This window comes from Desmodus rotundus, chromosome 8 (genome assembly GCF_022682495.2).
Source record: "Desmodus rotundus isolate HL8 chromosome 8, HLdesRot8A.1, whole genome shotgun sequence".
Lineage (NCBI taxonomy): Eukaryota > Metazoa > Chordata > Mammalia > Chiroptera > Phyllostomidae > Desmodus > Desmodus rotundus.
In genome coordinates, this window is record NC_071394.1 from 91975275 (window position 1) to 93128707 (window position 1153433).

The 1153433-nt window shown below is 38.0% G+C and overlaps 1 protein-coding gene and 1 non-coding gene across 3 annotated transcripts; both read left to right on the forward strand.

The window, feature by feature from the left end:
- The first annotated feature begins 49723 nt into the window (after positions 1-49723).
- On the forward strand, positions 49724-888696 carry GRM7 (glutamate metabotropic receptor 7). 2 transcript variants are annotated; one of them, XM_071222185.1, is made up of 11 exons: positions 49724-50520; positions 315715-315931; positions 461440-461581; positions 471700-471854; positions 570148-570288; positions 596350-596550; positions 604218-604357; positions 712530-713465; positions 829115-829361; positions 835028-835119; positions 887508-888696. In XM_071222185.1, the coding sequence occupies exons 1-10, from the start codon at positions 50002-50004 to the stop codon at positions 835096-835098; spliced, it is 2769 nt and encodes a 922-aa protein (XP_071078286.1). In that variant the 5' UTR covers positions 49724-50001; the 3' UTR covers positions 835099-835119; positions 887508-888696. The 2 variants fall into 2 exon arrangements, with proteins under 2 accessions (XP_071078286.1, XP_024412344.1); XM_024556576.3 differs by lacking the exon at positions 835028-835119.
- LOC112301316 (U1 spliceosomal RNA) lies at positions 379839-380001 on the forward strand. Its single transcript, XR_002974466.2, has one exon. It is a non-coding gene; the product is annotated as a U1 spliceosomal RNA (small nuclear RNA).
- Positions 888697-1153433: the final 264737 nt, after the last annotated feature.

A 1153433-nucleotide genomic window follows, 5' to 3' on the forward strand; every position in this document is an offset into this window, starting at 1 on the left:
GAACCTGCATGGATTTTTTAAAATCTAGCTTCAGGATTCAAAACACGTTAGTTTCAAGCCCATGCATTTTCATGGGACAAGAATATAGACCTTCATTTCTCTATAGGGGAAGTCTCAACTTACATGAGAAAGCCTGTGGGTATGACCATACCAAAAAATACAATATGCCAAAAATGCCACATCATCTCTGTCCACTGGAATGTCTAGCACAGTGTCTGAGATAACATTGGTGCTTAATAAATATATGCCATTGAATGAATGAATTCAATGAATAAAAATAAATGAATATTCCTGGCTGGGTGGCTCAGTTGGGCAGAGTGTCATCCCTTGCACAAAAAAAGGTCACCAAGGGAGGCAACAGATCAATGTTTCTCTCTCTCTCTCCCCTCCCTCCTTCTCCCCATCCCTCTCCCTCTCCCTCTTTGTTTCCTCTCTCTCCAAAATCAGTTAAGAAAAACATATCCTTGGGTGTGGATTAAAAAAAATAGAAAAAAAAGAAAGAATAAATCAGTATTATTGCTCTAGTATCTGCCCCTTTCCAACTGACACTAATTTTTGGTATCAAACTTGGCTCCTGGCTTGAAATTCACTTTTTAATCTGGGCATTTACTTTTGTATGTCTACACTTGATTTTGAAGTCTTAAACTCCTTTGGGAAATAAGGAAATGATTACAAAGAAAGATTGGTAGTGCCTTTGAAGAGTAGTAATTTGAATAAATGAGGTAGAATTTGAATGTAAAGATTTATCAAGTCATCAAAGACTGCTATACAAGGAGAAGAGAGTTCTATAACAGGAAAATAATCGATGATGACCCAATGTGGTTGCTGTGAAGGACACAATATGATGACAGTCAGTTGGGCAGCTTCTAGAGCAACAGCAGCCAAAAGAAGTATCAGCAGAACTATGTTTAATTAATGATCAGTAGCAGAAGAGGGTGCTCTAAAAAGATTAGAGATAGCAATAGAGACTGTGCCTCCTGGGAAATATTGGATGACTGAAGTGCTTCTGTGTGTGATGTGATTAACATAATCAACAAGAATGTTGAACATCGAATTATGAATTTAAAAGATTTAGTATCCCTATCTGAAGCTGTAGCAAACATCAAACAGTAATTTCTGATTAATCTTGGAGTGTGACTAAGACCACCAATATAGTGGCTATTTTTAGAAGTCGTAGTGTCTTATTCTTTGTAACAATCTGATACTATTATTATCCATCAAGATTTTAGTTCTATGCCCTTAATATAAAACAAGGTCACAGCTGAAAATTGCATCTTGAACTGTGTGACTTAGGATAAGTTACAGTTTTTAAATTTCTCCTTTTAATTTTTTTACACTTTTGCTTTTTTATTTTTGGGGTTTTTAGGTATATTTTATTGAATATACTATCAGAGTTGTCCCATTTTTTTCACCTCTTAATTCCTCTCCACTCTGCACCTCCTTCCCTCCAGCATTCTCCCCCTTAGTTTATGTCCATGGGTCATACATATAAGTTATTTGGCTTCTCCATTCCATATACTATTCTTAATTTCCCCCTGTCTAATTTGTACCTACCAATTATGCTTCTTATTCCCTATATCATTTCACCATTCTTCCCCCTCCTCCTCCCTGCTTATAACACTCCATGTGATCTCCATTTCTGTGATTCTGTTCCTGCACTAGTTGTTTGCTTAGCTTGTTTTTGTTCTTGTTTCTTATGTAGAGTTGTTGACAGTTGTGAGTTTGTTGTCATTTTACTGTTCAAAGATTTTATCTTCTTCTTTTTCTTAGATAAGTCCCTTTAACATTTTGTATAAGGGCTTGGTTTGGATGAACACCTTTAATTTGACCTTATCTGGGAAGCACTTTATCTGCCCTCCCATTGTAAACGACAGCTTTGCTGGATACAGTAATCTTGGATGTAGGTCCTTGCTTTTCATGACTTTGAGTATATTTTCAGTCCCTTCTTATTTGCAGGTTTCTTTTGAAAAATCAGCTGATAGTCTTATGGGCACTTCTGTGTAGGTAATGCTCTTCTCTAGTTGCTTTTAAGATTCTCTCCTTATCTTTAATCTTTGTCAATTTAAGTTATGATGTGTCTTGACGTGTTCCTTTTTGGGTCCAACTTCTTTGGTACTCCCTGAGTCCCTGGACTTGTATGTCTACTTCCTTTGCCAGTTTGGGGAAGTTTTATTTCATTATTTTTTCAAATAAGTTTTCAATTTGTTGCTCTTTCTCTTCTCCTGGCACCTCTATAATTCGGATGTTGGAATGCTTAAAGTTGTCCCAGAGTTTCTTAAGCTTCTCCTCATTTTTTTGAATTCTTGTAACTTCAATCTGTTCTGGTTGAATGCCTATTTCTTCCTTCTGCTCCAAATCATTGATTTGAGTCCTGGTTTCCTTCCCTTCACTGTTGGTTCCCTGTGTATTTTTCTTTATTTCTCTTTGTATAGCTTTCACTTCTTCCTTTATTTTGTGTCCGTACTCAATCAATTCTGTGAGCATCCTGATAACCAGTGTTTTAAACTCTGTGTCTGATAAGTTATCTATCTCCTTGTTACTTAGTTCTTTTTCTGGAGTTTTGATATGTTCTTTAATTTAGGCCATATTTCTTTCTCTTGGTGCACCTGTTACATTGTAAGGGATAGAGTGTTAGATATTTGCCAGAGCAGGGCAACACATTTGGTTGTGTTGTGGTGCTGTGTGGTGGGGAGGGGTCAGAGAGGGAAGAGTGCTACTTGTTCTGCTCTAGCCTCACTTTCAGTCAGTCCCCCCATTTCCTGCAAGTGAATTGTGCCCTTGTAGGTGCTGCCCTGGTGCTAATTCTTGGGTGGGTGGGCTTGTATATATTCTAGGACTCACCTGTGAGACTGGCAGTTTCTCTCACTGCTGCAACCCCTCAGGTTTTTATAGCCTGAAGTTTTGAGGTTATCTCTTCCTGGCGCTGGAACCCTGGTTTGCACTGTCTGTCTCACTCCCCAGGGCTCCTCCCAGTTTATCTGCATGCGAATGTGGGATCACCCAGTCCGCTAGCTACTGCCTCACCCAGCTGGTCCACCAGCTTCCACCTTGCCTCCATACTCTCTGCCCTGACTGCCCATCTACTCCTGCTCCCAGTCTGGATGAATGTTCCTTCTTTAACTCCTTGGTTGTCGAACTTCCATACACTTCAATTTTCTGGCAGTTCTGGTTGTTCTATGTTTTTAAATTGATTGTTATCCTTCTTTTGGTTGTGCAAGGAAGCAAAGCATATCTATCAATGTCTCCATCTTCACCAGAATTCTAAATTTCTCCTTTTTATTGTCTTATTTTTATTTTTAATGAAAATAGGAAGAGTTTATATAACCTTGTTATTAAGTTGAAAATTCTCAAACTTCAGCATAGAAAAAAATAGAATGCTGTTGATCATGTCATTCTTGATTATTTCACCAACATCAAGTGTTGTTTGGATTCTTCCAGCATGGTTAATATTTTCCCAATGTTGGTTGAAGTTAAGGGAATAAAGAATCTGCAATCTAAGGAATACAGATTCTTCATTCCCTTTTTATCATTCTTTTCTAAATTTTTGTTATAGGAGAAGAGTCACATACACAAAGATTTAGCTTCTGAGTGTCACAAACTATTAAGAAAGCAGTATCCTTTCCATATCCTCTTACTGAACCAATCCGCTTACTGTCATGGTGAGAATGACTGGCAATTACCTTGTTAGTTTTCCCCCTATTTTATTGTGCTAAAATAAATACACAGTGTAGCTGAATGGGTTTGACAGAACACAAACTTTAAGTATGTGATGAAATTTATACTTATTAACCTATTAATAATTTAGGATGTGAACACCATAATTTTATTGCTGGTTTTAAGAAATACTTAAAATATTTTGGATTTAGTGTCAAATTTGCTATGAGAATCTGTAATATTAATAATTTAATATTATTAATACTAATCATGTAATATTATTGATATTAATAATAATATTTTAATATTATTAAAATGTAATATTTTGTAAATTCAAGTGCTAAATATTCAAAGACATTATTTAAAACTTTTCTTATGTACTTTAAATGATGCTCAAATTGATATTGCTTGCTAAGTAGAAAGTGAATTTATTTTTTGTATATAAATAAATGGAAATTTAAAAGTAAGTATATATTTTCATTGGCATAATTCAGTCTCTCAGATTAATGTATCTGAAGCACCCTGACATTAGCTGAGTAGTGAAGATTCCAGATATGTTAAACCCTTATCAAACATCAAAAACACTGCATATCAATACCCTGGCTATCTCTTCAAAGGGGCACCAAACCTCACCACTTAGTTTGTGAAGGTGATCACATAAAAGGAAGAAAAATAGTTCAGATGGGGCTGTGGCTACAATAAAATACTGATCCACAAACATAAAGTAATTTCTCTTCTTTATTCTCACTAACTCCCCACTTTCCATCACCACTTTTGATTATAGTCTTAATTATCACCTATAATTAGTTTTTTATTTGTGCATTAATATGCTTAACTTCTGTCTCCCTCACCAGTATGGGGGCTCCTTGATGAAAACTGTAGAATACCTGAGTTTCCCTGTGCATACCTGTGTCCTACATTGAACATACTTGGTGCTCAATTTAGGACACAGCATACAGTAAGCAATTCGGTTAGTTTTTATTAAAGGGTGAAGGTTGCCATTTGGGGAAAGAGATTTCTCATTTAGTAATAATGTGAGCAGCACCAGGATCAGACCCATGTGTAGATTTCAAGGCCTTCATTCACATCAAATACATATGAAGTCACCAGCACTGCCTCTTCTCTGGCAACAGTCATGAGTTTAATTCAGGCTCTGGTTTCTTCTTTACTGTTTCTTGTTACATGTCCCATAGAGATGTTACTCCTTTAAATAACCTTCATGTCAGTAGGTAACTTTCATGCTATCAAGTCCTTAATAGAGTCTTGAGGCCTATGGTGGGAAGGTATAGCTAAAATCTAACAATAATAATAATAGTAATAAATAAAATCTAATAAGCTATCTCATCTTTCAAGTAGTGGCATGAACCTCCAGAGTAAAAAGTAAGCATTTGACTGGACCAGGTTGTTAGTATAAAAAAAAAAAACCCAAAATAACTTTTTCTGTTTACTTTATTTTTCTCTTTTTAGAGACTTCTAAGGTAAGATTAGATATACCATTAATTGATGGTGAGTTTCTTTTTTGTCCCCATGTATTTATTACAGCATCTTGTCGTGCACTTTGTTCATGGAAGGCCTTCAGCAACTTTTTTTAGACATAGGTGGGGGGAGAAAAAGAATAATGGAGTTTGAAGTTTCCACTCTCCATCCTTGAATATTTAATGAGGACAGTAGCACTTTTAAGCTGTGATGATCTTGGTTGAGTAGGTTGAACTTTCAAAATCATAGTTTCTTCATTTATGAAATAAAATTGTTGTGTTTGATAAAATGATTCAATCTTTATGAAGTTTTTGGAACAGTGCCAGCATAATGTATGAGTATATATACACACCCTCCTACAAGTAATAAATGGTTATTTACTAACAAATGCAAAATAAAGTTTAACCCTCTAAAATAATCTCCTAAACTTTCACAAACTGCCAAAGCCAATATAACTTCAGTATAAAAAGACAGAGAAGCTCTGGTTGAATCAAGTCACAGAAGATTTGCCAACGATGTGAAGAGAAGGGTCAGAACCCCTTGTTTCCTATAACATAGTCTTACTTATCCTGAACAGCATTATGGGAAGAGACCAGCATACTTGGTAGCTTTCAGGACTTTTTTAAAGGGTGCTTTAAAAATGTCTTTTTTTCCCCCCAGTATCCATAACAGGAGAGAAGGTGAGACTTCACAAGCTTAGCAGCGGAAATAGATCAGAACCATTTTTTTTCTAAATAAAGACCTTATTTTCATGGTGCCTGCTTTCTTTGACCTAAATTGCAATAAGTCAGTGTGTGTGAAATTACCTTTTCTAGGACAAGAGATCATATCAAAAAAGGGGGAATAAATGGCAAGACAAAGAGAAAAGAATATACAATATAGGCAAGAGTTCAGGCCGTGTGACAGAGCCTGGGACAAATAAGTAACTAAGTAGTTATAACGAAGAGGACTCAGAGAGGCAACGACTAATGAGAAGACTAGCAATTATCTCCAATGGGCAGCCATGATTAGGGGGTGAGGATTTCTTAAGAACTAACATAAAATGGTGTTGAGGCCAAACAATGGCATTTAATTGAGTTCTCTATTTCTGGGACTTAGTTTATTAAACTTTTTTATCACTTTCAACTTCATGGTGATGGCTTAGCAGATTTATTTCTGTAATTAAATGGATTGTTATTTACCAGCAGAAATAAAGCTGGCATAAAAAGATACATGTTCAGTAACATAGTTCAAACTCTATGAATTATTACTAAGGGGTGATGAATGGGATAATTATTTCTTTCCATAACAGGTTAGTGAATTGTGTCTCAGGTCTGAAAGAACACTGGAAGCATATCAGAAAAGACTGGTTACCAGCTGTTTGTGACAATTGGTGACCATCCATGTTTTTTTTTTCTTTCTCCCCTTTTCTGGTTTCAGAATAAGTCATAAAAATATAATCTTTTCATAGTGCTATGGTCAGCACTTGAACAATGTGAGCTACAGTCATAATATTATCATGACACGTGTTATACTGCGGGTTGGGTTTTGTAAACAATGATTCGATGTGTGGGAGCCTTCTACTTGGTGTTGGGGTTCCACATGGCAGGGGTGGTGTATGAACAGACAGGTTTTGAATGAGTCGGCCTGATACAGGCTTGGCATTTTTACATGGTTGAGGAAATTTATGAAAGATAATAGTAACTTGATAACTCTTAAGGACCTTGGAGCATTATTACATCTAAAAGGATCTCTAACTGGGCTGGAAAATATTATAAAAGGGTAATTCTGTCTTCATGACAGGGAAACGAGATTAAAACAGTAGTGCAGGGCACAGCATCTACCATAAATCTCTGCTGAGCTTTTACGACCCAGGCTACACCTTTAGAGTATAGATGTTTAAATGATGCGGCTCACAAAATCTACCCAAATCAATCAAAGTTAGTTTAAGGATGAAGGATAAAAGAACATTCAATTATCAGTGTGAAAAGGTTAATAAGCCTCTGGCAAATTGTGTTTAGAGTCAGATCAAATATCTCCCTTTTTTGTAAGAGCCATAAACTAGCAGGAGTAAACCTTTTGAGCTTTACATACATAGAAGAGTGAAAATAAGAACAGAACTTTTGGTAAGACAATCATTTTGCTAATGTAATTCCCATATCAGTCAGGATGGGTACAGTCATGGTGGGTAAACAAGCATCCCACAAATCTCAGTAGCTCAGAACAACACAGGTCTTTGTAGGGCTCATATGTCTATATTGGGTTAGCAGGAGTGTGCTTCTCATTTTCTTCCCTCAGGGGCAAAGGTTAATGAACCCTCCACTATTTGGAATATCATTTGTCACCTTAGGTAATGCAGGGAAAGGTAAAAAATTGTGTGCCTGTTCATAAAGACCCCTACTCACATATTATAGGCCTAAGCAAGTCACCCACAGGCTCAGCTTCAAGTGTAAACTAACCATAGGCCCAGAATAAAGAAAATAGGAAATATTTGGTAAAGAGTCATAGTGAGTACCACTGGGGAAGACCCGTCTTTCCTCGATTAACCATTTTCCTCTGGAAATATATATTTTAATATACTCAATTCCCCTATTTTCTCCTTTGCTATTTAAAATTATCCTAGCAAACATCCCTGGATTGGATGAAGGCTATAGTTTCAGAAATACTGAGCTTTGGTGTTAGATCTTAGAGAATATTTTACCCATTCTCTCACTTTACAGATAAAATTTGTGAAGAAAATGTGACCTAGATATGTGAAATTACTTATCTAATTGCACAAACTGAGTTGATGTTGAAGGTGAGTTTTGATTCTCAGTTGGCATCTTTTCTGTTACATTGCCCAATATTCTTTGGGATACTAGAGTAGTCACTGAAGTTGTTGAAGAATTCCAATTGCGATTTCAGTAATATTCTACACAGAAAGTAAAGCATTTTTATTTTTGTTTTTGATAATGCATTGCACACGTCTACATGAGAGCAGTTACGAACCCTCTTTGCTGTAAGTTCATGAGAATGTCACATTTGGGTTTTATTAACTATTGGATTCCTGGTACGTAGAACAGTACCTGACACACAGAAGGAGTCTAATTAATATTATCAATCGTTTGTTTTGTTAATGTCCATTTATCCCACTCTTTAGTGAGTTTGAAGTAAGAATTGTTTTTATTTATTTGTATAGTATCATTACTAAACATTATATCTAAGCAATAGCAAGTAGTTAAATTTTGTGATAAGTTAATAAATAAAAGGAATAGTAAGATATCATTGATATCATGAAGGCCACAGGGCAAATCTAAAGTAGTGGAAAGGCTGAACTAAAATATATTTTATAAATAAATCTTATTTTATTTAAGTTCATATATGATAACAAAGCTAATGCTACCACACAAAGGCTTCTATTTCTTAAAATTTGTAGATTATACGCAGAAATTTGTCTGCTCATTTGTGAAATGAAGTTCTTGTAGATTATCCAATAAATCTCCTTTAAAAATTATTATCCTTAGCTCCTATCACAAATAATTGCCATCAGTCCATTTTAGATATTTTTAAACAATTTGGAATGCTTAACCAGATTGACCATTGACTAGTAAATATATAGATGGGCCTGATTTGAATTTATTGTAGTTATCATATTAACATCTGCCTTTAGCAGCTGATTCACAAATTCTTAAGTATAGTATTCTTAAATAATTACTACAATTTTCTTTTCAGTTTTTTATTTTCAAAAAGTATAAACTGCTTATCCCTTCTCCAGCAATAATTCAGATTTCAAATCAAATAGCTCAAGTGTCCAGTCAACACATAAACAAAAGATTAAAATATAAGTGCAAATCTTAAAGCAAACAGTCCCTTCCAAGGATCCTTCCACATTCCCCACATCATTTTATTTAGAATTTCTTTTAACACCCAGCAGATTTTATGTAAAAACTCTGTGTTCTCTGCCCAGCCTTGTCTCTTTAGGGATATGTCGGTTTAGTATTATGATGTACTGGAATTTGTGTGTGTGTGTGTTAGGGTGAAGGGGGATAGGCAGTGAGGGTGATTTAGTACTCTTTATTTCCCAGTTGCAGGAAGTTAAAAATCAAAGGCACTGATGTAAAAGGCACCTGAGCTTGACTTCCTTGGGACTGCCTGGAGCAAACAGCACTGTGAGCACTGTGTGCATCTGTAACCAGAATGTGACAAGTTCCTGCCTCACCACTGTCAGAGAAGCAAACCTCAGCATTTTGACATACTAGAAATAACCAACTCTATATTAAAGAGAAATGGATATTTTTACTATTTCCTGAAGACCAATAAAAGACATTTGAGTTCTCTATTGAGTTCTCTATTTCACACGGCCAAACGTTACAAAAGCACCCAAATTTTCTTCTAATTTCCTCCCTCTTACCTCACCTCTACACAAACCGCCCTTCCTCTTTCCTTTGTCTGCAGCCTTTGCAGTCAGCCAGGCTGCTTTCAGCTTTCTTAAACCTCCCATCTCTCTTATGCTCCCCACCATCCCCCCCACACAGAGCCTGTTCTTACCTCACACAAAGTCTCTCTCCTGGTACCTTTAGTAAGGATTCCCATCTTCACTCCATTCAGAAATATACAAGATATGTCCTTTTAGAAAGCAACAAAAATTGTCTATAGCAAAAAATATTTTCCCCTCATTGTTCATACAGGAACTGATACTCTGTTCTGTGTCAAACTTTGTCCCACACTTGAATTAACGTATTCGTTCATTTAGTCAACAAATATTTACTGAGTGACTGCAAGGGCCAGGCATTTTTCAAAGAATGGGCTCAATATTTAATAATGATTCTCAAATTTATCATTTGTTTAACGAAAAAACACTGATTTCACTTGTAGTAAATATTTACTGTGGCAATGATCATGGAGCATTACCATGGGTGGTGCTGGGAGGAGGAAGGGATGTTTATGACACTAAGAAAAGGCAGCCAGCTCTCCCAGACCTGTGCAATTGATAGGACGAACTTTGCATAATAAAAATAAAGCCTAAATGCCCATGTTTGCCTCTGGATACATATTTTTGGCCTGAGAGTAAGATTTAAGAGTTTCAGGAGCATGAAAGTGCAAGTGAATGAAAGTATCAGACTAAATGGAAATAACAGGAGGTAAAAGTTGGAATGGACCTTGAAATTATAAGGCCCAGAGTCCTGTTTATGTTTGAGAGAACTGAAGAGGACACAGAGAGAAGACATACTGATAAGACAAGTCACTGGCAAGGATAGTCTACATCCTAGAAGTCCGGGGAAGCTCCTAACAGTCCCTTAACAAATTGTGTTCCACTTTAATTAACCAGAAGAGGTTTCTGTGGTGTGGGCTTCAGAACCCTGGATGCATGGTATACTGGGAAGAGCATAAACTTTGATGTCAAAAAGTCATCTCGCCCTCCTGAATCTCAATCTTTTAAGCTATGGAAATTTGGATAATAAGAATTATCTCAAAAAAAAGAATTATCTCACAACATAACAGTGAGAGATAAGTGGTGTGGTAAATTGTGAGGTTTAAAGTGCCCTATCTCATAACAGGAATACAGCAGTGTACAGTCCCTATAACCCAAGGATTTCTTGAAAAAAATCAAAATAAGTGATTCTTTACAAAGTTTCAGAGAAAATAAAAATTAAACACTGACTTTATTTTGTTAGCAATGGATTACCAATCTCTTTCTTTCTGACAAAATCTGCTTTCAGAAGCTCTACCTTGGGCATTATCTTTTATCTCCAAGTAATTTCCTCTAGTCCTACAAGGTCATTTCTTAATCAATAGAATCCTAGGGTAGAAGTCAGCATTTAAGGAGTGTTTACTGAACATGACCTCTGTTACCAGAAAGTTTACATGTTTATTTCAATTAGTCCCTAAACCTGGTATAAACTTTCTTAAAGCCTCTGCTTAATAAAAATGAGAATCAAAGAGGTAAAAATGTTCTGCTGAAGTTTGTATTTGTGATAAACAAGGGTGACTGAAGCCATGTATTTTGATTTCAAATCCAGAACACTTTTTACAATAATGAAACAGATGTTTTCACCCAATCTCTTTCCAATGTGTAATAGGAGAAGATATCTATCAGCCTTGTCAAATTACTGAGAAGTTGAAAACAAGAAGTGGGTGTTACTTTATTCATCTTTGAAATATGGTATACATTTATCAGTTTGTTGTTCCTGTTTAGTAGTGAAGTAAAGTCAGTATAAGCCAAAAGGGGAATAATATTCCCTATTCATTTCAATCAAGACTAACCTAAATAGAAGTATTTAAAAAACTACAACATATACAAAAATAAACTCAAGATGGATAAAAGACTTAAATGTAAGTCAGGACACCATAAAAGTCCTAGAGGAGAACATAGACAGGAAAATCTCAGATATTCCACGCAGCAATATTTTCACCGATATGTCCCCTAGAGCAAGAAACATAAAGGATAGAATAAACAAATGGGACTTCATCAAGTTAAAAAATGTCTGTGTAGCTAAACAAAACAGCAGCAAAATTAAAAGAAAACCAAACATATGGAAAACATATTTGCAAATGATACCTCAGACAAGAGTTTAATCTCCAAAATATGTAAAGAAGTCCCATGACTCCACTCCAGGAGACAAACAATCCAATTAAAAAATGGGCAAAGGCCCCAGACAGACAATTCTCCAAGGAGGACATACAGAGGGTCCAGAGACATATAAAACAATGCTCAGCATCACTCGCCATCAGAGAGATGCAACTTAAAACCACAATGAGATACCACTTCACACTGGTGAGAATGGCCATCATAAACAAATCAACAAACAACAAGTACTGGTGTGGTTGTGGAGAAAAGGGAACCCTAATACACTGTTGGTGGGAATGCAGACTGGTGAGGCCACTGTGGAAAACAATATGGAATTTCCTCAGAAAACTAAAGATGGAACTGCCTCTTGACCCAGCAATTCCACTGCTGAGATTATACCCTAAGGACCCTGAAACAACCAATTCAAAAGAACCTATGCACCCCAATATTCATAGCAGCACAATTTACAATAACCAAGTGCTGGAAGCAAACTAAGTGCCCATCAGCAAATGAGTGGATCAAAAAACTGTGGTACATTTACACAATGGAATAGTACACAGCAGAAAGAAAGAAGGAGTTCCCACCCTTCACAGCAGCATGGATGGATCTGGAGAGCATTATGCTAAGTGAAATAAGCCAGGCAGTGAAAGAAAAGTTCCATATGACCTCACCTATAAGTAGAACCTAATCAAGAAAACAAATAACTAAGCAAAATATAACCAGAGACACTGAAATAAAGAACAAACTGACAGTAACCAGAGGGGAGTGTGGAGGGTGATAACAGGAAGGGAAAGGGGAAGAGTCATCAAGGAACATGTTTAAAGGACACATGGACAAGTCCCAAGGGTGGTAGGATTGGGGATGTATGGGGTTTGGGATAGTTGGAGGGGGTTAAATGGAGACACCTGTACTTGAACAACAATAAATAAATAATCCCCAGAAATAAAAAAAATAATAAAAAGCATCATTTCCCTCTTTTGCTATAACTTCTTGCCTTTATAGACACTCTGGTAAGCTCATATAAACACCATTTTACTTCTAACAATTTACAGATGAGTTTCCTCATATGTAAAATGAGGATAATGTCAGCACAGACCTCATAGGGCTTTTGTAAGAATTAAATATTATAATACAAACATTTCTAAATAGTGCAAAATATTTATAAGTCACACAGTGCTCAGGTCATGTTAACTTACTTTTCTAAAAAGAAAACATTGCCTGATTTCAACAAATATACGTGTGTGTATACACACCCACACAAACAGGTTCCCTTCACTATTTGAAAGATTCCTATGGAACCTTTTATAAGCCTAGAGTGTAAAGCAGAGAAGCATTGACCTTAGGACACATATTGCTAATGGATGTACAAAATAAATCATGATAAAGCACAGATGCTCCTAGACAAAGTTCAAAGTTCTGGCAGTTTAATGCTGAGATACCAGTGTTGTTCTCAGGGAAGGAGCTTGGTGGGGCTATGCTAGGTGTTCAGGGTGCTTGCTGCCTGTCCAAGGGCTCCCAGCAAAACAAATGCAAAGGGCGAACTTTGATTTTGCCTTTTCTTCCTAAAAGCAAAAATCTTTGATTTCTGTCAGCAGAAACAGGTGTTAATGTAGGTGTTCTGTAAAAGCGAGTAGTATAAAGTGAAATTTTGAAAAGTGAGGGCCACCTGTAATATAAATATATCGTATTATATATATTGAACTTTAATATATAATTTTATATAATTATATATAATTAAATATATTTATACATTTGGCATAGATAGATAGAATCTTACAAAGCAAAACCCCTCTGTGTATTTACCTCTGTGGGGCTTTTATGACATTCTTCTAGGGTCCACAATACATCTACTTCTCTGATTCATAAACTATGACTTTCCTAGTAGAGCCATTTGTCTCTCAGAGCATAGTCTGTAGTCTATCACCATAAAAAATAATTGGATCTTGTTAAATAAGCAGATTTCTAGTCCCCAAACAAACCTACCAAATTGCAATCCCTAGGGATTAGGACTTGCCAATTTGCATTTTTCATAAGAACTCAGTGAAATCTAAAGATTTTTTTTCCTTCTCCTGGCTCTGTCAGTTGCCTTGGGCAAGTTCATGTAAACTTTCTGTGTCTTGTGAGTTGATAGGGAATAAAACCCTTTGGTCTTGGAGATGGAGACCCACAATCTGTAATTGAATCTGCCAATTTCTCATTGCGTGCCTTTGAGAAGAGCACTTGGAGCCTTTTTTATAACACAGAAAATGGAAGTATCAATGCCAGTTCAGCTGAATGCATGGTTATCATGAAGACAAAATTAGATTAACAGAGGTAAAATTTTGAAACTCTAAGGGCTTTAGAGATTAAAGCATTTTATTTTCTGTAAAACAGAAGATAAGGATTTCACAGGTGTGATATGAGAGCACATTTTAAGATTATTTAGGAAGTATTTTGAAATTTTTTTCAAAGGTAGGTGTTTCTAACAGGAAAATGTATCTTGGATGAATTACTTATAATCCTTATATGTTTTATTGTTTTACAGTGTTTAGTGGCAAAAATTTATTAAGTGGCTCATAATTTTCAAATGGTATTTTGGCATAATTGCCTGTTAATGGCACTGCACTTTTTATGTAGATTGAAATAAAGACCAACCTACTATTATAATTAAGAGTAGCCTGTTCAGATTAAATTATAAATCTTATTTGCACATTAGCTAACCCTTTCCTGCCTGAGCTTGGCACAGGGCTGGAGGGTTGTGGGTTAATTTACCAGAATGAGATCCAACCTAGCTACTAATTCTAATGTTATGTAGAATGAAAAAGAATTTTTCCTTCCACTATTCTTGTGATTAAGTCAGATTAGGTACCTATTCCTCTGAATCTATTATTCATACCAGGAACTTGACTCTTGATTCACAAAAGTCTTTTATCTCATAGTTACAGTTTTTAGCAAATAATCACAAAAATGCACTGGGAAGCTCAAAAAAAATTGGAGTTGATGTTCCAGCTACCTAGATAGTATCAGCTGGGCCACTAATTCCTTATTTTTTGCCTATGCAAATGGTTAAGGCTCTCAGGACAAAAAGGAAATTCAGGTTGAGAAAATATCAGGTCATCTCTCAAAATGTATCTGAGACACTACCTGTGGCTGGGGAACCAAATGGCATTAGGGCATGAAAGTTAATAGCACCACATCTGTCAGTTACTTTGTGCTCAAAAAACAATTATTATTTTTCCCTGAATTCACTTTCTTCCCACTTCCCACCCTGTTCCTTCTTTCTTTCCATTACCTGTTTATATTTCACTTCCTCTTTTCCATTCTCTATGGTTTCCACCTTAGAAGACACATTCTTAAACATATTCTCAATACAAGCATGCATTCCCTTGGTTGCAAAGATATAATGACTTTAATTCATCATAAAGTATAAATGACTACTAGCAAATCCTTTGTAGAGGAAAGAATTTTCAGGATATTTAGTAGGTTAAGGGGCATTACAATCTAGTTGGAAAAGCAACTACAGATGAATCAAAATATTCTAGTGTAGTCACCTTTCTTGCAAGCAGAGAATATTCTTGAAGATTATGTATAAGTGATTATGAGGTCTCTAACTCAATATACTTGGATTTATACTTTTTAATTCAAATCATCATTACCTTTGGATCACCCCAGGCAGAAGTTTCAATCATATTGTCCAAGTTAATTATCTCACAATAAAACTGAAGATGGCTGAACATTTCTGGTGAATAGGGAATTTTCCAGTTTCTAATGGAAAACCAGCCACAGAGAGTTGGATACTCCATTCCACAAATGAGAAGGAATGCACTAATTTCTGAGCTCACCCCAGGATACATGATAGAACCATGAACCAAAGATCAGAGTTTTGCTCGAGTCAGTTACCAGACGTCACTCAATTCTCAGTGTCATATAGCTATGACACCTGGATCTCTGCCCATCCTGGTTCCAGCCAAAAGATAATTGCTTGTATTCAAGTCTAGGCATGCAGTGCACATTGGCCTCCTGGTGGGAATCGTAGAGAGAGAGAGTGTGTTAAGACTTCCAAACTTTGATTCTAATGTAGCTTCTCTTTTTTTCTTTTCTTTCCTTTTCTTTTTCTTCTATTTTTTCTTTTCATTTCTTCTTTTTCTTTTTTTGTAGTTCTTGACAACGATAATCACTTGTACCCTGCAATTTTTGGAATAATGAGAATTCATGACGTAATTTATTTGAAGCCTTCTGTGGGGACACCTATAGACTATGGCACCGACGAAAACAACACAGGCAGAGGACAGGTATACTTTCTGGGTGCCGTGTACTGTTTGCTCTGTTTGCATTTATTTACTGCTATTGCCCACTTCAAATATATATTCTTTATTGTACATCTGCAATTAAATCGCTGAAGCTCACCCCAACTAAGAATTTGACAACATTTATCTTATGTTGGAAAGTAGCTTGTGCAAAGCACTTGAAGGGAAAGGGATGAGAGAATGTCTCTAAAAACTAACTGTCTCCGTTAGTAGAAGTTACAGCCACCTCATTAATCTTTTAGTAATCTGACCTATCAAAATGAATAATAAGTAATCTAATGAAACATAGTTACTAACTTCTATGTTACTAAGTGTAAATATAATTAATGAATACAAAGGACTTTCAAACTCATTATATAGGGTGGGGCAAAAGTAGGTTTACAGTTATGTAAATATGTGAAACAGTTTATTCTTGTATTATTATATTAATTATTGTATTATTTTCCAAATGAACAATTGTAAACCTACTTTTGCTGCATCCTGTATTTTACAATTATTTATACTGGTAATAAAATAAAGATAAAAGCCTTGGATGATTGAACTTTTATTAACTATAAGATTTTATAGTGTTTGCAGTTATTGCATTTTGCTTTGTTTTATTTTTCACAAAAACCAGGTTGAAACCTCTACTTTATTTTGTTAAATGCCTGATTTTACAAAAGAGTCTATGAACTGATCATGATTTGGCCCCCACCAAATTTTATATATTCCTCCAAAATGAATTCCACTTAAAAGCTTGACTAACACCATTTTTTCTAAGGGTTCTTGGAAAAAATTAAATTAGTAGTCTTTAGAAAAGTGAGATTTGGAAAAATGAAAAAATAGTAAAATTCATTAATAGACTATAAAATAGGTTTGTCAGTTTACCTCAAAGATGGAGAAAGATTGGACCATGGACTCAGAATTTATACCAGAAGAGAAAGACAAATACAGAAACAGTCATTACAAATACAGGACTAAACATAGTTGTTAGAACCCATGGCCTGGGATGATTTTGAACCCCAATTAGGAGAATAGCAGAGTAGATCTGGAGGTAGGCCTTTCTTCTTTCCTTCCTTCCTTCTTGCCTTCCTGCCCTCCTGCCTTCCTTTTTCTTTTTTCTATTTCTTTTCCTCCTTTTTCTTCCTTCAAGCAAGTAATTAGTCCCTTATCACTTTCAGGTCTCACCTGATATGTCAGTTATTTGGAGATGCTTTCCCTGCTCTGCCCACCTCATTTAAAATAAGTATTCCTATCTCATCCCCAAATATTATCTGCCCCAGTATCTTATTTTCACCTAAGATCTATTAGAATGAGAAATTATTTTCTTTTATTATTCACTTCTTTTTGTCTCTCTCATCTGTTAGAATGTAAGCTGTCTAAGAACCAGAATGGTTTTCATTTTATTCAAGGATGAATTGCCATTAAATAACAGAAATTGAATATATAACTTCTGGGGGGGGAAATAAATGATTAGATTTAACAACTATAATGAGAACTAAATCAATATAGCATTCTATACTTCTGTGCTATCCTAGTGACCTCAGGGAAGATCATTACTACCTGGGAAATGTAGTATTAGTGAAAAAGTAAGCCTTTATTTCTATATTACATCAATGAATAAAGTGCATTTGGGAATAAAATCAAACTTAAACCAGAGAATGTTGTACCTATTGTTATCTAGGAAAATGGATGAGAATGATTAAACAAGTCCAAAAACAATTCCTTCAAGCAAAATTAACATGGTTGTAGGGACTTTACTTCCTTTGGATGTTTCTGGACTTAATCAGAAATTCTCACTTATGCCTAAGAATGTATAATGGACTCAGGCTTCCATATCTCCTAGAAAATAGCCAAGCACTATTAAGATGAAGGTGATGAGGAGAGATCATAGCCAAGATACTCTGAAATAAGAGCATATCCCTAGTTTCTGAATTTGTTTCAAATTCACTGGTACATTTCTCTAACAGTATTATATGTGAGATTTTATGGAGGAAAACAATGGGTTACTTAAGAATAAAAGAAAGCCAAGCTGGAAACTTCAACATGGAAGATTCTACTTCTCTGACACTACAATAAAATCTTGTTTTTGCTTTCAGTTAATAGATAATCAAGATGTAAATAATTTTAGGAAAAACATTATTTCTGTACTATGATGATAGAGCTGTTTATTGACTAAATATTTGGTTCTTCAATGTACGTTAGTGCTCACAGGAAGACAGAGTATGATTCACTAGGACCAATGTTATAGATTTCATCAAACACAGAACTTTTTATCCCTGGCCGGGTAGCTCAGTTGGTTAGAGTGTCATCCTGATTCATACAAGGTTTAGGTTTGATACTCCATCAGGGCACATATAAGAAGCAACCAGTGAATGCATAAACAAGTGGAATATCAGATTGATGTCTCTCCTCGCTCCAACCTCAATAAAAATAAAAACAGAACTTTTCAATAACATGTCTTCCTATAAATTGGTGTTAATATTATTAAATGTTTTGGCCTGATTCATCAACTAAGAGCTTTGAAAAAACAAGAAAATGAGACCAAAATTAACCTCATGGATAAAACTCCACAACTGTAGTGCTGCCATATGTTTTTAGGGTATTGATATTTACATACATCAGAATAATTAACACTGGGACATGAATTCTTTGACTGTCTAAAAACATTTTGAGGGTGTATAATAGAGAGTTTCTGTTTTTCAAAACTGCTCATGAATCATTTTAATAAGTAAAACAAAATACAAGAGCTACACATTTTCATTCATTGCCACTTTCATAGAATAAATGATACAAATATTCTTTCTGTGCAAAGAGATCAACATGGTTTTCCTCCCAGACACTTTTATTTCCTACTCTAATTTTTTGTATACTGTATCTATGTTTGAGAATGTTTATGTGTATTTATAAAAAAATGTATACACTTTCACTCAAATGTGGAAAGAATAAAATACAACCTCCTTCTTTCTCCATATGTGAATTTCTGTAACTCATTATGAGTTCAATATTAAATCAAGCCAGTCATAGTTCATACTTAATGTCAAGATTGTTAATCCTATCTCAAAGGGTGTTCCATCTTTCCCCTTTCAAATATTGTTTTACTCCAGGTGCACATAGATACCTACCTATGTCCATAGATTTAGGGAAGGGGCATGCTCTTCTCTTTCTGGCTTCAAATAAATTCTGGATGGGCCCTAACTTGTCTTAACTAGACTGAGTCACTGTTTCACATGTTGCTCTATTTGTTGCTGGCTGAAGTGTCTTAAGGCTGGTATAACTCATGGTCTGTTCTCTTTCTTCGGTAACTTGGTTCCATTGTGGTTCTCACTGATGCTTCAGACCCTTAAATCTCAGAAATGCCTGTTCCCCAGGCTCTGGCTTATTCATGTCAAGGCATCCAACTAGATGCTACTATTCTCTCACATTGGTGGTCCCAGCCTCATAGCTAGCTTGGCTCAGTCCTCAGCTCTTCCACTGGAAGCATACTAGGATGTCTAGATTGCTCTTCCATCCTGTGCAGACCTGACACTACCTCATGTCTACTCTCGTCTCAGAATCCCAAACCACTCTGCTCAGCTACAAGTGATCACTAGCAAATCCTTTTCAGAGGGGAGAACTTTTCATGGTGTTTTTAGCAAGTGAAGAGTCATCACTGCAGGACTTACAAAGCAGATTTCTAAAGCAAAAGAATTTTTTAGGTCCCTCTCTTGCAAGAAGAAAAAAATTTAAAGGTTATCTTTAAGTGACAGTGAGGCTGCTAAGTAAAATATACCTAATTAATATATATTTTTAATTCTACACTTGCTTCTACCTTGTTAGGTACAAAATTCATTGGAACTTTGAAATTTTTTTTTAATTTGGCATTATTTTTTCTTTTTCCCTTTTATTCTTATTGTTGTTAATCTATTACAGTTGTCTCATTTTTCCCTTCCTCATCCCAGTCCACCCCCTACTTCCACAGTCAGTCCCCACACCGTTGTCCATGTTGAGGGGTCATTCATACATGTACTTTGACTGAACCCTCCCCCTTCTTTCCATAGTCAGGCTATGAAAATGAGTTTTCTCCGCAGGAAAAAAATAAGTCAACATTGAGACCTGAGGCTGAGCAGTGACTATGTTTTTCTGGGCTGTCCTTGCCCTATTTTCACTTGAAGTAATAAAGTTCATCACCAAGACTTTGTAGTAAATGGATACAAAGAAAGAAACTGACTTACCAGTAGGAAGATGTACCAGGAAAGTGTTTTAAAAATAGGCTACTGGTATTATATATGATGCTTAGTTTGGATAGAGTAGAAGTCTTTCATTTACCATGACTGCTCTGATCGGTCAATTAATGACAAAAATAATTTCTAAAAAAAAAACCATTTTAAATGTTTAATATAGATGTATTATTTTAACTGTCACATATTTTCCAATATTTTGAAGTAGGGCTATATTTTATTGTTTTTTGTCTCTTGTTTTGTATTGTTTTTTAGCATGAATTTGCTGATTGAAGGGCTGTGGTCCTTATGTTGTATATATTATATCATTAGTTTATTGGCTTTTATTTCCAGGTTGTCTTTTTAAAGTGAAATGAAAATCCAAATATATTTGCAAAACAATCCAAGACTAGAATTCTCAGAGTTTACATTCCCCATTCGATCTTTATTTGTATTTTTCTGTACATAATTCAAGACTCTTTATTGCAACTTGGTTAAATAGTTTTGAAAACATTAAATATAGTTTTAAAAGAACTGCTCTCATTTCATGCTCATATTCCATCAGGTGGTATAAATGATGAAAGAAGTATTAAAAAGTATACATGAAAAAGTAGATTTTGGAAAAAGACACAAATTATTCTTACTAAGCATATAGTTTATCTAGTGGAAGCAGAACTGGATAATATTAGACCATAATTTAGTAGCCTTGAGCAGTCCATGGGTGATATACACAGGTTAAGAGTTTTGCAAAGGAAATTGAAATTCTCAGTTAATCCAAAAGCTTAGTTAAGTGGAAACCAGTTAAAAGGGCTTCTACCACATTTATATACCATTTTTGTACAGAAATACCACTCATGTATATATTATTTCTTTTTCCTTGTTTTTTTTTTTTAGTTGAATTCAATAGACTCTGGAACCCCTTCTGGTAGACATGTACTCAGCATGGCCTTGGGAATACCAAGGTGAGCAAGGACTGGATCCTGAATGCAATGAGGGTCTAAAAGGAGATAGTAAACACTCATCCATACTTTACATATTAAATCCCATGAAGTAGAAAACTTAAAAATAAATGGCTTCACCTATTAGAAATGGGCCCACACATTATTTATTTTTATGTCAGTTTTTTCCAATGCTTTATGTAATATTCTACTGCATAATTTAGAGCAAGTTATGCTAAGTGAAATAAGCCAGGCAATGAAAGACAAAAAACATATGATCTCACCTATAACTGGAACCTAATTAACAAAACAAAAAAAAATGAGCAAAAAAGAGCCAGAGACATGGAAATAAAGAACAAACTGACAGTGACCAGAGGGGAGGGGGAGAGGGGAAATGGGGGAAAGAAGGGGAACTTGTACAAAGGACCCATGCACAAGGACAGTGGGGTGGGGATTGTCTTTGGGAGCAGGGGTTAGATGGGGCAGGGAAGAGCAATACGGGGTGGGGGGGATGGGGACAACTGTAACTGAACAAGAATAAAATAAATTTTAAAAAAACAACTAGATGAAAGTGTATGACCTCATCACTACTTGTCAGTCAACATCAGTTATTACTTTTTAATGTTCTTCACTCCAGTGTGAGGAGGGTGAAATTTAAATCTTTCAAAATTTCCTGAGATTTCTGACATATAGATGTAGTTCTGCAACACTGTGAGCAGGATGGAACCCAATGCTTCGGCAGATGCAGTTTGTTCATGAATGACTATGTGCTATATGCCCCATTCATAACCTCTGTTAACTCTGATAATGAGTAGATATCACTATTTGGCATTCCAGCATTGATAATTGATTTTAGGCCAGTATTACTTTCTCTCTCATTCCCCTTCATCTTTTCAAAATTTATGACAAACACAAAATGAAATAATTATTTAATGGTTAACATAGTAGTACCATTAAAAAAAGAGACAGCTTTCTAATTCTTTTTAACTAGGATCAATTTTATTATCACTTTCAAAATTATAAAAATATTTCAGCATTAAACATTTCCGTTGTGTTTCCCGTACAATGAATCTAGAAGTTTTTCAAGTCACTTTCCGAACTCCTTTTAGTTTCAATTACGATTTGATTAAACATTTTTTAAATTCACACATAAGAGAATATAAGACTTTAAATGGAAATGCAAATCACATTTTGTAGAATTATCTTTCTGCTTATACCTAGTAATTTTTATTAATTTTAATAAAATTTCTAGCCTGGTGCCAACCTGGTGCCAAACATATGTTTGGAACTCAGAAAAGTTTATTAAATTAATGCATTTGAGGTGAAATAACTTTAGTTAAGACTTCTCTGTTTTAAGTGTTTTTTTTAGAAGATGTCTTCTATTTTTAAGGGGAGATAATAGAGAATTTTAGAAACAGAAAAATAGTGCTACTAGGAACCACAGCAATTATTTAGTCCATCTTCTCCAATTCTCAGATGAAAATTACAGCCAAAAGAATTATGTGATTTAACCAATGGAAAGTTAAACCAACTTAAAACTTTTAGATATATTACTAAGACTTGTAGTTTATTTGGTTCAAATGAATGATGTAATCAGTGTGGGCAAGTATGTGTAATGATGAAAGCACTCTAATAAGTGCTGAGCTTTAAAATTAGTTTTTTAAAGGAATGAACCACAAAATTCCTACCCACAAAAATTTGTAAACTCTAGTCTGGGAACAACTGAGATTTGAGTCTCAGGCTCAGGACTGGAGTCTGGGCTGGAGACATTTATTTCAGAGTCATTAGTATTCCATTGTTAGAAACTGAAGACATAGTAAATTTTAGATCCCACAAGAAAAGGAAATAAAAAAAGATAATAGAAATAAGGATGGAGTCCTGGTGGAGACCTATTTATTAGTGATATAGAGAGTCGGAGGGGAAAAGGCACATAGGAAGAGAATCAGAAAATAATAGTTCATTGAAAATCAAGGTACACAGAGAATCACGTAGTGAGTGACAGTTGGTTTCACAGTCAATGCAGAAAACCCAATTACGATGAAGACATGAAAGACACTCTTAAAATCAGAAATTCAGTAACATTGCAGATTCGGGCAAAAGTGTGTTGCTACTAAGAGAATAGCATATTGAGGACAATAGTGTAGATGGCAAATATTGTGAAAAGAAGAAAAGACAGTGAAGGAGGACACAGATCAAAGACAAGCATTTTCCAGAACGTGTTATGCTAACTTCACAGTTTTTCATAACTATTACTTGAAAAATATAAAAGAGAAGGTTGGGACAGACTTCAGTTGTGCAATACCTTGGGGAAACAATTTAAAAAGTTAATTTTGCTACAGGACCTCTCAGAAAATTCATTTGCCAAAGGGGAATGGAGAATATCCACAAGGCAGTGTACTTGGTCATCTACTTCCTAAAAAAAATTTAAAGAATACATTTTGGGGTTGATTTTCTTCATTAGTCACTTGGGACATTTTGTTTTGGAATAAAAAGAAAAGTACAAGATATTTAAGACTAACAGAAATAAAAAGAGTAAGAATTAAAACAAAATTTCCCCCCATATTTATTGAGATATAATTGACATGTAACATTGTATAAACTTAAGGTGTATAATGCCCTCATTTGATACATTTATATATTGCAAAATGATTACCACCATAGGGTTAGCTAACATCATTACATCACATAACTACCATTTTTGGGGGGTGGGTGGTACGAACACTTAATATCTACTTTCTTAGCAACTTTGAAATATATTAAACAATTTTATTGACAATAATGACCATGTGTATGTTAGATTCCCATAACTTATTCACCTTAAAACTGGAAGTTTGTTACCATCATCTCCGTATTTCCCCCAGCCCCCTGCCCCTGGTAAACACCATTCTAGTCTCTGTTTCTGTGAATTCAGCTTTTTTTAGATTCCATATATAAGTGAGATCATATGGCATTTGTCTTTCTCTGTCTGACTCATTTCTCTTAGCATAATGTCAAGGTCCGTCCATATGGTCGACTGAGAGAAACTTTGTTTGTGTTGAGGCATGAATTCCTTCTACCCCAAGGTAAGCTTTATCAGGTTTGAAGTCTAAACATATTGAAACTTCAATAAGTTTAAAGTTCCAATGTACTTTAATAGCAATAAAGCACTTTTGAAGTCAAGCATACACTCAAATAATGACAGAGCCACACCACAGAATCTGTTCATTCTCTTCACAAAGACTGCAAGGAAAGATGCAAGGAAGGGAAAAGCTAACAAAAATCTTAAATCAAATAGAATTGGTAAGGCTGACTAAAGAGAAGAGAAAGCATGAGGCAAAGAAACTTAATAAGTATTTTTTAAACCTCAGGTTTATCAAGATATAATGGACATATAATTTGTGTAATTTTAAGGTGTGCACACATGGATTTGATACTTTTTTTAATCCTCACTCGAGGATATGTTTTCATTGATTTTGGGAGGGTGGGGGGGGGCAGAGAGAGAGAGAAACATCAGTTGGTTGCCTCGCGTACACATCTTGACTGGGGATTGAACCCACAACATTTTGGTGTACAGGATGATGCTCCAACTAAATGAGCACCCAGGCAGGGCAATGCATTCATATATTGTGAATTGATTAGCTAACGCCTGAATTGTGTCACAAAATTTCCATTTCTATTTATGGTGAGAACATTTAAGATGTAGACTCTTAGCAACTTTCAACAATATAACACAGTATTATTAACTATAATCACTATGCTGTACATTAGACCCCAGAAATTATTCATCGGATAACTAAAAGTTTGTACTCTTTGACTAACATGTCTCCTCTCCTCCCATCCCCTGGTAATCACTGCTTTGCTCTCTGTTTCTACAAGTTTCCTTTTTAGAGATTCTACATACAAGTGACATCATACAGTATCTGTCTTTCTGTGCCTGGCTTATTTAATTTAACATAAGGTTCATCCACGTAGTCACAAATGGTAGGACGTCCTTCTTTCCTGTGTCTGAATCTTATGTACAGGGTCCGGCAGAAGTATGGCCTGCTTGAGTGTGGTTGGTAGGGTAATAATATCGGTGTGATAATTTATAGTTTTAATTTGAACATTTCACCTAAAATATCATATGGTGTGAGTGGATACTATATTTTTATGTTACAGAATTATATGCTTATGATTTTGTAATAAAAAGGGGAATTATTTGTGCCAGATCCTCTGTGTATGTATGTGTGTGTGTGTGTGTACATATATAAAACCTGTATATATTCCCTCACCCCTTCATTTTCTTTATTGATTTATCCGTTGAGAAACATTTAGGTTGTTTTCATATCTTGGCTGTCATGAGTAATGCTTCAATACATCAGTGTTTCCTTTCCTTTAGATAAATACCCAATAGTAGGATTGCTGGTTCATATAGTGATTCTATTTTTCATTTTTCTGAGGAACATTCATACCATAATCCACAGCGGCTGCACCAGTCTGCAGTCCCACCAACAGTGCGCAAGTGTTTCCTATTTTCCACATCTTCTCCAACACTTGTTATCTCTTATCTTTTTAATGATAGTCACCCTAACAAGTGTGATGTGATACCTCATGGTTTTGATTTGCATTTCCCTGATGATTAGTGATGTCGAGAATCTTTTCATGTATCCGTTGGACATTTTGATGTCTTCTTCGGAATAATTTAAAATTGAAATCCTATTAAGTACTTTTTCTGACCACAATAGTGTAAAACTAGTAATAAATTACAAGAAGAAAACAGGAAAATTCATGATTATGTGGAATTAAATAACATGCTACTGAACTATCAATGGGTCAAAGAAAAAATCCAAAGAAATTTAAAAATATCTTGAGACAAATGAAATGAAAATAGAACATACCAAGACTTATGGCTTGCTGCCAAAGCAGCTCTGGGTGAGGTTTATGGTGAAAATTACCTGTAGTATTAAGAAAATAAAAGATTTCAAATAAACAACCTAACTTTATACCTCAACTAATTATCAAAAAAAGAACAAACTATGCTCAAAGTTAGTATAAAGCAAGAAATAAAGATTGGAGAGAGAATAACTGAAGTAGCAACTAAAAGGCCAATTAAAGTATCAGTAACACTAACAGCTTTTTTTGAAAAGATAAACAAAATAGACAAACCTTTAGTTAGACTTATCAAGAAAAAAGAGAGGTGATTCAAATAAAATTATAAATTAAGAGGAGACATTATAACTGATGCCACACAGGCAAAGAAACATGAGAAACAACTAGACATCAAACGAGTGGACAAACTAGAAGAGATGGATACATTTTTAGTAAGTACTTTTGTTAGTCTTATATTAGTGCTCATTTTCTAGGTTTCCAAAATCTTATTAACAAATTTTGGTGTAAGAACTCTTAGAAGAGTGCATGGTTAATAATGATTTTTTTCATTAAATGTTAATAAAATTTTTTTTTTACTTCAGAAGGAATTTTGTAGGGAGTCATCTTCCTTTTCTGAAATATAGTTTGCTTTGCGGTTTTGCATTTTAGAAATGTCTCTTTTAGGCCAGCCTTGAATAAGCCATCTTCTCACATAATCTGACAGAAACAAAATGCTACCCTCGCTGAAAATGTCACCTATGCTAGATTGGCATTATTCTTGAGATGATAAGTATTAGAATAATCCCCAAAGAGCTTTCTGTGTTTATCTCTGAAATGTTACTACATGATGGTATCTAAAAGGATAGATTTGATTATTTTGTTAGGTCAAGCTTTAATCCTTGATAGAGAGGAAAATATTTTGAAAATGGGGCAGAGTACAGACAAATTTTGCTTTACTCATTAAACATTGGAACTGGAAAGGAAAATGGAGTACACTGAATTCAGTGAAATGAATGTAAAAGAATCCCAGTTCCAGAATCACTTTGGTGGGAGGAGTGAGCTAAATAAGTTGAGTTCCTGGTTCCTCAATTTTTATCCTTTATAGCATTTCTTCAGGGGTCTTTTTATATTGTGGTCATCTTTATTAAGTTAAAAATATTTTAAAACCATGATTAAGTCTAAAATTTCATAATGAAAAGGTACAAAATTACTTTATAAGGGACAAAATGATTTCCCCAAGTCATAACTGTAGTAAAAGACATAATTGAAACTAGAACTATGGCTTCTTGAGTTTTAGTGCATAGCGATTTTATTTCACTTTCCTGTTCTATTAAAGATCGGAGCATCCAATTGGAATGCCATAATAGGACACAATGGCTTAAAATTTGAGAGAATGAAAGAATACTATTACAAAGAGGATTGAACTCCTCAATGATTATCCTTGCTTCATGAATTTCACCTTCATATAATTCCTTTTTCCCACCTTTTTGAGTGTACATGGATATTGGAAGTAATAAAGAATTAAAATAAAATTTTGTCCAAAATGCATGAGATTATTAATCTACTTCAGGGTTCTCAACCTCAGCATTATTGGAATTGGAGGCTCCATCATACTTTCCTGTTTGCTCCCCTGTGTATTACAGGATGGATAGCAGTGTCCCCGGCCTCCACCCACCACATACCAGGAGAGATGCCTGTCATGATAATCAAAAAAGTTTCCAGACAAGGCCAAATACCCCCTGAGGGTCAATGTCATCCCTGTGTGAGAACAACTCAGCAAGATAATGTAAAATCTAGATGCAAATCGAGAGACTTAACTGAAGATACCTTACCATGTTAGTTATTGCATATGGGCATCTTTTCAGTGAGATATTTTAGAAATCTTTAAGGAAAAAGACTGGGACTGTGAAAAGTGAGGCAGGTGTGGGACTCAATGCTTAGACTGAAGAGGTGAAGTGTGCTGCATTGAGGGGACTATATGCTTGGTGGACGCGGTGTGGTGAGTCAATAAAAATACTTAATATTGTTTTATAGAGCTCAGTTCTTGCTAACTTCTTCATGTGGCCTCACAAATAATGGGAACCAAAGAGTTAAATATTTGTCTTTGATGTCTGGGCAAGGCACTCAAACTCTAGCATGGAGCATGGTTGTGGGGACTGGATTCTTTAATGCTTGCTAATTTGGTGCCTGGCTGTGTTTTGCAAAGGAAAATGGAAAAAGTCATGAAGAACGGGCTGTCTTGAGGAGTGGGTTACAGCATTCTATGCCAACTTCCGCCTTAAACCTATTCCTTTACTACCCAAACCAAGAAGATCTATAAATCAGCTTCCCACCATTAAAATAAAAGAGAGTTCTTTGTTGGTTTACTTCTTGGCTGTTTTTATTCTGTATTTAGTGACCAACTGCTATTTCCAGAGTGGAATTGCTCTCTCAGCCACAGTGGTGGATCACTTGTCCATGCAAAGCATGGCTCAGTTTTGCCCAATTAGATTACTTTTATGGTATTTTTATATTTATTTTATATTCATTGGCATAAAAATCTCTTACTTTTGGATTTTGACACTTAATGATTCCGTAATGTGGCTTGACTGTGATTGTCCTCCCTGCTAATACAAAGAGCCTGGCCACAACAGGAGAAAACAAAGCCAGCAAGCAATGCAACACAAAGGCAAATAGACCCTGAAAGACAAAAAGCCCAAGACGTCTTTAAGTATCTCGACCAAGTCATATCTGAAGCTAGTTTTTACCTCTTGGACATCCAGCAACAAGAGTCAACAAAATTACTTTTTTTTCTTCGTACAGTCTGTGTTAGGTCTTCATCATTTACAAATGAAAATGGTCTGCTGAGTATAGTGAATATTCTCACTTAGCAAATGTTGGCAAGGAATTGCAAATGCAAAAACAGCAAGGTGACAGCTTATAGAGATGAAAGACCAACAGTATAACAGCGAGGGGTAGAAAATCTCATGAACCTTAATGCAGGAATAATGAACAGATAAGGAGTGAGTGTGTAAGTTATCTTGCAAGCCTGTTTCTCAAGGACAAGAAAGGCATTGAAGAAAAATGACCTCATAACAGATTGAAATAGAGACGATAATGGAGGAGGAAAATGTCCATAATCAAACTAGAGACATTGTCCTTCTATTCACTTACTGTTTGCAAATTCTGATGATGGAGGACCAATAGTTCAACTCACCTGTGTAAGAACTATATAATTTACTTATTCAACCAACATTTGCATATAATCAACCGAGAGGGAGGATTCTAACTTGATAAAGACCAACTCTCCGGACTTTAGTCTTTTTTTACTTCTCTTTATTTTTTAAAATTTTATTGTTGTTCACCTACAGTTGTCTCTGTTTTTCCCCCCTTGCTCTCCCCTGCCCTGCCCACCTGCCCTCCCCCACTTTCAATCCTTGCCCCCCCACCCCATAGTCCTTTTTTCGTAAAATATACATGTTCTTTGACTTGACCCTTCCTCTCATTCCCCATTACCCCCCTCCTTCTCCCTTCTGGTCACTGTCAATTTGTTCTTTATTTCCATGTCCCTGGTTCTATTTTGCTCACTTGTTTGTTCTGTTAAGTTCCATTTATACGTGAGATCATATGGCATTTCTCTTTTACTGCCTGACTTGTTTCACGTAGCATAATGCTCTCCAGTTCCATCCATACTGTCTCAAAGGGTAGGAGTTCTTTCTTTCTACTGCATGGCATTCCATTGTGTAAATGTACTGCTGGGTTTTTTTTTTTTTTTGTCTTTTTTTTTGTTATTCAAGTACAGTTGTCTCCATTTTCCCCACATCACTCACCCCAACCCCAGCCATCCCCACTCCCACTCTCGATCCTACCCCCTTTTGGCTTTGTCCACGTGGACTTTAGTCTTTTTTTTTTTTTAATTATCTTATTGTCGTTCAATTACAGTTGTCTGTGTTTTCTCCCCACCCCTCTCCCTCCACCCCAGCCAAACCCACCTCCCTCCCTTGCTTCCACCCTCTCCACCTTGGTTTTGTCAATGTGTCCTTTATAATTGTTCCTGAAAACACTTCCCCCATTATCCCCTCCCACCTCCCCTCTGGTTACTCTCAATGTCTCTGCTTATATTGCTTGCTTTTTTCTTTTGTTATTTAGGTTCCATTAAAGGTGAGGTCATATGGTATTTGGACTTTAGTCATGATAAGAGATTTTGGTCTAGGGAGGAAAGAAACAGTTCAAGAAATCTGCACACTATGATAGCTATTACAGTATAGGTAGGTACCGAATGCAAATGGGACATTTATTACTTGTGGTTTCAGATATGACAGATAAAAACCATTCAAATTAGTTTAAGTAGGGAAATAAAAACTTGCATGGGGGATGCTTTCAGGCACAGCTAGACTCAGCAGATCAAATCATAGCACCAGAACTCTGTCTTTCTCTCAGCCTCTTGGTTTCGTTTGTCTCAGTGGACTGTATCTATATATAGGGAATGTCTTCCACAGTGTGGCAAAGGCAGCCATTGACAGCTCTGGGTTAAGATCCTTAGAAGTTGAGTCCAGTGTCATCTTCCCCAAATGACACTGGCTGACTCTACTTTAGTCATAGGCTCATTTCTGGACCAATCTCTGTATCTAAGAGGATATGCTTAAGCCTTTTCCATCTTCCACTCCTGTGGCTGGATGCTGGGGCCATGAGACTAACCACCCACTAAGATAAAGAAGAGTGATAGAATTATCTAAAGGACATGAAGTTATGTAGTCAATAGCACTTATTATTTTAATATTCAAGTTAGTCTTCATCATCATTATTGTACATGTTCTTCAGTCTCCTAACACATCCTAGGTGGGACCTAGAAGTAGTTAGGTGACATCTGAGCTAACTTTTAAAGAGTAAGTATTCATATGATCACCACTTGGTTAGGATAAAAATCAAGAGGACAAATTAGTGTAGAGGATTCAGTGTAATTATATAGATATGCTTTATGAAAATTCACTAATGTCTATATGTGCACAAATATGATCTATTATTTATTAAGTATTAATTATGTGCCAGATATTTACTAAGAAATCTCTTTACTTGATCATCTCATTTAATTCTCCCAATTTTTATAAGGTAAATATTACTCCTTCTCAAATTGCAAATAATGCTCAGCAAGGTAAAATAATATAACCAACAAGCAAGTGGCAGAGATTGAATTGAAACACAGGAAGTGTGAAAGAAGAACTTGAATATTTAATATGGCTTTGTATTTAAGGTGACCATATATTTCAGTATATGTCTCTTGTCCTGATATGATTATTAATAACATCCCCTTCTACTCCCAAAAATGGCCAGATTTAGACAGTGAACTATATAATCATCATAACACTGCCTCCTTCATGGACGTATATGAATGCCCATATATTTTATATACATGTCTTGTATTGAAAATTATTTTTAAAAACATTTAAAAAATTTTATATGAGGAACTCCAGATTTGCAGAGAAGTTGAAAAGATAGTAGAGTTCTGATATATCCCCACCTCTGTTTCCTCTATTATTAGCATTTTATATTAATTTTTCACAATTAATGATCAAATTGATATATTACCATTAACTAAAGCCCATACTTTATATATATTTTGTTAGTTTTTGCCTAATGTCCTTTTTCTGTTATAGGAGCCCATTCAGGACACTACATTACATTTAGTTGCCATGTCTCCTTAGGTTCCTCTTAACTGTGACAGTTCCTCAGTCTCTCCCTGTTTTTGATGACATTGACACTTTTGAGGAATACTGGTCAGATATTTGTAGACTGTTTCTCAACTGGTATTTCTCTGCTGTTTTTCTCACAATTAGAATTGGATTATAGGTTTTGGGGAGGAAAACAACAGTTAGGTGACAATTTTATTACATCACATCAAGGGTATATACTACTAACATGGCTAACCACAGTTGATAATAACCTTGATCACCAGGTAGAGGTAGTTTTTGACATGTTTCTCCACTGTAAAGTTACTCTTTAAGAATGGCTATTAGCCTTTTCACAGCACGTTTATATGAGGAAAATCCACACATGTTAAGTGTATGAATCTGTTAGTTTGTACAGATATAATTACCCATGTAACCATTATCCAAATCAAGATGTAGAACATTTCCATTGACCTTCTGAAGTTGTTTTAACTTCTCCTAATTAAATATTTTGATTTTAAAGAATGTTTTTGGTAATAATTGAATCAGAAGTGACCCAACTCTAGCAGACATATCACACAATTTTGAGATGCTCTGGAAATAAATACCCATGTTGTTAACTATGCTTGATTCTACCAGGTTGCCTTTTATAGATTGGCTCTCTATCCATAGATATACATCTTCCTGGAATGGAGTAACTAGGAAATACAGACTTACCATTCCTTGGACTTAAAATCTTGTCCTGTAAAAACATAAGGATGAACCTTTGTCATAGTAGAAACATGGGGATGAACAGATCTTCTAAAAAAAAAGAGAAAATGTACTTTAAAAAATCACAAGGAGCCAAAAGCTTTGTTTATAACTTCTGAGTGTGTGACAGGATGTGAAGAAACCTGGCATGATTTTGACACATGTGGTATAGAGAAGAATATTTTGGATAAAATCATGGGACATCACCTTCTGAAGTGCAGGAATGTAAAGCAAGAAAATCAAGTGGTATTTAATATTCCAAGGTTTCTAAGAAAAGAGTGGACCTGAAGTAGGAGTGAGACAGGTATGATCTTAACATTCTAAGTAAGACTGTGTATCAGTGTTGGAGAGGTTTCTAAAGTGCTTACATCAATGCGTTTTTTAAAGTATTAGCCATAACATTAATCACTGTTAGATTTATTAGAAAAGTAATGTTTTATATGAAACAACACAACTATAAGTGTAAAAGTTTATGAGGAGTCACTACGAAAGTTTACATTTTAACAATAATTATAAAAATCATAGCATGTAATTAGAACTGAAACAAATGTTAAAACTCAGGGAGTAAAAAATAAAAATCTTTTCAGTTTACAAATGATACAAATGGGTCAGAGAACAGTTGAATAATTTGCCAAGACCCTGATATTTTTTAACCTTTTATATCAACCTGATTGAGATACAATTTAAATAAACAAAAATACACACATAAGAAGTGTATATAGATTGATGTGTTTATAAATACATAAACTAAGCATAAAACTTTATTATATAAAAACACCACAGTCAAGTGATAGAACATTTTCGTCACCCTGGAAAGGTTCCTTATACACTTATTCACTCAATCCGTTCACTATACCTAAACTCAGGCTGATCTGCTATTACTCGACATTAATTTTGACTTTCTAGAATTTCATTTACAAATGTCATAACACACACTGTTTTAGGTCTTTCTTATTTTACTTGGTGTAACATTTTTGAAATTCATCTGTGTTGTATGTATCAGTAGTTTGTGTCTTATAGCTGAATTAATTATACCATAATGTATTTATCCTTTTGATGGGAATTTGGGTTATTTTCATTTTATAGTTATTTTGAATAACACCACCATAAACATGTACACAGAAATCTCTGCGGATGTACATTTTTATTTCATTGAATAGAAATGGAAATACTGGTTTGGATGTTAAGTGTATGTTTAACTTTATAAGAGACCGAGAGTTTTCTAAAGTGGTCGTACCATCATGCATTCAGACTAGCAGTGTATAAAAGTACTATTTCTTTACATCCTTGCCAACACTTCAACTGGTCAGTTGTTTTAATTTTAGCCATTCTAATAGCTAATGGAATCTTATTGTGGCTTTAACTTGCTTATCCATGATAACTAATAATGTTGAGCATCTTTCCATGTTCCTACTGTCTTCTGTGTATCTTCTTTGTTGAACATATATATTCCTTATTCTGTGTATGTATTATATAATTTGCTTTATATACAACTCCTTTATCAAATATATAGTTGTATAATTTTATTTATTTATGCTATCTTCTATTTTCTTAATCTGTGTAAAATTGATATTTTCTATAAAAATTCTTAATTAAAGTCACCAGGGAAGCCATATGGATCTGAAATTTTCTTTGTGGGAAGAATTTTTTAATATATTATTTTATCTTATTTAAATATCTTTATTTAGATATATTTTTCTTATGAAATCCACTAATTTCAAGTGTACAATTTAATTATTTTTAGCAATTTTATCAAGTTGTATAATTATCAACATAAATCAGTTTTAAAGCATTTTTATTGCCCTAATAAGATATTTTAGGTCCATTTCCAGTTAATTCCAATTTCTGAGCCCATGAGTCCTCTATTCATGTTCCTCGGCTTAACTCTTCCTTTCCCTCCCCCTATTATCCCTCTCCCCACTCCCCTCTGGTCACTGTCAGTTTGTTCTTTATTTCCATGTCTGTCATTCTATTTTGCTCATTTGTTTTGTTGATTAGGTTCCACTTATAGATGAGATCATATGGTATTTGTCTTTCACTGACTGGCTTATTTCACTTGGCATAATACAGTCCAGTTCCATCCATGCTCTCTCAAAGGGTAGAAATTCCTTCTTTATTTCTGCTGCATAGTATTGCATCGTGTAAATGTAGCACAGTTTTGTTTTTTTTTTTATTGTTATGCAATTACAGTTGTATGCCTTTTCTCCCCATCCCTCTACCCCACCCCAGGTGAACCCACCTCCCTCCCCCCTCTCCACCCTCCCCCTTGGTTTTGTCCATGTGTCCTTTATAGTAGTTCCTGTAATACCCTCTTCCCACTATCCCCGCCCCCACCCCCCACCCCCGCCCTGGCTATTGTTAGATTGTTCTTAACTTCAATGTCTCTGGTTATATTTTGTTTGCTTTTTTCTTCTATTGCTTATGTTCCAGTTAAAGGTGAGATCATATGGTACTTGTCCCTCACTTCCTGGCTTATTTCACTTAGCATAATGCTCTCCAGTTTCATCCATGCTGTTGCAAAGGGTATAAGCTCCTTCTTTCTCTCTGCTGCGTAGAATTCCATTGTGTAAATATACCATAGTTTTTGGATCCACTCGTTTGCTGATGGGCACTTCGGTTGCTTCCAGTACTTGGCTATTGTAAATTGTGCTGCTATGAACATTGGGGTGCACAGATTCTTTTGGATTGGTGTTTCAGTGTTCTTAGGGTATAATCCCAGCAGCGGAATTACTGGGTCAAAGGGCAGTTCCATTTTTAGTTTTCTGAGGAAATTCCATATTGTTTTCCACAGTGGCCTCACCAGTCTGCATTCCCACCAACAGTGCACAAGGGTTCCCTTTTCTCCGCATTTTAACCCACTCATTTACTGATGGGCACTTAGGCTGTTTCTAGAACTTGACTATTGTAAATAATGCCTCCATGAACATTTGGGTGCATTTATTTAAAGGTTGTTTTGAATTGGTGATTCATGACTTTTAGGGTATACTCTCAACAGTGGCATTGCTGCATAGAAAGGCAGTTCCATCTTCAGTTTTTTGAGGAAATTCCATACTGTTCTCCACAGTGGCTGCACTAGTCTGCATTCCCACTAACAGTGCACTAGGGCTCCCTTATCTCCACATCCTTGCCAGCATTTGTTGTTTGTTGATTTGTTGATGATGGCTATTCTCATCGGTGTGAGGTGGTATCTCATTATGGCTTTGATTTTCATTTCTCTGATAGCTAGTGATGTTGAACATCCTTTCATATGTCTCTGGGATGTCTATATGTCATCCTTGGAGAAGTGTCAGTTCAGGTCATTGGTCACTTTTTTAATTGATTGTTTGTCTTCCTGGTGTGGAGTCCTGTGAGTTCTTTACACATTTAGGAGGTCAAACCTTTGTCTGAGGTATCATTGGCAAATATGTTTTCCAATAAGACTGGATACCTTTTCATTTTGATGATGTTTTCTTTAGCTGTGCAGAGGCTTTTTAATTTGATGTAGTCCCATTTGTTTATTTTTTCTTTTATCTCCCTTGCCCTATGTGATACATCGGCAAAAATATTGCTGTGTAGGATATCTGAAATTTTACTGCCTATGTTTTCCTCTAGGACTTTTATGGTCTCATGACTTATATTTAAGTGTTTCAATCATTTTGAGTTTTTTCTGTTTTATGGTATAAGTTGGTGGTCTAGTTTCATTTTTGTGCACGTACCTGTCAAGATCTCCCAACATCATTTATTGAAGAGGCTATTTTTACTCCATTTTATGCTTCTGCCCACTTTGTCAAATATTAATTGACCATAGAGACATGGGTTTATTTCTGAGCTCTCTATTTTTTTCCATTGATATATGTATCTGATCTTGCACCAGTACCATACTGTTTTGATTATAGTGGCCTTGTAGTGTAGTTTGATATCAGGTATTGTGATCCCTCCTATTTTTCTTCTTCTTTCTTAAGATTGCTGAGCCTATTCAGGGACACTTTTTATTTCATATAAATTTTTGAAATGTTTGTTCTAGATCTGTGAAATATGCCCGTGGTATTTAATAGAGATTGTGTTAAATCTATAGATTGCTTTGGGTAGTATAAATATTTTAATGATGTTACTCCTTCCAATCCATGAACCCTGTATATGCTTCCATTTATTTATATCTTCCTTAATTTCTTTCTTTAGTGTTCTGTAGTTCTCCAAGTATAGGTATTTTATCTCCTTTTTTTATGTTTGTTCCTAAGTATTTTATTTTTTCCTGTTACTATAGTAAATGGGATTTTCCCCCTAGTTTCTGTTTCTTGATATTTTTGTTGGTGTATAAAAATACCATTGATTTCCGAATATTGATTTTGTATCCCACTATTTTACCAAATTAACTTATTAAGTCAAGTTGTTTTTTGGCGGAAACTATTGGATTTTCCATGTACGCTATCACATCATCTGCAAATAATGAGAGTTTTAATTCCTTCTTACCAATTTGGATGCCTTTGATTTCTTTTTTCTTGTCTGATCACTGTGGTTAGGAGTTCAATACTATGTTGAATAAAAGGTGAAGTGGACACCTTTGTCTTGTTCCTAATCTTAAAGGGAAAGCTTTTAGTTTTTACCCATTGAGTATGATGTTGGCTGTAGGTTTCTCATATATGGCCTTTATATGTTGAAGTATGCTCCCTCTAATCCCACTTTACTGAGTGTTTTTTATCATAAATGCATACTGTACTTTATCAAATGCTTTTTCAGCATCTATTGATATGATCATGTGATTTTTGGCTTTCATTTTGTTTATGTGATATATTATGTTTATTGATTTGCAAATATTGTACCATCCTTGCATCCCTGGGATGAATCCCACTTGATCATGGTGTATAATCTTTTTAATGTATTGCTGGATGAGGTTTGCCAATATTTTGTTGAGGATTTTAGCATCTATGTTCATCAGAGATATTGGTCTGTAGTTTTCTTTCCTTGTTCTGTCTTTATTTGGTTTTGGAATTAGAATAATACTGGCCTCATGAAAAAGCTTGGGAGTCTTCCTCCTTCTTGAATTTTTGGAATATTTTGAGAAGGATGGAAGTTGTTCTTATGTAAATGTTTGGCAAAATTCACCTGTGTTGCCACCTCATCCAGGGCCTCTGTGTGTTGGGAATTTTTTGATTACTGCTTCAAATTAACTAGTTATTATTAGTCTATTCTGGACTGCTGCTTCTTCTTGACTCAGTTTTGGAAGCTTGTATGTTTCTAGAAATTTTTCCATTGCACAGAGGTTTTCAAATTTCTTGGCATATAGTTATTTGTAGTAATTTCTTACAATCCATTGTATTTCTCTGGTATTGGTTGTTACTTCTCTTCTTTTGTTTCTGATTTTATTTATTTGGGTCCTCTCCTTTTCTTAATGAGTCTGGATAAAGGTTTGTCAAATTTGTTTATCCTTTCAAAGGTTAAACTCCTGGATTTATTGATCCTTTAAATTGTTCTTTTAGTCTCTTTGTCATTTAATTCTGCCCTGATCTTGATGATTTAATTTCTTGTACTTGCTCTGGGCATTTTTTTGTTGTTGGTATTCCTCTAGTTCTTGTAAATGTAGCATTAGGTTGTTCATTTGAATTTTTTCTATCTTCTCTAGGTAGATCTGTATTGCTATGAATATCCCTCTCAGGACTGCCTTCGCTGTGGCCCATACGTTTAGGGTTGTTGCATGTTAATTTCATTTATTTCCAGAAACTTTTTGATTTCTTCCTTGATCTCATTGTTAACTGATTCATTATTTAATAGCTTGTTATTCATTCTCCATGTATTTTAATGTTTTTGAATTTTTTTCCTTGAGGTTTGTTCCTAGTTTCAAGCCTTTGTGATCTGAGAAGATGCTTGATATGATTTTTGATTTTCTTGAATTTGTTGAAGCTTGTTTTGTGTCCTACCATATATTCTATCTTTGAAAATGTTCCATGTGCATTTGAAAAGAATGTGTCTTTGCCTCTTTGGGGTGAAAGTATATATATTTATTCAGTCCATTTGATCTAGAGTGTTGTTCAACACCAAAATATCCTTGTTGATTGTTTACTTGGAAGATCTATCCATTATTGACAGTGGGGTGTTGAAATTCCCTAAGATGAGTGCATTGCTCTCAATATCTTTCTTGAAGTCCTGATATATTTTCCTGATATATTTAGGTGCTCCTATGTTGGTTGTATATGTGTTTACAAGAGTTATATCTTGTTGATGGATTGCTCCCTTAAGTATAATGTATTGTCTTTCTTTGTCTTTTTTTCAGGGCCTTTGTTTTGAAATCTGTTTTGTTTTATATATGTTTGCTACCCTAGCTTTTTTTTTCCATGTCCTTTTGCATGGAGAATTTTTTCATTCCCTTCAGTTTTAGTCTGTGCAGATATTTTGTTCTGAGGTGCGTGTCTTGTAGACAACATGTATGCAGGTAATGTTTTATTCATTCAGCTATCCTATGTATTTTGATTGGAGCATTTAATCCATTTACATTTAAGGTTATTATTGATAGGTACTTATTCACTGCCATTTTTCCCTTTGTACCTGTGTTCCTCTCTTTCTTCCATCATCTCTTAAAGCAGTCCCTTTAGCATATCTTGCAATGCTGGTTTGAAGGAGATATATTCTTTTGGCCTTTTTGTTGTTGTTGTTGTCTGGAAAACTCCTTTTTGCACATTCCATTTTAAATGAGAGCCTTGGTAGAGAGAGTAGTCTTGGTTGTAGAACTTTGCTTTTCATTACTTGGAATATTTCTTGCCATTCTCTTTTGGCTTGTAGTGCTTCCATCGAGAAATCAGCTGCTAGCCTTATCGGGGCTCCCTTGTATGTTACTTCTTGTTTCGTCCTTGTTGCCTTTAAGATTCCCTCTTTGTCTGTACATGTTGTCATTTTTATAATAATTTGTCTTGGAGTGGGCCTCTTTGGGTTGATTGGGACCCTCTGTGCTTCCTGGCCTGTGTGACATTTTCCCTCAATTAGTTAGGAAATTTTTCTGTCATTACTTTTTCAAACAGGTTTTCTATCCCTTGCTCTTTTTCTTCTATTTCTGGTATCTCTCTGATATGAATATTATTACATTTCATGTTGTCCAGAAGCTCTTTTAAGCCCTCTTCATTCTTTTTGAGTTTTTTTTTCATTTTGTTGCTCTATCTTGGAGTTTTTTTCTACCCTGTCCTCCAGCTTACTGATACAATCCTTTGCTTAATCTAGTCTGCTTTTAATTACTTCTAACATATTCTTAATTTCATGCATTGTACTCTTCATTTCCTCCTTGCTCTAGTTGGTATTTTCTATGTCCCTTTTCATGCTGGTGTAGATCCTAGTAAGTTCCTTGTAGCTTCCCTGGAGTTCTTTGTAGTGCTCACTGAGCTCTTTGAGCATCCTTATAACCATTATTTTGAACTCAGTGTTTGATAGTTTGCTTGCCTCAGTTTCATTTAGCACTATTTCTGGGGATTCCTCCTTTCCTTTCAATTTGGGGGTGTTTCTTTGTCTCACTAACTTAGGTTACTCTTCTTGTTTTTTTTCTATTTATTAGATTGACCAGCTTTGAAAAGGTTCTTCATGGTGTGACCTTCTTTACTAGGAGTCCTGTGGGACTCAGTGGTACAGTCTCCTTGACCTCCTGAGCTAGATGCTCTTGGGGTACCTTTATGCCCTTTGTTTGGGCTCTTGGTTGTAATTGAGTTGTGGGTTTTTTGGTCATTCTTTGGTGTATCCTTCCTTCTGGCTAGCTGACTGAGAGTCACACCATCTTTATGTCTTATATGCTGTTGTTCAGGGGCTTCCAGAACAAAACTTAACAACTGAGGAAAGAAACCCACACCTGCAAAAATAACCCCCACCCACAACCATACTATCAACAGCAAATGAGCAAATATTAATGTAGGTGTGAAGAAATTGAGACTATTGCAAGAAAAGAAAAAACAATATTAGATGAATAACTGAAAGAGAAATGATTTTGAGAGGGTCAAGGGAGGAGAAATAATAAGAGTAGGGAATAGAAATAAGGTGAAGAAAAATAGAAAATAAAATTTACATGTATAAATATAAAAGGGAGAAAAGAAGGAAGAATTGAGCAATAAAAGGGAAGAGTATAATATTAGGTTTAAACAAAAAGTTGAAAAAATATAGTGAAAAAAATAGGAACCAAACTGGAGGAAAAGATCCACCACAGCAATATCAACAACACATGAGCAACAATTAATGTAGGCAGAATGGGAATAAGAAGGAAAAAAGAAAGAAAGAAAAACTTATTAAATGCCTAGAGGAAAGAGAAGTGATTTTGAAAAGATAGAGGGAGAAGGAATACTAAGAGTGAGGAATGAAAACAAGGCTAAGGCTGGGAAAAATTAACATTTAAAGCAAATGAACAAAAAAGACCATGAAGGAAGAGGGCAAAATGGAGTAGGAGAGGGGAATGTTAAAATTTTGAAATATAAAAATATTGAATATCTATAAATAAAATGGAAGAAATGCAACAATAACTACTATATTAACAACCGAAGAGCAAAGATTGATAAAGGTTTTGAGAAAATAAGGTTATTTTAAGAATGGGAGAAAGAATGTGAGATGGCTAATGGCAAGGAAAGTGGCTTTGAGAGGCTGGAGGGGGTAGAAATAATGAGTGCAGAATAGAAACAAGTCATAGCAAGAGAGAAAATAAAATTTAAAACAAAAACAAGAAGAAAAAGGAAGAAAGCATACTTGAAAGAGTGGAGATGCAAAATATGTGATTTGAAATAAACTAAAATATAAAAACTAGTGAAATAATAGGCACAAACTTGAAGGAAAAGAAATGAATGTTAAAAAGCTATGCAGGAGAGGAAATAACACAAATCATGAAGAAGACTGTAGTGGAGTTTGTCTCAGTAGAATCCATTGTTTACCACTATCTTCTCTTTCTGGATATGCCCCTGATGATGTCAGATGGTGTCCTAGTCTGGCCCTAAGCAGCCTGTTCAAGATTACAAGTGATCTACAGTGTGTGGTTATCTGCTTCAGATTCGGCTAGTCCCTGCTGTTCTGCCCTGCCTGCTTTCCATCAGCCTTGGGCCCAGGAGTGATTCTTTTAGTGACCCAAGAAAACTGCCTGTCCCTTCTCCACCTGCTTCCAGAGGGAGTCCCTAGTGCAATAAGGAGGATGGGAATCCTATTTCACCCCCAGGGGACACTGTTCAGTCTTCAGAGAAGATGGTGGGAGTGTTTCCCTGCCCCCTTGCCACATGCCTTGGTCTGTCCCAGATTCTTTTCAATTATGAATGGTTTCTGGTGGATTAGCTGTCCTTCCTCTATGAGGGGCCAATTTGTGTAAAAGGGGAAGTGCTCTCCTGCTTGGCACAGACAGCAGCTCTGTCTAGGCACCCAGGCGGAGTGGGGCCCTGAACATGCCTTGTTGTGCCTGTCTCTAATCCCTCAGCCCTGATCCTGAGGAACATTGTTGCTGGTGGTGTCTGGTAAAGGGCCTTTTCAGAGCTTTTTCTTTCCCCTGTGGAAATGCACCCAGCAAGGGGCTCCTGAGCCTGGCCTTACTGATGTGCAGAGCCTGTAATCCCTCAGGTGGGTCTTGCACTCACCCATCTGTGAGGGGACCTGCCTGGCTGCAGCCAATCTCAGGCATTCAGCTCCTGCCCGTCCAGTTCCCAGCCTGCTGCTCTCTCACTGGAGACTCAGCCCAAATTCTCCACTCTGTATGGTTCCCTGCTCACCAGCCATGCTGGGTTGGGTCCCACTGTCCCTCCAGTGTGACTCTATCCCTCTGAATTCTTTGTTTGTATGGGCGCTGTGCATGGGTGCACACATATACTAACATTGGGTCCCTGCCAAGACTCCAGTCTTGCCTCAGCTCTTTTTTTAAAAGAGTTTCTGTGTAGCCCCCATACTGCAGCACTAGCCCTGGGGTACATGTTCTCCATGTGCTCCCCATCCCCCCAAATCACTGTCTCTATCAGTCAAGGCTGGCCACAGCCTGTCAGAGCCTCTGGAAGTTTTAGATAGAATTTCTCTCTGGAGCTCTCTGGGATGGCTCTGGGATTGCACTGGGATGGGTCTAACATCAATAGTGTAACGCGGGGCAGTTGTGGGGTTCACTTGCATCACTCACTGCTACCTCCAGTGGCTCTCAGTCTTGGTCATGCCCACTCCTGTCTCTCTCTCCTCCTGGGGCTCACAGCTCCTGAGCCGCTCTGCAGGTGCCCAGAATCTGCACAGCCAGAAGTGGTGGGCTGTGCTGCAGCAACAGCAGTTGCTCTGTTAGGAGAACCTGGCCCTCAACTGCCAAATGCCCTGCAAACAATATTAATAAGGTGTGGATATTGGTCTAAAACACATATTTAGACAGAATTATCTAATATTTTGAACATTTTAACAATAAATGTATAACATCTCTTGACTATGTTAAAGGACGATATCTCATTTGGATGGCCATGTTAGATATTGTGAAAATGTAGCTATTATAAAATATAAAATAACACAACTAATAATTACCAAATCAAATTATACCTTAGTAGACTGGGCTAAAGAGTGCACTGATGTCATAATCAAAGGGATACTTGAGAATCAGGAGGGAAGATACACTTTTGGCTCACTCCAAATGAGGTGTTGAACTTGAACTAGATTCAGGTGTTGTACTTGGCAGTTTCAGGGTTTAGGGGTAGGGAGCCATTTGGTCAGGAGTGACAGCTCAGTAACAGCAACGGAACTTGACACAGGGTACAGTCCTGGCAAAGACAAGGCAGCGTGTTTAGGACTGTAAGGTAGAGTAAAGGTATCCATAGCCACATGAAGACCTGGATGGCTAATTGAGAACAGGCACACCCTACCTCTAGTATGTACTGTGCACATGACTGTAATTAGGGAGGAAAGCAGGAACTGGATAAATGAGTACCTGTTGTTCACTGGATATCCCCTGGACATGCTTCACCTAGAAGGAGTAATCATGGAAACACTCTGCTATTAAGATCAGTGTCTAATACACAAGCAATAGAATATAGTACTTAAAAGCATGGTCACTGAACATAGACACAGGTGTAAACCCTGTCTCTGCACCCATGGGGTAAGTGGTGGAGTGGTTGAAATATATACACTTTGGAGATAGACTTCCTGGCTCAAATTTGAGTTCTGGTGCCTCCTAGCTTTATTTCCTTGGCAAGTCTCTTTAAAAACTCTGTGCCTCAATTGCTTCATCTGAAAAATAGAGGTGATGATAATAATTCCTAACTTATATGTTTTGGGGATTAAATAAATTCTCACTTTATTATGAGGATTTTAAAAATCAACATGTGCCAATCACTAGAGCAGTACATGAAACATAGTAAGTGCCAGACATGTTAGCTATTATAATTATTTCTTGTGTAAAATCAGGATAAGAACAATACTGGTCTCTCTTTTATAGGTTTGATGCAGAGATTAAATAAATTACTGCCTATAAACTGCCATTCTAGTGCCTAATAGACAGTAGGTGCTGAATGAAAAAGAATAAACTTCACACATTGGTGATGGTTATTAATTCAAGAAATCCATGAGGTTCAACCAGCAGGTTCAAATGCCTCCATTGCCCACAGAGAAGCAGGTGTCAGGAATACAATGGTGTGATTCTTCCTAATCACAAAACAAACTCCACTGCTTTAGAATCACTACTCACTTTAGATAGGTAAAATATTACACCTCACATATTTTCTATGTGTTATATACATATATATGCTGCATTTCTTATCATAAATGAACATAATCTACTAATTTCTTTCTTTCACACCCCAATTTCTTTCTAGACCCAGGAACAGGCTTACCGCCTGGGGAGTACACCTGGTCAAAGCCTGGTGTGAGCACCAGCCCATACCTCATTTAGGGAACCAGACCAAACAGCATGAGCTGTGCTATGCAGACTCGGTGCTGTGGCCAAGCACCTGCTTTCCATTTGGTTCCAGACAGACCAGGACCCAAGGCTTTCAGAAGCAGCCCAGAGTGGCAGGCTCCCAGGGCGCCTGGCATGGAGGCTCCCTGCCCCACCCAGCAAGGCTCCCTTAAAAACAGTTGTTTTTAAGACAATTTTAAAATGTATTAGTTATAGTCAAGACTTCTTAATTTTTAATTTTATCTCCCACTCAACTAGTCTTCTGAAGTCAATGTCATTTGATATCATATGCTGAAGGTTTGGAATTACATCAAGAGCTAACTCTAAGACTATTACACTCCACGTCATAGAGTTCTGAACTTCTATAGTTCATTTTCATGAATCCAGGAATCATTAGCTATTTTTCTTTTAATTGTGTGTTTATCTTTAGCAGTAACTATCTAAATTAGTGTCCTCAGTTTTGAAAGGCCCTACTCAAAAGAACTACTAGTTTAACCTAAGAATGGAATACATCTGGGCATCAAAATGTAATGTTCAAAGGCAACACAGCTTTAGGCGTTGCTGGATCCAGGGTGTGAGATGACCACATCAGTGCTCTACTTTTTCTTTGTCTTTGATCTGCTTCCATGTGGGTTGATTTTATTTTCATACAGGTTTATTCATGTGGTGGGAAAGAGCCATTCAAGAGAAATAGTTCTGCCTTCTTTAAGCATCCATACATCAGCTTTCAGGTTCTTTACCAATCCTTACCTTCTTTATCAATAATTCAGCCTCAGCTGGGGAAGGAAGGGATCAGTTCTGCCAATGCTTGATGTGTACCTACAACTGAGTTTGTGTATGTGAGGCATTAATATTGACACTCCATCTCCACTCATGGACACTGAGAGGTGTTCTTTCCCATAGGAATGGCTGATGATGTTACCAAAGGAATAGCAGGAACATTTCATCCCCTATCAACTTAGGGGCTGTACAGAATTAGAGTTTGTTTGTTTGTTTGTTTAACAAGATGGAACCAGGAAAAAGATGCCGGGTACGTGACACAAGATGCCTACTACAAATAAATATGTTAGGGAAACATAACAGATGAACTGGAAATCTTTTCTCTTTCTGTCTCTACAAGAAAATGTAACCTCCACTCAGTAGTACAAGTCAAATGTAAGATTGTGTGTGTGGTGGAGGGGGTCTGTGGATGAAGACCTTCATGAAGGATGGAGAATACCCCGAGTATATTAGCAACAGGGATAGCAGTAGTTAAGGAGGACAATGTTGTAAATTACAAATTAGATTTAAATAGAGAGGGAATTGGCAATAGAGACATTTTCTGTAGAAGATGATGGGCAGGGGAGAACAACAAAGAAAATAAATAAAACTTAGATGATTAAGAAAACACAGTACTAAGAACATAAATTAGGACTGAGCCTTTAACTTTAGTTACACATTTTCATTAATTCCTGATGATAGAACACTGACCACACAGAACCAAACATGTGAACACATTTTACAATGTATCATCTTTGTGACTAAAACTAGATTCTTCTCCAATTGAATATAACACTAGAACAAAGGCTGGCCCAGTTTCAGATTAACCATTCTTACACAAATATTTTCCATTCATATAATCTCAAAAAATACATACTGTGTCACCTATTAGTTCCAGATCATTTGCATCATTTCCCCAGTTATCTGGTAACAGATGACTCTTTCCTTTGGTTCAGGTGGTGCTCATGCCTGGTGTCTGGCCCTCCTCAGCCAGTGTATGGCAGTGGCCCCAGTTAAATGATCCAGGAATCAACACTTGACTCAGGAAGAACCAATTAAAACCTTGTTTTAGCTTTGGTCAAGAGATTTATGCGATTTTATGCAATTTTTGTAAAACAAAAGTATTAGTAATTGTACTAGCCATCCTTTATGTTCTAGAAACTGTATACTGTGACTAAGAGTACAGCAAATTATCCGCCATTGTTTCTGCTCTGCCACTTTATAGTTTAGTTACTGTTGAATGAAGGCAGTGGGGAATGGCAAAACCAGTTCTGATTCATTGAACACATGAGTGCTTCTTATGTATAAAACACTATCCTAAACATTGTCTGGAGAAAAGATAAATAATACGTAGCCCTTACCCTCAAGGATCTTACAACCTGGCAGGGGAAATAAGACATGCACACAGATGACTGCAATGAAAAGAAGATGACAATTGCTGCCAGATGTTTGGGGAGAACGAGCAGAGCAAAGAGAGAACGCAGAATAAGGCAACATTCAATAGTCAGCCAAGATATAGTTATTGAGCAATCACAAGATATAAAATAAAAATGGAAGAGGTGAACATGGATGCAGACACCAGTAGGTAAAAAAACAAGTGACATTATTTGCTACCCAGATCTCTAATTTTCTAATTTTGCTACCCATATCTCAAATTCCTAAATACAGTGAATTTGAAACTTAATAGGGATATAGTCTCTGATGAAAACAGCCTGAAGTAGTGATGCCTAAAAACTAGGTTCATAGTATTTGTGTTCCCAAGTATTCCTTTCTATTGCTTTGTTTGTTTCCTTTTATCTTTCCAAATTAGCTGATGCTACCTTAAGCAGTTATCTATTTCAGCTGTCCCACTCTTTTTGATTTGGTGTATTGGAACAGGTGAATTAAAGAGGGTCAGTTTGTCTTCAAGCAAGAGAAAGAAAATACTATATAATTGGAAAAAACTCACAGGCAATCTTTCAGGCAAGGCTGAATCCAGGAGTTCACATCTTTTAATTAGGTCCCTACTTATCTCTACCCCCATTCCTCTTTCTCTCTTCCTTTTCCCTCTCTTACATCTCTTATAATGGGATTCAAATATCTCCCTGTTGATGTGGAAGCTCCTGGCACAGCTACAGGCTTATTATCCTCACAGCTCCAGGACTGGCAGGAAGGAGCAGGGCCATCATCGCATAAGGCTGTGCAAGGTGTGCACTCATGCAGCAGGACATCACATCTAAAAGTGGTTGACAATCACATTGTATACACAGGTGGATTAGTGTATCAAATACAGCACTGCTCTTTTTTTCTTTTTTTGCAGATGGCAGTAATATGTTGTTATAACATTTTCCAAAAGATATAAAAGATAGGGGGCTTCCATTTACCCCCCAAATCAAGCACAGATTATCTATTGGATAGGGGTAATTCTGTGTTAATTCCCTTAACACAGAATTACCTCAGCAAAATCCAGGGATTAGTCCTGGATGGTTCTCATTGAGTTCCATTCTCATCCTTTATCTCATACTCACTATAGCTAGAAGAATCCTGTGTGCTGACTAGCCAAGGCTGGGTTATGGGGAATAGTGAATATTTTTCTCAAACCTTAAGTATTGAAACCTGAGAAAAGGGCATATCCAAAAAGAAATTGATGGACTCAACTATTTTTAGAAGAAAGAGGAATAGATGGTAGGCAAGAAAAAAAGTCCTTTATACCAGGATATGTTTTAAATATTCTTTGGCTATCAAAAAACTAGTCTCCTACATGTAAAGCAGCAGAGTATATTGGCCTGAAAAAAGGCACCATGGCCAAAGGCACATAGTCTACAAGGGGTACCAAAAAACCCTCAGAATTACCATCTGGAGAGTGGCCTCCTTGTAGTACAGGCTTCCCTGACTAGGTGAGTATTCTAGGAACCCATCTGTATCAGTGTGCCAGTTGGCATTGTTGTGAGAGGCAGTGTTTGGCTTCTGTGAATTTTTCTGAAGACTCAACGCCTTTGCCCATTTCATGATGGGTGATTTACAAGCACACCTGCCCACGCTGCACTGAGTGTTCAGCAGTTTTTGGCTAAAAATCACATGATCCCCTTGCTCCACCCTCTCTATTCACCAGATCTCTCCCTGAGTGATATTTTTTTGTTTGTTTCTCTGCATTAAAAAGGTCTTCAAAGGGAAACATTTTACTGATGTGGAAGGGGCAAAACAAAAAATGGCAGAACCACTAAAAGGCATCAAAAATCGACAAGTTCAAAAACTGTTTTGAGCAGTGGGAAAAAAATCTTGATAGGTGTATTTCATCAAATGGAGAGTATTTAAAAGGTGATTAAAGTTTAAACATGTAAAAATAAATATACAATTTTTTTGTAAACAAATTCCAGGTTTTTTGCTCCCCCCTTGTATTTTTAACAGAGAGTTTGGGAGTTAAAAGATAACTTGAAGAGCATCCAATTCAATTTCATCATTTTAAAGATGGGGAAACTAAAACCCAGGCAGGGGAACAAAAATGCCAAAAGGAACACAGGTAGTTGGTGGCAAAGACAACCAACTATCTGTCTACTGACTTTTTTTGGGTTGTGTGTGTGTAGAAGGTCATCTTTATTTAGTATATTAACATCAAAAACAGTAACAACAAAAAGTGTAGTCTTGTTTCTGGTGTTCTCTCACCCTCAAATCTCTGCAATAGAGTTTTGCTGCACTCCAACAGAAATCCCCATGAAGAGCTGAGTTAACCTTCCTAATTCCACTCTGGTCCCTGGGGGACAGAGACATCACCTTTCTTTATATAGGAACTAGGGCCACTTGTTGCTTTAATGGGCCAAGTTTGGAAGGGTGCATTGAACAGGGACACCTTTGAAACACAGCTTCTTAATTGCAGTGCACCCTGCTCTGGCGTCCTGATTTTGCCCCCACATATCCAGCCAGAGAAAGAGAGAAAGGCACACAGAATCATTGAGATTTCTGTCTGCTCCTCGTTCTTCCTCCTACTAGCACCTCTTTTCTGCTGTTTCCTGCCCTCGAAAATCTGTCACCAGCCCAGAAGCATCTCTGGAAACGGGTAGGAGGGAGCCTTACACCTGTCAGCGCCAGAGAAGAAAGTGCGCTCTGCAGAGTTCTCATTCGCTCCATCTCTTGAGATGAAATGAAGAAAAGGGGCAAGTGCGAGGCTTCCACCACAGAGTTAGTGGCCACTTCGGTTAGTTTATCCGGCTCTGGCCCCAGTAAACCCTGAGGACCAAGAATGTAGTAGTTCCATCCCTAACGTTTCCTGTCGGCGTGTTCTCCTACAGGCTGGCCCAGTTCCTTGGCCTGAGTAAAGGTTCTGTAAGTCATGAATCAGGGTCCTGCGGGTATGTACGTTTTTTCTTGAGGGAAACTGGCACAGATGGATCAGCAATACAGAGGGTCTTTCCCTTGCCCTCCATCACTGGTTTCTCCAGCTTTCGACTCCCCGGTGTTCTCCCGGAGCTGACAGCCGGGCTTCGGACCTCAGGGTTGGGAGCTGTCAGCACCAGACATCCCGGCCCGTCTCAGGGCTGACGCCACTCGTGTGTGTGGGTGCAGGCGGGCGATCAAGAGGAGTCTACAGAGAGATGGGGGCAAGAGCTCATCCCTCGCCAGCAACCAGCAATCCCTAGATTCCCTGGGGACCTAGAAACTCCCAATCGCAGGCACTCCTCCACCCCCCCCGCCCCCCCCGCCACGGTGCCCCCCTTACTCAGCACGCAGCCCCTCCCTGCGTGATGATGCAAACCAGTGGGGAGGGCGGGCGCTGGAAGGGTGGGGAGAGACCGAGAACTAGCGAGGGAGGGAGAGAGTGGGAGGAGGAGGAGAGGGAGCCGAACGACCATTTAAAGCGATAGCAATCCGTGCCCTCTCCCTAGTGCTGGGCTGTTGAAGAGCGCGAGCAGCTAGTCGGAGAGCGCCAGCGTGGAGCGCCAGCCGGCAAACCGAGAGCGCACGGCGCCCCTAGCTGGCTGGTGCCGCGGGACCCCCGCACTCTCCCGCCGCCCCTCCCCGGCGGTCCTCACCCTCGGTGCCAGCAGGAACCCCTGGGATTCCCTGCAGAAGCTTACCCCAAGGGGCCTGGACCCCGGTGATCCCACCACGGTCCCTTCAAGTGCCGCCGCCGCCAACGCCACCGCAGCAGCCTGAGCAGCATGGTCCAGCTGGGGAAGCTGCTCCGCGTCCTGACTTTGATGAAGTTCCCCTGCTGCGTGCTGGAGGTGCTCCTGTGCGCGCTGGCGGCGGCGGCGCGCGGCCAGGAGATGTACGCCCCGCACTCTATCCGGATTGAGGGGGACGTCACCCTCGGGGGGCTGTTCCCAGTGCACGCCAAGGGTCCCAGCGGAGTCCCTTGCGGCGACATCAAGAGGGAGAACGGGATCCACAGGCTGGAAGCGATGCTCTACGCCCTGGACCAGATCAACAGCGATCCCAACCTGCTGCCCAACGTGACGCTGGGAGCGCGGATCCTGGACACTTGTTCCAGGGACACTTATGCGCTCGAACAGTCGCTCACTTTCGTCCAGGCGCTTATCCAGAAGGACACCTCCGACGTGCGCTGCACCAACGGCGAGCCTCCGGTTTTCGTCAAGCCGGAGAAAGTAGTTGGAGTGATTGGGGCTTCGGGGAGTTCGGTCTCCATCATGGTAGCCAACATCCTGAGGCTTTTCCAGGTAGGGGGGCGCTTCCTCAGGGGCAGAGTGCGCCTTATTCCCACGCTCTTTATTCTAAAAAGCTGGTTTTGACTCCAGGGGTGCAGGGTCAGGTCAGCCTTCGCGCATTTCCACCCTGGAGATCCTGCCGAATCCCTTCCATCCCACCCAAGGAGGTACCTTCCCTGCTTGGTTCTTTTCCCTTCCATCTCTCCCCTGTCCGCGCTTCACTCCACCCGGCTTGACATCCTGGATTTATGGCCCCATTTACAAGAAGCAGTCTGCGAAAAACAAGGCGATGATTTAAATGGGTTTGCATTAGAGTGAAATATGGTCCGAAAACAGGCTTGTAAAAGTGCCGGGCTCCCGTGAGAGCTGGTTAGGCGCAAGGACTATGAAAGATGAGAAGACGCCTCGAACCTGGGCATTTCTCAACTCCCCAGCTTCCCGGCCCCAAGCCGCCCGGCAAGCCGCAGCTACCTTGGAAAATTTGGAGAAGAGCTTAGGGAGGCACTACTTAAACCGAAGGCTAGGTCTTCACCTACATGTGAATGATAATTGCCCACCTCTCTTGGGTTGGATTTCCCCCGACCTGTAGCCTGTCTCCACGAGGGCACGAGGGAAGGCATGGGGACGTTCCCCAAGTGGGGAGATGCCACCTGCAGACGTGACCCCCCCGGTGATTTGCTGTAAGCAAATGTTTGCACGGTCCAAATGACATTTGCAGTCCCTGCTACTGGCAGGAGCTGGGCGATGAGCTTTCTAGTCCTGCCACTTCAGAGCCAGAGATGAGCTCATGCTAACTGCGAAACAAAATCGCTTTCGCTGCCTCCTCCCTCCGCCCGTTCTTTCCCAAGACCTCCCTCACGCAGTCCCCCCACCCTAATCTTCTTCTCCTAGGACGATTCCCGGAGCCGGATGAGGAGGCTCCTGGAGAAAGGCAGTGAGTGGGGTGCGCAGAGCAAGGCCGGGTGTCCCTCGGCTCCGGGCGCCCGAGGGCCACCGCGAAATTGGAGGAAGGCGGATGGGGCAGCTGAGCGGTGGGTTCTACCGCAGTGCTCCCCAGCCGGCCGCTCCTGCAGCCTCTGCCCGGTGGCTCCTGTGTTGCCTTGGGTATAAATGGATGGCTTTTGGGTTAAGAAATTGAGTTTCAGGGTCTGCGTAATTGTGGGTTCCCTTCTCCTTGTTTCTCCATGTTCCTTCATATATACCTTTCTCTCCTCTTTCTCCCTGCTTTGTTTTTTCTCTATTTTTCCCCTCCCTTTCAACATCTGCTTCTCTTCTCCCTCTCAACCCCCACCTACAAGTTTTGTGTTCATCTATGTCTTGAGATGATCCCTTCCTAATGCACAGCTCTCTCCCTGCTTGGTAGTACCCAGACCCAATTAATCCCTTTCCCCAGATGTTCTGGCTGACTCCGGTGCCCTTATGCTCCGGTATTAAAGAATTGGCTTTCTCTCAAGTGCTTCCCCTAAGGGTGTCAGGTTTCTGGAGGGGACTCTTTGTAAGAGTCAAGCTGTCACCACATCAGCTCCCAGAAGAGTGAAGTTTGTTTTTGGGCCAGAGGGAGGGGTGCCTTCCAAGGCTGCAGCCTGGTGTGGCCTCTGGATGTCTGAGCCTCCCTAACACCTCCTGAGCATGCCATTTTGGAGATCACTAGATGTTTGCAAACCCAAAAGTGCTTTGGACCCAGTCAGCCTTCACTCTGACTTGACACTTTCAGGAAGAGCTTGAGTTGTCGAAAGCAAAACTCAGAAATGCTTCCATTAATCCCTGAATTTAAAGCTAGATAACTTGAGGGGGCAGTGCTGAGGGTGAGGATAAGGTCAGAAATCACCTGAGAATCCCTGGGGCAATTCACAGGTTTTTCCTAAACCCTGGGGGTTGAAGGTATGTTTTGTGTTTAGCATTTTTAGATTATTTTGCTGCCTGTTTCTGTCTTTGCTCAGACATGGCAGTACTGCAGATGAGGCTGTCAGAAAAAAGAGTGAAATGTTAAAGTCAGGAGAGAGATTGCAGACTAGGTTGAAGGACTGTGCTGAAAAAGATTCCAGGGCGGGGGGCGGGAAGCTGATTCCTCTTCTGGTGTGTGAATTTGAGGCACTTGTGAGGAAAGAAAGAGCTTGCCTTACACTTAGTTCCCAATTCCCTGGGCTGGAAAGGAAAGGAACCGAATGTTAGCGTTAGCAGTGTGGGTTGGGAGCAAAGCCATTCAGAGAAAACTGTCATTTTCCTCTAATTTGCAAATTGCAGATATTCATGTTGGATTGAACAGCTGAGGGGAAAAGGAGCCTCCAGTTTTCACCTGCGTTTGTTGAGAAGAGGCTGGTAGTGGGAGGAATGCACCAACTTGTAGACCATGCTGCAAGCTGGGTATAACCATTGGTGTGAGCATTGGTTAATGATTGCCCATGGTGGAATATATAGCGGCCTTTTATGCATGTGATCTTAGAGGCTCCTGGCATGCAATCAAATCCCCAGGTTCCCAGACTGTGTAAGGCTGCAAAATGAATAGGGAGAATAGAGGCATACAGACCATTGTTCGAAGGCACAATCAATTTAGGGAGAGGAAAAGAACAGTAGGTGAATCTTCTCTGGGATTGCTAGGTTCAGCTCAATTAAGATTGTCCTATAAAAAAGAAACTCCTCTAAACGATTGAATTTTTAGGTCTCCAGAGTTTCAAGTTCTCTTTTCCCCAGTCCCTGTGGGTTGGTGTGGGGACAATGCCAAACCTATAATTTGAGACAAAAATTTATGGTGAGATAAGCTTCTAGGCTTGAGGAAGGAATGCCTTAGTGACTTAGATGGGGGCTGCTAAGCACTGGGGGGCAGGAGGGAGTAATGAGATAGTAATAGATACAACCAATGCTGCTGCTGCCAGCAAAGCCTAGTATGAAGTTCTTCGCTGACATTTTAGGACCTAGGCAAGAATGTGTACTCAAATGTGATAGTGTCTGTGACTTCAAATTCTCACTTGCCTGCTGGTGTTCCAGACCAAAGATATAAGCTGGGCAAGCCCTTTTTTTTCTCTCTCTCTCTCTCTCTCCTCTTTCTGCACACTGAATTGGTTAGTAAGTGACATGTCAGAGGACAGGAATCATATTCAGTGAGTCTTTCAAATCCAGGAATTTAAGGCTAATGAAATTAGTGTGTGGCCAGGGTTCTGCCAACTATAATTAAGTCACCATACCTGCCCTGCAATGCATTTTCAGCCTCCAAGAACCATCGGGGAGGAATTGCTGGAGAATTGTTTCTGAACCTATATAAAATAATACTCTCTAATGCTAAGAAAGATTAAGTGTAGATTAATATTGATTATAAGAAACATTAAAAAAAATAATTACAGAGTGGGGATGGCTAAAAGTGGAGAGCTTATGTAATATTGTGCCCAGAGGCTAAATCCCCTGACCACTGTTTTATGGGCTATAAGTAAGATATATTATTGTCGAAAGTAATGGGAATGTTTTTATTCAAGGCTTCTCTGTTCTTCACTTGAGCAAATGCTACATCCTGACTCTGAATGAACAGTGTTTCAGTGTAGTGTCATACTCTGAGCTGTAGACTTGGAATTGAACGGCACCTGCTTCAGTTTTGTTCCATCACAAGCAACTAGATGGAAAAACTGGTCCACTTGACCCTTGTTGGAGCATATTGCAAATCTAAACCCATGGACCTTAAACCATAAATGAAATACATTTGTAAATTTGTAAGTGTTTTCTTCTGTCCACTGAAGCTTGAATATTTTCTCAAGCTTTTGGGACATTTTATATATAAGTGCCCAGTGTTCTTTCTTTTTTTCTTATCTATCTATCTAGTTATCTATCTCCCTATCTATCTCACACAATTGGATAGAACTGGGTGCCTGGTATGGTGTGGTATTACTATCATGTTTTTTTTTTAAAGCAACTCTAACTTACTCTTTCTAAAATTTCATAAATATAGATGTCAGTGCCATTTAGAATAGTCTCTATAACAATCTCTGCCTCCACATTTACTGTGTTTCAGGAAATTTACCTAACAGATGGTGAGTGGGCAATTTTTAAAGGGACATTTTTAAAAAGAGCAGAGAGGGAAGGAAAAGATATAAGCACTTACTATATTTGCAGATACCCCCATGTGTATTTTATGTGTATATACTCATACAATCGGGATGTCTTTGGACATTTTTTCTTCAAGAATCATTGAAATACTGGATGCCTCTAATTCAACTTTAAAAACATTAGTGTTTAACAAATCATAAGCACTCTATTTATATATATATAAGTTTTGTCATGGATTTAAGAGGCTGTAGCCAGATTACACAAAATATGCTCTAGTCTCAGTCCTGCCGTTAATTAACTTTGTTACCCTAATAAGTCACTTAATTTTTATAGGCCTTATTTTCCTTATCTGATTTTTTCTTTAAAAAATGTAGTTTCTCGGAGTCTCTGATGTCTTTGTGTTACAGTTTAGGTTGGATAAAACCTGCTCTTGTCATATCCCAAATGTTGTATTTCCAGCTCCCACTTTGAACATTTGAGTGAGTTTGAGGGAACATTTTAAGGACATGTTTTCACATAACCATCTTAGTGAATGATTTCCCATATTTAGACTTTTCCCTCATTTGTCTGTCAGTGTGCTCATTAGTGATATATATGAAGGCTAGTGATGAGGACAGTGACTGCCTAGGTCAACTTACTGCATGGTTATGACATGGGGCGGGGAGTGAGAATGACAGAGTAGCAGATACAGCTTACTTTATTTAGTGTCCTATACCCTTTTATCCTGCAAAAGCAGCAGGCGTTTCTTTTGGAAAACACAGGGCCTCCCCCCTGGCGCCAGGTATGATTGGTTCAACTGTAGGCATCTGGCCTTGGCTTGGTCTATCAGAATCCTCCCCCAAACTTTTCTGTCAAAGAGAAATGGAGAAACTGTCTCTTCTCTCTGGAATTTCTAAGCTGTGGAGATATGACTTCAGAACTCCCAGTGGTCATCCAACACAAGAAGAGACTCTATGGGGAAAAAAGTCGTGCTGTGGTAAGAAGGGCTGAGTGGTGGAGAGAGCCAGAGCTCTATTGGTATTCTGGAACTCCTAAATCCAAAGGACTCTAACTGCATCCCTGAACTTCCAATTGCTAGTACTTACTTTTGTTTTGTTTTGTTTTGTTTTCTTAAAATTTTCTTTCAGCCATATTGAAAACAATTAAAAGTGTCATAGCTACAACAGCCTATTTCCTACGTTTATGTAAGGCCCACTGACTGGAATTCAAGTGAATAATAACATCTGATATCTTCTTTACTTTAAATATAACTCTTCTAGCCCAGGTTTGGGATATTGAAAACTATGCATCCTTTCCCTACTTTTCCCAACATTTACTGTTTTAGCTCTAAGCATTTCACATTTTTCCCATCTTGATGCAGTTGAGAGAGACAGCAAACACTTTCTGATGTAAACTCTAGCCTCTAAGTCTTCTGTTTGGAAGCTTTAGAATCATTCTTGGTTTCTTTCATTAAAGCAAATCTTGTGTTGATATCCCCAGGGCACGGAAGCATTTTCATGGCATAATGGAGTACAAAGTGCATTAAACTCCTGGGTCAGTCTACAGTAAGCATCAAGCCTGACTCTACTTCTCATGCTGTGTTACTTTAAAAGGCAAGAAAGAACAGTTGTAAACACATTTTCCTAACAACTAAAATGCACATATGTTTATTATTTAAAAGGACATTTATGCAACATATAGTCAGACTAATTAATTCATGGACTTGGTCAATTAGCACAGTAAATATATGTTTTATGCACTTAATAAAAACACAAAAGTATAAAATCTTTTTATAGGTAAATATTTATCTGAGAAGAGTACTGTGCCAGCACATGTTTGGCCAGTAACCTCCTTTCAATTATATCTAATACTAAATGTTTTTTGGATAGAGATTGTAAGATCAAAAATAAAATATATGAGATTACAATGACACAGGACACATACCTTATTTTAGGAGGTCAGAAGTGCTAATTTCTTTTTAAGAATAGTAGTGACCATAATAATAATCTGAATCCTCACTATGTGATGCACTATAAATATTTCATTTCATTTAGTCTTTACGATAGTCCTGCAAAGGGCATATTTTTATCCCTGTTGTACAGCTGAAGCAAGTGATTCTCATAATCCAAAATCGCAGAGCAGGCCTCAAAGTCTAGATTCAAACTTAGATTTGTTTGACAATATCCAGGTTGTTAACCACTAAGTATACTGCTCAGTTGTTGTACAAGTGTAGAAATGCTTAAAATGATTATAGATTTGTCTACCCTGGAATTATAGTGGCTTGAAGACATCAAAGAGGCTGATTGCTTAACCACATCTGTTTACAGAAAGATACAATATTTTCAGTCCTAAAACAAGATTAAATCTGTGGATCCATAGAAACTTGAGCATACAAATCCTCAGCTCCAAATAAAAGATGCTTGTTCTTCATCATTCAACAGGTATCCCTGTATGCAGGCAATAAATATATAGTAGACTTTTCGTTCAAATAAATGAGAAAAGACATCTCTCTTTATCTTGATTCAATGTCCATTTTTATGGATTGTGATGGCTCTTCCTAAACTTTATTTCATTCACTCCACTTTTTCTACAGATCTCAAGTGGGAAATTCCATCATTTAGATATATGTGTGAAGTGAGAGGACTGTATTAATACAATTGCTGAAAGTCAAGTTGATAGAGCACATGAAATGCATCCTAATAAATGCAACATTAATGTTTGTGTGGGCTGTAGAGTGAGGAGTAGGAGAATTTTAAGTTTAATGGGTTATTTTTCCTGTTGCTATAACATTGCTGCGGTGTAATAGTTTTATAACTGATCATTTACAGAATTCTCCATCTCCATTGTGTGGCTGCTGGCTTTTTCTCTTGGTCTTGATAGGAGATAGCAAGAAAGCCACATCGAAGAGCTCAGCCTGCTTTTCTGCATTATTGTTTAGATGTAAATATTTAAATTTATTAAAGTACTATTTAAACCTTTTTATCGTGTTTTAAAGTAGATTATGTTCTGAAGGTATTGGCATAGGAAGACATAATGTAGGATGTTTTCTAGTAGAAAACACACTTTTATCAAAGGACTTATCAAAATTTTTATGTATGGCTTAAGAGTAAAATTCTGGAGTTAGACCTGAATTTAAATTTATACTTAACTGCTTATTACATGTATGACTATGATCAAACAGGTACCACACCTCTCTCATTAATTTCCTTATCTTTGAAGTGGAGATAATAAAAATGTACTTTTCCTGATTGAATATTTGTAAGGATTGCATGAAACATCCATGGAAACATTCTGGCACCAAGTTTAGCATGTGATAACTGTTCAGTTCATTTAAAAGTTGTTATTTTATTATTATTATTATGCTATCATTAAATGTCACTATTGCTAAATTTGCTGTAAAATTACCATTATAATTTATGCTGGATTCTACTTTTCTGTGTATTATTTATTTATTTATTTACCTTTAATGATACTACTCAGTGGAATGAGAGTTCCCATGGCATTGCTCAAATCAATCATGAAGTTCATGAACCTAAGACAGAGAGGAGGCTGAGAACAGTGGGCCTTGAAGTTGGCCAGCCCCAAGTCTGAATTCCATTGTGACCCTTTTCTAGCTATAGAACCTTAACGAAGTTACTTAAACTTTTTTGACTTTACTACTAGTTTTCTTATCTATATTTTTCCAGAAATGTTTTTTAAATACACCCATATGCACTGTTCTACATACTAGTACCTATCAGTAAATGAAATAGACAAATCTCTTTCTTTCTTTCTTTCTTTCTTTCTTTCTTTCTTTCTTTCTTTCTTTCTTTCTTTCTTTCTTTCTTCTCTCTCTCCCTTCCTTCCTTCCTTCTTTCCTTCTCTCTCTCTGTCTCTGTCTCCCTCTTTCTTCTTTCACTTCCTCCCTCTCTCCTTTCAGGTACACTGTCATGTGGGAACAGATGAGAGTTATAAATAAATCCGATGGTACATTAGAAGTTGATGAGTGCTGCGGGATAAGGAAAGGAATCTGGAGCACTGAAGAGTATTGGGTTGTGAGTGCTGGAGGGGTATACAGGTAGGTTCTAATTTTAAATTGGGTATTCAGGATAAATTTCATAAGGTGACATTTGAGCAAAGACTTGAAATGAGGAAGTTGTCCAAGGGATTTGGGGGAGGCCACATGCTGAGAGCAGAAGCTGCCAGTGTCAAAACTCTAAGGCAAAAATATGCTTGGCAGGTTAGAGGAATATCAGGAAGGTCACAATGTCTGAGTTAGTCAGTGGGGAGGATGGGGCAGCAGGAGGGCTTGAGGGCAGAGGTGTGATGGGGTAGATTGGGTATGACCTTGGAGGCCATCACAAGCATTTTGTCTTTTACCCTAAATATAAGCAACCAGTGGTAGGATTTTAGCACAGGGGCTCCACAATTTGTCTCTCGTTTTAAAATAATAAAACTATCTGTGGTATTGAGGATAGGGAGAAAGAGTGGAATCAGAATCTGAAGAGGAGATTACTGATGTCTACAAGACAGATGTTGGTGGCTTGAGCCAGGATGTTAGCAGCAGATGTTCCAAGAAGTGGCAAATTTGGAAGGTTTTGACAGCATTTCTTAGGAATCGAACATGAGATGTGAACGGAAGAAAGGGAAGGAGGGCAAATACAAGATTTGAGGACTGAGCCACTGGAAAGTTGAAGTTACTATCACCTTAAATGGAAAAAGCTTAGGAAGAAACACATTTAGGAGACTAAAGATTCGTTTTGGCAACATACAATTTGAGATGTTTTCTTGAGATCCAAGTAGAGATGTTGAATATTCAGTTGTATGTGCCAGTCTGCAGTTCTGAAGAAAGGTCTAGACTAAAGATACATTTTAATAAAATAAAGACATTAAGAACGATTACATGGAAGTGTAAGTATAAAGATTAAATGAAGTAATATGATTAGCACTGTGTTCTCAAAAATATTAATAACAGTTAGCTAAAAATAATGATCTGAAATGGAAAAAATCCTGTACAATTGACCCTTGAACAATATGTAGTTTAGGGGCACCGACCCTCTTGCACAGTCCAAAATCCACATATAACTTCTGACTCCTCAAAAACTCAGTGGTCCCTTGGTGCTGCGGGAGATTTGTTCCAGGACCCTCACAAATACCAAAATCCACAGATGATCAAGTCCTTTATATAAAATGGTGTAGAAAAATGAATACAGTTGGCCCTTCACCTTTGTGAAGTTTCAATCGCGGATCAAAAATACTGTTTTTGATCCACAGTTGGTTGAATCTGCAGATGTAAAAGCCCTAGATACAAACGATTGACTGTATATTTATTGAAAAACATCTGCATATAAGTGGAAACATGCAGCTTAAACCTGAGTTAATCAAGGGTCAACTCTAGTTTGTATTCACATTAAAACTGAGCAAAATGGTGTCACATTATTTTAATAGTCTTTGTGACCCATTTTAGTCAAGACATCATAACTGCAAACATTTAGAGTGAACATTCCAGTCTCCTCCCTTTCACTCTGATATTGCAGCCATAACCACATTTTGTAAGGTTTAAGTTAGTTGTGGTAATGTACCTCTTTAATTAGAAGCAATTGTGGATGATCTAGTTCAGTGCAATTATACACACACACACACATGCACACGCACACACACACCCCATCAAACTCAGTGGAGAATTTGCGTCACTGATATACATTAAAGTTTAAGCAGTTGTCCCAGTATTCAAGGAAAAGTAATGTGCTTGTCTTATAATATCTGTATGGGTGACTACTTTGAATCATTTTACCAGGGATTTCACATCTTTCATTCACTTTGCAATTGAAAACATGATGGGAAAAATTTTATCTCCTTGGTTTTGAGCTCCATTTAGGTATTTGCAAATCCTTAAACAGCCTTTGTAGTTAAACCAAAATTCTGTTCCTTATTCATTTGGCTACCAGATATTGGTCTAAACATGTACTTATACTAAAAAAAAATGCATGACCACATTGTCTCTGCACATCTATAATTTTATTTTAACACTATAATTATGTAAACTTCATTTTAATTGTAATTATAACAAATTTTATTTCAATGCACATCTATTTCTAGTGTTTGGGGGAAGCAGCATGTAGTAAATTTTATCAAAATATAGCATCTGAAGAACAGAACAGAGGCTAATTGTGTAATTTTGTATTCATTATAATTAAGTTCAGTAGAGTTGGCATAATAGAATTAAGATGAAAAAAGTACAAACATTAAGGCACCATGGCTCCCTCTCTTAACACACCCTTTTCTCATCAGCACAGACTTAGCATCTTTCTGTATAAAAATGAAGAAAAGAGGAGGCCAGAGGATGAATCACAGGCATGAGAAGAGTGGGACTATTAAAAATGACATGAAAATGATATATTGCTTTTGGATTTGGTAGGTGGGGAGGGAATCTAATAGTGTGAACACATTTCCTGAAATACGTAAGCCCAGTGTCAAATATGCTGTCTCACTTTCCTCATAAGCAGGGACATACTTACAATCTTTGCTTCCTGTTTCTTAATAATTGGTTGAGAAAGTTATCACAAGAATTGTATCTTTTTAAAAGATTTTATTTATTTATTTATTTTTAGAGAGAGGGGAAGGAAGGGAGAAAGAGAGGGACAGAAACATCAATGCGTGGTTGCTTATTGAGGCGCTCCCTACTGGGGACCTGGCCCAGAACCCAGGCATGTGCCCCAACTGGGAATCAAACCAGTGACCCTTTGGTTCACAGGCCAACACACAATCTACTGAGCCACACCAGCCAGGGCAAGAGTTGTATCTTAACAAGCAAAGAACATTGTGTTGAAATGATTGGCACTCCCTAAGCTGTCACTCTCCAGGCTTGCTCTCTCTTTGTCCTGGACTTATTTAAGTTTGGAGTGCAGGAGTGGGTTATGGGGAAAGATGATTGGAATTTCTCTATCTTCAGGAGGCAGTATAGTGTAATGGTTAAGACTGTAGGTGCTGGGCATAGTTTAAATCCCTGCTTTCCACTTGCTAACCACATAAGCTTAGGCAATTTATCTCATTACCTGGGCCTCAGTATTCCCTTCAGTAAAATGATCATAATGATATTCCATCCTCATAGGACAATTTTCAAGGTTAAATGAAGTTACTGTTGCCATGCACTTAATACAATGCTTAGAACACTGTGTGATCTATTACAGTGTCATTGTTACTATTATTATCATCGTCATCACTATCATCACGCCAGGTATTACTGCTATCTTCCTTATGCCTTATTCCATTGTTCTCCAACTCCCATCCCTGTCATGTTTCTGTACAAGGGTGGAGTCATGACAGTATTTGCTTCTACTGGTATCTGACCCCCAGTCATCAAGGTGGCTTTACTAGGACACACCATTTATTGCTGCCCATTGAAACAATTCCTGTTTTGAGAAGCGAAGTTGGATGTTGAGGCCAACCAGGGTCAAAGACAGAGAATTTTCTCTTCTTCACCCATGGAGCCAAGTGAAATATTCAAGCTTCAGAAGGAGAATCAGGCAAAGGGAAAAATGTTTAATTGTATACTTTCATGATTAAGAACAAGTAAGACAGACTGAATTTGAACTCACTGCCTCCACACACTGAAGGTGTAATCTTAGATCTTAGGTGTAATGCTGATTGTAAACTCTCTGAGCCTCACTGTACATCTGAAAGGAAGAAATTATATTAGGATCTACTGTAGCATTGTTGTGAGTAATAAATGAGTAAATTCTTTTACAGCATTCATTACATTGTTTGGCATATAGTAAGCACTTAATACATTTTAGCTTCCATGACTACCACTATTACTAATATTATTAAGTAGTTGAGCAAATCTGTGGCCCTTCCTTTTCTCAGATGGCACATAATCATTTGTACAGCCAGCTTACATTTATCAAACATTGCTTATACGTAAAGTGTCCTGAACCCAGAGGTTCTTCAACTGTAGCACCAGCCAGAGCCAGGTTTGGGGGCTAAGATTTCATACTGCCACTGCCACCATCAACATTGCCATCATTGTCACACCACACTGAGTACGTTCTGTGTGCCAGGTACCAAACTTAGCCCTGTTCGTGTTTATATCCCATTGTTTTCACATTCAGGTAAGAAACACTTATCATCGTCGTCTTACAGATAAATATACTGAAGTGTTGAAAAGATAAACAACTTGAAACATAGCAAGAGATGAAGCCAGGCTTCCAAACCCCTACTTCTTTGACCTCAAGAGTTCTTAAGTGGGGGTGGGCAAAAGTAGGTTACAGTGGTGAGTACATGCAAGAGTTTATCCTTGTATTATTATTTATTAATTATTTTCCATATGAACGACTATAAATTTACCTTTTCCATGCCCCAAACTATTATGCCACACCCTGGTAAGGAAATCTCCCAGCCACTCCAAAAAGAGTGGAGAAGATTCTCTATTCTCATTTCCCTCTAATCCCCACGTTATCCTTGCCTGTTACAGGAAGGGAGAGAAGGCGACCTTTTCAAAAACTGAAGGGATCTATTCCCTTCAGCCTTTCCAGAAACAGTTAACTAATATTTTATTTTCTTAAAAATCTCCACATATTCCTTTTGGTACCTACCTTGGCCTTTTAGTATTCTTATGTTCTGTCCATGACTCATCCACTCTATTTAATGTTAATTTATTTGAGGTCAAGTATAGGGTCTTACTCATCCTGCAGGACAATTATCTCCCGCAGCATGTAACTCTATGCATTTCTTCTGGCAGGCCTTCTGCAGTTACTCATTTGAGTTTTGTTGAATCGTGCTAAAAAACAATACATTAAAAGTTATACAGAAAAAGCTTTCTTCTAAGGAAGACTTTTTAAATAAATTACTAGCAGGTTATTTTTATGGGAGTATTATAGAGGTTCTAGATCTTCAGGTAATTTTTTTTTTAGGTTATGTACTTCATTACCTTATTTTAACATATACTAATAAAACTGAGTTTTTGTTTTCTGTCAAACTTAGAGAGCTTCATTAACATTTAACTTAGGCTGTTGATTTTATGTGTTAGTGACTTTTCTTTTTTTAATTTAATTTAATTTTTTTATTGTTGTTCAAGTACAATTGTCTCTATTTCCCCCCAGCACTTCCCCCTGCCCCACCCATCCCCACCTCCCAACCTCGATCTTACCTCCCTTTGGCTTTGTCCATGGGTACTTCATACATGTTCCTTAACAACCTTTCCCTTCTTCTCTTCATATTAACCCCTCTCCATTCCCTTCTGGTCACTGTCTGTTTGTTCTTTATTTCAATATCTCTGGTTATATTTTGCTTGCTTGTTTGTATTGTTGATTAGGTTCTACTTATAGATGAGATCATATGGTATTTGTCTTTTATCACATTTGTCTTTTATCTTTATTTCAATTAACATAATGCTCTCCAGATCCATCCACACTGTCATGAATAATAGGAGCTCCTTCTTTCTGCTGCATAGTATTACATTGTGTAACTGTACCATAGTTTTTTGATCCACTATTTTCCTGATGGGCACTTAGGCTGTTTCCAATACTTGGCTATTGTAAATTGTGCTGCTATGAACATTGGGGTGCATAGGTTCTTTTGAATTGGCATTTCAGGATTCTTAGGGTATTATCCCAACAGTGGAATAGCTGGGTCAAAAGGCAGTTCCATTTTCAGTTTTCTAAGTAAATTCCATTCTGTTTTCCACAGTGGTTGCAGCTGTCTGCATTCCTACCAACAGAGTACTAGTGTTCCCTTTTCTACACAATTTTGCCAGCTCTTCTTTGTTGATTTGTTTATGATGGCCATTCTGACTGGTGTGCAGTCGCATCTGACTGTGGTTTTAATTTGCATCTCCCCAATAGCTAGTGATACTGAGCATCCTTTTATATGTCTCTGGGACCTCTGTTTGTCCTCCTTGGAGAAGTGTTTGTTGAGGTCTTTTGCCCATTTTTTTAATTGGATCATTTGTCTTCCAGGAGTGGAGTCATGTGAGTTCTTTATATGTTTTGGAAATCAAACCCTTGTCTGAGGTATAATCTGCAAATATATTTTTCTATACGGTTGGTTCTCTTTTCATTTGCTGCTGTTTTCTATAGCCATGTAGAAACTTTTTATTTTGATGAAGTCCTATTTGTTTTTTTCTTTCTTTTATGTCCCTTGCTCTAGGGGACATATTGATGAAAATATTGCTGCATGGAATATCTAAGATTTTCCTGCCTATGTTCTACTCTAGGACTTTTATGGTGTTGTGACTTATATTTAAGTGTTTTATTCACCTTGAATTTATTTTTGTGTATGGTATAAGTTGGTGGTTGAGTTTCTTTTTTTTTTTTTTTTTTGCATGTAGCTGTCTAGCTCTCCCCACACCATTTGTTGAAGAGGCTATTTTTACCCTATTTTATGCTTCTGCCCCCTTTGTCGAATATTAATTGACTATAGAGACTTGGGTTTATTTCTGGGTTCTCTATTCTCTTCCATTGGTCTATGTGTCTATTCTTTTGCCAGTACCAGACTCTTTTGATTACCGGGGTCTTGTAATATAGTTTGATGTCAAGTATTGTGATCCCTCCTACTTTGTTCTTCTTTCTCACAATTGCTGTGGCTATTCAGGGTAATTTATGGTTCCAATAAATTTTTGAAATATTTTTTCTGTATCTGTGAAATATGTCTCTGGTATTTTAATAGAGATTGTATTGAATCCATAAATCGCTTTGGGAAGTATGGACATTTTGATGATGCTAATTCTTCCAATCCATGAACATGGTATATGCTTCCATTTGTTTGTGTCTTCCTTAATTTCTTTATTCTGTGTGGTGTAGTTTTCTGAGTACAGTTCTTTTACCTCCTTGGTTAGGTTTATTCCTATGTACTTTATTTTTCTTGTTGCTATATCAAATGCGATTTTTTTTCCTGACTCCTGTTTCTGATATTTCATTGTTGGTGTACAAAATGCCTTTGATTTCTAAATATTGACTTTGTATCATGCTGCTTTGCCAAATTCACTTATTAGGTTAAGCAGTTTTTTGGTGGAGTCTATAGGGTTTTCTATGTACACTGTCATGTATGTCATCTGCAAACAATGGCAGTTTTGCTCCCTTCTTTCCAATTTGAATGCCTTTTATTTCTTTTTCTTGTCTGATTGCTGTGGCTGGGACTTCCAAAACTATGCTGAATAGAAGTGGTGAAAGCAGACAAGTGTGTTTCCTGAACTTGCATGGTTTTTCCCCTCTCCAGGTTCAGAAAGTTTTCCATCATTATTTTTTTCTAACAGGTTTTCTATCCCTTGCTCTTCTTCTTCTCTTTCTGTTATGCCTATTATACAGATATTATTTTGTTTCATATTGTCCTGCAGTTCCTTTAACCCCTTTCATTCTTTTTGAGTCTTTTTTCTTTTTCTTGCTCTTTCTGGGAGTTTTTTTCTACCTTGTCTTTCAGCTCACTGATTCAATCCTCTGCTTCATCTAGCCTGTTTTTGTTTCCTTCTACTGTGTTCTTCAATGCAGAAATCATATCCTTCACTTCCTCTTGGAATTGTTGTTAGTTTCTGTCCTATTTTCATCCTGATATAGTTTGCAGTAAGTTCTGTGTAGTTTCCCTGTACTTTTTGGTAATTCTTACTGAGCTCATTCCATCAAAATCAATGTTAAAAAGTTATTCAGGAAAGAAAATATCACAAATTATGGAGAAGACCACAGTTAATTTCATCTCAGTAGCCCCTATTATTTATCTCTGTTTATTTTTCTGGATCCACCCCTGGTGATGTCAGATGTTGATCCCATCTGACCTTAGGCAGCCTATTCTGAGGCTGCCAGGGACCTACTGTCTGTGGCTGTCTCCTTCAGTTGTTAATCTAGTCACACTGTACTTGGCAGTAAGGCTTAAGCACCATAGAACAGGACAGAACCCCTCCTGTGGTTGGGCTCTTGTTTCCCCTAAGGCTGCTGCCACTCAGAGAGGAGTGGTCTGCATGAACAGGATGGCTGCTGCCATATGGGGGTTGACTCTGCACCAGTATCCTGGCAGCTACTCCCTCAAATCTCTCCCCAAAGCCTCTGTCCCCAGTCTCTCCTCAAGCATCTGCAGTCCACTGTGCTCCCCCTTTGCCAGGGATCTATTGTCTGTGGCTGACTCCTTCTGTTGTTAATCTGTTCACTCTGCACTCAGCAATCAGGCTTAAGAACCACAGAGTGGGGGCAGTGCCCCTCCTGGTGTCGGAGCTATTGCTTCTTCTCAGGCTGCTGCCACTTGTATGGAGGATGACTCAGCACTGGTATCCTGGTGGGTGACTTTTCCATTTACAAGGATAGCAATATCATTTGATCTTCTCAGGGGTGGGCTGGGTGAGAAAGTGCATCTTAGAGCCATAAATTGGTTTCTAGAGTACTAGCGTGAAGAACTTGAGTTTTTTAATATTTCTGCAAAAGTAATCAATTGTTTTATTAGTGTAATACATTCATTCAAGAGGTATAAATATATTTTCAAAGTGTTCTAATTTGTTCATATTCTTCATTTTTGTCTTACTTGGGAAGAGAATAGGTTGAATGGAAGAAAGTCATTATGACCACTGGGACCACTAGGATGAGAGAGTCAGTTCCCTGAATTTGGTTTTCATCTATTTGCTATTAATATTAATTAGTTAATATTGAGTGCTTGCTTACCAGGTGCAAGATACTTTTCTGACCATTGCAAATAGATTGTATCATTTAATCCTTAGATAGTCATATGTTAAATATGTATTATTATGATCCCCTATAGTCCACGTAAGGAACAGAGCCTCAAAAGTGACTATTTGTTCATTAAAATATGGTAGAAGTGAAACTTGGACTCAGGTCTCCCTGACTCCCAAATCATTGATTTTCCTACTAAATTAAAGTTGTATAACTCTATGAGACTGGACTAGATCATCTCTACAATTTCCTAAGCTGTAACTTTGTACAATTGTTTGATTTGAAGCTTGCAGGGGTGTGGGGTTAGGGAAGAATTCCAGCCTATTGAATGGCATTTTTCTCAGATAAGTATGAGGTCTGCTTTATGACACCAATTCATTCATTCATGCATTCATTTGACATATATTGAATGTTTACTGTGTGCAAGGGTACATCATAGTAGATCTAGTGTCCCTTCCATTGGCTTTCCCACAGCAGTCAGAGAAGCCTTGGACTAGCTTGCCTGAAATGGGGGAGGGGGTTGGTGCAGACTGCCTAGCTAACCCCACACCAACTAAAGCAAGACATCCTCACATTAGTCCAGAGGCATCTTGATGCCATGGTACAGCAGCACACTTTGATCTTACAATTTTTGCCTGGAATTAATGGGAGAAAGCCTGTGGGTTTTGATACGGAAAGTGGGTGCAATCATGGACTTGGTGGTACTACATATATATGGACATCATGTATATGGAGCTGCCTGCCATCCCAAACTACTACTGCTTTTTACAAACTAAACAACTACCGTATTTTTCAGACTATAAGATGAATGTTTTTCTCCAAATTTGGGAGGAAATGGGGGTGAGTCTTATAGTTCGAATGTAGTTTACCTGGCTTGCTGGGGAGGGGGGGAGGGGTGGTGGAGTGGGGTCACAGGAGGCAGCAGCAGGACCACATTTTTTGCTTCAAATTTTTTTTTCCTATTTTCCTTTAAAACCTAGGCACGTCTTATGGTCCAGTGTGTCATATAGTCTGAAAAACATGGTACCTTTTCATCTCTCCTATGGATCAGCTCTTGACAAAGGTTCTAGAGCCTAGCGTCACCCCTAAGGATGTCACTAGCTAAACAAATGGTTTTTTGAGTAATGCTCATTAAATGACCCATAAGGTAGACTGACATTCTACTGCTGAGAGTAGCAAATGGTGTTCCTTTACAATTCATTGGAAAAATATTGGCCACTGGATATGCTTTCCTTAACTTTAAATTTTATATATATATAAAATAAACAATTGTTATATATATAATTATATATGTATAAATTTTATATATACATAAAATGAACAATTGTTATACATAAATATTTTCCCTGATTTAAAAACAATTTTAAATTGAGGACATATTTACATATATAAATTTTGATTTTTGCTGGCAAGTGAATGAAATTATGAGAGCACACATCCATACACACTTACACAAGAAAATAACCAATCAGATTTAATTCAATAACTTGCTTTTTTGTAGATTTCTGTTTGTGATTTTATACCTGCAGGTATATTTGCTAAAGAAAATATTTCTTTCACTTTACATAAAATTGAATTCATTTAAAACCCATATAGCATGTTCCAAACACCTTAGTACAGTTTTAACCTTTAATAGCATCAGAAGTATGGAAATGCAAAAATACCAAAACATCATTTGAAAGTTTAATTATTTAAATTTCACTTACAGTCATTTACTTTTGTGAAATTTTGAAAAATAAACATTTACCTGGATTTATCTGTTTCTGTCTGTGTGGTAGATTTCAAGCACTAACTGAAACACAAAAAGTTAAAAATTAAAAAGGTACTATTCATAATGATCAAAGATAAAAAAATGGCAAAGAAATTCAAATAATTAAACTTTCAAAGGGTGCTCTTTGCAAGTGTGTAGTATTTCTTCTTTGAAGGAGTTTATCCTGAATGTCTACTAAGACTTTTGGGACTTCTGTTTAATGAGTAACTACTGTGTGTCTGAGATTGCACTATACACTATGGATTCAATAATAATAATAATAATAATAATAATAATAATAATAATACAGACAACAACATATATTCACAGACATTCCTTTCAAGGAAGTAAATTCCAGTGGGAAAAAGACCAGTGAATCACACATTAAAAATGTTAAGGATTCCCAAACACTAGTGTGCCGAAGGATCATGGCAGGCATGCTAACCTGACAGAGTCCTGGACCCTTCTTCAGTTGGACAGGTTTAAGGTCCTAGATACTTTATTTTTGGTGAATATCTCCAGGAGAACCTAGGATGGCTGGATGTTCTCAGTTGTCCTCAGCATTCAGTGTGCATCAGATTTGCCTGAGAGCCTTGCTAAAGCACACATTCCTGGGCTTCTCACCCAGAATTTCTGGATCAGTAGGCTTCCATTTTTCACTATTCTCCACGTGTTGCTGACAGTGCTGGCCCAGGGACCACACTTTGAGAATTATTTGTTTGTGGAAAACACCTTCTGAAACTGTACGGTATGGGATCGTGCACATCATGAATGAGATGGGCATTGAGAACCACTGGAAGGCAAAGGGGCAGTGCTCTAAATTGGCCACAGGGAATAATAGTAGCTAAAATTGATTGACCCCAGAGAGATTACAAGAACTTTAGCTCATTTAATCCTTTTCATAAGGTATGCAGGTGCTACTAAGTGTCTCTGTTTTGCATGGGAGGCCAGAGAAAGTATTAATTTGGCTAAGTTCTAAATTGCTGTGTCACAGATTGAGAATTCAAATGTAGGAAGTCTGATCTAGAGCCCACATTGTTAATCATTCTCTTATAGAGAAGAGTGAAGGGAGCCTCTGAGTGTAGATAGAAGGATGAGTGGACACAAAACATCACAAAACATTACTCTTTTTTTTTTTTTTTTTTTTTTTAGATGGGCTGACTATCAGGGCTTTCAGAGGAACCTGCCCTCCCCATACATCTACCCTAAACAAGTCTGATTATCCAGAGAACCTGAGGCTAGAATTCTCCATCTGTTAATGATGAGTTTGGCTGCTGAACTAAGAGACAGTGAATAAGAGACTTTCCTCATTTTTCACATGTAACAGCGTTTGGAGATGGTCACTCTCATGTTAATTCAGGTGCTGAAGAATGTCAACAACAGATAGGTTCCCTCTAGCTTCCAGTTCCTACATCTCCAGCATGACTCTGTGATACCCTCAGTGGCAAGATGACCAATGAATTTTTCAGTGTTCTAATGATTCAGGCAAGAAGAAAGGAAGGAAGGAAGAGAGGGAGGGAGGAAGGGAGGAAGGAAAAGTGAAGGAAGGAAGGGAGGAAGTCAGAGATCAATTCATTTGCTACATCATCAGCAGATTTCAACATAGATCTCATCAGCTAGGGATTTAAACTGGCCACTTCAGCCTTAAAGATAACGATAATCTCCTAAACCAGGGCTCTGATAGTAAGGCAAAAGGAGAGAGTACTTATTGACTAGGCAGCTAACAGTGTCTGACAGATTTCCTTCCCACTATTCCACATACCCCCAAACTCTATTATATTTCATGTATTTTACTTTAAAGAATGGTGAGGAAACATTACGTATCTGTAAATAGCCTCTTAGAAAGGGTACAATTATATAATTATACTACCCCTTAGAGAGCTTCTTTCTTCTAAAAACTCTTTGAAAACTGTTCAAGGTTAAGGACATTTGATCTTAATTTAGTAACTTACTGTTGATTATCCTAGAATGACATCCTCTCTCTGCAGATATTCTGTCAGGCTTTAGAAAATTCTGAAACAAGTGGACAGAGTTTTATGATACATATATAAGCAATGTGAATCTGTTTGAAATAAAATCCATTTAGAGACCAAAAGGCATTTCATGTCTTTGCTGTTTTTTCCTTCTGTCTACATTTTCCCATTTTTTTTCCAGAATGTCTTTGAACAAATCTGTAAGATATCACCCATCCATTTCCCCTGTCTGAATTCTTTAATACTAAACTATCTTCAGCATGCCATCCCTCACTCCTCTTTGTCAAAAGCATTTCTCTGGGCTCTCACCCTTTCTCCTCTCGTATTTAGACTTATATTTCAAACTGAAGCAACAGTCTGCTACGACTTCTCCATAAATTGAAGTGCCTGATTTTGTGAGAAAAAAAAATAGACTTTACTGATTAACTTTAAAGATAAGCAATATGTGGGATGTTTCTGAGAATTAAAAAATATAAGATAAATATGAAAGCACTGGAAGAAACTTAGAATTGACCACATTCAAATACTTTATTTTACAGATAAGACAACTGTGGTCTACAGGAAGAAAATCCATCAGTTAAACCCTAAGAGATAAACCTTAAATCTCTGTAGTGTGACAAACTGGAAGTTCATTTCTTATTCACTCAGTAGTCCAAGATAGGCTTTGGTGGTTTGGGGGTCAGTTTTCTGTTCAGGTGTTTCAGGAACCCAACTTCCTTTATCATGTGGCTTCTATATTTGGCTCAAAAAGTAAAAGAGAGAAAGTTTCAAGCTCAAATACTAACTTATTATCCTTCAAATATAAACTATTCATCTCATTTGTGGCCACATTCCTCAGGGCAAAAACTAGTAATGAAGTCACACTAGATAGGTGAAATTGGAGGTGGAGCGTGTTGTCTCTGGCTTGGGTCTAGTGATGCCTCTACAATCTGGAGGAGCTAATTAAAGTCTTTTGTCAACAACTGGTCATTTCTGCCACAATGAGTGATTAACCTAAGGCAATGGAGTGTGTGTGTATGAGAGAGGAGAGAAAGAGAGAATATATATAAACAAATATATGTAAAGATATACTTTAGTATATATATTAAACAAAAATATATGTGCATGTGTGTGTATATATGTATATACACACATACACACACACACAGCCTGGGGCAAAAGTAGGTTTATAGTTGTGTGAATGAAAATAATACAATAATTGATAAAAAACAATAATACAAGAATAAAGTTTCTGAATATTTACTGCTGTAAACCTACTTTTGCCCTACACTGTACACACACAAATATACATACACACATATACATATAGGTATAATCTATATGCATTGGTATAGGCTTACTTTTGGGGGCTCCTATCTTGTAAAAAGAGTATAGATCAAATTTCCTTGTGTTTCTTTTTTCTAGTTCAAGATCACTACTATCTATTTCCCTTCATTTTGCTACCTCACCCCCACCTCAGTGTCAGATGTAAACTGGGCAAGAATATATTGCAAAACCTCCAAATCTTTGAAAGGTAATACAATACTGAAATATTAACAATATTACCCTGTGCAACTTTTACCAATTTCAGATGATGAATTTGTAGGAAGTAAATTTAGATTGATACAAAAAAGTTGATTTTTCTTTTATACAAATACTTTGAGCCATGATGCAAAATAAATGGAAAATTAGAGAAGTCTATATCTTCTTACTGAAATTAAAATATTTTACCTGTGAAAATAATACAGAGTCATTGCAGAAACTCCAAAAACTGAGAGGATGTAACGAAAACAAGTAAAAATAATTCAAAATCTCATTTTTGAGATATCTGTAATATTTTTGAGAATTTATTGAGGCTTTTTTGTGAGGGAGGTGCATATTATATAAACACAGTGCAAGCATCGAATATCTTTAATCAGATCAAACTATAAAATTATTCATAACATTTTTATTTGGCAATATATTATGAGCATGATTCCATATCACCTAATAATCTTTATGCTCATTTTAATGGTTGAACATCACCTCATTATTTATTGAACTAGTCTTCTGCTGCCCTCCCTTCTTGCCACTAGCCTATAAGGCCAGTTATGCCAGTTATTGGAGTGGGGGCCAGCCTCTGTCTTCTCCAAAACAGCTAAGACTTTAAACTCTTAGGGTATGTTGATCCAAGCAGCCTAGCTAGTATGGGTTGTCAGGTAGGGTGAGTAGATTAAGAGGTTCAAGAGTTTATCCTTGAATCTGGAAATTCACAGAGTAATGTGTCAAGTAATTTGATCAACACATAGTCTAGAGACTTGGAGCACACCACATAGTCCTTAAAGGCCGTGTGAGACAAAAGGACAATGCAGATTACACCGATGGCAGTATCAGTGACGTGACATTTAAAGCGCCGATGTGTTTTTGCACTGTGCCATCTGTTGGCGAAATGGGCAAAGCCACTGGAAGATTTATCGGGTACAATGAATGAATCTGAACTCACATTTTGAAAAACTGAAATTGTGTCCATTTGTCAAGAATTGTGGTTACTTGTTCTGCTCTGTTCCCCCAGGTAGAACATTGTGGGCAGTAGGATGTTACCCTAGTTCACCCCTGGAGCTGTCCAAAAATTGAAGCTGCCTCATCAGCTAGTTAGCTTCTTGTCACTGAGAGTTTTGTATGATCAGCAAGTTAAGGAAACTATTTATAATTTTATAAGTATTGGATTCACTAGAGCATCCAAGTTTTTCTAAAGAAATTCTAAAAATATATTAGGATAGTTTTGCATATTTTTATTTGATTAGTCACAATTTTCTGGTTATGACATTTATCACCATTTTGACCATGAACATGTCCTTTTATGTGACTAATCACTGTGCTGTACACTTGAAACTAATACAATACTGAATGCCGACGATCATTGAAAATACATTTTAAAAATTTTCAAAATAAAAGTTTTAAATAAAAAAGAAAGTGACTATAATTTGTGACTAAGCAATCTCACTTTTTGATAAGTCCCTAAGAGAAACTCTTGCATATGTATAACAAGAAACACACAGATATTCAATATGTTGATTTTCAGGGAAAAATTGTATATAACCTAAAATTTACCGATGAAAGGGCTAAGTACCAAAACCCCCACAAAACATATCCGTACTGTCTCATAGCCTAGCTCTGTGGTCTTGGGCAAGTCCCTAACCTGCTTGGACACAATTTTCTTTCATATAAAATATAAACAATGTTATGTGCTTTGAAGGACTTCAGAAATATGACTGATAATGTTTATAAAGTGGCTAGTAACTATCCTGGCCCATAATAGTTACTCAGTTAATTGTAGATGTTGTTAATTTGATTTTTAATTTTGTTGACAAACATTGTTTATTCTGTATTGGGAACTCTAAAATTTATTCTGAGAGTGGAGAACTTTGGTGTCTCAGAAAGCTGTTTGGACTCCCCTGGTGTTCTATGTATACCTCACCTCTATTCCCAGGTCATTTATATTAATGGAATAAATGATGCTTGATATGAGCACTCCACGGTGATGAGAAACTCGGTGAAGTTTCAATATACACCTGGAAACATAAATGGATTTTCATGCCCAGTGCAAATGTGGGGAAAGCATTATTCCTTCCTTATGCAGGAGATGGTGTGAAGAACAACCAGCTTGACCAGACTCTGGGCTGGAAGATGAGAGACCTCATTCCCTGCTGCGTTTACCACACAACTGCCCACAGGGGCTTTTAGTTCTGTAGCAGGAATTTCCACCTTATACCCTTGTAGTTAAAAGTAAAGTATACCCCATAACTAACATCTAGTAAGTGTTATAATTGTAGACACCATAAATATGATTTATTTAATGTTTCCTTTGTTTTAAGCATTTTACATTGATAACATTGAAGATTATAGTAATAACTACACTATATTTGAATAATATAGTAATAACTATATTATAATTATTAAAATTACAACTTCTTGAGCTCAGAACCCTGGGTTTGAATCTCACCTCCATTGTCATTTTCTTTGTCAGTTTTGTTGAGGTATAATTAACAAATAAAATAGTAAGATATTTAAATTGTGCATTGTGGTGATTTGTTACATGTATACATTGTGAAAAAGTTGTCCTCATTGAGTTAACACATCCAACACCTCACAAATAGCTCCCACCTTTTCTGTGAGAACACTTAAGTTCTGCTGTCTTAGCAAATTTCTGTTATACAATCCAGCATCATCAGCTAGAGTCACCATGTCATACAACAGATGCTCAGACCATATTCATCTTATAGCTGAACGTCTGTACCCTTTTACCAACCTCTCCCTATTTCCCCCACCTCCCAGCCCCTAGTGATGAACACTTTTCTACTCTGTTTCTACAAGTTTGACTTTTTTTTCTTTTTTTAGATTTTAGGTATAAATGATACCATGCTGTATTAATCTTTATCTGTTTGGTTTATTTCACTTAGCATAATTCCCTCCAGTTTCACCTATATTGTCACAAATGACAGGATCTCATTTTTTAAAGGCTGATTAATACCCATTACCTCTTAACTGACTGATTTTTGGTACATTGTTCATACTTTTTAAGCCTTCGGACTTTTTTGTTTGTTTGTTTCTAAAATAAATTCTAACATTATTTTCTGATATGTGGAATGTTTGTTGAATAACAAATGCTTAGTTGATATAATAAATGTAACACTTAGCACTGTGTTAATATTTACTATTACTCTCCCTATTAACTTTTATAATAAATTATGTAATAAGTAACAATAATAATAGTTTTATAAAATGCTTGTGATGTACCAAGCACTTTTCATATATTATGTCAACTGACTCTGTACCACAAGTTATTATATGGGTGGAATCCTTCACATTTTTTTCTGCAGAGGAAACTGAAACTTGGCAAGACTGAGTAGCTTGCTTAAGACCTCAACACAGGTCTGAATCACTCTACACATGTTCTCTTATCTACTTAATGTCTATAATTCCACGTCTGACTGTTTGTTATTGTTGTTTTTAACTCCCAATAATCTGATCTGAAATTCCTTTCTTTATTTGGGAAACTTTATGCTTTGTGAGTCTTGGTGAGAAACAGAGCCTTCTTCCCAATATACAAGCTGAAAATAGCAGATACACTGTTTACTCTTTTTTTTAGTCTTCCTTATAACTGGAAGACAGGTGACCTAGCGTTTGCCGATCACACCCATGTCCTAGATTTTGAATTAGTAACACATAAGGTGAAGGAGCAAGTTCAGCAGTGCTTGGGTCAGCCTCCTGTATTCTGTTCCTGCTGGGTCAGCAAGGCAAACCAGGGCGTGGCATCACTTTGGCATGATTCTATAATTTTAATAGGATGGCCTTGACTTCTGATAGTTCAGTCTACTTCTAGTTACTGAGACCTAACAATAACCTTTACAAAATTTCTTTCTGCTTGAGTCAGCCATCTCTGGTTCCTGTTGCTTGCAAATAAGAGATTTTCTGATGTATGATGGTGACCTGTTTATCCAGGTAGATATCACATATTCCTGTCGGGAGCAGAAGGCAGGAACGTTCCCTGAGCATCTATCTGAACATAGGGGAAAAGACCTAAGAAAGAAGAATTTAAGCCAGTTCTGTTTATGTTATAATTTTATCTTCAGCTGCCTCTGTTTCACAGACCACATGTTAAGCATCATGCCCCTTCCCCCATTACAAACAAGTGAGGCAAACCCAGACTGTCACCGGGAGGCCCATTGAACTGTTCCATGGACAATCTAAAAGGTGAAAGACTTCTTTCAATGTCTTTGTCACTTGACACTATATTGTTCCTCTCTTTGGAAAGCAGCCTCCTGCATGTGTGACAAGAATATGCTTAAGCAAGGCAGAAATGGACAGAGATGAAAGGCACCAGAATTACCTGCAGAAGAAAAAAAGCATTATCTGTTAGCGGATGGTGTTAGGACCCCAGGTACAATGTGAGTCCATGAAAGGAAAGGTGTTTTATGGCCCAGGGAATGTTAAACTTCCATGTGGTAATATATCCTTGATCTATCACAATGAAGACGATGATGATAGAATCAGTAACATTTATCAACATTGCCTGGTTGAAAGGCGCATCATCCTAATGACATTTTATCCCCATTACAACCCTGTGAAGTAATAGATGTTATTATTCTATTGTCTTCAAGGTTAAAAATATTAGGAATTTACCCAAGATCACAATTGGATGGTAGAATGAGCTCAGCCTGTGATCTCAGCAATTATGATGCTCGCTGCGTATCTGTTTAAATGTTGCCAAAATGATGAAATGTGCACCTACTTCTAAGTGATTCTGACTCAGACACTGTGGAGTTAAGTGCGAAGCACTTGAACTAAAATGTCTTTATAGACAATAGATAACATAAGGGAGATTGTTTAAAGGCCATTTGCATATCGCACTACACTGTCATGTCTGTGATTGGTTTAGCTTTTGAGTAACTCACTGACACAAGTCTTAATCCAATCTCTAATCTCATTCATCTCGTATAATAGTTGACTTATTGAGGAAATTATCTTTATTCTTTTCCACAAACACAACTGAACATTCAAAACATACTCACCATGTTGTGAATATATTTCTTGTTTATTCATGGGCTGAGTAAGAGTGAGATAGAAAAAAGACATAAATAAATCTCTCAATGTATAAAATCTGGTCTTCATTCTTTATATTTTTAATATGTTGTTAATAATACCTCTTAGCATTTAGTAACATTTACTAATTTGTATTTTTTTGGTATAGCAATTTCATTCACACAGTATTTAATTTTCTTCTTTTTTATTAAAATATGGTTAATATACAGTATTATATTTGATTCAGGTATACAACATAGTTATTCGACATTTATATATCTTATACAGTGACCACCATGGTAAGCCTAGTACCCATCTGACACCATACAAGTTATTATTGACTATGTTCCCTGTGCTTTACTTTACATCCCTGTGACTAATTGATTCTATAAGTGAAAATTTGCACCTCTTATTCTGCTTTACCTTTTTGCCCTTTTTCCCACTTTCTTTTACATGTAGTTTATTATTTATATTATATTTTAATAACACTGATAATTATAGACTAATAACAAACTCATCAGACTCTGCACTTTCATTCCAAAATCATGAAAATAAAATGGAAAATAATGTAGTGAGTAGAAGATCTACATACGTTTTTTGTTGGTGGGATGAAAGGCTAACTTTAATATTCCCTTTAAATTGTTTATTCCACATTTAGTGAATGTGAGCAACTTCCATTTGGATAAATAGCAGTCTTGAGGGCAAACCTAAGGACTGGAAAGGAAAGGAAAGTGAAAATTTTGTTATGGTAAAATCAGATGCACTTTTAAGTAAAAAAAAATCTCTTTTAAATTTTAATGGTGAAAATCTTTCTACTTATATATATGGCTTCCCACAAAATTCTGGGAAACTTTATCAGTAGAGAATGGTGCCCAGTATACCTTTTTACTTCACTCTGTTGTATTTATTTCTTGCTATATTGACATTAAAATCCATAGTGGAATCACATAGTTAGCAGTCTAGGAAATTTTTATGACATTTGATCTAAATCTCCAAAGTAAATTTTAGATGGAGATGCTATCAAAGGCACATGAGGGAAAAAATCTAGAAATATTTTTATGTTTTCAAATATAAAATATAGTAATATAACAAATATAAACAAATATAAAAAATATAGTAATATAACAAAAGCAAATCTTATTTCTAGGTAATAAAATATCACCTCTTAGGTGATGTTGTATTATGTCAAAAAATAAATGTATATATCTCTTAACCCTACCCTAAAAATGTGAAGGAGTAGGGACAAATGAACTAAATTAATTGTTTTGGATTCAAGTTGTAGTTTTTAGTAGCCACATTCTCAATGAGTTTTCCAAGCAAATGTAGTTCATTAACCATTACCTCTAAGTATGCTTTTGTGTATGTTTACTAAAACACAATTATCAAATATATATCATTTAAAAATGATTTATATAAATATACCATTTATATTATTATTCTCCCTAATAAGCCAAAATATGTTATACACTATGTTTGTATTCCATGGCTTAAAAAGGGAATATATGTTAACACTCATTCAAACATTTATCAGGAGTCTACTAAGTGTCAGGCACTCCACTAGGCAGTAGAGAAGTATTGCATTAGAGATGGAAAATGTCCTTTATCTTCCAGAACTGATAGTACTATAAGAGACTACTGGGTCAAACCAAGTCAGTTTCTTTGCAAGAAAGCTTAAGAGTCTTGTGAAGTAAGTGTCTAGTTAAGAGCAGGTCCTAAATTTGTTTGAAATGAATTCTTCCTTTTATGAACTCTCTCATATGATTTGTGGTCCATTGAATACACTTTGAGAGACACTAGCATTCTATAATTGTTAAATAATTATCTTCTACTAAGCAACCATATACTGAATCTACGGCATTATTCTGGATTTTTTGGAGGATGCAATGATGTACATGACCACTGCAATAATAGGAGGTCCAGCTTAACGAGAAAGAGAAGAGACAGCTGTTATAACTTAATGCAAATGCATTTATATGCAAAATACAATTTTTATAGCACACAATATCTTCTGAAGAAGATAAAGTAGTTTTCAATGTGGGGCTTTGCAGGAGGATTCACAGAGAAGGTAGAATGTGAGCTAGGAAGAATTTCAGCAGGTTTATTTGGTTCTCACTGTAAGATAAAATCAGACAGTTTCTCCAGTCTTCTGACCTTGATGGAACAGCATTTTATCTGGAGGGAACAGTATGATCAAACACGCAGTGGTGGAGATTGCCAGAGTATAGTATTTCAGTACATGGAAAGTATTAAAACATCTGCTTTTTTTCTAGGAAGGCAGATCTCAAGTGAAAGACAAGTATAATGGAAGTCAATGCTCTTTGTTTTGAACTTTGCTTTGAGTCTATAACATGCAACAATGTTTGACACGGTCATTATCCAAGAGGGTTCTTAGTAACAGGAGTAGAAAAGAAAGGCCTCTCTTCCTGTGTTCACCTTTGCTCATGAGCCAGAGGAGGTGCCAACATTATCGACCTTGTTACAGGTATCTACAAGGGGGATGTCAAGACTCATTCTATGAAAGGTAACTATGATTCCAAAGAAGGACTCTAAAGATGTGCTACAAATTTTGTATATCTTATACAACTGGTACAACCAAGATGTCACCTCAGTGGTCGTCCTCCTTAGAAAGGCTGGTATGCTTTTTCTGGTATGTGGCAGACCTTTAGAGATAAAACAGGGGTAAAGGTGAAGAATAGTCATAAAATTCTAGCTCCTTAAACAGGGTGTAACACACAACCCAACTGGTTTTCAATAATATTAACAACCATACTCATAATAAACCATTAGAATGACTGCTCTTGTTTGTCAATAAAACATTCCAAAAATATGTTACCATATTTATTTTTTCTTCAGCTTTACACTTAAGTTTTATTGTTATTTTCATTTTACAGGTTGGAATGTGAGGCTCAGAGATCCTAAGTCATTAGGTCAAGTTCGTACAGCTAGTAAGAGAGAAATTCTGTCAGATCCTACAGACCACAATCTAAGTTTTTTAAAATATAACTCAGAACATTTTAGTGAAGTGATGAACTAATCCTCGTAGTCAGACTGACCACATCATTATATTAGGCTCAGCAAAGTGGGAAAATAGCATGATAATAGTTGGATAGTGAATAGTATAATAGAAACTTGCTTTGAATTTTCTAAATGATGTTTAGCTGATGGTTTCATGATTACAGCCATTGAATAGAAATGGGCATATTTTGGTGATTGAAATAAAGTCTCACATTGAGTGAAATACATATTTATTGTTAGACCAATATGACATGAGTAGCAAATGACATTGAGACGCCATCTAGAAGTGCTCCTGTGTAGTTCATCATGTCAGCTCAGCCAATAATTTAAAAATGTTCAGGGTTGATAATCTATGCAGCCATAAAGAATATTTCTAATCAATGTAAATAATATTTTTTCTATGCTAATCCCAAAGTTAAATTATAACACACAGCATAAGATTAATGAGCCTTTTTTCATTGTCATTTTGTTATATGACTTAGTTTGGAAGCTGTTCAGAAGGGTGTAAATTGAAGCTATGCTGAGAAATTGGAATGAGATTGGCCTTTGGTAAAATATTCCCACCCCTGACCCCTACTTCTAGCTTCTTGGGAAAGAAAGGACAATTTTTCCTAGAAAATGTTACATGTTTATAATCTCACTCATATAATGCATATGAGGGACTATTGTGTCTTCTAAGAAAAACCTATCTTGGCATATAAAATAATTTTTAGCCACTGTTTAATAAAATGAACACTGATTCTGAGGTTAAGTCCTTTATTATTTGACCCCTGGATCACTTTGGTGAATATATTTTGCTTGAGACTAAGTTTGACCTGAATATGCTGTCTATAAGGCAGTGTGTCTAGCTGGTGTGCATAAGCTAAATGCAGACTTTCTGAGGTCAGGTACTGTGTCTGCGTCATTAGTGTCATCCTGGTGCTAAGCTCTGTGTCCATCATTTAACAGGTACTCAGTAAGCACTGTATGAATAATGTGTGTGTGTGTGGTAAGCAAAGGTTAGCATCTCGATTTAGAGAGGCAGAATACCCGCACTTGTATTTTGGGAATATTCAATGCCAGAATCTTGCTACATCAATCTTCAGTTCCTTTGCAAGTGTCTCAAAAACACATTTCCTGCCCTTAGAAAACCCATTTCCTTATGTGTTTCTTATAGAGTAAAACTTGTTCTTTAAATATTTAGTCCCATTATTGCCTCTTTGAGATAGAATTTATTACCTCCCTAGAAAGAGAATTTCTTTCTTTGTCAAATGTGTTCCACTGGTGTGGTATATATATATACTGGTTTGCCAAAAAGTCTATTTAGGGTTTTTTCCCCAGGTATTGTTTTTTTATTTTATTATTTATTTATTTATTTATTTATTTGTTGTTGTTCAAATACAGTTGTCTCCATTTTCCCCCCGACCACTACCCCTCACTCCAGCCATCTCCACTTCCCACCCTTGGTCCTACCCCGCTTTGGCTTTGTCCATGTGTCCTTTATACATGTTCCTGAAATCTGTACCCCTTTCCCCGCCATTGTCCCCTCCCACCTCCTCTCAGGATACTGTCGTTTAGTTTTTTCCATAAAATAAAGGATGCATTTTTCATTTTCACCAATAACCTTATTGATTTGGATATTTTAGGTTTGTTGGCTATCTTCCATGTGGTATAATGTTGATTGTTCTCAATTAATGTCTTGATTTGCTCACTATCAACCTCAAGTGACCTACCCAACCATGAAGCAACATCCAGTGAGAACTCTCCAGCACAAAGCTTTTGACACGTTCGATCAGTCACAGAACCTTCTCCATACACTACAAAAATTATTTTTTTGCCTTTCAGTTGTGTTTTGACCTTTCTTGAAATAATAAAGCATAATATGCTGAAAATGTGTATTTTCTTCCATCTTCAATATTAAAATGTCTACACAAAAATTTACCAATTTTGATTTTTTTTAAATGCACACTGATATGACAGCTGTCACAATACAATCAAACAAAATTGTTTTGAATGAAGTTAAAGATAACTAAGTGATACTAGAGACATCTTACAGAAAAAAAAAAAAAACCCTGAACTTTTTGGCCAGCCATATATCTATGCTCTATTGAAACAGTTAATAGATGTTATATTGCATTATAATTGTTTGTTTACTTAAGGTTTGCTTGATCATAATGAATTCCTCAGCCTGGTGCAGTTATTTTTTTTTATTTTTCAATTAGAGTCAATATTCAGTATTATTTCATATTAGTTTCAGGTGTACAGCATGGGGATCAGACAATTACATAATTTACAATGTGATCCCCCCCAATAATTGAAGTACCCACATGGCCTTGATGCATTTCTTATTGAAATTTATCACCAGAAAATTATTCTAACACCTAAACAATACACGGGCAATAATATTTCCTTGACCTTCTGACTTGTAGCTGGGAATTCAGCTGGAAACAAGCCCTGAAATGTTTGTACTGCATGCTGTTGAACAGCTTCTCAAGTCATTGTATATGGAAAGCATTATTGCCTGAACTAGTGACTCTCAAAGTGTGGTATCCAGACCAGCACATCAGCTTCTCCTGGGAATTTGTTAGAAGTCAAATTCTTGGGTCCCACTCAAGACGTATAGAGTCAGTCTCTCTGGGTGTGGGCTCAGTACCTCTATTTTAACAAACCCTCTATGTGATGCTGGTGCATGCTCGAGTTTGAGAACCACTGGCTTGGGCCTAGAACTTCAGGTGTAGGCTTGTGACAGATCTGAATCCTGAGCTTCAGTTAGCCACTGTGGTGACCATGAGCAAGTTACTTCTGGTAACTTCTAACCATCTTTGCACCTGGGTTAGCTATTAGTGATTTAATTAAATTAGTCTAATGCATGCAATGCACTCAAGAGAGTGAGCAAAACATTGTGTGTGTTCAATATATTCTAGCTATTATCATTATCATCAATCAGAGTTTATTGACTCATTCTGAAGATACTCTTCTAATAAGTATAATGTAGTCTGTAAAATCAACAGTTAAAAGAGCACAGTAAGAAGTTTATCAGACAGGGTCTCAGCAGGAAATCAGGGTGCACCAAAAAGGATGATTTGAGCAGCATGCAGAGAGGCAAGAGATGATGTAGCAGCCTGGGTTCAGTGAAAGATTGGCTACTTTATCATCTAGGCTTAGGAGGGGAAGGAGAAGGAAGGCATTGCCGGGGAGAGTGAGCCTCCCCACAGATGCTGTGACCACCCTCATAGAAGCTGTACATTAGTTGAGGGATGAAACTTACCCTCACTAATTTGGCAGAGTGGGACCCAGAAGAATTGACATCCTGACTTCAATCCCCTCCTTCATTCCCTACAATCTTGTGTTGCTGCTCTTCATTGGTGAACCCAAATAGAAGCCAGAGCAAGGACACATATTAAGGAAGTCCATGCAAGCCAGCCGTAACACAGAGTTGGATGAGAAAAGTGATCCAGAAGGGCAAATAGGATATAGTTTCCACAGGTGGTGAGCAAGGTGTAAAATCTCTTGCAATGCTATCATAATTATCATTGGAGAAGCAAGGAGGAACAAATGGTTATTTCTGACTAGTAGCAGGCTTCAGGACAGAAGTGGAATTTAAATGGAATTTTAAAGGAAGAGTTGGATATTTTTTATTTTTCAAGTACAGTTTACATTCACTATTATTCTGTGTTAGTTTTGGGTGTATAGCATAGTGATTAGGCAACTATGTACTTGGCAGCATTGTTTCCCTGACATTTCAAGTACCTGAAGATTTGGATTTTAATGGAGAGTATGGAATGGGAATTGGTGAAGAACCAAGGGAAATGGAGAGATTCATGGAGAGCAGAGAAAAAAAAGCAATGAAATAAAGACAAGAAAACACAATGCGTATGATAGAAATAGCAAGTATTCTGTGAATGACTGGAGTAGAGAATGGATAGGTGAAAGCTGGAAGTTAAGATGAAGTCAATACTTGCATAACATTAAAGTTTCCTTTTTTAACCTCAATTTCCACCTCCTAAGTCCTTCACTGAGAATAGGGGAGTAAGGGTGAACTCTACTGGGGTGGGGAGAAGGGCAGAATAAGGAAAAAAGAGAAGAAGAGTAGAAACTTTAGCATACTTTGGTGAAGCTGGGTAAATGATGGGTGATGTTATCACAACCAAGCATGGGCAGTGATTGTGGTGAATACAAGCTCAGTTCTTGACTGTATGACTGCAGTCAAGGTACTTAACCCCTCTAGGGTGCAGGTTGCTGATCCATGAAGTGGGGATAAAATGTTGCTTCCTCAAGGGTTGCTATGAGTATATAATGAAAAATGGAAGTAAGAATTGAGTCCAGTAATGAGTTCTTAATACACATAAACTAATGTGATGATGGTGATAAGAATAATAGTTACCACCTCTGGAACACTTATGTGCCTGATAGATACTGTGCTGGTTGTTTTACATATCTTTTCTCAATTAGATTTTTTTTCTCTCTTAGCTTTCTTTCTATAGGCAAGAGACAGTTAATAGCTTAGCTGTGAGGGAATGTAAGAGGAAAAATATACTAGAAAGTTAATTCTTAATAAACCTGTCAGCCTTCTGACAGGGGGCATGTAAATGTCTAACAAAGACCTGTCCTTACAGTACTCAATTGGACAACTTTCAATCAAGTATTAACTTAATGAATAGGTGCAAACAAGTTTGGGCTTTCGAGAGGGTATGTGGTAATATTAGCATTGTTGTGATGTCTTTTGAAAGTTAGTCTCTAGAGGTAAAAAAGAATACCAAGAAAGGGTAAGAATCTCTCCTGGAAAGCTATTGAGAAAGCCAAGTTGCTAAGACTCCAAAAGGGGAAATCGATAAGCATCCAGGTTACTCATAGGTCTTCTAAGAATAAGTCCATGAGAAATATTTGTAAGATCGAATGCAAGCGTAAGGAAAATGCTGGTTTTATTAATGACCATTGATTTTAAACAAATGGACTAGTGATAAAAATAATGACAATTTGATGAATTTTTGAAAGTCTCCTTGACCAAACTGAGACTAAAGAGTGTAAACAATAAGATGCTCATACTTTTACTTAATTCACTGTGAATTTGAGCAAAGAGAGCACCTGAAATGTTATGGGGCTAAATTTTATCCGGGGTCACACAGTTATGGTGCCCAGGGGACATGAGCCTGTTCCTAAAGTTCTCTGGTCAGTATTCTTTCACCAGTCAAATATTTGCTCATTGAAAATAGTGTGAACTTATTTCCAGGGAAAATGCCCAAGAACAAAATAATTTGGGCAGTAAAGAATACAGATGTAACAGCTAACTTAAGCACCCAAAAATGGAGGTAAAAAGTTAAGCAATTATTGGTTAAAAGAATGCATAAATTCAACTGGAAAGGGGATATGGTCAGAGATAGCAGTTTGAGAATAGTGAGTCACCAAAAGTAAAAGTTTAAATTACAAGCATTTTGGGAGCCTTCAAGAGAGTTTTTATAGATTGAACAATAGCTATAAGTTAAGAATAAAATACAAGGCTAACATGTGGACTGTAGCTTAGAAAGAAAGCATTGCAGCAAAGCCTCATCAGTCTAAACTTACATCTCTGTGTATTTGAATGTATTGGAGAGCACTAAAGCAGCCGTTTAAAAAGCACAGGACTTAATTCAATCAGCCAGTGAATAATATGAGGTATTTTTGCATTTATATTAATTTATGCTTATAAATACCACTTTAACAGCAACAAAATCCATAATTTTGATACTAGTATAAAGAACGGAAAGATAATTTTGCCTTGAGAAGGAGGGTCAAGATGAGGGTGTAGAAATTTAGAGAAATAGCATTTTGGAAAATTATATTAATATTTATTAGCTGCTACAGTTTTGAAATGTGACAATTTAAAGAGAAGTAGAATATTAATTTTAAAAAAATTTATTTATTGATTTCAGAGAGAGAAAAGAAGGGAGAAAGAGACAGAGAGAGAGAGAGGTATTTTTTATTCCACTTATTTATTCATTCATTGGTTGTTTCTTATATGTGCAATCTTGGTATATCGGGATAATGCTCTAACCAACTGAGCTACTTGGTCAGGGCTAGACTATTGATTTTTGAAAGGCAGTGGGTTGGTTTAAAAAGAAGAGAACCTTGTAGAGAACTAAAATTTTCAAGGATATATTTCAATGTTGTTTCAAAACATAAACACATTTCCCATAAAAATGCAGTGAAGTTAAAGGAATAGTGCAGATGGAAGCTTTTTGGCCCAAAGGAATTCCATCAGGGGAAGGTATTATTGTTTAACACATCACGACCCAGACCTGTGAGTGCCAGAACAGTGGCTATTTTTACACAATCCAGTGTAACATTCACAGTATTTCTGACCTTAGCACTAGGCAGATATTCTGTCTGTATCTTTGTGATTGTCTTCTCTATTGGAACTGGATAATCCTTTCTCTCCTAAGTAGTTTTTATTCAATAAAACCAAAGTTAATTCTCTGTACTGAGCTTTCCCAATTCTTAGAGGTCTAAAATTAATGATACAAAGCATACTATATTTGTACTTACGTATATAATTAAACATGAGTTGCATGACAGATGTCAAAATTAATTGTCACCTAAAATTTTTCTTTTGAACTTATACATATTATATAACAAAATACACCTAAGAGCTAAAACTATAAATAAGCATGAGATTCAATTGTTTGAAGATAATTTTCTTCCTATCACTTTAACAATAAACAGTTAGTAGGATAATTTTTTAACTGTTTTTGTTGTTTTATTTTAATTTGTGATATTTATAAGTCCTTTTGGAAAGCCAAGGATTTTCTGAAGCAAAATTAATGGGTTTTTAAATTTATATTTACTTGTATTTTTGTTTATTTTAATTTTTTTCTTTCAGTTTTGATCTTATCATCTCCATTAACTTTTCCATTTAGAATTAATTTCTTTTCTCAGGATTACAGTCTCATTGAAACCCTCATTTTTAATTTATTTTTCCTCTTTATTGACTTTATTGGGGTGACATTGGTTAATAAAATTATATAGGTTTCAATTGTACAATTCTATAATACATCATCTGTATATTGTATTGTGTGTTCAACCCCAAGTCAAATCTCCTTCCATCACCATTTATCACCTCTTTGTCTTCTTCTTTCTCCCCTCCCTTTCCCTGTGGTAATCACCATGTGGTTGTCTGTGTTTATGAGATTTTCTTTTCTTAATCCCTTTACTTTTCATTCAGCACCACAAACTCCCTTCACTCTCACAACCATCAGCCTGTTTTCTATGTATGAGTCTGTTTCTAATTTTTATTAGTTTATTTTGCTCACTGGATTCAACATACGAATGAAATCACATAGCACTTGTCTTTCTCTGGGTAGCTTATTTCACTTAGCATAATATTCTCCATGTCCATCTATTTTGTTGCAAAGGGCAAGATTTCCTTCTTTTCTATGGTCTAGTTACTAGACTCTAGTAGAATTCCATTGTGCAAATGTGCCACAGCTTTTTTTAATCCACTCATCTACCGAAGGGCACATGGGCTGCTTCCAAATCTTGGCTATTGTAAATAATGTTGCAATGAACGTAGAGGTGCATATATTCTTCTGAGTTAGTGTTTTGAGTTTCTTTGGATATATTTTCAGAAGTGAAACCACTGAGTCATAAGGCAGTTTCATTTTTAATTTTTTGAGGTAACACCATAATGTTTTCCACAGTGGCTGCACCAATCCGCATTCCCACCAACAGTGCACAAGGGTTCCCTTTTCTCCACATCCTCACCAACACTTGTTTGTTGCTTCATTGATAATAGCCATTCTGACAGGTATGAGGTAATATCTCATTGCGGTTTTAATTTGCATTTCTCTGATTAGTGACATTGAGCATCCTTTCATATGTCTATTGGCCATCTGTATGTCCTCTTTGGAGAAGTCTCTATTCAGATCCTTTGCCCATTTTTAATTGGATTGTTCATTTTATTTGGTGTTGAGTTATACATGTTCTTTATAAATTTTGGATATTAACCCCTTATCAGATGTATCATTGGTGAATATGTTCTCCCATTCAGTGGCTTGTCTTTTCATTTTGTTGATGGTTTCCTTTGCTGTATAAAACCTTTTTAGGTTTATGTAGTTCCATTTGTTTATTTTTTTCTTTTGTTTTCCTTGCCCAAGGCAATATATCAAAAAGTATTGCCACAAGAAATGTCCAAGATTATATTGCCTATGTTTTCTTCTAGGATTTTTATGGTTTTGAGTCTTACATTTAAGTCTTTAATCCATTTTGATTTATCCTCATATGCAGTATAAGAAGGTGATCTAATTTTATATTTTTGCAAGTACCTGTCCAATTTTCCCAACATCATTTATTAAATGTTTTGCAAAAATAGTGTTGACTACAAATCACGTCCTATGTCTTAATTTATTTTTCCTACAGAATTATAGTTTGAAAATTATCAGTGTTGCTCCATATAAATTAATTTATTGCTTCTAGCCACTATCTAATACTTCACCATATTTTAATAGCATGTTTTGCTTATCTATTACCTTGGTGATGAATACTCAGGTTGTTTTTAACACTGTATGTTCACCATAAAGCATTAAACAACTCTTTTTACATTTCCCCTTAAGGAATAGTGCAGAGTTTCTCTAGGGTTTACACTGAGAAATGAAATGACCAAGGTAGAATTTGTATAGATTTATTCTCTCACAGATTACTCTGCAGAATAGCTGCAGCATTTACCTTTCGCTTTCTCTCACAACACCTTTGAAGAGAAATTTAACTTTTATCTTTTACCATGTCCTTTACCACCATATAATGCATTTTAACTTTTGGTAGTCTGGCACATGTTGGTCTGTTTAATATGTGATATTTGTTTTAATTCTGCATTTTTCTGATTCTAGCAAGGTTGATTCTTTATATTCTTTTTTGCTATTCATAGTTCATGTTCTGTGGATTGCCTATTTATAAACTTTGCCCATTATTTTATTGTATCCAATGATTTTATTTAGGTTTGTAGTTATTTTGTATTCAGATATGAATTCATTATTGATTTTTAGATATTGCACATATCTTCTACCCATCACCTGTTTTTAACACTGACTTTGGTGTCCTTTAATTTGCTTGTTTTACTTTATACAATATACACTTCTGACTTTTTAAAATAAATCTATTTCTTTCTTTACCCTGAAATCACAAATATATTCTCTTAGTTCTTTTAAAATAATTTTTGGATTGTTTTTAAATTTATTTTTTAGTTACAGTTGACAAACAGTATTATATTAGTTTCAGTTGTAAAACATAATTAGACATTTATATATCTTATGAAGTGATCACCCCAATAAGTCTTGTACCCACCTGACACTACACATAGTTATTATGATATTGACTGTATTCCCAGTGCTGTACTTCACATCCATGTGACTAACTTTATAACTGCTAACTTTTACTTCCCATTTAGTTCTTAAACCTATTGCATTTGCGTTTTATACGTAGGGTGGGATTATACAATATGATGGTTCATAGAATGATCTCTGAGGACAGACTGTGTGGGTTTAAGTTACACTCTGCTACATCCTCTTAGGCTAGTCACTCTATCTCTCATACCTCTGTTTTCTCGCCTGTAAAGTGAGGACAATCGTTTAGGCCTCATGGGGTGTTCTTATGAAGAGTAAGTGAGCTCTATAGTGTTGCACACAATACAGGAGTGGGCACAATAAGTTAATAATGACAATAAATAGCACAATAATTAATACATAAATAACAACAGAAGAATAAACTCTGTGTTTCATGTATTCACAACTATAAACCTACTTTTGCCCACCCCTTTAGTGATATCATTGGGATCAAGTCTTATATAACTTCATATAGTGAGCTTGTTCCCCCCAAACCTGTAATTTAACTTTCTCTACAAGATTCCAATGCTGTTTCTTTCACATGATAACCTCCCATCTATATTTGACTCTGTGTCTATGCAGCCTGCCTGTTTGGGTGTGTTCTCTTGTTTGCCATTTCTTCCAACAGCATCTACTCTTTTTAGCTATCATGACTTCCCTATGTATCTCAGTATCTGGTAGAACAAATTCTCCATCTTGGTCTTATTTTCCAAAACTGTCTTAGCTGTATGGAGAAATAAATTCTTCCATATAAATTTTAGATTAACTTTTTCATGCTGTCACTCAAGAAAAGACTTGGAGTTTTATTGGAATTGCACTTAATTTATGATTAATATAAAAAATTGACATTATAATAGTGTTATATCATTTTATCCATAACTGTGACATATATTTCTTTTATTCATGTATTCTCTGATAGGGAGTTAAAGTTTTCACTATGAAGTTTTTTGCATTATTTATTAGATAAATCCCTGTATGCTATAGTCTTTGTTGCTATGCAAATATATCTTGTATTTTATCTTGTTATTGATGCAATTGGGGAATACAATTGATTTTAGTATATTGATCTATTTTTTATCCACTATGTTGAGCTCTTAGATTTAATAGCTTATTGGTTTTCCTGGCTTTCCAAAATAGATAAATGATGAAAGCATTATATAAATATGATATTATAATCTCTATTTTTCTAAACTGTCTCTCTTTCTATCTCAATACACATCTTTTTTATTTTGGGCAGTTTTAATAGATGATGTTAAGTGAAAGCAATAATATTGGAAATCTTTATCTTGAATCTTTTTAAAAGACAAATGCTAATATTTTTATTATATTATTATTTTTTTATTGTTGTTCAAGTACAGTTGCCTCCATTTTCACCCCACCATGACTCCCCACCCCTCTCATCACCACCTCCCACCCTCAAACCTACCCCCTTAGGCTTTGTCCATGTGTCTTTTATACATGTTCCTTGATGGTCCTTCCCCTATTATCCCTCTTCCCTCACCTCTCTGGTAACTACCAGTTTGTTCTATATTTCAATGTCTCTGGTTGTATTTTGCTTGCTTGCTTGTTTTGTTGATTAGGTTCCACATATAGGTGAGATCATATGGTATTTGTGTTTCACCACCTGACTTATTTCACTCAGCATAATGCTCTCCAGTTCCATCCATGCTGTCACCAAGGGTAGGAGCTCCTTCTTTCTGCTGCATAGAATATTATTTTTAATTAAGTTTATTGGGGTGACATTGGTTAATAAAATTATATAGGTTTCAATGGTACAATCCTATGATACATTGTCTATAGACTGCATTGTGTGCCCACCACCCAAAGTCAAGTCTTTTGTCCCCCCTTTATCCTTTACCACTCCCTACCCCCATTGCTCTGGTATCCACTATACTATTGTCTGTGTCTATGAGATTTGTTTGTTTGTTTTTCTTGTTCATTTTTTGCTTTAAGTTTTATATACCATATATGAGTGGAATCATATGGTTCTTAACTTTTTCTGATTTATTTTGCTTAGAATGATATTCTCAAGATCCATCCATGTTGTTGCAAATGGAAGTGTTTCATCTTTTCTTATAGCTGAGTAGTATTCCATGGTATATATGTACTACATCTTCTTTATCCAGTTTTCAATCGAAGTACACTTCAATTGTTTTCATCTCTTGGTCATTGTGAATAGTGATGAAATTAACACAGGGGTGTGTATATATTTGCAAATAAATGTTTTCAAAGTTTTGGATAGATACCCAGAAGATGGGTTGCTGGGCCATATGATAACTCTATTCTCAATCTTCTGAGGAATCCCCATATTGTCTTTGTAGTGACTGTACCAGTTCACATTCCCACCAGCAGTGGATGAGAGTTCTTTTCTCTCCACAACCTCTTCGATACTTGGTATTACTTGTCTTGTTGATCATAGCCATTCTAATAGGTGTGAGGTGGTATCGCATTGTAATTTTTTTGAAAGTTTTTTTTTATTGTTTTTGCTACTACAGTTGTTCCAATTTTTCCCACTTTGCCCCCTCCCCCCAACCTACCTCCCATTCCCATAGTCCATATAGTCAATCCCCACACTATTGTTCATGTCCATGGGTCATTCATAGATGTTCTTGTCTAATGCCTTCACTTTCTTTCAACCAGACTTCCCTTCCCCCTCCCCTTCTACAGCTGTCAGTCTGTTCTGTGTTTCTGTGCCTCTGAATATATTTTGCTTGCTCATTTATTTTGTTCATTATATCCCATTATAAGTGAGATCATATGGTATTTGTCTTTCATTGACTGGCTTATTTGCACTTAGTATAATAGTCTCCAGTTCCATCCATGCTGTCACCAAAAGTAAGAATTCCTTCTTTTTTACCTCTGCATAGTATTTCATTGTGTATATGTACCATAGATATTTTATCCACTCATCTACTGATGGGCATTTAGGCTGTTTCCAAATTTTGGCTGTTGTAAATAACAGTGCTTTGAACATTGGGATACACATATTCTTTTAAATTAGTGTTTTTAGATTCTTTGCATATATTTCCAGAAGGGTCAAAAGACATTTCCATCTTTAATTTTTTTGAGGAAACTCCATACTATTTTCCAGAGTGGTTGCACCAGTCTGCATTCCCACCAACAGTACGCTAGGATTCCCTTTTCTCCACATCCTCACTAGCACTTGTTTTTTGTTGATTTATTAATGATAGTCATTTTGGAGGTGTGAGGTAATATCTCATTGTGGCTTTAATTTTCATTTCTCTGATGGCTAGTGATGTTGAACATTTTTTCATATATCTATGGGCCATCTATATGTCTTCCTCAGAGAAGAGTCTATTCAGATCCTTTGCCCACTTTTAATTTGAATTGTTTGTCTTACTGCTGTTGAGTCATTTGAGTTCTTTATATATTCTAGAGATTAAACCCTTGTCAGATGTATCATTGGCAAATATGTTCTTTGCATTTTCCTAATAGCTGGTGAGTGAGCATCTTTTCATATATCTGTTGGCCATTTGTATGTCTTCTTGGGAAAAGTATCTGTTCAGGTCTTCTTCTCATTAAAAGTGAACTGTTTTTTGCTTGATGTTGAGTTGTATGAGTTCTTTATATTTTTTGGATATTAACCCCTTGTCAGAGCTGTTTATATATTTTTTAAAAAAATATTTAGAATGATTATTTTCATTAATACATGCATGAGTCATTTATTTTTGGTATATAGACTTTATCAAGGAAAGATAATTTTTATTTGGGTCTAATTTCACAAAATTTTACCCACCCAATATGTTTTGAAATTCATCGGATGCTTTTTGTCCTATAGATTTAATAAAATGATTATATTATTTGCTTTTTAAAATTTAACTAATATAGTGATTCACATTGATTGATTTTCTGATATTGAACCAACCTTGCATTCTTTGGAATAAACCCACTTGACCATATTGTTTCATTATATAAGTTAGCTTTTGCTGCATCACAATCCACCTGAAAACTTAGTGGCTTAAATAGCATTCACTTGGCAATTTAAAACTAGATTCATCTGGGCAGTGTTTTTTTTTTTTTTCTGGTTTCACCTGAGCTCATTTCATACAGCATCAGTGAATCGAGGAATCAGCCAGGTGAGAGCTGGTCAGAGGAAGCCACACTCACATGTTTTGTGGTTGGCTTGGGCAATGAGAGCATCTGTCTATCTGTCTATTTGTGTTCAGAGCCTAGTAGCCTAATCCATGGCAACTGATAGGTCACACTTCTTTGCTATTATTTCATTGTCTAGAGAAAATTATGCACCAAAGCCCAGGGTTTCTTTTTTATACACTTTAGAACTGTGTGAAAAAATATAGTCAGGTGTTGGGCTTCTATTTGATAAGGGAGATTTGACTGTATTTTTTTTATATTGTTCCTATTCAGTATGACACTTTTCTTCCTCCTCCAAGCCCATCATTCTAGCTTAGGATATTTAAATGAATTGAAGGAATATAAATGAGTATTAGATTTTTTAATCACATAGTCTTGGACAAGTGATCCCCACCATGCACTGAGGATGTTCAGAATGCTTTGCTCTCAAAATGGGCTGCAAATCCATATGTACACCAAGCATTTTCAAGGGATATAATATACATTGCATCTCAATTGTTCCTTACCAACATGTTTTCTATGGTTTTAGAAAATATTGTACAAGAAACTAAAATTCATTGAAAAGTATCTCTAGAGTTAAAAATGTTTTTTCTGAGTATACATTAGATTTTTTTACCTTGATGGATTTTTAAAATATAATCAATATCTCCTTAAAGTGGACTAAAGATATGTACAATTCTTTTGCTGGGTTATTTTTTATTTCTCAGTTAAAATAATAGTAAATGCTTAAAAATAAAAATACAAAGAAAGAAGGAGGAACTTTGTTACTCCACCTCCCACCCTCACAGGGAAAACTATAAATTTAAGGTATCAGTTTAAAAATATTTACAAGATAAAAATGACTCTAAAAAATCCTTGGAGACATTTGACCACTGAAGGATTATGTTGAAGAATGTAAGTAACAGTTTGATCTTAAATCCAAAATATATTGACAAAAAGTAGAAATAGTGCTCTAACTACATGGTCACAAGCAGAATAACTATATTTAGAATTAGAGAAAAATTTAGAATCATTGGATCCAGTTTTACATTTTTCATATGAGGAACCTGAGAATTCACAAATCATAGAAAGATCTCTCATTACTTCCAAGTAATTTCGGAATGCTATCTTCTTCTAGTTTGACCATGAAAAGAATGGATTTTGAGAGAGTAATAAATTCCTTTAGAGGAGGAATAAGAATAAGGTCACTTGTATTCTAAGGAATCATGGAGAAATGATTATTCTTTTTATAATTTCCTGATGGATAGAGGTCTTCTAAGATTAAGTATTATTAAAGTAGAAAAATAGAAGACATTATCTAGAGAAATCACATCAATCTACTTCCAGTTAATTCTTTCTGGGTAAATAAGATCTTTAACTTCATTTGTATTATGTAGTATTTGAAATTATGAATTTGTTTCATATTCTCAGGTCAGTTTATTTTAGCCATGTGGTTTTGTTCTCTGTTTATTCCTCCCTCTTTTCCTTTCTTCTTCTCTTCCTCCATTTACTCCCTTTCTATTAGTGAATTGGAAAGAAAATTTTCTTACATATACTCAACTTTGCAACAGCAAAACCCCAAAGTATAACATATTTTCTAAAATGGTAACAATTGAGAAAATATTGTAGCAGCAGAATCTAAGCCTTTTTGGTCCTTTCAGTCTTAAAGTAGATTTGGAAAGTTCTCTTTTCTAATTCAGGGATGATAGTTAAGCCTTTTTTTTTAAGAAAAACAATTAGCTTAAATAATTCTTTTATAAAATTATCTTCACTTTTGGAAATTAGTAATGATGAAAAGAATATGATGTGCTTAGGTAATGTCTTCTTTTTTTTTTTTTTAGAAGAAAATGCACTTCAGCTTACAGACCTAACCTATTTAGTTCTCCAACACCTGAGAGTGAACAAAGGGATTGATTGTTTTTTCCCTCATTTCACAGATGAGAAAACTGAGGTTCAAAGAGGTTAAATGATTTGGCCAAGGTCATTCTTTGAGATGGTGCCAGAGCCAGGAATAGCACCCCTATTCCCTTGTCCTCTCTAATGTGATTCCATTCACTGGCCCACTATGACTGCAAAAATGCACTGTACCTGTCTTTACAAAATCCCTGAAATGCCATTTTATTATGATATTAAGATAGTGACAAAACAAACACAAAAAAGGCTGTATGAAAGGAATATCCTTTTTTGTTGACTCTGTCCCATAAAATTTCACAGGCACACCATAGGAGAAACACGAACCATTCATTAAGATCCTACTCTCATTAGTTCTGGCTAGAACTAGATTTTGCAGAAATTAAAGATATGTCTTATGGCCTGACTGCTAAAATGAGTGCCTCAAGAGTCAGAGATGCATTGCTGCTCAGTTAAGTCAAGAATACCCTTTACTAATTGTTTCTCCTCAATTTCTTAGAGAATTTAAATTTATGATCAGCATCATATATTACACCTCAGTACTATTCATCATCCAGCTTGCGCATATTTGCAGGAAAGAAAATTTCCCAAGTCATTAAAGCCTGCCTTGATTCAAAATCTTATGACCATAAGTGGCAGTGCAGTAGGTAGCATACTAGGTGCATTAAATAATCTCTGTTATGGACCTACAAAAACATGACCTTCAACTTACCAAGCTGTTTCTTTATGAAATGAAAATCAAACTGAGAGGTTAGGGAAAAGTTTTGAAAGTATCTGGCTCTTTCAGTCATGTACTGAGGTCCTTAGCATTTCTAGCTGCTGTGTGTACCCTTTGATTGGTAGTTACTTATTAATGATAATAAAACTGTCCAACTTTTCCAAGATACTTTTCTTTGTGTTTTCTATCCCTCAAATGTGTGTAATAAAGCAAACCAAACATTTGCTGCATTACCTTGTTCAATTACTCTTCAAGGATAAGTGTCTTCCTCTGTGAACTCCTTCAGGAAGGACCTGGGGTCTTATTTTTCACTGCCTCAGGCAGAAAGCACAGCCCTTGCCCAGATTAATTATTCAAAAATGTCAGTTAGATGGGTGGATGGGTTCTCTGTGTCTTGCAACCCACAGATAACTAAATTAATATTGTGATTTTTACTGTATATAGCCAGGACATGATTTAGGTCAGGGGAATAAATGTCTAGCGCATGTGCCACCACCTGTCCCTCTCATGTTCATTACAGTACTTGATAATCTATCATGACATTCTCTCTCTTTGGGGGTAGACAAGACTTTAAGATCCTTGTGTATCATGTAAATTATGCTTTACTGTTTGATTTGAGTTGGAACACAAGAATACTTTTATTTTCCATCTATGTATTGACACCAGGAAAACCAGCTAAATTTTATGTAAAAATATAGACATGTAAAATAAAAAAATTAGTTTTCAAGAAGTGACCTAGTACATCCTGACTGGTGTGGCTCAGTGGGTTGGACATCATCCCACAAACTGAAAGGTCACTGGTTTGATTGCCCATAAGGTGTTTTGATCAATGTTTTTCTCCCTCAGTTTCTCCTTCCCTTCCCCTCTCTAAAAATAAATAAATAAAATCTTTAAAGAAAAACATAAAGAAGTGACCTAGTACAGATTTCAGATAAAAAATATGTTGAATTGTTTATAGATATTGGATTCATCCACTCAACTTGCTCCTTCAAAAGTCATATCAATTTTTATTTTAAACCAATATATGAACCCAATATATAGCAAAACAAATTGAAACTTGCAAAACAGAGCCCTTCTATGTAGGACCTCTTCATGGACAGATATCTACATAGGGTAGTGACTTCCGACCTTTCTCATCTCATGACACATATAAACTAGATACTAAAATTCTATGGCACACCGAAATATATATATATATTTTGCCGATTTGGCAAAAAAAAGATATAGTTTTGATTCATTCACACTGATGGCTATTGTGTTGGCTGTTGTCATTTTTTTTAATTTAACAATCTAAGGGAAAAGAGTCCAGTGCCCCTGACAAAATAGTCAGATATTGTATGTTTTAAAAATTCTTGTGACACACCAATGTGCCTGCCGCAGCACACCAGTTGAAAATTGCTGATACAGAGTGATAATGTCAGCTTCCTTATTGGTAAATCAGGCTACAGGAAGAGACAGAGTATCTATAATGGATAATTTTAGGTGGCATAGTCATCAAGAAGTAGTAGGTGAAAATTTATTTCTAGTAGGTAGAGTGAATGGACAATGAGAAAAGCAGAGGGTTGGTGTTGAGTAGACTCATCAATAGTCCATGGTTATTACTAGTGTACTAGTTCACCAATGAATTTGTCAGGATGATCAATGCTAGATACTATAACAAACACTCCTTAAATTCAAGTGCCTTAATGAAACAAATATTTATTTCTCATGTTAGAGACCAATGTGGATCGGGTAATTGTTTCCTAGCATATTGTTTTTAAGTAGTGAGTTGAAAACCTGACTCTTCTGTCTTGTGTGTTGTCTTAAATATATAACCTCCGAAATAATAGCAGAAAGGAACACAGATAGCATAAGGTCTCCTGGCCAGACCTAGAGGTGGTGGACTTGTATACTTTTAGCCAGAATTCAAACCCTACCTAGTTACAAAGGAGCCTGGAAAAAGATGATTGTTCTGTGTGCCCGGGAAGAGAAAATGAAATGTATCTCTGTCTCAGTCACGGTTGAACACAGATCATCTGTGTCAGAGAGCAACATTTGCAGATGATGATGCATGAAGATTAAAGAAGATTGTTTTTTTTTTTTAATCAGGGAGAAGCACTTTGCCATCTGAGTTCTGAATGGTATTAGATTAAACCATCCATTGAAAACTACCAATCTAGTGTGTGTGCTAGATAGCAGGAATTACAGTCTTATTGTTGCGAGCGTGTTTCACCATATATTCTTTCCTATACGCCAGTCTTCAGTTCCCTCTCAGGTCATCTGACCAGGGCTTAAGAACTGAAAACGCTGGGCCACCTATACGACCACCAGTCTTATAGGTGACACCAGCACTGAGAAATAACAGGGAGCCACCACAGGTGACTATGCTATTCGCTTAGCCTTTATTAATGCAGATTCAATTTAAATTCATACTAACCTAATAATTATAACCTAATAACAGTAATGATTACTAAGAAACAATCAGTAATAACATTACACAAGAGACTTGGGAGATAACCAACCCAAGTCCCAAAAGTGCAGATTAGGTCTGGGTCTGGGAGGCAATGGGGGCTGGATAGTCAGCTTTTTGCAAGGCAGAGTCGGAGGGGTGGAGTCACGGTGGAGCTCTTTCTTTCCCAAGGCTGAATGTTCAGGACAGAGGGTCTTAAAGTGACTTGCTTTCAAGATGTGTTGCCTATATTCTGAAGTTCTTTGCTTTTATGCTTCTTTTGGTTGCAAAGTCATGTTAGTTTTGCACAATTTCCTGTAAACATGTTTTTCTTAATTTGGATAAGCACATGTTATTTTCCTTAGTCCTGAGAGGCACATGTGTGTACATCAGCTTTGATAGGCACATATTTACATCAGTTCTAATAGACACATATTGTTTTGTGCGACCTCCATAGACCCACGTGGTTCATGTCGCTCTACTGTGCATGCTCTGAAAGGGTGTGTTACCCGCCAGACAAGCACATGTTGCCTGCCGTGCTATACTGTACCTGCTAAGAGGTTGTATTATTCTAAGTCATCACTGTACTGTGCATGCTCCAAACATGGCTTCAGGTCCTGCTCTCTATATTTATTAAGTAAACAAATTAATATTTACATCTGCACAGCACTTTGCTCCTAACTGCAACCTACCACTATTTCCATCCTGGTCCCCAGATGATTTCTAGTATGAGTCAGGGTCTGAGCAGTTCACTTGCTGTGGACACTAACCCCTTTGTAGCCAGCTTGTGGGAGCCTCTAACCATCTTAACCAAATACAAAGGAAAGAGGGAAAATTTACTGTTCTGCTTATCAGAAAGTCCCTCCTCAAATTTGGCAATTTTTGGCCACATTCTAATAATTTCTTCTTTCTTCACATTTCTTGACCTACTGAATGTTATCATCAAATTCTCCCTCAAATCATGTTTTCTTCAGCCTTTTTCCTGAAAGGATAATTTTTCAGTTTAGTTTTTGAAACATCTTGTTAAAAGCAAAATTTTACTGAGTAGATTCAAGATCTAGTTGGCTTTATCAAGTGATCCATGATTTGGGCAGCAACCCAGCCAACAAATAGAAAGGTGCTCTGAGAGGTTGTGCAAAATGGAAGGTTTTTATAGAAAGAAAGGGTGTGGCAAGGGAGTTATTAGCAGCAAACAAACAAACAAAAAACCCAGTACATCATTTTGGGATGAAAAGATGCAGATTACCTCTTCTTTCTATGGGGGATGGAAGGGACCTAAGTGACAGATTACCTCATTGATGTTGACCAGAAAAAATCTACTTGTTGATAAAGATTACATTTCTGGTGAAGCTTAAAATTGCAATTAGGTCAGGTGTTAAGTCTAGGGTTGCTATCATGGGCTTTAGTACAAATGACACCATTTGGGGACTGTGGTTTTCTCCATAACAATCTAATGAGGTCACATATTCAAAAATGATATCATATAAAAAAGATAAATAGTGTAAATTCCTTGTGAGATTTATGTCCTCTCATCTACTAATTTCAGGGCCCTTACCCATCTTTCTTACCTCTTATTAATTTTTAGGGGTCCATTAGAAGTTTTTTGTGGACTTGGGAAAATGCACATAAGTATGTTTTAGAGGTCATTGTATCATGAATTCAAAGAAATAGGAAACTGGAAAAATTATTAAAAGGTCCTAGGCACCCCAAATTCCAATGGGGGACGATGGTGGCTTCCTCACATCACCAAGCGATGCTTCAGTGCCAGCTTAGTGTCCTAGATTTCAAGTTAATTGTAACACTATCTCACCTGGAGATAGCATCAGATTCTACAGGTTGAGGGTTCAGTCCCAAAAGACTACCCGCCCTGCAGGTGCCAGTGGCCAACTCCAGGTTTTCACCTGTGCTTCTGATCCGTGGGCAATAGGTCAGAATGTCTAACGACCTTCTCCTTGGGTTTAATTCATTTGCTAGAGTGGCTTACAGAACTCACAAAAACATTTTGCTTACTCGATTAGCCAGTTTATTATAAAGGGATGTAACTCAGGGACAGTCAAATATGGAAGATCTGCATAGGGAAAGATATGAGGAAAGAGCATGGAGCTTCCATGCCCTCTATGAGTGTGCCAACTCCCCAAATCTCCATGTGTTCACCAACCTGGAAGATCCCTGAACTGTGTCCTTTTGGGGGTTTGTGGGGGCTTTCTTATATAGGTATAGTTGATTCAATTATCAGCAGGTGGCCATTGGACACAATCTTCAGCTCCTCTTCCCGCCCCTGAGGTCAGGGGTGTGTGACAGAGAGTTCCAGCTCTCTTATCAGTTAGCTCCACTGACAACCAGCCCCTTTCCTTACAGTGGGGCCCAAAGGTATTCTTATTAACATAACAAAAATATCGTTATTGCAGCCATTACTTAGGAAATTTCAAGGGTTTCAGGAGCTTTGTGTCAGAAACAGGACAAAGTATAAACATATATTTCTTACTACAAATCACAATATCACAGTTACCTAATGTTTGTACTATCCCAAACAGGTTGCAGGTATCAGGGATAATAACCTAATATCCAATCTTTGCTAATTATTTTTTAAATCAGATTAAAGAAGAGATATTTTATCGCTAATAAGGACTTCTCCTACTCCTTATTTATTTTTAAGTTTTTAGTTTAGTTTTGAAAATTTTCTTGTTTCCAAAGGTTAGAACTAAACTTTCCAAGGTGAAATTTGTTTTTACTTTTTAAGGGAGATTATTTTAGATTTAGTGAAATGACAATGGTGCAAGGAACATGTGACAGTCATGATATAACCTCTTTCTTTTTTTAAAGCATATTTTATTTATTATGTTATTATGTTGTCCCAATTTTTTTCTCCCCTTTACACCCCTCCTCTCTGCACCAACCCTCCGCCCCACTCTCCAACATTCCCTCTCCCCCAGTCCATAACATGGGTTGTACATACATGTTCTTTGGCTTCTCCATTTCCTATACTATTCTTAACCTCCCACTGTCTGTTTTGTACCTACCATTTATGCTTCTTATTCCCTGTACCTTCTCCTCTATTCTCCCCCTGCCCCTCCCCACTGATAACCCTCCATGTGATCTCCATTTCTGTGATCCTGTTCCTGCTCTAGTTGTTTGCTTAGTTTTTGTTTTTGTGTTTTAGGTTTCATTGTTGATAGTTGGGAGTTTGTTGTCATTTTGCTGTTCATAGTTTTGACCTTCTATTTCTTAGACAAGTCCTTTTAACATTTCATATAATAAGGACTTGGTGATGATGATGAACTTGACCTTATCTGGGAAGCACTTTATCTGCCCTTCTGTTTTAAATGATAGCTTTGCTGGATAGAGAAATCTTAGATGCAGGTCCTTGCCATTCATGATTTTAATACTTATTTCCAGCCCCTTCTTACCTATAAGGTTTCTTTTGAAAAATCAGCTGATGGTCTTAGGGGAACTCCTTTGTAGGTAACTGTCTCCTTTTCTCTTGCTGCTTTTAAGATTCTCTCCTTATCTTTAATCTTGGGTAACTCAATTGTGATGTGCCTTGGTGTGCTCCTCCTTGGGTGCAATTTCTTTGGGACTATCTGGGCTTCCTGAACTTCCTAGAAGTCTATTTCCTTTGTCAGATAGGGAAAGTTTTCCTTCATTATTTGTTCAAATAAGTTTTCAAGTTTTTGTTCTTCCTCTTCTCCTTCTGGCACCTTTATGATTTGGATGTTGGAGCACTTTAAGTTTTTCCAGAGGTTCCTCAGCATCTCCTCATTTTTTTTAACTATTATTTCTTCATTCCTTTTTGTTTGAATGTTTATTTCCTCCTTTTGTTCCAAATAATTCATTTGAGTCCTGGTTTCCTTCGCTTCACTGTTGGTTCCCTGTATATTTTCCTTTATTTCACTTTGTGTAGCTTTCATTTTTTCCTTCATTTTGTGACCAAGCTCAAACAATTCTGTGAGCATCCTGATTACCAGTGTTTTGAATTATGCATCTAATAGGTTGTCTATCTCCTCATTGCTTAGTTCTTTTTCTGGAGTTTTGGTCTGTTCTTTCATTTGGGCCATATTTGTTTGACTCCAGGCACTTTTAACATTGTAATGGGTGGGGTCGTAGGTATTAGCCAGGGTAGGGCACCCTTCTTTGCTGCATTGTGGTGCTGTATGTGGGGGAGGGGTCAGAGAGGGAACAATCCCACTTGCTCTGCTCTCTTCCCATTTTCTGTCACTTCCCTCCTTTCCCACAAATGGATTGTGCCCTTTCAGGTGTTGATTCCCAGGTGGGTGTACATTTTAGGATGCTGTGTGTCTCTCCAAAGAATTCTCCTTGAGGCTGGGAGTTTCTCCTGCTGCTACAACCTCCACAAATTTTTTTAGAACCTGGAGCTTTGAGTCTTTAGTTTCCTGTGCTGAAACCCTGGATTTTGGGGTCTCACTCCCCAGCTTCTCTACATGCGAACGTGGGATCACCTTCGGGGTCCGCCATCATGCTTTCCCTCGTGTCCTCTCCATGCCGGCTGCCCACATCTGCTCCTCCTATCATCTGGATGCATTTTTCTTCAACTCCTTGATTGTTGGACTTCAATGCAAATGCTTTTCCGGCAGTTCTGGCTGTTCTTTGTTTTTAAATTGGTTGTTATCTTTTTTTTGGTGATGTGAGGAAGCGAAGCATTGCTGCCTATGCCTCCATTTTGGTCAGAACTCTCCAATATAACCTTTTTCAAATGATGACCATTATCTCAGTTAATTTAAATTCAGCAACAACTATATGCAAAATATAAACCTGATCATTATGGCAATTTTTCAGGTTGGTGGCATGAGATCATTAAATAAGATCTCAGATTTAAGGAAGATTTTTTTCCCTAAATATGTCCCAAAGACTGATTGTATGATCCTTCTAATTAGTAAACAGCCATCTAATTGGGTGCCTAATTAGGGTGTCTTCACCCTAAATTAAACATTTTGAATGTCACCTGTGCTTCCATGGGAACTTACTTGATGTTAAGTGAAAGAAAAATGAAAGGTTTTTTTGGCCTAAAATAAACTTGAGAAATGCCCTGTTCAATAAAATTAAACATGTTTCTTGACTGGAGGACTTTTGAGTTGTGGGATGAGTTGTAATGTGCCCTGTGAATTTACAGGTTAATTTGGTGTGAAGAGTTTTTAAACTTCATTTGGCTACACATGAAGGGTTTTAAAACTTTGTTTGGCTACACAACCCTTTGCTGATGGAAATTTTAAAGGATCCTTATTTCAGGAACACTGGGAAATGCCATTCTAATATCAGTTATGCCTATTGATATCAGCATTTGAAATGAGGCCCACAGATAAGCTTATCTAATTTTCAATATGGAAATCTACTTTGCAATTCCCAATATGTAAATGAACCTATATCCATGCTATAGGTTCATTTAGCTGTGGGGGAGTATTTAGCTGATTCTATAGTTGGAATGCTCTTCGGTTAGAAAGTTTTAACTTCTTAAGTGCATTTTACTATTAGAAAATTTTAACTTAAAAAATTTGTCTATTTGACCTCTGATTTATGAATTAAGACATATCCTACACAAGTAACAGAATATTTTCAGTGGTGTTTTATACCTGAAAACAAAAACAAACACAGTTAAAATTCATAAACAGTAACCACTTATGTTGATTATATCTCACCTTGGGCTCACCATAGCCTTATATAAGGGAACCACAATCATATACTTCAATCCCTATTCATCACAATCTGCTTAGGGCTATACCAAAACTGGAAAAATTAGTGACCAGAATTTAATTAGAAATCATTTTAATTTAAAATTTATATTGAAATATGTTGTCATTAAATAAATAAAACTAGTGAATTTTCTCTTACATATAGTAAAATTTAGATTGAATTGCAACTATGCATAATTGCTAGAATGAAAAAAAGAATTATATGTTGCTTCGAGTCATTATTCCAACAAAATTGGATTATAGAATTATATCCTGCCCCTCACTGTATGTTCAATGTTAGCAGCTCTATCAAGCAGGATTATTCTGGTAAAAATTCATTCAAGGAATTTATCATTTTTCCTAAGGCTTTTTCTTAATTACTTGATATCCAAACAAGTTTATTTTGCAATCCTTATTGTGTCCCTTTCATTCTTTGAATTGCTAACTATATATTTTTGCCAGATCCTCATTTACCAATGACTTTGTATGTTTATCCTAGCAGATTAGTGATATCATTTATAGTGGCTTCATGGTGCTCCATCTGCATGATTTAGCATTTCACTTTGCAGTTCATTTGAATTATATTTCTATTATGTGTATAATAGTAATGTATATTTATACACATATGTAAAAATAGTATATATGGTATTATGTTTAAATCACACTTACAGGGAATGGATTCTACGGGCAACTCAAAATCAAAGGACGTAGATGACTATGCTTGGTTATCAAGAAACACCTGTTAATGTGAAAATAAGTATAATGAACTCCCCAAATCTTCTCTTCTCTGTTCTTACTTTCCTCCAGTTCTTCATTCTGGAGTTTTTAATTCTCTTTCAGGCCTTCCATCGCCTCCTCACTTCTAGGTCCAATTTTGATGAACCTTTTGTTTTCATCTTTTATTTGTGAAGTGCTGGTCCTAGTCAAGCCGGAATCTTGTTCCATTCAGATTAGGTTTAGGGTTTCAATAGTTTTAATAGTAAGGGTAAGTATGGGTTATCCTAAACCCCTACAGTCTTCCACCCAACACTTCTTCTGAGTAGCTTCCTACAATAGAAAGACACGCAGATGGAAAGATTGAATCTGTAACTATGACTAGAAATTTACTTCTCAAACTTGACTTTCTGGGCATGCCATCTTAATCAAAAGTAGCCTGTCAGATAAAATCTCAATTCTCTAGCCTGGGATTCAAGGTAATGCGTATTCTAATCCTCCCCCCTACTAATTCACTCCTAGCCCTCCTCCTCACTTCTTTTACACACGCAATATCTGTTCATCTGACTGCATTCAGTGATCTGGAGTACAAGTCCTTTTGTTTTTCTTGTATTTCAGTGTATACCTGTTTCCTTTGCCTAGAAAGTCGCTTTATATTTTTCACAGTCCTAATTCCTACTTGGCCTTCAAGAAAATCTTACCCTTACCAGGATCAATAAGTCGATCAATCAATAAACCATAAATACATTCATATGTTCATTCAATTAAGTTTTTCTCATCAGTCCAAATAGTCATTTTTTATTAATAATAGCTATTTGCTTTCATATAAATGTGTTTAACTCATTTATTTGATTGAGTACTACCTAAACTGATAGCATAATATTCCTCATTGTAATGCTTATTTTTACATGTTTAATGTTTCTATGACATTATTAGCTGGCAGTATCAGCTCCTTGAAGCCATAAAGTATATATTATTGATTTTTCCAATCCCTTAATGCTCTGGCTTGTTTTACACTTAGTGGGTGTTCAATAAATTTGACTTTGAAATTTTATAAAATGAAGGAAACTTCCCCCAATCCTACCCATCTCTGTTCAAGACAAATGAAAGTCCTCTCTTTTTTTGCCTAACATTATTCTTTTATGGCAGATGGTCAGACATGTTTTACAGAAATGTAAGAAAAAAATCTGCATGTTTTAAGACCTAAGTCTTATGCAGTACTTTTTCCTCATCATGAGTGTATTCTTAAACATATACAATGGAGAACTGTATTTTTATAATTTTATGATGAATCATATGTAAAATAATCATTGATATTTTAAAATACTCTTCACAGTGCAATTTTTTCAAAGTTTTATTTCTATTTTTATGAATATGACAATTATTTCACAATTAAGAGAAGTCAAAATATGACAGTTGATTTTTTTTTTTTGTTATTCTGTTTGTTTGTTTTATGCCATATTGTATTTTGGAGACATTGGGGATCCTTTACTTATATTCTATAGCAATATATATGCATAATGTTTTTAAAATCTCATGTATAAATATTAAATTTTACTATTACTTGGATGCCAGATATTAACAAATGTGATTCATTGAAATATTTCTAATTTCTTGATTTTAAAATAGGAAGCGCTTTCTCAAATGTTCGTCTTCTTACAGAGTCATCACGTTTCTATCTTTAACAAAAGTCACTTAGTTCTATGCATGCCAATGAAGTTGAATGTTCAATTCACAAGTTCATGCTAATACGTTTGCTGCTAAAGTTGGAATTTTTTTCTGTGTATCCATTGATATTTCACTGTTAATCACAGTGGTATAGATGCTTGGGTGAGTGTGCCCAAAAGACATCTAAATTCATGGAAGTGAATGTGGAAATGGGATGATAGAATGAAATAACACAACTAATAGGCTTGATGCTTCTATTTCATTCTTTACTTAAACATACTAAATGTAGGGTTTTCTTTTTTTTTACATAAGTCTTGGTTCTATATATGTAATTCATCCAGAAGCCGATTTATTTCTAAAGTATTCTATTTTTCAACCCAACTTATCAACTTCATCCTATACAAATAATGGCAAAGTCAGAGCTTGATTAGTTTTTTTGTTTCAGTCAGCAGGGTAGACAGCAAATAGGAACCCAGTTTGAGTAGAGTTTCCAATGTAGATCCAGGGTAAATTTTTAACATGGTGCTCTCATTGTTTATTTTACGATCAAAACAAATTTATTGATCATTTACTTATGTGTTCTTATGAAGTTCTGTATTCCTTTATTTAGCACATTTTCTGTATAATTCCCATGTACCAAATACTGAAGCTACAGTGATGAGTTGTAGATTTTACATTTCAGAAAGCACACAGGACTAAAAGTACCAGTAGGAAGAAGGACTTCTTCCAGTTAAATAATCATGGAAATATATGTGAAATGAATAATGACTGATGATGTTAAGAGAGCAAGTAAAAGGAGATCCAGTATTTTCAGAAGGTCCTAGAAACACCTCCCTATGGCAGTGCCATTTGAGCTGAGTTCAGAGGGATGCATTACCTAAACAATGGCAGTGATGGGTAGAGTTTGAGAAATGAGCAATATAGGATCATGAAACTTTACTAATTCAGAACCTACTATGTGCCTATACTGAGATGTAAGAAAAAAAGAACAATAGCCAGAGGGGACTGGAGAGGGGATAGTGGGGAAAGGGGTTTACAGGAGCTACTATAAAGGACACATGGAGAAAATCAAGGGGGAGGGTGGAGGCGGGGGAGGGAGATAGGTTTGGCTGGGGTAGGGTGGAGGGATGGGGAGAAAATTCAGATAACTGTAATTGAATAACAATAAAAATTTTTAAAAAAGAAAAAAAAAATAAAAAAGAACAATTCCAAAAAACTGAAGTGGCATCTGGGTGGAGACAGGGATGTTGCAAAATGAGGCTGATTTACGGTAACCACTGTAAGTAACCCTTACAATTTTTCCTGATTCAGGCATAGTTGTCTCCTTTTGATTGGGAAGGGTGGTTGCAGAGACTAATAGTGACTCTCATGCAGAGGAATTTCCATGATGCCAGTCACTAGTTGTGTGACCTCAGGCAGGTTGCGTAACCACTTTATGCCTCAGTTTTCTCACCTGTCAAAGGGTAGGGTTTTTAGTACCTTATAGGGTGTGATGAGGATTTGATAAGAGTTTAGAACTATGTTTGGCAAACAATCTCTACATAAATATTAACTATTGTAGTTATGTAGTATTTGTTGCTATAGTTTACTAAATTAGAAGTTGAAGAAAATAAATGTAATTCAACAATGGTAAATGTTGAAATCATCTTTATTCAAAGTAAATTGCAAATGACAAGTAAAAAGTCTCCAGGCCAAAATTCAGATAGACAGGAATTTGCTTGAAAGAAGAAAAACTGATGATAGAAACTGCTTAAAATATATACATTAGAAAATGACACCTTGGAAAACTAGAAATCAATTACATTTTGCTAATTGCTATTTTTTGGAAAGGGAAGATGGATGTTTGCAATAAACTTAAATGGAAGATTTAAAAAAAATATTCCCTGGGAATGGAGAACCACAAACAAATGCTCATGATTTCGTGTCTTGGGCTAAAGCCTTTCTCAAATGTCCTTGGAAGTTCCCAAAGACAATCTGTCCTTAGAAAAGTGTTTCTCCTGTGCGTAAATAATGTTCTTGACTAGAAATGAAATGCAGTAATATATTACACTGCAACTGAACTGATAGCAAGACTGGCAGCAGAAGTTCAGGAAAAAAAAAGTGACGTGGTAATCTACAGTTTGAGGCTCCCTATCTCAACTTCCTCAACTTCCTAAGGGATGTCCTTTGTCTTAAATCAAAATAGTCCAGAGAAGAAATTTCCTTAGTCTTTACTTAACCATAAAAGGGATTTATTTAGATTTATTATTTATCATGAATCTTTTGCCTTCAACTTTTTATGGTTTTGCCCCACAATTGATAAGCTGAGGTTCCTTTTCAAGGGGTCCTATAGCAATGACATTAGAAAAATTTCCTTGCTTTTGAAGAAAGCTTCATACTTTCCAAGGTGCTTTATATATGTATCTCTATGCGGCACGTAGAGCAAGACCTGTGTTTTACAATGGAGGAAATGGAGGTTGTAAAGGAAAGCTGCTTGTTCAAGGTAATTTAGTTAGACAAGGATAACATCACATGAATACTCAAAGTTCAGCAGGGTAAGCTTAAGGTTTCAGTCCATCTGTACACAAGTATTTTTTTTTTGCATACATTTTTCATTTATGCAAAATGAAGTGCATTAGGTATCTAGCACCTCCCTCATGCTACTTATTCTATTGAGGTACCTTGATGAAGATGACTCAAACTATTCTGATGGCTGATCACATGGGCTTTCGAATTTGAATTCCAGCTCCATCCCTTACTTGAAAGAAGTTTCTTAGCCTCCTGGAGCCAGTTTCCCTGAATCTCGGAGCCTGTTTCTGCTTTCATTAAATGGCAATTGAAAAATTATTTTTATTATCACCCAAGGACATTTTTCATTGCTTTTTAGAGAGAGAAGAAGGGGTGGGTAAGAAAGAAATACAGAGAGAAAGAGAAAGAGGGAGGGAGGGAGGGAGAGAGAGAGAGAGGCACCTTCTGTGTGAGAGAGAAACATTGATTGATTTCCTTCTCATACACACCCAGACCCTGACTGGGAATTGAATCCCTGACCTTTTGGTCTACGGGATGATGATCCAACCAACTGAGCCATACCAGTCAGGGCTAAATGGCAATTTTAATGGTATTGTATATGTTCATTCATTCACTCAGTGAAGCACCTGCCAAATACTCTGCTAAGAATGGTTAGACTTTTCTAGGAGGCTAGAAGGCATCTTACAGTGGATGTCAGAGGATAGTTTAGAGTTAAGATATGAATTAACCTTAGGAGAAGATGAAGGCTCAGATGACAGCTAATAGAGAAAGGAATCTCATACAGGCCATAGAGGTAGGACTGGAGACATATGTTGTGACTTTGGACCAACACATCACACTTCCAGTATCAGTTTCCACATATTGAAGAGGGGAATAATTGTCAAACAAATCTCAGAGTTCATTGGTGAAGATTAAATGAGGATTATATAAGCATGGAAAGTAACAGGAATTTGATAACTTATTTATATGAGTGCGTGTATAAATAAAGTCACTCTCCATGATCCCTATCTATGCCAAGTGATCACAGCACTCTTTAATTTCCTAGCTGTGCCTGGACATGGTCTGCTAATTTTATTCAGCCATCGTATCAGGCAGCCTTTACCATATCAATCAAAGAAACTCTTGCCCCTCTGCTGTCACATAATTTAATTTTAGTTCTTTAGGTATGTGGGTATAAATAGAAGGGAACAAATATATTGCAGATTTTTAACTCAGAAATGTAGAAAAACATTTTTCCTCTGCACCCAGGCAAAGAGATTCTGAAGAAAACATCTTACAAATTTAATTTCACATATAAGATAGTGGGAGTCTCTCTACTTGATTTAGATGTATGCTAACTCTCAACTTTAGGAGGATTATGCAGATAAAGGTAATTTTTAGAAGATTCCAAATTATTTAATTCTTGATATTATATTAGTCATAATAAGAAATTAGGATTTTATGAAAACATCCTCCATCTTTTTCTTGCACCTTAACTTGTTCAGAGAGGACTTGTGCCTGCTTCACCTTGAGTTTGTCAACTAGTTGAGTTGCTAAAATCAGAGGTGAAGCTTAGTTTCTGCTGAATTAGTTTACCCAAAAAAAAACTGTGATTATTCAGCAAATGTCTACCATGACTTTTAAAAATGCAGACAATTGTTCTTGAACAACAAAAAATAGATTAAATTTTTTTAATTTTAAAACGTTTTTTTTAATAAACTTTCATTTTATTGTTGTTCAAGTAGTTTTAAAAAAACCCAAAATACATGATCTTGTTTGCTCACAGTGCTAGGAATTTTTACACATATACATGTTTACTTATTTAGAGCAGTTGTAGGTTCACAGTAAAATTGAGCAGAAGGTATAGAGATTTTCCATACTCCCCCTATGCTCTGTCTGTCCCCTCCCTTTGACACACACACACACACACACACACACACACACACACAGTCTCTTCCACTATCAATATCTCTCACCAGAGTGGTACATTTGTTACAAATGATAAACCTATGCTGTTACATCATTACCACCCAGATTTCATAATTAACCTCAGGGTACACTTGGTGTTGGCTTAGACACATTTATAATGACATGTATTCAACATTATTATACAGACTAGTTTCAACGCCCTAAGTATCTTCTATGTTTTGTCTATTTATCCTTTCCTCCCCACTAAACTCTGATAACCACTGATCTTCACACTGTCATATAGTTGGAGTCATACCGTTTGTAACCTTTACAAATTGGCTTCACTCACTTACTAATATGCAGTTAAGTTCCCTCCATGCCTTTTCATATCATACACTTTTACAGAAGGGGGTATACACATGGGTAAGAGTCAGACAAAACTTAGTTCTATTCATCAGCTATACCAATTAATATGCAATATATAGCCACTAAAAGGTATAGAACATGACATACATGCAAAGCATAGTTTCCTTGTTTGTTTTATTTTAAATACATGCATACTATTCATTATTTAGAGAAGATACTTGAAATTGCTAAACTATAATTAGTGACACAGGAATAATGAAATTTTATCAATCCTCAAATCAAAATAAAAATAGAGATGGATGACTTTCCTCAAAAATTTGTAGGATGTTTCTGTAGACCAAATTGAACTAGTTTGCTGTGGCCTCTCATGAGTTGCCAGCCTTAATGGCCACTTAACCTTCGATTACTGTAATACCCTTGATTCCCATCACTTGGAGCTGGGCCACCTTCTTCCTTCGATCCCCCACCCTGGTTGAGTAGCCTTTCATGTGCTGTTCATACATGAAAGCCCTATTCCTGAAAAGTGTCTTCTGTGTGAGTTTCTTATATTCATATATAATTTTATTTTGTTTGATTGGACCTAGACATGGACTTAAGAATCATGGATTTTCAAGAATATCATCAGCATGAGTCTAGCCGATAGGAAGAACATGACCTAAAGATACTTAGCTTATGGAAGCTTTAGAAAAACCTAAAGTAGTAAACAGTTTTTAAACAGCAGCTTATAACTTCCGGGAACTGGCTGACATTCTTATGTGAACCAGCATGAATATTCCTTTCAAAGACACCCATCACCATGACTTAGGGGAGTCTTCCTTCAGCAAGTGCCTTGGCCTATGCTACATGCTTACTTTGGCTTATCTGTGTCTCAATTCTAGCCCCCAGGAGGAAAAAAGGCTGCCAAGAGGCAGCTTGTTTGTTTTGGGAGCCAGCCCAACATGAAAAGTTTGCAGGTAAAATCAGAAAGGGAGGCTGCAGGAGGAGAGGTGGGGGAAGATGACAGCTAATGATTCAGAAAGCAATTTTCATGAGAGCCTTCTGTTTAACAGGAGGTAGCATGTGCCTGGGTGATGGTTTACCATCCACCACCAAGCTGGCATCTACACCCTAAGTGCTCATTCAGTCAATACCTGAGTCCTGAGGGAATGCCCAGCACACAGCTTCTGCTTACCTGAGTTAACACAGCCTGTCATCTAGAATTTCAAAGAGCTTTGCATTTATGAGAACACAGGGATTTATTTCATTCTGAGGTTCAGGACAACCAGTCCCACACAAACTGATTTAACAATGAATGTTGAAGTACAGATTCAAGGCCATCTAGCTAATATCCATCGACAACTTACTGTGTACCAGGCTCTGCACTGTGTGCTTTTCACATTAGATCTTATTTAATAACAGACGTCTGAGGTGGGTGTTTTAAGATTTCTGTCAAGGGCTCTGCACACAAGGAAAAATAGCCAGGAAAGGCCAAAGTATTATTCATTAATAGTGAACTAGCCCCTGCTACCTCATTTTGGAATTCTGAGACCCTTCTCTATCCCTCTCTCTTACCTCCAAATCACAGATGACTAGATCACAGGACAAACTTAAGCTAACATGCTTTATTCTCTAAGTCAAGGCTGAGATACTGGAACAGACTGTGTGACATGTGTTGTCACTTTCCAGTGCAATAACCACACTCATTGCTCAGTAGATGTTCTGGTTATTGTCCAATAACATTAGCAATCCCTATTCCAGGGATGGTGAGAAGGGGTGGGGGAGACACCTGATCTCTTATTCCCTCCCAAACATGTGAAGGCTGAAGCATGTTCAAAGGAGAAGCATTTTTTTTTCTAATATGTTTGATTCCCTGTTCTGTAGCTGCGCAAAGGGAACATTGGAGAGGCTGAGTAACTTGTCCATGTGACCAAGCCCATGCTTTTAACATTTCTATTGAACTTATTTCTCCTTACCAGCCAATTTGCCTTTTATACTGATGTCCTGAGAAACAGACCACAGTTCAGGATAGAACTGAGCAACCATAAATAAGCTTGAAGTGCACTTAATTTCCATTAACAAAGATCATCATTTGTTTCTGTTAAGTGAGGTCTTCCATTTTTTAGTGACCATAATTAACTAGTCATGTGCTTCAGTTGATTAAATAGACACAGAATATCCATGTATAATATCCCATATAAGACTCCTACATTTCTTTAAGCCCTATGTGTTCTTCTAGAGTTTAGATTCTAAATCAAATAGGTTTCTTTTTTTGTGAAGAAAATGAATACAGGATCTCACCTGAAAATTTATCAACATTTTCTTTTAACTATAAGCAATGGCTATTGTTGGGTTGTTAGTCATGGTAGACGAAGCCATATCCTTCAGAAAATAACAAAATTTAGGAACTCTAGATTGCATGTGGCTCACAACTGTAAGAAGAGACTAGGGGAAGAGTAACATGCTATAAAGTATGTCACAAGTCAATACTGAAATAGAGCTTAACACATACTTCATCTGGACAGAAGCTCAAAACATAAATGCCAGTTATTTAATATTCTGTTCAAAGATGATAGAAACGCTGTTGAAGTAGGGTGTTCTGATTGCCATCGGAATGGTTGGGTTTCAGACAGCAGTGCATTAGTTGTGCCCAAATGGGTAGAGAATGCTGAGTAGTTAAGTGAAGAGGAAATAAGAGACCTGAATTCTAATCTTGTCTTGGCCAGTGAAAGAGACAGTGTTTACTTCAGGCCCATCTCACAAACATTTACTGCCTTTGTTTTCTTGCCTGTAAATGAGGGAGTGACTATAGTTCTTTAATAACCTGGGATGATCTTTAATTCCATGATTCTAGAAGCATTTTGATTTAACACAGTTTGAGAATTTATGCCTAAACTCAAGCAAGAATAAAAATGTTACTTTATTTTTAAACCGACCTTGACATAGCTTTAACAGAGCAAATGAAATCTTCTGAAAATTGTTCAAAGAATCACCAATTCATCATTCATCTCCACTATTGGCTTTTATTGTCAGTTTAATTTTTTTTTTTTACTAGATCCATGATAGTTTTAGTTTTTTCCTCTGCACCTGGACTAGTAGACCGGGTGGTTGGAGAAACACATCAACACTGATTTTAGACGCTCTGTTATCAAAGCCAGCTGTGTGATCTTTGCTCTGTCTATGCATTATTTATTTAATTTGATGTGTTTTTCCCTTGATTCATAGAATCTCCTTTTGTCATGATGTTTCTTCCTATTCATGGGACTGTAAATACAGATGACTAAACCTCTCTAATGGCTGAACACATATCAGGTCTTTTGTATGAAGGACGCTAGTAGCTATGTTCCTGGTCATAGGTCTACTACATACCCATTAGTTTGCTTTTTTTCCTGCTCATCCTTGACAGTAGTGTCTGTGGAGTAAATGAAATAATGACACCTAATAATTATTTAAATGGGAGTCAGAAACCTTGACCTTTTCCTAACTTAAATTTTGCCAGCTTCACAGCAATGTGCACCTCTCTTCTTTGCTCTGAATGTCAATTCACTTTCCATATGGGAATAATTATGCCTACCATGCAATGTGGGAAATATGAAAGAAATCTGCCCATCTACCACAAGGCTGGGGAAAACAGCTGGGTTTATTTTCGCCATGTTTGGAGGCACATGTTTGCAGGGGTCTGTCTGAACTTGTTGACTACATGGAGTACAGTGGGGCACAGAAGGCACCTTGGAGAGGTGGACAAACATCTCCCAGATAATCAACAACTGAAATAAAGTGAGAAGCATTTTGACATCTCATCAAGAGTGGTGTGATTATGATATTAATGGTTCTTAACCTTGGCTATCGATTAAAATCTCCTGGGGCACTTTTAGATGTCTTAATGCCCAGGCTATAATCTACATCAATTAAATATGAATTTCTGAGGAGTTGGTCTGAGGCCTTGGTATATTTTAAGGTTTTCAGAATGCGATGGCTAATATTGTGTCATCCAGTCAGTCAATTTTCTGGCTGCCCAGAAAATTGACTAAATGTTATTTCTGGGGAGGTCTGTGAGAGTGTTTCCAGATTAGATCAGAATTTGATTCAGAAGGTAAGGTAAAGCCCAATGAGGCCCAATGTAGATGGGCCTCATCCAATCTACCGAGGGCCTGAATAGAATAAAAAGGCAGAAGGGAGAATTCACTCTCTAGGCCTGACTGCTTGAGCTGGAACATTGGTATTCCCCTGTCCTCAGACTAGACTTATACCATCAGCCCTCCAGTTTTCAGAAATACACCACTAGCTTTTCTGGGTCTCCAGCTTACATTTAATATGTGTATATATTAAATATTTAATATATATATATATTTAATATTAATTACATATATTAGATCAATTACATATATTACTTTATGAATACATATGTGTGTATATATGCTATTATTTCTCTTTCTCTGGAAAACTCTAATGTGGAAGGTTATTCCAGTACACAGTGAAGATAAAGAACTACTATATGTTTTAAAATACTGTGGCCAATGTATCACAAAAGTGGGTGATCTGACAGGGCAATTCTGCTTCTTCCATGGACAATTCTGTGAGGATGAATAGCAATGTGGATTTTTTTCCTTTTTAAATGGTAGCCAATCATATACATGAAACCACTTTGGGAGTTGGCAAGTCACTAATTAAAATAACTTATAGTATGTTAGCATTAAAACTACATCTCCAACATACTAATTAGTAGGAGGGATTCTAGGCCTGCGATATGGAAAATTCCATACTTGCGTCATTTAAAAAGATATAGGGGAGGCCACAAAATTATTGAAGTTTTTGGACAACCCTTATAACCCTTTTGGGAGTCACAATATTGGCATTCATTGACCTGTCGTTCTTGTTTTGTAATATAGAGACCCAGAGTTATATAGGAAATTGATGCCTAAATCTTCTTAACTAAAAGTGGAAAGGGCAAATATCTGTCACTAAAGAAGGAAATAGAGGTGTAAGTGGGGAAGACAGAGTAAAGAAAGAGAAAAGCAAAAGTCATCTATTTAGAGAAGACTTACTCTGAGGCCAAGCCCTGGACATATAATCATCTGCATTTCCTATTTCAAGATACATTGCAGGCTCTATTTTATGTAAGTATTTAATGATTTGTCTTCCATGAATTTAAGTTCTGTTAAAGAGATTCACTTCTGCTATTCTGTTCCATGGGATCCCAGGCACTTTACACAGTTCCACAGTAAGTATTTGTTGAATCAGTGAATCAATGAATTAATGAATATGACCTCACACATAGTATCTTCCTCAAATCAATTACCTGTTATATGTCATAATCTAGAATGTTATATTGTTATATTATTAAGTCTCAAAGGGAAATATGACCTTGATTTTAGAAGTTGAGTTTATGTCTTCTATGAAATCACTCAAAATAAAAATTTACTCTATTAAACTAGGTTATACTCATTTAGCCTTATTTTGAGATCTTCTAAAGAGTTGAATGCTCTAGTTGGTGAGTGAAGTCATCCTAGATATGCATATATGTAACTTTTATAGCTCTTCCTTCTGTCTGCCTCACTGAAGCATCCTACCCATTGGTCTTAGTTTGACCTGCTGGAACTACAGAGAAACAATGTCAGTTTCAAATGCACCTGTTGTACTCTGTTATCACACCCCTGAAATTCCTTAACATAAGACAAACATTCAGTGTTTTTTTGTCTATTAATTTTGTGAAAGTATGTACAGGTCCTTCACCATCATGTTTACCAACATTTGCATTTATTTTTGTTTTCTAAAATTACTCCAAAAAAAAGGTAGTGTTACGAACTGGCTCTAGTGCTTCTAACATGGTCCATCCGAGACAAAGTAAGGCAACACACACACACACACACTGAAAACTACACTTTTATTAAGTGTTGTTCTTATATCACAATACCTACATATGCTTATTTCAAAAATAAAAATATAGAATTGTATAAAATATGTAATATTTAACATAAGAGTATAGATGTAGAATACATAAAAAAAACACCCAGGTCATTCAAAATGTTACATTACACACAAAAAAAAAACCCCTATCAGCTTCTTTCAGATCCATTCACCTCTTTTTCTCTTCCTGTTTTTTGTGTGTTCATTTTTGTGACCAACACACAAACACACGTGCCTAATACATTTTACCTAAATAAAAATACAGTGTTTTAAACCTGTTTTTAAAACTGAATATAAATTCAGGACATTATTAAATGGCTATAAATTTACTTCTGCATCAAAATTTGTAAATTCTTGGCTGATGGGTGAATTCAGCACACAGAGATTTTATTTTCCCTCAGAATTCGAAAAGTCTAGACATTTTGCAGCTTCTCGTGAACACCCTGCTTATATGGGTCTGCAGCCTTATGTGGATTGGATGAAGTGGGATTTCACATGCTTCCTTCACACGGGGCAGGTCCTCTCCAATGGACTTAGTCATCAGCATAGCCTGCTTCTCACAGAGTCTGTAAGAACAGCCCCTCTAGGGCTGAGTTTGCATTCCTCGAACATCACCATATTAATAGCTGCAGAACCATATGCAGTGGAAGTACCAAAATTCATCCCAGAAATCCACTTTTGGAAGACTTAATGTCAGTTCCATGTTCCTCCTGTTTTAAATGTTATTGCAGCAAATTTCTTTTGTACATTGTATTCACCCAGTTGCTTGATCATCTTATGATAAACTCCCACATTAGGGTTGGAATTGTTGAGCCAAATCAGACTTAGAGGTTTTAGAATGTGTTTTAGTCTTGTAAACATCACAAGGCCCACAACAACAGCCTATAAATTTCACAGTGTTAAGCAAAACCTTTACCACTATATTTGCAAAATCAGATTAAAAAATAGTATTGTTCAAAAATATATAGTAGCTAAATTAATAATTTATTGTAGAAAATGGTAAAATACACAGAAATGTAAAAGAAAAAATAAACATACATGTACTTCCAGAATTTTGAAATAATTATCTTTTGCATTTTTACATTTTTCCACTTATTTATACATATGCATTTTTATATATGTATATATTTACATATACCAATGTTCTGAGCACACATTATTTAATAGTGTTAAGATGTACTGTTTATATAACTTTTTTCTCTTACATTTTCAGCTAACATATTATGACTATTTCCCATATGACCTAACACATTTTATTTGGTTAATTTACAAGTTGCTACATATTTTGACTTGTGGGGTCACTTATTTAAATAATCTATTGTTGGACACTTAACTTGTTTTGAAGTTTTTCTTTTTACCAGTAATTCTCCAATTAATATAATTTACATAGATTTCTGTGACTTCTTGGGGTTATACACTTAGAATAAATCTCTGTGTGTAAAATTACTAGGTCAAAAATCCAACTTGTGCTCATACACAAAATTTTTTAAATCTAAATTCAGACCTCATATTCACAGTTATTTCAATTAATTAACTTTATTTGTTTTGTTCTTGTGTTTTACCCTGTTGATAAGACAGATCTTTTATTTTAATTTAATATATTTTTCATTGATCTTCTTGCCTCACCTCTCTGCTTCTTCTAAACACTTTGGATAATTTTGGCATTAACTGGTCATTTTGCCAAAAAGTCCATTCAAATTTCCTCATCTGGTTACATAATCCTGCCCCCCTCCTCAGGTACAAAAACATGCAATTTTAATGGTTAACATTTGTTAATATAGGGAATAAAGCCACAATGTTCCTATCACAACTTTCTATTTGGGACTGGTTTCACAGGAATATCGTAATTTCCTTTCACAGTCAAATTGCATTGATATTCCATCTATGCATCATGGAATATGAGGAAGCAAAATCTGGAAAGTACTTGAATATAAACATAATTATGTTTTAATAAATGATAAACATGAGGTGTATCCAGAAGGTATCCAACCATGTAATATGAAAAATACAGACATTTATTGAAGAAGATACATTACACAAGAAACTGTACATAGGACAATGACACCTCAGTCCCCTTCAGAGTAGGCACCTTGGGACCTCACACAGTTCTCCCAAATGCCATCAGCTCCCCTGTCTAATTTTCCTGAATCTCAAATATAGTTTGAAATATCTTCCCTTTCAAAGGTGATTTTAGTTTTGGGAAAATCCACACTTTCCAGGGCACCAAACTGGGCTGTGGGGGGGCTGAGTCACCTGGATGATTTGATGTTTCGCCAAAAAACCTCTGCCTGAGACGTGATGCATGAGTGGGCATGTTGTCACAATGAAGCTGCCAATCACCAGTTGCCCATATCTGCAGCCTTCTGAATCATCTGAAGGAATATTCAGATGGAGGAATATTCAAGCTTAATGAAAAATTTGATGCAGATTCATTGCTCTACTTGCTCAGTCATTTTCGAATGTAATGGCCACACAGTACACATGCTCACTCAACAACATCTATCACCCCCACTGGGTAGTACAGTGAAGTTGTCATCGTTCACACATGCACATCCCAGTCCACTCTCCTTGGCTGCCAGGTTACACTGATGTCATACAAACCATTCTCATTACATTGACAATGGCTGGATTTTTCTGGACAGACCTTGTATTATAAATTATTAAGTATAATTAATGGTGGTTGAGCAGATTCTTTTTTGCCATTCCAACTGTGATATACCTTTGAAAATGAAGCCTTGTAATTAATAATATTTAGATGGGGGGCATGAGTTTTTCCTCACTTTTTTCATCAGAGCCCAGATATTGCCAGGCAAACAACTTGATGGAATCAATGGAAGCATAGTTAAGCAGGTGATATTCTCCTCTTGCCCTCCCATTTATCACTAAATGGCTTTTCCAGGGATTGCAGTTACTGAAAGGTTGTAATTTGTAGCCTTCTGCCATATTTGCGATTCAAAAATCACCTTTTAAATGGAGCGCGCTGTGCTAATAAGTGGTGGGTTTACGAGCACTTGTTTGTCATTCACAATGAGTGGGTTGCCCCGTATTTGAACTCGCACACGACATGCCGGTTACAGTATTTTAAAGCGATTTTTTCTATCTGCCTTTCCTTTTAAAGGCTTTATTTAGGGGCTTAGTTAATATCTTGCAGCACTTGGCCTCTGCTAGGAAATGAAAGAGCCTCACAGGACACCCACAGTTTGCTCAGAAAGCTGAGAAAACATTGGAAAGAGATGGTGATAGCTGCCGCGCTGTCAATCTGTTCTATCTGGTGTGATATTGTCATTTTACCACATGCTGAGTTGCCAATAAAAATCATAGTCAAAGCATTCCAGGTACTTTAGGGAGGTGTGGGAATGGGGTCATTTCAATTATGTAAAGAAGGTGCATCTGTTTGGTGAGAGGGCCCATACCCATCTTGAACAATGCACAGAGCTCTCATTTTCCTTCTTTGTCCTCGCTACTAATCTGTTTAGGTCTCCATGCCTTCCTGACTACCTCCCCCATCTTACCAGCTGCTCATCTCTGTGCTTGCTTTGGAATATCTCCTGGAGACAGCACTGAGAGCACAGGGTCTGATCTCAGCAAAAATCAATCACTTCTTTTCTGAGCCACACAAAATAAAAGGAGAGTCAGGAAATGAATGAAAGGGTGTTTGAGTCGAAATTGAATAATGATACTGTGGTACCTGGGTTAGAAAGATGATACAGCAGATTTCTTGCCATATTATCACCTGGCAGGTGTGTGTATGTATGTGTTTCCAGTGAAAGGAGAATGGATATCATCCATAATTGTGAGAGAAAACTAGGAAAGAATATGGATGAAGCATTTGGCTGCATTAAGGTGAATCAAATAGAAAATGGGCCCTATACCTGGCCTGTTTACAAAGAGAGACTTGTTAAAATGAGCATCTATAAGAAGATAAAAATTGATTAACATCAGGAGTAGCCATAGGAAAGGTAGAAGGTACTGATCATGTGCTTTGCCCAGGTGCTGTAAGAGTGACTTGAGGTGTGATGCAGAGTATAGAGGTCCTAGATCTTTCTAGCATCAGATGGGAACCACTCTCTCCCCAAGAGATAACCCACTCTCTCCTTTTCTGAAACACAGGCGTCTGCAAAGGTTGTATTTGGAGAGATCATGTAATTTTCCTTAACCCACATCTGGCTGTGGAATGAAATAAAACCAATGCACAGACAAACAAAGGGTAGTAAAATACGAGGTCTGGAGTGAGAGAGAACTGCATTAAAATCCCAACCCCATCGCTCATTTAGTTATGTAAATTGAACAAGTTCCTTAAATCCTTTGAACTGCAGTTGTCTTGTCTACAAGGTGGAAATAGGGTCAGTCCATGCTGGGTTATTGTGTGCATTATACATAATACCTGTAAAAGGCCACAGTGCTGACAAAAAATAGACAATGTGGTGACCATGGCTATAACTTAGGAACTACACTCTATCCAATACAGGCAGTCCTAAAGGGAAATGATACATAATAAAAACTTATTCAGAAGAACTTCTAAGTAAGCAAAGTTCAACTGATTGTGTAACAGCATCCTGTGGCTAGGTCTCAATACATCAATTCATAGCAACAAGATTCACAACATGTACTGTAGACAGCATATTTCCAATTAATGTCATCGTAAGAACTAAACCTTTGTAGTTCTTTGGTTTCTAAGTGTTTGATTTTTCAACCTTAATAATGCATTAGAGTACTTCTGAGTTTAGCTCTTACTAAATTATAAATGCTATCGTTTTATACCTAAGATGCATGCTTTGCTCAATGAAGGTAGAGAAAAAATAAATATTTTAGACTGGCTGACTTTGGCTTGCAGGTGTTCTGGTTTTAGTACACAGACAAGGGGATCGAGTCAGCAAAATTGACAGCTTGGTCATTTCTAATTGTACTAGGATTAGATCGAGATAGTAATTTCCAACTGCATATTCCCTTGTAGGTGGTCTTGTTTGCTTAGGTATAAGGATATGTCTTTCTCCATATTTTTGACAGCTCTGCTGTCTCGAATAAAAACCATGAAGTATTTCAAGGGCATTCTGTGCATCCTTCTTGGTCATCTCTCACTCTTAGGTCTAGTCTCAAATGCTAGCTGCCATCAGATACTTGAAGACCCATATTTTTCTATCATCATTACCTTCATCGCCACCATCATTATAATTACTCCTACCAATTTCAACACCTATACTGACCGAGGCTTTACATCCATTTACATTGTTTACAGCTTTATATAAAAGGTCTGTACAGGAAGTATCCAGCCATTTACTATGAAAAAATAGAGGCATTTATTGAACAAGATACTAGAAAAAATGCTAGAAACATTGTATTACATCTGTCAACCAACGAAGAACATTGAGGTGTACTCATTAATTGTTTGGCCTGGAGGGGCATACCTGTGATGGACAACACCTTCCCAATCAAAAAACACAGTTAACATGGTCTTGATCAACTGGGCCTTTGTTTCTGAATCATAGCCATACACCGATGATTCATCTCCAATTATGACCTTCTTGAGGAAACCTGGTTCACTGGTGGTGGCTTGAATCAAGTCACTAGCAATTACAGTATGCGGTTCCTTCTGCTCTCATAGCAGAAGCTATGGAACGAATTTGCCATGACATGTTTCATGCCAAGGTCCTACATCAAAATCTCAGACACAGTAGTTTTTGGAATCCCCAGATCAGCTTCTAGTTCTCACACTGTCAGTTGCTGATCTTTGTTGATTGCAGCCCCTACACGTTCAACATTCTCAGCTGTTCTGCTTGTTGCAGGCCTTCCAGAACGTTGATCACTTTCAACAGATTCTCGACCACCTTCGGAGCATTTGTGACACACTTTTATTTGTGCTGCACTCTTTGCATCATCTCTGAAATCCTGAATCATCTGAATAGTTTTTACAAATGAATGTTCAAGCTTACACAAAATTTGATGCAGATTCATAGTTGTACTTGCTCAGCCATTTTGAATGTAACAACCACACAGTACAGATGCTTACTCAACGGTGTCTACCATCCCCACTGAGTAGTACAATGAAGTTATCATTGTTCACACATGTGCATTTGAGTCCACTATCCTTGGTTGCCAGTTTACATTGATGTAGTGCAAACTGTTCTCATTATGTTAAAAATGGCTGGACTTTTTCTGGACAGACCTTGTATATAGGCTGTATTTGCTAGCTGTGGTCTATTCAAACAGATAGCAAACCCTTTGCTTACCTACTCATTAGGTAAAAATGATATTAACCACTGTAGTCAAAAAGAGTAAAACAGTATCATCTTGAATGCCCATTTTGAATGACTGGCTTCCAGAAGCATTGAGGCAAGAAAAGTTTCCAGGCTCTGTCTAGCCCTGGTGCAGAATGCCGTGATTGATTAGCAACGTTTGCCCTGGGCAAAAGAAGAAAGTACAGTAATAGGAAGAGTGACATGCGGGCCTGAAAGGATGGTGATTCTTAGCTCCCTTGTTTTCTTTGCTCTTTATAACCTTTTTGGAGACAGGAATAATGTTTATACCTTCCATCATGTTGCTGTGCAGTTCATTTCCAGACCATTTATTTATTCCCTCAACCCTCCTCTTACTCCTGCTGAGTCCTCCCTGTCTCAGAAACTTCATGCAGTCTACTGCCTGGATGCTCTGCTGAGCACCCCTTAGCCCAGAGCGGGTCTCTGCAGGGAAGCCTTCCCTGTTTATCCCAAGAAACTCCCCTGTGGTTATTGCATGTGGCAATATCCTCCTGTTTCGGGCTATAAAAGTCATATAAATTTGTAATTATGTGTTGGGATATTTACTTCTGTATTTATTGTCTCCTTCCCTGAACTCTAAACTCTATGAGCTTAGCTCTCTTTTTGACCAGCCATCTTGTACCCAGCACACACATCTTGGAGAGAGTAGACGTTTAATATATATTTGTTGAAACACTGAATGCACTAAATTTTAGAGATTCAAACTTAATAAAACAGGGATCCTGGCTTCAGAGATTTCATATTCTAGTGAAGGAGAAAGTTGATTAAGTAAATAATTATGGTGCGATGTGGTAAAAGAAATATACCTGTGAAAGAATAACTGTTGCTTGGGTTCAGGGACAGGTGTTGGGCAAACTCCTAAAAGTAATGTTAGGATTGGGTTTTGAAGAATAAGGAGTAAAAATGGACCTCAATAAAGTTGCCACTTAAAAATTAAACACTGCATCTTGTGCTTTTTGAATGATATGTTCTACCATTAAAGTTTTTTTTTTTTTACAAATCAAATGCCACATATATTAACACGTACCTGTGGTATTGCCCTAAAAGCATTTTGAAAGAAATATGATGAGTATCTTGCCCATGGAAGGCACGCAATTAGGCTTTTCCCTTAAGGATATTCTTAGTGTTAACCCTTTAGCCTGCTTTTACTTGATGTATCCACTTATTGTTCTGATCCAGGGGCCTTGATGGAAGGTCTTAGTCCATTTGCCAAAGGGCCGGTGGGGACTACGTGAGCATGAGTCTTCTGAAATTTTAAGCAGCAAATGGCTCAAGCATCTCCTACAGTTAGGGAGTATGTGATTATAATGAAATAATTTAAAGGAGTGAAATCACATATGTCTTTTTAGATTTAAATGCATGACTTGGGAATAATAAAGGAAAAGTCATTACTAGTACAGCAAGGGATAATTAAAATAAAAGATGTTTTAGGTATGCGACTAACTTTCTTATGGCTTCAATGATAAATTGTTAGGTATTGTATTGATTGTAGCAGGAAGTAACATATCCCTTTGCAGGTGAAGCCTTTTCAGAATAAGCTGAAGTTTTGGGCTTATTTTTTAATAAGGTACAGAGGAAGGAAGGGAGGGATAAATTAAGAAAGCATGGAGCAAAACATTCCCTTAAATCACATTTAAAATAAGATGGAGTTTAGCAAAATATAGGAAGGAAAACTGAAAGGCAAGAGTAATTTTTTAGAAAAGCTTTTATAATTATATTACAGCACTTGAGAGAGCTTCAGTGCTTTGTGTATAGGCCTCTAAACTCTCCCCAAAACATGTTCATGCAACTTGACTGAATCATTAGCAAAGAAGTGTTTTCTTGTTGGGTTGGAAAGGCAGGGTCACATCCCCTGGGTCACCACCCCATTGCAGTTCTCTATGAACCTGGATGTCATGTACAGATAGGTGCAGAAATAGGGTTTAAATCAAATGGATGCTGCTTTCTCTAAGACAAAAGGTATCCAATCAATTTTACATTAAAGTGGAAGAATTTATGCAAATTCAGTGCCTTCTTCAGCCCCTATTTTTTTCTTTTGCACCTAATTTTATTCTTTTAAATTATTTTATTGGTCAATTGTAGTTGTCTGCATTTCCTCCCCATCCCAACTCCCCACCCCATCCAAACCCACCTCCTTCCCTTGTTTCCACTCTCCCCTTGGTTTTGTCCATGTGTCCTTTATAGTAGTTCCTGAAAACCCTTCCCCCCATTGTTCCTTCCCACTTCCCCTCTGGTTACTTTCAGATTATTCTTAATTTCAATGTCTCTGGTTATATTTTGCTTGCTTTTTCTTTTGTTGATTATGTTCCAGTTAAAGGTGAGATCGTATGGTATTTGTCCCTCACCGCCTGACTTATTTCACTTAGCATAATGCTCTACTATTTCATTTGGAGTGCAGGAAGCCATTGATGCAGAATGCATCTTGCAACTTGCTTTAGATTAAATGAAAACAGGTTGAAGGCGAAACAAAGTAACTGCTGGCTTTGGCTTGCAAAATCAAATCAAACCAGAGTGTTGGTCTAGAGCTGTGGTCATGGATAAGAGTACTTTAAAAAAAAAGAAGAAGAAGCAGCCCAGGATTACAATTTGATGAGCTCCAACAATTAATTGCTGAAACTTATGGTTGGAGAAATAGCAGGAAAACTGGGAAAATGTGGTGTGAAAGATACTAAGAAGAAAGTGTGTTTCTTAAGAAGGAAATTGTCAGCAATATCACACATCTATGTGGTCAAGAAGATGAGGTAAAATGCCTTTTGGATTTGGGGAGTCATTGAGCCCCTTAGTTGTAATAGTTTCGATTCACCAGCCAGAAAAGTGAGTTTGGGAAGTAAGTGAATAAAGTCAATAAATAGAGAGAAAGAATGTTCTCTGTATTAGTTAGGACTCTTGATTTTGTGTTTGATCAAAAGAGAAGTTTAAATATAAGTATAATGAGGATGTCTCACAAACCCAAGGGCATAGATGTAGCCACGTCTCAGCAACTTACAGGCTCCAGGGATGGGAGCATTCTTGGAGGCCAAGAAATCCTCTCTCCATTTCCTTAGTTCCTCTCTGCATGTCTACTTCATCCCTGCACTCAATCTCTTTGCCTCACAAGACAGAAAGTAAAAACTGCCATCACTTACAACTGTATATTTCCTTTCAAAAGGAACAACGAGACTGGTATGGAACCAACCAGCTCTACTTCCACATATCCCAGGGCTCATTATCATTGGGTCAGCTGGGTCAAGCCAAATCATCTGCAACTAGAGGCATGACAAAGACATGCTGTGCCCACCAAACCATATGGATAGAGGAGGGAGGGGCAATTCCAGGAAAGGGCTACTGGGCAGACATGCCTGTATTTGCCTACCAGCATCTCACGATGAAGAGCTTTTTAAAATTTGGTTCAAAGGACCATTGCATTAGAATCACTCGGCATGCTTTCTAAAAGTGACAGATACAGGAGTCTTATTCCAGATCTACTCCACCAGAAACTCTTCAAATGAAACCTTAGGGTCTTTCCCTCTAAAAAGTTCCTCGATGGCCATAATTCACACTAACGCTTAGGAACCACTGCTCCAGGAGGGAAATCTTGTGTTTAGTGCTTACGTACCACCTTTGGATGTCGCATCCATTCTTAGAACTTCCGCCTCTGCCACATCTGTTTCAAATCCATGGCAGTAATCTGGAATTTAGACTCTGAATTACCTGTTCTCTCATATGTGGAAAAATTCTGGCCTGAAACTATAAGGGATGTGGAAGAGACATTCCAAAAATGTTCACAGGCAAATTTTCATAATGAATACAGTTTTTCCCCCTTGGATTGCCCATAGGTGAATGTGATATTAAGCACAGAGTGTTCATCTTTTGTATATTTTTCTATACCATATATAATATTTATAGATAGATTTGCTATTGAAAAATTGGCAGTGCTATTGGCAGGTTTCTTTTCTCTGTTCTTATTCATGTACTAGGCCTTTCAAGTGCCCATCCCCATCTCTTACACATGTTCTCACCCAACCCCTTAAAATACATCATATAAAAAAATGCTCACCTTTTCTCCCCACCTTCTACTTGAAATATAGCTAAAAGAATAGTGTCCATTAATTTAGCCCATTGGTTTGTGGCAGTTTCTTTCACACTCCCTTCACTGACTTAGAGCATCATTCCTTAAAACATTTACCCATCACTTTCTTGCTCCTGGGGACATTTAAATTGAAAAGGGTCAAGGGGCTGATCACCTCTCTTCAGGGTTCAGTGCACATCAGTTTTAAAGTTCTGAGAAACTCATTAATATATAAGCCTGTTTCCCTTTTAAATCATTTCCAAAACGTATTTCACCTGTATCCTTCTCCCCTAGAAGCACTTACTAATACCCCTAAAACACACATGAAACATAGCTGGTTTGGAGAACTGGAACTTGATCTGCATTATTCCTCTAGTTAGAGAGAGTGTTTTAAGTGATAGAATGGAAGAGAACTTGAGAAATACATCAATGATCCTTTTGTCTTGATTCCACAAAATGATGAGACTGATTACTCCCTTAAATGAGAAGCATCCACATTGCTCTTGTGCTTACACTTTATACTGTGTGTAATTAAACATAAAGTAAAAGCTATTGAATGAATATTAAGTTTTGGGGTAGCTGAGTTGTTAGTTTTCTTTTAACAAAGGAAATCTATTTATTTACATTCATACTGTAGAAATATGGCAATTCTCCAAGAAGAGTGTAAAATTAATCTATAATGTTCCCACCCAAAGAGCTCTAATATTAGAATTTTAATATATATTCTCTGTGCCAGTTTTTTTTTTTAATTTATTGCCTGTCACCTCTAAATTCACCCATTTTTAGCTGCTCTGTGAAAATATGTGTGGGACCTTTAAGTAGTTGTTCCCTTGGCTGCCAGTGTGATATCAGGCTTTACTAACAGGGGGCGCTGGAAGGATGTTACAGAGAAAAGGTGTGGTTTCTGGGTGCTGGTGGGCTTGCTTGGAAGCTCCTGTTGGCTTCTCTGGTGACTTTCCCAGTACCCAGCTCAGCAGTGCTGGCACTTTCTCCAGCACCCAGCTCCTGAAGCTCTGAGGGCTTCTTGGTGTCCTCTCTGTAGTGCCGACAACTTCTCCGAAGATGTCTTCAGCAGTACACAGCAGACAAAAGCTTCCCCTGTCACCTCCTATCAAAAAGTTTTATAGTAGAGTACCCCAGGTGAGAAACATCTCATAAACAGCTTTCCCTGGAACACCAGAAGGTATATTTCCAGCATGTTACAGAGGGCATATTTCCAGAAAGTCTCATCACGAGGAAGCACAGCAACATCTGTAACCATCCAGTAAGCTGTGTTCTCTCCAAACAGGGCTGAGCCTCAGTCCTTTGGGGTCAGAGGAAGACTTCTTTCTCATCTGGAGGGTTAGTAGCCATTCCTTATACCTGCTATCTCTGTATTTTTTAAAGTTCACTTTATTCGTCACTAGCCATTCTTTCATTAATTGAATCCCCTGTCATAATTAATTTTTTATTAACATTTCAATGCTAAAATTACTGTGTTCTTTCTTTCCTGGTTGGAGCCAGAATAATAACTGATAAGTTACTGAATATAATTTTGGTGGGTGTATTATTACTTCAATTTTAAAAAGAATCCCAAGGCCCTCTTCACAACATTCTGTGAGTTTCTACATCATTGCTTTAATGGTTGCACAGTAGCCCACATCATAGACACTTCATTTTTTTCTCTTCCATTTCCTATTATATGTACCGTTTTCATTTTCCAAAATTCTAAACAATGCTCTGGTGAACATCCTTTGCTCATAGTCATAATGATTTCCTTACAATGAATTCTTAGTCATTTGGATGTTTTAGTCAAGAGGCAAATGATGAACACACTAGGTCACAGGTGGCAAACATAAGGCCTGAGGGTTGAATCCGGCCCTCCACCTTGTTTTGTCTGGCCCGGCACCTTGTTTCTACCCAGGAGCAGTGCCAAGCTTCTTGCCCCTAGTTAAGGAGTAGTTACATTTATACAGTCCTAAAATTACATTCGGCCCTTTGAAGGCAACCACAAGGCTGATGTGGCCCTTGGCGAAAATGAGTTTGACACCCCTGCACTAGGTAAAATGGGGTATATATTTTCAGGGGAATAGTGGACATACTACTTAGTAGTATAATGAAACATCAAAAAAAAAAGTGAGGAAGTCATGCTTTTCATTGTCTTCTGCGAAACTTTCACAAAAGGAATCCGAAAAATCTCTCCTGTAACACTAGAACTGAAACTAGGTTTGAGATTGAGCCATTAAATATGTTATTATAAATCACTTCTAGCTGTTTCTCTGATTAAATGTTTTCCTTGTGTTTTGCAATTGTGGAATCCACCTCATCAAAAGAATGGTAAATAGGAAAGAAGTAAATGACTCAGAAATTTTGGTTGTTCTTTTGAGAAAGCAAAATGTTAACCTGAACTTCTTAAACAAATTGAGCTTGGCTGATTTCCTCAGCTTGCAGAGAAAGAACCCCTGTGGCTTCAGCTGGAAATCGTGAACCACTGGATCAATTGTTGTTTCCTTGAGATTACTACACCCCAGGAAAAAACAATCTGAGATACTGTGGTAAATGTACCTGAACTGCTGAAGCTCTTTCAGATTAATTCAAACCAACAAAGGAATAATCCTGGTTGGCAACCATTGAAAATTCCCTCCCAGCAGGAAGTACGTGGGGGCAATCCCTTCTAGAACCACACATGTTCCTGAAAGTGCTCCATCTGAATTCAGTGTTGTTTCCAATTTGCTCGTAGATGTTTCCCAAAAGAGCTGGTAGAAATATTAGCACTTAGCGAGCCATTTGGTGGTTTGTAAGAGAGGCTGTGATAATCTCAGAACAAGGAGATAAAACATATATTACGTATCATCACAATATAATTATAAAAATAGGCATGTGGCATCATTGCTGTAGTGGGTACTGTCATCAACAACACAATCACTGTCACTTACTGAGCACCTACTGTATAGATAGACATTATGCTTCTCGTTCATGAATTAGTTAATACTCACAAAGCTCTTAAGAATTAAGTACCAATAATATCCCCATTTTATAGATAAAGACACTGAGGAAGAGGAAAAGCTAAGGGTTTGCCTATGATCACACAGTTATCCATCTGCTCAGCCAAATTAGACTGTCTGACGCCAAAATCAGCTGAGTGCAGTGGCCTAAACACTATGCTTCACTGCTTCCCACATATTTAGGAGACAAAAGGAACTAAATAGTCCACCTTAAAGGGAATCTTCCTTCAGATTTAGGCAAGTCCTTTCATCTTTGATTTCAATTGAAACTCTGAGACACTTAATGTATCATCTAGTATTTGTCAAATTAAATGACTGCATTTCCCCCCTTAATTCACCATTTTGAATTGAATTCCTTGGATTTATTGTGTTTTATAATGCTATGTGATTTAGCATAGCTATTATCAACCTTTTTCCCCACCTGATATCACCACATATAAAAATAAAAGTCACATACATGGCATTTTCTTATGTGCTTATCCAAAATTAATATGTGAATCTTCATAAGTAAGAGGCTGTAGTTTTGCACAATTTCTTCCAGGCCAGCCGTCACTCCAAACCTTTGTCTCCCGTTTTTCCTAGAGTCTGCAATTAAGAACCTACAGTCTAGAGAAACTGAGAGAGAGATGTTGGCTTGACAAATATATCTGAGCCCCTATAACATGCGAAGAGCTAGATCACTGTAGGAGGCTTGTAGGGGATTTAAAAGTAAGAGGGCTTAGGAGAGATAGGCATTGACACCACTGACAAAAAGCACGCTAATCGCTAAGCAGTCCAAGAGAGGAAGGAGGTGGGGAGAGGAACAACACAGCAGGGAGTGCTGAGTGTGGCCCATTCTCAAGTTGCTTAGCTGCAACTCTGCTGTTTAACTGTGGGCCACTTCTGGGAAATTCTGTACCTTTTGCTCAGTGTTAAGAAAAAATTCTAGCACAGCGATGAAGGGGACAGGAGCTAACAGGAGATAAAGTATATAGCAAATCATAAAGTTGTGTCTAATAAACAGGAAAGGTCATCCAACCTCCCAATCCCAAAATCTATTGACATCATCTAATAGTACAGAATTTTTACCATGACTCTTGCTGTTTATTTATTAGTAGGCAGCATGACATAAAAATAAAAATAACTCAGGGTATAAACTAAACTCCCCCACACTATGTTTGAATTTATGACTAAAATAACTACTGGTAGGATTCTATACATTTTAACAATTAGTTCCTGCAACAAGTTGAGCAGAATTACAAAATCATATGATGCTCAAGGGAATTCAATGAATACTTAATGTACGCCTTCATTCTAGAGATGAGGAAACTTCATCTCAAAAAAAAAGTAATTTGATTTATAACAAAAATCTGTAAAGGAGCCGTAACCAGAAATATCCACTTGTCATACCTCTTAATTTTGTGATTAATCTACTTCACCATCAATCAATAAATATGATCTTTCAAATACAGAATATTTTGGCTTAGCTTCACAGGCTAGAATTTTTTTAAAAGGTGACAAAGGAACAAAGAGAAGCAAAAATTAAGTAAATCTAGGATTTTTTTTGCAATAGATCGATGCCACATTTAAATGGGAAGCACATTTATTCCATACTTATAAATCTTTAGATTTTGCATGTATCATGAAAAATATGTTTTACAAAAGTGAGTTGTAAGAAATTAATTTCTATTCTGTGTCAAAAAGCTGTATGGTAGGCAATTAATGCATAAAAAAATACCAGCATTTTCTACCTTAAGGGCTTCATTGCCAGATGAAGTTACAGATCTCAAATACAATCATTACCCTGACATTGATTTTTTGTTTGTGTGGTCTAGGGAATATATAATCTTAAATTGAATATTTACCTAATCAACAATCAAAAGGTATCTTCTGATTTCTGCCACCTTTAATCTAGAACAAAGTATCTAGCTATGAATATTAATACGTTGCTTATATACTAGGGTACTACTGCTTACTGTTTTCACTTCATAGCACACTTGTAAAATATTTACATGCCACACTAGGATAAACTGGAGGAGATCTAAATGGAGCTCGGTAAAAATTATATATCCATCTTTATATTGAAGAGTGATAATGAAAATAAAATAAACAAGTGTAAGATAAATAAAATAAAACAAGCAACTATAATAAAAACTTAAAGCATTTGAGAAGATATTAAATGCTTAATTTCCATACAATTCTCAAATAATGTTTTTCGTGTTTTTAAAAGATACATTTGTGCTTGCTTCCAGAAATATAGAGTTTCCAATTAGATCTTATACTAAGTGGTGACTATAATTCTAATCAAGATATTTTAATATTATCTTCCAATTTGTGGTAGTCACATTTGACAGGAAATGTTTAATCATTTTTACAACCATTCAAAAATTTACAAGTCAATTTTTTTTAAAGAATCTAGTTTCTTCTTTTTGAGTAACTGGTGAAAGTGGACCTCCTTGTCTTGTTCCTGGCTTAAGGGAAATGCTTTTAGTGGTTGCCCATTACGTGTGATGTTATACTATGGTGAGTTATGTTCCCTCTATTCCCACTTTGCTGAGAGTTTTTATCATAAATGGGTGCTGGATTTTATCAAATGCTTTTTCTGTATATATTGATATGATCATGTCTTTTCTAAAAATTTTATTTATTTATTTGAGAGAGAGAAAGAGAGAGAGGTTTGTTGTTTTACTTATTTATGCATTCATTGATTGATGCCCTGACCAAGGATCAAACCCACAACCTAGGTATATTGGGACAATGCTCTAACTAACTGAGCTACCTAGCCAGAGATGATCATATAATTTTATCCTTTATTTTGTTCATGTGTCATATTACATTAATTGATTTGCAGATATTGTATCAATCTTGCATCCCAGGAATAAATCCCACTTGATCGTGGTATGTGATATTTTTAATATATTCCTGAATTCATTTGCTAATATTTTGTTGAGAATCTTTACATCTATGTTCATCAGGGGTATTGGCCTATAATTTTCTTTCTTTGTAGTGTCTATCTGACTTTGGATTTAGGATAATGCTGGCCTGGTAAAATGAGCCTGGGAGTCATCGCTTTGGGTATAATTTTCTCTCTTTTTTTCTAGTCTCTTAATGTGAAAACTGAGATAATTAATTTGAGATCTTTCTTCTTTTTCCAATATAGGTATTTATTGCTATAAATTTCCTCCTAAGTACTGCTTTAGTGGCATTTCTCAAATACTGATGGTTTTGTTTTCATTGAAATTTAGTTCAAAATACTTTTTAATTTCCCTTTTGATTTCTTCTTTTGCTTATCAGTTATTTAAAAGTATGTTAAAGTTTACAAATATTTGCAGAACTTTTTAGAGACTTTCTGTTATTGATTTCTCACTTGTAGAACTTGAATCATTTTAAATTTCTTGAGACTTGTTTTTGTGGCCCTGAATATGGTCTATATTGATAAATGGGGTGTGTGTGTATGTGTGTATTATCCCCTAGTGTTGGGTGAAGAGTTATTTAGGTCTTGTTAGTTGATAATGTAAAAATCTAATAAATTCTTACTGATTTTTCTATCTACTTACTCTTTTGACTATTTTGCTTCATGCCTTTTTTGGCTCTGTGGTTTTGTTTTGTTTATTTTTTGCATAAATATTTAGGACTATTATGTCTTCTTGATAAATTGATCCCTTTATCATTATGAAATGATCTTTTTTATTCTTGGTAAATTTCTGTGCTCTGAAATCCACTATGACTGGAAAACCCTCAGCTTTCTTTATTAATGAGTATTGATATCATTAGGTTTAAAACCTTGCCAAGAGTTTTCTATTGCTCCAATCTGCTTTTTATCTTAGATATCAAATATTCTTAAGCTTTGTCCTGGGATGAAGTTATGTTACATGAAAGAGTTTCATTCTTTCTAGTCTTGCTTTCAAAGTTCATAGGAAAGACCAGAGTCACTCTTAGTGTAGAGCTAAGTATCTCACACAAATGAAGCAAGTCCCTCTGAGTTATTTACCCAATATCCCATGAATTATGTGGTTTTCTAGTCTGGGCAGTGAGAATTGGCACCATTCTACTCTGAGTGCACCAGACTCTGTTACTATTAGTTTTTGGACTGCTCTTTTCCTGCTGCTTTCTAATAATTTCTTCACAGGTCTGGTTCAATCAGCACTGTGCTGAGCACTCAAGGAGGCCCTTTTCCAGAGCTCTGGAGTTGTGTGTAGCTCTCTCCTTTCTGGTTTTCGGTCCTATCAACTCCAGCAGCCTTATCTCTCCAGGCTCTCAGCTCAGTTTCTTCAACTCAAGGAGACTGCCAAGCATCCCCTTGTTTTCCCTCCAAGCTCTTGGTCTGAAAATTCTATCAACTCAGTAAGCTGGGGCATCACAGTTCTCACCACATTTGGCGTCTGTCTCTTAGGAATCACTGACCTTCATTGCCTGATACCCATTTTCTTGAAAATTTGCTTCATATGTTTTACCCATCTTTCTTTCTTTGTTACTGTTTTGTTTCTCTCTCTCTCTCTCTCTCTCTCTGAATGTATTGGATAGGGGGTAAACCCAGTCCTCATCACATATAACAGTACTCCATTGTTGTTAGAACTGGGAGTATACGAACTTACAGAATTGAATTAATGCTACAATATGACCTTCCTTCCTCTACTGCTCCATTACCAACATTCTCATGGCCAAAATGAAGTTTCACAGTTCCCTGTGGGTTTCCTCAATGTAGTCACGTTGCAAAATTCCCATGACAGCGGGTAATAGACTGCACAATACACCATCTGTTCTTAATGAAACAAAGATTCACATTTCTACACTATTTTAGTGAGTGTAATAAGAGCTGGTGTAACAACAAATCTTTATTTGTTAGTGATTTAACGTAAAAAACAAAACAAAGGTTTATTTCTTGTTCACATAGTAATCCAACATGGTGTTTCTGATTTGCTGATGACTTTTCTCCCTGCAATAAGTTAGGAACCTGGGTGCTTCTATGCCCTGACTCTGCCATTTCCTGGGGCCTCAAAGTCTTTACAATATAGCAGGAAATCAGAGGAGAAGAGGGTATAGAAGGCTCTGTTCTCAAATCACCTCAACCTGGAAGTGCCATTCATTGACCTCAGCTCATCTTTCGTTAACAAAATCTAGATGCAGGAGGGCTAAAACATGCAGCCCTGGCAAGCCAGCATCTAGCAACAACTTTACATAATGGAAGACAAGCAGGCTGTCTGCTACACTGCTCACCACCTCATGACAAACATGAGGAACTTTGTGACATTTAGCCCCCTTCTAAGGTATTTGCTTCATTTTTTTCATCTCTCCAGCTCTGATATGGGCAGCAGACTAAATATCTATCCCATGTGTCATCAGCTTATGCTGTCAAGAGGGCCTGCTTCTTTTGTATAACAAGCACAGCACACTGGGCTACTTTTTATACCACATTTCCCACATTTGGACCAAAAGCATACCTTACACATCACCAGGTTACTGCTGAATACTCTCAGAACGATAGTGTTCGCATGAAAGGAAGAGATGATTAGCTTCCAAGATGTTTGTGGACCAGAATTGCTCTGATCCTTACTCCTAACCTATTAACCTACTCCTAACCAAGCAGATGCACCTGCTAGAGTTCTGCAGGCTTTGTGGACACTTAATGTACATGAAGAAATTGTAGACCAAATAGGCTGATTGTGAGGGCTAAATGAGGTATTGTATTTAATGTAAGTGCTAAGCCTGCTGTCAGGCAATATAAAAAGCAACCCATAATTGAGACTCTTGTGATTATTAATTAAAGATAGGATAATAAGCAGAAATTGAAGTGTGCTTCTTGTGGAGGGTGATGATATAATGAAAAATTTAAACCTGCATTATTTTCTGTAACTAACTTGTAATAAAATATGTGCTTGCTGTCTGATTCCTAAAGAGAATGGATTTTTCTCCTTACCTTATCACATAGATATCACCTGAATAAGGTCTGAATGCTTATAACTAGATTTGCTTTTAAGGTTTCTCCAACCTGTAAGAGGCAGCAATGTTTACTAATACGGACTTTGGGCTCTAAACTCAGAGTTCACATTCTAGCTCCTTTGCTTACCACCTGTGTGACATTGAGTACCCTACTTCCAATGTGTGAATTTTAGCCGGGGACGTTTCTTCACCATTGATATTCCTTCACAGGGACATTATGATCGAATAACATCATAAATATGAAACATTTAGCAGAAGAAATGACATGTAGTAAGTGCCTAATGCATGTTATTATAATCGACATGATTATAAAGGAGAAGCAGTATAATATAATAAACAGAATATCAATATTGAAGTCAAAGGACAAACTTATATCCATGGTCTTTTTTTTCTTTTAATCTTGCTTTGCCTCAGTCTTCTCATCTAGAAAATGGATCCCATAAAATTCTCTTCACAGGGTTGATACAGTGATCATAAAGTATATGAACTTACAAAGAACCTTGTCTAGAACTTGTAAAATTGCCTAGAACATATTATTTCCTTTCATTGATAATATCTGTGGCTCTAGGCTATTGATCTTCCTCTTAATACTAATTAGGCCTTCTACTTGGCCCATTGTAATTAACAATAAAAACTTCAAGCAATTTAAAATAATGGTACTATGTATATTATTATTTCAGAATAAAATTACATCCTTTTCCTTCAAGATATGGCCATTGGGATTATGGAGGAAGACCATCACTCGATTTTTACAGTGACATTTCTGAAACACATTGTATGATATATATGGGTTGCTCTCATCACAAAGCAGGAAAATCAGTATCTATGATTTTACCAGCCCTAACCCAGGTTAATTTTAAAGGCTAATTCCATCTGGAAATTTAATACCCCATTAGAGGATCTCTCACTACAAACATTTAGAAAAGCATAAAAATAGATTCAGAAACAAATCCAACTAGCCTATGTCATTGAACACAGTATTCCCAGGCAGGCCAAGTCTGAGGTCCACAGTCAGCAAGGGCTCTAATGTGTAAATAATATCTGCCATGAATACTGGTGGAAGGAGGTAGGAGTGTGCTCTGTTAACCCTCCTTCTGTTCTGAGATGATTTCTAATTCAGATTAGGTCATTGCATCACTACAGAGAAGCCCTGCTACCCTCAGATATTTTTCTCTGAGACTTTGAACAAACTCAAACACTGTAAGATTCTTTTTTCAACAAGGAGGAAACCTGAGGGCTTTCTCTAGCATCTCTCTCATCCTCTTTCTCCCATTTTCCTCTGTGGATGTTCTCTCTCACATCACTTCCCCAAATTCTAAGAATCCTTTACGGATAACCTCAAAGCCAGTCTCTTCTATGTAGTTACCTGTTCAGTACTGCTCATATAGATCACTCTTCTCTCCGAACCCCTTGAAACAATGTTCATATCTTTCAGTTAAGTGTTAAATCACAGACTTTCTTTCATATTATTTAAGTATGTTACTACGTTTTGTTCAAGTAGCATAGGGGGTGGGGAATGCTATTTGAAGGGAGAGGCTAATTCTCGAAAGCAGGCATTGATTATATCTTAAATTACAACTGGCAACCCTGTGGTACTGAACACATTGGCTAAATAAATATAAACTCAATTAAAATGACTTGCAACGATGGCTTTATAAAAATGCTGTCGAGTGATATTGTTCCCATCAAACAAAGTATCTAAAAATAGCTAGATGATTATTTGAACTTACGCTTACTTGTATAGATATAGTGCAAGGGTTTACCCACTAGAATTTTATTTTTCATGGTTGGGCATTCTAGATGCCTTAAGTGACCTGTGACCATCTTATTAATATCAACTTTGGACCTTGGTATTACTTTTTGGGACTGCCACCATGTGCAATTCTAAACTTTTTCATGAAGTCTCACTCTTGCTTTTGTTTCACAAGTTGTTTCCATTTAGTGAAAATTAATCTCTCAGCTGCAGGAATATTTCTCCTGATTCAGACCTTTCCCTCTCAGTTAAGACAGTGAGCTCAGGATGCAGCTGGTTGTTGTGGAAGCCCACTGTGCTATTTGATATCACTTTATCCCCAAATGGCTGTTGCTTGAGGGATGCATCTAATAGAGGCACAAGAGCCCCCCTCTCTGCTGCATCTCCTTCACCAGATGTGAAATGCAAGCATTGTTCTTTGGAATCCCATAGGCAGAACATCTCACACAAGATATTGTTAAATTGTATTATACCTCTGTGTAGATTTCTTTTTTCACTGGTTTCTGTGTATGTCTTAAGTGAAAGCATTGCTTCACTTAGCATAATACTCTCTAGGCCCACCCATGCTGTCACAAAGGATAAGATTTCCTTCTTTTTATGGCCAAGTAGTATTCCACTGTGTAAATGTACCACAGCTTTTTTATCCCCTCCCTTACTAATGGGCACTTGGGCTGCTTCCAGAGAGAAACAAGGATGGGAAGAAGTAGGAAAGGGTAAAGAGGGAATAAATGGTGATGAAAGGAGACTTAGTGTAGTGAACACAAAATACAATATACAGATGAGGTATTATACAATTATAACCCTGAAACCTATATAATTGCATTAACCAATGTCACCCCAATAAATTCAGTAAAAATAAATAAATAAATAAATAAATAAGTAGGTTAAAACATTGTTTCCAGCCTATACCATACTCACCCTTATTCACCCTCCCATCTCCCACTTGCATACCAGAGCCCAGTAAATGGACCCATTTCCTCACATTCACCATTATCTTGTTTTCAGAGGATCTGATTTGACAGCACAAGAGATTTATTTCTAGATATTTACCAGCACAAGTGAGGCTATCAATGCTTTATCCATTCATTCAATAGGTTAGGCATTGAGGAAACAGTAAACAAAAGGGGTATAGTCTCTCTCTGATGTAAAGTGTTTTGATGGGACATAAAAAAGGAAGAGCTCATCTTGTTTGAAAGCAGTTGATCAAGGGAGAACAGGTGGCCTTTTTATATAACTGTTTTGAGGTATAATTTTTATATAATACATTGTACATATTTAAAGTATATTAAATTATATGAGCTTTGATATATGTATATACCCATGAAACCATCATCAGAATCAAAATACCAAATATGTTAGTTATCACCTGTAATGTTTCTCATGCTCCTTTGCAATCCCTCCTATGCCTTACTATATATTAGTTTACATTTTGTGGAATTTTATTAAAATGGCAGCATTCTAATAAATGCTGCCATTTTTTTTCTGGTCTGACTTATTTTACTCCACATACTAATTTTGAGATCTATCCATGTTACTGCATGCCAAAAGTCTATTCCATGTATTTGTTTTCTTATTTACTTCTTGCTGCATAGTATTCCACTATAAGAGTTTATCTGTCATGTGCTCATGAGCTAGTCTTGTCTGTTATCCATACAGCTGCTAGGAATGCTTGCCTGTAAGTCTTTGTGTGGACATTGCACTTTCATTTCCTTTGGAATTTCCTAGGAGTGGAGTTTCTGGGACATAATATCAGGTCTTTTGATGGATGCAGGAAAAGAGCACAAGAAGTCAGAGTATGAATAGATATAATCTTTGAAGAAGGAGAGTTGGGACACCTGTTGATCTCTCCCAATTGGCTATCTAGTTCAACGTTACCTCATATGGCAAGTTTTAGTCTTCATTTTTGATCTTCATTTTCTTTTTTAGATTTTTATTTATGATAAGAAAGAGAGAGGCATCAATATTTGTTGTTCCACTTATTTATGCATTTATTGGTTGATTCTTGTATGTCCCATGACTGGGGATTGAACCCACAACTTTGTTGTATTGGGACAATGCTCTAACCAACTGTGCTACCCAGCCAGGGCAGATCTTCAGTTTCATATATTCCTTAGTTCAGTGAATAACATCATCACTTTCATAGGTGCTAAAACTTAAAGCTGGCCTTGACACCTACCCCCTTTCACGCTCTTTAATTTTCAAAGTTTCCCCTAATGAAAATCTCCACCATTCACATTGCAGTGCCCAAGTATAGGCCACTGTGGTCCTTTCCCTGGACCACTGATCCCCCATCCCTTAATTTGCTCTCCTCATCCATTGTCTGCAGTTAAGACAAAATGGCCTTCAAATATGTAAACCTGAGTATGGTATTTTATTCTACAGATTAAACCTTTTCATGTACCCCCATAACAGTGGAATAAAGCCTAAAATCTGTACCTGGGTTTTATACAGTCTGCATAGCCATATCTCTGTTTAATGCACACTCTAGCATTATGACTCCATATTATTTTATCCTCCTATTCCCTTTTATGTTTCACTTCCAGTAAGCTTTTTTATTCATGTAATCAAATTTTCCAAGTTATTTCTCACCTCTTGACTTTTATAATCTCAGTATCCCTGTCTCTCTCCATTTATTTGTCAACTCTTATGCATCCAACTTAAAAACTATTTTCCCTGAAAATTATCACATTTAGGTAAAGTAACTATTTCAGCCTGACTCCTATACCAATCATAAGCTATTACCATATCCAAAATTTTGACCAGTCTCTCTAACTACAGGTAGGGCCTAACTTATTTACCATTGCATCCCTAATACTTGGCATAGTAGCCTATCTTGAACATATTAAGTCCTTGAACACATTTGGTCATTGAATGAACAGCTGTGCCTATAACCTAGACCATATACAACAGATACCTGACAAATTTCAGAAGAGAAGCTGAGATAAATTAAATTCAAGAAAGGTTTCCCAATAACCAGCATGGATGTCACCAATTTCATACACTGAAATCCATGACTTTGCTTATAAGAGTGCCCCTCTGGCTCTCATTTAAAGATCACTTTATACTTTATACAGTTCTAGTAAATTCAGGTGCCATGTCTTTATAGCAGAATACATAGGAAGCAGAAAAATCTAGTGGTTGAAGAGCAAAATCTATACATGCCACAGCAAAAGAGTGAAGATATTAGAACACATGAAATTATAATTCATAATCTCAGTAGTCGAGGGCAGTTTTGACCCGGGTCAAATAACCTGATAGTATCATTTGATTAGAGACACATTTTGATGTTAGAAATTAAATGTTGACCTGTTGATGCACTAATATTGATAGGTGCCCTTGATTATGTTCTTTCTACATGCTCAAGTTGAAGCTAAGCTCTCTTTATGCAATATTTCATTGAAGTCTAGTAATCACCCTATAAAATAGATACTGATATATTTTACAGAGCAGATAAAGAAAACTAAGACAAGTTACATACTGCGGCCTTGGTTACATAGCTTTTGACTCTAGCATGTTTAGTCCAAATATTCAAGAAAAGATTAAATCGCAATTTTACCCTGTTAAAAAAAAAAGCAAATTTTAAAAGAATTCAATCAAAACTAGATATTTTTATTTAAATTTTGGATTCTCTAGGGAGATGTCGAGTTGTCTACAATAGTACTTAAGGTAGAAACATTTATTTCCCAATCATGCCTAATAGATGGTGTTTTTCTGTAAATGCTTTTCAATGATTACATTACACTTCATGATTATCTGTGAGACGATGAAAAGATTCTAGCAATCAGTGTTTCCAGATAAGTGGCAAGAGCATGCCATTAATACTAGACAATCCATTACTCCATATGGACTCATTAAAGGCTAGTTATCATCTCTAATTGCAAAGAATGTATATCCTCAAATGAGTCCATAGTCTTTTCTAATAGGAAGTACTAAGATTATAAATAGAATCTATCACCAGACTCATTTAGAATACACTTATCTTTATGACTATATGTATTGTGGATCATCAGCCCATGATCATACAAAATCCATCACTGCTCATCTTCCTTATGTAAAATGTGGTGTGTCTACTGGGAGATTATTTTTTTTTTATACTTGTGAGGGATATACTCCTACATTCCTAGACACATCTTGTTTGAGGTAATTAATTCTAACATTGCACTAGTCAAACATATGCTCCCCCGCTTTCTTTTAAGGAGTACTTAGCTCCAGGCAATGACTCAAGGTCAGCCTGCCCCCAATCCATTCCTCCTCTCTCCCCCACCTCTTTCTGTTGGCTCATTCCCAACCTCCTCTCTTTTTGATGTCTTTCCTTCTCTTGGATTTAAGAAAAACCTAAAAAGTCTCTGTGGTCCATGTCTAGACTTCCCCATCCCTAGCTATGACCTCACCTTTATGGAAGCTCACCAAGCATGGAGATAACCAACACTCTCCACCAATGCAAATCAGCATCTCTCTACATCTCATCTGTTCTTACCCTGATTCATCTTCCTCCAAGAGACCAGCAGGCTTAACTTCATCATGCCTTTACTCCTCCATTTTACTCTGTAACTACCAAAATCCAAGCATTCCAGGACCTTTAAATATCCAGATTTTATCTCCATATTCTTTGCATCTCTTAAACTGACATATCTCCCATCTCTTTTCAGTCCCTCATTCCCTAAATACTTTCTCCCTATCCTCTGGAATATACAGTCAGTCCTTACCCAAATTCCCATCTTTGGTATCTTCTTTTAATGTTTCCTTCATCTTCCAGTTTAAATAAAAAACTGACTTCTTCTGATGACACAGCTCTCCTTACAGTCCCCTAAGAGAAGAACTCTTTTTCTTCCTCCACACTACTTGTCATAGGGCTTAGAGACTTGATTGGCATTTTCTTTCCCCCTCATTGCTGTTTCTAAGACACTTCTCCTAATTCAAAACACTCAGCTTGTTGGAAGCACATGCCAACAAACTGTACTATCCAGGTTTTCATAATCATCTATTGAATTTCATTCCTTTCTCCTCATTTCCTGGATATTTCTGCTTGCAGCTTTCTGTCTGTCACTACTCTTGTTACTATTTTTGGGATTTCAAAATTCACATTGGATCCCTTCCTCCAAAACCCAGTCTGTCAGTGCCTTGGCCTCTGTACATTTGGTGATCTTCTCTTCCGCCCTACTTCAGCCTCTCATATCTTTGGACATATCCTAGAATTCATCATCATCAATAGGTGCCACATCCCAGACCTCAGTTGCTAGCATCTCAAATTCTCACAGTCACCTCTTATCTTTTCATATCACACAAATATTTTCACTCTTGTGATTTGCTGACCCTTCAGTCCTATAATAACCCCTATTCAAGTCAACTCCTCTTTACCAGTTTAATTGCTACAATCCTTGTCATAGTCATTTCCTTGCTCATACCTTCAAATCCTTTGTCCCTTTTCATCTGTTCCACTTTCCTTGCAACCCTAATTTAACTCTTTGCCTATTAAAACCCTGAAGCTAAGCATTAGAATGTGGCTTGTGAAAAATGCATGAGTGTTCCTACTGGTCTCACACTAGTGCCTCAATGGACCTCCATGCTAACAATGAGGGCGAAAATAAAATTAAAATCTCTAGTAATGATGATATATATTTATACCTATTCGGTCTACATGTTTAATTTAAGTAGAAAGAGGTTAAATATGGCAAGCTCATGTTTAGCATAAGTAATCTGACTAGGTTCAAAGAAGTGATAGGATCAAAACTAGCGTTTAAAGCCAGAACTAACTGCAATTCTTGTTCCTAATCACTGAGCCACACTGCAGCATGCACGACATTCCCAAAATAGTGTGTGTGTGTGTGGGGGGGGGGAGTTTGGCTTTCATCAAGACTAACAAACCAATAAAAAATAGAGTGAAGAAGATTTCTTCCTTTAACAAATGTAATCATTTTACTTTTAAAATCGAAGCTGCTTACTTGTCTCCAGCCATTATCAATCATGAAGTGATTGTGAGGAAGTATGCTTCAAGGTTAAATGCAGGGGAGACTGCCTTCATCCCTGGAAAACTGCCAGAGGACCCATGTTCACTTCATTTTTCTACTGTGTGTAATTGCAGCTTTTATAAATGAGATTAAAAACGCCTTCGCTTGTCTCTTGGAGCCCTTATTTTCTTTTGGGGACGTTTTTTAGGTGACCAGTGTTCTGCAAAGTGGGTGTAGCTGCTGCTTCAGCGTAAACATGAAGCTCTGCAATTTTGCCAGGAGAAATGCAAATTATTTGCCAAGATAGGGCCATATAGAAAACTCAGAAGTTGAAGGCACTTAAGAACTTTCATTGACTGATATTCCTGCTTTCTTGAGCTCAACAACCTCAAATACCTACTTGATAATTGAAAACAGCATCTGTCTAATAGCACTGCCAGAATCCAGATGTTTCTGGAGCTATATCATGACAAAGATGTATGGGTAGACTACTGCATAAAAAATATATCCATGTAGAATAAAAGTGGTATTCCTAAGGCTAAATTTCACCCACAGGTATTTTAGCATTTCTGAAATAAAGGTGTATCTTAATAATTGATGCAGGTCATAGTGTAATTGGTAGTGGATTTTTTTCCTTTCTTTTATGAAAGAATGGTGTGATTTACGTGGATGACATTCTAATTTGGATGAAACAAACACTAATATTAAGGATATTATCAGTATGAACAAGAAAATATAAGCTTATTTTTTCATTTCCACTGTGCACATCAGATTTTGCTAAGCTGAAATTCTATTGGAGTTTTCTCTACAAACATTTTTTGACACTTATGTGCCTTCATCTTACCACTTAATTTCTGTATAAGACCATTTACATTTGCTGCCTTCATGTTCTCAGCACTGACTCAGAGTCTCACCTCCACCTCCTTATGCAATGCTTAACTGAAGCTGGTCTTTTCAAGATCATGTTTAGATTCTTTTGAATTTTTAAAATCATTAATTAATTATTTAATTTATTTTTTAATATTCATAGGAGGATATGTTATTGACTTTAGGAAGAGAAGAAGGGAGGGAGGGAGAGAAGTAGGGAAAGAGAGAGAGAGAGCAACAAAGAGAGAGAGAGAAAGAAAGGGAGAGAGAGATTGATTTGAGAGAGAAACATCAATCAGCTAATCCTGCACATGCCCCAACTGGTGATTGAACCCACAACCTATGTACATACCTTGACCAGGGATTGAACCCACACACTTTTTTTGGTGTATGGGATGATGCTCCAACCAACTGAGCCACCCTGCTAGTGCAAGTATAGACACACTCTCTCTCTCTCTCTCCCTCTCTCTCTCTCTCTCTCTATATATATATATATTAAGTTTTAAGGTATAATTTACATATAATATATATTAGTTTTAAGTATACAACATAATGATTTGATATTTGTATATATTATGAAATGTAGAAGAAATAGTCTCTTATTCACCAAACTTAAAAGCCCCTGGATAGCTTTTGACACTACTAAGCATTTACTTCCTCTCCAAACTTTCTCTTGGCTCCCGTGGTGACTTATCTTATTTCTCTACCATATCTGGTCCCTTCTGCACTGACTCCACTGCTTCCACACACCTCCCTAATATGCTCAGGTCTTAAAATTCAGTCTTCAACTCCTCCGTTCCCTATAAAATCAACAAATTACCCCTCTTCCCTGTAGTCTGTGTGTAAATAATCCTTACTAAGGGTTTATATCTATCACTTCCCTCTCTTGGTTTCTGGTCTCTGTCTGAAGACCATTTTTAGCTGTTGTTTTTTGCCCCCCACTTCCACATCAGTTGACAATCAGACTCATTATGCTTCTTTTATATTAGCTTCCCTCTGGACTGCTTGATTCTGACAGAAACGCCATCATTATTCTCCCTGCGCCATAGCTATGTTCAATACCTCAGTGTCAATTTTGATCGCCTCCTTTTCTTCTTCTTTGACGTTATGTCAGATTTTTCACTGAGTGCCATAGGATGCTTTCTTTCAAATGTCTCTGTGATCTGGCCTTTACTTTCTACTTTAATTGTCACTACCATGACCCAGATCTGTACTTCTGACCAATTCACCATCAGGGAAATTTGAGTCCCACAGAAATAGCACAATGCTCTTCATCATTAACCTTTGCTGGCCAGGCCATGTACCCCTTGAGTCCAGGACCCAAGCTCTGTGTCTGGCATATAGCAGTTACTCCATACAGTTTGTCTAATTGAACTGAATTGTGTTTGACAAACCACAAAAAGGAAGGATACCTGGAAGACAGGAAGAGGGATGATGGTGTTGCTCTCAGATACCAGGAAGTCTGGAGGGACGGATCGGATTGAAGTATGGAGAAAGAACCATATTGAGTTTGGTTTTGGGTGCAGATAAAGTCTTCAGTTAGAGAAGGATTGGACCCTAAACTCTGCATGAATTTGACCCCCTTCCCTTGCTGTCTCAACTCTGCTAAAGCAACTTCCTTTTTAATTTTCTAGATGCCAAACATGATCATTTAAAAATCTCAATGTCTTTCTGTTTCAAGCCTTATCTAACTTATAGTCAGTCAACTTATAGTCAACTGGTTTTTAGTGAACTTTAAACAACTTTTAGGACAAACTTATGAAAACAAACTCTATATTTGTAGTCAAAGATGTGAGGTTTCCCTGTCAATCACAAGCTAGATTTTTAACGTTATTTCAGCTGAACCTCATTTAATTTTTTCAGTTTTATTGAGATTAAATAGACAGAAACAATTATATATATTTAATGTGTACAACATGATATTTTGATATATGTATATAAATTATTACTACAATCAAACTAATTAACATATCCATTACTTCACAGTTACCTTTGTTTTTTCAGTAGTGAGAAGAATGCTTAGGATCCGTCAGCAAATTTCAAGTATACGGTATTCTATTGTTAGCTATAGTCACCACTCTGTACATTAGGTCTCCAGAACTTACTCATCTTGTAATGAAAGTTCGTACCCTGTGACCAACATCTTCTTATTTCCTCCACCCCTCACTCAGCGCCTGGAAACCACTGTTTTATTTTCTCTTTTTATGAATTTGACTATTTTAGATTATAGATATAAGTGAGATCATGCAATATTTGTCTTTCTATGTCTGGATTATTTTGTTTAGCATTGTATCATCCAGGTTCATCTATGTTATTGCAAATGGCATGATTTCTTCCTTTCTTAAGGCTAATACTTCACTGTCATACCACTTTCTCTCAACCTCATTTACTTTACCTTTAAAATTGGAATAATATAACTTATGATACCTACTTTGTAAGGTTGCTATAAAGGTGTCAGTTAATACATATAAAAGCATTAATCTGATTTCTAATTTTACTTTTTCTAATTCGGAACCCTGTCCTTTGAGAACTGTGAAGCAGAGAGAGTTTATTGTTCCTTTTTCACATGTTATTTAAGACCCACATGAAATCACATGATGTTGATATATTTTCTTTAAACACAATTCCTCCCAACAATTGTAAATTTCTCCCCACCTCTATTCTCCAAAGCTATTTCCAGTGTCCCTTCACCCTATCCTCATAAATAATCCAATTCAATTAAGAACTAACTCTTATCTAGGTGGCATTGAATAAAGTGTATTGATAAATTAATTCATATTAAATGTCAGTGGATGACTATGAATAAGATCTGCCAAGAGATATATTCCCATAAACATTTTTTGTTTAAAAGCACAATATTAAACAGTATGGTTGATAAGTTATATACAATATAAATGTCAAACATGGGGGCATTTCTAATTGTTGCATAATATTGCATTAAATGGAATTAATTTTACTTTATAAAACTCAGGAGTCAAAAAAAGGAGACTGATTTAATGAATTCCTTATAATGGAATTCTGTGTAGTCATTAGAAATTATGACATAAAACTGCTGACTTGGAAAGATGTTTGTGAATATTATTCAATTCATTACAATATTATAAAATTGTATAATATGGTCTTTCTGTTGCCTTTATTTGTTTGTTTACCTAAAATTAATGATAAGCATGTTAATAATTGTTATTTAAAGTAATCAAATTATTCAGTTATTATTTTTCTTCTCTAGATTTTAAGATTTTCATGTAATACTCAAAGTCATATTATTGAATTAAGTTAAATGCTGTGTGCTGTCAAAAAGGAATGCTTTGCTACTGAGGAGAAGAATGTCATACATGAAGATGGGAGGGCATAAGAAATATTTGAAGGGAGAGATTTTTCATGCTATAACATATTCCAATGATATATTCATTTACTCAGCTGGTGTTCATTAAGCATCTGCTATATCCTGGGCCCTGTTCTAAGAACTAGGGAAATAAATGAAGCAAATGGACCCTATTTCTACTTTTCTGTACCCCATTGATTAATGGAGGTGATCAATATAAATCAAATTATTATTTACGGTACAAGCACAAACTGTAAGAGCTGTAAGGAAAATGTAGGAGAGCTTCTATTTATATCTGTGAAAGATGGGGTGGAGATATGCATGTTTACAGAAGGCTTCATTGACAAAGTGACATTTGGGCTGAGATCAAAGGGATGCAAGTAGGTGTTGGCTGGTGGAGAGAGAGAAGAAGGATGTTCCCCACAGTTGGTTCTCATGTCCAAAGAGAGAGGGTGGGAGGGAACATGCCACTTGCCACTTGAAAGGAACTGATTGAAAGCCAATGTGGCTGCAGCACAGAGAGGTTGAAGCTGCTTGAGAAGAATCTTGATTCTCTTTGGTGACTTTGGCACCTTCTTGCTGTTAAGTTTATTAGCAGGACCTTAACTTTCACTTCCTATCTCCATATGACAGCTTAAGTAGGTGCTATAAAGAGATTCCTTAACTTAAAATTTTAGCCTTCTCTTAATCCTCCTCAACCCAACTCCTGCCTATGGACCACTTTTCATTGCTTTCCAGGGGAAAAGTGAGCACTGTTCTGCTTGCACCAGTTGAAGGGTCTGTTGATAATGAGAAGGAGAAGGAAGTTAAGCAACTTTTCGGCACATTCACAAACAGGTCACACTTGAGTTGAGAAACACGGTTCATGCAGAACAGAAATAGTGCTTTGCTTATCCACATTTCCATACCCTATCATTTGCACCAAGATGATCTGAAAGGTTTTCAAAGCTAGGAGAATTATTTTGTAGGAACGTTTTAGAGAGAATGTAAATATCATTGGTGGTTGTACTAAATGCCCCTTAGATTCCCCCCAAAACCAGGTTCCTGTGATGTTAAAAAGAATTTACTGTGATTCTACAAATACTAGCTAGATTCAGGGAATTGTTTGTACTTCTAGAATTTATTTTATGTATTTTAGTGGCATCATTTTAATCTCTTTCTCTATCGGACCACATAATTAGAGTAGGCAGGAGGTGGAAGAATTGTGACAATATAATTTTCCTTCATAATTGGTTCTTCTCTTTTGCAGATCAAAATAGAATAACCTTAAATAGGAGAAGGATGTAAGTAACTATGCACAGTTGGACTAGCAACACAGAGACCTTCTCAGTTGTGGGTTTTCTGGGGGCTCCAGCTATAAAGAGAAGTATTTTTTGCAGTTTGCAATTCTTTCAGTGAATATATATTTTTACAGAACAGAGCCATATTTTACCAATTGGTGAACTTTCTAAAGGTTGTGTATTAACTTTGATTCAGTAAAGAGTTTGTTTAATCATTTTCCTATCTTCTTGTATTCATCCCACATGAAAATTGAAAACTTTTCAAAATTGAAACTGCTCTGACTAATGTGGCTCAGTTGGTTGGGCATCATTCTGCAGAGCAAAAGGTCTCTGGTTTGATTTCCAGTCAGGGCACATAACTGGGTTACAGAGTCGGTCCCCAACAGGGGTGTGTGCAAGAGGCAACTGATTGATGTCTCTCTCTCACATTGATGTTCCTCTCCCTCTCTTTTTCCTTCCCTTCCCCTTTCTCTAAAAATAAATAAATAAAATCTTCAAAAAAAATTAAACCCCTGTTTAAATTCAATATATGTGATAAATCAGTGTATCAGTTAGAGGGTTGCAAATGTTGCCATAGTTAGAAGCATGTCAAAGAGAAGAGGGACTTTCTTAAAGTCAGATGTGGAAACTACAGCAGTAACTGATCTATAAAGCAAGAGAGTTTCCGTAATTGCTAATAACAAAATAAACGGAGCCCAGATGCAGTGAGAGCAAGAGTTTTAGAGAAGAGATCTGGGGGCATAAATTTTGACCTTGCCACTTATAATTTATCTGACACTTGGCCATGAGGCTTAACCTCTTTCCTCTTCAGGTGTCTCACCAATAAATAAGGAATGATGACAATGGCTTAAAAATGGTGGTGAAGGTTAGAATTGATTAGGTAATATTGGGTACGCGGGTGTGTTGTAGCACACTGACTAGGGGCTGTTTCTTGGCTCTCAGCCAAGATTAGTAACCTTTATGAGCATTGCTTAGGATTGCTTGACCTTAATATGCTTCCCTTGATTTTCTGTTATTAAGTGACTCTGTTGTTATACATAAATGTCCTCTGTCTTTACGTACCAAAGTTGAAATGAGTTATGTAACCACACATTATAAGTCATCCTTTTTTTTTTTTTTTTTTAGTCTACGGAGAGGGATACAATTTTGAGGGGGTATTTTATCCACTTAACCAATTAGGATGGAAAAGTTTAGATACTGATATATGACAAATATAAAATAAAAACTCTTTTTCCTATGTAAAATATGGAATATTAGTGCATTACCTCAGTGCCAGGCTTGGGGGCAAGCAGACATGAGTTAAGATCTTCATTCTGCCAGTTTTTACAGTGGCTCCCAAACCTGGCTGAACATTAGAATTTCCTGTTCGTGTCTCACCCCAAGCTGATTACTCAATATCTGAGTGGAAAAGGGGATGGTAAGAAGATCAGCACATCAATATTTGTTAAAAACAAACAAACAAACAAACAAACAGAAACAAACTCATGGCAGCCAAGTTGAGAATTTAATAGCTATTTGAGACAGGATCATTTATTTTATGGTTTCTGAAACTTATTGTACAGTATTAATTTCCTAGGGTTGCTACAGCAAAACACTACAAACTGGGTGACCTAGAACAAAAGAAATGTATTGTCTTATGTTCTGGAGTCTAGAAATCTGAACTCGAGTTGGCAGGCAAGGTTCTACTTCTCTTGGTGGGGAAGGATGACTCCCAGGCTTAGCTTCCATAACCTGTGGCATTCCTTAGTTTTTAGAGGACTGTCATCTTCTCCTGTGTCTCTTCAATGATCTGCCCTCTGTATATGTCTGCTTTTTATTTTATTTTATATATATTTTATTTTTAAATATATTTTATTGATTATGCTATTACTGTTGTCCCATTTACCCCCCTGTCACTCCCCTCCATCCTGCACACCCCCTCCTACCCACACTACCCCTCTTTAGTTCATGTCCATGGGTCATACATATAAGTTCCTTGGCTTCTACATTTCCTATACTATTCTTACCCTCCTCCTGTCTATTTTTCTACCTACCATTTATGCTATTTATTCTCTGTACCTTTCCCTCTCTCTCCCCCTCCCATTCCCCTATTGATAACTCTCCATGTGATCTCCATTTCTGTGGTTCTGTTCCTGTTCTAGTTGTTGGCTTAGTTTGCTTTTGTTTTTGTTTTGTAGGTTCAGTTGGTGATAGTTGTCAGTTTGTTGTCATTTTACTGTTCATAGTTTTGATCATCATTTTTTTCTTAGATAGGTCCCTTTAACATTTCATATAATAATGGCTTGGTGATGATGAACTCCTTTAACTTGACCTTATCTGGGAAGCACTTTATCTGCCTTTCCATTCTAAATTAAAGCTTTGCTGGATAGAGCAATCTTGGATGTAGGTCCTTGCCTTGCATGACTTGGAGGAGTACTTGCCAGCCCCTTCTTGCCTGTAAGGTCTCTTTTGAGAAATCAGCTGACAGTCTTATGGGAACTCCTTTGTAGGTAACTGTATCCTCAATTTTTTGCTCTTCCTCTTCTCCTTCTGGTACCCCTATGATTTGGATGTTGGAACATTTAAAGATGTCCTGGAGGTTCCTAAACCTCTCCTCATTTTTTTGAACTCTTGTTTCTTCATTCTTTTCTGGTTGGATGTTTCTTTCTTCCTTCTGGTCCACACTGTTGATTTGAGTTCCAGTTTCCTTCCCATCACTATTGGTTCCCTGTACATTTTCCTTTGTTCCTCTTAGCATAGCCTTCATTTTTTTTTCACCTAATTTGTGACCAAATTTAACCAATTCTGTGAGCATCCTAATTACCAGTGTTTTGAATTGTGCATCTGATAGGTTGGCTATCTCTTCATCACTTAGTTGTATTTTTTCTGGGGCTTTAATCTGTTCTTTTATTTGGGCCATTTTTTTTTTTGTCTTGGTGCACCTGTTACATAAAGGGGTGTTCACTGGGGCCAGGTAACGCTGGTTGCTGAACTGTGACACTGCATGTGGGGGAAGGGTCTGATAGGGAGCAATGGCACTTGCTCTGCTGTCTGCCAGTTTTCAGTCACTTCCTCCACTACCCACAATCAAATTGGGCTGTTCTGATGCTGATTCCCATGTGGGTGGGTTTGTGTACATTCAAGGACCCTGTGGGTCTCTCCAAGGAACTCTCCTGTAAGTCTGGGAGTTTCTCCTGCTGCCTCCTCAACCCCCACAGGTGTTTTCAATCAGTGGTTTAAGGCTTTATTTCCCCGAGCTGGAACTCAGGGTTGCACAGTCTGTGGCCAGGTCTACCAGCTGCTGCCTCTCTGCCAGCTGCAGCTTTGCCCACCCTGTTCCACAATCCATCACCTCGCTGGGTCTGCCAGCCACTGCCTTACTATGTGTCCTCTCTGCCCATCTGCCCATCTCCGCCCCTCCTACCAGTCTGGCTGAATGTTTCTTCTTTATCTCCTTGGTTGTCAGACTTCCATACAGTTGGATTTTCTGTCAGTTCTGGTTGTTTTTTGTTTTTAAATTGTTGTGGCCCTTCTTTTGGTTGTGCAAGGAGGCACAGTGTGTCTACCTATGCCTCCATCTTGGCTGGAAGTCTGCTTTTATTTTTTTGTTTTTGCTTTTTATTTCTGGTGAGCCAAAATTTTAAAGTTTAAAGCACAACCTTTTTGTTATGGTTGTTTTTGTTTATGAATTTCTAAAATTTGTGGTTTAAAGGTTGATCCCATCAGGGCAGGGTAGGTAGTAAGCCATTATAATGCCATAAGAATTGTATTACCCTGCCTGACTAAAGTAGGTTATTATATATAAATTTTCCCCTTGGCAATTCAGAGAAATATTTGTATGTATATAATCTGGTGTTCACCTCAAAAAATAGCTATGGGAGGTAGTCACCATTGCCTCCTTTATATAAATGGAGATACTAATTACTCAGAGAGGTTTATTAAACTTCCTGAGGTCACACAGCTAGTGAATGGTTAGTGAGTTATGAATATAGATTTGAACCCAAGATGTCTAACTCTGTATCAGTATTCTGCCCACTGTGGTTCATTTCATATTTATGGAATTTTAAAGAGCAGTGGGAATGTCATAGATTGAGAGAAAGACTTGTATTTTTTACTAGCACAGTAAGCCATGAATGAATAAATGGATAGGTTGGAAAAAATCAAATGAATCAGTTCATGAGCGTTGATGGGAAATCTGTGTAACATCACCATGGTTTCACCCTGACCACTCCTTCTCTTGGAGAGTTGACAGTTCAACCCATACTGAGCTCTTCCAATATAGAGGTAGTGGTTGTTGGTTGGGGGTCAGCATAGGTCTGCATCCCCAGATTTGTCACACTGTGTTTTCTAGGACATGAGGGAGTTATCCAACAAAGCAAGGTCTGGCTATGATGGGAACTGTCAACTCTAATTTTCTCAATGCCACCTTCAGAGCTTGTAGAGCAGAAATGCAGGTGTTCTTTCCTAAGAGGTAGAAGCAGTTATGTCCTGCACGAGATGTGAAGGAGCACAGTAGACACTGCCCAGCCCCCTATTCACCTTCCCCAACACTGGGAAGAAAGCTAGGCTAGAAGGTACCTCTTTTTGCATAATTGCAATTCTAGATATATCTTCTAAGAGAGAAACTGTCTCTGTTCTACCATTTCCAGCCAACAATGGGTCAGGACAACTTCCATCTTAGAACTCCCCTCCGACCCCCATTCCAACTAGCTCAAGACTTTCCCTTCTGATCTACAGGTTAGAACTAATGTCCAAATGTCTGCAGTATATTTAGGGGCTCTTAATCCATCAGACCAGAGAAAGTGAGGCCTCCTAGCACATCACTATGTTTAAACCTACTATTTTTCCTCCAAAATTAATTGCTTGGGTTTAAAACAAACATCAAAAATAATCATAAAATAATTTGTTAATTGGTCTTTTTTTTAATATATTTATTGATTATGCTATTACAGTTGTCCCATTTCCCCCCCACTCCACTCCATCCTGCCCACCCCCCTCCCTCCCACATTTCCCCCCTATAGTTCATGTCCATAGGTCATACTTATAAGTTCTTTGGCTTCTACATTTCTTACACTATTTTTACCCTCCCCCTGTCAATTTTCCACCTATCATCTATGCTACTTATTCTCTGTACCTTTCCCCCTCTCTCCCCCTCCCACTCCCTTAATGACAACCCTCATGTTCTAGTTGTTTGCCTAGTTTGCTCTCGTTTTTGTTTTATGTGTGGCCGTTAATAACTGTGAGTTTGCTGTCATTTTTACTGTTCCTATTTTTGATCTTCTTTTTCTTAGGTAACTCCCTTTAACATTTCATATAATAAGGGCTTGGTGATGATGAGCTTCTTTAACTTGACCTTATCTGAGAAGCACTTTATCTTCCCTTCCATTCTAAGTGATAGCTTTGCTGGATACAGTCATCTTGGATGTAGGTCCTTGCGTTTAATCTTGGGTAATGTAATTATGATGTGCCTTGGTGTGTTCCTCCTTGGATCCAGCTTCTTTGGGACTCTCTGAGCTTCCTGGACTTCCCGGAAGTCTATTTCCTTTGCCAGATTAGGGAAGTTCTCCTTCATTATTTGTTCAAATAAGTTTTCAATTTTTTGTTCTTCCTCTTCTCCTTCTGGCACCCCTATAATTCGGATGTGGGAACGTTTCAAGGCGTCCGGGAGGTTCCTAAGCCTCTCCTCATTTTTCCAAGTTCTTGTTTCTTCATTCTTTTCTGGTTGGATGTTTGTTTCTTCCTTCTGGTCCACACCATTGATTTGAGTCCCAGTTTCCTTCTCATCACTGTTGGTTCCCTGTACATTTTCCTTTGTTTCTCTTAGCATAGGCTTCATTTTTTCATCTGTTTTTCGAATAGATTCAACCAAGTCTGTGAGCATATTGATAACCAGTGCTTTGAACTGTGCATCCGATAGGTTGGCTATCTCTTCCTCGCTTAGTTGTATTTTTTCTGGAGCTTTGAAGTGTTCTGTCATTTGGGCCATTTTTGTGTGTGTGTGTGTGTCTTGGCGCTTCTGTTACTTTAAGGGGCGGAGCCTTAGGTGTTCACCAGGGCGGGGTAACGCTGGTCGCTGAGCTGTGACGCTGTACGAGGGGGAGGGGCCGAGTGGGAGCAATGACGCCCGCCTCACTCTCCTCCGGATTTCAATCCTTCACTCCGATACCCACAATCAAACTGGGCCACTCTGGTGCTGGTTCCCGAGTAAGTGGGCCTGTGCACACTCTAGGCCCCTGTGGGTCTCTCCAACAACCTCTTCCGTGAGGCTGGGAGTCTCTCCTGCTGCCGCCCCAACCCCCAGGGGCACTTTCAATCAGAGGTTTGAGGCTTTATTTCCCGGAGCTGGAGCCCTGGGTTGCACGGTCTGCTTCGTTGCCCGCCGTTTGTCAGGTTTATCTGTGGGTGAATGTGGTGCCGCGGGGTGCTACCCGCTGCTCTGCCTGCCCCACTCTCCGCCACTCTGAGTCCGGCCCTCTGGGTTTATCTGCGCAGATGTGGGGCCACAGGGTCTGCCAGTGCTCGGACTGCCTGCGCCATTTGTCCCACACTCCGCCAGTCTCAGTCCCGCCACAGCCACGCGAGTCCTCTCCACCCCGGTGCCCGTCTCCGCCCCTCCTACCAGTCTGGATGAATGGTTATTTTCTATTTTCTTGGTGTTGGTCCCCCTTGCTGTTCGATTCTCTTGTCAGTTCTGGTTGTGTGAGGAGGCGCAGTGTGTCTACCTACGCCGCCATCTTGGTTCTCCCTGTTAATTGGTCTTAATCTGTATACATATTTTAAAAACATTGGCTTAAAAATGTGTGTATCAACAAAAGAAAATTTAAAAATATTGTTGATATTTTCACTTTTTATTATTTTGAAACAATTAAAAACTTAGAGGTTTATAGAAAGAACTTTTCTTCCTGACTCATTTCAAATGAATTTGCCTCCCTGGTGCTTATCAACCTTGAATATTTTAGTGCACATTTTTTACAAACAAGGACATTTCTTCTATAGAACCTCAATACAACCATCAAAATCAAGAGACTGACATTGTAACAATACTGCTAGCTAATCCTCAAGGCCAATTCAATTTCACCAATTGTTCCAAAGGCATCTTTTATAGGAAAAAATATCTACTTCAGGATCATGTATTGCAAAATGTCTGACGTGGATACACATTAGGCAGATGAATACCAGCTTCCATACATGTTTGGATATATGCATATTTAGTCTTAAATGCTGCTTGTTTTCTTGCTGCACATTTCAATTTATGCATTTATTTAATCACTTTATTGAGACAGAGATAATGTACCTGAAGAAACCCTTTAAAGCCAAGAGCAGATAAAAGTCACACTGAATAAAATAAAGGTCAAGACACCTACATAATTTCTTACAGAGTTCATCACAGGTGTTTTCTAAAACTAAATGTAAAACTTAGAAATAAATATGATTTTAAAGCATAATTTTTATTGCATTTTGTTTGGTGTGAAAATAATAATAATAGCAAGTAATGTTTATTGAGCATTTAACTAAGAATGAATTATCTAATTTAATCCTCACACAGTCTAAGAAGTAGGCATTATTATTGTTATTGTCTCTATTTGACAGTTGGGATTTCTGATCGTCTATCTGTCATCCTCTCCAGCTACACTTGTAAGAGGGAGATTTGTAGCATCAGCACAAACTTCTGAGGATGTATGAGTTGTATTAAATGATGTTTTCTCACCTCACTGACATCAGAACATGCAGTGCCATTTTATTTTGAAATGTGTTTGGCATCCCAGGGAAGGATGGCACTCAATCATAAAAGATTCCTATGATATTTGTCTGATTTAGATTTTGAATATCCAGGTCCTTCCTCAAACTTCTGTAGTCCTGGGGTTTTCTATATTGAGAAAGTTCTGATTTTTTCTTGTCCCAAAGTCTTCTGAGAGAAAGCAAAAGATAAACGTGTGGAGGAAAAATAAAAGGTCCTATGGTAGGATGGGTCAGAAATATATGATATGACCCATCTGGGAGGTCCTTCACTTGCTTCACTTGCTTTCAGTCCAGTGCCATCCCAAGAGTGCCCTGGGTATCAGCTAGTTGTGTGTGCTGGTGTGGATTCTCTGGCAGGTGGATGCTGAGATGAAGATAGTAGTACAAATGGTCTACTGTACAGGAACCTGTGAAAGGAAAGGAAGCATGACTGGGCAGGGGGAGTCATTGGACCTTGGCTTAGATCAGAGAACATCTCCTCCAGGCCAATGGGCAGCTCTGGAGCAAAGGTGAGTACCCAGAAGCACTTTGTGTCTAGCAGAAATTGTTAGGCCCTTGTGCTACCACCTTGCTTGGTCATTGGCCCTCCAAAAACTTTGACCTCATCTCAAAAGCTGAGAGGATCTTGATGAAGCCAACAGCAAGGTTGTTAGCAAGTTGCATTATTCCCAGATGGGTAGTAAGTTATTTCAATAGGGGGAAATCTCAAAGGCAAGTTTCTGTGTCTGCCAAGTGCCAAGATATTATGGGACATTTCAGGAGGAACTAGCACCTCAATGTTCATAGCAGCACAATTTACAATAGCCAAGTGTTAGAAGCAACCTAAATGCCCATCAGTAAATGAGTGGGTCAAAAACCAAGGTACAGTTACACAATGGAATACTATGCAGCAGAAAGACATATGGAACTCCTACTACCCTTTGTGACAACATCGATGGATCTGGAGAACATTATGCTAAGTAAAATAAGCCAGGCAGTGACAGAAAAATACTATATGATCTCACTTATAAGTAGAACCTAATCAACAAAATAAACAAGCAAGCAAAATATATCCAGAGATATTGAAATAAAGAACAAACTGAAAGTAACCACAAGGGTGGGGGAGGGGGTAATAGGGGAAAGAAGGGGAAGGGTCATCAAGGAACATGTATAAGGGACACATGGATAAAACCAAAGGGGGGTAGGAATAAGGGTGAGAAGTGGTGGTAAGTGGGGTGGGGGGGAAATGGAGATAACTGTACTTGAAAAACAATGAAAGAGAGAGAGAGAGAGAGGAGAAAGAAAGAAAGAAAGAAGAAAGGAAGGAAGAAAGAAAGAAAGAAAGAAAGAAAGAAAGAAAGAAAGAAAGAAAGAAAGAAAGAAAAGAGAAAAAGAAAGAAAGAGAAAAAGAAAGAAAAAAGAAGGAAGGAAGGATGGAAGGAAGGAAGAAAGGCAAAGAAAAAGAATAAGAATACAATGTGGGTGTCAGTTTTTGTTTCTCTATATACTGGCTATGGCATGTTGAGCCTTACTTTCCTCTGATACAAAATAAGAACATAATGTATACCAACCATAGAGAGGGGTGGGAAGACAAAAATGAGATAAAACGTATGCAGTGCTATTGTGTGATATACAAATGCTTTGAATTTTTATTGTGGTTTTATTATTATTCCTGTTTCTTTCTAAATAGCACTCTTTCATAAACTGAATAACTCTTAATTGTGCTTACTATGTAGTGTGCTTCTTTTAGCATCGAGATTATAGCAATGAAATAGACAAAATCTGTCTATTCAAAGCTTGCATGCCAACAGGAAAAATAGACACTAAAAAATAAACATATGATATATCAGGTGGTGATAAAGGCTTGGAAGGAAATAAAGCAAGGTATAAAAGGAAGCATAACGGTTTCATATTACACAAAGTGTCAGGACAGATCTCAGTGATTCAGTGAAATCCGAGCCAAATAGAAAGTACAAGTGCATCATTAGACTATTTGGGAAAGAAACCATGAGGCAGAAAGAATAGCAAGTGCAAAGGCCCTGAGGTGGGAAGATGCCCAGAATGTTCTGGAAACAAGGCATCAAATGTGGTTGAAATGAGTGGGCAAAGAGAATATAAAAGGAGATAAAGTCAGAGAGATAGCTCCTATGGTGAGTTGGCAGCCATTATAAAGTCTTTTGTATTGATTGATGAGAGGCAAAGCTATTGGAGGAAATGAAGCAGAGTTGGGAGTGATCCAATAGGCTGATGTGTTAAAAGTAGGCTGCATGAGAGGGAAAGTGCTAAACAGGGAGACCAGTTACATGGGCCTATAAAAATCCAGGACAGCGATGATCATAGCTCAGACCAAGGCACAAATTGTAACTTGGATGTGATTGGTTTTCGGACATGTGTTTAATATAAAGTCAACAGTGTTTACTGAGGGAGAGGATGTGAACTGTGTAAGTAAAAGAAGAACACGGATGACTTCCTGAAAAAGAAGAATAGCCATTTTCAGAGATGGGAGAAGATGATATGAATAACATGTTTGGGGGTGGGGACATTGAGAGTAGTCTCTGGAGAAAGATCAGGAGCTTAGTCTGGGACAGAATTTTAGATGTCCTATTAGTCATTCTAGTGGAAATGTTGAATAAACAATTTAGTGATAGAGTTCTGGAAATCCAACTGAGAATATCAGTTGGGAACCACCAGTTTACAGGTGGTATTTAATACTTGAAAACCGCAGTTGTTGAGATTATCAAGGGAGTGAGTCTGTGTTGAAGATGAAAATATCTAAGATGAAGATAAGCCCTGGGCATAAATATTTAGCAGTCTGTCAGATGCGGGGAAATCAGTAAAGGTACTGAAAAGGAGCCTCTTGTGAAGCAGAAAGAGAGCATAGAGAAAGTGAACGAGTGAGAGAGGGATTTCAAGGATGAGGAGTGATCGACTGTGGTAATTGCTGCAGCCACATTAAATAAGATGAGGACTGAGCCCGGGCCCATCAGAGGTATCACAGTGAAGTTATTTTGTGACCATGACCAGGTTTTGGGAGGAGTGGAAGGAAGACAAGGTAGAAAACTGATTGAACTGTGTTTTCTTGGAGAAAGAGGCAGAGAAGAATTAGGGATCATGTTGAGAAGTCATTTGAAGAGTTTTGCTGGAAAAGAGGAAGAGGGACTGAGGTAATGGCAGAGGAACAGGAGGAGTTCTGATCATGTTTTTGGGACATATTGTGAAATATTAGAGCATGATATGGTTGATACAGTAGAGGAGATATCATGATGCAGGGACAAATGGAGACAGTTTTAACAGAGGAATTATTGAACAATCTAGGGTGTCAGGATTTAATGCACAAAGACAGGTCGACATTAGGAGTACACCTGCTGGCACACAGTTTGAGGGTGTAAATGCATGTAGACGAGTAACTGCAATGGGAAAAGGTGTGGAGAATACCTTATTTCTTCTGTTTACTGGGTAAAAAGTCATGAGCAGAGAATGTAGCGGTAGAACAAGTACTTGAGATTTGAAAAGAGAAAGAACAAAATTTACCAGAAGGTCTCAAATCCTAATCTGCAAGATCTCAAGGAAACAGCTCTGATTGTAGTTCCAAGACTTTAGTAAGAGATTTTCAAGGAGACTGATGTGAATTTCAGCTTGAGTTCCAATTCTCTCATTTTGTAGCTGTGTAAGATTTGGAAAATCAATTACCTGTTTGTTTAGGCCTCTGTGTCCTTGTCTATAACTTGTAGGAATTAGACAAAATCTGGCCTTTCACATTTCTTTGACCACACACTCTTGATAAGACATTTTATAACGTAACTCACTTAAGACTTACTGATGCACACACACGTGTACTTGCAAAACCAAAGTTTAAAAAGCAATGTTTAGCCTTCCTATACTGTATATGATGCGCTCTGAGGCTTTCCATTCTGTGCTAATCTACTTTGTCCTAACATATTTTAGTTTAGTTGTTTGTTTGTTGTTAAGCATGGCTAATCTGGCTGTGAACTGGGTTTCACAGCCCACTAGGGGGTCATGAGCCACAGTTTGAAAAGCAGTTTTAAAGACACTCCTTAAGTGTCTTTTGGTCTCTAATGATGAGATTCTGTGCACTGTTAGAGTATGAGGAATAAAAAATCTTTATCACAGCAAGCCTATTAAGAATATGTGATCAGAAACTGAAACTAGGCCATCAACGGATTTTGTTGTTTTAAAAAATGTTACCAAGGTTTTAAGAAGGTGGTAATTAAATTCAAATTAGAAAAAAAATTGACATGCCTATCCTTAGTCCCTCCTTGAGTTCTCCAGTCTGTTTTCTCTCCCTATACTTGACTCACTTTATTCACTGAGGCCACTACTCCCAACACCCAGGCATATAAGTTTGCAGCCATGCCATAGTCTAAGACCAATACCAACTGAGGCACTTCCTTAACTAAATTTTAATAAGGAAATGTTTATTAAGCAATAAAACTATGTTCAGCATAGTGCTAGAAGTTGTATAGAAAAAAATAAATTTTAAGTGAATTCCTTCTGGACATTACAATCTACTTAAAATATTTAAATAAAAGCATAGACTTCTCATAGATAAACAAGAAATCAGGCACCTGGTTGAAAGTCAGATGCCAGAAAAAAAGTACTGACTACAAATGGGGAAGCCACATATCTCACTTTCTGGGGACAGCCTCAGTTCGCACCTATTGCTGAAGTATAATTGTTAGTAATACCTCCCATTCACCTTTAAAAGTCCTGGTTTGAACAACAATTTATATAATCGTTCTATCTATATATTAATATTTTTATTTATTTTGGGTTGTTTGTTGGGGACAGCCACTCTGAAATCAACTGTTGTGAGTTCAGTCCCTCTGTTGGGCAGTTGGGCAAAGGAGCTTGCTTCATGCTCAGCATGAAGTCTTCATCTATGTTCCAACTTCTAAAATGCTGGGGTTCTAAGTTTATTAACTTACCAACATTCTCATCCTCATATCCCAGAGTTTACTTTTCCTCTTACAAGTGTGCTCAAACAAAACCTACTATCCCCAGTACATTATACATGGGAGAGAGAAATTATAATACTATTTACAAGGATGGTAATAATAGCAGGAATAAAGTCTTGTAGGGGGCGTCACCTCAGGCTCTCAGGGTCAGTCCTCTTACCTCTTACTTGTCTCTTTCAAAAGTGGATAATCCAGCCCCTAGAATGCAGCCTGAGATAATCTGACCCCTAGATTGCCATGCAGAGGCTGGGGCTATGCCATGGAGTGACTATGAATCAATGTATAGTCACTGACTGGGCTATTGCTACTCGGAATGATTCCTGGCCATTTATTCATTGATCTATCCAGTGTTGGCAAACTGGGCAGGAGTGGTGAAACCAACTGGTGGCCGAACAGGAGGCTACAGGGAAGGTCAGCAGTTGGTTGCCATTTGCTGCACTAGCTACATCACAAGTAAGCAAGGGAGATTAGAAGTTACCTAAATTTAGTCAACAAAGGGTTCTTGAGTCTGTGATTTATCTGTATTCTTTATTTTGTGCCGAGATACTTCTCTTATACCTACACTGGTGTTACTAAGGTGGTGTGTGTTTATGTGTGTGTGTTTTATATGAGATGAATGATGAAAATATGTATTTAAGATCACCTTATTCTATTGTACATTACTTTAAGCTCCTAATCGTTTCTTCTCCTTAATGTCAGGAGTTACAGAAAGATGAAGCATCTGAATTTAGATTCAGCAATATCAATTTACCATGAAGTGGAGGGAACCAACCCAATCCACACACAAAAGTAAAAACAAATAAGAGAACCAACAAACTAAATACAAAAAAAGATTTTAAAAACAATCTAACATTTATTCTTTATATTGTGGATGAATACCTTGGTAGATTTTATTTGAGTGAGCCAAGGTATAGACTGACAGAGGAGATATTAACTGGACCAAAATATATGGGCATTGCCAAGTGCAGAGTGCACAACTTGGATGAGTCAAAGAATAATAAATTCTTGAAAAACTATCTTTTAAAATAGTCCTACATGCTACTATTTTTGTCAATGACTGAGTGATTCCAAAGATATAATACTTCTTGTAAAATGTAAACTAGGAAAATAAAGTTCTCTCTTATTCTATGTTCATAAACTTAATAAGCTTTATTTTAAAAGCCCCAGGTGAGCAAGATGGGTGGGTTGGATGGTAGCTGCTAGAAGGATATATCAATGTCCTTACTCCCAGAACCTGTGAATGTAAGCTTATTTGAAAAAAGAATCTTTACAGACATAATTAAGAATCTCAAAATGAAATCAGCCTATATTATCTGGGTGGGATCTAAATCCAGAGATGAGGGAAGACATAACAGAAAAGCAGAGGGAGAATTGACACAGACAACAGAGGAAGCACACAGAGAAGAGAATACCAGGTGAATACAGATGCTGAGATGGAGTGATGAAGCCACTAGCTAAGGATCTCCTGTAACCACTGAAATTGGAAGAATCAAGGAAGGATTCTCCCTTACAGGCTTTGACGAAAATGTGGCCCTGCCAACTAACTCCTTGATTTTGGACTTCTGATCTTCAGAACTGTGATTGAATGCATTTCTATTGTCTTAAGCTATTGGATTTTGTTTTTGTTTTTGTTTTTGTTTTCATTTGAATTTGGAAACTAGTATAGCAAGAGCAATGTGAATTATTGTTTTAGTACTTTTCTCTCCCCTTTGATCCAACAATTAAATTGCTATTGGGCACTGAGCTTCATTGTTTTCCAGAATAATTTTCTACAAGCAAAATTGAAATGTTATTTTGCCAGATGAATGCTGGGTTAGGTGAAACTTCAGGATGAGCATGTTTCACTTGCTGCTTTCCTTGGTGGGGGTGTGTGAGGGAGAGAATAACTTATCTACATTATTTCCATTAAAGGAGAATACAGTAGCATGGCAGAAGATAGAAAGACCTCTTAGAACACTTTTTCTTATTTAAAATAATGGGAAAGTCTGTGTTAACAGGTGGACATTTATTAACCCAGAGTTCATGTGTCTACTGTGCATTTGTTTAGCATTACTCTTTTTAAGGTGGGAAGACAAACTTTTAGACACTTCCAGAACTATCATTGATCCTTATTAATGGCTTAAAATAAAGGAGACCTAGAGAAAATAGTTCACACAACTGTTTTTTACTCTACCCAAGTTCTTATAGTTAAAAATTTCTGGGGGATTGTAGCCTCTCAGGCAAGTAGTAAGGAGATAAACACATTATTTCAATGTACCTACTGCATTCTTGAAAAGCAGCTAATTGATTAGCAAGGATCAGTGCTAAAATATCTCCCAGTAAAATCAACCACAAGACTAATCATTTTGCTTAAGATTTTCTAGTGGGAAGTTTCCTGTGTTCTATTAATCTAATAATAAGAAAACTTACCTAAACATTAGCAGGGCAGCTGAACATGCCAGTAGTCATGATCTCAAGTCACAGCATGTTCAGTAAGACATTCGGGAGAAGGAGAACCACCTGAACTGCCTAAGAGTCAATGTTTTCCTGCTGATGGGTAGAGGAGCACATCTGGTATCTCTGATGTTCACTATGAGCCTCAGAAACTTAAAGAGAAACATGTCAATGAATATATGCTTTGCAAACATTCTGATTCAACAACCATATTTCCAGGCCTAATGGTATTCATGGTGATGCATGCAGATTTATCTATGAGGATTTTAATGTCAGCTGATACCTATTAATAGCTGAAAAGTCATAGTCAATAATATTGTAATATTATTTCATGCTGCAATGTCCTTGTTGATATTTTGTTTGGAAGATCTATCCATTTTTGATAGTGGGGTATTAAAATCTCCTAGTATAAGTATGTTGCTGTCTATATCTTTCTTGAAGTCCTCCAAGATTTTCCTTATATGTTTGGGTGCTCCTATATTGGGTGCATATATGTTTATAATGTTTATGTCTTCTTGATGGATTCTTCCCGTGAGTATTATGAAGTGTCTTTCTGGGTTTCTTTTTATGGCCTTTGTTTTGAAGTCTATTTTGCCAGATGTAAGTATTGCTACTCCAGCTTTTTTTTTCCTGTCCATTTGCTTGGAATATTTTTTTTCCAACCTTTCACTTTCAGTCTGTGTAGGTCTTTTGTTTTGAGGTGGGTCTCTTGTAGGCAGCATATGTATGGGTCATGTGTTCTTATCCATTGAGCCACCCCATGTCTTTTGATTGGAGCACTTAATACATTTACATTTAAGGTTATTATTGATAGATACTTATTCATTGCCATTTTACTCCCTTTGTACCTTTGTTCCTTTCTCTATCACTGTTTTTCTTCCTCTTCTTAAAGCAGTCTCTTTAGCATCTCTTGCTGATTTGGTGGAGGTGTATTCTTTTAGCCTTGTTTTGTCTGGGAAGCTCCTTATTTGGCCTCCCATTTTAACTGAGAGCCTTGCTGGGTAGAATAGTCTTGGTTACAAGCCTTTGCTTTTTATTCCTTGGAACATTTCTTGACATTCTCTTCTGTCTTGGAGTGTTTCTCTTGAGAAGTCAGCTGCTAGCCTTAATGGGGCTCCCTTGTATGTTACTTCCTGTTTCTCCCTTGCTGCCTTTAAGATTCTCTCTTTGTCTTTAAATTTTGCCATTGTAATTATGATGTGTCTTGCAGTGGGCCCCTTTGGGTTCCTCTTGATTAGGACCCTTTCTGCTTCCTGGACTTGTGTGGCTTTTTCTTCCACCAAATTAGGGAAGTTTTCCATCATTACTTTTTCAAACAGGTTTTCTACCCCTTGTTCCTCTTCTCCTTCTGGTATCCCTATTATACAGATATTGTTACGTATCATGTAGTCCTGCAGTTCTCTTAACCCCTCTTTTTTCTTTCTGAGTCTTTTTTCTTTTTTTCTACCTTGTCCTCCAGCTTGCTGATTCAATCCGCTGCTTCATCTAGCCTGTTTTTGATTCCCTCTACTGTGTTCTTCAATTCAGAAATTGTATTCTTCATTTCCTCTTGGTCCTTGTTGATTGTTTCTATGTCCTTTTTTATACTGATATAGTTTGCAGTAAGTTCCTCATCGTTTCCCTGTAGTTTTTGGTAATTCACACTGAGCTCATTGAGCTTCCTTATAACCATTGTTTTGTACTCAACATCTGATAGTTGACTTGCCTCTATTTCATTTAGCACTCTTTCTGAGGATTCCTCCTTTCCTTTTGATTGGGGGTTGTTTCTTTGTCTTCCCATTATTTGTGGGACTCTTCTTGTTTGTTTCTGCTTCTCAAATTGATCTGCTTTGACTCCCTGACTTTGTGGTGTGAACTTTTGTGGCAGGAGTCCTGTAAGATTCAGTGGTGCAGTTTCCTTGATAACCTGAACTTGATGTTCTTCAGATGCCCTTTATATATTTTATGCTGGTTCTCTGGATATAATTGGGTTTTGATTATTGTTGGATAATTCTTTGGTGGGTCCCTCCCTCTAACTGGTTAACTGAGTGTCACTTCACCCACCACATCTTGTATGCCACTGTGCAGGTGCTGCCAGAACAAAACTATAAGGCCCAGGAAACAAACCCACACCCACAAATATAACTCCCCCCACAATCCACTATCAATAGCAAATGAACCAGTATTAATAAGGGTTTAATGAGATTAAGGCTCTTATAAGAAGGGAGAGTGGATATGAGATGACCTACTGAAGGAAAAATGATTTTGACAGTGTAGAAGGAGGACCACTAATAAGAGTTGGGAGTTGGAGCAACGGAAAGAGAGAAGGTAAAATTTACCTCAAGAATATAAAAGGGAATGAAGAATGTTGAATGGAGTATAATAAGGGACACTTATAATATTAGGTTTAAACATTAATTAAGATAATATACAATAAAATAAAGTGAGTAGAGAGAAAGAAAAAGGAAGGAAAACTAGTAAATAGTTAACAAAAATATAGGAGCCAAATTGGAGAAAATGATCCACCACAGTCCTATCAACAACAAATGAGCTAAAATTAATATAGATGGTATGGGAGTAAGAGGGAAAAAAGAAACAAAGAAAAGTCTAAGAGATGTTTAGAGGAATGGGAAGTGATTTTGAAATGATAGAGGGAGAAGGATACTAAGAGTGAGGAACAAAAACCAGGATAAGAGAGGGAAAAATTAAAATTTGGGATGTAAGGGAAAATAAAAAAGGGAAAAAAAAGGAGAATAAAGAAAAATAAAAGGTCAGGATGAAAGAGAAATAGAAGAAAGACAAAAATAAAAAAAGACAGGTGAAGATGGCAAAACTAAAATTTGAAACAAAAAAACAGTAGGAGAGGGGACCAGTAAAATTTGATATCTGAAATACAGAATTAGTGAAGCTCTAGAGATAAAACTGAAAAAGAAACCCCAAAAAACAATGCAACAATACCTACCCTACCCACAACCAACTAGCAGAGATTGTTAAAGGTGGAGAGAGAATGTGGGTATTTGAACAGCTGGGCAAAAGAATCTGAAATGAATGATGACAAGAAAGTTGGTTTGTGTCTGGACAGGGGAGAGATAGTGAGAGTACAGAATGGAAACAAGTTGTAGCTAGAGAGAAAACAAAATTTGAAATGAAAATAATGTGAGGAAAGAGGAAGGTAAAATGGGCTAAGAGGAGGGTGGGGCAAAATATGTGAATTGAAATACACTATAGTATAAAATCTAGTGACTTAATATGTACAAACTTGCTGGACAAGAAATGAATGTTAAACAACTATGCAGGAAAGAAAATATCACAAATTATGGAGAGACCACAGTGGCTTTCATCTTGGTAGCCTCTTGTATTTACCCTGTTTTTTTCTTTCTGGATCTGCCTCTGGTGCTGTCAGATGTTGACCAATTTGACCTTAGGCAGCCTGTTGGATACTTCCAGTGGTCTACTGTCCCTGGCTGTCTCCTTCAATTGTTTATACGGTAACTCTGCACTCAGCAGTCTGGTTTAAGCACTGTAGGGCGGGGCGGAATTACTCCTGGAATGGGGGCTATTGTTTCCCCTCAGGCTGCTGCCTCTCAGAGGGGAGTGGTCTGCCTGAGCACAATTGTTGCTGCTGTTTGGGGGATGACTTGGCATCAGGACCCTGGCATCTATATTCTCTCAATTCTCTCCCCCAAGCTTCAGTCCTTTGTCTCTCCTCAGGTATCACCAGTCCACTCTGCCTTCACCTTTGCCAGAGCCCAGGGTAAGTGGCAGCAAATGAAAATTTGTGTGTTGGCCCTTTAAACAGTTCTTGTGTCTCCAGCCGTCTGTCTCTGCAACCCTGCCACTTTCTGCTGCTGGTTGTTATCTGTGTACTTTCTGGGCTCTGGTGCTCTAGGCTGGGAATCCTAGCTTAGGGTTTAGACCCCATTCTTCTTAGGGGTATCCAACAAGCCACTAAGTTATCCCAAGAGCACTGCCACCTGTGGGCACCCAACCAGCCTTCTCAAGTCTCTACCACACTCCTTACCAGATAGGTTGGGCCGAAGCTGGGTCTTCTGTCTGTCCAAAGTTATACCCATTTCATAATGATGGGTATTCATGTGCTGAAACCATTTGTATTTATCTTCAGTGTGGAAAAGCAGTCCATTTCAGTTCCCTACCTTTCAACTTCAAACTTCAAACAGATCACAGTGGCTACAGCCATGGTGTTGGCAAGGTTCATACCTCCTTGTGTTTCTATCATTCATGACATTTTCAGTGTATTGTTTCAAATCACTTTCATAAGCATTATGCTGTTTTATCCCCACGGTGTACTGTAGGTATGCCTTATGAATCCTATGTTATAGATGAAGAAACAGGCTCAGAGGGCTTGAATGACTTGCCCAAAGTCATATGACTAATTATGAGATAGACCCCAGATGTGACTCTAATTTCCAACTAAACTCCTTTTATCTTTCCACTATTCCACAGCTGCTGGTGCTTAGGTAGAAAGAAAGGGATGCAGAAACTGGCAAAAGCAAGAGCAGGTTATTAATGCTGGGAAAGGAGTAAATTATAAAGACACGTATAGTGCCTTAAAATTTTTAAAAAATAATGTCTAAGAAGACCCTGCCCAACAATGTTATTAAGACTCAATCACCTGTCTGGAAGCTTTTAAAACTCTCAGTAGTTTCCACTATATACATTAATTTAGTTCCTGAAATGTATTCCTAACTTATTATGATCACCTTCTTGAGGTTCATACCTGGCTTCTACACTATACCATGACTTGTTATTTCATGATGTTGGAATTAATCATGATGATTTTCTAAGCCCTCTTTGCCTCTTTCCTTATGAACAGACCATCTGGAATACACTGTTGCCATTTTCCTTTTGGCTAACTTCAATTTGTTCATTAGATGCCATTCTTCTAGAAAACCTGTTTAGGTTTACCCATGTATGAGTATAGGGGCCCCTCTTGAGTCCCATGGTCAGTCATTCCTTGCATAGTTCCACCTTGGCATTCATCAGCCCCCTATCATTCACTTTTTGTTCTCTCCCAGGAGGGAGTGAGCTGCTCCATTGGAGGTACTATGCCCTTCTTCTCTATACCTTCAATTCTTAGTGTGCTTCCTGTTACTTAGTAGATTACTCCTAAGTAAATGAACAAATGAAGGAATGAATAAATGATCTTTTTTTCTAAAATTTGATCCTGGCCTCAATTACTCAGTTAATTCTTATCCAATTCAACTATAATTTTGTCTGCTGCCCTTTTCTCTTAAACCTTTCTTTTCTCATTTGTCTCTACTCCCCACCACCATTTTTTTCTTTCTTTCCTTTCAGTTCCCTTCCTTCTTATCTTCCTTCTTATTTTCCTTTCTTCCTTCTTTTCGTCTAGCCTTCCATTCTACCTTATTTGCAAGTGTTTCTTGAACAATTTTTATGTGGCAGGGACAGATCCAGTTTCAAGAGAAAGATGGTGAAAAATGCAGACAATCCCCCTGCATTTAAGGCACTAACATTCTAGTGGTGGGGGGAGACAGCCAACACACAAGTAGTAAAGAAAGATCATTTTAGAACTTGTTAGTGCTACAAAAAAGAAAAATGCAAATTTGTGGCAGTAGCTGGCTCTACTTAGACAAAGTGGTCAGGGAAGACTTCTCTAGGGAAGAGCCCTCTGAGTTGAGAATTGAGTGATGAGAGGAAACAGTATTGCCTGGAACAGGAAAGCGCAAGAGGCTCTGAGCCAGGAGTGAGTTTGAGGAGTTCAAGGAATAGAAAGGAAGGGAACAGAAGTACATTGAGGGAAGTTCAAGAGCTCTTCCAGTCTAGACTGTGCTAATTACTCATAGACCACTATTTTCTAAATGCAATGGAAAGCCAGTAGAAAGATTTTGACAAGAAAGTGACATAATCAGTTTCCCGTATCTAAATATCACAGTGGCTACTATATGAACAATGGAGTATTGGGGCCTCATACTGGGAGGTTTCTGGAAGCAGAGAGACCAGAGGCAGCTATGGACACGGTGCAGGGGAGACCTGACAGTGGTCTAGGCCAGGTAATGGTGGAGCTGGAGATCATCTCTTTTGTTCTGTTGCACTCATTCCAGAAGAGCAATGTTCCTTAAAGGAGAAATTCAGGCACATAGAGCTAGACGCCACCCCCACCCCCCATATGAATTGTTCCTGAGAATCAATCTGGTGCTCAGAGAAGCTGCATCAACTCCAGCTTTCACAGGTCATCATGGACACTCTCTGAGGAATCACCAGCTGAACATCTTGAGTCACCATTAGGAGTTCCAGCAGGTACCAGATGGACCCAGTGCTCTCTCTGAATGCTGTTCAGTCACTAAGGGAATTATCTTTTCTTGAAGCACTGTATTTCTTTTCCTACTGACTAAATCTCATACTGGCTGGTTTCAATGTTACTCTTCTAGTTATTAAATACAAAAGCTTAGAGAATCAATACTTTGTAACTCTAGCTCAGGGATATACCATGAAATATACTTAATATTTTCTAATTTTTTCATACCAGAACTTCATGATATTCCATATCATTATGTCCCATTTCACATGGAAGCACTAGAGATTGAGTGAAAATCCAATTTTCATTTGCAAATCTTCCAAACAGCATGTACTCATACTGTGCCAAATTTTTCATTTGGACTGTAAGTTCCAAATCATTTATATTTTCTATTTTTGAATTTCAAACCATCATGAAAGTTGGCTATGTCTCCATTCTATACACACCAAAGGTAGGATTGTCCTTAGGCTATGTAAACAAGTGTCCCTAAGGAAATGTTTTCAAAAGGCTCACATTGATTCTTGAGATATTAGTAAGTATTATTGCCAGAAAATTTTATTTCCTATCATTTTTTAAAATAAGTTAAAGGAAATCATTTTTCTTTAGGGTGGAATTTCTTAAATCCTTTAAAATGCAAATGTTCAATGAGGCTCTCTAAGTGGGCAGGGGTGGGTAGACTGTACCACATTTCTGAAAGCAAATTGACAAGAGACCCCTTTTATGCAAAGCTTCTAGAAGCAGTGGTCTGTGGAATACACATCAAGAGAGATCATTTGAATATATTTCCATGTTCAAATAGCAGTTTGGAAGGTTATTCTTTGGTCCAAAAGAAATAATATGCTTTTATCTTTTTATATACTTTATATAATTCACCACATTAGTGAATGCTATTAGCACTACAAAGATTAAGGTTGACTAGTAAACCCATAAAATCTGGAACTTTTTAAAGACTTCTTTCAGCTTATAAATGAGAAAACTCAAAGCCATTAGGGTTAAATGAATCGCCTAATGTAACAGAGATGATAGGGGAGAGATCCAGAATTCTACTTCTTATTCCATGTTTTCAGTGCTGTGTTCATGGCTACCAGAGAGGGCTAGGGAACCCACTCGCACCTCAGACTTCCTTCATTATCCTACATCTCCTCTTCCTTTTGTCAATTCTCACTCTGGATCATACAACTGTGAACAACGATAATGACAATTGTTGTACATGAGACATCTGAATCCAGGACCAAACAGTGTTATAAGAGAAACTGAACGAACCTAAGAAGCCAAAATTGAATGTGTTAAAGAAAAGTTCCAGCTTTGGGGTTCAAAAGTTGATAGCTCATATGACTTCAGAAGTGTTGTTGATTAGAAGGATGCAATGGTCTTAATTGATCATGTACTCAATATGAATTACAAGCATAACATAGCTGTGAGAAGAGCTAAAGTCACCTTGGGATCCATGAACAGTAATATGGTTTCCACAATGAAAGAGGGAGACTCAGACTTGTTAATGCTTTCTGGACCATTGGCTAAACATTCAGAAATGTGGACAGCAGTTTCTCCCGTTCACCTTAAGAGCTTCCCTCCCTAATTTGTTCGGATTCTGTAACTTCTAAGAGCATGTGATCAATTGAGCACATGATGCTGGCTAAGTCCTCGTTTCCTTTCTGAATTCCCGATAGTCATCCATTCTTAAAAGACTAACGATGCTGCTTATTTTTCACTCCAATTGGGGCTTCCTGTGGACTTCCTGGATGTTATATATAGGCAGCCCTTTATGACTCCCCCTTTTTATCTTGAATTCCATAAAAACTGAGAGCAGGTAGTGGAATTCTGAATCTGATAGTTACTGTGCTAAAATCTCTGAAAGATGTTGGTTGTCTAGACATATGTTTCAGTCTATTGCTTCCTTAATATTTAAAATTTCTATAAGAAGAAAATAAAAACTTTTAAAGCAAGCAGAAAAAAATCTAATGGCACAACTTCATTGACTCTTTGAGTGAGTTCAGAATGTACGGGTATCTTTTTTACTTCTGAAGGCACTTTCTGGATTGGAAGATTATAATTAGGAATTATATGTAAATAAAAAGAAATATTTTTTTGTTTATTTTTTCTTCCTTAGTGAAACACCAGCCACTCAAGGCATCTAAAATCTACTACAATCATCCCCTCTTTCAAATTTACTACTGGGGAACATAGAAAAGTAAATAAATATTTGGTTTTCATGATTTTGCCACCCCCCAAAAAAAAACTGGAAGAGGTTTAACAGATAGGAAACAGAAAGGTGGAGAGAAGGTACAATCACAGAAAGAAGTGGGAAGACAGAAGTAGTGGAAAGCTAGAGGTATAATAATTTCAAAAGTGGGCATTTATCAAAGAAAATTGCATTTAATATTCCTCCCCTGCCCTATGTGTTGTGCTGCATGCTCTTTGGCATGATTTACTGCTATTCAATAAACTTAATTCAACAAGTATTTATAACTCTCTAAGTATGCTAGAGCACATATTGATTATCTGGAGTCTGCAAAGATAAATATTTAAACTGAGACCTCTTATAGTCAGTAGAAGAGATGATGAGCGCATAAAAGTAACTGAAATGCAATGCAAAATTGGACATAGGTTACACAAACAGGAACAAATTGCCTTTGAGAACTCACTTCTTCCTATCAGTAGAGGTATAAGGGTATCAGTAAGGGAACAGAATCCAATTCAGATGATTCAAAAACTTTAATTAAGCCCTGGCAGGGTGGCTCAGTTAGTTGGAGCATCGTCCAATGTCACAGGTTTGATCAGTAGTTGGGGCATATACAGGAAGCAACCAAACAATAGTCCCTCTCTCACATCAATATTTCTCTCCCTTCCTCTCTCTCTAAAATCAATAAACATATCCTTGGATGAGGATTTAAAAAAATCTTTAACAAAGGAACTACTTATGGAGGTATGGATAGGGTCCAGGTAACAAGGGATGTTGAGGTTGCAGAGGCTGGCAGTCACAGGAAACTGATACCACTGTTAGCCCTATAGGGGCCAGAAGAAGAATTAGTTTACTGAAGCCCTGTAAGGGTGTGGATGCATGGAGCAGACTGTCCACAGGAGCTGTAGTCACTGAGAAAGGCAACCACTGCCAAAAACAATGGTTCCAAACAAGGAGAGATGGAGGAATAAATACTTTCAATTTTCCCTCTTCCCATCCTCTTATCTCTTCCTGCTGCATCCCATTGGCCAAACCAGCCTCAAAGTTAATTGATATGGGAAACTGGATAATACAGTCAATGGGGTGAGCCTCCTGGTAAACAGGTCAGAGGAGGGAAAAATAGAAGACAGGTCTGAGGATGAGGAAACAAATAGAGACCCCTTGTTAGAAGTATCAAAAGAGGGCAGGTCACATATGATACAAGGCTTGGTGCCTAAAGGACATGGTTAATATAAAGGGAGGGCATTCTTGGGGGTGTGAAAATATTCAGAAGAAGTAAGGAAGTGGAAAGGGGGTGTGAAAATATTCAGAAGTAAGGGAGTGGAAAATCAAGATGATAACTTAGATTGGCTGAGCTACGGGTAGTGCTGGGTTAGTGGTCCTGAGAGGAAGACAGAAGAAAGCCATGGATGCTTAGCTGGTGGTCTGTACTGTGGTCTGTTGTCACATGGTTTTGATTTAAAAAGAATAACATGTTGGAACAATTCATCTAGTGTCATAAAGGATAGCTAGGAAATGGTAGAGACTCCACCCAGAGAAACCAGTTGGGAAGACATTGAGTTCGAGGTAAGAAATTGTCGTGGTCTGAAAAGGATGTTGACAGTGGGATGAAACAGGATGTACGGTTCTAGAGGCTACGCAGTTTAACAATGGGACAGAGAAGGAAGGAGGTGTAAGAGGAAAGGTTTTGAACATGGGTAGTCTGTGTTATACCATAGCACAAGTAAGGCAGTTGGCAAGAAGTAGAACTGAGGGAGGAAGAACACTTCCTTGCAGTTACTTGGGCTGGGTGGAGGTAAGCACTTGGAATAGATTGAGGGCTGAATTTGTAGATTTGGGAGTCAACTACATGGAGATGGCAGCTGCCTAAGAGTGAATAGGGTTACCAGAAATAGAAAATAATAATAGGTTTATTAGTGGAAATTTGGTGAATAACATTTTAGCATATGTGATTATATAGAGTTTAACACAAGATGTAGAAAGGGATATTTTGAGGTAGGGGAAGAAGGGGGAAAATACTGAACTGTTAGAGCCCATGAAAAGAGCTAAGGTAAAATGTTTCATTTTTAAGGTAATATGTTTCTAAAGAGAAACAGGGCTGAGAAAAACTGTTGGATTGGGGAATTATGTCAGTTACTCTTCTATAAACTTTGATGGTCAAGGAGCAGTGTGAGTGGAGACCACATGCAGGGAGGGTGGGAGGAATGTGGTTTATTTCTCTGACAGAGAACACCTGAGCATGTTTGCATAGAAAGTGCAAGTAGTTCTCTTTTTGTATTTTCTGACTGGCTTTGTATAAATGAAACACTATTTGTTGTCCTTGTGAAAAATTAGTAACAATATATGCTAAGAGTGTACAGGATAGAGACACTACTTTCTTTTTTAAAATTATTTATTCTACTATAGCTGTCCCATTTTTTTCCCTTTTGCCCTCTTCCACTCACACAGTCAATCCCCTCCTTTTTGTCCATGTCCATGGGTCATTCACACATATTCTTTGACTAATCCCTTCCTCTTCCTTCCAACACTCCCCTCCCACCACCACCGCCCCAGCTATCAGTCTGTTCCATGTTTCCATTTCTCTGGTTCTATTTTTCTTGTTAGTTTGCTCATTATATTAGTTGTAAGTGAGGCCATACGATATTTGTCTTTCACTGACTGGCTTATTTCACTTAGAATAATAGTTCCAGTTCCACCCATGCTGTTGCAGAAGGTTCCTTCTTTCTGTCTGCTGAGTAGTATACCATTGTGTAAATGAGCACAGAGGCACTCCTTTCTAAAAGTGACCCAGTGAGTTATTAAATTACCATAATATCCCAATACTTAAAGCAGAAAGATAAAGCTCTTTTTTTTGTTTCTGTTAAAAATTTTAAAAAGAACATTTTAAAGAATAGTAGTGGAACATTTATCTGGGATATGTTAATTCTTTCTTTTTTTGAAGTTCTTATTTTTGTTTTTAAAGAAAACTTACTACTTGCTAGTATGACTTTTACTTTTTGGATCTTGGCCAGTGATAGTAACAAAAAATATTTCTGCTATCTTTTTTTATATTCATATTTCCTGATCATATGGTATTTTCTTACAACTAATTTTTAATGTTTTTCTGAAGTCTTCCATGGAGAAATTGTGTTTGGATGGCTGGATCAAATTGGGTTTTGTATTTCTATGTTTAGAAGGAGATCACATTTAAGGATGTGCTCTTCCTATTTCTGGTTCTCTCCCTTAACCCTGAAAAGCACATAGGTTACAATCCCCCCCATCTTGACCTTAGTCAAAGTCACATGACTTGCTTTGGCTAGTAAAAAGTAAGTTGCAGTGATGCATTTAAGAGTTGGGGTATAGTTCTCCAAGCTCTCTTTTCCTCCTTTGGTAAATCCATGTTGGCATGGTAAAAAGATAAAAATTCATTCATCCTGGAATCCTGCATGACTCCAGAGAGCATAGTCTCTCTCAGTCAGCCTATGCTGTTCATGAGATTAGTGGAAATAAAATCTGTTGCTATAAACAAACATCACCAAATGTTTTTTGCAAAAGTGAGGATAGTAAATATTTTAGGCCTTGCAGGTCACATGATTTCTATCACAACTACGCAACTCTGCCATTGCAATGCAAAAACAGTCATGGACAATAAGTAAATAAGTGAGCAAGGCTGTGTTCCAATGGACTTTTATTTATAAGAGCAGGTAGCAGTGAGATTCAGTGCACAGGTCATGCTTTATGGACACCTGTTTTAAGCCACTGAGTTGCTGAGGTCATTAAGGCAGCATAACCAAGCCTGTGTCATCTCATGTAACTACTACTACACTTGACAAGGGAGACTTGAGAGCTGCAGAGATTCAGTGGCAGTGTATGCTTCTCTGTGAGAATGTTTGTTAAAATTGGATTTTACCATGTAAAATCAACTCACGTTCAGACCATTATCTGACCTGATTGCGTCATGTCAGGAATCAGAGAAATAAGGACATAAAATCTACTTAGAACAAATATTTAATAAAAAGTGGGTTAAACATTGAGAAATTTTTCTCAAAATAGAAAACACACTCCCCCAAAGAAAGTGTCTTTGAGAAGCTATAGTGATGCCCAGAGAAATAGTACCCAAAGAAGTTATATCTAGGCAAGTGTTCACAGGGAAAGATTTTCTGACTTCTTCTATATCACCTAAACCCTAATGCAAATGAAAATTAAATTATAATTGTCAAGGTTTAGAAAGAGCAAAATAAGCTTCTAGGATAGGAGTAATTTTCTTTTTTTTTTTTTTTTGAGGTCAGTGCCAGTTGCATGGATGTGTTCATTTTGCAAAAATGCATCCAGCTGTACTCCAGCATGCATCCTTTCTTGCATGTATGTTATACTTCAACAAACGGTTCTTAAAACTAATTATTCAGCCCTAGCCAGGTAACTCAGTTAGTTAGAGAATTGTCCTGATACACCAAGGTTGCACATTTGGTCCCCAGTTAGGGCACATACAAGAAGCAACCAGTGAATGCATAAATAATTGGAACAACAAATCGATATTTCTCTCTATATTTCTTTTTCTTTCTCTCTCTCCCCTCTCCCTTCCTCTTTCTCTCTCTCTCTCTAAAAAAGTGTCAATACATAAAAAAAAATGAAACCTAACTCAAAGAACTAAAGTGAGGAAAATAATTTCTGAAATTTTAAATAATAAATGCATAATTTGGTTTCAAGGGTGATTTGTAAAATGATTATGTTGGTAAACTACAGCTTTCTATAAAATAGTCAATAGCCCTCTGAACAATGCTATATTTATTAGTTGGCTCCTGAACTCCCTTATTTTCTTAAAAAATAATTTTAAAATTATTTTAAAAATTAATTATTTTCTTTGTACATCTCACTTTGGTGATAAAATGCACTGATCTCCCTCCTCCCATTAGCAGGGAGGACCATCTCAGCCAAATTTTTTGTACAGTCTTCACATTTTCTGTCACAAAGTCAGAGGGTATCTTCTTTCTCTTCAGCCTTTATTCCTTATCTTCCGTCTGTCATTCCTGTGGCTGATTTTCTGCCTGAGCAAAGGATTCCTTATGGGATATGACAGGGCCGTATTCACCAGGCTCAAATCCCTGGCAAAAAACCTGGGGAAGAGGAACACATAGAGACAGTCTGGAAGGAATGCTATCTGCCTGACTCCTTGTTCTACAAACAGTCTGAATCCAGATGAAGTGCTTCAGAAGGGGAAACGATCAGGTACCTTCAACATAGGAAGAAATTATGACTGAAAAGCAAAACCAGATATGTTAATAATTTTAGAGTCTTGTTTTTAATTATTATTTTTTGTGTAGTATATGTGACAGTAAAATTGAGTATGAATATGCTAAATTCATTATTCCACAGCTCTTTTCTTGTTTTCCTTTTTTCATTTTAAAATTCAAGCTAGTAATATTAGCTATATTAGATAATTATTATTTTCTTGGTCACGTGCCATGACTGAGGTTGCTTTCCAGACAGATAATTTATTTTATCTCCTTTCAATAGAAAATTTGGCTTAATATCTTAATCTCTTAAGTGAATATGAGTACTTTATTTGAAATAAAAGGTATATTAATTTTGTTTTCAAATTAAACTTCAGAACATAATGTGTACTTTCAGTAATAAACTGCACTGGATTCATTACATACTATATGGGTAGTCGATTGGCTTACATAATATTTTTCAAATTTGTTCTGCCCATGTTAAAATTTTTACAACAATTTTTTCATGAACACAAATGCAGCTGCAACAGTTCTACAGGATTTGACATTTTATAAAACACATTCTGAGATTTCCAAGTGTAATAAGAAAAGCATAGACTAGAAGTAGAATCCCTTAGAGCTAAATTTAATTTCCATGTCTACCACTTGTTTGCTCCATGATTTGGAGCAACTTCATTTCTATGACCTTCAGTTTCTTTATCTGCATTAGGAATATAAATTCCTACCTCACATAGCATTGTCTGAATTAAATGGGGCGGTAGGCCATCAATAAATGTTCATGTCTTTTGTATCTCATGTAAGTTGCACAACAGTCCTGTTGGAAGGTGATTGTTTCAATCAACTGCTTTAATGAATGATCCTCAAATTGTACTGGACTGAAGCTATAGGCATATGCCAGGTATATCAGCTGTGGTGGGCCGATGGATGTATTCCTTCGTCTCTTTCTGAGACTCAAGCTCAAGGGCTGCCTGTTAGTTGGGACAGCCATTTGGGACTTTTCTGCTGTGGAGTGAGGAAAACAAAAGACAAGGCCAAACACCTGCTTGAACGGGGCCTATGGCAATCCTGCTCCCATTTCCTTGGCCACAACAGGTCACATGGTAGAGCCTGACAGTGATGCAGGGATGTATACTCTGACAGGAGTCCTGAAAGATGTACTTTAATATGTCAGTGGAGAAGAAAAAGGGAAACAGTGATTGGAAATAATGTAATATCCCTCAATGGTGTTACCAATTGAGAGACATTCAGTGTAGTAGTAATGGCCTTTTCAGAAGGCCCGAAAGTCAGATGATGGTGGTGACTAAAAACTAGCCTTCCAACATAATCTAAAATAAAGTATAACAATAACAATAATAATAAACAACTATTGGGGGACTTATTTTCATGCAAAACTTTATGCAGGTTATTTTCGTGTGCGTGTGATAATGGTATAGTTGGGCACACATGTTAACTTTATGTATATGTACTTTATAGATAAACTAGTCAATTATGAACTTGTTTGTAGATCTGTCAAGATCAAATGAAAAACATCTATTTGTGAACTGGGAAATAGACTCTTCCCACATGTAAAAAATAGCTTGTTTCAGAGTTTAAATACATAATAAGATTAACTTTCAAATTGAGTCGGTAAAAGAGTAAGTTACAGATAAATTGAGTTACTAGAGTGGTTTTACTTTATAAGCTGAATTAAGGGCTTTGAAATTAATTTTTGAACAAAACATGCTCAATGTAAGTTTTGTTTATTAATTTGGCTTTGGACTATTCTTTTGAATGAAAAACAGTTATTTTAAAACTTTATTTTTCACATTTATGGCTCCGCATCCAACTTTTCCCTGCAATAAACATGAGTTATCCACCACTTGTGGGTTGAAGCCCCATCTGCTCTTTGACACATGTGGTATGGACTCTGTGCAATATGCACTAAGTCCTTCATACCAACTACTTCTTTAGATATTTAATTTATTTTAATCTTTAATTATATAACTTTGATTCATGGTGGAGATAAGTTATGGTTAATCAATATTTTATTTCAATTAATGGGAATCATTTTGGGTAATTTGAGAGACTTCCTCATATATCCGTTTTATTTATTTTTAAATCAGAAGTATGAAAAGACAAATAATTCTATTTGAAAATTGAATCATTGAGAGTTATGAATGGAGGCTGTTATCTTGAGGGTATAGTGGTTAAGAGCATGGGTCCTGAACCAGGCAGACCTGCCTCATTTCTAATTTCACTCCACAGCTCTTCAGACTTGTGTTTGAGGAAGTTTGCATTGTCTTTATTTGACTCAGTTTCCTCACCTGAAAAATAAGATAATGAGAGGGCTGCTCTGGTAATTAAATTATAATTAATGTGGCTAGCAAATAGCATTACTCATTAAAGCATGGTTTTAAGTTATATACTATTTAACAGGTAACATGATATTCAAACATACAGATTACTGACAAAAATTACTAATATACACATGCAATATGCTTAAATATATTTTGAATACACATAAATGAAAGGATATTATTGAAAATCTACTTTACCCCGAGCACTCTGCTAGCCACTAGGGATATAGAGATATGCAAAACCAGGAATGGTCTCTTGCCTAATGAGAGAGATGTTAAGAAAGACCATTGCAGCCCTGGACAGTGTGGCTCAGTTGGCTGGGACATCATCCTGTAACTGAAAATTGGCTCATTCAGTTCCCTGGCAGGGCACATGCCTAGGTGCATATTTGATCCCCAGTCAGGGCACATACAAGAAGCAACTGACCGATGTTTCTCTCTCACATTGATGCTTCTCTCTCTGTCTCTGTCTCCTTTTCCCTCTCTCTTGAATGAAAATGAAAAAAAAAAAACTTTACAGAGGAAAAGGAAGGAAGGAAGGAAGGAAGGGAGGAAGACCATTGCAATACAATGATTTAATATTTTGGGGTGGTCCTAAGAGGATCATACTATACAAAACTCTGAGGCATTCCTGGGAAACTACTATGACTTTTGCTCACTGGAAGACTGATATGTAGAAATGAGTCACTGAGTTATGTGAATGAGTCTAGGTCTATATCAAGTACATGCTTCAATTCTGTTTTATTTTGCAGTGTTAGCTAAGTGCTGGGTAATTGCTACTCCAGTAATAATTAACACAATGTAGTGCTATAATAGTGATATATACAATGGTACATGTAACAATTTCCCCCTTAAATGTAGCAGCTTAAAGAGACAATAAACATTTGTAACTATAATTATTATTATTATTATCATCATCAGTATTTCATACAGTTTCTGTGGGTCAGGAATAATCAGAGCTGCTTAATTGGCTCAGATTCTCTTACAAAGTTTTAGTCAAGATGCCATCTAGAACTGAAATATTAAATTGGCTAAAACTTAAAGAAAATCTGCTTGTAATTATTAATTAGAAACTTGAACATTTCTTTGAGGACAAAATAATTTTTAAAAACTAAATTTATGCTTATAATGGTTACATGAATCTTATGAGCAATACCTTTATATAATGACCTCTTCAAATTTTGATAAGCATCTTTAATAAGATACTTTCACATAAGTAGATAATAAAAAATTAATATCATTTTTAAACCCATTTAAAATTATATCAAATTATGTTTAAAGATTATAATAGCTCTTCCTTTTCATTTTATTGTGATAATGTGAATAGATTTAAAATTTAATCAAATTTTTTTCCATGTCAAGTGCTTCAAAATAATGATGAAACTCCAATTTACAAAATGCACTGCATTGTTGGATTAAGATTCCTACGAGGAGCTTGGATTTCTGTTTTAAAAAAATCAGACAACTGTCTCTAAAAAACACATCAGATGGTAGACAAATCAATACACACGAAACTTAGATTTCAGGCTGCTGTCTGTGTTGCCACCCCTTGCACAATTCCTTCTGCAGGTTGTACTTTGGGTCTTTTCCAGGCTTTGTGAGAAGCTTGATGGTGCAGTTTGTCCACATGGGTGGCCTGCATTCTGCAGGCAGCCAGTTTTGGAGATAGATGTGAGGTGGTAGGTAGTTCCTGTCCTTGGCCTATTCAACTCATCATTGTGGAGCAGCAGATGCTGAATATGATTTATTTCCACTGCCTAAAGATCATGGGCTTCAGGATTCTACTCAGTAGTTCCTCTCAGGGCTACCCTCTCAGGGATGGAGGTGACCATCCCAGTGGCTCTATCCAGCTAAGCATTGGTTGGCTCCACTTCTACTCTAAGTGCATGGGATCCCTATCACTTGCCAAATGTTACTCATTCATAACACATAACATACTTTAAGACTTTGTACATGAATTTCATCCTGTAATCCAAACCTGGCATCTTCAAAGATCAGAAATTGTATCAAACTTTAAATAACACTTAAAAGTTAGCATTTTATGAATAAATGTATTTAGTAGTAATATATGCTAATTCAGGTTTTTGCATATATATATTAAAATGTGCTTCATGAGAACATTTACACAGTAGATTTCTAATTTGGCTGATTGTGAAACTCACCCAGGAAAGTTTGTTTTGATTTAAAGATACTGGTGGTTAGGCATTATTAGTTATAATTCTTGCAATAGCAGGTATCAATGATTCAATTTAAATTTAAAGACCGGGAGTATTTCAGATAGAGGACAATCTAGGAGCAGGAAAAGTGACGCTAGGATGTATGCTGGTAATCTGCATTTCTCTCTGCTGATTCTGTTTGTAGGCACTGACAGGCTTCCTGTCTGCACACTATACTTCACAGGTTCAGGGTGCTTCTCTTCTAACAGCTCCAACAGTCTCAGAACCCAGTCATTTCTCCATTGCTGAGCCAGGCAGCATGGTGCATGGAGAGGAATGCTTTGGCCACATCTGTATCATGTGCCTACTCATGTAATCAAGGGTATACAGCCAATTCCATTCAAACAACATTGCTGAGATAGCAAAGAGGCATGATTCCTTAAAAAAAAAAAATGAGATACTTAATCAGAAGAGAAAATAGACACTTGGCAATCCTCCCACTCTCCCCACATCCAAATGCATTATATCTGCTAACCCGAATTTCAAAAGAGTAGAGCTTTGGATCTTTATTTTGAGAGACTTCCCCAGGAATGTAAGAACCACTTGGCCTACAGTGTATCATAACATTTATCATTTATAGACAGGATAAGAGATAGAAAATTAATGGCATTATTAATTCTTACTGAAACTCAGTAGGTATCCTGAGCTTCAAAGTCACCAATTAGATCAACAGAAAGTACGCGAAGAGTGTGTCTGTATTTACCACAAACTAGTCTAAGAAATCCACAGTGTCACTCAGTATAAATGTCTTCGGGGTAAATTCCTGTTAAATCATTTCTTGATGAGTTAATGTGCTTCTTTCTGTCTGATCATAGAAATTTCTTGTCTAATTATCTTTGCCTTTTTACTAATACAAGGAAACACAAAGAAAAGTTATTATTTGCCATAGTAATGATAGTAATATTTGTGATTATTATATCTCTTTATCCTTCCTCACGACTTTGTTATTCACTGTCTAATTTTATTGTACAATAATAATGTGAGTCGCATTAAATCCTATTGGGACAAGGAATTGGAAAATTTTTATTAAACTAATTTTCATGATTAAAAATATTTTATAAAAATATAGCCATATATATATACCTATATATGCATATATAGACAAAGGGACACTGATTTTAGATTACAAACATGAAGTATTTCTAATGAATGAAACACTTATTGAGCACCTACTATGTGTTTGGATCTGAAGGAAATATAAAGAAAAAAGAGGTGACTCTCCATCTGAAGGGCTGACAAATAATACTGATAATTAAGGCATATATATCAATAAATAACTTCAAACAATACAGGATATCTTGAGGGGTATAAGAGGGTCTGTTTAATATGAATAATAATAAACCTTGACAGACAACTTGATGGAGCTAATTTGACTATTACTTCTGGATAGATTGAATATACTGGTCAGAAGTATTTCTACTTGGGTCTACAGCTTAAATTGAATTTCTCAAATGATTAGTGACTATGGCTAATGAAGAGAAAGCTCAGGATTGGGGAAGGTGACTTTCTTGGACTTATAGTCCTGTCTTTTAACAGCTGCTGTGTGTCTCTCATCAGATTTTCTTCCCCTTTGAGCTTCTGTTTCTCCATCAGTCAAATGGAAATGATGGCACCTAACCTATAGGGTGGCTGCAAAGATTAAGTTGTACAGTTTCTGTAAAGTAGCAGAAGCATTAATACAAATATTAGTTGTCAATATTGTCATTGGCCTTAGAGATTTTCTATGTAATCTTATCTCTTCTGTAGCAGGTATTCTCTCTCCAAAATAGAGAAAATAATTGTTATTTTGCTAACTCAGAGATTTAGAGAAGCCTATTAATAAATATTCAATATTTCTCAATATTTGGCAAAGTTCAAGGTCTCTAGGCACAAATTATCTGGTGCCAGGAAGTACCTTCATGGCCTAAAATAGAAAGTTCTGAGTTACCAACTTTTGTTTGAGTTGTCTTTGTCCTAGATAATTGGGCTTATATTTTCCTCCTATTAGAAATTTTGATATTATTAGTGAAAGAATTTTAAATTATCTGATGCCCCACCCAAAATTCAAGTTTATCCATAGGTTGTTCCTTTCTTGAGGCAGAAAACACTAACTACAACTGAAACTGCACATAGGTTTGATGATTTCAGTATTGGGAAATAAGCCATTCACCCATGAACTGACTGTGGACACCAAGGATATCTGGTGCTTGGTCCAACTCTCTCTGTAGAACTATGAATAGAAGAAATGTTCATTACACTCCCTCTCCTTCTGTGCTGCATTGAAATTAAGGTAAAGTGCAATACTTTCAAAGTGAAACGTTTTAACATCTAACAAGGAAATGAAAGATGGTACAGACTTGCTACGTGTAACAAGATGGCACTGTTCATTTGGGTGATGTCTGTAAATAACAATGAGAATGCAAATTTTTAAAATAAGTATACTATCTATCTATAGTTATCTTTGGCCTTTTGATTAGGGTCACTTACAATAAATGTGTTCTTGTCTTGTGACAATGTACCTCTCTGATCCAGAAGTAGTTATAGAGCTAATTGGCTCTGAAGCATCTATAGAATTTGTCTTTCCAAATGTCTGTTGCCTTTATCAAGAATGGCCTACTTATCTTGTTTGGAATTCAAGCTCACCCTTTGTTTAGGACATGGTGTTTAATGAAATCACTTGGTATTCAAACCAAACACTCATAACTGATGGGGACTGAGATGGCAAGGGCACAGCATCCTAGGAGGCCTTTAGACACTTACCACACCAATTTGCCAAATGTGTTCTCATTTAATTAAGAAAACTCTCTTCAACCAGAAGAAAGTTGCTGAATGAGAAACTCAATTGTTTGGAAATTTGCATCCTTAAAACAGAAAGAAACAGAAACAAAATTAAAATACCATCTTGTTAAAGGAAAATGGTTTGCAAAGAAAGAAAATAAAACTACTGGATGATGATCTTGTGTTTCCTTTAAATCCAAGATTGTATCTACAATATAAAATGAAGTACTCAGTTGTTTTGACCTTATTTTAGGGCTAGAAGTGGCCTTCAGAGCTTGAGTAGGCTTACTGTCTGAATCCTCCCTCCTTTCCTCCCTTCCTTCTTTCCTTCCTTCCTTTCTTCCCTCCTTTGAATTAGCTTGGAACCACTGAATAAGATTGAAATTCTTTCCATGCAACATATTAATAGCATGAATTTAAATAAAACATCTCCCTTCTCTCAAACTTAAGTTTTTTTACCTGAAAAGTACAGGTGATGATAATGACAATCTCAGAAAATTTATGTGAGAATTAGATAAAATAACGAATGTGAAAGGACCTTCTCCAAAATTGTGAGTACTACTAGGATCTAGTGACTTCTTTAAAGAAGTAATGTCAATACTCATTAATTTTTCTGTCATGAAGGCCTTTTTTTTTAATCTCAAGACAAATAGATTCTTCTTTATTTAGTTAGCCCAGTTTCCTACCATTCTGTCCTGAGAAATAAAACTGCTAATGCCTAAACTCCTCATCATTCTTTCCTCAGTTTTACTAAGGTTTATCATGCCATGGTGATAATAATATCTGTATCGCTATACTTTCTCCATTTCGATAATGTGTTGAGTATTTACTGTTTGTTCAGCATTAAACTACATAATATAATAAATTCCTCCAATGACTATGGCACAATAACTAATACTAAACCCATTTTACAAATAAGGAAATGGGAATAGAAGAACTTGTCCCAGGTCATACAGTGGGTAGGTGGCTGAGCTGGGTCTATACCCAGTTCTGTTTGCCTGATCCTGTGTACATTGCCTACCTTCAAGTGTTACAAATGGTTCTCCTCTTTTGGACAATGTATATGTAGTCTTTTTGATGGGCTTTGGGAATCTGAGAAATCTCTGGAATTTAATACAACAAGTAGTAGGTTAGTAGTTTACAGATTTTTAAATCAGCCTCTAAAATGCTAGGACCCAAAAAGATATTCTAAATTACATCTAGCAATTTTAATCTTTATCAAAGGGAACTCCTTCCAGAGACTCAGCATTAAAAACAATTGGCTTCTCAGTTATACCTGCAAACCCAGACTTACAGCACGGGGTGAAGACTGGCAGGGAAGAAAAATATTTTTCAGGGCTCATTTTCAAAGTCCCTTTCTTTGCAGGTAACTTAATGGTCAAGATTATGGATAGCACAATGGAAATGCCAGACAATGCAAAAAACAAAACAAAACAAAATAAAAACAGAAAACAAACAAACAAAAAACAAAAATTATTTTTCCCCCTTGTGACACTGAATAGTCAGGAAAATCATTGAGAAGCAGAATCAGGAGGAAAAGATCTTCCAGGTCCCTGAAATCATCTGGTTGATACCTAGTTTAAGAGAAACAGTCCAGGAAATATAGGCAAAGACTCTGCAGTCAGTGTCAGAATAATTAGATTTGCCCTCCTGGTTAACTCTACAGTTTGTGAAGGTTAACTTCCCATAGCCTTGGTTCTGCTATCTGACAAATATGTTGAGGGAGAGGGGGTAATAACCATAACTAATTTTTAGGATTGTTATGTGAATTATATGGGATGATCAATATACATGCCTAGAATGGCACCCGGCACATATAATGTTATCAATAATATTATTATTAATGTGGATATAATTGAAACTCTGTAAATAAAAGAACTGTCCATAAATATAAGAAAATAACCTGTGTCACCATTAGTTAATTGGTAAATATCTAGTTTAATGTTCTTAGTGCCAAATTTTCTTTTTAAAAGCATTTTAAATGAGCATTTTATATTTTTTGGTGGCATATGATTACCGTGATATACATGATATATATACACATATATTCCAAACCAGGAGAAATGCACGCAAAGACTAACAAAAGCCATTTCGCCTGGTGTAATGCAAAGGACAGTCCGAGTAAGTGTCTCCTAGCCTTCATTTATGCAGCTGTCACTCGGCGGCAATGGTGGGAGCAGGGCAACTCTGTTACATCCAAAATGGAATCCATTTAACACCACCAAGAACTTATTCCAATATTGACTAATAATTGAAAGTAAAGCTAGAAACAGAAAAAAAAGACAATTACCTATACTGAGAGCCATGTGTGTGATAATGGGAGTCTCTTTTCTTCAGTCGTGAAAGATTAAAAGGAGATATTAAAATGTTAAGTGAATTTGTAATAGAAACAGTGGGAAAAAGTTTTATTTTATATTTGAGCTTTAGGAAATAGCAAATCAGCCATTTGGGTGTACATGAATTATTTTTTTCTGTCCTTTGTCTTGCAAATGAAGCTTCCTAAAAGAGAGCTTTCCTCTAAAATAAAGCTTTTGAATTAACCTCAAAAAGAGGTTAAGCTGCTGAATCAGATTAACCCTGCTTCTGAGTTCAGTTTCTTGAGCTGCATTTTCTTTCCCAGCCGCTAGTGTACTGTAGTGCTCCCTTGGTTTTTAAGTTGGTGCAGCAGAAAATCTGGTTTTCCTACAGGCCAGTGCACTGGGTGCCCAGGAAAATAAAGTACAGGAGTGAAGATGGTCCCGCAAAGATAACAGAAAGCACTTAGGGCCATGGTCAACTTGTGGCAGTGTGGCCTCTCGAAAGGAGAGGTCTCTCAGCCCTCAGCTCCAATTTGTTGTTGCCTGATGCTTGGATTTTAAAACTTGGAGTTTTATGTGAAACCTCCTGATTTAAAATCTGTTCACTATTATTGCAATTCCACATAACAGCAGAATACAGCCCATCTCCATCACCCAGCTTCATGCTCCTTTATGATCCTTCTCCTTCCTCAGCCTTATTCTGAAGCAAACTCTCAATATATTATTTCATCTGTAATAATTTTAGTAGATATTTCTAAATGCCACTCTAAGAGGAACGTAATCCCTAATCATTATCAGATATATAGTCAGTGTTCAAATTTTCCTAAGATTTTCATAATTTTTCTCAATAATCTAAATACATATCTATTTTCCCCTGTCTTTAAAGGGTTTGAACTGAGAGCCAAATAAAAGAAGTACCTTGCAATTGGTTGCTATGTCTTAAAAGTCTCTTATTTTTTAATCTATTACTATTTTCTTCTTTTTTATTTATTTCTTTTTCTTGGAGTTAACTTATGGAAGAAACTGCATATTTGTCCTGTATATTTTCCCATAATTTGGATTTTGTAATTTGTCATATTGTCTACCCATTTTTTTCACTTTTGTATTTTCAGTACATTGATAATTACACATAAAGTTTTAATCAAATTCTGGTATTTTTGTTTTGTGTATTTTCCAAGATTATACATATAAGTATTGTGATTTTGGATGTCCATCTTTTAGTAATATTACATTCTTTGATAATCATTACTTAAATCTATTAATTTAGTAGAGGATATAAAGACAACAAAAACTCTGGGAACCATCATTACCAGCTTAGGACTCTGTCTTTGACTTCCCTGCTTGCCTTGAACTTCGGAACAGCGTAAGCATAGTTTGGCTCAGTACGATTACATCAGAAAAATAGAATTAAAACAGTTGACATAAGCTAAGATTTTCCTTTATTTACTATGTTCTGCCTTTAGTCTTATATTAGATATTTATTGAATATTTACCCCTCTTAAGGTTTGCCTTGACTGTGAGCTCCTTAAGGAGAAAGACTGTATCACATTGAACCCTTGCACCCCCAACATTTAGAAGGGCCCCCTGACACACAGTATGTTCTTGATAAATATTTGAGGGATAGATGGATGGATGTGAGAGTAAATGACAGATTTAATGAATAAATGGACTAACAAATGCTATGCCAAGTATTACTGTCAAAGTAAGAAACATCTAAACCTGTAGAGAATATTTATAAGTTTATTTGAGTCAAACTGAGGACATATGCCAGGCGGTAAGATCTCAAATGCTCCAGAGGATACAGTTTTGCAGGATTTTTAGTGCATTTGAGATTAAGGAGGGGACCTAAGGAAGATTACAGGGACCTGAGAAAAAGTAAGGCAGGAATTAGATTGCAGAATAGGTAATAAGATTATGAGTTTTCTTGAAGTTGGTTATGGTTTATTTCAAAGCTGTGTTAACCTAGATGCACAGAAACAATGGACAGGACTTGCTTAAGGCAAAGATAAACCTTTTACTAAAAAGTTATGTCCCTGGGGCATGGAAACCCACAGTGACCTGCCCAGTTAAGAATTTATGGCCAGATCACCCTGTGAGGTTACTTTCCATAGAACCACCCCACCCCACCCCACTTTTTTGTCCACACTATGCTTTCAGCCTATTAGAGAATACAGATGAGTAAATCATGTGTTAGTTATCTCATTGCACAGCAAATTAACACAGAAATTTAGCAGCTTAAAACAACAAAACTATGTAATCTCATAGTTTCTATGGGAAAGGAATTCAGTAGAACTTTAACTGGGTGGTTCCTGCTTAGGGTCCCTCAGGAGCTGGGGACATGTTTTCCTCAAATACAAGTTTATATCTACAATTCCAATGTTGGTGCCTCATGTAGCTGTTTGTAGGAAGCCTCAGTTCCCAGCCAGCTTTTGGGAGGAGACTTCAGTTCCTTGACACATGGATGTCTCCATAAAGCTGCTTGAGTGTTCTCCAAGCAAGGCAGCCAACTTCTCCCAGAGTGAGTGATCTGAGAGAGCAAGAAGGAAGCCACAGTGATTTTATGACTTAGTCTCAGATATTACTCACTGTCACTTCTGCCTTATTTTAATCATTACAAATGAGTTGCTAATTCCAGCTCACACTTAATGATTAGGCTACACCTTTTGAAGAAAGTGTCAAAGAATTTTTGAATATATTTTAAATCACCATAAGTAATAATAAACATAAAGGACAACAAAGGCTCTAGTAAAGAGATATCCAAAGAGATCTTAAAGTGAATGGAATGCCACTGTAGAAGATAAGCAGTGAAAATTGGGTTAAAATCCAGGTATGCAAACTTAGGCAAATTTTTTTCCTACTTTGGATTACACTTTTGACAGTTGAAATGTATGGAATTGAAATAGACTATAACAATAATAATAAAATAAAGTAACTTTTGTAGGGTACATATTAGAGCACTGACATTCTGAGTGCAATGCATAAAGTTCCTCTCCGTCCCCACGGTAGCTACTACTGTTTTGTTTTAGAGATGAGGAGCCCAGGAATGGGAAGATTAAGGGAGTTGTCCCAGGTCATTCATTGGTAGAGACAGGACTCAGATTCTGGCAGTTTTCATTGCAGCTCATATTCTGGGCTTTAAACCTTGCCCCTCAATTTGTTGAGTGTGGTTTAGGAGCATGAGCATCACCTGGGGGCTTGTTGAAAAAGCTGAATTTCGGGCCACATTCTGGACCTACTGAAGCAGAATCTGCATTTTTCACAAGAGGTCCAGCTGATTCACATACACATTAAAATTCGAGAAGCAATTTCTAAAGAACTATGCTATTGATATCTCTAAGGAAACTTCCCATAATAAAACTAATTCTAAATTCTGAATATCTAATAACCATGTGAAAGATATGTACATAAAAGAAAATGAAACTTTTGACTTATTACTAGTGAAATTGTTGGTGTTTTAACACCTACCCTTTCCTGACAATTTTCAACAAAATCAAGAAGAATCATTCAAAAGTTATAAAGAGGGACCAATTGGATATGGTACTTTTAGTAATTCTAATAATAAATAACTAAGATAGGAGTTTGGGAAAGTTCTCTCCACACCCAGGAGAAAATGAAACTTATTGAGTTCTCTGAGTACCAACTTTGCTAACCAATAATGAACACAGAATCATACAGGAACTCTGTGGAAGGTAACAACACTCCCACAGTCTGTCATTAAGTCACATTTCCCCTCATCTAAGTAGATAAGACAAGCTATTCAGACAGGCTTTGCTGGTAATTCTCCACACACTACACATTGCAATCACCTGGGAAGTTCCCAAAATATACTGATGCCTGGGCCTATCCCCCAGAGATCCTGACTTACTTGGACTTCTGCGAGGCTTTGTTCTCACAATTTTTTAAAAAGCTGCTCACATAGGTCTAATTTGCAACCAGAATTGAGAAACGTTGCCTTGAAGTATGACTGTGAGCTATGATCTGACTTGGTATTTCCTAATTACTCAGTTTATGCTACATTTGGCAAAAACTTTCCAGGCCAGAAGTTTTTTCAAAAGAAAGGGTTTTGAGCCACATGATACCTTAAAAAAAAAAAAAAAAAAAAAAAAAAAAAAAAAAAAAAAACAAGACCAGGTCCTGGGCCATGCAATCCAAACCACCAGTAGCAGGGCTAGTTAGGGAAGAAAAACATGTTCAATGACTTGGGGCTGATGGGGCTCTTCTATACAATGGGTTTAGGAAGAAAAGATGTAAGTTGTTTTGAAAGAATTTACATTTGATATAGATAAAGGGGGCAGCAGAAGGTAAAGTGGGGTTAGTTCTGGGCTGGATGCATGTTCCATAAGGAAGAAATACTTTCTGCTTTTGTATTGGTTGTGGGCAACAATCTGGAAAGTTCCTGTGTAAGCAAGATGAAGCAGTCTGGTGGTATGCTATTCTCTCTAGGCAATCTCAGAAATAACCACCTGGAAGTTAATTCAAAGTTGGAATATAAGCAGTCTTTTGTTGGTTTTTGCCTATGGGCTCTGTTAACTGATTAGGCTCTCTCATTTTCTTCCCACCCTCCAGCCTTTTGCAATTTAATTTAGGACATCTCAGAATTTTTCTCTTGTCAGCTATTTGAATGAGTATAAGAGGAGATAAAATGAAAAGTTATAATATTACCTCTTATCTGCTGTCCTAGTATATAACCCAGTTGGGTCCTTTGATTCCAAGAATTCTAATCACAAACGAGTTAGATAAAGTGGAGTGGGCGATTTTCTGAAAGGATGTGGGCTAGTTCACCAAGTTGATGACAGTGCTGTCCAACTTCAATGAGATCCACTTATGTAGTTGTAAATTTCTTGTAGCTATGTTTTAAAAAAGTAAAAACAAATAGGTAAGATTTGAGTATTAACAATATATTTTATTTAAGTGATGAAAGAAAAAAAAGCTTTCTTAATCTACTCTATTCTCAGTACTTCTGATACAGATGTGTGAATTTTTTTCCCCCCCGCATCAAGCAATTCTCCAACACATTAACTACCTGGAGTAAGCACAGACCCCATGGGGTTCAGTCCCTCAAGACTGCCTCCCACCTATGTACTAAGACACCAACTGCATGTCCACATTGAGTCCACATTGTTGCATGGGCTTCTGACTGGCCACCTATAAATTGGATGTTCCTAAACTCTCTCAAGTTTGATAACTTGCTAAAATATCTCACAGAATTCAGGAAAATGGTTTACTAACTGCATTATCAGTTTATTATAAAATAATACAATTCAGGAACAGCCAGATGGAAGAGATGTATAGGGCAATGTATTAGGGAAAAAGGTGGAGCCTCCTGGGTATGTCACTTTCCCAGGACCTCCATGTGTTCAGCAACCTAGAAGCTTTCCACATACTATAGTTCAGGGATTTTCACAGAGGCTGAATTACATAGGCTTGATTGATTAAATTGTTAACCATTGTTGAATCAACTAAATCTCAGCCCCTCACTCCTCCCAGGAGGTTGGGCCAGGGAGGCAGAAGTTTCCAACCCTTGAATTAGTTGTTGATTTCTCTGGCAATTGAGTCACCTCACTAGTGTAAACTCAGGTTTAGCAGACAGGGCTTGTTATGAATAACAAAAGACACACCTTTCACCTTCATCATTCTTATTACTTAGGAAATTCCAAGGGCTTTAGGAACTCTGTTCCAGGAATGGGGATGAACACCAAATATGTATTTCTTATTATAAATCACAATATCATAGCCATATGTATTAAAACTATTATTTCTACATGTAATCAATATAATAAATTAAGAGTTTATTTTTTTCATACAAAATCTTTGAAATCAGGTGTATATTTTATATTTACAGTGTAACTAAATTCAGACCAGTCACATTTCATGCCGGTTTATTTGGGAAGTGAATCCAAAGAGTTGGAATGAGGAAAAGGGTAGAATTATAAGAAGGGGGCGAGAATGTGTTACCAAGTTGGCCACCTCTACAGGTGTCTGCTGTTTGACCCCATAGAATCTTCTGAGGAGTCTTATTACATATTTCTAAGAACTATTCACCTGAGGATGAAAGGAGAGTTGTATCCATCACTCTTTAGACAAGGGTGGCCCCACCACACTAACTGCTCTGTTCTTCTGGGTTTTCCATACCTATGGGTCAAGTAGACTCCAACTGGGGTCTCTTGCAACAGTATCTTGGGTATGTACCATATCCCCTGGATGGGAAGTGAAAGGGGATATGGTGCACACCCAATGTGGTACTATGAGGGGCCATCTGAAGGAAGGTAGAGCCAAGAGAAAATACTTACTGCAGAAGTGGTTGGAGTAGAGGTGGGGCTGAAATGCGCTGAGTAGCACCAATAATGTTCTATATACTAGATAATGCCAATCACCTGGGAAGTTAAAAGTGTTACTTAAAATATAGCATTTGTGAATTTAAAATTGTGGTAATGTATTGCATAACTTGTCACAACTTCTAATATATATTACAGTGTATTGTGATATTTTCAAGAGTGAATTACAATATACAGCATTGAAAATTTTCATTTGTCCGTGAAACTTTTTGGTGAGGTGTATTTTGTAAGACTAGTGTATCATGTATCACATTTTACAGAAAATTGCTGTACATCATTGCTATTCAAAGTGTGTTCCATGGATCAGAAGCCTTGGATTTACTTCTGAAAAGTGAATTATAACCTGGATATTCAATCAAATATATCATTTAGAATAGTGTTTCTCAAATTATCAGACATTGGACTTAATTGTTCAAATGCAGATTCCTGGGGCCCCATCCCATACCTACCAAAATAGTAATTTCTGAGGAAATGCAGGAAGCTGAATTTTAAATAAGCTACCAACAAAATTAATAAATCCATTAAAGGTTGAAAATCACATTTCAAAGGGATGTGACTGTGTGATCTATTATATAGGCTGAATACAACACTATAAACATCATTCCAATGATCTTGTATGTAAATATGGATTTTTAGTTTATTCCTGCTTCTTTTATGCATTCATTTACTTATCTAATCTTTTTTGAATGTCAACTATGTGCAGGACTCTGTCTACTATGTGGAAAATTCAAGATAAGATACTACTATCTCCTGTCTAAAAATGCTTAGATTATCATTCAGCTTGATGAAAGTCATGTTATATCACGTAAAATAGGTTCTCAGAGCCAAGAAGAGGACATCCCAGCTATGACTGTGGATGGGACCCTTTGGAGACCAGATCTGTTTTTAAAATGACATATAAAAAATAGTTAGATTAGGTCACCTTAAATAAACTCTGCTAGATGATGTGTTTTCTCATTTTTTTAATGATTCATTGATAATATGAACATGAAAATAATAACCAAGTCATTATTTTCAAGCTATTAAATATATGCATTTTCTCTCCCTTCCCAAATATGTGGTCCTTAAGTTAATGAATTCTCTATTTTCCTTATATATTCTTAGTGGCATTTAGGCAATGTATGGAATTGCCCACATTGTCCAGCTGACTCAAGGAACGTTTCTGTGGTATGCAGTAGAGTAATTTCATCTTAAGGAGAAGCCATAGTTTGACCTGATTTTTCCCCCTTGGGGTGGGGATAAGTGTAGCCTGCTCATAATTGCCCACCTAGTACATCAAAAAGAAACTTAAGTGAATGAACTTTAAATTATCTTAGACTTTGAGTGATTGAAGTATGTTCCTTACCAAGTAAAGGTCATTTAGGTGGTAATTAATTGCTAGAGAATCAAGAAGCTGAACAACTAGAAATACTGTGGGGCATCATTACTGAGTCTCAGTTCCACACAGGTCCCTTGGGAGGAAGAACATTCCTGATGAATGAATTAAAGAGGTGAACCCTGTCTAGGAAATATTAGAGCACAACTTGTCTTAAAAGGTATTAAGACAAAGTATGTCCTAGTTGCTTAAGTTTTATTTATTTATTTATTTATTTATTTGGTTATTAACATGGTAGACAGATATTTATGGAATGACTACAATTTGTATACAGTTTTCTGTAGTATTTAGCACTGCTTGGCACTTAGTGTGACCTCAATACTATCCAATGCATTATAACACTGAGGAGTTTTCATACAGAAATAAATTATAAACAATGCTAACTATCTAGTTAACTAAATTTAATGCAATCTAAAAGAAAACTAAAACTAAAATACAAAAACATGTACTATATGGTGATGTCATTGACCTCTTTCCCAGCTCTAATAGCTTTATATGACGAGTTCTATAGCAGACAAGACTGACTTATTCAGTAGGTATAAGTGCCATGCTCAGAGTCCACATACTTTTAGGGGCCCATCCAATGTTTTAGTTTCTTTTAAAATCAGAAGAAAGAAACTAAACTTTTAGGTTAAGGCAAATACTTAAACATATAATATTAATGTGTTAATCTTTATCCCAATGCAAGAGGAAGTGGTGTTTGACATGGACCTTCAAGAACAAATTGAAGATTGCTGGGCACAGAGCATTAACTAGTGGGTAGGAAGACATTCCAAGCAGAGAGGACAGTGGTAATAGAAACCCAGAATGTGACAACACATGATGTGTTCACAAGATAACAGTCCAATGTGGCTACAGGACTGGAGTGTGTTGGGTGGCAGGACAAGAGTCGAGTCTAGATAGGGGACTAAATGTTAGACATCCTTCACTCTGACTTTAAATGAGAATTTGTTGAAAATCTCTCTTCAGAAGTACCTTTGCCCCAGGAAACTCACCACACAAAACTGACATTACGATTTAGTTGTCCCTGGGTAGAAGTAGGAATGTGTTAATATTCCATGGCTGCTGTAACTAACTACCACAAAATTATTGGCTTAGAACAACATAAAGCTATTGTCTTATGGTCTGGATCTCACAAGTTGAATGAATCCACTGGGCTAAATTAAGATGATGGCAGAGCTGTGTTATTTCCTGAGACTCCAGAGAAGAATTATTTTCTTGCCTTTTCCAACTTGTAGAGGCTGCCCTCATTCCTTGGATCATGGTCCCCCTTTTATCTTCAAAGCCAGCAATGACTGGTCCAGAATTTTCCACATTGTATCACATTAATACTTTCTCTTCTGCCTTCCTTTTCCACTTATGAAGGTCCTTGTGATTACATCAGATCCATACAGATTGCCCAAGATAATCTCCCATCTCAATGTCAGCTGATTCGCAACCTTAATTCCACCTGCAATCTCAATCCCCTCCCCTCCATGCAATAGACATATCCATGGGTTCTAGGGATAAGGGTGTAGGTACATTTGGGGAGGGATATTATTTTTCCTACTACGAGGAGATAGTAAAATAGAGACTTTAGGCTCACAACACATTCCCACCTTATGAAGAATTTAAACCATAGTTTATTTTAGGATTTAATATATAGAAGGGATGGGAGACTGTAGAATTTCTTGTTAATAACAGAACTGGGGTAGATCTTGAGAAGTGTCTTAAAAACACGATGTTCCAGGACCTCCACAACTCTTCTCAACCATCTCTCTAAAGGTTGGGATACAAAGTCCCTGAGCCACATCCATGGACACAAGTACAGGTTTTAAAGACATAATTATTGGTAAAGTCTTCTGCCCTCTCTCCCTCTTCTCTCTTCCCTGGTTTTTCTGTTTATGGCCTTTTTACATGTCTGTTTTGCTCTGCTTACATTTTTTTATTCTTGTTTATTCTATTACAGTTGTCTCAATTTCCCCCCCTTTGCCCTCCTCCACTCAGCCTACCCCTACTCCCACAGTCAATCCCCATACCATTCTCCATGTCCATGGTCATTTATACATGTTTTTTCACTAATCCTTTGCTCATATTTTTTTAACCTTGGTATTTGAGTTCTGGCTAAGAAAGAATTCAGAGCCAAGACTGAAATACAAGAAAAAGTTTATTTAGAAAGTCACAGAGGTAGAAGATGTGAACTGTGAAGAAGCGAGCCAGCTGGGCTGCGTGGGCTCAGGAAGCAAGTTACAGAGGCAAAGTAAGGGCCCTTGGAGCTTATGAGAAAGAAAACAAAGATATATGCACCTGGGAAAAAGAGAGGGGAAATGCTCCGGAGTACTTCAGAGAAAGCACAAGCAGGGGAAAGAAGGGTGTGGGGAAAGTGGGAAAGGCATGGGTGTGCGAGGGAGGAAGAGGAGGAGAGAGAGAAAATCTGAGAGAAAGCTGCCTTGCTCTGCCTCATCTTATTCTAACATTGACCTCCTGCACTGTTTTAGTAGACTCATTACCCAAAGATCTAGTTAGAGGAGATTAGAAAGTGACCATGACTGAGAGAATGTCATTTTAAACATCTTCATTTAAATGGCAAATCCCATTCTTCACAGGAAACAACCATTTAGTTGCAAGTGGTAGGAGTATCCAGCATCAGAATTAATGCATCAATGTATTTATATCTCTTATATCTCATGACACCTACCTTATAAAGCCTTACATGGCTAAGAGAATGTAGCTAGGTAACTACCTGTGACTATTTATCATCTTCCCACTGCCTGACAATGACTAAATTGCAGCTTCTCAGGAATGATCACTGACTTTATACCCCAAGCAAAGGAGGTGGAGGCAGAGGGAATGGATTGTGGCAGAGTCCCATCAGTCATATCAGAGGGCATATGGGACCTGACATAACTCAGTGATTGGGGGAACATGACTCATGCAGCCTCACTGTCTAAAACAAGATGGGTTGCACTCTAGACAGTAGCTGAGGTCATTACCTATTAAGGCCATCTTCAAGTTGCCAGGTACCTGTGGCCAGTAGGAGCAGGTATGATGACTCAATACCTGACACATCTCTGCTGTTTAGAAGAAATACTATGCAATGAATAGCTTTAGTATTCACAAAGGAAGGTGACTGAATCCTGAATAGCATGCCTATTTTAGGTCCCCATCACTTACTCGTGCTGCCGATAAATGCTACTGGGACAAGAGGATTCATGGCATTGAAAGTTCAAGGGCTTTTCTAATCCTGGGAGTTTGCTGTGTTTTTGAAAAGGGGATTAAAATTGTCTCTAAGAAAGTACTTTGGTTCTTTATTACTATGGCACCTATGTAAAATAGAAACATCCTCCTGGCACACAGGAGAGAGGGGGAAATATTCATTTATGAAAACGCATGCCCAGAAATTATACCCATTAAGAATAATCACTGATGGATCTGGAGAGCATTATGCTAAGTGAAACAAGCCAGGAAGTGAAAGAAAAATACCATATGATCTCACCTATAAGTGGAACCTAATCAGCAAAACAAACAAGTAAGCAAAATGTAACCAGAGACATTGAAGTAAAGAACAAAATGACAGTGACCAGAAGGGAGCTGGGAGGGGATAACAGGGGAAAAGGGGAAGGGTCATCAAGGAACATGTATAAAGGACACGTGGACAATGCCAAAGTGGGGTAGGATCGAGGGTGGGACGTGGGCATGGCTCTGGGGTTGGGGGAGTTGTGGGGGAGAAAAGGAGACAACTGTACTTGAACAACAATAAAAAAAGAGAAAAATAAGAATAATCATGGATGATAACAACTCAATTTTTCTCCAATAAGTTCTCTCTTGCCCTTTTTTCAGCTAAGTTAGATACCTAATGCAACAATTTCTAATGAAGCAAAATTGTTGAGTCACGACTCCCCCAACTATATCTTACCAGAAAATATGGGATTTGATTGCAGCATTTGTGGATTGGATTCTAAAGCTGAGCAAATTAATGTATTTGGTGTCAGTCTACCTTTCCAGTTTGATTTATTTCTGCTCCATTATCAAACTCCTGGTGCTGGCAAGTTGACTCATCTTCCCCTAACACCTCATGAGATATCAAAACTCACTGCATTAACTCATATCATGCCTTCTCTTTAAAACACCCTCCTCATTATGTTTTTTCCTCTCCTTAGAACACAAAGCCTTGGAAATCAGCACAAATCTCTCCTCTTCCATGAAGCCATTCCAGACCCCATCATCTATCTCTGTGAGCTCTTACTCAGCAGAAATCTGGACACTTTACATTCAGTCTCTCTTTTCCCGGGTACCCATCCACACACCCTGTGAATATCTGGGACTACAAACTGTTGGCCCACAGTATTAACCTCTCCCACAAACATTCTGAGACATCCACTAAGTATTTAGAATAAGGATAACTTAAAAACCTGGATATTTGGACCCTTGAAAAATTATAACAACTGGCAACATTAGACCTACATTTAAAGTGGCAACAATTGACTATAACTGAGCAGCAGACATCCTTTGTTCATAGAAATAGATTCTTTAGGTTGCTAAAAAACCACACCATCTCACTTTAGTGATATTCAACAAGCTTTACTCATATATGTTCCTTTGTTATTATCTCTCCAAGGAGTCTGCTATAGCCCACAAACTGGCCTTTATCCTTCTGCTTTCTTTAAAAAAAATTATTTTGCCTTCCTACTGTTTATTTCCCACATAGAAGCTGGGGTCATCTTTTTAAAAGGAAGAAAAAAGAATGACAAAATTAAGTTGTTATCACTCTATTAATTAACACCTCCCGTGATTTTCCATTGAATTTAGAGCAGTTGCATATTCCTATGACAGCCTCCCTCCCTGAGACCCTTCTTCCCGTTGCTCACAATGTGCCAGTCACATTGTGCCTCCTTTCCCTTGAACATGCCACGTTGTCCACCTCTTACACATTTCCTTTTCTTCCAATTCTTTCTCTTTCTGTTTTAATTGAGATACAATTTACATAAGCCCTGAATAAGTTTAAGGAGTACAGAAAAAATATCTTGACTTACAAATACTGTGAAATTATCACCACAATGTTAGTTAACATCTATCATTTCATATATAAAAAAATAGAAAATATATTTTTTCTTGTGATGAAAACTTTTAGAATCTACTCTTTTAGTAACTTTTAAATATACTATACAGCAGTGTTAATGATACCAATCATATCTTACATTATATCCCTATTACTTACTTATCTCGTAACTGGATGTTTGTTCCTTTTGACCACCTTCCTCTAAACGTCCCCTCCCCACCTTCTGCCTCTGCTCTGGTAACCAGGAATCCGACCTCTTTTTCTATGGTTTTTTTTGTTTGTTTGTTTGATTTTACATTCTTCATATAAATGAGATCATGTGGTGTTTGTCTGTCCCCGCCTTACTACTTTCACTTAATAAAATACCCTCAAGGTCCACCCATGTTGTTGCAAATGGCAGGATTTTTATGGCTAAATAGTACTCATATATATAACCTCCCCACATCTTCTTTATTTATTCACCTCTTGATGAACATTTAGGTTGTGTCCATGTTTTGACCATTGTAAACGATGCTGCGATGAAGGTGGGGGTGTGATGTCTCTTTGAATAGTGATTTCATTTCCTTTGGATAAATACCCAGAAGTGGATCATATTTCTGGATCATATAGTTGCTCTACTTTTAATTTTTTGAGGAACCTGTGTACTTATTTTCTCAGTGGCTGTACCAGTTTACACTCCCACAGACAGTACACAAGGATTCCCCTTTGTCCACAATCTCCACTACATTTGTCATCTCTTGTCTTTTTATGATAACCATTCTAACAGGCATATGGTGATATCTCATTGTGGTTTCCATTTGCATTGCTGCAATGATTAGTGATGTGGCTTTTCTTCCAAATCTTCCCTGGACTTGTTCATCATTCAGGTCTTAGGATGGACTTGACCATTCTCATGCTTCCTCCCAAATTGTATTTACCCCATTATCCTGGCTTATTTTCTTCTTAACTTATGCTCTTCTATTTGCTTATCTAACACATTCCTGCTTGTATATTTGCATGTTTATTTCCCTATTTCCCTCTAATCAAATGTAAACTCCAGAGGGCAAAAACCTCATCTGTCTTTTTTACAACTGTTTCCTTAGTGCCTAGCACAGAGCAAAGCAAACGTAAGTGAAGAACAATTATAAAGTCAGCTTTGTAAATATGCCTGCCTGTCTCACTCCTGGCTTATAATGTCATATTATAGATATTTTTTGCTTTTTCTGCCCAGTGTATGAGCATCTTGTAAGTGAACACCTATCCACTAATTTTTTTGAAAACACAAAAAGTACAAAGCAGTTAGTTCTTTATATTTACTTAGTAGACATTTGACAATATGTTTATAGATTGAGTCAAAAGTGGATTTAAAAGGTCAGCATGAGGAAATGTGTTAATTATATTAGTTTTAAATCTTTCAGATAATAACAACTTCTGCTCATGAATAGTAAATAAATTTAGGCTTCTGATTCTGGCCAAGATGAATTAACAGCTACCAGACTCATCCTCTTGCCTAAAACAACCATTAAAGAGTGACAGAAAAAATTTAAATAATTATTTTTAAATCAATGAAAATCAGACAACTAAGGACAGAGATTCTTGATGGATGGGAAACAAACAAGGTATGATTGTGTCATCTCACTGCACAAATAAATGCATGAAAAAATGCTCAAACAATTAGTCATTAGGGAAATGTAAATTGAAACTACCATGAAATGCTACTATTACAATCTATTAGAATGATTTAAATGAAAAAAAAATTGATCATACCAAGTGTTGGCATTGATTCAGAGAAACAGGGAGTACTAGTCAGAATGTGTAATAACAGAACCACTTTAGAAAATGCTTTGGAAGATTTTTAATAAGTTAGATGTTCATGAGCAATTGGAACCTTCTACATTGCTGCTGGGTATATAACGTGGTACAACCTCTGTGGAAAGCCATTTGGTGGTTCCCCCACAAAAAACTGAACATAGAATTACCATATGATTCATCCATTCTACTTCTGGGTGTATACCCCAAGAATTGAAAGCTTGAACTCAAACAGGCCTTTGTACGTCGCTGTTGATAGCAGTACTCTTCACGGTAGCCAAAAGTGGAAACAACTCCAATGCTCATCAACAAATGAACGAATAAACAAAATGTGGCTTATGAAATTCTGACACATGCCACGACATGGATAAAAACCTTAAAGCATTATGTTCAGTGAAATAAACCAGACACAAAGGGGAAAATATTGTGTGATTCTATTTACGCGACATACCGGAAGTAGTCAAATTCATAGAGAAAGTAGAGTAGTAGTTGCCAGAGGCTTGGGGGAGGAGGAAATGGAAATACTTTTTAATGGACACAGAAGTTTATTTTGAGGAGATGAAAAAAGTCTGGAGACAGATCGTGGTGATGGTTGCAGAACAAGAGTGTGCTTAATGCTACCGAACTGGGTACACTTAGAAATGGTTAAAATGGCCAATTTTTTGTTGTGTATATTTTACCACAATAAAAGTTAGACATTCACTTACAATCTGATCTAGTCACCTTTCTCCTAGGTTTTTACTGAAGAGATAAAAAAAGCATACATCTATACAAAGACTTGTACACTAATGTTCATTGCAGTCTTGCTTGTAATAGATAAGTACTGGGACAATTCGAATAACCATCAATAGGTAAGTGGATAAACAAACTGTGATATATGTGTACATATACATATATATGAGTGAACTATTAAGGCACAGCTCAGTACTGATGAATATTAAAATAATTATGCGAGTGAAAAAAGTCAGAAAACTTAGAAAACACAATCTAATCTATACGAGAGAAAGCAGATCAATTATGGCCTGCAGATTTGTGGGGGTGGGGGAGGTGGGGTGATAGCAAGATAGACTAGGTGGAGGGATTCTGAAGCACCACCAGGAAACTTTTGGAGATGATGGATATCTTCATTATCTTGATTGTTGTGATTTTCTAATAGATATACTAATGTCAAAACTCATCCAACTGAACAGTTTAAGTATGTCTAGTTTGTTGTATAGCAAAATAAGGGGTGTTAAATAGTAAGTCTAACACAATAGTAATTCAACAATATCTGTGCTTATGAAGGCTGACCTTCTTGATCCAAAAGCCATTGTTATTTATGAAGGGCACAAGCCGAGACCTGACTCATAGTAATCTGATCAAACGGATCCTCGAAATCATTGACTTTAAGAGATGGAGTGTATTTAGTGTCCATGCATCTTAATGAAAATTAATGATGATGATTTGAAATTTAATGCATTCCTTGCAGTGTCATTGAAATTTAATGGAAAATGATATAGTATAATTTGAAATCAATTTAAATTATACAAATGAATAATTAATATGTCTTTCATAAAATTGTCTAGCATCTATTATTTAGAAGCAAAGGATTCAGAATCAGGTTTACCAAAAACTGTAGCTTCTGGAAGTATAATATCAAAGCATCCTTTCCTCTCAGTGCTCTATGGACAATTCTTGAAACAGAATGAGGATGAGATTCTATGTTATGTTTATTGAAAAAAATATGCTTGTCATAAAAATGACCTTATTTTGTATGACTGTAGCATAAGGCATAGCTATGAAACATTCACATTATTCCTTTGGTAAGAAAAAAAAACTGAAAAATATACCATTGTCCTCTTTTTATAGATTTAAAAATTTCAATATTTGCCCATTAAACTAAGCATTAAAAAATTAATTACTTCATCCAAGGTCTCTTTCCTCATTTTGTTTTACACTCTGACATGTTTACTCTCTTTAGCTTCCTTCAAAAGGATGCTAAGTTCCTTCCCACCTAATATTCTCTTGACATAGTTTGGATGTTACTTTCATGTCTTCAGAGTGACCTTCCTTAAATTGCATTGAAATCTGCACCCTCTTTTAGAATGTTGCTCCAAGTGTTTTTCCTTTATTTATTGCTAATATTGTGTGTTAATTATGCATTGATGTTTTTATAATTAAAAATTTATTTTATTTTTAAAAAATTATTTTATTGTTGTTCAAGTACAGTTGTCAGCATATACCCCCCACCACTACCCCCCACTCCAGCCATCCCTCCCTCCCTCCCCTGCTTCCACCCTCCTTGGTTTTGTCCATGTGTCCTTTATAGTTGTTCCTGAAACCCTTCCCCTGTTACCCCCATTATCCCCTCCCACCTCCCCTTTGGTTACTGTCAGATTGTTCTTAATTTCAATGTCTCTGGTTATATTTTGCTTGCTTATTTGTTTTGTTGATTAGGTTCCATTTAAAGGTTAGATCATACGGTATTTTTCCCACACTGCCTGACTTATTTCACTTAGCATAATGCTGTAAGACTTTAATTATTTAATTTCTGCCTCCTCAGTAAACTGTATGTTTTGTTTCCATTTTGTGTACAGATTTATCCCTAGTACATAGCACGATGCTTAGTAAAAACACACAACTAGTAAATATGTTGAAAATAAAACAATCAAGCTGAGACATAGAGGAGGCAGTGACTTGGCCAAGGAGACTCATCTTAAGAATACTAACACATTACTTTGACCTATGCCCTCTCCATTAACCTACCTAGTCTCCAACATTGATCAGGTATTGAGAAAAATGCTAATCAATGCATCTATGTCTAAGGGAAGGATTTGCAGATGAATATTACATTTGAAGGGCCTTATATTCTAAAATATGTAAGAGACATCTCACATAGATGTCAGTACTATGGGTGTTAATTGGTAAGCCAGTTTGTGGGACAATATGTTCTATACTTTAAATGATTATTTTGCTGTCTAAAGTGTATGTAGGCTTTCTTCTGGAGAGAAATGTAGAATCAATACTTCATCCCAAAACTCATGACTGATTAAGAGCTGTGGGAAAATGTGGCTTTCAGCCCAAATTGTGCTTATGTGCTCTGGAACTTATCCTGTGAGTTATTTGGATAAATATGAGTAGTAAAGCTAGACAACTCTATAATACTTCAATTTCATCAGGTATGAGGACTAAAGGAGTAAGAACATAGTAAGTGCTCAATAAAATGCTAATTATTATTATTACTGTCAAATTTCTCAGGAGAAAGTCAGTCAGAAAGACATTGTGTTCATACCAGGGCATCATTTATAGGTGGTGTGATTTGAGCCCTTTACCCAATATTCATGTGTGATTTGATTCTGTATACCTTGTTCCCCAATAAACTGAAGAGCTGTACAAGATATGTGAACTGGTGAAAGGTAGGCTAAGGGAAAGATTTTCCTCTGGGTAAAATTGTATCTGTTGCCTTGAATAATCTCATCCCATCACTGCTCATTTGTTTTCACATTGGGCTCATTACCCAAATCACTTGGGGAACATTTCAGGGAAAAAAAGATCCTCTGACCCCATCTCCAAAAGTTTAATAGGTCTTTGGTGGGGATGAGAAATCTGTGTTTATGAAAAGTTATCCCAGATGATTCTGGTAATCAACCAAATTTGGGAAGAACAAGTAAACCACTGAAATATTTGGCCAATATTATAATATTCAAAAAGGAACCACCTCCAAGCATCTACTGGGCAAATAACTCTCACCAACAGAAGCATCACTACTTGATTAAAGATACTCCAGAATGAAGCATAAAAATAAAGATAAAACTTGAATGTTATGACATGCCTCCAGACTTTTGTGGTCATGTAATTTGAGAACTGTAAGTCTATCACAAATTATGCTCTTTTCTGAGTTTCAGCAAGTATAAACATAGGAACCAGGAATAGATTTGATAAAGTACAATAAAAGGTCAAATGATCGGTGTACAGTAACCAGAACCCAAAGCAGTTAGGGGGTGACTGGCCAAGTCCTCTTCAGCTGGACACAGTTGAAGTCTGCGTGAATTCCTTACCCTCTCTTTGCTCAGGAGGGAAATTGTTGTGATGGTGGGTGGAGGACAGTGTGATAGTGTGAAGGGAGATCTCAAACTTTCAGAATGTATCCAACCTTGGAGAAAAGAAATGGAGGCAGAGGATACAGGCTGGATGAGTCACACTTGTACAGAAAACATGGCTTCAAGGGGGTTTGTCTTTGCTGGATTCTTGGTGAGGCCTGTGGCTATGAGGTTGGCTAGAACTAGAAGAGAAGGTAGAGGGATAAATCTTAGCACTGCCTGCCTCTGAGGGGCCATGGGTTTATCCTGAGGCAGGAGGGAGGGGGGATACTTGTTGATGAAATATTCCTCTTAGATATCAGAGATCTGTAGGACCTAAGATGCTTAAAATGGGTTAAAAAAATGGAAGCAGAAAAACCAAGTTAGGGTCTCTTGCTGCTCTCAGTTAGTAGAGGGGGCATTTCATGTACTTATTAACTCAGAAAAAAACCCTACTGGAATAAAATATAGTTATATGAAAGGTAAGGAAAGTATAAAAAGTAGAGAGAAATATGTTGATAGAATAGAAAGTACTGTGTTAAGGATTGTACAAACAACTGCATAAGAAGGCTGCTACCTGCAAGAAACAACCTGAATGCCATTTTTTAAATTTTACATATAATTTAAAAGAAGATCCACATATAATTTAAAAGTAGGCTAAAACAATAACTTGCCTTTTTCATGAGCCTATAGACATGTGAAAGTGAGGAAGTGTCGAGGAAGTGAGGACATTCCATAGACATGTTTCAGACCAACATTCTTTGTCCCCTTGCCTTGGAAATATTCATGGGTTCTTTTAGCCCATCTAAGAAACAAAGGTAGCTTAAGCTTGCATTAGTGTTTGTTTGTTAACCCTTTATTGAGCATATACTGTGTGCCTGGCTCTGTTGCTAAAGTTATGATTTTGTAGGGAAGGAAAATATTTGTTCCCTCTATTTTTCTGAGTTTTTAGCTGAAATCCCTGTAATAAAAGATTGGTCAACAAGGAAAAAAATGCAGAAGTTTGATAACCTGCACACCTTATGTGTGCATGGATAATACCCAAGAAAAGGGAGTAACTGTCACAGATGTGACTTGTATGGAATTCAGGGTGAAATGCCATTTTAATAGGAAAAGAGGAGGATGGGTGTCGGCCCCTTAAGGGACACTACGTAATTTTCAGAAAAAGTGAATGAACCATTAGAAGAATGGATGGGCACATAGTTTGTGACAAAGTTGTGTGGTTACGGTGTCCATACATCCAGTCTCCTGTCCTGCAATGATGACACTCCTTCTCTCCAAAGATGGAGAGAATATTTATGACAACTGAGCTCCTTTTGGAGGATTTATCTTTAAGTAGACAAGGGGGATTCAAAGAAAGCCTTTCCTGGAATTTGCTGTTTTTCAAGTGACTACATCTCAAACTGTTCAATATACCAAAATGCCATATTTTAAGGTGGTGAGTCCTGAACTCCTACAGTCATTTTTTCGGTGGCATGTTTTGCTACCCTTCCACTTGCATCATTTTGTTTGTTCTTGACAACACATGATAGTGTTTTTATTACTCCATTTTACAGATGAGGAGACAGAGACTGAGAGAGATGAATTCACTTGTCCAAGGTCAGGGAACCAGAGAAGGACAGAACCAGGCTATAAATCTAGGTCTGTCCAACTCCAAACCAATTGTTCATCTAGCTCATGCTATAGAGGTTATTGTGTTATGATTTATAGGTTGTGTAACAAATATTACTGAAATGGGGAAATAAAGAAGAGGCTGAAAACACTTGAGGCCATTGACTGGGAATAGCATTGAGAAGAAAAGGAAAGAGTAAGAAATGTACTACTGATGGTGGCATTAAAATGCAATTTTCAAGGCTAATTTCATTTATGGGAGTGAACTTATGTTACTTGCTTTGTGGGGTGAGAATGTACCTGGCGTTCTTTGATCATGGTCTGAAAGAAAATTTGGAAAATGGGAAGAGCTCTGGAAGTGATAATCTTTAGAATAGCATCCAGACAACCAAAATTAGAGATAATTATGTAATCTCTACTTTATACATCTAATTCATTAAACATATCATTTGGGAGAGGTGAGAAAATGGAGTATAATCCACTTAGAGTTCAATGAAGAGCTAATTGAACTATAAAATAGAAATTTATTTGAGTGGTTTTTTTTCTAGAAAATCTTATATATTTTAATTTCACTGAATGTCTAAAAAGGTTCTTTATTTAATAATATCTTTATTAAGGATATTAGATCAAACTTCATATTCTTTGTTAGTGCCCCACAATTTTGCAGTTTAAATCACTGTTCTAAAGACTTTGGAATATCTTTATTGCCTTTTAGAACACTAATAATAGCAGATATAAAATCAGTCAGAAGTTTTAATAAAATTCAGGCAAATCATGGACTGTCTGTGTTTCAAATTCCTTCATCTGCAAAATGGGTCTAACCACAGTGGTTCTGGAAATTTAAGGAACGAGGACAGAGCGTGACAGAACAAGTGGCCTGTCTTGAGTCTTAAATTTCTCTATTTATGAAATAGTCTGAGCATCATGTCCCCTGAATTGTCTGAAATACAAACGGCATGCCAGTGTGGATAATCACTAGATGCATGTCTTAGGGTGCTGTGATATTTATTGACGTTCCTACTGATGCTTCTTCAAGTACCTAGGAATACCTCTAGCCTTGGGTGAATTCCTAGAAATACCTAAATATCTATAAGTGCTTGTCCCAGACAAAAAAGAAAGATATCAATGTTTTACATGGTAGTTTACTAGCTGACTCAATTCATGGCTGCTAATGGGCCTTCTCCCACTACCTTAATTTAGAACCAAGTTATGGTTCCCAGGTTGGAAGAAACATACTCTATACACAGCAAAGTTGGAAAGCATCAGGGTACCAGACTGTATGGGTTTAGAACCTGGTTTTGTCACTTAATAGAAAAATTTAAAAGAGCAAATTTTTGAGCAAACTGCTCATTTCTCAGCTTTCTCATCTCAAAAATAGGACTAACAATACTGTATCCTGGGCTTGTTTTAAAGATTAAGTGAGTTGAAAGGACATAAAGGGTTTAGAACAATGTCTGACAGGAAATACTAGATAATTACTAGCTATTACTCTTCTCACCTGAATCAGAACTGAGATGCCTTTCTACAGAGACATAAAATATTTTTCCAAACCTCTTGCAGATCTGAAAAGAACTTTAAACATACTATGTCTGATTGAAAAAATGAACAACAAGCATGTGATGTATTTGAAATTGTGCCAAATGCCTGTAGGAACAAGAAAAATGTATTTGGCACAAATATTTTCTTTTCCCCCAGAACTGGAACCCATTACTGCAGCAGCAGCAACACGTCTGACTACACTGAGTTCATAAAATGCGGAGAAGAGTAGTCATAGAAACCACCAAGGGGAAATTATACTCTAAGCAGGTTTTCAAGTCTCTAGTTATTAAATAATAAACTGAGACCTAATAAACATGCAAATGTATTCTAAACATAAAGTACTCAAGCTCTACTATAGTAATTTAACTGAAGTCTAATTGCTTTCCATATTAAAGAGATAGTCACTATTTTTTTTTTCAGGTTGCCACTCTTTTTTTCCCTCCAATGAATTACAAAAAATGGTATTTCAGTCAATAAGAAGTTACTAAACTAATATAAGTTTTCTTTTTGCATATAGAAATCCCTCTGTTCACTAATGATGGGTTGATCCATTGCTCTGTTTGGTAGCCTTACAATGTGTTGAGGATATTTATTTAGTTATTTAAATCTTAAACTCTCCTGGACCATATTTAGGAAAGATCTTTGCTTGATCATCCTCCATTCAATGGCCAATGAACAAGGGAGGCTCCAATGTCTGCATTAACATACAGCCTTATAGGTCTGTCTTCTTAAGAATCTGGATCTTCTCTCTACCTCCAGATCCTTGTTATCCTGGAAACTATTGACAGATTTACCCAATCCTCTTTTCCTTTTCTTTTGGCATTGAATGTAGACAGATTCTATCAACAGAAGAGAGGAAGCAAAACCAAAACTCATTGATTTAGCTGCTGCCTAAGAAATTGGGACAACTGTAATAGAATAACCATAAGAAATGATTAAAAAAAGAAAATCCTTAGCTCTGAGGGTCATGGATAGAAAGTGGGGAGCTTTATACAGTGAGTGAGCTAGGGAAATATTCACATGGTTACAAGACCTTGGATACCCTTCCCCAAATGCCACCTGCCTATAAGATTAACTACTATTAGTGACAACGACTTGGTAATGATTATCTCTGTCTAGAGTTTGCCATGCAATGACAAATTTGTTATAAGCACATTACTCCATATAATTTTCTCATCAGTGAAAAGACATGATGCAATTATTATTATTTTATTGATGAGGGAGCTGAGACTCTGCGAGTTTTAATAACTTGCTCAGTGGGATTATAGACCGATCATACAGTGATTAATTAATACCCACATGCTTTTTAAAATACCAACACCCATGATCTTAACTTTTATGCAAGTGGTACTAAAAATGGGTTCCCCAGAAGCCTGACATCTCTTTGGATTTAGAAATGCAATATTTCCGGCTCCATCGCAGATATACTGAATTAGAATCTCTGGGGTGGGGCCCAGCTATCTGTGTTCAACACATTGTCCAGGTAATCCTGATGCAGGATGAAGTGTGAGACCATTACTTTATGCTACACTGCCTCATGTAAAAAAAAAATAATTTTTTCTCTTAGTTCAATTATCAAAAAAATGGCTTCATAAACCCAACTAAATTTGCTGAGTTTCTTATAAGCCTATGATTGTGAAATTTTCATGGTTCTTTGACATAAGAATAAGTTGTAAAAAAAAAAAAAAACGCTTGGGAAAAACTGAAGACTTCCAAATACCTGTTATGCTATAGCATCATATGTATGACAATAACCATATGAAAAGGCAGAGACAGGGAGAAAATTGGCTTAGTCTTAAATGAAAAGGTTTTTTTGTTTGTTTGTTTTGTGACAGGTATTATACGGATTAAGAAATTCCATTCATGTCTTCATTTCTCTAATGAAGTGTACTGAAGTAAAAAGTAACCTTCCTTATCCTAAGAATTTGTGACAGCTTATTCGCTTTCAAGGGATTAGAGCAATGCATATGCTAATTACTTATAGTGGCATTATTTTGCTTGCATAGATGACAATACAGCAAATTCATGTACATGTATAACACTGGATGTGCCACAAAAGGAGAAAGCCAAAGACACATCATTTCTACCTAGCAAGTGTCAATCAATACAAAGTTAAAATTCAGTTTACAAGAAATGTCATTCTTGCAATATTCTGGCAGAGTAACCGAGAAAAACACTGAGAATTCCTAGATAAAGTAGGCTCTGTTCCACTGACTATGGATTTGATCTGTTGTTACTAATCTGTCTTTCATAGCTAAGTGGCTCTTGTGAATATGCAAACTGATTATTTCCTATTTTTTTCAAAGTTTTGAAATGTTTATGAGGAGAAAAGCATATCCACATTTTCTGGTCCCATCCATGGCATTTTCAAAATTATGATTTCTCTAAGGTTAGGAATGCCAGTCTTTTTCATTCACTGTATACCCTGTACTAGGCTCATAGTGATAGCTTAAAAAATATGTATTGGATGTGTGTGTGTGAAGTGTCCCTCATTAGTGGTATCATTCCATAGCCCACTGTCCTTGTGATGTTTTCGTGGGGCCAGTACACACTTTCCAAGGACACATTTCAAGAATGCCAGTTTAGAACACATATTTCCTTGAAGTTCAAGGTTAGTGCAGCATCTAATTTGAGCTTTGGGAGAAAGCTAAAAAATGTTCTGATTCTAGCCTTCCTATAACAATGCTGTGCGCACATGGCTCAACGCTTCTAACAGAAACCTCACTGTTCCATGGTGCCGTGTGTTTCATGATTTGATCTTCTTTCCTGCCTCCCTGAAATCTTAAACTTAACGCTTAGTTCTGTTTTCTGGGTGCCCAGTATGGCCCTAGTCCCTCCTGTTTAAAGGACTGTCTGGGGACAAGCAGCATGGGTGTCACTAAGAGGCTGTTGGAAATGCAAATTCTCAGGAATGTTCCAAATCCTTGACTCAGAATCATCATTTTAAAATCTTCAAATTTATGATATATTCTCTTCTGTTATCACTACTTTTAATTCTGTATTTTTCATCTTGGACATTATAATTTTCACTTCTGAAAGTTCTAGCTGCATCTTTTTGTCAATCTTCCAAGTCTGTACTAAACATGTAGAAATTTTGTTCTAGGTTCTTGAAGCTTCTTTTGAGTATTCCATCTGACACCCATGAATTGTCAGGTTTTCCAATTTGGTTATAGAGATAGGAACTAACTCTACCCCTGTGAGTCTTGCTATTATTTTCTCAAACACTTTCAAGTCGTTTTATTTTATTTATTTAATTTTGGGCCTCAAGAACTGACTTCACACTCCTGAGCTGAGAAGTCCTCAGCTATCTCTGCACTTGGGGGGAAACTGTGAAAATCTCAGAGTCCTCTCTCTGGCTTCCTGTTTCCTCCTTCCTCTGTCCTGGGAACTCCAGGCACCTTGGTCCCCCTGGACTCCTCACTTCCTGTGGTCTTCCAGACTCTGTCTGCATTTCCCCTCCATGCCACAGCTTGGAAACTCTTTCCATACAGTAAGCTGGGGCAATCACAGGACTTACCTTACTCATTTTCTCTTTTAACAGTCACTGCTCTATTGCCTGATATCCAAAGTCTTGAAAAAAGTTCTTTCAGGTATTTTTTCCAGCTTTGAATTGTTTCAGGTGAAAGCACAACAGCATAATCTAGGGTCTGTTTCTCCACGTTGGCCAGAAGCAGAATTAACATCCTGAGCTATTGCTTTGGTGTTCTCCTGTCATGATCTGTAGGCACTTATGCATCCATTTTCTTGTTAATGAAAGAATTCTAAAGCCACAATGCCTCTTTCAGTAGTCCTACAGTTGTTGTTTTTTTCAGAATCCAAGTATGAATGTCTGCATTTTACATGTTGATTCGTTGTCATCTCATTTAGCCCATCATTCAAAACAGTCAGTGTCTTTTGGATAAACATGCCATCATCTTATTTTAGAAATTACTTCCAATTCCATAATGGCTGAAAATATGATAAGTAGCCAATTCATATCATCATCTGAGTCACTGATAAAAATATTCAGCAGAGGGGTGCAGGAGATATTCCTCTGAGTTCTTCTTCCAGATTAACTTTGCGTATAGTCCTTTAACCAAATCACCAATCTATCTACTATATGACTATTCAATTTTTGTTTGTTTATACAGATATCTTGATTTATACCAGAAGCCTTAATAATATTGAGTTTTTAATGCATAAAAGTATGGATTGAATGAAGTTGCTAATGGTAACTATCTTCTGGCAGTGAGATAAGAGGTGACATTTCTTTTTATGTACATTTTCATATTTTATATATATATATATATATATGTATCTCTCTCTATATATATATCATTACTTAAGTTGCACTTACCAACACTGCACAATTTCAATGGTAAATTCTCCAAAAGTCCCAGGGTAGACCTTATCTGATAAAGGTCATCCATACTCATAAAGATTCAGATTTCTTCACATATCTTCATTGAACTTCATTAATATTTATTTTGCCCAGTCTAATTTTCAGGTCAATTATTATTATCATTACTATTATTATAATTATTTCTTGACAAAACATTCTGAGGTAAAATCAGTTGGGGCATTTTGTTTTCATTCTGTTGATATTTATTGTCGCGGCATTGTCACATGGGCCTATTTTTATCTCTTTCTTGTTTTTAGCACAGAACCTCAACTACATACAAATAGGGGAAGTTTCCTAAAAGCTATTCCTGATGTGATTGGTATTACCAAAGCTGCGTGCTAGTGTGGGAAAAGGTGATATGATTTTGATGTGTAGCCTCCCCTTGTTCACGGCTGTGAAACGCTGTAAGGTTGAATTTCACAAGTTATGTTAGGGCTGTTAATGCCAGCTGTAATGAGTTGCACAGAATCTCCATGGTGTAACATCAAAGCATATACAATGGAATCAGACGCTTGGCAGACCGCCTTCTGAGTAAAGTTCTTTCTGCTTTGTGATAATGGCATCTTATAGGACCTCTTGCTGAATCCTCTGCATTTACATTGAACACGAGGGGCATCAAATTTAAAGATTCTACCTTACCTGGAAGAGAGGCCAGGACTCCCTAGAAAGAGGAATCGCATCTAGCCAGATGTGACCACAGGAAAGGAGCGTTGTTGTTTTTTTTTAATGTCATTACTGTTTGCACGTGGTCTGGCATACAGCCGAGAGTCTCTAACGTGCTTACATTCTTTGGTTATGGATGTCTCCATCTGTGTTCATCTCTTCACTCCCTTCTGGCAGCAAACAGCATTAAGTCAGCATTACTCTGATGTAGGTGGGCCCTGACCTAATGAACTTACCTCTCATTTGTCTGTGTCTTTTCCCAAGTTGGGTGTTGGACAAAGTAGTGTTTTCCCTCCCACTCAGAATTTTCCGTAGGCTGATGTGAGCCAGGAATGCTGATTCCACCACATCATGGAAATAACATAACAACACACACACACACACCCCTGCATCCTTGCACATTGCTGCTAGAAAGCTGACAAACCTTTGCTTATGGTTTTTGATCACTTTGTTCATAGTTTTGTAAATTGGATTTTTCAGAGGAAAGATGGCTCACGAGAAACACATTCTGTCTTCTGACCCATGAGTCTGTTTAGATGTTTCTCAGGATAGAGAGGTCAGGGTAACTCAGGTGAACATACCCAAGTGTTTTGTGGAAAAACTCTGAAAAAACTTGGTAAATTCCTTGTCTCTCTTCTTGTTTTCTGCTGCCCAAGAGTGACAGCACTTCAGGAGCTGTTGTTCTGTTAGGATATGGGAGTGTGTGTTCTTTGCACTGTTTGTGGACATTTCTAAACAGAACTCTATGGGGTATTTAAAGTTGCAAGTGGGAGCAGTTGGAAGATTTAGGGAGTTTCATGAGCTGGAGCTGGACTGATTCCCAAGAACTCACCTGTCACAGTGTTTACGGTTGCCCTGCAAATAGCAACTGTTTCTTCAACATGGGAACCCACACAAGGCTGATAGCACTTTGCTGTTGGGGGTTGATATGGGAAGAAGATGAACTTTTTTGTTTGGAATTTGCTTTTCCTTACTTTTTTCAGAATCTAGCAACAACCATATTAGTTGCATTTGGTAATTTGCAATTTTGTCACTTCTAGGCTCTTTACACAAGGGAGTCCCTTTTGAGAGGCATATACAGTTTATGTGGGTAACTGGCTGTCTTTTCTGAGAGGTTTATTCTGGAAAGCAAAGTGAGATAAGTGAGTGAGACTAGAAGCCACAAGATGATAGAAATGGAGAACGGGTACTTTTATGAGGATCTTGTTTGATTGATAAAACTCTAGTTTCTGGAAAGAAGATTCTGATGGGAAAGTCTTTGAATCAGTCATTGCCATTTTTGAATCAGTATTGCATTTTTGCTATTAACTCTATTCTGAATTAATTCCAGGGAGAAAATAGTTATAGGGGCAATGAAGTGGTTCTTGTCAAGAATGAGGAAGGTAGGATAGTATATGAATAAAGAATGAATGAAGGAGAAGAAAATAAACTTGGAAAGAGGAATGGAATTGTTTATTAAATTAGTCTGAACTATTCGGGAATGTGTAGGGATAACATTAAGAAGGTTTCTTATCCCAAATGTATAGTTGTAGTTGCTATGTAACATACCAGGGGTGGACAAAATTTGATCTATGAATCAAATCTGGACTACCACCTGTTTTTGTAAATAAAGTTTTATTTGAAAATAATTCATTTATGTATTTTTTGTGTCTGCTTTTGCTCTCTAACAGAAGAATTGTGAAGTTGTGACATAGATATTGTATGACCCGAAAAGCTAAAATATATTGACTATCTGGCCTTTCAGAGAAAAAAAGTTCGTCAATATCTTCTGTCCACAGTAAACATATAAGGACTGGAGAATTGTTATTCAGATCTGATGCGAATGCTTTGAGCTCCCCTGGCACCGAGAAATGCATGCCTGACTTTAAAACTAAGCTTAGCTGTTAATTGGAGTTACTCAGTCCAACCCACACCTCCGCTGTCAGTAGGGAACCAAGAGCAAGAAAGGTGAAGTGACTTAATCAAGGCCAAATCACACAGCAAATAAGTGACAAAGTCAGAGTAAAACTCAGATAGTCCTCTCCAATTTCAGCCAATACTGGTTCTAGAAGTTGATAAAGAAGGTTGACATTATGAATGGGTAAATTGGTCTCTTCTCTTTACTATTTGACATGAATCCCTTACAGGGGGGAAGTTGCTGCATAATAGAATGTTATGTTCAGATCTCCCAGATTCTACCCAAATGCAGTTTAATTAGTAATAACAGAAAGATCTTACTATAATGTGGACTCATGTTTTAAAAAGATTATTTATTTACTTTTAGAGACAAGGGGAGGGATGGAGACAGGGAGAGAAACATTGAAGTGAGAGAGAAATATTGATCAGCTACCTCTTGTATGTACACTGACAGGGGACCAGACCCGCAACTCAGACATGTGCCCTGAGTGGAACTAGCGACCTTTTGCTTTGCAGGACAATGCCCAACCAACTGAGCCACACCAGTCAGGGCTAGATTCATTTTTTACTGAAGATCATTGTAGGAACTTTTGGGTCAGCATTATCATAAGCTTGAGTGATCTTTCAAAGAGTATCTTTGTTAATTCCAATGATGATTTTGCTCTGAAAAAATCTTTTTTTGAAAATATTTATGAGACCACAATTTTCCAATTCTACCAATGTAATTCAGACCCATGGTCTTTAATTATACTTTTTTTTTAAGCTGTACTTTCTTGATGATAAGTATTGGCAATGTGAAGATTTTGGTGTTAAATAACTTTCTCTGACATGAGCATAATTATATAATAATACTTATTCTGAGTTCAACGTTGCCATGAAATATAACACTACCGAATTTGTACATTGAGTTCTTAGAATATTAAAGTCCTCCACAAAAGTTTGATTTCCTATATTTTAATTATCTTTGACTTACACTGTCAAGCATAAGAGATAAGCAAAGTAACAGATTCATTTCAAAGTTTTCTCTCTCCCGATCCATACGTAACTGAATTATTGCCTATTAATATGTCAGAGCACGTAACGCAGAGTTGAGTTAGCATCTGACATGAGAGAACTGAACATATTTTTCATTATTGTCTGTTGTGATTTTGCCTACACTGAGTGTTACACATAAAATCAGTACTTTGTCATTAAAATAAGAGTCTCAGGTATTCACATGAAATAATAGTTAATTGAAATTTATGCTAAATTGATGTTTGATATTTTGTTTTGCTGACCAAAGAAGATATAGGTTACTGTGTTTCAGGAAATAAAGAAAAAGAAGCATCGTGGTATACTAACTTAATTAGAGGTAAATGAGAATTATAGTGTTAGAAAGACAAGCTTTACTTCCCCCATGTTTTACATAATTTTCTTTTTCCTGAAGGGTTCTATCCCTTAGTTAGATAAGGAATGAATTTTTAGAAGTTCAATAAGTAAATTGTCATAGTGTTAGTATTCAGGGATTAAATAAATATTAAAACCTTGAAATGAAGTGTCACCTTCATTCATGTCCACTCATTCTTCTCACACTGTTAGTGAAACAGATATTTATTGAGAGTTCAGGAGGACCGTAGCTCTGTTAGGCCCTTGAAATAAACGGTGAGCCAACACACATTCCTGTGGTTCTTATGTAACGTGCAGTATCCCTGACGTGGGAGGCAGTGTTAATAGACTAATTCCACAAAAACAAGCACAGAATTACACCCGAAGAAATGTATTATGGAGAAAAGGATCAGGGTTCTATGGCAAATTGCCCAAAGGGAACCTGTCATAAACTGGGGACTCAGGATCCCTTCCTGTTTTCAGAGTTTACTTGAGCTGAGAGCTCAGTGATAAATAAGTAGTTAATTAACTGTGGGTGGAAGAGGGTGAGAAAAAGTGGCCCACGCTAAATGAGATTTTTGTCACAGAGGTGGAGGGACCACAGCTTGTTAAAAAATGAAGAACACCAACCTAGGTCAGTAGAAGAGGAAGTTGGTGGGGAAAGTAAAGGCCAGACCATTCTGAAGAGTTTTGTCTGTACTCCAGGAGCACAGCCACTGAAGAGTTTAATTAGGAAAATAATACATGATAATCACAAAATAATTATAGCTAAGAAGATGAGAGGCAAATTAAATCATAACCTATACAAATGTAGGGTTCTGGGGGAGCCACAAAAGTTTGTTCCAGTTGAGAGCAAAGCTCATCTGAGCTCTGCCTCCTGTTTTCTCCCGCCCCTTCCGCAGCGGGCAAGCTAGTAAAGCTCACCTGAGCTCCACCTGAGCTCAGTCATGCCTTCTTTTGCCCACCCCCCATCCACAGCAAGTGAGTGAGGGAAGCTCACCTGAGGTCTGCCTCCTGTGTCCCTGCCCTCTGTCTTCCAGGAAACCAGTCCCTGATGCCAAAAATGTTGGGACCACTGACCTAGAGGGTATTGTGCTGAGTGAAATAAGTCAGAGAAAAACAAATTTCATATGAATTCATTTATATGTGAAATCTAAAAAACAAACAAGCAGAACAGAAACACACTCATAGACACAGAGAACATTTTAAAGGTTGCCAGATGGGCAGAGAGCTGGGAGGATGAGTGAACAAAGGGGAAGGATTAAGAAGTACAAACTGGTAATTACAGAATAGTCATGGGGATGTAAAGTCCAGCACAGGAAGTACATTCAATAATACTGTAATAGCCATGTATGATGTCCGATGGGTGCTAGGGTTATCAGGGTGATCACTCTGAAACTATGTTAATGCATAACCACTGGGTTGTATACCTGAACCTAATATAATATTATACAGCAACTGTAACTAAAAATAATTTTTAAAAGATCCTGTAAACTTTACAATAATATTCCACCTCTTTTTATACTTGATCTTCACAGCAGACATGTAAGATTGATTAGTTAATTGAAAATAATGGTTGCCCTGAACTTGAGGTTAGTTCATATCCAATGAGAAGAGTAGAAATTCCTGCTCAGCTGGGTGGGATAGTGGAGGTTCAATGTGGAAGGGCAAATGATAGTGAAGGTCAGTGCAATGGCAATCTATGAGGACCTTTGCTTCTATCTTTCAGTAACTTGGGTAGCCTTTCTCTGGTCTAAACAAATACTACCCTGAGAATATTTAAGCATTTGAGTCTTTGATGAGTTTTTCCTTTTAACTGAAACTACTACTGAAGGAAATCCTTTGGAAAATTTGATCCCATCCCAAAAGTGTTCAAAGAAATTAGGTAACCACAAAGCTTTCTCCTTTTCTCCCACCTCCCCATACCCATAACTTAAAAGATTAGTTTCAGTTTTTTAGAGATTAAAATGAACAATTTAAAATTCCTAACAATTTAAGATGCAAGAACTTTTTTTAAGCTTTTATTTATTTTTAGAGAGAGGGAAAATGAAGGAGAAAGAAAAGGAGAGGAATATTGATATGAGAGAGAAAAACATCCAATTGCCTCTTGTTTGTACCCCAGCTGGGGACAAAACACAGAACCCAGGCATATGCCCCGGAAATCGAACTGGCAATCTTTTGTCTTGTGGAACACTGTCCAACCAACTGAGTCACACTGGTCAGGGCTCAAGAACATTTCTTGTATTCTATAATAGTTCCTATTGATTTTAGCCAGAATGATATGTTTATTTTTATTTTCATGTATTACTGATTAATTTTAGGGAGAAAAAGGGAGCGAGAGAGAAAGAGAGAGATATCAATTTGTTGTTCCACTTACTTATGCATTCACTGGCTGAGTCATGTATGTGCTCCGACCAGGGATCAAACCCACAACCTTGGTGTATCAGGACAATGCTCCAAGAAGCTGAGCTACTTGGCCAAGGCCCAGGACAGAATTTTTAGAAGGATTCAGCATAGGTAATGAAAACAGGAAGAGAGCCTGACCTACCAGATCAATATATAATCTCTATCTACATCAATGGGGAACTTTACGTAATAATCTAAAAGTGAAATAAATATAACCTAATTTACTTGCTTAGCTGTGAAAGTGATTATGTGAATTAATTTTTAATTCTTTGTGCCAGAGAGCAAGATGATGCCACCCCATCCCCTTCTCAGAAGCGCAGCCAGATCCTTACCCTCATAAATTAATGAGTCACGGCTTTAGGAATTCTTTTGTTTTTTACTAATACTTTGTTACAAATTACAAAGAAGTACCATGATATTGGACTAAATATGTATGTTGCTTCGTTTTTAATCTGGAAACTTCATTACTTAAGTGATAACTATCCTGGTCAAAACTACTTAACCATTTTGCTCTGCTTAACAATAGTACCCCCCCCCCCCAAAGGTTTGTTGTAATAATTTATTCATTAGACTTTTTGAGAATTGAACAAATCTAAGCATTTTATTTTATCTTTTTAATTATTTAATTGTTGTTCAGTTACAGTTGTCTGTATTTCCCCCCCTCACCACTCCCCTCCTCCCCAGCCAAACCCCCCTCCCTCCCTTGCTTCCACCTGCCCCCTTGGTTTTGTCCATGTGTCCTTTATAGTTGTTCCTGAAAACCCTTCTCCCCACTATCCCTTCCCCCCTCCCCTCTGGTTACTGTCAGATTGTTCTTAATTTCAATGTCTCTGGTTATATTTTGTTTGCTTTTTTCTTTCGTTGATTAGGTTCCAGTTAAAGGTGAGATCATATGGTATTTGTCCCTCATCACCTGACTCCTACCCTTTGTGACAGCATGGATGGAACTAGAGAGCATTATACTAAGTGAAATAAGTGAAATCTAAGCATTAAAAAAATGAACTTTTAGACATTTATTTTTGTTCTATTTTTATTAGTTGAGCTGAAATATAATTTACATACAAAATTCACCAACTTAAGTTTTAAAAATCCAAATCACCACCACAATGATAATATAGAACTTTTCCATCACTTTCCAAATTTCTTTGCATTTTACTTCCTTTGAATTCAGTCTCCCCCGCTCTTTTCACAGACTGTACCAACAGCTGATCTGCTTTCTATTGCTACCATTTTGCCTCCTCTATATGAAATCAAATAACACATAATCTTTGTGTCTGGCTTCTTTGGATGCTTTGGATATTCATCCATTTAGTTTAATGCTTTGGATATTTATCCATGATATTGCACGTAACAGAAGATTGTTTCTTTGCATTGCTGAAAATTATTACATTTTTCAATACACCAGTTTGTGTATTTCCTAGTTGATGGGCATTTGGGTTCTTTCTAGTTTGGGGCCATTAAGAATAAAGTTGTTATTAATCCTTTTGAGCAAGTATTTCAGTAGACATATGTCTTAAATTCTCTTGGGTCAATACCTAGTATTGGATTGCTGGGTTTTATGGTTAGTATTTGTTTAACTTTATAAGAAACTGCTAAACTATTTTCTAAAGTGGCTGTATCATTTTGTATTTCAACCAACATTATTGTGTAAGAATACCAATTGCTCCATATCCTCAATGACACTTGCTTTTTCTGTTTAATTTTAGTCATTCTAGTTGGTGTGTATTTCTATTTTATTGTGTTTTTAGTTTTTATTTTCCTAAGTTCTAATGATGTTAAAAATCTTTTCATGTGCTTATTTGCCATTCATATACCTTTTTACTGTCTCCATATTTTGACCTTTTCCAGAGTGTCCTACACTTTGAATTATGCACTGTGTAGTCTTTTCAGATTGGCTTCTTTAACTTAGTAATATGCATTTAAGTTACCTTCATATTTTATCATGGCCTGATAGCTAATTTGTTTTTAACCTTGAATAATATTCTATTGTCTGGATGTATCAAAATTTACTTATCCACCTACTGAAAGACATATTGGTCGTTTCAAAATTTTGGCAGTTATGAATACAGCTGCTATAAACATCCTGTACAGGTTTCTGTGTGGATACAAAGTTCCAAACGCTGTGGGTAAACACCAAGGAATGCGATTATTGGTTCACATGGTAACCAATGCGTTACCATGTTTATGCGTGTTTGTGTAAGAAACTGCCAAGCTGCCCGCCAAGGTGCCCCTACTCTCTTGCATCTCCACTAGCAATGAAGGAGCGCTCCCACTGCTCCTCATCCTCACCAGCACTTGATGTCAGTGTTTCAGATTCTGGCCACACACTGAGAGTTGTGTAGTCATATCTCATTCTTGTTTTAATTTGCATTCCCCGGATGACGTATGATTTAGAACATGTTTTTATGTGCTTATTTGCCGTCTTCTTTGGGACAGTGTCTGTTAAGATCTTTGGTCCATTTTTTAGCTGGTTTATTTTCTTTTTCTTTTAATTTCAGTTTTACTTAGGCATAATTGGCAAATAAGATTATAAGACATTTACAGTGTAAATCGTGGTGATTTGATATATGTATACATTGTGAAAGGATTCCCCCAACTAATTAATTAACACCTCCATCATCTCTCATATTTATATATTTATCTTTTTTGGTGAGAACATTTAAGTTTTACTCTTTCAGCAAATTTCAATGACAAAATACAATGTTGTCTATAGTCACCATGTTATACACAGGATCCTCAGATCTTCTCATCTCATAGCTGGAAGTCTTTACCACTTCACCAAACTCTCCCTGTTTCATCTGCCCCCAGCCCCTGCCAGCCACTTGTCTACTCCATGGCTCTATAAGTTTGACATTTCTTTTTTCAGATTCAACATTTTAGTGACACCATGAATGGTACCGTCCAGTGTTTCTGTCTTTCTCCTTCTAGCTCCATCCACTTAGCATAATGCTTTCGAGGCCCATCCGCACGCAGTAAGTGGCAGGATTTCCTCCCCTGATAGATAACTAGTATTCCAGTGTGTGTGTGCTGTGTGTTTGTGTGTGTTTCCATCTCACATCTTTACCCTTCATCCATTGGTGGACATTGAGGTTGTTTTCATATCGTGGCTTTTGTAAATGATGTTGCAGTGAACACGGGAATGCAGATATCTCTTCAATATCCTGTTTTCAGTTCCTTTGGATATGTTCCCATAACTCGGATTGCTGGATCACATGGTATTTTTAGTTTTAGTTTTATGAGGAACCTTCATATTGTTTTCTATGGTTGCTTCATCAATTTACATTCCCACCAAAAAACTATACAATCCAAATGAAAAATGGGCAGAATAGACAGTTTTCCAAAGAAGACATCCAAGCCAATGAGCATCTGAATAGGTATTCAGCACCACTAATTATCAGGGAAATGCAAATTAAGACCACAATGAGGAAAGGGAGGAAAGGGAACCCTGGTGAAAGTTCGGTGACTTGTAGCAGGTAAAAGGAACTGCTATAAATAGGCCAGCAGTGATGGGGTGGTGAGGTTGGGGGCAGGGGGAAGAGTCTATAGTCCTATGATTAGATCTCGTTCTCTTAGTGAGCCTATGCTTCTGGGCTGTGAACTTCATAAGACATTCTTGGGGTTTTTTCTTTGCCCTTAAGTGGGACAGGATCATACGGTGGGCTGGATTTGGTTCTCTTCCCCCAGGTGAGTTGGGTTCTGATAATACCTCAGCAGGTTAGGATCTGGTTAATTAGTTTCCCCTGAGTGCAGGCCTCATTAAGGACAACAGAGTGCTCTGGTGTATTGCAGAATGGTTCATTTTCCCCTCTTCCTACCAGAATAATATACCAAGGGATTTTTCTCTGATATTTACTGTGGAATCCTGGTGAAGCCCAGACGGTAGATCTCAAATATTATGGGCTCTCCCCAACCCCCATCGCTGGGTCCCCGAGAGTTTTTAACTCTCAGCGGTGTTTACAGTAATCCTCCAGCAATTTGCCACTCGCAGTTTCGGCTTTCCTGCCCTGGCGAGTGGCTCCCAGGGTGGTTTCCTCCCATGAGTCTCTGCTCTGGTAAGTCATGACTACCCGTATTTGCCTGTCTGTCTCTCTGCACTCTCTGGCAGTGGGTTTGCCTGTGCCCTTCCCTCCCTTATGGAACCAAGAAGAGTGTGGGTTTTTCAGTCTGTTCAGATTTTTACTTACTGTGATGGAGTGGTGACTTCCAAGTTCCTTACATGTGACACCAGATCTTCGATGAGGGTAGGTTTACTTTCTTTTTTAGTTTTAGGGATATTCAGGTTGTCTATTTTTTCTTGAGTGCATTGTGCTATTTTGGATTCTTTAAGAAATTTGTCCATTTTGTTTGAGTTTTCTGAGCTATTGGCATAAAGTTGTTCATAGTTTTTCTAACAGTTATTTTATTGAGATGTATTCATAAACCATAAAATTCACTCTTTTAAAGTTTATAATTCAGTGGGTTTTTTTTGTATGTTTCATTACTCTTTTAATGTCTGTTGAATCCGTACTGACATCCTCTGTTTTATTCCTAATATTGGCTAGGGGGTTATATATTTTATTGATATTCTGAAGAACAGAAGCATTTTTGTTTCATTAATGTTCTCCATTTAAATTCATTGATTTCTGCTCTTATTATTTTACTCTTACTTTTTTTTTTGAGGGAGAGAGGGTTAATTTTGTTTTTAGTTTCTTCAGGTGGAAACTTAGATGCTATAATTAATATGTTTCTTCTTTTCTAACATAGGTGTTTAATGCTAGAAATTTTCCCTCTAAGCTTTAATTTATTTGCATTCACACCACAATAAATTAAAACTGTTTTCACTTTTATTTAGTTTAAGGAATTTTATTTTATTGAAAGATTTCATTTATTTATTTTTAGAGACGAGAACAGAGGGAGAAAGCGAGGGAGAGAAACACTGATGTGTGATACATCGATCAGTTGCCCCCCATATACCCCTAACTGGGGACCTGGCTTGCAACCCAGGCATGTGTCCTGACTGGGAATCAAACCAGTGACCCTTCGGTTCAGTGTGGCACTCAATTCACTGAGCCACACCAGCCAGGGCTACTTTAAGGAATTTTAAAATCCTCCTTTTGATATCATGACTGGCCTCAGTATCTTTTTAGAAGTGTGCTGTTTAATTTCCAAGTACTTGGGTATTTTCAGTTATCTCTTGTTTTTTGTTGTTATTGATGCCATTGTTCAAATTTAATTCTTATACAGTCAGGGTACATACTTTGCATGGCTTCAGTCTTTTCAAATATACTAAGACATCATTTTGCATTAAACACCCAATTACCTTTTGAAGAAGTTTAAACAATGAAAACAAGCCTTTTATATTTCCTCTCACATTTTCCATTTCTAGTGCTCTTTATTCCTCATTTCCATTTGGCATCATTTTCCTTTTGTCTGGAGGACTGACTCTAACAGTGATTGAAGTTCAGGCCTGGGGAATGCAATCTCTCAAATTTACTGTGTCTTTGTTTCACCATTAATTTTTTTTATTGTTGTTCATTTACAGTTGTCTCAATTTCACCCCCGTTGCTCTCACCTGCTCTTCCCACCCTCTACTACCTCAGTTAGTCCCCACCCTGTTGTCCATGTCCATGGGTCACCATTAATTTTAAAAAATACTTTTGCTGGGTGTCAAATCTTTCATTCCTCTACCACTGCTTATGTCTTTGAAAGATTTCACTCAGTAACTGTCTGGTTTGCAATGTTTCTGAAGAGAAGTCTACTGTCATTCTTATTTTTATTTTTCTGTATGTAATGTATTTTTCATTCCTTATTGCTGCTTTAAAAGTTTTTCTCTTTATCAATAGTTTTCATGACTTTGCTGATAATATGCCTTTTTTCTTTTTGTTTATTCTGCTTGCATTCGTTGACTTTCTTGGATCTCTATTTTATAGTTTATATAAAACTTAAAAGTTATTTGATCTTTAAAATTTTTTTTCTGGGAACCCCCTCTCATCCCTGCTTATGAGTGTCCAGTTAGCAGCACGCTAGACTGCTTGATGTTTTCCCACTGCTCACCGATACCCTGTTCACTTTTTTCAAACACTTTTTTTCTCTGTTTAATTTTGGATAGTTTCTATTCCTATGTGCTCACTTTTAGAAACCTTTTCATATGCTTTAATTCCATCCAGTGTACTTTTCATTTTCGATGTTCTATTTTTTAATCTATAGAAGTTCTAGCCAGGTGTATTTCATTTTATTCCATTTAAAAAATATATGGGCATGCTTTCTTCTGTGTTTTTGAATGTATAGAGACTATAATAGATATTTCCTTGCCTTTATAACAGCTCCTCCCTGTCACTAGATCCATCATTTCTGAATATTTATATTGATTTTTTTCTTTTAATTTTGCATAAACTCTCCTTGCTTTAAAAAAATTTTTTTTCAATTTTGTTTGGATGCTGGACATGGTGTATTTTACATTGTTAGTTCCTGAATTTGTTGTATTCTTTTCATTAGTGGAGGATTCTGGTGTACAGGTAAGTTACTTGAAAGAAGTTTCATTATTTTGAGGTTTGATTTTAAGCTTTATTAAGTCAGGTTCTGTGTATCCTTTAATCTAGGGCTAATTTAACAACTCCAATAAAGCAAATCTTTTCTGTGGATGCTACTTGATGCCCTGTGCAAGTGGGAACACAAATTATCTACAGTCCTAGTATAAGTTTTGGACAGTTTCCCATCTGCTTCCTTCCTGTGGTACTTCCCACAGCTTTGCTTGTTTCCACATATACATGCACAGATCATTATTTGGCCAAAAACTCAAAGGAACTCCTTTGTAGTTTTAACTTCTTTTTGTGCATCTTCCTCTTTGTGCAAACTCCTCTCTTTTATGTCCTCAAATTTCTAGCCATCTTAGACTCCCTGAAGCTCAAACTCTGACTCTTCAACCCGGGAAGCTCTATGCAGGTTTCTCCTCTCCAGGCTAGGTCCTAGAATCTTTTCTCTTGGAATCGTAGAGCTCTTTTAATTTGTTTTCCATCTCTCTGGGATATTGTCCTCTTCCTGCCTGGTGTTAAATATTTGAAAACATATATATACACATGTACATATCCATATCCATACATATATGCTATATAAATACATGCAGATATTCATATATATTCATATGGGTTATATAAATTATATATCTTAGTTTTTCTGTTGTTTAAGATGGCTATATGAAGTATAACTGTGGTCTCTGTTATATGCTCATGTTTCCAAAGTAGAAGTTCCTTTATTGGTTTTGTTATACATCTTTTCTTTTGCCTTTTCCTGCTTTTTCGTGTGTGTGTGTGTGTGTGTGTTTGTGTGGTTTGCTTGGACCAAATACAAATCTTCTATAGTTTTTGAGTGACATTTTAACTCATTCTCTAAGGTTCTAGTATACCAAACAATAAGTTGGCATTTTCTTTCTTTCTTTTTCTCTCAGAACTGTTTGTAATACCAATAACTAGGTTGCCAAACAAGCTGGGTGCATCTTTATTTAAATAGATTTTTGTATAGGTGGAGGTGGAGGGCCATTTTGTTGAATTTATGCTAAAGGTTATCTGTTTTATGCATTAAAATTAGGATATTTATTTATTTATTTATTTATATTCTGCATTTACACACATGGCCCTCTCACTGGTAATCAGGAGAATCATTAGACTTTATTAGGTAAAGCTTCATGGCTACTCATCTTGGAATACATATGTGCAGTTGGTCAAGGGAAAAGCAGCTCAGGAGTCGATCAGCTTTGGAAGCTATTCAGGAAGATGATTGCTTATTTCTTTGAAATCTATTTACCACCCTAACCCAATCAATATGGAGTCTCCAGAGAAAAGTATGTGTGCCTCACTTTACCTGTATTTGTAAGGTATACCATCCAGATTTGCTTAAAATCTTACACCTGTTTTCAAGTAATGGATTAAAAAGATAAAAATCTTATGCTCCTCCTAAAATTAGTATAATGTTTCATCATATAATTAGCTTGAATTTTAATTATATTACATTAATATTACAATTTAGTACCTGATTTTACTGTAGACCTCATAGATATCATTATTAGATATAAGGTTTTGAAAATGTCATTTTCTTTTTCTATCTGATTTAGTCTTTTAAATCATTCTGCTATACAATTAATCATTAATTTGGACTTTGTAGGGGAAGTCTGTACAAATGCAGTGGAATTAATAAAAATATTAAAGGAAATTCAATTATATTCAAGAGCATTTGGTGTGAAAAGCTAGGCTGACAATGTAAGTATTGTCTGTGATAGATCCCTAGGAAACTTGTTTCAGTTACTAGATTGGAATGATTTTAAATTAACATATGGGTTGTTTCTATGCAAATAAAGGTTTCTCAAGCACTCCAGGGGATGTTTGTAAAGTTAATTTAATTACAATAGTTGTGAGTATTACCTCAAATCTGCTTACTCCTGTATTTATACATATGTTTTATTTTATAGATGAACCTTTATTTAAAGCAACTTATTCTAAATTATTATAGTTCAAAGTAATGCAGGGGTTATTTATCTCTAGGTGATAGAGATATGGGTGATATAAATTTTCTTCTTTAGATGTCATTTTACTATTTTTCTACATTTAATAACCTTTCCCTGAACAATTAATTCTCATCCATGTTGCATATAAAAATGCCCAAGAGCTTCCTTTCCAACAAATGAAACTCTTTTTTAATAATTGAATTGTGGTAAGTCATTTCATTTTGCAAAGAAAAACTAATGTGATATTTGTAGAAAATGTATGACCTACAGCTTATCTGATTTAGAATGCTGAAGTGTTTGAGTTAGATGAACTTATCTCTAAAATCTTTTCCAATTTGAATTTCCTAGCTGGAGGAATTGAGGCTCAACAATATTTTAGGATGAACAGCATAGTTTGTAGTTTAATACTTCACGATGTCATTATTTAGCACTATTTATTTGTCATTAGCATTAATGACAAATTAACGCTAATTTGTCATTTAGCACTAGCATTATTTGTCATTATTGCCATGTGTTAGGATGACCTCCAAACCCACTGCATGCTCTATCTCTATTGCTTATTTCTTATGAGTTGTTTGACTTGCTCAGGCAAATGAAAGATGGTGTGGCCATAGATTCATGAAGTATCTAAATAGGATGTTTTGTGTAATATGTGACATTCAGTTCCTAGACATTCTGTTACCAAATAAAAGAGGGGTTCCACTTCCCACTGCAACCCACAGGCAGATTCAAGAGGCAGAGGTTGGAGGGGAAGGAAAGAGGTCTTTATTAAGAGGTTGTGCAATTTGGGAGGGTGGAAACTTCTGGGCTCCAGGCTCAATTCTTCTGGAAAACCCAGAGATCCCAGCTGACCCCAGAGCCAGAAACAATGCCCAGGATTCCTGTCCCATTCTTATCTGTCCTTTGGAGCTCAAGGCTGCTAAGCAGATGGCTCTCTGGTGTCAGGCTCCCATCTGGGGTCTGCTTGTGACCCAGCACTGCCAGTCACCACTGCTGCTTCCTGTGTCAGGAGCCAGAGGCTGCTGCCAACTGCTGTGGCTGGCTGTGTGGGGACTCCATTGTGCTAGCTATGTGGCTTCCAGGGCCTACCAATCCCACAAAGCACTGGCCAGCAAGTCCATGTCATGGGTCCCACGGAAAAGAGGCAAGAGACGTTCCTGCTTTCCCTTGGTTTAAATCTCTTGGCCCAAACTTCCGCATGCTCTGGGAGTATCCAGCCCCACCTGCTCCAGCCGATCCTATATTTTTCCCAGGCTAGAGTGACAAGACAGCACCTTCCCCTGCTGCTGTGTTGACCTTTATGGTACACCTGCCTGTGTCCCCTAGTGCCACTTGCACCCAAAGACTAGAAGGGGGTAGGAGGACTTTTCATCAGTCATTCTCAATAGCCTCACTCATACTCCACGCGAGGCCTCCTGTGTGTCTTTGCCTGGGGTTAGCGAAATCTGTGGTCATGAGCCACCCTAGCTTGTTTACCCAGGCAGCTCGGCTTCATGCCTGCTGCCTCAAGCATTTCCTGCAGCCCCTCCCTCAGGGCACCATGCCAGTGTCAATCCTATTAATATTTGGTCAGTTCCCCCTCTGTGAACTAATTAAATTTCCTGGGGATATTGTGATAGCTTCATTTGAATTAGATTGAATTACTCAGACCTCAACTTCTAAGAGTATAAATACATGAAGCATTCTACCTTTTGTAGATTCAGATGGTCTTTTGTTGAAATCTGGAAGCTGAAATTTTTGGCCTTTGTGAAGTAATTGATCATCCCAAATTTTATTTCTTTAGGCTAAATTTTTATATTTACAGATTTATGTTCTATGCATTTTACAACTAGAAGTGTTCGATACAAACATTATACTAAAGCCTCTTCTATGATAATTGGTTATTTTAGAATATCACATTGATTAATATTTAATGTTTAGGTTTGGAAAGAGTTGGCTTAATTTTGTTCCACTGATTTTTTTATTTTTCATATTTTTATGCTTCTAGATGCTGATGGCACTGAAGTTTTTATTGTTGTCAATGTCATTTATTTGGTTTGAGTTTATATTTATTTATTTTTTAAATTACTTTATTGTTGTTCAATTACAGTTGTCTGCATTTTCTCCCCACCCTGCCCCCACCCCAGCCAAACCCATCTCCCTCCCTTGGTTCCACCTTCCCCCTTGATTTTGTCCATGTGTCCTTTATAGTAGTTCCTGAAAACCCCTCTCCCCACTGTCCCCTTCCCCTTCCCCTCTGGCTATTTTTAGATTGTTCTTAATTTCAATGTCTCTGGCTATATTTTGTTTGCTTTTTTCTTTTGTTTATTATGTTCCAGTTAAAGGTGAGATCAAATGGTATTTGTCCCTCACTGCCTGGCTTATTTCACTTAGCATAATGCTCTCCAGTTCCATCCATGCCATTGCAAAGGACATAAGCTCCTTCTTTCTGCTGTGTAGAATTCCACTGCGTAAATGTACCATAGTTTTTTGATCCACTCATTTGCTGATGAGCACTTAGGTTGCTTCTAGCACTTGGCTATTGTAAATTGTGCTGCTATGAACATTGGGGTGCTTAGGTTCTTTTGGACTGGTGTTTCAGGGATCTTAGGGTATAATCCCAGCAGCGGAATTGCTGGGTCAAAAGGCAGTTCCATTTTTAGTTTTCTGAGGAAATTCCATACTGTTTTCCACAGTGGCTGCACCGGTCTGCACTCCAACCAACAGTGTACTAGGGTTCCCTTTTCTCCACATCCTCTCCAACACTTGTTTGTTGATTTGTTTAGGATGGCCATTCTGACCAGTGTGAGATGGTATCTCATTGTGTTTTTAATTTGCATCTCTCTGATGGCTAGTGATGCTGAGCATCTTTTCATATGTCTCTGGGCCCTCTGCATGTCCTCCTTGGAGAAGTGTCTGTTCAAGTCCTTTGCCCATTTTTTAATTGGGTTTTTTGTCTTCCTGGAGTGGAGTTGTGTGAGTTCTTTATATGTTTTGGAGATCAAACCCTTGTCTGACGTATTATTGGCAAATATGTTTTCCCATATAGTTGGTTCTCTTTTCATTTTAATGCTGTTTTCTTCAGCTGTGCAGAGGCTTTTTAATTTGATGAGGTCCCATTTGTTTATTCTTTCCTTTATGTCCCTTGCTTTAGGGGACATATCCATGAAGATGTTGCTGCATGGAATGTCTGAAATTTTCCTGCTGATGTTTTCCTCTAGGACTTTTATGGTGTCATGACTTATATTTAAGTCTTTTATCCACCTTGAATTTATTTTTGTGTATGGTATAAGTTGGTGATCAAGTTTCATTTTTTTTTGCACGTAGCTGTCCAGATCTCTTAACACCATTTGTTGAAGAGGATATTTTTGCTCCATTTTATGCTCCTGCCTCCTTTGTCAAGTATTAATTGACTGTAGAGACTTGGGTTTTTTTCTGGGCTCTCTGTTGTTTTCCATTGGTCTATGTGCCTGTTTTTATGCCAGTACCAGGCTGTTTTGGTTACAGTGGCCTTGTAATACAGTTGATATCAGGTATTGTATCTTTATTTATTGATGCTTGGTAATACATATTTTAAATAGGACAAAATGAATCTTTCTGGACCGACAGACTGAGGCTTATTTTTTGAATATTTCAAAGCAAAAGTTTTCACATCAATGAACCACTTCTAAAGAGCCAATATATATTATCACATTTTACACTCTCCCTCCTTTTTTTTCATTTCCCACCATTGTTTAATTTATAGATGATTATAACTGGAAAGGTCTTTAGGAAAATTTATATTCAATATTTTTACTATAAGATAAGAAAAGGGATATCTCCAAAGATTAAGAGATTTGTCTGTATTTGTTCTGTTAATCACTAGTACTAAATCTTCTCCAGAAGATTACTAGAGTTCTTGAAATGTAACTTAAATTTGCCTAAAATACTTTCTGTTTCATTCATACAGGGGGTAGAGTAGACAAGTATTTGGAGAAATTCAGCCTCAGTTTCCTCCCTGTATCCTGCAATGATTTGTGGGGAGGAGGGGGAGAAGGAAGGGAAGCTTAAGAAGGTGGATCTAAGTTCCTTAGGGTTTTTTTCCTCTTGAACTATATTTCTACCTTCCCTTTCTTTGTTGACTGGGGTGCAGAGGAATCTGTGACTGTAAGAGTCACCAGTCTACAAAATAGAAAGAATTATTTTGGAGATGAGAGCTGCCCATGAATCAGGACCATCCTTAATGAGTGGTTACAAGAGTGATAAATAAGCCTTTGTATGTTAAGCCACTCCAATTTTGGTGTTTATTTGATACAGCCACTAATATTACATTGACTCAAATTGCTTTTTGGATTAATCATGTCAAGTAAAAATGATATGCTTATTTCTTTTACTCCCTAGATATGTTTCCCTGTATTTATAAGTGAAGAAATAGACTTATTTTTATTGTGAAAAGTAGGAAAGAAAATATATTATGGGAAATGATAAAGGCAGTGTCTTTGAAGCATATGTTTATATTTATAAGGCATATCATTGTTTATCTCTCAAGCAATTTTCCCATTTCACATGAGATGTATCATCCCCTTTCACAGTGCCTACTGTCATCCTGGGTGACTGATTTATAGAACACATTGGCATTGAATTTGTTAGCTTTCTCCCAAGCTATTTCTTTGAGTGCAGTATAATGCCCTTTAAGATTTATTTAGAATTCACTGTTGTGTTAGTACACGCATCTTGTGATGTGCTTTCATAAAAATATTAAGATTTATATATGGAGCAGATTTCTGAAAAATCACATCCCTCATGTTAGGATTTGGGGTATATAAGATAAATCTCATAAGGATCAAGCTGTGCATGAAAATTCAACATAATATGGATGCATTACTCTTATATTGGTTGAATTGTTCTTAGATACTTGCAGCATGACTGATGTTTATGAGACATGACTATAATATTACTAACAGTAATAATAATAGCCAGCATTTTTGAGCCATGACCATGTTAGATATTTTTCAAGTTCATATTAACTCATTCAATCCTCATAGATGATTTTTGGGGTAGGTTACTATCATCACCTTCATTTACACATGAGTAAAAGAGGGACAGAGAGTAACTTGCCTAAGTTTCCACAGGTAGGTTTAAATCTGATATTAAACCTTGGAGTTGATCATTATAGCCACTACAGTAAAATACCTTCCAATTAAGATCAGGGGACTGTGATAGAAAAGAATAAAATGTTATGTCTTGCCTTTCCTTTGTTGGAAAGACTAGACATGCACATGAAATAGATACCTCAACAAAGAGAATGATAAAGCATGGATTTAATAAGAAAGGGTGGCATTTGATCTGTGTGCTAGATGGTGTAAGCAAGGCCTGTCAGGAAAAGAGAAGAACAGAAGCTACTGTATTGAGCACTTTGCATAAATATCCTCAGTACTCCTCTCCCCCAAACAAAAACACCCAGCAAAATAGTATTTATCATTGAGTTTCAAAGCAAGGCAGCTGAAACTCAGGGAAGTTAAGTAACTTTCCTGTTAAACTAAGAGTAAGTGCAAGAGCTGGGATTTTAACTCAGCCTTTATAAATACAAAGCAGCAGATTTCCCCCATTGTTATCTATTCAGCATGCTAAAAATTTCTTCCAGGAGGGAGAATGGTAGAGGAACACTTACAGAAATTAATGTGGTAAGAATCAAGCACCTTGAATTGTTTAGAAAACAAGGATCTTGGAAGATGAGGGAGGAAAGGCATGAGAATCAGGACGTGGGTAGTTAATGGACGGGAGAAAACACTATATTGAGAAGTTTACATCAGTTCAATGGACATGAAGGACATACTATGCCACTTTAGGCAGAGAGTAGGGTGAATATCGAATTTAGAGCACTCATCTGCAAATGAAGAAAGAAATGACAAGTCAAGAAAAAAAAGGTGAGTTTCATTTAGGGGAAGGGTCAAGTCAAGGAACATGTATAAAGGACCCATGGACAAAGATAATGGGGGGGTAGGATTGAATGTGGGAAGTGAGGGGGCAAGGGAGACTAATGGGAGAAAAATGGGGACAACTGTAATTGAACAACAATAAAAAAGAGGAGAGAATTAAAACAAATTAAGAAATATAATACCTACTATACATACAACATTAAGCTAAGTTTTAGAATATGCACAAAGAAATATAAGATGTGGTTTCTGTAATGCAGTGCCTTTTATTGCACCAATCAATCCAGAGTGTTTGCATTTTGCAGAAATGTGACCCACATAATGGGTCAATCCATGGGATAATTAGATAATGATGATGAGCAATAGAGAATTCCAAGTAAAAAGTTGACTTCTGGCATACTTGTCTAATACTGTCTTCTCACATTAAATTCAATTAAATTGCTAATTTATGTAAAAACTGTGACAGTCTGTATCTATATTAGATGACTGCCATCAACAAACTTACAAATTTGGGTAATTTCACAAAGTATTTTTTTTATCTGTGCTTCTTCCTAGAGGAGTAGCTCCTTGAGAGGAATAGCTTATGCACAACATTTTCCCTAGAAGAACAATAGAGAAACTTATAATTGAAACAACTAATGATGGTCCAAGGGAACATCTGATTCCTACTGGTATTTTGGGGAGCCATGACAGATGCCAGAAAGGCACACTGAGACAGTGCACTTAGAAGCATTTGTTTCCCGTCGCTCTAGTAGCACATGCAAAATGTTAGCTCAGCTGACTGCCATTTTGTCCCCCGTGGCCTGTCTTAAACTTAGTCCCTGACACATCACTATAGGTCTTTCGGGACAGCCCTGTCCAGTCAAGATTAATTGTTCTAGAGAGTGACTCATCACTAACCCAAGGGCAATTAAGACCTAATTAAAGCTTGATATACAAGGTTCACTGAATCACAGACCATCTTAATTTATTAGATCCATTCATATTGATTATGTTTTCTTTTGTCAAGAATTTGAACCCAGAGACTGTTGTTCCATGTTGGTGAATATTTAGTTGGTGGCCTTGTTGGACCGCAAGCCTAATGAGTAAGCAGGTGAAACTGATGGTTAAAGAAAGGATGGGCTGGACATGAAGAAAGAGCAGAAACTAAACACTAGTTATACCTCAGAGGGAGTAGACTCCTCAGTTACCAACAGATCCTAATTTCTGTGCACAAAGTTGATTCTCCATGGATTCAGTAAGACTTCATATACCTTAAAATAATTCATTTTTTTGTGAAATACTTTTGATAGATTTATGATCCTTGTAACCAAAAGTGTCTTGGGTAAAACACATAAACTGAAAAACGACCGACACTGGTTGGTGAGGTGAAACTCCCTGCTGGGACAGCCCCCAAATTGTTCTCTATTCACTTAAGCACTAGATTACTCGCAAAGTAACACAAGATCAAATAAAAAAATTATATTTTACTTCCTCTATCTGAGTCTGCAATTTTTGAATAAGATCCTAAGTAATATTCAATGGGAGCTCTACATACTAGTTAAGACAATACAAGTTGCTAGAATAGATGAATCTGGAAGTCTCTATGACTTAACACAAGGAAAGTTCATTTCTAATTCATGTGGAGTAAAATGTGGTGGATGTGTACTGTTAATCACCATACTGTGGTGTTTTTTCTTAAAATTTCATTTATTTATTTTTAGACAGAGGGGCAGGAAGGGAGGAAGAGAAAGGGACAAACATTAATGTGTGGTTGCTTTTTACACGCCCCTTTAATCCTCTTTTCACTCAGCCTCCTAACCCCACACCCTTCTAGCAGCTGTCAGTTGGTTTTCTGTATTATGAGTCTGTTTCTATCTTGTTTATTTTGTTCATTAGATTCCACATATAAGTGAAATAATATAGATTTGTCTTTCTCAGACTGGCTTATTTCACATAACATAATACCTTCTAGATCCACTCATGTTGTCATGAAAGGTAAGATTTCCTTCTTTTGTACAGCCATGGAGTAGTCCATTGTGTAAACTTACTACAGCTTTTTTATCTACTCATCTACTAATGGGCACGCGGGCTGCTTCCAAATCTTGGCTATTGTAAATAATGCCGCAATGAACATAGGGGTGTATATTTTCTTTCAGATCAGTGTTTTGGGTTCCTTTGAATATATTCCCAGAAGTGGAAACTCTGGATCATGTAGTAGTTTCATTTTTAATTTCTTGAGGTAACTCCATACTGCTTTCCACAGTGGCTGCCTCAATCTGCATTTCTACTAACACTGCATGAGAGTTTGCTTTTCTCCACATCCTTGCCAACACTCATTGTTTGTTGATTTACTGATGACAGGCATTCTGACTGGTGTGAGTTGATATCGTGGTTATAATTTGCATTTCTCTGATGATTAGTGAAGTTGAGCATCTTTTCATATGTTTGTTGGCCATCTGTATGTCCTCTTTGGGAAAGTGTCTATCCATGTCCTTGGCCTATTTTAATTGGATTATTTTTTGTTTGTTTTTTGGTATTGAGTTTTATAAGTTCACTATAAATTTTGGATACTAACCCCTTATCAGATGTATCATTGGCAAATATGTTCTACCATTCAGTGAGTTGTCTTTTCATCTTGTTGATGGTTTCCTTTGCTTCAAAAACTTTTTAGTTTTGATGTAGTCCCATTTGTTTCTTTTGTTTCCCTTGCCTGAGGAGATATTGCAGAAAAAATATTGCTATGAGAAATGTCCAAGATTTTACTGCCTATGTTTTTGTCTTGGATTTTTATGATTTTAAGTTTTACATTTAAGTCTTTAATCCATTTTGAGGTTGTTCTTGTGTATGGTGCAAGAAGGTGGTCTAATTTCATTTTTTTGCAAGTATCTGTTTAATTTTCCCAACATGTTATAGACTATCTTTACTCCATTGTAGGTTTTTGCCTTCTTTGTCGATGTATTTATTTCCAGGCTCTCTATTGAATTCCATTGATCTATATGTATGTTTTTATATACCAGTGCCATGCTGTTTTGATTACTATGGACTTGTAGTATATCTTGATACTGGGGAGTGTGATTTCTCCAACTTTATTCTACTTTCTCAAGATTGCTGTGGATATTGGGGGCTTTTGTGGTTTCTATCAATTTTTGAAATATTTCTTCTAGTTCTGTGAAATACACCATTGGTATCTTGATAGGAATTGTGTTGAATCTATAGATTGCTTTGGGTGATATGGAAGTTTTAATAATGTTAATTCTTCCTATCTATGAACATGGTATATGCTTCCATTTATTTTTATCTTCTTCATATTATTCTTCAGTGTCTTATAATTTTTTGAGTACAGGTCTTTTACATTCCTGGTTAAATATATACCAAGGTTGTATTTTTTGTTTTGTTTTGTTTTGTTTTTGCAAATGTAAATGGGATTGTTTTCTTAGTTTTTCTTTCTGATAGTTCACTATGGGTATATAAAAATACAACTGATTTCTGGATTTTATTTTGTATCCTGCTACTTACTGAACTCATTTATCAGTTCTAGTAGTTTTTGGTAGAATCTTTAGGGTTCTCTATATATCATGTATCATGATATATATAGTATCATGTCATCTGCAAATAATGAAAGCTTTACTTTTTCCTTTCCAATTTGGATGCCTTTTGTTTCTTTGTCTGTGTATGCGATTGCTGTGGCTAGGAGGACTCCCAGCACTATATTGAATAAGAGTGGTGAAAGTGGACATCCCTGTCTTATTCCTGATATTAAGGGGAACATTTGTAGTTTTTGCCCATCGAGTATGATGTTGGCTATGGATTTGTCATATAAAGCCTATATTACATTGGGGTTTGTTTCCTATATTCACACTTTTCTGACAGTTTTTATCATAAATGAGTGATGGATTTTATCAAATGCTTTTTTTTTGCATCTGTTGATATGATCATGTGGTTTTCATTCTTCTTTTTTTTATGTGGTGTATCACATTTTTTTTAATTTGCAGATACTGTATCAACCTTGTATGTCCAGAATAAATCTCATTTGATCATGGCATATGATCTTTTTAATGTATTGCTGTATTCTGTTTGTTAATATTTTGTTGAGGACTTTTGCAAGTATGTTCATTTTTCATTGGGAATATTGGCCTAAAATTTTATTTTGTTATCTGATTTTGGAATTATGATAATGCTGACCTCTTAAAATGAGCTTGGAATCTTCCCTCCTCTTGATTTTTTTTGAATAGTGTAAGCAGGACAGGTATTAGTTCTTTTTTGAATGTTAGGTAAAATTCTCCTATGTAGCTATCCAGGCCAGGGCTTTTGTTTGTTGAGAGTCTTTTGATTACTGTTTCAATATCATTAGTTGTAATTGTTCTATTCAGATATTCTCATACTTCCTTATTAAATTTTGGAAGATTGTATGTTTCTAGGAATTTATCCATTTTGGACAGATTGTCAAATTTGTTGGCATATAATTGTTCATAATTATTTCTTATGATCACTTGTATTTTTGTGGAGTCAGTTGTTATTTCTCCTCTTTCAGTTTTCATCCTATTTACTTGGGTCCTCTCTCTTTTTTCTCGATTAGTTTAGTTAAAGTTTTTTCAATCTTGTTTATCTTTTCAAAGAACCAGCTTTTGGTTTCACTGATCTTTTCTATTGTTTTTAAACTCTCATTTATTTCTGCACTCATCTTTATTATTTCCTTCTTCTACTCACTTTGGGCTATGTGTGTTGTTATTTTTACTTGTCCCTTTAAGTATAAAATTAGATTATTTATTTGAGATTTTTTTGTTTGTTTCTTGAGGTAGGTCTGTAATGCTATGAATTTTCCTCTCAGGACTATTTTTGCTGGGTCCCATAGATTTGGGTGTTCTCATTTTCATTTGTTTCAAGGTACCTTTTGATTTCTTTCTTGTAGATTAAAAAAATAGTTTATAAAGATATTGCATCTATGATGCTGAAACAAGAAGTCTTTATGATAAAGAGAGTGGGGGATTGTACATTTTTGTTTTTAAAGTACATAAAAGTAACTATTGATAACATAAATATGACATGTATATCTTTCTAGGTCACCAGTTTTCCAAAGGAAACAATGGTAGCTGCATAGGACTATAGTTTATTCTGGTAAAAGGCTTGCTTCTACAATGTGTATTAACTTATATATGTTACTTGTACATAGGTTAATGGTGTCAGCATAATATAGATGTCACATTGACTTATACATATTTTTCCAGGCCATTAAATATGTATACTATCAAGTAATAGTAGTTAAACAGAAATTACACTAACACAGTTGATTGCAGCATGTTGTGGAGCAATATTCTACTATCCAAGATATCTGTGCACTTCACATTCTTCTCTGAGGACCCATTTTCATCATATACTCTCTCAGCAGTGTTTTGTGCAGCATTGCTTATTGTGGTTTATTTATATTGGAAATGTATTGTGCCTTTTTTAGAAAACTAAGATAGTATTTTTAATAGGATTATTTTTGCTAGTGAGTGATGTACAGGTTTGTGATTGTATAGGTTTTGAATGCCTTTAGCCCTTTTTTTCTCATAAACACTATTTTTGTTATGAATGTTGCAGAATGTGAAGCATTGTGTATGTTCCATTACAGAACACATACCTCTCTTTTCAGTTGCTAGTGTCAAAAACCCAGTCCAAACCACCTGAAAAAATAAAAATACATGAAATCATATGACTGGAATGCTTAAGGGTTTTGCTGGCTCCATGTAGCCATGATTTTTTTTTTTTTTAAAGGTTTTAGGTGTCTCTTTTTCTTCATTTCTTAGCTTGACTTTTTTCAGTAGACTTAAGTTTGAATTCAGGCTTTCTCTTTAAGGCAAATCAATAGGAATTTCAGACTAAGGCTTGTTCTCATGGTGTCATGATATATATCAGTCTGGATTACTTTGCAGGAAAAAAATGGCACTAACAAGGGCTGATTAAAGAGACTTAAATATGGAGGTTATTTGCACATTTCAGGTGGGTTAAGAGACAGCTGCAAAGGATGATGAGGAACACAGCTCCCATGGGGGAGAATGTTTGCCCTCCAAGACTGAAGGAATGTGTGAAAGGAAAGGTCAACAGAACCAGTGAGTACTGTAATTATAAGAGACCCACTGAACTGCATCTGGGGCCTTCAGGAGAAAGACACAACCCCTGCCAAACTGCAATCCAGAGGGAGAGAACTGTGAGAACAGACATTCCAACCTCTCTTCCTTCTTCTCTCTAATCTTCTAGCACTTCCCATGAGTCACACCTACCTAAGTATAAGGGAATTCAGTTGGAGAGGTCACAGAAGTCAGCTTTCAAGGGTACAGAAGAAGGTGGTAATTAAGTATTAAGGGGGAAATGGAGGAAATCCAGCATGCCCTTTTTAGCCCCTTGAGTAAGAAAAAAAAATGTTTTTTCTTCCAGTAGCCACATATAATTTTTAGGGAAAGTTCTCATTGTCTGTACTTGGACCATACGTCCACACATGGTGGCCAGGGGAACTTAGTGTTCTGGTTGTGTTACTCTGTTTGTGTGAATGTTTGGAGAGTGTGATTCACAGCCTGGTCAAGAGCTCATGGGTGGGGGATATGTTTTCAACCACAACTTTTTTGTTGTTACAAGAAGCTAATAAAGTGTAAGACCAAAATGGTGGGCACTTTGTCTGGTTTGGACACAGATTTTCCCCTGTGACATAATCCAGTAGATTCCAAGTACTTTGCACTCACAATGAAATGATTCACTTTTCCACAGAGAAGGAAGAGGAATACATACTGAAGGTGGAACAGCATCAACCATAGTATTTTCCTTTGGGAAGATGAGCTGTCTCCTTTAAGGAAATGGGTGGTGTGTAGAGGAAGAGACTATCTCCTCATAGCTCAAGTTTTATAGCCTCGATGTGTGACCCAACACCTGGAAAAGAATAGCTGGTCAATAAATGTTTTATGAAGTGCTTAGTTATCAGAAATAAAAGTTTTTAAACACTATTGTGTTTACAATTCCCCAGGTAGCTGAGGAAAAAGAAAAATAACTTGCTTTGGACCACATGGTATCCAAAATCATGCTCTAAATGCTGAAAACATTTCTCCTTATTGAATGAAGATTTGTATTAATTCTGAATGAATACTAAAACTGGAAGTAATTTGCTGTTAATAAATTCAGTTTAATATAATAGTTAATGGTACAGAAAATACACAGTAGTCTGTACATACTATTCCAGTGTAAGTACTTAAACTATTTTCCATGCTAGATCTATTCCTTTGGTTTGATGGAAATAGTCACATAAAATTTCTTTTAAAATGTGAAAATGGACATCAAGCTGATTTCTCTCCCTGTCCTTTCTCTTTTCCCACAGTAATTTGTACCTTGAGAGAGCTTTTGAATGTCTTAGTACAGTCAGTTTCTCATAATTTCTTTTTGTATTATGAGAGTGCAAGTTGAAATGATTGAGGGGTAGAAGAACTGAGAAATATAGGCACTTCTAATAAAAATTTGGTACATCAGATAGAAGCCTAGAACACCTGCCTCATGAATGGTCGACTTGTTCAACTTCTCTAAAATGACTGTTCTTTTTTTCCCTTTAATTCTCTTTTTAAAATTGTTGTCCAGCACTTACTTACTGTTTCAAGAATGCTGAGGGTTTTCCATTTTAGACCCATTAGTGAGACAGAATGTTCATTTTCCATAAAGGAAAATAGTCACAGTATGTTCTTTAAAAAAAAATAGAAAAACTCAGCCCCCATCCTGTTGTGAACAAAACTCGATTAGGGTGTCCTTCTAGAGTTAAGCTTAGCAGGTGTTGGTGGCTTTCTTTTTTTTACCTAGAGCAATTTCTCTCTGTATGGGTATTTGTTTTTAGCATGCTTTCCAGTTTGGAAAGCATTTGAGTCTTAGTAAGAACCTAAAAAACAGCTGATGGGAGTGAAATAAGTGGCATTTGTAGGCACTCTTAGAATAACTTTTAACCCCTCTCAAGGAACATCTAAGATGAGAGATATAACTAGTTTCATCTGGAAAAAAACTTGCAGGTTCTACCTCTGTTATTTTTCTTTTTCTTTTTTTTTATTGTTGTTCAAGTACAGTTATCTCCATTTTCCCCCACCACTCCTCCCTGTTCCATCCCCACCCTCGATCCTATCCCCCTTTGGCTTTGCCCCTGTGTCCTTTATACATGTTGATGATGACCTTTCCCCTATTTTCCCCCATTACCTCCTCCCCCCTCCTCTCTGGTTACTGTCAGTTTGTTCTTTATTTCAATGTCTCTGGTTATACTTTGCTTGCTTGTTTGTTTTGTTGATTAGGTAACACCTATCTCTGCTATTAAGAAAGAACATGTTCCTCACCAGAATCTGTTGTTTCTTGTCTTCTTGATAATAACAGGTGTGAGGAGATACCTCATTGTGGTTTTGGCTTATATTTTCCTGACAATTAGTGATGCTGAGAATCTTTTCATGTGTCTGTTGGTTATTTTGATGTCTTCTTTGGAGAAATGTCTGTTTTTAGTCCTTCTGTCCATTTTTAAATCAGATTTTTTTTGTTATTTGAATTGACTGAGTTTTTATATATTTTAAATATTACCCCTTTATTTAATATATGGTTCCCGTAAATTTTCTCCCATTATGTAGGTTGTCTTTTTATTTTGTTAATTATTCCTTTTGTTGTGCAGAAGCTTTTGAACATGATATAGTCCCATTCATCAATATTTTTCTTTTGTTGTTTATGTTTTTGCCATCATGCTCAAAATTGTTATTGCCAAGGCCAATATTGATGAGCTTCTTTCCTATGTTTTCTTCTAGTAGTTTTATGATTTCAGGTTTTATGTTTAAAGCTTTGATCCATTTCAAGTTAACTTTCATGGGTAGCATAAGATAGGGGTCCAATTTCATTATTCTGCATGTGTTTCTCCAGTTTTTCCAGCACCGTTTGTTGAAGAGACTATTCTTTTCCCATGGGTTATTCTTGGCTCCCTTGTCCAATATTAGTTGATCATGTATGCTGGGGTTTAATTCCAGGCTCTATATTCAGTTTCATTGGTTGATGTGTCTATTTTTGTGCCAGTACCATACTGTTTGTATTAATATGACATTGTAGCACAGTTTGAAATCTGAAAGTGTGATGCCTCTGACTTTGTTCTTTTTTCTCAGGATTGCTTTGGCTATTAGAATTGTTTCTTATATTTATGTAAGAAAGGGGGGAAGAATAGGAGTGGTGGTGTTAAAGCATACAAACTTGTAGCAAGTGGTAAATAAGCCATAGAGACCTAATACACAGTATAATGAATATAAACAATATTGTACTCTAAGTATGTAATATGATAAATATTGCTACATTGGCAATTGTATTACTATATATGTGTATCAGAGTAACATGTTGTGTACCTTAAACTTATAAAATGTTACATATCAGATTTGTTCAGTTAAAAAAAAACATACTCTAACCATTCTAGAGCTAAGGAAACACTTTCCTGTACTTTTTAAACAAAAATTCTCACCCAGATTTTTTTGTGTTCTCCCCTGAATTATTGAGATTCTCTAATGACTTACCATCTTTGCATTGGAGTAATCATTGTCCAATAAATATATTAACAACCATCTCTCTCTACACCAAGGATAGAGAGATATGTCACAAAAGGAACTATAAAACAAGAAAAATAATTCAGTGAAGCCAGGTCTTTTTCAATAAGTATATAAAATATTTATTGATTCAAAGTCATACCAAATTTACTTTCTTGAAAATTATTTTATCACTTTTGGTATGAATCAGTGGGTAAAGAATATTCCTCTACAATAAGCTGATTTGTGAAGTTAGTGTCAAAATCCTGAGGGAATGAATTCCATTCAGTCATGTTAACCTGTAGCAGCATTACTACTGATATATAATAATTTAATTAGTATTTCTTAATCTTGGTCTTTCTACCAAAACCCAACAAAATAAACAAGAAAGATGCTAGAGTAAAGTGTTAAATTCAGTTCTGTTGCTACCATGACAACTGCATAGAAAGGAAGAAGTCTGTCTTCCCCTTCTATGGATACATTCACACTAAGTCTTAGGATCTGCTTCCCCTACTAGTGCTGGCTTACTGCAGGCAACAGGAAGATGCTCAGTTCCTGTCAAGGAGAGGTTCCCATATGGGAGTAACTGCAGCACCAGTGAGGGTGGGTGTGTTGTATGCATAGCACCCTTTCCCTCGGGCCCCATTAGCCACCCCAAACTCTCACAGTGGAGCTGGAAAGGACATCTGTCATGGATGGATGTTATGGTGAGCCCATGAAACCTAACATGTTTTTGGTAAGTTACTGCCTGTGTGTCCATTTATCTGCCAGCTTATGTCACGTGTAAAGTCCTCCCCTCTAGTTACTAAAGTTGTAAAATGTCCTGCAACTCTATGTGTTTAGAAACTCTGTGGGAGGACGTTGATGCTCTGAGGGTTTTGAAATGTGTTTCTTTGTTTGAGGCACTGCTGTTACACGGACTCATGTCATTGTAGCTGACTACATTTAGATCATGCCGTTGAGCGTTGCTCAGTGTGCATGCTGTCATACCACTTTTGTGGAGGACCTGTAAGAAGGATTTAAAGTTCAAAATAGAAATCGATGGACTTTTATTAATTACTTCTTTAAATGGAAATTGATGGACTTTTATTAATTACTTCTTTAAGTAGTTAATGAGAATGAGACATATTTTCATATGATACCAAGGACTACAGAGAATCTTTTTATTTTATGTTTCTTTGTTTGTATGTTACATTTTTTAAATTAATGACAATTATAAAAATATGCATGACCAATGTAGTAAGGATTCTTTCAGATTGATATGATGATAAAATAGTTGAATAAATAGTTGAATGGATCCAAGATATATAAAAAAAACCACTTTAAATATTTACCTCTGATATGTCAAAATAATTTTGCTTTTGGCCATGCCTGTTGCCCTGTTAAATGCTGACTTGCTAATGGTCATATAGTCTGAAACTAATCATCACACACTTTACTAAATCCTTGGAGCTGGAAGGAATTCATAAAGAGTGTCTAATTAATCTCCTTGTTTCAAGATGGCACTGTGTCTTCTCTATTTGAAGGAGAAAGCAATTGTAATCTTCCCCTAATACATGATTATCAGGTCAAATTTAAAGAAATATTCAATTGGAGTAAAACAAACCAGGTTATGTTGATCTCACATAAAAACCACTTGTTGCTATTTTAAGTTCTATCACACTTACATGTTAGCCCATTGCGTGTTATGCTAAAATTTCCAGGTTTGACTGATTAGTGGAATTTACTTCAACATATATTGGTTGAGTTCTAACTGGGTTTAGGATGCGTTAGGTACTTGTGATTAAGGGGAAGATGATGCAGTCACCGTTGCCTTGCCCTCCTCTTCAAGGGACTGGAGGAATAGATGATGTGTATTGTCTTAGACAAGAGCCGTCTAATTGCCCTGAAGGAGGTAGAAAGGAGATGCTGTTGAGATTAAACATCCCATAAATGTTCTTTTATAGTCAGAATTGTTTTAGATCACAAAAAAATATAAATAAGAATACAAATTGTGGTTGTTAAGGAGAAAGATCAGTAGAGAATGTTGACGTGTAAAACGGCACTGTAATCCTTTCGGGCAATAGGTATGGCAGGAGGAGAAGGATGAGGATAAAGATATTGTTGTTATATTTATAATTAAGAGTAGCAACAACACATATCTGAGTGTTCCTGATGTACTCAAATGTATTCCAATAATTTTACATGCATTGACTCATTCAGTCCTCAAAATAGCACTATGGGGTGGTTTCCCATTTGTGTAGCCAAAGGAAAATGAGGCTTAGAGGTTGAAACATGCCTAAATTTGCAATAGTAGTGAATGATAGAGCTCATATTCAGACCCAGTAAATCCTACAAGCATCAGCCTGTGGTTAAATTCATTTTTCCAGAATCATAAGGCTCAGAGAGGTTACCAATAGGGGTTCAGAATGGAAACATTCTCTGTGGGCTGTGGTGTGTAAAACACCACTTTTGGATCTGTGTGGTGTACCAAGCACACTACTCGAAGGGTGATTTCTGCCAGCTTTGTTGGTTACTGTTATGCAGCAATATAAATGCAAACCTTAAGAGTCAGCACTTCCGAACTGTCATGATAATTCAACAGTAGTTTTATGTCTATTGAATGTAATAAAATATTAATCTTGTATTTTGCACTTTTTAAATGATATATGTCTAGAAATTTATTTTTAGTGTGTTATATAAGTAATAACCGATTGGAATATTTTTAAAAACTGGTATTGTATCATATATAGTTAGAGAGCCACCGATGTAGAATAAAGACATCCTGGTTTCTATTCATTTCTAGTATCCTCTCAATGAGTTGAATATACACCCAGTAAGATTGTTGACAGATTTAAAAGCATGTGTCTAGCACATGGTAGATTTTCAGTTAAACCTAGCTAAACAGGTTACCATGAGACAGAATGTCAAGAATTGCTAAACAGCATTTTTATTGCATCTCATTCCAGTGAACATTTAAGAGTACTGAAGCAGAACTCCGCCCCCCCCCCTTTTTTTAAAGCAGCATCTGTTTGTTTAAACAGCATCCTTCAGCCTGTTTCTGTATTTTGATCCTAGAGGAGAGGCAAATGAGATTTATAAAGGTCTATGTCAGGGATTTATGCAAAAAATTTTGCAAATTGGAGTCTGGATGGATTCAGATCAATCTTCTGCAGTAGTTTACAGTGAAAATTGTCACTTTAAAATGATGACTCAGGCACTCAGAGAGTTACAGCTGTTTAAGGAAAGGTCCTGGAGCTCAAAGCCCATAACCCTACCAAAGGCACTCAGGGGAGGATTCTGAGCTGCTTGGAGGCAGCACTCACTGATGCCTTCTGGGATTTCAGCCTGATGTGCAGATAGGCCTTTGAGGCCTGCCTTTTCTGTAGCTTCTGTGCCTTTGAGGCCTGTTTTCTACCCTTCTCTTGATCTCCTTTTCCTCTACAAAATTCCCTGCTTCTAGGACCTGAATTTCCACATATCTTTCATAGGCTACTCTAGAATGAGTCTTCAATAGAATATTCTGTTCCAAATATCAACCTGTTTCAGCATTCCTCTGCGCCACATGCCTGGAAGATGGAATTCTTCTGTTTATACTTCAAAATGGCTTTTTCTGGCCTTATCCCTTCATCCCAAATTCTGAAACCCTAATGAAAATAATCACATCTATTGTGATTTTAAAATGGAAAAAAAGAAGAAGAATTGCCTACTAAATGATTATTTTGTAAAGATTGCCTGTGTGCCTGCTATGCACAAGGCACTCTGTTAGGCACAGGGAGAGCACAAATATCAGTCACTTACTCAGTCTTTATTGAGAAGGTCACTGTAATACACTTTAGGTATAGTCCAAAAGCGTATATACAAGTTAAAGCAGAATAGACAAAATAAATACAAATAGAAATTCTATTGTTTTCTTCTTGCACCCTGATGAGCCTCTGGAATACCCTTAGGAAGTGTTCCCCACTGTAAAAATCGGTTTTAAAAGGTGAGATCATACACGTTTTAAGTAAATACATCATAAAGTAAAAAAATTACATATCACAAAAATTGCAGATAAAATTCTATGGACTTATTGATGGGAGCTATTATTTCAAATGAAGTGGATTCTAAGCATTTGTTTCACAGGACTCTCTATACATCCAGCTCTGGATATTAAAAGCAAACAAGTTAATATGATAACATATTGTGATGATTAAGAGCAGAAATCAGCAGACTTTTTCTAAAAATATAAATATGATTGGCTTTGCAGGCCATGTTGTCTTGGTCACAACCAATTCACCTCTGCCAAGGCAGCATGAATGAGCACAGCCACGGGCAATACACTTAAACAGTGGGAGCTGGCTATTTCTAAGTATCACTTGTGGCTGTAGCTTGCTGAACCCTGATGATTAAGAGTGTAGCCTTGGGCCCTGGCTGGTGTGGATCAGTAGATTGAGCTCTGGCCTGCAAACCAAAGGGTCACTGGTTTGATTCCCTGTCAGGGCATATGTCTGGGTTGTGGGCCAGGTCTCCAGTTGGGAGTATTCAAGAGACAACCAATTGACATCTCTTATGCCTATGTTTCTCTCCCTCTCTCTCTCTCTCCCTTTCCCTCTCTAGATAAGTAACATCTTTTTTAAAAAGTACAGCCTTGAGAATGATATCTGGAGATGAATTCTGTAATATCAGTACCAAGTATGTGGTAATGAGCCAGGTATGTAAACTCTCTGAGCCTTGGTTTGCTCAGTGAGATCCTAGTAGGCATTACCTAGGATCTAGTTAGAAATGCAGAACCCCAGGCCCTGGCCAATGTGTAGATTTGGAATCTGCATTTTAACAGGCTCCTCAGGGTACTTTACTTTGGGAAATTAGAGTTGGGGAGGCACTGTGGTAGGTAATAGTGGTGGTGATAATGTCTCCTGCATAGGGGTTGTTCAGTTGTGTGGTTAATTGAGATGATACTATTAAAGTACTTACCCCAATGTTAGGCCTAACATTCCTTCTCTCAATTTTTGCTCACCAGTACCTGTGTTAGGAATTCTCAGAAAGCTCAGAGTCTAGTGGAGTTAAGGAAGGTGCTTTGTGACATCATCCTTGAATGATGAGTGGGATTCAGTGATACATTATAGTAGGGTCATTGCAGACAGTTTAACCAGTAATTCATAGTTGTACTCTCAATAGTGAATTAGTGTTTTTTGTGAAATCAGGTAGTGGGAGAAATATAGGCTTATGCTCTGTTGGCATCTTTTTTAGTCCTTTCAGAATTATGACTTTTTTTGTTCCATTGCTTAGCTGTGGTAATTAGAGTTAATAGATATTATCAGAATGGAATAACAATGTCTATCTTTGAAGTGATAAGGGTATTGAGATATTATGTTTGAGGAACTTTTTAAAAAGACTTAAACCAAAATTATTATTTTTAGTTAATCACAATTTAAGTAAACACAAATGTTGCATTCTTTTAATGTTTGTTATATGATGTATAGTAGTAATAAAGTAAGTTATGTTTTCTATATCAATTTAACCTAGTTTACAATAAAGCAGTGATCCAGGCTATAGCATGAATGACTCTTTTTTCTCTCAGGGGTGCACATCCTATAAAGACTGTGACATTGTTAGGTCACTGCTAAGCAAGGGTGCTAGGGAACATCTAACAGATTCACTTTGCCCTCTGTGTCTCTTCGGTCAGGTATTAAATGAGAATAATGCCTGTTCTTCTACAGATATTGTGAAGACAAATGATGAAGGTCACCATGCTCTTTGAAAGAATGGTGCTATATAAATCCAATGTAGCATTAAAATAGAAATATCTTACTTCAACCTTTTAAGCAGGCAGCATTGACTGTTAGAAGCAAAACTGGAGAATTGTCCAAATGACTGGTGAGTTCGACACAGTTCACATTTTTCCTTTAAAGGAAATAATTCAAGTTGACTCAGGAATATATTTAATCAGGGTGGAGTGATGAAATGTTATACTTAAGAAGATTTGAGTCAATGTTTGAGTAAAAGTACCAAGGAGAGGGCTATGAGGGGGCAGGAGAGTTTGACTAATATTTATCTGGATTTAGATAAATCAATCTGTGATTGTAGGGCAGTTTTCAGGGGTTGGTAGAATAGGACTTGGGAGGTACATGTTGAATAGAGGCTCTGGGAAGTAATTTTCCAAAAAAAAGGTAATTCAAAAATATGTTCTTTAATGGTTTTGATAGATCTGCCCATGTTGGAGTGCTGTGAAAATCACAGGTGGCCATGTGCATGAGAGAACCTTGACTAATTCCTGATATGGAGCAAGTGCTCAAAAAAATGTTTTTTTCATTGTTCCTATAGCTGGAGAGTCTGAGTGCCAGACTTCATTTAATGAATGGCATTTATGTGAAACAGAGTTAATGGGTTTCCTTAACACAGCCACCCTAATTCTTTCTATCCATTATACCAAAGCTTCTAGAAAGAATTGCTCAACAATATTTCTAAGTTGTCCCTTGATCATATTTTTTTACAGTTGTCTATTTCTTCCCTTCTCATTCACTCCACAAACTCTTCCAAACTATCTTTTTCCCCACAAAGATCCAATAAAAATGGCACTCACCACTTTGGTGCTTTCAAGGTCAAAAGACATTTTTTGAAGCCTAATCACGTTAAATCACAGATTTTTTAACACTGTTAAATATTTTTCTCTTCACAAAACACTTTTCCTTTGGACTCTGAAATATTAGAGTTTCCTTTTGTCCTCTGTTTCCTTACTATGTTCTCTTTGCTTTAGAAATGTCATTCATAGTTGTGAGGTTGTTGACCAACTATCCCTTGACAAGTCCAACATGTAGACCTTTCAGTCAGATTTTCATTCCAAGCTTCACACTGATAGGCAATGTTACCTACTTGGCATCATTTCTCACCTGATTCATAGGCAACTGACATGTAACAAGTCCAACCTAAATTCCTGAATGTGTGATATTCATTATATACTGTACTCTCCTATGACCATAATATTCTGCTTTAGCTTTATTTCATCTTGTAATTAGACCTTAAAATATGTTCTTTCCCCATCCAAACTATAAATAGAAGCTTTTTTATTTTTAATTGTCCTTATATGACCTATACCTATATAAGCACTGACTTATAATTGGAACTCAAATATTTAGCAAAGGAATTAATCTACATCAATGGAGCAAGCATACACTAAGATACAGAGTCATGAAGAATTGACTTGGATGCCTAAGGATTCACTCATACCTGTATTATTTTATGTAATTATGTATCTTCTCTGAGCACTCCTCCTGTCATTTTAGTACTGTCAACAAAACCAGCTACAGTAGAGTCCTTGTAAGGGTATAAGTGGTGCCATGTAGTGTCTACCATACTGTCTGCTATAGAAGTATAGTAAATGATCTTATGTTAATGCATCACTTCTTTTTTTTTTACTTTTTAAATTGATGTTCTAATACAGTTGTCTCCATTTTTCCATCATCACTTTACCCTGCCCTACCCATGCTCACCTCCCACCCTCAATCCCACCCCCCCTTGGCTCTGTCCATGGGTCCTTCATACATGTTCATTTACATCCCTTCCCCTTCTTTTCCCATTATTTCCCTCTCCCCTCCCCTCTGGTTACTGTCAGTTTGTTGTTGACTTCAATGTCTCTGGCTATATTTTGCTTGCCCATTTGTTTTGTTAATTAGGTTACACTAACAGGTGAGAGCATATGGTATTTGTCTTTCACTACCTGGCTTACTTCAATTAGCATAATACTTTCCAGTTCCATCCATGTTGTCACGAAGGGTAGGAGCTCCTTCTTTCTTTCTGCTGCATAGTATTCCATTGTGTAAATGTACCACTTCTTTTTTAGGACTGTATGCATTTATTTTTTCACTTATTGATCCAATAATGTGTAAGAAGTCACTTCATACAAGATGCTGTTCCAGTTGCTGAGAATCCAGCTGTGAACAAAGTGGGCTATGTCTCTACTCTGATTTCATGGGAGGAGTTATGTTTTCATGGGAGGAGACGATAAATACATTCACTAAATTTCAAATATATTCTCTGTAAGTGCTTACAGGAAAAACAAAGGCTGTTCTGATAAGGTGCCATCTGACCATGCCAAGGGACTATGTCATGCCGAAATGTGGAGGGTGACAGCTGTAGGCAGTACCACCAGCAAAACAAGCAGCGTTGATGTGGGTATGTGTTTGGATGTCCATGGGGTATCCTGCAGTGCAGCTGGAGAAAAATTAATGATTTTTAGGGAGGTAGGAGGGGGTGTCAATGCTGTAAGATCTTCAGGTCATTATAGAGACTCTAGGTATTCCTTTCTGTGTGTGATGGAAACTAGGGGTGGATTTTAAGCAGAGAAGAAACCTATTTTGACTTACAGTTAAAACAGATCATCAGGTCTACTTTCTGGAGGAAAACCTCAGGGGAACAAGGGCTGAAAAGGAAAACCAGAGAGGAGCCTATAAAATTTAGGCAAGATTTCATAGAGACAGTATGGGACCATCATTCTCATGAGTGGTTCTCAGAACAACATCAATATTAATCACCCATCCCTCCCTCACTCCCCCTGAAAAATCTCTAAATTCGAGTCCCTAGAGTGGATGGGGCCCAGAAATCTGTTGTAACTCCAGGATACACTGATGCTCACTCAGCTTTGAGAACAACTGCTCTTGGACACTAATAGTTTTGAAAGCAGTAAGAAGTAGTCAGATTCCTGATATGTGCTGGAGCTAGAGCTAGTTGGATTGACAGATGATTATACATGAGGTAAGTGTGAGAAAAGAATAATAGGGACTTGTTTGAACTAAGAAACTGGTGGAATCAACTTACCACATGGGATCACTTTAGTTCTGGGTATATTCATTTCATGTGTCTGTTAGACATCCAGGTGGGGCAGTTGAGTAGGCAGTTAGGCCTTTGTCTGGAGTTCGTCTATTTCTTGTTAATAAATCTGTTTAAGTTGTTATAAGGAGACTGATGTATTACTATTCTGTATTTCTTATTCAAGAAGTGAAACTACAGCTATCTGGGACAGCATTTTTAAAATTAGCTAAAAAAGAAAGTGAATCTTTAAATTTTTCCCAAGATGAATTCCTTCAAGTTGTCATGTACTGTACATCACCTAAGAGAATCTCTTAAGTGACTAAGTATATTTTAATGAGCCCAGAAATTAAAATCATTCCATTATTACTTTGAAAGACAAAGGTGTCATGAGCATTTAATATTCTCAGATAGTATTCTGTATCTAATCTAACAGCTTGCTGAGGGGCTGGGTTGCCTTAAAAGTTCTTAGAGTGGATTTTTATGAAGATACTATCAAGGATCCTAATAGTCTGTGAAATCTGTTTTACATTAGACCTTTTCAGAATCCACTAGTCCTAATTTGCACCAATCAATTTAGTTTTGAACAGCCCAGGCTCAAAGTTATATTGGCTAATGTTATATAATTTCTTGGTTTGTAAAATTCAGGTACTTTAATTATATATCATGTTATCCATTTTCTCCACTGGTTGAAATATATTTTCCTTCTATTTAAAGAAAAAAATTGTCATTTTTCGACTAACACTATGTCTGAATTTATAATGGATACTGGGTTTTATTTAGACCTGTTATAGAATTAATAATCTAAAGTAATGGCATTATTCTCTAATTATGAAGAAGAGTAGTGACATAGTTCTGTCCTGAATTATGGCTTTAATATATTTTGATGTTGCAGTTTCAACAGTGGCAAACTTAAAAGAAAGTGCGGGAAACTAGAATGAACTTTAGAGCTAATTACTCTAGGTGTCTTGGAAATTAAACAAAAATTTGTTTAGTTCAACTTACATTTTTGCTGAGTACCCCAGTAGGAGTTGAGCCGTTGGCATAATAACAGGTGGTAACCATTAAGTTAAAAATCCCTGGGGGACTTTAGTGGCCCCTTTAAGCCTCCAGCTGAGGACACATAGAGCTGGCCAAAATACCTACTTCTCATCTAGATGTAGAAGTCACTACCCAGTCACTAGAAACAAGGGTCTTGTTCAGTTGTTTAAAGTTATTAAAGGTTATTCAAACCCAATAGAAATGTCACCATACTTAAAAAATGCAAATTTATGAATCCAACATAAAAATGTGTGATATTTAATAATAAAACATCAAATCATTGATATAATAAAATATTTTAAATATCATAAATAATTAATATTAATGAAATAAAGCATGTGATAAATATTGTTATGGCAAACTTTGAACTCTAATGATGTGTCTTGAGTTGGTAAGGATAAAGTTTCTTCCTGAATCAAAAATGTGCTAAAATTGTCTCTTTGAAGAAAGCACCTTTGATCCTAACATGTGTAATAATTGTTAGTGTTGTGTACTTATGAGTGTTGATAGTTCCCGGTTATCCTCATGTGTTCTTCAGCTGTGTTGTTCTGTGCCCGGTAACTTTCCCATTCATACCCAGCTGAGCTGCTTCACCCTGATACAAGGTGCTTGGGTGACGATCATCCGATGTGCAGTGAGACTCAGAAGTGATGTTTGTAAAAACACTTCAGGTGATGGGTATGTTTGCATACCTTTTCCACGGTCTTATCTACTTCTCCAGACATGAAAAGGCTCAGTTTCAAGTTTAGTTGGAAATGTGAACGACCTCTATGGAAGGAGTGTTTTGTTTGAGAAGTGAGATGTCAGATTTTTAACTCATGGTGCTTTAGCTGGAAAGTGTGGTCTGGCACAAACAATGGGCTGCGGCAATGTTCTGCTGTTTTGTGAACATCAGATGAAGTTTTCAAATAATATTGGGTTGGCCAAAGTTTTTACATTTTTGCCCCCATACAGTGGCTCTAGTAGTGCTTCGTTATCTTTAATTTTATTCAAAAAAATGTTGTTAGATTGTATTTTGACAGCTGTCACAGCAACATGCATTTAAAAAAATATCCAAATTGGTGAATTTTTCTGCAGCCATTTTAATATTGAATATGGAAGAAACACAACATTTTTGGTGCATTATGCTTTATTATTTCAAGAAAGATAGAAATGCAACTAAAATGCAAAAAAATATTTGTGCAACGTATGGAGAAGATGCTGTGACTGATCAAACATGTCAAAAGTGGTTTATGAAGTTTCTCAGTCTCACTGACATTTTGGCTGAGTAATTCTTTACTGTGGGGCTGTCTGGTGCATTGGAAGATGTTTGGCAGCACCCCCTGGCCTCTACCTACTAGGAGCCAATTGCAGGAGACAGCCGACATACTTGAAATATCCAAATCAATAAAGTTGATGGTGAAAATGAAAAATGTGTCTTTTATTTTATGGAGAAAAACTAAATGGACTTTCTGGCTAACTCAATAATAAACCACTAATAATAAATATTTTAAAACAGAGGGTGGTATCTTACATTGGATTTCTTATAAACTCTCATAATATAAAACTTTATCTCGACTTATTTATTTAAAGGAACAAAACACAGTTTAGAGAATACACTGTAGCCTGAAATTGCTTGAATCAAGGCTCATTTTGGATGCTTATAGAGGTCATACAAGAAGAACTAAGAAACATTAGAAAGAACAATTAAGATAGGTTTGGTATATACTCCTGAAAATTTACTTCACAATTATAGGTACTTGGTATCATTCTAGTCATGTCTCCAAATTCACTTTACAAAGTGTAGAATAGTTATTTGTAGCAATCATGATTATATACTTATAGAGCAAAAGAATGATGCTCTTTAATGTAAGTTCCATGTTTCAACTTGGGATAAACTTTTCAGGAATAGTATTGTATGCAAATTAAATAAAAATTATATCTCAACAATATGGAAGGGATATAATTTGCTTCAGAAAAATGTATTATGACATGTGTTCTAGTGAAGACAAAGGGGCTGATATTGAAGGCATGAATAAAGTTTCATGAATCTCAGACAGGAAAGCAATAAATTTATAAATAAATCTACATATAGCCATTCTGAAAGTATATATGATATACATTTGTATTTTATATATATTGAATATTCAACCTTAGTTAAATAAATATTACATATAAGAATCTGACTATTTCATGTACATACACACACATGTGTGTGTGTAGTACATATAGTTGAAGTGGCTAAACATATTTTGTTTTATTAAATTAGAGCTCATAAGGAAAAGAGAATATCAGTTGTGTGATTATTATTTTGGCAGAGTTGGTGTTCCCCTACTGCTGTCCACATTTTATCTCTCAGCATGTATAGTTTACACTGCCATGTTCCTTTTTAAAAATACACGTGTCCCTTGGGAGGACAAGCATAGAGTAAGTTATCCTTAAAAGCAATGCATTTTCTTCTTAACAATTAGTTGAACAGTGAATTTATTAGTTTTTCTGGGCAAAGTAGCAAGGGGATATGTGGTATTTTTGGAGAAACAAAAGAAATTAGAACTTAGTATTAGCTCAGCCACTACAGAGCTTAGGTTTGTCACCATTGGTATTATACTCTTTATTTAAATGTTAAATGGGAATGAAAACTCATTTCTTAGGAAAATCCAAAAAGATACACAATCATAGAATCTTAAGAATGTAAGAAAGCCTACTGGACCGTATCAGCTAATCCTCTTCAAACACTTTCTTCAACATTCCTGATATGTAGTCGGCAAGAATTCTTCCTTACTTTTTCCAATGCTGGGGAATCTACTTCCTAAGCATCCTATTTATTAGACAGGCCTTCATACTGAGCTGATGCAGCATCTGCATTGGTCCTAATTATATTCATCAGAGCCAGACTGACTCTATGGAATAAATGCCTATGGTTCACACCTGCTTGGGTATTGAATTTGTCTACAATGACCATCCTAAGTGGCCGTTTATCAGCATAAATACATATTCATGTGAGGCTGTGTGTTTGTAAATAAATCTATATGTGTTTATAGGTATATCTTAGAACTTAAAAAGGCTCTGTGAGTTAGTATTCTTCTTTTTAACCATAGGTCAGTCAAGCTAGGTTGAATTTGAGCAATCAGGAGATTTTTGTTGAAGTAGATTTTTGTTTGCAAAAGCAAGGGATATATAGAAGGGGAAATATTTCCAGAGAAATATTTTAAATGCTTTGTGATAGTTGACCATTACCCTGAGGACTTCTGTGCAGATCACTTGACAGGAAGGTCTTGGGGTTGGCAAATTGATATTATTCTCCTGTTTGATGCTTTGTTCATTTGTTCACAACAGAAGCTCACAAGGAATCTATCCAGTTAGAAGAACAGGAAGCTGCAAGGCCTTAGCATGTGTCATTGAACTGAAAGAAACAAAGGGTTGTCTCATTTTTACCCTTTCTTGTTACCCTGTGCGAGAGGAAGATAAAATAGGGAGAGGAAAGATCCACACTCGAGAACTCAGAAGTGGAAACTGCTTCACCTAGAGCTCACTCTCAGGCTGGTGGCTGGCTGTGGTCAGGTTGAGGAGCCCATGCTGCTATTTTTGTGGCAAATCAGGATTTCAGCCTGTTCAGCTGCCATTCCAGGGCTTCCTTCTAGCAGTAAATAAGGGTATGAAACAGACACTTTCCTAGATGAGGCAATGGGTGCTGAATGAAGGAGGACGTTACAGGGGCCAAAATACAAGTAAATAGAAGAAAGTGGAAAACTCTCACTTTTATGTTTAAGGGTCACTAAAAATAACCCCAACATATCTGATTGATAGGCATGCCTTTTCTTCTTATGATTAAGAGATTTATTTAAATATGTAAAATATTTAGTTTACCAAGAGGGCTGGCCTAAGTTTGCTAGATGAAATAACCTTCCTGGGAGATTAAACTCTGTGGAACCCTCCCTTCCTCCACATAAACAGTTCTCTTAATTTCACTAAGTTTGGGGGGCAACTAATGATCATATCTGATGTGCATCCAGCTCTCTGCTCAGTGAATGCTTATCTTCCACGCGGGAACTTTTCTACCCTAACTAAAAGTGCATTTATAGCTATTGTGACTTTTTTCCAATTGGTAGGGAGGACAAAGACAATCTTATGTGCAACTAAGAAAAGAAAACTTTCAGGATCTAGGGACTTGAGAGAGATAGCCGAGGTAAAAGAAAGGCATGAACTTTTCAGTATCTTTATTTCTTCTTAAGCTGATCTATAAAACCAAAATTTTAAACACTATTATAAGTCAATACTCTGTTTAAAGCCCTGAATACAGATAGGAAAGAGATTCAGTGAATGAATAAATGATCTCAAAGCTGAAAGCTTACTAAGGAAGATGTTTTATAGATATAATACAAGGACTCTGTAGCATTAGGGTTTATAATATTAATTTCTTTATTGGCAATGTATAAGTGATACATTGCCTACCTATTTCAAAGGTTGTGGGAATTAAGTTATTATGAAATGTAGAATTACTTTATTAGAATTCATATGAAAGCACTGTACCAGTGGGCCAACATTGGCTAATACTTATGAAAGACAACATGGTCAGTTGGCAAAATAATGGGAAAAATGTACGTTCTGCAGTCAGACAAGGCTGGATTCAGGAGTGATTGATAACCTTGTGTCCTTTAGCAAAGTAGTTCACATTGCTGACCCTCACTGTTCATTGCTATTAAAATAATAATGACAACCTCTACTTAACAGTCATGCTGGGGAGATTAATGTAGAGTACCTAGCAATAAATTTGTGGTGATTCATAGCAGTGAACTGCTATTGCTATGACTCAGTCCAGTTGCAGAGGGTTTATCACCCTATCCCTACTCCTGCACAACAGGCGTGGGCTGCCCTGCAGAAGGGACTTGCGCTAGAAGAAAAAGTCAGTCTTCCCTTTCTTAACAGTTTGCAAAATCTGGGATTTATGTGAAACTAGTTGCCAAGAGGGACATTCACTCTAATATACCTTGAAGGAGAAGCTCAGAGAATATTCAAATCAAAATATCTGTAAGTAGCAAACTAAAATGGATTATGAAGTCAATAATTTGAGATTTAAATGAAATGTAAACGTGGTTAAATAATATGTTAATTGTAAATGGTGGTTTACCCAGAATGAAGTGTTTTGTTTTGTAATGGCTGTGTCTAGGCCAGTGATGATAGGGGGCAGTGATCATCTACATGTGTAGCCTTGGAAATATCACAGTTACAGTTTTTACATTGAAAAACTAAATGTGGGTTATTGAATGAATCTCTTTGTTTATCTTTCCACCTCTAAGAGTCTCCCAAAGCTGCAGTGGATCCAGCAGGTTTACTGGTGTCCCCCGTGCTGTAGGAGCACCAGTGCTGCCAGTGGGGATGCCCAGACCAGGTGGTTCACTTTGCGGCCCTCCATCACCCCACACTTGTGATACAGACTGAAGGATGGGAAACATGCATAAGAAAGTGAAGAGAGAAGGCAGTGAGTGAGCTTCAGGATAGTTGATATAGCACTGGGTACTACAGACAGTCAGAAAGGAAGGTGCCAATGTGGATTGACTTGTAAATGTTGTTCAAACCTTTGGAACCTAAGCTCTATCTTTGAAGACCTTGTGTCTGAGTTGTCAGAGAAAGATGAAGATTTGTGCCATCCCTCACCCCCACCAAGAGAAAAGTATGTATGGAAGTTGGAAAATAACTATATTTCAAAAATGAGGGGAGACAGGCCTGAGTAGAGTAATGGAAGACAAAGCTAACTACTTAAATTAATATTGAATTAAAAATAGATGGATTATAGGGAGTGCAGAATTTTCCCTTTTTTATGAATAGACAGGTGGTAAGTAAAATTTGAGAATGTAATGCTATAGTGAGAATTTATGGTTTTATTGTTGTATATGTGTGAACAATGGGCAGCCACTGAGAAAGTTTAGTCTGAAAAATTAGGTTGTGGAAAGGCGAAAAAGCAATGTGGACTTAGAGATGTATAAGGAAGCTGTAAGAGTGCAATCTTGGCTTGAGTGACCTGGTGTTAAAAATAGGATGGGAGGAAATATATGCAACAAGGAAGAGTCTCAAGAACACAGTGTTCTTTCTAAACGCAAAAGTGTTCCATCAATGACACTATTAGAGGTCTTTAACCTCCTCTTCCTATATGGAACACTCTGACCAACTGTCACTCAGCTGTGATAACTGCCTAACTCATTGATATTGCCTAATTATTCTTATAATGTCAATATGCAATTAAAACTTTTAATGATTATAGCCACAGAGAGTTGATAGTATTCTAGGCAAAAGATTTTTAAAAGTTAGATTTTGTTAGCCTATATGCAGACAACTCCTTGCTGCCATTTAATATATTTAAGGAACTGAGTGAGAACCAGTCATAGGTAATAAAGTAAAAATAATTGAAAGAAGAAACTCTTAAGACTGCAAAAGTGATCCTGTGTCATAGATGGGCTCTAACTCAAGGTCAGTAATGAGTCTTTGAGGTGCTTAAGAAATAATTTAGCTCCTTAAAATAAAAACCTTAAATGATTATGGGATCCCATTACAGAGCTTTTTCAAACAACTGTTTAAGAAAATTACATGGAGGTTAAGACATATGCTTGAGTAGTGAAGATACACTAAGATGAACTTTAAAAAATGACTCTAAATGATTAATTTTGACTCTAAATGATTAATGTATTAAGTGTGGCTGTAATAATTCAATGTCCCAAAATACTGACATTGAATATTTCCTATTTTGGAACATTGTTTGGAATTTACATCATGCACAAATTTATTGATGTGAATTCTGCAGCTCTGCATTGGGGTAGAGGAATTTTGCAAGTTAATAGGTATATAAAACATTCATCTGTGGGTCCAGCAGTGAGCGGCCCAAAGGACCTGTAACAGAGTGACCAATGGAGTTGTCGAATGTTGATAACTAAAGGCACTGTCTTGACACTAAACATCCTCCTGGTTTCTCCAGTAACATAAGGAGCTACCACTGCAGGGAGCAGAACCACAAAACATCATTTCTACATTTGATATAAGATATTTATCATTTTCAAAAAGCACAACCCATGAAATATTGCATAAATGGCTGCCAAACACATTATGAAGTTCCTCCTGGTGTGTTTACCCTAGTCCATTTTGAAAACTTCCCTTTGCTACAGACATCGAGAAATGACCTTTTTGGCAGTGTCTGCTTCCTTTTGGATTTGTGCTTTCATCCAGAGTCCCATTAACTCATTTATGTGCAGGATGGGAAATTGAGTAGTTAATACAATTCTCACAATTTGTTTTTGATATGTTCTCTCTTTTTGGAAAAATGCATTTGAAGTGAAACCTATATAGATAACTTAAAGCCAGGCATTTAACGCCAGGAATTAGTGTGTTTGGCTGTATGGTACAGACTGAGTTTAAAGACTTAGGATAACTTTAGAAGCTCTGAATGATACAGTAGCTACTTTAGGTTACTTAATGTAAAGTTTTTGCATCAACACACTGTAGGAAAGCTTTTTCCTGACAAATTTGCAATTATCAAATTCAAAGTAGTCACATGGTGGCACTTTGCTACTTGGAACTTCAGTTTTCTCGTTTGTAAAATGGAAGAATGTATTGAATAAAATAAATATTTCTTTTAAGCCATAAAATAAAGGAATCAATGATATGATAATACATCAGATCAGATTCTAGTTACAAGTTGCTGAATCAAATTTTTTCATGGCTGATTAGCTACCACAAGGACAGATCTTCTTAATATGTATAGTTCTTTATTTGATCTTCTTAGAAACTTCTGTTGCTTTAAACGTGGTGTTGACAGCAGAGGTTTTAGTTATAACATCTTGGTTTAATCTAGGATCCACTACTTTCTGGTTTTGTGTTCTTTGACAGTTGACAGTGCTTTTGTACCTCTGTTTTCTTATAAAATTGTTTATTGAAAGTTTTAAATAAGATAATGTATGCTAAATGATTGAGTGATGACTGATACTTAGTGAGTATTTAAATGTTAGGTTCTATTACTTACTCTTTGTGTTGATGTTTTTAGTTGCAGTAGTCTCTGAATGTGGGTGGCCGGTGTATTTGGAAATCACTTGGGATCCTGAGGTAGCCCCTCTGAACTACTATGCCCAAGTAAGAAACTATTAACATTTATGAGAAGGGTGACATCATGTTTACAAAAGGCCCCCTAGATTATCTGATTGCCCAGAATGGTGGTCCCTTTTCTATTGTCTCCCAGTATTAAGCTTCAAAGAAATTACTGAATTTTTAAACTCTGATTTAGGAGGGACATGTGGAATGTTTCCAGTCACTCTCCTTTGCTTGCAGACTTTAAGCAATTAAAATATTTTTAATTTCCTAGTGAGGCAATGAAGGCCAAGTTTGGTTAACTGACTTTCTAAAGTCACGAAGACAGACAGCGAGAGCGAAGGTAAATATCACTGTGCTTATGGCATGGGCGTGTGAGTGAACACGTGTGTGTGTGTGTCTGTGTGTCTGTCTGTCGGACAAAAGAGGGAATCCTGATACTCTTTTTTTAAATGAGTTGTTTTGCTTTTTAAAATTTTAGATATTGGAACCAGGTAGAGAGTTTTCTATTATACTTCAAGGAACCCCTGTGAGCACCTACTGTGTGCCAGGAACTGTTGTAGATGTTGGCACCTATGTTACCCCATTTAAAGTAATGCAGTTAGAGACTAACAACCAGAGGACAAACAATTAGCTCAAATGTTAGAGTTTAAAAAACTGTATTTATGGGATGAAATTGAACATGTATTTTTTTTTTTGCTATATACTAATTAGACTTCTTATCTTACCATCTTGTTATTGAATTCTTTGATTATCTTTATTTATTTATCCAACAACAATTTATTCAATGTCTACCGGATTCTATTCTAGATGCTAGAGATACAGCAGGAAATAATACAAATAAGTTCCTTGCTTCCAAAGAGCTTTCATTCCAATAGAAGAGACACATTAAACAAGTAGATAACTAACTTCATGTCAGATAGTGATGAGGGCTCTGTAGACAAATAAAACAGGCTAAGAAAAGCACAGTTCCTTAAAACACAATAAGTATGGCAGATTATCTTGTTCAATTCCCTGCATCCAATTATCCAACTGGCTGTAGAAATTTCAGGCATATCAGGATTGTACCAGATTATGGTCTAATAGATTTTGACTCAAAAAGAATTAATCCATTGTGTAAATGTACCATAGTTTTTTGATCCACTCATTTGCTGATGGGCACTTAGGTTGCTTCCAGTACTTGGCTATTGTAAATTGTGCTGCTATGAACATTGGGTTCTTTTGGATTGGTGATTTAGGGTTCTTAGGGTATAATCCCAGCAGTGGAATTGCTGGGTCAAAAGGCAGTTTCATTTTTAGTTTTCTGAAGAAATTCCATACTGTTTTCCACAGTGGCCTCACCAGTCTGCATTCCCACCAACAATGGAATTCTACACAGCAGAGAGAAAGGAGCTTATACCCTTTGCAACAGCATGGATGGAACTGGACAGTTTTATGCTAAGTGAAATAAGCCAGTCAGGGAGGGACAAATACTATATGATCTCACCTTTAACTGGAACATAATCAACAAAAGAAAAAAAGCAAACAAAATATAACCAGAGACATTGCAGTTAAGAGCAATCTAACAATAACCAGAGGGAAGTGGGGAGGGGATACTGGGGAGAGGAGTTTTCAGGAACTACTATAAAGGACACATGGACAAAACCAAGGGGGAGGGTGGAGGTGGGGGAGGGAGGTGGGCTTGTCTGGGGTGGGATGGGGGGAGGGGAGAAAATGCAGACAACTGTAATTGAACAGCAATAAAAAAAAGAAGAAAAAAGAATAAACAATAAAGAAAATGATGTCTGAAAGGAAAAAAAAGAATTAATCCAGAAAAAGGACAAACTTAGGAGATCTTCTAAGCCATTCTTCTTTGTTGACAGATAGAAAACTAAGAATTAACTTGATGAAGACCAAAGAGGCAGGTAATGGCAAAAATGGGCTCAAAATATGGCACCTATCTCCCAGATATGATAGTCTTTTCTCTGCACCAGATGGATTCCCATTTGGGCTATACTTTTGCCCTACATTTAATGGTCACATGAAAAACTTTAAATACTTTTTGTAGGCAATGTAATTAAAGCTCCAGGCTACAGAGTTTATATTTTGGCTCTGCTCCCTCTTAGCTATGTATGAGTAAGTCACAGCAGAACAGTTGAAGTTTCAGAGTTTCCATTTCATACTTTGTAAAATATGAATAATAAAATGTATTAAATCTGCTATACATTTCAGAAATTAAATGAGTTCATAATGTAAAGTCACTTTGCATTTAACCTCCCATAGAATAATGTTAAAAATTACTAGATCTTTAAGTTTTCAAGGACCCATAATTAATCAATACATTACAGTATTTAGAACATAGGAAACATTTATTAATGTTTGATGAAGATAGAAAAGTAGTTCTTTTGTCTTAAAATCTGGGGAGTCAAGCTCATCCCTCTTGCCTTAGTTTCTTGTCCATGTCCCATAATATGTTTTTTGGTTGCTGTTAGTATTTTAGAATCTCGTGTTCTCTAGTGCTGATTTACAGTAATGCCCAACCTAAGGAAACCAATCTGGTAAATATAAGGTAAATATAAGGAAACTAGTTTCAGTTTCTTGCTGAAACTGAGGATTTTTCAACTTAGGCATACTTCAGGAAGTTATTAGTTGTTTTTGAACCTCTCAGAGGAAAGTAATAACTTTAATTATTTGACAGATGGAGAAAAGGAAGCATGAGTCTACAGATTCTACTTTTTAATTCAGATTACTAAGTGGTTTGACTTCACCTATAAACTCATTAACTTAATACTTCTTACTTTCTTTTTCAAAGCATTCCCCAGTGAGAAATCATCACCAAAATGATGGCTTTGTTTAAGGATTGGTCAAGTTTAATATCGGTCATTTTGCTTTTTCTCCTATTGCATTGAGTGTTTCTTTTGCATTTATGACAGGAACTCACTTCCACTGAGTGTACACATTCTGGGTAGCCTGGTAGTTTGTGAGATGCAAAACATCCTTTCCCAGTGATTGCTTGACAAATAAGTCAGTGTTTTCTATTCTGTATGGGATAGACATTTTCCATATTTCATATAAAATGTATGTTGTATTATCTGCCTCGAATACAAAGATGAGATAAAAATACAGTTGTCATGAAGAATGGGGTCAGCACATTAGTTTCACAGGAAATTAACTCTTGTGTGTCCACTTACCCATACTTCTTTTTGGCTGCTGTTTTTTTGGTTTTTTTACCAATTTCTCTTTTCAGCCTATAAGACGCACATTTTCTCAAGGAGTTATTAAAAACACAAATTACTAGTAAAAGAAGCCTTACCTAAAAAGTAAATAGGGTATAATTTTTTTACATAAAACTCTAGAATAAAGAAAATTAATGTATGCTGGAAATATCTGAATAATGGTTGCTCTGGGGCTTTGGGGAGAGGATTATAACAATTGGTGTGATTGTAATGTTGTATATTTCTGGGTTTACACAGGTGTATGCATTTGTCAAAACTCAACAAATGTCTCCTCATTCCGGCTGCCTGTTTGCATTTGTTTTCTGTGTATTAGTATTAAGCAGATCTGCTATGTTTTCCAATTTTAGTATGGTGACCTTATGTAGTAGGTGTCTTGTAGGGCCCAGTGGAGCAATCTCCCTGATCACCTGAACTAAGTGCTCCAGGAATGTCCCTTGTATTGATTATGTGAGCTCTCCTGTTGTAGTTGAGTCTTGATTGCTGTAGGCTTGTCTGTGAGTGGGGTTGACCTTCAGGCTGGCTGACCATGAGGATGGACCCTGACCACAGTGTGTAAGCTGCTGAGTGGGGGCTGACTCCCTGAAGCAGAATTGGCCCCAGCAGGGTTTGGTGCCTTCTGGGGTCTTCCTTTGGAGGCACTGCCCAATATTTGTGCTTTCTAGTACATATGAATCTGACATGAATTTTTAAAGAGCATTGAACACTAGTTAACTATATGCATGTTGAAGTAGTTAGAGGAAAATATACTGATGTTTACAGGTTACTCTAAAGTGCATAGAAAAGAACTTAGATTGATAGATCAGTAAAAGGCTGTGTTTGTGATAAGCAGTATAATAGAATGCCCACAGTGGAAACTATTGATAGATAATGGATATGTGGGTGTTCACTACAAAGTTTTGCAACATGTTTGAAAATGACCATAATAAAATATTGGCAGTATGTGGAATAAAGGTGGAGAATCAGGAATTAACAAGGGTTTGGATTTCAAGAGGAAGTCTGGATTCAGAAACTATCTATTCCAACTGTTTGTTGAACTTTAAAAAAAAAAACTGCTTGACAAATGAAATGGAGATTTGTAATATTTAGTTGCTTAGCAAATAAATGTGCATTTATGTTTATGGAACTCCATAGCACATGAGTCTCACTAGAAAGCAAAGCCTGATTTCCATTAAAGAAGCCAAAAGACATTCCTTTGCAGTTTGGGTGAAGATCCTGCCATTTTTGGACATTAGTGTAAGGCTCAGTCAATCACACTCATCCGATTCCAGGCTTTAAATTATGAGCTTACGAATCAAAGACAGTGTTGAGATAGTAACAACCAGTTTCTAAGGTCGACTATGACCATAGTAACAGGCACCTACGTTCTACGCTGGTTGTAAGGCCAGCAAAAGATATTATTTGTAGTTGGGATAGATATATCCCCATTTCTTATGGGATAAATCTATCCCCATTTTGACATAATCATGACTGTGTGTTTTCTAAACCTTGCTCTCTGGCTTTCCTCCCATTCCCCAAAATCAATTTTCTATAACATTTGAGAATTTGTGTGTGTGTGTGTATATAAATATTCTACGTATGTATAGATATGGGTGTGTGTATGTGCACATGTATAGTTGTGTGCATACACATGCAGGGATGTGTGAGTGTGTCGGTGTATATGTGTGTGCATATATATACACACAGAGACATTTTACACACACATATATACATATGTAATATATAGAGTAATATATAGTAAAATATGCTATATATACATATATAGCACTTTTGTATTTATACATACACATCCACACATATGCTTTATTGTTTCTATTGCTGGAAATTAAGACTATTAAAATAATATATTAACTTCATAGTTATGTGAATCAGTTGACTTCATGGATCTCTTTCAAGTACGTACTCTATAAACTTCTATTATACCTATTAACATATTCTGGTGTTTCTTATCCTAAAGGTACCTCCCACCAGTTGGCTCCTTAAGACTCTATTCTGTACTGACACCACTGGCCAGTATGGACTGGGTGTACAGCATACAATTGTGATGTTAACCACCTGGAGGGGTTAGCGCAGACCCGTAAGTTAAGGGCTCAGTCTTCCACAAGCCTGTGCTTACTTCAGATGTCAGCAGCACATGGAGTGTCTACAGGTCACCCACACTTCTGACATCCTGGCTGTAAATTTGAGGGTTCCCAAACCCCATTAGGTTCAATAATTGGCTAGGATGACTTACAGAACTCAAGACAGTGCTATACTTTTAAGATTACAGTTTTATTATAAAAGGTACACTTAAGGTGCAGCTGGGAAGGGAGCACAGCACTTCCATGTTCTCTTCTCATAGACTCAGGTGCATCACCTCCAGGTACATTGGTGTGTTCACCAATCAGGAGCTCCACTGAGCTTTAATGGTCAGAGCTTTTACTGGGGTTTCATTGCATAGACCTGACTGAATAAATCATTGGCCATGTGACTGAGCTCAATCTCCAGCCCCCAGCCCCTTCCTAGGAGGTTGGGATGGTCCAAAGTTCCAATTCTTTAATCATATTGTTGGTCTTGCTGCTGACCAGCCTCCATCTGGAAACCAGGAAACTGTCTAGGGGCCTAAGATGAGTCAACTCATTAGCAAAACAAATGCACTCCTATCATTCAGGAAATGGCAAGAGATTGTAAAGCTCTTCCTAGGAACCAGGGTCAAAGAGAAGATACATTCTTTGTTATACAAAATCATTATGTAGTTGGGAAATGAAGGCAAAAACAAGTGAACATAAATAGTGGACTTGTGGAGCACCCTTCTGTTAACCCTCATTCCCTCTGAATTGTCACTGATTAATAAGAAACACAAAAGGCCTAAATGTGGAACAACTGAAGGTAAAATATGAATCTGGGTCCTAATTGTGTTACATTGAAGCCACCCATACACACAGGGCAAAGGCAACTTGATCACTTACCCAGCAATAGGTAAAGGAGGATGGTCAACAGGCCTACCTCAGATTGTGTTGGGAGCCCTATCCCCTCTCCACTTAGATGAACGGCCTAGATAAGCGCTTGTGCCTGCACATAGACATGCCCGACAGGAGGGGAAAAACCCAGAGTGTGGCTACTGCTGCATTTTCAGTGCAGTAACAATCCACTGAGGGGAAAAACATGAAAATTTGGGCACTCGTTTCTTTTTCCAAGTAGATTCACTGCTCTTACAACTTTGGCCTAAAAGGAGCAATCTGCCCCTAAAACCTTTCTTTCTTTTGTGGAGTAGTATCCAGGTGTCCTTTACTCAGTGAAACCTTGAGACAACTTGAAATCATCCACTAATAATTAAGCATCAGTAGAGTGGTATGAACTATAAAAGAATTGGGATTCCTAAAATGCGTGATGGAACGAAGAGTCTCCCACTCACATTACTGACCATGAAGAACAAACACAGTACTCCTAACTGCTTTCATTTCTTTACTACATTTGCCAGTTTAGTCTCCATACTCTCGATACCACTAAAAACTTATCTGAGAGGTCAACAAAACTTTTCAGTTGGCAAATGCCATGGTCTGGTCTCACATGTCAAAATCCTGGACTCCTCTGCCTCATTTAACATTTGCAACCACCTCCTTCTTTTTGGAACTTTTTTTCTTTTGATTATACCCAGTGTTGTTTGAATTTGCCATACCTGTGACTTGTAGAAGTCAGTAGAAAGCCTTTGAACCTGTATGAAGAAGTGGGCAATGATGAAAGCCCAATATGTTGTATATTCTTGGTTATTAGAACTCGATGCCCAAAATTAAAACGGCAAAGGGACAAAAGCAAAATAAAGTCTGCAATGTATAGATTTTATGTTTTCAAAATAGCTATTGCTTTCCAATATTGAAAAATAGCTATTGCTTTCCAATATTGATTATCCAGAATGAGTTTTCAATTCTTTGCAGTGTTCCCGTATTTTCTTGGTGACAGCTGTTTCTCTCTCCTAGTTCATGTGTCATGAACACTGAAGTGACACCACAGGAAACGGCATCCATAGCACTTTAAGTAACTGGACAAACCAATTAACAATTTCAAATCCAGTAGATGGTTATTCGTTTGGTCATTTTCATGTGAAAATAATAACAGTGAAACATACATTTATAAATCTAGAAGGATGGATTTGATTACCTTGAAAATCGAATTCACCTGTCCATATTACATAGCCCAATACCACGGGTCAGCTAGTGGCTTCTAGAGTCACTTTTGAGCTATCAAACAAATGAGCATGACGTCATTAAGAAATGTCCACCAACCCTAAAATTTAGAATCAGATACTAGATTTTTTTCTTATCTGTGAATGAATTTCATATGTTATATGTTCCACAAATTTATGTAGTCTACTAAACAGCAAGGAAAAAGTTAGCTAAAGAACATCTAGGTAAAAATATATGTCCTTAATTTTTGGTTTTGTTCTTTAGTAAGACTATAATGATAGCTATGATAGAAAAAACTCTTAGGAAATATTTTGGGTGCCAATAAAAAATACAGAACACTGAGGATGGGTAATAAGCATATAATGGACTCCATTTGCTTATACTGCAAGAAGGTGTCACAATCTATTTAGGCTCCTCAGGGTGATGGGCTATGTGGATGGTGCATTTTCCATTTAAGACGGAGATGAGACTTGGTGTGCACACGTGTTAGGAGAACAATGCTTTATTTCTCCCACTGAGAAATTGTACACAAGCACTGGCACACTTAAATTGCTGGGCAATGTTTTCCTTGATGCTCATGGGCCTTTCTTTATTCTAGAACTTATTATGAAGTTTTAGCATTATCTTTTTAATTATCCTTAACTACTATTAGACTATAAGTCTCTTAAGCCCAGGACCTGTATCTTATATGTGTTGGTCCCTTTTTTTCCAGCCTAATATTCTTTATAATAATAGTTTGGTAACTGTTATGATTGGATGAATGACTGAATGAATGCGAAATGAATGAAGAAAGACATTGGGCCCAGAAAAGTTCACGAGTCTTGTTGCAAAAGAAAAAACAAATTCTTTACATTCTTCACAGAAGGTCATAGGCGCTGGCTTAAATCGTCAATGTACCATGGATAAAAAAAAAAAATGCAATAGAAAAGTGGGACAGAATTAAAGAACCTAAACTTTTATAATGTGCTGACCTCACGAATTCTTATATTTTTGTGTACTTTTCATTTCTTTTAGGTGATTGTTGAAATAGCGAAAGTAACATGGTGTTTCATGGTCTGTGTACTCTGCCATACAGGAATGTCTCTCTGGGATTTAAGTACAGGCTCTTCCTGAAACTGTGCTAATTGGCACCCCTGCAGTTTTAAAGAAGAGCTTGATTCAGCTTCAAAAGGGTATCACTTGTTTTTTTCTCCCACAGGAAAAAAACGTACAAAGGGAAGATGTTGCTATTGAAAAAATAGGATAGTTTTTCACAAGCCCCAAATACCAATGTAAATCATAGTCTAAAATCCCTGGCACAGTTTACTGTAATGAGAGTAACGTGGAATAGGGAAAAAAGCCTGAGACTTAAATTTAGATGAGCTTTAAAATTCTAGCTCTGTCATTCTTCAGGAATGTGATTTTTCTCATTGAAGAAAAATTTGCATCCAGTGATATTCTCGGATCTTAAGAGTGCAATTATATGAGTTTGATAAATGTATACACCCACATAACTATTCCTCTTACTAAGATAAAGAGCTACAGCTCCTATAAAGATATAGAAATCTCCATCAAACACAAAAAGCTTCTTTATGTCCTCTCCTGGTCAATTCCCATCCCAGAGCCAAATCATGTTCTGATTTTTTAAAAAAGATTTTATTAATGATTTTTAGAGAAAGGGGACAGAAGGGAGAAAGAGAGGGGAAGAAACATCAGTGTGTGAGGGAAACAGAAATGGGCATTCATGTTTCTAGTTTTCGATTACAGTTGATACTTGAACACCATGGGTCTGAACTGAATGGGTCCACTTATATACAGAGTTATTACAATAAATACTGTAAATGTATTTTCCCTTCCTTATGACCTTCATAATAACATTTGTTTGTCTAGCTTACTTTATTGTAAGGGTATGTATATAATACATATAACATGCAGAAATGTGTTAATCAACTGTTTAACTTATCAGTGAGGTTTGAGGTGAGCAGTATGCTATCAGTAGTTAAGTTTTGGGAAAATCAAAAGTTGTATGAGGATTTTTCAACTGCATTAAGGGGTTGGCACCCCAAAACTCAAGGGTCAGCTGTATTGTGAAAAAAAACAGGAATATTCTTGAACAAGTTTTTCTGCTAACAATGTTTTTATTTATTTTAGGTAAATACTTAGGAGTAGAATTTCTAGGCCGTACGGTAACATTATGTTTAACTTTATTAAAAAAAATTCCCAAACTGTTATCCAAAGTAATTATACCATTTTTCATTCCAACAAACAATGCGTAAGAGTTCTTGTTGTTTCATAGCTTCTTCTAGTTTTTCTGATGGGTGTATATTTGTCTGTAATTTGGTTGTAGTTTGCATTTCTATGTTTGAAGCCTTGTCAGACAGCAATATAGTCTACCAACTTTCTAATGCTTACTATTTGCATGCTTTATCTTTTTTCTATTTTCTACTCTCTTTATATTTAAGGTACAGGTCTTGTAGACAGCATGTAATTGCATGTTTATTTTGTACTCAGTTCATTTGAGTGTTACATACAGTAACATGCAATGTAATCATTGTTAAATTTGAGTCTATCTTTTTCTTATATGTTTTTTATATATATTTAAATATTACTTTCCTTCTTTCATGTCTTGTTCTGGTTCAATCAATTAAATATTTATTAGCTTCTTTTTATACCATCTGGCTAAATTGATTTCAAGGCTTTTGGTTACACTGTTTTCTTTGTTTTTCAGTGATTTTTCTGTGAACAGCAGCCTGCATCCATAATTTATCACAGTCCATTTAGAGACAGTATTGTACCACTTTACACAAAATGTAAGACACTTGCAAAATTACAAATTCACTTAACTTATTCTATCCTTTGTGCTATTTTTGTCAACTCTTTTCATCTATGTTCACTATATATTCCATATTATAATGTTAAAATTTTTCCATTAAATATTGTTATCTTTTTCAGTAACTATATAAAAATGGTCTTTATTTACTCATAAATATACCATTTCTGTTTCTGTTCATTCCTGTTGCTTTCAGCCTACAAAAAAATTGTTTTTAACATTTTTTGTTTGCAGTTCTGCTGCCAACTATCTTAGCTTTCATTAGTCTGATAATGTATTATTTTGGTTGTTGTTGCTGTTATTTGTTTTGCTTTTATGTGGATTTGTTTTCTTAATGTGGAATTTTAGTTAAAAGTTTATTTCTTTCAGCATTTAATTATCTTATTCCATTGTACTCTAGTAGCCATTGTTTTTGAAAACAAGTCAGTGATTTTTTTTAATCAATGTTCATTTGTATATAATGTACTGTTTTTGTCTGACTGCTTTCTAGATTTTCTTTTTATCTTTGATTTTCAGAATTTTGACTGTGATTTACCTAGATGTGGTTTGCTTTCTATTTTTCTTATATGGACTTTGTTGATCTTCCTGGATCTGTAAGTCAAGGTGTTTTCATTGAACTGGGGAATATTCAGCCAGTATTTCCTCAAATATGTTTTTATATGCCATTCTCTCTCTGCTTTCTTTCTGAGGCTCTAATTAAACACATTTGACTTTTTTATATTGTCCCATTGTGTCACTAAAGCTCTGCTTTTTTTTCTTTCTCTCAATATTTTGGTCTCTTCTTTCTTTCCATTGGATAAAGTCTATTTATAGTTATCCTTGGCATCTAGGACCAATGCTGCTCAGATACCAAAATCCACAGATGCTCAAGTTCCTTACATAAAATGGTATAGTTTTTGTATATAGACTACGGCAGGATATACATACGTGATCTAGGGCTTGGTGTGTGGCAAAATCAATCACAGCATAGTGCTTAGTGTGTGGCAAAATCAAGTTTTGCTTTTTGGGAATTTTCTGGGATTTTTCCCCCCAAATATTTCTGATACATAGTTTGTTGACTCCGCATATGTAAATACCGAGGATGCAGACAGAGGGCCAACTATATCTGTCTCCCAGTTCAGCGGCTCTAGTATGTCTGCATTGTTCTTTTAAGCCAGTCCAGTAAGCTTTTATTTCACATATGGTTGTTTGTGTTTGTTTTAGTTCTAGAATTTCTATTTGGTTGTTTTATACAGATTTCTTTCCTCTGCTGAGATTTTTCATCACTTCCTTCACTTGACCATCTTTTCCTTTGAGTCTTAAACATATTTATAATAGCTTCTCTAAAGATTTTCCATGTTAATCCCAGCAACTGGGTAATATGGGTCCAGTTTCTATTTATTTTTTCATTAGACTATAGATCAAATTTTCTTGTGTTTGCATTTCTAATTTAAAATTTTGTAGTGGAAATTAAAAATAATTATGTTGTAGTACTTTGGATTCTTCTTTCAAGACTATTAGTTTTTGTGCTAGTAAGCTGTTAAAAATGTTGGCCAATTAACATGAACTTCTGGGGGCTTTATTGTTTCAGTTTTATCTTTTAATCTTAAGGTGAGCCCTTAGTCTTTGTTGCTGAGGTGTGATCCTAAAGTGTTTAAGAAACCTTTTGTATTTGGTAGAATTCAAACTCTGAATTCTGCCTGCTCTATAATGTGCAGAAGCTAAAATCACTGGTCATCTTTTTCAAATTCCCAGCTGTTGCTTTCACTTTGGATCTGTGGAGTCTACTCCAAACAAATTTAGCTCAGGGGTCAGCAAGGATTTTAACTTCCATAATAAGGTTGCTGTGGCCACCATTTCCACAGCAACCTTAAAATACACCTGGATATTGCACTTTTCTGGTCTGATTGCTACAGGCTTTTGAGTTCCAACATTGGGCTCTTATCTTTGTTTAAGTTCTTACGGTATATTTTATTGTCTCAACTTTTCATAATCTGGATTCTTTCCCCTTATGTTTATAAAATTATGCAGACTGGGAACTTCCTTGATTGCAATTTATTACTTTATTTCCTGGAATCACTACCCTCTCTCCTCATTTTCCAGGCAACTAGCAGCCTTGACTTTCATTTGCTGGTACTTCCGGCTGTTCTTCAATACAATCTACGCAGTGTCTTCAGGTTATAAAATCATAGCAACAAGTGGTCTTAACCAATATAGTTCTCTTCTTTCAGTGGTGTAACACTCTGGTTAATATTTTGTTTTGGTCACTCTCTAGTACCATCAAACATATTTTTTCTTAATATTTTGTCCAGATATTATCAGTTATTTTTTAAACATTTTTTATTGTTGTTCACATACAGTTTTCTGCCTTTTCCCCATGCCCCTCCCCACCACCGTAGCCCTCCCCGCCCCCCTCTTCTGTTTCCACCCCCGCTCTTGTTATTGTCCATATGTCCTTTATAATTGTTCCTGTAAACCCTTCACCCTTGTTATTTATGGAGAGTTTAGTCCAACACAAACTACTCTGCCAGTACTTGAATAATCGTTTTTAAAAGTTAAAATTTCTAAGTCTTAGCTTTGTCATATGACAAATCCTTAACAACTACCAAGGATTAAATCATAATTTTATTACAATTAATGTTATGTAGATTTTTCCTGATGTGACTTGTTAACCTAGAGATGACCTTTCCAATGTGCAATGTCTCCCTGATTAGCTCCACTCTAATTCCAGCTTTTTGCTATTAAATGCATATCTTGTTTAAAGAAGGAAAGAATTCTTGGACATACAGTTGTGAATGAGCCAGCCTTATGAGGGTCATGATAAGTTAGTTTTTCTAGTGGTTAGTTTCTGGCTAATCTAATTACTAAAATGTGCCATGCAATTAGCCTGTTAGCTCATATCTCTATCTTGTTAGCATTCTTACAGTGCTCTTGTGGAGGAAGTGATTAAACTCAGAACACAATCCTCCTATACTTGATGACTGACAGCTCAAGCTTTATTTAGCTTTATACTTTAACAAGTAAAATAATCCCATGTTTATTTATCCTTTGAAAGAAAATCAAACTATTTGTTGAGAATAAGATCTTCAGCCAGGGGGGAAAAAAGATATTAATAAATCAAAGTAAGGTCAAAAACCAGTTAAGAAAGTTCTGAAACAAAAGCTAAAACAGATCAAAAAGGCATATTTGTAAACAGAGGCAAGCCCATGGGTGCCTGTAAGCATTCAGTGGTCTGGAGCACCAACTGCCCATTGGTCTAGAGTTCATGATGAGTAGCCCTATAACAAACCGTTTCCGTAGAGGGTAGTGGTAAACCAGGTAGGCTTTCCTCTCCATACCCACCTTTCAAATCCACACCAACTCAGTCAAATATATGCTCATATTTAATTGTGTGGCTTCTTCACATCATACTTGTGTTTTGGTGGGTCTTTTCTTTCTTTCTTTTTTTCTGAAAGGTGACTACTATTGTAATTAGCTCTTGGATTCCAGACACCACTGACTTAAGATTGTCTATGGCCGACGTTTTCAATATACCCAGTCATTGCAAAATTGTGATTTGTTACCACAAGTATTTGGATTTCAGCATTGGCTTATTACCTTCATCTGACTTCACAATATCTCCTGTCTTCATGCTGTGGACTGACTTGCGTCACTCCAAAATTCATATGCTGAGGCCCTAACCCAATATGATATTTAGAGATGGGGCCTTTGGGAGATAATTAGACTTAGATGAGGTCATGAGGGTGGGCATTTTGTGATGAAATAAGTGTCATAGTAAGAGGAGACAACAGAGAGTTTGTTCTCCCTTTCTTTCTGCCATGTGAGGACATGGTGAGAAGGTGGCTCTCTGCAGCCAGGAAGAGAGCTCTTACCAAACCCCATATATGTGGGCACCAGATATGAGATTTCTAGTCTCCAGAACTATGTGAAAATAAAGTTCTGTTGCTTAAGCCACCTAGTTTATAATATTTTGTTACAGCAGCCTATGCTGACTAATACACTTGACTTCCATAATCTGGTTACTTATCATTTTTTTTCTCTTTATAAAATGTTGCTCTGTCAATCTGTTTCCATTGATCAGTGCTGCAGAAACAACTCCCAAATCTTGGTGCCTTAGCATGACAATGCTACATGATTTATTTCTTGCCCATCCAATTTATGTAAATTGGATTGAAAAGCTTCTAGAAGGGAATAGTGAAGACCAAATATTTTTTTTAATTAATTTCTTTATTGTTCAATTTTGAGAAAGAAGAACAAAGTAGGAGGGATCATAATACCTGATATCAAAACCATATTACAAAGCTACAATCATCAAAACAGCCTGGTACTGGCATAAGAAGAGACACATAGATCAATGGAACAGAATAGAGAGCCCAGAAATAAACCCATGTCTCTGTGGTCAATTAATACTTGGCAAATGGGGCAGAAGCTTTATATTGAGTAAAAATAGCCTTTCCAGCAAATGATGTTGGGAGATCAGACAGCTACATGCAAAAAAGACCAAATATTTTACCATCCTTTGAATTCTAAGAGGATTAGCTGACCATTACCAAGGTGTTGTTAATTGTTTGATGATTGATTATGCCAGTATTACCTTCTAGATAATGTAAAATACAATAACAGGGACATATACAGACACATAGACACACAGCAAAGACTCAAACGCCAGAAGTAAGTCTGCAAAACGTCATCAATCATTATATTGCCTCATTTAATACATGCTTGCATGTAGTTACTTATTGTTAGCTAAATATTTAGTGTCTTATTTTATAACAAATAATAATTACTAGGGAGTTATTGTTGCTAAATGTTTTTGAATGTTTGTTTTGTATCTTGCCGAGCATTTAGCAAACACTCCATCTTGTTAGCTGCTACCAGCATCAACATGCTCATTATCAGTCATCAGGTCCTGTGACAACATTAATTCATTTAATCTTTACAACAACCTCATGAGGTAGAAAGTGTTGTTTTCCCTGTGTTACTGATGGAGCCTCTCAGGCTCAGAAAATGAAGTTACTTTTGCAAAGTTAAGTAAAGTAAAATGTGACATATCTAAGATTCATAGCAATATCTGTATGGTCCACAGTCCAGAACTTTAATCAATATAATGTAATATAATACAATATAATATAATATAATATATAATTAAATGGCATTTCTATGTTCCAGACACTGTTGTAAATGCTTAGCGTATTTTTATTTAATAATGTATCTCATAATTGGTTTCTTGAGCATGAAGTCATTATTTTATTTTCCCTGATTAGTAGATATGAGATTCCCAATAAATACTTATATATTTCTATTTACTCAGGTGCATATTTCAGAAATATCCAGATTTTAGATCCTTACATATTGTTTAATTTATCTTAATAGTTTTCCTCATAACATAGTAATGAAAATAAAATGCTTAATGTGCATAGAAAAAGAAGAATTTTCCTAATTTAGGATGGTCAAGAATTGAGCTGTGGGCCTAGAATAAGCTGGTGAATTTGTCCCAGAGCTTTGGTTTTCCAAAATGAATGAAAATAACTGATGTCTTGCATCTGTGACTATCTGTCCAGGGATCCAACTACGAAGGTAAGAGACCTGGTGGCAGTGTTGCCTAATTCAAGGTCTACGTACTGGCTCTTAACACTCTACCTCATCTTGCAGTGCAAGTAATTGCACAAAGACCAAAGTCATATCTTAGCAAAGGTCCCAAGTCCTTTCCATAGTTGTGTGTGCATGTGTGTGTGTGTTAGATCTTTCTTTATGTTTTTTCAGTGTTTTTTCCTGCCTGACTACTTTGTTAGACTTAATTAATCAGATATCTACAGTGGTAGGGGCCAACAAGCCCTCTGTCAATGTTTCAAAGATTTCTATTGCAGAAACTACTTTCTTCCTTACTTATTTAAATATACGTTTTTGATCTTGGAAATGTTGATGATTTTCATTCATTGATTTCATCAGCTACCCCATCTACTTTACCTTCTAGCCTTTGTTTGCTTTGAGCTTTTTCAAATATTTTGTGAGATGGGTGGAATTATAAAGTTAGGACAAAAAATTAGGATGGAGTAGGGAGAATAAACTTGAATGATTTTCTCTAGAGACAGCATTTGAGATTTTTTAAAATAGAAGCTTTTGTTAATAGATATGCACAACAATATATAATTATAAATTATAAAATATAAAAATGTGATTATAAATATTTTGTACTCAATGCTAGCATAACTTGAATTTGCTTTCAAATGCCCTGTTTGAAATTTATAATGGTATTTATTGGTACTTTTTCAAGTTATATAGTGTAATCTTGATTGGAAAATCACTAACTTCTCGCAAACTGTATTTGGGAAGTGTACGCAGGCTTTATGTTGCCCATGCCACAATTCCTACTTAGTTCAGTTTGTTTGCTTCTTTGTTCATTCGTTTGCTCAACTGATGTTTACCAAGGGACATGTTCCTATGCTGAAAATGGTGATTTATATCTAAAATAAAAGTATTAAGTATTTTCTTCAAAATTCAAATTTCTAAGAAAATTACATTAGAAAAGATATTGGAGAAAGTTGGGAACAGCTCTAATAAAGTAATTAAGAATTTTTTCTTCTTTTTGCTGCTTTTTGGAGCCATCTCCTTTCCTTATTGACCCCATTCGTGGTCTAATTCTTTTTCAACCAAATGCCAAGTTTTCAAACTTCTCGGACATTGCTATGTTAGGAAGCTACCAAAAAATGCAAATGTGGATGATAATTTTCAAGAAAACAAAGCTCCAAATGAATGGATGCCTGTGCATTTCCAAGAATGGGGCTGCAATCAACAAATGAATAATGGCAGCAGCTGAGTCGGAAAAAACAGGGAATGGTCCAGCTGAAGCAAAGGCTACAATTGGATTCATTTGGCACGAGGTCCATTTTAGTTCTGGCATTTGGACCACATTTGATTTTGCTAGTGACCTAGTTCCACCTGCATTTGTCGCTACTGCTTTCAGACACTTGACAAACTCTTTGTGGGATGGAGTTGGAATGCTGATCTGCACTAAAGCAAACACATATTGTGTTTTCTATTTATGCCTTTACTGAATGGCTACAAGGAGGCAGATTGTACATGTCTGACAGGGGAGGAAGTCCTGCCCGGGATCGCCTTCCGTAGACGGCCTTCATCAAATGACCAGAGAGGATCATTCCACTTACTGAACAAATAATTGTGTGTCTAGTGCAGTGACGGGTGGTAGGCTAGGGATATAATGATAGCCAAAGCAAACCATTGTTAAGTCATGGGGGTAGAAAAGAGCTATCTTTTAAACTTGTTTAAGATCCATGGGGCTATGACATACAGGGTGAGGGACAGGATGGCCTGAGTTGAGACTGATGGGATAGGACAGGCTCAGAACACACAGTATTTATTTTCTTCCATTTAACAAACTATTACTGAGCACCCCTTACAATAGAGATACTCTCCCAGGCACTGAGCCAATAGTAGAGAGCAAAAGAGATGTGTGGTTCCTATTCACTCCTATTACTTCTCTCCCCAGTTAGATAAGTAAGTGCCTGGTACAGAGTAGGTGCTTGATGAATGTTTGCTGAATGAATATTCATGTGATAAATTCTATAGCAAAGTCTGTACCATTTTCTCCAGTGGTTCTGTCCCATAAATCTATGGTATAGATGAACATTTTGTAAAGGGGATCTTCTCAAAGATAACAAACATGATGATTGCCATGTACTTTGTCATGAGTAATGTAACACAAATGTGTACCAGACAGGGCATTTGCCACAGCAGAGTCCAACTCTGGGGAATAAAAACCCAACTTGTTAAATAACACTGATCACACATAAATATTATGAAACAGATGCTGGCCTCAAAGTTCCAGTAGAGCTATTGGCTTTGATGGTTTATATTTTAACAAGAGACACCAATAAAATCAGTTGTCAGAGAAGTTTAGTTCATAATGCATTTAATTGCAAAAAGGTAGACAAGAAGTTAACAGTTGTTTGGAGAGTTTCAAAGAAGAAAGTGTAGTCATTATTGCCGTCCTATGGAAGGGTCAGGCAAGATGGACACTAAAGAGATAAAAAACAGATTTTGCAAATTGGAAGCTAGTTGGTTTTTGACTGTGCCATTTTAAGTGAGAAGATATTGCCAAAGACTCAATTTCAAATAACTTGAATAAAAGGGCAAAGAAGGAGTTGGGGTAGATGTTTGAGTATTCATAAAAGGGTTATCGATACTGTAAAAGCAAGGTGGGCGGAGAGAACAACGATTCACGTGCAGGTGGACGGGGATATGTGTGAGCCTTCAGGGGGACAGCAATTCTCCAGGTTTTTTCACTGTATCAAGCAGCAACGTTGTTTGCCTGGATAGTAGAAATTGTGTTTGTGATATGATTAGAGCTGGTTTAATGTTTTAATAAGTGCTGCTTGATTTAGGGCTCAGCAGAGCATACAGTCTTTTACAATCTATTTCAGAGGCAGAATGGACTGTCAGTACCCATGTAATGGAACTGTATTAGGCTCTATCTGATTACAACAAAAGAAGTGATAAGGTCAGGTGGCTGTAGATGATGGGGGTGGTGGAGGCGCCTGGGTATGCTCGGCCAGGCTCGGCAGTGAACTGGAACACACCGGTTTCTATTGGGTGTGGACCCACGACTGTGGCTGAGGAACCAGGGATCTCGCATTCCATCAGAAGCAGTTGTTTGCTTCTACTGTGGCTTTGCCACAACTTGGAGTCAGTCACTCTTACTTTTTGCCTTTTCCTTTGTTTCACGTCCCCTTAAGATCTCTGCCTCTCTATTACTGCACTGCCTTTTCTCTGTGTCTCATGTTCAAGATAATGCCAGAGAAAAATTTGGTGTAGTCAGTCCCCACCATTGTGGATGATCCCCACTTGATTTTTTTATGCCAGGCCAGATGAGAGACGACTGGGCCTGATAGCCAGTTTAGGCAAAGAAGGAACTGGGCCAACCCAGTATGGCCAAAATAATAGAATTAGATGCCACACAAAAATGGCCCCTTCTCTGAAAATATCATTCAGAGTTGCTTTTCTCAGAAAGAGGTTGTGATCATGTCCGGTACTTGCTTTCAATGCAGGTAAAGTTTCCCGAGTTTCTACAGTGTGATAAGATTCAACATAGCAGCAGAATTCATGAGCAGATTTCTCTCAGAGGTAGCACGCGATTGGAGATTTTGTAATGTCTTCTTGTCCCAAGAGTAATGTTCAATTTTCTTAATTTAGAAAATTCTCCAAGGGCCTGAGTGAGTGATGAAGGTCTGAGTAGACAGATTTCTCAGGCAAATGTCTCTGGCTGAACACTAAACACAGAAGAGGCTGATATGGAACGAGAAGGAAACTACATTCCTATTTTCCTTTCCTTCTTACCTTTTGCTTTTGCCGAGATGCAGTTGTATTCTCTTTTGGTTGACCGTATGTCTAATTTGAACAAGAATTCAGCAGAAAGGTTGAATTCAAGGAAGTGCTTCCTTTGAAATTGAAGCAAGAAAAATTATAAAGAGAAATAAATATAAAATCAAAAGCTAAAGATTATTCTTTGTCTTAACTTTGCACAATTTATTTTGTGTTAATTTTGCTAAAAGGCTATTGATTTTACCAAATTTTGAGCCATCTCCGATGAATGTTTCATGCCCTGCCCCTCTACGCTACTAAACTGTGGCCCACAATATATGGTTAAATGAAATCTTACAAGTTGTTACATTGAGCTATTTTGCTAGCTATTTTGTGCTGAGAAACATGATTATCTTTCGACAAATACTGATTGCCAATAAACCTGCTGCTCAGGAATAGCAAACAACGGCCCACACGTAGTGCCGCGTAGCTGGAGGATCCTCTGGCATTCTGGTCTGCCGGTCCAGTGCAGCACAGGGGAGGCTGGATGCTTTCGTTTCATCTATATTCAATTTTACATGCTAAAAACAAAGGCTGCTATACAAATGAATCAACTCACTTAACAGTGAAAGGAAACTTCTATCTGTATGTTTCTGTTTCTTTTTTGGCAGTAGTATGCAGGTAATACCAACGTAGAGAAAAGCAAGGCCATTGCAGGCAATTACTACAGTTTCCTCACTGTGCTGTGGTTGTGAAGAGCATGTTCACGATTCCATTACACATGCAATCTTCTCATCTAGAATTGATTTTTCTTTTTCATGTTTTTGTCTCCCACTTTCAATTTAATCTGCTTTGCTTCCCTTAAATTAGATGAACAAAAATTAAAGCCAAACTCTTCTATCTACAAATGCACTTCAATGCTTCTCTGATTATAAATAGCAATATATTGTTTTTTAAAAAAATTATATGGTACATGAGGTTTTTCCACCCTGGAGACTAAACCTTACTATTTATTTTAAAACACTGAAGCTATAAAATTTCAGTGCATTGACTATGGAAAATCATTTGATGGACAAGTAATTTAGCACAGTACCTAAATCTCCAGTAGGTTTTAATTATGGTAAAAACTTTTTAAAGACTTGAATGCTGGGGTGGGGTGGAGGGAAGGGGAGAAAATGCAGACAATTGTAACTGAATAAAAATAAATAAATTAACTAAAAAAAAAAAAGACTTGAATGTCAGATAACCAAACAATTTATATTATGTGAGTATTGATTATGTATTATTTCTTACAGGAACCTATAATACTGATTTATGGAAATGAATATGAAACATGCCAAAATTTTCACAAATACATGAGTTAATTATATTAGCTTACTTAGCCTCAGGTTAATTGCTGCAATTAGATTCTTGCTGGAGGCACCTTCCCATTTCAATGAGTCATTTAGTGTTCATTTTGGTTTGTAAAACATTAGTAGATCCCGTTCTAAGTGCCAGATGAAAGGTTGAGAGTTCCAGAATGCCTAAGATACATAGAAATATTTGTTGAATAGACTGAAGGAGAGAAGGATGTGTAAATAGGTAACAACAAGGTATGACAAGACCTACAGGAGAAGTTTATACACTGTGAAAGTGAACACAGATAAGGACCATTCAACACAGGATGCACGGAGAGAGTCCTGGAAAGATTGTCACAGACAAAGATGTCTGAAATACAAGTTTCAGTACAAGTAGTGTGCTCAGAGAAGAAGGGATGGGGGCATGGGGAGGGCAGGGAGAGAGTTTGGAGTGAGGAAAAGAACTGTGTTTCAACCCAATGCATTATCTTAAGCAGAGGCATGAGGTGGAGAGGAAGCCTGGTGTAGGGGGAGCCATGAGTGTCAGAGATTAAAATACAAGGCAGAAAGTGACATTGAGATAGTCTGTGTGGTTGATCATAGCCACCTCACAGAGGAACTTGGGAACTTGTACCCGTATGCTCAGGTGCTGAGCCTGACCCAGGGATGGGTCACTAGAGTCTTAATCAGGGAAGACACATGGACTGATAAACATTTGAAATGGTCACTTTAGTATACATGGCAACAAAATAGATTTGAAAGTAGGCAAGACTAGTGGCTAGAGTTGCTCTAAATGTTACTAATTATAGAGGTCCAGGCAGCAAGTTATGAGGGCCTGATACTAGGACTAGATGTAAGGGGACCAAGCCAAGATGCATTTGATTAAAGATAGGGAGGGGAGGGAAAATGAGAGATGGTATCAGGAACCCATTTTTAATATAAGTAGCTAAGTGATGGCCTTGCCGTTGAATGATAGGTTTGGGGATGCAGAGGTTCATTTTAAATAATCACTTCACTTTAAATAATCAATTGTGACTCTATCTATGATTAACATATAGTACAATAAGATACACTTGTTAATGGACTATTGCCATGTATTTTTATGTATATTTTCCTTAGAATATGTCAAGACCTTTTTGTTTATTTCTGTTTTATTTTTATTTTAACTTTCAATTAAATTATAATATGCATGCAGAAGGTGTACATGTCATAGCTACATAGTTGTTTTCACTTTGCAAAAAGGCTCATTGAGCCATAAACTTACCCTTTGTATACAGCTTAGTTTTTTTCCCAAGGTGAACACACCTGTGGGAACAACACCTTGCATCAAGAAGAAAATATATATTTCTAGCCCCTCGGAAAGCCCTATTTAAGGGCCTTTTAAAGTTAAGCCTGAGATCAACTTTTTGTAAAAATTATATTTCTCTGTCTACCCTGGATTTTTGGCAAGCAGAAAAATTGATGAAATTGAAATTTAAGTTGGCAGGGGTGCAAAAGGTGAGAGATTTATTGAAGCTGTTCTTTCTGCACATGGTGAAGAACAGGTCTCAAAACAAGCGAGGTTTGTGCAGTTAATCAGTAAGTTGATAACAGAAGGGACCTAGTTAGTCACTTCTTATCGAAGGGATATGTTACTTTTTAATAGTTTGCCTGTTGAGATCCTGTGTGTTATCATTTTAAAGTGCATTTCTTTCACATCATTGGGTCTCTGGCATAAGATACAGGTAGTACAAAGGATGCTGAATTACAGCCCATTCAGCCTGCTATGTGGCAGCCCTCTTGGATGTCTTTGACCTCACATGCTCGCACTTGGTCTAAACTGAGGCTGTCATCACCTCAGTTGAGTTATGTGCATCGCTGATACTACACACGTCGGTGCCAAGTACTAAGTAGTGCCACCAAAGGCAGGAGTGATTGTCCCATTCCTTACAATAGAAGGAAGAAATGTAAGTCACCAGTAGCTGATGTGACTGATTCAGCAGGACTGCTGGTAACACATCAAACAGTGAAAATGTATCTTCCTGCTGACTTTGAACAGAAGCTCCTTCACTTCCAAGGGCCTGTGGCTGGGTCGAGGAAAAGACAGAATCGAGTGTGATCAGGCAAGAGAGTGCTAGCTTCCAAATCTGCAAGCTGAGCTTGGATGGAAATTCTGTAGAAAATAATGGAGCACAGGCACTGACAGTTCCCAGTGGGGTAAGTGATTGGGGAGAGTTGCATCCTGAATGTGATGAAGTCTTAGGAATACCTTAACTACTACATTTTTTAACACTGTAGAGCACACATAACATTTTTTATGTGATTAAAATGGTTGTTTCAATAAATGTAAAATAATTCTTATATAAAATCAAAACAGTTTTAAACGGTAAGGACATGTTGTGCCACAATTTAATTGTGGTGTTTTTTATTGTTGTTTTCAGTGGTATATTAAATAACGGTGTATCTTCCAGTGGATGGAGTCAGATGTAATAAAATACAGTATACCTCCTCACCCCCAACTTATGAGCCATCGCCCGCATCCTGTGGGAGCCCTCAGCAGTGCTTTATCCTGTGATGGTGGCTGAAGGGAAAACAGCAATTGACATCTGAGTACTTATTATTCGTCTAGTATTCTGATAAGTGATTTACATGTGTTATTCTTTAATGCTAACATCTCAATAAATTATCTAATTGTCTTCATTTCATAGATTAAGGATCTTGCCAAAGATATGACAGATCTTCAGTGCCAGAAATGGATTTTGAAGCCGTATCTGCTTATTAAGAAGATCTTGAATTTAGCTACTAGGCATGTTGCCTCTTAGCCAGTAGATACCAGTGTTTTCTATCCAGCCCTGTCATAGAAAATTTAAGTGTCCATCTTAGTGAAAAGAAAAGCTTAAAACTCCAGGAGAAAGAAAACATTCAGAAGTGTTTTTTATAATGCATGGGTCACTCCAACTCAGATGTGAACGCTAGCACATGCTTACTAGAGATGGCTATTTAACATTTTAATGGTTTAATAAGCGGTGAGGTCATCACTCAAATGCAGCCAATTCAGAGAATGTCGAATTCCTTTACCTACCTCACTTCAAAGCCAACTTTGTTAATAAAAATAAAGTCAGCATTGTACTAGAACCTAATCTCCTGTGTGTGGCTAGAGTTCTTAAGCTCCAGTTTATACATTTGCATCTGGCAGCCCCCTGATAAACTTAGGAGCTTTGTTATAAAACCTAACTGAATAAAGTTATTACATAAATAAAATTTAATGTAAATAAGATCCACAATTTATTTTATTTACATAATTTTTTCTATAGAAATAAAAATGTGCACACATAGAAAATGCAGTCTCCTTCTTCAAAGGAGAAAAAAAGATTTCTCTTTTTTCCTCTAATAAAATATTGGGGGAAAGCCCCAAAAGTCTAAATTCAAAATCAGTTCTGAAGAACTGACTGGTAGCCTTACTCAAATCCATGAGAACTTTAATAGGAAAAACATGTCTACAGGCAAAGCAGCTGCTTCCATGGTGGCCTGCTGGGAAGAATTCATACCCCTTCCAGGACAGGGACTCTTCTTTATCAGTGGTTTGTAGTAAAACCATTTGGTGGGTAGTCAGCACAGAAAGAACAATGAATTCCTAAATTAATAGATAACATCAGGCAGGTATCACACTCTATACATTCATCAACCTCCTTCTGGGGGGCATGACGGTTTATTTTTGGGTGGGACCCAGTCAGCCAAGCCTGAGGGTACGGAGAGTTAAGAATCCAACCTTTCCTGGCCATCTTTGCTGCTGGAGCTGTATTGCATCTCAGTGAGTTCTCCTACACAAGGCCACAAAACAGAAAGAAAAAATAAAAAGCAATCAAGCTAATGGGTTGTTTTGCGAAAGACAAAAAAAAAAAAAAAAGCCAATGAATAAAACTACTTGCCCTCTACCAATTTACTTTGTTCTGTTGGAATCACTGCAGAACTTGCCTTGGCAGTGTCTAAACTGCACTTCCAGGAAGTTCAGGGTGTGTCACTAATTAGAATCAGTTTTGAGTGTAAGACTAAGGGGCGGGGGTGGGGGGGGGGTGGGAGTCAAAATCAGGTTTGGACCAAGTTCATCTCGGTCCCAGTTGGAGATCATCACTGCTCTCAGCGCATGTTTTGTCCTCGCCTGGTGGCCGTGTGCTGTCTCCCTTGCTTCTCTGTAAGTGGCTATTTATGAGAAGGAAACTGGATGGGCAACGAAAGCCACCATGTGCTGAGCACTTGTTGTGTGCCAGGGGCTGAATAGAGATAATTTGTATGTATTATCTTTGTTATTCTGTGATTAGCCTTATCACTCTAGTATGGAGATATGGATTCTAAGTCACAGAGGGACCTTGTCATCTGTCCAGGGTCACAAAGCTAGGACAGGGCTCATGGGTGAATCCCTTTCAGGCTTCCAAGCATGTGATGTTAACACTATGTTGTATTTTTTAAAGTGTGGACTTAGGTTTGGTTCACAGTTTGCTTCAGCTTCTTACTCTGCTTCCTTGTGCAAGTTGCTCAACTCTTCTGTGCTGTAACTTCCTTATCTGTAAAACTAGCAATAACAGACTTGGTGGAGTTTTGTTAGGAACGTTCAAAAAACAACATACACCAAACAACTGAACTGGAGGCGGAAATTCCCCAGTGCTGAGGACACATGAGCTTCTCTTCCAAATCCCTTTCTTCAGTGTGGTTTCCAGTAAAAACTTACCTTCTTCAGAGCTCAGACTTTTTGCCCCTCATGCCAATGATGAGCTTGTAGATGGATGCTAAAGAATGGTTCTAAGAGACTTTTGTTCATGTGTGGGTCTATGAAAGGCCAATGGATGAGAACCTCAGGTTTGTTTTCCAGACCTAGGAAAGGGCTAATCTATTACAAATGACAGTCTTTCCTGGAGGCTAGTTTGTGAAGTCATTCAAGACAGGTAGCTGGAACAGTGCCATTCAGATCAACTCATTAAATGTCGCCTATCCCAACTACTTGGGGAGAGAGCCCAGAAAGGCATGTAATGCACCTTCCCCATTTTAGATAAATTCCTGATGATTCTGAACAAATGGAAGGGTTGGTAAGAGAGAACTTGAACAAATAAATGTATATGTGTCATAGAGTTGAAATGAATCTTTCAACTTCCTAGACTATGTAGCTTTTGCAAATTTATAACCTTCTTCTTTTGGGTACAAAACCTGGACCAGGAAATCCTTGTTTATCCATTGTCTTTTAAGTGTCTCATCATGGCTACTCTGAATACTGATTCTTTAAAGCAGTGGTCCCCAAATTTTGGGCACTAGGGAATGTTTTCATGGAAGACAATTTTTCCATGCACCAGGGGGGGTTGCAGAGAGACAGGAGGTGAAGCACAGGCAGTAATGCGAGTGGAGTCCACGGACCGGGAGGAGGGAGGTTGGGGACCCCTGCTTTAGAGGACTGTTATGCAAGTCTCCTGGCAATAATACTGTAGGCTTTATAGATGAGGATTTAAAGGTGTTGTAAGTCGTAAGGTTTGTTCTCCTAGACATGTTATCCACATATTCCAAGTACACATGCTTGCTGTGTTTGACAGAGATACTCAAAGATTGTACCAACAGAGTGTGGGGATGGTGGAAAAGAATTCCATCCTTGAGCTGGTAGCCATTCTCTCAATGAGCATCAGAACAATAGTCTCTAAGGGCTGCTAGTTTTGCCATAAGCTGAAAATCTGGAATCGCTAGTGAGGTGTAGCTAACATGGATGCAAGGTTTATTATGACTTGTACTTGTGCATCGAATACATACAACAAGTTGTTATCATGCTCTTATGCAGATGAGGAAACATCTGCATAAGAGAGATGCAGCTGATAAGTAGAAAAACCACAAATTTGTATCCAGGTGGTCTGGCTCTGGAACTTAAATCCCTCATCATTGTTTCTTGCTTTCCATCTATATTTACACTCTTATTTGAAAAGCCTTCTCCCATTGTAAAGAAGTGATCTGGTTACTTTGCTATTATAAGTAGACAGTAACTTCTGGAGCAAATAGAAATGGAATGACTTGGAATCATGCCAAGAAAAAATAACTCAGTTATTACATTTTGCGGATGTTAGTTATTGGGAGCAAAATCTAAACATTATCTTTTCTTCCCTTAAAAAATGTAAAGGTTTATTTTGCTGTAAAATAAGTTCATCAACAGAACATAATGAGCATACTTCGTGTACCTTTTTAAAAAGATTGGGCAATTAATGAGTTCCCTCTAAGTAAAATTTCAAATGTGTGTGATCATGGAAATGGATGATTTGCCTTCCTCAGCAATATTTGATTACTTACTACATAAGTTTAGGGCTTGAACCCAAGTTGGAGAATAAAGCTTTGGTTCAAACAATTTGACATTTTGCAGGTAAAGTTGAAACTGTAAAAAGGAATTAGGAGTAGGTAGCATAGTAGTGGGCATGACCGTTGCTTTCACCACATGCCAGGCAACCTGACCAGCTCTGTGACACAGAGAGAAATGAATTCCTATTCTGAACGAGCCTTCAATCCAGTTGAGGAGGTGGAAGAACAGCATAATAACAGCTTTACAAGGAAAAGGATTATAGCGTTCAATTTGGTGCTATGTTGAGCATTTCCACTGGGATCTCTAACATCAAATACCTCACATGTAGAAGGAACAAGTCCAAGTCAAAATGCCTGATTATTTTTCTTTCCCTCTCTTTTCTAACAGTATCTGAAAACATGAAATATTAGCACAATTCTTTCCCCAAGAGGACTTTGGACTCAATAATATTCTAAACCAAGACTTTCACCTTCTGCTTTTTTCTCTGGAACCATGTAATTACCCACTTGTATCCATGAAGCCATGGACTGCTTAAGAAAACATTTCCTTGTAGAACTTGCTCTATTTGATTCCTTCCTTGGGGTGGCCTAAAGCTGTACCCTTAAAGGTGAGGTCTTCCCAGTTGTCAAAGGACTTGAAATTGAGTTTAACTCCCACCACCAATTACCTCATGTTTCCCAGTCAGTTCTTCAATCATCTCAGAGCACAAAGAGGAAATAACATAAAAGGTCAGCTAAGAAACCCTAGTTGAGATCCCAAATTCCACCCTGACAGCAGTGTGGAGCCAGGCAGATCCGTGGTCACTCCAGGCCCCAGTGACATCATTGCAAATCTGCATCAGTGAACCCTTGCTTGTGGAAAAGAGTAAATGAGGTTCCTATCTGTAAGTGCCAGGTTCATAGAACTCTCCCAAGAGTCAGTCTTTTTTTTTTTTTTTTTCCTAAAGTTAAAACCCAAGTTTCTTACCATCTAAAGACCTGTGGGATTTTTTGGTTCATCTTCAGTGAGGTCCCAGGAGGTCCTCAGCCTCATAAAACCAACAAGTACAGGAGAGAAACTTTGGCATTTGTTACAGAAATAGGAGAAATATTTTGTGGAGTTGAAAATGTTTTTCTTATGAATAATTATCTATGAAAACCCATAGAAAAGTTTGCCATGATGTAATACCTCTTTGAGATGAGGAATACAATATAATCTAGCCTCTCCTTTGGCCCTCTCTCACAAAATACAAATTGCAAAAAGCAACAGTTTGCTTTATATAGCATGGGGAAGCATTATATGTGGTTAATTTGGGTGTTGGACCTGTTCAATCATTACAATTACTATAAAAATAAGAAAATGGGGGGAACCCAATTTCTCCCCTCTAATAGGTGAAAAATCCCATCTTTCCATATTGTTTCCATTGTCACCTACCTGAAGACACTGAGCCAATGCCTTTGGAAGCTTCTAGAGATAGCTTTTGGCTGTTGAGATCTTAAAAGACTGGGAATAAAAAAAAATAAGTTTCTTTTTCAATCCCAAGAGCATCACCATGCCTCCTCCCCAAGTGTTTGCACATCTATCTACATTGCATCGTACCTAAGAGGTTACACTTTGATTCTGGAAGTGTAACATTTGTAATTATATCTTGGCTTGCCTAAAAACAGTACTTAATCTCCATTTTCTTCTTTTCTAAATAACTAGGAGCATTCTAATTTCTTGGCTTTAACACCTAGCAACAACTTTACTGCAAAATTCTCACTTAAAAAAACAATTAAATTTCCTAGTCCTTCTTTGATTTTTATTCATTTTTATTCCTTATTAGAAATTCTTATGTGTGTTTAACCAGTCATGTCATCAGATCATTCTTCCATTTCAATCCTGTATATGCTTTTGCATAATACCCTTTCATATTTTCTTAAAAATTCCCCAGGATCCTTTTCTGATATGATACATTCACATTTTTAGGGATGGATTTAGTCCATAGTTGTTTGTTTGTTTATGTATGTATGTATGTATGTATATAGGTATTTTTTACCTCCCAAGAACCTTTCAAAACAGGTCCCTTAAAAAACATCACATGATGATTTTACTGAACATATTATACTTGAAGCAGTACACCTGCTAGGTATCAGCTAAGTTCTCCTGACCTGCTCATAGCAGTCCTTGGTGCCTTCCTGGGATTTCACATATGTCTGCACTTTGGAAACCTTAAAATGCATGGACAAAAGAAAAAGAGCTCTCAAATATATCCTTCATTGTTTTCACCATTAGATATGTGGGCTATTAAGTGAAATTTAGGGCGGATCAGTTGAATATGTTCTAACAGCTATAATCTGAGACTTGGATATTTCCTCGTAGTCACTCATGTTATTTCAAACCCTGTATATTAAAGGATTGCCCTAATTGTTTCTGTGTGCTTTTCTGTTCCAGTTAGAATTAGGAATTAAGTGTTTATACACTAACAGTTTCATCATTTTTATACATGAATTCAGATTAGATTTATTCCAAGTAGAGCAAAATCATGTCAATATCTTAGAAAATGATGTCAGCTCACATGTCAAATTTATGGGTGCTTCCAGTTTTCGTAGCTAATTTCCTCCCATTGTAAAATGTGTTTATATGACAGTCATCTTGCTTTGATTAATTATGTTTTTTTCTTTATGGTTTTTTATAGAGGACAATCTTGCATTAAGGTATCAAACAATGATTTTGCTTTTCATTGTCATGCAAATAATTCCAGGAGACTGAGCGATAAACAAGCAAAAAAGTCTCTGGTAATATTTAGAAACACTGAAGACCTTTGAGATACTTGGCTCAGGAGGAAACTCAGGGGGAAAAAAAAGTGTGACCAAATCACTAGGGCTGCAAAAAGCTGATATGCACAGTGACTGAAATATTTATGTACCCGAAAGCCTATAAGGAAAGCAAAAACTTCCAGTTAAGGGTGAAAAAAACATGGAAATTTTTATATAGGAGACTAGAGTTTTGTATATCTAAAATCTCAAGCTCCCAAATTCCTACTTACATAGTATGTAGTTGTCAAACTCCACCTTAATTTACATGACATGTTGAGAGTAAAAAACTGGAAAAGCTCTTTCATAATTATAGTCAATATTAATTTTAATATTATGGATGGCACAGCATACTTCTCGCTATAGAATTGACTAATATATTTAGGTATTAAACACTTTCTATCAGGCTTTCATAGTTTACAACTGACTACATGAGGAAATTAAACAAGGTTATATCAGGAATCTATTGCATGTATTTAAATGTATTGCAAAATAATTATATTTCACATTACATATGAAAACATTTCTAACAACATGTGGACCAAAGGCTATTTTCCATTTCTAAAATCAACCCAGATCTCACATTTATAAACTTCTTGGATTAAAAGTATTCATTTGATAATTAACATTAAAACTTTCAAAACATAAGTTCTATTGAATTGGTGATTCAGTGTTCTTAGGGTATATTTCTAGCAGAAGAATTCCCAGGTCAAAAGGCAGTTCCATTTTTATTCTTTTAAGGAAATTCCATACTGTTTTCCACAGTGGCTGCACCAGTCTGCATTCCCACCAACAGTGTGCTAGGGTTCCCTTTTCTCCGAATCTTTGCCAGTATTTGTGGTTTGTTGATTTATTAATGCTGGCCATTTTGACAGGTGTGAGGTGATATGTTGGTTTTATTTTGCATTTCAGATGGCTAGTGATGTTAAGCATCTTTTCATATATCTATGTGCCATCTGTATGTCCTCCTTGGAGAAGTGTCTATTCAGATTCTTTGCCCATTTTTTAATTGGATTGTTTGTCTTCCTGATGTTGAGTTGTATGAGTTCTATATATATATTTTTTGGAGATTAAACCCGTGTATTATGTATCATTGGCAGGTATGTTGTCCCATACAGTTGGTTCCCTTTTCATTTTGATGATTGTTTCAAAGAACAATTCAAAAGAACTTATGCACTCCTATGTTCATAGAGACGCTATTTATAATAGCCAAGTGCTGGAAACAGCCTAAGTGCCCATCAGTAAATGAGTGGATCAAAAAAATGTGGTACATTTACACAATGGAGTACTACACAGCAGGAAGAAAGAAGGAACTCCTACTTTTTGCAATAGCAGCATGAATGGAACTGGAGACTATTATGCTAAGTGAAATAAGCCAGTTTGTGAAAGACAAATACCATATGATCTCATCTATAAGAGGGATCTAATGAACAAAATAAACAAAGGGACAAAGTAGAACCACAGGCACTGAAACATGGAGTAGGCTGAAAGTGACCAGAAGGGAGTGGGATGGGGATAAGGGTGAAAAAAAGGGGGAAGAGATTAGACAAAGAACGTGTATGAATGACCCACCGACAAGGGCAACAGTGTTGGAATTGAGTGTGGGAGTGGGGGATGGGATGGGTGGAACAGGGCAAAGGGGGAAAAATTGGGACAACTATAATAAAATAACAATAAAATTTTTTTAAAATAAAAATAACTCAAAGCATTCTGTATATCAGTAACCAGTTTCGCACTTAGGCCACAAGAAGGTTGCCTAAACCTTCTAGGACAGAGTTTTTGTGTATTAGGACAGTTGATTATAAAACTCAAGTAGAAGGAAATCTGAAATTGTCCCCAGCTCTGTCACAGCTATGTTCCCACCACTGTGTCCCCATTAACATCTTGTACTTACTAAATCACAACATTCCTCATGCTTTGTTAATTTTTTTCTCTTTCCAAATTCACATATTCAACACCTTAGTCATCACATGCTCCAAGCCCTAGGTGTATTCCTGACACATATACATTTCAATAAATATTTATGAGTTGAATTACAGGTGAAAGAGTATTATTGTAAGGTTCTTCAGCTACTGCCAGTAACATTCATTTGGTCTTGGCCCAAGAACTCAATGTACCGTATGGCAGACTTCCTAAAAGGAAGTTACTAAATGACCGAGTCCCAGCTGTACATATAGAAAGCAGAACCATTTGACCTTTGCTGGGGCTTTAAACTCTGTGTTTTTTCCATCCACCCATCCATCCATTCATTCATCCATGCATCCATCCATCCATCCATCCATTTAAAAAAATATTTTGTTCATGGTATTTTACCTGTCACATAGTAGATTTCTTAATGAATGTGTGACTACCTTCTTAAAGTCATTATCATTTACTCCTTCTTAAGTCTATGCCCTATTCTAGTGTATTTAAGTACCATCTTGGTTTGCTCAGGCTGTTATAATAGAACACTATAGACCGGGTAGCTAAAAAATAACAAAAATGTATTTTCAATAGTTGTAGAGGCTGAGAAGTTGAAGATCAAGGTGCTGATAAAGTTGGCCCAGGTGAGGGTGTACTTGCTTCCTGGTTCACAGAGGTCTATCTTCTTGCTGTGTCACCACATGTTGAAAGGAGTAAGGGACTTCTCTCGGTTCTCATTTATAAGGGCACTGATCCCATTTGTGAGGGTCCTGCCTTCATGATCTCACCTACCAAAGTCCCAAACCCTTCCTATTATCATACTGGAGGTTAGGACTGAACAGATGACTTTGGGTGGGGGACACAAACATTCATTTTATAGAAAATATCCACACATGAATTTAGCTCCCCAGAGATTCTTACAACAAACACTTCAACATGATCGACTCTTCTATGTGCTTCAGATTTTTCCCATCTCCCACCCAATCCCAGTGAAAAGATGATTCATCCCACAGAATAACTGAACATGCATTAAACATTTGTGCACATAAAGGCATCTAGAGCTACTATAGTGCAAAGGTCATTGAGGGAGCAGAGGTGGAATGCTGAAAAAATACCAATACCAATAAGTGGTGAGCATGCCATAGCTTGGGGAGGAATGTGACACAGCTGTGGCTGGATGTGGCTGGTGAGGTGAGCTGTAGCAGCCCGTTGCAGGCATCTTGGCCGGCATTTCTGCAGTATGATTCCATACTTCCTATATTTTGCCCAAAACATATCATTCTTTATCTTGACTAATTGAGTAAAAAGCCATAAAGAACAAAACACATAAATTGTAAAAACTAAGTAATGATTTAAAATGCATTGAATACTATATACAATAAATTTATAGGTTGTCTAAAACAGATTAATGAAGAAAGAAAGCCGTATTCTGAAAGATAAGATGACTGTTATGACATGTATTAAGAATTAATCAAAATGTTATTACCTATGTTTTATATGATTAACTATTGAAGTTCTATAAATTAATTTTGTAAAACTACATATTTTACCAGGTTGACTTTTAAAGAAGATGGAGATAAAATGCTTTAGGAACAATGACTGACCAACCAATAATTATATAACTTTATTCCACTTTGAAAATATTTGTGAGCAAGAGATATTTTGGTGCTAACATTTTAAATTATTGAAAATAGTAAAAGTACATTTTCTGCCTCTAGCACATATTATTTAGCAAACATCTGTTGGTGTAGATACCTGCCATTAGATACAATTTACTCTTCAAAAATAATAGCTATTAAGCTCTGGCTGGGTAGTCAGTTGGTTAGAGCATCATCCTGTTATGCCAAGGTTGTGGGTTTGATCTCTGCTTAGGGCACACACAAGAATCAATGAATGAATGCATTAATAAGTGGAACAACAAATCTCTCTCTCTCTCAAGTCAACTTTCCTCTCGCACCCTTCCTCTCACTCTCCCTTCCTCTCTCTCTCTCAAGTCAATTTAAAAAATAATAGTTAACTCTAAGATAATTCAAATAGCAAAAGCAACTAATAGGCTCTTAGCAAAAATTTACTGTGGGAGGAGGCATATTTTTAAACTTGAATATCAGGAGTAGGAACAACTTGTCAACTATAAAAAGAAAAAAAAAAAAGATCCCTGGGAATTTTTGGAAAAGTTCTCTTTTCCATGTTGAGAAACATATGGAAATTAGGTACCTTTGCTCAAACATGAAATTGGTAAATCAGAATCACTATAACCAGGAACACCTTATCTTTGAGTATGTCAGTTGTGAATATACAATTTAAGCAAGTGATTTGCTCATCTTGTATTCTTTTTATCTCTTCTTCCTCTATTAAATTTTACTTCTACTTATCGTTACAGTAATGTTGACCAAAACTCTTTAAACCCATTCTTCTGCTTTTTCTTTTAGCTGCTTAGATGAGGATTACAGGTGACTTAGGGAAGCGGGCATATTTGAGCCGTGGTGTGCCCGTCAATCACACTGACTGAATGGCTGTCACGTGCTCTACTTAAGAAAGCGGATGCCTGTTTGTCCTGGAATATACCACATTAGGGATTCTCTTTCTGACTCATTCACTAACCACTCCAGTGGGGGTTTCTCAATAATTCAATCATCAGTCTTGGGAATCAATGGTTCCTGGATCTGCCTGTTCCTTTAAAAGAACAATATAAATGCCTATAAATGCCTTTGGATTGGGGCCTCCCGCGGACTCACTGATAAAATCTTTCTTGGCCACTTAAATCTTGTCTTCAGGTCCTATGGTCTAGTCATCAATTCCTGCAGATCAATTTGCTATGCAGCCCCACTGCCCCTGAGTTTGGGGGTCTGCATTTCACTCAGTTCTGTGTTGATTATTTTCTTGGTTCATTCAAATTGGATTATGTCCCAGGCCCAACTCTACTGTCTTGCCCTTATAGTGACCTATTGTTTGTTCTAATCCAGCAATTTTATGTCTATTTCTCTCCTTTTTCCATACCCCTAACCTTGCTACTGCTCCTTGCTTGAGGTATATTATATAATCAGTCGTGATGGAGCCACCATGGATACGATTGTTTTTATGGTGTGTTAAGGGTGTAGTTGAAACAAAGGATATTATTAAATCAGAAGATACAAACTCCAACTAGTAATAGTACTCTCTGATTCTGACAACATCATGATTAAAGAATCATCCCAATGTCAGCTTAGTTAAATCGTGAAGTATAGAGTGTTTATACTTGAAGGAATGTGGTAATGCAGAGTTCATTTTACCTCTGAAGAGGATGCTATGGAAAATCTAGAATTATATGGAGGAAATGAAGGCTCGGGGAGGTTGGAAACAGATTTAGAATCTGGTTATTTCAGAATAATTTGGGTTAAAATTAACTAATAATTTATAAAATATTATTACTTTGCCAGTGTAGAACCAAGCAAAATTTAGCTCTTTTCCAATTTCACACCAACTACATTTTTCCTTAATAATAGGAGGGTGGTTCAATCTTTATTAAGAACTCACTTCTACACAGGGCTCTTTCCCATCAAAATGAATGACTTTTGTCACTAGAAAGAGTATAGATCGAAGAAAAACATAATATGTTAAGATATAATTAAATATACCTGTATTACAGTCCCCATAGATTAATTTAACAATGCCTTTTGTATCTAAAACACACCATCTAGCCTAAGATTAATATTCTTTTTCACTCTGATATTTCCTTTATTTTTGGCTGCATTCCACCCCTCGCATATATGTTTCACTCCCTGGGTTTTTCATAGAGCATGTGTAAAATAAAGACTGCTTCTGGTGCTAAAAATTAATCTGAGATTTAAAAATAAATCTTTGGCTAACATGTTTTTAGAGCTTGCCTACAAATGACTAAAGCTGAGAAGGTTACAACCTCTCCTTAATCCATTCTGCACTAAAGTGTTCTACCCAGACTGTACTGTATGAATATTCCACCAGAGGCTACACACTGGCTTATTTTCTACCTTTTGAACACCGGCACTCACGTATCTCCGAGTGCCCTACTGAGTGCATTCAACGTGCAGACATGACAGCTTTTAGTTAGCCTTCTGGGGGGGGGGGGTTGCAAAATGGCTGTTTCACATTACTCCATCCCACATCAGAGACGGTTGGCAGTGAAATATTTACAGTGAGAGGCTCATTTTTATTGTTCACATTTTGTGCTGCTGTTGTAGTTGCTGTCATCTTTGTGACTGCTTTCTTCTCAGGGCAGTGAACCAGCTAACGAACAGTATGCCCCAAGTTCGGAGTTTGAGAGTGAGAGGCTTGTCTTGCTTGTGTGATAGAAATAGGATTCATCCGTGAAAATTGACAACTGAATTGTCACCTTCCCCTCAGGTGGTTTCCTAATTATAATTTGTTCTGTGCAGTGTCAGGAAATAGAAGAATAGAAAAACAGAATCTCTTTCACTGGCAAAACAAACGGGATCAGGACAGACTGGGAACCAAGGAGAGTCACACTGGAAAGAGCTCAAAGATGCTGGCCCATTTGGAAGATGTTCCATTTGGGAAGGTTACTCAAGTGATTCAAATTGCCTCTGACCTTCAGCGAACTTGACTGATGATGGGTTCAGTGATGATTTCTATCCCAAAATAGGATGGTGCTCTGGTACTTTGTTAAATTTGAAATTGCCTTTCTGAAAGTGCCATCTATTACCATAATTCTGCACTCAAACTCTCCCTTTTAAGTAGTCAGTGGAGGTCAAACATGCAGCCCTAACACACAGAGCCATGAACTGAAGCGTCACCCCTGATGCTCTAATTGCTGTGCTCTGGATAGCATAGCTTGTTCTAAATGGCTGTGCGAAACCACCAGATACACGTGAAACTCAGATGGTTTGTCAGCTTCAATAGGGGTTATGCTTTGGTGGTTGAAAGAATGATTACACTTGGAGATGCCTGGGTACCTTGCATGCCTGTGTTTTGTTTCATATATATCCTTTCACCGTTTCCAGGGTTATGTGGGGTTTGGAAGTGAACCGAGTTAATCACTATTTACAATGTGGGAAAATGAAAAAGATCCTTAATTCACAAAAAGTTAAACACCCCAAGATAAAAAGTGGTGTCAAACTATTTGAGGGAATCCCTCTCCTCAGCTGTCTCTCTTTCTCCCTTTTCTGTCAGTATCCCTTTCTCTCACTTCTGTGACTTTTCTCCATTATTTTTCATGGCCAATGAACTTGTAGTGTAAAATAATGCATTTTTGACACCATCTCTGAGATATTGGAAGCAAAATGCACACAGGCCTCTGTTAACAGGCTGAGTAAACCTCAGTTATCTAAACGTTCTACGTAAGAGAAGTCACACAAAGGTAAGTAACGGTCAGAAGCCACAAACTACTCAAACTCAGCATGATGCCTGTCTTAAAAGAGTTCATCACCTCACTAAAAAGCGCTGTCACTCTGGCAACATAGCGGGCAGGTAGAAGGAGATATTTGGAGAGGTATTCCTCTTTGCAATTCTAGACAGCAGCCACCTTTAGTATATATTCATAAGCTCTCAGTTCTCTCTCTCTCAAACGCCTGAAGAGAGAGGTCATCATCTTCCACAGGATGGCTCTGTTGACAGGTTCAGGAAGCAGAGGGATCAGAGAGAGGATCAGACCAGTGGTGTGGACAGATCACCATCACTTCCATGGAAATGGGTCAGAGCCTCTAACTCTAAGCAAAGTGCTATATCTTCTCATACAAATTAAAGTTAATGTTTCAGCATCTATTTTCCTTGTTAGCAGTAACGTAAATTCAAGGCGGCTGCATTCTACTGCAGTGGCAGAAATCTTCAGAAAAGCTTCCAGTTAGAATGTTCCTTTGCACATATGAAGGCTTTTAGGGTTGTTTTTCTTAATACGAACTAGGAACATGTAGCCTTTAAATTATACATGATACATGTAGTATTTTTATTAGTAATATATACAGTATAGTAATAGTAAATAGTATTAAAACAGTATGTTATAAAATGGTAAATAGTAAATAATAGTAAAATAGTAAGTAATATAGTGAATATACTGTACATACACATCAATAAGATCCATGTTTTATTTCAAAATGCAGAAGGAACTACTTGGGAATTTTCTGACATTTTTGTTACTTTCAATATTGTTCACCTAACCCAAATGATTAATTTCAAATTTGGAACATTTTAGGTGAATTCTCTGTTAGAAGTGGAGAAGTCAGAGCTCTTTATTATGCTTATTGATTTTACTGTGGCAATAAATTAAGACAGAATGAAAAGTGCACCCTTTTCTCTGAGGCGTGATAGTGCCAGTCAATAGGATTCTTTTAAGTAGGAAGCACATGCAATATAATTTTAGAGAGAAAAAGGTGAAAGATGGCTAAGGGATGACTAGAAAAGTTCAAAATGAAGTATTTGTATGCAGTTCTTTACTTAAAAATATTCTGGCAGGTGTAAAATAAAATGACAACTATTAGGTAGAAGTTAGAAGAAATCCTTTGCTTGGCATAGTTCTTCCATGTTGAAGAAAAATTTCTTAAAGTATTGATCTCCTTGAGCCTAAAGAGATTGTGACTTATTTTTTGGAATACACTCACTTGCTGTAAGAAATAAAATGCATCTTAATTGCTTTGCTTGGCATGTTAGCTGGGAGATTATTTGTTCAGTCTGTTTTATTTTCTGTGCATGAATGTAGACGTGACTAAAGTCCGACTGCTGGAACCCAGGCACCCGACACCCACAGTACATACACCACATTGCCCTGAGATGTGCGGGCTGCCCCTCAGGACATTTGCGTCCCCTGGGTTGTTCATCTGGGTTCTTCACTTGGGATGATGGTTTATAGACGCAGGCATTTCCCTGCCCTTGGTAGCAGAGAAATCAAGAATTGTAACTTCTTAATTGCTCAAGGTGATGGAGATTGAGGGAACTATCTTTCCAATCCATGGAGGAACATCATGGCTGAAAAGAACCCAGGAATCTGAATATTGTATCACAAAGTTGCCTATAAGGTGAAACTGGGAGAAATTTTTTAAAAATAAGTATTAAACTTGCCCATATTAAAAATATTTAAAAACAGTCTTGTGTGGGAGAAATTCATGGGTAAACTTTTATGGATGTTCACAGCAGAAGAATTGGGAAGTTAAAAAGGCTGTGATGTTAGAAGCACACCAGTTTTTCCTCATGTAAATAGGAGTACTGTTTGGGGGTCGTTATAAGATAATCCTAATGAACGAGTGCTTCCAACATCACTTATCATTTATGGTCTATCTATGGTTACCATCCTATTAGGGTGTTATTGACCACTGACTGTGTCTTATTTGCCTTGTATACAATTGTTTTAAAGATTGATTAAATCAGATCTAAATTTTTCAATTATATCTATTCACCATTCTCTGGCCTAGAGATGTACATGGCCACCTCTTGTCTGTCCTTCAAGATTATAGCAGATGATGGCCTCTCTGTTTCTACTTCTTCCTCTTCTTTATTAGTAGACCTAAGTTTTATTGTTGGGTAGGGGGTGTTGAGAAGGTGCAATGTAAATGGCTAAAGAATACATTTTTCAAAAATCTTTTCTTGCAACTAGGTGTGACCACAAGACTGTTTGGGATAACCATATAGAGATGGTTGTATTGTATGCAACCCAAGACGGTACCTTGGAAGGACTTCAACCAACTGGAAAATGTGTTTCTTCCTCTTTTTCCACATTTCCCATTTGTTGCCTGGAATGAGTCCATAATTGCTGGAGCTCTGGCAGCATCTGGGATCCTAAGTGTCACAGAGGGTGGAATTGAGAGAAATAGAAAAGCCTGGGTCCCTGGTGGCCATAGGGCTGCTGTGACAGCTCTGGACTGTTTAACTCTCTGCTTATTGTATGTGAGAAAGTAATATTTTTGAGCAACCATTTTTTAGTTTTCTATTTTTGCAGCGTAACCAGTTTATAATTGATATTGCTTAAAAATAAAAATGAGACTCATATTGAAATATAATAAGCAGAGGAACTGAACACTTACAACAATATGGATTTGGGGAAACATCACTACAGTACCTAATCAAAAGATGTGATTCTAGTTTCTCAGTAACATTATGGCAATATGACTTTTGGTAAATTACTTTCCCTCTCTGAAAATTGTTGCTCTCTGTAAAAGTAGACATCTGACTCCATTAGCACTAACATCCCATCCTGGACCATTTGAAACACCTCATCCTTGCAACCTGGCATCTAAAGGATAAGATCAGAAAGAGGGGAAAATGTCCAAGTCCAGTCACAGGAGTCCGTGCATCACGGAAAGGATTAGCAGCTCCATCACAAAATCTTTCCTGAAGCAACCTTGTTAAAACACAGCTTCTGTTGCCACCATTGATGACATTCTCTCTCCTCTGTCTCCACAGGAAGCAGTCAACCAAAAATGCAATTACATGTAAAAAAAAATGCAATCATGGTAATCGGAAGATGATATAGTGGCAGCGCATGTGATAGCGGAAATTGCAGGATGTAGGGAAGGAATATTAAAATGATAAATTCTAGAGCAAATAATTATTTTCGACAATGTACAGTGAAGAGAACCCACCAGGCTCTTTCAGCCTGAAAAATACTTTGGCAATTTTACAGGAGGTATTTTTTCACACACTTAGTTAACCAAGGAACACATTCTAGGTCCCAAAAGCTTTAGCTAAAATAGGGATGGGGGAAAAAAAAACTTTCTTTGTAGAAGGGGGTTGTCTGGGCTAATGAAAAGCATGAGTGCAGGAGCCAATACAAACTCCACTGGCTTACAGTCTACAGTTCTGTTTAATGTAAACTCAAATATTTCATCATTATATCAAGCTCTATTAATCCTGGATGAACTTCACTAACATTTTGAATCTTGGCTAAGACTTTACTTTTCCAAAAGCTTTACAATTTGTTCTCTTTCCTATCCTATTGCCATCTAGGAACTAGGAAGAACAACAGAGAAAACTAGACAAAAGCCCAGCTTTGCTTCTTCCCCCAGTCTCTGTGTCTGCAGGAAGGGGAGATCCTTAGTGACAAAGTGAGCAATTCCTTATATCCCTTAACAACAGGGAATAGTGTGCTTCCAGTAGCAGATGAGTCCATAAAAGTCTTTTGTTACAGAGACCTTGTTGAAGAAACAATGACATTTTGTCTAACTGAATCACTGCTGAGTGATGCTGGTTCAGAATGAAGGGGCTTCTTCACTTGTTATTACTCAAGGAGGTATTTGGAACTTAGTAACCCTTAGGATTTCTGTTTGTGTATCAGCTAACTATTCTTCCAAGTGTGCAGTAATGGATGTTAGAAAAGATTATGTATGTTTTATTATTCCGTATGAGAGGTTATTATAATAGCAGAAGAAACAAAATTAATTTAGAAAGGGATTAATTTTATTTTATCACCTTGCCCTATACTTTTCTCTTGCTGTAAATCAAGTGGAATTATGGTTCCTACCTTCAAGCCATATACTTTCTCTCTACTTTCTTCAACAAAACCCCACATCTTATTTACTCTGCCTTTGTTCTCACCATTCTCTTCCCCAGGACAGACTTTCCTTCGGTTCTTTGCTAGAGGATATTTGCCTCCTGTCCTCTAACTAGCTGGAAAAAAACTCTTGTTCATACTTTCTCCAAACTTCCTGTGTTATATGGTTATTTTCTCCTCAGTGACCTTTCAGTAATTTATTTAAAACAGTTTCCCCCACCAAAGTGGTTTCTGGGCAACAACAATTATATAAGACTGCAACAGAGATTCTGGGGAAAAAGGATTATGACCAAATATATTTTGTGAAAGCCACATATATGTCCCATTATTTGACTAGTGAAAAGGCATAGATGCATGTGTGGAATTATTTATGCATTTTTTAAAATTATTTTATTGTTTTTCAATTATAGTTGTCTGCATTTTCTCCCCACCCCTCTACCCCACCCCAGCCAAACCCACCTGTCTCCCCTGCTCCTCCCTCCCCCTTGGTTTTGTCCCTGTGTCCTTTATAGTACCTGAAAACCCTTCTCCCCACTATCTCCTCCCCCCTCCCCTCTGGCTATTTGTTAGATTGTTCTTAACTTCAATGTCTCTGGTTATATTTTGTTTGGTTTTTTTTTTTTCTGTTGATTATGTTCCAGTTAAAGGTGAGATCATATGGTATTTGTCCCTCACCGCCTGGCTTATTTCACTTAGCATAATGCTCTCCAGTCTTAGATGCCTACAAGCTTGTCAAACTCATATTAATTAAAAACGGTGACTACATAGTTGCCATGGCACAGTTACTTGTCTGCCAAACAATCATTTACTTACTTGTTTGTTCCCTCCCAGAGAACCCAGATGGGAATCCTTCCTCGGAGGTTGAATCATAAGCCAATTATGGCAGTCTTGTTTGTTTGTTTTTTCTTTTTGCCATTGTCTGGAGAAGGGAAGATAATGTGACACACTTCCAGCCAACAAGATGTAAGGAAAATATAGTGAGGGGTAGAATATTTCAGAAAAATGAAAATTCTTTCTTGATCAACAGCCAAATAGATAAGAAGAGAAAGCCTTGGTTTGCTAGATCCCCCACCCCGCCCCATTGCCTCTGCCTTTCCTTTTTAATGATGTCATATAAGGCATGATACACAGAAGAGAGGAAGTGCCTTCTGAGTCTGAGACAAGAACTAAGAGGACTTCAGGGAAGTAAACTCAATGGCCCGTCATTGTTGAGTCACTAAGCCAATCTGGAAATGAGCTGTATCCAGATTTATTTAGTGATTTTATTATCTAAGTCATTATTAATTGAGTAATATGTTACCTACAGCCAAAAATATCCTTACTCGTGATTTTCAAATGCCAGTAAAACTCCAACACTTGTATAGTCTTACAATGATGGGACACATGAAAGAATATTTAGACACAGTTTCTCTCTTCAAGGATCTTGTCCCACACATGTGGTAATATAAGAATGAGATTAAAGCTGAGGAATGGCAAAGAGTGATGAGCAGCAAGAAGAGGAGATGGTTTGTGTAGCTGGAGAGAGACAGGGTAAATTGCCCAAAGAAGTTTGGATATAATCAACCCGGATATTGGAGAAATACTACTAGAATTTATTAAGCAAATATATCAAGTAGGTATTTCAGACCTATACAAAGCAAGAAAAGCCCACAGAGAAGTAAATGCTTTTGTTCTATAAAATTAAGGCTGCTCTGATAAATTTGATTACAGATATATTTTGGAATAAATTTAATGTTTTTAGTGTACATGTGCTTTAGAATTTTTTGGAGCCTTTAAAGTGCTAATTTACACTTAACTCAAATTTTACTTGGTGTCTTATTTACAGTGCCATCTAAGTCATTCTCTTATTAAACGGCTTTGTTTTCTTTATAGAACCTATCTGTCTTTGTGCGTGTGTGTGTATTAGATTGTTGCATCCTCCAAAGCGGGTCTCTCATTAATTATTGTGTCTGCAATTGCTAAATTTTACAAATTTGAAAACTAACTAGTGATACACTGGTGATACACTATATAACTGGTGTGTAATATTGTATTATCTGAATTAAATGATAAGGAATTATTTATTGTGCAGAAATCTTATGAATTGTCTCTTTTGTTTTAACAAATGGTAACTAAATGCTTGTTTACTGGAAATGTGAGGCATTTAAAAGCTAAAATCAACAACCTTGCTTTCCCTCCATTTTATAAGGGTAAAAAGGTAAATAAAGAAAATTTTGTCATGTAAGCTGCTTTCAGGGAATCAAAGGATCAGTGCAGATTTAACTTCACCTTCTGGCACGTCTGTATCCTCACCCAATGAAAATGAATGTGCTTGCAGCCCCGCCAGACCCTGGAAGTGGCTTCTGAATCCTTAGGTGACGATTACAGCACTTTCAGGAGCAGTCCTGCTAAGTGCTCCGTATCCTGCTCTAACTTTTTGGAAATTGGGATTCACGTGGAGCATAGCACATAGTTTACTGCAATCAATATTCAATAAAATATAACTCTTCACTTTCAACCATCCTAAATAACCAAGATTTTTGGACTGTAGCATACTTAAAAAGGTGGCAGCAGTTCTCAGGGAGAAAATAAGTTTGGATTTAATTTCATTTTCTCCTGATAAAAAGTCTTTCTTCACATTAAGAAGCTCCAGGCTGAGTACCGGTAAAGGACGGAGCATTTCAGCAGCACACACATTGCGCATTCTGCCCAGAGACCAGGTGATGGAAGGTGCTGGGAAACACACAGACCTCTGACAATTGGGAAAGATTGGCAAGTGGGAAGGAAAATATGGAGAGTATAACAGTGTACAAGACGTTAGAAATATCTCTTCCTTTCATCGTCACTTTGTGACCACAGTGTTATGACTGCAATTGTGTCCTTCTGTGCAGACAAAGCTGTAACCCAGTGCTTCTCAACTGAGGCGATTTTGCATTGCCCTCCCCACCAACACACACGTGTGGATATTTTGCCTTGTTCGCTGTCATTTCGACTGTGACAGCTGCAGGATGTGCTGGGGCACGTAGTGGTAGAAGTCAGGGATGCGGCTAACCATCCCGCACTGCACAGGCTGGCCCCTCTCTCACCACAACGAAGAACTCGCTGCCTTCAGACGTCAATAATACAAGGTCCAGAAACCCTGCTCTATGGAGATTTGACACTTTTATTGCTAGTGGAATACCTCATAAGTCAGTCACTAGTGTTTGGTAAAGGAAACCTCAAGGCATGAGACTCTGGCCCTTGGGGCCTGAAAGAGGTCCAGGATCGTATTTAATAAGTATGAGAAATACTAAACACATACTTTGATTACTTTTTTGTTTCTTAATATACAGTGATTTACAGGGCTACTGGCCAGAGATAATTCATAGACATGTATGAACCCTGACAAGTCATAAAAATAATTTTCCTCTTTTTCATCTCTCTGTTCTTCTAGAAAAGTATATGCCAATGATTTCTGCGGTCTCATATTGGAGGGCCAAGGTCTCTATTGCACTTTGTCATTGAATGCTATGGAGATATGGGTGGAAACAATTCTCCAATCTACAGAGGACTCAGAGTATCTATACTACATACACACACAAATAAAAAGGCAAAGGAAACAGAGTTTCAATACTTGATAGTAATCTCTGTCATGAGTAGTTTAAAGTGGAGTGAAACTCCGGATTTTTAACTAATTGAAAACCATTATTCAATACTTTGAAATAAAAACTATCACCCATTAGAATTAAAGTCCAACCATCCTAATGTGAGCAGAGATGTTATCTAGAAAATGGTAAGTACAAATTGAAGGGAATGATACTTCAAAGAAGGAGCTTGAAAGGTTTATTTAACCCTTTTCCATTTTTAGGGATCCATATCAATAAAGCTTAATAAGAACTAAGAGAGGAATTACTGCCGACCGTGAGTTTAATAGTGCCCCACTGGGAGTTCATTAATATCTCAACAGGTACACTGAAGCATTATCTTAATTGCACATGATACTTCCAAAAATTGCCTTTTACAAGGTTTATGGAAACTGCCCTCTGAACAAGTGTTAGCACTTTTTGTTTTGCCTTTCCTAGCTGTGCAACTTCCCCAGGAATGTGGAACCAAAGCCCTCATTCAGCTTTCCCGAAATAAGATGTTCAGGTGGCTGACCTTGTCATAGGTACTACCCTTGTAATGGGAAGGCGAAGTAGCTCAAAATGCATGAAACCAATTTCAGATCTTTCATTTTTTTAAATAAATACTTGTTTTTAAAAATTTTTAGAAATTTATTTTTATGAGAGTCAAGTTTGTGTGGAGTAGTAGGGGCAATTGCATTTCAAAAATATGTATATTAATGTAATCGAGTCCACACCTGGTCTTGGGTCTTCAGTAATTTTGACACAAAGATGTGACTAAAAGGGTACGTTTTCAATTCGTGAGCTCCCGTAGCCTAGTGTTTGACTGTAGCGGTCATGAGATAACATGACATTTAGAAGACTTCAATCTTGTCAACACTTGGAAAGTGAAAATGCATCATGCATTTGTGTTATTTGATTTTGCATGTATTAGAAATGACACAGAATTATTTTCTCTAGATTCGCTTTCCTTTAGCTTTTTTTTCTATTTTGATCTGGTAATAACAATGTCAACTAAAGTAAAGGCATTTAACTGGAACAGAGCACACTAATTCTGCCTTGCATCTGCTAGCCAAGCCAGGTTCCAGAAGGGAGAAAAGCTAAGGAGACAGCAGGGCAGAATCACATTGTTTAAACAATACATCCAAGTGCGTTTTGAAGAGTTAGGCTCAGCTCCAGCCACTGTGGTATATATGTTGCCTGGAGCTGTCAGGTCTCAGGCCTAAGAGAAGCAACAGAGTGAGAAGTCTAAACGACTCCTTAGTCCCGTTACCTTTGAATCCTCATCCAGTGTCTCCTTGTCCTACATTTCCATGATGAGGAAAGAAATCCCAGGGAAAAGTGTGCCAAGGAGAAGGATGAGCAAGAAAAAGTGTTTGCTATTCTGCCTAAAGCTGCCTGCCTTAGGCCTGCCCAAGGCAGGGGTAACTTCCAAGTGCTGTGGAAGCCACATCAACTAAGTGGATAAGAGACTCTGTTCTCTCAGGATGATTCCATTCATTCACTTACTAGCTCACTTTTTTATTCAACAAATATTGATCAGGTTCCTATTCTGTCCTGGCACATACAGTTCTATCCAGTGGCGATAAAATGATGAGCAAGGCCCTTGCCCTCCACGAGGGTGAATATTCTTCTAGTAAGGAGAGAGCAATAAACAGACAATTATACAGATAATTGTTTAATGACAGCTGTGACACTTGTTACCAGAGAAACGTGCAGTGTTCCAGAGGAACTGATCAACTGACCTTCCTATAAATTCATGTTTTCCAGGGCACACCTGAGAGAGGTTAGGAAAGAGCCTTGAGCTCCTCCTAGTGACTGGTGCATGACACTAATTACATATACTTTTACTTACGATTATATTCTTTTAGTCCACTGAAAGAATTCAGTCACCACAACCACTTGTATTGATGAGATGTGAATATTGGTGACTTGAAAATATCTATAAGATATAGAGGATATATGTTATTTAAGTGTCTGTTTTAATTATTTTTGTAATTGGTTTTTCCCTAGTTTTCTTTCTCTTAGATTTACAGGAATTTTAGGGCCTTAAATAAATATTTCAAAGGTTAACCAGAAACAGTAAATTGGGATTTTTCTTGCTGTATTAAGAGAAAGATATAAATTTGGGAAATGTTGCATCTGATTACTTGCAGAATGATGGTTTTGCTGTTTTTGTTCCATTTGTGTTTTGGTGTTCAAGAGTGTTAGGGACGTTGACTGCTACATGAAGTTTAAATGATAACTAAGATGTGAGAACCGCTGTTTCAAAAACTTGATTATTTGAAACTGATTTTCTGTCTTGCCATCAGCATTACCTGATTCATATCTTCGGGGAAATAATAGGAATAACTGATTTCTTTGCAGAAGAGAATTGTTGAAGGGGTATACTTTTTCAACTATTTGAAGACACTCATGGTACTATAAGTTTAGTTAAGATTGTATTTTGGTGAAGTAAAATTTTAACTGATAATCTTCATTATTCATTTGGCTATACATTTTTCAAGATGAGAAATTAGAATAAATGCCAATTGATTTTAAATGTTCAGTGTAGAGAAATAGGAAAAAAGCAAACTATTTTTTAAAAGATTTTATTTATTTTTAGAGAGAGAGGAAAGGGAGGAGAAAGAGGGAGAGAAACATCATCCTGTGGTTGCCTCTTGAATGCCCCCTACTGGGGACCTGGCCCACAACCCAGGCATGTGCCCTGACTAGGAATCCATCCAGTGACCTTTTGGTTCACAGGCCAACACTCAATCCACTGAGCTACACCAGGCAGGGCAAAAAAAGAATGGTTTTTACCACTATTATTCTTGTTTTCCTGGAAATTCTATCTTATATAATTAGGAAATAAAACTAAGTGAATTCATTTAATGTGGCTTGTTTACTGAGAAGTCCCAAGAAAGTAAACTGGAAGCTCTTAGAACTAATATAAATTTCAACATGTGTGTAAGTTGTAAACCAAATGTACAAAATTAATTGACTCCTATATACCAGCAATAGAAAATAAAATGAAAATTTGTTATCACCCATACGGCAATAAAAATAACGATTATCTAGAAATAAAATTAACAATGTGTGAGGGCTACGTGGAGACAATTATAAAATTTTACTAAAAGACAAGAGTGAATAATGGAATGCATGAAAATAAATATTTTCCCATAGTGGAAAATAAAATATTGTAAATATATCAATTCTTCCCAAATTAATTTGTAAGTATAATGTATTATCATAATCTTAATGGAAGTTTATTATAAATTTGAAAAAATTGTGCTATAGTTCAGCTGTAAAATGAAACGTGTGATTACTCACGGTCATTTTTTAAAAGAGCAGTTATGAAGACAGAATATTTTCCAATTAATATAGCCCTAAAAACTCTAAGTTTATAAGAATAAAAGTAGTAAAACACTGGCCCAAGACTCAGATGACAGAGAAGTGAAATAGCAGAGAATACATCCCAAATATTCAAGGGTAGGTAAAAGATTTAATATCATATTTAATAAGTATGAGAAGAGATGTGACAAGAGATGGCTTTTTCTATCAGTAAATAATTAGTATTTAATATATATTGCTGGACCAAATAGTTAACCATTTGGAGGAAAAATATAGATGTTTGGTTTACCTGATAGTACAACCCCAAGTAATTTTCACATAGGGAAATATTTCAGTGTAAACCTGAAATACTGCTATAGGACTTGAATCAACTGTTGGGATATTTTGTTAACTTCTAGAGATAATGAAAAGTTGAAAGATGTTTAAATATTTAATAAAGATTAGATTTAACTTAGGCTTAGTTTTTGTAGAACAACTACAAAAAATAAGGTTGTATGCAACCAGAAAAAGAGAGAAAGATAAATGGGGGAGGGGCATGGAAAGAAGAGATTAAGATTCATATTTTTATAACAATATATATATGTGCTCACCCACATGCATGCAAAAATGATAAAGAGGTATAGCAAATATTAGCAGGGATGAAGTCATTAAAGTTATTTTCATTTTTGTTTCTGTATTTTCATAAATAATATGTATTACTATTTTTCTAAATAAAAGTAAAAACTAAACAAATACTATATAAATTTTTAATTCTATCTGATACTCATGAATAACACTATTTTTGTGTGATAGGCAAATTTTTATGAAGTAAAGAATACTAAAATAAGTTGAAAAATTTGATTCTATGTTAAAGATCAAAGGTGTTTAAATTTTTAAATTGGAGCAAGGAAGTCTCAAGGAGAGATGGAACATCTATTTTTCTATAGCTGAAATGTTCCCATACTAAATTATCTTCATTAAAAGATCAGTTTTGCATTTCCATAGGAGACTGACAGGAGGGGAGGGTTTTAGCAGCAGGAAATGAAAGTACAGCTAGAGATGGAAGAGAGTGTGGAAGTTAATCACTAAAGATTAATAATAGTTTAGTCAGTTTTAAGTACTAGTTATAATACATACTTCAAAATAATTACTCTGTAGGCTTCAACATTAGTCTGAAAACAAGTAACTAAATATGCAGCATAATAGCCAAAGAATTACAGGACAACATATTTGATAGGTGACATAGATTCTTCTAGTTCTTTATCTCTGTTGCTAGGAGGGATATTCTATGTATAGCTATACAGAGTGGGTTAAAAGTAGGCTTACAATTGTTGATATGGGAAATAGTGAAATAATTAATAATACTATAAGAATAAACTCTGTTTTGTGTACTCATTACTGTAAACCTACTTTTGTCCAACCCTGGGTTTTTATCTCACAGATGGAAACTATTTGGTCCTTTATTCCCTAGTCTAGCATCATTTAAGCATAGTGGAGAAATAAGTGTTGTTGGATACAGAATGTGTGAATGATCCTAAAGAGACATATGAGTCTTAAGCCAGGAGGTATTTCTTGTTTATAGCAGAAGGGAGAGACCACAGATAGCAGCTGTTTTCAAAGGGTGCATGGTAGGGAGGACAGAAATCTGTTTCCCTAGGATTTTCATAACTGAAATTTGGGGCAGTTTCAAAAATGCATTTGCACTGGGGTACTTCACAATTCTGATATTTTACAGCAGCTACATAAATGCAAATTCAAGTAGACAGCTGGGTGTATCTTATTAGAACTCATTCAAAGGTAGAAAGGGATTTTAGCAGGAAAGACCTCCGTGTATTTGCATGAAGCTTTTACGTTTCCACAAATTGAAACTGATGTAAATGTGTTGACCTGCTTTGCTTCCTTCCTTTTTGTTTCTTGTAAGAGAAGGTCTCTCACCACCTCTCTTTCTTCCTCTCTCCCACAGTCCCTCCTTCCCTCCTTCTTTCCTTTTATTTTTCTGCCCAAAGCCTTTATTCAGTTGGTATGTTATTTACCTAAAATTTATAACCTCATAACTATGAATGAATCTTAGGGAAATCTTTCTATTAATGTTGGGTTGGCCAAAAAGTTTGTGTAGTTTTTTTCCATAAAATAAAAGACACCTTTTTTGTTTTCACCAGTAACTTCATTGATTTGGATATTTTGAGTATGTTGGCTATCTCCCGTGTGGTATAATATTGATTGCCCTCAATTAATGTCTCCGTTTGATACTGTCAACTTCAACTGCTCTACCTGACCATGGGGCATCAATCAGCAAGAAATCTCCAGCACGAAACTTTGCAAACCACTTTTGCCATGTTTGATCAGTCATAGTATCTTCTCCATATACTACACAAGTCTTGTGTGTGTGTGTGTGTGTGTGTTTCAGATGTGTTTTTACCTTTCTTGAAATAATAAAATATGTGGAAAATGTTGTGTATTGTTTTCCATCTTTAATAATAAAATGGCTACACAAAAATTAATGAATTTTGATACTTTTTTAAATGCACACTGATATGACAGTTGTCACAATACAATCTAACAAAGTCATTTTGAATGAAGTTAAAAACTAAGCACTACTGGAGCCATCTTATAGAGAAAAAAACAAACAAACTTTTTGGCCAACTCAATTTATTTAATAATCTTTAATAAAATGTTTGAATGACAGCCTTAAGAGTGACCTATAAAATAACTGTTAGTGAGTCAGTAGCCAGTACTGTGGACAGAAGTTGGCCTGGTCTCTGATAATCGATTGCCCTTTCTTGTTTTATGCTTATCATTAAAATGTTTCAGCAACAATTCAGCTAGGTATCATAGTTCAGAGTTCAGAAATTTGTATTAGGTAGTTTCAGGCTTGCATGCTGCTGGTCATATTCCACTTTCAAGTCCCAATTTCCTCTTTTGTAAAATGAGTTAATTATAGTGGAGTATAGTATAATACAGCATAGTATAGTAAAAAATATGCACTGGTGGTTAGGTTAGGTAATGCATATAAAACTTCAGTAAATGGTTGGTACATAATAAAGAGCTGAATAAAATATTATTTCTAAACCAATAATGATGAAAATATGTAAACATGTTCTTAGAATTTTGAGGGGAATGTTTGTGGTAACATGTCATAGAGAATTGGGAAATCATATGTGGGGAATGGGTGAATTTAGTTAGGAAATCCATACTGTTCTCTATTCTGACTATCATTAATCCCTTGTATTAAGTTGCCTACCCTGTCACAGGCATCATGCTAACCAATGCACATTCCTATCCTCTCCTCTCAAAAACAATCTTATACTAATGATGCAGCTAAGTCACTGAGGTGAAATAACTTCACCAAAGTAAACACTGGTGAAAAAAAAATCAAGCTTTAATTCACATCTTGTCAATAGCAAATCCCATTTTATTTCCCCTCCACCTCACTACCCCTCTAATTGAGGAGTTACTCAGGTAAAGACCCATCATGAGATTTTGACCCTTTCTCACTCTGGCTTTGCACTTTGAGTCAGAGACAGAGAGCCTGCCCCCTACTGGCCTTAGAACAGAACTGCATCTGGTGGGCTGCAAGGAATTGACTGTAATGCAGACCTAAAAAGGTTAGTGGAGAAATGAGGTTCACAGAAGTGATAACTAGCTTTAAACAATGGCAAATGGGTAAATTTTAGGCATACTGCACTGGAAGGCTAGAAATAGGTTGTGATGGAGTAGAGTTTTCAGGGCTGAAAGACTCAATTTGAATGTAGCATTGACTTCTTTGGGGCAAAGAGTTGGACTGTTGGGCTTCATCTGAGCAAAGATCAAAAGTGGCCTTCAGATCCCTGAGAAACCTGTATGATAACGCAGGGGTAAGTCCTGGGAGAGTTTGCAAACAGGATTTTGTAGGAGTTGCCCATTGTTACAGGTAGATTAATTGTACCAATTATAGTCTACTGCATGCTTGTATTAAAAGAAGGAACTAGGGGGCAGTGCATTGTGAAAGTTAGGTCCTCAGCCTAACTTTAGGGCTACGTTAGGGTTTCCTCTAGGTCATTTGGGATCTCAGGCAATCATTTTTTTTTTCAGGGCCTCTTTCTATATACATAATTTGATTTTGCTAAAATCAGCAGGTCAGGATTACTCAAGTAGTCTAATCTCACATAATTCTAAGAAATAAACACTGCACCAGCCAAGGGGAGGAATCTGCTCATTAGACTCCCTGCCTGAAAACCAGGGTTCTGCTATGGAACCCTAGGGTGATTCCCACAGGCACAAGTTCTAGAATTCCTTGGAACATCTGGTTAATCTCATGTGAAGTTGAGTGTCAGAGAGTTCTCTAAAGGGGAAGAAACAGGAATCAGAGACCCATGTGACTCCTCCCGGACAGGACTGCCAGCCCTTTCCCAGCACCCAAAGGGGAACTTAGAAAATGTGAGAAAGTGTTCCAATTTGATAGGGCCACCGAGGTGAAGGCCTTGGGGGGCAGGAAACCCCCTTGCCTGGGTCTAAGGGTGTTACTGGGCTACTTCATAATGGTCCTGTGAAGAATAAATGAAATAATGCATGTAACTTGCTTAGATATTTCCTCACAGGTGATCAGCTCTCAATCAACATTAGATGGCTAATGACATCCACCAATATCCATTAGCTGTGTCAACTACAACAACCTCTATACACACTCCAGTTAGGCTGTGGGGTTTTTTTTGTTTCTGTTAGTTTATAAGAAGTAAAGCATGATTCAAAATGGTAGCCAGGTGATTATAAATTATTTTCTTCTAACCACCATGACTCATATGGCTCCCATGCAATCCTCATTCCTTCTTCCCAAGATGAGAAAACAAAGGGCCAAGGCACAAAAGTAGATGCTTTTGTGCTTTTAAGAAGTTGTGGGTTGTATTTTCTACGATTACATACAGTTTTTGCCAACACACCCATCCTCTTTGGAACTCAAGTCCTATATTTTTGGTAAATTGTTGTCAGTATAAATGAGTCTCTCACATCCTGATGGTGTGCTCTCATGTGGTGCTTTTTGTCTTTTCAGATCCCCCAGATTAGTTATGCATCAACAGCACCTGAGTTAAGTGATGACCGGCGCTATGACTTCTTCTCCCGTGTGGTTCCGCCTGATTCCTTCCAAGCCCAGGCCATGGTAGACATTGTGAAGGCCCTAGGCTGGAATTACGTGTCTACTCTTGCATCTGAAGGAAGTTATGGAGAGAAAGGTGTGGAATCCTTCATGCAGATTTCCAAAGAGGCAGGTAGGAAGAGATTGCAATGATCAAAATGATCCTCTTCAAATGTATGTGGCTCGTAGGGTTCTTTTCAGACTTTATTAAACAAACACTACAGATGATCACCTTATAGTTACTCTCACATTCCCCACTGCCTGTGAAGTAGATCTGTCTTTATTTATAGCACTTTGTTGTCTTTGAAGAGAATATTTTCAGAAGTGTGAAACTGAAGTCCCTTAAAGTATTAATGGGAGAGATGCAGAGAAGAAAATATGTTCCTGAATCAATATCTTACTTATGCGCTAACGGGTAATAGTGGGCATTAGTGCTTATATTTGGAAACCTGAGAACTTTGTGACTACATGTGCCTCTCAACACATGATCTCTTTCTTTTTTCCTCTCTAGTATTGAGAGAATTGTTTAGAATTGTGATAACCCAATCACAGTGGCACTTTGCTTTAGAGTTGCATAATAGTGATGGTTCTGGCTGAGTTGGCCAAAACAAAAATAAATTATTCAGGCAGTAAAATGTATTTATACAAATAGCCCTTGAAACAAAGTATTTTGAGAAAGACAGTTCTATTAAGTAGCACTTGGAGAAGATTCTTTTAGGTTTATTTATTTAGCTCAAATTGGAAGAAATAGGCTAGAATGTTTGGCCAGTGGTCTTCATTTGGGCAGATTTTGAAAAATTAGACAAAGTCTTCACACTTAGGAATCCTAACAATAAATATGCAGGCTTCTCCATTGGAAATACTGGATGTAGTAAATATATATTATAATTCGTGTACCTGATATTTTTGTACAGTTCTTATGCCAAAGTTAGGTCCTTAGTTTTGTTTGTAAGAGTTTTAGCTGATCCAAGATGTTATTGATCAGAATAGTTAACTAACAGTAAAGACAGACAAGCAGGGCAATAGAAACAGAGGTTCTTTTCATGAGGGAGAAGTGTCATCAAGCTCAAAGACATGGCTGGGATGTTGGGCTCTCAGGCTGCAGATATACTTACACACATATATGTGGCATATTTGCACATGGTTACTGAAAGATGGGAGTCAGGATTTGCTTGTAAATCCCACGATTTTAACTCGGTGCCTCATCATTAGCCCTAATTTCAGAAATTCACTGGAGATGCAAGTCATTCTTATGTTCTCCCTTCTGACTGAAATGCTCTCACTCTGAACACCTTTGACTAGGTAGCTCCTAATTATGAAGAGGTCTCATCCTAAAAGTCATTTCTGGTTCAAACAAACACACGTGCTCCCATTCCTTGGTTCTGTTGGCATGGCCTTTTGTTTCCAGTGTCTTTTCCATGCCTGTCTCAATTACTACTGTAGTCCCGCCTGTTGCTAAGGGAAATATGTTTTAGTATAATTCAGTTAGAAACTTTCTGATTAGAAAGGAAGTTTTAACTTCGATCTAGCATTATGCTGAGATTTGTATGACTTATTAACAATTAGCTACATGAAGCCCTAAAGATATAACTAATCATTTCCAATAACCAATTCTTTTATTTCTTTCTTGTTTTTTTTGAATCTTTCTTTGACAAAAACAAGGCTAGAGGTTAATTTAGAAATATGAACATAAATATGAACATAAAAGATAATAGATAAGATATGCTAAAGAGAAAATAATACTCTAAAGCTCAGAGGTAAAGTTCAGATACCTTCTTGCTCTGTTGCTGCAAATGGCTCTCCACTTTAATGTTGAACATTGTACTGGACGAAGCAAAGAGTGCTACTCATTTTGTTATAAAATTTACAGTGTTCATAAGATTGAAATTATGTTAACTTTTCAGTAAAGCACAGGATCGAGGCAAATGTTTGCTCTGTGTCTTTTATAAAAGACTGATATAGACCTGTCTATTGACAGGTTAGTGGTGAGTTTTACATGGTTGATTTTCCTGGTGTCACTTGGTGAACGCTTAAGATATTAAATCAGGGTCTGCTATATAGTGACTCCTGGTAGTCTGAACTCCCCAGCTCATATGTTTAGCTAATCCTACATTGTAATGATGCAGCTCAAAAATAAGTGTTGTATCATTGGAAGCCATTTTTGAAAAAAGCCTTTAGTCTGAAAGCCCTTCCGCTTGAGGATGAGAGCAACTATAACACCAGCTGTAGGGATGCAGGAAAACAGAGTGTTCAGGTGATGCCTAGCAGATCAGTTCCTCTTCTCCTATAAGTGTTATGATACCTGGTGTGTATTTATAATAAATTTCATTGGAACTATATCATGTATGGAAGTCATTGAAATGAATTCACTCACGTGCTTAGCAAACACTCCTGTGTCCTCTGATCTTCCCAAGAGGAAAAGGGGAAGTAGAGAGAAGAAGGGAAAATCACAATTTAAATGATGTGTGGTAAGTCAGAGAAAACCTGAAGTGGGAAACACGATCCACTGTTTTTTAAGTCAGCTTTACTTCTGTGGGCCTCTCATAATGTGAGCATACATATTCATGTTCCATGACCTCTAAAAAGGTCCAACTACTTCCTCTGATGTCCTCTCAAAGAAACAGTAATATAGTTTAATTCAGAATAAATAAAATAACTCTATTGGAATTTCTTGGAAGTATATGGGCTTGGAATTTTGAAGGATAACTTTAAATGTTCAGTATTTTCCTTTGCCTGCTTACTATAGAAACTGACCCTCAAGAAAGATAGTATCCCACATACATGTGTAGGAGAGTCAGTGTAGCATAGACATAAGTAAGCACCATGGTGCTCCTTTATCCAACTCTTATAGAACAACTCAAGACAATGATGTCAGAGAAAAGAGGCCATCTTTCAATAGGGGCCATCTAATTTGTTTGGAACGTGGAGGCCTACAAACGGTTTTTTTTTAAACTGTCAAAGAAAACCTCAACAATTCTTCTTTCATATATAGTCATAGAAGATTTTAGCCTGGCTGGGTGGCTCAGCTAGATGGAGTGTCATCCCATGTGCCAAAATGTTGTGTAAAATGTTGTGTTCAATTTCCGGTCAGGGCACATATGTGAATGGTGGGTTCAGTCCCCAGTCAGGGTGCATGCAGGAGGCAACCAATCTATGTTTCTCTCCTACATCAATGTTTCTCTCTCTCTCTCTCTCTCTCTCTCTCTCTCTCTCTCTCCCTCTCTCCACCCCCACTTCCTTTCTCTCTAAAATCAATAAACATATCCTCAGGTGAGGATTAAAAATAATAACTAATTCTCTCATAAATAAGGGAGACATAAATATGCATGAATACTGCTCCTGGTTGAACCTTCCAAGAAGACTGTAATGTGATTTTTCTCAGATGATGAGATTTTTGTAGAACAGTTATATTTGCATAAATTACCCTGTTTATCTGAATGGATGCACATGCAGTATTACCAAAAGCAATTTATTGCTTAAAATTACAGAGAATAAGAGAATATTTACTCCAGCATGTTTTAAATTCAGGTCAACATAATAACCTAAATAGTTTAAATTAGACATAAAGACTTGTTTTTCTAAGTGAGGGTCAAAGTAAATGCTTATGATAGCATATGGCACTAATATATTCCAGATATTTTGAACCAAATTTGGTTCAAGGACATCACACATGACTCATATAGTTTGCCAGACAATTTTAAAGAGTATCCAACAAATATTACTTCACAAATAGCAATAATTTGTCACCTCCATGGTATTATGACACATGTCAACTTTCCAAGGCCTAGAAGAACATTTGAGCTAGCCTTTTGTTATTTCATGCCAATCATTTAATAGATTTATTTCAATTGGTCTTATAAAATAAAATTTATTATTATTCAGATAAACTCTAGAACTTTTTACTTGACTCTCTTTTAATTTTTTTTTTTTACTTTTAGTTAAAGAGTTTATTTATTTTCAGAGAGAGGAGAAGTGAGGGAGAAAGAGAGGAAGAAAAACACTGTGTGAGAGAAACACCAATTGGTAGCTTCTTGTTCACCCCCAACTGGGGACCTGGCCTGCAACCCGGGCATGTGCCCTGACAGGGAATCAAACCAGTGACCTTTTGGTTCACAGGCCAGTGCTCAATCCACTGAGCCACACTAGCCAGGGCTTATTTGACACTTTATGTTGACCTAGAATACTCTGTTCTTAGGTGAAGGCTTAATTGACTATGTAAGAACTATTATTTAGTCTCAGTTTTGTTTTATTTTAGAGCTAGTGCTACTTGGATTTGCCTATTAATGGATTCTATTCTCATTAAAGATTTCTGTGCTTCTCTTTCCTTCATAGATGCAATGTTCTCTTTCATTCTGCTACATGTCAATCTTCCTTGCCTTGCTGTAACCTCTATGAGGTCAAGGACTTTGCCTTGTGACTCTGTTATGTAGCCTCATTTTTGGCTATAGAAGGCATTCAATAAATATTTGTTAAGGGAAGGAGAGAAGGAAGAATTGTATTTTCCCCTTAACCTTTCAGGAAAAAACAACATGTAAATGAATTATATATAATTTTTCATGATATATAATTTTGTGACTTGTGGATCCAAAAATTATATCCTATATCTGTTTGCTGTGGTTTATTATAGTTGTCCTCACTCTGAATCATTCCATTCTTGCTTCTTACTAACCCCACACAAAACTTAAAGCAATATGATACAATAGGAGTGTACTTTCAATACCACCATCTATGATGAGCTTGAGGAGTTTCCCTTTTTCTTTGTCTCTGTCTGTTTTATAGTGAATATATAAAACTATGAGACATTTTAATATCCAGTTGGAGTGTTTCTTTAATGAAGTGTTCAGTGATTCTGGTTTATGCATATGTATTAAAAATTCAAGGACTTAATTTCAAAATATGAAATCACAAGAATTCTCACATCCCTGACTTAGTGTCCTTCATGGTCTAATTTTGGATTGTGGTGTGTACATTTGTCTTTTTTAACAGCATATTTTTAGTTCATTTCTATGAATAAATTCATGGGGAATGGTCATGGGGAATGGTCTCTCTTGATGAGAGAACGGGCCTCTGTGTCACTGTAGAGCTAAAAAGGTCAGATATTCATGTTCCCAGCCTTCCTTGGAGCTAAGGCACAGCCATATATCCCAACTGTGGCTAGTGAGAGTATCTGCCACAGATGGATCAAGAGCTAGGGACACGAAGGAGCAGGAACAGTGAGAAACCAGTTTGTTCACAGCAGCAACAGGGACACCATGTTTTAGGGTGGATGTGGTCTCCAGGGTGCGTTGGCAGCAGTAGTACAATCTCTGACTTCCCATTTCTAGGAGTAGCAGCAGCAGTGCCCTGGCTAACTTGGTTCTGTGCCACTTTGGGGGGACTTCAGTTTTGAAAGTCTAGACACCCTTTGCTTCAGCTCATGTTCTGACTTTGGTTCTCTAGCCTCCACATGATTTTGTAAGTTGTCCATCATAATTTAAGTAAATTATATTTGTACTTAATCTAGGCAGACTTAACTTCAATTATTTGACTTTTACTTTCATTTTTATAATTGAGAGTGTCACTTCTATAAGTCCATAACACCTTGTGCATAACTTTATCATATAATTTTTTGCATATCATTGTAATCATTATAATCTAATTATCTTCTCCCATTATAATGTATGTTTATCAAGGACTGGTATTATGTTGTATTTGACTTTCAAAAGTATATCCAGGGTAATGTCCAACATATTTTAGGCTCAATAAATGAACATTGAATTTTAAAATAGTCTATCAATAATATAGCTGAAGACACCAAGGTTGTAGTTAGTACAATAAAACTGTTGGAAGTTTTTCCACTTTTGATTTTCTACAGTTATAATGAATCTGCTATAATAAACTGACTTTAGGGAAGGAAAAATGGGGTGAGCAATCTGGCATAGGCCTATGAAATGCATATCTGAGTACTTCGTGTCAGATACTGTTCCAGGGTAATAATGATGACTAATAATTATAGTAGTAACATCAACAGGACAAAAAAAATAACATCTGCTAAGAGTAGAAATGCAAAAGTGAAGCACTGAATACAGCTCCTTGGGGCATGCTGCAAAGAAAGACAAGGCAGATGCCAAGCCAAACCTCAGAGGTAAAACGGAGTTAGCAGCCAATGCTGACTTAAATGGGAGTGACGAATGACATTTTTAGGAAGAGAAAATCATGTTAAAAAATAAAAATAAAATTGTTTAATGTTCTTTGTATTTAAATGGTATAAGAGAAATAGAATTGCTTTGAAAACTCTTATGGCTCTTGAATTACTATGATATAAAGCATTCTTCCACACAACATGAGAACTATTGCAAGAAATGATTTCGTTTTGGGGCCAAAGAGTACTAGGTCTGCCCCTAACTCACCCAGTAACTGACTGGGAGCTGGCATGCCTCTTTGAGTTGCAAAGTCCACACATTTATTGAGAAAACTGGTTTCTTTTGGTTCAGACAATTCTCATATGCATATTATCCTGAGTACAAAGAATGGGTTTCTTGTGGGCAATGGACTGTCATTGCTGATATGGGACCAGAAATAGATGATGACAGAGTGTTTTCACTGCATGAAGAAGCAGACTACGGGGAAACATACCTCACAACTTCCTTCTCATCTCTTCCACTTACCTTCACTGGACTTGAGCAAAATGGAGTAATGTGAAAAGATCTGAAGATAAAAACACCTGCTTGGGTATTACCTGTTGCATATGCTAAGGAGAGAAAGGTCATTGGATTCTGTAATCGAAGTCGAAAATGTAGGGAAAGGGAACATAGCTCATTTTTAAATATATTTTCAAATATAGAAAATTCTATTGAACAAAAGAATTTCTTGGTCTGTTGGGTAGGGAAAGAACATCGTTGTTTGGGGTACCTTACTTTGGAAAGTAACCAAGCTTTTTTAACAATATTGTACCCACTGGAATTTAGAAGTAGAAGGTCTGATTTATTCTTCCTATATGATGACACTATATCAGCTTTCAAAGGAAGCTGTCTTTTACCAGTCTTTACAAAACCGTTCATTGAAAAAATCCTTCAGTTTTGAATCTCATAGTTTTTGATGGATGTCAGCAAGAAAGATAAATTTCAATCGAAAAATAAAAAGAAGAATATTAGTTAGCTTATAGAACTGGAGAGAAGTATATAGAATAAAGTTCAATTACTTATGGGTCATGCCTATATTTTTGTTGTCGGGCGGTAGGATGCCTTGATTTTGAGTTCCACTAAGGTTGTACTCAGTAGGGAAGAGGTATTTCCCAATGTAATTTCAGTTCTTTAACCAAAAATTGGGATGGTCACTGCCTAAAAATAAATGCTGTTTTTTTGGTTGCCTTTTCCAGAGGCTTCCCAGTGTTTCACTCCACTGGAATAGGCACACAAAGGTGGGGAGGGGTTTGGCCTGTCCATACAGAAAAATGCATTATTTATTAACACGGAGGCAAGGAGGTAAGCACTAGAATTAGTGAAATGCATAGTTCTGAAAAATAGGCAAATACTCTAGTCCAAGTATGTGTAATAATTAGTTTCTTACAAAATACCTATTTACTGTACTTTAACTCTTTCCTAAATTAGTTTGTATTTTGAACTTGATACATGTAAGTGTAGCCTCTTTGAGACCTGCACAGAGAGAGATCTGTTTTCCTTTAATTTGGTAAATGGATTCCTACTGTTAAATCTTTCAAGAGAGTATAAGAAATTCTACAAAGCCCCACATCAATTGCATTAGCACTCTCAGGCCAATTGAAGGTGAGCAGATGATCATGATCTTTGGCAGTAATAGTAGCTGTCCAAACACACTGCATTGACTGACTTGACATACCTTGACGCTGAGTACCTCCAAATTTGCCTATTTCCATTTCTTCACATTTGTTGTTATTCTTTTTGGCTGGATGTCTTAAATAGAAAATTTAAAACACATTGCCCATAATCATTAGACAGTATTATTCTATTACGTTGATATTTTAGAATTGACATTAACTGTCAAGCAAGCTCCTATTTAGATAGGCATTACTTGGTGTTATCACACTTCACAAACCACAGTATTAGGGTCACCCTTTGAGAAACTAGTGTAATAGGTTACAATATGCTCTTACATATGAGGGAAAATATTAAAAGTGAAGTCATTGTAATAATGATAAAAGCCTTAAGAGAAAAATTTGAGGTCTTATATTAGAAAGGCTTAAAAACAAGAGTTTTTTTTTTTTTTGCTAAGATGTTACTGATCTCTTGAATTTAAATATTAAAAAATATTAAATCAAGGGTGGGGTGGAGGGATGGGGAGAAAATGCAGACAATTGTAACTGAATAACAATTTTAAAAATTTAAAAAAAAATTTAAAAATTAAATCAACAGTACAAACATATGTCTAGTATATTTTTATCAAAGAATATGAATGACATTGGTAAAGATAAAGTGACCAGAACTACAACTATAGAAATGATGAAAGGTGGCTAACTATGTAGAAGCATGTTGCTTTCAAAGTCTCCACGCTGGAAGGTATGGATGTTATAGATTCTTCCAGTCAGATATTTGTGGCAAAAAATAGTTAAAATTCAGCTTTATATCAGGATGATGAGTTTTATTTTCTAAAAACCTAGTATTTGATGATATACTTAGTAAACATTATACTCTCCACACTTTTGATTAACTAGTATAAATTATGTCTGTCCTCATGGATTCTTTGTTCAACAGTAACCACTGAGTAATTAAGATAGGAACTAGAAATTAGAATGGCTTAGTTTAGACTCATAGATTGCATTCTGCTCTAGGGTTTGCATCATTTATCTGCTGTGCTTCCTTATGTTTTTTTCCAGCTTTATTAAGAGAAAATTGGCATATGACATTGTGTACGTTTAAGGTGTATACTTACATATTGTGAAATTATTACCACAGTAGGGTTAATAACTATTTATCACCTTACAATTACTATTTATTCTTTGTGGTGAAAATATTTTATTAGCTCTCTTAGCAACTCTCAAGTGTGTAATAGAGTACTGTTAAACATAGTCACCATGTTGTCCTAGATCTCCAGTACTTACTCATCTTAAACTTAAAAGTTTGTACCACTTCATTGACATCTCCTAATCATCCACACTCACCGGCCCCTGGTCATTACCATTCTACTCTCTGTTTCTTTGAATTCAGCTTTTTTTTTAGATTCTACATAATAGTGATATAATACAGCATTTGTCTTTCTCTGTGTAACTTATTTCATGTAACATAATGCCCCCAAGTTCCATCCCTATTGTTGCAAATAGCAGGATTTCCTTCTTTCTCATGGCTGCATTATACACCCCCCCACATACATATATAATGTATATATGTATATGTATGTATAGATATGTACACATCTATGCAAACATATATGTATATATAGTTATATATATATTATTCTTCATTATATATATACCACATTTCCTGTATCCACTCACACATAGATGGACACATAGGTTGGCTATTTTGAATAATGCTGCAATGAATATAGGAATGCAGATATTTCTTTAAGATCCTGATTTTACTATGCAAAAGTGTAATTAATGGATCATATGGTACTTCTAATTTTAATTTTTTTGAAGAACCTCTATAATGTTTTTGATAGTAGCTGCACCAATTTATATTCCCACAGTGTAGTTCCCACAGTATTCCCTTTTCACTACATCCTTGCCGATACTCATTATCTCTTCTTTTTAATAATGGCCCTTTTAATAGGTGTGAGGTGGTATCTCTTGATTTTGATTTACATCTCCCTAATGATTAGTGATGTTAAGCATCTTTTCATTTGCCCATTGGCCATTTGTATGTCATTTTGAAAAATGTCTCTAAGACATTTTTAATCAGACTTTTAAAAAATTATTTTTGTTATTGAGTTGTGTGAGTTCCTTATGTATTTTGGATATTAAAACCTTTTCACCCATTCTGTAGTCTGCCTTTTCATTTTGCTATGATGAAAATTTTTTGTTTATGTAGTCCCACCTATTTATTTTTTATTGATTATTTCTTTTGCTGTGCAGAAAGTGTTTTGTTTATGCAGTCCCTCCTGTTTACTTTTTTTGTTGTTTGTATATTTTGATGTCATATCCAAAAAATTGTTGCCAAGTCAAATATTAAGAAACATTTTTCCTATGTTTTTCTTTGAGAATTTTACAATTTCAGTTCTTTTGTTTAAATCTTTAATTGATTTTAAGTTAAATGTTGCCATTGTGTAATATGGACTCCAATTTCATTTTTTCTGAAAGATTATCCAATTTCTCAATGTGATTTATTGAAGAGATAATCATTTTCCCATTGAGTATTCTTGGCTCTCTTATCAAATAATAATTGACTGTATAGGCAAGTTTTTTTTTTTCTGGGCTCTTGGTTCTGTTTTATTTGTGTATGTGTCTATTCTTATGCCAGTACTATACTATTTTGTACTTTGGTTACTACAGCTTTGTAACACACTTTGAAATCAGAAAGTGTGATGTGTCCAGCTTCATTCTTCTTCCTCAGGATCACATAGGCTGTCCAGGGTCTTCGTGTTTCTATACAAAGTTTGTTTTTTTCTATTTCTGTGAAAAGTGCCACTAAGATTTTGATAGGGATTGTATTAAATTTATACGTGAGTTTGAGTAATATGGATGTTTTAACAATATTAATTCTTCTGATCCATGAATATGGAAAACATTTTATCTGTGTATTTTTCAATGTTTTTTCATCAAAGTCTAATAATTTTCAGTATGCAGAACTTTCACCTCCTTTGTTAAATTTATTCCTATTTTATTTTTGATGTTATTCATTGGATCATTTTCCTTATTTCTAAATATGTTTTCTTGTGCATAGAAATACAATTTTTTAAAATTGATTCTAGAGTGAGGGGAAGGTAGGGAGAAAGAGAGGGAGAGATTCATCAATGTGAGAGAGAAACATTGATAGATTGTTGCATATGCCTCAACTGGGGACCGAACCCACAACCCAGGCATGTGCCCTGACTAGGAAGTGAACTGGCAAACTTTCAGTTTGCAGGATGATGCCCAACCAACTGAGCCAAACTGGCCTGGGCACAACTGTTTTTATATACTGATTTTATATCCTTTACCTTCACTGAATTTTTAGCTCTAGCAGTTTTTTAGTGAAGTCTTTAGTATTTTCCATATATAGGATCATGTCATCTGTAAACAAAGACATGGATTTCTTTTGTTTCTTTCTCCTGCCTGATTGCTCTGACTAGTATCTTTGGTACTATGTTAAATAGAAGTGGTAAGAGTAGGCACCTTTGTCTCATTCCTGATTGTAGAGGAAAAACTTTCAACTTTTCACTGTTGAGTATGATGTTACCTGTGGCCTTGTCATATATGGCCTTTATTATGTTGAGGTAAATGGCTTCTGTACTCAGTTTTGTTGAGAGTTTTTATCATGAAAGAATTATGTATTTTATCAGACATTTCCTCTATATCTATTGGGCTGATCATATGATTTTTTTAAATCATTCATTCTATTACTGTATTATATCACATTTACTGATTTGTTCATGTTGAACCATTCTTGCATCCCAGGGAAAATCCATTCAATTTTTGTAGATGATCTTTTTAATGTGCTGTTAAATCAGCTTGCTAATCTTTTGTTGAGAATTTTTGATTCTATATCAATCAGGGATATTGGCTTGTAGTTTTCTTTTCTTGTAATATCTTTATCATGGTTTGGTATCAGGGTTACGCTGGGCTCCTAAAATGATTTTGGGAATGTTCCCTGCTCTTCAATTTTTTAGAAGAATTTGGAAGGGTTTGTCATTAATTCTTCAATAAATGTTTGATAGAGTTCACCATGGCAACCATTTGGTCCTGGGCTTTTCTTTGTTGGGATAGTTTTGATTCAGTCTCCTTCCTTGTTATTGGTCTGTTCAGATTTCCTGTTTCTGCATGATTTAGTCTGCAGAATAGGTTGCATGATTTTAGAAGTGTATTCATTTCTTCTAGATTGCCTAATAATAAATTAGGTAATCTAATAATAAATTAGGTGCTTTTATTATTTACAGTTATCTGTAATTATCTTTTATTAATTATATGGTATCAGTTGTAATGTCTCCTCTTTCATGTCTAATTTTAATTGATTTTTCCTCCTTTTTCCTGAGTTGTCTTGATAAAGTTTTGTCAATTTGATTTATCTTTTCAATAACCAGGCCTTAGCTTTGTTGATCTTTTCAGTTATTTTCTGGTCTCCATTTTATTTATTTATGCTCCAATCTTTATTTCCATCCTTCTGTTAACTTGGGGCTTTGTTCTTTCTTCTTTTTCTAGTTTCTGGAGGTATTAAATTATGTTGCTTATTTGAGGTCTTTTTTTTTACTTAATGTAGACATTTAGTGCTATAAAATTTTCTCTGAGAACTGCTTTTACTGCATTCTATAAGTTTTGGTATGCTGTGCTTCCATTTTTATTTGTTTTCAAGATATTTTTTGATTTTCCATTTTGATTCTTTGACCTATTGGTTGTTCAAAAGTGTATTTTTAATTTCCACATATTGTGAAATTTCCACTTTTCTTCCTGTTATTGATTTCTAGTTTCATGCCATTGTGGTCTCAAAACATACTTAGTATGATTTCAGTCTTTTTCTGTTTGCTAAGACTTGTTTTACCTCATATAGTCAATCCTGGAGAATGTTTCCTGTGCACTGGAGAACAATGTGTATTGGGAGGAATGTTCTGTATATGTCTGTTAGGTTCATTTAGTTTATAGTTCTAGTTCAATGATCTATTCATTATTCAAAGTAGGGTATTGAAGTGCACTCATATTATTGCAGTGTTGTTTGTTTTTCCCATCAGATCTGTTAGTATTTACTTAATATATTTAGGTACTCTGATGTTGGAGGTGTGTGTGCATATATATAAATGTGTATATATTATAAGTGTATATATACATATGTGTATATATATTTATATACACATATGTAATTTTTATAACCTCTTGGTGAATTGACCCGTTTATTGTCTTTGGTCTTTTTTGTCTCTTTGTTTAGTTTTTGTTTTTCCACGCAGGGTTAGTCCCCTCGGATAGAAGTGAAAAAGTGCTTCTTCTGGTAAAATAATACTCATCCAAATTTAGGGACTCAACATCTTCAGCTCTATTAGGATCTTCCTACACATCCCAGTTCCAATTTTCAGGATACTGTTTCTTCAAAATAAATGCCCGAATTTTAATAGTAGATAGCCTTTGAGACATGGTATTATCGTTTTGGTTTCAAGTCTGTTTTGTCAGATGTAAGTATTGTAATCCCTGTTCTCTTTTGGCTCCTACTTTCATGGGGTATCTTTTGCCATCCCTTTACTTTGAGCCAATGTGTGTCATTAAAGCTGAAGCGAGGCTCTTGTAGGCAACACACAGTCTTGTTTTACTTGGATATTTATTTTTCACCAATCTAGTCACTCTTTGCCTTTTGATAGGGAAATTTAATCTACTTACATTAAGAATAATTATTGGTAGGTAAACACTTACCAGTGTTTTATTGTTTTTCTGGCTGTTTGTATTTCCCTTGTTCCTTTCCCCTCCCTTGCTCTCTTCCTTTGTGAGTTGATGATTTTCTTTGTGTGGTGTATTCTTTTGATTCTTTTTTTTAACCTACTGTAGGTTTGTTGTTGTTGTTCTTTTACAGTTAGTATGAGGTGTGCATGAAACATCTTATAGATTTAACAGTCTTTATTTTTTGTTGTTTTTTAATCCTCACCTGAGGACCTGTTTCCATTAATTTTAGAAAGAAAAGTAGAGAGGGAAGGAGGGAGGAAAGGAGGGATGAAGGGAGGGAAGGAGATCAATTGGTTGTCTCCTGAACATACCCTGACCAGTCATTGAACCTGCAACCTAGATATGTGCCCTGACTGGGAATCAAACTGGCAACATTTTGGTACATGGAATGATGCTCCAACCAACTGAGACATGCAGCCAGAGCAGATTTATCACTCTTTTTTTAGGCTCATACTTTAAGTTGCATACAAAAACTATCCTTTTCCTCCCTAGCCTTTTACATTTTTGAGTCACAATTTACCTCTTTTTGCATTGTATATTCATTAGCCTATTATTGTAAATATAGTTTTCTTAATACCTTTTCCTTTAACATTTATTTGGGAGATAAGTGAAGAACACACTACCATATTATCACAGTTGAGTATTCTGATTTTCATACCATATTTATCTTTACCAGTGTGTTGTATATTTTCACGCAACCATGTTGGTGATTAACTTCCTTGCACTTAAAGATGAATTTATTTCAGCATTTTTTGTAAGGCAGTTTCAATGATAATGAATTCCCTAGCCTTTGGTCATCTGTGAAAGGCTTTCATTTCTGAAGAACAACTTTGCCAGTTAGAATACTCTTGGTTGGCATTTTTCCCCCCTCTTCTCACTTGAAATATATCATTCCACCCTTTCCTGGCCTCTAAAATTTCTGCTCAGAAATCTGATGGTGTTATAGGTGTCCTCTTGTAAGTTACAAAGACTCCATTTTTTTGTCACCCTGACTTTAAGATTTGCCATTCATTTTTTAAAAGATTTTATTTAATTATTTTTAGGCAGAGGGGAAGGTAGGGAGAAAGAGAGGAAGAGAAACATCAATGTGTGGTTGCCTCTCATATGCCCCCTACTGGGGACCTGGCCCACAACCCAGGTATGTGCCCTGACTGGGAATTGAACTGGTGATCTTTTGGTTCACATGCTGGTGCTCAGTCCACTGAGCCACACCAGCCAGGGCAAGATTTGCCATTGATTTTTGATGGTGTTATTATAATGTGTCTTGAAGATCTCTTAAAGTTGAGTTTGATGACATATGAGCTTCACAAAGGTAGATATCTGAATCTCTCCTCAAATTTGGGAAATTCTAAGTCATTCTTTCTTTAAATAAACTTTCTGCCCTCCTTAAATCTCTTCTCTTTCTGATACTCCAATAATTCATAGATTGCTTCTTTTGATGGTATCTGATAGATTGCATAGGCTTTCTTTATTCCTTCTCTTTGCTTTTCTCTGACTGAATAATTTCAAAGTTTCTGTCTTTTAATCTACAGATTTTTTTCTTTGCCTTAAATCCATTCTGCTACCAATAGTACATACCAGGGGTGTCAAACTCATTTTCACTGAGGGCCACATCAGCCTCACAGTTGCCTTCAAAGGGCCAAATGTAATTTCAACTCCTTAACAGTTAAGGAGTAGTTACATTTATATAGTCCTAAAATTATTTCAGCCCTTCGAAGGTGAGGCTGATGTGACCCCTGGTGAAAATGAGTTTGACATCCCTGGTCTATACTGAGTCTTTCATTTTATTCTTTAGCTCTCATCCCAAAGACATAGAGATTTGCAACTCATCCAATAAGAGATTCAAAATAACCTTTTTGAGGAAGTTCAGGGAGCTACAAAAAAAATATCCCACAAAGACAGTTCACTGAAATCAGGAAAATAACACATGAACAGAATGAGATGTGTAACAAGGAGATAGAAATCATTAGAAAGAACCAAACAAGAATTCTGAAGCTAAAGAATAAAATTAATAAAATGAAGATTATTGTGGTACTCTGGTGTCTTGTTACCTTGATTTTTGATGTTCCTTGAAGTTTTGCATTGCTGTCTTTGCATTTGCAAAAGCAGTCATCTCTAGTCATTACTAAATTACTTCAAAAGAGAACTATCTTCCATCAGTCCTAATAAGGAGTCTGAGGCTTTCTCATTCATTCTATGGATGTACGTGCTCCATGCTTCTTGCTCCCTCTGTGTCAGAATTTAAGCTTCTATGTCTTTTCTTTCTCCTGTAATGCAGCAGTCCCCAGCCTTTTTGGCACCAGGGACTGGTTTTGTGGAAGACAATTTTTTCCACGGACCAGGGTTGGGGAGATGGTTTTGGGATTATTCAAGTGCATTACATTCAAGCTCACCTCCCGGTGTGTGGCCCAATTCCTAACAGGCACGGACCAGTACTGGTCTATGGCCCAGGGGTTGGGGACCCCTGCTTTAATGTACTATGACTGATGCTGGAAACCTTCCTTTTGCTTTTCTCATACGTAGAGCTGAAGTTCAAGTTTGTGATCTGTCCCTGACCCATAGATTCATGTTGGCTTTCTGTGTATGTTTACTAGGTGTCTGACAAAGCTCATGCTTGCTACCAAGCATGCATAGAGAAGCAGTCACAGGCTGTGATATGTGTGGGTGAGGAGCACGAAGCACTAAAGTTAAACATGAGCCAGTTGAGGGGAATCTGTGGGCAAGATGTCCCCCATAGGTGCACTTCTTAATGGAGTCTGTGATGTACTTAGTAGAATTTGCATTCCTTAAATGCTTTCTGAGAAGCCTATTTGCTTCTGCCCCAGGCTCTTACCCCCCACTCATACAGCTCATGACTCAGAACTCTGGATGGAATGAGACAGAGCTGGGCCTCTTAGGCAACCTCTCACACAAGTGGGGAAACCTAGCACTCATTCCCAAGCTCTACCTTTCTCCCCTGGAGAAATCAAGGCCAAAGAGATGATGCAAGTAAAGCCTAACAGTTCCTCTCACCCTCTCCCATGTGTCATATCATTATATGGCTCTAATAATATACTATAACTCCTCCACTGGAATATTGAACTTCCACAGGGGCTCCCTGTCCATGGACGATTATCTAAAACAGTGTTCTCTGGTTCATGGGCCATGGCCAAGAGGGATTTTTGGTAGGGACATTGGTAGGGTCCATGCCTATTACATGGGTGGGCAAGACTTCTCCTGGGTCCTTTGGTATATGGTGCTGGATCTCACAGCTCGCACAAAGGTACTTTTTTTTCTATTGTTGTTGATCGAGTGGGAGATATGACAAGAAACATGTCATTCAGCTATGTTGCTGACATCACTCCTCCCACTTTTTAAATTCTCACCCAAAGATATATTTATTGTTTTAGAAAGAAAGAGAGAGGTAGGAAGGGAAGGAGGAAGGTGGGGTGGGGAGAGAGAGAGAGATAACAGTTTATGAGAGAAACACCAATTGGTTGCCTCCCATATGTGCCCCACCCTGGGATCAAGCCTGCAGCCTAGGTATGTGCCCTGACTGGGAATTAAACCTGCAACCTTTTGGTATATTGGACAATATTCCAACCAACCAAACCACACAGCCAGGGCCCTCTCACTATATTTTTAAAGAATAGAATATGAATTTTACTTGGACACACAAAATCTAAATTAAGAAATAGTACAAGCATATTTTGTAATGAAAATATGTATGTTAACCAAGTAATTACCCAATTAAAGGCTTGGACTGGATCAGCTGCAGTCTATTTTACTATTGTTCCATATGTTTTGTTTAATTAGTGTAAGGCACGCAACCAAATGGTAATCCTCCATCCCAAACATTTCTAAATTATATATCAAATATCTTGTTGAGAAGATAGAAGAGCAGAGAGAAGGTGCTGGTTAGAGCCTACATATTAGTGGTAAAATTTAACAAAGTAGAGCCAAGATCATGGGACACTAAGGATGAAGTGGGGGGCCAAAGGGCAGAGAATAATCAAGAGATGAGAACATCTCAGTATAAATGTCTCCTTTACAAGTTTTCTTTGAATTACAATATTTTCAAAAGTGTTTCCTTAATGTTATTGAACAAACTAAAGTTTTCATTTCATTATACAGATTAACTAAGGTTCAGCTGTAGCTTATTTTCTCTGAAAAAATTCACTGTGCCTTAGAGTAGTGCATTCATACTAAAGTAATAGCTTTGGGTGGCATTCTGGATCAATAACATAAGACACTTGTAATGAGGTGTCTGATTCCTGGCTTGAATGGCTTTGGGCTGATAATTCTTATTTGCTGCCTGACTTATGTCCACCCCTTTTAAAGTGGGAACTCATATCTTGTATATGAAAACATAAAAACTTGTTTACAGTTGAGTGTGTACATAAAACAACTTTAGCCTTGAAGTCAGTCTCCAGAGTATAAAATGCATGGATTAGTTCACAGTGAAGTTATGAGTACATAATTTTTATAGCATGACCTTGTCTTATGCCCTAGAAAATCAGAAGTGGTACCATGAATTATGATAGGATTTCTAGTTATTCTGGAAGCTGTTTTTAATTATTGTGGTTTTCTTGTTGTTTTTGTCTAGTCATTATCAGACATTTAAATCATGTGGTCATAAAATTTAAGAATTGACAAAAAATAAAAAAAAGATTTTAAGCAACATCACCCAATTACAGGTTCTTTGGAAAAAATAAAATTCTTTGTAAGGTCATGAGGCAACTCAAAGAATCAGAGACCAGACCAAGGACCTATGCTGGGAAATGACAAAAAAAAAAAAAAGTTACTCTAATACTTTACTATTCCAGGGAGCAGGAGATGAAGAACTATCTTTTGTCTCTTTAGGGCACCACCCATAAGATGAATCAACTCCAAATCCACTTAGGCCTGTAGTTCTATGCTCCAAACTCAAAATTCAGTGAGAATGCACCCTAGTGTTCTGTCATTGATCATGTGCACACACCTTGGCAGCTGATTGAGAGTTCTACCATCTAAGATAAGCATCACATCTTAACATCCAAAAAGTAACTAGTAGGAGTAACTGGTGCTGGTGACAAATGTGGACTACCATAACTTGATATAGCAGATTTTCTTCTTTATCTTGTAATGTGTTTCCATGCACATTTGGAGAAAAGAAGAATTAATAGCAATGCAAAGTATTCTAGTTGAAGCAATTCTGTTATATTTCTGAAATAAGAGCATGTTTCTTTTACCTTTAGACAGATCATCAAAGAAACCATTATAACTTTAAATACTTGTAGAAAATTCGTCAAACCACTGGCTTTCTAAAGAGATAGGGAGTGTAATTTTCTAAGCTTTACATCTGTGACAGGATTCATTAAGAATCAGATTTCAATCATCAGGTGATCCAATTAGCTCTACTTTACCCCTTGATTGAAATATAAGGGATGAAAGTGAGGGAGGGGGCATTTATCACCCCTACTGGAAAATTCTACAGTAGTCTGAACACTCACTAGCGATAGAGGGTCAAGTGGACAATTTTTATATGATAAGAATGGCTTTTTCTCATTTTCTGAGCAGTTTTGGAAAAGAAATGCATTTCATTTTTTTTATAATTTCAGAACTCCAAAACCAACCTCTACAATAGTGAGTTTCTGACAATAAGAGTAGATAAGTTTTCTTTGAAATGTATTGTGGCAATAGACAGCCCTTGTTCTTGAGCTCTTTCTTACAGAGGCATGAGCTTAATAACATCCTGTATTTTAAACTAGGAGAAAGAAGACTCCTTGAGAAAGAAAATGATGGAGACCTATGTCATGCTGGGACAAGGAAGAGATGCTTCTGGCTGTGTTTGCCATGGAGCCTAATAGAACATTTTTTAAAAGTTTTTATTTATTTTTAGAGAAAGGGGAAGGGAAGGAGAAAGGAAGGCAGAGAAACATCTATGTGAGAGAGTAAAATTAATTAACTGCCTCTAGCACACACCAACTGGGGACCTGACTGGCAACCCATGCATGTGCCCCCACTGGGAATTGAAGTGGCGAAATTTTGGTCTGTGGTATGGCACCCAACCCACTGAGCCACACAAGTCAGGGGAAAACACTTTTTAAAAATGGTGTGGGAGACCACTGCAGACAGAAAAATTTTCTAGTAAAACCAGAAAATGCTAACTTCATGGAAGAAGAGTATTTAACACATATATTCACTTTTCCAAGATGTAAATAATTATAAGTGTGTAAAGTATAGAACTGAAATGTGAATACTCAGATGTGGGTTGTTCTGCTATGAACCAGTAGGCTAACACAGAGAAAGAGAATGAAAGACCCTTAATTCTGCTTTAAATCTATCTTCCTTTCTCTTGGCTTCTGTTTGACCACTTGGTGAGTTTTCTTTGTGTTCTATGTGTTCCTTGGACAAGCCAGTCTCCAAACATCAAGCATCACTTCCTTTTGTGCTTTAACTGGTTTCCTCTGTCTGGACTACTGTCTCCCAAGCTAAGTTGCCTGGCAAACCCCTCTCTTAGTGAAATTTCTCCAGTATGTTCTTTTCTGTTTCTCATCACCCCTGTGTATTGTTCCTGGCACTTTGCATATATCTATGACAACACTTATTTTGTCACTGTTATGACATGAAAAATAATAAGTGCCTTAAAAGCAGCTACACATATTAAAAATGGTAAAGGGGAACTGAAAATTCTTGGGCATTTCCCCCAGTCCAGGTGCTGGCCAGAGCTTATATGAAGTCTGTCTAGAAAAACGTCCAGCCATTGTTAATATAATGAGAATGGTTTGCATGACATCAATGGAACCTGGCAGCCAAGGAGAGCGGACTGGAATGCAAATGCATGAACAATGGTAACGACTTCACTGTACTTGTCAGTGGGGGTGGTAGACACCGTTAAGTGAGCATGTGTACTGTGTGGCCATCACATTCAAAATGACTGCATGAGTAGAGCAATGAATCTGCATCAAATTTTGCATTAAGCTTAAACATTCCTCCATGGAAACTATTCAGATGATTCAGAAGGCTTTTGGGGACAATGCAATGAGGACAGTGAAAATAAAATTGTGTTACAAATACTTCAGAGGTTATTGAGAATCTGTTGCACGTGATCCACATTCTGAAAGGCCTGTAACAAACAGAACACCTGAGAGTGTTGAATGTGTAGGGACTGCAATCAACAAAGATCAGTGACTAACAGTATGAGAACTAGAAGCTGATCTGGGGATTCCAAAAACTACTGTGTCCAAGATTTTGGTGCAGGATCTTGGCATGAAATGTGCCATGGCAAAATTTGTTCCACAGCTTCTGCTTCCAGAGCCGAAGGAACATTTGCTGCAGTTGCTAACAATGCTGGCAGAACTGTGTGAGGTCCCAAGGTGCCTACTTTGGAGGGGACTGAGGCATCATTGTCCTGTGTACAATGTGTCTTCTCTCTTGTATCTTCTTCAATGAATGTCTCTTTCGTATTATGTGGCTGGATACTTTCTGGATAGACCTTGTACAATAACACAGTGCCATGGAGAATTAACCACTAAATAAACATTTGTTTATATAGTAAAATTCTGGCATCCAACATCCATAAATCTACTTGCCCTCTTCATTTAAATTGTCCAGTAAATCCTGCCTCTCCAGAAAACCTTTCATCTCACTATTTGTTACACGAGAGACAAACCTCTGTGGCAAAAAATCTGATGGAGAAACATTCATTTCCTAATCTCTTAGAAAATTTAGACAATGGTAAGACTAGGTTTAAGATTGTAAAATTAGTAATTTTCTTTTTTTTCCATTGTTGTTGAGTTTGTAAAGCAAGACTTAATCTAATTATGTTTTTAATTGAAGCTTAAGCTAATTCTGTCCATAGAGTAAAGCATTTGTTTTGTGCATTTAATATATGAAGTAGTTTTCATTTATTTCTTGTTTGTGAAAAAGATTAAGATTAAAAGAGAAAGATAATTGATACATGGTTGGAACTAAAAAATTAAAGACAGATTGCTTCTATTCAGTTGGGGGATCAAAATGAGTATTTTTTCTAAGTTAAGAAGAGGCATGTGAACATGACCAACAATAAACCACTAAGTTTCAGTTGAAATACATTTCCCATAGGGTAGGGCTTCTACCTGGCTGAAGATCAACTTGCTTTTATTTTTGCACCATTCAAGGTCCGAATAGATACATTTGAGAAGAGAAAGGGGAAACTCCCCTTTTCTTATTTTCCTCCAAAATAAATTATACCAGTCTGGGAGAATGATCATCTTCATTCTATATAGTTTTTTTGAGGAAGTCAGAGATTGTCACCAGAAGATGGGTAAATATTCAGTATCTGCACCCATTCTTCCCTCTCTTTCTTTCCTCTTTCTCTTTTTCATCCCCTTCCTCACAAATCCATAGAACACCTGAATATTCCTATTTCATAATGAATACACAGTTGGAACTATGTATTGGTTCACTCATAACGGTTAATAGCATAATTGGAAGTCATATGTACCTACGTCTAAAACCCAGCTCTGCCCATTATAGAAATGTTTGAGTCGCTTATCCTCATAAATAGTCCATTTCCTTGTTTATAAAACAGAATTGAACTAGTTTTTTCCTTAAAACACTTTTGTGTGAAATAAATGAGATAATCCAATACATAAAATTGCTTCCCATGCTTCCCATCATAAATACTTGGTATACACTAGCTGCTATAACAATTATTATGCTGATGATAATCCTAATAATTAAAATAACAATAATAAACTTTCTATTTATTACTTGTCTTTTTAATTTATTTAACACATATTGACTGAATGTCTACTGGTTATCATGATTCTGAATGTCAGGAGTAAACGAGATGGATCTATCCCTTCCTGGTACTCGGGAGAGATAAGCAGATAGTAAACCAATAGCCATGTAGTATTGGAGATTATCAGTGAAAAACAAGGCCCTTTTATTTTTTCCTCAAACATTTTTAATTTCATGAACCTCTAACTGAATTTCAGGATTTCATTTGATTACACATGTGGACAATTAACCATAGTAATAAGAGCAGTTCTGGTGACTTTGTAACCAATAAAATTCACAGATAGATAGTGTCATATCATAGTTCAGCTGTTTAAAATTCCACAAAATATCATTTACACAGGCATTACAACTTTAAAATTATAAGAGTTATTTAACACAACCACCGATTTTGTGAAAGTCCTTTATTTTTGATGGTTACGTTACAGTGGGGACATAGATGGCTTAAAACAGGGTGGATGGGTAAGATGGCGACAAAATCTTGGTTATATTTTCAAGGTGAAACCAGTAGAACTTACTAATTACTTGGTTATGCAGTTAGAGGGACATTCAATATGAGCCAGATGTCTTTGTTGTGAACAATTAACTGGATGATGATGATTTTTTACTGAAGTGTGTGGTGTGGAGTGGGAATTAAGAACCCTAGTTTGTTCTTGTGAAGTTTGAAATTCCTGCATTATGCCTATGTGGAAGAGCTGAGTGGATATTTGGATGTACTTACTAATCTAGACTTAAGAGAAACAGCCCATAATGGAGATCTAATTTTGAGGAATCAAGGGTGTAGAGATGGTATGTAACACTATGAGATGGGATATAATCACTTTAGTGAGAAAGTGCTGGAGGACTGAGCCAACAGACCATAGAGAAGTCTAGAATTGGAGATGGGTACAGCAAGATGAATTAAGAAGTGTCTGAAGAGGTATGAAGAAAATCAGGAAGTATTGTGTCCCAGAGACCAAGTGTTGCAGTGTTTTAAGAAGCAGGGATTGTGAACTTAAAATTAAATAAGATGAGAATGAAGAATTGATCATTAGATTTAGCAACATAGAGGTCATCATTGACTTTGAAAGAGGCATTTTGATAGAATGGTTAGGTCAAAACTTGAATAAGTTCAAGACAGAATGGGAGGAGAGAAATTGGACAAACTTAATAGGCGGGTGGCAGAATAGAAATAAGAGAAACATCTGTCAGAGCTGTGAGGGGTCTAGGAAGGCATTTTCAGAGACTATTTTTTTATATTCACCTCCCATTCTATTAACCCCATGTTTCTTCTTCCTGCTCTTCTAATTCATCCCCCTCCTTTTCCCTCTATTCTTCGCCTTTTTTTTTCCTTTTCTTATCTTTCTTCTCCAAACTGCTCTTGCTCTAGACTATATCAGGCTAAGGATGCAAATATGAAACCAGTCTGTTCCGTCTCTCATAGGGGTCATTGTGTACATGCAGACCACATGAATAGTGTGACGAGGTATACCACTCTGGGACAGGCTCACAGACGTGTCAGAAAAGGTGGTTAGACAGGTACACCAAGCATTGCATCCAGGGTGTTGGTCCCAATATTGAGGCACACTTGCTTCCTGGTCCTAGTTAAGTGGAGCAAGTAAAACAATCTTGCTCAGAGAGTGTAACCAGCAGCTCTATTTTCTTTTTCTTGAAGGAAACAAGTACAGTACACAAAAAAGGGAAAGGTTGTCTTTTTATTTATTCACTCCCCAAATATTTAGTGACTGTCTACTCCGTGCTCATCACTGTTAGATTTTTTTGATTAATCAGTATTAAATTATTGCTGTCCTCATGGCATTTATACTAGAAAGTGAAGATAATTAACAATGAGCAAATAAAGACAGTTAAGAGGAAAGAGTGAAAGGGATGTGTGTTAGATGTTATTTTACGTAGGTTGGGAAAGCCTCTCTGAGGAGGAGGTATCTGAACAGAGAGATGAATGAAACTAGGGAATGGACCATATGATAATTTGGGAGAAATTATTCTAGCCAGAGGAACAGTGATGTTTGAAAAGCTGGAGGTAGAAATGTCTTAATACCTTCAAAGGAGCTCGTTATGTGAATGATTTAGTTGAGATCATGGCTATATCATCTTTTAAAAACTGTCTTAGATTCCTTTTTAAGATGTTTATAGAATCTTTGAAACAAAAGGCTAATCCCCAGGACACTAATATAATCTCCCTTCCAGAGCATGTCATCTTGACAGCTTCCCTTTCAAAAGGCTTCCTTAGAACCTGAGTGGTAACCATTCAACTGGCTACGTTGACATCATCCCACTTCACTGTTTATCAGAAAACAAAATCTCAACTTAGACTCAAAATCAGTCTCCTTGTTCCTCTGGATGCTTGTGGAGGTGAAGAAACAGAATACCGAATCTTTTTCTTAAAGCTGAATTTCTATAGTCACCCATCATTCACACCCTTAGCTATCTTTCTCACTCAACGTCCTGTCCCTAATTCTGTCTCCAGCACCACTGTTAACAGAGTCGCATTTCACCTCTCCCTTTCAAGTGCCTTTCAGTGCCAGATGGTATCTTCTCCCATTGGTGTTGTTTTAGGAATCAGACAGAATTCTCTGGTGGCAATCAATAAAGTTAAACTGTTATTAATTTAAATATAAAAATGTATTGAGCCAAAAGGAAAAAGGACTCATAGACATGGACAACAGTGTGGTGATTCCGGGGCAGGGGGTATAAGAGGACTAAATGGTAATGGAAAAAATACAATAAAATGTTTTTTAAAATATATTAAGATCAACAGAAGTGAAGTAGCTGATAAGCACCTGAAGTTTTAGTCAGCATCACCCACTTTCTTACTGGCCCTGTTATTGGAATGAATAAATTCACACATATCTTCAGTCCTTGCAATACTTGACTCCAGGGAAAAATCTTGGAGAGACCTCCCAGTTGAGCCCACTGGGTTCCTTGCCCATCACCAGGTGATAACAATGTAATGAGAAAAAACTTTTAAAAAAAGGCAAAGAGAAAGAAGGAATTTCTAAGACTCATATTATTCCTGCAGTGGGAAGACAGGCATCTGTGTTTATTGACCCCCCAGCGCTGTGCATTTTATCATAGATATAACAGGATGAATCAGAGGTGCGGAATGAATCCACACTTGAGATACTGTGGTAGCATTTCCCAGGTTTCTAGGTTTCCATTCTTCTACTTTCCTCATTATCCCTAACTGTTATCTGATGAACCACCCATGGCCCATCTCAACATTTCTCGCTTAGACAGCTGTGATTGATTCCAGAATTAAGTGCACTGTACAGAGCAATCGTAAGCTAGATTTGCTCACAGTCGGCCAATCTCTGGCTCCCTGCTGGTACTATGTCTGATAGCAAAGAAACAATTAGTGAGAAAAAAATTAAGCTATCAGAGTAATTTAGAATCAAATGTTGTTTCCTATGCTCTATTTACTTTACTGTTTGAATATATTTCAACGTATATTTTTAGTTGGACCATAGTGGTTTATATTTTTGGTTTAAAAGTCTATTATCTTCTATAATAATGGACCACAAGAGAAGAAAATATTTCACTAATATAAACTTTGGAATTACATATACAGTAAATTATTTCAAAATAGTATACTTAGTAAATTCAGTACCTATATAGCTTGTCAAAATGCGAGGGCTTAAATTCTTGTGATTATGATGTTAGGGGAAAAATATATTGGTTACCACAAGTCTTCAGGAGATTTTACTTAAAAATACTTACTAAAAACATATATGTTAATTATAAACTCCTTTAATGATCTATAAATATTTAAATTTTCAATTGAGCCATCTACATGTACATTCTAAAACCAACATTTGTATTATTTATTTGGCATGATTTTTTTCTCAATGAATTTTCTCAGTAATTGCAAGTTCAGTTTTGCTTTTAGAGTAGTTTAAATTCTCAATATTTGAAAATGTTGTCTTACTTAATGTTAAAGAGGAAAACTTGACTTTCACCAATATGAATGTTCTTTACTTCATCTATTACTTATAATATGTCTTCTAGAAAGTTCATTGGTTTGGCTAAGGATCATCATCACCCATTTTAGAATTAAAGGCATGGGCAGAAAGATCTTATATAATTTTATACTTAGTGGTCTTTCCACACTGAAGACAAAGTACTGGAGCTAGCATATAAATTATGAACTTTTATCATTTAAGAAATGAAGCCGCCCCTGGGTTTAAATAGAGAAGCAATTTTCTTGAGTATCTAATGGTGGCATGGGTGAATTTCTTTCTCTATTCTTATGCTTGTTACACTGTAATGTTTCTCTGGACAGAGGAATCATGTACCTAGTTCAGCCAGTAGCCTAAATAATCATTTTGGATAATGACCATTGATGCATTTTAGTGTTAGAACTGCCCTCCACATTAGCTGATGAATGAATAATGCAATAATTAACAGGAAATGTTTTCTCTAGGATTGCCCTTCCCCAGCCACTGCCTCCGTTCAATTTAGGACACTGTTTTAGTGTTGCGTAGATTGAGCTTCCTTCCAGGGCAGCCTGAAGTAACAGTAACAGACCTGGGATGCTAGCCCAGAAATGTGGACTCAGCCTGCTGTTCTAACCACTAGACCATGCACAGCAAATCCCTGTGTTTCCTAAGCCAATTCCAAGGTTGTTGCTTATTAACAAACAGATGTCACTCTATGGCACTGATATCCATCAGAGGCAATGATTCTGCATGAATCAGTGCCCAGGCCGGGCAGAAGTCACCACTGTAAGCATTGTCCCAGGATTCTCGCTTACTGTGTTATTAATGACAAATGCCCATGTTGCCTTGGCATTCATCTGGCTTTAGGAAGGGAGTAAAATTTGACTATTTGTGTTTAAATGAAATGTCTTGTAAATCATGACAACTTTTGTATTTTATTATATTTCAGTTATTATGAAATATGGTAAGCTTTGCCCAGCTGAATGCAATGGAAGCTCATTATACCTCAAATGAAGTGATAAAAGACAGAACAGTATTTTAATAACACAGACAATATGGCTTTTTGTATCTTGTTATTCACTATCCTATTGGCAATGGAATTTTGAGAAAGTGATTTTGTTTTCAATCAATCAAATTATTTCCTCATCATCACACCCAGCAAAAATACAATAGCAGTTTCTCTTTTGAAATGGTGCCCAAATAAGAAACACCAACCCCAACAGGTGAAATTTGTGTTAGCCACGAGGAGTAAGCGTTCTATTTAGAAAAGTGTTAGTCTCATTCTTATGCAGCCTGTGACACACTTTCCGATCAGTGTGCTGTGGTGATAGCTTCAGAGCCCTAGTTAGAGTAAAGATTAACATAGTTTTCCACACACCCCTAATATGTCTTTGCAGAGTGTCATTTTTTAGTTAGTTAAGAGCCTTTGGGTTACAGATAATAATGATTAATTTTTACTAGTTTAAAGGAAAAGTTGAATTTATTGGAAAGATATTTTCTTATGGGATAGCCCTCAAGGCTTACTAGAATAAGCAGCCTCTGAAAAGATAATGATCAAAATAGATTCAGCCCTTGAATGGCTGGTCCTCAAGAATCTTCCTTCTAGAATCTGCCATATCAACTCCAATGACTGCAAGAGTCTCTATTTTTTAAATTCAAATCCCTGAGTGACTCTTCCCACTTACGTCTGATATTCCCTCTTAGGTCAGGATCATGGTGGCAGTTCCAAGGGGGGATCATTGTGAGCTAAGTAGTCAACCCAAGAACGCCCCCTGTGATCCACCCCTTTAGTTTCTCAGCATATAGAAGTGCCTACTTTTCATATAAAACACTTAGCACAGTGTCTGGGACTTTGTAAATGTGCAATTAAGTTTCCATTATCATTTTTCCAATTGCTATGTAATTTCCATTGCTGTGATTATTCATTCCATTCAAATATAGTGTTGTTTACATGATCCAAATATCCCATACAAAACTAAACATTCATTTGCCTTTTCCTGTGTGAGAAAATACAGAGCTATACCCAGAAACTGCATTCAGAAGTGATGTTATTGAGTAACTACATAGGCGTAATGGTTAGCCTCTCATGGTAGGACTTCATCTTGTCCTGATATTCAGCATATATGGTACAAATATCAAGTCTAATCACCTCTACTTTAACAATATAAAATAAAGAGAAAAGGAATGAGCACAGAAAACTATGTGTGTTCTTGTATATGCATACATATGCACGCATCCATAGGTAATGTTTATATAAATATCATCTTATCTATCTGTCTATCATCTATCTGTCTATATCTATCTATCTATCTATCTATCTATCATCTATCATCTATCATCTATCTCTCCTCTGCCCAGAGGCTTCATAAACTGCTGAGAAAGCCATACCTTGTATTCAAGAATCCACCCCCACCCAAACCTTGCCAGAACTCATCTCCTTTACCTTTTCCTTTGATTGACATTTCAACTAGTTCCATTTTTTAATTTTTTGACTAGAACTTTAACGTAATCATAGCTCTCCTTTTGAGAGTCTTGTCTGCATTGGAGTGGGATTCTTTCCCGGAAGACTTTTTCTCTGGGGATGGAAGTGCAGGAGTAGCAGAGGTTTTCCCCTGACTATTGTCATATGCCTCAGGACACCCACTTGTACACTTTGTCTCTTTTGATGAATGTCACTCATTTCAGCCAACAATATGACTCCAACGCTTTGCCCATTTCATCCCCTAGTGTTACAAAGAGCCAGGATACCAAGTGACCTCCCAGCTTCAACCCAGTGGTTCTGTCATGGGATTGCTTAGTGGAAGCATTATTATGTACATGAGTACTTCAACTTCCAGACCAACCAAAAAACAAAACAAAACAAAATTGGATGTGAGCTAGTGCAAAGCATTGTGAAAGCATATTGCTGAGTGAGACATATAGAATAGTTATCTGAGCTTTGAAAATGGAATAAGGCCATAGAAGATAGTAATGAAGGTATGTACAATAGCAGGTGAAGGTATAAGTTAGTCTCATCTTGCATCACATTTGTGATTCCTGGACTGTTGTTATGTGTCTATTGTTACTCATTCCCCTTCGACACAGACTTGGTAGAAGTGGTTCTTGGGCAGTGATTAGCCCATTTTGTCAAAGAGAACAGAAGGATAAAGATTTTGAATAATTTCTTTGCCACTCATTAAGCTATTATTCCATTCCGATCTAAACACTGAGGATCTGAATATGAATAAGATGAAGTTGTTTCCCCAAAGAGCTCAGAGTCTGGATGGAAGACACTTTTAACATCTGTTAAAATATTTAAAATAGAGGTGTGCATAGGACAGTGGTTTTCCATCTTCAGTCTGCATCAGAATCCCCTAAAGAACTTAAAACTCGTTGCTGGACCCCATCCCCAGTGTTTCTGATTCAGTGTGTTCGGGGGTGAGCATGAGACTGTGCAGTGCTGACTCGGTCCCTGGGCTGCTTGTTTGAGGACCAAGCTCTGCGAACCAGGACTGCTCTCCCCACCCTCAGTGATGATTAGGGGGAAAAGTCAGTTATCAGGGCTCCTAATTATTTTAATAACAGCAGATTTTAGCTATTTAGGTAGAAACTGTCTATTAAATGGATATTGGGAAGTTCATCGGAAATCACTGTGGAGGTTAATTTTCCAAGAACAATGACCTAAACCGCACCACACAAGTGGCCTGATGACTCAACAGGCAACAAGACCTGGGCTAGGGATACTAGCTGCAGTTTCAGAACTGCCAGGAACATCATTTTGGTGCAGTTGAAATTTTGCCAACATCCATGCCCCTTCTTAACTGCAGCCATCCCTGAATGTGAGATTGTTTTCCCCTCTGCTCTGTGTGGAGCCTTCTTCCTCAACTTGTTTAATTTTGAAGCAAATTGTCACAGAGTTGAATATAATCAGTGGATTCTTGTCACATACATATACATGAGATGTGAAAGAAGCTGAGGTAGTGACACTGACCGGCCCTGACATATCTTCTTATGTAGCAAAACTATGCAAAAGGGACTGAGCAGACAGAAAACAGGGCCACTGTGGGGGGGGTGGTACACTATTTGGTGGCTTCCACCCAGAAGAAAAGGTAGGGGTGGTCAGTCTGATAAACTGGGAGAAGATTTGAGAAAATGAGCTACAAAGAAAATCCTTAATGGGACTTTCATGGCCCTAGACGATGTGTCTTCAACATCTATTTCCAGCCTCATCGTGCCTTTCATTTCTTCCTGGATTCAACCCCAGGCTGTCCTTCAGTCTCGCATATGCTGAACTATGTCCTATCGGACAGTGTTCTCTGTGCCTAGTTGTCCTCTTTTTTTTCTGCCTGGTTAATGCTCAATCGTCACATCCTCTTGTGACCCTCCCCAACCTGCCTCATGCCATAAAAAAGTGCCACGGACAGCGTGGCTTCAACAACATAAGTGACTTGTCTCCCAGTCCTGGCGGCTGGGAGTCTGGAATCAAGGTGCTGGCAAGGCTGGCTCCTTCTGAGGGAAGGATCTGTTCTGGGCCTCTCTTTGTAGCTTGTGAGCCATCCTCTCCCTCTGTCTCTTCACATCACCTTCCCCTATGTGTGTCAGTCTCTGTGCCCAAATTTCTTATTTCCCTAAGAACCCTTGTCATATTGTATTAGGGCTCACTCCAATGACCTCATTTTAACTGGATTGCCTCTATTGAGATCTTATCTCCAAACAATGTCACATTCGGAGGGACTGGGGTGTTAGGACTATCATGTACCCATATTTGGGGGGCACTACTCAACCCATTACAGTAGGCTTCATAGCACGATGGATCTGCAGTTTTAGAATATTCTGAGCAATAGCATTACAGGTTTTTTATGCAGTAATGTGATTGTTTACCCTGCCACTGGGTCATGTGCCCTAAGGAGGCAAAGTCAGCACCTCAGAGGTGCCAGTGTGTACGTGTTAAATAAACAAAAGGTCAGAGCCCTGCATACCAGGCTACATTGTTTGGCTTTGTCATGTGGGCCACGAGATACAGAAGCATGACTTGTTGAAAAATCTGATTTAGAAAATGGGAACACCACCTCCTCCCTTAACAGCAGCACCAAGTGAATGCCAAGTGCATCACGTGCTGCTGGGCGAGGGTTATGTGCAGTCAGAAAGTTTCACAGTTTAAAGCACTCTCTCTACAGCTTCCCCTAGGAAGATAATACATCAGCAATGAAGGGGAAACAGTGTGCAGTGTTCCCAGTGCACTTATTTCCTGGCTGCAGAAGTAGGTTTAGAACACATTCTCACTAGAAATATGTGTATCTTTCAGCACTTATGTGGGAAAAGGGCTTCCATGCTGGTATTTGAAATTGTCAGTGTGTTCCATTTCCACACGCATTCTTTTAGTGTAGGATTTTCAAAATAATACAGTGTCAGTAAGTCCTAAGTTGTTAAACACCCAGAGGATATGACAAAGGAATATAGGAAATGCCCTCTGGGATTTCACATGGTAGACCCCTAGTTTTTCTTTTTCGTTTTTAATAACAAAATTGAAAGCTAAATCTGGGGGGAACATTAGAAAAGTGATATGGTGGACACATCAAATTCTTAAATAAAATAGCTGTATTCACATTCCTCTCTTATTTAAATGTTAGCCATAGTTATTCTAAAGATAAATGAAATAATCTTCCAGTCATATTTCTGTGACACTGTGGCCTTAATTCAGATGAGCAATTTCAATAATCTTTACTTATTTTTAAAAGCTAAACTAGTCTTTTTCTTCTTGCTAGAAGCTTTGGAAACAGCGCTTCCATCTTTGACAGCTCACAATCCCCAGGATATCGGGAAAGTCAATACATAGTCTTTGATCACACGTTAAGTAATACAATGTTATAATTTATCCCAAAATTACATCATCGAGCATTGTGTAAATGGGTACAAACATTTATTTGGCATGACTTTTCACAATATAATATTAAAATTATATTTTGTGGAAGAACATTTTCTAGGCATTTGGTAGCATAATAATAAACATTTGGAGTTATACTTGAAAACAGATACTAAATTTGAAGGATTACATTCATTGGTACCAACAGATTAATTTTTTTAAAAATGATGTATGTAGTAGCTATTATTTTAATGACGATAGATGCAGATACTATGCTGCATGTCATGTTAGTCACACCCTTAAGAAAATAAGAGTTTACAAGTAGAGAGGATAACTATATACATATCTATGCTGTAATGGTAAGAATAATAACACACACATGCATATGTATATACTGTTATGCTCATACCAGATTTCTATGGTAGGTACTATTAATTTCTCCATCTTCCAGATGAAGCTACTGAAGTACAGTAACTTGCCCAGGGTCACAGAGCTAGGATATTGCCAGTTAGTTTGTCTTCCTAACTCCTGTCTTAGTAACTATACCTCCCAATGGTGGGACTGGGCACCTCAAGAATACAGCTAACTACATTCAAATTAATCATCAAGTTACTTGCCCTAACTACTCACAACCTTCTTGAGTTCAACCACTTTCCTCCATTTCCACTGCTACTACCTGGGCTCACATCAATGTAATATCTCATATTATATTGGACCATTACAAGGGACCACAGCAAAAGCTTGCCAGCTGCTTTCTCCATCTCCTTTGTGTGCCATTCTATTCTCCACACATGAACATAATGATCTTAGACAATGCATTGCATACATCATTCTTTCCTAAACCTGTCCAGTGGGTTACCATTTCACATTGGAGGAGGACCAACCAAAATCCTTAACATGTTTACAAGGCTCTGGCTCCTCCTTGTTTCAATCTAGCATGACATGCTCTTCTCTATGTTGCCTTTTCTGTTCCTCAAACATGCTATGATGCTCTAGACTTGCAGTTTAAATGCATCTTATTTCATCCGCCTACATTACTTTCCCCAGCTTCCCTCAGTATCATGCCCTATGCATTTGCCAAGTAACTTTCTACCACCCTTCACACCTTGGCTCAAATTTCAATGTCACATGGAAATTTAACTTCTTTCCCCCAATTGGTACAGGTCTCCTTTTAATCAGTTGACTTAGATACATTTTCTTCTGTTAGTGTTTATCCCAATTGCTGTTAGGTTATTGTTTCTTTTTGTCTTTGTCTCTTTCCTCTGAAATGTAAACTTATGAACATAAGATTTCTTCTTTTTTGGTTCCCATTGTAACCATTGTGCCCAGTATGAAATCTTGCGTGGTTGAACTGCTGAATTTATGTTGAATGACCAGAGAAAAAGAAATATTTCTATTGAGGCAGCAGGAAAACCACATTGAGAAGGTGGCACTTAATCATTTTGAAGGGTAACTAGGATCTAAATAAGATAAGGGATAAGAGTCAGGGATAAGTCTTTCCAGGTTGCAAAAAATCACATGAAAATCTTAGTGATGGAAAAGCACAGTGTTTATAGCTGGTGAATAGCACAGATTTAATCAAATACAGATGAGGAATAGGGAGTATCAGAAGATAATTTTGAAAAATTAGGCTAAGGCAAAATTGGAGAGCAAGGAGTCATCCATTTGTTCCTTAAATAATGAGAAACCACTAAAAATATTATTGATGGGAGTAATAACATAGTGGGTTAGGATGAATCATTTGACAAGAATGTACTTAAAATTTAGTATTTTAGAATCAGACATATTAGGTTTCCATTCTAGCTTTTATCTAACTTACTGTTTGACCTTGGAAATTATACTTAAGTCTTATAATAGTTAGGGATATGCTTTCTATATCAAACAAATTTTGAAGTTTCACTGGCTCATTGCAACAAAATGTATTTCTAGCTGCTGTCCAATATGGGAGCCCATGGTAAGTAGTCCTTAGTCTTTGTTCCTGAAATCATGTGGTTCTACAATCCCCCTGAATTCTCAGAGTTTTGTGTTCAGGTGAAAATAAGGAATGATATAGAAGAGAGGGTCTTTTTGCTTTTTGAAAGCTCTTGCTCTACCTTCTATAGGCGAATTCTAGTCACATAGTCATGCCTGGATGTAAAGGGTGCTGATAAATACCATTGTTGTCTGGGTGGCTGCCTCTCAGGACTTTACACTGTTGAAAGAGAAATCTCAACTTTTGGCAGACAATCAGCCAATTTTGCTTCATACTCTGAACCACAACTCCTTTTTCAGTACTATGACGATGGCCACGATAGCGAAGATACAGATATATGTATAAGGAGGAATAGTATGTAAAATGTCCTAGTTCAGTGTTAAGAACATAAGATCCACTCCTTAGGATTAAAGAGAGAAACAGCAGACTAAACTGTACTGAGGACTGTAGAAAAGGCAAGGGATAGAGAGAAACTCAGAAAAGTGTGTGTTAAACTTGGTTCTAAATTGGTGTTTTCAGTGTTACTTTTGAAACATGTATTTAATCTTGTGAGAACTTGAATGAAAATGATAACTTTCCCATATTCAGCTAGAGACAGCTATTCAAGGCAGTCAGCAGCTGTTTCAAGCAGTGCTGGTTTATACAAATATTCGAGTCCTATGTCTACGAAGTTATCACAGTGAAGTATACAAAGACTGCCATGGTTTTAGAATCTATAGTAATTTTACCTTTCAACTGCCATGGTTTTATAATCTTTATCAATTTTACCTTCTGAGTTACCTATATTTATTTTTTAAGACTGCCTGATGTTGCTGTAATGTCTTGATGACACAAATGAACATTATTGGTCTTTGCTTATAGTGTGGAGGAGATTGCTATGTCAATTCTTAGTGCTTAACACAGTGTACAAAACAAATATGAAAACAATTTAATAATAGACAGACAGCAACTTGAATAAACTTGAAATTTTACATTTTACCAGTAAACATTGTCAACAGGAAAATAAAAGCACTACCAGAGAAGTCAGCTTATAACCATTAAAAGTGCAAATGGTATTTTCACCTTTGGCTAACCTTTGTCTGTCTGTCTGTCTGTATCTGTTATCTATCTATCTACCCATCCATGTACATATATTTGAAAGAGATTATATTTGCATTATAAGATACAACATTTCCTATGTGATTTCTGATTTTGTCTTTGGCTTGACTAAATAGATACCATGTAACACGGAAAACTTTAAGAAAGATGGATTTGCATTTGTAGATTAGGTCAAAAAATCAAATACATGCGATAATTAATATTGCAATTTGTAAACTCATCCTTTTACCTTTATCCTCTCAGAAAAGTAAACAAATACAACTGACCTGCTATTTGCCTGCAAAAACTGAATAATACCTTTTAAAGAGTTCTAAATATTAAGTAATTTTAATGATTCCTAGAGATATAAGATAAATACTTAAAATGACCCTCCCAGGTACTAAACTAGAAACCTTGTAGTTATTTTTCCACTCATGTCTTTCTCTTTGTTCTTTGACCCATTTTATTGGCCAAGGCTTTGAGTTAATCATATCTTGTCACACCTGATTATTCTGTTCTCACTCTATCTTTATTTATGTCCTTATCTCAACTATTATACTAGGCTGTTAACTGAAACAGTCTTCCATTTTATATCTGTGACTTAATAAGTCATCTTTATTCATACCACTTGCAAGTTCTGTGATTCACTATTACCTATAGAACAGAAACTAAACTTCCAATCAAACTTTACTCTCGTCTCTAATTTTTCAACTAGAGCCATTCAGTGAAATCAAAGTTCAGGCGAGACTGAGTTTGTCACTCTTCTCCACACAGAGCCCAAATTTTCCTGGACCCCTCTTTGTTTATTCTCTTCTCTTCCTTCTTAACTCCTAATCGATCCAGGTCAGAATCCAACAAATTCTTCAAGTACTAGGTGTCAGCACTGAAAAAAGAGGATGAATTCTTATACTAGATTCTCAGAACTCCATTCCAAGTTAAGTTTTTTTCATTCTTTGTTGTTTGTAGCAGAGCATTGAGCAGGCTATTTAAACTTCTGTAGCCTTGACTTTCTCATTATTAAGAAAGGCCCCCAACTACATTGCTTTTTAGGACTCTTTGAGATTGAAACATCAAGGCAATATTAACATCTCTTTTCTCTGAATAACTATGGTGCTTTTTTCTGTTTTTCTAGAATGACAGGTACCACTATCAACTAATCTTTATGCAGTTTTATTTCTAATACCTGAACACAAGAAACTTGAAGATATAGTAATTATATTTAAGTTATCTTAATATCACTTCTGTTTGCACTTTTGTTTGCACTTTTAAATACATGGATCAAAAAACTATGGTACATTTTTTAAATTTTTTATTGTTATTCAATTACAGTTGTGTGCCTTTTCTCCCCATCCCTCCACCCCACCCCAGCCGAAACCCCCTCCCTCCCCCACCTCCACCCTCCCCCTTGATTTGGTCCATGTGTCCTTTAAAGTAAACTATGGTACATTTACACAATGGAATACTACACAACAGAAAGAAAGAAGGAGCTCCTACCCTTCACAACAGCCTGGGTGGATCTGGAGAGCATTATATTAAGTGAAATAAGCCAGGTGGTAAAAGACAAATACCATATGATCTCACCTATAAGTGGGACCTAGTTAACAAAACAAACAAGCAAGCAAAATATAACCACAGATACTGAAATAAAAAACAAACTGACAGCAACCAGAGGGGAGGGAGGAAGGAGATAATGGGGGGGGAAGAATGGGGAAGGGTCAACAAGGAACATATATAAAGAACACATGTACAAAGCCCAAGGGGGTAGGATCAAGGGTAGGAGATGGGTATGGGTGGAATGGGGGAAGTTGTGGGGGGAAAATGGAGACAACTGTAGTTGAACAACAATTAGATAAATAAATAAATAAATAAATAAATAAATAAATACAGAAGAACCAGTGTCTAATTCATCTAGGTATCCAGTTCACACCTTGTTTTTATTCATTAAAATAAATGGAAGGAAGGAAGGGAGGGAGAGAAGTATAGAGGAAATAATGTTACTTTTGTTTTTAAACCTTAAGATTATAGACATATAATGTAATTTTAACACTGCTACTTATTAAACCACTTGTCTTAATGTATGCTCTTAGGATCCAAGAGTGACACTTTTTTATCATTACCTATAATTCATTATTATTTAATAAGTTCTCAACTCCAATTAATTCCTATCACAAATGAAAATACTTTTAAAATAGAATTTTTCATTTTAATAGTAATGTTCTTTGCCTCTTAGAAATAATTCCTTTTACATCTTGTTCAAAATATACAGTCTTGTGTTGAATGTTAAACTAGCTTTCTTTTTTTCTTAATTCTTTCTCCCATTTGCTCAGGTTTGCTGATTAACTAGAATATGATTCCTTAATGAATTTAACATTTTGGTTAAGCATATCTTTCAGCTAATGTGAAAGCAAGGTTTCTTACAGAAAAATTTCCCTGTGTTTCATTGAAACCGAAGTCGTATCATGGCATCAGAAAGTCTAGACAGACTGTCTAAGAACATTTACTGATTAATTGAAATTACTCCAAAGGCAACACCTCTAATGTATTGAGCAAAGACCAAGATAAAAATTGATTTAGAAGCCTTATTTTTAGTCTTTTTCAATGCATTATTTCTACTATTCTCTTCCTGACTTACAACACTATATATATTTTTATACTACATTATCAGATTTTGCCTTTCTTCTGCATTTTGAATTTTAAATGACCTAATGATCTTGCTCTTCTGTCAGATACTTCACATTCATGTATAGCACTTTCTGCATGTAACCTGTATAACGAGAATAGCTCAGTGTGTCCATGCGCCCACCTTGCCTCAGCTCTGACTACTCCCATCTAAGTCTTTAGGTATGTATAGACAAGTATAATGGTTGGAATTGAGTCAGCCCATAAGGCAGGAATTGTATGCTGCCTAAGTTATCCTTGAGAATACATTGCAAAATGACAAAGTTGCAAATGGACATATCTTTCAATTGGCCTAAAATGGTTGGGTTTTTCCTTAATGCTGAAACAAATATCCATTTCTTCAATTGAATGACAAATGAATGTGTTGGATTTGCTACAGGGATGCTGTATAAAGAATATAGAATACTCTATAATCTAACTTAGTACAGTTCACTATGTGCAGAGAAACTTGGTATCTGAATTTCATGGAGGGGATATCACAGATTCATGTCTCTTTTATCCCCTGTACCAATCAAATGCTCTCGTAAAACCTTCACCTCGGGTGAATGCATCTGCAAAACAAGTGAAAGCACCTGCAATACGTAATTCCCCCTTCCTCTATCGGATTTTCTTTTTCTGAAGAACACACTTTTAACGCATGCAAGCAAATCTATATCCAAAAAGTAAAGATTCAATCCTGGTTTTCTATCTGGATAGTCACAGCTTGTCTATGTATTGATTTTCTCTAAGACAGCCTCTTTTAGATTATAGAGATCAACCACTATTCACTTTTCTACTCTGTATTTTGGACTCAAAATAGCCACTTTAGTGGAAGAAACCTCATGTGCATCACAAAAAAGGTGGCTAATTTTATCTACTTACTTGTTAATCTGAAGTGACTTATTTGAACTAACAGGCGTTGGTCAAACTGTTCTTGCTTGTAGTCGCTGTGTAATTGACCTTCCACCTGGTCCAGCTTGGTGACTGGGGGATTATAATATACCTAGTGATCAATAAGATATGTAGGCTCATTGTAAACTTTATACACGCCCCTAGCTGTGTGGTATTTAAGGGAGAACAGGTCTAGCTAGGAATTAGTTTCTCTTCATGCAGAAATAACCAAGTAATAGCAGAAATAAATTAATGATGCAAAATTTTTAAAATTATGTGTTGGTTTTAAGTGTACAACTTAGTGGTTAAATAATCATATCATTTACATAGTGTTCCCCTTTATATTTCTAGCACCCCAACTGGCACCACACAGTTATTGCAAAATTATGGACTATATTTCCTATGCTTTACTTACTTCCCTGTGACTATTTTGTAACTACACGTGCATAGCATAAAGTTTACCATCTTAATCAACTTTTAAGTATATAGTTCAGTATTGTTAAGTGTATTTACAGTGTCGTGCCAACAATCTCCCGAATGTTCTCATCTTGCAAATTGAAGCTCTGCCCCCATTAAACAGCACTCCCCAGTGTCCCCTTCCCCTTTCCTTTGGCAACCACAATTCTACTTTCTGTTTCTCTGAACTTGGCTACTCGAGGTATTTCATTAAAGTAGAGTCATACAGCATTTGTCCTTTTGTGACCAACATATTTCACTTGGCATAATGTTCTCAAGGTTTATCCATGTTGTAACCATGTTATGTCAGAATTTCCTTTTTAAGGCTGAATATTATTCCATTGTATAGTTAGACCAAGTTTGTTAATTCATTCATCCCTGATGGATGTTTGGTTATTTTTATCTCTTGGCTATTGTGAATAGTGTGCTTTGAACATGGGTATGTGAATATCATTTCAAGACTCTGATCTCAGTTCTTTTGGCTATAAACTCAGCAGTGAAATTGCTGGATCATATGATAATTATATTTTTAATTTTTTATGGAATCTTCATACTGTTTTCTATAGTGACTTTACTATTTTACATCCCCACGAACAGTGCACAAATGTTCCAATTTTTCCACATTCTTGCCAACACTTCTTATTTTTGTTTTGTTTTGTTTATTATAGCTATCCTAATGGGTGTGAAGGGTCTATTACTGTGGTTTTCATTTGTGTTTCCCTAATGCTTAGTGATGTTGAACATCATTGCATGTGGATCTTGGCCATTTGTATATTGTCTTTGAAGAAATGATAATTCAAGTTCTTTGAACATTTTTCTTAATAGGGTTGTTATACTGTTTTGTTGAATTTTAGGACTACTTTGTATATCCTAGATATTAAATTTTTAGCAGATATATATTTGCAAATATTTTCTTCCATTCAGAAGGGTGTCTTTACACTCTTGATTGTTCTCTTTCATGCATAAGTGTTTTTAATTTTGGTTTAGCCCAATTTGTCTAGTTTTACTTTCATTGCCTGTGTGTTGGTGTCATATCTAGGAAATCATTGCTATATCCAATGTCATTAAGCTCTACCCTAGGTTTTTTTTAAGAGTTTTATAGTTTGGGGTCTTCTGTTTAGTTAGGTCTTTGTAACATTTTGAGTTCATTTTGCATGTGTTCTAAGTTAAAGATCCAACTTTATTCTCTTGCCTGTGGATTTCCAGTTTTCCAACACAATTGAGGTGATGAACAATTGATTTCAGGACAAATTACTATAGAAATTTGTTTGAAAAACCTGCTAATATGGTAGTAAGCAAGACTGGAATATGAGTACTACCATCCTTTTCTTTCAAAATGTTTACAAATCATCTTCTTGTTAATTTGTACAAGAATCTTGGACAGAATCAACATTACAAAGCTTCTGTATCACTATCAGGGGAAAAAAAGAAAGAAAAGATGCAATCAATGTGCATTGTGTTCTTATTATGTGCAGGAGGCTTATACTTCTTATCTCTTTTACTTCGCATAATAGACTCGTGCATTTCAAATAACACTCTGTGGACCGCACTCGACTGCCTACGTGAGAACACAGGCTAGGGTGGCACTCAAGGTGATCTAGTTTTTAATGTCCGTCAGCAATTGAAATGCAGCTCAGACACATGACTCAGTTGTGTTTGGCTGCTATGTCACTCACATCATAGCTTCTAATTTGAAGAGCTGGAGTTCAAGTCCAGAGCCCCAAACTCTTACCCCAAAGTTTCTATTATTTTTCTAATGCAACCCAAGTCAAGCCAAGAATTTACAGATGCTTCTTTTGAGCAAGGAAACACTTCAGCAGATGGTTGACAAACTTGCATCTCCCATTATTCTTAAGTCTATTTTCCGTGTCTGTCATAGAGAAAGAAATATTCCATCTGACTAGGAGTCTGCATCTAACACCTGTGTGCTCCTGCAATTTTTATTGAACTTTTAAAAATCATATTTGTCACCCTGAGTTGTTTTTTTAATTTTAAGCCAGTTCATTTTATCCTAAATGAACCCACTATGTAACCTCTATTTTTAACTAGTCATTTTGTTTTTAACTGGGAAGAACTTCTCATGATTTTTTTTTTTTTAATGAGTTCCATTCAGAAAAGTTTTGCTGATTGCTGCTATTTTAAGTTTTGCTGATTGCCCCTCTGCTACTCTTTCCAGCTTATTTTATGTTTTGAGCATGGATATATAACATAGATAATCTTAAATGTTGTTTCAAATTTATTTCTAATTTTCCATTATAAATTACTACAAAACCCTTTTTTATTTTTAAATCAAATCCGTTAGGGTAACAATGGCTAAAAGATTATATAGTTTTCAAGGGTGAGATTCTATGATATATGATCTATATATTACACTGTATGCCCACCACCCAAAACCACACCCTCTTCTGTCACCATGTATTGTACCTGGGCCCTTTCACCTGTTCCTACTCCCCACTCCTTCCCTCTGGTAACCACCACACTGTTGTCTGTGTCTATGGGTTTTTGTTTGCTTGTTTATTTGTTGGTTTCAGTTTTATATAAATGCATATGAGTGAAATCATATGATTCTTAACTTTTCCCATCTGACTTATTTTGCTTAACATGATGTTCTCAAGATCCATCCACGTTGTCAGAAAGGGTAGTAGTATTTCATCTTTTCTTATGGCTGAGTAGTATCCCATTGGATATACATACCACACCTTCTTCATCCAATACTCCATCAAAGGACATTTTAGTTGTTTTCATGTCTTGGTCACCATAAATAATGCTGAAATGAACACAGGGGCGCATAGGTCTTTGCAAATAAATGTTTTCATTTTGGGGGGGTAGACACTCAGAAGAGGGACAAAGCTCTTAAACTGGTGCCTTTTTTCGCTCCATAACTGGTTCTGTCCATAATGATTGCACATGTGACACGCCTGCGTTAACCATGTGTTCCTCCCGTACTTCAGGTCTAATTTAGAGGCCCTTTTAACTGGATATTTTTCTTTAGTGTAGAGTTATTCTCCCTAGTCTTAATGTTTTCTTTCCCCATCTGAGAACCCTTCAATTAGGAGCCTTAGCCACAGTTTAAAAGTTAAGTTTTCATTTTTTGACTCTGTCTGGATAATCATTAATTTCCTCTATTCTCATGTTTCTTAAAACAGTGTTGAATGTAACAAGAAAAGCAAAGCTCTGTTTTGTATACTGTGGTCTGCCATTTCTTAAGGCAAAATATATTTTGCCCCAGCTTTTAAACTATATAATTTTCTTCTTAGCTCTTTTTAAAATTATTGTTCAATTGTAGTTATCCCCATTTTTCCCCCATTACTCTCCCCTGCCTTATCCACCCCCACCTCCCACATTCAATATTAAATTATATAAAATTTAAGAAAAGACATAGGGAGTTAGTCTAATGCATGTATGTGTATATAAATCCAATTAGCAGTGCCCTTGATACAATGTTACTCAGTTATTTGCTTTCCAGTTCAGGGCTAAAGAATAGCACAGGCCAAAAATGGTGTGATCTCGTCCTGCTTGTAACTGTTTTCAACTTTAACATCTTTTTCTCACTTCATTGTTCTTGTTCTTACGTACCTTCAACATTCAAGTTCAGGGAATTATGTAGGTAATAAAAAAAACCTCTAAGAATTTACTGATAATGAAAAAATAATTAAATAAAAGAGCATTCTGTATCTTTTAACCTGTAGATAGCCTCAATGTGCCATAATATGCTTTGTTAATGGCACCAACAGTGAAAATGTGCTTTTGTCCATGCATTGTATAAAATTGTCTGTCCTCTGGTTAGCTATTTTGTGTGGTTTAAAGATTTTCCTCACTTTGGTATCTTTTCTGATACCCTTTAAACATTATTGCTTCAATAGAAATCTCTTGAAAAGAAGTGCTTTTGTTTTGTGTATGTATGTATATATGTAAGCATGTATTTATTTATTATCTTTTGTTCCCCAAGAATAAAGGAATGATAAAGGAAGAAAGACCTCAGGAGGAAAAGATGAAATTACAACAAAATCAATCTAACTATCAGTTTATGTTCTTCTCTGAGCTCTTGTTAAATGTCAGGTTCAGAAACAGCACCATCTCCTTCAAAGTGGCTTTGTATGTTTTACTTCATCTCCGAAATCCTTAAGTAGAAAAGGTTCACTTAATTGTAACCAGCATTTCTTCTGAAGAAAGACCTTTCCGAATCTCACCAATGATAAAAAGCCATGTACAAGGTAAAAGAATTATCCTCAAAGCAGATGAGAAATTTTCACTGGCAAAGTCTTCCATTGTTAAAGTCCACAGGGAAATGGACTATTTTATGCAACCATATGTAATTTTGTGTGACAGGTTTTGTTGTGTCCCTACTATGTGCTAGGTATTAGGTGTTGGGTAAAGAGGAAAATGTTAAAAAGATGGAAAGGACAATGGTGTTGAGCATTTAGAGGTTTTGAAACAGGATATAATGCAGCTCATTACCTCTTGGTGACTAGAGCGGAGTGCAATAGTAGGGTGGCTCTCAAACAGACTGGGTGTCGAAGGGAATTATGAACCTTAAAACTTTCTTGGGGGAGGGAGAGAGGAATGGATACATGAAGTACAAAGATGTGTAGGGCGGTGGACACACTCTCTATGATACCGTAATGATGAATGCACATGGTTACATGTTTGTCTAAACCCATGGAATGTACAATAATAGGAGTGAACACTAATGTGCACTGTGGACTTTGAATGGTTATGATGTGTCAGTGTAGGTTCATCAATTGTAACAAATATACCACTCTGGTAGGGGATGTTGCTAATGGGGCAGGTGATGCATGTGGGGGGGCTTGGGTGGATATGGAAACTCTCTGTATCTTCCCTTCAATTTTACTATGAGCCTAAAACTGCTTTGAAAAAGTAAGATACTTAATTTTTTTAAGGATGAATAAAAATGATAGGCATAGCTCAAAGTGGAGAGTATGGGTGCTACAAATCACTTGACCCTTGGTAAATTCTAATCAGTCAAAAAGTACGATTAAAATGTTTCAATAACTTTGTATTTATATTTATAATCTTGCCCTTGCCCTGTTCTAAAAGATTCTGGTTCTCCAATTCTAGCTTGGACCTGAGTATTTGTACTTTTGAAAGTTCTACCCATAAATCCAATGAGCATTCAAGGATAAGTATCAATGTCATGGTCATTAATTTCAAGGACTCCTGATTAAATAACTCATAATTAAGCCTATCCCTTATATTTTTCTAGTTGTGTGCAGGTTAACTCTTCGTGCCTTTTGTTTTCCTGGGGATAGTGAAAGTGGTGATGCCTGGACAGCTCCTATCAATGGTCTAAATGTTCCCACTAAATGTTCATTTCTAGTTACCACTGCCGGTGCCAGTAAAACAGACTGTTATAAACACTCTACCGTACATGTATGCATGTACACACAGTGTTGTAAAAATTAGAAGAACAATTCAGGGTGGAGAAATTGAGGAAGTCTTTAGAGAGAAAGAAGAATTTAGGTTGGAATTTAAGAAATTGAATTAAGAGTTCAACTGATAGACAAATAATACTTTGAAGACAAAATATGTTTAATCCTGAATGCTGTGTTCAGAAACATGGTGCTAATGAAAGATGCCACTTAAAGAAAGTGACACCTGTCAGTGGATAAGTGAACTTAAAAAGATTACGTGTATATATACACATATATATATATGTATATATAATGAAATATTATTCAGTCATGAGAAGGACATTCTGCCTCTCTGACAGCATGTATGGACCTTCAGAACCTTATGCTAAGTAGGACAAGTGAGACAGAGAAAGACAAATATTGTATGCTATCACTTCTATGTGGAATATAAAAAAAACAAACTTGTAAAAACAGGGAGGACAGTGATGGTTACCAGGGGCTGGGGATGGGGGAGTAGGGGAAATGTTTACAGCTGCAAGCTTTCACCTAGTAGATAAGTTAGTGCTGCAGGTCTAATGCCCGGTATGGTGAATACAGACAACAGCATTGTATTGTGATCATCAAGCTTGCTAAGAGACTAGATCTGAGTTATTTCCATAACAAAATAGAAAACATAATTATGTGACATGATGTAACTATTGCTACAGTTCAGGCAATCATGTCACAATTTATAAATGTATCAAATCAACATGTTGGACACCTTAACTGTACACAATGTTATATGTTAAATAATATTTCAAGAAAGTGTTGACTTCACACATATACAAAATGAGTAAGTCTGATAAACATATGTGACACATAAGTTACATCAAATTTGTGTTTTATGATGATTAACCTTAAGGCAGTTGGTATAATGAGTAAAGAGGGGAGAGAGAGAATGAGAGAAAAGAGACAGAAAGACAGAATCAGTCAGGGACGCAGTGTACTATGTGGTACACTTTTATAGCAGAAAATTCAGTTCTATGAAGGGAGTAGAAAACAATCTACTCCCTTCTCTGAAAGAGGAAAAACCTGGTGAGTATAGTCTCCATATATTGTTTTCTAGAGGATTGCCCCCTATTGTGGTCTCTGTCTTTTTATAGAGCTCCTTGTATTAGCTGTGTTAATCAATTTTATGAATCAATTTCCAAAATAAAACTAGTTTTAATGCTTTTTTGAAATAAAAACAATATATCACAATTGCAAAATATATATTTATGACAGGCATATGCGTTTATCTACTTACATTTTTGCAACAGAAAAATGAATACGTAAGAAAGTAAAGCATATTTTATTGCTTGGTGATAAGTACTGTTAATATTTTATACCCATGCATTCCACTCTGACTTTATTCTCTCTCTTCTTCCTACGTGCTTTTCCTCTATTCTGTAAACTGCTTCCTTGTTGCACTCAATGCATCATGGTATCTCTCCATACAAATATAGTGGAACTACCTCATTATTTTTAATGACTGTATGGTGTTCTGTCACATGTGCTCTAATATATTTAAGCAATCTGCTCTCCATAAATATTTATATATTCAAATCTCTTTGCTTTTGCAGGCCAGGTTGTGATGTAAATCCCTTACATTATTCATTTGGCAATCCAGTTCCACCTTAATATCTCTGCTGTTGATCCATTTTCATTTCACTCTTGTGTTTCTGATTCTTGATGTTTTATGCCCATGCAGTTGCCAATTACGGTAATAATTAGAAGACAAATCTGAATATTGAGTATTAACTGTGTCAGTCACTATACCACATGTTTTTACATATTCTGTGAAATTTATATAATTTTATTAACAATGTTACCTCAATAAATTGAATTTAAAAATTAAAATTTTAAAAATTAAAAAGACATTTTGGAGTAATATTAGGTTTACCAAAAGACTGTGGAGAATGTGTACAGATTTCCTATGTACCCCCTCCCTCACACATGCACAGCCTCCCCAGTTACCAACATCCCCCACGAGAGTTGGGCATTTGTTTTAAGTGATGAACTTACATTGGCACATCACCATCATCCAAAGTCCATAGTTTACACAAGGTTCACTTTTGATGTTGTACATTTTATGGGTTTAGACAAAAATACAATGATGTGTATCCATCATGATGGTGTCATATAGGGTGTTCTTACTGGACTAAAAATCCTCTGTGCTTCCTGTGTTCATCCCTACCCCCAAAAGTAACTCCTGGCAACCACTGATTTTTTTAACAGTTGTCATAGTTTTGCTTTCTCTAGAATGTTATGTAGTTGGAAATGTACTGTTTTAGTCTTTTCAGATTGGCTTCCTTTCACATAGTAATATGAATGTGAGTTTCTACCAGGTCAGTCTTGTCATTGCCTGAGAGCTCATTTCATTTTAGCTTTGAATAATATTCCATTGTTTGGATGTACCACAGTTTATTTATTCATTTACCTAGTGAAGGGTATCTTGGTTGCTTCCGAGTTTAGGCAGCTATGTATAAAGCTGCTATAAAAATCTGTGTGCAGAATTTTGTGTGAGCATAAGTTTTCAACTCATTTAGGTAAACACCAATGATTGCGATTGATGGATAAGATTGTAAGAATTTTTTGAGATTTGTAAGAAACTGCCAAACTGTCTTCCAAAGTGGCTGTACTATTTTACATATCCACCAGCAATGACTGAGTTCCTATTGTTTCACATACTTGTCAGAGTGCGGTCTTGTCAGTGTTCTGGATTCTGGCCATCCTGAGAGGTGTGTGATGGTATCTTGTTGTTTTAATTTGCATTTCTGTGATTACATATGATGTGGAGCATCTTTTCATATGTTTATTTACCATCTGTATATCTTATTTGGTGATGCTCATCTTAGAGTTTTTAGCCTATTTTTAATCATCTTGTTTTCTTATTGTTGAGTATTAAGAGTTCTTTGTATACTTTGAATAGCTCCTTTATCAGATGTGTCTTTTGCAAATATTTTCTTCCAGTCTGTGGCTTGTCTTCTCATTCTTTTGAATGCATTATGTAATGTCATTCTCCCAAAGGCAATATGAACTAAGTGGCATTACTAATAGTTTACTGTAAGGAAACAGAGGCTTGCCCAAGTAATCAATGTAGTAAGTGCTGAAACCAGTATTTAATCTCCAGTCTCTGTAAATGCGAGCACCAGAGCCTTAATTACTAGGTTGTGTTATAAGGAGGGCAAAGAAAGTAGCTTGTACTTTATCCTCTGACGTTCACCTGTTCCAAAACAGTCCTCCACACCTTCAAGGGTGTTTGGAGCTGGTCGTATGCCACAGTGCCCCTACACATAAGAAGTTGAGAAATGATACATTTTGGGGCCTTGCTTGCATATTTATTTTTATATCCAGAAGTTTATCTTTTCCTTCTGATTAATTAAAAACCTCAAAGAAGAACTCACGACAATTTATGCCCAAAATAAAATGATCATTTCTTCCAGGTTTCCTCAATTTTCAGATAGATCTTTCTATATAATTATATTTGGGCATATTGACTGAATTTCTGTTTTGTAGCTAAACACTGCAGGTGAGCCCATCAGGAAGCAGCGCTGTTCAATATGAGATGGCGTTTAGCCTGGTGTTTTATTTATTCAAGGGGTTCTCGAGCCGTCATCCCCAGAGCATCACCATCGCCTGGCGCCCTGTGTAAAATGCACTGTTGAGCATCACATCTTACATAGTAACTCAGTCTCTGAGGATGGGACTCAGCAATCTGTTTTAACAAATTCTCTAGGGGATGCTGATGTGTGCCAACATATGAGATCAATGTATTATTGTTTATGTAGCCAACTGGGAACACCTGCCCTTCAAAGATTCCAAATCATACAGATACTTCCCTCTCTGGGGCCAGACTCAAATACTTACCAGGCAATTGAGCAAATTATGTTTGTGAGGCCAATTTTGGCCTGTCCTTTCTTACCTGTCTTCAAGTATCAATGATATGGCCTTCTGTGTAACCAAAAATATGAATCAAAATATTTAATTTTCCTAACAAAATATCATCTTTTCCATGGCCATGTCTGGCTGTTCTAGCAGAGACGTGTCTTCCAGCATCAGGAGACAAAGCCTGTTCCAGTCATTCCTCAATGAGTTGACTCTTGTCTTTTTAGGTCAATAGATATTTTTTAAGTGTTGACTCTTTTTACAAAATGTTATTAAAGGATATGCAATATTATATTATTTTCAGGTGTACAGCAGACATCTTCTGATGTGATCACCACACTAAGTCTAGTAACTGCTACTCAGCACCTGCCAGAACTCTTCCTATATCCATTGAGATTCAGGAGAAGCAGTGTAACAGACTAAATGATCAACCATATTTCAAACTTTGTTTCTGTCTCTTTGCTCTAACACACTATATATTTGAATTAGCAAAACATTGAGTGATTGGCACATGTGCATAGTTGGTTTCCTTGAGAATTTCACATACAGATCTGTACTTTAAAGTTATGCTTTTTTTCTAAAGTTGAATAAAAAATGTCACATGTGGTCATTTCAGTTTCTTTGTATAAGAATCCAGGCAATACTCTGCATTTAACATCCACTGCCAGGAAAAAGTTGTACTGACTACCTTCGTGTTAATCTGGTTGTTCATTAGAAACAATTTAGTGGTGGGATCTTTGGGAGGTGCTCAGGTCATGATGGTAGAGCCCTCATGAATGGGGATTAGTGCCCTTATAAAGGAGAGGCCACAGAGAAGCCTAACCCCTTTCAGCATGTGAGGACACAGCCAGAAGTAGTAGACAGTCTGACACCCAAAAGAGGGCTTTCACCCAAAAGAAGAACCCGACCATACTGCTCCGTGAGCTCCAATTCAAGCCTCTGAAACTCTAAGAAATAAATTTCTGTTGTTTATAAACCAAAAAAAAAAAAAAAAAAAGATTTAGCGGGATGTTAAAGTCAGTAAGCCTAGAACATAGTTACTTTTTAAAAATAAATATTTCACTAGATAATTCAACTGTGCTGGTTGACTGACCCCCTTTCTTTTATCAGGTAGTGTTATCTCTTACCTAACTGTCTAGCTGACCATCTGTCCATCTCTATTACATGTTGTTGTTGGCTACTGTATAACTCAGAGACCTATTTTATATGCTTTAGTAATAACCATCTTTAGCCCAAATCCCTGATATAATTGCAGTCTCCCTTGTACTATATTACTTTTCCAATTTTATTTTAATGATTCTGATGTTAATCAGTCTTCCCTTGTTAGTAATTTCAAACTTTTCCCGGAAATAGGGTAATTATAAATAATGTTTTATTTTCTTCCAGCATACTCAAGTATCTAAGAGAGTGCACTTCATATAAACATATCAAAATTAACAATTGATTTGATCTGAATTATTGTATCTCCATCAACTAAATGTTTCTGAAGTGTGATCATCATTCAGCCTAAGGGGAAAAACACACACACGCACACATGTGATCCTCTTTGCTGTAGTTAGCAACAAGATGTACCTTTTAAATAAAATTAAAATGGCACAGGATAAACTATTCCCATGTGCTTCTCATGCAGCTCTCTGATTTGCATTTTTAGCACTTATAATTTTGTATTGTCAATGCCTTTTTTCTTTTAAAAAAAATTCTATGCATTTAAAAATTTACTATTAGAAACTTCTTTAAATTATAGTTAACCTACAAAGTAATATGTAACCTATAAAGTAATTGCATTACTTTCAGGTGTGCAACATAATGATTCAACATATCCCTTACAAAGTGATCACCATAAGTCTAGTAACCATCTGCCTCTGTACACAGTTATTACATAGGCCTTTCCTACTTCTTGTCTTTCTTTTTTTTCCATCATTTTTTATTGTTGTTCAAGTACAGTTGTCCCCATTTCCCCCCAACCACTCTCCCCAACCCCAGCCATCCCCACCTCCCACCCTCAATTCTACCCCCCTTGGCTTTGTCCATGTGTCCTTTACACATGCTCCTGATAACCCTTTCTCCATTTTCCCTTATTATGTCCCTCCCCTCCCCTCTGTTTACTGTCAGTTTGTTCTTAATTTCAATGTCTCTGGTTATATTTTGCTTGCTTGTTTGTTTGGTTGATTAGGTTTCATCTATCAGTGAGATCATATGGTATTTCTCTTTTGCCACCTGGCTTATTTCACTTAGCATAATGCTCTCCAGATCCATCCATTCTGTCTCAAAGGGCCGGAGCTCCTTCTTTCTTCTTGCTGTGTAGTATTCCATTGTGTAAATGTACCATGGGTTTTTTTTTTAATTTTTTTAATTTTTTATTGTTATTCAATTACAGTTGTGTGCCTTTTCTCCCCATCCCTCCACCCCACCCCAGCCAAACCCCCTCCCTCCCCCACCTCCACCCTCCCCCTTGATTTGGTCCATGTGTCCTTTAAAGTAGTTCCTATAATCCCCTCTCCTCACTGTCCCCTCCCCACTTCCCCCTGCCCATTGTTAGATTGTTCTTAACTTCAATGTCTCTGGTTATATTTTGTTTCCTTTTTTCTTCTATTTATTATGTTCCAGTTAATGGTTTTTTGATCCACTCATTTACTGATGGGCACAAGGGTTGCTTCCAGCACTTGGCTATTGTAAATTGTGCTGCTGTGAACATTGGGGTGCATAGGTTCTTTTGGATTGGTGTTTCCTGGTTCTTAGGGTATAATCCCAGCAGTGAAATTGCTAGGTCAGCCTTTTTGTCTTTTTGGTCCTCCATAAATTCCCTAATAGCAAGCACTGTGACATATGCATTGTTATAACCTCAATGCTTAGTAGAATAACTATTACAGAGTTTTTTTCCCAAAAATGCAATTAGGTGTCATGCAGTGTGATGCAGAATTCCTCTTTCAGGAGCTCAGAAGAAAGGCAAACCTAGAAGGATTAGAGATTCCTGGTTAAAAATTATAAGGGGGAAAAACACAGAGTGGGTGTTGGCTGACTAGCCTGGTATTTGACATTGAATTTGCCCAGGAGCATAGGGAGGTGCTTTACAGGAGTGTCCACATGTGAGATAAGGTGTGTGTGTGTGTGTGTGTGTGTGTATGAAGGGGATGAGGAAATGAACTTGTTTTGGAAAGTAATTGGTAGTAAGATGGGAGGTCAGCATTACCAGCCTAAGGAAGAGCCATAAAACTAGGAGAAAACTTTATAGCTGATAAATTAGGAACTATGGATCCAAAGAGCTTTGTGGGTATGTAGGTGATATAAGATAATTCGTGATTAAAATCTCATCTGACAACAGTACCCTAGGACAGAGGTTGACTAACTGTGGCCTGCAAGCCAAACCTAGCTCACAGAATGTTTTTAGTGGCCCTCAAATAAACAGTTTTAAGACATGTTAAGACTTATTAAAAAAATAAATTAGAATATGCAATAGTAGCTTTTTATGGCTTCAAAGTCTAAAATATTTACTATCTGGTCATTTACAGAAAAATTTTCCTACTTTCTTGGTTTCTGCAGGTCCCTGAGGGTTCACGAATAAAAATATACAGGATGGGACAAAAATAGGTTTACAGTTGTGAGTATGTAAAATATAGTTTATTCTTGTATTATTATTTATTAATTATTGTATTATTTTTCATAAGAACAATTATAAACTTACTTTTGTTCCAACCTATATAGAAATGCATACATACACACATATACATATATAATTGAAGATATGTATTTAGAGATATATATGAAGATACATATGTATGCATGTATACCTATGAACACATACACATACACACACGTTTATGTGAGGAGGCAATGATTCAAGGGGGTTTGGAGACTAAGAACCTGCATCTTTCCTACTTTTATTTTCTGAGTTTCTTTACTTTCCCCTACAACCCCTGGCTTTCGTACATTCCAGGTATAATATTAAGTGAAATGCTATCATTCCTAAAATGCGTTTATCTTCTCATCAATCAAATGGGGAATCTGGCTCTTGGCTTTGTAGTGAGGATTAATGATAAAGTATTTAGATGGTAAAGACTTTAGATGACTGCCTGGCCTATAGGAAATGTTCAATGAACACTGACTGTTAATTGTTGCTGCTATCATTGTTCGTTCTGTCATATCATTAAAATATTACAGGAAATGTTTATGGGGCCTAGCAGAGCTGACTATGAATAGATGGAAAAGGGACACAAAGTGTAAGAACCTCTACCTGTTGTCTTACATGGTGAAATAATGAACCCGGGGAAGATGGGAAGAGCTGACTTGCAGGTTAAATTGAAAATATGTACCCATCAGCAAGGTAAACACGGTAATAAAAATAATTCTTGTCACCTCTATTCTTCATGGAGGCTAGAGAATTTAATGGTCACAAATCAAACATAAAGCATCATAGAAATGTAATATCACAGAATAAGGAATAAATAGTGATCCCTCCATCACTATATTAGAATGACTAAACATCACCCCTTTTGCTGAGACTTTTGCTATGCTCACCCACACTTCGCACACACATACACACTCACATACTTCACAGCACACAAAGAACTTTCATGGTAAGTAAAATGTTGATTTCGGAGAGGTTGTTGAACAATAATAGAGACCTCATGTATATGATAGTCTGTCTCCTCTCCCAAGCTCAAGCCATAATTGTGATTGTGGTTGTATTCCAGTCAAGTAACACATCCATGGATGCTATTTGCAAATATCCTTGTTCTGTGCTTTCTTACAAGTCTTGTTATGCATGCACAGTTTTAGAAGCATGTCGATCAGAGTAGCAGGCATTTGGTGTTCACATTAGCAAGACGAGTTAACCCTCCACCCAATTAAGGCAATCCATTAGTTATCCTCTGCAGATAGTGTCATTTCTATTCCCAAATGGATGTTGTTTTAGTAAAAAATACAGACTCAGAAGCAGATTTCAAAGCAGATGTGTGTCAGTTTTAGACACATGGACTTCCTGGGCCTATTTTTAAAGCCCAGGGAGATTCTAAGGTCTGTTTGCTCCAATTTGGAAACAAGATCTGACAGCTGTTGATCCTCTTACTTCTTGAACAATTTCACTGTATTCTATTAAGTTGTTCACAGAATTTGACTCATACAAACATGGTGCTTTGTTTTTAGCCAGTTCTTCTGATTTCTGGTTTGGGGCAAAGGTCGAAAGATCGTTATTTTGGAAGCTCGTTATTGGTTTGTGACTGCCTTCCCTGCAAGCCATTCACTACTAGATTTCTTTTTTACTATGAGATACCCACCGTTCAAGTAGAGTATACAAGCATAACTGAATTCTCGATTAACACATGCCATTGAGTTGAGTATTCTATTAGACTTGAAGAAGGACAGGTCCAGCTCCTGGCTCACCCTATCCAGAGGTAAGCGAGACGTACTACCAAAGCTGTACCAGTACATGGGAAATCTATTTCTCATTACCCCCAAACCGCGATTTCACAACACAAAAAATGAGTTAAACGTATCTGATATTATTTCCCACAGCACTAACAACTTATACTACTCCCCATGCCCGTCCTCTGACATAATCATGCCCTGTGGCCCTCAACACACATACATTGAATATGACTCCTTTAGTTCTTTATCAGGCATTGACCAACCGCATAATCTATCCTATTTTCTTTGATATGGTGGTAAACAGTATTTATTAAAGGTTTTTTTTAAATTTTATTGAGATTGGTTTGCTCTGGAGCCTACAGGTTTCTATAACATTAACCATGACCATGACAGGAGAAAGTGACTTGCCATGTAGTCATGTCAACCATGAACTGAGTATGTTGATATTCAACCCACAGGCAGCAAGCACTTCCCCAGTGAGCGCCTTCCCCTCCCCCCATCCTCCACTCCTTTGCAATGACTATATATCTATCTACTTCGTGTAGAAAGTCGTTCTTCATCTTACTGAAATTATTCTAGGTGATAATTCTTCTATACCTACATAGTTAATACTTTATATGTAATGACTGATGAATAACTATTGTTTTAAGAAATTACTGAATCATCTTAAAATCCTAGAAATCATAGAAATCCTATTCCTGGTTTTTTAAACTAAATAACTGAAGGCTTATGTTAGCACGAAACTCTACACATGGATGTTCATTGCAACATTTTTCATATTCATAAAAACTGGAAACAACCAAAATGTTCTTGAAAGGGTAAGTGTATGAACAAATTGTCGTACACCAATATATTGGAATACTATTCAGCAATAAAAAGAAAAATTATAAAATCAAGAATTTGGATGAATCTCAAAGACATTATGCTGAATAAAACAAGTCAGTCTCAAAACGCTACACACTCTATGATGCTGCTTATGTGACATTCCTGAAAGGACAGAATATAGTGATGTCCAGTGGGTCAGCTGTTGCCAGGTGGCAGTGATTGGGGGAGAATTTAACTATAAAGCACAAGCGGGATTTTTTGAGTGATGCAAGTATTCTTCTGATTTTGGTTGTGATTGCCAAAATTTATACATGTGCTAAAACTCATATAACTGAACACAAAAAATGTCCTCTTTATTACATATTAATTTAAAAAGCAAAAATTTTCTCCATGCACTCATATGCCACTATTAATACTCCTTACCAGTTTCCATGATATCTAAACTTCAGTCAGAAACAGCCAAGCCTCTCATTCATAGCAGCAAACCCCAGTGATCTCTGTTGAGGATGAGTTCAATAGATCCGGCCAAAGGCTGAGTCTCTATTGTAGCAAGAGCCTAGTGATCCTGGGGACAGGAAAAATTTTGAGAAACTGCTTTAGATCAGTGATTCCAAATTTTAGTGAGCACCAGAATCAATTCAGAAGACTTTGTGAGGTTAGGAATGGGATTCACAAATTGGCATTATTTGCAGGGGCCCTAGGACAGTCTAATTCAGGTGGTCCATGGGACAGACCTTGAGAAATGCCACTGTAGTTCAATGCTGTTAAATTTATATCAAATTCAGCTGGCTCTTTTGTGTCCAGCTAATAATTCTAAATGTTCTTGGTTAGCCTCCTCGTCCATTTCCAGAATGGGCATTAGATATCTGTACCAGCCTCCAAATTCTACAACCCACTCCCGTGGTAGTTAGTTAACCCTTGCCTTTGTCACCTACATAAACAATTTTTTTAGATGTGCTAGCTTTCATTTTTATTCTTAAAAAAATAATTGTATTTTTTCCCATTACCATCAATCACTTTATATCTCCCTGCCCCCCCAGGAATCACCACACTGTTGTTCATGTCCATGAGTCCTTTTTCCTTTTTGCTTAATCCCTCCACCCCCTAACCTTCCTCTCTTTTGCTGTCATCCTGCTCTCTGTCTACAAGTCTGTCTCTATTTGCTTGTTAGTTCAGTTCCTGTTTTTATATTTTAAAAATATGGAACTGCATCTAATTTCATTCCCTCTTTTCCAGTGTCTGGGGAAGAGGTGTATCTTCCCCTCAAAGCTCCCGTAAATCTTCCTCTACACTCTTGATCTGAGTGACTCTTGATGCTCTGCTTTCTCCCTCCCACATTTCCAATTTTTCCTTTCCTCGTGGCTCCTTCCACACAGCCTGGAAATATGCTCAAGTCACCTCCATCTTATATGATCAACTCTGCTTTGACTTGGAATACCCTTTTATTACTCACCCTTTCTATTTTTCTTTACAGCTGAACTCCCAAGTAAATAATTTCCAATTACAGTTTCTACTCAGTGTCTATCGTTTACACAGTAATCAGGCTTTTATCTCCAACCTTTTGCTGAAATGTCACAGGTAAAACCTGCCAGTAACCTCCTGGATACCTAATCCTCTGGACAGAGCCTGTCTTCATCTGGCCTTATTTGGCTGAGACCACTTTTCTTATTAAAAAATTGTACTTTTTTGTCACTACCTCATAGGAATGTTGTGAGAACTAACTTAAATAAAGCATATATTAGTTAGTGTGCTTAACACAGTGTTTGGCAGGTAGGGAGCATTCCAAAAATATTAGATGATGATGTTGTTGTTTTAGATGTCTTGTTTCTATTTACATTTTAAGTAATTTGAGTTCTAGAACATTTTGAATTCTCGGATATTCATTATTAGTCATGCCTCAGGGCTAATATATTGATCCTCAGGGAGGCATATTGTAACTCTCTCACTTAATGTGGATTCCCAGTGCCCTCCTCCCACAGCACCCAAACTAGCATGGAAGTGACAGACCCAGGCACTGTGTGTTGCCCAGAGGCAAATCCCAGCTGTACTAAGTTTCAGCCAAGTTACTTAACTTCCTGATGACTCTCAGTGTTCTCATCTGTTAAACAAAATTAGTAATAGTACCTGTCTGACAGGGTTATTGTGAGGGTAAAATGAGTTGCCATGATTAAAATCTTAGTACAATTTCTGACACCAAAAGTATGTTAAATGTTTGTGTGAGTGTGTGTGTGTATGTGTGTGTGATATTATAATTACAGCAGTTGCTGCTTTCTGAAACTATCTGGCTGAATTATCATATTGTAGTCTATCTCACCCTTCCAGGATAAAAGAAGATCCAAAGGAAGAAGGAAAGATCCATGCTTTACATTGTCTTTTTCACTGCCGTGTCCTCACAGCTCCAATATGGTCTAGCATGCATCTGTTTTTGTTGAGTGAATGAGTGAATGAATGAGTGATACATGCAATCAAATCATTCAGTCCCTAATACCTGGCCTACCACATAGCATTGTTCATTGTAATATTGTTCATAGTATTGTTCATGGCATTGTGCACAGTTGGTTATCAAAATATATTTGTGATGATAAAGGCCAGATATTATACATGACTTTAAAAAAAACCCAGAAGCCATGCAGGCACTGCATAGTTCTTTAGTGCCAGAGAGACTGCCTCTGTCTCACTTGATTTAGTTGGGTGGCTTCCCTTGGCAGGGAGCCATGAAAATAAATTACAGGAAAACCCCCACTATGCATCCCAATTCAGTGAAAATTCCTCACAGATTTATTTCTACAAAGGAAAATAAATTGATGTTTGTCACAACTTGGGGATTTGAGCTGAATTTTTCTTGCCATTCAGTGACACTCTGTGTACAAGTTCTAGAGAAAGAAAATTGGGATTTGGAAACCACATGTATTTGGTATGCTGGGGGCCATAGGGTTTAACTGGCTTCAACGCTACTTTATTTTAATGAATTCTCCAGCAAAATCTTTAAAACAGAGAGCTGCAGAAATTATGAGAGTGGACTTTATTTAATAAATAAGAAAAAGAACAGGTATAAAATGCATGACAGAGAATATTGAAGAGATAAAGGAGCCAGGGGAGACAGCAAATCTGGTAGCCCATTCTAGAAGTCTTTACTGAGATACTAGGATAAAAGAGTATCTATTAGAACTACATGTGTGATGACCAATATTTGCTAATGACACTTCTCTGCAGTGGTTTTCTATCCTAATCTTGGGCAAAATAAAATGTATATTTTAAATTTTCTAAGGTGTATTGTATTATTAGGGCTCTCCAGAGAAAATGAACCAATAGGATATGTGTGTATATAAAAGTCTGACAATTCCAATATCTGTTTAGTCAGACAGCAGATTAGAGACCCAGGGAAGGACTGATATTGCAATTCAAATCTGAAAGCCATCTTGTGGCAGAATCCCCTCTTGTTTAGAAGAAGTGCCTTTTGCTCTCCGTTCAGGCCTTCAGCCAACTGGATCAGGCCCATCCATGGTAGGGAGTGCAGTCTGCTTTACTCAAAGTCCACCTACTTAAATATTAATATCATTCAAAAACACCCTTACAGAACTGTCCAGAGTAATGTGTGACCATATATCTGGGAATCGTGGCTCAGACAAGGGGAATCATAAAATTAACCATCACACTGAGTATGATGTGGCTTCTGCCTATTCACTTCATCGTGGACCAATGATGTTTCAAACATACAGGCCTTCTTTTAATTCCTCACAAATGCACATTTCTTCTCCCCACTTTGGGGCCTTCATAAATATTATTCTCTTGGCCTGGAAAGCCCTTCACCTACTCATGGCCTGGAAATGTACTTCTTGTCCTTCAGCCTCAGCTTAGATGGCATTTCCTCAGTGGAGATGCTTCTGATCTCCAGTCTCAGTCAGGCCTCCTTCTTAGAATCTTCACATCAAGCCATTTAATTTATTTCATTATACTTATAACAATTATATGGCTTGGCATATTGGTAATTACAAATTTGTTTTCTGTATTGATTAGTGTATACCTGTTCAGTCAGTTCATAAGCCTGATTGTATTCACTTTATGTCAGTACATGTGACAGCCATCCAGTGAATATTGCATAAACAAATAAATGGATAGAACTTCAGATAATTGCAAAATATGTTTCTGTATCAGTATTAAAAATCAAAAACATCATTTGCATCAGGGACACTTTGAAACACTTTAGTACACCTTTTGCTATCAAAAGTAGACATCCTTGACTTAAAAGCACTCTTAGAGTTTGAGTAGGCATTTGCTTAAATATGCATATTCTCAGTCACTTTATCCCATGTGATTCATTAGGTTAGAGAGTGGGACTAGAGGATTCTGTTTGGTAAAAAATGTCCTGGTGGCCCTGATACTTGTGGTTCATAAACTAGCAGCAGGGAGCTACCTGTATTAGGCCAAACTGTATTCAGGTCTCCCACCTTGGTGATGGAAAAACATTGTCTACTGATGTTATTTACTTCACCTTGACACCCACAGAGTGGATTCAGTTCTTGACTGAATGAAGGCAGACATACATTCCTTCAAATAAAGACATTTTTTACCTCTGCTATTCCCTCACATTCAAAATAAACATTTACATTTCTTTCAATTATAATTACTACCTTTTAGACTCTTAGACTTCTGTGATGACTTCATTTCTTTAATATATGGCACCTCCAAGTCTGTGATTATTAGATGCAAGCAATGCTCTTTATCCTCACATAGTCCTAGAATAGAAGGTTGATCAGTTTTTGAGATGATGTATTGCCATTAATGCAGATCTGTGTTCAATTGTTTTTCTGAACTTTTTCAATTTTACTTATTGCTACTCAGTTTGTGATTTTGAAATCTCAATCAAGTTTTATATTTTGAAAATGCCAGCTTCTAACTGAGGTAATATTTTTGAGGACCAAATACATTCTAACTCAAGGTTTTCCTACTTAAATTAAGAACAAACTGACAGTAACCAGAGGGGAGATGGGAGGGGATAATGGGGAGAAAGGGGGAAGGGTTTTCAGGGATATCTATAAAGGATACATGAACAAAACCAAAGGATCAGGGGTGGGAGGTGGGGACAGCTGGGGTGGAGGGGAGTGGTGGGAGGAAAATGGAGACAACTGTGCTTGAACAACAATAAAAAAAAAGTCAGGAGGGGAAAAAAAAACCTATTTAGCCAGAAATAACTTCAACTGTGTTGTTATGAAGTCTTTTATTATCAGTTGGCTGAGAGTATAGTTATTAGTGTTTAAAAACATAATTGAAAGACAAACCAACTTAAATGAGAAAGGAAAAAAAGTATAGGACCTTGGCCAGAGGTCTGGTCCTCAATTCCTGGGTCCCAGTAAGACTGAATGAAAATATGATGGAAGGTGAAGATTAAATGGAACCCAGTTGGGTATTCTGGTTGTTGATATATATAAGGTTTGGTGATAATATAAGGTTTGATAGATTGATATTAGATTGTGGAAGCTGAACATCTAGATTTTATTTTGGAAGTTCTGTGAATCCAAGAGCTGATGATAAGTTTTCATCAGAAGAGCTATAGAATCAGCTTTTAAAGAAGATTAATGTGACTAAAGAATGAAGGATGAAAGGGGAGAAAAGAGATGGAAGACAGGCATCCTGTTGAGGAGAAGTCAAAAGGGTGGGGCTTTGTGCAACAACACAGGTGAATCTTCAGAAATGATGTTGAGCAACACAAACCAAACACAAAGGGGTCGTGTTCTAATATTCCATTGTAAGAAATTGAAAAGTAGGCAAAGCTAATTTATGGTGATTGAATTTAGTGGTTACTTTTGGAGGGAGGTAATGACTGCGAGGTTTCTGGGGTATTAATAGCCTTATATATTCTGATCCAGGATGCAAAAACTCATCTAGCTCTACACTGTAGTTATGTATACTTTATAATATGTATGTTCTAACTCAAAAAATTGACTCCCCCAAAGGGGGCTGGGGTTAGAATAGAGGCAATGAAATTGGAAAGCCAGAAAAAATTCTTTCCACCTGCATCTTTCAGAAAACAAACAAAAACCAAGCCTAATGGGATATATAAACAGGGTATGGCCATTTCTGTTATTAAAGTGAGCTGTACCTGCAAGGCCCATTGTGGTAAATGGTCTCTGAAGATGACTGCCGTCAACTCCTCCCCTCTGGTAAGTGAGTAATGTCTCCGTGCCTCCTCTTGAATCTAGGATGCCCTTAGGACTTGCTCTGATCCATAAAATATGAAGGAAATGACACTGACAATTCTAGGCCTAGCCATCAAGATCCTCTCTTTGGAATCTTCCGTTTCTCTCTTTGGGATTCATCCAGCATGTTGTAAAGAAGCTTTGATTGGTTAGACTGCCAAGTGCTGACACACCACTTGGATGGAGAGCGCTCTGGGTGACCAGATGTGTGAGTGAGGTACTCATGGATCTTCCACTGCTCACAGAAGGCAGCTGAGGAGTGTCATGGCTGATGTCACATTGCGCAAAAGAAACCCTGACCCAACCGTCCCTGAAGTATCCCCATGAGAGAATCCACATCGTGGTTGTTTTAAGCTCCTGAACTTTAGAGCAGATCATCTCATACAGTAGTGTTTAACTGCAGCAGTTGTCTTCTAGACCGATGGCTCCCAACAGAGGACAGGCCATCACTTTGTTCCCCCAGGAAATATTTTTCAATGTCTGCAGACATTTTTAATTGTCATGACTAGAGAGGCTGCTATTGACATCTAGTGGGGAGATGCCAGAGATTGCTAAACATCTACACTACACAAAATAGTCCCAACAACGAAGAATTTCCCAGCCCCAAATGTTTGGGAAACCATGATGTAAGAACAATTATTTGTAACATAGGTAGGTGCCCAGGAATTTTTCTCCAAAGCCATATTTCTTAAAATTTACACACACACACACACACACACACACACACACACACACACACAAGGTCTGTCTGGAAAAAGTCCAGCCATTGTTAATATAATGAGAATAGTTTGCATGACATCCATGTAACCTGGAAGCCAAGATGAGTGGACTAGAATTGCATATGTAAACAATAACAACTTCACTGTGCTAGTCAGTGTGGGCGGTAGACACCATGAGTGAACATGTATACGATGTGACCGTTGCCTTCAAAGTGACTGAGCTAGTAGAGCAACCAGTCGGCGTCAAATTTTGTGTTAAGCTTGAACATTCTTCTGAGGAAACTATTTGGAGGATTCAGCAAGCTGCAGCTATGGACAACTGGTGATTGGCAGCTTCATCATGACAATGTGCCTGCTCATGCTTCAGGTCTCATGCAGAGGTTTTTGGAGAAATATAAAATCATCAAGGTGACTCAGCCCCGCTTACAACCCAGATTTGGTGCCCTATGACTTCAGGCTTTTCCCCAAACTAAAATCTCCTTGGAAAGGGAAGAAATTTCAAATTGTCGATGAGATCCATGAAAATATGATGGGGCAGCTGATGGTGATTGGGAGAACTGTGTGAGGTCCCAAAGTGGCTACTTTGAAGGTGCCTGAGGCATCCTTGTCTTATGTACAATGTTTCTTATATCTTGTATCTTCTTCAATAAATGTCTCTAATTTTCATATTACATGGCTGGATACCTTCTGCACAGACCTCGTATATATAATCTTATAATTGTCCCAGACCTTCAGAACCACAATTTCCAGGGAAGGGGCTTGAGAAGTTACATTTGTACTTTCATGGTAGTTGAAAGACATTGCCCTAGGCCAGTGTTTCTCCAATTTTAATGTGTACAGAAATAATCTGGTGTCTTGTTAAATTGTAGAATCTGATTCACTTTATCTGGGGTGAAACCCAAGTTTCTAATTTCTCACAAGCTCCCAGGTGGTGCCCAAGCATTGCTCCTTGACCACACTTTGCGTAGTAAGACTCCAGAGCAGGTCTCAATCGTTAGTGCACATCAGACTCCCCTGGAAGACAGAGACCATTGGACTCACTGCAGAGTTTGATTCTGCAGGTCTGGAATGGGGCCTGAGAATTTGTATTTCTTACAATTTTCTAGGTGATACTAATGCTGCTAGTCTGGTAATCACACTTTGAGAACCAATGCCCTTGATGAGTATTTTGCACATCTGAGTACGCATAAAAATTTACCTCAGGTGGCAGCAAAAACTGAAGGTTCTCAGACCTCCCCACCTCCCACCAGTTACTTCCTTCCATCTGAGTTGGGAATTAAGTAATTTGCATTTTAATAAATTGTCTCACCTGAGGTCATTCTAATATCAGTGATCTAGGACTACACTTCTAGGAATATTGCCCAGGGGAACATATTAAAATATCTAGAGTTTGAAGGAGGGGCATGGTTAGTTTGCAAAAACACATTCAGTTTTGTAATTGGTTTAATCTGAATTTATTCTAAAATATCAAATGACATTAAAGGAATAGAGGAGAGTTTTATGCTTATTAAAGGTGGTCCCGCGTTATACACTAGAACCAGAAAGACTTGTCTCAGAAGGGTGTTTTCTCCCTGAGTCAGTTACTCAGTTCTTTGCAAGTTCATGTATTTATAGTCTCTGTAGCAGCTACAAAGTTGGGTGCTGCTGCTAATTTAAGACAAGACATTAATAATAATGACCATGGTTAAACTTTCTTGAATTGTTGCTGTGTACCAGGCATTATTATGTAAATAATTTGCAAATGCTCTCTAACGTCACATACTAGATAACCCCTTCAGAAACAGGTCCAATTATCCCCAATGTATAGAGAGGGAAATTAATGCATACCAAATTTAAGATATTTGATCAGGATCATATAGCCAGTTAATATCAAGTCCAGAGTTTTCACCTTGTCTGATGGATAAATGATAGGATAACAGATAGATGACTAAGAGATAAGATATGGGTGTCTGGTTTAAATATGATTTTTTAAGTATAAGTCTTATGTGAAGTGATAGTTCAAATACAAATACTTTTTACAAATACAAATACTTTTTACATAATTAGTAAAGGATGTATTTTGGAACAAGATTTAATATAGTGCCTTGGACAGGATATAGTAATGGCTGAAAGTTTTTTACAATTTTCAAGTATTACTTTACCAGGTATTTTAAACCTTACTGGAATTTTAATATACTCTTCTCACCCATCTATTGTATCTGCTGCTTCTTAAGCAATATATTCTCTAGGTTTTTTTTTTTTTTTTTTTTTTTTGCTTTTGGCATGCTTAGTTAAGAAAGTTTATAGTTATCCTGTCTCAAACCAATGCAATTTCAGGGCGATCTTGTTCTTCACTCTATGGTATACGTAGAGTTATATGTTTTCCCTGTCATGTGTCATCTTCTTTCCTTAAATACTAAAGTTTCAAGCAGGCTTTTGCTATTGCTATTCCTGAGTTTCCTACTCCTAAGTCAAATATACAAAATATTTTAAAACAACAGCACACATACAAAGGTTTTTTTTGCTGTTTTTGAAAATGCCACTCGTGATGCTCATCTATGTCAAAGATAAAATCACCCATCTTAAACACATCCCATACTTACCTGGCAGGGGAGATACTGTGACCAGAAGGTGGTTTTCCCAGGGTGAGGCTTGCCCTTTGCACTCTGGATGTGCTGACCCCTGTGGTTTCCCCAAATATGGTACACTTGAGTGCTTGATTGGTGTTGGTGGGGGACTGCATTTGCGCTCTCCCCTGTAAAACAAACAAACAAACAAAAAACCCAGACCATATGAAGTCAAAAATCTCCTGGGAAGAAGTTTGAGGTTTAGAAAACAGTTTTTTAACTTTATGGAAATTTAAGCTTCTACATTAACATCCACTTTCACAATCTAAACTTTCAGCTACGTTTGTTTAAAAGACATTGAGATTTTAGAAACTGATTCTTTTTGAAATGTACTTTCAAAATGTTTGTGTTTTGGGTCCAGACTTAAAAAAAACAAATTATGAGCCTTCTGATACATTAGACATCATATAATGAACAAAATATTTTATCCTCTTACACACAGGAAATAGATGCTCACGTGTGGTTATATTCTTACTATTCACCGTAAGTACAGATATTGGATGTTAAATTGTTTTCCCAAGTCCATTGCCGGGAAAGGGAAAAAGGATTCCCTTAGCCTAATCAGATCCAGAGGTAGGTCAGCTCTCCCTGAAGCCCATGGACTACTGCCTAAGAAAGGGTGGACACAGGAATGACAACACTGAAGAAATGAGTGCTGAGTGGGCAAATAACTCTAGAGATGGGAAGAAGGACTTGGCCAAGTGTGAAAAGTGTTCTTGACTGTATCAAACGTCAGATTCTGACTTCTCCATTGAGAATGATGGACAGTGTATTGCTTTTAACAGACATGGAAAAACCCTGGGCCCAGGGCTCCATTCATTATGGAGCAGTCTCGGTTTTTTTCCCTCCACTTAGAACTGAATCCATTAATAATTACTCATATTAAAAATAGCTTTGTAAGTGGAAAAAGATGTAAAATTTATGTTCTGGGTTAATGTGGTGGGGATTTTGGCCCTGTTTTTCATTTGTAAAGAAGTAATTTAGTGAGTAAAAACTGAAAAGGTTTGGCTCCAGATAAGTAAATAATTAATAATCATCTTGCTTCCTGGGTGATTTGTTTAAGTATTATTTCTAAAAATAAGTGTAGAAAGAAAACAGCAGTGTGGAAGAGTGGCTTAGTGTGATCTGTGCATTCAGAGCGAATCATGAAGATGTGAAGAGTAGGGTTTTGTTTATTTATTTTTCAGTCACTCGTTTTTTATTGTATGTTTTTCCATTACCATTTACCCTAAGCCCTCCCACCCTCACAATTACCACAGTCACCACACTGCTGTCCACGTCCATGAGTCCTTTTTCCTTTTTTCTCGATCATGTAAGTTCACATCAGTGTTCATATCAACTGGGTGGTTCTTGGTTTTCAGAACCGTGTTAAAACTAAGAGTCATTCAAAGAGGCTGAAGGTCTGGGGACTCTCAGGTTGCACACGGCGCTGCATGGCACTTCGTATCACCATTTTCTTGTGCGTCCTGGAACTTTGAATTAATAATATGGAAAAGACCTTTAGGCAGAACCACAAAATTACTCACTGCTAGGTCACCCAAGTCACATATACTCTGGTGACACTGGGGGGGGGGGGCTGCCTTCAAGGGCTCTCCTTAGTTCAAAGACACCTAATTTGTCCAGAAACATGCACAAAGTGGAATTGTTAAGCTGTGTTAATTTATTTAACAGTCTTATATCATGTTTCCTTTTGAAATTGCTTTCTAGAATCAAGACTCATTGACTTCAGTATTCTCTGGGATGGTAAGTCTTCATTTGTGGATGGATTTAATATTTTGAAAATACAGCACATCATGCAGTATAGTGTGTGGTTAATTATGTTAGCATGGTGACTCCTGGGGAAGGTAGGAAAGGCAAAACCAAGATATCAGTGCAGAGTAATAATCAGAATTTTCACATGCTGCTGATAAACTGGCTGTGAAGATTTTTTTTAAGAAAAAAAGAATGTATGTTGATAATCTGTTCATTTTAATTACATCAAAGGAGGGCCTAATTTTTTTATGTTTACTGAAACAGTCTGGTTAAAACAGGAATGAACAGAATTGTGCTATGTGTCTTTAAATATTTCTTAATTTTCCCCCAGGTGCCTCAGGGTATTAGACATGTTCACCTTTGCTCTTATGTTGTATCACTACCCTTGTTCTAATTCAAATATACACTAAAGGCTTATAATACATAGAGAAGCCTCTGACATGGTGGTTATTGATGTGATGTGGTGAGTAGCAACAGAAATGCATGTGAGTCTGTGTGTTTTAGTCTTTTTGCTTCTATTTTCTCATTTTCACCATCTCTTCCTGGCCACTTTTTTTCTCATTAGGTCTCTTATTAGAAGGCAGATAGGGAAATCAAAAGGTAATGAAACTTGAATCTGCTAATTTTGCAACTTGTTAGCAGCTCCTATTAAATGTTCAGTGGAAAAATACGGTATCATTATTAGCTAAAAGGAAGCTTAGGGGTAATCTATGGAATTTATTTATCTGTTACTAATTCATTAATAATTGAACATTAAATTGGGCCATCCTATTTATTGCACAACTAAATTATATCTAATTTCCCTTTTTTGCCTACAGTTAAAAAATTGCTGGAAAGACTTTGAGTTTATATACTTAATAAAAATTCAAATTTAATAAAGCAAGGTCCACAACCTCACAAAACCAACCTCCTTTATTATCCCAGATGTATAACAGTGCTAATAATGGCTACATTGAATCATCTCGGACTAGGAAAAAATAACCCTGTTGTTTCTCAGGTGCAAGACAGGACAGTCTATCTATATACCTGCTAAACCCAGCAAGAAAAGTGAAAGGAGAGATAGCATCTGAGAAAATTAGAGGTATTGGTGACTTTCAGGGCCCAGCTTGTGATAGTGTGACTATCACTGGTTTAAAGGACAAGGTGAGGTAAAGGAAATCTGAAGCCATTTCAGCCTTCTCTTATCATGTTATGTGCTCTGATAGATGGGTGCGTGCTTCCAAACACCTGGCTTTGTAATAGAATCAGAAGCCCCAGTTGCTAGGGCTGATTCAGTAGACAGACAGGTTTTGAGTTGAAAATGATTGCTATATATAGTGAGCATTTATATATTTTATATATATACATATATGTATATAAAATGAATTTTTGGTTAACAATAATTTGCATATGGACTATTTGGGTGGGGAGAAGGGGACAGTAGTGAAGTTAGCTAGCATGAGAAATTAAATGTAACCTGGAAGAGAAATAGAAGAAAATAAAAGGGAACAAAGATGTGCTTGGAGCATGAGAGGATGAAGGAACACATTTAGCACAACTCAGATAAGTTGCTGGGTCCCCACTTTCTAACATCTGTCTACATTAGAGACACGAAAACAGTGGGTCACAAGCTTGGCTGAAGTTTGGAATTACTTGGGGAGTTTAAAAGTATGCTGATGCCTGGATCCCACCCTGGAGATTCTGCGTTGGTCAGTCCAGGATGGGGCTTGTGCATCAGGAGTTTGTAAAATGGCCCAGATGATTCTAATATACATCAAGCTTGCCTCTACTGCTCTGGAATATGAAGATGTCATTTAATGCCTCTTCTCTGGTGGTTCTTTCCTTTCCATCTGAATGCTCACTTTTCATGTCCTGTCCATCTCCCTGCCCCTCCACACATGTCAGCTCAGCCACAACAGAGGTCTGAGTGAACTGATAAAATATTCTAACTCCCAAGATGAAGAATGAAATTCTTTGTAATAACAGCTCCATAAATTAAGGTTTTTATGTCAGATTGAGGATCCTCTCTCCTTGGCTTCAGCTTTGGATACTAAATGTGTAAAACGTTAAACTCTATAATAGGAAACAGTAGAATTATAGGAGATAGTACAATTTCAGAATATGTTCCTGTCTTTCCAAATCATACTAATTTGCTTTATCTGTTCAAAAAACATGATGAAAATGACACATTTTATCTTTCATATGTCTCTGCAATTATAACAATTATAACAATTAAAATGGAATTTATTTACTCAACACTTTTTTAAGGAAATGCCTGAAACATAAAGGAGAAATATTACTAAATAGATCATTTAGATATACTAGGCCTTCTGTATTCAGTACAGTTGCCTTAAAATCACATGTGGCAGGCAAGATAAATTTTGAGAACACACTTTGTAAAAGGCATTAGTATTTCTGACAAAAGCATATTCAACCACAATTATGCCCCAGAATCAGAGAGGATAATCATTTCACACACATACCCACATTCCATCTCTCTCCTAAAATTCATTCATTGACTCATTCAATCATTTGTTTACTCAATTGTTTTTCAAATGACAGTGATGCTAGAAGACAGAGCACAATAGGCATGTCCCTGGCCTTCACTCCATTTAACATCTTCCTCAGTGACAGACAGCAATGAGGTGACAGAGAATGTGAATCCAGTGCAACTGCCTGGAGTCCAGAGGACTGTCCGTAGCTCAGTGTTGATGGCTGGACATGGTACTGTGCGATGGTGGGCAGTTTCTTTTATCCTCAGTCTAGTTGTCTGGGAGATGGAGACGTATCTACCAAATCCACACAGCACTTTCTGGGTGTTGGGCATAATGTCCAGTGTTGGAGGTACAGGAGAGAGCGTTGCTCACAGGGCATATTTTTCACCCAGCACTCACTACAGTAAACACTAGCTTTCATCATTTCACTGTCACTGGACTGGATTGGGTTTGTGGGGGATTCAGGACGTCAAGGATGATTACTGTTATACCCAATCATAATTCTGTAAAACAAATCATTTTATTTCGTTTAACCAAATTGTGGCATCATCCCATATTGCTCTGCAATTTGTATTTTTCTAGCAGCACTTGGGAATCTGGGTGTAAGAGCAGAACTGAAAAGTATTAAATATGATCCTGGATGTGATTCATTTTGCATTTTAGATCTCACATTGGATAGCAGCACAAATTATTAATGAGGAATATAAAGGAGCCAGCTCTTTTTTCTGATTCCTCTGCTGGATTCGACAACTAAATTGTAGCTGTTTCCATTTGATCCACCCTTGATATCTCTGACACTGTATTCCTCAGTCTCCCTGGTCCTGTGCCCATTGTTTGGCAAACTTCCTCTTTTTTGGGGGGAAGGCACTTCTTTTCTCCCAATTACTTAGTGTCATTCCCTGAGGCTCACCTCTTTCTTTAAGTAGGATCAACTATCACAGGCCTGCACATCTCCTCCTAAATAACCTGCCCAGTCTTGACTTCACCAGCCCAGAAATTCTATACAATTTCCATTTGAAATATTATATTCATATGTCAAACAATGGGATTAATCTACCCCTTCTAAATGACACATAATTTTCCAAACTCTCTTTAGCCTCTGTCATTTTGGGGGGTTTTGTTTGTTTTTCTTTTGTTCTATTTTTCTTTTTACACTATTTACATTCTCTTCTAATGTTTCATTTTTACCAAATGGTCAGAAAACTGAAATATCTACCTGGTTTCACTGATATTCATTGCCTTCCTCCCTCCCTCTCCTCTCTGTCTCTGTCTCCCCATTCATTTACTCTATATTTTTGTCTATCCATTTATTTATCCATCCATGTATACAATAAATAATTGGTAAGTGCAAACTGTGGACCAGGCATTCTGCTAATTTCTAGAGATATAATTTAAAAAACCCCAAAAGAATAGTATATCTTGTGGGAACTTTAAAGATTAAAAATTAGTGAAATAATCACACAAATATACTCTTATAATTGCAAATTGTGCTGAGCACTGTAAAAGAAATATCCAGAATACTGCAAAATTCATAACTGGAGAACCTGATCTTATTAAAGTACAGGAAGGGATGAAGGAGGGTATTTCTGAGAAAGATGCTTTCTAGCTGAAAGACAAGGAGGGCTCATCTGGCTGGTGCTGAATGGGAACAAGAAAAGAAGAAAGAAGGCCCAGGACATCCCAGTTCAAGCTTGAAGAGTAAAGAGAAACCAATACATCCACTGCAAAGAATGGCATTTTACAGGAAACAAGCTATCATGGCATCATGATGGAAAGGTTCATGAGGGAAGATGCCATTTATTTTACATTGAGAAACACCTTCAAAGGCATCTGGACACTCCTGGAAGAGATGTAGACAACCCACCCTGACTCACAGGAAGACCAAGGAACTCATAAATTTGAAGAAAATATTGTGAGTTCAAATGTTGTTATAGGATAGAGGCACCATAAATATGATGCACTTAGAAAGAGAACAAATACAAATTAGCGCATGTCCAGTGAGTGGTGTGTAGCGGTCAGTGGGCTATTAGTAGCATTATGGCAGCAACCACTACTGGTACATTGCAAAACTTGGTTCAGAACTTTTACCTATTTGGACATCTTTTCAGATTTTCACCATTGGAATTCCGCTCCATTTATATGTTTACTTCCCCATGCTGTCATTGAACTCCAAGTGAGATAGTTCCTAGCTGGTTCTGTCAATCCCTGAGGAGGCAATAAAGATTCCTTTAGATACCAGCTCAGTGAGTCAGAAACAAAATTCTGAGAGGATCCTCTACCAGAAGACAAAGAAAAAAGGTATTGTTTTGTTATCCTGATGGGAAAATTGTTTTAATACTCCTCTCCAAGATTGATAATAATTGTGCTTTTCTTTCAAATATTTATTCAATTAACCACTTGTTTATCACATAATACTATTGAGTAGTGGAATCATTCAACTTTAGATGTAGGAAGGCACTTGGATTTGGTCTACTTCAATCTTTTAATGTTACAAATAGAAGAGAAATGAAGTCTAGGGATATTGAGTGACTTAACTGTAGTTACGCAAATACTACTTATGCTTTAATGTGACATGGATCCCAGCCCACAGGATCCTGTGTTGTGGCGGCAATAGACAAATACACACGGGCCACTGAGTCCTGTGGAGGAAAAGGGACAGCGCAGCCACTCTCTCAAGAGGAGAGCACTCTGACCCTTGCCTTGACAGGCTTTTATTGCTTTTCTGGGCAACTTACATTGAGGATGATCCTCATTTACTATGTTGCTTTAGGGGGTTACAGAAAACAAAGGAGAGGGTGTTGCTAATTACATAAAAGAGGAAGTATATTTGCAAATGTAAAGGGAAAAGTGGTTAAGCTGGTTACACTGGTCCTTGGAAAGTTCAGCATAGATTTTAGGAAGTTACTTTAAAGATGTGCAGTAAACGTTTGCTGCCTCAATTCAGGGTGAGGGAGTTTTAGCAAAAAGCAAGTCTTAAAGCGGCCTAGGTACAATGAGGGCCTGATTCCCCATGGGAGAACTTATCTGTGGACGTGGGTCCTGCCCTCTGAACCTTGCTCCCCACTGGCTTTTCTGAGTTGGGGCTGGGCCACATTTCCCACACTTGGAACGGTTCCCCATATTAATACAAGGTGTCTAACTTTGGGTTCTCTGGGATACAGGTTATGAAGTGGGTATGTATGTGCAGGAGGTTCACTGGGAACAGCTCTTGTGAACACCTGTGATGTAATGGATGAATTAAGAAGGCAGAGGAAAGGATTGGACTTCCATGCAGTCACAACAAAGTCCTCTGAAGATCCTGTGGTGGACGCTAGGCTGGTCTCTCCCTTCAGAGTTGTCCTGCTTTGAGGCACATGGCCAAGTCACTGGATGTAGACTGACTCTGGAGAAGGGACACGACATTGGACAAGAGTCATTCTAAGACAGCCATCAACTGCCAACACTCCTTGCACCTGGGGAAATGAGGGCTTTGGTCCTGAGGGGGCATCCACTGAGCTCACTACCGTGTCTACCACATAGGATGAGGGTAATTCATAAAAAAGTATTTTCCAGTAATGAGGGTCAAAGAGGCTTATATTTGAATCCTTTCTGAGTGTCTGGGTGGTGACTCAGTTCCTTTATTTTATACAAAAATACTATTTGAAGAATATACATTTGCCTGAGAAACCTCATTCAATGTTAGTTTTGGGTGCTTATAGAGGTAATTTAAACTGATCAGCAAAGAAGAGGAAAAGACACTTCACCCAGAGATGATTCTTAGGGATAGGAACCCACAATTATAAACTTTAAATACTGTTTCAATGCAGCTTTTGCAGGTTACTAACAGGGCAATACAACGAATGTAGAGGTCACAGATAAGGATTTATAGGAAAGGGAGAAAGCAATGACTCATTTCTAGTAACAGCTGATGATTGGATTAATAATGTTATAAAAATATTAATTTATAAATATTTATTGAGCCCCTGACTGCCCCAGACATTATTCAGGTGTTTAAGGTTCAGTAGCAAACAAAATAAGAGTCACGCCCTTATAACTGCAGTTCTTACAGGTCACGCGATTGTGTTTTCTCAGTTCCTCCCTGCGATATTGTGGATATCTGGAAGATGGAGCTATGCTTCGTCTTTTTAATACATCTGGTGATTTGCCTCAGGCCTGGAGAATATAAACGTTTGTTAAATGAAACAAGTAGCAGACTCCTCTACACATGTAAACAAGTACCTGAACTTCAGACTTTGTGCATCTAAATATTTAATTACCCAACAAAGGCTTCATATTGAACCAGATTTCAGAGGTCTCATAAATCTTCCTGAGTGGACGAGAAGGAGAGGAGCCTCTGCTGGGTTTGAGTAACACATACAAAAGAAGAGAGTGTGATTTGTTAGTCCTGGGGAAAATAATCTTGACTTTACGTTTTGTTCTCCTTTTTTTGGCATAGTGATTCAGGCTGCTTACAGACTTTTCCTAAAAAGGTTGCAGTTTGTAACATTGGGTTCTCTACACACGCCAGGATTTTTCTAAGATTAGTGCTCAGAAGGACTTAGAAGATTTATTTGTAAATAATGATATGCCCCCATTGAGACTTCTTTCAAAGTGAGAAAATTTATTTTTTCTGTTTCATGAAACTATGTATTTATTATGTACTTTAAAATATAATCTCCACAAAAATGGGCAAATAATTTAACAAGGTGGTAACATTCTCATCGTATAAGCATCACTTGGAAAGTTTGCTAAAAGATATTTCCCTCAGACACTCTAGTGCATAGTTACTTTTAAAATACAAGTTAATGACCCTTTGAGGGTAGAAAGAAAATTGGTTTTTTAATATCACCTCAAACATGTGAGGAAACTAAGATGTATCCTCCAAAATTCTGACTTAGAAAATCTAAGATAACACCTTGTAATCTAGAACTTCTGAGCACTGAAAATTGTTTAATATGTTGGGGAGAACAGAGGTTTCAGAGTCAAAGTGAAGTCTGTGTTGTGTGTGATTCTGGTGCTCACTTCATGACTCTGGGTAAACCCTTAACTTGTCTGTGCCTCAGTTTCCTCACATGTTTGAAGTGACATTAAAAAACAATTTTCTTTCTACCCTCAGAGTGCTGTTAACATGTATTTTAAAAGTATTATACACTGAAGCATTTTATAAATCTCAAAGTTTAGACAAATATCCTTGTGAATGAAATTTTGATGAACTAGACATGTCTCTTTCTTAGCCATTACCCTAAACACAGGCTTTTTGGAAGATTAGAAGAAGTTCAACTTGCCCATTGTGAATACTCAGGTGTTTCCTGGGAGCTTTCCCATCCAGTTGTCCATCTCTGGGAAGCCCTCCTGGCAAAGATCATTTGTGTCAGAGAACTTGAAAAGAATTACCTAAGATTTGCCATTTATAAAAACAATCTAGCCCTATCTCCGTGTAAACAGTTTTAAGTTTTCTGATCTTTTAAAAATAACAAAGTATCTACTCATCTACTGATGGGCATGGTCTGTTTCCAAATATTGTCTATTTTAAATAAAGCTGCAATGAACACAGGGGTGCTTACATTCTTGCAATTCAGTATTTTGGGTTTCTTCAGACAAATTCTCAGGAGTGCAATTGCTAGGTCATAAAGCAGTTCCATTTTTAATTTTTTGAAGTAACACCATACTGCTTCCCACCTACAGTGCAAAAGGGTTCCCCTCTCTCCACATCCTCACCAGCACTTGTTTGTTGATTTATTGATGATGGCCATTCTGACCAGTGTGAGGTGGTATCTCATTGTGGATTTAAATTGCATTTCTTTGATGATTAGTGACATCGAGCATCTTTTCATATGTCTGTTGGCCATCTGTATGTCCTCTTTGGAGAAGTGTCTATTTAAGTGTTTGCCTATTTTTAATTGGATTGTTTGCACAATGGAATACTACTTGGCCGTAAAAAAGAAGAAAATTTTACCCGTTGGGACAGCATGGATATATCTGGAGAACGTTACACTAAGTGAGAGAAAGACACTAAGCCAGTCAGAGAAAGACAAACACCATATGATTTCACTTATATGTGGAATCTAATGAACAAACTGAACTAACAAGCAAAACAGAGACAAACTCATAGATAGAGAACAGGTTGACAGCTCTGGGGGAGGGTTATAGGGTGGAGGGATCGAGCAAAAAAGAAAAAGGACTCATGGACGTGGACAACAGTGTGGTGATTGCAGGGAGGAGGGTGGTGGGTGGTGATGGAAAAGGGTATAAGGGGAATAAATTGTAAGGGAAAAATATAATAAAAAAGTAAATGAAGAAGTAAAAATAATGAAATAAATGTGTCATTATTTTGGAACAAGTGGTTTTATGCTGTATTTTCGTAATTCAGAAGCTTGAGAAAGCAACAGGCATAACTTTTCCATAGAAAACATAGTTCTGCATTATCATCATCATATGTTAGCATAATCCCTTAAGCAGTAATAGTACCCTACAGTCAGTTGATAGGACATAAATGTATGTACGTGTGTATGTGTTGCCATGCACGTGTGGGTGGGTGGGTGGATGTAGGCGTGTGAGAGCCAGGCTCGGGCTGGGGAATTTTTAATATATTTTATAATTTTTTATTTTCTCAAAATAATAAAAGTGACACCTAAACTGATGACCGAATATTTTAATGCCATGTTTACTAACACTGTAAACAGAAGAGATTTTTTCACTTCTGTATAATGCATAGGGATTTGAGATTACCTTAGAGTCTTATTCAAAATCAGAGAGTAACACATTTTTGTGTCCACGTTCTTACATGTGCAGGACACTACTACTACTACTGCCTCAGTCTCCCTAAAAACGCCCCAGATAAACTGTCCTCTGTTATTACAGAAATTTGTTAGCAAAAGTTTCTGTTGCCCAGATTGAAAGTACGCGTTTGAGGAATCTTCAGGGTTTTTCTAATTGTCTGTGTGCATGCACATTTGTGTTTCGTCTTCCCTGCTGGTTGGTGGTAGTTTCATTAGAAACACCAGTGACCCCACTAACAGTTTTATAGATGGTGTTGGATGTGCCAGTATTAAATTCTGCTACATCAAGGCGTTCTAGGGTGTTTGCACAAGTGCAGACGTCTATCTCTGGTATGTCATTCAGGCGTCCCTGTAATCAGCTAAATGGAAAGTTTTCTAGTAATTTCTATAATCACATCATTTAGTTTTTGCTTCCTGAGGAAATGGTTTCCTTTCTTTAGGCAAGCTGGTATACCATTAAGGTCATTTGTCTGCCTCACTGTTGCTGCAACTGAAAGAAAGGGAAAATAAACAGAAACACAAAACATCTTTCTTAACAGAGAGGAGCTAATTTAAAAGAGGCATGAGGGATTATGATGTCCAGGTTGAGAAAGGCAGTGATGAGGCACTACAGATTTACAAATGGGCCACCAGAGAGCCTGCTGATGGGATTCGGACAAGCTATAATTTTTCTCTGATAGCGCATTGACTTAAGTGTGTGCTGACTGACCTCATTCCCACAACTGTCACTGTAGAGGTGTTGTTTCCCTGTGGCTTCCTGGCTGTCCTCTTCAGTTTTATTACCTACAATTGATTTTTCCATCCTGGTTCAGGGTCTTACTATAGACTTTTTAAATGGAAATGATTGTCCAAACCTAAAATCTGCAGAAAAAATTACAAGTCTCCAGGGCTGCCATACTTTTATTTCATTTAAAAGACATTGCAATGATAATAAAGAAAATTGTGAGAAAAAGCAATTGCCCATAGTCCTTTGTTCATGTTTTATTGAATTTTTCTTGTCTACACATACATATATACTCTAATTGTAAAAGTAATAGGTGTACATTGTGAAATCTTTAAAATTTCTATAAGAAAGTATACATAAGATAAATAATTTATAACATAAAATATTTAATATTAAAATATTTAAAAATTCCTAAACTCAGTGATAAACATTGTTCATATGTACATAGGAATGAATGTATATATATACATATAATTTTTTCTCTTAAAGAAAGAAGCCCAAGCCCTACAATTGTAATGTTGTGATTTTCTTTTTATCACTTACAATACTGTGGTTATCCTCCCATATCTTTATTTTTCAAGATTTTGATATTTTTAAGATTGTGATTTTAGTATAATATAGAATTACATTTATTGAATGACTTTATCAAACCTATTAGCCAAGGTTGTATCTTCCTGTGAGCATGTAACAACGAAGATGTGAATAACACTGTAGCAATCAATCTTATAGCTAAACTTCCAAATAACCCAGATATTTTCTTAGCAAAAATTCCAGAAGTTCATCATTTGTTTATTAAGAACAAATATATCATTAAGATATATCATTTATTTATTAAGAAATATGTATCTGTTTAAATATTTGATATATATTTTCAAAGTCCTACAGAGAGCTCTTACTGACTTACAGTCTAAACAGGCAGGCCGCATCTGTTTATGAAATAGTATCAATAATTTTCAGACTGAAAGCACTTAGGTGACTCAGAGACACAACAGGCATTACTGTCTACTTCTGAAGTGGGAGGTGCACGTGGTGACTCCTAGTATGCTAAGGCGGGGAAAGTAACTTTGCAGGGGAGAAACCTGACAGACACTACCTCAGTGACGAGACCCAAGTGAGCCTCAGCTGCGATGACTCATGCTGGTAGCACACACCCTTGATACGATAGGATGGGAAGAGCACTTCACCTCTGTGGTCGTCCTCCCCGAAACATACACCAGGGCTAATCATGAGAAAAACATCAGGTGAATTCCAGCTGAGTGACAGTCTACAAAATACCTGACCAATCCTCTTCAAAACTACCAAAGTCAAGAAAAAAACAAGGAAAATTTGAGACAAAGTGAGAGCCAACAGAAGTCTGAAAAAGCATGATGACTAAATGTAAAATTGTAACCTGAATTCATCTTGGGAACAGAAAAAGGGCATTAGGATAAAAAGGAACTTTTAACATACGGACTTTAGTTTATACTAATTTATCAATATTGGTTAATTAACTGTGACAAATGTACCAAACCAATGTTAATGTTAAGTATAGGGGAAACTGGCTATGGGGTTTCCTAAATAGTCTTCAAAATTTTCAGTAAATGCAAACCAGCTCTAAAATAAAGTTTCTTTAAAGAGCAGACATTGCCCAGTCACCCTCCACTGAGGTTTTGTAAGCATCATAACACCCACCAAGAGGGTAAGAAATGTTTTCTTTCCAAAATATTTATCAGGCATTCTGTATTATGCTACACTGATAGATTAAGTATATAATCTCAGTTCAATTTTAGTTTTTATTTTTATGGGTAAAGTTGAGAAGCTGTGCAAATGATTTTTGAAATATCTGTATGTTTTTCTGTCAACTCTAATGTATAGTGTTTGCTTATTATTCAATTGGGTTGTTCTTTCCTTTCTTTTCTGATTGTTTCTGTTTTGTTTATTTTTTTTCAGATCCATGTAAAAGCAAAATTATATGGTATATGTCTTTCTCTGACTTATTTCACTTAGCATCATGCCTGCTAGGTATGTCAGCTGTCACAAGTGGTAAGACTTCATTTTTCATGGCTGAATAATAGTCCATTATTATATCATATGCACTACCTCTTTCTTATCCATTCATCTATTGATGTTGCTTCCATATCTTGGCTATTTTAAATAATGCTTCAGTAAAGATAGGGATGCATATATCTTTTTGAATCATTGTATTGGATTTCCTTGGATAAATACCCAGAAGTGGAATTACTGGGACAAATGGTGGCTTTATTTTTAATATTTTGAGGAATCTCCATAATGTTTTCCATGGTGACTGTACCAGGTTACAATCCCACCAACAGTGAACAAGTGTTTCGTTATTTTTCCACATCCTTGCCAAAACTTATTTGTTGATTTACTGATAGTAGACATTCTGACAGGTGTGAAATGATATCTTATTGTGGTTTTCATTTGCATTTGTCTGATAATTAGTGATGTTGAGCATCTTTTCCTGTTTATTGGCCATCTGTGGGTCCTCTTTGGAGAAATGTCTGTTTAGGTCCTCTGCCAATTTTTAATTAGATTTTTAAATTTTTCTTGGTGTGCAGCTTTACAAGTTCCTTATATATTTTGGATATTAACCCCTTATCTGATATATCATCAGCCAATATTTTCTTCCATTCAGTAAGTTGTCTTTTCATTTTGCTGACAGTTTCCTTCACTGTGTAAAAAACAAATTTTAGTTTGATTTAGTCGCATTTGTTTATTTTTTCTTTTGCTTCCCTTACCTGGGGAAACATTCAAAATAATATTTCTAAGAGTGATATCAAATAATTTACTGTCTATGTTTTCTTCTAGGAGTTTTTATGGTTTCAGGTCTTACATTTAAGTTTTTAATCCATTTTGAGTTTATTTTTGTACATGGTATAAGAAAGTGGCCCAATTTTATTTGTTAATGTATCTGTCCAGTTTACTTTACACTATTTATTGAAGAGACTGTCTTCAACCCATTGTATATTCTGGCCTCCTTTGTCATAGATTAGTTGACTACTCAGGAGTGTGCTCTACATTCTGTTCATTGGTATTTGTGTCTATTTTTCTGTTAGTACCATGCTATTTTGCTTTCTATAGTCTTTTAGTATAGTTTGATATGTAGTAGTTTCATACATCCAATTTTGTTCTTCTGTCTAAAGATTGTTATGGCTATTCAGGGTCTTCTGTGGTTCCAAACAAGCTTTAGGATTATTTGTTCTAGTTATGTGAAAGATAACACTGGTAGCTTTATAGGAATTGCATTGAATCTATAGATTGTTTTGGCTGGTGTGGACATTTTAACAGTGTTAATTCTTCCTATCCATGACCATGGGGTAGCCTTCCATTTATTTGTATCTTCTCGAATGCCTTATAATTTTCTAAGTACAGGTCTTTTACCTCCTTGGTTAAATTTATTCCTAACTATTTTATTCTTTAATCATGCAATTGTAAATGGGATTGTTTCCCGAATTTCTATATCTGAAACTTTGTTGTTTGTGTACAAAATACAACCAATTTCTTAATTAATTTTGTATCCTACTACTTTACTTTATTCATTTATTAGTTCTAATAGTTTATTTGTGTGGACTATTTAGGGCTTTCTATAAATAGTATTATGTCATTTGCAAATAATGAGTTTTACTTCTTCCTTTTTAAAATTTTGATGACTTCATTTCTTTTTCTTATCTGATTGCTGTGGCTAAGACTTCTAATACTATGTTGAACAAAAGTGTTGAAAATGGACATCCTTATTTTGTTCCTGATCTCAAAGAAAAAGCTTTCAGTTTTTCACCATTGAGTATAAAGTTATCTATCCATTTGTCATATATTACCTTTATTATGTTGAGAAATATTCTTTCTCTCCCACTTTATTGAGAGTTCTTATCATAAATGGATGTTGGAGTCTGTTAAATGCTTTTTCCATATCTGTGATATAATCATATGATTTTTAGCTTTCATTTTGTTTAGGTATTACATCATGTTAATTAATTTGCAGGTATTGAGCCAACTGTGCATCATGGAAATAAAGCCCACTTGGTAGGTTATATGATATTTTTAATGCATGGGGAATTTGTTTACTGATATTTTATTGAAGATTTTTACCTCTGTGTTTATATTGACCTATAATTTTCTTTTTCTGTAGTGTCTTTGTCCACTTTGAAATCAGGACAATGCTAGCCTTTTAAAGTGACCTGAGGACCCTTTCCTCTTGATTTTTCTGGAATAATTTGAGAAGTATAAGCATTAATTCTTCTTTGAATGTTCGCAAATGGTACCTGGAATAAAAAACCTCATCTGATGTTCCACTGCAATGAATATTTAACTGAGGTCTCTCTGAGAATACCAAAATCAGTTGTAGAAGTTTAGAATTATATCACACCCACAGATTCCCATGGTCTTTTTTGAAGTAGATTATTATTGCCTTCCATTGGCAAGGTAGTATTCTCAATTCTGCCCTCAAACAAAATGAATTTCACTTATTTAGTTAATAAATATTTGTTGTCTATTTATTATTATATGACAGGTCTTAAGACTCATTAAACATATAGAAGAACATTTCACAACAGAAAGTGTATTATTTTTCTATTATGTCACGAATCATCCTACATTTAACAACTTGAAAACAACACACATTTATTATTTCACAGTTGTTATAGGTCAGAAGTCAGAGCAAAGCTACAAGTCTGAAATCAGGGTGTCAACCTGAGCTGGAGTCTCATCTAAGCCTTGACTAAGGAAGAATCCACTTCCAAGCTTATTCAGTCTGTTGGCAGAATTCATTTCCTTGTGGTGGTATGACTGAGTGTCTGGCTTCTTACTGACTGTGAGCTAGAGGCCACTCTGGGCCCTGGAGGCCTCCCACAGTTCTCTGCCATGTTACCCTCTCTATGGCTGCTGCTTCTTCAAGACCAGCAGAGGAGTCTAACTTCAGTCAACTAGGATGGAGTCCTATATAATGTGATATAATCATAGAAATGACATTCTATTTGCTTTGCCATCTTCTCTCAGTTAAAATCAAGTCACAGGATTTACTTGTACTCAAGGGGAAATAATTATACGAGGACATGGACCATTCAGTCACCTTATTGTGTGTCCACCTAGAAGGTAATCAGAAAAGTCTGAATTACCTATTTCAAATTGTATAAAACAAACTCCCTGCCCTGTTCTTTATTATGTTTCTCTCCTTTATTTTGTCATTGTGAAAGTCCTCGAGCTGTGTTATACTTCATAGTCTACTCCTAGGGAATTTGCATGATAATATACCTCTATTTTAAGGTTTTCCTTTTTTTTTATTTCAACACAAACATATGTTTCAGGATCAAACCATACAAAGCCTAAGAGTGGCATTGCTCTAATTTGCTCCCATAAATAAATTTTACTTGCCATTAAGCATATTCAAAGGGTACTCTGATTTAGCTTTGACTTGCTAGAGGTTAAGGAATTACTTAAAAATTAGAAAAAAAAAGTTTAAATCAGAATATTTGGATACAATTTTATTTAAGTTATTTTAATATTAATTAAGGTATCTCATAATATTTAGCCTGTTTAACTATAGAACTCTCACCTAGTTAAATATTAATCATTTTTTAAAGATTTTATTTATTTATTTTTAGAGAGAGGGTAAGGGAAGGAGAAAGAGAGGGTGAGAAACATCAATGTGTGGTTGCTTCTCATGCACCCCCAAGTTGGGACCTGGCTCACCACCCGGGCATGTGCTCTGTCTGGGAATCAAACTGGCGACCCTTTGGTTCACAGGTCAGCACTCAATCTGCCGAGCCACACCAGCCAGGGCTATATTAATCATTTTTATATTAGATAAAATTTCTTTTTGGATTGCCTTTGCTATTTGTAATTTTAACATTTATATGAATCCATGGGAAATTATAAGAATTCAGTTCATATTGAATAAGTGTTTATAGTTCAGGCATTTAGAGTATAAAGGGCAATATTTTTTAGAATAATTGAGCTGTATCACATGATTATTAGAGTTTTAGCAAGTAAAGGAGTAACTGCTGCCTCTGGAGTACCTCCCCAACTGTATCTGACATTTTTTTTCCATTGATTTACCATGTTCTCCCACTGAAGGTAGAAACATTGAGTTCACAGAGACCTAGGATTATGTCCTATGCCCACCTCTTTTAGAACAACTTTGGATAACATGCTTAACCATCCTCTTCTTTGCAGTTCTCTTCAGCTAACTGGGAATAATAACATAACCTTCCTCATGTGGCTTATTACCCTTATTCAAGGCATTACCCTTGAATGAAATGGCAAACAAAATGCTTACCACCATAGAAAAACATAGTAAAGACTCCACAAATGGGATTATGTTTTTAATTGCAGTTAGAGCAGACCCCCTTATCAGCAGTTCCAGTTTCTGTGGTTTCAGTTACCCACAGTCAACTGCTGTCTGAAAATATTAAATGGAAAATTCCAGAAGATAGCAGTTTGTAAGTTTTAAATGGTGTGTCATTCTGAGTGGCATGATGAAGTCTCCCACTGTCCCAGTCAGTTCTGCCCAGAAAGTGAGTCACCCTCTGTGCAGCAGATCCGTTTACTCTACCTGCCCCTCAGTCACTTGTAGCCACCTCAGTTAGCAGATTGGCTGTCACACATGGCAGTGCTTGTGTTCAAGTCACCTTATTTTATTCTTATAACGTTTTAGTTTTTCATTAGTTTTTGTTGTTAATCTCTTACTGTGTCTAATTTATAAATTACACTTTATCGTAGATATATGTATAGGAGAAAACATAGTACTTTTAGTCATCAGTATCATCTGCAATTTCAGGCATCCACTGGGGGTCTTGGACCAAATTGCCCTTGAATAAAGGGGAGCTATTGTGTTCTTAAGGCATTAAAGGGCAGCATTGCTGCTGTGTTTTGTTTAGCATCAAATTCAAGTGAGATAGAGATTTTCACTGGTTGTCACATTGGATAGACCTTTTCATTGCAAGTGAAAGAAATATCACTCATAATAGAGAGAAGTAGGTGACATAATGACTTAGTTGATTCAAAAATCCAGGTTCCTAGCTTTCAAACACTTTGTCAGAAGTTGGTCTCTTGCACTGTCTTATATCTACTTTAATATGAATAATCTTTGTTCCGTCACTGCCTCTCTCAAAGTGACCAGAAAGATATTCCTTCCCCATTTGTTTCAATGAAATACCTGTGGCTAGCTCTGATGTTACCAACTTATGTCATGTACTGAGCCTATACCTGTGATGAGGGGAGTTTAGTATTTGGATTGCCCAACCCCAGGGCTTGTGGGTGATGACAATCCAAATGGAGGTATCTGGACTGAGAACTGGTGAGGGAAAGTGCTGATATCATAAGGGGTAATAGATCAATGGTAGGTGTTACATCAATAAATAAAATAGATGGTCAATGCAGCTATATTTAAGGTAAATGCTTGTTTATGTATGTCATAGAATTTTTGTAGTAAGAAACATTGATTCCGGCTAGCACTAAAATAAAAAAAAAACTATTCTTGGATGGTAATAAAATCCAAGAAAACGGGTGGGGAAACAGAATTCAGGAATTTCAGGACACATCTTTAGGAATGCAATCTTGAATTCTTACTTAAAGAACCTCTGAGGATTTACTACAATTTTTTCTTATTATTTGAAAGAAAAATTAAACTGTAGGGAAAGCATGCATGATTTGAGTGGCTTGGATTATGTCTCCATCCTTTTCACAGAAATTGGGAGAATCATGAAGATTTCTTCTGCAGCATTCCTACTAAGAATGTGTCCAGTAGGAGAGGGGTCAATTCCAAAACTGAAATCTGAGGACTTGTTACAAAAAGAAGTGGGAGTGGATGTTTGAGAGGCAAAAATAACAGAGGGCTACATAGCCACATTCTCCATTCTCATGTACAAACCCTTCCAAAAGAGGTTCATGGAATTTGGAATCAAGTGTTCTGGATTTTAACCATGCCCTACTACCAAGTATATGATATTAACCACGTTAGTTAACGTTTCCAACCTTTGGCTCCCTCAACGTGGATAATGTCCTTTCTCTTTCACATGATACAGTGAAGATGTGGTCAGCCACCAGTTGACTTGGTGAGGTATTACTAGTTTTATTAATAATTTGACAAATATTGACATAGTAGTGAATGCATATTTTTACACAAAACAAAAAAATCTGTTTTTTTAAGACCTCATGACATCGTGCCATGAAAGACTCATAGAATGAGAGTACGTAGATTTGAGTACTTTTCCTGATGTCCATTGTGACGAACTATGTGACTACCTGGCAATGTTTACATTCATGACAATCAAATAAATGAGAGAAAGAGAGAGAGAGAGAGAATGGTTGGTTTACAGAAATATTTTTGTCATTAGATATTTTTTGAGCATTTACTATGTAACAGACACTGATTTAAGTATCTCCATGTATTAATTCATCTAATTCTCACAAAAACTCTATAAGGTAGGCTCTTTTATTATTTCCCTGTTATAGCTGAGGAAACTGAGACATAGGGAGTTGAGAAATTTGTCTAATATCTTATATCTAAAAGTGGTAGAGGCAGGATCCTCTACCACAAGCATTATATGTGTATTTTGTTAAACTGCCTCTCATCTATATATGGAGATAATACTCATTTATCCTTTATCCTGTTTAGCAGACTCAATAGGAGTTAGAAAAATATTGAGACCATTTGATTTTGAAGAATAATTTGCAAAAGATTGAAGAATAGATGAGCTTTAATGGGAAATACTCCCTGGAGAAGAAAAATGACAGCAGGAGAATCAGAAAACAAATTAGCTTCTTCTCTTCTTCAACTCAGCTCACCCAAGATGCATTTTTTTTCTGGTTGACAGATGTTTAATGTGTCCTTATGTTTATAGACTTTCTGGATCAGCAATTTCCCATCTTCTACTTGAAATCTTATGTAGGAAAGAAATTACCTACTCAGATTGATTAAATTAATAGAGACATAAATATATGTTCACAGATGTTTTAGAATAGAAACAAGCATAATTTTGTACCAAACATTTGGAAGGAGTTAAAAATGGAAACAGAAAAGGCACCATGGATATGCTTATCATTTGGAAGAATATGTATCTTAAGAGTAAGCAAGATCACTATACAGTGCTAAGTTTTCACACCGTCCGTCAAGGGTCAGCAGGCTGCTGTTATGTAGAAGTTACTTGAATTCTAGTCATCGATTAATAATGCACCAGCAACTGTTTCTTAGTGTTCGTAGGATTCAGTTTTTTAATAAGAGAGGCACTTGCTGTAACTAATTCTTCTCTTGTAAGTGTCCAAGATTCCTCTGAACTCACTGAGAAGAGTGTGGAAGGTAAGAAGAAACTCAGACATAGATTAGAAGTAGGATATAAGCCAGCGACATGAAGAAGCTTTCAAAGAGATTTTGTTTGTATAAGAATAATTTTTTTTCTGAATAGCATCTATGAATTGACAATGATCTGGAAAGGCTTATAATCTGATGTGTTAAGAAATTCTTACCAACAGCATTAAGCATGCCGCAGGGAAGAAATAACGGAGCTCAACCAGGGTTGTCAATGTAAGAGTAATTCTGGAAAACAGCGATTGCATAAGACCCTTTTGGTGTGTTTATGAATATTGCAGTGGGGGAATAGTGATATAGACCATTACTGCCTCAATTGAACCACAAGAAACAGCACTGACACTTACTCATCCATTCACTTATTCACAGGAGCATTGAAAAACTTCTCACCCAATAGGCTTAAATTCCTAAACTTGGAGCTATTACAAATGGCGTGTGTGTGTCATGTGTATATGGGTGTTATGGGGAGGGATGTGGGGAAGGCAGACAGCTGGAGGAAGAGAAGAGGGCTCTCTTTGGCAGCTCTGCTTGATCTGTTTGTCACTCATCCCTTGGAAGGTCCTGGAAGTGAGCTCTGGGCACTGAATCAGGCGTTTGGCTTGTGAGGTGGAGATTCCCAAACTCCAGTCAGTTTTCTTGTTGTACATATAATCTATTCAAAGAACATATGCTCTATAAAGATTGTTTTAATAAACTTAATACCTAATCAAAAGGTATCTGATAATATGATGTCAGCACTTAAATATGTTTCTTTAGACTTTCATCAAATTGGCCATCTACTACATATGAACAGATGGCATTCTAAAATATTTTTAACTGAGTTTTTTAAATTGTGAGTGTGTGTGCTTGTGTGTGCTTGTGTGTATGTGCAGTGTATTTTTTTTCCTTCCGGAACATTTTCTATATTGATTAAGTTCCAAGGCTCAGTAAGAAAAACAATTTTCTGGGATGTTGCCGGGTGGTGACATGCCAGGTCTGCGGAGACGCATCACCGTGACACCATAACAGCAGTGATCAGCACAACACTGGGCGATCACTGAAAACTCATTATGTGGAAGGCACTGATCCTAGGACTTTCCACACACAGATTTGTCTAATCCTCACACCACCTCCATGAGATAGATATGATTATCTATTTGAAGATGAGGAAACAAAGGCATATAGTGTTTGAATGATTGCCTCAAGGACCCCATTTAAGAAGTAGCACATCTGGATTTCACGAGGTGGTCCAGATCTAAATAAGCCCCCTAACTCCCTCCCTCCAGGTCGTGCTTATCAAGGTCCAGTGTATGGTGGGCACCGTCTAGATGCCAGTGACGCAGTGGAGCCCAGCCCAAGGGAGCTGCTGGGGCAGAGGGAGGTAAACAAGTAACTACCTACAATATGCTGAACAAACATGTATCAAAGATAGCCAAGTAGGCCAGAAGAGTAAGTGATTAGCTCCTGGGAAGCAGCAGGAAAGGAAAGATCCTATAGGCGCAGCAACATCTGAGATCCTTTTGATGCACAAGCAGCAGTTTCAACGAAAGTTGGGAAGGATGTTGCAGGAGAGAGAGGCATCACATGTGCCCAGCGCAGGGCCTGAAACAGCTCTCTCCTATATGTGGGAAGACTCCCTTCCAATGTCTCTTCTCACTCAGATCTTGTTAAAAAAAAAAAAAAAGTAAAATTCATAATGCTAGCTCTGGAATGATTCAAAATATAGATCATTTTTTCTAAAATATAGGTCAACTTTTCAAAGTCAGACTGAAGCTTTTTAAAAATTTTATTAATGCTTAGTTTTTTAAAAAGACTTCTTTAGAGCAGAGATTGAGAGAAAGGTACAGAGATTTCCCGTATATCTCCTGTTTCCACACATGCATAGCACCTTCCACTTTCAACATGCCCCCACCAGAGTGGTGCATTTGTTAATAATTATCACCTAGAGCCCATGGTTTACCTTAGGGTTTGCTCTGGATGTTATAATTCTGTGTGTTTGGACAAATGTGTAGTGGTTTGCATTCATTATCACAGACTGGGTTGGGACAGAGATATGATAAAAAGCAGGAAGATGGACTCTGACCATTTATCTTCCCTAATTCCCACCATAGACTCCTTTCTGGAGGAGAATGGGTGAGAAAAATATATGGAAGTGGGAGAAACGGACTGAAGTATTAGATGACAGGTGGAAAAAACAAAAAGGGAAAACATTTTTTCAGGGTCAGTTTGTATGGTGGGGATATAAGTCAGTCAACATCTTCTTGAACATCTTGTGATTTTGAGAAATAGAAGAGCTATTGCAATATGTCATAAAAGATGATTTAACATTCGGGGCCATGTCTGATGTGCCAGACACTGTGCCAAGGGCTTTGTAAGCTTTCATTTAGTTCATCCACTCAACCTTAGTGCAGCAGCTACTTTTATTAGCAACATTTTGCAGATGAAGTTTACACAACTGCTAAGAAATAGAGCTAAGGCTCTAACTCAGATCTGATAGACTATACATTTCAGGTGGCCCAGGTGAGCTTAGGGTGAACTTTCAGGCTTCCTGACATAGCCATCCTCATCATGATCCCTTCTAGATGACTTTCTTTGGTGAATCTTCGTACTGCAGTGAATATGAATACTTATGTATTCATATAAGAACCGTGATGGTAATGCTCAGTAAATCAAGAGGCTGAATACAGACTCTTTTTTATTTGCATGGCTATCAGGAGAGTGGTGCTGAAATAGTTCATGTCGAATGAATTTAAAACCATTACCAAGATTTGGTTTGGATATTTTTTCTTCAAAAGATTTTTTTGGCTTTAAAAACTGATGTTATGTTCCTGAAATAGAGAATAGAATATATATGTCCTAGTTTAGAATTCTGGAAAACTTGTAATTGAAGTTATGAAATTATATTTTAAATTGAGAAAGCCCAATTTATTTAATCTGCTTATTGCAGCTTTCCATGATAAGATTTATCAGAAGGCTGAAAAGTCTTCCTGACCACTGGCAAGTTCTTCTAAATTGGCACTTTGATTAATTATGATCCTTTCACTGATTAAACACCAGTGACTAACTCTCTAATAATGTAGGAAGTAACCACTGCTATAATTGTTGGAGAATGCAGGGGTAAGGATGCAGAAAATCACATAAAGTTATGATGATATCATCAGATTGTACCAGCTATTGTCACTGAGGTTTCCTAAAGCCTCGTGGCTTATTTAATCTGAGCACAGATAATACAAAAAATCTTTAATAGCTATTTAGAAAGGCTGTATGGTCTTTTTTTTATTGCACCGACTATGAGCAATATAGCAATATTAAATACCCACCACGTGGGAGACATTGAGCTAGCAAAAACTGTCGGGTAACTAGAAGTGCTCTATTTAGTTTTCACAGAGACCATGACTTTTGAATAGGTAAGAGCCTTTATTTACACAATGACTCCAAAGTGCAATCAGTAAACTGAACTGTTGACTCCCGTGAACTCTCTAAGGGAGACCATTGAAGCCACCCACTCCCCAGATGTGTTTTAATACCAGCATTCCTTCCAAGAGTAGTTTATGATATCCTGGAGCAGCTCATAGCATTTGCAGGTACAGTAAGTACTTTGGAGCATTAAAAGTTTTCTTCCTGCAACTTCTACTGATTGGTTCCAATTTTAGTTGCCCCATACTTGAAGGTCTTTAACACAGTGTTAGATGTTTAAAATATAAACCTTTGTAAAAGTCAAAAGAAAGAATTAAGCAAGTTATAATGGGGTTTTAGAAAATGAAATTACTTCATTTATTTACCCAGAAACAATGCTTCAGTAACATATTGAAAAATAAGGTAACTTTCATAAATAAAAAGCAAATTTGACATTTTAACTTGGATTCTGAGGTTCATTAGAAAATGTGTGCCTGCCTCTTTATTATTATTACCTCCAGTCGGGAAAAGGAGGAGAGTGGTTAAGGTGGATTTCAACTGCAGGGGTTGGATTCCTATTTCAATCGCTTACTAACAGCAACAGTTTGGGTGAGTTATTCACCTCTTGGGTCTCAGTTTTGTAACCAGTAATAATAGTACCCACATCCTAAGATTGTTAAGATAATGTTTATAAAGTACTGAACAATGGGCTTGTCCATAAAAACACAGTCAATGAAATCATCCAACAAGTTCATGATGTGTATCTGTAATTCCCCTAAGGAAGAACTGTGTAGATGACACTATGTGATCAATCCTTACTTAGAAAAAATTTTTGAAAAGTTTCATTTTACTACATATTTTTCTTACAATACCTAAAGAAAATGGGTTCTTTATGTTTTGGGGTATCGTCAGTTTAAAAAGCACTATTTAGTTGCAAAATACTGTTATGGACAGATAATTTTTTAACAGTCAATAGAAAGAAAGAATTTATGTCATTTTTTTCTAGAATATACTCCATTAGAGATGTTTTGCTTTACTACTTAATATTCTTGAAAGGTGCCAAATTAAAGCTTCTCTCCTTAAACTCATTAAAGTTTCTCTATGACTCATGCTAGGACAGGCCTCTGCAGTATGATGTTTATGTATCTTTCTGTTGCCTGTGATGAGACTGAACTCTATGTTTATTTATGTCACCCCTCTGAAGAGCCATTTTGACACCTAATTATCATCTAAGCACTTCCTTCATCAGAAAAAATTTCCCTGTCTTGATATTTGTAAACCAAGTTTTATAGCTTTTCACCTTAAATTTACCTTATCTTAATGGTAGTTATCACCAATTAACCTGTTACTAAGCAGTAGGAACAGCCGGTACTTTCCTTTCTATTTACATGTGGATGTCCTACGTATTTATACACAGTCCTTCATGCATTCTGCCCCTGGAATTTTCTGCTCATGTAAATTGCATTTTTTCAGCTCTTGGTTCATAAGCTACGTCACTCATTGCATTTGGTACAGTGTTTTCTGTGCATGGGTGAGTACAGAGTTTTTGCTTCTTCAACTTAATAAAGAGATCTGTTTATCCTGGTAACTTGACCTTCATCTATCTTGACTGTACAATACTGGTGAGCAGTCTTAGGCTTCTTTTAATGCTCAAATATGGACCAGGCTTTGTCTCCAGGCCTCAAGAGTTATGATGGATCAGAGTTGTAACTGCACCTCCAGACATTTGCCCGAAGCCACCCAGCAGATCCTTCACAGTGAGTGGCAACAGCATCCTCACAGTGCATTTATATCTTCCTCTTCTATTTTAATGTTAACAGAAAAGATGCAAATGTATTCAACTCACAGTAGAAAAACATCCTGTTTTTGAGATGCCTGCACAGATAACATTCATTATTTCTAAACTAGATTCAGATCATATAACATACATATAATCTGTTCTTCAGCCAGAATTAAGTTTACCTGGAGTTTACTTTTTCATTGAAAAACATGCAAATCATGAAAAAAGATTTAATGGAATTATAATACATAAATTAGATTGATACAGTAAAAGCACCAACATTTACTGGGTGCCTCAGTTGTGACAAAATGTTCTAGATCTTTTAAATACTTCGTGTCATTTTAAGTTTGAAACTGACATGAAAAATTATTGTTTTCTCTCTTTTGAAAGACAGAGATGTGTTGGATGGATTGTGGTCTTAATTTTTCATGCCTTTCTACATCCAAGCCCTGTGCAATGGGACTCGACAACAACTCTTCTTAAGAGACAGAGTTTTTCGCTATTGCTTAACTATGTGTCATCCTTGTGACTTGCTTGACCACTAGAATCTGGTGGAAAAATAGACACTATTCCAGTTTCCAATCTAGGTCAAAAGGCCTAGTTTGGAAACTGGAATACTTTCTGTCTTTGAACCCTGCCTAGGGGCCATGGCAACACGCCCTGCCTAGCCTGGTAGATGATAAGAGAGGCAGGTTCCAGTTCTTACCCTTAACACAGCCCAGAACCAGCCAATCACCAGACATGTGAGTGATAACTTTGCTAGAACACCCAGTCCCAGCATCTGACCCAGCTCACTACACACCTATGATCCAGCCCTAAAGTGTCCTCCCAGCCTGGCCCAGACCTCAGATTAGAAGGGCCTCCTGTAGATTACTGAGCAACAATGCATGCATACTGTTTCAGACCACTGTGCTTTGAGGTAGTTTGTTAGACATTAGCTTCCGATATAGAAGCCTCTCTTCCAGTCACCCAGGGCACTGATGCTGTTAATTTTTTTAAAAAAGGAAAAAATTATTAAATATTTCTTGATGTACAACTCTGTGAGGACTGAAGTTAATTTATTTGGTTCTCAACAAATTTCAGGGCAAAGTATTCTATCTCCATTTGCAGATGAGGAAATTGAAGCTAAAAGAGGCGCCCTGCACCAAGTTACCGGGGCATTAAGTGGAAGTGCCAGGATTGCAGCACAAGCCTGAAGCCCACATTCTTTCTCTTTTGATATTTATCTTGTCCCCTGTCCTTATCTGATATTGACGTTTAGCCGTAGGAAACCCTCCACTTTAATCTGTCCTTACAATGAGATGCTCTGGGAATCCTACAAAATATTTTAGTAGATAAATACTCTTTTTTCTACCCTTTGCATTTGAGCCTACATCAGATGGTAGAAACACACAAAACCCCAATTTCTTCTTCAAAAGTAAACCCCAGATTTAAGGGATTTATTTCACGCACCAGAGGGTTAGACAAAATAATGTCAGTGACAGCACTCTTCAAGTTATGTGACCATCATTCTAGGGAACCCTTCTCACTGAAACTCACATCTCATCCAAACTCCTGTATCTTCCGCCTTGACTTTGACTTCCCTTTTCATCCCCTTTTGCAGATGCCCTGGCTGCACTTACTTCCTTGTTGTTCCTCAGTTATTCTGTTCATCACATTGTGGTTCCATCTTCTGCATGAAATAAGCCCAGATCCTTGTGAGGCTCATGATTTTCCTCACTCAGACCAAAATCTAATCTGCCTTCTAAGAAAAGCCTCTTTGTTTGAAATCTACCCTCCCAAACTCTCTACCTCTTTCCACTATTGTATTTTCTTCAGATCAGTTCTCACCATCTGACATTATCTAATGAACTTATTTACTTTTTGGCTTCTGCTGCTAATAACCCCCAACAGGGAAAGTATATTTTCTGCTTCGTTTACCACTTCATCTCCATTGTTTCTACTCAGGCTTGACAGACGGAAGGAACTCAACAAACATTTGTTGAAGGAATTGCCTAAAGCATTTTGACTTATTCAATGGTAGGGTAGGAATGTGCACAGCATTAGTCACGATCCCCTCCTCTGGACCCTCCACAACATCTTTCTCATTCAGTCACAATAAGATGCAATAAAAACACCGTGCACTTTGGAGAATGAAAGACCTGACCTATTGGTTACTATCTAGGAGGCAGTGAAAAACTGCTTCTTTTTGATGCCATAGTTTGTTCACCTATAAAATAAGACTAATCCCACCTATCTTGTGAAGCAATTGTGAGTATAAAATGAATAACTCACCTCAAACATGTAGCATATTACCCAGCATATAACAGACTCTCAATAAAATAAGTTTTCTCCTCTCACTGCCCCTGCTCCTTCCTGTTCAAATTCAAGTCAAAAAGTGATCTGAACAGGATTCTGTGTGGGCAAACTTTTCCTCAAATGACCATGAACTTTTGGCACAATGACTCAGGTCTGCTGTTGTAGTGCAAAAACAGCCAAGTCTGTACCTAAATGGCTGAATGTGGTTGTTTCAATAAAATTTTATTTACAAAGACAGGAAAATGGCCTGTGGGGCATAGTTTGCTGAACCCCTGATCTAAAGTCTATGTTACTGACTGCCTTATACCTGTTTTGTCTTTATTTTGGCTCTTTAACACTTTGGTTTGGGAAACACTTTGATTTCCAAATTTTGTGATGCTCAAGTGGGGCTAAGCCTTCTCGAGATTCCTACCACTTGCAGTTCCAGCACAGACCCTCCTGTCACTAACTCACCATTATCATCTCTTAAGAACATACTTTCAGGGGCTGGGCACTATGGGCAGAGAGAGACATTCGGTCTGGAAATTTTCCTGAAGATTCTGAAAAGACACTGCTCATATTATTGGTTTTCTGAAAGCAAGAAACATAGGGGTTAAGGCTTCACTGCTTCTTTTAGCATCAGGATTTTCTCTTGGGCTTTAATTCGCAAGTTAGTTCTGCCCTGCTTCTGAAATCAGAGCATCGCACACTGTACCAAGTTGTCTGGCTGTAACTTTCTATCACATTTTCAATTATTTTTGGCTGCAAGCAATCCCCCAGATTTTAACAAGCATCCTAAGAAAAGACACTCTTTCATTTTTATCAATTAATTCTCCATACCCAACTGGAGATAATGTCCAACAATAGCAGATAACTATGTACTCTCCCCAGATGATTTCCCCCAGGCATGCATGAGTCAGGACTGCCAGCCATCTTGTAGCAGGCACGGTTTTTGTTTTTCTTGTCGTTTGACTTGATCCTGTGTGGAGATCTGTTAGAAAGAGCAGAGGCAGATCTAGGAGTCATGGGACTGAAACTTACTCAGTGTGGTGATGGAAGGCCTCTGAAAACCTTTATGTTTATATGAAAATAAAATTTGGTAAAGAGCTTTTCAAGGAGCTGTGCTTCTGAGGAGCCCTGAACTAAAGCTTCATGAACTTTGCAGTGCACTCTAATCATCTAGGATGCGAGCCCCTAGATGCAGGCCCCATCTAGGATGCTGGCCCCATATGGCCCAGGATGGCTATGAATGTGGCCCAACACAAAATCGTAAACTTACTTAAAATCTTTTTTTTTTTTTTTTTTTGCTCATCAATTTTTGTTAGTGTTTGCATACTTAACGTGTGGCCTAAGACAACTCCTCTTCCACTGTGGCCTAGATGCCAAAAGTTTGGACACCCCATGTTAGGAGTATATTACAGGGGTATGTTAGAAATCTATGGATCTAGGGCAGAGGCCACACCCTCCAACATCTCACAAGTAATGTGAGGAAATGAAGTGAGCTAAGTACATGTGTCTTCACGGGGTGAGTGCAGTGATCCTGACACCTGGAGAGAACAAACCTTTCCTAAAGGCAGCAACCTGATTCCACAGCTGTTGTGAACAGGCAGGAATGACAGGGCCCACACTGCTACATCTTGCAATTTTTTAAAGCATCTGGACATATGATATTTTTTAAACCTGAAAGTTCCCAATTTAACACGCACCAAATAAATATGTCTGTTGGGAGTAAATTCACACTACTGACTTATGGTTTGTAATCTCTGAAGTGGTTTTTATGTTTGCAAAAAGATATTCAATGCAGTTTGAAATATGAATGAAGGGATTGTAAAACTGCTAATCTATGGTTAAATGGTGGCATATATTGAAGAGCTAGCTTGTAAGAAGAACCATGTATCTCACTCAGCCCTCAAACCGGAAATATCCATCAGCAACCAAAGTCTCCCACTTGTAGCATTGATACAGGACTTAGAAGTCTGTTTGGTTTTTCCATTGCTTTTCAGGAAAATGTCAGTCTTGCCTGATTATTTATTCCTTCAGTCATTCTCTCTCACATAGTTCTTTGCACAGTGCCTGGCACATAAATAAGCAAACCATGTATGGTACTGACTTAATTAAGTAAAATGCAATTTAGCCAAAGCTTACTTTAACCTTGACCTTCCTTGATCTCAACTTGGAAAGGGCTTAATCAGTGAACAACATAGAATGGCTTCATTTGATCAAAAACGTTTGGTTTTGATTTACATATGGATTCTGACTAAAGGTGTCTATGTGGATTACAAACATCTGACTAGTAATAATAGTAGTGCTAGTAATCCTAACAACAACAACAGCAGCAAAATCATTGCTTATGTATGTGTTATGCACATATCAATTCATTTAACACTTATAATTGCCATTATTTGTTATTTATAGAGAAACTTTTTAAAGTTTGTTAGGAATCTTTAAATATTGTAAAATAACTGAATAAGGCTATCCCATAAACTTGAAGTCAAGCAAGGAAAAGGAAAACTTAAGGAAAGCCTGTGTAGTCTCATGTTGAATATATTCAGTTAAGATATATTGGTCGCCCACTGTGAGCCAGTTGCTTGGCTCAACACCAGGCTGTATACTTTGGTGAGCTAGTGAGTAAAGGAGGTGAACAGATGAAAGGCTAATTCTAAATTCCCAAGACCATTCCAATCTCCTATTAATATAAAAAATGGGAGATTTAGGAAGCTGGTGGTACTTCAGGTTTGCCAACTGAGTAAGCCACATGGTTCCTCTAACCAGCTTTCTGGGGCACTGCTCCAGATTTCCATTCATGCACAGATGTGTGTGCTGGTGTTAAAACATTTCCGAGATCTGCCAGTTTTCAAGGGTATCAGCTCTCCCACCATTTCCCTGGAGCAAGTTTCTCAGCAATGTTGGCATACAGTGACAATAGCTACACCTGTTTTTCCTGTGTTTCTGGCTGAAATTTTTGGTTTTTACCTATGGAACTCTTTTATATCTTCAATAAAACTAGATAGAAACAATGTCTTTATCTCTAAGAAGATGGAACAGGCACTGGTACCACCAACTAAGCCATTACCTTATAACCCCTTTATGTGCTAAATCTTTTTATCTGGTTTCCTGCAAGGATATAGAAGTATGTTAGCTTCAAGAGAAGACTAAATAAAGATGTCAACTTATTTTTTCTTTTTTAGTATATTTTATTGATTATGCTATTACAGTTGTCCCATATCCCCCCCTTTATTCCCCTCCACCCTGTTCACTCCTCCCACCAGCATTCCTCCCCTCCGTAGTTCATGTCCATGGCTTGTACACATAAGTTCTTTGGCTTCTCCATTTCCCATACTATTCTTAACCTCCCCCTGTCAATTTTGTACCTACCATTTATGCTTCTTATTCCCTGTACCTTTCCCCCCATTCTCCACTCGCCCCTTCCTTACTGATAACCCTCCATGTGATCTCCATTTCTGTGAATCTGTTCCTGTTCTATTTGTTTGCTTAGTTTTGTTTTTGTTTTTGTTTTACGTTCAGTTGTTGATAGTTGTGAGTTTGTTGTCATTTTACTGTTCATACTTTTGATCTTCTTTTTCTTAGATAAGTCCCTTTAATATTTCATATAATAAGGGCTTGGCGATGATGAACTCCTTTAACTTGACCTTATCTGGGAAGCACTTTATCTGCCCTTCCATTCTAAATGATAGCTTTGCTGAATAGAGTAATCTTGGATGTGGGTCCTTGCCTTTCATGACTTTGAATACTTCTTTCCAGCCCCTTCTTGCCTGTAGGTTTTCTTTTGAGAAATCAGCTGATAGTCTTACAGGAATTCCTTTGTACACACACTGAGACAACAACAACAAAAAATATGGCCCAAATGAAAGAACAGATCAAAGCTCCAGAAAAAATACAAGTAAGCAATGGAGAGATAGGCAACCTATAAGATGCAGAGTTCAAAACACTGGTAATCAGGATGCTCATAGAAATGGTTGAGTATAGTCACAAAATAGAGAAAGAAGTGAAGACTATATAAAGTGAAATAAAGGAAAATGTACAGGGAACCAATAGTGATGGGAAGGAATCTGGGACACAAATCAACAGTTTGGACCAGAAGGAAGAAATAGACACTCAACCAGAATAGAATGAAGAAACAAGAATTCAAAAAAAAAAAAAAAAAAGAGAGAGAGAGAGAGGCTTAGGAACCTCCAGGACAACTTTAAACATTCCAACGTTGGAATCATAGGGGTGCCAGAAGGAGAAGAGGAAGAGCAAAAAATTGAAAACTTATTTGAAAAAATAATAAAGGAGAACTTCTCCAATCTGGCAAAGGAAATAGACTTCCAGGAAGTCCAGGCAGGAAGCTCAGAGAGTCCCAAAGAATTTGGACCCAAGGAAGCACACAAAAAGATGTCAACTTAAATAATGATGCTTTGATTGGCCAGAGCTAGATGGTCCAGAGAGATAGCACATGCTGTTTACATCTCAGGGAGCCCATGGGTTCATAATACGAGATCTTTTACAGGGTGTGCATCTCAAATTAGGCAACCATGGTTGAGTATATTGTGGCAAAAGAACAGAAGTGATTCATCAGAAAATGATCAGATTTAGAATGGTTTTCCTTATCCTTAAAGTGATGGAGTTGGACTAGAGAATAAGATCTCTTTCAGCTCAATGTAAATGTCATATACCCATACTCAAAAATTATGTCTTGCCTTATGTAGTTGAATAATAACTGAATAATGTCATTGCTTCTTTTTTTTAAACTTCAGACAATTGTGTTGCACCTGTGAATACAATATTGAAAGTTGGTGAGTATTAGTCAAATGATAGAAACGATAATGTTGGTAGGGCCTTTAGACTCAGTATCCATACCTATTTTGGCATGTTTGGAGTTTTGGATATAACATCATCTTAAAACTTGGTGTTATCACAAACCATCTAGATTTCAGAAAAGAACCGATCCATCTTAGAATTGTTTTTATGCAAATCTATCTCCAGTGCCCTATGTGTTCCAGGGTTGTGCATTGAGTATCTTTGCATTTCTTAATTATGCATTTCCATTTTTTTATTTCAGTGTTGACATAACCCATTTTCCCTCATGGGTGTACAATATGGTTTTGGATTTTGATACTGGTCTTTTGCAGCCAAAATTGACAGTGTGGAGTCATAAAATGGTATAGCATAAAAGTCCCTTAAAGATGCCCTATTACAGCTTTCTAATTTTTCAGATAATAAAAATGAAGTTCAGAAAGAGTAAATGGTTTGCTTAAGGCGATGCTTTCCAAGCATTTTCCTAGCCATGCACAGATGGAAGATAACGATATACTTATGACAAACACCATGGTGCAAAATTGCTATCAGCAGCTCTAGCTGACCAGTACAGGAACTCAAGGGACTGTGGATATTTCCTGGCCTTCCTGAAGGCTAAACCATTAAGATCCAAACACATTTTTCAGTCATTTATGGCACATTTCATAATATACCATTTGCAAAGCTCTAAGCTAAACTTAACTGGTATCAGAGCCCAGTCTGCACTGGCTGAAGGTAAAATGGTTATTTATCGCCTCATACAATATAGAAAAAGTTGAGGCTTGATGTAGTGGGTCAAACTTCATGTCAAATATCTTTATTCCTTAGCTCACATTGGCTCGTGTCTCATTGTATGTTGGCTCCATTGTCTGGAGGTTGTTAATCTCTTGATGGCAAAATGGTTTCAGCAGTTCCAGACTCTTCACGCTCCTAGATTAAAATCTTATAACAATGAGAAACTCCTGCTCAGGATTCCTATGGAAATTCTTCAGATGCCTCATTGGTTCTAAATGGAACACAAATCCATCCCTAAACCAATCAATGTGCTCAGGAGAATATACTTCACTAATAACATTAACCTAAGGTCAGGCAATTTACCTCTGGGTCAATGTGAGCCTAAATTAAATGGGAGAAAGGCAACTCCCCAAAGTAAAACTACAAACAATTACTTAAAAATGGGAGAATGGATGGCTGGTAAAAATAACAGATGTCCTCTATAGTCTAAAACCTAGATTCTATAACCTTTATATTACTATTATTTTTTATTACATTATATTAAGGAGACATGTAAAAAAAAAAAGCTTTAAAATGACTAAATGGAAACCCAACTGAAAAATGCAATGTTTAATATAACAGATTATTAAATTCAATTAACAACATGTTGGACACAACATTTTCTTTGATCAATGAGTTTGAGGAAAGGTAAATAGAAGTTAACTAAAGTCCAGATTGATTGAAAAAAATTGAACAAAACCTTAATAACCTGTGCAATAACATCAAGTCACGTAATATATGTCAATTTGGAGTCCCAAAATGGGAGGAGAGATTAAAAAAAAGAGAGAGATGTAAAATATCTTAGAATAAATAATGACGAAAGTGTCTGAAAATGATGAAAACAGTAGCTTCAAAATCAAAGAAGCTTACTGAACCTCAGATAAGACCCTGTCTAGGTACCTCATGGTCACACTGCTGAAAACCAAAGAAAATGAGACTTATTTAAAGTAGACAGACATAAGAAAGATGTTAGAAAAACAAAAAAAGAAAAGATGATAAGCAATGTCTGATTTCTTGTGAGAAACAATGAAATATCCCTAAAATGCTTAATTAGAAAAGACGGGAAAAGAGAAAATGTAAGAAAACCTGTAAATCTAGAGTTCCATATCCGGGGAAAATGTCTGTGATGGTTAATTTTACATGTCAACTTGACTGGGCTAAAGATGCCCAGAAAGCTGATAGTATTATTTCTGGGTATGTCTGTGAAGGTGTTTCTAGAAGACATTAGCATTTGAATTGGCAGACTGAGGAAAGAACATTGCCCTCAGCAATGTGGCCTGGCATTTTATAATCCATCAAGGGCCTGAATAGAAAGAAAAGGTGGAGGGAGGGAGAATTAACTCTCTTCTTGAGCTAAGATACCCATCTTTGCAGGCCCTCAAACATAGGTGTTCCTTCAGGTCTTTGATCTTGAAATAAAACTTAAAGCATTGGCTTTCCCAGTTTGCAGGCCTTCAGGTTTGGACTAGAATTACACTACTGGCTTTCTTGGGTCTCCAGTTTGCAGATGGCAAGTCGTGGGACTTCTCAATCTCCTTAATCACAATAAAGCACTTGCTCTCTCTTTCTCTTTGGATATATAAGATATTCTGTATCTCTGGAGAACATGGACTACTGACTAATACAGTATCCTTCAAAAATGAAGGTGGATTAAAGATAGTCTAAAATATAAAACTTGGGAAAATTAATAAAACAAGTTCTGGAGAAAACAACAAAGAAAGTCTATAAGTATAAGGAGAATGATACCTAATGGAAAGTTGGATCTTTGGAAAGAAGTGAAGAGGACTAGAAATGTAAATATCTGGGGAAATGGGAATCACTATTTTTTTCTCTTCTTAAATTTTAAAAATTATAATAGACTATTCAAAGCATAAATAATAGTAATATATTTGGGGGCTTATAACATATGAGGAATAAAAATTATAATGATAATAAATGGAATTATTTGTATATTTCTTAAATTGAAAGTACCTTGTGAAATAACATCAAAAAATAAAAATGTAGTAAATTGAACAAAATATGTATATGACTTTTATCCTGAGATTTCTCAAGACATTACTGAGAGAAATTAAAGAAAAGGTAAATAACTGAGAATAGAGCTTTTCATAATTAGAAAGATTTAGTATTACTAGTTCATCTTTAAGTGCATCTTTAACAAAATCCTTTCTCTTCCACATGAAAGTAGTCTCAAAACAGAGACTTCTATGATATCTAGCTACAATAAAATTTTATTAGAAATAAAAAAAAATTATTATGTTTCTGCAAAGTTTTTTTTTTTAGCTCTATTGCCCTATAAATGTGAAAAAGATGAAAAAAACATTAGCTATATGGTAAATATGGCTCCAGATTAGCATATTGCATCTGCTTGGGAAGTAGCATGAATTCCTGGTGGAAAGACTTAACTTTGGGCTTCCCTTAATGAGGTGAATCCTATTATTGATATAGCTCTTGCAGGAGCCCTGGAAACTATATTGATAATGTTGTAACAAGGGGTACTGACTCCTATGTGCATTGGGCTTCTAAGAAAAGTGAACCTCATATCCACAGTTGGGATCATGTCTCTTTTTTACCTCAGCTGGTATCTCTTGGCAGATCAAAGATAGATATGTACTACTTTGAGCAAAAATGTCTGACTCTACCCTGCTGCTAAATTCATGCCTAATCTAAATCCTCCAGTAGACTGGTATCAGTGTGGCCTATTTGGGCCTTGTGAGTCTCAATAAGACATAGAGAGACCTAGGAATACTCCAGGGTACACATTGCTATGTCAGTTCTCCAAATAATCTATAGATTTAGTGCAATTCCAGTCAAACTCCCAGTAGGATATTTTTTTGTATTGAGATTATACAGCTAATTCTAAAATATATATGGCAATACAAGTGGTGTAGAACAGCCAATACCAAAACAATCTTGAAAAAGTAGAACATGGAAGGAGGATTTACAATACCAGTTTTGAAGACCTATTATAAAGCTGCAGTAATCAAGACAATAGCACATTGACCGAAGATAGAAAATATGTTAAGGCAATATAATAGAAAGTCCAGAAATAAGTCTGCACAGGTCCATTGATTTTCTGAAAAGAAACCAAGATAATTCAATAGGGTTAGGAAAGTCTTTTCAACCTACGTTGTTTGGATAACTTCATACATTATATAAATAAACTTCAACCCTAACCTCTCAACATACATAAAAACTAAGCACAATCATAATATAATTGTAAACGTTAAAACTATCAAGCTTTTAGAAAAAAAGAACACATAGGAATATATACACATAACCTTAGGGTCAACAAGGATTTTGTAGGGCATTAAAAGTACTAGTTATAGCCCTGGCCAGGTAGCTCGGTTGTTTGGAGCATTGTCCCATAACCAAAAAACTGTGGGTTGATTCCCTGTCAGGACACATACCTAGAAACCTGGGTTGCAGGTTTCATCCCTGGTGAAGGCACATTTGGGGGGCAAGCAATTGAGGTTTCTCTTTCACATCAATGATGCTTCTCTTTCTCTCTCTCCCCCCCACCAACTATCTTTCTCTCTAAAAATCAATAAACATATCATCGATGAGGATTAAAAAGATGCTAATCATATAAAAAAATTGGTAAAAGTTCTTGTCTGAAAGATAAGCCACATACCAAGAGGGGAAACTATGTGTGTGTATATATACACACACACACACACACATATATATATACACACACACACATATATGTGTGTGTGTTTTATATATAAAGAATGCCTATATGCCTAAAAAATTGATAATAAATTATAATGGTGAAAAATGTCAAAGACAATGAAAACGTCATAAAATAAAATATACAAAAAGAAAATAAGCATTTAAAAAACTACTCAATGTGATTATAAAAAATTCCAAGTAAAACTACAATGAGATGCCACCTTACACTGAAACTAAAACTAAAAAGATAAAAAAAGAAAAAGAAAAAAGCTGACAATATTCACGTTGTCTATATCGTAGAACTCTCATAACTGGTGGAAATATAAAATGGTGCAGTCATTTTGGAAATATATTTGGTAGTTTGTTTTTGTTATAAACTCACATCTGAGCTGTAACCCAACAAGTTCACTTCTAGTTATTTTAAAAAATGAAAGCGTGTGTCTACTTCAGACCACTACATAGGTGTTCATAGCATCTTTATTCATAACAGCTAAAACTGAAAGTGACTCAAATGTTCATGAAAAGCAAAAGGATAATACAAATGTTCACACAAGAGAATACTACTTATCAATAGAAAGTAAGGAACTACCAATACTCACAGCAGTATGGATGGATCTTAAAACCTGTTGGGTAAGGCAGCCAGATGCAGAAGACAGCATACTGAGTAATTTCATTTCTGTGACACTCTTGAAAGTCAAAACAATACATAGTAATGAAAATCAGGACAATGCTTGTCTTTGGAGGAGGTGGGTTAACTGAGAAAAGACTTTTTGGGGTGATAGAAATGCTCTTGATATGTTGGTGGTTACACATTTGTCAAAGCTTGTTGAATCTGAAACTTAAAATTCTGTGCATTGTAAATTATTCTGTAATTAAAAAATGCTTTTTTGGGAATTAAATTAACCTGTACAATAACGTGGTTTTTGAGGTCTGGCTTCATACTAAACAATTTAAGCTTCACATAATAGATCTGTCACTCTCTGTCACTTATGAATTCTTTATGCTTCAGATATGCCATTCGTAAATCACCTATATATGACATTTATTTGGAAGATTAAATGAGACAAAAAGTGCTTAGCATCTGAGGCATAGGAGGCCATCAGTACAAGCAGTTGTTCTCCTCACTGTTTTTATCACCTTTATCATCATTTATAGATGGAGATGAGATAGACAATGCAATAGTTCACTAAACACTAAATATATTAAAAATTCATAAGAAAAACAGATAATAGATAGATATTCATAAACATAGATATAGATGTTTATGTCAACTTAAGCCTAGGTGTTTAATCTAGAATTCACATATGATCTTCTAGAAGTCAGTGAAGTGATTTCACTGAATTATATGTTAAATGTACATATATAATTATGTATATTATTTGGGATAGAACTTCCATAGCTTTTTTGAGATTCTTTAAAAAAAAGTATGACCTTCCCCTAAAAAGAAAGATATCTATTCATGGATTTATCTTTCATGATGTACATTTATTCCAAGGAGATAACCAATTTTGAAAGTAAAAGGACTCTAGAACATATATGTAAATGTTAGTTTACCATCTATAGATATTTTAACATTTTTGTTTTGGGTTTTGTTTAGCTTTTATAATTCTTTATTATTTCTTGGACTGATGGTAAATGAGGAAGGAGAGGGGAAGAGCTCTCAATATTATTTTGGACAGAATAATTCTATGTTATCAGCCATAAACTTAGAGACAATTGGGAAATGTAAGTAGAAAGCATTTTGAATGCTTACCTTCAAAACCATTGTGTTGTGTGATTTTAAAAATTAAATGTGGGTTAATAACTTATAAACTGATAAGAGAAATGAAATTAGATTTAGGTGTAAAAAGGAACATGACTAAACACATCACTTCTTACTCACCAAAATGAAAAATATTGGCATAGACAAATCATCACTTAGAATGGGGTTTCTTCCTGAATTTGCCATGAAAAATCTGTGGAAATGCACAGGATTGATGTTTCTGCATTTGTTATAATATAGATATTGTTGTGTGTGAGAGAGACCAGGAATTACATAATAAGTACAAGAAAGAGGTGTGCCTCACTCTGAGTGGCTCTGTTTGCAAGTCATCAGAGTCCCAAACTAATTATCTTCCTTGCTGTGCCAAGGGCATTGCACTCACCGGAAAGAATCACGATGGTGCACCACTGTGTCTGCATCCCAACAAGGAGGAAGAACACTTGCTCCCTTCAAGGGCATTGCCAGAGGTGGTAGCCATCGTGTGCTTGTGTCTCTTGGCCAGAAGTTAGCTACATTTTTCTTTTTGGCCAAGTGCTCAGGTAAATATTCTGCCGAAAAGGGAGAGTAGATATTGATAAAACAATATATTAGAAACTAGATATCCCTAGAGAATCAAAGCTACAAAGAAAAAAAAAACCTCAGAAGGTTCCTTTTTCTTTATGCAATTTCTTTCCAAGAATTTTATGGTTCCTTATAATTGGTAATGACTAATATTTGGGAGCCAGTGGACTTAGGACTAATTAAAAGAATGGACTTATTTTACAAATATTATATTATTCAACTGTAGAAATAACTTATGTTAATAAGTAAGCATTCGTGTGAAAACTAAACATTCCCTAATATCAGAAAAATTAAAAGTAATCATCAGCCTAGAAAAAAAACTTTAAAATCCTGCATTGTGGGCACTTAGGAAGTTAAGGTAAGCCTAGTTCCTTTATGAATGCATTGCTCATGATTGAGAGAAACCAGTTAGGGAAGCTTAAGAAAAAGGAGGATGGAGAGAAGATCAAAATGGCTAGGAAGGAAGTTCAGAGTAAAAGGTGGAAGATTATGATGGTGGAGAGGTTGACTTGGGTTAGATTGTCAACAGTAAGGAGTCAAAAGGTGGATGTTGTGTTATTAAGTCTCCACTAATGATATACTGAGAAGAATGTAGCCAGAGTCGATGCAGTTCAACAAAGGGCTATTAAAAGTATGAAAAACCAGGAAGAATTTTAATGCTTTCAAAGCAGGAAAAAGGGAGTAATGGTTGTTTACTAAGAAAAGTGTGCTGGGCTAGGGGTCAAGACAATTAAGTTATTCTCTCAAATACCTGACTTCAAGTCATTTATTTTTTAGGGTTTTAGTGTCACAGTAAGTGTATTGTTATCTTTTTTTCACAGAGACAGCATAGGAATATAATGAAAATACATGAAAAGAAAAACACTGAATGCCATTCAAATCACAAATACTTGAATAATTTGAATCAGGGCTATGACATCATTATAATAGAGCAAACAGTAGGTAATTACACTAAAGTACTGTATGGGGCTGTAACGATGCTTATATTTTAATTGTGATGCTTGTGAGACGAAGAGTCGGTGTAGGCCCCCTGTTTGGTTGTTGGCAGTGGAAAAATATCCAGAGCACACTGGCCACCATGCGGTTCCTTTCCAAGACATTCAGTCCATTCAGTGGACTCAACTGGTGTACCCAGTCCTGTAAAACATCGTTCAAGTGCAGCGACTCCCTCGAAATATCCCCTAGCAATGATGATTGATGGCCTTTAAATCCCTGTGTGTGCATTAAATTCATGTGGAAAACCTGCCATGGAGAACAAATTATATGTATTGGTTATCACTATTCTCTTTTTATTGCTGGAAGTGAGAGGCCCAAAATGGATGAATGAACTTCATTATCTAGAGGACAAAGCCTTTTTTCCCCAATTATCAGAAGTAATATATGTTAACTGGTAGTGAGGACACAGAGAATCCACTCCCTACCCACTCCCCCAAAAAATTATTGGTAATGGAAGATAGCTGACTTATTGGGTTGGCCAAAAAGTCCATTTAGTTTTTCTTTTTCCTGTAAAATAAAAGACATTTTTTTAAATTTTCACCAATAACTATTGATTTGAATATTTTGAGTATGTCAGCTATACTGTACTATTGGCTTCTAGTAGGTAGAGGCAAGGGTGTGCTGCTAAACATCTTCCAAAACATAACACATCCTCAAAGTAAAGAATTATTTGGCCAAAATGTCAACAGTACCAAGAAACTTCACAAAACATGTATTCAGTAAGTCACAGCACCTTCTCCACCCATTGCACAAATCTTTTTTGTGTTGCAGTCCTGTTTTTATCTTTCTTGAAATACTAAAGCATAATATGCCAAAAAATGTTGCATATCTTCTTCCATCTTCAATATTAAAATGGCTGCACAAAAATTCACCAATTTTTGATGTTTTATTTAAATGCATGCTGATATGATAGCTGTCACAATGCAATCTAACAAAATTGTTTTGAATGAAGTTAAAGACAACTAAGCACTACTAGAGCCATTGTAGAGAAAAGAAAAAGAAAAAAAACTGAATGAATTTTTGACCAACCCAATATATTCACATTTAACTATAACTCTTTCTTGGGTTGGCTTTTGAGAGTAAAAGAGGGAAGAGAAAATTCTAGACATGTACCAGCTAAAATAAATTTTGTAATAGTAGGGCAATTTCACTAAGTCCAAGCTCTCATATTCTAAAGTGAGTTTAATATTGTTCTGGTGTTGGGGATGGAAATGATTGCCTTAAATAGGACACATTTTATTTCCTTTCTCACCCTTTATTAATCCTCAAGTTGATCTTGAGTCCTTTTGGACACAGAACTCCATAATTTCTCAGAAGACCTTCCAAAATTGAATGGTCTGTTCTTGGCTAAGTTTTCTTGATTCTCCACTGATACTCTAGAACCTGTGTTCTTAGTTCTTATCCTTTTGAGGAATCATACTCTTGAGAATCTAGTGGAAGTTACAGAGCAAAGCTTACAAAGTATTTGGTTAGACGATGAGGTTAAATATTGTTTGACCTACCCAGGATATTTAAATGAAATTGAATTTATTGACAACACTGAAACCTTGGAAGGTTTCCTGCAAATATTTAGATCATTGGTTTACCTGAAATACTGCTGGGTAGGAACTGGCTAAGTGGCTGAGTGATAGATTTCCATAAGGCATGCATTTCTCATTGCAGATGTTACCACTCTGTATTTTAAAATGCCAACTTTATTCACACACATTAATCCCTTGTTAACTTATGCTGGCCTAGAAGTATATGATCTCTTGCTTATGGCCCCATCCACAGGAAATATAAATAACAATAATGACATTCAAACTTCTATAGTATTGAGCATTTGCCAGATGCTGTACACATTTAAGTTCACTCAATCCTCATGGCACCCTTAGGAATAAGAACTGTTTATATTCCTACTTTATCGCTGAGGAAACTGAGGAACAGAGAAGGTAAGAATCTTGCCCAAGATCACAGTGCTAGCATGTGGTGGAGTAAGAATTCAGGTACAGGCAGGAAGACTCCAGAGATGTGGTTTTAAACTCAAGCAGATATCCATGGACTTTGCTCACCCTTTCAGACAATATCGATGAACCTCACCTCTTCAAGGGACCCACAGAGATCTCTTGGACACTGGGTAAAAGCCCTCTTAGGGAATGTTTTGGAAATGCTTACTTCATCAGAAAATGAATATTCATGTAAATTATACTGTGTGATGATTGATTAAATCAGAATGTGAACACTGAAATTCTGTGTCATTTCTGTTATGCATCCAACAAGTGATGGCTGCATAAGTATTGCTCAAAAAGCATGAAGCACAGTGAGTGAGTGCTGCCAAGTCTAAGGCACACAGTTTTGTGTACTGTAAACCCCTGTGGGATATGATCCCACCTCAGTCTGGAAGTGCAAGAAGGAGAAGATGGTTTCTTCCTTTGTATCACAATTAGTGTGTCAGGCTCTCCTGAGCACAGTTGTTTCACAGCCTATGTCAGCAAGGCTATAAGGAGGAGCTGGGCCAGCTTCATGGGCATTCAACCCACACAGTCCCACATGGCCCTATGTTTGGAAAAAGCCCTTTGCTTGGTTTAAAGCTCTGCTCTTGCCATGTGGAAATTTTTAACAAAGAACCCTCATTTTTATTTTGCACTGGGCCATCAAATTATGTAAGGAGTCCTGATCAAGAGGCAGCATATCTCAGGGTAGAACTCCACAAGGGCAGGGAGATTCATGGGTTCTGTTCACTGGACCTCTCCCAGAACAGGACCCCTACATAGTAAGCACTCAGTAAACATTTCTTAAAGACTGAAGAGTATAAGCTGTAGGTCAGCAGACTTTCTTTCTTTCTTTCTTTTTTTTTTTTTTTTTTTGCAACCTGGAAGCAGTCATGACAACAGAGGGAGTGAGTATGGCTGTGGGCTGTGTTCCAACGAAACCCCATCTACCTAGTGGACTGAATTTGGACAACAGGCTGTAGTTGGCTGACCCTTTCTCTAGACTCAGAAAGCTCAGAATCAAACTTGGACTACCCCAATTACTCTGTGGTTTGGGGCAAGTTGCTTGACCTCTCTGAGCTTCAGTTTAATTTTTTATAAAATAGGAATAACAGAAGTTCTCTCATCACGGGTGTTTGTGAGAATTATATGAGATCACAAATAAAAGATACTTGGTGGAGCCCAACACATGGTCACTCCTTGAATTACTGTAGATATTACTTGTGTGATCATTTCTATTAACTGCTTGACTTCCAGAGCTCTATGCATTCATTCTGCAGATGATAAACACATAGAGACAATTTCATCAAATCCTTTGCTGGATCAATCTTGAGAGAAGAACAACTATACTGTTAACTATCCCAAGTGAACAAGCTTTCTCCACCTTCTTTTGCAAATCTTCCCCGTAAGGAAGTAATGATTTTGTTAGTCAGAGAGGATCCCTGTTCACTGGAACTAATCAGCCAGGAGGCAAAAGGCCCAGTTTATTCTCTTCAAGGGACCTACTGTTTTTAAACTTCAGTTTCTCATCTGTAAAATAAAGGGGCTTCACAAGAATACTGTCCAAGGTCCTTTTTAAGCCAGAGAGGTTCCACGATGCAGGTATTAAGCACTTAGACTCTGGAACTACATTTCGTTTCAAGTCCTGCCTCCATTAGTCTCTAGCTTGTGATGTTCAGTGGAGTCTCAGAGGAGTTACTGCCTCTCCAGCAACTATAGTAAATGGTCTGCCCACTTCCTTCTCAGTTGATAATTCTTCATGTATAAAATCAGAAATATCAGGAATCAACTCATTGCCTTGACAATCCAAATGTGACTTTGAATTCAAGCTGATGTATTTTTTAAAAAATACATTAGGCTGCTCAGAAATGTTCCTACTTAAATTATATGCTTTGGCAACAGTTTATTTGCTTCAATTTTTTTAGATAAAAACGAACAAACAAAAATGGCCTAAAAACAATCATTCTGTTCATTCAAGGTGTTCACTCATATGCCCTCTTTATATAACATTGTCCCTTGGAGACAATGTTGATGAGAATGGTGTAATATTATCATTAACACAGTTCTATGTGGATCCCACAAGCACACCAACCAGCAATAAAATGTTGTTCCCAACTGGATTACTGCAGTAGCCTCCTGTTACTGCATTTCTACTCTTGCTCCCCTGTAGCACGTTTCTCCATGGAGCTGCACAAATCATCTTATAAAACCAGAAATGAAACTATGCCACTCCCCTGCTAATGCTCCATTGGCACTTAAATAAAGTGTCCATCTCTGCCCTGATCATTGGGATGACACAGATGTTCCTGCCTGGTTCCCTCTGTCACTCCCTCATGGTGCTGGCCTTTTATGCCTTCCTCCAGAGCACCAAGCTTATCTCCATCCAAGAACCTCTGCCCAGCGATTTCCTCCATCTACAACAATACTTCCCTAGAGCTTTGCATGCTTGTGCCCTTGCTATTTTTCAGGCATCAGCTCAAACATCAGGTGATGTTTATTGATCTAAGAAGTTCTCTATTTTATTGATTAGTTTATGGTTTTTCCTGCTGGAAGGAAATCACTATGAAACAGGATCGTCATGTTTAGTCCAGTCCCTAGAACACTACTTGGTGCATGTTAGGTATTCAATAAATATATACTTAGTGAGTAAATAAATAAATGGATCAATGAGAATTATTTCTGTTTGTCTGAAAGATGATATTTAATTAAGCAGAACAGTTTGCCTGCTCACTGTTTGCCTGTTCTATTACTTCAGCATCAGAGGAAATGCTGGGTAGTGATTAGCGTGCCTTTGTGGCTTTCTGCTGTTCTGCTCTGGTAAGAAACTCACAGAGATTTTATAATGAGGAGACCCCTTTGAGGTAGTGTGATGGCTATTTTATCTGTAACACTATAGACTTCCCAGCTACACATGCACACACACTCACATACACTATCTGTCTGTGTGTGTGTGTGTATACACACACACATATGATCAAGTCCCTAAAAGAAAGTTTCTAGGTTACATTAACTGAGCAGCTGCTATTGTGTCCCAAGACATATTCTAGGTCCTGAAAATGCAAAGATGAACCAACCTGGCACTGATTCTTGAGGAATTTATCATTTAGTAGAGGATTAAGATAGTCTAATAAATAAATGAAAATTTGATAACTTTTCTAGTGGAGACTTAAAAATTGCTGAGAGGACCTAAAGTAAACTGATTAAATTTCTCAAGGGTATTGAGAAGCCTTGGCTAGGTATCTAAGTCTCCATAGGTGAGTAGACTGTCAGGCAGGAAAGAGGGATATACCGTTTTAGAGAGAGGGATCTGCTGAAGGAGAGGCTCAGCCACATGAAAATGAAGGACACATGTAATTCTCACTTCCTTTCTGAGTAAGGCAGGTTGCCCTTACTTGTGGGGGGGCTCCGCCCGCAGCCCCCCACCCCCACCCTGGCCACCAAGGATGAGAATAAGTCTACCAAGATATGATCTGCTTGGAGGAAAGATAGTGGATCTTTCAAAGGAGAAGGGCCAAGAGCCTTTTCCTCAGTGGGCTTTTATTGGGTTCAATTTGCACAGGAATACAGGTAAAGCTCATCAACCATTGTCAGGCAGTAAGGATCAAACAATAGATAACATACAAAGAACTGTGAGGGCTTATTCTGAGTCAGGGTCAGTTAGCTAAAGGGCTGTAAGACTTAGGGAAACAAACTCATTTCAGGCTTGGACCCTTATCATTTAAATTGAGGGTATTAGCAAAGCAGGTTTCACAGGATTTTATGCATTCTTTATTAGGCCTGATGGCCCCAGGGAACTTGCCCTTTCCAGCACAGGACTGCACCGCCCTCTGTCATTGTTTCAGGCTTAAATCAAGCAGGGGAAGTAAGGCAGCCAAGAGATTAGGAGACTTCTTGCTGGTAGAATGAGGACTCAGGCTATGTCAAAGCAAAGGGGCAAGGGTCCATCACCCCCTTTTTCTATAGCCCCTCAAGTCCTTCCCTGTGGGCCTCTTAGTGACCATGCCTGTCTTAGGTCGTCCCTCTGTTGAGGAATCTTACCCGTCATTGGCTAACTAGTCAAGCTCAGGACCAAGCAGGGTAAACTAAAGTGGGCAGAGGTGGCACCCCTGCCAGGGAGATAAGCTTTGTCTCCTTAGTGGCTTATGGTCCCAAGGTCTCTGAGTCAGCCTTAGCCATGGGGGGTTACAGTTTCTGAAACCAGGCAGGGCAGTTCCAAACACTCACTGAATCCTCAGATTGTCTCTTTTTTTAGACCTAAATGAGGGAGGTGCTTTAACTAGAGCAAAGTTAAGTGAGGGGTCTTATAAGGTCTTCTATGGTGGGCCAGGGGTTTATCAGCAAGGATATGTTACTAAAAGGCCATATACTACTCATTCATTTTTTTCACATCATTGTTTTCATGTGGTCTATTATATCCACCAAGCTCCCCCAAAAGACATTCTCTGGGGATATCTTGATCACTCAAAATCAAAAGAGTCTTTTTGATAAAGAGCAACCTATTTTAAGTAGCAGAACAAATCTCTCTGAATGGCCATTAAGATCTGCTTACCCCATGCCAAATAACTTATAGGAAGCTCAATACCTCACAATGATCGAGCTATCGAGAGAGTAAAGCTGTCTTTGTTGTCTTTTAGCTTCCACTCCTTTCTCTTTCTCCCCCAAACACATGATAAGAATTGAGCCATGAATATAGTTTGCTCACATCTATTAGTTTATTCAACTGATCTTGGTAGATATAGCAAGCAAATCTATTCCTAACCCATAGTTAACTAAGGGTAATGATTGCTTTAGTGAAATAGTCCCTGTTAGTATAAATCAGGGTTTCGGCACCTCACATGTCCACCAATACCCTCTTTCATAAGTCCCACCATGGTTTTGTGAACTTTTAAGTTTCATTCATTGGCCCTCAGAAGAAATGTCCACACTGAGTTGTTACTGTCTATGGTAATGTACGTTCTCTGTGAACTTCTGTTTTAATTCCCTTAAGAAATTGCAATGGGTATTTTTCCAGTCACTTTTCCTTCTTTCACACTTAATGGGTTTCCAATGATTGAGCATCCATGCACTGGGTGCTGTGCTGAGCATTTCATTTAATCCTCACATTCCAACCCCGAAAGTATGGCAGTATGTGCATCACACTTTTTTTCCAGTTGAGTCCGAGAAATGCAAGAGTTCACAAATCACATCCAGTGAGTGACATAGTAGCCTGATTCCAAATTCCATTATTTAACCACTACACTATAGAGTCTCCTTGCCAGCTTCCTTTTCTAAATTTAAACCTTGTTATCTGTCTTACTCTGTCTTTTCACTGCTCTGTTTCTGAACTAGCTCCCTTTCTTTTCACACTCCATTTGTATCACGTCTCCTAGGTTCTTTTGGGGGTTAGACAGATGCATGCTTACACCTGAAGTGTGGGGACTGTAGAATGGGTGATCAGGTTGAGAAAGCTGACTTTGTGCCCAAATTTAAAATCCCAAAGGTTTAGCATTTAAAAAGGTAATGTTACCAAAAATAAAAATAAAAAATAAATTTAAAAAATCAGGGTATGAAAGCCATAGGGGGCAACTGAAGAATACACATCTTTGTTAAAAAGGAAGCTGCTATTCAGCCCTGGACAAAAGGGCCCATTGTGGCCAAACCCTCTGATTTTCCAAGGAAAGCCAGAAATCCATATTTTCATGAGAAAGTTCCCATGTTTTAAAAGGTGGTCACTAATTTAAATCTTTTAAAACAAGATGTAAACCTGAGATTCCTTCAGTCTGAGTTTGGACCAGGGGCCAGTACTTTACCCCTTTAGTTTAAACTGTCGCCCCAGGGCTGTTTGCCACAATCCATTCTTTCCTTCTGAATAATTTCAAGAAAATGAGTGTTGTAAGTTCTGAGTGCATTGTTGCTGCTCTAATAGCATGTGAAGAATCGGAAGGAAAGGAAGATGGCAACGGGTGCCTGGAGGAAGGTGGTGGTCATGTACGTGCACACAGGCCTGAAGGAGCAGAAAGGAACTGATACTGAAATGTGGTCATCCAGGGTGAGCTTGGGAAACCTCAATGGTTTGTGAAACTACTTTACAAGACTCACGAAGGAGTGCATGAACATGTGTGCTTCCTGCAGTGTGTTCCAAATGAACGCACACGTGTTGGCCTATTTGCTGGATGGAGCCAGATAAAGCAGACAAAGCTGACCATGTAAGGGGTCCGTTTTTGGTCACAGTCTTTCAGACACTTGTTTGGAATCTCTTTTCTGCTAGTGTGTTTGGCCAGCAAGCTGACCCTGGCTAATTGGAATTTTAAAGCCCACATTGGCAACTTGGTAAATTTTGCAATTTTTAAAAGGCGTTATTTAATTTGTGAAATAGAGGTCTTGGAAACACTCAGGCCACATGGAGGAGCCATCAGCCTCATGTGATAGTTACAAACAAAGAGGAGATCATGGAGAAAGTTTGAGGGCAGGTAGTCTGTGGGGAAGTTGTCGGTGGAAGTACTTAACACTTTCTTCGTGGTTTTATGTGGGGAAACTTCTGGAGATGATTTTGATTTCCAACAGTCACAGATGTTAGCCCTACAAAGTTCCCTTGAGATGCTCTGGTATGTTCACCTCATTTTGCTGATGAAGAGCTGATGCTAAAAGACTTTAACTGAGTTGCCATGAGAAAGGCTGAATCTGCATTCCTATGGCTATGATCAAGTGTATGCTCCAGTTATAAATACCATAGGTATTGGAGTCTCAGAGACTAAATAAAACTGAAACTCTACCAATTAATAGGTAAATGACTTCTTGAAGTTGAGAGTACACTGTTCTATAAGCCAAGGATTGCTATGAAGACAGTGTGTGAATAAATGAAAGGCACTCATTTTTGTCTCCTATAAAATAAAGGCAGATGAAATGAGCAACTATATTAAAAGCAGCTTGCTTTAAACCAGACACTGAGTTGATAGTCAATGAATGTTTAATTATTAGTTAATAAGTATATTTTCTGATCCACTCATTTACTGATGGGCACTTAGGTTGCTTCCAAGAAAAAAAAAAGTTTATTTTCATTGGATCTGCATGCATCTTTCTCAAAGAGGATATGTGGTTGGTGGAGGGAAAAATACTCAAATTTAACTTTCCAATCACTCGTACACTCAGCAGGCATGTTCTCCTTTTCTGGGTGAATGGGCAGGTGGACGATTATGAATTCTTTCCCATTGTCTAGGGTCACATTCAAATTTACCTTATGCTGGAAAGGATGTCAGAAATTATATAGCCCAGTTATCTCCACTAGCATCTAACATTCTACCTCTGGAATATTTTGAATGAAAACCTTTTCAGTTCAGACTTTTGATCTGATTTGACTTTAAATTAAGGGCAAACTTTGAAGAAAACATGTATTTATATAATTTACTTATTTAAAAAAATAGGTATAATGCCTATCATATGCTGAGCTATTTTTCCAAGAGCTTTAGAGATTATAATGCAACAATCTTATGAGATAGATATTATTATTATTATTATTTACGTTTTTCCATTTAGCATCAGTGACAAAGAAAGGTTTAACTAACTTTGTTTTCTGCCACGGAGGAGAGCAATTTCATAACCTTGAGAAAAATTATAGGGGGACAAGATTCCCACATCTACAGATATTTGGTCCAAAGTAAAGGGTCAACTCTTAAATTCATCCACAAGATACAAATAAAGGCACTGGAGAGAGAGAATATTTGGATCACAGATGCCACCAAGTCCGGTGCTGTCCAAATGCTTTCTGGACGTGGGGAGGGAGGGCACACCTTTGGGAGTGTGTGGGGAGAAGCGTCCCTTGTTTCCCATCCTGTTGGAGCTGTACTTTGCTCTCTATCTGCACAAAGCATGCCAGGCTACCTCACTCTCTTTCTTTCTTTCTAAGCTGCCTAAAGTCTTTTCCTTTTCTTTTTTTAAAGAAGGCCCTGCTGAGAAGGTGCAAATCTTTGGATGGCATTATATCCTTAATCCTCCTAAATGCTCTGGGAGGCCAGGCAGGGTTGTGAGGTTGTCAAGAAGAGTATTGGGTTCTCCGATGCTTCTTTGGGACCACTCAGGAAGACAGTGGTCCATGCTGGGCATAGGACAGTGTCTTCATTTTGATTCCAGTGGAGCTGTGTGATCTTTTGAGCCCCAGAGCACCTCTGTCTCCACAATGAGGAAGTTAAAAATGGTTTAAAAAGGGGGGAAAAGCTCTACTATTCCTCACCATGATGAATGGCCAAATGAATGTATGATAGGTACAGTAACACAGCAGAAGAAAAAAATATTAGTCTGTTGTTCAAGTAAGAAAATCCAAAATACAGGCTAAAACCAATGCTATTAAAGTTCACTTTTTTTTTTTCCTGCCTGGAAATTGAAGGCTTCAATATAGCAAAGTGTTACTTTTCAAAAGAAAGCATTTAGTTTGAATACACCATGCTTGACAATCACCTAAATTACTGCATGAAATTATAAGAATTGGTCCTGAAAAATAAAATCATGTCATGAAACGTGGAGTCTCTCAGTGTAAGTAGGGGTTGGTGGAAATTGCTTTTTGCAAGGCAGCCCAAGCAACATCAGGAAGGATTGTTTGTGTGTGACCAGAGTTGTACCCAGAAATTACACGCAACAAACAAATCTCTGTGAATTAGCAATGCTTGAGCACTGCTATTACTCACCCTTGAAGCCTTATATAGGGAAAACAGTGTGCCTACATATCTTTTTTTTTTTTTTTTTTTTTACTGAACAGAAGGGTTTCTATTTTATTTTTTAACTCAGTAAAACACATTCTGCTCGATATTTTTGGTATAAATTCAATATAACCCAGAAAGTGTATTTGTTTTATGACAACCTAAACAGAAACTATGTGGTTTATCATGTTTCGAGTTGCTGAATGCATTTGAACCATTGTAAAATCACATTTGCTATTTAAACTTGGATAATCATTTCTGAACAGAGGTAATTAACTAAGTATTCTAAAAGTGAATTTTATCCTATATTTAAATGTAACTTTAAGTTATTTTTCATCCACTGAACAGGCCCTTTGCCTTTGGGATTGCCAGGTGGCCTCTTTGGTGTTTCAGGAGCCCATTTATTTGATTTGTAATAGCAGTTGGTAGTTTTCTATAGAGAGTGGGGATATTTGCTGATATTGTTCTCTGGTGCTTTTGTCTGTTGTTTGAGGGAAACTCATTGTAACTATTACTGTACATTTGGAATTTATGGCTGTCTTTTCTTTTAGTAAAAAAAAAAGGTAGAAATTGCTTCTTTGTGGAAAATTGAAATTGAAATACACTGATAGATGCTGATTATTGGAACTTAAAAGCTCCTAGTTGAAGGTGTTATATATTTTGGAAACTATTGATTAGTCCCAACTCACTAACTTTTGTTGGCAAGGAGAAAAAAGAGCTCAAGCTTTTTTCCCCCTCTCTATTAGCAAAAAATCCAATGAGAAAAAAGGTCTCTATCTCCCTAATGAAACCATGCTGTTACCACAAGACCTTCTTGAAATGCTGTTGATTTACCGGAATGATTTAATGAGAAAATTGTATCAATTGTTATTCTGATGAGGAGTGAGGAGGCAGGAGGTTAGAAGTGTACTTGTGTAAGCTTAGTTCTGCATACCCAGGTGAAGAATGGAGTGGAGGTCCGGTCAGTTACTGTTCTAAACACCCCTGCTGCTTTTTCAAGCCCCAACAGAGACCCTACCATGACTCCATGTCTCTCCAATGTCTTCACTAATTTGAGTCAAGGTCATGTGAAAATCTAATTTTTCAAGAAAAGTAAAATAATGACTCTCTTACAGATATAAAATGAATCTATTAAAATTTGTATTAAACTAATTATTAATGGAGGAAAAGGGGAGATGTTATAACCAGTGTAGAGGAAAACCCAAAAACAGACACATTAGGAGATTAAAAATATAGACATGTATTTGAAAATGGATGCAGAATTGGCTTGGAGGAAGGGAAGTCAATTGAACCTCCACCACACATAATATATTTGTCTGTTTAGACGAGAATTATTTCCCAGTGCTGTCAGTTACAACTCATAGAGCTGTAAAACAGCTCCAAGGCTCTGAAATGACAGAGCCCCCATAGAATCGGAATTTGGAAGTGCATTCTCTAAATAAGGCATAGTATTGCATTGAAGCAAATAGTTTGCACTACTGTTTTATGTTTGAATCCATAATCTATTCTGCTCATGAAAATGAATCTACAGTTTAATAGAAAACCTTTCCAATACGAAGAAAAGGGATTTGAACTAAAACTCCCGTGTTCCTTCCTACCTGAAGATCATCACAGAAGTTCTACCAGAACCATGGCTTTTCTGCCTCTTACTTTTACACTGAGCTGTGTTGCCCATTGGAACTGCCAGGTGAGTTTTTTAAAAATCTTATGCACCCAACCCCCAATATCCAATTTAATTTTTCTGGTTTACCCTCTGCATCTTCCATTTTTAGAGCTTCTTAGGTAATTCAAATATGTAGCCATGCTGAGAACTACTGAAACAAAAAGCTGGGCACTACTTCTCAACCAGTTCTTCTGTGATGATTGAGCCAAGGCTGTGAAACCAGAGGCCTTTGGGAGCCAGGTGATGATGTAAATGCATGAAGATCCTGCTCCTTCTACTCATTCAAATTCAAGTTGATTTTTCTGCTGGTTAGAATGATAGGACTCTGAGCAAATTCAGTTTCAGGGCTGCCGTTTCAAGACTTTGTGCTGTCTCTTTAACTAGAAGATGCTTCTTGCCTCTCTCTTTCTACCCCCCCACCCCCACCCTGTGGAGATCTGTGAAAGCACCTACTCCTGGGTCTTACCCCCAGAGTTGCCAGTCAAGTAGATGCCAGAGAAATTGCATTCTAACAAGTTTCTCTGTTGTACTGATATTGCTCATCAGGGACCACACTTTGGGAACCACTGCTCTAAATCTTAGCTTATTGTCATTTCTTCTTGGATAGTTTTGAGAACTGATGAACTCTCTACTAGAGGGTCTAGGTAAACTGCACCTCACAGAGTACAAAGATGGCCTTTTATGTACATAGTATCTATAACAATTGTGTGAAATGATGGGCAATAAGTGTTAAATGGTGGATAATATTTTTCTTGTTAAACATTTGACTTAAAATGTGTATTTTTCTTAGAACTTCTCCGCTTTCTTTGAGTTATTATTTTCTCATTTCTCAATGTAGTATGATACCTCTAAGGCATCTAGGGATATTTTCTGTGCTATCTCTGTTTGGCTTAATAATGGATCCCTCTCGTGCCCTGGCCAGGTAGCTCAGTAGGTTAGAGCATTGTCCAGATGTTCAAAGGTCATGGGTTCATTCAATCCCTAGTCAAGGCACATACAAGGATCAACCAGTAAATACATAAATAAATGGAACAACAAACCAATGTTTCTCTCTATCCCTTCCTTCCTTTCTCTCTCTAAAAACAATAGATAAAAGAAAAAGTATTTTAAAACATGGATTCCTCTCCAAGTTGCATATTCTTTATCCTCGAAGTATGGCTTGAGCCCCAGTGGCTTCAGCATCACCTTTGTTGTTAGAAGTGTAGGCTCTCAGACCTGACCTGGGACTCCCTAAATCAGAATTGCATTTTAATAAAGCCCCTAGCTGATTCCTCTGCACTTGAAAGTTTAAGAAACACTCGTCTTTCTGTTCCAGGTGCATCTTCAGTCTATCCCATCTTTGGGACAGAAAAAAAAATGCTGCTTGTGCTAGCTGCTTCCTGTTTTCTCAGGACCTTCTCATCTTGATTGCCTATCAAATCTCATCAACACCTTTGTGGTGCACTCTTGGCAGCTGGTAACTGCTTGGTGGATGCTTTTTCAGAGATCAGTGTTTCTGTTTTAACAGGGTCTTTCCAAGCCCAATCTAGAAGAATTAAGGACATAGAAATCTTAAACATTGTGACAGATTTATGGAGAAGAAAGACTTCTCAGGAATCTTTAAATCTCGGGGATCATACAACATTTCACTGAATAAATCTCTTCCTATTGTTAGGATATGATCATTTATTCTCATAGTTCATCTTATTTCTCAGTTGTCATATTTTGGGTCCTTCTTCCCCTTCTCTTTCCTCCCTCTCCTTCCTGACCCTTTCTCCTCTTCCTCTCACAATTTTAGACAAAATTGTTATTTGTATAATATTATTATTTTATAATGTAAATCATCTTGTTTGGAGTCTCAATTTCTACATGATGCAGGCCAAGGCGCACGGGTGCTCATTTCCCGCATGAGTGACTGATGCTAGAATGATGCAGGCTCTGATGTGCAATCCATGATCTTTCCTGATGAGTTATATACAACTCACAGAGCTGTAAAACAGCTCCAAGGCTCTGAAATGACAGAGCCCCCATAGAATTAGAATTAGGAAGTGTACTCTCTAAATAAGGCATAGTATTTCACTGAAGCAAATAGTTTGCACTACTGTTTTATGTTTGAATCCATAATCTATTGTGCTCATGAAAATGAATCTACAATTTAATAAAAAGCCTTTCCAATATGAAGAAAAGGGATTTGAACTACAAAGCTGAAGTGGACACTCCCATGGTCATGGGTTCCAATGAAGAGTTTGACCTAACCTCCCTATGAATCGCTGCTGAGCATGCATCCTCATGAAATAGGACTGTATAGGAATACATATTGTAGGTGATTGCAGATTACACACCACTACACCGTGTGTAAAATGTTTCTCATTTTAGCCAGCACTTCTTTAGTGAAAGATATGTATATAATTGTCTATCCCTTTATTGTAAAACCATTGCCTTAATCTAAGAGGAAATGAACACCTTCTACATTTTAGTACATCCCTTCCAAAATTACAATGTCCATCTTTACCCCAGTTAATTGCTAAAGGTTAATTCACTTAATTTCTCCCTTTATATCTTGCCAAGAGAACAGTGGCTGCTCAAAGAGGCAATGCAAGGCAGCCTCTCCTAGATGGAAGCCTGTTTAATGTACAGACTGGGACTTACTCTTTAGTGTACTTCTTATTCGTGTCTAGCCTAGTACTTAGTACTAGTGTACACTCCATAATTATCTTAGATGAAAATTACTGTATGATCAATGACTTATATAGGGGACTAGAATGTACTCTTATGATTCTAATCATGAGGTTCTTGATCTTTATGGTCTATTTTCAGACTATGTCAAACCAAAAATGATACCAGAGATCAATAACTCATCTTTTTGACCCAGTGAAATACAGCTCTGGCATTAGGGTGCCTAAGTTCCCTTGCATTTTTTGGGAGGAGGAGGTTGCTTTTTTGCCTGTAGTGCAGTGACAATCACATTCACTGTATCATGTATAGAAAAATGCTTTTCAGGTGTAGTAATATGACATATTAGTTATTATTATTATCATTATGCTCAATGACAATTGGTTTATTGTGAAAGTTCAACTCCTTTCCAACTTACAGTTAGGTTTTCTCACAAAGGTTAATTATTTTGAACTTGAAACAATTAAAATCCATGTTATAATTGGTAGTTAGTTCAGTCAAAGGAAAGATGTTTAATCTGTCACCTCACTGATATGATCACCAATGATGCTTTGTTATCCACTTAAACCTGATGTTAATCCAGGTTCTGCAGAGAAACAGAGCCAATTGGATTTGGAGATTTTTATACACACACACAAACATATATACACACATCTTTATCTCTATCTGTGAAATTTATTATAAGGAACTGGTTTATGTAATGATGGAGGCTGAGAAGTCCCATGATCTACCATCTGCAAGCTGGAGGTTCAGAAAAGCGGGTTGTATAGTTTCATTCTAAGTCCAAAGGCTTGAGAACCAGGTGAGCAGATAGTGTAAGTCCTAGGTTGAGTTTTAAAGGTAGGAGAAGAAGAATGTCCCAGCTCACCTAATGTGGCTGAGAGCATGAATTCTCCCTTCCTCGGCCTTCTTGTTTTATTCAGGCCCTTAGTGGCTTAGATGAGGCCCACTTCCACTGGGCACACTGGGGAGAGATGTTAATCTCATCTTGGAGACACTCTCACAGACATACCCAGAAAAATGTTTAATCTGGGCATGGCCGGGCCCAGTCAAGTTGACACATAGAAGTAATTACCACAACCCTTGAGTTCAGTTTTAACCTCACATTTTCTCTCATAAAGACTCTGTCCCTCCAAACTAAGCTGGATAAATGGTTTTTAGCATGTTGTATTTCATGAACCAGACAATTTTCTAAGAAAACTAAAATGTGGGGCAAACATAAGATTGTCACTGCTTTATTGTGCCAAGTGGGACCATTGAAAACAAAATCCATTTCTACTATCCACATTACTAATAAGACATGAATGTCTCATTGGTCACATTTGATCAGATGGCCATTCTGAGCCAATGGGTAATGGTCTTAGATAGAGGTTCATATAGCACAAATCTAGCTCTCTCTACCCACATGTATACATTAAGAAGAAATGGTTGTTTTTATAAGTTTTGAATATTTTTATTGCATTGTCTGTGTTCTTGTAGTTTTCTTTCAATAAGATACATTAAAAAGAAAGCACATGATAGAGAATAAGATGAAGACAAAAGAAACTGAACAAGAAGGTGTACTATTGGCATGTTTTCCATTTTCCCATAGGTATTAGCTAAGAAAGATTTCTGAGGCACCTGTTTGTTATATTTTGAATCTATTTCTTATGTAGGCCACTGTGAGACTAAGTAATGATGTTTTTCAAGATATTAAGAATTCTGTCATATGTTGTTGCTAAGGAAATATTTCTTTCTTGCTTTGATGTCTTTTCAATATTTGCCTTTCAATTTCTATTGGCTATCATTTCAGTTTTAAATTAAGTTTACTGTAGTATTTCTGTATTATGGGGAATTTGATTTAGTTAGCATAATAAAATATTCTTAGTGATTAAAAAACATGAAAACTATTTTTAAGATACACTAAAGACTATGAGGCCATGTTTAATAGAAGATACCTTAAAGCTATTTCTGAATACAAAATCTTAATTTTAATATTTTTTAGTGTTGGGCCCTCAGAGTTATGTTGATTGACTTTAACTTTATAATGGTTAAACTAAATCTAAGATAAAAATAAAAATCTGATAAAGCCCAAACTTTAGAAACTGCATTATTTGAGCAAACCAGTACTTTATATAAATGAAAACATATATATAATTAATATTGAAATAGTATATTTTAAAAAGATGATGGCATTGTTTTAATTTCTCTTGTGAGCTTCCTAAGAGAAAGGACCATTCATTTTCCTTTCTTCTATTCTTTTTTTAAACTTGTTCATTGATTATTTAATGTGTAAATTTTTAATTTATTTATTTACTTATTTAAAGACAAGTCTTTACTGAGCACCTATTTATACTAGGTATTTACTTGGTGTTAAGAACATTATGAGGAGCAAGATTCAGTTTTTGCTATCAGGTTTTCACTATCCAGTTGATAAGACAAATGTAAAAGTGAGTTTAGGAAGTGTGACAAGAGCCATGAGAAAGTATAGGATTGAATCTGCAATAGCATTAGGAAGATTGGAATATAGGCAATTCTCAGGTCTTTGTTGAATGCCTTAGATACAAAGTAAATGATTTCAAAACAAATAAAAAACATCAAACACAATTATCATTTAGCTCTTTGGTAGGCCTAAGATTAGAAATTCCAATGTTATCAAAACCTCATTGCTTTGGTCTCAGGGGAAAATGATGTCAGGTCTAATATAGATCATCTCTGTAGTTCCTTTTTAACCCTGAAAATTTATAATTCCAGTATCTACTTTGGTGCTAACATTAAAATAGTATAACAAATGCTTTAGTTTTTCAACATAGATAAGAAAACATTGTATTACAGGTTTGCTCATAACTGAGTTGATATAAGGGTGTGTTGAGTTTCATCAAATATTAGTGTTTTTTGTCAAGTAAAGGTATAAAATCACATTATCTGAAAGCCTTAAATCCTAAGCTCATCTCCATTTATTCCAAGTAATAAAAGTGTAGGAATAGGCAAATTTTGGCATGACCACACAGCTTCTCCTCTTACTTCAACTATCATCCCAACTGAATAAAAATACCTGTTGTAAAGGATGTTCCTCCTTTTTATCTCGGCACAACTGATTGCATGAGGAGTGAACATTTGACCAAACCATCCTGAGAGATGGGGCAGTTAGCCCTGGTTTGGGCTCTGAGTTGGCACCACAGCCACCATGAGGAAGCAGAGGAAGTTCTCTGTGGATAGCAAAGTGCAACAGATGAATGGAGGTAAGGAGGCAAGAGATCAAGCTGCCCTAAAGTGACGCAAAGAGTAGGTGAGGAGCAGCTCCCTGAGGCCTTCATGCCTTTCCAGCTTCAGTTCTAAAAGACTCAGCTGAACACTGTTTCCATGGTGCTCATCAAGGACTTTATACCTGTGTGGTGTGTGTGTCCATCTGTGCTTATCTGTGTCTGTGTGTGTGAGAGAGAAAGCAAGCTTGAGTTGGTTTATCTCCATTAAAACCAAAAGAACAGATGTTCTGAAATGCTAATTGAGTTATGGTTATGTTTCCCCCAACCCTGCTGGGAACCAACATTACCAACCACATGGCCATATTGGACTATTTCTTTATTTCTAAAATCTGTGGCCAATGCCCTTACCTATAAAACCTCACCATGAGCTGGGATTCAGCAAGGGAGACAGGTGATCACAAAGGAACGAACCTCACCAGTATGAATGTCTTCTAAGGCCTGGGGCACATTCCTATCAGTCATAGGTATGCTTGCTTCGTTAAAATAAAAGCTAAATTATTGATTAATTAGAAAGCCAGAAATATATAGCATTTTATATCTTCCTTAAGCATAAAAGGGCTTACCCATCCTCTATTCTTGTGGGTGAAGTTGAATTTATCTACACTAGCAACACTCAGTAAAAAGTAGCATGTTGAGCCAGTGTATCAGACCAATGAAAGTCTTGGTCTCTGAAGGCAGTATGCTACCTTTAAATATGACTTCTTGTGACATTTGGCATATTGGCTTCATCATTTGGTAAGTGCAGTTTTCTACTTCTTGGAATTGTGACAACAATTACGTCATATCTTTGTTAAATGAGTGAGCTCTGAAACGAGCCTTTTAGATTCAAATCCCAGCTCCTCTGATAATTAGCTTTGTGACCTTTGCAACCTATGTGATACACGTGATGACATTTTACTCCAGCTTGTGTATCTGCAAAATTGAAATGACAATGGTACCTCTTTATAGGCTGTCCTGAGCAGTCAGTATGATGAAACACATGGAGCACTGATACAGAGCCTGGTAGTGCCAGGCACATAGTAAGAACTCAGGAAAGTGTTTCCAGTAGCTACTTACTACTATAAAGTGCTTCCTAAATTCTGTAACACTGTATACATGTGCTGATAGTGAAACAAGGGTTTCTTGTGGCATGACAGGATGGGTTTTGAGTTAGTTTTAAAAGTGCCTCAATTGACAGCTTGCTAATGGTTTAGTCTGTAAGTCCATCTCCTTATAAAAGGACCAGTTAAGTAAATATAGTCTAGAAATGAGCTTTCTGCTGGGACTGATCAGGTATACGAAAAGCTTTTATCACCATTGCCAGACTTGCAGGTAAGGAGAATGCATTCATTTCTAGAGACTTGGCACCTTTCACAGACACTAATATTTTTCTAAAAGGAGAAAAAGCATCTGTTCTTCTTTGTGCTGGCAGAGATAGTAGAAAATGGTTCTCTTTGGCGCCCTCAATTTACTTCAGCTCTTTTTCCTCTACGGCCCTAAGGGAAGACAATTGATGAGGCTTTCTGGTTCCATACATTGGGGTGTTTCCAAAGCAGGTATGAAACATTGGAAATAAAATTTGTTTTAAAATATAGCTTTTTAAAGAGAACAAGGCAGAAATCCCCAGATTCATTTTTTAATTTATTGTTTTATTTATCTACATCTAATTCTGTTTGCAGTACTAAAACAGGTATTTTATATGACTTTGTGATCAAATTGAGACTATTTCATAAAGCCTTTCTGTGCTTCATACCTCTTCTGTCTTGTTAGTGAGTCAGATGGTTTTAAAATTGTTAGAAATGGGAGACCTCAGTGAAATGTGACTTTTCTCCTCTATCCCCTTGCTTTAGAAAAATGTTTGTGTCATAAGTACTGATGGATGTACTAATGCTTACAAATCTATTTCCATGATCATTTATCTGCAGCCAGACATTTTCCTCTTGGAACTTCATGGATTTCCTTTTACTAAAGTGTTCCTAAGAAGGCTAGAGATATATTTTCAGGTTTTCTTCACACTTTGCTACTCAACATGTGAACATCTGACCAGCAGCAGCAGCATCACCTGGCACATCAGAATCTGGATTTTTAAAATTTACCTACACAATTCCTGTGTATAGTAAAATTTGAGAAGCTCTACATTAAAACATCAGAGTTTCATCTTCCCCAGGCTTTCAAGATGTGTCCCTCTAATCATTTTAACCATCGCACCATGGAGCCTTGAGCTTGGAGATTTAGGATTAGGCTCTTATTATTGAACCCAATATCAAGTACTTTAATTGTAAAGAAATTGCTCCACTCTGCTGTTTCAATTCTTACTGGTTTATTGGGAAAGCTATATCCACATCTTGAACCTACTGTTTATTCTTTATATGGCCTTCCTTTTACTCTCTCTGATTCCACATTTTGAGCTGTGGGGAATGTTAACACGAGTCCCGTCAGACAGCCTGTATTAGAATGCTACTAAAATGTGTGGCCTGGGAAAAGGTACAGTATTCAACCTCTTTGTGTTTCAGTTTTCACATCTGTAAAATGAAGGCAACAGCAGTGTCAACCTCATAAAAATGTGAACTTAAATTAGATAATGCACATAAAATACTGGATGCAAAGCCTGGCATATACTAAGTACTCAGAAGGTTTTAATGAGACTTTTATTTTCAGTTTTTATTATTATTAGAAAATAAGCATAAACACCAAAGTCCTATGTAAACATATAAATAGTATAAGAGGGATAAGTCTTGTTTCTCATAGGGCTGTTGACTTAATGGATATGAAAGAGTCATTTGACTCTAAAATATTGAATGTATGGTAATACTTAGTATTAAATGCAAAACAGGGAGAAGAGTTTGGGGAGGGACTTGGCTGGATAAATAAGAGTTGCATTTAAAGGCTTTGGGGCACTATATGATATGGCAGAAGTACTTTTATCAAGTGTAGTATTTCCAATAAACAGCTATAGAAGTGTAGCTAACTTTAGCCAAATCACTGAAAGATTCTTCAAAGTTGCACACATGGATTTTTAGTGGTAGTTAAAATTTTGATAAAGAAGGGTTATTGACACACAAAAATACTTGAGGAGTTTTTTTAAATAAAAATTGGGGTTCTTGACCCAATATTTTATTTTAAAATTCTAATAAACCAACTGTATATGAAAGTTGATTCCAACAACATATTAATCAAACCAATTCAGAAAATTAGGTCTTGTAATTACAAGTACTGACTAGACTTCTGTAAAATGACAATTCAAATATAACTAGAACTACAGTATCAGTATCTTTTCTGGGAAAGGAAAACATAATCAGGAATCTTAATTTGTCTCTATTGCACCCTAATAACTCAATTAAGTTGTGATAGAAAAATGGGCTTTGAAAGAAATTGAGAGAAACACACTAATTTCCTTGGGTTTAATTAGCTAAGTAGAAATCACAATGCTGATAAGCACAGATATACCTACTTACAAAATGCTAATTACCAAAGTACTGGAGTTTTGGGCTTCAGGAGTAAGGAGTGTATGGTGTGTGTTGTGTGTACAATGTGTATGTGCATGGCATACACATTGTACACACACACACATGGTATATGTGTGTGTGTGTTATATAGGTGTGGTGTGTTTGTGGTGTGTGTGGTTTTTGATGTATCGTGTGTGATATGTGTGGTGAGGTGCATGTGTATGTGATGTATTCATGTGTGATTTGTCTGTGGTATGTGTGGTGTGTGACACGTGTGGTGTATGTGTCTGTGGTGTGTGTGGTATGTGTTGTGTGTGTGTGATGTGTGTGGTATGTGTTGTGTGTGTGTGATGTGTGTGGTGTGGTATACACAATATGTACATGTGGTGTGTTTCTGGAGTGTGTGGTGTGGTATGTGTTGTATGTGTATGCTGCGTGTGTGTATATGCACTTTCTCTTGGGTCAGCACACTACTGCAGATGACTGATGCTAACAGTCAAAATGGACAAATGAATTAAAAACTATTAGCACTGCATTACATAATTAAAAAGATGGATTATGCCATCTGTTTTGAATAGGGAGATCTAGTTTGGAAAAGGTTGGGCCAGTGAATTTACAAGTATTGACTCCTGTGCCTTTTTGGTCCAATTTGGATTTAATAAACTCTCAGTGGAACACTGACTAGGAAACCTAGGACTCGCTTTTCATGTTGTCATTTAGGTTTTCACTAGAGAATGGCCCTTGGTATATTCTGGTTGTCATGACATAGTGCGACATTTGTGTCGTGTAATTATACCTAGTTTTGAAATCAAGCTCAATTTATCTCCTGGCTGGTCTTGGCCAAATCTTTTTTCACCTTTTCCTTCATTTATGCAATAAAACTATTGTTTGCCTTAGGGGCATACTTAACCTGTTTGACATTCAAAGTAAATAAATGTTAACAACTTATTCCTCTACATGACAAAATTAAAAAAGCAACTGGTAAAAGTCTTACTGTATTTCACATGTATATTCATGCTATTAATAAAAGTATAAATAAATATAAAGATTAAAATTACAGTGTAAAGTAAAAATACAGTAAGAGATAAAATTTAAATACATTACCTTTTTCGAAAGGGGGAAAATATTATACCTGTACATTGATTGGCCTGTTGCCATACCAAGTAGTGACATCAGAGTTTCTGTTTGGAGGCTTTAACTTCTGTGAATTTGTCAACTGTTTTGTAAAAATTGATGTTCTTTGCCTATTCATCTTCAATAAACAATTTAGCCAGATTTGGTGATCTATATTTGTTCAAAGTTTATCAAAGAACATATTTAATTAATTTTATTTCAAAAGTTTTTTTCTCAAGAAGCAATATAAATGCTAATAAGAAAACTCTTAAAGTTAAGCATAAGTTTAGCTCAAACTTATGAAATTCTTATTTCATCATAACTTTCAGATATTGCCATAACATAGATCTCTTTATTTCTTTGGGATTGATTTTTCAAATGTTTCTACATTTGGAAAATTTCCCTAAAATATCTTTGTTGAAAATGTATTTTAAATGTCTATTATATAATTTGTAACATTTACAATAACCCACGAAGGTTATTGTAAATGTACTCTTTAAATGAAAGAATAGGCAATACTATAGGAGTAGGATGCATTAAGTACGCTTGACATGAACTTGAATGATTCCTGTTATGAACTACACTAAAATGAATGTGTATAACTGAATCTGCATGTAGCAGAGGCTGACTGCATAATTTGAGATTTCTGGGTTCATTTCCCTGTAGACTACAACACTGGTTAAAGGATAAGGGATAAAATAATCTTAATTTAAAGTTTATGCATATATATATTACTAAAACTGAACAGTAATTGCAGTAATTATTTAGAACTTAAACCAGGGGTCAGTAAACTTTGACCTTCAGGCCAAATTTGTCCAGCTTCCTATCTTTATAAATCATTTATTAAATGACCATTTTTTACATATTGTCCAGGGAATTTGGCTGCTTTCATGCTGTAACATAGTTGAGTAGCTTCACAAAGACCATGTGGCTTGTGAGGTCTAAAATATTTATTATCTGGTATTGACTGGTGTGGCTCAGCTGGTTGTGTGTTATCCCAAAAAGCAAAAGGACTCCAGTTAGATTCTCAGTCAGGGCACATGTTTACGTTATGGGTTCAGTCCCTGGTCGGGATGCTTGTGAGAGGCAAACAATGGATGTTGCTCTCTCACTTTGATGTTTCTCTCCCAATCTCTCCCTTCCTTCCCCTTTCTCTAAAAAAATTTAAAAAATTAAAATCAATAATCAATAAAATATTTATTATCTTGCCCTTTACAGAAAAAGTTTGCGAACTTTTGACTTAGAGCAACAAAAAATTTGGGGGGGAAGAATATTTTTCATCTGCCATTGTTTAGAGTTACCATCATATGGTTGTGATGAAAAATAGATGACTTTTTGTTGTTTCTTTTTGAAATTCCTTACAGACAGTGCACTTCTTATTGCCTGACTATTCCTTCCACCCCTATCTTGGTTTGCCTCTGAGTCAGCCTAGATTTTTGTGATTTTATTGAATGAAGATCGTAAGTGAGTACTGAAGAGGTTCTAATGCACAGTAAGCCTTCCATGATTATTAGGGTGCTTTCCCTTCCAACAGCACAAAACCATAAGGGAAGGTGGTTCAAAATGTGCAGATAATAGAAGAATTGGGGGTAAAATGTTGTATGTCACTGTGTGCATGTACTCACAACAGCCGTATCAATTCCTATACCCTAGAGGGTCAGGCTGAGCTCAGTGCATACTAGGGCCTGCTGAAATTTCAGATGCATTTACTTTATAGATAGTACTTTGCTTTTCTTTGTTTTGTGTTATTTTATTGCAGTGTGATGTCAATCTCCTATTGACAGGACAGCTGTCACTGTTGTCTGAAATGAAAAAAGGGTTCCTGATTCTCTATGCATGGTACCCTTTTTCATTACAATCTTTCCTTATGGAATTGCCTTCTTTCCACTTATCTCTTAGAGCAATTCCTAAAGCCTAAGGGTTATTTTACTGTGTATACAGCTTTTGGAGCCCAAGCCCATATAGCATCCTTAGAAGGAAATGTGGGATGAATCCACTCCATGTATGAGCATGGATGATAGTGTGCATTCCTTTGGTCCTTTAACTCAGAACATTGTCAAAAAGGTAGCAACCCAGATCTGATCCTAATTTCCAATTAAGGTATTTGAATGAGACAAAATGGGTGCCTTTTCCTCTAGGGAAGCACATTTGCCAGAGTTCTCTTAGTGCTCAGAGCTCATATAATCACAAAGGTGATTGCTTGGCTCAACCTAAATTAAAACCCATGTTCAAACTATAAAGGATGCATGGACAAAACCAAGAGGGGTGATTCAGGGGAGAGAGGTGGGGATGACTGGGGTGGGAGGAGTGGTGGGGGTAAATACAGACAACTGTACTTGAACAACAATAAAATAATTTTTAAAAAAACCTCATGTTCATTGTTACAAGATTATGTGTATTTTCTTAATATTTTGCACTAAACATTTAACATCCAGTTGATTGGACTGTATTTTGTGTAATCACGTTTCAAGATGTAATTTGGCAGTTTTCAGGCGAGTTGGTAAATCTGAGGTTAGTGTCATTTCTGACCTACTATATACTCTGGGTAGAAGCATGTGATGTCTACAAATGTCTGTTCTATTACATTCTTTCCTTGTGGGTACATTCTGATACTTACCTGGAGCTCAGTTTATCAGAAGCAATTGATTTGCAGGCCCAGCTGCTTCATAAACATTGATTTTATTTTATGCATAGAACATAGCCTTCTTATTAATTTTTATTTAATTTACTTAATTCAAATAACCCTTTGAGTATGGTGAGATAAAGATGAAAATCATGCCTTATGCTTTTTTATTCTGAGTGTGTGATCTAAAACATAAAGCTTTAGAAACTGGTCCTGTTTTTTACAATCACTCAATTACTCCTGTCTCTTTCTAGGATTTGAGGATATCTGCGTGTATGTCTCTTCCTCTGTTTTTCAAGACTTGCAAATACTGAGGTCATTAAAGGTGTGATTTTACTTATTTTTAATATACTCTGTGTCTGAAAATACAAACTATTATTTCTGTCACAGAATCATGAGATATCACAGAAAAAAGAATATTTTAAAATGTGCTGAGAAAAAAGATCATTTTGATTTAATAATAAGTTGGCGCCTTCTTGGAATAGGATTTTAGGTTTATCAGGTGCAGCTTAGGGCAAATTCCCTGGAAGATAATTATAGAAGAATTTGTTTTCTAATTCTTAGACAGGGGGCTTGCACTCCCTTTAAACCAACAAGGTTCATACTGTGGAAGGAAGTGAATGGGTTGATTTTCAGAATAATTATACTAATAAGCCCTTATCTCAACTGTAAATGATACACTAACCTGTCTGGGGAGATTTTCTGCAGTCAGTTCTTAAAAGTCTTAAGTGACTTAAGAAACTCACAAAGTAGCTCAGTTTGTGGCGTGACTACTTGTGGGAATTCTCTACAGAGAAGAAAGATTGAGCAACACTTCTCCAATAGCAGACCAGTAAATTGGAAGATGAAAGAATCTATTTCAAAACGTCTTGTTCTATCCAAGCTCCTTGGAAAACTGAACTCTCTCCTAGTCACCGTTAGCAGTTTAATCGATCTTCTGAGACTTGGGAAGCAATTATACAAAGCCACCCACTGTAGTCACAAAGATGAAGATTATAATGTTAACCGCCATCTTCACTGTGCTTAAGGAAGCATCACTGGCACACAGCCTTACCTACTACACGCCTCAGTGAGGAAGGGGTCACACTGTTCTCTGAGCTTGTGAAAAATGGTGAGGGTGACATATTTCTAAAACCCTTCAATGCAGGATTCATTTGCTTCCACTTCCCTAGCGTTGGGTTTCTTTAACAATGATAAACACTCAAATTCTTTACAATGGCTTTTATTGATATGTGTACTCTTTCAATTCTTAAGAGAACAGAAATTTGTTGCAGTACTGATAGATTGTGTCTTAGCAGAGACATGAAGGGGAAGGGGAAGTGAGCTGCAAAAAAAGACGCTGAAAAACGACACAATCCTTAACGTTCAATTTCATTAATGTTTTAGCAATGCAGAGGTCACTATTTCAATGATAACTAGTCTTATTATAGACAGTGGTTCCTCACTACTTACTGTTATTTTGTTCTGGAACTTGTGACGAGTGCTGAAACCGATAAGTACTGAATGATGGCGAATTTCTCTTGCAGGGCGGAGTCGTGACTCATACAAGCTCTAGCAAGTGCAATGAGTCCCAAGCAAGCACTGAGTGCTGATACAATTTTTTCTTGTCAAAAGGTGATGAGTACAGGGTTTGATGAGTTCTGAACTGAGTACTGAGGTATTACTGTAATTCTAATTTTGATATCCAGTGTGCCAAATTATTATCCAAATTGATAGCATTAATTTTATGAAAGTAATGCTTTCTTTTTTTCTTTACAAAGTTAAATACTGTGTTAAACATTCCATCAGCCGTGGAGAACATGCCTGAAATCTGAATACAAATTTTTCCTTTTCTAATGACAAGTTGAAGACTCTATTTTTCTCCTCTAAAGGTATACAAAGAGAGATATATCTGTTTAGAGGGTTGAGTTAAAATATTTGGCACTGATTCATGGAAGGAAAAAATACTGTTGTAAATGATTTAACAAAAATTTGCACTATTCAGAGAAGTTTGATAACCTAGATGGCCACAGGAATTATATGCATTTTATTTATTTTGTTTTATTGTTTCATTGAGAGGAATGTGATGGAAGAGAGAGTAAGGGGTGTGAAATGGAGGAAATCTCATCCAAGTTTCTAAGACCTGGTAGGAAAACAGCTCTCTGGACTGAGGGTCAGGAGTTCTCAGTTTTTATTCTGGCACTTTCTTTAGCATTATGGATAAATCAACTTGATTTCCAAGCTCCTGTCCCCTCATCTATAAAACAGATGAGTATCTCTACCTCTCCCCATCTCTTATAGTACTTGGTAGTATCCATATAAGAATGGAGGAATTAAAAAAGTTTTGGACCAAAAAAAAAGGAGTCATTATGGGGGAATGATATTGCTTTAGAAAAAGAACTAGTGAAAAATAACATAATTCACTTATTAATTTATTCAGGGAAAATAGCAGTGTTGAAACAATTCTTCAAATTACTGTAGCATTGTATTGTAGGAAATGCACACACAGGTTACTGCAGAATTCACAAAGGTAAGAGCACATTTTTAGACACACTGCCCTAGAAATATAATAGCAGAGAGAGAGAGAGAGAGAGAGAGAGAGATGACTGCCCTAAACTCTCACACTAAATTTGAATTCTGTGGGTGGATTCCCATGTAGACATGGTATCCTATTATCCCTTAATTTTCAAGATTAAAAATGACTCATAAACTAGGCTTGCTCCATTTCCCCCACATACATCCAAGCAAGAACTGACTAAATACAAATAGTAGATTGGAAATATCAGTTATGTTTTAGACTACTGAGTTGACCTCCTTTTTAGTGTCCAGGGATGCACAGGGGGACATCTTTCAGAGTTGCTGTTTGGAGACAAGTGACAATTGATTCTGATGGCCAAGGCTGCTCAAAGGAATACAGTGACTATAAAAAGTCAGCCAATTTCTTAGTTCTTGTTCAGGGAGAGGAACAGCTTGCCTTCCAAAGGTTTCCTGAATCAGAGCACATTCTTGATTAACCACCCCATGACCTGCAAATATATCAGCTATTGAGAAGAACTTGGTGTTCCGCATCAGGATTTTGGTAGTGAGCTAAATTCAGAGCATCAGCAGAGGCCATCCCAGATGTGAAAGAGAATTTAAAAGGAAACAAGCCTTATGCGTATATATCCCCATATGGATGAGTAGGACATTCATATTTTGTGTTGATTTCTATATCCTTAGCAACTTCAGGCATGACAGATGCTTAGCAGCTATTTTTTTTTTGAATGAATGTATGGGTCTAAAAATGGCAAAGAAAATAACTCAGTGTAATATCATCAGCTGAAAGATTACCAATTTAGGAATCAAAAAAGCCTAATTTCAGAGAATTATGAAAAAGTAACACAATTTAGTTATTTGTTCAGGGAGAATAATAGTATGAAAATAATTTTTAAAATTACTGTAGCATAACACTGTAGGAAATGCATACATAGTTCTGACACTACGTCGGTCACTCTCCTTTCCTTTTCAGACCACTGTCACCATCTTTAAAATGATAGGGTTGTACTGTTATTGCAGTTTTTAGGTTCTACTATCAAGTCAACTAGAGAATGCATGGCTGGCTCTCTTTAAGACTGCTTTAAGGGCAAGCTCTGCCTCTGGGGAATCCTCCCACATCTTTCTCATCCCTCACTTCTGTCCTAGGAGTGGAACCTTTGCCTCACTCTCTCCTAAGCTCAAAGCACCTTCCTTCTGTCTCTGTAACTTGTTTCCTGAGCCTACGCAGCCCACCTGGTTCACTTCTGCTACCTCCGTAAACTCCTAAATAAATTTTCTCTTATTAAAAAAAGATTGCTATAAGCTTCAATATTTCCTAAATTATGATGCAAATTTTTCTTGAGAAAAATGATGCCACTGAAATTCCTGAACATTTTAAACTTAGACTTGCTATCCAACTTTTCTTGCCTGAAAGATATTATGGATTGGCCTCTAATTAGCATGGGCAGAGAGTGCAGAAGCTCTGCTCTCAGTGACAGATGTGGTCCCACTGGCAAAACATAAGCAGAGTTTCTCACCTAAGCCTATAATTTCTTGGAATTTGTTTTACAAAGTCTTGTGCAATCCAACCAGAACCTCACCAGTCTAACTACTACATTTCATTATATATTTTTAGACAAGCTCATCTCTCCACGCTCCCCAAAGTATTATTTATATGCTGGTTGCTAAGTGTATTCTCGAGCTGTTTGTTCATCTGTCCTTGCACCCTGCCTTCCTCTTTTCCTTCTTCTTCCTTCTCAGTCCAGAAACAGACATGGATATGTCAAAGATTATGCAGAGTTAGTGACTAAAGAAAATCAAGAGCCCTGAACTGTTAACTCTCAGGCTTCCAACAACAAATGTGTTTCTATCACCAAAATTGTTTCCCACTTTCCTCTACCCCTGGGTGCTTTTTCCAATTTCCACATGACTCCATACTCTTCCACTCTGCCTCCTTCTCCCAGCAAGCTCTCTAGTCCATACATCCTTGCAGGTGCTGATGTGTCTCTTTTCCCCAGCATCCCCACTGCAGGGGTAAGTCCTGGTCTTTCCCCTGCTTTCCTTGAAATTCTTTCACTCTAAGGAATTTTCTCCTCCTTCTGTACCAGGCTGAAAATTCTTTGAAGGTAAGGATAAAGTAGGAATGCATTCAGATGCAAATAACAGAACACTAACTGCCTGTAGTATAAATAAAGAGGTAGTTGTTTTCTCAAATTTCAGAAGTCCACAGGTAGGTGGTTGCTGGAGCATTTTCTCTGTTCAGTGTTTCCTGGCTTCAGGGAATCTGGTTCTTTCCATCTTTCTGGTTTTTTTTTTTTTTTTTTTTTTTTTTTTTTTTACCATTTTAATGTGTTGATTTTTATCACTTTGCTTGTGGTCCAATGGTGCCAAGAGGACAATAAGAGCTCCAGACATAACATCTGCAAGGCTGGAGGAAGAACAGGGCTAGTCTATCTCTCTCACCCCAAAAGAACAGGTTGTTTTTTTGTTTTTATTTTCCCCGGAACTGTCCCCAGAAAACTCCTGTCTGTTTCATGGTGAACATGATCTTTGCTACTTTGAAAAGAACCTGGGAGATTAGGAAACAAAATTGATCCCTTTGACTCTGATCATTGATAGGCTATTGTTTTGAACTGGACATCTCACCACCGGTAGCACAACCAGAAATCTATTAGCACAGAAAGAAGGAGGAATGGAGGGTTGAATAATCATATCCAAAATGACCTTTACAGTTTGACCTGTCTCTGTTCTCCATTAAGTATCCTTCCACTAGCACCCTCCCAGATGTGAAATGGCCCATCTGAGAGTGAATATCTTACATAAAGCCTTGGGTGATTTCTCTAACAAGATATGTTAAGTCCATTGATTTTTGCTTGTATAATATTTGTCCTACTCTCTTCTCCATTTGTGAAGTATATGAACACAAGTGCACAGTCTTACCTCTGCCATTAAATTTGTGATTTGGGATGAGTTACTTAACGTCACAAAACCTCCATTTCCTCCTGTCCAAATGGGAATGTTTGCAAACCAAGATCATAGGGTCATGGGGTTGTATGACCACAGAATGTGTCAATGATACAAAGCACTTAGAATGGTATGTAACACATAGACAAACTCAGAGATTGCCAATCCTTGTACTATGATTAACACTATTCCTGTTAAACCCTCTGGACCTCATTTTCCCTATTGATATGGGGAATTAAACAAGGTTATTTTTAAGGCTTCCTTCTATTGCTTTCACATATTATTATTTAAAAAATTCTAGAGAGCATTTCACATAATCGAGTCTCAATAAATACTATTCACAAAATTGAATTGGCTTCTCTAAATGAGAGACCAAATAATCGGTAGAACTGTATTGTGTATAAACTCTGACAGAATTGAATTGCAAACTTTAAATGGTTTCCTATTTCTTCTGCTTATTGGGTGGACACGAATTCATAATCATTTGAGAGAGAAAAGAATTTTTAAAGGAAACAATTTGTGGTCTGACTTCTGAGGTTCTTCTTGCTGTTACAGATTGCTAGCTACAACAGGCAGACAGAAAACTGACCAGTTTTCAGCTCCAAATTGAGGAGCAAATTGATTTCTGGGACTCGGAAATTCTTTCCATTACCTCAGAGGCTTGTATCCACTCAAGCCACTGACAGTGGGCTTTCTCAGTGAAAGCTGACATGTCATGAATGGAGTCGTTTTGTCTGTGACATGCCTCTTTATTTGCAACATTTATGATAATACTGTCCAAATTTTCCCATATGTTTGCTCCCCACAGAAGTGTGAATTAATTTGCTAATTGCAATGCCAACCAGCATTGACAAACTCCATCTAGTTTTCACATGCAAATAAAATGCCCATGAAAAGTTATATTCTTAAGCTCTTTTTTAAAAAAATTTTATTGTTATTCAATTACAGTTGTATGCCTTTTCTCCCCATCCCTCCACCCCACCCCAGCTGAACCCACCTCCCTCCCCCACCTCCACCCTCCCCCCCGATTTTGTCCATGTGTCCTTTATAATAGTTCCTGCAATCCCCTCTTCCCACTGTCCCCACCCCACTCCCCCCTGGCCACTGCTAGACTGTTCCCAACCTCAATGTCTCTGGTTGTATTTTGTTTGCTTTTTTCTTCTATTGATTATGTTCTAGTTAAGGGTGAGATCATATGGTATTCTTAAGCTCTTAATGTTAAACCAATGTCTTCTCAGTATAGGCTGTGCATATACTGCGGTGACCAGGTAACGTGAAAGATGTAACAGCAGGAAGTTGAGTCCACTGTGGGGGAGTGAGGTGGGACACAATCCATAAATAGAAAGTTTACATTCTATAGGGCAGCAGATTAGGATGAGAATATGGTTACAGGTCAGAGGAGGATGTAGTGTGCTGAGTTATCACCACTTGGAAAGGGGCCAGCTGATAGCCAAATACCAGGTGTTGTGTGTGTATGTATGTGAACTATTTCATTCCCTGCTGGAAGACAAACACGACCTCCATCATCTTCTCACAATGATTCACTTCTGTCATTACATACCTGGTCTGAATTGAATGCTTGGATTGAAGTCATCTATGTACAATATATATAAATGTTTAAGCCTGCTGCCTGCTCTTATGGATCTGAAGCAAATAAAATGACTATTTTTCCAGCAGGTACCACTCAAGCCCTCCAAGAGCTGAATATCAAAACAGCATGTTTTGTTTCTCATCCTCTGTTTTCCAATTGTTCTTTTTTACACATTAGCTTTATGAACATGTTCGTCCCCATTACCATGTTAATAGCCAATTTCCGTCTTCTGTTGGGTTATTTGATTTCACTCACCTATGGGCAGTTCTCTGTAAGAGGGGATGAGCCTCTCAATCCTACGATCACAGAACTCTGTAGCAGTCCCTCCAGTGCACACTGGGTGTGCCCTAAATCTGAGAATATAGACTGCCCCTCCACTAATCACATCACCAAATGGAGTTTGCTCTAATTCATTTAATCACTCAGCTGTAATTGAATCTTGATTGGAAGGAAGCTGCATTTCTATCCAGAATTGTTTCCCTTTTTATGCCCAGGAGGTGGTAAAGTCCTCGTTTCTTTTCTCAGCAGGCCCAGGACAGTCTGCGCATGGTCTTGTCCTCCCAGCTCTGTGGTGTTTTCCAGACGGGGAGGAATTATGGCATGGAGACTGTAGTCGTCATTACCCAGGAATATTTCTCCAGGTGCTCTCTTTCCACATCATCGTAAACCTCCTAATAAAGCATATGATCATCCTAAGAGATCCCTAAAAATGTTTGACTAAACTACGCATGTGTGAATCCTACTTTTACATGAGCTGGCTACAACTGGTTTGAGAGTCCAAGCAGATGTCCCTCAAAATCTTCTCCTGTGGCCACCTGCAGAGGTATAACCTAGTGCAGTGGGCTCAGATATGGTCCCCAGACCCACAGCAGCAGCATCACCTGAGAGTCTGTTAGAAATGCAAATTCAGAAGCTTTACTCAAGACACACTGAATGAGAATTTCTTAAGGTGGGACCAGAAATAGGTGTTTTAACAAGTTCTCCAGGTGAACTGATGCATGATAAGCACTGACCTAAATCTTTTGTTAAAAGTTCAGATTCCTGGGCCTGATCTACTACTTGCCAAATAATAATTTTTAGAGGTAAGATCTAGACAGGTAGATAGGTAGATTAGATAGTAGGTGGGTAGGTAGGTAGGTGTGTGTGTGTATACAAATTTTTATTTTGAAATAATTTTAGATTTACAGATGAGTTGCAAAAATAGAATTCCCATATACCCCTCTCCTAGTTACCACAAGTGTAAATACCTTAAATAGCAGTGTATACTTACAAAAACTGAAAAATTAATAATGAAAAAAGCCCATTAACTACAAAATTTATTCACCAGTTTTATGCAAAAGTCCTTTTTTCTGTCCCAAGATTCAATTCGGATTTTAGATTCTCAGTCTTTTATTTAATGATCTTGAGAGTTTTGAGGATCACAAATTATGTATTTTATAGAATGTCCCTCAATTTGGAGTTTTCTGATATTTTCTCCTGATTAGATGAGGGTTGTAGGTTTGGGAGAAAATAAACACATATGGGTGCCCTTATCATCACATCATATGACAGAGCTCATGAAATCAACATGACTTACCACTAGTGATGTTAACTCAGTGATTCAGTTAAAGTAGTGTCTGCCAGATCTCTCCACTGTTACATTACTCTTTTTTTTACCACATTCTTTTCAGGCAAGTCACTACATCAGCCTACATCAAGGGGAGGGGAATTAATCTCCATCTCTTCAAAGGAACAGTATCAAAGAAATTGTAGGCATATGTTAAAAGCACCAGAGTAACTAGTAAATATTTTGGGGAAGACAAGTATTCAGTGTTTTCTGATAATTTCCTACATTAATTTCAGTATTCATCATTGGATCTTATGTGCAGCAATTATTATTATAATGTTCTAATGGTGATATGCCATTTTCTTCTTTCCTTCTACATTTATTATTTGAGATTTTTCTGTAAGTAACATTCATTCCTTCTCTCTTATTTGTCTAGTCATTTAGTTGTATCAGTATGGGTCCATAAGTGCATGTTGTATTCTTTGAATAGTCATTCAATGCCATGGTTATTTAATTTGTTGTTCATATTGTCTGAGCTTTGTTCATTGGGTGCTCTTTCAGGTGGTTCCTCTGTCCTTTGGCATACCTAATATATTTGTGTATGTGTGCGTGTGTGTACTTCTTGCTTCCTGACACTGGAGTCTCATCTTGTGTGTCAGGCCCTGCCCCAGCCTTCAATTAAGCCATTTCTCTAAAGGGATCTGTTTTTTGCTTTTGGTTGAAAGATGATATTTCAAAACCAACATCCAGATCTAGGCACTAGATGTGTTGGGTGCTACAGGGTGCCGTTCCGTCTGGACTTTCTCAGTGGATAGTGCTGGGATATGTTTGTATCTATACTAACTCTTGTATGCAAGTACTCTCTCTCTCTCTCTCTCTCTCCCTCTCTCTCTCTCTCATGAGTTTACACTGATATTTCTGACTCTAGAACCACATGGTTCATCCTAGCCTTATTCTTTTGCTTATGTATAATTCTTTCTCTGATAGTGATAAACCTGGCTCTCATTATCTACAACTTATTTACTGTTTTGTTCAAATATGGAAGGCAGATCCAGAAATGCTACCTCATATCCCTGTGGAAATTTACATATCAAAGAGCTATTTTGTGTATACTGCTTGTTGTCGTTAGTCTTGCTTAGAGTTTCAAGTCAAACATTATTTTTTCAAGTTATTTATGTCAACTCCTTTATTACTCATATCCTTCAGTGAAATTTCCTCATACATTTGTGATACAGTTAGATTTTTGACACAGTCTGTATTCCAATCTAGAATCCTGTGATATGCTGATGGATTTTTTTAAAATTTTCAAACAGAAAAGTTGAATTATTGTGGTGTATTCTTAAGGTCTGGATAAGTATATGGAGTCATGTGTCTAGCACCAGAGTATCACAAAGAACATTTCCACAACCCAGAATTCCCTTGTGTGGTCCCCTTTAGTCAATCCCTCCTTTCTCTCCCAACCCCTGGCATCCATTGATCTACTTTCTACACCTTTGGTTTTGTTTCTGGGCTTTTTTTGTTTAGAGTGTCATATAAATAGAATACTAAAATACACAGTCTTTTTTGTTTGATTTCTTGCATTTGTCAAAATGCATTTTGCATTTACTCATGTTTTTCCACAAATCAGTAATTCCTTTTGCTGCTGAGGAGTGTTCTATTGTGTAGATGTGCCATAGTTTGTTTATCCATTCACCTCTTGACAGATGACTTAGCTGTTTCCAGTTTTAGTGATTATGAATAAAGTTGCTATAAACACCTGTGTGTATGAACATAAATTTTCAATGCATTTGGATAAATATCTAGAATTGGAGCTTCTGCTTGTTATGTTAATTCTATATTTAACATTTTTTGAATATCAAAGTGTTTTCCAAGGTGGCTGTGCCATTATGCATTCCCATCAGCAATGAACAAGCATTTCTATTTGTCTTCATCTTCCCCAGCATTTGGTATTGTTAGCTTTGGAAAAAATCAAAACACTATTTAACAGATATATAATGATGTATCATTGTATTTTAATTAGCATTTCCCTATTGACTGATATTGAGCATCTTTTTATATGCTTACTTCATTAGATATATATATAATCTGCCCCCCCCTCAGTCTTTGGCTTCCATTTTTATTTGTTTAATACTATTTTTTATAGAACAGAAGTTTTAGATTTTTACAAAATCCAGTTTATCAGTTTTTCATTTATGGATTGTTCTTTTGTTGTCATAGCCAAAAACTCATTGCCAGACCTAAAATTATACAGATTTTCCACTTTCTTCTAAAAGTTTTCTAGTTTCAGACTTTACAACTAGGTCTATCATCTATTTGGAGTTAATTTTTAGGTAAGGTATGCGGTATATGTCCAGTCATTATTTCTGTTTATGGATATCCAATTGTTTCAGCATCCTCTGTGGAAAAGACTGCCCTCTCACCATTGATTTCCTTTGCACCTTTGCCAACAGGCAGTTGGCTCCATTTATGTTAGTCTATTTCTGAACTTTTTTCTGTTCCATTGACCTCTAAGTATCCATCATTTTACTAATCCCATACTGTCTTAATTATGGTAACTTGATAATAAATTTTATCTCAGTTGAGTTCTCCAGTTTTGTTCTTTTTCAGAGTTATTTTGATTACTCTGGTTTCTTTTGATTTTCTGTATAAATGTTAGAATTAGCTGTTGAAATATTTTTTTAAAGTATGAGATTTTGATTGCAATTGCATGAATCTATAGATAAAATTGGAGATAATTTATTTAAATTATTTTTTAAAATTTCATTTCATCATGTGTTAGAGTTTTCAACATATAGGTCCTAGACATATTTTGTTAGGCTTATAAATAAGCACTGCATTTTGAGTGACATTGTCAATGACATTGTTTTTAGTATATAGACATAGGATTGACTTTTGTATTTTCATATCCCACAGCCTTTCTTTTTTTTAATTTTAATTTAAATTTATTTTTAAATATATTTATTGATTATGCTATTACAGTTGTCCCATTTCCCTCCCCTTCACTCCACTCCATCCTGCACACCCCCTCCCTCCCACATTCCCCCCCTGTAGATCATGTCCATGGGTCATACATATAAGTTCTTTGGCTTCTACATTTCCTACACTATTCTTACCCTCCCCCTGTCTATTTTCCACCTACCATTTATGCTACTTATTCTCTGTACCTTTTCCCCCTTTCTCCCCCCGCCCACTCCCCTGTTGATAACCCTCCATGTGATCTCCATTTCTGTGGATCTGTTCCTGTTCTAGTTGTTTGCTTAGTTTGCTTTTGTTTTTGCTTTAGATGTGCTTGTTAAAAACTGTGAGTTTGCTGTCATTTTTACTGTTCGTATTTTTTATCTTCTTTTTCTTAGATAAATCCATTTAACATTTCATATAATAAGGGCTTGGTGATGATGAACTCCTTTAACTTGACCTTATCTGGGAAGCACTTTATCTGCCCTTCCATTCTAAATGATAGCTTTGCTGGATACAGTAATCTTGAATGTAGGTCCTTGCCTTTCATGACTTGGAATACTTCTTGCCAGCCCCTTCTTGCCTGTAAGGTCTCTTTGGAGAAATCCGCTGGCAGTCTTATGGGAACTCCTTTGTAGATAACTGTGTCCTTATCTCTTGCTGCTTCTAAGATTGTCTCCTTCTGTTTCATCTTGGGGAATGTAATTATGATGTGCCTTGGTGTGTTCCTCCTTGGGTCCAGCTTCTTTGGGACTCTCTGAGCTTCCTGGACTTCCTGGAAGTCTATTTCCTTTGCCAGGCTGGGGAAGTTCTCCTTCATTATTTGTTCAAATAAGTTTTCAATCTTTTGCTCTTCCTCTTCTCCTTCTGGCACCCCTATAATTCAGATGTTGGAACGTTTCAAGATGTCCTGGAGGTTCCTAAGCCTCTCCTCACTTTTTTGAATTCTTGTTTCTTCATTCTTTTCTGGCTGGATGTTTCTTTCTTCCTTCTGGTCCACACCATTGATTTGAGTCCCAGTTTCCTTCGCATCACTATTGGTTCCTTGTACATTTTCCTTTGTTTCTCTTAGCATAGCCTTCATTTTTTCATCTAATTTGTGACCAAATTCAACCAATTTTGTGAGCTTCCTGATTACCAGTGTTTTGAACTGTGCATCTGATAGGTTGGCTATCTCTTCATTGTTAGTTGTATTTTTTCTGGAGCTTCGATCTGTTCTTTCATTTGGGCCATTGTTTTTTGTCTTGGCAGACCTGTTACATAAAGGGGTGGAGCTTAGGTGTTCACCGGGGCAGGGTAACACTGGTCACTGCACTGTGATGCTGTATGTAGGGGAGGGGCCGAGAGGGAGAAATGGTGCTTGCTCCACTCTCTGCTGGTTTTCAGTTACTCCCTCTGCTACCCACAATCAAATTGGGACCCTCTGCGGCTGATTCCCAAGTGGGTGGACTTGTGCTCACTCTAGGCCCCTGTGGGTCTCTCCCACGAAGTCTCCTGTGAGTCTGGGAGTTTCTCCTGCTGCTGCCTCAACCCTCACAGGTGATTTCAATCTGAGGTTTGAGGCTTTATTTCCCTGAGCTGGAGCCCTGGGTTGTGCGGTCTGCTTAACTCCCCCACCATTCCTCCGGGTTTATCTATGAACGAATGTGGGGCTGCAGGGTCTGCCAGCCTCCCCCTTGCAGGGTCTGCTAGCTGCAGCTTGGCCTGCCCCATTCCACAATCCACCACCTCCCTGCAACTTGCCACCAACTGCCACCTTGCTGCAAGTCCTCTCCATCCCCTGCTGCCCGTCTCTGCCCCTCCTACCGGTCTGGATGAGTGTTTCTTCTTTATTTCCTTGGTTGTTGGACTTCCATATAGTTTGATTTTCTGTCAGTTCTGGGTTTTTTTTGTTTTTAAATTGTTGTTGTCCTTCTTTTGGTTGTGCGAGGAGGCACAGTGTGTCTGCCTATGCCTCCATCTTGGCTGGAAGCCCCCACAGCCTTTCTTAACTCACTTTTTAGTTCCAAGAGACCTGGGAGGGTTTTTTGAGGGGGATATCTACAAGGACAATCCTGTCATCTGCAAGTAGGGACACTTTTATTTTTTATTTTGGAATCTGTATGCTTTTTCTTTCATTTTCTTTCCCCAATCCTCTGACAAGAATGTCCGAGTGGAATGTTTATAGGAGTGGTAAAAAAAGGAAAATTTTGATTTGCGATTTCTCACTATTATGATGTTTGTTGTAATATTTTAATAGATGCTTATTATTAGATCAAGAAATTTCTCCTCTAATCCAAGTTTTACAGTTTGTATTATAATGTATATAGAATTTTGTTAAGTGCTTTTTCTGCATGTATTGAGGTGATCATGTATTTTTTAAATTTAATCTGATAACATGCAAATTATGATTGATTTTTGAATAATGAATAAACTTTACACTCGTTTGATGAAATCCACTTCTTTATGATGCATTATCCTTTTTTATTGCTGTATTTGTTTTGGAGATTTGGGGAATATTTTTGCAAGTGTGGTCACGAATAATATATCTTTGCACATTTTCATAATATCTATCTGACTTGGTTATTAGGGTAATACCCAGACCTTATGAAATGAACTATTTCCTCTCCTTTTTTATTCTGGAAGTGACTGTGGTGATTATATTTTATTTACTAACTGTTTGGTAGAATTCATCATTGAAAACATCTGGGCCTGGATATTTTATTTATGAAAGTTTTTTTCAACTGAGAATTTGGTAGTTTAATATATATAAGACTATTTGGGTATGTATTCTTCATTCAGTTTTGGTAGTTGGTATCTTTCAAGGAATTCTTCCATTTCATTTAAGTTGTTGAATTTATTAGCGTAAAGTTGTTTATAGTATTTTTCTCTTATTTCTTGAAACAGGTGCTTGAGTTGCTTAGTAAATGGCTGCATATTTCACTGTCTTAAAATTCATGATGTCAATTAATATTATAACAGCTCTGAGAAATTTGGAGTAAACTAATTTTTTAATCCCCTTATCTTCTAGCATAAAATAAGTAATACTATCTTATGAGATTTTAAAGATGAAATACCATACATAAAACAATCATGGCTGGGGTATCATATAGTACATGGTAGGTAAAAACTTGTTACTATGATTTATGATTTATAATAGTTGTTAGTGGTATTTTTGTCATTGTTTTATTTGATTTATGTCTTTAGTTCTAAGCTTTATAAGTTGGGGTGGGTATGAAGGAAACATAATAAAATCCTGGAATGCACTCTAGAAGTCACAGAGATAAACATAAGTTTTACCTGTTCCTTTTATTATTATTATAGTTTATTTATTGTTGCTTTATTGTAGTTTACTGCATTCATTTTAAAGACTTCCCACCCACTTCGTCAACCTCAACCTACCTCCAGAATCCATGATTGGTATCCATGGGAATAATTAGCCATTTACAAGTGTATTACAAAGAGAATGAGGCTGTGCCATACCACAGAAGGTGCACCAAATATGAGCAATAACTCTGGACTCAATATAATGTCTTAAGCCTTCCTTATTCAGCAATATCGGCAAGAAAGTGCTGTGCACTCAGAATTCAAAATACCCTCCTCCCCAGTTACTCTCCCCAGTTTCTTTAGTAACTTGTTAGGAATTTTATTGACATTTTGCTTTCTTTTCTTAAACAGGTGGTCTCTGCATTGCCCAGTCCGTGAGAATACCTCAGGAGCGCAAAGACAGGACCATTGACTTTGACAGAATTATCAGACAACTCCTGGACACCCCCAACTCCAGGGCCGTCGTGATTTTTGCCAATGATGAGGATATAAAGTAAGGATGACAGGATGACTAATAAAATTTGTTTATATGCATGTTGCTACTTTGAGAAGCAAAAAGATCAGGATACCAGTAGAGAAAGCGGGAAAGAGAGAGCAAATAATCAAATCTATAATCACATAGTGGTAAAGGGTGCATGTGTTTTTCTACCCCATGCAAGTAATTATAGTGAACCACAGAAGCTGCAGTATGTTGCTATCCTCTCCTGGATTTCCTACCTATAAGCAAAGTAATGTATTCAGTTACTTATAAAAAGAGAAAACCACTAACATTTTATAGTTTCTTTTATTAAAAATATATCCAAATATAGCAGACTTTTATCCAGAAATGGTTCTCCTTAATGTAAATGAAAAAATGTCATAATTCTGGATATATCACTATAGCTTTAGATTCAATATGTTCAAAAACCATGCAAGTTACAGCTCTATATTCTCAATCTACTTTTCCTTTCCCTTTCCTTACCTTGATCCTTCTTGGAGTAAAAAATCTGATTACAGCCCTGGCTGATGTGGCTCAGCTGGTTGGATCATTTCCCATAAAGCAAAAGGCTGTGGGTTTGATCCCTTGCCAGGGCACATACCTAGGTTGTGGGTTCAGTGTGAGAAGCAACTGATGGGTGTTTCTGTCTCACATCAATGTCTCTCTCCTGCTCTCTCTCCCTCCCTTCCCCTCTCTCTAAAAATCAATACGCATGTCCTCAAGTGAGGATAAAAATTGTTTTATTGTAAACTTGTTTCTTTTTGCTCATTTGTTACTCACTTGATCAAGCCACATAGAGCTAACCCTGAAAATGTTTCTAGAACATAAATAGCCCCTGCTTTCTTTTCTGATCACTACCGCCCTTGTCCGGAATCCTTTTCCTTCCTTCCTTCCTTCCTTCCTTCCTTCCTTCCTTCCTTCCTTCCTTCCTTCCTTCCTCTCTCTCTCTCTCTTCCTTCCCTCTTTCCTATTTTATTTTTAGAGTTAACAATAATTATACCTGATAAAAAACTCAAAAAATATAAAAAGATTTGGGTGAAAGAAAAATTCCATTCATTCTGTTCCCTAGCTGATTTCTTTCCAAATGAATTATCTAATTACTAGTTTCTCTTATATTCTTCTAAAACAGTCTATAACTTTACACAAACTGCTACATACCATGTATACATCTTCATTTGTCCCTGATAGCCTTTACTTAGCATTTTATGTTGGGGTCCCTGAATGTCAGTAACTATACGCCTATATGTTTGGTAGCCATCCAGAATTTAATTTTATATCTGTAGATTACTCTCAGACAACAACAACGGGAGGAGGAGGAAAAGAGAGAGATCTCTCTCTCAACAACAACAACGGAGGAGGAGGAAAAGAGAGAGATCTCTCTCAACAACAACGAACGGAGGAGGAGGAAAAGAGAGAGTAACATATATGTGAATATATAATATAAATATACACATGTATAATATACCAATATATTATTTATATGTATATATTATATACACTTATAAATTCCTAGTAAGGAGGTTTCCAGGACAAAGATATGTCCCTTCTATAAAAACTATGAATGTTCTCTTATAAAGATGTTGTATAGGTTATACTTATGCTGATGTGAAAGAGCTGTGTTGGTTTTACTAAATCTTTGTGTTATAATTTAATATACCATATCATTGAATTTGAAGCTTACTATCTTTTATCAAGGGTAAAGCATACAGGCCCAGCCCATTATTCCATCCTGCTTAGATTATTGCATTATCATCACGGCCAGGCTCCCAGTATGTGTCTCCCCTCCATGTGTATCCTTCATGCCGCCTTGAATCCATCGTCTTGCCAGTGTTAAGCTCTGCTCATGGTTGGCAGGGCTGCTTAATGGACAGAGAATTACACCTGAAGTTGGGATACCTAAAGTTTTTATCCTGCTTACATGAGCACTGTCTCACTTGAGCAAGTGTCTTGATCCCTGCCCTGCTTCCCAACTTCCTGAGGCCTCAGTTCTCCCGTCAACACAACGAAGATACTTTTGAGCTGTTTTTATGGAGATCCTGCCTCATCCCACTCCTGTCTTATTTTAGTCCACACTCCGTCACCTTCTGTACACTGCAGGCACAGGAGCCATTTGTCTTTCCTCCCACCTAGATCTCTGGACATTATCGTCCACCTACCTGGAACACTATTTTTTCCCTCACTTCATCAGCCTAATGCCATCTCTACTATTGCTTTCTGAACAATGTTGATTTCTCTGAATAATGAAGCTTTGGTGAATTCTTCATAGTTTATGCCACTGGTGTCATTTTACATCGTTTGATTGTTTATTCACTGTTGGCGTTCTCCACGGGACTATAAGCACCATTAGGAGAGAGATGATTATTTTTTATTTTTATTATTTTTTTATTCCAGCCTATGCTGCATTAATCTTCTAGAACCTCTTCCAATCTCTGGCATCTGTTACCAATATTATTTTTATTTATTTTAGTTTTAAATTACAGTTTACAGTCAATATTATTTTATATTACTTTAGAGTGGGTTAAAAAGTTGCAGTACTTATATTATCAATGGAGTATTACCCAGCCATTAAAAATATTAAAATCTTACCATATATGACAACATGGAAGGACCTCGAGGGTGTAATGGTAAGTGATATATGACAGAGAAATACAAATACTATATGATTTTATTCACATGTGGACTCTAAAGAACAAAAACCATAGAAACAGACTCATAGATGCAGAGTGTAGACTGATGGTCACCAGACAGGAGGGGCTTTGGAGGGCTGAGTGAAAACAGTGATGGGATTAAGAAGTACTAATTGGTAGTTACAAAGTCATCAAGGAATGTAAAGTACAGCATAGAGAATGTCGTCAATAATGGTGCCTCCTTTGACTTCCTTTAGTATCCTCAGTCCCTATTACAGTGCTTAGCACATAGGATGTGGTCCATAAATGGCATTCAATGAAAGAATAACATGCCTAGTCTAATGCCCACTTTTTAAAAATTTAAATACACGCTTGCCTTTCTGAACTTCATGATGCCTTAAAATGTGGTTCTTTTTTAACATTTATGCCTCATCTTCACTCACCAAACTCTCCACCCAAAATACATGATTCTGGTCCTCCACCATGTCCTAATCACTCCTCCACCATGACCTTTCTTTGTTCATGGTGTTTCTTCTCTCCTCTGCCCATTGAAAGTGTGTCTGTTCTTCAAGGTTTACTGCATGCAATGCTCTCTGTGGAAACTGTTTCTGATCACCCCTTAAATGTATTATTTATCGCCTTATAAAATGCTGATTCTGTTGCTCTTAGGACATTTGCTTCTACACTTTGTGATTTAGTTATTTAAGAGAATTTTGTTTTCATAATATTATCCTGCCTTTTTCCTCCAGATTTTTTCATTTTTTTACTGTTTTTCAGTTACAGTTGTCCCACCTTTTCCACTCTTGCTCACCCAACCTGTCCCTCCCACTCCCACAGTCAATTCCCCCCCATCCATTGTCTGTGCACAAGAGTATTATATTCCTGTTCTTTTGCTTGCCCCTTCCACTTCTTTCCCCCATTAACCCTTTCCCTCTCCCTTTTGGTTACTATCAGTTTGTTCTTTATTTCCAAGTCTGGTTCTATTTGTTCTTTTGTTTGTTTTGTTGATTAGGTTCCACTTATAGGTGAGATCATATGGTATTTGTCTTTCACTCCCTGGCTTCTTTCACTTAGTATAGTGCTCTCCAGATCCATCCATGATGTCACAGAAGGGAGGAGTTCCTTCTTTCTTTCTGCTGCATAGTATTCCATTGTGTAAATGTACCACAGTTTTTAATCCACTCAATTATTGATGGTTACTTAGGCTGTTTCCGGTGCTTGGCTATTGTAAATAATGTTGCTATGAACATTGGGGTGCATAGGTTCTTTTGAATTGGTAATTCAGGATTCGTAGGGTATAGTCCCAGCAGTTGAATTGCTGGATCAAAAAGTAGTTCCATCTTTAGTTTTTGAGGAAATCTCATACTGTTTTCCACAGTGGTTGCACCAGTCTGTATTCTCACCAACAGTGTAGATAGGGTTCCCTTTTCTCCATAACCTTACTAGCACTTGTTGTTTGTTGATTTGGTTATGATGGCCATTCTGACTGGTGTGAGGTGATATCTCATTGTGGTTTTAATTACATCTCTCTGATGGCTAGTCATGCTAAGCATTTTTTCATGTGTCTATGGGCCCTCTGTATGTCCTCCTTGGAGAAGTGTCTGTTCAGATCCTTTGCCCATTTTTTAATTGGATTTCTTGTCTTCCTGGAGTGGAGTCATGTGAGTTCTTTATATATTTTGGAGCTCAAACCCCTGTCTGAGGTATCATTGACAAATATGTTTCTCCATACAGCTGTTTCCCTTTCCATTTTGTTGGTGTTTTTTTGAGCTGTGCAGAAGATTTTAGTTTGATGAAGTCTAATTTGTTTACTCTTTCCTTTGTACCCCTTGCCCTAGGGAATACATCTGAAAATATTGCTGCATGGAATGTCTTAAATTTTCCTGCCTGTTTTCCTTTAGGATTTTTATGGTGTCATGCCTTATGTTTAAGTCTTTTATCCATCTTGAGTTTTATTTTGGTGTTTGGTGTAAGTTGGTGGTTTACTTTCATCTTTCTGCATGTATTTGTACAGATCTCTCAACACCATTTATTGAAGAGGTGATTTGCACTCCATTTCATGTTCCTTCCCCCTTTGCCAGATACTAACTGACTGTATTGACATGGGTCTGTTTCTGGGCTCTCTATTCTGTTCCATTGGTCTATGTGTCTGTTCTTATGCCAACTCTATTGACACACTTCTTAATTATCTCATAAATCTTTTTTATACCTATTTCATACATTTGTAAAATATATAATACATTGATAAAGTATGGCTTCATGTTTATTTTTAAATACATTATACATGGCACATAAAATTTTACTGCAAATAGCAATGGTAATGAGTTGATTTTAATACTCTTGATTTTTAGGTAGTGTGAGGTGTAATTTGGGATGTAAAAATGTATAAAATCCTCTCAATAACTATGCTCATTCTTCTTGTGTTGGGGCTTATTTGTGTGTTTTTATTTTATACAGTGATTCATAGTATTGACAGCAATAATATCTCAAATACAATAATAGAATTCAATATGTATATATTTCTCCCAAAGCATAAACTTAAACACACTGATGTCTGAAGAGTATTAATGACCTACAATGTTATGTTACCTCTGTTTTCAGGAAATATATACTGTATATGGAAATTTTGAGATTTCTTAGAACATTAATTTCAAATACTTTGTCAGAGAATAGCAGTGAGAAGACATTAGCATCTAGATTTTGAAACTAAGATAGATGCTAAATCAGTCATGGGTACTAATAATTTGGATTTTAGACAAAAGTGAATTATTTTTCTGGGACACTTTATTCTAATTATAAAAATAATATATGGCTAGTTTCAATCCATTGGGAATGTGGAGAAGTATTTGCTGTTGCTCTTTAATGCAAGGACTCTTAAATTTACTCTGCCTTCTGATTATCTAGAAAAATTGAAGGTGAGAGGAAAAATCACAAACTAGGGCTTTAGGGAATCCCTATAAAACATGCAATCCTAACAGAGATAACCACAAATAAAATTCTAGTTTAATGTTTATAATAATTTCTTTTTAAACATACATAAGTTCTCCCCAACAAAACCTAGATCACATTAATTTTTTATTTTACATTTTGTAATTCACATTTCACTTTAAATAACAAGTATTTTTAAATGATTTAATCTTATTTATCTCAATAAATAACCCCACAGTTTTACATAAATATGTATGGTGAATGAGCACTTTTGGTATTTGTCAGTTTCTTCTTTCCTTTCTTGTTGCACTTGGTTTCTTCCCATCTTTTCATCCTCTTCAGAATTCATCGGCACCTCTTCGATGAATGGTTGTTGTTAATAACATATTCTTCTCATGTATCTATTTCTGTTCATTTAAGCTAAAAATATTCACATTTCTCCCACCCGCCCACCCTCTGCCTATGGTGTCCATATTTTTCTGCGCTCTCACATGAATGACACTATACTTTTCACTGCATATATATCCAAATGCAGGGAATTTTTGGCCAGCTTTCATTATATAAGAATTGAGCAATCTTTTGCAGTTTTTTAATTTAACTTTTCTTTTATAAAAATACCTTGTAGAAATCACACTAAGTATATTTTTAATTGCTCTCCATCCATTTTTGGATGTTCTGTTGCTTAACCAGTTCCCTGTGCTCTGCGTTCAGGTTGACCCCAGTAATGAGCATACAGTTTTGGCAGCACATTTGATTATTTCATTTGGGTAGATCAATAGAAGCTGTACCTCTAGGTCAACTATAAATAATTGATTGCGTTTTATTTTTATTAAAATAATAAATTCATATTTTTGAAAATATGACTAAAGCAATGTTGATTCACAACATTGCTCTCCTGTCCCATTCCTACAAGCTCTTTGAATTTGTTTTGTTTGAGCAGCAATTTTAATTGTTTAAGCTATTTCTTCAACTGTTTATGTATAATGTGCTTATACTATAATTTTTGAATTATTAAATTTAAATATCATTTATTAATTACTTTTATGTTAGGTAGAATTTGGCTCAATTCTCTTATCATCCCAACATCACTCTATCAGATTTTCATTTAATATAAATCAGTGTTTACATTATTGTTCATAAATAAGATAATCTGTGAGTGTCATTACTTTTCTTGGGTGCCTCCCTCCTGAAGTCTCCATCATTATTTATCTTTATGTTTCTGTTTTTTACAATTTTTACTCATAGTTTATTTACTGGAGCCCTCCTCCAATAACTTTCTAATAAAGGGTAAATTGAAGAAAAACATTTTTGCCTTTTATGCCTAAAAATGTTCTTATTCTGCCTCCATACTTGGTAGTTGGGAATGTAAGGTCTGGACTCATATTTATTTTGAAATACATTATACCTGATACATAAATTATACAGGAAATAGCTATGGTGACTAATGAGTTACAGAACTGGAAACTTGCAGGGAGCTTAAAGTTCTAATTTTGGATGGAAAAATCTGTAATATCCACTGATCATGTTAATTCTACTCATATTGGAATTCCTTATGTGTTGCACATTAGAATTATAGATTATAAAATAAATTTTCCTCAGAATTTGTGAGACATTGCTCCACCATTCATCCCTTTTTCCACTGCTTCTTACTTCTGTGCATCTGTCCTTATTTTCTCTTGAAAGCTTTTTACAAAATATATTTTATTGATTATGCCATCTCTTGAAAGTTTTTAAGATAGTCTCATTATTTTCAAAAATCTTAAATTTTATGACATGCTTGTTTTTTCTCAAGATTATGCTGAGTGAGCATTTTTGATATGAAAAGTTGTACTTTTAATTCATTCAATTTTTATTTATTAAGTCATTTTACTTTATTTTCTCTGCATATTGTTCTGGAAATGTTATCATTTAGATGTATGTCTTCCGGGATTCATTCTTTTTTTTTTTTAGAGACAGATTTCTTTATTTTTTTAATTTTTATTGTTATTCAATTACAGTTGTATGCCTTTTCTCCCCACCCCTCCACCCCACCCCAGCTGAATCCACCTCCCTCCCCCACCTCTACCCTCCCCCTTGATTTTGTCCATGTGTCCTTTATAGTAGTTCCTGTAATCCCCTCTCCTCACTGTCCCCTCCCCACTCCCCCCTGACTATTGTTAGATTGTTCTTATCTTCAATGTCTCTGGTTATATTTTGTTTGCTTTTTTCTTCTGTTGATTATGTTCCAGTTAAAGGTGAGATCATATGGTATTTGTCCCTCACCGTCTGGCTATTAAAACCACAATGAGGTACCATCTCACACCGGTGAGAGTGGCCAACATAAACAAATCCACAAACAAATGTTGGAGAGGATGTGGAGAAAAAGGAACCCTAATGCACTGTTGGTGGGAATGCAGACTGGTGAGGCCACTGTGGAAAACAATATGGAATTTCCTCAGAAAACTAAAAATGGAACTGCCCTTTAACCCAGCAATTCTGCTGCTGGGATTATACCCTAAGAACCTTGAAACACCAATCCAAAAGAACCTATGCATCCCAATGTTCATAGCAGCACAATTTACAATAGCCAAGTACTGGAAGCAACCTAAGTGCCCATCAGCAAATGAGTGGATCCAAAAACTATGGTACATTTACACAGTGGAATTCTACGCAGCAGTGAGAAAGAAGGAGCTTATACCCTTTGCAACAGCATGGATGGAACTGGAGAGCATTATGCTAAGTGAAATAAGCCAGACGAGATTCATTCTTTAAAACATTTATCTTTTTCTGTTTATGTTCTCCCCTTTTATTTTGGTTTTGCTGTCCTCAAGAAATTTTTTTCAGAATTTTCTTCTTTTTATCTTCCAACACAATTTTAATTTTATATTTTTAACAACCTATTTCTCTTCTTGTTCTGTTTTTAAATTTTTATTGTATTTTTCCATTACTATTTAACCCGTGATATCCCTTCCCCCCTGTAATCACCATACCATTGTTTATGAGTAACCTATTTCTTGGTTTCTGTCTTGCTCTTTATCAGAGATATGATAATTCCCACTTACATGTATTTGGTTTTGGGGGGTGGCATGATTCATACATTTTCTCTGCCCCATCCACAGTTTTTCCCTTGTTAAATTTTTTAATTTTTTTTTCATTGGAGATTTTCCACAATTATAGGTGATTTCTAGCAGTTCCCATTGGGATAAGATACTAAAAAGTTTTATGCACATGTCAATTGGTAGGACTCTCAGTGGACTGGTCAATTTCCATTAATGAATCTATGTCAGTATCGAGGATTTTTTTTCTGGAATAATTCAGATATTTCCAGAAAAGCTGTTTTCTGCCTTGGGCAACACACCATAGATTCCCAGAATTCCATAAATTTAATAAAGGGTTTTACCATTTTGATACTTAATGGTAACCTTAACTTCTTCCGCCATCCTCATCACCCTCATGTTTAACTCATTGTCATTCGCCCACAACCTCCTGCTGTTTGGGTGTTCACGATATCAGAACCTATTTCTTAAATATTTGTTAGAAAATTACCAGTTCATATCCTGCATGGGAGAAGAAGAAAACCTGTTTTTGTTGTTGTTGTTGTTGTTTGTTTCTTGGTTTATTTATTTGTTTTGCCATTCTATACACAATCTTTCCACTACTACTACTGAATTTAGCCATATACCTCCATGGTACTTGGTAGCTCCAAGTCCTGAGAGGCAAACAAACCATTTCTCCTTTGATATTACCCACCAATGTGATTTTAGTTGTAGCTTTCTCTGTTCTATAAATGCAGTTACCTCTTGTCTATCCTATGTTCTTCCAAAAATATTATTGTAATAACTTTTCCATTATAACTAGTTTCTCTTTTTTCTTTTCTTTTTAATTTAACTAGCTCTTTTACAATGGCAAGCACACCTTTGTATCATAAGTAAGACAAACAAAAATTTTTGTTTGAAAGTTAAATTCTATAAATAAATGATATAATGATTAATATTCAAATACTTCATGTATTTGAATATTAATATTCAAATACCTAGTTGCCCTTGATACACACACACAACTTTACTTATAAACATTGGTTGCACATTTTTTCAAGCTTAATCTGGAGTTCTGTACATTTTAATTAATAATTTAAAACCCTTCATTTAAACTGACATGTTGCTTTCTAGAAGTGACATTAACACCAGCAGTGAACGAGAGTGCTCATTTCTCCAGTCCTATGCCAAACTCAAAGCACAAAATAAAACAAACATTTTGGCCAATGCAAAGAGTGAATTTGTTATCTTGTTCTAATAAATATGTTTCTCCTTTCTAATGTATGTGAATGACCAGCTTATTGGTCATTCATAGTTCTCCTTTTATCTGTTGACTTTTAATATTCTTTGTCTATTTTCCTCAAGCTGATTTGATGATTTTCCTCATTGTTTTACAAAATATCTTTATATATTAAGGATATAAGTCCTTGTGGCTTACATTTTTGGCTTTAATTATTTATTCTTTGAGAAATAGTCGCTTGCTTTCCTTCTGCTTGATTCTTAATTTGCATACATTCAACAGCTGTTCTTTGTCATAACATAATTTTTCATGTTCTTTCTGCAGGCAGATCCTTGCAGCAGCCAAAAGAGCTGACCAAGTGGGCCATTTTCTCTGGGTGGGCTCAGACAGCTGGGGATCCAAAGTAAACCCACTATACCAGCATGAAGATATTGCAGAAGGAGCCATCACCATTCAGCCCAAGCGAGCCACCATAGAAGGTAGGGGTTTTGTCAGTTTATAATATGCTAAGAAAGTGACTGTTGCTGTGTAAGATGCTTAAAGCATGTGTCTCTTTGAGGATTTGACATTGTTACAATTTATGCTCTACTTTAATTTGAAAAAAAAATATTTCTAAAAGAAGACACTGCAAAGAAAAGGAACTCCTCTGCTGATATCCTGCTTTGTTCTGCTTTTCTGATGGCCAGGTCTCCAAACATTCCCCCAAAACAAGCTTTGCACATTAAAAACCACTCTATCCTCTCACTCAAGAAGAGATCAAATATTTGCATTTCTTTCTATTCTGTCTTGCTCCAATCTAATTAATTATTCTCCCTAGAAGGCTGCATGGTCTGTGAACGCCTTTTAAAACAAGCTGGGTTGTGGCTCTGTCACTGTTGCTTTTCTATGTTATCCAGGGACATAAAGATCCCAAAAGTCCCTCATGTGTTGTTCACTGGGAACTTCTGAACTAATTTCATTTCCCAGCCTATCTTACACCCCAGACCAATACATTTGCAAACGGGCACAAGAATATAAGGTGTTTTAACTCTTTCCAGTCCTTTTTGTTCAAAAATCTTGAGTATCTATGGTATGCCTTCTTTGCTAAGTTAGTAAAACAAGATGAGGACAACAATGCTTACCCTCAAAGCTTACAGACCTGAATGTAGGTGTCAGAAAATAGTCATGATTATGTAACATGTACAATGCAAAGTAGATGCCCCAAGGCACAAAGTAGATACTGTGGAAGTTTCTCTAAGGTGGTGATGTTGTGGTTGGGGAAAACTCCTAAGAAGAGGTGAAACATAAAGGGATGACTTAGAACTCATCAAGAAGATGATGAGAAGGAGCCCCAGCAGAAGCTTCCAACCCAAGAGATAAGACCAGGGGAGTGAAGAAGCAGGGTACATTGCGTAAATGTAAATAATTCATTCCACAGCATAGTCTTGCAATGATAGTCGTCCTAAAATTCTTCTAGTTCTTTAAAAATGTTCCCCTTTACGGGGTATTGGGAAAACCCTTCCCTTCCCTAGCATACCATATGATACACTATTTGACTGACTGACTCCTTTCTCTCCTTTGGGTGTCAGCTTAGACATTAATTTTCCTTGCAAGATCATCTGTGACCATTCCACCCAGCCAAGTCTGAGATAGGAGCCTTTCTATTGCTTCTATAGTATCCTACATATTCCCTACCCTTGTAGTGCCTCTGTACTTGTCTCTCTCTGGAAATGTATCTGTTATGAACCATGGTACCCTTAACACCTAGAACTTGGGCTAGATATAGCAGATTTTTCAGTGGTTGGATGCCTGGGTGGTTGGAGGAATCACAAACCACATAAAAACCTGGCATGAAACCTGGAGGAAAAGTTGGCCAGGGTTGTAAAGGATCTTGGAAACTACACTATGAAATTTGTACTTTATTCTGAAATCCTGAACAGCATCTGTGGATATAAGTGGAGTGTGATCAGAGTGGGTAAGAAGACTCACTCAGGTGTCTCTGTGGGAGAATAACATGTAAGAGTTGGGTGAGACTCTAAGGAAAGCAACAGATTAAAGCGTCTCTAGTGCGGTCCTCTCTCCCTAAGCTATAGATGCCACTCAGACACAAGTGTCCATACTCCATGATTACTAGCCCCAGTTTCAAGGTATTTTAGGAAATTAGTATCTCAAAAGTTTTATAAATTCTTGAAACAAAATACATTTTGCATGCATATTTAGGGATACACAGAGTTATTCAATTAGATAAAAATAAGCCACATCCTGAATCTTCCAAAAAATATGTGGTCTTATCCATTAAAATGGGAGAGAAATGTTATTATCTATGAAATATTATTGGAATATGTTGAAGTAGCAAGCCTTCATGCAAAACTTTCCATTCCTACCCAGATAAAATAATGATGGTTTTCCTTTGTTTAGAAGTGCTGTGACTCCTATCTAGCCATATTTTCTTTTGTATTGCTACAAAGTAGAGCCAAGATTTGTTCACTAACTTAGAAGATGGAACATCAAGATTGTGCACATGCATTTACTTACAGTGTTATATCCTAAGGAAGTGAAAAAAGAAATGTATCAGTTGCACCAAGGTTTCTGAACAAAGCAATGAAATATCTCAAATGAAACTGTAAGTGCAGTATATTGCATTATGGGCAAATAAGCTCTTCTTTCCTGCCTATTTTTTTCCTTAATTTTTTTGAGGATGTTTCCTATTGAATTTTAATGGTTGGAGCATCATCCAAACACTCATAATATTGCTACATCCCTTTATCTTTCTGTTATATAATGCTGTACTTTTGTATGTAAATAGGAAAAAGCCAATCAATAGTAAATATTTTTTTCTTTAGGTCCATATTTTGAAGATGTTCCACAAACATCTGAATTTTTGATTATTTATTTTCTGTATCTGCATGAATAATTAACAATAAATTGTCTTAGGCCAAAGTGCTATCAACTACATTGCCTCTGGGAGAGTAGTGTCCATCTTCCTTTGTCTTCTATCTGTGTTTATTCTTCATTTACAGGAAGAAGGGCCTTTGTGTTTGCTATCCAAGGGTGTCATTTATTTTCTTTTCAATTTGATGGTGATAGGAACTGTGCCCAGACAGTTCACAGTGGCCCCTCTGGCTGCCTGGTGCTCATGGGAGATCTCAGAGTGTCTCCAGAACTTGGCAGCGCTCCTCCAGCTACTGAGCCAAAACAATTCTGTAATTTTTAGTGTCCCTGAATTGTTTGCTGAGCCAAGAGATCACTGGCATATTCCTCTCTTCCGTTGCCCCATTAACTAGGACTCTGTCATCCTCTCCAGCCTCCAGCAAGCCCACAGAGAAAACCAAAATGCCCGAGTCACTCTCTACTCTGTCCTCCAAGGTGCTTGGCTCTCTGAAAGTAGGCTGTCCTAGGCATTCTCTAATTACAGCCAGTGAGGATCATGGGCCAGCATCTTTTCATCTGTGCCATAATCACTAACATTAGGGAGCTAGTGTAATGAGGGGTGAGTTTTCAGGGCTAACTATAATGGCTCTGACGATTGGTAGATGATTTTCAAAAGGGTGCATGGAACAACTTGGTTTCTGAACTAAGTCCGCGATATATGCTGGAAAACACAAAAATTGCTCTGGACTCAGCATACAAAGGTTAGTTATTTCATGCTTTTTTACTCAAGATTGCCATGAATGCTTTCTTTATTTTTCCTAAAATCAGCAAGATCAAAGCTATGAAGAACTGAAACAAAATATTTATTTATGTCTCCAATTTGGATATGCCCTACTTTAGCCTGCCTTGATTCCCTGGAGTGTCCCCTGTATCACAGGGTTTTGTTAGGTGAATGGGAGAAAAACACCAAGAAAGGATGTATTGCTTTGAACCACAATACTAATTCTAAGTGATGTGTATGCCTTTTAGACCTATGACATTGTTCAATAAAAACGCTGTTAGAAGAGTGTATACTCAATGTCAAGACAGTTTCTTTCATTAAGTTTTTCATAAATGCTTATAAGCTCTAGCAAGGTGTTAGGCACAAAGTTAAACACTGAGATATATACCAGGTGACAATTTAGACCAGGTTCCTGCTGTCATGAAGTTGCTCTCTTAATGTACAGGTGGCAGGTGATAAAAAATATAAATAGGAAAATACCATATTAGCATAATTACTCTAAAGTATATTCCCTTAAAGACCAGCTTGTAAGTTGCAGAGATGCGCAGGAAGAAGAGGAGAGACCAGGTGGCCTGGATCTGATGCAGGTCAAAGTAAAGTCAGAGAGGACGTGGACACAGGTCACTAGCTCAGGCTTCTGCAGGCTGTTCTAGATTCCCAGCACATGTTCCTATCAGATCCTTACATTGCCTAAACCTACTCAGATTTCTCATTTCCCTATTTCTTATTGATCTGGAAAATAAATGATTTCTTCAAGACAGATAAAATCATTAATCTTTTTAAAAGACTTGCTGCTTTTCCCAGAGTTAGTCTACTCTGCAAAATCATTGCTTCCCCAGTTCAGACTGTGCCATATGCCCCCTCTACAGCAAATGCCAATCATACTCACATTTGCACACAGCACTTACAACTAGGTTCTGAACCTCAAGGGCAGTGCCTAGAGCCTGTGGGTTCCCTGTGATTGTCTGTCTCTATTCCCATACCTTTAGCAATTATTAGAGGACCGAGCACATAGTAAGTTTTTAAAATGCTAAAATTGTCTTTTCTTGTCTATTATATCTGCATTTATCTATAATACCTGAATATGTAAAGGACTGCATGTTTATATGAATTTGAAGTTTTCTCAGAATGGGGAAATATTCATCCAAAATGGTTTGTCTCTTTGACTTTTTTCCTAAGATATTCCGTAGAAAGATGCACTTAACTCTTCAACTCAGGATCTCACCAGAAATTTCAAATGTGGGTTTGTACAATTTTTTTCTTTTCCTTCCCTCGGAAGCAAGTACCTCTTGCCTTCTTTGTTCATCTTGACTTTCTTTCCAATTTTAGAGGGACTTCCTGTACCAGACTGGCACAATGGCTCAATTAGATTGTTTGACTTAGTTCTGAATCCCCAGGAATTAGAAAGTGCCTCGGTTTAAACATTCCAATGGGTAGTTTCTTCCCAGACTGTACTGCATCTATGAGTAGTATAGACTGAGGGAGAGAGTGCAAGCAGATCAGGAGGGTGAGAATATCCGTGTGAAGAATTTTAGCATTTTATTTTTCTTGTGATATTTAAAGTTGAGGTTATTGACCTTGAGCAAGAGGTAAGAAAGGTAAATAGAGAAATCTGCAACCTAGATATCTAAGGAGATCTGAGAACAATTAATTAATTTGGAGTTGCTTTATATGTATACAGTCCCAGATTTGGAGCCACGCTGTCTCTTGCCTAATGGGACAGATGCTGTCTTAGCTAATTTCACTTAACTGGCCACAAATCAGTTCTTAACCAGCAAAGATGTAAAATATCCATTCTCTTTGAAAGATGTACTATCGGTTGTCCAGTACACTGAACACTCTAACAGCCTGATCTCTAGTATGTCCCACCAGTTAAAGTTTTGGCTACCAAGATCTAGCGATTTTTAATCCTAATCTATTTATCCTAGTTATATGGAAGTATTACCATTATTATTTAATGTAATTAAAATTTATATAAACCAATGAAATTGGTGGAGAGAGAAACATATAGAGATGCTCTTTCAAAGAAAACTTCGGAAATATTTAATAAATGGTAGCCACTACTAGTTGGGGGCAAGACAACAGTAAACTTGAAGGGAAATCATAAACATTACAAATGCTTATGCACTTAGGTGATCGTGCAGTTACCTGTAAGCTTTAATTTCACTTTAAATACCACAAAAGTGAGTTTTATTATAGTTGATATTTTTCAATTTTATAATAGGGAGGCCAATTAGGTGATGCATAGACACAAATAATAATACCTTGATCTCACATTAGACAATTGACAAGTGACTCTGTGTGTGTGTGTTTTGAGTTAAAACATTTAATTTTGTATTTTTAATGATTCATTGCTAAGAGAGAAATTTTTGATGAACTGACTAGTTTTGGGTCCCACTATATGAAATTATAAAGTTTCTAACCTACTTTCATTTGGAGTTTCCTTTTCTGGGACTTAATCTTCTCACCTATAGATGAAAGATTTCAACTAGATTGCCCCTAAGGTCCCTTCTAGGAGAAACATTTTAAGAGTGATTATTATTTCTGCTTACCCAGCATCCATTCCATCTTCTTGCTATGGTCCCACATTTTCACCTTGGAAACTCCACACTCTACTATCAGCCCATGTGGTTCTGATGGAGCTGACTCTTGGCTCTAGGAGCAGCCAGAGCTCATCTTCTATCACACCCCTGACCACTGTAAAGATTGTTTTGGAGCCAGTATATGACCCAAGGCAGACCATGGTTATGTTATCTAATTCCTAAAGGTTTACTAAAACTTTCAAGAAAGAAGTGTTTTCTCCCTCCCTCTTTCTTTTTTCTTTCTTTCTTTTTTCTTTCTCCTTCCTTCCTTGCTTCCTTCCTTCCTTCCTTCCTCTTTTTCTTTCTTTCTCACAGTCACTATGATAGAAGGGTATTAACTCTAATCTTGAGCCCACGTCTTAGAGAGGCCTGCGTGAAAACATCAAAGACCTGAGTGCTGGAGAGAGAGGCACCAAATCCAAAGACATCACGGGCATCCTTGAGCCCCCTCAAACCTTAATTCTGAATTTGGACTTCTCATCTTTGTTAACTTACAGACTCCTGTTATTCTGATCAGATCCTTCAGGATGGGTTTCTGTACCATGCATCTCAAAGGACTTAACACACATAGTTGACTATTAGGACAGCCTTCTTTTAAACATTTATTTCTTCCTTTTATCCTTTCTGAGTTACATCCTTTCCAAGTGCTATTTATCTCACAAAGATTTCCTATCTTCTTTTTTCTCCCTTCTTTATCTCTCTCCAGTGAAATTTATACATTTTCCAAAACCCACCATAAGTCCCATCTACTCTATGATGTGTTCCTTCCCTCACCTCGGCCTTGTTCCTTATCTCACCCTCTCAGGCATACAGCATCCATTCTACTCATGAAATATACATGTACAATCACTTATTCTGTTTCTGTATTAGGGGAACAGTAACTAGAATCTATGTCATGAATTTAAATGTACCTGGGAAATGCTAATTGTCACATCACCCTCCATTAAGTTAATTGTTTGAAAATTGAGCAGACCCTTGAGAGAGAACTTCTAAAGGAAGGATGGCAAAATAGGCCTGACCCAGTAAGAAAGTCTTAGTTGTTAGAAAGAAGACACAAGCTTCCCTCTTTCCAGGTCAACTCCTACAGAATTTACAAATGAATTACACAGGGAACAGGTAGACTATTCTTAAATTCCTTTATCTGGAAGGGATGCACAAATAAATCTGCTCTCATTTCATTGGCCAAGGCTAATCAAAGCAAGATTTGTCTTAGAGGACACTTGTGCATGGACATAAAGGAGAGATGAATACTGGTGAGCTCAATTCTTGTCCACCTCAAACCCCAGTTGACTAAACACTTTGTCGGTTATTAGGACAATAAGAGCCATGCTTTGGAACTTGCTCACAGCACAACATATGAGAGTGCCATTCCCCTCTACTTTGCCACAGACCTCTGGACAGCTTTGAAACCATGAACAGAGCCTTGGCCACAGTACAAAGCAGGGAATTCCAATAAGTAGAAAACATGGTGCTTGGCAGAGCCCTGGCCATGCTCCTGTGCCCAGAGGAATATAGCAATACCTAGAAAATAGAAAGCTGTTCGGTTCACTTGGTCATGAGACTGTATGTGACACCCTTAAGTAGACACTCTGCTTGAGCCACATGGAAAGCATCTTGTGCCTTGGCAGGACGTATGTATTCCTGCAGGCTGTGAACTTGGGGGAAACCCCAATCACTTCTGTGAGAATGCAGAGTGGCCACTTGGCTGACACTCTTGACTGTTCATCCAACAGCCATTCTCTCCTGCATCTTTTTGGCCCGCAGAAACCTCCACTTGCTGTGAAGTTTTAAAATGTCGGATGCTCACTTAGCCAAACTTTCCTGCATTAGAGCATGAGCAGGTGACTTAATCTGACCATTGGGACTCATGGGGACATTTTCTGAAGGAGCTTCCTGGAAATATTTTTCTCCCTTAAAAATAAAAAAGAGTATCACTAGATTAGTGATGCAAACTTATTGTCCAATCCATGACACTTCAGAAGAAAAAGATGGCAAAAACTGTGATTGTCCCAGGCAAAACAGGGTGTGTGGTCACCCTTGTCACAAGGAGGAAAGCCTCTGCCTTCTTTTCCTATTTTTGTCATGTTATCTTGTGAGGACAGGACACAGGGAGCTGTGGCAGTCATATTAACAATGTGGGAGAAAATGCTGACAACAGAGGGAAGCAGAGAACAAAGATGGAAAAAGCCAGGACCCATAATGACCTGCTTAAATTATGGAACCAATCCTTGAATCAGCTATCTCAGGATTTCTTCTTAGGTGAGAAAAAAAGGCTCCTTGTCTTTTTTTTTAAGTATTTTTAATTGATTATGCTATTACAGATTTTTCAAGAATTCCCTCTTTATCCCCCCTTCACTGTGTCCCCCCCACCCTCCAGCATTCCCCACTCCCTTAGTTCATGTCCATGGGTTGTACATATAAGTTCTTTGAGTATTCTGTTTCCTATACCATTTTTGATCTCTCCCTGTCTATTTTATGCCTACTAATTATGCTTCTTCTTCCCTGTACCTTCCCCCGCCATTCCTCCCTTCCCCCTCCCCACTGAAATCCCTCCATGTGATGTCCATTTCTCTGATTCTGTTCCTGTTCTTTTTTTTTAGCTTAGTTTTTGTTTTTCTTTTCTTTTAGATTCATTTGTTGATAGTTGTGATTTGTTGTCATTTTATTGTTCATATTTTTATCTCCTTTTTCTTAGATAAGTGCCTTTAATGTTTCATATAATAATGGCTTGGTGATGATTAACTCCTTTAACTTGACCTTATCTGGGAAGCACTTTATCTGCCCTTTCATTTTAAATGATAGCTTTGCTGGACAGAGTAATCTTGGAAGTAGGTCCTTGCCTTTCGTGACTTGGAATACTTCTTTCCAGCCCCTTCTTGTCTGCAAGGTTTCTTTTGAGAAATCAGCTGATAGTCTAATGGGCACTCCTTTGTAGGTAACTCTTTCCTTTTCCCTTGCTTATTTCAGGATTTTTTCTCTATCTTTAATCTTGGATAACTTAATGATGATGTGCCTTGGTGTGTTCCCCTTTGGGTCAAATTTCTTTGGGACTCTCTGGGCTTCCTGGAAGTCTATTTCCTTTGTCAGATTGGGGAAGTTTTCCTTCATTATTTGTTCAAATAAGTTTTCAACTTCTTGCCGTTGTTCTTCTCCTTATGGCACCCCTATAATTTGGATATTGGAATGTTTCAAGTTGTCCCAGAGGTTCTTAAGTCTCTCTTCATTTTTTTGAATTCTTGTTTCTTTCTTTTCTTCTGGATGCATGTTTCTTTCTTTCTTTTGTTCCAAACCATTGCTTTGAGTCCTGGTTTCATTCCTGTCACTGTTGGTTCCCTGAACATTTTGCTTTATTTCACTTTGGATATCCTTCATTTGTCTTTTCATTTTTCCACCAAGCTCAATAAAATCTGTGAGCATTTTGATTACCAGGGCTTTACATTCTCCATCAGATAGGTTGGCGATCTTCTTCTCACTTAGTTCTCTTTCTGAGGCTTTGATCTGTTCTTTCATTTGGGCTCTATTTCTTTATCTCGAGGAACCTGTTATGTTGTAAGGGGGCGGGGCCTTAGGTATTCACCCAGGCAGGGTAACCCTCCTTGCTGTGCAGTGGTCTGCCTGTGGGGGAGGGGACAGACAGGGAACAATGTAGCTCGCCTGCCCATCTCTAGTGAACTTTTTGATGAACTCTCATATTGCTCCTTGTCTTTAAGCCACTTTTAAGTCAGATATTTTGTTACATGCCACCTAAGATGTACTTAATGGTGCATCTGTCTTAGTCACTTCTGTGTACCCAGCACTTGAATAACACCTCTGTAGAATAATAGGCTCTCAAAAATATTTATTAAATAAATGGATTTTACGAAATAGTGCTCTTTTTAAGACTTTACTTTTAGAGCAGTTTTAGTTTTACAACAAAATTGAGAGGGAGATACAGAAACTTCCTACATGCTCCCTGTTTTCACATATGTTGTACACATAGCTTCCCTCATTATCAGCATCATTCACCAGAGTGTGACTATGTGTGTGTGTGTGTACATATTTGCAAATATGAACCTACGTTGCTGCATATTAAGCTCTCCAAGTTCATAGTTTACCTTAGGGTTCACTCTTGGTATTGTATAGGCTATGGGTTTAGACAAATGTGTAATGACATATATTCATCATTAAAAGGTCCTACAGAGTATATTCACTGCCCTAAAAATCCTCTATGTTCTGCCTGTACCCATCTCCACCACTGTCCTCCTGCCACACACCCCCCCACCCCAGTCCAATAACCACAGAACGTTTTATTCTTTCCATAGCTGTGCCTTTTCCAGAATGTCATATTGTTAGAATCATGCAGTATGTAGCCTTATGAAGGTTGGCTTCTTTCACTTAGTAACATGCATTTAAGTTTCTTCTATGGCTGAATGCATCACAGTTTACTAATTCATTCACTGCTAAAGAACATCTTGGTTGCTTCCACCTTTTGGTGATCATGAACGAAGCTGCTATAAATATCAATGTGAAGGGTTTTGTGTGGACATAAAGTTTTGACTTCTTTGGGTAAATACCATGAAATACAATTATTGGATCCTGTGATAAGGCTATGTTTACTTTTTTAAGAAACTGCAAAACTATCTTCCAAAGTGGCTGTACCATTTTATTTTCTCCAGCAATGAATGAGAGTTCTGGTTGTTCTGCACACTCACCAAAATTTGGTGTTGTCATTGTTCCAGATTTGGGCCATTCTAATAGTGGTATCTTGTTGTTTTAATTGAATTTCTGTGTTGGCATATGATGCAAAACATTTCTTCATGTGCTAATTTATTATCTGTGTGTGTGTGTGTGTGTATATATATATGTATCTCATTGTGGTTTTATTTTTTTAATTTTAATTTTATTGTTGTTCAAGTACAGTTTTCTGCCTTTTCCCCCAACCCCAGCCTAACCCCCAGCCCTTCCCACCTCCCTCCCATTTCCACTGCCCCCCCCATTTATTATCTGTATATGTTAGTGGATGAGGTAGATATTAAGATCTTTGGCCCATTTTTAAGTCAGTTTTTTTGTTTTCTTATTGTTGATTTTTAAGACTTCTCTGAATATTTTTGATAAGTCATTTATCAGATGTGTCTTTTGCAAATATTTTCTCCCAGTCTGTGCCTTGTCTTCTAATTCTCTTCATATTTTCTTTTATAGATCAGAAGTTTTTAATTTTAATAAAGTCAAACTTATGAAATGTTTGTTTTATGGATTATATATTTTGGTGGTGTATCTCAAAAGACATCACTGTATCCAAGATCATCTGAACTTTCTCCTATGTTAACTTCTAGGAGTTTTATAGTTTGTGTTTTGCATTTAGATTTATAATCCATTTGAGTTGATTTATATAAGGGGTGTAAGGTCTGTATCTACATTTAAATTTTTTACATGTGGATGTGTTGTTATTTCTGCATCATTTGTGGAAGAAACTGTCTTTGCTCCATTGTATTGCCTTTGCTTCTTTTTCAAAGCTCAGTTAACTATATGCATGGGGGTCTGTTTTGGGGCCCTCTGTTCTGTTCTATTGACTTATTTGTCTATTATTTCTCAGATATAACATTATATTGATTACTGGAGTTTTATAATAATTTTTGGTGGTCATAGCTATTTTATTTTATTTTTATTTTTTGTTCAATCCCTCCAACCTCCATCCAGCACCCCAACTCACCCCAACTTCAACAGCTGTCAGTCTGCTCTCTATAAGTCTGTCTCTATTTTGCTTCTTAGTTCATTTTGTTCATTAGATTCCACATATTAGTGAAATCATATGGTACTTGTGTTTCTCTGACTGGCTTATTTCAGATAGCATAATGCTCTCAAGGTCCATCCATGCTGTCACAAAGAGTAGGAGTTCCTTTTTTCTTATAGCTGAGCAGTATTCCATTGTGTAAACATACCCCAACTTTTTTATCCACTCACCTACTGATAGACACTTCAGCTACTTCCAAATCTTGGCTATTGTAAGTAATGCTATAATGAACATAGGGTGCATATTCTTTTGAATTAGTGTTTCAGGTTTCTTCAGATAAATTCTCAGAAGAGTAATCACTGGGTAATAAAACACTTCCATTTTTAATTGTGGAGAGTAGTGTGGAGTTTTATAGTTAATTCTTGAAGTTAAGTAGTTTCAGTTCTCCAACTTGTTTTTCTCCTTCAATATTGGCTATTCTGGGTCTTTTGTCTTTCCATATAAAATATAGAATAATTGTGTTCATATCAATAAAATAACTTGTGGGGCTTTTGTTTGTAGTTACATTGTATCTATAGATCAACTTGGAGAAAACTAACATCTTGACAATATGGAGTCTTCCTATTCATGAACATTGGCTATCTCTACATTTACTTAGTTCTTTGATTTCATTCATCAACATTTTGTAGTTTTCTTTATATAGATATTATACATATTTGTTTTCTTTCACTTTTTTTTATTGTTGTTCAAGTGCAGTTTTCTCCATTGTATACCCACCACTCCCACCCCAGACATCCCCACCTCCCACCCTTGATCCTATACCCCTTAAGCTTTGTCCATGAATCCTTTATACATCTTCCTTGATGACCCTTCTCCCCTTTCCCCCTGTTCTCCCCTCCCACCTCTCCTAACGTTATTGCCAATTTATTCTTTATTTCATTCTCTCTGGTTATATATTGCTTCCTTGTTTTTTTGTTGATTAGGTTCCACTTATAGGTGAGGTCATATGGTATTTGTCTTTCACTGTCTGGCTTATTTCACTTAGCATAATGCTCTCCAGATCCATCCATACTATTGTGAAAGGCAGGAGACCCTTCTTTATTTCTGCTGCATAGTATCCCATTGTGTAAATGTACCATGGAAGGTTCGTTTTATCTACTCCCTTACTAGTGGGCACTTAGGTTGCTTCCAACACTTGGCTATTGTAAATTGTGCTGCTATGAACATTGGGGTGCATAGATTCTTTTGAATTGATGTTTCAGGATTCTTATGGTATAATTCCAGCAGTGGAATTGCTGGATCAAAAGGTAGTTCCATTTTTAGTTTTCTGAGGAAATTCCATACGGTTTTCCATAGTGGCTGTACCAGTCTGCATTCCCACCAACAGTGCACTGGGGTTCCCTTTTCTCCACAACCTCAGCAGCATGTATTGTCTGTTAATTTGTTTATGATGGCCATTCTGACTGGTGTGAAGTGATATTACATTGTGGTTTTAATTTACATCTCTCTGATGGTGAGTGATACTGAGCATCCTTTAATGTCTCTGGATCCTCTGTATGCCATACTTGGAGAAACATCTGTTCAGGTCATTTGACTATTTTTTACTTATTAAAAAAATATTTTATTTATTTCTTTTTTAGAGAGGGGAAGGGAGACAGAAAAATAGGGAAAGAAACATCCATGTGTGGTTGCCTCTCTCAGGCCCCTTACTGGGGACCTGTCCTGCAACCCAGGCATGTGACCTAGACTGGGAATCGAACCAGCAACCTTTCAAATCACAGGCTGGCACTCAGCCACTGAGCCACACCAGCCAGAGCCTTTGCCCATTTTTTAATTGGGTTATTTGTCCTAGTGAAGTGGAATCATGTGAGTTCTTTATATATTTTGGAGATCAAACCCTTGTCTGAGGTACCATTTGTAAATATATGTTGCCATACAGTTGGTTCCCTTTTCATTTTACTAATTTTTTTTTAGCCATGGAGAAGCTTTCTATTTTGATGAAGTCCCATTAGTTTATTCTTTCCTTTATGTCCCTTGCTATAGGGGATATATTAGTGAAGATATTGCTGCGTGGAATATCTGAGATTTTCCTGCCTATGTTCTCCTCTAGGAGTTTTATGGTGTTGTGACTTATGTTTAAGTCCTTTATCCATCTTGAGTTTATTTTTGTGTATGGCGTAAGTTGGTGGTCAAGTTTCATTGTTTTGCATGTAGCTGTCCAGGTGTCCCAACACCATTTGTCGAGGAGGCTATTTTTACTCCATTTTATTCTTCTGCCCCCTTTGTCAAATATCAATTTGCCATAGAGACTTGAGTTTATATCTGGGTTCTCTATTCTATCGCATTAATCTATGTTTCTGTTCTTATGCCAGTACCAGGCTGTTTTGATTAGAGTGGCCTTGTAATATAGTTTGATATCAGGTATTGTGATCCTTCCAACTTTGTTCTTCTTTCTCAAAATTGCTGTAGATATCTGGGATCATTTATGTTTCCATATAAATTTTTGAAGTGTTTGCTCTATATCTGTGAAATATGTTATTGGTATTTTAATAGGGATTACATTAAATGTATAAATTGCTTTGGGTAGTATGGACATCTTTATGATGTTAATTCTTCCAATCCATGAACATGGTATATGCTTCCATTTGTTTGTGTCTTCCTTAATTTCTTTCTCTAGTGTTGTGTAATTTTCTGAATACAGGTCCTCCTTGGTTAGGTTTATTCCTACATACTTTATTTATCTTGTTGCTATATCAAATGGCATTTTTTTTCCTGATATCTGTTTCTGACATTTCATTGTTGGTGTACAAAAATGTCTTTGATTTCTGAATATTGACTTTTTATACTGCTGTTTGGCCAAATTCATTTATTAGGTTGAGTAGTTTTTTTGTGGATATATAGGATTTTCTATGTACACTATCATGTCATCTGCAAACAATGACAATTTTGCTTCCTCCTTTCCAATTTGGATGCCTTTTATTTCACTTTCTTGTCTGATCACTGTGTCTAGGATTTCAAATATTTTGATGACTGGAAGTGGTCAAAGCAGACATCCTTGTCTTTTTCCTTAGCTTAGTAGGAAAGCTTTTAGTTTTTGCCTATTGAGTATGATGTTGGCTGTAGGTTTGTGTATATGGCCTTTCTTGTGTTGAGGTATGCTCCCACTTTGCTGACTGTTTTTATCATAAATGGGTGTTGTATCCTATCAAATGCTTTTTCTGTATCTATTGATATAATCATGTGATTTTTGTCTTTGCTTTTGTTTGTGTGATGTATTACATTTATTGATGTTCAAATATCATACCATCCTTGCATCCTTGGGATGAATCCCAATTGATCATGGTGTATGATCTTTTTAATGTATTGCTGGGTTTGCCAATATTTCATTGAGGATGTTAGCATCTATGCTCATCAGCGACATTGGCCTGTAGTTTTCTCTCTTCTGTCTTTTTCTGGTGTTGGGAGTATGATGATGCTCTCTTCATAAAAAGAGCTTGGAGTTTTCCCTCTTCTTGGATTTTTTGGGATAGTCTGTGAAGGATAGGAGTTATCTCTTCTTTAAAAGTTTTGTAAAATTCTCCTGTGAAACCGTCCAATCCAGGGCTTTTGTGTGCCAGGAATTTTTTGATTACTGCTTCAATTTCACCAACTGTTAGTCCATTCAAGCTTTCTGCTTCTTCTTCATGCAGTTTTAGAAGATTATATTTTTCTACAAATTTGTCCATTTCACTCAAGTTTTCAAATTTCTTGGCATATAGCTGTTTGTAGTAATTTCTTTCAACCCTTTGTATTTCTGTGGTATCAGTTGTAATCTCTCCTCTTTTATTTCTCATTTTATTTATTTGGGTCCACTCTCTTTTTTCTTGATGACTCTGTTTAAAAGTTTGTCAGTTTTGTTTATCTTTTCAAAGAACCAGCTCTTGGATTTATGGATCCTTAGATTGTTATTTTGGTCTCTATGTCATTTAATTCTGCTTTGGTCTTTGTTATTTCCTTCCTTCCACTTGCTCTGGGCTTTGTTTGTTGTTGTTCCTCCAGTTCTTGTAGATGTAGGGTTAGGTTGTTTATTGGAAATGTTTCTATCTTTTCTAGGTAGGCCTGTATTGCTATGACCTTCCTCTCAGGACTGCCTTTTCTGTGTCCCAAAGGTTTTGGACTGTTGTGTTTTCATTTTCATTTCTTTCCAGAAACTTTTTTGATTTCTTCCTTGATCTCATTCTTGACCCATTCATTCTTTAAAGCATGCCATTCAATCTCCATGAGTTTGAATATTTTTTATTTTTTTCTTTGAGGTTAGTTTCTAATTTCAAGCCCTTGTGGTCTGAGAAAATGCTTGCTATGGTATAAATTTTCTTGAATTTGTTGAGGTTTTTTGTGTGTCCTCTCATGTAGTCTATCTTTGAAAATGTTCTATGTGCATTTGAAAAGAATGTGTATTTTGCTTCTTTGGTATGAAACATGCTCTGTATATATCAGTTAAGTCCATTTGATCTAATGCATCATTTAGTTCCACAATATCCTTTTTGAAATTTTGTTTGGACGATCTATCCATTGTTGACAGTGGGGTGTTAAAATCCCCTACTGCAGTAGCACTGACCCTAGGAGGGACTTTGCCCTGCCCTATGGGGTTAAGTCTCACTGCTGAGTGCAGAGTGACTAGGTAAACAACTGAAGGAGACAGCCACAGACAGTAGATCCCTGGCAGTCTTGGAGCAGGCTGCCTAAGGTCAGACGGGGTCAACATCTTACATCTCCAGAGGCGGATCCAGAAATAAAACATAGTGGTAAATACTAGAGGCTACCCAATGAAATCCACTGTGGTCTTCTCCATGATTAGTGATATTTTCTTTCCTGCATAGTTTTTTAACATTCATTTCTTGTCCATCATGTTTGTGTATATTAAGTCACTAGATTTTATACTATAGTTTATTTCTCTCCTTTCTTATAATAGTCTTAATCTATTTATACCCTTTTTAATACTGGTTTATTTGCTGTTTATAGTGGGATTGTGGGTGTGGGGTAGTTAGTTTTACAGGTGTGGGTTTTTTCCCTGGACTTTACGGTTTTGTTCTGGCAGCACCTGCAGAACAGCATATAAATGTGGTGGGTGGATTGAACCTCAGTCAACCAGCTGAAGGGAAGGACTCACTGAAGAATGAGCCGACAACAATCAAAGCCCAATTACATCTAGAGAGCCAACTTAAAGGTCATAAATGGCATGTCTTAATCAAGTTCAGGAGATCAAGGAGACTGTACCACTGACTTTCACAGGTCTCCTACCATAGAAATTCATGACACAAACTCAGGGAGTCAAAAAAGATCAATTTAAGGAGCAGAAGCAAACAAGAAAAGTCTCACAGATAATGGGAAAAAAAAGAAACAACACCCAAACTAAAGGAAAGTAGGAATCCTCAGAAAGAATGCTAAATGAAATAGAGGCAAGTTACTATCAGATATCGAGTTCAAAACAATGGTTATAAGGAAGCTCAATGAGCTCAGTGTGAATTACCAAAAAACACAGGAAAGCTACAAAGAACTTACTATGAATTACACCAGCATGAAAAGGACATAGAAACTATCAATGAGAGCCAAGAGGAAATAAAGAATATAATTTCTGAATTGAAGAACACAGTAGAAGGAATCAAAAGTGGGCTAGATGAAGCAGAGAATTGAATCAGCAAGTTGGAGGAAAAGGTAGGAAAAAACTCCCAGAAAGAGCAAGAAAAGGAAAAAAGACTCAAAAAGGATGAAGAGGGGTTAAGGGAAATGCAGGACAACATGAAACATGAAGAGAGGTTAAGGGAAATGCAGGACAAAGGAATAATATCCATATAACAGGGATTCCAGAAGGAGAAAAAGAGGAGAAAGGGATAGAAAACCTGTTTGAAAAAGTAATGATGGAAAACTTCCCTAATTTGATGAGAGAAAAAACCCACAAATCCAGGAAGCAGAGAGGGTACCAATCAAGGGAAACTCAAAGAGCCCACTGCAAAACACATCATAATTAAAATGAAAAACTTCAAAGTCAAAGAGAGAATCTTAAAGGCAGCAAGGCAGAAACAGGAAGTAACATACAAGGGAGCCCCAATAAGGCTAGCAGCTGACTTCTCAAGAGAAACACTACAAGCCAGAAGGGAATGGCAAGAAATATTCCAAGTAATGAAAAGCAAAGGCTTGCAACCAAGACTACTCTACCCAGCAAGGGTCTCAATTAAAATGGAAGGTGAAATAAGTAGTTTCCCAGACAAAAGAAGGCTAAAAGAATACACCTCCACCAAACCAGCACTGAAGATATTCTAAAGGAACTGCTTTAAGAAGAGAAAGAAAAAGTGAGCAAGAGAGGAATACAGGCACAAAGTGGGTAAAATGGCAATGAATAAGTACTTATCAATAATAACCTTAAGTGTGAATGGATGAAATGCTCCAATGAAAAGACATAGGGTAGCTGAATAGATAAGGAAACATGACCCACACATATGCTGCCTACAAGAGACCCTTCTCAGAACAAAAGACCTACACAGACTGAAAGTGAAGGGCTGGAAACAAATATTCCAAGCAAATGGACAGGAAAAAAAAGCCAGAGTAGCAATACTTATATCAGGCAAAATAGACTTCAAAACAAAGACCACAAAAAGAGACCCAGAAGGACATTTCATAATATTTGAGGAAAGAATCCATCAAGAAGACATAAATATTGTAAACATATGCACCCAACATAGGAGCACCCAAATATATAAAGCAAATCTTGGAGGACTTCAATATATTATATATATTTTGTTAGATTCATACCTAAGTATTTCATTTTGGGGGTGCTAATACATGTTTTTGTGTTTTTAATTTCAAATTCTCCTTGTTCATTGTTGTTATGTAGGAAAGCAATTGATCTCCATACACTACCTTTGCATCCTGCAACCTTGTTATAATTGCTTATTAGTTATGGGAGTTTGTTCATTTTGTTAGCTTTGCTTTTTGGTTGATTCTTTCAGATTTTCTAGATTGATGCTCATGCCATCTGAGAGCAAGCACAGTTTTATGCTTTCATCCCCAATCAATATAACTTTTATTTTCTTCTTTTGTCTTACTGCATTAGCAAGGACATCTACTTTGATGCTGAAGAGCAGAGGTGAGAAGAAACATCCTAAGTGAAAGTTTTTAGTTTCTCACCATTAAATACAATATTAGCTGTAGGTTTTTTGTAGATATGTTTTTTTAAAAAATAGACTATAAGGTAAGTCATATCACTATAAAATGAATATTCATATAGCTTCAAGAAAGATTTTTACCTTGACTCTATATGCCTATATTTATTACCATAGGTGATATTTTGTTAAAATTTTGTTAAAAGTGAAGCCATTTCAAAATCCTGTTTATAGAAATTATAAATTATATAAAATATTTCTGCAAAGATTATCTTTAAAGGAAAAATGTAAGCTATGAAATGCTCTTACAGTTGTGAAATCACTACAAAATATTGCAAAAATGAGATAGAGGGTAAGAGAGATACTTTTAATATTTTAAACAAATACTCTATCATGTCAAAATTTGAAATGTATAAATATTTATAACCTAATTTTAATTTTGATTGAAAAACCAGAATGCCAAAGTGTCTTAATAAAACATTTTTCAGGCCTAGAAAATATGACACCACTAATATAATTTGAAGATTTCATTGAATTAGCACATCCTACTCTATATAGATTCCTTCTTTAATATAAATCATGACATTTATGTCATATTTGCCCAACTGAGAACTGATTGGTTATATAATGTATGCTCAGAGTTTCAGGCTATTTGTCCAACTATGTCACCAGCAACTTTCCTCCTGAGTCATCACATTCAGAAAAATGTCACTTCATAGATATATTTCTCCCTTTCTTTTACACACACCAAATTGTCTTTATATCACAGAATTATAGGTAATGTATCTTTATATCACAGAACTATAGGTAATGGGCTGTTGAATGTGGAAGAACCCATTTATTTTCAGTCAATTAACAAATGTTGACAGTCTACTACCTATTAGGCAGTGACTATATGCTAATGACTAAAAACAAATATCCTTGACTTCATGGAGATTATGTTCTAGCAGAGGGAAACAGCTAATAATAAGTAGGCACAATAAATAAGAAAACAATATAGAATGTTAGGAGGTAAGCAGTGTAAATTATGTCTCCTCATTGATATTCTAATTTTGTTTATCCATAATTTTACAATTTTCTTTAGTTCATGTCCATGGTTTCTGTTATCACTTTGAACATATTTAAGACAGGTGCTTTAAAATCTTTTTATATTAAGTTGAATGTCTGGGCTTCCTAAGTGATGGGTTGTCTTTTCTTTTAATGAGTTATACTTTCTTATTTCTTTTATAAGTTGTGATTTTTTAATGGAAATTTACATATTATAATGTGGTAACTCTGGAAATTAGACTCTCCTCCCTTCCTAGGATTTGATGTCCTTGATTGTTGAAGACTATGGTTGTTGCTTTGTTTTATTACTTCCCCAAACTTGTCATGTGTGGTCACCGAAGTACCTTCTCTGTTGACTTGTACTCAGCTGGTATTTTGACAGAGATTTCCTTAAATATCAAAGGCTAAAAAAAATAAACAAAAAATGCATCTCATGATAACTTAGTTTGTTACGGCTGCCATAAACTGATGGCTTAAACAACAGAAATTTATTGCTTCTTAGTTCTGGAGGCTAAATGTACAAGATCAAGGTGTTACCAGGGTTATTGCTTCTGAGGGTTATAAGAAAAAAATATTGTCCAATGCTTCTTGTATATCTTCTGATGATTTTCTGAAAATCTTTCTATTCTGTGGCTTGCCTTTATCTTCACATGATGTTTTCCCTCTGTGTTCTCCTTGTCTGTCTCTGTCCCAATTTTCCCTTTTTATAAGGATACCAATCACATTGTATTAGAGTCCACTCTAAAGACCTCACATTAGCTAATTTTATCTGTAATGGCCCTATTTTCAAATAAGATCACATTTGAGGTACTAGGCATGAGCACCTAAACATATAGATTTTGATGAGGACTCAATTCACCACCTAACTCTTAGTGTTTGTGGATTGGCTCTGTTCTGGGCACTCCTTCAATCTTAACCAGGCTGTTTACAATTCTACCTAGCCTTTATTTCCTGTTTGGGCTGAGCCTAGAGGTTAGCTAAAGATGAGCACTTGAGGTCTCCTCAGGTCTCTTCTGAGCACCCAACCTGCCCTGGATCTGTGTGTGGCTTTCTGAATTCCCCAGTATACCTGAGTACTTTCGAATGTTCTAACTTCTTAAATTCTCTTTTCAGATTCTCTTCACAGTCTTTAAACTGTCTGTTGTATTTTTCAATTATAATTTTTTGTTCGTGACTCTGCATTTTTCATTCACCTTATAATGTTTATGAACAATGTTTACTCCTCTTTTTTTTACTCTGAATGAGTTATGCTTTATGCAAAACAGGGACAAGTGTGTTGTTTTAATCCTTCAGTAACCCCTAAAAAGGTTGGAATATTGAAACACAATACTTTTCTAATGAAGTCTGCCCAGCCCTCTCCCCAGAACCAAGCACTTGGGTCTCACCATAGGAATGCAGGCCGACCTCTTCAGGTCTCCAGGACTGTCATTGAGACAGGGATTGGGTGAGGCAAAATCAAATCAAAGAGCCGCAAAGCTTTTCTACTATTTTGAAGTTGATTTTTTCTTGATTTAGTATTCGTTTTGTTGCTGTAAAACTTTTACTGTTTTCCAGTTCCAACAAAGTTGGTTTTGACCATCTCTCTTGTCTTTGATGTTACTGTGGTAGAAGAGGAGTTTAGAGTTTCCTACTCTGCCATTTTGCTGACATCACAGTTGGCAACTGTTACAAAGTTAGAAAAAGGAAGCAGGATAAGGGCAGTGATCAGTGGTAGATGGGTGTTGCAGTTTTAAATAGAGTGGTCAGTGTAGGCTTCATTGAGAAGGTGACACTGGACAGGTGATTTGAGAAGTGAAGGGACTATGCAAGTATATATCTGGGGGAAGAATGTACTGAACATAGAAAACAATGTAAGCATCCTGCGCAGAGCATCCCTGGTGAGAAAGAAGGAATTCAGGGAAGCTGGAATAAAGTGAGAAAGAAAACAATGAAGTCAAGAGATAATGGAAAGGTCAGGTCACATAGGACCTTGCAGGTCATTTTAAATACTTTGCCATTTATTATGAGGAAATTATCAATAGAAGATGTTTGCAGGGTTTGAGCACAGGAATAACATGATCCATCCTACGCATTAAAAGGATAACTGGCTGTTTGGTTGAATATAAAATATAGAGGAACAAGGATTAAGTCTCAAAGACTGGTTATGATTCTATCACAATAAACCTAGTGAGAGATGATATTAGGGAGAACCAGGGTGGCAACAATGAAGGTAATGAGAAGTATTAGCATTTAAACTATAACTTGAAAGTAAAGCCAGTAGGATTTTAGACAGGAAAAAACAAACAAACAAACAAACAAAGTCAATAATAGCTGCAAAGTTCTTTACTTGAGCAACTCAAGATGGAATTGTTATCAGCTGATAGCGGGAAAGCTGTCAGTAGGGCAGGTTTCAGGTAAACAAACAACATGCCAATTTTCAATGTGTTAAATTGGAGATACTTATTAAACATCCAAGTGTGAAGTAGGCAATGAGGCACATAAATCTTGAATCAAAGAGAGACTTCTGGAAACAAAATTTAACGTTAAGGAGTTACTAAAATATAGATGATTTAAAAATTAATGTAGAGAATAATAAGGGACCGAAGAGTGATTGCTAGAACATTCTGATATTAAGAGGCTGGGAAGAGGAAAAACTAGAGTGACTAGTGAGGTAGGAGAAAAATTAAAGGAGTATGGTTGCTTGGAAATCAGGTCAAGAAAATGTTTTAGCCCTGGTAGGGTGGCTCAGTCGGTCAGAGCATCATAATGTATACCGAAAGGTTGTGGGTTTGATCCCCAGTCAGAACACATGGAAGGCAATGAATTCTCTCTCTCCCTCTCTCTCCCTCTCTCCCTTCCTCCTCCTCCCCTCCTTCCTCTCTCTCTCAATTCAATAAAAAAATATCCTAGAGCAGGGGCGTCAAACTCATTTTCACCAGGGGCCACATCAGCCTCTCAGTTGCCTTCAAAAGGCTGAATCTAATTTCAAATCCTTTACAGTTAAGGAGTAGTTACATTTATACAGTCCTAAAATTTTATTAGGCCCTTTAAAGGCAACCATGAGGCTGATGTGGCCCCTGGTGGAAATGAGTTTGACACCCCTGTCCTAGAGTGAGGATTAAAGAAACTGTTTCAGAGTTGAGGGATTTTATAGCTTCATCAGAATACTAACTGCTTCTTAGTTAGAAGTACTAAGAATCAATCATACAGTTTGGTAATGTGGAGTTTATTGGTAATTTTTGATAAATTGTTAAATTTGAGTGATGTTTGCAAAAGCCTGGTTGAAGTAGGTCTAAGTGTTGGGAAAGCATGCCTATAGTTAATAAATATCACCCCTAGAACTCCCACCAACCCCTCCCCAGGTTTCATGCCACAGACCTTGAGGAAGCAGGATACAGTACTCTAGATCTTTTTATTATCTTAAAAAATGCCACTGTACATGGCAAAAGGGCATCAATATATGGAACGAATAATAATCCCACCCTCCAGAATACCAAGCTACTATTGCATAGGATGTCATGTCACAACAAATGGCACAAAAGCCTTAGAGGAATTTGACGAGGCAGTTACTTGATGTCTTAACAACGTGATTTAGTATGTCCTTCGAGGCATTTGTTGTATGTAGTTGTACTTATTTACAGGTATATTTTGGTATATAGAAAGTGTGTGTGTGTTGTGTAATATAATCACCACCAACTATATTGCTAAATACAGAGGCAGTGTATCTGGGTGTGCAGCTAACCAACATCAGTGGTTCTGCTGTAACCCCAACTAGCTAGGGTGCTAAATAGGTATGGGAAAGATTTTTTTCTGTCACTCCAGCTTTCTCATACAGAAAATGAGTGGGTAAGATCAAATAACTAGCTTTTATAACCCTAGTGTTCTCTGATTATCTATTGCAATAATAACAATAGCAATAACAACAATAATGTCTTTGTGTGTGTGTAATGTAGACAAAAAGAATTAGAAAGCCTGCAGTCAAGAGAAATGGGAAATTAAGAAAAGAAATCACAAATGCAGCAAAGTTCTAGAGCAGGGATGTGAAGCTCATTTTCACCAGGGACCACATCACCCTCTCGGTTGCCTTCAAAGGACTGAATGCAATTTCAACTCCTTAACAGTTAAGGAGTAATTACATTCATACAGTCCCAAAATTACATCCAGCCCTTTGAAGACAACTTGTGAGGCTGATGTGGCCCCTGGTGAAAATGAGCTTGACATCCCTGTTCTAGAGACAGGAGTAAAATAGATTTAAAAAAAATGTTTTAATGCTCATCTTGGATTTATTCACGAAGAGAACAGGTGGAAAACAAATTATCGGGGAAAAGGCTGAAGAAGAAAAACAAGAAAGGGAATTGGGGGAGGTGATGTATAAAGCTAGAAGCTGGAAGAAATGTGGGTGTACAAATGGAGGAAAGAGGGAATACAAATCACAAATATCTTCACACTTTGGAAAGCCCTATGCTGGAGAACGACCTGTCCAAAACCTACTTTTCTTCTCTTTTCAGAACATTACCTATTTGTTGCCTTATCCCAGGAAAAAGGAAAGAGCTTATGTCTGTTTTCCCCATTTAGGAGAAGGTTGACTCAGTTGCTTGCTTGGAAAAAAGGCAGTTAAATCAAGACTGAGACTAAGGCTTCCCTTTTTTGCCAGCACTGGGTCATTGCAGGAGCCCATAAACTCACCTGTGGGCTGTGAAGAGTTGCAAGTAGTGCAGTTAAAAAGTGTCATTACTTTGGATTGGGTGTGAACAATATAAGACAGAGCGCTTGAAACCATTAAATGCAGGGCTGACTATGAAAGCAAAGTAGTAGCGAGAATTTAAAGGGCCATTAAGTTAGCCAAATGGATGGGAGGTTGAGAGGGCTTCTTTAACAAAAATTAGATTCTTGATAATCTTTTCATATTTGGATAAGGGAGGAAAAACACCTCAAAGTCAGAGGTGTTTTCAGGCCCAGTATGTTCATGATATTAGATGTGTACTATTAGGTTAATTGTAATATAGAAGTTAAAATTAACTTCTTCTAACTTTAAACAGTAAGATGTTTTTCCCTAGTCAATTGCAAATGAGGATATTTTGCACACTGTTCCTGGAGAACCAAGTCTAGTGTGCTGTTTGTAATTTGTCTTAGAGCCTTATGCTAAGTGAAATAAGCCAGGCGGTGAAAGACAAATACCATATGATCTCATCTATAAGTAGAACCTTACCAACAAAACAAACAAGCAAGCAAAATATAACCAGAGACATTGAAATAAGGAACAAACTGACAGTAACCAGAGGGGCTGGGGGAGGGGGATAACAGGGGAAAGGGAAGGGTCACCAACATGTATAAAGGACCCATGGACAAAGCCAAAAGGGTGTAGGATTGAGGGTGAGAGGTAAGGATGGGTGGGGTGGGGGAGAGTGGTTGAGTGAAAATTGAGACAACTGTACTTGAACAACAATTATATAGATAGATAGATAGATAGATAGATAGATAGATAGATAGATAGATAGATATAGATAGAGAGAAAGAAACAAAGAAACAAGAAAGAAAAAGAAATAATAACTTGCCTAACCTAATTTTCTATCCTCCTTAATACTGCTAAAAGAGCCAACTGCTTTTTCTTATAATTCACAAGTCAGGCAAAAATACTAGTTAGCCTTTTTTATTTTAGGAAGTGTTGGTACAAGTTATTGGGCATTCCCTACCTGTTTTGAGTTTTTGAAGTCTATTTTCTAATAGATCTTCAACAAACTTCAGTTAAGTACAGTCCAGAAATTCTGATAGGTTCTAGGGACAAGAGATAAAATACCATCCCTGTATTAAAGGAACACACAGTGTATTTGGGGAATCAGACACAAAATATCAGATCTTCATAATGTCAGAGGATGAATTGTGATAATAGAGATAAACTCAGGGGGTCACATGATCACCAATAAGCAGAAGGCATTAACTGACACAAACAGGTGACATGAATGTTAATCCCTTAAATGATAACAGTTGACTACTAACTAAGGGGCAGAGGGATCAACAGCAGCAAATGGTATGTCAACATGTTAGAACATAGAAAGTACAAAGGAGCCTGGATAAAACTGGCAAGAATAAAATCAAAAGGAGCCCCCTGGCTGCTTTCTTAAGGACCTATAGCAAAGTGGACTAATTTTCATCTTTGAAATACGGATTCTAGGATTTGATGTCAATGTAAAGCTGAAACTGATCTTTCTTAGATATCTTATGGACACTGGAATTTATCCTAATAGAATCAGAATGTCTATATCGGGGTAAAGAAGTCCAGGGCTGAGTTGCTATTTAAAAGTATTTAGGTCCAACTTGCCTGAAGCTTACTAGTAAGTTTTACGCAAACACCAAGCTTCCTTAACATGTCATGACTAAAGAAAACACTGACCTACAATATGTTATTCTTGTTTCTTCACTGTTCTTTAGGTGTATTTCCTGATTTAAAAATCTGATTTTTTTTGTATCCTATTGCCCTGTTTTTTTAGAATCTAGATCTTAGATGCACCACTCAATGACTTTTTATATATGTATATACTGAGTTAACTACCACACAAATCAAGACAGAATATTATCATCATACCAAATAAATTCTCTTGGTTCCATTCTTTGTCATTAATCCTTGCATTCTTGAAGAGATTAATGTTGTCTTCCTTTTCACTGCATATAAGTAGATGACTATTTATCTAACAGTGAATCAATATTGCTTATGTTTGAACATGATAGAAAAAATATATATGGAATCATACTATGTGTGTTTTTGTGTGTGTGTGTGATTTCTGGACCCATGTTTTGGGACTCAATCCTTACTGTTGCATAAAAAAGTAATATTTTTTATTAGAAAATATTTTTCTATTTATCGCTGTGTAATATTCCATTGTATAAATACATCACAATGTATTTACCCATTGATACATTATAAAAATTTGTTTTATGTCTCTCTGCCAATGTAATTTCTGATACTTCTGATTTCAAGCTCAAAGAGCATATTAAGACATACATATCCCTGTTATCTCTTATTACTTTTTGGGTAAATTCATGTGCTTGCATATTTTTCAACTATTGTATCATTGTAACAGAGTATACTGGTGCTTTTTTCCATTGTCTTATGTGTTGCTGTGATTGAGCCCCCATGATGAGTTTTTGATGGAGTCATGAAGCTGAGTGACAGAGAAAAACAGCATATATAGGTGGAAGAGAAAGTCAGAGCATGCAGAGAGCTATGGCTCCATAACCCAGGCACTATTAGGATTATTTTTGATCTAAGCCTGAGCTGTCACACATTACAGAGTTCCTGAGGTTCTGAGATTAATGATGACACTAACAGGTTTTCAATTTGAATACGATTTTTATTAGTATTTCTACCTATAAATCAATTGCCTCATCACCTGTGTGTATACATAACAATGTGTGTTAAGTAGAAAGTTCAATTATTTGGTGAATTTGATAAATATAGAAACCAACATCTGACCATTTACCAAAAGTAACTAATCACATAGTTTTCTTCCTTAGGAAACATAGTATTTCAGCTACTTTTAATCTCTCTGTTGTATATTTTTTTCTGTCTTTACACAGCAAATCTGAGTAGAACAAAATTTCCCCTTTTCTATTTCAGTACGTAGCTTAACAATCTTGGGTTTGTGGTAGTTGTTGTCATTTTTGTTTTTGTTTTTGTTTTTTTAACCAAATACCAGCTTGCCAAAAGCCCATCACTCTGACACCAGCACTTGAAGTACTAATTTATTCTAACCTTAGGGGATTTGCTTTATAGGAATAAATTGATCATTGAAATTTTCTGTCTTACGTTTTCAAAAAGATTTATGGAATTTCTCATACATAAGCCAAGTAAAGCACAGCATGTTTGGGTACCACGGGATTCTGAAAAATGTCATTGTCTGGAATTGATTATTTCAGCTACGAACATCATTCCCGCCGATGTGGGCAACTTATGCTATGGTTCGGGTCAGTCTGGCCTCTCTATGTCAATGTCAGTGTGAGTGGCCCCTAGCAAATTAGTGTTTGATTCCAGGAAAAAACAAAAATGTTAAAAGCATAGTCAATACTAAAATAAAAACAGGATTTCCTTGAATTAGCTAGGTAAATATTTTTTAAATGAGCATATGGAGGTTTTTTCTTTTTTCTTTTTCTTCGTGGGTGGGGTGATCAGACAATCACATGGAGCTATTTATCATAACAATGAAAGTGGTGATGATGATGATGATGATGACGGGAATAACATTAGTAGTGAACTTCTGTTAAAGACTTGTAATATGCCAAATGTTATAAAATACAACCTTGAATGCTTTTATCCACATCTTATTCATAAAAAGCATGTGTGGATTAGATCATTTGCCCAAAGTTACAGAAGAAAATATCTGCTGGGAATGTGATTTTACCACAAAAGCTATCTGATTCCTAACACTTTTTACTACTATTTTACATTCTATTTAGTGGAGAGGAGACTTAACAGTTGGTGTATAACATTTATCATTTTTTTAAATGGGAAAGTATTAAAGCAGGGTGTCAAATTCATTTTCATTGGGGGCCACATAAGCCTTGCAGTTGCCTTCAAAGGGCCGAATATAATTTCAGCTCCTTAACAGTTAAGGAGTAGTTACTTTTATACAGTCCTAAAGTTATTTTTGCCCTTTGAAGGCAACCATGAGGCCGATGTGGCCCTCGGTGAAAATGAGTTTGACACCCTATATAATTAAATGGTCATATAGATGTTAGGAACATGCCCATTTTAATGGCATCAGTGCCCAAATCAGAAAGTCCTATACATGTTTTATGGAGAGAATTCTCATGGGAGAGGAGTGAGCAAAGCCAGATAGGGAAGGGAGAGGCACTAAATAAGGACCTGACTGCCACAAGAGTGTAGCTTCAGCCCTGGTTGGTGTGGCTCAGTGGGTTGAGGGCTGGCCTGTGAATTTAAGGGTCCCTGGATCGATTCCCAGGCAGAGCACACACCTGGGTTGCAGGCCAGGTCCCCAGTGGGGGGAACACATGAGAGGTAACCACACATTGATGTTTCTCTCCCTCTCTTTCTCCTTCCCTTCCACTCTCCCTAAAAGTAAATAAATAAAATGTTAAAGAAAAAAAGAGTGTAGCTACAGCCTGGTCCCATGGAGATCTCAAACATGAACTGATCCAAAGATTTTCTCCCACTACAAGGCAAGAAGTATGGACGTTTGTATTTCCAGGTCAGTTATTTATTAGCTGCAGGCAGCCCCTAAGGGTAGGATATAAATAACTTCACAGAGTCAGCTCCTGTTTAGCCAAAGCAGAAGGGAGTAAGCTGTGAATCATTAGCTGCTCATCATGTGCCTCAGTCTATCTGGGCTGCTATGACCAAATATCACATGTTGAGTGTCTTACAAAAAAATAGAAATTTATTTCTTAAAGCTCTAGAGGCTGGGAAACTCAAGATGAAGGAGCTGGAAGATTTGGTGTCTGGTGCGAGCTTACTTTGTGCTTTGTGGCCAATTCTCATGGTGTCCCTACATGAAAGAAAAGGAGAGGGAGCTCTATAGGGTCCCTAATATAAAGGCATTAATGCTATTCATAAGGGCTCTGCCCTCATGATGTGATCACCCTTCAAAGGTCCCATCTCCAAATACCGTCACATTGGGTATTAGGACCTAACATAAGGAATGTAGGGCTCGGGGTGGAGGGACACAAACATTCAGCCTGTAGCATTAAGCATGCAATGTGAGTTATTTTTAGGAGTTAGGTGAGTCCAGGTGCAAACTTCTATCATCCTTTCAGAAGCTAGTTGAGACATGTTCCAAACTACTAAACCCCCAAACACTTTACTGACACAGCAGGATTCTGTCTTTGTAATATATGTTTCCCACCCTCTGGTGCACATCTGTCGTATTAAAACATCTGGAGAATTTGGCCCTTATTGCTCAACATGTCTGATGAACATGTTATCATTAGTATAGTGAGCCCATTTTACTTTGTAGGGAATGTCCACTATGTTGAAATACACTGGGTGGGTCACAAGTAGGTTTACAGTTGTTTCTATGGAAAATAATATAGTAATAAACTCTGTTTTGCCTGCTTACAACTATAAACCTACTTTTACCCCACCATAATTGTGGCAGAGAGTAGGAATATCATTGTAACCCTGGGGCAGTGTTAATGTGTACTGTTGGCCCACCCAAACAAAAGCAAACTGCTTCTAATACTCTTTCCTTTTTGGGAATTAGGGGAAATAAAAACGAATTGGTCAGATCAATAGCCACATACCACATACCACTTTCTATCATGGTATTTTAGCATCTCTACTTCCAAGAGCCATAAGGCTTCTTCCTTGAAATACTTGCCAAGGCTGGTTGCCACTTAAGTGGAGAGATGGGTTCCTAAGGTGGCTGCTTTGCAGAAACAATACTGTAATCAACTCTGCTTGGAGAAGGGAGGGGACTTGGAAACTATTTGTTTAGTAGGTTTTGTTTGTTTTATTTTTTAACCTGCCTATAGTAACAATGTGATTCATGAAGTATTTTAGTTTATTATGCATATAGTTCATTCATGTAAAGTGCTTAAGAGAGTGTCTAGTAAACAAATGTTATGTTTATTGTTGCTGTTACCACCACCATCACGGTTATTGCTACACTGCTTTATCTCTGCAATGACTTACCTGCACACCCATGCATCCGTCCACCTCTCCAATCATCCTGCGTGTACCTGCATATTTGCACAACTCTCTGAATAGCCTTCCTTTATGTTTCTCATCTGGTTCTCTCGCATGCATCCTTTCACACAGACATAACAAATAGTATTTGAAATATACCTTACACATTCGATATTGTGAAATCTTTGCCATTTCTTTTGCTTTTGGCAAGGGGAAATATTTTTTCTTTCTTTCTATAAGTTGCACGATATTTGATTTGGGAATGAAAGTCACTAAGAAGAGAGGTGTCAAGTTTTGGCTCCTCACCTGAGACCAAAACATCCCTGCATGATTTGACCTGCCTCTTTGCTGGCCCCAAAATGGACCCTCTCTGTAGATTATAGGGCTCCAGCTGCACTGGAGGCTCCAGCTGCACTGGCCTTCCCTATAAGTTGTAAACTTCTTCCTGGCTCCAAGATAATGAGTCTTCATTTATACATACCCTTCCCTACCTTGTTATTTCTCAAAGGGACGTATATGTTTTCTTCACCAGTTATTATAGTTGCATTTAAATACCTACTTGCATAAATATATGTTGACTGTCTGTGCCCCTAGAGTTTAAGCCTCATGAGAACACATACTGCATCTCTCTTGTTCTTGCACATATAGGTTCTTAAGAAACTTTTAAAGAGATTAATTGATTAATAGAATTGTAGCATTCAATATCTCTGGATGTAAAACTGATTCTGAACATGCCTATGAATACATTATTAATTGCTCAAATTACATTTAATCCAATAAGGATAAACTCATTGAAGAAAAAATTCTTACACTGAATATTTTAAAAAATAACCATGAATTTCTTCCTTTATTGCCAGATCTCAGGTTATATTTCACTGTTATTATTTTACCAATCAAAAATACTGGAAATTCCCCTCTGCCAAAAGAAAGAAAAAAAGGAAGGGAGAAAGAAAGAAAGAAAGAAAAGGAAAAAAATCTTTTTTTCTCAGTTTGAATATAATTCCATGTTGCAAAGTTTGATTTGGGTTTATAAGGAAAAACTGATTATAAAATCCAATATCCATATTATATTTATTTAGATATTGAAATGTTTATCTTTAGTACTAAGTGAAAAATTCTCTTTCTACATTTAACCTCAAGAATCATCTTGCTATTCCTTTGTAGAATGCATCCCTTCAATGGAAAGACAGTTAGACCTCTTGATTTTTTCCATCAAGTTCTGTGCCTGAATCTTCCATGAAGCTTATTAAGAGATAAAAAGCCCTGCCACCTGAGTTGTTGACTGATCTAAAGGATGTCATAATGGTTGCATTTTTAACAAATCCCTTAGGGGACCCTGATATGTACCTCATACTGACATTAAACTCACATCCAGTTCCAGAGCTTCTGCTTTGAGCTGGACATGACTCTAAATAATATATGGGAAACTTAGAAGTCCTACAGCAGAACTATGAAATATAAGTGATATTTTGCAGATAGAGAATGTGAGGCTTTGAGAGGCTATGATTTTGGTCAAGCCTATTAGCCACCAGGGGTCAGAAGCAGCAGAAGCAGGGACTCCTGTGGGACACACTACCATTAAAGTTAATGTGATAAGAGACAAAATATCACACTCTCAGGGAAATGGTACATTTTTCCTGTTGCAGATAACTCACCAGTCTCTGTGAGACAGTAGGGTGGATTGGACATACAGCCAGAAGTCCCAGAAGCCCTGCAGTTGGAACATAGAGTTATAGGCCCCAGATTCCACATCCAGGGGCTTTTGCTGTGTCACAGAGCAAGGCTCCTTGTGCCTATTTTGTGCTTCATAATTGTTGTATGGCATTAGAGGAGTCTCTTATCTCACTGAACCCAGTTTCTCCATATGTTAAAAAAGCATAGAGGTAGCTCTCTAAGGGCTCCACTAGCTCTGGCATTCAAGAATTAGGAAAGAGCCCAGGCTGAGCAGCTCAGTTACTTGTAGCATCATCCTGTACACCAAAAGGTTGTGGGTTTAATTTCCAGTCAGGGCACATACCTAGGTCGTGGGTTCCATCCCCACGTGCGGTGCACATCAGAGGCAACTGCATATGTCAATCTCTCTCTCTGTCTCTCTTCCCTCCTCCTCCTCCTCCTCCTCCTCCTCCGCTTCCTCCTCCTCCTCCTCCTCACCTTCCTTTCTATCTAAAATCAATAAAAACATATCCTTGGGTGATAATTAAAGAAAAAAATTAGGAAAGGATCAAGGACTTAAATGTTGGGAATATTTTGTCAAGGTTTTCATGCAGTAAAACACTGATAAGTAGTCCAATGCAAAACAGCCCCATTGAGTGTGTTTGGAAAAGGATGTTAAAATGTAAAGCAGGTGATGGTGACTCATATGAGGGTAGTAGCAGAGGAATGGTGAAAAGAGGCCAAATTAGGTTTATTTTGAAGGTGTATCCGATAGGAATTTTCTTTTTGTCTAGAGTGGACTTTCAAATCCATGTGGCACTAAGTAAAGTAACAGTGACACTATGACACAGTGAAAGTGAAGGTCAACCAGTGACCCATGTGTTACTATTATTGCTGCTTTAGGTTTGTACAAACATTTGTAGCTTACAGAGCTCCCTCCCACTCATTGCATAACATGGTCCTCCCAGTGATTTTTGTGTGGAGAAAGGAGAAGGTGGGGGATGGATTTAGAGTTCATCTAATTTATAGGGAAAGAAAGTGAACTAAGTTCACACGTGTTTTATAGTGAAGGCTGGACTTGTATCGCAGCCTCCTGTTTCTATTCAGTCTCCTGGGACAGAAGGAACTAATCTGTGGTCACAAATAATCTATTTTGTGCCAGGCAACAATTTTCACTGTATCAAATAATATTTCCAAGTAGTATAAGTAAGCTTTAAAATTGTGGCTTTATGTCTTTGCTTAATTCCCCTTTGAGTCATGTATAAATCTCTATCAGAATAAATAACAACAAAGTCTTGAAGTTTTTCCTTTCAATTAAGAACACATTTCTTTCACATGAATCTTCAGATGTGGTAAGCAGCTATGAGTGGCGCTTAGGTCATCCAAAAAGCATCTCATGCCTATGTGGAGAACATTTGCCTTTGAATTTTACCATCATGGATGCTTTATGAAAATATCTGTGTTTTGGGGGATCATTGATCCATGGGTCTTAAAACTAGCAAACCATTTTCATTTAAGATATGATTGTATTGTAGAAGTAATGGTTGATCATTGTCCCCTGAACAAACCTATAAAATTGGGTATAAAAATCAGCAAATTCTATCTGTTTGATTTCATGACTATAGAAATAAAGGTTGATTTATATTTCCAGGACACGAAAAACCTTCCAATGACATCATCATCTCACAATATTATCTTTTCACATCTCTTTCAGAAAAATCAGAAATCGAGCATTGGCTGGGTGGCTCAGTTGGTTGGGATGTCATCCTGTACACCAAAAAGTTGCACGTTCAATTCCCAGTCAGGGCACATACTTAGGTTGCAGGTTTGATTTCCTGTTCAGGGAACATATGGGAGGCAACAGATCAGTGTTTCTCTCTCACGTCAATGGTGTTTTTCTCTCTGTCTCTCTGTCTCTGTCTCCCTCCCTCTCTCCCTTTTTCTCTCCCCCGCTTCCCTTTCTTCTTCTCTCCCTTTCTTCCTCTCTAAAATCAATAAAAACACATCCTCTGGTGAGGATTTAAAAATAATTTAAAATCCTTGAGCCACAGAAAATTTTACTTGGCAATAATTGGATAACACAAATTATAAGAGTTCTATCTCAAACATGGACTGTGAATGGATATGGTTAAATATTTGGAGTCTCTCTGCAGAAAAGCTCTGGAGAAATCCATCCCCTCTTGTATGAATTACTAAAGTAACAGTGGCAGCTCAGAGGCCACTTGGGTAGCAAGTAGACCTGTAACAGGCTGGAAAATAATCAAAAGGACAAAGATCAAGGCAGTTAGTGGGTGCCAGTTCTTATGCTCCATTTCTAGATTGCCACCTTTTTATTTTCTCAAGCAGGCTCAAGCAATATGGGGAATGCATCTTTTCAATAAGTACAAGGTATAATTGACCACAGAGACCGTTTTCAGCTGAAATGGGTGTTTCATATAAACACAGTGTCTTAGATTTACTGATCTCTGATAGAATCTAAGATTAATGCCCCTTATTAAATTAGGAGAATGTTAGTTTCTGTCCTCTGAGCTCTGGCCCCCTTAGGGTTTTAGAGTAAGCTGGAAGAATAGTTAAACAGACAGACAGTGCCTGAAGATCAGCATGCCTGAGGTGCAGGTTCCATGTTTTAAAGGAATTGACTTAAAAGACAAATGGGCTACTTCATAGCGAGGAGCAAAGCTAGTCATTCCTCAGTAAGGATGGAAGGGATAAATCGAAGAGCTTTGCTGAGTACTCCCTGGGTGTTGAAAGAAGTGAGCATGGCGCTGTTTTTCTTAATAACTGAGCCATCATTGCTCAACTCAAAGAACACATTCTACCAACTATAAAATGACTCCAGTGGCTACTGATAGTTGTGTCCACTTGGACAGAAGGAGGGGGGATATAAACCAGAGAATTAATACATTTTTGGCACAGAAGATCATTATCCAAAAGTTTGGATCCTTGTGAAACTGACAAATAACTTTCCTGAAGATAATTTTGAATATTTAGGGATAAGGTAATAGGATTATATTTATTCTAATACAAACATTCAAGTCACCTTATATGTTGAATGACTAGTCTCACAGTAAATAGGATGTGTTTTTATCTTCAATCTATTAGATAACAAGCTCCTTTGAGTAAAAATGGTGTCATTCATTGCTTTTGGATGCCTTACTGTCCAGAGTCAATACTTCCACGAATACATACATTTTCTACAAACATATGTCATTGTGCTCTTATATTTCTTCCTGGTTAGAAGGAGGATATCCCCAGAAGTGAGAGCCCTTGCCTTAATCCATATTATCTCACCTTTGGGTTAATCATATATGCTATTTATTTTCCTAAAGAAAGAAAAATAAATAAATATCCATGATGAGCAAGAGAATGTAGTAACTGCCCATCTCTGACCAACAGAGCCTTAAGTGAAACCAAAGTTTTGTCACAGAACACAACCTCTGTTGTCTTTGTAGTGAACTTGGGCAGCTCAGGAATGGGAGTTGTGTGTCTGCATGAAGCCTGCCACTGTGGGGAGGGCGGATATTTGTGCTTCCCCTGTGGGTACCTGGCACCAGCAGAAGCAGCCTGTACCTCCCATAGCTTCTCTCACAAAGAAGCACAAATATAACTAAATGCTAGAAATGAAGGAATATCACGCAAATGATGCTTCTCTTGGTTCTTAACCATCATTAATTTTGAAACAACCTCTGGCTTGAGAAAAAGAGCTTTAGAGAAGAATCGTTTACTAGAAAGATATGCAATATCTAGGTGAGACCCCAAGGCCAGAGTCTGCTGATGCTATGAAAATAACATTTTCTCAGATTTGAGAACACTTCTAGAGATTATATTAGGGGTGAAAATTCAATAGATCTAACTTTACACAACAACAGGAGAATATTATTTAAAGGAGATTGTGGTCTGTGCAGGGGTTATGGACATAAATCAAAAGTAATGGTAAGATTCAAGTCATGTCTGCCTTGTTTAACAAACATTTATTCAGCACTGACTATGCTTTAGGCCATCGCAAAGGCTCATAAAACGTTGTCTCTCTTTTACAGGAGCTTACAATGTAGTAGCCAAAGGTAAACTTTAGTAAGCAGTGTACTGTGCATATTAATAATATCAGCCAAACTACCCTGGGCAAAATTTTTGTCTTTTTGAATTGAATCCATTCAAAGAGCACTCATCAGGGTTTATAAGTCCCAACAATGAACTCATTATCTAATTTGGAGTGCTAATAATTATTGTTTTTATGTATTTCACATGTGTTTAATTCTTGTCCAGGCCTTTTGGTTATGACCCCATATTGAAGGAACTAAAACTTAGAAAAACATTTAGAACTGGCTCAAGTTTGCATAGCCAGTTAAAAGAAGATTTGGGATTTGAACTCTGGTTGTCTAGATGTAAACCAATACTATGAACCATTAAAATGTTGCCCCTGTCATTGAGACAAGGCTATGCATACCCAATGTAAATTTAAAATTACAGATCATCTGGACAATACTTCCATTTAGGAATGGTAGACAGTACTAGGCATTGGGATTTCCTACATGTGAGTATGAGATATAAGAGAAGCAGCATTCTGTCACTGTACCCCATTGTCTTGAACTCACAGCCCCTAAATCTACTCCCTGTAGGCTCTAGATCCTACCTCCCATAGAGGCACTGGAATCAATTATTTTCTATAAGTGACATTGAGATGACTGAGGCACTCAGAGATGATATTTTCCCTGATTCTTTGCATGGTGATTTTCAAGATAGTCTACAGGGTGGAGCAACAGTAGGTTTACAGTTCACATGGAACATAATACAACCATTAAGAAATAATAATACAAGGATAAACTCTGTGTTTTGCATGCTCAACTCTAAAGATACACACTATATAAGTTTTATTAATTCTGGCTTCAGTTGCTTTTCTTAGGTGGGCCCTCAATATAGACCTGTAAACTTTCCAACAAACGTCAAACATGTCTAGGTCCTAGAATCTCTAATACTTCTGTAGAGTGAAACATGCACCCTGCATACTGCTCATCCACCCTCCCTAGTCCAAGTCCATGGTACAGACCAACACAACTTGTACAGTTGGCTCAAGAGATTTAATGTTATTTTCTACCTCAAGAGTTTACTGAAGGCAGAATCTATTCCATGCTCAAGTCTGTCCTCACTATAATAGTGATTCTCAACCTTTTTTTTTTTTCTCAAAATTACCTGCAGAAAATTAAATTAAAGCAGATTTCTAGCTCCCCACTCCAGATGGCCTGTCAATTCAGTATGTCTGGGCTGGGGCTAAATAATTTCTAACAATTTCCCAGGTGATGCTTATGTTGTTGGGCCAAGTACCATACTTTTGAGAACTATTACTGTTTAACCAGTAATATCATGGTTGGGATCATGGGCTCCAAAGCCAGATCACCTGCTAAAATGCCAGCCCATCACTCATGCGATCTGTGGTTTTGGAAAAGTTATTAAAATTCTGGGTGGCTGCAATGCCTCTTAAGTAACATGTGGTAATAGTCACATCCCCCATGGGGTTACTGTAACAATTAAGGGAATTCAAATAAGTGCTTAAAAGAGTACTGGAACTTAGTAGGTTTATTAGAATACTTTGGTACACATTATTTATTCATTGTGGTTAACGTACATGGTAGGTACTCAAGTGCTCAGTCTCTTGGAATTGACATTCATACCAGTGACTATGTGCCGGACATGTAACCTCTTTAAGCAGCAGGAGGCACTAAGATGTAAGAGGTTACATCAGTTTATGCCTCTTTTGGGAAGCCATTTTTAGTTGAAATATTTATTGACAGACTATATGTTGCCAGTTGTTTGAGTTTTTTTTTATTATCAAATTGATACACAAACGAGGCAGTCTGTTGCACAGTTATTAATGATCAGAAAAAAACCAAACACCTGTCCTAGGGAAGAAAGACCAAAATACTGAAACTTATTCAGCATTAAAGGTAGAGCAGGATGCTGCTTTTTAGAAAAACTGAGGGAATTTTGAAATAAGTGTGTTGTCACCAGACCACGGCTTGATTTTATAACTGGCATTTCTCATGACAGTGATTGAAACCTGTCATCTGAATGATTCTGCTCTTCCCCTCATTCCTTCCTATGTCCAGTTGTGCAATTGCCATGGTCTTCCTTCTGAGCCCCTTCGCTGCCAATTGCACACAGCAGGCGGAAATGAGAGACTCAGGAATTTGCTCCCCTGATATAGAGACTATTGGCAAAGGGTTAACTATTTGTCTTAACCTAAAATTAGAACACTCAAATCAGGAAACGCTTTTTTTCTCTTGTATGTGAGGTTATTCATGTAAAAATATATACGTACTTTTGGTTGCATATTTGCCAAAACATGCCTATTGAAAAAATAAGAAAAATGCATAAAATGGAGAGATGAAAAATCTAGAAAGTGTGATTGTTATAGAGAAAAGTTGATCTATGAGAGAAGTGGTATTACCATTATAAACATTAAAGTCTAAACTTGATCTGAACTCATTATATGAGATTACCTATACAATAATGATAATGGTTTCCACTTGTTACTTGGAGAATATGTCTCAGGTCTTCACAATTATTCTGACTTCCTGATGATCAGCAGACCTTTTTCATAGCTCATTTCAGGTACAATGCCTAACATATAATAAGTAATTAAATAAATGTCAGCTATTTTTATTGAATTTATTGGGGTGATATTGGTTAATCAAATTATACATGTTTCTATGTACAATTCTATAATATATCATCTGCATATTGTATTCTGTGGTCACCACCCCAAGTCAAGGCTTCTTTTATCACCATTTACTATCCCCCCTTTACCCTCTTCTGCCCTCTTCCACCGCCTTTTTCTCTGGTAATAACCATACTGTTGTATGTCTCAGTTTTGTTTTTTTGTTTTGTTTTGTTTTTTGCTTTATCCCTTTACCTTTTTCACCCGGTCCCCCAAACCACTCCCATCAACAGCTGTCAGTCTGTTTTCTGTATATGTGAGTTTGTTTCTTGCCAGGGAGTTTTGTCCAGTAGAGCTCTTCCAGCCACTGTGGATGAGAATGAGTCTACCAAGACATGACCTGCTTGGGGAGAAAAGGCTGACCAATCTCAGAAGAGAAAGGCCTTGAGCCTCTCTCTCAAAGGGCTTTTATTGAGTTTAGCTTGCATAGGGATGCATATCAAAGAAAGGATGGTTTACAAATAACATTTCTGGGATCACAGGGGTCCTTTTGAGTCAGGGTCTGGTAGACAGGGTGATATAAATTGCCATAAAACCTGGGAAACAAATTCATTTTGTGCTTGGACCATTAACGTTTAAATTGAGGGCATTCTTAGCAAAGCAGATTTCACAGGACTTAATGCATTCTTTCTCAGGCCTGATCATGCTCCCCTACCCCCACCTCACCCCTGCTGGGAATTGCTGGTTCTGGCACAGGGCTGAACCCCTCTTTGGCATTGTTTCAGGCCTGAATCACGTAGGAGAAGCAAGGCAACCAAGAGAGTAGGAGACTTTTTACAGATAGAATGAGGACTCAAGCTATGATAAAGCCAAGGGGTGAGGGTCTTTTGTCCCTCCTCCATAATCCCTGATGGCCCCTTTGTGACTCTGCCTGTCTTAGGTTGTTCCTTCCTTAAGGAATCTTACCCATCTTTGGCTATCCAACCATCCTCCAGGGGTCAAGCAGGGTGAATTAAAGGGGGCAGATGTTGTGCCCCTGCCGGGAGGATAAGTTATGTCTCCTTAGTAGCTTATGGTCCCAAGGTCAACTAGCCATGGGGCCTTTCACCTGTTGGTGAGGTTACAGCTCCTAAATCCAAGCAGGATGGTTCCCCACAGTTTCTATTTGTTAGTTTATTTTGCTCATTATATTCCACATTGAAATATATATGTATGTGAAGTCGCCTGGTATTTGTCTTTCTATGATTGAGAACACTCATGAACTGCTGGTGGGAATGCAAACTGGTGCAGCTATTGTGGAAAGCAGTAAGGAGTTACCTCAAAAAATTTAAAATGAAACTGCCTATGACCCAGCAATTCCACTTCTGGGAACATGCCCAAAGAAGACCAAAACAATATTCAAAGATATATGCACCCCTACATTCACTGCAGCATTATTTTCAATAGCCAAAATTTGGAAGCAGCCCAAGTGCCCATCAGTAGATGAGTGGATACAGAAGCTGTTGTGCCTTGCCCGGTGGTTCATTTGGTTGGAGCATTGTCCCATGCATCAGGGGGTTGCATGTTCGATTCCTGGTCAGGAAATATACTTAAGTTGGTTCAATCCCCAGTTGGGGCATGTATGGGAGGCAATCGATTGATGATTTCTGTCTCACATCAATCTCTCTCTCTCTCTCTCTCTCCCCCCCCACCCCCACCACCACTTCCTATCTCTCTAAAATCAATAAACATATCCTCAGGTGAAGATTTTTAAAAGAAGCTGTGGTACATTTACACAATGGAATATTACTCAGCCATAAATAAAAGAAGGAAACCTTACCTTCTTTTATTTATGAAGGAGAAGGAGACAGCATGGATGGACTTAGACAGTACTATGCTAAATGTCAGCTATTTGATTAGAGCTTATGCTAGTCCTATAATAGGTGAATATCCACTCTGCTTGCCAGTGCTACCCACTCTTCATTCCTGTAGCTATTGGGTGAAGTTGAGACCTGTAGGAGGCTAAGGTAAGATGTGTTCACAGGGTATCAAAAAATAAATTCAATTTGGAAAAAAAATGTTTTTAAACCATAATAATGGTGATATATTAACATAAGGCATAGTTACAGCTTTCAAGCCAAGTACAAAGATGTTAATGATTACCAATATCATTATAAAGAAGTAATTATAGACTATAAAGCAAATCATCCTCCTCTCCCCCAAATATATTGACCACAAATTGCAAAAGCTACAATTTAATAATTAGCCACCAATCTGGCCATTTATATACCTATCAAAAGTGTGGCAAAGACTCTCATTTTGTTTTATTTAAGTTAGATAAAAATGACCATAGTTGGGCAAAAGCATTCTTATATTATGGTTTTTAACATCCATTGTCTGTGGATTCCAGTACTGTGCATATCCAGGTGATTCCAGTACTGTAGAAACATCGATTTCAGATTTTAACAACATCTCTCTCTGTAAGTGGCCTATACCATATCAACTCAGATTTGTTCCAGCATGAACTGTAGCAATTTTAATAACCCACCTCAATTTTTGGAATGATGTAGTTTGTGAATTTCAAGAGTCAGAAGGTCCTCATGTTTCAGTCTCTATAGCAAGTAAAGGACATGATTTTCTTCTTTAGAACTAGCCAAAAATTGAAAAACTAAGAAAAAAACCCATGAATTTCATTGGGATGATTTGTTTGATTTCTCCAGTGAATCATTTCTCATTTCCTGGTGAGAAAAATCATATTCTGTTTGGGATGCTTAGAGAACGATTACTTCCAGGAATGTCTAGTTACAACTACAATGATATGGGAGAAAAAGAGGTTGTGTTTTCATTTATTTCTCCTCTGGAAATCAGTAATTATAAGATCCACATTTTCCTTAGCCTCTTTATTCTTATTCTATTTGAAGTAAGAAATATAAGCATGTACTTGTAAAGCATCACTGATGAGCTCAGGGCAAAACATATATTTCCTTTTTAAAAATATCTTTCCCAATTCTTTGTGATTTTATCATTTAAGTTGCATCTATTTTATCTAATTGGGTGTTTTCTAGTAAGATGGGAATCCTAGGTGAGCTCTGGCACCAAGAAAAACTGTAAGTCTAACACAAGAAATCTTCAGCCTACATGACAGCTTCTAGCACCTGCTTTGGGACTTCCGCTCAGATCTAGTGAGATCTCATGTTGTACTCAGACTCTCGAAAAGCAACCAGACAGACAAAATGGTCAGGCAAGATGGGTCATGGAAAGAAAACACTGTATTAAAAATAAACAGAACATCCACCATGGAAAAATACCCTTGAGGAAATTTTAGTGTTTTAAGCTTCCCCAAGTTTTCAGTCAATCCAGGTCACTTAGTGAAATCGATAAAATGTTATTACAGTCCCAAAGAAGCCTTCGAGTGTGTTTAGTGATAAGGATGGCTCTGAAATTTAAATGGAGTGTTGTTGCTACCATGATATCACAAGATGTTTAAAAATATTTCAAGGCTACTCCTGGCAATGAGTTTAAGACAACATGCCTAGATTTCTGTCACATCTTCCATTTTCTTGTGTAAATGGATATTTGGTGCTTACTGTACAGCAATAGACTAATCCCAAAATGGGTTCTTCTACTTTATGGGCCTTTCTAGAGTCACCTGCAACATTTGCAGATATCCCAATGAGATTTGGGGGGGAATGAGTTATTTTAACTTGGAAATATTCTCCCCAGTGCCCCTATTTAATTTGGAGTAAATCTTCCTATCCTAGGCCTATCTATTACAGAACAGATGGGCGGGAGGGAGGGGAGAGGTTTACAATATACTATTATGGAAAGGATCCCCCCTTTTTCTCTCAGGGGCCCCCAACACACACACCTACTAGGTTTGCAATGCCCACTGCCAGAGGAAAGACATCTCTCAATGCCAGAGACTGGTGAAAAGGAAAGAAATTATTTATTTAAAAGTTATACAGACTTAGAGTAATGACTTAATGTCTTCATTAAAATACTGAAGTCCTCTAGAATACCCACAGATGCACACAGTCCTTCCCTCTCCCTCTGCCCAGTCAGGGGTACCATATCTCAGGAAAAGAAGTAGAAGTCTGTGATTCAGGCTCCTGGCACCATCAGCTGTGTGGCTGCCTCAATCTCCAGTTAATCCAAAGCCATGTGGCACCTTCTCATGGCCCACCAGCAAGAGTCCTTTCTCCCCTTTTCTTCCCAGCAAAGTCTCTTCAGCTGCCTAAGCTGCGTGGCAAAAAACACCCAAAGCCACATGGTCCTCTCTCCTCTCCTCCTTCAAAACCATGTGGTCCTCTTCTATTTACTCCGCTAAAGCTGCGTGGTCCTCTCCCTTCTCTCCCCCAAAACCACATGGTCCTCCTTCCTCTCCTCCAAAACCACGTGATCCTCTGTCCCTATGGCTGCCGTGCCTGGGTTTAAATCCCAGGGCCAGTCTTCCTCTGCAGCCCCATTTCTGACTCCTCCTACAATCAGTTACACCTGCCAGCATTCCCTATTCTTCCAGCATTACTGGGCTGCCATAGTAAGTCTGGGCAGATGTGGCCCCATGGCATGGAGCCAATCTTCTCCAAGCTCTCACACAGGCCCTGTAACCAGGGGGAGTTACCTCCCAGTTATGTCTTGGATGGAAGTCACTCCCATCCCACCCCCCCCTCAAAGCATGCCCACAGCTATTTAATATATCTATGAAACCAGTTAAAGGTTATAGATATGTTAAATGACCATGCCAGGGGTTAGCTGCAAAGCTGTTGCTATCCAAAACAGCTCTGAATGGTCCTGCTCCCTGTGTCCCTTCCCCCAGCTCAGGCTCATGGGGGTGAGGACCTATATATATTTTTCTAATATTTCCTGGACACCTTGAGTTCTGGACCTCATTACAAATCCCTATTTGGGACACTCCTCTTGGCTGCACCCTGTTTCATATCTAGATTGTAATGCAGTGAATTATTCTTTCAAGTAAGTATTGCAACCATGGCAAATTTTTGCCCTACTTGTTTGAAGATCTGCAGTATCCAAACATCGTAATGTCCATTTTGTTCAAGGGCTTCCACAAATCTGCCTTTGACTAAATGTGAACCAAACACAGAGGAATAAACACCAAAAAGCACAACTCTTCTTTATCTTGTTTTCCTATCATCACCATTTCTAGCTCTTGTTGTACCCTTTTCAGGCATTATTGGTGAGATATCTTAATGTGAAGCCTATTTACTCCTCTTAACACATAATATTGGTGAAAAGCCCTCAAAGTCCTTCTTTGATATTGTCCCTTGGTTTTATTCTTTTCTCTTCCTTTCTTCCATCTCAATTCTGCCCTTATAGCTAATATTAGTGTAGGTTTATAGCAAAGCATTGTGCTGACTGCTTTTCATACACACTTGGATATAATCCTTACAAAAAGAAAAAAACAACCCTGGAAGACCATTATTCTTATTTTACCAAAAAAGGAAATTGAGGCTCTGATTGATCAAATGACCTTGTCATAAGATCACTCTAATAACTAGATCTGTGTGATTTGAGTGATGAAAATAGACTTCTACATGGCTCTCTGGGGTCCACATCTAATTTAAATTTCAGGCAATCAGCCTTTAAACAGTAACTTTTATCAGCCTGGTTAATCTCTTGCTTAGGAATTTCCTTTTGGTTTTTTTTTTTTCCATTCCAGTTAAATTTTTTACTGAATCTGGTGTTCTAGGCTGTATACCAAGGACTCCATTTTATACTTTGATCTGTAGATCCCCAATATTTGTTAATGTTAATCGTTTCCTCCAATTAGGTCGGTCTCCTTACTGACAGTTCCCAATTACACGGATGTCCATTGCCACTCTCACCTCTAGTTCACTCATTTTGTTGTGTTGTTTTGTCCTACAGCTGATTCCTTGCTTGTATTTGCTCCTCCATATCCACAGTAATATCTTCTCTTCTGTACGTCCCTCAGATCCCAGTTAAATGCTCATATCATCTTATTCCTTATTCATTTGGTCTCTCTATTGGGGTAATGATAGCTGCTCTAGCAAATAGACCCCCAAATGCATAAAGCTGCAAATATAACAGAAGTACATGTCCATAACAAACATGTAACTTTTGTCCACACAGTGATTCTAGAACACATACTCCTCTCATCGCACGGCTCCTCCCTCCCTCAGGGAATGGTCCTCCTATACCAGCAACATCATCATCACCTGGAAACTTATTAGAGTTGCATATTTTAGGGCTTCATCCCAGATGTACTGAGTCAAACATTGGGGGTTAGAGATCTGTGTTTGAGAAAACCCTCCAGGGGATTCTGATGAACACCAAAGTTGGAGAATTACTACTCACAGTCTCCTAGCCATTTACATTCAGTCTGTGGATGTTCAGAGAATGTGGACAAGATCTACATGCTTCTTAAAGGCATGGTTCCAGAAGTGATGTACATCACTTCTGTTCATATCTTACTGGTAATTAAACGGTACTACTAATTAAATGGCCATGCCTCCTGCAAGGGAATGGGAAAGAAATGTAGTCCCTGTAGTTCTCATCTCAATAAAATATAGGTAGACAAATGTGAGTGCGGTCCTTTAAAGAAACTGTCTCCCATAACCTGATTTCCCTAATTTATGCTTTAGAATGCAATCTGACAGTTCTTAATTATCTCAGTGCCTCTGCCAGCTTAGTTCTTCACAGTGAGTATTTTTATTCCTTCTTCCTCTTCATGTAGTTTGATTTTCTTCATCATTTATTTGGTTTCTTCTTGTCATAAATTTCTTTCTCTTTTCATTAAGAGACTGACCACGACAAACTTTCAGTTGCAGGTTGCTGTAATATGTCAGCTTACTTTATTAGCATAAAATAGCCCAGCTGATGAGCTCGTCATGCAGAACTCAGGACTTAATGGCTAGCTGTTCCCCGGGCACAGCATGGACATTTCTAATTTTGAACTTGTCTTCTCCACATGTATTCTGCACTTCTATTCATTGGCACTCAAGTCCTGAAGGTGTTCGTGGACAGGAGGGGATATTTTTTAACTTGTAGATGAAATGCAACTTCCCTGTGAGCCCTAGCTCCGTGCAACTTAATAAGGCAAGTTCATATCTATGACTGGACCTGGCCCCAGGGGCATATGCCATAATATCAGGAATGACCAAATCATTATGAAACCAGATTTATCTATTTATTATTTATTCCCCAATTAAAAACAATATTCCATTTTCCATATAATGCAATTCAAAAACGTTTATTTTTGATCTGTATATGTAACTATATGGTGTGCAGATAAAATAATGAAATATGTATATAATTTAATCTAATTTTATTCTACACACATTTTAATTCGTGTAAAGAATGATATTCATTTAGAATTCTTCTTTTTCTTTTCATAAAATAATATTCAAATGTTTCTTAAGCATCAAGTCCAAATTTTTGTCATCTCCACAACCACTACTTTTTGAGTCATCCTGTGGCTTTCCAGAGCATATTGCCTTGACTTCCACTTACTTTGTTGGAAATCCTGATTTAATCTGTGGATGAGGCCGTAGGTGGATTGTTGATCCTAGTACCCAATCACAAAACATAAGGACCAAGTTCTTTTGTGTTATTTAAAGTTTACTTCCTCCTTTAAGTGTTCACACTGTTCCTCTCTACAATATAACCATGTACTGTATTGCTTTCTAAGATGACTTAGAAAAAGTTATTTTTTTAAGTTGCTAATACTCATCACTCTTCGCTAATACCACCAACAGTAAGCCATAACTGTGTGTTACATTTCTTTGGATGATTTTGTTTCTTCTTTTAATGTAACTTCATAATACCTCAAACTAGCATTAGTTGAGATTGTTATAGAGTCTTCCTTGATTATGTTCTGATATTTCCAACACAGTAAACCAGAGAATGCCCAGTGCTATGAACAATTTTATAAAATTTGAGGGGTAACCTCTGAGGTCTGTAGGACATCAGCCTAAATTCTCATCACTGAAGACACAATCCTATGAGATGGGCATTTCCCTTCCTGTTTGGCACAATGATACTGGAACTGAAACGTTAGTGATTTTCACAGAGCTCCCAGTTGTTGGACCAAATGTCAAGTGATGTCATGGTGACTTTTTTGGCTAGAAGTGTGTAGGCTAATTATGTGTAAATAATCATCAAAATGTGATAAAAATTTTGCACTGCTCACTGGTGTGAGCTAAATTATTAGTCCCTAAACACTTTGTTTCTTTTTTTTTCTTTTTAAATTTTTCTTTCTATAAGAGCCATCTTTCTGCAATAGCATACAGTGTCTACATTCCTGTTTAAAGACATTTCTATCCCGGGCATGATTTTTGAGGAGTTCTGAAACTCTCTAACTTGTGGTTCTTTTCATGGTGCCTAACCCCAAAATTCTATCCTAAAAATAATCCCTTTTAATGATTTATTTTTTAAAAACAATTTTATAAGACTTTATTTGAACCAAACTGAACAAATGGTAGGGAGCAAGATCTCAAATATTCCCATAGATTTCACTGGCCAATTAGATCTCCCAGGTGCCATGATATAACCAAAGTTACTAATTATTTGTTTACTTGTTTAGTCACTTATTTTCTTTATGTATTATCCATTATCTGACCCAAACAGAGGTTTGGCATTCTAAATAACCAATTAAGACTTATACATAATATGTGCATATTTTTAGCTAGGATATAATTTTATTTTGAAAATATTTTCCAAATTTTGCCACTAGCCACCTCAACCCTGTGCATTTGTGTTACCCTGAATTATGAACACCAACCAACTAAAAATTGTAAGTCTGGATCTGAAGTCACTCATAACCATTCTTGCTTTTTGTTTTGTTCTGTTTTGTTTTCCTAACCATATTCTATTGCATGCTAGTATCCTCTTGACCCCTCTACTCTAGCTATTTCCTGTGCGTGATTTCATATCTGTTATTTGTACTTGGTGTCACTATTTGGTTTTCTAGTTCTCTAAATCTTTTTGGCTAAAATCCAAATATCTGTCTTATTGCGGCTCCAATCACCCCCTATAGGCTACCTTGACCTGCATCTGGAGTCTGGGAAACCACTCAAGCACTTCTGTATTGTTTGTGGTTCTGTGGCTGCAAATAGCAGAAACTAGTGCATGCTAATTTAAGAAAAAATTATATTGAAATTATGTTGCTCACAGATTTGGGTAGAAAAACTGCAAAAGGACAGAAAGTGGGACAGCTCATGAGATCTAGGAACTAAGGGATATTTTATCTGGGCTCCCTATACACACTTGTCTCCAGATGGGTTCTCAAAAACTTATGTTCAGGGAAGGAAAATAAATTTGGATAGATAATACTTATATAGAGCCTTGGTGTGCGGAATTAATTCAAGATAGAAAGCTGTAGAATTGGAGGATCTCTAGGGAGAATTTCTACTGACTCTAAGGGTTAAGGAGGCTCTAATAAATGTTCACACATTAGGCACATATCAGACCAGTGTTTGACAACTAGCTTACTCAAGTCTTAAGTCAGCATTGATGGTGGTGTCATATTACCACACTTACCTGCATCCTGGTGATCTGAGAGATGAAAGAGTAAACCAGAAATGGAGAATTATATCATGCCATTGTATCCGAAATACCTTTTTTGAAACAGTGATTTTTGAGCTATTGGTAACAGCATGATTACAGGGCATAGGGACGTGATGAGTGAAAGGGGAAACTGTATATTATCAGCTCTCCAGAAGGGAGTGAGGAACAAAGTAATGATGATTATTTCAGACACGTTTTCAGTCAAGCACAGGAGGTTCCCATCATTAAAGATATATTTTAGTTTTTAAAAGTCTATCATCTGATATTAATGGGTTTAAATATATATGTAATTTTTGTCAAAAAACAAAATGGGACAAAATGGTCATGTTAAAAATAATTGGGTTTTTGGATCCACTCGTTTGCTGATGGGCACTTAGGTTGCTTCCAGTACTTGGCTATTGTAAATTGTGCTGCTATGAACATTGGGGTGCACAGATTCTTTTGGATTGGTGTTTCAGTGTTCTTAGGGTATAATCCCAGCAGCGGAATTATGGTATATTTACACAATGGAATTCTACGCAGCAGAGAGAAAGAAGGAGCTTATACCCTTTGCAACAGCATGGATGAAACTGGAGAGCATTATGCTAAGTGAAATAAGCCAGGAAGTGAGGGACAAATACCATATGATCTCACCTTTAACTGGAACATAAGCAATAGAAGAAAAAAGCAAACAAAATATAACCGGAGACATTGAAGTTAAGAACAATCTAACAATAGCCAGGGCGGGGGTGGGGGGTGGGGGCAGGGACAGTGGGTAGAGGGGATTACAGGAACTACTATAAAGGACACATGGACAAAACCAAGGGGGAGGATGGAGAGGGGGGAGGGAGGTGGGTTCACCTGGGGTGGGGTGGAGGGATGGGGAGAAAAGACATACAATTGTAATTGAATAACAATAAAAAAAAAAGAAAAAAAAAAGAAAATAATTGGGTTTTGGTCATTATCTCAGCAGAATTTGAAAGTAATAATGATGTGGGATGTAAAATTCTTAAGAAGCATTGGGAAAATAGTTCCTTTTTGATAGCCAGTTATTTTAAACTCAGTATAATTCCTGTGTGAACTGCCTATCATGTTCTAGTTTATGCATCTGGTCTAATTAATTGACATAATGCTACCCACCATCTATCACAACTGCTCTTTAGTTGTCAAACTCATTGAAAAAAACAATTAATGACTGTTTCCTAAGAAAGTTCTTTGTGAGTAATATGCGTAATAGCCCTAAAGGTATACTCCCAAGTTTCTATGAAGATAATAGGAGGATGTGTTTTTTCAGATATCAGTCTACTGCTTGCTACTTGTGTGATACCATCAGGTCACTTAACTCCAAGCTTCAGTTTCCTCTATTGGAGAATAGGGTAGTATGCAATGTACACCACAGAGTCACTGTGATATTAAATGACAGTATATGCAAGGTTGAAAAAGCCATGTTTGCTACGTTAACATGATCCCATGACTTGTTCTGCACTTCCCCTTGAGGAGGTTATGACATCACAAGAGGTGACCAAAGGAGATAGAGATTAAGACAAATAAAGACTGAGAAATTCTACTTTATTTTCCCATTGGACCAGCGTGACCAAAGGAGCAAGGTGTGCAGCATGGTGAACACTATTTAGTAACCAAAGTCTTGGGAAACTTTAAGAAAACTGCCCTGGCTGGCATGGCTCAGTGGATTGAGTGCCAGTCTGAGAACCAAAAGGTTGCTGGTTTGATTCCCGGTCAGGCACATACCTGGGTTGCAGGCCAGGACCCTAGTTGGTGGCATGTGAGAGGCAACCACATACTGATGTTTCTCTAGTGAAAAAAAAAAAAAAAGTAAAAGAGAACCAACCACTCTCCAACCTTTCTCCTTGCTCATGTCCTAAATTTTTCCTCATAATCCATTCAAACCAGAAGGTCGACATCTCATGATAGTAACTTACAAAGCATAATTTTCTCTACATGAATTTAACACAGGGTGTATGATGAATATCTCCTTTCCCCCTCTACATCCATTCTACTTTTCTTAGTAACAGCACCTCTATTTTTCATTGGGGAATTATTCCCCAAAGGAAGCCAAGAGCAGATAGTAATGTCTCACCTGCACCTCTGTATCTTCACTCTTAAACATATAATAAAATCTTACATAGTTTTAATTTTTATATACATTCTTTAAACCACATATATCATTTGTATATTTTTTATCATCCAACACCATTTGTCAGGAATATATTATGTTTCAGAGATTTAATTCATCTTAATTCATGTAGTTCCAGTTTATTTGTTTTAATTACTGCCTATGAGTCTACCAGAGTTTATTTATCCATCTCCTTTTTGGAAGGGCACTTAGTATATTCCCATATTTGTTCTCTTGGCATTTACAAAGATGATGAACATCTATGTGTACACATGGGAGAGCTTCTCTAGAATAATGTGCATAAAAAGGGAATGATTGGGCTCACCTCGTACAAACATCTTCAACCTGATTGATGTCAAATGAACTGTTGAATGATTCATCCCATGAGCAGTCAGTGAAAGCTTGTCTTACTCTATGTTCCCACCAACACTTGAAATTGTTAGAGTTTTATGTTTTTACCTATGTATTACTATATATCTCACACTGTCCTGATTACAAGTATACTTTTCATATGTTTACTTACTATTCTAACTTCCTCTTCTGGGAACAGACTTTTTATTCTTTGTCTGTTTTTCTGCTGATGATTACCCACTTCCAATTGAAGAGTATTCTTCAATTGTTAAAAGTTGAGTTCTACACATATTTGTATGTAAATATGTAAAGCTCGTTATTTGTGCCATTCAAATTTTATTTACCCTTAGTAGATGTCAGTTGATTTAATCTATCTCTGAGAAAGCTGTGTTAAAATGTCCCACCATTATTGTTTTTTCTTTAATTTCTCCATGTAATCAAGTAATTCTATTAATTTTATGAGGGAGAGAAAAAAATGAGGGAGAGAATTTCCTGTTTTTCCTGATGAATTTCCTTTTTAAAGTAGATCTCTTGTTAGCAATGGCTATCTAGATTTCTAATTGTGTCCTCTTACTGTGATTACTTGGATTTATTTCTATTTCCTTCCTTTTTGTTTTTTAGACCCAATGATTTTTATTTACCATTTCATCCCTTTTTCCCTACATTCAGAATTGAACATTTTAAAATTTATATTGCTTCCCTTTATTAGAAAGCTATACATTTTGTTTTTCTTCTTTATCAATAATTCTGAAATTATAACATTTGTATATGACTTAAAATTTAAACACGGTTTGGTTTATCTTTTCTCTTCTTTACTGATACTAGTTTTTTTCCCAAGGTTGTAATCCCTCTCACCTAGTTTCATATTCCATGGTTATCTTCATTTTCATTAAATTCCAGCACTTCCAAATTCCTTAATATTTGTTCTTATTATGGCTAGTGTTAATATTTAACTAAATATTAACCTACATGATAACAAATTTCCTTGCTCATTGTTTATTTTTCCATCCTATGTACTCATCTACTTCAATCATTTTTTTTTCCTGAAGAATAGTTTGTAGCATTTATTTCAATAAAGGCACCTGAGTAGTGATCTTTGTCTAAAATCACTCTAATTTTCCCATACTCATAATGGACAGTTTAGTTAAGCATAGAAATATGAATTAACAGTTGATAGTTTTTGCCTCTCATTACCTTTGATGATATTACTCTACAGTTCTGGCTCTTCTGTTGCTGATGATTGATTTGCTTTCAATCATTTTTTTTTTAATTTTAAGGTAAACTGCCATTTTTTTCTGATTGCCTTTAAGGCATCCCCAGCCCCCCTTTTTTCCTATGTAGTTTATATGTATGAATTAGTGTGCTCTTTGCAACTGAACATGATATTATATAAAGTCAGGTAAAACCTCAATTATTTTCTCTTTGAATGTTGAATTTCCAGACTTCTCTCTAATTTATTTTTCTGGAAGGTCTTCAGAATTTCTTCATTTCCATAATTGGTAACATTATTTTAATTTTCTCTTTTGCTTATTTCTTTTTGCTAAATTCTTGGAAATGTCCTCAAATTGTCTTTCAGTTTACTGATTATTCTTTGTTTATATCCAATCTGATATTTAACCCTCTACTTTTTGATGCTTTGTTCAAATAAATTTCTTTTACTATATTTGTCATTTCAAATAATCTGACTGTTCCCCCTTTTGGCTGTCTGTTTTTCTGGATTCCCAGAGCGTTCTGATTTTTTTATTATTGTATCTATACTGTCTTTTATCTTTTTGTTTAAATCCATAACACAGGATGGGGCAAAAATAGGTTTACAGTTGTAAGTATGCAAAACAGAGTTTATTCTTGTATTATTATTTATTAATTATTGTATCATTTTCCATACAAACAATTGCAAACCTACTTTTGCCCCATCCTGTATGACAGCCTCTTTCACATTGCATTATTACCCGATTCACTGAGAACTAATTTAACTGTTTGCTCCTCCTATTGACTCTCACTCTATGTACATGGCTTATAATTTTTGCTTGTAAACTTCTCTTTGGTCAGGACTGCTTTTTGTGTGTAGGACTGGGAGGCCTTCCGCTGTGGAAGTGTGGCTACAGAGAGAGTTAATATGTAATTTTCCAGGAGACTGAAAATTTCATCAGTCTAGAAGAAGTTTTTATGTTACATTTTCAGCTTGAAAATCTCACACTTTGTTGGTAGAGTGAATTTAGACAACAACCACGGTGTATGGTGCAAGCCTGAGATGTTTTTCTTTTGTTACTTTTCTGGACTGGGGGGCACATTTACTTTGTTTTATTGTAATGGGGGAACTACATTTTCTGAGTTCTAGTTTATACTGAGGTTCTGTTACCTCCTATGGATGCAAACTTTTATCTTTCATCCCTAGGAAGACTTGAACAGCCACCCACACTTGTTTTGGCCCATATCTGGATAATAGCACATTCTCTGCCTCTCCCGTCTGGCTTCTATAAGGAATCTGTCTTTATTTTCCTCTGTGTTTTGAACACTTGGCCAGGCACTGTCTCTTTATACTCTCAGTTCATTCTATGTATCTAAAAAATAGTGTTTTATGTCATCCACACTTTCTAAGTGTCTTTTTATTTTTTATATTTACAACCATTGGGAAGTTTGCATTTTTTCAGTCCATGATATTGCTGGAAATAGAAGTATAGTTCTTTATGATGTCTTTACATTTTTGGGGTAAAGAACATCCTTAATTAAGATTTAAGTAATGAATTTTGGAAGTGGTGTTTTCTTATTCATTTTCAATGATAACTCTGATTAGAAATTATCTATAATTGCTCTCCTTGTATTTCTATAAGTACATACCATTTAATAACACTAATCTTTCTCTAGTATTAAAGGTTCTTACAGTGTCTCAGATAGTCCTTTTGCAAGATCACCTGTCTCTGTTTGGAAAAGATGAGGAGATAGAGAAAGCTACATGAGATATGGCTGCATGGATTCTGAATTACAGTAGCTAGAATTTCCATTTAATACATGGGCTCACCTGACTCCCATATCATTTTTGAGCCTTTCTTCTGAAGGTAATATATTAGCAAAGGCCATGGTCAATTGAGATTTTCATTTAATTAAAATAAATTACAATAGGAACTGGTCAAAGAAATTATATTGCTTGGTATGTTATAATTTTAATGTTATTTTAATTAATATTAAAATTGTCTTGGAAGTACTCTAACTTTTACTATAAATCTCCCAAAGGATTCTTATAGGAATATAATAAAATTATGTTCCAAGTGGCTTATGGGTCACCTCTGCAATTACATTTCTCCGGGCTCTTTACCAGTGATTTGTAAAGGCAGAGTGATACGTGATTATACTTTCTTGCCACCTCACAATGAATCAAAATGAACCAAAACTTTGTTTTAATAGGGCTTTTTTGGTAAGTTTTGCGTTGTTAATGTTGTTTTTGTTTCTTTAAGTTCTTAGAGTCTGTGAGTTGGCAACAGGTAAAAGGGACTCACATAATTGTTTTGTTAGTAGTAATGGGTAATTTACATAACATGACTCTTTTTCATTAAAAATTAACTCATACCCTTGGATCACTTCAGCATTTACTGTTGAAATAGAGATGATCTATTTCTTACTTTGTGTTGTTAGTACCCCTCAGAGAATTGCATGATTTAGTTGAGAAGTCATGGGCTTTAGCAGCCAACAAGCGAGATTTGGAAGAAGTTGCTTACAAATCCTCTGAGCCTTGTACTTCTAATCGGTAAATGTGTGCTGATGACAATAAGCACCACAGTTCGGCTGTGGTGAGGAGCAGTGGGGCTGTGCCGGGACAGGGCTGCCCTTGGAGTAGCCTTATGCTGCCAGGGACTATTCTTGATTCTGAGTTTATTTCTCACATTAAATACAGCGCTTAGCATGTAGTCTGGTAAAATGTTTTGAATAAAATAGTGAATGACAGTAATTGATGGTTTGTGGGGGGTTTTGGTGAAAAGGAAAATAATTATTTATTCAAAAGTTATACAGACTTAGAGTAATGACTTAATGTCTTCATTAAAGTCCCAAAGCCCCTCAAAACACCCACAAACACACACAGTCCTTCCTTCTCCGCTTTGCCCAGTCTGGCCAGTCAGGGGTACCGTGTCTCAGGAAAAGAATAGAAGTCTATGGCTCTGGTAGCCCCCTGGTTATTCCCAGTAATCCGTGCTCAGCTGGCAGACCACCCGCAGTTCCCAGCACCATCAGCTTTGTTGCTGGGATCTCCAGTTCTCAATCCAAACCCACGTGGCACCTTCTCCTGGCCCACCAGCAAGAGTCCTTTCACCCCTTTCCTTCCCACAATGTCTCTCCTGCATTCTTCCAAACTGCTAAGACAGAGTGCTACATTGCTTTCCAGCTTCCTAAGCTGCATGGCAAAGGGAGCCCCAAAGCTGCATGGTTCTTGTCATGGCTGCTGTGCCTGGGTTTATTTTATTTATTTATTTTTATTATTTTATTGTTGTTCAATTACAGTAGTCTGCATTTTCCCCCCATCACTCCCCCTCCCTCCCAACCTCCCTCCCTCCCTTGCTTCTACCCTCCCCCTTGATTTTGTCCATGTGTCCTTTGTAGTTGTTCTTGAAAACCCTTCCCCCCATTATCCCCTCCCACCTCCCCTCTGGTTACTGTCAGATTGTACTTAATTTCAATGTCTCTGGTTATATTTTGCTTGCTTTTTTCTTTTGATGATTAGGTTCCAATTAAAGGTGAGATCATATGGTATTTGTCCCTCACTGCCTGACTTATTTCACTTAGCATAATGCTCTCCAGTTCCATCTATGCTGTTGCAAAGGGTAGGAACTCCTTCTTTCTCTCTGCTTTGTAGTATCCCATTGTTTAAATGGTTTTTTTTAATCTTAACTCAGAATTTACCAACCTTTTCCAATTACTTTTCACAAATTCTACTAAATGCCAACCACCTTAATTCTCACTTACTTTAACTTTTCTATCTCAGTGTTTCCCAATCTATATTGCACAGTGCAATCAGAGAGCTCTTTCTAAAGAATATATATCATTGTTACACGTTGATTTTATTTTAAAAAAGTTTTATTGTTGTTCAAGCACAGCTGTCTCCATTTCACCCATAACTCCCCCCTGCCCCACCCATCCCCACCACCCACCCCTGATCCTACCCCTTTTGGGCTTTGTCCATGTGTTTTTTATACATGTTCCTTGATGACTCTTCCCACTTTTCCCCTGTTATCCCCTCCTCCTCCCCTCTGATTACTGATAGTTTGTTCTTTATTTCAATGTCTATGGTTATTAAAATAAAGTCCAAATTTCTGGGTTTTTTTAGTTTTATATTTGTTCCAGGTGTATAGCACCATGGATAGACAATGATATAAACTCCAAATTACTTACATAGCTTTAGGATTTAATATAACACAGTTCTGTCATATTCTAATTTCCTTTCTCACCAAAAAAAGTATCTCATGCTGTGTTATCTGTTACACTGAAGTACCCAGAGCCTGGTAGAGTGGCCCAAGCTATCTTCTATTAGTTAAGGTGTAAGCTAAGCTGCTATAACAAAGAGACTCCAGAGTGAGGGAGCTTAAGCAAGATAAGCATTTATTGCTTCTACTTATCTAGACAGAGGTAAGTGGGTCAGGTCAGGTGGGATTACTCGTAATGTAGTCAACATGTGTCCTCCATGTCTGGGCAGTTCTTGAGCTTAGTCAGAAGGAGGGAGGAAAGACATACAAGCTGGGGGGCATGTTCCTTCCCAGGGCACCAATCTTCACTTCTCTTCCCTCGGCCAGAACTTGGTCATATAGCCACAACCAATTACAGGGAAGCTGGGAAATGCCATGTTTACATAGGTAGCCATGTCCATAGTGAAAGCATGGGAATTGTGTTATTAAAGGAATGGAAATAGATGTCAGGATAACATTAGTTATTTCCATATGAGTTTTCATAATTACCTCTTATATAACTATTTTTCCTGAATAGTAGCTGTCAGTTAATTTTGTTCTGTTTTTTCCCACTAAAGTCTAGAGTTTTGAGGACATTAAATATGTTTCATTTAACATTCTCACACTAATACTGATCATAGCCCCCAAGACATAGTAAGTGTTCAGGCAACGTTTATTAAATGAATGAACAACCACAGAATCAAGGTGGATATCTTGGCAATATGCAATAAAAGAGCTTTGAATAAAATAGCATCACTATATTCTGGCTTGCAATTTTTTCCTACTGTTTTCTCTATCTTTATTCTGAAGTAACTGAGGATCCTTAGATGGAGGAAGTAGCTGAAAAGATAGAGGAAATTTCTCTAGAAAAAACACCACCAAGGCAAGCTTTGATTACAGACTCTGCTGAATACAGGCTATGGGGTGGCTGCATATTATGTAAAATAAATGCTTTTCTGGGTTAAAAATAAAAATTTCCAACTAGGTCTCTCAGAGAACTAAAAGATTTTTTTTGGTATTTGAAGCCAAGACTTAAATAGCTGATACTTAGGGATTTTTTTTTTCTCCAAAGTAGTCAATTCAAAATACCTCAATAAGTTTCTCAAAGTTCATCAGTGTCAAATGTTGATAGAATATCACTTTAGACCCATTTCTGATGTCCGTGAACCTCAGAGGCTTGTGTGATTTGGGTCCAGGTCAGAGGAAGGGAAAGGGTTAAAAATGTCCCCAGAAAAATCCAGAAATAGAAAGACGAGCTGTAGAATGGATGCAAATATGACCAGAAATGACTCCCCTTATTTTGTGCCCTCAGACCTCTTCTTCCCTCGTAGAAAGAATCAGTGCAGCAACATTAAGGTTCAGTAACATGTTTGTTGTTAGAAAAATTAAAGCCAGAACTTACATTTCCTCTTTTGTTCTTCCAGCAGTGATGTGGGAGTATGCCTTCCACATGGTAGAGGATGTTTTAAACTTATTTTTTAAAAGGAGTTTCTGAAATCAGAACTCAACAAATTCATCTATCACCTTAATTCTTGAGTTTGGTTTCAGAAGCCTTATTCATTGGATATCCATACATTGATTAATGTGAACAAGAGCAGAAGTTCCAAGTAAAACACCATTTTGAATATTTTTTTCTTTAATCGGACCCTATTAAATATTCAGTGAGCATTTAGCATAGGGCACTTTGTGGGCTACATACTCTAGGGCAATGCAACTCAAAATCTGTAATAAAGCACTATTAAAAAGTAATTGAATCCATTGCTGACCAAAATTTCTGTAAAAGAGAATTAAAGTGTTAGCCATGGGACATTGGTATAAAATTTCCTCAAACCTGACTCAAGTTCCGAAGCCATCTTGTCGTGGACAACACAAACTGTTTGCAGACAGACCACACTTTGACAGCACTGGTCTATGAGGTGTGAAAAGAAATAGTGTTTCTCCTCTCCCCTCAAGTAGTTTATACCTTAGTGAGGGACTTAGGCATATTTCTCAACTAAAATATGTAATAATTGTGGTAACTGGTTTATAACACTTGATCTGAAGATGAAAGAAAGCATCAAAATGGAGGTTGGTTAAGTTAGATGTGGTTGATAGTAATAGCTAGTGATTCTTCATTGCTTATGATATGCTAGGTACTCTACTATGTGCTTTTTGTGCTTATCAAGTTGTCTCTCAACAGTTCACACAAAGGAGAACACTATTGGTAACCCAGTATTACAGAGAAGAGATATGCATGTCTCTGTATGACCCTCTCTATTTCTGTCTCTCCGTCCTCCTCCTGTTCCCTCCGACACGCACGCACGTAATAAGTACATCTGGGATTCACACCCAGGTCAGACTTATTCAAACACATGGGCCATGAGCTTAATCTCTTTGCTATGATGCTTTGAAGTAAGAATTGAATTTTGAAAAGGAAAGAAGTTGCTAACAGACTTAGCAAACAGAATGAGCAAAGGAGTGAATCACTGAGTTAGTGGACTTGATGGGTGTAGACCAGTGTTCTAGAAGACAGGACCCTGAGGATACAGCTGTAGATAAGGGAGATCCGGGAGATCCTCAGGAGGGAGAGAAGTGATTGAATCTGCTGGAGGAGGTGCAGATGGGAGGTGCAAGAGTCTGAAGGAAGAGATACCAGGAAGATACTCTGTGGCTATAGGTAAGGGCCTCACCTAATGTTATAGGAGCTCTAGAAGTAGAGAAAAGGTGGGCAGGACCTTGGTCATGGTGGAAGGAAGCTGCTGCTGCTGCTAACTAGGTAAGGTATAACTAGGTAAGGAGGAGTGGCTTGGGGTACAGGATATTTTCCCATTAGGATTTGCTAGGTTTCAAATTTTAGTGCGGCAATCACATAGAGATGTGTATGTGTGAGATCCTCCTGGGTGCTGTAAATATTCATCTTGTGTCCTCAGGTTGTATTCAAGCTAATGACATTCACCAGCCATTGGGAAGTTCAGATGTGGACTTAGAAGTAAAGTCTTATCTTTAAGGCTAACTGGTCTTAAGAACCAGATTTGTAGAAAGCAGTCTGCCTGCGTAAAATTAGCTTCCAATTAGCCCTGGGGCTATAAGCATACAGAACACCTTGTAGTCCTTATTTGTATGCCAGTCATTTTGGTCACAGGGTAGACTGTAACATTTTGACATTAATCATCCTCTTTACATGTAGCAGGAAGACTCAGAATAAAAGCTCAAAGAGGTAGCAGGTATTTTCGAATTCTGCATGGTACAAAACAGGTAACTCTGGATACCTGTAATCTTTGTCAAGGACAATGAAGTCTCCATCATTTAATTTTAGGCCATAGTATGTCTTACCACAGCAATTTTGACTGCATCAAATTTTATGTGTAATGTGTATGAGAGAAGTGTGCTAAGGGAGGGAGGTAAGGGAAGAGTGAAAACAGAAAAAAGCCTTTCCATTTTAAATTTTCAAGGAAACGTGTCCTTGGCAGTGGAGGACGGTTATGAGATTTTTTTTTTTCTTTTTAGTTAATATATTTTTCTTGAAAAAGAAATCTTACAAAATGTACCACTAAGCCAACATAATCCAAATTGCCACTTGGAAAGCAGAAGTACAGCGGCATACTTCAAATCTTTCTGGAATGTGGAATATTGTGATCCGGCCATTTCAGAATCTGAGGCACTCACACTGTCTTACTCTCTCTCAAGGACACTCTGCGTAAAGTCTCCTCATTCAAAGAAAGCTGCCTCTATCTGCTTAACACCTTCATTATTTGTGCTACCTTATCTTGGTTGCCACTGATACCCTGCCTTCTAAATCCGATTTGCCAAGTTTTTCTTTCAGAATCATAATTGTTTTTATGCATGATACCTAGAAGTTGGATCATTAATTTTCAGAAATGCCGAATTTGCTTAGTCCGAGTTTCTGTGTGATAATATCCCAAGGGGTATGATTTTGACCTATTTTATTTTATTTTATTCCTATACACATGAGCACATAAGAAACTCAGATTATGTGGATGCTTAGACTAAATTTTAATCCCCCTTATAGTGCCTGTTGGGTAGACCTTCTTTATCAGGCTTCTCTAGTTAATCCCAGTTTCCACTAAACAACATTAATAAACATAGCACCAAGAAGCCAGTCCTTTCCAAGACAAGCTCAGAGCATCTTTGCCTAAGCTCTTCTTTATTATTCACAATCACGTGCTCCTTGTTTTAAGGTGCAACTCTTATATCCACAAATAAGTTTTTGCTACTGAGGAGCTGAGACAAAGAAAAATAAAATGGCAGCTGATCTCTTTTGTCTCTAGGCTTGGGACACAAGCAATGTATTCCAGGTGTTCTACTTAAAACAGCTTTGGACTGCAGCACACACCTTTGGGGTTTCATGTTCTGAAGTAGCCCCACTGTGTGGCAGACCTTTCTGCCATGATGAAACCATCTCTCTCTGTGCTATGCAATAATGGTAGCCACCAGCCATGTGTGGCTCCAGAACACCTGGAATGCTGCTTGTGTGACAGAGAAACTGCGATTTTTAATTGTACTTACTTTAAGTAATTTAAGGAGAAAGAGCCACATGTGACTACCTGTCAAGGATGTGCAGTTCTGAAGAGTGGTCATCTCAGCAGCATGGGGTAGCAGAAATCCAGCTTCTCTCATTATTAGCTCTGGGTCCTTAGGCCTGTTATTCTGCACATATGTCTCTGAATCTGTTTCTCCTCTAGGAAAAGTCCAAGTAAAACCGCTTACTTGAGTGAGACATTATTAAGATGTAACATGGCTGAAACAGGCTTTCTCAAGGTCCAGCAAGCATAGAAACCCTGTAAATATTAGTTAAAAACTATAAAACTGGAACTCAGACACAGACAACAGTATGGTGGTTCCCAGAGGGAAGGGAGTGGGGAGTAGTGGTAAAGAAGTGAAACAAATGTCTGGTGACAGAAGATGATTTGACTTTGGGTGGTGGGCACACAGCGCAATATTCGGATCATGTATCATAAAATTGTGCGCTTGAAACCGATATAATCTTATTAATGAATTTCACCCAACAAATTTAATTAAAAATAAAATTTAAAAAATTAAAATTCAGATATGTGTGTGTATAAATAGTCAGAGATAGAGAGAGAGAGACAGAGACAGAGGTAGAGGACTTGGATTAAGCCTGAGTGTCCATATGTGAGATAGTGAACGAGTGACTTAAAATTTCTGAGTTTGTTAGCACATTGATAAAATAAGATGATAACTCCTGCCCTGCCTATTTGAAGGGGTTTTCAAGTTCTGAAACTCTTACCTCCTGTTTCCTGAGTCACTTTCCTTTCCTCCTTCCTGTTACCACAGCCTCATCTTTGCATGGAATACACAGCAGCCTCCTACCAGGTTGCCTCCCCTCCACCCTCCTCAAATACGGACTTCGTGTCATGACTGGAGTTTGGAAATTTGAGCTCTCTATTCTCTGTCTCCTAAAGAATTAAGTCCGTACCCATCAGAATGGCCCAAAGACAAACCATAAACTGTCACTTAAACATCATTTTTTACTTATGTTTCCATCTTCAGAGTTAGTCTTAGGCTTCCCTAGACTTCTTGCCATTCCCCTCTCACATGCCACATGCCCTGTGATTTCTCAGCTCCATGATTGTGCTCTGCCTGTGCTGCAATGTTTTCTTTCTTCCACTTCCTTCCCAGCCCATCACTGGATTGACTAATTCTTCATATGTCCCCTCTCTCTTTGCCTGCCTTCCTACCCCTATTTCTAGATGGGTTTCTCTTTATACGAGCACTTAACTGAAGCAAGAGAACCTAGGCACACCTCCCTGACCACATCCCTTCTTAGTCTCACCCCAAAACTAGGCTGTGCTACCATTTTCTTCCAGAAGATAATTTTTTCCTCCAAACACATAGTGTTCTTTATCTCTGTCTCTCTTCCCCAAAACAACACTCACCTTTGTAACCCAAATACCTATTAGTTACCATGTGGAAAGGCTTCCTGGGCAGATGAGATTGTCCCAGAGATCCTATGAAATAATGTCGGTGAAAGCATTTTCAAAATGGCAAAGCTCTCCAAAGGTACAAGGTGGGACTGTTTTAATTAAACTTTCCTGCTGAGTTGGTGTTGTTTCATGCTGACCAGCTCTATGACAAACAAAGCGCTCACTCCCCATGCTTCTAGATGTCTGGATGTTTCCCACGATGTGGGCCAGACAACTCCACTTTGGATAGGATGTTTCTTTTTCCCTCTGATTCGCACTTACTAGGCATGTTGCTGCAAGCACTCTGCTGACAATCCACTCATAAATGCTGGAATCCTCAGACCACCTTCTTCTCCTAATACCTGCCATGTATGTGCAGGGGCCAGCACAAATAATGACCCTTTTATATTGCAAATTTTTATTACAAAATCATAAGCATGTAATTATGTAATATAACAATATCACCCTCAAGCATATCATATGACATTTTAGGTGAAATGTTCAAATTAAAACTATAAATTATTACACCCATGTTATTACCCTATCAGCCACACTCAAGCAAGCATTACTTGTGCCAGTCCCTGTATTTTCCCCCTCCTAGGCCAACGGTTTTAAGTCCCTTAATAAAAATAGAATGGAAGATTTCAAACAAGCCAGGATTTCCTGATCCCTTTAGACGAGATGCTTACTTACCTGAAAATAGTCTCCCTGAGAATATTTATAATAGAGGTTTCAACCACCTTTGGGCTAAGGTTTGGCAGCTTCAGGCACACTTTAGACCTGGGGTTGTCAACATATGGCTCTCAGGACAAATCTGACTTGCTGCCTTGTGTACTTGTCTATGTAAATAAAGTTTTATTGGAACACAGCCATGCTAATTTGCTTATGGATTATTTATGGTTGCTTTTACACTACAACAACAGAATTGATAGAACTCAAAGACTTTATGGTTTGCAAAGTCTAAAATATTTATTATGTGGTCCTTTATGGAAAAAAAAATCTGACCTGTGTTCTAATGCAAGATTTCTCAACTTCAGAACTATCTCCATTTGAGTTGTAATAATTCTTTGATGTGTGTGTAGAGGGGGGCTAAATATCCTAAATGTGGGATATTTAGCAGCACCTCTGGCCTCTACCCCGTCTTCATTTGTAACAAGTAAAAATATCCGTAGGGAACAAAATAACTTCCAGTTGAGAATGACTGCTCTAGACAAAACAGACACAAATATATTTTAGAAGAAAGAGAGAGCAAATCAACTATTGAAAAACATGAAGGTGTCAGATATACCACCCACTTTCTTCCCTTTGGCAATCTCATTATACAAATTTCACTGACTTAAGGACAATACCATTCTTCCTGTGTGAGCAGCAAGGAAAAAGTATTGAGATTTTTTTAGTCAGGTGTCTACTCCTGTCCATCAACCAGAAGTTCAAGTCACGCAGCACATGTAGACTGGCAAAATGACCACGGCGTGTTGAGCACAGCCTGTGGCATCTGGAAGAACTGAGTTTAAACTTGAGCATTGTCAACATATAAGCTCTATAAATTTGGGCAAATTACATTGTTTCTCAGAGCCTAAATGTCCTCATTTGCAATATGTTGTTAGAATTAAATGACATCATATTCATATAGAGCACTTAGGACATTGTCTGGCACCTAGTGAGTGTTGAAGCAGTAGCAGTGATGAGAGTAGTGGCGGCGGACACGGGAAAGAAAGAGAAGGAGGAGGAGGAATAGAGGGAAGAGGAAGGAAAGAGGAAAAACCTGGTATGTACAAAAGCACCACCTGGAATGATAGAAATATTAAAACCATAATGTGTTTGGCTTGAAAAAACATTAAAGGGACCTCAGTTGTTGGAATCCCTGCTACGTCTCTGTGTTTGAAGACAATGCTTGCATCCCCTACAAAATGTGAACTAGGTCTTTTGACAAAGACATGCTCTAATTCTTCAAGCAGCTACTCTAAAAGACAAATAGTTATACTTATATAACAAATTATATAAGAAGAGTTAAAAATACTGAAAACTAGTCATGTTAATAGAACATAAAAATCTTGTATTTAGAGTCTCAAAGACATCAGAAGTTGCTGCTTATTTAAATAAATTGTGCTAGCAATTTTTTTTTTTTGCACAAAAATCTCTGATCTTTTTGTATATCTGTGGAAGATAAAATGGTGGTTCTCAGTTACATGGAAAGACTGTTGCTTTCATTTGGCAAAGTTTTGTCACCTGCTTTTATGTCCATCTGAGAAGACCCACCCCAATTGACATAGTTTTAGTGGAGCCAACTCTAACCTCAGTTCTAAGTAAGAGCACGTGATGTGAAGACTAAGCACTTCACACAGCTTCCTGGTGGCTGGGGGGCAAATGGTTGCACAGCCCCAGTCAACTCAATAGACTCATGGATTTCTAGAGAAAGAGACTTTCCCTTATATCTTCTCATCCAGAAGCTTGAGAGGTTGCAGTGGCTGGGGTTGCTACCATCCTTATGCTAGCACATGAAGTCTGAGTCTGGAACACCAGAGTAAAAGACTGAGATGAAAAATGCAGAGAAATGGATCTTTTGATATTTTGTGCCCTGAATCTACCAAACCTGGAAGTCATTGGACAAATGGATGTGTAAATTAAATGAAGGATTTTTTTTCTATTTGTTTAAATCAGAACAGGCTGCATTCTCTACCCCTTATAAGCAAGAATGCCCAAACATCAGATCAGACACTGGAGTGAAGGGATCCTCTGTCACCCAAACGATCAACTGCTAAGAAGAACCTCTCACCACCTGAACTTTTCATTATAGATAATGTCATGTTAGCATTCACTCTGTATTAGAATGCCATTGTGACAAGGACAGTTAATGTTTAGAGGCATTTAAAAGCCAGTTGTATATTTAAATAATATTTTATTGGCTAATATTATCTAAGTAGTAATATCATAAAATATAATATATTGTACTGATTCTGAGCATCCATTCCACTATGTAGGTTTTTTGCTGACACTACCAAATGATTCTCAGACATCAACAAGAAATCATACAATTCAGTTCAATTCTGATACTATCTACCTGGAGATAGCATCAGATCCCACAGATTAAGGGCTCAGTCCCACAAGACTGCCTCTCACCTCAGCTTCAAATGTCATTTGCAAGTTCAGGTTGTCACCTGAAGTTCTGACTACCTGCTATTTAGATCAGAGGTCCTAAAGACCCCTTTCTTTGATTCCATTAAACTGCTAGAGGGACTCACAGAACTCCAAGAAACATTGAACTTGCTAGAAAACAAGTTTATTACAAAAGAACATAACTCAGGAAGTGCCAAAGAAGAGATACCTAGGGCTAAGTGTGGGAAAGACCATGGATCTCGCACGCCCTCACCAGGTTTACCACCCTCTCCTAATCTCCACATGTTCACCAATCCAGACATTCCACAAACTCAGTCACTTTTGGATTTTTATTCTTATTTAAAGATTTTGTTTATTTATTTTTAGAGAGGGGAAGGGTGCGAGAAAGAGAGGGAGAAAATCATCAATGTGTGGTTGCCTCTCGAGCACCCTACCACTGGGGACCTGACCCACAACCCAGACATGTGCCCTGACTGGGAATCAAACTGGCGACCCTTTGGTTCACAGGCCAGCACTCAATCCACTGAGCCACACCAGCCAGGGCAATTTTTGGATTTTTATAAAGGCTTCATTGCATGGGCATGATTGATTAAATCATTGACCATTGGCAATCTATTCAACTTCTTGCCACTCTCCACTCCTGGGAAATGGGAGGGACTGAAATTTCCAACCCTCTAACCACAACATCTGTTCTTGCTATGGCCCTCGGGCCTCATCAACATGACAGAACACCTTTATAGCACTCACCGCTTAGGAAATGCCCAGGGTTAGGACCTCAACAGGAACAGAGATGAAGACCAAATATATGTATATGTATATGTTTTGTTATGAATCACAGTATCAGATATTACAATATAACACAATGTAATATATTAACTATATTATATATTAACTAGAATAACTAGAATATATATTAACAATATATTACCAATAATAACTAAACTTTTATTTTATTAAGAAAAAGTTATATTAAGTCAAAAATGGAGAGAATAAATCCCCACATATTAATAACTTGTTCTCAATAGTTATTAGGATTTTACCACATTTTATTCATCTATTTTTTTATTCCTTACTTAGACATTTCAAAGAAAATGTGAGACATCACACCTTTTCTCCCTTAAATGTTTCAGTATGCTTCTCTAAGAATTAGAAATGTTCTCTTACATTACTACAATGCTAATCTCACATCTAACTGAAATAATATCCAGTTCATTATCAAATTTTCATGATTGGCTAAAAAATACTTTCATAGTATAGCTCTTAAATAAAGTATATTTTTGAATTCAAATTATGTGTCAGACATCTGGGTATTTTACATGTGTTGCCATAACCTCTAAAATTAGAGATGCTCAAGGACTTGCCTAAGAATGGTCAGATTCAGTAGCCTAAGCCCTAGACAGCTAATGATAGTGCCTCTTTTATTTTCCTAAACCTTTACCAGTATTTCTTTTCCTTTTTAGTTTCTTAAAAATTACAAGAGTAGTATTATTCTATTTCTGTTAGATTTTTTTACTTCTTTTCTTGGTGTGAAATTGACCAAATGTTTCCTAAATTTGTAAAACATGCCAATATGTTAATTTTCAGGAAGAAATGTACCTGTGGTGGAGATTTAAAATTTAAGATGAACCATTTGGGGGAATGCACTTTACATATGTTTCTTCTGTACGTAGGAATATAAGGTTGCCCTACATCCTTGCCAACCATCTCCCAGTTGGCCCCTTCTGGCTCTCTGTGTCTTTAATTGTACAGAGTGCAGTATTTCCATAAAGGCTGAAGCAGATTTTTTTCCTTACCTGCTTCCTAACTGCAACCTCAAGCCTTGCTGCCTCCCCTTCTGTCATCTCCCTGGGTCTCCAGCTCTCCAAATCTTCTTGCTCTTGTTCCTCCCACTAATTAATGGCCCTCTGCAAAGGCAGCTTGCACCAATTTTTGATCCACTCCAGCTCTACACCATTTTTCAAAATCAATCAAAGCCACTTGAAAAACTAGCAGGAAAGTCTGGCATGGCTTGAAATGTGGGAGTCCATATTCACTTGTAAAAGAAAATGAATACTGGTAACATTTCAAGAGAAATAAAGACTTGTTCAGAGAAGTAAGTCCTTGATGTGTCCCATAAGAATGCAGGCAATGGTTTGAATGACCTACTTTGGGCACAGCCTTAACAAGTTTTAATATTTTGCTATGGAACATCTGTGCTGTTGAGGCTATGAGGTCAGTTTGGGACATGAGGAAAAAGAATTTGTACCCTGCACATTCAACTCTGTTCAGAACACATTGTAATCTGTTGAGAAGATATTTTGTGTTAGTACCAACTAGAGTCAAAGTATTGATGGATACATTTTCTGATGGAGAATGGGTTTGTGTATTATCAGGTTGAATCTGTGCACATTTCTTATCTCTCGACCTCTCTGTTCCTTCATCTCCAGGGTAGAATGCAGAACACATAGTATAAACACCTGTTTTGTAAAACAATTATTGCAGCTTAGCTCTGAGATGTTGCACCAAGGTGAACAAAAAAGAGGTGATGAGGACCCCAGGCCCTTTCTAGCCTGCCTGGGTGGTGAAATTCAGTTTTCAAGGCCTACTCAACTTTGAACATACCAACTTGCCTAAAGATAGCAAAGTTGAACATGACTAAAGGAATGTGTCCTCTGCACTGTTCCACCTTGTGAAGATTCAGTGTTGGGGGCCAGAATTTCACTGTCTTATTGGAAAGGCTCAGCCAGATCCATTCCTGCTCTTTCTGTTCATATGATTCTTTTCAACAAACAACCCTTAGGAAACTGGTGTTCTTTCCAGGGTAATATCCAAAGTCTCTGCAAATTTTGTGTGAAGATGAATATGTAAGGAAGGCTGTGTACTTTGAGGTCATAGGACAAGGTATGCAAAAATGTCAGATTTTAATGCAGGAGGTATAAAGTGATGGAAAACTTCAACTTGGAAGCAGAAGTAATTCACCGTTTTTCTCTCTTAGCTATAGACAATGGAAACCTCAGAGCTGATGTTTCTGTCTCCACTTATATTTAGTGTTCCACCTAGCTACTTCCATGCCTTCATTCCATTATTTAGTATATTTCTCTTTGATGCTCAACTTTATTACTCTCAAAATATATTTTCCAGGTTTTATATGTTTTATCACTTCATTTATAGTATGTGGGGCTCTGGGATCAGGCAGATGAGGACAGGAATCCAGGCTTTTCTACTCAAAAAAACTGTTCAAATTTGGACAGATCCATTCTTAATTTATTCATCGTTTTACCCATTCATTAATTTGTTCTGGCAGTCGTTATCGAATGACAACTATAGGATGACAGTGGTGGACAAAACTGATTTAAGGTCTCTATTCCTGAAGTTTATGGTCCATTGTGGAAGGCACGCCTTAGTCAAATAATCATGCAATGAGGTAAATAAGAATAAACTGAGATCGGTTCTCTAGAAAAAAGAAAAAGCAAATAATAAACCAGCTGGTTTTGCAAGAAGGTATATCCAAAAGGCCTGACCACGTTAGAGTAGTGGCTACTTGGTCTCTTTGAGCCTCCATTTCCTTATCCATAAAGTGAAAATAATAGTAGTAACTATAACATAGTATGTTTTGAGGCTACAGTGTGATACTGCAGATAAAGTGCTTACCATCGTGCCTGGAAAAGAGTCGAATTTCATTAACTTAAATATTCACTACTAATGTGATTTTTATTATAATTTATTAATATTATCTTAAGACAATTATAGTTAGATAAACAGAATCATTTTAGGGTTGTAGGAACACTTGTGATTATCCAGTTGAAAATAAGTGGACTTCAGAACATGGCCAAACACTCAAACACCACAGTGTTTCATGTATTTATGTCTAAAATGATGATTCATTGGTTATATCAAATCTCTGTTTTCAAGTATATAATTCAAAATAAGTTAAGAATTACTAACCATCAAATCCTTCACCAGATAATAAAGCCAAGAATAGTTTTTCAATGTTGCTTTATGAATTTTTTTCATAATGAACCTTCATTTCTCTTTCCCTTTCTAAAAGACCCTCCCCATCCCCACCTGGTTGGATCTTTATTGAGATTGCGGTAGTGTTCTTACCAATATGAGTGAAAGTTGTTATTTCTATACCAAGTTATTGATATTTGCCAAGTGTTCTTGTGAACTCTTATTTCCTCTAAATCACCATGAACCTTCTATGCATATATGTTTGTTGAATACAAAACAGGATGATGATGTCTCTTACTTCCAAATCCATATGTCTCTTCTTTCTTTTTCTTCTTTTGTTGTGATAGAGAAGTTCTCCATTGTAGTACAGAAGGGGACAGTGATGGAGTCTATCTGCTTTATTTTTGAACTTTACCAGAACTTCCATCAGTCAACAGAACTTTACTATTGCAGGCAATAAATCCATTTATGTCCCCATTAGGAGAATGTAAATTCTACAGGGCAGAAATTTGCATCAGTTTTGTCCACTGGTGTTTGAGTTCTGAATGATAACTTGTAGAAGAAAAAGGGAATACAAAACTCAAGAGCAGAGGTTGGTACCCAAAAATAACTTAGTCCACGAGTGTTTGTTCATCACTTTTAATTAGTTTAGAAGTGAGTAACCTGAAATGACACTTGGTGCAAGGTGGGCAGACTGCCCTCTCAGTTACATTAAGGAAGCAGAGTCTTAAGTGTTCAAACTTCAATGCACAATCTGAATTCACTCGGACTTTGGAGCAGGTCATTTACTCTTCACTTCACACCTATCCCAACTTAACACACTGGATGCCCTGTGCTTACCACCCATAAATTGTCGCTCCGAGGAAAAGAACCTGACTGGGATTCTGAACCATGCCAAGTCAGCAATGGGTTTGCCTTGATCTTTCTTATGCTATTAATGAGTGGTCTTGAATATCAGCACAACCCAGTTCCAATGTCAAGACCTTCCCTCCCAAATTTCACAGTGAAATTAATGATCACCGAAGCCTTGATCCTGAAGAAAATGCCAAATTCCCTTTTTCTTCATAAGTTTCCAAGGAAAATGGTTAAGGTATTTCACTTCGACATATTAGAATGTTAGATGCTGACAACCATTAGCAGTGTTTTATCTTTCTTATGGCTCTTCGGTTGGTTTGCAGAAGTGTGGTAGCTGAGGGGACATATTGGAAAGAGGGACAGGCATGAAGTCGGTTTATGGAGTAGAAACAGTAAACTTTTGTGATCCAAATAGATAAAAAAGAAAATGAACTTTTATACCATTCCTATGCTCTTAGGAAATAATGCCTTGTACATGCACCCATATTCAAAAAAAGACATAAATCCTGTCACTGCTCATACACATATTTTCTATGGAATTATTGCAGAGTAGTATTTGCCTATCAGATAAGATGCTCTGAAGGCAAACACACTCCGACAAATAATTTTGAGATACAACATCAAGAAATAGTTCATTGGCAGATGTCACAGATTCCCCCCTAGACTACTGAAGCTAATCTTTTGAGTTTCTCTCCTATATTGGAAGGCAAAGATTTATAGACAGAAACACATCTGCATTAAAGTGGTCCAAATATTAACCCAATGAAATATACATAAGTATATCCATAGCACAGTGGGAATAGATGAAGTCTAACCCAAGATTTATATTAATTAACATTAATGTTTACCTTTTTAAGTGGAGCTATAATCTCCCAGCTCTCTCTTTAGCTTTGTGGAGTTTAGTTTTTATATCTAAATATATTAATACTTCTCACTAGGAACAATTTAGGCCCCTAGATCTTACTCTAGGTGTAAAAATTAATTTTATGACATTATAGGCCCAAAACACAATAAATGTATATCCTTTGAAGAATATAATGAAATATGAATCTGAAAAAAAATCCATGAAATTTTGGGATATTTTTTTTTGTTGAGGGTTGGTACCACTGCTGTCCAATAGAAATATGATGCATGCATACGTGCAATTTTATATTTGCTTAGATTAAGAAAAAGAAAAAAGTAAAATTAATTTTAATATTACATTTTATTTAGCCCAATGTATCCAAAATAGTATCATCTCAACATAAAATCATATAAGATCATGAATGAGATATTTTGCATATTTTCTGTGCTAAGTCTTTAAAATCCTGAATGCATTTTCTGTTGAGAGAATATTTTAGTTGCCCTAGCCACATTTTAATTGCTCAGTAGCCACATTTGTCTGGTGGCTACCAAGGAAGACAATGCAGGTAAGAACAGTCACAAAGCAGCTAAACTCGTACTGCCCACAGAGTATCAGGGACCACTTAGGAATGCGTAGCCTTTGCCTGGTGAGAACTTTCTATTGCTCTTCTCTTTCCATCTCTTTTTCCTCCAAGTATAAGAAAGGTAAGGTGAACACATTTCTTTTAAATACGTTTTATATAATATGTGTGACTGATAATTTAAAAAGATGTTTCACTTTCCATTGTAAACTACCTTAAAATGGAAAACATTTCATCTGTAAAAGCTCAAACAATATTTAGAGTTCATATTCCCCTTTAGGGTTAAGGAAAGAAATTAAAGCATCCCTTTTAAAAATGCAAACAATATCTTTAAAATCCTTTCTCATCAAAATAAGGGAAATGCATTTATAGGAAATTAAATCATGTCTCATTTGACTATATAGAATATGACTTTTATTTATTTCAATATAATTTATGTTTTTTAAATGAATGTGTTAGGCATTGATAAAAAAGCATTTATTTGTAGGCAAAATATATTGCTGAAATGTAATTTATAAAAAATATGTTCAGCAATTATCATTAAAGTTTCTTAAATTTTATTTCTAAGTATATTTTAATATACAGAAGTGCCAAAAAAATAGGTTTGCCTGGTATGAATTAAATTATAAGTGCTTGGCAATGGAAAATAGAAAATAATTTAAATAGTAACTTTAATGTAGCTTTTATGAATACTATTCCATGTGTACATAAATATACTGCAAAAATAAGAATCATTGTTGCCAAAAGCCAAACATAGGAAGCAATTGAATTATCTATCAGTGACATGAAGGATAGAGACACTGGGATATGTTTGTATCCTGGAAACCGTACCACAATGAAGATGAACACATGATAGTGGAATGCAACAACAGGAGTGACTGTTCCTATTGAAATGAAATGTTGACCCAAAGATACAAAGCACAGAAGTGCATAGAGTATGATTTCATTTATATTAAACTAAAAATATTGTACTGTACTGTTTAGCATCGTGTACAATGAGCTAAAGCTATGAAGAAAAATGTAGAAGTGATTATCATAAAAACCAAGATAATGATTATCTGGAGACAGGCAGCGATTGTGATAGTAGAGGAATAGTTTCTGGGGCTTGCAGTGTTCTCTTCCTTGACTGGTTGTTGATTACACAGATGCCTGCTTTATAAATATGCATTCTACCATGCATCTAAGTTTTATATAATTTTCTTCCTGTGCAATATGTAATTAAAGTGGTTCTGTGTGTATGCATATTTGCTCCACTTACTTTCATCTCATTTATTTCAGACTGTTGTGTCTCCTATCAAACTATTAGTTTTCTTCTACATTTTGAGTTATGTAGGAATTTGGTAAAAATACGTGTCTCCTAAGTCTTCATTTAACAAGCTGTTGGTTTAAACAATGAAAAGATCAGGACCAAGGAGAAGTCTCTGTAGCATTCCACTTAGATGGGTCCCATGAGATTGTAGAAATAATGATAACATTAGTATTAATAATGGCAGTTGTAACAAAAAACAGGTGGTAAAATTTCCTCAGTGTAGGCACTCTGCATACATTTGATATATATTATTTTATATATTGTTACCAAGCATTAGGATTTTAAATGCTAAGACATTATTATTATCTCCATCTTCGAGATAAACTAAGCTATGCTTAGAAAATTTAGATAACGTGACAAAGGAAACACAGTTATAGGGGATAGAACCTGAATGTGAATGCAGATTTTTCTGATTCCAAGAATCCTACTCCTTTCCCCCTACCCTCTTGCCCTCTTCTCTGCTGTGAACCATTATTCAACAACAATCTTCAGGTCAGTCAGCTGTAATTCTCCCACTCATACTGCTCCAGATGGGGATTCACACAGCCTTTCCCTTGTTTGCTCATGGAATCTGAAAAAGATGCTAAGGAAATAAACATGTTCAATGAGGACATGTGAAGTGTTACAGAACTTTTGCCTGACAATCTACGTTGGTTGATGTAAGATGAAAAATGTCAAATGAAAGAGTCATTTGATATTACCTTGTTTTTGTCAAGACACAGCACCTCTCTTGATGATCATTACATTTTTTTATGTCCACTTGACATTTGTTATATAAATACGTAGAAAGTTTCCAGAGAATGACAGCAAGGTTTTCCTTAATTCTTCTTCCTTTGCCCTCCCTTTTTAATATAGGGAAACCATTTTTATGTCAGAGACCTTATGTCCCCCATTCTAATTCCTATAATTTTCACCAATTTCTGACTGTCTTTAGTTCTACAGCATGTTCACAGTATAGTTTGTTCAAACCTGGATTTGAAATCATTAAAAATTATAAGATGCCCTCTAATTCTATCTTCAACTGGTTGGTGATTTAGTTCCCATATTATGAATTTTTTTCTTCTTTTTGCACTTCAAGTATAATTTTCTTCGAATAAAAATATAAGGTAAAAATAGACTTTGAACAATCTTATTTACTTTTCTATACAATCTCATTTGCTTTTCTGTCATTCATTTGAGTTACATCATAGTCACCAAATAGGGTACACATTAGTTCTCATAATAAATTGAAAATAACGTTTCTTGCTTGCCATCTTTCTCTTCCAAGTATAGTACAGAGTTTAACTTAAGATAGCATCTCTTCTCTCTATTTTTCTACTCCATAAAAAGAAATTAAACCCAAAATATCATGGCTTTTTTCTATTTATGGTTCTCAATTCTGAGAAGACCCATTTTCATCAAAATTATATAAAAGTCATCAATGAGACCCAAGTAAGCCTATGAGGCATTTGGATACAGTGAAGAATTTCTTAGTAACAACTTTTTAAAAAATCCTTATAACCACATATTGGGCTTAATAGAACATATATTTTTAAGCTGTAAATGAAAGAAAGTGCAACCACACAAACTAAAAAGATTAATCTCAGGAGAGATGTCTGATGTAGTGGGGGTAAAACTATTATTTTAATTTACTTGCTATTTTGTTTTCATTTTCTTTAAAAATTTTACAAACTGAAAAAAGATGGGTGTGAAATCATCAGCAACTAACCTACACTAAAATATATTAAATTCTCATCTTTTGCATGTGAATTACCATACTGGAGACTTTCTGATTTGCCTATATCTTATTATATACATTGCTCTGTTTTAGTATAAATACCTATATGAAGCTTTGGGAATTGCAAGAGTAGTGCCTCATGCTTAATTGACTTATTTTTGATATTGTCAAGAGTTACTAGTTGTTTATGAAACATGTGTTGGGGGGATGAGGAGATAGATGGATAAAAGGAACTCATTTTGGGTGGCCTATTTCACAGGAAATGCCCAAGCCCCCTTTGTGCATATTGTCTGATGCCAATGGCACCATTTTTCCCCTCCCTCAGGAGCACTGTGCCTTGGTATGGCAGTTCTTCCTTCTAAAGCACTGTCCTCGGCTTATTGCATCAGCTTATTTTTCCTGTGTGTATATAAAATAGTTTGGGATCGTAAAGTAGAAGAACTTCATGGACTCTAATATTACTCACATTTTTATAAACTATAGGGTATGGGTTCTGGGGAAGCAAAGGGGAAGAACACAGAGTCCCCCAGGAGCCTGTCTTACGATCTTCCTGGAATGTGTCTACACTCATGGGCTCCATTTCCTTATCACCCACATACTTATCATTTGATTTCAAAATGAAAACACTTTATTTTTCTGGTTATAAAAAGTGTTCATTCTAATTGTTAACAATTTAAAGGGTATGTAAAGTGTGAAGAAGTAACTAAAACAAACAAAAAAAAGAGGTACAAAGAAGAAACTGAAGCTCATCCCCCAGGGAAGTTTACCATATTGAAATTTTGGTTACTTTCCTTCCAAGCATCATCACAGTCATTTGTTACGTAAAGAACACTGTGTCATAAACTGCATACTAATTTCACATTCATTTTTCAATGTGATTATAAGAAAATCCTGTAATTCAGTGGAGCAAATACCATGCATTCACTTAAAGCGATCAAGTAGCATTGTTTCACTTTGAATCAGTGGTTCCCACCCAAGGGTGATTTTCTCCCTCAGTACACATTTGGCAATGCCCAGAGATCTTGGTTTGTTACAATTTGTGGTTGAGAGGATGCTACTAGCATCTAGTGGATAGAAACCAGTGATTCTGCTAAATATTTTACATTGCTTAGGACAGTTCCACAACAAAGAATTATCTGACCACAATGGCAATAGTGCTGAGGGTCAGTTGCCTCTCTCCTGCACCCGGACAGGGAACCCCCAACCTAGGCATTTTCCCTGACTGGGAATCGAACCCACACCTTTCTGTTTATGGGATGATGCTCCAACAGAGCCGCACTGGCCAAGGTGAGAAACCTTGCTTTAAAGAGACTCAAAAATCTGGAACATACCTAATTTACAATTGACCCAAGTAATGAAGAAAAATTTCCCCTCAATTTGAGGGTAAGTTGAAGAAAATGAGAAGATTCTATGTAAATATGGTCATTTCCTTCTAAAATTTTTCAGAATTACTATGTGGGAATGAATTTAAATTTTAAATGATTCAGAATTTAAAATTTAAGATTCATAAATCTTAAATTGGGTAGGTTGGCCCATAACTACATTTTAATACCTTTTATGAAAGTGAGAAGTCACCTAGGATATAGGATTTAGAATCACTTCAATTCATTAGTATTTATTGAATGCCTACTATGTTCTAACTGCATTATTTGTGACTGGCAGTAATTGGTTTATGGAGTTAATGGAAGAAAATGTTTGAAATCAGGTAAATATAGAAAGTTTGTGATAAAATGGAAGCAAAATTATACTTACACTTTGTTTTTTTCAAGAGTAGGAGCAAGAAAAATATATACAAATCACAAATAGATTTCAACTTATAATAGAAAGGGCTTCTCAAAATATATATGTCTGAGAATGCAAAGGACTATCCCCAAAATATGTCAAGTTCCTTGTGACTGGATATATTTATAGAAAAATTTGATAGTCTATAATTGGAAAAATTTTAAAGGAAGTTTTATCATTGAATAGAAAATTGGAAATTGCATCCCCTGAGATCTTTCTAGACCTGGTTATATTTTTTGCGGGGGCCAGTGCAAAACAAAAAGGTGAAGCCCATTGCTCAAAAACTATTATGAATTTTAAGATGGTGATATGAGAGCATTAAACCAAACTGTGGGGCCTTTCTAAACTTGGATTCCTATGTGCGTCTTGGGTCACATGCATGAGAAGCAAACTCAGTCTTACTGAGCTGTGGGATTCTGCAATACCCTACGGCCTCTTTATTTTTCTGAAAATTTCCCTCCTTCTTCCATTGATGGCTCCTTTGTCTCTCTTTGACATCCTTAATGTGGCATTTCTCATAACTCATCTCTTCATGTGCCATCCTCCTTTCATTATATATTTTTTCTTTTGTGATTTATTTTTCACTCAGTTCTAAACATCACATGCATTTTTTTGACTTCTGAATCTATAGCTTTACACTTCAGAGCATTTTTCTTCATGTTTCAACCATCACCTAAAGCTCAGTGATTTAGAAATAACACCATCTTTCTATTTAAAAAGGAAAAAAAGCAAAATAAAAATCATTCCCTCAGTCCATTCTTGGATTTAACCTCAACCTTTCTTTCCAAACTCTAGGTTCAATCAGTAAGTCTCCTTTTTTCCTGCCTTAAGGTCTTTTCCTTTCAGTCTGTCTTTGTCAAACGTCCTACTCTAGTTGCCATGCATGTTATTTCTTAGTTAACTGTTGCCGTAATTGAGAGGTTCACAGCGAAACCATGTCACAGTCGCTAGAGCCAGAGAACAAGGGTGAAATCTCATCTCCTCTGGTAGTGACAGCCTGCTTTGACCCTATCCATGGGCAAAGACCCATGTTATCTGTGCTTCACTTTTTCATCTGAAAAATGGATATAATGTAGTACTTATCTCAAGGTTATCTCATGTAAGTCACTTAGAACCTAGAAATAGTAAATATTCAGTAATGTTAATTGCTATTTTATTATAGCTTTGCAACGTCTCTTTCCTTAGTGTTTTTCACATTGAATTGTCAAGTAAACAGACAAGGACTGAAATATTGTGTTTACTTTTCCATCTTGTGACCTTGAAAGAGGCCTTTTCCCTGACATCCAAGTGTGGACATGATAGTTTCTACATGTCAGTGTTCTATAAGAATAATAGTACAACACGTAGATGAATGCTTCTATCACAATGTCACTCACTAAATGTGAATGCTCCCCCAGTCTTGCTGGTATTGTTCTTCAAGTACTTCTGCCATTATGGTATATCCATTCTTCAGAACTTACATAAGTGAGTCACAACAGTAACTTTACAACGCCCATGAGATAATATCCCAACTCTTTATACTTCAGACATTCTACCATATGCTTCCATCATACCTTTACATAAGCTCCTCTGCATAAAGCATCCTTTGTAGTCAAATCCATCTGTTCATCACCCAGAAAAACATGTGATGCATCCACCTCACCCTTTTATTCTTCCTATTATCTTCCTCTATCTTCAGCTCTTCCTGTCTATATGGACTCTGCATTTTCAAGTTGAACTCAGATAATAACTCTGCCATGGCATAAATGCACACAACTCTAGCCCAGCACCCTCTTTTATCCCTTGAATTCCTGTAACATGTATATAGTACCTTTGAAACTTTTATATGGCTTTTTTCTTTTATTTCTTCTTTCATTCAGGTTAAGAGCTTACCCTTTGTATTCAGGCAGATTGTGTTTAGATTCCATGTATTAGCTATGAGCTTTGGGGCAAGTTACTTACAATACACTGCATAAGTTTGTTTATTCACCAAACGGAGATAATAATGATGGCTAATTTGTAGGATGTATGTGAGGGTTGAAATAACACATTTAACATTCTTAGCATAATTTATTTGATTTCTTTTCCATAAACAGTTCATATTATTGTTATTGTTGTTGTTTATATGTTCTTATCTATCCCTTGGGGGCAGGGATTGTTTTATGTTTTCATAGTCTCCTAAAATGGGGCCTCTTGCTTTAATTAATTTCTGTTCGATAATTTTTAATTTTTTATTATTTCATTTGAAACAGTTGAAATTTGAATACAAAGAAGCAGTCCCTGGGGACTAAAATGGAATTATGTTTCTTTGGGTAATGTCACTGACCTAGGTAGCAAGCACAGGCTCTGCCAGTAACTGTCACAGGACTCTCCTGTGACATTGGTGTGCTGCCTGCTCCTTAGAGGAATAGAACATTCACAGTAGGGCTAAGGTGCAAACAATGTGGACCATATTTTGTTGGGAACATTGTGTCCAAGACAAGACCATATTTATCTTTGTGTTGCCACATGGTTTGAATGCCACGTCCATCCATTGCTCATGTGGCAATACAGAGCATGGAGCTCTTCCACAAAGTGTTCTATGTTAAAAAGAAAAACGAGGATTGTTGTGTCTGAGCCAAATGGCAGAAAATTTAATTTGTACTCCTGTAACACCAATTACCTAGAAAAATATTGAAAGAAAAAATAAACAGTTGGTCATCATTCTAGACATTTTCAAATACATTGACTGGATACCATTGCTATGAAAAACTTCTGATCTACCTTCTCCAGAGTCAGGAATGTTTGCTTCCTCCTATAAAGTTGTCTATCATCTCATCTCTAAAACTTCTGACACTCTCTCCATTTTGTTAAAAATTATCTGTGTGTATCCTACTGCTTGGCAAATTCCTTGAGAACAAGATCCATATCTGATTTATCTCACATCAATATTGGTTTCAACCCTCATGGTTGCCAATCAATGGCGGACAACCACTGGGATCTGCCTAAGCACATAGGAACAGGGATGGTTTACTCTAAAGATAGAGAGAGGTCTTATAGAACCCAAGGGCAAGGAGTATACTCATAACCTAGAAATGGATTGGAATCAGGCATATGAGTCCTGTAGAAAATGCCAGACACTTTGTTCCTCCCTCCATGCCTCCTCTGTCTTGGCCTCTGATTGACTCATTCATCTCTCCCATGCACAGTGATTTTTTCCACTCCCCAGTCTATATGGCTTATATCAGGAACTCCTGAATTGACATCTTTACTATTAATGTAAGCAGTCTGGGTGGAGACTGGAATCTTATCATATCCAATTTCAGGTTCCCACAGAAGGGAATTTGATTGCCCCAAGATGGATTGGTTGCTTACCTCTAACTCAGTCAATCAACACCTAGCACAACCATATGAATGTATAAGTACATTCCTAGAAAATAGGATATAGTTGCCCAACAGTGGAAGAGAGGAAAAACTCAGAACAAATAACCTTTCCTATCACAGCACCTAATACAATGTCTACTTCAAAAATATCTTTGTAACTTAAATGATGAAAGAATGAAATGATCTGAATTTGCTTCCTGAACTTGATATTCACATAAAACATTTATTTTTCTGGGACATCTATTCTCAGCTGCTTTTACATTTCTGAAAGTATGATGTCTTCATTAAATAAGCCAAATAATACCCAGAGAAATAACATACATCAAAACAGTATTGTATTAGGATTTGCTGGAATAGGGATCAAAAAGCCAAGATATTGGGAGAGTTTTACTAAAACATGAAAAATACCACAAAATGAAAGTGACCTGTGTCATGAAATTATTATATAATTTAAATATCAGTTTAAGCTTTTCTCAGTCTCCATAAAATTTTTGTTTATATTTCTATGGGAATTCAAATAGTAAATTATTGTACACTTGAAACACTGTAATTATTGTACCAAATTTTCTTTTTCTTTCCCTTTCTTTCTTTAGCCTTTTCTTTTTTCTCTTATACCTGCATAAGAAAAGTTTTTCCATCAAAAATTTAGGTGATTTTTTCCCCACCCAATCTTTAGGCTGTGGCTAATTCTGTGATTAGAAAACAAATGAAATATCATTTTGGTAAAATTCCTTCTAGATTGTTATAGATGTTTGATTACATAAGTTTAGGCTTTGAACACACTCAGAACTTCTGGCTGCTGAGACATTTTTAGATCAGAGTACAAAATGAAGACGGTAACCAGGCAACGTGCTTCTTGTACAGTTATTAAAAATAAAATGTGAAGCTTCCACGAAGCAGAATAATTCTCTGACAAGTTTGTCTGCTTTTTTGTGTTGTTGCCTGGAAAAATCGTAGGTTCCATTTGTTGAAGAGTTCAATACTTTCTATGGGTTAAAATCATTATTTTGTAAGATTATGATTGTTGGAAAATTATATACACACATGAATGTAATTATTATAATTTGATATGATTGAAAAATTTTTAGACATTTCTGCACAAAAAATTTATGTATGATGAATGTTTACAATATCTACTATGGAAACATAAATCTGACCTTGCATTCATTAGGATGGCAAGGTTGAATAAACACATGTGCACTCTACATCTAGTGGAGTATTATTAATTAAAATTTTGGAAAGCTTTCATATAATGAATGGCAATTTTCAAAGAATGGCACTAAGTTGCAATCAATTATGGCACACATTTTAATTTTAATTTTATATTTCAGATGACATTTAAGCATGTCATATTATCTGAGTAATCATGATAAATAGCAAGAACAAATATGCTCAAGTTCAGGGACCTTGTCATCTGTGTTTTTAGTATCTAGTAACTCTTCTGGGGCTGTGTGTAAAATGGACAAAGGAGTATTAAATTGCATAATATTCTAGAGTGGATGTTGTCAACCCAGACTGCACGTCAGAGTTGCCTGGAAAGTTAAAAACGCTGATGCCTAGGCCCATCAGTCTGGCTTGGAGTCTAGGCATAGGTATACATTTTTTTAAGTTTCGTACATAAATCCATTGGGTAGCCATGGCTATAAACTACTGTTCTACATGTAGATATTCTAAAAATACCACCTTTAGCACTGAGCAAGAGTTTCTAGGAGTAGAAACACATAGCAGTGTTTGCAGATTGTTACAGCACAGTCCTGGGGATACGTGCCTGCAGACGTCTTGTTGAAACGCCCTCTCTATGAAAGGCAGAGCTCAGCTGGCGGATGCTTTGTGATTGTCTGGGACTTCACATGGCCTTCTCTGGCTAGGTAATTGGGCCTGTAGCCCATCTGGGTGCTTACTGTAGTGCTTCTTCCTGGATGCTGAGAAAGTGAAAGAGAGGGTCTCAGAGTTAATGAGACACAGAAAAGAGACTCTGGTAGATGACTGATTATTGAAGGCTAGGTTAAAAAAAAAAAACAAAACAAAGATAAAGAAGAAACTGTCCTGGAATCTTGTAAGATAGTCTTTCTATGTAATTAGAATCTTCACAAGGTAGGCTCTAACACTGACGGCAGTTGGGGTGCCATTCTACACAGTGTGTGGTTTTGCACACATGTGCATGTGTGTGTGTCCGTGTGTGTGCCATACACTTCAGGATACGCTCCCTTTCAACTTTGACTTTTTCTCCCACTGGAAACCTTTTGGTGGCTCAGTAAGAAATGATAAAAAATTCTAAGCTTTAAGTTCTACAGAAAAAAGTCTGTATAATGCAAACAATAAGATCAAACTAAAGATACCGTTCAATCCATAAACAAGTTTTGCAATATACTCTACTATTCTTGGTTTCCTATAAAGACAGTACCTACAATCTATCACATTTCTTTAATAAAAATACTGAGCAGATTACAATAAGCAAAACACCATAGATTTGTCATTCATATCTTCCCAGAGATGTTACAGAACTAGAGTTCTTTGAGAGCAGAGATCAGTTTTTTTATGTCCAATATATAAAATCCATACAAAGCATTTAGGCAAAAGCTTCAGGCATAGTAATCACCCATTAACTATTAGATTGTATTATCATAACTTAAGTTTCCATATCTGAGAATAGTATGTGATAATATAATAACTTCCCAGGAACAATTTGTTGAAAATATGTAATCATGTCAGGATGGCATGTAACTTTTATCTTAAAAAATGCCTCAAGCACTCAGCTGCACAGAAGCTGGAGACTAGCCTCCTTAGGACTAATTATCATGATTGATTGGTGATGTCTGTCATGGTTGCAGATGGAGGGAGTGGTGACATGAGTATGCTTGTTATATCTAGTTTTGATAAAGTCATAAATGAGAGATTTATACTTACACTTGTGAAAATTTGCTATGCATGAAAATAGGAATTAACTTATCTGGAAGAAACTTCTACAATATTTTACTACATGCAAGCAACTGAATATTATATAGCATGGACACATATTTTGGTGGTATATATTTTATATATTACATACATGTTTTTGTTTCACATTTAATGTTTTGTGCTTTGCTTTATATTTATGGTTTATATAACTATAGTAAAGAATCAGATAACATGGATGAGCTAAAAGTAAAATAAATATCACCAACCCTTCAGTAATAACCCACTATTGATGTTTGATGAGCAATATATATATTTAATTAATATTATATATAGTAAATATATAGTATATTAATGCTATATATTTAATATATATGAAAATATAAAACTTTTTGAAAATGTAATTATATATTTAAATATATAGCTTTCATAAATACATATATAACTATATTTTATATGTATTTATATATATCATATAAAATATACTATCAAAGTATTTTTAACTTTTTCAATATAACATACTAATATGAATTCCAAGTTCCTAGAGTTGCTCTTAAAAACTGTAATTTCCTGTCTGTCAAATTCTGATGACTGCATACTCTTGCAGCATATAAATATTATTTAATCATCTGTTTTGAGAAATTGTGATGGTTCTAAATGTTTCTTGTTATGAAAAGTGCTCTAATCATCATATTCACAACTACTTTTACAATATTCTTTTATAGAAATTATCAAACACACATAGAAGCAGAGCGAATTGTACAATGAACTCCCGTGAACTGATAACCTAGCTTCAAATGCCATAAATATTTTACTAATCGTGTTTTAGCTATCCCCTTTGAACTTTTATTTTGAAGAGACAGTTCAGATAAAATTGCAGACATTACCATATTTTTCTGTGTATAATGTGCACTTTTTGCTCAAAATTTGAGGGAAAAATAAGGATGCATCCCATACATGAGTAGTGCTAATTCCGTACCTGTATAAATGTTTCTAATTCTTTTACTTATGCTTATGTGTTAAAAGTGTAACTAGAAAGCAATAATGATATCCATATGCAAAATAATATACTGGAATATGATCACTGGTTTTGTTTCTAAATATAAATAAATAAAAATTGAATTATAAAATCTAAATGAAAGATTTTTTTTCCTGAAAGTTTGGGCCAAAAATGGGGGTGCACATTCTAAACAGCAAAATATGGTGTATCTTCTCACCTAAAATATTTCAGAAAGTATTTCTAACTGATAAGTACATATTATTTACATTATCTCCATGCTATTACCTTGTCTAATAAAATTAATCATTTAGTACTTTATATATCTTTTCTTAGAAATGCCCTGGCTGGTATGGCTGTTGGTTGGAGTGCCATCCTGTAACCAAAAAGTTATGGGTTCAGTCCTCAATCAGGGCACATGTCTGGGTTGTGGGTTTGATCCCTGGTCGGGGCACCTGTGATGGGACAGCCAGTCAATGTCTCTTTCTCATGTTGATGTTTCTCTATCATGTTGATATTTCTCTCTCTCTCCCTCTCTTCTTCCTTTCTCTCTAAAAGCAATGAAAAAATGAAATGCATATAGTTATTTCATAGGATAAGTACCTTGAAGTAAAATTGCTAGTTCAAAAGTTTGCACCTATTTGATAAGTTTTTGATATATAGTGATAATATTGTCACAGTCAAGATTGAACAAATTTAACACCCCTGTTCTTATATTCATGGTTACTGGGAAAGAAAGAAAAATGATGGAAATTTGTAATATCTTGAAAATAACATAGTATGGATGGAGGAAAGGGAAGGTGAGAAAGGTATGGGGGGAGGCAAGAAATTATAGTAATGACCATAGAATCCCAAACCCAAGATAATGCTGTAACCTATACAAGTGATTGGTGCCACTGAGTCAGGCTCTTTACCAAGGTTCTGTACAGAACATTTAGCCAACTAAGTCAGGGGTACATGTTGAGCACCATACTGAGTCCTGGGTAGAAGGAAGGAGAGCAGGCACCTTCCACCACACCTGATCCATCACTTCTTCTATATTCTGTAGAAGCATCCTGTGGCCTCAAATGAAATGGGCTCTTCAAGTCTCAACCCCTAAAGCATCCACTAGAGGGCTGGCATTCTATCCTTCATCTCTACTGACTCTGCATCCTGAGTCACCACAGACCAACATAGATTCAGGCTACTAGGCTTACATGGCTGTGCATGGTATAGAAAAACTATTGGGGGTTTGGGGGGCGGCTTTCAAGGATGGAAGGCAGTTGCTTTCTAGCATCTGGAACTGATACTAAAACTATGTACATTAACTAGATGAAAGGAACCTGTATTTACTCAGCAACTTTAAGATGCTAGTTGGTTTCAACTTAATATTTTAAATCTTTACATCTATCTGTAAGGTAGGTATTATTATCCTCATTTTATAGATGGAATAAGTGAATGAATGAATGAATACAAATGTGAATAAGCAAGCACATATATAGATCAACAACAAAAAACCCCCACAAATAATAGAAACCTACGTGATCAACCTAGTATAAATTAAATAGAATACCTAGTAGTTGGCAGAGCCAGGATTCACACTCAGGTCCATCTTATTCCAAAGCCAGGATCTTGATAGCTGAACATTTCATGTGTAGTACCTAGTATTCAAAGTTTCCTAAATTTCCTCATCTCATTCCCTCTTTCTTTTTTCTCACCTGTCATGTGCATCTGTGTTAATTTTCTTTTAATTTAGTTAATATTACTATGTGCCATGGATTGTCCTAAACACTGCATATGTTCTCCCAGGGAAGCCTCATAACAATCCTGTGGAGGAGATACTGTATTGTTATCATCCTCACTTTATAGATTGAGAAACTTGGACTGGTTAGGTTGTTTGCTTAAGATCATGTAGTTAACAAATAGCAAAGCTAGAAATTGAACCCTAGAATTCTAGTTTCAGAGCCTGCTTCTAGCATTTCAACTATTGAACTAACAATGTAATATATACTGTTTGTACCCATATTCATTTCCATATAAGTATGTTCAGATTACATAAAATGTCCTTCTGTTTCCCAGGCAATTTAAAGGAATGAAAAAACAATGGCAGACATCCTAGCATTATATAATAGGCAACATCCCTTTGGAGACATTTTGGGGAATAATCTTGCGAACATTATTCCATCTACCTCATCCATAAAATTTCCCATGGGATTTTCATTCTTTGTGGGATAATTTCCATTGCAATAATTCTTATTTGTTTTCTCAAAAATAATGGCTGGTTTTCCTCACTCTCATCAATATTACTATATACCCAGCAAATCTGTGGGTGCATCTGAGAGTCTAGATTTGTCCCATTAGATCAGTAATGATCTTCTTGCCAAACTGATTTATTTGTCTACAATTTCAATTTACTTCAGTAAATGTTTAGGGGAATTTGAACTGAGACGGGGGTGCAAAGAGGAGTAGGGCACGGTCTCTGACCTCCAGGAACATAGAGTTTCCTGAGAGGCAGACAAGAACTGACTGCCCAAGCACTGCACAGTGCTGGTAGGGCCACGTACACAGGGTATCAGGAGACATGCCACGTGGGACTGGAACCCACTGCAGACATCCTGCAGCAGGTGGCCCCAAACCAAGGGTGAAGGATCCCCAGACCCTACAAATGGGCAAAGTTCATCCCCTTACAGAGACTGGAAATCCCAAATTCACTTACTCTGGTGAATTCCATGTAATGTTTCTCATATATTCTTCCGGGCTAATGCAAGGTTAAATTTCTAACCACGATCCAATTAATCATTATTCAATTATGTTAGAGGAGAGCATCACTAAGATGTGAATTCCAGCTGACCATCGGGCTGGGCTCAGGCAATCAGAGGCTCCTTCTCTGCTCCCCTGTCCTTGGAGTGTGGACTCCGCACACAGTCCCAACAGTAGGAGCCATTTTCCAGGAAGCAGCCCAGATGGAGCAAGGTGTCATTGAGACCATCTGGACTGAATACCTGACTGAACCCAGTTAAGACCTCTATATAAACTTTTAAGATTCCAGTAGGCACATGCCGAGGTCTACTTCTTTTGAAGCACCCAAGACAAGCCTGGTAAGTAATTTCTCTGATTAAATCTGCCACCTACCAATCTGACTCTTTCTTGGGTCTCTCCTGGCCCTCTGTGTACCAGGACCAGTTTCAGAATTCATCTGGGGAATATCCAAGTTTGCAAACCAACAAACTATCCAACTGGTTGCAATTTGTTAGATTATTATTAAAAGGATAGCATATCCCTAGTGATTTGAAATGCTGCTTTTATTCTCTATGACATGAAATTCCTATGTGCAGTTGGGCTTATTTCTGGACTTTCTGTTTTATTCCACTGGTCACTGACTCCTTATTCTTGTGTCAAGACTATTAGTTTTTAATTTTAGGGAATTAGCATGTAACATAGCTGGTAGGGTCTGACCTCCTCTTCCTCACCTCCTTCCTCAACAGCCCCAAACATGCATGTATCCTTGCTTTTCTTTTTCAGAGTTATACTAGTTCTCAATTTTTATATGAACTTTAAAAGCAACATGTCTATCTCTAAGGGAAAAAAATTAGTATTTTTATTAAAATGAAATAAAATTTACAATTTAGCTTCAAGAGAATGGACATAAGGGAAGTCTTAAAACCCTACTTAAAAACAAAAGTCAATCTGACCCAACAGAAAGATACACTTGTTCTTGCATAGTTATTTCTTGGTAGCTATTTTAATTGTAATCCTTTTCACTACATTTTTAAGTGATTTTGTTTGTGTATATGAAGGTAGATGATTCATCTGTCAATTTTATTTTCTACTGCTTTCCCAACTCTGCTATGTTTTTAGTAACTTTTTCAAGAATATGTTCTCAGGGGACTGAGATAGAATTTCTCATTTCAATGGAGTTTCAGCAAAGGTGAATTAAAGTAAGAGATGCATATCTTGATGGTGGAAAAGCTCACTGCCGACAATGCCAACCACATATGTCTTACAAATGTTAGAACCATCAGAGGTGGTGGAGAAATATTGTGGGCAGAAGAGTGCAGGCCCCCAGAAGAGAAAAGCCGTTCCTCAGCACCTGATGGTAGCTGCTACACAGGAATAGGGTCTGTGTTACCAGATCTTCTAACATTGCAAGTATGTAAAGCCAGAAATCTGGACTTACAAGCCAAATCTTCTGGTTTTTAAATTAGTTTTAAAAATAGTCTGGGACAAAATAGAAAGGACAATTCTATCGGTGAAACATGTTTGCCAAGCCATCAATTTGCAGCATCTGAAAAGAAATGTTGTCCTTCAGACCAGACAGAAACTGTAGAATGTTATACTACCACAGGATTTATTTTGCTTATTAGGGGAGTATCAGTTTCCTGGGTTTACCATAGCAAATGACCATACATTCAGTGGCTTAAAGCAATAGTAATTATTATTTTACAGCTCTAGAGGCTGGAAGCCCCAATTCAAGGTGTCAGCAGGGCCATGCTCTGGGGGAGGACCCTTCCTTGCCTCTTCTCGTAGCTCCAAGTTTCCTTGGTTTATGGGTGCATCACTCCTGTCTCTGCCTCCACACTCATATGACCTTCTCCATGGTGCCTTCTCTGTGTATCTTACAAAGAAACTTGCCATTGGATTTAGGGCCCTCACAGATAATCCAGGATGATCTCATTTAAGGATCCTGAACTTGATTAAATTTGCGGTGTAATAATTTGTTGTCATTCAATATCCAAATATATTCCAAATAAGGTCACACTCACAAGTTTAGAGGATTAGGACATGGACATATTTTTCAAGGGCAACAGTTCAACCTACTACAAATGGCTTATGTCATAGACATAGAAAAGACCATAAAACAAATACAGATCTCTTTTTAAAAACTGCTGTTCTGATACATTATCTTAGTAGCAGGGAATGTAAGTTCCCCTGCTTCCTCACCTCACTGATGTTTCTGTCTTCCTTTCTCTCCCCTTCCCTTCCCTCTTCCCTTTGCCTCCTTTCCTTCTGTTGCTCCTCTTCTCCCTCTCTCCCTCCACTTTTCTCCTTCTCCCTTTCTCTATTCTCACATTCTCTCTCTCTCTTCCTCCATCCCTCCTTTCTGTCTTTTCTCTTCTTCCTTTTACTCATTGATTTATTCATCTGTGTGTGGGGGGGGGGGCTTTAACGCAGCACCCCCCCCCCCCACAGATGAAGAATAAGTCTACCAAGACAGGATCTGCTTGGGGAGGAGAGGTGGCCAATCTCTCAAAGGAGAAGGGCCAAGCACCTTTCCCTCCATGGGCTTTTATTAGGTTCATTGGCATAGGAATGCAGATAAAGCTCATCAATCATTGTCAGCCAGTAAGGGTTAAACAATACAGGATTTACAGAGAACTTTGAGGGCTTATTCTGAGCTACAGCCAATCAGCTAGAGGGCCATAAAACTTAGGCGCCAGACTCATCTCAGGTCTGGACCCTTATCTTTTAAGCTGAGGGTACAAATTAAGTAGGTTTCACAGGAATGTACGTATTTTTCTTAGGCCTGATTCCCCAGGGAATCCGCCCCTCCCAGCACAGGACTGTACCGCCCTCTGTTATCTTTTCAGGTTTAAGTCAGGCAAGGGAAGTAAAGCAGCCAAGAGATTAGGAGACTTCCTGCAGACAGAATGAGGACTCAGGCTATTTCAAAGCCGAGGGGCGAGGGTCCATCACCCCCTTTTGCCACAGCCCCCCAGAGTCCTTCCCTGCGAGCTTATCCCTAGTGACCAGAGCCTGTCTTAGGTTGATCCTCCCTTGAGGATTCTTACCTGTCATTGGCTAACTGGCCAAGCTCAGGGCCAAGCAGGGTGAAGGGGGCAGAGGTGGCACACCTGCCAGGGAGATAAGCTTTGTCTCCTTCACGGCTTATGGTCCCAACTCTGACTCAGCCTTAACCATAGAGGGTTACAGCCTCTGAAACCAGGCAGGGCAGTTCCCAACATTCATCTATTCTGTTAGTATTGTATTCATGAGCTGTGCCAGGAGCCATGTGTTTCTGAAACATGAGTGCACCTTCCTGAGTTAAGAGCAGACCAGGAAGAGCTAAGAGCCTCCCTTTTATGGACTAGTGACAAGCAAGCATGGGGTGTTCCCTGCCATTTAGTCTGACAGGGATGTTCTGACCTTCAGTGTGTGACTTGTGTGGGTAAAGAAATGTTCAGGTCTACTGCTTATTTTCTGATACCACGTGAAGCCACATTAGTAACTGTCAGTCTCCCTTCACACTGGACATCCAGGTAACTGACCCCCTTTCAACAATCTGATAGCTTTCCTTTTGTACCACACACTTGTGGCAGCATTATTCCTTCTCAGCAGGAAAGATCACCTCCCAGATGCTCTGCCCAGGAGGAACGACATTTCTATAAACTTTCATGCTCTTGTCTCAGCCACAAATCAGGGGTTGTTTAAGGGCAGCACCCCAGTTAAAAGAGGAAAGAACCAGAGAAGCATAGTCATAATGTCAGCTAAAGCTCCTATTGTTATTTCTATGCTGTTCTAAGTTTACTTCCAAAATTATAGGAATGTTGCATAACATATAACCAATGGGACATTTGCTTCAGAGCCACCTGGAGATTAGTTTCTCAAATTAAAATAATCTCCTCCAAAAAAGGAACAATTTCATTATGGGAATTTCACCTGCTCCATATAAAAGAATGATCTTTCTCTCCTTTAACATAAATCTGATTCTGTTTCCTGTGAGCTGAAATCCTAGTCTCAATGCCTTGGGTAACATCAAAAGACTCTGACAATTTCACTAAGAATACCTTTATTGTATATCCAGATTGCTTTTCTTCTGAGCTCCAGTGGAATGAGAAAATGTCTCAATTCACTGTGATACACACACACACACACTCACACACATTAGATTATTACAGTTATTCTAATTTTTGTTTCTATTTCTGTTGCACCTTGGTGACTGTATTAAATCATCTATTCCTAAAAAAGGTAGGTAAAATCTTTAGGCTGCAGAAACTATAATGACACATCAAGGGAGATGGGTTAGTGGCTGAAGGCAGAGGGAAAGCTTTGGACCAGTGTGTATCAGAAACTCAGTATCTACTAATAAATAAATCAGCAGTATGGAGTGTGCCTAAACCCAAAGGCTGTCAAGTACGTTCCAAGGCATTGCGAATGTATGGAACAGCAGAGTCTCTTTTGAAAACTTAAATATCCCATAGACAATTTTAGTCTTTATGAGTGAAAATGAGAAGGCACCAATAAGAATTAATTTATCTTTTGCCATAGCCCTGCTAAAAAGAAGTAAACACATTGTTAGGCCCTGAAAGAAATGTGATTCAGCTGAGGCAAATCAGCACATTCACTAAACTGAATGCCATCTATTTGACCTCTGCTTCTGCTCCTTTGAATTGTCTGAGAGCTCTGTTTTCTGAGACTGGCTTTTGCTGCAGCACCATCAGCCCACGTAGTCAGCTTTACTGTTTTGATTGACTCACCCATTCCAATTCCTACCATGTACTAGCAGACCTTGGAGATATTGTGGCCTCAGTTCCAGACTACCACAATAGGGTATTACAATAAAGCAAGTCATAGTCATTTTGCTGGTGGAGGGCCTTAAAACACCAAAATATAATATCTGTGAAGCTCAGAAAAGAGAAACACAATAAACTGGGGTATGCTTTAAATGTTTTGCTCTTCCACCTATTGAACCACCCAGTTGCCTAGTGGAACTGATGGCTGATGTAGTAGTTTGGTGATGAGGCATTTAATAGAGAAAGTAGGTGGCATAATCAGTGGGCTGCAGCAGTGGCCCAGAGCCTTGGTTCACAATCTTTGTGGAACATGAGAATCTCCTGGGGAACTTGGGGGTTAAGGGGGTGGGGAAACCCAGGGCTACTACATCCACGAACCTGGTCTCCATGTTCTTTATCAGCTCTCTAGATGATTGTGATACCCACCGAAAAGTGTCAATCACTGCTTGGTAATATGGAAGTCAAAAACCAGAGTCTAGCATTGGGAGACCTGGGCTCAAATTCCTCTCTAAATTGTGTCTGCTGATTAAGACACATAAGATTAGTGCCTACTTCCTAGGATTTATGTGGCACTGAATGAGAAAATGGATGCAACATGCTTATTCTTTGTGTAATTGTAAATATTGGTGCAATTTTTTTATACAATCAAATCAAAATCTGGATGACATCAGAATTTTTGACAACTATTTGGAAGATGACTTTTTAATATATTTATTCATTCATTGGATAAAGGTTTATGCCATTCATTTATTAGAATTTCAGTAGCAATAATAGATTGCATATACATAGAAGGTGGTCCATTCATATTTGTTGATTTTGAGGCCTAGTTTTCCTGGGACAGTTTGTAATACTAGAGTGACTTCAGTATTCCTGAGGCATAGCACATGCTATTCCATCTGAATAAATGTGTAATCTCTGCCCATCCCCCTCTCTCAGTAAAACCTATTTCTTTTCTAATCTATGTATCTAGTCTCTCCAGGAAGCTCCCTCTCACTTCCCAAAACAGTTATCTCTCTCTGTGTGAGCTCCCAAAATATCATATACCCTTCCTTCATGGAAGTCATCACGGCTATAATTTTATATTTAAATATAATTTTTTAAAAATCTCTATTTCCCACCAGGATGACTATCAATCCCATGAGGAGCCAGGTATGTTTTAATCCCAAAATATGTAAGTGCAGCGAATAGTCCTGTCACAGAGTAGATGCTCAGTAAATACTTCATGGATGAGCATGCCTGTTGGACAACCACAGTTACTATTATTCTTTATCAGGCACAATGCTGAGTACTTAACAAATAATAAGTAACTTAATCTTAATAACAACCCTATGAGGTAGATGTTACTACTAACACCATTTCACAGATGAGGAAACAGACACACAATAGCTGAGTAATCTGCCCAAAGTCACACAGCACAGGTGGCAAACACAAGGCCCGCAGGCCGAATCCAGCCCTCCACCTTGTTTTATCCTACCCAGCACCTTGTTTCTACCCAGCAGCAGTACCAAGCTCCTTGCCCCTAGTTAAGGAGTAGTTACATTTATACAGTCCTAAAATTACATTCAGCCCTTTGAGGGCAACTGTGAGGCTGATGTGGCCCCAGGTGAAAATGAGTTTGACACCCCCGTCATACAGGGTGAAAGTGGCAAAGCTGAGTTCGAACCCATGTTTCATGTTCACCACTACACTATGTCACTGCCCTAACCACAGAAAGTGCAGCTCTCATACAAGTCGGCAGTTCTAGTCTCTAGCAAAATATCGCGAAGCAAATGCACAGACATACCTGGGAGATATCACCGGTTTGGCCCCAGACCCCCATTGTAAGTCAATGTCATAATAGAGCCAGTTGTAACCTTTTTGTTGGCAGAGGATCTCACCTTTGATTTGTAAAAAAAAAATTACAATTATGAATTTCAGTAAGGTACAGAGCAATAAAAGGAGGTATGTCTGTATGCTGTGTTGGTACTTGGCTGAGGGCCCTGAATTTTCCCCTCAAGGCCATGGACTCAGAAGAGATGGTAAAGACACAGGGGTATATCAGGTTCCCTTCTTAGAAACACTGAGACACAGCACAGAGACTGAAATGCCAGGGCAAGAGCCCATAGAGATAATAGGAAACACAGGTGAGGGAAGCAGTCTTGGAGGCTGCAATGGGGAATATAGAGCAAGTACCCCCCAAAATTCATCAACTGGCAACAGCATGCTCTACGTCTCCTGGAGTCAGCTACAGGCTCCAGGATGGCAAGGTACAGCTCCTGCCATACTGAGCGAGGTACTAAGCAAAAGTCTCAACTACAAAAGCAAAGTGAAGACTCTCTCATCTGAACCAAGGGAACATTTGAGGTTGAAAGGGTGATAATGCTGATATCTAACCATTTGGGCTGGAATTACTCAAATCCCACCTGATGAAGTTCAGGATTTGCTCTAGAGCAGTGGCCCCCAACCTTTTTGGCATCAGGGACCAGTTTCATGGAAGACAGTTTTTCCAAGTACCTGGGTGGGGGTGGGGGTGGGTGGTTTGGGGTTGATTCAAACACATTACATTCAAGCTCACCTCCTGCTGTGAGGCCTGGTTCCTAACAGGCCCAGACTGGTGCCTTCATGGCTCGGAGGTCAGAGAGCCCTGCTCTAGAGTCCTGCTTCTCAAAGTATGGGCAGTATGAACATCACCTGGGGCTTGTTAAAAGTGCAGCCTCGGTCAGAACCAAGATGGCGGCGTAGGTAGACACACTGCGCCTCCTCGCACAACCAGAACTGACAGAAAATCCAACAGCAAGGGGGTCCAACACCAAGGAAATACAAAATAAACATTCATCCAGACCCGTAGGAGGGGCGGAGACAGGCACCGGGGTGGAGAGGACTCACGTTGCCATGGCGGGACTGAGACTGGCGGAGTGTGGGACAAATGGCGCAGGCAGTCCGAGCACTAGCAGACCCCGCAACCCTACATTTGTGCAGATAAACCCAGAGGGCCGGGCTGGGAGTGGTGGAGAGCGGGGCAGGCAGAGCAGTGGGTAGCACCCCGGGACCCCACATTCGCACACAGATAAATCAGGCTAATGGCAGGGAGCGAAGGCGACTGCGCAACCCAGGGCTCCAGCTCCGGGAAATAAAGCCTCAAACCTCTGATTGAAAGCGCCCGTGGGGGTTGGGGCAGCAGCAGAAGAGACTCCCAGCCTCACAGGAGAGGTTGTTGGAGAGACCCACAGGGGCCTAGAGCGAGCACAGGCCCACCCACCCAGGAACCAGCACCAGAGGGGCCCAGTTTGATTATGGGTATCGGAGTGAAAGACTGAAATCCGGAGGAGAGTGAGGCAGGTGCCATGGCTCCCTCTCGGCCCCTCCCCCACGTACAGCGTCACAGCACAGCGACCAGCGTTACCCCCCCCAACACCTAAGGCTCCGCCCCTTAAAGTAACAGAAGCGCCAAGACAAAAAAAAAAAAAAAAAAAATGGCCCAAATGACAGAACACTTCAAAGCTCCAGAAAAAATATAACTAAGTGAGGAAGAGATAGCTAACCTATCGGATGCACAGTTCAAAGCACTGGTTATCAATATGCTCACAGAATTGGTTGAATCTGTTCGAAAAGTAGATGAAAAAATGAAGCCTATGCTAAGAGAAACAAAGGAAAATGTACAGGGAACCAATAGTGATGAGAAGGAAACTGGGACTCAAATCAATGGTGTGGACCAGAAGGAAGAAACAAACATCCAACCAGAAAAGAATGAAGAAACAAGAACTCGGAAAAATGAGGAGAGGCATAGGAACCTCCAGGACATCTTGAAACATACCAACATCCGAATTATAGGGGTGCCAGAAGGAGAAGAGGAAGAACAACAAATTGAAAACTTATTTGAACAAATAATGAAGGAGAACTTCCCTAATCTGGCAAAGGAAATAGACTTCCAGGAAGTCCAGGAAGCTGAGAGAGTCCCCAAGAAGCTGGACCCAAGGAGGAACACACCAAGGCACATCATAATTACATTACCCAAGATTAAACGCAAGGACCTACATCCAAGATTACTGTATCCAGCAAAGGTGTCATTTAGGATGGAAGGGAAGATAAAGTGCTTCTCAGATAAGGTCAAGTTAAAGAAGTTCATCATCACCAAGCCCTTATTATATGAAATGTTAAAGGGAGTTACCTAAGAAAAAGAAGATCAAAAATAGGAACAGTAAAAATGACAGCAAACTCACAGTTATCAACGACCACACCTAAAACAAAAACAAGAGCAAACTAGGCAAACAACTAGAACAGGCACAGAACCATAGAGATGGAGATCACATGGAGGGGTGTCAATAGGAGAGTGGGAGGGGGAGAGGGGGGAAAGGTACAGAGAATAAGTAGCATAGATGATAGGTGGAAAATAGACAGGGGGAGGGTAAGAATAGTGTAGGAAATGTAGAAGCCAAAGAACTTATAAGTATGACCCATGGACATGAACTATAGGGGGGAATGTGGGAGGGAGGGGGTGGGCAGGATGGAGTGGAGTGAGGGGGGGAAATGGGACAACTGTAATAGCATAATCAATAAATATATTAAAAAAAAGAAAAAAAATTAAAAAAAAAAACAAAAAACAACAACAAAAAAAAGTGCAGCATCTTTGGTTTCCACCCCAGGTCTTCTGAATTAAAATCTGCATCTTATGAGAGCCCTAGGAAAATCATGTATAAATGCATTTGGGAAGCAAGAGCAGTACTCAGTCTATGTGAGTGTGGCCAGCAGGCCCGCTATAAGGAGGAGGTGGAGAAAGCTGAGCCAATCAGACATGTGAGTGACAAGGACAAAGATTTGGGCTGAGAAAACCTGCCCTTCATCCACTTCCTGTCTTTGTTCATGCAGCCAGCCTCTGTGGTGTGTACTTTCTTTCCAAAAATCTGTTGGTTCTCATGTAGAACAGAGGGAAGTGGAAGTGGCTGCTGCTTTCCCTTCCTTTTCTCTTTTAAATGTTCCACAGTCACCTACCTCCATATGAACCACAAACTAGTTTTCCCTTCATCATATCCTTCTGGATATCAGCAGACACAGGCTGAAGAGACTGGCATTTTGAAGTGATACACTTTTTAAACAAAGAGGTTTCCTATAGAGATGTTTTCTTCCAGGCTGGCTTTCCAAGGCTAATATTTGAGCCACTTTAATTGTTCCTATTCTGAATTTGGCTAGGATTGAGACCTGTGGCATGTGGCCAAAAAGTCTGTTTCTGAAGCCTCTTTATGTTTTATTGTGGACTCTTCTTCCTTAAGAGTGTGTTGTTGTTTGGGCATTGCATCGAGAGGGGCTTGGAGTGCTGATATAATGAAGGAGTGTTTCAGTTCAGCATAACAAACAACCTCTAATGTCATGACTTAAAAGATAGATTCTCACAGTTCTGCAACTTGTTTGGTCTTAGCTAAGTGCTTCTTCTACTGTAATTGGCTGGGAGTTGGAGGTGGGGGGGCTGGAATAGGCCAGAAGGCTTTGCTGAGAGGGTTGGGGTCTGGCTGGACTACTCTCTTGCCACACGACCTCACCGCAGTCAAGACTCCCAGGTCACAGCAGCTGGATTGCAAGTAGAATTCTTCAAGAATAAGCCACAGGGGCACAGGTTTCCCAGACTCTGCTTGCATGACACCTTGCAATGTCCTGTGGATAAGAAAGCAGGGTATAAGAGAGGGTTATACAAAGGCAGAAAGCCCAGGTAGTATGGTCCACCGGGGCCATGTATACACAACCCACCACCATTGCTCAATCTGATCTACCACCCCATGCTCCCACCCTGTGCACAGAGCAAAGATGAAGAAAATGAAAGTTGGTCGCCAGTTATTATTGGTAAATGTGTGCATGTATGTACATGGACAAGTGCATACATCTAGTGATCTTGGAAACAGAGGACTCATATTTTCCAAAGATTCCCCTTTATTTGAGAGTATTATATTATACTACTTAATAGTCATCTGGAGGCAGGGTTATGGGAGAAGAGTGACATGGGAGGAGGGCTTCAAGCCAGATAGATTAATTAACCAGTACTGATATCAGAATGAGATCAGATGCAACAGCTGGGTTACTCCTAAATCAGTGAATGTGGTGGCTGTAAAAGGACAGTTGGCTGGGTATCTGATCAAGACATCATTATGTCCTATCATGTCCTGACAGTAGCCTGAAGAATGACGTAAGAGTTATAAAACATTCTTTTCTATTTTCCCTAAAATGATATATAGTCTCCTTTACTTTATAGGTCTTTTTTCTTTCCTTTTTTATGGTCTTGTTTACTTATTTCAAGTTTTCTATTTATAGTAGGCTTATTATATGTCAGGCCATGAATTCAGTGCTGGAAATGTAGTGGTGAATTAAATTAACCTGACATTCTTCTCTCATGTAGTTTAGAGTCTGGAACTATATTTTTTCTTTTTTCTTTTTTTTTATTGTTGACACTATTACAGATCTCCCCCATGTCTCCCCTCTTGTCCCCTTCAACCCAATCCCTGCCCCCTGGAGCTATATTTTTAATGGCCCTAAAATTAAGGGAAAATTTGGAATAATTGAACTAATGTGAGAGTAAGTTCATCTTTTTCCATGGTCTTGACCTTAAATTTTGTGAGTTCCCAGACTTCCCACTGTTATAAACAAACTGAGGAAGAAGGTGACGTCACCTTTATTTTTCCAGATAGATGAAAGGAAGACCAGAAAGTTAAGTGTGTACTTGCACATGTTTCTACATCTTAGTGAGACTGGGGAGCTGGAATTCAAGCCCAGGCCTTGTGATACTGAATCCAATCTGATTCTCACAAGACCATGTGCCTTCATTTGAATATTTAAAGTTGTACCATGCTTCTGAGGTAGTTAGAGTTTCCTGGAGACCTGGCCTTCTGAATCTCTACTCATCTCAAACTCTTCATGAATAGTTAATATTGAGTTAATATTGACCTCAATTTACCTGTGGCTTCTTCAAAAATTTAATTGTACTTTGACTAGAAAGTCAGTTACATATGGGATATTAGTAAATGAAAGAAGGTTCTTAAAATGATGTTCACAGTAGGTCAGTAGCTCACATGGTCAGGGATGCAGAATGTGATGAAATCCTTGACCTTGGGCACATTGTTTTATCAAACCTCTGTTTTTCATCAGCAAAATGGGAATACTAGTAAGTGCTGCATAGATTGTTGAGATGAGTAAAAGAATCTGTGTGAAGTAGAGTCTGGTCCATAGGAAGCACTAAAGTTACCAGTTATTCTCTTTGATGATGATGGTGATAGGTGCTTTGTCCATCTCACCAGAGATGCAAGGCATGTCATGAGCACTGTGTCATCCCCAAGTTCTCTAATGCAGATTTCATTGTGAAAATGTCATTGATAGGCCACATATCTGCCTGACAGATTATCTAGAGATATAGGTATTGGTTAACATTAGATTTTTTTTTCTTCTAGTGATTTTTTTTTTCTTTGATTGACACAAAAGAGCATTCAGCCTACTAAAAGAAAGAAAAAACACAGCTGGTATTTCTATTTTCAAACATTCCTGCAGTGGCCCACAAGCAATGACCTTTTCACTTAACTCCCTTTAGGGTTTGATGCCTATTTTACATCCCGCACGCTTGAAAACAACAGAAGAAATGTCTGGTTTGCCGAATACTGGGAGGAAAACTTCAACTGCAAGTTGACGATTAGTGGGTCAAAGAAAGAAGACACGGATCGCAAATGCACAGGTAATTTCATTCTCATTGTCCCGTTACTCCACATGGCCAGTGTGAAAATGTCTGCATGACTGACAGAAGGAAGCTTGGCTGGAGACAAATTGAAAAAGTAAATTGAATTTTACTAGATTGTTTAGAAACTGAAACAGGAGCATAAGTCTTTACAGGACAAGAGAAATACAGACAATATTCTATTATATTCTGTCTGTCCATCTAGCAGTAATTGACATTCTCGTTGATTCTTTGAATTCAAAAGGGGTTGTGCTGCGTTGAATGCTCTGTCTGATAACTATTAGTTCATATTGTAGCCAGATGTAGGAAGTTATGTTCACATAGACAGACATCTCTAACAAATTTCACATCAGCACTGGGTTCAACTGTTGCCATGGACGGTATATTTGATTAAGGAAACAAAGTACTTGGGTTTAGAGTAATGAGAGTTTCAACTAATTTTCATCACATCAAAGTTAATGATTCATCTGCTATTTAAAATATGCTTAAAAACAGTCACCCAGCCTCATATGTAACTGTGCATAATTATTCCAAGTTAAAAACACATGTGTGTATGCCTTATCTAGGTAGTAGTAGTCAGAAGGCAAAGTTACGTGTTCATTTGTTGATTTGTTCACAAATGTTTATTGAGCAACTCCCTTCTGGGAAGCAATTACTAGGCACTGGTGATCTGATGGGGAGCGACCTGGTAAGGACCCTGCTTTCATGCTGCTTAGAGAATAGTGGGGGGTGGAGAGTCCACATTATTCCAGGGATCTCTCTATGAATACATAATTACAATCTGCAACAAGTGTCTGGGGGCTATAAGAGAATATAACCAAGAAATTTCACTCACTGAAAGCAGAACCTGTCTCAAAAGACCTGCTTGAGAATGAGTAGACATTGGCTGATCAGCGAAGGCAGGGGAAGGGCAAATTGGAGAATAATTTGATGGTGGAATAACATGGCAAAGGGGTTGTGTCAGGAGAAATTGTGGTACCTTTCAGGATGTGAAAAACAAAATAATGTGACTAAAGAAAATAATAGAATGAATGTGTGAGCCGAGGTTGCAAGTGTAGAGATATGGACAAAGGATAAATTAAGTTGGGATGTGTGTGGAACTCGGTCTTTATCTTAAGAGTGCTAGAAATCATGCAAGGATGTGACATGATCTACTAGCTTATCCCCTAGCCCTCTATTAAGCAGCATTCCCCAAGTCTATACTTCAGTTGCCTTGAGTGTTTGTAATGATGACCTTGAAGTCCCACCAAATTCTAAAATGCATTCTGTATGCTCAGGAAAGTCACACACCCATGTTAGATACACTTTCTGTGTTTAGTTAATCTTTGTAATATAGTTCTTTGAACAGCCATTCCAAAATCATCTATTAATTAGGGATAACCTATGTAAAAGATGATACTAAAAACACTATGAATAATGTGAGGATGCTTAATTTTAGGCATTTCCAAGAAGTTTTTGGTAAAAAAAAAAAAAAAGAAAAAAGGAAAGATATGATATGCACAGCAATGTGAGTAAAACATTGATACAAAATAAATAGGCATAATTGAATGTATAACTCAGTTAACTAGAATATCATATTAACCACATTCTCTATGCCATGGTGTATAGCATCAGTGTTTTCGGAAATATTCTTACTGTGTTGGGAGAAAAGGAAACATTAATTCAATGATGACTAGACCTAAGTGACACAAAGCTTTCAAGTGGAAACTGAAGAAATTAGTTTGATGTCTGGATAATTTATCTATGTGACAAGGAATATCCAAGTATACTAGAAGTATCCAAATGATTGGTGGCAGTTTTTTGGTTCTCTCTGACATGTAATAGTCTGTAGAGTGTCTGGAAAGTGGATGGACTGGCTTGTGGTCCTCAGGATTGTTCCAACCAGGGTCAATCCCAGTCTTTTTATATCCTTTAACACAAGCCATTTTATCTTCAATATTTTAAGAATAGCACAACCTTTCTTGATACCCAATCCAAAGGTCTCCTGACCCTAAGAGTTAGACATTCATCCTCCTACCTTCCCTTGCAGTGGCCTAATTTCCATTGATATAGATTCAACCTTGGCAGTGACCCATCCTGCTCATGGGTTGTTGGGGATGCCACTCTCCAAAAGATCATGCACTTGAGCAAGTTTATTGATCATTTGTTTAATCATATTTACAGGAAACACAAACTACATTTGACAGATACTAATGGCATTCATGCTACTTTATAGTAAAGTTACATTTTCTCATGGAAACAGTGCTAGCTACACACACAATAAGGGAAGCTCTTCTAGATCGTTCACCACAGAGTGCTTATCTCTGAGCAGAAAGGTCAGATGTGATTGTTTTTCAAGTACTGTTTATGTTCTGCTGTCTTCACCTCACTTACTGGGTGTTCCCCCTTAAGACTTGCAGGTGTACCCCTGGCACAAAGGCCAGTTTAGAGTATGATCTCTTTGGAAAGAATATTATATTTCTGTGAAGATACTGAAGTCAAGAAACGAAAGAAAAGTACAGAGATAAAGCGGTCTGTGAAACAGAGATTGAGGATGAAAAGTGTTTGAGAAACCATGGGGTTGGGCCTGAAAGAGACCTGGGCTTTGTTCTAAGTTTACTCCTGAGTACCCTGTGAGGGCTTGGACATTATTATTTAACCTCCGAAAGCCCTTCCTCAACTCTGAAATGGGGTTGATAAAACTTAATACCCTAATTTGTTGTGGGAATTAAATTAGAAAATTCAAGTGAATGATCTAAAATCAAACTGGAACATAGTAATAGCCCATGCAAGCTAACAACAGTTCTTTGTTCTGGGGTGAATGCAGTTGCCTGTGAGGGTTTCCTGAAGATCTTATTGTCTTATATCAGCCCTGAGGAAAATCAAGATGCAAGACAAATTCTAAAAGAAAAAATAAAGCCAGGGATTTGAATAAGTACATAAGATGGCCAGGAGCTCTTCACTGGGGTGCACATTAAACAATGGTGTATTGAGGTCTCAAAAAGTGTATAGACAGGTAACACACAATTTTATGTTGTGAATGGAAAATGAACCTTAACGCTTAAGGAATCTCAATGCCAAAATGTAGAAGGTGTGTCCAAGCATCATCGGGTGTTAGACTTGCCTGACACCTCATGTCCCAGATTTTGTAACATTTTATCCCTGATGTGCTGTATTTTTATATGGTTAATATCATCTCCGAGGCCTTTGCTCCCAAACTCATTCTTTAAAATGAGAAGGAGGTTTTGAGAATCTGAATGTGCTTGCTATGGCAGCCCATAAAAATTATCTCTCATATCTTGTGGCTTACACAGAACATTTGTCTAACTAACAATACTGTTTTGTCAAATGCTACTTTGTGAATACTGATTCATCAGTTTCCTCTTTACTGAAAAGAAGGAACTCAGCGTTTAGAAATTCATCATCCCATGAAGGGGACATCTGACTTTCAGAGGTTTGTTTTCCTTTTGAGATGACAGAGGATAAGTTAGTGGCTTTTTTTTTTTTTCTAAAAAGCTACTATATTCCATTGCTAGTGCTTTCAAATCACACAATAAGCAAATTCAGTTTTGATTTAAGTCCCTAATCAACCAACGTTTACTTTGGAAAATGTCAGGGGCTAAAAAGAGCACACTCTGATAAATGCCCACATTTTGGGAGGTCAGATCCCTAAGCTGTGATTTTCTTTACACCTCACTTCTCAAAGCTAATAGTATAAGTAAAGGTCACTTTGTTGGTGGGGCCAAAAAAACCCTGATGAGAAATGGCTGTTAGTGAATAAGCCATGTATTTCTCAAATCTGTTACTCTTATCTGGAACCCAGGCTCAGCAAATCCTGTATAAATTTTAACAGGACTATCAAGGCAAAGAATTACACTCAAGTCAAGTGTTTTGAGAAAATATTTACAGAAAGAATTTATGACCATGCTAATTGGTTCTCCCTGTCATTTTATTATTCTATTCTAAGTTGACCTTTAATTGTTATATAGATGTTGTATTATGACACCTAATTTATTCAGCATAATTGAAGAATTTTCATCAAAAAAGTTATGGATAAATAGTGGCTAACCCTTTGGCACTCTAAGATTTTTTTGAAGCCATTTTGATGAGAAGCAATTTAAAATGCATTTTACACTTTTGTGCTTTCTCTTAAACAGAGATTTGACACTGATTATTTATTACCTAATCTTTATGCAGTTTTTGTTATGATATTGTGTATTAATATGATTCTTTGTTGAAATTTTTATTCTCTGAATCATCTTTAAATCTGAGTCTTGGTTGATGTTTCTCTTATTATGATCACCCTTAAATCTTCCCTGGCCTCCCTCCTAGATGGTTGGTTTCTATCTGTGTGGGAACTGAAATTGTATGTGCTAAATTATTAAAAATTTTATTTAAGTATTTATATCAGAATCATCACAGGAAGGCTAAGGTAAATAACTTTGTGAATTTAGTATAGCATTTATGGTAACTATTTGGGTGAGTTTGCTCATAGAATTTAGAGAGATGTGATGCTAATTATATAGTATTTTCCAAGTTAAAATTATCTGACTGTCACATCTGAAGTCCTCATTGTTCTTAGAAATCTTTAAATTATTTTTGGAATAGGAGTACTGAAGATAAATCACATGGCCATGAAAAAATGACTTTCTAGACAATGGGTTCCCATATATAATAGTAAAAAAAAAAAAAGGTTTAAGTGTAACATTAAATCGTATTAGCTGCCATGTTAATGCTGTGGCTTTGCTCTTAATTCACTTAGATATTAAATTTCATCTCCTTGTATTATTTTAAAACCAATGACATTCTCCTTACAAGGACATTTGAGTACAAAAAGTCACCTTTTACCAATGGGAATTATATCACCAGCTTTGTCAGTTATTCTTCTGGATAAGTTTGAGAGAAGATAAGGATGAGGAGGATAGTGCTTGCTTCTAATAGCAAATATTCTGTAGCCTTTTCTATGGTTATCTATCACAGTGGGTATCTCCCAGGCCACAAAAATAAAACTTTGATTATTTTCTTTCTTTTTTTTTTCTCTAGAACCTCTCTTTATTTTTCAAGGCTCCATTCCAACAGTTCGTATTAATTTAATCAGTCTTTTTAGAAATCCTTATTTTACCTGATCAATGAAAATGAAGCTTAGTTACAGAGAGCTGTTAAAGACTAGGACATTGGAGGCATTTGAGGGGTCCATTTGCTCCGAGTCTTTGGCATCTGTCCATGACTTCCTGATGTCCACCAATCCTCCTCCAGGGTTGATGACCTTGTCTGTGCCTCTCCTTAGCAGTGGTGATGTCAAGGTGACTAGAGCTGGGATCTTGATTCTGGCCTCTAGGTTTCTCCAGGTTCAGCTCTGATTTTGCCTACTTTCACAGACCTCCTCTGACTCTGGTATGGAGGTTGCAGAGCCTAGAATACCAACATTTTGCTTTCATGCTTCCCAAAGTCTCTCCCTTCTTACTGATCTGCCATTCCTGAATGTTTTTATTAGAGGCTGGGGGAGGAGGCTAGCTAAGATCCAATCTCACATCCTTCCATGTCTTTTGTATATGGCACACACTGCATGTCCTGAATCTTTCAGCACACAATTTTCAAAGCTTAGAAATTAGTACTGACCACATAGAACTCAAAATTCAATCATTTTTCCCTGTTCTGTTACTACCTGCTTTCCTAAAGCAATGAATTAAAGCTCTGAAGCTTCCAAGACTGAGGTTAGAGCCACACAAGCTTATTCACATATACATGTGTGAGATGACATATTAATACATAAAAATATTACCACTCAATATTATATAAGTACAACCAAAGTAAAAGAGTTATAGATGGCAGACTAGGTCTTTGTCTTTATTAAATAGTACAAACAAAGGACTAAGCTTTGTGTTTACTCAAATCTTGACCATATGCCCAAGGTAGGGGTTAGCTATCTTCAGCCTTAATAAATCAATCTTTATGGATAAACCCTGCAATAAATGAATTCTTCTTTCTGCCACCAACCCTACAAGGTTTAAGATGTGGTATCACCCTGGCCAGGTAGCTCAGTGGGTTAGAGTGTCATCCCGATACAACAAGGCTGCAGATGTGATCCCCATTCAGGGCACATATAAGAATCAACCAATGGAATGAATAAATAAGTGAAACAATAAATTGCTGTCTCTCTGTCTCTCCTCCTGCCTCCCTCCCCATCTCCATTCCTCTCTCTCTCTCTCAAATCAATAAATAAAAATTAAACAATAAAAGTTGTCTCCACCGCACACCATGTTACTTTAGGCCTTGTGTCCTCAGATTCCTCTTGCCATACGGAACACCAAAGCATCTACAGGAGCTGTGTTTAATTCTGTGCATAATCAGTCCAGGCAGTGGAACCCCAAGTTGAAAGCCCAGGGGTCCAGGCAAAACTGCTCCATAAATGCTAGAAGCCACAATTATTTGAACTGTGTGTCATTTCTTTCTCATTAACTCCAACAGGCAATGGCTTTAGAAACGGGAGTTATGGCCTTACCATTATCGAGAAGTCTATATCAGGCCGGGCAGTGAATGAGAGGAATTCCTGAATTAGGAGAATTAATGCATATGTGTCTTCTCAGCAATAGTCCTTGTAAACAAAGTGCCTCTTGTAATCAATATAAGTATTATAAATGGGATACTTAGAGTGTGTTTAGTAGGTATACGAAAGAGCTGTTGAATGACTTATCAAGTACCATCAAGCAAGCTAGAATGGAATATAGCTTTCTTTGGGAAGAATTTCTAGTACCACAGGTTTTCCAGTTTTTCTTTTTCCCCCGCAAAGAGAAGTATAGACACTAAGAGCATTTTAGTTTTACAGTGTGTGCAATGTGCTCACAAGATAAATATCTACCGTATGTATAAACCCAGATAAGAACTTTTTGGGCTCTTTCTAACTTTGTCTCACCATTTCCAGTAACAGTAGATCAAGTAGGTGGGTGAACACATGGGAAGGTTTCCCATTTCCTCATTCTCATCCTCAAATATTATTTATTATTTACCTTCCCAGATGAAAATAGCTGTGAGGAGACTTAAAGCACAGCCTCTATTATGTAGCAACTCAGGATCCAAGCTGCCTGCTGAAGGGGCGGGCCCTTGTGAATTCACGAGAGCAGTTACAGAGTCAAATTGCCTCAGTCCGAACCTAGCTCTCGCACTTCGAATGTCACTTGGGCAAGTTACCGAAATGTGTTCAGTGCCTTAGTTCCTCACCTGTAAAGTGGGATAATGATAGGCCCTACAACCTGGGGTCATTCGCAAGGAGTAAAGAGAACAGTGCCCTGTGGAAATAGTGAGTGTTCAATGTGTTTAGGAGCCTTTATAAAAATTAAAACTAAAAAGAGAACCCCTCCATGGTTCAAAATGCCTGGCCTTTCTTTATTTTTATAACTAATCTTGTTCTTCCTTTACCTTAAAAATTCTTTGCTGCTATAGCGATATACATGTGTCAATACACTGTTATGAGTTTATATCATCCAATTTGATGCCCATTTCAACCCCATGAAATAGACTATTCAGGTATGATCCTCCTTTTACAGATTCAAACAAAGCAAAATTGCACTTTGGAGACATTCTGTGACTTCTGTGAGAACATGGCTGCTGATGAAAAAATACAATAACCCCATTAACTAATGGCAAGCATTCATTTTCTCATGCCTTCTGCCACTCACTTGGGCGCTCAACCAGTGTGGCTTGCACTGCGGCACTGGGCTGATGCCGGTGCTGGGCTTGAGGGCACAGACAAGGCTTCTTTGCCCTCAGGGAACTTATATTCCAGTGTGGGAGGCAGACAGAAAACCAAAGGAAGATGAATAAAATAATTACAAATTGTGATTAGTGCTATGAAAGAAACAAATAAGAAGCTGACTTAAGAAACAAGAGTGCAGAATTATTCTAGGAAGATAGTCGGCAGAGATTATCTCCACAGTCCTGACTGTCTGTGAACAGTATTATTCTGATTGTACAGATAAAGAAGCCGTGGTTCACATGACTCAACCAAATGATCAATACTGCTGATTTCTCCCCATGCTCTTTCTCCGCCGATGCTTGATTGCCTTATGAGACGCTGAGAAAACTGAACATGAACAGGCACTTTCTCCTTTGGGGGTAACTTTGTGGGTTTATTTATACAGCAATCCCCTCACACCATGACACTCAGCCACCTAAGGGCCCTTAGGGGACACGGGATAATGATCCTGGTTTGATTCTTTGGTCCTCCCTTACAAACAGCGGCTCTGAAGACCAGAATTGACCTCATTTCTTTTCTTCTCTTCTAAACTCAAAAGAGGGCAATAGTGTCCACTTTATTCTCAAACTTTCCTAAATTGGTGAAAAGCTGGTAGGTTGTAGAAAGAGAAGAATAGAGGATTCAAATGCCTCATCTCCTAGGCAGCCTAATTATGCAACAGGGAACTGCAGCCACAACTGTCAAGTTTTCTGTTGTTCATCCGAGAGACTCTGTCCTTTTTAGGGTGGGGCAAACAAACATGCCTGCAGCCTTATCACAGCCAATCGCAGGGACTGAAGTAGCGAGAAACCCCAGCAGTAGGAAATAACACTTCTAGGGAAGAGCTTCCCAATATTAGAGGAGCACTTACAAATTGAGCTACCAGAGTGGTCCATTGTTCTGGCAGAAACGGGCAATTTACTATGAAAGAAAAATGTTGAATTACAAGTTGCTGTTGCCTTTTCATCTGAGAAAAATGCAACTGTCACCAGCAAGTTTCAGGCAAGTTTGTAACAAAAGGTTACACTTTAGAATTCACTTTAAAATAAAAAACACAAAAATATAAAAAGAAAAGTATGTTACAAGCCAGACTGAAGCAGCTCCCTCGATGTGGATGCAAGTGTACAAAAATCACTTGGATAGACAATTATGGGACTTCTGCTGGCTGACAGCCTGGCTGTTCATGTGACTACCACATAAACCATGCCTCCGGCACAGATTATATGTTTTAATAGATTCCCTCTTTCCTTGAACAAGTTGTTAGATTGCAGAAAAAGTGTTATTGAGTTTCAAGAACTTTTCAAAACCTCAATTGGTGATATTTTTAGCACATAGGACTACTAATTGTGTTATCCTCTATGTTCAAGACATTTTAATAGTCCTGCCTGTTCGAAGAGAGAAGGCTAAAACTCAGCATTGTGGCAGGTCCATCTCAGACTTCTGGGGGCTCTTATCTTCTTTTAGTTCTTTCTGTAAAGGCACCTGGTTCTCCCTCCCACAGAGCCTGGCATGTGCTGTTCCCTCCACCTGGAATCCCCTTTCCTCCACATGATTTTGACTAATTAACAGGCATTCACCCTTCACGTCTCATTGTCACCTCTTTCAGAAAGCCCCCATTGGTGTCCCACCATGATCTGGGTCCTCTGCTGTCTAGTCTCCCACCTTTCTTTCCTTCTGCTGTACTGGCCGCTGTTTGTGACACTGTCCTCTTTAGTCTGCGTATGTGGTAAATGTCTCTCTCCTGTGCTTTGCTGCAAGCTCTGTGCAACCAGGCCCTCATTCACCTGCTATGTCTTTCTTCATATGCCCAGCCCTAGCTCAGGTCGGGCATTGAGCAAGAGCTGAACAAGTAGTTGCTGAGACATTAATTTTACTTTCCATGCTTGAAACAAAAATCTGTTGTGCGCGCAATATTTCTTGCATTTGATCCAATAGGGAGAGGAGGGGCAGGTCGGGCGTGCCTGTGTCTTCCTGACGGTGGCCAGCTTGCTGCACTTGCGAGCACTGAAGTAGAATCTTTCATTTGGAAACTCATCTAATGAGTTGAATCGGGGGCATTGCAGGATTTGTTGAGCTGCACATGTTAAATGTTTGCTAAGCCCATTATGTTGATTCTTATAAGACACAAAAAGAAAATAGCAAGTTCTGCACTTATTTGAGTTGACAAGTGCTCCATTTTAAGTAAAAGTGTGAAAATCCCAAAATCCAATAAACTGTAATATATTAGTCATTTCTTCCTTTAGAAAAAGAAAAATTCACAGGAATGGAGGACTAGGGAACACATCAGCCTCCCGGGTCTGACCATATATTTTCCTCTATTGATTGTTATTCTCATAACTGAAGAATCGCTGTATTTTATATGCTATAAGGAAGAAATTAGATGCAGGGCTAAAACCATAGTAATAAAAATAATAAAAACCTATGCTTACTGGGTACTTTCTTAAATGACAATGTTTCATTCACCCTGCAAATAAGTAGGTGAACATAAATCTAAATGAACAAAAAGTTTAGCTTTTTGTAATATTTACACTTAAAATTTTTCTTTTGAACATCTTTTTTTAAATTACTGATTTGGGAGAGAGAGAGAGAGGGAGAGAGAGAGAGAGAGAGATCAATTTGTTGTTCCACTTATTGCTGCATCCATTGGTTGATTCTCATATGTGCCCTGACAGGGTTCAAACCTGCATCCTTGCTATATCGGGTCAGTGCTCTAACCAAATGAGCTACCTGGTCAGGGCTTATTTTGAGCATCTTTTAAAAAGTAATAACGTCATTTATATTTCTCCTAAACTTTGCAGCTATATATAAAGCACATTAAGAAATATTTCAAGACCTCTTACATTATCCTTCTTTTGAATTACTTTCTTAGGATGAATTTTTAGAAGTTGTTAGGAGTAGAAAAGAACAAAAATCTCCTGAAATTAATTTTGGGTACTGCCCCACACTAGTTATGAAGCCTGGTGTAAGTGCCATTGCATCTCTGTGACCTCTTCCCTAATTTGTAAAATATAGATGATGATAATAACCTGAGGGAGTTTTGTCTTGTGTTTGAAGGAGATGCACTAAATGAGTTAATACATGTAAAGTGCTTAGTACATTGCCTGATACATAAGTAGCATTACCTATTTTTATTACAACAGATTTACAATATAAGTATTTTTGGACAATTGAAGTGTATTGTCGAATTGTTTTCTGAAAGGGCTATACTAATTTATTCGGCTGTTGGCAACACTACTAAAATATTACTTCTATTTTGACTTGCATTTCTTGGAAAACATGGAAGATTAAATAATATATTTCCATATGCTTGGGTACTGATTTACTTTGTATGAGATGCACTTTGCAGTCTTTAAATCGTTCCAATATGCCCTGTCATTTGATCGTCCCTACAACTCAGTAACGTTGGCAGAGCTGATGATATTTACAGTCCACTGAAGAGAAAGACAAAGGCAAACTGCGGAGACATTTGTTAAGTGGCTTTGTCCAAAGCCGCTTGGCTAGTGCTGAGCAGAGATGAGATTTGAACCACACAGCATTTTGCTTTACTCATGTAAACAATGATTCATGAAAGTGACAACTCCTGGCATGAAAGGGTTACCATTATATGTATCAATCAATCAATCAATAAATCAATAAAGCAATCAAGCCGAACTTTTTTCTATAGCAAGTGTAAGCCCTGAGAAAAATAAGACTTAAACATCTTATAAGCTGCATTTGGGAATCAGAATCTCTGGAATGTGGTCACTATTCCCGCCCCCCATTTCTGGTTCACACAGCTGGCTGTATCAGTCAGAGTCCAAGCAGGAAATGATGATTCAAACTGGAGTATTTAAAGAGCATTTCAAGAAGAGCCAATCTACACAGGTGCCGCAGGAGTGACTTAAGGCAGCAGCAGAGGCCAGTGCAGCACCTCTGGTCTAGTAACACAGAGAACCATGATCACTCCTAGTCTGAAAGTGCATGCAGAGACAGCGGGAGAGCGGGTGCCAAAATCCTGGCAGAATATCTGTAAAGAGAAGCTACCTGATGGGAGAGAGCCAGACAAATAAATAATAAGACCAACCATCCTCCTGCACTCCGGTCCCCTGCCTGTGACTGCCACTGGCCAAACCACCTGGATGTCAAAAGGCAAGAGAGTTCTTTGATTCTGCCTATCAGAGTGAGCATCTTGGGGCATAGAGAAAGGTGAGGAGTAGGTCTGGGGAGATAATCTATCCAGTGCAGGAGTTCTCATACATTTGTGCAGGCAAGACCTAGAAAGTGGGAGAGGAAACAGTTTATTTTGTTTTAGACATGTTTAGTTCAATATACCAATAAGGCAAAGGTGAAGAAAGCAACTCCGTGTATATGTCTACAACTCAGAAATCTGCGGTGGAGCTACAAAATATAGATTTGTAGTAGACGATAACATTTTTGGAATGGATATAATCCCCAGGAAAGAGCGTGAGAAGTAAGGGAATGTGGTCCTCAAACCCAGAGATTGATTTTGTAATGAGAAGAGTGGATATTGTTGGAAGGAAATTCTCCGTGGATCTCTCATTTTTTTCTGCCTGTCACGTGAGCAGACACACTACCTGCCTTTGTTCCAGATATCTTTTCAAGGACGTTTGTACAGCAAACCACCTTGGAAAACAGAGGTAGTGTCTCTCTTCAGAGCAAAGCTTAGACATGCTTACTGTCAGTATAGAAGACAAGGTTCCCAAAGCTCTGGGTTTCTCTCCTGTAGCATGGGCCATTTTGTCATATGGTCCTCTTTCCATAACTCTGTGGATTGGGATTGGGGAAACAGAGCCTCCAAAGGCTGATACTCTGACTACTACTATTTCTGTGAGAAATAAAGCCCTTGTCTCTGACCGTGAGTCTCATGTCTCCTGCCAATCCATGAAACTGTCGGCTTGTAGGCTTCTAGGTATGGTAAAACCAATGGACCAGTTTTCTATAAGGGGGAAATAAGTTATAGGATGCAAATTGTATTGGGGAGTAAGAAGGGCACAGAGATACACAGACAATGCAAGGGAAAAAATCTTCACTTAATAAAGTCACAGGGTTAAGCAGGATTCTCAGGGAACGTCAATGTTTTAGTTAAGGATAAGGTTATGTTGAGGAATGATCAGTGTGGGTTAGGAGTTCCAGAGAGCCCAGTGAAAGGACTTGTGAACATGAAAGGAGTCGGTGGCTGGACAAGGGAGAGTCAGCATGTGAAGGTGAGAGCTCGGCAAGCAAAGGATCATCAGCGAGGCTTGTCTGGTGGGCTGTGTCCGGTAAAGCATGGATGGGAGGCATGAGGATTTAATTCTGAGAATGGTCTGGAGGAGGGCGATCACTTGAGCCTATGAAGATCCAGGTGAGCTTTGGAAATGAAGCCTAGGGTCTAAACTACCAGTCCCAATAGAGGTAAGGTAAAATTTGGCCTTGATTTTGGTAGTCCATTTCTGACTGTGTGCTTGGAGTAGGTGATGACATTTTTGGAGTGGATATAATCCCCAGGAAAGAGTGAGTGTTGCAAGTGATACAAGCTTTTCTCCTCACAGTGTTGAGCCATGTGGGGAGTATCATCAGTTTCTCTTTCATAATGATTACTTTTTTAAAGATGAAGGAACAGCTAAGGGAGGTTCTATAACTCCCCTTCAGTCATGAGCATAATGCGCGTGGAGGCAGAATTTCTACCCAGGTTTGTCTGCTAACAGCCTCCATGCTCCAAATCCTTGTTCTTGGGCAATGGTTGGGCTGATTACAGGAGAAATGGAAATGGCCATCGCATTTTGGTTTCACAATGTTGGGATTTTGAAGGACTGTTCTCCTTTTAAATCATTGGCAACATATGTTTTAAACTAAGCCTGGATTTTAAGATTTTGTGTCAAGAACCTTTTTCTGTCCTGTTCTACAGAGGGTTCCACTCCAGTACCATTTAATTATTGGGTTGGCCAAAAAATTCATTCAGTTTTTTCCATAAAATAAAAGACACACTTTTCATTTTCACTAGTAACTTTATTGACTTGGATATTTTGAGTAAATTGGCTATTTTCTGCTCTTTGCTTCTAGTAGGTAGAGGCCAGGGTGCTGCTAAACATCTTCCAGTGCATAAGACAGCCCCACGGCAAAGAATTACTTGGCCAAAATGTCAATAGTACCAAGAAACTTCACAAAAACTACTTCTGACACATTTGATCAGTCACAGCACCTTCTCCATATACTGCACAAATCTTTTTTTGCATTTCAGTTGCCTTTTTAGCTTTCTTGAAATAATAAAGCATAATATGCAGAAAATGTTTCATATTTTCTTCCATCTTCAATATTAAAAAGGCTGCACAAGAATTCACCAATTTTGATAAGTTTTTTTTAATGCATGTTGACATCACAGCTATCACCATACAATCTAACAAAATTGTTTCAAGTGAGGTTAAGGACAACTAAGTGCTACTAGAGCCATCATATGGAAAAAACTCAATGAAATTTTTGGCCAAACCAACACTTTTTTTCCCACAAGTAACGAGATGTGGATAGTTGCTCTTCAGGTAAATTATCAAGTGTGTTCTGACTGGTTCAACTTTCTTGTTAGAAGTTGTTAAGATTTTTTCTTAGTCAGGATAGCTGTTCTATTTTCTTAATGCTGGTGGAATGTGACATTCCAAAGAAATGCAGAGTCTTCAGAAACCCTTATTTGAGAATCATATCAACTTTATTTCTCATCAGTTATGAATATTGTTAGTGCTCAATATGAAAGAACCTATTTTATTTTTGAGTGACCGTGACTAGATGGTCAAAAGTACAATTAGAGAGGTGTGCATACAGATGTATGTTTTTGTTTTGTGTAAAATGAATCTTGCCTTCAAAAAGAAAGCTAACAGAATATTCTTTTCACCTTTACTTGAATAACTTAGTGGAAACCAGTGGAAGCAATAATAGAGTCTTTAGGCACATAAGAACTCAGTTAAAGGAGGTGATCCCAAATAGCAGGGTTTGGTATGTGGCTGTTTTCTCTCCATCTCAGCCTGCAGTCGCCTGATCACCTGAATTAAACTCTCCACCTCAGCTGTCACTATCCAGGGGGAAGGATCATAACCTTTCTCTTCTACTCTTCTAAGGAAGCTACTTGCTTCTTACTTTATTTCCCTTTCCAGGATATTCATTCATTCCTTCATCCTTCATTAAACACTCATTTCCTGGATGTCCACTTCACTCCAGGCCCTGCTTTGGGCTCTGGGCTTATAGCAATGTTTAAGACTGAGAAGTGCCTCCAGGGATCTCGGCATGTATGAGCTATATTCATTCCCCTCCCCTTCTTTCAGTCACTAGAACTAGATGCACAGCTCAAATGGAACTAAACAATGGCTTTTTCTTTTTCTATGAGCTTCCATTGGACTGATGATTCTGAGTCCTTTCAAACCATCCAGGGGAACGAATTCCCTTATGCCTTTTCTCTGTGTCTCAGAAGGCAAAGGGCCATGGTGCCAATGAGATGAAATCATTCCAACCCCACAGCATGCCTAGCTTGCTTCCAGGAAGGGACATTAGACCACAGGAGTCAGAAGACCCTGCCCATATTCCATAGCCTCTGCAATATGTGTGCCCCTTTGTAATGCCTGAGAAGCAGAATCACCCGCAAGACCTGAGATGGGAGATGGAAGCTCTGCTTTTCCACAGCAGCGTTTCAGCAGAGTTGTGACATGAGAGAGTGTGAAAGGGATCTGTATTTACATCTGGATCACTCATCTCTATTAGGGTGTTGGGCACATAGTAGGTGTCACATAAATGCAACTAACTTCATATCCACTACTGCCTTCCTGCCTATTTCCCTTTTTCTTAACTCCAATATTCTTCTTTTTGTTCTTCTTTTTTTCCTTCTTCTTCCTTGTCTTCACACTCTTTTTCTCTCTTCTTTTACTTTTACAGCATCATCTGACCTTTCAAACAAACACAAAAGCTGAGAGAACATATGATGAATCCCGAGAATCCCAATGTATCTATCAATGAATCACAACAGTGTTCAATACATAGTCAATTTATCTTCACGTATACCCCATGCATGCTTTTCTTCCACTACTGGCCAATTTAAAGTAAATCTCAACATTTACTTTTTTAAATACTTCAGTATGCATCTCTAAAAGATAGATTCCCTTAAAAATACATAACACGAACACACATGCACTAACAAAACCAGCAGTTGCTTATCATCATCAGTCTCTCACTTTTCTCGTGACTGTGTTTACACTGTTGGTTTGTTCACATGTGGATCTAGACAAAGTGTGCACACAACATTTTTGATACATATGTCTTTTTTAATCTAAAAATGTTCCTGTTTATTTTCACTTTTTGCCAATTATTTGTTAAGCAGTTACTATTTCTGTAGAAATTTGCACTTTTGGATTTCACTGTTTGCATTTCTGAACTGTTGATTTACATCTTTCTCCATCTTCTGTATTTCCTATAAACTAGTCGATAGATCCAGAAGCTTGATCAGGTTTAGTTTCCCCCCACTCTCTCCCCTCCCACACACAACCATTTTCTAAATTACATTATTTGCTAATGTTTAAAGCACAAGGAGAAGGAGAAGGAGAAGGATGGAAGACAAGGAGGAAGAAGAGAAACAGAAGAAGGAAGAGACTAAGCAAGTGTTGGCACCTTGGCCTGTTCACTATAAAATCCCCACCGCCTTTCGCCTCATGGTTTTAACAACTATTGCTGATGATTGCCCAGATCTGTTAACACATCTGGTATCTAAACGCATGTAAAATAAATTGTTTCATGAATATTCTGAAAGTTCTACCTGAATACAACTCCTGGAATAGCATAAACACCATTTCAGAGTCCAAAAGTCCATTTTAAATGGATGTGGGCTGAAGAATGGGTTAGGAGAAGAGACATTTATTGCAGTATTATTTTTTTTAAGATTTTATTTATTTATTTATTTTTAGAGAGGGGATGGGAGAGAAAAAGAGAGGGGGGTAAACATCAATGTGTGGTTGCTTCTCACATGCCCCCTACTGGGGGTCTGGCCCGCAACCCAGGCATGTGCCCTGACTGGGAATTGAACCAGTGACCTTTTGGTTCTCAGGCTGCACTCGATCCACTGAGCCACATGAGCCAGGGCTATAGCATTATTATTTTTATTTAATCTTTAAGTCAGCTCTGGAAAGGATGCTTTACCAATGAGTTTATAGTTTGCATAGAAGAAGCAACCAAAACCAAAACTGTATAAGCAGAAGTTTAGCTTAAGAATCAGAGGAAAGAAAAATCTGTGAGAAACAGAAACTGAATCTATGCATTATTTTAAGAAACACATCCTTTTCTTGTTTGTTTTTGCAAGTTTTCTTGTGGGTTTCAAAAGCACTGCAATTACCTTTGCTGAGCTGGTTGGCATTACCTACAGCAGGCTGCTGTTGGTCTTCACTGAGTCTCTCAGAACACCTTCCACACTTTTTGGGGGGGTGAACACTGGGGCTGAGACGTTCCTCCCTTTCAATCCCATGTCCTCTGTGCATTGTATGAAACCTACCCCCACCCTCCCCACCGCACCACAGCAAGCTTACTCACTGCATATATCTTTAGTTGCACTTAACCTGGAAATTGAAAATGGGATCACAGAAGAAAACTCAATTTTAAATAAAAATTAAGTAGCTCCCCAGAAAGCTTCCCGCATAGAAAATGGCCACACATTGTTTTCTCCCTTGGTGGAACTATTTTTGAATTTCTAAGCAGCATTCGATGTGTATCCACTGCAGAACATTAGTGTGTTGTGTTAAATTGCAACAAAATTTTGGTCCTCAGGGTCGATCAGTTGGTAAGTCATCTGCCATCGTTGATTTGCTTTCTTCATTCTTCCGCCAGGCTTTTCAGTGATTTTTCTGGGTATTAACTTTTCCACTCGAGGGGACTTCAGGGAAGAAACATCCATTTCCTCTTTGCAGTGGGGACAAGGGGATGCAAAAATCATGGCTGGCATGAATCTTGAGATGATTTTGGCTCTAAACTTATGTTGAAAATAAAAAGATTAAAGAAGAAAGACTCCCAGTTCATTGCTTTGTGTGCACCTGGAAGAAACCATTTACCTAAGTTTCTACAGTGTATACTGAAGTGACAGAGAGGCAGGAAGTGGATGGCCAATGGGAAAAACAATAGTACCTACCCAAGACGGTGTCGAGAGGTTTAGAAATTAAGTTATGGAATGTGCTTAGCACAGGGCCTGGTGCACAGAAAATAGGCAATGAACACACGCTGCCCACAGCACTGTGGCCATGAACCCTGTCATTCTTTGCGGGAGCTGCTCATCCCAGTGAACTCTCACTGGGCCTCGCCTACAGAGAGATGCACAACACTATACGCTTTTTTTTTGTTTGTTTTACTCACATTTTTTAAATATATTTATTGATTATGCTATTACAATTGTCCCATTTCCCCCCCTACTCCACTCCATCCTGCCCACCCCCCTCCCTCCCACATTCCCCCCCTATAGTTCATGTCCATGGGTCATACTTCTAAGTTCTTTGGCTTCTACATTTCCTACACTATTTTTACACTCCCCCTGTCTATTTTCCACCTATCATGTATGCTACTTATTCTCTGTACCTTTCCCCCCCTCTCCCCCTCCCACTCCCTTATTGACAACCCTCATGTTCTAGTTGTTTGCCTAGTTTGCTCTCGTTTTTTGTTTTATATGTGGCCGTTAATAACTGTGAGTTTGCTGTCATTTTTACTGTTCCTATTTTTGATCTTCTTTTTCTTAGGTAACTCCCTTTAACATTTCATATAATAAGGGCTTGGTGATGATGAATTTCTTTAACTTGACCTTATCTGAGAAGCACTTTATCTTCCCTTCCATTCTAAGTGATAGCTTTGCTGGATACAGTAATCTTGGATGTAGGTCCTTGCGTTTAATCTTGGGTAATGTAATTATGATGTGCCTTGGTGTGTTCCTCCTTGGGTCCAGCTTCTTGGGGACTCTCTCAGCTTCCTGGACTTCCTGGAAGTCTATTTCCTTTGCCAGATTAGGGAAGTTCTCCTTCATTATTTGTTCAAATAAGTTTTCAATTTTTTGTTCTTCCTCTTCTCCTTCTGGCACCCCTATAATTCGGATGTTGGAACGTTTCAAGGCATCCTGGAGGTTCCTAAGCCTCTCCTCATTTTTCCAAGTTCTTGTTTCTTCATTCTTTTCTGGTTGGATGTTTCTTTCTTCCTTCTGGTCCACACCATTGATTTGAGTCCCAGTTTCCTTCTCATCACTATTGGTTCCCTGAACATTTTCCTTTGTTTCTCTTGGCATAGGCTTCATTTTTTCATCTGTTTTTCGAATAGATTCAACCAAGTCTGCGAGCATATTGATAACCAGTGCTTTGAACTGTGCATCCGATAGGCTGGCTATCTCTCCCTCGCTTAGTTGTATTTTTTCTGGAGCTTTGAAGTGTTCTGTCATTTGGGCCATTTTTGTTGTTGTTGTTGTCTTGGGGTGTCTGTTACTTTAAGGGGCGGAGCCTTAGGTGTTCACAGGGGCGGGGTAATGCTGGTCGCTGCGCTGTGACGCTGTACGTGGGGGAGGGGCCGAGTGGGAGCAATGGCGCCCGCCTCACCCTCCTCTGTCTTTCAATCTTTCATTCCACCACCCACAATCAAACTGGGCCACTCTGGTGCTGGTTCCCGAGTAAGAGGGCCTGTGCACACTCCAGGCCCATGTGGGTCTCTCCAACAACCTCTCCTGTGAGGCTGGGAGTCTCTCCTGCTGCCGCCCCAACCCCCACGGGCGTTTTCAATCAGAGGTTTGAGGCTTTATTTCCCGGAGCTGGAGCCTTGGGTTGTGCAGTCTGCTTCGCTCCCCGCCGTTTGTCAGGTTTATCTGTGGGCGAATGTGGTGCCGCAGGGTGCTACCCACTGCTCTGCCTGCCCCGTTCTCCGCCACTCTGAGTCCGGCCCTCTGGGTTTATCTGTGCAAATGTGGGGCCGCAGGGTCTGCTAGTGCTCAGACTGCCTGCGCCATTTGTCCCACACTCCGCCAGTCTCAGTCCCGCCACAGCCACGCTAGTCCTCTCCACCCCTCCTACCAGTCTGGATGAATGTTTATTTTCTATTTCCTTGGTGTTGGTCCCCCTTGCTGTTCAATTCTCTGTCAGTTCTGGTTGTGCGAGGAGGCGCAGTGTGTCTACCTACGCCGCCATCTTGGTTCCGATCCACTATACGCTTTTTGACTCAACCCAGATCTCTGGCTTTCCCTCTAGTGCTATTCCTTACAGGCTGTGGGTTTACACTCTGAGATTCTATAAATATGGTCACTATAAAAGATGGCACAAAAGTAAATTTTTATAAATACATAATCTTAGTTTACCATTCACATTCATCTCATAAAGAGAAATGTATACCCATGAAGGGAAAAAAAACAGTTATCCAGTAAACTGAGTTATTTATTTTTAAATTATGGGAGGGCCTGCAGTAGCATCTTAATAAGGCTTGCCGGGTAACCACAGCGGTTTTCAGAACCTGCCACATTTTCCAGTGCTCCAGGATCCTCCCTGCTGCCCCTGCAGCCTCGCTTGCCAGACCCCAGCAGGCTCATCACAACCCAAATGTGCCCTGACTCTCACTTCAGATCTCCTGTGGTGTAGTCTTCTCATGTTTACTAGTGGTATTTATCATTGGCAATAGATCCAAGCATGTGTATCTTAATTAATTACATAAAGTAACACTCAGGACTTCAGCCTCAAGAAATATTTTAGATTGAGGCTTCATATTCAAAAAAATAAAATTTGTTGAATGCAAAGTTTAAAAGCACAGTCAGCACAAGCTTGCATAATTTCAGAGAGGTCTTCCCAAAGCACATAGCTTCAATTAATATGTGAAATCCAAATAAAAATTACAAATTTTCATTCCTTGGAAACTTGGTAAGCATTGGGCCAGTTCGCATCCACTGAGCCTTTCTGCTGTCTTTTTAAGTCTGCAGTGTCAAACTTCTTTGATGTGTTTCCTGCCTACCTCCCACCCTATCTCTTTCTTTTGGCTTCCCCATTGAAATATTAATATTAATAATTTCAAATCCATATATTCTTGCATTTTATGCCTTCCCCCAAAGATGTCTTATGCATATTAACTAAGGCATATATTCTGAGAAAGTGGTGTGTTAAAATGGGCAAGTTAAGCAGGTCCTTCCAAGAGAAATCCTCACCAGCAGAATGAACACTAGAAATCCTGGTAGTGAAAGTTTACAGGCTATTCTTACGTAGTGCAGCTGACAATGCATTCAACAGAAGGTTAAAAGAGTTTGAGTTTTTAAGATAAATAATGGACTCTTTTGGTAAAAATAACAATGGAGCAGAAAATCAGGTGATTTCAAAAGGTAATTTTCTTTGCATGATGGAGAAGTAAAACATAATGCTTCCTGCTTCACCTCATTTTACTCAAACCTCAGATTCTTTCTTGGGAAATGTGATCTTTATCCAAGGAAAGAATATAACAGCATCTCAGTTAATCAGAAAGATTGAAAGAATGAGCTATTAACTGAGAATTAAAGGAGAGTGCTTTTTTTTTGCACACTTCAATCTATGTTAAAATATTTTTTAAAACTACATTTCACTTTTTTCTTTTGGTGTTGGGGGAGTGTGGGGCATGTTTAATGTTAGTCCTTAGGATGTTGTGAAGTAGTATATGGATAAGAAGTGTAGGGTTCAAATGAGCTTGGAAAATATTTGACTAACTCATAGTTCAATTGTATTTTCATATCTGTAACACAGTTTTATCCTGCTGTCATTTTTATGCTGTGTAATTTCCTCAGGACCACAAAATTATTAGAATAACTGCAGAGTGTGTGTACATGTGTGGTGTGTGAGTGTGCATGCTGCTTTTGATACAATTGAGTTCATCTCTTTTTAAGAGCATATAAACTTTTTCAGGAATTCCCCAGTAAACTCCTTTTTTCCATCCCCTTTGCTGGAATTGGGTACCATGCCCGTTCCTAAATTAGCTCTTGTGAAGGAAATTGGTTTGGCTCAAACAAATAAGAATTAGCCCTGACTGTGTCACTCAGTTCGTTAAGGTGCTATCTCAATATGCTAAGGTTGCAGATTGAATCCCCAGTCAGGTCACATACAAGCAGCAGCCAATGAATGCATGAGTAAGTAGAACAGCAAATCCATGTTTCTCTCTCTCAGAAAAATCAGAATTGACTCAATGGGGCTCTAGATAGTAGAGAGGTCTAGAACCTCTCACCATTACAGTAGGACTCCAATGTCCAGAGAACCAGAGTTCTGTTAGGGGAGGAGAGCAGTGTGGTAAATGAGTAAGCAGACACTCTGACATGGCAAACAGTTGTCTTCCACAGTAGGGGACGTAAAGTTAAATGTGCTTTTAAATTTTTGTATTTATTGATTTTAAAGTGAGAGAGAAATGTGGAGGGAGAGAGAGGGAGAGAGAAACATCCATCTGTCATTTCACCTATCCATGTACTCATTGGTTGATTCTTATATGTTCCCTGACCAGGTTTTGAACCTGCAACTTTGGCATATTGGGACAACACCACAACCAACTGAACTTACCCACCCAGGGCTAAACATTTAAAAAATGTTTTATTTTTTAATTTTATTTTTAATGAACTTGCCATTTCTGATTTTCTTGATATAAGGGCACATTTTCCTAGTCCTGGTATCCCTTAAGTCTTAGAGCCTTTGATATGCTAAGGCACCTGGGGACGCTCCAAAACAGGGATAAAGCCTGCAATGTTTCACAAGTAATAAAATGTTTCATTATTTAAAATATTGCAATTACTTTTTGAGGCATTTTTTGGGGGATGAATGTCTTTATAACTGCAGTTTAGAAACGGCTCTCGTGAATTATTAGCCTGAACCCATTTCATAGTTTATATTTTATAGTGGTCATTATACCTTCAAGATTGCCTCTTTAGGTATTATAAACTGTAAGAGAAATTTGTAAAGTAGCAGGATTTAAAATGAATATTAGAAAATGAATTGCCTTATAAAATAAGTATAGAAAAATGTTAATGCAAGAATCTAGATGGTGGCTTTACTGAAAAGTTCTTTGAAACTTGCACTATATTTAAAAATTGTTGTGATAACTGAAAAATAATAAAACAACCACAACAAAACAAAAAATAGCTTTTGTGTATAACTGAATGGCTATATGGGAAAAGATAAATTCTTCATTTATTTCTCAGACTACACCCAGAATACTTTTTAAGTGGATCAAAGATATAACTCTTAAAAATAAAAGTTCTAGAAGAAAACATGGATCTTTTCTACTCTGAAAGTGGGGACATTTTTTTTTCCAAACATGGTTGAAAACTCAGATACTGTTAGAAAAGAAAATGATAACTTTTTTAGAAAACCAACTTTTAAACCAATGTAATTTAATTAAAACATACCTAAAGTTAAAGAAAAAAGACAATCTGGGGAAAATAGTTGCAACTTAATCTCAAGGAGTTAATATGTTGAATTAATGAAAATTTTAAAAATAGAGAAGGAAGTGATCAACAAATTTTTACAACAGTTGGCTAGATTACAGACTGTTTGCTGAAAAATAAATACAATGTATTTTTTTAGGGGAGATATTCAGCCTCCCCTAAAATAAGAAAAATTTGAATAAAAATACACAGGTAGCATTTTTCACATACCTGACAAATATCCAAATTTGACAATACACTTGGGTGGTGACATTGTGGGGAAATTAACACTCTCATTCTTTGTAGGAAAGCATGATGGTACGAATCCATTAAAGGGGCATTTGCCAATAATTAGCAAAAACACATATGAATTGACTCTTTAATAAAGCAACCCCACTTTTCAGAGTCTATCACCAAAATCTTCAGACAAAAGACTGTTCATTACACTACACTTCTTAGAATGCTTCTTAGACATGATTGTTATTCTAAAAATGTTACCTTCATACTATGGAATATAGTGAATGAATAATGATCATGATGTCATTAAGAATGAGGGTTTTTCTCATCAAAGAAAGGAAGTAGAGGTGTACGAGTGTCAAGTTAGAAAACAATCCCTGTGGTCCTGGATTTGAATTGAAAATAGCGGTAGGAATTCATGATGAATTTTAACTTAAAAAAAAATCCTACTCTAAACACTCTGAAAGGCCTAAGTTAAAAGACTGGCAATGAGCATAGGTTGACTGGTATTTAAATGAGGCACATGAAAAACAGAGGTATCTGCCATATAATATAGTGATGTGGGCTCTGAAAGCAAAAATACAAATTTAAGTAAATCTGGGAAATTCTGAATTTCTTCTTGGACATTATAATTGTCATAATACTAAATGCTCTGAAAAAGTCCCCAGTAAATATGTCTGAAAATATTTAACTGCCAGGAACACTGTGTATCATCACAGGGGAAGAGATTAGGGTGGCAGAATTCCTGTGGTGTCTTCACTACACAAATGTGACATAGGAAGCAGTTCAGGATTAGTGCTGAATGTGGGATGCAATCTGTGGATAATTATTTGCCATAGGAGGACAAGAGGCCTAAAGAGAGTTCCTGGTACCATGTACTAAATGAATGCATAATTTAATACAATTGTTGTTTAGAATCTGCTAGACACTAAATGCTTTGTTCAGTGTTGGGGATAGGAGGGGGAAAAAAGACCCTGACTGGTGTGGCTCAGTTGGTTGGGTGTCGTCCTGCAAAGCAAAACGTTGCCAGTTCACTTCCTGGTCAGGGCACATGCCTAGGTTGTGGGCCTGGAGTGGGTCTGCTTTAGGCCAACCTGTAGTGTGTGGTTCTTGACTTCTTGTAGGGAAGATTTTACAACACAAGTGCAGGTGACCACGAGGGTATGTTTATTAAAGCTGGGGACAGTAAAACAAAGGAAGGGCTTAGGGTGGAAGAAGCACGAGGAGAGAGCCTAGGCAGTGCTCTGCTTTGGCTCCCTAGAAACATTATAGGAAAGAAGTGAGCCAAGGTGGAGCAGCAATTACCTCACTGGGAAGCCAGTGAAAAGGAGGCCTTGGAGGCAGGATCAGGGGTAAGCCCAGGATGAGCTGCTGCTGCTGCCCGCTGCTCCTGTTTGCAAGTCTTGTGGGGACCCTTAGAATTTAGGAGGAAGTAAAAACATTCATGACCCAAAAGTGGCATGGACAAGCTCCAGAGTGAGCCTGAACTAATATCCATTGTTTGGGGGGTTTATATCTCTTCTCTGAGTGAGAATTTTAATGGAGGATTACAGCAGAATATTCATCAGCTTTCCAGGTGCATCTTTAATGTGCTGATGCATCAAAATGAGCAGTTTAGGGGAGTTTAGGATTATTCTCTGGTCAGCTGTACTGCTTTACTTTTATCTTGGATCTGTCTGGCTCTAACGGGTTGTTGTTGTTTTTTTTATTTGTTCCACTGACTTTATCTGTCCTTGAGTTTGGCTAGCACAAATGGCATTAATCAGGTCTCTTTTCTCTATTTTCCCCAACCAGGGTGATTTAAGCCATTTATTCTCTGGTTAGGGAGGAGAGGTATAAACTCTTTACTCTTGAGTGTCCTTGGTTAGGGCAGGTAAGGTCTTTGATTCACCAGCTGGCTATAAGTTGTTCAAATTGTTTGGCCTTGTTTAATGTTCTTGTCTCAATTTCTCCATTCTACTTGCCCAGGAATTCCCTTACCTTCTTACTATCCTGCCTCTCAGGCAATGGAGAGCCATTGAAGAATTTGGAGCATGGGGGTGAGGTGATTAGCTCTGTAGCTGGACAAGGAGAAACAAATAGATAAAGGGAGATATGTGGCATTGCCTCTTGATGGAAGAAGTGCATAACGAGGGCATTGATAGTGTGGCCGAAACATCAGTGTCTCAGGTGGAATTGATAGAACTTGGCTATTCATTAGCTGTAAGTACATGGGAGTGGAGAGTGAGAGACAGGAAACAATGAAAAATGACTCCAGGTTTTCTAGCCCAGGTTTCTGAGTTGGAGGAATTCCAACAATTGAGACAAAACAACACAGGAAGTGAAGTAGGTATATAGAAGAAGATATTAAGTTTGGTATGGAATTTCATTTTTCTATCATTTTCCTTTGGCCTCTCACCTTTCTTGAGTAAGTGAGCTTTGAAGATTCGAATGTGGAATCCCAGGTTCTAATCCCAGTAATCCCTCAATTCTGTGGGACCACTGTATTTTTAATAGTGTATTGGCTAATCCTTGGAATGCTGCTTCAAAATTTTGTCTAACACTAATCAGAAAAGTTAGTGTGATAGGCTCCAAAGTCAACTACTAAAAACTGCCTAACATGGTAGTCACTTGTAGGTATGTGGCTTACACTATTTTATTCCTCAAAACATTGTTTGCTTGAAGCGTATGAAAGGAAATACAAATTTAGACATTCTACTCAACACCAATCTTTGTGTGTGTTTCTGTTTTTAATGTGCAGGGCAGGAGAGAATTGGAAAAGACTCCAACTATGAGCAGGAGGGGAAAGTTCAGTTCGTGATTGACGCAGTCTACGCTATGGCTCATGCCCTGCATCACATGAACAAGGACCTCTGTGCTGACTATCGGGGCGTCTGTCCAGAGATGGAACAAGCGGGGGGCAAGAAGTTGTTGAAGTACATCCGCAACGTTAATTTCAACGGTGAGTCTCCACACATTCATGCTTTCAGAAATCCAGTGTTGGCATTCTGTTTCTTAAGTTGCATCTTGAATGATTATTTACTTGAGTAGTTTCAAAATCTGGTTGATTTTATAATTTCAAATGATTTAATCCATATATGAATGACTGAGTAGTGAGTGGATGAATGAATTAATAGTTCATGGGGGTTTGTCCTCCTTTCCATAGAATAAGTTTATGTGAAGTAAAATTTTTTCTCAGTGAATATAAGTTCAGAATGGTGAAAAACACAAATTTATTAGTTATTGTATATCAGCTATGTACAGTTATTTTTGTCTTCAGTCTTATAGTATTTTGTCAAACACTGTCTTCCAAAATTACTTGCATTATTTTTTTTTCTTCCTCACCCTGTTCAGCATGGTTCTGTTTTGAATTTGTAATATAGTCAGGTTTATTTATTACTGTATTGAGTTTTGTTATATAACATATGATGGTTAATTTTATGAGTCAGCTTGACTGGAAAAAGTGATGATCAGACAGCTAGTAAAACAGTATTTCTGGATGTGGCATTGAAGGTGTTTCTGGAACTAAGTAAAGCAGAAGGCTTTCCCCAAAGTGGGTCCCTCGCTGAAGAGAACCAAAAGGCAGTAAGAAGGGCAAATCACTCTCCCTCTGCTTGGGCTGAGACATCCGTCTCTTCCTGCTCTCACACATGGGTGCTCCTGGTTCTCAGGCTTTCAGACACAGATGGGGACTTACTCCGAAAAAGGACATTAGTGAGACAGTGAAGAAATTTTAATAAAATCTGCAGATGAGTTTTAAATAGTAATATATCAATATTAATTTCCTGGCTCAGATAATTATATTAAGGTTAAAGAAAATCTTCTTGCTTCTCTGCTTATACATAACAACCCGCTTAAACCCACAATATATATCAATCTTCCAGGAGTTACCTAGTATTTGGATGAAGAGGAACCACATGCAACTCGGGGATCGACAGCTTTCTAGTTTAGATGGAGACAGTATGACTATATTTAAAACCAGAAACTAGTTTCACTATAAATGATCTTCTTTTTGTAGTTCTTTCTGATCTTACAGACTCTCTTGAAAGATATATCTCACTTTCTTAGAACCAAACACATATAAATTTCACTATTTATCAAACACTAAATTACATTATCTGGGGCCACTTTCTGGGTTTTGTATTCCAGTTCATACATATGCACAACTATTCTTACACAAGTGACCAGAAAAATTGTTTTGAGAATGTTCTTGGTGATTCTTTCCTCCTTCTTCCAGATAGTGCTTGCAGACTCATTATGTCAAAATGGTCTTATCCATTGGTGAGCCAGAGTTGCTGAGCTTCTGACGAGACAAGGGGCCTATGTGTATTGAAGGACTACTGTGTGGCAGAAACTGTGCTACTTTGCTACTTTCCTGTGTTGACCTATTTTATTTTATATTTATGTGTGTGTGTACATATACACATATGTGCACACACATATACACATACACACATATGTCACATAGACACAGACAACAATGTAGTGTTAGCCTAGGGAAAAGGGTAGGTGGAGGTGTACAAAGGAGTGGAAAATCAGGACAGAAAGAGACATCGTTTGGGGCAATGGGTGCATAATGCAGGGTACAAGTGACGTTTTGTTAAGTTGCACACTTGAAACCTGTATGGTTTTATGAACCAATGTCACCCCAATAAATTCAATTAAAAAAAAGGAAATCAACATGATGTAAATACTGTGATTTATCCTTTTTTAAAAAAGAAGAGCACACTGGCTGGTGTAGCTCAGTGGATTGAGGGCAGGCTGCAAACCAAAAGGTCACCAGTTCGATTCCCATCAGAACATATGCTTGGGTTGCGGGCCAGGTCCCCAATGGGGTCCACGTGAGAGGCAACCATACATTGATGTTTCTCTCCCTCTCCTTCTCCCTCCCTTCCCCTCTGTCTAAAAATAAATAAAACTTAAAAAAAACAATTTATAAAAAAAAGCAAAGGAGAATGATTTACAGAGAAGTAAAAATCATGCTATTCAAAACCACACACCTAGGTAGTGATGATCTACACTTGGCACCACGGGCACCTGACTCCATAGGCTGCCCCCTCTAGGTTTCTAGAGAGGAAGGGCTGACTACGTCATTCCTACTTCTTCATCTTAGAATGAATGCTCTGTGGGAGGTCACAGGCAGGATCAGTTGTTTTTCTCTCTTTGTTGTCATTGCAGTTATACCTGTGGTCAACATAATTGCCTTTTCTCTGAGGATTTTTTCCCAGCCATATGAACAGCCAGGAGACTTCTGGCTCCTAGCACACTGTGACATTTGTAGATGGTGAGACGGTCAACAGTTTGGTAAAACCCAGAACCTGTGCTAGATTTAATTCATGGATTCCACATCACTTTAAGTGAGTGACTGTTAGTGAAAAGAAACTTGACATTTTCCACTCATTCAATTCCTTGATTTTTATATAAAGAAATCAAATAATAGAGAGGAAAAAGTATTTGTCCAAGACTTCACAGCTAGAAATTGACAGAGACAGATCTAGAAATCAAGCCTCTTTCTAGTCTATTGTGCAAACTTTAGTCTTTCTTTAGCATGTTTTAGTAGGATTTTGATTTTTTTGGTCTCAATAAACTTAATCGTTCTCTTCTCTTACTTTAATACAAAATTTTCTGTGTCCATACATGTTTTGTTCCAGACTAATTTAATAACTCTGACCTTCACATTTACCAAAACACCAATTTAGGAAATGATAATAGAATGAATGCCCTGAAAATATTGTTACAGTTTCACCAAGTACTTAACCTCTTCTTATGCTCCATGAGAAAAAATTACTGATGACTTATTTTTACCTTTATCACTTCTAGCCATGTTTTTCTCTGCATCCCAAATACGTGCAATGACCTGAGCCTACGTTTGATTTTGTTATATCTACATTGGCCTATCTAACCAGATGTCAATACTTATAAATGTATATTTAACAAAGTTGTTGCCTTGGATACAAACAGAAAATTGCTATGTAATGACATATTTAGGCTGAGGTATGTCTGTACCTAGATTTATTAGTTTCCAGAAGACAACCTGGGTTACAGTTTATTTTGTAAAGATGGCACCTGCCATGTGCTCTCTTTGAAACATGTTAGCTTTCCTTCTTCAAGACGTGAGGTCTACGTTCCCTCCTCTGGAATCTGAGTGAGCCTGTGACTAATGCCGAAGTGATGCTCTGTGACTTCTAAGGCATGCAAATTAACAGGGCTTCTGCCTCATTCTCTTGGGACATTTGTTTTGCAAATATAGCCACCATGTTGGGAGGAAGCCAAGAAGCCAAACAGGCCACATGTGGGTGCCATGGCCATAGCCCCAGCTAAGGTCCCAGATGACAGCTGGCATCAACTGTAAGGTGTGTGGGCTTCAAGCTGCCTGGCTTACATGAGTATATCAGAGAGGCATTGTCCCCATGCTCTGCCCAAATTGCAAAATACAAGCTGTCATTGTTTGGAGTGTGAAGTTTTAGGGTAGTTGGCTGAGTAGCACTAGGTAAATGGAACATAAATCGGTGCAGTGTTCATGGAATCTGTACGTGGGGTGGTAAGATGAAAAGAGGAAACTCGCAAATATATTGATGGGAAGGACTATTTGGTCATCTGAGCAATCTGGATCCCAGATCCTTCTCAAACCAGGAAGAAAGGACTTCATGCAGCACTCTGATCCATCAAACCAGTGCCCCACCTTGTCAAGTGGCCCTGTTTCCTCTACCTTAGTGCAACTGCACCGTGCGTGGCCTGGATACCTGTAGACATTTCTGCAGGTGGTCACGTCTCTTTTGATAACTTCTTCCTCTTCTCTGGGCTGCTTTGATCATTAGTTGTTTTAAATGCAGGGGTGGTCAAAAGTAGGTTTACAGTTGTGAATATGCAAGTTTTTCCTTGTAAATTATTTATAAATTATGTAAACCTACCCTTGCCCACCCATGTGTAGACCTCATTGAACCTAGCCCCCTTTTTTCTCTTTCAAGAAATTCAGGCATGCTGTTTAAAAGGTGTTGTGAAAAAATAACTGGAAATAATAACCCATCTGCTTTATAGAATCCATCAAAAGGGTCAGAGCCATGCAACACACTATTACAAGTCATCACTTACAGTATTCAGCTCTTCTGTCTTACTTTTTTTAAAGCATGAACTTTAATGAGAATGGAAAGGGCATTACAAGAGTCATTTCTCCTAACAGATTATAAGAAGGGAGAATGATTGGATGGTGTGTCCCGTTCTGATGAATATTTATCTGGTGAGCCTGAGATCTTTTGGAGCCCCAGGCCTACAATATTCATCTTCCCTCCTCTCAAAGACTATGAAAGCTCAAGTCATATTACTTAATGACTAGAAGCTATACAATTACAGCAAAGCACAACATGAATCCTAGTACCCAATGTGAAAGAAAAGAAAGGTATCTGAACATTAATGTCTTCCTGTGAAATGATAGAATTCTTTTCTTGCTAAAAGCATGTGAAATTCAGATTTTGTTTGTTCTGCTCACATATACTTGGAAAGCTCACTGAAAGAAGAAAGCCAATATTAAAAACTTATTTTTGTTCATTTTTTTCTCTCTGTACTAGAAAGACTCCTATTGATTCCTATAAAAGAGGGCTTCAGAGACCTTACTGTGATACAGCGGGTACCTTTGTGGGCTACAGGGATGGTGTCTAGGTACAACATAGATGAAACAAATTAATGAGTGCCTTTGGCCACACACAGATTCAGCCACTGACTCAAGCTATTGAGACCAAACCTACATTGCTCATAGATCAGTGCCTACTCTGAGTGAGCTCTTGCCTGCTGTTTAAAAACAACAACAACAACAACAACAAAAAAATGCTTACATTGATAGAGAAATTGAAATTAGTTACCCCTTAGGGAAGTCAACTTCAATGCATTTGAAAGTCTGGATATCTGAAGGTATGTGTTCTGGTCCTGAGATACAGCAAATAAAACAACAATAAAACATAAAAACGATAGAAAAAAACTATAAAATATCATTATCCTTGTGCCCTTATGTAAAAGACATGGAACTTTTGTGTAAATATAGAGAGATAATATATTTACTCCTTACCAACACTATGAGAAAAATATCATTAGTGACAATCAGATGTAGAGGGAGATTGAATAATTTAATAAAGGTCATCCCTATTTTAGGGGATTCCAAAGCCAGTTACTAAACACTATTCTAGTTTAATTAGCTGAGAGGCCCTGGGGCAAGTGACTGCCCCTTTTTGAACCTAAGTACTATATCTGTAAAATTAGGAAGTGTAATGTTCTGTGTCCTCCAGCTCTTTAGTGGTTTCCTATGGCTACTCCCAGAAAAGAACAATAAATGTAATGGCATGAACACAAATTTATTATAACTATGTAGTTCAGAAGAAAGTCTGACACATGGTCCCTGTATTGTGCTTAAGGTGAAGACAGGGCTGGTTCCTTCTGGAGCCTCTGGGAAAGAATTTCTTGCTTTATCTTGCTTCAGGAGGTCACCTGCATTCTTTGGCAATGACCTCTTCCTCTCCTCACTCCAACCTCTTGTTTTCATCCTCCCGCCTCCTTCCCTCCTTTTGACTTTTGCTGCTTCTCACTTAAAAGGATCTTTATGATTATACTAGACCCACCCAGATTGTCCATGACAATCCCTCCACCTCATGATCCTTAATCACTGCAAAATCCCTTTTGCCCTGTATGGTGGCATTCACAGGTTCTGGAGATTAATACATGGACATATTTGTGGAGTCATTATTCAGCCCATTAGAGCTCTGATTTTTTTTCATTTTAATACCAGAAATGTCATGAAATCCTGTGCCTGGCAGTTGCAAAATGGTGTGGAATTCTTTAACTGCCCCTGTATTCTGCGATTATGTTGGATACCCCCCCCAGTTGGGGTCACTTTTGGCACAGGACTGCCACTTTGTATGCCTCTTGTTCCTCTCATTGGCCCCTTTTTCTGACTCCTTTCTTTCTTTTTTTTTTTTTGAAATAGAAAAATGCTAAATTTTTATTTTATAAAGGGATATTTTTATTTATTTATTTATTTAAATTTTTATTGTTATTCAATTACAGTTGTATGCCTTTTCTCCCCATCCCTCCACCGCACCCCAGCCAAACCCACCTCCCTCCCCCACCTCCACCCTGCCCCTTGATTTTGTCCATGTGTCTGACTCCTTTCTTAAGCTGAGTGATCACTTGTGTGGGGTTACGTTCACCATCCTGCCTGCTTCTTAAGCACTGGCACCTCTTTACTGTTTCAACTATACTCTCTCCCTCCAGTTAACATGCTTTTGTTTTTCCTTCATCCAGATCATTAATGTAAATGCCACCTTGGCCCAAATTCTGCAGAAGCTAATGACTTTGCTAAGCAGATGCTGAGCTCTGCCATTGTCAGTATTTAATTTACAGTCACAATTCAATTTACGATGTATAAAAGTGCTTCATCCTCTTCTCCCAAAATTGCAAGATGAACTTCTGTTCCCAGTGATTCGGTTTCAGCTTGTAAACTATCTTTAAACTTCCTTGTAAGAGACAGGAGATGGAGCTTTGTTTATGATAAGGAGTATTGATTCAGGGTTAACCTAAAGGCAGAGCAGGTATCAGGCACACAGCCTCAGACCACTGATATCTATCCTGCTTCCAAGGGATCCAAGGGAGAGAAATTATACTCAGTGACAAAAATTTCGTCAATTCCTTTGAAACTAACCAAAACTCATGAATTTCATGAGTTTCCTCCTCTGTATATGGTTTGCCAGTTGTTCCACATCATTAAACATTAAGGGACTTTTCACTTGTATCCAACTTTCAAAAGACATATGTCCTTTTCTTTCTCTCTATCTTTCACTCTCTATCTTTCTGACATACTCTCAATAAATTTATTAACCTTTTTAAATTGACTTCAATATCTAATTCTGCCAAAATAACTGGTTTCCTTTTAAGATAAACATTTTAAAGACATAATACCCTAGTGGAAGACTGAGAAACTAACATTTATTGAATGTGTGCCATGTACACTGCTAAGCATTTTTGACTGTGTATCATATAGAGTAATTTAGAAATGATTATCGAAAAATATTTATAAATGCAATCTGTATACAAGTGCTTTTTAAGGAACCTTTTTTGCTTGTTTGCTTGTATATATTTTTTTAATTCCCTGGCATGCCCCTCTTTAAGTTTATGTATTTGTTTATTTATTATTTAATAAATAGTTCTTTACTGACCACATGATTTAGCACCTGTGTGAATGATCTCATTTAATCTAAGGCTTGGGTTGCTTAACAAACAAGTTACAATCCAATATTTTAATATTAGCTAAAAAAATAATAAGCTTAAGGTTATCTGGGAAATAATTCATTTATTTTTATTCTTCACAATAAAAAGTTAAGAATAAAATATTAATAAATATTGAGGAATAGGACTGTTCATAAAGGGAGGCAGGTTGTCTATCTACCTCCTATAAGTGGCATCTGTAGGCCATAGTAATGACTTGCCCATGAGTCTTAGGGACCATTTTGGGGGAACCTATTAAACAACTGGGTTATGTACTAGCTATGTTGTTTATTAGCAGGTCTCTAGACCATTACCATTGGCACAAGAGACAGAAGGAATCTTGCTTAACTCTAAAATGTGTCATTCTCTTCTCTTCCTCAGGTAGTGCTGGCACCCCAGTAATGTTTAACAAGAATGGAGATGCACCGGGGCGGTACGACATCTTTCAGTACCAGACAACAAACACCACAAACCCTGGTTATCGTCTGATTGGACAGTGGACAGATGAACTTCAGCTCAATGTGAGTTCTGTTTTTCCCTCTCCCTTTGCTTCTGTGATGAATTAACAGGCTTTTAACTTACTCAATAGGCAGATGATTTTGTTTGCTTGTGCATACATGAGTGAACGTGCAATTTGTTATAAGCATCAGCAAGGACCAAGTAATATAGCAGTGATAGTGATGACATCCATGATGATAAAAAAGATGATAGGAAATATGTGTTGAGTTTATACCAGACATTATACTAGCACCTATGTGAATGATCTCATTTAATCTGAGGCTTGGATTGTTTAAGAAATAAGTTACTAGCTAATACTTTAATACTTTCACAAGATCCTTCTCTTGGTCAAATCTACCTACCTACCCATCTTCCTTCCTTCCTCCCTCCCTCCCTTCCTTCCTTCCTTCCTTCCATTTGTGGTGTATTTTTTATTTTGATGCATTTTAGTGAGTCACTTTGTTTTATATTGAGACTCTCTGAGTAACTGCAACTCTAGCCATTTCCATAACCTCTCCCTCTTTCTGTTAAGTACAACCATGAGTAAGCCGCCACTTCCTTGTGTGTGGTTATATCAAAGACCACCTGGCAGAGACCATCAGGAGCACATCTGTAGTCAAACACTGATAGGCTTGGTTAACGTGCTGAGTAAAAGGCAAGATTCTGCCAGCAAAAGTCTGGAGTCTTTAGGATGAACGAGATGGAATGGGATTTATGGTATGCTTTGGGTTGAGTTGAGTGATTTAAGCAGGTTTAGGGAAACTGAATCCCATTTTGGTTCAGATTCTCTTAGCAAGTAGAAATAACTTGCTGATTGTATGTCTTGGTGACTTTTACCTAGAAGATGGATGGGAGCATGAAATTTAAGTGAGAGTTGTCATTAACAAAGAAACAGTAGGCATTTTGGGGGTTGCAGAGTATCCTTGCTTCTGCCTAGTTTCAGGCATGATGGCAGAATGGCCTTCTTTTTGTCTTTTCCACCATCGTCATGGAGTGGCCTTGTCTGATTATCACTTACACTCTGCTGAAGTTGTTGATGTTGTGTTTGAATTTTCTTGGCTTGCTGTTAGCTAACAAATGTAGGGCCATCTTTTTTCATTCTTAATATTTTAAGTTGAACATTCAATAGTGTGCTTCTAATAATACTTACAATACCCTATTTGGAATGCTTGTTAGTTTCAAATGAATATACCAACTGTCCCAGGGAATGAAGAACACAGGCTGGGCCACCTCCACCCTGGCTGGGCTCAGAACACCTGGAGTTTAGCACATCAAGCATCTCCTACATTTCCTCTCTATCCAGGAGGGTGATTAAATAGGCCAGGCCTCAGCCTGGTGGCCAGGGTCCTGGAGCCTGGGGGTGGCAGCAGAAGTTGGAGAAGCAGGTACACTACAGGGCCTCTTCTGCTGAGATGCACTGGATAGGGTTACACTTCAACAGGTTCTGCAGCAGATCCTTCCCTATGGCATTGAGCTTGGGGATGGCATTCACCAGGGTCACTGTTGCTGGGTGCATTGGGTAGGGCTTGCCAGGTCCATAAATATACCTTGAAATCATGGTATATAGAAACACACAATTTTCTTTTGTCCAGGAAGGCACTGCAGTACTGTGAGTTCTCCAGAGAAATAGAACCAATAGGTAGGTAGGTAGGTAGGTAAGTAGGTTGATAGATGGTTAGCAATTGGCTCACACTATTATGAAGGCTGAGACTTCCAGAGATGTACAGTTGGCAAGTTGGAGATCCAAGAGAACCAATGGTGTAAGTTCCAGTTTGACTCCAAAGGCAGGAGAAGACTGATGTTCAAGCTCAAAATTGACAGGGAAAAATAGGATTCTGTCTTGTTCAGCCTTTTTGTTCTATTTAGGTCAATTGAGGCCCACCCACATTGGGAGAGCAATCTGCTTTACTGGGATTACCAAAAAATGTTCATCTCATCCAGAAACACCCTCACAGACATTCCCAGGGATATTTTAACCAAATATTTGGACACCCCATTGCCCAGTCAAGCTGACATATATGATGAACCATCACAGGCCCTGTCCCCAGTAATTCCTTCTGTCTCTTCCAAAGCTGGAAATTATGTCTTTATCAGTAATCTTTAACAGCTTATACCTTACAATGTGCTATGGAAATTCCTGAGAGCAAGGCTTCTTGAGAGTGGGATACAGAATTGATGTCTTGGGGGGCAATGGGGTTCAAGTCATAGATTCTAAGAATGGGGGATTGTGCATAAGGAGGCAGGGGGTGAGTAACGTCAGCATAAGCCAGTTACTTCGTTTGCACATTTCCCTGCCTGGCTCTGCTTGTACATGTCTAGTTCTCCCTCTCCTGAGGCCCATCATCCAGGTGAGCTGACCCAAATGTTGGGTCTGAAGGATTGTGATCTGTCACCTAAGAATGGATGGAGCTGGACAGCAAGTGCCAGCTGTGCCTGAGGTGAATGCTAGGGCTAAAACCAAACAAGAAGCTAAAAGTATCCTGAACTCAAGACACTTTTTCCAAGCAAAAGAGAAAATTAAAGCAAAATGAATAAACAGCCAGAACCTAATAGGTAAAACCCAAGGGGTAGTCATCAAAAACACCATCAAAGCAGCATAACCTTGCTGACATACCGGAAGGGTTTTCTCATTGGGTGCTGCCTGAGTGATACAAAGATGTGTCAACCAGAACTAAAGGCAGAGAATCAAGGTCTGTGCTGAGGAGTGAAGTGCTCAGGGTTATTACATGACCCAGGAGATTAAATAACACATTAATCATTTCTGGTACAACCCTGCACCAGAGGTAAATCTCTAGCAAGTGTAATTTGTCCATGCACACAAGAATTCCCAACCAGCCTCCACCAACTTCAGACAATACCGGGAGTTTTAAAGCAAAACTATTTTTAAGAACCAACATCAACACTGATATTATTCTGTTTGTTTGTTTTGTATTTTATCCTGCATAAGAATTGTATTTGATTAGCCATTCAACAAGTTGTTGTTTTGTGTTGTTTTTTTGTTGTTGTTGTTAAAATCACCTCTCATGTGATACGCATTGTGAGAGTGGGTACACAATGGAGAGCAAAACAAATGTTGTCCCTGTTCTCCCATATGTGATGATCCAGCATGAAGTTAGGTGGTAAACAAGTAAACATATGTGTGTGGAACTTCCAAAGTGTAATAAGCAATGTGGAGGGAGAAAGTATAATGGAGGTGGAGAGGGACCTACTGGATGAGAAGCAGGCAATGTGAGGAGTATGAGGGATCCACCCAGTAGGTCAGAAGGTTAACATGGGGACAGTGGCATAACATGGGGAAAGCAGGAGGGATGGAAGCAACAGGTAAGCACCAGAGCATGCTGTCTTTTTATAGGCCATGATAATTATTTTAAAATTTTATTACAAATGCACTTAAAAGTCATTAGAAATATTAAACAAGGGAGTGATTGGATGAAATTTAGGAATAAAAATTACTTTGTCTGCTGGGAAGGTAATGAATTGGAAGAGGCAAGAATGGGCATAGAAATGTCAAATAAAAGTCTATTGGATTCATCAAGCTAAAATAGGATGGCTTAGTGAAGGGGTTCTCAAACTTCAGTGTGGGACCAAATCATCCAGAGGGCTTGTAAAAACAGACTGCTGGCCTTATCCCCAGAGTGTCTGATAAGGATGGTCTGAGAGTGGGAAGAGGTCCAAATAGTTGCCTCTCTAAAGAGTCCCTGTGTAATGTTGATGGCACTTTGACTGTGAATGAGAAGGGTAAATTTAAGAATCCCAATTTAGTTTTTTTTTTTCCAAACTAAAAGGAGGTATAAAGCACGTATACCATCATATCCCTAAATCAAGTGTAGATAACATTACCAAGAAATAGCAGCTATGGCTACAGGTAGACAAAAGCACTTTTTGAAGACTATTAGAGTCGGGTTTGTATTTGTGCCAATAACCCCTCCCAACAGCCCCCACAATGATGCAGGTCAAATCTTAGGAATTGTCTTTGGCTTTCTGCTTCTCATACCCTTACAGTCCAGCCATCATCAAATCCTGTAGCTCTACTTTGAAGATATATCTTTTATGGAGGAAATCATTAATGTTCAACAAATATCCCCATTCTTTTGCAAATTTCCCAGTCCCTATGCAGTTAGGTTGAAACCATGGAATTAATTCAAGCCAAATAAGTTAGAATGGAAATCATGAGTATCACTTCTGGTCTAAGATAATTAAGAGCTGATGTGCCTCCTTTACCTTGCCCTTCCTCTGCCGCTGTGACCTTGAAAACCATGTGTCCCAACCAGTGTGGCTAGGAAATGGAAGATGTTTGGATTCCTCAGTCACCATTTGGAGGGGAGAGATTCTTAGCTGCCCGAATTACATCAGACCCTGAGTTATGAAACACACTTTTATTGGGATAAGGCCCAGAGATTTGGGGATTTGTGTCTTGTAGTAACTAACATTAATTACTCAAAAAATCAACAAGATTGATACCAGGAACAAACAGTCTGGGGCTTTTCTAACAAAAAGAAAAGGAGTCAATTGTCTGGGCAGCCAGGAAAATGAAATTGAAAGTTGAAAAGACATCCATCCCTTTCACCATTAACAAAACATGTATAATGCTGTTGCCTATAGTATCTTATGGTCATATCATACAGAACTAGCAACTCTAGGAAAAGTGGGAGAGCAGAGAATTAGTGTGAGCTGCCTAGTATTGGCTCTAAAAATGTCACCTCTCCACAGGGGACTTTCATCTCCCTACTCCCCACAATTTAGCCTTGCCTTTTTCTTAAATATATGAGAGACAAGATGAAATGGGTATGTCTATAGCTCAGAAAAGAGTTTTGGGCTATAGTTACTTTTTTTTTAATGAAGTTGTTAACCTATAAATGGCCTTTAAATCCATTAGAGAGAGACAGAAGAGAGAATAGGAGGGAAAAAGACATTTGAAAACCTCATAGAAAATGATACCATTTCATTCCAACTACTCTAAATACTGTTCAATTTAAATATTCTGTTTAAGCTGCCTGGAAAGTTGAGTTGACCATGTACTTTGCATTTTGTTTTATTTATTTTTTTATGGAAGGTGGATCTGGGATATATGCTTATTTTGGCATTCATTGAGAATGTTATTGATTCTATTACATCATGCCAAGAATGATGTGTCAGGAAGAGCAGATAGGACACCTGAATCCTCAGTGGGCCAGCAGTTTATGCTTGGTATTACAAGGAACCTAAGAGATATGATGGGCTGGGCCATGAACAGGACCATGTTTAGACTTGTGAAAGGCTGAGTAATTTAACTAGAGTGAGATAAAGGGCCTTGATAGGAGGTCACCCCTTTGATGCTTTTTATGGGCCCTTTAGGATATTGTTAAATTGTAATTGAATAAAAAAGAAAACACAACCAAGGAGGTAAATACAGTACCCAGAGGACACTATACTCCCTCACCTGGAGAGCCAGGGCCACAGCCCAGGTAGCTCATCCAATGGTTGGAATCCTATCCAACATCACCTGCCCATGATGTTCCTTTATTCTAATTGTTCTGATTTAGTTAAAAGTTATGGGAGAGTGGAATTTGGGAAAACTGAGTTTTGTAGGTTTGCTTTCATCTCATCAACAAAACAAAACAAAGCATTTCAAGTACTGAGTGCACTTCTCATTTACAAAGACTCGGGGGTACACTTTCAATCCCCAGTTATATCATCTCTAGCAAATGAAAATTTCAGGAGCTCTTTCTCTGTGGTCAATAATTGCAAATGAGTTTCTTAGCCCAGAAATCAGAGTTTGAGTCTCAGAATCCCAGTGCTCTAGACCAGACTGCTCTGCTGTTCTACATCCAGTTCTCCAGAATTTTGCAGCCCAGGAGCACACTGTCTGTTAACAGACTCTGTGGTGCACACTCACTGCCAGAGGGGCTCTGGGCCCTGTCACTTCTGGAGATCCAGAGGTGACCACATGGTTTGCTGCTAGGTATTTCTGCCCAAACAAGAATTCATGGGAAGGAAATCACAACTAGCAAAGCCCTTTACTTTCCCAGTTGCAACCCCTACAGAAATAACCCTGATTTATTTTCTCAGGTTTGTATTCTACTCAGCAGAGATTCTGTAAAACATTATTCCTGGCAGAGAAGCAGGAGGAAGGATAATGTAACAGACAGACATTGGATATTTGGAGTGTGTCAGGCAGGATGACAGCTCATGGAGATGCTGGGATAAATGTGGGACAGGGTCACAGACTAGGATAAGGGTTCTATAATAGACATATTGCTTTTAAAGGGTTCATATAGGCACTGATTTAAGGAAAGCTACCAAAAAGTTTTATTTGAACTGGATTTTGAAAAATAAGTGGGAGTTCCAAAGATGGAGAAGAAGAAAAGAAATGCTTTGAAATGAACAATGTGGTATTATTTAAAAATTATGATAGTGAACTATGTTGGAAAAAAGACAAGAAGTGAAGTGTGGATGCTTTAAAAAATTCTACATTTATGATGTGAAATAAATTCTTTATATATTATGTGCATTAGAAATAAAGGTTATTTTGTCACTTTTTATTTATATGTAATTAGTAGGAAATTTATATATATCCAAAATGTTAATATTTTAAATAACTGAGATTCTCTAAAATACCAAAATGTTAATTAATTTTTTTAAAACAGCTATTCTTAATGAGCAGCTTCCTACAGTGAATTTTACACTCTCTTAAATAGAAGACTCTGAATGAATATTACTTAACATTTTCTGGAACCTTAATCATCTGCCGTTCTGTAGGATAATCCAGCTGTGATCTCTCGAGGTATGTGGGGCTTGTCAGCTTTTTCTGTGATTTGTTCTCTATTGAACTCTCTTTCTACCTAGTGACTGATAGCTCCTGGAAAGTGGAATCCATGTTTGGTCATTGTTTTATATAGCTATTAAAATAGTACCTAGCACAGGGTAGTTTTTTTCTTTTTTTAATATATGAAACCATATAAAATGAACATGAATTCTTTCTAATGGTGGACATTACCTTCAGGAAGCAGCCACATTTTCCTCTTTCTGGGAAGAGCACCCAGGTTTCCTTTTAATCATGTGGTTTGCCCTAAATAGTTCCCAAATCCAGGTGCAGGACTTGATTCAACCTAAGCCAATCACTATGCCAGAGTGTTTGGACTGGGAACCAAACTAAGCCTGTCCAATCAGGGTGAACCATTGGATGTCTACTGACCAATTGGGGACAACCTTGTGCTCTTGTTGGAAGATGGTGCAGCTCCAGGAGCCACATGGGGCCATTTGGAGGCCATAGTGAATGAGATCCAGGGAAAAGGAGTCAAAACTTAAAGAGAGAAACTGGGCCTAGGTCACATCATTTCAGCTCCAGGAAACCCTTACTGGAAGCCATTTATAATGCTCTCTGGATTGTTTCATTATCAATAAATTAAGGCAATTTAGGTTACATACTCTTTACTTACAATCTCATTCACAGTAGCAATCAAAAATGAAAAAAGATGTTTTAATATGCCCAGTTAAAAAAGAAAAAATGCTAGCCTACCCTCAATAAGCAGACTTTTATTTCAGACTTTATTAAACTGAGGTGATTAAAAATTAATTTGAGAAATAATTTTTGTTAAGTATTAAATCTCACACACTGTTTAGAATTTTGCCTTTAGCAGACATTTAAAGACATAAAAGGTATGGTTGATTGCCAGATTTACCAAAATCAATATTTATATCTACCTATAAAATTAATCACTCTATTGTTTCATAATTGCAACAGTAAAAATATTTTAATCTAATCAAACTCACAATTTATAGTGTGTTTATTGCATGAGCTATGGGGAAATGGATGACCACAGTCAAAGCAGTGCTGACAAAGAGAACAATCTGTAAGTTGTCAAATCTAGTACTTTTTCAGCTTCAATCCGAGGCTTCTTTTATTAACTTACTTTATTGTTCATCATAATGAATGACTCTCATCATTTATTTTATAGCTTTGTTGTTAGCAATTAGGAGCACAGGCCCTGAAGCCGACCTGATTAAATGGATCGGAGTCTCAGCTCCTCCCCTTACTAGCTGAAAAGCAGGATACCAATTTTATATGATTACTGTTAGAATTAAATGCAGTAATATATGTAATGTACTTAAAACACTGTGTGGTAGTGAGCAAATATTCAGCAGATGTTAGTCACAACAATAATAATGTAGTATCCTTAGCTTATGACATCCTCCATACTGCTCAAATGTCAGTTTCTACTGTGCAGCTAGATTATTGTTTATACCCTAGCAACTAGCATAATGTTTAGCACATAAAAACGGCTTGTTCTATATTCATTAATTAGATGAGAAGAACAGCTGAGTTCTATTATAAATACTTTTTTAAAGGAAAGAGTCAAAACAGCAAAGGATTTAGGATCAAGGAATCTGGTTTATAACTGGGGCACTGCCTAATTACCAGATCTGGGAACCAGGACAAGAAAGCGCTCTCACAAAAGCTGGCTCTTAACTTGTAACCAGGTGACAGGAGTTATTTCCATTTGTCAGCATTTTGAATCTGTGATATTTTACAAAGGATGTTTACAAATTTAAAACGGTAAGTACACTTCCCAATTGTCAGCCAATTTAAGATGAGAAATCCCAAGCTGAAAACAGACAGCAGTGATGTTTAAAAAGTTAATTACTCGCCAATATTTTAAGAATCAGTAAACTTCATAATTAGTTTTTGGCTTCTCTTTTTAAAATCTGAAGATCTGGCAATAATGTGCCTTTATTCCATGCCTCACAACTCAGCCTCCTGCTTCGACGAGGTGTGTGTTCTCTAAATGACCACAGACCCCCTGTTCCCACTGCCGGATACCCAATATACTTCTTACTCCCACCGGTGTTTGGGGACCCTTTAATCTAGACTGAAATACAAACTTATTTCCACTAATTTGGTTTGAGCACATGCTTGAATTTATGGTCTCTGGAAATTGGTTTTTAAAATCGACAATAATATATCAATAGTGTTAATAACAAAAACCACGCATAAGTATGTAATGATATTTAAAGGGTCAATAACAGCAGCCTGTGAGAGAGGGCTGCCTTGTTAAAGACAATGCTTTTGTTTGGAAATACGTGTTTGTGCATATTCTGAAACATCTTGAAAATGAAAGAAAAGGAGATCACCCTTGTGTCGTCAGTGTTTCTTCTGGTAATCGATGGTGTATAACTGTGTTCTCTCTATGAATGTCTGGAAGATTGATAGTATTTATAATGATCAGCATGGCTCCATAAGCATGGAAGTCAGAGAAGCCCAAATCCCCAGAATTTTCTCTTTGCATTGTAGACATTCAAGGAAATCTCTTGATGTTTATTAATCTACAACTATTTTCTGTAGGGAGATTGTTGAGTTTCATTACTGGCTGCATTTGGCTCGGGACAAATACAGAGACAATCAGAAGGATGAGTTAGAGCTTAGCTGTTGGGACAGGAATCTCACCAGTTGTTAGCATCCAAAATCACAGAAGGAAAGGGATGAATGAGCCTAGGTACCTTCTGCCTAACGTTGTTGCCCTGGAAAGCCAGAACTTCTGGAATGACTGAGGTTAAAATTAAAATGCAGGTGATTGCTGAGGGGTGGGAAGTACAAGGGACTAAATGGTAATGGAAAAAAACACGATAAAGATTAAATCAAAGAAAACATAGGAGTTTGACTTGAAATGCTTTTAAACAACTGAGAACTAGTCTTATAAAGTGGGAGAGTGTCAGAAGGCCCACGCTGCATCCTGCCTTTGCCACCTGGACAACAGTTCCTATATGTATTGAAAACAAGGTCAGGTCAAGCCAAATAGCTACTTCATAAGGATACTCTGTGAATGAATTGCAATAATTTCTCTGATACAAGAAAGCATATGAGATATGTGGTCACGTTTCCTGTATTTGTTTTCTATTGCTATGGTAAATACCAGAAATCTAATGGCTTAAAATAACTTTGTTATCTAATAGTTCCGTAGGTCAGAAGTCAAACATGGGTCTCATGGAGCTAAGATCAAGGTGTCACCAGCTGTGCTTCTCTCTGGAGGCTGGAGGGGAGGATCTCTTTCCTGCTCATTCAGGGGGTTGTCAGCATTTGGTTCCTTGTGGATGTGGGACTGAGGTCTCCATTTCTTTGTTACCTGCTAGTTGTGGGGCAGGTCCCAGCTTCTAGAGGCCACCTCAATGCATTGGCTAGTGGCCCCTTTCCTCCATCCTCAAAGCCAACAAGGGCAGGTCAAGTCCCTCTCATGCTTCCAATCACCCCTGCCTCTCGTTCCAAGGTCACACCTCTCTCACTGACTCTGCTGCCTTCCTCTTCCACTTTGAAGGGCCAGTGTGATTACTGTGGTCACAAGTGGATAACCCAGAATATTCTCTCTATTTTAAAGTCTATAACCTTATCCCAACTGCAAAGTCCCTTTTCCCTTTTTGAATGCAATATTCACAGGTTCAAGAAATTAGGATGTAGAAATTTTGAGGGGAGGTGGGTGGAGGAGAGTGTAAGGAAGGAGCAAATTATTTTTCCCACCACAGTTCTTTACTATTTGGCTTTCTATTAAGTCTATAACATCTATATGAAATTTGCATTATTTTAGAGTTAATATAGTTGTTTAAACATAAAGTAGCTTAATGTAATTTTGTATACTTAAGCACATTTGGTATCTAATTGAGCTAATCTATTTGATAAATGTTCTAATCACATTCCTAGAAAAGTCTGGCGAAGAACCCAGAATTAAGAACCCTGAATTAATGACAGACAGAATCAGAATCCTCCTGGAGTGAGAAGGCAGGATTGAAGATTCCCAGGAAGAATGAGGACTATCAACACAATAGGAGACTTAGATGAGCTCCAGGAGAGAGTTCTGTTGACTCCATAATTTCCTCAGATTCTCACAGGAAACTTAGCCCAATCTGCTGAAACTGATTAGAATTCCCAAGGGGGTAGTGAGAGATGAGGCTATACCTTATATTAATCCATCTTCCCTTCTCATTTATAGTGGGATAATATTTTGATCATGCTAATTTATGGTTCCCAATCATCCTATCCCCAATTAATCATTTAAGTCCTATTAATTCTTAGTCTTAATCTAATAGATTAATTTTAAGTCTTTTATTCCCATGTTAGCCCCCAAATTACTGAGTATTTTCATATTTTATTACATTAGTTCTTTAAAGGACAAAACTGACATGCAGAGAAAGAAAATAGATGGGAAGTTCCTCCAAGAGCTAAACATGAAGTCGTCATGTGAATGAGCAATTCCACTCCTAGGTATAAACCTGACTCTAACATTCTCTGCTCTCTGAAAAGCTGTGAAGCAGTAGATTATAGTAGTTAATAGCTTGGAATTTGGGACATTAACAGCTCCCTGACAAAGCTATCCACACAGCCTGTTGATAAAGCACTGGTGTATCTTTTACTGAAATAGGGGAGACTACCACCTTGAAAGAGTCTTCGTAGCTTCTCAGGAGAGGGAGGTCAAGCGCAGATATATTTAAAATTGGGGATTTGGATTAAGGCACCTTTTTCAATGGGAGAAGCTTGATCAGAATTGGGTAAAGTCTGTGAGATTACAGTGTTTTGTTGGTGGACCCAGTGAAGAGGGTTTTGAAGCAAATCTTTCTGGGTAAAGAGTCATTTGATTAGAGGGCTTGGACCAGTTGAGTGGTAAGTCCTGAAAAAGTACTATTTACCTGCATAGCTATTTATTTTTGTAAGAATGAGGTGGACTCTTGTTGATCAAACAGATGGGTTTTTGGGAAGTTCCTGAAATAAACCATAAACACATTTGTAACTTTATCTTCTGGAGCAAGAATTTCTCAAACTATAAAATCATTATTTGCTTAGAAAGTTTGTTTCCTTGGTCCTTTGAACCTGAGTGTTTGCAGGCAAGTTGTTCTGAGGAGGGGGACCAAGTTGGAGTTTTTAGTCTGCAACAAACCAGCTGTGTGCAATTATCCTCAAGGAAGTTTTGTGACACTGAGTAAGGGGCTGTTTGGCGGCATCACTTCCAGCCATTTTCAAGAATAATTCTTGTTCAAATGTTTTGGGCCATGGTGAAACTCAAACATGCCTGCCCTTCCCACCTTCTTCCAACCTTCAGAAGCAAAGCAGCACAACCACCGAGCTGTATGTCATCCTGACAAACTCCAGTTGCAAAAGCAAGCCAACCTTCTTTCAGGGCGTCCTACCTTTTGGCGTTGGGCTGCACTGGAAGAAGAAGAGTTGTCTTGGGCCACATATTAAATACATTGCAACACGTAATCACAAAAAAGTCTCATAATGTTTTAAGTAAATTTACGATTTTGTGTTGGGCCACATTCATAGCCATCCTGAGCCACATGTGGCCCCCAGGCTGCATGTTGGACAGCTCTGTATGCTATTTATGTCTTCCTCTGTTTAGATTACAATAGCTGTGTCCTAAGTATGAGCTTTGGTCTAAAAGACTTCATTTTTGTGGTTACTGCACCTGGAAGCCCCCTGCCCCAGTTTTCTCAGGCAAGCACTGCCATCCCCAGCAGTGTTTTTCTCATGCCATCTTTCTTCCTAGCATTTTATGTAATGGCATGTCTACAGATAAATAACTCCTCCAAAAGGTCTACATATGAGAGTAGCAAACCCTCCTGCCAAAACATCTAAGTGAGCAGAGTTGCCCTCTATCCCTCAGTGGTGCACAGTCATAGCTGTCTCCTGTGCTGGGAACAGGTTCTGGCTGGCTTTCCATAGCTGCACTGCTAATTTTCCGTTATTAAGAACAGAAGTGGTGTTAGTGAGTTGTCCCCAAAGCTTACCCTCCCTCATTTCATTGATTGTGGAGCCCAATGAGAAATCTCTGTCCTTTTTGAACAAATGGGGTGAGGAGTCTAGAAGTGGTAGTTTCTCAGCTTCACACTTTTTATGTCTTGGAGTTATCTCATCTTCCATTCAAACACAGCCTTCTGGCCAACAGGTATTCAGCACTTACAATCTTCTCAACAAATACTCAACTGTTCAGATGTAGAGGGTGTTTTCAATTGCCCTACTTAACATTTCTGCCAAATATGACAGTGAGAAAGAAGTAACAAGCTGAGAACCAGGAAGACAGAAAAGATGAGATGGGAAAGTACAAAGAAGTTGAAATAGCTCATAAATAACAAATGCATTCTTAATTTATTGTGTGGCGGTATTGTAACAGCCTTCACAGTGACTGAGTAGAATATAAGGAGGGCCTTTATCATAGCAGGAACATGATGCCTGCCATTTCAAATCCCACTCTGGAAGCAGCTTTAACACATTGATGGATATGCATTGGAAAGGTAAGTGGCTCTTAGGAACTGCCCTGAAATCATTTATGCTTCTGTAAGAAGCTAGCATTGAAGTTGGTAAATAGTCACTTACGTGATTTGTGCACATATTTTCTGATAGTTAATTTTTTTCCCATTAAAGGTATAGATCACCTTGGCTATAAATGTCAGTTTACAGGATTCAATCAAGAGTGCCAGATTAGAATGTCAGGAGTCTGGTGAGAAGGGGTGGGATGAATAGCTCTTCTTTCTCATCACTGTTATTGTTACACAAATGAGTGTCATCACCGCTTGAGGGGACTGCCTATAATGAAAGGAGGTTTGAGCAAAAGACTAACTGATTTGCTTGATAGTCGGTAGCTTGCAACATTGTGGCAAAACTATTGAAGATTTGCTGGATGCCTTGCACATTTCACTGTGAAGCCTCTTATTAGGCATGTGCAGTATTGCAAGCATTTTTATAATGGAGTAGATTTACGGACCGCTGTTGAAATTCTGTCTTTTACTTATCTCTGCTCTGTATTTAAATTTGTTTCCAAAAACACCTGGAGCTAAAGTGGCTGATAGGAATATTTTTAAACAGAATACTCCAGTGATTCCTCTGTCTGATCTTTCTGGAGTCAAATCCTCTTTCTCTGCCTTCATTTTTCATTCTGAAAAGTGGAGAGGAATTAGTAGGACAATGTTAACAGGTATGTGTGATGTGAGTCGTTTATGAAGAGGCAATGTATTATAGTGTTTACATAGGATGGGCTTTGGAGGCAAGCGGTCTCAGTTTCAATTCTGAGCTTCCCCACTTCCTAGAGCTACCACTTAATTTGCTTCAGCTCACTTAATTTGCCTCTTTCACCCTATCTGTAAAATGGGGCTAATAATGGTATCAGCCCCATAGTATTGTTGTGAGGATTAACTCATGAAAAGCACTTAGGACAGTGGCAGGAACAATAAACATTTTCTAGGGCTATTGGTATTATTGTTGCTGTTTTTTCTAAAACCAGAACTGATCTTGTCATTCCACTATGTCAAACCTTCCCACCATTAGTTTTTCCCTTCCTCCAGGTTCAAGGTGTACATCCCTCCCAGCTCCTGCTTCCTCCTCCCATAACCTTTGCTTTCATTCTACCCCTCACTCCTGTTACGCATATCTCCCTGAGGTGTCTAGAATCTGTCACATTCCCCATGACATTTCTATATCTTGACCTATCACTTGAAATGCCATACTCCACTACTGAACTGAACACTGGTCCTGAACATATTCTGACTTCCTTGGGAAGCCCTGCATCGCTCATACCCCCTCTGTCTCCGGAGTGGGACTATCCTCCCCACCTACACCTGGCAGCTTCTCTGATAACCTCCATCAAGATCACAGTGGCACCAGGCCTCCCAGGGCCCAAGACAATGTTGGGTACTGAACTGATACTGAAGAATGAAATTGTAAATATATTCAAACTGTGGACCTCTTCTCTGGAACCAGCTTCCTTTATTTCAGAGAGCTCTGTGGTTGTGGAGAGAAGGGTCACTATTGGAGCTAGAAGAAGCCCCTCTGGCCCAAGATCATAATAAGTACTCAGCTGGGCAAGACACCCAGCTGCCAAGAGCAGGGCCCAACCTCACCCCTAGAGAGGGGTCAAAGGGGACAGGAAGTCATCTGCAGACAGAGACCAGGGGAGCCTTCACCACCCTCCTCCCATCCTTCCCAACTCAGCTGTATACTTCAGATATCTACTGTTTTCTCTCCCTTGTGCCAGCTGGCTTCCAGCCTAGACAGGCAGAAACCAGTTACTCTCAAAGATGGTTATTTTCAAAAGGACATCCATGGGTATGTGGTCAGAGAGAGAGAACAGATTTAGCTGTTAGGTAACTTCTTTAAGAATGAACCCTCTACAGAGGACATGACTTTTGGCTGTTATTAGCCTGCCTCTCGTTTTGATTTTTTCTTTCTGAGGTATGTATCTTTATTACTTTTTCCACTCTTCACTGTGATCAACACACAAAAATCAATATATGTCCCCTTTCAACATGTCTTTTGAAATCTAATTTGAATTATTTTTTAATCCTTTCTTATGGCCATTTTTCATGGGTTTACTGATTTCCCTCCCTCTCTGCACAACCTGTACCTTCCAATTAAAAGGTACAATTACATACTAATATACACAGAAGACCATGGTACACATCAGTTCCTAATCGAGAGCCTGGTATAAAGGGAGCTGTGATGTCCAATTGTTAAGTTGTGGCTCTTTGTCTATAATCACCATCCCATGTTCCTTCCCCACAAAAGAGCAAGTTCAAAGTGTCAGAACAGATGACTTCATTAATGTGAAAACTACAGCTCTCTAACTTGAACAGTGAGCGTGGCAGTCCTTGGTTATCTCTCGTGCTTGTACTTCCCTTGCAGTCATTTCCCTTTGCTCAGTTCACCAAACCTCTCACTGACAGTGCGTTTCTGTAACCGTGAATTTGCAGGCTTAGTCCTTCCCCAGCCAACTGGAGGGAAGTCTGGGGAATTACTGACTTGCTGAAAGACCATATGTTTCTGCCATCTTAGGTGGAAGTCTTCACAACTAAGCACTGGGTTCTGTTTCATCAGCTCTCCTGCTATAGGAAAGATACTGACTGGGTAATTGCTCATGGCATTAAAAATTTATGTTGGCCAATGTATCAAGTAGACATTTATTTTTCAGCTGTAAGATGAATGGGGCATTTGAAAAGGAAAGGGAGAGGAAGAACATAGGATTTAATCAGTAAATATCTTTGTGCTCTTCCTTTTGTCAAGAGGGTTTATTGCAGCTATTTAATAACCAGTAAGGTCTAGGGACCAACCCATCAGCATAGTCACCAGCTCTTGTTGGACTACAGTCCTGAAAGCTTCCTTCTGTGTTAACCCTTAAGTTGCTGGATCATAGGCAGACCCAGGGCTTCCTACAATAAGGTTGGGGATGCAGAGCGGGGGGAAGACCTGAAGCGGGGGAGGCAGTCCCATTCACCAACTTGTGTGAGAGCATTTTAGTTATTTTTAACAACTCACAAGATCATGCCTGTGTATATGACCGCTTATTAGTCCTATCTCTGCCCACCTCCCCCAGGTAGGTAACTACCTGCACATCTTCTCAGGAGCAGATCAATTGTCACTCTCTGCAGAGACTTTCCTAATTGCCAACTGTTTCCTACTCGGTGTCCCCACTGTAACTATGATTTGATAGTACTTAAAGTCACATGCTAAGAGCCAGAAGGTGGTTGTATCATGCAGGAGGAAAGAGCACCACCCCTGGAGTCCAGCTAACCCCTGTGGGTTTACATGCGGAATGGAGACATTGAAGCCTTTCTAGTCTGTTATCCACAAAGGCAAATGGTGAGGCAAGGATTTTACTGCAAGCATTTGAGAGATGGTCTTCACACACATGTAAGGGGGGAAACGAGTGAGGCAAGAAAGGGAAGGGGCCAGTACAGTGTGTTGACAAACAGGTTAACATTGTGGGCGCCTGGAGCTAAATCCCACTGGAGATTCCGAGTGCCTAGAATAGTCTCAAAACTGTGGCAAAGAAACTGGAGGACTTGCCTACAACTGCCCTGCCTCACAGGCTGAGGGCTCCTCCTTGGACATTGTCTCCCCAGCACTTTCACCAGACAGTGGCCAGAAAACACCCCAGCCAGGGTGACAAAGGATAGCATGCCAGCATGTGGAGTAATTGACATGTACTGAAGCTGTCCGCAGAGGAACCCCTAAATTGGGCCAAGGAGATATGGCCCAATTCAGAGCAAGTACTACCAAAACCTCCTTCACAGAGTGTGTGATAATGTATGCTAAAGGGACTACTTAATATATACTTGATTAATAGTTAATTTAGGTACCATTTTGATCATCTAGAGTGCAGAGTGACTATATGCCAGTCACTATGCTACATGCTAACTTATTTAACCCTCACAGCTAACTTATTAGGCAGGTACTATTTTCATTCCCTCTTGAAAGATGAGGAACCCAAGGTGCCCAGCATTATTAGTCAGGGTACATAGGTAGTAAGTAGGAGTGATAAACAAACCTGGGCAGTCTTGCTCTATGGTCCACACTATGTTTAAGGCCTCTCTAGGAATAAAAGGGAAAAAATTGACTGAAAAGATCTTTCTATTCACATCAGTCTTAACTACTCTAACCCTTATCTTTGCTTTGCAGTCAAGCAGTTTATATGAGCCCAGGAACAGACATTTGGAATACAAGATTTGACACCTTTCTTAATTTTGACCTGGCCTATTTATTTGTGGTATACAGAGGATGCCATGCTTGTCAGACACAGATGCCATCATTAGTCAAGAACATTTACTGGAGGTTTCCTGTGTGCAGAGCTTTGTTCTCAGAGCTGTTGGGAGTCACAGAGGAAGTGGGGCAGACAGTCTCATCCATCACGGCGTCTAACAGGGTAGTACAGATGCCCAGAATTACCCACCTAAGTGGCAGGAATGAAAATGAGACGTGCAAAGCTCAGCCAGTCCCCTTCAGGTAGCAGAGTTAGGTTCTCCTTCCTCCCCTACAATGTGTTTTCCAGGTTCCAGCTGGTGAAAGTGAAGAGTTAGAGCAAAATAATGATAAAAAAAAGAAGTCTCATGGGGAGTGCTGTGTGGAAATGGAAGGGACCAACCTCCCCACTTATGGCAGGGAATGTGGGTTACATAGAAACACATCTCCAAGAAATTGGAATCAAATTGGGATTTGGGTTTAGAACTCCATTAACAATGACTTAAACACTGAATGTCAAAGTGTGAAATTGGCCCCATAAAGTCCACCCCACCACCATGTTTCCAGGTTACTAAAAAGAAAACGAGCAAAACGATGGTCCATAAATGCTGTTTTTCTTTTCTTTGCATTAGTTTGAGATTAGTAATTCATTGTGAGTGTTGCAGGTATATTACTAGTGAGGGATAAAGGATGTTAAATGTACACAGCTCAGAGCTGTAAGTTTCCAACTTGTACATTCAGATCACTGGCACCGATGTTGAGATGGATGTTACCAGAAGCTTCTGCCACCTTTGAAGTTCTGATTCTGCTGAAACAAAATTGTTCAGTGGTAGAGGTAATACTGATCTAGATCAATAGTGGACCATACTTTGGAAAAATTGGCCCACAATTCCAATGTGACACTGGATCCAAGATTGAGCTGCACACAATGAATATAGTGACTTAAAAATGTAAGTATATTACAATCCAGAATGGTTACCGAGATGGGAGTGGTACAATAGTACATAGATGAGTGCTTGGGCATGCGTGAGGGCGTCGGGCTACAGTATTCACCAGTCTATATAATTTTAAAGCAAGTTCAAATTCATTCCTTAATTTGATGCAAATGGCAGGCAGCTAGTAAGATAGACTTGGAGATGAGTCCCAGATCTGTCAAATAACGGCTATCAGGACTTGAACAACGTTTTTGGCCTCTCTGGGCCTCCGTTTCCTTAGTTGAGAAAGGGGAACCATCGTGTGTCTGAGTACACTTTATAATTACTTGGTAGAAGAAACCCGTCTCAAGGAGGGTAATGGGCTCATGTCTATTAATGTGAATACTGAACGTGCACAATGACTATTTTAGAGAACAAGGAGGAAATATTCTCGTATAGCTGGGCTGAACACTGGTCACAACTCTGCAAACTGCCTGCTGTGAGCTGCAGAAAGCATTGAAAGTGTGAATACACTTCAGATGTCAAAGCATTTCATTAATTAAAAATTAGTGTTTTAAACCATAGCAGACAAATCAGGTCCTATAAAGCTAGTGAGTTTGATTGAATATCTCAATACTATAGACACTGCTCCAGACAAAGGATCTGTCACTTGATTCCTTCCAAGTAAACTCACAGGACCAGAGAAAAAGTAGCCTCCTTGTCTAACAAAAATAGGAGGAGAAATTGGTATATAGGTGATCAACTCCAATTAAGATGCCAGCAACTTGACACTACCTGGATGAACTGAGAAAGGTCAATGACAAGTCAATATGTGAGTTAGGTCCTGAAGGACGACAGTACCCCTGATTTAGCTTTCTCCTAAATCAGGGGACTGCAGACTGACAGGCTGCAGAATCTGGTGTCCAGTTTTGTAAAACCCTCTATACCAAATTAGGGCAATTGCATTATTTTTCTGGAAGAAAGTGTACCTAGGAGTAGAGGTTTTATAGATGAAATTTAAGTGGGGAAAGTGGAAGAATGAGCAGCCTTTATTAGTGAGAGGTTAAGCAAGTGTTCTGGAATAAAACTTAAGGATATGGTTCTTCTTATTCTGAAGATTTATGTTCTCTGTTGTGTTATGTGACGATTTTTTAAATAAGTGACATTAAGTGAATTGTATACTCCTTGGGGAGAGAAGAGGAAGAACTAATATTCATTTTATTCCTACTATGTGTCAGCCTTCCCATTGAAAATTCACTTACGTCATCTCATTCAGTGCCCCCCAAAACTTAAGGAGTATGTGTTTTTTAAATTCCCATTTTGTAAATAAGGAAATGAGCAACAAGAAGATGAATAGCATGACTGTCTTCCCAGCATATGTATTAATTCATTCATTCATCCTATAAGCATTGAATAGCTAATATGTACCAAGCAGTATTCTAAATGCTGAGAATTCTACCTTGGACTAGAGGGAGTAAGTTTCTGCTCATACCATGACATTCAAGTGCAGGAGACAGCAATAAACTGGTAAGTAAATGAAGAGATAGACATAGGTGCTAAGGAAAGTAAAATAGGGTAACAAACAGCGGTAATTTGGACTAGAAGGCAAACTCTCTTTGAGGAGGTGACAATGGAGTTGAAATGGGAGAGAAAAGCTAGGCATACTGATCTGGAGAAGAACATACTTGGTAGAAGGAGCAGAAAGCAACAGAGCAGTAGGGCCTTCAAGGAGAGATGGCCCTGGTGTGTCCTGGGAACTGACAGAAGACACCAGGATGGTAAAAGGTGAACAGGAGTTAGAGGAACAGGTGACAAGGTCAGTGGTAGGCAAGGGCAAGTGAATCTTGGTCTTGGGAAGAGTTGGGGTTTTCTTCAAAGTACAATGGAAAGCAATTTAGGGATTTTAATTAAAAAAGTGATATGATCTGAGTTAGGTCTGTGGTTTGAGGACTGAGACTGAGTTACTGGGGACAAGAGCGGTAGGGAACTTAGGTCAATTGGTTTATTATTATTTTTTTAATATATTTATTGATTATGCTATTACAGTTGTCCCATTCCCCCCCCCACTCCACTCCATCCTGCCCACCCCCTCCCTCCCACATTCCCCCCCTATAGTTCATGTCCATGGGTCAGACTTATAAGTTCTTTGGCTTCTACATTTCCTACACTATTCTTACCCTCCCCCTGTCTATTTTCCACCTATCATCTATGCTACTTATTCTCTGTACCTTTCCCCCCCTCTCCCCCTCCCACTCCCCTATTGATAACCCTCCATGTGATCTCCATCTCTATGGTTCTGTTCCTGTTCTAGTTGTTTGCCTAGTTTGCTCTTGTTTTTGTTTTAGGTGTGGTTGTTAATAACTGTGAGTTTGCTGTCATTTTTACTGTTCATATTTTTTATCTTCTTTTTCTTAGGTGACTCCCTTTAACATTTCATATAATAAGGGCTTGGTGATGATGAACTTCTTTAACTTGACCTTATCTGAGAAGCACTTTATCTGCCCTTCCATTCTAAATGATAGCTTTGCTGGATAGAGCAATCTTGGATGTAGGCCCTTGGCTTTCATGACTTGGAATACTTCTTGCCAGCTCCTTCTTGCCTGTAAGGTCTCTTTGGAGAAATCAGCTGATAGTCTTATGGGAAGTCCTTTGGAGGTAACTGTCTCCTTTTCTCTTGCTGCTTCTAAGATTCTCTCCTTCTGTTTCATCTTGGGTAATGTAATTATGATGTACCTTGGTGTGTTCCTCCTTGGGTCCAGCTTCTTGGGGACTCTCTGAGCTTCCTGGACTTCCTGGAAGTCTATTTCCTTTGCCAGATTAGGGAAGTTCTCCTTCATTATTTGTTCAAATAAATTTTCAATTTTTCGTTCTTCCTCTTCTCCTTCTGGCACCCCTATAATTCGGATGTTGGAACGTTTCAAGATGTCCTGGAGGTTCCTACGCCTCTCCTCATTTTTCTGAATTCTTGTTTCTTCATTCTTTTCTGGTTGGATGTTTCTTTCTTCCTTCTGGTCCACACCATTGATTGGAGTCCCAGTTTCCTTCCCATCACTATTGGTTCCCTGTACATTTTCCTTTGTTTCTCTTAGCATAGGCTTCATTTTTTCATCTACTTTTCAAACAAATTCAACCAATTCTGTGAGCGTCTTAATAACCAGTGTTTTGAACTGTGCATCTGATAGGTTGGCTCTCTCTTCCTCGCTTAGTTGTATTTTTTTCTGGAGCTTTGAATTGTTCTGTCATTTGGGCTTTTTTTTTTTTTTTTTTGTCTTGGCGGGGCTTAAAGGGGTGGAGCCTTAGGTGTTCACCAGGGCGGGGTAATGCTGGTTGCTGTGCTGTGATGCTGTACCTGGGGGGAGAGGCCGAGAGGGAGCAATGGCGTCCGCCTCGCTCTCCTCCGGATTTCAGTCTTTCACTGTGCTACCCACAATCAAACTGGGCCCCTCTGGTGCTGGGCCCCTCCTGAGTGGGTGGGCTTGTGCACGCCCTAGGCCCCTGTGGGTCTCTCCAACGACCTCTCCTGTAAGGCTGGGAGTCTCTCCTGCTGCCGCCCCAACCCCCACAGGCATTTTCAATCAGAGGTTTGCCTGGGTTGCGTGGTCTGCTTCACTCCCCGCCATTTGTCCGGTTTATCTGTGCGCGAATGTGGGGCGGCAGGGTCTGCTAGTGATCAGACTGCCTGCCCAGTTTGTCCCACACTGGGCCAGTCTTGGTCCCGCCACGGCAACGCAAGTCCTCTCCGCCCCGGAGCCGTCTCCGCCCCTCCTTCAGGTCTGGATGAATGTTTATTTTTTATTTCCTTGGTGTCGGACTTCCTTGCTGTTGTATTTTCTGTCAGTTCTGGTTGTGCAAGGAGGCGCAGTGTATCCACCTACGCCGCCATCGTGGTTCTCCAATTGGTTTATTATTCCAGGTGAAAGGGATAGTTTATAAAATCTTTCAACTGGAAATCCCAAAGAATTCTCTCTCTCTTTCTCTCACCCTCCCCTTGTCTATCCCTTCCTCCTCTCTCTCTCTCTCTCTCTCTCATTTCACACATATATGTAAAATGTCAACAGATACATATATGTAAATATATGCTTATATCTATATATGCATAGATATGTGTGTATATATATGTTGCATATAAATTATATATGGACTACCTTACAGTTATTTAGGAAATTGTGAAATACACAAAATAGATATTCCTAAGGAGGAAAGACACATTCTAAATAATTTATTGAATTAAAAACAAAATATTGCTTTTACTAAAATCTTACTATTAAAAGCTTTATTAATATTTTAGTAAGAGTATATAATTGAATATGCTTTATTATTTTTTTAAAAAGAAAATATTTGCTTTAAAACCTTCTGATACAAAGATTCAAAGATATGACTCTAAAATCATTTACGAGTGCAGATATGTCCCCTCCAATGCCCACAGCTGGGAGAATAGAGTGGAGGTGATGGACTCTGATCCTCTGGTTGTGGAGATGAATAAAGGGAGGCCCAGGCAGTGGACATGGCAAGTACATCCTCTATGCATTCACTCCTTCATCTAGTTATGTACCAGGGACTGTTCTCAGAACTGGGATGCAGTAAGAACAAAACAAAACAAATCAATGATGCTCCCAGTATTAGTGCATTTGCACAATTTCCTTAAACTCTATTGTTCTGATTTCTAATGTTCGGAAATTTAGGATAGGTAGAGCCTTCTAACCCCTTGTAAGGGGCCTCTAAAATTACCCCAAGTGCCCCTGACCTCCTGGACTCATGCTCTTGTGTACTCCCTTCCTGGTGTATCAGCCAAAGCCAGTGACTCACTTCTAACAGAAAAAATAGACAAAGGCATTGGGTTATTCACTTCTGAGACGAGGTTACATAAAGACTGTGGCATCTGTCTCGGGTGCTGTCTCTCACTCTCTCCACTGCTTACTCTGAGAGCAGTTAGCTGCTAGGTGGTGTATTGCATGCTGAAGAGATCCCATGGCAGGTAACTGAGGCCTCCTACTGACAGCCATGGGAAACTTTATCCTGCCAACAACTGTGTGGTGAGCTTGCAAATGGACCATCCTCTGTTTGAGCCTTGAGATAAGACTCCGGTCCAGTTGATACCTTATATGTAGCAGTGGAACAGACTCAGAACCAGGGGACCCAATTAAGTTGTGTCTGGATTGATAACCCACAGAATATGTGAGAAAATAAATGTTTGTTGTTTTAAGTCAATAAGTGTTGAGGTGATTTGTTACTCAGCAGTAGATAACTAACAGGCCACTTTTCCCCTAGATTCAGCATTTCTTTTTAAATGTGCATACTCTCAGATGAGTTAGAACTTATCAATAGAATGTTTCTTAATGTTTCTCAACTCACCTACTGAGAGTGCCTTGGACACATCAGTTAGTTACCTCTAGCTGGGGAAGTGTGTAGTAGAGCAGGTTGAGAGAGCTCAGTTCTGAGATCACCAGTCCTTAGGTTTCTGGGAAAGAGACCTGTTCATAATTGCTTGATATGTCATTTAGTTTGTATATACAATTTCTGCTTGAGTAAGTTGGAAAACATTACTTCAAGAAATTTAAACGCCAAATATTTTGAATTTTAACTTGAAGCCAGGATAAACATCAAATCATCCCAAAGTATCAAAAATTATTTAAGGTAGTTCAAGAATTTCTTTGTCTTCTAATAAATGTGACAGCAGCCCTTGTTTCCCCAGAGAGACTTTTGGCTTTCTTAAATTTTACTTTTTCAGCGATTACATTATACACACACACACACACACACACACACATATATATATTTTTTAAAGAAAGGCAGGCTGCCACATGCAGCGCCTCATTTGGGTGTGTCTGAAGTCTTGGAAGCTTGACTACCCTACGTTCTCCTACAAATGGACATTGAGAGCTTGTTTGGAGGTTCTAGCAGGGGAGCGCAGCTACTCGTATACCCTTGACCAAAGACCAGTCCTCTCCTCTAGTTGGGAAGGTCGTCCTCTTGACCCAGCGCATTCGGGAGGGACGCACATGGATTGGTGAGAGAGGAAGGGGACACCCGCCTAGCCAGCCAGATCTGCCGAATCAACCCTGGCCGAATCAACCCTGCCGAATCAACAGATGTCACAGCCAGATCACCCTCACATCCAAAATATATTGTTTAGTAATCATTTCATATTACCATCTCTTGATATAACACTAAAAGAAATTTCGATGTCACTTTACACCAGGTTAATGGCACAGACTCTTAGCCTGGGTTCTCAAACTCTGCCCACATGTACGAGTGAGGCTGAAAACTGAAAGTACTTAAGTATTTGTTTGTCCCCAGCAACTCACAAGTAGGTGTTAGTAAACGCTGTTACACGTTAAGACATTAAGTGAATGTGTAAGTAAGTGAACAAATATAAACAGGTAGTATATGTGTCAAATCCTCCAGAAATAGGCACCGAATTAATGAAAGTTGAACATATGTTTTAAAGTTAAGAGTCCAAGGATGAAGAAAGAGTGTGGTTCTTAAATGCTGTTTCTTGAACTGACTCTGATCTAAGAATATCTTTCATTTTGTTCTAAGGATGTAAAAGTAAAATATCATAAGATTTTTGATGTTTAAATTTATCTGATATCTTTTATTCTGGGATTTTTTTCTTGTTTCATTTGTATTTAAGTGTTCTTGCTTTTTTTTAAGTGATGATGATGGTGGTGGTGATAATGGTGATGATGATAAAAAGTAGGAGGTTTATTTTTTAAGTCCTTAGCAAAATAAAAAGGTGGTTGTCTTATTTCAAACTCCTTTCCCCACTGCTTGTTTTTGTTTCACATCCTGGAAACCACTGATCTAGAAAAGTTTTATTTTTTTTCTCATGGAAGAAGGCACTACACGTAGATAACTGGAGTTAGAATGCATAAAAAATAACACTCCTGGCAGAGAGGGAGGCAGAGAGACAGTTTCACAATACCAATGTGCATTTTCCTGTAATTTAGCCAGATTCATTAGGTACAATGCATAGTAGCATTAGAATTGTGTGTGTGTATATTTTCCTGTAATATATTTTAAATTTTATATACACTCTCAACAATAACTGAAACAACTAGTCATAATTACTAACCTTTGCCAATTGTTTATATTCTATAGGTGTTGCTTCAGGTACTTTAATTGCTTAAACTTACAGCATCCCAAAGAAGTAGGTATTAATAACATCTTCACAATATTAAAGTGTCTGTACAGATATATTTGTTAAAACTTATTTGACCAGGGTCAATAGTAAGAAACACATTTTATAGCACAACCCACATATACAAAGGAAAGTATTTTCTATTCCATTTCACTTTTTTTCTTCTCTAATTTTATTGTTATTCAAGTACAGTTCTCTGCCTTTTCCCCCACCCCAGCCTAACCCCCTGCCCTCCCCACCTCCCTCCCATTTCCACCACCCCACTCCACCCCCCATTATTGTCCATGTGTCCTTTATAATTGTTCCTACAAACTCCTCACCCTTTTCCCCTGAAATTCCCTCCCCTCTCCCTTCTGGTCACTGTCGGCCTTTTCTCAATTTCAGTGTCTTTGGTTATATTTTGCTTTCTTGTTTGTTTTGTTGATTAGGTTCCTGTTAAAGGCGAGGTCATACGGTATTTGTCTTTCACCACCTGGCTTATTTCGCGTATCATAATGCTTTCTAGTTCTATCCATGCTGTCCCAAAGGGTATAAGCGTCTTCTTTCTTTCTGCTGTGTAGAATTCCACTGTGTAAATTTACCGTAGTTTTTGGATCCATTCATTTGCTGATGAGCACTTAGGTTGCTTCTGTACTTGGCTATTGTAAATTGTGCTGCTATGAACATTGGGATGCACAGGTTCTTTTGGATTGGTGTTTCAGGGTTCTTAGGATATGATCCTAGCAGTGGAATTGCCGGGTCAAGAGGCAGTTCCATTTTTAGTTTTCTGAGGAAATTCCATACTGTTTTCCATAGTGGTTGCCCCAGTCTGCATTCCCACCAACAGTGCACTAGGGTTCCCTTTTCTCCACCACCTCTCCAGCACTTGTTTATTGCTTTGGTTATGATGGCCATTCTGACCCGTGTGAGGTGGTATCTCACTGTGGTTTTAATTTGCATCTCTCTGATGGCTAGTGATGCTGAGCATCTTTTCATATGTCTCTGGGCCCTCTGTATGTCTTCCTTGGAGAAGTGTCTGTTCAAGTCCTTTGCCCATTTTTTAATTGGGTTGTTTGTCTCCATTTCTCCTTTTGAAAGGTATTGATTGTGAATTAATAAATGATATCCCCTTCCTTGTCTTCTTTTTTTCCCGCTACTATCCACCATCTATTGAATATCTTTATATAATTTAATTTCTTTCACTTTACAAAATACTATTTAATATCCACAACAAACTTTTCATTCACATGTTGTCCTCATTTTATAAATGTATTTCACTAGAGCAGATAATAGGAGGCAGACTCAAGATCTGAACCAGGTATGTTAGTTTCAAAACACGAGCTCTCCCCACTTTACATTAGACAGCCGTGGCAAATATGACCTCCATCTATAAGGCTGAGTGTTTGGATGGCTGTGCAGTCTGCTTTGCATTAATCCTGTGATTCAGCCAGATTCTGGAGGTAGAATGCATGGTAGCACCAGAATTGTCTGATTGTGTGTATATATACTATTATTATTAACTTGATATGATAATATCACTCCCTATAATTTTATCAATTATATTTTATGTACACAAATACATATAACTACTCCTTATAATATTAATGGGGGAAATGAAAAATATGTTAAAATCCAACCCAATCAAGATTATAACAAAAAAGATATCAATTGAATAATAAAAATGGTTTACATAACTAATGAACAGCCATCTGAAATTCAGTGTATGGAGATTATAAATAATTAAAATATAATGAAAATTTATTAAATTCATTCTTTTTCTTTTTTATGAACATTTTCTTTCCCAGTGTTTTTACCTTGGTGTCACATAGTTATCTTGTACTTAAACTACACTTTGAAATAATGTTCTAGCACAGAAATTATTTTGCCCTAAATTGTAATTTAGGGCAAAATACAGGCTATACACACTGCTCTCTGAAATTGATGGACATAGTGAAGAGTCAGATGAACTGAAGATTTGAAAGATTTCCCCTCTCTAACCCTCCCTTGGCATGCATAAGCAAAGATGCATTTTTGAGTTCGTCCAAATGTGGCATGCAATTCAAATTTTCTCTCCGTAAATTCTCTAACTACACACTGACTTGTTTGTGAAATGAATGAATGTGTCTCAGCCTGAAGCTATAATGTTCAAATGCCACTTGGAGCATATTCAGTAGGTTGTGGGTGAAGGAAATTAATAACCTTCTCCAAATCCCACTCCAATAAAAATAATAGTTCAAAAGTAGTTTTAATAATTGTGGAAATTGAGTGTCTTTATACATTCAAAACCATTTGACTATTTTTGTTTATGTTTGAAAAGTCTCATTAAAAATGTGCCCTGGGTGGGTGACTTAGTTGTTTGGAGCATCATCCCATACACCAAAAGGTTGAAGGTCTGATTCCAGGTCAGGGCACGTACCTAGCTTGTGGGTTCTATCCTTGGTTGGGGCATGTTCAAGAGGCAACTGACCTGTGTTTCTCTCTCACATCAACACTATTTTCACCTACTTCCAGTTAACTGCAGAAGATATAATGGACATGGGAGTTGGACTTAGATACCAGCTCCTCTACATAATAGTTGTACCACCTTGGACAAATCATTTTCTCCTTTGTGAATCAGTTTCCTTATTTAAAAAGTAAAGGCAATAATAAGAATATATAAGAGAAAGCATAGAAACACCAGAAACACTGTTTAACGCTTGGTGGGTTTCAGTAAATACCTAAATGGCAAGCAGCCCTTTATAAAGACTTGTGTTCTAGAAAACCTCTTGAGTTGCCCTGGTCCGCCTGGCCAAGACCCGGCACTAAAACAGTGATAACGAGGAGCACAGATCTTTCTTCTTTAGCTTGCTGATATGGTGGATTACGTGGGTTGATTTTCTAATGTTGAGCCATCCTTGCATACCTACAGGAAATCCTACTTAGCTATGACATATAACTAGTTTTAGACATTGTTAGATTTTGTTTGCTAATATTTTATTGCATCAAATGAGAGATGTTATTCTAGTTTTCATGCACTGTCTGTGCAGGATTTTGGTAACAGAAATACTGGCTTTATAAAATGATTTGGGAAGTATTTTCTTTTCTTTTGTTTTATATAAAAGATTAGATGAAATTGGTGGTAACTCTTATTTATATGTTTCATAGAATTTTTTGGTGAAGCCACCTGGGACTGGCTTTCTTTTTTTCAGGAGATTTTAATTTACAGATTTGATTTATTTGATGGTTATGGAACTATTCTGATTGTTTATTTCACCTTGATTGAGTTTAGGTAGTTCATAGTCTTCAAGGAATTGGTCTATTTCATTTAAGTAGGCAAATTTAGAAATATAAAGTGGTTGGTTGTATTCACTTACCTTTTTAATGACTGAAGCATCTGTAGTATTGTGATATATCTTATTTAATCCTTGATGTTGGTGACTTGTATCTTCTTTTTATTGTTACAAGTTTTACTAAGAAGTTTATCAATTTATTTTTTTGAAGAGTCAGCTTTTTGGTTTTTTAATTTTTTCTATAGATTTCCTATGTATAATATCAATAATTTCTGCTCTTACTTCCTTCTACTTGCTTGGAGTTTATTTTGTCCTTTTTCTACTTTCTTGAAGTAGAAAATTAGGTAATATAGTTGAGAAGTTTATTCTCTTCTTAAGTAAACATTTAGTGATAAATTTCCCTTTTGCCAGTACTTTAAATGTATTACACAAATTTTGATATATATTGTTTTTCTACTCGCTTCTATGATATTTTAATATTTTCTTTATAATGTCCTCTTTAACCCATAAATACTTTAGAAGTGTATCATTTAACTTTACATATTTAGAAATTTTCCTGTTGTCCTGTTATTGATTTCTAATTTGATTTCATTGCTATTCTAGCATATAATGTATGATTTCAATCCTTTTAAGTTTTTTGAGGTATATTTTATGGCCCAAGAAGTGATATATGAGGGAGAACCCCCCAAAAGACTGGAATCTATTTATAAAAATATTGTGTATTTATTCTTACATCTTCCAACTTCAGTCATTTTCAAAGTACTCTCCGTTTGATGCAGTACACCTGTCGAGATGTTTTCCACTGCTCAAAACAGTTTTTGAACTCAATATGGATGCCTTTTAGTGCTTCTGCCATTGTTTGTTTCACCTCTTCCCCATCAGCAAAACGTTTCCCTTTGAGGATGTTTTTCATCTGGGGAAACAAAAAAGAAAGTCACTCAGCACGAGATTGAGTGAAAGGGAGGGTGGGGCATGGGGGTCATGATGTTTTTGGTCAAAAATGCTGAACACAGCATGGGATGGGCAGGTGTGCTCATAAATCACCCATCATGAAATGGGCAAACACCTTGAAAGAGTCTTCCAAAAAATGCACTGAAACTAAATATAGCCTCTCACCACAACACCAGCTGGTACACTGATACAGATGGGTTCCCAGAACACTCACCTAATAGAGGAAGCCTGTACTACAAGGAACGTGCCCTTCAGAAGATAATTCCATTGTGGGTTGCTCCCCTTGTATCTTGGGCAATGTTCTGGGAGCACCTGGAAAAAATGTGTTCTTCTCTTGTGGCATGGAGTGTTCTATTTCTGTCAGTTAGATCCTGTTAGATGGCTGTGTTGTTCATATTTTTATATATTTCCTTATTCTCTGTCTAATTATTTAACCACTTGCTAATATGGAATTTTTGAAGTCCCAGCTATGATTGTGGATTTGTCTATAACACTTTTAAGCTCCATCAGTGTTTGTTTCATGTAATTTGAGTCTCTGTTAGTGAGGATATATTTAAAATCATTTTTTCCAGGTGGACTGATCCTTTTATCATTATTATAGCATTCTTATTTCTTTCTAGTAATTGTCTTTGCTTTGAAGTCTATGGTATTAGATGTTAATGTAGACCTTTCTGCTTTCCTTAAAAAAAAAATTAATGTTTTCCTGGTTTAACTTTCCTTATCCTTTTATGTTCAACCTACCTATGTTGTTGAATTTGAGGTGTATTCCCTTTAAGCAGCATATATTTGGTCATATTTTTCAATCCATTTTGCTAACCTCTGTCTTTCAATTGGCATATTTAGACCATTTCCATTTAGGAACTACATAGGCCCTAACTTGATACATAACGCTTCACTCTGTCATTTCTTATTTGTTTTCCATGTGTAATCCTTATACTTGTTCTTCTGTTTTTCTTTTCTAGTCTTTCTTTGGGTTACTTAAACATTTCTGAGGATTCTAAAACAATATAGTTAAAGCAATTTTGAGTGTATCTCTTTCAAATGTTGTGGGGTTGTTCAGGGTATTATAATAAACATACATGACTTCTAACATTTGCTGGAACCAGCAATTTACCACTTTGAATGAAGTTTAGAAACCTCATAACCATTTAGGTCTGTTTACCTTCCCCACTTTTGTGCACTGTCTTGGGCATCAGGCTCTGTTCTACTTTTTTTTTCGGTTATCAAATATGACTTATGAAGCTTATGAAGAAAATTATAGACCATTGTATTGACCTGTGTCTCTACTCTGTTGTTACTTCTTTCCTGGTGCTACTTGAATTCTTGTATCATTTCCTTTCTGTTTAAAGAACTTCCTTTCAGAGTATATCTACTAGCAACAAATTATTTTCTTTCTCTTCATCTGATAAAGTTTCTGTTTCTACTTCATTCCTAGGGGTTGTCTCCCTGTATATAGAATTTACAGCTGACAGTTCTCCTCTTTTAGCACTTGAAAAATATTGTCCTTCTGGCCTTCATAACTTCCATAAAAACTCTACTGCTGTTCCAATTGGTATTCTCCTATTGGTAAGCAGCTTTCAGGAATTTGTCTTTAGTGGTAAGAAATTTAATTATGATGTATCTTGGCATGCGTTTCTTTGAGATTACTCTCTCAGGAGTTAGTTCATCTAGAAACTGTAGGCTTGTATCTTTCAGCAAAACTGGGAAGTTTTCAGTCATTAATTATTCTACTGCTCTTAGGCCTGATTCTCTTCTCCCTTCTTCTGAGACTCTAAAAATGCAAATATTGGACCTCTTATTATTGCCCCACAGGTGACTGATGCTCCGTTCATTTTAATTTTAGTTTATTGTCTAGCTGTTGTTCAAACTGAGAAAATTATATTGATATATCCTCAAGTTTACTGAGTCTATCCTCTGTCACCTCCACTCCTCCTGAGCTCATCCACTGAGTGTTTTTATTGTTTTATTATTGTTTTTTATAACTTAGCATTTTCCTTGATGACATTTTTCTTATGTTTTTATTTATTTTAAGTGTCTGTAATTGATTCTTGAATCATATTTATGATGGCAATTTTAAAATCCTCATCAGACAATCCTAGTAGCTAAGTCACCTCAGTGTTGCCATCAGTTGGTTATCTTTTCTAATTCAGGGTGTGGTTTTCTTGGTTCTTGCCATGATAGGGGATCTTTACTTGTATCCTGGACATTTTGTTTATTGTATTGAGACTGGGTCTTGCCTGAATCTTTTACTTTGCCAGGCAGGCAGTTCCTGCATTAAGATTAGGCATGTAGGTATTAGTCTAGTTCTGTGAGTTGTAGTTCTGGAGGCAGTTTAATTTTTGAAGTCTTTGTAGGGTTATTTTGGTCTTCTTGGTCTATCAGTTGCTATTTGGGTTCCCACTGGTCCTTGGTGGTGCCATTTGAGGGACCAGTAGAGGTTAATACAGGCCAGGTTATCAGCTGTCTTGGTGGAAGAGACATGGTAAGATCCTCCTACTGCTCCTTCTCCTGGTTTTTCCAAGTTAGGGGGAAAGAACAGAGTCTTGGGTTGGCAGGGGCAGAGAAGCTCCTTGAACTGAGCTGATTTTTATAGCTGGGTCCTTTCCTTACACATCATGTGTCTCTGGATAGGGGAAAATAATCTCTGATCCCTAAGGACAGGGGGCTTCCTGGACTAAACCCTTGCTACAGCTAAGTCCCTCCTGCTAGTTTATCTTCCCTGCCTGTATCAGTATCTTTGAGAGTGTTTCCCCTGGCAACTCCTAACTAAAAGATCTCCCTTGCCAGTGGTATCAGAGTCACCTGATGTTGGCAGGCACTCCTGCTTTCTCTGGGAGAGGAAAAAAGCCTGCTTGAACTGTTTTCTATTCCTAGACCATGAGTCAGAAAACATTGAGTTCGGGTCACCTTCTATTGGATAGGAGATGCAATTGCTCTATCACTCTGCTGTTCCTCCAGTCCTGGGTTCCCAAAGTAGATCGCCACCTTCTTACCCTCTTTCAGAGTTCTCCTTTCATTGTCTATTATGCAAGTTCCAGAGTTGATGCTTGTGCTTAGTGGAGAGAAAAAACAAACAAAGAAAACTGGGTCTGTGAGAGTTTGTCTGTCTACAGAGGAAGTATAAACCTGCATTTTTATTATCACATTTTCTTATATCAAGTAATACCTAAACATTTTTGGAAAAGCTTATCTTCCATCTTTTTTACCAGTAGGAAAATGTGGAAGCTTCTGGGGCAGAGACTTACATGCAGTTGTGAGTGAGATCCTTAACCGTGAAATCAAAGGTTAGTACTAAGAAAGGGGTTCCCCGTGGATCAGTTATCAATTGTAAGAGAAGAAACATTATCTATCCAGTGGAGAAACTCAACAACATCTTGACTGATTATTAATATCATCAAAAAGTACAGGTGGAGAACATGAGCCTCTTGACATAATATGGTAAGAAAGGATATATATCACCCTTACGAATGGGGCTCAGTTGGTTTGAGCATTGACCTGTAAACTGAGGGGTCACAGGTTTGGTCCCCAGTCGGGGCACGTACGGAAGGCAACCTATTAATGTTTCTCTCACATCAGTGTTTCTCTTTCTCTATCACCTTCCCCCTCTGTTTGGAATCAAAATAAAATAAAATAAAATGAATGAATGAATATATCCTCATTTGTGTAGTATTCTGGTCAGAAATGCTTAACCAGAATCTTATCATGAAGAAATATGAAAAACATTCAAAATAAGGGGCATCTATTAAAAAAAAAAGCAGCTGTCCTGTGTTTAAGACATATACACTGAAGTATGGAGGGAGACACACACACAGTAAGAGAGGATGTGATAAACATGTGGTAAAGTGTTAACTGCTGAAGTGGTATATGAAATTTTCTGGATTATTCTTCCAACAGTTAGGTAATTTTGATAGTATGGTATGAGCTACTTTCAGTCACATATAGAAATTATGTCACTGCAACAGATGAACAGGGAGGTGTGTCAGAGGTGATTAGGCACATGAGGCCATAAGTAAAAAATACGGCAAGCTTTCTCACCATATATTGGAAACCACATATAGGTCTCTTATGACCCATAAACCCACCTGTTAGGATCTGTTATGCCTCATGAATCCCTCCTCCTTCCCAATTGATTTTGATCCTAAATTTCTCATCATGCAGCCAACTGTCTCTACCAACATTACAGATTTCAGTGCTTGGTTAAGTTTTCCTCTTTTCTCAAGTCACATATTTTAGCAGATTACATGGTGGCACTTCCAGTTTATAGGACAGGTCCACATGTTCCATCTAATGTAATTTTATTTTGTGTCTTTTTAAAAAAGAGATGAAAGACTCAGGGGGTTGGTATATTTACCAGCCTTCTGTGGACAGTTAAAGGGAGATAATCTCACCAGTAAGTGATGCCTCTTGTGTCTCTAAGGAAAGAGCCTGGGTTCGAAATCAGTCTTTGAATCCTGGATTTAAATTCTGTCTCTTCCATTTCTTAGCTGTCTGGCCTGGACAAGTGTTTAACCCTGGACAAGTGTCTGAGCCTCAGTGTTCTCGTGTGCATAATGCAAACACTAATACCCACATCATCAGGTGATTGCAAGAAATAAAGATAATGTATTTAAGATTTCTATATACATTAGGGACTCAATAAATATGTTATTAAGAAATAATATTAGTATTATTGATTATTCTCCCAGTAAGGCTGATTCTTTGAAAACCATCAATAAGGAAATACAGGTCTTTGTTTGAGAACCTCTTCTGATTCTGTTAGTCCTAGATTTCCCCATGCTCTTCATCATCTGAATTCCTGTTTGCCTCGTCCTTTCTCCCAATACACAGGAAACAGTCTTCTGAGGTTTCTTGCCTTACTTGGAGAAAATATCTCCATTGGCATTTCCTACTAAGAAATCTCATTTCTCTTTTATTACCTGGGTCCCCATAGGTAATTGCTTGTACTCTAGAAAAACTAATGTATGAAAGTGACTTGATGAATTACCTTCTCCCAAGTGGCATTGTCTTTACCCTAGAGAGTGTGGATTTTGGGTGGACAGAATTTTATTGGATCAACCAAAAAGTCCATTACATTATTTCTGTGTAATGGCTCTAGTAGTGCTTAGTTGTCTTTAACTTCATTCAAACCAATTTTGTTAGATTGTATTGTGACAACTGTCATATCAGTGTGCATTTAAAAAAACATCAAAAATGGTAAATTTTGTGCAGCCATTTTAATAATGAAGATGGAAGAAAGTGCATAACATTCTTGGCATACTATGATTTTTTATTTCAAGAAAGGTAAAAACCCAATTGAAACACACCCCCACCAAAAAAAAAAAAAAGATTTTTGCAGCATATGGAGGAGGTGCTGTGACTGATCGAACATGTCAAGAGTGGTTTGCATAGTTTCTTGGTACTATTGATATTCTGGCTAAATATTTGCTGTGGGGTTCTCTTATGAATTGGAAAATGTTTAGCAGCACTCCTGGCTTCTGCCCACTAGGCAGCCAATAGCAGGAGACAGACAACATACTCAAAATATCCAAATCAATGCAGTTATTGGTGAAAATGAAAAATGTATCTTTTATTTTATGGAAAAGAAATGACAGACTTTTTGGCCAATCCAATAGAAGTCAGTTGTACCATTTAGCTAAAGCTCAACTTACATGCAGATGTGGTCCTTGTTCACAACTCTCATTAAGAAGCATGAACACTCTGTTAAGCAAAATAGCTCACTTTAGCTCTTGTGCTCTAACGAGAAATGTGGGCTCTGAGATCAGAATGCCTGGTTTCAAATCCTGCCCTGCTGTTTCATAGTTGGTTGATTTGGGGCCAGTGGTCATTTAAGGATTCAATGTGCATAAAGCACTTTGCACAGTGTGTGTGGCTTCACATGCATATTCAAGTGTTGTTGTTATTTCATGTGAACTCCATTTATAAAAGCATGGACCTAGAAGACATTTGAGATATTATTTAATTCAGTGGTTTACAGAGGTTTCCTTTTAGCAATAGAATTCTTTTTCCTTACAAGTTAAAAATTTCAATGTAAGAATTTCAATGTAAGAAACAGCCATTCAGGCTGACACAGATTGGGTAAGGCCAGAACCCCACCCTCTCTGGCTACTTTGGCTTTCTTCATCCCCTGGGGTAGTTGCAGGATTGCTAGCCTCTGGGTATCCTCTGTTGTATGATAAATCATGGGAAAACAATGACTGAAAACAGTAGCAGTAACTGATTTTGCCCCTGAATCTGAGGCTGACTAGACCTTTTAAGTTGGTTCTTATTCAGATTCTGTCATGGAATTGCAGTCACATGGTAGGTGGGGCTGGGAGGTTTTGAAGGATTCTCTATTCTATGTTTGGATCTGGGCTGGAAGAGCTGGAGCACCTCAGGCATTTCTCAGTCTTCATGGAGTCTTGGGGTGTGGTCTTTCCACATGACAGCTTCAAGATCACTGGGTTTCTTATATAGCACTTGAAGGTTCCCAGAGAGAGTCTCACCAGGAATTAGCAGAAGCTGCAGGCCTTGTGTAACCTAACCTCAGGAGTCACCTGGAGCTTCCACAATGTGCTTGTCCTCCAAGACACAAAGACATGGCCGGTTTCAAAGGAAGATGGCACAGAGGCTGCCTCTTGATAGCCAGTGAATTTGCAGACCTGTTATGACCAACCACTACACCCTGTAATCTAGAGACCCTGTTTAAAAGATCCCTGAGGAGTAAATCCCTTTATAGTCTCATTATGTTTATAATGATGATAATGCTGCTGATACCCATAAAAGCTAATATTTAATGAGAGATCACTCTCTAGTAGGTGCTACTTTAAACACTTGACATATCAAGAATTACAAAAGCCTGTGAGAGTAGGTGGATATTTTCAAATGAGGAAATCAAGTCAGGGAGTGAGATTGCCCAAGATGACACAGTTAGCACAGGAAGAGTTATGAATTTAAGCTCAACTCTTGGCCACTCCCCAAATATAACTGCGAAGGCTGAGAGAACAGAGATTCAGCCAAAAGCAGACAATTTAATCAAAGATCTGGGCCTGGACAATATACTTTCTCACTTCTCTATACCATTCAACCTTTCAATTCTAACTCTCACATTGTGCCTTATGAGCTATTTTTGCAAACCTGTTTTGACAAACTAGGATAAAATGTCCCCTTAAATTCACTATGAAGCTTGCAGGAGCTCTTGTCTCTTTGGTTTTAAGCCTCCTTTTGGTCCACTGTATATTAAATATTCTATGGCATCGAGGGCACAGTATTCACAAACTAGCCGTCATCTGGTTTGGAAGGAAATTGTTTTCGGTTTGAGATAGATTGAAGGTGTCATCCCCTTTGATGGTAATAAGAGTTTGCAGTTGGCCCCAGCTTCACTATGCAGCACCTTAAGCTCCAGTGTTCCTTATTGGGAATTCCAAATGCAGCCTTGCTGCCAGGGGGCCAGTTTTCTTCAACTTGGTCTGCAGGAAAAGGTCTTGAGGGAAAATTGAACCTGCTTTTATTCAATCACCCACATCCTAAGAGTTTGGCTGCCCAGGGGCCAAGAGGGAAGTTTATTTGATAATGGATGATGTTGATTAAATTGGTCTAACTCATGAATACTTGAAATCGAATTGTGATGGATTCGATTATTATTTGTCAAATCTTCTTACTTGTCCCTCACCATTTTGGTTGGATGTACTTTACGTTCTCAACAGCTTGGCCACGTGACTTGCTTTAGTCCAAGGACTGTTAACAAGCATGAATGGAACAGAGACATGGTTTGGCGCAGGCCTACACTCCTGACATTCACAATGAGAAAAACATGCCTTGCGGATTCACTGGTACCAGAAGGTTGAGAAAAACATGGATTAGTCTCAGACTCAACCTGCAACCTGCATCAAGTCCAGCTATCCCACTTCACGGAGTTACCCACCTGAGCCCAATCTACCTTAGCCAAATCAGTCAATCTCCAGATCTATGAGAGTGAGAAATATTTGTTCTTGCAAGACACCGAAGATTTTAGGCTTTTGTTTCACAGCATTAATGGAGCAAAATATTACTGATGTAACAACTAATATTTATTGATTATATAGTTGTGATATTGTGATTTAAAATAAATTACAATAAGAAATATATATTTGGTCTTCATTCTTTTCTGGCACAGAGCTTCTAAAACCCTTGCAATTTCCTAAGTGATAAAAGTAATAAAGCGTCTTTTGTTATGTTAATGAGGTAGGTTTTAGATCCCACCTAAGGATGTCAGCTAGCTTCCATTGCAGCCAACCAGTGATTAGAGAGTTGGAACTCTCAGTTCCATCCCCAACCTTTAGGGAGCTAAGAGGGGTTGGAGATTTAGTTTTGGCCAATGATTTAATCATTCATGAATATGTAATAAAGCCTCCATAAAAACTGAAAACTACATGCCCTGGCTGGTGTGGCTAAATGGATTAAGTGTTGGATTGTGAAGCAAATGGTCTCTGGTTTGATTCCTAGTTAGGGTACATGCCTGGGTTGCAGGTCAGGTCCCCAGTAGGGGGTGTGAGAGAGGCCACCATACATTGATGTTTCTCTCCCTTCCTTTTCCCCTCCCTTCTCCTCTCTCTAAAAATAAATAAATAAAAATATTTTTAAAAATTCACCAATTAAAAAAAAAAAAAACTACAGTGTTTGGAGAGCTTTCATGTTGGACTGGTGAACATGTAGAGGTGCTGGAAGAGTGGTGTCCCCAGAGGGCTTGGAAGCTCCAAGCTCTTTCCCCATACCTTGAAATATGCATCTCTTCTATCTTGCTGTTCCTGAGTTATATTCTTCCATTAAAAAATGGTAATGCGGTAAGTAAAATGTTTCTCTGTGTTCTGTGAGCTGCTCTAGCAAAGTAATTGAACCTGAGGAGAAGGTAGTGGGAACCTCTCTAATCTATAACTTAGTCAGAAGCACAGGTGACTATCTGTACTTGTGATTGACCTCTGAAGGTGAGGAGAATTCAGTTTTGTCAGATTGAGCCTTTAACATATGGGATCTGATTCTATCTTCAAGTAGATGGTGTCACAGTTGAGTTTGAATTGTAGGACACCTAGCTGGTGTCAAAGAACTGCTTGGTGTTATGGGGGGAAAAACCCATAGTGTTGACTATTATAAAATTATTTTTAAGTACCTAAAATATGGTATCAGATACTGTCTAAGCATATTTTGTGCATTAACTCTTTACATTCTAAAACAAACCTATAAAGAAAATAATATTATCTTCATTTTAGTATTATCTTCATTTTAGAGTCTTTGAGATTTTTGCCTTTGATGGAAATGATCAGAACAATCCATCAAAACTTACCCTTTTGAACAAGGCACCAAAGTAGACTTTGGAAATCCTTATTAAGATCAGAAAAGCAGATGTTTCTGAAATTCTTGGGGAACACAGACCACTCCTGCTTTTAAAGAACACATCTTTGCAAAGTTGTGCTGGAAATGACTATCCCAGGCTTAGCAGGTAAGAACAGTGATCAAGGCTGCTGTTTATTGACTACTTGTGTCAGGCTCTATGCTTCCATCATATAATTATTGTACACCAGCTATCTATGGTTAATACCAGATTTATTTCCCTACATGAACAACTAAAGTACAGAAAGGTTAAGCAATGTACTCATAGTCACATAGCTTGTAGGTGACTAAAGTAGAATTCAGACACAGTACCTGACTTCTTATCTACTACAGGAAGCCACTTATTATAGTACCTATTTCTTTGCTACATGATTTACCCCCTTGTTTAAAACCATTTTCTTTGTAGAGGAATATTTCATACTTGAGTGGTACAAAAACAAAAACAAAAATGAACTAAGCAAACAACTAGAACAGGAACAGATTCACAGAAATGGAGATCACATGGGGGGTTATCAGCGGAAAGGGGAAGAGGGGAGAATAGGGGAAAAGGTACAGGGAATATGAAGAATAAATGGTAGGTACAAAATAGACAGGGGGAGCTTAAGAATAGTACCTTCTGGGAAATGGAGAAGCCAAAGAACTTATATGTATGACCCATGGACATGAACTAAGGTGGGGGAATGATTGTGGGAGGGGGGTACAAGGTGGAGGGGAATAAAGGGGAGAAAGAATGAGACAATTGTAATAGCATAATCAATAAAGTATATTTAAAAATTAATTTTGGCAGTTGTTTCTTACATATTTATTGAAAATATAATATGTGTCAGGCACTGTGCAATACAATGGAAGTAAATAAGTGGAAAGCACTGGATATCAGAAAACCTAGATTCTGTTGTCATATGACCATAGAACATAAGGGTAGAATGGACTTCATGTGCAGTTTACGTTGAATGTTCTCTTCAATGGAACTTGTCACCTCATTTGATGGATAATGCAGAATGACATAGTGGTAAAGAGCACTTGACTTCAGGGCCAAACAAAATTGGACAAATTCTGGTTCTGCTGCCTGCTACATAAGAGCTTGGGAAAGCTATGTCACTTTGCTAAACCTCCATATCTTTATCCATGCAATCTTAATTGTAGAGCTGACCTCAAATTGGTATAGGGAGAGTCAAGAATGAAAATGTATTAAAGACCTAAGCTTAATGACTGATCCCAATAAACAGTCAGTAAATCATATAGTGAAAACTGCTGTCACTTTACAAGGAATTTTATTTAGTCTTCTTATCATCTTGATCATTCTCATTTGGATATATTCTCATCTGAAGACATTACATTTAAAAACACCACACAAATGAACACCTTCTATGTGACTATCAATGCTAGCTGGGTTACACAAAACTTGTTAATCAAGTCTATTCCTCTCTCTGGACCTCAGTTTCTTGACATTAAAAGGAGACATCAAATCAGATCACCTTTTGGTTCCTTGTAGATATAAGACAAAACAAAACTAACAAACCAAATGCATTATTCAAGAATGAATAATCTGAATAAATGTTAATTCTCATGAGTTTTGTGTTTATTTTGGGTTTATTTTTTAATATACAGGATGGGGAAAAAGTAGGCTTACAGTTGTGAGCACATGAAACACATAGTTTATTCTTGTATTATTATTTATTAATTATTGTATTATTTTCCAAACGAATGACTATAAACCTACTTTTGCTCCACCCTGTGTAATCTGTCTATGGCTGAATGCTTCTAATTGGCCCTACTTAATAGGTTTCACTATTATCTCTGTCCCATGGAATGTTCTATGTTTTGAAAGGTTCAGAGGAGACGTATGGTATGTTGGTATTTGTCCAGAAAAATGCTTCTCTACTCCTCAGTAAATAGCTACTGCTACCAAATAGGTGAGGATAACTGGTTGTAATAAATCAAAAACAAAACACAAGATCTTTTTGTGTGTTGTGGTGGTGGTGGTTTGAATATTTATTAACATCCAATTTAATTGTAAGGCAACCCTTGAAGTGTGATAATTCCCATTTTTCAGATGAAGAAACTCTGAGAGTAAACATAACTAGACAATTTCCAATTGGTGTTACAATAAATTACGACATTATCCTCAGTTTAAATTCCTGCCCCACTTCTTTGCCCATACAACAGACTTAAGGATAACTAATACGTGTAATTTTTCCTATGGGATATTACTATTCCTGGCACAGTGCTGTGTCTAATTAGCATCAGAGGGAGGGTCTAGAAAGTAAGGCAGGAAAAAACCATGTAGGATGATAAGACTGCTTCCCCAAGGGCGCGTAAATCCCCCATATCAGTATTTCTGACAAAATCAAACAGTCTAAAGAATTCTGAAATTTATTAGCAAATGAAGAATTCCCAAGAAAATACAGAGACCAAGTAAAGTTCATCTCTCTTATTTTCCTCTATTGTGTCCCTGCATACCTAGTTTCTCAGTACACTGGAGCAAAGAGAAGGTATAGCTATTTCTTGGATGACAATGGCCTCCCCACCTAGAGGGGGAATCATATTTCTCAGGATTTGCCTGAGACATCCCTGAATATTATAGCAGATGCAAGCTATTTCAGTTTTTTTTACTTCCAGAGTCATTCCAGACAAATTGCTTTCCCACCATTTGGCATATCTCTGATGATTATCCTTCTTTTTTTTTTTTTTTAAATAATTTGTGCCAGAAACATTATCTTTTAATCACCCACTATAGCGTGGATCCTGAACTCGGTAGTGTACTGCATACATCCTCTGTACATGGTGCTAATACCGTGTATTAAAGATGATTATTTCCGTGTGATTGAAGGGATTGGAAATGTTAGCATTTTTGTCATTGTTTGTTAAATCCTCTGAAGTCAATTGCTAATTATAAGAGCTTGTAACTTTAGGGACTTAGCTGATGAATCCAATTGAACTGTCAGTTTTTTCAGGCTAGACTGGATATATCAAGAGTCTCCATCCTAATTGCTTTAATTAATGAATGCAGAGATAAGGCAACCCATAGAGAAAAATGCTACAACATCTTTATGGCATTATTGTCCTGTGTGGTAACTGGCTAACAATAATCTGTTCTTGATGGGCACTTGCAATATCAGTTACTGCACCTTTATGGGACGTCTACCACATACATAATATACAGCAATATAAACAGTGTCTGGCATGTCCCCAACTCTGAAAGGGCTTATAATTTTATTGAGAAACATGCCTCAGATGTATGAAATGTGTAGAAAATAAATAAAAACTTTATGGTAAAATAATTTTAGAGAAAGGGTTATTTCTGGAGTAGGGTTGCCACCCTGGGATTTTAAAACCACCAGTGATTGGAAGGATAGCTAAGGAGAGACCAGGGGCCAATTAATGGATTCGTTATTCAACCCTTCTCAGTGGAATTGCCAAGTTCTTTGTTTTTTTCCCTCTTTTGTACTTACTCTTCTCAATGTGTGGAATATTCTCGCCCCCAGCTCTTCAAACTGCTACCTCCTTCTATTTAATTAGATGTGTATTCTGAAATTATCCAGGGAGATTCATCTCTCTATCACCATCTCCAAAGGGAAATACCACTCCTAGCATCCCCCTGAATTTTACCAGGTAGCTCTCCTGTCTGTTCTTATAATCACCTCTTTTAGGATGTGAGCTCCTGTGAGCAGAAACCTAGTGTTTGTCCATCAATGAATCACAAGTGCCTGACAGATGGTGGGCATTTAAAAAACATTAGTTGAATAAATGATTTGCCACATAAGGATATTTTATTGTAAGCAACAGAAATGCACTCTGGTTAATTTAAGCAAAAGGGAATTAAACAGAATTTTCTCTTATGAGGTTGGAGAACTAGGCTTGGAAACAGGCAGGAAGCAATCCAGTCTAGAGGAATTGGAAGCAAGAACGACAGGAGGGGGCTCATTGAAGGGACCATCTGGTCAGGACACAGCTGGTGGGATCAGTAAAAATACCAACCACATCTTTTGTCTTTGGACACTTACAGAGGTTTTATTTCCATATAGTGAAATATGAGCAGATGGAAATCAAACGAAGTCCTGAGAGAGTGCAGCTATGATATCGTGTATCTGTTTTATTGGGAAATTGGCTTCCGGGAAAACACTTGACATACTCCAAAGATTTGTCATATTGAAGGGATTGTCATGGTTCTTTCTGATAAGGTGTGAAAGCTAATTAGAGCTCATTAACCCATCAGCAGATAAGCTAAAGCCAAGAGAGCTCCTCCTAATGCCAAGTCCAGTTGCAAAACTGGTGTGATTCCGCTAACTTCAGATACTCGGTAGAGAGGGAGTAAACTTGAATTGATTATTATTTGAGAGTTCATTGCAATTGAGAAAGCACGAGGTTGCTGTAGTTGTTTGGATTCTTTAAAATAGTGCCCACTTTCAGTCTTCAGTGCATTTTATTTCCCTTTTAAAGAGTTCACAGTGTGTAATGCAGGGTTCAGTTTTATTTTAAACAAGGTAGAATTCTTACTACATTCATACCTCAATTTTGTCTGAAAGCATATACAATTCCTGGTTAGTATTTGCTTGCTCAAGACTTAGTTTCATCCTTCAGGTAACAGCACCTTGATTTTATTTTTCTTTGTACAATCACTCCTATTCCCATGTCCTCACTCCTAGAATGCACTTGTAATAACTGAGAGCTGCAAAATGAACATGCGTATTATTTTTCTCATTTAGAGAATTAAAAACTAAGGCAATATTTTGAACGTCTAGGCATGGAAAGCAGCAGCTTTTTTTTTCCCCAGACATTTCTTAAGTAAATTAATCCTGGTCAATCCAGCGAATAGAGTGGGTTAGGGCTGTAGCTGTAGTGAGACTATGAAAACCAGAATATGTGGGCCAGCCTCTGAGCAATAAAATCACATCAAAAGTGGAAATCACATTTGCAATTACCCCTGTGGGAAAAATGTAAGGAACATAAGGGTTAAACCAGGGAGCAATAACTAATAGTTGAAATATTGGAGAAAAGGCACTGACTTGATCTGTACCATGAAATTATATTTCTATAATGTTACTGCACGTGGTGTTTTATCCTTATACTTAAATGTGAACATGAAGAATTTGTGTTTAACAAATATTTACACACTAAGCATTTGTACATTAAAGAGTATTAGTGTAAAATTTTGTATGCATGTACATATGCATGCACACGTGTATACCTATCTTTATACTGTGTATAATTATATATGCATATATGTACACATGTTTACAATATAGGTGATATAAAGCATTGTGTACATAACTATATAAAGGGGTTAAATGGTGATATGGTACACTACATACTCATACATGACTTCCTTCCAGCTGTTTATTTTGTTAATGAATAATATCATGGTGAGGCTGGAATGTATTTTTGAGGGTATTCTTAGCCATCTGTCTTTGGTCAGTTTTTCTTTTTAGTGGGTTGAAAACTTGTTTTTGAAAAAGTGGTTTATATGACATTTTCTCTGAGAAACTTAAAAGAGAGGACAATAAAACAGGAAGTTCAGAATTTACAAAAGCTTTAGAAAGGCAACATAAGGTCATGTTAGAGTCTGCTCAGATTATTTTCACTTATTTGTCACACATTTATTGAGTTCCTGCTCATCCCCAGCCCTGTCTCCATTTCACAGTGTGTCTTCTCTGGTCGCTCTGAAAGAGGCGGGACCTCTCTGTTCCATATTAGGGAAATCCAACCTGTGCTCTGATAAGCCGCTTTATAATGGACTTGGACTGTAAGTTCACTGGGAAGAAGTGTATTCACCCAAGTTAATTAAGCCCAGAAAATGACAGCCTTCAGGTCCTACTAGTAGCAGTCTTTCTTCAGGAGCACTTCAGACAGGACGGGCAGAGAAGGCACCCAGAGTTAATTTTCTCTGAAGACTTTACAAGTGGGGCCAGCCTTAGATTTCTCACTGGAGGGATTGCCTTTACTTTTGAGAAGGACTTTCCAAACCTAAGTATCAAGATATTAAAAAAAGAAAAGAAAAAAAGGAGAGGAAGGATGTGGAATTACCAATGAGGAATTAACAAGCCAGAGCCCTGCTGCTTGTTTAATTACATGTCATCTTGCAAATAGAGAGCTAGACTCGATCCATACCTGGCAGACAACAAAAGTAAGCTGATGTCATCTCTAATATTCACTGTTCCCTTTTTAACCAGTAAAAATGTCTTAAATGAAGCACATCTTGTTTACATTGATTTTTGAGATTTTGATTGCTTATTCCTCTTCTTGTTCTTTAAACTAGAGCTTTCAGTTCTCCTTTTTGTAGCCCTTTTCTTTTTTCCCCTAGAAAGATCATTTTGGAACTCAGGTGTCCTGGCCCACTCTTATCATCTTGGACTTTGTCATTGTTTTTCCCCTCTGAACATGAGTTTTGAACATCCAAGCTCCCCAGACAGTGACCTGTGATGCCACAGGTGATTCTTTAAATTCCTGCCTTTATTTCTCATCAGGATTGTCCACGGCCGTTGACCAGAACACTCCCTCAGGAAGGAAGGACAGTGTTGGCCTAAATTGCCCCTGTATTTTCAGTGCCTGTTAACAGTCCCTGGAGCATAAAACGTGCTCACCACAGATTGAATGCACGAATGAACAAATAAGAAACTACAAGGCTGCGGCACCTGTAGCCAAGGTCCTTTAGATATGAATTCACTGAATACACATTGTAGTCAGACTTCGTCCATTGCTCGCAACAGAAACTGACTGTGCTTACATTAGGTAAAATAGAGGCAGTTATCGAGAGGAGATGGGTTAGCTCAGGGACAGAGAGGGGTCAAGTCAAATTGGCCCTGCTGCCTGTTTTTACACAGCCCGTGAGCTAAGAACAGTTTTGACATTACAAGTAGTTGAAAAAAATCAAAATATGAGAAATATCTCATGACATGTGCAAATTATATAAAGTTCAGATCCCAGGGTCCCTAAATAAAGCTGTATTGCAACACAGGCATGCCCATTGGTTTGTGCATTTCCTGTGGCTACATTTGCACCGCAGTGACAGAGGGGAACAGTTGTGACTGAGACTATCCAGCCAGCAACGCCTTAAACATTTACTACCTGGACCTTTACAAAGAAAGGGAACCCATCCCCAAGTTAGCTCATGGAGTCCAAGCTGGGCAAGCAGAATTCAGGGAATTCAGAAACCAGGGTACCATTGGGAATCTAGGTTGCAAAAGGGAAGAGGCTGTGGTTTAGGGTGTACCATCAGAGTATATCTGTTCATCCCATTTCATTCAGCTTAGTCTCAAATTCTAGAAAAAAGGAGCCTGAGTAACCTGGCTTAGTTGACATGCTCACCCCTTGACTGTAGGGATGACGATGGAGGGAATCTCGAAATGTGTGTGTGTGTATATTCTCACCATCATATAGAAACGTAGCAAAAAGAGTAGATCTGTGCTACAGCACTTGACCCACGTGGCCAAAACAAATCACAGCTAAGCCCATTCCCTTCTCCTTCCAAAGATAAACAGGAGCTATGATTTACCTGGTCAAATTCAGAGGCTGTTGAGCAGTGGTGGTTTCACACCTGACACTGTGACCTCTTGTCATTAAGATTGAGTGGACTCCTCATTACAGTGTGTTCCCATTCATCAGAAATGTCAACTTCCATCTTTTCAGCTCCATTTCATCCAAGATGATCTTACCCATTGATGTACCATCTCATGCCTAAGTAGCTGAGCACCAGAAGTAGAAGGGACTTCTTTTTTAAAGATTTGATTTTTGCAATTTAGTTTCAGAAATGTTGATAATTACCTTTTACTGAAGTTAAACTGTAGATGTCTAAATGAGACTCCAAAGGAATTAGTGTTTGTCTAAGGAGGTGAAGGAAGGCAGGATTGGGTAGAATGGAACTTACCAGCTTCAATTTTCATAGGGTGTCCAGCCTCCATCCTCAGCAGCTATTGTTACAGAACAAAAAAGTACCAATCAGAGACCATGAAAAGACCTATGAGCAAGTTTTCAGGGGAGGCTCATATTAAGCAGGATGAGGAGATGTAGTTAATTTCCAAGGCACAAAAATGTGAAAATTAGTTTTACTAAAAAAGTTAACTGTGATAGAAAGATAAGAAGTTGGTAAATTATCTTCCAGTGTGAGGGTCAAAGTTTCTCTGAAAGAAATGCAACTTCTGTTGAGCCCATGTGCAGCAATTATAGAGAATGAGCTCATGTGTGGATGTTTGTATGTGTGTGTGTGTGGTATGTAATGAGGGAAAATATTTGGCAGAAACAGCCTTGATGTGAATCAGCTTCTACTCAACCTTTGTTTTTCTTAAATCTGGGTTCCAGGAAGAAAGATACTTAAAGTATCTTTTTTGGAAGGAAGTGGATATTTGGTTGGGAGGGGTTGGTTTATCTTTTTGTTTTAATTTTTGTTATTTTTGAGCTAAGGAGAGTCTTATGGGAATTCGAAGGATTGGTGCAAGCATGTTTGTGGGTATTCTCCCTCCAAGTTGGGAATATGGAATGAAGTCAATGTCTCTTAAAAAACCCTCAAGTTGATGCTGAGGAAAACATTTTTAACCAAACTGGAGCACACTTGGTGGGGGCCCCAGCAGCTGCTGTTTTGAGGAGGAGAAGCTAAGATGGTTGTTGTTGGGGAGGGTGGAGAAAGCCAGGAAAGGGAGGCATGGGACTGGTCAGTCTGGACTCTGAGAATGTCTTTTGCCCTCCCAGACATGAGATGCAGTCACCTTGTTTAACAAAGTCATCAATGTGGTGAAGGCAGAAATACTAATTAAGTGTTTTTAGCATAATAGAAAATCAATTTTAATTGTCCCAAATGGAACTATTGTTTACAGTTACAGATGGCTGCCAGGAAGTACCTGGAGAAAATAAATGAGTCCAGGGAGTAGGGGATTGCTTTTAATTCCTAGGAGCACTGCAGGGAAGGCATTAGAGAATTTAGCCTAATAAGGTTGTTGCACAGAAAACAAATTACCTATAAAGTCTGCACAATGGTGTGTTCCATTAGGACGATGTGGTCAGTGGTGGCATCTGCTCCTCTGTCCTCACCTCCCTCCTGTGTCACCAGGGGAGGAATGAGCACTCAGTGGTTGTTACCACCACAGAGCCTCCTCCAAACGCCACCAGGTTAAAATTGCTTTCTCATCTCTAAGCCAGCTTCTTTCTAGTCCTGGGCTGTGTGTTCCTCAACAATGGTGCAATAGATGTCCATATACCCTGCAGCTAGATTCACAAGTTGTTAATGCTTCCTTCCCTTACTGAGCCTGTGAAGTCCACACAAAAATCTCCAAACCAGTCACCTGATCCCTTCCTTGGGGGTCCCTTAACTTCCAAGGCAAAGCAGGCCTTTCTTTTACTGCACTTCATTCCTCCTAACTATAGTTATTTCCATATTTATCTTATCTTTCACCTAGCCTAAAGTTCCTCAAGGGGATTTTATTAAAGAGCTAAACTTAGCTCTCTATTAGTAACTATGCACCTTAAGTGACTGACTTAATCTGTTTCCTCAGCTGTAAGGGGGTAATGATAGCGTCTGGTGTGAGTATTGATGAGTTACTTCAAATGAAGCTTCTAGCAAAAGCTCCGATGTGTAGTGTGAACTCAAAGATGGTAGCTGCTAATACTATTTTTAATTATTAATCTTATCACTTTTCTTGGAAGAAATAATCAGAGCACGTCACGTGCAAAAAGTATAGAATTTTCCTATTGAAAAATCCCTGGGAGGGACAAAAATAAGAGTTTGGAGACAGCCTCACTCTAAGTGACTCTCAGTGCAGGTTGGCTTAAGGCAGTAACTAGAGGGACCCATTGCAGCAGAACTACTGGAAGTACTTGGGAATGTTGCAGATTCCTAGTGAATCAAAATCCCAAGGACGGAACCCCAAAATATCTGTGTCTTTGATTAGCTTCCTGGGTAATTCTGATGAAAGCTAAATTTTGAGAATTCTGGTCAAAAGAAAACAGTCAGCCCCTTGATTTACTAAGCGGTAAAGCCCAGCTACAGGCTCTAATATGCAGTGTCATGTTTCACTTACTTTCCTGTCAAAGGGGCCTTGGTTGCGATGGCGCCAGCCAGCCAGCACCCTGTTCCTGCTTCTGTCCACTCAGGTGAAGACAACCGGTTTCTCAGTCTCCCGAAGCTTTTGGGCACTGTTCCTAGGATGCTCCTGGAAGAACTACAGGGCCATCTCATTTGCAGAATTCAATCATTCACATAAATCATTGCATGGGATAAGCTCTGTCCAGGGTGAGCCTGACATTGGTCTAAGTATGTATGTGGACCATGATTAAAGGAGCCAATGTGACCTTTCCTTTCTGTGCCACTCAGTGAAATAGTTTCCATAAGACACAAGGGGTTGATTTTATTCTCCAGAGTCCTTTCCACTGAAACTTTTCTTGGATTTTAATATCTTGAAAACTCAATTGGTGCCTGGGAGTTAGCTGGGGTTTCCCCCACCCCACCCTTTTTGTCCTGAATTCAAATTAGAAATCTTAATTCACAGAAGATATCTAGTATATCAAACAGACCTGGGTTTGAAGTTTGTTTTTGTGTGGTCTTAGGTAATTTAGTCAACCTTTTTAACCCTCAGTTTCCCCATATGTAAAATGGGGATACTGATAAATACAGTATGTCCTCACTTAACATATTCCAAAGTTTCTATGACTTTAAGCAAAACAACATGTAAAGGAACAAATTTTACCAAAGGCTAACTGATATATACAAGAGTTACGTTCCTACGCTGGCCAGTGTGACTCAGTTGGTCAGGTGTCATCCCACAAATCAAAAGGTTGTGGATTTGATTCTAGTCAGGGTATGTGCCTAGGTTGCGAGTTCAGTCCCCTGTCGGGCATGTATGAGCGACAACTAATCAATGTTTCTCTCCCTCTCTCTCTCCCTTCCTTCCTCTCTTTCAAAAATTGGTAAGCATGTCCTCGGGTGAGGATTTAAAAAAAAAAGGAGTTACGTTCCTATAGCATCTCAACATTATTTGATGCACCTCAAAGGATGTTATGAGAATTAAGAGTACACAGAAAGCACCTATTACACTTGCAAAGTACTCGAGAGGTCAGTTTCTGTTCCTTTGAAATACAAGTGCAGTATTAAAGAGAGAAAAAATAAATACATTTTCTCTGAACTAAGGGTTTCTTAGCTTCTGGGCTATTGATATTTTGAGCCAGCTAATTCTTTGTGTATATGTTTGAGAGGTAGGGACGGGGGCTGTCCTGTGCATTGTAGGAGGTTTAGCAACATCCCTGACTTCTACCCACGAGATACCAGTAGCATCCTGCCCCTAGTTGTGACAACAAAAATGTCTCCAGACAGTGTCAAATGTCCCCTGGGGGTCAGAAATCATCCCGTTGAGAACCACTGCTGTAGCTCTTTGCCTGCAATTAAAAAAAATTAAATGGTGAAACAAAACTAAGAAATAACTTGCCAATGTTTTAACAGATAGCATCAAAGGGAAACTAAACCATTACCTAGCTATGTTGGTCATCCTTTGAGAAAATTCCCCAGCCTTGTGCAGGGGAAGTTAACGTGTAGTAAAGGAAGGCTGACCTGGCACCAGGCAGACTCCCAAGGGATCGATGACTTAGCCACAGTAAAGGGTTAGATTCTCAGCCTTGGAAGTCTGTAACCTCAGGTTTACTCATATCTACCTGTTATTGAACTGGGGCTAGATTCCTCTTGTTGCATTCACGAGGGGGCAGTGACTCTTGCATGAGACTTACACAAAAATTGGATGGTTAGTTTATTCATTCATAAAGAGAAATGGAACTGTCAAGGGTATCTTTATTCAAGTTAGTGTGGTCAGCCCAACTGATCCCTGAAACAATTGCAGGGGAAGCCAGAGTGCCTAGGTTACCTGGGGAGCATGCAATGAGAACAACAGGAGGCAAAGCACTGAAAGCTGAATGGCATCAAGCCACCAAAGCCTTATAGGGACGTGTGCCAGTGAGGTACTGGCAAGGTCTTCAGTGGGTATGGCCAACATTTGCCTCAGCATTCTGATTCTTTTTGTTTCCATTGATGACAATGCCTTCTCCTACTGACACAGCATTGTTTCACTCACCTTTAATCTGGTCCTATTAGACTTCGATCTTCAGTATTTGCAATGAGATGACTTTGTGAATCTCTACAGGAATCTAACTGGTGTTTTTATAGCAGAAACTGAACTGCAGGCTCTGGAGAGGCACCTCTCTGCAGACCCCATCCATCACCAGCCAGCTAGAGTGTCAGTCTCTCTGTTGCCAGCCTCCCTCGAGTACATCGATCCTGTCCACAATTTCTTTCACCAGCAGTGCTACAGCAGCTTTCTCACTCTTTGACTCTTGATATCATGGTCACAGGACATGACAAGACAGGAGACAGTGACAAGTTAGGGCTACATAAATCACACTGAGACCCACTGCCCCATCCGACTGTCCTGTTTCTTTTCTCTTTGGTAAAATAGAGGCAGAAGCTCAGAAGTGTTTTGTTACTGTTTGTTCAATTTTGTTTTAATTTCACAGACGTTGCTTTGTTCTTGCTTTAGATGTAGTTAGTAAACATTAATAAACATTTATGGAATGAAAATAAATGCTATTTGTATAAAAAAGAATGCTTGATATTATTTTTCTAACAGTGCTTATTACTTACTGATACCTGGTACTGATTATTTTTAGGGCATGTATGGGACAGGCATTAATACTTTGCATGAACTATCCCAATTTGTCTTCATAATGCTTCACTAATTCAGAATTTCTTCTGTCCCCAAATTGTGAGTAGTTGTCCTGACAACTTACCCAGTTGACATGTAACAGAGGTGGGATCTGAACTGCTGCCCGAAGTGCAGACGTAAGGTAGCTCACAACACAAGAGAGGAGAGCCATGGTGTGATTCTTTCTTCAGCGAGACCTCAGTGTCTTCTACCAGAAAGGCCTTGGCAGCATTTCAAAGGGGTCAGGCAATTCTAACTATTTAAGTTCTGCAAAATTTAACCCAGGGTAGAGGTAGCTCCAAGTTAATGCCATTGAATGGCTTCTGTGTAAAGTGCATTCGAAAGCATCACAGAAAAAGACTCCTCATTCCGCCTGGCATGGCAAGCGTGCTCCTCATCACCTTGTGTAATTCAGGCATGATAGGCTTGAAACAAGAGGATACAAAGGTGCCAGCTGCAGTGTTCTGTCCTCTCTTTCTAGAAAGATTCCAGCTCTAAGATTTTTCTTCCTGACTTTACCTTCTTCCTGTCACTAAGACATTAATTAATTCATTGATATTAAAATGCTAAGAAAAATAAACTTTCAACTGGCTAAATTTTTCAAACCTCAAAATGACAATACTGAAACTAACAGCTCTGGTGTTCTGTAGCTTCTATTTTTGCTAAAAGCTTAACACCAACTAATCAAACTCTGAGAAGCTAGGAAAATTTTAAATCATAGCCATTTAACTAAAAATGAGGAAACTGGTGATCAGTAAATAGAAACTAAGTTTTTATTTTAATTTTTAATTTTGTGATTACAGTTTACTTTCAATATCATTTTGTATTGGGTCATAGTAGTTATACAATCATTTACTTTAAATTGTGTCCCCGTTGATATTTCCAGTATCCAGCTGACACCTAGATAGTTATCGCAACACTATTTTGACATACATTCCCTATACTGCACTTTATTTCTCCATGACTATTTTGTAACTACCAATGCATATTTCTTAATCCCTTCACCTCTTTCTCCCAGTCCTCCCAGCCCCTGCCATCTGGCAACCAACAGTCTGCTCTCTGCATCAATGAGTCTGTGTCAATTTTGTTCATTAGATCACACATATAAGTGCAATCATATGGTATTTGTTTTTCTCTGACATTTCACTAAGCATAATACCCTCTAGGTCCATTCGTGCTGTCACAAATCGTAATATTTCATTCTTTTTATGGCCTATTAATATTCCATGGTATATATGAATCACTACTTTTTTTATACATTTATCTGTTGATGGGCACTTGGGTTGCTGCAATGAATATAGGAATGCACATATTCTTTCAAATTAGTGTTTTCAGTTTCTTCAGATAAATTCCCACAGTTGAAATCACTGGGTCATAAGGCGGCTCCATTTTCAAATTTTTGAGAACACTCCATACTGTTTTCCATACTGGCTGCCCCAAACTGCATTCCCATGCATTCCCATGCATTCCTGCCAACAGTGCACAAGGGTTCTCTTTTCTCTACATGCCAGCCAAAACTTGTTATTCGTGGACTTACTGAGATAGCCATTCTAACTGGTGTGAGGTCATGTCTCTTTGTGGTTTTAATTTGCATTTCTCTGACAATTAGTGACATTAAGCATCTTTTCATATCTGTATATCCTGTTTGGGGAAGTGTCTATTCAGATCTTCTGCCCATCTTTTAATTGGATTGTTTGGGGGTTTTTTGGTGTTTAGTTGTATGAGTTCTTCATAAATTTTGGATATGAACCCTGTATCCGAAGTATCAATGGTGAATATATTCTCCCACTTATAAGGCTGTCTTTTCATTGTGTTGATAGTTTCCTTTGCTAGGTCAAAGCTTTTTAGTTTAATGTAGTTCCATTTGTTTATTTGTTCTTTTGTTTTCCTTGCCCAAGGATATATATCAGAAAAAAAAATTTTGCTAAGAGAAATGTCTGAGATTTTACTGCTTATCTTCCCAGATTTTTATGGTTTTGAGTCTAATATTTAAGTCTTTAATCCATTTTGAGTTTATTCTTATTATGTGGTGTAAGAAGGTGGTCTAGTTTCATGTTTTTACATGTGTCCAATTCTCCCAGCACCATTATTGAATGGACTGTCTTTACCCCATTATGTGTTCTTGACTCCTTTGTCAAATATTAATTGACCATATACACATAGGTTTATTTCTGGGTGCTCTATTCTGTTCCATTGATCTATATGTCTATTTTATGCCAATACCATGCTGTTTTGATTACTATGGCCTTGTAGTATAGTTTTATGTCAAGTAGTGTGATTCCTTCAACTTTGTTCTTCCTCAAGATTGCTGTGGCTATATGGGGTCTTTTGTGGTTCCATATAAATTTTTGAAATATTTGTTCTAGTTTTGTGAAATATGCCATTGATATATTGCTACTAATTGCATCGAATCTATAGATGGCTTTGGATAGCATATTCATATTAATGATGTTAATTTTTTCTTATTCATAAACATCATATATGCTGTCACTTATTTGTATCTTCTTCAATTTCTATTTTCCATGTCTTATAATTGTCTAAGTATAAGTCTTTTTACATCCTTGGTTAAATTTATTCCTAGGTATTTTTGATGCAATAGTAAATGGGATTGCCTTATTTTTTCTTACTTTGTAGTTTCCCTTTCTGATCATTCATTATTGTTGTATGAAAATGCTACTGATTTCTGGATATTTATTTTGTATCCTGCTACTTCCAGTAGTTTTTTGATGGAATCTTTATGTTTCTTTATATACAGTATCATGTTATCTGCAAATAATGAGAGTTTTACTTCTTCCTTTTCAAATAGGATGCCTTTTATTTCTTCTTTTTGTCTGATTGCTGTGGCTAGGACTTCCAGTACTATGTTGAATAAGAGAGGTGAAAGTGGACATCCCTGTCTCATTCCTGATCTTAAGGGAAATGCTTGTAGTTTTTGCCCTTTGAGTACCATGTTGGCTATAGGTTTGTCATACATGGCCTTTATTATGTTGAGGTGTGTTCTCTCTGTTCCCACTTTGCTGAGAGGTTTTTATCATTAATGGGTGCTGGATTTTATCAAATGCTTGTCCGATATCCATTGATGTAATCATGTGGTTTTTATCTTTCATTTTGTTTATGTGATGTATCACATTTATTTATTTGCAAATACTATACCAACCTTGCATCCCCAAAATAAATCCCACTTGATCATGGTGTATGATCTTTTTAACATATTACTGGATTTGGTTTGCTAATATTATGTTGAGGATTTTGGCATCTATGTTCATCGAGATTATTGGCCTATAATTTTCTTTATTTTTATTGTCTTTATCTGGTTTTGGAACTAGGAAAACACTGGCCTTGTAAAAAAAAAAGCTTGGGTGTCTACTCTTTTTTTTTTTTCTTTCTTTTTTTTGGATATATTTCTTGATTATGCTATTACAGTTGTCCCATATCTGCCCCTTCACACAACTCCATCCTGCCCACCCTCTCCCTCCCACATTCCCCCCCTATAGTTCATGTCCGTGGGTCATACTTATAAGTTCTTTGGCTTCTACATTTCCTACACTATTCTTACCCTCCTCCTATCTATTTTCCACCTATCATTTACACTATTTGTTCTCTGTACCTTTCCCTCCTCTCTCCCCCTCCCAATCCCCTATTGATAACCCTCCATGTGATCTCCATTTCTGTGGTTCTGTTTCTGTTCTAGTTGTTTGCTTAGTTTTCTTTTGTTTTGGTTTTAAGTGTGGTTGTTAATAACTGTGAGTTTGCTGTCATTTTTACTATTCATATTTTTGATCTTCTTTTTCTTAGGTAAGTCCCTTTAACATTTCATATAATAATGGCTTGGTGATGATGAACTCCTTTAACTTAACCTTATCTGAGAAGCACTTTATCTGCCCTTTCATTCTAAATGATAGCTTTGCTGGATACAGTAATCTTGGATGTAGGCCCTTGCGTTTCATGACTTGGAATACTTCTTGCCATTCCCTTCTTGCCTATAAGGTCTCTTTTGAGAAATCAGCTGATAGTCTTATGGGAACCCCTTGGTAGGTAACTGTCTCCTTTTCTCTTGCTGCTTCTAAGAGTCTCTCCTTCTGTTTCATCTTGGCTAATGGAATTATGATGTGCCTTGGTGTGTGCTTCCTTGGGTCCAGCTTCTTTGGGACTCTCTGAGCTTCCTGGACTTCCTGGAAGTCTATTTCCTTTGCCAGACTGGGGAAGTTCTCCTTCATTATTTGTTCAAATAAGTTTTCAATTTTTTGTTCTTCCTCTTCTCCTTCTGGAACCCCTATAATTCAGATGTTGGAATGTTTGAAGATGTCCTGGAGGTTCCTAAGCCTCTCCTCATTTTTTCCGAATCCTTGTTTCTTCATTCTTTTCTGGTTGGATGTTTCTTTCTTCCTTCTGGTCCACACCATTGATTTGAGTCCCAGTCTCCTTCGCATCACTGTTGGTTCCATGTACATTTTCCTTTGTTTCTCTTGGCATAGGCTTCATTTTTTCATCTAGTTTTTGAACAAATTCAACCAATTCTGTGAGCATCTTAATAACCAGTGTTTTGAACTGTGCATCCGATAGGTTGGCTATCTCTTCCTCCCTTAGTTGTATTTTTTTCTGGAGCTTTGAATTGTTCTGTCATTTGGGCCCTTTTTTTTTTTTTGTCTTGGTGGGGCTGTTACTTAAAGGGGCGGAGCCTTAGGTGTTCACCGGGGGGAGGGGTAATGCTGGTCAATGCGCTGTGACTCTGTACGTGGGGGAGGGGCCGAGAGGGAGCAATGGCACTCTCTCCACTCTCGACTGGACCTTGTCACCCCCTCTGCTACCCACAATCAAATTGGGCCCCTCTGGTACTGGCTCCCAAGCGGGTGGGCTTGTGCACACTCTAGGCCCCTGTGGGTCTCTCCAACAACCACTCCTGTGAGGCTGGGAGTCTCTCCTGCTGCCGCCCCAACCCCCACAGGCGCTTTCAATCAGAGGTCTGAGGCTCTATTTCCCCCACGCTGGAGCCCTGGGTTACATGGTCTGCTTCGCTCCCTGCCACTCGTCCCAGTTTATCTGTGCGCGAATGTGGTGCCGCAGGGTCTGCTAGTGGTCAGACTGCCTGCCCTGTTCTCCCACACTCTGCCAGTCTCGGTCCCCCCACGGCAACTCGAGTCGTCTCAGCCCCGGTGCCCGTCTCCGCCCCTCCTAGTTGTCTGGATGAATGTTTATTTTTCATTTCCTTGGTGTCGGACTTCCTTGCCGTTAGATTTTCCGTCAGTTCTGGTTGTGCGAGGAGGTGCAGTGTGTCTACCTACACCGCCTTCTTAGTTCTCCCGAGTGTCTACTCTTATCTTGAAATTTTTTGAACAGATTAAGAAGAACACGTGTTAGTTCTTCTTTGAATGTTTAGTAAAATTCACCCATGAAGCCATCCAGTCCAGGACTTCTGTTTATTGTCAGTTTTTTTATTACTGCTTCAATTTCACTGCTTGTAATTGGTCTATTCAGATTCTCTGACTCTTCCTGATTTAGTTTTGGAAGGTTTTATGTTTCTAGAATTTATCTTTTTCCTACAGATTTTCTAATTTTTGGGCATATAGTTGTTTGTAATATTTTCTTACAATCCTTTGTATTTCTTCTGTGTCAGTTGTTACTTCTCCTCTTTCATTCCTGATTTTATTTGGGTCCTCTCTTTTTTTTTTTTTTCTTGATGAGTCTGGTTAAAGGTTTGTCAAGTAGGTTTATCTTTTCAAAGAACCACCTGTTAGTTTCATTGATATTTTGTATTGTTATTTTAGACTGTATTTTGTTTATTTTTGCTTTGTTATTTATTATTATTATTTCCTTCCTTCTACCTTTGGGTTTTCTGTGTTGTTCTTTTTCAAGTTCCTTTAAGTGTAAAGTTAAATTGTTTATTTGATATTTTCTTGTTTCTTGAGATATCCCAATAATGATTTTTCTCTTAGGACTGCTTTCACTACATCCCATAGATTTGGGGTGATTGTGTTCTCACTTTTATTTGTTTCAAGGTATCTTTTGATTCCTTTCTTGATTTCATTGTTAATCCATTCATTGTTTGGTAACATGTTACTTAGCCCCCATGTGTTTGAGTGTTTTCCAGTATTTTTTTTAAATTGTAATTGACTTCTACCTCAGTAGTTTCATGCCATTGTGGTGAGAGAAGATGCTTGATATGATTTCAATCTTCTGAATTTATTAAGACAAGTTTTGTGTCCTAACCTGTGATCTATCCCAGAGAATTTTCCATGTGCACTTGAAAAGAATGTATGCTCTGCTGCTTTGGGATGAAATGTTCTATAAATATCAGTTAAATCCATTGGATTTAGTGTGTCATTTTAGGTTGCAGTTGCCTTGTTGATTTTCTGTCTGGAAGATCTATCCATTGATGTCAGTGGGGTGTCAAAGTCCCCCACTATGACTGTATTACTCTTATTTCTCCCTTTTTGTCCACCAAGATTTTCTTCATGTATTTAGGTGCTCCTGTGTTGGGTGCATAAATGGTTACAAGGGTTATATCCTCTTGTTAGATTGATCCCTTTATTGTTATGTAATGTCCTTTGTCTCTTTTTATAGCCTTTGTTCTAAAGTCTATTTTGTCTAAGTATTGCTACCCCAGCTTTTTTTTTTTCTGGGTGCATGAAATATCTTTTTTCATCTTACTTTCAGTCTGTGTGAATGTTTCATGCTGAGGTGGGTCTCTTATAAATAGCATATATATGGGTTGTGGTTTTGGAAGATAAGTTTCATGTAATACCTCTGAACATAAGTTAATGAAATATATCCTTTATTTTCCTCAGTGAATGCTAGACCTCTGATTAATGTTAAGATTTAACTGGCTATTTTCAACATTAGTCCTTTTTAAAAAGATCATTGAAAAAACTTATTCATAACTCTCATTTATGTGATAATTTTGAGCACATTTTCCCTGTTAACTCATTTAATTAAATCTTCAGAGGACCCTTGCTAATAGACATTATTCTTAGTCCTATTTTGCATTTGATGAAACTGAGGTCTAAAGAAATTAAATGACTTGCTCAGATAAAAAAAGATAATGTGAATATCGAAACCCAGTTTTTTCTCAACACAATTTTACTACTCTTAATGAAACAAAGCTGCTTCACAGTAAAGCTTACAAGTGTTTACTTATACCAATAAAACTGATATATTTCTCTTCTTTTTAAAAATCTGTATATTCATCTGTAACGTAGGCTGTGTCTAGAACCTTGCTGTTACATGAGACTGCTAATGTTAACTTTAATATCAGACCCAGATAATAGCATTCATTTATTCCCAATTAACTGGGGCAGAAGAAACAGAGGTCAGAGAAGTCAGAGATAACTGCAAGTTACCAGTGGAAGAAAAATAGGGTCACTTCTTGATTATGCAGGAATGAATTTACCATTTTGTACCTGAGTAATATTATACACCTATACTTGTGTACTCGGGCTGTCATAACAAAATGACAAGAATCATTTGGCTTACTGAGTGACTTTAAAAACAGAAATGTATTTTGCACAGTTTGGGAGGCTGGTAAGCCCAAGATCAAGGTGTTGGCTCTTTTGTTTTCTGGTGAAATTCTCTTCCTGGCTTGTAGACAGCTGCTTTTGCCCAGTGTCTTCATATGTCAGAGAGAGAACTCTAATTTCTCTTCTTCTTCTTTAAGGGGCTCTATACCATCGTGAGGGCTTTCATAACCTTATCTAACTCCAGTTATCTCCCAAAGGCCCCAGTTCCAATACTGTCGCTTTGGGGGTTGGGTTTAACATACAAATTTGGGGATGTGGGGAAACACAAAATTGTTTGGCAGTATTAATCACTGTAATAGGTATCTAGCACTATAAAAATTGTTGGGAAACTTAGTGGCTAGAAACAAGATGAATTTATTTTGGTCATGAATCTATAATTTGGACAGACTTTGGTGGGAATTAGCTCACCTTGTTCTACTTTTCACCAGTTAGGGCAGCTCAGAGGCTGACACTAGAGTCATCTGAAGCCCCTCAACCTCTGCCCCCTTCTCTCAGTTTGGCTGGTGATTGATTCTGGCTGTTGGCTAGGGCTCCTAATTCTACTCCAAGTGGGTCTATCCATGTGATCAGCCTGTGGGCTAGGTTGTGCTTCCTCACAGTATGATTGCTGACTGCTAAAGGCAAGCACTAAAAATTACAGCAAGAAAAACAGGTGGAAGCTGTAGCCCAAAGACCCAGCCTTGTAAAGAAGCGTAGCATCATTTCCATCATACTCTGTTGACTGGAGCAATCACAATCCCCCATTCAGATCCAAGAAGAGACGGAGTACATCTCACATCTTCAGGAAGGAGATGTCAGTCATATTAGAAGAGATGTGAGGTGGGCCATGTCTGGAACCCATTATCTTCCCCATCTCTGGCAATTTGATTATCCATGGTTACTAGAACCCTGAAGGGAACGCAAGAACACAAAGAGGAGGCAGGCAAGTTCCTGCTGAATTACAAGTGTAAGAGACACTATCGTGGTCAGCCAGGTATGTGTCTGGTTTAGGCACATGCCTCCTATCTTACCTTTATTAGTCCTCCTAACTTCTGGTCTTCCTTGAATCACTTAGCTCCCTTAAGTTCTGTCTTCTTTATTTCCCGAATTCAAATGACTCTCTGGTTGTGATAAAGCACCACCAGGGGACCCTTAACATTTTTCCATTAAGATAAAATGCATCTACAGTCCAGAACCAACTGAGACTGACCCCAAGGCAAGCTCACATTCCATGGATTATTTCTCTTTTATTTCTCAAGGCTGATCAGTGTGTGGAGAACACGTTTGCTAGGGCCCCATTCATAGCCTGCCCTTGTTTGAGGCTCATAATGCCATTTCATAGACAATTGAGCTGTAATTGCAGCATCAGATTCCCATTTAAAATAGATTCATGTCCCTGGGGGAGATCATCCAAATGGCCTACTTCCCTGAGTGGGACATCTGAAATGCTCCTGTCAGCTCATAGTATCACGTAATCAGGAAGGCAACTCTAGTTTTACAGACTGGCTGCACATCCCTGCAATATAATTAAAACTTGGAGAATTCCTTTCCAAACTTATCCCAGATTTTATTGTCATTTGACACCTACACGCCTCAAATTCTGAGTCACAGGTGGGTTCTTACCCAGGTTTCATTGTTCCTAATGAACAGACAAGAGCGTGGGAAGTTCAATTGATAACAGGATGTTTGTCCAGCTCTAGTGGGGAAAACTATCAGGCCAAAAACTCAGGTGTGCAAAGAATTACTTTTGAATGAATAAACTTGTCTACCTATAGTTTGAAGCCCCATTCCACTGGGTGGTGAAACTTGATGTTAAGAAGGCCAGAGTCTCCCTGCGTCCCATCCTTTCCTAAGTTCCCAGTGGCCATATGCACACTGACCTCACAGCATTGGTGGCTGGCTGGGTGTGGCCTCAATTCTGGATCCCTGTCCCTTCACAGAGAATCCTCTTTCTGTCTGTGGATTCATGTCCCATGAGCCTCATACTGGGATATACTCAGGCCTACTCTCTCAGATACCGCTGGCCCCTTAGTGATAAAAGAAACACTGAGTTGCCCTTCTGAGCCACTTTGGACACATAAGAATTCAATAGGCCTAGGTTGTTTACCACCTTCCTCTATGAAAAATCATTAAGGCTCCTGATTCTCAATGGACCCATGGAGCAGGGTGAAGCTTCGTGAGCCCCACCTGCTTCTACACGCCAGACAGACATTTCTGTTCTCTCGTTCCTTCTATGTGCTGAGTGTGGAATCCACTCTCCCTTGGGCTTTCCTCAGGGGAGCAGCTCATATAGGATTACAACTGGCCTTTCTCCCCAGCCTACTTGGGAGGTTTATAGACCCACTAAGGTTTGGTTTGGGCCACGGCTTCTAGAATCATCTTTAAGTCTGGAAAAAAGTGGAAGAGGGTAGAATGCACCTAGATCTTTATGATCACATCTATTGTAGTGTGACTAGACTTTGTCTTTTGAAACCCCATATTTTTCTCTTACATCATGTTGTATCATCTCTTCCTTAAATACAAATGCAATCAACTGAGGGAAAAAAAGACTGGAGAGTGGGAACAGAGAAACAGACCAAGAAAAACAGTTGCAGATTCCTGTGCTTCTGTCTCCACTTTGCCAATTCTCCCAGGTCTGAAAAGTCCCTGGCTTTGTGTTCCTGCATGTACACCTGACCAGCTGCTCTGTATCCATCTGGAGACCCATAGATACTGGCCTTAAAACCCACTCTTCTCCCCACCTCCCAAAGGTCAGTTTACTCACACCTAAAACCACCATCCCCATCTGCCAACCCCACACATTTACTTGATAACTAGAAAATTCAGTCTAAATAACACAACAAAGTTACAAGCTCAGACATGGAAGAACAGCCTCTGAAGCCCATTGCTATGGGCTGAATTGTGTCCCTCAAAATTAATATGCTGAAGCCCTACCCTGCAATGTGATGGTTTTTGGAGATGGGGCCTTTGGTAGTTAATTAGGATTAGATAACGTCATGGAACTGGGCCTCATCATGGGATTAGTGCCCTTATTAGAAGAGACACCAGAGAGAGACACCAGAGCTCTCTCTCTCTCTGCCATGTGAGAACACAGCAAGAGGTGGATGTCTGCAAGTCAGGAAGAGAGCTCTCACCAGGAAGCTAACGGGTTAGCACCTTGATTTTGAAGTTCTCCCCCTCTATAATTGTCAGAAGTCAATTTCTGTTGTTTAAGCCACAGAGTTTATGACATTTTGTTATGACAGGCTGACCTAACTAATACACCCACATTCCCTTTTTTCCCTTTACCACTTACCACATTTTCTTCCCATGTTCTCCATGGTAAGATATTTGTCATCAATTGTTTCCTGTAGTGCCTTTGAACAGAGGTATAGATCAAAGAAGGGGAAGAAGTCAATGACATGTAGAGGGAGTTTTTTCCAACGTGAAATGGTCCAACTCTCTCCTCTTTTCTTTGTTGCTAATTAAAGCTTGAAATCTCACCTAAGCATGTTTCCCTGTTTCCTGTGGCAGATGGAGCCTATAAGACTGCTGAAGTGTTTTGCTGGTAATGGGCATTCTATTTTGCTAGACTGGGCTTTACAAGAGTAGTGTGGTGAGCAAAGCATCTCTGAGTTGGTAGCAGGGTGCACTCCTGCTGCATGTAATTGTGTGTGTGAAAGACCAGAGGCAGATAGCACTTAAAGAGTATGTGTACATTATTGAGATTTCAAGGAAATAAGAAAATCTGGGAAAACTATAAGGAAAGTGCTTTCCTGACAGTGGCACAATCAGAAAGAAGACATTGGGAAAGGAGGAATTCTTCAGGATCTGAAAAAGAAACATGATGAGACAGGCATGCCATCTAACTCTACCTTTGTGACTGTCACAGTTGCTGTCACATTAGCAGGTGGTTGTATTGTGGAGAATTGGGAGAATAAAGACCTAGGGAAATGCAGTGACGAGGAGAAGAAATGTATCCCAACATGAAGAAAAATAAAGGGTAACTATGAGTGGTATCTCAGTGTAGGGTTCTGTTTTTTTTGGTGAGGATGCTATTTCAAGGTAATAAAATCAGGTCTCACTAAAAAAAACCTCTTTTTCCATCTTAACTCCCAAGGGCTCTGTACTACCAGTGGGCTGGATCCAGTTCAGGTTGAGCCCGAAGGGGATTCGGGTGACACCCTGAGCCACTGTTCACTATTTCTCAGAGGTAGATCATGGGCCATGTGTGTCACAGTCCTCCAGTGATATTATTCAAAATGCCCTTTATTGTTCCCAGTCAAAATGGACTAAATCAGAGTCTTTGGGAATGGGGTCCGAGAAACTGAATTCTTAAGAACAGTCTGGGAAAAATTTTATTCACTGAAGTTTGAGAGCCCTTAATCCAGGGAACTTCATTGTCTGGTCAGTTCCTGGCTCCTAGTAGTCACAAAATAATTATTGGAATGAGTAAGTAGATGTCCAGTCTTTAGCCTAGTTCCTGACACAGGGTAGTATTCAGTTAATGTTTGTTGAATGAATGTTTATGATATCTTCTGGTTCATAGAAGTACTTCTGAATGAAAAATCCATCTATCCAGTTAACTAGCTAGCTGTCCATTCACACACCCATCCCACTTTGGGATTTGGCATGGTAGCAAGGCACAGCGAGGGAGCCAGTAACATGAATTGTAACTGAAGAGTGAGGATCTAAGTTATTAGAATGAGATTGCAAAGCAGGGAAAGGGCAACGGAATGAGGTGGAAAGGACACATCCACTAGGGTTCTGTATGTCCATTGCATAAATAGCCAGAACAGTCAATGAATCATCAGCATGTGTGTTTATAAATTTGTTCTGCATTGGGGAAGAGGTGGGAAGGAATGCTGGAGGTGCTCGGAGTGGTGCTGGGTTGGAGTGACATCAAGGTAAGAAAATGGGTCAGATACTATAATCACTCAGAATATTGATGGCAGGGCAGTAGATAAGGAGGAGTGAGCAGGGGGAATAGGTCTTATAAAAGACCTTCCCTTTTCTATTAAAGCTTATCTGACTGTCCCTCTCATCCAGTTTTGCAAATTCTCTCCAAATGATAATGTGCTACAGCACAGATTCAAGTTTAAGAGGCACAAGAAAAAAAGAAAACAAAGCCAAGACAGTGGTGACAAAGAGGGTAAATAAAATCTCAAATGTTGTTAGGTGCTGCTTTAACTCTGTTCCCCATGCTGAGCCTTCGGTGGAATAGAATCAAAGATCACTTCTGAACTGCAGAGTGGAACTTATAAAGAGGCTGTACCTCAGAAGCTTGTAGCTGAAAAATCAAGTAAAATTCTTTCCCAGTAAATTTTCCCCATTATAATTGTAATCCATGTTTACTTTGCAAATTTGGAAAGGGAAAGGAAGGGGGGGGTAGAGGAGGGAAGAAGGAAGGGAAGAGAAGGGAAGAGAAAGTAAAAAGCAGGAAGGAAGGAAGGAAGGAAGGAAGGGAACTTTAAAAATAACCCCTGATACTACCTCAATATGGTTTTGGCATCTTTTTACCCATTGTGCTCTCTGTATGCATCCGAGATGGTTATTGTCTTTCTGTATGTGTGGTTTCATGTTCTGCTATTCTCATTTACTTAATTTTACATCATAATCTGCTCTTGTGTGATTTTGATAAATAGTATAGCTGAAGTCTTGAGCACAGACTCTAGGAGTCAGAGAAGTCTAGGTTGGCATAGACAACTGCCACTACTACCTGGATAATTGTGGGTTTGTTTTCTATCCTCTCTAGTTTCATTTCCTTTTCTGTAAAATAAGACTAAAGCAATCACTACCACTGGGTGGGTGTGAGGTTTAAATAAGATCATGTGGATAGAGCCTGTCATATAGTGTCTGGCATATGATAAGTACTTAATGTTTTTAATAAGAAAAACAAAAAAATGTAATAGCTACATTATAGTTTATCTTAAAATATGGCAAAATTCAACCCCTAATCCTCAACAGCAAAGTGCATCTTTGTGCTTAAAACTTTTCTTATGAGCTTCCTGTATTTTTATATACTTAATGTATTATTACTGCTGATCAGAAAAACCTAACTCAAACTACCATAAGCAAAAAGAGGCAGATTTGTTGACTCATCTAATGAAACTGTGGGGCAGGTAGAGGTGGGCTCTCTTCGAAATTGTTGGAATCTCAGATTCCTTCCTCTTGTGTCTCTTTCTCTTCAATTCTTGTCTCTTTTCTCATTTTTCTAGACCAGTTTTTCTGAGTGGAGAGCCCTGGTCACTAGCAGCTACAGGATAACATCCTTAGAAACTAATGAAAAGGATGAGGAGTCCTTAGCTTTGTAGCTCCAAATCAAGGCATGGGGAGGGGTGTACTGTAGGGTAGAGTGGGAGATCTCTGTCCTTCCTCTGGTGTGAGTCACATGTCATTCACTACTGCCAGGAAATGGGTTACCATGACTGGCTCAGCATGGATCATAACCAAACACCTCATGAGATAGAGGAAGGCTGTGATTGACAGCTCCCTAGAGGACTGATATGGCACAACCCAACCCAGTATATCTAAGCATTATTTCCTTAGGACAGAGTCTCAGCAATGGAATCATTGGATCAGAGCCATTAACAATGCAGAGACTCTTAACGTATACATGTTGCCCAATTTTCTTGCTCCATGAATTTTTTGCAGACTTTCTTTGAGTTCCCCATACCTTAGTTCCTTGACCACTGTCGATGTGGTGCCCTGAACCTCTAAATACCTCTGTCTATTGCTCAGGGTTGACCTGCTTGCTTAACATGTTGCTCTTGCTGTCCATATTTATTGTCTAATCTGACTGTTTATCCTTGTGTTTCTTCCCAGCACTATCCTGAGGATATAAAATTCTGCCATCACACACACCCACAAACTTAGGGACATTCTCAAAAGCCTTAACCTCAGAAATAAATAGGCTGCTTTTTAAAATCAGGAGACCACAAGACATTAGGTCACTGTGGGCAACTAGGATGACTGATTCATCTCTGTGCCCTTGGCCCTGAGGAGTAAGCCATGCAGCCTCACGAAAGGGCTGTCACTGTCTGGAGGAGGCACCAATCCTGAAGGAAGAGCAAACTCTCCTAGTATCCATTGAGCATCCATTTAATGATTGACTGCCATCTTCCACCCTGCCTACTTGAAATCAATAGGAGACTTAATGAAGTGAAAATGAATCAATATTTAATTCCCATGGGTACGAGATACTTCCATGACCTGCACTCAACTGCCAACTTCCCCCAATTCCAAAGGGTAATAAGAACTGGGCCATTTCAGCCTCAGAGCTGAGACACCTGCAATTTCTCCCTTCGTGACTTACTGCATCCCTGCTATGTGTCAGGCATTATGAGTGAGTACATTTTTCACCACATTCACACAATAACCCCAACAAGTGCAATTTTACTGAGTATTAAATATGTGGCATATAAAGTGCTAAATACTTTCAATATATTATCTAATTTCAGCCTCACTACCACACTCTGAGATACATGCTACTATCTCATTCTACAGATGAGGACACTAGAGCTCAGAGAAGTGAAGAAACTTGCTCTGTTAGAATATTGTAAACCCAGGACTTGAACCCAGGTCTGACTAATTCCACATCTTGGGTGTTTACCCACTGGTTTTTACTACCTCCCATTTCACAGATGAAGAAACTAAAGCTCAGAAATGACAGTGAAGGCCACACACATCTAGTAAAATGATCCCCATGCTTCACTTCACCTTCAAAAGTTTTTTTGAATCATGAATTAAGTTTCAGTTATCTCATCTGTTCTATTTATGATGGAGCTACAATGCATAAGTCACTGTGTTCAGTCCTTTAGGGAACATAAATTGGAAGAACTAGTCCTCATCCTTACAAAATCTATGGTCTAGTTGGTGACAATGTAACAAGTAGAAACAAAACACAGTATGTGGGAATGCAGACATGGCTCAGGTGGTGAGTCTATTAAGCCACCTTTGGCTTTAAGCAACAGAAATCCATGATTCAGATTAACTGAACCATAGGAAATGCATTTCCTTATATATTGAAAAAACTGTGGGCAGGATGATTCAAGGGCTGGTTCATTAAGCATCTCAAGATTATAAGGATGCAGATGCAGGTTTTTTTCCCTCTTTTTACTCTTCCACCTTTGTTTTGTCATTTGCCCTCAAGCTAACCTAGATCACTATTAGAGGGTACCTGTAGGAATATCAAGTGTTTCATTCAGAAATGACTACGAACCATAGGATATACTATATCTATGTGTCTCTTTCTTAAGAGTGAGAAACATCTTCCAGATATTCTCCACACATATTAGGATGTTTTTAGCCAGAATTGCATGATATCCCATACTCCAAGCTATTAAGGGCTCAGGACTTGGGACAACCATACTGAATTAGGGGACCCATTGGACAGAGTTGAGGCAAGTGGAGAAGGATGAACATCTAAAATTTTAAAAAATCAGGATTCCATTTAAAGAAAGGTAGGGGGAAGTTTAAAGAGCACTTGGAAGGTGGCAGAGAGTATTGCTTTATTAAGAAATCTGTGAGGGTCACAAAGTAATTCTAAGAGCTGGCTGACATGACCACTTTTGGATGTGGGGATGGCTTAGAAGTCATGGGAGGCACAAGAGAAGCTTACAGCCATAGAGACAAGAAGCACCTCTTCCTATTTTGGGACTGACCTGGAGTCACCCTGACTTTGGGGACTCACCTGGGATTCAGCTGGCACAATTCCAATGACAGCAGTGCTATCTTATGCCTGTGTGATCTTGGTCAAATCACTTAACCTCCATGTACCCTTATTTCCTTGCCTGCATGGTAAGATTCTCTGTTACACATTAAAGATTTGAACTCTTCACTCTCCATGCCCAGAGGGACTAAGGATAAATGTTTCTATAAGCATCCAATAGGACAGAAGATACTCATTGAGAAAAATCTTCTCAATAAAAATACTGTGTGTGTCCAAACTACAGAAGATCAAAAGGGGTTAAATCCCACCCATGTACTACTCACCAAGCTGTGCACATTGGCAGATGCTTTTGTCACCCACTGGAAGACGTCATCTTATAAGACATCATCTACTTGCCAAGCCACACATCTAAGGATCTGCCTCCATTCAGGGTGGACACTACCTTTTAAAAATCTGTGCCAGGCACCTTGTGGGTTAGCAGCAGCCCTGTTCTTCAAGGTGCTCAATGGGAGGAACAGGTGCTTCTCTGCTAATGCTTCTCAGGGACAGTGTACAGAACAGTAGGCATGTTTTTATAATTCCTCTTTGCCTCCCAGAACCTAGTACCAAAGGGCATGCTGACCAAGAGCATTGTCTAAGGAAGCAGAATGCCTGGACTTACTTTTCCGTCTGTTTCTTTGTTAGTCTTAGTTTGTGCTCCTGAGTCAAGGATTTGAGAGCAGGTAGCTATTTGATAGATAATCCCAGGAAACATGGTGAATTAATAGGGAACAGAGGAAATCCAATAATTTGGCCACTTTTGGCAACTGGGGCTTCATTCCAGTGGGACTGTCTGAAGGACAGAACTTAGAACTGTAATATCAAGGAACAAAAACTGAGGTATTTAATGCAATGATTCTTATTTTTCATTTGATGAAGGTTGATGCTGGACATGTGGTAGCTACCCAACACAATAACCCCAATCATCCCCACCTCCTGATATCTGTGCTTTTGTATAATCCTTTCCACAGTGTATCAGGACTGGTCTGTGTGACCAGGACAACATGGCAGAGTGATAAGATGTCACTTTCAAGGCTGGATTATTAAAGAGGCTGTGGCTTCTGCCTTGATTTTTCTCTTGAACCACTGACTTGGGGGAAGCCAGGTGCCACTCAGGAAGCCAAGTGCAGAGACTCAGGTGGCTCCTGTTAGCTTCCTGCCCACAGCCATGTGATTCAGTAACCTTGGAAGTGGATCCTCCAGCCCCAGTCAGAACTCCAGATGACTGTAGCCCTGTACAAACACCTTGATGCAGTCTCATGAAAGAATCGAGACCATCCCACTAACCTTCTTCCAGATTCCTAGCCCTCAGGACTTGTGAGATAATAAATATATGTTGTTTTAGATTGCTAAGTGTAATCTGTTATGCTACAGTAGATAACTCATATGGTATTGACTTCCCAACATTTCTGAACTGTCTCTCACGTGAGCCTGGCAAGTTCTTGTGGCCAGGAAAAGTCATTGAGAAGAGAGAAACAGGTGGCTGAGAAAGGAAGTTTATAGTATGTGCTACAACTGTTCATCGGAGCTGCAAGTGACCTCAGGAGGAGGTATAAAGGCAGGACACAGCCATGCCAGCTATGTGAACTTGAGCATCACCACTCATACCTATATTAGAGCTTTAGTTTTCTCTCCTCGTTCTGCCCACTCCTCTTCTCCATTTTCTCATTTTTCTCTCCTCTTCTTTCCTTCCCTCTCTTTATTTATTGATGGATTAATTAGGAAATCATCTACCTCCTTGACCAAAACTAGGGTTCCTGACTCTCAGCTCAGGTTAATCCTGAAGGGATACTTACACAGACTGGCAAAGATTCTTTGGCTCCAACATGAAGCTGTTCTCAGAATTGAGAGTCTGATTCTGTGGCTTGAGGCAAACAGCAAGGTGCACCATAGCAGATTCAAGAGAGCTGGGGAGGAAACGGGAGTAACTCTCTAAAAAATAAAATAAGAAGTAAATGAAAAGGCAATTGAGTTGGTGGCCAGTAACTGACAATTTTGGTGTAAATATTCAGTAAGTATGCAGTTGTTCATCTTTAGGAGAGGAAGTCTATTTCTTTTGACAGATTCTTAGAGGCCCCCCAAAGAATTACTGATCTAGGCCTGTATGATCTGCAATACAGATCAGCATGGAAGAAAATAGAGCTTCAGCTGATATTGGTTCCAGAATAGTCTTGGCAAGAGGAAAATATTATTTGGGAGAAATGTGCCCAATGGCAACGTCCAATGTTGAACTGAGTTTAAGCTGGTTCCATGACTAAAACAAGAGTTTCTGCCCCTGGTACTAGTGCTTTTTGATACATGATTTTTGTGTGTGTTGGGGGAATTTTTCTGTGGTCCACTTTGTCTGTTACAGCCTCGGCTAGGAGCAGCCATGCCTTGCTAGAGGAATTGTATCTGCCAATGCCCTCTTTTTTCCACAGGCCTGAAAAAAAATTAAGGTTTAATTTAATCAGCTCTGTTGGTTGGTAAAAGCACATAAGCATCTTGGCAGTTTTTAAAGTATTCATAAAATTATATTCAAATCAGTAAATATTACGAGTGCTGGCTAACACGTCAGATTCAGGGATGATAGGGCAATTCATAGTTCCACAGCAACCAAAAACGATGTTAAAAATAGCACACAATTAAACACAGCCACATAGGTTTTTGAGGATTCAGAAGGAGTATCAGCTGTTTCAGGAGCGTTACTTATCATGGATCTTGTTTTTTGTTTTTGTTATTTTTCTAACAAAATCAAGTGAATAAATCCCAGATAAACCTGGGTTACTAAGCAGGTTATCAGAACAGGGACTTGGCTGATAGGATGTGATTTCATGCTTGACTGCAGCTAGGAAAAGAAAAACGAATTTTTGCTGCACTGTGCCTTTGTGTTCAGAGAGGAACTTGCAGCAGCCTCCACCCCCCAAATTAACTGTCCCTTTGCCAAATGATGCAAAATGTGGTTCCTCTTCATGGACCTATAAAATTAACTTATAGATGGTTGATTCTTATAGATGAGATCTGGGATTCTAACTACTCAGAGGCCACAGAACATGTCTGTTGAGGTGATTCATTGTTCCCAGATCAGCAGAGAACTGCAGAGGGCACAATAGCTCGGGAGGATATGCAACTCTCCACCAAGCCGTCATCCTAGCATTTACTCTTCCACCTCTGCAGAGCTTTATGCAAGTTTTGAAAAAAATAGCCCAGAACAGACCATATGCACAATTCTGTGAAAAATAAAAATGTTGGTTTTTGCTTTAGAATCAGGAAGTTCTTTAAAATGTCTTCCTGAAATTCTCCTTGCTTTCTTCAAAGCCAGTCCCTCATCAGTCACTGAAAGCCAGGTGAAGGCAGGCCACCTGAGTGCAGGAGAGGTTAAATGCTTCAATTGCTAGGGTTCTTTCAGCTTTATGAGTTCATTAGAATTGTAAATGACACTGGCACTGAATTGAATTTCAAAGATGGCTTGTCTTATTTAGTCTTTAAAATATCTGTGTGTCTCTGAGGCACACTAAAGAAGTACTCTCTGTATGTTCTTCCTATTCCTTGCTTTTATCAGTGTAATAAGGACAACTAGCAATTTAGAAAATTGCTTTAGAAAACATTCTCATATTATCACATTTGCTCCTCTTAATAACTTTGCAAAATGGGATTTTCTCGTATTCCTATTTTAAAAAATATCTGTAATCAAAGAGACAGACAACAACAGGTGTTGGCAAGGATGTGGAGAAATTGGAGCCCATGTACAATACTGGTGCAGATGTCAACTGGAGCAGTTGCTTTGGAAAACAAATTGTAGTTTCTCAAGAGGTTAAAAATGGGGTTACCAGATGACCCAGCAACTCTACTCCTAGTTATGTCCACAGAGAATTGAAAGTATATGTCCACACAAAAACATATGTATGAATTTTTATAGTAGCATTGTTCATAACAGCCAAAAGGCAGAAACAACCCAGGTGTCATCATCTGTGGAGTAGATAAACAAACAGAGGTATATTCATTCAATGGAATACTATTTGACAGTAAAAAAGGAATGAAATACAGATGCATGCTACAATAGTTACGAAACTTGAAGACATGCTAAGTGAAAGTAGTTAGGCACATACACAAACACATATTACATGAGTCCATTCCTATCAAATGTCCATATTAGGCAAATCCATAGACATGAAAAATACAATAGTGATCCCCAGCAATGGGGGGGAAAGGAAAATGGTGAGTTACTGCTAATGAGTGTGAGATTTCCTTAGCGATGATGAAACTGTTTTAGACTTAGTTAGTAGTTATGATATATACAAGCTTGTGAATATATTAAAAGCATCCTAATTGTGTACTTCAAAGTGGTGAATTTTCTTGTATGTGAATTATATCTTCATTACAAAAAATATGAGAAAAAATCAGGAAATAAAATCACTTAAAATTAATTTCTTTGACCATTTTACTTGTTGGCTACTTTTTTTTTCTTTTTTGACCCCCACCACTCATTTCTCTCACTCCCCCAACCCCATGCCTCTGGTAATCACTGATCTCTTTTCCGTATCTATGAACTTGCCTTTTTTATTATTATTTCATATATAGGAGAGATTATATGGTGTTTGTCTTTCTCTGCTGACTTATTTCACTTAGCATAATGCCCTAGAAGCCCACCCATGTTGTTGCAAATGGTAGGATTTCTGTCTTTTATATGGCTGAATAATATTCCATTTTGTGTATTATATATATACCACATTTGTTTATCTATTCATCTATTGATAAATTCTGAAGTTGTTTCCCTATCATGGCTATTGTACATAGTGCTACAATAAACATAAGGGTACATATGTCTTTTCTAGTTAGTGTTTGTTTTCTTTGGAGAAATAGCCAGAAGTGTAATTACTGGATCATGTGGTAGTTCTATTTTTAATTTTGTGAGGAACCTCCATACTGTTTTCCATAGTGGCTGCACCATTTCATATATTTACATTCCCAACACCAGTGCACATAAAAGGATTCCCTTTTCTCCACATCCTCACCAACACTTGTTTCTTTTCTTTTTGATAATAGCCATTCTGATAGGTATGAGGCGATACCTTATTGTGGGTTTGATTTGCATTCCTCTGATTATTAATGATACTGAACATCATTTCATGTACCTTTGGTCATCTGTTTGTGTGCTTTGGAAAAATGTCTATTCAGATCGGGCCATTTTTAAATCAAATTGTTTGGGGTATTTTTGCTATTGAGTTGTATGATCTCTTTATATATTTTGGACATTAACCACTTATCTGATATATAATTTGCAAATATATCTTCCATTTGGTGGGTTGCCATTTTATTTTGTTGATGATTGGGTTGTGAAAATTAATACTGTTAAAATTTTCATACTCTCCAAAGCAATCTACAGATTGAATGCGATCCCTATTAAAATTGCAATGGCATTTGTTACAGAAATAGGACAAATAATTCTAAAATATGTATAGAACCACAAAAGTCCCCAAATATCCACAGCAATCTTTAGAAAAAGCATAGCTACAGGTATCATGCTCCCTGAATTCAAAAGCCATTATAAATCTATAGTGATTAAAATGGTATGATATTAGCATGAAAATACAAGGTGGAGCAAAAGTAGGTTTACAGCTGTGAGTACAAAACACAGAGTTTATTCTTGTCTTATTATTTATTAATTACTGTAGTATTTGTCATACAAACTGTAAATCTACTTTTGCTTACCCTGTATATACATAGATTAATGGAACAGAATGGAGAACCCAGAAATAATGCTCCACATATATTGTCAATTAATTTACCACAGAGAAGCTGGGAACATACTCTTGTGCAGTCATGATGATTAGCTAATAGGCTTCTATCTCAGAAGGACTGAGCTCCAGAGTCTGTTGTCTGTTGCTGTGCCCTGGCAGTGGCAGCCTTTGAAGACCTCTCTCTTCACTGGTTAACAGTTCCATGGGACCCACCAGCATAAGCCAGTCTGGCCACCAGACTCCAGCAATATAGAGGTGTTCCCTGCATAGAGGAGCTGCAAAAATCTGGGCACCAGACACATGCAGAAGCTCCCTTCTGAGAGATACTGTTGTTCTGTAGTGCCTCGAAGAGAGAGTGCAAATGGCCCCCTCATTCTCTGAACCCGGAGAGTGTTCAAGCAGCTTCCTAGATGTGTGTGTTAAATCAGATACCTGCCCCATCAACCTACACCTTACTAGAAGACCCCGAGCCTTCTTCAGGCAAGATCAGCTGCCTTTGAGTGGGGCTTGGGGAAGGTGAATCTGAGCATTAGAGCCCCTTAAGAATCATTCCTCAGCTCACTAGTCTTGTGGGTCCTGGGACATGAAGCCCATTGTTTTTCAAAATTAGATATTTTGGGAACTCATCTCTTAGGTACAAGTCCTAAAATTTAGGGTTTTCCAACCATTTGTGCCTATGGAGATTCCAGCCTCCCACTGGTGGCTTGCCCCACAGGGTGGGGTATAGGAAGTGTTATGATGAGACTGTGTCCCAGCCCTGCCTTCCTGCTTTGGTGTTGTTTTCTTCTGATTTGCCCAATATGTACTCATCACTCAGCCAGTCTGTAGGTTTTTTTTTTTAAGAAGAAATTTTTCCACATGTAGCTGTAGACTCAGTGTGTCCCTGGGAGGACATGAGACTAAGATCTTCCCATATCACCATCTAAAACTGTTCTCAGAACTATGCATTTATTCCCTCAAGTGATGCCCATTGGCAGAAGGGTAGATCGCTAAGAATGTGCAGCATATCCACAGAGTAGCATATTTTACAGCAATGAAAAGAAAACGACTGTAGATACAGATAAGGGCGTGGATGAATCTAAGAAGCATAATATTCAGGTAAAAAATAAAGCAAGTCAAAGAAAAATACCTAAGAGGTTAATTCAATATGTTTATAAAGCTTAAAAACAAATAAATGCAGAAATATATCTTTAAAAATGAGGGTGTATTTAGTCATTGCAGTGCTCTGGGGTTAAGAAAAGACAGGAGTCTGGTAATATTCTTGTTCTTTAATTTAAATGGCTTCACTATATATTATACAAATTTTTTATATACAAATATTACATGATTTGGGGGTAAAACATAAAATTGTAATATTTCCTGGTCAAAATAGTAAAATTGGCATTTTCATGTTATTCAAACCCTTTTAAAAAGGTAAAGAATAATAAGATTTGGATTCAAACTTCCTCACACTAAATTTAACTCAGTATATACCTTTTGGGGCCAAAGTTTGTACCAGGCTTTCTTAGGTTCTAATGGGAAGAAAAAAAAATTTTTTAAGTAGTATATTAACATTAACAAGAGTAGCTAACTTTTATTAGAAGTTTATTCTGTGTCAGACACTAAGCCTTCTCAGCAAATCTATAATTTATATTTTATAGAGAATATCTGGGTTAATTTTAAGAACTTGCCTAAGATTACTTAAGGCATGCTCGTCCCTGTGTCTTTTCCACTGTCCTACATAGAAATACGAGCTCTAATATACAAGCCTTAGCTAGCCCTTTCTCTCCATTTTCACTGTGACAATCTTTATCTAAGCCACCATACATGGTTCTCTATTGGCTATTGCAAGCCTCCAGTGTTCCACCAGCCTCTCCTTTGGCCCACCTTCACTCACTTGGAATGGACTCTGGATTTCTTATTGAAATAAACAAAGTTGTATTCATTTCTTAGGGTTGTCATAACAAAGTACTACCTTAAAGCAACAGAAATGTATTTGCTTAGAGATTTGGAGACTAGTTCTAAATCAAATTGTCAACATGGGTAGAGATCCCATGGGTAGACTACTTCTTTGCCTCTTCCTAGCTCCTGGTGGTAGCTGTAAGTCTGGGCTTGCAGGGAATCATTCCTGTCTCTGCCTTTGTCATCACATTCTCCCTCTGTGTCTGTCTGTTTTCTTATAAGGACAGAGATCATATTGGAACAGGACCTACCCTAATCAATTATTACCTCAAACTACCTTGATTACACTCGCAAAAGACCTTATTTCCAAATAAGGTACTGGCAAATAGGATTTCAACAATTCAATTCATAGCAAAGGTCTTTCAAGACCTGTCCAACAGTCCATTACCTAATGCCTGTCTCCCCACTATCAACTGAACTGATCTTTCAGTTCCTGGAGCATTCAAGTCAATTTCTAGCATGAGGTCTTTGTACTTACTGCCCTCAACCTAAAACACACTCTCTTAAGCTCTCTATGACTCCTCGTTCTTGGACTTCAGGTCTTAGTTTTAAATACCATAGTTTGCCATGTATAATGTGTACTTTTTTGCCCCAATTTTTCAGGGAAAAATAAGAATGCACAGTATACATGGATAGTACTGAAACATGGGTGCTCATTATACACAGCAAAATAGGTAACACCTCCTCTACGATGTGTTTCCTGCCTCACCCTCTCTTAAGCAGGCCCTTATTCCTCCTTATTAGTCTCTTTCTGTGTATTCTCTGATAATTTCCTTCATAGCAATTTGAAGATAGTGACACTTAAGTTATAAATAAAAGCAATTTATAAATACTTCACCATTATTTTTGCTCCTCATCCTCCTTTGCCCAAATATAAACTCTACGAAGGGTAAGAATTGAGACTATTTGGTTCTTAATTGGAGCACAGTGCTTGCCACATAATAAATATCCTAAGTTTTTGTTTGAGTGAATAAATAAATGAACAAAAGAGTGAATGAGTGAATAAATAAGCCAGAAGCAAGTATGGTGGGTGTTCTCTAAAGCACAGATCTCTGTCAGGGAGTCAGTTTTACATAAGGGGTCAGAGCAGAGGGGGTAAATTAAGACAGACATTTCATTTCCACCACTTATTGTATGACCTTGACTTGATTACTCCAAATCTCTGTTATGTTGTCTGAAGAACAGGGGTTGATAATCCTACCTACTTGGATCAATAAATGAAGAGGAATAGGTGGGCATAAGGGGTAGTGGAGGCAGCAGTAGAAGGATAACTTGGGAAGTTATTGAAAAGCAACGATGAAAGTTGGGACCTGACAGGAAATTGCCAAAGGACCAGTCCAGACTCCCAGAGCTCCTGCTCTGCTTACCTGGAGGAGGCGTTATCCTGGAGCCATGTCGTGTGGCCTTCTCACTTTCCCTAGCACATTCAGCTAATTAGTTTGGCAGTGATTTGCTGCCCATAGGCTGCAGGCCTAGGAACCTGCCCATTACAGAAATAGTTCAAATCCTTGAAGTAAGAAGATTGCAGTGCAGGAATTGGGAAAGATCCATACTTCTGATTTTATGGAGGAAAATTTAGTAAGAGGCTATGAAAGGAAAATTGGCCAGAATGTTACAGAATAAAATTCTATGGATATATCTTTAGGAAGAAATAAATCAACCCCAAAATCTGTAGCCATGGTGAGCACTTGCCACAAGGGACAGAAAACAAAATATAGGTCTGGAGATGGTACTGCACTTGAGTTAGTTTTAAATGAGAGGCACTGTTTCCTCCCCAGGCTTATGCTGACCCAGTGAAAACTGAGCCTCAGTGCACTTTTTTGGCAAGGATGTTCAATTTTCCTTAGATTTGCACTATTAAAAGGAAATTGTATGAATTCTATAATTATCTCAAAAGGAAATCTAGACATGAAGCTCTTAGTTGATTACAGTCACAAGACCAAGTTCAATGATTGGTGTCCAGAGAAGAAAGACTTGCTCTAGACTCCTAGTCCCAAGAGCATTCACACACTTGGGCTTAAATCAGGTGGAAAGGGCCCTGGTTTATAAATCAGATCTTTTTCACACTTACAAGGTTGGAGGTCTTAGCTCCCTACTAACCTAAGCCCTGTGTCTGTCTATAAAATGAAGATTATCGTTGCTCCAAAAATTCCTTCAGGAGGCAACCTGAGATCACTTCTTAGTCTCAGTTTATGAGGACTCACAGCTACCTGTTCTCAGTCATCCCCATATCTCTCCTACTCTACTTCTCATGATTTATAACTGTTGTTTCCACAAGTTTCCACCCCAAGATGAGTGTTTCTTGCCTTGTTTTTCATTACTGCTCCTTAAGGAGTATTTTTTATGTTATTTCTCCAATTGTGCTCTCCCTTCCCCATGATATTTTAATGCCCCATATATTCTGTACATTTGTTTATGTACTGTGGTCTCTTGGAAGGCCATAAGACATTATGATTTAATTTTTTGGTCCTACCTCCCTCTCCTTTCTCAAGAACCTATTCTTGCCCCATTGGAGGCAATATCGCCCCCTGTTGAGAATGCATGCCCCAGAGTTATACTTGTAACCTAGGTTATAGGTTAGTCAGAAGCATTCATCATATTTACAACAGTATCCTCAGCACATAGGGCATAAGAAATACAGAAGATACATACTGGATAATTGGTAGATGAATTAGTTGGTGGGTGAAGATAAAATGAGAACAATGTAAAGAAATTGCCCATTCTTAAGCCTGCTACCTAGCAGGTAGGAAATACACACTGCTCCCACTCCTGAAAACTCATCTGAACCTTCCAGTAACATTGATCAAATTATTTCAGATCTTTATGTTTTTATCTGTAACCCTACTGTTGCCACTTTAAGGACACATGCCAATTGCCCACTGCTCTGTATCACCTACCGTGTCAGATAACTGTTTAATGAATGAACATCTGAAATGAACAATTAAGATACAAAAGTCAACTCATCCTTGGTTGAAACACTTCCAGGAGTCTAGTGATAAATTTAAGTGGTTTATTTCACTACCTAGAAGCCTTCTGTAGACTGAGGAGAAAGCAACCTTGCACATGAGTGTAGCAGCTTATTCAACTCATTTCTTTTTCTTACCAGAAAGTCTTTAGGATGAGAATGCTATTATTTTGAAAAAAAGAGAACTTTGGTTCAGGAAAGTATTGTGTTTGAATACAATACAAATGAGAACAAGCAAGCTGAATCTGTGGTATTAGGAGTCAGGAGAGGGGATAGTTTAAAGAGGGGCAATCACTGAGAGGGAGCTTGGAAGTTTAATTTTCTGACCTGGGTGTTAATAACATGGATGTGCTCACCTTGTGATAATTCATAGCTGTACACTTATAATTTGTGTGTTTTTCTGGATATGCATGGTGATTCAATTAAAGGACAGAATAACAACACCAAAGCATGAGGCTTCTGAAGGTCAGTTGCTTAGGAAAATCACTTTTCTTCTATGGGCTTTGGATTTTTTCTTTGTAAAACAAAAATATATACTAGTACTCCCAGGTTTGATGTGAGGATTGAATAAAATATAAAATACAAATCACTTAGCACAATGTGTTTCATCAATTAGTAGTTATTAATGAGCTATTCATATTCATAGTCATTATTCATTTAGCCCAAATTTATTGAGACCATACCATAAGTGTCAATCACTGTTATTTCATGTGCAATGGGGTATAAATATGGAAACAGGGTAAGATAAGGACTTTTCCCCCCGACATTCTTCATGAAAATTTTCAAACACAGAGAATGATGGGAAAAATTGTACAGTGAACTGTCATGGACATACCATGCTCAACACTTTGCTAGATTTGCATTATCTTGTATCCATCCACTCACCCATCACAAAGACTGTAGTGAGGCCTTCTGTTAAAGACCTGACCATGGCCCTGCAAAGGAGGCAGCTGAGAACACTTAGTAAGGAAAACAACAGTGCTAGTTCCAGGAAGATGGTTTAGCTCAACTTACGTGCATGGTGCTGCCTCCTGTTGAATAATTCAGGTCTTACATTCATATCTCTCAGCAGTCCATAAACAAAAGATCTTGCTGTGGGAAATAAAGGTAATATAGCTTCAAGGCTACAGTATTCTAGCAAAAGCAAGCAAAAGCAAATTAAGAACAAAGCCTCAAGGTGACTATGGCTCGGTCAAAAGTATATGCAGCTGAAGATGTAATTTTCCCCAACAGCTTCGGAATTCATGAATTAACACTGACCTTGAATTAGTCACATTTCCCATTGAAAGGATACTGAAAAGCCTCTAGTTCTTTTTCTCATACTGACAAGCTACATTCTATATTTTAATTTTTCTATAAGCAGTATGGATAATTTGTACAATGAGCATTTGTTTTGGTTCTGTCCTTCATAAATCGTGGTTCTGCTTTAATGAACAAAAGCAAATAATTGGTAATTGGTCCATTAATTATTTACATATAAATTCATCTGTTCAAGTAACTTAATAAGCCATTGAAAGACATTCTCCTTTGCTGAGTTACAGTCTAGTTAGCAAGCAATTCTTTTAGAGGGTCAGGGGTCAGGTTATTGTTTTATTTTGTTTGAAAACAAAGATGCACTGGGAAACTAAATCAGACTAAAGCTCAGAAAACTGAATCCCCAGGAATCCCCAAGGCCTAAGGTAGGAAGAGAAGGCTCAATGAAAATTCAGTAAACTAAAGTGTTAATGAAAGGAACCTATCCTACCTATACCAAGTTGGTGAGAAAGCCTTCCTAAGCACAGCCACCCACAGAGTGAAGTGTTAATAGCTGGGACTGTCTGCCAAATGCTTCTGCACAAAAGAATCACCAAGGACATTTCAAAAAATCCCAATGCCCAGGGCCCATCTCCTACCACTGAAATGAAGGATTCCAGGGTGAGACTCTGGCATCAGTATTTTTTTTAAAGATCCCCAGGGCATTGCCATGCATAGCAAATTTTGGCACACATGACTCCATCCACTCTTCCAAGCACCCAAAAGAAAAAAATAACCAAAGAAAAGAGCAAAAACAAATAAACAGATCCAGGCACACTCCCCTCCCCCAGACAGCAGCAGCCACGTAGGTATTGTAAGAACTGTCACTCCTTTGGTGACTTGCAGTCACACAAGACACTCCTTCACCTGGAGATTCTTTCCCCAAGAGCTAGCCTGGGAAAGATAAAGGTCAGATGGTGGATCCCAGAAGGAAACCTGAGGAAGACAGAGTGGTAGAGGTGGGGATGGGAGAAGACAGGGGGTGGTGCAGGTGGCAAGGACCAAGTTGTAGATGTGTCAAGTTTGGATCCTGAAGGATTCCAGGGAGCACGGCCAGCACGCCAGAGCGTGACTGAGAAAAATAGTTTGGGAGAAATCCAGACTATATTTAAATGGAAAACCTAAGGCAAAAAATATTTTCCAGAAATAGGAGAAATGTGTTTTCTGGGAGGGTGGAAAGCAAGGCCATCTGTTAGTGAATCTGAAGATCCATTTGCTTCTTTTCCTAACCTTGATCACTTGGAATAGCCTCTCATTTGCACAACTCATTTTAAATCATCTCTGGAAGCCACTTCAAATAAGCGTGAGAGTTCAAGAACAGGCGTGAGTCTGGCTTGGCTGCAGTTCTCGGTACATCTCTTCTCTGAGAACTACAAGTCTCACCCGCCTCAGTTTCTAATGGGAACCAATATTTGAAACTTTGTCACATTAACGTGGCAATGATATGAAATCATGACTGAAAGCACTTCTCACTGTGTCTGGAACTTTGCAGGGCTCAATCGTCATGGCAGTTGTTACTATCTATTCAGCCTTTGGAGACACTGAATAAGATGCCTTATTCAGTGTCTCCAAAGTTTGCTTTGTAAGTGTAGTGAAGGAGGGCATGCACCCTTGAGAAGAGCTCTGAGGTATGGCCCTAGCATGCTGCACCTGCCTCTGACCATCTCCTATCAGCTCACAAGAGCTGACTTAAATTTTTAGGAAATCTGCAAAGTAGTTTTTAAACAACAGTTATTAAAATAAAACAAGAACTTACAATTAAATTATAACCCGAAGAAATAAATATTCACAACTCCCACTTAATTATTTTGCTACATACCACTGTTACCTCTGTCCTTGAAGTCATTTATTGGGTTGGCCAAAATGTCTGTTTAGGTTTTTCTGTAAAATAAAGGACACATTTTTCATTTTCACCAATAACTTTATTGATTTGTGTATTTTGAGAATGTCAGCTGTCTCCCATGTGGTATAATGTTGATTTTTCTCAATGTCTCAGTTTGATCACTATCAACTTCAACTGGTTTATTCGACTGTGGAGCATCATTCAGCAAGAAATCTCCAGCACGAAACTTCACAAACCAGTTTTGACACATTTGATGAATCACAGCACCTCCTGTGTACACACACACAAATCTTTTTTTGCATTTCAGTTGCATTTTTACCTTTTTTGACATAATAAAGCATAATATGCCAAAAATATTGCATATTTTCTTCCATCTTCAGTATTAAAAATGGCTACATAAAAATTCACCAATTTTGATAAATTTTTAAATGCATTTAAAAAATAGCAGCATTTAAAAAATATCAGCATGCATGTTGGTATGACAGCTGTCACAATACAATCTAATAAAAATTGTTTCAATGAAGTGGAAGACAACTAAACACTACTAGAGCCACCTTACAGGAAAAAACAAACAAACTTTTGGCCAATACAACACATGTGTTGAACTGGTATGGTGGAAATATGACATAACTGTGTAGTATGTTGCCTGCTGGCATCACATTCACAACTTGCCATCGGCCGTGGTGAGGATTTGTAGCATGGAAATCACCAAATGCTACAAATCAAAGCTTTCCCCCCCTCCCTCAGAGAACTAGTTGTTGCCAAAAGTTCAGAAATAACAGAAGTAAAAGCAATAAATCACTGAAGTAGTAACTCGTAAAAGTTTATTGTGCTCCCACCAAAAAGACAGTTTGTAAACCTGGAACACCCAAACCAAAACATGGAGTGAGGCTCAGGGGTATAGTGTTCTACAGCAGTTTCTATGGTGACAAAGCAGCGGCTGCTGATTCTTCACAGCGACTGGTGATGAGATTAGAATTTTCCGAATTTGCTTAGAAAACCAAGCGGGGAGGGGAAAAAAACCCAATTTCTCTCAATATCTTATTCAAACAAGGCAGGATGCTGGGAAAAGAAATCCAGAAACTGGCTGGGGGCTCCATGCTCTACCTTCTAATGGCGAAATGCACTCTGTTTTCACATGTGACAGTGATGCCAGAAGATTGTGAAATTGCCAAGTGAAGTCCAAGGCCAACTTTCCCAGCCCTGAGGCTCGATCGTGCAGAAGAGATAATCCTTCATCATGAATCTTCAGGATTTACATTTTTTAAGTTTAATTTTAACTAAAATGTATTTAAGTGGTCCAAATAATCAAAAGGTATAAAAAATTAAGAAGTGACCATAACTTCCTTCTTTCTAATAGCCCATACCACCATATTACTATTGGTTTTTTATATATCCCTTTTTTCTTTTTTGCATATCCAAGTAAACATAATTGTTTACCACCATCACTCTCCCCCTTATTACACAGAAGGTTGCATAATATACTCACTTGTTTTTTCCCCCTTCCCTCACATGGGAAGATGCTGGTTATCTTCCTGTGTGAGTCCATAGAAGGCTCCTTCATTTTTTTAAAAATAATAGCTGAAGATCATGCCATAATATGAATGGGCTCTAATTTATTTAATCAGTCACTTAAATGTTGGACCACTGGGTTGTGGCCAATCCTTTGCTGTTATATAATGCTGCAATGAATCGCTTTTTCTAATATTAGCAACATAAGGAGTGCCGGTTTCTCCAAAGCCTAGCCAGCTTGAATGAGTGGTCAATCTGACAGCTGAACAATGGTGCCTCCATGGGATTTTAATTTGTACTTCACTTATTCTGAGTGACACTGAGCTCTTTTTATACACTTAGAAGCCCTTCTCTTTTCTCTCTGTTATTTTTTTAATGAGCTGTCTATTCATCTGCTTTCTTCCTTTTCCTACATGGGGTTGTTTATTTCATTTTAGGACCAGCAAATATTACCTCCTACGCCTCATAGGATGGAATCTATATTCCCATGACTGGTGAGATCTATCTGTTTCTTTTTGCTGCCTCATCCTGCTAAGCTTTCTTTCAAGTAGCTGGGGTAATCATGACACAATGGGGTACAAGCAGATGTGCTAATGTGAACAGGAGAGGCAGGTCCACCCCTACAATGTCTGTCCATCAAACCCAACACACACAAGCCTCCATTTGAATCAGATGGCTGCCCAGAGCCTAAAGGGTATAAAGTAATAAGCAATCTCCTAACTCAGGTCTTGTCTCTTCTCTCTTTCCTCCCCTTTAATCTCTCCCCCCTCCCTCCCTTTTCTTTCACCCCAATGGGGCCCCCTCACATCCCCTGGGCTTCCTACCCTCTCCTCACCTTTCTTTGCTTTGTCCAAGTCTCCCAGCAAATGCATGTGCACTGGTTTTTGGTCAATAGCTGTGGTGTGGTGGAGAGATCAGCAGGTCAAGAATTGGATGATGAGAACTCAAATCTCAGCTTCCTCACCTACAACCTCCTTCAGCCTTAATTTACTTAAGCCTTAGCTTCTCAAAGTCCTGATCTGCTGCTCAAGAACATGTGGAAGCAGTGCTGTGTAGTGTGCCAAAGTAAGGCTTTTAGAGTTGGATAGACCAGGGTTGGAATCCTCATTCATCTTCCTAGCTATGCTTTGTTAGGTGGTAAAATTGTGTGTGTGTGTGTATGAGAGAGAGACAGACAGACAGACAGACAGAGAGACCTGACTCTGGACCTGTCACATTTATAAAATGAGAAACCAATCTCCATGGATCGCTCACATTTCTGCATGTTCTGTGAGCAAATAAATTCAGATTTTATTTCCAACTTCTTTTCCCCAAGGATAGTTGTATAGTGAACACTGTGGAAGAGAGATAAGTTTCTCCTTACGGAGCTGAGGACAGATTTGTTTTCTGTCTAGGATAATAAAATAATGTTTCTGTCTATCCAACCTTTGACAGGTTTACACGCAGGTCTTATAAGATACTGGGGTTTCCTGAATTCAGGTTCTTCTATTGTAATGCAACCCATAGCTCATTAGCTTTAAAGGAGGGTAAAATCCCAGAACCTTTGCACTTCTTGACATTTACTTTATAAAAGTGGCGTTATAATTAAATGTAATAATGCAAAAAGCATATATGACTATGCCTATCCCTCCTTCATAATACTTACATAGTAAGTAGAAACTAGAACTTGTATTTTTCTTGTTATTGTTATGCTTATTTTATTACCAGCCTCAGAGGATTGACGTGGTATTAAGGTGTTTGATATGTTAGCATAGTGCCTGGCCCCTGCTAGGCTCTCAGACAGGAATTCTTTCTTTTTATTCATTTATTTGATCATTTCCTGGAGGCTGTGATAGTAGGGAGGTACCACAGACTCACTTCAAAAGTAGATTGGGCTTTCAACCTATTTCCCAGAATTCAGCTAAAGGAAGATGGCCCCACAGAGCAGGGACAGGGACCTCGTTCCTTGGTGCAGCGGTGCTCTGAGCCCTGCACGGTAGAGTTCTGCCAGGTCCAGGGACATACTTCGGTGCTGTATTCTAATTCCATGCTGACACCTCTCTTGGGGAAGAAGTTATACAATCTTCGAACCTAAAGATTTCATTTAAGAATATGCTCATAGACACGGGTGCTCTAGATTCTGGAAGTAAATTTCATTCAACACAGTCCCATCTCATTGGGGCAGAAAGCACTTTGTGACTAGCCATCCCTGCTCACTTAGTTGCATTCCCTCCCCACTACTCCAGCATTTCTATAACAAAGATAGGTGTATTGCATCGAATGGGGAGTACTTTGAAGGTGACTTTGAAGTTTAAATATGTAAGAATAAATGCACAAGATTTTATAAATAAATTCCATTTGGAGGGCCCCCCTAGTAAAATTGTAACTGCGATCAGTGATACAGAGGGAACCAATACTGTTGAATTAATTAGGGTTAGTAACCCACTCCCAAATCTCAGCAGCTTAGCATAAAAAAGTTTATTTCTTTTTTATCTTAACTTTTTACTTAGAAAAACATTAAATAAACAATAAAATATTTCTTTCTTATATGTGGCTAGGTAGTGGGGACTGGGTTTGGTCAGAAGGTGGGAGGACCTTGGCTCCATTTATTTTTTTAAGAGCCCAGACTCTTCCCGTTAGTCAGTGCTGTCATTCCTAGGTCTTCCTTCCCTCTCTCTAGTCAACAGGGAGATGCCAGGAAGACAGTGTCGGGGGAACGTCTGTGGGAAAGCCTGCCAGTGACACATACCACTTCTGCTTATAGCATAAATGCTAGGGATGCTTGGAAAGGTGGTCAAGCTGGGTGCCCGGGACAGTCATTAGTTGTTTTCTGCCCCCAAGGAAACAGTAGCAGAGAACAGGGTGGGCAGGGATGGCATCACCCAGGAAATGACTTTGGTTAGGAATACAGGTTCCAGAGGTAGGCTGCCTGGGTCTCCTCTTGGCTCCGCCACTTGCCAGCTGGGGCCCCGGGTTTAGTGGCCTGGCCTATGACTCACTCTTTTCAGCGGTAAAATGGGGTGGCGATAATAGAGTGGTTGTGAGAAATCAAATGAAATGATTGAAATCCTTCACAAATAACATGTAGCACAGGATCTGATTGGTTTATTTTAAGTACAATAGTACAGTTAAATTGTTGTGGTTTTCATTAGTAATGAGAAGGTAAGACATGAAGGAATTAGAATTTAAACCAGAGTGGCAGAAAACACTATTGTCTCTTTGCTATTCTGTGCCCTGTTCCCAGTCAGTGTGATGTTTCACCTGGTCCTTTGCTAACAGTGCTGGAGTAGCCTACACTCTCCCCTCACCTGTACCTGGTTTCATCATGCCCCACAACTGCCTTCTAACCACTACTCTGAGCAGATGCATGGTGTCCATTTTATTTTTATTTATTTTTTACATTTTATTTCATTTTTTCCACATTTTTTAATTGTTGTTGAAGTACAGTTATGTCCATTTCCACCCCCATTCCCCCTCACCCCAGCCATCCCCACTTCCCACCCATGATCCTACCCCACTTTGGTTTTGTCCATGTGTCCTTTATACGTGTTCCTGACAACCCTTCCCCCTTTTTACTCAAATTTAAAAAATACATGAATCTTTTCTCTCTGGTAAAATGATGTGTTCAACTAGATTTACTCCAAGAATTCCTTTAGTCCTAAGTGTTGATGTCCATTTAAATGGATAATTAAAACATTATCATGACTGCCTGAATTCCAGGTCTTGTGTTTGGCAGTGGGAACATTGAATTAGCAAATATTTTTACTTACTGGCTCTTATATTGAGAGCAGATAATTACAGTTAAGGAGCAGAATCATTACTCATTACAGTGGAAGAACTGACAGCCTCTCAAGTCAGTGGTCTGCTGACTTCTCGCTGTTGTTCACAGTAGACCTGGTTCACACTCTGTCCCTTGTTGAGCTGTGCCTCTGTGCTGCCAGCAGCCTGCTCCACCTACCTCCCTACAAGACACACTAGACATGAAGAGCCAAGGACACTGTTAAACTTAATAACATTAATTTCTAATTTAAATGTTTAAAGGGGAATCACATTTTAGATGATTAACATAGATTAAGTTCTATGTTTGAATTATTTTCACCTCTATAAAATAGGACTCAAAAGGCTGTCACTTGTTACAAAGATCCAATGTGACCCAGACAAAGTGCCTGGGAGAGTAAGCACTGAGTCATTCCTACCTGCCAAGGTAAATGGTGATAGTTTTGGTGTTGATTTGACTGATCTATGTGATTGGCATTCAGAGGGTTAAGTAGACAGGACTTGGTGATGGATCAGCTATGGAAGATGAAGACAAGGAAGTGTGGCGGGAGACCCCGAGGATTCTGATTTCTCAAATTGCTTGAGTAGTCATGCCATTCACAGAAGTAGTGTCAGATATGGGGAGATCATAAATTAGTCTTTAAGTTTGAGGATATATTTTGTAATTAATATACATTTATAACTAGAATGGCAATATTTATCAATTCAAAAAATATATCGAGAAAAGATAGAAAAGAAAATAAGAAACCATATATTAATCACTTCCTATGTTTTGGGTGTTGTTAATTTATTTTAGTTCATTTTTCTAGAAACTTTCTGAGGTAAATACTGTCCTTACTGATCAAATCAGTAAAAAGTTCTAAAAGATTTAGTGACTGGCCTCAAACATACCAGTAATGATTAGGAAAATATGTGTTTGGTTTCAGATTTGTATGAAACCAATACCTACTACACCTATCCACTACAAAGTATTTCCTCCATGTCTACTTTATGTTGCTTTTACATGGGACAACATGGGATTTCAGCCCTACAGGAATTTATGGAAAGATGTGAATATAAATTTTAGGAAAGTGATGGTTATAATTCCATAATGGAGGTTTAAACAAGATGCCCTGGGTCTGCAGAGGAAGAGGTTTGAGATTTCTGTGTGCCTTCTGGACATGAGAAACTCTGAGTTGAGTCAGGAAAAGAGATTCTTTTCCGCCAGAGTCAAGGATACACAGAGGGGCAGGTGTGGCCTCTGGCCTGGAGAGAGTCATGAAATGATGATGGAGAGGAAGGAGAGATGGAGAAGAAAGAGAGTGTGTGAGGACATGTCAGAGGTGCTGGAACTCTCTGCAATCTTTAGAAACCTAAGTTTGCCCATGAACACAGTAACCAAAAATCAGAGTAAATATTCTTGGTAACATTAAAGACTTAACCTCATTAACAATCTTTAAATAATTTATAATTGCTATTAGTAAAAATAATTCTGAATAGGGGCATGAATATACATAAGTTCCTTTTGTTCCCTTAAGCCAGGGGACAACTCTTCAGTTCTCTTAAGCCAGGAAAGTCTTTTTATATCTGACCATAACCTCAAAGGGGCATAGAGTTGGGTAATGGAACATTCTTTTGAAATAAGTAGGTTCTATATTTAATGATTGATATCCTGAACCCCCTGGCACACTTCTTTTTTCTCTTCCCATCACTGTGGAAGCACACACAGAGGCACACACAGAAACAGAGACAGACACAAAAATTCACATAGGCAGTGTAATTAGTCAGGGTCTTTTCACAAATCCATTATAACGTGCACAAGAAACTGGAAGTTGGTTGCAAGAATAAAGAGGAGACTAACATTATACAGTATATTATGTACCTTGTGAATTTTTAGAAGACATGTAACTGAATACATTTTTAAAAGTTCATTATTTCTGTGCCCTGAAAGCCAACAAAATTTATTTAGAAAGATTATGCATTCACACAATACCTGAGCCTGAGTTTTCTCATTCACGGAATATAGGGAATAATTCTTACCTTGATGGTTTTTATTGAGGATTAGAGTGTATATATTTAATACCTGGCATAGCGTGAATGTTCAATAATAATTGTATTATTGAAAAGTAAAATTCTCTTTTGATAGGTTGTAAATACTCTGGTTTCCTTCATATCATAGAAATGTTTCACCCTTTACTCAATAAAATGTTTTCTGGCTAAATTTGATGTCTGAAGAGATTTTGCAAGTAAAAATACTGAACTGGAATTCCAAAAACAGGAGTGACAGCCTCCAGCATTGATGTAGTGCTTCTGGGCTGCAAGAGAATTCCACAGTTCTGGCAGAATTATCCTGGTGGAAGAGAGGAGAACAAAATAATAATAATAACAACAACAATAAAAATAAGCTTATTATTATGCTCAAAAGTTTACTTATCTGATTCAGGATGAAGCTAATTTCATCTTCATCTCATATATTTAATAAGAGAATCAGGCATTCATATATCTCAGTGGATTGTATCACCTAAATGTTGTTGACATAGTCTAGTTATTAAACTATTATATTTTCAAGCTCTGGATTAAGAAACTAATTACAAGGTTTTATTGGTTAAATCCTAGCTGCCAAGTCTTATGTATATTGCAGTGTTATCCTTAAGGCTGAATAATTGTTTGATCTGTTGATATGGTAACTGCTTTGTAAAAATAGTCTGTAAGGTTGTATTCAGTCTCCAGAGCAATCTTCAAAAATTGTGTTCTGATGTGGCCATTGAAATCTGGGAAGCTTGTTACTAAAAGCATGACAGGCAAAGTGGATAATTTTCCTGTGAGATGATGTCAATTAACCCTAATAGAATTATTTTGGTGCTGATTTTGTTTAATCAAACATCACAAAATAATTGAGCTCTGAATAAATGGCTTACTGCAGAAATGTGCAGGTTGGCAAAAAAAAAAAAAACTGGAGTGCATTTCAATAATGCATATACATTGTTACTTTTTTCACTAAAATGGGCAATTACTGAGAGGCTTGGTGCTCAGGGTTCCAATGGACGTGTGTCCCTTACAGAACTACACGGCTTCTCATCCAAGATAAAGTCAGATGCTTTGACAGTGGGAACTTGGGAATTTGAAGGGAAAAGAAATTATAATTCCAATCTATCACCTATGAGGTCTGCAGAGGATAAAAGCCAGGTTTGTATCCCATGCTTATGTAGGGACACCTTATACTCCATCCTTTCCTCCAAGGTCTCCAGACACCTTTTATAAACATAATTTAGCCCACTGTTTAGCTATGTATAGGAATCATATTGGGAAATTTGAAAACATATTGATGATGTCTAGGCCCCATTGCTGACCAATTAAATCAGGACATGGGTATGTTTCAGAAGCTTCCAACACGTCCTGGGCAGAGGATCTCTGCTTTAAGCCATCAGTCCCTCCACAGGGTTATTTCTCCACGCCTGCAGAGGTAAGTAGACATGAAGTGTTTTCAATTGGCAAGCTGTAGCACGCTGGTGCGCCACAAGAATTTTCAAAGCATGCGTTACTTGACTGTTTGGTCAGGGGCACTGACCTTTTTTTCCCTTAGATTATCAAGTTAAAAAAAAATTTGACAACAGCCAACACAAGAGCCATCTGGTGTGGATGAATCAAAATTATACCTATTTTCTTTGGTCAGATCTGCAAAAAAAATTTTTTTTCCTGTGCTCCAGAATTTTAGTAATTAGTTTATGTGTATCATCAGATAAAAAAGGTTGAAAATTGCTGGATTAGGTTGGCAAACCTGATTTGCACAAATCAGAGATCTGACCCAGTGACCTGAATTCTAGTCGGCCCAGGCTGCCATAATGGAATACCACAAGCTGGGTGGCTTCTACAACAAAAATTCATTCTCTCACAGTTCAGGAGGCTGGAAATTCAAGATCAAGGTACCAGTGGGGTTGTTGTCTGGGCAGACCTCTCCCTCCGGCTCGTAGAAGGCCATCTTCTTGCTCTGACCTCACATGGCCCTTTCTCTGTGTGTGCGAGCCCTCCTAGTGCCTCTTTGCTTCTTAGAAGTACACGAGTCCTACTTGATCAAGGCCCCACCCTTCTGACCTCATTAACCCTCACTTAATAATGTCCTTTTAGGCCACATCTCCAAATGCAGTCACACTGGGGATGAGGGTTCAACATATGAATTTAGGGAGGATGCCACTCTCCAGATCCTTTCTTGCCTTCAGGCCAAGGATAATAAATTAACCCAGAATAATAAATTAGGTTTGTAAGTAAGTTATGTGGATGCATCCAAAAAAAAAAGAGAGCTGTTTTGTTCATGAAATATCATTCTAAGTTTACATTTAGAGAGGTACACAGCTTGCAAGATGTTTTCCAGGAAATCATACCCTGTAAATTGATAGGTTCCAGGTTTGTTTACTGTAAGTAATCTCAGACAGACTAGGTACATCCTGCTAGAAACACTCCATAGATAAGAAATCTGAAGCTTTCATACACCATTTGTTTGACAGGTCTGTTGTTGTAAAAGGAAATTTGACTAAGCACACTTTCTTCTTTCTTTCTGGAAGATGCTCCCACATTCACTCTCTCCTCCCAGTACCCCATAAGGAATGAGAATGATTTGTTGGTGTGCCGGTAAGCTGACCTTCCCAGTGGGCCATGCGGCAGTCCTGAGCTGACCTCAGTCTTCCTCTCTACTTTCTTGTACAGTGCTCTTACCCTCTCCACGAGGCCCTAGACACCCTCTTTGTCGTCTGCTCCTTTAACACTTTGCTAGTCAAGTGTAGTCCCCAGACCAGTGACTTCACCTGGGAGCTTGTTAAAAAGGCAGAGTCTCAAGTCCACCGCAGGCTGACTGAATCAGAACTGCATTTTAACAAATTCACAAGAGGATTTGTTTGCACATTCAAGTTTAAGAGGCCCTGCTCTACTACACCAAGTCTTTCCGGCCTGGGGCCTTTGCACTTGCCCTGTAACTTTCTATGCCCTCAGCTTTCAGATCACAACTCAAAAAACTCTTCTGTCTCTTCCATCTTTTATTTAAAGGAGTTGCCCTCATATTGTACTTGCATTCGTACATTATTTATTTCCTTCTTCACACTTATTGCAATATATATTTTATTAATTTGTTGTATGGTTGGTGCTTCGTCTTACCAACTCTAAGCTTCTTGAGCTTAGGGGTCACATTCAACTTGTTCAGCAATTGTATCCAAATGAACATCACTTAATACATATTAGGTGGCCAGTAAATAGCTCAAATCAAAAATGAGTAAGTTGGTTTTCCATGGTCTAGTACCTACCTGTGTCTGTCTCTGACATCATCTTCTTCCTTCCTTCCTTGCACTCTATATTTCAGGTCAACCTAAACTACTTGTAGTCCCTCATCCTCATCCCCATCCTGAATGGAGGGCTTTCATGCTTTCCTGCATTTGTTCAAGCTGCTTACTCTCCCTGGATTTTCTCCCCTTATTGTCCCAGTAAAGAATGCACATTTATTTAGTCCTTGCTTCAATATCTTAGAAAAGGCAGCTTAAGGACCAATTGGTCCACAATTATATCTTGAATGACGCTGAATTTTATTGGGATTTACATACAAATTTCTAGTATGACATCAAGATCCTATTGAGGAAAAGAAAATAGGTATTTCCTATATCTGTGTTGTTATTGCTTAATGTCCTTCATAGAATGTAGGATGCTTAGTGACTCGCCTTTGAATTATAAGACAGGAGAAGTACAAGGCGGTGTTAGGAGGATGGTTTAAAGATCACCCATGTCTAAGAGTCCAAAATTTTGTCATAAAAAGTCCTTCCTGGGCATCATAGTCCCTATTGTCTTGTATGTACTTTCCTTGATGAAAAAGTACTTTTTATAACCTGTTAGTCTTCCAGCATTCCTGGGAGATAAACTGAGTCAAGTAAATACTTCATTTGTCTTATTTTCTGAAGATGACCTTGTTTCTCAGTGTAAAAATAAACAAATATTCTTAGTGTATTCAGGTTAGTATAACCAAATATCATGGGCTGGGTGGCTTATAAACAACAATAATTAATTGATTTCTGGAGGCTGGTAAATCCAAAATCAAGGCTCCAGCAGACTGTGTCTGGTGAGAGCCCACTTCCTGGTTCAAAGACAGACATCTTCTCACTGTGTCTTTGCATGGCTGAATGGGGGGAGGGAGCTCTCTGTGGTCTCTTTTACTAGGACATTATCCTGACGTGGATCCCGGCCCATGGGATCCTGTGTGGTGGCGGCAATATACAAATACACACGGACTACAGAAATCCTGTGGAGAAAAAGGGACGGCATGGCCACTCTCTAGTGAGAGAGGGTGAGAGGGCTGGAGAGAGCCCAAGAGAGAGCCGACCCCGGCCTGGACCGGCTTTTATTGCTTTTCTGGACACATTACTTCGAGGACTGTCCTCATTTACTATGCACAGGTTCACCACAGGTGATTACCTTTTAAGGACAACAAAGGACAGAATACTGCTAATTACTTCAAAGAGAAGGATGTTACAGCTCAAGGGGGAAACTGCTCACATTCCATACTTGGGTGGTTTAGCACAGATTTTAGGAAGATAAAGATACTCAATAAACATTTGGTTCCTCAGGGTGAGGGAGTTTTAGCAAGAGCAAGTTTCATAGCAATCTAGATACAATGCAGGCCTGATTTCCCGCTGGAGAACCTATCCACGGATGTGGGTCCTGCCCGCCAACCTCACTCCCCTCTGGCTTTTCCGAGTGGGGGCTGAGCCACATTTCCCATGCTTGGAACGGTTCCCCATATTATCCCATTCACAAAGGCTCCACCTTCATGACATAGTTACGTCTAAATACTATCACAGTGGGAATTAGGCTTCAACATGTGAATTTAGAGGGGACAAACATTCAGTCCATAGCTTGCTTACCTTTCTGGATTTATAAGTTTGTGAGAGAATAGACTTCATTTCTTAAACAGTCTATCTAATTTTATCTATCTATAAATGGATATAGACATCAGTGCACATATATCTCAACAGCCTTCTCCAGTACTCATTAGGGCATGGGACAGAAGTGGCTACTTAGATGTATTACAGTTTGAAGGGTAACAAAGGACCCTTACTCAAATATGTCACTGCTACATCCTCTGAGCTGTCAACTGAGCCTAAAATTGCAACTGTTTGAGTTGTTTCCTTGGATTAATGTAGAGATGTTTTTTTCCAGTTAATTATTGGTCAGCATATGCTCTAAAATCAATACTATTGACTTGGGCTCAATTGGTAGGGATCTGCAACCCCTTCTCCCATAGTACAGAGGAGAGCATCTCAGTTTGGCTTGTGTAGCATTCACCAGGAGGATGTCTCTGCATCGGCCTTGTTAACTTGTGTGAGGGAGAGGTCGTGACAGTCAGGGGAGCTGTCTGAATAGGGTGTGGAGGCAGTGAGCTAGAGAAGGCTGAAATCACAAGAAATGAGAGTTTATTCTTCTTATAATAAAACATAGAGGAAAGAAATACTTTGATTAAATATTACTATCTTTGAACCACTCACATGTACAATCTTATTTGATTCTCCCATAGTAACTCCATTTTACTGGTAAGGAAATTTAGACTGACAGTAGCCCAAGGTGATCCAGGTAGTATTCTGAGAGCTTATCATCCAGTTCATGTTCTCTGACTTTCCATGACCCCATGGGTTAGAAAAAAGTTCTGGGAGATGACGCTAGATTCCCAAAGTATTAGTTACCCAGTGCCACTGTTTTCCAGTGTTATTGGAGAGATACACAATTAGCAGGATGTGGAGATGGTAGATGTTACAAGAGGGGAAAGAATGTTTGTTCTGTACTCAAATGAATTAGAAGCCATGGCTTTCATCAAGGGTTAGTCTCCCCTTAATAGGAAAACTTCTCAGGGTGCACCGTGGGTCCTCCTGATATGGCAACATTGAATAGGATGTTTTCTATATTTGAGAGATTACGGTTTAGGGTTAGTATTCATCAGAATGAAGTATAGGGTAACTATCCTAAATAATCGGTATAAAAATTGTTTCTCTTCTCTAGTTCATAAGAGGGAAGAAACTCAGAGGCTTAGCAAAATAGAAAGGAGAGAAAAAAAATCAAAAGCAATTCTTGTCTCAGGTGGAAAACTGACTGATCAGCATTCTTCCCCACTTACCTGGCAGAGAGCATGACTCACCCCAGGCGAGTGGGTACAAAGCAATTTGCAAGTTGTCTGGAGTGCAAAAAGCTAAGATGAATGGCTGAGCTGGTTAGAAAAGAAGATTTAGTAGCAGTGATATGAGGACTTCTATCATTCTTGCTTGTATAGCTTGTCATATTTAAGCAAGTCAGACATGGGAGGCTCAAACAAAAAGAAAGAATAAGGAACATTCAAGGGCACTAAAAGAACATATTTTTATCCTAAGGATTTTATCCCTTTTTGTCCTAATCTTGAAAATTGTTTTTTTGGTAGAATCTGCCTGTGTTCCATTCCACCATTTAGGATCTGAGGGCTTTAAAAATACATAGTGGCCACAGTTTTCAACATATAACTAGAAGAGGTAGGAGAACAGTAGAGATAAAATGCTAAGAAGTTTAGACAAAGGGAGAGGACATTTCTAGTTTAAAGGCATCAGGGTAAAATTGGGGCATTTGAGCTGGTTGTTGAAGAATTAGGGACAAAGCGTGGCAGCCAGGAGGATGGGTGTAAACCGAATTATGTAAATAGGCATCTAAGGATATTTAAGGGTCTTACCAATAGTGCCCTTTGCTAAGAGAGTAATGGGAATGTGGGGTTGGGGGAGGCAGATGAGACAGGAGTAAAGGGTCAGAGTTCTGCTTTGGAGTGACATGCATGCTAAGATGAGGTTGACTAAACAGTCTCAAGTGGGCAGTGGATTTTAATCCAGGGTGCAGTAGAACCACACTGGCATCCCAAGCCACTCTGGCAACGTCTTGGCCATTTTGAGTCACTCTTCTAGGCACAAGGTGAACAGATGTGCTCTCAAGTTGAGGGAGACAGAGAGGTGCACACTCAGGTGTTTAAGTTCAGAGAGTAGCTGCTATGAAGAAAAACAGTAAAGGAACAAGAAACAAAAGGGAAGGGCTAACATCAGAGAGAACTTGTAGGGAGACACAATGATAACTGTAATAGATCCATGTCGCTAGGGCCCAAGAGGAAGTGGGTTTATGGAAGAAGATTGGGAAAAACTTTGCAACTGCTATTTTTTTGAAAGGAGCAAGGTAGAGAATGGTGTCAAAGGTGATGGTATTGTTGGTAATAATACTTTCAATAGACACAACTGATCAAGCTTTTATTGTGTGTCAAAGAATGTGCCTCACTGACATTAATTTTCTCAGTAAATCAAGGAGGTAAGCATTACTATCTTTATTTTATTTAAAAATTTTGAAGATTTTATTTATTTACTTTCAGAGACAGGAAGGGAGGAAGAAACAGAGGGAGAGAAACATCAGTGTGTGAGAGATACGTCTACCAGTTGCTTCTCACATGCCCTCAACTAGGGACCTGGCCCACAACACAGGCATGTGCCCTGGCCAGGAAGCTAACCGGTAACCTTGTCCCCTGGTTCATAGGCTGGTGCTCAATCCACTGAGCCTTACCAGTCAGGGCATATCTTTAATACATAGATGAAAAAAACAAGGTTGAGACAGCTTAAATGACTTGGTCACAGTCACTCTGCTAGGATTTGAGCCCATGGCCATCTGAGTCCCATGCTCACAGCATTAACTTCTGTGGTATACCAGGATAGAATGGAGGGCATGTGGCAAGATGTAAAGAAAGGGAAGGGAGATGGTATGTTTGGTTTTGGATGCATACAGTCTGAAATACCTCTATAGCATTAACTGCTAGTGATATTCAGTTGGACAAATCAGAGCTCAACAGAGTGGGGAAGATTGGGAATGACCATCTTAAATTTTTTGCATGGATTAAGTTGATCATTGAAGCCATAAAATATTCTAATAATAATTAATAATTAATTAGGCAGCTATGATGTCTCAGGTACTATCTTAGTGCATTTCACATGTTATCTAACTTAGTCTTCATAACAAAAAAGCTGACACTCCAGATTGACTTTGGGCTTATTCTCTGAAGGTGATGAAGTCAGTCTTTGAACCCAATCTCTGTCTTCCTACCTCACTGTTGCTAAGTAGCTAAGCTTACCAATGAAGAAAGTAACGATGAGGGACCTATTGAAATCAAGTTCTGTCCTTGGCTTCACATTGCATGTGACTTGATTTGCTCCTTCTCCCTGGTGTGTTAATTGTGTCCATTTACCCTCTACCTATCAATTGAGTGCTCCATGTTTAATTCCCATTCTTTCCTCATAAAAGTGCCAAGGGCATTTTAACTATAAACTTTAACTCTGTAGATGTGTAGTAAATGACCAGAAAACCGATAACACATAAGTATGGATCCTTTCATCATGTCTAATTAGAGATAAACTCGAATTTTGGCTGGAGAAAAATCACTTCTAGAGGAGTGGTCAGTCTTTTCTTCCCTTCACGCTCTGTCATTCACGCATTCAATCCAACAGTGCTATTGAGCTCCCTCCCAGATTTCAGTTTCCAACAATGAATAAAGTGGACAGAAACTCTGATCTAATGGAGCCTAGATGAATTGGAAAATAGACTTTCATAAAGTTACATATTTGCATAATTTGTAATTATGTTGCCTCTTTGAAGAGGTTCTTTGAGAATTTATAAAAGGAGGACCCTATCCAGCAGAGGTAGGGACTTCCTGATCAAGATTCAGTGAACTGAAGAGTTGGTGAGCAGCATATTGCAGCACAAACCCACTATGAGGCAGGAAACTTCATGAAACTCCTTTGCCAGGAGAGCAAAGTCAATTGAAGAATGTCCCTGCCAGACTGCAAGGGGTCATCTAAGAGGTTCAAGAGCAAGGACAGTCATGAAGAGCTTAAGCAAAAATGTGATTTGATCACATCTGCATGCTAATGGGTACTTCTGGCTGTAGGGTAACAAATTGAAATACCAAGGGCCCAGAAGGAAAGGGGAGTGAGAAAACTCCATAGAGAGTTTTTGCAGAGGAAGTGTGGTACAGCTACCCAGCCAGAGTTCATTGCCTGATGCACGTAGGAGTTAATGCTCCGGCACTGGCTTTTGAGAAAAGACAAAGCTTTTATTGCAAGGTCAACCAGCAAGAAGAATGGACAAAACTCAAATCCGCTTGCTGCATCAGGGTGTTGGGGTGAGATTTAAAGGGTTAAAAATCGGGAAGTTATGCATATTCCTTGGAATTACATCATCTGGTAAACAGGTCATATTGCACAGGCTCAGGCACTTCATACAACTTCATGAATTGCATGTACAATTTTGGGAGCAGTTAACATGTAGTTCCCAGAAGATTATGGCCTTGTGATATCAAAAGGTCATTTTTAGGGCAAGATTTTTCCTTCTGTGCAGCCTCTGTAGTCTAGCAGAGACCAGTAGTCTGGTGACTCCCTTCCAGGGAGTAGGGGGATTATTCCCTTTCCCTTTGGCTATGACCTGAGACTTCCTCCTTCTAGTCATGTGGAAAACAGCTGATGCTGTTATTATGTAGGGCTGATTGGGGCTAATCTACTTATAGGAAGAACAGTGAGAAAAGAGGCACTCATCTCTCTCTATTTTGTTTCCAGCAACTGAAACAGGTTCAGCACCTAGTAAATGGGATGAAGTGATTTGCAAGAGAGAAAATCTACACAAGTTACTGGTAACTTAGATACGGGGTGGGGCAAGAGAAAGGAAGATGTCAAAAATGACAGAACCTCTGCTTTATGGATATTAGGTTGTCTTGCACTAGGGCTTTGTCCTTCAGTTTTCTTTGGCTCTGAGTCAGCCAATATTTTGTATAAAAGGCCTGATAGCACATAGCCATGGCAGCCTGAAATCAGCCATGGACAGAATGAGTGTGGCGATGTTCTAATAAAATGTTACTTACAGAACCAAGTGGTGGGCAGGATTTGGCCCATGGGCCAACGTTTCCCAGTCCCTGGTGCAGATCATGAGTTCAGTTTTGAGCAAGTATAAACTGAGGTATTTTTGAGCTATCCACATGAAGATGTTTACATTACAAATTATTCTTACATCCAAGGTTTAAAAAATGACTTTTGGATGTATTTAATAATTTGAACAAGATTAAATGTCTAATCTTTGATTGGTAAGCATATTTTAGGGAACTGTCTCCTCAGAGGAAGATAAATAAGAGATCATTTGCAACTCGCATAAAAATTCTAAGGGGTAGTTCCTCTCATGGCAGTGTATTTTAGAGACAGCTGACTAATGTCAGCAGATGTGCATCGTTTGGCTATCTGAGTATACGGCACTTTTAAAAAGGCATCAATATTGTAAAAGAATTGGAAGGTCCCAATAAGTCTGTTCTGAAAAAAAGTAAAGATAGTTCTGGAACAAAGTCAAGTCAACCCATTTTAGTCAGAGGTACAGAAAGGTTTCATCGAGAAAGAGAAACCTAGATTTACTTCAGGGGTGAACTGTTCAATTAGTCCGGGAGTTGTAATCATATGTATTTAAAACCCACTTCCTTCCCCTTATACTTGAGAGAGATGCAGGCATTGGAACTGTAAGTGCAGATCATTTGGGCAGAACTCTTATAAAATCTGTTCTTGATATGTAAGTTAACAAATACTTATATGTGTGTATTATGATACTGTGTCCCTTTAGACCTTATCGTTTTGGGGAAAGAAATGTTCCTTACTCTCACCCATTTTATTTGTGGATGTGCTGAGCCTCTGTAGGCATTTGAACTTGTTTTGACCAATGACCATATGAAACTTAAGCCAGGAGACCTTCCTTCCTCTCCAAGTTTGTTATTCCACTGCAGCTTCATACTTTTCCATTAACTCATAATAGAGTATAACTGAGCATTTTGTGTGACCCATTAAGACTTTTAATGATATAGAGTCTCACAAGGTCAAGAACAGAAGCCAGGAGAAGTAAATCTGTAGTCACTAGGTTCTCTAAACAACACAAAGGTTTTCTTCTAAATTCCAATCTGTCAGATAACTTAGTTCAGCGGTTCCCAAACTTGTCTACATATCACCTAAGGAGCTTTAAAACACACTGATGACTATGTGGAATTTTTAAAAGACCCCCAAGTGATTCAAAAGTGAAGGCAAGTTTGGGAACCACTGGCTTAACTCAAAATAAAGTCTCAGTAACTGTACAAAGTGATCCCACCTTGCACCTCCAGAGGCTTCAGAGTGAGAAGAAGCTTAGAATTCCTCCATGAATGATCACAGTCCACCACGGTCAAAAGCCAATCATAATAATACTGTGTTTGGTACTTTCTTCCTAGAGTATATAAAAAAGGACAATTTCTGTAATTACAACTTTTGAATAAGTAGAATGTGAATGAATACATGTTTTTATTATATCTGTCCCGAAATTGTGTTTCACAGATTAGTTATGTTGCCTAAGGTATAAAAATAGGGGCTGAGTCCTTAAAAATAATGAAAAAAGTCATGAGGTGCTACAGAATTCCTTGTGAAGCTCTTGCCATTCCACTCTCCACAAGAACCCAAACCTGGATATTTTCGAATATTAAAAATTCAACATTTCTCTGCATTTTTCCTGAAACTCTTTTTCTATAAATTAGGTAGCACAAATGTATTTTATTGAACAATTGACATTTTAATGAGAAAGCTCCTTTTAAAGTAGCTCATTCTATTAAGGTTTTAATAAGCAAAACTAATATTGCAGAGAATTATCCCACAGAAGCAGCAGTCAGCTTGGTCTATAGAGCAAACTTTGGAAATATGCAAATTCAATTTCAGCAAAGAAAATATACCTGGAGTGACAAAATTTCTTCCAGATAGAATGTGTGTGTGTGAGAAAGGAACGGATCTTTTCTACATAAAAATGGATGCAACAAACACTGTTTATAAAATTTCTATCACTGTTTGAGTCCTGCACTTGGCAGTCAGACAGCAGCTAATTTGGTTTTATCTTAAAATTCCAGTGATTATAAGGTCTGGAGTAAATCACTCTCTACTAAGGCCAGACCCCAATTTTTCTTTGCCAAGCACATGTGGAACTGAACTCGAGCTGACAGGTCCTTTTTCATTATTTCTGTCTGAGCCAGAAGCAATGGAGTCACAGCCGATTTTCTGAGTCTGGGATTTTACCACCCTCTTCTCTGAGCATTTTCAGGAGACAGAGACCAGTGTTTCTGATCATGTGTCATTCAGAAGCTCCCTTTTCTTATTATTTATGTGAGAACCTACGTTACTGGCTAATTGATTCAGAAAGTCTGCACATACCAGATGCACAAGCAAGAAAGAATATATGAGATAGCTGGCTGTAAATAGTAGACCACATGAAGAATTGGTTATTCATTAAGGCAAGTTTACCATTTCATACTGGAAATTCAGCATTAGAGTGGAGCTGGTGTTGATTAAGCTAGTGACACAATTGTAACATCAGTGACACACATTATCTGTGTTTTGTTTTATTTTTGCTATTCTCAGCATATTGGCTTTGTTCCTTAGACTTGCCTCTTCCTGGAACTGGCTGCTGCGTTTCCACGCATCACGTTTGCACCCATCGGTGTTCAAAGGCTGACGACAGTATATCCCTTTCTTCTGTCTCTTTTTTTAAGAATGAAGAACATTTTCCTAGGACTTCACAACAGGCTCACTTTTGCTTTCATTAGCCAGAACTGCATGATGTTATCTTTTCAAAAGACATTAGTCCACCTATCCATATAATCTATGTCCCATAGATTAATTGATGTTATTAGCTATAAAGTTTCATTCTCTTGCCAAGAGCTGAAATCTCAATAGTCATTCCCCATAAGTCAGCTATTAACTAAATCCAGTATCCAAAACCATAAAATGCAGGTGTCCAGGAGGAAAATGCATTCTTGTCAGGAAACTTAGAACTATATGTTCTTAAGAAAATGATGTTAAACATCCTATCTTTTTTTTCTTATCTCTTCTGTACCTTAAGTTAGGCTTTCCAGCTAACTGAAACAATTTGTCTGCAGAGTTCAGAAAATATCTTGAAATTTGCATTCCTACTAGCCTCCTAACAGCACGGTTGATTTGTTCATAGCTCTAAATCATTATCCCCCCTTAAATAGTTGCCTATGGGTATTTGCAGGTGCCTTTCTTTTTTTGAAACAAGGTGTTGAATCTGTATGGATAAGTACAGATATACACATATCATACTCATTGCTTTAACAAAATTCTCACCTACCAGAGCTTTTAAAGGTTACTTGGTATCTTTACAGAATACAGATTATACATGGTGGGGGAAAAGTAGGTTCACAGTTGTTTGTCTGGAAAATAATATAATAATTAATAAGTAATACAGGAATAAAGTATATTTTGCATACTCACAACTGTAAACCTACTTTTGCCTCACCCTGTATTATCAATAATGATCCTTGTTGGCAAAGCAAATATATTAGGCTTTTATTCATTTCGAGCAAGAGGCAACTTTGTTAGTTTAATATATACAATTAAGCTGAGTTGAGATCTCCTTTAATGAAAATTGAAAACAAATTAGGTAATCAGTCAATGAAATGTTTATAGTTACAACAATTGTATATATTTGGATAAGTTGAGATAAAAAAAAGCTGTTCAGCATTGTTGTCATTTTATTTTTATCCAAGGGGAACTAAAAATATTAAGGTGGCAACATTTGAAATTGACTATAAATTATGACATAATGACAATTTTTAGAGGCATCAAAAAAGCTATTTTATTTTATTTTTATTATATTTTATTGATTATGCTATTACAGTTGTCCCAATTTCTCCTTCTTTGCCCATCTCCACTCAGCACCCACCTCACTCCCTCAGGCAATCCCCACACCATAGTTCATGTCCATGGGTCATGTCCATGGGTATAAATTCTTTGGCTACTCCATTTCCTATACTACTGTATTTTATATCCCCATGGCTATTATATAACTACCTATCTGTACTTCTCAATCTCTCATCTCTTCACCCATTCCCCTACAAACCCCTCCCATCTGACAATACTCAAAATGCTCTCTGAATCCATGATTCTGTCTCTGTTCTTGTTTGCTTAGTGTGATATTGTTGTGGGGTAGAGCAGCCTTGTCTGTAGGTCCCTGCTTTTCATGACTTTGAATATGTATCGCCAGTCCCTTCTAGCCTGCAGAATTCCTTTTCAGAAATCAGCTGAAATTCTTATGGTAACTCACCTGTAGCTAACCAGCTGCTTTTCTCTTGCTGCTTTTAAGATTCTCTCTTTATCTTCAACCTTTTAATTATTATGTGTTTTGGAGTGGACCTCTTCATGTCCATCTTGTTTGGGAGTCTCTTTGCTTCCTGGACTTGCATGTCTATTTCCTTCACCAAATTAGAGAACTTTTCTTTCATTGTTTTTTCAAGTAATTTCCAATTTCTTGTTCCTTCTCTTCTGCTTCTGGCACCCCTATGATGTGAATGTTGGAATGCTTGAAGTTGTCCCAGACGCTGCGTATAGTGTCCTTGTTTTTCTGCTATCTTTTTCTTCTCGTTGTTCTGAGTGGTTGTTTTTTGCTTCTCTACATTCCCAATATTTTATTTGATCCTCAGCTTTATTCACTCTACTGTTGTTTCCCTATAAATTGTTCTTTATTTCCATTAGTGTATCCTTCATTTCTGACTGGATCTTTTCATGCTGTTGAGGTCCTCACTGAGTTCCTTGAGCATCCTCATAACCAGGGTTTTGAACTCTGCATCTGATAGATTATCTCATTTTGTTTAGTTCTTTTTCTGGAGTTTTGATCTGTTCTTTCATTTGGGCCATGTTTCTTTGTCTCTTCATTTTGGCAGTCTCCCTGTGTTTTTTTCTGTGTATTAGGTAGAGCTGCTATGACTCCCTGTCTTGGTATCATGATCTAATGTAGTAGGTGTCCTGCAGGATCCAGTGGCACAGCCTCCCCTATCACCTAAGCTAGGCACTCGAGGTGCATCCTTCATATGGGCTGAGTATACCTTCTCTTCTAGTTGAACCTTGGTTGCTTTTGGCAAGTCAATGGGAGGGATTTACTTAGGCCAGTCAGTTACAAAGTTTGGCTATGATCACTAGTCACCAACCTCTGTCCTCCATGGAGGATCAGCTATGCAGAGGCAGGGTGGCTGTGCTCCAAAATAGTCATAGCTGCCTACTGGGTGTGCAGGCTCTGGGGTTTCCCAGGAGGGGCAGGCCAAGGTATTCCCCACCTGTATTTGCCCCAGGACTACCCTATCTGAGCTATAGGGCAATCGGAGATGGCTATTACTTGTGCTGGGCTTGGAGATTCCCAGGTGAAGCCAATCTGTGAACCTTGATTGGCTGCTGCTGGTGCTGTGCCTGGAGCCACTTAGCAAGAAGCCTGGGGAGGGGCTATGGGGTATTTTGAAAGTTTTGAAGCATGAGCCAAGATCAGCCATTCATATGGAAAAGCTACTGTTAACAGCTTTCATTGGGTGGGACAGAGCCTCAGGGAATCTCCAGGATGGGACAAACAGTGTTAGCCAGGTTAATGGAGTCTCAGATATGGTACACACCTGCTGGCTCTGTGGCTCTGCCTGCTTTTCTGTTTGGGAGAAAGCTGTTCCTCAGCTCTCACCTTGATCCAAGCCACCTGAGTTCCTCCTTGTATACCACCAGTGCCTTTCAAGCTGTCACCCCAGTGCTTGAGCTTAGAGGGAGTGAGTCTGTGTAAGTTCGTGTGTTGGTTCTTTAAGATGAACTGCTTGGGACTCCAGAGATTTCTTCCACAACTCAATCCCTTCTGATTTTTGCAGCCAGAAATTATAGGGACTTATCTTCCTGGCACTAGTTCCCTGGGCTGGGGGTTCTGGTATAGGACTGGGACCCCTTGCTACCGAAGTATCCCTCCCAAATTTTTATCCACCACACCTGGATGTGGGGCCATCCTGTTCCACATCTCCTGTCTGGATGGATGTTGTTTCTTTAATTCCATAGTTATTAGACTTCCATTCAATTTCTGCCAGTTCTGAATGATGGTTGTTCTATAATTAGTTGTAATTTGGATGTGGTTGTACAAGGAGGTAAGCTGTGTTTACCTATGCTACCATCTTGACCAGAAGTCTAAATAATGTTAATTTGTTTCTCATCTGTATGAGCCCTACATCTATTTCCATAGGTCAAGTTTAATCATGGCATATTAGTACCCACTAGTGTTGCAATATGCAATCTCAAGTTTAGCTAATAAAATTTACTTATAGTTTTTAAGTGTCTTACTAACCATGAGAAGGACCTTTTAATATGACAGTTGAAAACATCTGTATTAATAAAAGTAATTTTTTTAGATTCCAACTTTTAAAATTTGAAATTTATGAAGTTAATGCATATCTTTTTCTTTCTTATTACAAATTGTTTCCTTAATTTTATGACTTTGGGATGACTGCCAGTGACTTACTGCTACCAAAATGATGACGTAGAGTTAAAAAAAATGATGATGTTTTACATTTAGGTGGATTTATGTTATTTATACTTAGATTTATTAGTGCTGACTTGAGTTTTGTAATCAGGCAAATGAATTCACACAAGTCATCTGAAGATTCCCAGGTTTCAGGTTAGAGTTTAAATTCAACAATTGGAAGGTTATGATATTTTATGAAGTTTAATTCTTGAGCCTTTTTTTTCAGAGTTAACTATTTTCATTCAGATTTTCAATGCAGTTCTCATTCAAGTTTTGATGGAAGTATCACACCCTGCTATTATATCCTGTTTTAACAAAGCAAATATATGGTGACAGAAGATGATTTGACTTTATGCGTTAGGCACATAATGCAATATATAGATCATGTGTCATAGAAATGTATACTTTAAACCTATATGATCTTATTAACTAATGTCACCCCAATAAATTTAATTAAAAAAGAGAACTCAGATGTAAAAAAAAATTATCTTTACAAAAGTCTCAGACTTTCTACTGTCTTTCTAACCTATTTTTAGGTTCAACTGCATTAAAACATTAAATTAACTAGGCACAGGGAATATCAGCCAAATTTGTTCATGGAATTTAATTTCTTCTTTAATTAATTTGTTAAGGATACCTTGTACAACTTGTAGATCCTGGAATTTTTTACTTAGTACATATATTTTTCAGGACTCTTGGTTGTAAGTGATAGAAATGCAATTTAAAGTGTTTTGGCATAGCAGAATTTACTGGCTTACATAATGGCACAGCCTTGGGAACCTGCTTCAGGCATAGCTATATCCAGTAGCTCAAACAGACTCAAGAGTGATCTTTGTCTTCAACTCTCCACATTGCTTTCCTTGTGTTCCCTTCCTTTTCTGACAAACTTTTCTTCTTGTAGACATAAATAAGCACCAGGATCATTACATTCTGGAAACTGCAAGTCCAACAAAAACAAAGATTCTTTCATCTGTGTAATCTCAGTAAAAAACATGAAATTAAATTATGTGCCATTCCAACATAATCCCATCCCTGACCAAATCTCTGTGGCTAAGAGGAGAATGTATCAGTGGTTGATGTAGTCCCCAGAGAATCCCCAGCAATGTCATCTAGATTTTTTAGAAATACGTATTCTCAGATCCCATCCTATCCCCAATGAATCTGAGAATTAGAGAGTAGGGTCAGCTCATGCTGGGTCCTAGTTGTAACAAGTCCTCCAACTGACTCTGCTGCACACTCAGGCTTGAGAAACACTGCAGTATGCTAACTGGCCAAGCTGAGTCATGTGTGCAGGCCCCAGAGCTTCAGTGTAACTTTCATCTCACAGAAAATACACAGAAAATATATCTGAGGAACTGATGTCAGGAAAGTGGAAGAGTAGCTACTGTGCTGGGAAAAGCAAGCAGTATCGCTCCACTAAGATTTCAGCCCAATAGTAGTCTGTTGTTTCTCATGCCATTATTTCTCAGAACACTTTTGATTATCAGTTCTCTTTCACAAAATCAGTATTCTAATTAAGCAAATACATGTCTGTCCTCCTCTAAATTATAGCGTTATAGTTTAGTTTTCATCTCTAAATAGGTACATGTCCAGTCTTGAAAGGTTTCCAGGACATATTATTTTCTTAGCAAATGCTTCCTGATCTCTTAGGATATACTTTGCTAGATTTAAAGCCTTCAAAATGGAGCCTTTTCATTACTATGTGATTAATAACAGGAAGGTTCCACTTTGCTTCAAAATTTCTCAGTGAAAATTGCAGTAATGCCTACAGTATTTTAGGAAAGGTGGTCAGCACTGAAAATCCTCCAAAATAATTTTTATACCTTTTTTAAGTACCTAATAAGGGAGATGAATGTAGCCTTTTATATTTTGGGGCTGGACAAAAAGCCTTAGATCTCTGAAAATAAAAGTCACATTTTTCATTTTCACCAATAACTTCGTTGATTTGGATATTTTGAGTAGGTGAGCTATCTCCTGTTATTGGTTTCTAGAGGTTAGAGGCCAGAGGAGCTACTGAACATCTTCCAGTGCATAAGACAGCCCCACAGCAAAGAATTATTTGACGAAAATGTCAATAGCACCAAGAAACTTTGCAAACCACTTTTAATACATTCCATCAGTCACAGCACCTTCTCCATACACTGCATTAATTCTTTTTTTGCAAATCAGTTGTGTTTTTTACCATTCTTGAATTAATAAAGCATAATGCACCAAAAATGTCACTTATCTTCTTCCATCTTCAATATTAAAATGACTGCAGAAAAACTCACCAATTTGATAACTGTTTTTAAATACACTCTGGTATGACAGCTGTCAATACAATCTAACAAAATTGTTTTGAATGAAGTTGAAGACAACTCAGCACTAGTACACCCATCATACAGAAAAACACTTAACAATTTTTTTTGGTCAACCCAATACCTAAGAGTTTTCTTTTTTTTTTTTTTTAACTTGGTTTGGAATATTTGTACTTATCCTGGATAAGGCAGTAGAGAGCAATTCAGTATTTCTTAATTTATCTAATCATAAGAATCCTCTGGGAGCTTGTTAAAAATAAAGATCCAAAGACTTTTTTCCAGGATATTCTTATTTGGGAGGTCTAGGGTAGGGACAAGAAATTTGTATTAAGAGTTTCCACAGGAAATTCTCAGAATCATTCTAAGAATGTTTGGAACATAGTCTATTAATAGGGAACAGTACAGATGTTGCAATGAAATGGTAGGGGGTCAGATCTTGGATGTAGTTCTTACTAGCTGAGCTAAGTTACATGCTTTCATTATGTGTCAAATACTTCTATTATTACTATTTGTTGCTATTAGTCTTTTCCTTTTCTATTCAATAATGTGCCTGTTGCACTTTGTATTTCTTACACTACAGATCGAGGACATGCAATGGGGTAAAGGAGTCCGGGAGATTCCCCACTCAGTATGTACAATGCCATGCAAACCAGGACAGAGAAAGAAGACACAAAAGGGAACTCCTTGCTGCTGGACCTGTGAGCCTTGCGATGGCTACCAGTACCAGTTTGATGAGATGACATGCCAGCATTGCCCTTATGACCAGCGGCCTAATGAAAACCGGACTGGCTGTCAGGATATCCCCATCATCAAACTGGAGTGGCATTCTCCCTGGGCCATCATCCCTGTCTTCTTAGCAATGCTGGGAATCATCGCCACCATCTTCGTCATGGCCACTTTTATCCGCTACAATGACACGCCCATAGTCCGGGCTTCTGGGCGAGAGCTCAGCTATGTTCTGCTGACGGGCATCTTTCTTTGCTACATCATCACTTTCCTGATGATAGCCAAGCCCGACGTGGCAGTGTGTTCTTTCCGGAGAGTTTTCTTGGGCTTGGGGATGTGCATCAGTTACGCAGCCCTCTTGACAAAAACCAATCGGATTTATCGCATATTTGAGCAGGGCAAGAAATCAGTGACAGCCCCCAGACTCATAAGCCCAACGTCACAGCTGGCAATCACTTCAAGTTTAATATCAGTTCAGCTTCTAGGTGTTTTCATTTGGTTTGGCGTTGATCCACCCAACATCATCATAGACTATGATGAACACAAGACAATGAACCCTGAGCAGGCCAGGGGAGTTCTCAAATGTGACATTACAGACCTCCAAATCATTTGCTCCTTGGGATATAGCATTCTTCTCATGGTCACATGTACTGTGTATGCCATCAAGACTCGGGGTGTCCCAGAGAATTTTAATGAAGCCAAGCCCATTGGATTCACTATGTACACAACATGTATAGTATGGCTTGCCTTCATTCCAATTTTTTTTGGCACCGCTCAGTCAGCAGAAAAGGTAAGTGAAAATGCACACCACACCATGCATTTCAAATGTGTTCATTTTTGTAAATGTTGAATCAAAGTAATTGTATACAGTGAGAGGTTTTATATATGCCAAATGGCATTCCTAAGAGTAGAAAAATCTAAAATAAATAGGCATTCGTGCTATTATACAAAAGTCTAAAAGCTGCAGTGAACTTTGCTACATTTATCCTGCTGGAACCGAAAAGAGGTAACCTTTTTGAGTTAATTTATTATAGAATTATTCATGTAGCAAGGGATTATCCAGGATGAAATTATCTAATCTATCTAAATTAAACCTTCCAATTAATTAATTCTACACTCTCTCTACACACATATTTTTTGGTATAGAAGAAGAAGGCCGCAGTCCCTTTTTCCTCCAGGATAAGAATGACCAGTTCTAGTTCTCTCTCTCTCTCTCTCTCTCTCTCTCTCTCTCTCTCTCTCTCTCTCTTTCTTACTGGTTGTTTAGGTTGCCACTATGGATTGGATCTAGGATGAGAGCTATACACAATACTAGAGGCTCCCAATTACCTGTATGTATGTATTTATAAATATACAGTTATGTGCCTCTTAACTATGGAGATACATTCTGAGAAATGCATTGGTAGGTACATTAATCACATCAAGTAATTCAGAATAATACCAGAGACTCAACTTTCCAACAGTACACATACACACACACATACTACTGTATGAGCAAGTTTCATCAAGCTGTGAAATTCAAAGTCTTCAAAATTAGTGGGTCCTAATATGTTGGTCTTAAATATGGTTACTGCACATGATCCCCACATATAATATTTTATGAATCTTTAAATTAGGCAGCCCTAGTGTGTTGATTCTTAATGCAATTAATATGGTCTAGCTGTAGGGTTGACATGCATGCAAATAGAGCAGCACTAAGGGGAAGATTTCAGATGTAATTCATCCTCATCTAACTCTATCTGGCTACAGATTTGTATATATGCAAATTTAGCAATCTTAATATATTGATTTTAACACATTGATCTTAACAAGATCTGGTGTCCCTCACTCAACAAAGGCAGCTCTGACATGTTGGTGTAGCTGAAACCAGAACTGAGACCTAGAACCTGAACTGGAACACTCTATAGGAGAAAGAATAGATATATTTTGATTACAAATTAGGACGTTGTGTGTCTAGTCTGATTCCATGTTACTCTGGAGAAGTCTCTTAAACACTGAAGGACTTAGTTCCCTAAATGGGGAAAGCAAGGATTGAAATAAGATTGTTCACAAATTTACTAATCTATTAGCTTGAATCTGATTTCTTATTGTTATTTCTGTTCTCTGTTTAATCATGTAAATAATGGCGTTTTTCTGGTTTTCTAACTAAAAGTTTTTTTTACCTATATTGTTTGATTCAAAAGCTGTAAGTTTAGACTGTATTTTTTTAAGTGAGTATCTCATGAAACTACACAGAATTCTAAATCCAAAGGCAGTGAATGGTTTGCAGATTATGGTTTTAGTCAGTCTTGAAGGAAGTTCTTCTAAAATATATGCTCAATGAGCATAGTATGTTTCTAACAGTGTGTTTCAAATTCATAATGCATGTTTACTGTCTGTGAAACCAACTTGAATTTCGCTTTATTGCTTCTATCTATCTCTAAGCCAAAGGGACAGTAAAACATGAGTTAGGGTAGTCAAATGCAATAGAGATAAGGCAAAAATTTCTCTGGATGTATGCTGGTAGTCTGTAAGCACTGAACTTTTTATGGGGCATAGTGTACATCATCAAAGCCTGTGGAGATAATGATCATTTTCTCATTGAAACAAACACAATTCCCCATGCAACAGATTAAAAAACATTAAGTGCTTTCTTATAAATATATTCCTAAAGAATATAAAAGGGAGGAGTAATTTTAGTTTTATAGATGAGCTATTTTGCATATTTGCCAATATGAAAGGGCCTCCCAAAATGGAATTTATTTATAAAAATTGTGTACATATTTTTACATGTTTAAACTGCAGTCACCTTCAAAGTACTCTCCATTTTGGGTGGTAAACTTATTGAGACTTTTTTCCACTGCTCAAAACAGTTTTTTTAAAGGTTTTATTTATTTATTTATTTATTTATTTATTTATTTATTTATTTATTTATTTTAGAGAGGTGGGAAGGGAGGGAGAAGGAGAGGCAGAGAAACATCAATATGTGGTTGCCTCTCGCATGCCCCCAACTGGGGACCTGGCTTGCAACTCAGGCATGTGTCCTGACTGGGAATTGAACCAGTGACCCTTTGGTTCACAGGCCCTCACTCAATCCACTGAGCTATACCAGCCAGGGCTCAAAATAGTTTTTGAACTTGTTACTGTGATTTTGATGCTTTTTAGTGCTTCTGCCATTTTTTGTTTCACCTCTTCCACAGCAGCAAAACATTTCCCTTTGAGGAAATTATCATCCAAGAAAACAACAAAAAAAGACCTCTCTGGATGAGATCAGGTGAATAGGGAAGTAGGGCATGGAAATCATGCCATTTTTGGTCAAAAACTGCTGAACACTCAGCACGATATGGGCAGGAGCACGCATAAATCACCCATCATGATATGGGCAAATGCACTGAGTCTTCAAAAAAATTCACTGAAGCTGAATGTGGACCCTCACAGCAACACCAGCTGGTGCACTGACAGAGATGGGTTCCTAGAACACGCACCTAATGGGGGGAAGCCTACAAGCGGTTCACCCTCCAGAAAATAATTCTGTTTTGAGGGGTTCCCACTCATATGTCTCTATCATTTCATTTGTCATTTCTGAAAATGATACAAAGTTTTAGGAACTGAATTCACTGATTCTAGTTGTTCTGGAAGACATGCTGAAAATACTTAACTACAGGGAAAATTAAGCTGTCTTGAAGCAGTGTGGTTCTTAATTCCAGAGTTCAGAAGGCACATATTCGTCTTTGAATACCCTCAGTGGGTCACAATGTTTTACATGGTTGATTAGCACAAAGTAGTGAATTGCCAAATGGAAATGGTGAATTGTTATATGAAAATTCACACATCTTAATAATAGGTATATGACTAGAGAAGCATGAGTGAGCAATTAAAAATTTTTAATGTATGTAACCATGGAGTTTAAGTTGTGGAAAGTGACAAGTTGACAAATGCAACAAAGAGGTCACAGCAAAAGGCACTCTTAGCCAGCTAGCAACTTACAGAATTATAATCCTTCCATTTTTGTTTAGGTTTAGCAGTTTAAGTGTTTCAAATGGAAAAATTTCATTGTAACAGGAAAAAAATACAATTATGCTGCGAATTCAGAAAATTTATTTTGATTATGGATATCTTCATTAAATCTCTCACCAGTTTATTAGCACAGCATCAAGTATAAGGAATGTTCACTATTTCTTGTAAAACATCAACCCCCATGAAGTTTATGTTTGTTCTTGTTAAGGAAGATGGTATCTTGTTTTATCATTGCTAACCTTGTAACTTCTAGAATGAGGATCTTGCAACATGGCCAGGTAGGGAAGAGGTAAGCTTAAGCCATAAGAGAACAATTCCTGGTTTTAGAATTTATATTTAGGTGACTGTAATGATTCAGGGAAATATTGCCAGTGGTAGAGCAGTTGCACAGTAGGAACTAGCTGGCTTAGTGATCTGTGGTAACATCCCACTGTTATATAGTGGCACTATCTGTTGGAGGACTAGATTATTTTTCTCTGAAAAACAAAGGGTTGGCTTGTGGATGTAGCTACATGGAGAGTTTTGCATGCAACCTGGATAAGAAGCACACTTCAGGTAGGGCGGATATAGGCTATGCTGCCCAAATCTGAGAAACCCTACAGATGCTCTGTTTATTCAGAGTGTTTTTAGCTAATTGTTGTCTGGAGAACTTTCTAGGTAAGCCAATATACCGTTTATCACACATGGACAAGCTTTCCGCAGCTTGGCTCTGCAAAGGCAGTGTGGGCCGTGTTGTATATGAAATGTGATCATGGTCTCAGAGGTTGTCTCTGTGCACACTTCTGTTTGGATAAGAGGGTGGTGAGAAGACAAGAAAGAAAAAGATTGAGGCATCTGCTGCTCAGAGAAAAATTTGCTGGGATAAGAGTAGTGGCTTAAAGGAAGGACTGTGTCTTCTACAGTGGCACCCACAGGCCACTCTTCTGCATATATCAGAACAGAGCCCTGGTGACTTTCAACACTTAAATAATAGGGTTATTTGGTTTTAATGGAAGAATTATTTCACTGAATAAGAGAATCGGGGCTACTGAAGTAGCTCAGGGCCCTTAGCTCAGTGTTTCTCAAAACTGTGTTTTTAATAATTCCCAGAGGAATTTGTTTTGAAAACGTATTTCCTGTCTGCCCTTTCCAACTGGATTACAGGGCTAGAATGGGAAATAGAACTCCGAAGTTTTTTAACAAGCAGTGGAAACCAAGCACGCTTCTTAAAATTGCCTAAGCATTTTCTTCCCAACGCACAGAAGACATCCGGTGTATGTTCCCTTGATTTCTACTTTCAGAGCCTTTGGGAATAAGTTAATTCTCATCCCAAGCAAATGAGAGGTCTGGAGATCAAGGAACCAGGAAATCAGAAAGATACTTTGCAGAGTCAAAGACAAAGTCTAGAATAGGAAGGTCTGAATGAAGTATCAACTCCAAGGTTTGGGCCACGACCCTTAAAAGCCAAGCCAAGGTATTGTCCCTGGGACCAGCCATAGCAGGGGACCAGACACAGAGGAGTGTTTCCCGGGGTTATTTCTTGTAGGGCTGAGACTATAGGCCAAGACCTTTTGATCTTCCACAGGTAGTACATAGCTTTCCAGCATGTGAACATAAAGCAACAGCCAGAGTAACACTAATACAGAGATCATAAATATTTGACAGGTAGGTAAACATTCCCCAATCCATGCCCAAAGTAGACACCCCCAATCAATCTTGGCTTCCCCTGAATCCAGGTGTGGTCTTGAAATCTTTACCAATACAGGCTTTAGGCTGTGGAGCCACCACAGTAAGTCAGAACTGGAAGGAATCCGAAATCCATGTGCCGTTTCTGATTTAGCACTGGCCTCCAACAAACGATCATATAATATCTCTTCCCATCCAGCTGTTTGTTACCATTACGTGAAAGCCAATGAAAGGCTTTCATTAAGATTAATCTGCTTACAGTAAAGAATAGTCAAGAAAATGAGGTGTACTCCTTTACGCTATGATTACCAATCTCTTTTTATAAATTGCCAAATGCCATACAGAAAGAAGCAGTCCTAGTCTTCTTTCAGGAGGTATATATTAATTTATACTTCTACATTATTATTTGATTTGATTAAAATTTTCAAATAGTCTTTCAGCAATTGAGCTACCAATGTGAAACACCTTTAATGTCCCTAGTGGTCTGTGAAGGATTGTGATACAGTTAAAGATACTATCCTTGTCTGCCAGGAGCCCAAGGCTAGCAGTCAGCCTGGGATATCAAACAGTCTTTGACTACTGTGAGCTTATCACCCAAAGAATGAGGGATGGCCACACAGAGAAAGAAAGAAACTCCACTGAAGCTTCACAGAAGATGTGGCGAGTGGATTGAAGTTAACAAGCAGCGAAGGCAATGTTGAGAATCTAGTAAGAAATTACATCACAGGCAGAGGGTGGTGTTTTAGCACATGGCACACAGAGTGAGGAGACAGATTACACTCATATGACTTATGCAAATATGAGAGAGTGTGCTAGTAAAACTTAATAAAACTTCATTCTGTGGTCAAATTTTGAAACAGTGTGAACCCTAATGTTTCATTCCCAAATTCAACTTTTGGCAAGAACCACATCTTTTCAAAGTGGTGGGCCAAGTTCATTTTAAATACTATAGCCTGTAAGCTGAAATACCTGCTGTGCTTTCTTAGGATGAAATATGCTCTTCTGCATAGGTTGAATTCAGCTTGGTCTTCCTCTGATGCAAGTTCAGCCCAACTGATTTTGTGGACCTGAACTCTGTAGCAGAGGTGGTGATGTGGTGAAGAGCAGTGAAGTCAAATTGTGAAGTTTTTAGACTTTCTTCTTGAAGCTGTGGAGATCCAACATTTTTTTAAATGTGGAAGGAACATGAGCGTTGGATTTTGATGGGAATTCCAGGGGATAGAACTGAGCAAGGGTGAGAAGCAGGTAGAGGTAATAAAACTAAGTAGCATTATAACAAATCAGTGGTTTTCAACTGGCATGCCAAGGATTTTTAAAACATGTACTACCTTACTATTTAGTCAGGGGCACTGACCTCTTTTCCCTTAGATTGTCAAAAAAAATGGTAACAGCCAACTCACTGATAGCTGTCTGGTGTGAATGAATCAAAATTATTTTTTGTCTGATCAGCAAAAAAATAATAAATATATTTGGTGTTCTGCAAAATTTTAGTAATTACTTTGCATGTACCATGAGATGAAAAAGGGTGAAAATCACTGTAATAAATTAGCAAGAGATGGCACTGATTTGAAGAAAGCCCAACATATTAGGAAAGATTCAACAGTTTTGAAAGCAAGTTTGAACATTAAGAGAATGTATGAAAAGACTCTGTGTTATCTTTCCTTTTGGGTTATGTTGTTTTGTTTCTGAAATAGAGATACAGATTTTTTTCTGGTTTTGATTTTGAAAGTCACATTGCCCACTATTTAATCTTTTTTCAAATAGCACCACCTAACTTAGGAAAAAAGAGGACTCCCATTATCCCATCCTCTAGAGATAATCATTGTCAACAGTCTAATGTCTCTACTTTTAGATATATAAATATGTTCATACACACATACACAGACATATTTTAAAATAAAAGTCCTTATTTTCCCATCTGGGATGCTTAGTAAGAACGTTCACCTTGCATCTAAACACGGTGGAGAGACATGTTCCAATACGTAGTTTACACTGAGGTTGTTGGTGCACCCATGCAGTGATGGGCATGACGACTGGTGGTCGAGATCTTGCTTCTGTTGTTTACTTTGTCTATTCCTATTTATATCAGAATGATACGAAACCATGTCCTTTCTGCTTCCTGCTGTCTTCTTGGTAATAACTGAACTTCTTTCCAAACAGACCTCTGAAACCAGCTGTGCACACCTGGTGCGATTGGTGTTAGCCAATGCCTTTTGATGGTGTAATCCTCCTGTCTACCCTTATGATGCATCAGTTAATTTCAGATGCAGTTACCTAGGATACTTGGAACCTTCACCATCTTAGTCCCTTCATTTGGCAAGAATGATCAGCAGGTAAAAACCAAGAGTTTGTATAAAACTAGACTGAGCTGGAATAAGGAAATAGCTTACCACATTAAGTTAACAAAGGCCCCGACCATTCAAGATTTCAACAGAGACTCACTCCAGAAAGAGAAATCTCTGCTAAAAGGGCAGATTCAACAAGAGACCTTGAATCTGCCCCATGTGAGGTGCTCCCTGGAGCACACTTTTCCCATTAGTTATTTTTCACTTTGAGACTCCAGCCACCAAAAGACACAGCCTTAGGGACCCAGGCAACATCTTTATAACTAAACCAGGATTATCAAACAAACCTCTCTGTTCTTTGGCATTTTTCAGAGCACCAGAGACTACCTATCACTTTCAGAAAGAACTTTCATCAAAGCACTAGAAGTCATAACAACATAGTCTGCTGACGAGCAATGAGGGGACTGCTTTGGGGTCCTGAGATCACCATACTATGTAGATCATAAATCTGACCCAACTAGGATTTCTTTCTGGTCCCAGCTTCTCTTGTCCTAGAAGCTGGCCTAATGACTGCCCACCCCAGCCCCCCTGCCCCGCCCCATCATTCTATGGTACTCTGAACCTAAACGTTATATATATTTGGATATGTCATTTAACTGCATGGGTTCTTTCACCTGCATAAAGAGTATAATTATTCCTACTTTTAGGTTTGTTTAAGAAAAATGAGATCTTTAAATACTTAGCACAATACTTAAAAGACTGATGATACCAGGTGCTGGGGAGGATTTGGAACAAGTGGAGCTCTCCTACACTGCTGGTGAAAATGTAAAAAGTGGTGCAATCGCTTTGGAAAACAGTTGGGCAGATTCTTAAACATACACCTACCAACTATTCTAGCCATTACTCCTATGTCTTTACTCAAAAGAAGTGAAAAGAATATGTCCATACAAAGACTTGAACATGAATTATTTTTTCTGGTAGCTATGTTTTTTATAGTCCAAAACTGGAAAAAATCCAAATGCCCATCAAAGGATGAATGGATAAGCAAGTCAAAGTCTATCCATAAAATGGAATACTGCTCTGCAGTAAAAAGCAATGGACTGCCCTGACCAGTGTGGCTCAGTTGGTTCAGTGTCATCCCACAAAGTGACGGTTGCCAATTCAATTCCTGGTCAGGGCACCATGCCTGAGTTGCAGGTTCAGTCCCTGGCTGGGGCACATACGAGAGGCAACAGATTGATGTTTATCTCCCTTTCTTTCTCTCTCTCTTCCCATCTCTCTAAAAATAAATGAATAAAATCTTAAAAAAAAAAAGCAATGGGCTATTGATACATCCAACAGTGAGGATACATCTCTAATTACAATGAGTGAAAGAATATAGATAAAAGAGGTATCTACTGTATGATTTTATTTATACAAAATTCTTTTTAAAACTGAAATTAATCTATAGTGATACAATGCAGATCAATTATTGGTTGGGAAGCGGTGGGGCTTAAAATTACCAAGGGACACAAGGAAATATGGAAGGTGGTGTGTGTGTGTTTATTTTCATGATTGTGGTGATGGTTTCACAGATGTATACATACATCAAAGCTGATCAAATTGTGTACTTCAGAAATGTGCAGTTTATAATATATCAATTTGTTTAAAAACAGAATTTAACCAAGTAAAATTTAAGGATCTTAATATGCTTTATTCAACGATCCACGAATTGGGCAGCATCCTATCTAGCAAATAGAAAGAGACTGTGGAGAGCTATATAAAATGAAAGACTTACAGACAGAAGGAGTTGGGACAAGGAAGAGTGAAGTGTTTTAGGCAAGGGCACCTTCCTTTGGGTTCAGTGGGGGTCTGTCAAGTAGATTACCTTCCTAGTTCTGATCAGGTAATTCTAGACTGACTGGTTAATAGTACACACCTTAGCGAAGTTGAAACTGCAATTAGTTTAGGTATTATCTCAGTTTGGCGATGTGTGATTCACACAAGTGACTCTATTTTAGACCTGTTGTCATTTTTTAACAAATTGTATATCAATAAAACCATGAGAAATGTTTTGCTCAAAAACCCTTTCTCTTCCTCCTTTTTTCTTGAAACTTAATCATCAAATGCCGATATACCTATTGGCCTATTTGCACAGTTCTGAAACTAGAAATTGTATCAGTACTGAAACTACAATTGTGTAAATGAACTAGAGTATGAGAGCTTCAGGTACTCTCTGGCACATGGTAAATGCTCAGTAAAGAACTGTATCCTTCCACAGTAAGTTCCCCTTAGCAAAACAGTTTTCTCTGGCCAAAGCAGAAGGGTAAAAAGAGGTAAAATTGTCATGTATTTGGGGAAACTGTAAGTATAGGCTATAATATGGTAGATGACAAAAACTGAACTCTGGAGATATGGGTAGAGGTGAAATTTTGAAGGACCCTGTACACTTGACATTTTTAGATAACAGAGGAGTGTGTTTCAATGAGTTGACAGTGAAGTGTGACATTGTTGGATTTATGCTTTACAAAGGTTATTCATTACTTATGAGTAATGGTTTGCATGATAGCTAATATATTGTGATTTATAATATGAAATATATATTTGGCCTTTGTCTTTTTTCTGTTACATGGCTCCTATCACCCTTAGAATTTCTTAAGTGAAGAGAGTAATAAAGGTGTCTTTTTTTATGTTAATGAGATGACTTTTGGACTACAACTATGAATAGGGGCTGTTTGCTAGGACAATCAACCATGTGATTATAGAGCTGGAAATTTCAGTCTAACCCCCAATCTCCAGGGAGAAGAAAGTGCCTGAAAGGTGAATCTATTGCCAATGGTCAATGATTTAATCAATAAAGGATGGGACTTGGAGAGCTTCTGAGTTGGTGAACCTATGGAGATTCGGGCAGAGTGGTGCACCTTGAAAGTATAGAAAGTTTGCATCCTTTCCCCGTACCTATACACTATGTATCTCTTCCATCTGACTGTTCTTGGGTTACATCCTCTTATTTTAAAAAATGGTAATCTAGTAAGTAATATGTTTCTCTGAGTTCTGTAAGCTTCTCTTGCAAATTAATCAAACCTATAAAAGGGGTTATTGGAACCTCCAATCCATAGTTGGTAGGTCAGAAGCACAGGTAGTAATATAGACTTGCAATTGGCATCTGAATTTGGGTGGGGGAGCAGTCTTATGGAACTGAGCCCTTAACCTGTGGAATCTGATGCTACTCCTGGGTAAATGGTGTCAGAATGGAGCTGAAGCACAGGACACCACTGTGTGGTGACATGGGGAAATTTCCCACTCATCAGAATTATGTACAGAATCTTTGTATAGTTAATATGTGAAATTATATTCTGGGAAGACAGACAGTGGTTACCATTAATGATTTAAATAGACTTTCCCTATGCTCAGAGTTTAAGATCCATATAAACTAAAGGGATGAGGAAGAGTGAAAATGGTGTTTTGGAGGAAAAAATATAGATCAGAGCTGGTAGCCAGCAGATCTCCCATATGATAGAATGTTAGAGGGGATCTGGGAATTAAAATTCTGCTCCAGGAGAAGATTAGAAGACAGGAGACTTTGTAACATTGCCTTCAATCTATACCCTCCCTCCCTAAGTACAGAGAGGGGCGTAAGGATGAGACTGCAACACAGTACTAGTGACGTATGTTATGGGTATTATAGATGGTATTGAAGATTATCTGTCTACTAGAAATGCCTTTTGCACAGTTTCCCTTGATTCGGGTATTGTCAGTGCACTGACACTGCATTAGTTTCTTCCAAAGAAAATGGGTTTCTGGCTTTTGAACTATAAGTAGTTCCTGATGAATACAACTGTTCTCAGCGGATTGTCACTTGGGTCTGAAAAATGCAGGGGGCACGACATCTGCTATGGAGTTATGTACCCTCTAATAGCCCAGCTTGTTAACCTGTGCTTTTGGTAGTTCTCTGCCCCAGCTCAGCACCACATGTGGCTCTGCAGATCTGACTGAGTTTGGCCATAAACCTGTTAGTAATTCAGTGCATCAGGGAGGGAATAACCTAAATAAATGATAATCCAATTATAGACTTCAAGGAGGGCTCCTGTGGAATTTCTCAGATTAAACAAGTTACGTTTTCCCATTCAAGTCCCAGGCACATGAAGGTATTAGAGAAGAGAATGGAACACAAGCAGTCAACAGGGAAACTGTCAGGCAAGGTTGATAGTACACTGGGGCAAGGAATGTAAAGGACAAGCCGATGCCACTAAAGCAGCGATTCCTTGAGGTTCGCACAGGTCTTTGTATACCTGAAGGGGCGTCCTCAGGCACAGTGGGTCTTCAGAAGAAGTCTGTTGGCAGGCTACTGAATGACTGAAACAGAGTCCCATTTTCTTTCCTGTATTGCAGACTCTCATCACTTAGACCATTGACGTGATCTCATTTTTCTAATTTATCACTTGCAAGAAGCTAATATTGTTTCCAAAGAGGCTTGATTTATATATAAGGAGTCAATTGTTCACACTTGAGAAGTTCTGGCAAACAGACCCAAAACATCAGATCAGTTTGTAATGATTGGGTGTTAGCGTCCAAGACCGGGTATTTAGGCTAGCTGACTCTGCTTTCCGGTACTTCAGTTCCATTGAATTTGTCTGGTAATCTTCCCAGGGCCCTGTCAGAGCGACTAGGGCGAAACTCCATGGCCAAATTGCCTTGTTGATGAGGCCAGAGCTGCTGCCTGGTGCTGGACCAAGTACCACATGAATGGAGTCCTTAGTTGTAGCCCTGCAATCCTATCGTTCTCACTTTGTTTAATGTTTCCGATCTTGAAGTTTCTTGTGTATGTTTTTTTTAAGATGCTTAACTGAAAGGCAAGCAACCACATAGATGTTTCTAATTTGTATAGTAAAATTTAATGTAGTTTTTAATCCCTTTTTCCCAGCATCTTTGCTGGATGAGTATATGGGGATAGAAATAAGTGTTTTATAAGACCTTGGAACTTCCATATTAGTTTTTAAATTGGGACAGTACCTGGTTACAGTGCAGTAGGGAATAGGGCCAGAATCTTCAGATTTTTCAATATTGAAAATGTGCCATAAAAAACTAATAAACAACAAATAGAGGCAAGCTGCTGACACAGGAATTGAACTGAAACTCTAGGAATGCCTGTGTCAGAGAAGGAGATTTTGCTGTCTGATTCCAGGGTTAAGAGCTGTGTGGATAATTGGTACCCAGGCTCATTAAATTTTAGATCCTCATAAAGAGCTCTGCAAAATGGAAGGGCCTGTCATTTCATTTTGTTGTAGAAATCCAGTTTCCCACTACAGCTGTTGGGAAGAGAAAATGTAAGGAAATGGTGCCTTAATGGGGATGCTGACAATCCGTATATCTAATGCGGAAGCACTGGTTTCTAGAATGAGTCCTTGGGTGCCTAAAATGGAAAACTGTCTCTAACACGTCTGGTGTGATCCAATTGATTTATGTTCCAATTGATTACTTGGCTTATAACCAACAGTCAGTTTTTTGAACCAGTGCCTCCCATCACACAGGTCTTAAAAAAGCAGGTTAGTAGATATACTGAAATAGCAAATATGAAAGGCTTTTGTTCCCCATAAGGATACTTTTTTCCCCTCCAGTGGCCTGCCACTCCCGAACCAGATGTTCTAAGAAAGAGTTTGTTTGTTTTTGTTTATTTTAGACTGGCCCCTGTTATTTAACAGCTGATTCCTTTTTATTCCTTACCCAAGAATATGTTTTATTGATTTTAGAGAGAGAGGAAAGGGGGGAGAGAGAAATAGAGATAGAGGCAGACAGAGAGAGACAGAAAGAGAAACATCAAGGTAAGAGAGAAAAATTGATGGGTAGCCTCTTGTTCACACCCTGACCAAGGATGGAACTCACAACCTGGGTGTGTGCCCTGACCAGGAATCAAACCCTTGATCTTTCAGTGCATGGGGCAATGCCCCAACCAACTGAGCCACTTGGCCAGGGCTGATAGCTGATTTTTTAAATGCCTGGTACATGCCAGGCCCATCGACCCCAACACCTACAAAAATCATATCACTCCCTTTTGAAAAGAAATCCTTGAGTTGCTTCCCATTGATATCATCATCATCATCATCATCATCATCATCATCATCATCATCACCTCCCTGCCACCATCAGAATGATAATAGTGTTTAAACTCTTTCTTAGACCCTATGAGACTTTGATCAAGGTTCATAAACAATAGCCAACCAGCCAGATCTAACCAGCTGCTTGTTTTTTATAAATAATTTTTTATTGAAACACAGCCATGCTGATTCACTAACATACTGCCAATGGTGGTTGTCAGCCTGCACATAAGCAGACTTGAGTAGTTGTGGCAGAGGACATAGGGCCTGCAGAGCCAAAAATATTTATAAACTCAACCTTTACCAAAAAAGGTGGTTGTTCCTGCCTTAGATGAGCTGATGTTTTCCTATCTCTCTGACCTGCATTTCCTGTGCTTCCCATTCTCATTGACCTCACTTCAGTCTTGTGATTTTAGTTCTTCCTCCAAACATACTGAGACCATTTCCTTCCCAGAACCTTTGCACAGTATGTGCCGTATGTCTAGGGTTCTGTCACCCAGAACATCTGTCTCATCATTCAGATCTCAGCTCACAGAGGAATCTTTTAACTGTCCTCCATACAAGTTAAAGTTGTCTTCATCCCAGCTACATCCTATTCCTATTATTATCCATCACTAACTGATGTCGGTTATTGTTTTGCTCATGTGCTTTTTGCCTACATCTCCTCATAAATACCAGTACCTTGAATGGAAGCCCTTGGTCTGTCTGGTTCTTCTCTGGATCCCTAGAGCTCTAACCAGTGCCTGGCCCTGGTGAGTATTCAATAAATCTTTGTGAGATGAATGAATGAAATAATGAATGAATAGATCTGTTTTGGAGTAATATACAGATCCAGCCCTCAATAAACAGTTTAAAGGTTCAGAGGGCCATGTAAACCAATATTTGTGAAAACTGCTACAATATGAAACTATAGGAACGTAGAGTTTTAGCAAGAAATGAAAGAGATCCGTCTTGCTGGAGGAGTACAACTGTAAAGACTGCACAGACCAGGCAGATCTTTAAGGATGACCAGGTACTGGTAGGTGGATAAATGCTCCACACTGAATGCATTGACTGTGAAAGTGATTTATTAAAATTGATTTCCAGTGAACCTGCAAAAATGTACAACCTCACACTTTATTTTTAGTCTTCAGAATGGTAAATATGACCAAAAATTCTAAAAATACTCAAGGTAGTGAGTACCTGGGAAAATAGATATCCTTAGGAACTTAATTAGATGTCTAAACTGATCAAACCTCAAATCCTTTTTTTGGTTTTGAGTCTGGATTATTTTTAATTTTAAAATTTTAATTCTTATTTTTCCAAGTTTTATTGAGATATGGTTGACGTTGTATTAGTTTAAGGTATATTCATACTTATTTGATAAGTATATGTACTGCAAAATGTTTACCACAGTCAGTTTACTTAACACCTGTCAACTCAAATAGTTACAAATGTTTTCTTGTGATGAGAACTTGAAAGATCTAGTCTCTTAACAACTTACAAATATGCAATACAGTATTGTTAACTATAGTCACAATGCTATATATCACACACCCAGAAATTATTTGTCTTGTAACTGGAAATTTGTACCTTTTGACCACTTCACTCAATCCCCAAACCCTAGCTTTGGCAAACACCAATCTTTTGCCTGATTCTATGAGTTTGTTTAGATTCCACATATACATCACCGATAGCAGATAAAAATATCATGCGGTATTTGCCTTTCTCTGGCTGATTTCACTAAGCATAATAACCTCAAGGTTTACCCATGTTGTTGGAAATGGCAGGGTTACATTTTTATAGCTGAATAATATGCCATTGTGTATATTCACCGTATTTCTTTTTTCGTTCATCCATTGATGAACATTCATGTTGTTTCCAAGTACTGCAGTGAATATGAGGGTACAGGTGCCTGTTTGAGATAGTGATTCTGGCTTTAGTGTTTGTATTTTTTTAATATATTTCCAGAAGTAGAATTGCTAGATCATATGGTAGTTCTATTTATAATTTTTTGAGGAAAAGTCACACTGTTTTCATAGTGGCTGTATCAATTCACATTCTCACCAACAAGGGTTCCCTTTTCTCCACATGCTCACCAACACTTGTTTGTTGATTTATTAATGATAGCCATTCTGACTAATGTGGTTTTAATTTGCCTTTCCCTGATGATGAGTAATGCTGAGCAGCTTTTTATGTCTGCTGGACATCTGTATGTCCTCTTGGAAGAAATGTCTATTCAAGTCCTCTGACCATTATTTAATTGTTTGAGGGTTTTTTGTGTGTAAACTTTTATGAGTTCTTTATATATATTTGGATATTTAACCCTTATTGGATGTATTATTTGTGAATATCTTCTCCCATTCAATAGGTCAGCTCTTTGTTTTGTTGATGGTTTCTTCCACTGTGAAAAATCTTTTTAGTTTGATATAATCCCAGAGTTTATTTTTTTCTTTTGTTTCCTTTGCTTGAGAAGGCATGTCAAAAAATAAATTGCTAAGAGCAATGACTAGAGTTACTACCTATGTTTCTCCTAGGATTGTTATGGTTTTAGGTCTAATATCTTTGTCTTTAATACATTTGAGTTTATTTTCGTATATGGTGTAAGAAAGTAGTCCAATTTATTTTTTTTACATTTATCTGTCCAGTTTTGCAAACACCACTTATTGAAGAGACAGTCTTTATTTTATTGCATATTTTTGCCTCCTTTGCTATAGAGTAATTGACCATATAAGCAAGAATTTATTTTCAGGCTCTTCATTCTAGTCCATTGATTTATATATGTTTTTATGCCAGTACCATACTGCTTTAATTACTGTAGCATTGTAGTATAGTCTGATATCAGTGGGCCTGATACCTTCCACCTTGTTTTTTTTTTCTTAATATTTCTTTGGGCCTTAGGGATACTTTATGGTTCCATGTAAATTTTAGGATTAGTTTTTCTAATTCTGGGAAGAATGTCATTGAGATTTTAATAGGGATTTCATTAAATCTGTATACTATTTTAGGTAGTAAGGACATGTAAACAATATTAATCCTTCCAATCTATGAGCAAGGTATATCTTTTCATTTATTTATATTTTCTTCAAATTCTTTCTTCAGTGTCATAGTTTTTAGAGTACAGTCTTTCCTCTCTTTGGTTAAATTTATTCCTAGGTATTTAGACTTGCTGATGCAGTTGTAAATTAGATCTTTAAAAGTCTTTTTTCTTCTGATTATTCCTTATTGGTTTGTAGAAACACAATGTACTTCTCTATATTGACCCTGTATCCTGCAACTTTATTGATGTCATTTATTAGTTCTAACAGTTTTTTGATCGAATCTTTAGGGTTTTCTCTACATGGTATTATATCATTTGAAAATAATGAGAGTTTTACTGCTTCCTTTCCAATTTGGATGCCCTTTATTTGTTTGTCTTGTCTGATTGCTGTGTCTAGGACTTCCAATGCTGTATTGAACAGAAGAGGAGATAGTAGGCATCTTTGTCTTGTTCCTGATATTAGAGGAAAGGCTTTCAGCTTTTCACCACTGAGTATGATATTGTGTATTTGTCATATATGGCCTTTATTATGTTGAGGTATGTCCCTTCTATACCTCCTTTGTTGAGAGTTTTTATTATAAAAGAATGTTGAATTTTGTCAAATGCTTTTTCTCTACCTTTTGCATTGGTTAGGTGGTTTTTATTAATGTGATGAATGACATTGATTGATTTATGCAAGTTGAACCCTTGCATCCCTGGGATAAATCCCACTTGGTCATAGTGTGTCATCCTTTAATGTATTGCTGAATCCAGCATGATAATATTTTGTTGACAATTTTTACATCTGTGTTCATCAAGGATATTGGATTTTAATTTTTTGGCTTTTCAATGTTACTAGTAGACAGTGAAAGAATGATATATGCATATTTTTTATTTTTATTTCATAACCTTATTTTTCCCATAAGTTTTTGTTTCTCTAGTTTGCTGTTTTCTACAATTTTCAGTTTCAAACATTCATTTCTGCATTCATTTCACAAATCATTATTGAAAGCTGACTATGTGCCAGTTGTTTTCTTGGTGCTGGAGACAGAATAGAGAACAAGAAAAATCTCTGCCCTCCTGGGAATTATACTTTCATAGTACAATGAGACAAAATAAAAAAAATAGATGATAAGAAGAAATGGGGGCCTCTGTTTTAGATGGAGGTGGTCAGGAAGACCTGGAAGGGGGTACTCTTCAAGCTGAAATATGTGTAAAATGACATAGAAGAGGGAAGGTCACTCAGGGGAGAGTGTAGTTGGCTTGAGAAATAGAAGCTGGAGTGTAGAGAATGGAGGTAGAAAATGAAATTGTGGAGTGGGCTAGAGGATATTCATGTAGGAATTTAGAATTCATTCTGAGTAAGATGGAAACAATGGGAGGCTTCAGAGCAAGAGCAAGATTTATGTTTTAGAAAGACCACTTGGACTACCTGTAAGGAGAGATCTACGGAGTGATAAAAGGAGGTCCAGAGAGATCAGGTAGAAGTTTTATAGGCACCTGCACATTTGATAGAGCTTTTGAAACGATATCCTTCATACAACCCATGGAATGAAAACACTGAAGCAAAAACACTTTCCTACCATTGGGGAACCCATTTTATCAGAACAGTTAGGTCGGCAAGGTTCTATGACTTCCCTGAAGTAGGCAAATCCTATATGCAATGTCCCTGGGCTACTGATCCCAATTCTCTCCTTCTTTCTGAAAAGATTTGGGTATTTCAGGCCCCACACACCTGCCCAGTGGCCATCTAAGATAGTTCCCAGAAAACAAATGAGCTTCTAAGTTTCTTCTTTCCCCTAATTTATGGAGCAAATTTTATAGGGCACCTTGAAGTCAGGACCATAATGTGGGGCCATACAGTTACATTCTACACAATGCCAGGGTCTGCTGTTCACAAAGACTGGGATTAGAATGCCACTTCATTGAGTTGTACAGTGCATAGCTTGCACAACAGTACCCTGTAGGCTGACACTTTGCTAGGCAATGGGATTAGAGATGACCAAAACATAATCGTTTCAGTTAACTAATACCCTAGGAGTTATAGCAATTAACCTTGTATTGTCTTTTGAATGAGTTCCTATACTTATCAACAACTTTCTTGTAAAAATTGACTGGCTAAGCTAACTGTTTCCAAAAATGCAAAACTTCTAAACCTGTCTCCCAGACCAGATTCTGGCAGTATTCATTTTGGAAACCTATCAGAAGCATTTCAGATCAAAGCAGGTAGCAGAGATGAGCTGCAGCCAAATCTGATTTGAGATTCCAGATGCATCTCTGAACACCATCTGGGCCTCTGTTGAAACATCTGCAGGCTCTCCTCAATGCTTAAGCCCTCATACCACAAACAAATGAGATATGATCTAGGAGAAATCAGTAGATAGTGAATTGCTTGACCTATCAAAGGGTTAAAAGTGTCAACTCAACATCATTGTGGAAGGGGGGTGGTAAAGTTGTCCTCTGTTTCCTGGCCTTCCTTTCTGTGTGTGTGTGTGTGTGTGTGTGTGTGTGTGATGTGGTCTACATTTTCTCATCTTATGTATTCTGGTGCCTTCCATTGTAAAGAAATAATCTAGTCAATTGTTGATTGAGTCATTGATTCATTCATTTAATATGTATTTAGGAATAGCATCTTTGTGGCTGGCACTGTGTCCAGTGGTATCTAACCTTTTGGTGTCTCTGTGCCACGCTGGAAGAAGAGTTGTCTTGGGCCACATACTAAATACATTGTGACATGTAATCACAAAAAAGTCTTATAATGTTTTAAGTAAATTTACAATTTTGTGTTGGGCCTCGTTCACAGTGAACTTCGGCTACATGTGGCCCATTGGCCTCAGGTTGGACACCCTGGTAGGCCTTGGGGACAGTGAGCAAAATTGACATGGTTAGTGTTTTCATGAAACTTACATTCCAGTGAGAGAAAACAATCAACAGATAATTTTAAATGGTCGTGTGTGTCCTGAAGAAACTAAAACAGGTGACGGGAACAGAGAATGGCTAGAGGGAGTATGATACCTACTTCAGATTTGGTAGCCATGGGAGGCTTCAGTGAGCAGGTGATATTTAAGATGAATTTGGGATGAGAAGGATCCAGAGGGCTGATTCACACTGAGGTGCCAGATACTTCCCTCTCCCCTTCCTCTCCTTCTTCATTTGTTCCTTTTGTTGTTGTTGTTAAATTTCTTGAGCATCTACTTTATGGGATAAGAGACTTAAAGAATCAAATTTTCTGTTCTCATGCTACTTGTTTTAAGTTGTCTAAATTTAAATTTTACTGAAGATATAATTCACTTATCAAATGAATCTCTTCATTTGAAAACAATAACATAAATGATTTGTCTAAAGATATAGGAAATAAAACAAAATGAACACATAGTTATCAAAAGCCTGAATCATGTTAAGTGTTGACTGAAGGACCTAGGCTTTTTCAGTAGTCTTTTTTACATTTGTTTTAATAAAATACATGCTGCATCTAATAATATCAGTGTTTTTTTTAACAGATTAATTGACATAAATAATTGATGTATCATAATAGTCACAAATTGTAAATACACAATTCTATGATGTTGGTAGCTTATTTATAAAGAATCAAATACCTCACTAGGATCCAGTTTTAGAACATGTTCATCAGTCAAAAAGAAGTGAGCATATAATAAAATATCAATTACTTAAAGGCTGTTATATGATGGGATGGAAAGAGAGAGGTTAGTCAGGGAAGGCCTCCATGGAAGGTGACATTTGAGCAGAGAACAAAGCAAGATAAAGAGCTATTAATATATATGTAGGTGAGGGTGTGAAAAACCCCAGACAGTGGGACAGCAAAGGACAGGACAGGAGCTGAGACAGGCTCATGACTGGTCAGAGGGCAGAGATTTGTGTATCTGCTGTGCAACAGAAGGAAGGGGTTCAAGAGGGGCAGGAACTAGATCATTTAACAGTATGGACCATAATGAGGAATTTCAGTTTTGTTCTGTGTTTTATGGGAAGTCATTGGAAGGTTTTGAGTGTAGGAATATGATCTGACTTACATTTTACAAAGACAACCTGGCTGTTGTGAGGAGAACAGACTCTAGGGGTAAAAGTAGAAGCAGGTGAGTTAGGGTCGATCTTCACAAGAGAAATTACTGTAATCTAGGCAAGAGATAATGGCAACTTGGACTAGGGGAATTCTGGTGGAAGCATCTAAAAGTGGTTTGTCTAGGAAGATGAGATGGATGAGACACAATTTGGTGATTGACTTTATATAGGGTATGAGCAAAAGAGAGAATTCCAGATATCTCCATGGTTGTTGGTGTGAACATCTGGAAGAATGGCAATGCCACTTACTAAAATGGAAGACTCTAGGAAAGGGGAAAGCTTGGTGGCGGAAGGGGCTATTTTTGGCATATTAACTTTGAGATGCCTGTGGAAGATGGTGAAGGTGTCAGCTAAGGGTTGGATATATAACTCTGGAATTCAGGAGAGATACTGGGAGTTATCAGGTTACCACTGATATATTAAATCTTGCTACTCAATGAGATCATTTATGTATGACTGTGCCAAAAAAGTCAGAGGAATGATCCTGAAGATGTTCCACTATTTAGAACTAGGGAAGAGGAGGAGGAAGTGGAGCAAGTAGCAGAGAAGCTTCACAAGAGCATCCAGATAGAAAGGAGGAGAACCAGGAGAGAACATCTCCCAGAGATCAAGGGAGAAAAGTGTTGGGGGAGGGATGGGAAGGTCCAATGCTGCTGGAAAGTTTGGTAAGATGAAAATCAAGAATTGACCATTGGATCGGGTGATGAGGTCACCACTGGAGACCTTGGAGAGTGTTTTGGGGGAGTACCAGAGGTGAGTTTGATTAAAGTAGATGCAAGAGGGAGCGGGAGGAGAGCAAGTTGCACCAATGAGCATAATAAAGGCTTTCAAGAGGTTTTACTGTATCCATTAAAAAAATTAAACCCAAGTATAGCTTTAAAGCCCCAAAAGGGAGAGATTTTAGGCTTATGTAGGGGTGTCTTTAAATGTGTGTTTGGTGAAGACAATGATATTACAGAGAGAGGAAAGTTAAAAAAGTACAAGAGTGAAGGGATCATTATTAGAGTGACATTCTTGTTGTTTGCTTATTTCTTTTCTGAAACCTTTTGAAAAGGTAAACACCATTCTTAGCTTGTAGGTCACAAAAAAGCAGTCTATGAGGACAAAAAAGCAGCCATGGGTGTAGTTTGCCGGCCCCTGCAGCCCAGTGGACTGTTGGGTTATCTTCCTTGACTAGAACTGGATATACTAGTTTCAGCTCCTCAATTCCTAGGGCCTTTGCATATGTGGAGGGTATGAGGTCTCCATCCAGTAAATGGTATATATAGTAAGGCCTCTGATCCAGAATCCCTTTGTCCTCAGTGTGGCTCAATATTTTTGTTTCTTTATTCCCATGGGGATGAGATTTAAAAGCATAATATTTGCTGGAACCATGGATAAACTTAGAAGTTAGAATTGCAACTTCCAATGAATACATCCTATAGTGCCAGCAGGTACCAGGAGTGGAGGAAATCTAGGACAGAAAGCAACACATGTCATGGATGGGGGAAAGGGGTGGTTCTGGGGTAGACAAGACTCTTTATTATATCTGAACCATGAGGCTTTCTCTTCCTTTTCCACTTCCTAATCCCCTGAACAGAGAGGGTGAGAGAGAGAGCTTCATTCTTTGGAAGGATAGAGGGCAAACTCCCCTTGACCATAGGTGCAGGTGTTGGAGCCTTATTAAGCACTGAAATTTGCATGCAAATCAGAACCTTCTCTGGACCTCAGGATTCTTTTCTGCAGTCATCATTACCTAGCATATTACAGATAAGGAACACAAAACTGAGAAACCTAGTGGGGAGGAGTGACTACGTAATGCCTGAGTGGATGTCAGTGTAAAGACTGGTATTAGTCAGGATAGACTAGGGTATGACACAGTAAGAGACAAATACTATATTCCAGTGGCTGGTGACAAAGTGAAGTTTCATGAAGCTTGGGCAGCCCTTCTCTATCCTTTAGTTATACTCCCTGGAATACATGCCTTCTGAAGTCTCAGTGGGGTCACGGGGGTGAGACAGTGTCTGGGAGATATAGGGGAGTCCACAATATTTGGTGAGCACTATCTCTACCACAGCATCCACTGTCACCGACAACTTGTCCTTTATTACACAGGCACATTTAGCTTACATACCCACCCATAGATATGGCACTCTCCTCAGTAAAGTCCTAGCGCTCCCAACCCTTATAATAAAGAATCCCTATTTTAAATAATTTCATCAATTATTATAAAAGGGATCTTGATCATAAGCTTTGGATGCAAGGGTCTTGACATTGTCCTTCATATGACATTAAATCATTAAGGAATTTTTAGTCCTTGGAACAATTGTAGAATGAATTTAAAAAGTTGTGACCTTTGCTCAACTTTCCAAAAATCCTCTTGGCAATTCTGGATTTAATGAAGCATACTTCAAAGTGGGCTAGATACAGATATTTCATGGCAGGGCCAACGGGTTTCTTCATGATAAAAAATAAGCATTTCCATCAGTGGTAATACAATCAGTATTTGACTTTGTCGATTAAAAGTGGAGCAGTGATGATTTGAAACATGAATTCATCTTTTCAGAAGGACCACAAGCTTGGATGCAGAGATGGCATCGAGAGTGAAGGAGGGCAAAGAGCAATGATGAAGGGACTTCATTTTTTTTTTCTTAAATCTTCATATATGCCTCTTAGAAGAGAATCCCCACTCACAGGATATGTAAACTGGAACAAACTGTTCATTTAATCTAGTCCAGCCCCTTTCTTCTACAGATGAGAGCAGAGACTCAGACTTGACATGACCAGCCCAGGCCTGTCAACAGTGGCAGCATGGAGTTCATTTCATGTGAAGCATGTAAATTATGTTTTCTATAATGCAGTACTTTTATATATGGGCTTTTCCATTATTGTTAGAGATGGTTCTTGAATTTTTTTATTATAAAATTAATGTTTGCCATACAAAATTAAACACTGGAATTTTAAATATCCTTTTGTTCTTTTTAACAAGAAACTAAAACACATTTACTTCACACTGGTTATTTTACCTCCTAAGAGTTTCAGACCATTGCTTGATGATATATTGTGAACATCTGTTTAAACATTCGTTCTTATATCTTGGTGAGTGATGAGAAGTCTTGTTCCTCAGAATATTAGTATTCAGTTATTGCATTAACAGCTAATGTGGGAGCATGTCTGTGCTCTTATACCCAGACACTGACACAGGGACATCTATGCTTGCTTCAGTATCAAAGAAGGGATGCAAAGTGTTTCATAGCGAAGCCGTCTTTACGTGACTGAAAATGCTTTATGGGCTCATTATTGAGGAGGAATTGTCAGAGAGTAACTGACACAGGATCTTCATGGATTAGTGGCAACCAGAACCCATGTAGCCCTAGACAAAATTGTCACTTACCGGCTGCTGGGTGCTGAGTTTTCAGACCCTAACACACGTGGTTGGAGAGTTTCCAGTGACAAGAGGATTATTGAAACCCTATAAAAGTTCCTCTCTTTCTTGAGTGACAGAGTAGTATGTTCCATTAACTGTCCTAACACCTTAGCAACAATTCAAATACACAGAACATTTATCATCATTCATGCAAAATATCTGGAAGACTAAAGTTTTTAATAAGCTACTGAACTGCCCAGAAATGTTGCCATCATAGAGATACAATTCCTGTCTCCGGGAAAGGAACCCATTTTCATAGCTAAGTTGTTCTAAAGGCACACAATGGCACCATGATTTTTATGCTTCTTATTGTTTTTTATTTTAGTGGATACTTAAAAATCAATTTATTTTTATTCTGGTGTGTACCAGGGGTATAGTGTTTGTTAGTATGAAAAAGCAATTTTAATTTAGTGGGAAATGGATTTTCTCTATCACAGTGTAATGTAGAATAGATGAGAGACACACCAAATAAAATTCTCATTTTCTATCCCGGGGGGTTGAGGTGGGGAGATGAGGCTGGCAGTAAGACAAGTTTAGATTTTGATAATTCTGTTTGAATTTCTCCTTAGAGCTCCTAGTTGTCAATAAAAGCTGTTGGTAAGCAACACAAATGACCTAGTTATGCCTGTCCTGTGGAACTGGGTGTTCCAAAGCAGCAGAGTATAGTGATTGCAACTAAAGGACCGGGGCTCAGGTCTAGCTCTGACATCATCTACCTGTGTGGCCTCCAGCAATCATTTCTTCTCTCTGCATCAGTTTCCCCATCCATTAAATGGATTTAACATCATTATACACCTGTGATTCTTAATTGGGAAAATATCTTATAATTTGCCCATATCCTTTCCACCAAGGATTTTTATTATAACGACTATAGATTATAGTGTTGCTAGGGAAAATTCTTGTTTAACTGAATTGATGAATAGACCCATTGATTTCAAAAGCTACACCTGCAATTTCCTTTCTGTAGTTATTTCATTGCCATTTCATGTGATATTTCAGTCAATTCATGTGCCATTTCCCTATTATATTTTGGTGTTTGTGTGTGTGTGTGTGTGTGTGTGTGTGAGAGAGAGCAAAAGAGAGAGAGATATAAGTATCCCATATGCACCAAAGCAACCTCATGCATATCTTTCTTTGCCATCACCCTGTGATCTAGTCACACGGGCCTTTGTCCCTTAGTCTCTTAGGCCCTAATACTTTCCATACTTTGTTCTGCCACAGGGTCTTTGAACATGTTGAAAAAAGTGATAGACATACTCAAATCATATTATGCTGGCTCTTAAACCCGTACCTTAATCTTATTAAGCATTAATAGAGAAGTATATATATGTGTATATATATATGCACACACATGCACAATGTTACAATTGTTAAAAGCATTTTGCTAAAGATATGTTAGCATATCTGGTTTCCTTTGTAATGCTATATATCTTGTCCTGTGCACTAAAGGCAATAGTCTTTGAGTAGGTCCATAGGTTTCCCCAGACTGCCAAAGACGCCTCTGGTACCCAAAGGCTTGAGAACATCTATATTAGACTATAAGTTAGGGGGAGTAGGGGCTGTATCTGGCTTTGTGTATTCAAGTTTGTGGCTGACTGAAGGTGCTAAATAAATGTTTGTTGAATAAATAAATGCAAAAAGCAAAAGGTTGGATATGATAAGCTGTCATTTAGGGATCTAGCTACTTTACATAAGCTGCTGAAGTACAGTTCTTGAAAAAAAAGGTACATTAAATGTTGTATTTAATTAAAATGTTTTGGATTACAAAGAACATAAACCTGAGTCCAGGCTTAAATAGCAAGAAGATATGTGTTCCTGAAGTTCAGAGGCGGCCAGGCTTTAGGTACTGTGTGGTCAGTGTATCAGTGTCATCCAGAACTCAGATTTTTTTCTATGTCTCTATTGTACTGTCCGCAGTCATGCTCACAAAATACTGCCAGTAGCAGGTGGGGCCATGTACTTCTCTGTTCCTGTCCAGTAATCACAGGAAATAGTCTTTCCTTCAATTTCATCAAGCCAAATTAGAGTTAATGTAATTCCAAGGACCAACAGTAACTGCCATAGTACTGCCACATGTTGATTGGGTACGACTGATCGGTATCCATCTCCGCAGTCCAAGGGGGGCAGATTAAAAAGTGAACAAACAATAAGACATACTGGAAATAGGAAGGGAGAAATGCTGGGAAGGCAACCAGCAGGCTCAGGGACACACATCTATCTCTTTAGGGAGACTCCTCAGAGGACACCTATTAGCAGAAAAAACATCTCTGTGTTTGTTCAACAATTATCTTTGGAAAAGAAGATAAGGGCAGAGTAAGTGTGTAGGGAGATAATATTTGTAAGCAGACCTGCTTTTGATGCCGTGGGAGTTGAATTTCACACAAGAACATACAGGGGAAGTGGAAGCATTCCACTCCTCTGAATTTCCGCCTCCTTCCCCCTGAATCAGGTGGCACACTGTGAATCTGGCTGTACACACTATGAAAGAAAGGATACAAAATGAACACCAGGATTTAACACAGCTCTTTTCTGTTTTGTCATATTTTATTCTTCACATTCATTCAGCATCCATCTCTCTGATTATCATCTACACAAGAGATGAAAAAGAAAGAACTGAATGTCAGAATGTTTCTCCCTGTAATTACTGACAGATTCATATGCCTACTACCAGGAGAGATACTATCTCAAAGAAGTAACGATTCATGTCTCTCCAGTACTGTCCCTCGTGTCCCTGCTTCCTTTCAGCCTCAGGGACTACTCGTGCATAATTAGCCTTCCATTGATTTCCTGAGATTTAAGCTCTTGGAATAGAAATCTTTATGAAGATGCAATTGTAGTTAATTTGCCTGCTACTGTTCATAATAAAGAAAGCTATTTCACAAGAAATTACTTTTTTTATAAATTAGAATTCTCTAAGGTAGGCTGGTAGTCAATGTGAAATTCTTTGAAGGTTGAAAGTTTCATGCTTCGATGTTTGTAGTAGAAAATCAGGGTATTCTGACATTGCTACCACCTATGAGAAATCTAGCCACCTACACTATTTCCAGAGGCTTGCTGGAATATGGGTATGAGTTAGTAAATTAAGTATTTAAAAGTTGTGAATTATTCTGCTCTAGCCAGTGTTGCTCAGTTGGTGGGAGTGTCATCCTATAGACCAAAATGTCACAGGTTCATTTCCTGGGCAGTGCGCATACCCAGGTTGCAAGTTCGTCCCTGGTCAGGGCACATACAAGAAGGCAAACAGTCAATGTCTGTCTGTCTCTCTCTCCCTCTCTCCCGTCCTCTTTCTCTAAAAGCAATGAAAAATGTCCTCAGGTGAGGAATGAATAAATAAATAAAAAAATAAAAACTTGTAAGTTATTCTGATAAACAAAGCACCAATTGTCAAAAGGGGGACATCTTGTGAACTCATTTTATTAGGAAATCAGATGTAAAATCACAGCCATTAGATTCCCTTCAAATCTGCGATATAGACTGCACTTCAGAAAGAAATGCTGTCTAGTTAGAACCACCATTTATAGTTGCACTAATACCCAGATATATTCCTTTCCATCAAACTTATCTATTTTCAGTCGGTACAATGGAGCTCAGGTTTCTTTCAGGAAGACCTGGACATACACATGTTCAAGGGCAAACCTTCACTGATTTAATGAAAAAAAATTCAATCTGTCAAATCAAAATTCTCATTCACATATTTGAGGCAGACTTTTGTAACCTAGGGAAAGAAAGGTTTTCATTGGTTGATACAGTATGTCCCTTACTGGAAATTGTTGTTTTGTTTGTTTTTTCTAAGAGCCCCCAGCCCCAGAATTTCTACTATTTTATTATATACAAAGATCTGTCTGGAAAAAGTCCAGCTATTGTTAATATAATGAGAACAGGTTGCATGATATCGCTGTAACCTGGCAGCCAAGGATAGTGGACTGGAATGCACAAGTGTGAACAATGACAACTTCACTATACTAGACAGTGGGGGCGGTAGATGCTGTTGAATGAGCATATGTGCCATTCGCATTCGAGAAGAGCAATGAATCTGTGAAAATTTGTGTTAAGCTTGAACATTCCTCCATGGAAACTATTCAGATGATTCAAAAAGCCACAGTGATGGCCGACTGGTGGTTGGCAGCTTCATCATGATAACGCAGCTGCTCGTGCATCAAGTCTCCTGCAGAGTTTTTTGGCAAAACATCAAATCACCCAGGTGATTCAGCCCCACTACAGCCCAGATTTGGCACCCTGTGACTTCTGGCTTTTCCCAGAACTAAAATAGAAAGGGAAGAGATTTCAGACCATCCATGAGATTCAGGAAAATATGACAGGGCAGCTGATGGTGATTGGGAGAACTGTGGGAGGTCCCAAAGTGCCTTCTTTGCAGGGGACTGAGGTGTCATTGTCCTAACTACAGTGTTTCTTGTATCTTCTTCAATAAATGTCTCTATTTTTCATAGATAATATGAATACCTGCTGGACAGACCTCACATGTTACAGAGGTCAAGACTTCTGATAAGCCATAAATAACACCAGAATTCTAAAAGTTATCTTTCTAGGTTTTGTTACCTCCCAGAGAAAAATCATGCAAGTGAGTTTAATTTCCAGAGCAGTAGTTCATAGGGGTGGTGTCTTATATATATCTCATAGTACTGTGACCTTCAAAGGCACTATGTGAATTATGAACATATTTTATTAATTGTTCCTCTCCTTCCTTTAGAATGCACAGCAAGTTCTAGAATGATAGGATTTTTGTTTTCTCCTCACTACTGAATTTCTCATAGGTTTCAATCAAGTAGGGAGGTGGGATGCAAGTTGATTGGATACTATTTAAAATATCAAATGTTGCAAATAATTATTTAAAAAGTGTTAATGTACATGTTTAAGATTTTGTTATATAACTTGGAACACTGTTAATGAGGACACCAGGGAGATTTTATAACCAATTCAAAGAATAAATCAAAGAAGCACAAATTTATATGGAACAAGGAAAAGTTGAAATAAATATGTAAGTCGACACAAAGTTAGATTTTGCCATGTGGTGGGCACTCATAGTCCTGGATTTCATGGATAAAGTTCATCTGTTTGTAGAAAAGAATTATTTTTTATTCCAATGAGTTAACCATAAGTTAGAGTGTGAAATAGTTCAAAGGCTTTGAAGGGCCAGATCAGATCAGACAGGAGACCTTGCTCTAAAATGTACACAGTTTTTCACTAGAAGCACCAGTAATCTTTTTGCTTATTCCTGACTTTCTTATAGTCTTCTCTGCTTTTGACCAACAGTAATCTCAGAAAGAAAAAAAAGAGAGAGATTATTCTTGATTGTAAAATAAGATTGGTCTCAGTAAGCTTGGCTTGGTTATTTACATAGGTGCAGCAAGTATTAATTTACTATCTAAGACAGCTTAGGTTGGCTTTGCTGGAAATTTTCTTAAGGAATCTCAGATTGGACTTTTCAAGGCTCTATCATTTGTCATTTGAGGCTAGAAGGCTAAGTCCAAAAACTCTACCATATTTTCCTGCAGTGTCTATAAATGCAGGTAAGTTTCACTCTGCTCAAGTTTCTCAAATTATTCAAAGACTTTTTGCCCTGCCAAAAAGTGACTTCCCTTACTAACTGTAATGCTGAGACCCTATTATGCCAAGTATCAAGCCAGTTTTCTTGTGAGGGCTCCATAAAAGTCAATCTATTTTTAAATTAAATTTATTGGGGCAACATTGGTTAATAAGATTATATAGGTTTCGAGTGTATATTTCTGTGATGAATGATTGTATATTGGATTGTGTGCCCACAACCTAAAGTCAAATCATCTTCTGTCACCATATATTTGGTCCCCTTTGACCTTGATTACTGCTTCACCGCACTTCCCTCTGGTAACCATCATACTGTTGTCTGTGTCTATGAATTTTTGTTTGTTTTCCTTGTTTGTTCATTTGCTACTTTCAATTTTACATCCCACATGAAAGTCAACCTCTTTAAAAGTGGCTTACCATGCCTGATAAAATGAACATCATACTCAAATACGATATACCAGACAAGGCTTTGGTTATATAATCAATATTTCTTATTATATTTTGATAAAAGGGGAGAAAGACTCTTACTGTATCTATGCAAACTATAGAGTCATGTAAAGTAAGGGAATTCAATAAAAGGTTCTGAACTGGGGTTGGAAGAGTGAGTAATGTAATTTCAAATGTTTAATTTCAGTTTACAAAAGCAGAGCCAACCAAATTGTTATAAGTTACAGATAACTTAACAAGAAAGAAAAGGGACTCCCTCTGTATTCAAATAATAGGACATTAGGTCGAGATCAACAATACTGCAAACAAATAACAATAGAATTTCCCTCCTAGATATTTAATGCTTGTTCCATTTGGACTCTTGGGTACCAGTCTCATGTAGCTATTTGATTTTTGGTTAAAAAAAGTTCTGGAAGTCCTGGTATGGTCTGAAAGTTGTACCGATAATGCTCTCTAAGTCTGATACAGTTTTTTTTCCTTGGGGCTCTGAGAGGGTCTATGGCTGATTGCAAAGCCTTTAGGAGAGGCAGAGAAAAACAGAGACTTACAATGGCTGTGGTTATTTATCACTGGCCATTTTCAAATGTGAGATGTCTGATTAGAGTTCATGTCAAAAATAATGGAACTCACAAGGAAATTTAGTTGTTTCTGCAGCATACAAAACAAGATAACGAAGCCAATCGAAAAACAGGTTTAGACAAATGTCTCTAAGAAAAATGATTAATGCTACATTCAAAGAAAAGAGGGAGATGCTACATATCATTTATAAAAAATAAGTGAAAATAATTTTACAGAGGAAAAACCTTGATAGATAGCATACAATAATCCCAAAACATGATATACATTAAACACCAATGCCAGAGCAAGAATATGATGAGAATTTCAAGCAGTGAGATTAACTAAGTCTGGAGTAGGCCTAGATATCTGCATTTTTACTTTGCAGTAAGACGCCCAACCAACCGAGCCACACTGGCCAAGGCAGTATCTGCATTTTTATAACACTCCATAGGTGAGGCAGATGTGTATCCCTAATTTAAATCCATTGTGCTAGGAAATACTAGATTTAAATAAAAGACATGAAGTTGTGGTCAAGTAAGTACTTTAAATAATAACTGATATTATAGATGATAAAACATCACACCACCCATTAATAAACTTTTTCTGTAGAATGTCAAACAGTAAATCTTTAGGTAAATAGGGTGTATGGTCTCCATCACAACTACTCAAGTCTGTTTGTAGTGCAAAAACAACCATGACAATATGTAAACGAATGGGCTTTCTGTGTTCCGATAAAGCTTTATTTATAGAAACAGACAGTGGGCCATATTGACCAACACCTCCACTGTACTGTTGTTGCCCACTATCATCGGAGGAAGCATAACCAGGACCCTGAGAAGTAGCAACACTCAGTGAGGATGCTGACAGATCTCTAGGAGCTTTCTATAAGGTATATAATTTCTGAATATTGATATTAATAACATTTATCCTATACAAATTTAATCTAGGGAATGCTCAGCAGCTCTTCTAATTTGACTTTTCCCAGCAACCTCTAAGCGATAACATAAATGAACCTAATTACTTTTACTTCCTCTCTTTTTATAAGTTGAAAGAACAAATCTTTGTGATACCATGTGCCCTCTATGAACTCTCAAGATAATTTTAGCTGTAAATGATATCCTGAAAGTTTTCATGTTTTCCTACATTAAGAATCTCATTTGGGGAGAGCAAAAATCAATTCTTAATTATCAGATGTGATTTACACTCTTGATTAAGATGTAACAATATAACACAAGAATAAGCATACAAGGCCAAAAAGTGTAAAGAAATTTAGCTTTTTTTATAAGTGAGGAAACTTTGTTTTATTAATAATCAAGGGCATAATCAAATCAACACAAAATATAGCAGGTTTTCTGATAAAGTGAAATCTTTTTTTATCCAGAGAGATTACAACAAAAAAGGACTAATTCTGCACATTGCAGGTGAAGGCATTAACCAGTGAATGTAGAAAACGAGTCCAAGAAACTGAAGAAGCCCTTGACAATATTTGAACACAGTAATACCTTTTCAGATTCAGGTGTTATAAACCAAGGCTGGTGTATTTCACTCTTCAAGTTGTCTCCATCTTTTGCTCTTTCATGTTCTGGAACAAATTGACTCTTTATTTTAGCACAGAGCTCAGGGTTTGTGAGGTTGAAACTAACTTTAGACTATTACTAGGCTGCTATTAGTACACAACATTTTCGTCTTTACTAGCTTCATGTGATTCATTATATAAGCATTGTGAAAATGGCTTCTTCCAACATGGTAAATATTGATTGTTACAACCTACAAATAAACCCTTCTTAGAGTCCTCAATAAGTTTAAAGAAAGAAAAACTATAAGGGATATAAAGAATGTAAAGTTTAGAGTACAAAAGAGACAAAACAACAAAGCACCCTGATTGCCCACTGCCTGAGGACAAACTACTCTTTTCCATGAAAAACACAGAAGCATATACATATACACAGTTTTATTTCCCTGAAATTATTGGATTTAGTACAAATGTTAATCATGACTTTTAACCAAAGTTAATAGCTAGTGTTTTGTAGAGAATACTGGAGGAGTGGATAATTGGGGACTGCCGTCATACACCAGCATTTTGACAGGCTCACAGAGCTCATAATCACTTTGAACTTCCTACCGCTCCACACGCCCCTGGTACGGCTTCTCTAAGTGGCAAAAATGAACACGTTCATTTACACAGTTCAAAGAATCAGCCACTAAATAGAAACAAAAATGCCTTAAGTCAGAGTACACTATTGCATCTCAGAAATGCTCTAGATTTCCAAAACTACAGAGAAGTAGGGGCACAGATTTCAGCTGGTGAGGGAAGTGGGACACTGGGAGAAATGAGAGCATATGTGGGTATTGACGGGGGTGGGCTAGCAGACAGGGAGAAACTGATGATGCAGGGTGGGGGTGGTGATAGCGTGAACTAAGTTCTTGAGCAGGGAAAGCAGCTGAGCTCTAGAGCACCAGTGGAGCAGCTGACTGAATTGCCGAAGGGCGGTTCATCCATGTCCATCAGGAGGGAAGCAGAGCACATGAGCACAGGTGTGGGTAAGTAGGTAAATGTGGGGTTGGAAGCTGGTGGAAATTTCTTTCTGATGCTTCTTTTCTATGAAATAGAAAGCAAAGTCATTAAATGAAGGTCAGGAATAGAGGTGTTGAGGTTTTAAGGAGAGGGGACAATGAGTGAAACAGTCACCTGGAGAGGTGGAACTCATCGGGCTGGTGATACAGCCTAACCTGACGGTTGATAATAAGCAGGAGCCCACTAGCAGTGAGTAGTGGTGAATTTAAAGCAAAACCAGCCAATATGGGAAATCCACCTGCAGAAACACTCCCTTAAACAAGGATAACTAAAACAAGTAATTCCAGAAAGGAATTAAGTTTGGAATATAGCTGTCCCATTTATAGCTGGGTGTTCATGACAACGAGATCCCCAGTCCCTTAACACTGCTTCTTGGTTGGCTTGGTTTCACTTAAATAAAATAGACTATTGCTAGCCTATGCTCAATGTTTATGTTTTAACTTTTCTGAAAGAGGGGTGGTAATTCAACAAGTCCAATTAAGTATTTTTCTTATTGAATGTAAGGCACTTGGATAACTTGGATACTTGGATAACTGCCTTGGGCTAAAATGTTGCTTGATTCTAAGTCTAAAATAGTGTAGGATTTTGATCCTTGGTGGTGGCAGTTACCTCAAGGAATTATCTCTTTTAAAATGTGCAAAGCCACTCATGCATTGTCTACTGATTAAGGAGTTAGTTATAACAGAGATGCTTTACAAAGCAATTTGGACCCCCCTGTAATACCGGTTGACCTACAGTCGATCCAGCAGCCCACTGACACTGGTTCAGTCTAGTCCAATGAAGCAATTACCCTGAGATGAAACCACCAGATTGCATTTTTAAACTCTGAAATGTCATAAGGCATTTATGTTCTAATTTCTATTAAAATACATGGCTATGGCCATGAAATTACTGCTTAGAACTAAATGACCTCCCTATGTATATGCGGGTAATTTTTAGTTTTCAGTGGGTAATTGGCCTAACAAAAAGAAGCAACAGGAAAATGCAAGTCAGCTATAGGCAAGGTGACAAAATGGAGAACAAGAAGCATCTTGGGATTTTGTTTCTTATTATGATTCAGGTCATTACACCTGGCCTATTCCATTGTTCCTGTAGCATTCTAAATGTTAGTTTTTCACAGCCTTCAGATAATCCCCAGGGCCACATGTTCTTAGAAGTAAAATCCTTTTGTTTTCTTTTCTTTTTTTTTCTCCTGTAGTCACCACACTATGCATTGGAATGGAAGATTATCACCCACAGGATATGGGTAGCTGAAACTTTACTTGGACCATCCTGGTCTGAGCAAATAAAATACAAGTGTAATTAAAAAGATATTTAATGTGTAATAATAGTGTTTTGTTCCCTAGGCATAGCTGCACCAAGAGAGTACTGTCAACCCTCAAATATTTATATAGCCTTTGCGTGCAAAGCAGTTGTAGAGAATATGTAGAAAAGTCTTGTGCATTTATTCCCTCATGGGTCATATTTAATTTAATTCTGCAAATGTGTATGAATATTTCAAACTTTGTGTGTATTGTTTGCTGAGCCTCATGAGGACATCTATGAAGTAGAGATGCTATTAGTACATATCTTCTTGGATTATTGTGAGGATTAAATGAATTAAACCCCCTAAATTTTTTAGAACAGTGTCTGACCAATAGTGACCAATAATCATTATAGAAAACTGTGGTCTGTAATTTGGTGGAGAAGGGTGGGAGGGAGAACAGTGAGCTTTGATATATGTGTATAGATTAATGTGTGATGAAGAGAAAACAGGGAATTTAGGAAGGAAACATGGGGATACAGAAAACCCTTTAGGGAAGAGGAAATGGCCTCTGATCAAGTTCTTACTCCAAAATATATCTGTAACCCCACTGCTTTCTGGTTTCCACTGCTGCCACCTGAATCCACACCTCCATCCATCCTTTCTGGCCACCATAACAGCCTCTGGACTAGGTTCTCCACCTCTATCCTTACTCCCATCCCGTCTTCTCCATAAAAGAGTGAAAGTGATTTCTTAAATGTAAACAATTATGTTTTTGGCTCTGGCTGGTGTGGCTCAGTGAATTGAGTACTGGCCAGAAATCTGAAAGGTCACTGGTTTGATTCCTGGTGAGGGCATGTGCCTGGGTTGTGGACCAGGTCCCTGGCTAGGGGCATGCGAGAGGCAACCAATTGATGTTTCTCTCCCTCTCTTGCTCCCTCCCTTCTCTTTAAAAATAAATACAATTTAAAAAAGATTTTTGAAAAGATTATGTTCTTACCCAATTAAAACTTTCTATTAGCTTCCCATTGCACCCACTACTCTGTGTAAAAAGTCTAAAATTTAAAAACTGCAAGGACCCACTGGGTCTGGTCCCTGCCTCTTTACACCATGCTCATCCAGTGTATTTTCCTCCTCCCCAAGTTTTCTCTTTCTATTCTTGGAACACGTGATACTCAGTCACTATTATACTTTACTTCTATATGACCTCCTGATCACTGCAAGACTCTCTTTCTTCAGTACCTCTGATACCCCTGGCCAGAGCACAAAAGTCACCTCCTCAGAGAAGCCCTCCATGACTGTGTTTTGGAAAGTGGATCTCCTTCTTGCTCAGTCATTGCCCCCCAGGTCACTGTAGATCACATTGTTCTGTTTAGTCAGTTCCATAGGACAAGTTGTAAAGTCAGCCAAAGGGACAAAGAAATTAGGAGAGAGAGACCAGAGAAAAACAAGTGAAACTGTCATAGACTTACTAGAGCCAGAAGGGGTCTTTGTGATTCCTGAGGCCAAGCCTCCCAATGACTGGAAATGGAATATGGAGCCCAAAGAACTAGAACAGCCATGTTCTTGCTCCTAAATCTGGACCCATATGCTGAAAGTGTTGACATATCTGGGACCCTTGTAGAAATGCAGAATCTTAGGCCTGACTCCTAACCTCCTGAATCAGAATCTGTATTTTAACAAGATCCCCAGGTGGTCTGCATATGCCCATTAAAGGTAAAAAAGCACAGCTCTATGAAGCTAGTCTTGCAAAGAGAAGATACACATAGAGATGTGTGACTTGAAAGTTAATTCACAGTTCGAGAATACAAAAATCATAAATAAATTGATGAGTAAATAGATATGGACAATTTTTGAAGAAATTTATAATTTCCATAAAGCATATGTGAAAAGAACTTTGGTCTAAAAGCAATATCCTGGACTTTTAATCCTAGTTTTGTCACCTTGAAGTCCCTTGACTTCTCTTAGACTCATTCCTGGGTCTGTGTGGCTTTGCTGGATGCTTTGTTACACCCTCTGAAAATCTTGGACTGTAAATCCATGTGCATGGTGTCAATAACACAGCACGGCAGAGTCGTTAGGGAGCAGCTTAGCGCCCTTTGGAGTCTGGCTCCCTGCTCCAGAGCCAGACTCCAAAGGCTTTAACACCAGCCCAGCACTTAGGTTTACTTAACCTCTCTGTGTCTCTATTTCTTCGTCTATAAAATGGGCACACAAATAATGCAGCTACTTCCTTAATTTGTTTTTAGAATTAAAGTGAGATAATATTTATAAAGTGTTTAAGGCCATTAAACAATATGATTTCATATGCCAGGCCCTGGGCTAAGATGTGCCGAAGTCAAAGAGAAGCCCCAGCTGTTGAGGAGGGTTGAAACCCCTAGAACTGTTAAAATCAGAGTAGGTCTGGATTTAGAGTGAGTGTCCAATTTCAAGAGGGTCACAGAAAAACTAAGCTCTAACTATGGCAGGAAATGCAATATATTAAACTTGGAGAAAGTCAGACAGCTGAAGAGACATACCATATTTTTCGGACTATAAGATGCACTCTCCCCCCTCCAAGTTTGGGAGGAAAATGGAGGTGCGTCTTATAGTCCGAATGTGGCTTACCTGGTTTCCTGTGGGCGGGGGTTGGCGGAGTGCAGCAGTGGAGCTAGGTTTTTTTCCTATTTTCCTCCTCTAAAACCTACGTGTGTCTTATAGTCTGAAAAATATAGTAATAGCAGAATTAAGATGAAAGTTAGCAGGGATTTTGGATGGATGACTACTAAAGATTTGGGAACTGGACATTCAGATTTATTAATATCTGGGAAGACTTAGAATTAGAATAAAGTAATTTATTTGAATGCTAAGGAAGAATTCTTAAAGACAACTTCAGTAAAACTGTGAATTTGAATTAGTTTGTGGAGAGGACCAATTAGATTCAATGAAATATCCATTGCTTATCTTTAAGGAAGCAGAGTTTCATATCTTTTCAATATTCATAGTAACTTGAACCAATTTTTCAGAGTAATATAATGAGCTGCTTTAATGAATAGATAATATGAACATATAATTATCAGCAACATGAATATATAATTGGTGTTTCTAAGTCTTTTAAAAAATATTTATATAATGTAAAGACCTTAGAAACAATCTTTCAATGTATTTACCCTTCCTGTTTGCCTAGGAAATACTTTTCATTGCTAAGTTAAATTCTGCCTATTTTATTTAGTCCGAATGAATATGGATTTGGAATCAGTGACCACCAGATTAATGAGATTTTGTTTGGATAGTAAAGGTACAGACAGTATTGTTTGGTTTATTTTATCAATAAAAAATATGCCTCCATTATTGTTCTCCACTAAGACTTAGTCTATGCATTAAATATTCCAACCATAATGTACATATGTCAGGCATATTTCAACATGATTCAATTACAGCTGACAAAGGCAGCTAGATTTTAGCCCAGATGGTGACTGGGCAGTTGATGAATACTCTAAATATGTGGCATTATTCATTCCCGACACTCAGAAAATAAACATAAGGCAACCACTTCTCTCGGGGCAGGGAAGTGGAGAAGAAAATGTCCACATCGCCCCACACAGTTGCTGTTTTTCCCTAGAAGTGGAAGAATGCATACATTTTACTTAAACAAGGAAGAACATGTTTCAGCATTTCCCCAAATGCATGACCTCTTACTGGGAAAGTAAGTGAAGTGGGCCTCAGTTTCCTCCCTACGACCTCTTCCAAACAAACACGTGACAGCATCATCTAAACTAATTCAGAAGACAATAAGATTGTCTCAACTTCTGACATCAGGGCCTTATGTTTTGATAGTTTGATGGATCTGCATACCATACTTAAGTCCAGGTATTGGGAAAATTGGGAAAAACTTTATTTTTATAAAGGGGTGGGCAAAAGTAGGTTTATGGTTGTGGGCATGCAAAAACAGTTTATATTTGTTATTATTTATTAATGACTGCATTATATCCATATGAACAACTGTAAACCTACTTTTGCCCTACCTTGTATTTAAAAATTTTGATAATACCACTGTTAACGTGTAGGAAGCATTAATTAAAAAAAAAATACTAGCTAGTAAGTAAAGTCCCTGAATCATATAGGTACAGCTGTTAATTTTCACAAAATGAACAGATCTAGATAATCAGCGTCCAAATTAACAGAACATTTCTAGCATCCCAGTACTCCCCCGATCCCTCCTTCCTGTCACTAACTCCTCAGCATGTTTGTAGTGACAGCAGACATTCAAGAGCCCCCTTGATGGGAAAAACCTAGAATCCACAGTCTTGGCCCCCTGCCCAAATGGATTTCAGGGGCTCAAGAGGAATATCTTTTTTTTATCGTTTTACATTCAACTCTCCATGACCTTATATTTAAAAGGTACAGTTGGATTTTATTTTACAATCTGATCAGACAAGCTTAATCCTTTACTTTTTGTTCACTTTGAATTTGTCATTCTTCATTAACCCAAATGGAAGCAAGAAAGGAACATAAAACAAATATATGCATGTTTATACTTTCTTTCATTTTCCTCTCCTGCATGAAACTGTTTTACATGTTTTTAGAACAACTACATTGGGCATTCTTGAATGAAATTGTAATATGAATTATTGCTTTTAGCATTTCTTCTGATAATGCTGCTATCTTAGAATAGCAATATCATTAATTCCCTCCCTTATTTACTTGCTACTGTTGTTCTGCATTTTTACCCCCAAAGTCACTAATACTAAATAATAAATTTAAGATTCATTTATATCTACCCACTCACTTATTCGTTCTGATTCTTCTTAAATCTCTGAAGTGTATCCGAACTCAGTTTTCCTTCTGCCTGTGCCATACTCAGTGGGAAATTCAGTTTTTGTTTGGAAATTTAGTTCCACTTTAAAATGACATTTTGTTGTCTTAGTCGTACATTGTTTTTGTTGAGAAGTCAGTCATATTTTTTTCTCCTTTGAAAGCATTGCATCTTTTTGCCTATCGGATGATTTCCAAGATTTCCTCTTTGGTTTTCATAAGGGGGTGTGCATGTGTGCATCCGTCCATCCCGCAGCAGGGCTTTTAACACTTTTGAAATCTATGTGTTATTTTCTTTCATCATCTTTTATCAGTTTGAGAAATTCTCAGCCATTATCTATTTAAATATTATTTCTTTCCCATTCTCACTTTCAATTTATACTGAGACTCTAAGTTTAAGTAACTTAGAATTTCTTAAAGCATCTCTTATTTTCCATAATTTTCTCTTCTAATTCATCTGTTTTCTCTTGAGCTCTGTCCTGATCTGCCATTAAGCCTATGTACTAAATTCCGAATTTGTTGCCATCCTTTTTAACCCCATTACTTTAATACCTAACAGTGAATACCTACTGAATATTGTATGCAATTTGTACAGATAATTAGAAGTAGTGGATAATAATACTTACCCCAGAGAAGATTAATTTTTACTTCTAAGCAAGGCTCAGCAATTTCCTATAAAAGCTGGTGTATTTCTAAAGAGTCCTTATTACTATTTGAAGGCCTTTAAGGTCTCAAACCAAAGCCCGTAGATATATGAGGCTTTCCAGAATAAGCAGATGGCTCTGAGGGGAAAAGAAAAAAAAAAAAAAGCCCTCAAAATAAAAGAATTACTTCTCTGAAACTTCACTGATTTTTCCCCCTTTTGTTTAGGATCTTCTCCCTATAATCCTTTTCTGCTTTTTTTAACTCGTCAATGTCTTGAAATAGACCAGATGGATGGATGGATAGATGGATGGATGGATGGACGGATGGATAGATATATAGATAGATTTTTAAATTTTTCTTCTGTTTTTCTAGTTATTCTCAGTGGAAGGGTTGAAATGAAGAACCTAGCATGCCATTAGCAGAAGTGCCTTGAAATTCAATTTTAATACTATATTTAGATATTACTTAAAGGTCAAATAAAACATATTTACTTTCTAAGTAGAAAATACAATGTCTTATGCTAACAGACTTTACTGCTGGTAACATTTTTCACAAATTTTTGACTCTTCTTTTTTTTAGCACAACCAATAAAATATCTTTTCTATTGAACATTTTTTATTGCTGTTCAATTACAGTTGTCTGCATTTCTCCCCTCCCCCCCACCTCACCCCACACAAACCCACCTCCCCCTCCCCTACAGAGGGCCCAGAGACATATGAAAAGATGCTCAGCATCACTAGCCATCAGAGAGATGCAAATTAAAACCACAATGAGGTACCACCTCACACCAATCAGAGTGGCCAACATAAACAAATCAACAAACAAGTGTTGGAGAGGATGCAGAGAAAAGGGAACCCTACTACATTGTTGGTGGGAATGCAGACTGGTGAGGCCACTGTGGAAAACAGTATGGAATTTCCTCAGAAAACTAAAAATGGAACTGCCCTTTGACCCAGCAATTCTGCTGCTGGGATTATACCCTAAGAACCCTGAAACACCAATCCAAACAATGCACCCCAATGTTCATAGCAGCACAATTTACAATAGCCAAGTACTGGAAGCAACCTAAGTGCCCATCAGCAAATGAGTGGATCCAAAAACTATGGTACATTTCACAATGGAATTCTATGCAACAGAGAGAAAGAAGGAGCTTATACCCTTTGCAACAGCATGGATGGAACTGGAAAGCATTATGCTAAGTGAAATAAGCCAGGCAGTGAGGGACAAATACCATATGATCTCACCTTTAACTGGAACATAATCAACAAAAGAAAAAAGCAAACAAAATATAACCAGAGACATTGAAGTTAAGAGCAATCTAACTTATAGACAATCTAACTTATAAAACAATAACCAGAGGGGAGTGGGGAGGGGATAATGGGGAGAGGGGTTTTCAGGAACTACTATAAAAAATTTGTTTGACTCTTCTAAAATGAAAAGAGTACAGCCCTTTCTAAACTAAATGCTGTATACCTCACCCCAAAGAAAATGTTTTTTCTATAGCTTAGAATATTTTCAAGTACATAAATCTATGCTTTGTGTACTTGATACACCTAACCTATGCTATCTTTGAGACTTCAAATCTCAAAATGCTAACCCAGAATATACATAAGTTAACACTTTGGTGATTTCACTCACTACTCAGAACTTTCAATAAGTCTATCAGGAGCCAGCTAAATGTCCCATCCTCTGTGCAGAGAATCAGTCCTTCATGATTGCAGCCACAGAGCTTTCCTGCTATTATTATCCAGAGCTCATTAGCTACTGGACCATGTGTTTATTTTCTGTATGTTTGGCTTTCCTTATCAAATGCATATAGCTGGTTTCTCCTACATATTTATAATAAAATTCTTAAGGAGTAGGTGACATATAAAAGGACCTCAAAAATCATTTGATCAAAACAATGGAAAACCCTGAAGTTACTGAGTAACTAAAAGCATTGATTAATGTAGAAAACCTGCTCTAAGCAATAGGTTTATTGCCATAATTAATAACTTCAGAGAGAAAAACTTAAAGCATACCTTAATGAATTATGACATAGGGGATTATTATCAGTTATAAATTAATATATAGATTCAATGTAATTCCGAAGAGATGTTAATGGAATTAGATATGCCAATCCTAAAGGTAATCTGGAAGAAAAAATAAATAAGAAAGACAAGTTTGGAAAAGCTGTGTAGTGACTTACTTATTACATGACGCCATCTATATCAAAGCTACTGTAATTCAACTGCTGTGGTACTGTTGTAAGGCTGGATGAAGCGCTCAATGGAACATAGTAGAAGCTATAGAAACAGACTCAATACATGTGAAAATTGGCTTTATAACAAGTGTAATTGCAAATCAAAAAATAAAAGTGTTTTGCTCAATGCATAATATAGGGGTGAGCTGGGTGTCCACTGTGGAAAGAAAAAAATACTTCAGTCCATACTTCATATCTTGCACTAAAAGGAAACTGGAGAGAGATGAAACTGCTAAAATGAAAAAGAAAAAATATCTATATATAATATAAATTTGAAAAATACTGGAACAGGAAGAATTTTCTAAGAAAAACAATAACCCAGAAACCATAAAGCAAAAGATTGACAGAATAGACAAAAAATATTGTTAGCAAACCAAAGAGAAAAGAAAATATTTAAAAATTCTTGTAAATGAGGAAAGCAAAGTAAATCAGGAAGGGAAACAAATGAAATAACAAACAGCTCTGAGACAGAGTGGACAGGGTCGACAAGGTTTATGAACAAAATGACCGTGAAAGCAGCGAGACACTTGATAACTTCCTGGGGATAAAGAGTTTGGAGGAGCTTTGGGGGAGTCTCTAGGACAAGTAATTCCAAATGATGACCTTTTAAAAGAATAAGGATTTGTTTTCTAAGTAAATCAAAACCATTTCAATTTAGTACTAAATCTCAGGACACTGGCACTGAGGGGTGGTGGCAGCAAAATGCTGTTTGCAAGGGCATCTGCACTGCTGGGTCTGAGCAAATTGCTTCACCCCTCTTCTGCCTTCCAGTGTTCTCATAGGCAAAGGGGGGAGGGTGGAGAGAGGGACAGGAATACTTACAGCATAAATTGTTGAAGATAAGTGGATGATGCTTACTTCTAGTGGCAGGCCCTCAGCAGGTGCATAATAACTGTTAGCTGTTACAGTTATTACTTTCATTCTTTCTTTCATTTAGAACCAAGAGTCAAAATCCATCTCTGCATGAAGGAGCTGGGGGTAATTTGAGTAATTCTCATAACCTTTTTGGCCCCAATTTTTTCATTTGTAAAATGGAATTATTGTATCTACATAGTTGGGTTGTATGTTCATTAAATGACTTAATATTTAGAAAGCCCTCTGGCCTCCAGAACTTATGGAACATACATTACTTCCCATTGCAGTGTTTGTTAAAAATACTGGGTCTACCTAGCCACAGATATCTGCAGCAATCAAGACTGTGTGCTTAAATGTCAGAAGGAACATTTGGGAAATGGGACCACTTTCTAAGTGGCCAGAGAAAAAGCAGGAGAGAGAAGCAAGTTTGTTGTTTTTTTAAGGTAATCTAGGCCCAAGTAGTTTATTTTCTGTTGCCAACTGTGACTTTAAAGGACCCAATGGAATATCACAAATAGAGTAAGAGCAGACTCTCCTGAATTGAGTCTGGATGAACCTTCTTTTAAAGTCTATTTTAACTGTGACCTAGATTCCTCTGCATGACCAGCCAACACAAAGCTCCATCTTTTTCCCAGGAGCTGTTAGCCAACTGCTCAAACCACTGACTGATTCAGGAGAACATACCTTGAAGGGTAACCATTACAGTGGGCTGGACATGTCAACAGCTGCTTCCTGATAATAATACAGAAAAGCCATTTGAAGGTCCAGTTCTCTTGACCATGGGCACATACCTGCAAGCAGAAATTACCCACTTTCAGTCCCTTATGGAAATGCAAAGCTCTACTGAGTATAGCTTTATAAAATCTTTATCATCAGAGGTACAGGGACCAAAAAAAATTCATTCTCAGAAAATGGTAATGTCTTCGACTGGAGAGTATATGGGCAGTATATCCACTCACCATAATGCGAGAGAGAACAGTGGTAGACACAGATGGGACAGAGGCAGAAGGAAGCCTGGGTGTTCAGGAAGTGAGATGCACTAGGCTTATTTTAGTCTGCCCACTTTGCAAATACGTGTCACGGAATGCTGTCGTCCTTAATGAAGGCAATTAAATGTAATTTGAAGACAAGTTTATCCTCTCTAGTGATGACACAGCTCCTGCTAACAATTTAGGTTATCAACATAATGTGAAGACTAAATTGGCCTTAACTGATGAAATTGAGGAGTTGGACTATTACTCAAATGTCAGGTGTCAACAAAAGTCTAAATTGGACAGTGCGATGGCTCTGAGTCAGCCTGTGGGCACTTACAAGTTAGGAAGAAATGGACGGATTTCAGAAAAATGTCAGCCTTTGTGCAGAAAGATCTGACTGGTCTCAGGAGGTTCAGTGAAGACCCAAAGAAGGATAGCAAGGGCCTGTGTACTAATCAGTGTGACTTAGTGGAGTTAGTTCATTTTAGGAACAAAGCGAACACCTTAGAGGTGACTTCAAAAGCTTCTGTGAAAATGTCAGTCCTGAAAGGATCTTTGTCCACTGCTGTGTTGTTTGTAGGTCTTATGAGCAAGAGCAAATAAAACATGGAAGTTACGGAGGGATTTTGTTTTCTTTAACTGCAAATGTTATTTATTTTTAATTTAATTATTTGACATTCAATTTTATTTTATATTAGTTTCAGATGTATAGCAGTGGTTAGACAATTATATAATTTATGAAGTGATTCCCCCAATAATTCAAGTACCCACCTAGCACCATACATAGTTACTACAATATTATTGACTGTATTCCCTATGCTGTGCTTTCTTCTGAAATTTCTTTTTAAGGAAGCAAATCTGTCCATTGAACATGTGCCCACTTATGGTGGCATTCAGTATGTGGAGCCACACACAGTGAATGCTACCTTACTCAAGGTAGATTTTTAAAAGACAACTTCTTATCAGAAAGGTCCCCCCTTGGAACAAATGGTTTAGAGTCCTCAATAGTGTTTAGCAAGGCCTTATGTTTCGTAAATAGCCTCATAACATTTTATGTCATATATTCTAAGTTCACCTTCCTCAGCTTTCATCAGAGCTGGCCTTGCTTGTGTGTGATGAGTGAGATAGTTGTTGGAAAAATGTTTCAGCAGCCCAATGCCATTTTTCTTAAAATTCTGTCTCTGCCCCATTCTAGAAATGGCAGCTAACTCATTCTAGACCACAAAAACCCTTGCCCCCCATTCTTTAGATTTTCTTCACCCACATGTCATTGCCCACTCCTCTCATTGTCTGGCCTATGAGGACAGCTGAGTATTCATCACTAGTATGAAGAAATGGAAAAAGAAAGAGACTTTTAACATTATTTCAGTTTCAGGACTGAAAAAAGAAATTATAAAAATTTTGCTTCTAGGGTTGTCAGATTTAACAAATAAAAATACAGGATGCCCAGTTAAATTTGAATATTAGATAAGCTGTGAACCACTTTCAGTATCAAATATACACTGTTTGGGGCATACTCATACTAAAAATGCATCTGTTGTTTATCTGGAATTTAAATTTAACTCGGTGTCCTTTACTTTATCTGGCAACGCAGCTAAAGCAACACCTTTTGGGGAAAGAAGGTTATTTTTCAGGAATTTAGGTAACTAAGTGACTGTCTCAAAGAACTATTGTGACTTAAAACCATAGTTTCTTTCCAGAAACAGCGAGTAGACTGGCAGCTCGCTCAGTGTGTACAATACTTACAGCACACACCTGGGCCGGGCCCAATGTTGTATATGTGGCGCACGTAGTATAGAGAACCTTCATTTCGGAAATGACCGATGTGCTGGGGGAGCATGTTACTTTTCACTTTATTTTTATATCTGGTTATAGAGTACAAAAATTGCTTTAAAATGACCCATTTGGTAAAGTGCCAGTTAGCAACTTCTGTTTGGGAGAAGCAGATTCCCTCTCCTTGCCTGTTGTGTTACAGCAACTTTGTCCAGAATTTCAACAGTATCCTTCTGTTTTCTTTCCAGTGGTAGAGCAAACTCTGGTGGTAAAATTACTGAAACTAATACTCTTGCCACAAGGGAGTGGGGAGAACAAGCCATCTTAGAGGAGGAGGTGAATAATTAATTTCAAGGTTGTCACAGTTTCAGCTCAACCCAGATTTTTATCTTCTCTTCTTCATACCATAGAAAAAGAACTGCATTTCCCCACTCCCACAGTGCATTCATGTCTATTTTTATGGACTGCAATCTCCCTAATTGAACATAAATATGAGGGATCTGGGAATGACTGGAACTTGGCAAACATAAGTGAAATGACAGACTCCTTATAATGACATTCATTGGAAACGAGGAGCTTCATTGTACCTTCCAAAGTGGCCAAATCCCCATATGGCCATAACCATAAATGTGTGCTGTGGAGAATCACAAATTTTATGGGCTCAAAAGTAAGCCATCCTTATTTTAGGAATTATGATGGAGCCAATGGTTTCCATGGCTACCATTTGCTCTAATTGTGATACATTAGTAGCAACAAGAATTGGATAGCTCGAGTCATTTAGACAATTTAACACAAACTTGGACTCTGCCAAAAAAAATTATAGATGGGATTAGTATCTACCAGAATGCACCTGTAAAATGTGGATGGCAGTAGTCCTGTCCACTGAGGGTGACAGGGAGCCGAAGTGCCTGTTGTATATTCCAAACATGTCTTTCTTACCTGTGTCCTGTTATAGGACTCTTGATAATTTATTTTGAAAATGTATTCTCAAACAAAACACACCAACACTGACCAATGAAACATGTTTGGTGGTGGTGTTGTTGCTGTTCGGAGCAGGAAAATAAGTGAAATTTCACATGGAGCGAAGTGATGGTTCACAAGCAATTAAAGAAATGATGAAACCACAGAGTCTTCACTAACATGCCGAGCTCTCGAAAATAGTTTATAATGGAAAAAGCTGAGGCAGGCGTAACTGTGGCAACCCAGTTATGTTTTGACATCCCGGAAATCCTGGTGGGTTTTTCTCCAAGAGAAGCAAGAGCAAGACAGGTTGGATAGAGATAAAGTAGGAAGGGTTATTAAATTCTGCTTATGAACTAGGGAAATGTTCTCCCCCATCGGACTTTATAAGTGCATGTCTGCATTCATTGGTCTCTTAATATTCACAGTTCTGGAGGGCTTAGAGAGGTAAAATGCTTTACCCCAAATCACCACACCACGGCCATTCTTGTTCTCAAGACTGTACAGCCAACTTCATAAATAGCTCAGGAATGGACATTAGGGAGTCAGTTTGTTCAGTCACTCAAGACACATGCTTATTAAGCATCTATTCTGTGGTAGGCATGTAGGATAAAAAGGTGAGAATACCTACCCTTGGAACTTCCTTTTCCATGTTGTCCTACCTGTGCCATGTTGCCCTTCCATTCAAAATGCATCTTGGCTTCAGACAAATCTGCTCCATGCTCATACGTCCCACAGACATCAGTTGAATGCATACAGTGAGTGAAGGGTACACTTCAAGTGAAGTGGACATGGCCCTTGCTTATAAGAGCTGTGGTCAGGTAGGGGAGTCAGTCAGTCATTGTTGATGTAATCCCCAAATAAGTTGCAGTGGTGATAAGTGCTACAGAGAGGGATGTGGAACAGAAACAGGATAGGACTGACCTAGTTGCAAGCAGGGATGGAGCTGAAATCTGAAAGGCTTAGCCAAGACTCAGCAAGAGAGGCAGAACTACATGGTGGTTGTGGGAGATGGCAAAGAAATGTTTGCAAGAAGGTTTGCCTTGGTATTTGATGCTGGAAATTGAAGCCCACAGAGCAGGCAGTAGAGAAGGGAAAAGGGTATAAATGAGGGACAAAAGGGACAAGCTGGAGCTTATAATGGCTGACTGATACCTGTGTTAGTGTTTGGTACCTCTGACCTTGATGGTGTGTCATGGAGCTAGACACACACACACACACACACACACACCTGCCTGCCCACCCATGAATCAAAGAAGACGAAGGAAGATCTAGAAGAATGTATGGGCAGAGGAAAAGCTAATTATGGACACAAATTAACAAATGGTTGTGCTTCACTTCCATCCTCCCAATCTCATGCTAGAACCTCTCTTGTGGCCTAATGTACCTTAACTGGAAACATCCAGGGACGGCAAATCTGAGAAATGTTGCAGGTTAGCCTTGCCAAGTTGGTACCTTACAAAGTCAGGGCACGAGATGTAGAGGCAATAACTTACTCAAGGCCTTGGCCTGGAGGATGGCATGTGACTCTTGAGGAACTGGAACACACCGGCATGTAGAACCCAAGAGGGACAGAGGGCTATTCACTTTCAAAGGTGATTTCTCCTACCAGCCTGGTGTCTTCACTAAAGATTTAGGGGAATGAGCCCTGCTTCATGCACCTAACTTTCTGCTGCTTCAAATAATAGACTATAGTTTATTAAGTACTATCTTGGAATCTCTTCACCAGAATTTTCATAAAACTAGGCCAAGGCAAAATGGAATCAATGGCTTTGGAATAACTATGCCGTTATGATTGGATATGAGTACTATAGTATCTGATAATATAGGCATTTCTAATAACACTTTCTAACAAAACCTATACATTGAGTTCAAACACTACAAAGTGGTAGTGGTAATGTAAGAGAAGTGCTAGAACAGTTTGTGGGCTCTACAGACTTGGCTATTAACATAAGTGTCCATACTAAATGTGGTATAATCTAGTTTCTGAATCGTTGTGAAGATTTAATAAGATAATGTGTGGGAACTACCTAACTTAGGGTCTGTAATATTTTAGAGGCTCAATAAACATTTGTATCTTAGAAATCTTACTATAGATGAGATTAGTGATAATCTTCTGGTTGGTCCACTGTGTCTTTTCAAAGTTTGAACTTCACCTGGCTGACAGCATTGGGAGAATTTGAGCAAGAAAGGAAAGCAAAGCTTTAGGAAGGCCAGTTTATATATATCATTGCCCACAGTGGGCAATGGGAATAAGTTTCCAGGACAGAGAAACTCTTTAGAAGCCTCTAGTACCTGTCATACCGTGACAAGGGCCACCTCTGAGATGGTGTATTTGGGATGTGGAGTCAAGTGCTTGTAGGGGGCCTTCTGAAGAAATAAACAAGAGTTGCTAGAAAAAGCAGTACTGAGAAGAACCCAAAGTTCAAAGTCTGGAGAATAAGAAAAAAATAATGAAATTCTAGCAAAAAGCTAGATTTTTTTTAATAACTGAATTTTACAGTTGAACAAGACCTTATGAAAATCATTTGCTTCTTTTCTAAACAGGAATACTGAGGCCCAAAATGGCAGAGCTACACAACTCATGAGATAAAGCCGGAGGACGGGAAGGCGCCCTCTGCCTGCCTCTGCTCCATCTTGTGTAGCGGCCACCCGTAAACCTTTAGATCAGCAATTTCCAACCTTTTTCATCACATGGCACACATAAACAAATTACTAAAATTGTGCAGCACATCCCCAAAATTATATTTTTTGCTGATCTGACCAAAAAAGTTGGTATAATTTTGATTCCTTCACAGCAGATGGCTATTGTTGTGTTGGCTGTTGTTATTTTTTAATTTGACAATCTAAGGCAAGGGTGTCAAACTCATTTTCACCAGGGGCCACATCAGCTTCATGGGTGCCTTCGAAGGGCCGAAATAATTTTAGAAATGTAACTACTCCTTAACTGTTAAGGAGTTGAAATTACATTTGGCCCTTTGAAGGCCACCGTGAGGCTGATGTGGCCCCTAGTAGAAATGAGTTTGACACCCCTAATCCAAGGGAAAAGAGGTCAGTGCCCCCAACTAAATAGTCACGTATTGCATGTTTTAAAAATTCTAGCAGCACGCCGGTAGAAAATCGCTGGTTTAAACTGAAGTAATGACTGGACATCCAGATGGGAAATGTGCCGGGGACACTTCAAATGTTAGGACTTCTGAAGAGAGGCCTAGGCTGGAGAGGGGCATTTGCATCAAGGCATTTTGCTGACAATATCAGCAAAGGGAGAAAGTAAAGAGAGGGGAAGCAAATACATAGGGTTAACACTGAACAACGAGTGGCCCAAGACGGGAGAAGCCACACATGTTACATATTATCCTTATTGCTGAGAGAAGGGCTGTTTCAAGAACATAGGAAACATTTTGTTAGGCATCATAGAGCTGTTCTCTATGGAGAGGGAGAACTGTTTTAGGGCAGTAGCAGGTCCAGAAGCTAGACAACAGGAGGTAAAGGGGGGCCCATGTCAGGAGCTGGCTTCTTTGGGAAGCTCTCTCTATTCTGAGTCTCTGAGTCTGATCCCTGGTCCCTTCTTCCCAGTGACTAACTTTGACAACATGGCTCACCAATTGGTACTTGTTAGAAGCCCACCATTCTACTTGGTAGGAAATTGAAATTCTATGGGCTATGTAGATAAATTGGAGTCCCCAGGATGAAATCTCGAGAAGTGATGCGGATCCTGGCCAGCAGGATCCTGTGTTGTGGCTGCAATAGACAAATACACATGGACTACAGAAACCCTGTGGAGAAAAGGGGCAGCATGGCCACTCTCCAAGTCAGAGAGAGGGCCCCGAGATCCCCGCCTGGACAGGCTTTTATTGTTTTTCTAGGCACATTACATCAAGGATGGTTCTCATTTACTATGCACAGGTTTGTTTTGGGTGGTTATCTTTTACAGACAACAAAGGAGAGGATGTTGCTAAATACATCAAAGAAGGATATGTGCAAATGTAAAGGGAAAAGTGGTCAAACTGGTTACACTCCATACTTGGGAGGTTTAGCACAGACTTTAAGAAGTTGAAGACACTTTGGTAAACATTTGCTGCCTCAATTCAGGGTGAGGGAGCTTTAGAAAGAGCAAGCCTCATAGCAGTTTAGGTATAATGCAGGCCTGATTCCCCACGGGAGAACCTGTCCATGGGCGTGGGTCCTTCCCGCCAAACCTCGCTCCCCACTGGCTTTTCCAAGTGGGGGCTGGTCCACATTTCCCATGTGTGGAATGGTTCCCCATAGAGAAGACAGCTGGAGTTCCTGGGCCAGTGACAGATCCTCTGATGGCTCTGAAATCATTACATGGGCAGTTTTGGTAACAGGATTGTATTGGTTTCTAGGGCTGCTCTAGCAAAGTAATACTGACTCGGTGTCTTTAACAAAAGAAATTTGTTGTCTCTGTTCTAACGGCTAGAAGTCTAAAATCAAGGTGACATTAGGGTTGCTTTCTTCTGGAGTCTGTGAGGGAGATCAGTTCCCTGCCTCTGCTCTAGCTTCTAGTGGTTTGCCAGCAATCTTTGGTGTTCCTCACGGAAGCATTGCCACTCCAAACTCTGCTTTCATCTTCCCATGGCATTACCTCTGTGTCTGTGTCCAAATTTCTTTTATTTTTATGAAGACACTAGTTATATTGCATTAGGGATCCACCCTGCTCCAGTATGACTTCATCTTAACTAATGACATCTATAATGACCCTATTTCTAAGTAAGGTCACATTCTGAGGCAGTCGGGGTTAGGACTTCAACCTATGTATTAGAGGAGGAAGGACGCAGGGCAGCCTGTGGAAGGTCCAAATGCTTTGTCATGTGGGATCTAACATTACCTTGGTTTTACCATAGCCCAGGTCCAACAGCCTGCACAAACTCCTCCATTCATGTTTCACTTTCTAGAAACCCTGACTTAATATCTATGTTCCCTTTCTGTAGCTGGTTTAAAAGGCTCAGTAGTTGTGGAGGGAGAAGGATCATTGGATTGCAGTCCTTCAATCATTAGCGGGCTGTTTTGGTAAGTCTTTGAGCTTCAGCTTCCTCATCTATAAATTGGAAATTCATCCTTTGTAGTCAGAGTGTTGCGGGAAAGAATAACTCACACGCGGTAGAGATGGCGGAACATGACCCTTTATTACACACGCAGGCTCAGAGGAGTACTCCAAATTCTGAGCCCCGGGGCAAGACGAAAGCCTGCTTATATAGGCAGGGGGCTGACCATTACTATTTGCAAGAGAAAGCGGGGTGGAGCATAGCGCCAAGCAGGTTGCGGGGCTTACAGAAGCAGAACGCGGAAGTTAGGTCTAGATACCCTAAGTGGTAGAAACAAAGAACAAAGCACAGAGACTTTAACCGGGAAGCTCAGCGGCTAACACAGAGGTTTCCTGTCACAAGGGCATTGTGGTTCAAATCAAATAAAATGCAAAAAGAGATTGGAAAAGCTATAAAGAACATTCAGTGTTATTTTTATCACTTCAAGTTTATAAATATAAAACTAAAAAGAAAGCTAGTCATTTTTTTCTCTTATTGATCAATGTATGTTTGAAATCAAGCGCGTGCCTTAAGATGGCAAATTAGTCTCAAAAAAAAAGTTACCTGGAGTACAAATTAATGCTCTAGCTTTCTGTTGATGTGGAACAAAGATCACATCCCCTGTTTCAAATGTTCTTTATAGCTTATTAAAGTTAGATATCTTAGGAAATAATTATTCTCTATTGAAAGAGTAGCATCGCACAGTTATAAAGACAATAAGAAATTTTCCTCTGTAGGTGCAGAAAGGTCAGCATGACAGATACTCATGTAGTGGCAAACCCACAAAATCTCAGCTAGTCAGAGTTGAAAGCTTGTTGCTATAGCTTGCTGGGAAACGTGCATCTCACGGTATATGTTCCCAGCTGTATTAGTTTGCTAGGCTGCTTATTGAAGTACCACAGCCTAGGTAGCCTAAACAGAGGTATATTGTCTCACATTTATGGAGGCTGGAAGTGTGAGGTCAAGGTGCTGGTTGATTTCCTCAGAGGCCTCTCTCCTTGGCTTGCAGATAACCATCTTCATCCTTTGTCTTCACATGGTTTTCCTGCTGTGCATGCCTATGTCTGTGCCCAAATTTCCCCTTCTTCTAAAGACATCAGTCCTAGTAGATGAGGGCTCACCCTAATGACCTCATTTAACTTAATTGCTACTTTAAATACCTTATCTCCAAATACAATCACATTTGAGGTTGAATCTTTAACATATGAGTTTTGGTCAGCTAATAACACTCTGTCCCTGACCCCTCCAAATCCGTGTCCTTCTTACAGGCAAACTATATCTATCATCTTATTTTAGAATCCTAAATCACAGCTCCAAAGAGTTTTTTAAAAATTGAAGTGAAGCAATTTTTCCTTGAAATATTAAGATATTTAGGGTCATCTTTCCTTCCTCTTCAAACAGGTGGCGTATGCTTCAATATTCAATACACTCTTTCTGAGTGTCTACTGTGTGTCTGCCCTGGGGCTGTGACAGCATCTTCAGATGAAGGTCTTACTCTAAAGGCCTCCAGAATGCTTCACAGCTTGCCCAGGCTATGACTTCAAAGAGAATGGAACCATTCCTCCTTCATGCTTGTATCCTCATTCCTTGACACTTAGCACTCATTACAAACGGGTCCTCTTGTTTCTTCCAATTACATATTAAAAAGTATTTTGGATTTCAATATTTTTGTTTACTGAGGTGAGGAAAGTGTTGGGCTAGGATTCCTGGTCCTAGACAGCATTGACAACAACCTCACTTGCCTTAGTTTCTTCCATTGTTAATAAATGTAATTCGGATTGTAAATCACTATGGGTACTTCCAATTCAGTAATTGTGTGTCTCACTCAGGCTTGAGGAATCAGAGAGGCCTTCTTGGAGGAGGGAGCATTTGAGATTCGTCCCCAAGTGAGAGTTAGTTGAGGGGCACTTAGGGCAGTGGAAGGATCAGAACTGATAACAATCCTAATGTACTTCTAGAACTTGCCCCAAGTCCCAGCCACCATGTTGGCATTTGAATACAAGTCTGCTCACCTACAGGAACATACAGAGGCATTATTCAGACCACACAGTGACTGCTTACCATTTGTCGCCTTAGATTACTGGCCTTTAGGTGATGGTTGTTTTTTACTTTTGTTCACTCTCTATTGCTATCCTTTTCAGAGTAGCCATGAGGATATATATTCTATGTCTCTACCCACCCCATACCTCAAAGTTGCAATAATCTAGAAAAGACAGGAGGATTGTAGCAGGCTAATAGATAATATTATTTATAAAAGCTCTGTTAAGGAACGAAATGACTTGATTAGCACTGCTCAAAATGCATGGGCTTTGGGACATCTGTTTTCATCATTTAATATCAGGTTTACCAAGTAGTAGAAATTGTCCAAGAAACTCATCTCCTTATAAGTGAGATTGTACTGTAATAGACCATTCCAAAGAAGAGAATTAGGTAGAGTTGTTTATAAGCTTGGTTGCCATAACAAAATACCATAGGATGGGTGGCTTAAACAACAGACATTTATTTTCTCTCAGTTCTGGAGGCCCTTAAGTCCAAGATCAAGGTGCCAGCTAGGATGGTTTCTGGTGGGATGTCTTTCTGGTTTGCAGATGCCATCTTCTTGCTGTGTCCTTATGTGGCCTTTCCTTACATGGGCTGGAAGGAAAGAGAGAGAGAGAGAGAGAGAGAGAGAGTTAGAGATAGCTAGTTGTCTGCTATCTCTTCCTATTCTTACAAGGACGTCCATCCTATCGGATCATGGCTCATTCTTATGACTTTTATTTTTAAACTCTTAATCACCTCCTTGATGGACCAATCTACAAATTAAAGGGCTTAGAGCTTCACAATATGAGTTGGGGAGGGGGCAAGTTAGCCCACAACAAGTTATTAGAGAGCTGTAAGCACTGCCATATGCTACGTATCATATGGACAGGTAGCAGAGATTGCCGTGAACTCTAAAATAGTATCTCAAAAGCCAGCACCATTCTGAAAGTAACCAAGTTTCTTCAGTCTGAAAAATGAGAAAATTATTCTACTTTCCTTTTTTTCCTCTCTCAGACTTGTGCATTTTAAAATAGATTTGAAACCCAGGAAATTAGTACCTTCAGTTTATTCCCAGAACAGATAGCTAATAAGTAGGGAAAATTAAAAATTTTCAGCCAGCTCACTTTCATGTTTTATAACACATACCACTTTGGCTTTGGAGTAGTTTAATTTGAATTAATCATTAGACTCTCTTCAGAGTTGGAAATTATGTGTTATTTAAAGCAAGTTACATATTGTTAGTATGATCCGACACATAAAATCTAGCCTGAGGTACAGTCAGTCATACCTGAGCTTGATGCTCTACATATTTTTAGCACCAAAACGTCAGATGACAAGAATGATTTCCAAGCTCAAAGTTAAGTAATTTGAGGATCGGGGAGACTCCTTTAGGAATATAGATCTTAGGGTGGAGGAATAGGACTTTTCTCACTATTCTATCAAACTAAAGGATCTTCCCTGAGATGTCTGCTCAGGCACAAAGAGGAATGACAGTAGAACCACTGAGCTGCCTCAATATTTTCAGCACCTGGCCAATGTGGTGCAAATTTACAAAAGACTGTTCATTGTCCAGTCTGGTCTCAGTGGTTATCTGCATCTCTGTTGAGCTCACCCACCACACTGACTATACACACCCACCAGCATGGCCAGATGCACTTCTTCCTGATCAAAGGGAAGATTATGAGGAAGAAGAAACTGCTCCAATCAGAGGATGTATTCTAACCTTGTTGAAGGCTTTTAGAAATCACTTGCACATGGAAGACAGGTTAGCTTGTCCCTTATGAAGAAGGTGGTGGCCTCACCTACTTCCCCATTTCGGTGAGCTGACCTCAGTTTCCAATGAGAACATTTAACGTTATCAGTGAAGTCAAATAACCTCTTTAAAGGAGGAAAGCCCGACACTTTATCAAGAACAGTTAAGCACATGTCACATTTCCCAGGGTCACAGACAGGTGAATTTGGTGGAAAACTGTTGGCCCTCAGGGAGTAGCTGTATGTGTAACATTACTCACCATTCAGGGCATTTGATACATGTTACACAGTTTCTCATCTCTCTTAGACTATCTGTGTTGCCACCAAGTGCCCAGTGCAATAGGTTAAGGGGGAATTCTTTGCTTAATGGTGATGTGACTTCTCTAGAAATGACAAATGTAATCATCAGTGCAACCCTGGGGTGTTTTAAGAGAGGAAATTACTGTGAAGTCTTCATTCCAGTCCCCACTGGATCTGTGGTCTGTTTCAGAGCAAGGGTTTGCCAAACATTCTGGCTGCTGGGTCAGAGACCATTGTCTTTTCAGCTGCAGGGATAAAATTGGCCCCTCCAATGACAAGCTGTAGTGTAGAAGGCGGATGCTGCACTGGACTACCAGTGGGAGGCAGCTGGCCAGGACCCATTGTGCTTTCTCTTTGTGTCCTGCAGTCCTCACCTTTGGGTAAGTCTGTTTCTCTACAGATCTCTAGCTTTGTGTAGGACAAAGATGTCAACAGAGGAATCTGTGGTGTCTCGGGTAGAAGTAGGCTGCCATGGAGAATATCAGAGAATCCAAGCTGAGGATGCTTGTGTCACTGGAACCACCCCAACAGAGTGAGACTCTAGTGGACTCTGAGGCCTCTGCGTTTATGGAGCATCTAGATGACAGAGACTCTTGTCCCCTTCTTTACTATTATTCACCCATTCAATTGACAAGATATCTGCTAGGTTCTGGGACAGCAATGATCAACAAGCCAGGGAAGTGCTGCCTGCATGAAGCTTTCAGTATAATGGTGGCAGTAGACCAGGGTTTTTCACCTTCTGCATTGTGGACATTTTGTGCTGGATAATTATGTGTTGTGGTGGGGAGGGGAAGAATTGTCCTGGGCATTGTAGAATCCATAGCAGCATCTCTGGCCTCCACCCACTAGATGCCAATAGCCACCCACCTTTCCTAGCCGTGACAACCAAGCATGTCTCCAGACTTTGCCAGCTATCTCCCAGGAGGGGGTAGGGCAAAAGGTCCTCTGGTTGAGCTAGGCTGAAATATAAGAAAACTAACAAAAAATACATGCATGTATCTTTAAGTTGTAATAAGTATCACAAAGGAAACAAATATGGCACTAAGTGAGAAAAAAATTATAGAATCAATTAGGTTAGATGATTATGTACAGTCTCTTTAAAGAGGCGATATTTAGGATGTTAATATTGAATATAGGCGTGTTCCAGAAAGAGCAATGGAGGGACTAGAGAGACAAAGGTCATGTCACGAAGGGCTTAGGGGACTGTGATGGGAGTAGAGATTTTATTATAATTGTGAGGGGAAGACTTGGGAGAATTTCAAGCAAGAAAGAGAAATGACTTGGCTTAGGTTTTAAGAGCAACACATGTCCCCCTGCAGTGTATAGGATATGTTTGCAAGGATGAAGCAGAGTGGAGGGTAAGTCAGCATTTGTATTCTCATTCTATTGTGTGAAGGCTCTTTGTATGTTTGACTTATGTTAGGTGATCAGAGTGGGTAGAAAGTAAAGGAAGAGAAGACTAAGGCCAATATGGAAAACCATCATCAATAGAGGGCATTTAATATGCAGCAAAATCTAAGGATAAATAATGAAATATAAGGAAAAAATGATGATGGTACAAAATAAAAATGGCTAAGTGATAAGATCCAAGGTGAATATTGCTTTGGGGACTATTTTCAATTTGTAAAATGGGGATCAACATAGAATGCCTTAACCACATATTAATGAAGATTGAGATACTTAAGTAAATCCTAATTCCAATGACAGAAACAAATCCCACAAAGACAGTTATTTTAATTATTGCTACTAAGAAAAATCACATTCACTTTGTTAAAAAAAAAACCATAAAATTGAACTGAGTAAAAATTTAAAGATCCTATTGGCTTTATTCAATGGTTCATGAACCTGGAAGCATCCAATGTAACAGATAGAGAGGAACTCTGAGGAGCTGTACCAGATGAAAGACTTTTATAGGCAAAAGAGAGCAGGAATGTGGAAGTTATACTAGACAAAAAAGTGGGTTAGTTATTGCAAGGTTACTTTCCTTAGAGGAGGGCAGGGGTCTATCAGGCGATTCCTGATTGACTGGTTTAAGATTCTGTTTCTAGGAGAGCCAAAACTGTGATGAAGATAAGTCTTGGTTTGGTGATAGGTAGCGTAAGCAACTCCATTTTGGGCCTATTGCCTTAACTGTGAGCTGTGATCAATATGTAAGGCCTCAGTGTCACCCCCAGCTACCACTCTGCAGTCTTTGCAGTTTTGTTTTGTTCTTTCCCTTGATTTCTGTGTGGTATGTTCACAGGTCACAATGTCAGGTTTACATTCCTTAAGTTGCCCATTCTCCTCATTCCTTTTTTGATGTTCTAGTTTTAGGGACATTGTTTACTTGGTGGTTAGCAGCTGTGAACATGCATTTAAAGCTTTTGAGAGAGTACAGTGCACCAGGGAGACTACCATAAGCAGGATAATTCCCAGTGTCTGGAGTGCACTTCAGAACCATGGTCCCAGAACCCAAACCAATCAGAATCAAGGAAGTCAAAGAAAGGAGGAGTCGTTTTTTGTATCCACTTTTCTTAGTGACCTTATGTAGCTAAGTCTCACCTTCACCAGAAGTATCAATCCAAGTGCAGCAAGTAGTGTTGACCACAGCACAAACACTACTCAGCAAAAATATAATCAGGGCTATTCTATCATCAAGAACAACTATGGCAGAGAGTCTAAGTATTTTTTGTTGGACAGCTATTGCTTTAGCCCGAGGTCTTCTAGTAGCTTTAAGAGTTAAGAAGAGGTTCCTGATCATAGCCTCACATGCACTTATTCCTGGATAGGGATCTGCCAGAGGATTTTTGAATTCCTAATTTTGAATCACAAATGCTTCCTGGTACTTGAGTCTGTGGTTCAAGACTGGAAAGGTAACATCATTGGAGGCCAGTAAGTTTAAGAGTCTATAGACCACACAGGTGGTTTTATTCTGGTTACCTTTGCCTTATGTCCCTTTCTTCATACAGAACAAGGACACAAGTTTCTCTGGGCTAGGAGTTGTTAACCAGAGAGGGAAATGGACCCTAGGATTAGAGTGTCTGACACAAAATAGAGGGAGCTGAGTTTGTTCCAGAGAAACTGAGGCATTGAAAGACCGCAAGTTTGTGACAAGCAAACTACAGGATCACCAGTATTATGGCAAATCCAACAGTCGTTTGGAGGTTGGATAACACCCTTTGCATTGGCCAGAGATATGTGAGCAATGGCATTATCTTTTCAGGTCAGATCAAGGCAAAAGGTGGACAGAAATCTTATAAAGACCTTTATAGTGTAAGAATTAGGAAAATAATGTTAAGAAAGGAAAGGAGGAATAGAAAGAAGTATTCTTTACCTAACATCTGGGGAGGAAGCTGTCTACCTTGATGTCAGCTGTCAGCTACTTCTCTTCCTAGTCAATTTGATTTTGAGGTCTCCAGTATCTGAACAGGATCAGATGTCAGGATGAACTTTCAGTTGTGAAATATGTACCCCACGTGTGACACCTTGCAGTAGTGTCCAGGGTATCTGGGAGAGTCCTTCCCACAAATCTTATTTTTGCAAAATCATCAGAGTAAAACTATAACTGTAAATGAAAAAAACTTAAAAATACCCATGGTTAAAGAAATGATTAGAGTTCATTATAATGGAATTGACAAGAAAATTTGTTTATTTCTGTGAATTATGACATTTTTAAGATAACTGGACTTATGACTGATAGTACTAGGACATAACAGATTTCTAGAAATTTCATACAGTTTCTAGAACAATTATTATAATAACAAGCACCCATACAAATATAATCTAAGGTTAACATCACTCTGTTTGATAATATTTCCCATGTAATTTAACACATCAAATAAAACTAATTATTGTAACATCTTACTAGGTGAGTAGGTAAGAGACAAATCCTTTGAGATTTTCTGGGGGTCCTTTGTAAAATCTCAAAGTTGATTTGAGATCACAAAACCTCTATTTACAATTTGACTTTGGGAAAATGTCAAAAGGTTTCTTAAGTAATTGAAGACTTGACAAAGACAATGGGAAACACAGTAAATTATTTTGTAAGACACAAAAATCTTTGCTGTCCAGGCAGATAAAAGGTAAAGAAACTCAACCTCTGAGAAAACTTTGTCCTTTTACAGAGAGGAAACCAAATTCTAACTTTGTAATAGTATACTTTTGACATTAAAACTCATTTTGTAAAACCTTGAATAAATTCACTCCAATCTTAGCCAGCTTGACTGCACATTAAATTCCTTTCCCACAAAATTTCTACTTTTTTAGCATCCATTTAGATTTTGTCCTATTTTTCTCAGTCTATTACATCAGGTCATTTTACTTTTTTCATCTACTTTTCATACATAGTTGTTTCCTTTCATCCTTATTATTTCTAGGTAGTTTTAATTACATATATATTAATTAATATTACCCTTAGAATCCTTAATTCCTACTGAAAACTAAGAAGTATACAACAGTGGACTGTCTGTCACACTAACATTTTGTGGAATGGAAATACATAGATATACGGGTGGGAAAAAGTAGGTTTACAGTTGTGACTATGCAAACACATAGTTTATTCTTGTGTTATTTTCCACATGAATCATAAACCTACTTTGCCTCACTCTATACATTTCATAATTTATAGAAATATATTCTTCACAGTAAATATTTTAGTGTGGCAGAAAACATATTTACTGACAGACCCAAATGTCTATAGTTCCTCAGTAAAAGAAAGTAAAAAGTAGATAAACCCATGTTCACTAGTTAATGTTTCAGTATTTTATCTTATCTCTTTGGAAATGATACAGATACCCAATGAATATTCATTATTTAAATTATATCACTATAACTTTAAGGTCTGAAGTTACCAAGATGATTTTGGAAATTATTTCTTGACATACCATAATTATTATTAAAAATTCATTTACAAACTTTTATCACATGTCTATATAACTTATTTTTTCTTAACAGTTTTGTTACAATGATTCATAAAAATTTCATGAGACATTAAACAGCTAACCATCATCTTAAGGTATCTTTGTTGCTGACAAATTCTATAGTGGAGATAAAATGAACTTATTTAACTTTTAGTAAACATAGGTAGAATAAAAGTATCAAATTTATGATACTTAAATCATAAGTATCATAATTTAGATTATGATACTTATGATTTAGAGTTATAATATTTTCATAAATCTAAAGACATAACTCTTTACATGGAGCTCTTTAAAAATTAATTTTGGCAATAACAACCAGAGGTAGAAAAATATTACACATCTATAACATACATATATAGATAAGCAAACATTGAGATAGCTACAGATGTTATAGCTTTCATTTTAAAATTTTAGCCATATGATAGTATGATAATAAAAAACCTACTAGTTTATAAAATAAAAGTTGGATATGGCAGATGGAATAAGTTAAGGTTATCTGCTCAGCTGGCTTAAACTTTTCATTAATACACAGGGCAAAGATTTTTAAGATTTTCATGGACCTAGTTTTCAACCAGCCTTTTTGGTGTATGTGTCTGGTAAGAATTAAATTTGGTTCCTAGAGAAAACCAAACAGAATACTTTCATCTCAAAAAGCAGAGAGAACTTCAATTTCACCACGAAGAACGTTCTTTCCTTAACTCTAGGTCTTTTAAAATATCTGCAAGCTTTTTAAGATAAGTACAAGAGGTTTTGGGATTGATAAAAAAGGATAGGTGAGCTTTGAATTGCTTCTAGAGCTACATTTCTGTTCTTGTAAAGACTCAATTTATAAAACAGAACAGTTGTTTTTAATTCCTCAGAGAACTGGGTAGCAGCCTGAATGACCTCAAGGGGCTGACACACCCATCCAACTACATTATTTTCGACTATGATAAAAATCAAAAGATTTCTATGTTCTAGATTTACAGTTGTTTGTCTTTGAAATGCTTTTTTCCCCTCTGGGTACATACATAATTTCATTATCAATAGCTTAGCTGGGAAGAGTTACACAAAATTCCTACCAGGCTCTGAATACCAGCTTCTGATTTGGCAAACTTCTGACCATAGAGCTACTATATTCTTTCAAATATCTTGTTAGGTTTAATCTGGGACAAATAGTAAATATTTTTGGCAGTATTGAACAACAGTTTGGACACAGGAGACATCCCCAAAGAGGATATAAAAGATATTACTCTCCCAAGGTTGGGAGCCACTCCCAAAGATAGCCCAAAGAAAGGCCAACTTCAATTCCTTCGGAGCTGGCAACAGTAGCTAGGGCCCTAACAGCAAATGCAGTGCCAACCACATTTCTGTCGAGTCATATTTTTGGGGTCTCCTACCTGACAGTTGCCAAGCCAAGTTCTCAGGACACAAATGCAATAAACAAGAAGATGCAGTAATTTTCCCTGTCATTAAAGGATCAACAACTAATGTGTCTAGATTTGGAAAAGGAAGGGAAATGTGAAATTTTACCTTTCTCTCATGAAGAGGTCCTACAGAGGTCTGAGAGAGCTGATGCTGGTGCAAGTAGAGTTTAGAGAGGGTAGCCCAGGCATCTACCAGAATTTGGCAAGGTTTTCCACTAACTTTAATTTCCCCTTGGCTTTTTAAGGGGATAACTGGTAGCAGCTTACTGGAGAATTCCTCAGAGTCCTCTTAGTCCTGGGAGGGGCCCTTGTTTGAGGGTGTAGATAGGGGGTCTGTAAGGCAACTAATTTGGCAGACTTTTGTTTGTGGTCTTGTAGTCTCTTCAGAGTGGAAAGGCAATTCAGACAGAGGATTAGTTCTCTATGAGTACTTGGGAAAGGAGGATGGGGCAGAAGTAAAAGTCCTATTAATTTTACTTTAGGTATCTCCTGTGTCTTTAATTTTTCATTAGCTTTTGCAATGCAACTTTCAATGAAGCTATTTTAGCATCTTGAAGACTTTTGGAGGCTTCTGCATGCCAATTAAAATAGGTTTCTCATTCTCTTCAATTTGGGAGCCCTTGCTTTCAAGTGCACTTCTTAAATGAATGGTCTTGTCTGACTAGAACATCCCCCATAATGGCCATTGTAATTCTAGGCTGTCTTAGTGAATTTTGACATTTTTGTTGATATCCACAGCTTCTGGGACTATAGTTGTGCTGGAAGGTGGTGAATCAATTCATTGAAACTTGATCTCCTTTCTTTAGCTAAACCTTGGGTCTCTCAGAGTCAAGTTTTTACCTAAGAGGCATGTATCACTGTGTTGAGGATTGTGTGATGTTTTACAGTGTACCTGACTACACAGAAATTTTCTTGAGGTTGGCAGGTAGCCCAATGTCAATTTAACCTATTCTGTGTCAAAGCTGTCCTAACGTGGGAGCCTTAGAGTTATATGATGAGCACTTTAATGAGTTTTAAGTGCTCAACCCATACCCACCAATTTTGCAGCTTTGGTTCTGACATTCCCATTAACAAGAATAGATAAGTTATTTTTTTACCACATGTGTACATAAATAGAAACCAACAGTAACTGAGGAAACAGAACTATGAACACCAGCAGCAACCAAAGTAGCCTTCTCTTGGCTACTGCGGACTAGCCAAGAGAAGGTCTTAGGTACACAGTTCCCAACATAAAACTACAGACTGAACCAGCAGACCCCAAAAATGGAGCCTGTGGACTAACACTGGGCTGGCACTCAGTTAGAGCCTCTTGCCAGTCTAGACTGAGCCATGGACCCTTGGACTTGAAAGCCAATTAGATGAGGAGCTAAATTCAAAGAGACCTGAGAGAAACTTACCCAGGGAAACTTTGAGACAGAACTCAAATGGCTCACAGGTGCCACTTCCTGTGTTTCTTGTTGTCCTTGAAGCCATCAGAACTCTCCTTTGGATCCCATCACTGCCACCAAACTGTTACAGAAAACTTGAACTGAATAAATTTTAAAGATCTTATTGGCTTTATTCAACAATTCATAAATCATGCAGCAACCAATCTAGTAAATAAAAGGGGCTTGCAGGAGTGGTACAAAGTAAAGACTTTATAGGCAGAAGGGAACAGGAACAAGGAAGTGATATTGGGGAAAAAGTGGGTAGGTCATTGCAAGGTCACTTTCCTTAGGGGACAGTAGGAATCTATTAGGCAGATTAGTTCATTAGTGCTGAACAGGTGATTCCTGATTGGTGTAATTATCTGTCTCTGGGAGAGGTGAAACTAATTATGTTAAGTCTTGGTTTTGTAATGTGGGCTTAGCATAAGCAACTCCATATGGGGCCCATCTTCTTGTTTTTAACAACTTCTTACATATAAACATCATGTTTTACTTCCTACATATTTATCAAATTCATCTGTCTTCTTGACTACCATCCATCTAGAACCTATTCCCCAGCCTGGACTTAAAAATAAAAATTCATATTTAACTCATTTAAAAATTTTTTAAAGAAATTATAGTGAATTTTTAAAAAATGATGATAAAGCAAGAAAAAGCTGTAATGGGTAGCCAGTCCTTTCACAGAATGACCCCAAGGTGGGGGTGGAACAGAATATAGGATTATAATTTATAGAAACAACAAAAATGGAACAATGTCCTAATTAATCAGCCAGAAAAGGTGGAATCAAGCAGGTATTCATTCACAAATAAGGGCATCCTCACTATGAGGAAAGCAGATTCTAGATGTTGGGATACAATGGGCATCAAACTCTAGATGTTTCAGACAGTGCAAGAGTAGAAAAAGCTTGCATTATATCACAATTATATGACCAAAATGTGAATGTGTGGACTATTGCTGCAATGTTTCCCTAAAGACAGGACATTTTGCTAATGATGACATATGCTCAGGTGGCACTTATATATGCTAGGAACTATTTGTTATTACTCATTTAATCTTCATATCAACCTGATCAAGTAGGCATTATTATTACCTTCACTTTATAGATAAGGAAACTGAGGATTTAGAGAAGTTTACTAACTTGCCCAAAGATACGTAACTAGCAAGTGATGGACCCAGGATTTGAAATGAGGCACTTTGTTTCAGATTCTATGTCTTAATCATTAAATTACATGGCTGCAAATGAGGACAGCAGAGAAAATAAAAAACCAGTACTGAGGCTTGTGTACAGAACTCGGTTCCTGTGAACAAGAAGGAGGAAGTTAGGAGTAAGGAGGAATATAACTGGAATTTCTATAATCTTCTGTATTGAAACCCCTTCTGATCCTCCACTACTGATAGCTTCTAAAACCCAGACCACCTAGTTTCATCTTATATGTGATACATGACAACCTATGAGAAGATGCTAACAAAAATTTCCAAAATGATCACTGATGTTCTTTCCTGTGAGGTAACCCCATTACTTTATTTCTTTGAATGTATCAACAAGACCCTTTTGAGCTGAACTTTTCTTAATTATTTTCTCACTTCTTTTATTACAGCTCATGCTCATCAACTTAATTACATTCCAATAAATAGTGCTCATTCTTAATTAGCAAAGTCCCACTCCATGACCTTGGGTTGTATGTATGACAATAGACATTGCCAGCAGCCTAAGAGAAAATATTGCAATTTGTCTAATGTGTTATGCTTGTTTTTTGTTCACAAAGATGCCACCATTAATTTAGTATTAAAAGAAGATCGTAGATCTCATTTCATCTGGTATAAAATCTGATATGTGGAAACTCCAACACTGGACTTAGCACATGTCATCACACCCAAAAGTCCATTTCCTGTTTCCCTTCACTCTGCGAAGATATTTGGATGACTTGTCTGGTAATGTAATAGTACTCTAAAAGAAGCAGTAAGTTCCAGCTCAGAACTAAATAACTAATTTCATTGTACACCAGGCAGCTTATCCAAACTTCCCATCTGTCCACCACCACCAACTGCTTATAGTCAACTAAATTGTCACATATCACCTTACTCTTTCCTGAGTCGATTAGACCTGGATCGATTAGAAGCCTCTTTCCTAAAGCAATAGCAACACAAACATTGACAAGTCTTTTTCCCATTTGCAAACTGAAAGAACATACTATTATACACATTGTCAAGTTTTCACCAAAAGTGAAAATGGGTAGGATTGAATTTTGCCTTTTTAAAAAAAAATTTTGTAGATCTTTCAAGGTTATTGGTAAATTGTCCAGATTTTGAATATTTTATCCACAGAAATCAATAGTTTGTAAAAATATACAAAAGATTTCTTGAAAAGCATAACCTAATATTCTAACTATATGGGTAAGTGGGATTAATCAAGGGGTTCATTGATTACCACTGCCCAGGAGAATTTTCTGTGATGGAAATGTTCTATATCTGTATTGCCCAATATGGTAGACACAACCTCATGGGGCTATTGAGCACTCAAAATGTGATTGACAGACCTAAGAAATAAATACTTAATTTTAATCAAATGTAATTTAAATTTAAATAGCACATCTGGCTAGTAGCTACCATATAGATCTGCAGAAGTATTAATAGTTTTCTGGAATAAAGGTGAGAGGAAGAAGCCAGGAATTTATTACTCCTAAAACAACAATTGGCAGTGCATAGATGGCACTTGAAAATCATGGAAAGAACACAGCAGTGTACATGAGTTAAATCTTTCCAGTGCCTAAACAAAACTTCGGCTGAAGTCACACAGAACTTGAGGGACATTAAGTGCTGTGTTTCATCAAAAACTTTGAGGCATGTGGCTGTCTCACCAGTCTACCTCTTTAATGAAATGACATCTTTAATTAACTTTTCTAGATGACATGGTCACTAGCGTTTAAGTTGAAATTCATTATTTCTCAGCAGAAAGCTACAGACTGCCCTGCTGCCTTTCCACGTAGCATCTTCCGTAGATAATTACTTCGATAGTGTTGGAAGTTGTAAGAGTCCTCTGTGTAACACCATCCTGATCTAAAGAGCCAGACTTGCTGCAAACCTGTATGAGCTAACCCATTCTGCCACGAAAAGTACATCTGACTTATCATTCTGCAAATATGCCACATTGCCACAACGAGCAAAATTTAGAATGGAAATTTCTTCAAAAATCAGTTTGTGGCAAAATTTCAACTATAGGTTGTTTATCTTGATGCATACTTAACTCTTGCCTGAAATATCCTTCATTATCTTTGTCCACTTGGCTAACTCCTATTCTTCCTTCAAGATTTAACTGGAGTCTCACTTACTTTATAACATCCTTTCTTGCCCCATTTCCCAGGTCCTAGACATTCTTTCAATCATGGTAAGATAATAGAAATGCAGCTTCTCTCTTTCTGCCATTGGACTTCAACTAAATTAAGACAAGAACTTTGTCCCATTCATTTTTGCTTTCTGGAGAGCTTAATGATGCATGGATAAAGTAAGCATACTATAAATGTGATAAATTAATATATATTTATTCTAAAAGTTATGAGAAGAATATATTGACAACATTTCTATGAACCATGGTAGAACAATTCCAAGGGTCAGGTCTAAATGAGGGAAATTAGCAGATATATGCTTGCCTTTACCAAGATGGCAACTAGAGAAATGGAGCATGCAGGCTGTTGTAAATATTCTTTAGAAGTTTTATCTTTGAAAAATATACAAGAGGCCCTTGGCATTCGAGATAGAGATGTTCAGATGTTTAGAGAATCTCCCAGTCACAGACACTCCATTAGTATAGAATATTTCCCACACAGTAGGTGTGTGTAGATGCAGAGAGAACATCACACTCATGGTGATGTGAGTGCCTGGTCATCAGCTCAGCATTGCACAGACCAGCTACTTGATCATGTAGAAGCTTCTCAGTGCCCCAGGTCTACCACTGCACCATGGCAAAATCCCCAGAGCCACTCCAGCTTGCAAATCTGTCAAGGTGCCTGGCAAATCATGAAAAGATTAAGCATTCTATCTACTAAAACCAACAGTTTCTATAAGAAAACAATTTCCTCAAAAAGTATATCCTGAAATGGTCTTTCTGCTTGATTATGGAACCAGCCCTTAATTTAGTGGTCAAGGTATGAAGATATTCCATATGAATTGAGCAGACCAAACTTGTGGTCCATTTTTTTCAAGTGGCTTCAAAAGGATGGTTAGTAGAAATTCATGAGTATAGGTGATGGAGAGATTAGGAAGATGGATATTTGCAGACATGTCCCCTCCAAACAAGGAGATTTAAACTAAAAGAGATGTATTAGGAGGTGTCTTGATTAGATATGTTTCCTACAACACAATTGATTGCATTCAGCCAGCCATTTAGTCAAGGAATATATGGTTTTCCTTTCTTGGGTAGCTTTCCCTGAGAATAGCAGTTCTGAAGTGTCAAGCATGAACTTCTATTAAAAAATCAGTGAGATGTGAAGCCTATCTAAAGATCCAAAGGAAAGCAATGGAAAATAGAATGTGGTTCACGGAAATTCTCTCTAACATGGATTTGCAGGAGCATGCTACCTATTCAGTTGAAACAGGGCACACCTGGATTTTGAAACATGACTTGAATTCATTTGACATAAATGCACCTAACCTGGCATGCCCTCATGGTGGACCACTCGCTGTGGTCAGTCAACCTGAACAATGGTGTTGTCCTGTCACCACAGCATGTGGACCTGACCCAGAAATGACAGCAACAGAGAGTGTAATACTAGTGGTGAAACTCTAAAGCACAGAATGACAGGTTGTGTTTCTGAGCAGCCTCTCCCGTGGGAGCCAGCACCACACTCTCCTCTAGTCACGGGCTGCAGTCATGGAACCTGATCTGACAATGCTGACATTGACCTCATCAGACTCCAAAAGCTTTGTTTGCTCACTACAGGGACTACAATCTCCAGATATGGGGTGTCCCCTTGAGCAAAGTTCAGTAACATCTCTCTGGCATATCCAAGAAAATTGAGACACAGGATAAGAAAGAGAGAAAAAATCTGGAAAGGGTATTGAGTTATAAGTTCTACAATTATCTATTTCTTTCTTGGTCATTCCACACTTCCTCACTCAAATAGGATCATATCTTTTTAGCAGACAGTAAAATCAAGCTCGAGAATCCCAAATTAATCTCTGCAAAGGTTAATGAGTTTTCAAAGTGTCCTGGCAACACATTCAATGATAGAGTAAGTAGAGGCTCCACAGATACAAGGACTTCACCATTATAAAATGCAATAACAATTACTCAGTTTTCTTCAGTGATTTGCAGTTTATAATGCATTTTGACACCAATTAATTTAGGTGATACTCAAAATACCTCTCTAAGGTAGATATGGTTATCTTTTTCAGAGGTGGAAGATAAAGCTAAAACTAAAAGATTTGCCCAAGATCACAACTTAAAGATATATAGGTGGGAACCCCACTGGTTTTTCAGATTCTTACTCTCCCCACAACACACCTCCATACAGTGATGGCTCCCAGGAAAGTAACACCCTTTTTCTTTCTGAGTAAAAACTATACCCAGTGCTTTGATGTCTTGATTTTTCTGTGATTAGACTGTTTCCATGATCAAAATGGAAGACCATTTCACAGGATGCTCTTTGAAGGAACATTTGTATTGCCTTGAAGAATTTGAAAGCTGACTCTTAATAATATCAAGAGGGAACATAGCACAACAAAAGGCAATATTGAAACAAAAGATGTGACTGTCGTTTGCTTCCAGTATCAGTTGTATCCAAGGGTTCAGTGAAGGATTAGAAGTCAAAAGAACTCAAGGGGAATAGAGAGCTAATGATTTGGCATAATCTCCCAAAAGCTTGTGGTCTTTGCTTCTCAGCTTCATTGACTATTAAGTGTGTATACAAAATGTGCTTACTAGCCTAGCTTAGGATGTCCAACACTCCCAGACCTGTTCTTTTCCTATATCCTCGCTGGCTGACCCCTCCTACCAGCCATACCTCTCTGTCTCCCTTACCTCCCATGTCCAGACAACTCAAAGACAATTTCTACACAGTGTCTATTAAATTTCTTTCTTTTCTTCATTCCTTTTGCTGTAATCCAATAGGTCTAGCATTACGGATCCATGGACAGTGTTTCTGGTTCTGACAGTTGAGGGGATGGGGGAGGGGGAAAATGGTGGGAAGAAGGGAAAAGGACCAGTTAAAGAGCATGTATGAATGACTCATGGACATGGCCAACAGGGTAGAAATTGACTATGGGAGTGGGGGGTGGGATGGGTGGAGAAGGGCAAAGTGGGAAAAATTGGGTCAACTATAACAGAATAACAATAAAAAAGAATCCTATTTTCAAAAATAATAATAATTTTTGCTTGTTTAGAAACTAGCAGCCTCCTAACTCATTTTGTTAACCCCCTCACCCTACTCCCACCATGGGACACACTGTGGCCAGATTCCTCTTGCCCAAACACAGCCACAATCACATCTCTCCCTGCCCACCAAACATTTAGTTCCCACCTATTTACCTGATGATTTAAGTGTAAGCTTCCAAGCTGCCCTTCAATCTCTGCCACAACTGTATGGCAGGTATAACATTCCCAACTGCCCTGTGAGCACAAGGCTCCCTGAACTGCTGACACTTCAGTGAACACTCCATACAGTTTGTTTTCTTCCTTCTCATAGAAATGCTCTTTACTAAATCTATTCATCCTTCAAGGTCCATCTCAATGTCACCACCTTCTAGGTCTCTGCAAGTTATTTGACTACCCTCTTTTTAAACTGCTTTAATACTATTTTTAAATAATAATGATGAGATATATATACATACATAGATATATTCATATACATACAAACACATACTTATGTATAAAACAAAGTGAAAAACACATCTTAAGTGTATCTGGAATAAATTTTGACAGAGTGGATACTCACATAACCACCACCTACATCAAGGCATAGCCTTCCATCACTTTGGAAGTTTCCTTGTATGTTTCCAGGAGGTACTCATCTCCAGATAACTAATATTTGGACTTCATTATCATAGATTAGTTCAATTTGAACATCATATAAATAAAATTGTACAGTATATGCTCTTCTGTGTCTGGATTCTTTTATTCATTTTTTTTTTCTGAGATTCAGTTTTGTCACTGAATGTATATAGTTCCAAACTCCTAGAGTACTTTGTTTTCACATCTTTCAAGAAATCCTTGCCTTTCTGTATCATTTTTGTCCCACCTCTAACAAGTAATGTGCACAATTTGTGCACTACTTCTGTTTCCCATAATGCCCCACACATGATTTTACATAGAGTTGATGACAGTGCATATAAGATTAAATTGAGCACATGATCGATTCCCTTCTTGGGTCACCTGATGACTTTAGTGAGAAAGACCAAATGTAAGCAGGATAACAGGTCCTGTGTAAAACTACATGCCCCTCAGATGTGTATTGGGCTGGCCAAAAAGTACATGTGATTTTTCTGTAAAATAAAAAACACATTTTTCATTTTCATCAGTCACTTTATTATTTGGATATTTGAGTATGTTGGCTATCTCCCATGTGGTATAATTTTTATTGTTCTCAATTAATATCTCAATGTGATCCCTATCAACTTCAGCTGGTCTACCCCACTATGGAACATTGTCCAGTGAGAAATCTCCAGCACAATACTTCACAAATCACTTTTGACACAGTCAATCACAGCACCTTCTCCATACACTGCATATTTTGTGTGTGTGTGTTTCAGTGGTGTTTTTACCTTTCTTTAAATAATAAAGCATAATATGCCAAAAAATGTTGCATATTTTCTTCCATCTTCAATATTAAAATGGCTATGCAAAAATTCACCACTTTTGATGGTTTTTTAATGCACAATGATATAACAGCTATCACAATACAATCTAACAAAATATTTTTGAATGAAATTAAGGACAACTAAGCACTACTAGAGCCATCTTACAAAAAAACCAAACAAACTTTTTGGCCAACCCAATATTTTATACAGATGAGTTCGTTGAGCATGATGTAAAGAGGAAGGCAGAACAATGTCTATAGTATCCTATTAGATTATGAGAATTGATAGCAAATATTCAATGTCTTGTTTAATTTAGCATTTTCACATGACCATATGCCTCAGATAGGTTACTGTGCCTTGTATTCTGTGAATGTTATGAACACAGAAATGTTAAAAATTCTCCTTCTTTTTGAATAATGAAATGTGATGAAGTCAAAGAATTCAAAGTCTTAATTCTATTTAAGCAAATATCTAGAAGGAAAATATATTCTGTTTGCCCTTTTATGTACAGAGCGAATCCAAAGGAGGCTAAGAAATATGAGGTATTGCAATAGCTAGAGCGTGGTACTTCAAGCTTCTAAAGTCTTAGGACTGAGTGACAATTTAATGGGGTTCAGAAAACTAGAGAAATTATGCCAGAGCTGCAATGCCTTCTGTAGTGGTGTCATCTGCTTTTATGGGGAAAGAGTATTTTACTTTGTCTCCAAGCTGCAGTCAGGATTACACAATGCAATGTCAAGACCTCTGACTATAACTAAGCCATCACAATGATTACCCTGAGCTGTGCCTTCCTCTGACAGCCCCTCTGTCCATTCACAAAGTACCTCAGACTCTGTAGAGAAATAATAATAATAATAATAATAATAATAAATAGAGCAACTGTTTAAGAGAAGAGTTTTAGAGACTCTGGAATGATAGGGAAGGAGTTTCCATGGGTCTGTCCAGTAATTATTGTTAAGACTGTGCTTGAGTCTATCTAACTGAATAGTTTACTCAGTTAATCATTAACCAATTTAGTTGGTGAAAAGCTAAGTTTCCACTACTGACTCTTTGCAAATGTGGCAGTAAACCTAATCCTTTCCTGCTTCCTCCTAAACTCCTTTAGATGAGATTTTTCTTGAGCTTATTACTTCTGTGGTGTTACTTCCTTACCCCTTACAACTGCAATAATAAATTATCTGAAATTTGTCAGGCCAATTATCTGGTGGAACTGAAAGGAAAAAAATAGAAGAGGAATTGTAGACAGAAAATAGAATTTAGGATATTATTCAGAGTTAAAATATTTCCTCAGTTGAGCTAAAAATAAATCATATCATAAACTAAAGAGAGGAACAGGTAGAGAACAAAACCATGTCACAAGTAGAAGCACTGGTAGTTGAATAGTATCTGCTCTTGCTATGAGCAGAACTTTCTAGGGCAATGATTTTCACCCTGACTGCATAATGGAATCACCTGGGTGACTTCTGAAACTCTTGAGGCCGTGTCGGATGCCTATAAAATCAGGATATCTGGGAGGAGAGAGGTGTGGGAGCGGGGTATGGTGGATTGAAGCAACAGTAGTTTTCAAAGCTCTCCAGGTGATTCCAATGTATAACCAAAATTGAGGATCACTGCATTCAACATATTAAAAGAAAATTCTGTCTAATGATATGACTACATAAAAACATGAATATTCTGATAAAATGTTACAAACAACACATAACAAAAATGGGAAATAATACATAAAAGACAAGGTGTTTGTGTCCTTAATACATACAGAATTCTTATAAATTTATAAGAACATTTTCAGCCATGTTTGTTTTTTTCACTTTCTATGTACCCCATACACTCCCACCATGTTCACTTGAAGTCTAGAAAGGGAAAAATGTCATTAGAAAGATTATGATATTTTAGGCAAGTCAGTGTGTATATGCCCCCCAACACTTTCTACTTCCTATTGCCTACAGTTTCTGCATCTACAAATCAAAACAGCCACATATTGGGAACTGGGTCTTTTTTCCAGCTTTGTGGTGACATAATTGACATGTAACATTGTGTAAGTTTCAGATGAACAATGTGATGATTTGATATACAAATGTATTGGGAAATGGTTACCCCCAATAAAGTGAGTTGGAACTGTTCACAAGGAAACTAACTTCAGGCTTTTTAGATTTTTACGTGCGTAAGAGTAACTGGAGATCTTGTTAAATGTAGATCTGGGGCTAAGAAACTACATTCTGAGTGAACTCCCAGGAAGTGCTCATATATTTGGTCCTGAGACCACATTCTGAATGGCAAATACTCAGTCAACTTGCAATATTTAAAGAAGGCTAGGGCTAATATTCACCTTTTGTTTCCCCAAGGATCTCAAAAAAATTGGTCAGAGTAATGTAAGATGTAACTTAAATATAAGCATCTTCATACCTTCATGTATTACAGCTATTCTTAATTATGAATTATGCAAATGAAATTTTAGGGTTAAAATCTGACACGAGTAGTTGCCAATTTTTATAACACATTGTCTAGAAGATGAAACCTTCAAGTTGTTTTTGGAAAAGAAGACCTCTAATGAAGTGAAGCTATTTGATGGACACCATGAAAGGTATGGGGACATAGGACTAGACTACGTTGACCATGTGAGTTCCTCTGAATAAGGCTGTGCTTCCAGTATAAGTTCAGTATCAAAGTACTTTTAGGGTAACCTGGGCCCACAGCTCAGTATTACTCGGATTCAATAGTTGGGGAGTTCAAATGAATAATCACTTCTTAAATGTGATGTTGAATCCCCACAGTCTCATATACTGCCTATCACAAGGGAAGCATTCAATAAATATTTGACAAATGAATGATTTAGGAAAATCTCAAATACCCAAGTGGCATAGAGAAGGCAAGTATTATCAACCCATTTTCCAAATGATCCCCAAGGTCCCCAAAGTGTTATGTCATTCAGAGTCAGAGGGCACAGCACTCTGTGTATGCCCAAAGACTTGACGCTTCCATGGTAGAGAGGCGGACTAGTTTAGTCAAAGGACCCAGGAGACCCCCACGTTTCCAGAGTCCTAGGACAGTGCTCCTTGCCTTTTATCACAGATTAGTGTTTCAGTCACACCACATCCTTGATGATTGTTCAAAATGCAGATTCCTGGATCCCATACCTGGAATTCCAACATCCCAATCAGGCCACTCTGTTTGAGGGTCACCACAGAGACAGAAGCAGAGATGGACTTGGTATGATAACTCTGGTTTCAATTTCTGCCTCTGCCATTTATTGGCCGTTTGATCTTAATCCTTCTGGAGAATGGCATTCAAACTCTAGTGCCCACAGAGACCAGGCAGAGAGCCTGGGCAGTAAGTCATGGCAGGGCAGAGCAAGACTGTGACAACTAATAGCACTCATGTCCTGCTTAAGAAGCATCATCCCTACCTAACTGCAGAAAAATGGTGACCAGGCCTTGCGATTTGGAAACTTAGAGTTTTACATGACTATTTAGGACTTTAAATGTCAGTAATTTATTGAGAACTTTTTAACACATTGTGTATGCTGCTCTGTGGGCCAGAAGCTCACCACTGGCTACCAGATTATACTCTTGGTCTTAAAGCCTTGTGGGTTTTTTTTTTTCTCCATAACTGTAAAATGAGGCTAACAACACTTACCATGTAGGATTATGTGGCAGAGGTCGGAGATAATGTAAATAAAAAGCACCTTATAAATTATAAACATAAAAGTAAGAGCTTATTAATATCACTACCATCATCATTATTGTTGTACCCCAGTGCCTAAGTGTTTTACCTATTGAAGAGGAGAGCAAGATGGCTATTTCTTCTTAGAGTCCATTGACCCACTAATAGTAGATGCAGTAGGTTCCTCCCTTTGTCATCCTCTTCCTATACAAGAAGAACCTGGATGGTCTTCTGAGGGAGAAACCCTTGTCATGGTTCTAAAGCATAGTTAAAGATGTGGAATGCCCAGATACCAATTAACAATAGCCAGGGCGGGGGTGGGGGGGTGGGGGCGGGGACAGTGGGTAGAGGGGATTACAGGAACTACTATAAAGGGCACATGGACAAAACCAAGAGGGAGGGTGGAGAGGGGGGAGGGAGGTGGGTTCAGCTGGGGTGGGGTGGAGGGACGGGGAGAAAAGGCAAACAACTGTAATTGAATAACAATAAAAAAAAATTAAAAAAAAATAAATAAAGTTTGGTCTGTCACAAAAAAAAAAAACACAAGAAAAGCATTGAGATGAAATTGTAGATGTGAAAAATATGCATCTATAACTACAGATTTTCTAATAATATAATTTACTGAAATAGTTTTAATAGCACAGACCTAACCCTTCAGTTATTTCCTGATCACCATTTGAGATTTTATATATATAATATATATATCTCAGAAATTAACATGGCTTTTCTTTATCCCTTATGTCAAGTTATCTACATAATTCAATTACCTTCCAGATAAGCTCTCAGAACATTAAAATATACAGAAACTGAGGAACAATGCTTTATACCTCTTTATTCCTAAATCTTTATTCTTCATCAAGCTGAATATTGTTCAATGATAACACTTTGCCAATCTATCAGTAGTCCATACAATTTGTTGGGTTACAAGGAAAATTGTTTCTTTTTTCCAGAGGAATTCATATTGGCTTCACTTTGCCTTCTGGGTGAGGATTAGAGGGTAGAAACCTCTGTTTGGTCCTTGCTGAGTTCTCCACCAATCAACCTTCTGCCTGGATGTCCACTCGGACTCACATGGCTGCCCTCATAGCCTCATTCTCACTAGGTGTACCTTCCTGCAGAAGCCCTGTTCAGCTTGTGGATTCAGCCTGGAGGTGGGGATGAAAAGAGGCAAGGTTCTACATACCTAAGGCTAAGTCCTCCCCAACTCAGGCTCTCCCCTCCCATTTTCCTCAGATGAGCCTTCCTCCCTGTCTAATGTTCATTAGACAGGGAGAATAACTCAGACCTTGCCTCAAGAACCTCTGACAACTTCCCTTAACCTCAAATATTCCTTACCTCAGAGAGCTGGATCAAAGAGACTATACAAAGCTAACTCCAAAGAAAATGAATTCCCTGCTGGCGACCTGAATAAAAATGAAATAAAAATTTAAAAGCCTATATTCTCTATCTTCTAGATCCATGAAACCCAATTGACAAGCCAATCTCCACAAGACAGAGTCATAAGACATGAAATTTTAACTTGGCTGCTGGAGTGCAATGTTGGAAGAAGCAGCAGAGCTCTGTGTGCTGCTGGGAGGGAGAATGGGAAATGAGCACTTGTGGACCTATTTATGACTGAGCTATCAGCCTTTGCATTTAGCTCCAGCAGGTGGTAATCTTCTCCACTATGACCCCAATTTTCTTTTCCATGTCCAAAGCCTCCTGCTATTTAGGAGTACATTGAGACAGAATTTATCACACCCAGTTCCTGCATAAATAAGCTGTTTTATTTTGCCATTGTCTGTGGAGATCTGATTGGTTGTTTTAAATCAGAGGGTCTTTTGGCTAAGGTCTCATAAGCACATTTAAATATCTACCAGGATAATACATCACTTTACTTTTTTCTTTCTTGGGTTTAGTCTTAAATCTAATGAGCAGGTCCCCAATCTAATGAAAAAAAGAAAAGTCTGTCAATGCAAGGTCCATGTAGCACAGCTGTCACACTGGTTGCTTTTCCCTTCTTCAAGTGTGTTTGCCTGGGTGGGCCACAGTCTATTTTCAAGCCATCACAGAGCAGTTAGTCCTGCCAGATAGAATATTCAACTTCCTTATAAGCCCTGTTAGTGTCATGAAATACACATGGGGCCAAAGACATACTTGTTTTTTTGTCAACAGTCATTGCCTGCTTTCTAGTGCTTGACAAAGCAGCCACATCTCTCTCTCTCTCTCTCTCTCTCTCTCTCTCTCTCTCTCTCTCTTTCTGCTTTAGGAGGAATTTGGAGGGAACAAAGGGAAGTATATGTGTGTGTGTGTGTGTGTGTGTGTGTGATAGAGAGAGAGAGAGTCTAAGCTCACCTTAGAATCTCTGATAATAGTGAATGGTTCTGGGTTAAAAATACACTTCTGGTCAAAAATATACTTTACTATTCTAAAGAAATATTTAATCAGGGTAGCATTTCTTAAGGGAATCATGTAATGTCTGTATTCTAGAGTTCATTTTAAAGGGCTGAGGCACAGAAAGGGCCTGAGTCTCAGCACTGGATTACTACCATATACTCTTAAAGGTGGGCTGTCCATTGCATCATTTTGTCCTAATATTTCCTTGGAATTTCATTCTCTCTGCCCATAGTGCTCAATGACAGTTTACTAAGTGGTTGGGTGGATGATTACATAGATGGAAAGAAATAACTGAAGTAGGTATGAAAAGGTGGGTGTGGACACATGTCCTGTAAGAATCAGTATAGATTTTTTTTTTCTTGTGTCTACATCAAAAGGTCCCTAACTAATTATGGCCCACTACTTGATCAGCTTTGAACCAGGTCCATCATTGATCTTTGGAAGAACAAGCACATACACTTCCCTTTTCTTCCTTCCTTCCCATTTATCAGAAAGCAGTTTACTTTTTTTTTACTTTAGCTAACCTTACTAACAAAATATACAACACAGCCACCTGAGGCTCCTTGCCCAACTAACTCAACCAGAAAAAGACCAGATTCTTGGAGAAACTACCAAAACTCTGGTGTGTTGGGACATAGCAGGTGAAGAGAAAAATGGCAACAGAGGAGGCTGGGGACAGATTGTACAGAAGTAGTGTGGACTATATGGAGGAATCTGGAATTCACTGCAAATACAATAGAAAGGCAAAGGAGGATTTTAAAGATTGTGGTTACATAATTTAAAGTTTTTTTAAAAATCACTGTTTCTGCCTTGTAAAGGGAGCAAGAGTGAAAATGGGGACCACTTAGGATTCTTCTAGATAAGAAACGATAGTGGCAGTTCAGATAGAGTTAAGTAGACAGATAAGGATTTAGAATAAAAACACAAGGCATGTTGCAGGATGGGGTGGGAAAGGGAGGATGGTAAGACCATCATTGACTTGAAAGACGACCTTGCTATGGAAAGAGTTAGAGTAGGACAGGGAAAACATGGGCTTGGGAGGTAGTAGGAAGGGGGACAAATCAAAACTACACAAGTCTATTGAGATTTTACTCATTTCCATTATTAATATTATATGTATTGCTTTTTCTTTATGCATAAATAAAAATCAAATGATCATTTAGATAGATGCATAAATAGCATTTGACAAAGTTCAACATCCATTTATGATAAAAAGTCTCAACAGAGTGGGTATACAGGGGACATACATCCACATATCTATCATATAGGACAAACCAACGACTAATATGACACTCAACAATGACAAGCTGAAAACTTTTGTTTTGTAACATCAGGAATAAAACAAGTGTGTCCACTCTCACCAATTTTATGGAGCAAAATATTAGAAGTGCTAGTCAGAGCAATTAGGCAAGAAAAAGAAATGAAAGGCATCCAAAATGGAAAGGAAGTAGTATTGTCACTATTTGCAGATGACATGCTATATATAGAAAACATCAAAGACTCCACAAAAAAAAACTGCTAGAACTAATAAATTAATTCAGTAAAGTTGCCAGATTAAAAAATTCAATATACAGAAATCTGTTACATTTCTGTACACTAATAATAAACTATCAGAAAGATAAGTGAAGAAAACAACACCATTTACAACTCAATCAGAAAAAATGAAATACCTAGGACTAAATTTAACCAAGGAGGTGACAGACCTATATGTTGAAAACTGTAAGACATTAATCAAATGACTTGAAGAAGACACTAATAGTTGGAAAAATACTCCATGCTTATGGATTAGAAGACTCAATAATGTTAAAATATCCATACTGCTCAAAGTGAACTACAGATTTAGTGCAATGCCAATCAAAATTCCAATGGCAGTTTTCACAATAATGAACCTATTATTTCTATGGAACCACAAAAGACCCTAGTAGCCAAAGCAATCTCCAAAAACAACAAAGCTGGAGGCATCATGCTCCCTGATTTCAAACTGTGTTATTAAGCTATAGTAACAAAAACAGTATGGTATTGGCATAAAAACAGAAACATAGACCAATGAGACAAAATGAAACAAATATAGATAGTTTAGAAATAAACCCACCCATATAATTAATATATGACAAAGGAAGTAAGAATGTATGATGGAGACAGGAGATATTTTTAATAAATGGTGTTGGGAAAGCTGGATAGCCATATGCAAAAAAAAAAGAAAAGAAAATGAAACTGGACCCCAATCTTACACCACACACAAAATTAACTCAAAATATATTAAAGACTTGAATGTAAGGCCTGAAACTATAAAACTCCTAGAATAAAACGTAAGTAGTAGGCTCCTTGACATAGGTCTTGGTGGTAATTTTTTTCATCTGACACTAAAACCAAAGATGACAAAAGCAAAAATAAATAATTGGGACTCTATCATACATAAAATCTTCCTTCTGCACAGCAAAGAAAACAATTAACAAAAGAAAAAGGCAGCCTGAAGAATAAGAGAAAAATATTTGCATATATCTGATAAGGGATTAATATCCAAAATATATAAATATACATAAAATAGAAATATATAACTTAATACCAAAAAATATTTTTTTAATGGGCAGAAGATCTGAACAGACATTTTTCCAGGAAAATATACAGATGACTAAAAGGTACATGAAAAGGGGTTCCACATTACTAATCATCAGGGAAATGTAAATCAAAACCACAAAAAAATATCACCTCACTTTGTTAAAATGGCTATTATCAAAAATTCAAGTAATAACAAGTGCTAGTGAGGATTTGGAGAAAAGGGAACCTTTGTGCACTGTTGGTGGAAATGGAAATTGGTGCAGTCACTATGGAGGTTACCCAAAAAATTAAAAATAGAGCTGCCTTATGATATGGTAATTCTACTTTTGGGTATTTATCTGAACAAAACAAAAACACTAATTCAAAAAGGTATATGCCCATTGATGTTAATAGAAGCATTATTTACAATAGCCAAGATATGAAAACAAATGGATAAACATTATATATAACATATAATACATATAATATATAACATATTATACATACATATAACACGTATAACATATACACACATATAATACATGCAATATATTATGTGTATATATTATACGTTATATATATACACTCTATGAAATATTAGGATAAAATCTTGCCATTTGCTACAACATGGACAGATCTTGTGGGCATTATACTCAGTAAAATAAGTCTGAAAAAAGACAAATATTCTATGGTTGCACTTATATGTAGAACCTAAAAAGAATAAAAGAATCATGGATAGAACAGTTTGGTGGTTGCTACAGGTGGGGTGTAAGTGAAATGGATGAAGGGGTCAAAAGGTACAGACTTCCAGTTTTAAAATAAGGATGTCACGGAGATGTAATGTACAGCATGGTGACTGTAGTTAATAATGCTGTGTTGCATATTTGAAAACTGTTAGGAGAGTAGATTTTAAAAGTTCTCGTCACAAGAAAAAAAATTTTGTAACTATGCAAGGTCAGGGATGTTAAGTAGACATCATGGTGTTCATTTCACAATGTAGAGGAAGACTGAATCATGTTCTACACTTGGAACTAATATGTTATATGTCAATTATATCTCAATTTAAAATAAATAAATGTAGATATGCCAAATATTATATATATTGCTTTATATTTATTTAGCCCTACATATAGAGAATTTCATTAAGAGGGGTTACTTGGCTTTTGAAGCTCTCTATACCCAATCACTGTTTTATCCAAATGACCCAATTGCTCAATAGCCAACCTAGAAGTAATGCAGGACAAAGCTTATTTGTATGGCAGGATCTCTAAAGCAATTATGTACCATATTTTGCCATGTATAATGCATACTTTTTTGCCCAAATTTTTAAGGGAAAAATAAGGATGCACGTTATACATGGGTAGTATCTGAAATACCTTGTATCTGTTCTTGTGTTTTATAATGATTTGTTACATAAGATTTCTTGTACCATAATATGTTCAAAAATAAATGCTAAAGTTCTTTTATAATACAAAAAAATGTATCTAAATATAAATAAATTAAAAATGGAATTAAAAAATTAAAACAAAAGAATTTTTTCCTGAAATTTAGAGCCAAACGTGTGGGTATGTGTTATACATGGCAAAATACAATAATCTTCCTCTATCCTTTGAGTATAAGTGGTTTTGGAGTTCCCAAAGGAGGTTCTGAGAAAGAAAGAAAGGAAAAAATCCTGTAATTATTTTTAATGTGGCCATAGTTAATTACTAACTATGTATAGTTTACTTCTGGTCTTTGTTATTGGAAAAATATTTCTTTTGTTGTTGGGGGACAGGTAGAAAGGGGGAAAATTTTCATAGAGAAAAGAAACAGAGGTTGGACTAAGGATTGAGAAGAGGAAGACTTCCCATAGGAGCTGAACAGAAGTTTCATAATCTGAAACTATCAAAAAAGTCTTCAGTGCAGCTAAGATAAGCTTTCTACAGGCAATGCTTTCTCCCATGGTGACAGGCTTAGTGACACTACAAAAAGACTGGTGTCCTGGGAGGTGGGGAAAGCCAGAGTGTGGTGGTCACAGACCAGTGGTCTGAGCCCAGCAGGGCTTGCTCAGACTCACACCCAAGTCCCCTACAACTCAGAGCCAGAGTGCCCTGGGTCTTTGGTTAAAAGAACAGAAGGAAGCACTTATTCTTTTTGCCTGGACCACTTGGGACTGTGTGTGTGCCAAGTTCACTCCACAGGAAAAGGACTATCTTGAATGAAATAGAGTCTTCAAGTTACTATGTATTTCAGTTGTCTAAGGTGGTAAAACAAATCTTTTTGGTAAAGCTTTGAAAAACACAAATTTTCTGTCTTATTGGTGGTGGGTATTTTGTTTTGTTCAGCTGTTCAAGGTGCCAGAGATACATGATCAAAGTGGGTATATGGACGTGGCAGTATTACGCCCATACCCACCCCCACCTTGCTTATCTGTATGACAGACATGACGACTTTTACACCATCACATTTTTGGCAGAGGTAGTTTTCCCTTCTTTGGGGGAGATGAGCAGCACTTACATTTACATAAAAAATGATTGCTGACTGAATCCAACTGTTCGCCATCCTCCTTCCCCACACTCTCCCTAATTATATAATATGGACTATATAATTTTCTACACAAACCTATTTCTACTACTGGTTAAAAAAAAAGGGAGGGCTGGGGAGGATGGTACTTTTACAAGGAGAGATTTTTGAAGCCAGTATGAATTCTGTAATAATTGTTAATTTCACAGTGGTGATAATAGATTGTTATTTTTATAATGATTACAGCACATCATTATCTAGGCTTCAAATGGAAAATTTGAGGACATAATTATAGGGTGAGTTATTTGTTTTTATGTTCTTTCCTCCATTATTTTGATTTGAATGCTTATGTCTGCATTTCCAGTTTATTCAGTAGAGGGAGGAAACCTTTTACCCCACATCAGGAAAATACAGTAATTTGAAAAATAAGTTAATGATATTTTGAGACCAATGACATTAAGTAACAATAGTGTTTCTCAAGACCCTGCTTGCTGTAAGCCACATGAGGTCTGGAGTGAAGACACTCCCAGATATGGATTCTGGATCTCTATCCCCTGGCCTTATGCCCTGGAATGTACGTACCTTCTCTGAGCCTCCCTTTCTCATCTGACCTCTGGTGGTAATAATGGTACCCATCTCCTAAGGTGCATAAGGTCGAAGTGAGACACTATGCATAAAGTATGAGCGAAGAGCCTTGTCCTTTCAAAAAGACCAAAGCTGCTAGGTTATTATATCAAAAAGGTGACAATTCTTCACACTAGGCCATATGCAAATTTCTAAATAATTCTTTCTGCTGGTAGAGAGAACACCTCTTACACCTTGCAGAAGGCATTCTTTTTGTCACCTGTTGAGGTGCTAGCCCTAATTCAGTGTCAGATGTATATAATTATTAACTACACTTCTCCCTTAAAGAGAGTAAGCAGCAGAGGTCATTTTCTAAGACCAGACTGAGGAAACTCAAAGTCTATAGCAATTCTTATCCTCGAAACACACACACACACACCAACCAGAGTTGGAGGTTCCTTAAAACATCATATAGCAAGGATGTTAATAAAAATTCATAGAGTGTGTCCTGATCCCAACCCAACCCCTCATTCTGGCTGTAGTTCCTGTTTTCCTTAAGGAAGGGGAGTAGGGGAGAAGGCAGCTTCATTTTCATTCAACACTGGAAACTTAAATGGCTCAGGGTGTTTATACAGCTTGCATCTGCTCTGATAGATGACGGAATCCCACAGTTCAGGGATCCAAAGGTACTTTTTTCTTCTTCCTAGAATTTAGCTTCAGCCTCTGAAAAAGAAAAACCTAGCTATGGACCTCGGTCCTTGTGCTTGGAAAGGAATTAAAGTCTCAGCTTAAAACTGGAGGGAGAGGAAGAAGGGGGGTTGTGTTTGGGTCCTCAGAAAATCCCTCCAAAACCCTACTGCTTTTACTTCCAAATGCATCCTGTAAACATTACCCCTCAATATTCATTTGCATTGTCTTTGAACTGCCAATTTATTTGTTTGCAGCTCCAGCTTCTCTGCTACTGCAGAGATGTGGGAATAAGATGATTATTTATAGGCTTCGTAATGCCTATTTTGCTGGACCAAAGAGGTGAATTTCTAAAAGTCAGGCAAACTGGCAAAGCTCCTGTTCTGTAATTGAGGAAGCTGGTGGCAGGGAGAGCTGGAAGGGGAAAACTATTTTCATACATCTCTCATTAGATCTCCTCCTTGGGAAAGAATCCCCAGTCCTGACTCTGTGCAAAGAATTGCTGTTTGGTTCCACAAAGGAAATTTCAACCAAGAACAAGAGGTGCTCACTGTGTGTGGCTATAATTGTGACTATGCTGAGCTGTGGGATTTTGTGATAACAGAGCCCAACCTTTCACTTTACAGAAGAAACAAGAATTCAGAGAAGGGAGGAGACTTACCAGGAAGTGGTCACATGGCAAGTTCATAGCATAAGCAAAGCTCCAGCCAGTAAAAGTGGAGGTGGGGAGATGAAGTCCCTTCCTCTGATCAAGCACGCTTGCTGGCAACACAAGGACTCCTGCCCACGCTCATAAATATTTTGAAAATCTTGTCTCCATTCTCATTCCTTTAAATTCCTTTGCAATTGGACAAGAGATTAATAGGACATTTTGACCAACATTTGGGAAATAATACAATATAAACCTCAGATGGTCAGTGCATTAACCTGAGGCAGGGGAAGTCTAGGTCAGGGTACCAATAGCTGACTTGTTCTGAATATGTATAGATAGAGAAAGACATAGGACCAATGACTCATCTAATAAATGGGGCCACGGCTCTGAGACCAGGGCTGCTTCCACACGATGCTTGCTCTGACAGTGCTCCTCCCAACCCTCCTTAAATCACCCTAATATGACATTGCTTATGTTTTTCTCATGTTTTCAGCCAGGAAGCTCAGAATCATGCTCTAAATCTCATAGCTACTAGCTGTCCATGATTTTTTTTTTTATCTTTGCCTGGCGATATTTTTTTCATTGCTTTTAGAGAGAGAGGAAGGGAGAGGTAGAAGCATTGATAGGAGAGAGAAGCATCAATTGACTGCTTCCCACATGTGCCTGGACCAGGGATTGAACCCGCAACCTGAGTATGTGCCATGACTGGGAAATCAAACCTTCAACTTTTTGGTTACAGGACGATGTTCCAACCAATGGAACCATACTGGCCAGGGCATAGCTGTCTTTTCTTAGGTTCCTCTTGAAACCATTGCCTCCCTTCCTCTATTTGGCTGTTTTCTGGTCTTTTCCTCTAAGCTCAGATAGTTTTATGATAAGCCTCTTGAAAACAGCTTTGAAAGACCTCTGTGGAGTACATAGGACATATAAATAAGTTGCAAAGTAATTAATACTGTGCGAATACCACAGAACCCACATTCCAATTTGTCCTTTCAACAAACTGTCCTACTTGGCACAATAATGACAAAGGAAGGTGTAACTAGCTTCATCTATCATGCCCACATCTGTTGGATGACATCTTTAGCCCTTGTGCAGTCTCTACAATTAAAGCATCACCAACTCTAATTGCTCTTTCTATTTCACTCTGTCTTTTGCTTATGAATGAATGGCCTGAGAAACTTATTTTTTTTGTCTTAAATTGATAAAGTATCCAACAGAGAACTAGAAGCTGTCTTTCTCGGATTAGGTACTGGCGTGACACTGTTTTGTAAAGAACTATTCTATTTTACCACTTTGGCTTGTTTCCAGGCAAATGAAGAGGCTTTGGTACTCGGAAGCCCTGGATTTGAAGCTCAGTTCCTCCATTAACCAGCTATGTTAGGCGGCCCTACCTTCTGAGGCCATGAGTCTCATCCCAGGAGTCCATATTTATATGCTATTTGTAATCATCTCTACTACTGAAGAAGACTAGAAATGTGCCTACTTTTCCCAGCTTTATCTTTCTCTTTCTTACCAGTTGCCTCAATTGTCTCTAGTTCTAGTTCTCTGAAATAACCCATTTAAACAAAAACAAGTTGGCTAAAGATAAGCCCAGCCTGTGACTCTCCAACCATGAGGACATTTCAAATAAAGTAATAAAACAAAAACAAAACATCAGATTGATGCAAAAATTTTGCACACCCACAAAAATACAGTGGCTTTGCTTTAGCTTGTTGATGAACACCTAAAGGAAATATGTAGTTAAATTCAATGCAGAAAAGTAGAAAATTTTACTCAAAATCCCCAAAGATGTACAGACCAAGCTTACTCCTTTAGCCTCTCTAATGAATCACCCCCATATCTGATGAAAGTTTTTCCCAAAGCCTCTGAAGAGTAAATCTCACAGACTCATATCTACAGCATCACCAGTTAAGCTCTAGTCATGTTAGCTTCCTCTCCCTCCAATTGTTTCAATGTCTTGGACCTCTGCAGACATAAATGGAGTCATTTCTTTTTTCTGTTTGTAATCCTTGTAAGAAGGCATAAGAAGTGTGGAAGCAAGCTGTAATAGCTAAGCGGAAAGAAGGATTGCCATTCCTCCTAATAATAATATTAATAACAATAGCTAGTACTTACTGACCATTTTCTAAATGCCAAGTGCTGTATTCAGCCTTTTATCTGTATTATTTCAGTTATTTCACTTATTTCACAATCAACAATCCTATGAGGGTTACCCTCGCACCCAGTTACAATGAGGAAACTGTCTCAGAGAAATTCAGTCACTTGGCCATGATCCAACAGCAGCATTGATAGAGGTAGTTAAAGATATCAGGTAATACTTAATGGAAATTGGAGAGCTGATTGAAGAGAAATGGTGTCCTTTCTGAAATGGACACTTTGGAAATTGTTTCCTAGGGATGGCTGCTCCAGCCCAAAGGAAGTAATGATTTAATTACTTAAATTCAATTCCAGTCAATTATTTCTTTCAGCCTATCTTTATTAAGCACCTCTTATTTACAAGGTACTTTCTTTATAAAATCAAGGAAAAGCCTGATAACAGTTAAAGGTTAGGTCGTGTTCTTCACAGAATATCAAAGTTAGAAGAAACCTGAGAGCACCTAGGCAAACTACTTCCAAATTATAGTCAAAGGGCCACTGGTTTAGAAATTTCAGAAACTACCTTATTAAAAATGCAAAATTCCAGGTCTCATTCCAGACCCACTGAACTAAAAGGAGGCTAGAAGTGAGCCTTCATTTTTATTTTATGAACCTTCATTAATTTTCATGAGCTCAACCCCAGATAACTTGTATGCATGCAGATTTAAGAAACGGTTGATCCCATTGTAGACCAACCGTTTCATGTTACAGATAGGGACACTAAGGTCTAGTAAAGAGAAAAATGTGTCACCTAGCCTCCCTGTGCACACTTTAACAAGTACTATGTGGGCGAGTGCTAATAATAAACACATAGACATTATGTGTAATGATTGGTACAAGTATTTTCTTGCATTGTACTGATGCAAAGCTCTAAGGTTATCAACTTGTAACCTAAGAATGAGATAAAGCATGCTGTTCTGTTTTTTGAAATGACTAAAAGGAGAACCTGCGCAGGATTAGAAGAAATATGTCCAAAAATGCAAATTAAAACCACAGTGAGATACTACTACATACCCACTAGAATGATGAAAACTTAAAAGACTGACAGTCCCAACTGTTGGCAGGAACATGGAGCAAATAAAGCACTTATGCTTTTCTAATAAGTATGGACCTCTGCAGACCTAAATGGAGTCATTTCTTTTCTCTGTTTGTAATCCTTGTAAGAAGGCATAAGAAGTGTGGAAGCAAGCTGTAATAGCTAAGGGGAAAGAAGGGTTGCCATTTCTCCTAATAATAATATTAATAACAATAGCAGTCACTTTAGTAATATAAATAGTTTAGTATTGTTGTTTTTATAAAATTAAATAATATGAATCAGCAATACTACCCCTAAGTATTTACTCAAGAGGAATGAAAACACATGCCCATTTAAAGTTGTTTGTAGATGTTCACAGCAGCTTTATTTATAATCACCAACAACTGTAAACAACCCAAAGGTTTATCAGCAGGTGAACAATAGTATATCCATACAATAAAATGCTAATCTGCAATAAAAGGAACAATCTACTGATACATACAAGAACAGGGATGGATCTCAAAAGCATTATGCTAAGTGAAAGGAGCCAGACGCCAAAAACAACATACTATATGATACCATTTATATGAAATTATGGAAAAGGCAATACTATGGTGATTAGGAAAAAAAAAAAAACTACAAGCAAATCAGTGTCTGCCAGGGTGTAACATAAGAGAACTGATTGCAAAGGGGCATGAGGAACTTTGTAGGATGATAAAAAATATTCTATATCATGATTGTAGTGGTAGTTATATGACTATATTGTCACGGAGCTTTATGTCTGAGCCCCGCGTCTGCCATGGATGAAGAATACATCTACCAAGACATGATTTGCTTGGGGAGGAAAGGTAGCCAGTCTCTCAGAGGAGAAGGGCCTTGAGCCTGTTCCTCAATGGGCTTTTATTGGGTTTAATTTGCATAGGAGTACAGGGCGTATACGTAAAGCTCATCATCATTGTCAGGCAGTAATGATCAAACAATAGATAGTATTCAAAGAACTATGAGGGTTTATTCTGAGTCAGGGTCAGATAGCCAAAGGGCCATAAAACTTTGGGAAACAAACTCATTTTATGCTTGGACCCTTATCATTTAAAATTGAGGGTATTCTTAGCAAAGCAGGTTTCACAGGATGTTATACATTCTTTCTTAGGCCTAATTGCCCCTGGAAACCACCCATTCCAGCACAGGGCCATACCCACCTTCAACATTGTTTCAGGCTTAAAATCGGGGAGTGGGGGTGGCGGGGGATGCGGGCAGCCAAGAGATTAGGAGACTTTTTACAGATAGAATGAGGACTCAGGCTATGACAGAGCCAAGTGGTGAGGGTCCATCACCCCTTTTCTTAGTCCCCCAAGTCCTCCCCTGATAGCCCCTTCATGACCATGCCTGTCTTAGGTTGTCCCTCCCTTGAGGAATCTTACCCGTCATTGGCTAACTGGTCAAGCTCAGGGCCATTCCCAACACTATATATTTGACCAAACTCATCCAATTGTGCAGTTAAAATTGGTGAATTTTATTGTATGTAATTATACCCCAATAAAGTTGACCCAAAGGGGGTGATGGTGGTAAGGTAAGGTTGTGGACTGAATGTTTGTGCCTCTCCCTAAATTCATACATTGAAGTCTTAAACTCCTACTGAGAGCCTGCAATGTGATATTTGGAGATAGGATCTTTGGGAGATAGGGTCAAATGAAGTCACAAGGGTGGGACCCCATAATAGGATTAGTGCCCTATAAGAAAAGCCACCAGAGAGCTTGCTCTGTTTCCTGTGTATACACACAAGGTCATATAAGAACACAGTGACATAGTGGCCATGTACAAGCCAAGAGGAGAGGTCTAAGAATGAATCCTACATGCAAACACCTTGATTTTGGATTTCCCAGCCTCATGAACTAGTTGTTTAAGCCACACAAAATATGGCACTTTGTTATGGTATCCTGACCTGACAAGAAAAGAAAGAAGGAAAGGGGAGGAGAGGGCAGAGCAGAGGAAAAAATGGAAGGGAGAGGAGGATAGAAAAAAGAACCCCAGTGATGCTATGTTCATGAAGACCATCAGGGTTTGTGTGAGCCCGCAGGCTGGTTGTACTAGTTTCCTAGGTCTGCAAGTTACCAGAAACTTGGTGGCTTAAAGCAGCACAAATGTATTCTCTCACAGTTTTGGAGACCAGAAATTCTCAATTAAGATGTTGGCAAATGTGTTTCCTTCTAGAGGCTCGGGGGAGGGTCTGTTCCATGCCTCTACCCTAGAATTTGGTGGCTTCAAGCAAAATACTTGGCTTCCTTGGCTTGTAGACATGTCATTCTAACCTCTGCTTTGGTGATTACAGCACTATTTCTGTTTTCTCCTATTATCTTTAAAGGATGATAGTAATTGGGTTTAGATCCCACCCTAATCCAAGATAACCTGATCCTGAGATCCTAATGTTAACATCTGCAAAGACCCCTTTTCCAAATGAGATCACTCTTGTGGGTTTCCAATATATATTTATTTTGGGTTGGAGCACAATTTGATCCACTGCACTGACCAATTATCAAATGGCTTCTTGGGGGCTTGAGAATGCACCTTTATGCCTCATTGAGGAAGGGCAATGCCCATTATGTGAGATTTGGGATGACACTTCTCCCTCATCACCTCAGTTTAGATTTGCCAATTGTCACGGCTATTACCTATACCTAGGATTTCCTGACAGGAAAGAGACTAAGAATGAACTTCTGCTTTCCCGAGGCACCATCTGGGTACCAAATGGAGGAAAAACTTCTCACAGTGAATAGAAATCTGCACATCCTTACCCTCTTCAGAAATCTTGGACATGAGACAAAAAAGTCCAAAAATAAATGTATGCATTTTCATGGTTTCTTTATAAAGGAATCAGGTGTAAGACAGATCTGGGTCTTACCAGTTACAGGCTATGCAACCATATCCACGTTACATAAAGAACCTTGACGTACAATCCAAAATATTCAGATAACATTATTTCAGATGATTAAAGTGATACTAATGTAAAAGGCACTAGCCCTGTCCTTGCCATATGATAGCAACGCGGAAGAGAGTGTGTGGTGGTCCTCCAGTGCGTGGGCAGTGTCTTTGCTGTCAATTTTGTTTTTATCCTGTCCGTAAATTAAAGTGTGTTATTAAATGTGTGTTTCCTAGCACATATACAATAGCATGTACAAAATGTGTGGTAGCAGACAGAAAAAAAAGGCAGGTAGTGTTTTATATGCTCTGTCACAAGCAGGTAAAACCCCATCTCTCAGAATCTCAGCATTCATTTATTGAATATATCTGAGTCAAGCTACTTGATGCCTCCACTTAAAAAAAAATGTAAATTACCACCTACCCAAGGGATGTCATTTGGAAAGTAGAGCATAAAAAAATGGCCAAGAAGATGTCCTACAAAAACAAATTAAGTAATTGGGGCTTTTAAACTCTGTCTTAAAATATGAGGATATCTCTACCAACTGAAGTGTTAGATTATCTAAAGAGTGATTTTAAAATGGATAAATTCCTAGCAATTGAGCTGCTAAATGAATTCACATTGTCTAATGCCACTTGAACACTTAGGTTACTGAAAATATAACAAACATATATTTTGGGTAAAAAATATCAACAGAGAAATCAACAGAGAAAATCTATAGTATTTCTACATAAACTAACATGTCTGAACAGGTAACAAATGCTAAAGAAATGGCAAGTTTGTACAAAGGAAAAGAAAGCCTGTTTTCTATGCTTTCTACCTACTTTCTCTACTTCCTGCATCCACAGAAATAATGGCGAAAATGTGTTGTTGTGCAGTCCACAGTTCCGTTGTACTGCTAGGGTTACAGCAGTGTTATTTGGAGTTCTCCAGTCTAACATCACTTGAGTTCTCTAAGTGAGAAAAATGTTAAGAAAGTAGAAAAGAAAAGAGTTAGAATTCAGAGTAATATAAGATAATCAAGGAATAGTGATTCTTTGGGTCATGCCTTCATGGTGTCAACACCTTGGGTAAAAACCAATAGAAATGATGACTCTATTATCAGATATAAACATTTGGGCAGGTTCATTTGTGATGCACATGTGTTGATTTTACCCAATCTGTATAAGAAGAAAAGGGTTAGAGTAGTTAGAACATGCTTTAGGAAGAGGAGAAAGGGTTTCATTTGATATTAATTCCCCCTGAGTAAAGGCAGAGTTGTGAAATATCAAAGCAAAGGAAAAATAAAATAAGAGTTCCTCACATTTTTTTTAAATGAACATTTAGTGAGTGTCCAACACTTTGCTAGTTATTAATGTTAAGGGAATGGACTTTCAGAATGAATAACATATGCTTCAGAAAGCTTCAAAGTCCAGTGTGGCAGTGGATGGGAAAGAGAGGAGAGAGATATATACAATATGAATTATGTTGATTATAGCAGAGCAAATGTCTTACTCTGCCTGGGAAAGTCAGGAAAACTTGGTGTTAACTGGTCCTTGAGGGATACTCCTGACTCATGAGAGTAGGAGCACTGGTCTCAATATACCAGTCAATCACTCATTTCTCCAGAGATCACTCCAACTAAAGTACTAAGTGAGGCTGGAGAAAACCATTCTGCCCCCAGGTATATGTCCCCATGCCTGCTAGGTCACCAAGGGCTTTGACCATGGAATAATGACTAAGGCAGAACTGTCAAGGATGAAAAACACTATTTATGATATGTTCCTCTATAAGTCCCAAGTTGATGTGAATCAACAGGCATTCTTAATGACTACATGAAAGAAGAGTAGATATGTTTATACACACCCATATAAAAACACACTAAAATTAAATGAATCTCCAAAGTGTTAAGCCTTGCTGGGTCTCATAGTGAATTTTATAAATCTAGTTCAATAAATTCCTAATAAATTTAGACAATAGGGTATTAAGACCACCATAAATGTACACTATACATCTTTTGAATATATAATATGCTAAAGAAGTAAGGGAGGGAAAAAATTATTTGATTGTGTGAAATGAACTATTTGATTTTGAGAAATGAAGATTGGCTCCTTTGCCATACTTGGTACTCTTTTTGCCTAGATAGAAGCTGGCAATAATTTTGGCTTGTTTCATCTTATCTTGTCAACTTATTTGATTTGTGACATTCAATAGAAGCTAACCACAGAAAGAGTTCCCAGGAGCAGAAATGTATGAAATCCAGTGACATTGACTCACAGTCAATTTTCAGAGAGATAGTTAATGTAAAGAAAGTTAACGATGCCCTCTGTGATAAATGCAGCATAGCCAGTTTAAGGGGAATATTTGGGGGAAAAGGATTCTGTAAATAGTTGTATCTTAGGAAAATCCATATCATTTTTATAACACAGTCCGCAGAATGACAAACACCAAATAAAATGTAATCATCCAATAGTTACCAATAGTAAAATATGTGACGTACATTCAATTTGAGTCTTTGACTTCTTCTAGCAATAGCCCATCCATTTCTGTTTACATGAATTTCAGCTTTTTTCTTTTGTTATTTTTAATTTATGAAAAGATAATAAGGTATGAAAGTTTTAAAAAGGTTAACACTAACATTTTAAGTAAATACAATGTTGGGGCATTTGCTATCAAACATTTACTTGCATTTTTAACAAAGATTTTAAAATTTCTGCAAATCAAAATGTTTTAAATTATTAAAGCAGTTCTATTTCCTCAACCTAGTAAATGAATATTCCTTTGTCTGAATTGCTCACATTTCTGTCTAGCTGTCTTCCTTCAAGACCTGCTCTGACTTAAGCCAAATGAGGTGAACATTAGCTGAAACTTGCTGAATTTTGGCAATTTTTCCCATGAGCAAAAATAAATTTCACTACTTCCCCTTAATTTTCCATACACCCTCTTAATCAGGTTGTCATGGATGCAAAAGAATGAGGACCATTGAAGGATGGAGTACACTGTACAGCATGGAGTTTGAAGGACAAATTATTTTACAGATATATACTCTACAGCTCTGGGATATGAGATCCTGGGAGGGAGAAAGAGAGGTGTACTGAATTAAAGCAGAGAACCCAATGTCCACTTAAAGACATCTGCGGCCCCAATGAGAGCCAGTTTGTAACTATCTTAAATCAGTCTCACGTGTAATGTTCCATAGCACAAAGCCTGGTGCAAACAGGAATATCAATAGGCATGAATTCTCCTCACAGAGTACAAAATACATCCTGTCTGGAAGTAAAATGAGCACCTATTGGAAGCCCCATCTGTTCACACACAGTACACACTATTATGTACATGAGACACCTGTTTCGTTTAATGCTGATTGAAGGCCTAAAAAACAGATTGGTTCATAGCTTATAAACCTATACAATTGATTAAAACCTGGCTGGCTCCATAGTGACAAGATCTCACTGAGACAGAAACCAAATCTACATGGTCAACACTTGGGAAAGCGTTTTCAAAAGAGTAAGGAATTTTCTTTTCCCATTTCCTGATGTCTTGAGGTCTAACTTCAGGTTTCCTCCAGACTAATCCCCACCCCTAATCAGTCACTGTCAGGGAAACATTTCCTAGTAGCATATTACTCCTAGCAGTGTATCATTTCAGAAAATGAGGACAAGAGGAAAATTAGCATATTTGTTCTAATCAAGAGAGGAAATTGAAATTCTGTTCACCAAGAAAGAATGTAGATAGAGACAATCACATGTCAGAGCAGAAGTATTAAATACAATCTTATGGATTAACTTTTCAAAAAAAATTTATGTGTCAGTCCAAGATTATTTTTAAATTACAGAGATAAACTGAGCCTTTATAGTAATGAGATCGGGTGGTCACCACTTTAATCATGTGATCAAACAACACCACCAGCAGCAGTACACCCTGATATGTGGCCTCCTGAGAGGAGGCACTCAGGTACCCACAACACTACCTGGAAGTATTCTTGACAAATACCTTTGACCTGAATTTAATTATGAGAAGCCAGACAAATCAGAATGCAGGGCATTTTATGAGATATTTATGTGGGCTTGGGATCTTTGAAAAACTTAATGTCCTTACAGATGGCCAAAAGATATATGAAAAGATGCTCAATGTCACTAATCATCAGAGAAATGCAAATTAAAATCACAATGAGCTATCACCTCACACCTGTCAGAATGACCAGTATCAATAAATCAACAAACAAGTGCTGGTGAGGATGTGGAAGAAAGGGAACCCTAGTGTGCTGCTAATGGTAATGCAGACTAGTGTAGCCCCTTTAAAAAGCAGTAAGGAGCTTCCTCAAAAATTAAAAATGAAACTATTTTATGACCCAGCAAATCCACTTCTAGGGATTTATCTGAAAAACTCAAAAACATTAATTTGAAAGAATATATGTACCCCTATGTTCATTGCAATGTCATTCACAATAGCCAAGATATGGAAGCAACCAAAGTGCCCATCAATAAATGAGTTAATAAAAAAGTAGTAGTATGTATACACAATGGAATATTTACTCTGTCATAAAAAAGAACAAAATCTTACCACTTTCAACATCATGGATGGACCTACAGGGTATTATGCTAAGTGAAATAAGTCAGAGAAAGACAAATACCATAATTTCACTAATATATGGAATCTAAAAAGCAAAATAAACAAAATTGAAACAGATTCATAGATACAGAGAACAGACTGATGGTTGCCAGAGGGATGAGGCATTGGGGGGTTGGGTGAAAAAGGTGAAAGGATTAAGAAGTAAAAATTGGTAGTTAAGAAATGGTCAGAGGGGTATATAGTACAATATAGGGAATATAGTCAATCATGTTACAGTAACTGTGCATGGTGCCACGTGGGTACTGGAAATATCCAGGGGGACACTTTGTAAAATATAGCTTGTGTAACCATGCTGTACACATGAAAATAATACAAAATAATATTGAATGTAAGCTGTAATTGAAAATAGAATTTTAAAAAATAAAAAGAAGACAAAAATAATAAAAGAAAAAGTCAATGGCTTAACAACAAAATATGATAGACCTGTTTATTGAAAATTACAAAATATTACTGGGAGAAGTTAAAGTAGACCTAAATAAGTGGATAGATATACATTTTTGATAGGTGAGAATGTTCAATGTTGTTAGATGTCAATTTTCCCCAAATTATTCTATAAATTCAATCTAATGCCAATCAAAGTCCCAAAGACTTCTTATAGAAATTAAAAAATGGATTCTAAAATTCACCTGGAAATGCAAAGAATGTAAAACAGCTAAAACAACTCTGCAAAAGAGCAAAGTCAAAAAGGTAACACCATCTGATTTTAAGAAATATTATAAAGCTATAGCATGACACTGGTATAAAGACAAATAGTTTAATGTAATTGAACAGAGAGTCCATGAATAAACCCATGCATGTATAAGCACCTGAATCTTGACAAAAAGTGCAAAGGTAAAAGTGCAAATTTTACATTAGGGAAAAATCATATAAGACTTGGGAAAAATAGGTGAACTTGACTTTGTAGTATATATTAGATGACATTATGAAATTACTGTTAAATTTATTAGGTATCATAACAGTATTGTGATTATATAGGAAAACATTCTTTTCCTTAGATGACACATATAGACATAAAACATAATAAAATACAGAGTAGGGCAAAAGTATATTTACAGTTGTTTGTATGGAAAATAATTCAATTAATAAATAATAACACAAGAACAAACTCTGTTTCACATATTCCCAACTGTAAACCTACTTCTTATACATCCCCTATAATGTATGTGACTTTAAAATCACCTAAAAGAAGAAAACAATGTAGTGAGATATCAACAAGGGCGGGTCTAAATGAAGATGGTATAGAGGTTTTCTTTCCTCAAAGTTTCTTAAAATTTGAAAGGTTTGAAAATAAAATTGGGGGGAAAAGTATGTATTATATAAAAGAAGTGAAAAAAAAGAAAAGTTTTGATTCATAGAAACAAGTCCTGGGGGAAGATACATTTTGCTGAGATATGCTGACTTTGCCTGACACATTCTTAAAAGTCATAGGGTGCTCAGTTGACCTTTGAGTTTTGTGCTACAACGGGACTTATAGAACAAGTACAACTAAACTATAGAAAAACCATCACTCAGAACCATCAGAAATCTAGTTGAATGGAAGTCCACCAACTATGGAATTAAAGAAACTGCATGCATCCAGACTTAGGATGGGGCAGAGATGTGGAGATAAGGAACAGGCTAGTCCCATACCCATGTGTGAAGGATAAAAATTCAGGAGGAATATCCCAGGATTTCAGTGCCAGGAAGATAAGTCCCATAACTTTTGGCTGCAAAAATCAGAGGGGATTGAATTGGTGGGTGAAAATGCTGGATTCCCAAGAATTCCTCTTAAAGGACCTGTACACGAACTTACCGAGACTCACTCCCTCTGAGCTCCAGCACTGGGTAGCAGCATGAAAATCACCAATGGCATAGGGGAGGAACTGAAGTGTCTGGCATCAGGGCAAGAGCTAGGGAACACCTTTCTCCCAGACAGAATGATGGGCAGAGACCATTGATCCTTTTCTGAACCCTCCCCCCACAGGGCCACAGAGCCAGCAGGCGGGTGCTATATCTAAGACTCCATCAACCTGGGTCACACTGTTTGCCCAGCCCTGGTGATTCCCTGAGGCTGAGGGTGATTCCACCCCACCCAAATTATGGGCCTGCTCAAGCTGTTAACAGTGGCTTTTCCATATGAATGACTTGTCTTGGCTCATGCCTCACATCTTCCTAAATCCTCTCCAACAAGCCACAGTTGGCCTCAGTGAGCCTCCAGCCCTTGTAGCTCTTGAAAAGTGGCCATAGGCCGGGCACTAGTAGCAGCCAGCCTAGGTTCACAGCTTGGCTTCACCTGGGAATATCCAAGCTCAGCACAAGTAGCAGCCATCTCAGATTGCTTTGTAGCTCATATGGGTGGCCTTGGGTAGAACACAGGTGGTGGCTGACCTTGTCCTGCAACACCTGGGAAAACCTTGAGCCTGTGCACCCAACAAACAGCTATATAACACATCAGAGTATCACCACATTGCCCCTGCACAGCTGATCTTCCATGGAGGGACAGGGTTGGCAGTCAGTGGTCACAGCCAGTACTTGCAGCTGACTAGCATGGGTAAATCCCTCCCATTGACCTACCAACAGCAACAAGTCTCAACTACAAAAGGAAGGTGTACTCAGTCCATGCAGAGGGTGCACCTCAAGTACCCAGCTTGAGTGATAGGGGATGCTGTGCCACTGAACCCTACAGGACACCTACTACATTAGGACATGTCCAAGATAGGGAATCATAGCAGGTCTACCTGATACACAGGGAGGCTGCCAAAATGAGGAGACAAAGAAATGTGACTCAAATGAAAAAACAGATCAAAACTCCAGAAAAAGAACTAAACAAAATGAAGATAAGCTATCTATCACATGGAGACTTCAAAACACTTGTGATAAAGATGCTCAAGGAACTTAGTTCCTTGATGCTCAAGGATGCTCAACATCATAAAAAAGATTCAGTCAGAAATGAAGGATACACTAACTGAAATAAAGAACAATTTACGGGGAATCAACAATAGAGTGGATGAAGCCAAATATCACATCAGTGTTGGAACATAAGGAAGCAAAAAACAATCAATTAGACCAACAAGAAGAAAAAAGAATCCAAACAAATGAGGATAGTGTAAGGAGCCTCTGTGACAACTTCAAGTGTTCCAGCATCCACATCATAGGGGTACCAGAAGGAAAAGAGAAAGACCAAGAAATTGGAAATCTGTTTGAAAAAATAATGAAAGAAAATTTTCCTAATTTGATGAAGGAAATATACATTCAGGTCTAGGAAACACAGAGAGTCCCAAACAAGATGGACACAAAGAGGCCCACACCAAGATACATCATTATTAAAATGCCAATGATTAAAGATAAAGAGAGAATCTTAAAAGCAGCAAGAGAAAAGCAATTAGTTACCTACAGAGGCATTCCCATAAGACTATCAGCTGATTTCTTAAAAAACTTTTTCAGGCTAGAAGCGATTGGCAAAAAATATTCAGTCATGAAAAGTGGGGAACCACAGCCAAGATTCCTCTACCTAACAAAGCTATTATTTAGAATCAAAGAGAAGATAAAATGCTTCCAAGATAAGGTAAAGTTAAAGGAGTTCACCATCACCAGACCATTATTATATGGAATGTTAAAAGGACTTATTTAATAAAAAGATGATCAAAGCTATGAACAATAAAATAGCAAGAAATACATATCTATCAATAATGAAATCTAAAAAAAGAAAACAAATTAAGCAAACAAGAAGAATGAAGACAGAATCATGGATACAGACAGCATTTTAATGATTGCCAAATGGGGGGAAATTGTGGGGGGAAGGGGTGAAGAGGTGAGGGGATTAACAAGTACAAATAGGTAGTTACAAAATAGCCATGAGGATGTAAAGTATAGCATAGGAAATGGAGTAGCCCAAGAACTTATATGCATGACCCATGGACATGAATAATAGTGTGGGGATTGCCTGAGGGAGTTGGGAGTGTTGGGTGGAGGGGTGCAAAGGGGGAAAAATTGGGACAACTATGATAGCATAATCAATAAAACATAGTTTTAAAAACAAATTATACTAATAAATTCCCTAACACTGAAAAAATAGGTAAAATAAGTCAGGTAGGGAAAGGCAAGTACTTTATAGTTTTACTTGTTATGTAGAATCTAGAAACAAAACAAAAACAAACTCATAGAAACAGAGACCCAAGGGATGGATGGTTCATGGTTCTTTTATTCATTGCCAGTGTCATCCATGACTAATTGTTTATAGTGCTTATAAAGTAATTGGCATATAATCATTTATCATTTTTATACATTGGGAGTATACCAATTATTTCAAAATTCTAATTTTCTTTAAATTATTGCTTAACTTTCCTCAATTCATGGCACGGTATTAAGACTATTGGTTTTATGAAAAAACATTTGCTTGGGAAAATAGACACATTCCTGGGGTTCAAAAGTAAAATAGCAGTACGTTGTCACAAATGTATTTAAAATGACCTTGTCTATATTCCACAATCATTAAGTGGCAGAGCAGAAACTAGAATTCAGGTGCCCCACACCTGAGTCCAGTAATCTCATTCCTAGACCATTAATATATCTGTTCTTTTAGCCCCAAGTCTTAACACAAAGACCATTGCTTTCTTGACCAAAGGTCAAGGAAGCTTGTCCTGAAACATCACTAATGGGTGTAACCCCCATACTATAGTTTCATAGTGGAAGGAAACAGTGGGATAGCTCATTATTAAGCACCCTACAAACAGCCAGCCAGTTAAATTACAGCCACATTTCCCAACCCAAGCAGAGTTTCCTATCCACTAGTCAACTGATTCCCTCAACTCCTTGACAAGTAGAGGCATATCCACTCCCAAGGAAACTCTCTGTTGTGGTTATTGGGACTATGTCACCTTTGGCCTAATAGCCTTGGCTCAGTTTCCCAGAGTAGTAGCTCTTGGTCCACATCTTCTGATATGGACAGTCCATGCTTCAGATCCATTTCATATGTCCATAAAGGTATCACACCTCTCCCACTGCAAGGCTGGTCTCCCTTCAGCATATCTCTTCAATCATTATGCACAGATAGACTCTGCTTTGAGAGGAATGGCCAAATGTCCTTCATTTACTCCATCTTATATATAAGCTAAACAACTAGAAAGTGAATGGAGGGAGGAGTCCTGCCCTACCACGCATACACACACAAACAACAAAGATGCTAGAACATTCAATGCTCTCTTGAAAATCAAATAATTCCAATTTACCTTCCTGATGTAGCTTCATTCCCTTCTTCCTCTGTGTCTAGTTTCCTTGGTCTACTCTTAACCTTCTCATATCAGTCAGTCATCATTCATAAACACATGGAAGAGCCATCCATCAGACATTGCAAACTGTTCATGCTTCAGCTAGTATTCAGCTAATATTTACCTTCAATTTGCATATTGCTTATTTTTTTATCCTTTTTTTCCTGTCTGCTCCAGCACAACTTTTAGCAACTGGGGCATTGGCCTGGGTGCTGTGGGCACAGTTGGGTGAAAGATAGCAGCACTGCATCCTCTTGATAAGAAACTTCCTTTGGCAAGGAAATTGGACACAGTTTGAATCAAAGACAGAGGATGTTTGCTTGTTATTCTTAGCAGGAAATATGGACTTAAATATAAAAACACAAACATGCAATTCATAGTAAAAAATGGGAATTCTATCAGTTTCCTTTAGAAATACTTAGAGTTGTTTCTTTTGTTTTTGTTTTTGTTTTTTTGCTTTTTCAACCATTGACAGTTAAAGTCTTGGAGAATAAAAAATTAGAGTTCTATGAGATAGTCTTTTATTAAATAGGCTTTTTAGTTGAATGTGCATATCACTATAATAAAATGAGCAAAAAAAAAACAACTTAAATCTAAGCGTTTGTCCCCAATTACTGTGACCCTGCACAACTCATGTGACCCTTCTGGAAACTGAGAATTTTGAGTTAAAAGTCTCTAAGTGTATTCAATCTAAAAACCCAAATCTACCCCAAATGTACCTACATCTCAAAGAGAAAGTCAGTATCACACATTAGGATGCTTATATTTGTACCTTACTTTAGAATTATTTTTTTAAAACTGTTCTCCTTTATTTATTCAAAAAATATTTTGAAGTTCTCCTTTGTGGTAGGAGCATCCCTGCCATCAAAAAGCCTGAATTCTAGTAGGAGATTAAGCATTGACATAAATCATCACTGATGATAACATGTACTATGAATGAAAAAAACAGGCTGCTATGCAACAGCATCATGGAAGGAGGAAATTCAAGGTAGTGTAGCTGTATAGTCATGTGAATTCTGTCAGAGGAAATGCATGGAGGTTGAACCTATAAGATGAGTTAGGTCTTAGTTGGGTGAAGAACTCAGGAAAAAAGAAAATCATCCTGGGCTGAGAGAACAGTGTATGCTAAGGTCCTTTGTTGGATATGGGTTGAGAACATTCAAGAATGCCAGTATATGTGTATCATATTCCAGAGGCACTGTCTGGGAAGTTGGAAATGTAGCCAGGCCAGATACTCTAGGGCAATGGGAAGTCTTTGAAAGATGTTTTACAGGAGACCATGTGATCTGATTTGAATTTTTATAAAGACCATTCTGGTGGTTCTGTGTGGAATTGTTTAGAAGGAGGCAAAAATGTATGAAGCAGTCAGGATGCTACTACAGCATCCCACAAACAATGTGAAAGTGAATAATAATAATAATAATAATAATAATAATAGCAGCTAAAATTGAGAATTTACAAATGGTATCCACTATTCTCTGTTCTTCTGTGTATTAACTGGTTAAATGTATTAAAGACTAGGACACGGGCATCGAGAAAAGAAGGGAACATATTCCATAAGTATTTTACAAATAATTTCAGCTGAGTAACATACTAGATATAAAGGGTAAAACTGGAGGGAACTGCAAGTACTAAAGAATAACACTTAATGTTCCATTTTGTGCAACCAGTGAGATGGAGGTACTAGTGCCTGAGAAATAGAAAATTAGTGGAAAGGCAGGTTTTGGAGACAAAGCTCCATTTTCAATGTCATGTGAGATGCCCATTTGTTTCAGCATCATTATGAGGCTGGAAAAGATGATAGTCCCTATGTTAAAGAAACTTCCATGGAAATGAGAATGACCTTCTCAGAACCTTCTTTCCTCACTGTTCTCTGATGTGGGGGCCTGAAAACTTTGGAGACATCACTAAGTACACCAAAGAGAAGACCCTTCTGTTTTATCTTTGTTCCCATAAAAAATGGCTGGTGATTCTGTAAGCCAAGGTTGAATAGAATTGTTTAAAATTGTTTTAAGACATTCATTCATTTTCCTTATAAATTATATCAAACTTTGATGTGGTTTCATTTCAAGAGTCAGAAGAAATAACAGACTTTTACCTAAGAATGTTTTTCTTAAATTATAAGGACTGTATACATAAACCAAGTATTTTCTGGGTGTGGAGAGACAGCAATTTACTCAGATGCTCATTACTTAAGCAATTTATGGACCTATTTTGTACTTTTTTAAGAAAGTGGATATTTTTTAAAGAAGACTAGTTTAGGAATTGCAATTAAGAATAAATATAGGGTAGATGTCTGAAGAGACAAAATCTTAGCAATAAAAGTAAATGATGGTGAAGAATTAGCTTTGTGTAGTCATGGCCAGATTAGGATCAGGGCTTCCTGGTTTAGGGGAGGTGAAGCTGGTATAAATTTCTGGGCCTAGCACTCTAGAAGGCCCAGCATCCAGCTGTGCTAATATCAATTCATTTGCTTGCAAAGATTTTTAGCCAGCTCACCCTCGCTTGGGGAGTGGTGGAAACATTTTTTTAAAGAAGAGCTCAATCTCACTTTGGGTTTTGTACAATGACGATGTGATTTGGGATAATATCCTGGGGGTTGCATAAAAGGAAGTAGAATGTACAGAATGATCCCTTGGCTCCTCTCTTACCCTGACTCCTTCCCATCCCATCCATCCACTTGTCATTACCACTTCCTAATCTCTCTCTCATCTGTTCCCTGCTGCCCTCTTCATTGCCATTACCATAGTCTGAGCCATCACACTTTCTAAAGAAGGTGAAGTTTTTAAAAGTGATATTTATTGATGATGCAAAAAAATGCCTGGAGGGATGGGAATTGCAAAACAAAATGAATATATGGTCTCAGTTAAGTCAAAGTCAGCAGCTTTTTGTTAAAAAAATAAATAAACATCCTGAACTCTGCACTGAGTTGTCATGGCAACTTTTTCCCCCCATTGAGGAGACAATTAGGTGCTAACCTGGGTGTTGGCTCAAGGGTTTTTAATGAAAAGCTCCATTTCCTTTAAAGGGGGCAGGGCTATTCATTTCTATTGTTGTTTCTGGCTCTAAAGGACTCATTATTCATAGCTGTGCTTTATGTTTAATGAGCACATGAAAGAGAGATTAGGAAACACAGGTGGCACCCCCCCAGGTGAGGAAGTACTCCTATAGGGAATGTAAATTCATGGGAACATCACAGTCTTAGTCCTTCATATCAGATACCCTTCTGACTTTGTTCTCTGGGATAATGGCAGGGATCAAGCCAAAGACTGCAAATGGAATCTCTGTGTGCCTAAATTCTTCCTTAAAAGTATCAATTAAGTCCCTTGTATTTGCCACCCACGGTATTAGGCTTTGGAGATATAACAGTGAGCTAAATGGACATGCATCCTGGTGGGGAAAATAGATACAAATCAAACATACACACATTTAAATATGAATCATTATGATTGCTCGGACTGCTCACAATAGGATTGTTTTAGCTAGTCTTGGTTATCAAGGTGGATGGGGAGAGGGGACATTCCAGGGAAAGGGAAAATCATATGCAAAGGACCTGTGGCAGAAGAGAACTTGACATATTCAAGAGACATGAAAGAGGCTGGTGTGCTGATTTCCACAAAATACTCTGGTCTGTACCAAAATGGGATGATTTATCTTTGTGTTTTGTCACCTTTGCTTATTACCTCTGAATGCCATGACTGGGCTAGGGGAGTGTCCCAGTCACACGGCTGGAGAAAGACAGGAAGCCAATGAAATGGCTGGAGGAGCAAGTACTGGAAAATGGAAGAAAATTATGATTGTTCAGAGCCAAAGAACATAGCTACACTGTCAGGTGCTGCACGGACATGAATGTTACCAGCAAAGCATTTTGACCAGGGCTTTAGATTTTAAGAAGTATGGCCCACTTACAGGCCATTTCTTCCTTGCCAAAGCTCTGTGAGGTAGATGCCATTACTCACTTGATTTTCTAAGTATCAACATCCAGGCTGAGAAAGGATAAGTGAGGTGCACAAGATCACACAGTTGTCAGCAAGTGGCAGGGCCTGCATCCAAACCAGTAACTCCTGACTGTTATTCTAGAGCATGTGTCAAACATTCTACTGCTCGTGGCTGCACAGTTTGTTTCCTAGATTGTATGCATTCATCTGGTCAGCTAGTATGAAGTAAGAATTTACTGTATGCCAGGAGCTGTCTCAAGTAAGTCCCACATGGGGAGAGTCTAGTGAAGGGATGTTTGTTAAATAAACACTCAAATAAACAACCACAAATTGTGATTAATGTAATGAAGGGAAATAATTTGTTTTATGACCAAGCAAGAGAATGGGGCATAATATACTTGTATACTTGAGGGTCAGAGAAGCCCTTCTCAAGGAAGTGGGACGGAGACCCAAAAGACATATAGGAGATAGCCAGGTAAAGATGAGTGGGAAGAGCATCTAAGGCAGGGGGAACGTATATGCAAAAGCCTTGAGGATGGGCAGAACCTTGTTCATTTGAAAGACTTAGAGAAAGTAAAAGAAGGCAGAAGGTGGACCCTGCAGAGTTCCTTGGCCATGTGAAGCCCTTTATCTTCATCCAAAGTCTGATGGGAAGTTGAGCTACTACAGAAGTACAGCTGGAACCCCACCATTGTCCTATTGTCCTTAGCATTGAGTTTTAGAGAAATTAGACCTGGAAAATAGCTCTCAGATCTGGCAAAGAGTTTAGGAATATTTAAAGGGCAGACTCAAAGGAGGTAAAACAGAAGCCAGGCTGCAGGCCCTTGAGAGTAAGTAGATGGAAAGTGATACTTCTAAGACCTTTGACTCAAAACCATGGAAACAAAGATGAAAGAAAAATGGATCTCGTGATGGAGGCAAAACTGTGACCCACTCAGCCCCTACTCCTTGGCCAGGCTCATGCCGTCTCTTTCTCTCCTGGCAGAATGGGTGTTATTTTCCTACCCAATCTCAGAGCCCTCATTGTCCCATGTAGGGGCATAGGCTGAATGACTATTTTTCTACAATTCCCTGGAGAGACTCATTGCAGTTATTTGTTCCTTTTAGGCATAAACCACTACACAGCTTTGGGTCTTCATGAAGAGTCAAGCTCAGTTACCACTGGATGGACAAGGCAGCCAGCCTCGTGTCCAGCTGTTGATGTGGTTTGCCCTTCAGCCAGGGGCACCACTCAGCACACTGACTAATGGGTCCCACAGCACTCTATGTAGTCAAAGCAGAGCTTAGAGGAGCTGCCTCCATCCATGCAAATATGGATGCACCAGTAGTAGTAGAAAAGCAGGGAAGCAAAGACCATACAGGGAAAAGTATGAGTTCATGCAAGGGAAGAGGAAGAATCTGAAGGGTAGGAAGAGAGCTATCACTGCTCAGTGGCAATATGGGAAAGATTAAGGAGAAACAGAGTAAGGTCAGAAAAATAATAGCTAAGCTAATCAGTGACAAGAAGGCTGGGTGATTATGATGATCAAATCCCGACAAATTTCATCAGAAAGCCTTTCTCAATGGCTTTGAAAGCTGAAATAAGACCAGATTTTCTTTTTGTAAGAATTTGACGTTGTCTTCTTATCAATAACACTCTTTGGTCCAGTTTTAATAAATGTAAGTTCAAATTAAAACACATTGAATATACCCAAGAAATGCAAAGACTGCCTCTTTTAGCCATTAATTTGACCTCAATATTTTCATTAATTATTGTCTTTATATTTATTAGAACTACAAAGATAACTTTAAAGGTTGGCATAATTAGACAGCTTTGCTCTTATGTGTATTCAATATTTCAAATGACAACTTTAGAAACAGAGTAAGTTCAGACTTTTTTAACACATTGGTTTATTTGCAAAGTAATACAGAATATATTGCATATACCTTGTATATTCCCCAGTGAGGAACAAGCCAACATTTTCACATTATAAGACAGAATCTGACATTGCCGCCTACAAAAAAGCTGTTAGGTTCAATCTTAATGAATATGGTCAAGAATTCAAAGGGAACCCATGGAATCTGGCAGAAGTGTGTCTCTCCAGGCTGAATGCTGGTGGGGAGGGAAATGCTTTGCTTTTGTATGTTAAATCACTAAAGGCAGAGACCTAACGTTTGTGGGCTCTCAAACCAACAGGAATGGTAACCAGCCTTTTAAATAACACAATAGAGCAAACAGCACCAATACTAGCTGCATATGAGTAAAACTTCTACCTTGCATTTGGAGGGGAAAAACTCGAAATCAAAATTGAGAGGTCTGAGGGCTGGTGGAGGAAAGAAATTCTGAGTATGGGTGTGTATAGGTTGGGTTTGTATGTGCCCAGAAGAGCAATCTATCAAAACGGCCTGCAGATCATTAGGGTGGGCAGCGTAGGGAGTGGAACACTCAACTTCCCAAGGATGTGATCAATTGGAATAACAGCATCTCTGATTATGCTATGTAGGAATAGACACAACATCAGGCTTCTGGTCAAGTGAGCAAAGAACTGAGATGTAGGTGATTTCAAGCATGACATGGTCACTTATCTCATGTTCCAGAAACTGATCTGCATTCACTCGGAGCACTTGTATTATTCCCATCCAAGTAAATAATGTAATTGTCTGTAGACTTAACATCATGTCTGCCTGGAGATACTAAATGAGAAAAACAAAACACAGTATAACTAGGTATTGTCCAATAATTATCTGATTTCCTTTATTATCTATCACTTCATGCCAGACATCTGTCCACAGAGTCTGTTTCATCATATTTGGTATGTGTATCTCTTTATGCATATCATCTATTTATTTATATATCACTTATTCAAAAATAGGTATAAACAGACTAGCATGAAAATCACCTGCAGAAGACCATCTACCCTAATAAAGACTTGCATTTCCTGAACACTCACCATACACCAGGCAATATACTAACTACTTTTCACCCTTGATTTCCTTTAATTTTAAAAACCGAAAGTCTCCATGATAGTGGCAGCATGGGGGAGGGTTTTAGATCAAGCGTGCTAGTAATAAATTGCTAGAGTTTGAATTTCTACTCGATCTCTTGAAGTGGCATCCCAAGGTCACCCACCAACAAGCCAAGGCCAACATTTGAAATCAGTTCTAAAAACAAAGATCTTGTTCCTTTCATTACATCGTCCTTCTAAAAGATGCAAGTCTCCCTCCCTCCGAAAACACAACAAAATGTCCCCCCATCATTGTGCTGAATCTTTTTATCATCATGTGTTATTTCATAACTAAGCAAAAGCCTTCAGTATGACACTGGGTGACTGAAAGTCTCAACTGCAAAATCCTGTCGCATTCCCAGCCATGTATCATTATTATTTCTCATATATGGCTACTCTAACTAGGAAGCAAGAGGTACAGGGGATAAAGATAGAAAACAGTGGTCTTAACTGTCAGGAACTTCCATTTCAGTATAGTCAGATGAATGTTCCAAACAATTGTCAAATAAGAAAGTACCCTTCCTCTTCACTTTGACTACATCAGACATTTTTTTTTTTATTTTTAATTCACAGACTTTGGGATGTCAGGAGATTTATGAAACTTCTCCCATCCCACCTAAAGACTGCATAGAGCCTTCTGTCTCAACTCTCAATTGTCACTTGGGAATGCACAAAATTGGTTATTTCTCAGAAAATAGCCAATGACAGATAAAATAATGGTTTGAATATACTGTCAAACAAAATAGAAGCATGCTTAATGACATGTTGTTCCATAAAACAGACTATGATTCAATGGAGTCCATAAGTAAGATCATCATTTTAAAACAAGTTATTTTATGTTATAGCCAATATACAAATCAATGATACTACCCGCCCCCCCCCCCCCCGATTGAGTGGTTGCTGCATGCTGGGCACCTTTGTCTGTATTTTTACAATGGTGAGCCCATTTGACCTAACAACAGCCTTATAGGCACTGCTCTCTCCACTCTAGAAATGAGGAAACAGAAGCACACTAATAACAGCTAACAACAACAAAAAAAAACTAAGAGCTTTTCTTAAAACAATGTTGAATGCCAAGGATATTTCTCATACCCTAATAGTAGCTTCAAGTGTAGAACCTTTTCCTCAACCAGAATTTAACAAGCAAGTATTTTGTGGTAGACATCTACTTACTCATCGGTCAGTTCTGCTATAACATGATGTGTATTTTTAAAAATCACTATGCCACACGATATCATGCAATAAACATAGGAATTATGGGGAAAACTGGGTTAAGGATACACATTCAAAAACACCATCAGTAATATTTTAAAAAAGAATATGAATCTAATAAAAATGGTGGCAGGGTTTTATACATGATAAATGGCTAAGAAATGTATAAATATCAGCATAAGTGTGGCACTTTACCTTAAAAAAAAGAGCTGAAGTTTGCTTATGGAAGCAGGTCCCAAAAATATTGCTGCTTGTGTTTCATTGTGAAATTATGGAAGGGGGAAGCTGGCAGATGTTTGAAGCACGAGCATGTGTATGAATTTCATATATTCCCACACAGCTGGGTTCAGCTGGGTGCAGTTGACTGAGTTTATCTAGTGTTTCTTGTGGAAGAAATCACCTGTTTGCAAACTTGAACTTTGTGTTGTCCTCAAATAGTTTCCTAATATATCAATCTTGTTGGGATAAATTTGCATTTTCAAAGCAAATCATACCTACCATCTTCACAGTGGTGTGCCTAAAACCTGGGCCAGTGCAGTCACTGGGTAGCATCTCAGTAAAAATGGTGAATGAATAAGTGCATGGATGCACAGGTAGCAGAAAAGTATAGTGTCTCACATAGCCTATCTGAATATACAACTAAAATCAATCAACTTTTATACAGTTAAATGTGGTAATTCATTAGTGTAAATATATTGTTGGTTTATTTTTATAGTACACACTTTTATTTATTATTGCTATCCTATTATAGTTGTCCCTATTTCCCCCTTTTGCCCTCCTCCACCCCCCACTCCCATAGTCAATCCCCACACCATTGCCCATGTCCATGGGTCATTCTTGTATGTTCTTTGACTGATACCTTCCCCTTCTTTCCACCATACCCATCTCTCTCCTTCCCTCTGGCCACTGTCAGTCTGTTTCATATTTGCCTGTCTCTGGTTCTATTTTGCTTGTTGGTTTATTTTGTTCATTAGATTCCTCTTATAATTGAGATCATATGGTATTTGTCTGTCACCACCTGGCTTATTTCATTAACGTAATAGTCTCCATTTCTAACCATGCTGTCACGAAGGATAGGAGTTCCTTCTTTCTTTCTTCTGCATAGTACTTTCTATTGTGTAAATGTACCACAGATTTTTAGTCCACTCATCTACTGATGGGCACTTAGGCTTTTTCCAGCTCTTGGCAATTGTAAATAGTGCTGCTATGAACATAAGTTCTAAATGCATAACTTCTTTTGAACTGGTGTTTTGGGATTCCTAGGGTATATTCCCAGCAGTGGAATCACTGAGTCAAAAGGAATTTTGAGGAAATTCCATTCTGTTTTCCATAGTGGCTGCACCAGTCTGCATTCCCACCAATAGTGCCCTGGGGCTCCCTTTTCTCCACATCCCCACCAGCACTTGTTGTTTGTTGATTTATTAATGATAGCCATTCTGATGAGTGTGAAGTGGTATCTCACTGTGGTTTTAATTTGCATCTCTCTGTTGGCTAGTGATGTTGAGCAGAAATAAACCCATATTTCTATGGTCAATTAATATTTGACAAAGGTGGCATGAGCATGCAATGGAGTAAAAATAGCCTCTTCGATTAATGGTGTTGGGAGAACTGAACTGGTACATGCAAAAAAATGAAACTAGACCACCAAATTACACCATACACCAGAATAAACTAAAAATGCATAAAGGACATAAATATAAGCCTATACCATAAAAGTCCTAGAGGAAAACCTAAGCAATAACATTTCAGATATCCCATGTAGCAATATTTTTGCCAATATATCTCCTAGGGCAAGAGAAATAAAAGGAAAAAATAAACAAATGGGACTACATCAAATTAAAAAGCTTCTGCATGGTTAAAGAAACCATCATCAAAATGAAAAGGGAACCAACCATATGGGAGAACATATTTCTGATGATACATCAGACAAGGGTTAAATCTCCAAAATATATAAAGAACTCATATGACTCAGCCAGAAAGACAAACAATCCAACTAAAAAATGGGCAAGGACCTGAATAGATCCTTCTCCAAAGAGGACATACGGATGGCCCGTAGATATGAAAAAACTACTCAATATAACACATACTTATTAAAAACATCATTAGTAATGATAAGACTTGACAGACTTAGGCAGGTCTAGGAGAAATGGAAAATCACCAGGTGGAATACTACACCGTGAGAAACTGCCTACCTAGGAAACTGCCTGCCGACCTTACCCAGGACAGACAGGTGCTCAGCGAAGATTGGGGTCTTGGGTCAGCCTATCCGGCTCAACAGGATGCAGCTTTAACCCGAGGATAAGATGTATCAAGAACAATGGTCAGCAAAAATGGTAACCAGCAACAGCCCTAGCCAATCAGACTCTGACACCCCAACCAGTAACACTTCTCGGGTTTCTGTGCTTAAAAACCCTGCCTTAAGAACAATGGAGCACGTCTTAACCTCCCTTGGGTGGTTCCACTTCCCCTCTTATTCCCCCACTAATAAACCCTGCTCCTTGGCTCACTGTGTCTATCTGGTTTCTTGAGTGACTGTGATTTAACAAGACTATTTTCACAAATGAAAAAAATCTGAAATTGGGTTTTTCCTGATAGTTCTAGTTTTATATATATGCCTTGTAAGTTTTTTTTCTTTACTTCTTTCTCTTTTTATTCTTTGGACAGTAATGAGAATATTCTGATTTTCAAAGTTTAAAACTTGTCACTGTTGCAACTATTAAGAGCTTACCTTGAAATCCCTCAAGATAATCTTCAACTAAACTGATTCTGAAACTTACACAGAAGAATTGGCAAATTCTGAAGTTTGCTCATGAGTACTATCTAATAAGTTTTCAGATTTTTTAGTACCTTATCAATTGAAAGTTAGACAAGGAGAACTCTACTAACCCTAAGTGCTAGAACTACTTACAAAGCAACATTGGAATCTCATGATATGAATTCACATTTTATCTGACAATGACATTTTAGGCCAAGATGAGAGAATGCATGGACAGATTCAGGTGGGCTTTACCTGGTATTGAATTAAGTATATAAATGTATATATACTCTAATAGTATATGTGCTAGTGCATTTCAATCAGACAAGATATGAATAGGTATGTTTTTTTAGACATTATACCCCAGTTAATCAATAAGACATATGTAAAAAGTTTAAAATATATGAAAGTAGGTACAAAGGAAGCCTTATCTTGAGATCTTCACCCCAACAACCAAATAAAAAAACATTAGGCAGAAAGAAAATATTATCAACTAACATTTTATGGCATTCTACTAAGCACTTTTCATATGCTAATTGATTATATATTCAAAAAATCACCATATGAGGTAGAAACTACTGTGATCTTAATTTTATAAATAAGGAAACTGAGAGACAGAGGAAACCTTTAGAGCCATGAAGTCCATGCATCGGACTTTAGGAAAACTACTGTTCCAGAATGTTGTGCAAAGCCCTTGACTCCTAATCCCTTGCCTACATGCTCTTTAGTTATATAAACTGGATTGTATGTGATGAATGTTAAAAAAGCCACATTCGACCAAGCAGCAGAAGCTGGATTCTGGAAGTTCATTTGGGTTGATGATAAAATTAATACTTAATTGTCAAAATATACAGAAATTCCAAGGCAGTCTGCATCCCTCTCACAGGCCCAGGCCTTGGGAATTGACCAAGGTGGGGAGACATTTCTCCATGGGGGACGACAGCTAGAAGGGGAGGAGGCCCAGCTGAAGGCCAGCCCTGGGGAAAGGCTTGGTCCCAGGAAAACACTGCTAGAGTCCTCTGCTGTGATGAAAGGGTCCAATAACAATCACCAATGCCTTTGTATCTCTGAAGAAATTATAAGGAAGATAAAATAAAATGGTGTGAAAGACCCACGATGACATAGGTTATGCATTTTTACAAAAAGCATCAGAACAGCTATGAAACTAAAAATAAATATGTTGCCATTTGCTAAAAGAATGTACTAAAGGAGACACTGGGATAAAAACTCAGATCTCAACATTGAGCCTCACATTGAATAGCAAAGAAACAGTGACCTAGTTCCCCTCCTGTACTTTAATGGGGTTTCATCCCTGTTGACCAATACCTCTAGGATCCCTGTAAACTGGGGATCCTTCATATCTTTATACTTATTTGCAATACTTTTATGGTATAGCAGGTCCTCAAATAATAGTATTTCATTCAATGTTGTTTTGTTATAATACTGTAAGATGTCCTAGGAACTTAACTCTTGTGTATATCCATTAGCCTGTGGTAAAATTGGTTTCATTATATTTTGTTTCTCTTAGTCACAGAACCTATTGATGACATTAAGTGAGGACTTACTGTGCTTACATTCCGCTAGGTCCTATCTAAGCACTTTACAAACAATAATTTATTTAATCACCAAGATAGCAGCATCACGCAGGAGGTAGATACAAACATTATCACCCACATTTACAAATGCAGAAGCTGAGGCACAAAGGCACAAAGTATTAGTACAAGGTCATGGAACTAGCAGATGGAGCTGAACTCAGATAGGCTAGCTCTAAACTCCTCATTTTTTTTTAAATCCTCACCCAAGGATATGCTTATTGATTTTAGTGAGAGAGGGAATGAATGACAGAGAGGGGGGCAGAGAGAGAGAGAGAGAGAGAACATCGATGTGAGAGAGAAACATTGATCTGTTGCCTCCTATACATACCTCGACCAGGAATCAAACCCACAAACCTTTTGTTGTATGGGATGATGCTCCAACCAACTGAGGCACCCTGCCAGGGCTAAACTTTTCATTTTTAACCACTATGTTATGTAAAGAGGATATGGAGGAGTAGGAATTTGGTCAATACATTTGTGTTGGTTTTCACATACTTCTGAAATGTCACCAGAGACTGCAAAATTTTCCAAAGAAAATAGGAAAGTCTCAATGGGCTCTTGTTTGAGAATAAGAAATGAAACAGTTCATAAAATGAATATCATAGTTTTTTAGTTTTATATCGTTAAGTAGTTTTTGTTAAGAAATATATGCACATACACAAACATATATACAATGGTATATATACATATACAATCTATAGTTACATATAAACAATAAACAAACAAAAATAAACTGTGAATGATTTCTTCAACTGCACAATTTGTTTATGAGCACAGAAAAAGGAGCAACACCCAAGACCCCAGCTGTCTGCTTACCCCTTCCTGGGACTGGCTGATCCACACGTGCAAAGCTCTCATTAGCAGGGTGACAGCAGTGGTTACATGGCCACATGGGAAGGAAGCAACATCACCCAGGTTCACAAAGCCCTGTAACCATGAACAGTATAAGTGGCAGGGCAGAATGGAGATGAAAGTCTCAAGTAGGGGTGTCAAACTCATTTTCACCCGGGGCCGCATCAGCCTCATGGTTGCCTTCAAATGGCTGAAATAATTTTAGGACTGTATAAATGTAACTACCCCTTAACAGTCAAGGAGTTGCAATTACATTCAGCCCTTTGAAAGCAACCTTGAGGCTGATGTGGCCCCTGGTGAAAATGAGTTTGACACCCCTGGTCTAAAGCTATTCTAATAGTAAAAGTTGAGCTTTTAAAAGATAGTCTAATTCACAATCAAAAGGATCATTACTTCAATATTGTTTTGTCCTCCTCATTTATATTCTTATGTACTATACAGTTAGCAGCTGGCAGCTCCTTTAAACCATTCAGAGACATATAAAGTCAAAATAATGTTTGCTGGAAAACTATTTCCTCCAGATGAGATGGCAAAGTCTTTTTTTATTTTTTTTTCACTTGGGCCACAGCTAGAAGAAATAAGATCAGAAAGGTCCAGGCAGCCAGCAGGTCTGATGGAAATTCTTGCGGTATATTTAGAGAAAGGCTGTTTGGCCACTCAGTCATAGGTAGGGAAAGGTGTCTGTCATACAAACACATGAGCTTATTCATCACATATTTGTTAAGCACCAACTGTTTGCCAGCACCACAGACACAGGTTCCTGCCTTCATAGAACCTATGGACTAGGGGGGAGACAGACAGTCAAGTGATCAGGGTAGTGGGAGGATAATTGCAAATAGGGTTGAATGATCTAAAGAAACCTGCAGTTTTGAGGGTATGCACATTGAGGAGCAGGCCTAGACTTGAGGCAGCCTGCACGGATGTTCTAAGAAGCACAAGAGGAGCATTCCAAACAGAGGAAAACAAGAACAAAGTAACAGGGGGTGTGGGCAAGTATGAAGGCTCTGTGGTTGAGTGAGCCCAGCATCTTCAAGACCTGCAGGAGAGCCCTATAGATGGTGCTCTGAGGGGGGGAGGTGGGGGGGGCAGTGGTGGAGAAGTAGACGGGGGGCAGACCACAGGGGCCTTGTATAATCCATTAATGATGGGGATTTTATCCTCAGATCAACGCAAGGCATAGTTTCAGAAAACCATTACCAATACATTCTCAAGGAACTAGGCTTTCCATTGTCATGGAAGGTCAACATAGCTAGTCACTTTTTTTAAAATATATTTTAAATGTATTTATCTACCCACCTATTTGTTTACTTCTATCCTTACTGAGGTGGGATTGACAAAAATTGTATATATTTAGGTTATATAACATGACTTGTTAAGATATATAATGTGATTTCATATACATTGTAAAATAATTACCACAATCAAATTAATAAACACATCCATCAACTTGCATTTAATCTAGACTTTAAAAATCATGTAAAATACAAATATACCTAAATGTATTGCAGGGGATGATTCTAGATCATGAGAGGGAACTTCATAAACACAGCTGGACCAAGACAAGTTGTGTATAGCTTTTCCCTCACTGATCTGACATTTCCCTTCACCCTTCAACCTTCATCTTTTCAACTGTAGGCAAGACAGGGATTTAGCACATTAAATAGTGAATGGTTGCTCTACTGATTTCTCAAGGAAGCAAAAGGAGACAAGGACAACTATGGGCACCATCCAAACCACAAATAACCACGAATAACCACAAATGCCAGAAGGATATTTTGCACCCTATTAGCAATTTGACAATGTAGCGATACTGAACAAGACAACATCACTAGTTCTTGATCCCTTGTCGGTGTTTTTAAAATCAGAATTAAGCAAGAAGGGCTTACTTTTCAGGGAAGCTCAACTTACTACTTTGTACGTATGGTAAAGGTGAAGCCTTTTGAAAAACTATACAAGAGACATAATGACTTTTCAAATAAGGTCCCAGAGTCTCTGTGAATCAAGAGGTAACACAGTATTAATCATTTTGTATAGGTATGGAGGATAAAAAAATTTTCCTTACTCAATTCAAGCTTACAAACTTCTATGATCTTCACATCTTTGTATTCAATTGCCATTATGATTAAAGATACTTCAGATCTGATTCTAGGTCCACCCTGAACTTCTATGTAGGAGACTTCTCCAGGACAAGCATGTACATGGATTCTCCCAATGGCATTCAAACAATAAATACATGCATAAACTCTCTAATAATTGTTCAGAATCATTTTGTCTTGCTTTCTTTCTTTTCTTTTTTTTAATCAGAAACCCCTAGAGATTGCTATGCTTTCTCTCCTAGCCATAGTCATTCTTTACATCATGTTAAGTGTTCAGACTGCCTCTGCGGTCATTTTATTTGTAATAGTGTCTTGTGTGTTGTGTCTCCTAGCTCTACATACAAACTACCACGCTTACTATCTCCATGAACCTAAGTGCGTCAGTGGCGCTGGGGATGCTATACATGCCGAAAGTGTACATCATCATTTTCCACCCTGAGCTCAATGTCCAGAAGCGGAAGCGAAGTTTCAAGGCAGTAGTCACAGCAGCCACCATGTCATCACGGCTGTCACACAAACCTAGTGACAGACCCAACGGTGAGGCAAAGACAGAACTCTGTGAAAATGTAGACCCAAACAGTAAGTAACTCTCCTTTCTTTCATCTTCCCACCCTGCATCAGAAGCTCTCAGAAATATGGTGTGTGCTTGCCTTTCTTTGAAGAAATTCTGTAACCATTCTTGGGTTGGGTACAACTTACTGGGTTGCCTAGATGAATGACAACATTTGTGCTTGAGTTCTGCCCTATTCTTGCCACCATTTTTTTTTTGCCCCGTTGGAAGAAGCTTTCAGAGGCACTGCTTCAGAAATGAGAAACATCCCCTTCCCCTTGTTCCTTGTCCTTTGGTCTCAAACCCTTCCATTGATATAAACACCTTTGTTGTCCCCTTCCTGTTAGGAAGACAGCTTCCTGTTAAGAAAACCGCAGCAACTGATTGAACTTCAGCAGTAGGAATGAAATTAGAATATTTAAGAATTTTGGAATCATAACTTCTTTCCACTGGAACATGGGTGTAGAGAAAGTTATGATTCTTTACTAAGCAAGCCTTCTAGAATCAAAAACATTGGCAAACTTTTATCCAAGCATACAGGCCCAGACACCATTGGTAACAGCATCCCCATGCGGGAAAGACATCTACCACAGCACTACAGAAGAGCTCCATTCAATGAAAAACTAAATATTAAGGGTTGAATTAAGGATTAAATGCCAGATTTGATATGCTACATGGCATATCTGTAACCTCAGGGCAGCCTTTGTTCGACCCTACAAATAATTCCAAAGAAGGTGGGCATAAAAATTTTATCCAGAGGTTAACTGCTAATGCTATTAACACTGATAGAAGAGTACATTTCAGCTTAAAAATGAGATTTCTAGGATTTGTTTTCTAGAAATTTTTGATCAGTTTCATATAGATTAAGTAGATACAAATGTTCATGAAACTTCCTGTTTTTAAAGTGGAGGGGGATTCCAGTTTTCCAGTAAGTTACTCATGACATACTACTTTTCAGTTACGAGTCAATTTTGTTGTAGCCCAAAGTTTATTGCTAAGCAAAAAGAGTTCATATTCTAAACTCTGAAGTAATACTCTAAACTCTATTACTCTGAAGTAATCCTTTATGCTCTGCAGTAAAGAGAGAACTTTAAAAACCAGGAGGCATGGAGTTTGACCCTTACAAATATTATACAGAGATCTGTGATCTGGCCCATCTCCATTTCTAAATAGTTAGTTGAGTGAATATTATGAAACACTTTGAGACTATGTAGACAAGGTAGCAAAGGCTCATTAATAACATGGTGGGCTTCACTTTGACATTTCAATTGAAGAGATTCTAGGACAAGAAGAGAGGAAGAAGAAGCATCACCCCAAAGAAGGGAGAACCAGAGTGGGCAGAATGGAGATACAGACTCTGCCCTGGGTTTTCAGAGCAAATGGTCAATTGAGCAGAGAAGAACCTGATGGTGAATTGCTGTGGTATTTGATGTGATATAGGAAGAGGCTTCAGGTTGAGACAGACCTGGGTTCAAATCCAAGCCACTCCACTTAACAGCTGTGTGACTTTGAGAATCACTGAGCTCTTCTAAAGCTGCACATTTTCATGTATAAAATCAAAATAATAATATGTATGTCATAAGTGTCATAAAATATAATGCATCTAGAAAATAGTTCAATAAGGCATTAATTTCCTTCCATCCCTGAAAGGCAAAAATATTTGCTCAAAAGTATATTTCAGCATGTTTTGTCATAGAGATATAATGATGCAGTTAAAGGCATACTGAATACCAGGAAGTAAATGGAATGAATTCACAAAAAGAAATATTTTCACAAACATGCATATGTATCTATTTATATGTATACCTGTATTAATCAATATACCTGCATTTATATTCCTGTAGAGTTTTATTCTAGAATCTCTTCTCAGATTTGCATTTCACACAACCTTTATCCTGGAGACATCTCAATAACAGTTTTACATTTATATCTACACACACACACACACACACACACTGGAATATGCCCAAAAATCAATAAGCAGAAAATATGGTCAAAAGTCTATATATATTGAAAAAAATGACCAAATTAGAATTTTTTTAATTTGGGCAATTAACTCACTACTACACTACTTAAAAATAATTAGTTTGAAACATTTCTACTGTTGTTAAGTTTTAATGATTAGGTTCTGTCCCTGTTGAAGCTGTTTGGGGTATGATAATGGTTGCTAAAATGCTAACAACCATTATATGCTAACTAACAATACTACTAATATTACTACTACTACTGATGATACTCACATCAACTATCCTTTGAAACGGGCATTATGTAGAATGTTGTTTGTGGACTGTGTTACTTCTTCCTGTGTAGAATGGGGGTTTTCATTCTCATTTCACGGAAAAAAACGAGGCTTAACACAATTAAGTGATGTTAACAGAGTCACACAACTAGTTAGCAGCAGAGGCTGGACTGAAACACAGGTCTGACTCCCAAATCCACACTTGTTTCTCTTTGCTGCGGCTTCATAGAACGTGAGTGGTGTGTCATAGTTCCAACATAGTAATTACTTTTTTGGCTTCCTCAGTTGGTAATGTAGCTTGCACATAAAGAATAAAATGATGTGTGTGGCAGACTCTTTAGTTAAATGTGCTGTGAAATGTATTATTGCTTGCAGTGTTGTCTATAAAGACAGGAGTAACTCGAGCTCAAAGAAGGCTGCCCAGGTAGAGGCCTTGTCTACTAACTCAAAAGTCCAAATATCTTATTACCTATATCAGTCACAATAACTATTCCACTTGGAATTCATTGGGTGCCTTTCCCCTGGAAAAGTTTTGTTGACTTTTGTCATTACTGTTGTTTTGATGTCTCCAAAAAAGATAAATCAAATACAGCCTTTATAATATAATCAATACAAAAGATTTTGAAGAATTGATTTAGTTCTTTTGGATTTGTATAGACACTCTCCAAAACACCATAAATAACTTGACTAGATATTTGCTGAACCACAGGAGGAGATTCACGTACCTCCAAACATTGGGGTTTCTGATGGCCCAGCCCTCAAAGGTCCCAAAGAGGAATCTAAAGACCTTCTCCAGACAAAATCTGTCCAGCAGAACTCTCTGCAATGCCGGAAATTTATAGCCATATGTGGCTATTCAGCACTTGTAATATGGCCACCTAATGAGGAAAGGCCATTTTAAATGTACTTCATTTCAAAGAGTTTAAATTTAAATTACCATCTGTGGAATGGCCACTATCAGAGAGCACAGTTCTAGAAATTGATGTATCTTACCAGGCAAAGATTTCATTCCAGGACACTCACCCCAAGCCCATATTGGAAATATACCCCAAAGTTTTAGCAGTGATGCTTCTTCAAACCAAAGTTAACTTAAAGAAATGAAACATTTGAATGAGGCCAAAATGCAAACAAATCGTCATTTTAAATGATCCAAAGAGACCACTGATGAGGAAATAGTGACAGCATAGGTAGCAATTACACTTGGAAAACCAGTCCTTGGCCATGCAGAAGTGTATGTGTGAAGGCAAGGAGCAGTAGTGAAATGCAACTAGACTATTCTGGTATGAGGGAACATTATTACTATATCTTATTTAATGCCAAGTACTGTCAAATTTTCTCAAAATTCTAAACTTCGGCAATAGGGACAAAGAAATTATTTCCTGAAATGACGCTGTCTGGCTAAAAGAAACAAACTAAAGCACAGACCAGACAATTGGAGAATAAATGCACCTTTCCAAAGGGGAAATTCTCTGCACTATTCTCTGAGGGAGGGAATCTGAGAAGTCCAGTTTATAGAATGCGCTACGAAGTAAATAATGAAACAGAAATCTCCCCTTATTCATTATTGCTCTAAACACTTAGTCTCAGTGTGTTTCAGTCTTCAGTGTTTCATTTTTAACTGCTCTGCTCCCTCAGTGCAGCTTGCCACCCGGTGCATGTACGCTTCTACTCATCCAAGTCCATACTGCAACTGCGTGTCTACATAAAAACGAATGTGCTTGTCGCTTCACTATGAGCAGAAATCAAAACTGCCCTGGCACGGTCTGATTTATCCCCATGCGGTACAATTTTCCTCTTAGGTTACTTCCTCAGCTAAAATGCCATTGTTTTACAGAAAAAAAACTTCTTTCTGTATGGCATAAACCAAGAGCATCTGTTCACTACTAACATATTAGATATTCAGACACTTGTTGGTTTTGCACTGACTGCAAAACAGGAGAGGGTATGGGATGTACCTCAGCTACTTACTGAATTTTTATTTATACAAATAAGGTTTCTGTGGCAAGCAGATCAGAAAGGCCTTACATAATTTGAATAGCTTTAGACCTGGCTACCATAATGCCTTCTCAACATTCTTTTTTAAGAAGGAGGGCAACTCGAGCTCTGGTTCTCACTTCTGCATTCAGTATTTGTCATGTTGCCAGGTACCTTACCATTGTTGACTTGGCCATTGTATGTTCATGGCAAATGTGCAGATGCCAGATAAGAAGGGGGACTTGATGGTGCTTGGGACGTGGCTCCTTGGTGTCCACCAGGACCGCTTTCTAGTTGGATGGATAATGTTAATGGGAGTGGCATGACTTTATTGAAATGAGTGGGTAAGGTCTGCTGCCTTCCTCACCTGGACTGGAGAGACCCAGAAGATGGTTTGTGACTTATCTTCTGTTCAGGTGCTCTCCTTGTAAAGAATGTCAATGTATAGTGATAGGCAGCCCTAAGCTAGCTTTGTCCTAAACTACTATCCATTTTCTAAGCTAATGTCCCTGGGCATTGCAGAGAAACTCCTAAAGTTCCTGAGCTTTTTAGAGTTAGTTTACTCTGGAAAGTCAGCAGCAACTTGGTAGACAGCTTGGGACACACTCTCTCCTTGGATGTGGGAACATGTGACTGAGTAATTGACCCTGAGATAGAGGCTGGACATAGACACTTCATAAAAGACTAGTGTAAATCAATGAGCATGTTGTATGGTAAGCACATTTTAGATGAACAATTTTCACCTAAAATAGAAAATTTTAAATAAGGTATATTACATATGATTTGTATTCTCACGCTGTTCTGCTTTACTAACATTTTTGCATCTATGGTAAGGAAAATATATAAATAACTTGTGCTGTTTTCAGCAATTATTACATATAGGAGTTAAGTGGTCAATATAAGGAGATACTCAATTCAAAAACACACACAAAAAAAACCCTCAAAAACTGCTGGAAAATGGATGTGTGCATCGACGCCTACATAAGTAGCAATGCTTAGAAAATTCTGGAACACATGCCTGTGCTCTGTAAACTTGTGGTTTTTGCTGTGTTTTTGTGCTGCTTCTTCATTTATTTGCTCCCTAGCATTCTCAACATTATGCTATTTGCTTCATCCTTCTGGACTAACCATGCAGGCTGGTCATCATACCTGGAGTAGGCTGAGAAAAAAAGGGATGGCAACAGGAAGCAAAGAATTTCCACCAGACAGATAAATTACCTGGGGGCTGGTTCTTTCAACTGCTCCACCACAAGCAAGTCAAACCAAACTGCCTTAACCCAAGAGGCACCGGTACTCCCATGTTCAGAGGTACCTGAATTGTGGTGAACTGGTCTACCAAAGGCAACCGAACTCACCAAAAGAGTGGGGGTAATGTCTATGGTCTCTATTGCAGCCTCTTGTCCAAAAGGAACAAAAAGAATAAGAAGGAATATTGTTTGAACATTTATTTTATACATACCTATATATTTACTTTTCCTGTAGACTGTATACCACCAGTAAGAAAAAGTGTACAAAAGTCTGTTACTTGGTACACTATCCCACCAACAGTATAGCTTTTGCCTGCTTTCCAAAAGGTAAGAAAATCCAATTTTTATTTTTTTGTGTGTTCTTGTCTTTACTGAGAGTTAGAAATGTTTCCACGAAAATTGTGCATGATTACCTGTAAATCTCTTTATATGACGAAACGTGTTTTCAAAGATGATCCATTAGCTAAGCATGGTGCAGGGAGCTGCTATGCCATGTGCCTGGTGCATTTTCTGGAGAACATATGTATGACCGTGTGCATCGGTCCTTCCTGAAAAGGCAGCCAATAATGGCAGAATAGGTGCTGGTCATCCTGATGCATGCTCTACTTTAAAACTACCCATGGTGAGAGATCACCTTTTAGTGTATGTTTCACACTGGTTTTAGAAGGTAATTTTGAAAATTTACAGGAAGAGGGGGGATGTTTTACAAGCCTAGTAAAAATGTTTGTTCTGGTTTATTTTTATTAAATACAATCAAAGAAATGTATCACTTCCTAGAAATGTATTCATTCAAAAAACAATGAATGTCCCAACCATCTTAAAACCAAAATGGTCTTAGTTCTTTGCAGCAAAGAAACGAAAAAGGGTTTGCTGGCTGGGCTTCATAACAGTGTGCTGAAGATGATTTGTGGCTCACAGTTCTGCCTCAGAGAAACACTGAACCAAATTCAGTCCTTTCACGGAGCTGGTAAAAGTTCAATAAAAGACGTTAAGAGTCTAAAAATGAGTTTCGACATTAAACTCACGAATTGCCAATAAATACCAAGGGCATTCAAACTTAAAGCAAATGGTGAATGGTGTGATCTGTGAACTGGACAGAGAATGGGCGGCCGTTATAATGACAACTGATTTACCACTGATGCTTATGTGTTATTTGGTCTCTCACTAAAGGAAATATGCTATGGGAGAATGTTAGTATTAGTATTATTACCTCCCTGGTTCAGCCTGAGCAACATTATAACATAGTGGAAAACAACCCTTGCTTTAGCAAGCATCTTTGTCCAGCTGGAGTCAGGATAGTCCAAACTGTGGGAAAATAAACAGCAAAAAAACATGGAGTAAAGTTACTAAAATCACGTGGTGGCTTTGAATAAAATGTTCAAAAAAAAAGTTCCATTTTGATTTCCTCTAAACCTCCTATTGGGCTGACAAAAACAGAGAGACCTCTCTCTGGACAGATTCCCAGAGAGAGAGCAGAGCAGTCACGTCATGGAGGGAGGAAACGCTGGCTCATAATGAGGGCTAGTCCCTCTCTTCTGTGTTTCTGACGTGGGACTTTTATCAGATCATTGCTGTGTTTCTTCCATCTTTGTGTTTGTAGTGGTATTCTAAGTACAAACAATATCTTGCTCTTTTTAATTCATTTAGCACTGTAAGACAAGAGTACTTTCAAAGAGTAATTACATTTTCTGTTGATTTTAGATGGATGCCAGCAACTTAGTCTTTAATTTCAGACGTACTGTTCACACAGTTATTTCCTTTTTTCCTATCAACATGATCTGTCCTAGTTTTTAAATAGGGCATTCTCTTCTCCCAGTGACTATATAACTGTATTCCAGTGAGATTTCAAGTTTTTGCAGTACAAGTGCTTGTCAAAATACTGTGGCTCATCACTTTAATAGTCCTTTTACAGGAGACTGCCTCAGAATAAATGAGAAAGAATGTTCCCTGGGTAAAAATGATAGATTTAATCTCAATCCATTAAAAATTCTCTTTAGCTCCATTCTGAATTGATGCCTTTTGGTTTAAAGGGTACAAGGTGAAAATGGCTTTAAGTCAATCTTTCAGTTAAAAAACTTTTGGGATGTGCTATTTAGAAGTAAACTTTTTGCTAGGATTATCTTGTTTCAAGGATTTTGATTAGGTGCTCTCCTTTTTGGCCAATTTAAAGGTGGCTTTACAAATTAATGATAAACATCAAACATAGCTACTTAAAATAGTGGGGAATGGAAGTTAATCTAAGTTAAATTGATTCGAAGGAGGGAGTGTATTACCTTGTTCAAGTTGCAGGGAGACCCAGAAGCTAGGGGTCACAATGAAACAATGAAGGACATTTCATGCTGTGTGTTCAAATCCATTTCTTTGTGGTTGTTTTCAGTGAGACAAAACAATAGAGAAAAACCTACCATTTCAAGAGTCAACTTCCATACTACTGTGTTACTAAGACATCTCAGCCCCACACACCAGCAGAGGCAGACCATATAGAACAAATCAACAGCTGCTTGCTGGCGTTTGAAAGAAGCAGGTCAAACTGAGACAGAACAGAACCTAACCTGGTTGGAAAATGAATTCCATATATTGCACCCTTCTTCGACAAGCACTGTGGGCCAGGCATCAGCTGAATCGACACTGCCTGCAGCTTTTGTCTGAATGTTTATAAATTTTGAAACTCTTCAATCATTAGTGCTATCAATCTAGTGACATTTATTTTAAAATGTGATTAAACAATAACACACACAAAAAAATGTCCAACTAATCTAACATCACCACCAGGTTAGGAAAGAGATTGGTTTGTTAGAAGGTAAATTTTCAAACCTATATGTTCTGACTTTAAACACTTCAAGAGTTTAATTCAACAAGTATGGACATTTAACAGCCTTGAGTATTTTTTTACAAATGTCTTTCCAGGAAAGTACACTGGTTATAATATTATTGACATTTCATTAATTTATTAAATGGTATTAAAAATCCATAATCTCTTATTTTCTATAAATACTATAAAGGGGTCATTTCACATTCTGAAGTTTTTGGAACTGTACAATCGAACATTTTGTGTCATGTCAGCGCTCTCCCTCCACTTTAACATCCAATGGATATTTCTGAGTTAACTGGAGACCCCCTCAACTTAAAACCCATTTGAAACTCCCTATCAGTACAGCATAGCAAAGAATATATAGCTGACCTTTGACATGAAATCACCTTAGAAATAAATGCAGCTATAAATCTTTTCAGTGATTTCTTTCTGCTTAAGAGCTCTGTGAAATACCATTATTTCTCTCATCAGGGTTTGAGATCTCAGCAGCCTCAAAAACCACTTAATATTTGCCATCTCTGTTCTGCCACTTCAGTTTAATTTAAAGAATGGGATGAGAGTTCACATGGCTGAGATTTCTACTAGTTCTTAGCCTAAAAGAAACATACATACCATACCCCAAAGTCACAAAAACTATGTCAAGTTTCACATGTCATCACACCATCTGGCCAGGATGTATTTCGTGAGTCAAAGAAACACTTGTGAAGCACTGTTCCTCTGGGTCAGCCCTGAACTGAGTAGGAATTGGGTATGGAAGTCAACAATACACAGAGGGAGTTCAGATCCGATCAAAGACTTCAAGGTATGCAATTATAGTTCAGTGACAGGGGCTCTTAGCAGAGTTGTGTACCGAGTGTTACTGAGCAATGCGTGGAGAGCATCACCTAGGAGGTGTGGTTTGAGCTGGTCTTAAAAGATGAAGGACTCCAGGCAGCCACAAAGAAAAGACACTTAACTCAGGAAACGAGTTTCTGAAAAGAAGTGGGAGAACAGAAGAAAATGGTGTCCTAGGACTAGAAAGCAGTTCTGTGAGGCAGAAGAACCAGGTTTTAAGGCAGAGAGATTCAGGGGATAACACATGGGAAGCAGCCTGGGCATAAAGGGAGGACCAAGTCATCTTTATTCTTGTGCCTTTTAGTAGAGGGCCTGGCAAATAGCAGCTTCTCAGAAAATATGCATGAAATAGAGTACAATACCTCATATACCAAAGGCTCCTAGCCTCACCTAGAACATAGCACATAAACAGTAAGTGAGTATTTATTAATAATAAGAAAATACTAAGCCTGCAGCTTCACCAAGTGGAATCGTATTCTTCCAGATCAAACCTCTAGGACAACAAACACTGCCCTGAAAAGGCAATTTCTGACCCTGATGTCACGGGTTTCACGACTACGCTGTAGCACTTACGTGCACCTCTTAACACTGACAGTCGGTGCTCTGTCTGCCCTTGTGTAATCGAAGTCTCTTTGATGAGTTACCCCGTATGTAAAGCCAACCGAGGTTCATGCCTATTTCTTTCCTGTTGTGGACCATGGATATCATCTATACCATTTTCTCTGAAAGGACAAATGGATCCTAAGTACTTTCTTTAAATGGCTAGAACTTCTAATTCAGTGAAAACAATCAATTGGTGGTTTTCCAATTATTACGTGCATTTTCTTAGAGACTGAAATTAAGGACAGATTTTGTTTTGTAGGGCCCAAGCATCATTTACACTTGTAAAGAAACAGTGTGGGTCCTAAATCAAGGTCACTTAATCTCTACAATCTTTCTTGCTCCTAATTTCTGTGAGTGAGCATCTTCTCAGGACTCAAGTGATGGTGACTCTTGTCTCTGCCTCCTAAGGACATGTCTCAGCTTTGTGGATTTTTTTTTTTTTTTTTGGCTGTACAATGGAACTTGGATGCATTTTCAATTAACTTTCTCTAGGAATCAAAGGTAATCATTATTTCTCTTTATGATCCACATGAATATTCTCATATTTTTCTTTTTGAGTTTAAAATTAGTTTTGAATTCCCCTTATATTTCTGCCCTATTTCAGAGTAACCTCAGAGCACCCCAGTTTGCATAAAGAAGATTGACGAAATGTCTCCAGAGCCTGTTCCTGCTGAGCTGACCCAATCGCTTGGAAGAACATGACATGACTCAGCAACCCCACTTGCTGTAAGTGTTGGTCCAAGTATAGGCTATGACCTTGTGTGTCCTGATTCTTTTCTCTGGCTAAGAATAAGGAAAGCTGGATCCGGGTCCTAGCCCTGGCTCTGATACTTGGGGTAGCATAAACTTAATCACCTCATGGCCTTCTAAGTCATATTCTCTCTGATCTTCAGTTTCCTCCAGGGTAAGGTGGGAGCAAATTTCCTTAATGGGATACCATGGAGATGGCATGGGAACTGTAAATGAAAGTTCTCCCTTATAAAGGGCTGACTGTACACAGGGTAGTATTGTTAATCCTTACTTGTCCCTCTGTTTTAATTGGTTTTCCTTTCTCTTCTTTGTGTGTGTGTGTGTGTGTGTGTGTGTGTGTGGTTATATTTTTCTAAGTACCATAAGCCATCAAAGTTGGAAGGGATGACATCTAGATTACCAGTGAAGACAGGCAACCTTTCCTTTATCTGTACAAGAAGCTCTGTGTTTTGTAGTGGTTCACTGTGGTCTTATGATGGGTCATTAATAGTTTTTTGTCTTGGTGAAATTGACAGAGGAGACTATCAGTCACTCAGCCAAGCTGCTGTGGGACAGCTAGGCTCATACCACCTGATATATGAACCACTCCATGTGATTAACTTCGACAGGTAACTTCAGGCCAGCTGGCAAGCTGAAGAGCATTTTAAGTACAAATAACAGTTCTGGGATATGGCTTGAGTGATAGGATAATGACTGAGTGCAACGGAGTCCTTTAATCTTTGCTTGTGAAACACATTTGGTTTCCTTTTGAGACCAGGATACAACAACAAAATCAATTAACAAAACCTCACAAAGATCTTTGTCGATACTCTGAAGTTTGGTATTTTTCAAGCTTACTTCAAATATAGAACTCCATGGAGGGCCAGGCTCATTCATCTCAGTCTTCAAAGGGCCTGGTAGGGTTCTTTACAGAAATTTAATAATAATAGCAACAATATCAACTATGATGATAAGTACACCTATTATCCCTATTGCTACAGACATACAGAGTTCTCAGCTACCCATTGAGACAAATCGTATTGATTGTCCACTTCCCACAGGAGGAAACTGGCTCAGAGCTGTGAAGCAAATTGCCAGAAACACGCACCAATGAATGGCAGAGGAGACGCCTGAACCGAGTCTTCTGGCCAGAGTCTTTCTAATAAACATTTCTGAAAGTGAATGGAATAGGATAAAATGTTTCAGTCTACAAAATCTACCTAATCAGCATTTATCGTTCTCATCAGTTGTTTCCTAAAGATGAGCAAGGCCCTCCAGGCCTTCAAGGTTAACATCACAATCTAATTTCAGGGCCATTTTGGAATGAGAGATGTGTCCCTTTTTTTGTTTTTGTTCGTTTGTTTGTTTTTCCCTTAATGATACTACAAATGGTGAAACTACTTGATACTCTTTCACCTACTCTTAGATTCTTTTGGTGGTCTGAAAAATTAAAAAGTATAGTTCCTGCCTCAGAGAACATGGCCTTCCAGAGCTGGAGATGTTTCACTCTTAAGACTTCACTGCAACCCACTGAATAACAGTGGAGGCCCACTGGTCATCCAGGGCTGAGAGCAGCCCATTCACAGTTAAGACCACAAATTGTCATGTACTGATGGTCAAAATCAGACTCCACTTCTGCATAAGGTGATTGATTTTTGCATGGGAACAAAAACAAAGGACATTAAACTCAGAAGAGGACTTGGTAGCATTAAACAAAAATAATACTTTCCTCTCACACAAATGTGAAAAGCTAATTCTCCCCTCCCCAGCTTTATCACCTGTTTCTTCTCTCTGGACTTCCATCATAGCAAATCTCTATAAAGAAACTGGCCACAGAGGTCATTATCATCTGTGTTAGCTAAAAATTTGATTAAGCTGGCCACCAAGGATTAGCAGGAAAAATGCTAGATTTTTGTTCTAGGAACTTAATTCTTCTTTCCCTCCTTTTTGTCATGTTTGAAAATTTTATTTGCATTTTAATCTCCTGTGGTTTGCCAAAGTCCAGACTGAGACTTAAGCTGTTGTTTCTATTCAGGTGAAAAGTGCAGCCACAACTGGCCATCTGCACTGGCCACAGACAGCTGACCGCCCAAGGCAAGTTATCTTTGTTGCATCCTTCTAAGTATTCTAGGGAGGCTTTGCTACACAGCCCACCAATCCAAAACAAAAAAGTTTCTTTAAATTACACTAAAAATAATGTCTTGAGACATTGGCCTATTTAGGAACTTTTCTTGGGGCTTTAAGAATGATATCAATGCCACCAAATGTGGCAGCAACCCGGACTTTGATGCAACCCTGAGAAAGCCAGTCTCCTTCTGATAACTGAATTCTTAAGTCTATTCTGGGTCAATCAGCAGGGACAGTAGCACCAATGGGGACTCCTACCAGACACTCACATAAAGGAAAACAAAGTGAAATAGGGGACCAGGATGTGAGACTCTACCATTTATGCCAAGCAGGCTGAATGCTAACTCTTTAGGAAAGTCCTCTCTCTGTGCCTCAGGGCACCTGGTGGATAAAATCGTAGTTGTGAAGAGTACCTAAAAGTAAAGCACTTAGAACAGAGTTTAGCACAGTAGGTATTCAGGTGTTAGACAGCAGTGTTATGGTGTCATGTAAATTAACTTGAGTTTTCTGCTTGTGTTCCCTGTAGGAAAGAATTTGGAGATTCCAATCTGATCCTCTGCCCAGCCATCTCTTGTACCCATTCTCTCTCTGTACCATACACAATAAAGTTTGACAGTGTCAAGTAATCCACCTGCCTCTGATTTTTGTCTGGAAAAACTTGCAAGATCTTCAAATTGAAATATCAGTACATCTCCTGTCTAGTCTTCAACCTATTTAGTATTGATCATTTTTTAGAGCAACAGTGTCTTAAATCCAAAATTTTATTGCAGTATTGGATGATCCACTTGGGAAAACATGTTTAAACACAGTTAGCTTTCCTTTAATTTCATAACACAGCACCTATTCCCTGACTTTAGGCATCAGCCCATTTGACATAGCCGCCACTGTGGCAGTGCTTGCGTTAAAGCACTACTACCTGTTAGTGCCCAGATATGTAAGGAGATTCCATGGACCAGCTTTAAAATCCTATTTATGGCAGAAAATTTGCCAAGAAGAAATCTTCTTAAATGCATTTGAGTTTATACTTTGATCTAATTTAAATCCTTTGTTCTCTGACCTGGTGCTCATCAAAATGTCACCTGTATTTAACACTGTTCCCCAGGGATTCTGATGCATATCCAGGTTTGGGAACTTGTGTTGAAAATCCTGCCTGATAATCAACTCATGCAGTATGGTGTTGATGTGATGGTGATCACACAGCAGAGCATTCTTCAGGATATTAAAAAAATGATTTTAAAAAATGTACATTGGGGTTTATTGTACCAGCGGCATTCACCATGTTCCCAGGAAGTCATTTCTATCTGTCTGCTAGCACTGTGAGAAGCTATTTCAAGGTCTTCTCTCAAGAGATCTTCCAGACTGGTCTTGCAGACTAAATAAAGATGATGCTAATTGCTGAACTCTATGACTGGAGCGGAAAACATAGCACCATCTTTATTTGAGGCTGAATCTCCATGACAACACCAAATAAAAAGCTGGGTGAATATTTCTTTTTTCTTGCACTCAGTGGGCCACAGGTCATGACCGTTTGTAGTCCAAGTGAGTTGACACATCCTTATGCAATTATTCCAAGCTACTCAGTAGGGCAACTCTGACTTTATTTAGCTCTGAAGTCCTCAAAGACATTGCTATTTTTAAATTGTGTTTCACGCTTTGATGGTTTTCATGCTTTTCTGCCCAATCAGGTAGTAAGCACAGTCAAGATAACCACTGCTTCAATTCCCTTGCTGTTCATAGATTTGCCATCATCTTATAGCGAGGCAAGCTGGTGCGCAGTAAGATGGTGCTAGAGCCCTTCCTCCTAGGTGCTGAATCCAGTTTTGCCCTGCTCTAGATTGTCATGTGGGCTCATTGCTTACACGCTGCGCATCAGTGGTCTCATCTATAAAATGGGTATAATATTAGTACTCACATCTTAGGGTTATTGATTAGGATTAAATTAGTTCATGTATGTAGGAAATGTAGAAGCCAAAGAACTTATAAGTATGACCCATGGACATGAACTATAGGGGGGAATGTGGGAGGGAGGGGGTGGGCAGGATGGAGTGGAGTGGGGGGGGGAATGGGACAACTGTAATAGCATAATCAATAAATATATTTTAAAAATTAGTTCATGTAATATATAATACAATGCTTGGCATATAACAATGCTCAATAATTATCTGTTATTCTTATTATTATGAATATTACTGACTGAGCTATAGCTGCTCCATTTATATGGTAGGCACTAATCACACATGGATATTTAAATTTAAGTTAGTTAGAATTAAATAAAAGGAAAACTTGTATTTCTAAGTTGCACCGGCCACATTCCAAGTGTTCAGTGGACACACACCACTGGTGACTACCACAGTGGACAGCAAAGATACAAAACATTCCATTCTCCCAGAAAGTTCTGAGCCATTGCCTAGAGAAAGTAAAAAGGAGAATAAGAACTTCTTCTACAAAAGAGATAGTTTTTGTTCTTAGCACCTTAGACTCTCCATTAACTGTGCAAATACCATACAGTCTCTCTCTGAAGACATCAGGGCCCATTTCTTTGGAGCATTTCTTTTGTAACATCTAAAAAGTGGTTTACATTGTGGGGTGGGCAATATATAGTGAACCAACAAAAAAGGTGTTTTCCAGAAATGGTTTTGTCGCAGCTGGGAAGACTCCCTCCATTCCTTTCATATGGTATTTATAAAGCTCTGTATTTATTTACTCTGACATTGTACATAATTCTTGAAAAGCAGGCAAGGTGGCAACTTTGCAGTCACCACATGTCTTGCAGTGGATCCCTATAGCTAGCAGGGAGGATGGTTTTCTGAATCACCACCCAAATGGAAGCAATGTACCCATTCACGTGCTATACCCATAGCAGAAAAGCCAAGAGCAGAAAAAGCCGAGTTCTGTACTCAAGGAGTGAACACAGGCCTTCACACAAACCCAAACAGCCTATTTCCAGACACTTTACACCTGTGACTGGCCAATTTTGGAATTCTGATTGCAGTGGGAAAATGGGGGGTCCTTTTCCTCAGAGTCAAATTGGCATGTATTATTGGTCCTGCCTGGCTAGCCCCTGGCTTCATTTCCTGGCTGGCACTTCATAAATGTTTGACAGTGAAGGAAAACACAGGCAAACAGGAGAAGATGTCAGTGATTTTCAACAAGCAGGCATTTTACGTGAGTCACGGACAGTTAGTAATGTTATGCGTTATCTTGAGGAATCTCTGCTATCAATTTATATTTGGGAAGAACTTTTACTTAAAACTAACATGGAAAGTTAGTAGGCAGAGCCAGTGTTAACACACTTAACCCCAGACCAGCTCTGTCACACTGGTGGAGTAACTACACATGAAGAGAAGCACCTCCCAGCCTCTCTGATGCCTGTTCCAGACCTCAAGCTATAAAACAGCTGCATAAGGGGAAGGGAAAGGAAAAACAGTTTACTTTTTGAGCTTCCATTCAAGCTCTACATTTTTTAAGGAAAAAAACTGACTATGTTGATCACTAAACATTGTCAATAAAATAGAATCAATGAGTCTATTATTACAAGTGCAGAAAAAGATAAAAATCTAGACAAATTTTAAAAAATCACATCATCAGAAACCTGTACAGTCAGCTTATATAGCATTTCATAGTTTTGTTTTATTATGTGCCTGCACACACAGCATCTCAGTTCACCTTCAGGGCATCACACTGAGGCAGGTGACGATCTCCTCCTCTATAGATACACAAACTACAGCTCAGGGCGTGAAGAAAATTGTCCAAGATGTCCATGACAGAAGGAGCTCCAGAACGCATTCAGACCCCATTATATCCCAGCATCTCTTCGTTAAACAGCCACAATATCTTTAGACTGACAAGTTCATATTTAAGCCAAGGAAAGAAAAATCCCTCATTATAGAAGACTCAGGTTTATAGGGCAATCTGGGGGGAAAAAAGACATTTTTTTCTTTTACTATAGATGATCACCAGCAAAGAGTAGCTACTGCTTCTTTTATCTATGGGAAGGTAAATAGCTCAGGCCAGAATAGAGAAGTTAGACTGCTCTAGACGAAGAAGTGAGTTATTAACACCAGATAACAACACATGCTGTATACATCCCCGAGGCCATGGGATGAGTGTGTTGCATGAGATGGGAGGAAATAGGGCTCTGTATTGCACATCGTTCAGCTTTTGACTTTGAATGCCATTAGAGCAAAGTTTAAAGATATTGCATGTGCGAAATTTAAATCTAGGCTTCATATTTTTAAGCAAATAGACTTGTGAGGCTTACTAAACATGATAAATCCAGCCTGAAAAGAAAGAGAGAAGTTTACTATTTCTTTTGTCTACTACTCTTTTTGCCAATGGAGCCTGACCCCAAACCAATCAACATGGTCTATGGAGAGCTTGCTGTTGTCAGGGCCTGGGCGGACAGAAAGCCGAGACAGAACATGCCGCAGCTCCTCCAGGAGCTCACCATCCAGCGGCAAAGGCAGAACATCTAACTCCTGTCAGACATGATACACAGGTGCACAGAAGTATGCAAAGAGGCCTGAGAACAGGCATCTTCTCACATGTGGTGACAAAGAGACAGTCTAACTTTGGCTTAAAAAGTGGGACAACACGAGAAAGGGCATTCCAGGCAGAAGGACCGTTCTAAATAAAGTCAAAGTGCATGAAATGGTGGCAACATTATAGTGAGCTGAGTCAGGTAGCAGATCTTGAGTACTGTCTGAAACCCACCACTGTTCCAAGTACTTATTAGGTATTAGCTCGATTGATCACAATAACCTATATCAAATATGCATCATCAGGCCCACTTTACAGCTGAAGAAAGCGAGGTGCAGACATTAAAGACTCTCCTGAAGTCACACGGATAATAATTTGAGGATCCTGGGTGTAAGTTGAGACTTCTGAGGCCAGAGGACATGGCTCTGACCACTGTAATGCCTTCCAGGGAAAAATACATGGGCTGTGTGAGGAAGAGCCACTTTCCAGTATAGCTGTACCACAGGGCTTCTCAACCATGGTGCTAGTGGGATTTGGGGCTACACAATTGTTTGTTCCTGTCCATTGCAGGACGTTTAGCAGCATCCCTGGCTCCTAACCACTATATGCCAGTAGCATCTCCATCTTGCAATCATGCACACCAAAAATGTCTCTGGACAAATGTCCCTCGACATTGCCAAATGTTCTCTGAGGACACAAATGCCTCAGATGAAACCCACTGAACAAGCATATGATGTGTAAGGCTGGAGAAAGGCAGAAAATATATTAGAACTCAACTGTGCATATCCTGAAATTCTATTCTGAAGGCTGTGGAAATATACCCTGTAGAGAGAAAGATGCCCTTGGGGTTTAGCCAGTGAGGAGTAGCAGAGAAGATAACTTGAAGAAACATTAGGACATACTATGAGAGATAGCACAGACTTCTGTGTTCTCAGCAAGAAACAGGATTTATTCCCAGACTTTATATATTGCATGCTCAAAAATCCTAAAGCTAAATATAGCAAAGGATGATCTATAAAAACAGTACAAATATTCAGGCAACCATTTCACCCAGTGTTCCGTGTAATGTGGCCAATCCTTGACCTGAAAGTTCAAAATTCAAAGTTTCATTTTAGCTAAGAAAGCTTCTGAATCTGGTGAAGGGTGGGGAGGAGGGGCAACTGAATAGTCAGTTTTCTTAAGAAGCTCCAATGTCAGATTTCACATCACCATTTAAGTGTGAACATAGTCTGTCAACTTTGCAGAGGCTATTTATGCAGAAATATTTATTCACGTGGCAACAATGGAAAAAATGGAAATATATTTCTTCCAAGTCCCTTTAATGGACAAAATCGCAAGCCCAGGGATATGTGTTCAGAGCAGATATTTTATAAACAGGAAAAAAGATCTATGTACCCTCTAAATATTCTGCAATAAACATATTACTTTTATAAAACAAAAGATGGTTTTCGAATGACCTAATTGAGAATCATACCTAAGGTGGTGAATTAACACTGCCCTAAGTGCAAAATTCCACACATTCTTCAAACATCAGCTTTCTTCTTTTCTATTACCTGTTTTGGCTTCTAGTGAGTTCTTGATTGTGTCCCTGGGGAGGATTAGGAAGGATTATTTTCTTCACCCTGTTTACAAGACTGCCATGACTATTTTGAATTGAGTGCGGCTCCAAGCTTCTAACATCATAGTTTTTAAAATGGATTTCTCTTCAAAAGAATAACTTGAAAAGTTATACGGTACCAGAAGAAATAAACAATGTTTCTCTGACAGAAAGCCAGCTCAGGGTCAGAGTCAAGGGCTTTCGACTCAAACATGGCATAACTCTGACCCAAACATCTTCCTACCTCAGCTGACTCATCTGGCAATATGGGCATTTGAAGTCCCTCAGCCAGATTTCTTAGAGGTTGAGTGAGATGACACAAGCTAAGGCCCCAGGATGTGGTCTAATGCATGGCTGACATTCAGTAGTTGGTGTCTCTTCCTCTCTGGCATTTCAGAAAATCATCCACGACTTTGGGGAGAGCACACCTACCGGGGAACCTCTTTGAGAGGTTCAGATAAGGAAATGATCTGCCTTCAACAACAGCACCTCCTGGCCACTGTGTGACCCTCCCTCAACTGAAGGCAGGGATCTGAACGTCACAGCCCATCTCACTGTGATCTCAGTGACAGCTGGGAAAGCTGGGAGGCTGCAACCGTGGGATCCAACCAGCTCTGCATCAGCAGTTCTCCTGGGAATAACATAGGCCTTCGGCTCACTGTGTAGTGGGAAAAATGTGTAACAGAGAATATTGTCTTCAACAGCTTTGTTTTAAAAAAGGTACTCAAATAGAGTGCTTAAGTCTAGTGCAGGCATTCCACTAATGACTTGAAATTTGAAACAGCTGGAGTTTTTTCAAGCTTTACAGTTTGTCTTTGAAGAAGATTGCTGAGCTTTTAGATTTTTCATAAATAGTAAATAGATTTAGTCATAAATGTCCTGTAATATGTGCTTTGTTCCTTTTATTTGGAGGGAAGTTGCAAATTCTGATTAAACATTATAAGTCATTATACAGCAGCCATTGTGTGGGGAGAACAGCCACCAAGAAGTGCAGTTTCTGCACTGATGAAAGGCATGTAAAGACATCAAATCCCAAACATCTGCCAAGCATTGTTGGGGAAAAGGAGGGTGGGGGACCCTGAGCAATGTCTTGTGGAATTTTAAGAACAGCAAACAGCTAGCATGAATGTAAGTAGTTATAAGATATCAGGAAGAAATTCAGATCACAGGGTTAGGTGATCAGCACTCATTTCATAGGTGACTTCTTCCTTCCCTCAGAAGCAAAAAAGTTTTCTTCTTTTCCAAGACAGATGTCCACAGAAAGCAAGCAGCCAGAGAGTGCAATTGATAAAATCCCAAGAGGGCAGTGAAATGAAGCATCTCCACCCACTTTTCCTCCAGGGAACAGGAGCATGACATTGCTCAGATTGTTTGGGGACTGCTGATATCAAGCTTGGGCTTTGGCAGAACAGCAGACAGGACCTTTACTGGCACAATGCCCAGCCTTTCCAGAAGCAGTGTTCATTCTCAACACCATTTGATTTTCCTTGGCCACTGGAGGCCTGGGTCTGGGAGTGCATACAGAAGATGCAGGCGGTTCTCTTGACTGCATGCCATTTCTTCTGGCCTCAGTAAGAGTTAGAAGGAGTGTAACTACACTGGTGATGGAAATTCTCTTAGCAAATGCCCCCTTAGCTTGGAAAGGAGGGCCCGCATATAGGGATTCCTAACAGAAGGTGCTCCTCATGAGAACTGTTTGGAAATTGAATGCTGAATTGAACAGAAGATAGTTTTCTTCATGTAATGCAGGCCTGCCGATTACCACCTCCAATTATACATATTCTGACCCTAAGTTCCACAATGATGGGAACTGTTTTTCCTCCTTGACACTGTGTCATCACCACCTAGCATAGTTCCTGGCCCATGGTAGATGGTAATCCACTTTTTGAGCTGACATATAAAATACAGGGCTAAGCAAAAGTAGGTTTACAGTTGTTTGTATAGAAAAGACCACAATAATTAATAAAGAAAAATAACAAACTCTTGTGTTTCACATACTCACAACTGTAAATCTACTTTTGCCAGCCCCTGTGGGAGTTACGATACATGTATTTTCAACTAATGTGAATTCAACCACATGGGTAGGTGAAAAGGGTGGAATGAGAGGAGGAAGAAAAGGAAAGAAAGATTGCTATTCTTGCTTTCCCTGTTCAACCCATCTAGAGCCAGGCCTCCACTCCTCAGGGAAAGTGAAACCTCAGCAAAAATGCAAAGAATCGAAGTAACTCTGAACTCTCCAACTTCCACAGTTGCAGGACTTAGTGATCAATGAATAATGTAAAACAGTGCTTCTCAAATTTTAATATCCACATGATCACCCAAGGGTCTTGTTAAAATGCAGGCATGGACTCACTCGGTTGCTTAAATTCTGCGTTTCTCACAAGCTCCTGGTTGGTTGACCACAGTGCTGGTCTTTAGACTGCACCGAATAGACCATACAGGAAAGTGGTGACCATGCCCAACCCTTGCTGGGCACGCTAACTTTAAAACCTAACGCCTGTTAGAAAAGTGAGTCCACTAGACACAAGAATTTAACTGAACCTCCCTAAGTCACTATGGAATTGAATTACATAGTGAATATAAAAACTTGGCATAATTCAGTTGGCTATTGTTATCTGAAGGTATTTCTGTCTCAGCCGAAAAAATAAAAAATATGGCAGGTTGTAATTTCACTTACAAAGTGTTCTAGGTTTTCTTGTAAGTACAATGGTTTAAAGCACCTAAAGTAATAACGAGACAAATAAAGTATTCAAGCCCCATTTACACTGTCATATATACTGATCTTAATTGCAGACTGCAGATTTTCATCTCGTTGCTAACAGTAAGTTAGGTCTTGAATAATTAGGAAGAGGAGGGGTTGCACGTTATCATCGTTGATACAGTTTCAGAGTACAAAACCACTACTGTTTTTCATATGTCACTATGACATTTTGAAAATAAAAAAAATAAATTCGAAAGAAAGACAGTAATAGCAAAACAAATGCAAATACTAGTCTAACACTGAAGTATAATAAAAGGGGCCCAGATGATCATCTGCTGAAGCACAGATGCTGACTCTGTGGTTCTCAGGGTGGAATACCCGCTGGAATCACGCAGAGCTCTTTTAACCTACGGCCATTCCAGGACCCCACCACCCAGGAGTCTATGCAAGTGCATCAGTGTGGGGCACCAGGCAGCTGTAGTTTAATTATATCCCCAGGTGAATCTAATGGCAGCCAGGACTGAGAACCTTGCTCTAATGCAGAGATTCTCAACTCTGGTCCTGGAACCAGCAACATCAGCATCACCTGAGAACTTATTAAAATACAGATTCCTAGTCTCCTCCCAGACCTGCTGAATCAGAAACTCTGGGGATGGAACCTATCAATTTGTGCATTAGTAAGCCCTCCAGGTGAGTCTGATGCATGCTACGACATGTTCTTTCTTGAGACAGATGAGAGTCTTTGTCAATATCTTACCCAGAGATTCTTATGAGGTGCCATTGAAAGATCTCTTGCTGAGACTTTCCTGTTGGATGTCCTACAACCTGGGCTGTGATATTTATTCTAGAGTTGGCTCCGTTACCTCCATCTGGGAGTCTTAGCAATGGAAGGGATCTTATGGACAATTAAGATTTGATTGTCACTGTGCCATCCAAAAATGTGATCATTTATACTATGCTTGAATACCTCTAGTGATAGGGAACCCACAATCACATAGCCCAATCCTTCCTGTCTTTAGATGCTTACTAGGTACAGACTCTGTACTAAGTATTTTACAAAGATGATTCATGTATCCTTGACAATGTTCTCTGAAATAAATATTTTAATCTGCATTTGACCTCTGTACAAATGCAGCTTAGACAGGCTTCACAATTTGCCAAGGTCATGTGTTTTTGTAATAAGATTTACACCAAGTTTTTCCTTTTAAGGCCATATATAGAGTTCATCTTCAGAAATGATAATCTGTAAGCTGCTGTTTAGAAAACATTCTTTTGTCTCTAAAATAAATACCCCTTATTCCTCACATCAATATCTACCCCTTCATCATCCCTGCTGGGTCCTATTGATTAGCACACAAGACTATTAATACATCGTTTTATATTTTGCCTACCCATTAGAGCAGTGCTTTTTCATATCTTAGCTCATGTTAAAAAATGATAATATTGTACTTGTAAGGCACACTCAGTAAACTAGAGAGTGTTTGTGGGAAACTATGTAAGGCTTGTTGGAAAAAATATTTTTAAGTATATTACCAAAAAAATCAAAAGTTTTAGAGAAGAGTTTGAATATTAAATTTGTATCAACCTTCAAAACCTAACATTTTCGATTTTTTCATGAAAACTTGTGCTTACTTACATGGACAGATATTTCATATCAACTTATATTCATGAAATAGCTACAAACAATTCCTGGTCAACATTTTTTAAAGATGATCTTTTCAAATTTTTGATAGAGAATGTAAATGAAAAACTTTGTATGATTAGATTAAAAAGTTTGAAATGATCTTTTACAGCAATAAAATAGATGCATTTTTATTATCATTCTTGTTTATTCTATTATAGTTGTGCCAGTTTTCCCTCCATTTCCCTCCTCTGCCCAGCCCACCCCCCCCCACTTCCACAGTCAATGCCCACACCATTGCCCATGTCCATGGATCATTCATACATGTTCTTTGACTAATCCCTTCCCCTTCTTCCCACCATTCCTACCACTCCCCTCTGGCCACTGTCAGTCTGTTCAATGTTTCCATGTCTCTGGTTCTGTTTTGCTCATTAGTTTATTTTGTTCATTACATTCCTCTTATAAGTGGATCATATAGTATTTGTCTTATAAGTGAGATCATATGGTTTATTTCACTTAGCATAATAGTCTCCAGTTCTAACCAACTGTTGCAAAAGGTAGGAATTCCTTCTTTCTTTCTGCTGCATAGTATTCCATTTTGTAAATGTACCAGAAGGTATCCACCCATGTATTATGAAAAATAGATAGAAAAAAAAATAGAGACATTTACTGAGGAAAATACAAAATACAAGAAACATTGTACATAGTGCAATGACACCTCAGTCGCCTTCAAAGTAGGCACCTTGGGACCTCACACAGTTCTCCCAATCACCATCAGCTGCCCCATCATATTTTCCTGAATCTCACTGATGGTCTGAAATCTTTTTCCTTTCAATTTCAGTTTTGGGAAAAGCCAGAAGTCACAGGGTGCCAAATCTGGGCTGTAAAGGGGCTGAGTCACCTGGGTGATTTGATGTTTTGCAAAAAAAAAAACTGCACGAGACATGATGCATGAGCAGGTATATTATCATGATGAAGCCACCAGTTACCAGTTGCCCACAGCTACAACCTTTTGAATCATCCAAATAGTTTCCATGGAGGAATATTCAAGCTTGATGCAAAATTTGATGCAGATTTGTTGCTCTACTTGCTCAGTCATTTTGAATGTGACAGCCACACAGGACACATGCTCACTTGATGGGCGTCTACTGCCCCCACTTATTAGTATGGTGAAGTCATCCTTGTTCACCCATGTGCATTCCATTCCACTCTCCTTGGCTGCCAGGTTACATCAATGCCGTGCAAACCTTTCTCATTATATTAACAATGGTTAGACTTTTTCCAGACAGACCCTTATACACAAATGCAAATATCTGGGATCAGCAATGGGATATGGACCTGTCATGAGGTCCATCCACATAGCTATCTCGTCCCACCGCACATCATGAATGAAGTTTTCCTGAAGTTCCAGGGGTCACTTGTCTACCATAGGCACTGGCACACAGTACACTAAACCTCATATCTAGGTGGGAAAGTATCTCCTTGGCTGTGTTCCACGGCAGAATGGCAAGAGCTGCATCTCATTCATTATACCTTTTATCTCCAGGAACTCTGAGACAAGTCACCAGTTCCTTCTCTGTTGAAGAAGTCTTCAAGTTAGCCCTACATACCCAAACAACACTCCTGTTGGCTGGACATAATTGACGTCATTATCCCAAGCTTTGACTAATTCCTCCAAGGTCTAAAGGATCAGACCTCACAACACTCTACATCTTAGAAGCCTAAGACAGCAACACATTGGCCAACCATACTACCATGCAACCCTTGGACACCAAGGGCACTTTTCAATAAAAGTGATTCAGGACAAATGCACTAGGGTAAAACATCTGAAAGCACATCCTCCATGCAAATGATGATGTTGAATGGCTATGTTTATTCTACAGTCACTCATTACAACTAATATTCAGTCCCCAAAGGGCAGCTGCTAGCATCCTGCTCATAATCATCATCTGAAAAGAGTCCAGGCTGAAGCCCACCTGCAACAAAATGATGTGGTGCTCTTGTAAAACATGAGGAAACATGGATCACCCAAAGGCAAAGAAGTCAGCCTACTGGGACATACATGAGCAAATAATAGTTAATAAACATGAAACTGTAACTGTGAGAAGCCTCTGGGAATAATAAGTACAGGGGTCTACGAAACTTATCTACAAAGATCAAGCATAGCTTTCTTAAAAAGGCTTGCTTGAAGGAAGAAAGGGCATTCATAAACACAGATTGCTGTGAGATCCATGTAGACAAAAAAAAAGAACACCTGCAAATGTCCTTTTGCAGAAGCCTGGCGAATATGAAAGAATGGATGAAGGCTCGGGGGCTGGAGTGGAGAGAGAGAGCCAGAAGTGTGGCTTAAGATAAAGCATGAAGGATAAGTGTCAAGTCACATAGAAATTTATAAAACGAACTAGAAATGTTTGCCTTTGGGGAGCCATTGAAGAGTAAGGGAGGTGAGAAAATAAACAACATGATCTGATTTACATTTTTTAAAGAAATCACTACAGCAGGTGTGTGAAGCAATAGCTATATGTAAATACTCAGAATTCAGTTTGAAGATATTTTATTAGTTAAGGTGATTATGTTGGCTTTGATTACAAAGGTGATAGTGGAGGTGGAGAGAAGTGAAAGGAAGTAAACAATATTTCAGAGGTAAAACAACAAGATTTGATGATGGATTGGCTTTCAACTTTACCTACCCACTCATAAGAAATCCCACTGACATCAGCTATAGTGCTTACATACTTAGAGTGACTTCTGTGGCCCCAGACATGGAAAAATAAAGTAGGCTAGTTCCACATTTACAGAGCTGTACTACCCAAATTTAACCGATTTTATTCCAGATCATTTATCTGTACTACGGAGTAGAGGACAATTTCTCCAATGCACAAGGCCAGTCACGTTGAGATCTTTGTGAAGATATCTCTATGCCTATCTGTATGTATTAAGTGCATGACCCTATGCAGTCTCAACAGTAATTTATATTTGTATGAAGAATTTAGGCCAACTGCAAAGTTTAGAGGGAGCCGTCCTCAACAGTGTCTCCATTTCTGATACCAACTGCAAGTTTGGAGAGTTTATAAACCCCCCCCTCAGATCTGATAATTTGCTAGAAAGTCTCACTGAAAGCTGTTATATTCACATTTATTGTTTGTTATAGGGATTAAAATCAGCCAAGAGAAGAAGATCCCAGGACAGAGTTCTGGAGAAGGACCAGATATGGAACTTCCACTGTCCTCTCCCCATGGAGTCAGGATGCATTCCTTTCCTGGCATCCATGTGCGACAGGACACACAGAGCTCTGCCAACCAAGGAAGCTCACCCTAGCATCGGGGTTCAGAGATTTTAGTGGGTCTCCATTATGTCTGCATGACTGATTGACTGACTGATTGAACTCAGTCTCCAGGCCAACTGATACCCCATGACCTAAAGACTCCACCCTAAATCGCATTGTTCCTGTCCGGCTATCACAGGGTACCCAGGCAAATAGATATTACATCCCAGGAGCCAAGAGCAAAAGGCCAGGCATCTTTTTGGGACAGGTTAAATTTTTTTATATTTAATAAAAATACTACATAATATTTTAACATCAAAAATTGATGACTTATGTGGCCAGTAGTAGAAATGGAGTTAAAGTAAATATTGCATCAAAATGGGAGTATAAAGTTGTAGAAATCTGCTATTTTTCTTGTAAGAAGCAGATTTAATAAACCAAGGTTAGATTCCACCTTGCCCAGAACTACTTTTATACCTATTAGATTAAAAACTTATAAGAATTTCTCCATCTCTTCTCCCTTGCTGGACTCAAAATCCTACTTCCTATGGTGAACTTAGGGGAACCATGAATTTCTGAGATTGCATAAAAAGTAAGCTGGTCTCCATTTCAGCATTTTAATTTTTCTCCACATTCTAAGTTTCTTGATTTAGTTTTTTTTTCTTTGACTACTGAGTCAGTTAATGGGCCATATTCTAAGGTCTTTCCTTCATCTGTCTGAGGAGAAACCACAAGAAAACAGGCAAGATGATTATCTGTTTAGCAGGACTACCAAATATACTTTGACATTCCAAAAAATCGAGCAGTTTCCATGGATACTGACACTTGACATAATACTTAAATGATGGTGTGACAATCAAGAGCCCATGTTAAGTTGGCATAGTCACTGATATGCAATCTATTTTTTTATTGAAGCAATCAACTTTAAAGGAAGATGAAAATATTATTTACAAGACACCCAGCAGATGGTGGAGTCATTATGGTCACCAGAAATTTCCAAAATCACTTAGAACAGATGCCTCTAAAGTGTTCCTAGGAGCTAATTTGACACTCTCTGTCTCTGCGGCAGAAATTGAGTCCTCCTGATCTTTTCTGTGTCTTATGGGCTCTCTAGCCAAGACAGAACCACTGGTAAGTGACTTCAACTGTGGACTCTTATGCTACATGCTCCTGATTTTGTCCTCTTGCCACTTGACTATTCCTTGCAAAGCTTATATCAGCACAAAAAGAGCATATCTCTGTAAAGGTGTCAACTTTTCTAATGTTCCATGCTTTATAAAGCACGCTTTTTACTGACTTCCAAATTCAGAAAATGGAAGCCTGGGGTGTTTATAATATAAAATTGGGAATCTCATGGAGCAACTCATTTTGGTTAATTTCATATGATTATATGATTTTCTGGGACATGAGTTTCTTCTCTGTCATTTTTATTTGCCTTACCAAATCTCTGATTTCTTTTTTTGAACTACAATCCTAATAGCACATATCTAGTTTTTCTTTGAGTGTTCTGTTTGATTTAAAACACTTTCATTGTATAAGAGAATAAGGCCTAGATTTTTAAAGTAAATTAAAGTTGGCATACAGAAAGCAGTGAACAGATAGTAAGCAAATATGCCAAAAAAATTAAAAACATAGTAGAATTGTTGATTGTGTGGAAAGCACAGAGGGCTGTAGCAGCAGAAGGGAGAAAGGACCTAATTCTGCCCGAGGAAGGCAGGAACAGCTTCCTGGGAGAGATGACATGGGATTTGAGTCTTAAATGCTGATTAGGAGTAGACAGGGTAGAAGTGCACAGTCTTTTGGATAACACAGAGGGAAAGCAGCTAAGAATAGCACATTCAAGTTCATAGATACAGAAACAGGAAATTTAAGGAGGTTAGAGAGCTAGCCCAAACTTCCATTCACAGGAGCAAAGAAATTTGTCTGGAAGAGGTCAGGCATGGTCTGGATGGAGAATTTGAGGCAGTAGTGGAGGGTGGGAACAATTCATTCGTGATAACATGATGCCTGATGCTCTGTGGTTGGAAAACATCTCCCCAGTTCACTCAGCAACCTGGTATGAACCAGAGAAAATACCTGGGGTGAGGTGTGGGTTAATGTGCAGTTAGGTATAAATTAGGTTGGACTTCCATGTCAGAAAACCCATATAGTTTATATATAAATATGAAAATAAAATTATATATAAATATAGGTAGGATATATTGAATTTTAAATGCATGCATCCAATATACAAATCATGTTCTAAAAATGACATAGGAGCATCATGAAGTGGCTCAGGGAGTAAGGTGCTGGAACAGCTGAGTGGGCTTCTCCCTTGACATCAAACAGAGCAACTTCATCATCTGTTGTTTGTTGGGTTGCTAAGTAAGATTTATTTGAATTAGGGTTCTGAGCAAGTTTGCAAAAGTCTTCTTTTTTTTTTTATTGCTGTTCAGTTACAGTTGTCTCCATTTTTCCCCCTGTTGCTCTCCCCTGCCCTGTCCAACCTCCGCTCCTAAAGACAATCCCTACCCCACTGTCCTTGACCATGGGTTCCTTGCGAGCACCCTAGTGTTTCTCAAACTCCATGCATTGGTTTGGAGAAATTTAGGTTGGAGGGGTTTTCTTCATGATCTCTGAATCCTTTTTTCTCCATCACAGGGGGCTGACATCCACAGAGAACAGTAAATGTGTCAATGCAGATGATTATCACACTACCTTGGCTCCTACTTTCACTCCCACATTCCAGTTGCAGGAGGCCATTAGCTACTCCCTCCACCTGACCCAAGTTCTCTTTCTTCCACGTGACCTGGGAGTGTTCTTAGAATTCAGATAGATCCTGGGATGGGACCTCTGGGATCTAAATGCTGACTCACCATACTGTAGTATAAGAATTATACTACTGCACCCATTCTCACTTGAGTTTGTTTTTTACAAAGGCTCAGCATATCTCCTCATAAAGTACATCAAATATCTATAATCAGCATGATTACCTGGCAAAAGAATGCATGATGCCAAAGATATGAATCTATTTTCATTACAAAAACAACACCACCTCTCAAACTTGAAAACCCCACAGGACCCATTTATGCTGCAGCAAAAGGTTTTGTACAAAGTGCAAACCTGTCACTCACAGACATGATAATCATGGGAGATTACCAGTCATTTTCATTGTAGGTAATTTCCAGGTGCCCTGTTTTGCCTTGTCACTCACACTTCTGGGACCTTTCCAGACATGCTACAAGGAGTATATCAGGAAGCCAACCAGAACCTCAGAACCAAAGGATAAATCTGAGGCCTAACTGAATACTCCAGGCCAGACAGCATCTACCTAAGTAATGGCAGGGTGGAGGACAGGTGGGGCGGTGCTCCTGCCTAGATCAGGACCAAGACATTCTCTGCTCTTTTGTTTACTTGGCGCAGGTGTTTGTTCCACTGCATGGGATATATTGGTCCAGATTCATCAGCACAGGGGACAAAATTCTTGAAAGATCTTCCCTAAATTCATCTCTCCCAATCCTCAATGTCATAATTTGTACCCCATTTATGCTGAACAATATTTATCCCCTAAAATGCACCACTCTCTCCACCAAGAACCTTCCTTCCTTCTTCCTTTGTTTCAAATTCACCTTAGGTTGGCTTCGTTACTCTAGTTATTGTCACCTTTCCTGAGCATCTCCCTGATCTAAGACTGGAATGCCCCTCCTGTGCACTCCCATAACCTAATATGTGTCTCTCTCACACTTTTCTGTGGTTGACCAGTTTCATTTACTCATGCAACCCACCTTTGGTGAGTGGTTCCTAACTGTCAGGCACAATGGTATCCATGATAAATCATTACCCACACAGAGCTTATGTTAGAGTAGAAAAGAAAGGAAAATAAAAGATGCATTTGCAGAAAATCATTTAGGGCATAGAGTGTGGCTAGGGGTTGCTAGTTTAGATAAGATGTCCCCAGGAAGGTAACATATGAGAGAAGACTAAATGATGAGAAGGCACAGGCCATCCAAATATCTGTGGAAAGGCATTCAAAGCATCAAGTGCACAGCAAGCATATAGTAAGTGCATAAGTCCTGAGGCAGGTGGCATGCATCAGAATGGCAGGAAGGTGAATGTAATAAGGAAGCTGCAGAGTCAAAGGGAAAGGGTCAGAGCTGTAGATTAGAGCATAGCACATAGCAGTCCAGTCTCTAAGGGTGTCATCAAGATTGTGATGTGACCTGAATGAGATTTCTCAAAGACCGATGACTCAAAGACACAGAGTGCATTCAGAATGCACGTTCTGCTGAAGTAGTGAACTGACCACCGACACTGGGCGTGTCTCCCTTCCTGGGTTCTCTTGCTATATCACCTGTGTGTTATGTATCAGGGCCAACATTGCCCCTGCTTTTCAAAGATTAATGCTATCATCTTACTGAATATGTCTGTGAAAAGCATAAACTGACAAGTCATTCTATCATTTTCAGTATGTTATTAAAACAGCAAGAACAAAAACAGTCCATGTCCTTCCTGCTCTTTTGGCACCTATTTGAACTACATGGTAACTAAATAATGAACTGGTGTATGAGACTATTTCAAGCCTTTGACAGTTAGTGACTTCCTTAAAATGAACACCTCTGTCATGCTGACATATGACCAAACTCCAGGAGACAGCACTGTACCCAAAGCTCTTCTGTGTCTGACTCATGGGCTCCCTAGGAGAGCCTCCGTCTCCCCAGGTGGCACAAACCTTCCTGCTCCCCACAGTAGGGACAGGAGATGGGAGCATTAGACAGATGGACTCTCAGTTTCATCTTTTACCACCTGGGTGGCTTTGGGCAAGTTAACCTCTCTAGGTCTCAATTTTTAACATCTATAAAATGAAAATATTGAAAGATATCTTTCTCCTAGAGTGTGTGTGTGTGTGTGTGTGTGTGTGGATTTTATGCAATACTACTTATAGAGTGTTTGGACTTGATACCATTTATTGAATACATTGTGCTGGAGCCCCAAATTGGCAACCCCTTGAGCTGAACTCGGCATGAGGGCCTATTTTGTTAGGACAACACAGTCTCTCTCTTCCTCTGCATCTCCCTCCTTCTCTCATCCATCTTTCTTTGTCCCTCCCTCCCAAAACCCTATTTCCAATAAGGTCACATTCACAGGTATCAGGAGTTAGGACTTCAATATATCATTTCTGAGGGGAATGCAATTCAATCCATAATTTGTCCCCTGTGATAGTTAAGAACCCAGGATCAGACACAAGTGTGAATTCCAGCTCTACTTCTCATTTCTGCTGTGGCCCTGAACAAGTTACCAGATCCAAACTGTAGTTTTCTCAAATGTAAAACAGGAAAAACAATACTTGGCTCATTGACTAGGTTAGACATGAGTGCCAAATAAAATTCTCAGAATAACCTATGTTGAGGGCATAATCATTCTTAAAGCTAAAGAAAGCTATCTAAATGGAGTTGGTCCCTGGCCTGCTGGATAGCACAGACGATGAATGCAGTGTCCTTGGCAGGGGTTTGAGTTTGCTTTGAGCCTCCCCCACCCACTGCCTGGTTCCTGGGAAGCAGAAGTGCATACTTGGTAAAGAAGTGGACCTGGAGAACAGAAGGGCTTTTCTAAAGACCATCCCCAACATCTCTTTTTTTCCTGGAATTAAGCAGAGAGAGCCTCTGCTGTCAGTCTTGTGATGCAGAATTGGAAGGCAGGTGTTTCTGAATCCCATTTTGATGATCACGCATTGCCATGGTTAGCCAGTGAATGAAGCTGGAAATGCAAAACAAAACACTACCAATCTGTGCCATCCAGAGAGCTTGGGATTCTGAATGCTTTAGTAAACAGATTCGACTTGGGGAGAAAATGTTTGCACAGGCTCTCTTTAAACATATGCAGCAAGTAATGGAAAATTGAGGCAAACATTTCAGTATCTCAAATGAAAGAACAACATCCAACCTGGGTCTATTTCAGTTATCTCAACTTTTATGACTTGAATAGTCTCATAAAAGTGCCAGTTCTCCTTTTAATTGAGTGTGCCATCAAGGCCAGAAGTGATAAACAGAACTTGACAGCACTGTAAATTTCTAGAAATGTCCCTAATGTCTTGCTGTATTCGATGTTTAGTCTGTGGGCCAGCACTAGCAACACCTGGCGCTGGTTAGAAATGCATAAATTTAGGCTCCATCCCAATTTAGCTGAGTGAGAACCTACATTCTAACAAGACCTCCAGGTGATTCACAGGCACATTATAGTTTGAAAAGTGCTCTTTGGCTCCAGCGTGTTCTCCCAATCTGCCTCATGCTGACTTGTGTGTCTGTATCTACTCAGCAGCCCATTTGTACCAGCCAAGGGCAGCAAACACATCCCTCTGTGCAGATTATCCGCTACTGAAGAAATGGCGGCTCCTGAAAGCCCATCACTGAGTCCATTTGCTCCTAAGTGCAAAGAGACACCATCACCAGCCACAGCTAACATAATCCACTGGGGGCCATGGTGTTGAGGAGCTTCTCAACTGGAGCATGTCTGTGTTCCCACCCATGAAAATTTGCAGGTGGAAATTTCTAAATCAACCTTGTTCCCAGACAAAGGAACAGTCAACCAACTGGTGGCTTCTCTTCCCAACCAAAGCAGTGGCCAAACCTAGCTTCTTCTTGCCAAAAACATGGCATTCAAGGCTCTTCCCAGGACCACAAACAAGCATTTTGATTTCAGGGAAAAAGAGTACATCTTTCTCACCTTCTGCCTCTGTGGGTTTTGCAGGGCTCCTCACTGAATGGCCCCACAGGGGAGTTTGCAACACTGGCTACCAATACCTGAGCCAAGGCTGAGCTGGATTCATAAGTCAAAATATTCACGTCTAGTCTATTTAGACTGGACACTTTTTCCATTGACTAATCTATTATTCTGTTAGAACTTTAAACAAATATCTCTACAAACATAGACACCTAAAAATTGAAGGTAGTCTGATTTCCAACATGACTAGTCCCCTTCTCCACTCCAAGGAAAAAATAGTTTTAATCAAAACTGGTTTATAGTAAGCAAGTGGGTGTCAAATAGCCCCCCCAATTGTAGCATTCTGATTTTCTTAAGGATGGTGTTAGTAGGGCACATGCACTCAGTATTTAAACCCCAGTAGTCAACTGAGGCACCTATCATTAAGCATAACACTTACAACCTATCCACTACTATGTGTTTAAGCACTGAATCTGCTTTCTACTTGTTTTATTGTCAATTCTGCAGTTTCTATTCTGTATGTTTGTTATTGATTTATACAATGATTTTGAAAAAATTAGCATATCTAAAACACATTTATAAGCAGGTTGTTTCTTCAAAAATTTTCCTTGTACACTAAAAGAAATGCTCTTGGGGAGGCAGAGTTATACAACAAACCTGTGCCAAAGGGAATTAGCAAAGTACTGCACACCCTTCCTTTGAAATCTTTTAAGGAATGTCTGAGCAATTCTGAATATAAATAAGTCGCTTCAGCTAAAAGTGTTACTTATGACCCAGCTGTTCTTTGTGGCAGTTAATACTTCCTTAGGTGCAAGAGTCTCATGGGGAGCCATTATGTAATTTACTAAAGTAGTTAGCAGAACTATCTGCTGAGTGATTGTAGCACATTAACTATAGTCAATATTCATTTCCAAGGAGGCATCTTAAGCTTCTCAGAGCTTGATACACCATACATTCAATGTCAGTATTACTTGCACTCAAAGATGGTATTGCATGCACTTCAGTTTAAGGCACTATAACCAGAAAATACCATTTTCTCTGTAAGGATAATGATTTAGTTGGCCATTATTAAAGAAGAATGATTAAAGATCACCGGCATGCCATACAATCTTTTAGAGTAAAGAGAGTATTTTCTTTATCTCGGAATTAAAATGGGGTGGTAGCTGGTGAGAAAGGCTGCAATGTGATGATCATCTGGACTCCCTGCAAGGTCCCTAAGATATTTGAACGGCTTGCCCAAACTGCAGAGAAACATGACTGTTTCCTCTTCGATGGGTCTTTAGCACCATCAAAATTGAGGTTGCTCTGTGTGGGAGATTACTTTTGTCAAAGCTAGAGGAGAAAGAAGCACAAGAGAGTGTAAGACCTATGTCTTAAGGAAGTGCAAGAGAGTGTTGTCCATCTTGGACAGCAGCCCCTGGTCAGTTTCTCTGGACCACACTGAGGAAGAGTAAAAGAAACCAGGTAGAGAGGAAGGTGGTTCTGAGCTCCTGTCTCTGAGCTGGTGGAAGGAGTAAAATCACAACTGCCACACTACCAGAGCTTGATGATCTTTCCAGTAATCTATGGAAGCTTCGTCACTCTTTGGGTCTGTGGGTTTGTACAATATCTGAAAACAGTACCAATCTCCTTGAGAGGTGGAGAGCATTGACATGGGCTGGAGAGGAACCTAAGGATAGCCACAGAGGTCAAACCTAACAATTAAGAGCTCAATAAATCTGAATAAAATCCAAGTAGCTCTTCCCTGGGTGGGTGGCTCAGTTGGTTGAAGCATAGTCCCATACACCGAAAGAGTTCAGGTTCAATCCCCGGTGAGGAACATACCTAGGTTATGAGTTCAGGGTGCACATGGGAGACAGCTGATTCATGTTTATCTCTCTCTCCCCTCCCCTTCCTCTCTTTCTAAAATCAATGAACATATCCTTGGGTGAGGATTTTTTAAGAATCCAAGCAGCTCTAACAAAGCACCTCCTTTTATAGGAAAAATGCTTAAGAGGGTCTCTTTAGCTGCCCAAGACAGAAGAGCCAACACCACATTGTGGCTTAACTTGTGAAGTAAAAGGCCACACATGCCAAAGGCTGGGAATACAAGTGCAGAGCAGCTCATAACTAAACAGTACAGTCCCATAGTAAGCAAACCAGAACTCTGGAATCCCTCATGGCCTCAAAATAAGTTTACCAAGGAATTCATCACACATTTCCTATGAAATGAATAGCACTTCCCTTGTAATTCATTTATTTCTATACCATGACTCCAACTTGGCTTTGATAAAGAGAAAGCAATGTAGGAGACAACAACAAATGAATGATGCTTATCAGAGACCAATATAATAATAATAGCAAGTACATATTAAATGTTTGCTAAGTGCCTGTGTGTACCAACTACTTTACTTATATAACCCTCAGGACCACTCAGTGAATAGGTTTTACTAATTACACTTTTAAACAGTTAAGTAAACTGAAGCAAAGAATGTTTACACAGTAAACCTTCTGCCCATGGTCACACAGTCAGTGGCAGAACAGGAATTCAGACTGCCACAGACTGGCTCCAGAGTCCCACTGATGAATACTTTACTTACACACATTCTGCATACACGGACTGAACTAAGATATAATTTAAAGGTCACAAAATTCAGCCTTCTTTTATTATTTGTATAAAGTCATTGGTTTGTCTCCCACTCCTTCTTCACCTCTCGTTATATTTGTATGTGTGTGTCTCTTTTCCTCCTTTGCTCACTTCCACCTCTTCCTACCAGGAGATGGAAGGAACTCAGCATCCCTCCCCTAAGTCAAGATCCCCCCCAACAGCATCATCTTTCTTCCTCTGATTCCCGACTAGTATCACCCACTTTGCACCACCTGGCCCTCCTCTACCAAACAATCCTTCATGGGTTCTGGGTGCAGGAGTATCCGAGAAAACTCAATGTCTAGTCAAAGGCCTGGTACCTTGGCTAACAGAGAGTTCTTTAACATGCTGTGAGGATGTTTTCTCAGTTCAGAGACATGGGGGATAGACATATCCATGCCCATTTACATCCCACTACTAGCACACAAGCTGTCTCCTTCTTATGATCCATCATAAAATGCCTGCTCAATTCCCCAAACTTATTCCATAACTACCCAAGGCCTGGGATACATTGATTGCCTTCATTTCTACTTATTCTACCTACAGGGAAAATAACACTTTCAGAATATGAAATAGAGTCTGTAAATTCACCATTATCCAATACCACTTCTAGCAAAAGTGATACTAGTGTTTAGTACTTTACATGTCAACATCTCAAAGCCTGGGGCATATGTTAAGGAGTGTAATACATCTGGAGACTTTTATGAAAAAGGAAATATGGGCAGAGCAGTGATTGACTGAGTTCGCTCACAGAGTGCCACAGAGGACGTAGAAATGGAATGAAATAAATGGCCCCATCCAACCTGAATACATAATATGGCCCATTTGGACATCCCAATCCCGTGGGTTGAATGATGCTGCTGATTTTATTTTTACAGTTGTCTCAGTTACAGAAATTGATACTTGGGCCGTATTTACAGGACATCAAAAAGCCAGTTGAAAAGTAAGTGGATTCATTCAAACTGATTTTAGAAACACTCTGATTAAGTAGTGGCAAGGGAAATGGGGTGCCTGAGATTTATTGAATTCTCTGGTTGACTTGGAGTTATCCTGTTTCATTTTTTAAAGTTAAACTTCATATTTTCAAAAATATACATTCCATTCTATTTACTTGGTAAAACATGCTGAGCATTATTTAATAACTTTTTATTCAGGTGAAGTTCCAAAAGGGCCTTCTCTGGCCATTAGTCCTACTGTAGAAGACAGAGTGTGGAAGGCTAGAACTAGATATCTTTCTCAGCTCCTATTAATTCCCTGGGGAAAAGAGTTTTTTCCATTCTTCTTATCAAAATGATGATTGATGACCGGTTTCTTCTTCCCCATCTAAAAATGGCTGAATTATAGATAGGACACTTTGGGTTTCCATTTTGAAATCATTAAAAAAAAAAAAAAAAAGAGCACTGACTGGTATGGTTCAGTGGGTTGGACGTCATCCTGAAAAGTAAAAAGTCACAGGTTCAATTCCCAGTTGGGGCACATGCCTGTGTTGTGGGCCAGGTCCCCAGTTGGGGGGCATGCATGAGAGGCAACCAATCAATGTTTCTCTTGCACATCAATGTTTCTCTCCCTCTCTTTCTCCTCCATTCCCCTCTCTTTAAAAATAAATAAATAATTTTTAATGGGTAGAAAATACTTCTAAAAGTTTGATTTAAAATATATATATTAAAATCAGACTAACATCTTTGCCAGCAGACAGAGGCAAAGCACAACTCTCTTGCTGACTGCAGCTTTGGAAAGGTTAAGTCAGGTTGATTGGCAACATCTACAGGTAGCTATAGAAGGTCTGTGAACTACTTGCAAAGTTTTTCTTCCTCAGAGATCAAAAAGAGTCAGCCATTCAGTCAAAGGTGTTTCATATTATAGGGTTTTTTAATCCATCACCTGTCTTAACTGGACTTTAAAGAAACAATAGATATATTATTCAAATGTAGAAATTATAAGAACCTAAATGGAAACCTGGTTTTAAATACAAGGGCCCAAGATAAATCAAATTCCCATCTCATTGAAAACTGATAGATTCTTGTTTCTGGACATCTGTTGGCAACCTGTAGCTCAATGGGTACAATGCTCCATCAGCAACAGGAAGGGAGAGTTGTTGGTGCTGGACAGAAATGAGAGTCTATATCCAGATGTGAGCTTTTTCAGAGGAAGCGAGGAAAGAGAAGAGCACTCAGGACAGAAAACTCTACCCAGGACACTTAGTATGGATGAATCTGCTCTCTGCTTTTCAAAATCTACTACTACATTTTGTTATTTCTCACTCATGCGACATCAGAGATACACTAGAGCGGGCCAGCAGAAAGGACCTTACGTTCCATCAAGCTCAATTGTTTTCTCCACTCCCCTGCTTTACAATATTTTCTTTGGCTAAGAGGAAGTGGATGAGCAAGTACAATTAAGAGAACAGGTTCCAGTGGGTCAGAAATGGATTCTAGAGTCAGATAGCATGGCTCTGCCAGCTGTGCAGTATTGGGAGTTGTACTTAACCTCTCTGTGCCTCTTTTTTTCCATCTGCAATATGAGGAGAAAGAAAGCACCTTCTCAGGGGGTTTATGAGGTGATGTGTCTTTTAAGCTTGATGTCATGTATCGCATAGGAAACACTCTATAAATGTTAACTATTACAATTATTATTAAGCAAACTTTCTTTAATCAGTCATTTCAAATAATCCCATCTTTTTCCCGTTTCTAACAGCCCATGAAATCTTCCCAACTTCATATCACACTTCCTTCTCATTTTTCTCACAACAAACAAAAGAATCTTAATAGCTGACTGATGATCTTCATAAAGGGGAAGGAGGTAACAAAACAGAAGGCCTTGGATCAAGACACTATAAGAGTAGTAAAGAATTATTCCAAGTCTCCAGGAGAGCTCAGACCTCAGAACATGGCATTGAAGGAAGGTATTAAAAAAGGAGAGAAAATGATTCATTGAGACACCAGGAGTTGGAGATTGAACCAGCTCACCAATGGGCTAGTCTTTTGGCAGAATCAACTTGGTAGTTGCTCCCATCTTCATGCTGCATTGTCACTACAGACACAGCTCAATTATTAACTGCAAAATTGACTAGTAAATAAGTAGAGGATAACTCATTTTAGCTAATCTAACTGACATTCTTATGGCACCCATTGGTAAATATGCAACTTATTAAATCAAAATGGCTAAGTATATAAACAAATGCATATTTACAAACTCCAGCAATTGATTTTGCAAATCACAAACAGTGCTGCAATAAGGGCCTCTAGAATCAATGACTGCCAGGTCCAATATCACACAAAGATGGCATGAACTGTACGGAGGAGTAGCAGCAGCCATTGACTGTGTGTACAAGTCTGTCTGTACAGTGAGAAACTGTCGTTTCTGCTATAATAGAAACTGCCAACCCTCTGCTTTCCCCTTTGGCTCCAGTTGGCTTATACAAGCTCTCAGAGCTCAGGATTTCAGAATCACACTTTTGCAGACATGGACCAGTGGCTACTGACAACACTAGAGACATGTTCACAGTGCTTTGACAGGTTCCTTTACAATGACTGGAGGAAACTCAGTAGGTACTCAGATAACTCCTTACACCTCAAGGAAAAGATGGTACCCTGCCAGTCTCTACAACTCAAACAACTAATTTAGTTTTGCTTTGCAGGCACTCTGACCTTCTGTTTTGAGGGACCTCATTCTTCCAAGGGAAGAGCACACGCATACACAATGAGTCAAGTGTTACCTGTGTGTGAGTGTCTCCAAATCCATCTGGAAAGAAGCTAATAAAAACTAAAATGTATTGACTAAAATTATACCAGCCCCTAAGTGTCTTACATATATTAACTCCTTTAATCCTCATAACAACCCCAGAGATCAGTACTATTATTATGTCCATTTCTCAGATGACAAAACTGAGGCACAGGGAGACAAAGTAACTTGCCCAAGGTCATACTGCTGAGTGGTGGCCATCCTTGTGTTTCTGTCTCTCCATCTTTTCCCTCTGCTCTGCCTTTTACTCTGGTGATGGTTTTGATGATCACTCTTGAATTACTATCACCAGAGTTCTACTCCAGGCCAGAGAAACTATCCCAAATTTATTTTCATCTCTTCTGAAAGACACAAGACTGGTTTGAGGATACTGTTTCTTGGTAGTAGATATTACGAGACAAAAGTAGGGCTAGCTTCCTGCAAAGTTATGAAGCATACATTTCACTTTGAAAATGGGTGGGAGGTCTCAGACTTTTTATCATGAAATATTTCAAACATTCCAAACATTCAGAGAAGTAGAAAGAGTAGTAGTATAATCCACCACTAAGATTTTGCAACTGTTAACATGTTGCCATATTTGCTAAATCTATGTATTTTCTGCATCTTGGGTCATTTTAAACTTAATGACAGACATCATGATGCTTTACCCCAAAAATACTTTAGCTTATCACAAGGTATAGACATCACCCAACTTCACTATCATCATTATTATACCTAAGTTCAAAAGAATTCTCTAATATCATTTGACATCGTCTGTGGGCTCATAGCTTTTCTCTTTATCTCTCTTTATATAAAGCAACACTTTCACTTCCCCAATCCAGTCTCTCCAGACCAATGCCTTTAATCCAGCTAAGACCCCTGCTGAATTCTAGTGATAGGAACTCCAGTCTCCTGTTTGAACCCCTCAAGTTCCATCACAAATGCTCTGACCCCAGGTAAAAAGAGGGATGGTCAATGTGGACAGGTCCCTTAGACATCACCATGGCAAACACAGTACATTTAAGGAAAGACTGTAAACCATTTAAAATTGAAACCATTTCAATTTAAAATTAGAAATTTGATACATGTTCCTAGGAATCATTAAATAGTCTTAAACTCATTGAGCCTAATACATGTATTGAAGGCCAATATCAACCCACTATATCCTCCCTGGATTTTTAGCTCACTTCAAAGTAACAGACTCGTGGTATGTATAAGAATACAAAAAGCATTTTTATAGTGAACACTAAAGATGAAAAATAGGAAACCTAATACAGTTGAGCACAAGCTGTGTTGTTCTGAATGGTCATGGGAGCCCAGAATTGTAGAGCCAAGCTTGCTAATACTAGACTCCAGCCATAACCAATTTCCAGTGCACCTCCCCATTTCTTCCAAAAGAAGACGCTGTCTCGACCCAGATATGGAATGTTCAGAGGTCTGTTCCACCCACCTTTTCCCTGAATACAAAGTCCCTCTTCTCTTCCCTTAACTAACAGTTGACGTTACTCCTGATCATTCTCTGTGATAAACTAACAACTTTCTGTTTCCTCTGATTGGGTATTAGAAGAATTGCCCAATCATTACAAAGATCAGAAGATTTTCACATTTCAAAAAAGAGATTAAAGCAGGACTCTCAGGTTCCTCATCACTTTGTATCCACTAGTTCATAAAGAAGAAGGAGGAAAATTCCTGGCAGGAAGCAAAGTCGAAGGCAGAAGTTTTAAGGAATATCAGAGAAGTGAGCTGGCTCCTTGTCATTAGCCCCAACTAATCAGTCCCAAAACAAGGACCATGTTTCACCCATTACGTTATTTGTTTATGTTAATGTTCGAAACTATCATAAGTCTCATGGATGCAATGGTGACCAAGACAGGATATGAACATAGAGTTCACATTTCAGAGGGGAGACGAGTAAATAAATTGAGATATAAATAAATTAAAAGACTTTAGACAGTGATAGTGGCAGGTGATGAAAAGACAAGCAGCGTTGGGCCTGGGAAATTGGTTAGTGAAGTGCTACTTTATAGATCGTGAGAAGAAGGGCCTCTCCAAGAGGTGAGATTTAAATCAAAAGAAGATAATTCCACTTCTGGAATTACTTGGGGGAAGAACATTCCAGAGCACAAGTGACCTATAATCAGATAGTATCTCTGCCTCCACACCCTCTTTTCCTTTCCTGTGTGTGCCTCTGACACAGGTGTTCTGCTGAAGTAGCTCTCTCTGCATGACCTTCCCAGCCTGACTCAGAATTCTGTCTCTGCTCCTTCATTCCATGTCTGATTGTATTAATCTTTAGCAGTTTTTCTTTGAATAAATCAATCCCTAAGACTTTTCACACACGAACACACACAACTATAGAACTTGGGTTAGAAGAGATGGGAACGGTTGCAGGCACTGATTATCCTTCAGACCCTGGGCGCTCTATGATTCGCTCCCTCACCTAGACCCCAATTGGGTTAGATTCCCACTGACTACAAACAGTCCTAATCATTCCATTAACTCCTAGCTGATCTGCAATGACTTTCCTCTACCCTCTACCCCATTGCTAATCCATCCTCCAGACTACTGTTGGAGTGCTCTCTCCTTTAAAATATTGGTGGACTTCTCACAATTCATCCTAATATCCAGAATCCTAGACATAAATAAAACGTCATTGGCAATCTGAAGTTAATCTGCCCAGTGATCTCTTCTCCCAGCGTTCTTTCTTCTTTGTATGAAACTTATATTCACCAAACTCTTCAATTTTTTTTGCTGTTCTCTCCAAAGCCTAAACTTTTTTTCACAGAATATGGCTATACCAATGTGATGTTTTCCATTTGGAGTGTTCTTCAATATCCATGCTCCCAATACCCAGGCCTGCTTGGAAAATGTCTGTGATTTACTACAAGACAGTTCAACACTCCCTTGTCTTTGAAACATTTTCTGAGGTTATCAGAAAATATCTTTCAAGCATTCCTCTGTGCACAACTTTTTGATGGCACTGCCTACCAGTGTTGGAATTCTTCATGAATACTACTGTGTCTGCTCACTCTTGGTTCCAGCCATCCTGGCCTTTCAGCTGCCAGTCTCAGGGACTGGACCTGCTGTTCAGTCACTGATACAATATTTCCAAAGCTTCTCTCTTGTCTCCTTCAAGTCTCTGCTCAGATGCCATCCTCTCTGAACCTTATCTACCCCTCTACCTAGGACAGAAAGGTCTGCCTTTTGCCTGATGTCATCATACAACTGATCTTTGTTATTTGTGATTTTGTATTTGCAAACTCATTTACTTTCTAAAACTGATTTGTAACTCTAAAATGAATACTTGCGAATCTTTTGCAGTCATGTGTGGACATACACAGAGAGCAAAATGCACATATGTTCCCAGCTGAGAGAGAATAAGGTGCCTCTCTGCCTTCTTGTCTCTGCTCTCATATATAAACAAGTGAGCTTTTTGCAGTGTATTTAATAGTTGTGTTTTGCATGTGTGTGCTTTTTGTTGGTAATTTTTCTGTTTATAGTGGCCCCACACACACTGCTGGTGTGCTTGCTATCTAGTGTCCCCAAGTGCAGGAAGAGTGTAATGTGCCTTACCAAAAAAATGCATGTGTTAGATAAGCCTAGTTCACGCATGAGTTATGGTGCTGTTGCTCTGAGTTCGATGGTAATGAATCAACAATATATATTAAACGAAGTGTCTTTAAACAGTAACACATAACAGTAACACATCAAGCACAGTTATATCTTGATTGTTTGATGAAAATGTAACCAGAGACTCACAGGAACCCAACACTGTATTTCCCCTAGGAGTAGTAATCATTCAATTTTCACTAATTCAGTGTCTGTGGTCACTTTTTAGAGTACAACAATGAATAACAAGAATTGGATGCATTTACTTTTTTAAATGATCTCTTCCCCTAGAAAAATGTAAGCTCTATAAGAACAGGGACTGTACTACGCATAACATGGCTGTACCCCCCTGCCTATCACAGTGTCTGACACACAGTAGGTGATCAACAAATATGTGTTGAATTGCACTGAGCCAGGAGTTGGTCAAGAATAGAGAGTATTTGTCCCTACCTTTGTGTCATTAGTTTTTAATCAAGCTACTAGTACATTGTAAACTCTTAGTACTAGTTGAATAAATGAATAAAGGAGTGAATGAATGGACTGTGAATCTCTGAGCACAAAATAATAGCAAGGCCTGGATTTTGGCTGGAGCTTTTCTTCCAGGAACACTAAGTACTATTCTGCTACTATTTTATCATGAGTGCCTTATTTGTAACATATCCTTAAGACAGACTTTGATGCATAGCTTCAATCTTAGATGCATCATTGCACTGCATCCATAATATGCTGCAGAATGCTCACATCTCTAATATATTGAAATTGCAAAACACACAAAAGCTTTGCAATGCCCAAGCAAAGTGCATTACAAGAAAAAGTAGAAATCTTTGATGCAGTAATTCAGATCATCCTTTTTTTCCAAGGCAAAACCTATAGGGCCTCAATCAAATTGCCCAGATTTTAACTTCGCTAAGCTTAAAGATGTTTCAAAACAGACACAGTCTATTTACTTCAAATATATCTTCCAAGAACCCTATAAACCTCTTTTTGATGCTTTACATCTTAAAGTACAAATTAGATTTTTTTAAAGAAACACTAGAATGTTGAACGACTGTTTTCACAGCAGAATTGAAAATTGATTTGTCAATTTTAGCCAGGCTATTCTGACCCTCCTTGGATGTTAAAAGGGAGAAAAAGGATGCTGTTGTTTAAAAGTTACCAATTAAATCTGCAGAGTGATAGCAATGTTCAGCTTTGTACACAGTAGCACCAAGGGGGACATGGGAAAAAGAGATGGCAAAGTTCCCAAGTATTTTTTTGTGGCCTGTCTCCTACATCCTCTGAGAGCTAAAAATGGGAGAGCAGAAGCCCCTGTATAGCAAAAAATTCAACAACTATTAAGAAATCCCTGTCTATTACACACTTCCTAGGCATTAGGGGGGGACATGGCCTCTTCCATCCTGACACTCACAGTGCTAACGTTGAAGGCACACATGGCAAATAAGTGATTCACCCTGGCTGTGTGAAGTAGGACAAAAGGAGAGAGGCTGTGAGAGAGGGAGGCCGGGAAACATAACTTGTCTGGAGGGGTCAAGAATGGCTCCTGGAGCAAGTGACTTTGGAAACTACAACTGAGCAAGGGGCAGAAGGTAACCAGTTAAGGAAAAGAGGTAGTTAACATTGTAGGGAGGGAACAGCAAGTGCAAAGATTCTGCTTCAAAACCATTAATGGTTTCTCCATGGCCTCTCAACTACAGCAAGTCCTTGAATAACATCATTGCATTCAACCTCATTTAAGTATAATGTAGATGAGAAAAAAATGACTCTGGACGGGCTACTGTCTGTGTGGAGTTTACATCTTCTCCCCATGTCTGTGTGGGTTTTCTCTGGGCATTCCAGTTTCCTCCCAAATCCCAAAGATTTGCACAAGACGTGAACTGGTGTGTCTAAATTGCCCCAGGTTGAGTGAGAATTGGGGTGAGTGCCCTGGAGATAGAAGGGTGTCCTGTCCAGGTTGGGGGCCCACCTTGTCCCCTAAGCTGCAAGGAGAGAGTCCAGCCTCCCGACCCTGAACTGGAAAGAGTGGGCTGGAAAATTATTATCTTGCTTGGTTTTTATTCATCTTTCTTAAATGTATATATAGCTTATTATTTCAATATTTAATATTAGAAGTGTTTTGGGTCTTTATTTAGAAGTTTGATGATGTTTTTGTAACCAGAGATATGCATAGGAACTAAACTCTTGTTTATGGAAACAGGTCTAGGGTACAACTGGTTTCATTACACGTCATTTCGCTCAACAGCTTCCAAGAACCTGAAGATGACATTAAGTGAGGATTTACTATACCACTGCCTTCAGTTAGCATTCAGTTGTGCTAATTGAAGGAGCCTCCATTTGGAAACTAAATAACCATGGAATTGTGTCTTCTTCATCACTTTATCTTTAGTACCTTGACTTTAGTATGTCAGCATGCATATTTTACATATTTACTGGTTACCTGGCCCCACCTACCCTGCCAGTCTGAGCCCTAGCACCCTCCCCAGGCACCTGGTTGGAAGTACAGTACACTGTTATATGACTGCCTCCCTCCTACATTCTCCCATTCTTCATCATCCAGATCAAATGCCCATTTCACTGAGGAGCCTTCCCAGATTTAGTGTAGTACATCGCCATTCAAGAAAAAATTAATTAGTCCTTATAAAATATCTTTAAGCACTTATCACAGGTGCTGTAATCATTTCTCCCACTATCACACAAGTTCCAAGCAACAGGGACATATCTGAGTCATTTCTCCGTCCCTGATAAAAACAGGGCAAGCACTTGGCACATTTTTTCTAAGGTTTTCTAGGCTGCTGCTTCTACATTCTCTCAACTGGATTGCTATTGTCTGCAAATATGATAGACTAATCCCAACAGCCTCAATGCCCCATCATCTGTTGGACAGACTCCCTCACTCAACATTGGTGAACAGTGCCAGTTTACTTTGGGGTCTCCTCTCAATGTGGGTCTAGCCTATTATATCATGCCTTTTCCTTGTCACATCAAATAGAAGAAAACAACAACAAAGGGAATGCCATCCTCTTGCTGACAGCACATGACAGCCTTCTATAAATGTTAAATATGATCTGCCCATACAATAAATGAGAAAGGAACAAACAACTTGCAGTCTCCCAAGACTGTTTTGCAAGGTTAGGGTGTGTTAGAGTCACTGGAAATTAATAGGTGTTAAATAATACTTGTTAGATGGATTGCTGGATAGACAGATACAAATTCAGATTTGGGGAGTTTTGCAATTGGGTTAGATAGAATAACTGGTGATTTGGAATCCTGAGTTGTTTAACTGGCTGATTGCATTTGCACCCCTGCCAAGTTCTTGTGTCAAAAAGTCTGACTCACATCAGGACAAATGATCTAGCATCCTTCTGTGATGGTAGAGTTGGGGATGGGACTGAGGAGATGTGGAAAAGTCTCTCCCTCTCTTTTTTTTAGTTGGGAGTAACCTGCTTAATTGTGAATGACTCATTTTTTGGTAATCATGTTCTTCCGTCTTGTTCTTTTGCATCTTTTTGGCTGGCTAAGGTGCTACTCTTAAATAGTCAGTTTTTTAAAAGGATGTAAGAAAAATCATTACAAAATGAAGTATTTTTAAAAAAACAAAATGTAGGAAGTTTACTAGCATATTGGAAATTCTGAATGAGAACTAATAGTTGAAGATAACATCTACTCTTTTGCCATTAAGTGATGGCAATTTACTGATGAAACCAACTGGCAGGAAACTGGTCATTGATCACAGAATTACTAAAAGTATTTCCCTTTACTGCAAACCATAGTATGAAGAATGCCCTCCAGCTGAAATATTTATAGCTGCAACAACTCTGAATTGTGGTGGACAGGAAAGCAGTAGGGAGAAGGGCAGCACAGACACTGCTAAGAATGGGTTCAGAGGAAGGTCTGTTTAGACAAAGTTTCATCAGGCAATAAACCAGTATTTCAAAGTTTGGCCACCTTTACAAATGACTAAAGTAATAGGCAGATCTAGAATTAAGAAACAGGAAGATTTCATGATGGCTGCAGAGTAAGTGGAAGCTACACTCAACTCCTCTAGATGCCAAACCAAATTTACAGCTAAGTGTAGAGCTATCAACCTGAATAACCAACTGAAGGCTAGCTGAACAGAAGTATTTTAACCAAGGATTTACAGAAGAACTCACATAGAGACTGGTAAGAAGGGTGGAGATGTGGAAAGGTCTGGCCCCTTAGACCCACATGTGTCTACTGAGAAGCCAGAGGGACATCCCCGCTGCAAAATTCCAACCTCCAGGAGTGTGGGGTCTCCACTCCCTGCCAGGATCTTCAAACCAGAGCATCAGAGCCCACGTGGCACCTGGTCGTGAAAATCAGCAGGGCTTCAGTCCACATGAGATAGAAGAGGGTCTGATAGAAAAGGATCGTCTTCCCAGGATTGAGCACTCCTATTCTTAAAGCACCAGCCTGCAGAGTGCACTAATCCAGTCCTCCAACTACTGGTGACACCACCCTGCTGAGCTCGAGTCCTGTAGAAAGGCCTGCTGATTGCATCCAACAGTGACCTCTGGGTACTCTTTTTCTGGAAAAGCTCTTGGTGGAGACTCAGACAGTAATTGAGCTACGTAGCTTTGGAACAAGGGCCATTCTTTCTCACCTCCTGCATGTAGCTGGTATCCCCCACCCCAAACTTGATGAATCACTTGGCCTGTCCTTCTACTCACAGTGGCCCCACCCTGCTGGGGGACTGCCTGCTCAGCTCCATAGGGGAATTAGAGTGTTGTGCAGAGCTGGGGCCTTCAGAGCACATCTCCTTGGGAGGCTCTTGTGCAGAACTCAGATGGGCACTGGGTTGTACAGTTGAGGTGCAGGGCAGGGAAGAGGCATTCTTGCTCCCCTGAAGGCTCAGCTGGCACCACCCCCAATGGGAGACTCTTGATCTGTCCTCCCGAGTCCTGGTGGCCCTGCCCTGCTGAGCTTGCTCCTGCAGAGGAGCTGACTAGCTTCACCCAACCTGACCCTGCATTGTACTCCTCAGGAGAACTAGGGCCAGAGACTTGGGCAGAGACTGAGTGGTATAGTTCTGGAGTAGGGGCCACTTTCCCCACATTGAGTACCAGACTGTGCTACCCCCAAGCAGGAGACCCACTAGCTCCATCCTCCCCAACCCTGGTCACCCCACCCTAATGCACCCACACTCTGTGGAATGATCTGTGGGTTGCATCCAGCCTGGGATCACTCTACAGTCTTTCTATAGAAGGCTCTTGAGTAAGACAGGTGACTTCAGGGAGTGATGGTGTGGCCAACAGGAGGAGGCAGACCTCAGGGTTCTTTGGAACTTTTACTGATCTGCCCCCAGCTAAGAGCTGGAGGTAGCTGACCCTTGTACACAGCTTGGCCCTTCCTCTGCATGTCCAGGCCCAGTAGAGGGAGCCACAGTGAACTGTGTGGTAGCTCCAGACAGGTACCCCAAGGCTGTTTACAGGTAGTGTCTGACATCAACCTGCAATGGAACCCCACCCAAATGCACCCAGAACCAACACAACCATGTTGGGCTTCATAAAACACCAGAGCTCAACCTAACTAACCACACAAGTGGCACACCCAAAGGGAGATTCCAGCAGGCACCAGACCCTGCTGGAAACAATTCCACTTTAGGAGATAGTCCCTGCACAGTCGTGTTTATGCACTGTGATCAAGGTCTATCCTTACAGTCAGCCAGCCTCTGGGTTAACTCCACCCATGAGTGGGCCAACAGCACTCAAGACTCCACTACAACAGGAGGGTACATATAACCCACACAAGAGACATTCTGGGAGCACCTAGCTCAGGTGATCAGGAAGACTGCCCCACTGAGTCCGATGAGACAGCTATAACATAAAACTACCATAGCAACTTTGGGAGTCATAGCGGATCTACCTAATACACAGTGACAAACACAAGAAGGCAGACAAAATAGGGAGGCAAAGAAACATGCCCCAAATGAAAGAACAAGAGATATCCCCAGAAAAATAATTAAATGAAATGAAAATGATCATGGTACCAAATACAGAGTTCAAACAATGGTTATAAGGATGCTCAAGGACATTAGGGGAAGAATGGATCCTCTCAGTGAGAACTTAAAGAGATAGTAAGTATTGAAAATGACATTGAAACCCTAAGAAAGTAAGAAATGAAGAACATAATATCTGAAATGAAGAATACACTAGAAGGAATCAACAGCAGGTTAGAAGAAGCAAAGGATCAAATCTCTTGCTCTTTGCAAGAGACCTACCTCAGAAAAAAAAGATACACAGAGACTAAAAATGAAGGGATGGAAAAAGATAGTCCATGCAAATGGAAATTTTAAAAAAAAAGCTGGGGTAGCAATACTTATAGTGGACGAAATAGACTTCAAAACAAAGGCTACAACAAGAGCCAAAGGACATTACGTAATACTAAAGGGATCAATCCAATAAATGGATATAGCCCTTGTAAATATACACATGCACACAACAGAGGGGCAACTAAAAATATAAACAGAATCTTGATGAACACAAAGGAAGAGATCAACAGTAATATAGTCATAGTAGGGGATTTTAATTCTACATTGACATCAATGGATAGATCTTTTAGACATCCCCCCCCCCAAAAAAAAAAATCAAAAAGGCAACAGTGACCTTAAAAGACACACTGGGCCAGATGGATTTAATTAATACTTATAGAACACTTCATCCCAAAGCAGTAGAATATATATTCTTTCCAAGTGCACAATGGAACATTCTCTAGGAGAGACCACATATCAGGACACAAAATAAGTCTTAATAAATTCAAGAAGACTAAAATCATATAAAACATCTCTGACAACAATGGTGTGAAATTAGAAATCAATTACACTAAAAAAATTGGAAAACCCTCAAACACATACAAGCTAAATAAGATGTTACTAAACAAAGAACAGGTCAACCATGAGATCAAGGCGGAAATCAAAAGTAATGTTAAGGCAAATGAGAATGAACACATGACAATCCCAATGGCATATCTCACAGAACCAGAACAAATATTCCAAAAAGTTACGTGGAGCCACAAAAGACCTCAAATAGCCACAGTATCCTGAGAAAGAAGAACAAAGTGTGAGGAGTCATACTACATGATATAAAAATATACTACAAGGCCATAGTAATCAAAACAGAATAGTACTGGCATAAGAACAGGTCTATAGATCAATTGAACAAAATAGGGAGCCCCAGAAATAAACCCACACCTATTTGAGTCAATTAATATTTGGCAAAAGAAACAAGAATATACAATGGGGTAAAGACAGTTTATTAAGTAAATTGTGTGGGGAAAATTATACACATACATGCAAAAAAATTAATCTAGACCACCTCCTTACACCATACATAAGAATAAACTCAAAATGTATTAAAAACTTAAATTTAAGTTGCAAAGCCATACAAATCCTAGAAAAAAAACATAGGCATTCAAATCTCGGACATTTCTCTTAGCAATATTTTTTTCTGATAAATTTCCTCAGGCAAAGGAAACAAAAGAAAAATTAAACAAATGAGACTACATAAAACTAAAAAGTTTTTGTACAGCAAATGAATCCACCAACAAAACAAAAAGATAACCCACTGAATAGGATAATATATCCACCAATGACACATCTGATCAGGGATTTATTTCCAAAATTTATAAAGAACTCAACACCAAAAAAACAATCCATCCAATTAAAACTGGGCAAAAGATCTGAATAGACACTTCACCAAGGAGGGTATGCAGATGGTCAATAAACATATGAAAAGGTGCTCCATGTGACTAGTCATCAGAGAAACGTAAATTAAAAGCACAATGAGATATCTCCTCACACCTGCCATAATGGCTATCATCAATAAAACCACAAATGACAAGTGTTGGTGAGAGAAAAGAATCCTCATGCACTGTTGGTGGAAACGCAGATTGGTGCAGCCACTGTGCAAGAGCGTATTGAGTTTTCTTCAAAAAACTAAAATGGAACTGCCTTATGACCCAGTAATTCCACTGCTAGGAATATAGCTGAAGAAATCTGAAACATCAATTCAAAAGAATATGTATGCATCCCTATGTTCATTGCAGCATTATTTACAATAGACAGGATCTGGGAGCAGCCCAAGTGCCCATCATTAGGTGAGTGAATAAAAAAAGCTCTGGTACCTTTACACAATGTAATACTACTTGGCCACAAAAAAAGAAGGAAATCTTACCTTTCACTACATCTTGGATGGACCTGGAGAGTATTATGCTAACTGAAATAAGCCAGTTATTGAAGAAGACAAATACCATATGATTTTACTTACATGTGGAACCTAATGGACAAAATAAACTAACAAACAAAATAGAAACGAACTCATAGATATGAGAACAGACTGACAGCTGTCAGAGGGAAGAGGGGTTGGGGCCCTGGGTGAAAAAGGTGAAAGGATTGAGGAAACAAACAAACAAAATAGACACAGACAACAGTGTGGTGCTTGCCAGAGGGGAAAGGGGGTGGGGAGAGAGGGAAGAAGGGCAAAGGGGGACGAATGGTGGCAGGAGGAGACTTTACTTTGGGTGGTGAGCACATAATGCAATATGGAAATGAGCTACAGAATTGGACACTTGAAACTTGTATGGTTTCATTAACCAATGTTGCCCAAAAAAACTCAGTTAAAAAAAGAGTTAGGAAATAACCAAATGTATTTCCAAAAGTATGTTCTTGTATAACATAAAGGGATCTACTAAAACAGGAGACTATAGAATCAAGTTTTGGGAACAGCACGAATAATATCATAGAGTTGCAAACTGACAGCCTAGAGACTGGACTCTTTCCTTTGGCTTGCTAAATATTTGAATATAATTTTGAATCTTCCACTAAAAACAGGTACTCCTAGTGCCCAGAACATAGTATGGGCTTGAAAAATGAACCATGAAATTTAAAATAAAATTTTACATACAAATACAGAAGTCCAACTCTTCTTCAAGAAAAGAAGTCTCTGACTAAATTGAGGCAACATCCCACAATGATTATGCTGTTTAGATGGGCAGGTGTTTTCTAGTTCACCAGGGTCCATACTTTAACTTAACATCTTACACTTGGCCCACTTCACTCATTTATATTGTGCCCAGTCCCTCTTAGAGAATCAAAGGGCACATCATTACATTAAAGGCTCTAGAAGGCCTACGTATGTCCATGTGCACATGTGAAAAATGTGACAGGTATATATCTTGAAATAAAAATACTGAATCAATGATGTGCATATCTTCAGCTTTTCTAGACATTTCCAAGTTGGTTTTCCATGTGACTCTACCAATTTACATTTTTACAAGTATGGCCTAAGGATTTGTGCTTTTTTCACCCTCACCAATAATTGGTATCAGTACACTCTATTTTTTAATGTTATGGGCATGAAATACTATATTATTATTGTTTTAATTCTAAGTTCTCTAACTGACAAGGCTGAGTACTTTTCACTTATTTATTTTTCCTCATCTCCAAACTGCCATTGCCTTTTTAGATCTTCAATCCAGTTTTTAAAATTAGTTGGCCATTTATTTGTTATTTTGTATTAGTGTAAAATATTTTGGATATCAATCCTTTATCAGCTTAAATACATTTCAAATAATGATGATTTTTATATACCATTTACTCCATATTTGTTTTTTATTGTAAACAATTAGAAAGTAGAGTCCAGGACTTCTGGCAAAGATGGAGGTGTAGGTAGACACACTGTGCCTCCTCGCACAAACAAAAGAAGAACAACAACAATTTAAAAACAAAAAACAACCAGAACTGACAGAAAATCGAACTGTATGGAAGTCTGACAACCAAGGAGATGAAGAAGAAACATTCATCCACACTGGTAGGAGGAGTGGAGACGGGCAGCTGGGCGGAGAGGACAAGTAGCAAAGCAGCAGCTGGCAGACTCCAGGAGGTGGCAGACTGTGGAGTGGGGTGGGCAAAGCTGCAGCTGGCCAGTGAGGCAGCAGCTGTTGGACCAGGTGACAGACCATGCAACCCACACTTCCAGCTCAGGGAAATAAAGCCTCAAACCACTGATTGAAAACACTTGTGGGGGTTGAGGCAGCAGGGGGAGAAACTCCCAGACTCACAAGAGAGTTCGTTGGAGAGACCCACAGGGCCCTAGAAAGTACACAAGCCCACCGACTCAGGAAGCAGCACCAGAAGGGCCCAGTTTGATTGTGGGTAGCTGAGGGGGTGACTGAAAACCAGCAGAGAGTGGAGCAAACACCATTGCTCCCTATCAGACCCTCCCCCAAATACAGTGTCACAGTGCAGCCACTAGTGGTACCCCAGCCTGGTGAATACCTAAGGCTCCGCCCCTTTACGTAACAGGCATGCCAAGACAAAAAAAAATGGCCCAAATGAAAGAACAGATTGAAGCTCCAGAAAAAATACAACTAAGCAACAAAGAGATAGCCAACCTTCAGATGCACAGTTCAAAACACTGGTAATCAGGAAGCTCACAGAATTGGTTGAATTTGGTCACAAATTAGATGAAAAAAATGAAGCCTATGCTAAGAGAAACAAAGGAAATGTACAGGGAACCAATAGTGATGGGAAGGAAACTGGAACTCAAATCAACGGTGTGGACCAGAAGGAAGAAAGAAACATCCAACCAGAAAAGAATGAAGAAACAAGAATTCAAAAAAGTGAATTGAGTCTTACAAACCTCTGGGCCAACCAGAAACGTTCCAACATCCGAATTATAGGGGTGCCAGAAGGAGAAGAGGAAGATTTAAAAAATTGAAAACTTATTTGAACAAATAATGAAGGAGAACTTCCCTAATCTGGCAAAGGAAATAGACTTCCAGGAAGTCTAGGAAGCTCAGAGAGTCCCAAAGAAGCTGGACCCAAGGAGGAACACACCAAGGCACATCATAATTACATTCCCCAAGATGAAACAGAAGGAGAGAATCTTAGAAGCAGCAAGAGATAAGGACACAGTTATCTACAAAGGAGTTCCCATAAGACTGCCAGCGGATTTCTCCAAAGAGACCTTACAGGCAAGAAGGGGCTGGCAAGAAGTATTCCAAGTCATGAAAGGCAAGGACCTACACCCAAGATTGCTCTATCCAGCAAAGCTATCATTTAGAATGGAAGGGCAGATAAGTGCTTCCCAGATAAGATCAAGTTCAAGGAGTTCATCATCACCAAGCCCTTACTATATGAAATGTTAAAGGGATTTATCTAAGAAAAAGAAGATCAAAAATATGAACAGTAAAATGACTGCAAACTCACAGTTATTAACAACCACACTTAAAACAAAAACAAAAACAAACTAAGCAAACAACTAGAACAGGAACAGAACCACAGAAATGGAGATCACATGGAAGTTTATCAACAGGGGAGTGGGAGGGGGAGGAAGGGGGAAAAGGTACAGAGAATAAGTAGCATAAATGGCAGGTAGAAAATAGACAGGGAGAGGGTAAGAATAGTATAGGAAATGTAGAAGCCAAAGAATTTATATGTATTACCCATGGACATGAACTATAGGGGGGGAATGTGGGAGGGAGGGCGTGGGCAGTATGGAGTGCAGTGAAGTGGGGGAAATGGGACAACTGTAATAGCAAAAACAATAAAATATATTTAAAAAAAAAAGAAAGTAGGGTCCATCAGTAGAAAGAGTTAGAGATATTTTGCTATGTTTTTACAAGAAAACTATATATTAACTATGATTACCAAATCAACATAAATAAACTTCAAAACCACAATGATATATGAAAAACAGATGGCAAATGGATATGCATAGAATTAGACCATTTTGTATAATTTAAAAAACACAATGCAATACTATCTATAGTTTATGGGCAGCACACATGCAGTAGGTGTTTGAAACCACCTTGGGATGGAGGCAAACTAGCATAAGAATAATAGCTTTGGAGGGTGGAGAAAGAAGGGAAGACTGGCAGTGTGAATAGGGAAGTGGGAAGGGTTTCCACATTTTATTTCCTCTGGATGGACAGAGCGTCACCCAAAGCACAGATGTCAGTGCATCAACATGTGTTATATTCTGGGCTATGATATTGTTTTCACCTTTTGTGGCTGTTTGAATCACTTCACATACACACTTATGTATGCATACATCTATACACATATTTTATTTTTTTAAGAGCTCAGGAAAACACAGGGTGTAATGCCAATGAACAACAGAATTCCTTATTATTTAAAAAATAAAGAAATTAAATATGGGTGGAGGGAAAGCCTTCTTTAATTTTATATATTCAATTGTTTCCCATAATTCAATGTCTCTTGCCCATAGGACTAATCCCCTTCTCTATTTTTTCTTCACTTCCTGTAATCTGAGTTACGAGAGTCTACAGACCACACATCGAGAAGTAAAGTTTTTGTGAGACAATAAAGCTCAGAAAAACATAAAGATAAAACAAGTTCACTAAGTTAATGTCAGATTAAGTTTGATTTTGACCAACACTAAGTTGTAATGTTTGACCTTTCTGTTTTGCTTTTACAAAATTAATAGAATTCATTTTTAGTGTAGTTTTGTGTTTATAGAAAAACTGGAAGTATAGAGAGTTCCCATATATCCCCTCACACTTGCCTTCTCCAACCCCCCCAACCCCCACTGTCCTCTGTTGCAGTATATTCCATTAAGTAGCAAAGGCACACCAGTAATTCCAAAGCCAGCGTCCACACGCTGCCTCACTGTAAACATCTACTTTTCAAGATACCTTGCTTTGAGAACTACTGATGTAGATAATTTTAAAAAATTCAATAGAAACCATACCTACTCCTTACAACTTATAACTTCATAAGAAAAACTCTAGCTATTTCAAAATAAAGAAGCGTATTTCTTTAGTAAATGTTTTACTGCACAACTATTTTGAGTTAAGCAATTTTCTTTCCTAGGCCATCAACTGCATTGCTATTCAAATAGATAGAATCATTGGACACCATACGCACTTATTTCATTTACTCATACGGCTAGAATGGTTTAAAAATAAACACTGTAATACACTGGATACTGCTTTGAAAAATACATAAATTGCCATTCTAGGACCTGCACAACTCCATTATCATTTTGCAGCAATGTTCCTAAGCTATTCTGAGAAGAAAGGGTACACTAAGGCTAATCATTTGATAGAACTTTGTAATTTAAAAATATGTTTATGAGTTATATGTTACCAGGTGAGAAACAGGTATTTCATACATTCATGCCATCCATGGCCCAGAGGGTGACAATTATTCTACACGTTTTACAAAGGCTCAGAGAAGTTCAGTGTCATTGGACTGATCTAAGTCACATCTCAAGTAAGTGAGTGAATCAGAACCTGAGTTTGTGAACCCAGAACCCTCATTTGTAAGTCAGGGGTTATAAACAGAACTCACCTCAAAGTTACTTGAGAACACAGGAATATAATCCATGCCAAGCATCAGTGAATTTCCATTATTATTATCATTTCTAATTTTTAAAAAATACAACATCATCTTGATTACAGCTTAATGCAACCCAATGCTCAGCTTTCCAGTACAAGGGAAATATTTTCTAACTCCCAATTTTCTTTCTTAGCAAAGACTCTTCCTGGGTGCTTGGTGTTTTAAAATAACTTATTTGAGGAATTTCAAATATGTTTTGGGTTTGTTTTTTTTTTTGCTAGACAGTTCTTGATTAATCACACAGTAGAGGTGGTCTCAGATATGTAGGTCACTATAAGCTTCTGGGTTGGTTTGTTCTCCCCCATCTTTTTCCTGAGGATAATTAACATCTTGGCATTTGACCAGGCACACTGTAACTGTTTCTTGGAACTATCAGTTGGAGTTTTTTAGTTATGATTGCAAAGGTTTAGTTATGACTTCAGAGGAAAAGGAAAAAAATGAAAACTTCTTTAGAAATATTTTTGTCCTTGTGTTCAAACCAAGGTTATTGTTGAAGACAATAAAGGCTGTAATAACACAGGGGCCCGGTGAGAGGACTCAGGGGTAACTGAAGCCATGCATTTGCTGAGTGAAGATGCATCGTGACCAGTCTCACAACTGGATTTTTCAGGGGACCCTGAATTTCATGTAATTCTGTTTTTTTCATGTAATTTTAGCTAATGAATGCAATGTGATTTATTAGAGAAATGAGTCTTCAAAATTCAGACATTTCTAGGAGTGCCCGAATTTTGAATCCAGAAAATAAGATGTCTTTCTGTAAAGTGGAGATGTGCTATATGTGTCTGTAACTTACTGACTGCATTACTCAAAGTTCACATACAAACCCTTTCTCAGTACTTTAATGTGGCTTCTCTGTTCTTCTAAATTTACATATAAATCCCTACTTAATATGTCTAGAAGAATTCTTGCTACTTGTTTGTGTTAAGTGAACAGAACCATTTAAAATCTAAAACAGTAAGTAAAATAAGCCATCTATAAATGCTACATGACAGTTGCTTTTTGTCCAAAAGAAGCAGATGCAAACCCACTAAGATTTAATGAATAAAGAACATATCACATGAAAGCAATTGTACTGCTTGGTACTGAGAGGCAGAACATGAAGCTGAGTCATATCTTGAGACCTTGATGTCTGTTTCCAGCTTAAGGACAGGAAACAGTCTGATTTGTTCATCAGCTGCTCATCAGTGGCCAGCCTCATCGTGTCTGGCAGATGGTAGGCAATCGACATGTATCTACCGAATCAATGATTGACTAAATGAGTGAGTGAAGGCAAAATCACTTTCCCAAACATTGTAGGAAAATAATTTATTGTAGAAAAGTAATTTATTCTACATTTAAGGAAAAAATGTAGGCTGTGTTGAGACACCTGCAAGATTTAAGTAGCTTCAAACCTTGATGAAAACAGTCCTGCAAAATACCATTTACAACTTATTATGATAACATTACAAAAGTCAATCTACAGTAATCTGACTCCATGACTCAGAACTGGAGAAGGCACTTCAGTTGACCTAATCTTTAGCCAACCTCAGTAAATTCCAGAGATGCAAAGGTCATTTATTATGAGAAATTTTGGGAGACCATCACACAACAAAATACAATACAACATGAATGGGGCTTTTAAAGGGTTGGCTAATTAGAAAGCATGATATCCACTGATAAATTTACTAATTTTACAAAACATAAAGAATATTGAAGACATCTCAGAATAGTGAAACCGAGATGGTTAGAGAATTAGTGGGCACTACAGATTTTAGTGGACAAAACCTTGTAAATAGTCATAGGAATCCGAAGTGATTTGTGTGTTCCTCGATGGTACATGGTCCCATCTTGACTTTGTTCCCAAGTCATCGCAGATATAATTCTGCTTCTACCTTTGCAAATAGGGTCATTGCCACACTGACTTTTTCCTATTTTTTTTCAGGCCCTGCTGCAAAAAAGAAGTATGTCAGTTATAATAACCTGGTTATCTAAGCTGTTCCATTCCAAGGAACCACGGAGGAGGAGGACCCTCAGTTATCTCTTCCCCCAACCTGGCATAGGACTCTTTCGGTCCTGCCCGCTGCCATCACTGGAGGAGCATCCCCAGCTGGGAGACCAATGTGAGAGGATCCAAATGTCCTACACAGCTGCTTTATGAAATATTCCCACTTTCTCTTGGCTTAATAAATCAGTGGCATCAGCACTGCCAACTTGGCTGCAACTTTGGACCTGCCCTGCCAAGGGAGTGTTGAGACTCAAGTCCCATCCAGGTTCTTTAGGATGAACCACTGAGAGCCACAGTGATGTTTTGGGGCTGACCTGTCTTTCTACGTATGTACTTCCAGGTTGCAAGGTTTTGAAATTTTCTGTACAGTTTGTGAGGACTTTTGCACTTTGCCATCTGATGTTGTACCTCGGTTCACTGTTTGTTTTCGAATGCCCTGTTTTCATAGAGCCCTATTCTCTCAGACGGTGACATATTTGGGAAAATTTTAAAACAATTAAAATTTTAAAAAGATCTCGGCAGACTAAAAGATAAATTTAAACCACATATGTACATGACTGTATAATTATGATTATAGTACCACTGCAAATCATGTTATTTTTTTTAAAGACAAAAAAGATACTTAAAGACCAATAACTGTGCTGATAAAGTAGATCCCACCTATCTATCATTGGTAAGTGATAGGTCACACAAAAGGAAGTTATGGGCTGAACTGAATAGAGGTCTTGATCTTTGGAATGCATGCCCGTAATGTATTTTACAGTACATGTTAATAATATGTTCAATATTTGTATTTGTGTTCTCTTCTGTTATTTTATTTAGGGTATATGGATATTTTGCAATAATTTTAATAATGATTAAGCTATTTGGAGAAAAGAATATGGATTTTTCACGTCTTGAGGTTTTGTTCATGCCCCTCTATGACTGACCGGTGTGATAAGGACTTTACAAAAAAAAGCATGTATGTTTTTTACTGTTTGTAATAAGTATTTTCGTTAATCTTGCTGCTTATGTGCCAATTTAGTGGAAAAACACCCTTGCTGAAAAATTCCTTCTTTCCATTCTCTTTCAATTCTGTGATATTGTCCAAGAATGTATCAATAAAATACTTTGGTTAACTTTTTTATTTTCTGCAATAAATATTTTTAGTTGTTTATCCCCTTTTAGTTATAGTTTATTTCATAAAATCTGAAGTTAGGGAACAATGGGGACCAAATTTGTTAAAGGAACAAGCCAGAGCTCACAACTACAGCCGTACCTGGAATGCATATTAAAAACTCAGAGGTCTAAAGTCTCTCAAGAAGAGCGATTACAAAGCCCATGCATTTTGCTTTTTCATAATTGAAGTTGAAACCTGACAACCCTCAGACATTTACTCAGCAAGTTACATGTCAAAAATACCAAAAGTGCCAGAGGAAAGAGGAAATAAGAAATACTAGCTTCAATAAACAGCAGTCTGGAGACAATTTAGTGAAAAGATAAATATTTCTGCAACACTTAAAGGACATAAGTGAGTAAAGATAACTATTATCAAGCATTTGTCTACATTTGCAAGCAGACATGGTGGCCATGTCGTTGATGGCAAGGTTAAGATTCAGGATTCCCAAAACTCGACATTAGGAAATACCCTCATGAGTGGACTCATAGTAACTTGGGTGTCAGAAGCACACAAGAATATCTATTTGTGGAGTGATATTGGTCCTTAGAACTCAGGGATGGACCCCCAAAATCCAAAGTGTATGTAAATGACCCATTGTGCATCTAACTGTGACTAATAAAGCCCACACCTGATTCCACCTTTAGAATCCGCTGACCTCTTCCTGCTGTCTCTCAGCTCCCTCGGCCCAAGTAGTGTGTGTGTCAAGACTAGAAAATTCATTCCAATGGCAGACTGAGAAAAACTCTCAGTTTTCCCTACCCCTTAAACACTCTTCAAATGATAGACCATGGAAAAAATGGTCTATCAAAGAAAACAAAACAAAAATGATTTTGGATTATTCACATTTTCAAGTTGTAGAGACAGACAGCCTACTATAAAACCTGGCTCCTCTCCTGCTAGCTGTCCTTGGGGATGTTACATAAATATTCTGAATCCTCCTTTTCCTCAATTGGAAAATAAGTTAATACCACTACTTATCTCATAGAGGTAAGAGGGTTGGGAGACAAAATCCATGCAAAGGGTTGAGGACAGTGCTTGGCACACGGCTAACTTGCCATACACATTACCTATTAGGACCACCACCACCACTACTACCAGCAGTATCAGCATCCATCAAGGCTGTTACATTTTGCCTTAACAATAAAAGCATATAGTGCTTCCCCATTCCAGACCTGGAAAGAGAATCTGTACCATAGCAGATGGGCAAGCCAGGCTGTCTTCTGGCCATGTTATAGAAACTTCTTCTTTCCATGATGAGGCTTGCATAAGAGCCTATCCCAGTTATTCAGATGTCTAGCCACCAGTGCAGGGGAAACAACAAAAGCAACCTCATTTAGGATCAGGAAGAGCCGGCTGCCAAAGAAAGTCCTCTGTCTGCGGCTGGATCCTCAGGCCAGGACTGAGGTATCAGTGCTCATAATCGTCACAAGGACAAAAGCTGCAGCTTCCACAGCACTATGTACAAGACATTGTTATTTATATACTTTGTATACTTTCTATATTATAAACTTCATGTGTATTATATCTATTACAGTGTATATTTTACAAACACCAGTTCATTTAATCTTCAACATGCAGGTCTAACATCTTCCACAACCCCCACCACCATGGCATCAGATGAGGTAAAGCGTGCCGGTAGCCATGGGACAGATTAGAGAACATTATCCGTAGCAGGCAGCATAAAGGACCTTCACTTCCTCCAGCCACACAGGTTCCCTGCCTTTCCTCACACACACCAAACATCTCCCACCTCTCTTCTCTTGCTTAGCATGGTTCCCCCCAAATGTCTGCGTAATTCCACATCCTCACTTATTTCTAGCTTCCTCTTAACCATCATCATGTCAGAAGTCTTTTAGGACCCTAACAGGGCAGTCGCCCATGCCACATCAGAGTGAATTCATCGCCTAATTTATTTTTTATAACACTTAATATTTGACTTCATAGATTTGATTTCTTGATTTTATTGTTCCTTCTGCAGTAACATCTCGGAGATAAGACATCCTCTGCTTTGCTCACTGTCATTTCCCAGCACTTAGAACACTGCCCAACAAGTTGTCATTCCATAAATATTTTTTAAGAAATCAGTGGAAGAAAAAGTAGGTGGATGAAGTTAAAGAGCTCCAGAACCTGAAAGGAGGGCTGGAGGAGCCTGAACTGGTGGGGTGGTTGTGGCAGGGCAACAGGAACTGTGTCAACAGGAATTGGAGCTGGGTCTTTAAAGACAGACAAGACTCAGGTAGTCAGGAGGAGAAGAGAGTGAACACTTTACAGTCAGCCTGGGCAGTAAAGAAGAGAGCTACTTCTATTAGGTGTGGTTTCTTTTCGTCAAAAAATGAACCGCTTTCTTAGGAAGTAAAATGGGAACTTGAGATACAAACCCTTTCATTGAAGAAGGAAGGTAAACACAGGGAGGTGGCATAGCAGGAAAGCACTGATTCAGAACCAGAACGCCTATGTTAGAGAGTCAAGCTCCCCTGATGACCAGCTGTGCTGTCTCAGGCCATGCACACAACCCTGGGATCCTCGCATCTCCACCTTTGCAACAGACATAGAACATGGACTCAAGTTTTTTCATTCATCAGACCAGTCTGTTTGAACTTGTTCTGGAATGTTAACTTCACAATGAAAATGAGTTCAAGTCTGAACAAAAAATTCTAAAACAGTGTGAGAAGCAATTGCAGGGGTACAAGTGAGGAAGAATAATCGCTTCTTTGCTGTCAACATGATTAACTCAGACTAAGGTATCCAGCAAGGCCTTTGGCCTCCATTTTACACAAACAAATGCAATTAAGCTCCAATAGACTACAAATCCTTCAACCCCTCTATAACATAGCTGCTGCTATGTTATTTCTTGACATTTTTTCATCTATTAAATTATCCTTCTATAAAATTTGTATTATCGTGCCATCGCTTGACTGTTTAGATCCTGATAATTATACAATAATTATTAATCATTGGAAGATAGTTATCTTCCAATCACCAAGGTGGTGATAAGTCTACCTTACCAATCCTCAGCCAAGGCAGTGATAACTCAGGAGATGACAGAAGCTGGAGTAGGCCCTGGGGGCTTCCACCAGAGATCCATGACTTAGCTGACTTTGGTGCATTAATCAGCTTTACATGGATATAGTTATGGTCATTTCTCTAGTTAGAACCCTCTCCCCCAACTAAAAAAACAAAAACAAAAACAAAAACAAAAAAAAATCATCTTGTATCATTTCCTCTTGCTCAATAAAAAAGAAAGTAACCAAAGCAAAGGACATCTCCCATGCCTCATAAGTCAACACACTTATTTGTATCTGTGGTGTTTCTCTGACTCTCCATTACAGAAGAGAGGTCATGAGTGGCTTCTGGGGATAACTTTTTTCCTCTCCATGTGTTAAGAAGACATTGGCCTGGAATTCTAAAGGGAATTAAATCCACAAGGATTTAAATCCATAACTTATCCACAAGGTCTTTCGCTGATGATGTTCTGGTCTTGTTGCAACACCTCAAGACACTGAGCACACTCCCACTCCCCAGGACTCCCCACAGGGAGAGTGGGGAGGGCAGGGCATGTCTCAAAACCTGGAGGAAAGCCCCGGTGTCCTCACGCTTCCAAACTCATCCCCAAGGCCTGGGATCAAACATTGGTTGCCGACCTTGATTTTGACATAGTGGTCCATTATGTTTGGCCAGTAAGCAATAATGGGAGTACTGCCCAAGGAGGGAAGGGAAACTCAAGCACATAAGTCTTATAAAACACCCTTTTCTCTCATTCATGTGACCTGCCTGTCATCTGCCTTTCTTTGACCCTGAACCTTCATTATGCTTCATGTCTCATATGTCAACATGTTTATCCTGCCTTTTTTGTTCCATTCTTTTACTAACTTTATAAGAAGTTAGTACATCAATCAATGAAGAGAAAATGGAGGCAAAGTACAAATTCTGATTTCTTTCCTATAACCTATTTTGCAAATGATTCTCAAACCTTAATGTGCCTATGAATCACCCAGGCATTTTATTAAAAATGCAGATTCTGATTCAGCAGGTAGGGCCAGGATTCCAAATTTCTGATAAAACTCTGTGGAGACGGTCATGCTGCAATCTGGTTCTGGACCCTGCTGGTACATTAGATTCACAAAGGGGCTTTAAAATATATTCTTGGCCAGACTCAAGAGTCCATTGTAATTGGTCTGCAGTAAAGCTTGGGCATTTCTTTCTTTCTCCACAAACTTCCCAGATGATTTTGATGAGTAGGGTAGAAGACTAATGCTCTAATCCAGTGGGCCCAAAGCTTTAGTGAGCATCAGAATTTCCTGGAGGGCTTGTCAAAGCACTCAAGCCTGAGCCCAGGCAGAGAGTTTAATTCATTCAGTACAAGGTGGGGCTGGAAATTTGCATCTCTAAATCCAGGTGCTGCTGATGCTGCTCTTCAAGGGACCACACCTTGCGAACCACTGGTCAAGTCTAAGCAACCAAACTGCTCTTCCCACATTCTGACTTTGCACATGACAAAAGGTTAAAAAAAACAAGCAAACGACACTTTTATTGGACCTAACACATTGTGCAAACCTCCACTCATTCTGGACTCTAAGCTTTAAATCTGGACTCCTGTTTCCATCACTGTTTTCCAGTTGTCTGCATCTGCCTACCTTCCAGCTTTTGCATGAATTTGTCAAAACCTAACTCACTGGAAAGTTTGCTGTGTATGCACATTTGTCTCTTTGAATTATTATTTTTTTTTCCCTAGGGTCATGGCCAGAGGTTCAGAATTCCACTCAGTACCTTCCCCTGCCTTGGGTCTGTCATCTTCCTATTTCTGGGTTCGGGTTCATTACCATATTTTGACTTTAAAAATTGTTATTCTAAAAATATTTTACGGTAGTTTTTGGTTTACAGAAAAATTGAGCATAAAATACAGATAATCCCCATCTACCTTTCCAAAGCCTCATCTGTCCACTTGGCTTTGTGCAGGCTCCCACCCCCTGACTCAGGAGTTCAGTTGACATTGGTGTTTTCCCTGAAGTTTCTTCTTGACTGGGCCCTCCTACCTGGTCTGAATTTGGTTCAAAAAAGCAATTCCTTTCTCTCCTTCACCCCAGGGTTATTATAATACTCAGTGGAAGAACATTTAATCCATAAATGGTTGGAGCACCTACTATGTACACTAGGCACTGATCTAAATTCTTAGGGACGCAGCAGTTAGGCAGGAAGCCCAATCCCCTGCCCTGGAGAAGCTTCCATTCTACAGGTCTTGTTTTTCTCAGATGCTTCACTTTTATGCACAGGTGATCTCTTCAGGATGAACATCCAGAGACACTGCAGACAAGCCAACCCAGAGCTTTACTTTCCTAACTGCATTTCTCTTCCTCCATCGCCCCTCACTTCTACTTAGGAAATTTGGACACACTGATTCTTTTCTTTGCTTGCTGTTACTTTGATTTACTGCCGTGTGGATTCCAAGAGGAGAGATCCAAGCAGGCAGATCCCCAGCTGAGTACACACCTGGTTCCACAGTTGAGAAATTGCATTTGCCTCTCAGCTGTAGGAACCTATTCACTACAAGAAAGGGAAGTCCTAGGAGCAATTATTCTGAGTCAGCTAGCCAGCCAGCCAGCTAGCAGCATCCCTTGTTAGGGAAATTGGCATCTTCTTACTCTCTCCTTTAAATAAACAGAGCTCTCCAGCAAATTCTGCATATGGCTGCTGAGCTGGACCATGATGGAGTCCATCTTGGTGGCTGCCATCCTCCCGCTGAACATTTACTACCAGAGAAATTGGGTCAGGCAGTTCACACTGGTCCCCAGGGGCAGGGCGTCCTTGCTACACGCCAGACACTGTGTGCACAGAGACATTCATCTTGTATTCAACTTGGTATGTGCTTGGCCCTGTGTTAAGCAATTCATATTCATCTCACTTAATTTTGAAAACGGCTTTGTATGGGAGGGATTAATACTATCATTTTAAAGAGTAGCAAAAGGAAGGACAGAATAGTAGAAGAATTTCCTTAATGTCATGCAATTGGTAAATCGCAAAGCTGCGATTTAAACCCAGATCTTACTGACTCTGAACCCAATATTACCAAATTCTAAATTATAATGCCCAAAACACAATTTCTTATTCACCCCAAAATAGCGATTACAATCAAAATAAAAATAATAAACCCCTAACCAGAATAAGATTTTTACCAGATAAGTGTATGTATGGACAATACATAATTATTATAATAAGATAGACTATTAAACAGTATTAAAAGTGATTCAGAAGAACAAATGTTATAGAAAAATGTACATACAGTTATTTTTCAAGGTCAGTCCAACTACATAAATATATACATACATGCCAGGATAAAGCTTGAAATACATACAAAATGTATTATGCAATTATGAATTATTTTTTACTCTTAATTTTTTCTTGTACTTTTTGTTTCCTTTTTTGTTCACATGAGCATGAACTCTACTTAAAATCAGGAAGGAAAGTAGTTTTAAAATCATCCTGTGGATTTCTGCTAAGATTGCAAACTAGCACAACATTAGGCTGACTCCCTATTACAAATCACCTCTGGGCACAAATTCTGTAACAGCTCTTCTGGATCCTGAATTTGCATTAGAATCCTGAGGCAGGGAGCGGCTTTTTAAAAAATACTGATGCACTGGCTCCACCCAGACTAATGAAAACAGAAGTTTTGGAGGTAGACATAGACACTGATATATTCTTAAATCTCCCCACAGTGGGGTTTTGATAGAAACATGGGCCCCAGGGGTCAGGACTTGCATAGAGACTAGGAATTAGGAATGATGAACCACCCCACACATCATAGCTCTCACCACACACTCAACCCCCACACGGCAGCAAACAGAGAAGTCAAAATCCGCAACAGGATGGAATGAGAGCCAAGAAATGGAATTATGCATTTGGCTCTTTGTCATGGATAGATATGAAAATAAAGCACTATGCATGTGAGAAACATTTGAAACACTTGCTCATATTACACACAAAATAATCAATTCTAAATGAATTAAGAATATAAATGTCCAAAGGAAAAGAGAAAAAGGTGTTTATAAGGAAATATAGCCCCAACCAGTGTGGCTCCATTGGTCGGAGTGTCCTCCTGTAACTGAAAGGTTGCAGGTTCAATTCCTGGTCAGTCACATACCTAGGTTACAGGTTCAATCCCCAGGCCAGTTGTGTGGGGGAGACAACCAATCAATGTTTCTCTCTCACATTGATGTTTCTGTTTTTCCCTTCCTCTCTCTCTAAAAGCAATGAAAATAATGTCATTGGGTAAAAATTTCTAAAAAATTAGAAAAAAGGAAACATAAAGGATTATCTTTCTGACCTTTTATGTAAGAAATGGTTTCTTAAAGAAAACAGAAAAAGGACTAAACATAAAAGGAATACTGTATTTTTGCCATGTATAATGTGCACCCCCATTTTTGTGTTTATTATACATGTGATTATTATGCTCATTATTATATCCATGGTATGTAATCATCATACCTATGTATAAAGCACATCCTTATTTTTCCCCAAATGATGTGGGCAAAAAAGTGTACATCATACATGGCAAAATATGGTAATTTATTTCGATCATATTAAAATCTAGATAACTATTCACAAAAAATACTCTAAAGAAAGTTGAGGTAAAACTACAATCTGTAAGACAATATTTGCAAAATATATACAACAAATAATTAATATTAAAAATATACATTAAGAATAACTATACATAGGCACATGAAATGTACATATTAGGAATATATATGGAAGTCATACATGTAAATAAAATGTTAAATATATATCCTATAAGTAGGTTTCTTACACACATATATAATAAGTCAGTAAGATAAAGGCAAACAACTCAATGCTTTAAAGAATAGGCATTTGACAACCCTGGCTGGTGTGGTTCAGTGGATTGAGTGCTGGCCAGTGAACCAAGGGGTTGCCAGTTTGACTTTCAGTATGGGTACATTCCTACATTGCAGGTCAGGTCCCCAGTGGGGAGCACATGGGAGGCAGCTTCACACTGATGTTTCTCTCCCTCTCTTCCTCCTTTCCCCTCTCTCTAAAAATAAATAAATACAATCTTAAAAAAAAAGAATAGGCATTCAACCGAAGAGAAAATTATGAAACTAATAAACATAAAAAGAGATTCTCAATTTTAATAGTAATCAGGGAAAAGAAAATTGAGGTTACAATGAGAGAACATTTTACACCCCACCCTATTTAACTGGCAATATCAAAAAATATGTAAGTACAAGGGATTTCAGAAGTTCCTGGTTTAAGTACTAACAGGTACTGCCAGTTGGGCAAACAATTTACATTTTATAAAGTTGAACATTCGTGTTAATTATGACCCAGGAACTCTACTGCTTGCATTGACCCAAGAAGCACTTTTTGACAGGTGACACAGGAGACATGTAGGAGACATTAATAATAAATAGCTCTGTTCACAATTATGAAAACCGGGAAATAGCCCGATGTCCACTGAATGAAAAACAGACAAATAAACCACACTGTAGTCATACAATAAATGTTATGTAGCAGTAAGATCAATGAATTACTTGGATATATCTTAACATAATATTACGTGAAAAAAGCAAGTCCTAGAAGACAATAAATGTTAGGACCATGGTTATCTCTAGGGACAAAGAGGGGAATGAGATAAGGAATCAGGACACAGGCAGATATGGATTATTGGTAATGAGTTCTTAGACTGGGTGAAAGCAAGCACTCATTGCTATGTTGTATCACTAAAACAGAAAGCAGGTGGCATAGATCAATAAGGATATTTCATGTATCAGGGATGACAACTACCTAAGTACCTTTGTGGCTACACACGAAACATGTAAACAACAATCTCAGCGACGACCCCAGCCTTCCCACTATACAGTCTGAAATGACATGATCACTGTGCTGCTTGGACCACTTCCTGAACCCCACTCTTATAACTGATGTCAGAGTTACTAGCAAAGCTCCATCACGTCTGCTGTCTCACTTAATTAGATGTGAAATTCTCTTAGATGGATGGTTCTATTCCCATTTCACAGAAGGTGAACCTGGGGAGGAATGGAGTTAATTAAGTTAACTGAGCTAGTCTTACTGTTAGCAAGTGATAGAGCCAAAGCATTCTTTCTAAGCATTTCAGAAGCTCTGGAACGAGTCTGCACGTATTTATGAAAGAAAAACAGAGCCACCAGCTCAAAAATATGCAGACCACCTGGGTCCCTTTTGCCCCTAGTGTTATTTCTACTCTCATGATCAAGAATCTATGGCTAGTAAAATTACAACTTTTATCCATTGGAAGAGAAGTTATTTCCCTTTGCAAGCCTCAGACGTTAGCTTCACTAGTCTAATGTTCTGTTAGTCCCACTTAGAAACATGAATCCTGTGTTTCTATCTGGAGACACTTAAAAAGTTAACATCAGACATTCTGACTGCTGGAGGGAATCTCATGTCTACAGTAAAAACCCATCAGAGAGAAATAAACAATTTAGGAACCAGCCATTTTTATGAAGATCAAATGACAGTAACAAGATTTAGCACTGAAAATCCAGCTTCCTGTTAAATCCACTAATCTGAGGCAATTTGAGATGGTTGGTCCCAACAACCCTAACCCACTCAGTCATCTCATTCTCTACTACTGGCCTTCCACTCCTTCTCTCCTGAATGGAAGAAATCGAGAATACAGATCAAAATTAAGTTCAGGGGTTTCCTATTTAGACAAGTCCATTTCTACCTCTGAAGGGAAAATGTGGCAGAATTGTGCATAAATCTCTTTCAGAGATTCCTTAATACTTCTCATATTCACACTCTTAGTTGTATTTTCTTTAAAAACTTTCATTCCACAGTAAGAATGACTTGTATGGTTCACTGGGATACATACACTTATTTTGAACAAAAGCTTCCAACCAAATTTTCTAACATTTGAATAATCAAATATAAATATTACTGAATTTTAGGAATACACACAGCTAATTTCCTCATTCTTTTTGCGTAAAGACTCAAAAGTGAGAAAGACAAATAATATATAAGCAAGAATTCCCTCAAAATGCCAAGTCAGGAGAGGAATACCAAAACTGTCCTCATATCATCAGCAATCTAGAGGGAGCAACTTAAATATTAATTTGCCAAGTCTGCTGCTTTGCATTTCATGTAGACAGCCAAATCAATTACACTAATGAAGGTAACTGGCACCCAAGAAGACCTAAGAGTGGAGTTGAACTTGGTCTACAACAGATTCCCTGGCTCCAATATCTTTGTACTTTTTTCTTATCATGATCACAAACTGTCCTGCATGATGGTGTTTTCAGAGAAAGAAAAATTGCATGTGTTATAGCTCAAAGAAGATGAATTATAAAATGGAATGTGTAATATTGGGTTGGCCAAAAAGTTCATTTGGTTTAGCGCTTAGTTGTCTTTAACTTCATTCAAAACAATTTGTTAGATTGTATTGTGACAGCATGCATATTTAAAAAAAACATGCATTTGAAAAAGAACTTACCAAAATTGGTGAGTTTTTGTGTAGCCATTTTAATATTGAAGATGGAAGAAAATGCACATTTTCTTAATAGTATGCTTTGTTATTTCAAGGAAGGTAAAAACACAACTGAAATGCAAAAAATGAAAAGAAAGAAAGATTTGTGCAGTGTATGGAGAAGGTGCTGTAACTGATCAAATGTTTCAAAAGTGGTTTGCAAAGTTTCATGTTGGAGATTTTTTGCTGGACTATGTTCCACAGTTGGGTAGACCAGTTGAAGTTAATAGCAATCAAATTGAGTCATTAATTGAGAACAATCAACATTAAACCAAGTGCAAAATAGCTGACATACTCAAAATACCCAAATCAAAAAAGTGATTGGTGAAAATGAAAAATGTGTCTTTTATTTTACAAAACAAATCCCCCAAAAACCTAAACAGACTTTTTGGTCAACCCAATATAAGCCCTTAACCACCATCACCTGATAATATGCAGTTGATTCCTCGAGAACACCAGTTTCCAAACTGTAATGAGCATCAGAACACCCATGGAAGACTTGCTTAAAGGGAGGCTGGTGTGCTCACTCCCAGCATCTGATTCAGAAGCACTGGAATGAAATCAGAGAATCTGCATTTCCAGCCAGTTCCCATTGCTGATCCTGCTCAGGACCACACCTGGAGAACAGTGCTCTGGAAGTCCCCTGGACAAAAATGAGGTGGGAACATAAAAAAGCAATATCCTTCTCCAAGGTCAGAACTCTCACATCTAGACAAGTCCAAGTCTGTATCTCTGGACAGAAATTGACAGAGCTGCACATAAATCTTTTTAAATATTTCTTAATACTAATAAGTAGTAATTAATAAATACTACTATTATAAGTGGCATGTAGACAATGAGCTCAGATCCAAAATGGTGAGAGTCAGAGTTATGTGATAAAGCAAATACAGCAAAGCATAAATTGTTTAGTTTAGGCAGTAGTGTATGAGCATTCACTGTATAATTTTTACATTTGTATACACTTCAAAATTTCATAGTAAAATTTTTTTAAATCTAACTTCCAATTTTTCATTCATATTTTGGATTGCACAAAACTCCTTAATTAAATTCATTATACTTCCCCCCATGTTTTAAGGGGTTACATAAATTAAATTATATGCCTGGCACACAAAAATGTTTTTAAAATTTTTAAATGTTGGAGTGTTAGGGGTTGGGAATTGGTCCAAGTGGGTGTCAGTGTGTAGGCAGGATATGTGGGAGTTGGGTGAGGGACTGCATCACTGAGGGAGTATTCACATCAGAAACAAAGAATTTGGAAAAAAGATTTAAATATTTAACAAACTGTATCAATTAGGGTTGCATTTGGTTAAAGCAACAGAGAACTCAACATATAGGGGTTTATTTTTCTTAAGAAATAAAAACAGCCTGCTGGCAGAGAGGTGAGGCTTGTTCTAGCTGGTCAAGGATGGTGTCAAGAACCTGGGTTTTTTTCTTCTCCTGCTCACACTCCACCTTGATGTGTGACATTCATCCTCACAGTCACAAAGTGGCTGCTGTACTTCCAGACTTTACACCCATACTGCAAGCAGTACAAATACAAAAGCTACAAACCTCTTTCTGAGGCTTTGTCTCTATATTCAGGGAGTGAACTCCTTCTCTAAGAGTTCTTAGTTTTTTGGCCACAAACATGTCACTTAGCCTCCTTTGCAGTATCCTGTTCAATGTATAGAATATAGTAGATTACCAGGAATGTGTTTTGGCAAAGAAAACAGTATTTCTCAAACTAATGTTCTAGAAGATATTATATAAACTCTTCCTATTTCTAGCAACTTCTTTCTAAATAGTGGCAAATATTTAGAACATAAAATTACTTCTACCAATAAGACAAATTTAAGAGTCCTCTAAATAACATCAAATTCTGGAAAACCTGCCAGAAATGTTCAGACTGAGAATAAAGAGAGACTTGTGCTAATTCTGGGAGAAATCTCCTCAATGAGAATTGCACAAAGCAGAGGGCCTGGGCAGGCTGTGTTCCACAAAGCTATGTTTGGAAGTCTGTAAGTGGTACCATCTTGAGCGCTGCTTAACTAAAACCCACCACAGGAAATGATCAGGGCTGGGAGGACCACTCTGGTCCATTTTGCATAGATCATCAGGCTGTTTCAGGTGCCCATTTGCTCTTTGGGTAGCCACCACTGTCCCCAAATTTACTCCCATTCTGAATCACCTTTTAAGGCAAATTATCTATTCAGCCTCCATTGTCAGTACATGAGAAATCACAATGAGATGTTCCATTTCAAGCTGTAATTTCTGTGCCAAACTGTTCTGGAACAGACCACAGCATAGATCTAATTTGGCCCCTCCTTGATTTATTCCATCTCTTCTGCCTTATGCCAAAATTAAAATTTAGTGTAATTCCAAATTGTGGAGATACATTTCCATCCAAAATGGAGGCAGAACTAAACAAAGATACAATAAAGAAGGTGCATTTCCATTCCCTCTTAACTAAGATGCCTATACCTTTCATCAGTCTTTGCCTTGATATATCACCTATGATTGAAAAAGTTTTTAAATTTATTTTAATGATTTTTTTCCTCTAGTCCCATTTATTAATTATTTTTGGGTTGGACAAAAAGTCTACATTTTTTTCCATAAAATAAGAGACATATTTTTCATTTTCACCAGTCAGTTTATTGATTTGGATATTTTGAGTATGTCAGCTATCTCCCACATGGTATAATGTTGATTGTTCTCAATTAATGTCTTAATTTGATCACTATCAACTTCAACTGGTCTACCCAACTGTGGAGCATTGTCCAGCAAGAAATCTGTAGCACTAAACTTTGTAAACCACTTTTGACGTAGTTGAACAGTCACAGAACCTCCTCCATACACTGCACAAATGTTTTTTTTTCCAATTTCAGTTGTGGTTTTACCTTTCTTGAAATAACAAAGCATAATATTAAGAAAATGTTGCTTCTTTTCTTCCATCTTCAATATTAAAATGGCTACACAAAAATTCACCATTTTGATAAGTTTTTTTAAAATGCACACTGTTATGACAGCTGTCACAATGCAATCTAACAAAATTGTTTTGAATGAAGTTAAAGACAACTAACTGCTACTAGAGCCATCTTACTGAAAACAAAAACAAAACCAAAAACGAATGAACTTTTTGGCCAGCCCAATACCTTACTAGACTTTCTGATAGCCCTTCAAAATCAAATAAAACCCATGTAATCATTTCCCCAGTTCGTCCCACTTAGCAAACTAGTAAAGTATTAGACAAATATAAAGCCATCCTGATGCTCATGTTTATCTATTGCCAAGTTCAATTCTCAGGGTTATGTCCATTCACTCATCTCCTCCAAGCCGCATCTTCTGTTCTGGAATACTTCTGAACACAGAGTGAGTCTTGCTGTGTAATGAAGCAGGAAAAGTCGGGACAGTATCACAGCACTGTTAACTCACTGTGTGTTGAACACTGTGGGATTCCTCTCTCAACTACTTTCCATACTTATTCTAAAGAGAGGGGGAGAAAAGCTGAAACATACATTTACCAGATTCCTTTTCAGCTAAGCTTCTGATTGCAAATTAGTTGTCATTATTTAAAAGCACACATGTGACATTTAGACAAAAAGTACAGTGGACAATTAAAAAAATATATTTATTCAGAAGAAGGCAAGATGAAAGAAATTATTAAATGGTAGAACAAAAAATACTAGTAGGCATAAACCTAAATAAATCAGCAATTGTGTTCGATAAGGAGTTAATAATGTATGCCATTTAAAAGACAAAGACTGTTGGATTTTTAAAGAAAAACTTTAAGTTGCTCACAAGAGATGCCTTAAATACAGTGCACAGAAAGGTTGCCAGTGGAAGAGTAGTGCAGGCCTGAATGGTGGCCACCAAGACATGGAGTCCTAGTCTCTGGAATCTGTGTTACCTTTCTGGGAAAAATGGTCTTCATAGATGTGAGTAAAAGAAGGGCCCTGAGATGGGGAGATGATCCTGGATTATCTGGTTAGGCTCTAAATGCCATCATATACATAAGAGGGGGGATGAGGGACATTTGATACACAAGAATGAGGAGAAGGTGGTGCAATTAAGAGGCAGACAAAGGATGATGTAACCACAAGCTAAGGGATGCCAGCCGTCTCCGGGAGGTGGAAGAAGCAGGCAAGGGATTCTTCCTTAAAGCCAACACCCTGATTTCAGCCCAGTGACTTCAGGCTGCTGGGCCCTAGAACTGTGAGACAATAAACTTTGTTGTTTTAAGCCACCAAGTTTGTGGTGATTTGTTACAGCTGCTCTAGAGAAAGAATACAAATGGAAAATCTTTCTCACAAAACTGACCAAAGGAAGCTGATATAACATTTCATAGTGAGTAAAAGAGAGGAAAATATATCATTCTGTTCCATTTGCCTTTTTTCCTGGGAAGCAAAATCATAAAATCATGAATTTTTCTTCAAGCAGCTTCCTAGTGTCCATTCTTATTTCAGGTGCCAAAAGGCAGTCGTGTTCACAGTGGCAGAGGACACACAGCCATGCAGACTTCATTCCTGCATCTTCCTGATTATGGAGAAGAGATCTTAAACTCCTAACACCACTGGTGGCTCCAGAGGTAGCCACAAGATTATTGGTCCTTATGGCCAAGCAACAGGAACTAATCCACACTTTGCTTGTCTGGCATTTATTTTTATCGTGAGGAGAGCCCTTTAAGTAAAGGAATACACGTTTTGAATATAAACTTGTTAGGACTCCTCCCAGAGCCTAGGAAGAGGCCATGGCAGTGAGGGGCCCCTCACCTACAGTGCCTCAGCTCACAGTGAGGGAGCCGTTCCCAGAGTCCAGCCCAAAACCACAACTCCAGCCTGGCCTATGAGTTTGTGAGCACCTGAGTCCCCATATTTAACCTTTTCCTATGAAAATACCTAAGGGAATTTCTACACAGTAGCCTTACTCATACATCCTAAAAAGGCAACTTCCCCTACACAGGCACCAGCCTCCCTGCCAATCAAAGAAACCTGCCATGTTTCATATTCTAGGAACCCAAAGATGAACTATGCACTTGCGTTTTGCTTACCTGATGCAAAGGGGCTACTTTTCATTTCTGTTTGTCATTTCATCTGAACGCACATCTATAATCCAAAGTTCGTCATACACTGTCCTCATGGAATCGTGTTACCAAGAAGTTGCCTGTACTTTCCTCCTACAGAGAGTAAAGAGGGTTTCTCTCCAAGAAATCTCGTCATTATCTACTCTATTGACATGTTCATAATTTCTGCACAAGGGATCTCCCAGAGACTGTACCAGCAACTACATCAGCCTGCAGGCTCTGTAAGTGTGAATATTGTTGATAATGTTAAAACTTTAGTAAATGATTACATAGAGCACAATCAAGCAGAACAGCAGCCATTGAGATACCTTAGCCAGTGTGGTCTTCATCCCATGAACCGCTAAGAAAAAAGAGGGCAGTCTGGATATACATCTTCAATGAACATCTAGACTCACCTAAGCTTGGATCATTGACTAAGTTGAGGTACGTACTATATTTTCTTCCTCCTGTCAAATACCCACCATTGAGCTTTCTGAAAGACACATGTGAATACCTCCTTTGCAAAATTATGCCTATCTCAGTTCAGGCTGCTATCACCAAGATACTATAGACTAGGTGGCTTACATACTATAAACAACAGAAATTTATTTTGTGGTTCTGAAGACTGGCAGTTTTGGTATTTGGTGAGAGCCCACTTCCTGGTCCATAGATGGCTTTGGTCTTGCTATGTCCCTCACATGGAGGAAAGAACAGGGAGGCTTTCTGGAGTCTCTTTTATAAGGGCACTAATCCTTCATGAGAGCTTCACCTTCATGGCCTAATCACCCCCAGTAGGCCTCACCTCCCTACACCATCCCTTTGAGGTTTAGAATTTACCATATGAATTTGGGGGAGACACCAACATTCAATCTATAGCAGTAAGTCTTATTCCATGAGGACAGTGTCATCTTATTTTGCCCTACACTGCAATCCCAGCACCATAAAAGACTCATCGCATACTTGTTAAATGAGTAATTAAAATCAGTACAAAGTGGCTTCTTCCGAGTGACTTATGGTTCACACCAAGTGATTATCAGCCATTTACAACTTAGTACTAATCTGAGAGTAAAAGTCTGTCACAACTAATGGTCATTTTGGAGACCAACCAGGGTATTAGGCAATGAAGGTGGATTATATCCCTCATGAACTAGATTAACCTCCTAATGAGAGAGATCCCAGAGAGTTCCCCCACCCCATTCCACCATGTGAGCACACAGTGAGAAAATGACTTTCTATGCAGCAGGAAACTGGTCCTCCCCAGACACCAAATATGCCAATACCTTAATCTTGAACTACCCATGCTCTGAAACTGTAAGAAGTAAATGTTTGTTGCTTATAAGCCAACTAGTCTATGATATTCTTGTTATAGCAGCCGGAATGGACTGAGACACTAGATAAGCCAGTTATCTGAGGAAGGTGAGATCCTTTGGACAAAAGTTGGTGGGAGCCAAGACAAGAAAAGACACAGCTACATAGCATTGTGTGTGTGTGTGTGTGTGTGTGCTGATAGAGAGATGTTGGGGGAGTAAGTAAGAAAAGAATTTTGGGCAACCAGGTGAAGTACTGGACTCTGAGTTATGAAAGGGACTGAGGAATAGCTAAAAATGGGAACATATAACATTGAACTTTAAATGTTTTTGAAATTCTGTGACTAAAATCTCTTCATAATTCAAAATATTCAGTAAATTATTTTATGAACACAAAAGCCTTGCCAGTGAATTTTCTGGGGCCACACAAGATAAAGCATATGAATTTGGAGAGAACATTACATTTTACAGTGGAGGAAGAGTTTTCCAACAACCTGAATTGGCAGGGAATTTTAGTTAACATAGGTCACATTCAAAAGTTACTTTCAAAACAAAATCCACCTTATTAAAGCATCTACCCTTGGTCTTGCCACTGGGCCCACACCAAGCCAAAGTGTGCTCTCCAACATGTGTCCACCAGCAGATGGTCCTCTCTTCTCCAGGCCAAACTATCATCTCTCAGCAGAGACTTGGTTTTGTCTCTGCCACTCAGTGGACCTCCATTAAACAAGCTCCAATTTTCCAGTTTTTCTTTTAACGCACAACAAAGAGAACTGAACAGAACATTCCAGAAGTAGCAGAGCAGTTGAGTACCAAGGATGTCACAGATAGTTTACATTTGTGCTGCCATCCCACCAATGAATGATCGTTAGTGGGTCAACAGCAAATTAAAACCCCATGTCATTGTTCAGTGGGCTGCTTCCAAACAATGCCTTCTACCCCTCTTCCTGAACTTGGCCTTACACAGTTTTCTTTGGATCTATACCCAAGAAATTACACTTATCCCTCTTAAATTTAATCTTCTGAGATTAGATTCATTATTCCAGCCAGTTGAAATTATTTTGAACCTGATTCTAATATCTAATCTTTTTACTGCCATCCATAAATTTGTGATTCATGAAATCTCTAACTTTAACCCCAGACCCTGTGACACAAATCTAAAGAATATCCCTTCAAGGTAAACATTGACTCTTGGATAGAATGATGCATCTGATTTCTATATTTGCCTCCTATCTCGTATTGCTCTGGGCTGCCTCTGAGTGCTGGCACGCCAGGCAGCCCTGGAAACCCACTGTGCTTTCAAGCCTTGGGCCTGTCAGCATTTATGCCAATGTATAAAGTATCTGAACTTCCCCAGTGATTAGCACAGGGTCTTGCATGGAGAAAAGACTCAAACAGCCACTAAATTGATGCTCCACAGATGCCACTGTTTCTAGCCTCCTGGAAAATTAGCAGGACTGATGCATGAATCAAGCTTAGTATCTCCACCCCAAGATAATTCACTATCATATGTGAGGAAAAAAATAAGAATGGTACTCTCAACACATATTTTCCTTTGTTTACTCAAAAGGCTTATGGATTTTGCCTAATACGTTCCTTTCAATGAAGAACTCTCATTCAGGGTTCCAGCCAGCTGTTGTCATAGTGGATTTTGATGGTTTGTGATGCAGAAACTGAAGAATCAAAAGAAAGTAACAAACATGGAAAGGCAGGGAGGAGGGGACAGGAGGCATCAGGTCAGCCCCTGGAGAGAAGGAAATAATGGAGCTTGGAAGACAAAGAAACAGAGGGGCTTGGGGGATAAGGGAAATGAATGGAAAATGGAAGAAAATTCTAAGAACTGATGCAATAAACTATTTTCCTCCTTTATGACAATTTATAAACTCTGGTGCAACTTTTAATTATTTTGGAATTATCTTTTGGCTCTTGTGTTTCCTTGACAATGGCATTATACTTAAACTGGATTACAGGGGTTCCCCTTTGGGAATGCCTATATTTTTATTTCATTATATGGTAAAAGAAAAGTGTTCATATCTTTGCTTTTCCTCTTTTTAACTTTACCAAGGAAATTGCTGAGGAAGGCTGGAGAAATGGGCTTGCAGTTCAATGGTTAGTATGTCTTAAATTAATTAAATGAAAGAGAAGATCAAATAGACCATTGCTTTAACGGTATGATAGACCTAGGTAGGCCTAGGAGGAATGGAAAATCACCAGGTGGGAAAACTGTGCCATGGGAAACTGTAGCCTGGGAAAATGCCTGCCTGGGAAATTGCCTGCTGACCCTACCCAGGACAAACAGATGCCTGGCTAAGATTGGGGTCTGGGGTCAGCCTATACAGCATAACAGGATGCAGCTTTAACTTGAGCCTGACAAGATGTATTAAGAAAAATGGTCAGCAGAAATGGCACCCAGCAACCAGCTCCAGCCAATCAGACTCTGACACCCCAACTGGTTATCCTTCCTGGGTTTTTGTGCTTAAAAACCCTTTCCTAAGAATAACCAAGCAAGTCTTAACCTCCCTTGGTCAGCTCCACTCTCCCCCATGAGTCTTAACATCCCTTGGTTGGCTCCACTTTCCCCAATGAGTCCCAACCTCCATTGGTTGGCTCCACTTTTCCTTCTTATTTCCCACTTATAAACCCTGCTCCTTAGCTCACTGCATCTGTCTGATTTCTTGAGTGACTCTGACCTAACATGGTGTAACTGCATTATAAATGGAACCAAAATGTCCCATGTCAAAAAATGCTTCCTCAATGGCCAGCCACCTGGCCTCTAACTTCTACCTTTTGAGTGTATACAAGGCATATTCAGAAGGTATCCAGCCATGTAATATGAAAAATAGAGACATTTATTGAAAAAGATACAACATGCAAGAAACATTGTACACAGGACAATGATACCTCAGTCCACTTCAAAGTAGGCACCTTGGGACCTCACACAATTCTCCCAATCACCATCAGCTGCCCCATTAGATTTTCCTGAATCTCATTGATGGTCTGAAATCTCTTCCCTTTAAAGGTGGTTTTAGTTTGGGGAAAAGCCAGAAGTCACAGGGTACAAAATCTGGGCTGTAGGGATACTGAGTGACCTGGGTGATTTGATGTTTTGCCAAAAAACTATGCACAAGATGTGATGCATGAGCAGGTGTGTTGTGGTGATGAAGCTGCCAATCACCAGTTGCCCATAGTTGTGCCTTCTGAATCACCCAAATAGCTCCCACAGAGGAATGTTCAAGCTTACTGTAAAATTTGATGCAGATTCATTGTTCTACTCACTCAGTCATTTTGAATGTGATGGCCACACAGTACACATGCTCACTCAATAGCTACTGTAACAGGGTACAGCCAGGGAGGCCCAAAATATGGATTTGTAATGGGGTCTAGAACTCAGGGTGTCCAGGAAATATTAAAAAATATAGGATGTCCTCAACCCCACAAGTCTGGACTAGGGAGTGGGACACTTAGAGCAGGGTCATTGAGAGCTGTTCTGCATAACAACAGTTTTGCAGCTAATTTCAGGCATGCTCATTTAACGTATCTATAACTTTTAACTGGTTTCATGGATATGTTAAATAGCTGTGGCCACACTTTGAGCCACGGGGATGGGAGTGACTTCAACCCATGATGTAACTGGGAGGCAACCCCTCCTGGTTATAGCACCTGTGTGAGAGCTTGGAGATGATTGGCTCCACATCATGGGGCCACACCTGCCTGGACTTACTATGGCAGCCCAGAAAAGCTGGAAAAATACATAATGCTGGCCAGTGTAGCCGATTGTGGGAGGAGTCGGAAATGGGGCTGCAGAGGAAGACTGGCATCGGGATTTAAACACAGGTGCAGCAGCCATGACAAGAAGAACCAAGCAGCTTAGGAAGCAAGAAAGCAAGATGTAGAGCTCTCTTAGCAGTTTGGAAGAATGCAGGAGAGACACTGCGGGAAGGAAAGTGGTGAAAGGACTCTTGCTAGTGGGCCAGGAGAAGGTGCCTTGTGGGTTTGGATTAAGAACTGGAGATCAGGTCGGCGAGACAGCTGATGGTTCTGGGAACTGAGGGAGGCCTGCCAGCCAAGCACAGATTACTGGGAAGAACCAAGGGCTACCTGAGCCACGAACCTCTGTTTCTTTTCCTGAGACATGGTACCCTGGACTGGGCAAAGGGAGAAGGAAGGACTGTGTGTGTGTTTGTGGGCATTGTAAGGGACATTGGGATTTTAATGAAGACATTAAGTCATTACTCTTAAGCCTGTATAACTTTTGAATAAATAATTCCTTTCCTTTTCACTAATCTCTGGCATTGAGAGCTATAATTTCCTGGTGGCAGGCAGGCGAACCTAGTAGAGGGTGACCCCAGGAGAAGGGGGATCCATTCAGTAATAGTGTATCATTCCCCCTTCCACAGGTCTATGCTGTAACACTACTACAACCCCCACTGACTAGTACAGTCAAGTCATCATTATTCACGCATGCTCATTCCAGACCACTTGCCTTGGCTGCCAGGTTATATCAATATGGAGCAAACCATTCTTGTTATATTAACAATGGCTGGACTTTTTCCAGATAGACCTCATCATATTTTGGACTAAGGCACTATTGATACAGGTGTGGTGTCCAGAACAAGGGAGGGGCACAGGAAATGGCAGCATGGATAAACTTGAAGACAGAGACATAGCAGGAGGAGGCCCTGCACTGAGCACATGTGGTATCAGTGAAGAAAAATATTTTATTCCCTTCCAGTGCATGGCAAAAGGGAGAGGTGCTGTGCTGGAGTAAGAATTGCCTGTCTAGCTGGGAAAAGGACAGGGCTGGTTGGGGGTGCTGTACACTTCCAGAGGGCATGGAAGTTTGGGCTAGGAGATTTAAACAGAGGGAAGGGAGAAACATGGCCCCTTCTTCTGCCCTTCTCCCACCTTCTCCCTGCTGGGACAAGTCATCAGCACTGGGCCATGCAACCTGGAAGGAGTCTATGGGGCATGCATGACATCTTCTTCTGCTGCACTGACCACACCCCTTTCTTCCTCTAGGATCTGAAGCACAGACTTGTGGGCTGGAGCACTTGTGGACTGGCAGGCCCTGGAAGCCCGTGTGGCCAAGCAGCAGGCCCAGGGCCCCTGGCATGGGAAGCAGCATGAAAAGTTGTGGCCATGGCTGACAGCACCAGCTTCACACACAGACTCCAAAAGGGAGCCTAAGACCTAAAAATGATGGGGAAAGAAGCTGAGCAGCTTGGATGATTGGGCAATAGCATCCTGCAGTTTCCCCAAAGGACCATATTTTTAAATGGGAGAAAGAACTCTAGGGGCAGCCTTGGACCTATCTGCCAGAGGGTGGCAGGGTTTTTGTCTGACTGTTCTGAAGAGGACGGGCTCTGAGGCAGAAGCCTGCCATTCTTCCAAACTGTGTAACTTTTGAATAAAAAACCTCTTTTCTTTTTCACCAAACCTCTGCCTCTGTCAGTTGCCTATTGGTGGTGCAAGCAGCAGCACCCCATTTCTGTTCAGTAACACTTTCTCCTAAAATAATCTTATTAGGGTCTACCATGTGCTTAACACTTTACATGTATACTTTATTTCTTCCTCATTGACAACCCTGCAGGCATTTGTTCAAACACTATAATAACTGCTACAGGTTGAATTTCATTTTCAGAAAAGATATGTTGAAGTATTAACCCCAATACCTCAGAATGGAACTTTATTGGAAATGGGGTGGTTGCAAAGATAATTACCTAAGATATGGTCATAGTGGAGTAGGGTGGGTTTTTAAATCAATATGACTGCTGTCCTTCTAAGAAGAGGAAAATATGGACATAGAAACAGGGAGAGGAGAGACATGTGATGAGGAGATCAGAGATTGGAGTGATGCATCTATAAGCCAAGGAGGACCAACGATGGCAGCAAACACCAGAAGTGGGGAGAGGCCAGGAAGCATTCTCCCTACAGGTTACACAGGGAGTAGGGCCCTGCCGACATCTTGATTTCAGACTTCTGGCCCCCAGAACTGAGGGAGGATAAATATCTGTTGTTTTAAGCCACATATTGTGTGGTTCTTTGCCATGGCAGTCATAGGAAACTAATATAATAACCAAGAGCTCAGGTTCTAAAACCCAGCACAGTGGGGTTCAGTCTCGTCTTTGTCATTACTTGTGTGACCTTGTGTAAATTACTTCAAGCTTACTAAACCTCAAGTTTCCTCATCTGAGATGCAGATAATGGTGTCTACCACTACTTAGACTCTTTTAAAAGTGTATTAAGCAGAAATCTCTGTTCTGCTTCCCCTAAAATCCTTGTGTCAGCTAAGCATGTCATACACAGTGTACTTCTGAGATCATCCTCATGATCAGCATTTCTTTCTCCTTATAAATGAAGAAACAGAGTTAAAAGCCACCCCCCAGTGGCAGAGCTAGAGATCAAAATGTGGTCTGCCTGCCTCCAAAGAGCATGTCAGATTCTAGTACAGCCACTGGCAGAGAGATTATGTTTGCTCAAGAATCTGGGCCCTTTTGAGTATCTGGATGGCGAGAGGTAAAATCTTGAATGGGAAGGAAGAGGAGAAGTGCACTCACAATACAGGACACAGGGTGACATCTGGGCAGGTGCCTCTGTTAGGCAGTTTGGGTAATCTGGGAGACTAAGGTCACAGCTTTGTTCTTCCAGCTCTGGCAGATACTGCCCCTTGTGGTGTCCCTGACCATCACCCCCAAGTTCATGTTAACACTGCCATTTCTTTCAAAAGACCACCTTTTATCTTTTCAATGAGAATGAGTTCCTGGGAGGTATCCAACTCCACAAAGTTCCTTTTTTCCTTATGAAGTCCAGCAGGCTGACTTCTTTACATCCGTGTGCCCGTGATCCCTGCCTAGGGCAGTGCCCTAGGAAGTATGACAAGACTCTCAGGGCCAATGAGAGGCTGTAAATCCAGCCAAACACTCCTAGTTTGTGGTCACCTTCATTTCACATGTAGAAGTAGGCTTGTTCTCTGTGTCAGAAGCCCAATAACACTGGGTCAATGATAAAAGTTGGATATGATTTAAAAACCTATTAAAATTCTAGATGATTGAGCTTCACTAATATCAGTGCATAGACTGAATGGATTACATTTATTTTGAAGCAGGAATGGATTAAAAGACAAAAGCCAGGGAAATAAAAGTTTACTGCAATAGATATCCAAGACCCCTATCTGCAGTCCAACCCCCATATCATATGCATTTTCTGTATAAGAAAACTGAGGCTCAGACAGAACCTAATTCTGGTTCTGCACTAATAACTTGCATATCCCTAAACCCAGGTCACAGACAACTAGTGATAAACCACGTCTGAGAATCAATCCCCTGCCTTCTCTTTCACTGCATTCCATTTTTCCAAAATGGAGGATTGCACATAAAAATAAACATATGCAACAAAAAAGAAAACAATTTAGAAATTGCACTGGTAAGCATCAAATTTATAGACTCTTGGTCTCGGTTCTCTCCTTAATCCCAGTTTAGTCAATGGGATTTCATGTTCATGTGGGAGGAGTTTCACTCTTTTAAAGAACACATCCCTTTAGTGTTCTCTCTTTTATGCTGTAATGCCAGTTAATGCAATTTCCAAGTCAAATTTTAAGTATTAGATCCCATAGCCTTTGAGATGGGAGGTACTAGTAGGCTGGGGGTGGGGGGATGCTAAGCAATTTTGCATTAGCACATTCTCAAATGGGGCAAAGGTACCAGGTACCTGACAAACCACACAATTCCATGAAAATATAACAAGGCATGTAGATGATGACTAAGTTTATACAGAAGTTCAAGGACAGTTGACTAAATTAAAAGAAATATAGCTTTAGAAACCTGACTTCTTACTTATATTTAAAGAAGAAGGAAAAAAATCCAAACTTCTCAAAGTTGCCTAGTGTAGATATGGTTTAGAATTTAAATGTGAATAAATCTTTGATGATGGAGACCTCTCCAGAGGCACAGTTCTCTTTCCAGAACAGTAGGAGCTTGCTGCTTAATATATCAAGGCAAAATTTGCTCCCTTGTCTACTTTTGTTCTCTGCCTTTCTTCTCCTCTCTCGGACACTTCTTTTCTGTACACAGGGCTCTGGGTCATATACACGGTTTCTCTGAGGAGCCCTAGCAGGCCTCAGCTTGGACTGTAGGCATGCCTCTCCTTCTGGCACAATCTGCCCTAACATCTGCAATTTCTCATGTGTCTCACAGAACCTGACCTAATGCACTGAGGTGCAGAGACTGGGGTGATCCAGACATATCTGAGAGTACCCACTTGGACTGAGGTAGTGAAACCTGGGTCACTGAATCCAGGAGTCATGAGGTGTGACAGGGATAGGAAGAGACAAAACTGTCTTTGAACTTCACACTTGCCTGATGCAGTGACAAAGAGGTAACTCTAATGACAGGAGGTAACTTAGTGGCGTCTATTTAAAGCAGAGAGGATAATATGAAAATAGTAGAAACTGAGGAACTATAGATAGAAGAGCAAGGCATGGGCATAGATCCCAGGGCCTAGATTCAGAGCATCCATTTTCCCCCTTATTGAGCAGCTTAGGGACTCAGGCAAGATCCTTACCGCTCTATGATTCAGTTCCCTCATGTAAAATGGGGGAAGTGCCAGAGCTATCACTAAAGGTTGTTGGAAGGGTTAAATAAATATTTCCAATGAGAAGACAGTCACAGCTTACTCAAGAGAGGTGTGTAGATCCCAGCTCTCTATCACTTGAATTCCAGGGAATTTGGGATAGTATAAAACACTGACCTAAATAAAATCTAAGAAAGGAACTCTACACTGATTCATTTCTTCTGTCAGTGTGGACAAAAGCATTTTCATTCTCTGAGGGGAAAAAGAAAAATCTAGAATAAGGTGGGAAGATGTCATTGAAATGGAATATTCTAGAATATGGGTGGCAATGACACGTTGTGTCAAATGAACTGAACACTCGATGCATGTGCCAGGCTTATATTTAGCAACAGGGAGACACAGATGAATAAAACATCAACTCTGTCCTTAAAACAACTATTGCCTTCTGGTGGAGGCAAGTGTACCACTAGTGATAACACAATGTGATAAAACTAAAAGTATGTTCAAAGGCTTGAAGAAATGCAGAAGAGATGTAACTGATTCTTTGTGGAGGTAGGAACAACAGTCTAATGTGCAGAGAAGAAGTGGCATTTAAGCCGGAATTTGAAGGTTAAGCAGGACAAGACCAGGATAAAAGAGAAAGAAAAGCATGCTGTGTGAGCAGAATAATGTCCCCTCACTAAAGTCCATGCCCTAATCTTCAAACCTCCAAGTACGTTCCTGTAATCAGAAAAGGACTTTGCAAATTTAATTAAGGCTACAGGCCTTAAAATAGAGAGATGATCCTGGATGATGGGTGTGGACCCAATCTAATCAAAATAGTCCAAAACATTTTGCTCTGACTAGACTCCAAGACATGGAGAGAAGAGGAAGTTGGACAGACTCAACGTTTGAGAGGGATTCAAGCTGTTGCTATTGGAAGGGGCCACACAGGAGCATGAGAAGGGAAGTGAGTGGCCTCTAGGAGCAAAGACTTGTCCCTTGTTGATAGTCAAGAAGAAAATGAAGACTGTAGTCCCACACTGCAAAGAACTCAATTTGGCTAACAACTTGAATGAGCTTGGACATGATTCACTCCCAGAGTCTCTGGAAAGGAATTCACCCTTCTCAAAACTTTGATTTTGGCCCACGAGACCCTAAGCAGTTGTGGCATGCTGTATCTAGGCTTCTGACCTACAGAACTGTGAGGTCACAACTTTGTGTAGTTCTAAGTCACTAAATTGATCATAATTTGTTTAGAGTAGTAATGCAAAAAATAAAATGTGTACCTTGCATAAGTAATATAAGAACAAATGCCTGGACTCAGAAGACAGCACGTGTGTCTCTGTAACCAGTGGGGATTTAGGAAATCACTGGGAAGAAGGCAAAAAAAAACGGATCGGCAGCTTGGTGAGAGCCCTATAAAATGGAGCCACACTATAACCAAAAAGGGGCCTTGGGAGGCTTCTGATCAGAGAGATGGCCAGTGTGATTTGGGGAAAATGGGCAGAAAATTAATAAATTCCTGAATTTACCAGAATTCAAAATGACAAAGACCCTCTTATCTTCAACATAATCATCCTAATAATTTGCATTTTGATTCAAATGAGGTTGCCATGGTCTGAATAACGAGGAAATTTCTCCTTTATTGAGATTTGATTTTAGAGAGGTTTTTAGAGCTGCAGTACTTTACATACACAAACTTAAATGCTTGCGATTTTTCATTCCCTTCCAGCATGACCTCATTCAGTTTACCAAAGGCTTCCATTTAAATGTAAAGGGTATTCTTTAAGACTCTGACTTGGCTTCTCAGCTATATTCATTAATATGACTAGACCCTTATTTTCAAAACACTCTTTTTACTCTTAGCTTCTGTGATATAGTAATTCCTGGATTCCTTCATACCCTTCATGTTTTCTGCTTCTGCTTTTTTTAATATAAATTAAGTTTCCTCCACCCAGACAATAAATGTGAAGATTTCATCCATGCCTTGTCTAAGGCCCTCTATCTTCCTCACTCTCATTCTCTGTCCCTAAATGATCATATCCTCATCACCTATATGGAGATTGTTTACAGACGTCTGTCTCCAACTGAGAGCTTTCCTCTAAGGTTCAGAATTAATATATCCAAATATATGTCATAGTTCTTCTTAGATGTCTGGAGTTAAGGAGTCCAAAACCAAACTTATCAATGGCAAGGTTAAGTTGGTCTTCATTCAGTGTTCCCTCTCCCAGTGAACAGTTCCACCACTCACAAGCTAGGATTTCAGCATCATTCTTGGTGTCTTCCTCCACCTCATCCCTCACACTCAAGTCCAGACTTTCTTTTCTGCCTGAAGTCCCACCAAGAGTGAATTTTAATGTCAAGTCTTTCTTGCATATTAGCAAGAAAAGCGCATGCACTGTATCACATAGAGACTAATGAATAAATGAAAAGTCATGAGTTATTTTAATAAGTCACCCACTACTGTAGATACTAGAAAAACTGACCCAAAGAAGCTAATGTGAGAGGGCACGAAAGTAAGATCCTTTTGTCCCCTCAGTCATCAACTGTCAAGTTGACTCCTTTGGGTGCACTTAGTGGCCAGACCTCAGAGTACTCTACGTGGATGGCAAGAGATTTGGGGAGCTCAGTAAGAGTCATGAGCACCATATGCTTTGATCCTACTTTCATTCATGCACATTATATATTTTTAATTAAAAGTAATGAACTTAGTTAAGTGGCATGTGATTGACATAATCATTTTTAGCCCCTAATCATCTCTGGGGAGCCAGACAGAAGTTAGGAGACAAGGCCTGTGCTTTTGACTAGAGACCCCTTTTAAAGAGAACAAACAAACAAACAAAAAAACCCAACCAATCATTTAAGTAAAACTTCATCTTTACAGCAAAAAGTACTGCCATTCACCTTACTAATTAGACTTAACTCGGAACATCTGGTTGTTTTTAAGAACAGTGTTCAAGCTTGACAGAAGGACACAATTCAGACAGAAAATATTCACTGACTGCCTCCTATATAACAGTGCATCAGGAATATGTGAAGGTAGGGAGGGGTCTTTGGGCTACAAGATCCTCAAGGTTCCTGCTAAAACTGAGTTTCTGTAATTGCATATCCCTACCATTAGGTTCAAATATCAAAATGCAAGTTAAAATTCTTTAACTTTCTGCAATAGCTGGCACAGGGCCTCTTTAAAAGATGTTTATTGAACCTCCATTCTACCACCATATGTACCTTGGAGACAAGAAGCAGAGATGAAGAGGGACAGGAAAGGAGGTACAAATAGTAGCCTAGCTCTGAGCCTTCCAGTGTTGGAAAGGTAATACTCTGCCCCCTGACTGCAGAATACTAGAAAGATCCAGGTGATTTCCCAAGCTGAGAGCCAGATCCTGAGAAGGAAGATATCTGTAGTATCACTAGAGTGATACTACAAAGTTTCTAGCTTCACAATTAGGTGTGCTTGGGGGTATATTGGGACCATCAGTGAAAGTTCTTGTATTTCCTTTCAAGGTTTGTTTCCCAGTCATGCCAACTTTTCATGGGACCTCCTCATTCAATTTATTTAGATTCTGGGCTCTCTGCCAAGGCATATAGCCTTTCAGATATAAGTTTTCACTGAGCATGTCATGGTTTGGTTTCCTTCAGTGGAAGATCTTAAGAAAATAATAACAGGATTAGTAGTTTATTTAGGAGGAAATCCAGTAATGGATGGAGAAGACAGAGAACAGGCCTACAACAGAGGCTATGTCATCAAAAAAGTTACCTCTGGGAGTAACTAGACATAATCTCACTAGGAAACTCAGAGAATCAATATAGAATTGTGCCCCCAAATCATCCCAGCAGAGACTCAAGAGAGTCCTCATCTCTCACTGGTTGGGGGCTGACCTCTAGAGGCATATAATTTCCGGAACTTCATTTGCCATGCCTAGAAGCATAGTGAGCTCAGCCACCAGAAAAATTCCTTCCACAGAGAAGCAGAAGCTGGCAGCTGAAGTTAGCCAGGGTATGCTACCATGGCAGGGCCCAGATAATATGGGTAGAGTTCCAATAACTTCTGCCACAGGGCTCTACATTTAGAGCTAACACTCCTTCCTGCCATCAGCTGGTTTACAGAAGTGAGTGTGTTGTAACTATTTATGTCCTACTGCTTCAAACAACTTCCTACTTTATACTACAGACATTCAACAATCCATATTGATAAACTATTGTGCCAGAATATAGAAACTGAAGACAATAATATAGTTGTGAACAGTGAAAATAAAGTAAAAAATAAAGAAAATGGAAGTGAGGGCTTCAAAGACAGATTTCTTCTCCAAATCTATCTTTAGTGCATATACCCTTTCAGGTACATTTTCAGGTACAAAGTATTAATATTATTATTTTATTCATCAGTGGATAGGCCATTTGTACTGAGTTTTGTGATATGTTTTCAGAATCATAAGTGATTTACTGACTTGCTTGCTTACATAAATAGATACAAATTAGGGAGTCAACAACAAAAATGCATGTGACGACAACCAGGATTGTCCAATGAAAGACCCAGATTCTTTCTCTGAGCTTCTTGGCAGTAAGATCTCTGGGATGTGGCTCTGCTACCTCACAGCCAAACTCAACTTCCCACAGGACTGTGGCCTGTCAAGCAGACATGTTGCTATAATGGACCTCCCAGCTACAGGATATTTTGGCCTAGGTTTCCAGGGTCTCGGCAGTTGGTAGTTCCCAGAACTTACATCAATATCTGGCACCTAAGCTTCTACTGCATGGAGTCCAAGAAATATGATTGTGGCTGGCCCTATAAGAACCTTCTCATTCTTGGTTCATTCAAGGGGAGAAGAGCAGGGAACTGGATTCTTCTGCTTTCGCACAGCCATGTGCCATGACTCCAATTGCAATCTGGCCCAACCATCCCTCTTTGAAAAATGTTGAGAGAACGGAAAGCCCATATAAACTACCAGCCTTTTGCCCACAAATCCAGCTCGCACCAGATGACTCACTGGTGTCCACTCCAAGTCATTTCACATGACAATGGAAAACCAACTGTCATAAATAAAACATTAATCAGCAGGGAAGGCAAGAGCATCTAAATGAAGCCATATCTCAGTCTGTTGTTTTATATATGCCATGAAGGTAGGAGGGGTACAGCAAGCAAGGCAGCTTAAGTTTGACACCTGCAAACAATATGAGTTCATTATATTTTCACTGTTCCCTTCATGCAAGAAGGACACTAAGTCATTTTGGGAACTGGGACTGGGACCAGATTTGTCCTTGGCTCTCCACCAAGGAAAGAATTCACAGCAGAAATGTCCTTAGGCACAGTCACCACCAATAGGGATGGACAAATGACCACATATAACATGTTGTTTTCTGCATGTTATAATGTTCTAAAAACTAAAGGAGGACTTCTGCAGTTGTGGTTTCTTTATATTTAAATACTTCCCTCCATGGGTGGCTAGTTATCCTAACCTAAAAACTGGAACCAGTTGGAGTGTGATGGAGGAGATAGGGAAGGGGAAGTAGACACAAATAGAAAGTGAAGAGAGCAAGGATTTAGAAAGCCTTTTCCTTAGCAGGTGCTGAGTACCTATATAAACATACTATATCTTATTTAATCCTTAGAACTTGCAGGTAAGCAATAGTATTCTCATTTAACAGATGAAAAACTTGGACTTAGAGAAGCAAAATCTATCCCTAGACAATAAATATTAACCCAGTTTGGCAAGTACTGTAGCAGAGGTATGCATGCCTGGACAAACAGCCCGGCTCCCTCCACAGACGCATTAGGAGTTAGAGGTACCATGGGGAGAAGATGTGCATCAGGTGGAAAATCAGGGACATGCATTCAGGGAAGAGGGAACAGCTATTAGTCGTGAGAGGACATAGTGTGTTCCAGAACCAATGAAAAATTGCATGACATTATATTTCAGGTAACAGTTGGGGAAATAAGCCATGGTTAAATTGTGGAAGAGCATACAGCCACAGCTAAAGAAATGAGATGCTCTGTAGACAGCGCAGATGCTAACGACTTGAAATCAGGAATATGACAAGTGAAAGCAAGACATTGGGCTACCCTGTTTCTTATATAGGACTCATGCAGCAGAATCGTTGAAAACAGGGAGAAAATATCAACCATCTAGCAGTGAAGGAATGGCACTCTCCTGAATGTGAAATTAGAATCCACAAGATACCATCACTGAGCATCTGGTATGTGCTGGGCTTTAGCACAATTATTTTTTCTTCTCCTGATGTTGTGGTTTTATAATTCCCTAAAAAGGTTTTGCTACAGCTAAGTAGCTGAGGTTTGGCTCTTTGAAATCTATATCCTAGGCAGTAGTACAGATTGCAAGATATGGTTAGAGATAGGAGATTAGGGGACTCTCAGAGGTTTGAACTGCTATCTTGTCTCTGCAAGTGTATTACACCTGACTTAGTCCTTTGTGTATGATGCTATTTGGTAAAACAATTTGATTACTAGGGTATACCTCATTAATTCACACCATTCGTGGAATGGTCTATGCAAATGAATAAAAACACTAAACTGTGAAGACAGAGTTATGCTTTCAAAATCAGATCTTCTCAAAGTGTCATGAGATGCCAGTCCTAGAGACTGTCTGCATAATGATAATGGTGGCAGTAATGTGGATGAACATGAAGACTGTTCTAATCATCTTTTGCACATTATCCCCAAGCTTAGTAGCTTAAAATATCAACTATTTTATTCTACCTACTATTTGTGTGGGTCTATTCATACAAGGCTCAACTAACCAATTACTTTGTTCCATGTCATGCCGACTGGAGTTACTTGTTGATATCCCATTGGCATCTGGTGCTGGTCAGTAGGCTCTAGCTGGTTTCATGTACACACCCGGTACTTTAATAGCGATGACAATAAGTCTGGGACTGACTAGGGCACTCTTTCCAAGTAGTCTTACAGCATATAAGTGTGATCTCTCCAGCAAGGTAGTTAAATTTTGTATATGTGCCTCAGGATTATAAGAGACTAAAACTACCATAATGTCACTGCCACCACAATCTGGTTTTCGAAAACTCCCAGGCCATCACTGACTCAAGGAAGAAGAGAAAAGACACCATTTGATGGGCAATCCGCCGGTGTGTAAAGGAGAATGAGGAATTGATGATAACCCCGTAAAGACAAGCTGCCCTGATGGTGTAGCTATGATACTGTTTTGTCTGAAGGCAGCTCGTGGTTCAACAAACTTTTCAATGAAAGGTCAAATGCTAAATATTTTAGGCTTTATGAGCCATATACTGTCTGTTGCATATTTTTGTTTGTTTCCAGCAACCTATTAAAAATGTAAAAAACATTATTATTTCACAGACTACATACACAAAAACAGGCCACTGGATTTGGTCCCAGGCTATAGTTTTCCAACTCCTGTTCTGGGAGTTCTATGGTCAAATGAACTCATGAGGCTATATGATTTACTCCTTTGCAGAATTCATAGTGCATGTTAACATAGCAGAGGCTCTAGAAAGCTCTAAGTAAGAAAATCTGTTTAATACCACATTTTACAAAGTTATATTGATTTTGCACCCAAAACTTGTGTTAAGTGGCCTTTTAGAAAACATGGCTCTATAGCATATGAAATTACTGTGACCAAGAAGTAGACTTAGGACCTAGTTAAAGGTTCTATTTAATCAAGATTTTAAAATTGATTTCTATAAAATATTAATTGAATATAGCCAATGAGTTATCCAAAGCATCCAAAAATATTTTGACCTTTTAAGTAAGGTTAGCCTCCTTTACAGTGATATTTTAAGCTTATAAGCATTTTAAGAATGCTTGTTGTTTTAAATTTTACAATTAAATTTTCAGTATATGCCCCAAATCTCACAGATTGAGAGTTAGAGAAATTCATATCAATGAGCCAATGCAAGAATGTCAGCACAGCATTGTCAAGAGTATAGCATTTGGCCTTGGTACCTCTGGATTATGTCCAAGTGATGTCACTTAAGAGCTGTGGAATTTAAAAGAAGTTACTGAGTTTCTCCAACCTTCAGCTCCCTACACACTGGAAGAGAAGAGGCACTTTACCTCCCAAGATGACTGTGAGGAGTGGAGTGAATGAACACATACACGTGGGGACAGTTCACAAACTCCTCTAAGTCCTGTGAGAAAGCAAGTTTGCCAGCCTTCTATAGAAATGACCTCATAAGAGTGGTCTCTAGTTTTAGGTGACTTCCACCTTATTACATTTTGTGGGATTTTTTAAATGGGTAGTCAGAGGTAGAATTGGCTGGGGTATTGGGTCAGCTTGCCTAGGCTTGAATCCCAGCCTACTGCCTGTGCAGCCTTGAGCAAGATTCTTAGCCCATCTGAGCCTAGACTATCTTACTGGTAAAAGGACAGTGATCTGCCTACTCCATGGGGTTGGGGAAAACATCCAGTAGGTAGAAATGAAGTGTTTTATTGCCTAGTCTCCTATAAGGTAAGCAATTATCATTATTAAATTAATAATGACCCTACAATAATAATAAAATATTATATAGTACAATAATAGTGACCCTACTCTCAGAATCTTATAATCAACTTTAGATTTTAAGATTGATTTTCCAATTTTGTCCACAATTATTGGACTGAAAATATATGCCAATTATGTGTGTGTGTATGTGTGTGTGTCTACACACATATACATATATGATAGTGCCTACGACATGCCTTAGTCTCTGGTCCAGAAGATTTGCATATATTAGATCTTTTACAATAGCCTGCCCTGTGCGATAGGTGCTATCATTACCCCACAGGAGCACATAAATGCACAGTGATTTGCCTGAGGTTACACCAACGATTAGCCTTGGAGCTTGTATGCCAATTCTGGAAGTCAGCTTCCAAAGAAAAGATTCTCAGCCACCGAACTACATCTCTTCTGGAAGAAGAAAGATTGAAAAGAGGTGATAGTTAGGTTCCCCAAAGAAGAGACACATTGTCAGGGCATTCAGCCAGCTGAAAAGAGCAGAAATTAGTCCCCATTCTAGGTCATGTTGCACCAAGGGCTTTTATTCTCAAGGCACAAGAAGCAAAAAACATTTCCTGTGGACAGAGTCCTGTGCACAGGAAATATGAAGCGCTGTCTAAAAGAGTTAATATCTTTAAAATATCTCCCCAACCTCCTAAATTTTAACAGCAGCCAGTGCAACAGAAGGGACTTCAGACTAAAACAAAATGTGACATGACCCACTTGGGGTACCAGATATGTGTGTACATTGCAGTTTTTGTGACAGGCATTGTGCACCAGGGTAGCCTATTGAATCTCCCAAACTTGCATTTCTCAGCAACCCATCACACACACTAGGTAAACCTCATCCCACCAGCTCCCATTAAGGATCCCCTGAGGGTAAATTTTAACAAAGCCTTAGGAGAATAGGATTAGAAAGGTAAATCTGTAAAGGATTCCTATATGAAACATACTTACTTATTGACTCAAAAAATATTTACTGGTATTAACCAGGCACTGCCCTAGGCATGGAGATTCATCAGCTAGCAAGACAAAAAGAGAATCTAATCTCGATATATTTACATTGTTATGGAGAAAGTCAGGCCAAAACAAACAAGATAATTTCAGATGAGAAGGAACTGGAAGACTACAAGGTGATGTAATGGGGAGAGACCTTTTGAAAAGATGGCTGTATTGGTTACCTACTATTGTGTAACAAAGCACCCCAAAATACACTGGCTTAAAACAGCAAGTTTATCTTAATATAGTGGTTTAAAATACTATTATTTCTCATGAATTTAGTGGTAAGCTAAGCAGTTCTGCTGATCTCCACCAGTCATAGCTGATTTTAGTTGGGCTCAATCGTGAATTTGCAATCAGTCCAAAGATCGCCTTGCGGCTGAATACTATAGAAAGGCTTCAACTGACAAGCCTGGAGGTTGGCTGTCAGCTGGATTAATGAAATGACTGGGCCAAGTGTCTCTCATCATCCAACAGCCTAGCATGGGCGTGTTTATATGGTGGGCGCAGCATTCCAAAAGGTCCACAGATTAATGCAAGGCCAGATGAAACCTCTAATACACTGGAACTTTGGTTGCATGCTATTGGCCCAAGTAAATTTACATGGCCAGCTGAGATTCAAGGGGAAGGGAAATAGACTCCACATCCTGTTGAAAGCAGCTGCAATGTCCCATTGCAAAAGGCATAGGTACAAAGAGGAATGAAGACTAGACACATGTTTGCAATAAATCTACCACCATAGTCAAGACAGGCCTTTCTAGAAAACTGACATTTGAGCTGAAACATGAATGATGGAAGAGTCAGATAAACAAAGAGACTGTTCTAGGCAAAGGGAGGTCAAGTGAAAATGTTTGAGTGCACTTGTGCTTGACCACATGAAATATACTTGTGTGTGCATGTACAAGCATGTGTACTTACATGCATGTACATGCATATGTACATGTGTATGCACATAACATTTCATAAACACCCCTATCTTCTCTCTTTCAACATAGGAACACCCACACATCAACAGAAATATTGATCTAGCAGAACTGGGGTAGGACCCAGAAATCTGCTGTTTAGCAAGGATGCCTAGTAATTTTGAAGCAGCCCTTCTCTATCTAATAAATTAAGAACTAATTTTAATTTGTCTTGAGTTTTGGCTTATCCACACTTTTCTCCATCCAAACTAATGCCTGATTGTGTCTAATTTACATTACCCATCTATACTATCTGGTCCTTCTTCCTAAAGATAATCAAGTGAAAGTGGAACAGTTGATAAGAAAACTGTAGAAATGGATGCACAGAGTGGGAAATAAAAACCTCAAGTAAACATATGCAATCCCCTTGTTGCTCATTCAAGTAAGATATTTTTAACTTTGCCTGCTTCCAGGGAACCTGTAACCCAGGGGTCTATGTCTTCAAGCATCAAGTCATTGGTAAAGCATTCTTTACAGAGTTTCTCAACACTACCTACACTCCCCAAATAATCTTTTTTAAAAAGTAAGTAATTAAATTAATGGGGGTAGAGTGGGTCTGTGGCTCAGGTCATTGATTTTTGAGGACTCCCATATGATTTTGATACATTGTAAAGACTGTGATCCATTGAGTTAAAGGATGGAACTGGAAATGTTAAAAGCACCAGAAGACCGGTACCGGGTAACCAGCACCATGTGCAAAAGCACAGGTATGCCTGAGAGAGTCCAGGCTCTGGGCTAAAATTCCCACTGGGCTATCAGTTCTTTTATTGCCACCAGTCAAGTCTCGGGTGTCCCGCTAAAAGAAGGGGATAATAAAGTCCACTTAACTGGTAGTATAATCATTTCATTAACTTAGCAATTGCCATAAAACATGATTTACTTTAAAAAGTAAATATGCCACTGTGATGTGATTATCCTGCAGGGACCAGTTCTCATTATTCAGTTTTAAAATGTCACTTTATTATATTTAATGGAGAAAAAAGGTCACCATATTATAATCCAATATATTACTTCACAATAATATGATCCTCACAATTAGCCAGAGTCGTCAGAGATAGTACAAAGTACAGGCAACATAGGTTTTGGAGGCTGACGAACCTCAGCTTGGACCCCATCTCAATGGTCTGTATGATCAGGGGCTTGTTTTCCCCTGAGCCTGTTTCCTCATCAGTAAAATGACACCATAATGCAGACTCCACAAAAATAGCTCAGAGAATAAGATTTTTTTTAAAAAGAAAAACCTTTTTTGTAAAGTCTAAAGCATTTTAGACTTTATGGGTTACATGGTTTCTGTTGAAACTATTCAACTCTGCTGTTGTAGCCCTAAAATAGCCACAGGTAATACACAAACGCAGGAGCATAGTTGTGTCCCAGAGAAAATGTATTTACCAAAATGGGACCCAGGCCCCTGTTTGCTGACCCCTGACTTAGAGAACATAAATAAAGCACTTAACATATTTCTTGAGAAACTATAAGCCCAATAAATGGTGCCCAGCACCATGGCTCATGAAGACGATAACAATGGTGCTACTACTGTTAGCACCATCATTGTCTGAGCTGAGAATCAAGAGACATGAAATCCTGTTCTACTTCTGACATGAAGACTTTTGGTCAAGCTACTTCCCCTCTCTGGACATTATCTCCAAAAGATGACATCACCAGAGTTAAGTCCAGCATTCCTTCCTGGGGTGTGAATATTTTCTATAAAGCAAACAATCAATTAAAATTTACTAATATTTGCAGCATTTTCAACCATGTCATTTTCCCCCACTTCTGATGAGCAACAGCAAGGAATCTGGCTGGTTGAAGGGCAAGTTATCGGAGGTAAGATGCTGAAGTACTTTGAGCAGCAAGGACCCTGTGCTCTCTGTAGTTATTTGGAATTTGACTGCAGCTGTCAAAATCAATAGGCTTCAACACACTATAGGACTTGGTTTTCACCATGGATTTTAACACAAATTTTATAATTGGGTAAAGACATAGGCGCTCCCTTACAGAGATTAGGTAAGGTATATTCAGACAGTTTAAAAGACAGCCCGCTGTCATACCCGCAAGCATTCACAATTTAAAGACAGAGTTAACAGCTGTGAATTATAACAAGAATGTAATTTCCTGTTATTTCAGAGTAGAAGTGTTGATGCATTACTGCTAGAAATTAAAATTTAACTATGATGTACAGAAAAAATACCATCTATATAAGACAGTGAGGCTCTGGGCACCAGACCAGCAGCATCAGCATCATCAGAGGAATGTTCTAGAAATGCAGAATCTCAGATCCTTGTCCCAGGGCTAATGCATCAGAAACTAGTTGAGGAGCACAGCCATCCATGCTGTGACCAACCCTCCGGGTGATCCTGATGCATGCTAAACTTTGGGAACCACTGATTCGAGTGACTAAAGTATCAGTGAACATGGCCTCTCTGCATCCACAGGGAGCTTTGTAACAGACAACAGCAGTTCTCCTGTGCGCCATCCCTCCTCCCTTCTTTGAGTAGTCATACCATGATTTTCCTTGGGATAACCCATTCCCCAGTACACATGGTCCCAAAGAGTTTGTTCATCAAATTCCCCTGTTCTCTTGGCAGTCAAGGGGTGAACGTGTAACCCATGCTGAGTGTCCCTTTTCTCCGAGAAACTTGGATTTTGGTTGTATTGGAGTACCTTTATCTGAGCAATTGGACCCCAAAGAGAACATCCACTTAGTTTTGCTTACTAACCCCTGATTGTTGCCAGGATCCTGTTATTTCCAAGTTCTGATGGAACTACCCCATATAGGAGCTACCCTCCATCATAGGAGGTACCCTGTATCCTTCCACAATAAACTGTCAGGGTTAGCTGCAGTACCTGAAAACCACAGAATAATCAACAAAGACCTTTTAATTGCATAATAGGACCCAGTACCTGAACAATGAAGGCTGTTTCTAAGCTGTTCAACATGACCAACCTCCAGGAGGAGCATCCAAACACTGACGAGAACAAACCCCAGCATCCATGAGGCAGGGGAACGGAGGCTAGCAACAAATCTGATCAGTGTAAAGGGATGGAGGCCAGAGCAGATGGTAAGAGAGCTGAGACCAGGAAAAGCACTACAAGGATGATTCTGGGTGGAGAAGCTGCTACAAGCTCCCCTGAGAGCCACTGGAGAGGGGACGTGACTCCTCAAGTCTCATCACCTGGGGAAACTGACAAGTAACTGTGCTAGGACCAGTTTTTTAGGGCTTGTTGTATTTCCAGTAGCCAAGTTCCCAATCCAAACTGACTTAAATGATGAAGGAGGTTATTTGTTCACATAACCATAGAGCCCTGAGACTGGGCAGGATTCAGGTCAATCTGAGATCTGTGATGGTTTAGACACCATGGCTCAATGTCCCTAACATTCTTTCACCACTTTCCTCCTGCTTTCTTAATCTGGGTTCTCTGAGCAGTTCTGGGCTAAACCCTTCCACATTCATGTGCAAGGGAAGAAGGAGTGTTTCTCTACTCTCTTTAAATAATGAACTTCAACCTGATGGGTCCAAGAGCTGATTCTGAATTAGTAACAATGGCAAAGGGCTGGGGCCAATCCCACTCTAATAGGAAGAGGATGGGTGCCTGCTGGAAGACAGCTACTTGCTCCACACAGACAGGCTGGGGGATTTAGCGGGCAGAGCACTTTAAAAAGATTGTCTATAGCACAGGTGGCAAACACAAGACCTGAGGGCCGAATCTGGCCCTCCCCTTGTTTTATCCGACCTGGCACCTTGTTTCTACCTGGTGGCGGCACTGAACTCCTTGCCCCTAGTTGAGGAGTAGTTACATTTATAAAGTCCTAAAATTACATTTGGCCCTTTGAAGACAACTGTGAGGCTGATGTGGCCCCCCTGTGAAAATGAGTTTGACACCCCTGGCTTACAGCAAAGAATGTGTTAGGCAAGAGTGAACACCTGAATATTGGGGTGTTGATGGTAAAGGTAGCTGACAGTTTAAGATTTTCCAAGCCACATATAGCATAAACACCAATAAACTAGAGGTGGGTTCAGCAAACATTTTTGCTAAGAGCCAGAGAGTAAATATTGTAGGTTTTGTACTTCACAGAATCTCTATTGCATTTAATCAACTCTGTTGTTATAACATAAAAGAAGCCACACATAATACGTAAATGAATGAGCATGGCTGTGTTGCAGTAACACTTAATTCAGCAAAACAGGGGTGGGTTGGATTTGGCCTACTAGCTGTACATTGCTAATCCCTGAATTGGAGGACCAAACGTTTGCTACAATGAGGAAAACAGCACCTTATTGCTGTTTTCAGATTCCTCCATATTCCTCATGACTTAGGTCTCAAAAACACCTTAGTACTGTTTTCCTCAGCTACAGTGAGGAAAGCACCATAACCCAGCACCCACCTTGATCCTTAGTTAACATGGACCATAGATGGCAGCTTTTGTTTTTATTTGCTACAATATCTTCCATCTTGCAACTGTTTGGAGGTCTGATAACAAAGGTTCATCTTTTTCGTGGGAGAGTCACCCTGATCTAGTTCATGGTCTCATAGACCATCACTGAATACAAAGAGCAAACATGTGAAGTTTCACCTGCGCACATCCTGGCCTTGGCAGTTGCCCTCAGGACATCTTTGGTCACCTTCCCTTCCCTCCTCTCCACCTGCTGTCTACATGGACACTTCCAGTTTTCTCATCCACCACCTCCTCCAACTAAACATGTCCCAAACCAAACTCTTCGTCTCTCTGCCAAAACCTACTTCCCGCTTAGCATCCTGTTTTCGGCCCCAGTCCTACCATTATCCGGTGTCCTCTTGGCCTCCTTCTTCTTGATGGCTTTCTACTTTCAATAAGCCATCTGGTCCTGTAGATTTTTCCCTTATAACTTCACTTATAATAACCCCCTTCCTTCTAGTCCCACTGCTTTCACTCTAATTCTGACCTATAATTACCTCACACCTTCGCTATTATACTTATTCCCTCACAGTTGTCTTCTTTTTCCATTTTCCATTTCTAATTACCCTCCCTGCGTTCCACTGAGCACCCTACCTCTTAACAAGCCTCATTAATAGAGCACTTTCACCATACTCTGCCCCCGTTTTGTTGATTTGGGGAAAGCTCAGTCCAAGTCCCTTAAAGCACTGTGTCAGCATCTGGCTCTGAAGTCAGGGGTCTCAGTGGTGACATCATGGTCCCTTTCATTCGATTCTGGACTTTGCTGGTCACAGGTGGATCTTTCTCACTATCTTCCTCACGGATGAATCAAGATCTACCATCAACTTTAGAATCGTGATCTTTTGACCACCAGATTCCTCTACATTCCTCATGACTTGGGCCTCATTTCAGTCAATTCCTAAGTCTTGTCAGTTACAAAACACTAGCATTGACATATTCATTCCCACCATCATTCTCCCTCCCCTGAGACACACGAGACTACTCATCACCTCCGTCACTGCATTAGCCTCCTGTTTCCTTCCCTGCTTGCCATCTTCACCCAACCCACCTTCTCACTAGAGCAGGAATGGCTGTAAAATAAAAATCTGATTAAGTCATGTCCCTGGTTAAAAACTTTTAGTGCCTTTCTACTGTCCTTCTACATAGGTTCTCAACTCTGGATCAATATTAGAATGACCTAGCGTTTTCAAAAATCATGATGCCAGAGGAAGAAATCCTTAAATGTAATAGACAGATTGCTGGAGGCTCAGTACAGACAGCTCTGAGATTCCAACACCCCAGGGGTGCCCAGTCGTACGAACCTGGACATTACTGTGAACCGCACCTTCAGGAACTTGACCAGGTGCCCACAGCCAGCGTGGGAGAGGAGGCCTCTGAGGCTCCGCCAGGCAGAGAGGAAAAGCAGCCATTTTGAAGTCCTAGGTGAGACAAGCCCCCCTTTCTTAAAAAGGACTGTCCTCAGGTGAAACTAATTAAGCAGAGCCTAGCTGACCTGGGGGAAGGAAATAACCAACTCCAGCCCATTCCAGCCATGCTGTCCCACAGAAGTCAGGAAAAAAAAAAAAAACCTGAAAAATTCTTGTTAAGCTCACAGCCCAGACACATAGGCTCACTAAGAGACTAAGATCTAGTCATAGGACTGTGGATTTTTCCCCTCCCCCACACCTCACCACTAAAGGCCTATTCAGAGCAGTTCCTTTTTTTACCCACTACATCACGTCCAGGTGTCAAGAAAAAAAATTACAAGTCATAACAAAATGCAAAGGACACAGTTTGGAGAGACAGAGCAAGCATCAGAAGCAGACGCAGGAGGGATGTTGGAATTATGAGACCGGGAATATAAAACAACTATGATTAATATGTTAACAGCCCCCTAATGGGTAAAGCAGACTGTATGTGTAAAAAAAAAAAAACCAAAAAAAAAAACAGATGGGCAATGGAAGCAGAGAGATGGAAATCCAAAACAAAAAAAAAAAAAAAAAAGAAAAGAAAAGAAAAAAGGGAAAAAGAGAAATACTAGAGACAAAAAAACACTGTAACAGACATGAAAATGCCTTTGACAGGTTCATTAGTAGACTGGACATGGCTGAGGAAAGGATCTCTGAGCTAGGGGATATAGCAATAGAATACTTGAAAACTGAAAAGCAAAGAAAACTAAGATGGAAAAAAAACCCAACAGTATATCCAAGGACTGTGAGACAATCATAAAATGAAGAACATATGCATAATGGGAGTAACAGAAAAAGAAAGAGGAAAAAAAGAGAAGTATTTGAAACAATAATGACTGAGAATTCCCAAATTAATGTCCAACACCAACCACACATTTTTTATGATTATTTAAAAGTCTAACTAACATACCAATTACTAAAGAAATTGGAAATTTACCATTAAGAAACATTAGGTCCTTGGCTGTGACATAAAAGGAAACATTCATCTTGATTGAACCAAATTGTAACTCTTTCAAAAGTGCAGTAGAAAGCCAGTCTTTTTAGTGAACAGCAGGATGAATACATTGAGCAAGGTTTAACAACAGTGAGAATAAAATATATTTTAATTATTTCTCAACATCCATCTTAGCACAGGTTTCCTTGGAAAGATTCTTTATGATCTTATACTCACCCTCTAAAAAGGGTTAACCTCGCCCTGGCTGGTGTTGCTCAGTGGACTGAGTGCCGGCCTGTGAACCAAAGGGTTAATGGGTTTGATTCCCCGTCAGAGCACAAGCCTGGGTTGTGAGTCAGGTCCCCAGCAGGGGGCATGAGAGGGAACCACACTTTGTGTTTCCCTCTCTTTCTTCCTCCCTTTCCCTCTCTCTAAAAGTAAATAAATAAAATCTTTAAAATACATATAAAAAATGATTAACCTCTACTTAGCATATCCACAGAAAAGCCAGATTCATTTAAAGTCTAAAAAAAAAAATTACTTCACCACCAACATATTGTTCCCAAGCTCACATGAATATTGACCAAGATAAATCACATTTTGGGACATAAAACCCAACCACAGGTCCAGGCAGCTCAGAGAATACTAAACAGGATAAATGCCAAAAAACAAACAAAAAACACCTGCACCTACACATCTTCAAACTACATAAAATCAAAGATAAGGAAAAATTCTGAAAGAAGCCTAGTGTGTGGGAGAGGGCACGGTGAAGGGACTACTAAATAAATAAATAAATACAATTATATCTGAATTCTCCTCCAAAATCATGCAAGCAAGAAGAGAGTGGAGTAAAATATTTTGTGTTGAAAGAAAAAAAAAACCCTAGAGACCTATACCATGAATATTATTCAAAAGTGAATAAGAAATAAAGGATTTCTCAGACAAATAAAAATTAAGGAAATTTGTTACCAGTAGACCTGTCTTATAAGAAATGTTAAAAGAAGTTCTTAGAAAGAAGGAAAATGTTTGAAATTTAGATCTGCATAAAGGAAGGAACAGCTACAGAAGAAGAAACAATGAAGGTAAAATAAATTTTTCTTATTCATAATTGATCTAATGGAAAATTTGTTCAAAATAATAATAGCAACATTGTTTTTTATTATGTGTGCTTATGAATATGTCTTTTATAGGTACACATACCCTTATGTGTGCTTATATGTAAGTGAAATAAATGAGAATAATGTTGTAAGGGACAGGAGGGAGGAATTAGTAGTATTTTTATTAGAAGGTACTCACACTACCTGTGAAGTAGTGTAGCGTTATTGAAAGTGAACTTGACTTAGCTGTAGACATACACTGCAATCTCTAGAACAACCATTGAAAAAAACTAAAAGGATAATGGGCAACCAATATGCTAAGAAGGGGAGAAAGTGGAATTATGTGAAATGTAGAATTTAAACCACAAAAAAAAGCAGAAAAAGAATAAGAACAAAGAAAGTCACCAAAGAAAAAATAGTAATGAAGATGGTAGGTATTAATCCAACTATATCAATAATCACTTTGAACATCAGCGGTCTAAATGAACCAATTAAAATACAGATTGTCAGAGAGGATCAAAAAACCACAACCCAATTATATGTTGTCTATGAGAAACCCTTTTTTTGGTTCCTCCCCTCCCAGTTTTATTGACATAATCAACATACATCACTGTACAAGTTCAAGGTATACAGCTTAATGATTTGACTTACATATAGATAATATGGATAGGCCAATAACTATTAAACAAATTGAATCAATAATTAATAACCATCCAAAACAGAAAGCACCAGGCCAAAGTGGGTTCACTCCTACATTCTATAAAATATTTAAGAAAGAAATTATCCAAATTCTCTATCTCCTTGAGAGGCTAGAAACAGAGGAAATACTTTCCTAACTCATTCTATAGCTCCAGTATTATCCTAATACGAAAACTAGACAAAGACATAACAAGAAAACTATGTTGTTAAGTCTTTAACATAGACTATCTCTCATTAACATAAATGCAAAAGATCTCAACCAAATATTAGCATATTGAATTCAAAAAAAGATAAAAGCAATTACACTCCATGACCAAGAGGTATTTATTATAAGTATCAAGTCCCCAATTTGACTATAACCCATTTCTCCAGCCTTCAGTAATCTTCAGTAATAAAGGCTGCCTTCACATCTTAAATCTTCCAAGTTCTTATCCTTGGGTCTTCGCAGGCACTGTTCTTCCTGCCCAGAATATTTTCTTCCAGTAGTCACCTAGCTTAATAGCTCTCATACTTTGGTAAATATTAGAGTCACCCCCCAAAGCCAGTAAAGCACACAGAGATAATTATAAATAGTTTATATGCAACTATAAAAAATGATAGAGTCTTTCATACATTTTGCTGAATTTCCTCCAATGGTAACACAATCTGTTATATAATATCACCACCAGAATATTGACAGCCACCTTATTCAGATTCCCCCCATTTTGCTTGCCCTCATGTACATGTGTGTGTATGTGTGTACGTATGTCTACAGGTGTATGATGTATGTATGTTTGTGTGTGTAGGGAGTGTGTATTCCACTCTATAACATTTAATCCCATATGTAGGCTGGTGTACCTGTCACCACAGTTACAATATTGATGGGCTGTGACACCACAATGTAATACCTATTGCCCTTTTAGATTAGTGGTTGGCAGAGGTTAGGGTTTGGGCAGCCACAGCTCTGCATTTCTGACAAGCACTCCAAGAGATTGCAATGCTCACCAAAGGTGGAGAGTCACTGACTTACCTCATTCCACTCTTGCTCCAATAATATATACTCAGCTTGCTCAGGTTCAAGTCACTTCCAGACTCCATGATTCATTCCCCCATTATACAATCCCACAGCCACCTCATTTTTAAAAAACACTCTTTACACATATAGTTTTTGCCCAGCCTCTTTTTAGAATAAGTTATCTACAAACATTATCCTTAGTGCTAAGCCTGCCCAGCCCCAAATACTTTTCAGGGAAGAAGGCTGATGCAAACCCTGGGATGAAGTGCATGTGTAGTCAACTACTATGTGATACCACACCCCAGGGTCTGAGCAACCAATGGCAACGTTCCCCGAGTCATCTCCCAATTAATATTCTAACCTATTATTCCAATTCTGCCAGCACTCTTCATTTCATACCCTGATGCTATGAAACATGGAGTACATGGTTCCATTTCACTTTTTCTTTTAAATTTTTATGACTCAGCTTGTAAAGACAGCTTTCCACACTGGCATTCTTTATAGCATAAATAATCTTCCTTACTCTAACCATAGGCACACTCATCCCTTTGTGTTCCAATAGCTGAAAAGATAAGGGGCTTCATGCAGATCCTGCATGTGGTTGATTTAATGGGACTGTCAGGGTGAAAACAGCAGAGGCGGGACCTGAACAAACAGAAGTCCACTATATCAGCACAGCTTTCCCTGATGGGGTGGAGGGGGGAAGAGGGGGTGTATGTCATGTGCAACGCCTTATTTCTGTAAACTTCTGAGCAGAATCTTGATGTTCTGATTACTGTTTTGCTTGTTCTCTTCCATAGGTCTTCTCTGCTACTGGGGACTCTCCACAGAATGAAAGAAAGGAGGTAATAATAAAATGATCTAATCCAGTGGTTTTCAAATTTGAAAGTGCATCTGCATCACCTGGAGGGCTGGTTGAAACACAGACCCTGCCCTCACTCCAAGAACGTCTGATTCGGTGGGATGGACCTGAGAATCTGCATGTCTAACAAGCCCCTCTGTGCTGCTGCTGCTGCTGGCCCATCCCACCAACTTTGGGAAGCGCTGGTCTAACCTAGTCAGGAGCCAGTTAGGCAATGCTGATCTTCCCACTTGATTCCAACCACATTGACTGCAAAGTGTCAGTCTGAGATTGCGCTCCCAGGAGTCCATGTATTGTTTTAAAAATTTCGAGACAACATTGAATTAGAAAATTCCACATTATAACTCAAATTCCTATCTTTATCTTTTTTTTTTGGAAAAAAAAGAGAAAAGAAAAGATCTGGCAACATTGAGTCTTTCCTCCCTCATAACACCAATGGGATAAGGCTGATCAACATGCCTTTAGAGAAGGGCTTCTTCCTCTTGGTTTCATATTTTAATAATGTGGGAGGCTTTTAAAATTTGTGATGTCCAGACTGCACCTCAGCCCAATTATATCAGAGTGTCTGTGGTGGCACCTACCTGTTATGTAAAGTGGCAGGTGGGTAACACTGTCACCTAGAATCACGGTGAGGAATAGATGATATAGTAAGAGCAACAGATGCCACTTCCATTATCTATTGAGCAATTACCCTGTGTCAGACACTGTACTAAGTGATTTACAAACATTGTTATATTTAAAGCTCATCTGGAAAACAGTGGGCTATGAATAGGCATCAGTGATCAAAGCAGGAATTTACAGAGTGAACCTACTGGACAACAGGAAGGGGGAAGAAAATAATTTGAACTTATTTAAAACCTGGTTCTGCCGCTGACTAGCTGTGTCATCATGGGAAAAGAAACAATTTTCACGTGGTTTTGGTTTCCTCAGTTGTAAAATGAAGATAATATAATCTGCCTTCTTGGATTAGAGGATTAAATAATTTCATTTAATATATGTGGGCTTCCAGTTTCAGTGACATGAAAAGAACTCAGAGGTTATTATTTCCATCTTTACAATAGGAGGATGCTAGAGAAATTTAAAAATCAATGGCTTTTCTTGGACTCATCAGAGAACTGAGGTTGCAAGGCAAACCACCACCTGACATCTAGAGTCAGGGGCATACAGAAGGTCATTGCTAAGACCAGCCTACCTGGAACAGAAACCACTGTAAACTCTTGGACATACTCAGTTATGCTGATGAATTGCTGGAGGGCAAGCATATGGCCATAATACCACTGGCATCACGGAAAGAGCTGGGAAGCATTTCTCCTTCTCTTTTTTTCTGGAAGAGTTTGTATTGATTTGGAATGTATTTCTTCCTTAAATGCTTGATAGAATTCATTAGTGAAGTCGTCTAGGCCTAGACATTTGTTTGGGTGAATTTTTGTGGCTTTTTTTTTTAATTCCTTAGGGGAGAGCATACTTTGTGGGCTTTATTTTCTGGAACCCAAGAAAATAAAGGTTCTCAAGGTGAAGGTCCAGGAAAGCTTCTCTCCTGACTCTGACAGAGGCAGGGGAAGAATAATCATTATAAGTGCATAGCAAAGGAACACTCTTCAGGGGAAAAGATTTTAATGGCCTTATACCAACTTGAAGAAGGACATTTTTCCCACTCAAGTACCCTCTAGCCATATTGTCTCATTAAAGGACTAAAAAGGTTAGTCCACATGACTCAGGGATTCAAGAAAATTAATTTAGAACTCTGCAGCCAGGGGAGGGGCTAGGAAGGGGGCATAAAATGGCTTTACCACTAAATAAATATTTATGAAAGTCACAGTCCAGGGACACAGGTCCACTAAAATAGAGATAATTAATCAGAAGGCTATATAGAATGTTCCCTCTCCCCACACCTTATCACCACATTAATAGGGCTCCAATGTAACAACAGTGTATTGTAACCCTGCAAACAGGGGCTCAGCCACTTGACACCTTTGATTCACATGGCTCGACAATTTCTGCTGAAGGAAACAGGTTTTTATTGACAAGGTTCCAACCTTGAGGGTGCTTAGAGCACTCCTGCTCAGACCCTTCCTCTCCCATGAGACCCAGCACTTCCCTTGCTCCCCAAAAGGCTACAAGCCAAAACCACTCCCAGAAGTTCCCCACATCCTTATCTGTCCATCAGCCGCCTGGGCAAACAGATCTCTATTCTCTCTGGGATGTGCACTTACAGGTTTCAGAGTCGCCGTCCTCTAGCAGCAGCTCTCTCCTTCAGGATCTGGGGTGCACTGTTCGCAGCCTCCATGTAGCAGTCCAGGAAAGCATGTGCTCTGTTATACTGTTCCAGAGGATGGTACCCAGGGAGGCCAATGTCCCTGCATGAGACCATCCCTCCAGGAGTGGGCTCTTATCCGTGCAGGGTCTAAGCCCCTGGTGTGCCCTGCATCTCCTGGTCCCACAACTACTCCCATCTGTGAAGGCACCAGGGCCAGAAGTTTAGAACGTCCAAATGCCAAAAGCCCAGAAGTAGAGAGCTTGCACCAGACTCCAAAATTCTGTACCAAGATCCCCTCTACCAAGAGAGTAACTTCTCTATACGTCCTTCGGAGAAGCAGAAGTCTGCCACTCACCATTCCTGGTCACAGTTCAGCTCTAAGAATCTCTCAGGAGTCTGGGCAGCCAGGCAGGTACCCCCAGCTCCATCACCTCTGTCACTGTCCTCAGGCAGACCTCCAGGCAGGCAGACCTTGTGGCTTCCTCCTTTGCAGACCTTCCATTCCTAGCCAATTTTAAATGCTTGCCTCTGAACTTTCTGCACGATCTAACACCTGGATCTTCCTATGGTATGTTAGAGTCCACCATTTTTGCCAGCTCCCAAGGGTCTTTGACCCTCTTTTGGCTGCCATCTTTAACCAGAGCAAGAGTCCCAGCAACTCATGAGCCTCTGAGGAGGGCATCCGCACCCCCACAGCTCATGCAGACACTGTGTGAGTCCCCCTACCCCAGCTATGTCATGAGTCACTGCATCACCATGAGTTCTCATAGTCATGTACACAGTTCTGCAGCTTTAGAGATCTTCCCTTCAGGAAGTCACAGGCTTTTAACCTGCATTTGTTATGCAATGTGTCTTAAACACTGTACTTTTTGCTCTATGGGCATTCCTTGCCACATCTCCCTCATGCTTCCCTGCAGGATTTGGGAGGGATGGTGGGGTTCCCCTACTCTCAGGGGACCCATGCTTTGCACCCTGTTACAGTATTGTAACTGGAAAAGTTGCAAGATTTTAGAGACTCTCTAGTGTATCTAGGGAAGCTCAAAGTAGAAAGGGAAACTAAACAAGGACACTATAGGAATTTCAATCCTCTGGCACCTGAAGCTATAAAACATATTAAACACAGCCCAGCTCCTAGCCAAATTAACATAAAATATCACACTAAAGGCCTATTTACCTCCATTTCTTGTACTCAATATGATGTGTCTTTCAACAAGAACTTATAAGGCATGCCTAAAGACAAGAAAAAACACATTCTTAAGAGACAAAGCAAGCATCAGAATCAGACTCAAGTGTTAGAATTACCAGAGAAATTAAAATAACTGTCATTAATATGATAAGAACTTGAATAGAAAAAGTAAAAAAATGCAAGAACAGAAAGGGAATGGAAATAGATAGCTGAAAACACTAAGAAAGAATCTAAAGGAAATGCTAGAAATCAAAACCACATTAACAAAAATGAACTAATATATTGGAACACTTGCAATGCTGAAAACAGTGCCTTGCACATAACAAAGCCGGGGTAAATGTTAGCTATTTAGGGAAAAGCTTATAAGCCCCTTTGAGGAATAACAAGGCAAGAAGAAGCACTCAAGACTTCTTTTAAAAAAAAATATATATATATATATATAATCTTTATTATATGTCTTGCCATTACCATTTAGTCCTTTATACTCCCCTTCCCCCCAGTAATAACCACACTGTTGTCCATGAGTCATTTCCCCTTTTTGCTCAACCTCTCCCCCCTCCGTGACCTCCCCCACCCTCCACAGCAGTAATCTGTTCTCCATCTATGAGTCTGTCTCTGTTTTGCTCATTAGCTCAGTTTGCTTGTTAGATTAAACATATGAGTGAAATTATATGGTGTTTTTCTTTCTCTGACAGCTTATTTCACTTAGCATAATGTTCTCCAGGTCCACCCATTCTGTAGCAAAGGATAAAATTTTCTTCTTTTTTCTGGCCAAGTAGTATTCCATTGTATGAGTGTCCATAGTTGTTTTACCCATTCATCTATTGATGGACAGTTGGGCTGCTTCCATATCTGGGTGATTATAAATAATGCTACAGAGAACATAGGATAGGGGTGCTTATGTTCTTTTGAATTAGTGTTTTGAGTTCCTTCAGATATATTCCCAGAAGTGGGATTGCTGGGTCAAAAGATAGATCCTTTTTTAATTTTTTGAGGTAACTCCATACTGCTTTCCACAGTGGCTGCACCAGTCTGCATTCCCACCAATAGGGCAAAACACTTCCCTTTCATCCACATCCTCACCAGCATTTGCTGTTTTTTGATTTATTGATGATAGCCATTCTGACAGGTGTGAGATGTTATCTCATTGTGGTTTTTATTTGCATTTCTCTGATTATTAGTAATGTTGAGAATCTTTTTATAGGTTTATTGGCCATCTCTATGTCCTCTTTGGAAAATTGGCTGTTCAGGTTCTTTGCCCATTTTTAATTTAGTTGTTTGTTTTGTTTTGTTTTGTTGGTGTTGAGTTTTATAAGTGCTTTATAAATTTTGGATATTAACCCATTATCAGATGTATCAGTGAAGATGTTCTCCCATTCTGTGGGTTGTCTTTTTATTTTGTTGATGATTTCCTTTGCTGTGCAAAAACTTTTTAGTTTGATGAAATATCATTTGTTCGTTTTTCATTTTGTTTCCTTTGCCTGGGAAGATATATCTGATAAAAAATTTCTACAAGCAATGCCCAAGATTTTTCTGCTTATGCTTTCTTTAAGGATTTTTATGGTTTTGGGTCTAACATTTAAGTCGTTGATGTATTTTGAATTTATTCTTGTGTGTGATGTAAGAAGGTGGTCTAGTTTCATTTTTCTGCACATATCTGTCCAGTTTTCCCAACACCATTTATTGAATAAAGTTTTATCCCATTGTATGTGCTTGCTTCCTCTGTCAAATGTAATTGACTGTAAAGGTGTGGTTTACTTCTGGGCTCTCTACTCTGTTCCATTGATCTATGTGTCTGTTTTTATGTCAATACTAGGCTGTTTTCACTACTATGGCCTTTAGTATAATTTGATATTTGGTAGTATGATTCCTCCAATTTCGTTCTTCTTTTTTCAGAATTGCTGTTGTTATGTGGGGCCTTTTGTGGTTCCACGTAAATTTTTGAAATATTTGTTCTAGTTCTGTGAAATACATCATTGGAATCTTGATAGGAGTTGTGTTGAGTCTATAGATCGCTTTGGGTAGTATGTACATTTTAATAATGTTAATTTGTCCTTTCTGTGAACATGGTATGTGCTTCCACTTATCTGTATCTTCTTCAATTTCTTTCTTCTGTGTCTTATTTTCCAAGTACAGGTCTTACATCATTGTAAAAGGTTTGTTCCTAGGTATTTCATTCTATTTGAAGCAATTGCGAATGGGATAGTTTTAATTTCCCTTTCTGTTAGTTTGTTATTGGTATGTAAAAATGCAACTGACTTCTGAATATCAATTTTGTATCCTGATACTTCGCTGAATTCATTTATCAGTTCTAGTAGTTTCTTGGTGGAATCTTTGGGGTTCTCTATGTACAGTATCATGTTATCTACAAATAAAGACATTTTTACTTCTTCCTTTCCAATTTGGATGTCTTTTGTTTCTTCTTCTTGTCTGATCGCTGTGGCTAGGACTTCCAGTACTATGTTGAATAAGAGAGGTCAAACCATGCATCCCTGTCTTGTTCCCAATATTAAGGGGAATGATTGTAGATTTTTCCTGTTGAGTATTATGCTGGCAGTGGATTTTTCATATATGGCTTTTATTATGTTTAGGTATATGCCCTCCATTCCCACTTTGCTGAGAGTTTTAAATCATAAATGGGTGCTGGATTTTATCAAATGCCTTTTCCGCACCTATTGATATAATCAAGTGGTTTTTACCTTTCATTATGTTTATGTGGTGAATCACATTTATTGATTTGCAAGTGTTGTACCATCTTTGCACTTCTGGAATAAATCCCATTTGATCATGGTGTATGATCTTTTTGATGCATTGCTGTATTCAGTTTGCTAATATTTTGTTGAGGATTTTAGCATCTATGTTCATCACTGGTATTGGCCTATACTTGTCTTTCTTTGTAGTGTCTTTATCTGGTTTTGGAATTAGGATAATGCTGGCCTTCTAAAATGAGTTTGGGAGGCTTCCCTCCTCTTGAATTTTATGAAATATTTTGAGAAGGAGAGGTGTTAGCTCTTAGAATGTTTGTAAAATTCACCTCTGAAGCAATCTGGTCCAGGGCTTTTGTTTCTTAGGCGGTTTTTTTTTTGTTTGGATTACTGCTTCAATTTCACTAGGTGTTATCTGTTCAGATTCTCTGATTCTTCTTCATTTATTTTTGGAAAATTACATGTTTTAGGAATTTATCCACGTCATCCAGTTTGTTCACTTTGTTGGCATATTGTTGTTCATATTATTGTCTTATAACTTCTGTATTTCTTTGGTGTCAGTTGTTACTTCTCCTTTCATTCCTGATTTGATTTGGGTCCTTTCTCTTTTTTTCTTGATGAGTCTGGTTAAAGGTTTGTCAATCTTGTTTATCTTTTCTAAGAACCAGCTCTTGGATTCATTGATCTTTTGTATCATTTTTTTAGACTCTGTTTCATTCATTTCTGCTCTGATCTTAATTATTTCCTTCCTTCTGCTCACACTGGGCTTTGTTTGTTGTTCCTTTTCAAATTCCTTTAAATGTGAATTTAGATTATTTGAGCTTTTTCTTGTTTTTCTGAGGTAGGTCTGTAGTTCTATAAATTTCCCTCTTAGAATTGTTTTCCCAGTGTCCCACAGATTTTGGATTGTTATGTCCTCATTTTCATTTGTTTCAGGGTATCTTTTGATTTCTTCTTGGAACTCATTGCTGACCCATTCATTGTTTAATAACATGCTATTTAGCTTCCAAATCTTTGCATGTTTTTCTGTGTTCCTCTTGTGATTAATTTCTAGTTTCATAACATTATGGTCAGAGAAGATGCTTGAGGTGATTTCAGTCTCCTTGAATTTATTGAGACTTGTTTTATGTCCTAACATGTGGCCTATCCTAGAAAACATTCCATGTGCATTTGAAATGTATGTATACTCTGCTGCTTTGGGGTGAAATGCTCTGAAGATATCAATTAAATCCATGTGATCTAATGTGTCATTTAATGCTGCTGTCTCATTGAATTTCTGCCTAGAAGATCTACCTATTGAAGTCAACAGGGTGTTAAAATCCCCAACTATGACTGTAGAGACTTTTTTTGATCACAGAAGCCAGGGGAGTCAAGAACATAATGGGAGTTTCACCAGAGAACTTGCATTTTCAGTGTGATATGTATTGAACTATGACCCACCATTCACATGTCAAAACTCAACCCCCAATGTGACTGTATTTGGAGATAAGGTGTTTAAACACATAACTAAAGTTAAATGAAGTCATAAAAGTGGGATCCTAATCCAATAAAAAGGAAGAGGAAGAAACACCAGGATTGCACATGCATAGAGGAAACATCCATGTGAGGACACAGCAAAAAGGTGACCATCTGCAAGCCAAACAGGGAGGCCTCAGGAGAAATCAACCTTGCTCACACCTTGATCTTGAACTTCCAGCCTCCAGAAGTGTAAGAAAATAAGCCTATTGTTCAAGCCACTTGTTCTGATATTTTGTTATGGTAACCCCAGCAGACTAATACATTCATGAAAGGCTACAAATACCATCCCCAGTTATCCCTTCTTTAGGATAGTCAATTATAAGTAAGAAAGAACATGCAAATGAAGTAAGGAGACATCAGAGACTGCTCAATACATATTCTAGCTAGTTCCATTTAGGAGAAATATTTGGGAAGGAGTTTGAATAAAGCTTGTGCTGGGAAAAAAGTATGAAGATATGACAAACTTCAAAGTAGTTATACTGAGCCTGAAGAAGAAAAACTAAGAAAACAATGAAATGGAATGAATATTTAAAACAATAATATAAGAACATTTTTCAGAAATATAAGATTTGAATCTATATATTAAAAGGGCCTACAGGATAGCTGTTAAATTTAAACAAGAATAATCACTTCCAAGACATAGGCTGGTTAGAAATAATAGCCTGAAAGAATTTTAATTATGATTGGATTGAATCTATAGATGAATTTGAGAATTGCCATCTTAACAATATCAAACATTTCCATTCATAAAGATTGTACATCTAATTATTTAGATGTTTTATTTCTTTCTTCAATGTTTTGTAGTTTCAGTGTATAGCTGTTAAATTTCTTTTGTTAAGTTTATTCCTTTTGATGCTTTTGTGAACTGAATTGTTAATTTCATTTTATTGATTTTTTTTTTTTGCTACTATACAAGGTGGGCAAAGTAGATTTACTGTTGTGAGTAGGCAAAACACAGTTTATTCTTGTATCATTATTTATTGTATTACTTTCCACATGAACAGCTGTAAACCTGCATTTGCCCCACCCTGTATAGAAATACATTTGATTTTTAAAAATTTATTTGATTTTAGAGGGTGGGGGAGAGAGAGACAGAGACAGAGACATAAATTTGTTGTTCCACTTATTTATGCACTCATTGATTGCTTCTTGTATGTGCCTTGACCAGGATTGAACCCACAACCTTAGCATATCAGCTGGATGCTCTAACCAACAAAGCTACCCAGCCAGGGCCTCAGTAGAGGTTTGCTTATGTATTTCTTTTACTGATCATTGCTCAGTTACAGTTGTTTTCATTTTCCCCGCCTTACTCTCCCCCACCCTACCCTCCCCCATCTTCCACATTCAACCCTTCCCCCACCCCCATTGTCTTTGTCCATGTGTCCTTTGTACATGTTCTTTGACTCTTCCCCTTCTTTCCCCCATTGCTCCCCTATACCCTTCCCCTCTGGTCACTGTCAGTTTGTTCTTTATTTCGATGTCTCTGTTTCTATTTTGCTTGCATGTTTGTTTTATTGATTAGGTTTAACTTCTAAGTGAGATCATATGTTACTTGCCTTTCACTGCCTGGCTTATTTCACTTAGGATAATATTCTCCAGTTCCATCCATGCTGTCATGAAGGGTAGGAGTTCCTCCTTCCTTTCTGCTGCATAGAATTCCATCATGTAAATGTTCCACAGTGTTTTGATCCATTTGTTTACTGAAGGGCATTTATGCTATTCCCAGCACTTGGCTATTTTAAATGATGCTGCTATGAATATTGGGGTGCATAGGTTCTTCTGAACTGGTGTTTTAGGATTCTTAGCATATAATCCCAGCAGTGGAATGGTCAGGTCAAAAGGCAGTTCTATTTTTAGTTTTTTGAGGAAATTCCACACAGTTTTCCACTGGGGTTGTACCAGTCTGCATTTGCCCCAACAGGTTCCCTTTTCTCCACATCCTCTCCAGCACTTGTTGTTTGTAGAATTGTTTATGTTTATGATGTATAAGCAAAAACCTTGCTTATACATTTTGAATCCTGCTAACTTGCTGAGGTTGCTTATAGGTTTTAGTCATCTAGTAGATTTTTTAGGATTCTTTTACATGCAACATAATATCATCCACAAATGATGATAGTTTTATTTCATTCCAATCTATATGGCTTTCATTTCTTTTTCTCACCTTTTTGAACTGACTGGATCCTTCACTACATTATTTTGTAGAGGCAGTAAGAATAGATGATGATGTTTGTTTCTGATTTTAAGTATTTACTTTTTTATTATTAAAATTATTTTAGCTGTGGTCTTTTTATAAATGTCCTTAGTCAATTTGAAAAACTTTCCTTCTAAATTTGTTTAAATATTTCTCTCTTGCTGTGAGGGGCTGTTGGAATTTTTTCAAGTGCATCTGCATGTACTGAGATGATCATGTGTCTTTGTCCTTTATTCTGTCAATATGGTATAGTATATTTTCAATTGACTTTCAAATGTTAAAAAAACCTTGAATTCCTGAGGTAAACCCACTTGGTCATGGGATACAGTACTTTTTATATATTGCCAAGCTGTATTTGCTAATTTTGTTAAGAATTTTTGTGTCTATGCTCATGAGGGATATTGGTCTGTAGTCTTATTTTCTTCGAATGGCATTGGTTTTGGTGTCATGGTGATATTGACATCATAAGATGATTTGAGAAGTGTTCCTTCCTCTTTTTTCTGAAGGAGTTTGTCCAGGATTAGAATTCTCCTTTAAGACAGAAAAGAATGTGTCATAGAGTTCAACCAGAAAGCCATCTGAACCTAGAATTTTATTTATGGAAAGTTTGTTTCTAATTTCTAATGCAATGTCCTTATTTGCTAGAGTCCAGATTTTTTTTTTCTTGAGACATACTTGGTAATTTGTGTTTTTCTAGGAATTTATCCTTATTGTCTAAACTGTCTAATTTGTTAGCATAAAATTTTTCATAACACATACTTACCATCCTATTGATTTCCATAGGGTTGAAAGTAATATTTTGACTTCATTCCTAATATTGGTGATCTGTGCTTTCTCTTCTTTATCCTAAGAAGAAGAGAACAGACTGTCTAGAAGTTGTAACAACCCATATAAGAAAAAATAAAGTTATGCTGAAGTCAGCTAATGAGGAGGCAATGGAGACAAACATATGGATAGATATGAGAGTGATTTCAGAACAAGCATAATCAGCCCTTAATGAGAAATCATACAAGAGGGAGGGGAGAGAGGGAAAGGTCAGAGCTTTTTCCCAAGTTACTTGATTGTCTCTCCAGGCTGATGGTAATGCCATTTCAAAAATCTTTGGACCCTAACAGAGAAAGTCAACTTGAGGGCAAAGGTCAGGTGCTTTTGTATTCAACATGGAACTATCTTAGCTGAGAGGATTAACACAATTTGCCAACTAAATCACCAGTTTTTCATCAAGAAGCAAATGATGCTAAACATTACAATAAGTCAGTGTAGAAGACACCTTAGAGGGAAGGCAGACCTGCAAGTCCCCTGTAGGCATCTGGGTGTTAGCTGGCCACAGTAGCCTTTCCTCCATCCCCACTGCTGACACTCCATCTGTGGCATCACAGTACTCCTTTAGTGAAGAGCTTATTGTATCCCCCATAGGAAGGTACAAAACCTAAGGCCAAGTACGTCTGGGGAGATATCTCCATAGAGAACATCATTATGTTAACCATGCTTTTCATTTTCTGTAGTCTGATGTTTTGGCATCTGTGGGCTTGATGACTGTGGAGGGACTTCCCCTCCAGGGTTAGATCATTCCCAGAAATAGCAAACAACTACCTGCAAACTTGTCCTTTATATGCAAACCAACCAATAGGAGCCCAAAGGCCATCGCTCACTTCTTTTGTCTGGCTCCCACATTCCAAGCCACTATCCACCTTCCCTAAACACTTCAAGGCCTGGTACCAGACAACTACAGACAACCCCTATACTGCAGAGACAATTGACATTCCTCAGAGAAGCAAACCCCAAGCATGCTTACCTGCCCCACCTCTTCCCTCCCACAAAACTACAACAAAAGCTCCTGCACATGTTCCCCACCACCACCTGCTTCCTAACCTATCCCTCCCAGCAATTCTCCGTATGCCTCCTCCCATCTTGCCGGTGGAAATCATGTTCTTTCATGGAGTCCCAAGAGATTCATGTGTGGAATGTTGTGGTGTGGTAAGATTAGAAGGCTTGCTCCCAGTTTCCAATGTCCCATTTCCATCCATTCCACCATAAAAAAAGTCCAATCTTATGTTCATCTGGCCCAGAAATAGGGCCAATGTCCAGACATTTGCACCATTGGTTAAGTCTATGTCTCTGTCCCAATCGATTCCTGGGTGGCACTGTTCTCAGGCCTGCACAGTCAGCCACAGGCCCCAGGCAGCTGCTAGGGCCACATGACTGCTACAAAGAGAATGCATAAAGGAACGAGGCTAGCACGTGTTATGAAGTGAGAGAGAGAAGGGACTTTGTCTTTGTTAGAGTTAGGTTATGTTAACCTGGGCTTTGGAAAGACCAGGTGCTTCTTTAAACTAACCAATCAACTTCTCAAGCTTTTGTGGGCTTCGAATGGGTCCACCCCCTAACCAATTTATTTCCCAGATCTTCCAGGGTTGTTCCTGTTATCCAATCTGATCTTTTTCCCAGGCTAGACTGACAGGCCTCTATGGTGGCTGTTTTGGCTCCTGCTCTGCATGTGCTCATCTCCCCCTTAATTGTTCTATCCTCTCTCCCAGTAATCTGTGGGAACAGACTGGTGGTTCCCTGGAAAGTGTGTGTAGCTGTAGCTTCTTGTTTAAGCAGGCTCATGCTCCCTAGTTTATTATGCTTAATAATGTCTGATACCCTTTGTTAATGTCTAGCTACCTACACTAACACTTGTGGTGTGGTGTGCCCACTCTTCTTGGGAACTCTAAGTAATAAACTATCTTTCCGTGACAGTCATCTCCTGATAAAGAGGCCTTGTCACACATACATTAAAATAAAACTTATATTTTAAAACAATGAGCAATCTCTCCCACACTCTGAGAACAAATTAGGTCTATAAGTGCCTGAGGCATGGAGGAATATAATTGTACATATTCGGGGCAATTTTTCCCTCCATTACACTGCCCCACCAAGACTGCACCCTGCAGCTTTGGAATAAAGTGGTCCCCACAACAGCAGAGTGCAAATGACCTTTAGAACAGTGCTTGGGACTTAATTATTTCTGTCAAATCCTGGAGAGGATTAGGAGACTGATTACAGAAAAGCTACCCTACTGTCATGTTCACTGGATACAGCCTCATTTATTTCTCTCAGTGCGGCAAAGGGAGAGGGGAGGGAACTTATTTGTCCTTGTCACTGCACTGATCACCTGCCTCATCCAAGTGTTCTTTAACATATTTGCCGAGATCACATCACAAAGCTCACCAAGTGCAAGTGTGCCTGTTGGGGTTTGGCCGAGATGAAGAGGAGACACTTTAAATAATGCAGGTGATTCCTTCCGACCCCATCAATGAGCATAAATGTCTCAATATGAGATGAGATGAGATGAGAGCATGTATCCACTGTATCTATCATCAGTTACATTTCCTGTGTACCTCATTCAATAGGAATACGTGTATCTCACATGCTAAGTGAAATGTGTTTAACATTACAGCATATATTTATTACACATAGGGCCCATCGCCTTTATCCCTTGACCAAGCAAAGAAGTATTGATTAGGTGTAACACTGCAGGGAAAAATGCCTTATTTAAAGATAGCACATTACAGGCAATTTTTTTTTAATTCAGGGTAAATTTGACTATCCTGGATGTTCATCTTTCAACCAACTTTACAACATAAACTTCAAGCAAGACTACACTTTGCTCTAGTTGGAACTCACCATGGGCCAGAGACTAGGCTGGGTACTTGGGACTGCAGAGGAGCTTTTGGGCTGTGTGCCTTCTAAGTTGACTTACTCACTTGGGCACAGACATGAACAAAGAAAACAAAATGAGTCAAAATCTAGAGTAAATGACAAATAGAAGGACTGTTCAATATATATTATTTCAATTGAATCTTGATAAGAATATTTCCATGAGAGGAGAAGCCTAGACTTGTGAAGTTTGAGGGAAAAAAGAATATCTTAGAAATGTATCCCTTTGGCCCCTGTATTTGGGCATGTAAACTAGTAAAAGGGTGGGGAAACATAGCAGCTTCCATGAATGCTGAGAGTGTGCAGACACAATGACCCTGCAATACCACTCTGAGCACAGAAAAAATTTTTACACACTTACATGAAAAATCATACTCTTTTCCTTTGCAGCTTTGTGAAAACATGAAAACACCCCAAATACCCACCAGCAGATGAATAGGTAAACAGAACATACAATGGAGAGTAGCAGTTAAGCATAATAAATTTGAACTACTTGAAACAATGTGGATGGATATCAACAAATATGGTTGACCAGAAAAAGTAAATTATGATATGATATACATAATATGATGCTATTTATGTGAAGTAACATAAACACAGAATAATATCATGTTATTAAGTTAACAATATGCAACCAAGCTAAAATGGCAGGTACTTCTGGGAAAGGTGAGAGTAAATCAGGATTGATGAAGACACTGAAACAAAACTCATTTTTATTTGAAATATCTTTTGTCTTTTGGGGAATGTATTTTCTATATTGCTTTTGTAATATATAAAACATAGTAATTATATAGAGACTCGCATATTTACAAAAACTAAAAGTAACATGACAATTACCAACAAAGATGAATTCTAAATAGAACAGTGAGTGCCATCTTCTGCTTTGTACTTTTCAGATTTCTCATCCATAAACCATAACTCCATCCTTCTCTAACCAAAACATGTGATTAAATTTGAGCATGAGGTGCAACTGGAGGCCAGTGGGGAGGACAGTTTGACTGGAACACCATGGAGAGGATACTAGAAGATGGGGTCAAAAGGATAAATTGATGCTTGGCTCCAGAAACCTTTAAATGCAAGGTTAAGAAGTTTGGACTTCAACTTCTGCCCATGGGAAGCATTACTTGTTTCTGAGCTAGAGAATGTCATAGATTAAAAGGATAAATCAATATCCATTCTTCCCCCTTACCTCTCAAAAGTATCTTTTCACCATCATCTCCAACTTGATAGAACTCTGAGGGGTTTGGATGTCGGGCAGGAACTTTAAAGATATATTATTTTTTCCTCCAAGGGGGTTACTATTGAAGGAAGGATTTAGACTTTTACGACTTCAATAAACACATGAAGAACTATCCCCTTCCTCTCCTGGCTCACCCTTATTCTATAGCATGAACACTCCTCACAGGCACTTGAAGATGATGACGCTTTTTCAACTGTAAGCAGCAAGCAAGTTCAGTCATCTCTAGGGAAAAGCATGATCCCATTTCTTTCATTTCTATGGCCTCCTAGGTCTTGCATTTCAAAGCAGAATGAGATATATGATCTTTGTTAAAAGGAACAAAACAATTTTAAATGGGGTGGCTAAAAAATTATTTACCCTATTGAAAGCACAGAATGTTGCTGTGTTAGAGAAACTGAACAGAGGAAAGCTGTGAGACAGACGAGTTCGATTTGCAGGAGTTACCATGTGCCACATGTGCATGACCTAGCCCGACAGCACATATGGGGAGAAATAAATGGATAGTTTATAGGCAAAGATTAAATACGAAATGTCCTCTATCATAAGGAAGGGCCTGCTAATTGTCTCCTTATCTTTCAGACCTAAAATAGCCTAATCCTTGAATTGCTCTTTTCCATGCCTTTTCTAAACTTTTGCTCAAAGTGCTAAGTAAAGCATCACAGAAAACAACACAGAGGAATAAGTCTAAGACAAAATAAAAAGTAAGTGACAGCCCTGGCCAGTGTGGCTGAGTTGCTTGCAGCATTGTCCCATAGACTGAAAGGTCAGGGCACATACCCAGGTTGTGGGTTTGATCCTCAGTCAGGGCACATACAAGAAGGCAACCAACCAATGTTTTTCTCTCACATCGATGTTTCTCTCCTTGTCCCTCTTTCTCTCTCCCCCTTCCATGCCCTTTCTCTCTAAGAAATAATGTCATCAGGTGAGGATTTAAAAAAAAAAAAAAAAAAAGCAAGTGACAATAGCCAGAGAAGAAAGAACACCCTCATACAGTCAAGCACCTGCCGATTGTCTGACCACACACCAGGGACTTTCATGACTGATGGCTTTCAATCCTCAGACTCGCTGCTATTCATTCATTCTTCCACCACGTGAACCAAGTACCTAAGATAAGCCAGGCACTGTTCTGTGTACTGGGGATCATTGGCAAAGCATACAAAATCCCTGCCCTCATGGTGCTTACATTCTAGTGCGGGCAACAGAGAAGTAAATACACAGCCTCCTGGTGAGCTCGTTTCAGAGCCCATATGCTGAATGTAAATAATTTGCCTAAAATCTAGACTACGATCCCTCCACAATGACTCCTCTTATTATAGAGGACCACAGTAGCCCAAGATAAAGATACTTCACAATGTCTACTCTTTTAGTAGAGTTACACTCACAGTGGGTCTCTGTGTTGTTAAAAAAAAAATTACGTTGTTGGAAGAGCCAGCATGGAGCATTTTCTGAGCCTGAGTGAAATACAAAATATTGTCACTAGAGGGCAAGTTGACATGTGCCTTTTCAAAAAAGAAAAGAAAATATGACATTCTTGCAAACAGAAGGCCTTTGAATGGGCCTGAATTTACTGTAGAATTCTAATTTTTACAAAAATTTAATGCAGAACTGTGAGTGGTAAATGGTGTTCTAAGGTATCTCTTATCAAGCCTCATGCTACGTTTACATATCAAATTACAGTGAGTAGTTTCTTCCCATCAAAACCACAGATGCACTGGTTCCTCACCCTTAATTTTAATAGTGAGGATTAAAATGCATTAAGCTTAATGGAAATCAAGTTTTGGTCATTCTTCTTCTTGTATGCCTGAGCAATGCCTACTGTTCCTTCAAGTTCCTGCTTACCACCCTTTTCACAACCTTTCCACCTCCCTTGTCCCCAGTGATCTTTCTGTCTCTCATCAGCTCTGTGCACTGTAGGCAGCTGTCACTCACAGATCAACCAAGGCTTGAATATTAATTTCCAGACACTGAGCATCTACCTGTCTGGGCCACTTCTCATCTGTTGTCTCTTCTCATTTTTACCACCACCCTACAATGAGGAACCAGTAACTCCCTCACTGACACGCGCAGTAAACTGAAGCCCAAAGGGGCTGAGAGGCTTCAGCCCTGTCATTGAGCTACCTGTGTGGTCATGTGTTAACAGATGATCTTACTGGACTGCATGTCACTTGAGGGAAGGGATCGTCAACACATCCCTAGGACCTAGTATTTTGCCTGTAGCAGGCTACATGCTCCACAAACATAAGAGCAAACAAATGTTCTAAGATTTTTCTAATATCTCCTTTTCAGGGTTGTGGTGAGGATGAGGTAACATGATATGTGAGAGTAGATGCTTAAAAAGTTCTAATTAGGTTTATTAGTGTGTTGTTGGTCTTATAATAAATAGCATGTTGGTTAGCTGTTGACATCATTTAAAATTCAAATTCCTCTCCATGACCTTACAAGATCTGGTCTCTCCCTAAATGTCCAGCTTAGTCTTTGGCCTTACCCCACGCCCAGGCCATACTGGTCACCCTTCTGCTCCTCAAATGTGCCTCAGGTCCTTTGCCTCAGGTCCTTTGTGCTTGCTGTTCCTTTGGTCTGGGCCACTATTTTCTAGCTCCCTAGGGACACCACTTCTCATCCTTTAAGTCTCACATCAGCTGTAATCTCTTCTGAGAGACCTTCCCTGGATAGACTAGAGTATCACCTCTACACCCCCTGCCCTTTCTGAACTCCTATTTCTCTCCTTCATGAATGTAAGTACAGTTTGAGATTCTTCCATTCATCTGTTAACGGTTCCTCCCCCCACACCCCCTCTCTCTCTTTCAATGAGAAGGTTCATAAGAGCTGGGCCCCTGTCTCCTCCCATGTACCATTATAGACTCAGTGGTTTACACACAGTAGGCCATCACTAAATGTTTTTTTTTTCAGTTGGAAGGGTGGATGCATGGATGAAAGAACAAATAATTAGTAAATGTGAAAACTCGAAACCTAGGAAATAAAAGGGAATCTGAGAAAAGAACGGATGGTTTTATGGACTGAAATGTATTCTCACAAATAGCATGCTAAATTCCTAACCACTGCCCACCCCCAGGAACTGTGGATGTGGCCTTATTTGGAAATAGAGTCTTTGCAGATGATCAAGTTAAGATGAAGAAACCAGGGTGGGCCCTAACCCAATATCACTGCTGAACTTATAAAAAGAAGGAAATCTGGACACAAAGAGGAAAATGCCACATAGATACAGAGACACAGAGGGAAGACAGCAATGTGAAGGCAGAGGCAGAGACTGGAGTTATGCTGCCACAGCCAAGTAGCATCTGAGGCCAGCAGAAGTCTGATCTGCTCCTACAGCCCTCAGAAGAAGCATGGTCCTGCTAACATTTTCATTTCAAAATTTTAGCCTCCACTATTGTGAGACTATACATTTGGTTTTTTAACACCTATTATGTTACTTCGTTAGTGTAGCTCTAGGGAACTAATGCAGCAGTGGCCAGAATGTTGTAGAGATATGCATAGTTTGGAATCAAACATACCAGGTTTGAGCCCCAGCTGTGGTGATAATGCATGATGTCTTGTGCTGCTGTCTATGAATGATAACACACTTTCGTAGATGAAGAAAATCTTCTGTTTGTTTCCCTGTCCAAAAACTCCAACTAAACAAGGAACAGAGCTCCAAGAACCAGGACAATAGTGGGCTCTGCTGAGCTCCATCCATCACTGGAGCTGGGCGTGGTGGGATTTGGGAAGACTGCCCACCCCATCTCTGTAACCCGGACTGACTCTCTGGGCTTCCCTGGCCCTCCAGACAGCTCTGCTAAGACTGTGTAGGCTGCTCTGACAGCCTCAGTGCCCTGCCAGGCCTTGGTGGTTCCCTATCCAGAGGGATTTAAGGAACTCCAGTTCAACACTGAGAAGACTGAGCACAGAGGCCTGCTCTTCCACAAATGTTACGGTCTCATCACTAACAGCTAAGCCAGTTACTCTGTGAAGTGGGCTCAGTTACTAGACCTTAGCTTCCTCTTTAGTCCACATTTGCCGCATTGATAATGTATGTGGAATCTACTGGAATCTACCCCTATGGACAGGTAACAACAAAACTTAGAGTCATATGTTCAAGTCAGCCAGGCCAGTATTCAAAGCCAAGCTCTGCTCAGTTAGCTTCCTTGGGCCACATTCATTCTCTTATATAAGTAGACCTAACACTCAGTTCATGCAATTGCTGTGGGAGAGTAAACAAGCACTTACTGTGGCTCCTAACCCAGGTCTGACATTGGCATTCTGTTCTGCTCTTACCAGTCTTCTTAACGGCACGGAAATGTCAACCTGAAAGCTCAGGAGTATTTATTTCCAGATACCATCTAAATAGACATCAAGTGCTTAGGATTGGGCATTAGCCTAGCTCTGATCTGGCTGAATACAGTAAAATAAGTACTCCTCCAATGTGTGAGATGAAAGAGTCAGAATGGAATTACCACTCAAATACCTCTCTCAACTTTCTCAGATTCAAAGATGAAACCTGCACTCCACAATCCACCTTGATCCTTAAAATGGGAAAAGAAAAAAATTATCAAATCTGAAAATATACATCTCCCTTCACAATGCAACATCTCTGGCAGGAGAGGCACATGGGTTTAGAGGCAGAGGATCCGGGTGTCCTTTCGGGACCTGATCTGTAACAGCTGAACACCACACAATGGTAACTGAAACAGACGGCATTAAGGAGTCAGTCCCTGTTCTCAGCACTGTATGCAAATTGGCTCTTTCACTCACCACAGCACTGTTAAAAGATTGGTATTACTTTGTTCCCATTGTATAGATAAGAAGTGAGGCCCAATCTACATGATTCCAGAGTCCTCTCTCTTAACGACCACCGATGCTGTTTCCTAACAATTACACACATACACATTTGGGCGCCTCCCTTATGCCAGGCACCACTCTGGGTGATTTCACAGCTTACCTCCCTGAGGTACCGTATTTTTTGGACCATAAGACGCACCTAGGTTTTAGAGGAGGAAAATAGGAAAAAAATTTTGAGGCAAAAAATGTGGTAAAATATTTAATAACATAATATTTCACCAATGTGAATGTAAGCTACATTCGGACTATAAGACACACCCCCATTTTCCTCCCAAACTTGGGGGGGTGTGCGTCTTATAGTCTGAAAAATATGGTACTATCACAAGATACCACCAACCTGGCTGACAAGTTTGAGGTGATGCTCAAAAGCATATATTTTTAAGTGTTTTGTAAGCCATTGAGTTTCTAACAAATGCTATTTCTGTAAGGATACTTGGAAATATCAGAAAGAATTACTAGCATCCCTGATGGAAAGCTGCAATGTTGTGAGCACACTCTTCTGAGATACGTGCCTCTAGCTCTTCATTGCCCTTGAGCTTCACTCCAGCCCTGCAAGTTATGAATAACTGATAGCGCTGCAAAACAAATAGCATCCATAGACGTACAGCTACATTCTTTGGTAGATATTCAGTTGACCTCACCACGTTTGCTATAAGGAAAAACAGTCTGGTGTCCCTCTGCACACTCATTTCAACCTTCCTTTACCCCTATCAATTTGTCCTTCTTAGACTTCCAGTTCACTCATTGATAATGCGTTAAATAAAACCTTTAATGCATTTTGTATCTGTATGAGAGTTATGATTTTACTTTTTGTGTATAAAATTATCCTTTAACACTATCACTATGAAAGATTTTTAAAAATTGATTTACTAATTTTTATGTGTATCAGTTAGTAATGGCTTATGAGGACCTCCCATCCCTGTGCATTATATTCAAGTGCCTTTATTTTAGTAGATAAAAACTGGTAAAATGAATGCTTTCATTTACTTTCATGTGCAGGCAACACACATTGCATAATATCACAAAGTCACCGCACCCTAGGTTAAGAAAAAAATTGGGTCAATCTGTCAGAGACTTGGAGATTTCTGTAAGAATGCAGAAACGTATTACCTGTAAACAGGCTTTGTGCTACAAATCTAAACAAAAAGAAAGTCAGTGTAACTGTCAGGACAGATGCCACCGAGACAGGTTCAGAGCTGGCATCTAAGCAAATCTGTACTGACTGGCTGGAGAAAAAGAAATCCAAGAGAACAAAGACTGCATTCTACACACAAGATGGCCAGATGAGATACTGAAAACAGACCCTCTAATAAAACACAGCTGGAAATAGAAGAATAAGGTAAGTGAAATGGATGAGTCCATGTTATGAGCAGATAAAACCCAGAGAGAGAAGGTCAAAATTCTGAAGACATGTTTCACACAAAATCAACTTGGAAATGAGAAATAGAATTGAAAGCTGGAGTGGTAATAATCTGGCCTACCAAGACAGAACAAAATAGATACCAGAGCAAAGATGTACTTGGTTGGAAAAAACAAAAAATACAACACAAGTAGTTGGTTATAATAGGATCAATTTTACTTACAAGAAATATTCAAGCCCAAAGCTATTTTAGGGAGGTCTTAGAAAAGATACAAGATTTATCACTTTCATTTCTTTGACATGGGGAGGGCACTAATAACGGTGCAAAAAAGTATGCATACAATCAGACGTATACACAGTGTGGGCCCTTCTACAAGACAACTATAATGGAAGAGTCAATATCATTACATAAAAGCTTGGGAAGCCCCATCAAGGTGAACAGATACAATGCTAAAGCAGGGTCCAGTGCTGGCTGCACAAGGGTACCTGAGGAGCTTCAGAAATCCTGAGGGTTCCACTTTAACTGGCCTGACCTACACTTCATGCTGGGCCTTCTTAAAAGACTCTTTTTTGCAGCCAAGACTGAGAGTCAAGGCTATACCAAAGCAGCATTTTTCAAACTTGAGTGTGATTTAGAATCACTATTACAAATGAGGGGTCATATCTCCAGAGTTTCTGAAGTAGAGCTGGGGTGGGTGGTGATGATTTGCATTTGAAACAAGTTCCCAGATGATGCCGATGCTGGTGGTCCAAGGGACTAGATTTTGAGAACACTGGGCTAAAAGAGGTAACTACCAAACCCAGTGCAGGAAAGTTAATCAGATCCTGATTTTAATACAAGCACAAAAAGATTTTCTAGGGACCACTGGGGAACTGTAAAGGTAAGATGGAAATTAAATACTACTATGGGATTTTTTTCATTATCATAGGTTTGATAATGGCATTGGGTCGTAGAGAAGTTTGCCGTTATCCTGAAGGCTGAGGCACGTGAGCAGTGTTTCCTACATTTTTAACTGCTACACTAATTCTTAACTATTCTGTAGGGCTCAAAAGGTGCAATACTGCATCACAATATAATTTGACCCTGATATTATTTGCTTTACACTCCCTCCAAAAACACTAAATTTCTCAAGTTTAAGATGCATCTGTTAAGTTCACTTTATAACCATAAATACCTACCACAGATATGGAATACTTGCTGATTGCTCTTGAATGGGCCTTATCACCTAGCAGAGGTCCTCAAGCAGAGCAGAAGAGACACTCAATTATTTAATAATTGGCATACAATTTTTCATTCAGAAACTACAATTAATGTAAAAAACTCCAAATCTTTTCATATTTCAGTCGAAAGAAGGCTTAATTGAAATAAGATTGTTTTCCCCTGAAGCCCCATATAAAATTTTTCTAATTTTGCATCATTAGCGGGAGCATAAAGCTGTCTAAATCCTGAAGGACGTCAGTAACAGAAGCTGTCATGTCCCAGAAACAACAGACCAAAAACGAATTCTCCCCAAATGTTCCTAAGGGGTAACTCAAGACATGGCCCATCCAGCTCAGAGAACACATGGTTGCCTGGCCAGCAACCATAAGGAATGAAGAAAACAGTCTGCATCTGGAGTCCCAGCCTTCTCTGGTCCCTGTGTTTATCACAACCCTGTAGCATTTCGGAGGCTACCATGGCTCCCTCTCTGCTGCCAGCGCTCCCTTCCTAACCCTGTAAGTAGCACCAAAGCTGGAGGCAGGGTGTGGTCTCTCTCACATGGGTCCCCGACACTGGTGCACTACCCTGTAATGTGAGTAATAAATGGCATGTCCACATCTGTTGGTCCTCCAGGTGGTTCTTTCAGAATATCACAAATACTCACATAGCTCCCCAGCTTGGAGCTCCTGCATTACAGGGCCCTTGAAAAGTCAAGCTTTATCTTATCAATTCAGGACCCCCAAACCCATCCAATATTGATGTCAGCTCTGCATATTTTCTCTATGCCTGTCAAGTCCTATCAATTCTACTTTTACTTTTGATCCCCTATCCCTCTGCTTTCGTCTAAGCATTTATTAGCTTTCACTGAAACTTCTCCCACTTAACAGGCTACCTCCTATCTCCAATCTCCTCTCCATCTTTTCAGACTGTCTGTGCTCTGCTGCTGGAATGATATTTTGAAACCAGAGATTGGCAAACAATGGCCTGTGGGCCTAATCCAAAAGTTTGGCTAGATCTTTTAAAATAAAGTTTCATTGAAACACAGCCACATACATTTATTTTCATATTGCAGATGGCTGCTTTTATACTATCATGTCAGAGTCAAGTAGCAACAGAACCCATATAATCTACAAAACTGAAAATATTTACTACTTCTGCCTTTATCCCCTAATTTGCAGACCCCTATTGTAAATCCTTGCTACAAAAGTGTGATCCAAGGACCAGCAGCTGATATCAGCATCCCCTGAAAGGGTGTTAGAATTGCCGATATTCTGCCCCACCCCAGTACTGCTGGATCAGATTATGTATCTTATTAAAATCCTTAGTAGATTCACATAGTCAATAATGCAGCACCAGCACTATCCTAAAGTTCAGTGGTCATATCCCTCCTCTGTTCCAATATCTTTCTGAAATTTCCCTTCACTGATATCAGTAAAACGTGTGTACAAGTTAGCTTTATTTTACACTTTACAGACACACCTCAATGATATGAAAAACCTAATGGGAAGTCACACTCCAAGGGTCACCATGGAAAGTATTTTAAATAACTTTAAATTAGAAAGAGAGGGTCTGCCAAGTGGCTAACTATCAGAAGGAGTAACAACATGAACTTTTCTTAGGGAAATTAGTACTGGGAACACATGGGTGATGACAAAGACTGAACTAGGATTTCTGTTCTCGATGAACAACATTTAAGTACTTGACAAGTGTACTGCTTTACACTTAGGAATACTTTCCTCAATTAGAATTATCTTTGGCCCTGCATCCCTCCTCTTTCACAGAAGACTCATTCTACCTAATCCAAACAGAAGGCCACCTGATCCAACCAGGAGAATATCGGGCATGGGCATCTGCGTGCCTGACCAAGTGGGTACTTCACTGAGCCTTAAGAAATTGGCTGTTCCTTCTCATGTCTGTTTACAGACATTGTACAAGCATCATACTCTCTCTGGGACCAGCTGCCACTAATCCTTGCTGCCTGGCAACCAGATGGTGGGGGAGGAAACTAGCTACCCCCCCCCCCGCATTTAATTATTGGGGACAATTAGATATTTACCAAAAGAAAATGACAATCAAGTGGCTCAAGTGCCTTAGGGAATCTTGCAACAGGGCCCTTGTCAGCGACTGCCCAGACCCACTCCCTGGATGCATCACGTCCCTGTTATACTGTTAAAGGAAAAATTTCATTCAAGGTGGAAGAATCATGACTCTACCTTTAAAACAGATATAAAATGAAGGCATGTTAAAGATGTTATCCGATCGATTATTAATGAAGGGATTGGTAATATATTACAGGTTTGAAGGAAAAGTCAAAGAAGCACACATTTATAAGGTGTAAGGGAAAATTGAAGTGAAATGTATAAATAGATGCAAGGGGTGGGGAGAGAAGTCAATTGATCCCCCACTGGACAGAATTTATTTGCATGTATAAAGATAAGAATTATTTTGCATTACTATTAGTTACAATTTACTGGGTTGCTCAAAGGCAATAAAAGGGGAGAATCATTTAACCTGGAAAGTATGTGCATAGCTTTCCTTTGGAATCACTTAGCACTCTTTTTTGCTTATTTCAAATTTCCTGTGGAGACTTGTTTATCTCCCCAGAGCCACATCAGGGAGCAAGTGACAGCTCCCCACTGCTCACAGGCTCTGCAGAGCCCCATTCTCTTTTCTCTGAGGGCATTTCTTCTTTTAGCTTTGCAGCATCTTCCTTGGTCACGGATAATCTTTTCAAGAACTAGTTCTAAGGTGGGGGGAAAAGGCCCAAAGGGGGAAAAGTGGCATGTAATATATGCTATTGTTTCAGTAACATATCCTCTCTTGAAGCAAAGACAATTGAATTAAAGGGATGCAAAAAATGAGGTCTTCAGGGAGAGAAAATACTAATACCCCAATACATTATCTAGCCACATTGTGAAATGTTTATGGAAGAAAAGCAGCTGGGAGCAGGTTCTTACTAGAATCCACATAATATCTTTACCCCTCAGCCTCCTTAGTCTCTATTGACCAATACGATCAATATCCAGAGAGGGATGTAAGGAGACCCATTTCAATGGATTCACATAATGTATTTGTTCCAACCTGACAAGCCAAACAGAAATGAGCTTCTGACATTTTCATAAACACAAGCACCACTTTGGAGCTCTCATGTCTCCTACCTCATGCCCCACAAATTCCTTCAATAACCAAATGTCATTACTGAGTAAGGGTAGAGGGATGCTTGCTCTCCTCTTGCTAGTATGATTCCTCTCCCAATAAAGTGAAGGTTTACTAGAAGCAAAGAGGACAACATCCCAGAGATTATGAGTCAGACTAAAGTTGGCTTCAGCACCCAGAAGCCTTCTGAGGCTGGACTCAAGACCAGTTCACACCTTCCCTAAGGATTCAGATTGAAGGCCTTACTAGATTATTTTTAATGGGAACTTAAAAATACACATTAATGTAGAGAGAATAGTTTAATCAATCCCTGTATACCTACTGTCAACAACTAGTGGTATTTGGAAATATATACACATCATGCGGCTTGGCTGAAATATCATTATATATGATCTATGATATATATGATACATATTATTATATCATATATCCACATATTATATATCCAAGCCACATAACTTGAATTCTGTTAATATCATAAATGAGAGTGCACTTCTATCAACCATTATGCTGATTAACAACAACTAGTTTCACCAGTAATTCATGTATTAGGCTAATTGGCAAAATGTTTGGATTACTCAGAAATAAAGATGGTTGGAGCCCTTATACTAGGCATCTTTAGAGGAGCTTTTCTAGTAACAAGTCTAGCTAACCACCCTAGAGTGCAAACTCCTAATCAAAGTTCTAGCTGTAGCTAGTATATTAAATTCATGAACTTGTACACAGTGGATGTTGGGGTGTCTCCTAAGTATTTCACAGGAAATCATGGACCCCATGAGAAGCATCGTGAGATATGTGGCTCCTTTTAGCATCATTTTAGTTGACTTTGTCTAAAGTGAAATTCAAGAGCCAGGACATGGCAAGTCACCAGTGTCCAAGCCACAACATACATTCCTTTGATAGGATTGCTGATAAAGGAGAGGCCTTCTCCAAGCTAGCTGAGGGCTAAGCTGGACACTTTGAATAGGATTCTCATTTTGATTCCCACACCAGCTAAGGCAAGAACTATCATCCTTATCCATCAATAGGAAAACTCAGACTCAGACAGGTTAAGAGCCTTACCCAATGTCTGTAGCCAGTAGTAAATCAAATTCTTCCTGACTCCAAAGTCCTTGAACTTAACTGTGGTCAGTGTAGAAGGAAAAGATGAAAGGACATTTCTGAAAATAAGAGGACAAATTAATAAGGCGGCACCATTTCACACCAGACAATCCACAGGGACCATGGTTCTTGTGCCTGCTCTTCCTTTCATCATGAACTACAGACTACATGTACAAAGAGAAGTGAAGATTCTCCCATATGTGAAAGCAGAGGAGCAGAAACAAACATGTGTTATAAATACCCCAGCAACCGAGGAAAAGTGGAGCTGGGAACTGTCTGACTTATCTAAAGACCGACTGAAAAAAAGCAGGTCCTTCCAAGAAAACTCTGAAACCACAAATTTTCTAGAAAATTGTTTGCCTGTGCACATCCCTCAAGTGTAAAGAATGTGCCATGAGCCCTGGCCAGTGTGGCTCAGTTGGTTGGGCATCACCCCACTGACTGAAAGGACGTAGGTTCTATTCCCAGTCAGGGCAGGAGCCTGGGAGATAGGTTCGACCCTCAGTAGGGGCGCATGTAGGAGGCAACCAATAGATGTTTCTCTCCCTTTCTTTCTCCTTCCCTTCCTATCTCTCTGGAATCAATGAAGGAAAAAAAAAAAACCTGAAGAATGTGACATGAGGAAATTTGCAGATTAAAAAGGAGAGCCTGACATTGATGGGGCTGCAGCTCAGTGCCGCACACATCATGGGCACTGAGTGCCTAGCCCAGCGTAACCCTCACAACAGCCTGGCAGGCAGATGCGATTGTCAGGTAGGACTATTCTCCCATTTCATAAACGAGGAAACTGTTGTCAGGTTAGGTAGCTCCCCCACCCCCAATCACTTAGCAAACAGGTACTAGAAGGGGGCTGCAGATTTATTAACATGAAAGCACCAGCTCACTTATTTTCCCTGAACGTCATAGTAAGTTTGTTCTAGACTCACCAACAGTGGGAGGTTGTTCCCCAAACTACAAATTTTCCACTGTGTGGCCGATCCTATCCTCGATTCCAGCCCCTCTCATTTTCTCTGACTCCTTTCACTGTCACAGAAATTGTTGAGGTTTCCGGATCTACATTAGGCCACCAATTCCATCTCATGCCAGGTTAGATTAAAACCTCTCCCCCCACCCACTGTGGCTTCTGCTGAAGAGATAGAAAGTACCATTTTTGCTATCCCAACAAACAATTTGGGAATCAAAGAAGTATTTAAAAACCATCTCATGACAGAGCAATGTTCCTTCTCAGGGCACCAAAATAATCTTCAAAAAAAAAACAAGTTAATCTATGGGAATTTTTCTTGCAGTATTAATAATTGATATTGTTTTTTTTTCTATTTCTGGAAGTGTGTAATGAGTGTAAAGTAATTAATTATATAAGAGAAGAAGCCTCAAATGTCATTTTGCATTCATTTTATAGAGCTGTTTCCCTCTATTAACTTAACACTGGCATTATAAATAGTAAAAGATTTATGTACTTCACCTGCATTGTTGTAATTAACTCTGTTTAACAACGCTGTACCTCTCTGAGGCAGTAGAAAGCTACTTGCTAAGAAGGTTGAATCTCTGGCCAAACTCTGAGGCAGTATGTCTAACTGAAGAGTTAAAAGCATGATTATTCTACCAACAAATTTTTTATTAAGCCCTCAGTGTCAGGTTCTCTGCTAGACACCGGGAACTCATTTATCCAAATATTTAAAGAGTACCCACTATCTGCCAGGCACTGTTACAGGCACTGGGGATATTGAGGTCCCTGTGCCATAAGAAATTAACTGCCTTTTGTTCCCAGTTCCTGGAAGGGTACTTCTAATGCCTTAGAATTTCCCAAGTGATAGGGGTCTTTGTTAGACCCCATCTGATTTTATGTTAATATGGTATCTTGTGGTGGGTCCCCAGATAGTTTAAGCTAACAAGCAACTCAGGATGTGGGTGGTTAGAGGATTGGGACTTTGAGAAATGTAATATCGGCTAACCACTGGGGAGATGAAAGGAGACAGAGAGTGAGTTCAGCCTCACGGCTAGTGATTCCATCTATCATGTCTACATAATGAAACACCAATAAAACTCTGAATACTGAAGCTCAGGAGAGCATCCCTGGTTGGCATTATACTTGAAAAATTGTCACACATTGATGCGCCAGGAGGTGGACATGTCCTAAGGCCATGGAAACTTCACATTAGAGACCCTCTCAGACCTCACCCCTATGTGTCTCTCCTTTTGGATGGTTCCAATTTGCATCCTTTCACTAATAACACTCTCATAGTAAGTACAGCACTTTCTTGAGTTCTGTGAATCACTCAGAGAATTATCACATCTGAGGATAAATTTGTAGCCAGCTGGTCACCGTGAGGATGACTTGGGAACCCGCAAACCTGTAGCTGGTGTTGAAGTGGTGGCAGTTTTGAGGGAATTGTGCCCTTAATCTGTGACATGTGGTGCAACTCAGGGCAGATGGTGTCAAGAGTCAGTGCAGAAGTGAACAACAGAAAGTTCTTGTCCTCCTGGAACTTGTGTTCTGTGAACAAAGAAGGCAGATGATAAATATGTAAAGAAGTAATAATAATTGCAGCAAGGTGTAAGTGAAATTAGAAAAGACCGGCATTCATGCTGCCTGTCACACATCGAACCCAGTAAGCAGACACAGGGATTGAATCTTTATGGGTGCTTTATTCAGATGGCCAGCGATCTGAGAAGACATGGGTTCATACCCTAACGGACCATCTTACATTTCCTTCCAAACCAGCCTTTTTATAACAGAGAACAAAGTGCAGTGAGAGGTTTTGAAATTCGGAGAAAATTAGATTTAAAAAATTGCAATATTCTGGCCCTGGACAGCTAGCTGTTCCCAGGGGCAGGTGGTCCTCTGTCTCTCCCTGGAATACTATGACCCAGATGCCTCCTCTTGTTCCCCAGGCAGTAATCTTTAGCAGTGCCCAGGAGGTAGACTATCTCTCCTGGGAGCCAGGATGGGCCTTATCTGCAGTTCCTGAAACAATAGCTTTAACATATGCATTACCTACTAGGCTTATAACTATTTACCTTAAACTAAAATTTTCCAACTCTTGAGTCCCCTAGCAGAAGTGCCGGAAGCTTCGGCAGGTTAATGTGATGGAGACTGGCTGGTGGAAGGGGAAGGCTGTGGTCAAGGAAGATCCTTCTCACCTCAGAGTTAAGACTTAAGATAAAGGAGAAAAATGATGAGGAAGGAGACCTAGCCCTGCCCTTCTTTGCTTATTATCAAATAGAACCAATCACAAAAAGCAAGTCAAAATCAGCTACGGAATAATTCTGCTTTCTAAAAAAGCTACCCTTAAAAAGTTGACTATAAGGTGAATCTTCTCCTACTTGAGCTGCAATCTTCTCATTTATTTCTACTACAAAATCATGGACAGTGTGTGCTGAAAGATCTATGTGGACAATGATAGTCTGGACACACCAAAGAAACCTGAAGTCTGAAGGACGTTACAGATGAAACATGGGTACTGAGAACTCCCAAGATGACCTTTCCTCTGAATCAGTTTATTCCAGCTCCACTGCAGTCCAACCCAATAATTCTCAAACATTAATATGCATATGCATCAACTGGGAGTCTTGTTAAAATAAAGATTTTAATTCAATAGGTCTGGCCAATACCTGAGATTCTGCATTTCTAACAAAATCCCAGGGGATATTGATGCCTCTGATCTGAGGACCTCATTTTGAGTAATGAAATTCTAGCCCAGCACTACACAATGCAAAGAAAAGTCAAACATGTAATATAAAATATTCTGGTAGCCACATTAATAAAAGTAAAGAGATGGGCAAAGGACCTGAATAGACACTTCTCCAAAGAGGACATACAGATGGCCAGAAGAGGTTTGAAAAAATGCACAATGTCACTAATCATCAGAGAAATGCAAATGAAAACCACAATGAGATACCATCTCACACCTGTCAGAATGACCTGTCATCAATAAATCAAAAAACCAGTGATGGCAAGGCTGTGGGGAAAAGGGAATGCTTTCGCACTGTTGGTGGGAATGCAGACTGGTGCAGCCACTGTGGAAAGCAGTATGGAGATACCCCCCAAAATTAAAAATGGATCTGCCTTTTGACCCAGGAATCCCACTTCTGAGAATATATCTGAAGGAACCCAAAACATTAATTTGGAAGAACATAAGTACCCCTATGTTCATTGCAGCATTATTTACAATCACCAAGATATGGAAGCAGCCCAAGTGTCCATCATTAGATGAGTGGATAAAACAACTATGGGATATTTACACAATGGAATTCTACTTGGCCATAAAAAAGAAGAAAAGTTTACCCCTTGCAACAGCATGGATGGACTTGAAGAATATTATGCTAAGTGAAATAAGCCAGTCAGAGAAAGATAAATACCATATGATTTCACTCATCTGTGGATTCTAATGAACAAACTGAACTAATGAACAAAACAGACAGACTCATAGATGGAGAACAGATGACCGCTAGTAGGGAAGGGAGGTTAGGGGGTGGAAGGATTAAGCAAAAAAGAAAAAGGACTCATGGACATGGACAACAGTGTGGTGATTGCTGGGGGGAGGAGGTATAAGGGGACTAAATGGTAATGGAAAAAAATACAATAAAGTTATGTATTTTTTAAAGTAAAAAGAATCTTTTGAAATATAAATATTTTATTTAACCTAATTTATTCAAAGTGTAATTTCAAAATCACCATACAAATATTAACAAGGTATTTTCCATCTTGTCTTTGTTCTGTCTATAAAATCCAGGGTTCATTTACACTCATTTTGAAGTAGCCGCATTTCTAGTGCTTAGTAGACATCTATGGCCCGTGGCTGTTACAGTGCAGCTCCAGTTCGTGGGCAGTCTTAGAGCCAAGGTATTAATTACACTTAGAAAATTCAAGCCTTTGACTAGTGTGGTTGAAGCACTTCAATTTTAGTGTTTTACTTCTTATAAGCAACCTTTGGGACTATGTATAAATATGCCATTTTTTAGCATTGTTTGTAAATTTGTTTCCATCTTATCCCTATATACATAGGTTTATTATTGATATATATGAATTATACATATATAGATTATGAATATATATGAATACATACCTAAAACAGCAGCTATTGTTCAAAAGATTGTTAAGGTGTAATAGTAGCTTCTTACAGTATGAAGCAGGAAATTGCACAGGTGTTTTCTCTAACCGGGGTAGCTGGACACAGGAAATGGATTTTTTCCTCCCACTGAATCCTCCTGATTGCTAGCCTACATTAACAAAAGTCAGCAGGTGATCATTCAAATGACCTAGCTTCCCAGTAATGTTATTAGCATCTTTCATCTAAGTCTCCCAAGCACATTAGGAGCACAGCTAAAGCTCTGAAATGCCCATTACTCACATATTCTCAATTTACAAACAAACTGATAAGGCAGTCATTGGCTGAGTGATTTGTTTCCAAACCCAAGACCCACTCTAGTAGACTGGTAATCAGAAGCCATTGCTTTGGGCATCATCCACTATTAGTCTGACCTCCTATGGACACTGCATTTTCTCCCTGGAATTGATTTTTCTAAGTCACCTAAAGCAATGGTCTGACGAACAATGATATTGGCAAAAAGAAAGAAAATGAGCTGTTATGATCATTAAAATAATGATTTTTCAGATAAAGTCATAGAAGTAGATATCTCTGCACACTGGGAATTATTGATTACTCCAACAAGAGAAAATAAGGTTACAATCCATGGTAATAAGGCATGAACCAAAATAGTAATAATGTGTTTTATAGACGGGTGGAAAAACAGACTTTTGTACTGAATTGCTAGGGGCAATTGTAACAAAAAAAATCTCCAGTAGCATCGATAGGTGTCATTTACCCAGGAAGCACGTAAGTGCTAGTATTTTTACTGCCTGGTATTCCACCAGCTGTAATGTTTACAGAGGCCTTTATTCAGTTTCAGGCATGAATATATTTTTATTAAAAAATCATTCACCATTTTTATCATTTATCTTGCCAGCTACTGCAATCAGAATTTCCATAGATGTTATCATTGAATCGTCATAATAACACTACATAGTAAAAACTTATTATTCCCATTTTATATTTTAATTTAAATATTTTATTGATTATTTTATTACAGTTGTCCCAAATTTCCCCATCTTACCCCTTCCACCCAGCCCGCCCCTCCCTCCCATAGTCAATCCACACACCATTGTCCATGTCCATGGGTCCATCATATATCTTCTTGAACTAATCCCTTCACCTTCTTTCAACCAGTCCCCACCTCCCCCAACCCCTCTTATAGTTGTCATTCTGTTCTATCTATGCCTCTGGTTCCATTTTGCTCAAAAGTTTATTTTGTTAATTAGGTTCCACTTGTAAGTGAGATATTAGTATTGTCTTTCACTGACTAGCTTATTTCACTTAGCTGTTACATAGTCTCCAGTTCCACCCATGCTGTTACAAAAGGTAAGAATTTCTCATTTTTTTACTGCTTCATAGTATTCCAATGTACCACAGTGATTTTATCCACTTACCTACTGATGGGCACTTAGGCTGTTTCAGCACTTAGCTATTATAAATAATGCTGCTATGAACACTGGGGTTCATAGGTTCTTTTGAATTGGTGCTTCAGGATTTTTAGGATATCTTCCCAGCAGTAGAATCCCTGAGTCAAAAGACAGTTCCATTTTTAATTTTTTGAGAAAATTCCATACTGTTTTCTACAGTGGCTACACCAGTCTGCATTCCCACCAACATTGCACTAGGGTTCCCTTTTCTCCACCGCTTCACCAGCACTTGTTGTTTGTTGACTTGTTAATGATGGCCACTCTGACCGGTGTGAGATGGTACCTCATTGTGGTTTTAATTTGCATCTCTCTGATGGCTAGTGATGTTGAGTACTCTTTTCTATGTCTATAGGCCATCGGTATATCCTCCTTGGAGAAATGTCTATTCAGGTTCTTTGCCCATTTTGGACTTGATTGTTTGTCTTTCTGGTGTTCAGTCATATAAGTATTTTGTCAAACTATAAGGCCACTGTAATCAAAATAGTCTGGTACTGGCATAAGAACAAACACATAAATCAATGGAACAGAATAGCGAGCCCAGAAATAAAATCACATCTTTATGTTCAATTAATAGTTCACAAAGGAGGCGATATCATACAATGGAATTGAGACAGCATCCTCAATGAATGGTGTTGGGAAAACTGGACTGGTGCATGCAAAAAAATGAAACTAGACCACCATCTTACACCATGCACCAGAATAAATTGGATAAAAGACTTAAATGTAAGTTGTGATACCATAAAAATTCTAGAGGGAACCATAGGCAATAAAATTTCAGTTATCTTCCATGGCAATATTTTTGCCAATATATCCCCTAGGGCAAGGGAAACAAAGGGAAAAAACAAACACATAGGAGTCCATCAAATTAAAAAGTTTCTGCACAGCTAAACAAACCATCATCAAAATGAAAAGGAAACCCACTATATGGGAGAACATATTTGTCAATGATGCATTGGACAAGGGTTTAATCTGTAAAATATATAAAGAACTTATATGACTCAAGACCAAGAAAACAAACAATCTAGTCCCATTTTAGATGAAGGATTTAAATAACTTGTCCAATATGACAGATATTAAGCATGAGACGCAGGACTTGAACTCATGTCAGTCTGACTCCAGAGTTACAATGCTGTTAACCACTGTATGATGCCATCCTTCTCAGTTCTGAAAAGCCATAGTGGTTTAAAACTTTTTTTCATGTAATAAAGCATAGCTTGACCCTTGTACTTTCCACCTCTTGATACTAGCTTAGCATTTTGAGGGCAAATCAAACCAATTTACTCCTTGTTTAATTTATGTCTGGGGACAATGATGCTTTCTCTGAGACATCTCTTCCCTGAACTACCAGATCCCAGGCTCCTTCCTATCTTATGTGTCCCAATCCCTCTGCCATGTCAAGAACTCATCTTCTATCATCTTCTATAGAGTTCCCATTACATTTAAATTATTCTGCTAATAATTAAATATTCCCATTACATTTAAATATTCTGTTAATAATTAAATTTTCTGTTAGCCGGACTTGTGGGTTGAAGGAAGAGTGTGAAATCATGGTCCAATTAGGTAGCAAGGCATGGAAAAGGGTAGATCATTTAGAAAACTATAGTCTTTGTGTTTTTCAGTATTTCTTTCTCTCTTGCACACACACAGTTGGATGGCAGATGCTCTGGTAGAATAAACCCATAAATAGTATCAAGGAGGAACAAAAATTATATCTATAAAATAAAAATTATATATACATAATTACATATAATTTTACATATAATTTTTATATAAGCTCACAAAACATGGTCATGGTCAGTTTCTTGTCTAACATTACAGAACAAATAAATGTTAAAAGTCTGGGTTTGAGCCCTCTTTTCTAATATTTAATTTTGTGATAATACCAGTTTGAGATTAGATCAGTATTCTCCAGTGTGTTCTTATTTGTAGGGATTAGATTTTTTTTTTTAATGTTGGAAAAGCTGGATTAAATAAAATTAGACAGGCTTTCTCATTGTGTAACTTCAATTTTAGAAGAAGGCTATAACTGTATCATTTCCCAGAATTTCTTTCTCAGGAGGAATATCTTTGACTGTTTTTCTGAATTGCAAACTGGGGAAACACTGGCTAGAAATATATTCCCACACAAAATATTTATTATGGCTACAAAAATGTCTATTTTTTTTTCTAACAGTGAGAAATAGAGTATTGCTTTTTCCAGCCTGGTGGCTGTGATGGGGTAGTGGTGGGCTATTCCTAATAACATTTAATGTATATGACTTTGTTTTTTCAAGTACTTATGTTTATAAATATCATTCTGCTTGATGGCCAAGATGGGGTGAGTCTGGATAGTTTTTTGTTTGTTTGTTTGTTTTGCAAGTATATTCATTACACAATGTTGAAATAGCAAAAAAACTGAGGGATAATCTAATTGCCTACTATTAGGGAAAAGCAAAAATAAACAAGTTTATTCATAAATTTAATTTTATATAATAATAAATGAATTGCATGCACCCACACAAATTAATCTCAAAAATATAACAAACAAAAAGCAACTTGCATATGGCATCACCCCATTTATATAATTTCTAATTGTGCAAAATTATACTCCATATTTTTCACAGGTACATGCATGGAATAAAGGTAAAAGGCATACTCTAGGTAACATGCAAAATCTATAAAATGTATATGATTGACAAACACTAATCTTAGATAGGCTATACGAGGGGAAAGAGGAGGGGGGAAAGAATGGAAAGAATAAACTAGCTGAAGTACAAAGTTTTATTTCTAAAGAATAATAGCTCTAATGATTTCACTTATATGTGGAATCTAACAAACAAACTGAACTATCAAACAAAATAGAGATAGGCTCATAGATGGATGACAGCTAAAGGGAGAGGGTAGAAAATAGAGGCATTGAGCAAAAAAGGAAAAAAGGACTCATGGACATGGACAACAGTGTGGTGATTGTGGGGCAGGGAGGGAATATAAGGGGACTACATGACAATGGGAAAAATACAATGAAGACAAAACATGACCTAAAACATGAAGAAAAAAGAAAAAAAAATAGTATCTCTAAATAGGCAAAATATAGGGGTGGGCAAAAATAGGTTAAATTACTAGCCATCATTATGTAAAAGATAAATCATAAGTAAGTATATGAAATAATAAGATAAATACTACAAACAATACAGTAATTAACTCTGTTTTGCATACTTACAACTATAAGCCTACTTTTGCCAACCCCTGTAGTAATGTAACTGCTTACAGGTAGGCAGGTGATACATGTTTTCTTTTATTTACTTTTATGTATGAATTAATATTTTAATAACAAAATAACAAAAATATTTCTTTAACTTAAAAGTCCTACCAAGATAATCAACATGATGGTTCATGAACAAAATTTAAATGACTGAAAAATAAAAGAATTAAAATGTTCCTTTTATTCTTATAAATGTGTTTATTCCATGGGTGAGGCAGGATTTATTTTGCATCCTTTATTTACAAAGGATTAGGAGAGACACACAGCCGATGTACTAATTTAAGAGACAACAAAATAGCCATCTTACAATAGATGAAGTATAGTAAAATTTGGCATTTTTAAGGGTATTTTAAATAGTATTAGGTGTAAGGAATTATTAAGAAATTGCAGCAAGATTATATGTTTGATTGATGAAAATATGACTTAATATAAATACATCATATATTGGCTGGTGGTTTTTTTAACATCTCAGAATATCATAAAGTTTATTATGAATATACACCATGATGATATTACCTCAAGCACTTACTCATTCTATCTGTTCTTTTTTATACTTTACATAGTAGATGGTTACATTTTCTAACCCGTTGCTTCTGTGTCTCATTCGCACCCCAGCAATTTCATATTTACGTGGGTTTGGTTTGAAGTTATAGCATGAGATACATCCCTGCTTGCTTTAAAAACAAAAAATCGATAGCAGCTCAGTTGTCAGCCCCACTGTTAAGTCTGTCCCTTACCTACCAGACTGCAGCACCGAGCAGCAGACTGTGTAATTCCAGTTCTTGGTGGCACTACGGACCTCCTCTGGCATCAGCATGATTATTTCCTGGGAAGCTATTACTTTAAGCAATTCTCTGAACTTCAAACCTCATGAATCAGCAACTTGAATTCAAGAGTTGAAGTGTCAGCAAATCATCTTTTAAAAATGGATATTTCCTGGAATACTTGGTTTAAAACGAAAGCCATGTGGTTTTAAAAAATCTTCACAAGCCTATGTGATTTTTTTTTAACTTCAGACACTCTGCTTACTTAAAAACATTTCTAAAATCTCAAATAGTACCAAAAATAGCCAGAAAAATAACAGGTGTGTATCACTTAATGAAAATCTAAATTCTCAAGATTCATAAAAATAAGGTGCTTAATTACAAAGGGAGATTTCACTTGTTTTAATGAAAAACACTTCTGATGAATTTAAATGCAATGTGACTTTCTGCAAAGGCTCTATTTATCTTGGGCTTCCACTTATACCCCAATTTAGTCAACCTAATGATCTTTTCTAAAATGATAACCTGATAACATCACATGAATCAATGATCTTAAAATCCTCCACATGAATGCCCTATACAGTTCTTTCATTTTTAGCAGACTCGCTTAGAAAAGACCTTTTTTTTCCTACTGAAAACAAGAAGGAATTCTGGATAAAGTATATTTTAAAATAATATATTTGAAAGTATTAAAGAGCTACCAAGGCAGTGAGCATTCAGGTGTCAAGATCTGCACAGAAGGGTGACTTCTGGCCAAGATGGAGGCATAGGTAGATATACTGTGCCTCCTCACACAAACAAAAGAAGGACAACAACAATTTAAAGACAAAAAACCACCAGAACTGACAGAAAATTGAACTGTATGGAAGTCCGACAACCAAGGAGATGAAGAAGAAACACTCATCCAGACTGGTAGAAGGGGCAGAGATGGGCAGCCAGGTGGAGAGGACTTGCAGCAAGGCGGCGGTTGGAGGACCTGGCCACATACCAGGCAACCCTGAGTTCCAGCATGGAGAAATAAAGCCTCTAACCACTGATTGAAAACACTTGTGGGGGTTGAGGCAGCAGGGGGAGAAACTCCCAGACTCACAGGAGAGTTCGTTGGAGAGACCCACAGGGGCCTATAAAGTACACAAACCCACCCACTCAGGAAGCAGCACCAGAAAGGCCCAATTTGATTGTGGGTAGCAGAGGGAGTGACTGAAAACCAGCAGAGAGTGGAGCAAGTACCATTGCTCCCTATTAGACCCCTCCTCTACATACAGTATCACAGTGCAGCAAAGGGCGTTTCCCCGCCCTGATGAATACCTAAGCCTCCACCCCTTTACATAACAGACACATCAAGACAAAAAAAAAAAAAAAATGGCCCAAATGAAAGAATAGATTGAAGCTCCAGATAAAATACAACTAAGCAACAAAGAGATAGCCAACCTATCAGATGCACAGTTCAAAACACTGGTAATCAGGAAGCTCACAGAATTGGTTGAATTTGGTCACAAATTAGATGAAAAAAATGAAGGCTATGATAAGAGAAACAAAAGAAAATGTACAGGGAACCAATAGTGATAGGAAGTAAACTGGAACTCAAATCAATACTCTGGCCCAGAAGGAAGAAAAAAACATCCAACCAGAAAAGAATGAAGAAATAAGAATTCAAAAAAATGAGGAGAGGCTTACGAACCTCCAGGACATCTTTAAATGTTCTAACATCCAAATCATAGGGGTACCAGAAGGAGAAGAAGAAGAGCAAGAAATTGAAAACTTATTTGAACAAATAATGAAGGAGAACTTCCCTAATCTGGCAAAGGAAAGTCCAGGAAGCTCAGAGAGTCCCAAAGAAGCTGGACCCAAGGAGGAACACACCAAGGCACATCATCATTACATTATCCAAGATTAAAGAGAAGGAGAGAATCTTAGAAGCAGCAAGAGAAAAGGACACAGTCACCTACAAAGGGGTTCCCATAAGACTGTCAGCTGATTTCTCAAAAGAGACCTTACAGGCAAGAAGGGGGCTGGAAAGAAGTATTTGAAGTCATGAAAGGCAAGGACCTACATCCAAGATTGCTCTATCCAGCAAAGCTATCATTTAGAATGGAAGGGCAGATAAAGTGCTTCTCAGATAAGGTCAAGTTAAAGAAGTTCATCATCACCAAACCCTTATTATATGAAATGTTAAAGGGACTTACCTAAGAAAAAGAAGATAAAAAATATGAACAGTAAAAATGACTGACAGCAAACTCACAGTTATTAACAACCACACCTTAAACAAAAACAAGAGCAAACTAAGCAAACAACTAGAACAGAAACAGAACCACAGAAATGGAGATCACATGGAGGGTTGTCAATAGGGGAGTGGGAGGTGGAGAGAGGGGGGAAAGGTACAGAAAATAAGCAGCATAGATGATAGGTGGAAAATAGACAGGGGGAGGGTAAGAATAGTATAGGAAATGTAGAAGCCAAAGAACTTATAAGTATGACCCATGGACATGAACTATAGGGAGGGCATGTGGGAGGAAGGGGGTGGGAAGGATGCAGTGGAGTGAAGGGGGGAAAATGGGACAACTGTAATAGCATAATCAATAAAATATATTTTTTTTAAAAAAGATCTGCACAGAAGGGAAGGATGGAGGTGATGTTGACATTGGGCCACGATTTGCTCATGGCAACTGCCCATTAAACTTGCCTAGTACAAGCCAATAATGGGAGCAGCAGACATCAATGGACATAAAGATATCAGATGCCAATAATGGGCATAAAACAGCAGCAGAGAGGCTGAAGCTGAACATTAGGTTTGAGAAACAAAAACTGTAGTTTAGGGGCCACCAACAACAAAGAACCAAGGTAAACATCTCAGGCTTTTAGGCTTTCAAGTGGGATGTCTGAAGGGATAGACCAAAGAAGTAAGCTCTAAGCAGGACCAGACTAACACTCGCAAAGAAAGAAGTCTGGTTGAAATCAGCTCAATCCCAAACTATATCTAGGGAGTGTGTCCACTGCTCAACATAGTGTTAGAAGCAAAATTAAATCTTATCTGAAAGAAGATAACATCACCAGACCATTGGATTATTTCTGAAATTCTTCATATACAATATTTGACATTCAGTACAATTTTTAAAAATTATATCATTCAACTTACCAGGAATCAACACTAAATTTCCAAAAAATAATAGAATAGAAAAGCTGATGGTTTAAAATAAAATAAATTTTAAAAATAGTCATTAAAGATTAAGTTATTGGAACTATCAGACAAGGTTTTAAAGTAACTACTAGAATAAAAATTTAGAGACATAATCAGAAGGTTCAGATGACCATTGGAAATTATTGGAAAAAATAAAAGGGAAATCATAAAAGTGAAAAATACGATAACTAGAGTTACATAAAGATAACAAAGCTGAAAAATTTATAAATTGAGAAATCGGTCAGTAGAATATACTAAGGCTGAAGCAAAGGGCGATAATATAAAAAATAATAAAAAAAGACATATAGGATTCAGTGAAAGGGCATAACATGTAAGTTAGAGAATTTCCAGAAAGACTGAAGACAGAAAATATTGCAGGAACAGTATTTGATGAGATGTTGACAAAGAACTTTCCAAATGAAAGAAAGACATCAAACCACAAATTCAAGAATCACTACAACCACCAAGCTAGATAAATGCATATATATATGCATGTATGTATAAATATATATAATGTGTATATATGTATTACATATTTGTATATTATAAATATGCATTAATGTATAATACATATATATGTATATAGAAAACCACAGAATAAAAATGATGAAAACAAAAGAAACAAAAGTTAAGAACTTGACCCCTGACAATCTTCAAAGGAGCAACAACAAAGATAGATAACTTCTCATGGTGATAGAAGTCAGAACACAATGAAATGTGTTCAAAATGCTAAAAGAAAGTAACTGCCACATTAGAACTTCATATCCCACAAAAATATCCATCAAAAGAAAAGAAATAAAGATTCTTTTCAGATAATTTAAAAAGAGGGAATTTTTTACTAGCAAACCCAAACTAAAAAAAAATGCTGAACAAAGTTTTAACGGGAAGGCATGTAAAAATTTTTTTAAAATGTGAATAACTCTAAATGAAGACTGATGGTATAAAACTGCTATAATAGCATAAAGGTTTCTCAAAAAACTAAAAATAGAATTACCACATGATGCAGCAATTGCACTTAAGGGTATTTATCCTAAGAAATCTAAAACACTAATTTGAAAAGATCTACGTCCCACTATGTTCACTTCAGCATTATTTACAGTAGCCAAGATATGGAAGCAACCTAAGTATCTGTCAACAGATGAATCGATACAGAAGAGGTGGTGCATATATACAATGGAACACTACTCGGCCATAAAAAGGAATGAAATCTTGCCATTTGCAACAGCATAGATAGACCTAGAGGGTATTATGCTAAGTGATAACTCAGAGAAAGACAAGTACCATGTGATCCCACTTATATGTGGAATCTATAAATCAAGATAAGCAAAAAAACAAAAACGAAACAAACTTATAAATACAGAGAAGAAACTGATGGCTGTTACATGAGAGAGAGTTTGGAAGGATGGGTGAAAATGGTAAAAGGGATTAAGAAGTGCAAATTGCCAGTTATAAGCACAGCTATGGGGATATAAATTACAGCATAGGGAGTATAGTCTATAAAACTGAAGGTAAAGGAGGGCGTAGGGAGGAAAAATGGTAATGGAAAAAAACAATAAAATTAAAAATTAAAAACTGTAATAACATTGTATGGTGTCAGGTGGGTACTAGACTTAGTGAGTGGATCACTTTATAATTGATATAAATGTCTAACCTCTATGTTGTAACTTGAAAATATTATAATATTGTATGTCAACTGATATTGAAAAATAAATTTTAAAACAGCTATAACATGTGGACTTTAATGTTTATATAAAATTAAAATGAATAATAAGACCGAAAGAGGGAATTAAGTGACTGTAAAGTATTAAAAGGTGGTTACGTTTTCTAGGAAATCATAAACATGCAGATTTACATACTTAAATGAGACAAGTATACACGTTCTATTCTCCAGAGTTACCACTAAAGAAACAGCAAAAACATATAATACACTTGTAAAGTAAGTAAATAAAGTAATAAAAACCTACTTGAATGATATAAAAAAAGATAAAGGTATACAGACTAGTGGAAAACACTGAAAATGAGCAGTAAATTATAGGTTCACTTTAAATGTGTATTTAAATTAAATACTTAAGCAACAAATATTGCCAGACTGAATAATAATATCAATGTGAAAAATTAAGATGAAATCTATGCTTTAAAAAAATTGTTGTTCAATTACAGCTGTCCTCATTTTTCCCCGATAACTCTCCCCTGCCCTACCCACCCCCCCTCCCACATTCAATCCTCCCCTCCAGTTGTCCTTGTCCGTGGGTCCTTTATACACATTCCTTGACTTGACTCTTCCCCTTTTAAAATAGATACAGGATAAACATAAGGATGTAGAAAGCTTCAAAATAAAAGTATAAAATGACATATACAAAACTAACTCTGTGGACTAAATTGTGTCCCGACAAAATTCATACATTCAGGACCATCCCCAACGTGACCGTATTTGGACAAAGAGCTTCTAAGAAGTAATTAATGTTAAAGGTAGGGTACTAATCTGACACTTTGTTGGCCTGATAAAAGAGATGTCCCTTTCTCTTTTTCTTTTTCCCTTTGCATGCACTGAGGACAGGGCATGTAAGAAGATAGTGAGAAGGCAGTCATCTACAGCAAGAGAGACACCAGACACCAACTGGCCCTGCTGGCCCCTTGATCATGGACTTCCAGTCTTCAAGGCTGTGAGAAAATAAAGTCGTGTTGTCCAAACCACCCAGTCTATGGCATTTTTAATATGGACTAAGATACTAACAAAAAGAAGGCTGATGAATTTAAACTAACATCAGAGAAAGTATACATTAAGACAAGAAAAAATTACTAAAGCAAATACAAGTCAGCCTAACGACATGTAGTGAATAACATTTCTGGGTTCCTCCTCCTCCGTGAAACTACCTTTGACTTCTCCCCAGCACGTTAGGGGCCCCAACTTGAGATATGTTCTGCACATATCTCTATCGGCACACATGCCACAGTGTCTTGCAATTTCTGACTACAAGGTTGTCACCCGTTCTAGAATATGGGCCACTCGAACACAGAATGATGTTTCATTGTACACTGTTTCTCCAGTACACTGTAGATGTTCAATAAGTATTCTTTGAATTATGGTCTATTTCAATTTACAGTTCATTTTGGGCAAAGCTGTGACATATGGAAGGTAAATGTAACTATTATAACCCCAATGCTATTACTTATGATTTCTGTCTTATTAATTGCTCACTTTTCTAAAACACCATTCTTTTAAGGTTGGGCTATTTTCTACCAGATTCTGAGTCTAGAAGGCATACTGATCTGTGAGACAGCATAGAGGTCACTGTGCATAAATTAATAGAACACACATACTAAGATGCAGAGATGTCTTGCATCAGTTTGCGAATAGCACCCCCTCTGTGCACCTGCTAGGAAAAATCATTCACATGGGAATGAATATTTAAAACAGATAACAGTAAATATAGATATAAGCCACTGAGTACTAAATGGATGACAAATGACCAATATAAATATTTATTTCAACTAGACTTTGAGAATTAGTGAATTATTTGTTTTCCAATATGTTTTCCTAGTTTTTGACCCTTAAGATGACAGATAAATGATCTTTGGAAAAATACCACTGTATACACTTTGATGAAGGCATTAAAAATTGTTTATTGCAGCCACCCAAATTATACAGTATGATTTGTTCAAATAGTTCTGATAAAAACTAATAGCTGGTGACCTCTTTTGGGCTCTCCATGCCAAATACTGCTGCTTCGTAAATGCCTCGTCGGCATTCCCTTCTGGGAAGTGAGGCACTCCTTGCCTTCTTGCCCACCTACTTCAAAAATGACTATGACATTCCCCACTTAATCCTATTGAATTGATCATCTGTGTGGAACACTTTATTCAGTGCTCCTGTTTACTTGTTTAGACATCTAAAAATACGTATTTACTACATTAAGACATTTTTCTTCCCTCAATTTGGTGTTTCTCAACTCATTTCCATGAGGTCTGAGGATGCCTTAGAGTCAAATGATCAACAACAATGTCAAAAACAATAGCATCTACTATCAAGTGTTTTCTATGTACTACCTACTATGCTAAGCTCTTTAAACATGTAAGAGCCTCATTAAAAGCTTGCAGTCACCCTCTAAGGTCAGGACTCTTAAATTATAAACTCCATTGGCAGATGAGGAAACAGACTTGGAGGTAAGTCCAGACCTAAATTCACCCAGCTAGCAAATGAATGTTCAAGGATTAGATTTTAGTTTTGATACCAGAGTTTGTCTTCTTATTCACAATGCAATAGTGCCTTTTGATCTCTTTATTCTTTTAAGAGAGTCCCCAGATTAAAATATTTAGGGGCTTGCTTAAATTAAGAACACAAATGTCTAACAGTGTTATACCACATCAATTTGCACAACAGACAATCTAGGGGCTGGGCATGAACTTGGCAGTTATTATGCCTGTTTACCAACCGTTTATCTAAGTCCTTCATGAATGTGTTTTTTGGTCTTTTTAAAAAAATATTTGTAGGTTAGAGATTGTTTCTGTTAAGAACATAGTTTCCTATCCTTTTTAACACCCCCCCCCCGCACCAAGTTTCTTGCTCCTACATTTTGGACTTCCACTAGTAAGAGCAATTTTGCCCTTGGGTGTTCTCTGAGCTTTGATTTATCGCTAGCCAGCCTTGAAGACTTAAATAAGCCTATGATGTGTACTCATAACAAAACTACCACATTAATGTGATCTTTCAAGCTAGCAAACAATGGTTCATATGCAGATGGTTTTAGAAAATACTAGGAAACAGTTCACTTGACAAGACTAAACACCTCCTCCATGCAAAGTCATTACCACTATTAATTTATTTTGCAATATATATTTTGAGAAGCAGCAATAGAAGCTGGGTCTCAATCCTTTGTAAATACACAAATTCTTAAGAAAAAGAGTAGAAATTCAATCTTGGTTATTCTATAACTACATACCAGATATTTGCTAAAGATCTTTGCATTTATCACCTTATTTAATCTTCACTGCAACCCTAGAAAGTAGGATCTTTTAATATATTTATTGATTATTGATTTTTAAAAATATAAGCCTTCAAATTTATTTCTTTTGAGACTTATCTTTTTATATATATCCCATTGTGTTACCTTTTTGAGAATATTTTGGAGCCTGACATTTTTCTACTGAGCATTAGGTCAAAATTGTTGTTATTATTCCCTCTCTCTCTCTGTCTGTCTCTTTTTCTTTCTTCTTTCTTTGCTGTGTGCATGGGGGTTTTTTGTTTGTTTTTTGGGTGGGTTTTTTTTTTTGCCCACCAAAGACCTATTTGTTTTTGAAACAAACATAAAGAGCTTTCTGCTCTTGTTATTGACATACTAAATATATTCTTGCCTGAGATGCTGCTTTAATACAAAGTCATCCTAGAATTGCTTGGAATGCAAAGGAAAATAATTTTGAAAGCTTTGAGTGCATTCAATGTACCATTCATAGAGACTTCATAAGGGACTCATTCCTCAGAACATCCAACACTTGAAAAATGTTTTCACTTTATGTTTTTAAGCACAGAAGCCATTTCTATTTTCCTTTTGGGGTCTTCATAACTGATGGCAAAAGGAGTATCAATGTCAAAAATCTATCTGTACATTGCAAACACATATTCTAACTCAGGACATATTGGTCTGTGTGGAATCAGAACATCACGGCTGTCAAATATATGACATTCAGCTAAACTTAAAGAAAACTGTTATTTTCTAACAGAGATTCTTAACCCTCAACTTATAGCTAGCCTTTGAAGGACACATGAAATATAGAATTCGGTGTAAAAGAATGTGTAAATGTGCATTTTGGAGGAGATGGTGTCCATAATTTTTACATGATTCTCAAAGGGAATCATGTAAACATAGAAGAGATCATAAACTATTATTTTATCCCAGTTTTATTTGATATAATTGACACATAATATTGTGTAAGTTTAAGGTGTACAGGTGTTGGTTGATATATATTATAAAATGATTACCTAGCACATCCATCATTTCACATAATTAACATGTCTTTGTGTGATTAGAACATTTAAGATGTACTCATTTAGCAACTTTCAAGTATATAATACAGTTTTATAGGTTACAATCACAGTACTGTACATTAGATCCCTACAACTTACTCATCTTATAACTGCAAGTTTGAACCCTTTGACTAGTATCTTACCATTTCCACTGTCCCCAGCCCCTGGTAACCACCAATCTACCCTCTATATACCACTATTCTTAAAGGAAAAGATAGAGATGGGGATTCTCACAATGCCACTGTCAAGTAATTTTTCTTTTACCTCACACTAAGCAGAGGAAAGACCTCTACCCACTTATTCTTTATTTTTTAAAACTTTTTTTAATTGTTGTTCAGTTACAGTTGTCTGCATTTTCTCCCCACCCCTCTACCCCACCCCAGCCAAACCTACTTCCCTTCCTCGCCTCCACCCTACCCCTTGGTTTTGTCCATGTGTCCTTTATAGTAGTTACTGAAAACCCCTCTCCCCACTATCCCCTCCCCACTCCCCTCTGGCTATTGTTAGATTGCTCTCAACTTCAATGTCTCTGGTTATATTTTGTTTGCTTTTTTCTTCTGTTGATTATGTTCCAGTTAAAGGTGAGATCATATGGTATTTGTCCCTCACCTCTTGGCTTATTTCACTTAGCATAATGCTCTCCAGTTCTACCCACTTATTCTTATAAACTTAGAATATGCTTTGTAACTGATACATGGTTATTTCTGCTGTCTTTAAAAATAACAGTTACTATGCTGTAATAACAGAAAATTTATCATGAAGATATGGAAGTGGCATATCCTGAGCCCAGACTCTATAAGGGGCCAGTCATAGCCACACTAACAATTGTCATCTAATTTTAATCTTAGAATAACCACATGTGATTAACTGTATTCCCACTTTATGAATAAGGAAACTGCAGAGTCGAAACTTTTGCTTTAAGTCACAGAGCTAGAGAGTTGCCAAAAGGAGTTTCAAGTTATGGTTTGCTTCTGAGTTAGTGGAAACATTAGCTGTATAACAGTGGTATTTGAACAATTTTTAAAGGAGACATGGAGTATGAGGAAAATAGACTGCCATTTAGGAGCAGTCATTTATGCTGATTGCAGAGCCAATAATCTGTAAGTAGGAATTTGAAGAACAAAAGGAAGGGCCTTTATCTCAAATCACTTCTCCCAAAAGGGTGAGGACTAATGAAAATTTGAGAGAATAAAAAAGTAAAATATTTATATCATTTAAAATTGGTCCACGGGCAGGCTCAGGGCAGGCAGGCAGCATGCTGAGCTTCCTCATCTGGATCCTCACACTCTCTGACACTTTTTCCCAAGAGATTCTTTGACTGTTATATCAAGAATAGACTGTGTGAGGGACTTCCGGCCAAGATGGAGGCATAGGTAGACACACTGTGCCTCCTTGCACAACCAAAAGAAAGACAACAACAAATTTAAAAACAAAAAACAACCAGAACTGACAGAAAATTGAACTGTATGGAAGTCCAACAATCAAGGAGTTAAAGAAGAAACATTCATCCAGACTGGTAGGAAGGGCGCAGATGGGCAGCCGGGTGAAGAGGACTCACGGCAAGCCTGCTGCTGGTAGACCAGTGAGGCAGCGGATTGTGGACTGGGTGGTCCCACATTCGTGTGCAGATAAACCAGGAGGAACAACTAGGGAGCGAGATAGACCATGCAACCCAGGGTTCCAGCAGGGAAATAAAGCCTCAAACCTCTGATTGAAAACACCGGTAGGGGTTGAGGCGGCAGGGGGAGAAACTCCCAGCCTCACAGGATAGTTCATTGGAGAGACCCACAGGGGCCTAGAAAGTACACAAGCCTACCCACCCGGGAATTAGCACCAGAAGAGCCCAATTTGCTTGTGGGTAGCAGGGAAAGTGACTGAAGACCAGCAGAGAGCAGAGCAAGGGGCACTGTTCCCTCTCGGACCTTTCCCCCACATATAGTGTCACAACGCAGCGACATGGGTTGCCCCACCCTGGTGAACAACTAAGATTCCACCCCTTGCTATGTAACAGGTGCACCGAGACCAAAAAAATGGCCCAAATGACAGAACAAATTGAAGCTCCAGAAAAAAATACAACTAAGCAATGAAGAGATGCACAGTTCAAAACACTGGTAGTCAGGATGCTCACAGAATTGATTGAATTTGGTCACAAATTAGATGAAAAAATGAAGGCTATGCTAAGTGAAATAAAGGAAAATGTACAGGGAACCAAGAGTGATGGGAAGGAAACCGGGACTCAAATCAATGGTGTGGACCAGAAGGAAGAAAGAAACATTCAATGAGAACAGAATGAAGAAAAAAGAATTCAAAAAAATGAGGAGAGGCTTAGGAACCTCCAGGACATCTTTAAATGTTCCAACATCTGAATCGTAAGGGTACCGAAAGAAGAGGAACAGCAAGAATTTGAAAACTTATTTGAACAAACAATGAAGGAGAATTTCCCCAATCTGGCAAAGGAAATAGACGTCCAGGAAGTCCAGGAAGCTCAGAGAATCCCAAAGAAGCTGGACCCAAGGAGGAACACACCAAGGCACATCATCATTACATTACCCAAGATTAAAGAGAAGGAGAGAATCTTAAAAGCAGCAAGAGAAAAGGACACAGTTACCTACAAAGGAGTTCCCATAAGACTATCAGCTGATTTCTCAAAAGAAACCTTGCAGGCAAGAAGGGGCTGGAAAGAAGTATTTGAAGTCATGAAAGGCAAGGACCTACATCCAAGATTACTGTATCCAGCAAAGCTTTTACTGAGAATGGAAGGGCAGATAAAGTGCTTCCCAGATAAGGTGAAGTTAAAAGAGTTCATCATCACTAAGCCCTTATTTTGTGAAATGTTAAAGGGACTTATCTAAGAAAAAGAAGATAAAAAATATGAACAGTAAAATGACAACAAACTCACAGTTTGTTATTAACAATTTCAGTTATTAACAACTGAACCTAAAACAAAAACAAAAGCAAACTAAGCAAACAACTAGAACAGGAACAGAACCACAGAAATGAAGATCACATGAAGGGTTATCAACAGGGGAGTGGGAGGTGGAGAGAGGGGGGAAAGGTACAGAGAATAAGTAGCATAAATGGTAGGTAGAAAATAGGCAGGGGGAGGTTAAGAATAGTATAGGAAATGTAGAAGCCAAAGAACTTATATGTATGACCCATGGACATGCACTAAAGGGGGGAATGAGGTGGGAGGGAATACTCAGGGTGGAGGGGAATAAAGGGGGAAAATAGGACAACTGTAATAGCATAATCAACAAAATATATTTTAAAATTTTTAATTAAAAATAAAAGAAGAATATAAAAAATAAAATTGGATGCATCGCTAAAGAAGTATCTAAAAATTAAAAAATTAAAAAATGATTAACTACCAAATCAGAAAGAAGTAGAAGTATCACAAATGAGCTAAATCCTCACTGAGTCAGTTAAGATATGAAGTAGGGGGGAAAGCACAGGTAAACTGGCTAAAAATTAGTAAACCCTGTTTTAGGAACAACCAAAGTGTCATTTGAGATGCAGTAGGGAATCTAAGAAACAATTCTTATGAACACTTCTATGCTAACTAATTTGAAAACACAAAATAGTTATGTTTCTAGAAAAAATCTAATTTAACAAAACTGAATCAGGAAGGAAAAGACGACCTCAACAGTTCTATAATATAAAAGTTGAAAAAATATTTAAACATTACTATCAAAAGAAAAAAACACTTAGCAGACCCAGACACACTTGCAGGCAAGTTTTAATGTAACTCTGAATTGATAATTCCAACGTGTATATGCTTTTTCAGAGAATAAAATGAGGGAACACTATCATTTCTTTTTATTAGTGTAAACTTTTTAATACATTTTTGTTGATCCTCACCTGAGGATATGTTTTTATTCCTTTTGGGAGAGAAGAAGGGAGGAAGAAAAACATCAATGTGAGAGAGAAACATCAATCAGTTGCCTCCCACACACATCTCACCAGGGACCAAACCTCCCTGTAGGCGTGTGCCCCAACCAGGAATTGAACCCAAAACCCTTTGGTGTATGAGATTATGCTCCAACCAACTGAGCCACACTGTCAGGGCTTTATTAGTATAATCTTTTATAAAAACACTGTATTGAAGTATGTTTGTCATGTAAAAAACTGTACATATTTAATGTATTCAAGTTGATGAATTTAGAGATAAATATGTATACATGAAACCATCACCACAATCTATGCCATAAACACATCCAACCTCAGACGTTTCCTCTTGCTATATTATATCTTCTTATTGTTCTTATGTTGTCATAAGAACATTTAACATAAGGTTTACCCTCTTAGCAAATTTTAAAGTATACAATACAGTATTTTAAACTGCAGGCTCTATGCTGTACAGTAGACAGTTAGTAAGTAGATGTCTATGACTTATCCATCTTGTATAACTGAAAGTTTATACTCTTTGACTAATATCTTTCATTTTTCCCTTCTCCCAGCTCCTGGAATCTGTAAGTTTGACTATTTTAGATTCCTCAAAAAAAAAAAGTGGTATCATTCCATCCTTGTTTTATTTTGCTCAGCGTAATGTCCTCTGCGTTCATTCCTATTATCACAAATGGCAGGATTTCCTTCTTTTTAAGGGCTGCATAATTTTTCTTTTGTGTGTGTGTAAAACACAGTTTCTTTATTCATTCATCCACAGTGTATATTTAGATGCATATTTAGGCCATTTCCACATTCGGGCTATCGTGAATAATAGTGAAACAAACATTGTAGTTCACATATCTCTGTAAGAACTTGAATATATATCTTTTGGATATATATGCAGAAGCACAATTGCTGAATTATATGTTAGTTACACATTAGTTTTAGAGGAAACTTCATATTGTTTTCCACAGTGCCTGTACCAATTTGCATTACCATTAACCATGTACAAAAGTTCCCCTTTTTTTCATATCCTCACCAACAGTGTAACCTTTTGGTTTTTGATAATAGCCATCCTAATAGCCACGTGTAAAGTGATATCTTACCGTGACTTTGACTTGCAATCACAAATGCAAGAGAAAACAGTGTAACCAATGCTATGGAAATAATTTCATAAGTGACTATTATGAATTATTACACCCAATAAATTGGATAACCTAGAAGAAATGGATAAATTCCTGGAAACATATAGTCTACCAGTATTAAATCAACAAGGAGTAGAAAGTCTGAGAAGACCAATAACAACTAAGGAGACGAATACATAAAAAAAAAAATACAAATACAAAACAAAACAAAACAAAAAACCTCCCAACAAAAAACGCCAAGAACCAGATGGCTTCACAGGTGAATTCTGCCAAACATGTAAAGAAGAATTAATGAATTAATACCAATCCTTCTTAAATGTTTTCAAATGTAGAAGGTACACTTCCAAAATCATTTTATGAGGCCAGCATCCACCTAGCCAAACAAAGATAACACCAGAAAAGAAAGCTATGGTCTATATCTTTAATGAATGTGAAAGCAAAAATTCTTAACACATATTAGCAAACCAAATTCGACAATCACATTAAAAGGATCATACACTATAGGAGACCGTTCTGCATGGCGTGGGCGCAGCTCCCACTCAGAAAAGCCAGTGGGGAGTGGGGTCCAGGACACAGGACCCACGCCCATGGATAGGTTCTCCCATGGGGAATCGGGCCTTCATTGTACCTAGGCTGCTATGAGAATTGCTTTTGCTAAAACTCCCTCACCCTGAATTGAGGCAGCAAACGTTTACTGCATATCTTTAAAGTAACTTCCTAAAATCTATGCTAAACCTTCCAAGGAGGAGTATAACCAGTTCAACCACTTTTCCCTTTACATCTGTAAATATCCTTCCTTTCTGATGTAATTAGCAACATCCTCTCCTTTGTTCTCTGTAAAAGGTAACCACCTAAAGGAACCTGTGCATAGTAAATAAGGACCATCCTCAATGTAATGTGCCCAGAGAAGCAATAAAAGCCTGTCAAGGCAAGTGTTGATGTGCTCTCCTCTTGAGAGAGTGGCTGTGCCATCCCTTTTCCTCCACAGGACTCAGTAGTCCGTGTGAATTTGTCCATTGCAGCCACAACACACAGATCCCGTGGGCTGGGTCCGCATCAATACACGATGACCAAGTATAATCTTCACTGAAAAACCAATCCTGAATAATAAGATGAAGAAAGGTTATAGGCCAAGCTCATCCATGAACATGTTGCAAAAGTCATTTTTAATTGGCAAAAATGCCTATAAAAAGGTTATGTATCCCAACCCAGTGGGGCTTGTTAGAAGAATGCAAAGTGAATTTAAAGTTAAAATATCTACCAATGGAACTTACCCTGCTAACAAAGTAAAGAAGGAGAATCATATAATTATCTCATTAGAAAAAAAAAGCATTCAATAAAATTCAACACCTATTTATGATAAAAAAGAAAAAAATTAAAACTTTCATTATACTAAAAATACAAGGGAACTTCTTAATCTGCTAAAGGTTAACAACAATGAAAAATCTACAGTAAAATTTAAATTTATTTTGTTTTATTAAATCTAAGGAATCATGTATTTTTATTGAGGTAACAATAGTTTATAACATTGTATAAGTTTCAAGTGTACAACAATCTGTATACACCACAGCATGTTCATCACCAAAGGTCTAGTTTTAAGGCTCCATTTATTATAAGATGCACTACAAAGAAAGAAAAAATGCTACCAATTAAACTATGGTGATCACTGATTTTAAGTCTTAACTCTTTTCAGAGTTCCTGAAGTGTGAAAAATCATGTCCTTTAGAATCCAGACTATGGTAAGTATGAAATATTAAAACCAACCTCTTAAAAATTAGGACTAGGATAAGAATGACCACTACCACCTCTTCTACTCTTCATTCTAGTGAAGGTCTTGGTAGTGGGTTGAATATTGTCTCCCCAAAATTCATTTCCTAGTAGAATCTCAGAATATGACTTTATTTGAAAAGAGGTCTCTGTAGATGTAATTAGCTAAGGATATTGAGGAAAAAATCATCCTGGATTTAGAGTGTTTTCTGACTCCAATGATTGGTGTCCTTACAAGAAGAGGAGAGAACAGAGAGACACACAGAAAATGCCAAGGGAAGACAGAGGCAAAGATTGGAATTATACTGCCACCAGTCAAGGAGTGTGGGGGCCATTAGATGTTGGAAGAAATAAGGAAGCATTCTTCTCTAGAGTCTTCAGAGGGACCCTACCTACATACATGGACTTCTAGCCTCCAGATTATGACAAAAATGTTGTCTACTGTTCTAAGTCACTCAGATTGTGGTAATTTGTTATGACACCTGTAGTAAACTAATACAATCCCTTAATATATTTGCAATTAGGCAAGAGATTAATAAAAGATAAAGATTGGAAAGAACCAGATTTTTATTCACAAGTCATCACTATACAAAAAACAAAGAGAATTATGAAACAATTATTTAAATAGTGAGTTTAGCAAGGTTGCTGGGTGTGAAATTAATATAACAAAATCAACTGCATATTTATAAAATAGCCACAAAATGTCAAAAATGTATATTTTATCACATTTTCATAAATGTTCCATTCATAATAGCAATAAAATTATATAAACAACCTAGGAATAACATAAATATATAATAACTTCTGCAGAAAATTAAACAAACTTTATTCAAAGTTTAAATAACTAGTGAACTAAATTATGTTTATAGTAAAAGGGCACATTTTGGAGAGAGAAAAACTTGCCCTAAATTGATAAGTGAACTAAATTAAATTCTAAAAGCTATATCACAGTTTTTTGTAGAACTTGACATGGAAGAGCAAAAGGCAAGAATACCCATGGCACTCCTGAAAAGAAGATTGGTTCAGAGAAGGAAGGGACTGTCTTAGCTTATTTTAACACTCATAATAAAACCATAGGAAATAAGACAGTGTAGTATCAGCCTAGGGATAGACAAGTAGATGAACAGAACAGAACTGGAGAATTCAGAAACAGACTTGTGTATGTACACAAACAGAAAATGTGTGAAATTGCTATAAATTTTCTAAATGTTTGCTTTCAATCTGGAACTGCCACATCTAAATGCTTGATTCCACAAGTATAGGTCCATAATAGATTGGAAATTAAAACAAACAAAAACCTGGTCCTTCACTATGCCCTTACATATTGGCTTAGGGAACAAAATTAGAATGTAAAAGTACTGAGTAATCCTGAATAATCAGGCAAAATGATGCTTCCTCGATATACTAAAATAGAATGTCGTAAATCAAAATGAGCAAAGCTGGATGGCAAGCAGACCTATTTGGAATAACTGGGCCAGACTGGAAGATTCAGAGGTCAAAATGGATTACAAGCCGATCTAAGCCTGATGTTCATTCACTAGGGCTGATTCTGTGCCCTCATGATCTACTAACACTGTGAAATATGAACAGGGAGTCACTGACACTCTGAGACCCCACTGTACAAGGGCCCGCTACCATGCTGTAACCCCCTGGACGTGCACCATCTGTCACACAGCTCCAGGGAAATCAGTGCATATTCACAGAGCATTAAAGCTGGAAGGGCTCCCATAAGCCCAGAAACTTCATCGTGTCATTTTTGCAGCAGAGAGACAAACACTGTGAGGTAGAACTAACCCCAAGATCACCAGTGACCTGGTGAGGCTAGTTAAGACTAGGACCTCAGTTTCCTGAGACATAATAGACTTCTGCTTATGGCTTGAAGAAAACATACTCCAATGTAGGCAGTCCCATTTAGCAGCATGAAACAAAACTGCCAAAGGACATAGAACCATATTTTGCAAAACCATCAATTCTTAAGGATTGTGTCTCCAACTGGGAAAGCACCACCCCACCCAAGTCCATCCACAGACTCCCTAACTTCAAGTTCTATGTGAATACTGGGGTCAAAAGGTATTGGAGGTAATGAACAAAGCCTCAGTAATTCTACCCGTACCTGTGAAATTAAATCAGCTTGTCTTACAGTATTTAGCAACACGAATTGTAAAGGTCTATGTATTCATGGATTCAGGTCATTCTTTTGATCAGTTGTGGACCCTTCCTTATCTGTTCCTCAATGGGATAGTGAGAAGACAGGTCAAGAGAACCATGAAACCAAGCCCAGCAAAGCCACATTTCTAAGAGAAGGTATTCTGTAAAATATAAATAATTAGTATTAACAGCAAATCTAAAGCACTTAACTGGTTGCAAAATCTTTAAAATCCCTTTATACTGTGAAGTAAGGGTTATCCTTTCTGTTTTACACATGAGGAAACTGATGTTAATAGCTAATAAGTACTATAACTAGCATCTGACCTTAGACATCTTATCCCAAATTTAGAGCACTTGCTGCTTACTGTGCCACACACCTTCAGAAGGCAGTCATGGGAATACAAACCTAGAAACTACCGTGTTTTAGTCATTTTAATGGGGAGGGGACAGTAGGAAGAAAGACGAGATTGTATTGCAGAGTATGCTTATAAATAATGAGGATTTCTGAACCTTTGCACTGTGATTATGATGTCTTTGGTCGGATTAAAAATAGTTTAAGAAAACAGGAGCACAAGTTCCTAGAATAATTTACCATAATCCTAGAATATACAGTTAGACAAAAAGCAATGTTGATGGGAGCACTAGAAGTTACAGAAGACCAAGAAGATAGTTGTGGAGTGAGTAGATGGTCTTAAAAGGAACTTGGTTTTTGTTTTGTCCTTTACCGTTTACCATGCTACTTGAAGTTCCTCCCACAAGAGAGGGAATATATTCCCCTGCCCCTTGATTTTGGACTTGGCTATGTGATTTGCTTAGGCCAATGGGATCTAAGCAGATGCAATTCAAGCAGAGGCTTGATATGTGCAGTGCACCTGTGCAATAGCAGAGGCACCAGAGGACTTCAAAATAATCTTTTGATTAGTAATAAATGACCCTAGGATTGATCCCCAGAGAAAACATGTGGAGCAATTCTGAGCCCAACCCACAGTGAGAAACCAACCCCTCAACTTACCAAGCTGCATCCAGCCAAGACCAGACAATTTATAGTCAACTTGCAGACCCATGAAAACAATGTTTATTGTTATATGCCACTGAGCTTAGGGTTGGTTTGTTATGCAGCATCATTGTGACAAGAGCTAACAGATTGACTGATACAAAGATAATTATGTTCAATGATGAACTGAGGAGAAGGTGAGTAAAGAAATATTGCTTCAACTAGCTTAAGTAAAAATTGAAATGTACATGTGTTTATGGGAATATAAAATGAAACAGGCACGCTGGAAAACAGTTTGACAGTTTAATTTTTTAACAAGATAAGTGTGCAACTGCTATGCCCTCCAAAAACTGAACTCTTGGCATTTATCCCAGAGAAATAAAGACTTGTATTCACACAAAACCCATACACTTATTTTCCAGCAGCTTTATTTGTAATATCCCAAACCCTGGAGACAATCTAGATGCTCTCCAATGGAAAATTGGTTATACAAACTATGATACATCCAACAATGGAACACTATTCAGCAATGAAAAGGAACAAACCATTTATATATATATATATATAAAAAATCCACTGTACATACATATATATAAAATCCACTGTATATACATATATATAAAATTCATCCACCATATGTGTGTATATGTATATATAATATACATATATGATGAATTTATATATATGATGAATTTTTAAAAAATTATGCTGAGTGAAAACAGCCCATTTCTTTTTATTAAGTATAAAATGTTATATACTATATGATTATATTTATACAGTATTTTTAAATGACAAAATTAGAGAAATAGAGAACAGATAAGTGGTTGCCAGAGGGTGGAAGAGAGGGAGAGAGGTGGGTGTGTCTATGAATGAACAACAAATTCCACAAGTACATCAACTTCAGGCATAATAGGATATAGTGATTCAATGAGTATAACTAAAATAGCATCTCTCACCTTAATTATGAGTCAAAATGATTACCAGTTGCTCCTGACTTATATATGTACCAGCTCAAAAATCCCTGAGAAAATGGAATTTCTCTTTCCCAATTGTTCCAGCAAAACTCCTGGAACTGAACCTCACCAAACCAACTTGAATCACATGATAATTCCTGAACCAAACACTGAAGTCAGGGGATTCGATACACTGATGGGCTGGGGCTGAGGAACATGCTCTTTCCTGGACTAAGGGAGGCCAGCCCTCCTCATGGACTTACTGTAGGAAAGGGCCTCACACAAGATGAAGGATCTCACTATCAGAAGGAAAAATAAGTGCTGGGTTGGCCAAAAGCTCAGAGGTCCACTAGCGGAAGCAGAGAATAATGTCATAGGTTTTTAAAAAAAAATGCCTAGAATTACTATGTGGGAAAATTATAAAATGATGGTGTTTTATTTTCTATATCAATAAATATAGAATATAACCCTTACAATAAAAGGGAAGAAAGGATGATAACAAAAGGAAGAAAGAAAACAAACCAGTGCGTTGAATCTCACTACCTCAGCCCAGGGATTGCGTTTGCTTCCCTGTGCACGGTTTTCTCCTGTGAGATGCACATACTTTTCACCAGTGGTACGGTGAGTGTAGGCCTTACCTATTTTTGGTGACCACATAAGTACAGAAATGGGCATGTGGTGCCAGTCTCAGAACCATTCCCTAGGATTTGTGTTTTGGTTTGCAGCTGAAGAAGACTGAAGACTGTGAACCGATGTTTGGTATAGTCCTCTTACCACTTACCAGAAGACACCTTTCGGCAGAAGAGAAAGGAAATCTACACAGATGAGCAGAGCTAAGAGACAACTGTTAGGAGAAAAGACTGAGCATCTCTTTGAACTGCTGGAATTAGCCTTATCGGAAACTAAATATTCCCTGACCCTTCAGTAATACAAGCAACTACATTCCCACTTGTTTAAATTAATTTTTAACTGGGTTTAGATAGCCCATAATCAAGAATTCTAGTACAAAACTCCTGCTGTGAAAGTGAAATTTTTGGATCATTGCTAATGGCTATGAGATGAAGAAGAACTGAGGAAAGGAGCCTATCTCGACTTTTTTGAATAGCACAGTGATGCTGCCCCAGGGAAATTATTCAGAATACTTTACACGCCATGTTTTATTAATCTTATTGTTTCAGATATCCATCCCAAAATCTTAGAAGTCTATTCTAGTCCTCACAATTGCATTATAAATGCGTTCTAGATATTCATTTTATGGAAAATGAGAAGTTACTTATAAATACTAAACTAAGAGGAGCTAAAGTGAAGTTATTCAAAATAAAATGAAGCTATTTAACAAGGTGTGCGATGTTCTGTTCAAAGCCCCCCAGCATTGTTCAATGTTCACCGTAACGCCCTCTCCCTGCATTGAAGCAGCAAATGTGTACTGAGTACCTTCAACTTCCTAAAGTCTGTGCTAAACCTCAGAACCGTTCTGGCCATTGAAAATACCTCTATTTACCAATTTATTTGAGCTCATAACCCAAAATGGCATGTGCTTCGCAATTTGAAATGCCCTGGTCATCACTTTCAGGTTTATTGCTTCTAAACTCTCAGCTGGAAAACATTCCATTTCAAGAGTCAACGTGCATGTCCTTTGTTATGGGTTGTATGCTGGAGGATGAGTTTTCTGCTAGATCTGAAAATTCACTACTGTATCACCCTTACATGCAGTGCTCTCTCACCTAGAGAGGATAAGGGGTCCCCACTTTTTCACCCCCACATGACAAGCTCAGATAAACAACAGAAGTTGAGAGCCTGTGCCCTGAGTCTCACTCTGGCTCACTTTCAAGTCCCTGCTGAGCACCAGGCAGTCTCCAGGCTCCTATTAGTTGTCCAAGAACTGTGTCTTTATAACCTTAAACCCCAGGACCTGTCACTCAAAATGCTGATTGACCACCACTGAGACCAGGGCTAACCCCTAGGCTCCTCTCCTACAGTCACACTCAACTGCCTCCAAGTTCCACTCTCCACTGTGCTTCCAAGAAGAAGGTAAATCCAATCTAAGAGGAAGGAAAAGTTCTTAATATTCTCAGTACAGTAAAGTTGGACATAGGCAGGCAGACCCACCAAATTAGAAAAAACTCCAGATTAGGTTGTTTGTTTTACTAAGAAACTTACATTCTATTCTCTATCCCTGTTAGGGGTGGGGAGAGAGAGATACCCGTGTCAGGAGGCCTTCCTACCCTGCCTGGGTTCTTATCTTAGCTGGCTCCTAGGTTACCCCTCCTTTCCCCCTTTGGGAGGAATGTGCAGTTACAAAGGTTTTTCTTCTCAGTAAAGTCTCTTTGTCTTAGTGAAGTTTTTACGGAGGCCCCCTTTCCCAGCATAGGCCCCCCTTTTCCTCCTGTGCAATGCCCACTTGTGATGGTCAGAACACCCTGAATCTTATTATGATTGTTACAGAAGCCCCTTTTCTCAGCACAGTCTCAAGGACTCTCCCTTTCTCCTGCCCTGTTTTGCTTGTAATGCTTGGGACCCCTGGTAATCTTATCAAACTAAGCTCAGGACTGCTGAGTTAACTGGTGAGGCATTTTCCTTTTGCTTCTAGCCTCCGATATTAAGTTCTTTGCTGGATTGGAATGCTAGGCCCTGCCTTTATTTTCCCTCTGGGCGCTCATTCCTAGCTGCTCCCAAACACCCCCATCCCCAATAAGTCATCTCAGTTCCTTTGCCAGTGCCTTGCATATTGAATAAAAGAAGTTTGCTGGCTGGCTGGCTTCATGGATGGACAGACAGACAGATATGACAGGGTACCATTTACATTAGCATATGAAGGGTTCCTCTAGATCCTGCACTAAAAGTCTCTATTAAACTACGTATAACCCAGTATTTCTCAAATTCATTTGCCCTTGTAAACTATCCTTCATATACCTTGTTGTTAATCTGTTACAACTGGTGTTCATGTGATGTATTTTAGAAATCACTAATTTCCATATTTTTTTATGTTCATGGCAACTTTCCCTCCATTATTCTATCGGGAAAGAGATTAGAGAAACGATGCTATAAAAAAAGCATGTAATGAAAACAAAAAAGTATTGTTTCCCAAAGAAACATGCATAATGCATCGACTATGCAGTCACCTAGTGAAAAGGGGGCAACTGTGGCCCCCAAAGTGTGGGCTCAGGACTGGGAGTTCCAGCTGAGATTATGTCCTCAGTCACTGTTACTTCAGCATTTCAGAACCATCTTTTTAGTCCTGGGGTGCTTGTTAGTCCTGGAAACACTTATATTTTGTTCTGACATTGTGCTTTTATTTTGTCTTCCAAGCAAACAAAGTACTAATTGGTTTTTCAAATGCTAATCAATAAACAACTTTATTTTTCCCCGATAATTCAAACCAAGTACAGTGTGAAAATTGCAAGCCAATTTCCTCTATACAACTGGGAGAAATCAATCTCAGGCCCGTTCCAAAACAAACTGGTGTTTATATTCCTTGATTAGCATCAACCCCATGTTTTTCAAAAGTCTACATTTGCTTCTGCATAACTACCTCTCTGTCCTCTACAGTAAGGATGAGTGAGTCTCATTGCTCTCAACATATTTTTAACCTGCTGCAGGGTGTCATCCCCCTGCTACAAATCATTTACTCAAACACAAAATCGATACACTTCATCCATAAGAAACCCATGAACAAGCTGAAAACCTGGACTTAGATGGAAATTTCAAGGTACCAGACTGGCAGTTCTAGACATGTTCACATACAGCAGCTTCCCCTTATTCATGATTTTGTTTTCTGCAGTTTCAGTTACAAGCAGTCAACCATGAACCAGGGAGAGCAGGGAGAGATTCTAATACTCTTTAAACTGACTGCCTCTTTAGTCTAAGGTCCTGAATAAAGGGCGTATATAGTTATTCCTTTCCAAAAGAATGGAGTTATTTTTATGTCACATTCATGTCAGCTTTTGCTTTGCTTTCCTATTAGTCTCATTTAAACATAAGTTCATTCAATAGCAATATTTCCAGGAAGATAAACCATAAAAATTGCTTTACCAGTACAAAATTAATATAGAATTCTGCCTTCTCCTTGTGCATATACTTAAAATTAAAAATCACAAATATTCACTTCATGCAGAAGTGCCCAAATTGATGTATGCCATTGCTCAAGATATGAAATGCAATTACAGTAGACAGTTGTCAGATTGATTGGCTAATTTCAAACCAAGTGAAGGCCAAGAAAATACCCTTAATATTATTGTCTTTATTACTTCATTATACACTGATATTTTAATAGTAATTTTTTAAAAAGAACCTCAATGACTCTCACACCATTCAAGACTCTCCAAAATTTGTTCTGACAGTTAAGTCCCAGTTCCCACAATTCTCTGCATTTTATTTTGTGGCGTAAACACATTGTAACATATTTCTTTCTATCATAACAGAGTAGGTCCTCAATAAACGTCAGAAAAGATCTTTATACATAAATTAATGTACCTTTAACTGCAGCCACATGTTGGGTGAAAGCAGTGGGCACCGGGACAGCAGCGTAGCAGACTCCAGAGGGTGCCGTTTTCATGGTGTAGACATAGATTTGGAACGGTCACTAGACAGGACGACAGTTAGTATGTCACATGTGCCCTGGTGCTAATGCCTTGGCCCAGTCAGAGGAAAACACATTTGTAGCTCAGATCTGATCTCAACTCACTCCTTCCACCATAGTAGATGGGCACATAACCATTCCCTCCATGTGGGTATCTGCAAAACTCACAAGTTCCCTCACAAATTGAAAGAGAAGCCGCTTCCTTGAAATACATGCTCACCAGTAGGCACTTCACAGCCTGCCACTAGAGAAAAAGGAAACTCTAGCAAAATGATTGATCAGAGCATGTGCTCAAAGTGAGCTTTGAGCAAGTAAATAAACTGAGGTTAAGAAAGGGGTTTATGATTCAAGGATGCGGCATTGGAGCACGTGAGAAAGGGTGGGAATGGTGTGATGGCACAGTGGAAAATAGCAGAGCGCCACCAATGCAAGACAAAGCGAACCTGAAGCCAGTCAGGATATCCTGACCAGTCCATACCAAAGGTTTTCACCACCTTTTACCAAGGAAACTGTAAACATGTCATGTGTTAAGTGGATACATAATTATCATATTACATAATGAGTCATACCTAGTTACTTCCTGGTGATTGGCTATTTTCAACTAGTCCTCTTATCATCTTCATAAAGGGTTAGCATGTGAGCTTCTAACATGATCATTAGAACTCAGATACTGATGCCTACACTAGGAAAAATATTTATACCCTCACCAAAAGATGCCTCAGCATGCTCATGGAAGAGAAGCAAAGTGCCACTGTAAACAGAATGAACTGTTCTACTGGGAATGTTCTACTGGGAACGTTTGGGTGGCAGAGCAATTCTTCTAAATATTCAGAATAAACAATGTCCACTGAAGAGCAAGCATTTGGTTCATTTCAGAACTAGCACAGGGGCTTGCATCCTCCAAATGTTCTCTACATCTCAAAATCAATATATATTCACGCACACAACTTCTATTTCATGCATAAGGGAGGAATAAAGCTCTGAGCAACTGCACTAGGGAAGATGCTAATTAATATTCCTAATGCATGTCAGTTGGCATGATACAGCCAAATCTGGGTAAAAAATTATAAAGACATTCTGGAGTGTCAAGAATTATATGTGAAAGTATCAGTTGAAAGGCTATTATTAGAAAATCCAAGATGGCCTTCCCTCCTCAAGTGCAATATGTCATTTATCTTTCTGTCTCAGAGCTATCGTTGAATTTCCATTATTGGGACACTTGATGGATGCAGTTAGACAGGTAGCAAGGAGATGCAGAACTACATCACCTACTCAAGGAAAACGTGTCTCAGTCATTCGGTACTTGGCATCACGCTGCTTCCTGCCATTAGAAGTTTCACAGGACTTGCCTTGACTTTGCATGGTCTTAATACAGTGAGGCTGTTCTACTGCTATTTGTAGATGCTCACCCTTCCTCACATCATGAAAAGAAAACAGATTTTCCATTTTAAGTTCATCACTACTCGTATTAGTGCTAAAGCTACCTCATATTTGGTGGCTTAAACATCAGAATTTGTTTAATGTAAGCCCGAGATCATGGTGCTGATAGGATTGGTTTCTGGTGATTCTCCCTGGCTTGTAGACGGCTGCCTTTCACACCATCCTCTTGTGAACTTTTTCTCTCTGTGCACCCCCTCCTGGTATCACCTATCTCTTCCTTTTGTTATAAAGAGACCAGTCATATTGGATTAAGACCCCACCATCATGACCTCATTAACCTTAATTACCTCCTTAAAGGCCCTGTCTCCACATATAGTCACATTTGATGGTTAGGGCTTCAACATATAGATGTCGGGGGGAGGGGTACATTCTGTAACACTACTCAGTGCAAAATTAATCAGACCAAGAGACCATGTAGAAGTAAGATTTCTACTAGGCAATTATCATTCAGTTATGACTTTTATAAAAATGTTTCCAGAGATGACATTCAACATATTCAACAAGAAATATATCCTGGACCTTGACCAATCTGAACAGATGCTAGAGCAAGGTTTGGAAAGCTCCAGTGGTGTGGACCATGGGGAGAGGCAGGGCAGTGGCATGAGGGCCCCGGGGTCTGTGGGAACAGTGCAGGAGCAGCTCGGATACTGAAAACCAGTGTGTCCTGAGTCCAGAGGGCTTTGTCATCACTGCTCACTTTAAAACAGAAGACCTTTCTCTCTTTCATGTTCTCACTTAAAATAAGTATTTAATTTATGAAAGAGCCAAATTATGGTCATGTAGATTGGGAGGCAGCTTAGCTGCCTTTACTTCTTACATTTATCCATGTACTTTGTACTCCAGAACTGCTGCTCAACTTTTACTTTCCTTCTGCCACCTCCCTGTCACTATAGAATGCAACAAAAAGGAGCAAACTCTACAAATCACCCTGAAATAACAAACACAAGCAACAGAGGCAACATGAGACAAAACAATGTTCACATCGTGCTAGCAGGCTGCAGCATCATCTATTTTTATTTTTCAGTTACAGTGGACATTCAATATTACATTACTTTCAGGTGTACATCTTAGTGGCTGGACACTTAGATAACTTACAGAATGGTCATCCTGGTAAGTCTAGTACCTGCCTGAGACCGTACATAGTTATTACAATATTATTGACCATATTCTCTATGCTGTACTCTGCATCCCCATGACTATTTGGTAACTACCAATTTGTACTTTTTAATCCCTTCACCTTTTTCAGCTGCTTCCAACATTATCTTTAATTTAAAGATATTTATCTGTGTTCTGGTCTAGTTTGTGTTTTAGGTGAGACAAACCTTCTCCGTGTCTCTTCCTCTCCACTACATCCTTAAGAATAATTTGTAAAAGCTCACAGTTGACTAAAATGAGTGCTTTGTAACCAAGAAAGCATCTGTATCTCACTGCTCAAGTGATCATATACTAACTAGCCTTGCTTGACTTCACCAATGTTGAACTAATGTCCTCAAACTCCATCTCTTGAATGTTTCCTATGACCCCCTGTGCCTTCAGCATTGGTCAGTTGAGATCCTTGGGTGGTGACTACTGATAGATGGCAAGCTGAGAGGCTAGGCAAACTGCAGTTGAACTCTCATGCTGCCATTTATTGGCACTGTGATATTGAATACCACACCATGTGACAAATATTTTTATTGTCTGGGGACACATCAGTAATCCAGACCAGCAAGGGTCTTACTCTTTGGGGTTGAAATTCTATCAGTGTTTCTCTAGTTAGACTTGTTACGAAGGCCTTCTGAACTTCAGTTTCTACACCTACTAGATGAGGTGAAAACTTGCAGGTCTTCTCACCAAGTTATACGTAAGTATCCTCCAATATTGATGTATTTGTATATTTACACTTTTGTGTTTAGATCATTAAGCTGATCCATTTTTTTCCAGGCCCACTTATTGGGTTGAGAAATGAATTATAATGTATTTAGTCAATGATGTCAAGCCGTGCCAGAAAGATGTGGATTTTGAATTGGAGATTAATGGTATTTCAGGTTATCAATAAAATGTTCAGAAACCCCTTTCCTCCCTCCTGAATTTGGAACTGCCGTCATCAGAATCCAGTCAGGAAAACAAAAATCCATACCAGTTAACTCAATAGAGAGGACTGAATATGGGGAATTATTATAAGTGTTTAGAAGAGCTACAAAAGCAAACATGGAAAGGGGTAGCAATTCAGAGATCAGCATTTGGAGTAAGCCTCTACCACTCTGAGGACTACAGGGACAAAGGAAGGAAACAGTGTTAGAGAAGCCCAGAAGCCAGTGCCTCCAACAGAAACAGAAGTTATACTGGAGCTTTCTGAAAGGCACCTACCTCCATAGTGAGCCACTGGGTGGTAGGAGCTGAGGCTGAGGTATATCTGCAGTAACTATTGACGAAACCACTACCATGAGCAGTGAAGTGGAAGATTACCTAAGTTTCTCTCTCTCTCCTATCCTCAGTATGTCTCTAGTGCTTATCCTTGCTGACTCAGCCAGAAGGCAGTGAGCAACAAAGCTGGGAATGTTGTTTGAAGGGTCAGGCCCCCTGCAGAGGAGAGCAGAATGGGCAAGAAAAGTATCTGAGGAAAAACAAGCCAATGACCAGAAGAGGAACTAAATGAGAATTAAGACAAAGGAGACTCACAGATGGAAATCAGAATGTTAAATTTATTACTGAGAAAGCTCTTTGGAAAATATGACTTTAATCCATGGGCAAACTTGTTTTCTATCATTGCCCTGAATTAGATTTACCTAGCCTGTACTGAGCTGCGCTGGACAGCTAATAGCTGCCCCTCAGAAGTGGGCAGCTTATTTTGTTGATGAAGTATGTATTAGTCAAAAAGATATGGTTCATATCACTCCTTTCTAATTCATGGAAATTAATTCACTATCTTTTCCAATGTCATGGGACTCACTTTTGGGAAACTGCAAGTATAAAATGGCTAGACACTCAATCACAACTGATGATATCTGTCAAATCAAGGCAAAGTGCAACCAAAAGCTTTTCTTTAGAAATACGAGATAATTATATTATAATTTTTAAAAGGCTTGTTTGACTTAGTGTTTCTATGGTGATTAAGAGGAGATGTTCAGAAGCAACCAATTTCTTGAGAATGTACTAGAGAATTACATTTAATAGTTAAAGAAGGCCAAGGATTTGTATTATAAGCTTAGACTCCAGGATATGGTTAATGAAGAGTGAGATGGTCAAAGCAGTGCTTTCAGAAGAATAAACCAGTGGAAGGATTTGTCATTGGATGAGGAATGTGGACATAAAATGGTCAGGTTTGCAATGGGGGTGGTGGCTCAAGAGTAGTTCGGTTCTGACTTCTCATGGGGCCCTCTGTTCATGGCTCTCGCATGCATGACTTATGTCGTCCCTTTACTTCGGGATCACGTAGCAGTTGTGCTGTGGCTCCCCACCCCACATCCATGCTAGTTAATCATACCATTCCTTCCCAGAGAGTAGGAACACAGCCTCACCATACATCTCCCCAGAGAACACCAAAAGCTACTCTCATTCAATCAGATCAACAATTACATATGTAGTAACATAAATTTAGCTCCTTGCTGGCACCCAGGTGTGTCTTCTTTCTGAAATGCAACCTATAACTCAGTTAATCCAACACTCAGGTTTTTTTTCTAAAAATTTGTTTTGTTAATAGATGCTAGATAAGTTGTTTGAGTCTTACATGAGATGAAGAATATAATGGCCCTAGTGCTAGGCCACCCAAGTAGTAAGTTTTCAAAACATGTCTGTTACCACCATTAACAAGGCTGAAGCCTGTAGGATATGAGAAGTCAACAGGTGTTTGTGCCTTTGCTGTTTCCCCTCGTTTTTCGTGTGATCTACTTTTTTCTCTCTTCAAGGCCAAATTTGGCTTCTTCTATCAAACTGTCCCCAAAGAGTGGATCTGTTCACATGTATGTCTCTTGGACTATCTGGGGAGTCATTGAGAGTTTGGTTTTGTGACTTACCTCTGTATGCTGAGCTCACTTGCACATCATAAGTGCTCAATAAACTATTCAAGTAATGAAATCCTAGATGTGGATGGTGAGTGTGTTCTCAGCAGAGAATCCTTGGGACTGTGGGCATGCTTATGTGTAAGGGTGTAGAATATCACAAGCAGGGAGATCCTCCATTTTTACAACTATAAAACAAGAATAGAAGCCTCTAGAGATGTTGAGAGGCTTTTACGAAATTACATGTGCACAGTGATTACTACTGAGTATAGCAACCAATAAGTATTCCAGAAGCAGTGGCTGTGTGGGCCTAATTAGAAGTCGTACCATCACAGGGCCAATCTAACCATAATTTTCTACTAAATACAGATGAGCTGCCTCTATTTTCTGAGGGTTGGGAAAGTGTTCTGAAAGCTTCCAGACCAGGCGAATGTCAAGACTAAGGCACTGTTCCTTCCTGTCATCTTTCAGTAAAAAGCTACTTGATTGGGGGCTGCTAAGAAGAGCTATGCCTGAAAGTTATAGAAATGCAGATCCTAGGAAGTAAGGTTCTTCTCACAAAATTTCATTTTCTCTATGTTCCAATGAGCATGCACATTATTTTAAGTAAAGCAAAATCATCATATATCAAGGGTGTTGGGATTTTGTTGGTTTTATTTGCTTGCTTGCGTATTTGTTTACTTAAAAGATTCTACAGTACAGATGGGAATTGCCTTAAGATGACAATATAAAGTAGCTCAAGACTGGATGCAATTCAGCCAATCAGATAAAAAACAAAAACCAAAATTAGACAATGGCTCCAGAAGATAGATGGATGGATGGAAGGAAGGAAGGGAGGGAAGAAAGATGCATGCAACAGTGGTAAGGATTGGTGGCAAATTGTTTCTGAAGACTATTTGAAGAGAAATACAGTGCAGCCCCATGTTTTCCAAACTACAGCCCTGGGGAAACTTTAAGTTGCTACCATATCCTCGTGCCACCTCTATTTCTAACTTAATGGTTTTCTATAAATCTATTCACTTTACTTTACATTTTTATTTTAAAAGTAACTTTTTATAGCTATTGCAAATATAAAAGTGGTATCACTTCTCATACAGAGAAGGTACTGTGGAAATCAATTCAATGGAAACAATGCTGTTATTAAATGTAGTAGAATTTAGTGAGTCTAACTGTCTCTCTTACACAAAGATTAGCATGTATTCACAGAGGTGGAGTCTGACATTGAACTAAGGCCATCTTATTTTAGAGTTTGAAAGGCTGAAAGAGAATTGAAGAGGGAATGACTCTTTCAGAATGGAATCCTCCAAACCCATCTCAAGAGTCACCAGTAGGAGCCCTGCATTTTGGGAAATGTTGGTGCAGAAAAAAGAAGAGACAAAGAAACTGGTTACCCCAGCTCCATAATTACTAATTCACATACCACTTCATGCAGAAACTCACTCTTCCTCTCTAGGTCTCAGCTTCTCCATGTGTAAAATAAAATACATAGAGTTATTTTACTGTTTCCTAGTAAGCACAGATTCAAGAACTATTGTATGCATCATGTTTTACTTCACCCAGGTAAATAGAAATGCAACACAATCCCCCCAATTTAATTCCCATGTGGGCTGAACATTAACATCAGTAATGATAGAAGACACAGTGCTATCTTATATTTCATTTGCTTGCCCCAGCCCTTCTGTAAGTAGTATGGACCCACCAAGATTTAAAAGGAAGAGTCCCAGACTAGATATAAATGGCAGTGAGGATTCACTTTGTCATCTGATCATCTTTGCTCAAGAATAAGAATGATCCTGCAAGGAAAACAGACATATCTTATATGAGCTAAACTCTAAGGGAAAAGCCTCAATTTATACTTTACTAATAATAATTCAACTCAGGTTTAAAATCCCAAAGGCAGCTCTCAAGGAAATGTGTTTGTTAGACATTAGACTTCAACAATACCAGATAATAGATGATGTTCATTTAGTACTATGTCATGAGGGCCCAGATTTTAATTAAAAATGGTGTTTTCAATTGGTTTAGCATACACTTTCTCCTTGATCACAAATGTCAGCACAAACCCGTGGCCCCAGATCAGTCTGGCAGATTTCTCTAAGTCACAGTTGTTAAAGGGAATGCTTGCCACCAAGGCGTGATGCTCATAAATGTGAGAATAACCCATAGTCCCTCCCCCAGGTGAATCCATTTTCAGGGATATCTCAAGGTAAAGGCAAGTCTGGAACAGCACACAAAGCAGTTATATTTATGCAGGTGAAGGGATGGCTCCATGGCTCTATTTTCTTTGAGGTTGCAGCTTTAGCTTCTTATTAAGCTTTCTGGGAACTAAAATGGGTGAATGATGAGTCCTGTTTATAAATAAGATGAAATGGTCACTTAGTCTTTGATATAAATCAAAAGATGAAGAACAGGATAGTTTGGGCTTCCTGAAAAAGACACAGAAAATAAATATTTTCCCTCTTAACAGATGAAAGACCAACCCCCAATGATTCTTCTCTTTATATTCGCAGAAACCTTGGCGACGCCTGTGTTTAACCTTCTGTGCATAGGTAGACAGGAACTAGCAAGGCTGAGAGGTAGGTGGTGAATGCCACCCTCCTCCCTAGACAACAAAGTTCTAATAGTTCCAACAGTGCTCACAGGATATGAGCACTCCCCATATCCTACCCACAATCACTAAAACTTTTCTGATTGGTCAAAGAATTTACATGTGACCTCCTGAGCTGGTCAATCATATTTCTGCTCCCTCCAGTGATGATAAGTGGCTCAAGATCTGGACAACAGAGCCAATAGAGTTCTTTTGTAGATTTAAAATGTTAAGTGTTTGAAGAAAGAAGTTGGCTGTATTTGTTAGCTTAGGTTTGGTTATGCTGCTGTAATAAACTCCTACATTTCAATGGCTTTCAATAACCAAGATTTCCTTCTTGTTCCAAATATGATGTTAATAAAGTAGGAAAAGGGTCTCTGGCCAAAGTTGATATTAATGGGTCAGGAAGTGAATAATCCTTCCATAGCAAATATTTTGAATACATATTACATTTATTTTAATACTATGTGCTGGGTATAACAAGCTACAAGAATATATAATAAATATAGAACTATTAGCAACCATGAAACCTCCTGGGAAAGAAACTATCAAATACAGTTTTAATGAAGCAGTCAACTATAAAATATTCTACCCACCCATTCTCAGGAAAATCATGTGATCCAGGTAGAGCCAGTTAGAGTTGGCCATCCCCTTGGTAACAGTGAGTGAACTCCACAGGAATGTAACTCAAATAGGGTCAATCAGAATGCTTCCTTGGGGTTGTTTTACAAATACGGAGAAGAGGTTTCCTTTTCTGTAAGGTTTCTAGGCTGAAAGATGTGATTCCCACAATGTTAGATGCCATCTAACCTACTATGTGAAGAAAGCCTGTTACTAGGTGAAGCCAGATGGTACACGTGGGCATGAGAGAGGAAGAGGCAGAGAGACAGGCAGAGAAAAAGAGATGTGAATGCATGTGCTGAATATCTTTAACCCCAGTTCCAGTCTCCAAATCTTGCTTGTTATTGCTCACTAATTTTTTCCCCTAGAGTACTGTGAGCTATCTGTCCCAGCCCACAAATTAATATATTCCTCAATATCCCTCTCTCTCTCTCCTCCCTGCTTTCCTCTCCCTCTCCATGTTTTGGTTTTGTTTTGTGCTTTTTAACCACATTGATTTGGAAGAGTACTGAGTAACATAAAAGTTAGGTGTGGGAGAGGTTAATATATAGTTGATATAGTATAAATTCTATATCCTAATATATAAGGTCCCACTTGAACTGCACCTACTGCCTTTCCAGACTCATCTCCTAAACCCCTAGTCCATTCCACACCCCGCTGGCCTTCCCCTGCAAACACTTTCTACCTCTTCTCAACACTGGCCTTCTGTACATACTGTTTCCAACCATTTGGAGGCACTTCTGTTACCTATGAGAGTTTTCTGGAGAAATGATATAGCACATATAAAAGCCATTTTTGTCTAAATTCTAGTCAACCTTGGCATCTGGGTTTAGCTTACATATCTCTTTCAACAGCACCAGAAAGCTGTCCCTGACACCCAAAGACTGCAAAGCTGTATCTTCTGCATGCTCCCCTGCCAACATGCTTACACCATATTTTAACACATACCACACTAATCAGCAATTACGTACTTACTCACTTTCCCTGCCAATAAACAAACACTGTGTTGTGCTCATCTGTATATCTCTAATGAAGGTACCTGGAGAAACATTTCAAATATTTGTTGAATAAATGAATGTCAAATATCAGTAGCTACAAAATTATATATTTGGATCTAGAATCAATGATTTCTAAGAAGTGAGTACTTTCCCTAATATGTTTTCATATTAGAATTGTATTTATAAATGTCTCCAAAGTATATTAATTACCATAAAGTTTAACATTGCTAAATTGCTTCCTTTTCCTTGGATCGGTTCTCTAATTTTCAAAAGAAAACCTGAAAATGAAGGAAGATCTGCAAATAGATGTCGTGATAAAGCTCTTCACTTAGGCAAGTAGGTTCCTACAGCTCCCACTCTAGCTCCTTGCTGACATGACGTCCTGTCCACAAAGAACTACATTTTGAAGAAGCCTTTGCAAGGAGTTACACAGGTGACCTTGACTCAGGCAGGCTGATACAAACCTCCACGAGACTTGGAAGATAATTCCGAGCAGTATGAGGAAATAGAACACGAAGAGAAAATAGAGCTTCTGTCAGGTATGATGGGAAAGGTATATCGTTCTTCTGGGGGCTGCTTGGGAGTAAGTCTCCAGCATCACTGGTACCAAGTGACACAAAGATCAAGAGTGCAGTTTCATTCAAAACTTTCCGTGCTAGGGTCAGACATTCTTCCTGGCCACATGTTCTTGGTTATATAGCTCCAAGTTCAGTTCCTGGCCCTCGTGGAAATTCTGTAAACTACCCAATTCTCTGTGATAATTTTCTTTCTGCTTAAGCAGCATAAGTAGATTCTTTTATCTGCAAGAACCTTGATATACTTAATCATGCCTCACAAAGTAGCCTTAAGCTCATTAGCCACAGAGTTTATCCGTGAAGTATTTGGAATCTGCCCTGAAATAATAGTAGTTCTGGCAGTGAGGAAGTCAGGGTTCTGAGAACTGCACCAGCCCACAATAAGTCATGTCACATGAAGAACTGTTTTATTGAGGTGCGAGGGTAAGGGTTCCCATCACAAGTTATGCATCACCAAGAAACAGATTTACAGGGATATTATTTCCATTATACTTTCCTTATGGAAAGGTGTTTTCTCCCCACTCCCCTAAATTATCATAGAGTATGCTTCTTGGTATATTTATTTTTGAAGGAATGATTTTGAAAACAACATTAGTGAGTAAAATAAACAGATGGGGAGACTTATACTATGAGTAGCAAAGTATTAAATTACATTGGAGCTAACATAAATGGATAGAGAATGTCAAGGTCCTGGGTCCCAAGCCCAGAGGCATTTATCTCACTCCTCATAGAGTGCAGGCAAATGCATATTTATGTCTTTTTTGATGATTCTAGATCATTTAAATTTGCCTAATTTCAAGCTTCCTTTTACCTTTGAACATATTCTATTTATTTCAGGACCCTGACAGCAGCCTTTTGCTTAAGAATTAATGCCTTAAATAGGAGTATTTACATAGGTTCAAATAAAAAATAGGCACTTATCTGCTTAATTTAGTTTTATGCTCCAATGAATTTCAAAAACATTCTCTCTTACTTTTTATTGCAGCAGGGGTTTTTTTTGTTGTTGTTGTTAAGATTAATTGTTTTATCGTTTGATAGTTGATCAATTTTCATCTGACTTTTACTCTGGCTGCCAAGGACTAGGAATGAAGGACTAATAAAGAAAGTGAGTTAGCTGTTTAGCTATTTGGAGGTAAATATTTAAATTTAGTATAAATGATGAATATTTAGGATCTAGGCCCTCTTTTAATGCCTGAGTTTATTTACACAGTAAGTGCATTCTCTGTTTTTACTTCACAATTTGTCCACAGATGTGACATGAGGAATTATAAAGAATGAAGTACCTTAGAGATTATCTGGACTAACTTTCCCCCCACACACACACACAGATTAGAATCACAAATACCAAAGAAAGGGGCAAACCATACACTTTTCCCATAATGGAAAGGGAGCAAGATCTTGTCCCTCTGTGCAATGACTTCTAAGGACAGACACTAAACTTTCCCCATCTCTCCATCTCAGAAATCTGCATTTTCTTTTCCTTGCAGAGTCACCAGCACCACTTCTCTTCATACCCCTTCCTATTTCCTCCACAGTCTTGCTCAGAAGAGTAAAGAAGCCAGTGATCTCACCTACCATGGCACTGGGCATCACTGAGAAAACTTCACTCAGATTTTGGGTCTGTTGTTTTTTTTGTTCTCATGAGGGCAGATATTTTTCATGTTTTTTTCTCTTCTATATTCCCTACACCTAGAAGTGTGCCTATTACTTAATAAATACTAAATGGAGAACTGAGTTATTTAGTAAATTAATTACTGAGTAAATGAATGAATAGATGAATGACTGGATGGATGGATGGATGGATGAAGCTGAGGAGGATAGATTAAAGTAGGAATCCACACACAACCTGGTGAAGTCTTCCAGGTTGTAAACACCCTCTACCTCCAGTAGAAAGGAGACAGGCAAGGGCCAGACCAGAATTGACCCAATAGTCCCAAAGGTCAACAAAGGAGATTATGACTGAAGGCTAATTTCCCTAATATGCTTCCCCTTTCCCTCCTGGTTATGAATTGTCTCCCTTTGAAGATAAAACAATCTGAACAACTCATTTGATTCTCCTCCTTGGAACAATGATAAACTCTAGAAGTAAAAGGATGAACCAAACTCTTCCTGGATTGGTAGAGTTTCCCACCTGGAAATGAGCTGAAATCCAGAAACATCTGCACTCTGATGTTACCAGGACTGTACCTTCAGTCCATGTGGTATGAGGAAAGGAATAAGTACATATAGGCATAAGTGTAGGGGGTGGAGAGGAGAAGGGATAAGAGATGAAAATCAAAGAACAGGCAGAGAAAAAGAAGCAATATTCAATGTGGGCCTTGAGTGATGAGTAGAAGTTTATGAGAAGAACAAGAAGACAGATAAAGAGACAAAAATCAGTCTAGATAGAGGAAGCTACTTGAACCAAGAACAGACCCATGCTCTGCATACCTGTCCTGGCCCTGGCCCTGGCCCCATCAGTTCCTCCTGCCCAACCCCAATCTCATGGAATGGCATTGCTATCCAGCTAGTTGCTCAAAGCTGAAACCTAGTATTTACCATTATCACCCTTTTTCTGCTACTCTTTCTCCAGCATCATGTCAGGTCAATTTTAGCTACTAAATCAGTCTCCGATCACATCACCTCTCTCCCTCTCTGTCCCCATCCCGGTCCTGGCTATCCTAATCTCTGATATGGCTTCTCATGGCAGTTCCCTTACCCTGTTCCTGCATCTACTAGGGCCTTCTTCCAATTCATACCGCAGTAAGATAACCTGTTTTAAAACTGAACAACTAATCAAATTATTTCCCTACTTCAAACATTTCAGTGGTGTTATAAACTGAATTATGACCCTCTCAAATTTCTAATTTTAAGCTTTCATTCTCAATGTGGCTGTGTTTGAATATAAGGCCTTTAGGAAGGTAACTAAGGATAAATGATATTATAAAGGTGGGTGCCCACATAATAAAAGGAGTATGCCTAGTATCCATAAAATAAAAGGAATAGACACTAGCATTACATACTCATGGAGTAAAGGCCATGTGGGGACACAGCAAGAAGGTGGCCATCTGCAGACCAAAGAGAGAGGGTCTCCAGAGAAACCAGGCATGATGGCACCTTGGTCTTGGACTACCAGGCCACAGAACTGTAAGAAAATAAATGTCTACTGTTTAAGCCACCAAGCCTGTAATAATCTGTTGTGGCAGCCTGAGCTGTCTCATACAAATGGCCTCCTGTGTTTCCTACCCAAATTGGTCTAACTTCCAAACTCTTTAACATGGCCAACAAGTACCTACATGGTCTGACCCTTACCTGTATCTCTTTATCACCTCATACCGCAATCCCCTCACTTTCATCCCTCCAAAAATAGTAGCCTTTTCCATTTCTTTATACATTCCTGATTTTGTTGGCCGGATCAAATGCTCTAATAAATAAGTCATCAGCACTACGTTCCTGTCCCTTTCCATGGACCATGGTGGCAATTTGATTAATATCTCTTTCCTGCACTAGTGTGCAAGCTTCACAAGAGTAAGAACCTGACTTGTTTCTACTGCCACTGTATCTGTGCCAATATTTGCAGGATAAATAAGTATTAGGCCAGTTTAATCACTGGAGAATTGATTGGTTCATTAGAGCATAGGACTAGAGGAGTAATTGTAAATGAGAATAGTTGGCTGTGATTAAGTTGCCACACTACAGAGTATTGGCAGAAGTTCAGAAGTCTGACAATACCAAGTGTCACAGAGGGTATAGAGACATAGGATCTGTAACATTCATGCTGAGAGTGTCAAGTGGCATAAAGGCTTTGAAAAATTACCTTGGCTTTATCTTCTAAAGCAATGCTACTCAACCAGGGGTGATTCCGTCTCCCAGGGAATATTTGGCAATGTCCGGAATTAGTCTGATTTTTACAACTGGGATGTGGATGCATTAGTAGGCGGAGGCCAGAGACACCGCTAAACATCCTACACTGCACAGGACAGCCCCACAACAAAGAAGTATGTGGTCCAAAATGCCAACAGTGGCATGTTTGAGAAACACTGTTCTAAAGTAGCATATAGTGCCCTGGCTGGCGTAGCTCAGTGGATTGAGCGTGGGCTGCAAACCGAAGGGTTGCCGGTTCGATTCCCAGTCAGGGCACATGCCTGGGTTACTGGGCCAGGTCTCCAGTGGGGGCCACATGAGAGGCAACCACACAATGATATTTCTCTCTCTTTCTCCCTCCCTTCCCCTCTCTCTAAAAATAAATAAATAAAATCAAAAAATAAATAAATAAAGTAGCATATAGTCATATATATTATGACATAACAATTTCTAACTTAGACAAAGACCCAATGCTTGATGACACATTTACAAGAGAAAACATTACAGTCCATTTATAGTAGCACTGCTCACAAGAGAAAAAGCTAGAACTAGGTTAAGTGCCCATCAGTGGGAGAATTAATCATGGCATACTCACCCAACTGAGTATTATGCAGCAGTCAAAACAAATGAACTAAAGTAATATACAACAAGGTAGATGAATATTAGTAACATTAATAAGTAAGAAAACATTAATTATATATTTAAAATAAAGTATAAATCTGCTAAAACTAGACTTTTCTACTTTTATAAACATAGAGGTGTATTTTATAGATGTGTATTAGAGGCACTAAAAATATCAAAAGTTAAAGCCAACAATTGATAAAGAAAGACTCAGAATGGTGGTTTGTTAGTTGGGAAATAAGGGGTTGTAGCCAGGGACAGGGGGAAGTCACATGGCTAATGTAGTGTAAAGGGCTAGCTTTTGCTAGGGGTGATGGTTTTATGCATTCCCAGTACATTGCTAAAAATCATTAAACAACTAAGAAAATAATTAAATAATTAAATAATAGGTCACCCATAGACTAATGATAAGAATATGTTGTGAATCAATGATTAAGATTAAATCAACTCCATGCAACTGAAGACCAGTTTGAAAGCAGAAAATTCCCTGATAATACCAGTGGTTCTCACAGAATGCTCTGAAATGCTGCCTTGCCATAAGGAAGAGACTTTTTATATATTGTAAATTGGTCTCCTGCCTATGATGTCAGTTGAAAAAGAACATCCACTTCTAAAATAAAATAAGCATCTTGTAAAACACTGCTGTGAGAAATCAGAGTGTTTTAAAAGTGGAGCTATAATATAAGATCTGACCCATGAAAAATCACACACATGTCAAAGAAGAGGTCAATACTAGACTCCAAAGAGATGGCTTGCAAATAGTATGAATCCAAAACCCAATGACAAGAAGGTAAGAGGAAGACCACTCTTTAAGTTGCCTCCATAATCATAGCATGGAAGTAAAGAGGCTTAAAGAGCCAGATATACACATATAGTCAAATCCACAGTAGTGCAGTCCTCAAAGTACTCACATGTAAAGAACCTAGAAGCCAGCTAGCCTAACTTCTTGCCTCCTTCCTTTCCTTTCAAAAGTCATTAGGGTTGAAGCCTATGCAAGGAAGGTGCACATAGTAGAAAAGATGATATACCAGAAGATCTTGGAAATTGATTCCAAGAAGAATAAAACTCAGGAGAAGATAATGGTAGCCAGGTCTCTCACTGTTGAAGAAGGGAGTTACAAATACAGACAGGGGAAAAACTGGAATGAACACTCTGGCATTAGATTGGAACTGGACTATAATAACTCATGGCTTTTTGATAGGTACATACACGAATAGAGAAATAAATGTAGATATAAATGTGGGTATTCATACTCATATATATATATATATATATATATATATATACATTTCTTAGCTCTACCAACAATGAGAGTGTCAATACCCTAATTTGTGGGACTTTCTCCCAAATAACTATATTATACTCTTTAAGAAAGCTCAAGGACACATGTTTAAAGGACACATGGACAAGGACAACAGAGGGAAGGATTGAATGTAGAGGCAGGGAGGCAGGGCAGGGGAGAGTAATGGGGGGAAAGGGGACAACTGTAATTGAACAACAATTTTTAAAAAGCTCAAGGAAAGATTGAGAAGCTCTTCGAGATTGAAGGAGACTAGAAGAACAAGAACTACATGAGACACAGGACCCTGTACGGGATTCTTTGATTATAAAGGACATTGTTGAGGTATTTGGCAATACTTGTATGGAATCTTTGGGTTGAATGTTAGTAATGTAGCAGTGTCAATTTTCTGACTTTATGACTATTTGATGATTGTTCTAAAAACAAGGAGAAAGTCCTTGTTTGCAGAAAATTTGTGTTGAAGTATTCAGGCATATTGGAGTATTACATGTGTAGCTTATCCTCAATGGTTGAAACTAAAATATTTGTAGTTTTCTTTCCATTTTTCTCTTAGTTTGAAGTTATTTTAAAATAATAAAAAAGGATTCACAAATCCCATCATTGTTGTATAAACAAATCACATGGAACTTGAAAGGAAATAATGGTTAAGCAGCAAAATTGTGATAGTTGAGTCTTTAAGAACGGGGAGGGGGGACAGGTTATTATGGAAGTTTCATCACAAAATCGCAACAGGAAATTGAATGAAGCTTGGCTATAGGGAGGAAATTTTTGTTGAAAGCCTAATGTCTCTCATCTTATTTTAAGGTGATGGAAGAAAACGGTCATTGAACTGCCTTGGATTTGTTTACATAATACAATGAAGATGTTAATAGTAACCTAAAGAAAATGCCGGAACTGAGAACTGGATGTGGCTTGCTGAAGGGTTTTATTGTAACCGCAAATATCTTGAGCTGTTAGTCAAAGACACCAAGATAATTTATCCATTAATTGAAAAGAGTTTGACAGGAGATTTGAACAATAGAGGCAAAATAGACCATCAACTAGAATTTTTACCTCCAACTAATTGTTCTCTTTTCATAGAGTTTAACTGAAGGAAATCAGTTAACAATGCTGTGAGCTATTTTTTTCTGTAATCAACTTCTTTCTGCAAATCAACCCCATAAAATTGGGGAAGAAGAAAGACGAGACTATCTATCCACCCCTTCTCCAAGAACAATCAGAAAACCCTGAAAATCATAATCCTCATAAATAACACTGAAAGAAAAGTAAAACTCACATTTATCAAAAGTCTACTTTGAGCCAGATGTAATCTATAAACCATCTCATTGAGTACTTTCAACAGTGATGAAAAGTAGCTATTATTTTTCTCCTCATTAAAATGAAGAAATGGAGGCTCAGAGAGGTTAAGTAAGTTACCTACAGTCACACAGAGTTAAAATGAGAATACAGAAACAGTCAATCTTATCTTGAATATCATTAATCTTCATATATAAAACTTGCAACTTAGATATCATAATTACCATATAAGAAAGCTAATTTAAATTCATTCATCATTTAAAGTCTTATGTTCTTTTCAACTGTTTAACCTTTTTCCTTTAGTAATATCTGAGATTTCTAAATATCACCTTAAATATATAATTAATAATAATAGCTACAAGATGAATATTTCAAAAGCAATTTGTATTTTACAAACGTTTTCACGCACACTTAATTTCCATCTTCTCTATAGCTAAAAAATCTATTGTTTCTCCCAGTTTTATAGATGTGGATACCGAAGTTCACAGTAGTTAAGGGGATAGCTCAAATCACACAGTAAGAGTCACGACTGGATCCTGGACTAAAAGCAGACAATGATGTCACATAGGAAAAAAATAGCAGTTTAGTTTATTATTGAAGTAAATCTTATAGTGTAGGTCCATGGAAGTAGGCAAGAGACCAGAAGGGAAATGAACTACACAGTGATGCTCAGAAAATAAGCATGGATAGTGAGTGCCCAGCATTTTTGGATTTAAATGTTTAGTTGGTTTTCAGCTGGGAGAGATATAATGTAGACATTTAAGGACATCCAGAAGATCAATTGCCAATGATTATACCTAGTAGTACTGTTCTGGGCTCTCCAATGGCCATGGGCTTCTAGGATTCTGCCAGTCCCTTAATTCTGCCTACAGAGCCTGCCAAACAGTGAGCCTGTTTGCAGAAGATCATAAATGAAAGAAAACCACTTCTGGATCTCAGCCCATGGACTCCTCCTCCCACCCCATGCTCTGTTGGAGCACATGGGAAAACACTCTGCATCAATGGCCTGCTGCTTGGACAAGAGCAGCACCATGTGCAAACACACCAGGCAAATGGCTGGCACATGCAGCTCAGGACCAGCTGCTCAGATGGCTTCCAGCCTGCTGGGAAGACAGTGAGCTAGTTCCCCAAAGGCAAATAATAATAATAATAAAGCTAAAAATGAGCTTGGAAAGTCTTTGTCAAACTAAATCTAGTAACTTGTCTCCCAAATCCTAAACAAAAAAATGATAAATTATACTTTGTTACATCAGTCTTCTGCACTTAGCTGAGTTTACTCCGATAAGCCTATTTGGCTTCTGATTGCTAGTGAGTTCATGGGCAATATAAGCACTGTGAAAGCAGGGACACTACCTTCACTTTTTATCATGTGCCTTGGGTAGTGCCAGGCACATAGTGGCTACTTGATCAATATGTGCTAGGTGAGTGAATATAATATGATCACTAAATATAGAAGATGATATCACCCTAAATTATCAATCCTTAGCCTGCCTCAGACTATCTATCTATCTATCTTTCTATCTCTGCTTTAATTTCAAAAGAGAATAAGATTTCATTTTTTATGGCTCAGTAATATTCCATTGTATATATAAATTGTATCTTCTTTATCTATTCATCTATTGGTGGACACTTAGATTTCTTCTATATCTTGGCTATTGTAAATAATGCTGCATAAGCACAGGGGTGTCTTCATTTTATTCAGATATATACCCACAAGTGAAACTGCTGTATCATATGGTAGTTCTATGTTTCATTTTTTGAGGAACCTCCATGCTGTTTTCCATAGTGGCTGCACCATTTTTATATTCCCACCAACAGTGGAAGAGGGTTCCCTTTTCTCCACATCCTGGTCAACACATCAGTTTTGGGCTTTTGATGATAGTCATTCTGACAGGTGTGAGATGTGATTTTGATCTGCATTTCCCTGATGATTAGTGATATTGAGCATTTTTTCATATGCCTCTTGTCCATCTGTATGTCTTTTCTGGAAAAATGTCTATGCAGGTCCTCTGCCCATTTTTTAATGGATGGATCTAAAGGGTAGTAAGCTCAGTAAAATAAGTCAGACATAGAAAGACAAATACTACATGACTTCTAATATATGTGAAATCTATAAAACAAACAAACAAACAAACAAAACCCCCAGATTCATAGATACAAAAAACAAAGTGGTGGTTCACAGAGGGGAAGGGGATTGAGAGCAGGCTGAATAAGTGAAGAGGATTAAGAGCTACAAGCTTTCAGTTAAAAAGTAAATATCTTGGGGCATGTAATGTAAAGCATAAGGACTATAGTAAATACTATTGTAATGACTTTGCATGGTGATGGATGGTAACTAGACTTACCATGGGGATCATTTTGCAATATACAAAAAAATCAAATCACTATGATCTACACTTAAAACTAATAGGGTGTTGTATGTCAATAATATGTCAATTTAAAAAGAGAGGAAAAGAATAAGAATCGGTAGCAATGCTAAGATTTCTTTCACCTCATCACTTTCTCCTGGTACCTTTAGACAATGCAGTCTCTACCTGTGTAGTTTTGGCAGAAATAAAGGTGACTATCAGGCATCTAAATTATTCTAAATTTTTCAGAATCCCAAAATAGTGGAAGATGGGAATTGGGACATAGTCAGGGATAGACCAGTCCATGATAAAGACCCAAGAATTAAAATCACCAGTTAGACATCCCCCTGAAAAAGAAAACTTAAATATTGAAAAAGGAAGTCAAATACCCAGCCACAGCAAAGATATTTTTAAGGTGATAGCTGCTGGTAGCAAGAAGTTCTTGTGATGACACAGCCATGAGTATCCAGTGGTAGACAAAGAGCAGCTAGAAAGATGCCAGCAACAACGTCTTAATTAATTAATGAAGACTGTTCACTTAGAAGGTCATATGCATAACTTTTTCTAGTATATCTTGCCTCTGGCTTATTTTACAAACCTCCCCTTCTGTTTGATTCTATATACTACACAATAACCTTCTAATAGATCCATTTTCAATGTCATTCAATTAAAGCTGGTTTATGATTTCCCAACAAGAACATATTTTGATAAGGGAAATATTGCCAAAGGCAATAGTGCTACCTAGTTTCTGGTAGGGTAATAGATGCTTTGGAGATGAAGTGAGAGAAAACTATATTATCTGGTACTTGAGAAGTTTTACCTAGCATCTTGGAACCATGAGAAGGAAATCAAGCATCAGATGCAGTAATTTCTTTACTTATGCATAAACACTTATGACTGACACACTGCAAAAATTATATCATTCATTTATTCTTCCCTCAACATCTACTGAGTACCTGCTACGTGTTAGGAGCTATGCCAGCTGCCTAGGCTTGAAGACTGGTGTTATCACTTCCAGCAATGAGATGCTAGGCAATTGACTTAACCTTTCTGTGCCTGTTCCATCTGCACAATGGTATTAATAGCATCTGCCACATACAGTTGTTGCATTAATACATTTAATCCACTTAGAAAAATGACTCATATGAAAGAAGCATTTAATAAATTCTAGTGGTGGTTGCTGTTGTTAATTTTATTAGCTAAATGTTTGACAAATGTTGGACACAGAAAAGACAACAGGGAAACATTATACATTTGAAATGTCATAAGCAAGGATATGCAGAAAAATTTTGAAAAGATGCACTTTTAAAAGAAAAACCTAGAAAAGGAAAACATTGAAAAGGATACACAGGAAAATTTTAAAAAGAAAAACCTAGAAAAGTCATTTCAAAGCAAGGAACATGTAAGCTAAGACCTGAAGGGTAAATGGAAACCAGCTAATTTGAGTGGAGATGGTCAAGGTAGGAGGAAACTGAATGTACAAAGGGCCAGATCAAGAGGATATGACATGTTGAAGGAAATGAATACATCCAGAGTGGCTAGAGTAGAGGCTGTGTGGTGAGTGGGGTGGTGGGGTTGGAAAGGTAAGCAGGAGCTAAAGTAGGAAGAGTCGTGTTAAAGGCCATGCCCAAGATTCATGAAGATTTACTTCAGAATTTTAGACAGAAGAGAGTTAGGATCAAATTGGCACTTTAGCAAGAACATGGTGGACAGAGTCTGAAAAATAGTTGGGAGGCCTATGGAAAGAACAATTAGACTAGTATGTTATAATGGAGTAGACACATCGCACTGGGGTGTGATATTGGGGATTTCAGTGAGGAGAAATGATAGGTGTTTAGGATCCATATGAGGAGCAGAGTAAAGAGAAGTTAGCAATCTATTTAAAGTGAGAATAAAACAGGAAGGAAGAAATTGTAAATGAGATCCCACACACACCATGAGGTGGAAAGTGGTGACTTACTGGAATATGAAAGCAGAGAGAAGTAGTAGATGGTTGCATCTGTACTAAATATGTACAGACTTTTTTCTTGTCATTATCCCCTAAATAACAGAACAACTATTTGCACAGCATTCACATTGTATTAGGCATTATAAGTAATCTAGAGATTATATAAAGAATATAGAAAGATTTGCATAGGTTATAGGCAAATAATTGGTTATATAATATAATAATAGGTTATATAACTTTATATATGACACTGTAGCATCCACAGATTTTGATATCTGTGAGGTGTCCTGGACAACTTTCTCCAGAGTTGGGTTTCCTTTCTATGCATTATTTACTGCTAATTGTGTCAAAAGTCTCAAAAGAAACAACATCCTTGATTCTCATCTCTTAAAAGACCTCTGGTTGTTTGGGTTTAAGATGTTAACAGCCAATATACCTATAAAACAACAATTTACTAAGTATTCAATACTCCTAACCTCCCAGAAGATTGGGATGATTCCAAATTATTGGACACTGAACAACCAGATGGAAGGCAGAAGACCCAGCCAAGCAGCTCTTTGGCTACACAATATTATACAACGGCATCAGATCTTCCAGTACCAGAGTCACCCTCACCATCTACCTCACAAAATAAGCACTTTACATGTCTCTCTGTCCCGGACCACACTACTCCAACAGTGTAAGGCCTGTGAGGAATCAGATTAACATCTAACCTTGCAAACAAAAAATAACTGAATATAGCCAGTCTCTGCTAAATAGATGTGACTAATGAATGATAAAATATAGTTCAAATGGAAGGAAAAATGTAATAAACATCTGTTTAATATAAATGTTGATGATACATTAGTGATGGAAAAAAACAAAACTAATCCATTTTCATTGGATATCATCTGTTGCTCTTTAAAAAAAGAAAATATTCAAAATGCATAGTTAAGTAAGACAAGATGACTTATTATTAAGAGTTGTTTAGGAGTGATGTATCTGAGTTCTAATAATTATTTTCTGTGTCCCAAATAAAACATTTATAGTGTGTTTACTTTATGCCAGACACTATGCTAAGTGATTTAGGAAGATTGTTTCACTTGGTTTATGACCTCTTCTATAAGTCCCATTATTATCTCTTTCTATAAAGGAGAAAACTCAAGTTCTGAGTGCCTTTAGAACTGACTTTTTTGTGACTCTAACAAGGATAGCAGCCAGGATTTGCCCTAGGTTCTATCTGGCACCTAATCTGATATTTTTTTTTCTTTCTAGCAAGCCATACAGATTACCCAAGAACATCATGTTGATTATGCATGTCACATAGAAAGATGAGAAAAATTTGTATAACACAGGAAGTTGAAGGTATTAAACTCTCTCCTTCTAAATCCTAAATCCTAAAACAGTTCAATGTTATCTGGAAAAAAAATCTTTGTACAATAAAATGTAGCATACTACCCAAATTTCAAAACATTGAAATTAGAGTTAAGAGCATGGTGGGTACCATACCTATTACATAGCACAATTTTTTAAAAGCCCTTCCATTCTATTATATATAATAATAAAACCCTATTATTACAGGAAATCAACAGCAGAGTGGATGAGACCAAGAATCAAATCAATGCTTTGGAACATAAGGAAGAAAAAGACCTCCACTCAGGATAGCAAGAAGAAAAAAGAATCCAAAAAATTGAGGTTAGTGTAAGGATCCTCTGGACAACTTCAAACATTCCAACATTCATATCATAGGGGTGCCAGAAAGAGAAAAGAAAGAGCAAGAAATTAGAAATCTATTTGAAAAGATAATAAAAGAAAACTTTCCTGATTTGGTGAAGGGAATAGACATACAAGTCCAGGAAGCACAGAGAGCCCCAAATAAGGTGAATATAAAGAGGACCACACCAAGATACATCATAATTAAAATGTCAAAGTTTAAAGATAAAGAAAGTTAAAAGCAGCAAGAGAAAAGGAGACAGTTACCTACAAAGGAGTTCCCATAAGATGTCAGCTGATTTCTCCAAAGAAACTTTGCAGGCTAGCAGGGACTGACAATAAGTATGCACAGTGATAAAAAGCAAGGACCTACAGCCTAGATTACTCGTCCAGCAGAGCTATCATTTAGAATGGAGGAACAGAAAAAGTGCTTCCCAGACAAGGCAAAGCTAAAGGAGATCATCATCATTAAACTATTGTTATATGAAATGTTAAAGGGACTTATTTAAGAATAAGAAGATCATTTTACTGTTCATATTTTTTATCATCTTTTTCTTAGATAAGTCCCTTTAACATTTCATATAAGGGCTTGGTGATGAAGAATTCCTTTAACTTGACCTTATATGGGAAGCACTTTATCTGCCCTTCCATTCTAAATGATAGTTTTGCTGGATACAGTAATCTTGGATGTAGGTCCTTGTCTTTCATGACTTGGAATACTTCTTTCCAGCCCCTTCTTGCCTGCAAGGTTTCTTTTGAGAAATCAGGGAACTCCTTTGCTGGTAACCGTCTCCTTTTCTTTTGCTGCTTTTAAGATTCTCTCCTTATCTTTAATCTTAGGTAATGTAATTGTGATGTGCCTTGGTGTGTGCTTCCCTAAGTCCAACTTCTTTCGGACTCTCTGAGCTTCCTGGATTTCCTGGCAGTCTATTTCCTTTGCCAGACTGGGGAAGTTCTCCTTCATTATTTTTTCCAATAGGTTTTCAATTTCTTGTTCTATCAACAACCAAACCTAAAAAATACAAAAACTAAAACAAATTAAGCAAACAACTAGAACAAGAACAGAATCACAGAAATGGAAATCACATGGAGGGTTATCAGCAGGGTGGGAGAGTGGGGAGAATGGGGGGAAAAGTTATACAGAATAAGAAGCATACATGGTAGGTACAAAATAGAAAGAGGGAGGGAAAGAATAGTATAGGAAATGGAGAAGCCAAAGAACTTTATGTACTACCCATGGACATGAACTAAGGGGGGCAGAATGCTAGTAGGAGGGGTGGGTACAGGGTAGAGGGGAATAAAAGGAGGAAACAATGGGACAACTATAGTAGCATAATCAATAAAATATTTTAAAAAAACAAAAAAATCAAAACTATGAACATTAAAATGGCAATAAATATGTAACTATCAACAATGGAATCTAAAAAACAAACTAAGCAAACAAGCAGAATAAAAACAGAATCACAGATATGGAGATCATTGGGATGGTGGCCAGTGGAGAGGGGTGTCTGGGAGAATGGGGGAAAAGGTGAAGGGACTAAGAAGTACAGATTAGGCAGGGCGATGTTAAGAGCAGATATAGGAAATGGAGTTGCCAAAGAACTTATATGCATGACCCATGGACATAAACAAAGGAGGAGGGATCGCTGGAGGGAATGGGGGTACTGGAGGAAAATTGGGACAACTATAATAGTATGACCAAAAAATAAATATTTTAAAAGCCTCTCCATGTTATTATATATAATAATAACACCTCATTATTAAATCAGTGATTATATTATTTATCTGATCTGTTAGGTTTTCCTCCCACCTGGTGCCTTTTTCCCCAATAATTATATTTCCCTAGACTTTCTAATGATGAAGTGGAGGTAGATAACACATCAGCAAATAACAGCAAATGCCAGGGCTTTTTCCCCCTTATTTTTGTTAAGTTATTCTCATTCCTTCGATAATTTAAGAGACTAAAGAAAGCTTGGATCTTCAAAGTTACATCAAAACCAAACATTTTAAAATGGCAAATCAATTCTGATTTGGGAATTAATTCCAGATTTAAAAGAGTAAACAAGACCTAACTGAAATTATCTTGAAGTTCATGATCATAACTAGGAAAATTAAAAGTGTATATATGGAAAATAATGAAAAGTTAACACAAGCACTTTTTGTAAAATCCAGAAACAGTCTATCCTAGCAAACCTAGCCTATTCTTGAAGCAGCCAAGAAAGTAGAAACAAAGACATTAAGTAGCTAAAAGAGAACCCCTGAAGGCACAAACACACATGCCTACAAAGGCAAGGCAGATGCTGTAACTGAAAGAAGGAGGCTCATGTAAGACAGCAGGACTGGTGGGGACCATGTGGACGCCCCATCTAAAGGGGCAACGGCTCCTCAGCTGCAGTGAATGGTTACCATGTAGGAATATGGGATCAAGGTCAGAGGACATTTCAAGTTTCAAACAGAAGCAGGACTTAAAGGTGTTTCATGAGAAACTGAAGAAAACATCTCTATTATCAAACTGCACCCAAGAAAAAACCAGTTCATGACTCCGAACTCTGGGTTAGCTTTACTCCTTACTTAAACACTGAAGCCTGGGCAGCACAAAAAACTCCCCAAAAGTCAGACCTTTACAAAGGGACAGAACTGTAAATAAAACCCACGCACCCTCCTGCTCTCCATATTTATGTCTCAGCTCTCAAAAGAGACAAGAGATGACATTTTTTTTGGTGAGTGTTCCTTCAGGACATAATGGCAAGCCCCAAACCAGGCCATCATCAGGGAAATTACTAGAAGGCAAGTATGAAACAGCTGGCACTACACACTGAAGCTCTTTTCTGTCCACCAATGAGTCCTGGTTGCATTACTGCCCCCCTTGAAATGGCAATTTCTACTCAGGAGCAGACTTTCAGCATCAGTCCAGCTTAGGCGTGGTCACAATTAAGTGAATCAAAAACCAGGCTGGGGTGGAGAATCCCTATTCATTTTACTGAAATACTACACAAGGGGAAAAAAAACTAGTTTAATATAATTAAATCATCTAGACATGAATAGGACATGAAAATTCAGAGCCACCTTTAATCTGGGTCCCTGAGAGCTTCATGTTTTTCCTGAAGCCATTGCAAGGCTTTGAGAAAATATCCAGAGTGGCAATAAAGCCACCTATGAACTGACAGGGGAGAATTCTCTGCCAAGCCCCAAGAATTTTTCTTTCCATCTCCAAATGGGAGCCTGCTGAGACATGCAGGGGAAGATCTGCAAATAACGCAGGCAGTAGTAAGAGCAGGGCATCCTGCCATCCAGCAGGCTGCCCAAGACCTATCACCATACTGGCTGCCCAAAAGCTTAGGGTGAAAAAGGGGAAAAGGAGAGGAGCACCCTGAAAAGGTTTAAACCGGATTTAAGTTGTTAACATTTAAGCAGCTCACAGACTGCTTAAGAAACTCTGGTAATCTTGTAAAATGGGTGTTATCATTATTTTACAAAATATAGGGAACCGTGCCAAGCGTGGGAAATGTGGCCCAGCCCCCACTCAGAAAAGCCAGTGGGGAGCGAGTTTCAGAGGGCAGGACCCACGTCCACGGATAAGTTCTCCCATGGGGAATCAGGCCCTCATTGTATCTAGGCCGTTTTGAGACTTGCTTTTTGCTAAAACTCTCTCACCCTGAATTGAGGCAGCAAACGTTCACTGCACATCTTTAAAGTAACTTCCTAAAATCTATGCTAAACCTTCCAAGGACAAGTGTAACCAGCTTAACCACTTTTCCCTTTACATTTGCAAATATCCTTCCTCTTTTATATAATTAGCAACACCCTCTCCTTTGTTTTCTGTAAACATCTAAAGGGAACCTGTGCATAGTAGATGAGGACCATCTTCAATGTAATGTGCCCAGAGAAGCAATAAAAGCCTGTCAAGGGTCAAGGGTTGTGGTGCTCTCTTCTTGAGAGAGTGGCCATGCCTTCCCTTTTCCTCCACAGGACTCGGTGGTCCGTGTGTATTTGTCTATTGCCGCCACAACACAGGATCCTGCTGGTCAGGATCCACATCAACATAAACAGTTCTTAAGTCATTTGACTAAGATCAGTCTAGTTTATAAGAGAGCTGGAAAGCAAAACCTCAGCCTACATGAACAAGTTCCTGCTCTACGAGAATAGGAGGGAAAATAGATTGTAAATGCTCTTAGACTTATATTCACTCATCAAAAAGGCAGAAAAATATTAAGTCTATGGATTATGAAGTCATGTTCCCAGGATGCTGTTTATTTTGAAAACTGCATTTACATTATCCATAGCGCTCTGTGTGATGGACTCCATTTATATTCAGAAAGAAGCAGAGAAAATAAATATCTTGGGATTAAGTGTGTTGGAACCAGGAATTATGACATTAAAGGCAATAGGGAAACTCACCCTAGACTTTTTTAAGGAAGCTTCCCTCGCTATCCAAGTTCCCCAATTTACAAACACTACCTCCCGCCCTGGTGTGGTGCAGTGGATTAAGTGCCAACCTGCGAACCAAAGGGTCACGGGTTCCATTCCCAGTCAGGGCACATTCCTGGATTGTGGGCCAGGTCCCCAGTAGGGGGCATGTGAAAGGTAACCACACATTGATGTTTCTCTCCCTCTCTTTCTACCTCCCTTCCTCTTTCTCTAAAAATAAATAAAATCTTTTTTAAAAATCACCTTCTGCAATGTTAGGGACAAAACATGAACAAAAGCCAAACTCGGGCATCAGATCACAAATGTCAAAACTCAAAATGTCAGAGAGCATTTACCCTCACCTGCCCTGCCCCCCATGCTGAGAAATCAGAAGTGAACAAAGTAAACTACCCAAGGTCAAATAGCAAACGTGTGTGTGACAAAGACTAGAACACAGGCCATTCTGGCTATCGGTTCAAGATTCTCTCCTCTACCTTCATTTCATAGCATAGGGATTATAAGTATAGAGCAGGGCACTGGGCTCAGATGAGCCAAGTTTCAAGTTTTAATACTAATTTCTGATCTTTACCAAGATTTTTAACCTTGTATACATTCAGTTTCCTCATTAGCAAAATAGGGACAGTAACAGTGCCTACCTAATAGAGTTATGGTGCATAGAAGCCAGAGTTATCATGCATATAAACACTCATCACGGAGTCTGACCCAAGGATGAGTTCAATAAATGTTAGCAGTATTTTATGATGCCCATGAAAGTACATTATAAACTGTAAAGTGCCATTGAATGTTATTTATTACTACAGCCTAATTTTCCTAACGAGGTAATGTGCCATGCTATATAAATCTTTTCTCTCTTATACATCATAATAGCATTTAGACAGTTACAAAATAATCTATAAAGTCATCTTGTTTGTCATAATTTTAATATAAGAAATGCAAACTGTACACATAATCATTTTTAATGCTCCTACATGTTGCAATCAAGGCCCAGATAGTAAATGTCTCCTTGCACATTGCTGCAGATTAGTCAATAAAACAAATGACCTTCTCTGACAACAGTATTTACTCAAAGTAAAATTGAATGATGTGCTATAACAACAATGAAAAAAAATGTTTGGTCTTTTTCCAGAGTTTCTGGCACAGTGCACCTAAAACCCTTGGCATTCCTTGAGTGATTGGCATGTCTTTCATTATTTATAAGGAGCCCTTTCAGACCATACTTGAGTTTATGCTAATGAGATGACTCAAAGCAAGGCCCATAGGTAGCCTCAGACTCAGGACCATTCATCAGAAAAACCAAAGATGGATTGGAGGTAGGAACTTTCAGCCCCCAATTTCTTCAGCGTTTGAGTGCAATCATGTGACCAATGATTTCATCAATTGGGGCTACTCAATGAAACCTCAATAAAAACTGAGGTTCAGAGAGCTTCCAGGTGGGTGAACACATTGAAGTGTGGTACACCTGGAAAGGGCATGGAAACTTCAAACCATATACCATGCCCTATATTTCTTTTCTATTTGACTGTTCCTGGGTTATACCCTTTACAATAGAACTGTAATTGTAAGTATCACTCTTCCTGAGTTCCATGAGTTGTTCTAACAGATTATCAAACCTAAATTAGGCTTGTGGTAACTCCCAATTTGTAGCTGGCCAAACAGAACTGTACGTGGCTTAGGGAGATCCAGACCTTGGGACAGGCATTTGAAGTAGGGTCAGTCTTCTGGGACTGAACCCCTACCCTTTGGTGTCTGTGCTTACTCCGGATAGATAGTGTCAGAATAGAGTTGAGTTATAAAACACCTGACTAGTGCAGAAATGATGCAAAAGGGAATTGCTTCGGTTCTGAGGCTTCCTCCCCATGTCAATAACTGGACTGGATGAGAATGTTAGTTTTTATACCTCCTCTTGTCATTTTTTAGATTCCCCAATTGGTGCAGAAAGAGAGGCTCTCTGCCCCCTACGTCCTCAAACTGTCTGCAGTTGTGGAGATCCAAGGCCATCAGTCACCAGTTATAGTAAAAACTAAAGCAGGATTTTAGAAGGAACATTGATGACCTACTATGAACTTTACTTATCTGATTTTGGCTAATGCTTCTAGACGTAAATTAAGAAAGTTATGTTTGCTTCTAAGGTGGTGTACAAGGCTGAAATTCAGCCAGAGACCCAAGTAGTTCTAAGGCAGCATAGGCATGGGACTGGATTCTGAGTTCTAGCCTTGGTTCTGCCTCTTAGAGTTTAAATGACTTCAACAAGGTCATACAGCTGAGGAGTCTCCATTTCGTCATTCTTACAGTGAGGAAGTTGTATCAATTTTGAAGATATGCTCTAGAAGCCAACAGTATTACACTTACCTTGTGTTTGTGATGGCAGTTCATGTTGCCCCAGATCTGATTACTCAGGATACCTGGACTTAGGAGCCTGGAATCTACATTATAGACAAGCAACCCAGGCAATCCTGGTGCCCAGTAGAAATTGTCAACTGAAAGACTTAACCCCTTTCATTCTATTATAGCATTGTATAGCATCAGTTCTTCCTATAATTTCTTTAGATGAAAAATAGGTTATCAGTGGGATGAGGATACTAACAAGGTAGGCACCATATACTCCAATATTAATGAGTCTTGCTCAGTGGTAAGGCTGGTTAAATAAAATCAACACATACAATGTGTCAATCTAGAAAATCCTCTCTGATAATTCCCCAAAAACTTCTCGCATAATTTCACCTTTGTAATAGCTTCTTTTGTGTGAATTTTTCAGATAATGGCACTATCTTTCCATTTAGTTGGTCTACATAGTTCCAGTCTCAGAAGTAAATCTTTCCCAATTGTATACCAAGCCAGTTGCAATCTTCTTGACTGATGCAGTAGTTTTACACAGTGAACAACACACTTATGCAGTTAATGTAAGATGCATCATTTAAACCATCTTGGAGGTGTTCCTTAGAGTAACAAAGGAATTTAAGTGATTCTGTTGTGGTTAAAAATGCCAGTGCTTCTGAACTTAAATATTAGTGCTGAATCCTAAAAATCCATCCCCTTCAAAGGGCATCTGTTGTTGCAAAATTTCAGATTCTTGTTTCTCCTTTTCTCTCTCTTTCTCCCCACCTTCATCCCTCCCTTTCACATAGAATTTGGGCTGTTATTGTAAGCACTTAGCTGTGGTCATTGGCTTTGTTATTCTAGAGTACCTGGCTCCCACACAGACTTCTTTACATTTTAAACAATATTTATACTTTTTCATCCTTCCCAAATTGACATGTTGGGAAAACACAGGATGACTTAGATCATCTGCTGAACCTACTACCTTCCTACTTCCCTCATTTAAGTGGCTACTATACTAATACTTTGATGCACATTCCTAAGCCATTTGTAATGAGTAAGGTAATTTAGGGTAACTCCAATTTGGCTAGGAAAATCTCAGATTCACCAAAAAAACCTGACATGGGTAACTTAAAATCAAGGCTGTCTTGGATGGTAAGAATCTTTTATTTTCATTATTATAAAAGGTTATGTAAAAAGGACCCCAGAGCCTCAATCTGTGATTAGATTTTATGAACAAGACTCACTTTTTACATCCTGGTTGCACAGAACCCACTCTCTGACTGTGGGTCCTAACCACTTGGGAATAGAGGGATAGGATGGAGGCACTCACAGCTTTGAGAATATGATCAAAGCTACAATCTCCCACTGACCCAGAATGATTTTTAAAAAGGGTGGGTGGGGAGACATAGCCTGTTCCCAGATTCAAAAAGGACTGGGCTGGGAAATTCCTACGTATACTCTCAGTGAGAGTTCCTCAAACTATGGGCGACCAGCACGGCTGTCTATAAGTTGCTTGCTGTGGATCTACAACAATACGCTGAAATTGAGGGAAAAAATTCAGAAATTTTACAGACACTTGAAAACAATTTTATGCTGTTGAATCTAAAAATGTAAAAAATGGGACTATGCATCCCATATATGGAGTATGGTTTTCCCATATCCCATATAAGAGATGCAGCCACAGAGACATGGCAGCAACCTTGTGCCATTTGTGCCAAATTTGCTCAAGAATCAGAACTCAGAATTTCCAAGAGGAAAGAAGAAATCAAATAACAGGAAACACTGCAGAGGTGGATGCCAACTCTATAGCATCACAGTGTGAACCTCAGGTCTTTGAGCTCAACCTGGATGATGCACATCCCTGAGGGATGCACTGAGCCCTTTGGAGAAATACATAAAATGCACTCAAAGGTAGAACCCTTCTGTGTTCTAATACCCTGCAATCAGAGGCCATCAGTAGTGACAGATGTGTGGGGCAGAAAACCTGAGCTACACAGACTGTAGAAGCCTCAGTGAGCCCGTCAACAAGCCCTGCCCACAGCTTCTCTAAAGGGAGACTAATCCACTGTGTGAGCTGGGCACCCCAAGTGGGGGTTCACTCCTGAGAACATATGCAAACACCGAACACCAGTCTTGGAGCCTCAGGGGCTTCTGAAAAGAGTCCATGGGCCCCCTTGCTCATGGCAATGATTTTGTAGAAGTGGGGACTAAGAGAGTTCGTAAGGAGGGGGAGTCACCTCCAGCAAGTTGTGATGTGGTTGAAAGGTACGGTGAAGACTCAGTGATAACAGAGAATACTCACTGCCCATTCTCGGAACCAAATCAGTCAAATGCATCTCTGTTAACGTGAGAATTACCACGGCCTTTAGGTATGCTGCAAAAATGAAGTCTAAGATAACCCGTGATTTTACTGCTCTGGGTATAATGTGCGAATCCTCAAACAAGCCATACAGTGGGAAACAAGATAGCAGGTGTCCATGACACCCCCGCCACTCCATTTACCCACCACACATAAGTGCACACATATGCACACATATGCACACACACACTCATTCCCATCACTAGCTCCCTGTATGACTCCAGACACAAAGCAAAGCCCACATCCACTCTCAGGGGCTGACAGGCTCATCCAAGGCCACACGGCTACCTACAAGACTTCTCAGATGACAACTCAGGTCTTCCCACTTCTCTGATCTATTTCAAAAGTAAACGAATTCTGCACTTACTGACTCCAACTGAAAGCAGAAACATCTTTAAATATTTATGCCCAGCAAATGCATTCCATGTCTCAGATTCTGTGAAAAATCCAATGAAATGTCAGCTTCAAACACAATTTTAGAAAAAAATATCAGAACTTGGTATTGCAAGTGAAGTGTGTGCTGAATAAACAGGCCAAATGGTTAGTAATAATTATATAGCGATGAAAATAAACACAGAAGGCAGTGAAAGAAAATGCATCCAAACAATTATCACTGAAAGCCAGGAATTTTCAAAGTGCTTTTAACTCCAAGGATAGCTCAAGAAAGTATACCCGGAACTGGCACATTGGCCCAGTAAAGCTAAATTCTTGTATGTTTTTCAGAACCATGAATATCGAAGAGACCCATTACTGGGTGGGAGCTGTATTGTTGGCAGGGATAAAGATCTCTAATGCGTGGGTATCCTAAGTTTCTTCCCCACTCCTTCCTTCCCCAGAGAAAATTCAGCTTTTGCTGGCTGGATTTGGCCTACCTGTCTTTCTTTCCCATGGGATTTCGCCTAGCATCACCATTTCTGACTTTAATTATCACTAGATTGAAACATGATAAAAGGAATTATAAGAGCCTGGTGATCCTATGAGATCAACATTGGAAACAGAAAGAACTTCTGGGCTGGAGGAAGGAAAAGAGAAGACTCAGTGAGGAAGAGCAGGAAAGATAAAAACCCAAGCAGGCTTTGAGTCTAGGGAGGTGGAAAGAGACCGGAAATATGCAAGTGATTGGGGGAGGCGGTTACTGGTAGGAGAAATATACTTAGAAAAAAGCAAAGAGTGATTGATTATGAAGTTCTATTGTGATTGTGACCCAAAACTTAAAAATCTGCTTTAATCATTACCCCTTTGAAATAATGTGGGGGGCAGGGAACAGTGCCATTTTTATCAATGGCATATGGAGGCATTGCTTAACAGGTGCACTGAAGGACTGTTAAATTTTCTGGAAGACTGTACCTGTGTTTGACATTGCTGTTTACTGTTTGATTAGAGCCCAGGCACCGAAGTTACATGTTAATGTGTACATTGATATCCAGTAGAAAAGATACCCCCAAACATTAAAGTGTTCAGTTTTATTGCCCTGCAGGACATTAATCAGTTTCGTAACCAACCTAGCAAACATAGGCTAACATTTTTAAGTTCCTATACGTGCCTAATTCCACAAATGCTCTGTAGCCAGCTTTGCCATTTCATCTGTCCCCTTACTAATGAGTAAAATAAATTTTACATATGCTTATATTTGTATCAGGATCAAGAAGTTTTTGAAAATTATACTTTGACAGAGATAACAATGTAAAACTCCTTCTGCCTCTATTACTGCCATTTTTTTTTAATAAAAGTCTCAAAATTTCTTTTTTAATACTTTTTCAGCTACTAAACTACTCTGAACAGCAACAACAAAAAGGCCATCCTAGTTGTGTGCTTTACATTTTTTTCCCCAGTGTGGGAACTGCATTTGGCGATGTCCAAAAGCCTGACTTCTGGTTCTTGCTCTGCCTGACCCTGTAGGAATAGCTCCTTTCCTCTTGGAGGCTCATTTTCTCCACCTGGAAACTGAGAGGTTGGGTCTCAAGGATGCTTTCCCCATTTCTGATAATCTTGGAGTCTATTTCTGAACATTCTGTGTTTGAAATGCCTTTGTGTGGCCCTCTCATCTATGTGGTAAGAATGAGCTAATACTTCCTCAGTTTTCCCCCTTCTTTCACAAAGAAGGAAAAAATCCCCACTGTAGCAGGTACCGATCCTGTCCAGACCCACCAGAAGAGGCAGTCCTATGTCCTGACTAGAGAAGGAATTTATCGCACCAGAGTGAGGCCCAGCAGAGAAAATCGTAGTGAACACACAGAAAAGCAAAGCAAAGTAGCAAAGGCTCTCCCAACCCTGCCAATATGTAAATCCCTCTGCAGCTTGCATATGATTTTATATTCACATTTGGGAGTGGGAAATAACAAAAAATTTCCATTCCCCTCACTGATAAATATATTTAGGTGCCAATATCAGCAAAACCGCATGTGGATCTGTATTCATTTTTGAGTTATTTGAAGTGTTTATGTCTGTTGAATATGTATTATTAAATTAATGCTGATTGGAGTTAGGAGGCAATTTAGATTAAAATGTATTTCATTGTGCTGTAGGTAGAGCTGAGTGTGGGAAGCAAATTACCTGGCAAATTGAACTTGCTGCACTCCAAGTACCCATTGCTGGTGAATACTTGATTTCCTGATTATCTGCTCTGTTTCCTTCCCAAAGCCAACAGGCTTCTTACAGAGCTGCCTTGGAGGGGGGAAGATTACATGAGAGATGGAAAGGGGATGCTGGGGCATACCTTGGGTACTGAGGAAGGGCCCCTTGTGGTCTTTAAATAAATAAATAAGGGTGGGGGAGGGGTGCTTGTGATGTCCTTTGCGTTTAAGTAAGGCCAGAGTTGATTTTTTCATTAGATTAAGTCCAGATGATGAAAAGTGCATTCTGTGAAAACGGAACATGGATTCAAGTCATCTTGCTGCAGAGAAGAGAATGGGAGTCAGATAAGGGTGACAGAGCTCAATCACAGTTCTGACTCAGGTTACACACGGGAAAACTGGTAGATTTTCCCCTATCAAACATATTCCTGCAAACTGCTACAGTTTCTTGGGTATGTCACCTCCAAACGTTCCCACTTTATTCTCTTCCTGCATCTTCTCATATCCCAGAAGGACATGCCAGTAAACCCCAAATTCTGTTCTCTGGTTCCATCCCCACCAACACCTGTAGGGATGGAATTCAGAAGCTGCGGAGGATGGTGGCAGGGTGAAATTTGGGGGACAAGAAGCTGCTATATAAGATCCAGAGTCAAGGAGGCCTGGCACTCAATCAGGTGTTACAGTAGAAGCATCATCCATGCTGAGGCCCCCTGTCCCGTCAATGCAGGTCTCTCACAAGGAGGATCAGAAGTGCCAGCGAATTAACACAACAGCCACCATAGTGCGGTGCCTGTCCAATAATGAAAATAATAATTCAATCTGTCTATTTTTAATTAAGTTTGCCACATTTTTTCTTATTGGCCATAAATTGGGTTATTGGTTAGCCTCAGCCCAATAAGAATAAGAAATTGAGAAGATGGCCATTCTAAGAAAACCGTACCCAATTATTTAGATAAGTGTGACAAATTCAAATACAGACAACAGATCTACTTGGATTTCTGCAAGGGGATTTTGTTTTGCCTGACTCCAGTCTGTGATCTGATCATATATTGGGAAGAATTAGACTGACTCCTATTTTTATAAAGACCACATTTAACTCCATTTATGAACCAATATAACCAAGATAAACATGGTAATAACTAACACTTTTCAAATGCCCATAAATAGCATTTGGTTAAATGTTTTACACAAATTACCCCCATCTAATTCTCACAATTCTATGAGGAATTCTGTATTCTCCTTTCCATTTTACAGAAGAGTAAACTGAGGCACAGAGAGGTTAAATTAATCCACCCAAGGTCATATAGCTGGTGTTTTAGTCAAAAAGCTCATTGTTCTATCAGCAATTCTAAAATCTCTGTAACTTAACATACCAAACATATACTTCTTCCTCCAATGAAGTCCAATTCAAATATTTCGGGTACCAAGTAATGTCCATCCCTGTTGAGTGGCTCTTTCTCAAGTAATGACTCAGGGATCCAGGTTAGAGGCATCTTACATAGCTTAAAGCTTCAACGTATGGCCTATGAGAGCATCACAGAGGTGCAATACTTGTAGAGAAAGCAAACCCTATTCTTAGAAACGTCCTAGGTCAGGATGTAACATGCATCCTTGCCTCTCACATTTTTATTTCCCAGTGCAAATCACATGGTTCCACCTAGATGCAAATGAGCTAAAAAATGTGATGCCTGGCACTTCCTAGTAACAACTCTCACCATTTGAGCAGAGGCCATCAGCTCTGGTGATCAGTCACCTTTTCTGCCACAGCTAGTGGTAGAGCTGACATTTGAAATTTAGCTCTTTAAAACTTTACTGGATCAGTTTCTGGCACTGAATTTTGTTTTGAGGGCCAGGATTCTTTGTAATATACAAAAGTATATTTCCAAAAGAAAACTTCTAAGGACAAATATTGTGCAATAGAGAGGAGAGGCAAATCATTTAAATAAGTAAAGACAGCCGGGGGAGAAGAAAAGCGTGGTATTCACACTCGTTAAGGGCAACTGCTATTCAGGTTTAAGGCCAAGGAGACAGAGTATGTTGGAGATTATGGAATTCTCTTTCTAAAGGTAAGTATATATCTAGTATTGCTGATCTGTTACTTGGAGTTTTTTCGAGAGAAGGTAAAAATGTGAAATTGTATGAGAATGGGCCAGGTTTTCATATACAGGCATACCTCATTTTATTGCACTTCGCTTTATCGTGATGCACAAGTATTGCATTTTTACAAACTGAAGGCAAGACCCTCCATCACCAAAAAAAGTATGCTCTGCTTTATTGCAATACTCACTTTATTATGGTGGTCTGGAACAGAACCTACAACATCTCTAAAGAATACCTATATTATTCTGACAGGCATTTAATTTCCAAAAGAATTAGCATTTAAAAGAAAGATGATTTCATAGGAATGGGCCTGATTGCAATTGGTGTCCTAAAGCATGTGGTGAGAGGGGCCTTCCAGCTGAGAGGAACGGAACCGCTCTGTAGCACCTGACAATGGCTGGACCACAGTCTGTCCTCAGAACCCATTTTGGCTCCGTCTACATGCCCATCCTACCCTCCTCCAGACAGCCCTTTTAAGATCACTCGTCTCTCTATGAGTCCCGATGCTTAGCCAGGTTTTACTTTGTAATGTCTGTCTCCTTTTTTCTTTTCCCTCTTCTCTGTCCAATGGAGTTTCTTCTCCTTCTGTCCTCAAATTTCATTTCTTTGAAAAATTTCAACTACAGTTTACATTCAATATTATTCCATATTAGTTTTTTTTATGTACAGCATAGTGACTAGATTATCATGTACTTTACAGAGTGGTCCCACCCCACCCTCACCTCTGATAGTTCAACTACCTGCCTGGTCCCATAGGTAGTAATTAATGCCTGTCTGTAGTCGTTAATATTAATGACTATATTCCCTATGCTGTAATTACATTGCTGTGATGATTCTGTAACTACCAGTTTGTATTTCTTAACCCCTTCACTTTTTTCAACCTCTACCAGCATGTCAGGCCATATCACCCTGAACCTACCTGCTCTCAAATATGCTAATGATAACTTGCAAAAGTTTGCTTTTAGTTCTCCCTCACCTTTAAGTTATAGGATGACCTCTCCAGGAAATGTTATCTAAAACAAATTTCTCGCCCTGCACCTCACAGAATCCGGCTTCACCTGTTAATTTCCTTATTTTGATCGTTACAGTAGTGCTTCTCAAACTGTTGTGAGGGGGAGACTTTTATGATTTTAATGCCCCCTTCTGTCTTGGGTTGATACTGTTCAGAGCTAATTCTCCATAAATAGTTTCACATTTCTGCTTGGCCTGAGCTTTCTGGAAACTGGAAAATTTGGGTAAAGAACAATGCCATGGCAAACATACCTTAAAAGCTGAAGACAGTAGATTGTTCTAAGGAGACTTAGAGACTTATCTTTCCTAGAGCCATTGGCTTACATTCCAGGCTAGGGAAGCTATAGATCCCATTCCTCTTGCCTACCTGGAGAATATTTATTCATATCCCATACTAAAGGTTCCTCTATCTCTCTGTAGGGGAGGATGGCTCATATGCCAGCCAGCCTTTCCATATAAGCTCCAACTCTCATAATTTCTAGGTTCCTCTCTGGCCCTCACTGTATCAGCTTAACAGGACTGGTGCCCAAGGAACAGGTGCTAAAATACTCTGTAAGCAATAAACAATATGTTCTCTGACCCAGGGACCCTGTGTTTTCTGTAAGAATATCACATTCATGTAAACATAACAGATACATGTATAGAGATCAATAAAAATGAATAGCACATAGAAGGGATCTTAAAAGTTCTCCTCAGAAGAAAAAACATTTGTTACTATATATGGTGCCAGATGTTAACTAGATTGATTGTGGTGATCATTTTATAACAGCGGTCCCCAAGCTTTTTGGCACCACAGACCAGTTTCGTGTAAGATGTGAGGGTAGAAGGTGGAGCTCAGGTGAACTTTGCTTGCAACCCAGTTCCTAAGAGGCTGCGTGTGGACAGAACCAGCTCGGGGGTTGGGGATCCCTGTTTTACAATATATACAAATATCGTATCATCATGTTGTACACGTGAAACTAATATAAATGTCACATGCCAATTATATCTCAATAATAGTAATTAAAATGAATCACACAAGAATGCCTCAGAAGTACAATAGCCCAGGATGTGGGGCCAGACCACCCAGGTGGGAATCCTGGTTTTGCTGTTTACCATCTGCAAATCCATCAGCAACTGAAAATCTGTGGCTGAGATTCTTCCCTTATGAAGTAGAGACCATGATACCTCAACCTCACAAGTTCGTTGTAAAGATGCAAGAAGTCGACACAGGTGGAGAACTTAGAATATTACCCATAAATACTAAGTGGTCAATAAAATGAACATTATTTTCATCAGACAGGATGTGAATTTGAGTTCCGAGTCTTTCTCCTTCCTCATAAGCATCATTCCAGCCCCTTCCAGTTGCTCCAGGATAAAGTCAAAAGGGGTGGATCCATGATCGATCAAGGAACAGGACTGGGATTCTCATGTGGGCACTCAACCATATGGAATCCAGGTAATCAGACTCAAGTGTGGTGGCAAGACCCCCCACAGAACCTCCACAAAAGCATTCTCCTTTGCCAGTTCTGAATAGTTTGAGATCTTTCCTCACAGATTAAAAGGAGCCAACTTTCAAAACATTTTTCCCATTTACCCAGCTCAGCTATGAGTGTCTATAAGATGAAAATTTCTCTTGAAAAAATGTGAGAACCTTTGCTACCTCTGAAGAGGGGCTTAAAGGCATAAACTATTTAAATGAGACCCAAGAGGAGATATCACTGGAAATAACTGCTATAGACCAACAAACCAACTGAATTCAGTGAGGGAATAAGGCCTGAGACAGCTGCTAGGTGCACTGTCCAAAATGAATCACATGAAATATAAAGCAAAGACACAAAATACAGATGCCAAAATTTTATTATTACATTTATTATTGCCAGTTGCTTTACAAGTCGACTTGCATAGAGGTTTCTAATCCTTGCTTTCAATCTCTATGCTCATCGCAGCATGGATCACTGCAGTCCGTGGACCTCCACATCCAGTCTGTGGGACTCGGGACTTTGAGTGGCACTGACCTTTACCATGAGCTGAGAAAGTTCAACATTAACCTATTTACAGTTCCTTAATGGAGATACTATGTGTAGAACTTGGAATAATGCTTGGCATATAAGTAAGGATTCTGCAAATGTTGTAATATTGCTACCCAACTCTACCCTCTCCTTCACCCTTACTTCATAATGAACTCTCAAGTCTCATTAAATTTATCATGTAATTTATTTTCTGTACTAGTCCCTCCCTCTCCATTCCCCCAGCCATGACTGCAGTGCTGTTTAGACAGACCTTTATACCACATGGCTACAGTGTTTCAACAGCATTCTAATCAGAAGCACAGGCAGTTACAGAATACAGAGTGTGGGTGACCAGGTAGTCAGCGATTCACTGGTGAAAATAAAGAACACACTCAGAGATCCTGTTGGGAAAGGAAAAGGCTAGCCTGTCTGGGGGACACTGAGTTGAAGCAAAGCATGGCTGGAGCCCACTAGATGGCTCACCCACCCCTACTCCCATGATATCGTGTCCACAAAGGCCAAGTTATTGTGTCTCATTTTCTGCAAACTCCAATTCCCTTCACTCATAAGAGACAATGCAGGGAAAGAGGAAATAAAGGAGCATTTGATGACTCTTTCATGCCTTCTCAGATAGCCTGTGGTTAGCAGCAGCATAGAAAACTGAAGCAGAGACAGGGAATGAGAAAACACATCCCATTAGGGGTGGGCAGAGCAAGGCTCACCCCTCCTCTGCAGCCATAATGATGCATTCATTGTGAGTGGCTGCAGTTTTACAGTAAATATAGTTTCTGTCCGACGCACATCAGACAACTTCTGGAATCATTTCCAGTCATTTTGCCAGAAATCCAGCTAGAGAGAAGTGTTGTCGAAGTTCCCAGTGGCAGAACTACTAGGCCATGGTGCTCAGTGTCCTAGAACTTAAGCCACATGACATTCCTGATCTACAGGCGAGGGTTAAAAGTCTGAGCCTTGGAATAGTGTACTTAGGTGGCTAGAACTACTGAAAGGTTTTGCAAACCCCTAACAGCACCAGAAGCACACGTGGATGTAAATGTCTATTACAGGCAGCTAGATATGCAGCTCAGAAGAGTTCAGCCTTGGAGAAATGATACACGTGGACAAATGACATGTTGTGAGATTGTCAGGTCAGAAGTATTAAAACACACACATACACAATCATGATAAAGAGTAAATCCTAGTGGAACCCTTGTATTTAAGGGTGAAAAAAGAGCCAGATAAGGTACACCTAAAGGAATAAGAAAAAAACCCAAAACAAAAACAAAAATAGAACAAAACCAAAGCACAATAGAGTATCAGAGAAGCTATTGGAAAATATTTTAAGAGGGAAGGGATGTCTACAAGGTCACCTATAAGAAAAATAAACATACTGATGGCAGAAACTTACTGAATTGAATTTCTTGGAGGGAACTTTGAGAAAACAGGTAGAGTAAATAGACAATTTGAGGTATAAGTGTGCGGTGAGACTGACAATTCAAAAATGAGATAGGACAATTCACAATTGTGGTGATAAGAGAAACAAAGCAATTAGTCTCTAACACAAAGTTACATTGTCAATGATCTGATTTTTTTTAATTGTCATCCAGTTCTTCCTTTTATTATTTATAAATATAATACCTTACTATCTGTTGTCACAGTGAGTCAAAGCCTCAAATACAGTATTTTTTAAAGGCAATTAGCCATATAATTCAAGCCAAAAGGTACCTGTTGGTTACAGTTGCTCGGTAACAGAAAGGAAAGCATTTGGTGACTTGAATTGTCAATGCTATAGCCCCTCAGTCTTCCCTGTTCTGTTAGAGAAGACTGGAGCTAGGAGCAGAGGGTTACCTGGTGCCACAATGGGAAAAAGCGCTCTTATCAAAATTAAAGATTTCAGACACAAAAGGGAACTAAAATTCAAAGGTATAAAAAGGATAGAAAGATAATTATCTCCACCATCCACTGAGTCCCTAATTACTCAGTGTGTGTGTGAGAACACAGGGCCTGCACAGAAACCATAGTTTCCTTAATTATCGGGCACAAGGCCAAGTCAACCAAGCCAGCCCTCCACTACATTTAAAGCCTAGCATGATGAGACATTATTGCCCACTATAGGGTGGAACTTGGGACCAAACCACTTACTCAAACCTCCTCCATTTTTGAAGAACAAGAATTTTGGCAGCTTGAGCTAAATGTTACAGGAGATCTTGAAATTCTGTGCAAGAGAGGTATTGATTTTTTTATTCACTGAGGTTAAAAGAATGATTACAGTTTGACAAGTCTTGCTCTTGAAAAGTAGCCTGAACTCCTTTGCCTACTCTACCTTGCCTTCTACAGGCCCTTCTGTCTGGACAGACAGTCATCAGCTACTTCTCCCCCCAGTCCACACACAACTCCTTTGCATGTCACTCCTTTTCAGTTTTGGCATCTCCATGGAAACGTCACCTCCTTTGTAAGACCATCACAAACTACCTTGTAAAGTAGACACAAGCCTCATTTTCTCTGACCTGATTAGTCCCTTTGAAGCAATTGCATAAAGTATTTAATGCTTTCTGCCTTATGGCCCCCTTTGCCTGTTCATATGCATCCCACAAAAGCATGAGCTATAACTACGTTCTCACTATTGTGTATTTTGTAAAATATTGGTGGAGGCACAGGTACAAGAGGAGTAAATGGGGAGGAAAGGAAGGAGTGTAGGATGGGAGAGTAAGGAAGCAAGAGTGTGGACCAGGGAGGAGACAAAAGGGGGCAGGAGTTGTAGTTCCTATTTCTGCTGCACGGAATCACTGCAAATGTATCGGCTTAAAACATCGCAAATTTATCTTACAGCTTTGTAGGTCAGAAGTCCAAAAATAGGTCTTATGAGGTGAAACTCAAGGCGCCAGTAGGATTGCATTTCTTCCTTGGCTGCAGGGCAGAATCTGTTTCTGGCCTTTTCCACCTTCTAGAGACTGCCTTCATTCCTTGGCTCCTGGCTTCCTTCTAGCAATGGCAGAACTTCGACCTCTGCTTCCCTAACTCTTATAAATACTCCTTCTTATAAAGACTCTTATGATTACATGTGGTCCACCTAAACAATCTGGGATAATCTCCCCAGCATTTCCAGATCCTTAACTTAATCGCATATGCAAAGTCCCTTCTGCCAATGTAAGGTGACATATTAACAGGTGCTAGGATGAGAATGTAAACATCTTTGATAGTCCATTACCTGGTCTACCACAGAGATGGGAAGAGAAAGGAGGACAAAGGAAGGAAGGTGGGGAAAGGAGGAATGATTTTCTCCTCCTAATTCCTCACTCCTTCTATCCTAGGCCACTACTTAAAACCTGATACACAGAAAAAACCTTTCATTGCAACACCATGAACTCCTGTATCTCTTGGTCACTGTTGTCTTCAACTGAATTTTTGTGAGTTCAGATTGAGGCTAACAAAATACCATGACCAGTCCAAATTTTTGTTTATTCTTATTAATGAAATATGCCATCTTTAGTCATTTAAAGACTTAAAGAATTATTTCATTTGGTATATTCCATGCCAAAATGCACAATTATTATCCATTTCAAATCAAGATAAAAATTCTTAATGTTAGCAGTCTCTGGGAAATAGAACGAAATGTCAATAACTGGCAAATATTCTATGTTTCTGAAGAAAGTGGCATCTCCTTGTTTTAATGGAGTTGACTAGGTCAATTTCTTTAAATGTCCCTTCAAGACAGGTAGTTATTCATTGTTCAACTTCAAAATGGCCAATCCAGAAACTGTTCAATAAGTTGTTGTCAGTTTAAGAAATGCCAAATAATTATTCTTACTACTTCTTTTCCCCCTACGATATTTTTCTGGCTGCTTTCAAATGTAAAAGAAATAAATGAAGCAAAAAGTTTATCAAATCCCATAAACATGATTAATTCAAAGTGGGCACAATTCTTCAGAAAACAAGAGATTCTTTAACAAAATCCAGCATAAGTGCTCAATAAATGGTAGGTAATATGATACTCATCCTTATGATTCTTATCTTGAAAGTTTCCAATTTATAGCTACCTAGCAGATAATTTGATAACAAGATACTTAGACTTTTAAGATTAAATTATGTTGATAATGTTCTGTTTCTGAGGCCAAGAGCCTCCTTAAAGCCACATGCTGGCTTTCAAATTAGTATGTATTCTGCATTCAGAAATCACAACAAAACTTTCTCCAGCCTTTCCAGACCACGGTTGATGGAGTATTTCATTATGTTGCCTACAGTTCTTGACAAGAGGTAGGAGAAGGAGCAGGAGAAAGACATTTTAGGAAATAATTGAAATGAGAACTGTCACTTTTAGTTTAGTGTCAGTGAGCTTATACTCAGCCTGGGCTGGAAAGTAGACAGCGGAAGTAAAAAGGCATTTATAAAAAATACCAATCCTGTGCATGAACAAATCCATCTTTCATTCATATTTGATTTTTTTGTTCCCGAATTGATTGCCATGACATATATGTCACCTGGCTCAATCCCAGAACTTCTATCGCAGGCAATTTTCTTACAGAATTACTTTCCTGAAAGATCTGGACATTGTACTGGCCTTTTCAAACTACACACGTCAACAGCATTTGATAGTGACTCTTCAATAATTAATTTACTAGGCTGGACTGGCAGTAAAATTTGAAAAGTCCTTGTAGGTTGTTCACATTTCTTGAGGCTGACAACCCAGAAGCATCATGAGTGGACCAAGTATATAGTGCAAGTACCAGGTTATGTGATCAGATATAATCAACTTGAAATGTGTCCTGAAGAAAGTGAGTTCAGAATCTCAGGAGATTAGAGCTGGGAGGAATAGTATCCAGTGATCATTTTATAAGTGATCCATTAATCATTTAACGCTAATTTTTCAGAATTTGTGACATCACCATTAATAAAGCACACTTAGATAAGTATGTTTGCTAGGATATTAAAACAACACATAAATATACCATCCTTCACTGTGTGAGAAGGAACCAATAGATCAAAAACTAGAACTAAAAAGATAAAGACATGCTAAGGACAACTCTGCTTCAAGTTCGCTCTGCCTCATAGCAAGTCTGCACATGATTGAGAATAAGCATGCTTATTTTTAGTAGGCACTCCAGGGAAGTGTCCCATCCCAATTTAAAAGTACAGATGAAGAAGGAAAAAAATTTTTTTCTCCAGGCTAAAGTACCTTCATTTCCCTTCTGATACACCAAACACATTTACCATCTCAAGGAAAGATGGTAGTAGATGAGGTCAGACGGAAATAGAAGATAGAAAGGGATCAAGGAGTCAGTTCACACTCACTCAGAAATAGAATTAGTTACAAATCTCAGAAGGATCATTGAAAGAGAACTGAAAGTACCTTGGGGTGGGTACAAACTGGAGCATTTTACAACTGTACAAAAGTAAAGCATTTCAAGGGACCAGTATTACCTGCAAACGATCTCTGAAACTCAAGCTGGATTTGTAATGCTAGGATAAAACCTCTTTCTTGTATCAACATTTAATAATAAATTCAGAAGTCCCTTTCAGGTTATTATTTACATAGGTTATATATACATGAATTACCACACCATGCTAAATGGTCCCATGAAATATTTATTACCTGTCATTCACAAAGCCACGGTAGCAATTCGTGAAGACTGCTGCCCCCCTGCCGTGATTCCCATGCAAAGAACCTGGATTACAAAGGATTGCAAAGTCTCTTTGCAGGGTGGAAAGGTCAAGTTATAATTTGGATCATGTGACAGCCCCACTGAAAAGTCTTGAGAGGTATCTCTCTGTCTAATTACTACAGTTTACTTCTTGTAATTTACCATTTTTGGCATTTCATAATCTTCCTCTAACTTACTTATCCAGTCATAGTTTTTTTTCTTCTCTTTTAATTGATTAAAAAATATTTGACTTACTAAACATCAGGTATCATTACAGTCCTGATCAAACCAACGTTCTAGTGGAGAAGTCAGAATTCTCAGAAAATAAAATATTTCACAAATTTAATTAATGCCATTGAGAAAATATGGTGATGTGATGGAATAATTGACTAAAATTAGAAAATTTTGGATTTTTTAAAATTTTTGTTAGGACAATCTTGAAAAACAATAAAAAAGAAAAAAGAAAAAAGAAATTAAAATAAAATATAAATAAATAAATAAAATGGCTACTCTAAGGAAAACCAGCATTAAAAAAAAAGATAATTTTGAAAACTCAGCATAGAGAATACTTTGCCAAATACGCTTCCAATCAATTTTTGAGTTGAAGTAACTTACAGACATATTTCATCCCTTAAATACTTACTAATTTGGAAAAACAAGGGCATTTTCCTACATAAACACAATAAGATGAACACACTGAACTGGTAATTTTTTAATAGCAAATTACCACACTATAGTCAATCCAATTGTCCCCCAAAAGTCTTCATAACTGTTTTGTTCAAAATAAGAGTCATATAAAGTTTAATATTTGCAATAGATTTGCAATATATTTTTTAATCTGTAAGAATCCTGCCACTCTTCCTCCTTTTGTTCCTCATGATATTGGCAAGTTAAAGATATTGGGTTAGTTCTGGTTTGTCTAAAGATTTTCTCATCATATCAATTAACCTGTTCTTTCTCCTATATTTCATATAAACTGGAAATTAGGTGTAAACACTTGATTAGATTTAAGTTACACACGTTTTCAAAAACTACATGGTAGGCAATGCTGTGCTCTACATATCACATCACGTCAAAAAGCACATAGCGTCTGGATGCCCCCCTTAAACTTTCTGGATTAATGTGGTGACAACCTGATCCTGGCTTTATAGAGTGACATTTCCCGGCTTGCAGCCAGCAAGTAATACCCACAGAGATAGTATGGTATGGTATGCATATATAATTCCTTATAAATCATTCATTGATTAAATGGTTTAATTGAGGATCCTTGACTGACTCAATTACTCCATTAGGTAATTCAAAAGGGTCATTTTTCTAATTCCTTTACAATTTTCTAATTCCTTTTGCTATCTCTACGTTGAAAAAAACTAGAAGCAGTAACTTTCCAGGACCACTGAGTACCCCTGGCATTTAGATTTTATTTTCTAACTACCATTTTCCTTTCAAAGAATTTAGGGTTCTTCGGAGAAATGGCTGATTTCTGGTTCAGAGAATGCCCTGAGTTTTCCTGGTAAGTCCTAGATATACTGTAAAGCAAAGAATATTTAAAGACTAATGTGGTCATTTAAAAAGACAGAGCCAGTTTTAGGAGCTCTTAGTGTCCACAGTAATTATAACTCAAGTAACAGTAAGAATAACTATAATTGATTATAGCATGATTAGTATATAAAATTATATGAGTCCATAGTCATTGTTAAAAAATTAAAATCCAAATTAAAACCAAATAATGATGATAAATTTTAAAAAGTCTATTAGAGATTTAAAGGCAAGAGAAGGCTATCTTTTTAATAGAAAACTGCTTGGCAAAATTGTCTTTTAAAAATTATGAGTATATTATAAGTGGAACCTAATCAACCAAACAAACAAATGAGCAAAATAGAACCAGAGACTTGGAAATAAAGAACTGACAGCGACCAGAGGGGAAGTAGAGGGGATAATGGGGGAAAGAAGGAGAAGGGTCAAGCAAAGGGACATGAGTAGAGGACTCATGGGCAAGGACAATGGGGGAGGATTGACTACGGAAGTGAGGGAAGGGACAAGGGACAGGGAGAGAAGAGCAATGAGGAAAAAGGCAGCACAACGGTAACTGAACAACAATAAATACATAAATAAATAAATATTATGAGTATATGCTGAGACTTCCAAGTCAAATTAAGCCCTAAATGTTGACTTTACATTTTTTATGTTATACTTGTATTTCTTTTCTCTTGCATTGACAATCATGGTTTCTAATTTTAATAACATAATTGTTTATTTAACCCTGTAATTTAAATATAATGGTTTCAAAATAGAAAAACCAACACTATTCCTAAAAACAAAACTACTCCATGCTGCTTAAAATTGTTTTGTAGTTACTTTGTCTGTAGAATATATCTCACTAAGGATACAGTCGCTACCATATCACTTGAAATAGTCTGTCTTTGTGAATATATTACCAATTTTGCACACACTTAGATTTATTTGCTCATATGTTCTAGTTTATTTGAAAGTTTAGAGACCTTAAAAAATATCTGACTAATGATATGTGGCCAAATTAATCTATTCTAATGTCATCTGATAGAAATCATCTTGTCTATGTGGTTTGTACACAGTTAGCTATAATTGCTTTTATTTTCTAAATCAACATCAACGAGACATCATTTTAAAACAATAAAATGAACCTATTTGAAATTTACCCATTTGATACGTTTTTAACATATAAACACACATCTGAAACCACCATAATCAAAATATAGAATAATTTTGATATCAAGGTCATTCATGCTCCTTTGCAGGCACATTTCCTTCATTCTTGTCTTTTGATTTTGTCAGATTCTATAGATTAGCTTCATTTCCTCTAGATCTTTACATAAATAAAACTTTACAGTGGTTTTATTTTTATTAGTGAGTAGTATTCCAATATATGGATATATGACCATTTGTTTATCCATTCACTGGTGGACATCTGGAGTTTTCTATTTTTGTTTGTTTGCTTTGTGCTGTGTATGTTTATTTGTTTATTTTGCTCTTAGGAATAAATCTATTATGAATGCTTACATATAAGTGTTTTTGTATGACTATATGCTTTATTTCAGCTGGGGAAATACATGTGTGGGATTATTGGTTTGCATGGGAAAGTTCTGTGTAACTTTATAAGAAACTCTTTTTTTTCTCCATGGCTGTACAACCACACACTCCCAACAAGAATGAGTGAGAGTTCCAGTTGCTTCACATTTTTGCCAACATGATATTTTTAGTATTTTTGAAAATCACATTTAGTGTTGTATAATTTACATACATTACAATTCACTGTTTTGGGACTCATGTATATTTGACAAATGCATATTAATGGAATTATCATCAAAATCAACATATAGACAGTTAAAGCTCCACAATAAATTCCCTTGTGCTCCTTTGTGGTCAAGTCTTCTACCACCTCCATCTCTAGTAACTACTGATTTTTCTTTTGTCCCTAGATTTTTTGTCCATGTTGTTGCATGTATGGGTATTCCATTGAGTGTTGTTAACAAGTAGTATGCCATTGTATAGAGGGGCCAGAGCTTATTCATTTACCAGTAGATGAATTTTGCATTGTTCCAAGGTTTGGGATATTAAAATAAAACTACTATAAACATTTGAGTACAGATTTTTATGTGAACATAAGATTAATTTCTCTTGGATATGAGTAGGATTGATGAGTTATGTGATAGGTATGTGTTTAACTTTACAACTTATTTATTTACAACTCATTTCTCTCCTTATTTAATTTTCATGTCTTTCTTCCTATTTTCTTGAACATATGAAACATATTTTATAGTACATGTTTTAACATCCTTGCCCACTAACTTTTTCATCTGTTATGTCTGGGTCTATTCTTGTTAAGTAATTTTTTTTCATGGCTATGGATTATATTTTCTTATGCTTGGTAATTAGATGCTGAACATTGGATATTTTATGTTAGTTGTGAGACATTGCTTTCTTCTTTTAAATAGAATTGGACTATTTTCCAGTGCTCAGTTACATTGAATCAGTCGAATCTATTAAGGCTTGCCTTTAAACTTTATTAGGGAAGGTCCAAGAAAGCATTTAGCCTGTGGTTAGTTTGCCCCATGTATTAAGGTTGTAACCTTCTGAAGGCTCACATGAATGCCCCATGTATTGAGAGGGTTTCCAAACTGGTCATTATGACAGGAAACATTCCCTGCTGAGATGGAGCTCTGGTAGTCATTTACCCTACTGCTTCCCAGTGGTCCTCTCCCTGGCCTTTGGTAGTTTCCTCTACTGCACAAAGACCAGAACCCAACCAAAGACCAGAGAGGATGCCTCTGAAAATCACCAGAGCTCCCTCTCTCTCTGTTTAGCATCATCTTATCTGGTGCTCTGCCCTCCCAAATTCTTGCTTCTTTGGCCTTTGAAAACTCCATCCCCTGTGCTGTTGCTTGGATACTGCCTGTAGGCAGTTGAGCTCACCTCAGCTTTTTCTCTTCAGGGATCACAGTCCTGCACTATCTGTTGTGCAATGACAAGACCCACTGCTGCATATTTTCTGTTTTCTTGTTATTTAAAGAGGAATGGCAAATAAGTCCTTACCACATCATGTCGAGGAGTGAGAGTCATTATAATTGCTCCCCCAGTCTCCCCACTGTTTATTGTTAATGGCTTCTTGCTTTTAATTTTAGGAATTCTATTTGTCACTGACATACTTGTTTTTAAAGTTACATGTTTCAAAGTAAAAACATTAAAAATACAGTCAGAGTAGTTTCATTTATGCACCTATGCCCTCACACCACACCTTTGGATAACCATTATAATCAGTTTTTAATTTATCCTTTCAGTGTTCAGATTTTCTGGAATGGTCTCATATGTATAAGGAGACAACTCTGCAAAGACCCACAGAGCCAGCATTCAAGACAGAGACACTACCAAGTACAAATACTATGATGTTCTAAAGAGCATGACTTATTAAAAAGAAGAGGGGGTAGGGGAGAGAGAGAGAGATGAAAGCCCACAGTGTGACTAGGGAATTACAATTCCCTAGGAAAGAAGTTTGGAAGGCAGCATTTATTTCAGGTTGCAGAAGTCAGAAAAAATCTTATCAGGCTGGGTCTTGTGTGCTAGATTAAGAAACTTATGTGACTATTCTCAATGCACTAGGAGGCAACGGAAGAGTTTTAAGCACAGAAGTCACTGGATGAGGGTTATTCTTAAACTATCATGCTGGTAAGGGAAGCATGGAGAACAAGTTGCTAAGGGGACACAAATAGCAGTACAAAGACAAGCTAGGAGCACTTAGTAAAAAATCTAGGTGACAGATAATGATAATTTTCTCCAGACAAGTGACTGTACAGAGGTAGAAAAGAGTAAAAAGCTCCAGATTACACTTTTGCATCAGGACAAGAGTTGCTGATGAGGTACATGTGGATGCTGAAGGAAAAAAAATGATAAGGATGGTTGTTAGGTATTTGGCTTAAGAAGATAGAGACTGTGAAATACCTCAAGGGAGAAACAGGCTTGGGGGAGCAAGCACTGTATTTTACCCTGTTAAATTTGAGGGGCCTGTTAGATTTTTCAAGTTACACATATCAAATACGAGGTTGGATATATTGGTCTTCAGCTCAAAGATCCCACAAAAAGCAGTCTGAGGGGCAGATCAAATCTTCTAGGAAACCTGTGTGTTTGGACAATAAGAAGAAAATCCTAGTCCTTAGGACACATCAACATTCAAAAGTCTTGCAGAAGAAAAGAATATAGAAAAAAGACTAAAAGTGTGATGTTGGTAAGGTGGAGAAAACTAGATAGTTGTGCCATGGATGTCAAGAGCAGAGTGTATGCCAAGAATGAGAGAGGAGTAATTGTGTCTGGCTCAGATTTGCAAAGAGGAGAACAGAGCAGTCTCAGAGAAGCAGAGACACAGAGCAGGTGGTCCAGAAGACAGGGAGAAAGGAGTCACCTCATCACTTCTAGTTTCTGTGATGTTGAGTTAGTTCTATTTCTACAATTAAGATATTCATCATTTCTAATGTATCCTCCAAATTATCATTATTTTATGAATTCAAAGCAGATTTCTCTTTCTTGTGCTTATTGAACAGTATGATACCACTTCAGGAGAGGAAACCAGATCATCTAATGCAGTAAGCCATATGTGAAAAGAAAGAGAAGGCTTTGTTGATAATCATTATTGATGAGCAGAGTCATGGGTGATTTTTTTAAGGGGTAAAATGAAAGGACTTGAGCACTGGCTATATACCAGATATGAGATGTGCCTTACCATACATTGTCACTTAACATTACACCAATCATGCAAATTGGATTTTGTTATTTCTACTTCCATATAAAGATGTCATTGCTCTGCAAGTTTACCAAATTTCTGTTTCTCCATCTAAAGCAAATGTGTAGCAGAGTCAATTTTCAAATGAAAGTTTACTTCAAAGTAATAAGTAAATTCAAAATAACAAGTAAAGCCATTGTTCTAAAGTACACGAAATATTTTTGCCTTAGCAAATCTCATTTCTTGTGGGCAATGTTCCCATCAGTATATTTTATACGTGGTGCTGACCTCCACCCCTGATAATATACACACAGAGACAATTGGGTAGCATTGTCAACTTGATTAGGAAAGATCAATGACACAATAAAGAACACTATCAGTAAGTATGCTTTCTGAACATTGTGCAGACCAATCTGTACATGACATCACACAAAAAAATCCCAAAGTAAAGGTAATTGAGTGATGGCATAAAATCGTGAAAGCAAGGTGTTGAATTTAGAGATAAAACTTGCTACACAGAAAGGAATACAAATATCAGAGAGGAGAGTCTGAAAAATTCATAATTCAGCTTGGACAAAGTTTATAGTTATTTATATTTTGCACATAAATTACTATACAGAAAAATGCAGATCTTTATTTAAATAGCATTGGGATAAAGCTGAAGAAGAATATCTCAGAGACTGTAAACCCTACACATTTTATTTCACAGATCTCTGAGATTCAGAGAAGTTAATTTGCTTGCCTGAGGTCCAGTGTCTGCTTAGCAGCCAAAGACAAAGGTAGAAGTCAGGTGCCTCTCCTCTTAGGATTGAGCTCTTCCCAATATCATTTGAAACCCCTGTGTATGCACCCCTGATGATACTCATTTGTAACTCAGGGATGGAAATGCATATTTAAGTATAATATAAAATGAGCTTTCTTTGAATTCTAAGTTCTATAATTCCAACTTTAAAATGGGAAAAAAATCTCTTTTTAGTTTTCATCACCATAACCTTTTTGTTTAAAACCAAAGCAAATGGCAAACTCCCTCATGTTCAGGAAGAATTTTTAAAGTGTCTCATCATTTTAAATTAATGTGATGAGAAATGGAGGCTTCAAGGGAAATTACTGCAGCCCATCAGTACGGAGAGGCTGGAATAAAAAGTATCTACAATATCAAAGAGAGTGTATCAAAGAGTCACACAGGTGTGTGCACATAGGTGGACTTTTCTCCCCCCTTTAAAAGAACACTTGGCTCTGGAACCACCCAATTCTACACTACAAATGTTTTGGAGTTGTCTAAAATCTTTGAAACTAAAAGGAGTTGCTTGGCACTAAGGACTGAATATTGTGAGCAAGTCACTGAGACAGGCAAAGCCAAAAGCTTCAAACTAATCCAGAACAATGGCTCTCACCCTATTGTCCTTTCATTGAAACACTGCTTTGGAAATCAAACCTAAAGCATGACATCTGAGGAGCCTCTGAATTTCAGTGCAGATAATGAGATAAAGTCTGTGTCACAAAGAATAACTGAGTGTCAGGGACCAAATCTATCCTCGTATCAACAAAAACTAGATATATGGTCTTGACCAAGTCACTTTTTCTCTCCAAGTCTCAAGTTCCAAAGAACCAAAGTAAGGAGAGGATATCAGGCTGGCAAACCGGTTACACCCTGCGGGCCAACTCTGTGTGGTGGAGATATGCTGCCACAGCCGGTATCAGTCTCGACCAACGCTGTCTACCAGAAACGTACTTGGAATATGAAGTCATGAATAGGTTAAATGTAAATGGATAGAAAAGTTAAGTATGTAAGCACTAATGATGAGAAATCTGGATTATCTATATGAGAAATCAATATAGTGGGCTGGGTTGAGGTTTATTTCAAATAAAAAGCAAGGATTTTTAAAATGACAAAAGGGGACAATTTATAAAAAGGACACAAAAATCATAAATGTGTATGAATCTAATAACAGAATTTCAAAATATATTAAATACTAACAGAGCTAAAAAAATAAATAGATACATCTACACATGTAGCTGGAGATGAACACTCGGTCACGTCTCTCAATAACTGATAGACAAAGTAGACAGAAAATCAGAAGTAATACACAAGAGTTAAACAACACTATCAAACAATTTGATCTAATTGATATGAGACAATATTACACACTGGGAAGATTACACATTCTCCGGTCAACTGAACAAGGGCCTTTCACCGAGAGAGAGAGATAATGGCTGAGAATTTTTCACAGTTCAGAAAAACATGGATTTTCAGATTCAGGAAGGCCAAAGAATTCTGAGAAAAATCAATAACAATCCACAGTTAAACATGTTGTAGTAAACTACAGAATACTAAAGAAAAAAAAAGAAACTAGAGAAAAAATCTACTAGAAGTTATAATAATTAGACTAACAGAAGACTTCCTTACAGCAAGAACACGGAAGCCAGAATAGAGTAGAATAATACGTTTAAAGGTCTGTGACAAAAGAGCTCTCAATTAAAATTATTTCTCCAGCAAAACCATCTCTCAAAAATGATAAAAGGCTATTTTCAGATAAACTAAAATACAGTTCACCACAACAAACCTTCCTTAAAGGAATTTCTAAAATACTTACTTTTGGAAGAAGAAATATGATAGCAGAGAAGTCTGAGATACAAATAATGAAAGAGCAAAGCAAACCTATAAATATGTGGGTGGATCTAAACAAGCACTGACAATGTAAGTTAATAAAAGTGATTTGGAATTAAAAAGGTAAAATTCAAATACTGAACAATATTGTAGATGTGATGAGAATTTAAACAACCTAAGGTTTCTGGATTATCCAAAAGAAAATATTTTGATGGACAGACGGAGGCCCAGGCATGCCGTGGAGAGCCGCTGCAGTCTCCCACTGAGGTGAGCAAACTGTCCAAAGCAGGCCCAGTGGACTGAGTCATCTAGGACAGCCCACAGGTGCCTCCTGATGGGGCCCCTCCAATTCTTTTCCAACGTCTCATTTACCCTCTATTTCTTCTCCTCCGTCTCTTCTTCATTAGTTGACACTGATGCTCAAAACTCCTCTATACTGCTGTGACTGGACAAAACGCTTCATGTCCCTGAGCCATAGATTGGGATTCTGTAAGGGTCAACATGAGAAGAACCTTATCTTTCAACTTGAATCTCTAGAATGAAGAGCCTGGGAGTCTGTGGATTTTAGCCAACAAGTGAATCCACTGATGGGACAAGTTTGCAAAATACTGCTTTGTTAATGGCACAACTTTTATTACCTAGTAAAACACCTGGATTCTGGTTAAATAGGCAGATCTCCCTGGTCTCTCCCCAAACCTCCTGACATAGATTTCATTTCAGCATGTTTGGATACAAATCATCTGTGGAAGCACTTTGAAGAAGGCTCACTTAAGGCCTTGGTACTCAGTGTGGTACTAGTTCACCAGCATCAGCATCACCTGCAACCTTTTTGGGAGATGCAGAAAATTTGAGGCCCCACCTCCTCTGGAATCCACGTGCTATTGGTAATATCCTCAGGTGATTCTCATGCACATTACAGTTTGCAAAGCATTGATTATGTCCAACCCTGAATCACAGAACCAAGCTTCTAAAAACTACTCTGCACTTAAATGTTCACAGCTTGATTTAAAATGTTACCTGATCCACTTAACCCCTATTTCAGATTAAGAAATTAATGCACAGAAATCGTTAACAGGGAAGGAGTTTCCGGTCTTCAAAGCAGATGCCAACATAGCCAGGTAATCTGAGATCTATTCTGGAGTCCCACTTCGCCCAAAGCTCTTACTACCAGCTGCTTCACGATGTCCATGGCAGAAATCATCAGCCACTTGGAACTTGGTAACAATAGGTCCTGGAGTAGGGGAAATGGTTTCTCATGTTGGGCCTCAATTTCCCAATTCATAAAAAGAACATAATCATGCCCAATTCACAGGTTTGCAGAGAGAATCAAGATGGATATAATATGCAGGCTCAGTGTGTGACACAAGGCACAATTCTATTGATGAAAGAGAGTTAGTATCTACGGGGGATAGAGGCAGTAGTGACAAGCCCTGAAATAGTAGCTTAAGCCCTCACAGTCGTGCTTATCCTGCCTCAGTGTCTTCAAAGAAGAAAAAATAAACTGGTATCACAGTGGTATCACATCTGGGAATAAGCATGGGAGGATAAAGGACAAGTATAATCACGGAAAACGTTTTTCCCAGAGAAGTCAGTTTGTATTTGCAACTCCTTTGACCTCTCCTTTTATCGTTCTTACTCCAAACTCTGACATGGCCTCACATTTACTAACAACCTGGAATAATAAGGCTGTGACCCAAATCTTAGCAACTGAGGATTTTTGAATTATAAACATCAGCAGGCCTATTTTTTATCTTTCCTTCACTGTCTTTGCCCTAAAAAATGAACATTAAAGTTTTCCTTCCTATATTGACTCAAGCATACATTTCTTGAGCACATACTATGTACCAGCACTATGCTTAACTTTATATATGTGTTATTTTATTATTTCATTTTACTCTCATTATAACCCTATAAATTAAGAACACATTGTATACCCTTCCTGCAGAAAAGGACACTGAAGCAAGTTAGGTTAAAATCTTGCCAAGATCACTCAGCTAGCAAGTGACAGAGATGACCATTAAATCTAGACAGTGTGACTCCAGTCCCAAAACTCCCCTGACTGTTAAGTGAAACAGCTTCTGTGTGCCTGGAACGGGAGCTACAGAGAGGAGTTACATACAGTTTTTGCCCTCAGAGGCTTATGGCCTAATAGGAGATCACATTCTAATGCAAGGATGGTAATCCGTACTGCAAGTCACCAATGCTTTATACTTGCCCATAGCAGACATAGCTAATTGATCTTAATCATTTTTCTACTGAATCTGGACTTGTCACATAGGGCTCCTAGAAACCACTACCATTTACTTGAGGTTGGCCCAGGAGATGGCATTTTCTGTTCTTGCTGTAGTGGAAATAAATCTACATCTGGTTTGTCCTAATTGCATCTGGATTTGGCCTATGATAGAGGCAAAGAAGAATACTGATACTGTGTGTAACTAAAAACATTAAAGACTTTTTTTGCAAATAGGTGCAATCCTATGAAAGAAAAACATTACAATAATCAAGTAGTTACCATTATTGCTTTCATTTGTTCAGCTCTCAGGGAAGACAAGCCTAGCCTCTACTTTACCCAAATTGTCAGTCTCCTAAATCTCTATAGTTCATGTGAATTATTTGCTCAAATTTTACCTTTTCAGGGATTAAAAAGAACACGTTTTTATTTAATGGGACTAAAACAAAGGTTGAAGTAAGGATGTAATACAACCGCATTTGATGTCGATGGGATGGGCCAGTAAGTCAGAAATTTACCTTAGTGAACCTATTATAATCCACCTTTCGCCAGTTAACTGAAAACAAATTAATACACAGGTGGGCTTAGTTAAAATTAGCATAAAATAACACCATTTTTCCGTTTATATAATTTGCATGTCTTTGTAATCAGCGAAATGACACATCAGACAAGAAGCCTACCTGCTGCGATGCAATCTTTAATCCCTGTCATATATAAATCATCCCCCAGAATATAATAAAGCTGCTTCAGTCATGATGGCATTAAGTGTAAATAGTCCCAATTACCGGTAATTCTCAACTGTTTTGCAGAAAGAACAGTGTGGTATGATCCATGGGCTTTGTAAGGAAACAAAGATAATAAAAGAAGGTAACTGAATTTTGCATCTAGGTCAAAACTCAGGTTCTGTGTTTACTTTTCTCAGTTATTTCTAAAGGCTGAAGCAACACAGAAGCAGACCCCTGGGGAGGAAAACATCTTTTGGTTTATAAGGTTCAGGATGATATTAATAGGCTGAAAGTGAGTAAGCAACTTGTGCTGCTAATTTCCCGCAGGCATTTTCCAAGTTTTTACTCATTACAGTGTGAGACCTTTGAATAAAAAGGTTCTGTTTGAACCAGATATTGTTGTTGCTCTTCTGGTACATGAGAGAGAGATTAAAAACATATCTCCAAGAGTGAAAGTGAGTACAAGAACTAATGTCACACCTTCCTAGCAATAGGAAGTGCTTTCCTCAAAGGTTTCTCTAAATTTCATCAACATTTAAACCTTCTGACACTCTCAAAAACTAAGTGTCCACTACTCTTTTAATGCTGTTTAAGGAGTCTCCAAAGGGAGATGATTCCTGAGACTGCAGAGAAAAGCTGTCATCCAGGTGAAAGCGCAGATCAAGGGGACAAAAGCAGTCACTGCTGACGACTCTGTCACCAGTGGCAGATATTACAATCAATTGCTGCGTTTTTTCTCAGGAGCCCACATTTAACCTTATCACCTTAGGCATCTGGACAGCCATTAACAGTGAGCTGAATTTGAAGTAAGAAGTGAAAGATTTTGCCATCTTTTCTTTTAGATTTAAATTGCTAGAGACAATGATATCCCTGCTGTTCTGTTGGAACCATTTCCTCATTGGGGAAGGTACAACATGACCTTGATTAGAAGGAAATCAAAACGGGGAAGGGAATGTTGGATAGGATTCCTTAAACTTTCCCTCTCCTCATGCTCCTTCCTGCCCCTCATCTTCTCTTTTAAGAAATAATAAAACCAATTGTAGAAATTCTAGGCAAGGAGTCTGGAATTTGCTACCAAAGTCTAGGACTAAAGATACCCCATGTGACTTTTAAAGCTTTGTTTAGATTCCCTTGTTTGTTATTTTTATAACTGTATCAGTTAGTAACAGTAAATGGGAAACTAAACCTTCCATCCTTTGAAATATCTATAATTTATTTTCGCTTCTCATTAAAAATATATATCTTAGCTAATTTCAGGGTTTAAGTAGTGAATTTGTTGGTGGCATATTAATGGTGTTATGGCAAACACCTTCGATCCTATGCTGCAAACAGTTTCCCTCTAATGAGGAGCCAGAGGTAGACAAAAGTCAAAGAGGAAGCAAATCAGTCATTCCTATTAGTTTTTACCTAAGTCATCATCTATCATTGAGTATCTTGGATAAAGACCAGGTTGGAGCCCTCAGTTTAGCCTTGAGAAAAAAGAATATTTTGCCACATTCATCTCCCCAAAGCCAAATCCAAGAATGCTCAGTTATTCCTGCAGGACACACAGGATGATGCGTGATGACAGATGACCCCAACCCCACAGGACTCCCATGTCCCCTTATCAACTCAACCACACAGACTGAGAGTAAGATGCATAAGCATTTGCCTTTTGTGATGTAGTAACCACAAGTCCAGATGGCCCATAAAATTGTGCTTAATTCTGATAAAACAAATCAGCACATCCTCTTTGCTTTGGGAAAAGAGGCTGGTATATCTTCTCCCCTACAGTGATCCCATTTTGAAATCTACATCTGTACCCCAGGCATCCACTGTCCATCATTCAACCTCTCTGATCTCCTGATTCACTGCTAGTGTGGGCTGCACAACTCATTATTATTTTGAAGTCTCTGATTCACATTGATTTGTTGTTCCTATATAGATTGCAGAGTCTTTCATGGTAGAGATAACTTTACTTCTGTGCATCACACAGATGTTATTTATACTATATTTTACTAGGTAAGTATATGATAAATGTTTGATGAATAATTACTTGCCACTCCTAATAAATATGTAAATCATTTAATTATACTTCGATGAAACTAATTTTACAAAAGTACTAGTACTTCTTTAAATTTTGCTCTAAAATGATAGAGGGAGTGTTATGATAACAATATCTTCATTTAAAATATCTAAATAAAAGTATTGGACTTGCTTTTTAATTTTAAGGCAATCATACAGAATTTTAAAATTATGTTAACGTAGGGGAGGTGGTTACCCAAGGGAAATAAAAGTACATATCCACAGAAGAGGCCTTTCCATAAATGTTTACAGAAGGTATATTCCTAAGACACAACAACCAGAAACAAACCAAGTGTTTATCAAGAGAACAGATTAACATATTGTTCTTTATTCATATAATAATACCATGCAGAAAAAATGAATTACTAATGCATGCAATATAGATGAATCTGAAAAAGCATGCTATTGAGTGGTGGAGGTCAGACACAAAAGAATAAATAGCGTATGGTTCTATTTATGTGTAGTTCTAGAAGAGGCAATTAGATTCATGTGTAAATCTAATTTCTGACAACGGAAAGTAGATGAGTGATTAGCTTCAGCACAGGATGGAAGGAATGACTGCAGAGAAGCTCAAAGAACATTTGGGGGCAATGGAAACATCCCCTACTTTTATTATGGTGGTTGCATGAACATATATATTTATCAAAATTCATCATACTTAATATTCAAAATGTGTACTTTTTTGTATATGAATTATACCTTGACACTTGATTTAAAAAATCATGCTAACCTCAGGAGAAGGAACTGTTTATAGCCTCAAATGTTTGCAGGTCTGCCAGGTAGAATGAAACTGCAAGTGTGGCAAGTGTGACTCATCTGGGAGTAGAAAACCCAATCTCCTCTAGAATTACATTCAGAGGAGCTGACTGATAGAACCTGGTGTAACAACAATCATCGCTAATTTATCTCATGCCTGATTCTGTCTGCCATCTAAGAAAACTGATTCGAAAGAATACATGCATCCCTATGCTCATTGCAGCATTATTTACAATAGCCAAGATTGGGAGGCAGCCCAAGTGCATGTCCATCAGTAGATGAGTGGATAAAAACTCTGTGGTACATTTACACAATGGAATACTACTCAGCCACAAAAAAGAAGGAAATCTTACCTTTTTGTGACAGCATGAGTAGGCCTGGAGAGTATTATGCTAAGTGAAATAAGCCAGTCAGAGAAAGACAAATACTATGTGGTTTCATTTATATATGGAATCTAATGAATACAAAAACTCTCAAACAAAATAAAAACAGACTTATAGATACAGAAAACAGACTGACAACATAAGAGGGGAGGAGGATTTGGAGGCTAGGTGAAAAGGGTGAAGGGTTAGGCAAAACAACAATAACAAACTCATAGACACAGACAACAGTATGGTGATTGCCAGAGGGAAAGGGGGTTGAGGGCAGGTAGAACAGGGTAAGGGGGGAATAAATGGTGAGGGAAGGAGATTTGACTTTGGGTGGTGAACACACAATACAATACACAGATGATATATTACAGAATTGTACACCTGAAGCCTATATAATTTTATTTAACCAACATCACCCCAATAAATTCAATAAATTGTTTTATAAAAAGAGAAGCTAATAAACTTTTTTCAAATGGGAGTACAGTCTACAATCACACTGAATTTTATAATTTCTTGAGTTATTGTGACATACTGGCAATTTTAGGGCTTTTGACACATGGAACAAAAAATAACATATTTATTTTTCTGGGAATGTGAGCATCCTCAGAGCACCCAGGAAGGTGGCATATTTGGCTGCTGAGTCTACTCCCTTTTTTAAAAGATTTTATTTATTCACTTTTAGAGAGAGGAGAAAGGAGAGAGAAACCAAGGACCTGGCCCACAACACAGGCATCTGCCTTGCACAAAAATCAAACCAGCAACCTTTTGGTTTATAGGCCAGTGCTCAGTCCACTGAGCCATGTCAGCTGGGGCAAGTCTACTCCATTTTGATTACAGTTTCATTTCCAAGAGGAGAGAATGACACCGTGCGGCAACAAAGATGCACACCAAGAACTGTGGCCAAATGCATCAGAATCCAGTGAAAGCAAATTGGAGAAACAGTGGGTAACTCTCTCATCTTCACAGAACTAGAATGTAATTTTATACAGAAGAGCTGCCCATGCTCAGAGAGAGCTTTGTAGGCCTTCGTAAAAAAATGAAATGGGAAGCCACTTAAGGATGTAATCCAAACAGAAACTTATTTATACCTGCATTTAAAAAAATATATCACTTTGGCTCCTGTGTGAAATAGGAGTTCGAGAAGGACAAGCTTGGACACTTGGGAGACCAGTTGTGAGGATACTGCTATGGTCTAGAGAAAAGATGATGGTGGTTTGGAGTAGATGTTGGCTGTGGGTGGAAAGAAAGGTATTCATAAAGTGGAAATGACAGGGATTAGAGAACTGAATGAATTAGGGAGGAGAGGAAAAGGGCAGTGTGAAGGATGATGTCTAAATTTCTAGCTTGAGTAAATCCTATGGTAGATGATGATACCAAAGAAATGGAGGAACTTATTCAAGCCAAAGAAAATTCATTAATTTGACCTTATATACAAAGTATATACTTCAAAAAATACCTAGAATGATGTTACTCAAATAGTCTAACCTAAATATAAATATTCATGACAATAACAACACCTAATTATTAGTTCTGATTACCAAATACAATGCTAGGCCTTTTACATTTATTACTTTAATTTCAATCTCAGAAATAGCCCTATGACATGGATATTATCACCTTCATTTTACAGATGAGTTAGCAAAGCACAGAACAATTAATTACCTGTGGTTACTACTGTTCTCCCATTTCCAGTTCTCTTCTAACCAGTTACGCAAGGATCACAATGCTCTGCCCACTTGGAGTGTAACAACCTGACTGGCGTTGGCCAGTAGAATGTGAATGGTAATGAAATATCACTTTTGAGTAGCAGAATGTAGGAGCCCATGTCTGACTTTTTATGCTCTCTCTTCTTTTGCTGAGCTGACCAAAGAGGCAGTGGGTCCAGATAGTGAACCTCTACATTGACATAGCTTCTGAGAGACCCCTCAGTAATGATGACCTCAGTCACTTCCTGTGAAGTCACGTTGGACATGGAATATGAGCAAAAAAATTGAAGATTGTTGTGTTAAGGCACTGAGACTTAGGCGGTATTTATTATTGAAGCATAGCCTAACTAATTCTGACTTACACGTGTTTAAAAGATTCAGTAAATGGCTGAGTCAAGCACTGGAAAACCGGCCCTTTAACTACTACAATGTGTTTACAAAAAAATCAAAATTATCTCAAAAGTGAGACAGCTCATTATCATATCAGAGGCTTGGTAAAGGAAATGAAGGTGAAGTAAAGTGTGGAATAGCTACAGCCTAGACACTGTAGACCTTCCCCTAAGGAAGAGAACCTCTTTTATCTGCACAAGGTATCTTTATTCACCTGCATTGGACTTCTCGCCTTGTTTACAGAAAGTGCACCTATTGGTGTCAATTAAAATGGGTCAACTGAGCCTGTGAAGAACATTAATAGGTCCAGTAACCCACTCTAGATCTAGGTCGGTGGAGAAAGCCTAGTTACCCAAGGATCATTTGGCCAAATACACCAAATATCTTCATTGTGTGTGTGTGTGTGTGTGTGTGTGTTTTCAAAGCTATTGTACTTTTTAAGACTTTATTCTTTAGTACAGTTTTAGATTCATAGAAAAATTGAGGAGAGGGCAGGTACAGAGCTTTTTTATATTGTATATCCCTGACTTCTCACATACATAGTGACCTGAATTATCAACATCCCCTGCCAGAGTGGTGCATTTATTATAACTGATGAGCCTACCGAGAATTCTCACTGTGCTAAATACCCTGTTTGTCACCTATTCCTCCCTCTATCACCCTGCACCCCAGCAACCACTCTTTTTACTGTCTCCATAGTTATGTCTTTTCTAGAATACCATATAGTTGGAATCATACAGTATGTAGGCTTCTCAGATTGTTGTTTTATTGAGTAATATGCACTTAAGGTTCCTTTGTGTCTTTTCATGGCTTGATTACTCATTTCTTTCTAGTGTTGAGTAACATTTCATTGTCAGGATGTGCTGCAGTTTATCCATTAACCTACTAAGGGACATCTTGATTGCTTCCAAGTTTTGGCAATTATAAATAAATCTGCTTGCTATAAACATCTGTGTGCAGATCTTGGTGTAGACAGAAGTTTTCAACTCACTTGAGTAAATGCTAAGGAGCACAACTGCTAGGTCATACGGCAGGAGTATGTTTAGTTCTGTAAGAAACCACCAAACCATCTCCCAAAGGGGCTGTGCCATTTCCCATCCCCACCAGCAGTGAGTTCCTGTTGCTTCTCATTCTTGCCAGCATTTGGTGTTGTCAGTGTGCTTATTGTAATTTTGTAAAAATTAACAAAATATTTAATAGTTTTAATAGAAATGTTCAACTTGGTTATTAAATATAATATTTAGAAAAATATAGGTTTTCCTGTGGAAGTAAAACCCAAGCGTTAATACGGGAATTCCCCTTTAACCCTAACTTATTATATGATATATTTTGTCTAATTCTGATTATTCATATACTTTGAATTTAAATTAAAATTTACAATTGACTTTTGACAAATTGGCTTTCAGTGAACTAGTCTTGGCCAACTGGCAGTTGCAGAATTAATTTTCAGAAAGTTGTCCACTTCCACCATCCCAAAGGAAGCCCCAATCTCAGAAATAAAGGCAATTCATAATCTCAGCTAAAGCTGCAGTGAAAAGGGTGCATATAACATGGACAAGGTCAATACCTTTGGTTTCTGTTTTTCTCTCCTGGCATCTTTTCCATTCTTTTTTAATCAGAGACTATTCCGTGCTTTAGGTAAGAATAATTCCTCTCACCCTTGGCCACAAGCATTAAGGTAATACTTCCAGCTAACCAACTATTTCACTTCCCATTCCAAATCCTGTATTCACTATGCATTTGTGAATGAGCAAATCTCAACTCCAAACAGGTTAAGCAAAAAGGATATTTAGAGATTTACACACCTAGGGGTCCAAGGAAGCATCTAGATTCACAGAAGACTAGATACTGGGAGCTCAGATGACTCTTCCTCTGCCTGTCTTTCTTCCAAAACATGAACCATAAATTTGGAGGTGTCAATGGTAGTGCTGGTCCCTTGGGCCACCCAGGTGTCACCTTTCCTGCTGCCAGGTTCCAGGCTTCCTGAGGTAGATGGCCACTAGGCCCATTGAGATCTGAGAATGGGAAGAAATGCTGACTTAATAAGTATTCTAAGCCCCACACTTTGTTGTAACCTTGAAGGAAAATAAACTGAACAACAAAGCCTTAAATATTAGATGACAGGCACCTTTACAAAACAAGTTATAAGCAAAATAAAAGTCTTAATTAATTGAAGAAAAAAGCTGTTCTCATAGATGGGCTACAATAAAATTCTCATATTTTGCTAAATCTCTCTTTCTTAATGGCTGGATTTCATCTCTTTGTTCAGACTTTGTGGGAAGGGATAGAGCTTTCCATGTAAAACTAATGTGCTGTAAATATGAGTTGAGAGTATTTCAACAAACATCACCTAACTAGGAACAAAATAAAAATCAAGATATTTGCCAGGTGATATGCTTAGGCCATGGGGATAAAACAGTTGACAAGGCCAATAAGATGGGAAAATTCCATATATTAATTAACTTACAGCGATCCTGATAAAGAACTCTAGAATGTAACCACAGGTACTGAAGGAGCAAAAGGTAGAGTCGTGAGATCTTGTCAGGGACCATCAAGGATGGCTTCTCAGAAGAAGTAACAGCTATAAGGACGGCTGGGAGTTAGGCAGCCAAAAGAAAGTACAGGAGGTAGGAGTACAGGGATCCAGAAGGAAGGAGAAGTGTACACCAGGTTCAATGGCAAGTTTGCTTAGCTGAGTTGAAGAATGGAACAAGTACAATAAAAACTTCAAAGGTGAGTGGAGGAGTGGTAAGAAATAGGGCCAGAGAAGAGACTCTGAGAAGTTTTCAAAATCACAATAAGAACTTTCAACTTTATCTCAACACTGTTGGAATGGTATTAAGCAGTTGTAAGCAAGGCAGCAGCATAGTCAGATTGTACCTTTCAAAGGCTGCCTTCTCACTGTGTGGAAATGGAATTGGTGAAGGCGGGGTCGGGGGGAGGTCACTTATACGACTATGCTAAGGCAGGCTTTGAAGTACATGCTAAAGTATACAATTTCTTCAAATATTGTCTTAAATTTAATACAAAGTTTGCATTTTTCATAAAATATATTTGTTTATTTTAATGTTTAAAAATATTTGTAATGATTCACAATGATTAACTGAGTAACAAATAGGCATTTTCTCCTTGTCAAAAGAAGTTGAATTGTTTTCAAGATTGGCACTGTTATAAGCCCCAAATACAGAATCCTAAATGGTCTAAGCCAATTGAAGCAATTCTGATTTCTGATGTATAATTGTCCCTGCAAGTAGGGATGAAATACGGTTCAATTCTGGCAACTGAGAGTGAAGTGGCCTCTTTGGAGGGAGAATCCTGAAAAGTGTTTTCTTCCCTTGAAAAGGAAAGAGAGGCACAGACACTGGGCCAATCACCTGCTCCCTTCTTTCCACGTTGGCCACAGCCTTGAACCCTGGAAGGACAGCAGCTAAGGGTGCAAGGAACACAACAAACCTGATATGCAAAGATGGCTGAAAGGTAGTTGCTAAGGATGAAAAGATTCTTCCTAAAGTCACCGATTTTCTGATGCTGGAGATCTTATTATGTAAGCAAATTATGAGGTTACTCGTGTTTGTTTAGGTGACCATAGAACCTTTGTAGAAAAAGGTTCTGATACAACAGATCTGACTTTATCCTTAGGTTTCATGAGTCACCTGGCCAAAACCTCAAGAAGCCTAGGCACTCAAGTTAGAGAAGTATAGCTTTGATCGAACACCACTACTTCCAATGATTTCACTTCTAACATTCCAGTCCAAAATTCTCTTCCCTTGATTAGTTTTAACAAAGGAGCAGATTAGGCTCCAAAGACTAAAAACAAAGAGAGAATTCTTTTATGCTGTGTGTCTGGGTTTACCTTGGCCTCTAGTTGGGGAATAGCAATGATAACCTTAGAAAGTGCTTTTCGATTGGAGATAAAAAATAGTATCTCAGCACAAAGTATATTTACCATTCTTAGAAGGTGTTTCCATTTTTTTTCCCCCTTTGGAACTAATGTACTTTCATTCAAGAACCCCTGAGTCATCTACTTTCAGTTTTCAATATAAGCTGTGCAAGAAAAATCAAGACTGGCATATCCTCTTAATGTGGCTTTGCTCACAGTGTTGACAAGAGAACGATGCACTTTCATTCCATGAATGGACCAAAAAAGAGGAGAGGGAGGAGGAGTCCCTGCACTTCTCTGATTCGAGCATTCTCTCACTGCACTATCGTCCCAACGATAAATGCCAGCTGGACGGCACAGGGAAGGCTCTTTGATAACAATTTATGAGCAAATATTGCCTTTTCCCAGACCCTAGACAAATCTATTTCTCTGGCATTTAAAGACAGAAGTTTTGCCATTAAGAGGAGAGGGACTGTGTGTGTGATAAATGCAGAAATACTGCAGCTTCATGTGATTTATTATAGACAAGTGTGAAAGGGAATATAAAACCTATTCCATTAATTCCATTTACATTTTAGTGGTTATGTGGGCTTAGCTGCCTTGAAAATTATCTTCTTTCTCCCAGGAGAGAGATTTGCAAAAATACAAAATGGCTGGATGTATTTTGACATAAGCAATGGAATCATCCTTATGAAGCAAGTTCCCCCTCCCTCCCCCAGCCCCAGCCTTCTGTAATGATTTGGGAGCTATGAAAGATAGTGTTTGAAGCCTTCTCTAATGCTACACATCCCCAGTCTAATAACGCTGTCATTATCCCTTCCCACTAATTATCCCTAGGTTATCACTTCATTCATTCTATTTAAGTCCATCTGTTCCTTAAAGGAGCTCAGTAATGTGTTTTTACAAGGAAATGTTAATATCCTGGTTGTGCTTTCAGGTCACAAAAGCTTTTATTTATTTATTCATTCATTCATTCATTTAATCTTTATTGATTTTTTCCCATTGCCCTTTATTCCCTTATACCTTCCTACCCCCCAGCAACCACCGCACTATTATCCATGACCATGAGTCTTTTTTGCTCAATTCCTCCACCCCCTAGCCTCCCTCACTCCCTTAGCTGTCATCCTGCTCTCCGTCTGCAAGCCTGTCCCATTTTCCTTGTTAATTCAATTTGTTATTATGCCTTATTGCATCCCAAAACCCAGATTTGTAAACTGGACACTTAGAAGAAGTCATTTAAAATTCATAGTAATTCCCCCAAAAAGCTTATAAGCCAAAAATTCCCAATCACATCATAATTTCTTCCTTTATTTTAGTATAACTGGCAGAGAAACACTTTATATTAAGGAATAGGTAACAATATTAACTTAAAATTTATTGGTTTCTCAACCATGACCCTAAAATTCTGTAGCACACCAAAGAATGTATTATATTTTTTGCCAATCTGACAAAAAATAGGTATAATTTTGCTTCATTCACACTGGATGACTATTGTGTTGGCTATTATCATTTTTTTATTTGCCAAGCTAAGGAGATAAGGTCAGTGCCCCTGACTAAATAGTCAAGTATCGCATGTTTTAAAACTCCTTGCAGCACACCGGTTGAAAGTTGTTGGTCTGGGCCAATGGTGGAGCTCCTGTCCTCCTGATGGTGGCTGGGTTTCAAGCATCAGCCAATCTGCTCTTGAAATTCTCCCAGTAATCATCAGTGGTGCAGGGCTGGGCTCAATATGTCAGGCAGTCTAATAGGACTGAAAAGGAGAACATTTATGCTGTAGTCAGGGAGACGGATTATCTCTCACTAGACAAAGCAGCATCTTGCCCCAGTTGCTGTTGGCACTCATGACCATAAAGAGGGCCAAGCTGAAAACTAAGCTGCTACACCGGAGGAAAGAGTCAAGAGAACAGCGACAAACTAGCCAAAGATCCTCATCACTGGAGTCTGAGCATATACCTCTCTCTCTGGAAGATAAATTTCCTTTCTATTTAAGTCAATTTGAGTCATCGTTTCTTCATAACCAAACGTATCCTAAAGAACACAGGTAACCACCCACCTGGCATGATTTCAGTAGCACTGAATGGCAGACTGCACCCATATATCTCACCCACTATCTGCTATAGCACCTGAAGACTTTATAACTACACTCACTCCTTAATCATCTTCTGATAATGCTGATTGTCAGCCAGGTCCAAATAACACATCATTTGTGGAGGAGGCATTTAAGTGCCCAGTTCACGTTAACCTCACCTTGCTTGGCACCCCACCTGCTTATTCTCCATCATCATTGCACCCTGTTCTTCCTCTAACTCCTGCACACCTGCCACACTGCCTGTCTTTTAGGTATTTTAATTTATCATGTTCTCTGCATCAGGCCCTTTGCTGCGGCTGTCCTTCCCCACTGCACACAGATACCACACACCACACACCACATAGCACACACAACACATTGCACACTACACACCTCACACAGCATACCACACGTGCCTGACCTCAGCTTTCAGAGTTCAGCTCATTTAACACTTTTCCAGGGAAACCTCCCCACACCCCCTCTTTCTTGTGTTGATGACGTCTCCCTGTGAACCATTCCATAGGCAACATTGTAGCAGAGACTGAGTTGTTTCCCTATATTTCTACTTTCCTTCTTCAGAACTTGAGAGTTCTAGCTGGGCATGCAGCTGACCAGAATAAAGACTACTTTCCTGCTTTCTTTACATCTAGCGGTATGTACAATTCAAATGTTACAGCTGATGCTACTGGTGCCCAGTCCATTTCCTCCTGACAGGTGCCATTCCAGTACATCCCAACCGCATTTCACTGCAGGTGTTGGAGACTCACTGCCTGAGGCCACATGCCTGGGGCCCGATGGAAATGCTTAGTTGTTAATGAAGCCAGGTACAGCCTTCAAGCAATAAAAGGTTGGAATAGGAATATAAATACCCCAACTTCCTCACCTTGTGGGTGGCATTATTCTAAAGAATGTTCTACACAGTCACCTGGAGTGCTCATTGGGATGAAACCTCCATGGTCCACAGTGCTGACCTCTGCTAAAACAGGTTCTTCATTCCCTTCTCACCTGCCCACAACCCTGCCAACTTTCTGGGATTACCTCCCAAATAAACTACTCACACTTTGGACCTGGCCTCAGGGTTGACTTGCTTCTAGAGAAACCCAACCTAAAACACAGTATTCTCTCGCCCACAAAATTTTCCCTGATCTTCTCAAACTAAATGGGTTCAACTAACAAAATGAGGATAAATGGCTTCATAAAAGTATCTGTCTTGTGGCATTTTTAATGGTCCCCATTTTAGTGGTTCATATCCCCAGTAAGAACCTAAATTCCTTGAGTATCTAAAGTTCAGGATCTGATGTCAGACAAATTTCAAACTCCAGCTGTATCTCTAACTAGCTGTCCAGTCTCATACTGTATCTCTCTGGGTACATTTCCTCATCAGTATAATAAAAATAATAGTGACAACTTTATGTCTTTAGGTATTTTTGTAAGGATTGAGTTAGGTAACTTATGTAAAGCATTTAGCAAAATGCTGATATAAGTCATCACTCAATAAATGTTGACTGCTACCGTCTTATTAGTTGTATTAGTATTGGTAGTGTTAATATCAATAGTATAAGTAATTGCATTTATCTTGGCTCCTCCCACAGGACATAGTACAACACATCCATTCAGCATATAGTAAATTGATATTTGTTAATTAAATTAAAAATGGTGAAATATTCACCCTGGCTGGTGTACTTCAGTGGATTGAGTGCCGGCCTGCAAACTAAAGGCTTGCCGGTTTGATTCCCAGTCTTGGGCACATGCCTGGGTTGTGGGCCAGGTCCCCATTAGGGGCACACAAGAGGCAACCACACATTGATGTTTCTCTCCCTCCCTTCCTCCCTCCCTTCCCCTCTCTCTAAAAATAAATAAATAAAAGCTTTAAAACATGGTGAAATAGAGCAGCACATTTTGTTTTAATAAGCAGCATTGAGATTCAATTTGGCCAATGTATTTTTATAGTACACATGGCAGTAGTATCACTAACCTACTTAAGATTTCTCACAATGTAAATATAAGCTAAAAGTGATCTTTCATATGCTCATGAGCAACATACAGTTTGTCATTTTCCAGAAAAGTTCAAAGGTACAAAATCATGTGTGAGATATTTTTCATTTCCTTTTACCTAATCAGGATATGTTTAAAGGGACATAGGAGCTACACTTAGCATTTCCATGTGGACAATGGCTTTGGGAGAAATGCAGAAGCATTATGTATCTTTCTTCCAGCCATCTTCTGGATCATGCCAGAGTGAGTCTTGTAAACCAAGCCTGAGCAGGTTACTCCTCTGCCAAGAGGTCCTCAATAGTTCCCCATACACTACTCTAAAACATGGCTTACAAGGTTGCCCATGTCAACCTCTCCATCTACAGCTACATCATCGCAGCAGGGTAACTCTAGTCAAGTTAAACTTGTGATTCCTCTGAAGAGGGCTTCCTATTTATATGCATTGTTTATACTGATTGCTCTGCCAGAAATGCCTTTCTCCATTCTTTTTTCTTTCTTTTATTTTTTTCTTGGGGATGGGGCATTAGGGGAGCTGGTAAATATCTACATACCTTCCAAGACCCAGCTTAAATTTAAAGAAATCTTTCCTATATGCAGACTACCAATCAAATAAAACTATTTCCTTTTATGCATCTCTTCAAAAAGCTCTATCTTGGGAACTCTGATGCTTAGTGATATGTACAAAACATGTGTTCTTAGTTCCAGCCAAGCTCAAACATGCTTAAGGAATCAGAGGATTTACCCACTGTTTCTATGGAAATCCTTTTCCAGCCAGATAGTTTTCACTTTAGATGAACACCACTAAGTCTTCTCCCTGCTTTTCCCTTCCTGAATGCACTCCTCTGTCCTCACCCAGGCTTCTGGCTTCATCAACCCCTCCCCACCACACACACTCTCTCTGTGTTTCAGATCAGCAAGACTTCTAGCCCCAAGTGTCCAGGGCTGGCAATGATTGAGCTTCACATTTACAAGACAAATTATTTTTGAATTACTGAGCAAGTTACTTAGCATTTCTGTGTCTTAGCTCCCTTAGCCATAAATAGAATAATAGAAAGTAAATATTTCATAGGGTAGGTATCATCATAAATCAGGTAATATACATAAAACATTTAGAAGAGTACCTGTCATTAAGTTCTCAATAAATGTTAGCTGTTATTTGTTTGAATATTATTAGTATTGATTATTAGTCATATTAGAAGTGATAGAAATATTGATCACCTTTCAAAGGATAACTTCCAAGGATTATTATGCTAAAAGACACTTCCTCCCCTAGGAGTAAGGATGGAGAGGAATGGAAAGGAAGAAGAGTGAGGAGACTCTCTTGGGTCATACATTTGTATGTGAATGGAGGTATCCTGTTCCTCTTCCCTCCATGTATCCAATAGATGGTGAGCATCTTAAAGAAAGGGTCTATGTCTTGCTCCTCATTGTAGCTCTAGCATCTACTGTGATATTAGATCTAGGGTAGGGGCTCAGTAACTGCTCGTTCTATTTGAGAGGGACACCTGGACAACAACCTGTGTCTATCTAGCCCTGGCACTAACACACAAATTTCAGGACAAATAAAGGCAGAAGGACCTGTCACATTTTGATTAGATGTTGTGTGCCAGGCAATTTCATGCCTGGCTAATGTTTTATTCCTACTCCCCATCTTCACAGAAGCACTGAGAGTGTTTAAACAACCTGTTAGGAGTCAACTAATAAATAAAAATAGACTTGGTATTTGAGTTATGAGTCTGTAAAACTTCAACTTAACTCTTCCATGACCATCTTCACTTTTGTGTTTAGTTCCTAGAAGAATACCTGGCACAGAGTAGGTGCCCAAAATCGGTATTTGTTGAGTCAACCTATAGTAGAAACTATCAACTCTATGAGGGCTGTAAACCAGGAATTCAAGAAAACAGGAGACCTGGGGCTTCCAGAAACAGTTTGTCGGCAAAGTTAATGTGCACACTCTACAACCGAGGGTTGGGAACTAGCTGGAGACTATTTCTCCAGAGCTAACAGATATAGTCTCACCACAAGCCAGATGCCAGAGGCCATTTATGACTCTAATTTCTTTGTATTCTATATTAATTTATCTCCGTGTGTTTACCTTCCCTTTCTTTAAAAAAACTTGAATGTACACATAGGACTATATGAGGACAAAGATATCAAAATTAATTTTCCTTAAAAAACAATGGGATAACTGCAAAATACCCCCTCCATAAAGTACCCTTATAAACAAGTGCAAACTAGAATTTATTATAGAACCTGGAATTTTAAGATCAGAAGCAAAAAAGGTTTTTAAATAAAATTTGAAATCCTCACCTCTGATTCATCCTCTAACAGAGCAGCATAATATATTGTGGATAAGGAGGCAAAGTGGTACAGAGACTCATTCATAAGCTACTGGGAGTCTCTAAAATTGTTTCAGGGACCAATATATTAATAAAAAATACTAAGACAGGTGGGTTTCTTCTCATTTGGCTGAGAGAATTCAGCTTCATTACCCTAACCAGCCACATACCTCCATACCAGATTTTGCCTCTTCTTTTCTATTTTCCTCTTCCAACTTTACACCACTTAGGGAGGGAGGGGAGTGTTGGTAATCATCCCACCTGCTTTTAGAAGCTGTGACCCACCCCCCCCCCCCCATGGCTAAGGCTGAGTAAAAGACCTTGGGACCATAAGCCACTAATGAGACAAAGCTTATCCTCCCAGCAAGGGCACTGCCTCTGACCCCTTTACATCACCCTGCTTATCCCCTAGCAGATGACTGGTTAGCCAATGATAGGTAAGATTCCTCAAGGGAGGGACAACCTAAGACAGACATGGTCAAGACGGGGTCATCAGGGAAGGACTTGGGGGACTATAGAAAAAGGGAGTGATGGACCCTCACCCCTTGGCTTTGATATAGCCTGAGTCCTCATTCTATCTGTAAAAAGTCTCCTAATCTCTTGGCTGCCCAAATCCCTCACCTGACTTAAGCCTAAAACAATACTGGAGGCAGTGTGACCCTATGCTGGAAAGGGTGGTTCCCTGGAGCGATCAGGCCTAAGAAAGAATGCATAACATCCCATGAAACCCTCCTTGCTAAGAATGCCCTCAATTTAAATGATAAGGGCCCAAGCATGAAATGAGTTTGTTTCCCAAAGTTTTATGGCCCTTTAGCTATTTAACCATGACTCAGAATAAACCGTCATAATTCTTTAAATGTTATCTATTGTTTGATCACCACTGCCTGACAATGATTGATGAGCTTTACGTATACGCCCTGTGTTCCTATGCAAATTAAACCCAATAAAAACCCATTGAGGAATAGGCTCAAGGCCCTTCTCGTTTGAGAGATTGGCCATCTTTCCTCCCCAAGCAGATCATGTCTTGGTAAAATTATTCTCATCTGTGATGGGTAGGAGGGCTCTGCTGGACAAAGCTCCCCCACAGGGGAGTAAAGGTTGACAGGTAGGAAGATTCTAGAATGGGAGGATGGTGAAAGTGGACTTGGATCTGAAAAAAATGGGGAACAATTAAAAGTCACTTTAGCAGAAAGGATAAACAAAGGAAGTAATGTGCTTTGGGGATTTCTGGAGCAGTAGTGTACTCAAAAGATTGAAAGGAAAAGATATTGAAAGAGGTAGATTTGATAGACATTGAGAAAGAGAAACTGGCAGGACTTGATGACTGATGGATTTTGGTTGGAGAAGGAAGTTATAGGTTTGTGCACTTGAATAAATGGAGCAATGACAGAGGTATAGATTTTATTTCTAAAACTCATATCTCAGGGTTTATTGCAGGTCACTTTTATAATTAATGATGTTATTGGCACAGCAAGAAGTCAACCTGAAAGGTAAAGAATTAGACATGTTTCCCTCATGGAGAAAGTGAAGAATTGGAAAATGAGAAGACAATTAACATATATTAAAAGAAATAAGAACTCTTCTATTGAAATAAGCATCAAATAATTGTGAATAGAATTCATATTCCAATATGGTTAAAAAATACTTAAAAGAGTGGAACAAAAATACATTCTTTTAAAGCCATCATATAGTTTTGTTTACTCTGAACTGGCTGTTCTAATGTCAAATAGATTTTTTTTTTTTTTACTTTTGGGAACATTATCTTGAGGATTGTGCTTAATTTCTATAAGTGAAAATTTATATATAATCCTCGTATTTTGTAGAGAGCTTAAGGTCCCTGAGAACATTACTTTTCAATTAGAATATGATTACAGATCCATTAATCTTTTAAAATTCTTTTCCATGACCATTATTCTGGTGTTGTTTCTCACTTCAACTTTTAGAATGTTATAAAAATGTGAAAGACATCTTTTGATGTTCCCAGCCACTTCCATGTTTTTTGATAACTACTCTTCCCTCCACCAAATAAATGAGCATAGCCATAGGGCTCTACATCCCAGTCAGAGCTGATTGGATCAGAAATAGTCAGATGACCCACATGGAGCCAGTCAGATTTTTTCTCCTTATAATGGGCACCTGGGTCAAGACAGGCTGAAACATTTGCATTTGTAAGGAGACTTGTAAAATGATGTGGATTCACTGGCCAAAGATGCTGTTTTGGGGGTATGGTTCATGTGCCAATGGAGAAGAAAACATCTTTCCTCTTCTGAAAGTAAGTGTAGAAAATAGAGAGAGCAAGTTGTGGCTGCAGGAGAAGATGGATAATGGAGTTGCTTTGGCTCTTGGTGACATTCCTGTACTGCAGGAGACCAAAGTATATACACTTTCTATGCTTGGGTTCTATGAAAAATCCCTGAATCAAAGCCACCACCTGAGTGTTAGACCCAGGGGATAAAACTTAGCAAATAAACAAATGTTTTGTTTATAACATGTAAGGCAATGATGCTGGATTTTTAAGGTTATGTTTGGGGTGTTCAAGTCCTGATACTGCCTATCAGGTTTGTTGATGCTCTGAGCTCCTAGCCTGAAGCACTTACATTTGCCACATGTTCTACAGAGTTCACTTTGTCATGTCTACTGGAAATAAGACTCTTTTGTGAATTACTTTGCTTGAATCTTTTCTAATAATTAAAATGATCCAATGAGCCAGGTGCAGCATGGCATGATGCTTCCCTAGGATAAGGATAACCAACAAACTTTTTGGCATAAAATCACTTCTCATCTAGTCAAATTAGCAAATCAACAATATGGAAACAACTCATATTAATTCCTTCTGTATACTTATTTCTATGGCTAACTTTTCCCCCTATAAATATCATTAAACTACCCATAAAAGCTATAGTATCCTCTACTTTCATCTATTTATATATAAAGTGCATCTCTCTGGAAATATCCTTAGCAGTTTATGGGCCTTTGTTGAATCACAAAATTGGTTAATGATTCTGGGAGGGTCTTGCCAAAAGATACTTAATACTCCCACTCTTTTCATTCAAGCTGACAAAGTCAATCCTCAGAAAAGTTGAGACTGTAAGTGTATGCTAATCTTGGTGATTGTGTATTTTTATTTCTATTTAAAATTCTCCAAAAATAGCATTATCCTATGTGACATCAGAACCAAGGAGAAGGTCCTTGAAAGAGATTCTCCCATTATTTCTTGTCTCTTGTTTTTGATAGCCTGGTGGTTATATAATCTTTGTAATATTCTGAGATGCATAATGCATCAAACTCTGACTGCCAGAGGAGCATCAGAGACAGATGGGATGTGTAATGAGAGTGAGGCTGTTGAGACAGATCTTGCTGAAAGCTGGCTGGTGGGGATGGTGAACTTTCAACAGCACTATTTGAACTCGGCAAAGAATGCCATAAACTGAGAATTGGGGAATCTGAAAAGGAATCCTTAAGGCTGGTAAATCTGCTCATCCAAAACACTGGCCTGCCAGGGTTCCATATAGCTGAGTCTGTGTTAAGTGGTTTAGATGCAAGTCCAGAGCCCTGCTGAGTTACTTGTCTCTCACATTTTTGGTGCCTTACTTCAAAATATTCGGTATTGGCTTTTAGAACATTTGTTTGTATCACAGTCACTAAATTAAATATAACAAACCTTGTACGTGTAATGGACCTCTGGGTCAGACTGGAGCCTGAGGAGTCAGATTGAATAAGGAAGGCATTCTGGCTGCCTGGGAACTCATGGATGTGCTGTGAAAACCAAAGAAGGAGGAAGGGAAGGAGAAAGAAGAGAAAGGACAGATGTAAGCAGAAAGAAGGGAGATAAGGTGGGAAATAGAAGGGAGAGTAGGGAAGAGGGAGAGGGAAATTGGCAAAAGGGTTGGACCTATGAAATGGAGAGAGAAAGAGGGACAGGTTAAGGATGGAAAATAGAGAAGAAAGAAAGAAAGCAGACTGGAAAAAATAAGAAGATAAGTAAAGTATTTTTTTAAAAAAGAGAAAGGAGGAAATAAGGAAGGAGAAGGGAAAGTAAAAGGAGAGACAGAAAACGAAGAGAGGAAAAATGGAAAGTTTCAGTCTGCGTAAGGCATCACATCTAGGGTTCTATATGCCCTCAAAGCTAGCTAGAGGAACAGAAGGGGGTCAGGGGTTACCCCACGTCCCTCTGACATGTATCTGTGGACTAATCAGAAACAGACATCTGTAACTCCTTGGGATTTTGAAAGAGGGAAAAAATGCCTATGTAATGGTAACATACTTGGCAAAAAAAAAAAAAAAAATGTCTTCAATCCTTCTTTTCCCCAAGTGTGAACCCATGTTCCCAGGCAGGATATTTCCACCACCCAGGTTCTTCCTTGGAATGGCTGTGGCTGATGACAGAATCCAGTGTTAGTTACCCAGGACTTTAAAAGCTCTGGACACTATCTAGGTAATGTCTTACCAGGGCTTTCCATGCTTTGGCCACTACCTAGGTAATGTCTAAGGAACATAGGAGGTGTCAATCTGGGTTTGCAGAAGACTGACATAGAGAAAGGAGGTGAAATGCTCACCACCATAGTAACAGCTCATGACCAATGATCATTCTACTTACTATGATGTTTTCCCCTGATTCTGTCATCCAATGCATGAACCCATCCTTCCCTGGTCAATTTCCCCCAATGTTGTATCAACCAACTTACTTTCTATCACCATGTTTCATGCTAAGATCTTACAAGCAATAAGTTGAGATTGTCATTGTGTTAACTTTTAACTTGCTTAGGAAGGACAAGTCTAGAAATAATATCAGGAAACAAAATGTTCTTGAGCCACAACTTGCTAATCAGTACAAGGTTCATTATTTTTGCAATTTTTATTGCACTTTAGTTTATAAACCAGTTGTCATTTTTTTCTCCTTTCCTCATTTCCCAGGTGATTATAGTGGATAGTGTCTGTGCCCCACCCAGATTCCCTTTATTGGATTAATGCACCATCCCCCAGTTTCTGTGTGTATTGGATCTCAGATGCTCCTTCTCCAAATCTTTAAAACAAGAATTGTGCTTGACCAGGTGGAACCACCTCCCTTGGGAGACAGTCCAACTCTCCACACATGAGGTCACTCTCTGATTAACTGTCATGGGAGTATAAAAGGCTGGATCCCTTAACTCAAGGTTGGCCAATTCTGTGGTACGATTCACATTCCAGAGATCCCTGCAGGATTCAGCTAAGGCTGAGCTTATCTTGAATAATATTTTTGTTCAGCTTTTTCCTTTACTCCCCTTCTCTGAAGTATACTTTTCCTCAATAAACTACTTACACAAGGCTTCCCATGTCAGGCTCTGCTTCGAGGAATGTGAACTAAAACAGTGAGATTACCCCCAACAAAATCGCACACCTAGGGGCCTGGGATTCTGGAAAAACTCAACATCATCATGCTAACAGCATCTACCTGCTAAACCATTAGCATGTCTATGAAGTGAGATTTTATGAATTGCTGCTTCCTCTATAATCTTTGAACCAAAATACTTCATTTGGGGACTTCGTGTAGACCACATAAGGGTTAATATATCTGGATGTTTATTTGCATACTGTTAGGTAAAAGGTATTTTCAAAGAATACTTGCATGAAGTTTCCCTTTATTCACTTTACAAAATATTATATCCATGGTGCAATAATATGAATGCATAACCTCTGGGTTGAGTAGAAAAGCAAAGCACCCCAAATTACTTACTATAACCCTTGTGGTGATAACTAAGCACTTTCTTCAGTATTTTGCCATTTACTGACTACACTTATTTCTGCTTCAATGAGAAGCTGTCAAGTACTCTGAGAATTTCACAAATACACTCTACCCTACTGACTATACTTTGCCATAAATTAATTACTACAAGTGCATAATGTTTATTTCTGCCTAAGGTAGTCTGCACTGGTATGTCTTATTAGCATTCATTGAAGAAAATAAAAATAAAGAGTATAACTGAGATGAAAAAAAAATTTATGTCTTCACATCTCCAGTGATGAGGCTTAAAACTAATTTTCTACTTTATTTCTCACCTCAGTTTGTGTCATTGGCAGCCACTTCACATCTTTAAGTTGGTTGTACAAGACAAATGCAACTCAGGTATTCAAGATGCCTCACCCATTAAACGCCCACAAAGTAAATCTCTGCAGATGGTTGATGAGTTTGAACACAGTTTTCAGACATTTCTATAAGCCAACACTCTAGATAATATGTCAACAAGAGCAATAGACATGTCTGTTTTCTTTTTACCTGATTCATTTTTGTGTCCCCAACAAAACATTCCATAGTGACTTACAAATAACAAAGTATCATTAAATGCTTGTTGAATGGCTGAATGAACTTGAAGCCAAAATATTGAGAGGGAAAAAATCATTGTTTGGTATCTGGACAATAGATTTTGCTACTAATACTATGACAGGTTCAAAAACTGTTAGGCATGCATATATGGTCTTTGTTTATCTTTTCTAAAGTAGTACAGGATCTGAAGCCCTCCTTTCAAATCTAAAATACTGTAACTAAATGCTTGGCCTCACTGATAAAATATTTGGGGATTTTCAATGGTGGGATCAGGTGTGCCTTAACGACTTAGGGGTGTGGTTCTATTTGAAACTCTTCTGTAAACCATGTTTCCATGAAAACTAACTTAAATAAACCAAATATAGCTTGATCTTCCTGTACAAAATCATTTAAAGCATGTTGAGGCACTTTGCTCCTCAAGGTGTGACTCATGAGCAGCACCAATGGCATCAGCTGGAGGTTGGCAGACAAACAAAACCTCAGGCCCAGCCCCACATCTCCATGTTGCTGGCTAATTCATATGTGTTAAAGGTTAGGGGGCACTCCTATAGCAGGACTCTCAGCAAGCTGTTCATGGGCCTAGGTTGCCCTCTCCACTTTTGGGTTCTCTCACCCCAACAGCCAGCACTGGAGCCTGTTGTCACACCCCTGTCCTCAGACTGCCAGAATGTGCTTTACCTTTGCATGAAGAAACAGGAAGCACCTAAGCATACATGTTCCCTGTGTGATAGTCCTTGACCAATGACTGGTAGGTGAGACTACAAACAATCCAGAGTCTTACTTAGTTCCTGATCAGATAACTGTGTTTTCATAGCTGCTCCGTGGCATTGAGCCAAAGTAAAACTTCATGAGACCTTACTTGATATTTAATTCCCATTCAGCCTTCCATTACTGGTCCTATTTCATCATTCTGCTGCTATCCCCTCATTCCTGGAATAATTCCAAATAAATCACTTTCTGACAAAACTCACTTATGGGTCTGTTTCTGGTGATCACAAATAGTTTTCCTAGGAAAACAAATGTCTGATTTTTAGTTTTTGTCAGTCGCCATGGTGTAAATGCTCCCAGCATTACAGATTTCAAAAAATATGAGATCTTGGAGTTAAGAAGAGATGCTCAAATCTGCTCTCACAAGCCAGTATGAACTGGTTCTAGCATACCACTGCATATATTCATAGCCCTCCTCATTTAAAACCAGTAATTCTTTACCAAGTGTTCTCAAAGAGCCACTATAATGTAATTCTGCAGAATTATATTACAGAACACAAAGCAAAACTTTCTAAATATACTTCTGTCTAAAGAATCATGGAGCACGAAGTTGCTCCAATTCACTGGTTCAATAAACATTTATCGAGCAATCCCTATGTCCCCATCATTGTTGCAGGGGAAGAAATAAAACTGAATATGAGAACCCGGTCTATGAGAAGTTAACAACCTAGTGAGGTAAGCAAAAAAAAGAAAATCAATACTTTCAAGTTGTGATAAATTCTATGCATGAAACAAAGATGGAGTCAACACAGAGTTCTGACTCAGTCTGGGGAAACCCACTTGAGACAGATTGGCCAAATAAAGGTCAAATAAAGAGCTCCCAGTTAAACTGAGACCTAACACAGAAGGAAGAGATGGCTTTGAAAGAGTGGGAGGAAAAACATGCCAAGCAGTGCTAATAGCACGGGCAAATGTCTGAAAAGAGCCTGAAATGTTTGAAAAACTGACAAAAAAAAAGTGCTATCAGAGCAGATTATGGGGGAGGAAGTGAAAATGAGATTGTCTTGAATATCCATATCTTGCTGAGCCTAATAGGCCATGGTTAGGGGTATGGGTTTTATCCTAAACACAAAGAACAGCCATTCAGAGAGTTTTGAGCAGATAGGGGAGCAAATGATATGAGTTAGGTTTAAGATGATTCTGAATGTGTGTTGAGTAGATAGGCAAGAGTACAAGCTGGGGAGGAAGGCATGGCCCCAGAGAAGGATAATAATGCCTTTGATTAGGCAGTGGCAGTGTGAATTTGAAGAGCGAATGAGTATGGAACATATTTTGGAAATAGAGCCGAAAGGACTAGCTAATGGATTGGGTGTAGCCATTGAAGAAAAGAAAATGAGTCAAAAGTGACTCCGGATTGATGGTTTGAACTACAGGGAGCATACAAGGTTTGCTTTTTCTTTCTTTTCCTAAAAGAACCAGTTCATTTGTCTGTCTTGGTCATTTTTTGCCCCATCTATACTTTCCAGAATTTTTCTTTTCAGCTAAAGATTGCAAATGTGTATTTTAAAAATTTCTAGTACTTTAGATTCTCAAAGTTTCACCCAATTTTCCATCCATACACCTATTAACAGAGTCTCACAGACAGAATTGAGCATAGTCAACAAAGAAATCTTGATAAATACCCAGGAAAAGAAGAATCAACTGTAAATACTCCTATATTACTATTTTACTGTTTCTATATTCCTGTCTTACTTAAAGGGATAGAAATTTTTCCAGTAAAGATATGTATCTTTAATATGTATGAAACTTTAATATGTATCAGCATCACCTAGAAAGTTTGTTAAAATGCATTTTGCTGGGCCCCACCTCTAAAGTTTCTGATTTAGAAGTCTGGAGTAGAGCTCAAGAATGTGTCTTTCTCAGCCTAAATGTCCACCAGTAGAATGGATTAAAAGGCTGTGATGCATTTATACAATGGAATACTACACAACAGTAAAAATGAAGAAACTCTTACATTTTGCGACGGCATGGATAGACCTAGAGAATATTATGCTAAGTGAAGTAAGTGAGTCAGTGAAAGACAAATACCACTTGATCTCATTTATATGTGGAATCTAATGAGCACAATAAACCCATGAACAAAATAGTAACATAAGCTTAGATATATAAAACAGACTGACAGTTGCTGGAGGGTAGGGGCGAAACAGAAGGAAAGATGGTGAAGGAATTAACCTAAGAACATTTATGCATGACCCCTGGACACAGAAAACAATATGGGGATTGACTTAGGGATGGGAGAGGGTGGAGATGGGTGGGGGTGGGGAGAGGGGGAAAAAGCAGGGAGAACTGTAATAGCATAAACAAAAAAAAGAATTTGTGTTTTTAGGAAGCTCCCAGATGATAGAGACAGTGATGGTCCAGCGCACCCTCACTTTGAGAACCATTGAGATATACTATCAAAGTTGCATTCAGGAATGCCCAAAATGAACAAAGCGGGAGGAGGCACCATTGATGTGTTATTTTTAAGATGGTTTAACTCCCAATGCCATTTTGTCCTCTAGGTCTCAAGTAGTGAATTCCTCAGTCAGACCGTTGACCCGAGCGTCCACCTGCCACTGTATGTAAAACAAGAATGTCAGCCCTTCCGAGAAGCAGAACACTCTGGGCACAGTGCTGACTTCTCATTACAAGAAATGAAAACAGATGAGTTCATCAGAAGTCCCTTTATCTCCTTGGAGGCTCATCATTCCTATTTCACCAGCTCAGACAAGCAGTTAATCTGCTGGAAAGATGGAAAATGACCTGGCAGTAACAATCTATTCATGCCAGAGGGGACCTTACATTAAAAAGAGGATGCTCATATATTATAATTAAGCACATCTAATTTTTTCATTCATGTATTTATATTTTAATGCTGTATTTAGTCAGCCTGCTGGCCTTTCACTTCTAAGTGGGGAAGAACCACAATAAAATTATATAACTATACACCAAATAATAGTTTGTGAGGCCTTCCATGGTTAATATATTTTTTAACCTTAGAGTAGTCTGGTAGTCTACCAGATTACTCTATATAAATATAAAAGTTGTTCTCTCCATTTTGCAGATAGAGAAAGTGAAGCTCACAGAGATCAAAGATTTTTATGAGTTCGCATAGCAAGGTGATGGTTTAACTGAGACAAATTCAAGTCTTCTAACTTCTCATGCATGATCTGAATCCATGAGAAATGAGACTTCATGATTCCATGGCTCCATGAGTTCATGGAATTGACTTCCACCTCACAATTTCATGAACTGATGGAGACACTCCCCAGTCTAGAAGGTTGATTTCCACACAGTCATTAAACCGAACTCATCCTCTGAAACACTTTATTGTAAAGTCTGTTCTATGAGAAGCCAGTGGTTCTGAGTTTCTGCTCACCAGCCTTCTTCATACATTTGTTCCAACCAACTAAACCCATTGAGACTTTTAGCCCATTTGCTTTGCCTACTGGGTATTGTTCTCTTTTAACAAAATGTCAAATCCTGAATAAAAGTCACAACAAATTAGGTTTAAGCCTATGAAATTGCCAAATTTTGACTATTTTTAACCTACAATTTCATATGATTCAGTCATAAATAAACAATAATTGTATCAATACTTCCCATTAAGAATGATATTCTGAAAAGGAAAATGGTCTTGGGGACAGAAGCTATGGGTTCAAACCCAACTCTGCACATAACACTCCATGTCTGTGGGTCTCAGCTGTTGACTCGCAGAGACAGAAACAATTACAGTAATGCCTACATCACAGCATATTTGAGAGGATCGTGTGAGATTGTTTCATTCAGCTAAGATTTATGAGATAGCTCTCTTGTTCCAGGTGCTCTGCTAAGTGCTAAAAACACAGAAATGAACAGGACAGAGTCTATGCCCACAGGGAGCACTTTAGAAAAAGAAAAATGAGTAAATCAACTGTTGCAAAATAGCTCAGGAGGGCACAACAAATGGACTGTGGAAACAGAGAGAAGATGGTAGTTAACTCTGTCTCAGATCAGGCCAGGACTTAGGAGATTAAGAGGTGCCAAGCAGGAACACTATCTAGATCAGTGGTATCTAAAATTGCCTGGGAAACTTTTAAAAATGCCAGTTCCCTGGTACCCCTTCTGTAATGTGTTTGGATAGGTGGAGAGGGGTAGGGCCCAGGCTCACTAGTAGGCTAACATGTTTTGCAAATTGAAAAGCTGCACTATCTCGAGACATTATTGTTTTATATAAATAAAATGCAAAAGGACAAGAAAGTATGGCTTGGTTCCTGTGGAAGTTTTATGGATGAAAATATTGACTGAACTTGACTGAGGGTACGATGGAAAAAAAAAAAAAAACATTTGAAATAGCCACACTGCCACATTTTTCTATTCATGGTCAACAATCATCACTCCTCAAACAAAGCCATTAAATTAACAACTATTCCATGTTTTAGGGAGAAAGAAATGCCAACCATACCTCTCTGGTACATATTAGCCGAGGTTTGGTCTATTGCTATGCTGCATCACCGCTAGTAGTTGCCGTGGATACTGGCCCAGGTCTATGGGAGAAACTCTTAGAGTGAGGTCACAGTGTACAGCGCTCTGAGCTGGGAATGTTGCCTATGAAAGTACTCATAGTAAGGAGAGTATGTAGACATCCAGAGGCCACCAAGCTTTCCTTCCTGGTCACCACCTGGGGCTAGGGCAACCCTAATTCTCCCTTAGATTGGCATGCAATGATTTGGCGGATCACAAGATCATTCCAGGAACTACCAGGCAGGGATCTAGAAGGATAAGGCCAGATCTAGAAGGACCAGGTTCTTGAAGGATGGGTTCTCTGCCTCCTTTATTTCTCTTCCTCCTTATGGAAATCCCATTAGCCAGGAGTAGTGGATGCTTCTTTATTAAACATTTATTCACTCAATCTGGAGAGAAACACTGACTTCCTTTGGAGAACTAACTCTCTGTCATAACCACTCCTTACAATTTGGATGGAACTGACTCCAAGTCTAGCTACAGGGAAAGACCCTTGATCCCGGCCAGGCCACTTACCACATTTTACCCCCTTTAACCACACAATTGGCCAGAGAATGTCAAACAATGTGTGATGGTCCCTTTACACACTCAATGCTGAGGACTGCTGGGCTAATTGGGAATGACACATGCCACTGTCTGTTGGGATTACTGGTCATCTATAAACCTGGGACTCCTGGGTGCCTGAGAGAAGAGCAAGGCTGAGAGATGAAGATAGGCAGATTATACAATTTATAATATAATTATGATGACATAATTATCCTCTTGGGATCCACCTATTCCTAAAGCCAGTTATCCCTGAACCCTCACATTACAAGTCAAAACGCTACTATTTCACTCTAGATTATTTGATTTACATTTCAGTTGTCTGTTACTGAGAGAGTTCTGACTAGAACATGAACTACTTCTATCCTGAAGAATGGAAAAATCCACTTAACAGGTCCAAGAAGGCCGTTCACCCAGGACTGGAGCCATATGCAGCAATGATCAGCAAGCATCTTCTGTAAAGGGCCAGACTGTAAACTTTGGCTTTGTGGGCTTCACAGTCCCTATGGCAACTACTCAGCTCCGATCTTTGTAGTATAAAAGCAGCCATACACTACATGTAAATGAATGGGTGTGACTGCATTCAAAAAACTTTTATTTACCAAAATGGGGGCAGGCCAAATTTGCTGATCCTTGATATATAGGCTTTATTCTAAAGAAAGACGACTATAGCACAAGTTTCAGATGAGCTGGACTGAGCAGAAACAGACAATCCATGCTACAAGTACGTTTCCACCTCCCTGCCCATGGCAGACATCACAAAGCGATCCTGGGAGTGTGGTGGTGATGGCCAATGTGCTGCAAAACGGTGTCCTCAGAGCATCTCACCCCTCTTGAGCTATTTCTCCTTTTACTTATAAAATTTCCAGTTCTAAGTGCTATACAGAACTATAGTCCAAGGAGCAATTACTCATGGAGGCAGAGAGGGCAGGAGGAACTAACATCCTAAAGTGAAAAAAAAAAAACAAAAAAACCCAACTTGAGGTAATGGGAAGGTCTAGCCAAGGCTGGATCCCAAGAGGTTGAAAATAATCTCTCTTTCTGTCACTCTCTCTTTCTATTTATTTTACTTCAAACCCTTCACAAGGTGGTGAGGTATGTAAATGGAGAGTGGCATTTCAATATTGTTAATATTTTTGTATTATTTTATAGGTGTAAATTTGAATTTACCTTAAAAGAAAAACTCTACCTTTACTTTGGGAAAATCACTCTGCTGTGGCTTTTAGTTGAGCAAAGGTGAAACACAGTTTTAGAATGAAGAAAGAGAAGGCAAAGACAACCTGCACTTGTCTGAAATATCAATAGATTGTAAACATTTTTATTTTGCTGAGTCAGCATTTTATGGATGATACTTTCTCTAGGACACCGTAATTTCCTAATTCATAAACTGTCCCTAAAAATGAGTGTGTATTCTTATAAGACATGTGTGTCTCTGTTTATGCAAAATCATAGAAAAGGGAGAATGACAGAGGGAGTGTGTCAGCAAATTAGCCAGAGGAACTCCAAAAGGACCTGGATGGATCATGCCACTACCCGCCTCACTGCTGTGCTAAGGCCTAGTCGTCTTATATGGTGCTGCTGCTGGTGGTCCTCACAAAGGGACTCCTGAGGGAAAGCCAACCAAAACTTTGCTTAATTATTTTCCTGAAGAAAATGGATATTCCATCCACCAGTCATTCTAGGAAAGTAAATGTGAGGGTAGACAGGGAGGACCTCAGAATTTGATCTGGGACTTGAGATGGGCAGAGGACAGCTTAAGGGTACTCTGGTTTGGAGAGATGAGGGAAGTTTTGCAATATTATGACAGGCTGGGAGATTGTAAGGGAGATCTTGTGTTAATTTTCTAGAAATTCTGTATCAAAGTACCACAAAGTGGCTTAAAACAACAAATTTATTGTCTCACAGTTCTAGAGGCCAGAAATCTAAAATGAAGGTTTCAGCAGGGCCATACTCTAAAAATCTGCAGGGGAGAATCCTTCCTTGCTTCTTCTTAGCTTCTGGAGATGGCCATCAATCTTTAGCATGCCTTGGCTGGTAGCTGCAGCATTTTAATCTCTGCCTTTGTCTTCATGTGGCACCATCCCTGTGTGTCTCTTTTATAAGGAAACCAATCATGTAATCATGTTGGATTAAGGAGTCCATATCATACCTGTATCACCTCATCTTAACTGATTTTGTGTACAGTACCCTATTTGCAAATAAGGTCACATTCTGAGGTACCAGGGGTTAAGACTTTGATACATCTTTTTGGGGACAATTTAACTCATAACAGATCTCCCAGAGGGAAACTTGGCCTATGAACCCTGGGAGCTGCTGCAGCTGGTATACATTTTCAGTCTGTGCTTTAATTGTCTTCCACTATTGCCTTCATTGCCCCGTATTAGCTATCTCCATGGTGAGTTAAAGAAAGAGGCTCTGGAATGAAATTTTGTGATAACACAAGATGGACCTAGAGGGTATTATGCCCAGTGAGATATGTCAGACAGAGAAAGATAAATACCACATGATTTCAGTTACATGTGGAATTTAAGAACAAAATAAACTAACAAAACAGAAACCAACTGATAGATACAGAAAACAAACTGATGGTTGCCAGATGGAAGGGGGTTTGGGGAGCTAGATGAAAAAGGTGAAGGGATTAAAAAGTAAAAACTGCCAGTCACGGGGATGTAAAGTGCATCCTAGGAAATATAGTCAATAATACTGTAATAACAATGTATAGTGCCCAGTGGGTACTACACTAATAGAGGTGATCACTTCCTGAGTTACAGAAATGTCTAACTACCATGCTGTACACCTAAAACTAATATAATATTAAATGCCAATTATAATTGAAAAAACATTTTTTTAGAAAAAGAAAGAGGCTGTACCCAGGCCCAGGCATATGACAGAAGGAATCCCAAGCCTGAGCTGGCACCTCCTGAGACAGTGAGACTCAACCAGCAGAAGAGAAGAGAGCAGCGATCTCGAGCCAGGCAGCTGGCAGGAGTAGCCAAGGGAATGAGTTTGTGGTATATTTAAGCATTCTCTGCAGGTGTCCAGAGACACCTGAGGAATCAAATATTCTAAGACAGGGCTTTTTACAATCTGACTTGATGGGGGCACACTTCTTAATTTTGGTATTTATTAAAAAATTAAGTTTATTCTTTAATGGAGGTGGATGGGGTGTATGGGGCACTAGGGATAAACACTGACATTTGTCTTTGTCAAACTTCTAGAAAGCAAGCAAACAAATAAGCATGTTTGGGCAAATGGGACCTCACAATCTTTCCCCTTTTTCTCTTTTGCCCAACAACATGTTTCCAAATAGCACAATAGTTAATGAGAAAAAAGGCTTGAGAATCCACAGTGTAGGATCCTGGCCCAGTGCATTTGGAAGAAGCCAAAGGGACAATGACCATTCCCTAGGAAGATAATGTGAGCCAAGGGTTAAGTGCATTTTACCCAAGTATTCAAACAACCCAACAGGAAAACAAAATTCAATGGCAATTAATGGCAATTTCTAAATGCCTTAATTACTTTGGTTTTTGGTTATTAGCTAATGAGTTGGAAACATGAGATAAGATGACAATATTAGCTCATGAGCAATCTGAATGATTCAATTAACATAACCAGGCAAGATGTTGTCTGGAACCCTGTTGTGAAAAATAAAAATAACATCCCTTTGGTAAAAATTCCAAGGAAAAATAAATGGCCTCCCATGCTTCCAAATTATGTTGAAGTAACTCACAATGTCTACTTTTTAATCTCAGTTTTCCTTGTCCTGACTATAATCTATGAAATAATAGAATTTAAGGATAAACAAATCAAATGAACATATATCCTGGTCTTTGATTAGCCAGAAGTTTCCTCACTCCTACAAACATGCACAGAGCCCAAGGGAAAAAAATATAAATGTAAAGAGCATTTTAGTGGTTTTCTTCCCATTGATTAAGTTAAATTCAGCATCTGAAGTGACCTTGAGGCCTTGCCTCAAATGCCTGTTAGAAGCTGAAGGAGATCTCATCCCCACCCGTAGGAGTCCACAGTCTACTCAGGCATATGATGAATTTACAACCAACATAACATGTGCAATAATAAAAGTACATACAAAGCAAAGAATGGCTGATGAGAGACAGATGATCTATATGGAATGAATGAGCAAGGGTTGCAAAGAAAACTACTCCAGACAGGCCTGAAATTTGCACAGAAACAACTAAAAGAACAAAGTGGAGCTGAAGAGGGTTCCAGATGGAAGTGTCTGAGTGAACAAGAGCACAGACAGTAAAATAATGAGGCACAGAGTAAAACAAAGTTAAGTTGTTTATGCAGCTGGAATGCAGAGTGCAAGATGGAGGGGCTAGAATGGTTAGCAAGAAGGCAATGGGATGGATGAAAAGTTTTAAGCAGAGAAATAGAGTAATATTTTTTACTTAATTTATTTATCTCTTTGTTTATTTATTTTGAAAGAGGCTGTTGTTTGTCACTTGTTTACTCAGTAGGTTACGAGGAAATGTGTCTGAAGATGAGGTAATAGGATCAAGTCCATGCAGACCATGCAGAACAGTCTCTGATTAGGAACACCATTCCTGCCTCTCAGCAGCCATTTCTTTTTGTTTGTTTATATATAATTTCTTTTTGATTATTGTTCAAGTACAGTTGTCTCCATTTTCCTGCCACCATTCCCCCCCAACCACCCATCCCCACCTCCCACCCTTGATCCTACCCCCCTTTGGCTTTGTACATGTTCCTCCATGACCCTTCCCCTTCTTTCCTCTGTTATACCCCTCTTCCTTCCCCCTCCCCTCTGGTCACTGGCAATTTGTTCTTTATTTCAATGTCTCTGGTTATATTTTGCTTGCTTTTTGTTTTGTTCATTAGGTTCCATTTATATGTGAGATCATAAGGTATTTGTCTTTCACCACCTGGCTTATTTCTCTTAGCATAATGCTCTCCAGATCCATCCATGCTGCCACAAAGGGTAGGAGCTCCTTCTTTCTTTCTGCTGTGTACTATTCCATTGTGTAAATTCACCATACCTTTTTGATCCACTCATTCACTGAAGGGCACTTAGGCTCTTTCCAGCACATTGTAAATTGGCTATTGTAAATTGTGCTGCTATGAACATTGGTGTGCATAGGTTCTTTTGAATTGGTGTTTCAGGGTTCTTAGTGAATAATCCCAGCAGTGGAATTGCCAGGTCAAAAGGCACTTCCATTTTTAGTTTTCTGAGGAAATTCCATACTGTTTTTCACAGTGGCTGCACCAGTCTACATGCCCACCAACAATGTACAAGGGTTCCCTTTTCTCCACAACCTTGCCAGACAACCTTGTTGTTTGTTGATTTGTTTATGATGGCCATTCTGACAGATCTGAAGTGGTATCTCATTGTGGTTTTAATTTGCATCTCTCTGATGACTAGTGATGCTGAGCCTCTTTTCCTATGTTTCTGGGTCCTTTGTATGTCCTCCTGGAGAAGTGCTGTTCAGGTCCTTTGCCCATTCTTTAATTTGGTTGTTTGTCTTCCTGGAGTGGAGTTGTGTGCGTTCTTTCTATTCTGGAGATCAAACCCTTGTCCTATGTATCATTAGCAAATATATTTTCCCCTATGGTTGGTTCCCTTTTCATTTTGCTGATGTTTTCTTTAGCCTCAGAGAAGTTTTTTTAATTTGATGAAGTCCCATTTGTTTATTCTTTCCTTTATGTCCCTTACTCTAGGGGACATATCAGTGAAAATATTGCTGCATGGGATATCTGAGATTTTCCTGCCTATGTTCTCCTCTAGGACTTTTTTGTTTTCACAACTTGTATTTCAATCTTTTGTTCATCTTGAGTTTATTTTTGTGTATGGTGTAAGTTGGTGATTGAGTTTCATTTTTTTGCATGTAACTGTCCAGACCTCCTAACACCATTTGTTAAAGAGGCTATGTTTACTCCATTCTATGCTTATGTCCCCTTTGTCAAATATTAATTGACCACAGAGACTTGGGTTTATTTCTGGGCTCTCTATTCTGTTCCATTGGTCTATGTGTCTGTTATTATGCCAGTTCCAGATGGTTTGATTACAGTAGCATTGTAATATAGTTTGATATCAGATATTGTGATCCCTTCTACTTTGGTCTTCATTCTTAAAATTGCTACAGCTATTCTGGGTTATTTATGGTTCCAAATAAATTTTTGAAATATCTGTTCTATATCTGTGAAATATGTCAGCGCTGCAAGTTATGCTAAAGGGACTACTATAAGAAGAGGAAGAAAAAGAGTGAGAAAGAGAGGAACACAGGTACAAAGGGGGGAAAAGGAATAAGTACCTATCATTAATAATCTAAATGTTAATGGATTAAATGCCCCAATTAAAAGACATAGGGTAGCTGAATGGATAAGAAAACATGACTCGTACATATGCTGCCTATAAGAGACTGACCTCAGAACAAAAGAACTACACAGACTAAAAGTGCAGAGTTGGAAAAAAGTATTCCAAGCAAACAGACAGGAAAAAAAGCTGGGGTAACAATACTTATATCAGACAAAATAGACTTCAAAATAAAATCCGTAAAAAGAGACACTGAAGGACACTTCATAATACTCAAGGGAAGAATCCATCATGAAAACATAAACATTATAAACATATATGCACCCAACGTGGGAGCACCCAAATATATAAGGAAAAACTTGGTGGACTTCAAGAAAGATGTAGACAGCAACACATTTATACTAGGGGACTTTAACACCCTACTGTCAAAAATGGATAGATCTTCCAAACAAAATATCAATAAGGCATTGTTGCAGCATTGAGCAAGGCCCTAGATCAAGTGGACTTAACTGATATATATAGAACCCTTCATCCCAAAGAAGCAAAATACACAATTTTTCAAATGCACATGGAACATTTTCAAGAATAGACTACATAATAGGACACAAAACAAGCCTCAACAAATTCAACAACATTGAAATCACATCAAGCATTTTCTTGGACCACAGGGCCTGAAACAAGAAGCTAACCTCAAGGAAAAAACTAAAAACAGTCAAATTCATGGAGATTGAATAGCATGCTATTAAACAATGAATAACGAGATCAAGGTTAATAATGAGATCATGGAAGAAATCAAAAAGTTTCTGGAAACAAATGAAAATGAACACACAACAGTCTAAAACTTATGGGACACAGCAAAGGCAGTCCTGAGAGGAAAGTTCATAGTGATACAGGGCTACCTAAAAAAAGATAGAAACATTTCAAATAAACAACTTAACCCTATATCTACAAGAACTGGAGGAACAACAACAAACAAAACCCAGAGTGAATAGAAGGAAGGAAATAACCAAGATTAAAGCAGAATTAAATGACATTGAGACTAAAAGGACAATTCAGATGATAAATAAATCCAGGAGCTGGTTTTTTGAAAAGAAACAAAATTGACAAGCCTTTAAGCCAACTCATCAGGAATAAAAGAGAGAAGACCCAAATAAACAAAATCAGAAAAGAAAGAGGAGAGATTAAAACTGATACCATGGAAATACAAAGGATTGTAAGAAATTACTACAAATAACTATATGCCAAGAAATTTGAAAACCAAGGTGAAATAGACAAATTTCTAGAAAATATATAATCTCCAAAAACTGAATGAAGAAGAAAGAGAAAGCCTGAACAGACTAATAATGGCTGGTGAAATTGAAGCAGTAATTAAAAAACTCCCAGCACACAAGAACCCTGGACTAGACAGTTTCACAGCAGAATTCTATAAAACATTTAAGGAAGAATTAACCCCTACTCTTCACAGACTATTTCAAAAAATCCAAGAAGAGGGAAGATTCCCAAACTCTTTTTATGAAGCCAGCTAAATAAAGGCTTCATAATCCCCAAACCGGATAAAGACACCACAAAGAAAGAAAACTACAGGCCAATATCACTGATGAACATAGATGATAAAATCCTCAACAAAATATTGGCAAACCTCCTCTAGCAATACATTAAAAAGATCATACATCATGATCAATTGGGATTCATCCCAGGGATGCAAGGATGGCACAATATTTGAACATCAATAAACATAATACATCACATAGACCAAAGGAAAGACAAAAATCACGATTATATCAATAGATGTGGGAAAAGCATTTGATAAGGTACAGCACCCATTTATGATAAAAACACTCAGCAAAGTGAGATCTTACATAAACATAATAAATGCCATACACAAGAAATCTACAGCCAACATCATACGCAATGGACGAAAACTAAAAGCTTTCCCACTTAGATCAGGAACAAGACAAGGGTGTCTGCCTTTACTACTTCCATTCAACATAGTATTGGAAGTCATCACCACAGCAATCAAACAAGAAAGTGAAATAAAAGGCATCCAAATTGGAAAGGAGGAAGTAAAACTGTCACTGTTTGAAGATGATATGATAGTGTACATAGAAAACCCTACAGACTCCACCAAAAATCTATTCCACCTAATAAGTGAATTTGGCCAAACAGTGGGATACAAAGTCAATATTCAGAAATCGAAGGTATTTTTGTACGCAGCAATAAAATATAGAAACAGAAATCATGAAAAAATCCCATTTGCTATAGCAACAAGAAAAATAAAGTGCCTAGGAATAGACCTAACCAAGGAGGTAAAAGGCCTGTACTAAGAAAACTACACAACACTGAAGAAAGAAGTTAAAGAAGACAAAAACTAAATGGAAGCATACACCGTGTTCATGGATTGGAAGAATTAACATCATCAAAATTTCCATACTGCCCAAAGCAATTTATAGATTCAAAACAATCCCTATCACCAGCCACTTCTGTAAGGGTAACCCAACAGCATGCATTTTATTGTTGCTGGTATGTTAGGAGAGGCAGCTGGATATCAAAAGGAGCTTGCAAATGTAGGAACAAGCGAGATGACCCAGAGAGCTTGGAGCCAGCTTATATTATTACCAAAGTCAACGTTTACACACTGAGATTGGAAATGCTACAGGCAAGAGACAAAAGGTGTTATCATCTCTGCTTTCTGGCTTGCATCCTCCTGCTTCTTTGACATTTTCCTAGTTCCATTCACACATAATGGAATAGGGGAAAGAGAGTTTGGGGCTCAAGAATGCCAATACCTGAGTGTCAAAACTCTGTGTCTAAACCTAGAGAAGCATCACTAATTAGCTGTGGGAGTCCCTCCACTAATCCTCATATCCTTTTAACTAGTCCAGGCTGCCACCAAAAAACTATTAGCATTGGCACAGGAAACAAAGCCTAGTTGCCATCTCTGTTTTAGAACAACCTGGCAGAATGGTTTGTTAACATTGGTTTTATGTGGACATAATCCCAATGACATGCTGTTTAAAGTGGTGGCATCCATGTTTGATGGCAGGCCTTTAGAAGGTGAGGCTGAAAGTCAGTCCTGGCAGGATCTATGCAAAATGAGAAGGTAAGAGTAGAAATAATCAAAGTATGGGTTTCCAGAAGTCATAGCTCAGAGTCAAAGGCATATGCTGTTCCTTCTGCTTGGAATACTCTTCCAGCCTGTCTTCTTTTGATAAATATGTATTTACCCTTCAGTTTCTTACTTACAAATTGCTTTCCCTGCTCTGAGTCTCATCTGTGAATTCAGTCACACGTTCTGTGGCACCAACAACATTCTTGACTTTTTATATCACAGCAGTTTTACCATATATGGAACTCATGTGGGCATTGTATTTACCCACCAGGGATGTATTATGTCAGACCACCTCAACCTTCCAACTGACTGGCACAGCAGATGGCCCATGTCAATTTTTTAAATTGAATTGACATCAGAATACAGAGAACAGTAGGATTCAACCACCCAACCATAGACTAAATATGTAACCAAGCAACAAACAGTCAAAAACAAGACTTTGAAGCTATGCCTTAGGCAAAAAATCTTTCCTATTTTTCTGCTACAGCAGGGTCCTATTCTTTTTCCAAGACAGAACCAGTCCAAAGTCTGAGATTAAAACCCCAATTCACCATCTCTGGCAGCACCTGATATTCTCAGAATGAATATAATCAATAAAGAAAAATGCTGGTAGAATGAAATTGTTATTACACAAACTTGTATATACTGTGTATATCTAATTGTTACCTGGATGTGGAATAGACAATCTAATTTGGAAGAAAAAACACAATTGTAAGTCAGAAAGGAAGGGGATTTTTTTAAAAACAGGAAAGGATGGCTTATGTTTCAATTGTGTACTCTTGGTTAAGTTACTTAGCCTCCTTGAGTTTCTGATGTATTCATTTACATACTACTTTTCAAACTTGTGGTGAGGGTAAAAGAGGACATTTGTAAAAGCTGACACAATGTTTGACCCATAAGGGGTACTAAAAAATAAAACTACTTGTACTCATTTTAAAAATTATTAATTGAGCCCTGGCTGGTATGGCTCATTGGACTGAGTGGCAGACTGTGAACTAAAGGGTCGCTGGTTCTACTCCCAGTCAGGGCACACACTTGGGTTACAGGCCAGGTCCCTAGTAGGGGGCACTCGAGAGGCAACCACATGTTGATGTTTCCCTCTCTCCCTCCCTCACTTTCTCTAAAAATAAATAAATAAAATCTTTAAAAAATTATTAATTGGATCAAAATATATGTTCATATGCCATCTCTTTCAGTCCTTATAAGCTAGGCTGTATTATTATCTCCATTTGATAGATGATACAATTAAGCCTCATAGAACTTTCCTGACTTTCCCAAAGACATCCAAAGAGTAAGGGGCAAACCAGGATCCCAACCCACAATGGTCTGATTCTGTAGCCCTTGCAGCCCACTCTGTCCACCCCTATGACATATAATTGGGCCTAGTCAGGTTATGCAGATGGTATACATATACCCCAAAATGATAAATGATTTTTGGCAAATTCTAGATAAAAACCCATAACCCCCATCTTACCTTCAGATAATGGACAAAAATTGTAGTGGGGGTTTCTCACAAAGTTTTTTAAAGGGAGCTCACTTAGTGAGGAATCATACCTTTCCCTCACTCCTTTTCTCCATTCTGCTGCCTGGAACATGGACATGATGGTTGGAGCTACAGTGGCCATCTCATGACCATAAGGCAATCTTAGGGATGAAAGTCATACTAAAGGAAGAAGAGAAAGAGAGGATAGGCCTGGGTCATGAATAAATGTGGAGCAACCATATACCAGCCCTGGACAGCGAACCACCAGTTATCTCTTACATGGAAAAAAAAATCCTTTCTCAGTTAAAGAGCTGCTATTTGAGTTTATTTCACATGCAGCTGAATTTAATCTTAACTAATACGGGCTTCCACTATATTTTTCATTTTTATATTTCTCTGACTCAGAGATAATGTAGTGCAGAGAATCCAATCATATTTTAAAATTTATAATGCATTACTGAACAGGCAAGTTGCCCATATGAATATCTAAGGAATACCAAAATGACAGCAGAATCCACTACTGCTTCTGGCTCAGGAAATTGTAAAAATGAGGGGGAAAGCAAGTATTCATTATTTTGCTTTGGAGTACTCCAAATATTCATCATTTTTCCCAGGGGGAAGACTCTCAAAGACTGAATTTTCTGGAATAAAATCGCATATTTTTCTTCTCAGAGATCATCCTACTAGTTGGTCTACAAAAGTAGGCTATCGATCATCATGTTCTTACAAGAATATCATTCAAGTAGGTCCTAGAGTATGAAAGGTGACAGAGACAGCAACATAAACAGCGACGACCACAGCAGGAGGGATCACATATTGGGTACTTAGACCATGCTAGGCAGTGTTCTAAATTCTTTATATCTCTTAATTCATTGAGTTCTCAAAACATCCATGTGACTGTTGATTTCTCTTACAAATAAGAAACTAACATACAGAGAAATTCCAACTCAGATACAGGAAAAAAATGATTTCAAAGAAATGAAGCAGCAATTCATTTGAAACCCATCGAATGTATGCAATTGTAGAAACAAAATATTATGAGTGCCCTCTTTGAGAGAAATGGAAGGGAAAATATGAAATCAGAAATATTAGTCTCACTTTGATAAGGTAATTGACTTTTTTAACTTTGTTATTTTTATTGAAGTTCAAGTACAGTTGTCTCCATTTTCCTGCCACCACTTTCCCCCACTCCACCTCCCCGAACTCCCACTCTCAATCCTACCCCCCCCCCTTGGCTTTGTCCATGGGTCCTTTGTACATATTCCTCCATGACCCCTCTCCTTCTTCCCTCTCTTATACCCCTCTCCTTTCCCCCCCCCTCTGGTCACTGGCAATTTGTTCTTTATTCCAATGTCTCTGGTTATATTTTGCTTGCTTTTTGTTTTGTTCATTAGGTTCCACATACAGGTGAGCTCATAAGGTATTTGTCTTTCACCACCTGGCTTATTTCTCTTAGCATAATACTCTCCAGATACATCCATGCTGCCACAAAGGGTAGGAACTCCTTCTTTCTTTCTGCTGTGTACTATTCCATTGTGTAAATTCACCATACCTTTTTGATCCACTCATTCACTGATGGGCACTTAGGCTCTTTCCAGCACTTGGCTATTGTAAATTGTGCTGCTATGAACATTGGTGTGCATAGGTTCTTTTGAATTGGTGTTTCAGGGTTCTTAGGGTATAATCCCAGCAGTGGAATTGCCAGGTCAAAAGGCACTTCCATTTTTAGTTTTCTGAGGAAATTCCATACTGTTTTCCACAGCGGCTGTACCGGTCTGCATTCCCACCAACAATGTACAAGGGTTCCCTTTTCTCCACAACCTCGCCAGCACTTGTTGTTTGTTGATTTGTTTATGATGGCCATTCTGACAGATCTGAAGTGGTATCTCATTGTGGTTTTAATTTGCATCTCTCTGATGACTAGTGATGCTGAGCCTCTTTTCCTATGTTTCTGGGTCCTCTGTATGTCCTCCTGGAGAAGTGCCTGTTCAGGTCCTTTGCCCATTCTTTAATTTGGTTGTTTGTCTTCCTGGAGTGGAGTTGTGTGCGTTCTTTCTATTCTGGAGATCAAACCCTTGTCCTATGTATCATTAGCAAATATATTTTCCCCTATGGTTGGTTCCCTTTTCATTTTGCTGATGTTTTCTTTAGCCTCAGAGAAGTTTTTTAATTTGATGAAGTCCCATTTGTTTATTGTTTACTTTATGTCCCTTACTCTAGGGGACATATCAGTGAAAATATTGCTGTGTGGAATATCTGTGATTTTCCTGCCTATGTTCTCCTCTAGGACTTTTTTGTTTTCACAACTTGTATTTCAATCTTTTGTTCATCTTGAGTTTATTTTTGTGTATGGTGTAAGTTGGTGGTCGTGTTTCATTTTGGGGGGAGAACTGTCCAGATCTCCCAACACCATTGTTGAAGAGGCTAACATAATTGACTTTAATTAAAGGAAGTTATGAAGCATATCTCTAGAATGTTAAAGCACTTTGTTTATCCTGGTTTTAAATTCCTTCCTTATACTGAGAGAAAATCCATAAGATCTACAATGTTTAGCATAGCAAACACAAACAGCCTTGGATGGTTGACAAACCAGCTAGGCAGTAAGCCCAAGAAAGTTTTCAACCTTAAAGGAACGAGTCCCTCAGGGGCATTTCTCTGCTCTTAAATGCAAAGAAATAAGAAATTAGTCTCAGATCATTTTACTAGAGAACCTGTTTGAGATGCACTTAAACATAAACCTACATGCTATTTAGACACCAAAGTACATAAAATACATCCTTAGGTAATTGTGGCAAAATGTAAAAAATGGCTAGTTTAGATTAGAATAATAGTTATATCTTTTAAAAATTATTTCAGATGTAAATGAATAACAATAAACTTACAAGTAAAAATCATACTATTTCTTTAACATCTAGAACTAAGCTCCCCTTTTTAAAAAATATCATTAAAATAGAACCAGAGACATGGAAATAATGAACAAACTGATGGTGACCAGAGGGGAGGGGGGAGGGAGATAACAGGAAAAGAAGGGGAAGGGTCCAGTCAGAAAACATGTTTAAAGGACCCATGGACAAACACAAAGGGAGGGGATTGAATGTGAAAGGGAGGCGGAGGTGGGTAGGGCAGGGGAGAGTAATGGGGGTGGGGGTGAATGGGGACAATTGTAATTGAACAACAATAAAAAAATTTTTTAATAAAAAATTAAACCAAAACTCCAAAACAGTTTTGAAGTGGCCTTTTTAATACTGATGTTTCCCTTTTTCTAATCCCAATAAACCTGGATCAAATTTTTTAAAAATGTTTCTGACATTTTGAACCTAAATCATGTTGGAAAGTTTGTTTCTTACACACACAATGGAACAGGATGGTCTGTAGCCTCCTTTTAAAAATGCCCTTCCTGAGCAGTGATCTGTCCAGTAATTTCCATTCCTTGCAGACACTGGTATAAATATATAAGGACTAATTTTCTGGAGACTGGAAACTGCCCTCCAAGCTTTGAGCTACATGAAATACAGACTTTCAGAAACATGTCCTGATTTTCATGTATCTTCACAAAACATCTCAATTTTTTTTTTTTTTTTTGGTTTTCACAACTATCCCATAGAAAAAGAAAAGTAGGATGGGGATTACTTTGGGGAAGTGAAATTTTGGGGAGGGACACAGGGAAACCAAGTCATTGAGAAGAGAGTGATAGGTATAGTGATAGGAGATAGTATGGCCACTGAAAGGAAAATATCCTGACTTTCTGTTCTATGCCTATCCAACTATGCCAGCATCCTCTTTGCATCCTCCTGTTATATAACCTGTGTGAGGCTGAAAAGCATGCATGTCTCCAGACCTCTCGCCCACTGGCCAGGCCCAGTGCCTGCACAGGCCTCATCTCTCCACAGAAGCCACACTGTTGAGTTCACTTTGAACCTCCACAATGTGCCCAGAAAAATGCATATGATGGTGGTCTGCGAGATGTTGTGAATTTATTAGCAACCTTTACAGAATTATCAGGGATTGATTATGAGTTCACTTTAGTCCTTACAGGAAGAAAAGACTCACCAGAGAAGTCTGTCTTAATAAAAGTGGAGGGAAGAGCAGGAGAATGCCCAAGTTGAACTGCTTAAGAGGAAGGTCATGTCAGATAATTAGAAGGACAACACGGTAATGAACTAGTAAGTGCAGAGATGAGGTGGGTGGCAACTAAAAGGAATATGCAATCAAACCATCTCCTTTCCTGTATTACCTAGGATTTGGCTTTGAGAGTAATGGTAACACATATAAGTAATCACCAAGTGCCAAGCACAGTTTATAGATTATACATTTTCAGTGCCATCATAACTTTATAAAATAGGTATTATTATCTTATTCTTACAGAAGCTCAGAAAGGCTAAGTGACTTGTTCAATGTCATGCAAGAGGCAATGGTATGATTCAAAAGCAAGTCTAACTCCAACAGTATACAGCCCCCAACCAAACCCTTCATTTATGGATTCTTGCTTCATAAGTATCCCACTTCATCCTCCTTACTCTGGGGGATGGTTATTAAGGAAGAAACCAAGGCTGAAAGAATTTAAAGGTTGGCTTAATCTGATAGAACTGGTAAATGAATAAAGTAACTCAGCATAAGCCTTGTGATTCCAACACCCATTATCTTTTCTCTATGATGTCCACTCATTTGCTTAACCAAAATTGCATGTTTTTGTGTTCATTGTGCTTGACATATAGAGGAACTTGACATATAAAGATGAGAAAGATATGAGTTTACCAACTTAGGAAAGCAACCAACAAATGTTTAGAAAAATAGATTATAATAAGATAAATAGATGTATCCCATATTATTGTGCTTTGTTTTATTGAGCTTCACAGATAATGTGTTTTTTTACAAATTGAAGGCAAAACCCACCACCAGGCAAAAGAGTATAACTTGCTTTATTGCTTTATTGTGTTGGTCTGGAACCAAACCTGCAATATCTCTGTGGTATGCCTATAATAGAAAAGGATATAGAAGTTTGTAGGGGAATCTAAGAAGATCTCATGTAAAAAGATCATGATTAAGCTAGGTCTTTATACCATACTCGGGGGTGTCAAACTCATTTTCACTGGGGGCCACATCAGCTTCATGGTTGCCTTCAAAGGGCTGAAATAATTTTAGGACTGCACAAATGTAACTACTCCTTAACTATTAAGGAGTTGAAATTACATTCGGCCCTTTGAAGGCAACCATGAGGCTGATGTGGCCCCCTGTGAAAGTGAGTTTGACACCCCTGCCATACACACTTTTAAGGTGTCTTTCCAACTCATAATCTGTCCTTTATTCTCTAAGAACTCTCTGCTCCATTACCACTACCCACCAAGAAGTTCCTAGGGACAACATGGCCACTTTGTATCTCTACTGACCATATCTAATTAGACCATCAATGTGTACCTAAACCAACCTGGCCAATCAGATTGTCTCTCTCCAAATTACTTGAACTGAAACGTATAGAACCTAGCTACAGGAGCTAAGTCACACCAATGGTGGTGTTCTACAGAGAAAGCTCCCCACCTTGTGGTATTCTCCATCAGGTTAAAATTCCAGAACCTGCTCAGAGACCGGCCCTTCCTGAGCAGTAATCTGTCCAGTAAATTCCATCCCTTGCCTAAACTAGTGTAACATAGACTTCTCCCACTTGCATCTGGTCAAGTTTCAGGTTAGTAACTGCTGAAAGGTGAATAAGGGCTACCCAGACAGTGCAAAGCTGGAGCCAGAGTTTGAAAATTCTCAAATGCCATCTTGAAGGTGGACTTTATCCTGGAGGTAATAGCAGGCCAGAGAAAGTTTTTTTTTTTTTTTTAATACAGTGTTATAGCCTTTAAATGAGCATACTAGTAAGGGGCTAATGCCAATGAGAAACAAGATAAAGAGACATTTACAGAAACAGTTGGAAATTCATAAATAAATGACAATACCTCCCCCCCAAAATTATTCAGGAGTGAAGATATATGAAATGTGGCCTCTATTTACAGGACACATTACATCTGCATTTTTTATGGGTGGCTGTGTTGAGTATAGTCCACTTGCATTTCTAAATCCTGTCTTTACCATTTTCCACCCTGCTCTGTGCCCTCAGAGGCTGGACAATGTGGGCCATGGCTTTAGCTCCTCTGCCCTCTGGTTAGTTGGATTTGGCATAAGAGCACATCACTGGGAGACCAGAGGAAGAGAGAAGAGTGTGTTCAGGACATTTATTTCCTCAGTTGCCTTTCTGCAGAGTTTCTGTGAGCTTGAACCAAGGGCAACCATCTCTACACAGCTCTCATTTTCTCTCTCTGTATTTTTTCTCTAAGTATTGGTAACTATTCTTTCCCATTTCCCCTTCAGATCTAGCCTATTTCTAGCCACAGGGTAATACCCAGTCTCAAGTATTCCCTATACCTTGACCAGGGCTTTGTAAACTGTCCTTTTCTACAATTCTCTTCAAATGACACAATGTATATGCCATGTGATTCCTGCAAAGACCTCACTCAAAACAGAGTCCCTCCGATACCTTGGATGTGAAGGCCTGGATGTGAAAAATGAGTTCCTTTTGTAGCCCTCTACCTCGGGAAGCAGCCCAATGTATATGTCCTCCTTAAGGATTATCTGGAGGAGCTCTAGTGTTATTACAGTCATAAATAAACACATTAACAGCCACAGGGAATGAAGAATTTCCCCAAGAAAACTATCTCTGCTAACCTGATGAAGAATACTTCACACCAAAATGAAAGGGGAGAAGCATATAAGTAATAATAAACAGAGCTACCCACCACAGGCAAAGTCCAAACAACAAAGAGAAGCAGGCAGACATGCCTACCCTGGGATGGGAAGTCAGCACCAAATGGATGGTAATTTGAACTCCCTTAAAGAACCAGCCATGACTATCTAGGCAGCCCGTAGGGCAGAGAACAGAAAATTGAAGGAAGGCAACTTAATTTAAACAAACTCTTGAGAATATGGCTTAAGACAGGCTTATCACAAAATCCCTCCCAACAGTATGTGTTGGAGTTATTCTATTACATTTAAAGAGTCCTTGATACCTGTGCTAATATAGGTATATCTTCACTGAAGCCCGACTCTTTAATTTATTCATGCATTGATTTCTTCATCCATTTATCCATTAAACAATGTCAGAGCATCCACAGAAGTGCAGGACATGGGGTTATGAACGGGAGATACAAAGAGAAACATGAGGCAGTCCGATTACAACCAGGTTGGGCAGACAAACACATGCAGATAAACAAGTTAATGATTCTAGAACATTGTGATGAATGCAAAAGTAATGAGATGCGCAGGATCAGGGGCACACAGGGGAAGCAGACACAGCCCAAATGCTGGGAGACCTTAGGAATGGTCTGGAAAGGCTTCATGGAAGAGGTAACAATTGAGCTCAATTTCAATGGTGAATCTGATTTAAAAAGGGGAAAGGCCATCCAAATATATGGAATCATAGGTGTCTTTAAGTAGGAACTTCCAAAAGAGGACACAGCTCTTTTCATATCCTTCAAGGGAACTCTGAGTCTTAAGTGGTACCCAGGGTTTAATCCTCTTTCCAACATGTTAGATCAGGCAACATGCTAGACAACCTCTACTAAGCTAAATGCAGCCTCATTCTCAATTAATTTGAGATATGGATGTACATGGGAATATGTGTGTGTGTGTATACGTATTTTTTTTTAATTAATGCCCTTGGAGCTTCATTTTACAAAAAGAAAAGGAAACAGCTTTGGGCCTTTTTCCTGGTTTGTGAATTTTCTAACATCTGTTCAATCATACACCAACCTCAGTGTAGATTCAAACAAGTCATACATCTCACTGTGAAGAAGTACTGGTATAATCATTTTGAAACAAACTTTCTCTGATATACTTGTTAGAAGCCATTAAACTTTTAAACTGTCTTGGGAAGTAGAAAAATAAGCCAGTCATAAAAGGAAAGATATCATATGACTTCATTTATGAAATCTAATGAACAAAATAAACTAAGAAACAAAATAGAAAGAGACTCACAGATACAGAAAACAGATTGACAGATGTTAGAACACAGGGACATTGGGAGCTGAGTAAAAACGGTAAAGGGATTAAGCAAGAATGAAACAAAACCTTATACACAGACAACAGTATGGCGATTACCAGAGGGAAGGAGGGGTAAGGGGACATAGGAGAGGGTAAAGGGAGAATAAATGGTGATGGAAGGAGACTTGACTTGGAATAGTGAACACACAATACAATATACAGATGATGTATTATAGAATTATATCCCTGAAACCTATATAATTTTATTACCCAATGCCACCCCAATAAATTCAATAATTTTTAATTATAAAAATAAAAGTGATTAAAATTGATATCAGTGTCTTCTACAAACAAGGAGATCCTGTAAATACAGAGAAAGGTGTTTTATGAGTAGGTATATCCAACTTCATCTGCCTCCAGCTAAGTAAGCAACATGAAGTCAGATGTGAAATGATGAAAAAACAATAGACTCTGGAGGCTTTGTCTCTAAGAACTTTAAATGATGATACACACATGACTCAACACCAGGAAGACAAACAACCAAATTAAAGAATGGGCAAAGGAGCTGAACAGGCACTTCTCCAGGAGGACATACAGAGGGCCCAGAAACATAGGAAAAGAGGCTCAGCATCACTAGCCATCAGAGAGATGCAAATTAAAACCACAATAAGATACCACTTCAGATCTGTCAGAATGGCCATCATAAACAAATCAACAAACAACAAGTGCTGGCGAGGTTGTGGAGAAAAGGGAACCCTTGTACATTGTTGGTGGGAATGCAGACCGGTACAGCCGCTGTGGAAAACAGTATGGAATTTCCTCAGAAAACTAAAAATGGAAGTGCCTTTTGACCTAGCAGTTCCACTGCTAGGATTATACCCTAAGAACCTTGAAACACCAATTCAAAAGAACCTATGCACACCAATGTTCATAGCAGCACAATTTACAATAGCCAAGTGCTGGAAACAGCCTAAGAGCCCTTCAGTAAATGAATGGATCAAAAAGGTATGGTGAATTTACACAATGGAATAGTACACAGCAGAAAGAAAGAAGGAGCTCCTACCCTTTGTGGCAGCATGGATGGATCTGGAGAGCATTATGCTAAGAGAAATAAGCCAGGTGGTGAAAGACAAATACCTTATGAGCTCACCTATAAATGGAACCTAACGAACAAAACAAAAAGCAAGCAAAATATAACCAGAGACACTGAAAGAAAGAACAAATTGCCAGTAACCAGAGGGGAGGGGGAAGGGAGAGGGGTATAACAGAGGGAAGAAGGAGAGGGGTCATGGAGGAACATGTACAAAGGATCCATGGACAAAGCCAAAGGGGGGTAGGATCAAGGGTGGGAGATGGGGATGGGGGTGTGGGGGGAATGGTGGCAGGAAAATGGAGACAACTCTATTTGAAGAATTTAAAAAAAGAAGAAAAAGAACTAAACAAAACAAAACAAAAAGAAAAGAAAAGAAAGATGACACAAATGTGTCCCATTTCTAAGCAGTGAAGGATTCTGTCTTCATTCTGACCCCCAGCAGGAAATGATCTTCCATGAAAGGAGTTTTCAAACTTCCCAGTCCAAAATAAAGAAAACAAATCATATACCTAACACTGTCAAAGTATGGAAATCCAGACTTAATTATATAATGTATAAATAATAACTAACCAAGTTAATCACATTTGTTAATGCAAATTAATAGTTAAGAAAGGAATGATTGCTGTTCCAAGCCCACTAGTTTATCAGGTGTGGCTTATTGTGCAGCATGCTATCTCTAGAGCTCACAGTGGAGAATGTAGGTCCAATGTGACTCCACTCCTCATAGATAGATTCCCAAACTGGGTAACCTGACTACTAGAAGCAAAATGCTGGCACATACAGAAGGCACACAAAATAACATTTTAGAATTCATACCCTTGGGGCTTCATTTTACAAAGAGAAGGTATTATAGAATGGTTCATACAGGGAAGTGGTTAAATAAAATATATGTGTATAATATAAAATGTTATTTTCATATTATGGAAAGAGGCAGACTCCTCTCTATGGAAAGAGGCAGGCTTCTATGTTCTGAATTAGAAATATCTCAAAAAAAAAAAAAAAAGCCAAGTTCTTAGAACAATTCATATGGTCTGGGATTACTAATGGGGCTAAAAAAATGATGTGTTTATTTGCTTATAAATATATGCAAGGAGATAAAAGATAATGCACCAGGCACTCTTTTTAGTAATACCTTCAGTTGGGTTGAGAACCAGTGGTAGAATTTCACATACTATACTGAATCACAAGAGTACGTGTTTGAATGTGTACTTAAATTACTGAGCATTAAATATTTACATACATACAAAAGAAAATGTGTCTTAATGAAATGTCTTTCTCTGTCCGTGTCGTGGCTGTTTCCCCACATTCCTTAAATGGGGGATAAGGACTTTACCAATAACTTTAGAAAACTTTCTACCTAAATGTTTCCCTAAAACCCAGAGAAACTAAGTGACTTACCCATGTGACTGTGTGCCTTCCTTCCCCCTCTGTTTTCACTTTTAATTATAAAACATACAATAAAGCATAGAAACAAGAGATTCCCAAATATCCACAGGTCAACTGCAACCAATGTTAATATTTCATTATATTTTCTTCAAAATCATCTTTTGTTTTTAATTAAAAATTACAAATAAAGAAACCATATCCTTCCCCATTCTCCCTGGACCTCCTGATACACATAAAGTTGATGATTATCATTCCTCTGCATGGTTTTATATTTTTACTAATTATGTATACATCTATAAATAAAATAAAGCACCAAGTATCACTTCTTCATTGTGTATATAGACTATATCATAGTGTACCTATCTTTTTTGCCTGAATGGGGCTTTCTGGTTCATTTTACTCCATGCATTGAATTAAATAATGCAATTAAATCAGCTTTACCCGGGCTATGTTGACACAGTCCTGCAAAGAGGCTGCACAGGCGGATTAACAAAAATGCAAGCACTGTGATCAGAGCTACAGTTGGAATTCCCAGCTCTCTACAGCAGTGATCAGCAAACTCTTTATGCACAGGACCAGATAGAGTAGTACCCCCTATCCATGCTTTCACTTTCCACAGATTCAGTTACTGAAATCAACGTTGCTCTGAAAATATTAAATGGAAAATTCCAGAAAGAAACAATTCATAAGTATTAAATCGCGCATCATTCTGAGTGGCATGAAATTCTCGCACCTTCCTGCTTCATCCCACTTGGTCCATGACTATGGGTCCATGGACAAAGGTCCATGCCTTTGTCCAGCGTATCCACACTGCATGTGCTACGTGCCCATTAATCACTTAGAAGCTGTTTTATTTATCAGATCGACTGTTGTAGTACCACAGTGTTTGTGTTCAAGTCACCCTTATTCACTTTTCAAGAGTCCCAAAGCCATTCATATTAACTCTTTTCTTAAAGATTTTACTTATTTATTTTTAGAGAGGGGTAGGGAGGGAGAAAGAGAGGGACTGAAACATCAATGTGTGGTTGCCTTTTATACGCCCCCTATGGGGGAATAGGCCTGCAACCCAGGCACATGCCCTGACTAGGAATTGAACCAGTGACCCTTTTGGCTCACAGGTCTGCACTCAATCCACTGAGCCACACAAGCCAGTGTATGACTTTCATTACAGCATATTGTTGTAATTGTTTTATTTTATTATCAATTGTTATTGTTAATCTCTTACTATGTATGCCTAATTTATAAATTAAACATTATCATAGGTATGTAGATATGGGGGAAAAAACATAGTATAGTAGAGGTAGTTAATAGGTTCTTATTAAGTATTTTTTTTTAGAATGCATAAAATATTTTTTTTAATTTTTATTGTTATTCAATTACAGTTGTATGCCTTTTCTCCCCATCCCTCCACCCCACCCCAGCTGAACACACCTCCACCCTCCCCCTTGGTTTTGTCCATGTGTCCTTTATAGTAGTTCCTGTAATCCCCTCTTCCCACTGTCCCCGCCCTGGCTATTGTTAGATTGTTAACTTCAATGTCTCTGGTTATATTTTGTTTGCTTTTTTCTTTTGTTGATTATGTTCCAGTTAAAGGTGAGATCATATGGTATTTGTCCCTCACCACCTGGCTTATTTCACTTAGCATAATGCTCTTCAGTTCCATCCATGCTGTTGCAAAGGGTATAAACTCCTTCTTTCTCTCTGCTGCGTAGAATTCCATTGTGTAAATATACCATAGTTTTTGGATCCACTCGTTTGCTGATGGGCACTTAGGTTGCTTCCAGTACTTGGCTATTGTAAATTGTGCTGCTATGAACATTGGGGTGCACAGGTTCTTTTGCATTGGTGTTTCAGGGTTCTTAGGGTATAATCCCAGCAGCGGAATTGCTGGGTCAAAGGGCAGTTCCATTTTTAGTTTTCTGAGGAAATTCCATATTGTTTTCCACAGTGGCCTCACCAGTCTGCATTCCCACCAACAGTGTATTAGGGTTCCCTTTTCTCCGCATCCTCTCCAACATTTGTTTGTGGATTTGTTTATGTTGGCCACTCTGACTGGTGTGAGATGGTACCTCATTGTGGTTTTAATTTGCATCTCTCTGATGCCTAGTGATGCTGAGCATCTTTTCATATGTCTCTGGGCCCTCTGTATGTCTTCCTTGGAGAAGTGTCTGTTCAAGTCCTTTGCCCATTTTTTAATTGGGTTGTTTGTCTTCCTGGAGTGGAGTCGTGTGAGTTCTTTATATATTTTGGAGATCAGGCCCTTGTCTGAGGTATCATTGGCAAATATGTTTTCCCATACTGTTGGTTCTCTTTGTAATTTGGTGCTGTTTTCTTTAGCCATGCAGAAGCTTTTTATTTTGATGAGGTCTCATTTGTTTATTCTTTCCTTTATGTCCCTTGCTTTAGGGGATGTGTCTGTGAGGATGTTGCTGCGTGGAATGTCTGAGATTTTCCTGCCAATGTTTTCCTCGAGGACTTTTATGGTGTTACAACTTATATTTAAGTCTTTTATCCATCTTGAGTTTACTTTCGTGTATGGCGTAAGTTGGTGATCGAGTTTCATTTTTTTGCACGTAGCTGTCCAGATCTGCCAACACCATCTGTTGAAGAGGCTGTTTTTGCTCCATTTTATGCTCCTGCCTCCTTTGTCAAATATTAATTGACCATAGAGACTTGAGTTTATTTCTGGGCTCTCTGTTCTGTTCCATTGGTCTATGTGCCTGTGTTTATGCCAGTACCAGGCTGTTTTGATTACAGTGGCCTTGTAATACAGTTTGATATCAGGTATTGTGATACCTCCTGCTTTGTTTTTCTCAAAATTGCTGCAGCTATTCGAGGTCGTTTATGGTTCCATATGAATTTCTGCAATGTTTGTTCTATATCTGTGAAATATGTCATGGGTACTCTAATAGGGATTGCATTGAATCTATAAATTGCTTTGGGTAGTATGGCCATTTTCATGATGTTAATTCTTCCAATCCATGAGCATGGTACGTGCTTCCATTTGTTTGTGTCTTCCTTAATTTCTTTCTTCAGTGTTGTGTAGTTTTCTGAGTACAGGTCTTTTACCTCCTTGGTTAGGTTTATTCCTAGGTACTTGATTTTTCTTGTTGCTATATCAAATGGGATTTTTTTCCTGATTTCTGTTTCTGCAGTTTCGTTGTTGGTGTACAGGAATGCCTTTGATTTCTGGGTATTGACTCTGTATCCAGCTGTTTTGCCAAATTCATTTATTAGGTCGAGTAGTTTTTTGGTGGAGTCTATAGGATTTTCCATGTACACTATCATGTCGTCTGCAAATAGTGACAGTTTCATTTCCTCCTTTCCAATTTGGATGCCTTTTATTGCTTTTTCTTCTCTGATTGCTGTGGCTAGGACTTCCAATACTATGTTGAATAGGAGTGGTGAGAGAGGGCATCCTTGTCTTGTTCCTGATCTTAGTGGGAAAGCTCTAAGTTTTTGTCCATTGAGTGTGATGTTGGCTGTAGGTCTCTCATATACGGCCTTTATTATTTTGAGGAATGCTCCCTTTTTTCCCACTTTGCTGAGTGTTTTTATCAGAAATGGGTGCTGTATCTTATCGAATGCTTTTCCCGCATCTATTGATATGATCATGTGATTTTTGTCTTTGCTGTTGTTGATGTGATGTATTATGTTTATTGATTTGCGAATATTGTACCATCCTTGCATCCCTGGGATGAATCCCACTTGGTCATGGTGGATGATCTTTTTAATGTATTGCTGGATGCGGTTTGCTAATATTTTGTTGAGAATTTTAGCGTGTATGTTCATCAGCGATATTGGCCTGAAGTTTTCTTTCTTTGTTGTGTCTTTATCTGGTTTTGGGATTAGGATGATGTTGGCTTCATAAAAAGAGTTTGGGAGTCTTCCATCAGTTTGAATTTTTTTGAATAGTCTGTGAAGGATAGGGGTTAGCTCTTCCTTAAATGCTTTGTAGAAATCTCCTGTGAAACCATCTGGTCCAGGGCTTTTGTGTGATGGGAGTTTTTTGATGACTGCTTCAATTTCCTCTGCTGTTATTGGTCTGTTCAGGTTTTCTGCTTCTTCTTCATTCAGTTTTGGAAGATTATATTTTTCTAGAAATGTGTCCATTTCATCTAGGTTTTCAAATTTCTTAGCATACAGTTCTTCATAGTAATTTCTTACAATCCTTTGTATTTCTGTGGTATTAGTTGTAATCTCTCCTCTTTCATTTCTAATTCTGTTTATTTGGATCCTCTCTCTTTTCTTCTTGATGAGCCTACTTAAAGGCTTGTCAATTTTGTTTATCTTTTCAAAGAACCTGCTCCTGGATTCATTGATCCTTAGAATTGTGCTTTTAGTCTCTATGTCATTTAACTCTGCTCTGATCTTGGTTATTTCCTGCCTTCTGCTTGCTCTGGGCTGTCTTTGTTGTTGTTCCTCCAGTTCTTGTAGGTGTAGGGTTAGGTTGTTTGTTTGAAATGTTTCTATCTTCTTAAGGTAGGCCTGTATTGCTATGAACTTCCCTCTCAGGACTGCCTTTGCTGTGTCCCATAGGTTTTGGGTTGTTGTGAGTTCATTTTCATTTGTTTCCAGGAAGTTTTTGATTTCTTCCCTAATCTCGTTCTTGACCCATTCATTGTTTAATAGCATGCTATTCAGTCTCCATGATTTTGAGTGTTTTGGGATTTTTCCTTTGGGGTTGGTTTCTAATTTCAGTCCCTTGTGGTCAGAGAAAATGCTTGATATGATTTCAATTTTCTTGAATTTGTTGAGGCTTGCTTTGTGTCCTATCATGTGGTCTATCTTTGAAAAAGTTCCATGGACACTTGAAAAGAATATGTATTTTGCTTCTTTGGGATGAAAAGCTCTCTATATATATCAGTTAAGTCCATTTCCTCTAGGGTATTATTAAGTGACACAATATCTTTGTTGATATTTTGTTTGGAAGACCTGTCCATTTTTGATAGTGGGGTGTTAAAGTCCCCTACTATAATTGTGTTGCTGTCAATATCTTTCTTGAAATCCTTCAAGATTTTCTTTATGTATTTGGGTGGTCCTATGTTGGGTGCATATATATTTACAATGTTTATGTCTTCTTGGTGGATTCTTCCTTTGAGTATTATGAAATGACCTTCTGGGTCTCTCTTTATGGCCCTTCTTTGGAAGTCTATTTTGTCTGATATGTGTATTGCTACCCCTGCTTTTTTTTCCTGTCCATTTGCTTGGAAAATTTGTTTCCAGCCTTTCACTTTCAGTCTGTGTAAGTCTTTTGTCCTGAGATGGGTCTCTTGTAGGCAGCATATGTGTGGGTCATGTTTTCTTATCCATTCAGCTATTCTATGTCTTTTGATTGGAGCATTTAATCCATTTACGTTTAAGGTTATTATTGATAGGTAGTTATTCATTGCCATTTTTTCCTACCTGTGTTCCTCTGTCTTTCTCTTTTCCTTCCTTTCCTTAAAGCAGACCCTTTAGCATCTCTTGCAGAGCTGGTTTGGTGGAGCTGTATTCTTTTAGACTTCTTTTGTCTGGGAAACTCTTTATTTGGCCTTCTATCTTGATTGAGAGCCTTGCTGGGTAAAGTAGTCTTGGTTGCAGGCCTCTGGTTCTCATTACTTGGAATATTTTTTGCCATTCTCTTCTGGCTTGGAGCGTTTCCATTGAGAAGTCATTTGCTAACCTTATTGGGGCTCCCTTGTATGTTACTTCCTTTTTCTCCCTTGCTGCCTTTAAGATCCTCTCTTTGTCTTGGAAATTTGCCATTTTAATTATGATGTGTCTTGCAATGGGCCTCTTTGGGTTCCTCTTGCTTGGGACTCTCTGTGATTCCTGAATTTGGGTGACTTTTTCTCTCCTCAGATTAGGGAAATTTTCCATCATTACTTTTTCAAATACGTTTTCTATCCCTTGCTCTTCTTCTTCTCCTTCTGGTATTCCTATTATACGGATATTGTTACGTTTCATGTTGTCCTGCATTTCCCTTATTGCATCTTCATTCTTTCTGAGCCTCTTTTCCTTTTCTTGCTCTTTCTGGGTGTTTTTTTCTACTTTGTCCTCCAGCTCGCTGATCCGATCCTCTGCTTCGTCAAGTCTGCTTTTCATTCCTTCAACTGTGTTCTTCAATTCAGAAATTGTATTCTTCATTTCCTCTTGGCTCTTGTTGATAGTTTCTATTTCTTTTTTCATGTTGATATAGTTTGCAGTGAGTTCATTGTAGTTTCCTTGTAGTTTCTGGTAGTTCTCTTTGAGCTCAGAGAGCTCAGTGAGCTTCCTGATGACCATTGCTTTGAACTCAGTATCTGATAGTTGACTTGCCTCTTTTTCAGTTAGCATTCTTTCTGAGGCTTCCTCCTTTCCTTTCATTTGGGAATTGTTTCTTTGTCTTCCCATTGTTTTTGAGACTCTTCTTGTTAGCCTCTGCTTCTTAAATTGATGTATTCTGACTCCCTGGGTTTATGGTATGAACTTCTATGGTAGAATGCCAGTGGGATTCAGTGGTGCTGACTCCTTAATCTCCTGTGCTCACTGGTCTTGAGCTGACGTTTATGGGTGTAACAGTCTTACTCTCGTCTTTTCAGCACTCCAGGTTTTCTCGTCTCACCTGTGGGAAAAAGAGGAATGGGGGCAAAAAAAAAAAAAACTGGAAGGAGGGAAAAAGGGAATAGAAAAGGAAAGGAAGGAAGGGAGTAGTAATAAAGAAAGATCGGAGGCAAGATAAGAAGGAATTTTTTGACAAAAATTAAAACAACCGAATAAATAAAAGAAGGCAGGAAAAAGGAATAAAAAAAGTAAAGGATGGAAGGAAGAAGGAATAAAAAAAGAAAGAAGGACAGAAAGGAAGAAGGAATTCAGGGAGAAAGAAGGAGAGAAAAAATAAGAGGGGGGGGAAAAAAAAGGGTCTTCTGCTGGCTTTAAACTGGTCAGGTTAGTTCTGCTAGTCGTCTTGTCTGTGGAACTGGAGGGGGTGGTTGGAAGGATTGGTTTCACTTTTCTCCCTTCCTGAGCCACACTCTTCGCTGTTGTTCAGCCTTCAGTCTAGTTCCTCTGGGTCCTTCTGCTCCCCACTAGGCCTTTAGTTCACCAGCTGTGGCTGTCCTTGAGTTGCACCAATTAGGGGCAACTCACATTCCACCTTCTTGCTCTTTGCTGTCTTAGATGCTAGGGGCTTTCGGTGCTGCTATGGGGTAGTTCAGCCCCCTACTGGGTCGAGTCTTTCCGGGGAATGCAGTCTCTCCTAGCCCTGCAGCTCCCCTCTGCTGGGCGTTCTGCCTTCCTCCTAGAGAGCCAGTAGGCCCTGCAGAGTTGTGTGCGCAGGAGCTCCGTAGGAGTTTTCAGAACCAGTGCTTTTTTTGGCTGTGGTCACCTGCAGGCAGCCAGGCCATTGATAGGGTTGTGTTTGGACTTCAGTTGGTTGCTGATCCCCGGCTTTGGGTCCATGCGCAGGAGCAGCCAGCCACTGATCCAGTTGCGCTCACCCAGGAGCTTTTTGTTTGTGCTCCCAGGCAGCCAGCGCTTATCAGGGTGCCCGCCCACCCGGGGTTTCAGGTGTGGGCCCTTAGACGCGCGTATCAGCCAGGCTTCAGGTGAGCGCCGGGGCAGCTTTTCCGTGCTCACAGTCCAGGGCTGAGGGGGGAGGGGCACCAGAGGCCACGGCTGCTGCGGCTGCTGCAGAGAGTTCTCTAACTAGCAACTATGTGCCTCTATTTTATTTTCCTTTTTGAGAAGTTCTTCCTATTCAAGCCCCCCTGGTCCAAACAAGCACCTGGCTGCTCACACAGCCCAGCCTGGCTCTCTCCCAGGAATCCTGCAGCCGACCCCGTGCCCGGGCGGGGCTTTAGTCGCCCTCTCCCGTGCGGGTCCCAGGGATCTTATTGTCCTTAAGCACTCTTCTTACCGTCTGATCTTTCGATGTCCTCTATCTTTGGTCTCCGATCTTCATATATGCTGGAATACTGTTGGCTGTTCGCTCTGCTCCTCAGATCAGCTAGGTATTTCACTGGTGTTGAGGGGAAGTGGACTCTGCTCCCACCTATCTCGCCGCCATCTTTTCCCCCAAAAAAACTTATTAAGTATTTTTTGAAGGAAGGGAAGAAAGGTTTCAGGCATCCACTGAGGTCTTATAACATGGCCCCTGTGAACAAGTGGGGACTACTGAAGGAGAAGTTTTCCACTTCACAAGTCCTATGGTCTCCATGGCAACCACTCAACTCTCCTAGTGTACAGTACATGTTGTATAAATGAATGGGTGCGACTGTGTCCCAATAAAACTTCATTTACAAAAACAGACCATATCTCATTTTGCCCCAAGGTCTGTAGTCTAGCAACCTCTGTTATATGGGAGTGAGGGAGTTAAAAGGCATTCTGCTGCCACATCTCTCATTCTATAGAACCTTGGGGCCAATGTAAGGAGTCATCTTACTCCCTGATGCGCAGAATGCATCTTTCTTAAAGTTGTGCGCTTCATAGAGGAAGGTAAACACTCATTAGTGAGGATCACTCTTTGGTCATAATTACCAGGGATGCTGCATCCCACATAAGACCTGGTACGGAGGGCCAGGCAGAGCAGTGTGTCTTAATGGGAGGAACACTAATCTCACAATCGGGAAACATGGGTTTGGGATTTGGTTCCCACTGGTGTTACCACCATCTCTGTTGGATATCTGGGCTCAGGCAAGATACTTCCATTTTCTAGGCCTCAGTTTCACTCGTACAAAGTGAGTTTGTTGGGGTATATGATCTCTGAAGTTTCTTATAACTCAAAGATTCTATGATATTTGGGATATTATAAACTAATAATCTAGTAAACCACCCCCCCAAAGTTTCTTTCTTGCCATAGTGTTCTCCAAGAACCTTTCAGAAGCATTAACAGGGAGGATGAATGATGGATTTAAATTCCACCAGCTCCCCTTCCACCTACTAGTAAGCAGAAAAATAGCTAAAAGGCAGAAATCAGAGAGTGACCAGGGAAGAATTTAAACTGAAGCCAAAGAATCAGGGGTTAAAAGAACCAAGAGGAGAGGGGGTTCTCAGTGTCAAAAGATTCACTCTAGATCAGAAACCTGGCTTCAAATAGAAAGGCAGATGAAAATCATAAGTGACAGCGAATTTGTTCCATAGTGTCCCAGAAGGGAGAAAGGAATACTATTGTAAGAACTTGGGTTCAACTTAAGCAAAAAAGATACTTTCTGAAAATTATAGATTTCTAAAAATACAGCAGCTGTTATAAGGGCATGTCACCCATACACATGTACAGGAAAGACTGGCTTGGCACTGGAGGTAGTACAAGAGGGTTGGATAAGGAGTCAGGTGAGATTCCTGAGCTTGACCTTCCTTCTACCTGGGAGATTTTACAACTATGTCAATGTGGGCTGCACTTTGGGTACTTAGTCCAGGGCCTGACTTCCTTCCTTCTGAAAAAGCTTACCATATTTTCAGAAATATCTAGTGATTTGAAATTATCTCAGAAAAATAATTTTTCTGCAGTATTTGTGCTGGTACCCAATGCCTGGTACAATGGCAGGCACATAGTAGGTTCTGATTAAGTATTTGATGAGAAATGAAAGAAAGGATGGGAAGGGTGGAGGGTGAGAGGGAGGGAAGAAGGAGAAGGAAGAAAAAATTGGAAGTTATTTTATAAAACATAAATAGAAATTGAACCTATACAGTATTATAAAGGGAAATATTTAATGAGTTGTGTGTCCCTAGAAATATTTGAAGCTCTAATTTCCCGATTTTCTCTCTCAGATCACCTCCAGGGGATCACCCAATTGGCTGCCTAAACTGAGTGGTCTGGTCTTGCTAGCCCAAGATCAAGTCCATTCATTCCAACACCTGTGGTGGAGTCAAAATAATCAGATATCAGGTGAGGCTTGGTTGGCCACAGCCTCAGTGTTCCCTGTTCTTAATTTGGCAGCATCCGTCCTCATGCTCCAGAATGAGGTGGTCACCGGCATAGACACAATCATCTTCTCTCTGGCAACAGCAGGATGCTCTGGAAGTCACAACAGTTATGAAGAGGATGCAGCCTGAGGATCAGATCTGGGAGGCTGGAGCAGGTATATAAGGGATTCTGGTCTACCATCAGTTTCAATAAACTCTGGCTTTGGAAAGGAGAGCCATAGAGGAGAAAGACAAATAGGGAAGTAAAAATCCCATACTTTTCCCCACCCAGAGTATAAGGGGGATGTGTCTGTGTATTGGGTAGGCCAGCAAACATAAAGCAGTCATTGATGTTACTTCTTTTCGAAGCATCCATGGATACATGGCTTATTTGATCCTATCTACAGAGAGACAAGGCAGGTATTTTTATAGACAGAAAGACCAGAAGGGCACTGGTATTTATTGAATGCCTTCTGAGCTTTCCATTTGTGCTTAAAAAAAAATGCAAGAATTCTCTCAATCCTTGCAGGACAAATATCATTCTCACTCAACAGATAAGAAAAACAACTCAGTCTCAGAGAGGGAAAGAATGTATCCACTGTCACAGAGCAAGTGCACCAATCATAAAAATTCAGAGACTCCTAGTTTCAGGCTCCTAACTAATGCCAATGGTGACTTTGAGCAGCACATTCAATTTATTTGGTCACATGTTTCTGAAGCCAGAAGACAATCTCCTTCCAGAACCACCTGGACCTGAGATGCCATCCCCCAAATTTTCAGTTAGGTGCCTAAACTATAGGACTCTGTGGCTTTGGAAGTGAGAAAGGGACTATTATTAACAGTCTGTTTTCTACAGAGGGAAAGACTAGCAATAAGGATCAGAATCCTGCCAAGTCTAAAGCCACTGCCTCCATGGAAACCTAATTACTACTTAACTGCACCAAATGATTAAATTAGACCCTCTGACACTGCTTCTTAGGAACAAATGGGAGCTGGGTGCTTCCTTTTATCAGTCTGTTGTTTTATGGTTCTAGTCTTGAATGAATGTGATCACAAGAGGTTCTTTGAGTCCTTTCAACCTTGACAAACCCTAAATATTCTCTTATAATACCAGCAATTTCTTATTTCTTATTAGTATAGAGGATATATGCTACATTTGTTGATCAACTTCTCCAAGTGCTAGGGTTATACTTGGCATTTCCTAAATAACTACATCAGATTTGCAGTTAACAATCACATCCCAGGACCTGATTTAACTTCTTGTTTCTCCCCAAAGAAATATTCTACCTTACCTTTTAGTTCAAGAGTAAGTTAGTGAATCTCCATTGCCATAAATGAGGTAAAGGGTAATCTGCGAGATTAAATCCCTGAGCTAAAAATTAAACAGTGAGAATACTGGGCTTTTTATGATTTTCAATCCTTGAGGTGAACAGAGAGGCACAGTTTTAGATCTCAAAATTGCAGTCATAACTGAGGAAATGCATTTGGCTTGAAAGGGAGGATCCCCGACGAGGACAGTGGTGACATCAGACTGGATTTTTCAAAGGAAACTAAAAATGAGGAGGATTTTTTTTTTTAAGTGAGAGAAAGGCAGTTCCACTTTTAGTTTTCTGAGGAAATTCCATACTGTTTTCCACAGTGGCTGCACCAGTCTGCATTCCCACCAACAGTGCACTAGGGTTCCCTTTTCTCCCCATCCTCTCCAACACTTGTGAAGTAAGTGAAATAAGTGAAATAAGCCAAGCAGTGAAGGACAAATACCATATGATCTCACCTTTAACTGGAATATAATCAACAAAAGAAAAAAGCAAACAAAATACAACCAGAGATATTGAACAATCTAACAATAGCCAGAGGGGAGAGGGGAGGGGACAGTGGGGAGAAGGGTTTTCAGGAACTACTATAAAGGACACATGGACAAAACCAAGGGGGAGGGTGGAAGCAAGGGAGATAAGTGGGTTTGTCTGGGGTCGGGGGGAGTGGTGGGGAGAAAATGCAGACAACCGTAATTGAACAAAAACAGAGTAATTTTTAAAAAGTGAGAGAAAGTGCCCTGGCCTATATAAGATCCTAAGACTATACAGGTCACATCACTCCTTTCTCTGCCCCAGGCTCTTCATTTGGGAGGAGAGAATACCAAGTGAGGACAGCAGGCTCTTATATCAGGTCAAGCAGAAGCTGGCAAGATGTGATGGTGATGAGAAAGCCCCAGCAAGCAGATTTGGATGCTCCGTCCCCCACCTCCTGCCACTACCCCTCTGGTTACTCCAGTCACAGAGGCATCCTTGCTCTTTCTTGAACTTTGCAGGCACACTCCTGCCTCCGCAAAGTTGTATTCACTGTTCCCTTGCCTAGAATACTCTCTCCACCCCCCAGCTCATGGCCTGGATCATACCCTCACCTCCTTCAGGCCTTTCCTTAAAGGTTCCCTACTAAAGGACAGTTTCGTATATGGCCTTATTTCAAATAGCAACCCCCTGCTGTTCTACCTGGCCATCCTCCTTCCATGCTATTTTCTCCTACAGCACTGATCATTTTCTAACATATCACATACTTATTCTTTATTCTCCATCTCCCCTCACCTCTCCCAGATATAAGCTCCATAGGAGTGGTGATTGTGTCTATTTGTGTCACTGTTGTGCCCCAGAGAGTTGTCAGCACACCGCTGAAAAAAATGAAAGAAAGAAAACAAAAGTCCAACTCTGGATAAGAAAATGAGTACAGGAAATACCAGGCAGAAGGGGAAAGATTAGTTGCAAGGATAAAGAGGGAGGGAGTGTGGAAAGGTGAGAGGACAGGAGAGCAAGAGAGATTCTGAGGATGTGCATAAAGAACAGAGCAAGATAAATGGCTTCTGCCATCCCCACTGTGTCACTTGGCATGCAGGCTGATTGCCTGACCTCCTGCCCCTTGAAATGAGCAGCTCACATCTCCAAAGTTCTGTTCTGCCTGAAATAGTGACAGCATCACAGCAGAGAGGGGTGGGATAAATTATCCTCTGGGCTGTGGCAGCTGTGGCCCAGCTGTTTTATCTGTTGGGGGCCTGGCAAGGGCTGGGGGAGGCTGGAGCCTGCCAGGGCCCGGGGGCTCTCCATTCACTGTGCATTCCACTACACCTGACAGGGACGGAAAGAAACACACAACCAGAGCTGTGCCTCTTCATGTCAACAACAGATTTATCTGAAATGTCCATCAAATCAGAGAACAGTAGAGGAACAAGAAACAATAAACATACGTGTGAATCTCTGCCATCCCCTGAAATCCCTCTATGTAATCAGTATGAGTCTACAAGGATAAAGAAAATAAAGAAGAGATAACAGTAGATAAGACATGTTAAGGAATTTCAGGAAGAGAAACAATGAAAGAATTATCATGTTTCATCAGTTCGAAAATGTGCATCTTCTTCACATTTTAACAGTTCTGAAATTGAGATAACTTACAATTAGTGGTATCTTACCATTTTCATTTTCAGCATTTTTCTTTTTTCTTCATTTATTACATAATGGATGGTATGCCCTATGATCTGTCTCATCTTAGGTGAAATGAAGTATGATAGCAGCACAGAAAAGCCAAAATGCCAAAAGTTTGCAGAGAACCATGTCACTGAGCAGAAACCCAAGCTGCCTTGCAGAACTCCAGGAGGAACTGAGGGTTTGGAAGCCCAGATACAGGGTTGCAGGGGGAAAGGTAGAAAGTTGGTTACAGAACTGTGGACCCAGACCCCTGCCACCTCTCACACCAATGCAGCCAGGTTAACAGGTTAATACTCTTCGCTTCTAATGCTGTGGGTAGATAGGGTTGGCAGATAAAATAAAAGGGGCCGACTTAAGTTAGAGTTTTAGATAACAGATGATATAATGGGACATACCTACACTAAAAAAGTTCCTTGTTCATCTGAAGTTCAAATTTTACTCTAGGAAGCTTCTGTTTTGTTTTTATCTGAGTAAATATGGAAGTTCTGTCTCTAGAGAAATTGAATCAGAAATATTCTTAACTTTGACATGAAAGCTCCATGGAGACAAGGGAAGCGACCTGTGACTGCAAACAGGAGGGTTAAGTGAAAACAACCTCAGCAACACTTTGCAACTCTGCTCCGAGAGCACCACCATCATCTCTAATCACCACTGGAAGAAAGTAGAAAGCAAAGTAAGTAAGTGGTGGGCAATCCTCTGGGAACCCTGACAGAGAAAAGGCCAAATGTCTTTCGGACATTCCCTAATGAAGCAGCCTGTCCTCTGCCTAATTATTCTACAAAGAAGCCAATTATTCAACAGGCCCCTGGTCTGCTCTCTCTATCTATATGTAATATGTGGTTTGGGCTTTTTTTTTTTTTTGTCCTAACTCTTAATGTTGGCAGATAACAGAAGACCACTAGACATTAAAGGAAAGCCTGTAACAGGGGAGAAAGTAACTAGCAATAAAGCAGAAAAAAACTTGTAAGACAGGAAGGCAAAGAAAAAAACCCTAAAACATAACTAATATCATGTTAGAGAAAAGAAAAGGTATTACATGTGTGAAATAAGAATATCATGCTCTCTTTAAAAAGGAACAAGAGAATAAGCAAAAACTCTTAAAAACTAAGAACATAATGGTTAACATTCAAAAGCACCATTAGAAGACTTGAAAGATAAAGATAGTGAAATCTCTCAGAAAATAAAATAAGTGGGCATGCAGATTTTTAAAAATGTTATGAAAAATGAGAATATTGGGAGGATCCATCCAATAAGTGCCATGTTTCACTAACAGGAGTGCTAGAAAGGGAGAATAAAAATCGGGAGGAAAAAAAGTTGTCAGAGAATGTAAGAATATTATCTAGAACCAAAAACACAAATTCCTGGACTGATAGGGCCCACAGGGTACACAGGACCATGTATGAAAACCATGCCACACCAGGCCCTTTGGCATCACCTTTCAGAACAATGGTATTGAAGATTCTTAAAGAATTGGACAAGTCCAGTGAGCATCCAAGCCATGGTTCTGCAGCAGATGGGTACCATATTTCAGGAAATGTAGCCTCAAGTTGGCAGAGTAATAGTGCCTCTGAGACAGGGATCTCAGTGACTTTGTCCAGCCTCCTGCATGGGGGGAAATAGTGGTGAGGAGAGCAGAAAGTGAATTAGGCCAGAATCACTCCTGAGCAGTGGGGGGTCTGCACAGCCTTTGCTCAAGGAGACAATGCACTTGTCCCGAACTTGTGTTGGTGTAGTCAGCCTCTTTCACGAGAACTCAAGTTTAGCAGGCACAAGTGGAGATTCTGGACTCAAGATAAATGATACAGGGAATAAGCAAGATTTCCTTGGCACTGAAACATTCACAGTATTTACAATATTTATAAATTAAAACATTGTAAATGACTTTAATTAATTGACAACAATGATTAAAATTGAGAAGTCTCATCCCCAAATCTAGATTTTTAGCTAATACTGAAGCACATGAAGACCTGACAACATCAAGCTCATCTTCTTGGACCACTTAGCTGACACTTAATAGTAGATATGTCTTTCAGTGAGGCACGCGGTTCTGATTGGCTACAATCTACCATTTCCTATTATCCCCAAACTCAGAGGTCAATTGTCTATTGCTATCTATCGTTGAATGGGTGCTCTTTTTTATTGTAATGAAGCTGAAGAGAAAATAAACATTCCCTTAAACCTTGTCTGAATCACTCACACTCCTCACCAGCATACCTCCTGTGCGCATGTGAGTTGCTGTCTGCTTTAGCAAGATGCAGCATGACCTCGCTACTGCTGGATCAAGGTACCACATTAACGCTTTTTTACAAAGATAATTTCATGTAAAGGGAGTCCATGGCATGGAACAGGGGTGGAAACTCTCTCATAAAGCTTATATTCTGAGTAAGGGTATACAATAAATTTATAACCTTGTCCTACACAGGATTTAAAAAATGTAATACATTAATAAGCACTCTGAAGAGACTTAAGGAGACAGGAAGATATGATAAAGAGTCATAAGCAACTACTATATAAACATACTTGTTTGTGAATTGTAATTAATGCCATGATAATATAATATGAGGTAGCTATAAATAAATATATAATGAGAACAAAATTTATCTAGACTGGGGAGGGAGGTGTCAAAATGGACCTGTGTATGTAAGTGGCATTTCAGCTGAGACTCAAAGGATGAAGAGGAGTTATATAGAGTATAAGTGGGATGGGGGCAGTTAGGCCATAGCAGAAACAGTGAATCATGGAGTGGGGCGAGGCAAAGTGAAAGGAAAAACATCACAAGCCAAACCCTCGTGAAGGCTTGCGCACCATGCCTAAGGAAACAGAGGTTCACAGAGGTTAAGTAACAGATTCGAGGAACCCAAAGGTAGTGCCAGAAGTTACACTGGAATCCATGACTGTCCAATTATGCAGCTCATCATGCTCTTCCCACTAGACATGATATCTATCCCTCTTTGTGCTAAGAGGCAATCAGAGCACACACACACATCCTCCTGAACTGGGGCTACCAGTTCAAGAGCAGATCCCTGTTTTTGGCTGGATGTGTTTTTTGATAAAGATGACCTGGCTTTGTGGCATTCGGGGGCCCATTTCTTCCAGCACTAGAGGTCAGACCAACAGCTGCAGGTCTCAGTAAGCAGCCAGGACCAACCATGTAACTCAAGACTGGTCTGAAAGCACTTAACACCTAAACTGTATCCCACCTTTCTTTTTTTTTAATGATCAACACATGACTTTAATAGTCCACATAATTTGTCTTGATCACAACGGTAGTAACTTCCTGGCCAATGGGACATGAATTGAGGAGCTGATTCTCATTCTCATATTTATCAGGCAGACCTGCTCTGCTCAGCTGGTGTGACACAGGTATGGAGCCTCCATTCTTTACACAGCAGGACAGGAAAGAACAGACAGCTGAGTGATCAGCCCTCTCATGTAGGACGTTGGCTTCCAGACACGTTTTCACAAAGTCCTGGGTGACACCCTCTCCGTTAGCACAGGGCTGTTGCACTGAAGGGACTCCGCCTAGGGCCACCTTTATGAAGTAGGAACATAAAGGAAGCAAGGGAGGGAGGTGGGTTTGGCTGGGGTGGGGGAGAGGGCTGGGGAGAAAATGCAGACAACTGTAATTGAACAACAATAAAATAATTTTTAAAAAAAAAGAATGTAACGGACTCATTATGCTTCACTCCTGGCCTGTGAATCAGCTGAGGGCCCCCATCACCTTTGTTGAGTTATTTTATTTGTTCCCATTTGCAGGAGCAAATTAGGTGTAGCATTGTTTTCTGGATGCTGTTCATATTGGTGCCAAGAAGGAACAAAATGAGCAAAAAATGAAAACCCTTTTCCAAATAAAAGCACAAATTCTGCAAGTGAAATTGATTTGTAAACCTTGTCAGGGTAGTTTCTAAGGCAAATCTATTCAGGGTAGCATGAGGTTTTTAATCAACGTTGGGAAAAACTATTCAATTAATACATGTGTTTGGCAGCAGTGATAGATTCCTTGCATAGAACTCTTGCATAGAGACCAGGACCTCACAGCTGCACTGCCTCCATCTAATCACTCAGGACAAAAGGAAGGAATGTGTTCCACAGCCAAGCTATTAGAAGTTTGTTAGATTAGGGCTTCTCTTAACCCGTGCTAAGTAAAATGGTGATTAGGGAAGGAAGGAAGGCAACCCACACACCTCGTTCCATTTACATGGGCAATGTATTTCCGTTTTCTCCTCACCAATTTAGGTTTTTCACACTAATTTACTCTTAACAACATTACCAAAGGAAGGTGAATAGGGAAAGGAAGATTTAGTTCAATTCAACAAATTTTTAGTGAGTACTTATTATATATCCTTGCCCTACACAGAACAAAAAAAAAGTAAGAAGTTACTTTGAAGACACAGGGAGATAGGGAGATATGATAAAGAGTGCTGGGCATTTCAGCTGAGACCCGAAGGATCAATAGGTGAGTTAAGTAATGTGTAGGTGAGTTAGGTAGAGTTAGGTAGAGGAAGGCTCTAGAGACATACTACAATCGGTGGGAGAGGGACAGAGAGTCCAGAATGTATGGTCCTGTTGTAAACTGGCTCAGACCCCCAGTGCCATTTGCAGGGCTCACCCAGGCCTATGAGGCAGCTCTGGGGGGCACAAAGGCTGGATTTCCTGAAGTAGTTCAGATTTCAAACATTGAATGCTGCCATCCAGAGACCATCGAAATATTTCCTAAACTCCAACATTGGAAAATCCAATCTGGAATTTCTTACCATGAAATAGTAAAATCACAGTCCTCTCTGTGACAATGTGACTTAGGTTTAGGTTTTAAAACTACTTTTGTGAACTATCTTCTGTTTATTTTGTACATTTTATAAATTATTATTACGATGGGCCTTTGCACTGAGATTGTTGATCTCCAGTAAATGAATCAAACTTATCAATGGTGTATTGAGCTTATACCCAAGTAACTGTCTCACACATTAGCAGCATAAGGCTAAAATTAAATTAATCTGATATTTATTGATAATCATGAAGTCCCACTTGCTTATGAGAGGCCCATCATGGAGAGATGATACCTACAGAACCACTCTGGCAAACAGAATTAATACTTGTATCAAAAACAGGCCTAGATTAAGTTAAAGGGAGGGTTAGGAAGGATTGTGAATCAGGAACTGAAATACACTGTAAATCACCAAACAGCTCAGAGAACTAAGCTTTAATGCAGTGTTTCCAAAGTGTTTAAGTAGAGCTATATGCGGATTGTAGGGTAAAAGTGATCAAATATTGGCTATTTCATGTGGTTCAAAGTAATGTATTTAGGCCAACCCTAGATCTAGCAAATGTACCTCAATAAATAAAAATAACGGGTTGTGGGGATAAAGCTTTTGATCAAATATTTTAAGCAAATCCTTATAGATTAAGCATCCATATTAATATTAAAATCCCTGAGAAGTTTAGGAGTAAATGAAACTGTTAACTACATTCCGCAAATGTCTTTGATTTTGGAACTCATTTTCCCCACAGGAAACTTTGGGGATACTTTGGGAAATACTGTTATTCAATATTGAAACATATCATTAGGAGCAGTTGTGGGTGACATAACATCATTTGGGATGATAAAGTGTTTATGTGTTAACATGGCCTTGGGATCTCCAGTTGTTTCAATATAGCATCTGCTGGTATATTTTCCAAGATAATCAAAAGAACTATGCTTGGATTGTAAATGAGTTGTCTTCATGAGCAAGATATCTTGAAAAACATAAAATCTACCCTCATAGATGTAAGATGACAATCTGAGAGCAATAAATCCTCCCATTTTTCAGCTGAAATATCCCTCAATTTTTATCCACACATATTTTCAAGTGAATAAGATACAATGGGTAGGAGTGACAGTTTTCTTTCCTCATATTACAATATTTACTTTCTGAATTATTACTTTTGGGTAGCAGTGATATAATTTGCAAGTGATTTGGTTCAGTAAAATCTTAATCCAAAAGTATTCAACAAAGTAGAAACCTTAACAAACCAGAACATTTGTGCATGAAGCACTTCGATAAAGGAAAACAAAATAAATCCGGTATTATTAAAACAATAGCCACCACTATGCTAAGATTAGTGCCATATACTTCCAGGTAATGCAAGACTTGGTTGTAAAAAGATTCTGTCACTTACTAATTAGATATGTTAATGAACTATTGTTAGACTTGCACTTCCTCATCTGCAAGATAAGGAGGGACATCCTAACACTTCCACCTGCTCTACTGAGTTCCCACTGAACTCTTTACTTCTATCATACTTTTTATATTATATTTTATCAGGTTTATATATTTGCTTATCTCATCCCTTCTTCTAGGCCTCTAGTACTGAAAGAAGCAAGAACTAAATCTGATTAATTTTTTTCCACATACTACCTAATGATGGCTAAGGGTGCAGTTTTGACTGCCTGAGATGGAGCATTGATTCTATCCCCTACTGGCTGTGTGACTTTGGGCATTTGCTTAACCTCTGTACCTCAGATACCTCACACATTGTATTGAGATTGTAGCCGTGCTGACAATATGGTTTGTTCAATCCAAGCACCGTGCTTAGAACAGTGAGTGACACACAGTCAACAGTCAATAAATGCTAACTCTTTCAAACTCTTATTAGGTACTTTGTAATAACTATTTGTTGATTAAATTAATGTATGGGTGACTATAACAAGCTAATGTTCCTTCCTTATCATGAATATATATATTTTTAAATATATTTTATCAATTATGTTATTACAGTTGTCCCATTTCCCCCCTTCACTCCACTCCATCCAGCACACTCCCCCCCTCCCACACACACTCCCATAGTTCATGTCCATGTGTCATACATATAAGTTCTTTGGCATCTACATTTCCTATACTATTCTTACCCTCCCCCTGTCTATTTTCCACCTATCATTTATGCTACTTATTCTCTGTACCTTTCCCCCCTCTCTTCCCCTCCCACTCCCCTGTTGATAACCCTCTATATAATCTCCATTTCTGTGATTCTGTTCCTGTTCTAATTGTTTGCTTAGTTTGCTTTTGTTTTTGTTTTAGGTGTGATTGTTAATAACTGTGACTTTGCTGTCATTTTTACTGTTCATATTTTTTATCTTCTTTTTCTTAGATAAATCCCTTTAACATTTCATATAATAATGGCTTGGTGATGATGAACTCCTTTAACTTGAACTTATCTGGGAAGCACTTTATCTTCCCTTCCATTCTAAGTAAAAGCTTTGCTGGATAGAGCAATCTTGGATGTAGGTCCTTGCCTTTCATGACTTGGAATACTTCTTGCCAGCCCCTTCTTGCCTGTAAGGTCTCTTTGGAGAAATCAGCTGACAGTCTTATGGGAACTCCTTTGTAGGTAACTGTGTCCTTTTCTCTTGCTGCTTCTAAGATTCTCTCCTTCTGTTTCATCTTGGGTAATGTCATTATAATGTGCCTTGGTGTGTTCCTCCTTGGGTCCAGCTTCTTTGGGACTCTCTGAGCTTCCTGGACTTCCTGGAAGTCTATTTCCTTTGCCAGACTGGGGAAGTTCTCCTTCATTATTTGTTCAAATAAGTTTTCAATTTTTGTTCTTCCTCTTCTCCTTCTGGCACCCCTATAATTCGGATGTTGGAACGTTTCAAGATGTCCTGGAGGTTCCTAAGCTTCTCCTCATTTTTCCAAATTCTTGTTTCTTCATTCTTTTCTGGTTGGATGTTTCTTTCTTCCTTCTGGTCCACACCGTTGATTTGAGTCCCAGTTTCCTTCGCATCACTATTGGTTCCCTGTACATTTTCCTTTTTTTCTCTTAGCATAGGCTTCATTTTTTCATCTGGTTTTCGAACAGATTCAACCAATTCTGTGAGCATCCTGATTACCAGTGTTTTGAACTGTGAATCTTATAGGTTGGCTATCTCTTTATCACTTAGTTGTATTTTTTCTGGAGCTTTGATCTGTTCTTTCATTTGGGCCATATTTTTTTTGTCTTGGCACACCGGTTATGTAAAGGGGCGGAGGCTTAGGTATTCATCAGGGTAGGGGAAACGCTCTATGCTGCACTGTGACAGTGTATGTGGGGGAGGGCTCCAAGAGGGAGCAATGGCACTTGCTCCACTCTCTGCTGGTTTTCAGCCACTCCCTCTGCTACCCACAATCAAATTGGGCCTTTCTGGTGCTGCTTCCCAAGTGGGTGGGTTTGTGTGCATTCTAGGCCCCTGTAGGTCTCTCCAATGAACTCTCCTGTGAGTCTGGGAGTTTCTCCTGGTGCCGCCTGAATCCCCACGGGTGTTTTCAGTTAGAGGTTTGAGGCTTTATTTCCCCACGCTGGAACTCCGGCTTGGGCAGTCTGTCACCCCATCCACCCGTTGCTGCCTCACTGGACAGCTGCAGCTTTGCCCACCCCACTCCACAATCCGCCACCTCGCTGGGTTCCCCAGCGGCAGCCTTGCCACTAGTCCTCACCATCCGGCTGCCCATCTGCGCCCCTGCTACCAGTCTGGATGAATGTTTCTTCTTTATCTCCTTGGTTGTCAGACTTCCATACAGTTTGATTTTCCCTCAGTTCTGGTTGTTCTTTGTTTTTAAATTGTTGTTGTCCTTCTTTTGGTTGTGAGAGGAGGCACAGTGTGTCTACCTACATGTCCATGTTGGCTGGAAGTCGTCATGAATATATTTTTATATTCTTTTTTATTGTTGTTCAAGTATAGTTGTCTCCATTTCCCCCCACCACTTAATTACTTCCACCTCTCTCTGAATAGTACAAAAAATTGTCATCTTAACCTTGATCATTTCAAAAACTTGTCATTTAATCCTGATAATTTCAAAAGGATTTGAAATTTAAGTATATCTTCTTATATCCTAACTTCCAAATTTATTTTCCTTCCAATCTCTTAAGAATAAGACTTCTTCACATTTTGCTATAAATGTGACCTTTGATTCAGGATGCAATTTTAAGCTTATAACCCCAAGTCATATTTTAGTTAACATTGTAGAAGTGATCACTCTCAATTAATGGTGCATATGTTCTATTAACTAAGTGTCCAGTATATTGGCTGGGAGCTTCTGCAGATATCAGTCCAAGAGTATTAATAAGAGGGGGCAGTACTGTCACAGCACTCCCTCACACTGATTTCGTCACAGTCCAGCCTTTTCCAGATTTTGTATGGCATTTTAGCCCCTATAATTCTCCTTTTCACTGAAGGTCTACAATGGATTGGAGAACTCAAGGTTTGTTCTAGAACTGTGCTATTTAATATAATAGCCCCTAACCTCATGTGGTTTTGACCACTTGAAGCATGGCTCATCCAAATTGAGATGAACTCCAAGATATACATCAGTTTTCTAAGACTAAATACTAAAAAAAGGTATAATATCTCATTAATAATTTTACATTGATTACATGTTGAAATGATAATATGTTGCATATATTGGGTAAAGTAAAATGTATCATTAAAATTAATTTCAACTTCAACTATGTTTTACTTTTTTGTATGTGGCCACTAGAAAATTTTATATTGCATAAGTAACTCAAATTGTGGCTTAACATTTCGATTGGACGGCATTGATCTAGTCCATAATCTAGCTCTAGCATATTCTCTCAGTCAATCCCTGTCCTAAATTCTGTATATGTATCCTTTCATATTATGAAGAAGTCCAGTGAGGAATTATTATTCTTATTTTAGATTTAGTGAAATTGGGAATTTCAGGAGGCTAACACAACTCATAAAAAGTAATAAGAACATTGATTTGGGTTTATCTGACTCCAAATTCAGGTTTTTTCATTGTACTGGACAGCATTTGGGTGGCAAACTGACTAAATATTAAATAACATTAAATCCTATTCTCTAATTGGATTCTCCCAAAGCAGATGCTGAGATGAAATTCGTCATGCAGGATGCTTGTTAGACATTGACATCTATGAAAGAAAGGGGGAGAAATTAAGATTGAGCAGAGTGAAAAGTTAAATGGTGAAACCCAACAAAGGACCAGCCAACCTGACAGGAGGCTCTAGTGCAAATGTCTGTCAGAATGATCTTTCTTCAGGCCAAAGTAGTCTGGTCTCATATGCCTGACTCCCTCAGTCACTGTGTAGATGCTGCTCTGGGAAGGACATGAACTAGGGTAGGGTGGCTCTGTGCAGCTGAGACAGACCCTGAAGGACCTGGTAGCTGCGGGCTGCCTGCTGACCATATTCCCCACAGATTCCTGTCCCTGAATCCTTGAAGGAAGATCTGGGTGGTCTGTCACTTAGTGAAAAAAAGGTAATTTTTAATTTTGTTTGTTTTAATTCTTCTTTTATTCTTCTGAATGCCTCAAGGAGAGATACTTCCCTTTTTTTTTTCTTCACAGAGGAATATTAGGCTCAGAGACTTGGCAGGAAACAGAATCAAGCTAAAATTTAATAATATTACTTGTTTTTAATTGTACTTATCTTTATAGTGGTATTCCACTTATAAAATATGCATTTGATTTCCCCATGTATGTTTATATAGTTCTCCTTATAAAAAATTTAAAAAGAAGCAATTAATTGAAACATGCAAAATGAACCTATGGAATTTAATGCAAATTAGAAGGCTTTGTGGCCTAGGTTAAAAAAGGACAAAATCTATGGAGTCAGAGCTTACTCTATTGAAGTATATGGGTAGTCATTCCAGCTGCAGACATATGCACCATCAGTGAGGCTGGGGAGCAGTGACAAGCACACAGCTAACTACTGCTGTCACATTGCCTTCTGGAATTGGACCACATCAGAATCAACATTGCCACTACAAGGCTACACAGTCCAGTCACTTCTTCTCTTAAAAGTCTTGGGTCTCATACCAGTCTGTTATTTCTCATTGAATTGGTGGTATGTGGGGTCCTTCTTAGTACATAGTTTTCTCTTGTAGCCTGATGCCCTACCCAAAGGCACCCAAAGAACTTCTTGAGCAGTTGAGGTAAGAACTTAGTAGAGCCTCTATTCTGATATGATAGGATTGATAGGATACTTCAATATTTCAGGGTTGGGGATTTGAACCTCTACCTTTACTTTTCTATGGATGGAAAAATACAAAAAAGAAAACTGCTCAAGGTTATTCCTTCTAGGGAGTAAGTTGAACTTGGAGAACCTGAAAGAAAGTGTGTAAGAAAAAAATGTTTTAATACTCCTCTATTGTGTGAATGTTTCCACATATTGTATATTACTATTTCAATTGTATTTTAAATTAACACATAAATAGATACTAAACACAAAAAAGCTGGATAGCCAAGGACATGCAGCTAGAAGGCATCACTGTATGCTCACAGGCAGTTGTCTTCCCTCCGGGGTGTTTATTGATGAAGAGATGTCTAGTAGCAGAGTATTAGAAGAGTCACTCCATAGACAAAAGGCCCTGAGGAGACACAGCAGGACCTTTGAGAGTAACTGGAACCCACCAGCTGCTGCCCATGGGAGTCCACAGGGAAGAGTAACAAAGCAGACAGCACAGATGAGAGAGGTTCTGCTGAGAGCGAGCACTCAGCAGCAGGTCATATGGTATTCACAGGAAACTCTCATTTGCTGAAGTCTCCACCGATGCAGCAGACAGGGTGTGCGACCCAGAAGCTTTTGTCCTTCAATGCGGGGCTCTCTTTCCTGTCTATCCCTTATTCTACCTTATTTTTTCAAAGCTGTTATCAGTACCTGCTGACATTTGATCAAGTGATAGAGCACTTCTCTCCCCTGCCATCTTCCAAACAGCCCTGTGAGAGTAGAGATGTTGAGGCTTTTTTACTACTTTATTCCCAGAGTCTGGAGTCCCAATAAATATTTGCTGAATGAATTAATGTATCAAGAGATGAGACACTCCTTAATCAGCATCCCTATTCAACTATGAAATATGGATACACACAACTCAACAAACATGTCGGACTCAGTGCCACTAGGCCACCTATAAAACTGAGACAATGATTTCCTTTGGTTTTAGCCCAAGCTTAATTATAAAATATAATGTAAGAGCCATTAATTTAAAAGATTTTTATTAAAATACACCACCTTAATAAGTATGAAAATGAGGTCTTCTCCTCAAGTGAGGAATAAATACCACTCACATAATAATGAGATAGGTTTATTCCACCCTGATTTACAAACATGCCTCTATGTTTCTCTGAAATATTACTAGCATGGCCACAATTAGGTTTCATTATCTCCTATTACATTAAATAGATGTCCAACTAAAATTCGGTAGAGACTATGAATATAAATTGACAAAACCAAATAGTTATAAAATACATGCATATAAGGACCAATTTAAGTTCTTCGCTGAGACTTTTTTCACTGTAGTTGTTGGACAAAAAGCCTGTCATTTAGGTTTCCCACGAAGTGGCCCTCTGACATTTCTGAACATTTCCACCCAACCCCTTTATGGCATCCCCTCTACTCTTCCCGCTGGATGCGAACACTTGCCGTGCTTTTACCCTACCTGTGATTCCTCATCCTCGTGATTTTACCAATAATTGGAATACCCACTATATAGTTATTTCAGTCCTCTACCTTCCTGACACCTTTACTAAGCACTAACCCTATACCTCCAATTCCCTCTTCCTACAGAAACTCCTGTAATGCTTTCAAACTCAACATATTCTTTTCTCAGACTCCCGATTCACATCCTTAGCCCTGTTCTTCTTCAGTGTTTGCCATCTCAGTGAACACCACCAACAGTGGTCCATCCCACAAGATCTCTTACCTGGACTATTACAAAGTCCTAGCCTCAGACACTTAAATATTTCCTCTCTACCATGTATTCACCACATACTTCCAGGAGAGGCTCTATATAAAACATGGAAAACTATAGATGACTCCCTTTCATAAAAATCTGAAAGAACAATTGGGCAAAAGACCAAAATATAGCATTTCTAAGCATGGTACTGCTCCCTTGCTTATCCAACTTCAATTCCCACTGTATCAACTCACACTCCATTATTTTTCAAGCAAATGAATGTACTTTCTCTTGTTCAGACAGCCATTGCTGTTTTTCTCTCTTCCTAAACTGCCGTTTTTACCTTTCTCACCTGGTGAATGATGAAGGTTTCATCATTCAAGATCAATATTGAAAATCTCTTCAGATATGACACTTTCTTTCACCTTCTTATCACTCATCAAATATACTCTCAGATTTATGTTCTCATAACTCCATAAACTTATACGATTGATGTTATCACATTGTATTTTAATAACTATTATTCTGATATATATCTTCACCTTTATAGAGTACAACCATTCTAGAGGCAAAGTTTGTATTTTAGTCTTTCATATATTTTTGCATTCCTACTATAGCAAGTGTCTGCATATATTAGGAGCTCAATGGATTGTTTCCTACAAATGGATAAACATGTGAATGAGAAAAATGAATGAATCAATTAAATGACCATGGATCCCAAAGAAAATGGTGGTAATCACTAGGGAAGCTGTTTATAGTATGACTAGATCACTATTAGTGAATCTAGTCATACTATAGTGAATAATAAGGCACTGGTTTGCCTTTTTTCCTTTTTTCTTCCAACCCCACGCAACCTCACCAGGTGTAAACATTCTCCAGATCATAATTCTATCCAATTTTAGTACTGTGAGAGACAGAGAAGATAAATCTAACTCTTAAGATGGGGATTATGGGCATTAGTAGTCCTTTGCAGCACATGCTAGAAAAATTTGGGCTTATTAATGCCCCCCCACATTCATCCCCTTACAAAGCTATCCTGGCCATCAAGTTTCTAATACTGTCAAGGCTCAAGTATTGATGTTTAACACCCCTCCCTGGGCTGGGTAATGACTGCAGCATAGTGATCTCTCTTTGTTACATCCTGACAGTCCTGAATTGCCCAACAACAAATAGCTGGCATTCATTCTGTGGCTGACATTTGAATCTGTATTCTTTGTAATGATTACCATTTATCAACAATCAGCTATTGATTACTCCCATCTGGGTCTCTAACTTGATTGAAGGTAAGTTGGATACACAGTTTTCATGTAGGCTGGGTGCATAGAACCCAGTCTGAGCTGGGTAAATGAGGTGTCCAGACACAAAATGAATAGCACCAATCCAAATTGTATTAACTTTTAATGAGCCAAGATTAAAACAGCTCCAGGGACTTAGAGTTCTTGGGGAAGAATAAAAATCCAGGATGATGAAATACCATTTTGCTTAGCTTTTGCAGGGGCTAGGATTCTGTCTTCTCAGAATTCTACATGTCTTCCACACAGGTGAAATATCTATTAAAATATATATCTTGCAGTGATTTTTTGAGTCTCAGTACATCTTTAATGGAGGCCACAGAGTGGTGGGATTTGAATCAGAGTGGGAAACATGCCTCAGTAAACTTCCCAAATAATTAAACTCACTACTAAGACCAGCTCAGGGACTCTAAAATGAGGTACAGATTTGGGCAAGTTGGAGAATTAATTTCAGGGTTTTACAAACTTGACTAATTATCATGTGTTTAAAAGGAATTTAGGGTAATTTAAATTTGGACCCCCAATCTGCTACTCTTAAAAAAATGGCAATAGAAATAAAATTGCATGGCTGATAGCACATATTTGTGTCACAGCTACCAGAATTTTAACTGCAGTTTAATCACTTCAAAAATCATTGGGTAAATAACTCAGTCTACCTACTCATCTATACAGTAGAAATAACAACTTTCTCTAAGGAGATATTGACAAAATGCTTGATATCACATATATTGTGCTTAACAAGTTGCTTAGAATATACAAATAGTTCAATGGAAGGTTATTGTTATTCTTACTATTATTTCATTCATTTAGCAAATATTTATTGAATGCCTCCAGTGTGCCATAATCTGTGTTGGGGATAATAGAGGTAAAAAGAAAAAAATAAGATTTCTACCATCATGTTAACAAACAGAAATAAAATAATCCCAGTTTGTAATAAGTGCCATGTAAATGGCAAACAAGGTTTTGGTGAGACAGAAGTAACAGTGGTGGGCAGATTTTAGGTAAGTAGGTCAGGAAAAGCAACTCTGAAGAGGTGGCATCTGAGCTGAATATTAAGAAAGAGAAATGAAAACCATAACAGAAGTAGGAGAAAGAGCATGTCCAAAAGTCCTGAGATAGAAAAATGATGGGCTGAAGAACATCACAAAAAGAGAAAGAGAGAGAGATTGAAGAGTTGTTCAGCAGCTATATCATGACTAGTCTTTTTGATCATGGTGAAGAGTTTAGACTTTGTACTACCCAACACTATCTTCCCATTGATGAATTTTGGGGAAAGAAGAGTATGTTCAAAGGTGCATTGTAATTCCCTGTTCTCTGCCCACCACTTGCTTGTCTTATCAAATCTAAGGCAGCACAAAGAGGGAGATTTGTTACCCCTACCTCAATGTTCAACCCTTAAGACCTCCGTGAACAACACTGAGTTCTTATTCCCCGGATCTTTCCACTCCCAAAAGAAGTGAGAAAAACAAATTGCTACCTTAGAGCAAAGCATAACCAATATATATAGTGGTGGATCAATCAATAAAGGTTGCTAAGTTTATTCTCAGAGTGGTGAGTTAATCACCACAAGGCTTTGAGTTCATTTAGAACCTAAAACAACAAAGTTAACTTTCCAAAACAATCATATTTCATAGTTTATGTGATCAAGTGCATCTTCTTATAAAAATTCTTTTCTGAAATTTTATGATTAGCAGCCTTGTGGTAAAAGGTTATACTCCTTGAAGGTTGCACAAAAAAACATTTTAATTAAATATTAAAGATAAAAGTAAAGTATATATAGATTTAAATTCAGTAAGGCTAAACACCTCCTGGGCAGTCTATTTATAGAACTTCTCCTCTCTCTCTTGCCAAAAAGGGCAAGTTCAACAGCACTTGAGCATTTTGTTAATGAGATTATTCTCAAGTCTTTCTATCAAATACAATTATGTTTCTTTAATAGCGTCAGTCAAAGAATTTAAAGTCTGTAATCCTCAACCTCCACAAGTTATCTGATGAATGCATTCACGCTAAGACGTGATGACGTAACTTCACCCAGGCACGTCTAATTTTAAACAGTGAGAGGATATTGCCTAGCCTCGTCTTGGAACTGAACTCCTGGAGGAATTTCTGAGATTAGTTGTAAGATATGCATGAGTCAATTAGCATCCCTGGCACCTTCCAAATTACTTACATAAATTCCTCCTTTGACCATGATTAAGACAACTAACTGGGATATTTTGCTTGTAAAAATTTATGGATATTCTTCTAATTTGGAAAAAATTTAGGAAGAGGAAAATAAAAAGATATGATCCTTCCAGAGCTACTGTCAATAGACATCAGATTATAAAATGATTAGATGCAGGGATTATTCCATTCTCACAGAAAATCTGTGTCACCCTAACAGGCTCCAGTCATTCCAACAGTCGCCACAAAAGCTATCCAATGAATGAACATGGCCACCTCCACAGACATAGAATGCTCTGGAGCACTGTTTTTCAGCATTGGTCATTTTGCTCACTTATTTATGCCCACTGCCAAAGGAAAGATAGATGCAGATGGTATGCTGGGGTCCTGAGGGAATGATGGCAAGGGACACATTCACAAATCTCTCAGCTATTTCCCTCTTGCCCTGATATAACCAGCCTCTCAAGCCCTCCTACCCTTACTTGCTCCCCTGCCAGCTTGGTCCCCACCAGCCATATCAATAAGAATCCTTCGGAGATCCCCATTCCTTTACCCTACGACCCTTCTGCTGTATGCTTCCTACCAATCCCAACCTTAAATCCATCGTACATATGTTTTCTCTGCAACTGTTCTCAGGATTCCCAGAAGTGGTAGAGAAAATTACAACCATGCCTTTTTTTTTTTTGGCCACATAATATTTCCTGCTCAAGTGATGCTTTCAAGTCTTCTTAACCTTTCTTCATGTTCTTTCTCATTATTCATAGGGCTACTCCAAGTTTACCAATCCAGTCAAGTATCCAGGCTCCACCTCTACCTCCTTCAGGAGATGACACCTCCAATGTGAGCTATCCCCCTATGTATTCTTATTTTGCTCCCTCCTATCTCTGGGTGGGGGCTGGGGGGAACTCCTCCTCTATCAGAGGCCAACTTCTCCACTTCAAGTTTTTAATCTGCTCCTCTCTAGGCTCTGTGAGCATCTCTTCTCTGCCTTTTCAATTCCTCTTTCTTTACCAAGCTTTCCCCTTCAAAATAATTGGATTATTCAGTCATTTTAAATTACTTAACTTCTGATTTCCACTCCCTTTGTGTCTTCACTCCTTCTCTCCCAATTTACCTTTGTCTCTTCATCCATTTCCTGCCAATTCCTTGAAGAGTTGTATACAATCACTATTTCATTTCCTAAACTCTTTTCAGCTGCAATCTAAGATTTCACTCAACCTGCTCTAATTAGACCATCAATGAAGCACTAATTGCTCCAACTATTGGCTTCTTTTCAAGTCTCAGAATTCTTGGCATCTCAGTGGTATTTGATGTTGCTATGCTAACCCACCCTATCCTCCCAAAGATGTCATTTTCCTTATCTGAATGAAGCCAACCTCTCTTTCTGCTCCTAGCTGTGTGCTGGCTCCACTACACAAATCTCTCTCAGTATTTGTTTCTCTGCCATCCCTGAAATGTGGGATTCCCTAAGCCTTCACCACTGATTCTCCCCATTCTACATTTATTTCTGGGAGTCCTTTCCCATCCCTGTGGTGTCAACTACTGCTCAACACCAGTGGTTTTCTAATACACATCTCTACACAAAAACTCCCTAATAGGTCCTCCTGCCTCAAAACTTTTACCCTCTCCAATACATTGCATTTCCTGAGAAAACTCTAATCCACAGACTTGACCGCTGCCTTAAACATGCCAGTGGTCTCCTTTCCCTTCATGTTGAGGTCACTTTCGTTACCAGGTCTATCAGTCCTTTCCAAGCTTGCTCCAGTCTTCTTCAGATTCCATCCATCACCACTCCTCAATATTTTTGTAGATTAATTTGGTCCACTGCATATTGTCAAAATACTCTGTGGTCTTTCATGCCTTCATGTCTCTTACTCTGCCTATAATGCCCTGCTCCGTTCTCACCCCTGTCCATGACCACCCACATTTATCTCACCCAAATGTTGCTCCAAAGGAAAACTACTAATAATAGCTGATATTTATTGTTTGCTATATGTCAGAGAGTATGCTGAGTGCTTCATATGCATTGTCTCATCTAATCCTCAAAACAACTTGATAGATAAGTATTATTATTATTATCCTATATATATATATATGGGAAAACAGAATCTTACAGGGTTAAGTAAATTTTTAAGGTCACATGGGTAATAAATAAGTTTGATCTGATTCCAGAGCCTTCTCTCCCCACCATATGTCCTAAAGTCCTGTGTTTCTCCTGCATACATCTGTTTCCATTTATATTACACTCCTCCTTGGCTACTATTACTTGACTTCTCTGTCCTCTGATACCATGTTGAAAGCTCCCAGAGGAAAGGAGCTATGTTTTCATCATTTATGTCATCTCCTCACCCTTCTAACATGCTTGGCAAATGCTGGTGGTTCAACAAATGCTCTCGGCATCTGAATTAGAAAAAAAAATGCATTATACATATTGACTAAGGGGTGGAGAGAAACTTCCAGACAAAAGATCTAATTAGCCTGACTGTGTGGGTCACTGCCAGCATTCTGAAATGATCCATGAGTCCCAGAAGAGGGCAAATACTTACAGCCCATTCTTTGTCTCCGGATCACTAATCCTCCTGAAACAGGCTATGTGAACTATCCAAATTATAGTAAATTTACTTGAAAGAATTTTCTGTTTATAGAAACATATGTTTTTTAATTTTCTATAGCATGAACACTCAAACTAGGGACTTTGCAACCTTGTGATACTGAGATGTTAAGGCCAAGTGACACTCACTGAAAATGCTGCAGAGGCAGAAATATAGCTCTCACAGATCACTGTCCTGATAACAGCTTCCTATGCTCTCTAGAATATTCTGTGACATCTTAAGTTTATTTTGGAAAGGAGAACTGTGTTCTTTAAATTAAATATTGAAAGAAAGGAGGAGAGGGGCAAGTAAGCAGAAGAGCATAAAACATGGTGCCTCATACTACCATTCTTTCCATTTGTCTTTATCAAATACAGAACCGGTAAGTCCCTCTACACCTCTCCAACACATGTAACAGGGTGCTTTAACTTTAGCGGTTTTCTAATGCTAAGTATTAGCTTTCCAAAATCCACTGGTGCTTGATATTGGCAAGATACAGGTTTCCCCTTCTATCCAAAAGTAGAGCATTCCTATGAAACCTGTTGTAAACTGAAATGGCATAAAGTGAAGAAGCAATTACCTTAGGACAACATCTTGCTAACAGATGCACAAAATAAATGGAAATAAAGCACAGATGCTCACGGGCACAGTTCAAAGCTGTGGTACTTGATGCCGAGATGCTCAGTGTAGTTCCTGGAAAAGGAGCTTGGTGGGACCACTCTCCCTGCTCCGGGTCTGCACTTCTTCTTTAAGGGCTGCCACAAAACAAACGCTGAATGCTATTTTAGTTTTTTGGCTTTTTTTGGTAAAATCAAAAATCTTCTTTGGATTTTTTAACACAAAGGTACTAATGTAGGTCTTTGATAAAAGCAAAGTGTCAAGAATGCCTGGAAATTTACTTTTCCCCTGGAGCAACCATTGAACAATTACTGACAAACTGGAGTATAAAAGTCCAGCTTCCTTGCCTTTGAACAATTACTGACAAACTAGAGTATAAAAGTCCAGCTTCCTTGCCTGGGATTGGGAGTAATAAAAAATAAACTTAAGAAAAGCCAAGTGGCAGGCCCTGGCCAGGTTGCTCAGCTGGTTGTTGCCCTGTACACCAAAAGGTTGTGGGTCTGATCCTTGGTCAGGGCATGTCTGGGAGGTACCCAATCAATGTTTCCCTTTTACATCAATTTTTCTCTCTCTTTCTCTCTATCCCTTTCTTTCAATCAATAAAAACATATGCTCAGATGAGTATTTTTTTTATAAAAGCAAAGTGGCAGACAGCAAACTTTGGAAAAACAAGAGGCAAATGGATTATTCCTTGAATTGGATATAAAAAGTGACCTATTTTGAAAGCACTGGGAGATATTTCTGAGAAAGGCAAGAAAGGTATGAATGTGCTATAACTGCCCATTGGTCTGAACCCTTTACTCTATATTCTTGGGATTTAGTCCTTATCTTGTGCCCTTTTCCACACCTTCAACACCTCCACCAAGTGGGAGGAGAGATCTTGAAAGACACCATACGGAGGTTCACAGAGAGTGAAAGCTGATAGAGGATGTGGAAACCATTAGTCCAGACTCTTCATTCCACCACTGGGAAGAATGAAAATTAGAGGGAGATTGACTTTCCCTGGACTCCAAAAACATTGAGAAATTTCTACTGTATTTGACAAGAGCCGACTCTGTGCCTCTCTTCCCAACTCTGCATTCAATGTACACAATGGTAGCTTGAAGTTGGCTATGGTTACACCACAGAAACTGGCAAACATTACAAATCAAGGTGCTTTAACCCCCCTCCCCCACCAAGGAACCAGTTTACCAACATGCCACTGTTACATAGTATTTGTAAATATAAAACCCAATGATTTTTTCTTATTCTGAGCTCTGTCTTCTTTCTTTCACTCTTTCTCTTGCCTGAGTGTTTGCTTTCATTAGCTCACTAACAAGCAGTAGGTGATCACTTTCATACACCAGACACAGTGCAAAGAGTTGTTAATAATGTGGAGAAGAAAACAATAAAGTCCTGCCTTCATTGAACTTGGTATATTGGAGGCATAAGCATTAAGCATATGAGAGTTCTGGCTATAAATAAAGGACTTAATGTGTGTTATAAGAGCATATACAAGAGGGACATAATCTAGGCTAGGGAAGCGATATGTTTAAGGAAGCTCTTCCTACTATGTTATCACAAAATGGTGTATGTGATTCCAGAATGTGCTTTGTAGCCAGACAGATCTGAGTTTGAGTCCCAGCTTTACATAGTCTCGTTGGGTGACCTCAGACAACTTCTCGAAGCCTTGGATTTTTCTCAAGTAAAATGAGTATAATCTTAGCACCTACTGCATAGGGGTGATGTGAGAATTGAAATGATAATGTGTGGAATGTTAGCCCCAAGCTTGGTACCTAGTTTCTGTTCAATGAGTAGAGCCAATATTTATGATTAGGGCCATTCATATTATCTTATCTTCCCTCTGCATGTGTAGAATGCTCACTCGGTCCATGCCCTTGCAGGACATCAGTATTACTTCCATGTGTAATTTCTCTGAGAATGGAGGGACTTGCAGAGGCCATCTGGCAATGGTGGACCCTAGCCAAATCATCACTAATTGCCTAAGTGCTCTAGCTCTCCTTGGTAATGGGTTTGGCGGGTCTGATTACTGCAGACCACATGACATCTTTGAGTTGCTGCTGATGTGAGCTTGAGCCCTAGCCAGCAGCTCCAGGTTCCTTCTGAGTCTGGAGGAGAGCCTTTGGAGAATGGAATTTAAAAAAGAGCTGGCAAAGGTGGGTCTTGTCTGCTCCCATGCCCTCCACGTGTGAGCTGGCTATCACTAAAAGGAAGACAGGGGCTGTGATTAGAGGACAGATGGAGCAGCCTGTAGTGACTTCTGAGGATCAATCTTTGGGCAGCTCCAAGCCCTTTGCCTGGGTTTTGATATGCAAAGCTAAGGCCAAGGCCCCCCATCTAGGGTAGGGATTATGTTAGTTCCAGGATTTACCTACCATTTAGCTTCCCTGCTGCCTCTCTTTGCACTGCCATCTGTGATCATGCCACAGACTCAATATCAAACACCAAGATATATATATTTACCCAGCATAGTGTCTGGCACACAGTAGGGACTCCACAAATGTTAGCTGAATGAAAGCAAAGTTCTGTGTTGTTCACCTTCACCGTAATCTGCTTCCTAATTTTTCCTCATTCCATCTACCTCCCCTTTGTCTCATACAGATAGACCAAATACATGAGGAATACATGGAAAACACTTAGCATAGAACCTAGCTCATGGCACATAACCAAATAACTTTATTAGTATGTGCTATTTCCCAAAGACAAACAATGAGACATAGTTTCTCTTCCTTTCCCCAAATTTAGCTGTGGATAATGTCAGCACGCACCTGGATGACATCAACCTATCTCCTGTATTATGACCTTGGCTAACTTAAAATGTAAATTCATAGCCTCAGCTTTTCTTTTACTGAAGGTCAGAAAGACAAATGTTGGCATTTGCTGACTCTTGGGTAGCAGGGCACTTTATAGTTTACCAGGCACCTTCCAATGCATTTGCTTCACTCCACCCTCCCTGAGCCCCTTTGAGTGAGGTGAGAATTATCAACTCTGCTTAACATTTGTAATCAGTGGAGATTCCAGTCTCAGCAACCTGTCCAAGGTCATAGAGTCCTTATAAGGGATGTGAAAAAAGTAGAGAACATCACTAAACTGTGCAAACTCTTCCTGACACAAGACTCCAGGGTGGTACTTTTCTTCTTCCAGATAAATTCAAAAGTCATTAGTATTTATACTTAAAGCAAAGTAGGAGTGAGAGGCACTCACAAATGTTGCTGGATTTTTTATTGTCAAAGTAACTTGGCTGAGGGCTCCCACATGAGGCTTTTCCACTGGGGCATGAAAAAGATTTTTAGACACAGAAATGTGACCAGAGAAGAGAAGTTACTAGCAAAGGAATATATGCATATGAAATCTGTCTCAAAGGTACACCACAGGAATAAATAATCAAGCTTTAATGTGTCCCCTGGCATAGACCATCCATCCCCAGAGATCTGTGATTAAGTGTCCAGTGGTCCTCTGGGCACTCATGCCTCCATCCCAGCTCAACTGCACACAAACTGGGGACAATAATTTGTGCAGCTGGTGACAATGGGGGCCAAGTTGCTTTCACGTTTTTCTTTCATCAAATCTTACTGAATTTCCAGAGCGATTTTGTGTAAGGCAATTTTCTCCCTTTTCCAAAGGACTCCATACTTGCTTATACAATACATTTTGGCGTTGATGAATAGAGAAGGAAACATTACAGCTGTTTCAGTAAAGGCCAAGTGTGTGTAGAGTGGGCATGGGAATGGGGTGGCAGAAATTTCTGCAGGGTTCCGAGATCAGTCTGATACCAATGACATTAAACAAACAATTGATCATTTCTTGCCCCAGCTGAGTCATTGATATTATTACAATTTTGCCATGGGGGATTTTTATTCTCCGTTTCAGATAAATCAAGCTATTCTCCTCTAGCAATCATCAGCATTTGGCACCAGAATTCTACCCGAAACAATGCTCAAGTTTAGATCTGGTCTCAAATAAAAAACAACCAGCAAGCAGAATGTAAGGATTAGGAACAGTGGCTGAGGAGATAGACTGTTTAAATTTGAAATCTGAATCTCCTACTGAATAAGCTGTGTGAGCTAGGCTGAGTTCAATTCCTCCGAACCTGTTTTCCCATCTCTGTAACAGGGTTATTTGGGGGATTGCTGTAGCACATGTAAAGTGCACCAACATAAATCCTGTCAGCCCACCTTTTATTTTAGCCACTGCTGAGGCAAACAGCAACCTGAAACTCACATCATTTTCCTTCAGCTTCCCATTTCTCACTGCCTCAATGATGTGGACATGTGCAGGAGAGTGACTGGCACTGACATGTAAACAAAACAAATTTTAGGCTATAAGAAAGAATAACAAGCATTCATTTGAGAAAAAGGAGCTGCAGCCTTGAAGACACAGATCAGATTCAGGTAGCAACCTAAATTGTGTTCCCCTGAGACAAAGGGGAGACTGTCTTTTATAGTGAAAGTTCCCACCCATGTTCTCAATTAGATCTCTTTCATATAAATGAGGTGTCCAAGTTGTGCAGTTCTGATTAGATGGAGCAAGTCTTAGTCCATTGGTAGAAAGACTAAACCAGGTTCCCCTGCAGGCTGACTCACACAGTGTAAACAAGTGGGACATAGTGCAGGAAGCTGAGAGCTCAGTCTGAGGTTCTTCCTGGTACAGAGTAAGTGAGGAGCCTCATCAGCAAATTATGCTAGACTCTTATTCATAAAATTTGGGCCCTTGGTTGACCATGGTGATTCCGTCTCAGCAGACAAATTCCTTCTTGGGGTTCACATCAAATGAATCTTTCTTCTCTGGGTCCACACACATGAGCATCCTGGAGCTAGTTTCAAGGTTGCCTTTGATTGAGGTGAGGTGACAGTCCTGAGCATTTTCCTTGGGGCTCTGGAGAGAAAAATGCATGCTTCACTAGAAAACTAGGCCCTGGACTGTCTAGACCCTAGGGGCACTCCTCTGAGGTATCCGATTCTATAGAAGCTATTTTACAATTCTCTAAATCATAGTGACTGAGAATAATGTAAAATAATTCCTGACTAAAGACAAGCAAATTCTGTCCTGTCCAAAAGACTCTTCCCACTGTAGCAAAAAATAATCTTGAAATGCATCTGTTCTTTGGATCCTCTTTTGAAGTGGGTAATCTATGTCTCATCCCCTTATGGATTATAACCCAAATATTTACCATGTGGGGTTTTTTTTATGACTGTATGAGAATCATGATTTTAGCCTACTTAACAAAATTACTTTTTAACAGTTCCTGGGAATGTCCCAAGGGATAAATACAGGTAACCTATGTGTTTAACACAAATTTATATTGGTTTTCCCCTTCCCCGTTGAATTCCCCCCTGTCCTGGTTCCTCAATATTATATTCCCAGGTAAACTACCTGTACAGAAGTTTTTGTCTAGGTTTCTTCTTTGGGGGTAGGAAATGGATTGGGGGAAGGTGCTAAGACATTGGAAAGTGAAAGTTATTCTATAAATGTTAGTTATTATTTGGATAAAATGGTAAAGTAAACTGGAATCTTGAAACTGTTAACCTAAAAACAAAAAGTCAAAGTGAGAGGTAACAAGTGTTTATTTGAGATAAAAGAATAGCTACACTGGAAGCACTGATTCAGGCAGAAACCCCAAAAGTGTTCTGATTAGGGAGTGAAGGGAAGGGATTTCTGTAAGAAAGAGATGGGAAATAATTATGTGAATGGAGGGAAGGAATTTCTATAGACCCAAATAAGCTAAGTTATTCTTTACCTATACATGGTGGTGCTAATTCTAGAAAATATGCTTAATTTTAAGTCCTATAGTCAGGAATTCTGCTTTTGCATTAGCTCTACAAACAGCTGTTGGGAAGACAATGCTGCTCTTGTCCAGTTCAAAAGTTATTTTGCACAGTTCAGGCATTCCAGAGGTGCAAGGAGTAAGACAAGCAATGCAGTTCCTCTAAAACAGATGCCCTGATTCCATTTTAAAATGACTTCACTTATGCCAGCTTTTCACAAAACCAACAATATAACCCCTTTATTGAGGATGGCAGAGAAACAAAATAGAAGGAGCCCGAGTCTCCAAAAATTGTGGAAGCCCTAGACTGTGTTTAGATGAAAGAGAAGCAAAGGTCTTGTTATGTATGGCACCACCATCTTGAGTTTTCTCTCCCTCAGGACTGTGTCTCATCCCAGCTGATGCATTCCCTCTCTACCTAAATCAGTTCTGGATACCAAAAGGCTTATGCATCTGAATGAAAGAGGCAGAGCTGACATGAGGAAACCATTCAGGAGTGATTAAGTGCAGGGAACCAAGCTCCAACTGACTAAAAGTAAGATAGAACTCCACAGTGAGCTAGAATTCTGCAGAAATATTCCTGGTTAAGATTTGACATGACTAGATTCAAGAGGTATAGGAGACCATTCTTCATGGCATGGGCCCAGCTCCCACTCGGAAAGGCCAGTGGAAAGCAAGGTCCGGCACATAGGACCCACGTCCACGGATAGGTTCTCTCGTGGGGAAGCAGACCTGCATTGTACCTAGGCTGCTTTGAGAATTGCTTTTTGCTAAAAACTCCCTCACCCTGAATTGAGGCAGCAAACATTTACTGCATATCTTTAAAGTAACTTCCTAAAATCTATGCTAAACTTTCCAAGGACAAGTGTAACCAGTTCAACCACTTTTCCCTTTACATTTGCAAATATCCTTCCTTTTTGAGGTGATTAGCAACATCCTCTCCTTTGTTTTCTGTAAAAGGTAACCACCTAAAGCAAACCTGTGTATAGTAAATGAGGACCATCCTCAATGTAATGTGCCAAGAAAAGCAATAAAAGTCTGTCAAGGCAAGGGTTGGGGTGCTTTTCTCTTCAGAGAGTGGCTGTGCAGTCCCTTTTCCTCCACAGGACTCTGGAGTTGGTGTGAATTTGTCTCATCTCAGCCACAACACCGCAGACGCTGCAGGCCGGTGTCGGCATCAAAGAGGAATAGTTAAGATTTAAAGCAGAAAAAGAGATGGGGCAGAAATTCAAGGCAGAGAGAAGCTTGAGGAATTACATGAAGATGGTAAAAAATACAAAGCAGGCTGTGAAGGGTGAGCGTAAAAAGACTGCTCTAAGTGGAGCAGTAGGGCTTGAGAGAAGGTGTACACAGTTCTCATGGGGTCCCCTTACTCCTGTCCAGCATCAAGTACAGCTTCAGGGGAGCCCTAAGGATGCCATGACATTTCCATTGGTGCTTCTGAATACCCTTTATCCCATGCTTCCACCAACTGCAAATGAATTTCTTATGGGTGTTCAATGAAATGAAATAGGAAAAGGACCTTTCAGGCATATGAACTTCCCCCTTTTCCTTCTTCCTTTCTCTAATGACACCCATCTCCACACAAAGTTCAGTCTTAATGCAACTTGCACTGCAATTTCAACACCTTATTCCAAATAGTGATAGTTAAGCCATTTAGCTTATCTACAGAATATGACATTTAGCTGGTCTACCAAAACCAACTGGCATATTAAGTTTTCTCTTCTTATACTTTAAAAAAAAATAGTGATCCTTTCATACCAAATGCTCACTACAATAATAGATCCCAAGCCTGGTGTTAATTGTGTCTCTTGTTACACAGTTACAGATCACACTGGCTCTGGATCACATCATATAATTATTTTTATGCATTAATAATTAGCACTTAGAAGGAAATGGATCTCACCTAGTCATTAGGGAAGGGGACTCTGTGATACCTTCAATAAGCACATCATCAATAAAAGTCATGACAGACTGGCCAAATTTTTTTAAATCATGGAAGTTTATATTCTCTAATCTAAAAATATATATGTTTTTGAGGAAGTTAATTGCAAATGTTCAGAAAAAAGACATATAACCCTATAACCCAAAACTTCAAAAGAGAGATCCTTATGGACTAAATCTAAAGAGTTCCAGCTAGATGATTAAGAGAGGTATCTGAACATGCTTTTCTTACATAACATTCCACAGAATCATGTGTGTGTGTGTGAACAACTGTAAAATAGCTTCCTTAGAATCAGATAACCCATAGGGATGTCCAGGATCTAGGCAATCTGGAGTCTCATTTTCCAGAGAAAAAGTATAGGTTAGCTATCTTTTGTGTGTGTGTATATGTGTATGTGTGTGTGTGTGTGTGTATTTCTTTCTACAAACCTCCTATGGCATTGGATATGTGCTAGGTGGTTAAATATTTGGTGGTTGATGGAGAAAGGACCCTCCCAGTTTTTTCTTTGCCTATTGCTCTTTCTAGGATTAGATAGACTTTGAGAGTAAGAAAAATAAAGAAACAGAGCCCTAGAGAAGGTAAATGATTTGACCAAATTTTTGGCACAGACTAGTAACTGAATAAATATTGTAAACTGATGGACTGAATATTCCAGGTCATATAGTAGTGACAGTAGTTCTTTGGGGCTGTAGTTATATCTTATTTATTTGCTTCCATAGTGTTTAATACAGTACCAAGCTCAGGTTCTTAATATATTTTAATCTTAGTTATTTGTGACAATGAGAAGTCTCTTCTACCCTCTTTAGTAGAGTTAGGTCATCTACAAAGTGAGGATGATTATGCCTGAAGGCAGGAGACTGTATTAACTGATCTTCTATGGTTTAATTAAGCTCAGCACTCTCTACCTCACATTGTTAACAGAAGAGAAGATACTTTTTTTTTATCTCTCTACATTTTCTGTCAAAATCGAAAACTTTGGATCCCATTTACCTTAAAACTTACTAATTGATTTCTGAGTCCTTTCCTCTCATTTCACACTTTGGGAATTTTTACTGTTGTTGTTGCATAAATTAACCCATTTATTATAGGCTAGCAATGTCTCAAACAGTGGAGCTCCTACTAATCTTTTAATCACTTCAGTCTTCTGATGGTGGACTTTACTGGGACTGCAGAAGTGGTGTTCTACATTCAGGCACCACCAGCTACTGTTTTCATGCAGGAGGAAGTACAAGGGGAAGACAAGTTCCTTTCCCTTTCTTTTGTGTCTCAAAACTAGCCTGCTCCGGCTCTTTATACCTGCCCCTGTTGGTTGCACTCCCAGAAGCTATTTATGTGGTTATAAACTGACCAAAATAATGGTCCAACTTAAAGTTAGAATGCTTTTATGTGACACTGGAAATAGAAGACCAAAATCAAAGTATATGTCTTCCTTGGCTCTGTACAGCTGGGATGATAAGACTCTTAGCTTTCATCTTGCACAAGGTCTCTATGGCTCTGCATCAATCCATCAAGATAGAAAAATTAATTGCACTTAAGTCACTGCAGTCTTTTGGTATGGCTCAGTCAGGTAGTGAAGAATTAAACTTGTGCTTACTACTTCTATAGTACTATGACAGTAAACCAAACTGATCCCATATGTAATCTCCATACTCACTGACCTGCAATAATATAGAAAATATTTTCTGTCTCTCACCCTTTTCTGCCAATAACAAAACCTTTGGATCCCATTTGTCTTAAAACTTACTGATTGCATCCTAGCATCCTTTAAGAAAAAAATAAAATCCAACATAGCCCAGCAAGTGTTGTTTAGAAGAGGGTGCCATTTTCCTCTCATTATATAATTTAGGAGTCTCGGCCAATTGGGAATCAAGAAAGCCTGTCAACCTTATTTAATTAAAATGAAAAGGAAGAAAACCCTCTTTAACATTTCTAATCAACAGGAGTCTAATGAGTCATGTTGGTTTCTGGAGTTGAGACACAGTAGGGCATTTTTGGAGCTAATTTACTTTATTAATATTCAAAGGACGTAGATCACAGCATTTTCTAGGAGACTCAAGAACTAAAAACGTCAGAGGAAAAGTTTTATTTTGCATGCAATGTTAAACAGATGTTCCACATCAAACCAACTGTAGCATATAATATAAAGTGTTGTCAAAATAATTATCTTATTTCCTGCCTCAATCCCACTTACAAAATGGATCTGTAATTCTCACCTCTAAGATTTTGCTCTTCTCTAATTTTTAGATCTGACACTGATGATCCTAATATCATTATGACGGGCTGTGGACCGACAGAAATAATTTGGGTTTTGGAGCCCATCAGCCTGGGTTCAAATTCAGGTCTGTTACTGTCTAGGTGATATCTTTTTAAAAAATTGAGTTAACTTCTCTTTTGTTCAGTACTTAATTCATATTTATTAAGTACCTCTGTGCCAGGAACTATGCTAGCCACTAGAGAAAAGAGAGAATTGAGGCATTCTGAACCTCAGTTTTCTTATCTGTAAACTGGAGTCATAGTTCTGCTTCACAGGGCTCTCTTGCTGATAAAAAGAGAAGGGCTATAGAAGACACACGGGGCATAGAGGATATTCAATAAATAGTAGTTTTACCTCCCCCAATCCGGGATAATTTCTATAGCTACAACCACACTCAGGCATTTAATTACAAAGTTGTGGTTTTTGGCATGTAATTGCAAAGTTGAAATGTGGGGCTTAAAAGGTCAATCTATGGAGTACAGTTAAGCAAAAACTCTCTGTGGGAATGTAACCCAGACCTTGTTGTCATTTATAATGTGATCTAACAAACACATCATAAATCAAGTGTTATGAACATTAATTCTTTAGCAATTTGTCATTAGCAGAGTCTTACATATAATATGAATTCAGTAAATGGTTTTATGAATAAGAATAAATCAACTAGAGAGAGAAAACTGTGCTTTATCAAATAACAATACTTTTACACATTTACAAAGCCCTTTCATGTTCATTCACTTTATTTCTGCATGAGTGTGTATATGTACATCTGCACACACACACACATGGATCTACTGTGTTTAGACACAGATATACACACTAGAAATATTTAGCAAATAAGACAATACACCTGCCTCATGGATCTTATTTCTAATGGGAAAGATAGACAGTAAGCAAAAAGAAACAGAACGCCCAATAGTGAATGAAGTGAAAGAAAATGAAAGTCTTCAGTTACCTCACACATTCTTGTTCCAGACTCTTTTTAAAGAAACAAAAGAAATGAATAAAACTGAAACATTATCCTAGAAGAGTGATATGTATAACATTTTTTGGTGAGATGGTTGGGTAAGAAGTCTCTGAGAAGTATTGTTTGAACAGAGGCCTGAATGAGGTCAGCGAGCTAGGCTAAAATTTAGGGTAAGGACGTTCCAGAAAGAAAAATCAGAAAATGCTGGTATCCTAAAGTGGGAGGAAGATTTTCATATTTGGAGAGGAGAAAGATGATCAGTGTGGTTGGAGGGAAGGGAAAGTTGAAGAGAGGGTGGATGTGGTGAGAGATGAGGACTGATCCTAATAAGCCATGGTGAGGATTTTAGGTTTATTCTACATGTGATAAGGTAATGAATTTGTGTCCTAGGCTAGCCCTAAAGATCCTTCCCCTCCTTGTTCATATATGTCACTCCTTGAATTAAGAGATGAAGCTATTTCCCATGCCTCTGTGTCTGTGCTGGCCATGTGAGAGCTTTGACCAATAGCATACAGTGAAGTGACATTTTGGGACTTCCAGTCCAGGCCTCAAAATGACTAGCAGCTTTTGCTTCCTCCCTCTTTGAGCACTTGGAACACTGTTTCTCAGAAGCCAGCTGCCATATCACATGGAGAGGGCACATGAAATATTCGGATGGCTTGTCAATAGCCCCAACAGAGCTTCAAACTAACAGAAGCACTAATTACCAGTTTAGTGAGGAGGCACCATGGATGTTCCACACCAACAGAGCTCCCAGATGACCCCAGTCCACATAGCATGGAGAAGAACCACTTAGTCAAGCCCAATGAACCCACAGAATCATGAAAGATAATCACATGGTATTGTCTTCCTTTAGGAAGTTATAAGGATTATTTTTTACATGGCAATAGATAACCAAAATAGATGAGAACCCATTGGATATGATCTCCATAACAATATTTAATTAATTTTCATACTATCCCTAAAAGTTATGCTTCATTATGGCCCCTATTTTCTAGGTAAAGAAACACAAGTTAAATATGACTTTCCAAAAGTCAAATAGTAGCTAAAAAACAGAACTTAGCCTCAGATTTGGGACTTCTGCAGAGTTCTATCCCTTGGGTATAACTAAGCATTGGTCCAAACAAACAGATCCACCTAAATTTCATGGACATAATGGGTAATTCCAGATGCTCCATTAATCACATTGCTATAAACCTAGATCATGCCTATTAAAGTATCTAAAATTTAAACTTAAAGCCAGAATTCTTCTACCATCTGTGTCACACTATTTAATATCCAGACTGAAAACACTCTGGGGATGTGAAAGTGTGAGATAACTGAAGATGTATTGCCTACTGAATGCTTTGTAGCTGAGAAAGAAAATTGGACAAATTCATGAATTAGCCTCTGCTAATTCTGAAATTCAAAAGACTCAGTATTAGTCATCTAGGTTTGGGACTTCTGTCTAGGTCAGAGACATTCTAATTTGAAAGTGTGAATGGAATTATTCCTGGGAGAGGATGCAAGACTTGTGAAAATTAAAATGTGTGAAGAGTTCTACATTTAGATTGGTAGGTTAAGAAGTCAACATTCAATTTGTCTGCTGAGTGGGTAAACTAAAAATAAAGGCATGAGTGTATTTTCCCTCCTTCTAGTGCATAAGGAAATATAGAGAAATGTAAATGCACTTTATATTACATGCACTATACCAAGGGCCTTTGAAGCAGTGCTCCTTCTTCTGAATGCAGCAAGTGTTGGGGAAGCTTATGTTATATGGTAAATTGTCTAGTGCATAGTAGGGCTTAGCAATTATTCATTTTTGAAAGGTTCTTCTTACAAAACTCAGTTTCCTCATCATTAGAATAAGGATGTGGCCCAAGAAGGCAAGCATGCCTTTGTACCACCTTCCTCTAGAGTGGACAATTTCCACTGTGATCCTTTCCCACTCATCCCAGACTCTACCTGAGACCCCTTTTTGAAAAAGTTTTTTTCACAGCAAAAACCAACCATCAACACAATGAAAAGACAACACACTGAATGGGAAAACATAATTCATCAATAATACATCCAATAAGGAGTTAATATCCAAAATTGATAAAGAACTCAACACCAAAAAACCCAAACAATCGGGAACCCTAGTGCACTGTTGGTGGGAATGCAGACTGGTGAGGCCACTGTGGAAAACAATATGGAATTTCCTCAGAAAACTAAAAATGGAACTGCCCTTTGACCCAGCAATTCTGCTGCTGGGATTATACCCTAAGAACCCTGAAACACCAATGCAAAAGAACCTGTGCACCCCAATGTTCATAGCAGCACAATTTACAATAGCCAAGTACTGGAAGCAACCTAATTGCCCATCAGCAAACGAGTGGATCCAAAAACTATGGTATATTTACACAATGGAATTCTACGCAGCAGAGAGAAAGAAGGAGCTTATACCCTTTGCAACAGCATGGATGGAACTGAAGAGCATTATGCTAAGTGAAATAAGCCAGGCAGGAGAGATAAATACCATATGATCTCACCTTTAACTGGAACATAATCAATAGAATAAAAAAGCAAACAAAATATAACCAGAGACATTGAAGTTAAGAACAATCTAACAATAGCCAGGAGGGAGTGGGGTGGGGACAGTGGGAAGAGGGGATTACAGGAACTACTATAAAGGACACATGGATAAAATCAAGGGGGAGGGTGGAGGTGGGGGAGGGAGGGGGGTTTGGCTGGGGTGGGGTGGAGGGATGGGGAGAAAAGGCATACATCTGTAATTGAATAACAATAAAAATTTTTTTAAATAAATAAATAAATAAATATTTTTAACTGTTAAAAAAAAACCCCAAACAATCCAATTAAAAAATGGGCAAAGAATCTGAAGAGACACTTCTTCAAAGAGGACATACTGATGACCAAAAGACATGTTAAAAGATGCTCAATGTCACTAATCATCAGGGAAATGCAAATTAAAACCACAATGAGATATCATCTCACACCTGTCAAAATGGTTATCATCCATAAATCCACAAATGATATGTATTGGTGAGGATGTGCAGAAAAGGGAACGCTTGTGCACTGTTTGTGGAAATGCATACTGGTACAGACACTGTGGAAAATATTAAGGAGTTTCCTCAAAAAAATTTGACCCAGTATTAAGGTTTCCTTATGACCCAGTGATTCCTCTTTTGGGAATTCATCCAAAGAAACTGAAAGTTTGATTTGAAAGAATATATGCACCCCTATGTTCATTGCATCACTATTTACAATAGACAAGATTTGGAAGCAGTCCGAGTGCCCATTAGTAGATGAGTGAATTTAAAAAGCTGTGGTACACATAATAAATTGTCCCTAAAAAGCTGTGGTACATTTACACAGTGGAATACTGCTCAGCCCTATAAAAAGAAGGAGACCATACCTTTGATGACAGCATGGATGGACCTCGAGAGTATTATGCTAAGAGAAATAAGCCAGTCAGAAAAAGACAAATACCATATTATTTCACGTATATGTGGAATCTAGTGAACAAAATAAACAAACAAGATAGAAACAGACTCATAGATACAGAGAACAGATTGAAAGTTTTCAGAGGGGAGAGGGTCTGGGGGGCCTGGGTGAAAAACCCCAAAAAACAAAACCAAAAGTCATGGACAACAATATGGTGATTACCAGAAGAAAAGGAGAATGGAGGCAGGTGGAAAAGGGTAAATAGGAGAAAAATTGTGACAGAAGGAGACTAGATTTTGGATGGTGAACACACAATGCAATGTGCAATGATGTATTGCAGAATTGTACACTTAAAACCAATATACTTTTATTACCAATGTAACCTCAATACCTTCAATTAAAAAAAAAATAAAACAGTGTCTTGGATGTTCTACCAGTTACAGTTGGCCCTTAAAAACAAACCATTTACTCTTTACGAGACAAGTATATGCTTCCCTCTAAACTCTGAAGTTTAGGACTCCATGGTCCCAAATCAATGGAAATATTTAAAATAAATTAGTTTCCTCTTAAAGTGTTGTCATTGTAACAAGAGGAAAATTATTTTAACATAGCAATTCCACCAAACTACCCATCATGGACTGAGCTGGGTGATTAATTACTTAAGTATTAATTATCACTTCATTCTTCACTGCGGGTTATAGCATCTTCATGTATTCAGCATGCAGAAAGCACTTTACCTCTTTTGAATGACAAGCCGAGTGGAAGCATGTCTCTATTAAAACTGTCTCTATAACTTGTGAGTCATAACAAGTCATGTTTTTATTTAGACATTTGAGTCATCACACTAGAAACTTCAGATGCAAAAATTGGTGCCAATAAGTATCAAAGGTTGGGGAGATTAACACTAGTAAATAAAAGTAGAGTCACAGAGTTCAAAACAATACTTACTGTATGCAAAACATTGTGTTAGGTGTTTAGGGAACTCAGACTGGACCATGACAGTGTCTATTCACAAGGAATCTGTTATCTATATGCAGACAGGCCATGGTATTCTAACAAAATAAATACAAATACCAGGACTCATTGTGCTAAATGTCAGACATGCAGCAGGATGTGCTCCAAAGATTCACAAGAAGGAAAGATCAGTGTGGGCTGGGGCTTGGAAAGATCTTAAAGACACCTCCCTGGAGGGTGCAGGCTCCTTTTTTGTAACCTGTAGCATCTAGCTAAATTTGTAGTTGACAACAAAGAAACATTTGGAGAACTCAACAGACCTAAGGTTCACTTAGTCAAGTAAAGACACAACAGGTGGGTGGACAGCAAAAGCAAAGCAGAGGTGGCAGCTCCTGGCAGCTCTGGAACACAGAAGGCTGAAGCAGAGGGCCAGGAGGTGAAGAGAAAAGGATTCTTTTTCTTCACTCTCTCCTTGAGCAATCTCAGTTCCACCTATGGCTCAACCATGCCTTCCATGACAAAGACTCCCACTAGTCACTTAAATACCACTCCACAAACTTTTACACTATGCCCCATTCAACACTGGGCATCTTCCTTCAAATATCCCTCTGGGTCCTCAAAGTCAAGTCATATAAAGCTCTTCTCCTCTTGGTCTCCTCTTTCTGATATTGGGAGCAACTTCACACTAGATTGGTAACTGCATTTGCACTTTAACCCCCTTCTCCTCTTAAATGATCCTGTTGATTCTCCACCAGTTCCTCTGTTACTGGTTGCCTGTGTCCTATTCTCACTGACAGTCCCTCATGGCACCCAAGGTTCACAGCTTCCTGCATCTCCTTTGATCAATTATGTTTTATTTCCTTATTTGCAGCCTGAACCCACTGTAATTCCTTCTATTTCATTGACCTCCCAAGAGACTAACTCAGGTCATACCATCTTTCATTCATGCATCCATTACATTAAGTAAGCACCCACTATGTGCCAGGCACTGTGTTCTCTGAATAGCACCCCACACACACACATCAGAAATGACCTCTCCCTCTTCTACCTTGGATCATATCTATTTGATCTAGTTTTTGTCCCCCACTTTAAATGTATAAGCTACTTGGACTCGTGGTCATGCTCATCATTGTATCCCTTGCAGCATCCTAGCACACAGCCTTGCCTTGTATACAGCTGACACTTAATCAGTGTATGTGAAAGGAAACAGAAATTAATGTAGGAGGTTGGGATTATATAGCTAAAGAATCCTAAATTCTAGGCTAAGGGATTTGGCCTTCATCCTCAACGTATTTGAGAGCCCAAAGGCCTTGTATTTATTAAGTGGTTTCTGCATGAATTAAGAAGATTGTCCTGGTACCAATGGAAATCAAGGAGGAAGAATCATCTAAGTAGAAAGAGCCTTGATTTTCTGAAGAAATGTGATGTCTTAAATGAATGAAATACTAGTTGAAAAAAAACAAGAAGTACAAACATCAAACTGAAAATTGAGAGCAAAATAGTTCTATCATTTAGAGTGTCTTCATAATTCTAAAGGACCACATGAAGATATCATTGCAGTATTTTTCAGTTATCTGTGGCAATGAGGCAGAGTAGATAGTGTTAATGTAAGCATATTAAATCTTTTTGGGAATAAAGAATAGTGAAAATAAATAAACTATATACTAATTGATATAAAGCATTGTTATGCCAGGATATGTCTGTCTGTCTGCCTGTCTCTCTTTCTTTCTTTCTCTCTCTCTCACACAAAAGGTAAATTTAAAAAGTGGTTTAGTTTAATTGATTTGCCCTAACCATCTGCTGATAGATATGTGTATGAACCCAGAAAGGGCTACAGAAAATGCAAATAGGGGAGAGGTAAATTAAGGTCTGTTGATGTGCTATGGAATGTATTACCAGACTTCAGGTAGTTAAAAAGTTGCACCATCCTCATATTCACATGACATCTACACTGGGCCAAAAGCTTCTCTCACTGATTGGCCACAAAACTTGGCTCTATTCTCCAGGGAACTAGGCATATGTAAAAGTAAAAGAAGAGTCCCTCAAAGGTCCTGGTTTGAGTGATGAGAGGAAAGATACGCTGACTATCTCAGTTTGGAAATGCACTCTTATCTCCAAACTAAGTTTATCAAGATTTAGAGGTGCATTTTAGTGCAACTGCTTTCTAAATCACCATATTTTTTATTATTATTCATCAAACATTTATGGTTTGATATATACTACCAGTTGAGGAAATCCAATGGTGAACCAGAC

Excerpts from the sequence above, each read along its gene's own strand:
- GRM7 (XM_071222185.1), top strand. The coding sequence starts at position 50,002 with ATGGTCCAGCTGGGGAAGCTGCTCCGCGTCCTGACTTTGATGAAGTTC. Across the intron at positions 50,521-315,714 it reads ACATCCTGAGGCTTTTCCAG|ATCCCCCAGATTAGTTATGC; the intron begins GTAGGGGGGCGC and ends TTGTCTTTTCAG. Across the intron at positions 315,932-461,439 it reads GCAGATTTCCAAAGAGGCAG|GTGGTCTCTGCATTGCCCAG; the intron begins GTAGGAAGAGAT and ends TTTCTTAAACAG.